This window comes from Podarcis melisellensis, assembly GCF_964234715.1.
Source record: "Podarcis melisellensis genome assembly, chromosome: 11".
Classification (NCBI taxonomy): Eukaryota; Metazoa; Chordata; class Lepidosauria; order Squamata; family Lacertidae; genus Podarcis; species Podarcis melisellensis.
In genome coordinates, this window is record NC_138543.1 from 58,659,894 (window position 1) to 59,612,061 (window position 952,168).

Consider the following 952,168-nt stretch of genomic DNA (forward strand, 5'->3'; position numbering starts at 1 on the left):
GTATCAGAAATCAGGACCGTTTCAGTCTGTGCATCCATTGTGTGGAACAAGAGCAAAAGGATTTTTCTCCACACAACCAAGCACCCAGCAGAAACCTTATTTTTGGCTTCGAGTGACAGAGGCTGGCATTATAAAGGGAGCATGTGAACATGTGGGGGTAGGGTAGGGGTTGCTTGGAAGAATCTGTCAGAGCAGCTCAGCAGCACCATTAGAATTCAGAGAGCTCCAAAGTAATTACAAAACAGCTGTAATGGAAAATTGGTAGTCAAACCCATTTTCCACCAACTAGAACGGTGAATGGGCTCCATTATGCTCCTAATTCTCATTAACTTAATTTGCATAGGAAACAATGAAGGAATACCTAATGAGGTGCAGGCAGACGGCAGCAGATCGATACCTCGTGAGCAAAGGTTCGACCCCCTAATTGCAGGACAAGTTGCAAAGGACAGGAAGGTGTGTGTTTGTGTATGTGTGTGTGCATGCTTTGCTATTGTATAGCATTTGGAGATGGGGACTGGGCCAGGTTGAAGATGACCCAGGCACTCTGTCGCCCGCATGTTTCAATGCTGGGTATGCACTGAATATTGTTGGCACTGAGCTGTTTTAGTTTGGTTTTTCAAACACAAATTGAATCCAATGTGATTTATTTATGCATTTATATCACATCATGAAGTCCAAGGTGGATTCCATCATAGGTGGATTCCATAAGGTTGCCAAACATCTTCCCAACCAGGCACAGAGCAGACTCAAATTTCCAACAATAGCTAGAGGCATGTTCCTATGTGGATTTACTGCCTGAGAGATGCAAATTAGGAGTTCTTGAGCTGCAAATCCTGCAATGCAGAGGGTTGGACCAGATGATCCTTGGGTGCCTACCAACTCTACACTTCTATGAAATGGAGACTTTGCATGTGTGAATGAACCAAAACAGTTTCAATGTCACATATGGAATAGAATGCATTGTTGTTGTTTTCGGCAGAGATGCTTTGCACATTTGGCAACCCATCGCTGAGAGTTGAGAAAACAAGTGGATGCATATTTATGTGTGAACCACACAAATGTATAAATAAATGGTCAACTTTAAAGCATTAATGTGTTAAATCAGGAACAAACAAAACCCAAAGCTAGAGAGAATGATACTAATTGTAAATCAATAATACTTTATAGAAGATTCCAGACTCCAGTCTCTCCTCCAAGAATTTAAGAATGGCTCTCCTGGATCAGGGTAAAAAAAGGCCCATTTGGTACAGGATCTTGCTCTCATAGTGGCCAACCAATTGCAACCAAAAGCTGATGAGATGAATCTGATGTTTAGATTAACTGGACATCTAGGAAATTAGCCAGTTTACTCTGGGAAAGTCACACACAGAACCTGAGTGTGACAGTCCTTTTCACCTCATAGCACTAAGATGGCTCCATATGCACAAGAGTTTCTGCTTGCCTGATTGAACAATCTCTCCTTTCCTCCCCCTGCATGTTGTTCTGGGGGTTCTCCTGTCAATGGGGGGCTGTAGAAAAGAGGAGAGCACTGCTACACTAGTGGAAGCCCTTGCTGAAGCTTCTGCTATTGGATGTTGTTGTTGTTTAGTTGTTTAGTTGTGTCCGACTCTTCGTGACCCCATGGACCAGAGCACACCAGGCACTCCGGTCTTCCACTGCCTCTAGCAGTTTGGCCAAACTCATTTTCGTAGCTTCGAGAACACTGTCCCACCATATCGTCCTCTGTCGTCCCCTTCTCCTTGTGCCCTCCATCTTTCCCAACATCAGGGTCTTTTCCAAGGAGTCTTCTCTTCTCCTGAGGTGGCCAAAGTCTTGGAGCCTTAGTTTCAGGATCTGTCCTTCCAGTGAGCACTCTGGGCTGATTTCCTTCAGAATGGAGAGGTTTGATCTTCTTGTGGTCCATGGGACTCTCAAGAGTCTTCTCCAGCACCATAATTCAAAAGCATCAATTCTTCGGTGATCAGCCTTCTTTATGGTCCAGCTCTCACTTCCATACATCACTACTGGGAAAACCATAGCTTTAACTATATGGACCTTTGTTGGCAAGGTGGTGTCTCTGCTTTTTAAGATGCTGCTATTGGATATAATTAGCTAAATACAGATCTTGGTCTACTTTTTCCACCAACAGGACATCTGCAATGCCTTTCCTGTGTTTTGTGGGCAGTTTGTATGAACATGACGTATACCATGCCAGCATTGCTAAGTATGTTGCCTACAACATTTCAGAAAGATGGGTTCAAGGATTACAGTTACGAATTAAAAGCAACTGTGTGTACTTTTGTACTCGCACTCTGGAGTCATTGTTTCTACATCCTGTTCAGCCTTGGTAAAGTCAAATCCTGCTTTAGAAGATTAGTCACATAATTACAACCCTCCACTATCTCCCCTACCTCTCTGCCTAGTGTTTTGCATTTGTAGGTATGCTTGTGGAAAGATATCCAATAGATAAACACACACACAAACTCTAGAAACTCTCCTGAGGTATAAAAATCTGGATAGAAAAAATGGGCCCCTTTTTGTGACAGACTCCTTCCAAGATTGGACATTTGTAATTAAATATGACTGGCAAACTACTAGAGGGACATGGATTAAGTGGGTAGGAACTTCAGGAAGACATTAGGATGAAGGGATAGAAGGAACACAACAGAGAAAGGGGGGAGGGAAATTTGGAATCCAAAGGTTGTAAAATTATTTTTTTATCTTTATATCTTTTTTTCTTTTTTTATAAAATTTTGAAAGGGGGAACTCGTGGAAGGGAAAAAATCGATCTTAGGGGATGGGAATTTGGAAAAATTGGGTTATTGATGTTAAGTGAGTCATGGGATAAAAACTTGTTGAATTTAATTGCTTATTCGGAAGATTTGGAACGCAATTGGGGGCGGGAAGGGGAAGTCCTAGCTTTGGTTTTGGAAGAAAGTGTATGAATTGGATCTAATTTGTTTTTAATTTGGAAAATCTTAATAAAAATTATATTAAAAAAAAAAATAGAAACTCTCCTGAGGTTCTGAAGTATCTTTGACAACTTGCAGACAGTTTGCATAGCCTCAGACCACCTTGGATTCCAAGGAGGTCAAAATATCTCCACAGTGAGGATCCTGACCTCAGGTGTTATACTTCAGCCAAGGCAAAACTTCAGGTTTACTGGTGAGCAGAAGATGGCAACCATGGCTGGAAGCAGCAATCCTTCTGAATACCAGTTGCTGGAAGCTGCAGGAGGGAAGAATGCTCTTGTGCTCGAATCTTGCTTGTGGGTTTCTTGCAGGCATCTAGTTGGCCACTATGGGAACAGAATGCGAGACTGGAATGGGCTGACCCAGCAGGGTTCTTATATGCACTGCATCACTAGATATTCAGCCTGCACTGCAGTTTTCTGTGGGTTCCAGGTAGGAATATCTGCACATCAACTCAATGTGTTTCTCTCTTTTCCTACCATGGAAAATCTCCTACAAATCCCACTTGAAATTTGACTTTAGGGAAAAGCTAGGTGACCATTGTGGTCAGTGGGTTTATATCACAAGGCTGTTGAGTCAAATATTCAGGAAAGTATTCTCAAGAATCAGGAGAGCCATGGAAGAGGATGCTAAGAGCGGTGCTGGAATCTCCTCCCTCTGGAGGCCTCAATAGAGGGTGATAGAACATGTCTCTGGGGCCACGTAGGTGATGGGTATCCTGAAACAGGACTCAGTAGGATCCTGGCTTGGTATTTCTCTGGTTGTATAACTGCCTGTTGCCTTTGAAAGAGAATATCCAGAGCATCTTGTGTTTGAAAATGACATCTCTCTGTATATTTTGGCCTAGCCAAATGCCATCCCGTGAAGCTAATCATATTTGTTTAATTAAAGTAACACATCTGTGTAGTAAATAGCCTGTGAGCGGTCAGTAACATAATGCTGTACAAGTACAGCAATAATTGGATAATGTAATGAAATGCATGGGAGGATTTTTATTTTTATTTTTTTTAAAAAGGAAAATATAATGAGATTTCATCGTTTTATACACACAGGTAATTAGTTCTTAGAAATATGAGGAGAGCGAATGATCTGCAGATTTGAGCTATCAGCAATTAATTCAGACAATCCAAGTGAAGAAACAAACAAAAAAGTGATGTGGTTGAAGAATTCAAAGGGAAGAAAGTTATGGTTAGAATTCAAATAAATGAATGAACTGGAGGTGGGGGAGCTGATGAATGAATGGTATCACCTCTGCTAAGGAGGTGAGGTGAGTTACTAGAAAAAGAGCCTGCTCCCCCGGAAAAACAGAATCAGGGAATCATATAATTGTAGAGTTGGAAGGGAGCACAGGGGTCATATAGTCTAGCCACCTTCAATGCAGAAATCTCAACTAATGGCCATCCAATTGCTGCTTTAAAATTTCAAGTCCACAACCTCCTGAGGGAGTCTGTTCCACTATTAAACTGCTGTTCCTGTCATAAATTTCTTCCTGATGTTTAGTCAGAATCTCCTGTAGTTATTGGTTCAAATCCTAACTTCTACAGTAGGGGAAAACAAGCTTGTTCCATCTCCCATGTGAAAGTCCTTTAGATATCTGAAGATGGCTCTCCTAACGCCTCCCAGCCTCCTCTTCCCCAGGCTAAACATACCCAGCTCCTTCAACCATTCCTCATAAGGCTTGACTTCTAGGCCTTTAACCATATTGGTCACCCTCCTCTGCCTGCACTCGTTTGTCAATATCCTTCTTAAATTGTGACGCCCAGAACTGAACACAATATTCCAGGTGTAGTATGAACAAGACAGAATATAGTGCTACTATTATTTCTCTTGATCTGAACACTATACTTCTAGTGATGCAGCCTAGATAAGCATTAGCTTTTTTTGCTGCTGCATCATACTGTTGACTCATGTTAAGCTTGGGGTCCACCAAGACCCCTAGGTCCTTTTCATATGTATTACTAGTAAGCCAGGTTTCCTCCATCTTATATTTGTGCAGCTGGTGCTTCCTGCCTAAGTGCAAAACTTTACTTTTGAGATTCATTTTGTTAGTTTGGGCCCCGTTCTCCAATCTGTTAAGGTAATCTTGAATCCTGATTCTGCCTTCTGTGGCATTAGCTACAACTCCCAGTTTGATGTCATCTGCAAATTGAATAAGCACATCCTCAATTCCTTCATACAAGTTGCTCGGAAACCACAACTAATCCAAAATGCGGCAGCTAGACTGGTGACTGGGAGTGGCCACCAAGACCATATAACACCAGTCCTAAAGGATCTTCATTGGCTCCCAGTATATTTCCAAGCACAATTCAAAGTATTGGTACTGACTTTTAGAGCTCTAAATGGCCTCAGCCCAGTATACCTGAAGGACACTGAGGTCCTCCTCCGAGGGTCTTCTGGCGGTTCCCTCACTGTGTGTATCTGAAGAAGTGTGCATGCACACGAAAGCTCATACCAAGAACTAACTTAGTTGGTCTTTAAGGTGCTACTGGAAGGAATTTTTTTTGATTTGCAGAAGTAAAGTTACAGGGAACCAGGCAGAGGGCCTTCTCGGCAGTGGTGCCCTCCTGTGGACCTTAGACCTCAGAGAGATAAAGAATTACACAACTTTTAGGTTAAAAATCTGAATGCAGCCCTGTTCAGGGAAGTTTTTAATATCTGACATTTTTTAATTTTTTATATTTTGTTGAAGCCGTCCAGAGTGGCTGAGGAAACCCAGCCAGATGGGTGGGGTATAAACAATATTCTTATTCTTATTGATGCTGAACCTGTGGCAACTCGCTTGTCACTTTTTTCCAGGATGATGACAGACCATTAGTAAGTACTCTTTGGGTTTGGTCAGTCAACCAGCTACAAATCCAATCCATGATTTAAATGATTTGCTAATACATTTGCTGATTTTATTATCACATGCCTTTATATATTTTTAATAAAAGTGTGGGTTGTAAATAAATAAATAAATAAATATCACTTTCTTTCATTTGGTTCTGAATCTGGCCATCAGAACTGATAATAATAGAAAGCAGTATTGAATGATAGAGCAGTAGGAAGAACAAATGCAGGAAATCTACTCCTCCAGCTTCTCTGATAGGTTGGTTGTTCAGTTTCTGCTTAAATGTTTCTGATGAAGGTGATTCAAGCATCTTCTGAGGCAACAGATAATTCCTTCAGGACATTCAACTTAACATTTAGTCCTTATCTGAACCCATTCATTTGGGTCCTACCCTCTGAAGTAATCAACCAATGGAGAAACTCGATAAAGTTTTAATCTCTGAAGAAGAAAGGGAGAAAGAAACACATCAGCCATGGAACACTTTAAAGCAAAGTTGCATGCTTTATAGCTAAGCATTTTGGAGCAGTGGAAGGTGGCCATTTCACTGCAGGACACGGCATATATTCAGTAAGCTACAATTAAGCCAGGAAGAATGAGGGAAATGTAAAGCACCAATATAGAAACATGTAGCTAAAATGGTATAATTTCCACATGTGAAAATAGAACATAATGAGAAATTCAAAGCATTTCTGACAGGTGATCTGACACACGTCTCAAATGATTACACCTGCCACGGCAATACTTATTTGCTTATTTATTCATACAGTTAAAAAACAATCAACTTAAAAGGAAAAGAAATAGCAGACTGCAAAAGGAAACCTAAATATGTGGACTTCCTGAAACTCAGGGATGAAGGATGTAGTCATAGAATCATATAACTGTAGCGTTAGAAAGGTACCCAAGGGCCATCCCCATCAAACCCATGCACAGCAAAAATCACAACTAAAGAATCTCTGATAGATGGCTACCCAACCTATGCTTAAAAACCTCCAATGAAGGAGAACCCACCACCTTCTGAGGAAGTCAGATACACAGTCAAACAGCTCTTGCCATTAGAAAGCTTTTTCCTGATGATTAGCCGGAATCTCCTTTCTTACAACTTGAATCCATTGGTTCGGGTCCTACTCTATGGAACAGCAGAAAACAAGCTTGCTCCATCTTCCACGCGACAGCCCTTTCCATATTGGAAGATGGCTATCATAACACATATCCGTTTTCTCTTCTCCAGGTGTAACGTTTGTAAGTCTTTCAACTGTTCCTCAGAAGGCTTGGTTTACAGACCCTTGGTCACCTTGGTCTCTGCACACATTCTACTCCCCCAGGGCCTGTAGAACTCTCCTTTGGAGAGTTGAAACACAGTGGAGGCTGTCATAGCGCTACAAAATCTGGTTAATTCACCTATTTGCACCCCCAGTCTGCATGGAGGGAGTCCAGATCTAACAGCATGGTCATTTCAAGAGGGGCTTTCAACAGTGCAGCCATGAAGCTCAAGGTATCTCTTCCAGCCAGCTTGCCCATGGTGGACGCCAGTCCTTCTTCTCCTTTCTTATTCCCAGAACCACTTGCTATTGGACTCTCTTTTCCTGTCACTTTAAACACCCAGCTCCCCTGACAACCTTCCAAACCCCTAGTCTCTGTCCACACCTCAGGGCAAGGGGGGGAGCACAGTTCTCTTATATAGCAGATAGTTCTCAATGGCCCTGTATTGCTTCTTGATGGCCCTAGCTTGGCCTGGTCGTTATGCATTGGCTAGTCCAGGAATTCCCCAAAGCTTGTATTTCTCCCTTCACATACCAAATAATCAAGACCCTACCATTTATAAATTTCTAGGGTTTAGTGGGTCCCCCAAAATCTATAACAACATTTTGGGTTGGGTAATGTAATCAAGGGGTCATCAAGACTTTCTTTTGTGCTGTGCTTCTATGCACTGTGTCATTTCCAATTGCTCCTCCGTCGCTCACACTTTACTCCTGAATTAGAGCCAATGGCAATCCAGAATGGCCATTTGTTACAATTCAGTGGTTTTTCACAGGGAAAGTACAGAGCCAAACAAAACAAAACAAAAAGTACAGGGCTAAAGGTGGATGAACCTCAACTAAGGACAGCAAGAGGACTCTATTGTTATTTCTCTTCCTGTTTTTTTGCTGCGGAGAGGGTTGCCTTTTTGCCTTCAGAATGCAGTGACATGAGACATCTACATTGGATCACGAGAAAACAAAAAGAAAATAAAACCCCCAACCACACACCTGTAAGGTTGTTTCAAGGACCACGTTCCTGATGTTTGGATGATGCACAGCCATCGCTCCGACTGACGCGACAAAGGCCGCTTGCTGGGAAATGTGCAATGGCACGCATGCCCGGGTGTGAAACTTGAGAGGCTCGCTTTGTGGCCGTGGTTGTCTTGAAAGCTCTTCCACCTGCTCCTTATCTTTCCTCTTCAAGCCGGTTCTTCGCACAGTGGGCGGCCTGCCACTGCGGCAACCAGGTGGCCCTGCCGGCGGTGTGCTGCGATAAACGTCTTCCACGGAAATTTGCATTGCTTTTGTTCTGCCTCTCTGTCTCTCTGCTTCTCCCCGAATTCACACAAACAATGCCAATTTGAAAACTGCAAACAAACAAACAAACAAACAGAAAGGAGATCTGAAACTTTCTCTGAAGGCTGCCTCACCCCCTTGAAGATGGTCCCCCTGGAGCCGAGCTTTCTTGTTATTTTTGCTTAACGCTTTGGCTCGCTATTTTCCCCTTCCCTTTGTACTTTGATGTTCCTTTGGGGACTCGGAGAAAGGAACAATAAGAAAACACTAAGGCATTTGCTGAAGTTTTCTTCTTTTTGCTTTTGCGTGGAGGAAGCCTGTCGAAACAGTCAGGGGGAAGGAAAGAAGAGAGGGTGAGTAAGAAAAGCTAGGAGATGCTCATTCAAGGAATCGGTGTCCTTTGCTACAGATCCCAATGGGCTTCAAAACCCATCCACCGAGAGAATGTCATCCTGCCCTGCAAAATGTCTCAAGTTGCATCTGGATACGAAATATATGTTGGAAGACTAAGAATAATGAGTGCAGCTGTTATCAAGGTACACACCTATTGCCATCACATCAGAAAGAAGACTCAAGACAAACTATAATTTGGGTAAATAGGATGTGTTTATTAAAATATTACTAAATATATAATAACTAGAGGATCTGCAAATCAATAAACAGGAACCAATTAAACCAAACAGGTGTGGGCAGGTGAGTTGGAATAATTGGGAAATTATAATCACTGCTTTATAGGGACTCGGGTGGCGCTGTGGTCTAAAACTACTGAGCCTAGGGCTTGTCAATCAAGAAGATCAGTGGTTCGAATCCCCGCGATGGAGTGAGCTCCTGTTGCTTGGTCCCAGCTCCTGTCAACCTAGCAGTTCAAAAGCACGTCAAAGTGCAAGTAGATAAATAGGGACCACTCTGGCAGGAAGGTAAACGGTGTTTCCGTGCGCTGCTTTGGTTTGCCAGAAGTGGCTTAGTCCTGCTGGCCACATGACCCGGAAGCTGTACATCGGCTCCCTTGGCCAGTAAAGCAAGATGAGTGCTGCAACCCCAGAGTCGTCCGCGACTGGACCTAATGGTCAGGGGTACCTTTACCTTACTAGCCATTAACAGTAGGGGGCAATAATGCCTGAATACCAGTTGCTGGAAACCACAGAAGGGGAGAGTGCTATTGGACTCACGTCCTGCTTGTGGGTTTCCCATTAAAGCTTCTGGGTGTCCATTGTGAGAACAGGATGCTGGACTAGATAGGCCATTCACCTATCCCAGCAGGCTTCTATCATGCTCTTATTCAGCCCAGACACTGAGGTCCACTTCCCTGTTCAGGGAAGCTTTGACATTATTATTATTATTATTATTATTATTATTATTATTATTATTATTATTTGCTGGAAGCTGCCCAGATGGGCAGGGTATAAACAATAAAATTATTATTATCATTATTATTATTATTATTATTATTATTAAGCAGAATGGGGTGAAAGTGGTATCAGTTGGCTCTGCCTGTCGTTAGCTCTGACTCCACTAACAGCTGGCTTTTCTGAATTCCACGTCATCAGTCTAAGCGGGCACCAGCCACCACTGGTAGGGTGCAGCCCTGTGGCAGGTCTGTGATGTTGGCCCTGTCTGATAATAACCTGGCATCCTGCTTTTGTCGTGGAGCCACAACAGTGCACATTGCCACAATTGTCAGTGGAGGCACGCCTCTGTTCTTTCTTTGAGAATTCGCCTTCAAAGTCCCGTTCTGTCTCTGTGTGTGCACGCACGTGTGTCTAAAGAAAAGAAGTAATAAACAGCGAGTGATTTATTTGTGTGGACAAAATGATTTGATGTTGTTCCTTGTTGACAGAATGATCTGTCCAGAATTACATTCTATTGATAAAACTGTGAAGAAATGCCATTCATCGACCGCACAAAGTTAGGGACTGGCAAAAATGCATTTGTCCAGAGAATATGGGATTCCCCCCCTCCCGAGCTGTCAATTGTTTCTAGAGAGTTGAGCAACCTTATGTTCATAACTGGAGTCTCATCTACTGAGATCCCCCCCCCCCTTTCCCTTTCCCTTGCTTTTAACCTTTTGGAGCATTTCCTTAGATTCTTTTTGTAGGCAGCAATAAGAGAGGTGATTTGGGGGTGTACTGAAGACTCCATAATTGCATCTAGCGCACTGATGGTGAACCAAATATTGATGGCTTTCCAGAGGTGTAGGGGCAGTTTATCAGGCAGGAAGATACCCAGAGCAAGTGAATAGGTGACTTCAGCCTGTTGGGAGGGGGAAAGGGAGAAGATCAAATATGAGGGAAAGAACCTTCTCTGCTTATCTGTGTAAATAATTCAGAGCTAGCCTGAACCTACAGTCAGGAGAGAGACAGGAGGAGAAGCTGGGTCTCTCCCCCACCCTTCCACACAAACAAAACCAGGAGGGTCTGGTCTTGCAGGGTCCCGATTCATGATGGGCATAGGCTTCAATCCTTTGCCTACCAGCTGGTGAGTAAGAGATTGCATCCTGCATAGTGCAGGGTGCTGCAAGGAAGTCCCTTGTGAAAGAACAGGACACTATTGTTGTGAATTTCTATTCCACCTTAAGGAGAAGACATGTAGCGTGTCACATGTCTGTTACATTCCAGCACAGCTTGCAGGGAACTTCCCTTGTGTATATGTTTTGCTTTTCCAGTTCTCTCTGAGAAGATGAGAGAGACAACATATTCCTTTGTCCTGATTTATGATTAATAAATCTGTAGTTGTAGTATGCTTCCACAAGCCTCACGCCTATTCTGTGTGCGCAGATCGCTCTGCTGATAGTGTGCCCTGACTTTGCCCTGACTTTGAAGCCCGGGTCACTGATTTATGTCAGGCAGAGGCCGATGGTCTTTGCAGTGGGATGACTGGAAGGGAACGGCTCAGCTGGGGCTAGCCAGCTGGCCTCCCGGCCCACTGCATGCTGACAACTATAACCTCCAAGGTCAAAATCTAGGATCCCATCTTGCATGGTGCTGCTTCAGGGGGGAGGTATCAGGCACAGAGGGGACATTGAGCAGGAATTCCGTCCTTTACCTGCAGCCAGTCGGTTACACCCCTCTTGGCCTTGTCACAGTTTCCCACCTAATGCCTATCTCTCATTCCTGCTTCACATCCCAGGTCCAGGCAGCTCTGTGTCACTCTGGGCCACCTAACCCCAGAAACCTGGGGCTGTCTTGATCCGATTCAGCCCATGTCCTAAGGTTAGAGAAGGTGCCAGCCCTCCAAGGAAAGGGAGAAAGTTCTTGGCGGATGTCAGGGAACTGCCATCGGAGCCAAGAGTGGAGGTAAGGCTCCCTAGCGATGCAGGAGAAGGGCCCAGCAGGGAGAGAGGGAACACTTCCTCTGAGGAAGGAAATCAGCATGACACCAGGAAGAAAGGGGAGCAGGGAAGGACTTTGGAGAGATGGCTCCAAGACTCTTCCACAGAGACCAGCGGGGAGAGCCCAGGACCTCCGCCGGCCACACCCACTCTGCGCAGAAAACTTCCGCGCAGGGAGGCTAGGCGGAGACTTGGTGTCAAAGAGCTTTTATGCTGGAAGAAGTTCAGGAAACGCCCACTGACGGATTCTGCCAGTGACTGACACAGCCACGGAGAAAGGGCTGTCCAGCCAGGGAAAGGTTAGCCAGACAACGTTGCCTAGAGCAGCGGCCACTTACGCACGAGCAACCCCAATTCCCTTTACAGCTGATGTCAGAGGGAATTGGATATTGTTGCTATCAAAGGGTTAAAAGAGTAGCAGAAACGCTCTAATCACTGAGCAGCTGGAGGTCATTAGGCTTCCAGGAACATGAGTCTGTATAAATAGTCCCCCTGTTTGTTTGTTCTTCCCCTTCTCCCTTTTGGGTGTGTGTTTTGCTGAGATGTGTGGTTCGTCGCCAGGATTGTTTTTTGGTGTTTTGTAAATAAACCTTTTTTTTGATTTACAAACCGCATGCTCCAGGACTCCTTTTTGGGAAGATGCTGCCTCTCCTGCCCTTCTTAGCTGCTGCGCGAAATCCTCTGCCGTGGTGAGACTTTTAAAGAAGGAAGTGCACTGGGCATTTACATTAAACTAATTAAAGTTTAATGGGACAGGTTATGGATGCTTGTACGTCAAGAAGGAGATAAGGAGAGCAGTTCAGAGTGATTTATGCAAGGACTGGAGTGAAGACAGAAGCGGTTGCCGACAACGAAAGCCTCCAAAGCAGCTTGAGTCCTGCAACGTGCCTAGAAAAGTTTTAAAGAGGCACTGCGCAGTTTGTACTCGCTGGAAGACGTCTGATTCCTCAAGGAGCCACCTCAGCAGCTGGGAGACGGTCTACAGGTGTGTGAGTATCGTTCCTAAGCCCCAGGGAGGATGGCAGAGTCCCAGGAAAGTTTTACTGTCCCGTTTACGCGACTCAATGGGAAAAATTGGCAAGATTGGAAGGCTAGAGTAAGGGTTTGGTTGCAAGCAAAAGAGTTGTGGAGCTGTACTGAAGCACCGCCTTTACAGGCAGCTGCAGACGCGTCTGCAGAAGCCAAAGCAGCAGCAGCAGCTTCACAGAAACGCGACAGGAAAGCCCAAGGTCTACTAGTTTTGGCAGTGGGACCAGAGCAAATGCCTTATGTTTCTGAGTTAAAGAACACGCATGAGGTCTGGACGGTTCTGCAGCGGTTAAATTCCAGAAACACTGCGGGGGCCAAGATCCATGCTACAAGATGTTTGTTTGATTTACGTCTCCAACCGGGAGCGTGTGTGAAAGAACATATTGCCAAAATGGTGTCTGCCTTTAATCAACTAAGGCAGCTGGGCATTCCTTTCTCTATGGAGCAGCAGTCATACATATTGTTGTCTTCTCTTGATAAAAGCTATGAGACTCTAGCTCTAACTTTGGAAGCTATGCCTTCAACTGAATTAACCCTTGAATACATTTCTTCTCGGCTTGCGGATGAACAGGATAAAAGGCAAAGAGAAAGAGGTTTGTCTTTAAAGGGGAGTTATGCTGTGCCTAAGAGTGTTGATGCTGAGTTTGAGCACACAGTAAATGCTTTTGCAGCTAGACACTGTTTTCGCTGTGGTTCCCCTTCCCATCTAATCAGGAATTGCACACGTGAACCTGGTCAAGACAGCAACAAGGCCGTTACCCCTAGTTACCAGACAAGGAGTTCCAGGGGACGTCGAAGAAGAGGAGGAGGTCGTGGCTACTCCCACAGCACACAGCACATGGCTTCAGCAATGGCGTTGATGCAAGGGCGTGGCCAAGGCAGCAATCTACGCTGGTTGATCGACAGTGGTGCATCTCACCACCTGGTGGCGCCATCTAGTGTACGTTTGCAGAATTGCAGACATTTGCAAACCCCTAAAGTTGTGACAATGGCAGATTCAACTAAACGTTCCTTAGAGACTGTAGGCACAGTGTTCTTGAATTGTTTGCAAACAGAAATTGATGCCTACGTGCTAAAGGGACTGAAGGGGTGTATTTTGTCTGTGTCAGAACTTGATAGAAATGGGTTTAAAACTGTGTTTGAAAATGGGGTTTGCACTATTTCAAAGAATAACGTATCTCTTTTGCAGGTGGAATGCAGAAATGGGTTATATTATTTTGAGACAAGTCCAGATGAAGTTGAACAGGTTCATGCTGGTTGTGTGAACACGCCTACCCATAATTCTTGTGTTCATTTATGGCACCGCCGTTTAGGGCATATTAATTTTCAGTATGTTAAAAGGCAACCTGAATTATCAGAAGGGTGCAAATTGAACAAATGTACTAAGTATTTGGATTGTACTGCATGCAAAAGTGCGAAGGTTCATAGATGCAGCTATCCCAGTTCAGATAGGAAATCTGACAAAGTATTCCAACTTGTGCATATGGACCTATGTGGCCCAATGCCTGTTGCTAGCATGGGAGGTTCGAAGTATGCACTGTGTCTCTCGGATGACAAAACAAAGGTTACATGGTTTTTTCCTCTCAAAACAAAAGCAGATACTGCAGAAACAGTTAAAAATTGGGTTCATGCGGTAGAACTTGAATTCGGTACTAGAGTACTTGCTTTTCAGACAGACAGAGGGTCAGAATTTACCGGGTCTGTGTTGCAGAATTTCTTTAAGAAAAAGGGAATTAAGCATCGTCTGTCTACACCTTATTCCCCCCAAGAAGGAGGCGTGGCCGAACGTAAAAATAGGGTTCTGCAAGAGTTGGCAAACTCTATGTTGTTTGATGCTAAACTTCCTCAGAGTTACTGGGCGGAAGCCTGGCAGGCGGCTACTCATATTCTGAACCGAGTATATAATTCGGTAATTGATACTACGCCTTATTTTGCTTTATATGGGAAGAAGCCCAAAGTTAATTACTTTCGGGTGTTTGGATCTCAAGCCTATGTACTTATCCCAAAAGCGTTAAGGAAAAAGGGAAGTCCAAGGGCTAGGAAACTCATCTTTTGCGCGTACGAACCACATGCCAAATCTTGGAGGTTTGTGGACCCAGATGGGGATACTACAAGAGTGGTCCTCAGTAGGAGCGCTGATTTTTGTGAGCAGTCCGGATGGACTCATTTACACGCTAACCCTGACATTTTGAGAGATGATTTAGGCATTCATGCTGAGAAAGAAAGTCCAGAGAGTGATGAGCCAGAAGGGGATGGTGCACATGGTTCAGATGCAGATTCTGATCAGGCACGAGGTTCTTCTCCTAAGGTAGAAAAGCCAGAATCTAGGAGTGCTCCAACTTCGCCAGTCAGTAGGCCTAGCAGACAGCAAAAGCAAAGCAGGTCACCTGCAACACCAAGCCCAAGGGAGGTATCTAAACGGAGGTCTTTATCCCTAGAGGCACGTCCAGACATAAAGTCTGAGACAGCTTCTGACAGCCAACGGTCAGAGGGGGCACAAGAGGAGCAATTGCGCAGGTCAAAACGCGCCACGAAGGGCAAGCCGCCAGAGCGGTTTAAGGTGACAAGTGTATACGTAAATATGGCACAGTGTGAGCCAGAAAGCTATATGGAAGTACAACAGCTTCCAAGCTCAGAAGCCGTAAAGTGGCAGGAAGCAATGGAAAAAGAGATGGCTTCAATGAAGTCTCTCGGTGTGTTTACAAGTACAGAGCTTCCGAAAGGGCAACAAGCTGTAGGTTGTCGATGGGTATATCGTTTAAAGCCCACAACTACTGAAGAGTTGCAATATAAAGCCCGACTAGTTGCAAAAGGGTTTTCGCAGCGCAAAGGTGTTCACTATTCTCAAATCTATGCCCCTACTTCAAGATCGGAGTCATTAAGAATGCTTCTAGCCTCTTCAGCTAAGAAGGGAAATAAGCTGTTTCATTTTGATGTCAATGTGGCTTATTTAAATGCAGACTTACAGGAGGAAGTCTATATGACACCACCACCAGGTTTTGAAGGAGACAAGCCAAACCAGGTCTGGCGCCTACACAAATCCATTTATGGGTTGAAACAGTCCGCCCGTAATTGGAATTCCTGCTTAAACGATGCTCTAGAGAGCATGGGGTTCAGAAAGAGCGCAGCAGATGCGTGTCTTTATCTAAAAGGCTCGGGATGTGAACAAGAAGCAGTTTTGATATTTGTTGACGATTTATTATACAGTGGAAGGGATGATAAACTTGCACAACAATTTGCCACAAAGCTTGGAGAAAGGTTTCAGATAAAATCACTAGGCAATGTATCTGTTTATCTAGGAGTTAAAATTCAGCAAGATGAAAATGGTAACTATTGGCTTAGCCAAGAAGCTAAAATCCAGCAGTTGCTGGAAAGGTTTAAAATGAACAACTGTGCTGGTGTTAAAACCCCAATGGAGTTAAGTTACACAAAGGATGCTCAAACTGAGCAAAAGGCAGAGTTCTGTAATCCCGGGGTTTACCAGTCAGCGATAGGCAGTCTACTCCACATTGCACAGTGGACTCGGCCCGATATAACATATGCTGTCAACATGCTGTGTAGACAAGCTGAAAAACCATCAATGCATGCTTGGCAAGGAGTAAAAAGAGTTTTAAGGTATCTCCAAACTACCAAAAGCTTTCGCTTAAAACTATCAGCAGAGGGCAGCACACAACTTGAATGTTGGGCCGACAGCAGTTGGGCAGATGCTGGACCAGATAGAAAATCAGTGTCAGGAATAGCGATAAAATTTGGAAATGCACTAATTGGTTGGAGATCAAGAAAACAATCACTTATAGCTTTAAGTTCAACTGAATCTGAGTTCAATGCGTTATCAGATATATGTAGAGAACTGGAATTTTATAAGCAACTGGTACAAGAATTGTTTGGAGAATGTTCCCTACCTATCAGAGTGTGGGAAGACAATCAACCTTGTATTAAACTAGCTAAATCAGGTCAATTCAAGGCGCACACAAAACACTTGGATATCCGTTATCAAAATGTATGCCAAAGTGTAAAACAAGGTTTAATTGAACTAAAGTATTGTCCAAGCCAAGAAAATCTCGCAGACGGTTTTACAAAAGCTTTGAGTCCGCAATCTCATAAATGTTTCTGTTCAGGTTTAAATTTGTATTAAGGTTGGTACAGCTCAGTGTTACGAGCGAGAGGGGGTGTTGCTATCAAAGGGTTAAAAGAGTAGCAGAAACGCTCTAATCACTGAGCAGCTGGAGGTCATTAGGCTTCCAGGAACATGAGTCTGTATAAATAGTCCCCCTGTTTGTTTGTTCTTCCCCTTCTCCCTTTTGGGTGTGTGTTTTGCTGAGATGTGTGGTTCGTCGCCAGGATTGTTTTTTGGTGTTTTGTAAATAAACCTTTTTTTTGATTTACAAACCGCATGCTCCAGGACTCCTTTTTGGGAAGATGCTGCCTCTCCTGCCCTTCTTAGCTGCTGCGCGAAATCCTCTGCCGTGGTGAGACTTTTAAAGAAGGAAGTGCACTGGGCATTTACATTAAACTAATTAAAGTTTAATGGGACAGATATGAAGCCTAGAAGTGACTGCACAAAACGATCTTAGGGAACATGCTGTTTCCTGAAGAAGTGCCTGAGCTCCTTCCACTGGGCTCTGTTTGTAAAGAAAGCAAACATTGCAAAGACATCAGAAGCACCCAGGCTCAACAAAATGTATCAGGATGACACCAAACTGCAAAAGGCAGCTTGGGCCTCACTGAAGTCAGGAAGCTGCAGCTATGCATTTTTGTGTGTGTGTGTGTTTACACTGAAAACCACCCTGTGATCTTCAGGTGAAGGGTGGTATATAAAGTGAATTAATAAATTAATAGAACAATAAATTAATAAATAAACTAAGCCCTGTTCCACTGCCCATGAAACTTCTCAGTTGGAGAACATGAGAAACACATAGCAATATTCACAGTTCTCTCTTATGTTAGTATGTTTCATGTTAGACCACTTGTTATCTCCTGTTAGTCCAACCTCTTTGCATGCAAGCCATCTTCATTGTGACAAGCAAACTACATTCAGCTCAAGTTAAACATCTGCTTTGTAGCATTGACTTTATTTTATTTTATTATTTTATTTTGTTTTAAATTTAGCAGAGAACACAAATGAAACATGCATGGGCAAAAACAGGTGAAAACTTTACATCAGGCGAGCAAATATCATAATTACCAACCTCTGAGTGGTTAACAAAAATGCAAAACAAAACATTGAAATTATGGACTAAAAAGAAAACAAGTGGTAGAGCTGGAGGAAGAGCAAAAGACATAGGTAGGGTACATCAAGATGAGAGAACAGAGAGAGGGATGATTGGGGAAGCCTATCGAAGGCTTTGAAGGCAGTTGTTCTGGACTTCAGGAACAGGCAGGAAGGCAATGTAGGGATTTAAAGAAGAGTCTTCACAAGCGAGTGCTGTTTCAGGTTTCCCATGGGCATCTGGTTGGACACTGTGCAAACCTAGAGGTGAGCTAGATGGGCTTATAGCAAGATCCAGCAGGGCTCTTACTATGCCCACAAGGGAGCTCCTTCTGGAAGAGCAGCAGAAGAGGGAATGAACTCTGGGTGTGCCTTTAGGAGATGGCTCATTCCTCCTGTCTTGCTCATTCAGTAGCCCTGAGAGCTTCCATAATGGAGCTGCTTCCAAAAGAACTCTATGGGGATTTCCCAACCTTTTGGGTTGAAGGAGTAAGGGGGGGGTAAGTACTAATGTCACCAGCTTTGTTGCTCTTTTTTGATGTGATGTGGTTTGATATTTTCATAAGCTTTCTGTTTATTGGAACGTTGGTGTTAATAGTTTATCACATTTAGTGTTATGCTGTAGTGGTGTTACACTTTTTAATTACGTATTGTCACAGTACTGCTGTAGTTTGACTATGATTTGCTTCTGATGTCAAGTGACTTGAGTGCTATTGGTTCTGCTTCTGGGCTACACTAGTTGTGTGGGAACAGGATACTGGACCAGATGAACATTTAGCCTGACCCTGCAGGGCTCTTCTCGTAGAATTATAAAATAATGGGATTGAAATTGGAAGGGACCCAAGGATCCCTTCCATCCTTGGAGTAAAAGGATTGTCTACTTCAATCTTCTGCAGTGCAGGACTCACAGCTACATAATTTTTGACAGGGGGCCATCAACCTCTACAGGAGTCCAGCACCTTCTAAGGGAGTCCATCCAACAGCTCCCACTCTCAGAAAGTTCTTCTCACAAGGCTCCCTATGGGGTGGTAGTTAGGATTATGTTCTTATATTTGTGAGGAAAATGGAATATTTAAAAAATATATATCTATAACTAGGAGTGTCACAACATCAGAACAACAGGAGAGGTGGATAACAATGGTAGCATGGTGCTGAACCTTGTTCTCTAATCCAAAGATACACACTTCTTCCAACTGACTATCAATATGACATCATTTCAGCTTGGTTTTTTTAGGGGGGGGAAACATCTTCCAATAAAAGGACTCATGTTCTTGGTAATGTTCTTGGTATTGAAATACATAATTTTTATTCTGTTTCGTTCTGCATTAACTCCGACGCAATGATGCCAACACACTGCAGAGATTCATGGCGAATAAAGGTAGCTGAGGTTCTCTCCTAAGTAGGACCCCTCCCCTCCCTCCGCCCCAAAGCTTGGTTAATAAGAAGCTCCCAGAGTTTAATTCCCATCTTTTCTTCCCTCTTCCCCCACAATCCTCCACCCTCCTTGCATTTCATACCCAATCAATATTATTTGACAACACACAGGTCAGCAACGATGGAAGCATGGAAATTACAAAAGAAACTATTGTTTGGCTTGAAATTAAGGGCTAGTGGGATCAATAGTACATTTGAAAATTGATATCGATCATGGGATGTGTGTGTATGGGGGTGGGAGAATATACTGGGGGCAATGTCCCTTCCCAGCGACATGACTTCTGTCTCATTCTAACAAAGCCAATGAAATCAACCTAAAAATTATACATGGACGAATCTTTTTGAAACAATTGGAGTGGTGGTGGGGAAAGGGGGAAAAGTATTGACATCTCATAATTGGATTTCCCCACTTACAGCAGTAATGGGGAATTTTTGTTTTGTTTTGTTTTTTTACCCTCTTATTATTTTGCAAGGTTTGGACACCAGACAATTGTTTTTGAAGCCCGTGCTATTTACTTAAAGGTTTCTAACTCAACGTGCATTTGGAATGGGGGGAAAGAAAGGAAGGGGGCAAGAGTGGAGTCAGCAGAACGCCACTCACTTCAAAACAAGCTGGGAATCACAATCGTCAATGTTTAGCCCGCTGGAGAACTATTGTGTGACAAATTGATTTGGAGTCATCATTTGCTTAAAAAGGCAGTAAATGAAACTTTATGAGATGGGGACGAAATAACGACATGAAATTGTCCATCCAGAACTCGTGATGGTGATCAGTAAAATGAAATAGATTAACTGCTTTCATTCCTTTTTTTTATCTCCCCCCCCCTCCCCACTGCATGTCTCCACTATGACAGCATAATAGGCAAGGGAGTGGGACATGGGTACTTTGCCCTTGACTGGGTGTGAACTGATGGGTTGCCCACTGTTGTCTTCTGATTGCCAAACCTGGTGGTTAACAAGAACTTCCAGCCCATGTCCGTGTGTTTCCAACTTACTATCTGCTTTACTAGAAAGAATATATGGACCTGTCTGACCCATATTGTTTTTCTTCTTCTTCCCATAACTCATACTGCCTCCTACTGTCAGACCTTTCGTTCGTCTAGCTTAGAATTGTCCACACTGACTGGAAATGCCCGGGATTGAATCAAGAAGCTTCTGCATTTTAAGCATATGCTCGAGCACTGAACTACAGTCCTTCCCTGATTCCGAACTATTGGTAGATCCAAAATGAAGAAATACAAGAGAGACAAGCGGATCCACCTACCAAATAGAGAAGCATGTGTAGATAGCATAGTCCTCTCACTTCTGCTGCTAACACCACTCAACAGTGGAAGATGGGGCAAACTTGCACACTCGCCACTCCTGGAGATCTCTACTCTCACCAGAAAGCACCCACAATCCTCCTTCAAAACATACAGTTCTCATAAAGTCAAAAACCACCCCACAAATGAGTGGTGTCATTGCCCTTGATGTGACCCAAAATGGTGATCTGCAGTGGCACTGAACACTGTAGAATCATGGGTGAGGAACCTGCGGCCCTTCAGATGTTGTTATATTCCATTTTCCACATTGTTGTTTACTTACTTGTTTCATTACATTTATATACCACCTTTTCTTCCAAGAAGCTCAAGGTGGTGTACATGATTCTCCCTCTCCCCATTTCATCCTCACAACAACTCTGTAAGGTAGGTTAGGCTAAGAGATGGCGACTGGCTCAAGGTCACCCAATGAGCTACATGGCCGAGTGGGGATTTGAACCTTGGTTTCCCAGGTCAAAGTCCAACACTCTGACCATTATGCCACAGCGCCTTCATCCTCCCTGACCATTGAACTTGCTGGATGCAGACTGTTGGGGGTTGTAGCCCAGCAATACCTAAAAGGCCACCATGTTTATCATCCCTGCTCTAATTTTTATGGATTCATTTGACCTACCAGATTTCTCCTTCTGGTTTAATGCAAGGGGAACAACTGGGAGGAAATAAGCCAGCAGGAGAGGCACTACAAAGATGCCACATAAACAAAGATTTCTTTTGGGTTTGCATTCTCTCTCTCTCTCTCTCTCTCTCTCTCTCTCTCTCTCTCTCTCTCATCTCTTCCCTGGTCTGTCTAGAAGCAGCAAGAGTGACATTTGTAATATCCTCTCTCTCAAACTGTCTGCCGGTCGGGGAGTAATGAAGGGAGCTTGGCTCGTTTCTCGACTTCCTCAGGAGAGATCAAGATTTCTAATGGGAAAGTGGTGATGGAGATTGTCTGATCGCTTGTGCCCTCAGCAGAGACGACTTAGTCAATGTCACAATGCAAACCATCACTCACGAACCCTCGCTAAGCTGCCTTGACTACAGAGGCTTCCTATCCGGAGAAAGCATTGTCTAGCTCTGCTTTATTTCTTAATGGGATACTTGGCTCTTGGAAACGAAAACAGCGAAGGCTGCTACCCTCAAGGATAGTTTCTTTCTTACTTGGGAGAAGTATTCTTGGAAGGAGCAGCTCTTTCATTGAAGCCTCCACAAAACAAGTTACTCAGGAGTAACTATACGGCAGTAATTATACACCCCTTCATGGATCACTGCCTTGCCGTGGCGAAGGGGCTTGAATAGCTCAGAGAAGCTATGAACTATGCCGAGCAGGGCACCCAAGATGAACAGGTCATAGTGGAGAGTTTTGACCAAACGTGATCCACCTGGAGAAGGAAGTGGCAAGCCACTCCAGTATCCCTGCCTAGAAAACTCCATGGACAAAGACAACAGGCATATAAAAGTTATGACGCTGGAAGATGAGCCCCTCAGGTTGGAAGGCATCCAACATGCTACCGAGGAAGAGTGGAGGACAAGTACAAGTAGATTCAGAGCTGATGAAGCGGCTGGGCCAAAGCCGAAAGGACGCTCAGTTGCGGATATGCCTGGAAGCGAAAGGAAAGTCCAACGCTGTAAAGAAAAATATTGCATAGGGACCTGGAATGTAAGAACCATGAACCTGGGTAAGTTGGATGTGGTCAAAGTGGAAGACAGAAGTGCCGTGGAAGACAGAAGTGCCTGGTGTGCTCTGGTCCATGGGGTCACGAAGAGTCGGACACGACTAAACGACTAAACAACAACAACAACTATACGACAGTAGCTGAGCGATAGAGCAGCTGTTTGATGTGTAGAATGAACCAGCTTTAATCCCTGCCATCTTCAGGTAGGGTTGGGAATGCCTGAGAACTGCTACCAGTCCGAGTGGACATGACATGACATGACATGCTGCCCTCACAAAACAGTTTACAACACTCTAAAACAGCCTTTCTCAATCTGTGGGTCCCCAGATGTTGTTGAACTGCAACTCCCATCACCCCTAGCTAGCAAGGCCAGAGCTCAGGAATGATGGGAGTTGTAGTCCAACAACATCTGAGGACCCACAGGTTGAGAACCACTGCTCTAAAACTCAGGAAAACACAATTAATAAACTCAAATCTTCTTCTTTTTTCGAGATTGAAAGATTCTGCACAGTTCAACCCATTGAATCAACTTGAATCAAAGTATATTCAAAGGGTTTGCATTGTTTAGAATGAGCAATGATGCGGCTGTACATATTTTCAACAGTGGAAGATTCTGCCCTGGAAAGCGGCGAACTGACCTTTCCAAGTAGTTGATTGATCTAATTTGATTTATTATATTTCTGTGCCATTTTTCATTTGAATTAATCCCAAAGCGGCTTACAAACAATAAATAGCAATAACATGATAGAACAGAATGGAACATCAAAAATGCAGCATAAATCATATAAAAGAATGAACAAACAATCAGTGAAAACAATACAATCTATAAAACACTGCTCATAAGCAGTGACTGGATGACCACCCACCAGGAATGCTGTGTGAGTGACTTGCTTGTATTGATAAGAGGCTGGTCTAGAATCATTTGAGAGTCATGGAATTGTAGAGTTAGAAGGGACTGTGAGGGCCATCTAGCCCGACCTGCTACAATTCAGGAATCTCAACTAAAGCATCTTTGACAGGTGGCCATCCAACCTCTGCTTAAAAACCTCCAAGGAAGGAGAGTCCACCATCTTCCGAGGGAGTCATTCCCACTGTCAAACAGCTGTAACCATCAGATAATCCTTCCTAATGTTTAATCAGAAACTCGTTAGTTTTCATTTGAATCCATTGGTTCAAGTCCTACCCTCTTGTGATGTACTAAGCTTGGATCCTAGAACAATAGGCAAGTAGGATCCTAGAATGCAACTGATTGGCCTGCAGGAAAAGACCAATCAGGCTCCAGGAGGGAAGAAGAATCAGCCAATCAGACAGGACTCATTGTGTAAATAATGTATATAAAAGCCTGAGGTTTGGGGGGCAATTCAATCACTGCTTTGCAAGCTGCAATAAAGAGCATGAAATCACTACAGGACTCCGAGTATATTTCACCTCTGGATCTGCAGAAACAGATTTGCTTCATCTTCCACGTGATAACCCTTCAGATATTTGAAAATGGCCATTCTATTCCCCTCTCAGTCTTCTCACCCACAACCATTCCTCATAAGTCTTGGTTTCCAGACCCTTGATCATCTTGGCTGCCCTCCTCTGCTAATGTTCCAGCTTGGCAACATGTTCCTTAAGGTGTGGCACCCACAACTGGACACAGCACCATGGGGCCCAGTGCTTTGGATGGGCCTCCCTGTGGAAAGTTGAATACTTTTCAGCCTTATGGTTCTTTGAATTAACAGTGAACACCACCCCATTACTGCTTGTCAACTGTCACAGTTTTGGATATCCAGGCTGCTGATCCCAGATCTTTTGATCCAAATTCAGAACCTTTATCTCTTCCTTCCCCCAAGGCAGGCAGGTTCCATTGCATTATCAAGTTCACGTCTGCGGCAAGCGAGTGATTCCACCCCAGGCAGACTGTCAGGTTCCCCATGGCCGGCAAAGGTTTTTATGAAATCAGATGTATTTGTCTTGATGTTTAGTAGAGAGCATGAAATTCAAATCTGGGCATTTGGCAGTCGGTGGACCAGCCCTTTAATATTCAATGACATAACTTCATTGCGGTTTTGACAACGCTCTCTAGGAGTTTGTGCTTACCACTGGAAATTAAAGCCACTGAAAAAGTCGACAACAGCAGAATTGCGAAGGCTCCCTAGCTCCTGAGGTGTTTGTTATTCTCATTTGTCGAAGGTTGTTATTGTGTTTGTAAGACCGTCACATTCTATTTAGAGGCCCACCTGAAGTCGATGCAATACAGGTATATACTAGGGAGGGGGGAACCTTTCGACATGTTTTTCCACAACATTTCTGGCTCTTGCTACTCGTCTGCATTTTCATTTACTCACGACCCAATTGATTAGATCATTGTTACGAGCCCCTTGGGAGGAAGACTCAGTGTGTGGGAGCACGTGAATAAGAAAGCTCTTTAGAAGCCTGCTTGTTTTCTTTCTGCTCCCCCCCCCCAAACATATTCATATGGGTGCTGTGTGTCTTCAAAGGGAAACCCAAGAGAAACACATCTCCTTGAGCTGGAGCTCATGCTTGAATCACAAATAAAGACTATGAACATGTGTAGAGTGCATTCAAGGGGACGAGGGTGGTGCCGTGGGCTTGCCCATCAGAAGGTCAGTGGTTCGAATCCCCACAACAGGGTGAGCTCCCGTTGCTCGGTCCCTGCTCCTGCCCACCTAGCAGTTCGAAAGCACATCAATGTGCAAGTAGATAAATAGGTACCACTCCAGTGGAAAGGTAAACGGCATTTCCGTGCACTGCTCTGGTTCGCCAGAAGCAGCTTAGTCCTGCTGGCCACATGACCTGGAAGCTGTACGCCGGCTCCCTCGGCCAATAAAGCAAGATGAGCACCGCAACCCCAGAGTTGGCCACGACTGGACCTAATGGTCAGGGGTCCCTTTACCTTTACCTAGAGTGCATTCATCTCCATGATATGGGTGGGTTGAGCTGCTAATTCTACCCCATTTTAGCTGCACTATATAACTGAAGCATTGGAAGGGACCCTAAGGGTCATCTAGTCCAACCCTCTGCAACTCCCTGAGATTTAGAAATCAGTCATCACTTCTATTCTGTTTCATGCTACTGTGCTCTGTTTCGTCCTGTTGAGTGACTTTATGTAGAAAGAGCCGACTGGGTCAGGCCAATAGTCAATCTAGTCCAGAATCCTGTTCTCACAGTGGCTAACTAGACGGCTGTAGGAAACCTGCCACCAGGATTCAAGCATAGGAGCATTTTTCCTTCCTGGTATTCAGAAATGAACTGCTTCTGACTGTGGAGACCCAGCATAGCTGTCATGGCTAGTAGGCAATGATAGCTTTCTTTCCTATGAATTTGCCCAGTGCATTTTTAAAGTCATCCAAATTAGTGGTCATCACTGCCTCCTGGGGGAGCGACCTGTTACATGCATTTTGTGTGCAATTTTAAAACACCCACATTTTATGTAAAAGATTAGTTTCCAATGCCCAGCATAGGTAAAAAAAGAAAAGAAAAAGGTAAAGGATCCCTGGATGGTTAAGTCCAGTCAAAGGTGACTATGGGGTTGCAGTGCTCATCTCACTTTCAGGCCAAGGGAGCAGGCGTTTGTCCACAGACAGTTTTCTAGGTCATATGGCCAGCATGACTAAACCACTTCTGGCACAATGGGACACTGTGACGGAAACCAGAGTGCACGGAAACATTGTTTGCCTTCCCACCACAGTGGTATCTATTTATCTATTTGCACTGGTGTGCTTTCAAACTGCTAGGTTGGCAGGAGCTGGGACAGAGCAACAGGAGCTCACACCATCGCAGAGATTCAAACTGTCAACCTTCCGATTGGCAAGCCCAAGAGGGTCAGTGGTTTAGATCACAGCGCCACTCATGTCACTATTTACCAGCGTAATGCACATTTTGTGGGTGCCTTTTAGATGAAAAATACATACTTTGTGTGCACACCAGAAAATTCAGAGAAATGTGTTATCTAACAGGGAACTGTGCTCTGCTGTGCAAGCAAGTTTGGGAGCATCACATGAGGTCAAGTCACTGCAAACCTCCCAGTAAGGAGTTGCTACATGGGGAGAGAGAAAGAACTAAAAGTTGGGTGACCCTTTCAGCAGTATGGTGGGTAATGATGCAGTTCTACTGGTAGTCAGGCTCCTGCAATTAGCCACTGACTTCTGAAGAACCTAGGCAGGCAGAACTCATGCATCTGGTATGTGGGTGCCAAAGTATTACCTTTACAGCTGTCCGTGGATAATGCACAGGGATCACTCAGGGAGGGTATAATCACCAGATTTCAGAGCCCATATGAAATGAAGACATAGTAGATCCCAATCACTTCAAGGGAGCTTGCAGCAGAAAAATTCTCAATGCATTGAAACGGTAGTCAACAGTCATATCCAATTGCTCTGAGTTGTCAATCAACAGTTGGAGGTTGCATTCCTTTTCTTCCCCAGTCTTCCTGATGAATTCCAAGAAAGATGAGGAAAATGAGGCTGCCAGGCTGTGAGGAGGCGACGGGTGTTTGGGAGAGGAGAGGTATTTTGGCATTAACAAGGTGCCCTCACTTATCGCTTACAACTGGAAGTGGAGATTGCTGTTAGAAATGTACCATTAGTGCAAAAGCTCATTAGCATGCTCTAATCCTTGTAAGCATTTGCAAATGACACTCATGAAGCAGGTGTCATGTTTTCTTTTCTTATGTGGCTCTGAATGGAAACCAGGCTACCGAAGCATTCGCTGGAAGAATCCCAAGTGCAGATGTCTGCTACATGTCCCTTTGCAAAGGGTCTTTGAACCAGGGCTGAATCACAGCAACTTATCTTGCTGAGGCTCAGTTTAAAGACTGCATCCCATTTTTGGTTGTTGTTAGTACTCATTGTTGCCTTCTCCATTGTGTTCTTACCACCATTTCCTCCCTCATCTGCCCTCACTGGATTTGCCCTTGTTTTCCCCCCTCCTGCCCTTCAGTCTGATCAGCTGTGATGACGCCACTTCGTTTGTCACTGTGTTCATGAAGCTCTGTCCAGCATCACAGAAGCTCAATAATAAAATGGAATCGTTTGCCCTTGCCAATCAGATTAAAATGCAGTGACTCCCCTTTGAAGAAAGGTTGCAGCATTTGGAGCTTTTTAATTTAGAGAAAAGGTGTGTAAGAGGTGGCATGAACAGTGGTGTAGCATAGGCTGAGTGGACAGCAGGGCTGTGAGGCAAGGAAACAGTTAGTAGCATTCAACTGCCTAACTGTAACTGGGTCATCCAGGAGTTCACAGCCACAGTTAAGAAAAGAAGAGTCGTTCCATTGTCTGGAGAGGTCACTTCCTGGTTCGCACGGAGGAGCTGTTTTCAATGGAGCCCAGCAATGGAAGTGCATAGTTGTACTGAGACAGCAACAGGTGTTGAAATTTTGCGCACCTAAGAATTTTGCACCCAGGGCAACCGCCCCTGTACCTCCCCCATGCTATGCCACTGGGCATGAGAGAGGTTTATAAATTTCTTCATGGCATGGAGAAAGCAGACCATACTTTTCTCCCTCATAATGCTACAGCTTGTGAACACCCAATGAAGCCAACTTCACTGGACAGACAAAGAAAATACTTCTTTGCACAGTCCATAGTTGAATTATAGAATTTGATCCTGCAATAGGCAGAGCTGGCCACCAACTTGGATTGCTTTAAAACAATATTGGACAATTATTATTTCTTTTAGAGGATAAGGCAATTGTTGGCTACCAGCCACAGTTGTACTCTGGCTTCATGTTTGGAGGCAAGCTGTTTCTGAATACAACTTGCTGGAAACCATAGGAGAGAAGAGTGCTGCTGTGGTCAGTGTCAGGATTTCAGCCTATACTCGAGTAGGACTCTGGCAGAGACACATGCCCAACTGGTCAATCGTTCGGGAGCTTCATAAGCTTCCTTCTGCCCAAACATCACAGCAACCAATGCCAACCGACACTGGCACACTTAGGGATCCGCAGAGTTTGTGCATCATGCGTGACAGACCTCAGCAACTCAGCACTTTGGCTAATCTACTTTATTTACATGTAAACCCACACGGAGCACTGCAACATGGCTCCCTCTCTCTCTAGCATCACTTCCCACTCTATGGAGTCAAAACATACCGACATGTGAAAGACAACAATCCCATGACTGCAATCATAGATCAGGGATTCTAACACTCAGATCCTGCTTGCGGATTTCCCAAATAATAATTATTATTCAATTGGTGACTAAGGGTATAGGATGCTGGACTAAATGGGCCAAATGTTAGCAGAGCTAAATTTATGTTCTTAGCTGAGAAGGTCTTCTGTCAAACCAACGGGTGTCCCACTTTTTCTAGTGCAGTTCCCCCATCACTTTCCTTATCACAATTTTTTTTAAGGGAAGTGTGCACAAGACCTCCAAGTAACCGTAATTGTGCAACCCGAATGGCCACTTTGTGATCTGAATCCTGAGAACTGTGACAGTCTGGAAGCACACTAGGTTAGCAGAGTTGCAAGCATCTATGATTTTCCACACTCTCCTGCACATGCAGATAAGTGTGCTGAATGGACTGGAGGGGTCCAAAGTTTGTCGTTATATCAATTGTGCGGGGGGGGGGGGCGAGCCCACACTGGCAACCTAATTGCAAAAAGTTGGAGAATACTGCAAAAGTCGGAGACTATTTCACACGGCTCCACTTTTTAACATCCAGACTTTTCTGAAATAACAGGAACGTATATGTTCATCTTCCCTAAAATATCTAGATATTTTTAAAAGAAATTAATTGAGAGAAATCCTGCAGTGTCTCTCTTCCCCCATCCCACCAAACCGCATGGCTTCCCCTTTCTCGTCTCTGACTTCTTATCGCTCAGCACTGATGTTCACATTATAATATTCCCCTTACAAGGCCACTTTTTTTTCATCCCATAGAATGATTCATGTTGAAGTTGGAAGGATTAAACAATATGTTATCTCAAACACCGGTAATAGCTTCAGGTTAAAATCGCGCCGTTTGCGAGAGGCACCTTGTTGCTTAAGTTATGCAAGGACCAGAGGCTGTAGAGCAAGTGAAATGTCCCCCACAGCCTTTTATCATGCCCACTCCTCTAATGTATTATAAATCATTAGCTTCTCAGCTAGTATCCCAGAGCCACTGATACTCCAAAGTGTGCTTTTCCTTCCCCCAGACATATTTTGAGGGAAATGTGCCGCTCAGGAATGGGATGGAAAGGGGCTGGTAATGAAGTGAATGCAGGGGGTTCGAGAAGGAAGGCGACGAGGAGATTGGCCATGCACCATGGCTGAAAACATCTCCAGCTGTATCCAAATATATTTCTAGCATAAGCAAGACCAGCGTCTCAGTGAGCTGGTTCTTATTAATTTCATGACGACGAATTGAATGGAATGGGGTCTATTTGGTTCACCTGTTGTGGTGCGCATTTATTTATTGGGTTCCATCTATGACTTCCCATGAACTATCTTGAAGAGATTTATGATAATAGCAACAATAATTAAGACATAAAAATAAAATCAATTGCATATGTAAAAATAAATAAAAATGCCGATTCCAATATGCAGATGAAAACAGGGATAAAGATCTCCTTTCTCCCAAAGGAAGGTCTTCAAAAGGTGCCAAAGAAGACAATGGAAATAACATCTCTATGATATGTAATGGGAGGGAGTTTGAGAGGGTAGGTGTGTTCTCACTAAAGGCCAGATTCCTATAGCGTATGGAATAGACCACCTGATAATAGGGTATCAGCTGTCAGGAGCTCAGGCTACACTTGAGTAGGACCCTGGTAGAGACACATGCCTGACTGGCATGTTCTCTCCCTCCTGGTCAATTGCTTCAAAAGCTTTCTTCTGCCTGAACATCACAGTGACCGATGCCAACCAACACCAGCACACTTAGGGATCCGCAGAGTTTGCCCAGTTGTGTAACAGACCTCAGCAACGCAGCATTTTGGCTAATCTACTTTATTTACATATAAACCCACACGAAGCACTGCAACATGGCTCCCTCTCTCTCTAGCATCAGACAGCAAAGAGAGAAAGAACAAAGGACAATAGTCCCACTTCACGGAACACAGTAACACACACATCCTGTCTCCGTCACTTCCCACTCTGTGGAGTCATGTGAAAGACAACAATCCCATGACTGCAATCATGGAGCAGGAATTCTAACATCAGCATCAGTCCCACATGCACTCTATCTCATACTGATTTGATTTATTACTCATGATTCATGGAAGATGGAGCAAGCTTGTTTTCCTCTGCTCTGGAGGGTAGGACCTGAACCAGTGGATTCAATTTACAAGAACGGATATTGCAACTATGCTTTCTGAAGATACAAGCTGTTTGACAGTGTAATAGACTCCCTTTGAAGGTGAAGGACTCTGGAGGTGTTTAAGAGGTTGAAAGGCCATCTGTCGTGGATGCTTCAGTTAATAATAATAATAATAATAATAATAATAATAATAATAATAATAATAATAATAATCCGCCCATCTGACTGGGTTGCCCCAGCGACTCTGGGTTGCTTCCAGCAATATATAAAAAACCACAATAAAGCACTCCTGCACTGCCGGGGTCTGGACTAAATGATGCTCAAGGTCATTTCTGACTCTACAATTCTATGATTATGCAGATCAGAATCTGATCTGTTAAATCCCAATCCCTATTTCACCTACATTCGCTATAATGGGCAACCAAAAATGGCTATAATATTTTTTTCTCCTTTTTCACATGTCAATGAAATTTGCAGGCAAGGGGCGGGTCGAAAGTGAATTAAGCTGGCCAAATTTTGGGTAGATGTATCTGGCAGTTTAGGAGACCTGCCTCAGTTCAAAGAAATAGGCCCAGGGAGTATCACATTAGGTTATTGTACCTTTGTGGTTACTCCCCCCCCCAAAAAAAAACACACCACCCCACTATTATTTTTACCTTGCCATCCATTCCATGAAGAAAATAGTCAGAGAGCTCTGATTATTTTGCTTACGTAAAGGAACAGTTGGAAAAATGAAGACCACATTATTACTCCAACTCCACCACTGGTACCCTGCTCTCACAGCCCAACTGAAAGGAGACTAATGACCTATGTGAAGAAAAATTATGTTAATAGATTAATGTTTTCGATTTCCAGTTCAACAGTTTTCTACCAGCATCCAGTCAGATGCCTATGGGAAGGTTATATGCAGGACCTGAGTGCAAAATCACTCTCCCCATTTGTGATCCCCAGCATACTGCCTCCGACCGTAGAGTTGGAACAGCCACCATGGCTGGTAGCCACTGAGAGCCCTATAACCCACGGATTTGTCTAAACCCCTTTTATAAGGAAAATGCTATCAACTACTTGAATCTCAGTTGCCATCATATTATTCCCACTCGATATCCCAGGCCTGACATGTTGACTTAACGACAAATGGTGTGTTGGTTGCATGTTTGTTACTTTTCAAATGCAATTAACCATAAGCCTCCTAAAACCACATGAGTTGCTGATTCCCCCCCCCCCCCCGGTAATAAGCAGTGTCCTTTCACACAAGTAAGGAAAACTGACGCTCTTGTGCCTCTTAATGGATGTTTGCTTTAAACAGGTCAATTTTTTTCTGAAGATGCTTCCTTGACCTTTCTTCTAATTAACGAATTGTTCATCTGACAACCACAACTGCATTCTGTTAAGTGAATGGTTGTTTCCTGCTGAAACTGAAATAGAGATCTGCTTGTGTTGGTGGAAACGAGAGACACTTCTAAGCTGCACAAACTTAATGGATAACCACAAACACGGATGTCGTAGAGTTGGCCTCCGCCATTTGTAACAGTAAACCTTCTATAAATACTCTGGTTAGGGGATCTTGCTCCACTTCATTCAGCACCGCATGCCAAATAAAACCTCCAAACCACATGTTCATCAGACAAAGTTGGGTTGGTTCATTCTAGCAGGGCTGCACCAAAATTTGTCCTACAGTTTCTCATAGGTTTTCTTCCCTTGGCAAAGAGGCGGCAATTTTTCTGCCTTCTTCTCAGGTCCCTAGAATGGTTTTTTGGGTTGTTTAGAATTCTATTGAGCACATAGGAATACAGGAAGGTGCCTTATCAGACCATTGGGCCCATCTAGCTCAATATTGTCTACACTGATTTCCAAGATTTCAGGTAGTGTTTTCTCCCAGCCCTACCTGGAGATGTCAGGGAATGAACCTGGGTCCTTCTGCATGCAAAACAGATGCTCTACCATTGGGCTACAGGCCTTCCCCCTCCTGGGGAAGGAATGCACTACATGTCACATGAAGCTGTCCAGTGACTTCACCTCCTTCTCTAGGTACTTCACAGACAGGTCTCCCACAGTCTGAGGACCCTTGACCGGGTAACAAATTGATCATGCATGAGTGTTCCCTTCTACTCTAAGGAAGCAAAATATTGCTCAACCAGGTGAAGACCAAGCCTAAAGGTAAAGGTAAAGGACCCCTGGATGGTTAAGTCCAGTCAAGTTTGACCATGGGGTGTGGCACCCATCAGGGCCGTCTTACCCATAGACACCAGCGGTGCAGGGCATCCGGGCGCTGGGCTCTCAGGGGTGTCAGGCCGAGAGTCTGGGGCCCGAGAGTTGAGTCTGGGAAAGAGCCCACCCTTTGGTTGGAGTACCACAGTGGGCTCTTCTGCTGCAGGCGGCTCTTTGCTGTGAGTTTGGGGGCGACCAAACCAGCAATATGCTGAGGTGGCCAGCCAGCTTCACCTACCTGCGTGCTTGGGACTAGGCACCCGGGGAGGGGGGCGCCGGGCGGATCTTTGCACCCCGGCGCCACATATGCTTAAGACAGCCCTGGCACCCATCTTGCTTTAGGCTGAGTGAGCCGACGTTTGCCCGCAGACAGCTTTCCGGGTCATGTGGCCCACGACTAAACCACCTCTGGTGCAATGGGACACCATGATGAATGCCAGAGCTCATGGAAACAGTGATTATCTTCCCACCACAAAGGTACCCATTTATCTATTTGCATTGGTATGCTTTCAAACTGCTAGGTTGGTAGGAGCTGGGGCTGAGGAATGGGAGCTCACCCTGGCACGTGGATTTGAACCACTGACCTTCCAATCGGCAAGCCCAAGAAGCTCAGTCGTTTAGACCACATCGCCAGCTGCTCCCGTTAGACCTTAGCCCAAGCCTACCATGAGCACTGTGATGATCAGGCACATTGCAGAAATGCATCCTTGGAAGATACCCCTTGGGTCACCAAATCCAACCACCTGTCAGAGGCAGCCAAGCATTATGAGCAGAACACGGATGTCAGAATCTGCCCTCGGAGATTTGTGTCAAAGGGGATAATCTGATTGTTGTGTTTCCTCGAGATGGTAGCTGAGGAGGCAGCTGCAGCTTCATCCTCCCGAAATGGCTGCTGACATGCCCGAGGAGCTTCGAGGCAAACCGATTACGCTCCTGCTCCATTAGGACGAAAGCGTCAGGCCTATGTGTTGAATCTGTTCTGGCACCACTATTATCCTCACTAATGATGTTTCCATGAAAACATAAAGATCAAGGAAAGAAAAGGGAATAACAACATCTTTCATTGTGTTGCTGTATGTCTGATAAAGTCATTAGGGAAAACAAGAAAATGGCTTTTTGATGCTGATGTTGCATAAACATGTTTTCCGAGGGAAAATGTTTTCACATTATCTTAAGAGATGAAAGAGGGCGGGGGAGAGAATAAGCTCTCGGGCTCTCCACACCAAAGGCTGGAGAGAATCAGAGAGGTTCTCTCTGCCACTTGCTATGGCCCAGAAGGTTGGATTTCCACCCTGTTTTGCCAAAAGAGAAAGGTCAAGGTGAATGTTGAGGTTCCCAGTTGAACAAAACATGTACAAGTTGAGGGAAGCCACCAAATTTTCTCAGGAGGAAGTTTGCCGCACATTTCTGCACAGTTTTGGGGTGAACCAACAGCACTGGTGGTCAACTGCTGGACCATGGTCGAAATCCACATATTAATTAATTAATTAATTAATTCATAATGTTTATGTACCTCTTGGTTGGAAAAAAAGAACCTCAGAGTGGTTCACAAAAAAAAAAAAAAATCCATCTGTGTTTTAGAGGCCACTGACCCAGTCATGGTACAAAAAATGAAAGAGACACTGGGTAAACATTAAATCACAAGAAGAGCCTGCTGGGTGATCACCAATGGCCCATTTAGTGCAGCACCTTGTTCTCACAGAGGTCAACCAGATGCCTGCAAAATTTGTTTCATACGCCCAGGTTGCATTTTCGGGAGTATTGACATAAATGTTTTTTGCTTGCTTGCTAACATGCATATAAAATATCTATGAAATGCGTTCGAGTTGGAAAAGTATAAATGAAATGATGATGATGATAAATGGATATTTTTGGCAAGTGGTGTGTGTCACATAAAGCTGCATTTTAGGCACACCGTCCCTGCATTAAACACATTTTGTACTTCTTCTTTTTGCCTGGAGAGTTGCTTTAAAAAACTCAGAGGACTTCAGATATCAAAGGATAGCTGTGATTTGGTTTGCCCATTGTTTCGGGAAGTGGGGAAAAAAAGGATGTTCACAATAAAATGCAAACTGAACTGAAATTCCCCCCTATCCTAAGTACTGCTCAAGCAGGACCCTGAAAATACATATTTAATTCAATTTGGGTCCCATTCAGTGGCAACTATAGCTGTAGTGTGAAACAGATAGCATACCTCCTGGAGTAGCCTTAGACTCAGCTGGAGAGGCTGGTGACCTAAAGCAGCTTTATATGGATAGTCTTTGGGTATTGTTGGAGGGTCAGGGCTGGATAAAAGTTTTTGAAAGCAGAAATTGAGATTTAGAGGAGGAGAAGCAGTTTAAGGGCCATTTGAAACACGGTTGCTGAAATAGACCCATTTGCCTCACAAAAAGCATCCGAAATGTGTCTCATATTTTACTTTAGGGGAAATGTGTGTTTTTTTCTTTTACACATTCACACCTTAAAGAATGTGGATAAGTAATGAATTTCTGATCTCCATGTTTCCTTTCTAAGAAGGTGTCTGGACTGTTCTGTACTTTCCCCCCCTTCTTTCCATGTAAATTGCATTAGGGATGTAAGAAAGCAGTGATTTATTATCTGACCGCATTCTTCACAATCATTACTGCTTCCATTCTACTGCAGGTTGGTTTCTACCAAAGACTCTGCTATTTGTCTTGCTTTCTATTATTTAACATAACTTACATAACTGTTTATATAGGGACGTGGGTGGTGCTGTGGTCTAAACCACTGAGCCTCTTGGGCTTGCTGATCAGAAGGTTGGTGATTCGAATCCCTGCAATGGGGTGATCTCCTGTTGCTCTGTCCCAGCTTCTGTCAACCTAGCAGTTCGAAAGCACGCCAGTGCAAGTAGATAATTAGGTACCACTTTGGCGGGAAGGTAAACAGTGTTTACATGCACTCTGGTTTCTGTCACGGTGTCCTGTTGTGCCAGAAATGGTTTAGTCATGCTGGCCACATGACCCAGAAAGCCGTCCGTGGACAAACGCCAGTTCCCTTGGCCTGAAAGCCAGATGAATGCCACAACCCCATAGCCACCTTTGACTGGACTTAACTGTCCAGGGGTCCTTTACCTTTTTGCCTTTATAACTGTTTATACAACTTACATCAATTTCAACGTAAAGGAACCATCAATACAATGAAAAACAAAATAACCAATTGCGTATTGTTGGCAGATTTAAAACTAGTGAACAATGTGAACAAATAAAGATCATATTTACTAGACTTTGTTCCATTCCTGATGACGGATGAACTCATGGCCTGCAGCAATTTCTCCTTCCTTTTGCATTTCCAATGGAATTCTCTGACATTCCTACCCACAATACCCCATTCCATGAACCAAACCTATTTATTCTGTGTGTTGATATAGAAAGGAATGGTCCTTGCTCTGTGATAGAACATCTGAATTACATGCAGGAGGACTCAAGTTGAGTCCCTGGCATCATCTTCAGGTACAGCTGTCAGAAATCCTGGAGGGCTACTGCCAAACAGGGTAGAAAATACTAAACTGGATAGACCAATTTGTTTGATTCGGGTTACAGCAGCTTTTTATGTTTCTCGGAGTGCTTTCCCCATCAATTTCTATGTGAAAGTAAAACTTTGGCATCAGGATGAAATCAAAGCACTTATTTTTTTCCCTCCCATTCTTTAGAAATGTTCATTGTTTATATTCATTGTTTCAGCTGAGCACTCAAAGGTACTTATTATGTCCCAGGTAGGCAGGAAAGGACACGGACACATAGGTGAAAGTATCCCCTTTTCTATTGTGTTTTTCCAGGCTGCAGGGATCCATGCCTGCAACAACCCTCTCGAAGGAGACTAATTGGATGCCTCTCCCCCCATCTGAAGGTTTAGGAGGTGCGGGCTGAAACAATGTTCAATCAATGACAAAGCAAACCTGTTAATTTCAGATTCACAGGTTTTAATTATTATGACTATAGAAGAGGTCCCAATTTGGTCTAGGATGCAGAGTGGATAACCCAACATGGAAATGATTGTAATTATTTAACAGAATCAGACTCCTCCCCCCCTTTTCCTTTTAAAGCAGGATGCAAAATGGCACCTATTCATTAAAACTGAAAAGAATGAAAGGTTATTAATCACTGTAGTGGAAGGCAGCACAAAAAAGGGGGAAGACTTCATAGGAACTGAGTCCTCGCAAATACCATCCTTCTCATAGGGCCCAGCATTGGAACAGCCTTCAACCCTTCCAGGTTAAACATCCCCAACTCCCTCAGCCATTCCTCATAAGGCTTAGTTTCCAGAGCTTTCCTCTGCACATGTTCTAGCTTATCAATATCCTTTTTAAAACTGTGGTGCCCAGAACTGGACACAGGACTCCAGGTGGGACCTGACCAAGGCAGAATAGCGTTGTGCTATTACTTCCCTTGGTCTGGGTCAACAGATCATGGAGTGACTTCTTTGCATGATGGGTTTCTTTAGGGCTGTGCACAGGATTTGGCCAAGGATCACTGTGGATCTGGTTGGATGACCCAGAGGGATCCAGGGCATGTCAAGGGTGGGACAACATGGAAGAAGGAAAGGCATGCATTGGGTTTCCCATGAAAAGCTGAGACCACCAGCTGTACCTTTCCATGAGAAACGTGCACCACGCCAGTGCAAAGGCTCTTCCCTTCCCCTTCCTTGTGGAATCTCATAGGGGCCACCCAATATTTGTGGATGGAAACTCTCACCCTTCCTTAGTGTGGAATCACATCTGTATCAGCGGTCATGAAATCGTCTTGAGTATGTCACTAAATTAAGTGGCAGTTGCACGAATGCATAACGATGTTGTTGCTGCTGCTGCTGCTACTGTTGCTGCTGCTGTTGTTGTTAATATCCCCCCATTTCCCCAGACTGAGACTCAAGGCGGGTTACACAAATTAAAACAATACAAATAAAATAGAAGCAGCTAAAAACACGTAAAAATGAATTAAACACTAATCAAACGTCTCTCTCTCTCACACACACACACACACACAGCCAACTCAAGGGGACTTGTGCAGGAGGAGTTCCCAGTGCCAGAAGTTCTGGCCAGGGTCCAACAATAATCCTTATTTGCAAAACCAAGGCTGCTGTCTCTTTTCCCATCCCAGAGCCATCTGCACTTGACTGCAAAAGGTGCGTTTGATATCTTCCCCACTCTACAGTTTGCAACCTGCTTTGGAAACTCTTCAGATGAGAAAAGGGGATGGCTTCTACTGCAACCACATTAGCTTGTAAAGTAAACATGGAGGAATGGGTTACTGATCATAAACAAGCTGTTTGCCATTTGTCATTTGCAGTATATGCGCTGGATCTCATTCAGAAGAGCAAGATGCCGGGGTTTGTTTTCATAATGGTGCTCACCGTTGCCAGGGACTCGTTACGATCCTGAACATAAATAAACCCAGTAATATACACTGTATGCCATTCTGTTCACTCAATCTTCTGTATTAGATCCTGAAAAGTATTATGGTATGCCTATACCTTATGTCCTATATAGCTGAATGGTAACATTCCTGCTACTCTAACTGACAAAGGGTGGGTTGGTAGAAACTCAGAACGACAAATCTTTTGGCATGAACAGAGGGCCAGTTCACACAAACACACACCCCACATTCACAGCAGAATGTAGATTGCAATAATAGTAACATCTGCCCTTCTAAGTATTGCTGTGATTGATTGATTGATTGATTGATTGATTGATTGATTGATTACCCATCCTTCACCCTAAGGTCTCAGGGCGGGTTGCAATATTAAAACATCTTTAAAAATTGTTCAAAACTACAATAATAAAAATAAGGTGGATCCAACATACAACTCAAGTGTGTGTGTGTGTATTTGTTTAATCATTTTTTCGATACAAGCATCAACCACAAAAGACACATACAACTCAAGTATCAAGAGGTGTACCTTCACTAGAAGCTATACAATGAAGGTGCACACCCTCCAAAATTCTCCAGCCCAAGATTCAGGATGTGTAGCTTTTGATGCTGCACTGCCGTGTGAGTCTGCTGTTTCATGCAGAAGCACCAAAAGATGTGCAGGTCAGCTGGCTGCCTCCCCTGCTGCAACCCCCACCTGACAACTGCTTGCTCTCTTCCTCCACCCAAGGGCAAAGGAAGGGGTGTGCAGTCCGCCCCGGGAGTCATCACTGAGGGGGGTGATAAAATGCCCGGCGGCACTCACTGCGGGGCCTGCAGCGCACCCGAGTCACATATCTCTCCTGGGAGAGACACGGTGGCTTGGGCGCGCGCAGGCTCCGTGCTGCCCAAATGGTCCACCCACTGCCTCCCCCCCCCCCCAGCTGTAGGGTGGGCTGAGTGGGAGGAGGCAGGCAGACTCCGGAGACCCCGCGGTGCACCTGCCCTCGCCCCGCCCCTATGGATGGCTTGTGCTGTCCCTGGACGTGCCGCCCCAGGCACCCAAGCTGCTGCCTCCATCGCTGCCTCCACCCCCACCCCACCTAATGCCACCATGAAAGTGGAAGTGACTTGGACAGTGGCAGAGAGAGGCCAACAACCATGTCACATGCATCTGCCACCTCTTCTCCAGTGGGGAAATTCCTGCCCTGGGTTCCACTTGTGGAAGGTTCCCCTACTGAGTGCAAACATTGGCTGAAAGCACCGACACATCCTCCTCCCATGCTCAGTGGTTGTGGCGTTGGAGAGGAAAAATGGGACATTCTCAGATGAAATCAGAACTCAGGATTGCTTCTGTAATTCCATTAATGTCCCAGCTAAATAGGGACGCTTGATGGGTATGAAGGTGACAGATGTAACTCTGTGGGGAGCGACAGTTTAGGGGCCACCACAGAGAATGCCCTTTCCCAGGCGACCCACCCATGCCGATCCCCTCTGACAATCTCAGTGCACGAAAGGGTCTTTCAGGTATTTGGGGCCTCAGTCATTTAGGGCTGGGAACATTAGCCTGAGCACCTTAAATTGGGCCCAGAAAGGAACTGACAACTGGTGAAGCTGTTTTAAAATAGGGACTAAATGAAATACAAATGGGACCCTGGGCAGTAATCTGTCTGCTGCATTTTGGACCAGCTGAAGTTCCCCAGTCATCTTCAAGGACAGTTCCACATACAGTGCATTGCAATAATCAGTAATCCAAGTAGTTCATGATAAGAGTTAAAAAAAATATTAAGAATATAAATAATCCTCTTTCTGGCTATTGGCAATTTTGGCTATCCTCTGCCTCCAGTGTCAGATGTAGTGCAGCTCTGAATACCAGCTGCTAGGGCTCACAAGTGGAGAGAGTGCTGTTGTACCCAAGTCTTGGTTCCAGGCTTCCCCTAGGAACATGGATGGCCAACGTATAAACAGGATGCTCAACTAGGTGGCCTGATTCAGGCAACTTGAGTGAATGAAGCCCAGTTGCCTTTTTCATACCTCTTTCTCCAAATTCTCGCTTTTCAGGGTGAAAAGCCTTAAGAAGATGCTGGTAGCTGATCTGGAGTGTCACAAAAGAGCTGCCATTTGTTACTCACTTAACTTACGACGCGGGTGGCGCTGTGGGTAAAACCTCAGTGCCTGGGTCTTGCCGATCATATGGTCAGCGGTTCGAATCCCCGCGGCGGGGTGAGCTCACGTCAAAGTGCAAGTAGATAAATAGGGACCGCTTTATAGCGGGGAGGTAAATGGCGTTTCTGTGTGCTCCGCTGGTGCTGGCTCACCAGCTGCAACTTCGTCACGCTGGCCACATGACCCGGAAGTGTCTTCGGACGGCGCCAGCTCACGGCCTCTAGAGCAAGATGAGCACGCAACCCTAGAGTCGGACACGACTGGCCCGTACGGGCAGGGGTACCTTTATCCTTTACCTAACTTATGACATTTGAGTGGGTGTTTTGGTCAAGGAGGCAGAGAGGTACTATAGCTCAGTGGCATTCTGCTTTGAATGCAGAAGGTGCCAGCTTCAATCCCAGGTAGATATGGGAGAAACACCTCCTAAAATCCTGGTTGGGTATTACCAGCCAGTATAAACAGCTACTAAGCTCGCTGGACCAATGGCATAATGCGGCTTCCTAGGTCCCTCCAGGCATATAAATGAGAGCAGCAGATGTATCACATGAGCATAAGGCTCCAGGATATGGAGGGTGGAGATCCCCACCTCCTTTAATTCAGCGCTGCCTTCATATATTTTGGACCATGCCACAGAATCCCTCAGGAGGGATACAAACCTTCAGAATCGAAGGTTTATGACTCTTAGGTTTTATGTTCCTTCCCCATGAGGTTAATATAGGTGCAACAATGGCTTGAAAGTTGTTTTGCAGTGGTGTGCAATTAAAGGCCTGGCAGGTATATAATTTAGTGTGGCATTAATTGGCTGGAGATGGAGCATAAACGAGGAGCACAGCGCGTGAGAGTGCAAGTCTTGCCTAGTTTACTTCAGGAAGGACAAGCCGCTAATATGATCCCAACAATTCAGCCGTGAAAACCAGTTGACTCTCATTCATCTGGGCTGCCATTTTTCTTCAACAAGCTGTTGGATCAGACAGTTTCCTTTCCTTTCCTTTTTATTTTTATTTGCTGGGAGTAAATCAACAGAGATCCATTTCAGGAACCACACTGATGTTTTAAAAATATTTTTTTATAAAAGCGGGCAAGGGTTTTATTTTCAGTTGTGTGTTTAGTCAGCTATTCCCTCCAGGAATCAATGCAGAGTTTTGTTTTTTTAAAAGGAGAACAATGTCTGGATCATACCCTCATAAAGCCACTTTATAAAATCTGAAACATGTCCTTACAGGGTGGGGTGGGAAGATCCATGGTAGTTGTCTCCACATAGTCATTCAGCAGCAAATGGTACTGACTAGGAACCACCATGTTTCTATCTAACATGTATTTTAGTATTGTTATGAAGGGGTGGGAACAACATTTATGGTACCCTGAGTTCCTTGGAGACAGTGTAAAGAAAGATTCATTCCAATAGGCATATGTATGTATGTATGTATGTATGTATGTATGTATTGTATGCATGTATGCATCAAAAATTCATCCAGTCATTTCACTGGGGCCCAGATCAGCACCACTGTGTTTGACCACAGAATCAAAATATGTGGAGTAATTATGTATTTCTCAGAGTGATCCCTAATTGGCTGGGTTGCTCCCTGGGTTGGGTTGCTTTTGCTATGCTCCAAGGAGGCCATTGTTGTTTACTGGGAGGAAAAGGAAGAGGTGCAAGAAGGTCCCTGAAATAATGGAAGCTTTTTTCATAAGAGGATGTTTTGGACTGATTTCAGCACCACATGAGTGGATGGATAGACAGATAGATAGATAGATATAGATGATAGGTATAAATCTGGACTTCCTACACAGTTATACACTCCCTGTAACATCTCCCATTCGAGCTTTGAACTGGGTGGCGTTTGGCATGCATAGTTCGAAAAGAATGATGTTAATTTCTGCAAAACATCAGCTACCTCATAACTCTAGTGATTAATAACAATCTCCGAAGGCTCCATCTTCCCGTGATACTTTCATTTGTGCAGTAATAAAGCTCCCCTTTTCTTGCTTAATAAAAACAATGAGGAAACAAATGAATGTGCAAACAGTGGAACTTTTGAGGAATTAATTCCATGGCACGAAGGAAAGTTTTTTATCATGCTGCAAGCACCCGAAAGGTGCACATTACTCTTCCCTGGAACTGCTCACCATGCATGTGTTATACTGAGACAACACCAGGTTCAGAGCCAGATGCTCTTAGGAATACAAACCCCTCAAGGGATTATATATGTGATATGGCCCCTCGCAACCCAAGTGAGTTTGTAGGCACCAAACAGAGCTGGGCTGAGGCCAATGGGGGAGATGCAGATTCTGACCACTCATGAATGTGAAAATGCTGTTCACATGCCAATGGACATAAGAATATAAGCAGAGCCCGCTGGATCAGGCCAATGGCTCGTCTAGTCCAGCATCCTGTTCTCACAGTTGCCAGTAGATGCCCCAAACCCACAAGCAGGATTTGAGCATGCAAGCATTCTCCCCTCCCATGGTTTCTAGCAACAGGCATACAGAAGCGTTGCTGCCTCCAACTATGGAGGCAGAGCCTAGGCATAATGGAAAGTAGCCGCCAACAGCCCTCTCCTCCATGAATTTGTCTAATCCTCTTTAAAGCCATCTACAGTTGTGGACATCACTGTGTAAGCAACTAGCATTGTTTATGTAGCGCATGAACTGTCAGTTCTGTCAGGTCTGTGGCCCCAATCCCTGGGCCCGTAACTGTTGTCAGGAGTTCAGCCTACACTCGAGTAGGACCCTGGTAGAGACACATGACCGACTGGCATGTTCTCTCCCTCCTGGTCGTTTGTTCAGGAGCTTCATAAGCTTTCTTCTGTCTGAACACCACAGCTACTGATGCCAACAGACACCATCACACCTAGGGATCCACAGAGCCTTCGCAGTTTGCGTAACAGACCTCAGCAACTCAGCATTTTGCCTAATCTACTTTATTTACATATAAACACACATGGAGCACTGCAACATGGCTCCCTCTCTCTCTAGCATCAGACAGCATCAGAGAAAAAAGGACAAAGGACAATAGTTCCACTTCACATAACACAATTACACAAACATCCTGTCTCTGTCACATCCCACTCTGTGGAGTCAAAACATACACTGTTATGTGAAAGGCAAAAATCCCATGACTGCAATCATGGAGCAGGAATTCTAACACGAACAAGTGCTTTCTCTTCATAGAATCATCAAGCTGGAAAGGGGCCTAAGGGTCATCTAGTCCAACCCCCTGCAATGCAGGAATTCCAGTTAAAGCATCCATGACAGATGACCATCCAATCTCTGCTTAAAAACTTCCAATGAAGGAGAGTCCACAACCACCCAAGCAAGACTGTTCCACTGTCAAAAAGCTCTTCCTGCCAGATAGTTCTTCCTAATTTCTAGTTGGAATCTCCTTCCTTGTCACTTGACAGCCCCTAAGATATTTGAAAATGCCTATCATATCTTCCTCTTTGTCTCTTCTTCAAGCTAAACATACCCTGCTCCTTCAACCATGGTTTCCAGACCCTTGATCATCTTGGTTGCTCTGTACAGCACATGCTCCAGCTCAAACTGTGGCTCACAGAATTGGACATAGTACTCCAGATGTGGTATGACCAAGGCAGAATGGAGTGGTACTATTACTTCCCTTGACCTGGACACTGGATAGGTTGTCCTAAATTTACCAACGTTCAGCTTTATTGGACATCTATGAGTTCTAATATCATAAGAGACGGGAAGACATTTTTTCCATACAGTTTGTCCATGCCATGCATAATTTTACAGAGTTCCATCACATCAAGAAATGGGAGACGGGTGGAGCTGTGGTCTAAACCACTGAGCCTAGGGCTAGCCGATCAGAAGGTCGGCGGTTCGAATCCCTGTGATGTGGTGAGTTCCCGTTGCTCGGTCCCTGCTCCTGCCAACCTAGCAGTTTGAAAGCACGTCAAAGTGCAAGTAGATAAATAGGTACCACTCCAGCGGAAAAGTAAACAGTGTTTCCATGTGCTGCTCTGGTTCGCCAGAAGCAGCTTAGTCATGTTGGCCACATGACCCGGAAGCTGTACGCTGGCTCCATCGGCCAGTAAAGCAAGATGACCATTGCAACCCCAGTGTCGTCCGCGACTGGGCCTAACGGTCAGGGGTCCCTTTATATTTACCTTTTTATCACACCAAGAAGGATTATTTTACTGGATCTAACAAATGAAAAATGAAGTCCTCCACGGGCAAAGCGGGGTCCACAGTGGGAAGCCGGGCAAGGACAGGAACTCTGGGGGAAACAGGACTGGATGCTGGCCGAAACAGCTCATCAACGACGTTGCTCCCGCAACCTGGGACCGGGCTGACTGGCCTTTATCTTCTCTGAGGCCAGGAGCGGTCCCAGCCGCCAGGAGACCCGCCTCTCCTGGCCTTAAGGCGAGCACTCCTCCTGGGAGAAACCAGTTCCCTTCGCCTCTCTGCCCTGAGCCTCTGCAGTTCAGGAGAGGCTGAAGGGTTACTGGGCCCAGGGGGAGACTCACCTGTAGGCACTGAGCCCTCAACCACCTCTGAAGCCAGAGTGGATTCACCTGGTGCCTGCTCCTGAGGATCCGGCACAGGTGCAGGCGCTTCAGAATCAAGGCCCTGCCCCAGTTCAGCCGGCCCTGGAGGTGGGGACTCCTGTGCAGGCTGGGATTCCTCCGGTTCAGCCTCTGAATCGGATTCCCAGGCCATCACAGTAGGTATATTTTAGGAGAAATTTGTACTAAGCTTAAAAAAGAAAAGTGGGAAAAGTGCAAGGAACTTTTTCTTTTCTTTTGGAGGTGTTCTGAGGGCTGCCTTTCTGCTTGCTTTTACAAAGGTAATTACAGCTGCCAACAAGCAGCTAGCTGGCGCATGAAGCTCCTGCCACGGCATGTATGGAAAGCAATGAAAATGTAGAGTAAGTCCCCGTGGGAGTGACGAGACTTGTCATGGGGGCAGCCCTGCTTCTTCCCAAGCAATTCTCCTTGACAGAGGCATCACATCATTGAACCCAAATCCCCACATTCAAAGGAAGCGAATTGACCTGTTGGGGGTAAGGAATGTAATTCGGTGGTAGAGCATATGCTTGGCATGCAGAAGGTCCCACGTTCAATCCCTGGAATATCTAGGCTGGGAGGGACCCTGTCTGAAACTTAAGAGAGACCCTGAGAGTTGATGTAGACAGTGATTTGCTAGTTGGAGAAGGGTTCGACTCAATACAGCTTCCGAAGTTATTTCATCCCTCTACATGAACTAATGGCAGAGTTTCATCCAGCATTAAGTGAGCCAAAAATTTATCAGAGCAGATTTTTTTAGAAGAAATACCCCAAGGGCCATCTAGTCCAACCTCCTGCAATACAGAAATCTCAACTGAACCATCCATGAAAGATGGCCTTCCAAGCTCTGCTAAAATACAGCCAAGTAAGGAGACTCCACAACCTCCTGAGGGAGTCCATTCCTCAATCGGACAGCTCTTACTGTCAGAAAGTTCTTCCTGGTGTTTTGTTGGAATTTCCTTTCTTATAACATGAAGCCATTGGTTTGAGCCCTACCCTCCAGAGCAGGAGAAAACAAAATTGTTCTATCTTCCACATGATAGCATTTAAGATATTGGAAGATGGCTCTCATATCTCATTTCTCTCTCCTCTTTTCCAGGCTAAACATCCCCAGCTCCTTCAACCGTTCTTCATCAGGCTTCGTTTCCAGACCCTTAATCATCTTGGTCGCCCTCCTCTGCACACATTCCAGCTTGTCAGCATCCTTCTTAAATTGTGGCACCCAGAATGGGACACAGGACTCCAAGTGTGGTCTGACCAAGGAAGGATAGAGTGCCTTGATCTGGACATTAATTCAGTGCCTTGATGTTTCCGTTAGACACTATACTTCTGCTGATGTTATAATGCTATAAATGAATAAAAACATGATTGCCAATGTGCACATGATTTCCCCATTTATATGGGAAGGACCATAGCATGGTTTGCAGACGGTTTTACATGTGGAAAATCCCAGCTCCAATCCCAGACATCTCTAGGTAGAGCTGGGAACAGAAGTTGGATGGCCATCGGTTAGGGATTCTTTAGCTGTGATTTATGGTTACCAGATGTCCCCGTTTGCTGGGGACAGTCCCCGGATTTTAAAACCTGTCTCTGGACAACAGAACACCAAAATACAATAACCTATTAAGCATTAAAAGCTTCCCTAAACAGGGCTGCCTTCAGATATCTTCTAAAAGTCTGGTAGTTGTTTTCCTCTTTGACATCTGATGGGAGGGCCTTCCACAGGGCGGGTGCCACTACTGAGAAGGCCCTCTGCCTGGTTCCCTGTAACTTGGCTTCTCGCAGCAAGGGAACCACCAGAAGGCCCTCGGCGCTAAACCTCAGTGTCTGGGCTGAACGATGGAGGTGGAGACGCTCCTTCAGGTATACTGGACCGAGACCGTTTATGGCTTTAAAGGTCAGCACAAACTCTTTGAATTGTGCTGGGAAATGTACTGGGAGCCAGTGCAGGGTTTGGGTTTGATATTACTTAATTAAAAAAAAAATTTTTCTTTTTAAATGTCCCCAGATTTTTTTGAAAAAAATATGGTAACCTTATTTTAGGTGTTTGGACTAGACGGCACTTGTCCCTCCCATCTCTACAATTCTAGGATTCTACAGTCAGCTGCCCACACCTGATCATCTTTGATGTGCACACTCTGCCTCAGCCCCTCCTAGAAACTGTATCCGTCCAGGTGGACGATGCCCATGCCCTAACATTAAGGCAATTTGGAACAAGGCTTAGTGCAGGTGGACGTCTCGCTCAGCTTCACCCGATTTTCCTGGAACTGCCTTCCTGCTTAACTAATAGGCACGGCAGCCACATCTGTGGCGACATTACAGTCATGAGTTTCCAGTTTCTCCCCACTTCGTCAGGCCCTGTGCTAACCTTCACTTAATAAAAATGTGTTTTAGCCACAGGCTGTGAGTACTTCAGAGACATCCTGACTAGCAAAGTCAGAGACCTTTGTAATGTAATAAAAAAAAATATGGGAGAGCGAGAGAGGAAATATTGTGATAAATTGTTCACCCTGTGATCTTTCCCTGTCTTTCTACATGTATATATATATATAATATATATATATATATATATATATATATATATATATATATATATTCTCTCTCCTCTAAGAAAATGAGGAGTCTGTTTCATTAAATCACTGTTTCCTTAATCAAGGAGCCCTTAAAAACATGCTTAAATAAAATACTACTTTAAAAAAACGGGCTCTTTTTATACCGAGTGGAAGAGAGATAGTGTCGGAATATACAGTATATCAGCCTGAATTAGCTTTTCATGGCACAAGATGTAAACAAATCTATTTAATTAGAACACCTTGTTCGTGTCGCCTCCCGAGTTATTTTTCATTAGGAGGGGGAAAATGCTTATTGGGAAATTTCAGACAGCATTATGCAAACTATCTAACAGTTGGGCTAGCTCTTAATTGCTCTCATTTCTGCTTGTTTGCGATTATGGATACTGCATTGTAACCTTTGCAAGTCTCAGGCCCTCCCAGAAGCTGAGGACTACAATTCCCATCAGCCCCAGCCAGCATGGTCACACAGACAGGGCCTCATGGGAGTTGTAGTCCAATGCCTCCCTTACAATGGAGGGAGAGGTGAAAGAAACATTGATAAAGCCCCCCCCTTTTTTGCCCTAATCTTAACTCTTAACTGATAACACAATAACTTAATCACGCATTGCCTCTTTTGTAGGAAATGTATTCGTGCATTCTTCAATTTGTGATCTGCAGGGAGGTTGCAAAACAGTCTGGAATATCTGTGCTTAGCCCTGCCTATCGTTGTTGTTGTTGTTGTTGTTGTTGTTGTTGTTGTTGTTATTATCATTATTATTGCTTTTTCTGCTGGAATGTGCTGGAACACAGTTTCAGCACTTTTTCTTTCATTCTTGCTTTGTCCAAGTGGTGAGGTGCACAGGATTGTGTCCAAAGTGGCTTGAGTGGTTGAGGCGGCCAGCGACAATGGATGAGCCCAGCTTCTTGTCCCATAATTTTGGTTTCAAGATGGTGTTGGCACTGGCATCCCTGTCGCTCACATTGGTAATATATGTGGAAATAGTGATGTACTCAGTTAAAAATGTATATGAAAAATTTTAAGTGAATTTGCAGAAGAAAGGATGACAAAATTCCTCAACAGTTGCTGGGGGTGGGTGGGGTGGGGACAAAATATCTACTAAAAAAATCAAATAGTCAACTATCTCAAGGGCTGTCACACAGAAGATGGGATAAGCTTGTCAAAGAGAAAGACAACTACCAGACTTTTAGAAGATATGTGAAGGCAGCCCTGTTTAGGGAAGCTTTTAATGTTTAATAGACTATTGTATTTCAATATTTTGCTGGAAGCCGCCCAGAGTGGCTGGGGAAACCCAGCCAGATGGGCGGGGTATAAATAATATATTATTATTATTATTAATTATTATTATTCTCCTGCTCTGTAGGCAGGACCTGAAACCAATGTGTTCATATTCCAAGAAAGGAGACTCTGATTTTACATCAGCAAGAACTTTCTGACAGTAAGAGCTGTTCAGCAATAGAATGGTCTCCCCCAGGAGGTTGTGAACTCTCTCTCCTTGGAGGTTTTTAAGCAGAGGTTGGATGGCCATCTGTCATGGATGCTTTAGTTGAGATTCCTTCATTGCAGGGTGTCACGGTCTGGTTCACAGGCAATCGAAGTCCCGGCAGGGGACGTCTGGACCGGGGACAAGATGGTGGGGTGGGAGCAGGAACAGGAGTCCAGAAGCCAGGAGTCACGCAGTCAAGGGTCCGAGGGTCAGGAAGCTAGGAGTCACAAACTCAGAAGTCCGAGGATCAAGAAGCAAGGAGTCAAGATTCGAGGATCAAGAAGCAAGGGGTCACGAAGTCAAGGGTTCGAGGATCAAGAAGTCAGGAATGAAGAAGTCAAGGGTTCGAGGATCAAGAAGCCGAGGTTCAGGGATCAGGAAGCAAGAAGCCAAATGCAGCAAGGCAGGAAACGTGTTGCTGTGGCAAAGAGCCGAAGGGAAATGCTGACCTTGTATCCCTTCCCGGCTCTTGCCACCAGGTGCAGTGAGTTACCAAGCGGCCTCACCTGTGCGGCCGCGCCTTGCCTCTTCAGAACAACTTGGGAAGGCCCCAGTCGTGCAAAGTCTTACTGGTCACCGGGCCCGGCTCCTGCATGCACACCTGACACAGAGGGTTGAATTAGATGGCCCTCGGAGTTCCTGTCCAACTTCACAATTCTGCGATTCTAATTGTGGGTCCTGCATTGCTTTTTAAAAATTATTTGCTTTGCTTCTTAAATACACGCACGATCAAACAGCGGAAAACCTCCCAGACGCGAAAGAAAAATGTTTCCATCAAATTCTAGCTTAATTCTTTGTGGCACAATGGCCGCATTCAATCTAATGGAATATGACTTTCATACACCAACTGGAAATTTAACCTTGGCCACAAGTTATGGTGTACATTACAATACACTTTTATTATGTTACCCTGTATTGTTGCTGTTACTTTAATCTATCGCTAAACCCCTAACAGTATGTCTGTGTCGGTGAAACCCATCTGTCAAAGCCTCAGTGGGGACATTAGCATGCAAATGTTTCTTGTTTTCTTCTTGGAGGGGGGAGAGAAATTTAATATACTGTCCTAATATTCCAGCCAGAGGGGGGAAATGTTTATGAAAAAGTATCTCTTATTTCCTCCCTCACTCCCTTTCCTGGTAGGAGGAAAGGATTGTTGTTCTTTTTTGAAAAGGGGGAAAAAAGTCAGGTTGAAAGGCAAGTCAGATCATTCTCAAAACCCTCAGCAACAGAATCCTTTAAACCTAATGATGCAGTTTCTAATAAAAAAACTAAAGAATATACATGAGAGACTGTTCTGTAAACATTCCACAAAACATCAACGACATTAATATCGGTGTAGCTATCTTTTCTATATTACAGTCATATTTCAATAAGGGATGTTTCATGGAAGCTGCCATCTTGGATTATTTCTTATTAGATTGTTGCAAAATATGCAGATTCCACCTCTGCTTCTTCCCTCCCCCCCATCCCTCAGCTAGATTTATTGCAGGTTTTTAAAACCTGAACCACAAAAAAACCAATAAAAATTGGGGTGGGGGTGGGGAGGATACTATCTACACCTCTTTGCTGGAATTTTGAAGCCTGCAGATTTCATAAGAAAACTAAGCGCTTGTTCAGCTTTCCCACCCAACAGATGTTTGTGTGACAGGGTGTACACCAGTTGACTTGTACGGCTCAAGTATTTGTAAATACAAGCATGCAAATTGTACACCACAAAAACTGCTTTTCTGTGGTCCTTATAAGGTCATTGGAATATTTCTTTGGGCAAAACTTGCATCCATGGCTTGATTCACCAAGCAAGGAGATTCCACATCTTCCTTGTGCAATTGATTGCCACTTACAGAGAGATCTTCTGCTCTTCTCTAATGCTTGCCTGGGAGAGACCCACTCTTTCTACTGAAAGAGTCACAGAGGACTGTAAAGTCATGAGCATACACTGATTTCATACAGTTGATGCCCCAGATAAGATCCAGTAATCAGCTGCATTAATTCTGTCCTGTAAATATTGGGTGTCTCATGTGCAAACCATATCCAACTGTCAGGTAGGAAGCCATTGTATGCTGAATCCGACCGCTGGGTGTCCCTGTGCAGTATTGTCTGTACCAGTGATTCTCAAAATGTGGGTCACAGGAATGGATGGATCAGTCCATGAATTTCTGGTCATTGTTTCTTTGGAATGTGTTCATTCATAAGTACAGTCCATCTTGTTTCTGCATGCATGCATGATTTTTATAAGCAACATTTTTTAAAAAACAATCTGTAAGCAAATTTACACTTAAATCTAAATTTTGAGAATATTTTCTCAGGAATTGTGAACTTCTAAATGTATTTTTTCTCATTTTCAAAATGCATTATTATTTTTTTGAGAACTTCACCCCAACCTTTTGCAGGGTTTGGCAGGAATGCCATGTTCTGATCTGCACATTAGCCCAGGAAGTGAAATCTGGACAGTTTCTATTGCAATAAGAACAAAAATAGAATAAATTCCTTATTCACACCTCAATTGTGACCCACAGGAGGCTCTGAATATTTGGTACAGCAACAAAATGAGGGCTCCCTGCCCCATTTCCAGAGTGCTTTAACAAACCATCCCTCTTTCCAAGAAGCTCTGTCATCTCCTGGGAAGCAGACACAACCTAATTCTGAGGTCAGTGGAACCACCAAGAGAGGTCTCCTCTGCTGAACCTGAGAGGGTCTTCTAGGGAAGAGAGGGGTCTTTCATATTTTTGGGGTCTGAGTAATATAGGACTTTAAAGGGGGATTATGCCTCTGAATACCAGCTGATGGGAATTGCAGGTGGTCAGAGCGCTGGTGTTCTCTTCACCAGCTTGCAGCCTTTCTTGAGGCAGGTTCTTCTTATGTTCTTGAGGCAGGTTCTTATTACGTTCTTATGCCAAGTCCCCCTTTAAGATGCTAAATTGAAAGCCTGTTTCCTTTAAGTTGCCCTTTTATTTTAAATTATTCTAGCCAGCACAAGACTAATCTATTTAGTGCAGCTTTAAGCAGGGTGGTGTGAACATGATGCAATACTATGGGAGTAAAGAAAAAGGTCTGGGGAAGATGGGGCTCACCAGTCTGGGAAGGTAGACTATCTAGGAGAAGGAAAGCTTTGATCCTAAATCTCTGTTGCCTTGAGGATACACTCATTCATGAGAAAGGCTTTGGGAGTAAACCCTGAGGAAAAATCCATACCCACTGCCTTGAGCAGCGTTTCTCCACCTGTGGGTCTCCAGATGTTGTTGGACTCCCATCATTCCTAGCTAGCAAGACCAGAGCTTAGGGATGATGGTAGTTGTAGTCCAACAACATCTGGGGACCCACAGATTGAGAACCGCTGGCCTTGAGGGACATCTTCAGGAGAAGAAAAGGCTAAGGGGGAAAATCAAACCTACAGAAATCTGGAGTGGAGTCTCTAAGACAGTTGGATGGCAACTTGTATGTCTTCTTCAGGCAACTCCTGCAGCCAAGCTGATACCAAATGTACCTTTGGACAGCAGCAACGGCAAGAGGGGTTTTGTCATCTGAGCAGCCCTGGACCTCCATACACGCTGCCCAGACTTGTGCCCCAGAGAGGTCACTTAGGTGCTGCTAACATCGCTAAGACAATGTGGGTAACAGCAGTTATGAGTTACTGGTCTCTGCAGCCACAGCAGGTGCTGTGATTCTCCAGAGGTTTGACTTCACCCCCGGAGGTGCACTCCATTGCATCTTGAGACAGACAGATCATAGAATCTTAGAGTTGGAAGGGACCTAAAGGTTAACCCCCTGCAATGCAGGAATATCAGCTAAAGCATCCATGACAGATGGCCATCCAACCTCTGCTTAAAAACCTCCAAGGAAGGAGAGTCCACCACCTCTCCTGGGAGTCTGTTCCACTGTTCCACTGTCAAACTGCTCTTACTGCCAGAAAGTTGTTTTGTTTTGCTTTTTTGTTTAGTCGGAATCTCCTTCCTTGTAACTTGAAGCCATTGGTTCAAGTCCTATCTTCCAGAGCAGGAGAATGCAAGCATGTTCCTTCTTCCATGTGACAGCCCTTAAGATATTTGAAGATGGCTGTCTTATCTCCTTTCAGTTTCCCCTTTTCCAGGCTGCATACACAGCTCAGGACTGTCAACAATAACTGGCGAAAGCTCTCCACTGGCTCTCCCCAGTGGTTTCCATACCTGATGGTGATGGTCCATCTCCGACGTTAGAGGCAGTATGCTTCTGAATACCAGTTGCAGGGAATTGCTGGTGAGATATGGCTCTCAAATGGAAACCTGCAGTGCCAAAGGCCTCTGTGAATCACAAGTAGGGAGAGTGATGTTGCTGGGGGCTTCCAAGAGACATCTTGTTTGCCACTATGAGAGCAGGATGTTGAACTAAATGGACCTTTGTCCTGATTCAGCAGGCTTTCTTTCTGGTCTCTTATTTCTAGATCTTATATTCAAGAACACCTGCAATCTCCTGACACATGTTCCATCATTTGGCTGACAATCCACAATCTCCAGAAAGGTATGCAAAAGTTACAAAGGTGTGATAGAAAATGAATGAAGAATGTCTTGAACCACATTTCCCAGCAGTTTAGCAGCAGTGATTAGGAACTGATTTCAGGGACGTCATGCCTGAGCACCATGCCTTAATTATGAAACTGTGAGTTCCCTCTCCTTTTCAGCACCTCCTCGTAAAACAATAACCAGGTACATCCCTGCCTACACCTGGATTGCCTGCTATCGACAGCACTTCACTGTTGCCTTTCCAGCTGCATTGCATATGACAGACCACATTAGAGCTCTAGTTTAGATTGATGACATGCCAAAGAGAGATTCCCCATGAAATATGCTCTCAAACTCCAGCGCTCTCTTCTCCTACGGGCTCCCGGTGAATGCTTGCAATTTCAAGCAACTGGAAACAAAAGCCTAGAGGCAAATCAAGACAAAAGCTTAACTCAGCTGTACGTATGGTGAAAGAAAAATCTCAGGTTTCCGCTCATTGCTCTCCGTGAATCTTTTGCAACAGGTATTTGAATGTCCAAAGACTCAGCCGCCATCGTTAGGATGAGTTATGTATACAGCACGTTTAGCTTGCAATGCTACACGTAAGTCTTATTGGAACGTATCAGGGCCAGACCAAGACATTTTGGCACCTGAAGAGAACCAGAATATGGCACCCACACATCCTGCCAGGGAACAAGGGCTGAGTGAAGATCAACATCAGGAATAACAGGGGGGAATAAAGATCTACATTGAGAACATGGGTTGGAGGAGACCAGCAGTGCTGTCAGAATGCTGTCAGTGGCTCCCGGCTGGCTGCCCAGGGAAGTATAAAGACAAGGAAAAGTTTCTTACAGTCCTTTTTTATTTCAAACTTTACAGAGAGAGGCTATAGAACCCAGCCTCTTGGATAATGGTGTTGTCCTGTCCACCCCCCTTCTCTCTCACTTCTTCATTCGTCGTCATCTTCATCTCCCCTATGGGTGCTGCTAAATACTCTCTGTCTTTGAGTTCTTTGCTCTCCTACTTTTAAGGCTCGCTGGGTTCTGGGAGACGGAGGGTCTGGAATGCTTTCTAGTGGCAATGTCACTAAGCTGCTGCTCTGGCTCTGCCTGCTCCTCCTCTCCCATTATTTCCCAACTTTTCCCTCATCTGCCTCCGAGTTGTGACCTCCCGCAAACCACTGTTGTGAATCGATACTGTCTTCCTCTTCCTCCTCCTTGGAAGGGTCTCCACCACTCCTCCTCCTCTGCCCAGCCCCTGACAAGTGCCTCCTACCAGGGGTGCCAACTTGAATAAAATATTGGGGGCAGATAAGTAGATCACAAGACGGCAATGCCCATCATCTGTGGAGGTGAATCCCTCAAATATTTTATTGTGTGGGCAAAGGGACCTTTACCCCTAGGAAATGGCTCCTATGCCTCCTATTCACCAAGAGGCCACTGTGGAGGACTACCAAGGAGGTGGCAGATCTGGTCTCCAAAGGGTGCACTGCTGCTATCGATACCACCATGGCAGAAGCAGTAGGTGATGCATTCCTTGGAGTCTGGATCTGCTGTCCCTGCTGCCTGAGGCGATCACCCCACCTTGACTCATGAGTGGGTCACCCCTGAAACTGACGCACATGGTACTCTGTAGAGAATTGCAGCTGGATACTCCAGTCTTGTGATCTGATGGATTTAAAGAGGTTCCAAGTTCTTCTTGTCTTGCTACAAGGTATGGCCTTAGTGATGGGGCACAGTTCCTATCTAGGGAAGTTTCCTAATTTATTATCACCTGAATTCCTCTCACAAGTGGGAATTCCAAATTACCAGGCTTGTCTTTGAAGTGGAACCAATGCATTCAAGATTATTCACTGTTCCATTAAGAAGTGTGCTGAACACACTATGCACAATTTCCCATAGCTCTCAGTTCCTTTAATTCATTTAAGAACATGAAAAGAGCCTGCTGGGTCAGACCAATGGCCCATCTAGTCCAGCAGTCTGTTCTCACAGTGGCCAACCAGATACCTGTGTCCCTTTTCCATAGGAGGCAGAGAAAGAGGAGATATAATCTTGATACGATCAAGATTCTTTTGGTGTGTTTCTTTCCCAACTGAAGCTCTGGAAGCAAAATCTTCTGAAGCAAAATCTTCTGAAATTCTGATTCAGCAGGTGAGATCAGATTTTTGCAAGGCACAGTTGCTGAACAACAAGGCTCTCCAACCCTGGGTAATTAATCCAAACAGGATATTCTTGAAACATGAGTCAAGTGAAAGTTCAGATGAGCCCTTAGTTTAAAATAAGTAAACTGCCTTGAGTCTCTCCCATAAGCCTTAGGGAGCACTCCCAGAGTTCCCAAGCTACATAAGACTGTATGTCCATCAAAGTCAGAGTTGTCTGCTTGGCTTGGTAGTGACTCATAGAATCACATAATCATAGAACTGCTGAGTTGGAAAGACCCTGCGGGTCATTTAATCCAATCCCCTGCAATGCAAGAATCTCAACTAAAGCATCCATGACAGGTGGGCATCCAACTTCTGCTGAAAATCTCCAGCATGGTGTAGTGGTTAAGAGCGGTAGCCACGTAATCTGAGGAACTGGGTTCGTGTCTCCGCTCCTCCACATGCAGCTGCTGGGTGACCTTGGGCCAGTCACACTTCTCTGAAGTCTCTCAGCCCCACTCACCTCACAGAGTGTTTGTTGTGGGGGAGGAAGGGAAAGGAGAATGTTAGCCGCTTTGAGACTCCTTAAAGGGAGTGAAAGGCGGGATATCAAATCCAAACTCTTCTTCTTCTCTTCTTCCAAGGAAGAAGAGTCCACCACCTTCCAAAGAAGTCCACTCCACTGTCAAACAGCTCTTACCATTAGGAAGTTATTCCTTATGTTTAGTCTATTTGGAGCCTTGGGGAGAAAAGGGTCTTCTGCATCACTCCAACTGACTTTCCCCCCTCACTGCAAAGCCAAGGATTGACCTGGGATTGATCCTGGGATTTTTGACATGCAGAACATGTTCTCTGCTGCTTAGGCATGGCCCCTCTCTCGCACACAGCTGGTTAGGAACCTTTCAGCATGAGATGTCAAAGACACAGGTAGGCCACAACAGGGATGTAGCAGCAGGGGGTACTGGAATGGGGAAGGTCAGCTATGCTCTTTGACTGGCAGGCCAGCATCTGCTAATCAATAACCACAAGAGATCATTGATCCCTTCACCAATCCTCACTCTTAATTACTGACATTTAAATGTCAGATTTTTTTGAAGTGAGTTTATCATCCATGGCTATAATCGTGTCTTCCGGTTGACCCTGCCATGGTGAAACATTGTCCATCGGCCAAATCTTCCAAAGGATGGGATCCAGTTTCCACTCCTCCTATGTCAGTGTGGAGTAATTCCATTGACTTTTTTACCTGCTCTATGGATTCACAGTATAGGAAAGCATTACCATTTTTATTTTAGTTATTGTATCATTATAAAATCATAAAATACAGCACAATCAACACTGAATCAAATTAATACTCTAAAACCGTTTGGCAAAACAAAGACAATTCAAGGATGAGATGAAACAACAGAATTCTTTACCATTGCTTCCTTCCACCCTTCTCCTTGTCACCTTACAGCTGAAATGGTTTTTAGGGGGGATTAAACTCAACTTGCATGTTGGTTTTGAAATTTAACAACAAAATCCAATGGCTTGAGTTCTACTATCACTTGAAGGAGTTGTGATTGGTTAAATGGGTGAACAAAGCCTGTATGAAATTGACAAACGTTGCATTTAGAAAGTACTTTGCTCCATTTTCCTGATATGCAATGGAAGGTGGTTGGGAAATTGCCCTTCACTCACAAACGCAGTGGATAAAGAACAGTTTTTCTAACTCTTTCATAATGCTAGAACTGATCAACATCCAATGAAGCTCAGTGTTGGAAGACTCAAGACACATGGCAGGAAGTGTTTCTTCATGCAACTCATAGTTGATGGCCCCTAAACTGGATGGCTTGAAAGGCATCTGAACAAATTCATGGAGGAAAAGGCTATCAAAGGCTACTAGCCATTATGGCTATGCTCTGCCTCCACATTTAGAGCAGCAATGCTTCTGAACACCAGTTGCTGGAAACCACAGAAAAGGAGAGTGCTCTTGTGCTCAGGTCCTGCTTGCATCTGGTTGGCCACTACGTTTCTGAGCACAATTCCAAGTGTTGGTGCTGATCTTTAAAGCCCTAAACGGCCTCGGCTCAATATACCTGAAGGAGCGTCTCCATCCCCATCGTTCTGCCTGGACACTGAGATCCAGCGCTGAGGGCCTTCTGGTGGTTCCCTCACTACGAGAAGCAAAGCTACAGGGAACCAGGCAGAGGGCCTTCTCGGTAGTGGCGCCTGCCCTGTGGAACGCCCTCCCACCAGATGTCAAAGAGAAAAACAACTACCTGACATTTATAAGACATCTGAAGGCAGCCCTGTTCAGGGAAGTTTTTAATGTGTGACATTTCAATGCATTTTTAATCTATGTTGGAACAGTGGCGTAGCGGGGGGTGGTGGTGCAGCGGGGGCCGGCTGCACCGGGCGCAACATCTGGGGGTCAGGGTTAGGGGGCGCAAATCCATGGGTTAGGGGCGCAAATTACGTGCCTTGCCCCGGGTGCTGACAACCCACGCTACGCCACTGTGTTGGAAGCCGCCCTGAGTGGTTGGGGAAACCAGATGGGAGCCAGATGGGTGGGGTACAAATGGGCTGGGAGCCAGATGGGCGGGGTACAAATAATTTATTATCATTATTATTATTAGTCAGAATGCTGGACTAGATGAGCCCTTATCCTGATCCATCAGCCTTATCCTGATCCATCAGGCGTATCTGATGTTCTTATGGAAGAGGCTTAAGGAGACGCCATCTATGGACCCTCAGCTGAGGTTCTCCACCCTTGCACTTGACTGTTCTTATGCCCTATGCAAACTTGAACGTGGAACTTTGCTGGAAGACTATTTGAAGCCAATGCCATCTGCGAAGCTCTGATTTAATAAAACATGAGTGAACCTGGCTCTGGAACAGCCCAATGCAACACAGCTACTAATAATAATGAGAGGAAAAACCTGTGAAACCAACATAAAGTAATGGAAGTGGGGGGGGGGGAGGGACGAAGTGCATTGTTTGAACTGTTTGACATCATAAAAGAAGATGCTCACTTGGGATGTTTATGCCCTAGATTGTTATTTTCTGATAATGTACCTGGTTAAAATAAAGTTTTCCCTCTGGATGCATATATAATGCTTAGATAAGAACAATTCACAAAATCCTATTATAGCTGCGCTGTACACAAACAACATTTGCGGATGCACTAGATAACATCGGGTACATATATACGTGGAGAGGGGGGTGGGTGAAAAAGGTATTTCTAGGAATATTATTACTTGCTGCCATATCTGGTTAAGTCAACACATCGGTTTAGGGGCCTCGGTTGCAGCCAAGTATTTCAAAAATCAAAAATACATTTGATTTCCTAAACTGACATTCTTAATAAAATTGCATCTGTAATTCCCCACTCCCACTCCCTCCCACTGACTACTGGAAGCATCTCGGGACAGAGTCAGCGGTGTTTAGATTATACATTAAATCTGCAGGAAGGAATGCAAAAGAAACTGGGGAGCAGCTTTGGAGCCCACCATTGCCATTTGTCAAAAAAGATGGCCTAGCCATTTTCAAATAAAACAAAATGAGTTGACAAGAGGCTTTGGGGACTAACAGGGTGGTGAGTTGTTGTTGTTGTTGTTGTTGTTGTTGTTGTTTTAAGGAAAGGACTCTGGAAGGCCTGGAAACGATGCCCTATGAGGAACGGCTAAGGGAGCTGGGCATGTTTAGCCTGGAGAAGAGGAGGTTAAGGGGTGATATGATAGCCATGTTCAAATATATAAAAAGATGTCACATAGAGGAGGGAGAAAGGTTGTTTTCTGCTGCTCCAGAGAAGCGGACATGGAGCAATGGTTCCAAACTACAAGAAAGAAGATTCCACCTAAACATTAGGAAGAACTTCCTGACAGTAAGAGCTGTTTGACAGTGGAATTTGCTGCCAAGGAGTGTGGTGGAGTCTCCTTCTTTGGAGGTCTTTAAGCAGAGGCTTGACAACCATATGTCAGGAGTGCTCTGATGGTGTTTCCTGCTTGGCAGGGGGTTGGACTCGATGGCCCTTGTGGTCTCTTCCAACTCTATGATTCTATGATTCTATGGCTCTCAAAGAGTGCTGTGCTGCTTTTACTAACTATATTTTAATAGATCTGTTTTTATATCATTTTAATTTTATTATAGTTTAATAACCTTTCAACCAGTATTGATATGACTTCAGCCTTCTTTATTGTATATGTCTTGCTTTAAGTTGTGCAAGCCCTCCTGAGTCTCCATCTGAGGAAAAGGCAGGAAATAACAATCACAACAATAACAGACCCTCCAAGTGTCTCTATTTTCCAGGGACGTCACTGATTTAAGGGAAGCCATCCCGGTTTCTGATTTGATCCCACTTTACCTTAGGATGTCCCTATTTTCATTGGAGAAATGTTGGATGGTATGGAGTTATCTGACCCCCGATAATCCTGTATAGGGAAGTTATTTTTGTTATTTAATGTTTTATTATGTTTTTACATATGTTGGAAGTTGCCCAGAGTGGCTGGGGCAACCCAGTAAAAGATGTGTGGGGTATAAACAGTAAAATTATCATTATGGAATGGGACATCCCTATTTTCATTGGAGAAATGTTGGAGAGTATGCAATAATAATAATAATAATAATAATAATAATAATAATAATAATAATAGATATTCAGAAGCATTGAATCTCTGATAGTGGAGGCACAGCACAGTCATAATGGCAGGTAGCTAATGACTCCCTTATCCTCCATGAATCGTCTTTCAAAACCATGCATGTTGCTGTTCATCACTGCCCTCTGTGGGAGCGAATTCCACTATGTTCTTTGTGAAGGCCCTACTTTTATCTGTATTGAATCTTCCAACACTCAACTTAATCGGACATCCATGAGTTCTTGTGTCATGAGAGAGAGAGGGAACCTTTTTCTCTACCCAATTTCTCTATGCCATGCATGATTTTATAAGCTCCTATCTTTTCACCTCTTACTCATCTTTTTTAAGTGGAAAAGTCCCAAATGCTGCAACCTTCCTTCACAGGGAAGTTGCTCCACCATGGATCATTTTGGCTGAACCTTTTCCAACTCTGCAACATCCTTCTTTGAGGTGAGGCAACTGGAACTGTACGCAAATGAGCTGTGATTTCCAGGGGTGCCTGGACAGCTAGGCAGCCAAAAGGACTCCCGCCTGGACAGTGTTCTCGAAGCTACCAGCATGAGTTTGACCAAACTGCAGGAGGCAGTGGAAGACAGGAGTGCCTGGCGTGCTCTGGTCCATGGGGTCACAAAGAGTCAGACATAACTAAACAACAACAGCGCAAGTTAGGAAGGATATTAATAAACAATATAGCTTCTTCTGCCACCCTGAACATTTCCACATCAATAGCCATCAATGGCAGTTAACACATCCTCTTCGGAGATCTTGGAAACTACTCCAGGATCTCTCATAGCATTGCTCACCCAAAACACAGTGCATTCAGAGGTATTAAAACCTGAACTCCCAAAGAGTCACTTTTGCCATACCGCTTGGGGAACTGGGAGAAGCAGAGAACCGCAAGGTTCAGTAACACTGAGCTTGGGAGTGCAAATTCCTTGGCCCACATTGCTGTTAAAATGTAAGCAGCGGTGAGCCAAGTGTGGCCGTTTGCACTCTGAGACCTAATGGGAAACAGAGCTGCCAGGCAGCTACATCAGCTGTGATAAAATGAGGCTGTTTCTAATAGTTTTCTTTTTTTCAATGAAAATTGCAATGAAAAATACATACAGCCCAAACAAGGATTATATACTTCAATTACTAAGGAGAATGCCTTGTGTTTATAATAGTTTGAGTTGGGGTTGGGGGAGGAATAGGGATATTTATAGGATTTTTTTGTTTCAGTCATTTCTTTCTAGATTTTGCTGGCCTTCCTAGTTATTAGAGGAGTTACTTGCTTATTCATTTGTTATTTCATTTCATTTATCAATCGCTTCCTGTGAAACATCCCAGATTGATTTCAACAAGTTAAAAAATCGGCAATAAAAACTGTATGTTAAAAAAATGTCAAAATCCAACACAGGTTAGTTCATATTCATTTATTTGCTTGATGTCTTTGATCAGGACTCTATACTTTTGTTTATGCAGCCCAGAATTGCATTAGTTTTTATTTTTTGTTTTGCTACTGCATCACACTTTTGGCTCCTGTAAACTTGAGGAGTCCTTGTAAAAAGGACTTCAACTGCTGCCAAATTTGGTGTCAAGTTGCTTACTAGGTTAAGAAGGTTTGACCAATCCTGACTGTCAGGGAACTGCCATCGGAGCCAGAGGGAGAGGGAGGGCTCCAGAGGGATTCTGGAGAGCGTCCCGAGAGGGAGAGAAGCAGCCCATCTTCTGGGGAAGGAAATCAGCGTAGCACCAGTGGAGCAGGGAGGCAGATGGGGGAATCGGCGAGGTGGCTCCATGACTCCTCGCTGGAGACCAGCGGGGAGAGCACGGGTCCTCTGCTGCCCACACCCTCCCTGCGCAGAAGGCTTCCGTGCAGGGAGAGTAGGCGGAGACTAGGCGTCAAAGAGCTTCTTTGCTGGAAGAAGTTCAAGAAACGCCCATTGACGGATTCTGCCAGCGATTGAGACAGCCACGGGTGAGTGGCTGTCCGGACAGAAAGAGTTCACCCAGGTAACCCAGCCAGGTGTGGTGCCGCTTTACGCACGAGCAACCCCTAGAACCATTACACTGACCCAACTGCTTGGTCTGCCAATTTATTTCCGGGTCTTAAACAGTTTAGGACCGCAATACCTCACTTAGGTCATCTGGGAAAGTTATAATTGTGGGACCACACACTATGGAAGACCATATGGTGATGTCCTGAAAATGGGCTTTTTCTTTCATTGCTTCTGCCCTTCCCTTTACCAAATATGAAGCTTCAGAAGTCTTGCTTCAGAAGTCTTGAAACATACACCATTTCAGCCAGGCTTTTCCTGATCCATAAGACTGAATGTTGAATTGTGTGTATGAATCCCATAAATCTGCTTTATTGGTGTTTGTGTTTCTACATTGTTTTACTGCTATGTTTCTTGTTTGGTTTTCATGGATATTGTTTTTTGCTGTATGCTGTACATCATGTACCCATTTTAGATATTTTAAAAACTATGAAGCACTTTAGAAATGCTTTTAGATAAATGCAATAAATTAATGTCTGGTTCTGGGGGAGACACATAGGAGAGTATGTCCCACTTCTCAGCATCCTAGGGGTTGGCATCTGAGGGGCACAGAAAGTCAGCCTAGGCAATCCCTTGGCTGGATGAGCAGAACTCTTCTTCAGTTCTTAACATTTCAATTCCTATTAGTCCCATTTTTTCTAGGGGAAAAAGGTGCCGGAATTCACCGCCTCAGTCACCAACCCAGATGTCAATGCAGACACCATCTTGAAACCAAAATCATGTGACAAGATGCATTTTGTCACCTCTCCCCCCACTCAGGTCACTTTGGCCACCATCTTGAATACCTCACTGTTCAGGGACTTCCTTTGATGGGTTAGCAGACTTCTTGGACAAATCAGGGCTAAAAAGGGTGCTGGAACTGTTCTCTGGCATGTTCTGGAAGAAAAAAAGATGTGCTTTTAGCTAAATTCCCATTTAGAAGTGGCGAATCATTGTATCTTTTCACTTCTAGCCTTTAAAACTCCCAACCGCTTGGGATCTGGAAATTTAACAATTCACCTGCTTCTCCATGAGCTTGACTATTTGTTAATGTCATCATCAGAGGCTGGTCAGGAGGTGCCCAGGGGAGAGAAGCCCTTCCTGTGGTGGTGTCCTAACTTTGGAACACTCTCCTCAGGGAGGCTTGTCTATCACTTAGATTGATGATGCTTTTGGCATCTTTATTCTCCCAGGCTTTTGAGCGTGCAATCTTATGAACAGGGTGCTGCTTCAGACTAATGGCTTGAGAAGAAAGGAACGTCAGACAAGCCCATCAAGCCCAGCGTTCTCACAATGGCTAACCAAGATGCATACGGGCAGCCTGCAATCAGAATTCGAACACAAGAGCCTTCTGCCCTCCTGTGGTTTCCAGCAACTGGTCTTTAGAAGCACTGCTGCCTCCAACTGTTAGCCATCAATCGCTCTCTCCTCTGTGGACTTGTCTATTCCTCTTTGAAAGCGAAGGAAGTTGGAGACCATCACTGCTTCTTGCAGGGACAAGTTCAAATATATAAAAGGATGTCACATAGAGGAGGGAGAAAGGTTGTTTTCTGCTGCTCCAGAGAAGCAGACATGGAGCAATGGTTCCAAACTACAAGAAAGAAGATTCCACCTAAACATTAGGAAGAACTTCCTGACAGTAAGAGCTGTTCGACAGTGGAATTTGCTGCCAAGGAGTGTGGTGGAGTCTCCTTCTTTGGAGGTCTTTAAGCAGAGGCTTGACAACCATATGTCAGGAGTGCTCTGATGGTGTTTCCTGCTTGGCAGGGAGTTGGACTTGATGACCCTTGTGGTCTCTTCCAACTCTATGATTCGATGATTCTAAGTTCCTTTGGCAGAGCCATATCCAAAGGATGAGTAAAATGGCGAGGGGAGAGAGAGAGGAGACCATGGCATTAGCAGGTTTACAATTTAGTAAGACAAGGCAGACAACAGAATGGAGGATAAGGAAAAGGTAGAGGATGATGACCAGTTCTTCAAGGTCAGTGATGAGCTATAAGCAAACATCTTTATATCAAATTTGGCCCAGGCTGATCTTTCCATCCTTGATTAGAACTTAGTGGCTCTTGTCCTTTTGGACCAATGGATGGAGTCGGAATATCCCTCCTCTCTTGATTTTCCAGCACACAGTTGAAACTGAATTTTATTTCAGGCAAAGTGTGGGGGAAGAGAGCTTCTTGCAGCTGATGGATGGAGCCAAGTTGGTCTTCAGTGCTCTTCCTCATTTCCTCCACTCCATCCCAATCTCCTATGCCCTCTTAAAATCTGTGGCACCCACAGGACCTTTTCTTCCACTTCCCTACAAGAGGCAATGATGGCCACCAACCTAGATGCCTTTAAAAGAGATTAATTGATGGAAGTGAGGGCTATCAATGGCTACTAGCAGTGATTCTCCTGAATGCTAATTGCTGGAAACCACGGAGGGAAGAGGGGTTTGTGCTCTAATCCTGCTTGTGGGTTTCCCACAGGCATCTGGTTGGCCACTGTGAGAAGAGGATGCTGGACAAGATGGGCCATTTGGCCAGATCTAGCAGGGGGTCTTCTTATTCCACTACCAACACCCCCTGTCACTGCTTTGATAATTCCCCCCTTTATGCATTATATAAGCAGGAGCAAACCAGGCTGCATTGCATCTGGGAGGCGAGAATTCTCTGCCGGCCGATTTGCATGTGAAGTCCCAGAATGCCCTCCTGCCTGGCAGCCCCGCTATTGGCTGAGCTCTGGGAACTGGTTGGGAGGGCTGGGGGTATTGCCCGTTAAATGCACTTAAGTTATGTTCTGCGTGCTTCATTCTGTAGAAGGCTTTTCACGCTTTTAGCCTTCAGCCTTTTATTGAGTGTGGAAACACAGTTTATAAATAACTTCTCTCTCTCTCTCTCTCTCTCTCTCTCTCTCTCTCTCTCTCTCTCTCTCTCTCGTTACAAAAAAAAAAAAGGATGTCATTTAGATGCAGTTTTACTAGAGTTTATAAACATGGTATATTCAATTTTTATCACTGCAGCCTTTTTTTATTGGCTCCGGAAGACAGCTGTCTGTCAGCTACACCAGTTTTAATCACATTGTTTCCTGGAAGATTGTGTTCTGAGGCCTTCTGTATATAAATAAACCTGGGCTTGGCAATCTCTTCAGCATCTCGATCCTATGGCATGCATTAAGCCTGTCCAACCAGAAGGTTGCTTGCCCACAATTTTACAGGAAATCTTTCCTCCGGACTGGAACGAGGTGGTGTCATGTAGCAGCTAAGAGATGGAGTTATAAATCAGGAAGAAGTCCCGGGTTAGAGTCTCACCTCTTGCTCTAAGCACATGGCAAGATTTTCTCTAAGCATCATCATTCCACCACGAACTTGGCAGCTGCAAGTTCTCAGGATTACACAGGTGGAAGCTATATAGCCCAACACCTTGATCAGTGACTTGCCACAAGGATCAAAAGTTCACATATACGAAGCACACCAAATACTGCAAAGCTGGGGTGAGGAAGCTCATATTCACTGGCCAAAGCTAGCTCTCCATATCTCTCTATCCTGCACTTGGAACCATTGGTGTGTGTGGTCTGGGAGCTGCATGGTCAGGGGAAAACAATGCTGTCCAGTGTTGTAAAGACTGCGGGGAGAATAACTGGGTGCACTCTTCCTACCTTGGATCAAATCTACGCTTCCAGGTGCCATAAGAAAGCTGCAGAGATAGCGCAGGATAGTGTGCACCCCAGAAATGATCTCTTTCAGCTTCTGCCTCCTGGAAGAAGGTCCAGGGTTATAAAGACTAGGACTAGCCGCCTGAGAAACAGTTTCTATCCAAATGCGATTTTGGTTTTAAATGCAGTGTAAGGTAGTCTCTAGCGGGATGCAGGTGGTGCTGTGGGTTAAACCACAGAGCGGTTCGAATCCCTGCGACAGGGTGAGCTCCTGTTGCTCGGTCCCTGCTCCTGCCAACCTAGCAGTTCAAAAGCACGTCAAAGTGCAAGTAGATAAATAGGTACGGCTCCGGCGGGAAGGTAAACGGCGTTTCCGTGTGCTGCTCTGGTTTGCCAGAAGCGGCTTAGTCATGCTGGCCACATGACCCGGAAGCCGTACATCAGCTCCCTCGGCCAATAAAGCGAGATGAGCGCCGCAACCCCAGAGTTGGCCACAACTGGACCTAATGGTCAGGGGTCCCTTTACCTTTAAGGTAGACTCTAAGGCAGTATATTGTATTTAATTATGGGGTATCAGAGTTTTTAGGGGGCTAACCAGGCTGGGATAGCTGGGATAGCAGACTTGTTGGTTTTTGAATGTCTGATGTTTTGTTGTTCTGTATGGGGCAATGACAATAAATGACAATAAAGATTATCGTAGATCATAAGGGGCCCTGCCTTGCCAACCTCTGTTCCCTCAGCCACCTGCCCACCTTCCTTCTTGTAAGCAGACCAGGGAGTGCCCGCAGCTGCCAGCTTCCACCTCATCCTTAGTCTCAGTATTGTCTTTATAGAGCTCAGCTAAGATGAGAATAAAGACATAACTAGACCTTGTTGGCTCTGCCTGTCATTGGCTCTGGTGCCACCTACTGTTCATCTCCGTGCCTTCTGCCCTACCAGCTCCAATGGGGACCAGGCCCCCCTGCATTTCAAATGTTCTTCTCCCCTTCCATGCACCAAGAAACTGGTTCAGGAGAAGAATGAAGGCAGACAGACTTGCGGATAAGTGGAACATAAGTACAGGAGATATTTCACTGCATTTCCAATTAGTTCTCAATCTTTCTGGGTTCCTCCCCACCCCCTCAAGCTGACTCTTTCTCTCCCTCTGTTCCTCTTACACACACTTACACACACACACACGTAATGGGCAGGAGGCAAAAAGCCATTTTCTGCCATAAGATGAACTACAATATTAAAGAAACTGAAAACTACATTTTGAAAATTGTTTCCTTCCCGGCCTCCTCCTGCCTATGGAGAATCAATACGCCAGAAGAGCATCGCCTTAAACATTAATATTAGAGAACAAAATTCATTCCTGATGGATTGACGGGCGCATTTTCTTAAGGCCAAGCCGTAATGAACACGGCAACTTCCCTCTTCCTCCCCTTCCTCCTTTCCATTCCGTCGCTCTCTTCCCTCCCCTTGCCCCCACGGAGATTGCAGTGAATAATTGGATACTGCTAGCCTGTACACAGAACCATCTATTATTAGGCAGTAAGACGCTTCACGAGGCCTGGTGCCCTCAACCTCGTAATGGCAAGGGGAAACCGGGAGAAGAGAAATGCTGCTGTTTTGCTCTAAGGCCCTGGATCCTGAGTCAATCAAGGGAAAGGTGGGCTGATGCAATGCCGGCTAATAATTCCTCTGGGGCCACGGCTGCCCTGACTGCGAAGACCCCTAACAGGCTGGGCTTAAAAGCAAATCCGTGTACCCCCATAATTTTGACACGGAGGTTTACATCATGTCACACTCGCTTTTCCTCTCCAAATCAGCAGCCTTCCAGCCCAGGCGTCGCTTCACAGGTATGCCTGCCGTCTGTCCCGGCCTGTTCCGAAGGGATAATGATCATGTGACCCATCACCTCTGGCTATCAATCCTCTTTGGGATGTCAATTAGCAAGAGCAGAAAGCGATCCAGGGTTTGTTTGTTTGTTTGTTTTTCCTGCGGTGACCACCTTGTGCTTCCTCGGGCCCAATTTAACAGCAGCACTGGGCTTGCCCAAGAAGCTTAGCTGTATATGGTTGGCGTCATATTAAAATCACGTTGTGGCATGGAGCGCACCAGTGGCATAGATTTCTGATAGGGCAAAGAGCTGAACCAGAGCCAGGTGGACATTCATCTTCTCCTGCATCCTAAGCCCAACAAGCAGGGCATGAAGGGAAAACAGGAATCAAAGTTGTTATTACAGTGGTACCTCTGGATGCGAATGGGATCCATTCCGGAGCCCCGTTCGCAACATGAGCAGAACGCAACCCACGTCTGCGTATGCGCGGGTAGCGATTCGCCGCTTCTGTGCATGTGTGTGAAATCATTTTCTTTTTTTTTCTTTTTAAAAAATAATTATTATTTTCCAACACAAAAATACAATTATGCCAAATTTTCACAAATTCTCACAAATTTGATTCTTTTTAGACTTCCTTCGGCTTCTCTGACAATCATCCATAATTACTTCTCGGTTTACTCATTTCTCTGTTTATATTGCCATTAAACTTCCCTCCCACTCCTATTTGTTTTTTTAGCAATATAGCTCTGTTTTCACAGTGCTTCTTGAAATCCCACCAGTGTTGTTTGTACATCACAAGTTCTTTTCAGATATTCAACAAATTTCCCCCAGTCGTCGATGAACTTTTGGTCTTGAAGATATCTAATTTTTCCGGTTAATCTGTCCAATTCTGCATAGTCAGTCAGCTTCAGTCTCCAATCTTCTATTGTCGGTATCTCCTCTTGTTTCCATTTCTGGGCCAGTAATATTCTTGCTGCTGTGGCTGCATATTGAAAAAGTTTACAGTCTTTTCTTCTAATCTCATTCCCTGTAATTCCTAAAAGAAAGCTCTCTGGTTTCTTTACAAATTTAAATTTTGACATCTTTTTCATTTCGTTATAGATCATCTCCCAGAAACCCGTGTGTGACATCATTTTCAACTTTTGTGCATGCATGAGTGGCGAAACCCGGAAGTAACCCTTTCCAGTACTTCCGGGTCACCGTGGGACTCAGCCTGAAAATGCTCAACTTGAAGCAAACGCAACATGAGGTATGACTGTACAGGCTAACACCTGTGGTTGTGGTGGTTGTTGTTACTATCCATTACATTTGTATACCACCATTCATCCAAAGTTGCCAGGGTGGTTCACAACAGAATAATGCAAAATGAAAATACAAAGCACATAATAAAATAAAAACAAAAACGAATCCCCGCCCACAAACACATTTAAAAAGCCACAGAATGTGAATCAGCCCAAAGCCAGGTTTGCATGGCCAAAAAGTTCAACAAAGGTGTCAGGCATTCCACAAACAGGGAGCCACCACATGTTGCCACCCTCAACATGTGGGCGCCCGTACTCATGTTGCCGCCCTCTGGACCTCTCGTGGAGGAGGCACGTGAATAAAGATCTCAGATGATGATTGCAGGGTCCGGGTCGCTTCAGGATACAAAATGGGAAGAGACTACACACAGGAGACATAGGTGGCTACGAGGAGTCAGGGAACTTTAGCAACTGATTTCATGTAGGAGGACCTACAGGGCATGAGCTGCTGTGCTCATTAAGCCTTAAACTCAGCCAAGTCTGTGAAGATCGTGTTTTGTTAATAAAGACTTAATTCCAGCTTTGAACTGTGTGATTTACTGACTGGCTTGCTGTCAGGAGCCAGAGTCAGGAATAGGTCAGCATTTAAAAAACACACACCGGTGTCAGTGAAGTTAACTCTTTATTCAAGAAACCAAAACAGTGTAGGTCTAGTGATCACAGCAACTCTTCCCAGGAGGTTTTGCCCCAGTGAGGCAGTTGTGAGGACTGAAGGTCCCTGCTCTCTAAGGGTCCTCCTTCAATTCCTTCCCCAGCAGCTTAAGGCAGCTTTGCCTTGTCTCTCTTTGTTCTTCCCTCTTCATTTGTCTACATGTTCTGGAAGATTGGCGGGGCGATGGAGATGGTTGCAGTGTGAGGGGAAGACTCCCTGGATTCTTCAGGAACCTGTCTAATCTCTGCCCTCCTCTTCTTCTGCCTCTGAGTTTGGATTGCCCTCTGTCAAAGCCTCTTCCTCCTCACTAAACCCTGTTGCATCTTCAGCTTCCGACACCTCGTCCTCCCAGTCTGCTCCTTCTTCTCCATCTGACCTTTCATGGTCATCCCACCACCAATTCCCTGGCTCTGAGCCTTCTTCCTCTGGAGGTTCCCCGGCTGCTTCCTCCCACCCCTCCTCGGCATCCAGCCAGATACAGGTTGATTGCGCTCCATGAAGATAGGCCTTTAGGTTTACAGGTGGAGTATCCGCTACAAGGAAATTATTTTCCCCAGTGAAGAAGCTGCAGAACACGTCTGAGAGTTGAAACCACTTTTCAGGACTATATGGGACTGGCAGAAATGACTGGCAGAATCCGAGACCAGGGAAGAGAGACAGCGGAAGAAGATTGGAAGAAATTTAAGGACTATCTTAGGAAACATTGCAAAATTAATGAATGTTAGAATGACGTTGGTTTAGAAATTATGTGGTTTCCAGCTGTAATGGTTAAGTAAAAAGAAAAGAAAGGCTAAAAATTAAATGAAAAATAAGGGAGAGGATTTGCTGAATTAATAATTAGAAATTGGAATACAGAAAGGGGAAGTTTCAGGAAGTCGGGAAAGTAAGTTACAAGAAAATAAGGGATTGAAACTATACTTGTTTTTGTTTGTGTTTGTTTGTATTGTTGTTTTCTTTTGTTTTTATATAATTTTTGAAACTTTAATAAATATCTCTTTTTTATTAAAAAAAAGAAAGAAACCACTTTTCAGGGCAAACAGCACAGAGGTGCAATTTTCAGCTAGGAAGACCACAGATCAGATGCTGGGGGTGAAATCCCAGCATCTCCCACAATCTTGTCAAAACTCCTCTTTAAAAACTGAAGGTTTTTTTTTCTGGCTCGGAGACTGCCTGGACCAATACAAAACAATCAAATTAAAAGGTGGCAACTCTAACAGACCCTCAAAGAGATGGAAGTGCAACACGCATCGAACAAGCGAATCAAAATAAACATACTTTTAATGTTCTCTCTCCTTTCTCCCCCCCTTTTCTGCTATTGAACGCATCTTCGCAAACAAGTGAAGGCTGCAGGTATCACTTTATTACCACTAATTCGAAAGCTGTTCCTAATAATTTTTAAAACATTTCCATGTAATACATCTGTTCCATTCAAATTTATAATTGCATTTCATTGCAGCAGCAGAATATGGGTAATGACTATCAGATAAAAGGCACACTGTTTTGTCAGGTCGGAATTAGTTTATTTCTCGACGCATCACCCTTTGTTTAAGGCTTCTGAAACAATCTGTTCTCTGTTGTTGTTTTTCCTCTTCTTGGACAGTGTTGTCACTGAGACTCAACCATTTGGTCTGAGGGTTATATGAGTCAGCAAGAGCAAGCTACGAACTGGGGGTATAGAGAAAATTGATTTGATTTTTTAAAATATATAAATAAATTATAATAATATTTTTTTTAAAAAAAGAAGGTCATACACAATTCTTCAAAATACACAGTTCAAAAATAATTATAGATCACTGTCAATTGAAGGCAATAAACAATGAACTGCAGTCACACAGTCAATCAATCAGTAGCTGAACTGGGTTCCACACAGTCACAAAAACAAAATGGAAAAGAGCCGCAAAAACAAAACCACAAAATAAATAGCAAAAACAGACAGGTCTCAGCGTAGCACTCAAAATGAAAGCATGGCACTCAAATCGGAAGCGTAACACTCAAAACGGAGCACATTTGACTTCCAAAAAAAGTTCACAAACCGAAACACTTACTTCCGGGTTTTAGTGTTTGGGTTCCAAGTTGCTTGAGTACCAAGGCATTTGAGAAGGTGTCTTCTCTTCCCGGAGGGGAGGGGTTGTGAGTGGGAACAGCTTCCCTGCTTCTGATTTGCCTCCCTGCTTCTGATTTGCCCTGCTGCCGCAACCCAGCCCTTCAGCCAGCCAATAGGGCCTGCTGGTGGCTGGGGTTTGCTGCATTTAAGCAGCCGCAGCAGTGCTCTGTCCCCAGTCTGCCTTGGTTTTTTTCACCTATCTCATAACAACTCATCACAACTTTCTGGTATTCATGGTTAGGCATTGGAATATGTGTGCTGTGTTGGAGGATTCTGTATGGGCCATCATCTACCCCTTCTCTTTTGGGTATTCCGTGAAAGGAATCTAGCTGGTGGCTAGAGCCATGGCATGACCCCCAGTGACATCATGAGCAAGCTTCCAGTTGTATTTGCATCAACAAGCTCCTCCTACTGGTTGTTAACCCTGATATGACTCCCGGCTGTGTGGGGTGGAGTCTTGTATTGCTGTTTCATCCAATACCTAAGCCAATACTACTCACATGCTGTAACCAATAAAGTTGTGGTCTTATTTTGCCCATTAGCCAAAAACAATGTGTCTTTGTGTCTTATTATAATCCCAGTAGTGATGTATGGAAGTGAAAGCTGAACCATAAAGAAGGATGATCGCCGAAGAATTGATGCCTTTGAATTATGGTGCTGGAGGAGACTCTTGAGAGTCCCGTGGACTGCAAGAAGAACAAACCTATCCATTCTTAAGGAAATCAGCCCTGAGTGCTCACTGGAAGGACAGATCCTGAAGCTGAGACTCCAATACTTTGGCTACCTCATGAGAAGAGAAGACTCCCTGGAAAAATCCAGTGCAAGGCAAAAGGGATAACAGAGGACGAGATGGTTGGGCAGTGTTCTCGAAGCCACTAACATGAGTTTGACCAAACTGTGGGATGCAGCGGAAGACAGGAGTGCCTGGCGTGCTCTGGTCCAGGGAGTCACGAAGAGTCGGACATGACTAAACGACAAAACAACAACAGCAACAACAACAATAATAATCCTATGTGGGTGACGGGTCCTCGACTCACAACCAAGGTACCACTGTACCATCGTTGCTGGAAACCATAGGACGGGCAAGTTCTCTTCTGCTCAGATCCTGCTTGCAGGTTTCCCATGGACATCTGGAGGCCACAGAATGCTGGAGTAGCAGAGCCATTGGCCTTATCCAGCAGGGCTCTTCTGATATTCCTTTCTAGGCTCAGCCCTGCCTCTCACTATGCATGAAAGTCCTCAAGCCTTGAAGATGGAAAGAATCGTTGTATAGCTGTGGATAGGCTCCAAGGCAAGGATTTATCAGCAAACCCTGTCTCTGTTCCTTTTTAGCAGATAACATTCTCTTTGTTCCTCTATCTCTCTCTTTTTTCCTTCTTCTTTCTCCCTACCATTACACACACACAAAAACCCCAATAATGAGTATAAGCATCATTTTAAAAGCATGCCACGCTGCCGACCACGAGGCACAATACATCACCCTCAACTCCACCGTACTCGTTTATGGTGAAACATTTGATATTAATGTTTCCATTGCTTATCACAGACACTGGCATTATAAGTGCTTAAGTCAACTTGGCTTATTTATTAGGACTGGTTTCGCTGCCATTTCCTTAAATAAAATGTCTGCTCTCCACGTTCGGGGAGATCGCTTTCCCTCCTGTCACTCATGGGCAGCTCTCTGTCTCCATCCGTCACACAGTTACTGTGGGGGTAAAAGCTGGAAATTGATTCAATAATGAATACTATATTCCTGATTGCAATTCATTATATCTCTCAAGGAGCTGGGTGCACATGACTTGGGACTTCCTCTCACAATAAATGGAGAAATGAGGGAGCGTTTCCTTTTATTTATCCACGTGTCACATTTACCTCCCACCTTTCCCTCAGAAAGCTGAAGGTGGCATGCATATTTCTTCCCCTCCACCCCCACTTCATTCTCACAACAACCCTCTGAGGTAGGTTAGCTGGAGAGACTGTGGGCTGTAGCCAATATAATGCTAATGTTTTGCACAAGTAGAACATTGTGGCATAAGCTGGTTGCTGGTGATATTTTTGCACGATTGATTGTGCCATCTGTTGCACAATGAGTTTCTGCTAGCACAGCTGTTCCACTGGATTCCTCTTTTTCACAAAATTAAAAGTCACCCATCTGCAAGAGCCTTTGCACCAATGTTATCTACAAGCAAAGGACTAGGGTAAGTGAGCTGCATGGCTGAATGGGGATTTGAACCCGTGTCTCCCAGGTCCTAATTAAGCTATCCAAACCATTATAACACACTAACTCTCTGAAAATAACAAACCATGAAGAATCTTGTTGATGGAGCCAACATGGGGGAAAGGTGTCCATGGAAGCCGAAATGAAATGAAGTCTGCGGAAGCAACAGGTCAGAAAATATGCTTTCTATTGAGTGTCTGGTTGAGTAAGCATAGTTTACATTATGCAAGGGCACACCTTTTGGATACAAAAATATCTAAATCTCCTCACCGTCTCAAATCATTCCAGAGGTCCTGCTTCAGTTTGTGTTTTATCTGAATCTGATGCACACACCTAATGACCATCTGATGACTGGCAGCCACCATCTGAAGTCTCAGGCAAAAGGGGTTTTTCCCACTTCTGAAAGCTGAAATACTTTTCAGTGGAAATGTAGAGGCTTGGGCCTGAGTGATCCCCATGGGTCAGGTTTGGAAGCTCCAGCTGGTACAGAACAACATTGTTAAAACAGCTGCAAGGGGTGCCCATCTATTTCTGAACCTGGTTCAAGGTCCTTGTATGGATTTACATAAGCCCTGAACAACTTAGGTCCAGGGTACCCAGCTCAGTCACTGAAATAATCTGCAGGAATGTTATTGGTCATTCACTGAGTTGGCGAGGCTCATTCAACAATAACAAGAAACCAAGCCTTTAGTGTCATTGACCTAGTCCCGTGGAACTCTCTGCAACTAGAGGTTCAGCCAGTGCCTTTTTAACTCGTGATGAAAACTTTTCTATTCCACCAGGCTTATGCAAGCAATTAAGCACACGTCCTTTCATTTTGCTTAATTGATCTCTGTTTTTAACTTTTTTCATAGATTTTATTATATGGTTTTATGTTTCTGATTGCCGTAAACACAAATATTTTTATAAAGAAATAAAGGCTGTGCTATACCACTGATATCCTGCTCTCCTGCAATATACACAATTGGTATTTACAGATACTCATCATATCCAAATTATGTGTTTTATTTATATGTATTTTGAATGCATTTGTAGATGCCTTAACTTTATAAATAAATACAAACAAAGGAATTGGGGAAGATTCATGAAGTTTCTCAGTGAGCGTTTAATTAGTTCCATCTGAGAGGGGAAAGCACAGTTCAGTTTCAAGGCCAGTGGGTGAATTCTGTAGAGAGCAGGACAATATTCAATTAAATTAGGAGGTCAAGGGGTTCACCTTTGAGGATTTGAGGCTGGAAATATGAAGCTAGGATTTTGCAGGATTATCCAAGACTGATGGGTTTCCTCCCTCCTCCTCCTTGGATCTGGAGTTGTTTTTCCCCCTGGCTTAGATATATTCCCTTTATCAGTTTTTCTTCTCCATCTTTCCTTTTCTTTGCAAGTATCTAGAGGAGTTAAGCTTTTGAGGAGGAGGCATTGCAACTGATCAACACTGTTACTGTGTAATCTGTGTAAACTCTAGATTATGTAAGAAAATGTAATGCAGCAGATGCAAGCTTAAATTAAGGAACAAACTGAAGACAATGCAGCTTTCTTCCAAAAACCACTTCTCCTTTACGATGTTGTTGGGATCGAAAGAGCAGGATGTCCCCATGAATAGAATGAAGCATTTTTTTAAAAAAGGAATTAATGGAACGATGCCCAAAGTAAAGTGTGATATATGTAATTATGGATGACATATGTGGCCATGTCTTATTGCCATCCAAGCTAAATTCAAATCACTGCATACCCATTTGCTATTTTTAATCTAGTTTACTTCCTCCTGCATCAGAACTATGACACTTGCTCCCATGGAAAGCAAGGATGACCACCAACTTGGATGCCTTTAAAAGGGGGCTGGAGGATACTGGCTATGATAGCTAGACTCTGCCCCCATGACTTGAGACATTAATGCTTCTGAATGTCAGTTGCCAGAAACTGCAGGAGGGGAGAGGGCTCTTGTGCTCAGGTTCTGCTTGCTGGTTTCCCACAGGCTGAAACCCTAACTGCCCACAGACTGTCTCACCAGAGTGGTGCATGCTCTAGGTATCTCCCACTTGGACTACTGCAATGCGCTCTACATGGGACAACCTTTGAAGGTGACCCGGAAACTACAACTAATCCAGAATGCGGCAGCTAGACTGGTGACTGGGACTGGCTGCCAGGGCCACATAACACCAGTCCTGAGAGATCTGCATTGGCTCCCAGTACATTTCCAAGCACAATTCAAAGTGTTGGTGTTGATCTTTAAAGCCCTAAATAGCCTTGGCCCAGTGTACCTGAAGGAGCGTCTCCACCCTCTTCTTTCTGCCTGGACGCTGAGGTCCAGTGCCAAGGGCCTTCTGGCGGTTCCCTCACTGCGAGAAGCAAAGCTACAGGAAACCATGCAGAGGGCCTTCTCGGTAGTGGCACCCGCCCTGTGAAACGCCCTCCCATCAGATGTCAAGGAGATAAACAACTACCTGACATTTAGAAAACATCTGAAGGCAGCCCTGTTCAGGGAAGTTTTTAATGTGTGACATTTTGATGTATTTTTAATCTTCGTTGGAAGCCGCCCCAAGTTGCTGGGGAAACTCAGCCAGATGGGTGGGGTACAAATAATAAATTATTATTATTATTATTATTATTATTATTATTATTATTATTATTATGGGGGCAGCTGTGAGAACAGGATGTTGGCTAGACAGGCCCATTGGCCTGATCTAACAGGTGCTTCTTGCCTGCTAATCACTGTTCCCAAAGACCTCAGACACAGATGGGGTCATATGCATTTTGGTTTGATATACAGTGGTACCTTGGATCTCAAATGCCTTGGCTTCTGAACAAACTGGCTCCCGAATGATCGCAACCCAGAAGTGAGTGTTCCAGTTTTCGAACATTCTATTGGAACCCGAACATCCAGTGGGGCTTCTGTGGCTTCTGATTGGCTGCAGGAGCTTTGGTTTCCGAATGTTTTGGAAGTCGAACGGACTTCCGGAATGTATTCCGTCTGACTGGCAAGGTACAACTGTATCTATCATCTTGCACAGCCACAAATATAGCTTGATTACTCTATGTCTGATGACCAGCCCTGCTTCACAACCTCCTTGAGTGATTTTGTGTGGCTGAAATTTGTCATGGATCTCTCATTAATGCCTCTTGCTTGTCTGGATGGAGGGAAGAAAGGGGTTCACGAGTGTGTGCAAAAACTACTCTACTATATGAAGAAAAATAATTTCCATTCATTGCTCTGCACACATTTTTCTGTGGTCCTGCCCACCTCTGGACCATGACTTCCAGAACACAGGAAGGTGCTTTACACCATTGCTTCATCTAGCTCAGTATTGTCTACTGGCAGTGGCTGCCTAGTGTTTCAGAGAGGAGTCTCTCCCAGCCCAACCTGGAGGTGACACGGGACCTTTCAAATTCAAGGCAGATGCTCTGCCAGTGAGCTACAGCCCTTCCCCAATGGATACTCAGAAGGGAATGAGGCTGTTGTGCTGAAAAAGATAACTGCACCTGACACAGACTTGCATCAGGACCACAGAAAACCAGTGTGGCCTAGTAGCTAAGGATGGAGTGGGATGTTCTTGCTCCCCTCCACACCCCTTGTTCTGGAGCAATGCTAGAGCTGAGTGAAAACAGTCTCTTAAAGCTCTCCATCCTATAGCTATGATTCCTGCATTGGGCAAGGGAGTGACCTGGATGACCCTTGGGGTCCCTTCGAGCTCTATGATTCTATGATTTTTCAGGTGATGGAATTTGGTGATAAGGTCACCAAAGAAGAAGGAGAAGGAAAAGGAGAGTGTCAGGTGTGTGTGCAGGAGCCAGGCCCTGTGACTAATAGGACTTTGCAGGACTGGTGCTTTCCTAAGTTTGTTCTGGAGAGGCAAGGCACGGCCACACAGGTGAGGCCAATTGGTAACTCACAGCACCTGGTGGCAAGAGCTGGGAAGGGATATAAGGTCAGCATTTCCCTTTGGCTCTTTGCCACAGCAACACGTTTCCTGCCTTGCTGCGTTTGGCTTCTTGCTTCCTGATCCTTGGGCCTCACCTGCTTCTTGATCCGCAGACCCTTGACTTTATGACTCCTTGCTTCCTGACCCTCAGACCCTTAGCTTCTTGGCTCCTGGCTTCTGGACCCCCATTCCTGCTCTCACCCTGTCATCTTGTCCCTGGTCCTGATGTTCCCTGCTGGGACTTCAATCGCCTGTAAACCGGACCATGAGGAGGAGGAGAAGGAGAAGAAGGAGATGTCTATCCTCACCTATGCATGTGGTGTGTTTGCAGAATACAGGAGCAAAGTGTAATTGGGCGTATTATCTTCATAGGCAGGGAGTTGGACTTGATGAGCCTTTGGGGTCCCTTCCATGTGCATGATTAAAATGCACTCTTGAAACTAGCCATGTGCACCAGTGAACACCAGCCTTTTAAAAGCACAGGCCGCATGTTCAGGGGATTTCGGTGTGCTGTGCGCCTGTGATATGCACGCTGCAATGATTCTGTGCAACAGGAAAAGGGCTACTGCCCCAGCAGTTATATATATCTTTTCTGTTTGAGTGGCTGCAGTAAAATACGGTGCCTTTTGTATGTGTGCGAGGGAGGGAGGGGGGAGTGGAAGGGTGGAATTCATTGATCTCGGCAAATATTTATTCACTTGGCAATATCCGAGCTCATGTGGCCATATCCATGTTCATATTCACTGCAATGGCTACAGGAGGGTGTGGGAAGAGGGGAATGGGGGAGGGGAAACAGCTTCATAGCTGGCCAAAAGGAACCATCTGCACCAGAGGTAAACAGATAGGCTGTGAATTATGGCCATGAGGGATAAAGCTCCAATGGTCTGCAGGTTTGGCTGCTGTCTGTGGTGCTGCTAATGCAAGCCTTCGGGCTTATTAAATTCTCGGGGATCCAAATCAACCGCAGCCCACGATCCTTGTAAAATTTAACCAGCAGCCATTCACTCATCAGTAGAGGCCTATTCAATAGTCTTCCTTTAGTACTTAGCACAAAACAAAGTATATTTCTCCAATGGCTGTGTGAACTGTGCTAAGTTACCAGAAGGGCATTCAAAATACCTTCCGGTTTCTTAAGGTGTGCTTCAGGGTGATATTAGGTTGCTATGTAGAGCGTCAGGTTTAGCTAGCTGACAACTTCACGGAGGGCTTTACTGTCATGAGAGAAAGAAGAAGAAAACTTATTTCTGTCCACTTGGATCACATCATATGTAATTTTTATTGGTCTCTATAGGACTTACTTGCATTTTCTTTTCTAAACTGAATATCCCAAACATTGTAAACATGCTTCATAAGGGAGCTGCTTCAGCCTCATGATAATTTTCCTTGCCCCTTTCTCATGTTTTGACTAGCTCCACTTTTTCAAAGTGCAGCAACCAGAACTGAACACAGTATTCAAAGTGCAGTTGCATCATAGATTTGTATAATGGCATTATGATATTGGCAGTTTCCCATTCCTAACGATCCCTAATATAGAATATGCATTTTTTTTTTCACAGCTTGGTTGACATTTTCATCGACCCCTCTGCCACAATTTCCAAGATCTCTTTCCTGGTCCATCATTGTCAGTTCAGTCCTCATAATGAAGGAAATTTTTAGTTATCTGGTTGCTCTAAACTTTACATCTAAACAAAGCATTCCAGTGCAAGTAGATAATCAGGTACCACTGTGGCTGGAAGGTAAATGGCATTTTCGTGCACTCTGGTTTCCGTCACGGTGTCCCGTTGCACCAGAAGTGGTTTATTCATGTTGGCCACATGACCCAGAAAACTGTCTGTGGACAAACGCCAGCTCCCTCGGTCTGAAAGTGAGATGAGTGCTGCAAACCCATAGTCGCCTTTGACTGGACTTAACTGTCCAGGGACCCTTTACCTTTCACCTTTAAACTTTACATTCTGTAACATTGAATCACATTTGCTGTTTCAATATTCATTCAATGTGTATGGAGAGATTCTTTTGGAGCTCATTACAATTCTTTTTTTGTTCTTAACAGCCCAAACAACTGGGTGTCCCCCGCAAACCTGGTCTACCTCATCGTTCAATCCTAACTCCAGGTCATTTATTAAAGCGTGTTCTCCTTCATGGAGAGCACGTGTTGCGGTGGGGGTCACCAGGACACTCCAAAGTTGGGGGCGGGCTAACTGATCATTGGCCACTGATGCAATTGGGGCTTCCCTTGTTGTTGGGAAGAAATTAATGTTGCCATTTATTGATTGACAGCCAGAAATGCTAAAACTCCTTGCACGAGGCTAGGGCTTCCTCTTTTCGCCCGTGCAGCGGATTGCCCGTCCCTCTCTCCCTAGAATAGGGTTGTTCACTTTGACCTTGCTATGCCTGTCATGGGGTCGTCTGCTTTGGAGCGGCCTGGTAGGAATTTTGTCCATCTGGCTGATTGGCTGGGGCCATTTGGTTTTTGCCTACTGCGTAGCAAATCGTCACAACTTGTAAGGTTTGCGGTTAGGCATTGGTTTATGGTTTGGTTGGTTGAGGGGCATGGATTGGCTGTGCCTGCCCCTCTAATGCTGCTGCTGCAAGGGATTCCATTAAAGGAATTGGGGGCTAACTATTGCTTGCCCACTCTGTCAAGGGGGCTCGGGCCATAGCAATGAGCTCCTGGTTGCATTTGGGGTGAGGGCAGGTTCCCTGCTCCGCGTAACCCCCAAGTGTATTCCCCCATTCTGACTTTCGCATCGTGCGGAATGTCAGTCTGTCCCCCATGGTGGGGGCAGATAGTCGCAACCAATGCCTAAGCAACCACTCACAAATTTGTATTTTAATAAAGTTGTGGCCAAAATTATGCCAAAAACTTTAAACAAAAATTCTGTGTGATGTGTGAGTTATTGGGGTGGACCTGGGGACCTCGACATGCAACAAGTTTAAAAGCAGAGGTCCTGTTGGTAAGCTTTGTGGGATTCCACGTTTTCTAACTGTCTGTTTATTTCTACACTCTGCTTCCTTTTCTTTAAGCAGCCACTGATCCATAAGAAGACCATTACTCTTATGCATGACAGCTAAACTTACTCAGGAGTCTTTGTACAAAGTATGCACATATTACATAAAATTCATACTCTAAAAACATAAAACACAATTTTCAATGCATTCATTCATTCAATGCACATTTGCAAACACCTTTAAGGCAGTGATGGCTATCATCTCGGATGGCTTTACAATGATTAGACCAATTCATGGAAGACAAGGTTATCGGCGACTATGAGCCACAAGGGCTATGTTCTGCATCCACTGTCAGAGACATTATACTTCTCAATTCCAATTGCTAGGAATCACACCTGGGGTTCCTTTTGGGGCATCTAGGCGGCCACCTTGCCAACAAAGGTCCGTATAGTTAAAGCTATTGTTTTCCCAGTAGGGATGTATGGAAGTGAGAGCTGGACCATAAAGAAGGCTAATCGCCGAAGAATTGATGCTTTTGAATCATGGTGCTGGAGGAGACTCTTGAGAGTCCCATGGACTGCAAGAAGATCAAACCTCTCCACTCTTAAGGAAATCAGCCCTGAGTGCTCACTGGAAGGACAGATCCTGAAGCTGAGGCTCCAATACTTTGGCCACCTCATGAGAACAGAAGACTCCCTGGAAAAGACCCTGATGTTGGGAAAGATGAAGGGCACAAGGAGAAGGGGACGACAGAGGACGAGATGGTCGGACAGTGTTCTTGAAGCTACCAACATGAGTTTAACCAAACTGCAGGAGGCAGTGGAAGACAGGAGTGCCTGGCGTGCTCTGGTCCATGGGGTCATGAAGAGTCGGACACAGCTAAACAACAGCAAGGCGGCCACTGTGAGAACAGTATGCTGAACTAGATGCAGCAATGCTCTCCTTATGTTCTTTTATGAAAACAACATCTTTTTCATGTTTACATTCCATGCATCACATTCCTTCTGACCAGAAGTTGGATTCCAATCCACAAGCAACCTCAGCAGCATTTGATATGTCCACCTGCAAAAAGAAGACTGAACAAATTTTCCCACCATTCATATTTTCCATTCCATTTGTGTAACTGCCATCACATGGAAATAGGTCTCCTGGATTTTCTTTTCTTTTTAATATATTTTTAATTATTTTCTTCCTTCAGTAACCACCCCCCAAAAATATAACAACATTACAATAACAAATCTATTTCATTTGATCTTCCAAGCTCGTGACTTCCCTCCCTCCCTTCAACTGCTTTCCCATTTCCTAATGAATTGTATCCTCATTTTAGCTGCCACTTTCTGTCCTTCAACATATATCCAATCCTGTTATTATCCATGGTCAGATACTATGTTTACTTTATGTTAAAGGATTCATGTCAGTCTTGCTAGTGTCTTCACATTTTTGCAATGTTCTTTCATATACTCAATAAATTTACTCCAAACTCTTTGGAATTTCTGGCCGTCTTGGTTCCAGATCCTCTTAGTCAGTTTGGCCAATTCCGTATAGTCCATCATCTTCATCTGCCACTCCTCAATCGTTGGTATTTCTTGTGATTTCCATCTTTGGGCTAACAAAGTTCTTGCTGCAGTGATAGCATATATAAATAGTCTTTGATCTACTTTTGCAATTTCTTCTCCCATCAACCCGAGCAAAAATGCTTCCAGATTTTTTTGGGAAGGTATATTTTAGCATCTTCATTGTAGATCAATTCCCAAAATGTTTTTATCTTGTCACAAGTCCACCACATATGGTAAAAAAACTCCATCTTTTTCATTACACTTTCAACATAATTTATTTTTCATTTTATACATTTTGGCCAATTTCACTGGTCTCCTGGATTTTCAACTTGCTTCTGTAGCTGTGTCTAAATCCCACTTTGAGAAGTGATCCCTCTCAGAGAAGGGGAGTTGCTCATGAAATGTTTCCAGCAGCTCCCCAGCAAAGGGGAGTTTGTAGTTTATTTTGTACTTGCTACGCTGTTAATAGCGTTTTATAGACTGCAATTGTTTTATTGAAGATTTGTTAATTATTTCATATGATTTGCTCTGTATTTGTGATGTTCTGTTTTATTTTATAATGTTATTGTTAGTTTGGGATTCATTTACATGAAAAGCAGAATAGAAATCAATCAATCCAATTTAAAAACCCATGAATAAAACAGTCATTAAAAAGAAAGTCAATGCATTTTTGTTGCATTTGCAAATCCTATTTTTAAAAATAAAAAAGATATAATCAGTAAAAAGTTTAAAATCATTTACCTAAGCCATCTGTCTGGACAGGCTTACTGAAACCGAAAAGTTCTTCAGACAGCAACTAAAAACAATATAGTGAAGCTACCTGCCTGATATCAAAAGGTTCCAGAGTTCATATGCAACCATCTGAATGACTCACCCCCTGAAACTTTAGTCTGAGTCTGCCTGCTGAACGATTGAACAATGTCAAGGTTGAAGAAGAGACAGGTATAAAATGAAGAGAACCAGGGATGCTATGTGAAAAGTAATTTCCTGTTTACCGTTTCCAGGAAAGGAGAGGCTTTGTGGGGTAATGCCTTTTGCCCTCCTTCTTTTGCTTATGGAAGTTGTGGATACTGGCAGGGAGAGAGGGAGGGATAGTGGCTGAGGCATATTGTGAACCCCATTCTGAATCAAGCCCAACTTGAAGCAGGGGAGTGCAGCATCTTACTTGAAATAGGGATGGATTTTTATTGACACCTCTGCTCTGACGCCTTGCATCCTTCCTTATTTGCTAATAAGTTCCAGGTAAAAGCCGGCATCAAATTTGGGTTTCTTTGTCCCATGGATCCACCGTTCTCCCCCAAAATGAATCCATTTCTCATCCTGTCACAGCCTATTTGTACTCCAATCAAATCTAGTTGACCAAACTCATGCAAATGCAACCGCAATTTATTTCCGTTAAAAGAGAGTGCAAAGTAGGTTAATAGCCCTTACGCCGAACTGTCGCATATTAAATGTAAACTAATTCATTTCCATAGCAATGGCTTTTATTAAATACAAAAGGAACTTTGTTCCAGGGAGTTCAAAGAAAATACAATTCTCTCTTTTCCCCCCTTCTCCCATGCAAGGAACATGTTTTCCCTCCCTCGCCACAAAACAAAACAAAAACAATTACAGGCTATCATTCTCCTATGCAAATATTTTTTATATATATCTCCTTGCTTTTGTTTACCAGGTGGGATCAATACACTTTAAAAGAACTTGAGAGGCATTGCTAGGTGTTGTTCACTTCTCTGGACACAACTAAACAGCTTTAAAATCATAATTACTCCAACTCACCCCTGATCTGCCAACCTTTGGTAATAACCTCTGTTTACGGCTTACAATTGGAGCCATCTCCCCCCTCTAAGAGGCAGAGGTAAACAAAACTGAATGTTTGGAACCAAAATTATGGGTTTATAATAACCATTACACACCAAAGCTCAGGTTTGGCACTATTATTTGGCTGAGTTTTTTTTTTTTTTTTTAAAAAAGGCTTAATGGATCACACCAAAGCCCAGCGAATGCAGTATTCTATTGCCAACAGTGATCAAAGCAGATGCCTCTGGGACATTTGCAAGCAGGTCATTCTGGTGATGGAGGGATGCGAGTGGCACTGTGGTCTAAACTACAGAGCCTAGGGCTTGCCGATCAGAAGGTTGGCGGTTCGAATCCCTGCAACAGGGTGAGCTCCCTTTGCTGGGTCCCTGCTCCTGCCAACCTAGCAGTTCAAAAGCATGTCAAAGTACAAGTAGATAAATAGGTACCGCTCCGACGGGAAGGTAAATGGTGTTTCCATGCCCTGCTCTGCTTTCGCCAGAAACGGCTTAGTCATGCTGGCCACATGACCCGGAAGCTGTATGCCGGCTCCCTTGGCCACTAAAGCAAGATGAGCGCCGCAATCCCAGAGTCATCCACGACTGGACCTAACGGTCAGGGGTCCCTTTACCTTTAGCTTTACATTCTGGTGCTAGTAGACCCCTTTTTTATAGCCAGCATCTGATTTCCATGCACATGTTGCATCTGAAGAGGGGGTTAGATCTAGATACCATGACATATAGATATAAATATGTCTACTTAAAAAAAAGGAAATGTTGATTGAGCCACCTTGCATGGTCTAATTCTGGGGGAGGTAGCTCAGCTTATCTTTTAGGTGAAGCCTATAGGAACCAAAGGCTGGAAGTTGCTGGTAGACACTGGAGGGGAACTTAGCTCATGTGCTGGTATCCCACAGGCATCTGGTTGGCCACTGTGGGAACAGGATGTTGGACCAGATGGGTCCTTGGCCTGATCCAAAAGGCTCTTCTTATGCTCTTAAATGGAAGGGACTCATCTCTACTGTATATTAAAAACATCAGTGTGTTCATTCTCATATGACCATGTGTGGTATGGCCCATCCATGAACCATCTATTGATCAGTTAATTAATTTTACACACCCAACGCCAGGTCCTCCAGGGGACTAGTTGTGGCCAGTGTGTGCTCCTCATCAGCTCTTCAATCCCAGGGCAAGTGAGAGTTGGAGGAGAGTATTGTTTCTGTCAGGACAGTGGGAGACAAGTTCCTTGCAGCCACACCTTCTCTGGCCAATAGGTGGGCTCCCACCAATCTTCTCTTCCGCCTGGTGCTCCTGCTTGGATAACAGTCACCAGCTCTTTTTCCTCTGGCTGTTGGATGGGCCAGTGTTATTTTCTCATACTTCTGCAGCCATAGGGCAACCAACAGTAGGCTCTTGGTGTTCTTTGCAGATGCACCTTCTATGGCTGATGGGTAAGGATACACTGATCTTCCATGTTTGCTGATGGAATAGCAGTCAGTAGTTTTTGTGCCTTTGGGTCACTGTACTTTCTTCCTGCTTCTGAAGTCCCAGGACAATCTACAGTAAAATCTGGATGTTTTTTTCAGAAAGGAAAGGAGAAGCAAATTTATTGCAGCTGTGTCATATTCAAGCCAATGAATGGGGCCAGGCTATTCCTTCCTTTCCTGGGATGTCCTGGGATGTTCCTGGGAAGCAGAGACTGCAACCTCCCAGTTACTTTCAGTCCACTGGCCAATTGCACAACCTCCCAAGGGTCCATGGTTCCCCAGCCCCCATGGGCAGGTCCAGAATGTATTATCATTTTGTTCTGCTGCCCCAGGAAAATCACACCAATGTTATAATGACTTTTAATGTGAATTAAGACCTCAAAACTGTTTCTGTGTTGATTGCAAGAAATCAACGACAGAACAGCAGTGACATTAAAAAAGAGAGATAACAGTAAAATTAAAAAGTACCAGCAGATGTAAAAGGCAGTCTGTTAAATAGAGGCATCTGAACCACAGTTTCTTGGCATGGGCAGCTAAAGAGGGAGACCCACACTTTATACCTTTCATAATTAAACTGGAATAGATTACAGAACAGTGCAGAGCTATTATTTTTTGTGATTTATATTGATTTTGTACATCTATAAAAACCCTGACCTGTCTTCACAATGGACTTCTGAAGTAGAGTGTTACTATTTGCATTTCACAACCCCCACTCACTTTGTTGTTGTTGTTGTTGTTTAGTGGCTTAGTCGTGTCCGACTCTTCATGACCCCATGGACCAGAGCACTCCAGGAACCCCTGTCTTCCACTGTCTCCTGCCGTTTGGTCAAACCCATGTTAGTAGCTTCAAGAACACTGTCTAAGCATCTCATCTCCCCTTCTCCTTGCCCAGTCACTTTAGAGTTATGTGAACTGGGAGGTTCCATCTCAGGCAAAAGGTGAGTCTGAGGAATATAGGGGCCTTATATCTACCTGTATCATGTTCCTCCAAAGAGAAGCTTGGGTTATGTTTAGTCCTGAGAATAAAATTCTGTGAGGTGATGTGATGGACATCTTCAAATATCTGAAGGGTTGTTACATGGAAGATGGAGAAAGCTTGTTGTCTGCTGCTGTAGAGGCTAGGACCCGTGCTAATGGAATCAAAGGACAAGAAAGAGTGGAGTGTGGCATTTGCCCTCCTATGTGTGCAACACCATACTGGGTTCATAGGGAAAGGGTTAACTAATTGTAAAATGACTAACCAGTGGGAATCCAGGGGGCAGAGTTAACTATATATAAGGTTGAAGAACAGAGGGGGTTTATTTTTGAGAGTTAGAGCTGTTGAGAAGACAGACTGGAGTTAGAAGAGACAGATAAAAAAAGTCTGTGGGTCGGGCTAGTCTGGTGGGAGAGAGTGAGAGAATTTGTTAAGAGGAGTCATTCAAACAGTTGAGTTGATCAGTCAGAAGGTATTAGGAAGGTATAGGCCGGTAAAGAAACTAAAGTTAAGATACTGACAGGAATATTATCTGAGAAACCATAAACTTGTTAATGTTTGTAAAATAAACTTGGTTTTTTTGGTTTACTTTTAACAACTGACTGGACTCAGTGTTTTACCAGAGAGTAACTGATTGGTGGCAGCGGGGAAGCAAACACAGTGGTGGCACAGGGATCAATAGACCGTTAAACATCCGGGGACCCTGTGTGATCACCACAAGGAGATTCAGACAAAACCTTAGGAATAACTTTCTGATGATAAGAGCTGTTTGATGGTGAAATAGACTCTCTCAGAAGGTGGTGGACTCTCTTCATTGGAAGTTTTTTTAAAAACAACAACAATGGCAACAACAACAACAACAACAAAGGTCTGAGGGCCATCTGTCAGGATTTATTTCACTGAGATTGCTGCATTGCAGACAGTTGGACTGGATGACCCTTTGCAGAGTAGGAAAGGTTTCAGCTAAAGGGAACCAAAATGATTAAGGGGGTGGGTGGAGCAACATCTTTGTAATGAAAGCTTGCGGCATTTTGGGCTTTTTCATAGGCAACATGGAGAACGTGTCTAAAATTATGCATGGCATAGAAAAAATTTCCCCAGCCATTCTGGGCGGCTCCCAACACAATATTAAAATAATGTAATGCATCAAACATTCAAAGCTTCCCAGAAGGGCTGCCTTCAGATGTCGTCTAAAAGTCTGGTAGTCGTTCTTCTCTTTGACATCTGGTGGGAGGGCGTTCCACAGGGCGGGTGCCACTACCAAGAAGGCCCTCTGCCTGATTCCCTGTAACCTGGCTTCTCTCAGTGAGGGAACCACCAGAAGGCCCTCAGTGCTGGACCTCAGTGTCCGGGCAGAACAATGGGGATGGAGACGCTCCTTTATAGATTTTTATCCCGCAGAAGGAAGTGATGGCCACCAACTTGGTGTATTAGACAAACTCATGGAGTAATGCTTCTGTATACCAGTTGCGAGAAATCTCACGAGGTGAGAGAGGCCTTGTCCTCAGGTTCTTCTTAAGGATTTCCCACAAACATCTAGGTAACAACTGGACTAGGTGGGCCATTGGTCTAATCTAGCAGGTCCTTCTTACATTTTAAATAATAGCAGCCATATCTGCTTTCACTGCATTCTCCTTTGCAAGTTCATTGAGTCTCTGGTTTTCATTTCCAAAGTGTTTTCGACGAGATAGAGTTTTATAGCATTATAAAAGTCACATTGTCAGCCAATCAGAAACCCAGAGCTCAAAATGACGGCGACTCCTCTGCAGACACTCTTGCAAAGTTTCCCGAGCTAAGACGTTGAAGGCACTTCAAGGCACAAACACATCCTTGGGTAAATTACTTCCTATTAGAATGTCACATATTTCTTATATACGGCTGTGGTTTCACAAAGTGACAGCAGTTCTTGACAATAAAAGTTTGCACTCTTCTTTTTATTTATATATATATTTCTTCCTGGATGGTTCTCTACCACCATTCACTCCAATGCTTCAGAAAAGCTTGGATTTCTTAGCAATAGATGGCAAGCAAGTCCCACCACTCTGCCAATATGTACTGTCTAACCATCTCGTCCTCTGTCGTCCCCTTCTCCTTGTACCCTCCATCTTTCCCAACATCAGGGTCTTTTCCAGGAGTCTTCTCTTCTCATGGCCAAAGTATTAGAGCCTAAGCTTCAGGATCTGTCCTTCCAGTGAGCACTCAGGGCTGATTTCTTTCAGAATGGATAGGTAGCTCCTCAAATTGGCTCTCTGTGGGTCAGTAGATGCCCCAGAGCAGAACAAAGGGGAGAAGATGGGGGTGTCATCCCATCAGGCAAGCAAAAAAGTGCTACATTGAGTCCCTTCCCAGAACTTTCAGTGTAGACCTTATATTCAACAGGCTTAAAGTAGTCCTGCTCAGCATTATCTGTTGCCCTGGGCCTGGAGGAGAAGCGGCAGATGTAGAGAGATTGCTTTTCTTCTTTCTACTAGAAATATGATTTCCATAATAAGAGCCCTGCTACGTCAGGTCAAAAAGTTCATCCAGGCCAGGATCGTCTTCTCAATGGGACCAAGCAGGTGCCACAAGCAGAGCATGCATGCTTCCTAGCAAATGGTGTTCAAAGCTATGCTGCCTTCAACAGAGGAGAGAGAACTTAGCCATTGCAGCTAGTAGTAATTCACACTTTCTAAAGCAATAAATAAACCGAAACAGAGCCATCCCTTGAAATTCACACTTCTACAGAGTACTACTGCTCTGTAATATGTTCAAAAATGCACATCTTAGTGGGAAACGTGCATTAAAAATACCATTTATTGGTGAAAATGACATGCAAAAAAGTCTTTTATTAGGGGAAATAATTTTTTTGGGGGGGATGCACTTGAGGAGAAAACCATACCAAAATGCTGATGAATTTTCATGGGGCCTTTTTTCTCTTTTAATGCAAACTAATGTGGAAAATGTGGAGAAGTGACCTTAGGAGTAGAAAGGGAGGGGAACTGAAATGAACACATTCAAACATTCTTAGGTGATGCAAAAGAATCACCAGATGTAGTCTCTGAAACTTCCCCCTCTGATAAACGGACTGCCATAACAATTGCTATTCTCTAAAAGGTATGGGGGGGGGATAGAAGCATATAATTCATACATGATCCTGAAATTCCTCTTTTTGCTTTGGAAAGACAAAGGTGTATATCACATCTGAAGCTCACCTCTCATTACGCCAAGGAGCATAATTGTAGAGAGGCATAAGGAACAATTTGACAAGGCAAAGACTTATCTTGGTCACCTTCATTATTACGGGGGAAATATGCAACCGACATAAAACAATAATATAAATTTGCCTTTTACAAATACATTTGCCCACACACAAAGGAAAAGAAACAAGGTAAATTTGTGCTCAATTTACGTAGATGGATAATAAGACTTTCAATTATGGCTCCCTTATTTGTTAGCACCCGGGATGAAAGATTAGGTGACAATATGCAAAATATATTTTCTGCATATTATAATATTTAGCAATGTCATTTGATTTTTTATATATTTCATTAAATTGTTTTGTGGCTTTATTATCTTCCCAGATGCACAGCGCAGAAATACAATTATTCAGATTTAGACGCCATAAACTGTGGCATGCGTTTACTTGCATTCAGAATTCCTGCATGTTAAAGAGAAATTACTGCATTCTGCCCACATAGTTTGGCTCTCACGCTCCTATCGAACCATTTGTTAGGCAGAGAACATTAGGGGAAATACGCCATTTATGTTAAAGGGGCCTTCTGATAACAAATGCATTTGTGTAAAGCAAATATTTCAATATACCACCGCCTTTTGATCACGATTTTAATAGAAGCACAACCAGACACATTTTCCTGTAATGCATATCTGGGCTATGTGGTTATGGGATGTGGGTGCGATTGGGGGGTAGGGAATGAAGGCCATAACTCACATAATAGAAAGCAAGGCACCTGCACCCAGGCTGTTGGAAGCATTCTTAAAGCATTGCAAAGGGCAGGCTAAATTGTGCTGCTTGGATTTGAGTGAAATACTTCTGTGAAAAGCAAAACCCTTTCCTTACTGCCATTGGATTCTCCAGTATACTTGACAAGAGTGGAAGGAGTGACTTTCATCTAGATCAAACTTTGTTCTCGAGCTGTTTTTGGACTACAGCTTCCAATATCCCTAGCTAGCAGTGCCAGTGGTTGGGGATGCTGGGAATTGTAGTTCTAAAACAGCTGTAGACCCAAGTTTGGGAAACACTGATTTCGATCAAGAGTAGCCAATAAAGTGTCTTCAGATGTTGTTGGAATACCACTCCCATCAGCCCTAGCGAGCATCACCAGTGGTCAAGGAGGATGGGAGGTGCAATCCTACAATATTTGGAGGACATGGCATTGACTATTCCAGATCTGAATCTTAGATGCTGAGAGATGATCTTTATACCACACAAGGAGTGAGAAACCTGTGGACAAACACATGAGTTTATGCCACTCCCCGGATGTAACATTACTTGTTTTTGCGTTTGAGGAAAGTTCTGTTATTAAAGCTTTGAAGCCATATATTGGGTGTGGACAATTTTTATTCCAAAATTTTTTTATTCCAAAATTTTTATTCCAAGAGGAGTCAGGTTTTATCCATCCTATTCTTTCAAGCTGCACAATATTAGTTTATGCAATAATCATCACTGACCACTAAAACCATGCTGGCCGGACCTTATGGGAGTTGTTGTCCTACAACATCTAGGAGGCCAGAGGTGGGCCATGATCAAGAGGATGAAGGGACTCCCCTAAGAAGAAAGGTTACAGCCTTTGGGACAATTGCCGACAAGAGTGAGAGACCAGGAACATACTAAGATCTGCACTGGTGGCCAATTTCCTACTGGATTGAGTTTAACGTGCTGTTGGTGTATAAAGACATTAATGGCTTGATCCCAGTTATGAGATGATCTTACCCCATCTGCACTGATTTGATCATTTTGGTCTTCAGAACTGCTACATGTTCCATACAATGTCTATTCTACACTAAAGTCAATACTTTAGTGCGTTGGGACTCCCTGTCTACTGACACTGGGCAGTGAACTATCACACAGGCCCTACACATCTGAAAGACCCCCTCCTTCCCTACTGAGTCTCATGGGTGCTAAGATCAGAGGAGACCCTCTTGGTGGTTCCTCCACCCTCAGAAGCTTGGCAGGTGGCAGCTCCTAAATTGTGGAAGTCCTTTCCCACAGAGCTGGGTCTGGCATCTTCATTATACAGCTTTTGATGAATGATAGAGACTATATTATAACACTATATATATATAGTGTTATAATTGGTGCAACCTACCCTGGGACCTTACGGTGAAGGGTGGGTGATAAATTGTTACAATAATTATAATAATTACAATAGCTGTTCTCTTTTAGGCAAGTTATATATGTTTTTAAATTTAATATGCTTTATTGTGTTTTATTGTTTAGCTAGATATAGGATAAATGACGGATATATGTTAAAATTGTAATTGCATTTCTATTACAAAAGTGTTTGGGCTAATTTGGGAGGATTTAAAAAAAGTGAGAAAAAGAAATGGTATTCCCATCAACCGCATAGGTGATGTTGTGATTGTCATTATTAACTATCATGTCATTGTTTGGTGAATTCATGTGGTGGTAGCCCACAATGAGGTACAGCTGATTCACACACACATGTGGCCATCCCTTATCCTGTGTTCGAGCCTTGTTTTCTCCTTGCATTGCAATGTGCTTTTATTGGTGGATGAAATATCAAATCAAAGGCATATTGGGGTGGTTGTTGTTGTTTTGACACCTGTTGAAAGCTTCCTCCTTTACACAACTGCCTTTGTGCCCAGCTGGTTATGTGTGAGTGAATGGACTGGGTAGAGGAGTTATTCTGCCCATCCCTGCTGACTCTATGGGCCTCTTGACATTTTCTGACAGCATCCTTTTGCTGGCATGGTGCTCTTTCTCCATGCCATCACCACCAATGTGGATGAACCAGTGATGGTCAAACTCCACAGAGAGAACTTCCATGCCACCTCACCGCACTGCGAGCACAGTGGACTCAGCTTACACACTTACTGTAGCTGCACAATCATTACCTTTAGGTGGTAAGAGTTGTTTGATGTTGGAATGGGTTCCCTCAGAAGGTGATGGTGGACTTTCCTTCATCTGAAGTTTTATGGGTCACTTTAAGAAAGATATTCTGTATCTGTAGATTGCCAACACCTGTAACCCTATCAATATTGTGCTTGTCCATATAACCCTACTTTGTAACAGTTGCTTCTTACCACAGCTACTACTATGCCATAAGATCCACTGTCTTGTAATATCACATATGGTATGAACAGTTATTTATTGTTTAATATTAGTTTTGATGTATAATATGTGAGACCATGATATTGTATTTATTTGCATTACTTAGTGCTTTAACTTCTGATGAAGCCCAGGACAGTGAAACAAGGCCAGTATTCCGGAAATCCTTGTCTAGACTCTGTGAAAGGATTTTGTGGAACTGTAACAATTTGATACAATGAATAGTATGCCTTATTTATCTAAGAACACAGCTGGTTACGACTTGTGTGTTTATTGAGGATGCTTTACGTGACCAAAGGTTGGTTCGTTGTTGTTTTGTCAGCATCCTTTTGCTGGCATGGTGCTCTTTCTTCATGCCATCACCACCAACGTGGATGAACCAGTGCTGGTCAGAGAACTTCCATGCCACTTCACGGCCCTCTGAGCACAGTGGACTCAGCTTGCACACTTACTGTAGCTGCACGATCATTACATTAGGAAGAACCTTATTGTGTTAAGAGTTGTTCTACAGTGGAATGGGTTCCCTCAGAAGGTGACGGTAGACTTTCCTTCATCTGAGGTTTTAAGCAGAGGTTGGATGGCCATCTCTCAAGTACTCTTTATCTGTGATCCCTGAATTACAGGGGTTTTTGAGAGCCAGTGTGGTGTAGTGGTTCAGAGCGGTGGACTCATAACCAGGTGAACCGGGTTCGTGTCCCCGCTCCTCCACATGCAGCTGCTGGGTAACCTTGGGCTAGTCACACTCCTCTGAAGTCTCTCAGCCCCACTCACCTCACAGAGTGTTTGTTGTGGGGGAGGAAGGGAAAGGAGATTGTGAGCCGCTTTGAGACTCCTTCGGGTAGTGATAAAGCAGGATATCAAATCCAAAACTCTTCTTTTAACTACATGACTCTTTGGGATCCCGTCAGAATTCTGTGGTTCTATCACACAGTCTTCATTGAGCCTCCAGAGAGATTGAAGGCACATCTCCACAATCCTGCAGGTGACTGATGGGCATGTATTTCCACAATACTATATTTAAGTTGAATGTTTATCTCACACACACCCCCCTCCAAAAAAAAAGATCACCCTAAACACATTCACAAAGGCACTTTATCTGTTCAGCATTGTTAGCCACAGATAATGCCATGTCATGGCGTAACGTTTTAACAGACCACCAGAAAACAAAAGAATTTTCGACTTTCCCGACGCGAGCGTTTCATTCCATGATATATGTTGTCCTTCCGAGACCGCAGCTGCCTTTGATTTAACTTTTCATCCACCCTATTTTATTTCCTATCAAGAAAGAAATGTTACTCATCACACTATCAGCCACATAAAAAGTGGCTAAAATAAATACAGGCCTCCGATATATATCAGTTGGCGTTTTGCTTGTTATAACTCAAAAATATAGAAGCACTCCTGAGTTTGCTGAGAGATGAGGCCAGGGCTTCTACAGCTTTGGGGGTGGGCAGGCAGGAGGGTTAAGCTGCAAAAGCTTTAATACTATGGGATTTTCAATAGAGCTACCACCAAAATTCTATCTAAAGTGAGCTTGAAGAGATTTTGGAGTTCTTCCTCATGCAAGACATCAGAGCAATTTTGAGGGTTTTGATAACATCAGCAAAAGTTGCAGTCTCTATTTGTATGCATTTCTGCGTTGATTTCTCAAGACTACCCCCGTTTCCCAGGATATGCATTAAATTTAGAATTGGGGCTGTGGCAAAATCTATTTTGAGCTCTGGATATTTCTTTAGGGTGGGTGGGGCAGAATATTGTTTCCAAATCTTATTGATTGTGAAAATATTTACACCCCCCACCAAGAAGAACCTTTTTCAAGTGAGAGGACCTTATTCACTTCTGAGCTACCTTCTGAGCAGTATATGGTGGGTGGGGCCAGAAGCAAAAGTAGGTGGAGAAATGTATGTTTTGTGTGTGTTTTTAAACACACTAGTTTCTACCCAAACTCAGGGGAAGGGTTATTATAGTTGGGGGTCAATATTTACTTATGGCGATGTTAATTTTGCTGCAGTTTTTTGTAGCTGTATTTCTGATCTTATGCAGGAATTAACATTTTGCGGTGCATGTTTTGCTGTGTTTTTTCTTTATTGCTTATGAACACTTTTGTTATATTTCAGCAATTATATCAATATTTTCATGTTGTAAGCCACCTTAAGCATGGTTTTAAGTATGGAAATTTGGCATACAAATGAACAGTGGTGATGATAACAACTCACACATATTTGAATAGGTGGTCAAACTGACCACAGGGTGCCAAAGAGGTTGCTGATTCTAGCTAATTCGACCTGGTACAAGTGCACTTAGTACAGGAGTGGGAGAGAGAGAGAGACAAGGCGTTCTGTTCAAATAGTCCTCTATGAGGACACCCATAGCAGCCAACTTTAAACAGGATCAGTGAGTAAATAGAATCACCATTAAGCAGATGGAAATATTCAGGAATCCAAGAGGGACAGCAATTTTGCCTGCCCACTGAGGCCCATTGAGGCTGAAGCTAGGAGCTATTAGCCACCTGAGTAGGGTGTACAATGTACAAAATAAAACATTCTGTTTGGAACAATAAAATATCTTGCTAAGCAGGAGACCTAATTTGGTGTGTGTCTGTGTGTGTGTGGATCTTGGCCGGGAAATCTAATACTGAAATAGAAGTCTTCTCGTCAAAGATTTATAAGATTGCTTTAGAGAGACAGGGCAGAACATATAGACTGAGACAGGGATGGGAAAACATTCCTTACTGGAGGCATGTCACAGTTTACAGAGCAGTGGTACCATTTGCGCTGCTGAATTTTGTATCACAGCTTTCATGAGAAGGACATACCCAGCTCTCCTTCCATAAAGCAGGGCTGAATCAAAACTACTAGCCTCTCCCGTGTTAGTTTTCATAAATGTCAAAAAGCTCTCCTGACTTCTGGCTATTTTTAGCACTCATTGTGAACACATTCACATTGCTTCAGTGCAGTCCTTGGTGTAATTTTGACTCCTTCTCCTTCACTTCCCATTATTGTCCTTGCCCTCATTTGCCCTCACTGCTTCTTTGTGCCATTTTTCCACTTGTTCCAGTCCCTCATTGTTGAGATGAGCCTCACGATTTTGTCACAGCCCATAATGACACCATATCTAATGGTCAAGAAAATCACATTGGCCGCCACACAGCCAATTAAATGATAGCTTGGGCAGAAGAGATGTTAGATAACAATGTTAAAAGAAGAGGGGGAAAGAAGAAGAAGAAGAAGAAGAAGAAGAAGAAGAAGAAGAAGAAGAAGAAGAAGAAGAAGAAGAAGAAGAGGAAGAAGAAGAGGAAGAAGAAGAAGAAGAAGAAGAGGAAGAGGAAGAAGAAGAAGAAGAAGAAGAAGAAGAAGAAGAAGAGGAGGAGGAGGAGGAGGAGGAGGAGGAGGAGGAGGAGGAGGAGGAAGAAGGCTTCATGGGAATGAAATGACACCAAACAACATTGAAAAACTGCATATGTTTGATAAGGTTTTCATCACAAACACAGCATACTTCTTTCAAAGAGAATATAGAAATCAGAAAATATTTGGCACTGGCTAATATAAGTCATGGCCTTCTGAACAAACAGAAATCTGGAGAAAGACCACATCTCTTTGTCATCCAGAATGTCCCAAGTTTAATTCCCAACTTCTCCAGGTAGGGCTTGGCATGTTCCCCACATGAAATTCTGGAAAGCTGAAAAGCTGCCATCAATCACTGTACAGAATGCTTAGCTAGATGGACCACTGCTCTGACTTTGTATAAGGTTATGTTCATATGGCTTTTATATGTTAAATAGAGCTAATCAGTCCAACTAGGTAAACTGTTGAGATTGCCCATGGGAGATTGAGACCAAACTCTCTGCTTCCACCACACCAAATCCAGAGCACCGCTGTGTTTGTACCAAAAACTGGGAGGGCTTTTCATGCTAGTTGGTCCTAGTTTCTCTGTCCAGTAGAACATCTATCTACCATGGATGCTATGTCATGATCTAGTGTAGTTCTCATTAGGCCCAGAAGATTGTGGGTGAGCTGCTACTTACAGCTTCAGCACTGCCTGAAGGGAAGCAGCAAAACTTTTTGTTTGTTTGAATAGTGAAAGATAAACTAGGGCCATCTATTAAGAGAGCCTCACATGCTCCAAAGTAGTGGTTTCTGCCATCATCCTCAATTGATGGGACCAGCACTGTTACAGGTGCTACGTAATACCCATTCCACAGTTGTAAGAACTTTCAGTGTGGCAGCGCCTACACTTTGGAACTCTCTGGAAGAGAGCCATTGTGGTGTAGTGGTTAAGAGTGGTGGACTCATAATCTGGTGAACCGGGTTTGCTTCCCTGCTCCTCCACATGCAGCTGCTGGGTAGCCTTGGGCTAGTCACACTTCTTTGAAGTCTCTCAGCCCCACTCACCTCACAGAATGTTTGTTGTGGGGGAGGAAGGGAAAGAAGAATGTTAGCCGCTTTGAGACTCCTTCGGGTAGTGATAAAACAGGATATCAAATCCAAACTCTTCTTCTTCTCCTCTGTCTATTGACATCAGGCAGGCGCCTTCACTGCACTCTTTTCAGCGCCTGCAGAAAACATCCTTATTTAGATTACCCTACCCAGATACGGTGTTTCCATGCACGGCTCTGATGTCAGTGTTCCATTGTGCCAGAAGCGGCTTAGTCATGCTGGCCACATGACCCGGAAAAACTGTCTGCGGACAAACGCAGATTCCCTTGGCCTGTAAAGCGAGATGAGTGCCACAATACCAAAGTCATTCACAACTCGACTTAACTGTCCAGGGTCCATTTACCTTTCCCAGATATAGGGACGCAGGTGGCGCTGTGGTCTAAACCACTGAGCCTCTTGGGCTTGCCAATCAGAAGGTCAGCGATTCAAATCCCTGCAACGGGGTGAGCTCCCGTTGCTCGGTCCCAGCTCCTGCCAACCTAGCAGTTCAAAAGCATGCCAAGAAGTGCAAGTAGATAAATAGGTACCGCTCTGACAGGAAGGTAAACAGTGTTTTCGTACGCTGCTCTGGTTTCAGTGTTCCGTTGCAACAGAACGGCTTAGTCATGCTGGCCACATGACCCAGAAAATGGCAGCTCCCTCAGCCTGTAAAGCGAGATGAGCTCCGCGACCCCATATTCATCTGTGACTGGACTTAACTGTCGGGGTCGTTTACCTTTATCTGTTTTACCCAGATATGTAGAAAGTCAATGTGAATTTTAATATGCTTTTAGTCTACTGTTATTTTAACTTTCTGAATGATTTAAATCATTGTTGTTAATTTTTTCTATTGGTAATTTTATTGTTTTACCTTTTTTTGTAAACCACTTTGATTTGCGTTGTTTTTTTTTAACACTAAAGCAGTGTAGATTTTTAAAATAAAATAAAGGAATTAAAGTTCTTCTCTTCAGCCCCTTCCCCCCCAAACTGCCCCCAAATGTTGGGTGGCTATTTTGTCCCAATGCTGGTTCAAGCCTAGTCTTCTCCGTTGCATGTGGATTCCCTGTTTGGAGAGTGTTTGTATCTTCCTACCCAAGGTGTTTATACATGCAGTCCTCACCGCCAACCCAAAGTGGTCAAATCTCATCTTATCATGCCAGCTACTGTTTGTGTTGGCCACTCGTAGGTTCTTCCAGAACTTGCCCATGCAAAAAAAAAAAGAAAGAAAGAAAGAAAGAAAGAAAGAAAGAAAGAAAGAAAGAAAGAGCAAGAGAGAAATTCATATTGGAGTAAATTCCTGATCGTTCAAATCGCAAGTGAAAACACAGCCCAAAGAGTGATGATGTGAACATTTAATAACGGGCTGGGTAATTGTGAGTGTGCAGCATTCCTCCCCCCTCACCCCCCCACCTCCGCACCTTTCTCAGCAGTAATTAATGTGGTAGTAAAATCAGCAGAAAGGCAACATAGAGATCTGGCACAGGCGGGGATAAAAAAGACCCGAGGGAGAGCCTAAATGGACAATAATTGCAGGTTATTATACACTCCGCTACCTTGCAGTGGAAATCTGGTCAGCTATTAGCAAACTTGCAGGGAATCATCAAGTGGACAAGGGCATAGCAGAGATGCTTTGAGGCGAAGAGGCGGAATTGAGGTAGACAAAAAAGTTATCATCAATAGAACGACTGGCGGGGGGGAACCCTGTGATCCTCCAGAAGTTTCTAAGCTTCAGCTCCTGGTAATCCTGGTCATTTGCCAGTTCTGACTGAGGCTGGAGGGAGTTGGAGTCCAACCACCACCAAAGGACCACAGATGCCCCATCCCTGGAACGTAACGTGCATGGTCCACTTGGCACCTTCTGCAAGTGCAGTTGAGTTTCCTACAGTGAAACGTCAATGGGAAATTTGGACATTCCTGCTTGCTAAAATTTCTGAGAGGTTTTGAATGAAACAAAACCATTGTTCATGAGGCTTTGCAAAATAGTGTGTCCGTGCATGGTGTTCATTGTGATTTTCCCCTAAAATTCAAAACACAGCAAATATTGAATTGAAGGTTCTTGATTTGGGGGAAATTATGCAGAAATTCCAGGAAACGGGGGCGGGGGGAACAGTAAGAAAGAGGGTTGTGCCTTAGTTTAATCCCACAAGAGAGTTCTTCACAGCCCTAGGTCGCCCCCATCCCTGAAATGAAATTCTATATGAATTTGGTGAAATATCTGACCAATTCAATGGGGGAAGAAGGGACAAAGGACTTTTGACAGTGGTGATTCCTTCAGCTTTATGCATGAAGACATAATATAATGCTTACTGTCCTTTACTTGCAGAAAGGGATTGTGGAATTGGGAATAAGAAATAAATGATTTTGTGGGATCAAAGGAGATGAAGAAGGATTCAGTGTCAGGGAAAGATAATGTATATCTTTGCCTTCACTATTGCTTGTGTGAAACCTGTCCGCCTGTGGCTCCCCAATCCAGAGATTTCATATCTGGTGTGCTATTTTATTTGTCTGATATTCTAAAGGAAGCTGCAATAGAATCATAAAGTTGGAAAGAACCTCAAAGGTCATCAACGCTAACCTTCTCCCAATGCAGAAAACCCACTGCTAGAGCTTTCCTTGGTAGGTGGCCATCCAGACACCCCTTAAAATCTTCCAGTGCAGGAGAGCCCACCAACACCAGAGGCACTCAGCTCCACTGTCAGGCATCTGGGAGTATGGGGGACAGGGCAAGGTCAATGAATATCCAGGGTTCTTCACATTGACATCCACACTATCAAATTTCCCCCACACGGACATCCATAAGTGGCCTTTCCCGGCTGGAGAGCAAAAGTGGTCATTTACAGGAGTTATGTGGTTAGAACATGCTCAGTGAACACACTAGGTTTCCCACAGCCCCCCACCAAACAAACAGACAAACAAAAACACACCTCCATGTGGAGGAATGCCCAGGAGATCTCTCCAAAGAAGTGATGTCCTGCATCAGCCAGCAAAAAGAATTCCAAACAAGCATTTCTTGCCAGTAGAGGGAGTAGACACTCTGCCACCAGCACTGTCAAAGTTTCAGTGGCTTCAGTGATGTGTGAACCCATCAGGATGTTTGCCTGCATTTCGTTATCACGCCCCTCCTCAGAGTACATTCACAGGCTGATTCCCCCACCCCTGTGTGTGTGTGTGTGTGATGCAATCCCAAGCTGATGTCTTATGAAGTCTTCGGTGTATATATAGCCAGACTACGATATACAGCTCAGCCTGCAATACCTTTGAGAAGTGAGTCACTGATGCAGTATTTTATGCTGTAGCCTTTGATCATTCAGATTGGTTCAAAAAGCATATGTTAGGCTGGCTTCACCTGCACTATCCATGTAAAACAGTATATCATCTTAAACAGTCATCCCTTCCCCCAAAGAATCATGAGAACTGTAGTTTGTTAGGAGCCCTGGGAGCTGTTAAGAAACCTCTGTTCCTCTAAAAGACCTACAGTTCCCAGACTTCCCTGGGAAAAGATATTGGTTTTTAAACCACTCTGGGAATTGTAGCTCTGCAAGAGAAATAGGGAATCTTCTAACAACTCTCACTTAACACACTACAGTTCCCATAACCCTTTGGTGGGGGGAGCCATGGCTATTAGAAATGGTATGCTAATGCTTTAAACACACAGTACAGAAGAGACTATGGTCTCTGTCTCACAGAGGCAAGTCAACTGAATATGCTTACCTTTCTCTTCCTTACCTGCCCTATTCATTTTTTGCATTTTTCTTTCAGTGGTAAGACACTGTTTTAAATTGTCTACCACTTTAGTCAGGGGAGGGATACCCTCAAAAAACTGCAGCACAATTGCTAGATTCCCCCCCCCCCCGTCTTCTGGGGAGGGTCTCTGTGTGAGCTGGAGAGCCAATGTTGCCTTTTTGAGCTGCTCGGCTGACACACAGGGAAGCAACTGCTGCTGTGCTACCCCACATATCAGCTGTTAGGCAGGGAGGCTGAGCAGCCACATCAAAGCCCTGTTGCCCCTCCACACTGAGACACTCCACAGAGCCCAGGGAAAAAAGGCATCCTCTTTGGACTCTGGGGAGGGTCTCCTTGCAAGCCACTAGGACTCTTCAGGATACTCCCCACGTACACACATATTTCACTGATGTGCTTGGAGGCCCAGAACATAAACTTGTATAAGTGGGGAGTTGCCTGTGATTTAAAACACACAAGTTAAATACTAAAATGGGATAAAGTTCATATCAAGCATCTGCGTAGCTTTGCCTAAACACGGATATTTTTAGCTAGCACCGAAAAGAGTACAGTGAAGTTGCCTGCTTGCTCTCAATAGGCAGGGAGTTCCAAAGTGTGGGTGCTGCCACACTGAAGGATCATGCTCTTACAAATGTAAAATGAGTATTATGTGGCACGTGTCATAGTGCCAGTTCCTTTTATCGAAGAGGTCAAGTGAGCATAGGTGGAGTAAGACCATGTCATAGGTAAACTGATCCCAAGTTGTTAAAGGTTTTATATCATAACAACACATTGAACTTGGCCCGGCAGCAAATTGGCAATCAGTGCAGCCACTAGACATGTCCTTCTTGTATCGCAGCTTTGTAAACCACTTTGAGGCTCAGTATATATATATAGCTTAATAAGTAAAACCAAAATAAGCCTTATGAGTAAGTAAAAGTAAAACCAAATAAGCCTTATGAGGAGTGGTTGAGGGAGTTGCAGATGTTTAGCTTGGAAAAGAGGAGACTGAGAAGAGATATGATAGCCATCTTCAAGTAGTGCAGCAATAAAACTGCTGGCATGTTTGCAAAAGCTAAGCTGGGTCCAGTATCGTTTCAGCTATCTAAAGGGCTGTCACATGGAGGATGGAGCAAGCTTGTTTAGAGAGCAGGACCCAAACCAATAAATTTAAGTTACAGGAAAGAAGTCAACATCTGGAAGAACTTTCTGATGGCAAGAGCTGATGGACAGTGGAATGGACTCCTATGAGAGGTGGTGGACTCTCCTTCAAAGGAGGTTTTGAAGTAGAAGTTGTGTGGCCATCTGTCATGGTCTCAAGGTCTCTCACAACTGTACAATTCTCTGATCCTATTATTCTAAGTGGGGCTAGCCTGGTATGACAATCTTCAGTAAACAGTTCCAGTGATCTGTCACAATGGGAGGATTAATCAGTTTCCTCTAGTCACAACGAGGCTTCGATCTTGGCCAACACATTCTTCTTCGTCCCTCCGATGGGCACATTCAGCTTCCATGGATCTTCAGAGGAGGGAAAGGGGAGAGTTTGCAGGGCTGTGCTGGTATGAGGAACACGATAACCAGATTATGGGAAATAGGATATAGCTGATAATGAGAGTAATTGAGCCAGTAGAGAAGCAGGTAGAGATAACAGGATTTATTGTGGAAATTAGAACGCGGAAGACAGGGAGGTTTTGGGTGGCTCAGCAAAACAGAAACAAAGGAGCTAAGCAAAACATATGTTGATGAAAGAGGGAAGGACGAGAATAAGTGAACAGAGCACAATGGGGAAGAAAAATTACCGGGAAGGTTTGAACAGATAGAAGGATGAATGAAATTATACGCCATAAAATGACAGCAGCGTTGAGCCAGGAATGGAAACATTGCAATGGTGTTTATATGGGAGTGTGATTTATTTAAGCAAGAGGGTAAAAGGGTCTCTTTGGGTGATCTCACACCACTCTGAAACAAATCTTTCCTCTCTCTTTTTTGAAACAGTCTGAAGGCTTTTTGAGGCTGAACCCTGAAAACTGGAGTCAGCCACTGAATGGATTGGCTAGGCAAAGGATGGGAAGAGAAAGCACATTTTCATTGAAAGGAAAGCCAGCCTTTGCAACTCACTGCTGCAGGAAGTTTTGACAGTCATTAATGGCTTTTCATAAGCTCAGGTAGAACCTGCAATAAAGTGTTAAAGGGTATCCATCCTAAGAAGGGGTTGCTTTTTATTATTTTTAGGGCTTTAGTCAGCTTGGGCAAGAGCCTTGTTCAAGTCTCAGCAAGGGGTGGGTGGAAGCATTTCAGAATGGGGTTAATATATACCGTACATTTTCTTCTCCCATACCCCCTGAGGCCTTTTCCTGCTGCACCAGCAGGTGACCGACAGACCCCTGTGTGTGTCCCTAGAAAGGAGCTGCAAAACAAAATAAGCAATATAAAACAGTTCAGGGTACATTGCAAAAAAATAAAAATAAAAATAAAAATAAAAGCTGTAAAAGGACCTTTCCAAACTGAGTGAATGGGCAATAAAATGGTGAATGCAATTTGATGTAAACAAGTGGAAAGTGATATATTTGGGGGCAAATATATATATAATTCCACACACACACACACACACACACACACACACGGTGTCTGAATGGGCAGTGACTGACCAGGTAAAAGACCTTGAGATAACAGTGAATAGTTCAATAAAGATGTTGACTCAGTGTGTGGCAGCTGCAAAACAGACAAATTCCATGCTAGGGATCAATAGGAAAGGAATTTAAAATAAATCTGCCCATATCACAATGCTGTTATGACATCTATGATTCAGTCAGTGAAATTTGATTCAGTTCTCATTCGAAGCCAAATCTATCCAATTCATGTTCACCCAAAACTATATGTGAACCAAAACACAGCTATCCTTCAAAATTCGTGCCTATCCGAATTCTGCCATAGAATTCGCCAAACGTACAATATTGACAAAAATGACTGTTAGGAGAAAGTGTGCATGCAAAATGAAGATGCTGGTGGAAACGAAAGACAAAACTGCATTATATTAGGGGGAACTGCTTGCAAAACTTGTACATCAATCAAAACCGCATATTTAAAAATGTGGAGGTTTTTTGATAAATTCACACTAAGATGCTGTTGAATTTTCTTTCTTAAAAAAAATCATAAATTGATGCAAAATGTAGAGAACTAGATTTAAGATTGGAAAGATGAGAAAGGGAGAGGAACAAACCCAACAGATCCTTTCATCATTAGTCCAACACTCTAATCATTACACCACCACTGGAAAATTGGGATTTGCTGCAGGTTTTTAAAAAATGGCTTCATCCGTGTCGCTGATGCCTTGGTGGGTAAATGAGTGGCAATGTATAGTTTGGGGAGGCAGGTTAGATTATTCAGGAATGTGGGCCTATAGAACCCCAACTTTTAATTCTTTATGGAGATCAACCCACTCATCATAGTAGTTCATCCAGATGTGTTCCCAGAAGTTAATGGGCATCCTGCCTATGTATGTCTGTGTGTAATAACCTCAGTGGGGCCCTCAAAACATCAAAACATTGTAAGGGACTCCTTACAAAACATTAAATTTAAACAGCATACAGTCAAGAAAGTTGGAGGAGAAAAAGAGCAGGCAAACTAGAGAGAGGAGAACTTAACAAATGCTGTTTGTCTTAGGACTCATAGCTCTTGAGTTTCTCTTATTTTTGAAATCCAGGTGCGACGGCAATTCTGCTATCAGCCAGTTGATCACCCTTTGCTGACACAGAATATCATCACAAAGTACACACAAATCCCACAAATGGCACCTCACACACTTTTTAGATAGTTACTCACTTTGCACAGACATTGTTTCTCCCCGACTTGCACAGTTCAGTTAATTGCATTGCTAACTCCAAAGGAATCCACAATAACTCCTGCTTCTGTGCATTCCCATCTTGATAACGGCTTATCCATCTTCTCTCCAACTCAATTTGCGCCTACCTGGTTATTTAAAGAGTCACATCTGTTTGTGCTGCTTAGGCAGGTACATCCTGTTACAGTAGTCACTACTTGCTAATGGATGTAACCCTGAATGTATTCACTGGAGATGGGCGGATGTCCCAGGCCTGGCCCAATGTCTGATTCAAAGTACATCCATTTAAATCAAATTAATTTGGAGGACATCTGCTAGAAGTCCAAAATTAATTGTATTTTAAATCAGATCCATACCTAATCAGTGAAGCCTTTAGGCTCTATCATTCTTCTGATGATGTTGTGGAGAGCATGGCAGGTTGTGGGTATCATCCTGCAGCCTCTCACCGTCCCTCCTACCTAACCAACAGGAGCTCAGGGGGCAAGGAGAATTCCTGTGGTAAAGCTTCAGACTTCATTCCCAGGATATTGACACAAACACCAAGCATTTCAGAGGCAAAAAGGGCTTTGCCAACACAGCAATGAAGAAGACTTGAGAGACAAGGAAATGGGGAAACGGTTATATTCCTTCAATATAACAACAGAAGATCTGTAAACCAATTAAGCACATTATGACAACAGGTGTGTTTTTAATTCCAGTGTATATGGGAAGCATTCCTTCAATATGCTGGGCTTGTAAACAGCCGCATTTCATGGATCCCCAGCCAAGGATTACAATAAAATTCTCCCCCCTTTGCTAGGTGAGTCTTAGGTATGAGAACTCATTGTACACACCCAGGCTTCTGCTGTCCCCAGAGGAAAGGAAAGCAACACCTTTGGCACCCTCTTGTCTGAAGGAGCTGCAGGAAGGAGGCATACAAGGTGTCATTCAACTATCTTAGGGACTCCTCTCCTGATTTGTGTAGGATTTATTCCTTAGCTTTTTCTTCTCCTGAAGATGTCCTACAAGTCTGTGGAGGCTTAGAACCAGAGTTTTCCTTCTCCTAGATGGGCTACCTCCCCAGACTGCCCAGCCCAATCTGTTCCTCACTTCCCTTTACAGCACATTGGACCCACTATTGGTATAATAATAATACTAATAATACTAATGATACTAATACTAATACTAATACTACTACTACTACTACTACTAATAATAATAATAATAATAAATAATAATAATAAATAAATAAATAAATAAATAAAATAAATTATCTAAAAAAGCATTAAGGGATGCATTAAGGGATTTCAAGATGTAAACACCTGGGAACGTTTAAAAGGCTACAAAATAGACCCCAGGCAATCCTCCCTAGAGTGATTATTCCCTATCCAGCGTAAAGGTAAAGGGACCCCTGACCATTGGGCCCAGTCGTGGCTGACTCTGGGGTTGCGGTGCTCATCTTGCTTTATTGGCCGAGGGAGCCGGCGTACAGCTTCCAGGTCATGTGGCCAGCATGACTAAGCCACTTTTGGCAAACCAGAGCAGCACACAGAAACGCCGTTTATCTTCCCGCCAGAGCAGTACCTATCTATCTACTTGCACTTGACGTGCTTTCGAACTGCTAGGTTGGCAGGAGCAGTGACTGAGAAACGGGAGCTCACCCCGTCGCAGGGATTCAAACTGCCGACCTTCTGATCGGCAAGTCCTAGGCTCTGTGGTTTAACCCACAGCGCCACCCGTGTCCCTATATCCAGGATACCACCATTGAAAAGACCCTCTCCCTAGTAGTCACCTGCCACAGCTTGCCATTGTGATATGTTGAACTGTATTTGACACCACCACAAAGAGGTGGTAGCACAGGTGTTCTCCAGAGCCACCTTACTCACAATTCCTCACTCTGATGGAGGACTCTTTCTCAGAGAGACGTTGTGAGGTGACATCATGGCCCTGGAGGGTCTAGCACAGCCTACCTTTCCAAAACAATAAATTAAAATGAGCAATGGCAGGCTTGTGAGGCACTCTTCCTTACACCAGCCCTGCCAGGACTACTACTTTACTCCTTTGCAAATGCAATCAATTAATGGATCCATCCATCACCAAAAAGTCATGCCAATTAATCAATGAAGATTCCTTTCATCAAGCGACTGCCCTAGCTCAAATATTCATAAGGATGGGTCCAGCTGAAAAGCATTATTAATGATAATCTGCCTCCCTGTCACTTTTTAATACAAATTATGATTATTTGACCCATCTGGTTCACTTTCCCACCCCATTTCAAGGTGTTCTGAGCTGGTCAACAATAGATTAAACACCAAATTATCTGCAGTTAACATGTCCCATTGATTTTGCTATTCTTGTAATATAGCACTTCGTAGTTTTGAAAATCAGAAGTCAATAAGGTAAGGCAGGTTGAAGAGGGCAGAGGCTGCCTCTGAATGAACCAATTCATCAGTTTAACAGTCAGAGCTTATTCCCTGATAGTCTAGGAATGACCTCAAATATTCTTGTCCATATATATTGTATGTGTGTGACATAGTAAGTTAGAGTCCCTATATAATCTCCTCCAGCACAGCTAATAACGTCAATAAAGTCAAATTAGCATTCTGTAGAATCAGATACAAATACCAACACCCCCTTACACCTCTGAATCACAGCCTTAAGGTTTCTTAAACCATATCATCATAATCTCCAGAAAGAGAGAAAACAATGAAGTTTGAGACGGCCAAATACGTTGCAGATGAAAATCTGTTGCCAAATAAACAGTTGGAACATGCACAGTTCAGGATTGTAGCAGTCAGAGGGATCCTGAGAATGGAACCTTGGTGCAATTAAGGTTGTGGGAAGGATGGGTAAACAGCTAAATGAGAAATGGGTGCTTCTCTTTGAAATGAATTTAATTTACAAGGAAGAGTGTCACTCAATCAGTTTCAGACCCAGTAGCTAAACAGGGTATTGGGTGTTGATTAACCCTGTCCTTCCCCACCCAGTGCTAGAAATAAGACAAGAACATCAGGACAGCCCTACCTGAACCCAAGGCTAATATAGACCAGCATCCTGTTCTCACAGTGGTCAACTAGATACCCATGAGAACCCCATAAGCAGGATCTGAGAGCAACAGTCCTCTCTCCACTCATGTTCCCCAGCGACTGGCATTCAGGGGGAACCACAACATCTCTCTTGACATTGCGCACTTTCCAAATAATAAATGGCGCATTCAAGTATATTACTTCACAATCCATACAATAATCCTGAAGGGTAGACCCATATTCTTAATTCTGTACTGCAGATAAGGCTGCGAGAAAATGCCTGAGGTCTCCTGGCAGCTTTGCAGCAGAGATGTGGTTGGAGATGGGGCAAGGACAATGCCTGCCTTAAACATGTTTGCACAGTGTTCTATAGTTACTAAGTTTTGGAAGAAAGTGCTGAACTGCATAACTAAGAAACCTTGAAACTTGGAGCCGGCTCTCTTTAAAACCCTTGCTTCTGGTCTTTGACTGGCAGGACTGAGCTGAGGAGGCATATGAACATCTACGTAGACATCCTGCTTCTATCCTTATTCCATTTTTGACATTGTGTATCCAATGGATACAGTTTCTGATTCAACTGAGAAGCCTCTCTGACAGTAATACGATCCAGATGCAGGTAGCAACATTGGTAGCAAACAGAAGGATAAAAAAAGATCGGGCAAACACAACCAGTAGAACTGAGCTGGATTTTTTTTTACAAAAAATAAATAAATATATTTTTGCAAATGAATCATCCCATCAGGGCAGGCATTCAGGGTCCCTCTCAGCAAAATGAGCAGCACTGCCCCCAAATGCAGCATGCTGGGCTTGCTACATAAGCAAGAAATGGAAGCACCACACATGAACAGTGGTGGCAGAAAACCATTGCATTCTGAATCTGGGATGGCTGAACTGCAACACGGCCAGTGTTCTTGCTGTGCCCCGGATTACTTCCTCTCCCTCTGAATTTATACATGCTTTGAAAACAAACAAACAAATAAACACAAAGCCATTTGAGTATTCGTCTACATTGTCTTCTTGTACCCAGAGGCAGAGCTAGCTGCTCCGCACATGTGGGGGCAGGGCTAATAATAATAATAATAATAACAATAATAATTTATTATTTATACCCCGCCCTTCTGGCTGGGTTTCCCCAGCCACTCTGGGCGGCTTCCAACCAAATATTAAAAACAATACAGCATCATACATTAAAATCTTCCCTAAACAGGGCCGCCTTCAGTTGCCTTTTAAAAGTAAAATAGTTGTTTATTGCCTTGACATCTGCTGGGAGGGCATTCCACAGGGCAGGCGCCACTACCGAGAAGGCCCTCTACCTGGTTCCCTGTAACCTCACTTCTTTCAGTGAGCGAACCACCAGAAGTCCCTTGGCGCTGGACCTCAGTGTCTGGGCTGGATGATGGAGGTGGAGACGCTCCTTCAGGTATACAGGACCGAGGGTGGGTTGAGCATACCAGGGGGACACCCCCCACGGAGAGCAGCCCGGGGCAGGGGCAGGGGGCAATGCCATCCCCCCTCAGGGATGACACCCTGAGTTCTCCACATTTCCATATCAGTGTGCCTTAAAATAAAAAGCAGTCCTCATCAGCATTTCATTGTGGATTTCTCCTAAAATACACAATTTGGTGTGCATTTTTTGCAAACAGTGTACACATTTTTGCAAAGCAATTTCCCCTACTAGGGTGCATTCCCCCCCCCCCCCGTTATTTTCACTAAGCATTTCCATGCACATTTTACCCAAGCATATGCATTGATGCACACATGACTTAGCCGGTGAGCTGAACTGCAAAAGCCAGTGAAAATTTCGAAGGGTGGTTTGGTACGTGTGCCGTTTTGGAAAGTGAGAATTCAGGTAGGTTTACCTTTCAATGCATACTGAACCAGATTTCTCCCCACCATCACCACCCCGCATAATCACTCTTTGAAAGGCAATAATTTGCCCAATCTGAGCATTTGTGGGAACTCATTTCTACTCCGCCAAAACAGGAGCATCAAAACAGGGGAGAGAATTTCCAGTGCAGCTCTAAAAGCAAAAAGAAAACAATACATCAGTACAAACCCCAGCTAGCTCATGCCTGGTTTCCAAAACGGCAGCCCAAATAGAATTGTTTTACAATGCTTCTGAAAGAGGCGAGGGTTTTGGCAGACTTCCAAGGGAAGATGGTTCCACAAGGGAGGGGTGGCCAGCGAGAAGACCGATCAGCGTGCCCTTGGCTGAGGATGCCTCCCTCGATGTCCGAAGATGGCACACAAACAACATTGTTAAGAAAATGCTCCTGGCTCCTTTCCTTCTGCCTATTCACCCCCCTTGGTGATATAGTTTGTTAGCAGTTCAATTATATCTATTTTAAAGGCTGCTGTCCTGTGCCCACTTGCCTTGGAGCAAAGTCCGTTGAACTCAGTGGAATTTACTTCTGCACAGACGTGCCTAGGATCAGGTGCCAAAATCACAAATTCTTCCATGCACATTATGCTCCTGTTGGATATAGAAAAATAATTGTGCTATCTGTTTGCTTGGTTGCGGATACATTTGAAAGTGTGCCTTATCCCTTATAGACCCATTAAGTCACTATGGTCTGCGGGACAGCTTCTGAAAGCGCCAAATATACCAGAAGCCCACTTCTCCAGGAACTCAGAGCAGGGCTTTCTGTGTGGCTGCTCCTATTCTGTTGAACAGCATCCCTGCCAAGATACGATAGGAGTCTGCTATTTGCACTTTCTGGAAACAGTTGCTTCCTGCCAAGATGGCTATGCTCTGCACCCACAGCTGGAGATGGATGAGAGGTGTCAGAACTGATTTCCAGCAAGTTGTGGCTGGAAAAAAAAGCCCTGGACTCGATTGACCACTGGTCTGATCCAGCAGACACTTCTTATGTTCTTAATTGAATACATTTTTGCTCTGACAAGTTTTCCCAGCTGGAAGAACGAGTCTCTGCAATGCGTGTCTATTTTGGATTGCTTTTTTAAAAACATATAGATTTGCTGCTTGCTGTGTTGTTTTAAACTGTTTTTAGCTATTGTGCATCATATTGAGATGCATGTGTGGAAGTTTCACAATTTCTCCAGGCCTTATATCATCACAAGCAATCTCAGGGTGGGTCACATAATGATACAAAGGAAATCCACACAATGTGATAAATCAATGAAACATGAGCAGCCTAAAACTTTACACTCGCTGAATCTGTTTCTTTGTAAGAATAAAACCAGGTGACTCGACATCGCAAACCCCATCCACACCGCAAGGACACAAGATCAGGCCAATGGCCCCTCTTGTCCAGCATCCTGTTATCACAGGAGCCAACCAGATGCTCATTATGCAAACCCCACCAGCAGGACCCGAGGACGACAGCACTTTTTCCACCTGCGATTCCCAGCACCTGGTTTTCAGAGACTATTGCCTCCATCACTGAAAGTAGAACTTAGCCCACTTTGGCTAGTAGCCAATGGGACCTAATTCATTCTGGGTTTTTCGTGGAATCAGAAAAGCTTTGAACTGGGTCAAGTAACATGGAGGTTGCAGACCCTTTATCAGTTGCAATTCTAGGGAACTACTCAGGAGCCAGGACTGCCTAGGAAGGTAAAGGACTCTCCTTCATTGGAGGTTTTTAAACAGAGTTTGGATAGTCATCTTTCAGGAAGTCTTTAGATGACCCTGAAGAAGAAGTCCCTTCCAACACTACAATGTTGTGATTCTGTTAGTCTACGTTCAGGAGCATAACTTAGGCTGGGGACCATGCTTGCGTGTCCTTCCCAGTACTTGGAAATCTTTGTGCAAATGAGGCAGGGTAAAGTAAAGGTAAAGGGACCCCTGACCATTAGCTCCAGTATTGGCCGACTCTGGGGTTGCGGTGCTCATCTCGCTTTATTGGCCGAGGGAGCTGGCATACAGCTTCCAGGTAATGTGGCCAGCATGACTAAGCCGCTTCTGGAGAACCAGAGCTGCGCACGGAAACGCCGTTTACCTTCCCGCTGGAGTGGTACCTATTTATCTACTTGCACTTTGACATGCTTTCGAACTGCTAGGTTGGCAGGAGCAGGGACCGAGCAACGGGAGCTCACCCCGTCGTGGGGATTCAAACCGCTGACCTTCCGATCGGCAAGTCCTAGGCTCTGTGGTTTAACCCACAGCACCACAGGGATATTTCCTATATAAGTGTGGATGAGAGTTCACATCCCTCTGACTTTATTCATAGATAGAAGGCGGATGAAAAATAATTTAATAAAAAAAGATACACATAGTAATACAGCACATGGTTAAACAAGGATGGGATGAAATTAGGGTATAATACATCCACTTCTAGTCCTCACTATGATTTAGCTGTGTATGGTGCTGAGCTGATGTCATTGGCCAGCATTATTGGCCAGCTTCAGATTCTGTACCACAGCAAACTTTTGTGTGTGGTAGGAATCTGTTGAATGTGAAATATATACATTAGTTCAACTGATAGGCTCAGATAGAGGATTTTTGTCATTTTGATTTTTCATCTTAAATATCAATTACTAACAAGCATGGAATGGCAATATCTTCAATCACAACATTTGCTGGTGTCTATTCATAGCTCAACTGTTTCAAGCATCTCCTAAATTCTTGGAGGGTATCATTGGATCCTTACAAAGAGCTAGACCTATAGTTCTGGTATATAAATACACAATGGATCTTTTTAAGGTTCAGAAACGTGGAATGGTTTGGAATAGGCGGTCAGAATGTCTTAAACAGCCTAAACAATGAGAGTTTTCCTTGTGAAGAGAAAGTACTGGGAATTTCTTCCCTTTTTTGCATTATCTACCTGTTAACGGGCATAAAGGTTCAGCAAGCAGGACAGAAACAAACTCCCAAACAGTGTTAGCCTCAAAATAGCAGCTATCAAGCACCATTTATGAACCATCAGAAATCACTTAGCACATGTTCTCAACTCCAGAACTCCAGAACTGTTTTCAATTTCCCAATCCAAAATTTGATTATTATTTTTTTTAGCCCAAGCTTTGAAGCTTGCATGGGTGTGGCCTCTTCTAAAATCAAGAAGGAGAAGGAGAAGGAGAAGGAGAAGGAGAAGGAGAAGGAGAAGAAGAAGAAGAAGAAGAAGAAGAAGAAGAAGAAGAAGAAGAAGAAGAAGAAGAAGAAGAAATGACACCCAGTGGGCCAGTAAGTTGCCCAGAACAAAAATTACACACCATGACATAGAATTGTGAGCAGTGAGACACCATCTAGCTGAGTTGCTCTCAACTGCTGCCCCAAGTTGCAGCCCTTCCTTGTAATAGGCTTCCTAGCCTATTGCTTCCTCCCCCTTTTGCTTTTCAACAAACCAATTAGCTGAGAAAAAGGAAAAGAAGCTTAATGAAACTGTGGCGTGGAGGCAGATGGGGACATGGGGATGGGTTTATGTCACGGAGCCCTAAAATGACACTGGATTAGCTTTACTTCAACCTCACTGAACTGAACTGTCTTGGACAGTGCCTTGAGAGGATCCTGCTCCTAGTCCTCATGAGAGAAACACCTGGAGCCAGCAGATACGATAGGATGCAGAATTTGGAGCAATTAGTCAGTGGCATAAATGGATCCTAAAACCACACGGCTGTACCATATGAACGCTAATCTAACAGGAATGCTTGTCCAGGGGAAAGATTTGTCCTCCCTCTAGGTAAGATATATTTCTGCTTACAGAAAGACTAGGCCAAAGGGTGACCCAAGCAGAGAGCAAGAACATTTTGGAAAGGAGCTTGTGGAATACCCTTCTGAAACACACTTCCAGTTTTCCTCTTTGGTTCTGCAGCCTCAGTCCCTTGTCCATACATATATCATTATTATTTTTTATACACTACCTTCCTCTTCTTCCTATCTTCAACATTCCTGCCTAGCTACATAGAGCTGTGGCAAAGTATGCACTGTAGCAGGATAGGGCCCATCTGCACCTTACCTCCCTTTGGAGCTGTGGCAGGATCCACGTTTCCCACCTTAAACATCCTACGCCACAGAGCCAGGTGTCCACAATTTAGAAAAGCAGCATTTTTAACCAATTACATGAATCGTGAAGATAGTTCAATCACACAACAATGTGTCAATGGATCTTCCATCACTCTTCACCCCCCTTCCAATGCCACACAGTTATTCTTGGAGGGGAGGGGGACACTGATGTACAAACAAAGGAAGATCTATCAAAATGCATTTTGCAACTCAAAGATGCTAAGCAACTGCAAGTACATTTTCATAATTTGCTCTGCTTAGAGAATTAGATGGGGAGTGTTAAAAATGGGGAAAAAAAACACCACTTAAAAAACAGCATTTGAGTGAAAATGAAAATAAAAGAGTCTTATTGTGTATATGCATCTGCCTTTTTGGGGGGGAGGGGGAGTTATCATAGGACCTTTGGGGAGCTAAAGTCATGGAATGCTGCTCTGATTTCATATAGGATATATATACACAACTGGATGTGCAGGTTAGCACAGAAAGCTGCCTTTCTCCAGACAAACTCTAATTGCTTTGTTCCATGATAGTTTTGGGGTTTTTTGGTCATGTTTTAAAACAGTGGACATCCATAATTACTAGTGCTCATTTCTTTCTTCAAATGCTTCCTGACAGTGGAAAACTATTAGAACACACGGCGGAAATGATCAAAAGAGTATTTCCAGAATCAAATGACTCTTTGCATCAGCCTCCTTTTTCCCAGTTGCTGTCCAGCTAGAATAGCAGGTGCCTTGAGCACATATACAGGAGATGGAGACCTTGGGGGGAAAAGGTGTTTAGCATTCATTCATTTTACCAGCCAATGGCTAGCTTCTAGTTTCACCAGATGTTTGTTCTCCTGAGTTTAACATCATTCATTCCAAAGGTCTCCCTTTCCTGTTTCGCATATATTTTCTCTGCACCACGGAAAACAAAGTTATTCCCTTTATTTCAGCCAGCAAAATGAACACATATTCTCCCCCTCCCTAATTTAAGTACCTAGGAACAAACACAGATTGATGCAGGCAACAACAACAAAATGACCAAACAGTAAAAGTGGAAAATCTCTGTGTGGAATGTGATTGCTACACCTGTTGTGTAGTAAAAAAAATAAAAAAAATCCCATTATCATTTAGCAGGATATAGCAGATGACCAAATACCCCAGAATGAATGAACATCCCCCAAGTTGGTCATGTGGGCACTCTGAGAATTTGTAACCTTTTCCATTTTCTGCAATTACTGGTCACTAGACACTTTATGTCACTGCCTTGCATTATTACAAATCACCTTCCAAAAAGGCACTTGCACACTGGAAATAATAGACACAGAGATATGTACGGACACACAACGCACAAGCCATTTGCGATATATACAGAGATACCCCACATAGCTGGTTAAAAAGAAAAGGGAACTAATGACTCTTGCCTGGTTTACTTCCCTTCTAAAGTCTGTTATTTATATCTGAGTTAACAAAAACTTTTATTTACACTGTGGCTGCTTTGCTGCATAGATAGTTCTTGAGAGCTTTCATGCACACCTTAAACTAGTGTCCAGAATTCACCAGAGGTAAGTCATAATCTACCCAAAGGAACTGCAGCCCACCCCTAGCATAACCTGGGAGTAGCTGCTAAGTATTCCCAAGCAAAACCAATTTAAGCACTGCACAGAAACCAGTATGTGCACAGAAACAACACATGTATGCTCAAAAATGCAACCTGGGGCATGAAAGGTTGGGTCCCTATAGAAATTGTGTGTTTGTGCTGTAAGCAAATTGGCCATTAAACCTCAGGGCTCCCTTACAGATACCTGCCAGATTCATGGAAAGTTATATTTCCATGCCCTGCTTGCTATCCACAAAATTGCCAAGGGTGCTTGGGTCTTTTCTCTCTGCGAGGCCCATGTGCCTGCAAACTTTCAGCATAATTGTCACTATAAGATCAAGCTGCACTCTTCCTCTGCCTCATCACACCCCAGTTAGGTATGGTTTTCAGTCCAGGACAATTTAAGGCATCATAGATTTGAAGAGACAACCTCCCCGTGACTTTGTTTTCTTTTTAAAGGCAAACATATTAAAGGAACGTGCATATATCAATAGGACATTTGAAAACAAACATTTCATCAACCCACCATCGCCTAAGCAAGTTTACTTGTGAGTCCCATGGGGGTCTATGAGGCTTGCTCCCACATAAGTGTGCAAAAGGACTATCAGCCTTAGCCTTCCACAATACTGCCCCTTCTGTTTAAAGTAATGCACTCCTAGTCCTTCTCATCAACTGCCCCCCCCTCCTCATTGATATAATGTACACTGGTGTACAAGGAACCGAGATTATATTCTTATGAAACATAGGGCTGGAAAAATGAGAGTTGATTTAAATATGATTTAAAAGCAAGACCTTGTCTCTCTCTCCTAATGGATGCATCACTTTAATTAACCATCCCCCAAACCATGTGCGCGCGCACACACACACACACACACACACACATGTACACCTGTAACTCATGCTAACGCTTCATGCCTCTGATGAAGTGGACTGTAGTCCACAGAAGCTGGTGCCACAATAAATCTGTGAGCTTTTAAGGTGTCCCAAGACTCTTTCTCGTCGTTTTTGTTGCAAGATACAGAGACAGCGACCTGTCTGGAAATTGTCACTTGAGCCATTTATTTTTATAAAAGAAAAAGAAAAAGAAAAAAGAAAAGAAAAGAATCCCACCGTACCCCAAAAGCTGCACGCAGGTACCTTAAATCAATATCCAAAATGCATTTAATGAATTCAGATAAACCCCCTGCCAATGTTCATAAATTTGTTTAGGAAAGTGGATGCTTTCTGCAGCTCGTTTATGAACGAGAAGATAATCCACTTGAAAATATTGTGTGTGCATATATATATATATAATCTAGAACAAAACTACTAATCAACATTTATATATAGATCTCCCTCTCTCTCTCTGTCTAAACAGAATAACTTGCAGGCTGCAAAAGCTCTCCTTTCTCAACACACTCGTATTTTCCCTGCCTCTAGTAGAAGCTTATGCCACCAGATGTTTCTGCGAGATTTCATTTAAAGCTAAGAAAAATTGCTTTGAGCTACATGTTGTATTTTTTTTTTAATCCGATGCCTGCTTCTCCCTCCCCGCCCCCCCACCCCAAATAACAACAGTGAGGAAGGAGGACGGTGGGTTGGAGCGGGAGGGGGGGGGAGATCCTACTTCTTTTATTACAGTGTGACTTAATTAAGTATAATGCATTGTTCCTATAAACATTTAAGAAACCTGGTGCCTACTGCGAGAGCGGAGCGAAAATGTTTACTCGCCTATCAATGAGCAAAATAAAAAACCCCCCAAGAAACTGCACCGAGACGGTTCAGGGTAGATTTTTTACCGTTTATAAGGAAAGGAGACCCACTGTAAGACAGCCTCTTTTCCCCCTCCCCAAATCCCCCTCTTATAGCCGAGGAAAAAAATGCCAAGCTAATTTGAAGGAAAAATAATTAACAGCCCAGACAGAATTGGAAACACAGACACAAATGGAGATAGCTATGACACGGATAATAACAATCACCACTTTCACTATCATATCACCACCACAACAAGAAAAGACCTCTGATGTCCAGGTTGCCTTCATATCTGTAGTTCTTTTATTAGCAATGTTTTAGGAGAGAGAGGATATTTAAAAATAAAAATAAAAACGAGAGAGAGAGATTGATTTAAATAGTTTAAAAAACACAAAAAACAAAAACACCACCTCGCCAGCACAACCTCGTTTTATTTGGGCTATTTTGTTTTTTCTCTGTCTCTCTCTGCTTTTCCTTCTCAAACAAAAGGCTTTCTTTTTCCTAGCCATTACTGGAAGGAAAAGTCGAGATGGTTGGGTTTGCAGAAGCTGGAAAATAAGAATAAGGATAGTATTATTATTTTTTTAAAAAAGAATAAAAATAAAATAAGAAATGCAAAAAGAAGGGGGAGCGGCCCTACCCCCCATAAAAAAATATTAAGGAAAAAACAATTACGAAAAATCTCTTGGCTTCTGCAAAATGCAACCGCTCCCCGTTTGCTCGGTTACCACAATAGACATTGACTCTCTCTCTCTCTCTCTCAAAGAACCATGCGCCTGACGCTATTTATAGCCAAGGCAAGGACTGGAATCTACCACTGGGCAGGCAGACGGGGGTGGGGGTGGGGTGGGGGTGAAGTGGGAGGAGGGGCGAGGGGGTTCGGTGGAACCAAAGCGAAAGAAAGTGCCCCTCCAGCCCCCACCCGCCTCCCCCCTGGTCTCCATCCCTCCCCACCCCCGCGCGCGCCTCTCCCCCTCCCTCCCGCCCCCTACCCCCCAGCCTCACTGGCATTTTGAACCGATCCAGCCTGTTTAAACGGAAAGGACAGAGATCCTGGCTGTTCAATGTATTAAAAAAAATCAGTTCAGACCTAGAGAGCGAGAGCGAGAGAGAGAGCGGGAGAGAGAGAGAGAGAGAGAGAGAGAGAGAGAGAGAGAGAGAGAGGGGTGGAGTGAATGTGTGTGAGAGAGAGAGTGTGTGTGCGTGTTCCTGTGTGAGAGTGTGTATGTGTGCGAGAGAGAGAGGGAGTGTGTGTGAGAGAGAGAAAGAGGGAGCGGGAGAGAGGAACAGAGGAAGCGAGGGGGGGTGGGAAAAAAAGGAAAAGAAGATTTTTCTCTATGTATATAAAGATGGCCACGTTAGCAAACGGACAAGCAGACAATCCCAGCCTCAGTAGCAACCACACTAACCCCAACACCAACGGGCACATGAACGGATTAAATCACAGTCCAGGGAACACATCCACCATTCCCATGAAGGACCACGATGCCATCAAGCTCTTTATTGGGCAAATCCCTCGCAACCTGGACGAGAAGGACCTGAAACCTCTCTTTGAAGAGTTCGGAAAGATCTATGAACTGACGGTGCTGAAGGACAGGTTTACTGGCATGCACAAAGGTGAGGTCCGCTTCTTAACTTTCCCCCTTATTCGCAGGGGCTTGGAGGAGGGGAGAGTCCGGGGAAGGAGGTGGTGCTGGCGGGGGGCAGATCCTGCTAGGTTGGAAGCCCATAAAGAGAGGGGGTGGGGGGTGGTGGAAGGCTGATCTCTTATAGATCCGACTGATCTCCAGGGTGGGGGAAGTTTAAACACAAATGTAGCTAGCAAGAGCCCACCAGGGAAACGAAGGGAGGGACCGCAACTCTCCATAAGGGTGTATGGGAAACGATGGACGGAGCTGTCCAGCGGCTCGTGGTGCTGAAACGGGCTGCTGCTATTTGGGTTGCGCGGACTCTGCCCAAACACAGAGGCGTTGGGTAGGTGGGTGGACGGGAAGGAAGCGGAGAAAGGGAGGTGGTGGCTATTTTGCAGCCGGTCCCAGACCAGACAACGGCGGACCCTAGAAGAGGGGGGAAATTAATAGGGCGGAGGGGGAGGAAGAGAGCAAAGGAACGGGTGTTAGGATTTTCTGCTCTTTTGCTAAGAAGTCCTCACCGTGGAATCCCAAAGAAGAAAGAAATCGGCAGTGTTGTGTGTCTCTGTATACTTAGCCAGCTAGATAAAGAGAGGAGAATTACTGAGAGGGGAGAAGAGGTTTTTAGTGATGCATCCGGAGCGAAGCATGTGTTCAGGCATCCACTTCTGGAGATGGGGGTGTGGGGGGTATACCTCATTGGGTCAGGAGCGGAGAGGGGAGCTCAGGAACTTTTTAATGACGGTGATCAGAGTTTCCTTTTTTGAGGGGAGAGATGGAGTAGGGGGGTGGGAAACCGTGCTGGGGAACCCGTCTGCTCCTTTCTTCGGCTGAAACCTTCCTTCTTGTTTTCCTCACTCGCGGGGGTTTGGGATGGAAGTCCACTAGCGTTTCCCTTCTCCTTTCTTCCACCCGGGTTTCCCCTGCAATGCTTCGGTGTGTAGTTTAAAGACCACAAAAGGGGAGGAAGTGTATGTTTGTTTGGGGGGTGGGGAGTGAGGAGAGGGCTTGCTTGCGAAAGGCATGCCAGTGTATCGATCGCGTTGCCTGAAAAGTGGGACTGAAGTGAATAAGTTGGATGCGATTGACCTAAAGGACTGGTTTAGGCATAAGCAAGTAGATAAAGTCTGGCGGCGGAAGAACTGCTTTGCTCTACTCGGGGTTTTCTCTGTTTGCTTTTCTCTTATGGGTTTGCCTTTCCACTTCTCGCTTCAGAAGAGGTAATAATAGTAATAGTACATGGGAAACTTCAATAAGGGAGAACCAAAATGTGGAAGAAGTGCATGGGGCTGGGGTGGGGATCTAGCCGCCAGATTTCCCTTCCCACTTCAAATCCCAGAAAAATGCTTTCCAACGTGCTAAGCCAGCCGTGTGTGTCCAGCAGTAAATCTTCAAAAAGTTAATGGCACGTTTTGAATCCCCCCTCCTGCCCCCAATCCGCTAGGGGATGGTTATGCAAATAGAAAGTTATTTTTAAAAGAGGAAGAGTTGATGTTGCAAAGGGGTGGGGGAAGGGAAAGGGAGAGAGGATGCTGCACAGGAGAAACTCTGGGGGTGGCAACTGACAACTGCCTTTCTTTGCTTCACTACAGCCAGCCCCCTTCTCTCCTCTGCAGTCACTACAAACCAGAGTCTTATTTTGCCATCCATTCAAGCTTTCTGGAAGGTGGGGTTCTTGAGGCTTAATAAGAGAGGTGTAGATTTGATGGGTAGCTTCATCCCCTTTGGGCGATGTCTTTTATTGTTTCTTGGGTGGTGGTTGTTCTCCACTACCATCAGTGCACGGAAAGTTTATAAAGCTTTTCTAAGTAAATACAAATTCTACATCCGGAGATTACTTGAAAGGGAAAAAAGAAGGAGAAGGATTTTTTGTGTGTATTTCAAGGATCTTTTTTATTATTTAATGGTTGGCTCATGGCTCTTTTATTTTCATTTAAGAGAGCACACATGTACACACATATTATAATTATGACAAAGAGTCCTGAACAGACAAAAGTCCAATAGATAATACCTGTCCTATTTTGTCTAGGTTTGGGAAGCCAGATGTTAACATTTTAATGGTGAAGGAGGTTTCTTGAATCATTTATTTATTTAGTTTTAGGCTATTTTATTGTGTGCTTCGTGTAACCCACCCAGACCTCAAGGGATAGGAAGTGCCAGAGAAACTAGCTAAATGGGCTTTGTTAGAATCCAGAAAACTTGCGCCTCTTTCATTCAGTGAATCTCCATCCCACTCTCCCCGTTAAGCGTTTGCCTTCCCTGGGTTGCTTAGTTTTAGGGCAGAGTCTTGCTCAAGGCATGCTTAACTTTCACTCCTCGGCATCTTACTGTATTTCAAGGTGAATCGTAAGGACTGTCCAAGTGTCAAGGTATAAGCCCTTCAGGCCAATTTGCATAAGTACAAGCTTGTTTAGTAACCAGGTTCATTTTTTAATCTCTCAGAGCAGCGAGGGGAACGTACAGCAGCCAACCCAACCCAATCCCTCTCATTATTCATATGGCACGGCAGGAGGATTTACTGTGGTTTCCAAAGGCACCCAGGGCTGGAACTCCTGGCCTGATTTAGCCCATCTGAGAAGAGTCCTCTGTGATGTTACAGATTTGCTCACTAATCCTGATAAAAATGTGCCTTTGGCTACCTAGTGTGTATTTGGGGTGGGTGGGTGGGGGTTGCTTGCCATTTCTGGTTAATTAGTGGAAAGTCAAAAAGCATGACAGGGCTTGGAGAAATAGGATCATATTTATCTTACCATTTTCCCCTGCCTCCCTCTTTTCATGACTGCATTTAAATCAGAAACTAATGCAACCATAAGAATTCATACATTTCCCTTCCTTCCTCTTCTCTGGTTGCTATACCATTCTCTGCTCATTCACATCCTGTAGTGGGAAGAAAATGCTTTCCATAGGTGAGGCAGGGACAAATACCTCTAGCGGTACTTATTTGCAGACCTTCCTAGGCAGGTATGTCTCTCACTGCAATAGCTTATGGAATGATTGAGAGAACTGGCTTTGTTTATGAAGCCTGCCACGAACCTCTAAACATCGTATTGGACTACAGTCACTTATTCAGGGCAGGTAAGTGTGCTGAAATCCACCTAGTTACTTCAGAGTGCAGTGTTGTGGCTGTGTTTGTGTGTGAACGCACACACACCATTGGGTTTTGTTGTGCCTTGGCTAAAAGGTCTCATATAGATAGTTTGCCGTGCAATCAAACAGATCCTCTTAGAATGAAGTCCAATTGAGTTCAACAGGGCTTGCTCCTAGATTAGAAGGGACTCTGTCCACTTCCTGGGGAGTAAGTCCCATTGTCAGTAGCATAGTAAGAGAGAGAGAAATGGGCACAACTAGTTTAAAGATGCACAGAAAAACTCCCACCAGAGATCTGTCCTTCTCATTCGAGTTCTAGGAAGGTGAAATGAAATTTAAGATCTGGTAGTTCTATGCAAATTCCAGATAAAATATAATCTGTGTGTCAACTGCTGATTCGGCTTAGATCGGTAGAGCGCTGTACTCTTTTTCCTTTTGTTTTTTTTTAGGGGGCAGGAAAGTACTTGAGGAAGGTAGCCCCTGCAGGGATTTTGTTCACAGTTTATCTAGATCATTGACAGGCAGACGTCTTGGCAGCTCAAACCATCCCACCCATTTTTGCAACATATACAAACATACAAAGCGAGTTAGCTAATCAGACGCACTGACAACAAATTCATTCACAACTCCCCCACCCAATTCACGCTTAGCAGAGGCATCTGTTTTAGGTCTGAGTTACTCAGAGGCATAAAGGTTAGTGCTCTCAGGACAGACATATTATAATGCGTTATCTTTGGAAATAATTTAAGGCCAATTAAGTGGCATTTAAGCCTAATATTTATAAATGAATGAAATCAAAACAGGACCATCCCAAGTGGTTTTCAATAGTATTTCTTCCTATCCATGCTTGATCCGTAACCAAGGCCCGCAGTGCGTTTTTAACTGGGATATACCATCTTTTTTTGATAGTCCTTAGGAAGTCAGGCTAGATCTGGTAGTGAGATTTAGCAAACACAAACACACATACACAGGGTTTAATGGGCTTTTAAAAGCAGAGTTGTGAGAAGGATCATAAGCATTGAGGACTCCATTACCCTGAAAGATAGGGTGTCCTTTCAAGTCTCATCCGAGCAACGCAGCTCATGGAAAATTGGTGGGGTGCGTGTCTCCCCCACCCCACAATAAAAGGCCAAACCTCACATTCAGTAAATATACATAGCTAAAAAGAGGTAATATGGGGGAGAATAGTTTATTTCAACTGTCGTCTGTTTCCCCTCTCAGAAACGTAGGTCATTTTCGGCGTCGAAAACACCTGGTCTTATAAGTCCACAAATTACCCAATTCACAATAGTCTCTTTTATTAGAGAGAAGCCAGAGTGGGAGAGACAGATGTGAATTAAAGCTTTGTTCAACCTCAGTGCAATATCAGTTTTCAGGTTAGCTGTGAGATTTAGAAGTGCAATGATTGTTAAATTAAGATGCACTGTACGGAGCGATAAAAAAAGACTTGGGGAAATGAAAATGTACTCAGAAAGGGACACAGCTAAATACAGGTGTTGAATAAATGCCTCCATAATTGAAACATAAGGCTTGCGTGACTGAAAGCAACCTGCTTAGTCTTTAGTTGGGTTGTAATCCAGATCGAGTTTCAAAGAGGGAATACACATACACACACAAAACAGCATCAAAGTGGGAGGGGGGTAGCATTCTACCTGCAGCCAAAAAGAACCAACTGTTAAACCAACAAACCACAGTGGGTTAGTTTTATGACAAAGAAATAACAATCCATTTTCCTTCTCCAATTGCAATACCCATGAATGTGGAAGTATGTGGGTTTGTTTGTTTTTTAGAATGGCAAATGAAGAGCTTCCTTGCCTCACCCTGCCAAAAGTAAAACCTATTTGTGATAGTATTCCAAATAAATATTGTATTCTTACTCACCCTTGCATTAATCACTCTAGTAATATTAAAGGTATCCTGGTGCATGTTGTGTGTGTGTGTTTAAAGTTTCTACTTTAATGAATAGTTATCCCACATTTTCTCCCTCACATAGGACCTATTGGCACCATATAGCTGTCAACTTTTCCCTTTTCTTGTGAGGAATCCTATTCAGAATAAGGGAATTTCCCTTAAAAAGGGGAAACGTTGACAGCTATGCCTATTGCTCTAAGGGAGTTTGGAAATGAATTGAAGCATGTTCTCTCAGGTGTTTTATTTGGATACCATAAACATATTTTCTGACTCAGAGATGTGGAGAAATTCAAATTATTTTTTGTTATTCCATAATAGCCCACATTCCAATGCCTCTTATTGGCGGAAGAACATGGGCATGTCAGAGGAGACAGGTAACAGGACAATTGCCTCCCTGTACCTTGAAGGGAACAAAGGAAAAGAAGGCATGTTCAGACCAATTGGTTGTGGATGTAACAAGGGATGACAATTCTGATTGTGAAAATAAATACTTTAGAGACATAATCACTGCAGCAATTGGCTGCAGATGTTGGCCTCTCATGTCCTCGCACTTGGATGTTGAGGAAGGGCCTGTTCCTATATAAATCTCTCCATTTAAGATAATCAGGGAGGCCATTCTTCAGGAGAGGTAGCACCTAGGACTTTAGGATTAGGTACTGATTTTACAAAACACTTTCTGTAGTGATATATGTAGATGCACAATCCTATTAGACTCCAGGATGAAAGATGGGGTTCTTTCTGTTTTAATCTAACTTGCTCCTGGGCTAATTTTAGTATAACAAGTCTCTGGCTGTTTTAATCACACTTCCTTTCTGTATTATTGATTTTTAATCTATCGTTTCCTCCTTTGAGGAGTTTACAAGGGGAGGAAAGTGTAATAACAATAATGCAGAGAATAAGAAGTATAAGAAGTTTGCAGTGATTTACTCAACATTGCTGAAAGCTGTTGACACGCAGCAAAGTAGTCTCCATGGAAAGAGTGGGGGGGGGAGTTACCATACTTTTGTTGACTGTGGCAAAAAGTTGGTAAGAATTAGTTGGTAGTCCATTGAGAACTGGATAACACTGAGACAAGGGCAGTCCTGACGTCTGTGGAAGAAATAACAGGAACTCTGACCTGTTATTCATTGAAAGGTGCAGTCATGTTTCCCAATGCTGGTTTGGAAGTGGTAGTTTGGAAGGCTGTGACGTCTTTTGCTTTTAGAAATTGAATGTGCTCCATGAATACTTATGCTTGCCCCACCAAGCAGAGAGGCTTATGACTCCAAAGCAGTTGAGCTAGAATCCCATATTTATCAGCTGAGAGCCAACAACAGTTTGGTAATCTTGGGGAAGGGGTAAATAATAATAATAATAATAATAATAATAATAATAATAATAATAATAATAGTTATTATTTATACCCCGCCATCTGGCTGGGTTTCCCCAGCCACTCTGGGCAGCTTCCAACAAAATACAATAGCCTATTAAACATTAAAAGCTTCCCTAAACAGGGCTGCCTTCAGATGTCTTCTAAAAGTCTGGTAGTTGTTTTTCTCTTTAACATCTGGTGGTAGGGTGTTCCACAGGGCGGGTGCCACTACCGAGAAGGCCCTCTGCCTGGTTCCTTGGAACTTGGCTTCTCACAGCGAGGGAACCACCAGAAGGCCCTCAGCGCTGGACCTCAGTGTCCAGTACATTCACTTCCAGTCATTGACTCCAGACAAACAACAGTTTTATCCTGAACTGGAGGTATCTGTGAATTGTACCCGAGTTTAGATTTCAGATTTTACAGTTGCTTCTTGTGGTCATGGTAAATGTTTCACATCTTACTACTTGTTGATTCTGGCTTCAGAGCTCATTTGCACAGATAGAGAAACCACTTTGTTCAGCCTTCATAGTGATGGACCTAGAGGTGCAAAGTGACCCTCAGCCTTGGTTCAGTCTACCAGAGGACGTTGTGCAGCCACAAAGAGAGGGATCCAGCTTTCCATTATGGCCATTGGTTTCACTCTTGTGGTGTCACAAGTACATCCAGAAATTGCAGCTCACAAACTCAGATAAATTCCGCTATATATGTATGACATAATAACTCACACAAACCAAGACCATTCCCAATTCATGATGGCTTCACTCCATTAAGCATCAGTTGAGCTGCCTGTCTTGATCTATCATTGCTCATAGATGAGCATGCATTGAATTGTGGTTTCCAGATGCCTCTTTACAAACAGATGTTTACTCTAACATCTGTTAGTGCCGCTTATTATAATTATTAGGACCAGGCTCCTGATTCTTTGGAAATCTTCTTTGAGGGGAGCCAGAATTGTTTCTTGGATTACTGTGTGACCATTGTTATTCTGGTTGTCACAGATCTTTAGGCATATTCAGGGCAGTGTTTGACAATAGCAAAGTCAAACTTTAACAGGGCCCAACAATTTATTTGTAGAAACTTCTCCTTTTAGAGATGCGGTGCTGTGAATCTTCCAGGGCCAAGAACCTGTTTTATGCTTGGAACACCATTGTCCTGAAATGCTTTTTGTGCCCTTCTAAATGCCTCAAGATATTTCACCTGGACAGGCCAGATGAATCCACCTTGAATTTCACTTGCAAGAAAAGTATGTAGTAACTCTGCGGCAACTGGTAAAGCTTACTTTTAGATTTGTGTCGCCGGCTAGACTGAAAGTTAAAAGAGGAAGGTGTTACTTTGGTCTGACTCAGCCGGGACCTTTTCCATCCAACTTTCATAGCCATACAAATATACAAAAATACGATTGGATGCTGTTTGAAGGGGAGGGGGAGTCTTAGACCCCTCCTCCCAAACGCTGTTCCGCTTGCTTGCTGCCGCAGTGCCTGGCATGAGCTAAAGAAAGGGTGTCATTCTGGACTTCACATTTGTTTGTGTTTGTCATCTGGTGCCACTGCTGGGATGCAACTTGCGGGTGAATGCGGTTTTTTATTGTGCATTCATTATACACAACTGACATCTTCTCTGGGGTGGGGAGAGAGAGAAAGAGAGAGAGAGAGAAGTCTTATTATTGCAGCTCCTTAAAATAAAGACGGATGACAACTCAAAGCCTCTTGAATAAAGTGCCCAACCGTATGTAGCGGCTAAAAATAAATCATAATCAGCTGGCAAAATGAATGGCGAGACATATAGATATAGACATTGTGTTAGGTTTGTCAAGACGGAGCAACCAAAATATATTGATCAAGGTGAGGGAGGAGGCAAAATGATAATGAACTGGACTCCAGCAAGATTTTAATTGACAATGACTCCCGTGAACCAGTTCTGGACAGTGTATATAAACTGACCACAATGCAACTTTATTGCAAGTTGCTCGCCTTTAATTAATTGTCTCCTTCGTTAAGACTGACTACAGATCAAAGGTTTTAAAGATACTTAGCAGGTTCTTAGTAACGAAGCCTTCAGATGCATTAGAAATATCCGACAGCTTGGCCAATGAGGCGTACCAATTTCGATCTACCTCATCGTTGTGCATTTATTCCTTCCTCTCTGCTTGAGCATGGACAACCTTTGCTTAAACTTTAACTATTTCCTAGGGTAGCCACCAGAGCCTTAGGTGAGGGTGGGGTGGTGAGGCTGCCACATCGTAGGTGCCAGTTAAAGACAATTCTGCAAAAAGATTTCCCAGCAAAATTATTGGAAAGGAAATAGCACAGAAAATACATTTCTAAAATAAGGCAAAGGAAGACAAACGTTGGTATTTGGAGCCATAACTTCATGTAACAGCAGTATGCCCTTGCCTGTCTGGGTCTATAGCAACTTGTTTCAATTCTAAATCTACAAAAGGTTTATTAGCCAGGCTAATGTTGTTCCGATTGACTTCATATATATATATATATATATATATATATATATATATATATATATATATATATATATATATATATACTATTTAAAATGCATATATGGCACTGCTCTTTGTTAGTGGAGATATGGTCACCTATGCATAATTTTGCACCTTTAGATATGGTACTTTTCATAGACAGCATCCCAGCAAATACAACTATGCGGCATGTGCAATAGGCAAACTTGCAGTTTAACAGTAAAAACTAGGGAATATATCAAAAATTGATAATTACATAAATATATCAAATTCACCCAGGTAGGAAACTGCAGGAAATTTTGGGTAAAGTTTTCTTCTTCTTCTTGGGCTCTTAAAAAGAGGCACTGCAAATCCCTGGAGATTTTACCCACACATTTAACACCCGAAATAATCTGTAGGTTGTGTGGCTTATACTGCAGGAACAATGGGAAAACAAAGTCACCCACAAAATACCTATCCAGACTCTACATACATTTAAATTACAAGCGTGTGCCACATACAGACATAGTTTTGAGTGGGGGAAAAACACACACATAAGGGATGAAATATTTGTCTACATGTTACGGTGAGTCTTCTAAATGTGGTGTTTGCCCTGTTTAGCACTGAAATTTGGGACATTGGCGTAATGAAAATAGGATTGTTCATATTCATATATGAATGCTTAAATCCATTAAAGTTTAGACAGTTCTCTCTCATCCTTTCCATGAAATGTTTATAAGTTTGCAAACTTCAAGCTTAAATCACGAATTAAGCTGGATTTAATACTGTTGAAGTTATTTTTTGATCCCTGCATGCTCAAGAGCACACAGCCGGCTTCTTAAAAATAAATAGATTTTACATTATTGTTATTTTTACAATTATTTGTGATTGCTTGGGTACCGGACAGTGCACGTTGTCATCTTTTAACATGATGTCACACTCAAAGCAAAACTCCTATATTAATGGATCATGATCCAAAATCCGTTCCTTTTTTCAGAACTGGAAGAGAACTCCTTTTCATTCCAATAGTTTGCATGGAAGCTCCAGAAACACGAGAAAAAAACATGACTGTGTGTCCATAATGGGCACCTGTAGAGATATGAAAAAAATGTAGATATGCAAAATATGCATATTGGCCCATAAAATATTTAAGAACTCCCCCCCCCTCACATGAGCATTAGTAGTATTCCAGGTACAGGTGCGTCCCGCTGGTGCTAAGGGATATGCAGCTGTTTTGCTCCTTTTTGAAGCGGATTTTGCAGGCTTCGCTCTGTGTGAAAGTGGCAGGTGACTTGAAGGCTGCTGGAGAGCCTTACATGCCAAGTCGAATGTGATACGTAGCTGTTTGTTCATTATCCTAATTTAATGATACAGTCACACCTAATTAATCCATGTCTGGTTTCCTTGTGTGCTGTGTCTGGGTCCGGGGAAAAGGATAATTTCAAAGCTAGCCTGGCCGTTTTTACAGCGCTGTGGGTATCTGGACCTCTGTGTGAGGTTTTTGTCAGCAGCAGGTTTAAAGCTCAAAAGCTTTGCAGTTTTCAGACGATCTGTGGATTGACTGTATATTCTGGCATTCACCCCCCCCCCCGAATGTAGACACGCATGAAACATAGAGAGAGAGACATACGTAGAAGACCCAAGTCACATATGCACAGAAATTTCCTCCCCCCATCCTTTAAAGCTCAATAGCAATATACAACCCGCTCTTCAAATGCACGCACAAATTTATTTGTTGGTCTTATGCAGTGTGGCTTTCGAAGCAGTCTTCAGGTAATTGTAAGTGCTATAAAACCGCACATTCTTTCACTGACAAGGAGATCGTCAAGCAATCTATCACTTGGGATCTGTGGGAATCTCCCGATTATACAGCTTTTGTGCCAGACTTTAATTGGCTGATCATCTTAGGGGCAGGGAAAGGAGGGGGTGATTCTGAAGATCTGGAAAGGAGAAGGATACAGTTGCTAGTTAAAGATATATTTTTTTTGAGGAGGGGGAGGGTATCGCAACACCACCTTACCTGCAACAGCAATAGCCGTAAGGTGATAAATGTACCGGCCGTGTTCCTTTAAGGATCTGCGAGCGTTCTAAGGAAGATCCAATCCCAAAGGTGGCCATTTAGCCGTTCATTATTAATAGCATCAATAGTTTGGTTGACCAGCCGCACCAGTCCGTGTATATAAAGGGACTGCTGACGGTAACGTTCAAGGAGGGCAGACGATGCAGAATTTACAAAATTGCCCACATGTAATATTAATTGCATTGATTGCTTCTAATAATATGGTGAAGTAACGATGTTTTGAAGTGCTCCTTGGAAGTGCTGCAGGAGACACAGATACCTTTCTCCTGAGCCAATTGTGTCCGGGCTGGAAACTCCTTGAAAGCTAACCCATGGAAGACTCACAAGCCCTGCTTATTATCCCTTTCCCGTTTGGAAGCAAAAAGATCCTCCTTCCTTCCTTCCTTCCTTCCTTCCTTCCTTCCTTCCTTCCTTCCTTCCTTCCTTCCTTTCTTTCTTTCTTTCTTTCTTTCTTTCTTTCTTTCTTTCTTTCTTTCTCTGTAGTTAGGTTTTGTTTTTGTTTTTAAAAATATTATTTTGCCCAGTTTCACTGTTCACTGCAAACACTGGAGGATGACATCATTTCTGAAGCTCTCCCCACCCTCTAACTTAAACAGCTTAAGTTGGAGAGGGAAGAGGCAGATGTTGGCTTTCTTGCCAGCCCCCTCCCACCCGAAAAGTTGAGAACAGAAATATAAGACAGCCCAAAGGCCTGATCCAAAATGGATTGGATTTTCAAACAATCCTTGTCCCCTCCCTTGGCTTCGCACTTCCATAGAGCATCTGTATTTTGCAGCGTCCTATCCATCAAGACCATAAGTTTGGAACTGTTATGCAAGCTATTATTCATGGGGGAAAGGAACTACCTACAATATGCATCCTGACTGCCTTATACTCAGATAAATCTCATCATAGCAAGGCTCACTTGCTTTACAGTATACTAACTACTCCCTCTCCAGCAATCCACACCTATCTCAGCACATCATTGCACTCATTCGGTTATCCCATTCAGCTTGAACAGTCTTACTCTGGCTGCTTAGGATGGTTCATGTTTTACCCTAATTCTCCGGGATACTTTGCTCATATCTTGCTTTAGTTTTCTGGTATAGTCAGCTCACGTGTATCCTTAGCTGCCAAGGCTAGATGGCTTGTAACTAACCCTTGTTGACTGGTATGTTCTGCTACTTGTCCTGGACAGACAGTTTGCATGATGCTCTTTGTTAATTTGACCAGGAGAATGAAAGTGCTTGCTTTTGCAGAGAGAGAGAGAGAAAAGAAAGCTTTTGTAAAGCTATTTATTTGAACAAGTGCACTAGCTAGGGATCGGATGCTAGGCTGATTTCTTCCTTTGTTATTTAAAGAAATTTATAGCCCACTGAAAGCGGCTGATGGAAAAAAAATAAAACATACAATATGTGAATGTTTAAACATAAGTCCATAGTGCAAAGGCCTCCAGAAGTAAAATCATTTTTACTTAGCCTCTGAAATGTGGCGGGGACTGCGCTTGCTTGATTCCTAGTGAGAGAAAATGCCACAGAGTGGGGCTCACTACACAGTTGTCTTTTTGGTCTGTGGGAAAACCACTCATATGATCTCATTGATGAACTTGAGCTGTGCTGTGAAACATGAACTAAGTTGTACACTAGTACAAGAATATTGAACCTGGCCCAGAGAAGACAGGAAGCCACTGCAGAACTTCCTAACCCCTGTCTCATGTTTTGGCAGTGGTCATCTCAGGGAGCACCTGTTGGGGGCAGCTGTGGGAAAGAACTATTTTGGGATGGAGGGAATCACTGGAATTGATTATCTGGAAAGGTGTGTCCGTGACAGTGCTGGTGGTACTTAAGTAGCTATGCTATGAGGGGCTCTGGAGATAAGTCTGGGAGGGAGGGAGGGAGGAAGCTGTTGATGCTCAGGCAATGCCGCAGACTGACTTGGAACCCGTTACAATCTTTCCATGTGGTGGCTCTCACTGGCTGCTTGAATGGGTAGCTTTGGGCCTGGAACCATAAGAACAATACAAGCATCAGACTAAAGGCCCATCTATTTCAGCATCTTGTTTCCCCAAGGTGGCAAACTAGATGGCTCTGGAAAGTCCGCAAGCAGGACATGAATGAAATAGCACTTTATGGAAGCTGTTTCCCAGCAACTGATATTCAGATGCACGATGCCTCTGACTTTGCAAAGATGGCATTCCCTCGTACTAAACTGCCTGGGCCCTGTGATCTTCAGGGAAAACTCTTCCCTTGGTCTCTCCACCCTCACAGGCATGTTTGGTGGGGTCACGGGAGAGAGCCTTCTCAGTGGCTGCTCCCAGACTTTGGAACCACCTTCCTAGAGAAGTCAAGCCAGCTCCTTCCTTGTTGTCCTTCCATTGGCAGGCGAATACCTTTTTCTTCCAGCAGACCTTTAGGAACTGACTGTTTTTAAAGAAAGGGGTAGTGCTATTATGTTTTTACTGCTGTTGTTATTCATCTTTTTCAGTAGATTTGTGTCGTTATATTGTTTTAATTTTATTAGCGTTAAATTACTTTTTAATGAACTTTTTTTCAGTGCTTTTAGCATTTCTATTTTATCCGTGTTTTGTATTTTTATTTGTAAGTCGTTTTGAGACCCAGCCTGGGGAAAAGGCAGGATATAACAACAACAACAACAACAACAACAACAACAACAACAACAACAACACATAAATTCATTCACTGTGTATTTTCAAGCAAACCAATGTAATCCTCCAGTTCTGGTTTTATGTTCAGCGTGAAATTGATCAGATTATGCACTTACTATTTGAATTTGGTAGTGCAGTTATGGGTCTAAAAATGCACACACATTTTTTGTATGGGAGGGGATGCACACAAACTTGTGTGTTTTAGAGGGGAAATGCACCAAAAAGCATACAAAAAAAACATGTGATTCAGAGCAAGTGCATAAATGCATGCAAAATTGTATAATAGAAATGCAAGGCTTTGACACGTTATTAAAAACTCTGCGAAAATAAATAGATAGAGCTAGGTGACTGAATGCATCTGAAACCAACACATGGCAGTAATAGCCTGATCTTTCCTTCCCTAACCCCCATCAATGTTTGCTGGGCCAACTGAGTAGGGTGGGGTAAGGTGTCACTGTGCTCAGCACAAATGGATATCTGTTCCTGATTAACTCCAGCCATTTAGGCTCAAACTCTGAAAGCCCCCTTGTGGGACACACTAGAGCGTGATGGAACTAACACGTGCATTGATGGATATATCTATCTATTGTTTTGTTGCCTCTGGCTTTTTTAGAGAGAGGAGGTATATTATGACAGGCTGAATGAGTATGCTACACCTTTCCTCCAAACACCTCAAGGTGTTGTGCAAAGTTCTCCCTCTCACCATTTTATCTTCACACCAACCCTGTGAGCTGAGCTAGGCTTCATGGCTTTGTGAGGACTAGAACCCTAGCTGATGCTCCAGCCACTATTCAACACTCTCCACAAACAACAAGGAAGACCCTTTACCTGCGGTAACTTTCTAATTAGTCCTGGTCATTTTTAAATGCATGCACCCTGTGCACTGGCCTCCTCAGATCATTGACTGCTGGCATGTTGCCTTGAATGGACCAGCACATGTAGTAAGTGCATTTTAGATGTACGTGGAAACCTCACAAAGGTAAGGGCATTCCTCCAATGCTACCTATTGTATAAATCAAGAATAAAAGAAGAAATCATAGTTGCTTTCGGCAGGAATTCGTATATGCATATCATCGGGGAGAAGCAGCTTTTGCATTCTACAAGCAAGCACAGGAAAAGTTAGCACCAAACTAAAAGCAAATAAAACCCAAATCTTTTGCCCTTTGTTGCTTGGTGACATCTACTGGGATTTCACAAACTTCTGGGCCTTGCATTCCTGCTGGGGTGGAAAAAGAATGCTGAAATCCCAGTGTCAGCCCTAGCTGTGACCTCCATTGTATCCGAGGTCTTTAAACATCACAAGGAATTTGTGTCCGTGAGTATTGTTGAAAGTGCAACTGGACTGTGCTGGTTGATGAGCTATCCAGAACACAGAACCCCATATTAGTAAGGAAGGACTGCACTGAGAGGTAGTATACCTGGTTTGCATGTAGAAGGTCTCAGGTTCTCTAGGGAGAGCTAGGGGAGAAACCATGTCTGAAATCTAGATGTACCAATAGTGTGACTCATGTACAAGGCTGCTTGCTATGTTCCATCCCATGCCACATTCAAGGCGAAAGACACAAAGGGGCAGATCTGAACCCCGCAATTTTCGGTTTTAAAGCATTTAACCCTTCCATGTGTCCTCCTGCTGCTCCTGCGGGAGGAATCCTTTTGCGACGGTTTGCATAAGGACCCGGCACATGTCTGTCAAATCGACGGAGAGATGACCATGGGCTTCAGTTAGCTGAGGTTAGCTTTGTCGTCGTGGCAAAACAGCTTCCCGGTTGGCAGGGGTGTATGCCATTGCGCCTGATCCCCGCTTGCGGCAAGTCCCAGACAAAAGGTGTTATGTAAGGATAGAGCATTATTAGCAGAGGGAAGGGAGAGGCAGAGAGACCTGGAGGAGGAGGGGGAGAGGGGATTTATTTAAAAGGATCAGGAGAGGGACTTAGTTTCTCAGGGTACCTCCAGATGGCAGCTTTGTATGTTTTCTGCACAGCCCGTATGCGCTGAACTGGATGTGCAGGACAAAGACAACCGCTTGCTGAAGCAAGTCGAGGGGTGGTGGGTGGGGAGGAGGGGTTAAGTGTGATTCATCTGTTATTGCAGGGCCCTGTTTGATCCATCTGCAGAGAAAGCAGGGAAGGAGCAGAGGCATTGCAGAATTAAATTTCAGGCAACTGTGGACCCCGGAGACCGCAGTTATGGGTCTATCTCTCCTTTTCTCTTTCCATTTCCCTCTCAGTCTCTCATTTCTCCACTCTTAGGTTCAGTTCTCTGTGTCACAATGCCAACGTGCTTTTTTTTTTTTTTTAAAAAAAGACGCACTTATGAAAATGCATCAGTTATTCCCCCCCAATATTTACATTTCTGCATGAAGTTTTCACTTAATACACATATTTTTTGCAGAGCCATTTTCCATGCCTCGGTGCAATTGTGTACGCTTTCTCTTCTACAGTGGTACCTCGGGTTAAGTACTTAATTCATTTTGGAGGTCCGTTCTTAACCTGAAACTGTTCTTAACCTGAAGCACCCCTTTAGCTAATGGGGCCTCCTGCTGCTGACACACCGCCGGAGCAAATGGCACAGGCCACCTGCCATATATTTGCTTCATTTCCTATTGCATGAACATGACCAAAACCAAATCAGTCCCCTCCTTCTACCCCACCAATCCCATGACTTACTGCACTTACTGAATTAAATTCCTTCCCCATTCCTAAGGAACTGGAAGAGGGTTTTTTTATTTGTTGTTGGAGGAGGAAAATACCCCCCCCAAATATTTTAAGAATGAGGGGGGGTATTTTCCTCCTCCAACAACAAATAAAAAAACAAATGAGTTTGTTAGAAGCATCAGCTTTGATCAGTTTAACTGCTAGGCTAAATTGCTGGATTAAGCTATGAAGGCAATTTGCAATCAATAGTGCAGTAAGTCATGGGATTGGTGGGGTAGAAGGAGGGGACTGATTTGGTTTTGGTCATGTTCATGCAATAGGAAATGAAGCAAATATATGGCAGGTGGCCTGTGCCATTTGCTTACTATTTTCAGTATTTTATACCCCCCCTCCAATTATAGTTCCAAGGTGGCTTACAAATATATATATATATATATATATATGCAGGTTTTGGTGTCCTCGGGTGTCTTCCCGTGTAAAAGTTGGGGTGTCTAGGCGACGTTTCGACGAGGTCTCACTCGTCATCTTCAGGCTGGTGCTTTCGGCTTCTTGTTACTGGAACAGAGCAGGATCTCAGTGTTTGAGTTCCTATAAATACTGTTGAGGGGGTGTGGTGTATAGCCTCCAATGTTCTGGGCAGAGAGGAAGTTCCCAGGCTAGTGTGCCTTTTCTTCTTTTGTTCCTTAATTACTTGAGGGATATCTTGAGTGATTTCTTGAGTGATATCCTGAGTACCACTTAGGTGGGTCATTAGGTGTGGATTAGTTGCTAAAGTCTTTGTGTCTTGACCTCTTGAACTTTGTGAAGAGTTTTTCTGAGAAGATGGCTGTACTGCACTTAGTTGTGCTCTGGCTTGGCTTCGTGTATAGGGGCGAGCTGTGGTTTTGTGGCCTGTGTCAGCCAGATCTGTGTAGGGATTGCAGGGGCAATCTACGAAAGCAAATATATATATATATATATATATATGGAACAATTAAAATGCAAATAAAAGAAGAAGCTAAGAGCCATAAAATCACAAAAGCAGCATAAAAACAGGCAGCAGGAGAAAAATTGCATTGAAGAAACTCTGAGAATTGAAGACTTTTTTCCCAGCACTGAAAGGCAAGGAAGAGAAATATCAGATTAACTGAGTAAGGATGTGAATCCTGGTCTCCCAAATACTGACACTAACCATTACACCACACTGTCTCTTTTTTAAATACTAATCTGCAATGGGTGGAGAAGAGCATAGTTGTCAACTTTCCCCCTTTTCTTGCGAGGAATCCTGTTCGGAATAAGGGGATTTCCCTTAAAAAAAGGGAAACGTTGATAGCTATGGAGAAGAGGGATCCTCACAGAAGCAGAAATTGACGTGTTGCCCCTCAAAACTGGCGTTTGTAAGCACCTCGCATCAAAATCTAAAACCCATTTTAGTATTAATTGGAATAAAACTCATTTGAGTGAAGAACTGCGTTCAAACATTCAGAAATTGGGAAGGGTAGTTGAAAGCTAAGAGTGCTTCCTGACTATTGCTACTTTTGGGGTGTGACTCCATCAGCTACTGGCAGATCCAGGTCACCCAGTGAAATTTGACTTGCTTCTCCAATGAAGCAGACTTTTGTAATAAGGAAAATGACAAGGAAATGCACTGGGAAGTGTGGGGTAAAACTCGCTTTGCCATATACGTAGACCTGTAGAGTTTCAAATGTGCTCTACCTTTGAAGGTGACCCGGAAACTACAACTAATCCAGAATGCAGCAGATAGACTGGCAACTGGGAGTGGCCGCCGAGACCACATAACACCGGTCTTGAAAGACCTACATTGGCTCCCAGTACGTTTCCAAGCACAATTCAAAGTGTTGGTGCCGACCTTTAAAGCCCTAAATGGCCTCGGCCCAGTATACCTGAAGGAGCTCTCTACCCCCATCATTCTGCCCGGACACTGAGGTCCAGTGCCGAGGGCCTTCTGGTGGTTCCCTCACTGCAAGAAGCAAAGCTACAGGGAACCAGGCAGAGGTCCTTCTAAGTAGTGGCACCTGCCCTGTGGAACACCCTCCCATCAGATGTCAAGGAAATAAACAACTAGCTGACATTTAGAAGACATCTGAAGGCAGCCCTGTTCAGGGAAGTTTTAAATGTGTGACATTTTAATGTATTTTTAATCTTTGTTGGAAGCTGCCCAGAGTGGCTGGGGAAACTCAGCCAGATGGGTGGGGTACAAATATATTATTATTATTATTATTATTATTATTATTATTATTATTATTATTATTATTATTATTATTATATTCAAAGGACCCAAGGACCCATTTAGTCCAATGCCCTGCAATGCCCCTGAATCACAACAATAGAATCCCTGCTGATGGCCCTCCCACCTCTGTTTAAAAATCTCCCATAAAGGAGAGGGCATCACCTTCCAAGGCAAGTTATTCCACTGTCATCAGAAAGCCCCTTCCTAATCTTTATTTGGAATCTCATGTCTTGCAATGTTCTCTAACCTCCTCACAAGCAAACCAGAAAGAAAGAAAGCTCATTAAAACGGCCAATCCCATCGAATCCCCAGCCCAACAAATCCTTGTGAATGCTCTGTGAACTTGCCATCTGGAGGTGCCTTGAGTTCCAATCCATGCATTAGCCCAAGAGGTATGCGTCAGGCCAGTTCATTTTGTGATTTGCAAAGATCGAATCCCTGAACCAAAGTCAGGGGGTACGCCTTCCCATTATTTGCACTGCTGCATTGCATGCTTCTAAGCTTCCAGAAATGCCTTTAAAATATGCCAAAAAGATGAAGATATATTTCAGGGGAGCATTGCTCAGGGTTAATGAGTAACTCGCTGAACGCTCTGTGGGCTGCTGGCTCTCGCTGCAGCCCTGGTGTCGCCTAACAGTTGGAGGCAAGTCTATCATCTTTTATGTCCTGCTTGTCAGGTTCTGGTGGCAGCTGGCTGAGGTTGGAAATGATGTGATGGGCTTTGGCATGATTCAGATAAGCCATTTTTGCAATCCTATGGAGGTAGCAGGGAGCCACGGTGCTTGGTGGATGGAGCTTGAAATCTTCTCCTTACCAAATGGAGAGGAGAGCCCAAACTGCTGCCAATACTGGCTTTTTCCAAAAGACATTACCGTTCATTTTGCACCAAACAGCCCAACTTTTCCATTAAAGCAATAAAAGGTTTCTCTCCCTGCTCCCCACCTCACTTTTATTGCATATGTTTATTGCTTCAAAATCCCACCTTCTACTCCAAGGAGCTGCAGGTGACACAGATGGTTCTCCCCTTCCTCATTTAATCCCCTCAACAACCCTGTGAGGTAGGTTAGGCTGGGAGACAGTGACTGGCCCAAGGTCACTCTTCATGGCTGAGTATGGATTTGAACCCTTATTTCCCAGACCCAATCTGACGCTCTTACGGTTTCTCCCTCTTCCTATCTCTTCAAAAGAGTGTATGATCTTTCTGGTCTCCCAGCTGTTCTACAATTGTTGTTGTTGTTGTTGAGTCGTTTAGTCGTGTCCGACTCTTCATGACCCCATGGACCAGAGCACACCAGGTACTCCTGTCTTCCACTGCCTCCCACAGCTTGGTCAAACTCATGTTGGTAGCTTCAAGAACACTGTCCAACCATCTCGTCCTCTGTCGTCCCCTTCTCCTTGAGCCCTCCATCTTTCCCAACATCAGGGTCTTTTTCAGGCAGTCTTCTCTTCTCATGAGGTGGACAAAGTATTGGAGCCTCAGCTTCAGGATCTGTCCTGTCCTCAGGGCTGATTTCCTTCAGAATGGATAGGTTTGTTCTTCTTGCAGTCCATGGGACTCTCAAGAGTCTCCTCCAGCACCAGAATTCAAAAGCATCAATTCTTCGGCGATCTTCCTTCTTTATGGTCCAGCTCTCACTTCCATACATCACTACTGGGAAAACCATACCTTTAACTATACGGACCTTTGTCGGCAAGGTGATGTCTACACTAGCCTTCCCATTTGTGCTCATTGGGGGGGGAGAGAAGGCCCACTATACAACCCATCCATGTGTCCCATCCTACCAGTGTCATCCTTCCAGCTTTCTGCCATTGCCTGTGATTTTCTGCTACAGATGCATGCTTGAATGACCAAGGGGGTCTTAGTGTCTGACTGGAGGCACTTTGCCTTCCATGAAAAGCATATGTCTAGCAATGCACCTCTCCCCTAGCAATGCAGATGTTGGGACTGGTAGCAGTCTACTCCAGGAGTCTCCAGAGATCAGCATCTTTGAGGTCCTGGAGATTGAGATTGAGACCGTAAAGCAATTTTGCAAGTTAAGGAATCTGTATACAAAAGAATGCTTTTGAAAAGAGATGGGGTGTGGCTCCCCAGTTGTGGTGGTACTCCAATTCCATACCCTCCAACATTTCTCCGAATGGATGTCGCAAGGAAAAGTGGGACATTCCGGGATCAAATCGGAAACCGGTATGGCTTCTCTAAATCAGGGGTGTCCCTGGAAAATAAGGACACTTGGAGGATCTGCAACTCCCATCAGCTCTAGCCAGCATGGCCAATAGTCAGGGATAGTGCGTGATGTATTTTAACAGTATCTGGAGAGGCCCTGGCTCTCCATTCTTAGTTTTATAATGACTTTTGGGGCATTTGCATCCTCAAAGAATTCTGCATGCCTATCTCTTGATACATACTTTGTCGGCATGCAAACAAAGTTTAGATTTTCAGGAATGCCCTTAGGCTGATTTATAGATGATAAAAAAAATTGTTTCTAGCTGCTGATTTTGGCAAATCATCATCGTCGTCGTCGTCATCATTAGAGCTGCTTTATCATGTGACAATGTGATTTTATTGCTTCAGTTTTATTGTTATTTTTCAGAGCTGCTTTGTTAAGGAATTATCCTAAAAGGTTGAGCAGATATAAATGAACTAAGAATTGTATTATATGTTCATTACATTTATATTGTCCCTTTCTGCCATCATGGGACCCAAGGTTTCAGGCATGTGAATGAAAGCTAGTTTCCCATCAGTTCCCGTCTAGTTTAGGATTGCCCAAACTGAATAGTTCTCCAGGATTTCAGACAGGGAACTGTCTCACTTCTTTCTTGAAACTCACCTTGAGAGGGTTGGGTTGTTCCTGGCCTGGGCAGGAGTTCTAAAATAAATCCAATCCATCCATCCATCCATCCATCAATCAATCAATAATACTTACTTACTAACTTATTTCTAGAGATGCTGGAGATGGAACCAGGTAGCATTTGAAGCTACCTTGAGTGTGATAATACCCACCCCTATGGCCATACATAGTTGTCCATATGGTGGCCAGAGTACTTATGGGGCAATGCCCATAAGCTATGATGTCATCCTGGTAAAAACCTGTTCCCTTGAGTGCCTGCCCTACCTTTCCCCCCCTTCCAACAATACTTTGGCCCTCTGTGGTTAACACTGAGTGGCCTGGACCCTCATTGACAGGGATTCTGTGTGTGTGTGTGTGTTTGTGTGACAGAGAGGGAGCAATGTGCATATCTTGCATTCCCTTGCATTTTACAAGCCCAATCTCAACAAGCACCCATCCTCCTGGATGGAGGATCAAGGGAGCTGTTTAAGTGTGCGCAGAAACTAGCCCCAGAAAATTGTCCAGAAAAGAATGTAACTCTTGGTTGTAAGAAGGTTCTAAACTGACTTTTGGAATGAGCAGCGGAGTGGACCTGGTGGTTTTGTTTCTTTGTCCAGTGGCTATGATTCTATGGGCACTTTCTGTTACAAGAATTGTAGGGTATATCCCTATTGGAAACCACAACTGCTTTTGAGTCGCCATGACCACATGATGTATGGCCCTCTCACATTATGGGGTGGATACACACAGACACAAAAATGCTCGCTTTCATAATGTATTAAGCAACTTTCAAAGTTTCACAGCACAATTTTGTATCGGGGAATTGGACTTTCTGAGACTTGATTGCATGAATTGAGCCAATATTGATAACCATGGTTACATTTTACAATTAGTCTCACTCGTTTCATCTAGATACAGGCAGCAGCATATTTTGGAATACCATTTTAAATATTTTCTTTTCTTTAGAATAAAATTTGTAAGCATTAAAAAAAATATATCTCGCTGATAACAGTAACATGCATTTTGCTGAGACATCCTCACCCTTCAAACCTCTTGCATGTAGCCTCACCCATCTCGCTGAACTTATTCCTTTCTTCCCAGCAAGGCAAATGAACGCTACATTTGCTGCAGCATGATGGTTTAGAATAGGGATATTCATTTCCACCCTTCTGTGAATCATTCCCAGCTTTCTGTTTGAGGACAGCCGAGGAGTTGCTGTTGCTTCGGAAACGGGACCCAGTTGAAAAGCATCTGGGAGCAGAAGAGCAGATCTATTCAGTGCAGCAGAAATCTCACTCACACACTCAGGGAGGGTCGCTGGAGTGCGCTGTTACTCACAATCAGGTTTTGTAATCAGTTTCAGCAAGGAAAGTTGGAGAGTTTTCTTTTGAATGCCAGCAGAGAATGATCAGCATCTGAAATGCGCTTCCATCTGAATCCCGAGAATCGGTGCGAGTCAGTTTCATCAAACCGTGCTGTTTGGCTTGGGATGAACTCAACTGTTGCTCCATCCCTGGCCATTCTAACAACACATAAGAATGGATTTCTTCCATTGGTGCCATAAGTGGTCACTTCTTACTCTGTTCCTGATGCTGGTATTTCCTTATTAACAGCACCTTATCAACGCACCTTTTTCTGCATTGAATGTATGCAGAAGTACCATTGTGCTTTGGAAAAAGGCCGTATCCCAGTGGCAGAATTTCTGCTTTGCTTGCAGACGGTTCCAGATTCAATCCCTGTCATCGCAAGCTAGGGCTAGGAATGGTCCTTCCTGAAACCCTGGTGAGCTGCTGCCAGTGAAGACAGGACTGCAATAGATGGAACAATGGTCTAACATGGAATAAGGCAGCTTCCTATACTCCTATCCTACGTCTGCTTGAAGACCTCCAGTTGAGGGAGATCCTACCCAACCCCTCTACGTAATCAGTTCCCTTTTCAAAGTGCTCTTACCATCAGAACTTCATCTGAAACCTATCTTTTTTTACAACTTAAGCTCATGAGGCCCAGTTCTGCCCTCTGGAGCAGTGGTTGTCCCACTCTGGGATGGGGCAAACCAGAACTCAGGCTGGGTGCAAGGTGAAGATCAGGTGGATAATGGGCAAACTGAGGTGAGGCAAGGTAGGGTAGCTCTGGCCATGTCCTAGAAACACAGAGCCCTACCTAGTGTTGCTTCAGCAAGGGACAAGCTGGCCCCAAGTTATCTGGGACAGATCCCTTCCTGAAACCCTGGACAGCCTCTGCTAATCAGTGTAGACAATATTGAGCCAATGGTCTGATTCAACAGGAGGTGGTTGCATACATTCTTCTCTTCCATTATAGAGTTATTTAAATATATGTTTCTCCTCTGCCCTAGTGCCCAGTCTCTAAGGGTGGAATATAGGAAGCTCTCTTGTGCTGAGTCAGACCTTTGGTGCTACTAGCTCAGTATTGCAGCTGGAAGACTTCGTGCATGCAGACCGTATGCTCTAGAACTGAGATGTGGCCTCTTCCAACACAACCAAGCTGTCTTATGCTGAGTCAAAGCATTTGTCTATCTTGCTCAGTATCACTTACTCTAGCTTTCCTGGGTTTCAGAGAAGGGTCTTACCTATGTGAAGATGTTGAGGATTGAACTTAGAGTTTGGATTTGATATCCCGCCTTTCACTCCCTTTAAGGAGTCTCAAAGCGGCTAACATTCTCCTTTCCCTTCCTCCCCCACAACAAACACTCTGTGAGGTGAGTGGGGCTGAGAGACTTCAGAGAAGTGTGACTGGCCCAAGGTCACCCAGCAGCTGCATGTGGAGGAGCGGGGAAGCGAACCCGGTTCCCCCAGATTATGAGACTACCGCTCTTAACCACTACACCACACTGGCTCCCCTTGGAACTTGGAACCTATCACATGCAAAGCAGATGTTCTGCCACTGACCTGCAAAAAATGCTTTCCCAGCATGCTTTTGCCCCCTGTGTGTCTATGCACTTCATTGCTTTCCATTGCCAGGCCTTGCAAAAGTCCATGGAGAGTGGGTGGTGGTGGGACCTTTGTCTTCCCACCTTTAATATTCCTTTCTGTTCCTCATCTTCTCTGATTTTATCCCCACCTCACCCCTTCTCATTTTCCCAGTGCAGTGTAGTTCACAAAGTGATTTTTTATTGCATCATCAATATTGTCTCCAGCCAATCACCAGCCTCGGATGCCCTTTGCCTCTCCAACAGCATCCGTAAATAATAACAAGAAGTAGTTGAACTTTCTGGTGGGTCTCGAGCCAAGAGCTAGAGCCAGCTTGATGGCCTCTAGAAGTCACTTGCCAACAGCTTGTATACCCCAATGGGTGCTGATTGCTCTGATGAGTCGCCTTGTTCCTGGAAGCTAAATCCCGGGGAAATCTAGCCTTAGGAGAATCACAGTGGTTCTTAAAGGGCAACTTCTGAACGATTTCCAGCAAAGCATTACCTAGAAAAGCTGGCATTGTTCCTCGGTGTGACATTCTTCTACTAATGCAAGTGTGCAGGGGGTTTGAAGTCCTGTTCTTTTCAAAAAAAGGAACAAACCCAACCTTCTACAGTACATTTTATTTCATTGTGCATACCTCAAGAAAGGCAGGGAGACAGGGAGCTGACCTTTGTCTCTAAGGAAGGGCTAATCACAGTCAGGAATGGGGAAGAAATGTTATTTCAGTTCACGTTTAAAGGCAAACCTACCTGATTTGCATTTTCTGAAACAATATGTGAACCACAACATAGCCATCCCTTGATATGTGCATTTCTCTGAATTTTGCAATGCTGCTCTCCCACCAAAGTCACATGTACAAAAATGCAAATACTAGGGTAATGTGTGAATAAACAACACTGCATATTAGTGAAAATAATATACCCAGAAAGAAACCTGATTTGCAATAAATGTGTATATTAGGCAAAACGTCATCAAGAATATTAGGAGAAATTCACACTAAAATGCAGACCTTCCAAGTGTCCCTATTTTCCAGGGACAGTCTTGGATTGATAGAAGCCGTCTCAGTTTCTGATTTCATCCTGGAATGTCCCACTTTTCCTTAGGACATCCCTATTTTAATTGAATACATGTTGGAGGGTAAGGTAGAATGGTCCCATTTTCATTGGAGAAATGTTGGTGGGTATGGAACAGCATGCCTCAAGGGGTTGCCCCCCCCAAAGCTGGAACTCACTGGAACTCAGGTGGGCCCTGTTGCCATTCTAAGAAAATGAGGGAGGAGTTCCTGGTGAGTTTTGGCCCTTCGTTTTCCAGAAAAATAGCACTGGACATCCTTATTTTCATCAGAGAAACGTTGTAAGGCATGAAAATGCTGTTAAATTTCCTTGAGGACTTTTTTCTTTTTTTTAAGCACAAAATCTTGTGGAAATGTGGAGAATTTAATATTTCAAACTGGGAGAAACCGAAATTAACCGAGCCACCTATCCCTAATCACAATGCTCACCTGTGGTGTTGACACGAAGGACCTCACCATTTTGTGAGGTTTTACAGAAATACAGTGGTACCTTGGGTTATATACGCTTCAGGTTACAGACACCACTAACCCAGAAATATTACCTCGGGTTAAGAACTTTGCTTCAGGATGAGAACAGAAATCGTGCTGTGGCGCCGCCGCAGCAGCAGAAGGCCCCATTAGCTAAAGTGGTGCTTCAGGTTAAGAACAGACCTCCAGAATGAATTAAGTTCTTAACCCGAGGTACCACCACATTTCATGAGATCTAAAAACCTCTTCCCCAACTCCCTTATTATGAAACTGGGACTATCCTCCACCAAAGAAACAAGATTGATAAGGCTAGGGCTGCAAATTAAGGAGGTTGTATCTGATGCTAGTTCTACTTAGAGTAAGTAGGTCGATTGAAATGAATGGAAATGTTTAACTTGGGGGTGATTAATTCCAATGGGCCTACTCTGAGTAGGACTTGGTTGGTGCAGACCCATGGCGCATGACCATGGGCCAGTAGCTGCTCCATGCAACCTCCTGACCTGATAGCTTTCCCATCCTTAATAACTGGTAGAAATACCTTGGCCTTCTTTTCCATCCCTGTTTTACACTGCGACTCCAGCATGGCGCTTAAATCCCCTTATGTGGCCTGGATACATATTTTATTTTATATATTTATTCCGGAATGTATAAGCCACTCTACATTCAGGGGAAATGCCTGAACCGTGTACAGAAATAAAAGATAAAACGTATCAGGAAAAACAGGAGTGAAAACATAAAACCCTATAAGGTTTTTCTAAAACAACTCTGGAGTTAGAATGAGCTGATATGGGAGGAAAGGAAACCTTTCTAATAAATGGGGTGGGGAGGCTTGCTTGACTTCCAAGGGGAGAGAGCTGGTGTCAGGGTGTTAAAAACACACAACAGCATCCTTTAGAGCAGGGGCACCTGACATATGGCACCATCCTTAATTTGCAGAAACCTCCCAATGAAGGGATCATTGGTGTATGGTGCCCATTAGGGCTGGTAGAGCAGGAGGCAAGGAGAAGATGCTGGAGCCTCTGACGGGCAAAGCAAACCCCTGCTCCCCAAAACAAGAAGGCAGGTGGATGGGGTTTGCTGAGGACAAACGGAGATTGGTGGGGCAATGTCCCATTTTCCCCAACTGACTGTTCATTCATCCATTACCCTAGGGGTGGAGGAGAATTTTGCCCACTAAAAATATTAAAATGAACCACACTTACACACTTACCTCAGGTTAAGAACTTAATACGTTCCGGAGGTCTGTTCTTAACCTGAAACTGTTCTTAACCTGAAGCACCACTTTAGCTAATAGGGCCTCCCACTGCCGCCACGCCGCCAGAGCACGATTTCTCTTCTCATCCTGAAGCAAAGTTCTTAACCCAAGGTATTATTTCTGGGTTCTGAGTCTGTAACCTGAAGCGTCTGTAACTTGTGATACCATTGTATTATCCTTTGGATTTTGCACTTGCAATACAATCCTGGCTCAAAGGACATACCAAAATAATAATAATAATTGCAGTAAAAATGTGTGTTTGGGGTTACATTTAGAAATGCATACCTTGAAATTGGAATACTTAAACAGTGTTTAAAAATGAATTCCCATGCACATATTTTTTTTTATTAAAAAACAACAACAGCTTCAGACAAATGCACAACTGAAAACAGGATGGAACGGAATGCATGTGAAATTGGCGTAGTTTGGAAACAGACTGATGTGTCAACTCCCACTGCGTGAATGTGCAAACACACACACACACACACAATGAAATAATGCATCCCATATTTGGATACCAGGTCCATCCAAGCACCATTTATTAAGATTTGCAGGAGGATTGCCTTTCCTTTCCTGTCCGCCCCAACTGCAGAAAAGCTGTGTTGCGTCGGGAGCGTGCCTGGGATGGTGGTATTAGCAGCAGTATTAAAAATGCATTGGATGGCGCAGGGTGGGAGATTAGTTGTGTAGAAAGACCCATGAATGAGGGGTTAATTACATTCAAAGAGGCCATTGGCAGGAGCAGGAAAGGCAATGGGTTTCTTTTCTTCGAAATTTACTAAATAGCTGGAAACACGGTTTAATGAATTTTAATGGGATGATACCAAATTCCATGCATATTGCAGTTCCTGATGGGAGGAAGTCAAGGTATTGTTGAAGGGAATCATATTGCCCTACTTTAGGTTTCACAGTTCAGTCTCTCTCCCTGCTTCCCCCCTTCTCTCTTTTAATTCTCACAACAAGCACTTTCTACAGAACATGTCCGTAGTATAGTGTTATGGCAAAGGTAAAGGTGGGACATGGGTGGCGCTGTGGCCTAAACCACTGAGCCTCTTGGGCTTGCCGATCGGAAGGTCGGCAGTTTGAATCCACATAATGGAGTGAGCTCCCGTTGCTCCGTCCCAGCTCCTGCCAACCTAGCAGTTTAAAAGCACAGAGTAGATAAATAAGTACTGCTGTGGCAGGAAGGTAAACGGTGTTTCCTTGCACTCTGGTTTCTTTCACAGTGTTCTGTTGCACCAGAAGAGGTTTAGTCATGTTGGCCACATGACTCGGAAAGCTGTCTGTGGACAAATGCTGGCTCCCTCGGCCTGAAAGTACCACAACCCTATACAGTGGTTCCTCGGGTTAAGAACTTAATTCGTGCTGGAGGTCCGTACTTAACCTGAAACTGTTCTTAACCTGAAGCACCACTTTAGCTAATGGGGCCTCCCGCTGCCGCCACACCACCGGAGCACGATTTCAGTTCTCATCCTGAAGCAAAGTTCTTAACTCGAGGTACTATTTCTGGGTTAACAGAGTTTGTAACCTGAAGCGTATTTAACCTGAAGCGTCTGTAACCCGAGGTACCACTATAGTCAGGTTTGACTGGACTTAACTCTTCAGGGTCCTTTACCTTTACCCAAGTAGTGTTATGTGTTTGGGGTGGGGAAAAGTAGGCTATTTCCAAAGACCCTCTCAACCCCTGGATCCAGCAAGTGTTAAAATATAAGCCAGGCTAGTTTCCTGATGAAGTGATTGCCTGGGTGATGGGCCATGAAGGAAAACAAAGGAAAGGGGCTCTGTGTGAAATGGCAAATGAGTGGCAGCTAGCAGTCCTTTAGAAGAAAAAGCTGGTCCTGAGCTGCAGTGATGTGGGCCAGAAGCAAGGCATCAAGCTGGAGAGAGAATCTGAACAATGTTTAATTTCTGTCTGAATCCAAGGCTGTGGCTATCGGATAAACAAGACCATTTTGGGGTGTTAATGCTGGGAGCATGCAGTTGTATATATGTGTGTAAATAAGCCATATATCATAAAGACACCACAGTTCCCGCTGTGCCTCATTCAAAAAGGAACCACGAACCCTGGGTAAGTGCTTGAAATCCGCCCCCCCCACCACCTAGAGAGAGATGGCCTTATTCATTCCCCCTCCCACCTCCTAAAAATGAATGATAATTGGGGGGAAAGAGGCGGGCAACCAAGGAGGAGCCTTCAGTCCAAATAGATTATATCACTGTTATGTAACATGTGGGCTGAACTGGTAGAAAGCAGCATTTTGTGTCTCTTTAAAAAACCACAAAGCCTGTACCGGAGGCATGAGTTCACAACCTGCTTTTGGACACACATTGAATCTTCTTTCATTTGTAGAAAGAAGGGCTGTAGTTCACTAAATGAACAGCTGCTATGATTGCAGAATTCTCAGAGGAGGTTAAGGGGTGATATGATAGCCATGTTCAAATATATAAAAGGATGTCACATAGAGGAGGGAGAAAGGTTGTTTTCTGCTGCTCCAGAGAAGCGGACACGGAGCAATGGATCCAAACTACAAGAAAGAAGATTCCACCTAAACATTAGGAAGAACTTCCTGACAGTAAGAGCTGTTTGACAGTGGAATTTGCTGCCAAGGAGTGTGGTGGAGTCTCCTTCCTTGGAGGTCTTTAAGCAGAGGCTTGACAACCATATGTCAGGAGTGCTCTGATGGTGTTTCCTGCTTGGCAGGGGGTTGGACTCGATGGCCCTTGTGGTCTCTTCCAACTCTAGGATTCTATGACTCTATGATTCTAGGTTCAATCCCCAATTGTGTAACCAGGTAAGGCTGGGATAATGTCCCCTGTCTGAAACTCCAGACAGCCTCTGCCAATCAGTGTAGCTGAGCTAGACAGACCAATTGTCTTACTCAAAGAATCATGGAATCGTAAAGTTGGACTAGATATCTAGTCCAATACCCTGCAATGAAGGAATCTTTTGCCCAACATGGGACTCAAACTCACAACCTTGAGATTACGAATCTCATGCTCTACCAACCGAGCTATCCTCAGTCGAAGGTGGTGTCTTATGCTCCTAAGTTGCACCTCGTACGTCCTCGAAAGAGATTGTGTGGCATGCGTGGGTTCTCCCTCTCATTTTATACTCACAACCACCCTGTGAGGTAGCCCGAGCAGAGATATATGGAATGAGAGTGGGGCACAGTGGAGAGGTAGGAGCACAAAAAAGCTGATTTGGGTCAGTCTGATCTCACGTAGTAGGTTTGGGGTAAGGACCTCTGCCTAGAGAGGCTTAGAGAAAACACACTGTGTCTGTTTAGAGACTAGGAACACGGACTTGTGGCTTTTGTCTCCCTTTCAGTACTGCAGCTTGAAATGTCAAACTGCCACACACAAACACAATGGTATTAAACACATTTGCGATAAAGGCTGCAATCCTCTGTCCACTTCCTTGGAATGAAGTATGAGACTTAATGTCCATGTAACCTTACACAGGATCAAACAGCATCTGTTAAAATCCATAGGGTTTTGACGCAGCAGTATCAGTCTCTCTCTTTGTCATAGTCACAGATGAGCCCAAGAGACTGATCAGTAAGGGAAATCTAAGTCTCCATGCCACCATAGCAATTGGCCATTAGAGGGAGCTGCAGACTGGCTCTCTGCTGTGCCTAGACACCACCAAGAGATCTGGCCAGAGAGGCGTACTGCAGCAGTTGTCAGGTGACATGGGAGAGCCAATAGGGTTCCACTGTGCCTTATAAAGCTTCAGGCGCCCAGTCCTCCCCACATTCTTGTTGTAGGGGGTGAGAAACGTTCCTGCAGACTGGTTGGTGCCTGCTGGTTTTGCCTCTAAGTTGGCACTGCCATTCCTGGAAGCTAATGCAGCACGGCATGTATTAAACCATTGAATCAAAGGACTACTTCAAATTATAAAGGAGAACTCCAGACTGGAAGAGGTTGTGGGGAACCTGAGAGCGTATTATTTCCTCAGGTTGTGAAAGCAGTGGTATTTCTCCCTCAGCTGTGGGCCTGGAGGGCAAAAGAGTTTTCTCAGCTGTGAGAAGGGAGGCTGAGTACCACCATCACTTCTCTCAGAGACTGAGAGGGCAGAGACTGAATTGGCTAGAACTGATTTCTGGGTAACTTCCAGTGAGGGCAGTAAACCTGCATGTTTCATCTGCCACACAAATACACATGACAGAACTGGACCTCCTGGTGTCGTTCGGCTCTCATCTCCCATCAGGTCAAATCAGCATGGTCATTGGTCTAGGATGATGGAAGTTGGGACCCAACAGCATCTGTAGGGCCAAAGCTTCCCCACACTTGCTGGTAACCAAGAGAGATTAAGAAACATGCTATGATCGGCCTATTCCAACCAGTCAATATTCTGTATTGGTTGAAGTTTCTGGATGCTTTTCAAGGGCAGTCCCACCTATGAGTGTGTTACAGTAATCAAGAGAATAATACAGTTTCTAACATATGCTGAATCTCAGTTCATGGGAACCACAGGAGGGGAGAAGGCTGTTGTGCACAAATTCTGCTTGAGATTTCCCCGCAGGCATCTGGTTTACCAGCATGAAAAGAGGCTGTTGGACTAGATGGACCATTGGTCTGACCCAGCAGGTCCTTCTCATGTTCTTACGCTTTGGGTGCAATATTCCAGCATCTCCTACTACCAATATCTAGTTATATATTATTTGCTAGCCTCTAAGATTGTGCATTGTGCAATTTCCCCCCTTCACCTCTGATTCTAAACCAAAAGACTCTAGCATGGATAGGTTTTCGCCAAATGCCATACATTGATACTAGTGCACTAGCTAGAACGCCCTCTCTAAGCATGCACACATCCATTCGTCAGCAGATTTCACCTCCAATAATGGGTAGCTTTCATTATTTATATTTGTGTTGCTGTTTCCACGCCACAGGTTTGCCTGTCCGTGACATGTCTTAGTCCTCCTCCCTCTGTGGAAAGTGACTGAGCCTTTGAAACCCAAGAAATGCTCAGCTCCCAAAGGGGAACAAGGGAGGGGTTCTTGGGGGGGAGGGAGGGAGCGTTAACCTTCGCCACTAATAAATCAGCCAAAAATACAAACAAAACACAAAAAAGGACCCTGCACCCGTCTTGCCTGCCTTGCGATGCTTTTGCGAGACACCAGAGCAATGCTGCCCCATTGTGGCTTTCTCTGATCAGTTCTCAATCTGGGAAAGCACCTGGATCTGAGAAGACCGTGTGGTTCTTCCATCCTTTTTAAGGAGGCCTCAATGACAGGGTTTTTTTGGGGGGGTGTTTTCAGCTCCCAGTTGTGCATTCTACCTCAAAGGATTTCACAGCACACCTCAAAGTTAACAAAGAAACTCCTGGCTGCTGTTCTTTCCCTAAACACCCCGTCACGAATTGCAGCTTGGTTTCAGGTCTGTATTAACTCATTCGCTTCTTTTTCCCCGACGTCTCGCATTAAAATACATGCTGTTGAAAACATATCTGGGTGATGTAAAATGTTCCCTAATGTTTGGCCTAGATATCAGCCTCTGGTCTGCGGTAGCTTTGCACTGATCGGATCCTGTTCAGTGGCTCTGAAGCTGGAATCATAATAGGGGTTCATGCTGAATGTGCATCTTGAACTACCGTATTTTTCGCTCTATAAGACGCACCAGACCACAAGACGCACCTAGTTTTTGGAGGAGGAAAACAAGAAAGAAAAAAATATTCTGAATCTCAAAAGCCAGAACAGCAAGAGGGATCGCTGCGCAGTGAAAGCAGCCATCCCTCTTGCTGTTCTGGCTTCTGGGAATCGCTGCGCAGCCTGCATTCGCTCCATAAGATGCACAGACATTTTCCCTTACTTTTTAGGAGGGAAAAAGTGAGTCTTATAGAGCAAAAAAATACGGTATATACGTCAGGGTCTGGGGCAAGGGAAATGCACATGTATAAATAGCCTTTAGGTTTGAAGGGCTGCAAACATTTTATTTTGCAAAAATGGGATCTTGCATTCCTCTCAAAGGAATGGCGGCCTTGTTAGAAAGCCTACCTCTCAGGATTGTGGTGAGGATCTCAGTGATAATATCCATCCCAAAGTACAGATACTGCAAATTTGACCTTACTGCATTGGTTAGGGGTAGGGTGGAGTTAAATTCATTGAACAATACAAGTGACCCCTTGCTTTGGTTTAGCCATCAGAGTGAGTGAAGAAATTCCCCAGTAATGTGACATGTCTGAAGGACAGTGGCATTTTGCGTTTGGGCCGAAAGATAGTTAGGGATGGCTGCTTCTTTTAACTACTTCTTCAAAGATTTCAGTATCTCTCTAATAGCAGGAAAGAGCAGTAGAAACTCCTTCCTTGCCAGCAAGTTTTCGCCCTCCTCCTCCCCCCCCCCCCCGCCCCACTGCTTGGTTTTGATATTTCAATCTCGTTTCAATTTCTGTCGTTGCTTTTTTCTCATTTCGTCTCAAGAGGCACTACTGTACCTCTTATACTTTATTGTTTTCTTTCTTTTGTCTGCAAATATCACATCTGGCTCCATGCAATCTATTGTTCTGTAAGTATTGACATGATTATCCCGAGAGATTGCAAAATTAGGATTCTCTCGAAGGGAGAAAATAGATGATATGTGAAATGCATGGCTGCAATTCATTTATCTGCTGTTGCCATTTTTTATTTTTATTTTTAGTGGGTGCAGGAAAGGGAGAGATCAGCACCATAACCACAGCCACCCAGGGAGGGGAGGGCATGGCTACCTTCATCTAGAGAGGGGGAACATCTCAGCCTAAGGTTGGATGGACATGATCTGGGATTTATTTGCTTAATATGTAAGCAATTTGCAAAAATTATATACTGCTTGATTGGGGGGGGACCCTCAAAGTTATTTACAAAAATAATAAAACAATAAATTCAATTAAAAATTAAAAACAACAATAAATTAAAAATGCATGAGCATTCTAGATATCTGGGTAGTCTTATCTAAACAAAAAAATGTTTATAACAAGGACCAAAAAGAGTACAGTCAAGGTGCCTGCCTGGTTTCAATGGACAGGGAGTTCCAAAGCCTAGGCACTGCCACACTAAAAGACACACTATTTATTTCTGACAAGTGCAGAATGGGTATTATGTGGCACTGGAGAATTCTCTCCAGTGGGTGATCTCACTGGGTGAATTGTTCTCGCCTAGCATGTGAATCAATATCTGAATACCTTTTTCCTTACTGCCCCTACGTGACAGAAGAAACTTTGCTGAGGATGCTATTAATCATAATAAAGGACCCCTGACCATTTGGTCCAGTTGTGGCCGACTCTGGGGTTGCGGCGCTCATCTCGCTTTACTGGACAAAGGGGGCTGGCGTACAGCTTCCGGATCATGTGGCCAGCATGACTAAGCCAATTCTGGCGAACCAGAGCAGCACACGGAAACACCGTTTACCTTCCCGTCGGAGCGGTACCTATTTATCTACTTGCACTTTGACGTGCTTTCGAACTGCTAGGTTGGCAGGAGATTAATCATAATAGACAGTGATTTTTGGAATGGCCTTTTTGGTGGTGGTGCCATATCTTCCCACCTGACAAAACTTGCATGGGCTTCTCTCATTCATACCCCTTTTGGAAATAGCATTTTTAGGTGGCTCTCCACAGAAGCTGGCAGAGAGGGCAGTGACTGTACCCCTCTGTTTCCGAGTGGCTTGATGTCCCTTGGCAGAACTGCGGGAGATTAAAATGGCACCCTCTAGCAAGCACATGAGAACCGCCATTTTAAATTTCCCACAATGCCCTGTTGTCTCATGTTGCTCTGTGCGGTGGAGCACATGCACGGCCTCTCTATGTTTGCCTGGTGGTTTGCAGAAGATGAAAACGACACAGCCTTAAATGCTCCGTTGCTGAAGTGCCCTGTGAGTGGGCTTGAAAGCCGAGCGTTCTCCTGGCAGCAAATCGTAGCAGTCTATCAGGCAGGTGCCCATATTTCTTTCATCCTGAGTGTTAATGAATGTTAATGAGAATATATGGGCATTTAAAATTATTGGTACGCGGTGATGTTTGCTTATTGGATTACGGTTTCTCTTCCCCCATAGTGGATTTTCTTCTGTGAAATTTCCTCCGCAGAGTTCACAGAGAATATTTATAGGTAGTCTTCGCTGAGAATTTCTGAGCTGCGGTGGGTAGCTATTTCCCCCTCTCCCCCTCCCTAAGTGGGGAATAATTTGTTTGATAGAGCACAGTAATAAAATATGAATTCCTTTCTAATTATGGAAGGCAGAACAGAGTGCATGTAATGCAACCATTACAATGTAAATATATATATATATGTACAACATATGGAAGGATAGCACTCTGGTGATTATTGATATTTATATATAGCAGAGTCATGGTGCAAGGTGTTTATAGAACAGTGTGGGCCTTAGAAATGGGCAGTGCCTAATGTTGCTGGTAGATGAAGCGAAGGGGCAGGAGTTTGAAGGAAGGAGAGAGGAAAGGAAGAAGGAAAGGGAGAGAACACAATGCAGGAATGTGCCTGGTTCATAGCTGTCAAGCGTCCCTTATTTGGCGGGACAGTCCCTTATCCCAGCGCCATGTCCCACTGCTGTCCCTTATTGATGAGGCTTCGTTTGGCTGCTGGCTGGGCTTTCTGCCTTTGGCTCGGAGGGGCTCAGAAGTTGAACATAGTTGTGCCCGGAAAATCCCTTATTTTGGCTGCTGGTCCCTTATTTTCAAATCTGTAAGGTGACAGCTATGGCCTGGTTGTTTTTCTACTGGGTTTTGCAGATGGGACACCATGACTTTCCGGTGTGAAGTAGCCAGAATGTAAGAGCCCTGCTGGATCAGACCAATGGCCCATCTAGTCCAGGATCCTGCTGTCATAGTGGCCAACCAGATTCACTGGGAAGCCCCAAAACAGGTCACCCACTCTCTGCTGCTCATACTGCCCAGCCATAGGCATTTACAGGCATACTGCCACCATCATCACTGGTAGCCATTGATAGTCTTATCCCCTACTGCCATTCAGCTTGGCAGCCATGGCTACATCTTGTGGCAGTGAATTCTATAGTCCCAATAGGCTATGTGAAGGGGTATCATTTCCTCTGCCTTAGATTGCATACTACTCAGCTTCATCGCGCTGAATAGTGAAACTATGGAACTTGCTCCCACAGCAGACAGGTAAAGGGACCCCTGACCATTAGGTCCAGTCGTGGCCAACTCTGGGGTTGCAGTGCTCATCTCTCTTTATTGACCGAGGGAGTCGGTGTACAGCTTCTGGGTCATGTGGCCAGCATGACTAAGCCACTTCTGGCGAACCAGTGCACAGAAATGCCATTTACCTTCCCACCGGAGCGGTACCTATTTATCTACTTGCACTTTCATGTGCTTTCAAACTGCTAGGTTGGCAGGAGCAGGGACCAAGCAATGGGAGCTCACCCCGTCACGGGGATTTGAACCTCCAACCTTCTGATCGGCAAGTCCTAGGCTTTGTGGTTTAACCCACAGCACCACCCACGTCCCTCATACGGTTAGATCTCATACCATTCAGCTTCATCAAGCTGAATAGTGAAACTATGGGACTTGCTCCCACAGCAGACAGTGATGGCCACCAACCTAGATGGATTTAAAAGAGATTTAGGCATAATCATGGGGGAGAGAGCTAAAACCCCCTGGCCTACCTGGTGGCAAGTCAGTATGTCAAGTCCAAGGTTCAGAGACCAGGGGTCAATCCACATAAGCAAATCCAGAATCCAAAGGTCAGGAAATGCAATCCAAGGTCAGTCCAAGTAGGTCAAGTCTGAAGTCCAGGAGCATCTACGCTTGATGAGGCATGTGACCATCACCTGTTCCAAGCCTAATTCACCTGAGGAATCACACACCTCCTCCCAGAGCTAGGGAGCCCCACCTGGCCAGCTAATGAGCTGGTGTCCTGATCCCCTGGCCTACCTGGCAGACAATGTCCCAAGTCTAGAAGCCAATCCACACAATGAAGTTCCAAATCCAAAAGCCAATCTGTACGACAAAGTTCCAAGTCCAGAAGCCAATCCACATAAGCCAAGCCCAAAGAACAGGAAACACAGCCCAGGTTCAGTCCAAATAAGCCAAGATACGAGTTCAGCTGTCAGGATACAGTCCAGAGTTAATCTCGAAGTAGAAACCTATGAAGATCCAATGAGAAGCCCAGGCAAGGTCCCTCAACTTGGCCAGTTGAGCAGACACAGCACCTCGGCTCTGCTGTCTTCTTACACTGTGTCTGCTGATTGCAGCATCTGGGCTTGATGAGGTCTTGTGACCCTCACCTGCCCTCAGCATGCCCCAGCTGAGGAATCACAAGCCTCCTTCTGCACCTGGCCAGCTAGTGAACTAGGCTGCAGGTCCTGGCCTGCTTCTGCTTCCTGGAGTGTCCTGCCTGCCGTGTTCATGGGAAAGGGTCTTCTCTGGCTCTGGTGAGGGGTCCCGCTGTGGGCTTCCTGTACACTAGCCCCTGTCCCCTCATCATCCTCCATCACCCTGTGAGTATTGTCTACACCAACCTCTCCCTCCCCATCCCCAGCTTTTTCTATTTCTTTTTGTAAATCTCCCAAAGAATAAAATAAATTAAGGCTTAAGGGATTTTCTCAGGAGGGGTATGTGTGCTAGGTCCCATTGGTGGCGGCGGCACGTGCCCTTCTTGTGATAGGGAATGTAAAAATGGGAAGTCTAGGAGCATTGGGGAGAGTGAAAAATGTCCCTATTTTCATCTGAGGAATGTTGGAGGTTAGGGAATACCTTCATAAATAGATCATATCCCTTTTCCTGATGACAAAGTAATGCCTTCCCCACCCTGCTACACCCTCGTCCTCTCCAAGAAGAGGAGAGGTGCCTAAGTCTCCGGTGGAACATGCTGTGACCAATGAGGAAAGAGATGGAGATTAGGATATTTAAGCCAGCTCTGCCTCCACACATTTCCCTCATCTTTGGGTACCTGCCCTTCTGCCCTTCCAAACTGTGGGGCTGTAGCTTATCACTCTATTGAGGGCAGAGCAGGAATTTTTGGGGGGAGCACTAATTAGGAATTGGGGTTCTCCTCTACCCTCCTCAATTTCACACTATGTGATGTTTGCGTTTGGAGTGGCATTTGATTAATTTGGCTCATTTGTTCCTTAGTCCAGGCAGGTGAGAGGACTTAAGAAATGGTTGATTGAATTTCTGACGTGTTATTGGATTTGGGCCTGGCGGACAAATTTGGGCCTGCCTGGACAAATTTAATTTGCTTCAATTTTGGTTAATTTGGTTTGTTGCAGATCCTCCTGTTCGTTATATTTAATAAATATAGCCTGCATCCTAAATAGTTGCTTGTCTCCACTCTACGTTTGGCAAAGTCCCCTTGCAAAACTGGTCGTCATTCTGCGCATGCAACGGCTTAGTTGGATCCCACCCAGTGGACCTAAACAGAGGAGCATGTTTGATGCAGACAGAATTAAAGTAGCTTGGTGTGGGGAAGCAACAAGGTTGGGGACTGGGATGATCTTCACCTATGGTATCACATAAGGGATTGCAATCCTCAGAGACAGTGTGTGTGGTGTAGTGATTAGAGTGTCAAACTAAGGTAAAGGGACCCCTGACCATTAGGTCCAGTCATGACCGACTCTGGGATTGCAGTGCTCATCTCGCTTTATTGGCCAAGGGAGCTGGCGTACAGCTTCTGGGTCATATGGCCAGCATGACTAAGCCGCTTCTGGCGAACCAGTGCAGTGCCCAGAAACGCCGTTTACATTCCCGCCAGAGTGGTACCTATTTATCTACTTGCACTTTGATGTGCTTTCGAACTGCTAGGTTGGCAGGAGCAGGGACCGAGCAAAGGGAGCTCACCCCATCGCGGGGATTCGAACCGCCGACCTTCTGATCGGCAAGTCCTAGGCTCTGTGGTTTAACCCACAGTGCCTGAGTTCAAATCCCGGCTCGGGTGTGAAGCTTACTACCTCTCAGCTGAACCTACCTCACAGGGTTGTTGTAGGGGTTGAATTAGGAGGGGGAGAGACATGTATGCCACCTTGAGCTCTTTGGAAAAGGCAGGATATAAATGCCCCAAAATAAAGGCTTCCTTGTTTCAGCACGCCACCAATTATACCAAGGCATATTCCATATTTGGTGTTCATCCTGAAGTACTATTGTGCAACGGGTTAAAAGACTTCCCTCTTCTATGTCAACAAATATCCGCAATCCAGTTGTAAAAACTTCCAAGGGAGCCAATGAAACGGAACAGGGAGTTGAGTTGCTATAAATGGATGTTACAAATGGGGAAGAGAGGTTGGAATCATGGGATATGCCTCTGAGCGAGATAGCAACAAGCTAAGAGCAATCCTTTGCAGAGAGGGAGAGAGGGAATGTGTACGTACATGCGCGCGTGCACACACACACACACACACACACACACTTATACTACATGTAATGTACGAGATTTATAAGTAGCTAAGCTCCCTAGAGGAATCCAAGCATATTTGCTATATATAGGCTTGTTCCCTGATCACCAAACGCCTCCCTGGCTGTAGCGTTATCAGACTGTAGGGAGTTTTAAACCAGCCCACTCCAAGCTATTTTCCTTTGTTCATCTGTGTTGCCGAGTGTTAAGCATCAGAGGGAGATGAATTAAAGGACTGGAGCTAGTGGGAAGGGAAATATGGTATGAAATTAGTCCTGGTGCAATCCACATACTGTTGTATTCAGCATCAGACTCCAGTGGATTTTATCGCACATTGTTTAAAAAAAAAGAATGTGAGGGAGAGAATATGTGCTGAATGCAAGGTTCAGCAGATCTCACGTCCCCATACCAGAAGACCACAGGTTTTTTGCACTGTGTTCCTCCTCTTTGGAATTTCCTTGACATGGAGGATCTGCCTGGAGGTCCACAAAAGACCACCATAGAGGTCAGCCTTTCCTACACTCTGCCTGTGGCTCTTTTAATTCTGGGTAGAGACAAAACATTGTACAGTGGTATCTCGGGTTAAGTACTTAATTCGTTCCGGAGGTCCATTCTTAACCTGAAACTGTTCTTAAACTGAAGCACCACTTTAGCTAATGGGGTGTCCTACTGCCGCCGTGCCGCCAGAGCACAATTTCTGTTCTCATCCTGAAGCAAAGTTCTTAACCCCAGGTACTATTTCTGGGTTAGTGGAGTCTGTAACCTGAAGTGTATAACCTGAAGCGTATGTAACCCAAGGTACCACTGTATTTGAAATCCAGCAGGCATTCATGAAGACAAAGTTTTGGGAAGGAATTTTTATATATATTCAATTTTTCCCCTGCCCTTTCTCCCAAAGGATCTCAGGGTGGCAAATATGAAACTTTCAAAACTAAAAGAACAACATATTTAAAATATTTAAGGATGTAAGAATATCGCCACCCTCAAACTGAGAGCAACCACATACCCGCACAGTTTCGAGGTTGCATTGGCCAGTATCTATTAGCCATCAAATGCCACGGGAAGACTTTTACATTTCTTCTGAAAGTAAATAATGTGGGAGTCGGGTGCTTCCTCCCAGAGAGGGCGTTCCACCAATGGGGGAATCTCCACTAAGAAGGCTCTCTCATGAGCAGTGGCATAGCGTGGGTTGTCAGCACTCGGGGCAAGGCAAGTAATTTGCACCCCCTAACCCGTGGATTTGCGCCCCCTAACCCCCAGATGTTGTGCCCGGTGCGGCCGGCCCCCCCTGCACCCCCCACGCTACGCCACTGCTCATGAGTCGCTTCCAACTGGGCAGCACCCAGAGGTGGCACCACCAGCAGGGACTCCTTGGCAGATCTTAGGAGATGGTGGAAATGCCTCCCTCATTTGCCTGTTTCATTGCTGCTGGCTTGAATGACCATCATCGTCTCTCCATTTGCATACCACTTTCCAAGGGAGCTGCTATATTTAACTGAATGTGTATGGTGCCCAGAAGATCTCTGTGTTAAAGCCCCTTCAGGCTGTGAGCAGCTGGATGACCTTTGTGTGCAAACCCGGTCCTCCAGTTTGCCAGTGTGGTGTAGTGGTTAAGAGCGGTAGACTCGTAATCTGGGGAACCGGGTTCGCGTCTCCGCTCCTCCACATGCAGCTGTTGGGTGACCTTGGGCCAGTCACACTTCTCTGAAGTCTCTATCAGCCTCACTCACCTCACAGAGTGTTTGTTGTGGTGGAGGAAGGGAAAGGAGAATGTTAGCCGCTTTGAGACTCCTTCGGATAGTGATAAAGCCGGATATCAAATCCAAACTCTTCTTCTCCAGGTGTTTTGGGACTACAACTCCCATCACCCCTGGCTAACAGGACCAGTGGTCAGGGATGATGGGAGTTGTAGTCCCAAAACATCTGGAGGGCCGAGTTCACCTATGCCTGCCCTAGGTGGATTGAGTGGTCCCCACAACCTACTCACAGCAGCCTCTGCGTATTGCAGACTGCGCTTGGTAATGACAGGCCTGTCTTTCAGGGATGCACATCCCCCTCACCACCAGTACTGATCTTCTCAGTGAGGGATCCCTGATAAGCTTCCAAGGAACCCCAGGAATCTTCAGAACACAGCTTGAAAACCCCTGCACTAGCTTATTGTTATAATACTTGCAATTAATTTGCACAGTGCTAGGTGAGGCTTTCCTGCCCCATCCCATATGCTGCGCACCATCTTCCTCTTCTTCTGTTGTTTCCTTCCTTTCTTTGTCATTATTTGGGTCCAATGTCTCTTTTGCTTAGAAATCTCGCTGTTGAAGGTCTGCGGGCTAACAGGCACTCAACGGAACAAGAAAGCGATATCTAAAATGAACTGGGTGCTGAAAGGATGGCAGTGCAGTACCGGATAACAATGGCTCTTTTTCCCCAACGTGGACCTTTATTTTGAAATAAAATTAAAAAGCGTAGGCAGTGAAAAGGGGAAGACTACAGGCAACACTGCCACAAGATTACTCAGTAGCAGGGGGAAAGGAGACGTGCTGTCTATAATCCTCATCTCCAGTCCCTGGCGTATCATTCCTAGCTCAGTGGTTTAGAGCATTTTCTTTCCATGGAACAAATCCCAGGTTCAGTCCCCAATGGTAGGGCTGGGATGTCACTTGTCTGAAAGCCTGGAGAGCCACGGCCAGTCAGAGTAGTGAGCCAGATGGACCAATTGGTCTGACTTTGTAGAATATAGCGTATGTTTTCCTTTGTTCCATCCCCCCCTTTTAAATTAGAATCCACATCTTGAACCGATACATAATCTGAAACAGGGGTTATCCTTCGCAATTTGTACTTCTTCAAATTTTGTTAGCTGACTCAAGACATGTACAAAATAGTATACAGTGGTACCTCAGGTTACATATGCTTCAGGTTACATACGCTTCAGGTTACACACTCCACTAACCCAGAAATAGTGCTTCAGGTTAAGAACTTTGCTTCAGGATAAGAACAGAAATTGGGCTCCGGCGGCGCAGCGGCAGCAGGAGGCCCCATTAGCTAAAGTGGTGCTTCAGGTTAAGAACAGTTTCAGGTTAAGAACGGACCTCCGGAACGAATTAAGTACTTAACCCGAGGTACCACTGTATTAGGGGAAATTGTACATAAAATACATATTGTGGGGGGAAAGCATTACAATGTATTGTAATAGGAATATTTGCTTGCAGAATTGTGGATATTAGTCAAAACTGCATACAAATATCTGTATTATTCCAAGAAATTTGCACAAAAATGCTACCACATGTTCATTCAGTCCCCCACTCCACCACCCCAAAGTCAAATTACTTAAGAAATATGAATAACTGAATTCAAGAGTGGAAAAGTGAGAGGCCAAAATGGACAGATTAGTCTATCTCTAGGTAAGTTTGTGGAACAATTACTTCATGACCCTGTGCATGAAACTCCTAATCTCAAGGTCGTGGGTTTGAGCCCCATGTTGGGCAAACGATTCCTGCATTGTGGGGGGGGGGGGGGTTGAATTAGATGCCCCTTGTAGTCGTCATCCCCAAACTTTACAATTATATAATTCTCTGTCTGTTAAGAAGTAAATCCTTCTGAAGTCAGTGAGACACACTCTCATATAAATGTGTATAGGATTGCAGCCTTAAAGTATCTCTTGGAGAGATACACACACATTTTTTTGAGAGAGCTTGGATGTGTATGTTACCCTATGTAATCAGGAAGGAAGGGAGGAAGGAAGGAAGGAGGAAGGAAGGAAGGAAGGAAGGAACCAAATTCCTATCTGTATTTGACTGGCATTTGATCAGCCATGATTCTGGTGTCTTAAGTTGCTATCCTAAGCCTGAGGTGGGGAGAATCAAATGCAGTTGAACCACCCGCAAAGTTCCCTGCTGGGCTTTCATCAGCAGGGTGGATAAGTATCTTTTGCCCTTTACTCCTTTTCAATACCTAACCTAGCAGTTCGAAAGCACCTCCGGGTGCAAGTAGATAAATAGGGACCGCTTACCAGCGGGAAGGTAAACGGCGTTTCCGTGTGCGGCTCTGGCTCGCCAGAGCAGCTTCATCACGCTGGCCACGTGACCCGGAAGTGTCTCCGGACAGCGCTGGCCCCTGGCCTCTTAAGTGAGATGGGCGCACAACCCCAGAATCTGTCAAGACTGGCCCGTACGGGCAGGGGTACCTTTACCTTTATGGTAGTGTAATAAATGGGATTAAACTATACCAGCTCCCTGCTTAATCAGTGGCCTGGGGCATGTTTCAAGGTCTGTAGAAGCTTTGTATCCTTCTGACCCAAGCCTTCTCCTGGCCCTCCTTTGGTCTCCATACACATATACACACCCTTTTCAGCCATACTGATACTGGAGCTCCACCGTAGGTGGGGCAAGATGTCTGAAAGCCTCTCTTTCCAAGAGCACTCTATCACCAGAGATGGTAATCCAATATTTTTACATGGTCCCTAAAATGCCCTCCTGGGGGCCATAGGGTTGCAGGGTCAGGCTGTTTGTGTTTTTAAAACTCCAACAAAAATGGTAAAATGCAAGTATAAAGCAAAGGTTGGATGGATCTTGATCTCTAGGGTGACACAGACTAGATAAGTGAAAACCCAGGATGCAGGGAGTCTGGAAAAAAATCAGAAAATGATTTTTTCTTTTCTTTTACCAATTACTTGTTTTCAACTTTTGTAACAGAAACTGGATATTTTGTAGAACACAGAGGGAAAGAAACTGATATGAACTCTTTTCCCTTTTGAAATGACTGTAGTGCTTTGTAACATAAGGATTAGGTTGCTTCAATCAGGAAGTATGATCTCTACACAAGACAATCTAACAGCATTATAGAACTGCTCCTGGGTTTCCAGTAGGCATGGATGCAACACTCACACCCAAGCTATGTTTCTGCATTTAGAGGGTCCTGCTGCCTTTGTGAGAAGAGCATATTTGACCCTCCTTTTTTGTGAGCTGCTGTTTGGCTACTTCTGCCAAAGTGGCCAAAGGTCCTTGCTAAAGGTCAACCTTCTCCTCTGTTGGAGAGGTCAAATAACAACAGAAGGCTGTGAACATAAGGAGACATTGATTTGAAACATACTATCAGCCCTGTGGCTTTTTTCCCCTTTCTTTTTTTAAAGAAAAGAAGTTGATCTAACTCAGTTGCTGAATTCCCCTGGGGTGGGAGGGAACTCCAGAAGGATGGATTCCAGAAGCAAAAGTAGGTGAAGCAATGTATGGGACAGTTATTTACTGTAGGCTACCATGCAGGTCAAGGGACACAGGTCGCCACCTGTGGGTTAAACCACAGAGCCTAGGACTTGCCAATCAGAAGGTCGGCGGTTCAAATCCCCGCAACGGGGTGAGCTCCCATTGCTTGGTCCCTGCTCCTGCCAACCTAGCAGTTCGAAAGCACGTCAAAGTGCTAGTAGATAAATAGGTACCACTCTAGCGGGAAGGTGAACAGTGTTTCTGTGCGCTGCTCTGGTTTGCCAGAAGCGTTTTAGTCATGCTGGCCACATGACCTGGAACCTGTACGCCGGCTCCCTCGGCCAATAAAGCAAGATGAGCGCCGCAACCCCAGAGTCGGTCACGACTGGACCTAATGGTCAGGGGTCCCTTTATCTTACCATGCAGGTCAAGGGACATCGGTGGCGCTGTGGGTTAAACCACAGAGCCTAGGGCTTGCCAATCAGAAGGTTGGTGGTTTGAACCCCGTGACGGGGTGAGCTCCCCTTGTTTGGTCCCTGCTCCTGCCACAAAGTGCAAGTAGATAAATAGTTACCAGACCCGGAAGCTGCACGCTGGCTCCCTCGGCCAGTAAAGTGAGATGAGTACCCCAACCTCAGAGTCATCTGCGACTAGACCTAATGGTCAGGGGTCCAGTTACAGATAGGTAGCCGTGTTGGTCTGCCATAGTCAAAACAAAAAAAATTCCTTCCAGTAGCACCTTAAAGACCAACTAAGTTAGTTCTTGGTATGAGCTTTCGGGTATCTGAAGAAGTGTGCCTGCACACGAAAGCTCATACCAAGAACTAACTTAGTTGGTCTTTAAGGTGCTACTGGAAGGAATTTTTTTTGTTTTGGTCAGGGGTCCCTTTACCTTTACCATGCAGGTCAGAAGTTTCCATCCTCCATCCATCCAGGAAAACCAGAGACATTATCACAGTCCAGTGATGCATTTCCAGTCAGGCAATAGCACTCAAGGAGGATATGGAGCAAAGTGCGGCCTTGGTGTGGCCTGGGGATGGGTCCATGGCCTGCAGAGAGCCTGGAGGACCAAATAAAAGAGGCTGCTGGCCTGCAGTCCTGAGGTGCCTGGCTGCAGTACATCTCCTGTCTTTCCCAGGTCTGACTTCAGCACTGGCCCCAGTGTGGTGGCAGCTTCTTTTTCTATATCAGTCCTTGTCTTCCTAGCAACATAGCTTGAAATCTTTGAGTAAATTCCTTTGAGTAAATTCCTGTTCAGAGTCCAGCTCCCTGACAACATGAACACAACCTCGGAAGCACAGTACGTCGTACAATTTGGGGAAGTCATAATCACAGTGTGAATTTAATGTAATAATTTAAATGCCGTAATTATGAGGGGAAAATATGTGCTCGTTTATTCTTCTGCAACTCAAGGGGGGGACGCATTATTAGTATATCTTAGGGTGGAATTTATCTTCTTAGAGTTCTAATTATGGAACTTCTTAGTTTAGTAAATGCCGTTTGGACGACCAACTGCTTGGCAGAATGTTAATTTGGTCCCCATGATGCATAATAAAAAAATGTAAGGGTTGCCAAAGAAGGAGATGCCATTTTCAAACAATGTATTTTGGAATAATTTGCTTGGTGATAGCGGTCACAGACGCCATTTCACCCCCTGGATGCAGCCCTAAAATATAGTTCTGTTGCATTTCAGTATTGGGAAGACTACTTTGTAAATCAAGGGTTGGGAACCTCAAACCCAGGGGCCCAGTCTGGTCCTCTCTATTTCTCCCTCAGGGCTGTCTTCAGACCACTCCTGCTCCCACAGACCCCTCTTTTCCTGGGTGCTTCTGCCCACCCAGAATGAATGAGGAGACTGAGAGGAGCATGATAGGCACCCTCAAATATCTCAAGGGCTGTGGACAAGGGAACAAGCTTGTTTTCTCCTGTTCTGGAGGGTAGGACTCAAACCAATGGCTTGAAGTGACTCAACATCGGGGAAAACTTTCTGACAGTAAGAGCAGTTCAACAATGGAACAGATTCCCTTGGGAGGTTTTAGGCCCTTCTTCCTCAGAGGTTTTTGAGCAGAGGTTGGATGGCCATCTGCCATGGATGCTTTAGTTTCTGCATTGCAGGGGGTTGGCCACTGTGAGAACATGATGCTGGAATAGATGGGCCATTGGCCTGATCCAGCAGGAATCTTATTTCTTGTCAATACTCTCCTGTATTCAATTGCGCCATTGGGGCCAGTCTATGGCTTCATTGAGCAATATGAGCAGACGAGCTCCCAAACACTGCAGAGCTAGTTTATAGCACGCATTGTGACATTAGCAAAGTAATGCACTAAGTGTAACCAACATGGTCACTTCCATAAATATCTGGTCTACAATGTCCATCATCCCTGCCTGTTGACCTTGCTGCCTGGGGCAGATGGTAGCTGGAGTCCCACAACATCTGGAGGGCATTGTGCTACCTCCCCCTGAAATATGCTTTGCCATCTGAAGAGCCCATCCCAGAGACTAGCATTACCTAACTGCACCAAGTCTGTCAGCAGCTCACTTGGTGGAGCATGAGGCACTTAATCTCATGGTTGTGGGTTCGAACCCCACGTCGGGCAAAATATTCCTCCATTGCAGGGGTTAGGCCCTCATGTTCCCTTCCAATTCTACATTTCTAGGGTTATCTTTAGATTTGCTTTGTGGTTTTTCCTAGGGCCATTGTGGGAAGCAACAGGGCAAAGTGACTCGCTCTGTGTCTTCTACTATTGAAACTGAGTTTTCTCTTTCCACCCTCCACCTCCCACTTTCCCAGTCCCATGAGGTAGAGACAGGATACATCAGCATCCTTTAAAATCATCTTTCTTGTTCCATGTGTCGGAATAGAGTTGTCTGAATATTAATTATGGTTTCAGCGAAGTTCATAGGTTGAACTGGGGGGACTAAGAATCCTGCCTTCACTCTCAGCCACCTGCTTAGATTGTCAGTGTTTATCTGCTTGAGTGAACTTAAATCAGTTTCTCTAAGTGAAAGGCTGGTTGCTCCAAGCAGATGTTAGTGCTCAGAACCGATGTACAGCCTGCCATTAGCATATGTAGCCTAATCCTAATAAATAGAGGGGACTGTACCACTTTCAAGGTGATTCCTCCGATCAAGGACCCAGCATCCCTCCCCCCAATTTGGGCTGCTCCTCTCCCCCTCCCTCCCCAATTTGTGGATATCTCTAGAATTGGACACTGAACATCCCAGGCCCCCACCCCTTCCAGTGGTCTTCTCTGTTTACGCTACATTGGAATGATTAATGATACTGTGCATTGTAACTAAATTGTACCGCCATTATCACCAGGTCACTGGTGACAACTAGATATATCATCTCAGGGGTTTATATACAGATAACAATTTTACCTACGCGAATAAAGGCGAGGCTGGATGTCGGCCTCATGCTAATGCCAGTGTCTCCACATATTGGAAAGGCTGTAATGCACTGAACATGGGGATTTCATTAGAGCAGCATCCGTCCGGGAGCAATGACGGGGTGGATAGTTTGTCAGCCCAAGTCCCATTATCACCGAGAGCAGCAGCTTCTTCTTTTTTCCCCTGCCTAGGAAAGTATTTTGTTGCATTGGCATTCACTTCAGGTCTCATAGGAACCCACACAAGTGTTGCAAAACCTTATGACCCAATTTATTGGGGATCGGCATTGCCTCCCTTTGCAATGGAGGATGTATTGTGCTTGTGAGCAGACCTTCTTGGTGGTGGCACCATACTTGTAAGATAAAGTCAAGTGGCTACAACTATATTGACCTAAGTTATCATAGGTCAGTGGCTTTGATCTCAATATCCTCTGTGTAAGCAGAAGCTGTTTTCATTTGGACAGGGTGGGGGGAATGATCTGAAAGGCTTCCCCAAGCCCTTTGTCTCAGCTTGAGGGGTTGCTAATAGGATGCAGTGTTATTAACATTTCATCATGGCCTTATCTGCTGTTAAGCACGGAACAATACGAGTTTGGAATGTGAACTTCCTTTAACATTGAGTAAAGGGGGGGAGTATAACTGTTGAAGATCACAAGAGTCCAACTGGTCTCCCTTGTCAGCATCTTGTGGTGATCTGTTGGAATTGTGGAACTTAGTATTTGGTAGGTGTGTTAGGAATACAGTGGTACCTTGGGTTAAATACGCTTCAGGTTACATACACATCAGGTTACAGACTCTGCTAACCTAGAAACAGTACCTCAGGTTAAGAATTTTGCTTCAGGATGAGAACAGAAATCGCGTGGCAGCAGCGGGAGGCCCCATTAGCTAAAGTGGAAAAGGTAAAGGTAAAGGGACCCCTGACCATTAGGTCCAGTCGTGGCCAACTCTGGGGTTACGGTGCTCATCTCGCTTTATTGCCTGAGGGAGCCGGCATACAGGTTCCAGGTCATGTGGCCAGCATGACTAAGCCGCTTCTGGCGAACCAGAGCAGCGCACGGAAACACTGTTTACCTTCCCACTGGAGTGGTACCTATTTATCTACTTGCACTTTGATATGCTTTTGAACTGCTAGGTTGGCAGGAGCAGGGAACGAGCAATGGGAGCTCACCCCGTCGTGGGGATTTGAACCGCTGACCTTCTGATTGGCAAGTCCTAGGCTCTGTGGTTTAACCCACAACACCACCCGCGTCCCAGCTAAAGTGGTACCTCAGGTTAAAAACTGTTTCAGGTGAAGAACGGACCTCCAGAACGAATTAAGTTCTTAAGCCGAGGTACCACTGTATAGGAAGAGCCCTGCTGGATCAGGCAAAATGGCCAGTCTCATCCAGAATCCTGTTCTCACAGTAGCCAACCAGATGACCATGAGAACCCTGCAATCTGGAAATGAGCACAACAGCACTCTGTTCATCTGTGATTCCTGTCAGAGCCGTAGCTAAGTGATCTTGCACCCCTGGCAGAACTGTCCTGATTGCGCCTCCTAGCCACGGACAAATTATCTCTTCATTCCATCTCTCCTCTAGTCTCCTCCCCCAACCCATTAATTCACCCTGTATTTAAAACCTTTTTCTTATGAGGCAATCATTGATATTTATATTTATGGACATATTTTAAAGCCAATTTTGCGCCCGCCCTCGCCTGCGCCCCTGGCGGGGGCCTACTCCACCCCACCCAAACTATGGCCCTGATTCCAGCAACTGACTTTCAGAATCATTACTGCCTCTGACCATGGAGGCAGAGCATAGCCCTTGATACCTTGGCCTTGCATGAATTTGCCAAATCTTCTTTTTAAGCTACCGTATTTTTCGCTCTATAAGACGCACCAGACCACAATACGCACCTAGTTTTTGGAGGAGGAAAACAAGAAAAAATATATTCTGAATTTCAGAAGCCAAAACAGCAAGAGGGATCGCTGCGCAGTGAAAGCAGCAATCCCTCTTGCTGCTCTGGCTTCTGGGACAGCTGTGCAGCCTGCATTCGCTCCATAAGACGCACACACATTTCCCCTTACTTTTTAGGAGGGAAAAAGTGAGTCTTATAGAGCAAAAAATACGGTATCTAAGTTGGCAGCCATCACTATGTGTTGTGTGAAGGAGTCCTTTCTTTTATCTGCCTGAACCATCCAACCTTCAGCATCATTGGGTGTCTGTGAATTCTAGTCATATGAGAAAGGGAGAGAAAACTTTTCTCTATCCATTTCTCCCCTACCATGCATATTTTTAAAAACTTCTATCCTGCTGCCTTTTACTTGTTCTTTCTCTAAACCAACAACTCCCATGTGCTGCAACCTTCATCCCTGTGGGTTGTCTCCCCCATCACTATCCACCACAGATCTCCAAGGTACCATCCCTCCACCCAAAAATTAGCCCTCTTATTACAGGCCAGAAGCAGAGAGGATTAGGCTCAGAGGTGTGTGGTCAGTGGACTAAGGGAACTAGGCTAGTCCAATAATAATAATAATAATAATAATAATAATAATAATAATAATAATAATAATAATAATAAATTTTATTTATATCCCGCCCTCCCCAGCCTTAACCGGGCTAAGGGCGGGTAACAACAATAAGTGTTGTTCTTGGTAAATTAGAGTATTCAAGTATTGGATTCAGTTTGGATTGGATTTGCTATCCAACTTTATCGCTACCCAAAGGAGTCTCAAAGCGGCTAACAATCTCCTTTCCCTTCCTCCCCCACAACAAACACTCTGTGAGGTGAGTGAAGCTGAGAGACTTCAGAGAAGTGTGACTGGCCCAAGGTCACCCAGCAGCTGCATGTGGAGGAGCGGGGAAGTGAACCCGGTTCACCAGATTACGAGTCCACTGCTCTTAACCACTACACCACACTGGCGCAGGGTCCAAGAGCCTGCCCACCACCTTCCCAAAGCCTGCCCAGCTTTGGGGAGGAGGTAGCAGAGATCCAGAATCCTATCATAGGTCTGGTGCCTCCTCCACAAAGCCCAGGAAGCTTCTGCCCAGCTTAAGGAGGGAGGTTTAGTGCTCCTGTGCATGACATTGGGATGTCACCCTGCAATGGCCCTCACAAAATGGTGCCTCTGGCCCAAACTCTCCCCCTGTGAAAAAAATCACTGCACACCACTGATTAGGCTGCCAGTTGATGATTTGCCTCAACACAGAGGCAAATGCCATGCAGAATGCTGCAGCGTGACTCCTTACGGGGTCCTCACCGCGGGTTCACATTCATCCAGTGCTATACCAGCTGCACTGGCTCCCGGTGGAGTATAGGATCAGGTTTAAGGTGCTGGTTTTAACCTTTAAAGGCCTATATGGCCTAGGACGCTTGTACCTACAGGACCGCCTCTCCTGGTATGTCCCACGGAGGACCCTATGGTCTTCAAACAAAGACATCTTGGAAGTCCCGGGTCACAGGAAAGTTAGGCTGGCCTCAACCAGAGCCAGGGCTTTTTTGCCTGTGGCTTCGATCTGGGGGAATGCTCTGTCACAAGAGACTAGGGCCCTGCAGGACTTGACATCTTTCCGCAGGGCCTGCAAGACGGAGCTGTTCCACTAGGCCTTTGGCCAAGGCACAGTCTGACCCCTTCCTTTGGTAATCCTTACAGGACTATATGGTGGCCACTAATTTGATTTTGAATTGATTTTAAAATGAATTGATTTTAGAATGTTGTGTTACTTTCATTGTTGTTAGCCGCTCTGAGCCCAGCTTCGGCTAGGGAGGGTGGGATATAAATAAAATTTTATTATTATTGTTATTAACACATGCAGGGATGTCTTAAGCATATGCAGTGCCAGGGTGCAAAGATCCAGCTCCCCAGGTTGCCCAATTCCAGGTACACAGGAGGGTGGAGCCGGCCGGCTGGCCGCCTCAGAGTCTCGCTGGCTCGGTCACCCCAGATCTCATGGCGCAGAGCCGCCCGCAGCAGAAGAGCCCACCGCGGTGCTCCAACCAACGGGCGGGCTCTTCCCCAGACTCAACTCTCGGGCCCCAGACACTCGGCCTGGCACTCCTGAGAGTCCAGTGCCCGGGTGCCCCACACCCCTAGTGCCTTTGGGTAAGACGGCCCTGAACACATGGCCATCTTCTGATCTCCTTATCCATGCCACAGTTTTGAAAGCAGTGCAGATATTACTGTAAGGTCATAGCAAATAGTTCCAGGTGACTTGAGCAAGGGAGCTTAAAGTTACAACAATATGGGGAACCCCCTACCTACACACATACATATACCCCACACAACATCACTGCTCTGTTAATGTTATTGATTCCTGGAAAAGGTCTTTAATGGGTGACGGGCCCCCCAAAAAACGTCTCTCTGAGTCTTCTACAGGAAAAGAAATTAAAACTTACACGCAGAACCCTTCCCCAGGTAGAAAGTGTCTGTTCGACAATTTAGGCATCGTAAAACTTGGGTTGATCCTTATCAATTCATTTTGATTCTACCGACGGTTTGCTTTGTTTCCCCACCCCCACCCCCGCTCTTTCCTTTTTTCTGCGCTTATTGATCCTGACCTAGGAAAAAGGCTATTAATCTTGAAGCCAGAAAAGATCAGAGATAAGTCAAAAATGTGCTTGTTGTTACACAGCGGTGTGAAACATTGTCTTGCTGTGTGTGCATGGGGGGGGGGAGAGAAGGGAGAGGGAGGGAGGATCATGGAGGAGAAAGAAAGAAAGAAAGAAAGAAAGAAAGAAAGAAAGAAAGAAAGAAAGAAAGAAAGACCACCACTCTGGTCCTGTGTGAGAGGAGGAGGCGGGGGGGGGGGAGAGACTCCTGTGGGTGAGAATTACCTCATTGGGTTTATGGGATGGATGGCCAAGAGGCACAGCGAGAGGGCAGACAGAGGATGGAAGAGACAGACAGTCTGAGCGAGGGATGTACTAGCATCTGTCCTTTAGGCTCCAAGAGATGGTTTTGTAGGACACTGGCATATCCCAATGCCATTTAAGATGATGTGTAGCTTTTAATGAAAAGGCAGCAGAGACGGGCTGTCTCCACCATGGTCTCCCTCTTTCCTTGGCTCACTGGGGGCGAGCCATTTGCCCATAACTCTTTTTCAGGTCAGATTAGAAGCATTCCTCCATCTGTATGTAAGATAGTTGGCACTCAGTCCAGTCTTCTCTCTCTCTCTCTCTCTCTGAAATCTTAGTGTTGTGCACAAATCATTTGCTCCACATTCTCAGGCTGAGCCTCCATCTTCTCTTTTCTTGAATTGAAATTTCCTTCTGGCCAAAAACATGGAGTGGTCATGCTTGGATGTCAAAATATCCACCTTCCTGAGACTCTTCCTTCCTAGTGATCTGGGGACACTGACACTTCGATAAGTTTGTGGGTCCAGCCTCCTTTTCTGTTGAGCCTGGAGGTCTAATTTATTTGCTCTTCTCACAGCTCCTCCTGGATGATTTCCTGACTGGACGAGTTTCCTTCAGGATTTGAAGTGTGTGTGAGAGAGAGAGGGAGGGGGGAGAGAAATCACCCACATGCACACTTTCCAACAAAACCAATTTCTGGGAATCACAAGTGGGGGAGTGTTGTTGTGCTTGTGACCTGCTTGGGGGCTTCCCATGGTGGGCCTCTGCTTGGTCACTGGAGCAATAGAACAGTGAGCTACATGGACCTTTGGCCCAGTCCAACAGGGATCTTCTGATGTTCTTACAACTGAGCTATGATCAACTTTGTGGAAGGGTGTGATGAACCTTTTAATACAGATCCTCACATTAGAATGCAATGAGTACACCAGTGATTCTTGCAGAAAACACCAAAACCTTGGAGTTCAAAGCTTCACACAAGGCCAGGAGAGTGAGAGGCATTATATCCTTGCCACCAGGCCCCACCATGTTCTCCAAGCACTGGAGGACAACAGTTGACCGCAGAACATCATCCACATGTGTAATGGTTCTAGGGGTTGCTCGTGCGTAAACCGGTGCAACACCTGGCTGGGTTGCCCGAGTGAACCTTTTCTGTCCGGACAGCCACTCACCCGTGGCTGTCTCAATCACCGGCAGAATCCATCAGTGGGCATTTCTTGAACTTCTTCCAGCAAAGAAGCTCTTTGATGCCTAGTCTCCTCCTACTCTCCCTGCGTGGAAGCCTTCTGCGCAAGGAGGGTGTAGGCAGCGGAGGACCCGTGCTCTCCCCGCTGGTCCCCTGGCAAGGAGTCATGGGACCGCCTCACCAATTCCCCCATCTGCCCCCCTTCTCCACTGGTGCTACGTTGATTCTCTTCCCCAGAAGATGGGCTGCCTTTCCCCATCCCGGGACGCTCTCTGGGACCCCTCCGTAGCCCGCTATCTCCCTCCGGCCCTGATGGCAGTTCCCTGACAACATGTACAAGCTCCATGCATGATATGGAATCCTGAGTGCACCAGAACACTACACATGTAGAGCAGGCTCCCAGTCGTAGACCTTCTCTTGCCAAATAATGGTGTGGTTGATCCTTCATCCCATTATCCCACTTTCTTCCTGCGGCTCTAAGAATTTGCCTAGCCCTCCCTTGAACTTTGCCTATCCCTGTTTCTTGTTTGCAGAAGCATTGCTTTTTTTCTTTTCTTTTCTTTTCTTTTCTTTCTTTTTTGCCCACATGCCCATTGTCCTCTACCTTGTGTGAAGATATTGAGATGCTGGTTTCCTGCCTCTTGTTTACTTTGGCTCCAGGAGTGCTGCCTGCTTGAATCAGCCCCTTGTGCTCAGAAAAGGATGAAGTCCCCTACACAGTTTCAAAGCTCCATCTCTCTCTCCCTCTCTCTCCTTCCCTCCTCAGGTTATGATCAGACAAGTCACTGAGCCAGAGGCTGCCCATCTGCCTTGACTGTGATCATCAGTGCACTTGAATGTGTGCGCACACACTTTTAACTTCAAAGTCTCTGGTCCCCAGGGCTCTTTTCAAACCCACTTTTGCATTAAGAATGAGATGGCCGCCCCCTGCAAAGCAGATCTGGACCAGAACCCTAGATTGTGAGAGGGGCAGAAAGAGCCCAGGATCTGCCACCTTCTTGCCCAGAGTTCTGCTACACTCCTGATTGTATTAACTGGTTTTCTTTACAAAATACAGTGTATGGGGAAGATCCTGTTGATTCAGGTTTTGATGCTGACAATACATTGGGGGAAGAGTGTCAGTTTATATCCTGTCCTGTTTTGGGTTACAACATGAAGGATAGCTCACTCAGTAGAGCATGAGATTTTTAATCTCAGGATTGAATGTTGGAGCCCCACATTGGGTAAAAAATACTTGTATTGCAGGCCGTTGGACAAGATGATCCTCATGGTCTCTTCCAACTCTATGATTCAAGCTTCAAGCTTTCCTTCTAGGACCTCAACACCAGTGGCTACTAGCCATGATGGCTGTACTCTGCTTCCACTGTCTAAAACAATAACACTTCTGAATACTGGGTGCTACAGACCACAGGAGGGGAGAGGGCTCTTGTGCTCAGGTCCTTCCTCTGGGTGGCCACGCTGAGAACAGGATGCTGGCCTAGATTGGCCACTGGCTTGATCGAGCAGGCTCTTCTTAGGTTCTAAGTGGTCCAAGAGCCAGCATGGTGTAGTGGTTAAGAGCAGTGGACTCGTAATCTGGTGAACCGGGTTTGCTTCCCCGCTCCTCCACATGCAGCTGCTGGGTGACCTTGGGCCAGTCACACTTCTCTGAAGTCTCTCAGCCCCACTCACCTCACAGTGTGTTTGTTGTGGGGGAGGAAGGGAAAAGGAGATTGTTAGCTGCTTTGAGACTCCTTCGGGTAGTGATAAAGCAGGATATCAAATCCAAACTCCTCTTCTTCTATGTTCTCCTCCTTCAAATGTTGCACAAGCAGGCTTGGCGGGGATTTGTTTTCACAAGTAACAAAATATGCATATTTTTTATTTGTATATGCAGTCATACCTCATGTTACGATCTTTCAGGTTACCTCCTGCGGTGACCCGGAAGTACCAGCAAGGGTTACTTCCGGGTTTCACTGCTTGTGCATGTGCAGAAGTGATAAATCACACTTCATGCATGTGCACAAGCACCAAATTGTGCCACACACCTGCGCAGATATGGCGCTTCAGGTTGCGCTCTTTTCATGTTACGAACGGGCCTCTGGAATGGACCCCGTTCACAACCAGAGGTACCACTGTAATTGTTAGTAATACTAATTAAGAATCAAGAGCAGGGAAATAAATACATTTGCTAAAGAGATGGTATCTTCAAGGCTCCTGAATGCCTCTTCATTCTTCTTCATTCATTTCTACGTCACTTTATATTTTAAAGAAAAAGTGTTTACAACACATCCAGAGAGTTCTGAATACCCTCCTCCCATCAAGCAAAATATCAGGATCAAAGTCAGTAGGGCATGAGACAATAGGGTTGAGAAATACTGTCCCACTACCCAGAGGAACATTCCTCTGGGATTGTACCCAACGTTAGTTAAACTCAGACCAGATGCATGGAAATCAATGGACATAACAAACTTATGTAGGTGTGTTAATTTCAATGAGTATACTCTGAGCAGAACTTAGTTGGCTGCAACCCATGGTCTTTAGAGGAAGTCAAAAAATTACTTGCAGTTTATTGGGCCATTCCATTAGATGTCCCAGAGATGACACAGTCCTTTCAATTGGAAGTCTTGGCTAATCTTTGCTCTCCAGCGAGTGCATGCATTTCCAGATATTCCTAATATGCCCAAAGTGTAATAATCACCAGCATCCTAAGTCTATATCTTAAAATGCAAAATGTAAGGAGGCACTACCAAAGTCTTTGGCCCAAATTGCTAGCTGGCCACAAACAAGCTCCCCCCCGCCCCATGATTGTTGTAAGTGTTGTATTGATGATATATATGGGTGGATTGGACAGATATGAAATTATTTGGATGCTCTACAACTAAAAGTAAATGCTATGTACTATGGGGAAAGCCCACAGGGAATTTGGCAATGGGGACTAGGGACTGACTAGAAGAAAATGAATACAATAGGTGAAATGTCCTCTCTTTTCCCCCGCCTGCCCCTCATTCTCTCTCACACACACCTCACAAACACCCTCTGATCTGTTGCAAAACAAACAAGCAAGCAAACAAAGGTGGAAATGTTCAGTGTGTTACAATCATTCCATCATGGGTTCTACACCAGAGCACACCTTTATTGAGCGCCTGCCCCCCTGCCCCACACTGTTGGAAACATCCCGAGCAACAGATCATGATGAAAATGAAGAAATACGCAGGCGAACCCCTGATCTCTGAAAGTAATGTACTTTGCCAGCCTCTACCCCTGCTGTCTGGACCGAAGCGTTATTGCATAATCGCATTCACACACATGCACGGAGGGTAGGAGGGGCGAGGGGCAGGCGAGGGAAACAGGAGAGGGAGAAAACAGTTTATCTCGTTGCCGCTTTGCTCCCCGGTGTCGCTTGATTGCCTGATTGATATTTCTGACACATTTTTCCATGACTGAAGCTGTGATCCTCCAAGTTCAACGGCTTGCCCAATGAAATAAGATCCCTTTGTATAAATTTCTTTTGAAGACTCCATGCATGCGTTGCCGCTAGTTACCACGTCATCATATTCCTCTTCCCCGGCGCCGCTGCTGGTGATCAAGCCTGTATATTTTTAGCTGTTTGTTCGCATTATAAATCCTGCAGGCTTTAAGCTCTGCCAGGTACTCCTGGTATAATTTACCTTTTGGTTTAATGAGAAATAGGAGCTGAGTCAGGGATAAAGGTGTGTTAAGTCAACACAAATAATCATAGGAGATATCAGCAGAGGAGAATTGGAGAGGAACACAACACGCAAGTGAGTTGGTATAATGGTCCACAGTGCATTTAGTCCTATAGTTCAGGGGTGGGCAGGCAATACAGCAGGATTTAATGGCTGATTTCTGGGTGATTCGCAATAGATTACCGAGGGCTTCTGACTTCCAAATGTCAATAAAAAGATCACTTGGCCCCACCTAAGTTTTCCTCCCAGGTGTCCATGCTTCACACACACAATTAATCCCTAAAACCAGTGCTATTTTTAATAATAATAATAATAATAATAATAATAATAATAATAATAATAGTAGTAGTAGTAGTAGTAGTAGTAATTTATTTATAGCCTGCCAATCTGGGTGGCTCCCAACAGATTAAAAACAGAATAAAACATCAAACATTAAAAACTTCTCTAAACAGGGCTGCCTTCAGATGTCTTCTAAAAGTCAGATAGTTGTTTATTTCCTTGACATCTGATGGGAGGGCATTCCACAGGGCGGGTGCCACCATCGAGAAAGCCCTCTGCCTGGTTTCTAGAAAAAGAGATGCCAGAACTCGCCATGAATGCCTCCCTTCTTCTCTTACCTATAATGGCAATGGGACCCAGCTAAGAGGTGCTGGAACTCAGTTCCAGCAAGTCGCACCTGAAAAAAGCCCTCCCTGCAACCACCCGGTTTGGTACCTTAAGAGGCTGCGACAGATTCCAAGGTCATGCAGTGAGCTTCATGACTGAGTGGAGGTTTGAACCCTGATCTCCCAGGTCTAACCACTAAACCACGCTGGCTTCCTAGAGTTCTTCTGCTATGGGGCAGCTCTATAAATTAAGTAGGTAACTAAATGTGGTGAAAGCAAAATGTCACTTAGAGAAGGATCTGAAATATTTTCTTTCAAGCTTGCATTTGTTTTAATCTGGATTGTTTTATTTGATGTTTTAATTTGTGGTCAACTGCTTTGAGATTTTGAAAAAGAAAAAAAGAGAAAGAGAGATAAGAAAAAAAGAGAGAGAAGAGCTTTCAAGAGGAAATAGAAAAGATACAGTTCAGAGATTTAATAACTTCTGATTCCTCATCAGTCTCTCCCCCCCTCTTTTGTATGACCTTTGATTTGTTTTGGGGGGCTTTTGGGGTTGTTGTTGTTTTTTTTAAAAAAAAATCAGAAACTGAGCAGGAAAAATTGTGTTCGTTGCTGTGCCCATTTTCCCTCTGAGCTTACCCACCAGAAAGTTGCCCAGAGGAGGAATATAAGACCTGGACTGGCAGAGGTTCCCCAGACCTGCTCTAAATCATGGATTATCTAGCAACAAGTTTCAGAGCTGTACCTATTTATATGTATGCTTCTGTTATCTCTTGCGTATAAATGTGTTTTCCCCCAGACTGACTTCCTGCTTCTGGAAATGGATACCGTGGTTTCATATCTAGTGGCATTGTGAAGGGGTGTGTGTGTGTGTGTGTGTGTGTGGCAGGGATGGTGTAAATTGCCTCTGGTGTCATAAGACACTAAACAATATCATGAGGAGCATTGGTAGTTTCTGGCCCGTATGCATCTCTGCACAGAGTTTTCTCCCCAGTCCCTATCTGTAGCGAGTGCAATGTAAAGAAACGATTCATCTGCATCTGTGTGATGACATCTCAGTGTCAGGGCGTGCATATTTATTATAGATAAGCTGTCAAAATGTGTGTTGTCAATTTCGCCCGATACTCGAGATTTAATGGCGTGCATCAAAGACGGAAAATCTTTACCATTAATATTAATACGAATCTAGATTATAAGACTCCATCATTGTAGGTATCAATCAACCACTCCTTAAAATGCGTCACTCAAGTTGATATGCTTTATAGACAATTAACGTGTGCCATTCAGAACCATCTAGGAAAGAAAATGGGCCGTTGGAGAGTGGAGAAGAGAATATTCAGATTTGAAGGCATTTAGGAAACTTGCTCCTGGCATTCTTCTCTAGATGGGCATATTTCTATTTTGCTGGACTCGTTTCTCTCTTTGACGTACTGAGCGACACTACCTCCAATATGCCCTTCTCTGCTCTTCCAATAGTGTTTATATCCAGAGATAACTGTGTCCCACCTGGTTCTCTCCGTTCCATCAGGTTTCTGCTATGCTCACTATATCGGTGTCATCCTCTATGACCAAGTACTTCAGTTCTCCCATCTTGGCTCGGAGGCTTCTAGCATTGGCATACTTGTATACCATTGTTAAAACTCCAAAGCCTGTGAGCACTTTCTGAAGTCCCTTCGCCTTCAGCTAGGACCAGTCTCTTCACCTCTAAACTGCTTCAATGATGCACAACTTAGCAGAGTAGTGCAGCTTTTCCTAGGCAACGATCGAGACTACTCAGTCAGGACGACGATCAAGAACAAAGCTGATGACTAGTCTGTCAGGGAGACAGCACACTTCCCGAGACATCTGGTCAGGCCCACAGATCACTGCTTCTGTTCCCCTCAGTAGGGAATCCCCTATCACCACTACACGCCTCCTCTTAGGTCTGGTTGGGGTTCTTCCGTGAGCTGTCCGTTCCAAGGTCGCCTGCACATTCCCTGAGGACGTTGCTGCTCGTCTTCATATACCTGATCGACTGTAATGAGGGAGAGATCCTCAAATGGAGTCTGCTCTTTGTCTTCCATGCTAGGGGAGAGGACCTCTTATTCAACATCTTTATCAACGACTTGGATGATGGACTCAAGGGCATCCTGATCAAATCTGCAGATGACACCAAACTGGGATGGGTGGCTAACACCACAGAGGACAGGATGACACTTCAAAACGACCTTGACAGATTAGAGAACTGCGCCAAAACAAACAAGATGAATTTTAACAGGGAGAAATGTAAAGTATTGCACTTGGGCAAAAAAAATGAGAGGCACAAATACAAGACGGGTGAACCTGGCTTGAGGGCAGTACATGTGAAAAGGATCTAGGAGTCTTGGTTGACCACCAAGTGTCAACAGTGTGACGCGGCAGCTAAAAAAGCCAATGCAATTCTGGGCTGCATCAATAGGAGTATAGCACCTAGATCAAGGGAAGTAATAGTGCCACTGTATTCTGCTCTGGTCAGACCTCACCTGGAGTACTGTGTCCACTTCTGGGCACCACAGTTCAAGAAGGACACTGACAAACTGGAACGTGTCCAGAGGAGGGCAACCAAAATGGTCAAAGGCCTGTAAACGATGCCTTATGAGGAACGGCTAAGGGAGCTGGGCATGTTTAGCCTGGAGAAGAGGAGGTTAAGGGGTGATATGATAGCCATGTTCAAATATATAAAAGGATGTCACATAGAGGAGGGAGAAAGGTTGTTTTCTGCTGCTCCAGAGAAGCAGAAACGGAGCAATGGTTCCAAACTACAAGAAAGAAGATTCCACCTAAACATTAGGAAGAACTTCCTGACAGTAAGAGCTGTTTGACAGTGGAATTTGCTGCCAAGGAGTGTGGTGGAGTCTCCTTCTTTGGAGGTGTTTCCTGCTTGGCAGGGGGTTGGACTCGATGGCCCTTGTGGTCTCTTCCAACTCTATGATTCTAACTTGATCTTGTAGTTTATTATATACGGCAGTAAACTCACAAGCTATATACAAGTTACTATATACAGACACAAACTTCAACCCTCTCCAAGCACTCCAGATTACTCCTAACTATCCAAATGATGTCATAGGTCATGCTGCCTATATGAGAGACCTCAGCCATTCACCAAGCTGCTACTAGGTCCTCTGATCTCCAGGCAAATTTCTCCCGTGCTCTGTATCCCTAGCCTGTAGTCAAAACACTAATTACTCACTTGCCAAGCTGTACGTAGACTATGAACTCCAACAACCATCTCTTTCCTTTCTCCTCCTTCTTTATTGATAATTTTTATTAAAGATTTTATTGAGTTAAAAAAGTACGTGGACCTAAGGTGGACATGCCCAGCAATGTCTATTAGGTATTCTATCTCCAGTTTGAGTAGCAACATTTCTCAATAGCATCAAAAAAGGAATATTGCCCCCTCCCTCTGCTGCTTGCCGACTTCCCAAAGCTGTCTGGTTGGCCACTGTGTGAAACTGGATGCTGGACTAGATAGGGCTTTGGTCTGATCCATCAGGGTTCTCCTCACATTCTGAAGCACTACCTCTGCCGCACTGTTTAAGGTCAGGAGGCAACTGGGTCTGCTTTGGTATAGTTTGAAACTCAGTCCCTCTCTCTCAGAATAGGCAGAGCTATTGTGCTTCCTCTTCCATGAAACAGGCTTGAAATGAGCAGTTCCTCTTCCTATACCATTCATATAAGAAGAGCTCTGCTGGATCAGAAAATGGGCCTATAAAATCCAGTGTCCTATTCCCACATTGGCCAAGTGGATGTCAGTAGGAAGCTCCAAAGCAGGACATACATGCAAACAAGAGCATTCACCAGCTCATGTTCCACGGTGACAATAGATGTAGAATATACCCATCTTGTCTAGTAGACATTGACAGACTTATCCTCCATTAATTTTTCTAATCCTCCTTTAAAGCCATTAAGTTGGTTGCTATCTTGGCCAAGGAAATCGTGCAGTTTAACTATGTGCTTTTTGAAAAAATACCATATTTTGTCTGTCCTGCATCTCCCATCATTCTGCTTCATTGAATGGCCTTGGATTCTTATATTATGGGGGACTGTGTATCCACTTTCTCTGTGTCATGAATCATTTTATCATAAGAATATAAGAAGGGCCTGCTGGATCAAGCCAGTGACCCATCTAGTTCAGCTTCTTCTTCTTTGGTGATCACTTGTAGCCGAGTAAGATTGTCTTCCAAGAACATGTTTTAACAGTGAGTCTGTAAGTGACTGTGAAGGCCAATTCTGGATCTATATGTCCTTCCACAATGCGGACAAAGGTTTCCAGGTGGGAATTGATCATGGTGAGGGTCTGCCAGACCTGCCTTCCTCTTAGCATGTTTCTCCCCTTCATCCTGAGTTGACGAAGTCCATGACACCTTTGGTAAAGGCTGTTCTCCAATTGGAGTATTCTCAGGCAAGTGTTTCCCAGTTGTTGGTAGTTATAGTAGATTTTTTTTTAGATTTGCCTTGAGAGAGTCTTTAAACCTCTTTTGTTGACCACCAGCATTACACTTCCCATTTTTAAGTTCGGAATAGAGTAGCTGCTTTGGAAGATGATAATCAGGCATCTGAACAACATGACCAGTTCACTGAAGTTAATGTTGAAGAATCAATTGCTTCAACATTGGTGATCTTTGCTTCTTCCAGTGATATATAAAAAAATCCAGAGATGCTGTTGATGGAATCTGTTGAGGGGTTGGAGATGGTGTTTATAAGTGGTCCATGTTTCACAAGCATACAGTAAGGTTGATAGTACAATAGCTTTGTAAACAAGCATTTTGGTTTCCCTGAGAATGTCCTGGTCCTCAAACACTCTGTGCTTCATTTGGAAGAAAGCTGCACTCACAGAGCTCAGGCAATGCTGGATTTGGGCATCAATGTTGGCCCTTGTGGAAATATAACTGCCCAGGTAGAAATGATTGACATTTTCCAATGTTACACCATTGAGTTGGACTTGTGGTGCTGCAGAGATGTTGTTTTGTGCCTGTTCTCACAGTGGCCAGTCAGACGCCCCAGTTGGAATCTGGGCAACACTCTCCACTCCAGTGGTTCCCAGCAGCTGGTATCACTCTGTCATGCTCCATACTCTCGTTTGCCTGTTTTCACTGACCCAAAATACCTTCTGGCTTTATTTAGGATACTTTACAACTAGGAATATGCAGCATTTGTTTTCACGAGGGCAGCATTGTAGATATTTGCTACAACGTGATGTTGCAGTCATCCAGTGAGTGATGAACATGCCTGGCTGAAGCAGCCCCTCACCTCTTAGCAAACAAGCCGTGGGTCTCTCTTGGACTCCCACTGTGGCTCAGCTTCAGAATCCCAGTGAGCTGTTTAAAGCAGCCCGGCCTTTGCATTCCTTCTGGCAGGGAAGCATTTCTTCGCCTACTGATGGATTTTGGTGTCATGCGGGTGTTTGCATAAGCAGATTGCATTTTATCAATGAGAAATCCTCTAGCAGAACTGTTTCAATTCCACTTGCAAGTTTAATAGCTTAAGGTTATCTTCGTCTCAAACATATTTGAAGGGTGAAAACACTGAAGAGGAAAAGGAGGAACTGCTTACAAGTGGAGTTCTCACTCTTTTGTTAAACTTGACTTTGCTCCCCCCACCCCACCCCTGCTTCTTTCCAGTCCAGTAGGGAGGACTGGCTGTATTCAGATCCAAGCTATAGTACCCTCTACTTTTTATCTCTAGCTGTATCTCTCATCTTGTCCCCAGCTACCATTCTCCTGGACCCTTCCATCCTACACAGGCTCTTTTTCTCTATATATGACTCAGCTATTAAGACCTTCTGGCTCAGCTCTGCTCTAAATCTGTTCCTCCATAGAAGCTAGAAATGGTGGCTCCCGACAATGGCTTGGAGACCTTGGGATGACCTCCCGGAGAAAGCACCGAGAGCCAATAGTTAAGTAGGGTCCTTGGAGGTACATTTATTTAGACCCAAACTACTGCTCTCTTATTGCTCAAATGGTCTTGCTTTATGGGTACCCTAAATCTGTCTCCCTGTGGTCTCTTTCTTGCATCCTTGCTGGAGAGGATGGGCAATTGTTTCCTGACACTTTTGGGAACTTACACATATTGGTCTACAATGAATTGGCTGTTTCTATCTACTGGGTCACCATTTTCCTTTGTTGCAGTTCTTTTCCTTTTTTAACAAGAGAAACCTGCGTGTGTGAAAGAGAGTGAAAGAAGGAGGTCCCAATTGGGGTGAAAAGGTGAATCCCATAAGTCTGCTCACCTTCTGGGTGTGGCGACATTGTGGGATGGTGGAGGCTTCTCTAAGCCCCTGATGAGAGATCCTGGGATCAGCGTGGGATGGGTGGCGTGGGCATAAGCCTGTGCCACGTGTCAGGTGCCGGATCCTAGCCTGTGCCCAGGATGGGCAAATGGGGGCGCAGGTTCGGATATGGGCTGGGCCAGGGGGTGGAGCTGACAGAGCAGGAAGGCCATTTAAACAGCCCACACCTGGGGCCCTTATCTGTTTTCCCTCACTGGGTTCCCCACTCACCCTTCCTTGTTTCAAGCTGTTGGTTCATGACCTTGCTGTGGCTACGGTGGTTGCCATACTTTGGGGGTCGGTTGGGAATTTGTCCTCCAGGCAAATTGGCCCCAGCCTTCTGGTTTTGCCTTGTTGTTGTTTAGTCGTTTAGTCGTGTCCAACTCTTCATGACCCCATGGACAAGAGCATGCCAGGCACGCCTGTCTTCCACTGCCTCCCGCAGTTTGGTCAAACTCATGTTAGTAGCTTCGAGAACACTGTCCAACCATCTTGTCATCTGTCGTCCCCTTCTCCTTGTGCCCTCCATCTTTCCCAGCATCAGGGTCTTTTCCAGGGAGTCTTCTCTTCTCATGAGGTGGCCAAAGTCTTGGAGCCTCAGCTTCAGGATCTGTCCTTCCAGTGAGCACTCAGGGCTGATTGCCCTCAGAATGGATAGGTTTGATCTTCTTGCAGTCCATGGGACTCTCAAGGTCTCCTCCAGCACCATAATTCAAAAGCATCAATTCTTCGGTGATCAGCTTTCTTTATGGTCCAGCTCTCACTTCCATACATCACTACTGGGAAAACCATAGCTTTAACTATACGGACCTTTGTTGGCAAGGTGATGTCTCTGCTTTGCTTTTTAAGATGCTGTTGGTTTTGCCTACCTCATAGCAATTGTCACAACTGGGTTGGGCATTGGGGCAGTCTTTGTCTTGGATGGAGGGCAGGTTGTGGTCTCTGCCTGCCCCTCCAAATCCTGGCGTGCCCCAATAAAGAGATCCGGAGGGAGTTGCCATGCCCTCATGCCCAGCCGGGGACCAGGACCAATGACAGTCCCCAAGATGGTGTCCTTGCCGGAGTCACCCTCTTTGATATAAGTATTAGGAACCCCTGCTGGGATTGACCTATGTGTCACTTCCAACAAGCGGGCCAGAACTACTTTCCATTGCCTCATGTCCAAGCCAAACCTCTTACACCTGTATTCAATAAACTTGTGGCCTGTTTCAATACAAACCAGTCTCAGTTGTCTTTTAATTCTCAGAGGGTTGGGGGGATGGGGAGCACAATGCCTGGGCCTGCAACCAAGAGAGAGAGAGAGAGAGAGAGAGAGAGAGAGAGAGAGAGAGAGAGAGAGAATGAATTTGCCTATTGTTTGCAAACATTTATTTAGCTAGAAAATGTTACATCGGAGATCACCTCATTCCCTTTGCCCCAGCAAAATCTTGATTGTCAGCTGATAGGAACATCTGCTTGATACTCGCCATACAACTCCAGTCAAAAATTAATAGTGTGGTTATAGATGTGTTAGGGTGTTTTGTGTGTGTTTTTAGTGACTATTCTCAATGAATCTTAGAAAAAGTAATTTTCTCAAGGTAACTAGAATCCATGGGTGCTTTCCATCCAGATCTTATCATGCTTTCAATGATTTATTATTTAAAGTATTTAAAAATATACCTCTTCCTATAATAAAAAATATGAAGTTTACATAAGAAGATATAACAACATTTCCTAAAAAAAAATGGATGGAAACAAAATGCAGTTAATTAAAACTGAGCAATGCATTAAACAAAGCAAACACTAACAATTAAGAGTCATAGTCCAGGAAAATTTGGGTAAATAGATAAGTTTTCAAGAGGTATTTAAAGTTCATTGCTGTCTCCAACTCACAAACAACCCAGTAGAGGACATGCCAGAGGTGGTGTGGGTGCTACCCCCACAAAGTCCTATTTTTGTGTTATCAATTACAACATTTGGGTTTTAATGGTATCTAGACTATAATGATGATCCTGATGTTTTAGAAAAATAATTTTGGTTACCTGAGATCAGTTTTGCTATGAGACGAATGGGAGGATTGCTCATTGCTTGAAATTTTGGGGGAAGCAAGACTTTCAGCAAGACTGGTGGGGTTTCTGGGCATCGCTGTCTGTCCCCCCCCCCTATTATTCTGATGAAGAGCTCTGTGCAACTTGCAAGACAGCAGCATCTTTGCTGTCTCCCTTTCTCAGACTTCAGATGTTAAGCCCCATCTCTGTACTCAAGAAAAGAAGGAGACGGATTTCTCTGCTCCTCGCTTGTGACAACCAGCGCTGCTTTCACAGGGCCGTAGAGCTTTGAGTACCAGGAATCGCTGAGCAGGGGAGCTCTTATAAATATAGAGCAAATGAAACTCACTGTAGGGAGAGCTCTGATTCCCTTCCCGGAATGAAGAGAAGAACGGATGTGGTTAGATACAGCAGGAGTTTATATATCTGCACATACTTTTCTTATCTGGAGACATTAAAAGACAAAGCTGATACAACTTCAATAAATCAAAATAGTCCATAGCACAATACGTGTGTGTGTGTGTTGGAAAGATAGGTGGGTCGTTAGAGTGTCTCAGTGATCTTACTTCCTCATGACTTTTAACAGAGCTGCAGTCTGTTGTGTTGTGTTTTTTTAACAGCCTAGTATCTCGCAAGTGTTGGTCTACGGAAGAACTTCCTTGCATCTTATTTACATCTATAAGTTGATGGATGAATACCCAGCCTATTTTTCATCTCCTCCTCCTCCCCACCACCTCCCCTTTTTAAACACAAAAGCTTTTCCCAGAGTCTTACATACTAGCTTTGCACACAAAGGGGGAAGAAAAATTGCTGAATCGGAGGGAAAATATCTTTATCTTGTGCTAACGCTTCAAACTACAGGAACAAGAAGGGGAGGGGAAGCCCCCACCCCCCAAAAAAGAATTTGAGAACCTAATGCTATACCTGGAGGGGCAGGGAGCTATACAATTAATATAGGAAATGCTTTTGTGCTGAAGTGCACTTTGTTATAGTTATTTATTTATTTATTTATATTTAGATTCGCAGAACCGCAATTCAAGGCTGCCCACAAGAACTAAAATATATGTGGGTGAAACAAAGGCAGTTTGCAATAGGCATGAATGAAATTAAAAATGACAAAAATACAACACATGATTGCTAATCCTGCTACCACCATAATCCGTCCTCATTCTTTTCAACTTAGTTAACTGAGCAGTGGCTTTTCTTCATCATCATTATGTTTGTGTGTGTCTGTGTGTGCAGACTCTCCAAGTGTCCCTATTTTCCAGGGACAGTCCTGGATTTAGAGAAGCTGTCCTGGTTTCTGATTTGATCCCGGAATGTCCTTAGGTAAAGGTAAAGAGACCCCTGACCATTAGGTCCAGTTGTGCCTGACTCTGGGGTTGGGGCGCTCATTTTGCTTTATTGGCCGAGGGAGCCGGCGTACAGCTTCTGGGTCATGTGGCCAGCATGACTAGGATGTTTCTGGCGAACCAGAGCAGCACACGGAAATGCCATTTACCTTCCCGCTGGAGCGGTACCTATTTATCTACTAGCACTTTGACATGCTTTCGAACTGCTAGGTTGGCAGGAGCAGGGACTGAGCAACGGGAGCTCACCCCATCATGGGAATTCGAACCCCTGACCTTCCGATCGGCAAGCCCTAGGCTCTGTGGTTTAACCCACAGCGTAGGAAATCCCTATTTTCATTGGGGGGAAATGTTGGATGGGATGTGTCTGTCTCTTTGTGTTTCTGTCTGTGTGTGTGTATATGGTGACAACCCCCCGGAAACCTGCTGCTTCCTTCTGAACCATTAGTAGTTGAACATATACAATATTCCATGGAGGGCACACACATATTTGCTATACCCCAACACAAAGAGCCAGGATGGGGAACCTCAGATCTGAGGGGATTAAATGCAGCCCCACAAGCTTCTCTATCTGCCCCTGATGACTCTCCCCAGGCCAAAACCCTCTGTAGCACTGCTCCAAGCTGCCCACTGTCAGAGACAGCGTGCTTCTGAACATCAGTTTCTGGAAATTGCTGTAGAAGGAGGTTCTGTTGCTCTCAGGTCCTGATGGTCAGCTTCACATGGGTGCCTGGCCACAGCAAAAACAGGATGGGCAACCCAGCAAGGCCATTTTTATGTTCTTAGATATGACTTACCCATACATAAGGAAACATAATGGCTATGCTGTGACTCCACAGTGAAATCACAGGTGGGGAGAGGGCTCTAAGTCCTGCTGGTGGGTTTTGCACCTGGTTGGCCACTGTGAAAACAGGATGGGCCCATTGGCATGATCTAGCAGGGTTCTCTTTATGTTTTTTAACCATGATGATTGAAACCATCATATTTAAGAAAAGGCCCCAGATTCCTGGCATCTCCAGGTAAGACTGGGAATATTCACTGCTTGAAATTGCTGAGGGCCACCGCCAGCCAGTGTATAAGGCCACATTTCTTAGCCTTAAAGATGCCTTTAAGAATGTATCGGGATATTTTTATTTTTTAGAAGAACATTTAGAAATTTTGAGAGCAAACACTATTAGAAATATCTATTAAATGCAGACAGAATAGAGTTATGGGTGAAGAAATGGTGAAGCGAAACCAGAAATAGACAGGGTTTCCAATCCGCACCTAGAGATGAGGGTTTTGCAATAAGCCCCGGTGGCCTCAAATAAAGAGAAATCTGCTTTCTTCCCTTTTTTTTCTTTTTCTCCCTTCTATCTGTTTATCGCCTTGTCTCCAATATCTGCTTTTATCTACTAGTGTGTCTCCTCTCCCATGTTTTATCTGCTAATACCTCTTGTTCAGCTGAGGATAAACTCCATAATAATTGTCCTATAAACTGGAGAGTACACTCCATGTCTCTTATTGCTCAGGGGTCTGTTAATTGGAATTTATAAAGTTCAATAAACCGTAATCCAATAAGACCTCAACTCTTATTCATTTATCTTAGGGGTAATATCCCGCCTGTCAGCAGAGTGTGCTGGATGTAGCGGAGCCTTAAGCTCATTCACATGCGCATACACATCCCCTCCTTGGCGCAGGGTAGCCCACCTATGGTCTTCTAAGAAGAATCGGCATGGGGGATTTGGGTGGGAGGGGGTTAGGAAAGCGAAGCAGAGCCTAGCAGGTTGAGGGGTGACCTCAGTTTCCCAGTTGCAATAGGGAACTCATGAGCGCCTTTTCAAGGCTGTTGAGAGTGAATGCTATAAATTACAAGGGTGTCTTTTGCACCACCATCTACCACCCCACCGACAACCCAGAGCTTTATCCTGAATGGGGCAGCTGTGCCCCTGAAGGACCAGGAGCACAGCCTGGGAGTCACTTTGGACTCACAGCTGTCCATGGAGGCGCAGGTCAATTCTGTGTCCAGGGCAGCTGTCTATCAGCTCCATTTGGTACGCAGTCTGAGACCCTATCTGGCCGCAGACTATATTTTCAGAGTGCTGCATGCTCTGGTTATCTCCTGCTTGGACTACTGCAACATGCTGTATGTGGGGGTACCTTTGAAGGTGACTCAGAAACTGCAATGAATGCAGAATGTGGCAGCTAGACTGGTGACTAGGAGCAGCCGCCGAGACCATATAACACTGGTCTTGAAAGATCTACATTGGCTCCCAGTACGTTTCCGAGCACAATTCAAAGTGCTGGTGCTTGAAATCCCTAAATGGCCTCAGCCCAGTATACCTGAAGTAGCGTCTCCACCCCCATCGCTCAACCCAGACACAGAGGTCCAGCTCCGAGGGTCTTCTGGCTGTTCCCTCACTGCGAGAAGCAAAGTTACAGGGAACCAGGCAGAGGGCCTTCTCGGTAATGGGGCCCGTCCTGTGGAACACCCTCCCATCAGATGTCAAAGAAATAAACAACTATAATTTAACCCACAGCGCCACCCACACCCCCTTTTGCATGCTACCTTTCTGCAAAAGCACTCACAGGGGCCCACATAATAATATCAAGACTTGCAGTCTAAATAATGTGATGCAAGGGCAGAAGAGAGGGAGAATAACTGTGGAGGCAAGGAAAAAATTTCCTCCCCGGTAGCAAACCAGAGCCTGCCTTCTTGTTTTGCATCCTTAAAACCAGTTCTATCCTAAGTGCATGTAGCCCTTTTAGATATTGTCATTAATCTGACAATATTGCTCTAAGTGAAGATTGTGATTATTTATTGTAGCACTCCTTGCAGCTTGCTACGGCGTGGGTGTATTAGGAGCAAACTCCTGCTGATTTCAATGGGCTCTGCAAGCCTTGCATAAGCTTTGGACCCTTTGGCTGCCAAACTGAGTGGAGAGCAGGGTGGGAGGGAGAGAACGAATGTGAGGAGGCAGCGGCAGTGACAATTAGAGGGAGAGAATGGCCCTCTCCTACAATCTGGTATCAAGTCTTAAAATAAAGCCATCCGCTTGTTGACTAATGTAGAGGCAGATGTATTGGCCTTGTATTTCAACATCAAACAATTATGCATTATGTAATGTGATCCTGGCAGAGATGCTACCAAATGTATTTCAGTAATAACGGAGCTTAGACAGCAATCTAAGTGAACAAGTTGAATAGATAATATGATAACCAGTCACTGGATCAGTGGATGCTTTGATGGCATTAGAAGAGGGAGCGAAGGAGAGCATTTGGGGTTCAATGCATCCTCCTTTTTGCTGCAGAGAGCTTGTAAGTAGTCCCACCAGGAAGATATTCATCCCACATTCCCATCTAGGGACTTTTCGTGCATCTCTTGACTTAGCTTCCATGAGAAGTAGCTGTCCCCAGACCCACTCTCTTTGCCCAGCCATAGGAGAGTTGATACGCTCTGGCAAGGCAATGGTTTTCTGAGTGATTAAGCTGATTAAGGAATGCCAAGCAGGTCCTGTCAAGGATGGTTGAAGTTGTATTGCAGCAACATCTGGAAGGAACCACATTGGCTACCACTGAAACAGACCCACAAAGCCACAGCAGATCTTCATGAATTCTCCCACATGCAATATGAAGGTTTCACTCCCATACCGCCACCTTTATGTTACCATTCATGTTCCCACAACCCTCCTTGTTTGGGGAGCTGAACTTCTGCACTGGACAGCTTGCTCTGCTTGCATTGGCTCCCTGTGGTTTAGAAGCTGGGAAACTCAGGGTTTTAAATTGCAGTGGGAGCTGCCACTATCAGAGGTAGCCTGTCTCCAAATTCCAAATGCTGGGAATAACAAGTGAAGAGAGTGCTGATGGACCCAGGTCCTACTTGTGTGCTTCCCATGAGCAGCTTGCTGACCACCATGAGAACAGAATGGTGGACTAGATAGGCCTTTGGTTTGATCCAACAGGGCTCTTCTTCGGTTCTTCTAAGGGTACCTATCAGTTGGAAGACCAGCTTCTGAAGCAGGGAGTGTTAGGAGATATTAGGAGGTATATTACATTTTAATTCATCCCCTTTCCCCCCATTCATAGCTATCATAGCTACCCTCAGTTTTCTGTTTTCCTGCTGAAACATGTCCTGCTTCTTCAACCATTCCACAAAAGGCTTGATTTCCAGACCCTTGATAATCTTGGTTGTCCTCCTCTGCACTTGTTCCACCTTGTCAATATCCTCTTTAAATTGTTGCAACCAGAACGGGACATAGGACCCCAGGTGTAGTCTGATCAAGTCAGAATAGAGTGGTAGAGTCTTGTCACCCAAAGTTCTGGCTTAGAATAAGAGGCTGCCCAGATCCACCACGAACCAAAGGTCTGATCACTTGCAGGAGGCACCCACCCTCTTCTCTTTCCATTGCTCCATTTTGTCTCTCTCCATTTGTTCCTCCTCCCTTGCCCTCCTCCTTTCTGCCTAGGCCTTCCCTACCCAGTTCTGGGCACCACAGTTCAAGAAGGACACTGACAAACTGGAACGTGTCCAGAGGAGGGCAACCAAAATGGAAACGATGCCTTATGAGGAACGGCTAAGGGAGCTGGGCATGTTTAGCCTGGAGAAGAGGAGGTGAAGGGGTGATATGATAGCCATGTTCAAATATATAAAAGGATGTCACATAGAGGAGGGAGAAAGGTTGTTTTCTGCTGCTCCAGAGAAGCGGACACGGAGCAATGGTTCCAAACTACAAGAAAGAAGATTCCACCTAAACATTAGGAAGAACTTCCTGACAGTAAGAGCTGTTTGACAGTGGAATTTGCTGCCAAGGAGTGTGGTGGAGTCTCCTTCTTTGGAGGTCTTTAAGCAGAGGCGTGACAACCATATGTCAAGAGTGCTCTGATGGTGTTTCCTGCTTGGCAGGGGGTTGGACTCGATGGCCCTTGTGGTCTCTTCCAACTCTATGATTCTATGATACCCACATGAAATTACACTGTGGGGTTCATGAAACTGGGCTGGGTGAAAGGAATCAGCTTCTGAGCATGGGTGTCAGGAGCGGGTGTTAGGAGCAGGTCAGCAATAAGTCACATAGGATCAGTGAAGTTAACTTCATTCAAAGAAACACGACAGCTCTGTAGGCCAGGTCCAGTGAGCACAGGAACTCTTCCCAGTAGATCTTACCCCAATGAGGCAATTGTGAGGACTGAAGGTCCCAGGAGTCCTTCCCAAGCAATCTGAGACTCTGATGACTTGTCTGTCTTTGCTCCTCCCTCTTCTTACCTCTTCTGGTTCTGGGAAACCAGCGGGGAGGAGAGCTGGTTGTAGGAGGAGGGGGAGACCCCCTGGCTTCTTCAGCAGCCTGTCTCCCCTCCTCTCCAGCCTACGCTTCTGCCTCTGATTCCTGACTGCCCTCAGCCACAGACTTTTCCTCTTCACCAAACCCTGTTACCACTTCAGCTTCCAAAACTTCCTCTTTCCGGTCTGCTCCCTCTTCTTCCTCTGACCATTTCTGGCTGTCCTACCACCAATCTCCTGTCTCTTAGCCTCCTTCCCTTAGGGGTTCCCCAGCTGGTCCCCCCCCTTCTCTGCATCTAATGACTCCATGACAATGTGCCCAGAGCGGCTTCCAACTTTGGATCTCATGTCGCCCACATATGTGCGAGAGTGCGCAAATATTCCTAGCATATTTCATTTTATAAAATGAATGTAAACATTTCCGGGGGGAAATAGTTCTACTCCACATGCAACACAGTACCATGTGCTTGGGGAATTCATATTTCAAGTCCATTATTTTCAGACTTCGGCATTATGGCTAGTGGCAATATTAACATGAGAAAAGGAGAAACCATAAATCTATGGAATACCTTGTTCAAAGAAAGTTTATCAAATTCCAGTCTATGTCTACACCATGTAGAGAGGCCCTGTTGGGAAGGGCAAAACATGCAAGATAGATTCTCTACTCCACAGTGATTTGATTCTTTTTTTTAATTGCATGATTAAGGCTGTGTAAATCCAACAGAAACCCAGTCGCCCTGAATCATATGCTGTAGTCTTAAAACTTCATAATGGCTTCACACATGAGCAGTTAGCACACTAGCACTACGTTATGGGCTTAAACATGTTACAGTTCTATAAAGAGCCATCCCCTATGCAATTCAAATGTTCTGCAGGGCACAGGAGATGGTTTTATGGGAATACATTATATTATAAGGAAGTGGTTTAGTGCAAATAGGCAAATACCTGTGTACAGCACTGAAACATACTGGGCATGTTTTGAATGCATGTGGAAGTTCAGGACTTGGTTTAAAACATCCATTTCTGCCACCTCTTTCAGAATACCATTCTGATTTAATGGGACGTGAAACCAACACAAGCAGTGAAACTCAACAGTGCTTCTAGTTATGACTGCTGTGTGTCAAGTCTGTAGGATTAGAGTATGGAGAGAGAACCATTGGTGTGGTTTCTCTGAAATCAAAGCCTGAGCATTTGCTGGAATCCAAGCAAGAACTGTTTGGGTTTTTTGGTATCTTGGATTAAGGTGTTGCGGACCAAATTGGATTTCATATAGTGCAGTGCCTTTAGAGAACATTCTGACAAGTTCTTGGGTTCCCTGGAAGTTTGACGTTTTCAGTGAGAGGTCCTGTGATAGTGGGCAAACTTCTGTGAAGCACAACATTCCTACCACTGCAGATCTTTCTGTGCAATGTGCAACTTTAAGGACCACATAGCTCATTGGCCTTCAATGGAACTACTAGGTGCCACCTAAACCCCTTGAGAATTCACCACATTCATTTATTTATTTATTTATTTATTTATTTATTTATTTATTTATTTGCTTGTTTATTGGTTTGTTAGATTTAAATCCTGCCTGTCTCCCAAGCTAGGATTCCAGGTGGCTTACAACATGTAAAAATAATGCCATAAAAGACAAGGTGATAAAAACAAACTAGTTGAAAACAATAACTGAAATACATCCAAACACAGAAACCAGCAATTAAAATACTGTCTGCCCTGATGTCGGCGCAGTGATCAGAGTTGTCTGTACTTTAGTTTTCAAAGGCCCATCTGAGCAGGAAAGTCTTAGCCTGCTATTGGAAGGATAACAAGGAAGGAACCAGTCTAAGCTATCTTGAGAGGGAACCGCCCAGAGTGGCTGAGGAAACCTAGCCAGATAATAAATAAATACTGTACAATATGGGAGCAGCCATGGAAAAGGCTCTCCGTTGTGCAGGGGCATAGCATAGGGAGGAGCAGGAAGGCTGTAGCCCCAGGTGCATGATTTTCGAGGGGGATGAGAGCCAGGTGCCCACATGCAGGGACACCCCCACCTCTGGGGGTCTCTGGCACCGGTGTAGGAAGCTTCTCAGGTGCCTGGGGCAGCATGCCCAGGGGCAGTACTGGCTGCCCATAGGGGCGGGGCAAGCCGCCCATAGGGGCAGGGGAGCCACCCATGAACGTACCGTGGGGCCTCCAGAGTCTTCCTGCCTCCTCCCACTCAGCCGCCCTACAGCTGGGGGGGGGAGGCAGTGGGCAGACCATTTGAGCAGCATGGAGCCTGTGCGCGCGCAAGCCACCGTGTGTCTCCCAGGAGAGACACGTGGCTCAGGCGCACTGCAGGCCCCATGGTGAGTGTTGCCTCTTATTTTGTCCCTCCCCCAGTGGTGACACCCGGGGCGACCCGCACCCACTGCACCCCCTTCCTCCACCCCAGAGGTCACTGAATGGCCACCAGGCCAGTGTTGGGGGGATGCACAGGCAGGTAGGCAGGCTGGACAGCACAACACAGTCTCGCGAACCCTCTGTGCCCCATGCCTGTCCCGTGGTGGCAAGGGTTGGGCTGGCAAAGCAGGTTTTGTTTATTCTCCACGCCCAACCTAGTCATGCCTGGTGTGTGCGTTTACACTTGCTTCCATCCTGGGTGCCAGCGAAAGACGCAACACTGTTGTTCTTATGTCAGCACCATGTGTGTTTCAAGAAGTGAGGATCTTAGCACCTGGACAGGTTCATATAGGGATATATTATCTTTTCATTTGCCTTCACCCAATCCTATGATCTTCCTAAATCATAGCCAGCACTCTTAAGTTATTCCCTGAAATGGACCAGTAGCCCCAAGGCTCTGTAAATCCTAGGTCACATGGTCATTATGAACATAGATGCCACATTTGTAATGGGTGGGTAAGAGCTTTGCAGTTGGTGGCTAGTTTACTTCTTGGCATCTGTCCCTACATTCCATGGGTCAAAGTTAACAGGCATGTCTAGTGTTAATTTCAGCAATGGTTGCCATCCCCCTTATACCTGAAGGAGCGTCTCCACCCCCATCATTCTGCCCGGACACTGAGGTCCAGCACTGAGGGCTTTCTGCCAGTTCCCTCGCTGCAAGAAGCCAAGTTACAGAGAACCAGGCAGAGGGCCTTCTCGGTAGTGGCACCTGCCCTGTGGAATGCCCTCCCACCAGATGTCAAAGAGAAAAATAACTACCAGAGTTTTAGAAGACATCGGAAGGCAGCCCTGTCTAGGGAATCTTTTAATGTTTAATAGACTATTGTATTTTAATAATCTATTGAAAGCCACCCAGAGAGGCTGGGGAAACCCAGCCAGATGTGCAGGGTATAAATAATAAAATTATTATTATTATTATTATTATTATTATTATTATTATTATTATTATTATTATTATAGTTTGTGCTCCATCAGTCCAAGTGCCTTGTCAGAAACACTCCCCATTTTCAAAGAGCTCCAAATATTTGCTAGGAAAATGAAATTTTGCAACAGTTTTGGCACAGCTAAAGCAAAGAAACGGGCCCTAAGAGTCCATCATCGCAAGATGTTTCAACAGAGTATATTTGGAAAGACAAAAAATATCCAGGCTAGGGATGGTCCTGGCATTCCCTCTCGCCCTCCTGTGTCTGCACACCTGCACAGAGCCTGCCCTTGCCTATTACCCAGAGAATCTTCAGCTCCCGTCTCTCTGGTGTCTCTGGAACAAATTGTGCTCCTGGCCCTTTGCCATGCCATGAAATCACAGTTTTTCATTACACACTCAGAAACCTTAATTAGCGAGTAAGGCAGCTGGATTCTCTCAAAAATACATCTATCAGTACAAAACTACCGTGTGACACTCCTAAACACAAATGCCAGGCGTTTTCCTCTCTTCACTCCTACAGCTGACGCCAATATAGGTTGAGATATCTCACTCCTTTAGGGGGAGAGGGATGTTCTTCATTCTCAATCACATGCTCACCCTTTTTGGAGCTGAGACTTGTGGTCCCATAGTCGTCGGTGACTCTGAGAATCTGCAGGGCACATCAAGTCCCGCTGCATCAAGTCCACACAGTCCAGCAGTCCACAAAGTGGCCAGTCATGGAATTGTATGATCTAGTCATCTAGTCCAACCCCCTGCAATGCAGGAATCATAAATAATCCCTGGCAAGTGCCCATACAACCTCTGTTTAGAAACCTTCAATGAAGGAGAGTCCAAGGGAGACCTTCTGAGGGGAGCCCGTTCCATGGTTGAACAGCTCTTACCATAAGAAAGTCATTCCTAATGTTTAGTTTAAATCTCCTTTTTTTGTCATTTAATAATAATAATAATAAATTTATTTATATCCTGCCCTCCCCAGCCGAAGCCGGGCTCAGGGAGGCTAACAACAATAAAACTGTATAAAAGTACAACACAAACAACACTCTAAAATCATTCATTATAAAATTAATTCAAATCAAGCCACTGGCAACCATTGGGCCAGAGCTCCGCGAAGATTGCCGAGGGAGAGAGTCAGGCTGTGCCCTGGCCAAAGGCCTGGTGAAACAGCTCTGTCTTGCAGGCCCTGCGGAAGGATGTCAAGTCCCGCAGGGCCCTAGTCTCTTGTGACAGTGTTCCACCAGATCGGAGCCACAGCCGAAAAAGCCCTGGCTCTAGTTGAGGCCAGCCTAACCTCTCTGTGGCCTGGGACCTTCAAGATGTTTTTATTTGAAGACCGTAAGTTACTCTCTGGGACATGATAGGAGAGGCGGTCCCATAGGTACGAGGGTCCTAGGCCGTATGGGGCTTTAAAGGTTAAAACCAGCACCTTAAACCTGATCCTGTACTCCACCGGGAGCCAGTGCAGCTGGTATAGCACCGAGTGAATATGATCTCGCAGCGAAGACCCCGTAAGGAGTCTCGCTGCAGCATTCTGCCCCCGCTGGAGTTTCTGGGTCAGTCTCAAGGGCAGCCCCACGTAGAGCGAGTTACAATAATCCAGTCTGGAGGTGACCGTCGTGTGGATCACAGTGGCTAGGTCAGGGCGAGAGAGGTAAGGAGCCAATTGCTAAGCTTGGCGGAGATGGAAAAATGCCGACTTTGTTATAGCTGCAATCTGCGCCTCCATGGAAAGGGAGGTGTCGAAGATTACACCCAAACTCTTAACGGACAGTGCTGGCACTAATTGCGCCCCCGCAAGAGATGGGAGTTGCGCCCCCCAATCCCATATCGTCCCGTCCCAGCCACAGGACCTCTGTCTTCGAAGGATTTAACTTCAACCGGCTCCCACGTAACCATCCAGCCACAGCTTCCAAACATCTGGTCAGTGTGTCTGGGGCCAAGTCTGTCAGGGATGCTTTAGTTGAGATTCCTACATTGGAGAGGGGTGGACTAGAAGACCCTTGAGATCCCTTCCAACTCCACAATTCCATGATTCTGTGGAGAACCTTTGGCCCTTGTGATGTTATTGAACAACAGCTCCCACCATCTCTGGTCATAGGTCAAGCTTTCTGGGGCTGATGTGAGTTGTAGTCCAGCAACATCTAGAGGGCCAAAAATTCCCCATGTCACCCACATACCTGTGGTGAAGGGAAATACAACTTTTTGCCCAATATATTGGAGAGCCACTGCCAGTAAGGGTTAATGGGCCAGATAATTTATTATCTGCCTCTGCATGAAGCAGCTCCAAAGTTCATAGTTTTCTTTGAGCCAGAATTTGGGTTTCTTTGATGCAGGATGTTTGATTTTTATTTATTTTAAGGCAGACAATATGGAGCCCCAGATTAGACCCATTTTAAACTTCGGACCAACCATGTTAGGTTAGGACAGTGAGGAAATAACTTGTAAGTTGCATCTTGGGTGAAGGGAATCCTGCGACTGCCTACCCTTGCAAAATCTGCTAACAGCAGCGCCGGGTCACTTCCTGATGTCGATGCTTGACGATTCCTTGAATAAGTAGGACTTCATTCTCTGGGGCTGTCAATTCGCCATCCATCACCTGTCAAAAGCAGTAAATTCACAGGCAAAACCTGAAGCCCAAAAAAGATGGGAGAAGTGTGAGGTCAACGCTGGAGTCAGGGAGGAGGGGAAGAAATTTGAATGTAAAAAGGGCTTTTTGAATGTCCTCTTCTCTTTTTTCAAGTTGCAAAACTCTCATCTCTGCAGTTTTGATGGCAAAGATATAATTGCTTTGCATGCAGATTTAAAACTCCCGTTCTGCTCTGCAATGAATGCAGAGCTGGAAGAAGCAAGAAAATGTATGTGTAAACGCCTGTATATATTTTCCTTCCTTCTTGTAGATGATTAGAATTTGTAAACAAGTCTAAAATTAGACCTCTGTGCTAGAACGAGGAGCACAATTTCTGTTTCATTGTGCCAGGGTGTACATAGATTTCTTTTTTGTTGTTGTTCATGATGGTGTATGGGCCCTCCCCCTACTCTACCCAAGGCCGTTAGGTATATAAATTTTAAAAGAGATTTATTTTTTTCCCCTTTTCCATGTGATGCAATTAAATGTGAAGGCAAAAGAGGCTTTTCTGAGTGCACGGGAAATGCGAGGGGGAATAAAAAGCTATATGATCTCAATCCTCCGTCTGTTACGTGAAGCTAAAATTTGAAAAAGGAAAGGAGATGGTGCTTGCTGCTCTCTATTTCCAAAATTAGGTGCAGAGAGTTGTTTTAGCCTCTAATCAGACATGATTTGGGATGTGTTGGGGAAGAGGAGAAACGTTTATGATAGTTCTACACTCCCAGCCACATTAGGTAAAGGTAAAGGTACCCCTGCCCGTACGGGCCAGTCTTGCCAGACTCTAGGGTTGTGCGCTCATCTCACTCTAGAGGCCGGGAGCCAGCACTGTCCGCAGACACTTCCGGGTCACGTGGCCAGCGTGATGAAGCTGCATCTGGCGAGCCAGCACAGCACACGGAAACGCCATTTACCTTCCCGCTACTTTTATCTACTTGCACCCGGGGGTGCTTTTGAACTGCTAGGTTGGCAGGCACTGGGACCGAACGACGGGAGCGCACCCCGCCACGGGGATTCGAACCGCCGACCATGTGATTGGCAAATTATTATTATTATTATTATTATTATTATTATTATTATTATTATTGGGGTGCAGGGGACGAAAGAAAAAATCCTCCTGAAAAATCTTCAGCATTTTGGTGCAACTTTCTCCTAATAGATTTTTGTTTATTGTTTATTATTAATTTTCAACACCACCCTTCATCAGAGGATCACAGGGCAGCTGGCAATGTAAAAACACAAGAATACATAACATAGGAACAAACAAAAGCAACTCACAGTTTAAAGGGCCATAGAATGTTAATCTGCCAAAAGCCTGGTTATAAAGAAACGTTTCCTCCTGGTGCCTAAAGATATGTAACGAAGGTGCCAGGTGAGCATACCTGGAGAGAGCATTCCACAAGTGGGGACCACCACAGAAAGGGTCCCTTCACCTGTTGCCACCATCCGGACCTCTTGTAGAATAGGCACACAAAGATGGGCCTCAGATGATGATTGCAGGGTCTGGGTCAGTTCCTGTTTCCACATACATTTTGACTAACATACACATTTTTTTTGCGAAATGTCTTCTTTAAAATAGTGCATTTTGCATGTAACTTTCACCAATACGTGCATTTCTATGCAAATGTTGCTCTGTTGTGATGCATTTCTTTTACGCAATACTTGACTGGAGAACTGCATTGCAAAATTCAGAGCAGTGCCAATTTTGAAAGGGCCATTTGCATATTGGTTTGAGAAACGCAAATACAGTTGGTTTTTCATTAAAATGCATATTTAAATTGCTCCCTCTTCTCTCCTCCTAACCCGTATGTCTCAAATTAAGGCCTGCCTCCTGCATGTTGGAAGACTCAGGACAGACACACGGTTTATCATGTCACTTCCTTCCTTATGCATATTGGCAGAGGGAATGTAGATAGATATATAGACACACACACTTCTCATAGGAACACAGGAATCCATCATATTGTCTGCTCTGTTTGACTGCAGCCTTCCTGGGTTTTTGGCAGCAGTCTCTCCCCGTCGTACCTGGAGATGTCAGGGCTTGAACCTGGAACATGCTGCATGCAAAGCAGATGGTCCACCACTGAGCTACAGCCCTTCCACCAGGCAGCCTTTCATAATATAGTGCCCTGAGCACATATGGATCTATCAGCTATGGATCTTCTCAATTTTGTGCCCCCTTGGCTCAGCACCCTCTGTGGGAGAACCACCCACACTGCCCTAAATTTGGTGCTGCTTCCCCTATCTCATGGGAACCACCGATGAACTCCATACCAATCTGTTGGGGTGCCAGTTGAAGCTGTTAGGAAAAGGTTATATCTCTCAACGTCTCTCCACCCTCTGCCAGAGCACCACTCCTGGTGGTACCTTCCTGGTTGCCATGGGAGCTGGCAATTACTCTGGAAGACTTCTACCAACTGATAAAACTCCTGTCAGTCTCTCTCTCCCCACCTGGGGAGCTGCTGACATTGCATTAAAGGTCAAGTCTTCATGTAGATGTTATTTTCCCCCTTCTTCCCTGAAATTGATTTTTTTTTTTAAGAAAAGAAAACAAAACAAACCTATTTTGGGTAAGAATGACGGCAGCTGCGGTGGGATGCCTGATGAACCATTTGTCAAAGTATTCACAAAGCCAAGCCTGGTAGCATAAGTTTTATTCCCTTTAGGTAGGTTAGAGAATTTAGGTGGAAATTTGCAATTGGCATTAAGTAACCTTTTCCTGACTGCATAGGTCTTACATGTGAATGAGTGAATGAATATATATGCCTTTCAGAGCCTTTGTCACTCCTTCTTCTCTTGTTGACTCCATTCCCTCCCACCCACATGGCAAATCTGGAATGTTAATATAATTCTTTTATTGATGTTCCTCAACTATTTGGGCTGCCCACACCTACAAAGTCACACATGAGAAAGCCTATTGTGTGGGAATCGGAGGTTAAAAGATTAATTTCTTAAGAGAAGCTAGCCCGCTCCCCCACTTTCAGGGTTTTTCATTGTTCCCACCCACCTCATAAAATTCAATGCAGATAAGACATGGATTTCAGGCAAGTGACTGGAGGAATGGGGGAAGGCAACTCCTGCTTCCCAGCTATGTAGGCTAGTGACTAGGCCAGATTGCATGAAGCTTTTTCTAGTGCCCAGGGAGTATCATATGGACAATTCTCATGAGCAGAATTACTTGCTGGTTCAATTGATTTCCTTGCAGTTCAGAAGTCTGGCCAGAGCTGAGTGGTAGCTCACAAGCAGAATGTCAGGAGCTGGAGTCAAGTATCAGTCAGCAACAAAACAATAAAGCACCCGATGTCAGAGAAGTCAACTCTCTTCAAAGAAACAAAACCTAGGTCTTGCCCCAATGAGATAGTTGTGAGGACTGAAGGTCCCCACCTTCCCACCAGTCTCCAAGGCTCTTCCCTTGGTTCCTTCCCCCTGCAGCCTACGACTTCTTCATCTTGCCTCTGTTACTCCACCCTCTTCGTTTCTCTCTGTGTTCTGGGAGCCCAGAGAGGGAGGAGAGCTGGTCACAGCAGGAGAGGGAGACTCCATGGCTTCTTCCGCAACCTGCTTCATCTCTGTCTCCTGGCCACCTCTGAATCTGAACTGCCCATTGCCCCAGCCTCTTCCTGCTCAATAAACACGGTTATCTCACCAGCTTCCAACACCTCCTCTTCCAAGTCTGCTCCCTCGTCTTCCTCTGACCACTAATTGTCATCCCATCACCACTCCCCTGGCTCTGGGGGTTCCCTTGAGGATTCCCCAGCTGGTCCCTCTGCATCCAACCAGTCCATGACATGGAATACCCATTAAAACACCTCACAGGTCACCTGTACAAGTAAATCATCTTCATATTTTTTCTTTTTTAAAAACTTTATTCCAAAACCAAAAAAGAATTACAAACATCAAATTCATAATTCATAATTGTTTTGTAACATAAGCCTATTACATAGTTGACTAGATTAAAATATACCTAATTGCTATACTTCCCTTTGCTATATATAAATGCAACATAATTAGAAATATGATATTAGAAATTTTTATAAATTCCCCTATACCCTCCACTCCCCTTCACCCATGTGTGATCCCAGTTTTGTTTTTTACTACTTCCATCTTGTTGTGGTGTAGTTTAATAATTATTCAATTCACTCTTTTATTATTTCCTTGCTTAGCCCTGCACATTATTAATAGATAGCGTGTAAAACTGTACAAGTAAATCTTCATCAGCTCTGGCTGAAAGAATCATCTCTCCCCGACTTTCTGTGACTGTGCTTCTTTTCCAGTTGTGTTCTGGGGAAACCTGGGATTTGTCAGGAGCTTTAATGGGTGACCCTCCCCCCCAAGAGTGGTAATGGGAAATAGAACTTGCCATTATAGGGATGGCAGATGATCTCGTTTCATCCATATTCATCAGCGAACTGACCCAAGATAAGCCTTCGTATGTGGTCACTGGGAAGAGGTCAACCCAACATCAGGCTTTTTGGGGGGGGTCGTCCAGGGGGTTCCAGGAAATTGCAGTTAATATAATATTTGTTTGGGAAAATTATAAAGTTGAAGAGACAGTGGAAGAGGACTGGAAGAAGTTTAAACTATATCTTAAAAACTGTTGTAAAATTGAGGAGTGTTGAGATGTCAAGGGGAAATAAGTAGAGAAATACAGCTGTAATTATTAAGTCTAAAAAAAAAATTAATGAAAGGGAATCAATAGATAAACTGATCAAAGGGTTGCTAAAGAACTTTGGAATAAGGATGCAGCGAAAGGGAGGTATGGGGAAGTCGGTATATGTTTAATGTTGTGTATGTTTTTGTTTTGTAATGTGTTTGTCTTTTATTATGTGTTTGAAAAATCAATAAAAAAATTTATATATAAAAAAAATATATAAAGTTGAAGAACAAGTCTTGCTGTTTTAGAAAAACCAGCATAGATTCCAGAAAGATATATCCTGTTTCAATGAACTAATACATTTATTTGAGAGTGTCAACAAGCATGTAGCTAATCTAGTAAACATTGTATATTTAGACTTTTAAAAAAGGTTTTGATAAAGTGTTTCATCAAAGTCTCTTGGGTAAGCTCAGGCATCATGGGATAAGAGGCTTGGTCCTTTTATGAATCAGGACGCGGGTGGCGCTGTGGGTTAAACCACAGAGCCTAGGACTTGCCGATCAGAAGGTCGGTGGTTTGAATCCCTGTGACGGGGTGAGCTCCCGTTGCTCGGTCCCAGCTCCTGCCAACCTAGCAGTTTGAAAGCACGTCAAAGTGCAAATAGATAAATAGGTACCACTCCGGCGGGAAGGTAAACGGCATTTCCGTGCGCTGCTCTGGGTCGCCAGAAGTGGCTTAGTCATGCTGGCCACATGACCCGGAAGCTGTACGCCGGCTCCCTCGGCCAATAAAGCGAGATGAGCGCCACAACCCCAGAGTTGGCCGCAGCTGGACCTAATGGTCAGGGGTCCCTTTACCTTTACCTTAAGTGGTAAAAGAACAAGAAACTAGGAATGGGAATAAATGGGTGGTTCTTGCAGTGGTGGAAGGTAAGAAATGGTGTTCCCCTATGATTAGTGTTGAGACCTGTGCTTCTTAACTATAAGTGACCTGGATTCAGTGTTGAGCAGTGAAGTGGCCAAGTTTGCTGATGACATCCAAATGTCAAGGGTAGCAAGAACTAAGATGTGTGGCAACTTAAAACTGGGTGAACGGTAATTAAAATTGAAAATGTGATTCATTGCAAGTATGTGTGAAGTGATGCATATTGAGGCAAAAGAGAACAAACCTAACTACATATACACACTATGAATTTGAACTGGCTGTGGCTAACCAGAAACAAGACCTTAGGTCATGGTGAATAGCTCACTGAAATTTGACTTGCATTGCATCAAATATTTAAATCTGCTATTCACAATGCAAGGTGGTGCAGAAATGAGATTATTAATAGTGGGTGCCCAGAGACATCTATACAGTGAGAGAGAGGTTTTCCTAGACCCCGCCAGATTTTGAGACCTGTGAGTAGAGAAAAAAGCCCTTTTGAGACCAGCCAGAAACTTCATGAGGTAGTGAGTTAGCTGAATGTGTAGAGAAAAGAAGCTAAACTGTAGTTTCTGGTTTGGGGTGGGGGAAGACTTACTCTTCTTGTTTAATTGTTTTAGAATACTTTTTTAAAAATGGGATGTGTTTGCCACCCTGGGCTTCTTGAGCGGGATAGAACATAAATTTTATTACTTTCATTATCATCATCATAGGCAATAACAGCCATGAGACATGTTAGGACAGGGGTGAGGAAGCGTCAACTCACAGGCTTTCTTTAACATGAACACTCCAGTTTGGCATGTGAGGTTGTTTCTCCCCAGAAAAGAAAACTCCCACCTGTCCCACACCTGACGTCAGGTGAGAGGCTAGTGCAGATGTGGTTACAAGGGAACAATTGGGAGCTTCAGGTGAGATCTCAATTATTTCTTTGCCAGTAGGGCTTGCTGACAGTCCTGATCGGTGCTGACAATGAGCCCCACCGGGATTGGCTGCACTCAGAGGATCCCCATTGGGATGTCCTAATGTCGCCGAAGGGAATGATTGATGCTGTCAGTGAACCCCACTTTGTCAGATTCACAGAACGACTGCAAACAGATTGCAAAGGAACTCGCTAGAACGGCTGCTCAGTTCCTTGACAGGTGCAGCAAGTCCCTTTGAACTTTGACAGGCGGCCAGTTCTCTCTCCACCTATCAAAGTTGGCCCACAGGGGCTGGGAGAATCAAGGATTCAGCCCAGTGTCCAGACCCAGTTCCCAATCTCTGTGTCAGGACGAGGTCACAAAGCAGGTGGTCTGGTGCTGCAGCTCATTCCTGCACAGCTGATAGGAGAAGCAGAAGTCATCAACTGTTTTTTTTCCTGTGCAGAGCTGTGGCAAAGTGGGCATGCACAGGGCTCTGTGCACAGTGTTGCTTGCACGAAATAGAACAGTGGAAAATATTTAATTCATCACTGTGGAAACAAGACCCAGGCAATTCAAAATTTGAAGGGGAAGGGCCATAGCTCAGTGGCTTTGCGCGTGAAATATTGCAGGTTCAATCCTGGTGACTGCAAGCTGGAAAGCTTGAAATCTTGTAGAGCCAATGTCAGTCGATACTGGGCAAGATGGACCAGTAGTCTGACTCAAATTTGGACAGAGGGTAATTCAAAATACCCCATAATGGTCAAGTGCAGTCACTGTGACATCTTCTGGCCTAGTGAAGGACACCTGACCATTAGGTCCAGTCATGACCGACTCTGGGGTTGTGGCACTCATCTCGCTTTATTGGCCAAGGGAGCCGGCAAACAGCTTCCGGGTCATGTGGCCAGCATGACTAAGCCACTTCTGGCGAACCAGAGCAGCGCACAGAAATGCCATTTACCTTCCCGCCAGAGCGGTACATATTTATCTACATGTACTTTGTGCTTTTGAACTGCTAGGTTGGTAGGCGCAGAGACCGAGCAACGGGAGCTCACCCCGTTGCGGGGATTTGAACTGCCAACCTTCTGATCGGCAAGTCCCAGGCTCTGTGGTTTAGACCACAGCGCCACCCGCGTCCCTTCCTTCTGGCCTAGTCACAGATAAATATTGTGTGTGTGCAGCCCCTAGCCAAGGCCCTTCCTAGTCACCAGACGCTGCTACAATCTGAACAGTGCCCTTTGATGCTCAATGTTAAACAGTAATAAGGGTAGCTGGCCATGCTCTTGCATCCCAGAGGATAATTACAGTTGGGAGCTGCATGCACATTGTGTTCGCAAGGTGGAAGAGCTTCACTGCACACCTTTTCATCCAAGGCACTGCTCATGCGCCATGCTGTTGGCTTAGAGGGGGAAGCCAAACCAGAGTCAGGTTGCAAAGGCATAATTTATGAATGCTCAGCATGCCGTTAAGTGCAAAGTGATGGAGAGGGTCTTGGTTGGCTGCACCGCTATGCTTGTGAATCTTTCTCCAGCCCTCCCGTAGCCCCTCCCATGCATCTATGCAGGTTCATGGGTAGTTGAAAGCCAACATTCACAAATATAAATCACAGGAGGCATAGGGGAGGGATTCACCCCACCTACTTTGTGCAGGAGGCCGACCCAAATGTTCTGATCTGCAAGCGTCAGTCAGAATCCACACTTCTCCAGCTATCACAATAAATTTTCAATCCCTATAGATGTGCACAAAACTTCATACATCATATTGAAAAACTTTGCAAAAGATGCATATTTTAGTGAGAAATGCCTTGATAAAAATGCATATTTTCTAGCAGGCAGGCATGCAAAATTGTTACATGTGGATTGTCTATGTCTTCTTTTGGAACAAAGTCTGCAAATAATGGGATGGAGCATGCATGCATGCAGTGAACTAAGGCTGTTCTATCCATCCCTGTCATCATTGGGACATGCCTTAGCTCAGTGATATTCCATGTGTTTCTTCAGTTAAGGCTGCAGAATTGAGAAAGGCTTTGGAGAGATGCCTCCATTTAGATGAGGTGATCAATCTTGGGTTAGATGGGCCAGTGGTCTATTTTGTCAAAGGCGGGGGCGAGGCGGAGGTATGTGTAGGAACATGTGAGCTGAAGCATGAAAAGCCAGGTTAGCAATGTGGTGTGGATCCCTTTCTAGATGCCTTGAATTTGGAGCACATGAGCTGGGTTCATCTGTCACACAACCCAATTATTAGGAAAGGGACTGAAAAATTGAAGCAGTCGCCTGATGTCATTGGATAAGCCTTGGTGTAGCCACAGATGGAATACTCAAATGGTATTCAACTTAGGGCTCATCTACAGTAAGCTTTTGGTCCATGCTCTCCAGGCAGAGATCCATGCTTTATAGCTCCATATCCAAGCAGTTTCTCCCTCTTCACACCCTCTCTCACTTTTTGCTCCAGAGCTTTCCCTGTGAAAACCCACTCTTTACAGCTGAAGCTCAACTAATGACAATTCAGATTTTCTGTGGATTGCTGTTTTGTCCAATTAAGCTGTAGAGTCTGGCTTTACATAAGGAAAACTCCAGAAAGAAAAGGAAGAAAGGAAAGAAAGAAAGGAAAGGAAGGAAGGAAGGAAGGAAGGAAGGAAGGAAGGAAGGAAGGAAGGAAGGAAGGAAGGAAGGAAGGAAGGAAGAAAGAAAGAAAGAAAGAAAGAAAGAAAGAAAGAAAGAAAGAAAGAAAGAAAGAAAGAAAGAAAGAAAGAGTGCTCTGACACAGAGCTTTTAAAGCGTAGAGGAAAGCTAAATGTGGACAAGCCAAGAGTTTCACTCAAAATAGACCCATTGAAATGAATGCACCCAAGTAAGTCATGTCCATTAATATCAATGAGTCAAACTTATTTGAGTACCGCCCCCCCTCTCTTCTGTTGAGGTGGCCAAGGTATTGGAGCCTCAGCTTCAGGATCTGTCCTTCCAGTGAGCACTCAGGGCTGATTTCCTTCAAAATAGATAGGTTTGATCTTGCAGTCCATGGGACTCTCAAGAGTCTTTTCCAGCACCATAATTAAAAAGCATCAATTTTTCAGCAATCAGCCTTCTTTATGGCCCAGCTCTCACTTCCATACATCACTACTGGGAAAACCATAGCTTTAACTATATGGACCTTTGTCGGCAAGGTGATGTTTCTGCTTTTTAAGATGCTGTCTAGGTTTGTCATTGCTTTTCTCCCAAGAAGCAGGCGTCTTTTAATTTCTTGACTGCTGTCACCATCTGCAGTGATCATGGAGCCCAAGAAAGTAAAATCTCTCACTGCCTCCATTTCTTCCCCTTCTATTTGCCAGGAGGTGGTGGGACCAGTGGCCAGGATCTTAGTTTTTTTGGTGTTGAGCTTCAGACCATATTTTGCGCTCTCCTCTTTCACCCTCATTAAAAGGTTCTGTAATTCCTCCTCGCTTTCTGCCATCAATGTTGTGTCATCTGCATTATTGATATAGATAAATACAAATCTCTCTCTCTCTCTCTCTCTCTCTCTCTCTCTCTCTCTCTCTCTCTCTCTCTTGCACACACATACACACACACACACACGAGATAGAATGTTTGAAGCATTTCACACACGTTACCTTGCAGCATTTACATCAACCCTTTAAGGTAGACCAGCACACTTATTCCCGTAATGCCCACAGCGGGCACCATAGCCTAGAGCAACCTTTCTCAACCTGTGGGTCCCCAGATGTTATTGAACTACAACTCCCATCACCCCAAGGTAGCAAGGCAAGAGCTCAGGGATGATGGGAGTTGTAGTGCAACAACATCTGGAGACCCACAGGCTGAGAACCACTGGCCTAAAGAGAGAGATCCCCCCCATGAAGCTGCCGGGTGAGTCATCGCAGATCTTAGCCAGGGACCTCCCATCTCATAGCGCATCATGTTGCCCTTGCTCTGAGAAACGGTGGGCTTGGGAGGAGTGGATTTCTGCCTGCAATAACTGCCGTTGATGGAGAAGGTGGTTTAATTTCATGGTGGCCATGAGTGGAGAGTCCTGCGGTTTGAGATGCACGCTGCCTTTTGCAACCTGACATTCCCAGAGCAGCACTGAGAAGCCTTTTGTCGGAGGCTCATTTCTGCACTCCAGATTCCCTTCTTTTTCCTCCCCCCCCCCAGCTCCAAGTTGTATTCTCTGCCAGCTTGGCTTCTCCCTCAACGCGCTGTAAGCTCACTGAATTGGTCACAATACGGAAGCTTCCTGCTTGACAAACCGTGATCTTGAAGGTTCTGGAGAGCCATGGGGCATCCCGGCAGCCAGCTGCCTTGTAGCAAATTCATTGTGTATGATGCAAGGGACCATTAGTTTAGCTTATTATTAATACATGTGTGGGCTTTAATACACCGTGGCTCTGTCTGTCAGCGCCGGTCTCTCCAGCAGGCATGCCTTTTGTCCTTTTGTGTTTTCCCCAAACAAGCTTACACAATTAGATTCTTCTTGTTTCCTAAATGATTTTTTTTCCCGGCTCCTAATTATTTCACACTCCATATAAAAGAGTTATTGGGGTGGGTAATGGGAGGCCGGGGATCGCATTCTCGATGCTTTGCAAGCAGCATGATATTATGGCAACTTTGATTTGTTTTATAGGGTTGTTCTTCCCCCCCCTCTAACCCCCACCCCATAGCCTGGCGCCTGCAGCATCAAAGAAGTGATTTGCAGATGAGGAGTGTAAGAAGGGGAGGAGAGAAAAGTGGGGTGGAGGGTAGGAAAACTGTGACCCCCCCAAAGTGCACTCGGTGAGCAGCACAACCAGCAATGGAATGATCTTTGCTCAGGTGCAGAAGAACATATCTATCATTCGGGGGTCCCAGTTTCAGTCCTTAGCGGTAAGGTGAGTCTGTGGTCTAAACCATTGAGCCTCTTGGGCTTGCCGATTGGAAGGTCGGCAGTTTAAATCATTGTGATGGGATGAGCTCCTGTTGCTCTGTCCCAGCTCCTGCCTACCTAGCTGCGCAGCCTGCATTCGCTCCATAAGATGCACACACATTTCCCCTTACTTTTTAGGAAGGAAAAAGTGAGTCTTATAGAGCAAAAAATACGGTATTTATTTCACCAGTCACTCTGGGCAGCTTAAAGCATATATAGAAACATAGTAAAACTAGAATATAATAGTGAGGGGCCCCAGTTAAGCCCCGCCCCCAGTTAAGCTTCACCCCATATAATCAATCACAAGATGTGGCTCATGCACACCATTTGAATGGCCATTGCTCATCATTTCTGGAGGTGGCTCCTTCAAATACCTTATAGGGGACCTCAGCCCCTAGGAGTTGGCTTCTATGTCAAGACCAGTATGCCTCTGAATACCAGTTGCTATGGGAACCAGAAGTGAAGAGAGTGCTGGCACACTCAGACCTTGCACTTTTGGACTCCCTGCAGGAATTTGGTTGACCATATCAGGATACGGGGCTTGACGGGCATTTGGCCTGGTTTGGCAAGCTCCTCAAGGAACTTCCAGAGATTTGATCAAGTTAATGAAAGGAATAAAATGGAGCACCGATGCCATGTTGTTTAGTTTTTACAGGACTGTTATTGTTTTTTTCCTGACGTTTTATGAGAAGCACTTATATGGGTCTTCAGGCGGGAGGTTATTGTGCCTTTTATAAAACTAAGCGAGAGCCCGCTTCTCTTCTTTTTCCTCGCTGCTGCTAAGTAGACAATGTGCTTTTGTGGTCATTATTTCCCAATAGAAATGTTTCATACTGGAGTTGTGCCTGGAAAAGCAACAGCTTCAGATTGCAAAATTCCCCCAGGAGGGTTGGGGAGTGAGCGGGGAGATCCTCACCAAGGAAGAATAATGATGGCTTTTAAGGGCCAAGTCTTCACTTTATTTCTTGTACTCCGGTGCACAAAAGCAGGTCCGAAAAACTTGCTTGTGTGTCATTGAGTGTGGAGGCTGTGGTTCATAGGAATACTTGATTGGTGAATCAAGAAGAGCAGGAAAAAATGCCCAGTTTAGAGATGTGCAAAACTTTAGGACTCCTATATTTCTGTTGTGTTGGGAACCAAACCACACTTACCTGCTATAGGAGACACTTTCCTTATCTGCAAAAGGAGGGAGCAATATTCATGAGCGTCGGATTTTCCTGGGCCTTTTGCAAGTTAGTTTAGGACATAGCATTATTATTCACAGTACTATTTCCAAAGGCAGAGAAACACAGTTTAATTGTGCATGGTTATGGATAGGAAGGCACAGCAATTTGGTTTAATCATGTGTCATTTTTGATTTGGAAGTAAGCATATTTAATTTTTTTTTTAAAGGCAGTTGCTGTTGCAACAGGGTGCAATGCAGCAAGCTGAAAAGTGTGCAGGGAAACGGGAGCAGCTGAATTGTGCAAGGTGCAATTATGCTAGTTGATCAGTTGATCTTCTACCATGATTAAAATCAGTGCTCTTCTCATGCCCAGATGAAGAAGAGGGCAGAAGAAGGAGATTTAGCAGGTTGCCATGCAAATGACCTTTGGTAAAATCCCCGCTTCTACACAACTGTTAAAAAGGGCAGGAGCACTGACCTCTTGTTTCTGCTCTTTTTTCTTTCTTAATTTTTTAAAATGAATTTATAAAAATGCAAAAAAACAACAACAACAGAACTGAAGAATATAAAAGTGAATGAAAAAGAAGAAAAGGAAGGGGGGAATATATACATTGCATCTATCCATAATTCTCTTCCATCAACTTCCCTTCCATTTTTCCTTGGCTTCCTAAAGTTTCCCATTTCTATTTTTCCAAACTATTTAAAAATTCAAATTATTCTCATTATAAACTAGGATTGCCATACGTCCAGATTTTCCCGGACATAACCAGATTTGGTGATCTGCAACATCACCCGGACACAAAACACATGGCAGCATAAACATCTCTCTCTTTTTTGAGATTTTGCAAAGCTCAACAAATTTTATATCCAGATTGGCAACCCTATTATAAACTATAGCTGCCGAGCTTACTCCAAACCTACTAAAGTTCTAACATTTTTACAATGGTTTTTTAGGTAGTCTACAAATGGCTTCCATTCCTCTTCAAAACTTTTCTCTTCTTGCTCTCTAATTTTGCTGGTTAAGTTTGCTCATTCTGCATATTCCATTAATTTCATCTGCCACTCTTCCTTTGTTGGTACTTTCTCTTCTCTCCATCTTTGTGCATATAGGATTCTTGCTGCTGTAGTGGCATACATAAATAAACTTATTTGTTTACTTGGTACCTCGGACTTCATTATTCCTAACAGTGTGGCCTCTTTGGAAAAGTCCTCTGAAATATTTTTTCTTTCAATTCATTAAATATCATTTCCCAATATTATTTAACTTCTCTATAGTTCCACCACCTAAGCTAAAAGGTCCATCTGTAGCTTTACACTTCCAACATTTACTGGTACCTGATTGTGACTTATACATTTTTGCTAATTTATTTGGCATCGTGTACTATCTGTAAATCATCTCCCAATAATTTTCCTTAAGAGTACAGCAGGCTGTGAATTTCAATCCTGTTTTCCACACCTTTTCCCATGAATCTAACTCTATATTGTGGCCCACATCTCTAGCCCAATTGATCATTGCCATTTTTACCATTTCATCCTTTGTCTCCCATTCCAACAATAACTTATACATTTTAGAAATTAACTTATCATTATTATCTATCAGCTTTTTCTCAAATTCTGAGGTGTGTTCTATAAAACCACATTATTTATCAACTTTAAATATTTCATTCAATTGACAGTATTGCGATTACTTTGATGGGTGAAAGCCATAAAGGTATTTTCTTTTCCAGCAGGTTCTTATATTTTTCCCAACTCGGTTAATATTTTTCCTAATTGCACGATTCATAAAATTATTGTGTATTCTAGCTTTACCTTACCATAGACATGCATGCCAACCAAATTTAACACCATACCCCTCCAAGTCTAGCAGTTGAGTATTCTCCAACTTCATCCAATCTTTTAACTAGCACAAACATGCTACTTCATAATATAAACACAAATCTAGCAGTGAGGAGCCGCCTCTTTCCCTAGTGTCAATCAATATATTATATTTAATTCTTGGTTTCTTCCTCTGCCAGATAAATCTAGAGATATCCTTCTGTCATTCTTTAAAGCAGCTTAAATTATTAATTAATGGGGCCTTTTGAAATAAAAAATAACGTCTTTGGCAACACATTTGTTTTTATAGCCGAAATCCTTCCTAGCAAGGATAAATTCATTCTCCCCCATACTTGCAAGTCTTTTAAAACTTCTTTCCACACTTTAATATAATTATCTTGGAATATATTGGGGTTCTTCATAGTATGCCATAGGCCTAAATATTTCACATTTTTTTGGACTTCCAACCATTCAATGTCTCCAATTCATTTTTTACTGTACATCCATATTTTTTAATCAACACTTACCTCTTTTTCTATAGACCACCTACTACACGATTCACAATTTATTACAGATAAGTTTTGATGTACCCCGGGTGTTCAGATATGCTTTGCAGTAGTATCACACCTGACACTTACAGTTAAGTGTTCTGAACCGGCCAACATATAGAAAGGCAGAAATAGCTCTAATGACAATGAGACAGGTGTCAAGTATATTGGACATTATCCAACCAGCTCATACCATCAGAGCAAGGATTTCTGCTTTTGCATTGGTAGTTCCATTGCTCAAGAGTAAATCCTTGCACTTATAGAATGTGTTAGTTGGACAACTCCCCCATGTCATAGCACCGTGTCTTATATTATTTTATTTATTCATTTATAAATATATATCACTGTTCATTAGAAATATTAGTGCAGCTTATAACAATTTACATACAATAAAAACCATATCTGAAAATGTTACAGACAGACACCAGCTAACTATTGTGGAAAGATGGATTATTAATTGCTTGCATAAGCCTGATGGAATGGCAGGCATTTAAACGTTGAAACAGAAGCTGCTCACTGAATCTCCAGTGGCAGAGAGTTCCTTAGGCTTGGGCCCATGACACCAAAGGTTCAGTTTCTTTTTGTAGTCAAACGAGACTCGCCAACTTGGGGAATGAGCAATGATGCTTCTGCAGATAGTTCTCAATGGTTGAGATTGAGTATAAGGGTTCAGGTGGACCCCAAAATACCCTGGACCTAAGTTGCTTGACGTTTTTAAAATTAATACAAGGACCATGTAGTAGATGGGCAATAGTAGATTTACTAAAGGTGTCATATGTTGTGGGCCTTCAGTCATCAGGCTGCTGTATTCTGAACCAAGCCGAAGGGCAGCCCCACAAAGAGTGCATGGCAGTAGTCCAGCTCCATGGTTACCTCGGACCAAGAGTGTGTGCCTGATATAATATATAGTATTATGTGTTGTAATCTTACCACATAATACTCGCCCTGTGAGTTCTCTCCTTGTTAATAGTGTCCACTTTCCCGTTCCTTCATCTGGTCTGATGTGCTAATCTGTCCTGCTGTCGCTTTGCCTGCCCATTTCGCTGTAATAGTTTGTTGGTTAATGGATTAAACTAGACAGGATTAGCCATTTCAATTTATATTCGGCTGCTTTCTTCATTTAATGTTCTCACTGTAAGTAGTGAATTATTGACTACTTTAAATGTGGCTACAAACAGCTTCAAAAAGAGGAACATTTGCAAGGCCAAGCTGTGCACCGAGGAGGTCAACGCTCCTTTCATCCTTATCCCCCCTCCCCTTCCATTTAACCCTTCGGGGGCTCTCTCTCCCCTGGGAGACCTTGGCAATTTGCTCTGGCCAATGCTTAATGGCCCGGACAGGCCTTGGGGATAAATATAGTTAAGTGTGTGAAATTTAACCTATATTATTGATATTGGGTCCTGCCCAAAGTGTCTGCAAAGTGGCTTAAAAGGAAGAGTTCATTAGAGAATAAAACACAACGGGCAGGAGACCAGTTCTCCAGACCCTTGAAATTATTCCTAATCTTCTTCCACCCACCGCCCCTGGCTTTGTCAGACGTAAAGAAAAATCCAATGCCTCAAGCACTCAGGGAGATATCGTTTGGAGACAGCAGAAGTGCTGCAAGGTTGCCACAGGCAAGGATGGCCCAGTTGTTTCTCCCTGACCTCACTCTCTCTCTGCAGCTTTTGCAGACCCTCTAAGTGTCCCTATTTTCCAGGGACAGTTCCAGATTCCCAGAAGCCATCCCAGTTTCTGATTTGACCCCACAATGTCCTGCTTTTCCTTAGGACAGCCTTATTACCATTGGAGAAATGTTGGAGGGTGTGGAGTTATACAGCCCCCAAGCAAATGAGATAAATAACTATACAACTTTTACAAGACATCTAAGGGCAGCCCTGTATAGGGAAGTTTTCAATTTGTAATGCTTTCTTCTGTTTTTTTTATATGTTGAAAGCCGTTCAGAGTGGCTGGAGCAGCCCAGTGAGATGGATGGGGTATAAATAATGATGTTGTTGTTGTTGTCGTTATCACCACCAGTATGGAATAGGATGTCCCTATATTCATCAAGTGGGACACGGGTGGCGCTGTGGTCTAAACCACTGTGCCTTGGGCTTGCTGATCAAAAGGTCAGCGGTTTGAATCTCCACGATGGGGTGAGTTCCCATTGCTCAGTCCCAGCTCCTGCCAACCTAACAGTTCGAAAGCACACCCAAAAGTGCAAGTAGATTAATAGGTACTGCTCCAGCAGGAAGGTTAACGGCGTTTCCGTGCGCTGCTCTGGTGGCGGTGTTCTGTTGCGCCAGAAGCGGCTTAGTCATGTGGGCCACATGACCCGGAAAAACTTTATGCGGAGTGGACAAACGCCGGCTCCCTCGACCTGTAAAACGAGATGAGTGCCTCAACCCCAGAGTTGTCTGCGACTGGACTTCACTGTCAGAGATCCCTTTACCTTTATACTCATCAAAGAAATGTTGGAGGGTATGTTTTTGATGCTGTGGACCACGGTATCCTCCTGAATCAACTCTGTGAGTTGAGGGCATTGTGGTGCAGAGAGTAACATTTGGAGAGAGTAATAATTTAGAGACCAGGGCCAAGCCAAGCTGTTTTGCTGCCTGAGCCAAGGGACAAGATGGCACCTCTTGGTTCTGACAGGACTAGCAATTGATCCTTACTTCAATGCTAGTGAAGGGGCCGCATCCTGCGTCCTGCCCAATGACAGAAGGCTGGGTTTGGAAGCACTGGGCAGTTTAGTTTGGGTACTCAGAGAAAATAATGGTGAGTGGTGCCTACTGAGACATGTGGAGAAGAAGACAGGGAGCCCAATGGCAGCAGGTGGAGGGAGAACTCATAACAGGTAGAGAAATGCTCTGAGTGGTTGTAAGAAAGAAGGTAGGCAGGTGGGGCTGGTTGAGGGCAGGCTACGGTTGGTGGGACAGTGTCCTGTTTCCTCTGATGGACCAGACTCTACTGAGGGGGAATGGCTAAGAGACTGCTGCCAACCCCAGCCTCTACCCCCTGAAGCACCTTCTTCATTCTTCCTAATTGTAGGGACAGGCTTGTAGGAGAGTCTTGTTTGGCCCCATTGAATTGGGCTAAACTAAAGCATCTGTGACAGATGGCCATCCAACCCCTGCTTAAAAACCACCAATGAAGGAGAGCCCACAACCTCCCAAGGTAGTCTCTTCCACTGCCAAACAGCTCTTACTATCAGAAAGTTATTCCTGATGTTGTCAGAATCTCCTTTCTTGTAACTCAAAGCCATCGGTTTGAATCCTACCCTCTGGAGCAGGAGAAAACAAGCTTGTTCCCTTTTCCACGTGACAGCTCTTGAGATATTTGAATATGACTTTCATATCTCTTCTCAGTCTCCTCTTTTCCATGCTAAACATACCTAGCTCCTTCAACTGTTCCTCACTTGATTTCTAGACACTTGATCATCTTGGTTGCCCTCCTTTGCAAACATCCCAGCTTGTCAACATCCTTCTTAAATCGTGATGCCCAGAGTTGGACACAATATTCCAGGTGTGGAATAGCCAAGGCAGAATAGAGTGGCACTATTACTTCCCTTGACAGCATTAGCTTTGTTTGGTGCTGTTGAGTCATGTGAAGCTTGTGTTCCACTAAGACCCCTAGATCCTTTTCACATGTACTGCTAGTAAGCCAGCTGCCTCCCCATCTCATATCTGTGCTCCTGGTTCTTCCTGGCTAAGTGTAGAACCTTGCATTTTTCCCTATTGAAAATCATTTTGTTTGTTTGAATCCATTTCTCCAATCTGTTAAGGTCATCTTGAATCCCAATTCGGTCTTCTGTGGCAATAGCTATCTCTCCCAGTTTGGTGTCATCTGCAAATGTGATGAGCCTTCCTTCAATTTCTTCATTGGTGCAGTGGCTTACAAAGATGTGTATATTAGAAGAGATGAGCACTTTTTAAAAAAAAACTGATCTAGAAATGGGATAAACTAAAGTTAAGAATAGGAGAGGGTGGAGAGAGAGAAACTGAGAGTATCCATAATGGGTTGATTCTTCCATCTTTCCCTAGGTATGGGAGCCATGCTCTGCCTTATGTGGAGATGGTGGGCACAGGTGACACTAAACATCATTTGCAGATGAGAACCTGAGCTCAGATTCTCTGCAATGCCTTGAAACAGAATGAGGCCCTTCCTCTGATGGCTGCATGCTCAAGCGCTCATCCTCTAAGTTAGTTATGCACCGCAGGGGACCATGCATCTCCAGCAGAATGCGGAAGCAGCCGCCACAAAGAGGGAGACATAATTCAGGCAGGCGGAAAACTGAAACACTTTCATAAAATAAGCTGCACAAGCCCCAGGATGGCAGTAAGGCAGAGCAGAGGCATGCGCCGGTAGCATCGCCAAGCTTTTACCCTCGGGTGGATTCAGCCGTTTAAAAATAAAACAACTTTCCCAGAGTAATGCTTGGGCTGCATCGCTTCGCTGCCGAGACTGCTGCTGTCGTTGGGGAAAGGGGCATGGAAGGGAAAGGTCCCACCATGGGTCTTCTCAAATTCCTTTCGCACCCAGGAATGGAGAACCTGCTGCCCTCCAGGTTCCTCCAGATAGGCTGGAAGATTCAGGACAGATTGAATAAAGTCATGTAGCGCATAGTTGAGCTATGGAACTTGCTCCCACAGAAGGCAGTGGTGGCCACCAACTTGGAGGGCTTTAGAGGAGGATTAGACAATTTCATGGAGGAGAGGCTAACCATGGCTCCCAACTATGGTGATGAGGTGGATAGCTCAGTTGGTTAGAGCATTGTGCTGACAACGCCAATGTTGCAGTTCAATCCCTGTAAAGGACAGTTGCATGTTCCTTCATTGCAGGCAGTAGGACTAGATGATCCTCAGGGTCCCTTCCGACTCTGTGATTCTATGAGATGAAGCCTCAATGAGACTATGCAATGTCTGCACAGTTGGAGGCAGCCATGCTTCTGAAGACCAGTTGCTGGAAACCACAAGAGAGGAGAATGCTCTTGTGCTCAGATTCTCCTTGCTGGTTTCCCATGAGCATTTGGTTGGCCACTGTGAGAACAGGCCATTGGACTGATCCAGCAGTGTTCTCCTTACATTCTTATTTGGTTGGACTCCAATTCCCATCATCCTTGCTGATAAGTCATGCTGGGTGTGGCTGGTGGGAGTTGGAGCTCAACAAGATCTGGAGGGTCACAGCTTCCCCCATCTTCTACACTGATTGGATGTGATTCTCCTTTGTTTGATGCCATGATATTATTTCCACTACAGCCTGGCAATGCAGGGTATTCAACAAAGAAACATCTACATGTAGGTCAGCAGCAGCTGGAATAAAATCAGGATCAGGCTATATTCAGGTTATCTTTACAGATCATGCTATGCACCTCCTCCCTCCCATCATCCATCAGGAATTCATCCCTCCCTTATCATATATCGCCCCCCTGATTAGCAGGGCACCACCTCTCAGTTCCCAGACTCCACCCTTGTGTCTTGGGAGCTTAGCATCAGGAAACCTAGCTTACCTCTGCCCTATGCAAAGGAATGTACAGAAATAGTGAGCTGGCCCTGCTGTATCCTGGAAACCAGCATTCTGTGCGGGCAGCTTGCAGAGTCCCTCGCGTGTGCTCTCTTTTGCTTTCCCTTTGATCTGACAGAGTTCCTCAGCTGCTGTCAGACATGAAAATTAAGCAGGAATGCTGTGCTCTCTTTTCTGCATCAGCGTCAGGGAGAACAGTTGAGTTTAGACTGGAGTTCTGAGGAAGTGGGCGAAGAACAGAGCAGGGGGTTTGCGCTGCGGCAACACTTAGTGTTATGTGGGTTGAAACCTAGAAAGCTGCCTTGATCCATGCAGCTCAGCGTCATCCACACTGGCTGGCAGTAGCTCTCTATGGTTTCAGGCATCTCCTAACCCCACCAGGGGATTGAACCTGGGATTACCTGGTGTGAGGGCGCTAAGAGGCAAGGGGGCTGCAGTGGGTGTTGGAGGTGTATTAGGATGGTGGGACTGAATCAAGCTCATCCATTTTGCACAGAATGGAGCAAAGGTTATGGCAATCTCTTCATGTTGCTCCCTGAGACCTGGTCTTCCAATCTCTACTGCCTCTGAATATGGAGGTTCTACTTAATTTCTATAAGCATTAGCTGTTGGTAGAATTTTGGACAGGACCCAAGAAGTAATTTAACTCCCATGACATGGTGGGCATCCCACATCTAAAGCCTATGCTAGAAGTGAGTACCCAGCTTCACCAGTATGCCTCTGAGGAACACAAATGGATATGGGTGCTATTGCACTGAGGTCCTCCTTGTAGGTTGCCCACAGGCATCTGACTGGCCACTGTGAGATGAGGATTCTGGACTAGATGGGTCACTGGCCTCATACAACTTCAGGGCTCTTCTTATGTCACCTGTTTTCTTATGCTATCAGCTGGAGGTAGTAACTGGAATGGGAGGTACTAACTGGAATGGGAACTCATGCAGAATTATAGAGTTGGAAGAAACTCCCAAGGATCTTCTTGTCCAACCCCTCTGCAATGCGGGAATCACAGGTAAAGATTCCCTGAAAGATGGCCTTGCAACATTTGTTTAAAAACTACCAGTGAAGGAGGGTCCACCACCTTTCAATGGCATCCATCCCACTGGTCTAGCCACTTTGATGCCATACAGTTGGGCAGGGACAAGAACTTGGAACACCAGGGACCAGAGCTTGGAAGTGCATCCAGATGATCATTCTACTGCACTCCTGGACCTAAAACCTGGCAGGACCATCCAAACTGCCCTGAAATGACAGACACCTCACCTTCTGGTAGTTTTGCCCATCTTCCTAGGCTCTGCCCATTTGGCAGGGAGATGGAAAGTCTTCAGGACATGATCCAGGCTCCCCAAAGAAGGCACATGCATGTCAGGGAGGAGGGAGAGGAGCCAGTGAATTGTTCAAGAGCTATTCATCCATTTGAAAAATACAACCCTTGCAATGCTCCCAAGATCAATGAGTCCAGGAGCGAGATTTGCTGAGTAAGTGCTGGCCATACATCCTGCAGATGCCGGAGGGCTTTTTCCCCCTGCCAGGCACCCATTTTTCCCCAAGACATAAAACCAAGAGAGAGAAAAGCTCCTTTAGTGGAAATTGCAATACCTATAACTTGAGCTGATCATGCTGGCTGATTTCATTTCCTTTCATTGCTTTCTTCTTTGTCCTCTGCAGCACATTTGTGCTTCTTCTTCCTCTTCTTCTTCTTCTTCTTCTTCTTCTTCTTCTTCTTCTTCTTCTTCTTCTTCTTCTTCTTCTTCTTCTTCTTCTTCTTCTTCTTTCCTGGTGGCCTAAATCAAATTCCTCCCCTGAATGTTAGCAAAGGAAACTGGGACTCAAGGAGAGAGAAGAACCGAGATGTTTTCCTTTGGGGAACGTTGAACAGTCAAGTTTCCTACTATATGCAAGCAAGGATGGATAGGCTCAAGTGATTAAGCTCCCAATGTTTTTGTTTCATTTCTAGCCTGATTCGCCATCACTCCAGAATGATTTTTGGAGTCATCTGCAGCCACTCATGCCCCCAAAGTGCCCACTAAAGCCGGAGGTCTATGAAAACACAGGTCCCTAGCCACACTAGAAACTTACATTGAGCCAGACAGGGATCTTGCGCAGCCTGCAGATGGTTCAGAACCTGCTGCACACATGCACTTTCATTAAGAGCATAAGGAGAGCTTGCTGGACCAGGCCAATGGCCCATTTAGTCCAGCATCCTGTTTTCACAGTGGTTGGCCCACAAGCAGTGTAAGAGGTTTCTCCCCACTGTGGTTTTGAGCTGTAGAGGCAGAACCTAGCCGTCATGTCTAGCAGGCAGTGGTAGCCATCTCCTCCATGAATTTGTTCAATCTTCTTTAAAAACTGCAGTTTCCACTGCAACTATTTGAATAAGAAAGGAACTCACTGTAGTTTGTTGGGTGCCAGTTCTGCTCTGAAAGTGCTTCTACTTTACCTGATTTCTCAGGATTTTGACCCAGATGCCAGCTGGGGTAGAATTCAGCAGAGTCCTTCTAAGGTAGCAGGCTGCAGTTGTGCAGAGATGCAACAGGGAGAAGAGCAAAAAGGAGTAATAAGGTCAAAGCTCAGCAGTAGAGCAGAAGGACCCAGGTTCAAAATTCCACCTGAAACCAAGGGGAGCTCCTGCCAATCAGTGTAGACAACACAGAGACAGACGGATCAATGGTGAGACTCGCTGTAAGACAGTTTCTGCTGTTTCTGTGTCCGGGTTGATGAGTTTTCCTGATCATAGACCTCTTGGAGTTATACATGTCAATCAAACTCTTAGAAATAAACATGTCTATCAAACTCTGTTGAGAGCATCAACAATTGTTGTGCTGTTTCAAGCAGAGGACCACCAAGGTGGGAGGATGACGCTCCACAGCTGTCCAGCTGGGGAACAGGACCACGGACAGATCACCATAAAGGTAAAGGTAAAGGGACCCCTGACCATTAGGTCCAGTCGTGACCGACTCTGGGGTTGCGGCGCTCATCTCGCTTTACCGGCCAAGGAAGCAGGCGTACAGCTTCCGGTTCATGTGACTAGCATGACTAAACCACTTCTGGAGAACCAGAGCAGCACACAGAAACACCTTTTACCTTCCTGCCGGAACGGTACTTATTTATCTACTTGCACTTTGACGTGCTTTTGAACTGCTAGGTTGGCAGGAGCAGGGACCGAGCAACCGGAGTTCACCCCGTCGCGGGGATTCAAACTGCCGACCTTCTGATCGGCAAGTCCTAGGCTCTGTGGTTTAACCCACAGCGCCACCCGCATCCACAGATCACCATATCTGGGCCATATTCAGAGCAGCAAAACAAGGCAAGTTAGGCTTTTGCTCCAGTGAGCATCTGGAGGCAACTTTTGCTCATGTAGCCCTCCTATGAGTCTTGGTGTACCTGGCTCTGCCCCTGTGAGATGCTTAAAGGGACTGCATTTGCAGAGCATTTCACATGCAAATATATGAAGACAAACAAACCTTTAAGAATAATACTCTTAAAAAACTACACCCATCATAGCTCCCTATCACTCCAACCTGTCACTTTCAAGGCATCTACAGCATTTTACACACTATACAGGTTTGCCAGTGTAAATTCTTTTTCTTTGCATTTAGATATTTTAGCCCAGCCTTTCCTGAGGTCTCCAGATCAATACCTAAGCATGAAATCGATACTAAATAAAGCCTACAGAATCTAGCTGAGCCAAAGTACTCACTCCTTTTGGAGGAGAAATGTTCAGGAGTTTTAAAAAGCCCCACTTTCCAGCTTTCCCCCAGCTGTATTTGTGAAAATATTTGCTTATTCATTTCTGCCGCCCACTCTTAAAAGTATAGAGAGCTGCCCTTTAACAGGTCACATCTAGACCAAGACTGCCTCTTCTGATGGTATCTTACCAAGCTCTCATCGCTAGTTACTTGGGCTGAACCTGGGACTTTATACGTGCAAAGCAGTTGTGTTCTTACTCTTCCTTTCAACTGGCTTTGCTTGCCCTCATTGATGTCATTCTGCAGCCTAGGCTGATTGGCTATGTTGCATCCTAACATCCCATTCACTACAGGATCCCTGATGGGTGGTAATTGTCTATTTGGCTCATCTAGGCAGCAGAATTATTCAGGAATGTGGTCGGCGTATTGGAGAAACAATGGAGGAGAGATGGTGCAATAACTCCAAAAAGGACTGGGGAGCGGCGAAAGGAGTTACACAGAAAGCTTTTAATGAAAAACATTTCTCACCACCACCGTCTCATTATTTCTCACCTGAAACTCAGAATGGGCAGGTGACTGGCATGCCCCTACGTTAGAACAATCTGCCCCTTTTAATGCAAGAGCAAGTTAATGGAAGCCAACAAAAATGAACCCAAATTCAAGATGCTTCTGCAGTGTGTTTGGAAGACAGCCTTGGATTCTTACAACTGTCTGACGTTTCAGGGCTAGTACTGAGAACCACACAGGATGGGGACGTGACCCGGTTTAGGGAGAAGGCCAGGATTTTGTGATCAAGGGGGTGGAGTGATTCCTCTATGAGGAAAGCTTGCAGTATCTGAAGCTGAATGTTGGGAAAAGGTAAAGGTAAAGGACCCCTGACAGTTAAGTCCAGTCACAAAGGACTCTGAGGTTGCAGCGCTCATCTCACTTTACTGGCCGAGGGAGCCGACGTTTGTCCGCAGAAAGTTTTTTCTGGGCCATGTGGCCAGCATGACTAAGCTGCTTTTGGCAAAACCAGAGCAGTGCATGGAAATGCTGTTTACCTTCCCAACGGAGTGGTACCTATTTATCTACTTGCACTGCGTGCTTTCGAACTGCTAGGTTGGCAGGAGCTGGGACCAAGCAACATGAGCTCACCTCGTCACGGGGATTCGAACTGCCGACCTTCTGATCAGGAAGCCCTAGGCTCTGTGGTTTAGACCACAGCACCATGCAAGGCAAATGAAAGAAAACACTTCTTCATGTAGTTAAACTGTGGAATTTGCTTCCACAAGAGGCAGTGATGATCACTAATTTGGATGACTCTAAAAGAGGATGGGACAAATTCATGGAGCAGTGGGCTATTGATGGCTACTAGCCACGATGGCTTTGCTCTGCCTCCAAAGTTGGAGACAGCAATGCTTCCAAATTGCTGGAAACCACAGGAGGGAAAAATTCTGTTGTGGTTGACTCCTGCTTCTTAAATGGAACTCAGGTCACCAAGGCTTGGAAAGATCCCACCTGGGGAGCCTTTGTTACATAGTGCAGACAACACTATGTATACCTGAAGGAGCGTCTCCACCCCCATCGTTCTGCCCGGACACTGAGGTCCAGTGCCGAGGGCCTTCTGGCAGTTCCCTCGCTGCGAGAAGCCAAGTTACAGGGAACCAGGCAGAGGGCCTTCTCGGTAGTGGCACCCGCCCTGTGGAACTCCCTCCCACCAGATGTCAAAGAGAAAAACAACTACCAGACTTTTAGAAGACATCTGAAGGCAGCCCTGTTTAGGGAAGCTTTTAATGTTTAAGAGACTACTGTATTTTAATACATCATTGGAAGCCACCCAGAGTGGCTAGGGAAACCCAGCCAGATGGGCGGGGTATAAATATTATTATTATTATTATTGGTGGGGCAAAGTGATAAGGTAGCTTTGTTTCTCCAAATTGGGGACGTTTCCTTTGAGAGAGGCTGCGTTTTGCAGGTCAGATGAGTTTTCTGAAACTAGGGGAACACTGGTGCAGCTGATCAGAGCATTGCACCAATCTTGATTAATGCTGCTGTTGGTTTTCACCCGATATGACATCTCAGGTTGAGTGTGGAGGTTCCTGCTGGGTCAAAGCATTAAAAAAAGAGCTAGCTGACATGGGGGCGGGGGTGTAAGGGAAGCAAAATAAGAGTATTTCAAGAAGCCTAGCAGGGGGGAAAAAAGGAAAAAAGCAAAACTCAGATTCCCTCGAGCTTGTTTCCAAAATACAAGGGCAATTAATTTGTCAACACCTGATTGGAAAACCAGAATAAAAATAAAATGGTATCATTAAGGAGCTGGCGTTTGTGTATATTTCAAGGCCCTTGCCAGCTGGTGATTCATAGGCTTGTGCAAATTAGAGATGAGAAAAAGATGACTCGCTAGGTCGTGCTGCCTGTACAACAGACACTGAAGTATTGTTCCCTGTGGCCTATTCATCAGTGCTTTGTCCAGTCCAATTTTAAATGACTCAGGCAAAAGGGGATTCTCAACAGATCTCCTGGGAGAGCAAGTCTATAGTCAGCTACAGCTCACCGATGGGGGGGGGGGAATTGCTTGCCTTCTAATGGCTCCTTTTCCCCTCGTTCTTCCTAGCATTGTGCCTCCCTTGTAACCCCCTTGGGCACTGGACCATTCTGGGATGGGGGAAATGGAAGCATCTCTAGACATGGTTGACTAGTAAAGTTCATTCCTATATGGGATGGTCACTGATGCCATCTGAAACATTTTGGCTTTTGGAATTAATCCCTTTTCATCATCCCCCCTCCCCCCCCCAAAAAAAAGGCTGAGTGTCTTGCTGATTCCCTTTGGACCAGGGATTACCTGGTCACATTTTGATAGTTTGCCATTTAATTAATGGATCTATTAATTAAGCGGCCAACCAATTAATAACACTTAAATCCCAAAAGTAATTGTTGGAGATGTGGAGACCAAACAGGCTCACTGTACCATATATGGTGGCAATGTAGCAAAATAAAGAAATTTTGGTATGAAATCCACTTTGAACTAGAAAAAATGTTAGGAAACCAGAGGCATATCTGTTGGGCATTACTGATTCAGATATTCCTAAAAAAAAATAAAGATTTTTTTTGTATGCAACAGTGGCAGCAAGAGTTCTAACAGCTGCAAGGAAGAAGAGCAACATAATTCCTTCTAGACAAGAGTGGATACAAAAATTGATTGAATATGCTGAATTAGATAGTCTATCTTTAAAAAAAAAACCCGAGAATTGAATTTGTATCAAAATGGGAGGCCTTCAGAACATACTTTTTTAAAAAATATACCGTGTTAAAATCTGTAGCAGCTTTTGAGTGATCCCAGCAGGTTTTTTTTATTAATTGCTTATACAAATATAAACATTTATAAATTGTGAAAATATTAACATAAAAATAGTATTTTGATATGGCAGTAAATTTATGTAAAAAGAATTAAGGAATAAATGGGTATAAAAATAATGAGATTTTTATTTTTATTGTAACATGAAATTGCAATCACAATTGGGCATGTTTAGCCTGGAGCTGGGCATGTTTAGCCTGGAGAAGAGGAGGTTAAGGGGTGATATGATAGCCATGTTCAAATATATAAAAGGATGTCACATAGAGGAGGGAGAAAGGTTGTTTTCTGCTGCTCCAGAGAAGCGGACACAGAGCAATGGATTCAAACTACAAGAAAGAAGATTCCACCTAAACATTAGGAAGAACTTCCTGACAGTAAGAATTTGCTGCCAAGGAGTGTGGTGGAGTCTCCTTCTTTGGAGGTCTTTAAGCAGAGGCTTGACAACCATATGTCAGGAGTGCTCTGATGGTGTTTCCTGCATGGCAGGGGGTTGGACTCGATGGCCCTTGTGGTCTCTTCCAACTCTATGATTCTATGATTCTATGAACTCTGGGGTCATCTGGTCCAACTCCTTGCCATGCAGGAATCATGAGTAAATCATCTATAACAGATAACCATCCAACCTCTGCTTAAAAACCTCCAAGAAAGGAGAGTCCATCACCTCCCAAAGGAGTCCATCCCACTGTTGAACAGCTCATACCATTAGAAAGGTCTTTCTGATGTTTAGTCAAAATCTCCCTTCTTGTAACTTGAATCCATTGGATTAAGTCCTACCCTCCAGAACAGGGAAAAACAAACTTGCTCCATCTTCCATGTGACAGCCTGTAGAAATTTGAACATGATTATCATATCTCCAGGGGACGTGGGTGGCGCTATGGGTTAAACCACTGAGCCTAGGACTTGCCGATCAGAAGGTCGGCGGTTCGAATCCCTGCAACAGGGTGAGCTCCCGTTGCTCAGTCCCAGCTCCTGCCAACCTAGCAGTTCGAAAGCACCTCAAAGTAAATAAATAGGTACCGCTCCTGCGGTAAGGTAAACGGCGTTTCTGTGCGCTGCTCTGGTTTGCCAGAAGCGGCTTAGTCATGCTGGCCACATGACCCAGAAGCTGTACACTGGCTCCCTCGGCCAATAAAGCGAGATGAGTGCCACAACCCCAGAGTCGGTCACGACTGGACCTAATGGTCAGGGGTCCCTTTACCTTTACTATCCTATCTCCTCTCTTCCTCCTCTGATCCAGGTTAAACATACCCAACTCATGAGGCTCATAAGGCTCACTTGAGGAATATTTTCCCTCTGCTGGAATGTATTACACAAAAATATGCAGATTTCCCCAACTTGCCTAATCCAGCCCAGAAAATTCAGTGCTCCCTGTTGACAAATTGTTGTCTATCATTAAGTCTTATAATGCAGCAGGTCTTGCAAATATATCCCCGTTGAACAACGCTTACGGTGGGAAAGAGAAGGGAAAGGAATGTTAAAGTCCAGCTCCTTTCAAAGAGAAGGTGCTAAGCCTTCCTTAAAGGCACTTAATCACTATGAAAATATTGGATAAAACATTTCCAGCACCACAAATCTTCTATTGATTTGTGTCTCCAGCAAAAAGCAACCAGTCCCAGGGACCCTGATGTGATTATGGCTGGACTGTCCACTCTGGAAGAAGGAATTAGGATTGTTTTAAAACAGAGAGACAGGCAGCCGGTTTGGCTAGTCCAGAGGAAAAGAAATTGACCTCTTCCTCTCTCCATGAATCTGCAGCCTGCTGAACGCAGGTGCATTAAAGAGTTTCGCTTATATGCTACTTTTGGGTTGGTGATTGTTCCCCTCCATCATCAGATGAGTGTGGAAATAAGCTGCTCTCTCAAATGGGAAATAACTCATCTTAACTCTGAGTCAAGCAAAACAACCACAACTCACTTCTAACACTCCATTTCCTGAGACCAGCGTACTACCACAACAAGGCTCATGGCCCTCCAGATGTTTTGGGACTACAACTCCCATAATCCCTAGCTAACAGGAGCAGTGGTCAGGGATGATGGGAACTGTAGTCTCAAAACATCTGGAGGGCCGAGTTTGCCTATGCCTGCTCATGACATTTAAAGTGGAATGGGGTTGGTGGGGGACGGGGTTAAGAAGGAAGCTCAGAATTTTCTTGTTAGACTTTTCATAGAATCATGGAATTGGAGGGGAAATCAGAGTTAGACCCTTCACTGCTCCAGAGGGCAGGACCTGAACCAATGGAATCAAATGGCAAAAAAAGGAAATTCAGACTAAACATTAGGAAGAATTTTCTGGTGGTATGAGCTTTTTGACAGTGGACTCTTTCGGAAGGTGGTAGACTCTTCTCCAATGGCGATTTTTAAGCAGAGGATTGATGGCCAACTGGCAGGGATACTTTAGCTGTGATTCCTGTATTGTAGGAGGTTCGACTAGTTGACCCTTATATACTTCCAGCTCTATAATTCCCTTATTCTAGGAAGCAGAGCCCACCATACACTCCTAGATCATTGGAGTTTTCTCTTAATTTTCAGCCAAAATGTAGACTCCTATATATATTAAGTGTCTTGGGGCTGAGGCAGGGAACAGAAAATAAGACTTTGCCCTCTTCTGTATCACATCCTTTCAGGTCAGTGTTGTCAATACTGAGCAAATGCTTGCAGAGATGACGGGCAGAATCCGAGACCAGGAGAAAGAGACAGTGGAAGAAGATTGGAAAAAATTTAAGGACTATCTTAACAATTATTATAAGATTAAAGAATGCTAGATTGACATGGATTTAAAAATATTGGTTTTCAGAGACATTAGAGTAAGAAAAGGAATGGAATTAATAAGAAACTTTTGGGAAATAAGAGAATGGAGTTGCTGATGGGATAATGAAACTAGAATACAAAACGGTGAGGTATGAGGAAGTCGGGGAAATAAGGTTGAGAAAATAAGTTTTGAAATTATACTTGTTGTTTCTTGTTTGTGTTTGTTTTTATTGTAGTTGTTTTGTATTTGTATATTCTTAATGGAAAATTTAATAAATATTACTTTAAAAAAAATAATACTGAGCAAATGCCTTACATTGATTCAGATCCTCGGTCTGTTTTGTATGAGGCACCTTCCCATGTTCCTATCCTCGATCAATCGGTTTCATGTATAAGCTATGTGCAAGTTGAATACGAAATCCTAGCACAAGGTTGTGTTGCAGTCTATGCGGGGCTGCCCTTGAGGTTGGCCCCAAAACTGGACCTGGCAAAAGATGTTGTAACTCGACTGCTCACTTGGGGAGGATATTTCCAACATGTTACCCTGCTGTTGAAAGAATGGCACTAGCTGCCAATTACCTACCAGGAAGCCCAGTTCAAGATGCTGGTTTGGGTCTATCAAGTCCTATACAGCTTGGGACCACAGGATTTCTGCAAGATTGTCTTGCCCCTTATATACCCAATTGCTCACTGTACACTGCAGGTGTGCTTTACACCTGCCATTTGATAAGGACTTCTGTTCCATATAATGCAGGTGTGTGTAGTTTGAAATTCCCTCTCCTTAAATATTGGACTGTCATCCATTTCTCTGTCATCTTTTCAGCACCTACTGAATAACTCCCACTTCTCAATAAGCCTTTTATGTAAAGTCTGTATCTGCATTGAAATTGTTTTGAATATTTCTTCATCATCATCATTATCTCTCACTTGTTGATTGTCTCCCTGGGCTCCCTTGGAAGGAAGGTCAGAGCATAATTTCAATAAATATATATTTAGCATGTTGTAGAGCAGTGTGCAAATGCCCTCTCAAAAGTCTCCAAACCATATGCGCAGAGAGATATTGGGGTGGGATTTCACAGTTTTTTTGGAGAAGAACAAATTCTGCAGATGTTTTGAGTGGGGCTCACCATTAGCATTTATTTATTTACCTACGGGACCGCCTCTCCTGGTATGCCCCACAGAGAAACTGACGGTCTTCAAATAAAAACATCTTGAAGGTCCCAGGCCACAGAGAAGTTAGGCTGGCCTCAACTAGAGCCAGGGCTTTTTCGGCTGTGGCTCCGATCTGGTGGAACGCTCTGTCACTAGAGACTAGGGCCCTGCGGGACTTGACATCTTTCCACAGGGCCTGCAAGACAGAGCTGTTCCACCAGGCCTTTGGCCAGGGCACAGCTGACTCCCTCCTTCGGCAATCTTCGTGGAGCTCTGGCACAATGGTTGCCAGTGGCTTGATTTGAATCAATTTTATAATGAATGATTTTAGAGTGTTGTTTGTGCTGTACTTTTGTACTGTTTTATTGTTGTTAGCCGCCCTGAGCCCGGCTTTGGCTGGGGAGGGCGGGATATAAATAAAATTTTTATTTATTTATTTATTTATTTATTGGCCAGAGATTTTTTTTTGGGTGGGTGGCCACCACTGTAGAGGAGAAATGGTGGACACCACATCTGAAAAGTGGCTTTTTTTCCTAGGGGAAAGTGGTAAAAAATATACCCCACCTCCGCAAGGGAAAACAAGTCCTCTGATAATTTTTTGCTCCCATCTGGCATATTATGAATTGAATGGATCAGCTATTTATGGTATATCTTGGGGGAAACCATGCAAAATTTTGCTTAGCTTGACCTCAACTCTGGATTCTTCGATTCATAGTTTTACATTTTGTAGTTGGGGTTGGGGGGGTGACAGTTGGAAGATTTTGATCCCAGGACTTCTTCAAAGAGCTTTGAAGGAGATTGCACAGGAAGATGTAAAAGTTCAGAAAGTGTTCTGTGACTCTGGCTTTTTCATTTTCATTTAGAAAAGAGGTCTGGAGACATTAGAGCATTAAATTATGGATGTAAAACGAATTACAAGGGCTTCATGATGAAACGGATAAAGGATACAAACGTTTTCTGTTTTTGACCCTTCTTCTGTTGTACAGTCCCTGATTGTGGAACACCCTGTGCTTTTTTTGATAAGCAAAGGTCTGATGTGAGTTTGGCGGATATGCATAACCTCTCTTACATCACTCTCCTTCTTCCAATTTTTGCTGGTTTCATTCTGCGGATCACACATCCCCATCAAACCCTGGACCTCTTATTCAGTCACCCTTTGGGTTCCCGAGATGTCACATAGCTTGGTAGCCCTTAAAAATAAACAAATTCCACCCACTTTCATGGATGCTGAATTTTGCAACTGGTGCTATTTCCACGTTGTTGTTTGTTGTTGTGGCTCTAATAATGACTTGGCCCTAACAACCAATATTTGCTTCAATATTCAACCCTTTCATGCAATGAGTGGTCCTTGCTAATTGTGTGTGAGAAAAGCTCTATTGAGATGGTGCAGTATAGGCAGTATAGGACCTAGTGAATAGATCTGCAAACAGAGGCCAGATCCCTTGGAGTGATCAAGAACAGACCCTCCAATCAACTGGAAATTTGAAATCCAAGAGACAGGAAATGTAAACTGTTGCAGGCAGGCTGCCCAGTTTGCAGAAGGAAAGTAAGACAGTCTCCAATTAGATTGGTGTTTTATTGAGTTAAACTGCAGGTACTACCAAAAGGCAGTCTCTAGGACAAGGGCAGATGACATGGTGCTTTCTATATATTTAAGACAGCTAACTCCCACCAGCTCCAGCCATGGACTGTGGGTCAGGGATGAGGGGCACCTACAAGAAAGTCTAAAGTACATAAGGCCCAGGGCTTTTTCAGTAACGGCTCCGACCTGGTGGAATGCTCTGTCCCACGAGACTAGGGCCCTGCAGGACTTGATCTGCTTCCGCAAAGCCTGTAAGACAGAGCTATTCCACCTGGCCTTGAATTTAAATTAGCCTGATCCTCTATTCCCTTTTCCCTTTCCTCTTCTATGAAGAAACCATTTCTGGGACCCCACATTTAAATTCTTCCCTGATCTCCTTGCTGGCCCTAGTTGGACCAGCTTGGCCAGTTAGCCCTGGTGATCATTTGATGTCTACTAACTGGGGTTTTTCTTCTTCCCAAAATGACCCCTGAAATTTTGAATTTTATTGATATTGATGCTGCATTTTACATTGTGTTTTATGCTGTTTTTAAGTCACATTTTAATCAACTTTTTATATTTTCTGTTAGCCTCCCTGAGCCTAGCTTTTAAACCATGAAGGGTGGGGTATAAATAAAAAAATATTATATAATAATTATAATAATAATAATGTGGTACTGAATCACTGGCAATAGGAGTTGTACTCCACAACACCTGGAGCGTACCACATTGATTTGCGCTCTCTCGACTTCATCCGACACATTGCTCAGGCTGTGGGAATCAGGTAGCAGTTATATAAGGCCACCCAGGTGGCTCCTGTTGGCTTTCCAGCTCACCTGATCTAGATCTTCTCATGAGCTGCAGTGCACCTTTCCAGGCTGTTCTGTGACAGCCCTGCAGCACAGCGAAACTTTCACAACCATGCATTTTAATCAAGGTGAAGGTGCTAATTAATCAGATGCAGCAGATTTGTAAACAGTTTTTAATATGTGCATAGGAAAACTGGATATGGAAAACATGGTGGGGCACTCCCTCTCATACAGAGGAGAAATGCCTCTTCTAAGACACTGGGAGATGTATCAACTTGAAACAAAAGAAAGCATTAATCCTGATTCAGAGATATAAATTTTACCTATATGCCAATTAATCAGCTGACCAACTCATTCCTATGACTGATCAAGTAAAATGCCACTAATTGAGGCTGCAGCTCTATAATTGAACTTTTGGAATGAATTGTTGTAATATGCTGTGATGGGCAGCAGCTTAGTTAATTTTTTGTTTTTGTTTTATTTTTAAGAGCTTTTGAAATAATATATGTCTACTGGGACAGGCCAGGGACGCGGGTGGTGCTGTGGGTAAAACCTCAGCACCTAGGGCTTACCAATCGCATGGTCGGCAGTTCGAATCCCCGCGGCGGGGTGAGCTCCCGTCTTTCGGTCCCAGCTCCTGCCCACCTAGCAGTTCGAAAGCACCCCCAAGTGCAATTAGATAAATAGGTACCACTTTCTAGAGGGAAGGTAAACGGTGTTTCCGTGTGCTGCGCTGGTGCTGGCTCGCCAGAGCAGCTTCGTCATGCTGGCCACGTGACCCAGAAGTGTCTCCGGACAGCGCTGGCCCCTGGCCTCTTAAGTGAGATGGGCGCACAACCCTAGAGTCGGACACGACTGGCCCGTACGGGCAGGGGTACCTTTACCTTTACTGGGACAGGCCAAGTGGCCAAGTGATTAGGAGCAATGTTCCCCTGTTGCCAGAGGCTGGAGACAAGAAACAGGGCATTGCTATTAAATAGTGTCCAGGGAGCTTCTAAGACTGATCATGCGTGAGGACAGAATGTTGAGCTGGATGGACCTTGGCCTGATCCACTGGGGATCTTCCGGTGTTCTTACCCCTTTCTACTCCTTTGAGAAGTCCTTCTTGGATAGGAAGGTCCATAGTCCAGTGGTGGAGCCAGCTGTGTTGCATGTAGAACATTGTAGCTTCAATCCCCAGGATCTCCAGGTAGGACTGCAAGAGAATTTGGGATCAGGCCAGTGCTGAAACCCTGGACAGCTGCTGTCAATCACCATAGCCAGTCTGGACCTAGATGGGCCAGTTGACTCAGTATAAATCAGCTTCCTGGTTTGTATGCATGGCCCTGCTTCACTGAGACAATGGCGCTGAGTGCCCGACATGCACAGTGACATCATCCTTTGAAGGTTGCAAAGCCACTTTGTGGGTGAGTTCATTGCCTACCTGCGTGGGGGGGGGGGGAAATCACCTAAACAAATTCAAGACAAGTAGAGGTCTTAAGGTGGATGTTAAGTGCTTGTCCTCTGGTCTAAATGGGGTGCCTTTCTCTGCCAAGAGAGCCATGGCCGCCTGCCAAAGGAAAAGGAAAAGGGGGGGAAAGCCCTTAATTACAACTATTAATAGTTGGCTGATATGCGTCATCTTCCTCCCAAGGGATGTATCACTGCAATGTTACCAAAGGTCTGGATAATACATCTGGGGAAGAAGGGAATGGTTAGATGCAATAGGGGCAGAAGGGATATATTTTTCAGCAGTTCATGGGCAAACTAAATCGGAGCAGAATGGCATCTTTACAAACAGAACACTTCAACACATACACACACCAATGCTTTCGATATCACAATATGTGATATCAGCTATCACACTCCTCGATTTGCTTGGCAGGGCGGCATAAGAAAAATCCAACTTGTGAAAATTAGTAAAACGGATACATGAACCAGAGTGTGGTGTGCGAACAAGGCTCCTGGTTCAGGCCCACATAATATCTTTATCCACTTTCTCAAATGTCAGGGCTGGGACCACCGTGCCAGTGATGTGGAAGAATGGCTCCCCATCAAAGTCGCAGCCTAGTGGTTTGACTCGGCAGAAGGCAGTTCCTTACATCCTTATAAAACCACATTATGCCTTTTCCATTGTGTTCCAGCCCTCAAAACTCTTTAGGGATTGATTATAGGGGTTGGTGTGACCTTTGCTGCAATTATTATCCATCTGTGTTCTGTGCAATTATTATTTATGTTGTCGAATCCCCTGGTGGTGAAATTAAAATAGAGCGGAGATAGAAGGTTTCCCCCCCCCCCTCCTTTCCTCCCTTCTCCAGCTCCTGGATATTTTTTCTTCTTCTCTTTAACAACCTAGCCCTCCCAGGAGAGCACTTGATACATTCTCATGTTTCCTAGAGACTGTGGTTCGATAGGATGACAGGTAATTACTGGTTGGGAGTTTCCAGATGTGTATGTTCAAGCTGAAAGAGTTGTCCAGTGCGGTGGGAAGTGAGATGTTTGGAGTGGTCCCCTTTTTTTGCCAAGCTCACAGCTGTGCTTGGGGTGTTGTCTAACTGAAGATGCTCCTTGATGCACTCTCAAATTCTTCCTCTTAAAAGAGCCAGAATAACACACAGGGTTTTGCCCCATCCAGAGAGCTTTCTGTAGCTTTGGGAAGATGGGAAGCTGCCTTATACCTTGAGAGCCAGTGTGGTGTAGTGGTTGGAGTGCTGGACTAAGGACTGGGAGTTGTTGTTGTTTAGTCATTTAGTCGTGTCTGACTCTTCGTGACCCCCTGGACCAGAGCATGCCAGGCACTCCTGTCTTCCACTGCCTCCCGCAGTTTGGTCAAACTCATGCTGGTAGTTTCGAGAACACTGTCCAACCATCTCATCCTCTGTTGTCCCCTTCTCCTTGTGCCCTCCATCTTTCCCAGCATCAGGGTCTTTTCAGGGAGTCTTCTCTTCTCGTGAGGTGGCCAAAGTATTGGAGCCTCAGCTTCAGGATCTGTCCTTCCAGTGAGCACTCAGAGCTGATTTCCTTCAGAATGGATAGGTTTGATCTTCTTACAGTCCATGGGACTCTCAAGAGTCTCCTCCAGCACTCCAGGACTGGGAGAGCAGGGTTCAAATCCCTACTCAGCCATGAGGTTCACTGAGTGACCTTGGGCCAATCACTGCTTCTCAGCCTAATGTAACCCAGGGGGTTGTTTTGAGGATAAAACACTACCATCTCTAACTCCTTGGAGAGAAGGTGGGATAGAAATAAAATAAATAAATAAAAAAAAACATGCCAAGTCAGACTTGTTGATCTGTCTAGTTCAGTATTGTCTACACCAACCAACAGTGGCTCTCTGAGGTTTCAGGCAGGAGTCTCTCCCAGGCCTACCTGGAGATGCCTGGGATTGAGTCTGGAACCTTCTGCATGCAAAGCAGATGTTCTGCCACTGAGTTATGACCCTTCAGAGATGGAGCTGCAACATATAGCTTCAAGTCATTGAAAAGGCCCTGTGGCCTTCTCGATTCTGCCATGTAAGGTTTGAGCTCTTCCAGGCTCTAGATCAAAGATGGAGAACTGCAACCCCAGTCAAACATGGCCCTTCAAGCCTCTCTGCCTAACCCTCTGGACTCTACCCCCACACCACAGCAATTCTCCCTGAGCCATGTTCCTCCCTGGCCATGCTTTGCAGCCTCCTTGAGTGTCCTTGGCTTTCTTGAGACACATTCTTGAACTCCAACAATGCCTTTTGCTTGCCAGGAATTGAGGACAGAGAGCCGTGTGTGTAGGAACTAGCTTACTACCCAAAGGTAAAACTTATACCAATTGCTTCACCCACTTTTGCTTCTGGCTCCGCCCATCATGGACATGTGCCTCTCATATTGAAAAAGTTTCCCTACCACTGGTCTGGACCATTGGTCCTCTGTTTGGGATTGTGTAATAGATTCTGTTCACTCTCCTTGATGCTGTCTACTTTGATCAGCCACAAACAGACTTCAGAAGGCCTTACTTTCAGTGGTTGCAGAAAGAAGGTGTCACCTGATGTCCTAATGACACCAGGCAATTCCAGCCCCTTCCACCTTCCAAAATTGGCCCACAGAAGTGTGTGGGTGAGTAATAAGGATCTGACCTGATTGCCAGATCCTGCTCCCCAACCCTCCTCTGGGCTGTAGCACCTAGCAACTGAAGCAGGAGCCACTTCCTTTACTTCTTCACATAATTATTATTATTAATAATAATAATAATAATAATAATAATAATAATAATAATTTATTTATACCCTGCCCTTCTTGGTTCAGAAAACCGGGCTCAAGGCAGCTAACAACAAATTTAAAACACTTAATTGATGCAACAACAAAAAAGCATAAAATACAGTATAAAACATGAATAACAATAAATTCAGAATTCGAAAATCAATTTAGGGGAGAAATCCATTCAATAAACATTAGATGATCACCACGGCTAGCTGGCTAAATTAGTCCTATTTGGGTCAGCAAGGAGACCAGGGGAGAATTAGCTGTGGGATCCCAGAGCAGGTAAGCTTCATAAAAAGGGGAGACATGGGACAGAGCATTCCACCAGGTCGGAGCCATCACTAAGAAGCCCCAGCCCTGGTGGAGGATAATCTGACTTCCTTAGGGCCCGGGACCTCTAAACTATGATTATTCATGGACCTTATGGTCCTCTGTGAGGCATACCAGGAGAGGCGGTCCTGTAAATACGAGGGCCCTAAGCCACAAAGGGTTTTAAAGGTCAAAACCAGCACCTTAAACCTGACCCGATACTCCACCGGGAGCCAGTGCAACTGGTAAAGAGGTGGATGAATATGCTCCCATGGCAGGGACCCCATGAGGACCCTCGCTGCAGCATTCTGCACCTGCTGGATTTTCTGGGACAGTTTCAAAGGCAGAACATTCCACCAGGTTGGACAGTTAAGCTTTGGAACTCACTCTTGCAAGAGGCAGTGATGGCCAACAACCTAGATGATTTAAACAAGAGGAAAAGACAAAGTCATAGAGGAGGGGGCTATCGATGGCCACTAGTCCTGGTGGCAATATTCTGTCTCCATGGTTGGAGGCAGCAATATCAGTTGCTGGAAAACGACAGGAGCAGAGAGGGCTCTTGTGGTTGGATCCTGCTTGTGAGTTACCCACTGAGGCAAAGAACAGGATGCTGGAGTAGATGGGCCATTGGTCTGATCCAGAAGGCTCTTCTTTTGCTCTCAGCCAACTGAATCCATGGAATCCATCATCACTTCAGTGTGATCCTTTCACACAAATTCAGGCCTTGGGGGCCCTTTGTCCTCTGAGCTCCCAAAGCAAGAGGGAGAATTTCATCCCAGCTCCTCCGTCCCAATAACTCATCCTGCTCTGAATGGATCTCCGAAGAGGGGATGCTGTTTTTACAAGGAAAGGAGGAGTTTGCCACCTGCAACATCTGAATTACGGTCACAGTGTGGGAAGCATTGCAGAACTTCATTACTCTCGCCTGTCATCGGGGCCATCACCAGAAGAGGAAATATATAGCCACCATTACAGGAGCTTTACACTCTGTAGTTTATCTCTCTAACGGTGTGCTATGATCAGCCTAATTAGACTGTATCAACTACTCCAGGTTTGCTACTAGTGGCAGAGGCTCCCCTCATTGTTTGGTCAGCAGAGAGCACTCAGTGCATGATTTAGCACTGAAATTAAATTTTAAGCATAGCTTCCCCTTTGATTACCCACTGACTATCTTTTGAGGAAGTCGTTAGCTTTGTTTCTCTTCCTTCTCTCGCTGCAAGTCCAGTGCCCTTCTGCATGCAGAATATTAATCCACAGGCAGAAGGAATCACAAGACTTGCTGTCGTGCCACCTTTAGGCAGGGTGGTCTGTGCTTCGTGATTGTGAGGTTGCTGTTGCCATTTCAAGCAAACAAAAAATGCAAATATTGAAGAGATGCAGGGCAAATTCTGTGCTGAGACAACCTGAACTCAACAAATCATGCAGCTCAAGCGGATGTCAAGGAATCTGCATTTTCAAATACAGTTGTAATAATAATAATAATGTTGTTGTTTAGTCGTTTAGTCGTGTCCGACTCTTCGTGACCCCATGGACCAGAGAACGCCAGGCACCTCTGTCCTCCACTGCCTCCCGCAGTTTGGTCAAACTCATGCTGGTAACCTCGAAAACACTATCCAACCATCTCGTCCTCTGCCGTCCCCTTCTCCTTGTGCCCTCCATCTTTCCCAACATCAGGGTCTTCTCCAGGGAGTCTTCTCTTCTCATGAGGTGGCCAAAGTACTGGAGCCTCAGCTTCACAATCTGTCCTTCCAGTGAGCACTCAGGGTTGATTTCCTTCAGTATGGAGAGGTTTGATCTTCTTGCAGTCCATGGGACGCTCAAGAGTCTCCTCCAGCACCATAATTCAAAAAGCATCAATTCTTCGGCGATCAGCCTTCTTTATGGTCCAGCTCTCACTTAATAATAATAATAATAATAATAATAATAATAATAATAATAATAATAAATTAATTTATATCCCTCCCTCCCCAGCCGAAGCCGGGCTCAGGGCGGCTAACAACAATAAAACAGTACAACAGTACAACACAACACAATACTCTAAAATCATTCGTTATAAAATTAATTCAAATCAAACCAATGACAACCATTGGGCCAGAACTCCGTGAAGATTGCCAAAGGAGGGAGTCAGGCTGTGCCCTGGCAAAGGCCTGGTGGAACAGCTCTGTCTTGCAGGCCCTGCGGAAAGATGTCAAGTCCCGCAGGGCCCTAGTCTCTTGTGACAGAGTGTTCCACCAGATCGGAGCCACAGCCAAAAAAAGCCCTGGCTCTAGTACCTCTAGCCCTGGTACCTCAAGTTAAGTACTTAATTCATTCTGGAGGTCTGTACCTAAGCTGGAACTGCTCTTAACCTGAAGCACCACTTTAGCTAATGGGGCCTCCTGCTGCCGCTGCACCGCCGGAGCACGATTTCTGTTCTCATCCTGAAGCAAAGTTCTTAACCTGAGGTAATATTTCTGGGTTAGCAGAGTCTATAACCTGAAGCATAAGTAACCTGAAGCATATGTAACCCGAGGTACCACTGTAATAATATTTTATTGTTTTGATGAATGAATTTATTTGTGCTAAATCTCCAGTTTCTTAAAAGTTCCCCTCCTCTGTGTAAGAGGCTTCCAGAGATGCTGTGCTTGTGTGGGAACCAGGGTTAACTATTCTCCCAGCCTTTAGGATTAACCGGGGTCAACAATTCTCCCAACCCTTAGGATTAACCAGGGTCAACTATTCTTCCAACCTTTAGGATTAACCAGGGTCAACTATTCTTCCAACCCTTAGGATGAACCAGGGTCAACTAGTCTCCCAACCCTTAGGATTAACCGGGGTCAACTATTCTCCCAACCTTTAGGATTAACCAGGGTCAACTATTCTTCCAACCCTTAGGATGAACCAGGGTCAACTAGTCTCCCAACCCTTAGGATTAACCAGGGTCAACTATTCTTCCAACCTTTAGGATTAACCAGGGTCAACTATTCTTCCAACCTTTAGGATTAACCAGGGTCAACTATTCTTCCAACCTTTAGGATGAACCAGGGTCAACTATTCTTCCAACCCTTAGGATTAACCAGGTTTAACTATTCTTCCAACCCCTTAGCTTTCAACCGCTCTCATGCCTGCAGATGTGGAGGAAGGAGAAATTGGGATTAATCCCAGCCTACAGCACTGTTACAAAGTTATGCTCTCCTTATTCCCTGCCTTACCCCAAATGTGCCACTCACATGGGAGGCTTCTCCTTCTTGGGAAGCAACACTCTCTGCTTCTGTGGTTTCTAGCAGCTGCTACCCAGGAAGCCTTACTGCCTCTGAACATGGAGGCAGAGCATAGCCATCATGGTTAGTAGCCACTGAGAGCATCGCCTTCCATGAATTTGTCCAAACCTCTTATGAAGCCATCCAAGTTGGTGGCCAGCACTGCCTCCTGTTGGAGCCAGTTCCAAAGTTGACCCGTGTGTTCGTTGCCCAAATGACATTGCTGACAGATGCTAGATGGGGGACTATCAGCAAGAGGGCTTTACCCTGTACCACACAAATTATGGTGGTTCCTGCCAAGATCTCCTGGGAGCTGTAACATTTATTCTCATCTATTCGGGGCCAGGCACAGTCTTTAAATCACAAATTGATTTAATTTGCTGTCTACTTTTTATCTTATTTTTAGGGTGGAATGGATGGGTTGGTGATCCTTAAACCACTTGTTATATTGCTTTTAAGTGTGTGTGTGTGTGTGTGTGTGTGTGTGTGTGTGAATGCTTCTATGAAAGTTTTCTATTTGTGTATACAGCACGCTTTTGACTTTTCATATTTTGCTTTGATAATGTCCTTGATATTTTGTTAACTATCTTGACTGGCTGAAAGGTGTTGTGTGTAATTTTTATGCCTTAAAAGAAAAGAAAAATGTAAAAGAGAGAGTTGCTTTCATCACTCTAACACAGCATTTCTCAACCTGTGGGTCCCTAGATGTTGTTGGACTACAACTCCCATCATCCCTGAGCTCTGGCCTTGCTCCAACATGTTGTCTGCATCCAGCCCCTCCCAGAAAGAAAACACTAGGCAAAAGTAGTAGATGGGTAACCAGGGCCATGACTTTGCTAAGATGTCCAGACAAGGAGATCTGCAATACTCCAGCAGTGGGAAAACACTGGTGCAGAAGGTGGCCGTTTACCTCCCCCAGAGTGGTTTCACAATCAAGCCCTCCTCCCAGAGAGCTCCTGGAATTGTAGTTCTGCAAAAGGAATAGGGGGTCTCCTAACAACTAGCAGCACCTTTAATGAACTACAGTTCCCAGATCTCTTTTAGGGAAGCCCTGACTGTTTAAAGTGGTTTAAATATACATTTCAGATGTGGCCTTTGTGCATTCCACCCCATTTCTGCACAGCCCCAAATTTAGTCTGTTCTACCCCATTTCTATGCAGATCTTCAAAGAGAAAAACCCCCCACTTCAGCCACAGTGGCCTACAGATAATTATAAACAAGGCAGTCCCTGTCCGCAGGCCTAGCATTCTAAGAAACAAAACAAAATCACGACACAAAAGGAAAATGGTTTGGGAGGGAGGAGGAAATAAGCAAACTTGGGTGCAGATTCTTAAATCAACCACTGCGTGTAAGGCTGGCATTTCCTTAAAAAAAAAAAAAAAGTGCTGAATTATCTGCCGTTCCAGAAAGAGTAAGTGGTGCACTGGGAGTTTGAGTCCAAATGGGTGCAAAAGGGTTAACCAGAAAAGCACAGGAGAGCTTTCCCTGTCCCTGGAGTGCAAAGCCAGGCCACAGGTGCAATTGCTGCTCCTCTTGTTTCTCACAGCTTTTCGTAATTTTTTCCTGAATTGGGCGGGGGGAGGGGAGAGAGAGTTTGCTAGCTGCTTTTCCTTCTGGAGCTCCTCCACGTTTGGCTTTAGGGTCCTGATAGAAGTCCAGAGGCCGTACTCCCTTCTGTTATTCCTGCAGCAGTTCTAGCTGGCTAGATGTTCTTTGCCAAATGTGCTGATGAATCAACATGGGCTCAGGTGTGCGCTGGAAGAGCCAGGTGGCTTAACAGAGCAGCCTTCGCTATTGCGAGACCCTGCTGCCTCTGCTATTGCTTTGCTTAAGCATCGCTCAGGTTCCAACCATTCTCCTTTGAGTAGGTGAGTAGGAACAGGAGAGCAGCCTCATGGATTCAGGGCATTTCAGTTCTCCTTTTCTAAGCTTTGTTGCCTCCTGTGCATCCCAAAGTCATGATACTTGCTCCCCCCCCCCCCCGGAAAGAACATGGTAGAATGCTCCATTGAAATGTGTCTCTCACTTTCTCTGTGTGTGTGTGCAGTTATCAATGTGGACCAGAGGTTCCAACATTTATTTGGCCTTCCACGCACTTTTCAGAAAAGGAAAAACTCAGTTTTCCCCTGGAAATCTACTTCCCTTAAGTGGGCAAACAGAAAGATACAGTGACAAATATGTGGATTGTTGTTTTTTTAAAAAAATGTATCTATACATTGGTACCTGGGGTTAAGAACTTAATTCGTTCTGTAGGTCCGTTTTTAACCTGAAACTGTTCTTAACCTGAGATACCACTTTAGCTAATGGGACCTCCTGCCGCCGCCACGCGATTTCTGTTCTCATCCTGAAGCAAAGTTCTTAGCCTGAGGTACTATTACGGGTTAGCAGAGTTTGTAACCTGAACCGTCTGTAAACTGAAGTGTCTGTAACCCGAGGTACCACTGTATCTCTACCTACGTCCTATAACAGAGGACTTACAGATCGAACATATAGGAATGGTTTTTTCAAAACTGGATGAGGAGGTGGATTAGTCCTTGGGATTAAAAACCATGGGGAGGACTGGCGTGAAGCCTGCCAGCTCAGTCTGATCCACCCAAGGGGTGGGGGCGACACTGTAGACCGTCTAAGGTAAGGTAAAGGGACCCCTGACCATTAGGTCCAGTTGTGGCTGACTCTGGGGTTGCAGCGCTCATCTCGCTTTATTGGCCAAGGGAGCCGGCGTACAGCTTCCAGGTCATGTGGCCAGCATGACTAAACCGCTTCTGGCGAACCAGAGCAGCGCACGGAAACACAGTTTATCTACTTGCACTTTGACATGCTTTCGAACTGCTAGATTGGCAGGAGCAGGGACTAAGCAACGGGAGCTCACCCCGTCACGGGCATTCGAACTGCCGACCTTCTGATCGGCAAGTCCTAGGCTCTCTGGTTTAACCCACAGCGCCACCCACATCCCAAGCTCCTTATTACCTGTACCTAAAAAACCCCAAAGTGTTGCAGAATGGGGTCTCTTTGCTGCCAGAGGAAGGAAAGCTCTGTAGTATCCATAAGAGTTAAATAGAACCTTCCACACTTAGAGGCACTATACCTCTGAGCTTCTGGTTGCTAGAGGACCAACAGTATGGAAGGATGGCCAGCCCGCCTATGGAATACAACTCTCCAATTGCAGGCTCCCTGGAGAAAGTTGGCTAGCAGTTGATGGAAAGAGGATGCTGGAGAAGATCAAACATTTGTCTGATGCTGCATAGATCATATGTCCTGATGTGTTCTTTTTCTTTTTCAGGCTGTGCCTTCCTAACATACTGTGAAAGGGAGTCAGCTCTTAAAGCCCAGAGTGCGCTGCACGAACAGAAGACACTGCCAGGGGTGAGTCCAGATTGACCTTTTGCTCAGCACACTTTTGCAATGTCTTGGTTCCTTTTGGAAGATAGTGATGGAGATCACAAATGACCGGTCGCTCGGGGTGACTTTTGGTTTACGTTGGATGAATGGAAACCAACGCTGATTTATTTAGCCCTGGGAGAGATCAACTCCTTCCCATTGCATGGGAGAACTTCACTGGGGCCAGATCTTGCTGGCTTTTTGAAATACTTTCAGAATCTAGATATATCTGTGTAGTGACTTTTTTCCAGGGTGGGGAATGCGCAATGCCTTTACCGACAAAGTTCACTTTCAGAATGGCAGTCTCACATAAAACACAATCCCGATGGGGCTTGCACTGTTGCTTTTGCGTTTTGATTAGTTCTGGGAAGTGGGAAGCCAGTTTCTAGGAGGAAAAGGAGGAAATTGGGTGAGAAAGACATGGATGAATCTGGAAAGAGAGGAAATTGGGTTTGAGCAACATCAACAGGACCAGAAAAGCTGAAATACATTTAGAGCAGGACTGGCAAAACCTTTGGGCCTCCATATGGTGGTTCTTCAACTTCAACTCCCATCAGCTCAGGTCAGCATGGCCAATGATTAAGCTGCTGGGAGTTGGAATCTCGTGGGCACCATGTTGGCTATCCATGGTCTAGAGGGACATGTTTAATAACTGGGGTATGGGGAGACAGTGCTTGACTTAGGATAGAGTTACAGACACATCTATGGAAAGGGCTACTATGTTTGATGACTGGGTATGGATATCCATAAGAAATTTGAGAGGGAAGATGAGAAGGCAGAAGCAGTCAATTTGCCCTCGTGTGTATGTGGTTTTCAACATATACCTATGCATGCTTACCACAAAGTTGATCCCACTGTATTCAATGGGACTTACTCCCAGGCAAGTATGCAAAGGATTGTAGCCTCAGGGTGGATTTCAAAGTCTCGCCTACCAGCATTTGCAGAGCATAGAGATGAAAAGGAATCTTGCATACATTTTGGAAATTATTTCCAAATTAGAAATTTAAATTTGGTATTTGAAGCTGGTGCCTTGGTTAGGAGACCACAGGGGATCCCATGTGTGGGTATGATAAATGCAGAGGATTTAAGAAAAAAAAGAAAGAAATCAAAATATGGAATTTAAAGGGGTCAAGAACTGACAAGGTTGGACTTGTGTAAGCTTTTTCCGTGAACCGCCCTGAGACCTCCGAGTATAGGGGGGTATATAAATTCAATAAATAAATAAATAAGCTTTAAAAATAAATTTCATTACCAGTACTTGCATCCTGACATATGAATGCTTTGTTGCTAATACCTGAAGTGTTACACTTTATTTTAAATTCTTTCAGATTTCTGATTTGACAATTTGTGTTTGTTGCTCCATATTTTTGAGTCTTATGTTCCAGATTAACCTTGCCCCCAGCAACTTTCTGTCAGCACAGATACTTAGTCCACCACCCCTCATGACGGTTAATATGGCTAGGCATTTCCACCATCCCATAATTTTCTCAGCTCTCCAGTTGTCTGTGATAAACTAAACCGCCGTGGTATGCCAGCGCTGCTCATGCAGTTTTTGTGGTCAACAACATGTTTCAGCTAAATATTTTGTATGTAATAGATACCTTTGCATAACCCTTTGAAATGAATTTTTCCCCCTACTTGGCTTAGTGTTGCTGTTGTTTTTGACATTGCTAACAAATGAGTTCTTACTATTTTCTTCTCTTTGGCGATCTCTGCTTCAGTTTCAAGAGACAGGTGTTGGGTATTTTCCTTCCTTTTTTAAAAAAAGAGGTATGTCATGTGCTTGATCACGTGACCAAAACAAAGGCCTCATGACCAAAGTGACACGCTCAGCTCCTAGCTAGAAATGATGTGTATTGGAGAAGGCATTTGTTTTGACAGCTGGTGACGATATTTTTGGTCATGCTGTATATTGCTTGTTTTGGTCACGTGACCAAGAGCATGGTGATGACATCATCACACTGTGACAAGAACCAAAACTGTGTTAGTTAGGTCCATTAAAGATGAATGGTATTGTTTTCAAAGCCTGCTAGAAAGGGCATTCTATGTCCTTTAAAAATGTGTGGGGTGTTTTTTTTGGGGGGGAGTGCTATTGGGTTGTTGTTTTTATTTTTATTATGTATTTTGTGCTTTTATATCTTGATTATATTCTGTGAACCGCCCTGAGACCTTCGGGTATAGGGCGGTATATAAATTCAAATAATAATAATAACAGAAAGTTTTCTGTTTGGGCATGCCTACTCAAAAAAGTAATTTTAGCACACCGTTTCTTCTGTGAACCGCCCTGAGACCTTCGGGTATACGGCGGTATATAAATTCAAATAAACAACAATAATAAATAATATTGTTTCATTATGTATACTTGTTTTAAAACTGCTGATTTCATTTATATTTTGACTTTTTATGTCAACTCATTTTAACACACACAAGCACATCTGCTGAATATTTTGCGGTGTTTTATGTAAACTGCTTAGAGGTGTCCATTGATTAGAGTAGCGTATGAATCTTGTTAAGTAAATAAAAGGACATAATTATCAACCCAGAAACTGGAAGGGGCAAAAAAAGAGAGGAGGAAGCAACTCATCCAATAGCTCATTGACTGAAGGTCTACCTTTTCCATTTTGCCCAAGTAAGTGATTCAGTGTCTGTCCTTTCACTCTAGCTCAAAGCCTGAATCAAGGCATTTTTTTAAAAAAAAACCAAAACTAATCTGCACATGAATGCAAATGTGTGGTGGTGTGGCTCACCTTGGCCTCTGTACATGAGAGCTGGCCTTCTGGCTGCCTGTGCTTGTGTTTTTGCACAGCTATTACTGCTGTAATATTCTACTGTAATTATTTCCAGGCCGTGCTTTGCAAAGTGACAGGAATATGTTTTGTGTATTTCCGCATGATAATGTGGGGGGTATAAAGTCAGCTGCTGGAGTCATTGCATGACTTCTGAGCTTGCGTAGATATGGATTTGACAAGTTCTTATGATACTTTCAGGGGAAGGAGGGTTCTCTTAATAAAAAATGGGTGAGGAGGGAGGAAGAGAGTGAGAGGGTGAGGAAAGAGTAGACTGGGATATATTTTGCGGCAAGTTGAGCCAAATGAAAAACATTGCATCTCCTTCCTTTTCTCTCTCCTTCCCTTTCTGCTAAATGGTTTGGACAGTCTCCCCTTTCTCCATACAGGGGTGGAGCAAAATTCTTGCCAACTCTGGGCACTTTCAGATCCGTAACATTGTTTGCTGGTGGTTGTTTATATTTTTACATATAATAGAATAGTGGGATGATGAAGTATATTAGTTCTTTAATATATTATAGAAATGCTTTGATGTTGCAGTAATTACATTAAAGGTCACATATCAAAGGTAATTTGGGTGAGCAGCTGTGATGGTTTCTCAAAAGCAATCAATACTGCTGTCCGTGGTGCTGATTTCACCAAGGGGCCTTCCAGATTAAAGGAAGCTTATTACCAGCCAGACATACACAGGGGAAATCAAGAACAGATTGAGGAGATGCTTTGCTCTCTCCCCCCACCTACAATTAACACTGTTCCCCCTTAATCTGTGCTAATCCTTCATACGGGGACAACCACCGGCATTTTCAGACAAATTAGGTGAGTGGTCTGTTTGATGGAGGGGAGAGAGGGGGTGGAAAGCAGGACTGCAAATCGAGCCAACCATAGTTTCGATTTTTATCTGGGTTTTATGTGTGTACTTTGTGAGAGGTACATACATACACACATACCATGCGCAGGGTGGCTTGAACATGAAAAAAATACATAACTGCAACTTCACAAAAGTAGTCATGAACAATAAATAAACATTTAAAAATAAGCAAAACTGAGCAATTTCCACAAAAATCACAAATCTAAGTCCTAAACCACACCCCAGCACAATATTCCATTCAGCAGCCTCAACTTTTGTAGCTGGAGTCAGTCAGGGCCCTGCCCTCCAAGGACAGGTAGAAAAAGGCTTGCAAAGTAGGGAGTGATAAAAATCTGCAATGAAAAAAAATCTACCATATCAGAATTGCGTCCCCATGATCTAGGAGACCGTGACGACGCAGGAGACTTGAGGAAAATGTTCCTGCAGCTATGTTTCAATATTTACTGTTCCACCAACCCCTCCCTGTCTCAAATTGGCTCCCCTAGGAAATGAAATTTGGGGTGGCTATATAATTATCATCATAATTGTAATATTATGCTAATTGTTAACAATTAGCATTATCATATTATTGGGGTACATACACACGCAGTCATCATTCCAACTCCAAATTGCAATCCAGCCAACTTCCCCCTTTCTCCCTCCTCCCCCTTCTGAAGTTAATGTCAGAGGATAATGTTGTGAAATGTAATTACACTATCAAGATCAGCTTTTATTTATGATCCGAATAAACTGAGCTCATGTCTAATAAGCACAGTGGTATATTTCTCTCTCTCTTCGCCCTCCCCACCCCTTCCGGCAACTTTTCATCTTCTTTGCTAAGAGGGAGCAGGTCATATGGTAGACGGGGCTGCCTCTTTGCATTACCTCACCGGTTCACTACTAAGGCTCCAGAGGAGAAATAGCGGAACTGGGGGAGCTAGCAAACTGTTAACTTCAGCAGTTTAGGTGGCTTTCCAGATGCCAGGTTCCATTAAAATCCATGCCTCAGAGAGAAAGCAGAGGGCATGTGAGAAACGTCTTAAGTGTTGCGTTTGATTTCTTCTTGGCAGGTTATGGAAAACTGGGATTTGCTTGAGAGTGTAACAGTATCCCATAGATAAGGAATCCTACAGATAATCATGTATCCTGCCACTGAAGTACTATTACAGGGTAATGATGTTGCTAATAGAACTGGCACAAAATAGTCTTTTTAGTTTCATTTTCAATTTTGCTCTTGTGGACAAGCCCCTTGGTATTCTACTGTGCTTTCAACTTACTCCCTCTCTCTCAAAATCTAGTTTTTGTCTCCATCCTGGACCTAGGAGGAAGGATGCACAAGTCATCCAAGGCTTTATTTTAAAGAATAAAATAAAAAAGAGGCACACTTTTAAAATGCCCCTTTAAAATGTGGTTTTTTGGGAGGGGGCTAGTGGGATGTTGTTTTTATTTTTATTATGTATTTTGTGGTTTTATATCTCGATTTTTATTCTGTGAAATGACCTGAGACCCACGGGTATAGGGCGGTATATAAATTAAATCAATCGATCATCTGAAAGCTAAAAGTTCCACATATACCAGATTCTTGGGGAAAGTTGGGGTCTCTGCATGATACAAATGGGGCAGTTGTAGCTTGCTACTAAGCTTCATCATGCATAATGTCTCTCTTGCTCAACTGTCAAGGAAGGGAACCTCCAGGCTAGGGACCAAAGACCAAAGAAAAAGAGGCCTTGAAAGAGCACTTTGAATAAAAAGTCACACAACTTTTCTTCAAGAGCAACTGGACTTGTTTGTTCAAAGAATACATAACTGGTCTTGCATACTATCTCAGATACTTTCTAAGGACCAAATAAGCTTTCCTTGAAGAAGAGATGTGTGACTTGGGATATGCCGATCAATTACACTCAGCACGTCTTGTTGATTTCACCTCCATTTATCTTTACAGGGCTGGGAGGATCACATGTTTTCATATTTCCCATATCATCTTCTTGTTGTTTGAATGAATGAATGAGTGAGTGAATCTTTATTTGCGTCAGCCATCGGCCATAGCAATAAAACAACAATACGATATACAAAGGATAGAAATAAAAAGTCAATTATATAAGATACATTTTAGGGTTTTGAATCAATAGTCAAATAGTGGATCTTATTCTGATTGCCCCAGCTAAGAGCCTTGCAACCTTTGCTGTCACCTGCTCATCTTGATCTGCCAAGACACTGTGGCAGTGGCCGGGTGACCCGGAATGGACAATAAAATAGGAATGATAACCTCATTCCTCAAGTATTTATAAGAAGTGCAAGCCAGAAGGGCATGTGCCACTGATTCAGTACTGCCATCTCCACAGGGACATAAGAGTTTTTCCATGTGGAATCTGTTTGTTTGCTTTAACTAGCATGGCAAGGAATAGTGATTTAGATCAGCCTTTCCTCAATTTGTTTGCTGTGTTCATTGATGATATTTTTGGGGGGGAAGTGGGCACTTCAACGTGAGAGTCTGCAAATTTTGCCTGGAAGTGGTTCAATCCTGCCAGAGTTATAGGATGTGATTTAGCAGAGTGTGTAGCTCCCATTCTTAGTTGAACTCTTGCATCTGGATTTCCTCCTCCTCCTGCTGCTGCTGTTTCTGCAGCCATGCCCTCCTAATGTCAGTTGCAGTTGGGTCAGCAGCAGCATATGAGCAAAAAGACTCAATTGGCTGACTGAATCTGCTGAACGCACACAAACCATTTGCTATGCCCTTAAGACTCTTTTTTGAAGGGAAACTGATCTAATTGTTCCCTAGAGAGAATCTTGCCTTTTTTTCTAAAGTTAAAATAAAACACAAATAATAAGAAAGATGAAAAGGTATTGGGCTTGGGGGGGGGGAGGGAGGGAGAGACAGATTTAAGGGAGAAGTGGGAATGAAAGGCCTGGAGAAACTATTTTGCTTTGCAAAATATTGGGACAACAGCAGCACTGTGGTTCCACTGGGGAAGGGTCACAGGTCTGTTTCAGATGTTCTGCTTTGCATGCAGAAGGTATCTCCATGAGGGCCCCTGTCTGAAACTGTGGAGATCCACTGCTAGTCAATGTGAGCTAGATGGACTAGAGATTTGTCTCTGTATAAGGGAGCTTCCTTTGTTCCTATGAGTTCTCAAGTTCCCCACAAATTTGCCAACCAAACAATAATGCAAAGGAATAAAATCTGGTCAAAATGAAAGGGGGGGGGACACGGGAGAAGCTGTTTCTCATTACAAGACTCGCTCTTCTTCTTCTTCTTCTTCTTCTTCTTCTTCTTCTTCTTCTTCTTCTTCTTCTTCTTCTTCTTCTTCTTCTAGTCAGTTTGACAGTATTTCAAAGCTTGCCAGCTAAGATGAAACACCTGAGTCCTATCTCTTTTGTAAACATTAAAAGTTCCATTTCACTAGGTAAAGATTGGCTGCTCCCATCCCCATGCCAACAACCTCTGGAATGCAAAGAGAATTCAGTCTTTCTGTTCCAGGTGAAAGAATTTTGGAGTGAGGAGTTGACACAAGTGCTCAGGTTTTAGGACAGGTGTGTGTCTGAGAGAGAGGAAGGACGCTTGAGGAATTTGATGTCTACGAATTCCAATGCAAGCTGACCTGATGTGCACCTCCCAAGCTAATGTGCATATTGTAATGTAATTATCCTTCAGATTTTGCACTTCTCTGAATTCTTCAATATGGCTTTCAGCTCGGAGAATGAACTCAAATGTATTTTGGGATGAAATGCTTTTCAGAAAGCATTCATGGGGATAACTGTGTTAAAATACATATTTACAAATCTTCGTGCAGATTTTTAAATAAATAAATACATTGCGTTTTAATGCAAAAACCAGACAGAGCAGACTTATGAATGAAAACATTCAAAAGTTGGCGGAGGCTGAAAATAGTCTAATCTGCCCATCCATTATAACATCTGGTGTTCTTACAGAACATCTCACACTCCATCTTATCTCAGGCCTCCCCTTCATTGTCACATCTTGCCAGAAACTCTCCATAGCCAGCTGATCTTATGTGGCATGACATTTTATCAAGAAGGCATGCATGCTTAATAGCAAAGGGGACCAAGGGCCTGGTGCCCATTGGTAGGGCAAAAGACTGGGAGCCCCAAAGAAGGTGGAACCATAGGCGGAGGTGGCTAATTATAGCAGGCATGGGGAACCTTTGCCCCTCCAGACGTTGTTTGACTTCATCAGCCCTAGCCAACATGACCAATGACCAAGGATTTTATGAGTTGCAGTGCAGGGACATCTGGATAGCTTAAGGTTCACCATTTCTGACTTACAGTTTTCTTGCCAGTTTTCCTCCTTGTTGGGTTCTACAGAGGCAAAGCTGAAACTAGAGATGAAGAAGATGATGTTCAGGTCCACCCTCTTGGCTGGTTGTAAGGAAGAGAGCATGGCTAACAGAAGATCAAGGTGGGCAGTGCAGTTCCAAATTCATTCAAATGGACCAGTCACCACTGGCCATGGGGGGGGAAAGGGAGAATGAGAGAGAGAGAGATAGAGAGAGAGAACGCAAAGTAAGAATGGCTTCAGCAAGGCTAAGTATCCTTCTTGTTCAGACCTTTGAGCAAGTCTAACCAATGGACTTTGTATTAAAAATACGCAACTGAATCCATATCTGTTTGTGTTCCAATACATACTCTCATCATTGCATATGCTTCTTTCTCTTAGCACTTCCTGGTCTTCATATGTGGAGTGTGATAAAGTGGTTCTGATTTTTGTGCGTATGTTCTGGTTTTTGTTGAGTGCTGTAAAGGGCTCAGTTTGCCACTCAGAGTGGTGGTAGCACATGCGAGGCAGGGTGTGCATAACCGGGGAAATATTGGATGGCTATCAGTTGGGCACTGATGTTTTCTTTTTCCCCACTTTTTGAATGCTAGGTAGACTGTCTCTGCAGTAGGAGTCTGAACTTAGTTGAGCAGATCATATTTACAGTGTATGTGCTAATTGGGTTGACATAGTAATGGATCAGAAATATGTGTGTGTGTGTGTGTGTGTGTGTGTGTGTGTGTGTGTGTATATATATATATATATATATATATATATATATATATAGTGGTACCTCAGGTTACATACGCTTCAGGTTACAGACTCCGCTAACCCAGAAATAGTGCTTCAAGTTAAGAACTTTGCTTCAGGATGAGAACATAAATTGTGCTCTGGCAGCACAGTGGCAGCAGGAGGCCCCATTAGCTAAAGTGGTGCTTCAGGTTAAGAACTGTTTCAGGTTAAGAACGGACCTCCAGAACGAATTAAGTACTTAACCCGAGGTACCACTGTATATATATGCAGCTGCAGCTAGAAAATGCACACGATTGTAATTCTGAAATTCACATCCATATGATCTAATTCCACCAGGGAGGCAATGAGGAGCAAATGCAGTTATTCTGCAGCAAATTTCAGCTCCTGAAAAAACACAGGAGCTTCCCTAGTCTGAGCTGTGAACCTCTACCAGGGTGGACCTTGAGGTCTCCAATTTCAGTGACACCGTGTGCGGCCCCCAAATTTAGAACCCTCTGCCTCGATTTAAAATAATAGTTGCAGTGCCACCCAGTGTGAACGAATTGGCCACGCTCCCATAAATTTACCTGTCACCGCCGAATCTAACCAGATAAAGACTATCTAGATCATCCACTGGAAAAGCTTTCGATGTCTAAAGCCCTATGTGGATATTGAGCATTGACTTCATCATCCAGGCAGAGAGATATCTAACTGTTTCTCAGGGCAAGGCATCAGCCAAAAACACACACACAAAAAAACCTCAGCAGAACCAATTTGTTATCATGGCTAATGTGCGTAATAAGTACTGCTTGCAGGAGCTGAGTTTTGCCTTGCAATATTTTTAACTGGAGAAGGATGGTTAAGAATTCCCTAAAGTCCTGGCCATTTGATTGCAAATTAAAAATCAGATTACAAAGGTTACAATCTCTCCATCTCCTTCTGTCTCTCTCTTCTGACACCTTTTTCATTTGGTTCTCAAAGGACAATTTCCATGGTGTTCAAGCAAAGCCTGTCATCGGGTCTTCATTTGCTTTATGTGTTATTCAATGACAACTTTTCTATTCTTGACGGGTCTGGCAGAGGCGGATCAATCTAATTTTATGTACAACTGTAAAGATGAATGATAAGTAGAAAGGAACCCGGCAAGAACAAGCTGAATAAATTATAAAGGGCAATTCATGACAGGGACAGGGGGTCCCGGGAGACAATGATATGATAACAGAAACCAAAGCAGAATTTATGATGGAGTTAGTTAGCGTGTACTGAGGCTCTTAATTCTTCAGGATAGCTTTTACAACTTTTTGTGATTGGAACAATCAAAGTATTTCATTTTAAAGAGGTGCCGTATATTTGGCACTTGGTCTTCTGTGTATTTGTGGTCGACGCATATCTGAGCATAACCCACAGCTCCTAGAGGTTACCCAACTTTCAGGGCTGAGCCATGCGTGGCTCTCAGTGGGGAGTGGGGAGCCAATGGTTAGAACAGAAGACTGCAGGAATATAGATGCAGCACATAATCAATTGATTGATTGTAGCACATAGTTAAACTAGGGAACTCACTCCCACCGCAACTAGTAATGGCCACCAGTCTTGATGGCCTTAAAAGAGGATTAGACATTCATGGAGAATGGGGTTATTTGATGGTGAGACTCGGGTGTCGCTGTAGGTTAAACCACAGAGCCTACGACTTGCCAATCAGAAGGTCGGTGGTTCGAATCCCCGCAACAAGGTGAGCTCCCGTTGCTCGGTCCCTGCTCCTGCCAACCTAGTAATTCGAAAGCACGTCAAAGTGTAAGTAGACAAATAGGTACCGCTCCGGCGGGAAGGTAAACGGCATTTCCATGTGCTGCTCTGGTTCACCGGAAGCTGCACGCCGGCTCCCTCAGCCAATAAAGTGAGATGAGCACCACAACCCCAGAGTCGGTCACAACTGGACCTAATGGTCAGGGGTCCCTTTACCTTTAACCATGATGGCTAGGTTTGGCTCTCCAAAGTTGGAAGCAGCAGTGCTTCTGAATTCCAGTTTCTGGAAGCCACAGGAGGGGAGAGAGCTCTTGGGCTCAGATCCTGATTGTGGGTTCCCTTACAGGTATCTGGTTGGCCACTGTGAGAAAGAGGATGCTGGACTAGATGGGCCCAGGATTGGTGGGCAGAATCATGATAGAGCCTGAAAATATTTTGCTGCCCTTGAAGTTCCTCCAAGCTGGAACTCTTCCAGCTCTCACCACAAGGGGCAGTGGTGCACAGAACCAAAGGTTCTTGCTTCTAGCCTTGACAACACAAATTGAATTAATAATAATAATAATAATAATAATAATAATAATAATAATAATAATGCCTCTTATGGGGGGGAACCCCTCTCTCTAGGCTCCAAACATTTATGTCACCTTTTAGAAATAGCTGTATCTCCCCACCCCTATTATTATTTATATGAATTTGAAAACATGTGATTTGGCAGCAATTTGCCAGCACTGTGTAGCAAGGGGCCATTTTTTGTCACCATCAACTTTCTTCTTCATAAGGAGAACACTAGTTCTGTGAATGCAAGGGAAACTCTGGAGAGCCAAGCTGTATGAGACCAAGAGACACATAATGACCAGCATTTTCTTTGCCATTGTGTGCAATCACCATGCCACAGGGGAACTGTGTTGGCTGTGTTCTGCCTCCACTGTCAGAATTTATATACCTCTGCATATTGGTTGCCCGGAAACACAAGTGGGGAGGATGCTGTTTTACCCAAGAACTGCTTACGGGCTTCCCACTGGGGTATCTGGTTGACTCCTGTAAGGAAAGCATTCTAGACTAGATGTGTCATTCATCTGATTCAGCCGGGCTTTCCTCATGTCCTTAATGGGGAGAGCTAAAGAATGCTTTGCCAAGTGAACTGAGTCGAGGTGCGGTGGGGGACGGACATTGTACTGTTTCAGATGGCTTGGAAATACATTTTAAAATATTTAAAATACTACTTCTCTGTGGCATGTTGGTGTTTGATTCTGATGGCTGCGCTGTTTTTTGGTCTCAGTTTGTATGCTAATATTTGTGACGGATGGTTTTTGCTGAAATATGGATTGCGTAAGATTTTATTCCTGTTGGTTTCCTTAAATAAGTAAGTAAGTAAACCGAAAGGAGAGCAAAATGGAAGAGGGGCCCACAAGAAGCTGCCTGATATTGAGTCAGACAATGGGCCCATCTACATCAGCTGACTAGCCTAGCCGCAACTCTTCAGGGTTTTCCGATTGGGGAAATCCTGTTCCCAAAAGAAACCCCAATGAGAAACCTGAAAGCAACACCTCGGTGCAACACCACACTGCCAAACTGTGATCCCTTGCAACCAGTTTTTAGAAGCATAGCCATCAAATCTAGTAGCTGTTGATAGTCTTTTCTTCCATGGATATGTGTAACTTAAAAACCACTGTCCATGACCACTGATTGGAGAAGTTTCCCCAGTCTTGCTTAAAAGGGTGATGAAGTCTAAGTGCATCTAGTTCTGCAATTCAAGGTACGTGGTCCAGGCCCAGTTATTTAGGAGCACAGTTCTTCCACGGGTGACTTTGCAGTCTGTCTTTGTAACGGATGGTGGTCCTTAAAAGGCCCCTTCCTCTGAGCTGTTGCTATTGGCAGCCTCCCCAGTGATCTCAGATCTTTCTGATTAGTTTCTGTAAGTACAAGGACGAAATTAAGCTGAACCAATTTGTCAGAGAAGAAACATGTACATTTAACTATTTCTCTGTAATGGGAAGCTTCGGGTTTCTGGTGCCCCATTCCCCCACAAGAATACCAGGAAGCGTAGGAGGCTTTCAAACTATGGGAGATTGAGATTTTGCAAAGGATTTAAAGCCATGTCTGTTATCTTTACAACAACTCTGTAGGCTAAAGGGATATCATTATCCCCATATCACAGAAAGAAAAGTTTGGAACAAGGAATAAGGCTGTATTGTCATATTCTTGCTAGGGTTTAGGCTCAGACTGGAGATTTTTAGGGCTTGTGATGCACCGGCTTGGTTTGTGAAGGGTAATTTTCAAATGCAGGGCTTTATTTTTTAGCTCTTTTGGAAACTCTATTCATTTCTTGCAGTGGACGTGCTGTGGGATTCGGCCACAGACCTGCTGTGCTCTAGGAACATAGGAAGCTGCCTTATACCAATTCAGAACATAGGTCCATCAGCACCGTTGACACTGTCTGGCAGTGGCTCTCCAGGGTTTCAGATGGGGGCTGGAGATGCCAGAGACTGAACCTGAGACCTTCTGCATGCAAAGAAGATGCTCAACCTCTGAGCTGTGGCAGTTCTTCTCCTGCTGACTTTTGTGGCCTCAACCTGTTTATTTGAGTCTGTGTGTGTCTGGTTCATTGTATCCATCTCATTTCATTTGTGAGATGCTCTTGAAGCAGAGAGTGAAAGAGACTCCAAATTTGCAATCTAGTATTGTTACTTCTAGGGTTGCCAGGTATGGCTTATGGTTTTTCCTAGTTGAGCAGTTTCTGCATTCTGTCGGAGTCGAGGGGGGGTTATATAGCAGGGAACATCAGTGCCATCAGTGAGGCAACATCAACAGAGGACATCGCTGATTAAAAGCTCACATTTTGAATCTGAGATGAGTGCATTAATTACACTGATTAATGATTAAGGACCACAGCCCAGGTATTAATGTCAGGGCTATTTCAGTGTTTCTCCACAAAGTTTCCCTTTTAGGTAGAAGGCTAAAAAGATTGCCTTCCTCCATCCTGCACTGGTAGAGTTATTCCTTCATCAATTTAAGTGCAAAATCACTTCAGGTTAGTTAGTCTGGTCTAGAAGAACTTAACAGAGATTTAAAATTGATTTTTCAGTCTTTCTGTGTTTCTTGATGCTCTTGTTCTATGGATTATTATAACTGCATTTGTTCACATCCATCCTTCACCAGACTTCTCTCTTCCCCCAGTTTTCCCCTCCCTCCATCATCAATGACTCCTGACTAAAGATTGCATGAGTGGATGTGTAACTCACACCTTGCAATCCACAGATAGGATTTGCTTATTCTCCAGCAGAGCTGAGGAACCCATTTCAGCCCAAGGGCCATATCCCATTATGGGCAACATTCTGGGAGCAATGGTGGGCGGGGCCAGAGGCAACAATAGGTGGAGCAACGGATATGAATCGGACTCAGTTCCTGATATCTGTTCAGGAGCCTGCTGAGTTTTTCAGGACTCAGGAGAGCACCCAGGTGAGAGAGACAGATTATCCAAGGGCCTTGACTCACCTAAGTTGTTCCATAGCAACATCCTGCCCCTTAACTGAGAATTAGCAAGAATGAAAAGGGGCAGAGGAATCACTGGGAATGAGGAATCATGAGCCAGTGAAGGTGATATTCTTGCTCCTTAAGTAAAGAGTGTGAACGAGAGCTGAGCTAAAGGTTCTCATAAAATAATTTTCAGCTCTCTTTTTTTTTGGGGGGGAGTATTAAAATTGGGAGAAAATCTTCCATTATAATTCTGGGGTAGGTAGGTGGGTCCCTCCCCCCCCCCGAAGGTTAGGGTGGAGGCAGAATTCACCACTGTTATCATATACAGCATCTTCCTATAGTCCTCTGGGTGTCAACCACCAGTCCCCTAGGGTGGTATAGGTCTTCACCCCTATTTTCACAGCCTGGAAATGGGAATGGGGTCTGCTTTGTGGTCCTAATTTTAGGCACTGGTGTCTTCTGTTGGGTGCCTTGGAAAGCGCTTTCTCTCTCGGGCTGATTCTGGCTCTGGAGAAGAATTCTGATGACCCATCTCCTGCAAAACCCTCCAGACCATGGTCTGTGGCATCTGAAGATGGGTGAATAAAAGAAGATGCCTGAACAGTGGCAGGCACTGAGTTTGTTTCGTTGCTGAAAGTCAGCTAGCCTTGTAGCCAGGGCGTGGGGGAGCTGGCAAGGCCGTTCACAGCTCAACCAAGCAAGACTCTGTTTCTTGGACAATTTCCCCCTCCGTAATTGCATTTGGGCCTAGGATTCTTCCTGCAGGACTTGGAGTGCAGAGCACTCCAGCCCCTGTTATTAGTTTACACAATAAATGAAGCCCATTAGAACAGGATAATCAGAGCTCCAAGAAGGCCACCTCACTCCTTATCTGAGGAGGATATGTTAAGCCAGGGGAGTTATTAATCATCTTTCTCTCTGCAGATAGCTGGAGATTAAGAGCTCCATTTAACCTCTTTCCTCCTCATTCTTTTGCATGCTGCTCCTTGGCACCACAGCCACCCCTTTTTTTAATCTCAGAAACTGAGTCCTTAGCATCGTAGAATTGTGTGGTTAGAAGGGACCCCTTCCTGTGAGGGCCATCTATTCCACCCCTCTGCAATGTAGGAACCACATCTAAAGAATCCCTGACAGATGGCCATTCAACCTCTGTTTAAAAACCTCCAAGGAAGGAATGTCTGTCACCTGCCAAGGTAGTCCATTCCACTGCCGAACAGCTCTTACTGTCAGAAAGCTCTTCTTAATAATATTATAATAATTTATTATTTATACCCCGCCCATCTGCTGGGCTTTCCCAGCCACTCTGGGTGGCTTCCAACAAAATATTAAAATACAGTAATGCATCAAACATTAAAAGCTTCCCTAAACAAGGCTGCCTTCAGATGTCTTCTAAAAGTCTGGTAGTTGTTTTTCTCTTTGACATCTGGTGGGAGGCCGTTCCACAGGGTGGGTGCCACTACCGAGAAGGCCCTCTGTTTGGTTCCCTGTAACTTGGCTTCTTGCAGCGAGGGAACCACCAGAAGGCCCTCGGCACTGGACCTCAGTGTCCAGGTAGAACGATGGGGTGGAGACGCTCCTTCAGGTATACTGGACCGAGGCCATTTAGGGCTTTAAAGGTCAGACCAAGACTTTGAATTGTGCTCAGAAATGTACTGGGAGCCAATGTAGGTCTTTCAATTATGTGGTCTTGGCGGCCGCCCCCAGTCACCAGTCTAGCTGCCGCATTCTGGATTAGTTGTGGTTTCCAGGTCACCTTCAAAGGTAGCCCCACATAGAGCACATTGCAGTAGTCCTAGTGAGAGATAACTAGAGCATGCACCACTCTGGTGAGACAGTCTGCAAGCAGGTAGGGTCTCAGCCCGAGTACCAGATGGAGCTGGTAAACAGCTGTCCTTCTTTTTATCTGTAAGCAGCCTTGAGTTCCTGTCAGGGGAAAAGACAAAGTGGAAATAAATAAAAAATCAGTGCTGTTTTTCTGGAAAAAGAGGTGCCGGAACTCACCATGAAAACCTTCCTCATTATCTTAGAATGGCAGTGGCGCTCACCTGAGAGGTGCCAGAACTGAGTTTTGGCAAGTTCTAGCCGAGAAAATGCCCTGAATAGAAGAATGGTTGGCATCCATCTGTCTTGTGAGGCAAAGGAGGAGGGCACCTCTGGGGGTGAAGTCAAACTGTTGGAAGCTTACAGTGCCTGTTGTGGGGGGGAAGAAGAAGAAGAAGAAGAAGAAGAAGAAGAAGGAGGAGGAGGAGGAGGAGGAGGAGGAGGAGGAGGAGGAGGAGGAGGAGGAGGAGGAGAATTTTATTATTTATACCCTGCCCATCTGGCTAAGTTGCCCCAACCACTCTGGGCAGCTTCCAGCACACATAAGAGTGTAATAAAGCATCAAACATTAAAAACATTGTAGATAATGATATGGGAAAGACATGGTTTCTTGCAGCTAGGGCTGATGAAGGCATCCAGTTGTGCCGCTGCAGATGCTGATGTCTATGATGATGATTGTTCATCAGCACAGCACATGCTTCCATTTAAGAGGCTCCAGGTTGTGTCTGCAATTAAATGGATATTTAGAAAAGAGACTTAGAAAGATCTCTTCAGGAGACCTTGGGGAACTTTTGTCAGTCTGAGTTGACATCAGAGTGTGCTCAACATACCAATGGTCTGACTCAATGTGTAGGAATGGATTTATCTGTCAGTTTCAGTCTCCCTTCATTGTCTCCTGTTCCTAACCTTAAGTTCAGTGTGCCACTTCCTGCACCAATTTCATTTTTTTAAAACAGTCTGCATGGAAATCTCTATGCATGTTGGTGTGCATTTATTTATTTATAACCTTATTTATCTACTGCTATTCATTTAGGGGCAAAAGAAATCAGAGCGGTTTTCAACAATTGTACATAAAGCCATTTATTTTCAATTTATTGTATCATATTGTTATTGTATCATATACAACAAAAGCCATGCAAAGGGTTAAAAATAGAAATAAACTGTCATGGAAAGTTGTATTCTTAGTTGCCTGCATAAACGTGATGAAATAGAAATGTTTTCTCCTAATACACTAATTTTTTTGTAAGTAATTTTCACCAATATAATGTAGTTGTGCACATCGTTTTCACCAATGTATGGGCGTTTTGTTTTGTTTTTGGTCTGTGCACACTTTTTGTTCCAAGAAATGTGCATTTAGGTAGGTTTAGCGTTAAAATATGAGCCCGAACAACTTGCACCCGCATCCCTAAATATAAGGCAGTGTCTTATGTTCCGTTGGAGAAACAGCTTCTTGCATACATGGAAAAGGCCATTTCATCCCCTTTTCTTGCTTCTGCCTGAAACACAGTTGCACTTATCAGCTGCTCTCTTTTGACGCATCACACCTGAATCTCCCCCTCCTCCTCCCGCTTTCCTTCCTTTAAGTTCCAAAGTCTAGTTACATTCCTTCCCACATTTCAGGTGCCGGCTCAGATCAAAGCCCTCGCAGGATCAAATAGCCTGCCTTATGCAATCCTTACAGTTACAAACAAGATCTTCGCTTGACAGAAACACACTTCTCAGCTGCGCTTTCTGCAACCCATCAGGCTTGGTTCAGGGGATGCTTTTGATTTCCCAATGAAAGTCCCCCCTCCCCCCAACCCCTCTTTCCTTCACTCAGTTACTATCCCCTGATGCCAGCCACCAAAAAAAAAAGGGGGGGGGAGAAGCCACAGAATGTGCTTTTGCTGGAGAATGAGAAGGAAATATGAGGAATAAGTTTCAGCTCAATGACTTTGGTGACAGGCGTTTGTCTTTTATAAGTTCCTATTTCTTACATTGTTTATCTAGCAGCCAATGTCTTTGAGGCCCATGTGCAAAACAGGAACTAGATAGGATCATGTCTAAGGAGGAACAGATGGAATCACGGTTTATGTCATATAGATTTTTTGCATGTGTTCATTCCTAATGAATTGCTCCCATACTTTGGAACTGGAGAAGCTAAACTGGCTCCTTCATTGCTGTCCTTCCACTGGCGGGTGAAAGCTTCCTTGTTCCAGGGGGCTATTGGGAAATAATAATAATAATAATAATAATAATAATAATAATAATAATAATAATAATAATTTATTTATTTATACCCCGCCCTTCCTGGTTCAAAAATCCGGGCTCAGGGCGGCTAACAACAAATTTAAAACACTGAATTGATGCTACAAAAAACAGCTTAAAATACAGTACAGTGGTACCTCGGGTTAAGTACTTAATTTGTTCCGAAGGTCCGTTCTTAACCTGAAACTGTACTTAACCTGAAGCACCACTTAAGCTAATGGGGCCTTCCACTGCCGCCGCACCACCGGAGCATGATTTCTGTTCTCATCCTGAAGCAATGTTCTTAACCTGAGGTACTATTTCTGGGTTAGCGGAGTCTGTAACCTGAAGCATATGTAACCCGAGGTACCACTGTATAAAACGTGAATATCAATAAATTCACAATTCAAAAATCAATTTAGGGGGGAAATCCATCCAATAAACATTAGATGATCACCAGGGCTGGCTGACTAAATTAGTCTTATTTGGGCCAGCAAGGAGACCAGGGGAGAATTAGCTGTGGGATCCCAGAGCAGGAAATCTTCATAAAAAGGGGAGGGGCCGGGAATGAAGGGGAATAAAAGATCAGGCTAAGTTCAAATTGAAAGCCAGGTGGAATAGCCCTCTCTTATGGTTGTTTTCAGGAAATATAACTTTCCTGGAGACTAAATCTCATGTTAGCATTAAGAGCAGGCAATCCTCCCGCCCTGGCCAGCTTGGCACTCCACATTTTGCAAGAATCTTGAAGCAGAGAGAGCAACAAATTATGATATAGAAATAATTAAAATAATTGTTCACCAATGTCCTTGGCTCAAGGAGGATAAACTGTTACCGGGGGGTGGGGAGAGATGGGAGAAGTGGAATGAATCTTGAAGAAGTCATTTAATATTAGCTAAGGGGTGGGTGAGCTGTGAATCAAGGACACCTTGAGTGATCAAATCATAGAAATGCGGCGCTGGAAGGGACCCTGAGGGACATCTAGTCCAACCCCCTGCAAAGCAAAAACTCAACTAAAGCATCCATGACAGATGGCCATGCAGCCTCTGCTCAAATCCCAAGGAAGAAATGACATATGATGTTAATCATGTGGCTTCCAGCCCATCATCTATTATTTCAGTGCAGCTCCCCCCCCCCCAATAAGCAAGCAAGCAAACAAACAAACAGAAATGATATCCTGGTCTGGATATGGTACCGAGGGCCTTCTGGCGGTTCCCTGAGTGCAAGAAGCCAAGTTACAGGGAACCAGGCAGAGGGCCTTCTCGGAAGTGGCACCCGCCCTGTGGAACGCCCTCCCTCCAGATGTCAAAGAGAACAACAACTACCAGACTTTTAAAAGACATCTGAAGGCAGCCCTGCTTAGGGAAGCTTTTAATGTTTAATAGCATATTGTATTTTAATATTCTGTTGGAAGCCGCCCAGAGTGGCTGGGGAAACCCAGCCAGATGGGCAAGGTATAAGCAGTAAATTATTATTATTATTATTATCATCATCCTCATCATCATCTTCATCCCTTGAGAGCCAGTGTGGTGTAGTGGTTAGGAGCGGTAGTCTCATAATCTGGGGAACCGGGTTCGCGTCTCCGCTCCTCCACATGCAGCTGCTGGGTGACCTTGGGCCAGTCACACTTCTCTGAAGTCTCTCAGCCCCACTCACCTCACAGAGTGTTTGTTGTGGGGGAGGAAGGGAAAGGAGAATGTGAGCCGCTTTGAGACTCCTTAAGGGGAGTGAAAGGCGGCATATCAAATCCAAACTCCTCTTCTTCTTCTTCCTTTGCCTCTGCTGTAGTCTCAGTCTGGATGTGGAGCCCTGGGTGGAATGTGCAGGGGGGGGGAGTGTGCTTTTGCCCTGTGTTAGGCCAAAATTTGGTGCCCCAAGCCCAGCCCTTGCGCGGCCTTCCCAAAGGGTAGGTAAGGCGGTGCCTGGCTTTCAGAAGGAGGCCCAAGGGCTTTGGCAGGGTCCCAGAGCCCCTCCACATCCTTTCCAAAACCCAGCACCTCCTTACCATGCTTTGAAACAGTGCTCCTTTAGCTCAGCATGCAGTGCATGCACACAGTTCTGACAGCCCTAAATCTGCCCCTGCTCCTTCCCCTTTTTTCCTGTCCGAAGGGGCCTGACCCAGATCAGGACAATGTTGAGGGGCAAAAGTCCACCCTCCCACTTCCTACACCAGGGTCCCAATCCAGTTCAATGGGGCAGAGCCATAGTTCTGTGGTGAGTGCCTTGGATGCAGAAGCTCCAAGGTTCAATCCCTGATTGCATCTCCAGGTAGGGCTGGGAACACGGTTACCAGTTCCTTAGGGGCTGAGCCCTTTCATGCCCCCTCAATATTTGGGAGATAGGGGCTGCCCCCCAAGAAAGTGTGGAGGTGAGTAACAGCATGGCAAAGGAGGAGCCACCAGCCATTGAAGCCATGCAGTTGCTGTGTTTGGCTCCACCCCCTATTCTTCACGATATCCTGATGTCACACACATGACTCCAGGATGTTGTGCACACGTGATGTCATGTGTGCAAAGTTGCTCCCGCATTGTTAAGGGTCTGACTCAGTATATTGCTTTCTGAGCCTTTGAGCCTGCTACTTCTGAAAGTCAGATAAGATGCTCATGGGCAGACCATGTGATTAGCCTCATGTGCTCCTTGATTCAAATACTCAGGATGAGTTCCTTTTCATCCACACAGGAAATGCCGATTCTTTCCCCCTTACGCTGTGTGAGTTGGAGTCACTCAAAGGGTAGCATATCCTTCTGGTTTAGGTCCTCAGGCTGCCTAACTTAAAGCCACAGGGTGGGTTCCTTATGAAAGGATGCAAGCAGACAGGGATACAGGCAGAGGCTTCAGAGGGTAAATACAAATGTTCTTGGTTTATTCAAGGGGCATCCTCTCTGAGGATGAAGGGAAAATACAAATTAGTCATTTCTTGCAGACTTTTTTCATCTCACATCTCGGCAAAAAAAAAAAAAAATCGCACGAGCTGACCTCCCTTTTGATCCTTAAAGTAGTGAAATACGTAATCTCACCACGTCTCCGCATGCAGCCTTCAGACAGTTCCAGACTGATGCTCCCAAACAAATTCCTGGGTACCAGATCTTTATGAAGGAGGCTGGTTCTTACAGGCTTGGAACCATCTGTCGGTTAGATCAGTTGCAAGACAGCATTCCTATTGTAAAATGAATGGAATATCTAAAGCACAGATCTGTATATGATAGGCGACAATAGGCAACATCACACTGTGAGTTTACAGCTGGTGTTCAACAGTGCTAGCTGCTCACCAGAAGAGATGGAGAAATGCAAGGGAGGAAAACTCCTGAAGACACCCATTCATGCTATGAGTTTTGCAAGAGTGGTTCTGCATTGCTATTAATTTTAATCTAGATGCAATCCCTTTATAAGAGATAACAGCTGGGAAGCTCCAATAGAGAAACAGTGGGCTTCTGAAGGCCAACTCCATATTCAACTGGGCCCAACAGTGAGACACGGTAAAGTCATCAGGCTATGGATAGTAATCTCTTTGTAGTAATTTGTGTTATGTGTACTTCCTGAAACAGAATACCACTCCGTTTGAAATTCACCTTTTCCCAGATTTTCTGGTGCAAACAAAGGATGTATCCAATCAAAGGATGAGTACAAAAATACATACCTTGCTCGCACACAAAAATACATGCATGCTCATGAAAATAGCATGCAAAAATCCATTCTCTTTCAAAAATGCATATCACTAGGCTCTGTTTTGTAGAAAATGCATATATTGGAAGAAATGTGCATGGAGATACACGACAACTGATGTGGAAATGGGCCAATCTGAATGTAGGACTTGAAAAATGAGAACATAAGAGGAACTTATATTGGCAGATCCATCCATCAGTACAGACAGCTTGACAGTTTAGTGCAGCTGAGCATGTAGGATGGTGTGGGAAAAGTAGGTCGGAGGCATTTGGGGGCATTGGAGTAGAGAACAGAAATTTTGTAGCATCTCAAATGTAACAGCAATACTTAGCACTGTCATATTCATTCCCTCAGTTAGTAGCATGTGGTAAGGTAAATGTAAAGGAACCCCTGACCATTAGGTCCGGTCGTGACCGACTCTGGGGTTGCGGCGCTCATCTCGCTTTATTGGCCGAGGGAGCCTGCATACAGCTTCTGGGTCATGTGGCCAGCATGACTAAGCCATTTCTGGCGAGCCAGAGCAGCGCACGGAAACACCGTTTACCTTCCCGCCGGAGTGGTACCTATTTATCTACTTGCACTTTGACGTGCTTCCGAGCTGCTAGGTGGGCAGGAGCTGGGACCGAGCAACAGGAGCTCAGCCTGTTGTGGGGAATCGAACTGCCGACCTTCTGATTGGCAAGTCCTAGGCTCTGTGGTTTAACCCACAGTGCCACCTGCGTCAGTAGCATGTGGTAGGTCAGTATTATTATCCTCAATGAGGCTGAGGTAGATTGCCTAGGGCATTTTTTGACTCCTCTATCTTAGCCTCCTTCTCATGACGTTAAGGAAACTCCTCTCTCTCTCTCTCTCTCTCTCTCTCTCTCTCTCTCTCTCTCTCTCTCTCTCTCTCGTTATTTCTGCCCCTGCCCCCAACTTCCCACAGACAACTGGTTGGCCACTATTATAACAGGATGCTAGACTAGATGGTACATTGGTCAGATCAATCAAGGCTCTTCTTATGTTCTCACGAAACAATAAAACAGCAGCAAAATCATATAAAAAAATATGAAAAACAAAAACCATATTGATAAAACTGTGAAGGCATCAGTATCAATAGAAATTGCCCAAGGCACCAAGAACCAAGTCAGTAAAATCTGGGTTGAAGAGAGATGCTTTTAATTGATGATGGAAGCACCCAACAGTTGGTGCCGACCAGAGGGAGGTAATTGCAGAAGCTAGTTGCCACCAAAGATGCTCTCCTTTTCCACATCATGGTATGGTAGTCAGCTGTAGGCCATGGTAGAGTTAGCAGTGCCTCCATGAGAATCTTTAACCTTGCAGATTCCATTATGAATTAACATGATCTGCACGCCACAACTAATATGTGCATCAGGACTTGGTATTCATCCATATTTGCAGTCCCTGAATTTCCCAACACAGCTCTCTGCTCAGAATAAGTATCATAATACATTAAAAATATGTATTTTGAAAGGAGATCTGTTTAGAAGTCAGCTGTCGGTTATGTCAGCTACAAGTCAATGTTGCATTGTAAAATGAGAGGATAATCTTTGAACACTGATCCTTGTATGACAGGCAGTATCACATTGTGAGTTTCAAGTCATACTAGGGGTGTGGGGCAGCCCTGTGCATGGCACAAACGACAGTGCAAACTAGGGTGATTTTACCCCTTTCCAAGCCAAGCTGCAGTGTCAACGAGGTGCCCCAATTCAGATCATGGCCTTCACAAATCCTCATGCTTCTCTCTTTCTGTACTCTACCTTTTGGTGAACTATACTTTTTTCTTTTTTCTTTAACTATCTCTATTTAACGGAATGCTGCCTATAGAGCTCTGAATGATTTCTTTAAAATAAAAAACCCAAACCAAACCAAACCCTTACAGTAGGTTTTTTTTTTTGTTTGGTTTTTTTTTTTTAAAAAAAGGTCAATGTCAGGAATGAGCCAGCTCCCAGGGAAGGTTTGCAGCCAACTGAAGAAAGCGGCCAGGAGCACAGAGGGTTAAATTTCATGCAGGATGAACAGCAGAGACAGCTAACTTCCCTGCCCCTTGGAATGCCAGCTGATAAGGAAAAGACTGCAAGTCTTTTCCAAAGACTGCCAAAGCTCTCAGGAAGTTAAATCAGGCGGGGAAAGAGAGGGAAGTAGTCTATCAGACCAGGAAGAGGTTGGAGCTGATCTGATCTCTCCTAAGAGTCGGCTGAGGGGTGGGCTGTTAGACCAGAAACAAAGCAAAAGAAACAATCTTCAGAAGGGTCATCTTGATTGATGATGCCGGAGGCTATGTTATAGCCATCCGGAGCTGTCTATTTGTTTTTGCAATAAAACAATTTAAAAAAAATATGGATTATGGAGGTCAATTCTGGTAACAATGACAAAGTTACAGACTTTCTTTTAAAACATCACACTTTAAAGGTAGCCTGTATACACACACACACACACAGAGAGAGAGAGAGAGAGAGAGAGAGAGAGAGAGAGAGAGAGAGAGAGAAGCTGGGGATGCCTACATATAATTCAGCACGTTTAATACATTCTGGAGGGATTCCTGTGCCTGCAAATTCCATCTGCTTCTGTCAAAAAGGAAATAATAGCCATTGTTTTGCATGAACGAGGAGCATAGGCCTTTGTGTTACACATAGCACACTGGAACCTGAAACAAAGACTGGAGCAGGCAGAGCAACTCAGAAGCACATCTAAGGCCATAGCTCAGTGGGAGATGGACCACCGATGGTTTCATTTGCTGTTAGGGAGCTTCCAATGTGGAAATGTGGATTTTAAGACAAAAAGGAGGCATACATTTAAATATGCATTTAAATAGTTTTTTGTTGTTGTTAAGCAACAACAAAAAGCAGAAACAGAGCAGAAATGAACACGTGATTTAGGCCAAAAGGTGGATGCCTTCACCCATCCCAACCTACATCCATATGTCAATTATTTTACGTTGGCACAAATAGGATACTCTTTGCATGTGTAGGGGAGGAGGGGTGAATGTGTGTTTGTACAGCAAATGTGTTTAATATTGTTCCACACCACCTGTGTGGTGTCAGTGTCAGGAATGAGCCAGCTCCCAGGGAAGGTTTGCAGCCAATCTCTGAGCGGTGTGAGCTTTCAGGGCTCCCAGGTTCCTACTCAGGAATCCTGTTTCCTTTGGAATCAGAGACAGTGGATACCAGTTTCTTCCAGATATATGGCTTATTTACACATATATGCAACCTAGGGTCATGATAGAGGGGTTCACAGCATTAACACCCCAAGAGGGCCTTGCTTCTTTCATAGCCGCTGCCTTGGATTCAAACAGGAATCCAACATCACTCTGTCTCTGTGGTTCACCAGCCTGCTGCTTCCAGCTTATAGCTCACATCATTCTCAACGCTGGCCTTTGTCTTTCTAGCTATCAGCCAGTTGAGGGAAGGAGCCCCACCCATTTGCCCTCTGGCACCAAGCCACTTCTTTTGTACCCTTAATGGTCCATTACCATGGCTATTGCCTCACCAGGAAGCTAGCTTGGCTCCCCCATTAACTTGAATCCTTGCTTAAATTTTAACACTTGCTGGATCCAGGAGTTAGCAGGGTCTTGTCATACAGCCTATTCCCTTCCCCCTGCAAAATCATAACAGTATCTTGGAAGAGCCTTTGCCCAGCTGGTTTGCTCCAGACCTTTTACACTACAAAACCCACCAGCCTTTCTCAGCACACCCATACTGTCTAAGGGTGATGGACGCTGTAGTCTGAGAGGTCTGGAGCCTACCAGCATGGCAAAGTCTGCCATCAAATTTAGGGTCCGGGTCACATTAATCCCCTGTTGTGCTGAAGAATGAGGTCTAGATGGGTTTTTGCTCTGCATCATTATACAACATTTGAGGAGACTGATTGATTCATAAATGCATTCTTGAGTTACAGTTCTACAGAGAAATTACTCTGTGTGGTGTACAAGAGAAAGATAAAACCAGCAGAACAAGAATGATAAAAAGACAGAGGCAGACACATAAAAAACAAAGCTAATTACATCTTTATGCTGGCCCTTCCCCAAGTGCAGGATGGATACCAATACATTCAAAAATACAAGAGAGAGAGGAAGCGAGAGAGGGAGGGAGAGATGTAAAGAGCCCTGAGGAAGTTTTAGGCTGAGTTTTCTGCTTCAGAAGTTGTTGTTTTTTAGGGGGAACCTCCGTGTTAGCTTATAGCCTCCCATCTCTAGAATATCTGGTGTGAGTCTGATTTCGATAGCCCTGGAGGAGGGCAAGGCCTGGCATCTCCCAGCCTTTGCAATCTGATGTTATTTTTTCACTTTGGGATACTCCTTTCAGTGATTTAGCCACCCCAGATCTTGATCCAAGACAAAATAGGTTGTGTCCATGGTGTGGATCTGTTTCAGGGCCGGCCCTATCATTAGTCAAACTGTAATGACAGACTTGGGCAGCAGATGTTAGCTGTGGTGAGTGAGCCTGCCCTATAAACCTATAAACACACACACACACACACACACACACACAGACTTCCTGCCCCCCCCCCGGAAGACTCTGCCCCATCATGCAATGTCACAATATTGTGACAGGACAATAGTAATCTGTGTGTGAAAGGGGATGCTATCTCATCTTTTGCCTCAGATGGTAAAATGTCTTGGGCTGGCCCTGAGTTGGTGACTTTTCCCCGAGTAAATAAATTGTGATGGAAGTGAGCTGCTTTTTCACAGCCAGGTAGGAAGTGCAGGACTGCTGGCAAGGAGAGAAGCCACAAGCCTTCACCCCACCCCACCCCCCTTTCTGGCATGGTTTGATGCGCCTCTAATCTGATAATGAGAGCCTTTGTACATCATGTGTACTTGTAGTCACCAAAGTGCCAACAGAAGCATTCTGTGTTATCGGGGAAAAATTTGCTGCTGTTGTTGATGTATGTGTTTGCTGCCATAAATGCTCATCAGAGAAGGAAAGGTCACTCGGAGGCTGTTAGTCGCTTCACTTTATGAAATGAAACTCTGGGCTTTCGTGTGGCTCAGCAGGAAGAGAGGATGCGGAAGGAGGTCTTAAGACTGAAACAAGAAAGGTTGACTTTTGCAGAAGTTCTTTGATGTGCATTAACTCTCTTTTTTCCCCTTTCCACCTTCTCAGTGCTTCCATTCTAATAAAAAAGTGCAAAATTGCTAGCCTTGGAAACTGAACAAGTTTTATACACAGGACCTGCCCAGAATAATCCTAAAATAAAGTTACCAACATGGGCTGGGATTCTACCGTGGGTTAACAAATGTGGTGGTGTTTGAAATTGGAATAAGGAAAACCCCGGTAAGAATTTGGTTTTTGATGGATATGAACCTCCATGCTGAACTGAGTACATTTTTTAGAGTGAGAACACCCATGCCCTGTGGCTTCAACCCTCCTGCCTACACATGTTAGGGTGAAAGTGTGACAAACACTCTCTTTTTGCGCTTTCTGCTGAATGCATATATGGAATGAGAGCAAACCCAGTGCCCACAAAGGGCAGGATCCAGCTTACTCTGTTACATGCATCTGGTTCAATATGCAAAGGAGGCTAATGGCAGAATCTCATGGTCTGATTTTTGAGAGCTAATTGCACTATTCTAAATTAGCATCCCATTTTGTTGGGAGGGGACATTCCAAAAATGAATCCGGACTCCAAATCAAGTCTTGTTCCATCCCCTGCACATTGATAGGCTGCACAGATGCCTTTTCTGGCCTTTTTGTAAGGGAACATTGTCACTGTGCCCCAAGGACTGGAGGTCTGAGATTCTACTGAGGTGGAAGAGACAGTTGATTGTATAACTGCACATACCCTCTGACATTTATAGACAATACCAAAGGCACAGTTCTGTACTCTGTACATCTAGGGACTCTGCTTGGATTTCTAAATGGATTTTCCAAACGGTTTTGTATAGAGCAATGTGCATGTACATTTTGCTGCGGACTTCACTGGCGCCACATTGCTTAAGTAGATATGTTCATAGCTTTGTAGTTTGGCTGATTTCGCTTTGCAGCGCTTGCAAACTTGGTGTAGTGGTGTATATAAACAGTGGCATCGGCATTACTTTGTGTGGCATCTTGCTGTTGTGCAGCAGCGCATGTTCACATCCGTAAAACACTGCGCAGTAATTGTCCTGAGGCAATCACACATATGATCATGCAAAGGTTTATTTGCATTTATTGCAGCGTGTACTCCTAATCGTTCTGTATGCAAGTTGGACCGCCTCCTGTCAACAGAATTCGCCACGTGACAACCACACAACACAACACCGTTTTGTAAAGAAATCTCAATAACACTCAAAATAAAAGCAGTAGCTACAAACAGTGCATTAATTCACTTTCTCAGACTTCCCCTCATCCATACACCTGTTGGAAGATGGGCATCTAGGCTTGTCGTATGTCAGGAAAATTCCTGACACATCCTGGTTTATGGGTGTAAAAATGGCGCCGGGGAAATTTGGCCGAAATGGCAAAAAGTCAGGGGAAGCCCGGATGCATGGCAGCACAGTGGAAAAAGCAGTGGAAACAGTTCCAAAAGCTTAAAATCACTATTTTGGGGGGAGGTTCCCCCAAAAAGCCCAGCAACATGGTGGGTGTCAGGGATTTTACTTTTTGAAATATGGCAATGCTATGGGCGTCTCAATCCACTTCCTAAAAGAAAACAGTGCTGAAGGAATGCATGAATGGGAAGAGCGTTCCATTGGTGTGGAGCTGTTCCATCTGAATTATCAGAATCTGTGCTATTGGTTTTCTACTCCCTGTAGCCCTATGACCAATGGTCAGGGATGATGGGAGTTGCAGTCCATCAACTTCTGGAGGGCCGCAGGTTCCTCAACCCTGTTTCAATAGTGACACAAGACATTGGCTTATATTGAGACAGATCATGGCCCACGTAGCAGCAGCTCTCTGTGGCAGGATTCTCTCCCAGCCCTACCTTGAGATGCAGTCGATTGAACCTGGAACCTTCTGTACCTGCTCTGCCACTGAGCTACAGCTTCCTCTCACCCAGTGCTATTTTTCTAGAAAAAGGGGTGCTGGAATGTACAATGAGCACCTCCTTTATTCTCTTATAATGGCAGTGGTTCCTGCCTGAAGGTGCCGGAACTAAGTTCCAGTGAATTCCAGCTGGAAAAAGCCCTGCTCTCATATGAGGCTGTAGAAAAGACGCATCCCTGAACACATTCATCCACATTTACTATGTGTCTAAGGGGTGATGGGGAAGGAGTTGAAGGAAAACAGTCATGTGTTAGAGTTTGGTGCTCATTCATGTGCATCTGCACTACATTTGAGCGTCATCTGCCTCTCAGAAATGTAGCTCCTAGAGACTCTTGGGGAGGAAGCTGACCCTGAAGGATGACAGCAGCAGCAACTCATGCTAACAAGATTTGCTTTTGTTTTTTTTCCACATGGCGTCCCCCAAAGGCAATAAAAATAAAAATAGGGAGCATGATTTACCAGGGATGAGGACCAGGAACTGGGATTGTTCCAGGCAGATTGGAATGATGGGGAAGGATGAGGGTGTGAATGTCGTTATCCGCAAAGTGTTTATGTTTGAATGGTGAATGAATGAATGAACGCATGCTGTAGAAGTTGCCCCCAAAGTGTAAATGACTCATAAGAACGTAAGAAGAACCCTGAAGCATCAGGTCAAAGAGAGCCCATCTAATTTGGCATACAGTTCTTGGGATGCCTAGCTAGATTCCTGCATCGCAGAAGATTTCACAAAATGATCTTTGGGGTCCCTTCCAACTCTACAATTTTATGATTCTATGTCCCCCACCTGTGGTTTCTGTAAGAACACAAGAGCCTGCTTCATCAGGCCAAAGGCCTACCTAGTCCAGCATCCTGTTCTTCAGTAGAACTGAAGGGATGTCTCCACCCCCATCACTCAGCCCAGACACTGAGGTCCAGCTCCGAGGGTCTTCTGCTGCTTCCCTCACTGCAATAAGTGAAGTTACAGGGAACCAGGCAGAGGGTCTTCTCAGTAGTGGTACCCACCCTGTGGAATGCCCTCTCTTCAGATGTCAAGGAGATATATATATATAAAAAACTCTGGTGAAACCAGAGCATGGAAACGCGGTTTACCTTCCCACCCAAGTGGTACCTATTTATCTGCTTGCACTTTGACATGGTTTCAAACTGCTAGGTTGGCAGGAGCTGGGACTGAGCAACAGAAGCTCACCCCGTCGCGGGGATTCGATCCAGTCGGCAAGCCCTAGGCTCAGTGGTTTGGACCACAGCACCACCCGCGTCCCTGCCTGCACACATTAGTCTCCTGCATTTCTAGCACACACACACACACGCACACACACACACACACACACACACACTTTAAAGGCTTAGCATTGTGATGCTTGTATGTGCCTCTCTCTCTCTCTCTCACACACACACACACCCTCACACACACATCCCTATTTGTTAGAGGAAACTTCATATTTCCTTTTTGGATAAACTGGAGATAATACAATGTGCTTGTTTTAATTTGCAAGGTTAACTGATCTAATTATCTGTGTGTGTTTATTTAAATCCTTTCATGCATTCTGCCAGTGCAGGTGGCTGCTTTATATTCTGGGAACAGGAAGTCTCTTAAAATGAGATGATAGAGCTCAGCGGGCCTCCTTGTAGGGGAAAAAGATTTCCTCCCATCCCAATAATGGACAAATTTATTAACAACAAAAGATTAATGGTTTATTTACACTAAACAAATTTTCGAAGGAAATTCTTTTTTTAATGGAGAAACTACTCTCTCTGCTTTCTCTAACAGCTGCATCCTATTCAATTGTCCCTTCTGTGCAGGTATGAGGAAGGACAAGAGCTTAGCTACATAGGTTGTGCATGGAAAATGCCCTAATTTCAAACCCTGGCATCCACAGGCATGAGATGGGAATGACCCCAACCAGTCACCCTGCTGAACCACTACCAGTCGGTGTAGACCAGGGAAGGGTAGCCAGTCAATGTGATGATCTCCAGATGTTGGTGGAACCTAGCTTCCATCATCTCTAAGCAGCATGGCCAGTGGTCAGAGGTGATGCAAGTTGTAGGCCAACAGCATCTAAAGGACACCATGTTGGCACTATTGCACAAGCCGGAGGTCCCAGGTTCAATCTTCTCCAGTTAGGGCTAGGAAATCCTGGAGAGCTGCTGCCAGTCTGTGTAGACAACATTGAACAAGATGGACCAGTGGTTTCTAAGGCAGCTTTCCGTGTTACAAATCCACAACAGGCAACCTAATATCATCCATACTCCAGATGTTGCTGAACTTCAGCTCCCAGCATCCCCTGGTCATTGGCCATGCTTGTTGGGGTTGATGGACACTGTAGTTCAACAACCTCTGGTGGGTCAATGTTTCCCCTATACCTGCCTTATGACACTGAGGTAAATAGACCAGTGGTGTCACCCAGTACAAGACAGCTTCCTGTGTTCCTATGTCCCCCTGACACCACAGCAGCAGAGTCAGTGTGGGGGAAATGTAAGGCAAAGGTAAAGGACCCCTGGATGGTTAAGTCCAGTCAAAGGCGACTATGGGTTGCTCATCTTGCTATCAGGCTGACGGAGCCAGCGTTTGTCCACAGACAGGTTTGCAGGCCAGCATGACTAAACCACTTCTGGCACAATGGGACACCATGACAGAAGCCAGAGCACATAGAAATGCTGTTTACCTTCCCGCCACAGGGGTACCTATTTATCTACTTGCACTGGTGTGCTTTCGAACTGCTAGGTTGGCAGGAGCTGGGTTTGGAGCAACGGGAGCTCACCTCATCGTGGGGATTCAAACCACCAACCTTCCGATCGGCAAGCCCAAGAGGCTCAGTGGTTTAGACCACAGCACCACTTGCATCCCTAAATGTAAGTGGTGACAACACCCATTTCCTGAACCCTTTTGTGCACAGGATGCAAGCCAGATTCAGAATGATGGGGTGGGTTATTCCCTTCCTCCTGCTTTGTATTAGTGTAGCGCAAGGCAGAAGCCCCTCTTAAGCAGGAAAACAAGCCTGCCTTTGTAGCTGACTGCTATCGCTGATAGTATTGTGTGAATGAGTGGAGGGAGGGATCTCGCAGTGGAATCGCCCAAAATGCTGCGGAAAGAGCAAGTGGATTCGGAGTTGGCGCCGTCCAAATTGCTTGGAGGAATAAGGAGGATAAATGCCGGAGTTCTAATACCTTCACTTGTCAACATCCTATTTCTTGAGGGGGCTTAAAGGTTTTTCTTACAGCTGTGGCAGGAATTATTTTGTAGGATTTAGTGCTCTTTAACTGTTCCTCCATCGTGACAGCGGAGCCTGAGCATCCCATTTCTCATCTTGAATTCTGTGGAGTGGAGATAACACCACGGATTCCTCCCATCTCCCCACAGCTTAGGCGGAGGCCTGTTTAAAATGGGGATTCTTGCGCAAAGGCTCTTGCCAGCTGGCCATGACCAGAGGGGAGCATGTTGACTTCTGAAAACATGGGCTTTTGCTAAGGCAAAAATACCTTTAGAATCTCAAGGAGTGGGAAGAGCCATTTGACAGGGTAACTTGAAGCAATAGATGGAGAGAGCAACATTAACTGCCCCTCCCTAGAGTTGGGGGGGGGGGGAGAAATGATCCAGTATATTTATTTATAAAGACATTTCTATTTATTCATTTTATTTTCCCAAAATGTATACACTGCTTGACTGTAGGGGGTGGGGGAACCTACTCAAAGTGGTTTACAGAAAAGATAAAACAAAATTACAGTGGTACCTCGCTAGACAAATGTCTCCTAAGACGAAAAACTCGCAAGACGAAAGAGTTTTTCGTTTTTTGAGTTGCTTCGCAAGACGAATTTCCCTATGGGCTTGCTTTGCAAGACGAAAACATTCAATGTATTCCTATGGGAATGATTTTCAATGCATTCCTATGGGAATCCGTGCTTCGCAAGATGAAAAATTCGAAAGACGACAAAACTCGCAGAACGAATTAATTTCGTCTTGCGAGGTACCACTGTATCACAAAATGTATTTGCAGCAATGATTTTAAACACACAAAAAGTTAAAAGAGCAATTGCTGTTGTTGGTATCCATCTGTCTTGGGAGACAATGGAGTGCACCTCCGGGGGTGAAGTCAAACTGCTGTGTTCGCAGCACCAAAGTGACCTTCCTGGAGCGCAAGCCTGGGTAGTGTGTATGGAGGTCCTGGATTGCCCAGATGACAATACCCTGCTTTCAGTCTCTCTGATGTGATCAATACATCTGGCACCAGCTTGACTGCAGGAGTTGCCGGAAGGAGGCATACAGGGCACCATCAAACCATCTTAGGGACTGCACTCCAGATTTGTGGAGGGTTTACTCCTTAGCCTTTCATTAGCCAGTGTGGTGTAGTGGTTAAGAGCAGTGGACTCGTAATCTGGTGAACCGGGTTCGATTCCCTGCTCTTCCACATGCAGCTGCTGGGTGACCTTGGGCTAGTCACACTTCCATGAAGTCTCTCAGCCACACTCACCTCACAGAGTGTTTGTTGTGGGGGAGGAAGGGAAAGGAGAATGTTAGCTGCTTTGAGACTCCTTAAAGGGAGTGAAAGGCGGGATATCAAATCCAAACTCCTCCTCCTCCTCTTCTTCTTCTTCTTCTCCCAAAGATATCCCACAAGGCAGCAGAGGTTTGGGATCAGAGTTTTCCTTCTCCTAGATGTGCTACCTTCCGAGGTTCTGCTCCTACCCAGATCTAAGGATCTATGTCCTATTATCACTGTAGCCAGGCAGATGCCCCCATAGCTGTAGGTGGAGCATTTGGACACTGCCCTGTTTTGAAGAGCACATTCATGGTGCCCTGCAAGTCCCTCACAAGTAAGGTGTGGGGCTCGCAAGATGAATGCTTGTTGTGTCCTTCTCATGGTGCCCTCCAGCTGGAAGGCAGTGTGACAAGGATTCAACAGCTCACGATGCCCCATGGGCTGGCAGGGCATTGTGAGAATGCACCTCCCAAAACAAACTGCGCCCGGGGCAGTGATGCTACGCCTGGGGCCAATGGGAAGGAACTGATTGCAACTATGCTCTCCCCACTTGTGATTCACGTTACAGTGGTACCTCGGGTTACAGACGCTTCAGGTTGCAGACTCTGCTAACCCAGAAATAGTACCTCAGGTTAAGAATTTTGCTTCAGGATGAGAACAAAAATCGCACGGTGGCAGCGGGAGGCCCCATTAGCTAAAATGGTACCTCAGGTTAAGAACAGTTTCAGGTTAAGAACGGAACTCCAGAATGAATTAAGTTCTTAACCCGAGGTACCACTGTAACTGGGATTCAGGTGCACATTGCCTGCAGCAGCGGAGGCAGAACATTATGAAGTGGGTGGAAAAATGCTAGTCACTGATGAAGAAGCAGTGGTTGGATGGTCATCTGTCAGGGATTCCTTAGCTGTGATTCCTGCATTGCAAAGTATGGAATAAATGACTCTTTGGGTCCCTTCCAAGTCTACAATTCTATGACCTTGTCCTCTTCTTCCCTGTACTGACATCCACCATGGTGGCACACCAGAAGTGTCTTCTAACTCTTCTTCCAGCTCCATCGCTAGAAGGCTGGACAGCGAAGCATTATTCCCTTGTTTTTAATTTTCGCATTTGCCTATTTTCCTCCCTGTTTGGGCCTCTCCACTTGCCCTGAATGAAAATCTGGCTTTTCCTCTGAGAGGTGAACTTGTGCCTTTCCATGGCTTCCTGAGAACAGGGCTGGAGAAAGAAAGAGAGAGAGAGAGAGCCTGTGCAGTTGGCTACAGCCAGCCCCGTCAAAAATGGATCATGAGTTGTTTTTGCACCAGGGACAGAGGCAACCTAAGCTGGAAAAACAATCAAGCGTCAAGAGCGTGGAAGTTCACTGCTTGCTTAATTGCAAAGGGGTGCTTTTGTCCCAGTGTGTAAACACAACCTTGTCAATAGCACTGAGGCGTCAGTGTGTTAATTAATGATTTACTCACACTGACCCCTGACCTTGGTGGTAAATAGAAGGGATTTAGTTTGCTTCTATTAACTCCTCCGTTTACTCAGCAGAAAACAAGAAACCCTCTGCCATCTCCCACTTTCCCTTCTGCTGATCTAAGCCACTGTGTGTCCTCACTGTGCAGGAAGGGGGGAAAAAACCACACCTGAGTTTATCTCCATTATATTTAACGGGGATGCATGTTCTGCACACACCACAGGGCTCCAGAGTTCATAGAATCATCGAATCATAGAGTTGGAAGAGACCACAAGGGCCATCGAGTCCAACCCCCTGCCAAGCAGGAAACACCATCAGAGCACTCCTGACATATGGTTGTCAAGCCTCTGCTTAAAGACCTCCAAAGAAGGAGACTCCACCACACTCCTTGGCAGCAAATTCCACTGTCGAACAGCTCTTACTGTCAGGAAGTTCTTCCTAATGTTTAGGTGGAATCTTCTTTCTTGTAGCTTGGATCCATTGCTCCGTGTCCGCTTCTCTGGAGCAGCAGAAAACAACCTTTCTCCCTCCTCTATGTGACGTCCTTTTATATATTTGAACATGGCTATCATATCACCCCTTAACCTCCTCTTCTCCAGGCTAAACATGCCCAGCTCCCTTAGCCGTTCCTCATAAGGCATCGTTTCCAGGCCTTTGACCATTTTGGTTGCCCTCCTCTGGACACGTTCCAGTTTGTCAGTGTCCTTCTTGAACTGTGGTGCCCAGAACTGGACACAGTACTCCAGGTGAGGTCTGACCAGAGCAGAATACAGTGGCACTATTACTTCCCTTGATCTACATGCTATACTCCTATACTCCTATTACTATTACTATTACCTCCCTTGATCTACATGCTATACTCCTATATTTACATGCTGGTTCAGCCCCACCAGCACTTCATTGGGATTGAAGGGAGTTATATATGAGAATAATAGGGTTTTTAAAAGCTCTAACATGTTGTTCTGGATCATCCACTCATTAGATATTTCAGCCCTATGCCTGTTTGGGAATAAACCCCACCAAACATGGCAAGAGGGAATTTTGAGCATGTATACATAATATTTGTGGATTCCATCCAAGGCTACTGGTCTCCTTGCTGTTCTGCTTGCATAAAGAGAATTTTTCCTTCCTTACTCATCCCTGAAGCCTGCCCCCCCCCAACACCCCCAAAATCTTCTCTGGTGGGATGGGGATAAGCAAGTCGTGTAGAATGCCTGCTTCCACTGAGCTTGGGATAAGTGGAGAACATGGTTCGCTGAAAAGGCATGAAAAGAATGTCTTTTTCTAAGTGCACAGAGAAGTTAGAGGATAGGGGTGGGGTGGAATTCGATTCATTTCAGTCTTATTGTAATGATTTCCATTTATAGATGGCTCACTATCTGAAAGCTCTCAAAGCACTTTACAATAGATAAATAGATTTGTAGAGTTGGAAGGGACCCTGCGGGCCATTTAGTCTGACCCCCTTCAATGCTGGAATAAGCAGGTAGACGTCAAATTATTCTCATAGCAAAATACATAAACACAATATGAAAATATAAAGAGTGCTACGAGGCAGAATAATATTAAATTTCAATTAACAAACATGCAAATAATCACTCACTCAATCTTACTTTTCACAACTAACGTCACTCAACTGTGACCTGCCACTACCTCAAATATTACTTCTATCATCTAATGGTGATCATCTAATGTTTATTGGAAGGATTTCCCCCCTAAATTGATTTTTGATTTTATTGTCATTTACGCTTTATACCGTAGTTTATGCTTTTTTTGTAGCATCAATTAAGTGTTTTAAATTTGTTGTTAGCCACCCTGAGGCCTGTTTCCTGAACTGGGAAGAGTGGGGTATAAATAAAAAAATTATTATTATTATTATTATTATTATTATTATTATTATTATTATCAATCATGAATACATAAACTACTCCCACCCATCAGGATTACGATTCACACAAAAGGGCCATTGCTAAACATGCATGCATAAAATACTATCCGAATCTCTGAAGGACTATTGAAGTCATGCTCCATACCCACTGAACTGTGCAATCTTCCTCTCTTCTGGGAGGCTGTAGGACTAGTTCCATCAGTTGTGACTAGTTATGTCACTTGCAATGACATAACCATAACAGGTGTGGTGCATGACACACTTAAGGGTTAACCTATGCAATTCACACTTTCCAGAACAATATGTGGAGGGAAACACAACCGCCCTTCAAAATTCTCACTTTTCCAAATATGGCAGTGCAGTTTCCCAGCCAAGTTGTATGTCCAAAAAATGCATGCACCAGTGTTATTGTGACCATAGAAATGCATACATTGGTGAAAATAACATACACAAATGTATTATGATTTGGGAAAATGCTTTGCAAAAAACAAACAAAAGAACAACAGTACATATTGGGCAAAATTGCATACAAAATTGTGCACACTAGGAGAATTTTGCAGGAAAAATGGTCCTCAATTTTTCTCAGGACTTTAAAATGAAATGTTTGCCAACTGATGTTGAAATCTGAAGAACTGAACCTAAAATTGAAGGGGTGCAAAAAAGAAAAGAAAAGAAAGAAACTGAAACTGACATATTTCACTCATACACCCACAAGCAGGATCCTTCTAATGATATACTGCATTTTATTTGTTGAGTTAAGGGGTGCAGAAATTTTCAGTGTTCTCCTAAATACCAGGATCAACTCTTGCCCTCCTCTGTCAGGCTCCACGCCAACTGCTCAAATGCTGTCGGAAATGCATTTGTGTTTATTAGGCTGGACTGTTGTACTCTCTGCCTGCTTAATATCCTAATAATTTTCCATCTTGGCTTAGGCAGCTTTGCCGCTTCTGCAAGATGCATGGCCCCTGTCCCAGTCATGTTGAGATAACCGTGTTGAGTCAGCACAGTAGGGTGGGTATACATCAACAGATCCGAGGAACACACAAAGCGGCTGTGAGTTGATTGAAAGAACCTTGTTAAAAAGCAAAATCCATGAGGTGGTGTATGTTTTTGATAAGGGTGCTGGAGGTGGCGAGCCAGAAATTCAAGGGAGAAAAGTTGAGGGAGTAGTATTTAAGAGAGCCATCCCTAAGAGGCAAAAAAAAAGGCAGGATGAAATCTATAAAGTCTGGGAAACCCTGAACTACTGACAGGAAAAATTTTGAAACAGAGCTTTAGATGGCAAAGGTTCCCAAGCAATCAGGGAACAAAAGTGACTGAACACGTGAATTGATAACACGAAAGCATGTCACTCCAGAGTACTTTTCACATGGATTTTAACTGCAGCTAAAATTTCAATAGCCCAGAAAAGGAGAAACCTGGGGGGGAGGGATACAGTGGTACCTTGGTTGTCAAACGGCTTGGCTCCCGAACAAATCGGATCCTGAACGCTGTATGTGTTCTGGTTTGCAAACTTTTTTGGGAAGCTGAACGTCCGACACGGCTTCCGCTTGAGAGCAGGAAGCTCCTGCAGTGAATCAGAAGCCACGCCTTGGTTTTTAAACTGTTTCGGGAGTCAAACAGGTTTCTGGAATGGATTAAGTTCGAAAACCAAGGTACCACTGTACAACCAAGGAGTGTCTCCACCCCCATCGTTCTGCCCAGATGCTGAGGTCCAGTGCCAACGAACTTCTGGTGGTTCCCTTGCTGTGAGAAGCCAAATTACAGGGAACCAGGCAGAGGGCCTTCTCGGTAGTGGCACCCGCCCTGTGGAACGCCCTCCCACCAGATGTCAAAGAGAAGAACAACTACCAGACTTTTAGAAGACATCTGAAGGCAGCCCTGTTTAGGGAAGCTTTTAATGTTTAACAGACTATTGTATTTTAATATTTTGTTGGAAGTCGCCCAGATTGGCTGGGGAAACCCGGCCAGATGGGTGGGGTGCAAATAAATCATTATTATTATTACTATTATTTGTCTCTCTAGTGTAAGAACATATGGACTTTGGCTATTGCAGCCAAACACACACAGACACACACACACACAAATTGCATGTCTCCAGAGGGATGGAGTCTCCAGAATGCTTTTCTCCCATATTTTGGGACTTATTTATTTATTTTACTCTTTGGCCTTAGATGCCCAACATTCACCATCCATGCCAGCTTGGGAAATTTGGATGTTGTGCTTGATATTGGTGTGCAACCATTTCTTCATTTAATTATTTACTGCTTGCTTGCTTTGCATATGGTACGATACAACACCCTGCTCTTCCACCTTTGGGTTCTTGATAATTGATGGTCATGATGCTACAATTTTTTTTTTAAAAAAAATTGAATTAACTCCCTCACACATGTACAACAACCACCTGTTCATTTGCATATTTAGTGCATCCAGACATACCCCAAAACACAAATTGCTTTCAGGAATGATATTTGCGGTTTGTATGCCTTTATTGCAGCAGCATCTGTTTTGTTTTTGTGTATATATATATATATATATATATGCAGGTTTTGGTGTCCTCGGGTGTCTTCCCGTGTAAAAGTTGGGGTGTCTAGGCGACGTTTCGACGAGGTCTCACTCGTCATCTTCAGGCTGGTGCTTTCGGCTTCTTGTTACTGGAACAGAGCAGGATCTCAGTGTTTGAGTTCCTATAAATACTGTTGAGGGGGTGTGGTGTATAGCCTCCAATGTTCTGGGCAGAGAGGAAGTTCCCAGGCTAGTGTGCCTTTTCTTCTTTTGTTCCTTAATTACTTGAGGGATATCTTGAGTGATTTCTTGAGTGATATCCTGAGTACCACTTAGGTGGGTCATTAGGTGTGGATTAGTTGCTAAAGTCTTTGTGTCTTGACCTCTTGAACTTTGTGAAGAGTTTTTCTGAGAAGATGGCTGTACTACACTTAGTTGTGCTCTGGCTTGGCTTCGTGTATAGGGGCGAGCTGTGGTTTTGTGGCCTGTGTCAGCCAGATCTGTGTAGGGATTGCAGGGGGGTGCAGCATCCGGAGGTGCCACCATGGTTTGGCTACTGGATGGTGTCTGTAATTTATCTGTGGAGAGGGTCTGGGTTTGGGTCTGGTGTGGTTGATTGGTGATGGCGTTCTGTGTGCCTCTGGATCTGGTGTCAGTTTTTGTGGGGAGGGCTAATTTCCAGATGTCTGGCAAGCGGGATGTGTCGTCACGCTTGTTCATGTTGTGAGGGTGTTTCTCTATCTCGATGGCTTCCATGATTATTCTCTTGTGGTGATGTTCCGTGTTAAAGAGCAATTTGGAATCTGCAAAATTAATTTCGTGTCCTGTTTCTTTCATGTGTTGGAAAAGAGAGGAAGTTTTTTCTTCTTTTTTGACGGCATTCTTGTGTTCTGCGATACGTGCATTTATTCGTCTGTTTGTTTGTCCAATGTACGTGGCTGGGCAGACTTTGCAGGGTATTTCATAGACCCCTTGGTTTTCCAACTGGATTTTATCCTTGGGGTTTCTGAGGATATTGTGTTATTGAGGATAATGTGTTATTGAGGATAATGTGTTAATTGCCAATGGATACCAGCAAAACAGAGTTACGAAGCTAATCCAAAAAGAAACACCCCCCAAAAACCAAGACACAGAAGAAAACAATGGCATGGCCCTCCTTCCTTATATCAAGGGCACTACAGATAAAATTAGCAAAATCCTCCATAAACACAATATCAAAACAGCCTTTTGCACCAACCAAAAAATAGCCAATATCCTCAGAAACCCCAAGGATAAAATCCAGTTGGAAAACCAAGGGGTCTATGAAATACCCTGCAAAGTCTGCCCAGCCACGTACATTGGACAAACAAACAGACGAATAAATGCACGTATCGCAGAACACAAGAATGCCGTCAAAAAAGAAGAAAAAACTTCCTCTCTTTTCCAACACATGAAAGAAACAGGACACGAAATTAATTTTGCAGATTCCAAATTGCTCTTTAACACGGAACATCACCACAAGAGAATAATCATGGAAGCCATCGAGATAGAGAAACACCCTCACAACATGAACAAGCGTGACGACACATCCCGCTTGCCAGACATCTGGAAATTAGCCCTCCCCACAAAAACTGACACCAGATCCAGAGGCACACAGAACGCCATCACCAATCAACCACACCAGACCCAAACCCAGACCCTCTCCACAGATAAATTACAGACACCATCCAGTAGCCAAACCATGGTGGCACCTCCGGATGCTGCACCCCCCTGCAATCCCTACACAGATCTGGCTGACACAGGCCACAAAACCACAGCTCGCCCCTATACACGAAGCCAAGCCAGAGCACAACTAAGTGTAGTACAGCCATCTTCTCAGAAAAACTCTTCACAAAGTTCAAGAGGTCAAGACACAAAGACTTTAGCAACTAATCCACACCTAATGACCCACCTAAGTGGTACTCAGGATATCACTCAAGAAATCACTCAAGATATCCCTCAAGTAATTAAGGAACAAAAGAAGAAAAGGCACACTAGCCTGGGAACTTCCTCTCTGCCCAGAACATTGGAGGCTATACACCACACCCCCTCAACAGTATTTATAGGAACTCAAACACTGAGATCCTGCTCTGTTCCAGTAACAAGAAGCCGAAAGCACCAGCCTGAAGATGACGAGTGAGACCTCGTCGAAACGTCGCCTAGACACCCCAACTTTTACACGGGAAGACACCCGAGGACACCAAAACCTGCATTCCTGTACCCGTGAAAATCTACGAAAGCATATATATATATATATATATATATATGAGAGGGTGGAATTATAGAGAGATGTGACCTGGTCAGATTTACCCTGTTTATTCCACGCTGTGGCTTTCTTTGGGCTTGTTATAACTCCACACCCCCCCCCCCCCCGTAACATCATAACCTCAGCAACAAACCTGTTCCCTCTTCTTCTTCCCTCTCCTGCCTCCCCTCTGTTACTCTGATGCTTTATGAGTCCAGGGCTCTGGGCTCTATTAAGGTTCAGTTCCCAGCCAGTAAAAATGAGGAATTAGTTCCTGCCATTCCATGAAAGGAGTTTTAATGCACTCGGTCGCCTGTGAGCCCAGATGCAATAGTTCTGTTATCGCTGAGAGTTGTATAACATAGAGGCTTAATAAAGCTTTATAAGGGAAGGATACGAGTGTGTGTTTGTTCCGCTTGGCTCCTGAAATCCTCTCTCTTGCTGGGAGTCTCCAGGTCCCCCCCTTTTTTTTTTGTTTCTGTGAGTCTCTCCAGTGGCCTCTCCTGCAGGACGGTTTCGCAAAAACGCAGCGTCTTGGTAGCCACCAATAAGGAGGCAGACCTGCTTGATAAAAGGATGGAAGCTGTTGGGTTAACTTGGCGAAGTGTCACACTGCGTTAATGTAAATGACTTTTGACAAGCTTCCTTTAGAGACCAGGGGGTGGGAATGCTACATGCTTTGTCTTGAGAAATTATTCTGTGCCACAATGTTCTGATTGTCTTGGATCTCTGCTGTGGAGTATTAAGGGTGCATTTTCGAGGGGGTTTGTCGTCATTATTACCTCCTCCAACCCGCAACAACAAAAATATCTACTTCCTAAATCAGATTGGAAGAGGGATAATCACAGGAAATGGATTTTGCCATGGAATCAGATGTCTTTTTTTAAAAAAACATCTCTGGTTTTCAATTAATTTTTAAGATAAAATGGTTTTATATTCTGATTTTATCCTGTGAAATGCCCTGAGACTTGCAGGCATAGGGCAGTATATAAATTCTAATAATAATAATAATAATAATAATAATAATAATAATAATATAGTACTTGCATGTTTCTAGCTCTCATGGCTGTAAATCATAGAATTATAGACTTAGAAGGGACCCCAAGGGTCATTGTTAGGTGTGTGTTGTTTTTTTTAATGATTATTATGCAGATACAAATGAAACAAAGTATACAAACATTTCAACTGAACACCAAAAAAACAAAACAAAAAAGAAAACAGAGCAAATGCAAAAAGGAAAAACATAAGTATAATACAAGCTAACAATAATAGACACCCCAGAATGTCATTTCTCTACCGAGATGCTGATCCTTCTGGAGTGCATCTCTTTTTATTATACTTTTGGTTTTTTGACTTCCATCGACCTCACGGTGGTTGTTTTCCTATAAATAAAACAATTTCTCTGCATTTCAATATATGCCTCATTGTGGTATAAGGAGACATTTCCCCACTTACGCGTTTATTCTAAACACAACCAAATCTTGGTTGCCGATCCTTGACTTGATAGGTAGGCATTTAGGCATTCCCATCCCTTCTGGACTATTTTATCTGACTTGTTCCTTAAGTCAACTTAGCGAGTTCCAAGTACTCGCTCAGCTTTTGTAGCCATTCTTCTCTAGTAATAATATTGCATGCTTCTAGCTCTCTAGAACCCACGCAGGTGGTGCTGTGGGTTAAACCACTGAGCCTCTTGGGCTTGCTGATCAGAAGGTCGGTGGTTTGAATCCCCACGATGGGGTGAGCTCCCGTTGCTCGGTCCCTGCTCCTGCCAACCTAGCAGTTCGAAAGCACATCAAAGTGCAAGTAGATAAATAGGTACCTGTCCGGTAGGAAGGTAAACAGCGTTTCCATGCGCTGCTCTGGTTCTCCAGAAATGGCTTAGTCATGCTGGACACATGACCCAGAAGCTATATGCTGGCTCCCTCGGCCAGTAAAGCGAAATGAGCACCACAACCCCAGAGTCGTCCACAACTGAACCTAACGGTCAGGGGTCCCTTTACCTTTTAGGTCTCATGGCTGTAAATCATGGAATTATAGAGCTGCAAGGGACCCCAATGGTCATTGAGTCCAACTCCCTGCAGTGCAGGAATCCCAACAAAAGCATCCCTGACAGATGATGGCCACCCAACCTCTGCTTAAAAACCTCCAAGGAAGGAGAGTCCACCACATTGCAAGGGAGTCTGTTCCACTGTCAAATAGCTCTTACTGTCAGAAAGTTCTTCCTGATGTTTAGTTGGAAGTTAGTCCTTTCTTGTAACTTCAATCCATTGGTTCCGGTCCTACTCTTTGGAGCAGCAGAAAACAGGCTTGCTTCATCTTCTACCTGACAGCACTTCAGATACTTGAAGGTGGCAATGTCAACTCCCAGTCTTCCCTTCACCAGGCTAAGCATACCCAACTCCCTCCTTAAAGCAGATTTTGCCAACTAGATGTTTGTGTTTGCAACTCCCACCATCCCGGCCCATTGGCTATGGTGACTGGGGCTTATGGGAGGAGGAGCCCAAAATATTTGCAGGGCACCATGTTGGTGAAGGCTGCTGTAGAGAATATTCCGAACCTCTGTCGGTGATACTTTTCCCATGTGAAATTGTGATCGGATGGCTGATGGATGGCAAATTCAAAACACCGACTTCTGAGTAATAATGGGGAAATATGTACTTCTGGACCATAGGGGACCAGTAATGGTGATCCCCCAGATAATCTCAGTGACTGGCCTGGGAGATGCAGGGCAAGACAGTCCTTGAGATATCCTGGACCAAAGTAGTTCAAGGCCTAGTAAAGGTAAAGGGACCCCTGACCGTTAGGTCCAGTAGCGGATGACTCTGGGGTTGCGGCGCTCATCTCGCTTTACTGGCCAAGGGAGCTGTTCTACAGCTTCTGGGTCATGTGGCCAGTATGACTAAGCTGCTTCTGGCGAGCCAGAGCAGTGCACGAAGACACTGTTTACCTTCCCGCTGGAGTGGTACCTACTTATCTATTTGCACTTTGATGTGCTTTCGAACTGTTAGGTGGGCAGGAGCAGGGACCGAACAACGGGAACTCACCCGATCGCGGGGATTCGAACCGCCAACCTTCTGATCGGCAAGCCCTAGGCTCTGAGATTTAGACCACAGTGCCACCCGCATCCCCTCAAGGTCTAGTACACTAATGCAAAAACCTTGGACCTTTGTGCAAGAACCACAACTTATGTACAGGAACGTAAACTTTGTCATTTAGAAACTCTACTTAACTCCTTTGCAAATCAACTATGCAAAACAAGTATTTAAGCTGGCCATGTTGGTATCCTTCTATTTCATTTGAGAGAGCAAGAACGCACGAGTGCACATTAAAAAGTTTTGTATCTGGATGAAAATTGATGGAAACTTTGCGGAAGGAAGGAAGCCCATTATGATGCTTGCAGAGGGGAAGAAAAGGGAAACAAATGTCTCTTGAAAGAATCCCCTCAACAAATTAAATCTTGAAGCCCAAAGACAAAGGAATGGAGAATTAATTTTTCCACCAATATGAAATGCTCTGAATCAGATAAGTCTTGTCATTAGAGGAGGCACTAAGCAGCAAATGTCTGGATAATACTGCCAGCTCTGAGCTTCGCTCGGAACATCTAAATACATTAAATCCATAAAACTAAATGAAAGCAGCTGCAATTTTATAGAAATGAAAGGCTCTCATATTAAAAAAAAAAATCCAAGTGCTTATGAAATGAAGAGGGAAAATAATAATAAAATTAAATTGTGGGGGTGGGAGAAGCCCTTGGGATTGCCAGTTCACCGACAAGGAAGGAGAAATTCCAATCAATAAGGTTTAGGCCTTTTGCAATCCCACCTTTCATCATTAAAGCCTAAGCCCTGCAGGTAGACAATATCTTGGTTGTCCAGTCTCAGATAAACAGAGAGCTCAGCCAAACCTTCGAATGGTCTTTATTTTGACCGTTTGGAAATTATGGGAGTCAAAAGGAAAGTTGGTTCCCAAATGGGCAAGCGGCAGGGTGCTGGAAGAACTTCAGTTAAAATGAGAAAAGTTGATTGGGGAAGAAAGGGGAATGGCCTTATTTGAGGAAGTCTACAAGGTGGCCAAAGGCTTTTTTTCTGTTCACTATTGCAGCAGGTCTTCCTGGAAAGACTATAAGGTAAAAGGTAAAGGAACCCCTGACCATTAGGTCCAGTTGTGGATGACTCTGGGGTTGTGGTACTCATCTTGCTCTATAGGCCAAGGGAGCCAGTGTTTGTCTGCAGACAGCTTCTGGGTTATGTGGCCAGCATAACTAAGCTGCTTCTGATGAACCAGAGCAGTGCATGGAAACGCCGTTTACCTTCCTGCCAGAGCGGTATCTATTTATCTACTTTTTGGCGTGCTTTTGAACTGATAGCTCACCCTGTCACGGGGATTTGAACTGCCGACCTTCTGATCAGCAAGTTCTAGGCTCTGTGGTTGAGACCACAGCGCCACCCACTATATGATTGCACAAAGTTATGTGCTCACAATGTCCTTCAAAGGAAACGCTGCTGGAACTTGTCTGTGTGTATGTATATATATGAATAGCATAAAATCTGTGATAAAATTACATACATAAAACAGGAGCAAAACATATCACAAATTAGTAGGCATAATGGCTATGCTCTTTCTCCACAGTTGGGTGCAGTAACAAAACCTCCAATGAATATAGGGACGTCCAGTGCTATTTTTCTAGAAAAAGAATTGCTGGAGCTCACCATGAACGCCTGCCTCATTCTCTTAGAATGGCAATGGTGCCTACCTGAGAGGTGCCAGAACTGAGTTCCTGTGAGTTCCAGCTGGAAAAAAAAAGCTCTGGGGCCGTCCCATTCCATACCTTCCAACATTTCTTTGATGGAAATAGGAGAACCTTCCAGGACATTCCATGATCAAATGAGAAATTGGGATGGCTTCTGTAAATCCGGGACTGTCCCTGGAAAATAAGGACACTTGGAGGGTCTGCAGTAATGCTTCTGGATACCAGTTGCTGGAAATCACAGGAGGGGAAAGGGCTCTTGTTTTCCCACAGGTATCTGGTTAGCCACTGTGTGAACAGGATGCTGGACTAGATAGGCCATTGGCCTGATCCAGCTCGTCTTGTGTTCTTATCAGAGAAGATTTTAATACATCAGCATAGCTGCATCACCCCTCAGGGAAAGCCTGGATTAAATATGGTTTTTAAGCAGGCCCCTAAATGCCAAAATTCAGGGTTCCTGACTTTTAATCATTGGGGGTGCACTCCAAAGGGCAGGTATTGCTGCACTAAAAGCCCTGGTCATAGTTGGCATAAGATTAACCCTGTGAACATCTGGCACCACTATGGTTATCTCTATGGAGAAGTGATTGGGCAGAGGAATAGAATGCAAAGTGTTCCTGGAGGTAGCCTGGTTAGCCAGCTTTTGCTTTGCAACAAAGTTTGTAGAATACATTTTTGAAACCTAAATAAAGCATTAAAATCGCAGCAGAGACTGTTGGGAATGATGGGAACCAATCTCCTCTGACAAACCCAAGAGTAGGAAAAACAAAAAACAATTCAGCATGAAACTGGGGAGGCAGAATTGACCCTATTCCTATAGCGTTGTATTCGGACTGAAGTGGAGCAGGGAACTAAAGATTGTCAACATGTGCCTCATTTCGGCAGATCATGTGCTAAAGCACCTGCCTCGCTTACATCTTTCCTTCTCCCACTCCCTACACACACACACACACACACACACACACACACACACAATGTTGTGTCTGGTTTTGATGCCCAGAACACAACAGGCTTGATTTCCATCCTTCCCGTTCTTATACTTGGACGCAAAGGCTGGTGGAGAAGGCAGTACCCTTTCCTCTAATGTGCTTTCTGCTGACAGCCATGTTTGTACTCATAAACCAGCACAGATTATCCTCTTCCCTACCCCCCTTTCTTCCAGGGTATTTTATTATTATTATTATTCAGGAAGAATAGTGCAGACCACTGGAGACAGCTCTGTGAGGCTGGTGAAAACAATCTCGATAACCTTTGGCTCTGGGGCTCCTCAACACTGTCTTTATTTTCTCTTCCTCCCATCTTCTGCTTCAACCACAGGCAGCCCATCTAGAATCCCCCTGCTATCCTCAGATATACATTTCAAGGCAGAGAAGGCTGTATCAGGCTAGTTAGTGTGCATAACCTCCCAGCTTTGGCTTCTGCGCCTTCGCCATGGCCCATGGATACAGCTTTTTCATGTGTTTGAGTGCAACTTTACTTTTCTAATAGGGTGTGATTGACGACAGTTCTTCTCTCTCTCTCTATTTTTTTTTAATCACCTAAAGGAGATATTAAGACAAGGCTGGATGCAAAAGAGACAGCTGGCCAGCTTGAATTCTTGGCAATTTCATTTCTCCCCCAAAAGGCAATAAATGCATAAATAAATAAAGTTAAAAACCTTGTGCGTGGAAAACTTATAGACTAAGAAGAAGCGTAGGGTACGTCCACCATCATTCAGAACCTGATTCAGCCTTTGACAATGTGGTGCCATCCAGGCTGGCTGTGCTGCCTGGAGCTGACACAGCTTGCCATCCAGAACATTTGGAGGGCAACAGTTTGCCGAAGCCTCACCTAATCTTCATGGGGAAGGCTTGGGGAAATTGTAAAAAACAACAGGACCACATTTTAAATTCAAAACTGAGTGGGAGCGAAACTGCAGAATAAAAGCATTAGAGCCAGCAGATTTTATTTTATTTTTATTGCTCTTTTCTAAGCCAGCTGCTCAAATCTCTTTCAAGTTTGAGGAAGTTGGGCAGGACATTGCTAGGACTTGGTGCTCGCCACAACAGAACTGCCACCAGGTGAACAAATCTGAGTAGTGTGTCTGACAAAAATGCTCCTCTCTCTGCTAGTCACCCACCTAGCCTCAGAAACAAAGGTATCTCTAGCAGGTTCATGTTTGGTGAAGGTGACCATCAAGATACACTGCTGCAAGGCTGTTTAGCAGTGACTGGTGACTGGGAATGGCCGCCGGGACCACATAACACCAGTCCTGAGAGATCTGCATTGGCTCCCAGTACATTTCCAAGCACAATTCAAAGTGTTGGTGCTGACCTTTAAAGCCCTAAATGGCCTCAGTCCTGTATACCTGAAGGAGCATCTCCACCCCCATCGTTCAGCCCAGGCACAGATCCAGCGCCGAGGGCCTTCTGGTGGGTCCCTCATTGCGAGAAGTGAAGTTACAGGGAACCAGGCAGAGGGCCTTCTCGGTGGTGGCACCCGCCCTGTGGAATGCCCTCCCACCAGATGTCAAAGAGAATAACAACTACCAGACTTTTAGAAGACATCTGAAGGCAGCCCTGTTTAGGGAAGTTTTTAATGTTTAATGCTGTATTGTTTTTAACACTTGATTGGGAGCCACCCAGAGTGGCTGGGGAAACTCAGCCAGATGGGTAGGGTATAAATAAATCATCATCATCATCATCATCATCAAAGTATCAAATAAGGCTGTGTGATGGACTCCTGATTTGGCAATGCTCCATACCCAACCTGACCCTATTCAGACCTCAGTTGGAATTGGGGGGTCTTGCACATTCAGAATATGTATTTAGGCTTTAAAGCCCCAATTAAACATATACTCAGGAAATAAGGAGGGGGGGAAGGAGGAGGTGATGGGCATGTGCCAGCATCTTCTATTTCCTCCTTCCCCACCCAGTTGCATGTCCATTCCTCTCTGGCTTTATGACAGCTGTGAATCATTTTTGGGTGAATCCAAACCAGGGCAACCCAGGGCTGCTTCAACCCACTGGATCCTCGGCTGAATCGGGTATGAAAATGACCCATTTGTATGATTATTTAGTCTTCAATATTCAGGTTTTCTTTATGGCAAATGAGGGCTTTCTTTGCAGAGTATATACAAATCCCTAATTAGCATTGAACGTCACCCTCTAATCCCTCTGCGTCTTTCCTCCTTAGCCCGTCTGATCCAGTAACGGTAGTTAGCCTGTCTTAACTGATATAAATCTACATCTACATATCAAACACATCCCTGGACCTCTAGGAAATGAAATCCTTTAAGTGCCGTCTTTTGTGTCGGCAGTTTAAAGCTTCTCCGACTTTCCTTGTTGTGAAAAAAAGAGGGGGGAAATTGACCTAGAACTCTCTTTTCCTGGATGATGCAGGATGCTGTCCAGTGAAACAGGCTTGCTTCTGATACCTCCACTGATGCAGATCTATTCAATTTAACTGGCGGGGGGGAGGGAATGAGGGGGTTAGGGGTGTGTTGGTGCCACGTGCGTTTTGCTCAACTCCCTTGGCCCCCATCGAAGCTGCCTCGGGTCTGTAGCGATGGATCAGGAGTTTTGATATTGCCTTTCCCTCCTGGATGTGTTGCTTATTAGAATAACAAAACGAGCAGCAAATCTTCAGGCATCAACCATGCTTTGCATCAATTAAAAACATCAAAACCCCAAAGAGAGTGCGGGAAAGGGAGAGCCTCCCTTCAGTTCTGCTTCTTACAACGTGATCCTTCCGCCTACACCCCCCCCCTTTGTGATTCTTTAACTCTAATCCTAAATCCTACTCCTTGTTTTCTTCAGTGTTGCCAACTCTCTCTGTCTCTCTCTTTTACTGCGCGTCAAGGTCCCCCAAGCCACCCCTAAATAATTCACAGTTCACACATAATTTTTGTTTAAGGTTTTTGGCTTAGGCAATTGGTTCCGAGTGGTTGCTTAGGCATTGGTTCCGACTATCTGTCCCCCACCCTGGGACAGAACTGACTTCCGGATTCCAGCGAAAGCTAGTAAGGGAAAACAATATTGGGGGGAGCATGGAGCTGGGCACCAGACCCTCACCTCTCCCCGCATGCTCCCAGGGGCTTGCCCAAGCCCCATTCAGGGGTAGGCACAAAAGAATGGCAAGCCCCTAGATTCCTTTAACGGAATTCCCTTGCAGCAGCAGCATTGGAGGGGCAGGCACAGCCAACCACATCCCCTCCACCAACCAACAATTAACCAATGCCTAACCGCAACCTTACAAGTTGTGACGATTTGCTACACAGTAGGCAAAAACCAAATGGCACCAGCCAATCAGCCAAATGGACAAAATTCCTACCAGGCCCCTGCCCCCAAAGCAGACGACCCCATGACAGGCATAGCAAATGGGGTGGGGGTTTTCTCAGGAGGGTAGTAGGAGATGGGTGATTTACTCAATGGGTATGGTAAACCTGTTGACGACTCTTAATGACTACATCACAGGGTTGTTGTCCTGTGAGATAGGAATGTCTTTTTCTCTAAAATACTGAAGAGCTTCTGCCAGTGAGTGTAAATGATACTGAGCTAAATGGTCTGACTCAGAATCAGATGGCTTTCTGTACATGTTCTTTGGCAGGGGTCAGCAACCTTTTTCAGCTGTGGGCCGGTCCACTGTCCCTCAGACCATGTGGTGGGCCGGACTATATTTTGAAGAAGGGAAAAAATGAACAAATTCCTATGCCCCACAAATAACCCAGAGATGCATTTAAAATAAAAGCACACATTCTACTCATGTAAAAACACGCTGATTCCCGAAAGGTCCTCGAGCCAGATTTAGAAGGCGATTGGGCCGGATCCGGCCCCCAGGCCTTAGGTTGCCTACCCCTGTTCTTTGGCATGTGTGCATTACTAGAAATGAGGTATCTTCATTGCTCTGTTGTAGTTTGTCATTTATGTTCTAGAGACTCCAAAGTCATTTGGTTTCCCACTTTTCAGCAAACAGACCTGATTCGTTGGTCCCAGAGTATCCCAACTATCAGTCAGAATATATGCTTCCCCCCTTTTTTTTGCTGTGCCATTTCAGTTCAGAGAAATGCCCACCAAAGAAAGAAAGAAAAGTATTTTTTTTGGAAAATATACATAAAGGCATATTTTCGGGGAAAACACATAAGCATTGAAAAATGTGTACTGTTAGGGGAAGAATGCATACAAAATGACGTCAGTTGTCTTCACTTTAAATACAAATGTGAATGTGGTTAAAAAGAAAATATCCACAACAGCTCAGGAGGGAACATATTTATGATTAAGCACGTGAACATATTTACTTGGAACCGAAATAGGCTGATCCACCCATCCTTTGTGCTGACCCTGCCATGTCCCTTTGCAGTAACTGCAAAAATAAGTGGATTATTTTAATTTATTTTATTTTTTTACTGCAGGCAAAAATAATAAAATGAAAAGCAGAGGGTGAGGAGGTGAAGTGAGGGGTGGACTGAAGAAAAAGACAAAAATCAATTGAGAGAGAGAGAGAGACGCTTTGCCAAGTTTTCAGCATCTTCTTGGAGGGAATTTTTATGGACAAGTTATAAACCTTTGAAAATAGGAGTTTGTAATGGAAATGCTGACAGACCTTTTATACAGTGACATTAATGCTGGTTGCTCTGAGATTGTCCTTGTCTTTCTCTCCCACTGCCTTATATTTCCATCTTTCATCCTTGCTGTTCTACATTTTGCTACAACCTTCCACTCCTCCTTCCTAATACCAGGGGGTGGGGAACTCTCTTTCTTTCTCTCTCTCTCTCTCTCTCTCTCTCTCTCTCTCTCTCTCTCTCTCTCTCTCTCTCTCTCTCTCTCCTAGCTCTGAGGGCCACATTCCATTTGGGGCAAACTTCCAGGGGCCACCTGCCAGTGATGGTCACAGCCAGAGGCAAAAGCTGCCAGAGGAAACAAATGCATTTTTTTATTACTTTTTTGCCATTTCTGCAGTAGACTAGCTCCTTCACATCTTCTATCCAGGCAAGCAAGAATCATTATCAGAGTTCAAGAGCACAGGCAGAAACACTCAAAGTGGGGCTGTGAAGCAGGGTGGGAGTAGGACTGAAGAAGAGGTATGGCCTCAGGAGAGATCTGAGGTCCAGATAAAGAGGCCTGTGGCCTGCATTTGGTCACCATGTCTGATGTTCTCCAAACAGATAAAAACAAGTCCTTGGATTTCATCTTTGCCCTGCAAGAGAGAACCTTGCATGATCAGACCAAATGCCTGTGTCCCTTAAAAGCAAGGCAAGAAGGCCAGTGGCGTAGCGTGGGTTGTCAGCACCCGGGGCAAGGCAAGTAATTTGTGCCCCCTAACCCGTGGATTTGCGCCCCTTAACCCTAACCCCCAGATGTTGCGCCCGGTGTGGCCGGCCCCCCCTGCACCCCCCACGCTACGCCACTGAAGAAGGCAACATCCCTTCCCCAGTGTTGGGTGTTCAGAGGTAGACTGGCCGCTGATTGTGGAAGCTTCATTTGCCTAAACCATATCTTCTATGAACTTAGGTTCTTCATTTTTTAAAAGCCTTTATTCTTTTAATATACTTGCATTGTGTACAGCTCTATACATAGTATGAAGAGATCCTCTCTTTTTTGGGTGGAATGGACCTGTGGGGTGTGCCAATTGATTTCTGGGACTGCATCCAAGATTCAATTCTGATCCCTTTTCTTACAGAGGGAAGCAGGAGTTCACAAAGTGTCACTTTTGTTTTGCATAGCTCTAGCTGGTCCCAGTTCTACTTCGGAAACATTTTGAGTCTCACAAGCACATCAACGTTCTTTTACCTGTGATTCGCAGTAATGAAAAACAGGGCTCAGAGCTTTCAGTGGAAGGCAAGGCTGTGATGGGTTCCTTCTACTCTCAGGAAGAGCAAGCCATAGCCTTCTCTGTGTTAGCCTGGCCTCAAAGCCAGCCAGCCCATGAGGTGTGGTGAGGCTGTTGGGGACCAGTTGGGATGGGCAGCAGATCCAGGACCCAAGGAGCATGTCATGCTGCTCTCCTCCTCTTCTCCTTCCTCCTCCTCCTCCTCTCCTCCACTGCTGGTGCTGCCACTGGTACCACCACCACCTTCTCCTCTCTGGTCTCCTCCACTGAAAGGGAGGCAGTTTTGGGGGGTGACTGCAGGTTCCTGTGGGACACCAGGTGGCATGGCTTGGGTGACGGCAGACAGTGGATGTGGGAATGTTCAAGGATGCAGGAGAGGATATATTGTTTGATTATATCCTTTTCCAACTTGTGTTAACAAGTTCCACAATTTAGCAGAGTAACATTCCCCTTTTTAAATGCGTTTGCTTAGGCTCTCTAAAGCCGCTATAATAACTGTTCTGGTATTTTCCCCTTATTGCCTCATAAAAGATAAGACACAACACAGTCTTCCGTAAAAGTATAAAAAGGTTTACTCACACATCATTCTGTTCACAATAGGATCCCAGAAGGCAGACTTAGCTTAGAAAAGTAACATACACCTGGAAACTATCTCATAAGACAGTCGCTCTGTCCTCTCTTGGCCAAGAGAGCATCTTTGGCTATGCAGATGTTGCTTCTTCGATGCATGTAGTCAAAAAGAGAGATGACTGCCCTGCCCTGTGCTTTTGTCATTACCTGCACAGGTGAGACCACACCCACCTCTAGTCACATGCAGAGGAAGTCTGTCCCAGCCCAGAAGGAAACAGGAAGTTTACCTGCTGGCTGGACAAACATTCCTCCCCATGTGTAAACATGTTCACTCTAGGAATGTTGTACTTGACTGCTCTTGTGTTTCAAAACCCACAGTGGAAAGGGTGCCCTTGCATGATTTGCTTCAAGCACCAAAACTTTCTGAGCTGGGTCAGCCCTGCCTGGCCTTAGTGGCCAATGACCTACCCTCCAAGTGTCCCTATTTTCCAGGGACGGTCCCAGAATTACAGAAAACGTCCCGGTTTCTGATTGGATCCTGGAATGACCCATTTTCCCCCCTTTTCCCTCCCCTCCACATCTCAGAGAATAACTATGCAATCAGGCTCACCTTCTAGGCTCGCCTTAACACCATATGTTTGAAGCCCCATGATACCACTTCGAACAGCCAAAGAATTATGGGAGATGTAGTTTGTCAAGGGTGCTGGGGGTTGTTAGGAGGCCCCTATTCCCCTTGCAGTTCCCAGAGTGGTTTAACCCTCCATCCTTCTTCACAGGGAAGTCTGAATTTCAGGACCAATACTGCAACGCCTTCTCTGGTTCCCCGCTGCTCGGTTTCTCAAGGCTGAAAATTATGGTCTGGAATGGGACACAATGGATGGGAAATACGGGCTTGTGTTCGGCTCAGTTCCCATTAATGGAAGCATTTGGGACCTTTTATTTCCTGACTTAATTGAACATAGTCATGCCCCCCCCACTCATTCCATACACGGAGAAATCACCCCCCTGTCTGCTTCACTGCTTCCTAGATACACGGTTTCAGTTTATTTCTGCGTTCCTGTTTCTAGAAAACATGCAGGGCTCAATGTTCTTGTTGTTATACACAGTGGCACAATTCTTGTAGCCTCCAGGCCATTGCACCACCGCTAGGATATTCCTCCCAGGGACAGGACTACAATGTTCTGCCTTATTATGTGATTATTCACTCTCTGCAACCTCCTAACCCCCCTCCGACTCAATCTGGGCTTCTTGGTGTGCATATTACTAAAACAAACAAACAAGGGCTTGTAGCTCAGTGGGAAAGCATTCTGCCCTGCATGCAGATGGTCTCAGGTTCAATCCCTGCCATCTCCAGTTGATGCTCTTCCTACCTGAAATCCTGGGGAGCTGCTGCCAGTCACTGTAAGCTCTACTGAGCTAATGGGAACAGTGGTCTGAGTTGGGGTAAGGCAGCTTCTTATGTTGCCATGAAGGTTCTCGCAGGGGTGGGGGAAAGGAGGCGCCAAAACTCCTACAAGGTGATAGGAACTGATGCAGCGACATTTAACTGTGTCCAAACGCATCGTTAATTTACCCTAGTAGTTTATCTACTCTGACGGGCAGCTTTCATCAAATTAGAGGAAGTTTGTTTGTTTGTAACTCACTTTGAGTTGCCTTAGGTGAGATAAGGAAACTAACAAATTGAATTAGTAAGTGTCAGTTGATGTATTTGGTGTGCATTTTAATGTATTTTGCATGTCAATATTTTTTAATCTTTTTTTAACTAAATAAATACTAATGCTAATATAAATGTTAGTATTATTTATATACAGTGGTACCTCTGGATGAGAACGGGATCTGTTCTGGAGCCCCGTTCGCATCCTGAAGCGAACGCAACCCGTGTCTGCGCTGGCGCGGGTCACAATCCGCAGCTTTCATGCATGCACGTGACGTCATTTTGAGCGTCTGCACATGTGCGAGCGGCGAAACCCAGAAGTAACGTGCTCCATTACTTCCGGGTCACTGTGGAGCGTAACCTGGAAATGCTCAACCTGAAGCACATTTAACCCGAGGTATGACTGTACCACTTTTCCCCCAGACCAGAACTGAAGGCAGCTTGTACACATTCAAACAACACAGAAAGAACACAAAATGTTCAAAACATATAAAAGATGACCGTTAAAAGATAATTAAACTCTAATAGAATTAAAGTAATACCAAAAAAATGACAGTGAAAACAACACAGCTCCATTTAAAAGCTGTTTCCTTAAATTAAAATACAACAACCCAAAATATAAAAAATTAGTCAGTTCCCAAAGTCCTGTTCGGAATAAAGCAGTCTTTGCTTGCTGGTGGAAGGACAACAAGGAGGAAGCCAGTCTGGCTTCTCTGGGGAGGGAGTTGTAAAGCTGTCCGGGAGAAGCCACCACCAAGAAGGCCCTCCTTTACATCCACACCAAGTTGGCCTGCTATTAATTGATCTGGGAACTTCTTCATTCAAAGTATGTGCCGAGTTATGACCTGCTCCATCAGACCATTGGTCTATGTAGACCAATATTGTCTACTCTGACAGGCAGCAGCTGTACATAAGCCTAGTGCCAGATTATGCTAGTGGGGAGCAGCTTAGTGAAGCCTGCCGGCACATTGAGACTTCCTCCCCACCCTTCCTCTCCCCATGCAACACAAAATCTCCTCTAGGGGTGGGGGAAACCCCCAGAACAGGACACAGTGGACCGAGAGGGAAGATTGTTTCTTCTGGCAATCAGAAATGATAGTCATAGAATTGTAGAGATGGAAGCGACCCTAAAGGTCATCTCATTAAACCCCTGCAATATAGGAAACTCAACTAAAGCATCCAACCTCTGCTTAGAAGCCACCAAGGAAGAAAAGCCCATCAACTCTCATGGGAGTCCATTCCACTGTTGAACAACTATTACCACCAAAAAGTTCTTCCTGTTGTTTAGTCAGAGTCTTGTATAACTTGAATCCTACCCTCCAGAGTATGGTTTTATGTTTTTATATTGTTGTAAACTGCCGTGATCTATTTTGTATGCTACAGTATGTTTGTGTGTGTGTCTTCCCAGCAGAGTTTTCCATATAGTCATGTTCTGGAGCAAATATGATGGTTAAAACCACCTACAAATTAATGCTCTGTTGATAGTCATGTTTACAAGGCTCATATCCATGAAGCCCCCTTCAGAAATTTAGCACAACAGTGTCCCAAGGACTCAGGGGGTAAAGGGAGAGTAGTTGCCAGAGAAAAAATTGGGACATAAAGGAACGGGGGGTGGGGAGTGAACCATGACATGAAATCTGTCTTCTAAGGACATAGGTTTGAGTAGACCAAAATCACAAAACATTTTTGTTTTCTTCCTTTTAAATGTAGAATAATATCCTGAAAGGAATGAGATTGCTGATCAAAGCCTCGGGTTTTTGTTTTTTAAAAGGTATGAAGTCTCAAGAGGGTGGATAAGCTTTTTAATTAATGAATTTTGGAGGAGGAGGGGGGAAAGTGATGGCATTCAGATTATTGAAGGAATTAATAATTACAACAAAGTGATAAATCTCCAGGTGCGCTACCTATTGACTACTTCCTTTTGTAATAACCATACAAGCAGCTGCCTTCCTCTTCTTCAGAGACGAAGGAACGCTGGATGGAATTAAAAGGGACTTAGATCGTAGCTACCATGATGAGCAGAGAGAGAGAGAGAGAGATTCTTGCTTACGGAATTAGTAGAGAATACGTCCTGCAGCACATTGTCACATTCACAAAACGGAGGTCCTATTTATGCATTCATAAGAACACGTGCGGAATCAAGGTGCATTGGGGGAATGGATACAGGTAAAGCAGCTCCACTTTGATCACCCTTGTTCCTGCCCCTCCATTCCTCATCTTCCTGCTGCAGGGTGCACATCCCAAATGAAGCTTCAGTCTCCAACATCTCTGCTTAAAATGGGGCCCAAGTGATGGGAAGACCTATCCGCCAAAGTGTGGAATCCAGTGATCATGGGACTGTTCAGGGTAGCAGGAGAGGATGTGTTGTTTATCAATATCCTTCCTAACTTGAGCTAGCAAGTTCCTTTACTTAGCAGAGTTTACATTCCCCTTTTACATGCACAGCAGATAGCTGGTTGCAGGCTCGTGTAAGCCTTTCACTATTATACAATTCAGTCTGTTAAGATTGAATTGTAAGTTCCCTTGAATGCCTCTTAAAAGAATAAAGACACTACAATCAATAAAAGAGGTTTACTTACATCTGGCAGAGCACAGTGTGATCCCTGAAGGCAGTCTTAGTTACAAATATGTACATGTGGATCTACCCCATATGGAGGTGACTTGTTCTTTTGTTACCTAGACAGGTTAGGTCTAGGTCATGCCCACCTTCTATCACATGCAAAAGGAAGGATGCTCCAGCCCAAGTGGAACAGGAAGTTTTGAATGGCTGGACCAAACGTTCCCTCGCATGTCTTCTCTAGCATTACAAGGAATGTTGTACTTGACTGCTCCCAGTGGATTACATCCCACCGTGATCACACTCATATCTAAAGGGCTGAGACAGGTGGAGCAAGCTTGTTCTCTGCTGTCCCAGAGGGCAGGACCCCAACCAGTGAGTTCAAATGACACGAGAGAAGATTCCGACTAAACATCAGGAAGAACTTGCTGGCAGTAAGAGTTGTTGGCAATGTCTAGGCAACATGATGACCATGTACATACGCAATAGACAATCTTTATAAAATTCATTCAAACTATAACAAGTACAAAATGAAAGCTTCAGTCTCAAAGTCTCTGGAAATCTTTAAATGAAGCGAGGTATCAGACTTTGTACGCTGAAAAACAAGCTGTGAAGCTTTGTGTATTCAGCAAGTATGATGTCCAACACTGAACAGTGATTCGGATATTGACTACTGTTTGGTAGAATTCTTCGTCAGAGTGGTGGGAGGATATAGAATTGCTTTATAAACCCATCTTATTTTGAATGAATGTATGTAAATGAAAATATCAAATGCTGTGGAACAGTGCTCATGTAATAATGTAGTCACCATGCTTCCAACTCTATAATTCTATAAAATAATTCTATCAAATAGTAAGTTAAATACTAGTTTAAAGCAGAAGGTTTAGAAATATCAGTAGGGGGAGGTGTACTCTTAATTGCCTGCATAGGCCTGGTAGAGCAGGAAAGTTTTCAGCAGGCATTGAAAAGTTAGCACAGAAGGCACCCACTGAATCGCCAGTGGCAGGGTGTTCCACAGGACTGGACCAATGACACTCAAGGTTCAGTTTCTCATTGTTGCCAAACAAGCCTCAGGGATGGAGAAGGTTTGGGTCTCCATGTGTTCTTTAACTACAACTCTCATCAACTGTGGCCGCTAGCTGGGGCTAATGGGAGTTCCACAACAGTGGAACGGACTCCCTTAGAAGTTGGTGGACTCTCCTTCACTGGAGGTTTTTAAGCAGACATTGGGTGGCCACTTGCCAGGGATTCTTCAGCTGTGATTCCAGCATTGCTGGGGGTTGGTCTAGAAGACCCTCAGGACCCAACTCAACAATACTATGATTCTATGAACTTCTAGAGTGCCCTTGGTTCTTCACCCCTGTGCTCCCTCATGGCAGATATGTTTATTCCTCAAATATGTAGCAAACTACATGTTTTTGCCTAACTATGCTCTGACTGATGGCTGGATAATTTGCCTTGGAATTCTAGCTTACAGAACGCTCACTGCAATGGTGAAGCATAACCATTTATTCACCATTTTACCTTGAGATGAGAAGTTACTCCAAAGCCATACTGTAAGGCTGCCGTACGTCCTGATTTCCCTGGATATCACTGATATTTCAAAGGCGGAATTGACGTCCTGATGGAATTGAAAAATTGACTCAACAACAACTCTGGGGTTTGTCTAAAAAAAAACACAACTGAACGATTTTGGGGTCTTCCCTGAAAAACTCAATAGCTTTTAGGGTGTCCTGGTTTTTACTTTTTGAAATATGGCAACCCTACCATACTGAGTTGAGGCAAATCCTTTCCCACAACGAGCGAGGATCTGCAGTGTCTTATCCAGGTGAAAATTTCGTCAATCCATCTTTTTTGACTTTCTGATTAAAACACTAACCTAATCCTAACCTAATCCCTTTCAATTTTCGAGGAGAAATTGGAAGGGTGGGTGGCGGGGAGAAGGGGGAGAACCAAAGACGCTCCACGTAGCTTTAATGCTAACAGATGGGTTATGCCGGCCAACAGGCTATGCGGATGTCAATTTAATCTATCCCAGATAAAGCAATATGAAAGGTGTTTCATTTATGGAGGAAATTAATTGCTGTCCGAAGGACCGCACTGTGCAAAAAATCCATAATAGTTGTCTTTAAAGAAGACGAGTGTTGGTGGGAGGGGAGTGTTAGTTCCTGATGAGCAAGCATTTTCCGCCCCTGAATGTTGAACTTGCAAAGTTACATAGATCCATATAAGATTTTCTGGGATATCTGATCTCATTTAAACAGGTAGGCATCCGGACCCCAGTGGAACAGAAGCACTACAGAGCTTTTAAAGACAAAATGTAGAGTAACTTCATCTTTGTTGACTCACTCAGAGACAGATCTGCATTGGCTCCCAGTACGTTTCCAAGCACAATTCAAACAGCTTCGGTCCAGTATACCTGAAGGAGCATCTCCTCCCCTATCGTTCTGCCTGGACAGTGAGGTCCAGCTCTGAGGGCCTTCTGGTGTTTCCCTCACTACGAGAAGCCAAGTTACAGGGAACCAGGCAGAAGGCCTTCTCGGTAGTGGCACCTGACCTGTGGAACGCCCTCCCACCAGATGTCAAAGAGAACAACAACTACCAGACTTTTAGAAGACATCTAAAGGCAGCCCTGTTTAGGGAAGCTTTTAATGTTTGATGCATTGCTGTGTTTTAATATTTTGTTGGAGGCCACCCAGAGTGGCTGGGGAGGCCCAGCCAGATGGACGGGGTATAAATAAATAAATAAATAATAATAATAATAATAATAATAATAATAATAATAATAATAATAATAATAATAATTTATTTATACCCCGCCCATCTGGCTGAGTTTCCCCAGCCACTCTGGGTGGCTATTTATGCAATTAAAAGTTTACACTATCTACACTGACTGGCAGTGGGTTTTAAGGGTTCTAGACAAGTCTTTTCCAGTCTGATGTAGAGATGTGAGAGATGGAGCCTGGGGCCTTTGCATGTCAAGCAGTTGCAGTACCACTGAGCTTCCCCAAATGAAGAATATTTAAAATGAAGGGCATGAGCTTTTGAATTAGACAGAACTCTTTAGGCTTGGGCATTCTAAAGACCAAACCCGTCGCAACAAATCCAGACATGAGAAAACCTATGCCCATAACAGTTGCCTCAGATTTTGCCTAGTTGTAAGGAAGATTTTAGGGACATGGGTGGCGCTGTGGGTTAAACCACAGAGCCTAGGACTTGCCGATCAGAAGGTCGGCAGTTTGAATCCCCTCAACGGAGTGAGCTCTTGTTTCTCGGTCCCTGCTTCTGCTAACCTAGCAGTTTGAAAGCACATAAAAGTGCAAGTAGATAAAGAGGTACCACTCTGGTGGGAAGGTAAACAGCGTTTCTGTGCGCTATTCTGGTTCTCCAGAAGCAGCTTAGTCATGCTGGTCACATGACCCGGAAGCTGTACACCGGCTCCCTCGGCCAATAAAGCGAGATGAGCGCTGCAACCCCAGAGTCGGCCACGACTGGACCTAATGGTCAGGGATCCCTTTACCTTTTAAGGAAGATTTAGTGTTTTTTTGAGATTCTCAGAGAGCACATTTATGGGGAATTTCAGAAGCTGAAATAATTTTCTGTAAGGTTCACAACATATCTTTTATTATTTTTGTGCAGTGTTGGCTACCAAGTTTGTAGCAAAATCCAAGGCTATGTCTGGGAACTGAGAGGAGGTCGAGACCAGTAAGAAGTCTGCTGAAAGCTTTTTAATAAATAAAATAAAAAAAATAAACTTTTAAGCGGAGGTTGGGTGGCCATCTGCCATGGATGCTTTAGCTGAAATTCCTGCATTTCAAGGGGTTGGACTAGATGACCCTTGGGGTCCCTTCTAACCGTACAATTCTATAATTCTATTCTATGGTTTAAGAAGGTTAGGCTTCTAAATCCTGAGCTGCTGTCACTAATGAGATGACCAGAGTTTGTCAATACAGAGGGAGGGAGAGGGGGATGTGTCACTCCTGGGCCAATTGTCAGAAACCTCTTTCAGATGAAGTGGGCACTAACTGTATGACAATTTGAAAATAAAAGACAGTAAACTTGTCGATACAAAATTGATTGTTCCCATTGAATTGTCTGAGGCTTCTGTTCAAAAGCGCTGTGTTTTATGTCTTGGGCTGGGAGCCTCACACCACAGTAAATAACTTTTAAGTGAGGGACGGGGAGTGTGATGCAGCGAAATGGCATAGTTTCAGAGACCTTTTGAAATATTCTTTAATGTCTTGCTCCTCTCCTGGCTTCAGGATAGCATGTTTTGCCCCTCTAAGTTGTTCTTCATTTATTTATAGATAGATATGCTTGTCTTTTCAGCTAAGGGTGGTTCTCAAAGAGCTTACCCTCCAACATTTCTACACCAGAAAACTTCTCTTGTTTTTGATCTCAACACACACATGTGTCATATGCAGCCATGGGGAAAAGAAAGCACACCCTCTTTGAATTCTGTGGTTTTGCATATCAGGGCATAATAACAATAATCTGTTCCTTAGCAGGTCTTAAAATTAGGTAAATACAACCTCAGGTGAACAACAACACACGACATATTACTCCATGTCATAATTTATTTAACAAGAATAAAACCAAGACAGAGAAGCCACTTTCTTTTCGCCTTGAGCCAGTTACAACCGCTCTGCCTAACCTACCTCACAGGATTGTTGTAAAGAAAAAAAATGTGTGAGGGAAGGGATCACGTACAACACCTTCCACAGATAAATGGAATGAAATAAAGTTTTAGCTGTAAGCTGCCTTGACTCCCTGTCAGGGAAAAAGGTGGAAGAAGAAGAAGAAGAAGAAGAAGAAGAAGAAGAAGAAGAAGAAGAAGAAGAAGAAGAAGAAGAAGAAGAAACAACTGTGAGATCAGGAACATATCAGAGAATAAATCCTATTGAACTTAGTGGGATTTGGTTCTGAGTGAAAAGATTGCAGTGTAAGGCTGCCCAGTCTTGACCCAGTTACCTGGGAGTAAGCCCCATTGAATGCAGTGGGACTTCCTTCTGGGTAGACAGTGTCAGGCTTCATTCACAATACAGTGGACGCTTGGGTTGCGAACATGATCTGTGCGGGAGGCACGTTCACAACCCACAGAGTTCACAACCTGCAGCGCCACGTCTGCGCATGCGCGGGCCATAATTCGGCGCTTCAGCACATGCGCAAAGTGCGCTTTAGTGGTTATGCGCATGCGCAATTGCCGAAACCCAGAAGTAACCGTTCCTGTACTTCTGGGTTCGCCGCAGTGCACAACCCAAAAACGCGCAACCTGGAGCGTCTGTAACCCGAGGTACGACTATAAAGGAATAAACACTCTATGTGCTTCCTAAGAAACACATGGCTGACGAAGCATTGCTATGGAATAATTTAAAGCGGATTGGTGACCTTTTCCTTTGAAATTATGGGAAGGGCTTCGAATGCCAGCTTCAACATTTCCTCCATTTGGTGCAGGTGTTTTATATTCACTATAAACAGGATTCTGTTTACAGGATGGAACTCATCTTTCAGATTTCCATTCTTCTCCTTCCTTGAGCTGCATGCTGTCTTCTGCCCTGGCTTTTTCTGCATCCTTCTTATCAAGGCCTGCCCTCCTCACTCTCTGCCTCTTCCCACCCCCATCCCTCCATCTGTCTCTCCATCCTTGCTCCTGGGATGAATAAAGGAGAGGATCTTCCTTCTCCATGGGAGAAACGTGCAGCTCGGGGTGACCCTATGCTAATGCCAAATAAATAACGAAATCAAGACCAGACTCGTTAGCGGGTAGGTCACCCAGCCAAGCCTTTTAAGGCTCTCTCCTCAAGGATGGTAAAGGGGAAATGTATGAATCAACAGGCAGGACAGAGACCTCCCTGTGACTCATCTGGGGAGAGAACCGGCTTCATTAGCATAGTGTCACCCAACTGCCTGCCTTTGTTGAAGGAAAAACAGCCTCCTGTTGATGACCTTCTCGAGAGTAACTGAAATATACTCGGAGTCGAGTGTGAATTTCATGCTCTTTATTCAGCTCATGGTAGCAATGAATGAATCTTTCCCCAAAATGTCTAGCTATATATACATTATTTACACAATGGGCGCTGCTTGATAGGCTAATTCCAGGCCGCTCCTGTAGGCCAATCAGGCTGCGGATTCACTTCCTCCAAAAGCCTGATTGGCTGCTCCTGCTCCACAGTGCCACCCGCGTCCCTAAAAACTTGGTTAGATGCCACGAAGTAGGTGGCAGTGCCTTAACCATATGTGTGTTGTGCAGGCCACAAGGGCCTCTTCCATTCTTATCTAGGGGAGTGCTAACCACCTCTCCTTTCCTACAACACTTTTATAGTTAAGTGGCATATAAATTGTTGTGTAGTGGAAAAGATGGGCGACAGACACAGCTCTTTTAAGCAACAGCTCTTTATTACAGCAGTTAGCACTGCTCTAAGCCTCTCTGAAGGGACACGGGTGGCGCTGCGGGTAAAACCTCAGTGCCTAGGACTTTCCGATCGTATGGTCGGCGGTTCGAATCCCCATAGCGGGGTGAGCTCCCATCATTCGGTCCCAGCTCCTGCCCACCTAGCAGTTCGAAAGCACCCTTAAGTGCAAGTAGACAAATAGGTACCACTTTATAGCGGGAAGGTAAACGGCGTTTCCATGCGCTGCGCTGGTGCTGGCTCGCCAGAGCAGCTTCGTCACGCTGGCCACGTGACCCGGAAGTGTCTTCGGACAGCGCTGGCTCCCGGCCTCTAGAGTGAGATGAGCGCACAACCCTAGAGTCTGTCAAGACTGGCCTGTACGGGCAGGGGTACCTTTACCTTTACCTTAAGTCTCTCTGAACAACAGTGAAGCTGGCTGCCTTATAACTTGTAACAGTTAACGAATTCCAACTAACCACCCAATAGGTGAAAGCAACTTTCAATCCTTCATTTGCACACTGGTGGCCCAGAGTGAGAACTGCAGCCAGTCTGAATACATAACATAAATTTTATAAAACTAAAGAAATGACTACATCCAGTGTTTGTTTGTTTTCCTCTGGGAAAACACCAGAGTACTGACACCCCCCCCCCAAAAAAAATGTTAAAAGTTTGGCACTTACTGTAACAACTTCATGGTGAGTATTGACACATCCCCAGCCCCCCAAAAAAGCACTGAATACATCCATGGGAAGCACTAGCTCATCTGGTAGACACATGCCTTCTGCTTAAGAGTCCTCACCCTCATCATCCTCTGAAGATGAGAGATCTGTCATAACAGGAGGAATGGGATGGGACCAGCTGAATTTTATACATACCAGTGCATTGGTCACATTAAAGATCTTCACTCGTGACATAGTTTTAAATGGCACCATTGATCTTTTAGTGTAGTAGGTTCTACACTTTGGAACTCCCTGCCTAATGACAACAGGAAGGCGCCTTCACTGTCCTCCTTTTTTTTTTTTTTTTTTGAGCCTGCTAATAAAAAGAGGAACCTATACATTTATGCACAATGTGTTGGCCTGCGTTTTATTTATTTGTTTTACTGTTCATAAAATTTGTATACCATCCTTCATCCGAAGAACTCAGGGCGCTTAACAGCATAAAAATAAAAGTTAAAAACAGGAAATACGTAATATACACAACAACAAAACAAACCCATAACCCTGCTCCCACAAAAACATTTAAAAGGATATAGGATGTTAATCAGCCATAAGCTTTAGGTAAAGGTGCCAGACAAGCCTGTTTTAATCTGCTTTTAGCTTATCATTGTTTTTTTAATTACTCTTTTTGAATGTTTTAAACAGTTGTTTGCAGTTGTTTTTAAAATGATAATTTGATGATTCTATTCTTTTTTTGTAAACTGTTTTTCCCCCTTTTGCAATCAAGTGGTATGTGCAGTTTTGCTTTGGGGGGGGCAGGTGGCGCCGTGGGTTAAACCACAGAGCCTAGGACTTGCCGATCAGAAGGTCGGCAGTTCGAATCCCCGCAACAGGGTGAGCTCCCGTTGCTCGGTCCCTGCTCCTGCCCACCTAGCAGTTCGAAAGCACGTCATAGTGCAAGTAGATAAACAGGTACCACTCCAGCGGGAAGGTAAATGGTGTTTCCGTGCGCTGCTCTGGTTCACCTGAAGCGGCTTAGTCATGCTGGCCACACGACCCGGAAGCTGTACGCCAGCTCCCTTGGTCAATAAAGTGAGATGAGCACCGCAACCCCAGAGTTGGCCATGACTGGACCTAATGGTCAGGGGTCCTTTACCTTTACCATTACCTTAGGAGCACCTATAGTGCGCATGCGTTGTACTACAAGAGAGATTTCTGGAACCACCAAAAAGAAGAAGAAAAGGGAAAGGTATATCCAGCCCCCACCCTGAAAGTTGCCATACACCTTGACTTTGCAACGGGCCCAGGTGTCCAACATTTAACACCACATGTCTGCAATTAGCTGCCCTTAATGTAGGAATCCAGCAGTTGCCTGATCCAGTAGCTGCAGATTATTATGCTGAGAGAGTACAAATTATCCTCCGTAGGAGTGAGGCAATTCTCAGGGACCTGCTAACTTAATTCCTTGTTTTCCAGCTGCCGAGCAGAAGGGAGGGAAGGAGGGAAGGCAGAGGAAACAATGCGGGCTTTGGACGGAGCTGGCGGCTGTTTGACTTTCAGCTCAGGCAGCCGAGTTGTTGCAAAGTTTTACCTCTCTAATGACAAAAGGCCCTGCGTGTTTTCTCTCTGGATAATAAGTGCTGTTTTCGGTGGGTTGATTCTTTTGGTTTGTGCAGATTGTTTTCTAAGCTTAGATTCAGTTTTCTGTGCCACTGAGCCTTGTACCGCAACCAGGGACAGTATTGGGTCGAGAGGTCCACTGCAGAGCCACTTCATTAGATTGATGATCAAAATCATCTCCTTCAAATTTCTTAGATGCTCCAGTTTCTTCCTAACAGAAACCCAACATCCAGGACCAGTATGCTGGTCAGTCCTAGTTGCTGGGAGGTAGGGGGCAGTTTCTGTTAGAATATTCCATTCCACCTTAAGAACAGACGTTTGGATTGTTGTATATCACATGTCTGTTTCCACTCCAGCACAGCTTGCTGGAAACTTCCGTTTGTGTATATTGCTTCCTGTTTCTTATTGAACATGAAGGGGAGAAGACATGTTATTTCTTTTGTCCTGATGAATGCTGAATAAAAGGGACGTGGGTGGCGCTGTGGGTTAAACCACAGAGCCTAGGACTTGCTGATCAGAAGGTCGGCGGTTCGAATACCCGCGACAGGGTGAGCGCCCAAGAGCGGGGTGGGCCCAAGACAGAACCCTGGTTCTAGTACAGCTTTCAGATGTCTTCTAAATGTCAGGTAGTTGTTTATCTCTTTGACATCTGATGGGAGGGCGTTCCACAGGGTGTTCCACTACCGAGAAGGCCCTCTGCCTGGTTCCTTGTAACTTGGCTTCTCACAGCAAAGGAACTGCCACAGAAGACCCCCAGAAGTGGACCATGGTGAAGGATAGGGGTGGAGACGTTCCTTCAGGTATAGTGGACCGAGGCTGTTAAATAGCAGTAGTAAGTATTTGACTCCTTAGGTCACCTTATGTTTCTGCCAGGATAGGCGTGATCCTTTATGGCTTCCACTGAAAAGTAAAGCCATCGACCTAAACACAATGACACAAGTGTTAGTATAACTAACACACAATTAGCTTAGGTTTCCAAGCCGTGAAACCGTAGAAGCCTCAGCATCTAAGACACAGGGTGATATTGTCTCTGTGGGAATAGTTTCTGATACAAACACTGAAGCTGGTAATGTCACAGATGGATTCTCAGAAGGCTGTGGAACTTGAGTCACAGGGACATAGGATGCTGTATTATACAGAGTCAGACCCATTGGTCTGCCTAGCTCATTGTTGTCAAACTGGATTAGCTATGGCTCTCCAGGGTTTGGGACAGGGAGTCTCTCTTAACCCTACCAGAAGATATTGTTGGGGGATGAGTGTAGGACTTGAGGTCTTCTGCATGCAAAGCAGATGTCCCAGCACTGAAGTATGGCACTTCCCATTTCACATAACCCTTGTTAGCTGTGTTGCATGCCCATAAAATATTTTTTGACCGGGGGGGGGGGGGTATACCCTCTTCAAGACAACCAGATAAATTGCAAATGCTGCTCTTCCAGCCAAAGTTTTCTGAGGCTTATGCAACCAGCTTCCAGCAGAAAGTTTGCTTGGACCTCTATAGCATCGGGCTTGCTTAACCTGCATTTCTGATGCTGTTTGTTCTGAGCCAACAGACCTTTTTTCGGTTCCATGGGGAATGTTTGAACTTAAATCCTAATCCATATCAGCAATGGCCAGGGAATCGTGAATCCAAAGCTTGTTATTTGGGCTTTTTTATTTATTTATTACGCATTCATTTTGTGACTCACAGTAGCCAGGAACCTAGGGTTTAACTCAGTTAAGTAAAATTTGCACTTCTGCGCTTGATAAGACCTTTGCCTGCATCCACCCTTCTCCAGAGACTCAGTGACCAAGATTCACATATCCACTGACCATAAGGGGAGATGCATTTTTGCCAGGACTGGATGGAATGGTATTGCCACTGTTAACTGAATGACAGCATATACCCACCAACATTTATCTGACGAAAATAGGGGCATCTTATTCTCTAATAACAATTATATTTTTATTATTTATACTCCAACCATCTGACTGGGTTGCCCCAGTCATTCTGGGTGGCTTCCAACATATATAAAAACATAATAAAACATTAAACATTTTAAAACTTCCCCATACAGGGCTGCCTTCAGATGTCTTCTAAAGGTTGTGGAGTTACTTATCTCCTTGGCTTGGGGGTCGTATAACCATAAAAAGGTAAAGGTAAAGGTAAAGGGATCCGTGACAGTTGTCCAGTCGTGAACGACTATGGGGTTGCGGTGCTCATCTCGCTTTACAGGCCGAGGGAGCTGGCGTTTGTCCGCAGACAGTTTTTCCAGGTCATGTGGCCAGCATGACTGAGCCGCTTCGGGTGCAACAGAACACCAGAACCAGAGCAGCTCACAGAAAGGCCATTTACCTTCCCGCTGGAACGATACCTATTTATCTACTTACACTGGTGTGCTCTCAAACTGCTAGGTTGGCAGGAGCTGGGACTGAGCAACGGGAGCTCACCCCATCGCGGGGATTTGAACCGCCAACCTTCTGATCGGCAAGCCCAAGAGGCTCAGTGCTTTAGACCACAGCGCCACCAGCGTATAACCATACCCATCTACATTTCTTCAATGGAAATAGGGACATCCTAAGGAAAGGCAGGACATACTGGGATCAAATAAGAAACCAGGAGGGCTTCTGTAAATCTGGGACAGTCCCTGGGAAATAGAGACCCTTGGAGGGTCTGCAAAACAGCAAATTGGCCCCATTGCTGGAGAAGAACATGAGGTGTAGTGGTTAGAGTGCTGAACTAAGGACCTGGGAGACCAGAGTACAACCTTGGGCCAGTTATTTTTATTGAAAAATTTTAACAAGCAGATTATCAATCCGTATATCCATTTACATTCCCCCCCTTCCCCCCAATTACTTCCCTCAGCTCCTTTCTCTGATTTCTTTGCACGTATTGTTCTCTGCATATTGTAAAACTGTACATATCATTGCCTTATCTATCATATATTCAACTATTAAGTTTGTGGGTGTTTATTCAAAACCTGCCAAGGAGTCCAAATCATTTTCTGGTCTTTTTAGATAATTTGTAAAAAGCTCCCATTCTTCCTTGAAGTCACCATTGTCCTTGCCAAGCAGTTTATATGTCAACTTGGCCAATTCCGCATAGCTCACCAGTTTTTCTTGCCACTGTTCTTTCGTTGGGATTTCCTCATTCTTCCATTGTTGCGCTAACAAGACTCTTGCCGCTGTTGTAGCGTACATAAATAAATGCTTTACTTTCCGTGGCGGGTCTTGTCCTACAATCCCTAACAAAAATGCTGGGCCAGTCACTGCTTCTCAACCAAAACTACCTCACACTTTTAGAAGACATCTGAAGGCAGCCCTGTTTAGGGAAGCTTTTAATGTTTGATGTATTACGGTATTTTAATATTTAGTTGGAAGCTGCCCAGAGTGGCTGGGGAAGCCCAGTAGGTGGGCGGGGTATAAACAATAAATTATCATCATCATCATCATCATCACATGGTTGTTGTAGGGGAAAGAAGGAACCACCCAGAGCTCCTTGGAGGTAAATTTGGGATGTAAGCGCAATAGTAAATAAATAAGAGCCCTTTTTATTCCAGCCTCCCAGAAATTAGAATAGCCCACTATTAGAATATTATTAGAGGTTTTCCCCCTCCCCCTGACAGATAAATGTGTGAAGATTACTCAGGCTGTGACATCCTCTGTCAGGACAGCCGGCAAAACCGAGGTGCTGATTGTCAAAGTTAAATTAGCCACCCTAAATTAATCCTGATCACTTCTGAGATCATGCTCTTTATACAGAATGCTAATGATGCTGTTTGCTAACACTCTGAGTGAGCTCTTTGCTCCAGGAAGGATTTTTAAAGCTCTTTGAGTGAATAGGGAAGATGACGGCTGCTGGTTTGAGGCCTGGCTAGGGACAGAAAGACCATATCCATTTCGGTACAGTTTCCAGCCTTAAGAGTCAGCTCTCCCCATTTCCACAGCAATGTGGAAATAATTCTTTTTTTAAAAAAAATATTCATGGAAAATCTTCACAATTTTAATGCAATTTTCTCCTGATAAACACATTGTTGTATGCAGTTTTGGCTAACATACATTTTGCAAGGTGTTTCTCCTAATCTAATGCATGTTTGTATGCTATTTTTGCTAATACGTTCATTGCTATGCACACTTTAACCTAATAGATGCTTTCCTAATTTTTCTAAGCGTTGTTTGGCTTTAGAACCTCTTTGCAAAATTCAGATAAGTGCAAATTTCAAAGGACGGCTGTGTCTTTGGAAAGCGTGAATGCGATAAATCCAGCTTTAGAAGCAAACTGAAATGAGTTTCTCCTCCATCCCTAGTTCTGCCTATGATGCTGTATTATGAAATCTGAAGTTGCTTTGTTGTTGTTTAGTCATTTAATCGTGTCCGACTCTTCGTGACCCCATGGACCAGAGCACGCCAGGCATTTCTGTCTTCCACTGCCTCCCGCAGTTTGGTCAGACTCATGTTTGCAGCTTCGAGAACACTGTCCAACCATCTCGTCCTCTGTCGTCCCCTTCTCCTTGTGCCCTCCATCTTTCCCAACATCAGGGTCTTTTCCAGGGAGTCTTCTCTTCTCATGAGGTGGCCAAAGTCTTGGAGCCTCAACTTCACGATCTGTCCTTCCAGTGAGCACTCAGGGCTGATTTCCTTAAGAATGGATACGTTTTATCTTCTTGCAGTCCATGGGACTCTCAAGAGTCTCCTCCAGCACCATAATTCAAAAACATCAATTCTTCGGCGATCAGCCTTTTTGATGGTCCAGCTCTCACTTCCATACATCACTACTGGGAAAGTTGCTTATGAGGGTATAAATCAGGGTTTCTCAAATTTGGGTCACCAGCTGTTTTGGGACTACAACTCCCATCATCCCTGACCACTGCTTCTGGTAGCTAGGGTTGATGAGAGTTGTATCCCCAAACCAGCTGGAGACGTAAGTTTTGGAAACTCTTTTACAATTGCACAAAAAAACCTTAAGCTCCAGCTGCTGCTCCTGAAGGCCAGATGTCAGTGCTAGAGTATCTTCATTGCCTGCCCAATGTTCCCAGTTCAATGTCTGGCATCTCCAGGTATTTCAGGGTAAAAATTATGTGTCTGAAGACCTATAGTGTTGGCATGTGGTTCCATCATGCCTCCAATCCATATTCCTACACTGGTATGTGCGTAAGCACTTCCTACCCTGTCACACAGAACCTGGTCAGGCCAAGTTGCTAAGATGCACAGATGCCAAGATAGCACCCTTTTGGCGAGTTAGAGAACTTGGTGGTTGAAAAGAGTTCTGGGTAATCTCTGCAGGATAACTGATCATGTAAACAAGTGTTTGTTCTTGCACCACTGTGCTTGCGCGCGCGCTCTCTCTCTCTCTCTCTCTCTCTCTCTCTCTCTCTCTCTCTTGTTTAGTTACCTCCCTTTCCTCTGTGGTTTGGTGCCCCAAATGTTAGAGTCAGTTGACTAATGAGTGGAGATGAGGAGCCCTGTCTTAATGTTTATCTATATAGGCTTCCCTGCTCCTACAAGTCTCTGACACTTTGCAAAATGAATAATAGAGGGTTGGGTTTATGTAACTGGTTTAGCTATAAATAAAGGGATAATAAAAAATAGATACTAATAAATAATGGAGATCCCAGGATTATGCAATGAGAGTTCCAAGCCAAGAGCAGAGGAGGAATGAGAAATGCAGGAGGCTTCATATAGAACCCAACTCTTGTCAGTTGCGAGCCAGTTAGATCTCCAATCTATCCTGGATGCTTGGCTTAAAGGTAATGGCAACCATACAATCAGTGTGATACCTGGGGGAGAGAGAGTCCTAAGACAGGGTGGGAGTGTAGATCTTGCACAACAGGGGAACCTCCAAGCCTCTCCTTCAGATAAAAGGAAGTACTTCTTCATTCAGTGTGTGCTTAAAAAATGGAATCACTAGCTCCAACACGAGCTAGTGATGTCCACCAACCTGGTTGGCTTTCAAAGAAGATTGGGCAAATTAATGGTGGATGGGGCTACCAATGGCTACTGGTCATGATGGCCATTCTCTGCCTCCATGGTCAGAGGCAGCAATGCTTCTGAATGCCAGTTTCTGGAAACCATGGAAACAGAGAGTGCTCTTGTGCTCATTTTCTGCTCCCCGGTTTCGCACAGGCATCTGTGAGCCTGGATAGCTCAGTTGGTTAGAGCAGGCTTCCTCAACCTCGGCCCTCCATATGTTTTGAGACTACAATTCTCATCATCCCTGACCACTGGTCCTGCCAGCTAGGGTGTCATGGTCTGGTCTACGGGCAATCGAAGTCCCGGCTGAGGTCGTCGGGACCAGGGGCAAGATGGTGGGGTAGGAGCAGGAACGAGAGTCCAGAAGCCAGGGGTCCAAGGGTCAGGAAGCAGGGAGTCACGAAGTCAAGGGTCCGAGAGTTGAGAAGCAAGGAGTCACGAAGTCAAGGGTTGAGAAACAGGGGGTCAAGAAGCCAAGGTCCAAGGATCAGGAAGCAAGAAGCCAAAGGCAGGAAAGGTGTTGCTGTGGTAAAGAGCCAAAGCAAAATGCTGACCTTATATCCCTTCCCAGCTCTTGCCGCCAGGTGCAGTGAGTTACCAAGCGGCCTCACCTGTTGGGATACTGCCAGGGAGACAAAGGCCATCACTGCCTCCACGTCGTCTCCGGACGATCTGTTGATGTCCCATAGTCACGCAGTATCAGCAATTAGCGGCACCAAGCCTCAGAAACAGATTGCCACATTCCTGGGCTGATGCACACTCTATCAGCAGAATTCACACAGCAAAAGTTGCACTCAGGAGAGTATCATTTAGAATGTTTATTCAGCGTTGGTCAGAACAAAGAAAAACATGACCGACTGCTAGCGTGTTCTGGCGCAGAGAGAGAAAACGAAAGCAATAGCAAAATTAAACGTCCTGAGAAACAGGAAACACGCAGACTCTGTGACTCACAAGCCTGCTCTCTCTTAAGGTGGAACGGAAATATCCTAACAGGCCGCACCTTGCCTCTCCAGAACAAACTTAGGAAAGCCCCAGTCCTGCAAAGCCCTACTGGTCACAGGGTCTGGCTCCTGCACATACTCCTGACATAGGGATCATGGGAGTTGTAGGCCAAAAACATCTGGAGGGCCGAGGTTGAGGAAGCCTGGGTTAGAGTGTGGTGCTGATAAGACCAAGGCTGCAGGTTCAGTCCCCGTATGGGACAACTGCATATTCCTGCATTGCAGGGGATTGGATTACATGATCCTCAGGTCTCTTCCAACACTACAACTCTATGATCTGTTTGGCCATGGTGAGAATAGATGAGCTATTGGTCTAATCCAGCAGGCTCATCTTATGTTCTTCTCTGGCTTCCAGGCCACTGTGCTGGGCCTGGGGGTAACCCATGAAACGCGGTCCAGGAATGGTCCAGAATCCAAAGGTTCTGCTGGGAGTCAGTCCAACAGGGTCAAGGCAGGAAACCAGGCAAGGACAGGTACAGGATCTCAGGCAGGATCTAGCATACAACAATGTTGCTCCCACAACCTGGGGCGGGGTCCGACAGCCTTTTATCTTTGTTGGGGTAGCAGCCAGTCCTGATCCCCCGGCGATTTACCTCCCTGTTTTGCCCAAAGATGAGCACTCCTCCTGTGAGTACTCAGGTCTCTCCTTTTCTCAGACCTTAGTCTCTGCAGCTTAGGAGACGTCGGTGGGTTACTAGACCCAGGGGCCGCTTCAGCCTCCCTTACCCAACTGGTAGTGGAGCAGCTGTAAGCGATGGCCCAGCTGAAGGCAACAAGGTAATCCCCGCATCTGGAGCCAGGGCAGGCTCAGGCCCCTGACTCGGCCAAGCTGGTGTTAGTTGCAGGGGAACCTGTGCAGACTGGGACTCTTTAGGATCAGGCCCCAGACTTGGTTCAGATGCCGCCTGAGGCAAAGGATATGGTGCGGACTGAGACTCCTCTGGTTCCAGGTCCGAGCCCAAGTCCCAGGCCATCACAGCCACATCCATCACCAGTCCTGATTCACATCCTCCATGAGTCTTTCTTTTGCCTAGCTGAAGGGTGTTTCTGAACTCTAATAAGACTTCTTTTGATGAGGAGGATGGGTAAAATGGAGAGGTAGTGTGCATGGAAACTAGTCTGCAAAGTTAACCTTTGCATGCCTTGCTTTGCTCACTTTGGCTTCTGGCCCTGCCTATCCTGGGCATGATGTCCCCAGAAACCTGCCCAGGAAGGAAGGCTGGAAAAGATTCCCCATCCCTTTTGTATAGTTGTGACTCAGTTTCGGTGTGAGAAGGCTGGTTCTTACAGTACTGGCTTTGAGCGTTCTGTGTGTGTCACTTTGCTACACAATTTCTATCTCTTTGACAGCACTAAGTGATCCGCTCCAAGGCCCATGAATCCAATCAGGGCATAATGCCACATTAACGGAGAGATCGCAGACATCTCCATGTCCCATAATGTCTTTATGATTATCCTTAATTTCAGGTAGCTGGTGAAAGAATTGGTGTTCAATAGTTGGATCCGCTCTCTAATTGCCTCGCATGTAACGAGAAACGCATACACAATAAAAAAGGGCAGATTTTTATTGGAGATGGCTGCCAACAACACAGAGGGGGAGGGAAGTATTGGATGCCCAGACCGCCGTTGTAAACTTGGAGGAAATCTCTGAAGTTGGTGGCTGTGGATAGTTATACTACAGTCATACCTCAGGTTACGGACACTTCAGGTTCCATTTTTTTGGGTTGCGGACTGCCGAAACCCGGAAGTACCGGAACAGGTTACTTCCGGGTTTCTGTAGTTGCGCATGCGCAGAAGTGCTAAATTGCACTTTGCGCATGTGCAGAAGCACCAAACCGCAAACCGCACATGCACAGACACATGTGGGTTGCAAATGTGCATCTTGCGCAGATCACATCCGCAACCCGAGCATCCAATGTACTTTGAATCTGTCGGTGGCTGCTGATCGTACACAGTGGACTGCTGCTGGAGACTTTGTGGAAGAAAAATCAAAGACATGATGTGTGTTAGAGGAGTAAGTGGACAGGACTGGCCTCACTTTGCTGCAGGAGAAGAGGGAGAAGATGGTGACTTTCCATTCTGTGCACAACAGCTGACCAGACCTGCAGCTGAATCTTCCTCTGATGAGTGGGAGCATCCTTTGCTACATCTATCCGCCCCCCATAATATTCTTTATTGCTTTTCATTTGCACACTCCACATACACATATTGTATTACATTTCACATTTACACCTTCTCCCCAGAGCCGACTTCCCTCCTTCCCTCTTCTGGCCTTTTATATCACATCTAACTTTTTTGCATTGTCTTCATCCGTTTTGTAAATTATTGTTCTTCTTTCGTATTTATCCATAGAGTATCTATAGCCAAATAAATCCTCCTGTGTATACAATTCTTATTACCTGTCTATATTCATTTACAACTACCATTGGTTACATTAATTACATTGTACATTTCATTTTTTGTTATTTTCTTTATCCAGAAATTTTCTTTGTATTTCACATTATGAGGTTTATTTCAATTCTACTGGTTTCACTATTTCACCTCATCCTTCCTATGTATGACATAATTTTCCCCCATTCTTTTTGAAATGTTTCATTGCCCTGTTGTCGAATTTCCCCCGTTAATCTAGCTATTTCCGCATATTCCATTACCTTCTGTCGCCATTCTTCTACTGTTGGTACTTGCTGTTGTTTCCAAACCTGGGCTAACAATAACCTCACCACTGTTGTTGCATATAAGAACAATTTCTGGTCATTCTTAGTAATGTTTTCTCCTACCATACCCAACAAGAATGCCTCTGGCTTTTTCAAAAACGTACATCTAAATATCTTCTTTAATTCATTAACAAAAATGCCACAATGAGAGCATAACTTTAAAACAAACCATTTATATCAAACAAAGTAATATTCTGTAATCCATTACGATGTAATAGTATGCAATGAAATTAAATATCAGCAAATAATAATTACTAAGCAGAAACCCACTCTTAACAATTGCAAGAAATAATTTCTAAACCAGAATCAATAAAATAAAATAATAACAGCAGGTCACAGCGCATAAAATGACACAATACAAATGGAGAAGCAAACACACGCAATATACAATGACCAGGGGAAAGAGACAGTGGAAGAGGATTGGAAGAAATTTAAAATATATCTTAAAAATTGTTGTAAAGTTGAGGAGTGTTAAGATGTCAAGGGGTAAGAATCAGAGAATTACAGCTGTAACTAACAAATTAAAGAAAATTTAATGAAAGGGAACTAAATAGATAATTGACCAGAGGAGTTGCTAAAGAATTGTAAAATAAGGATGCAGTGAAAGGGAGGTATGGGGAAGTCAGGGGAAAGAAGGTGCACGAAAATAAGATTATGAAATTATACATGTTTAAATGTTTTGTATGCTTTTGTTTTGTGTTTTGTTTGTTTCTTATTATGTGTTTGGAAAATGAATAAAAATTATTAAAAAAAAACAAAAACAAAATTATTTTTTATATAAAAAAAATGGGGGAAAATATCACTTTTCCTTTCTTCTCCAGCAGCAGTGGGTGGGCTCAGAGTCAGGCAGGCACAGCGGTGGGATCTGCCACCTCTGGATTCCAGAGAGATCCCACCACCTGAGGCAATTGCTTCCATGCGCCCAATGGTAACACTGGCTCTGCTCTGGAGCTATGATTTGATGTTTGCTTCAGGCTGCACCAGAGCCTTGGGTACAAAAGGAGTATGGTGGTGGATGGGTCATTGAAGTACAAAGAAGAGGGTGAAAACTTTGAATGGGAAAGACAAGCAGTCACTCTGTGTGCTGGAGGTAATTACTGGTATATAAATAAACTGGAGGGGATCTTAAAAAAAATCTAATTACCATGCAGCAGTGCGGGTTTCAACCTTGGTCAAGTACAGTCAGAAGTGAATCACACTTTATCATAAGATCACAAGCAGTAGATGACACTTGTTTGCCATGTCTACTTCCTGCTTCCACCGCCTGGTATATTTTCAAGAAACCTTTGCAAAGGTAAAGGTAAAGGGACCCCTGACCATTAGGTCCAGTCGTGGGCGACTCTGGGGTTGTGGCGCTCATCTCGCTTTGTTGGCTGAGGGAGCCGGCGTACAGCTTCCGGGTCATGTGGCCAGCATGACTAAGCTGCTTCTGGCGAACCAGAGCAGCGCACGGAAATGCCATTTACCTTCCCGCTGCAGTGGTACCTATTTATCTACTTGCACTTTGACGTGCTTTTGAACTGCTAGGTTGGCAGGAGCAGGGACTGAACAACGGGAGCTCACCCCGTTGCGGGGATTCGAACCACCGACCTTCTGATCGGCAAGTCCTAGGCTTTGTGATTTAACCCACAGCACCACCCACGGCCCTTAAAGAGGCCACCAAAATACACTTGGGACTTGATCAGACACATCTCCCATATTTGCTCAAATCTGCAAACTCTGCAGGAATTCCAAATCAGAAGAATTCACTCTTCCTCCCCATCAGCACCCTGAAAATGGCATGTGCTGGGGTTTTTCTTTTCTTTTCAACAATATAGGGGGCCGGCAAACTTTTGTGATTTTTTTTTCAAGAGAGTGGAGGCACAGGTGGAGCACATCCGCTCATGACGCCGGACAAATGCATGAAGGTTGACAGGTGTAATTGTAAATCCCACTTTTCCTCCTTGGCCTCGATTTAATTAAAGGCTGGATTCCTTTGCTTTCAAAGCTGAGTGAAAGCTGCCCCTAACACAAGCAGACACGCAGGGGCAAGAGATGGCTGACAGAGCTTTTAGCAGGGTATGAAAAGACCTTCCAATGTTGCTGGAGGAGGGAGAAGAGAAAGTGGGGACTGGGAAGCCAACACACAGAAGGAAATGACTTGGTGCTCCGAGCTTTCCGTTTATCGGAGCAGAACATCTGCTCGTGTCTGCTCCCCCCTCCCGCCCTTGTGCCACCTTCGAAAATACACCGTCCTCCCACCCCTGCCTATCTCTGGGCTCCCCAAGCAGGATATTAAAGTGTTTCTGGCGTATGAGCAATTTGCCCAGACAACAGCCTGGCTGGCGGGGGCGCTTCCCAACAAACCTGTGCTGTTTTCCCTCGGCAGGAGTCTAATTTTTTGTAATGCAGCACAGCTGCCCTTGATGAAGACAGGCAGATGATGTCCCACCGTGGTGGAAGCCCGGACATCTGTGTCAGCTTTGGACACGGCGGAAGTCAAGTGAAATGGGGGTGGGGGGTTCAGTGGAAGGGGGCCAGAAGCAGGTTTGTGCCAGAAATGCGATTCTTTGATCTATGTTGCCGAGAGCTGGCAGTCATTCTGTTGTGAGCACTCCTTTGTGTGACACTGGAGAAGGATTTAGGGAACGCGATGGGCATTAGAGAGGCGCCCTTGACGCCAGTTCCTCTTTGGTTAGGAGCCCAGGAAACCATTAGATGGACAAAGTGTTTTGAAAAGTGCTGAAAACCCAGCTGCCATTGGTGTTCATAGCCTATCCACCATCCGGCTCATCCCAACCATGTTTGTTCTCTTTTACTGGATATCTGGTCTCCACCTGTTGGCAAACTGTAGAGGGGTGGAGTCTGCTTTTGAAAAGAGCATCGCGCCTGGTTGGAGGGAATACTGAAAGTGCTGATAAAAGACAAGCAAAATCTCTAGGAGTGAACCATATGTCTACCAGCTCCACCTGGTACTCAGGCAAAAACCCTATCTGCCCGCAGACTGTCTTGCCAGAGTGGTGCATGCTCTAGTTACCTCCCGCTTGGACTACTGCAATGTGCTCTAAATGGGGCTACCTTTGAAGGTGACCCGGAAACTACAACTAATCCAGAATGCGGCAGCTAGAGTGGTAACTGGGAGTGGCTGCCGGGACCACATTACACTGGTCCTGAGAGATCTGCATTGGCTCCCAGTACGTTTCCAAGCACAATTCAAAGTGTTGGTGCTGACCTTTAAAGCCCTAAATGGCCTCGGTCCAGTATATCTGAAGGAGTGTCTCCACCCCCATCATTCAGCCTGGACACTGAGGTCCAGCGCCGAGGGCCTTCTGGCGGTTCCCTCACTGCAAGAAGTGAGGTTACAGGGAACCAGACAGAGGGCCTTCTCAGCAGTGGCACCCGCCCTGTGGAACACCCTCTCTTCAGATGTGAAGGAAATAAACAACTATTTTATTTTTAAAAGACACCTGAAGACAGCCCTGTTTAGGGAAGTTTTTAATAATTAATGCTGTATTGTTTTTAACACTTGATTGGGAGCCGCCCAGAGTGGCTGGGGAGACTCAGCCACTTGGGCGGGGTATAAATAATAAATTATTATTAGTAGTATTAAGATGAGAAAACCGAAAGCATATGTATCAGCCCAAATGCCTTCTTCAACCCGGTACCCTTCACACGTTTTGGATCCCACATGTCTCCTGGTATTCCTTTGCCCCGGCATATCCTCACTGCCTCTGGGCCTACAGTTAGACTTTGTTGTGTGGGTTCTCCCATGCCATCACAAACTTCTAACATTGGCCTGCATGTAGTTTAGGAAAGAGGGCTACCAGCGCCACAGTTTCTTGGCTCAGGTGTGACTACCCTGGTCTGACAAACCATGGTTTATTAGACTGGTCTGGCAAATCATGGTTTATTAGACTGGTCTGACAAACCATGGTTTATTAGACTGGTCTGACAAACCATGGTTTATTAGACTGGTCTGACAAACCATGGTTTATTATTCTATGCTTCTATTTCTAGCATGCTTCAAAACTGTTTAAAACTGAGGTGGGGGCAGATGATGATGATGATGATGATTATTATTGGATGGCAACTCCCATTATGCCCATCCAGCACAGCCACTGGCCAAGGATGATGGAAGTTGGAGTCCAACAAAATAAGGAGTGCCGCCAGTTCCCCAAATTTGGTTTAAAAAGAAAGAAAAAGAAAGTGGGAGGCTTAAAACAGGCCAAAAAAGTTGAATAAAAGGCATGCAATTAAAATGTGAGTGTTACAGAATCAGTGTTCCAAAGGATAAGTAACTTCAAAGTCTCTGGCATCCGACCTCAGCACCCCCCTTTGGGCATCGAACCTCACCTGGAATGTGAGGTTCATCACGCCAAGAACGCCACAGCGAGAGAGGTTAGCTATTACCCGAGGTAATTCACGCCAGCGAGTTATTAAATAGCTCTGGGCTTTTTCCGCAGTTGCTCTTCTACGGGAGAGGAGAAGTGTGAAAAGGGATGGAGAGAGGCCCTTTGTTTTCTAATTTGTGTCTCTTCTCTATTGAAAACTTGACACAATGTGCTTCCACAGCGCTCCCCCATTCTCTCCCCCCCCCACTTAACGCTCTGTCGTCTAATGTGACAGCTGAGGGAGATTAAAAAGAAACGCTAAACTAGCAGGAGTTGGAGGGTTCTGGGGGGGGGGCGTGAGAGAAAGCACATTTATGAATAATTTCAGCACAATTCCAACAACATTGCAATCCCTGGACAGGGCACATTTATTATCTTATTCACCATGACGACGGCAACATTAGTGATTTGTTACCAAATCAATTATTAATTCATAGGAGTGAATAAGGATTTTTTCTTCTTCTTCTCTTAACTCTTCAATGGGCTAAGTTAGGCCTCCATCCATGGGCTGCCTTTTTTTTTACATCTCCAGGTTGTATCATACAACCCCCTCCCCCAAATATTATCAGAGAGATGACAGCCCTTCATTTCATTAAACAGCTCTGCAAGAATGCATATTTTTTCCCTGCAAAGAGAGTTCCCCAGTGCGCTCCCTGCTATGAGCCAATAAGCAGCCATGCAGCCTTGACAGCTCTGCAGCCAAGAGAATGTTAAGAGGGTTTTGCAAGCCATTGGTTCAGAGGGTAAGCCATGGGGAGTTTATAGTTTCTTCTTCCCCATCCCTGCAATCTCATCCCTCCATTGGGCCTGCAGGGGCACCCACAGTATCTGACTCATCAGGAAGTTCCAAAGAATTGGTTACACCAGGTCAGATTGACAGTATCTTTGGGCCCCTACGTTTTGTCAATGGAAAGAGTCCTGAGGGGTAATATGTTGTTGTTGTTGTCGAGTCGTTTAGTCGTGTCCAGCTCTTCGTGACCCCATGGACCAGAGCACACCAGGCACTCCTGTCTTCCACTGCCTCCTGCAGTTTGGTTAAACTCATGTTCGTAGCTTCAAAAACACTGTCCACCCATCTCGTCCTCTGTCGTCCCCTTCTCCTTCTGCCCTCCATCTTTCCCAACATCAGGGTCTTTTCCAGGGGGTCTTCTCTTCTCATGAGGTGGCCAAAGTCTTGGAGCCTCAGCTTCAGGATCTGTCCTTCCAGTGAGCACTCAGGGCTGATTTCCTTCAGAATGGATAGGTTTGATCTTCTTGCAGTCCATGGGACTCTCAAGAGTCTCCTCCAGCACCATAATTCAAAAGCATCAATTCATTGGTGATCAGCCTTCTTTATGGTCCAGCTCTTCAGTAATTTGAAAATCATAGCTTTAACTATATGGACCTTTGTCGGCAAGGTGATGTCTCTGCTTTGATGTCTTCAAATATCTCAAGGGCCATCGCTTAGAGGATGGAGGAAGCTTGTACTCTGCTGCTCCTGTACAGGAGGACCTTGTTATAAGAATTCTAAAGTCTCAAATATAAAATAATAGTTCATAAATATACAAGGCAAACACATACATAAGTATATAAACCACATGTCTGAAATAGTACAGTGTTTTAACATCAAAGTGTTAGGTCCATAACCTGGAAACCCTCGACCGCCAACACCCCAAATGTCTTGTCTTGACAGTGACCGGTGCTCACCCAGATGTGCAGAAAGTGCTGTCACACATCCTTTCGGATACATGTTCTGACCCTTGCTCTGGAAAATAGTTTGATTTTGGCTGAGATTTTTTTCTCTCTAGCCAGCATTAATATGGCATGGTGATTGGGGGCGAGTGGCTGGGTGGGGAAGAGTAGCATCTGCTATATTTTAGTTGGTGTAATCTCATTTTAATAGGATATATGCCATTGGTGTTCAACTTCTTATTACCCATGTCAAGTCTTCCAGATGGGGCTTGCTAAACAAATTAACTTACAAAATAAAATAGTACAGCCCCCCCACCCTTGCCTGTCTCCAGAAAACTGATTCTACCCCATTTATGTCTGTGCACATATGAGAGGGACGCAGGTGGCGCTGTGGGTTAAACCACAAAGCCTAGGACTTGCCGATCAGAAGGTCAGCAGTTCAAATCCCTGCAACGGGGTGAGCTCCCGTTGCTCGGTCCCTGCTCCTGCCAGTTTGAAAGCACATCAAAGTGCAAGTAGATTAATAGGTACCGCTCCGGCGGGAAGGTAAACGACATTTCCGTGCGCTGCTCTGGTTTGCCAGAAGCAGCTTAGTCATGCTGGCCACATGACCCAGAAGCTGTACGCCGGCTCCCTTGGCCAAGAAAGTGAGATGAGAGCTGCAACTCCAGAGTCGGACACGACTGGACCTAATGGTCAGGGGTCCCTTTACCTTTTTTACATATGAGAGACCAAGGCCCCTCTACAAATGCAGTCACACCTCAGGTTACAGACGCTTCAGGTTGCGTTTCTTCGGGTTACGGACCCGCCGAAACCCAGAAGTACCGGAACGGGTTACTACTGGGTTTCAGCTGTCACGCATGCGCAGAAGTGCCGAATCGCAACCTGCGTGTGTGCAGATGAGGCGCTGCAGGTTGTGAATGCTGCGGGTTGTGACTGTGCATCCCGCACGGATCATGTTCACAACCCGAGCGTCCACTGTATTCTAAATGTGGATTAAAGACACACATGCTTAATGGATAGAACCCTCTCTCATAATCATAGAACTTGGGGCCACCTAATGAAGCTGAATGACAGCAGTGTGGATAGCTCAGTTTGTTAGAACATGGTGCTGATAACATGAAGGTTGCAGGTTCGATCCCCAGATGGGACAGCTGTATATTCCTACATCGCAGGAGGTTGGACTAATATGGAGGATTCAAGATGGAGAAAACATAGTACTTCTTCACACTGCACATAGTTAAACTCGCCCTTGCAAGAGGTAGGGATGGCCACCAACTTGGATGGCTTTAAAATAGGAGGCTGCTAGCCATGGTGGGTATTTTCTACTTCCACTGTTGGAGGCACCGTGCCTTTGAAGACCAGTTTCTGGGAATCACTAATGGTGAGAGCACTGTTGCACCCATTTCCTGCTTGCAGGCTGCCACTAGGGAATCTGGTTCAGGCCCCTCCTATATTAAGTTTCATGAGCAATGGAGCATCCGATTATGCTTCATGAATTGGAGGGTGAACTTGTGATCTGTTCTGGTGGAGGCTCCTTGCATGTTTTAGAGCCCTGTTAGGTTTTCAAAGGCACAGGGAGCTTCTATGAAGTTCCTCATTTCATAAGTTCTCAAGAACTGAAACAGGGGAGAAGCTGGCACACTCATCTCTGCTGCTCTCCTTTGTGTGTTTGTTTCAGAAGCTCAAGATGAGACTTGGTTGTTGGAGGAGGAAATGAACAAAGAGCAATATATGATTGTCCCAGGAAAGGATGAGGGGGAGAGAGAGAGAGAGAGAGAGAGAGAGAGAGAGAGAGAGAGAGAGAGAGGCACAATTGTGTAAAACACTGTTTATAAAACCTTAAAAGGACAAAAAGGCAAGGGGAGGGGAGAAAAAAGAGAACCCCCTCTGTCATTTAAGGCCTGCCCATAAATCTTGGGAAGACTGCAAACTTGCAGCTTGCTTAGTATATTTTATAGAGGGAGAAGTTGCTGACTCGGCTGGTACTTGGTAGGAGGCAGGAAGGGCTGGGAAGCTTGAGATTTGGGGGTGGGTAAACATCCCCATCCATCAAGAGGCTGGTTTTGCGGCAGAAGTGGCAAGAGCCCCAGGAGATTAACACGATGGAGGCCAGAGTGGTGTGAAGATCTGCTGTCTGCCTGCCTTTGAATGCATATTCCCAAGAAGGATGAAGCCAGAGGCTTTAAGGAGAGGTCAAGGGTGGTCTTCACCTTTCATGCTTCCTGAACCTGACTTTGAAAAAAAATATAAGTTGGAATGATCTTCCATTTATCCACTTCTCTAATATTCAGAATCCCCCAATTAATAGCTAAGCCTCACAGGTTTTTCTTCCAGGTTTTTTTACCTGTATATAACCATCTTTCCAACCTCTCCTAAGGATGACCAGGTGCAAAGTACCTTCAGCAGTAGGATGGAAGAGGCTATTTTGGCAGGTGCAACTTTTAATGCAGGCATGAGAAGATCTACAGCAGCTGCAAATCCTTCTTCTAGATCAGCCTTTCTCAACCTGTGGGTCCCCAGATGGCTGACATCTGGCTGACTTTGGCTTCCCTGCCCAAGGTATAAGGCATCTTCAAATACTGATATGAGCTTTGGCCGACCTGGTGCTCTCCAGTTTCTGTTGAACTACAACACCCATCAGTCCCAGCTGATGTGCCACCTGTGGCTGATGGGAGTTGTAGTCCAACAACCAGGTTGGCCAAGGCCGTTTTATATATTTCTCAGTGTGTACTTGCTGCTTTTGAATTCCTTGCCACAGAGCTAGGGACGCTCAGGACTTGAAGATCCCATTAACATAATCAATCCCTGGTGGATTAAAAATTTAAACAATTTGTCTGTGAGTTGCCTTCTCAATCCAAAGGGAATCAGATTTGCAAGAGGAGATATGCCTCTCCCAGAAGAAGAAGAAGAAGAAGAAGAAGAAGAAGAAGAAGAAGAAGAAGAAGAAGAAGAAGAAGAAGAAGAAGAAGGAGAAGAGTTTGGATTTGATATCCCGCCTTTCACTCCCCTTCAGGAGTCTCAAAGCGGCTAACATTCTCCTTTCCCTTCCTCCCCCACAACAAACACTCTGTGGGGTGAGTGGGGCTGAGAGACTTCAAAGAAGTGTGACTGGCCCAAGGTCACCCAGCAGCTGCATGTGGAGGAGCGGAGACGCGAACCCGGTTCCCCAGATTACAAGACTACCGCTCTTAAGCACTACACCACACTGGCTCTCCAGGAAAGATAAAAAACACCCTTTGAAGCTGACCGGTATTGATTCCCCCACAACCACCCAAGCTTGCCTTCTATGTTACTTCTACTCAGAGTAGATCCATAGAAATGAATTAACATGGCTAAAGTCCATTATGGTCAATGGACCTAATCTAAGTAGAACTCAGTTGAAATACATTTCTTCTTTTTGTGGAGGCATCTACTCTTTGCCTTATTTTTCAGTCATTCCAGTCTTGTGATGGGTCTTGGGATACCCCCATTTTGCTAGTTGGAAAGGCAGTTTAGAGTGACCACACCCTCAGTGTCATTCTAATGGTCACCAACACTACCGCCCTAAATACAAATTTATCTTTGTATTGCAACAACGTGATGCATTGCAAAATACATGTTCTCTGACCCAAATGAGGTTGATGGAAGCTTTCAAGGTAAGAATAGGGAGACTTTAGGACTCTTATATACGGTAAATATTACTACCTACCCCCCGCCCCCCCCCATCACCAACCCATAATAGCTCTGAGTTGAATTGTGTTCCAGCACAATTTGCCTTATCACACACTGGATAGAAAAAGGGGGTCAGAAAGGGCCATGCCCACAAAACTCTACCACACCACAACCTTGGGCAAACCAGCTGCTTTCTAGATGTTTACATGTTTAGCATGAAGGGGAACATGTTGTTTGATTAGGTATATACCACATTTATGACAAATTTGTGCTCGGAGCGGTTTTTCAAGCACATTTGATTAAACTGTTCCCCCACTGTCAGAAAAATCCAGTAAGCCAGGTTTTCTGTTCACAGGGGAGATTTCCCCCCATGTTTGTAAAAAAACAGCTTCATCCCTTTGAGCAGAGATTGGAAGAGCACGAGATGGGGATTTTGAAGGTGAAGCTTAGCCTTCACACACACACACACACACACACACACACACACACACACACACAACCCATATGATCAGGCACGTATCTGAACATAGCTTATAATTGGAGTAAGGTGGAGCAGTAGCCGTATTAAGCCATGTCAGATGCCTTTAATTTATCTCTCCACACACACACACACCCCAAATAATATTACTCAGTGTGAACTAATGGATACAATTCCATACCAGACCCCGCTGGCAAGGGACTGGTCAGGGTTCCGAATGTTCAGAACCTGCCTCCTGAAATTTATTTCTCTTGCTGCCTTTGGTTGTTGTTGTTGTTTTTTTTAAAAAAAAATGCTAAAAGGCATTTCCATCCCTTCTACAACTGCAAGGGGAGAAATGTCATTACCAGCCTCTCCTCCCCCCGAGTAAACAACATGGCCAGTCAATAAATGGTGGAGTTCATAAAGTAGTGCTTCACTTGTGCCTGCTGGTTGCTGTAAATCTCTGGCCGCCTCCTTCCTTCCTTCCTGCTCTTAGCAATGTGGGTCATTGTAGCTGCATTTGCAGATCTCCCCTGCCAGCTCACACCCTCCAGGCAAAGCAGCCTAGTGCGTAGAGTCTATGCCCTAGTGAGTTCCTTCCATTCAGTGCCAAGGATATTGAGTAGATGGACCAACTAGGTAAAGGTAAAGGGACCCCTGATCATTAGGTCCAGTCGTGGCCAACTCTGGGGTTGCGGCACTCATCTCTCTTTACTGGCCAAGGAAGCTGGCAGACAGCTTCTGGGTTATGTGGCCAGCATGACAAAGCCACTTCTGGCGAACCAGAGCAGCGCACGGAAACGCCGTTTACCTTCCCGCCGGAGCAGTACCTATCTACTTGCACTTTGATGTGCTTTCAAACTGCTAGGTTGGCAAGAGCAGGGACTGAGCAATGCTAGCTCACCCCATCGCGGGGATTCGAACCGCCAACCTGCTGATCGGCAAGCCCTAGGCTCTGTGGTTTAACCCACAGTGCCACCCGCATCCCTGGACCAACTGGGTAGATGGGGTCATTATAAGAGAGCTTCTTAAGGTTTATTTCAGCTTCTGCATTGTGTAGCAGAACAGGATGTGCACAACATGGTGATTGAGTGTTCATGTGCACACGCATGTGTAGGCACCTACATTGGAGGCATGTTTTATCTGCATGCTACCGCCACCATGCAGAAATGTGACATACTGTATACAGAACTCAGAGGCCCTACAGAGGGAACTGAACTCTGACAAGGCGCCTCTAATCCAGGCAGAAATAGAGACAGGGTTAAGCTAGGGGTGGCGATTACTAGGGGCAGGTAGCAGCAGCGGCAGTAACAAAACCAGGTGTGTGCTTCTAAGTAACTTGGAAAGTGGGCTTGGCTAAACCTTGGTGGCCATGCCAGTAATCCAGAGTCTGATCCTGGGCAAGAACACCAATGTCTCTGGTAAGAGTCTTTTGATGCACTCTGCACCAAACTGGCTGCCCAGAGAATGTTATAATAATAATTTATTATTTATACCCCGCCCATCTGTCTGGGTTTCCCCAGCCACTCTGGGTGGCTTCCAACAGAACACTAAAATACAATAACCTATTAAACATTAAAAGCTTCCCTAAACAGGGCTGCCTTCAGATGTCTTCTAAAAGTTTGGTACTTGTTTTTCTCTTTGACATCTGGTGGGAGGACGTTCCACAGGGCAGGCGCCACTACCGAGAAGGCCCTCTGCCTGGTTCCCTGTAACCTCGCTTCTCACAGGGAAGGAACCACCAGAAGGCCTTCGGCGCTGGACCTCAGTGTCCGGGCAGAACGAGGGAGGTGGAGACACTCCTTCAGGTATTATCCTTCAGGTATATTCTAGAATCCATGGGTCATGATGGATGGAACTCATTGCAAAACTGCAAGAGAGATTGCAATATATTGCAAGTTGCAGTGGCGTATATGTACAATTCATGCTGCTTTTACTAGGAGGGTGTGTGTGTGTGTGTGTGTGTGTGTGTGTGCATGCGCACATGCAAACACATGCAGGAGAGGTCTTATTGCTTTAAACTCCCAGTTAACTTCAGTGGAGCCCCTCAATTTCTCCCTGCACAGAAAATGTCCATGTGGTTGTAAAACGCCCTGCCTAAACCCTTGCAATGTGCTAGGGAGGCGAAGAACATGATTTGAATCTCTGCGATAGCAGATGACACAGGGCGGGAGCGGGGAGGGAGCTGGGTGTGCTCCACGTGGACGGGCACATGCATGGCGCCTGCAGAGTAGTGGCGGTAATCCTCCTCGAGGCGCATTGTTTACTCACACACGGCTGAGCAGTTTCTCCCCATGTAAACAAACACGCCTCCTGCCTCCTCAGCTTCCGACCTAGAATTCAAAGCAAAGCAAAATCCAAGCACGAGCCCTGGAATATATTTGATTTTGAGATGCATCCAGGCAAACCTATCTCTCTGCTCCTTCCACATTCACCTTGGACCTCAAGGTGCCTTTCTATATTTTTTTATACTTTTGCAAAGAGAAAAGGTTAAGTGAGGACTAGCGATGCTCCTTTGTTCACAACTCCTGTGCCTTTGAAAGTCCGCTCAAACCAACCTCCATGCTCTTCCCTCACTCCCCCAGCCCCCTAGTTATTAAAAATGTAGGCACCACAGACTCCAGGGGTCAATACGCTGTTGTTTTGAAATTTAAACATGAATTTCCATCTCACTGACCGTTTGGTTATAATGAGATGTGCTGTGAGGGGAGCTTTTCACTGCAAAACATGCATGAGTGAAGTCAGTTGATAGTAGAAACACAGGGTGTAGTAGCTACTCACATTCTCCCTCTCTTTCTTTCCCTCCCTCCCTCCCTCTCCCACACATGTGCACATACTCCTAGAGCTGCTACGATCACGGATTTCTCCTGCTGAGCCATGAAATGTCAGATACGGTTAGCCATCTTGAAAGCAAACTTCCAACTCACTCCGTCTCCCTTGGGGCGGATGATTGAATCGCAGCATAAACTGCCTGATTCTAAGCCAGACCATAAGCTCATCTACCTTAGTGTTGTCAACACTGGCTGGCAGTGGCTCTCCAGGGGTTCAGGCAAGGTTGCTTCCAAGCCGTACCTAGAGATACCATTGGAAGCTGAAACAGGGACCTTTTCCGTACAAATCAGATGCTGAGCTATAGACTTTCCCCAAAGAAGAGAATGAAGGGAAGGCTTTCCTATTCCTTGTGGGGCAGGGTTAATCGAAGCTTGAGATACCCCCATTCCACGATCACATGTTAGGCGTGAGGGAACACAAGAGGGAAAGGATCCAGGGGGGCTCTTTTTCTGTTATTTCACACTTTCAGATCAGAACGCAAATCCCAGTCTCTAGATTCTGCAGTGCACTTTCAGCACATAAAATGTCCGTGAGAAAGTGTGTTTCACATTTCGGAAGCAGACAAAAATGTATTTTAAAGAGGAATTCACTGAAAAGTGAATGTTTTGCTTTCTGTTCTTTCTTTTAAAAAGGAGTATTGATAGTATGAACAGAAGGAGTACAAAATGTGTACAGTTTAAGTGCAGACTTTTCATGCAATGATATATTTTTTTATTAAAAAAAACCTGCACCAAACAGGAGGGAATGGACTTATGATTGAGTACCAATATGATAGAAACAAGACAGAATTAGCTGCTTAGTCCATCCCTGTAAAGGTAAAGGGACCCCTGACCATTAGGTCCAGTCGTGGCCGACTCTGGGGTTGCTTTACTGGCCGAGGGAGCCGGTGTACAGCTTCTGGGTCATATGGCCAGCATGACTGAGCCGCTTCTGGCGAACCAGAGCAGCGAATGGAAATGCCATTTACCTTCCTGTCAGAGTGGTACCTATTTATCTACTTGCACTTTGACTTGCTTTTGAACTGCTAGGTTGGCAGGAGCAGGGACTGAGCAATGGGAGCTCACCCCGTCACGGGGATTCGAACCACCAATCTTCTGATCAGCAAGTCCTAGGCTCCGTGGTTTCACCCACAGCGCCAACCGCGTCCCCTAGTCCATCCCTAGCATCACCCAAAATCTGTCCTTCCATAACCCAAGTTTATTAGCTCTCTTCATGCACCCTTGGAAGGCAAGGAGCAAGTCTTTGCCCTCTTCTATGGAAGAGCCCTTCGCATTATTGATAAAGCCGGGTTCTACCTCAGAAGCATGATTTTTCTAGGGCTTACTGGAAGCTGAGACATTGTGTGTCTCTTCAAGTAGTTCCTTCTGCTAGTTTGCACAATAATATGTGTTTATGTGACACCAGGACTACAAAACCCATGATAAAGTGTGAGTGTGAGCTGAGTACAAATAAATGCCAAGAAATCTCCAGGGCCTATAAGTGTAGCCAACATTTGCAATCCTGGTCAGTGCAACTGAATGTCTGAAATCTGGGAGAAAGGGTAGCTTTCTTAAGAAAATTATCTTGCACTCAGCCAGGGAAATGGATTAGCAGACAGAATTTCTCAGGGGTTTTCCCCCTGCCTCCATATGAAATTGACTCATATTCACCACCACTGTTCCTTAAAATACTTTAGTGTGAAACGGCTGCAAGTCCCATTGACTTCAACAGAGGTAAATCAATTTACAACCTACAGCTTAAGTGGGTTGCAGAAGGCTGGGCTGTAAATGACTCACCCCATCATATACCTTGAGCTTGAACCAAAAATAGAACAGTTAGAGACCCAGTTTTTGGGTGCTTTTGTTCTCTCTGTTAGATGGCTTCCTCTCTCTCTCTCTCTCTTTAACAGGAGGAGGTGGGATGGCGGTAGGTAAAAAGAGGAAGGTTGTGTCGTCAGCGAGGATTTTCCAGTTTTACATATAGAACTCTTTTCTGACACTCCGGCTCCTGAGTCAGCAGTCTGAGAGCAATAACTCCCCGTAATAAACGGCGCCAGAACACCAAGTTTGTGTGGGTAAATTTGGTTCTAAAGTGAGTGATGTCCTTCAGTGTAATCAGGCACAGTTGTTGTTTGAACACTGTAAAGTCTATGAAATATGGCCTCTCCGTTCTCTGCTACAGGAACGGGGTGGGGAGGAGAGGAAAAGCTAGAGGAAAGCGAGCGGTGAAGAATCCAAATATAAAATCTGTGTATTAAGCCACACTGATTGCTCAAATGGGGGCGGGGAGAGTTGGGAGGGCTGCATTCACTGAGGAAGCGGGGTTCACATATTTTCAAGGAACACTCGCAAATGCCATTTTGTACACTTATATTTAATTAGGCATTAAATCCCACCTCTTGTCCTAAGAGTCTTCACATTGGTTTTCAGCAAGAGGAAGATGCTAACATCATCATCATCATCATCATTATTATTATTATTATTATTTATACCCTGCTCTCCCCAGCCACAGCTGGGCTCAGGGCAGCTAACACCAGTAAAATTACAATTAATAGTAATAATGATAATGATAATAAATAAACCAATTTAAAATACAGGTTAAAATATAATTTAAAATGCAGCCTCATTTTAATAGTAGCCCATAGATCAAAACCATAAGGGGAGGGAAAATAAGGGTCAGACTGAGTCCAAGCCAGAGGCCAGCTGGAACAGCTCTGTCTAGCAGGCCCTGCGGAAAGATGTCAAGTCCCACAGGGCCCTAGTCTCTTGTGACAGAGCATTCCACCAAGTCAGGGCCAGTACTGAAAAGGCCCTGGCCCTAGTTAAGACCAATCTAAGCACCTTGCGACTTTGGGACCTCCAAGGTGTTGTCATTTGTGGACCTTAAGTTCCTCTGCAGGGTATACCAGGAGAGGAGGTCCCAGAGGTAATAATAATAATAATAATAATAATAATAATAATAATAATAATAATAGAAGGCCCTCGATGCTGGACCTCAGTGTCTGGGCAGAACGATGGGGGTGGAGATGCTCCTTCAGATATACTGGACCGAGGCCATTTAGGGCTTTAAAGGTCAGCTTTTAAAGGTCAGCACTAACACTTTGAATTGTGCTCGGAAACGTACTGGGAGCCAATGTAGGTCTTTCAAGACCGATGTTATGTGGTCTCGGCAGCTGCTCCCAGTTACCAGTCTAGTTGCTGCATTCTGGATTAGTTGTAGTTTCCAGGTTACCTTCAAAGGTAGCCCCACGTAGAGTGCATTAGCAGGGCCTTCTCCGTGGCAGCCCCTTCATTCTACAGCTTTTAGCAAATGCTGAAAATCACATCTTTAGCCTAGTTTATGACACTTGAGATTAATATGTTCAGGAGCTAGCTTATCTCTGTAATTCAGATTGGCAGCCACTTGTCAGGATTTCAGGTCCCCCAGTAGATGGCAGGGATTGAATTTAGAACCTTCTTCATGCAAATGAGATGTTCTGCTTTTGACTTGTAGGCCTTTCTCATATCTACGTGACTTTTGTGTCCTCGTTTGAATCTGCTCAAGGGGTGATTAGAGGAAGGAATGGTTCCAAACTTTAGCATCCTGGAGGCCGCTAGCGAATTCTAGTTTAGACAAGAGTAACAAAAATGATGAAGGGATCTGAGCCAGTGACTTATGGGGAGAGATTTTTAAAAACCAGATATGTATAGCTTGGCCAAACGATGGCTGAGGGAGTGATGATATCCATCTCCATATATCTGCAGGAGGTGTAAACTCCAAAGAGGGAGATGAAGTGCTTAGGAAAGTACAAAGGGAAATTTACTAGGTGTCGTAGAAGGAAATTAAGCAAAGGAAAATTTTGGCTGAATGTCAGGAAAACTTTCCTATGGGTGAGATTACAATGATGGAAAACTACCGCTTAACATGTTAAAAGTGCTTGTTTAAATTGCAGCCCACTATTCTTCTCACATGATGAAACCCTGCTATTAAGGAAGCAAAATTCCAGATTTTTGCAGTTGTGAGAATGGAAACTGTAAAGTCATTTTTTACATCTTTTAGGGGGTTGAAAATCAACCCATGTTGACTTCTTTGATTATGTACTCATTTCTCCCCACCTCCCCAATTCTGTCCATCAACATACTCAAAAGATATGGTGGGTTGTGGTATGGTGGTGATGTGTTGTAACTATTATGGGATGGAGTGAGCAGACAATGAACCTGACTTGTGCTAACTTCAACACATGAAAACAGTGTGTGTAAAAGGTTGTGTGGTTTGGTGCTTAACCACAGTTCAAGAAGGACACTGACAAACTGGAACGTGTCCAGAGGAGGACAGCCAAAATGGTCAAAGGCCTGGAAACGATGCCTTATGAGGAACGGCTAAGGGAGCTGGGCATGTTTAGCCTGGAGAAGAGGAGGTTAAGGGGTGATATGATAGCCATGTTCAAATATATAAAAGGATGTCACATAGAGGAGGGAGAAAGGTTGTTTTCTGCTGCTCCAGAGAAGCGGACACGGAGCAATGGATCCAAACTACAAGAAAGAAGATTCCACCTAAACATTAGGAAGAACTTCCTGACAGTAAGAGCTGTTCGACAGTGGAATTTGCTGCCAAGGAGTGTGGTGGAGTCTCCTTCTTTGGAGGTCTTTAAGCAGAGGCTTGACAACCATATGTCAGGAGTGCTCTGATGGTGTTTCCTGCTTGGCAGGGGGTTGGACTCGATGGCCCTTGTGGTCTCTTCCAACTCTAGGATTCTATGATTCTATGATATCAACAATCATGGACAATTCCCTAATCAGATTACTTTGGTGATACTTTTTCTATAGAGATCATTTCCAAGCAAATTGCAAATTCCCTAAAATAATGTGGTATTGGGACTGTGGGTCCCAATATTCAAATGTCTGAACACTTCCACCCTGTATTTTTAAGTTAAAAAAGAAGTCTCCCTCCCTGCTTGCAGAAACTTAGCATATCAGGAAGCAGGCCAGGCTAAAATGCTTCAAGACCAAGCAGTGATTTTCAAATGGAGGGCCATCCTATCAGAAGCTTTTTCCACTTGAAACAAAATGGTACAACCCAAAAGGACCATGCCACGTGATATTTCTGTAGGAACAGTTCTAGACTTCAGGCCTCTTCTTTCCATCTTATCACACGTCACCTACAGTCCTGAAGCTGATTCCACCCCCCTCTCTGCCAAGGCTTAATGGACTTGCCCTAATCGTGCAAATGCCATTACAGTGGTACCTTGGGTTACAGACGCTTCAGGTTACACAGGTTACAGACTCCGCTAACCCAGAAATAGTACCTTGGGTTAAGAACTTTGCTTCAGGATGAGAACAGAAATTGCACGGTGGCAGCAGGAGGCCCCATTAGCTAAAGTGGTGCTTCAGGTTAAGAACGGACCTCCAGAACGAATTAAGTTCTTAACCCGAGGTACCACTGTACTTACCTCTGAAGGCTACTTCAGATTTCGAGTGTGGACCTATATTTGCAAACAAGACCTGGGCTATGGAAGCCACGGTTGGCTGTTGAGCATCCGCCCTGTCAGAAGCTGACGTTTGCCTTTGTGTAGCGTGTGACATGGCCCTCGCACGTCCTCGTATGTGTGGCTTGCGACGGCACTGTGACCCCATTCTTTCATTTAAAATTAAAGAAGTGCGCTCTTTGTCCTCTAACAGCGTTCTTCCCCGCAACACCGCTCCGCAAAATCTGGAAGCCAGTGAAGTCCAAGGAAATCTCTCTTCTGCAAGACATCATTGGGCAGTTAGATCAAGGCCTTGAAGGGCCCTGTGATCTTCCTGGAGCTCCTCAGAAAGAGAAGTGTTGCTCGCCCATTGAGACAAAAGCGGCTTCATCTAATGTGATTGGACACAAAAGCATTGTCAGATGTGTAAATGCAAATTTAATGAGTACCAAGGAGGGAAGGGAGGTGGCGGCTGGTGAGAGAAACTTCCAAATCAATGCAAAAATATTCGGCGCTGCAGTCATTTTGATTAAAAAAGAACACAGAGAATGGAGACCACTTGAAATAAGCAAAAAGGGGGGGAAAGAACTAATGGGAATCTCATCCATTATTTAATCTGTTCCTTATCTGAAATGTACAAAAACTGGAATCTACTATGGTGTGTGCATTGCTCTCTTTCTGCAAAAGCAACCAGAGTAAGGGGCAGCAATTTCACTTAATATATTAAATCCAGTGTCAGGCTCGGAGCCAGATTAATAACACCAACTAGCTGGAAAAGCCCTATATGTATATATATAATATGTTTCTGGCTTCATGGGTTATGTGGTTTGATTCATAAGTATCCCCACTGTTGGGCTTTATTAAATAATAATAAAAAATAGAGTAACAAGCTAGGGATGGGATGGGAAAGAGTGAGAGAGAAGGACCTTCTCAGATTCCTCAGTGCTGCTCTTGGTATAGGAAGCAGGTAGGAACCGGGGGTGGAATTTGCTTAGGCTGCTTTTCACAGCAGGCAGAACCGATTTGAGATTCCCAAATTTGCCTGTGGGTTAGAACACAACTTTCAGTGGGATTGCCCACTCCTCCTGATTGTGTGGAGCAGTTTTGAGTCCCAAAGAGTGTGAACAAAAGTAAATGCAGATTTTAGTGGAAACTGCATTTGCGGAAAATGCATATTCTATGGCAAAACAGTGTACCTAGTGAGCAAACTTTTTCAGCAAACTTTTTCAGCAGGGGGCCGGTCCACCATCCCTCAGACCTTGTGGGGGGCCGGATTATATTTTGGAGGGGAAAAAATAAATGAATTCCTATGCCCCACAAATAACCCAGAGATGCATTTTAAATAAAAGGACACATTCTACTCATGTAAAAACTCGCTGATTCCTCGACTGTCCGCAGGCTGGATTGAGAAGGCGATTGGGCCGGATCCAGCCCCCGGGCCTTAGTTTGCCTGCCCATGAACTAGTATGTAGCTAGGGTATGTTTTACCTCTACTTTAAAGGCAGCTGTTAGGACTCAAAAGTGGGAAGGTGTTTTTGCACTCAGGTCCTGGTTTCCCACAAGCTATTGTGAGAACAGTATGCTGAAGTACACATTGGCCTGATGTAGCAGTCTATTCTGATGTTATTTTGTTCCTATCTTATTATTTTCATCTGGTTGGACAATATGAGCATAGAAGAGTTTGGCTTGAACCAGGTTGCCTCTTCTTGTTTTGTATTATTGGGGAAATGGGTGTGAAAGAAACATCTCTCCATGTTTATTCCCAAGAAGCCAATTTGACAACTTTTCCGGCTTGGGGAAATGAGTCACACGAGTACGCGCACCCAATCGGAATCACAGATGTAGCATCATCCAAAATGTTGGGGCCCAGGTCCATCACTACTCAACAGATTCTGCTGCTGAGTCACCACTATTGATTCCAGTTGGTTTCCTCTTTGCCAAAGGTCTTCACCTTAGTGGCAGCAATGAGGGGCTCTTAGTGTAACTGGGAGCTGAAATCCAAGTTCCTCCCTGGAGCTTCCTCACTGTAAGAGTCACTGTCTCAGATGGCTGTGAATCTGATTGGGGGTGTGGATCCATTTGCTACACACTGAGAGCCAGTGTGGTGTAGTGGTTAAGAGTGGTAGTCTCGTAATCTGGTGAACCGGGTTCGTGTCTCCGCTCCTCCACATGCAGCTGCTGGGTGACCTTGGGCTAGTCACACTTCTCTGAAGTCTCTCAGCCCCACTCACCTCACAGAGTGTTCGTTGTGGGGGAGGAAGGGAAAGGAGAATGTTAGCCGCTTTGAGACTCCTTCGGGTAGTGATAAAGTGGGATATCAAATCCAAACTCTTCTTCTTCCTCCTCCGAGGAGGTTGCTGAAGACAGCAGCAGAAAAGGTCTGGGGGAAAGACAGTGCTGCGTTTGATCACACCCACTCACCAGTGCAAATGACTGGGAAGTGTGTGCTATACTGAGCCCCAAATAATAATCATAATTTATTATTTATACCCTGCCCATCTGGTTGGGTTTCCCCAGCCACTCTGGGCAGCTTCCAACAAAGTATTAAAATACAGTAGGCTGTTAGACATTAAAAGCTTCCCTAAAGAAGGCTACCTTCAGATGTCTTCTAAAAGTCTGGGAGTTGTTGTTCTTTTTGACATCTGGTGGGACGGCATTCCACAGGGCGAGTGCCACCACCGAGAAGGCCCTCTGGCTGGTTCCCTGTAACTTGGCTTCTCTCAGTGAGGGAACCGCCAGAAGGCCCTCGGCGCTAGACCTCAATGTCTGGGCAGAACGATGGAGGTGGAGACACTCCTTCAAGTATACTGGACCAAGGCTGTTTAGGGCTTTAAAGATCAGCACCAACACTTTGAATTGTGCTTGGAAACGTACTGGGAGCCAATGTAGGTCTTTCAAATATGCATGTTTGATTACACCCACTCGCCGGTGCAAATGTGCTATACTGAGCCCCAAATATGCAAACTACAAATATTTGGCTTAGCTCTGCACCCAAAACTCAATCTCCTACGTCCCTCCCTCCCACACGCTTTTGCAGATTGCACAAGGGCAGATCAGCAATGTACAACCCATCGGATAAAAAGAATGTGCATGGCTGAGGGTGCCTCTTTGTTCCCTGATTTGCCTAATCTAGTTACGGAAGCGAGTCCCCCCCCCCCTTTCTTTCTGGTGGCTGCTTTCGGGACCTCTTCTTTTCTCTCCTGCGCACGCGTGTGTGCACGTACTTATGAATTCATCATCTGTCATTTTTCATTAAGCCGGTTAAAAGAGACGTTTTGAAAAGCTCAGAGTTTCCGAGAGCAGCCATGTGTACTCTGTTGGAAGTAAATGAAAGCTAATTGGGGGGGGAAAGTCATGCTGGACACTGGGACAAGATGCGCCCTTTAAATGCAGATTATTGACCTGTGAAGAATGTATTGAGCAGAGCAGGGGGGACCTCAGTGGATTTGCTTTATGGCTGTGGCTAAGTGGCTAATCCTGAGACAGCAGCAGAACCAGGGGGCATTTTTCCACATTACGAAACTGACCCCTGGACCATGGACTCCTACAGAAAAGGAAGTGCCATCTACTGCGCCACATGATTGTTCCATCTTACCCAATGGCAGTGGGAGTCAATGTGGCGCCCGCCAGGTTTTTCAGACTGCATCTCCCATCGGTCCCAGTCAACTTGCCCAATGGTCAGGGATGGTGGGAGACAGAGGATGGCAGTGCTTGAAGGGCAACACATTTGCTTTGTTTTCTCTGAAGGTGAGCAGCTTCTCAAGATGTTGGGCAATGGAATATCCCATCCTTTCTAAATGAGATCTTTTAAACTGAAGGTGTAGGAAACTGAACCCAGGGAAAGTAAAAACCCATGATTTCATATGGAGCTATAAGGTAAAGGTAAAGGGACCCCTGACCATAAGGTCCAGTCGCGGACGACTCTGGGGTTGCGGCGCTCATCTCGCTTTATTGGCTGAGGGAGCCGGCATACAGCTTCCGAGTCATGTGGCCAGCATGACTAAGCCGCTTCTGGCGAACCAGAGCGGCGCACGGAAACGCCGTTTACCTTCCCGCCGGAGCGGTACCTATTTATCTACCTGCACTTTGATGTGCTTTCGAACTGCTAGGTTGGCAGGAGCAGGGACCGAGCAATGGGAGTTCACCCTGTCGCGGGGATTCGAACCACGACCTTCTGATCGGCAAGTCCTAGGCTCAGCGGTTTAGACCACAGCGCCACCCGCATCCCTTTGGAGCTATAGGCTGGTGTTAAACTTGAATGCTTTCAACTGTATGCATGTCACAGGGCTTCTGTGAAAGGGAGACACATAACAGTACAATGCCATGCAAATTAGCTTCCAAGTAAATAGTAAATGCTAATGGGTTTAAGAAGGCTTCCTCCTGGGTAAGAGTGTATAGGGCTGCAGCCTTATTTGCTCCCTCTCCTGTTCCATCTTCTAATGGTATTTGGTGGGAGCCTGTAGCAGAGCACATGCACAATGTTGTTGTTCACCCCAGGTTAACAGCATTCAGCATCAAAGCAAGGAAGAGCTCTACACAAGACCATGGAGAGCTTCTTCCACTTGGGAGTAACTCAAGGATGTCAGTATTGTCAGTGGCCAAGCATGCTTCCCACAAGGTGGTCCAAAAGTGGCAACAGTCCTGTGGAAGGGTTCTGAGAGAGAAAGAGAAAGCAGTCAAACCGTATACAGTGGACGCTCGGGTTGTAGACATGATCCGTGCAGGGGGCATGTTCGCAACCTGCGGTGTTTGCAACCTGCAGTGCCATGTCTGCGCATGCACAGGTTGTGATTCGGCACTTCTGCGCAAAGCCAGATTTAGTGCTTCTGCGCATGTGCGGCCGCCGAAACCCGGAAGTAACCCGTTCCGGTACTTCCGGGTTTTGGCGCATCCGTAACCCAAAAAAACCCAACCTGAAGGTAACCCGAGGTATGACTGTATTTAAAGCACTCATGGCTTTAAATATGGCTTTAACAGTCATGGCTTGTCCCAAAGAATTATGGAAACTGTAGTTTGTCCTTGGTGCCGACTTCAAAGACCTTCAATTCCCAGCACCCTTCACAAGCGAGGAAAGCTTTCAGCATTTGGGACTTTTTTGTTCCCAGAAAAGGCGAGTAAGAGGCAACATAACAGAAGTTGATAAAATGTGCACGGCATGGAGAAAGCATGGAGAGAAAAGCCTTTCTCCCTCTATCATAACACTAGAGCTCATGGGCTTCCAGTGATGCTGAATGTTCCATAGTTAAACTATGGAACTCCCTGCCACAGGAAGCAGCGATGGCCACCAGTTGAGATGGCTTTCAAAGAGGACTGGACAAATTCATGGAGGAGAGAGCTGTTGGTGGCTACCAACCATGATGGCTCTTTTCTGCTTCCATAATCGGAGGCAGCAATTCTTCTGAATATCAGTTGCTAAAAACTGCAGGATGGGAGAGTAGTTTTTGGGTGTGCTCCTCCTTGAGAGTTTCCCACAGACATCTTGTTGGCCCCATTGAGAACAAGATGTTGGGTCATTGGCCTGATCCAGCACACTCCTCTTGTGTTCTTTACTACAGTTCCCAGGACTCTGATGGGTATCAAAGTGGTGTAAAGTGCTTTAAATGGATGTTATCTGAAAAAAAAATGTGATGGCCAGCTCATTGCTTGCTCCAGCTGGACTTTCACCTCTGCAGAGCAATCTACCATCAACTGTCCTGTGAGAAGGACCCCCAAAAGCGCTTTTCAATACAGTCATACCTTGGATCATGAACGCCTTGGTACTTGTACATTTTGGCTCCCGAATACCACAAACCCAGAAGCTATTGTTCTGGTTTGTGAACGTTCTTTGGAACCCGAACGTCCAACAGTGCTTCTGTGGCTTCCTGCAGCCAATCAGAAGACACACTTTGGTTTCTGAATGTTTTGGAAGTCGAACAGACTTCTGGAACGGATTCCATTTGACTTCCAAGGTCCGACTGTATTCCTTTTTCAAAAATCACATTGCATGTTACTTGTAAGCTGCTTTAAAAGGCCATTTGCACACAAGCTTGCTTAAGATGATCACACAATGAGAAAAACCTAGATCACCAAATGAGGCGAGACTGGATCCAGAAATCTTCTGGAGCAGAGCTCTTTCTTAACTGCAACCTTGGAGCCACAAGACTTCATTTGTCTTGGTTTGGGGGTGGTGAGGACGCCCCTCTCTTTGTTCAGACAAGCTCCTTTTGGAAACCAAGATAAATTGATACATTTGGCATGTGCCAGTTTATGAGCATCTACACAGCTGCAGTGGTATAGCTAAATCAATTTTAAATCATACCCTCCGTTAAATCAATGGAATTTGACGTGGAAGAAGGCCTCCTGAGAGGCAGCGCTCGTGCTCCTTGGGGAAACGAAGCTCATTAGTCTTCCATAGTCAACAGATTTCATCCACACACTCTAGGACAGCTCTTTAAAGCTTGTTTAATGGGCTTAAGATACTATTAAAATGCTTGTTTAAAAGTGTATTTTTTTAAAAAAAAAATATAATGGAAAATTCATATATCATCTGCCCCTCCTCAAAGGAAAAAGAATGTTATGCCCCCCTCAACCATCCGCTGTCAACAAAAAGAGAGAGGTGGTGCCCTAGAAATGCATTGCTTCTGGCTCTCTGGGACTGAACATAACACCCCCAAACATTGACTTTTCAGGCTCAAGCCTAAGGATGCGGGACAATTTTGGTTCATTTTGCATTTCAAGGCAAATTTGGCTCATTTTCACTTTCTGAAACAATAGCTGAACTGAAACACAGCCATCCTTTGAAATTTGCAGCGTACTTCCCTTGCAGAGTGACGTGGACGGAAATGCATATACCAGGGTACAGTGAGCATAAAATGCATATATTGGTGCAAATAGCACCAGGGGAAATTGATTAGCAAAAACGTATGTATATGGCAAAATCACATGCAAATTTGTGTGCTTGAATTTCACACTAAAATGTTGGTTTTCATGATGGCACTTTATAAAAAAAATGCAGACTGATGTGGACTGAATTTAAAATAGGAAGAATCAGAAACACAGAAAAACTGAAATGGACAGATATATCCTACTGGAGCCCTTGATGTCTAAAAGCCAGAACCTGCCACTGGAGGCTTGATCTGGATACATCCTAAGATGGACATCCTAAGATGGTTAAGGAACTCAGTCCTCTAACTGGGGAGTTGCCTGGTCCAAGTCTTTTTTTAATGAGAGAGAATCCTTAGGAAAGAGAGCAAATGGGGCGGGAGGGAGTCATAGTCATCCATCCATCATGAGCCCCTGGATAGCAGACTTACCTGTGAGGGTTTGATGTGCTGTATTTCTGTTTAAATCATTGCAATTATTTCTACATTTTCATCTATTTCTACCTGCATTCTATTATTCATATAAATCAGCACATGCAGATATGTGTAAGCTCTGATCCTCATTTGGGATGACATATCCATTTCTTCAGAGAGGGGTTGGTGGCCAAATGTCCCTCCTAATATGGACTGTCAGTCAGACTTCTGATCAGCATTCAGAAGCTACCTGAGGTACCTGCTTCAGGAGATCCCTTGCTGACCTCAGATGTCATCAGATTCTGATGAAAATGGTGGACATTCTCTGAACTTCCCTCCCTCCCTCCAGCTCTCTGTTAATTTGTTAGAAGATGCAGAACCAAGAGGGAAACCAAAAGGTGGAGCAAGTGGTCTGTTCCCCTCCATGTTGAGTGGAACCATGACCTGGCGTTGGCAGAAGTGAGCAGCCATTTAAATTTCCCAGCATGCCCAGGGAGCAATACAACATCAGTGGCATTGTGAGAAATCAAATGGCTGGCTGTAGAACCTGCCAAGTAGACCCAGGAGTTTGTTGGAGGGAGCTTCAGATCAAACCTGGAGCCGGTGAAGGCACAGGAAACTGTGTGTTGAGTCACACACCATGGGTCCATCGAGCCAAAGTCTCAGGCCAGAGTTTGGCACTTAGTGGGTCCCAGAAGATGCTCTTGGGTGCCTGATTCAAGGCTTGTTTAAAAGCCTGCCATCCCTCTGGCTTATTTTATAGGTTGAGGTGCCTTCCTTCCTCCCATGTCACTGTTTTCTCTCTACCACATGGCTGTTTTCTTTGCTCCTCTCTCTCTCTCTCTCTCTCTCTCTCTCTCTCTCTCTCTCTCTCTCTCTCTCTCTCTCTCTCTCTCTCTCCCCCCCCCCCCGCCACCATTCCTCCCAATAATGCTGCCTCAGCAAAGTTGGCTGGATGTGGGGTGGGAATAGGTTGTGGCCTGGATGACAGATGCTTAGGAAATTAGAGGTGGAAACAGCCGAGTCAGGGACCAAATTATTTGTAATCCCAGGATTGTATTTAGTTCAATAATCACCGTAAGACCCGCTAAGTCTGGAAATGAATCCTGAGGGAGAAAGAAGTTAAGGAAATCTGTTCGACTTCTTAAAAGTGCTCACAAGAAAGATTCTCTCTTGCTCTCACCCCACCCCACAACTTTCCAGTGAAAGGCAGGCAATTAGATGAAAAATGGCCCATCTTCTTTTCCTTGCCTGCCTACTTTGGGCACCTCAAATTGACCTCTCCATTACGTCCAACGATCGGTGGAGCATGACACCGATTTAAAGACGGCCACAGAGGAAACCAATTTAGGTTTGGGCTGCCTTGACAGGAGCAGGCCTGTCAAACCTGGGATTTGGCCTTTCTGGGATTTGGTCCATGATATTATTGCAGAGAAGCTGATAAAATGTGGGCTGAATGAGGTGGATTTGCAGCTGGTCAAGTAACCGAACCCAATGAGTGCTCCCTAATAGTTCCTAGTCATCCTGGGGAAAGTGACAAATGGGCACTGCAGGGTTCTGTCCTGGGCCCGTTGTTATTCAGGGTCATTAAAAAAACAACTTGGATGAATTGAGGGAATGCACATCAAGAGCATGGGACATGGGTGGCGTTGTGGTCTAAACCACAGAGCCTAGGACTTGCCGATCAGAAGGTCGGTGGTTCAAATCCCCACGACGGGGTGAGCTCCTGTTGCTCAGTCCCTGCTCCTGCCCACCTAGCAGTTCGAAAGCACATCAAAGTGCAAGTAGATAAATAGGTACTGCTCCGGCAGGAAGGTAAACAGCGTTTCCGTGCGCTGCTGTGGTTCACCAGAAGCGGCTTAGTCATGCTGGCCACATGACCCGAAAGCTGTACGCCGGCTCCCTCGGCCAATAAAGCAAGATGAGCGCCGCAACACCAGAGTCGTCTGCGACTGGACCTAATGGTCAGGGGTCTTTTTACCTTTACCTTTACATCAAGTGTGCAGGTGGCATCAAACTGGGAGGAGTAGCTTATGTTACAGAATTGGGATTCCAGATGACTTTAATGGATTGGAGAGCTGGGCCCAAAGTAACAAAATGAATGCCAACAGGGACAAATGTAAAGTTCTGCACTTAGAACCAGCTGCAGAAATAGAAGATAAGAGGCACCTGGCTTACCAATAGTACATGTGAAAAGGATTTAGGGGTCTTAGTGGGCCACAAGCCAAACATAAGTCAACAGTGTGAATCTGCTGCAGTGTGTGTTTGTGTGTGTGTGTGTACATCTAATGTTATTCTAGGTTGGATCAACAGAATTCTAGTGTCCCGGTCAAGGGAAGTAATAGTACAGTGGTACCTCGGGAGCCGAATGGGATCCATTCTGGAGCCCCGTTCGCATCCTGAATGGAACGTAAGACGTGATGGTGTGTCTGAGCGTGAGCAGGTCTCGTTTTGCCACTTCCGCACATGCGCGTGACGTCATTTTGAGCGCCTGCGCCTGCGCGAGCGGCAAAACCTGGAAGTAACACGCTCCGTTACTTCCAGGTTGCTGTGGAGCGCAACCCGTAAGCGCTCAACCTGGAGCACATTCAACCCAAGGTATGACTGTACCAATCTATTCTGCCTTTGTCAGACCACATCTGGAATACTGTGTCCAATTCTGGGCACCACAGTTTTAGAAGAATGTTGATAAGCTGGAAGGTGTGCAGACAGAGGAGGGCGACCAACGTGAAGAAGGGTCTGGAAACCAAGCCGTATAAAGAATGGTTGAGGAAGTTGGGGTGGGGTATGCTTAGCATGGAAAAGAGGAGATTGACAGGAGATATAATAACACTTCAACTCTCTAAAGGGCTGTCACTTAGAAGATGGAGCAAGCTTTTTTCTCCCTCCTGCTCTGTAGGGCAGGACCCAAACCAGTGGATTCAATTTACAACAAATTTGATTCTGACTAAACATCAGGAATAACTTTATGGTGGTAAGAGCTGTTTGACAGTGGAATGGGCTCCCTTGGAAGGTGATGGACTCTCCCTCTGCGGAGGTTTTTAAGCAGGGGTCCGATGGCCATCTGTCATAATGCTTTAGTTGAGATTGCTGCCTTGAAGGGGGTTGGACTAGATTACCCTTCAGGTCCCTTCGATCTCTGTGGCAATAGTAGTAATGGCATCAGCTTCTGCCTGCACTAACACATATTAATGCTACCCTGGGCATATTTGATGATACTCAGACACAGGGGGAAATGGGACGGTATCCATGCCACTCCAAATGTCATCTTGTTCATTACACCCTCCACGAATTCCCCCTTGTTTCTGTTTAGCCAATTTTGAGCTCTTCATTAAATAGCCTTTAGCAGACACCAAGGGTGTGGGAATCTCGTACCCACTACTAAATTATTCACATTCTTGCATCTCTGAAAAAAAAAGAGAAAGAAATCAATTTGGCCTAATTTCTGTCAAAAGGCAAATATCATTAGATCACTTAAAATGGGGTTACTTCTGTGTGGATGTTCCCTGTATCTCTCTCTGTGTGTTGAGTTTTTGAAATTAAACATGGATGTGAGTTTCCTGTAAGGCCATAAATCTCACTTCTTTGAGGACAGGGTATGTGAGGGGGAGGAATATGAAAATACAAAATATAGTCTTGTGGAACAGAGGACAGTTTTGCAATGCGACAGAAGATTAAGGCTATCAATGGCTATCACTGTCAGAGGCAATACGCCTCTCGATGCCAGTAGCTGCTTGTGGGGTTCCAACAGGCATCTCGTTGGTCACTGGACTAGGTGATCCACTGGCCTGATCCAGTGGGACTCTTCTTATGCCCTGTTGCTGCCAGAGGTGAAGAAGCAGGTGGCACGCACACAACCTTTTCCACACACAGAAGCTGACTGGGCTGGTAGCTGCATCTTACTTCAGCACTGGGGAAGTGGACAGCCTGGGAAACACACATAATGCTGTCCATCAGCACCTCTCTGCTTCTCTCTGCTCCTCCCATGCAGCTGCTGGGTGACCTCGGAGAGCCAGTGTGGTGTAGTAGTTAAGAGCGATAGACTCGTAATCTGGTGAACCAGGTTCGCATCTCCGCTCCTCCATATGCAGCTGCTGGGTGACCTTGGGCTAGTCACACTTCTTTGAAGTCTCTCAGCCCCACTCAACTCACAGAGTGTTTGTTGTGGGGGAGGAAGGGAAAGGAGAATGTTCATAGAATCATAGAATCATAGAGTTGGAAGAGACCACAAGGGCCATCGAGTCCAACCCCCTGCCAAGCAGGAAACACCATCAGAGCACTCCTGACATATGGTTGTCAAGCCTCTGCTTAAAGACCTCCAAAGAAGGAGACTCCACCACACTCCTTGGTAGCAAATTCCACTGTCGAACAGCTCTTACTGTCAGGAAGTTCTTCCTAATGTTTAGGTGGAATCTTCTTTCTTGATCCATTGCTCCGTGTCCGCTTCTCTGGTTTTAGCCGCTTTGAGACTCCTTCGGGTAGTGATAAAGCGGGATATCAAATCGAAACTCTTCTTCTTCTTCTTCTTCTTCCTTGGCATCTGCTGTCCAAGGTAGCCACCTGCAAAAATAATAATAATAAAGCAATAAAATAAAAATCAGTAAAAAGCAACTATTTGAAACATTTTTAAAAACATACTGTACCCACTGGAGCTGATGGGAATTGTAGTCCAACAAAATCTGGAGGGGAACCAGGTTGGCAAAGTATGGTTTATACATTTATTAGTGTGGACTTGCTACTTTTTGATTGCTTGTCACAGAGCTAGGACACCCATGGGAAGCTCAGTGTCCAGTGACTGTGTTGACACTGGAATGGAGAAGGTGGGTTTGAAAGAACAGATAATAGAAAATAGGATTTATCTGTGGTATAGATAAAGAGGTGCATGTTCATGTGCCTTTCAGTTTATGTGTCTGCTCCTTGGTATCATTTGCTATTATGGGCAAAGATGGAGCATGCTCAACTACTTGAGAATGGTCATCAGTGATGATTGACAGGACCATCTCATCTGCCGTCTCCTGACAACTTTCCAAACTTTGTATGGATTATTCTCTCTGCCCGCCATCTCAGCACACCAATTATGTGGCCCCATGGATAATCTTCTGCAAGATTTGAGATGTTTCATAAAGACCTGGCAAGAAAAGACCTTTTCTTATTGCACTCAACCCTGGAACCTATTGGGAGGGATCTAACAGGTTTGGGGGTGAATAGGGGTGTGTGGTTTTTTTGGTATTGGAAAGTAGGTTTTCTCTCTTTTTTTCTAAGAAGCAAAGGGAGGGAAATCTCAATTTCTTTCACACTTGAATCACTCCTTAGATTGCTCTGAGATCTACAAAACAAGCCAAGTGTGAACACAGTTGATTGAACCATCACTGAATTAACATAAGCAGTGGATTGCCAGTTGAACTGTATTTCCCCCCATACTTCCAATAACTCAAAATCTGGGACAAAGGTCTGCTTAAATTTCCCATCTGAATGTCGCTATGGCTGTGAAATAACTTTGCCGCAAAGGAGTGACTCCTCCAAAGTAATAGGAAGCTTGAGAATTTAGGATTCTAATAATCAGCTCATTCCTGTCCTCCTTGTAATGGATTGTACAATGGTCACTCAATAACCAGATCTGTGTCACTGGTTAAATTGGCACCAGGGTAGCTGTCTGTCCTACAAGGCATTCATTTTCTCCTTTTTGGAAAATGTATAAATATAAGAGCAATTAGTAAGTGATGGGGGGGGGGTCTTGAAATATCACATTCCCTCCCCTTTTTCTTTCTTTCTTTGCTGGCTTTGAATTCAAAAAAAGCCTTCTTCTTCTTTTTCAGACACATCAGTTCCATTATTACCTAGAATAGATTTGACTCCTGGCACCATTTGACAAGTTTTGGAAGTCCTGCGCAGGAGTCTGTCTCCAGAGAGTTGTGCAATATTGCTCTGTCGCAATAAGAAAAGGAGCCAATTTGCTACGCTTAGACTATCTTGCAAATTGAGTGAAAAAATATTACTGGCCAGCTGAAGAAAATAATAATCTGATAGGCGTAGTTCTTGGAGAGCTGTTACCTGCCATGCAAATGCCCAGTTACAGTAGATGTCAAGAATCACAGGCTAGATGCAAGTTTCACAGAGTGAATGTTTCATGTGAGAGAAACTCATTCTGAAAGCTCCTTGCATGTGGAAAGCTAGCAAATAGTGGAGAGCTTCTAGCTTAATCTTAGGTGGGCAGGAAAGCATGAGCAGCCTCAGAGCTGCAGGTGGTGAGGCGGTTGAGTTAACTCTTTCACTACCACACACACCCCCACACAAAAATTGCCTCCCTGTGGCCACTCAGGTGTTAATTGAGAGAACAACCTCTGCCCAAACAAATGAGAAGTTTTAGAAGGCTTTCAATCACAGATCACTAAGCTTGGGACAGTCTAGTCACTCCTGAGAAATAAATATTTTATAAGAGAGGCATTCTCCACAATTAACTTCTCTGGTGAAACTGATTTTGTTAAATTATTTAAAATAATAAAAATCCCCAGAGCTCCAAAACTTGCCTGATAAAAGGTCATTGCAGGACAGTGAAAGTTCTCAACTTCTCTAAAACAAAATAAGAAACTTCAGCCTTTGTTATCTACAGGTGACAGGGAACACCGCTCACAAAAGGTAACTTTGCAGTTGTATGATGTTGATAGGTTGGCAGTCATGAACTTAGGCCGACTTCCAGCAGATAGATGGACCAATGGTCTGGATCAGCTTCCTAGTATTCCTATGATCATGTGGGTCACATCTGGGAGGGCCAGCATGTAGAACTAGAGAAGGGAAATAAAGCAGGGGGTGTTGGACAGCTGAGCTAAAGCAGAATTTGGTGATGCAGTACCTCAGAATTCCACCAGAGAATGGAATACCAAGACAGTCACAGTCGGAGGCAGCAATGTTTATTAAGAAGTTGCTTGGAACCACAGGAGGAGAGAGGGCTCTTGTGTTTTGGTCTTGCTTGCATCTTGTTGGCCATTGTGAGAACATGATGTTGGACTAGATGGGCCACTGGCCTGATCCAGCAGCCTCTTCTTATGTTCTCGTGAGCATAGTAGCTGGGGGTGGGATAGGGTTGTGTTTGTATGCCTTGCATACTTTCCAAATGCTCAAGATTTTGCTTAAAAAAGGAGTCTAGGCACGTACATGTCAAATGCAAGTAGTAAACCGTACCCTGCGAAAACTGAGGTTACAGATTGCATGTAAGCAGCATGCATGTGTTCAAGTGGATGCATGTAGGCCTCTGAGCCATGGACACGCCATGCATTCATTTCTACAATGAGTAGCCATTGATACAATGCAAATATGATGGCTTATCAAGAACAGGAGAGGACAATTGCAAGCCCATGGTGGCATTCATTTCTCTTGCCTCTTTTCCAACATTGGACATGCCTTTTGAACATGTAGGCAAATCCCACAATGAAGGCTAGGGTGTCTGGGGTTAGAGAAGCAGTTGCTCAGTTACCACAACTCTGTTGTGTAGCTCTAGATGACAAGTGTGGTGGGTCTACTGAACCTCGAACATCTCTGTTTCTCCTGTCCAGCAAGTTCAAGTGCTGTTAGTAACAAAGTTCCTATTTGTGACATCTCTCACTGAAGCTTCACCAAGTTTATTTCCCGTGTTCACCTCACCCCCAGATTTACTCCTGCTGAGACTCACCGAGATGGTCCACCCTTAAACTTTAAGGGTGCTTCTTTCAAAAGATGCTTTAGTGAAATCAATTCCTCTCTCCCTCCCTCTCTTTCTCTTTCTGATGCCTGTAAATCAAGCCTTCACATGGACGATCCTATTTTTATTTTCTCGGTTGCCGACTTCTGGAAAAAGGGCTCAGTGGGGCAAAGTGGTGATAGAAAGGCCCAGCTCCGACCTCTTCACTTTCGGCAGAAGGTTATTGTCTTAAATAGAGCATCTAGCTTTGCAATTCCCTGTTTGATCCTTTGCAACTCTGGCTCAGACACCTGATATATAATTTCCATCCGCCGCCACCGCCGCCTGCCCCTCTCTGCACACACCACCCCCTAAAACTCCAACGCATTATAACAGGAACTAATTTTGTCTGGACTATTATTAGATCATGAGATCAGGGCCACATAGAGGTCGTAAAATGTTTCATTCTCTCCGAACGGCCATCGTGCCGCTATCAGGTGCCATAACGTGAGGTTTGCTTATTGTGCATATTGCTTAGAGTTGCAAATTGCCCATTACCCAGCTTAAACACCTGGCATTTACATCCATTATAACCCCGACGCCCCCCCTTTATGGCCTCCCAGGAGAGCCTTCCAATTGGTCAGAAGCGCAAATGAATGTTTTATGATTACGATGAATGATGTGCGGGGATCTGTGGGAAGGGACAGTTTGCCTGGCGCTCCAAAGTTTGCAGCCACCTCAAGCCCAGGACTTGCTCCTCCTGAGAATTGCGGATGGGTCTCACCTAACTTAGTTACCTGGTGAACGGAAGGAACTGTTGAGTGTCTTAATTAAGTAGCCGGGAGATGGAGAAAGAAAATAGGATAAATTTGATAGGGAGGGTGGGGGGGGATTTGATTCAGTTTGCGTATACAGGGCAATGTACCTAGCACTTTTCAAAACAATGCACAAAGTGAACACACCGCCATCCTATGAAATGCACACACTTCTCAATTTTGGAGTGCAGTTCTCTGGCCAAGGAATGTGCACCAGAATGCATGTGCACGGAAATGCACATGTTAGTGAAAATGCATTATTTTGGAAGAAATTGCTGAGCAAAAATTGCATGCACAATGTGCATATTGGGAGAAATGGGCACCAAACTCACAAAACTGCTGGTGAGTTTTTACAAAGACTTTTTTAAAAGATTGCAAATGTAGGGAGCTGAATTTAAGATTGGAATATATATATATATGGGTGCAGGGGTACGCATACCCCTAAACATTTTGTGAATCTAAGTTTGGCCTCATTGAGGGGCAGTAATTCAATATGAGTAGGAAAATGAGAGTACCCCTAAGCATTCTTTTAGAAAGAAAGCACTGGACTCACCCATCCATAGTATTTGAATATTCCGAATCAGAATTTGGCAAATATTATTTCAAAGCATTGCCATTTAATTTTTTTCCTTCTTCCACTAACATACATGGGGTGCCAGGGTAGTCACCCAGAGGAAACCTCTGTAGACACACAAAGAGTTCAGGACTATCAAACCCAACAGATAAACTCAGGAACAATGGTGAAGGAACAACGGGGTTCCTTCATCTCAGGTACCAAACCTCAAGGACCTAACTCTTGGGCTGAATGCCCATGAACTTTCAGCAGCTACTGGCTCCAAATTTATGAAGGACTCCACAATTTTGTCCATCCTTTGAGAAAGGAAGGCGCTCCAGTGTGTCCACATACTAACTAATTTTGACCCAGGTTATTCAGTCATGGAACCACTTAGAAAACTTTCTACTTCTGGTCAAGACTGAGTTCACAGTCTTGGGAACAATAGCTATTAAATGTGACTCACACAAGAAGTAAACAAATCAGATCTGAAGTGCCATTTTCAGCCAGACCAAGATGCTCAAGTGATGTTTATCACTTGAAATTTTGTAACTAGCTATGGATACAGGGACATGGGTGGCACTGTGGGTTAAACCCCAGAGCCTAGGACTTGCCGATCAGAAGGTTGGCAGTTTGAATCCCCGCGACGGGGTGAGCTCCCATTGCTCGGTCCCTGCTCCTGCCAACCTAGCAGTTCGAAAGCACGCCAGTACAAGTAGATAAATAGGTACCGCTCTGGCGGGAAAGTAAACGGTGTTTCCATGTGCTGCTCTGGTTCTCCAGCAGTGGCTTAGTCTGATCACTACATTAGTCATGCTGGCCACATGACCCGGAACCTGTACGTTGGCTTCCTTGGCCAATAAAGCGAGACGAGCGCCGCAACCCCAGAGTTGGCCATGACTGGACCTAATGGTCAGGGGTCCCTTTACCTTTACCTAGGGATACATGACCAAACATGTACACTTCATACCAGGTTTGAGCAGAGCATATTTGCATAAAGCAAAAACATTTGGACCAAGCTACTTCATTTAATTTCTTTTAATCCACAAATGACTACTGTAGATTGTATTGTGGGCGAGCAGACCGGCTAGTTCTTGAGGGTTGTAATCTCAACATTATGTCATTATACTTGATTTCTAAGCAACACCTCTAGCTACCCCACAAGTTGACTTCAACGCTAACAGAATTAACCCTTAAATTGCAACCAGGATGATCCTTGCTGTTGCACTTCCAGCAGTAATTACTTTCCCCCTTCAGAAAGCAGCTTTAGATACCAGTTCGCGACATGTTGGTAAAAGTAATCGGAAGTCCTTTTGTAAGCACTTTTGCAATAGTTGAATAGGTTTAGCTACTGTTAAAAGTAACTACTTCTTCTGCCCTGCTCCCTGCAAGTTGATTTTTTTTAAAAGGTTGAAATACTTATTTTATTATTGATTGATTGACTCCACATTTATTTTGTTCCCTGGGTGATTGGCAGTAGAAGGTTAGAACTATAAAACAGAAAAAATGTGTAAAATCTAAAACAGAATAAAGCACTGCAATATGAAACCAAAATGAAAACCAACAAATTGCAGCAGTGTAGATATATAAAAATGAATATGAAATGCTAAACCACTTCTTAAAAGTAGTTTAGGAGAATATCTAATAGTTCTTCACCTCTCTGCACAAAGACCAGAGTAAAGGGAGCAGCTGCTCCTCTCTGGAGAGAATAGGTGAAACAAAAGGTTATTTTTACTATTACATTACTATCCTGCCTCTCTGAAAAGGACCTCGAAGGGGCAGGCATGATTCTCCCACTCCCCCATTTTATCATCACAACAACCCTGTGAGGCAGGTTCAGTTGCTTGAAATTGATTGTTCAAGGTCACCCGAGTGAGCTTCACGGTTGAAGGAGGAATTGCTCTTTCCCTGACCCGTGTCACATTTAAAGGTAAAGGTAAAGGGACCCCTGACCATTAGGTCCAGTCGTGAGTGACTCTGGGGTTGCAGCGCTCATCTCGCTTTATTGGCCGAGGGAGTCAGCGTACAACATCCGGGTCATGTGGCCAGCATGACTAAGCCGCTTCTGGCAAACCAGAGCAGCGCACGGAAACACTGTTTACCTTTCCGCTGGAGTGGTACCTATTTATCTACTTGCACTGACGTGCTTTTGAACTGCTAGGTTGGCAGGAGCAGGGACCGAGCAGCGGGAGCTCACCCTGTCGCAGGGATTCGAACTGCCAACCTTCTGATCGGCAAGTCCTAGGCTCTGTGGTTTAACCCACAGCGCCACCCGTGTCCCATGTGTCACATTTACATATGCTCAATTGCAGATTTTTTAAAAAAAAAAATTGCCAGGAAAACAAATCACATTCAAATTTTATGATTTTTTCACACATTCCTCCCATAAAACAGACTTTTGTTTTCATACACTGCTAAGTGCATTCTCCCCTAAAATATACATGTTGTAAGTACTTCATGCTTTGAAATGCATATTTGGGAAAACTGACTGCGTTCCAAAATCTGTAAAAAACCTGATTGATGGTCGCATTCCATCCAAGTTCATGACTGACAACTTGGGCTTGTTGGCTGCAAAGAGCGGACCGAACAAATTTCTCCTGCGTCCCAAGGGGGGTTGCTTTTCTCCTTAACTAGATGTAAGGCAGAGCAGACAAGGCAAGGGCATTCCACTGGGGAAACCACCCAAATAAACGGCTTTCTTTAACACACATTACCGCCCGGAAGACTCACTCCTCACATGCTGACAGGGCGCGGGATGGTGGAGCTGCAAGCAAAACATTAAAGGCCATTTGTTGCCCTCAATCTTGCAAGTCTTTTGGCACCAGGCATTTTCCCCTCCTATCTCTGCTTCTAAGTAGGTCCCCTCCTTCTGTTGAAATGACACCATCTCTCCTTGACGGTGGGCTTTGCAGCGTAAAGGGGCAGCTAAACGCAACCTCTTCCTGTCCTTGCTTGCACAGCTAGCTGTTTGCCTCCATCATAGCAGTTTTCCATCCTCCTGCCTAGCAACTCGGGATGCAAGAAGGCGTCACTTTCTCATGAGACATCGCTTCCATTCTTCTGCAGTTCGTCTTCTGCAAAAACAATAACAATAATGCTATTCAGCTCTCTGTCCACTGTGGCAAAATTAATTTGCCATTACACTATTCCACCCCAAGGAAATGCAAATAGAGTGGGGGGCATGTAGTCAATTACATATTGCTTGTGTACTGCTTACACAACTGTTTTTGAAATATACTCAGAGTTGAGAGTGGATTTCATGCTCTTTATTCAGCTCATAGTGGTGAGGAGGAATGAAAGTCCCCCCAAAGTATCTGCTTTATATACATTATTTACACAATGGGCTGCACGTGATTGGCTAATTCCAGAATTCTCCTGTAAGCCAATCAGGTTGTGGATTCACTTCCATCTGGAGCTGGATTGGGTGGCTCCTGCAGACCAATCATACTGCTGCATTGTTCTAGGACCAATCAGACTGCTGCATTCTGAATCCTTTTGTTCTAGTACCAATCAGACTGCTGCCTTTTGGATCCTATTGTTCTAGGACCAATCAGACTGCTGCATTTTGGATCCTATTCAACTCAATACATAACACTATGAGATCCCCTTACCCATATGTACCAGCACTACCTTTCTGCATTTGTAAAAGCTCAATCTTTTAATGGGGCAGTACCTCACCTGTGGAACTCCTTGCCTATTGACACCGGGCACCTGCTTAAAACATTTGTGATTAGAAAAGTCTGGCCACATATTTAGATAGCTGGTGAGAATTTCAATCTGTTTTAAGTCTATTGTTATTTTAGCTTTTTGACTGTCTTACATTATTGTTGTTATTTCTTTTCTAGCTGATAATTTTATTGTATGAGGGCGGTTTTGTTCCGTTTCCTACAGTCAAATGGCGTATAAATTTCAAAGAATCATAGAACTGTAGCCTTGGAAGGGACCATAAAGTAAATGAATAAATAAAAGCAATGGTGAATACAGACTTTGTTCACTAGATTGACTTCCGTTCCAGGCACAGGACAAATAAGCAAATATGGGCGATTTCTGCTCCTGTTTCCATTTCCGCCAGAATTCTCTCACATCCCACCTAGCAATATTGAAAGGTTGTTAACCACAAATGGGCCCAAGTTCATGCCTCAGTGTGTCTGTCTTCACTATGACGTTCCAGGAAAGATAAGTCTATTGGTTACTAAAAATGGAACAATGCTGGAAGGCCATGCAACTCTCCTCTTGTGTATCGTGATTCAGACTTGTGAGCAAAGCACTGTTGGACTGTATAAATCTTTACATCAATGTATTATACTCACAACTCAGTGGATCAGGGCATGGAAACTTTTTTCCCCACCTGGGGGCCACTTTTCCTTCCGGATAGTCTTTCAAGGGCCACATGCAGATGGCCAGAGGCAAACGTGTATATAGTAATGAATGCAAATATTACTGTTAAGTAGAAACTTATAAGGTAGAAGTGAGGACTGTGGGGGGTTTTGGCAGGGAGGTGGGGCTTGTCTGTGACTGGCCTAAAAAGAATCTGAATATTGCCTGGCACCCCCTCAGGACATTTCAGGGGAAGGAGATCTGCAAACCGAAAAATTTCATGTTCCGAGTTTGTATCTCTGGGGAAGAGGGAGGAAGGGGAGACCATTAACTTTTCAGAAGACTTAGTATATGTTCCAGTTACAGATAGGTAGCCGTGTTGGTCTGCCATAGTCAAAACAAGAAAAATTCCTTCCAGTAGCACCTTAAAGACCAACTAAGTTAGTTCTTGGTATGAGCTTTCGTGTGCATGCACACTTCTTCAGATACACACTGAAGAAGTGTGCATGCACACGAAAGCTCATACCAAGAACTAACTTAGTATATGTTGTGTGCCCTAAAGGAGGCATTGTGCAGTCTCCCCTCACCATTTTGCACCCCATCCTCAACCAAGTGCTACTGAATGTATTGGGGGCGGAGAGGATTTGAGTCCCTCCCTCTCCAAACTGTCCCATTTCATTGCAAATCCCCCCCCAAGACCCCCTCCAAAATTTGGTGCAGTGCTATGTCTAGGGTGATTGTGGCTGCATATACGACTGAGGCTGTAAATCGTTTTTCATGGGAAATGTACTTTATGGATGATTCCCATTAATAACACGCCCACAGTTGCTATGCTCTCCTGTTCTTCCTTGTTGCTCTTAAGTGTGCATAATTGTATGTGAGATATATATATGTTGTTGTTTAGTTGTGTCCGACACTTCGTGCCCCCATGGACCAGAGCACTCCAGGCACTCCTGTCTTCCACTGCCTCCTGAAGTTTGGTCAAACTCATGTTAGTAGCTTCGAGAACACGATATATATATAGATATCTCCATATTGCCTTTCTCAGCAAAGCTCCCCCACTGCCTCCTCTTCCCGCCCGCTCTCTCTTGCCCTCTTCCTGCCTCTGCCCAATCGCAATGTGAATCTGCAAAAAGTTTAGCGATAATTAGCAGTGACCTCTGGCAGTTCTGTTCGCTCTCTGAATCCCGCTTGTCAGCGCAGCCTGTCAGAGGGGCTGAGAAGAAATGAAGAATTCGAAGGCGAGGAGACACAAGCTTGCAGATTTGGGGGTGGCGGGGGGAGGCGAGGTGTCCCTACACTACAAACACATTGCTATTAAAGTGTCAGGGCATTTTTTGTTTGTTTTTGGTTTACTGTTGCAGTTTTATGGATCAGCAGATAACAGTAATTATCAAACAGGCTCTTCAGCTGAAGTTGAATATAACCTTTTATCATTTCGAACCATGGTTCTCTTCCGCCTCCTCCATTCCCCCCCTCTCTCTTTCTCTCTTCAAAAAAGCTAATGCATTAAATTTTCTTTGCTTGCTTGTTTGTTTAGTTTAGCAGCAAAGAGGAAATTAGACATCCAGATAGCAAGAAGGAGGCAAGGAGTACTTGACCGAGGTGAAGGGGACGCTGGTATGGATAATAATTATAAACAAAGTAGCAAATTGCTTTGTTAGGGTAAAGCCAAAGGTCCATCTATTCTTACACTAAAGGCCATTCAGCACATTCCCTGGGGTGAAAAGGCTGGGTTGGCCTCGGAGCGGGCAAATCGAGGGGATCCAATCAGGCACTTTTCATATACGCAACTGAGTGGCAAGGAGGAATGAGGGAGAAATTGGGATTCGATTTGCATTATTATTATTTGTGGGAATGTTCAGGGTGGCAGGAGAGGATATATTGTTTATTAATATCCTTCCTAACTTGCGCTAGCAAGTTCCTTTACTTAGCAGAGTGCATTCCCCTTTACACGGCAGAAAACTAGTTGCAAACTCATGTGAGTTTCTTAAGACAATATGCAATTCCATCTGGCTTGTCCAGATTGAAAGGTGTTCTAATATTATTCTGGTAAGACCCCTTGAATCCCTCCTAAAAGAATAGTCTTATTCATAAGCAATAAAAAGAAAATGGCAGGTAGCCATGTTGGTCTGATGCAGTCAATACACACACACACACACACACACACCAGTAGCACCTTAGAGACCAACTAAGTTTGTTCTTGGTACAAACTTCCGTGTGCATGTACACTTCTTCAGATACCAAACTTAGTTGGTTTCTAAGGTGCTACTGGACAATTTTATTTTATGTTTTATATATTTCAATAAAAAGAAAGTTTACTCATGATCCGGCAGAGCACAGTGTGATCTCTGAAAGCAGGCTCTAGGCTTAAAGTTTCAAACTTATACTAACAGGTCTATCCCATAAGGAAGATGACCTGGGGTATTGCTTGGCTGGCAGCCTGCAGTTCATTCCAGGAAGTTTGCAGGATGAAAAGAAGATGAAAAAGAGAGAGAATGGCAGCGTGCCTTGGCCTTTTACCAGGTCTGGAAAGGTCATGCCCACCCACTAGTCACATGCAAGGAAAGATGGAACAGGAGGAACAGGAAGTTTTGACTGGCTGGACCAAATATACCCTTGCATGTACACTCTAGCAAAACAAGGAATGTTGTATTTGACTGCTCTGAGTGGATTACATCCCACATTATTATCAGTAGTAGTAGTAGTACCTCCTGATTCTTGGGAGAAAAGCAAAGAAAAACCAAGACAGCATCTTAAAAAGCAGAGACATCACCTTGCAGACAAAGGTCTGTATTGTTAAAGGTATGGTTTTCCCAGTAGTGATGTATGGAAGTGAGAGCTGGACCATAAAGAAGGCTGGTCACCAAAGAATTGATGCTTTTGAATTATGGTGCTGGAGGAGACTCTTGAGAGTCCCATGGACTGCAAGAAGATCAAACCTATCCATTCTGAAGGAAATCAGCCCTGAGAGCTCACTGGAAGGACAGATCCTGAAGCTGAGGTTCCTAGACTTTGGCCACCTCATGAGAAGAGAAGACTCCCTGGAAAAGACCCTGATGCTGGGAAAGATGGAGGGCACAAGGAGAAGGGGTGACAGAGGACGAGATGGTTGGACAGTGTTCTCGAAGCTACCAACATGAGTTTGACCAAACTGCGGGAGGCAGTGGAAGACAGGACTGCCTAGTGTGCTCTGGTCCATGGGGTCCCAAAGAGTTGGACACGAGTAAACGACTAAACAACAACAGCACCTCCCCATCTGACTAGGTTCCCTCAGCCACTCTGGGCAGTTTCTAACAAATATAAAAGCATAATAAAACATCAAGCATTAATAACGTCCCTATATGGGCTACCAGCAATTGATAGCTTTGTCCTACATCTATCACTGATGCTGTCTTTGCAGATCCTGCACTGAGTAAGGCATCACGTTCTCTGATCCCTTCCCATTCCACAAACCTGTACTTATGATGATCAGAGCCGGCTCTGGCATTAGGCATCCTGAGGCGGCCGAACCCCCAAGGCAGCAGCTTCCACGGGTGCCACACCTCTGGGACTGGCTGAAATGGCACAGAATTTTGCAAGCGCCCAAGATCTTGTGCAGTTTTTTGTGCGATCTCACCTGAAATTGAGGCAGTGGCAGGCGGGCTGGGAAGCGATGCCAGCAGCAACAGCGATGGTGGTTATAGCAGAAGCAGCAGGGAAGGGGAAGGCGGCATGTCCTGTTTTGCCTCAAGTGGTAAAAAGGGATGCGATGATAGGGATGTTTCTGCACATAACCCCTTCCTCCTTTCAACTGAAGCCCCCCGCTCAATTATTATCAAAACTCTTTGACCGCCTGTAAAAACCCTTTGAGATTTAGCACATTCACGAGCAACTCAGGCCCTCGCTTTTGTTTGTGAACCTGGTCTCCAGGCCACTGCCTAGAATAAATCTCCCTCACAGCTCACTCTGGGTCAGGAGAGAAGTTGGTTAGAGGAGACGCCGCAGCCAAACGAATTGTGTTATTAAGACATCTGTGGTGTCTAATAAAAAGCTACTGGGCAGGCGAGAGGTACAAATCATTATGAATCAATTTAGCCCCAGCCAACAAATACAGGGCATAATTCATGCTGGAGGATGAGTTAAACACCAGCCTTTTAAAAAATATAGTGTCACGTCAAGGCTGTCTCCTAAGCCAGCTTGCCGTTCTGGAATGGCAGTATTTCATTGCCCGGGACACTGGGATGTGCTTATGGCACAGAAGTGGCAGCCAGAGTTGGGTCTGCAGATTTTGGGCGTCCAGATTATGAATGGGAAAAGAAGGGGGTCTCGGAGGTGGCCCTGCCAGCAGGCAAAATTAAGGCATCTTTGGACAACACATCAGGAGCAGAGGTAGATGCTTTGTAGATACTGACTCAAGCCATCTAGTTCAGAACTCTGTACATGGATAAGGTTTCAGACAGGGATTTTTCCTAGTCCTACCTGCAGATGTCAGGGATTGAATATGGCACCTCCTGCATGCAACAGATGCTGGACCACTGAGCTATGGCCAATCTCTAAAAATGCCTAGGAACACAGGGCACCTGTCAGTCCATTGGCCCATCTAGCTCAATAGATAATTAAAATTGGCAATAAGCTAAAACCAGATTTAAACATATGGCAGGTATTCTAGATACCTGGGTAGGCTTGTCTAAATAAGAGGAACCCACAGAGTACAGTGAAGGTGCCTGCTGGAGGTTAATAGGCAGGGAGTTCCCAAGTGTGGATGTTGTCACACTGTATACCTGAAGGAGCGTCTCCACCCCCATCGTTCAGCCCGGACACTGAGATCCAGCGCCGAGGGCCTTCTGGCGGTTCCCTCATTGCGAGAAGTGAGGTTACAGGGAACCAGACAGAGGGCCTTCTCGGTAGTGGCGCCCGCCCTGTGGAACGCCCTCCCATCAGATGTCAAAGAGATAAAGAATTACCTGACGTTCAGAAGACATCTTAAGGCAGCCCTGTTTAGGGATGTTTTTAATATGTAATGCTGTATTGTTTTTAATACTGATTGGGAGCCGCCCAGAGTGGCTGGGGAAACTCAGCCAGATGGGCGGGGTATAAATAATAAATTATTATTATTATTATTATTATTATTATTATTATTATTATTATTATTATTATTACTGTCTATGTATTGATTTCATATAACTGTGGAACGTGTATTTCATGGCAGTGCCAGTTCTGTAGATGAACATGGTTAAGTGAGCATATATGGAATAAGGCGAATCCAACTTGTTATATACTGTTATAGATTTAGTAAAAGGTAAAGGGACCCCTGACCGTTAGGTCCAGTCGCAGACGACTCTGGGGTTGCGACGCTCATCTCGCTTTATCGGCCAAGGGAGCCAGCGTACAGCTTCCAGGTCATGTGCTCAGCATGACTAAGTTGCTTCTGGAGAACCAGAGCAGCACACGGAAATGCCGTTTACCTTCCTGCTGGAGTGGTACCTATTTATCTACTTGCACTTTGATGTGCTTTCAAACTGCTAGGTTGACAGGAGCTGGGACTGAGCAACGGGAGCTCACCCCGTTGCGGGGATTCGAACCGCCAACCTTCTGATCGGCAAGCCCTAGGCTCTGTGGTTTAACCCACAGTGCCACCCACGTTCCTGGACCAAATGGATAGATGGGGTCATTATAAGAGAGCTTCTTATGGTTTATTTCAGCTTCTGCATTGTGCAACAGAACAGGATGTGCACAACATGGTGATTGAGTGTTCATGCGCACACACATGTGTAGGCGCATATATTGGAGGCATGTTTTATCTACATGCTGCTGCCACTATGCAGAAATGTGACATACTGTATACAGAACCCAGAGGCCCTACAGAGGAAACTGAACTCTGACAAGGCACTTCTAATCCAGGCAGAACTAGAGACAGGGTTAAGCTAGGGGTGGCGATTACTAGGGGCAGGTAGCAGCAGTGGCGTAGCGTGGGGGGTGCAGGGGGGCGGCCGCACTGGGCGCAACATCTGGGGGTTAGGGTTAGGGGGCGCAAATCCACAGGTTAGGGGGCACAAATTACTTGCCTTGCCCCGGGTGCTGACAACCCACGCTACGCCACTGGGTAGCAGCAGTGGCACCAACAAAACCAGGTGTGTGCTTTTTGTAACAACACTGATAGGAACACCTCAAACTTGGCCCGGTAGCAAATCGGCAACCAGGGTACGTTTCTGAGCACAGGTGCTACACGCCGACAGGGCCTTACTCCTGTCAGCGACGGAGCCGCAGCCTTCCTCCTCACCATCTTCATCCTCCTGTCCGAAGGTCACAATGCAGCCGAGGAGACAAGGAGAAAGTCTTTGAGCCCATTAGGTTGGCCGCGTGCTCTACTTTGAGGGTTTAATTAAGGTTGAAGTGGTGCTAAGACCCTGGAAGAGGTCCAAAGCTAATCTGTTTACTCTCCAGAGATGGAAGTGTGTGTGTGTTTTGCCTCCATTCTCAGAGCAAGGCAGCAGCTCGCTCGCTTTCCTCGCTGTTCGGAGGAAAAACCCAGGATGGAGCAGGCAAGGCGCAGAACCCAGAACCGCAGGTTGATATGACTGTGGCGGAAGGGGGAAGCCGCAGCCTCCCTTAATCACCAGAGTGGATTCTTGACATTTGAGGTCTGCACACCGGGGCTTCTTACAACCAGCGGATGTAAAATTAGAGATCAGACTAAGCTGTGGTTGGCGTTAGCATAGAGCCATGAGAGATTTGGACAGTTCTAGTGAACTGCAAATGAGAAGGGGTGGCTTTCTTTCTTATTATTTCTCCCCTAGATTTATTTATTTAAACCTAGTTTCAGTCCCAGTGACCTATTGTGTGGAATTCTGGGCTCCCCGTGTTGTTGTTTTAAGGCCAAAATTAGCTCAGGCATGGGGGGAAACTTGTTTCTCTCCAGGGATGTGGGAGAAATTAAAGCCATGCCCAACACATCCATTTAAAGCACTCGTATACCAGTTTAACAGCCGTGGCTTCCTTCAAAGAATCATGGGAATTATAGTTAGTTAAGGATGCTGAGAGCCCTTAACAGACCCCTATTGTCCTCACAGAACTACAATTCGTAGTCTCCTGGGAAGAGGGTTTGATTTTTTTAAACTAAATCTGCAGTTTAACTTCATTGGGGTTGTATGCAGCTCAGAGAAGACGCACTGAAATCAATGGATCTAAATTAGTCGTTGTCATTAATTTCAATAGATCTACTCTGAGTAGGAGTGAGGATACAACCCACAGTGCTGTGGTACCTATGGTTAAGAACTTAATTCATTCTTAACCTGAAACTGTTCTTAACCTGAAGCACCACTTTAGCTAATGGGACCTCCTGCTGCCGCTGCGCCACCGGAGCACGATTTCTGTTCTCATCCTGAAGCAAAGTTCGTAAAAGTAAAGGGACCCCTGACCATTAGGTCCAGTCGTGGCCGACTCTGGGGTTGTGGCACTCATCTCGCTTTATTGGCCGAGGGAGCCGGTGTAAAGCTTCCGGGTGAAGTGGCTAGCATGACTAAGCCACTTCTGGTGAACCAGAGCAGCACTCGGAAACGCCGTTTACCTTCCCGCCAGAGTGGTACCTAATTATCTACTTGCACTTTGATGTGCTTTCAAACTGCTAGGTTGGCAGGAGCAGGGACCGAGCAATGGGAGCTCACCCCATCATGGGGATTCGAACCATCAACCTTCAGAACGGCAAGTCCTAAGCTCTGTGGTTTAACCTGAAGCATATGTAACCTGAAGCGTATGTAACCTGAGGTACCACTGTATCTGTGTGGTGAAAAAACCCTTCTGTAATTCTATTCTGGAAGCAACCATTTGTCGTAATGGGCAGCGGCTTCCTGGGGAGTCGTACATAGGACATATGGAATCATAAAATTGTAGTGTTGGAATGGGTCCCAAGGGTCATCTAGATCAACCCCCGACAATGCAGGATTCCTGCCCTCAGTGGGCTCGAGCCACCAACCTTCTGGTTAACAGCCAGACACAATAACCCATTGCAACACAGGAATCTTATGGTACCTACTGGGGCAGCCATTCCCCACCCCCCTGTATAATGCCCTTGTAAGGCTAACAGTGACTTTGTGGGTGGAAAAAAATGTACTTGGGAGCAACCATCTTTTTCTCTGTACAATTCCCCACAAAGAGAGTGTGTATGGCAATATGCAGCCATCCCCTAGAAACATTTTAATTTGTTTCTCTCTCCACCCCCTTTGTGGACACAATGAAGTTACTAGCTGCTCCAAGCAACTGTAAAATGTTCAGTAGTAATAATTTAAAAGGGGTAGTCCTCAGACCAGCTCTTAAATGCATCCGTTGTGTTGTCAGACATATTGAGTTTGCAGATTACAATGGACGAATTCCAATCTGTGCACACCCCTGGGGTGGGGAGAGGGAAATGTGTTTGAAAGCAAACATACCTCTTTTGCAGTTTCTAAAACAAGGTGAAATCCGAAACACGAGCGTCCTTTGAAATTCACTCCTCCCAATTTTGCAACAGGGCTCTCCGGTCAAAAAATGCATATACCAAAGTCTGCATTGTTGTTTAGTCGTGTCCGACTCTTCGTGACCCCATGGACCAGAGCACGCCAGGCACTCCTGTCTTCCACTGCCTCCTGCAGATTGGTCAAACTCATGCTGGTAGCTACAAGAACACTATCCAACCATCTTGTCCTCTGTCGTCCCCTTCTCCTTGTGCCATCCATCTTTCCCAACATCAGGGTCTTTTCCAGGGAGTCTTCTCTTCTCATAAGGTGGCCAAAGTATTGGAGCCTCAGCTTCACAATCTGTCCTTCCAGTGAGAACTCAGGTCTGGTTTCCTTCAGAATGGAGAGGTTTGATCTTCTTGCAGCACCATAATTCAAAAGCATCCATTCTTTGGCAATCGGCCTTCTTTATGGTCCAGCTCTTTATGGACAGTGTTCCTGAAGCTACCAGCATGAGTTTGACCAAACTGCGGGAGGCAGCGGAAGACAGGAGTGCCTGGCATGCTCTTGTCCATGGACACGACTAAACGACTAAACAACAACACCACAAATCATGACGATATGAGCTGATGATGCTCATTCACCTTAGCAAAGTTACATCGACCCTAACAAGTGGAGCATGTGTGTGGCATGGTGACGATTCTACTGCTGTGCCAACAAACTTAGGCCTCTGTTCTCCAAGTCTATCAGCCTGGTCCTTCCATAGGGACTGAATTCACTTAACAACAACAACAACAAAGGGCCGACTAATTCCTCTCCAATGCACATTTTGCAACAAGAGCAAAAGGCTTCTCCCCATCTCTCCACGCCCATTGATTAGCGGGGATTATCAAGCCATTCTGATTATCAGCATTGAGTTGCTTCAAGAACCATCAGAGGCGACGTTAAATTGATTAATCCAGTAAAGCTTCCCTTGTAATTACACACATCCCCTTTCAAATTACCCAACCACAAGTGTGCTGGATTTGACGGGAAGGGGTAGGAGCCTTCCCGTCCCTCGGAAACCTCATTTGCAGAGTCCTTTTATAAGTGTCCCCCTCCCCATGGAAATGTAAAGTCTGAATGTGACAATTGCATGGTTGCAAATATGTGCATTTATGCACCCATCTCAGAGTGGCTTATTTTTAAAAGTTTATAAAATTATGCAGGGCAGAAAGTGGACAGAGGCAATATTTTCTTCCTCTCCCATAACACTAGTAATCGTAGACATCTAATGAAACTGAATGTTCTTAGATTGCGGAAAGATTTTAAAAAGGGACTTATTCACACAGCACATAGTTAAACGATGGAACTTGTTCCCACAGAAGGCAGTGATGGTTGCCAGCCTAGATGACTTTAAAAGAAGACTGTTCAAATTTATTGAGGAGGAAGCTATCAGTGACTACTGATTAGCCATTGTGAGAACAGGATGTGGGAACGGGACTAGATGGGTCATTGGTCTGATCCAGAGGGCTATTCTTGCATTCTTATGCCTGCCTGTTGATTGCTTGATGATAAAACAGTATTTATAGAATATATGAAAGGGCGCACACCAACAAATACATTTTAGAAAGGGACAAGATTAGCCATGGATGCAGAAAGCATTTTAAAAAAAATCAAGAACCCTTGCTCTCCTTTCCACTCCCCCTTTCTTCCTACCCAGAGTAGCCCTGCCCTCTACCTGCCTGTCAGAGCAGACTCTCCTTCTCATCATCTGCTCACCAGCACTTGCTAAAAGCTGCCCAAGGGATGGGCCAGCAGCGGCGGACATGGAGAGGCAACAAGATGCTGTCACACAGCTGACCCTGCAGCTGCCATTTAGGGCAGGTGCCCTGAGCCATGTGGCAACAGCGCTGGCGGGAGAAATAGGGACCTTCCAGGATCAAATTTGAATCCGGAGTGGCTTTCGTAATTCCAGGACTGTCCCTGGGAAATCAGATATGCCGTGGAGGATATGCCGTGATGAGGCCTTTTCAGTAGTGGTTTCTCCTTTTCAACCTCATGAGTTGCTTTTGATTCCCTCATTATTGACTTTTAGGAGGGATCTGCCCCCTTCCCCCTTTGTTTTGACTGATCAAGGGAGGCTCAGGAGTCGCGGGTGGCCGTTGCCCAGTTTTTTAAAAACTCTGCGCATTTATGTTTCAAAAGGTGTGAAAGAAGGGCTTTGCACCTTGCTCGGCAGAGAAACCATGCGCCTTGCGCCCCTCCTGGGCAACACCCACCCACCCATGACTCCCAAGCCTTCCCTGATCTGTCAAAACAAAGGGGAAGGGGGGCAGGAGATTGGGGAAGGCTCAGTGGGTGGCATGCCATTGTCCAGTTTAAAAAAAAAAACTCTGCACATTTAAGTTTCACAGGGTGCAAAAGAAGGGCTTTGCACCTTTATACAATATGCATGTGTGCTTGGGCCTAAGGTCTTTTGCCTTGCCAGCCCCACTACTGACTCCCTGTTGATACTCAGCTAAGAAGAAGAAGAAGAAGAAGAAGAAGAAGAAGAAGAAGAAGAAGAAGAAGAAGAAGAAGAAGAAGAAGAAGAAGAAGAGTAGTCCCCGGATTCATTGAAAAAAATCTGGTAACCATAGTGTACCATCCTTGGTCGTAGGTAACATACGGTATCTGCTGGTGAGAGGCAATGGGAGCTGCTACAGTCGGTGTGGGTAGTCTGGGTATTCCAAGCCCCTTGCCCTGGTTGAGGAACGGAGACTTTGGTTGTCAGTTTTCTCTGTGTTTTTAATCTGAAGGGTTGCAGAATTCTGGGCCAGATTTGGATAGAGTCTGGGTTGTTGTGGCAGCAGATGGGGAGGCCTCGCCTACTTCAATCCTTTCCGAGGAGCCGGTGCATAGAAGGTCCGGGCAATCTCTCTGCAGGCCTCCTGGTGAGCTTGGCTCACAAATAAAGGCCAACAACAGAGTGTGGTGCTTATGATAGGAAATGAAAGGAAAGGAGAGCAAAGGAGCCAGCAGGAGGGACACTTCACAACCGCTTTGAAAGGGGGGGGGGATAAAATAACCAACATCTGATGTTTGAAATATAGAAACAAGCCTTTCTGGCATCTGGAAAAAGAGGGCTTTATTGTCTCGATAACAGAGGGTTTTATTTTTATTTTTATGTTTTGCTCCCTGAGTTTCTCAGGCTCGGCTCCACCCACCGTATCAAACACGAAGTTAAGATTTCTTGAGGGCTTCTCTTTTGAAAAGAAGTGGACTCCCCCCCCCCCCAGTTAAACCTGTCTGTGCAAGAATGAAAGAGTGTTGTTGAAAGCAATGAGGAAGGAAGAAAGAATTTGTTCATGTGGGACACATATCTCTGAAACTTAAGCAATTCTCAAGTTGTCGGACTCAATATGATCTTAGAACTTGCATGCATATGGAACTCTGAACTCTCTGAGTTACCTGAGTGCATCCCTCATCCCATAATTCCCTTGTCTGTTAACAGAGGAAGGCTCATTCCACTTTCTCTGCTGGTCAGGGTTGATGGGCGTTGTCCAAAAATATCTGGAGAGCATCAGTTGGCCAAAGCTTAGCTAAACATGATGGTCCTTGCGGGGGAAGACCGGGAAATGGCACTCTCACTTTTGGGTGGGGGTGAGTTTGTCACATGCACTCTTCCTTTAGTAAGGTGGAATGGATTATCCCACAGATGAGTGGGAGCCAGTGGCACTGTGGTCTAAACCACTGAGCCTCTTGGGCTTGCTGATCGAAAGGTCGTGGTTCGAATCCGTGTGACGGGGTGAGCTCCAGTTGCTCTGTCCCAGCTTCTGCCAACCCAGCAGTTCGAAAGTATACCAGTGCAAGTAGATAAATAGGTACCGCTGCGGCGGGTAGGTAAACGGTGTTTCCGTGCGCTCTGGCTTCCGTCACGGTCCTCCATGTGCCAGTAGAAATTGAGTCCTGCTGGCCACATGACCTGGAAAGCTGTCTGTGGACAAACACTGGCTTCCTTGGCCTGAAAAGTGAGATGAGTGCTGCACCCCATATTCGCCTTTGACTGGACTTAACGGTCCAGGGATCCTTTACCTTTTACCTTACCTACCTGCTTCCCATTGGGGCATTGTGAGAACCGGATCCTGGAACAGAAGGACCTTTAGCCTGATCCATTAGAGCTCACCTTACCTTTCTATGTCCCTGTCAAGGCAGCCTGAAGGTAACCACATACGACCTATTTGTTGAGGCCTTTCTCTCCTAGTTATTTGAGTTTGACATCAGAGTTTTTGCCCATCTTGGTGTCTCTTACACCGACGGCACGAGAAGGAGGTCGGGAGCAAGACCTCACCTCGCAGCTTCATGGTGGTGTGATGGAGACCACCACAGAGGCAGGGTTAATCGCCATGACGACAGCACCCAAGCATCTTCCTGCTTTCCCATTTTTATTTTATTTCATTTTATCTTCTTCTTTTTTGCCATCTCCACTGAATGCTGTTGTGCTAATCTAATTTGTTCAGCTCGGCAACTAAACAAATAACCACAGAGTAGGCTGATTGCTTTCATTCAGACATGTGGCGAAGGAGAAAGCATCACAGAAATGATATTTCCTTTAGATATCTGATGAGGCAGAAAGGAGGAGCAGGGGAGGGGGGAGGAGCAGGGAAGAAAGGAGAGCTAAATGGAAAGGGACTTTATAAGTACTGGCAGGTTATTATTGCAACAGTGACTCGAATCATCTTGGATTCATCTGGTACTTGTGAAATCCTAATATGAACATCTTAACAGGATGCTAGCCTGGAAAGACCTTGGCTTTGAGGCAGTAGCGAGAAGACAAAATCAGAGGCCTGCAAATTTTCCTTTCGCCCCGATCCCAGGAGTAATGGTCTCCTTGCAAGTCTTGCCAATGCTCCCTTGCAAAATAATCCCCGTGAGAATCCACAATGGAACTCATGGATATGCAATGATGCTAAATGTTGGAAGATTCGGGACAGATAAATGAAAGTGTTACTTCACTGTTAAACTGTGGAACTCGCTCCCACAATAGGCAGTAATGACCACCGACCTAGATGGTTTCACAAAAGGATTTGACAGATATTTTTTATCATGATTTTTACTGAGTTTTCCATATTTCATTTCATTTCATTACACGTATCTACAACTTACATTGTTACTCAACAAGAGCATCGACCTCCTTCCCTCCCTCTTTTCTGACTTCCCTATAACTTTAACGTATCTATCGCATTTCAATAGTCACTTCTTTACCTTATATCAATTTTTAGAATCACCCTCTCATTTGTAAATTAGCTCCTTAATTCCACATTACCAAACATTTCATGTTAAAGCTACAAACTTTTTTCAAATGTTTGCAGTTTTCTGTCAAATAGTAAATAAATTTGCTCCAGTCCTTTTGAAACCTTTCATCGGGTTTACCCATCAATTTCACCAGTTCCATGAATTCTACCATCTTTATCTTCCAATCATCCAGGGTGGGGAGTTCTTGCTGCATCCATCTTTGAGCCAGGAGGATTCTTGCTGCCGTTGTGGCGTACATAAACAAATTTACATCTTTTTTTTGTGTGAATATCCTCGCCAATTAACCCCAGTAAAAATGCCTCTGGTTTTTTGCTAAAATTATATTTTAATACCTTTTTTAATAGGATTTGACAGATTCATGGAAGAGACTGCTGTATGCTAGGCCTTCACAGTCGGAGGCGGTGATGATGGGAGCCATAGGACGAGTGAGGGCTCTCGTGAATCTTGCTTGCATTCCCACGGGCATCTAGTTGGCCCCTGGGGGAATAGGATGCTGGACAAGAAAGGGCAATGGCTTAATCCAGGAAGCTCTTCTTGTTTACTTATGTTCTTGTTGCTGCTTCCTTTTCTTGCTCAGTTCTTCTCCTCTGGCTCCAGCTCTCCTCTCATGGACACGCCCCATTAAAAATGTCCACCTTTTATTGGATGCCAGGATTGGAGACCCGCCATACTTTTCATTCAGAATAGAGGCGGAAATAGCTTCTCTCTGAGAACGTGAGATGACGTAGGCATCTTTTACATTGTTGGGGATGGTGGGTTCATGCACCTCAATATTTTGGTGAACATTACAAAGGATTCTAGTCCTAGAAGATTTTCTCCAGTGAGGAGGAATAAAATTCAAGTTCTCTCTTCTTCTTCTTCTTCTTCTTCTTCTTCTTCTTCTTCTTCTTCTTCTTCTTCTTCTTCTTCTTCTTCTTCTTCTTCTTCACCCCCCCTTTAATCTTAACTAATTATAGTTCTACAAAATTGAATTTTAAAGGTTCGGTCCCTAAAGGGGCTGAGATGTAATTTGTTGTGGATATTAAATTGTATAAAACTGGTGCATACGTGTATAACTCCCCATGAAGAACAGCTGGCACTCATTTGAATCAGCAATAATTCAGATGTTTGAGGTGGAACCTGATAGCAGCAGAGGAGAAAATGGTGGCTGGTTAATTCATCTCCTGATGGTAAAAAAAAAAGTGGTTATTTCCCTCCCTCACCAAGATCACACAATTCTTTATTCTTCAGGCAAGCTTACTAGAGCTGAGAAAAGTTTCCCAGTCGAAGCTCTTGTTTTAAATTTTGGAGGTAGGGCAAAAATGGCCTCTTTAAAAAGGCATGTTGTTGTTTTTTCCAGGAGAGAGCATTTTTCGAAAGGTTTGTCAGTGTGGTAGGGAAGAGGTGACTTTTTAATCTCTTTTTGAAATAAAATGAGCAGCTAGTCCTCACTGGCTGATGGCCTCTGAATTCCATGCGCTAGGTGTTATTCTGGAGCAAATATATTGGTCTCCAAAAAATCGTAAAAGGTATGCTTAATGTGCATTATGCGGAGGTTTGCGTTTGCAGAATGTCTTGTTTTTCAGCAAGCTGCAGAATGTGCTTGTGTAGCTAAAGTGGCAAAAAGAGGGTGGGGCCTTTGTTTCAATGCTATGCTAATCGATGACTCATCCCTGAGAATCTGCATCTCTCTCAGAGAATCTGCCAGCATATTGGAGAAGCAAGTTGCTTATCTGCATCTCAGAGAATAGTTCTTGGACTATCTTAACAAATAAGAACTTAAATGAAACTGGGCTGCGTCGCTCGCTGCTTAAGAGCAATATGTTGATTTGTATTTATAACATTTTTTTGTGTAACAAGTTTAAAGACAATTTGAGGTCAAACTTGGGAACTCCTTTCTTGGTGTGGAAAGCTTACTGATTATACTCTGCACATGGTCCAGATCAGAAAATCTTGCTCTCATAACTCTAACGATAATATGGTGTGGAAAAATGATGGATCTCCATCAGTGGTCATTATTTATTTGTGGAATCCATCACAGAATTCTTCTTAATATAATGCAATTTTGTATACTATTTTCACTAATATATGCATCTTGATGGGTGACAGAAGTGCAAATTCCCAAGGATGGATGTGTTTCAGATCACATATACAGTGGTACCTCGGGTTAAGTAATTCGTTCTAGAGGTTCATTCTTAACCTGAAACTGTTCTTAACCTGAAGTACCACTTTAGCCAATTGGGCCTCCTGCTGCTGCCGCGCTGCCGGAGCACGATTTCTGTTCCCATCCTGAAGCAAAGTTCTTAACCTGAAGCACTATTTCTGGGTTAGCGGAGTCTGTAACCTGAAGCGTATGTAACCTGAAGCATATGTAACCCCAGGTACCACTGTACTTTCAGAAAGTTTTGATTTGTTATGTTCAGCTTTCGATGCGAACGGAGTCAAATTTATCTCCCATCGCTACCTGCAATCAGACAAATTAAAAGAGGAAAGCGATCCGATGCACAGGGCGTGTTTGTTGGTGTGAGATATATAAATATATCACCCTACTTTGCGTTAAATAAGTTAAACAGCAAATAAGACTATCTCCTCACATCACTCTCTCAGATCTTGCTGTGATACTGAGCAAAAATGACCTAAAAAATAATCCATTGTACTCTGGTCCCTGCCTGATAAGAGAAGGGGGGGCGGGTGGAATATAACATCTAATTATTTTATTTTATTTTGAGAAATCTTATGTGTTTATCTTGGAGTTCTTAGTGGGTCTCATGGGCTCCCTCTGGTGGTTGACAAGGCACATTGTGGAAGAAAGGGAGAAAGATGCTAAAAGGAAACAGCAAAGTCTAGGTGATGATAGGCGTAATTTTAACCATTGTGCATTTGCTTTCTGACCTTGGACACTTCCATTAATGGGCTTACGGCTATTAAAAGGAGAACAGGGATAATCATGTCTCACCCTTGGGAATCAATATTAGTTTCTATCAGTTTCTCATTTCCATAGATAAAGGTAAAGGGACCCCTGACCATTAGGTCCAGTTGCAGATGTCTCTGAGGTTGCAGCGCTTATCTCGCTTTATTGGCTGAGGGAGCCAGCATACAGCTTCCGGGTCATGTGGCCAGCATGACTAAGCCGCTTCTGGCGAACCAGAGCAGTGCACGGAAATGCCGTTTACCTTCTCGCCGGAGCAGTACCAATTTATCTACTTGCACTTTGAAGTGCTTTCGAACTGCTAGGTTGGCAGGAGCAGAGAACGAGCAACGGGAGCTCACCCCATCGTGGGGATTCGAACTGCTGACCTTCCAATCAGCAAGCCCTAGGCTCTGTGGTTTAATCCACAGCCCTGCACTGCACAAAATAATAATAATAATAAATCCTTGTGAAGATTCATCAGAACCTAAGTGCAAATTTCACCTGGGCAGGATTCAACTGAGTTCTCTCAGCAGAAGCCCTGTGCAAGGACTTCCACTTGTACAATGAGATTTTGCCCCTGTTCTCCTCTTCCCACACTACATGCCCTCCAAAATAGCTGGGGAGTTGAGGCACAGGGTGAGGTCAGGAGAACCCCCCAGAACAGCACACAACCATAGGAGAGTGGGGATTTTTCTGTCTGGCAATCCAAAATGCTTGCCCCAATAGATTGATCACCTTAGTGCAACCCTGAATTTCTAAGTACATAAGAAAGGCCAGCTGGATGAGGCCAGTGTCCCTGTTCTCCCAGTGACCAACAAGATGCCTGTGGGAAACCAAGAAGCAGGATCCGAGCGCAAGAGCAACTCTGATTGTGGACGGCAGAGTCGGGGGAAGGGGAGCACCAGGGAAGGAAGGAGCAAACAGGAATCGGAGAGGCTCACAAACTAATGAAAATTAAAAATAGAGACAAGGCAGAGACAAAGCAAAGGAGACAGAACCATAAGTGAGCAGATTTGAGATGCAGACAGGGAGACGAAGATCAGCCTGCCAGAAGCCTCTTCCTGCTTCCTTTTACAAAGGGCTGCCGTAAGATGGGAGACAAAATAAGGAAGGAGACCTCAACCCCCACCTTCCTTGTCAGAAAGAACGTTGTCTGTCATCGCTCTCTTGCCAGCACCTATTATCAAGCAAAGTGGATTCTGTGTGAACATCCCATGACGCCAGAAAAGGACCTCAGACTCATACTTAATCAGGTTGACGGTCCAAAGGTACCACCAGCCCAATATGCAACCATTTGTGATGGGGCCGGGGGGTGAATGATTGCGGCATCTAGGGAATAAGGCACTATTAATGTTGTTTATTTGCGGATATGATAATGGCAATCGCCTTCTTCTATGCTAAACCCCAAATGAAGAACATTATGTTAGCTCGTCTGTCATATCATTATATCTGCAGGGTCTTTCTTTGGTCTGCAGTTTTATTCATTTAATGGTGTTGCTGTTTGCAATAAAAAATTAGAAATAAGGAATTAGAAATTAGAGATGCATGGTAATAGGTCTCAAGTAGGGGTGGTTGCAGTCAGGTGATAACCCGCTACATAAGGATGTGAATGTGGTTGTCATTCCTGCCACACATACAGCAAAAAAAAATTTAAAAAATGGAACTCATATTCCTGAGGTGCATTTTGGAGTTCTAATGACCCTTCTATGCTTTGGTAGTGACACCAAGGCTCAGGTGTTGTCTGAAATAGATTGTTGGCCAAAGAGCATGAAAAGAGCACTCATTTAGTCCAGCATCCTGTTTTTGCAGTGACCAGCCAGACATCATCATCAACAACATCATTTTATTATTTGTACTCCGCCCATCTGGCTGGGTTTGCCCAGCTTCTCGGGGGGGGGGGGGCTTCCAGCAGATATTAGAATAAAGCATCAGACATGAAAAACTTCCCTATACAGTCGTACCTTGGCTCCCGAACGATCAAAACCCGGTTTTCAAATGTTCTTTTGGAAGCTGAACATCCGACAGGGCTTCTGTGGCTTCTGATTGGCTGCAGGAGCTTCCTGCAGCCAATCAGAAGCTGCGCTTAGGTTTCCAAATGTTTAGGAAGTCGAATGTTCTTCCAGAATGGATTACATTCAACTTCCAAGGTACAGGGTTGCCTTCAGATGTCTTCAGAAAGAAGTATAATTATCTGTCTCCTTGACTCCCTTGCTGGGAGGGCATTCCATAGGGTGAGTGCCACTACTGAGAAGGCCCTCTGTAACCTCACTGTGGGAATGTTCAGGGAGGCAGGAGAGGTTATATTGTTTAATTATATCCTTCCCAACTTGTGTTAACAAGTTCTAGAATTTAGCAGAGTGACATTCCCCTTTTTAAACTTGTACAGCAGATAACGTCATTGCCAGGCTTGTTTAAGATTCTTGGTAATTCCCCTTTATTCCTTCATAAAAAGATTAGACATGACACAGTCTTGCATAAAAGTATAAAAATAGTTTACTCACATTCTGTTCACAAATGGATCCCAGGAGGCAGACTTAGGTTACAAAATATATACACCTGGAATCTATCCTTTAAGGAGATAGTTTCTTTGTCCTCTCTTGGCTGCCAAGAGAGCATCTCAGGCTAAGACGTTGCTTCTTCGAGAAATGGAGTCAGAGAGAGAGAGGTGTCTGCCTCCCCTGAGCTATTTTGTTACCTGCCCAGGTGAGGTCACGCCCACCTCAGGTCACATGCAGAGGAAGTCCAGGAGGAAACAGGAAGTTGTGACTGGCTGGTCCACACATCCCCTTTTTATGTCCACTCTAGGAATGTGGTATTTGACTGCTTTGTGTTTCACATCCCACACTCACTTCTTGCAGTGAAGGAATAGCCAGAAGGCTCTCAGAGCTGGACCTCAGTGTCTGGCTGGACAATGGGGGCAGAGACGCTCCTTCAGGGAAACCCAAAAGCAGGACACAAGCCCAAGAGAGCTCTCCCGTCTTATTGTCTCCAGAAACTGGTGTTCAGAAATATGCTGCCTTTGGCCATGAAGGCATAGCCTCCATCATGGCTAGTAACCACTGATGGTCCCACCTTCTGCGAACTCATTGGAGGTCCGTGTGTTCTAGCAACACAGCACAGAGAGAAAATTCAGAGACTATTCAGTTTCTCCATTCTGTGCGTGATTGTTAAAGATCTGTTGTGTCACCCATGCCTCTCCTTTTCTCCAAACTAACAAGTCCCAAATGCTGTCACCTTTCTCCATAGTGGAGTCGTGTTATCTTTTGTGGCCTTTGTGGGATGGGGATGAGGAGGAGAGTATCTGCTCTCGCAATCCCCTGGCGCTTCTCTTCTGCATGTGAGTCTTATCCTCTGCCTTCCGCCCCCTCCCTTTCCAACCCCCAGGCAGCCAAAGGGAAAAGCTTCAAAACTGGCAATGTCAGCGTGGGTTGAAAGGATGGATCACAGCCCGCGCCTCTCCCAGTGGGGGAAAGGAGACTGCATTTTTAGTCCATTTACATAGGAGAGAGGAGAAAGAAAGAGGGAGAGAGATGACAGGATTCCTTTTGGGAACTCGCCTGCCGAGGTGTTTCATGGCTTTGACTCATGCAGGGATGACGGGAACCCACCTGGCTCTCGGCTCTCCTCTCTGCAGCTGTGGAATCTGACTTCACAATTTCCACTCCCCAGTGACTCGCTTTGGTTCCAGTTTGAAAACTGCGAGGCTGACAGCAAGGAAGACTGGGCTGCGACTTGCTGATGCTCAAAGGACCCACAAGAAGATAACTCCCCATGTTATTTCTGTTATATCACACACACACACACACACACACACCCTTTTAATATAAATCAATTCCAATGAAAAATACATCAATTAAAACCTAGAAGAAATGGTTGCAGGGTTTGGGAAGGGAGAGTGCATTTGAAGATGTTTCAAACTTGACTTCAAAGATGCACCAGCTCTCTCATCTAGGCATGCCTTGTTGACTAGTTGGGGCAGGAGGCCAAGAGAGGTGCAGACATCCTCTTGAACCCTATGCAGTGCAGGTGTCCTTCCATTCACCTGCATCTTGCTCAAGGCAGGAATAGGTTGGGGATGTAACGTGCAAAAGAGAAAGGAAGACACTTAAGATAAACCCTTAGAGTGGTGTTCTGAAGGCAGCCCTGTACCGGGAAGTTTTTAACGTCTGGTGTTTTATTGTGTTTTTTATATTACTGTATGTTGGAAGCAGCCCAGGGTGGCTGGGGAAGCCCAGCCAGATGTGCAGGGTATAAATGATAAAAGTATTATTATTATTTATTTATTATTATTATTATTACTACTACTACTACTACAGTGGTACCTCGGGTTACATATGCTTCAGGTTACACAAGCTTCAGGTTACAGACTCTGCTAACCCAGAAATAGTACCTCGGGTTAAGAACTTTCCTTCAGGATTAGAACAGAAATCATGCTCTGGGGGCACAGCGGCAGCAGGAGGCCCCATTAGCTAAAGTGGTGCTTCAGGTTAAGAACAGACCTCTGGAACGAATTAAATACTTAACCCGAGGTACCACTGTATTACTATTAAGCTACCGCAGCGCACCAGTGCAAAAAAAAATCTGCTTGTGCAACAGGATCTGCCCCCTTCTTCTTTCTGTTTCCAGGACACCCTGAACGCACTGGCGGAGGAACGGGGGGGGAGGGACGCACCGCCCCTGGTACCATCGGGGAAGGGGGATACCATTGCAGCCGCCCCCCGGACCAGCGGTGCACCCCCCCATCACCATGCTGGGCGCCATGCCCCCGCGGGCAGCACACCACGCCCCCGGGATGCACGCCATGCCCCGCAGGATGCGTGCCAGCCACGCCCCACCTGCTCTCTGCCCCCCCAGTGCCAGAGCATGCAGCTTCACCACTTCCTGAACCCTCCCCAAATCCTTTTCAGACGGTTGGAGGAACTCCTTGTACAGTTTTGGGGGGCTCTCTGCAGGGAGGAGAGAGAGAGAGAGACTGTCCTGTTGCATAAGGAGAAATCCTTGTGCTGATTGAATGAGAGACCTAGTGCTACGTTGCCCTCCTTATAAAAGGTATAGGGACCCCTGACCATTAGGTCCAGTTGTGGCCGACTCTGGGATTGCGGCACTCATCTCGCTTTATTGGCTGAGGGAGCTTGCGTACAGCTTCCGGGTCATGTGGCCAGCATGACTAAGCCGCTTCTGGTGAACCAGAGCAGCACACGGAAACGCCATTTACCTTCCCGCCGGAGTGGTACCTATTTATCTACTTGCACTTTGACGTGCTTTCGAACTGCTAGGGTGGCAGGAGCAGGGACCGAGCAATGGGAGCTCACCCCGTTGGATTCGAACCACCAACCTTCTGATCGGCAAGCCATAGACTCTGTGGTTTAACCCACAGTGCCACCCACATCCTTATACTCCCTAACTTTTCCAGTGAAAATAAAACATCCCCGAAATGTGAATCAGTACACTAAAGCTGAAACTTCAACCTTCATTTTTAAGAGCTCACTCTTGAGCATGTGTGTGTGTGTGTGTGTGTGTGTGTGTGTGTGTGTGTATCAGAAGTGCATTCGGACCACCACCGCCACATCTGAAATGTCACACCTGTCTTCACCTTTGTGCAAGCAGTACATTATGCATGTTTGTGCTTTTGTCAAAATGTCAACGCTGGATGTCATCTTCAGAACTCCAAATTCAATTTTGAGACAAAACTCTTAAAGAGGCTTTTTTTTAAAAAAAAGGGGGGAAATACATTTTAAAATGAGCGGTTCAGAAGATCATGTTCCAGCACAATATTGTTGGGTTTTTCGGTGCCAAAATTTCAAGAGGAGTTCTTTTTGAGCTGGAAGAGACCCAAGGAGCCATCTAGACATAAGGAGATGCCTTAGTCAGATCATTGGGTCCATCTAGCATGGTCATTTTTAAATGGTAGCAGCCAATCCAGAGTGTCAGGAACAGCCTTTCCCAGCTGCACAACCTGTGATTCTTTAAGTAGAGATGTGAAAACTTGATCATTGGACATCCTGCATGCAATGGATGTCCCATACATACAGGTATTCAAACTTATCCTCAATGTTAGAATACCATGTTAGGATGGGGGATGGGACATCCATTGCACACAGGATGTCCAATGGTATTCTAAGATGGATTTATTCTAACATGGTATTCTAACATGGACTTATCCTAAGTTGCAGAGGTAGGTAGAAGGCTGTCTTATACTGAGGCAGGTCATTGACCCATCTAGGTCAGCATTGTCTGACTGGCCGTGGCTCTCTGAGGTTTCAAACAGAGGTCCCTCCCATTCTTACGTGGAAACATTGAGGATCGAACCTGGGACCTTCTGCACAAAAATGATGCTTTGCCCTTGAGCTACAGCTCTTCCTAGTGAAAGTTCAAGGGAAATAATGGTACCGCACTATTCAGCCTGGGTCAGACCACACCTGGAATCCTGTGTCCAATTCCGGGCACCACAATTTAGGATGGATGTTGACAACCTGGAACATGTGCAGAGAAGGGTAACTGAGATGATCAACGGTCTAGAAGCCAAGCCCTATGAGGAACAGTTGAAGGAGCTGGGTATGTTTAGCCTGGAGAAGAGTAGATTGAGAGGGGATTTGGTAGCCATCTTTAAATATCTCAAGGGCTGTCACATGGAAGATGGAGCAATATTGTTTTCTCTGGAGGGTAGGACTCGAACCACTGGCTTCAAGTGACAAGAAAGGAGATTCCAACTAAACATGAGGAAAAGCTTTTGGGCAATAAGAGCTGTGGGACAGTGGAACAGTCTCCCTCGGGAGTTGGTGGACTCTCTTAACTTGGAGGTTTTTAAGCAGAGGTTGGATAACCATTTCTCGTGGATTCTTTAGCTGGGCTTCTTGTATTGCAGGAGGTTGGACTAGATGGCCCTTGGGTCCCTTCCAACTCTACAATTCTATGATTCTATGAAAATATCTTCAAAAAGTTCCAGGAGATGAAAATCCTTCTTAGTCAGGTGACAAGAAAGAGGGAGGGAAGGATGTCTAGAGGGAACAAGTTATCCGCTGTAACTCAGTGATAGAACATCTGGTTTGCCTGCAGAAGGTCTCTGGTTTAATGTTCAGTATCTCCAGGTATGACTGGAATTTTTTGCCACCTGAAACCCTGGTGAGCCTTGTCAGTCATTTCTGAGCTTGGTAGATCAATGGGTCTCCCTCAGTTTCAGGCACCTTTCCATGTTCCTCCATCCTAAAGACTGCTTTGTCCATGGAATACAGTATCAGAAGAGAAGAAGAAGAAGACCCCAACGGTGTATGTGTCTTGAGAGTGGAGATGCACCAGGGTGTACTTCTAGCAATGAGTACTTAATTTATCCAAGGGTCCATGGCATTCAGAGCTTTGAAACGCTGGAGCAGGAGGCCTGCAAACCAGCTTATTTTAACAATTCCTGACAGAGGAACATTAATTTAATGCAGAGAAGGGAGCTGGCGAGCCGGAGCGTTAAGAAAGAAACATTGTAATCTATTACGGGGACTAGGTTGCCGTTGATCAATATGGCAAAGTCAATAATAGCTTTTGATTCTGGAATATTAGGCTGACTGTCAGATTTGTGTTTATTAGAGGTTTTTACAAATGAGCCGAGCCGTTGACCTGAACGGAGAGGGAATGTGCGCGGCTTGGCATTTTAAGAGATAAGCAGCTGCTTCATATATTTACCTAAGGACGGTTATTTATTTATTTACTTATTTATTTTTAAAAAACCCACCTCAGATGTATTTATTTATTTATTTGGTGGCTTCAACCTTGAAAAACACAGAGAATATTCCCCCCCCCACACACACACTTTAAAGCAATTCTCGTGGTTTTGTAAGGAGTACAGTCATACCTCGGGTTGAAGTAGCTTCAACTTAAGTATTTTCGGGTTGCGGAAGTAACGGAGTGCGTTACTTCCAGGTTTTGCCGCTCGCGCATGTGCAGATGCTCAAAATGACATCATGCACATGCGCGGAAGCGGCAAAACGCGACTCGTGCACGCTCAGATGCACAGTCGCACGTTACGTTTACTTCGGGATGCGAACGGGGCTCTGGAACGGATCCCGTTCGTATCCAGAGGTACCACTGTAACAACATTATTGATGATGATGATGATGATGATGATTAATGTAAGAAATGTGAGGATACCCAGAGCTTACAGGGTTAACAGCTCAGAGGGAAATTACCTCCTGTCATTGGGGGGGGGGGTGTTCGCATCTTTGTTATGCGAAAGTTTTTTAGTTTCTGTTTTGACTGCAACAGGAGAAGCACCCTGCCTTTGCTTAACTTCTGGTTGTTGTTTTGCTGCTGTGCAACAAAGCTTCGTAGAATAGAAGGAGCTGTTATACGAGAGTTTTACTGCATGGCTGAGATTCCTTCCACACAGGCACATCGCTGTGCAAGATACTCTGCTGTAGCCGGGAGAAGCAGGTTGGCACAGTGGAAGTGGACTGGACGCCACAACAGTCCCACTGTTCGCAGCCTGGACGGACTCTCAACGGTACAAGAAGAGCCTTTCAGCCTGATCAGGCCAGCATCTAGTCCAGCACTCTCTGCTCAAAGTGGCCAACCAGCTGCCCATGGGAAGACCACAAGCAGGACATTTTATTTTTTTAATCGAATACTCTTATGCCACAAATTCATTAAAAAACACAAAGCAGTTAACAACAATCACAAGTACTCGATAAAAACCGTGTAATTAACAACAAGAAGAAAAACTCAGATCACCAGCTTACTACTTCAGAAAGGTTGATCTAAACAGTCTGAATAAGTCTGTCAGTAAATAAAAGTTTTCAGCAGATGTTTAGAAGTTCATATATAGTTGATGCCTGCTAAATCTCTGGGCTGGGCCAATGAGATGAAAGGTTTGGTTCTATGTTGATGACAGATGAGCCTCACCTGCTCAGGGGACATTTTAAAAAGTCAGGGATGAGGAAGCAGCCCTCCCAGTGTTGTTACATATGGAGCTATATATGGTGGGCCATAGGCTCCCTATCCCTGGATGGCATACTGGGTGAGGAACTGATTTGCATCTTCAAAGGAGGCCCCAGTTCCTCACCATTAAACATGGAAGTAGAGCACTGATGATGAGTGACTCCATCTCTGAATTGACATGCCTTTGAAAGGTACATTTTCTCAGGAGATGTTAGGTGTGTTTGTGTGTTTGTGTGTATGTGTGTGTGTGAGAGAGAGAGAGAGAGAGAGAGAGAAAGAGACATGGAGGGGCTATAATGTGAATCTAGCATGCTATTCTATTCCTTCTAGGGAAGAAGGAACATAGTTCTTTGAAGGATCTGTCTCTCTCTTAGCAAGACCACAAAATGCTACAATTTGGGCAGGAACAACATACAGAGAGAGGCTTAAGCAAGGGGTCATTGTGAACTTTTTTTTTGTTTGTGTTTCATTCATGAGCCCCAACCTGACTCTTTGTGCTCAATTCCTGACACCCTGCAGATAGTTAAATGGGACCATTATTGGTCACCAGAGCCCCACAGGTCAAGAAGAGAATGGAGCTGTTAAAAATAGGAATGCGAGTTCAAAGCATGGGGTCAAGAGAGATTAATTGAAAAATCTTCTGCCGGCCCCGACATCATCTGTGGAGTCTGCAGCATCTAGACATCTCCAGCTGTTGATAGGTTTGTGGTGAATGCAAATGAGGCCCTCCCCATTGTGGTGGATTAATATGGGATCCAGGTGGAATTTTCTTCTGTCCTCCCCTCTGGATGTCAATTAGTGCTAAACTCCAGCTCTAGACCCAAACAAACAAGCAAACAAACAAAATCCCCTGGCGCTGACCCTGCCGTCCCCCACGCTGAGATGTTGTTTGTTTGTCTGCTTGTTTTCTGTTTCATAAGACAATGATGATCTCGAGGTCTTACGTTGCTTTAAGACCTCTTTCTTGCAGCCCATCTATGTTGTACAGACATCACTTTTCAGAAAGCTGTGATTACAGAGAGAAGAAATAACTTCTTCCCACAACGCACAGTTAAACTATGGAACTCAATCCCACCAGAGGCAGGTTCACCAACCTAGATGTCTTCAAAAGAGGATTCATAGAGGAGAGGGCTATCAATACTGCTAGCCTCTCTCTCTCTTCTCTCTCTTTATTATTTATACCACGCCCATCTGGCTGGGTTTCCCCAGCCACTCTGGGTGGCTTCCAACCAAATATCAAAAACAATACCGGGTCAGACATTAAAAACTTCCCTAAACAGGGCCGCCTTCAGTTGTCTTTTAAAAGTAAAACAGTTGTTTATTGCCTTGACATCTGCTGGGAGGGCGTTCCACAGGGCAGGTGCCACTACCGAGAAGGCCCTCTGCCTGGTTCCCTGCAACCTCCCTTCTCGCAGCGAGGGAATTGCCAGAAGGTGCTCGGCGCTGGACCTCAGTGTCCAGTCTGAACGATGCGGGTGGAGATGCTCCTTCATGTATACTGGGCCAAGACCATTTAGGGCTTTAAAGGTCAGCATCAACACAATGAATTGCTTTCAACAATTTGAATTGTGCTCATTAACGTACTGGGAGCCAATGCAGATCTCTCAGGACCGGTGTTATGTGGTCTCGGCGGCCACTCCCAGTCACCAGTCTAGCTGCCGCCTTCTGGATTAATTGCAGTTTCCAAGTCACCTTCAAAGGTAGCCCCACATAGAGCACATTGCAGTAGTCCATGAAAGCATTATGGCTGTGCTCTGCCACTACAGTTGGGGACAGTGACGCTTCTGAGTGCTTTTGGGCTTGAACCCTGCTTGCAGGTTTCTCACAGACATCTGGTTGGCCACTGTTAGAGCACGGAGCTGGACTAGGTGGGTCACTGGTGTGATCTAGTAGGCCTCTTCTGATGTATTTATGTACCTGAAGCTCCCTGCTCTATAGAACCTTTTTGGTGGACCCAATTTTGCCTTTGTATAATGGGGAGAATGAACCTCAAATGCCTATTTTTCACCATAGCTATAGCTAATAGCAATGCAAGTCTTTCAGCACTGGACCCCATCTGATTGGTGTGGCCCCTGCCCCCCAAATAGGTGAAATATTCTCCCCCTCACTAGACATGCAAAAATAAAATAAAAAGGGGGGTTGGGGGAAGGGATTTTGAAACAGCCTTGTGCTCCGGCAACTAGTACTCAGAGACTCTGAACTTTGGGATCTAGATATCCATCATCATCATCATCATCATTTATTAGATTTATATAAAACCCTTCATCACAAACTGATGACCTTTGACAGATGCTTGTTAAATCCCTATTCTCAGAGCATTGTAAGAAATAATATTTCCTGAATCTATTGCCAGTGAAATTCATCAAGTGACCGCAAATTCTTTTGTTATGCCATGCGTAATTTTGTAAACTTCCCCTCCCCTTAGCAGTCTTGCACCCCAAGAAACTCTGATGTCTCAAAGTTGTTCACTCGCCTCATAGGAAAGATGGAACAACCTTTGATCAGTTTGGTGGCCCTTTTTTGGGGGGGTTGCAGATGCTGCTGCTGCTACTGGAATCCAGCTTCACAGCTCCAGATGCACCAGCAATACTCCTCCCCGCCCCCCTGACAAATAGAAAAAGCAGAAAAATATGAGTTTTCTCAATACAGCAAATGAGACAAAGCTCCCCTTGTGCAGGCTACAGCTGTATTACTAGAGGTTATTAAGGATCCTCCTTGTAAGAAAAGAAAGAAAACGAGTCACAAAGGTATCAGAATAGCCCCCCAAACCCACCCCACCCCACTCCCCCAAAATGGCTGAGGGAATCTACAGACAATATCCTGCTCAAATAAATCTATGCACCACAAAGGCCTCTCCTTTCTCTCTCTTTTTGCAACTATTCTCCCTTGCACCGCCAAAACTCAAAGTAGTCCCTGGGTATGGATTGATCATATTTTTAGAGATGTAGAAGTAGTATCAATTCCGATGTGTGTGCATTTTTGTGTGCACACACACACACAGAGAGAGAGAGAGAGAGAGAGAGAGAGAGAGAGAGAGAGAGAGAGAGAGAGAGACTGCCACTGTGGGAAGGGGCTAGTTCTCCAACAACTGGGCTTTGTGTGGTGAGTTTTATAAATGATAAGAATATAGGAATCTGTTGTGTACAGAATCAGACCATTGGTCCATCTAGCTACAATGACTGGCAGATGCCGTCCTATCTAGATATGCTGAGGATTGAACTTTTGACTTTCTGCATGGAAAGCAGATGTCGTCTGACTTCCATCATCTCTACACAAGGACTACAAGATTAAAACATTTTATTTTATGAGGACTAGAATCTTATGCATAATTCCTTGTCAGGTTGTTAGTCTACTTGATCCAAAGGAGTGACTCACAGAACTGTTGTCAGTGTCTAACGATTGTGTCTGAGGCTCATAGGGCAGCTGTGGCTCTTGAGTTCAGCTGCCATGTCTCCATTTAGGTTTCCTCAGAGGAGTTTGCGTTTGTTTGTCAGCAAACAACAACAAAGCATCCCTTGCAGTAGAATTAAGTCGATCATTAGTTCCGATCCCTGACAGTCGAAGAAATCAAGACACACTTCAATCCACTTTATTGCTGTTCAATTAACTATAACTTTTTTTCGATGGAACGGAAACCATTGCTGGGTGTTGTATTTCTGAGGGGTTAATAGTGCTAAAAGTTGTAAATCACTGCTTTAGCTGACTAATTTATAGTTTTCCTAGTGCAGGTGGCTATGCCAGACACAACTCTTTTTAGCAGTACTGTGGTACCTCAAGTTAAGAACTTAATTCGTTCTGGAGGTCCGTTCTTAACCTAAAACTGTTCTTAACCTGAAGCACCACTTTAGCTAATGGGGCCTCCCACTGCCGCAGCACTGCCGCCGCACGATTTCTGTTCTCATCCTGAAGCAAAGTTCTTAACCCGAGGTACTATTTCTGGGTTAGCAGACTCTGTAACCTGAAGAGTCTGTAACCTGAAGTGTCTGTAACTCGAGGTACCACTGTAGTGAAATCTCTGTATCCCTGTGCTTAAAATCACTAGCTAAAGATATAGGGAGTTTATGCAGATACTGTAGCCCTGAGCCCTTCTCCTAAAATGACCTTCCTACTAGAATTCCCATAAAACAACCTTCCTGGCAGAAGACTTCCCTTTGTTTCCAATGCCAAATCTCAACACTTGCAAACCTATAGCAATGTATCTATTGTGGTCTCCTTCCTTACATAGAATCCTGGGAGCCTGGCTTGGTGAGGTTCCTCAGAACCTTCTCTGAGAGCATCTCACCGTGCAAAACTAGACTTCCCAAGATCCCCTGGGGCAAGAAAGGAACTGCTTCAAAGCCAGCTTCTCTGCAATGGGGAGAAAAGCTTGTGCAAGTGCTATAGGATTTTGTCCCTTTTAAATTTCCCATTGCCATTGTCTGACTCTTTATAGATTTTGAGAGAGTAACTTTTGTTGCAGACTATTAACTCTGTGCCTATTGGACTTTCCCCATAAGGGTACAAAAACACTGAGATTTAGTGAGTTTGGGGGAAAAACAAACCAAAAAAGAAAGAAAAGAAAACCACCTAAGTATTGGGTGGGAACTTTGCCAAGGGCAGCTATTTTTGGTTGACTGCAAAAAAAGAGAAAGAGGTTGGGGGTTGGACAGAAATGTCCTAAAATAAGACAGAGGCTCTGCGGTTTCATTTTCACTGCTGCAATAGTGATGTCAGCCCTGGAAGGGGAATGTGGTGGAGTAAACAGGGACCTAATGAAAATTTAAACCAGCTTTTGATCTCCACTGATCTCCTCTGCTGCTTTCCTTTTTGGGAGACGCTTTTTGGGAGTTGGCAATCTCCTCCAAACTGAATTTGGATCTTGCTGTTAGCATGGCGCCACACGCTTTCTTGGAGTGACCTCTGCAGTTTTCTGGTCCTACCAGAGAAAGAGAAGGTACATAGCTCAGTGGCTGTCGTGCTTTAAGAAATAGCATTTTTTCGCCTATTTACACCCTCGGTCTATATGGAGGGGTTCCATGGCTGCCCAAAGCATTGCAGACAGTCCTTCCTTCTCCTTCGCCAAGATGGATCTCAGCCTTTCTTCCTCCTCCTTCTTCCCAGAAGCCCCTTGCCCCTCTTCCAGAGCAGTTACCCTGGCAACCTTCCAAATCTCCAGTCTCTGGTCACACCTGGGGCAAGGAGCCGTTGATGCTAACAGCTCTACTCTTCTGTCACCCAGCCAGACTGGTTTGCGTAAGGCAGCCTCACAAATTATATGTTGTTGTTTTTAATCCATACCCCACTCAAAATCCTAGTACAGTCATACCTCAGGTTACAGGTGCTCCAGGTTGCGTTTTTTGGGGTTAAGGACGCGCCAAAACCTGGAAATACCGGAATGGGTTACTTCCGGGTTTCGGCGATCATGCATGCGCAGAAGCGCTAAATGGTGCTTTGTGCATGCACAGAAGCGCTGAATCACAACCTGTGCGTGTGCAGACATGGCGCTGCTGGTTGCAAACGTGCCTCCCGCATGAATCACATTCGCAACCCGAGCGTCCACTGTATTTATTTGTTCCTATGGTTTCATGGATCCCCCCTGTTTCTATGGGCACGGGTGGTGTTGTGGGTTAAACCACAGAGCCTAGGACTTGCCAATCAGAAGGTCAGCGGTTCGAATCCCCATGACGAGGTGAGCTCCCATTGCTCTATCCCAGCTCCTGCCAACCTAGCAGTTCAAAAGCACATCAAAGTGCAAGTAGATAAATAGGTACCGCTCCAGCAGGAAGGTAAATGGTGTTTCCGTGTGCTGCTCTGGTTCACCAGAAGTGGTTTAGTCCTGCTGGCCACATGACCCGGAAGCTGTACGCCGGCTCCCTCGGGCAATAAAGCAAGATGGGCGCCACAACCCCAGAGTCGGCCACGACTGGACCTAACGGTCAGGGGTCCCTTTACCTTTTACCTGTTTCTACAACAGTTTTCTCATGCTTCGTGTGTGGACTAATTGCCACTAGTTGTATGGGAAGTCTTCCTTGTTCCTCTTTGTTTCCTAGAAATGCAGACCAAGCCATGGCGATTGCCTTCCAGTTTTGCTCCAGGTGAGATTGAAGGGCCCTTCTGGGTCTGCAGAACAGATGCAACCATTGGCTGATCAGCAGCCAGGGCCCATAGGCCTTGCCTGTTCACTTAGCATTGCCTTCCCATCGCTGTGCTCCCCCTGCCCCCCCCAGAAACAAACACGCTGAGCCCCCTGGGAAACAGCTCCAGCTCTGTTTCTGTGGAAGCATGTGGGGTCACATCCCCTTCTCTCCCCCATCTCGACTGAACAAGGCTTTTCCTCGAGGGAGCCAAGAAGAAAGACACTTTTCTTGTTGTCATCGCTGCAATTATCAGCTTTGAACATAATGGCAATTTGTTGTTGTTGTTGATTGGCTTTGTTATGCAAATGCACCAGCCCATTTTCTGCCTGCCATCTCCCTTCCCCTCCCTCTCTCTCTCTTTTTCTTTTTTTGCACAGCATAAACAGGAATATTGCACATTTAATTTCAAGTTGTCATTGGTTTCCCTCGGAGATTTCCTCCAGCCATTTCTCTGTTCAGCTGTGCTCAGGCCGGTGGGAGCCTCGGAAACAACATTTGAAATTCCAACTTTGTTGCTGCTATTTACTTTTTATCATAAAAGGGCATTGTCAATAGGTCTTATGCAGCGCTTGTAAAACCCATTTAGGAATTTAAATCTCCACTAAAACACAGAATTTATGTCTGCTTTTATGATTTACGAGCCTAGATTTCTAAAACCCCGGTTTTTTAATAGTCTGCGCATTTATATGCCAAGCAATCAACTCTGCACTCCATGGAAGACTTAAACTCGCTAGAGCAAAAAAGAAATGGCGGCTGAACTTGAGAACAAAATGTGGGGATTGCATCAGAATTGAATCTTGGGGTGTAAGGGGGAGCTGCCTCATAGGAACTGTTGTTGTTGTTGTTGTTGTTTAGTCATTTAATTGTGTCCGCCTCTTTGTGACCCCATGGACCAGAGCACGCCAGGCACTCCTGTCTTCCACTGCCTCCTGCAGTTTGGTCAAACTCATGCTGGTAGCTTCAAGAACACTGTCCAACCATCTCGTCCTCTGTCGTCCCCTTCTCCTTGTGCCCTCCATCTTTCCAAACACCAGGGTCTTTTCCAGGTAGTCTTCTCTTCTCATGAGGTGGCCAAAGTATTGGAGCCTCAGCTTCAGGATCTGTCCTTCCAGTGAGCACTCAGGGCTGATTTCCTTCAGAATGGAGAGGTTTGATCTTCTTGCAGTCCATGGGACTCTCAAGAGTCTCCTCCAGCACCATAATCCAAAAGCATCAATTCTTCGGCGATCAGCCTTCTTTATGGTCCAGCTCTCATTTCCATACATCACTACTGGGAAAGTCAAACTAGGAACTGGGTTCAAATCACCTCTCAATGTTGAAACTTGGAGGATAACCTTAATATCTCTCTCTCTCTCTCTCTCTCTCTCTCTCTCTCTCTCTCTCTCTCTCTCTCTGCTGAGTGAACCTAGCAGTGTTTTCAGCAGACTTCTTTTTCCTTTCTCCCCCTATGATGAGGCAGCATTTTAATATTTAAAATTTTTAATGTCGCATTTTAATCTTGTTTTTAAGTTGTATTCATTCAACTTGTTTTTATTATTGCTTGTTAGCTGCCCTGAGCCCGGCCTTGGCTGGGGAGGGTGGGGTATAAATAAAAATTATTACTATTATTATTATTATTAGACAGAATGGCATATGTTCCATTGAGAAATAGTGGGATATCAGTGTTATATATAATTGCCATTTCCATGCAAAGCAGGAAAAGCAAAGGTGTGCAGGCATTTCAGAGAGAGAAGGAGAGAGAGAGAGAGATTTGATGGTTGTGTTACATCACTGGAGGTTTGGACAACTCAGTGTCTGAGCATCTTCTAGAAGAAGCACTTTAGGATTCTCCAGCCCCACTTTTATTAGTCACTTTCAGAAATTATGGGGCATTGTAATTTACTGCCGGAGTGGCTCCCAAACTCCCCCCCCCACTTGAAAATTGCTGATGGTCTTAGCAAACCACTTAATGGTTTTCTTTTTCTGCTTGTTTTAGCAATTGCAATGTGCTGTGCTAGATGCTGTATGATTTTTAATTGTATTTTTATTGCTTCTTTTATTTCCTGTATTTTATTTATTGCAATTTGCATCCCATACTGTAATGCAATAAAATATCAGAAATAAAAGAAGCTATAAAAGTAAAATCGGGATGGGTGTTTAATGGAACAGGGAACCCCTGAATGAAGCTCGTGCACCATTGGGGGCTCGCAGAGTAAAATTTGGGGTCCCCTGTATGGCTGCATAGAAATATTTGTGGCTGTTTAAAAGCTGCTGTTACCCTAGCCAAGATTTTGGAAAATTGGAATGAAGAAACCTACAATAATACCGAGTGTACACTTTACTGGGATTGCTTTATTTCTCAATATATGGGGTTCGCTTCAGATTGCGTATGTATCGGCGTGACTGTAATATTGCACCCGTCTCAGGTCTTAAGGCTGCACATTCATTGCAGGTTAACTGTGCCCCTGAAGGACCAGGTGCGCAGCCTAGGAGTCATTTTGGACCCACAGCTGTCCATGGAGGCGCAGGTTAATTCTGTGTCCTGGGCAGCTGTCTACCAGCTCCATCTGGTACGCAGGCTGAGACCCTACTTGCCCGCGGACTGTCTCACCAGAGTGGTGCATGCTCTAGTTATCTCCCGCTTGGACTACTGTAACACGCTCTATGTGGGGCTACCTTTGAAGGTGACCCGGAAACTGCAATTAATCCAGAATGCAGCAGCTAGACTGGTGACTGGGGGCGGCCGCCGGGACCACATAACACCTGTTCTGAGAGATCTGCATTGGCTCCCAGTACGTTTCCAAACACAATTAAGTGTTGGTGCTGACCTTTAAAGCCCTAAACGGCCTCGGTCCAGTATACCTGAAGGAGCGTCTCCACCTCCATCGTTCTACCCGGACACTGAGATCCAGCACCGAGGGCCTTCTGGCAGTTCCTTCACTGCGAGAAGTGAGGTTACAGGGAGCCAGGCAGAGGGCCTTCTCGGTAGTGGCACCCACCCTCCCTTCAGATGTGAAGGAAATAAGCAGCTATCCTATCTTTAAAAGACATCTGAAGGCAGCCCTGTTCAGGGAAGTTTTTAATATTTAACGCTGTACTGTTTTTAACACTTGATTGGGAGCCGCCCAGAGTGGCTGGGGAAACTCAGCCAGATGGGCGGGGTATAAATAATAAATTATTATTATTATTATTATTATTATTATTATTATTATTATTATTATTATTTATTATTATTATTATTATTATTATTATTATTATTATTATTATTATTATTATTATTATTATCTCTTGGTTGCTGTTTTAGCAACCAAGGAGGAAAGCTTACTTGGTCATCAGGCCAAATGAGCGTCACTTGTAGTCATTTACGCCGAAGGATTTCTTAGCACTGGTATGCCTTTTTATGCTCAGAGATATTTTTTTTTGGGGGGGGGACACCTGACGGGACATTTACTTCAGCACAGATGGAGCAGCGTATAAAGTAAATAAATAAATATTTACTCCAGTCCTCTGAGAATCTCTGATCCCGCAGGTTTCGAATCCTTCCTGTCATCCTTCCTGAAGTAAATATGTGAACTATTTGAGAAGCAATTGTAATCAACAGATTAGGCTAGTAGGATTGCAAGAAGTTTTGTAGGGAGGATTACACAAAATATTGTAGAGAAAACTATGCTGAGCATGATTAGTGAAGGAGTATTAAATGTAATCCTGAAAATAATGAAATGCAGATTAAGTGATAAAGACTGAAAAATCTTCAGGTGCAGTTGATGGAAGTCCAAAACATTGTATAAGATAACGGAAGTGTCTTATATGATTTTTGGAAATTATTTGTAAAAATTAATAAAAATATTTTAAAAGAAAGAAAAGTAAGTAAGTAAGTAAAGGTAAAGGTAAAGGTACCCCTGCCCGTACGGGCCAGTCTTGACAGACTCTGGGGTTGTGCGCCCATCTCACTTAAGAGGCCAGGGGCCAGCGCTGTCCGGAGACACTTCCGGGTCACGTGGCCAGCGTGACAAAGCTGCATCTGGCGAGCCAGAGCCACACACGGAAACGCCGTTTACCTTCCCGCTGGTAAGCGGTCCCTATTTATCTACTTGCACCCGGAGGTGCTTTCGAACTGCTAGGTTGGCAGGCGCTGGGACCGAGCAGCGGGAGCGCACCCCACAGCAGGGATTCGAACCGCCAACCTTTCGATCGGCAAGTCCTAGGCGCTGAGGCTTTAACCCACAGCGCCACCTGTGTCCCACGTAAGTAAGTAAGTACCGGTAAATAAAAATATGGGCTCTTCTCACAGTGGCCAACCAGATGAACCAATGGGAAGCCCGTGAGCATCGGTGCAACAGTGCACTCCCTACTCATGTTACCCAGCATTCAGAACCATGCTAACTCCAATTCCTGCTTGATTGTATTATAGGGACAGTTATTTTGTTGACTTTTTTCCCCCTTGGAAAAATATGAGCTGTTTAGGCACGATAACACTGAGGTCTATGTTTACTGGCCAAGATTCAAAAAACATATATTTAAAAAAACCACCCAAAATTATTATTTATTCTTTGCTTTGAAACACAGACCCCAGCGCCACAATGCAAAACTCTCGAGAGGTAATGGGCCCTGATCTTCCATAAATGCAACCCCCCCCCCAATTGCTGGAAAGAACGAGTTCCATACAAGCCTGTTATTCCCAGTTATTCTCACTCTTGCTACCTATCCTGAATTCCTCTCTGTTTTGCTGTTGGGGATAGATTTCTGGGGATGTCTTTTTTTAAAAAAAAAAAAAAAACAATACCAAACTGACATCAGATTTCATTCTCATTCCCTGCTCTGCCTCAGTTGCAACTGGAAACCATGATTTCCCATTAAAGGAACAAAATATGGCCTGTGCATTACTCCTTCCCTCTCTTTTTCTTTCTGCTGCCTCCCATTTTAAACAAACCACAGTTCCCTGTGACATTAAAACTCAGGGGACTGTGGTTTGCTTAAAGTGGGCTTGGTGACAGCAAGCCAGGATCAAACCCTGGTTCCAGATTTTGGCTTTGTTTAATATTTCATTTATTATTATAATTAAACCCACTGTTTCTCCAAGGAGATCAAGGTGGTGTGCATCATAATCTACCCCCACTCCTTCATTCTAAGACAGAATACGAAAACAGAATTTGCACCTTCCTGAACAATTTGAGAATAGGATGACTGGGCTGTGATAGTCCTATGACCTGATCCTGCAGAGTTCACCTTATGCTCTTATGTGCTATCAATTGGATCCTAAGCATGTGAACAAAGTCTGAATGTGTTCACTGGAGCTTGTTTCCAAGTAAGGATGGGGGAAAATTAATTAAGTTTTCATTTAAGGACACTCTGAAACAAGGTGCAAACAAAAAACAAAAAAACCCCAGTCTATTTGCATTTCCCCAAATTTTGCAGTTGTCCGGCCAAGCAATATATTTTTTTAAAAAAATGCATACACTAAAGCATGCAAATAAATGCATATATTAGTGAAAATAAGATACAAATATGCACTATGTTATGGGAAATTCATTTGTGAAAATGCTTCTGAACGAGAAAAGTGCGTATGAAATGTGCGCATTAGGACGAATTTGCACTAAAATGCTAATGAATTTTCACAAGGACTGTGGTTTTTTTTTTGGAGAGGGAAGCAAACCGTCGTGTAGATGTGGAATAGTGAATTTAAGACTGGAAAAATAAGAAGGTTGGGGAAGTAAAAGGGGCATACCCAGTGCTTTTTTTCTTGGAAAAAAAGTTTAGGAGTACTCTCATTTTCCTAGACATATTGAAATACTGCCCTTCAATGAGGCCAAACTTAGATTCACAAAATGTTTAGGGGTATGCGTACCCCTGTGTCTCAAAAGCACTGGGCATACCATATTTGCCTGTTCTGCTACAGATCTAGCCAAACTTGGAATCTAGCAGCTCTACAGCCGCACTGCCAACATTGGGTACATTTGCTTATTCATTCATTTGTTTTTAGCAAATTTCTTTCATACCTTTCTACTCATTTTTTTAAAAAGTGCCTAAGGTAACTAATAACCCATTACAAAAAGACATTTAAAACTATAACAAAGCAAATTAGATACACATTCTATGATGTTCTTTAAAAAATGAAACAGAACTTAAACCAATAAATTAAATGCCTACCAGATTTTTTAAAAAATAAATGTCTTGAGGAGGCAATGGAAGGACAGTGCTAATTATTTGTAATTATTGCCTGAATAAAATTAAGGCATTTGCACCTTTATTTTTTATATAAAGATACCAAACATTTAGCAAAAGAATCTGCAAATTAAACTGTGCATAATGCAGTTGTTGTTGTTCATAAAGTAGTTTTGCTTTGATGAGAAAGTAGGTATAAAATATATTTCAAGTTTTATTCAGATTTCCCTTTTTTGTGGGGTTGGTGTGGAAAAACACCCCCAACGACAACAAAACAAAACTTTCTCCCATCACTTCAGACAGATAGAGAGATGATAGATATAGATAGATAGATGTTGATAGATGATAGATAGATAGATAGATATAGATAGATATAGATAGATAGATAGATAGATAGATAGATAGATAGATAGATAGATAGATAGATAGATGATGATAGATGATAGATAGATGATGATGATAGATGATAGATAGATATAGATAGATAGATAGATAGATAGATAGATAGATAGATGATAGATAGATAGATAGATAGATAGATAGATAGATGATTAGATAGATAGATAGATAGATAGATAGATAGATAGATGATAGATAGATAGATGATAGATAGATGATAGATAGATAGATGATAGATAGATAGATAATAGATAGATAGATAGATGATAGATGATTAGATAGATAGATAGATAGATAGATAGATAGATAGATGATAGATGAAAGGTAGATGATAGATGATAGATAGATAGATGATAGATAGATAGATGATAGATAGATGATAGATAGATGATATATATAGAGAGATATAGAGATAGATAGATGATAGATGATAGATAGATAGATAGATAGATAGATAGATAGATAGATAGATATAGAGAGAGATGATAGATGATAGATAGATGATAGATAGATAGATAGATAGATAGATAGATAGATAGATAGATAGATGATAGATAGATAGATAGATAGATGATAGATAGATAGATAGATAGATAGATAGATAGATAGATAGATAGATAGATAGATGATAGATAGAGCTAGATAGATAGATGATAGATAGATGATAGATAGATAGATAGATGATAGATAGATAGATAGATAGATAGATAGATAGATAGATAGATAGATAGATGATAGATAGATAGATAGATGATAGATAGATGATAGATAGATGATAGATAGATGATAGATAGATATAGATAGAGATGATGGAGACAAAGAGGGAGAATATCTCCCATTCTCAATCTGGCATCTTCTTAATGTTACAGAGAACATAGGAAGTTGTTTTATAGCAGTTCAGAACATTAGTCCATCTAGTATTGTCTACACTGATTGCCAATGACTCTCCAAGATTTCAGGCAGGAGTCTTTAAGACCAGTTCCACTTAGAGGGAATCTGGAATGTTTAGCATGCAAAACTCGTGCTCAACCACTGAGACACAGAACCTGTTTTTGGACTCTGACTCTAATATTTCCTGACTTCACTGGCTGGGGCTGATGGGAGCTGTAATCCAAAACTTCTGGAGGGCACAAGTTTGCAGAGGTTTTCTCTTAACAGAAAGACCTCGCTGTTGTTTAACCAAAAGATATCTCTAGCTTTAATAATCACCACAGGATGAAACAGCCACATCAGAAAAGACACCAAAGCTCAGGACTGCAATTTGCTTCGTGGAAAGCAGCATTTGGGGTTTCTGCTCAGTTGTGGATGCAATTCTGTGTTTACAGACATTTGGGTGCCCTTGAGCTGTTTACTGCACATTGTGTATTTTTTTCTTAAAAGGGAGAACCAAGATCCATAGGGAAATGCAGCTTTTTTGTTTCCTGCTTAGATCCTTTAATCCCTTTGTTTTACTCCGGTGTGTCCTTTTTCACCGTTCTTTCAACCAGTTGCCCTCGAGATTAGTCAACATAATTTGAAAGTTTACCAAAGTCGGCGTCTCCTAAGCTCCAAATTGAATCCAGCGTGAGTGACGGCGGCCATTACCCACAATGCACTGTGATGCCACTGGGCAGAAGGGTGAGATTCTGGGCAGAAGGGTGAGATTCAGGGCTGGAGAGGAAGAACATGGCGGCCAATGGTGCTTTTCAGGCTTCTCAAAGGAACCAGATGTTATGCCTTTCCCGCTCTTTTAATCTCATTGTCTCATCATCACATGTACACATTTTCAAGATGGAGGGAGAAGACCTGTGCTATTGTTTCCAAATTTTGCTGCTTCTGCTGCTGAAGTGAATCCTGTGTTGTGGAGTAACGCTAATAACATCTCTGTGTGTATTATATTTCCTTCTGATAATTCAGAAGACCCCAATAGGGAAATGTGAGACAATGTTGCTGGAAATTTGCACATGTTTGTGACCATAGACAAGTTTCCCACAGACAACTGGCTGGTCACTGTGATGACAGAATGCTGGCTGATCCAGAAGGCTCTCCTCATGCACATGAGAGATAGATGTAGGTGCCAAGATCCCAGAGGCTCCCTGGGTACATTGTTCATGTGGGTCCTGTTATGGAATCTGTGGCTCCTCTTCTAGGAATGGGGCAGGAATTTGGATTGATTCACTTTCAGTGTGAACCTACCTAATATACAGTACAATGGACGCTTGGGTTGCAAACGTGATCCGTGCGGGATGCACGTTCACAACCCGTAGCATCCACAACCCGCAGCGGCGCATCTGCACACGTGCGGGTTGCGATTTGGCATGTCTGCACCATATCTGTCAACCTTTCCCTTTTCTTGCGAGGAATCCTATTCGGAATAAGGGAATTTGCCTTTTAAAAAAGGGGGAAGTTGACAGCTATGGTCTGCGCATGCGCAAAGCGTGATTTAGCGCTTCTGCACATGTGTAACCACCAAAACCCAGAAGTAACCCCGTTCTGGTACTTCCAGGTTTCAGCAGTCCGCAACCCGAAAAAACGCAACCTGAAGCGACTGTAAGCTGAGGTATGACTGTACCTGAAACAATAACCAAGCCCAAATGCAGATGTCCTTCAGAGTTCACACTTCTCCAGATTTTGCGAGGCCCTTCTCCAGGCCAAAAATATTAGGGGAAAATGTGCATAAAAATTCATACATTAGGAAAGATCTCTCTCACACACACACAGGAAATAATTGTTTGCAACAATTGTGTGTATTAGGGGGAATGTGTACTAAAATACAAACGACTCTTCATGAAGAGCAGAAATGATGTCAAAATGTTATGACTTCAACTCAGAATCGGGGGGAGACACCCACCCCCCTCACACCCAAAAACAAAGATCACCACAGCCAATCACAACCAAGCAACCACACCCATGGCCAACCCCAACCTCTCTCACCACCAAAGGAACACAAATGAACAGCAGAGAACCTGCACAGGCGACACTGACACCAAACCCTACATATAGTAAGGAAAATAGAAACATTGCCACCCGACCCCAACCCCACCCATCTTCTCCCCCCTCCACCTCTTCCCCCCTTTTCTTCCTAATGTCTCAACAAATGAAACTGATTTCTAAAAATGTTACATGGTAAAAATATGAGAGAGAGAGAGAGAGAGAGAGAGAGAGAGAGAGAGAGAGAGAGAGAGAGAGAGAGAGACACATTACACATACTTTTGTAAATAAAGAAACTGATAGAGATAGAGAAACTGAATTTGGCAGTTTCTCCATCCCTATTTCCTTCCTTCCTTGATCATACCACTCACAAAAACTCTTTCTTTGCTCCCTTTCAAAATCCTTGAATGTGTTGCCCAAGGAGGAACCTCAAAATTCACCTTGAGGTTTTGCTTTCGACAACATTCTCAGCCGACGCTGTCTCCCCCCTACATTTATCACATGGTGTGATTTTAAATCTGAAGAGCTGTTGTCCTCCCATTCAATACCAAGCAAGCGCCAACCTCCCCTTTACGCCACCTCCTTCTCCAGCTATCCCCCTCAGCTGCTGAGCTGTAAATAAGAGGGATTGATGCCGGACACCGTGCTCAATGTCACAAAGCGCCATATATCACAACAAAGAGCCACTCAGCGGTAGGGGGGATCTGGGAGCAGATACACGGAGCCGAAAGCATTCAAAAAAATGCCAGTGACCCGTCATAATTTGTCAAGCAGTTGCAGTAACTCCACCATGAGCTCACACAGTCCTCGCCGTAGCCAACTCTCTGAGTCAGACGTTGGCTTCAGATGATCCATGAATCACCAGTTGCGAAAGGGGAGGGCACTGGTTTCCCCCTGTTTTTAGCACCGCCAGTGAATTGCAGCTGGAATAAAATGAGAAGATGCTTTGGATTTGCACTTTGGTCAAAAGATCTGAGGTTTCTTGAGGGAAACTCAGAAGAGGTGGCAGGCAAATCATGGTAGGACTTAGCAGGGAGCGTAGGATTCTTAGACAAAGATCTTAAGGTAGTTGGAAGGGGTGCTCAGCACCCAGTTTTCCTTCGCCTTTCTCCCCCTACCAGCTCAGCTTCCAAGTACACAGCTGAGCTCTGAATAAATCTTCCCTTCCCAGGTAGCTCTTAAACATTGCTTCTCAGGCAACACTCACTTCCCACATGATGCCCACTTCCTGTTTCCTTGTGTCATTTCCTGCGTGATAAGTGAATGTGTCGACATTGTCTGTAGTGGAACTGCCATTATCCACCCTCAACCATGCATGCACAGATTACACCAGTACAATTCCTCAAGGGTGAATGGATATAACACATCATTCTTAGTTGGCAACAGAATTCCAGCTCAATGTTTCAGAATTCCAGTCACTCTGAATGGCTTCAAACATATATAAAAACATAATGAAACATTGAACATTTTTTTAGAAAACTTCCATATACAGAGCAGCCTTCAGAGGTCTTCTAAAGGTTGAATAATAATAAATAACAATTTATTATTTATACCCCGCCCATCTGGCTGGGTTTCCCCAGCCACTCTGGGCGGATTCCAACAAAATATTAAAATACAATAACCTATTAAATTTTAAAAGCATCCCTAAACAGGGATGCCTTCAGATGTCTTCTAAAAGTCTGGTAGTTGTTTTTCTCTTTGACATCTGGTGGGAAGATGTTCCACAGGGTGGGCGCCACTACCGAGAAGGCCCTCTGCCTGGTTCCCTGTAACTTGGCTTCTCGCAGTGAGGGAACCTCCAGAAGGCCCTCGGCACTGGACCTCAGTGTCCAGGCAGAACGATGGGGGTGGAGACGCTCCTTCAGGTATACTGGACCGAGGCCATTTAGGGCTTTAAAGGTCAGCACCAACACTTTGAAGTATAGTTACTTATCTCCTTGGCTCAGTGGTTGCATAACTCCATACCCTCCAACATTTCTCCGATGAAAACAGGGGTGTCCTAAGGGAAAGTGGGACATTACAAGATCATATCAGAAACTAGGACAGCTTCTGTAAATCCTGGACCGTCCCTGAAAAATAGGGACACTCAGAGGGTCTGAAAACAAGCCTGAAGTCTGGCTGGCCTTCTGAGCGCCACCCATACAACTTTTTTTCCTACACTGTGCAGGGGAAAGTATTGGTGGCAGTTACAAACTGCAGCTCCCTGGCTTTCGAGCCTGATAAGGCTTCCTCCAGGCTTTCTGACAGCTGACAAAGTACAGAGGACAGGCCTGTCGGGAACGAAGAATGGGTGCCCTCCTTTCTGGCTGGTGGCCCTTGCTGTATTCAATTAAAATTGATCAAGCGGGGTCAAAGTTGCCCCTCTGTTTCACTGGTCACCAGAAGCTTTCGTGATGACTAATGAGGTGGGAGCACTCAACAAAACACGGTGCCATTCAGGAAGGTTTTAGTGTTTATTTCCCCTCTCTGCCCTTCCATATCCCCAGTAGGTGCAATAACTTTCTAACTAACCTGACCTCATGCAAGGCATCCATCAGCATAATTCAATAACCTCTCAATAGCCCTCCTGTCTTCACCGCTGCCTGCCCTTTAACACGGCCACAGACGTCCGGAGGAAAAATTTACACAGGTACAAATAGACGCCGTTTCATCTCTGCCCTGCCTGTTTTGCAGCTGGTTTCGGCAAAGCAGGATGGAATTATTATGGGTTGGAGGGTGGGGCGGTGTTGCCACTTTAGAATGTGATCGAGAGGGTATTGCTTGTGTAAAATGTGCCACTATTCTGAGCCTGAGAAACTATTGTGTTAGGGAGTGCCAAGCCATGTAGACCAGGGGTTGGCAAGGCTTACTGGGCATGGACCGGATCAGTCCCACGGATATCCTCTGTGGGCCAGACCAGCACAGCGCAATGCTGGAAATTGCGTCTGCGTATGTCCATGGCACCAGAAATCACTTCTGCGTATGCCGGATGCCAAAAATTGCACCTGCACAGAAGCGATTTTCAGGGTCTGGGCATGCGCAGAAGCAATTTCCGGTGCCGCAGACATAGGCAGACGTGATTTCTGATGTCTGGGTATGCACAGAAGTGATTTCCAGAGCCGTGAAAAAGAGTCCCCGCGTCACACTACGCTGGTTTAGTGCAGCGTGCGGGGACTTACTTGCCAAGCATGTGGCTTGGTTCGGGGGTGGCTCATGGGCCGGTTAAGCGACCCTCATTTGCCACTTCCAGCCCATGGGCCTTAGGTTGCTGACCTCTGATGTAGACAGTACTGAGCTAGACAGACCAATGGTCTGACTCTGTACAAGACAGCTTCCTATGTCCCTATCTGCCAGGGAGTGGCAAGATGCTGACATGTGTGCACCGGGGGAAGGGGGCAGGAGTATGACTCTGGAGAGGGGGTCAGTGATTTGTGGGGAACTGTTCTGACCAGCTGGCGAGACTCAGGGCCACAGGAAGCTTCAGAGCTGGAGGATGTGTTGGAATAAGAGAAGGAAGAGGCAGGTCAGGCAAGTGAAGGGCTGGGTGCTTCCCCCATCTCCTGCACCACTGTCTTCCAGAACCAGCAGGGGGCTGAAAAGGGATGAGTAAAGGAAGTTCAATGCAGGCATAGTCTCTGACTGCATGCACACAACCCGGTGGGGAAAGGTACATAAACTGGTTGAGGGGAAGTGGTCTTCTGTTGCTGCAACTGCAGACCTGAGAGCAGCTGCCTAGGCACTAGGCTTGGGTGATATATCAGTACAGTGGAACCTTGGTTCTTGAACACTTTGGTACTCGAACATTTCAGGTCCCAAATGCCGAAAACCCGGAAGTAAGTGTTCTGGTTTTCGAATGTTTTTCAGAAGCTGAATGTTCAATGTGATTGTCGGCTATTGCTTTTGGGGTGCCTGCGCCAGTTGGAAGCCATTCTTGGTTTCCAAACATTTTGGAAGTCAAACGGACTTCTGGAATGGATTACTTTCAAGAAACAAGGTATCACTGTATATTGTCCAAACCAATTTGAATTCAGTTGTGATATCAGTTTCCTATTTTTTGACCTGGCAATATATCACGAATCGTGATGTGTGGTATGCACAAACCACAACATGGAGCAAAATGTAAAGCCAGCCATATCATGATGTTTAGCTGGTAAGATATCACAATGTGGAAAACCAGATATCACCCAGCCCTACCAGCCACTAGACTGGTGTGCATAGGTATCTAGAGCTGTAGAAGCAGCTGTAAGTGTTATATTTTACAATAAAGGATGAACTATCTATCCTTTGGCTGGAAATCAACCTTGTCACTATCCTTAAGCCCCCTTAAGATTTTGGAGGAAAATATTCCCCAATAAATCCTGCTTCTGTTGCACCCTGTTTCCACGTAGGCTTGATATTTTCCAGAAGCCTTTGTGAGGATTTTGACCTAACAGTGCTGGTGAAATTGTATCTCCCTATTACCAGTCTGTGCAGACAATAGTGAGCTAGATGGATTGATGGTGTGATTTGGTACAATTTGGCTTTCTATATTCCTGTGCAGAATTCAAAAGCATACATATAGGTTTTAGATGTTGGACAACAATAGTGGGGAAGAGCTGGTGCCTTCCTGTCCTGGTAGTTGTGGGTTTCTCAGAAGCTTCTGGCTGGCCAGTGTGAGAATTATGGTGCAGGAATGAGTAGACCATTGGTTTGATTCACCAAGGCTAACATTTAATGGATTAGACTAGCCTTTACCCAACCTGGCACCCTACAGCTGGACTACAGCTCATCCAAAAATCTATAGAAAACAAGGTTGAGAAAAGGCTAGATTAGACTGTCAATGTAATCTACAATCTGAATGAAAACAGGCTAGCCAACTGCTTTTAGAGAAACCAGAGCCAAGATATGGACTCATAGAATCATAGAATTGTAAAGTTGGAAGGGAACCTGAGGGTCAAACCTCCTATAATGCAGAAATCTCAAGTAGATCATACATGACAGATGGCCATGTGACCTCTGCTTAAAAATCTTCAAGGAAGGACCACCCACCACTTCTTGTAGGAGTCCGCTCCACTGTCAAACAGCTCTTATTGTCAGAAAGTTCTTCCTGATATTTAATCAGATCCTCCTTTCTTGTAACTTGACATTGGTTCAGGTCCTACCTTCCAAAGTAGGAGAAAACAAGCTAGTTCCATCCTCCATGGGACAGCCCTTAAGATATTTGAAGATGGCTATCATATCTCCTCTCAGTCTCCTCTTTTCCAGACTAAACCATTCCTCATCAGGCTTCGTTTCCAGACCCTTGATCATCTTGGTCGCCCTCCTCTGCACACATTCTAGTTTGTCAATTACCTTCTTAGATTGTGGTGCCCAGAAGTGGACACAGGATGGGGGTCTGACCAAGGCAGAATAGAGTGGGAATAGATCAGTTGGCTGCAATGGATTTGGCAGTATCTGCTCCTTTCTTCCCTTGATCAATATTTCACCTTTCAGTAACTCCCATCCAACTTGGATTCTCTTCTCTTTGAGTATTTCTCACACTGGAATATCATCATAAGCTTTGTGAAATCAGCCTTCTCAAAGTCCAGAGTGCATGTCCGACTACTCAGCTTTCCCTTGCCTGTGTATAATGAAACCCAAAAGACTTCATCACTCCTTTCTGAAATCAATGTTCATGACAAAATAATAATAATGCTAAAATGAAAGCAGTCTTTTAATACCCACCCTCCACTATATATATATATATATATGCGCTAAACTTTTGTTTTGACATTTCTTGCTGGGGAGAAAATATTCATTCATGTTGGCGTTAATGACATTTCCTTGTGAAATGCTTCAGTTTTGATCTATTTATGTTAAATATACTTTCACAGGGTTTAGCTATTCTCATTAGCAAGGCAACCTTCCTATACTAAGTTGCGTAGAAATACGTGATGACGTAATTAGGGAATTTAGTACGTAGGAAACCCAGTAATACTGTGCACTGCGAACCGAGTCTTAGTTGGCTGTGGTGCCAAGCAAAAACACTATGTATGTCTTACAGTTGCTTATTTGCTTGCAAATAAATTTACAAAAATCCTGAGACGTCCCCCATTATTCTCTGGGATTTATTTCTCAGCCAGCCTCCTCCCAATATGTCATCTATGTTCATTCACAAATAAACTCCACTTTTTGCAATGGAACGTCGCAGGATTGAAGCCTAAGGCAGCCTTTATCAGGGTCAATGAGACCAGCTGAACTGCTTTGGCCAAATATGACTCTATGTCTGAAAAGGTCCTAGGCAAATGTTTTCTGGCAGACCCCCTCCTCTGTCAATGGGCACTAGTTCAACTGCAGCTTAATGTCCAAGTCATTTTCTAGGGCTGACTTCTCATAAACTCAGGCTCAAAGTAGCAGTGTCTTGGACACCAAGAAAATGTACTTTAAGGAAGTTCACAGAAGAGACATTTCCCATGCATCCATCATATCTGCTGTGATTCCTGCTTTGCAGGGCATTGGATTAGGAGACCCTTGGTGTCTATTCCAACTCTACCATTCGAAGAAGAAGAAGAGGAGGAGGAGGAGGAGGAGGAGGAGGAGGAGGAGTATGGATTTGATACTTTATCATTACCCGAAGGTGTCTCAAAGTGTCTAACAATCTCCTTTCCTTTCCTCCCCCACAACAAACACTCTGTGGGGTGAGTGAGGCTGAGAGACTTCAGAGAAGTGTGACTAGCCCAAGTTCACCCAGCAGCTGCATGTGGAGGAGCAGGGAAGCGAACCCGGTTCACCAGATTACGAGTCCACCGCTCTTAACCACTACACCACACTGGCTCTATAACAGCAGCATGGTGGGGCGGGGTAGCTAATATCTCAGAACAATCAGGATTCAAGATGACCTCAACAGATTGGAGAACTGGACTGAAATAATTTCCAGTAGGGACAGATGTAAGGTTCTGCACTTAGGCAGATGCAAAAATATATGATGAGGAACAATTGGCTCAACTGCAGTACATGTGAAAAGGGTCTAGGGGTCTTACTAGACCAAAAGCTTAACACGAGTCAACAGTGTGATGCAGCAGCAAAAAAACAAACAAACAAACCAAAAAAACCATCTTCAAATATCTTAAGGGCTGTCATGTGGAAGACAGGACAACTTGTTTTCTCTCAGCTAAAGCATCCATGACAGATGGCCATCCAACCTCTGCTTAAAACCTCCTATGAAGGAGAGTCCACAACCTCCCAAGAAAGACCGTTCCACTATCAAACAGCTCTTACTGTCAGAAAGTTTTTCCTGATGTTTAGTCGGAATCTCCTTTCTTGCAACATGAAGCCATTGGTTTCTCGAGCAGGAGAAAATAAAATTGCTCCATCTTCCATGTGACAGCCCTTGAGATATTTAAAGATGTCCATCAAATCTCTCAATCTCCTCTTTTCCAGGCTAAACACACCCAGCTCCTTCAAGTGTTCCTCATAAAGCTTGGCTTCTAGACCCTTGATCATCTTAGTTGCCCTACTCTGGACAGCTCTTCCCATCAGAAACGACTTCCTGATGTTTATTCGAAATCTCCTCCCATCGTGTCGCCTCTTTCTTGCCTTTTTGCTAGAGTCAAAAGTCCGAAACGCTCCAACCTTTCTTCCAAGAGGAGTTGCTCCACCCCCTGATGGTGTGAAAGGAAATGTACGCTCCCAGCTGTGAGCCTGAGCTCCACGCTGGGCCTGGTCTTTACCTCGACCCCTGCTTCCCCTCTCCTTCCACGTTGCCCGGGGAAGCAGTGCCAGAAAGAAGTGTTCCTTGTTCCTCTTATTAGGGTTTATTATCATAACTGCTTATTATATTGCCCATTATGTTAATGAATTAGAACAACAGATCTGAAATGTTTGTTGTGGTATAAAGCTCATTAGTCGGAGAGAGGAGCTCAATGCGCACCAAAGGTTGAGGAGCTTGGTTGCAGGAATATTGCCAATTAAGGCGTATATGAACACGCAATTAGGTAGCAGGCCATGCTTGATTTACATTGCTTTATGGCCAAGAATGGCACAGAACGTCATTAGAAGCTGAGCTCAGGGGAGGGAGGAGGCAAGCTGCCTTATAAGGAACCACACCATTGGTCCTTCCAGTTCAGCATTGCCTGAGCTGATTGGAAGTGAACGTCGGAAGATTCGGGAAAGGTGAAAGAAACGACTTCTTCATGCAGTGAAGAACTAAAGTATGGAACTCATTTCCACAGAAGGTAGTGGTGGCCATTAAACTAGACAGCTTCAAAAGACAAATTCAAGGATGAGAGGGCTATCGATGGTCATAGAATTCTAGAATCCTAGAAGGGACCCCAAGTGTCATCTAGTCCAACCCCCTGCAATGCAGGAATCTCAGCTAAAGCATCCATGGCAGACGCCATCCAACCTCTGCTTAAAAACTTTCAAGGAAGGAGAGTCCCCAACCTCCCGAGGGAGACCATTCTACTGAATAATAATAATAATATATACCCCACCCATCTGGCTGGGCTTCCCAACCACGCTAGGTGGCTCCCAACAGAATATTATAAACTCAATAAAACCGCAAACATTAAAAACTTTCCTACACAGGGTTGCCTTCAGATGTCTTCTAAAAGTCAGATAGTTGCTTATTTCCTTGGCATCTGATGGGAGGACGTTCCACAGGGTGGGTGCCACCACCGAGAAGGCCCTCTGCCTGGTTCCCTGTAACCTCACTTCTCGCAGTGAGGGAACTGCCAGAAGGCCCTCGGCGCTGGACCTCAGTGTTTGGGTAGAACGATGGGGGCAGCAATGATTCTGAATAGCAGTTGCTGGGTACCACAAGAGGGGAGAGGGCTCTTGTGTTCGTATCCTGCTTTCAGGTTTGCCATGGGCATCTGGTTGGCCACTGTGAGAAAAGGATGCTGGACTAGATAGGCCATGGGCCTGATCCAACAGGAGTTTCTTATGTTCTTATGGTCATATGTTGTTTGCTTGGTGATAAATCAGTCAAATGGTTTATTGCATATTGAGGTCAGGAATTTAGCAGGCTCTTCCTATGTTCTTGAGTGACTCTATAGGGTTTCAGATCAGGAGTCTCTCCCAGCCGTACCTAGAGATTCTGTTGAATGCTCCTTGTCTGGTTCTCAGCCTGCTTAGTTATCATTGACCTGTTTTGTAATTTCTGACACCCTTAGATATGTTTTCTAAACATTTTTTTTAAATGAAAACCTTTGGATTATTCCAAGTCTGCTGGTAAATGTGCCCCTCTCCCTTGTATCACTTTCAGCATTTACATAGAAATGCTGACATTTGCTAACATGTATAATGTTTAGTGAAAGGGTAGGTCATTTCACAGAGCCCAAAGGGAACTCCGGGACAAATCACAAGAGATACACCCACCTGAAAAAGCGAGAAAATGGAGGCAGGCCCATTACTGTCTCCCGATAACCCACTCTAATGGATGCCTGTGAACTAGTAGGAGTTGTTCCCATTAAATTCCTGCATTATCAGGCCATTACTTGACAGGGCAGAGATTAATTGCGAACTTTCCAGAGCCCATTCATTCCCTTTGCCAATCCATCTCGACCCATTACGCCTCTTCAGCTGCTTTGTCAATTTTTACATTGCCAAGGAGCCAGGCTGCACCCAATGTTCTCTGTCCATCGTCGGACATGTCAAAGAGTCATCAATCTGGTGTGACCTGGCAGATGGGGTGAGGGGTTGCCTGGGAATTGTGAAGGGGAGAAGTGGGGAAGCTGGCAAGTGAAGTGGAGTGACCAAGAAACTGAGTGACAAATTAGGAGAACACCTGGCCTCAGAACTCACCTCGGCCATAAACTTGTGAAAAATAGGTCATTGGTGCTTCAGGACAAGAGCCCTTGCAAAACACACACATATTGCAATTAATTAATCAGAAATACTTCTTAACCATCCTGCATTAAAAGATTGCTGGGCAGTGTAGAAAAGGTGTGTAGAAAAGTAATCCATACAACATATGGATACATTTTTTTAAAACTCGACAAAACCACGGGAAACATAGGAAAACATAACAAGGCAATTTTAAAAACCAAACACCAAAAAACAGAAAAACATAAAAAGCTAGATTCAAAAAATCAATGGGGGAGGCCTACAGCTCACTGGAAGAACATCAACTTTGCATGCAAGAAAGTCCCAGATTCAGTCCCCAACAGGTAGGGGACTGTCCTATAGGTAGGACTCTGAATGTTCCTCACCTGAAGCCATGAAGAGCCACTTCCATTTATTATAGACCAGTGGTTCCCAATATGGGAGGTAGGATTACTTCTTGTTGTTGTTTAGTCGTTTAGTCTTCGTGACCCCATGGACCAGAGCACGCCAGGCATTCCTGTCTTCCACTGCCTATCGCAGCTTGGTTAAACTCATGTTGATAGCTTCAAGAACATTGTCCAACCATCTCGTCCTCTGTTACTCCCTTCTCCTTGTGCCAACATCTTTCCCAACATCAGGGTCTTTTCCAGGGAGTCTTCTCTTCTCATGAGGTGGCCAAAGTATTGGAGTCTCAGCTTCAGGATATGTCCTTCCAGTGAGGATTCAGGGCTGATTTCCTTAAGAATGGATAGGTTTGATCTTCTTGCAGTCCATGGGACTCTCAAGAGTCTCCTCCAGCTCCAGAATTCAAAAGCATCAATTCTTCGGTGATCAGCCTTCTTTATGGTCCAGCTCTCACTTCCATACATCACTACTGGGAAAACCATAGCTTTACCTATACGGACCTTTGTTGGCAAGGATTACTTAGGCGGGGCCTAAGAGGCAAGCGGGTGGCAATGATGTGCTGGAGGTATAAAGGACTATCAGACTTTGCAAAGCTGGTATCACTGGCTCAAGTTCAGGAATTTTGTTGAATTAATGAAATAGTTTCAACTGGATTATGGATAAATGTGCAATTAATTGTTACTGTTTTGAATTTCATTGTGTTATTACCTTCCTTAGTGGGTCGTACAAACCACTGTTCTGAATGTTGCTTTTTATAGGGTAGGGTTGGATAGCAGGCATTGGGGACAAGTTTACAGAACCAGGGAGGCAGTGACCTGAAAGAGTTTGGATATCACTGGTATTGGTGATATTTTCTCCTTTTTCGGCATCCTGGCGTATGCTGGGTTTTTAAGCCCCTTTCCATGGTTTCGTCGTCTTTCATGGTTGCGTGAGATGAATCAAAAAGAGGGAATTTCCCAAACTGCCTCTTTTTTTATTATGATTTCTTGCCACGCCAACACTGTGTGTAAAGATGGTTGAGCTGCAAAATTAAAGTCCTTCCACAAGCTGAAAATTTGGCCAAGCATAAATCAACACAGTCCAAGCCTGGGGTAAAGGAAATCCATCGCGTTTACCTGTTTTCCTCTAAACCTTGAAAGGTGTCTCGAAAGAGCTGCCAACCGCCGCAATATCAAAAGTTAAGCAGGGGAACTTTTTAGAATTGGTGTCTCTGGACCATTCGTATGGGCACTAGTCCCAGACTAGACTTCATCAAATGGTAAAATCATGTCCATTCTACCATGGAAAACTGCAGGTGAAGGGATTTCATAATTTAGTGTCCCTTTGACCAAAACCCACCCCATCTTTCTTGAAAAAAGAATGCCTGCCAGGAAGAACATAAGAAGAACCTCCTGGATAAGGCTCATGGCCTATCAAATCTAGCATGGAATGGAATGGAATTTATTATTTATACCCCGCCCATCTGACTGGGTTTCCCCAGCCACATTGGGCGGCTTCCAACAAAGTATTAAAATACAGTAGTCGGTTAAACATTAAAAGCTTCCCTAAACAGGGCTGCCTTCAGATGTCTTCTAAAAATCTGGTAGTTGTTTTTCTCTTTGACATCAGGTGGGAGGGAATTCCACAGAGCGGGCGCCACCACCAGGAAGGCCCTCTGCCTGCTTCCTGTAACTTGGCTTCTCGCAGTGAGGGAACCACCAGAAGGCCTTCGTAGCTGGACCTCAGTGTCCGGGCAAAACGATGGGGGTGGAGACGCTCCTTCAGGTATACTGGACCGAGACCATTTAGGGCTCTAAAGGTCAGCACAAACACTTTGAATGGTGCTCGGAAACGTGCTGGGAGTCAATGTAGGTCTTTCAAGACCGGTGTTATGTGGTCTCGGCGGCTGGTCCCAGTCACCAGCCTAGCTACCACATTCTAGTCTCACAGCGGCCAACCAGATGTCTGTGGAAAACCTGCAAGCAGGATTCAAGCATAAGAGCTCTTTTCCTGTGGTTTCCAGCAACTCGTATTTAGAAACATTGTTGTCTACAGTGGTGGAGGCAGAGCTAGTAGCCATCGATGCTCTCTCCGCCATGAATTCGTCCCATCTTCTTTTAAAGCCATCCATATTGGTGACCATCAATAGTTTATTTTATTTTTACTGCCTCCCCTCCCCCCCAAAAAAACATTTTTTAAAAAATATTTAATCATTTTTTTCAATACAAACAACAACCCCAAATGACACATACAACAAAAACCATAATAACACTAATAACACAATTTGACAATTCAGATTCGAATACACTGATATACCTATGACTACACCTTTTAAACAATATTTTCCCACCTTTCTCTCCTCCCACCACTTCCCACCACTATCCACCTTATCGCTTAAATATTCCTTCCAGATTTTGTCATATTTATCCATTCTTAATTTGTGTTGACATGCAATTCGTTCATATGTAGCTAATCTGTCCATATTATCAATCCATGTGCTCAATGAAATCTTTCTGTCTCTCTTCTAGTTCATCAAAACAAGTTTTTTGCTTCTAATATAGCACGGTACAAACAATATTTCTTAGGAAAAAAATGCATGCCAAGGAGAGGCTATGTTTGAACAGTTCACCCTGACACCCTAGCTTTCCGCTTGCATCCAGTGCCTTTGTTGTTGGCGCTGGTTTCTTTCTGGGGAAAGGAATTGCTCTGTCCTCTCGCCTTCCCCCCAGCTGCACTTTGCAGTGATGGACTCCGGAAACAGTTTTACTCACCTGTTTCATCTCCATTGAGCCTGTCACAATGAGTTCTGCTTAGCTTGCAGCGGAACTTAACTTCTGTGATGGTTGTCCTTAAGATCACAGCCTTAGTCACCTTCAGAGGCCGGCAGGGAGGGGACTGTGTCCTAGAGGATTGGAAGGGTCAACCCGTCATCGCTCCATCACTTTGGTACAGCTGCAGCACTGGGGGAGGGAGGGAGGAAGCTAATTATGACTGATAAATCGAGGGCTCCTGTTGTTAGCAATGTCATTGCACTCACCTTTTTCACAGTCCCCTCTTTCCAGCTGTGTAATTAATTAGTGCATTGGAAGTGCTTCGTTTTCCGTGATCTACAGGTTGACCTTGCACCTTCCTTGGCTTGTCCCGGATTGTTGTCATAGGAGCCTTTGTCCCTTTTGGTGCACCGAGGAAGGACCTTAGCGGGATCTCCCTCCCTCTGTCTTTGGAAGAGGCCTCGGCCGGGGTACCTGAGCACCCTCCTTGACATATGAAAAAGTTTTGTGCATGCCAAATTTCTTCTAAAGCCCTATATAAGTGTCTCAATCTGAGATTGGCATCCTCTGACTCAGCCAGGGCTGAACTACTATCCTTCCCCCCAGCGCAACTTTTTGGGAGAGAGGTCATTCTGCCAGCTTTCAGGGAACAAGAAAAGGGTGAATTGGCAGGCAAATTCTGTGCCCCCCTGAAAGTGGGGAAGGAACTGATCCAGGACACCAGTTGTTGGAAAACAGGCCACATATTTATTGACTATCTGAGGCAGGCATGGTTAACATGGAAGCAGGACTGATTTTCATACCCTCCAACATTTGTCCGATGAAAATACAGATATCCTAAACAACAACAGCTACAACTGTTGTTGTTGTTGTTGTTGTTGTTGTTCCTCGCCCCTCTGACTGGTTTGCCCCAGCCACTCCTGGAGGCTTCCAACAGATATAAAAGCATAATAAAACATTAAACATTATTTAAAAACTTTCCTATGGAGGGCTACCTTCATATGTCTTCTAAAAGTTGTATACAGTCATATCTCGGGTTACAGATGCTTCAGTTTGCTTTTTTTGGGGGGGGTTATTGACCCGCCAAATCCCAGAAGTACTGGAACGGGTTACTTCCATGTTTTGGCAGTCACTCATGCTCAGAAGCGCTAAATTGCGCTTTGCACATGTGCAGAGGTACCGAATCACAACCCGCATGTGTGCAGACGCGCCGCTGCAGGTTGTGAACACTGCAGGTTGTGAACGTGCATCCTGCAAGGATCATGTTCACAACCCAAGCATCCACTGTAGTTACTCATCTCCTTTTCTTGGGGGTCACATAACTCCATACCCAATGAAAATAGGGACATCCTACCATACTCCCCAACATTTCTCCAATGAAAATAGGGACGTCCTAAGGAAAAGTGGGACATTCTGGGATCAAATCAGGAACCGGGATGCCTTCTGCAAATCCAAGATTGTCCCTGGGAAATAGGGACGTTTGGAGGGTCTGGATTCCACATTCCACATATCCTGTGCTGTTGGAATAGCACCCCAAGGTGACAGGAGTGGGAGATAACAGCCAGGCAGAGGTCCAAACCAGAGCTCAGGGCCAACCTTCCTCCCAGGCACCTTTTAGCTGGGATCCTGCCTAATGCCATTTCTGGCCAGAGTCAACAAGGCTAACATAAATAAGCCTTATTTCACTGAGGAAAAGGCAAGAAACTCAACCCAAACCAAAAAACCCAACCATCATGCCAGTTGAAGTTGATAGGAAAATTATTTGTCAGCCAAGCATAATTCAAGGACAAGAGTCTCCTGTATTGTCCAGAATCTGGTCTTCAGAAGCATTGTTCCATCCAGCTCCAAGACACCCATCATGGTTAATAGCCATGGGAACCACCTCCTCCATGGATTTGTCTGATCTTCTTTTAAAGCCATCCAAGTTGGTGTCATGACTTTCTCTTTTCATGCTTTCCCAGGAGTCAGAATTTCAGACAGAACCTCCATGCTTCTGCAACCTTTGCCATTCCAAGGGAGGCTTCTTCTCACATGATATTTCCTTCTCTCGCCTCCCACAAACCCCACACCTCCCTCCTCCCAGAGAGAAAACACCCAAGCCCTGGAAGGATATTAATGTGCAAATTAGTGCAACCTGACTTGCTCCAGATTGCTACTTAGAATTTGCATATTAATAAATGGGTATTTTTTTCCCTGACAGCATTTAGTGGATCAAGAAGGGCAGAGATTTTCTAAAAAGGGGGGATCAGCATTTTTTTAAAAAATTGTGTTACCTTCCTAGCTCCCTTTGCCTTCTCCTCTGCCCTCCATGATAGATCTTCATCTTTTTGTGTACTATACTATTCATATGTGCAGAAGTTGCACATATAGATAAGCATCCCAAAATTGCTATTTAAGAACTTCATAAGAGCCTTGTTTGAGCACACCAAAGGCTCATCTCATCAACATCCTGTTTTCAAAGTCACCCACCAGAACCCGCAAACAAGATATAAGTGCAATACCTTCTTTCCACTTCTGATTCCTGGCAGCAGATATTCAGAGACATGCTCTCTACAATTGCTATCTACAATGGAATTTGTAAATATCAGGAATTTACAGAACATTCACCAGCTGAAAATGAAGTGGCCCAGAACTTTTGCAGGTGCTTCCTTCTTCTTTTTCTTCTTCTTTGGTGATCACGTGTAGCAAAATAAGATTGTCTTCCATGAACACGGTCTTAACAGTGACTCCGTAAGGGACTGTGAAGGCCAATTATGGATCCACACGTCCTTCCACAATGGGGAAATAGGTTTCCGGGTTGGAGTTGGCCATGGTGAGTGAACCATGGTTAGCTCATTTCCCTTTTTGTCTTGAGTTTGTGCTTCTTCAAAGGCCATGACATCTTTGGTAAATCGGGATGCTCGCAGGCCAGTGTTTCCCAGTTATCAGTGCTTATACTACTTAGGCTTTTTTAGGCTTGCCTTGAGAGCATCTTTAAACCTCTTTTGTTGTCCACTGGTATTTCACTTTCCATGCTTAAGTTGGGAATAGAGTAGTTGCTTTGGAAGACGATCATCAGGCATCCGCACAACATGACCAGTCCAACAAAGTTGATGTTGGAGAATCATTGCTTCGACACTGGTGATCTTTGCTTCTTCCAGTACACTGGCATTTCTTTGCTTGTCTTCCCAAGTGATGTGTAAATTTTTTCGGAGACACTGTTGAAGGAATATTTTGAGGAGCTGGAGATGCTGTTTATAAGTGGTCCATTTTTCACAAACATACATTAAAGTTGTACAATAGCTTTGTAAACTAGCATTTTGGTTTCCCTGCAAGTGTCCCATTCCTCAAACACTCTGCATTTCAATCGGGGGAAAGCTATGCCCGCAGAGCTCAGGTGATGCTGGATTTCGGCATTGATGTTGGCCATTGTGGAAAGATATGCCCAGGTAGGATAAGTGATCAACACTTTCCAACATTACACCATTAAGTTGGATTTGTGGCACTGCAGAGGGGTTGTTTTGTGCTTGTTGGTGCAGCACTTTGGTATTTGATATTGAGTGATAGGCCAAGCTTTCCGTAAGCTTCTGCAAAGCTATTTAGGATGGTTTGGAGGTCATCCTCTGAGGGTGGACACACTATGTTGTTATCAGCATACTGAAGCTCTATGACAGAGGTTATGGTAACCTTACTCTTTGCTTTCAGTCTACTCAAATTAAAGAGCTTTCCATCTGTTCGGTATATTATTTCTACCCCAGTGGGGAGTTTCCCTTTGACAATGCGTAGGATCATAGCAATGAAGGTAATGAATAGAGTTGGGGCGATAACACATCCCTGTTTAAAGCCTGATCCCACTGTGGATGGTTACAGGTGCAAAACAGTCCTGAAAATGGGGTTGCATGTAACCGCCCCAATCCCTTCATGAGCACAGATCATCATGAATCCACAGTAAAAAAAGAAAATAAAAGGAACACCTGGAAGTGTCGTAAGCCAATATATAGGGTGAAGAACCATGCTATCTGAGATATGGGGTGAGGCCAAGTAGTTTTCTGTGGCTTTGACAAATGGGTTCTGTGCTAATGTGGGGAAAAGTTCTTGGAATCTTTCAAGATTAGGCCAGAAATGTATGTATTAGGCTACTTCAGGATGTCCCCATCCCAAGGCAAGTGTCTGGAGGTGATGATCCACCAATCTACCCCCTCCGCAAACAGTTTGGCGATTCTGCCCAGGCAAAAGGTCTTAGTGGAGATTGCGAAATGAAAAGCCCTGCTACATAAGCCAAAACCAGTCATACATAACGGCGGCATTAAAGATATATTCCCTGTCTGAGTTAATTACTTGTCACATCCATCTCGGAGAGAAGGGACTGGCAGATAGCCAGGGTGTTTTGTGTTGGGAATCTATCTGTGTGTTCATCCAGACATGCCTGCATGCATACAGAGGGTCTCTTGGCCCTGCTAGATTTGTCTTCCTGATTTGCCATTGTTTTGATTTGCTTTAGAAATGGGACAGAATCGCATTGACATTCTCGTCGTGGTGCATCTCTTGGATGTTTCTGCCCCGACGGTACAGTTTGCTCCTGCAGAGATGATCACACATGTTACAGACAGCTGCCATTTGTGGCACACCTGAAGCTACACTGATGTTGCCCCATCGTGGGTTTGCCCCAATGAATCGGAGAGCAAAGCTGTCCAGTGAGGACATCTTGAGTGAGTCTGAGCATCCCTTGGATGGTCATGTAGATTCTCAGGGCTGGTGTTGTGCAGCTTAGTAGCAGTCCATCTCAGCCATTAAAAGTCACTTAGATGATGATGATTTATTGAATTAATTCATTTATTGCATTTTTCTCCAAGGAGCTCAATTTGGCGTACATGGTTCTTCCCCTCCTCCATGTTTAATCACCACAACAATCCTGTGAGGTAGGTTGTGCTGAGAGGGAGTGACTGGCCAAGGGGTGATTTGGTCAGGCCCTTGTCCGACATTCTAACCACTGTACTTGAATTTATATTCCTCTCTTGCTCCACAATGAACCGGGGGGGGGGGGGGGAAGGCAAGCAATAAAACAATTAAAATCTTCTTTAAAACATATTTAGAAGGATTCCAGTACAGAAGCAGACTGGGAAAGATCTCATACCCAATTTCTATACTAATCTCCTGAGAATATGGTATGTTCAGGAGAAACATGAACAGAGTGTGTTTATTGACTGGGTCTATAAGGAGTAATGCAATATTTCAGATTCCCTTGTCCCGAGCTGGATAAGATTTATGCACCCAAACTAGCACCTTGAACTTAACCCAAAAGCTAATTGACATCTACCAGCCACCCGAGTTTCTTCTCTACTCAGTCTGCATCCATCACTTGACCCAAACAAAGTCCACCCACTGAGCCTTCCCAATTTGTTCCCCCCAGAAACACAGCAACCACAGGCATCGTAGAGATTTGCTGGCGAAACTCCAGCAACCTCTTTGAGTTTGTATGTATGTGGTTATGTACATCCATGCTGTATTTGTGAAGGATTATTTACCTCCCCCAGGTATGCCGCAAAACAAATGTGAAGCCTTAAGTCAATAGCCAAGTTTGTGCAAGGAATCCCATTTCCTTCCAGGAGAACATCTGAAATCTCCACCAGTCAAAAAATATTGGGCTGAATGCCAAATCCAAGGGCACCTAATGTACCTCATTGACATTTGCCTTCCTGGTATGGTGATGATTGGAAAGAACGAAAAAAGCAATATTGAATTAGTTTTGAATGCAGGGTTTTGGGGTTCAGCTATGTAGTCAGTGTGGTGTCTGGCAATGTTATTGCACTACCATGTCCATCAACCCCACTCAGCACAGCTTTGGATCAATGAGAAACGCCTCCCCTCTTGACTTGCTAGTGCACAAGGGTGAGAAAATGAAGTTAGAGGGTGAGAAAATGAAGCAATGGGAGCTGCCTCCTGGCCATTAAAAGAAACAAAAACCCCAAAATTAAGGGACGTGGGTGGCGCTGTGGGTAAAACCTCAGCGCCTAGGACTTGCCGATCGCATGGTCAGTGGTTCGAATCCCCGCTCGTTCGGTCCCAGCTCCTGCCCGCCTAGCAGTTCGAAAGCACCCTTAAGTGCAAGTAGATAAATAGGGACCGCTTTATAGCGGGAAGGTAAACGGCGTTTCCGTGCGCTGCGCTGGTGCAGGCTCGCCAGAGCAGCTTCAACACGCTGGCCACGTGACCCAGAAGTGTCTCCGGACAGCGCTGGTCCCCGGCCTCTTAAGCGAGATGGGTGCGCAACCCCAGAGTCGGACACGACTGGCCTGTACGGGCAGGGGTACCTTTACCTTTACCTTTATAGCAGGGGGTCAAGGACCTGTGTCCCTCCAAATATTGTTGAACTTCAACTCCCAACAGGAGCCTGGATGGCAATAAGGGAGCTCTGATGTGTAATAACTCAAGGGTGAGATTCCTTAAGTGAGGTGAGATGGTTTCTCCTGAGGAAGAAAACACTCTTTGTCCTCCTGTTTCTTTCCTTCTGCCATGATTTAATTAGGACAGGGTGAGTAATGGGACAGACTCAATGGGGATGATGTGCCATTGACTCCGTTCTCTCCAAGGACACAATCCAGCTGGATGTACCCAAATAAGTCCCATTGAAAATCATGGAAGCTGAGCAAAGGAACACCAGCAATCTCTCTCTTCTCTCTTCCTCTCTCTCTTCCCCCTCTCTCTCTGCAAAAGGGTTTGCGCATAAGTCTTTCCTAGTGGATCATTCCCCCTTTCCCCCTTTCCCCCCACCCCTTTCTTTGGATAACCTGCACTCATATGTCTCTCTCCTCTCTCTCTAGTATTCATCAATAAATATTCAATTAATGTTTTCATAGGATAAAGATCTATGGACGCCCGATAAGAACATCTTAGCAGGATGAATGGGACTGCAGGCTCTTGCAGCTAATTCTTCTGTAGATATTATACAAAGAAGCCTGGAATATATATATATTTAAGGGGTGGGAAAAGTGAACCCAAGGATCCTAACTCACCTCGCCTCCCCATTGTTTCTGGTTTCGTTTTAAAGAAAAATGCAGATGAGAATTTAAAAGGCCATGTTTTCTGCAATTAATTTTATGTACTATTCTTTTCCATTATTTATGTCCCCTAAGTGATAAATGGTCTGGCTGCAACGGCAGGGGAGGAGTGGCGGAAGCATGGGGGAAAGTATGTTATTTATTCTAAAAGTTGGGTAGGTGATGCTCAGGGTAACCTTAGGATTTTGTAAGGGAGTGAGAAATCTGCAGAACACCTGGGGATACTGGTGGACCACGCAACTCCTATCATCTCTGACCACTGGCCATAGTGACCCTGGGGCTGATAAGAATCAGAAATGCAACAACGCCTAACGGGCCTGGACATACATGACCCTGGGCTCCACAGCTTCAGGGAAGGGAACATTCTTCCATATCATCACCATGGGTTTTAAATAGAGCAGCAGCGGAACAAGACCACCCCAGCAGTTCTCAGCAGCAATGAGAGCCAGTGTGGTGTAGTGGTAAAGAGCAGTAGACTCGTTTTGTTTCAGTCTCAGTGGGAGGCAGTGGCATAGCGTGGGGGGGTGCAGGGGGGCCAGCCGCACCGGGCGCAACATCTGGGGGTTAGGGGGCACAAATCCACGGGTTAGGGGGTGCAAATCCACAGGTTAGGGGGTGCAAATTACTTGCCTTGCCCCGGGTGCTGACAACCCACGCTACGCCACTGGTGGGAGGGGACACCTCAAGAGAAAGCCATCATGTTCATTCCCCAGTGAGAGCACAGAAATATCTACCTGACCACTGTGGGGACCATAAGGTTTGAATCATAGGAACATAGAATTGTAGAGTTGGAAGGAACTCTGAGGGTCATTTAGTCCAACTCTTGGCAATGCAGGAATCTCAACTAAAGGGCACCCATGACTGATGGTTACCCAACTCCGCTTTAAAAATAACCTCCCATGGTTAAACAACCTCCCAAGGCTGCCCATTCTACTATCCTACAGCTCTTACTGTTGGAACGTTTTTACTGATGTTTACTCATCTCCTTTTTTATAACTTGAATCCATTGGTTCAGGTCTTGCTCTCTGGAGCAGCAGAAAACAAGCTTGCTCCATCTTCCATCCTTCGGATATGAATGAATTTTATTATTTCGGTCACAGACCAGTTCCAGCCCACATACAATATCAAAGAAGTCATAAAACATGATAGGGATACATTTGAATTTGCAACTAGGTATGACAGGGACAATACAGATATAGCAACAGTTAAAAAATATAAAAATTCAAACTTATTCACTAACATATAACCTAAAATTATCATTTAAAACCTTAATCTTTATGGTAGCACAGCTTGTTCCCTAGGTTTTATGGCAATCACACAGAATTTGGCTACACTAAACATGATCTCAGGATCCTTGTCTTCTACCATGGATTTTAGACACTGAAGTTCGGATTCATTTGGAGATTTTTGCATAGCAGGGGTAATAAATACAGAGTGTACATCCCCGTAGAAACGGCAGCGTAACAAGGCATGAGAGACAGTTTCTACCTCCATCAAACCGCAGGGGCAGACTCGTTCCGCATATAGTTCACCCTCAAATCTGCCCTGCAGTAAGGCAGATGGCAGCACGTTGAATCTAGCAAGGGCAAATGACCGTCTGTATTTCGGTATTTGTAATTTTGACAAATAATTTGCTGGGGTAAATCCTCTCCCATTATCTTTTATCGCTGGGTGTTTATTCAGATATTTGAAGATAGCTCTATAGAAACAACTTCACATCCTATCCCCAGAGACCCATTCACACCACACAGCCGACTTCATACTTTTAATAACTTCTTTATTACATAACCATATTGCTTCCTTTCTCCCTCCCCCCCCCCAGAACAATCTATTTTTAAGGGTCCATTTCTCACCCCAGACCCCAATCCCCCCACTCAGATCTAGTCAGTATGTTCATCCTTCTTTCACTCCTTGAATTTTTCTTTTCCTTCCTTGCCCATTCCTTCCAGCCAGCTTGGGAGTCCAGCCCATGCTCAGGAGCAATTTCTGAAGTATTTGCCCTTATCCCGTCTCAGCGTGACGACAATCTCATGTATAAATAGTATAGAGACATACTCTTCGTTGCCAATGATAATTTATTCCATCTGCCTTGAGAGAAATTCAGAAGGTAAGGAATTAGCTAGCCTGGTGAGGGCAGCTCTCCAAAGCAAAAAGACGTGAGGGCAACCCACCCAGCAGGAGATTTCGAACCCGTGGCTCAGAGGTTTCTTAGAAAAGCTGTGGGAGAATGACATCAGCGGCCTAACAGAAATTGATTCTAAAGATGCGAGGGGGTTATTTTAGGACTGGAGAAGGCAGGGAGCCCTTAATGGAGCACAAAAATGGAAAGGGAGATGAGTTAATGGAGCCGTTGGTGTGGTTGGAGAGTTTGAAGCGTAGGGTTTTCATTGGGAAATCGATTGGGGTTGGGCTGGGGCTATTTGCAGCTATACTTAACCTAAATCCTGAGAGGGAAGAAGTGTTCTTGAGGACAGAGGGTGTATACAAGACTGTGACTTCCAAAACTGAATATTTATCTTTCTTTGAGGCTGAGCATGTGGTATGTGGCAAGGGGGAGAGGTTGAGGGATCCACTTCTCTGGACTGCAGATAGCTTCAGACACATGATTGATGCTTTTCCATGCAATATGATAAAATAAACAAAGGGGTGCCTTATTGGCTCATAGGCTTTCTGAATACAAGTGTGGAGAATTATTTTTTTTCAGTCTAGGGGCCACATTTGCTTCTGAGCAACCTTCCTGGAGCCACAGGACAGTGGTGTGAGTGGGACTAGAGTCACACCTGAGGATTTTATCTTCCACAGTGGCAGACCCTCCAAGTTTCCCTTTTTTTTTGTTATTTGTGGGGCCTGCCTGGTGTTTTTACATGAGTAGAATGTGTGTTTTTATTTAAAATGCATCTCTGGGTTATTTGTGGGGCACAGGAATCCATTCATCCCCCCCCAAAAAAAATATATAGTCCGGCCCATGGCTAAAAAGGTTGCTGAGAAGCCAATCCCTCTGTCTGAACCCACCAGGGTGGCCAGATTTAAATTTCAGAGGCTCTGTCATTTAACAGCTTATTTTAAAACAACGAAGAGTCCCTGAACAGTCTTCACACGTTTCTGGTTTCAGAAACAGTCTGGTTTCAAGTTTCCGCAGTCAAACGTCATAGCAAACTTGAAACCCTGCATTGAAAGTTTGCTTGATAAACTTGATAAACTTGGATAATCATTTTGGGGGGAATAAAGAAAATGATCTGCTTAGATACTCTTTCTACTACACATGGGGTGCAACTTTCTATAGAATTGGCCAGCATAACTCTTTCTGACACTTGCCACAGCACCCTGAAAGACTCAGTTTTTGCACAGTGATGTGTGTTGCAAACAGCTATTCCTCCTCATGCAGTCATTTCTCTACTGCTACCCAGCAACTGGGTCAAAAAAACAAAAAAATTAAAAATCCCACAGTTAACTTGCATCAGGGACCACATTGACTTAGGTCAAGACTAATGTCCTGGAAGCTTGACTAATATATATCTGAGAGAAGAGTCGTTTTCTAGTGAAATAATTATTGGGCTGAGTGAAATATTACCAGGAGGCAGCTCAGGGAAAATTCAGCGCTGGGAACCGGGCTCATAAAAGCGTAGTAAAGTACTTTCATTTAGAATGACTTTTTCAATAAACTTTTAAAACAGGAAGCTCTGAAGGTTTGTGAGTATGTTGCTGCCTGCATCCAATGCAGAAGTGTTTGCAAATGTTATTCATAGCCAGACCTCACCTCAACCGGATATAATCTTTGATAGTCAAACGATTCCCTAGCAGTTACCTCGTTCCTCATCTGCCTTCCTTTTGCCAACCTCTGGATGAATGTTCAGGATTTTGTTATGCATATGAATTAAGGTCAGAAGTTTAATAATTAATAATAATAATAATAATAATAATAATAGCAATGGATTATGGCATGTGCAATGGCGCACTTGCTGCAAGGAAGCCAGTTTATGTGTGATGTGCTGGTTTGGACATATGTTTGTTGCTTAATGGCATGCAGTGACATTGTATACATGCCTACTCTATAGCAGGTCCTGCTAAGTTTAGTGGGCCTTAAAGGTAAAGGGACCCCTGACCATTAGGTCCAGTTGTGGCCGACTCTGGGGTTGCGGCACTCATCTCGCTTTATTGGCTGAGGAAGCCGGCGTATAGCTTCCGGGTCATGTGGCCAGCATGACTAAGCCGCTTCTGGCAAACCAGAGCAGCACATGGAAACGCTGTTTACCTTCCTGGTGGAGCTGTACCTATTTATCTACTTGCACTTTGACATGCTTTCGAACTGCTAGGTTGGCAGGAGCAGGGACTGAGCAATGGGAGCTCAATCCCTTTGCGGGGATTCGAACCGCCGACCTTCTGATCGGCAAGTCCTAGGCTCTATGGTTTAACCCACGGCGCCACCCGCGTCCCTTAGTGGGCCTTACTCCCAGGTAAATGAGCATAGGTATGCAGCCTGAAATATTGTGGGGTGATTTGTAGGGCCAAGCAAACCAAAACATGCCCCAGGGAACTTGTTCCATGTGGTTCCATGTTGACTTAATGGTCATGCTTTTCAGTGAAGCCCTTCACTGGAGCCAGCTGGTGTTTCCCAGAACGTTTCACACCAAGGATGCCGGAGGAAGTTGGTCTTTGCAAATTCCCAGCACAAACAGAACTTTATCCCACCTCCTGGGATAAAGTGTGGATTGGGCATACTTACCCACCAGCTTTCACACTTCTCAAATGTTCCAACACAGTTCTTGGCTCAAAAAGCGTACTGATACATTTAGAAATGTGTATTTTGAGATAGAATACTTATAAAATACCATTTAAGTGTGAATTTCCGTTCTTTGGGGGCAGGGGTCGCAGATTAATGTGGAAATAGGATGTAATGAAATGGATTTACAGATGCTTCTTTTTTTTGCAATTGTACATTTTAAAACTGTTTCTAATGTTGTATTTTAAATTGCTTTTGTCCACCCTGAGACCTTAGGGTGAAGGGAAAGTAATAAATTAAAACCATAACAGTCCATGTATGAGTGATGCAGACTGAGTTTCCTGTTCCTGAATCACATACTTGCACATGAATTACCTGATACTGCAGCATTCCATGGATGTGAATTGGCCAGCACAAATGCAGCCCCATCTAAAGAACTTTCAAAGTAATGGTACATTATGCTATTAAAAGGGGGGTCCTCTCAAAATCCAGTAGCTAGTGATCATCTGTAGGTAAGCCATGGGATAAGCCAGTGCTGTCTAGTGGTTGGAGTGATGAACTATGGCCTGGGAAACCCAGTTTGAAATCCCCAGTCAGCCATGAAGCTCACTGGGTGACCTTCTGCAAGTCACAATCTCTGGGCCTAATTTCCCCTGCAGAATTGCTGTGAGAATGAAATAGTGGGAGAACCATGTCCTCCATCCTGGATTCCTTGTAATAATCAATAAATAGAAGTGGGATATAAGGCCATTAGATCAAGCTAATGGCCCACCTTGTCCAGCAACCTGTTCTCACAGTGGCCAACTAGATGCCTGTGAGAAGCCAGCAAGCAGAGCATGCACACAAAAAGAAGAGTTTGGATCTGATATCCCGCTTTATCACTACCTGAAGGAGTCTCAAAGCTGCTCCTTTCCCTTCCTCCCCTACAACAAACACTTTGTGAGTTGAGTGAGGCTGAGAGACTTCACAGAAGTGTGACTGGCCCAAGGTCACCCAGCAGCTGCATGTGGAGGAGCAGGGAAGCGAACCTGGTTCACCAGATTACGAGTCCACCGCTCTTAACCACTGTGATGGCCTGGGACTTGGGCTCGGACTTGGAGCCAGAGGAGTCTCAGTCCACACTGGATCCTCTGCCTCAGGCAGCATCTGAACTGAGTCTGGGGCCTGATCTGAAGAGCCTCACTTGGCACAGGTTCCCCTGCAACAAACACCAGCTGGGCCGAGTCAGGGGCCTGAGCCTGCCCTGGCTCCAGATGCGGGGATGACCTCGTTGCCCTCTGCTGGGCAATCATGTACAGCTGCTCCACTACTGATTGGGTCAGGGGAGGCTGAGGCGGCCTCTGGGTCTAGTAACCCACCAACATCTCCTGAGCTGCAGAGACTCAGGTCTGAGAGAAGGAGAGACCTGAGTACTTGCAGGAGGAGTGCTCGCCTTCGGGTGAGACAGGGAGGTGAGTCACCGGGGAATCAGGACTGGCTGGCCGTTACCCCGTCAGAGATAAAAGGCTGCCGGACCCCGCCCCAGGTTGCGGGAGCAACATTGTTGCTTGCTGTAACCTTCCTGAGACCTTGTGCCTGAGACCTTGTGGCTCAGGTTAACCCCCGGGTCCAGCACAACCACTACACCACACTGGCTCTTTTCCTTCCTGTAGCTTCCAGCAACGGAAGCATTGCTTCCTCCAATTGTGGAGGCAGAGCATAGCCAACAAGACTAGTATTCATTGATAGCCTTCTGCCCCTGTAAATTGTCCAATCCTCTTTTAAAGCCATCCTAGTTGTTGGGCACCACTGCCTCCTGTGGGAGTGAGTTCCATCCCTTGTGATGCATGAAAAAAATATGTAAATCTAATAAATAACTAAAAGTGTGTGAACTGGATTGGAGCTGGTAGCCATCACCAAAACTGGTAGCAAATCCCAGGCTTTGCATTGCGCCAGCCTTAGTGTAAGGTCATTTCAATGGCCCCCGAGTCACCCTGCATCAAGCAAAAGGGGGATAAACACTTCCATCAGCCTCAGTCCACCAGTCCAAACATCGTGATTGGAAGATGGAATTTGCTGCTCTCTGCCATGGGTCTACAGGCCAGTGCTGGACTCAGAGCTGTTCTTGCAGGGAGTGGCAAAAAGGTTGCCTCCATCCAGGACCTAATTTGTGGTGTCAGAGTAACCCATTATCAAGGCGATTAAATTTAAAGAGCCTGCAGTAAATGCTAGCATACAGAAGACATCAAGCATCATTAAAATATAAATGGAAGCCAGGCTTAATGAGGTAAGGGGGAGGGGAAGGTGCAAAGAATCTCTTCAGTGTTGCTTCTCCCACCCTTCCCACGCCTTGCTGTGTCAAGAGATAGTGGACATTAGGTTTAACATTACCATGATGGTGGCAAAGATAGCATCGCAAAAGCGGATAGTGCTAGATTTTCTTTGCAAGGGTTGGAGTTCAGTTCATGCAAAGACATATCTGAGGCTTCCTCTCCCTTTGCAACCACAGAAGAGAGTTGTGTGAATCCCTTCTGAAGAGATATGCTCGTTTTCTCGCCGCATGAGAAGCATATGCAAAAATGAGTAGGCAAGTAGCTGCCCTAAGAACAATCCATTTAGAAGCCTTCAGGATTTGAAGAAATGTACATCTGGAAAGCAGGAGCAAATCTGCCTTTAATGTACTGAACCTGGAAGGAAGGAAGAACTTGATTCCATAGGTGGCCAACAACCTGTTGTTGTTTAGTCATTTAGTCGTGTCCGGCTCTTCATGACCCCATGGACCAGAGGACGCCAGGCACTACTGTCTTCCACTGCCTCCCGCAGTTTGGTCAAACTCATGTTGGTAGCTTCAAGAACACTGTCCAACCATTTCATTCTCTGCCGTCCCCTTTTCCTTGTGCCCTCCATCTTTCCCAGCATCAGGGTCTTTTCCAGGGAGTCTTCTCTTCTCCTGAGGTAGCCAAAGTCTTGGAGCCTCAGCTTCAGGATCTGTCCTTCCAGTGAGCACTCAGGGCTGATTTCCTTCAGAATGGAGAGGTCTGATCTTCTTGCAATCCATGGGACTCTCAAGAGTCTCTTCCAGACCATAATTCAAAAGCATCAATTCTTTGGCGAACAGCCTTCTTTATGGCCACCAACCTAGACGGCTTTATAAGAACATTAGACAAATTCATGGTGGAGAGAGCTATCAATGGCTATTAGCCTATGCTCTGCCTTCACAGTCGAAGGCAGCAGTGTTTCCAAATCCCAGTTGGTGGGAATTTCTGGAGAAGAGAAATCCTGGTTGTGGGTTTCCCTGCTTGAATCCTGGTTGTGGGTTTCCCGCAAGCACCTTGTTGGGCACTAGGAGAATGAGGTGCTGGACTGGATTGATCACTGGCCTCATCCAGCAGGCTCTTTTTATGTTCTTAGTGAGACCCCCCAAGTTAGGGATATAGGATGCTCCTACACTCATAGGATAGGGAAGCAATGGCTTGGGTGGGGTCAAGTGGAGGAGAAGTAGGAGAATGTTGAGAACCTCTGGGTTCTACCTCCTCATTGACAAAACTTTGGTTTTTACAAAAATCAGATTGCACCATGTATTTCTGGTTCTCATGATTTTGACTGTGTGCTGGTGACAAATCCTGAAAGGTTGTAACTAAGGTTGTGTGTGTGCCAAAACTTAGGTTGGTTTTCAATTCCTGCATTTTCCAGGAGCTGCTGCAAAGATTTACTTTATCTGATATTGATCTTAAGGCCCTTGTCAAAGTCACTGGGAGTTGGTTTAGTCAGTTTCATGACACTTACCTGTCTGTGAAACTGATGTGATGCTGACATACATCTAGCTATCCAAATGTGGTACTGACACGGATGTTAAGATGACATGGGCTTAAGATCAGGACAGATATTTTAAAAAGAATATCGGAAACAATCTTTCATCCTATTATCCATTACAATTATTATTACCACTACTCTGCAGAATAATAATTTCAGAATAGGGATACCATTTACATATGTATGAACTGCTTGGTATTTACAATAATGATCTGTTTAAAGTCCAAAATGATGGAAAAGAAGAGCTGGATTAAGACATTTAGAGGCCCTAAGCACTTAAAACATTTTGGCGCCTCCATATACAGGTATATTTAATTCAAAATATAAACAGTAATGCACCATAAAATATTATTTTATTTTATTTTTAGAAAGAAAATAAAACCTATAGTAAGATGGGAAATGTGTGTGTGTGTGTGTGTGTGTGCGCGCGCGCATACACATACATACACATTTCCACTTTATTTATATTTTTTTGGGGGGGGGGAGATTCCTGCTTTTTCTAATTGCATAGTCTTTGATCAGATCCTCAAAACTAATCTTACATAATTTCTGTGGTGCCCCCCTTCCCTTGATGCCTTAAGAATGTGCTTGTTTTGCTTAATGGTTAACCCAGCCCTGTGGAAAAGGCCTGGCCTGATTGAGACATAGACCTGGTAATAGTTTTGGAATCAAAGGAAGGTGCCATGGCTCCTTTCTAAAACAAAATAAAACACAAACTTTGTATGCAGAAGGTTCAGGCTTCAACCCTGCAGACGTACATCAAATATTCATTTCACTCATGACTAAACCCACTAAAATGAATGAACATAGCTAACTTAGATTCATTCATGTCAATGGGTCTACTCTAAGGAGAACTTAGTTGGATACACACCTGTGAGTTTATGTGAGGTCCAAACTATATGTGATGTTAAGGGCATAACTGGAGATTGCATGTTTGCTTTTTATTAATTTAGCAGCAGATGCAGAGTGGGAAAATCCAGACCAGAATTATAGGATGGAGGAACAAGAGGCTTAACTGTTTGCCCCATCATAGTCCCATTCCACCCACAGTCTCATGGTGGACTTTGAAGAAATCTCTTTGATGAGCATATATTTTGGTATGCAGTTTGTACGGTGTGAAGATGTCCTTTCATTGAATGGCCGTGTGGGTGAGTACAGTGGTACCTCGGGTTACATATGCTTCAGGTTACATACGCTTCAGGTTACAGACTCCGCTAACCCAGAAATAGTGCTTCAGGTTAAGAACTTTGCTTCAGGATGAGAACAGAAATCGTGCTCCGGCGGCGCGGCAGCAGCAGGAGGGCCCATTTAGCTAAAGTGGTGCTTCAGGTTAAGAACAGTTTCAGGTTAAGAATGGACCTCCAGAACGAATTAAGTACCTAACCCAAGGTACCACTGTAATGCAAAGACAATTAAGGTGTTCTTGTTTATTATATATTATAAAATGATCTCACTTCCAGACCCCGTAGCTGCTATTTGACACAGGAGGAAAGTTTTCTATTGCTAGTAATTGGTTTAATCAATAAATAAATTAAAGCATGCGGGTATCCAGATTAGGACCATGGCAGAAGCAAAGAAGTGATCTCTCCTCATCACATCACACCAGTCCCAATCTGTATCATTTCCCCCATGATTTATTTCCCAGAAAACAAACAACAAACAAACCAAGGGGGCTATTAATGTTCTCAGCATCCCTGAGTGCACCCCACAGTGCACAGTCCTGAGACACTGTCATTCCCTTTCACCCTTTCTTCTGATGGGACTGAGAATCCCTCCCTTGGAACTTGCCGAAAGAAAATTGGTTGGCATCCAGCTTCCCTGAGTCATTGGATTGCGTGGGCGGTTCCATTTGGAAGCTCTGCTCTCCAGCTCACGTCTCGGCAGCATGATTCTAACCAAATCCAGTCAGTGAGAAAACAAAGGCGCACCAACAAGCTCTCTGACCATCTCCGTGCCACCTGGTTTGACTACCCAACCAGGAGTCAAACCCAGAAAGTTCTGACAGCCTGGTGCTTGGAGGGAGGTTGGCACAGGGTCTCTTGGTTCCATTCTCATACAATTGCGCAAAGCCCTGCCCTTTGGTTGGGTTAGTCAGCTCAAATGTCACATGAGCAGTGCTAAAGAAATACAGTTTAGGGCCAGGATACTTGGAAAAATAATCTCACCCCTCTCTGGATGGTCCACTCCACAAAATGTAGGAACCAGGTCCTTTAATGTTGTGGTTCCATGGATCCTCTCCACTTAAATATTAGAGATTGTCTGTGTGGTGTCTGCTGAAAAACTTCAGTCTCCACCCCCATCGTTCTACCTGGACACTGATGTCCAGTGCTGAGGGCCTTGTGGCAGTTCCCTCGCTGCGAGAAGCCGAGTTACAGGGAACCAGGCAGAGGGCCTTCTTAGGAGTGGCACCCGCCCTGTGGAATGCCCTCCCACCAGATGTCAAAGAGAACAACAACTACCAGACTTTTAGAAGACATCTGAAGGCAGCCCTGTTTAGGCAAGCTTTTAATGTTTGATGGAGTACTGTATTTTAATATTTTGTTGGAAGCCACCCAGAGTGGCTGGGGAAGCCCAGCCAGATGGACAGGGTATAAATAAATTGTTGTTGTTGTTGTTGTTGTTGTTGTTGTTATTTCCAACAAGCAGAGGTCTTTCCTCATCTTCATCTGCATTGCATACAAATGTGACTTTCTGAGAGCTGTAATTTATTTGTTTATCAAATTTATATACTGCCCTTCATCAAAAGATTTTGGGGCAGTTCACAAAACGTGGCAGGGCTGGGTCAGCCCGGGATCTGCTGGATCCTGAGCCAGCCCCACTGCCATCTTTTGACTACGTCACATCTGATTCAGGCAGGATCTCCATGCCAGCAGAGCACTCTTCCAGTGTCTTCTGTCCCACATTCATAGGGGAGATTGCTATTGGTGGCTACTAGACAATGATGGCTCTGCTCTGCCACCACAGATGGAGGCAGCAAGGTTTCTGAATACCAGCTGCTGGAAACTGCAGGATGGAAGAGGGCTCTTCTCCAGTCTTGTTTGCTGGTTTCCCACAGGCATCTGGTTGTGTACTTTGATGACGGGATGCTGGACTAGATGGGCCATTGGCCTGATCCAGCGGGCTCTTCTTATGTTCTTATTCATTTCAAGTCAAGGGGGTGGTTGGTCAGTTTCTTTATTTTTCATGTGTATATCCACACTCCATTCCTCCTGGAAACAAAATATTAAAAGGTTTTTGTGTTGCCTGGGCAGTGTGAAGCATCTTATATCTTGCTTGGTCCCCCATTAAAAGCACAGGCCAAGTGCAATCGCTTTTCTACGTGATGCTATTTACTTCCATTTATTTAAGTGTTCTTGGGGTTCTTTTGTGGCATTTTGCTTTGTTGGTTAACAATTGTTTTCATTTTATGCTGTTTTTACTGGAGTCCTATGCCACCTTGAAGTTTATTATAATAGAAAGGTGGGATTAAAACAAACCAACAAAAAAGCCCTCTTTGAAATGAATAAAGACTAGCTCCCTATTCAAAGTCCCAACAAGTTGCCACTGCTTATCTGCGCTTTTCACTCAGCTGCGCTGAACAAGTTGCCATTGTGAAGCGAATTCACAACAAATCCGTGGCAGTTTTGAAAACTCGGTGCCATGAAATGCTATGCTTCCCTACACAGATCTGTTTGGAAGCGCATTGCTACGGGTGCGCCCAACTGCTCAAAGTAGATACTCTGAAAAGAATGAACCTAAGTCAATTACATCAGTGAACTTCACTGGGTCTACTCTGAGCAGGACTAGCATTGGCCATAACCCTGTGAATATTAGAATAAGGTTACCAGTCGCCCTGACACGGGTAGCGCTGTGGATTAAACCACCTGGGAGTAAGGCCCACTAAGGGACACAGGTGGCGCTGTGGGTTAAACCATAGAGCCTAGGACTTGCCGATCAGGAGGTCGGCGGTTCAAATCCCCGCGAAGGGATTGAGCTCCCATTGCTCAGTCCCTGCTCCTGCCCACCTAGCAGTTTGAAAGCACATCAAAGTGCAAGTAGATAAATAGGTACCACTCCGGCGGGAAGGTAAACGGCGTTTCCGTGTGCTGCTCTGGTTTGCCAGAAGAGGCTTAGTGATGCTGGCCACATGACCTGGAAGCTGTACGCCGGCTCCCTCGGCCAATAAAGCGAGATGAGCACCGCAACCCCAGAGTCGGTCACGACTGGACCTAATGGTCAGGGGTCCCTTTACCTTTTTTACCAGTCGTCCCTGTTTCCCGGGGACAGTCCCCAGATTTAACAATCAGTCCCCATACAAAATCCATTGAAGTTGCAAAGTGTCCCTGGGTTCATAGAAAAAAATCTGGTAACCTTACATTAGAAGAGCCTTCTGGATCAGGCCAATGACCCATCTAGTCCAGCATTCTTTTATCACAGTGACCAACCAGATGCCCATGGGAAACCTGTAAGCAGGATTTGAGCACAAGAGCCCCGTTCCCCTCTTGTTTCCAGCAACTGGTACAGTGGTACCTCTGGTTACGTACTTAATTCATTCCGGAGATCCGTTCTTAACCTGAAATTGTTCTTAACTTGAAGCACCACTTTAGCTAATGGGGCCTCCTGCTGCTGCCGCGCCGCCGAAGCACGATTTCTGTTCTCACCCTGAAGCAAAGTTCTTAACCCGAGGTACTATTTCTGGGTTAGCGGAGTCTGTAACCTGAAGTGTCTGTAACCTGAAGCGTATGTAACCCGAGGTACCACTGTATTCAGAAGCATCGCTACTCCCAACTATGTTTGGAACATCTCTTCCACTCCAGCTGGGAACATGCACAAGTGAAAATCACGAACTTCATTACTTCCCTAAAAATAGTGTGCGCTGTTTAAAAATAATAATAAGGAGTGGGAAACAAACGCCCCATTGAGTCTCCAGTGTGCTGAACTTCCCATTGGCTGAGCAAGGTGCAGAGGACAGAGAAGGAAATATGCTTGATCATAAGACGGGGTTACTCTGCAGAAGACCCTTTCTAGGTATTTTAACAATGCAGGGATTCCGAGAACCCTTTGGACGAAAATAGCCTTAGAGCTGGCAGGAAAGCTACAACGGACTTTTGAAAATTATTATTATTAACAGCCGCGTCTCGGAAGCGGGGCTTGCTCAGGCGGAACAATTAAAAAGCACTAGGCTGCAAGAATAAAGGAGGAGGAAGAGGAGCCTCTGTCTGAGCCTCTCTCCCCCCCCCTCTTTTGTGTTGCTGTTATAATCCGAAGCTCCCACTGGGGCCAGCGCTAAATCTTCCACTGAATTAGCATGGAGGTTCCCCGGGGAGGGCGGCCGTGGTGATGACTAAGGGAAGGGGTGATAAATGTTAACAGAAACGCTTTGGCAGAGTGCTGATTTGGTGTTTGCAAAGCGCACACCTGCACAAAATATGCCGAGTGAGGGGAAAATCGCAGCTCCATCTTTACGGGAGACAAACGCGCACCGAGGCACGCACTTGTTTAACAAACATTGCAGGAAAGCCTCAGCGCCGCCTTGGCGGGGGAGGGGGGGAGATGAAGGGGAGGTCACACACGGGTCCCATGGCTGTCCTGGGATTTTAGCAGAGGGAGAGACGGAACTGGAACAAATGCGTTCCGTACTCACACAAACTGTCCCAGCAGCCTTTCTGTCCTTTTATGTACTTCCAGTGCTGGTGATCATGCTTGGGGGTTCCATAATTACACTAGCCCAGTGTTTCCCAACCTTTTTTGGGCAAAGGTACACTTGTTTCATGAAAAAAATATCGAGGCACACCACCATTACAGCCCCGTGACGTCAGCGCGCAGCGTCACGCCAGGAGGGACGCACGAAAGTGTAAGTTTCAATTTTTTCCCCTCCCCCTTGCCTTCCTTCTGTGCCAACCGCCAAAAAGCCAAGAAAAAAGCCAAGACTTTAGGGCAGCAGGTCGACACGGAAGAAGCTCCTACCTAAGGACAGGTGCGACCGCCGTGTCCTCTTCTGCCACACTTGGCAGCCCTGCCTCACGGTCGTGACTCCCACCCTGATTTCTCCCCGCAGTCTGTCCCCCGACCTCTTCTGAAGGCTGGGGGGGGCAAGGGCTTTTCTTCCGACCCCCAGCATTTTAAAAAACCCCGGGACAGCGGAGGACTTCTCCGCTGTCTGGGGCAATCTTAAAATGCTGGCGGGCGGCATTTTAAAATCGCCCGGGACAGCGGAGGACTTCTCCGCTGTCCGGGGCGATTTAAAAGCCCCTGGGAAGGCAGGCAGGGGGGACAAAGATTTTCGCCCCCCGCCCGCCTTCAGAAGAGGTCCTGGACCTCTTCTGAAGGCGGGCGGGGGCGAAAGCCTTTGCTCCCCCCTGCCTGCCTTCCCGGGAGAGCGGAGAAAGGCAGCGCGTTTCTCCGCTGTCCCGGACGGCTTTTGAAGGCAGGCTTTTGAAAGCCGTCCGGGACAGCGGAGAAACGCAGCGCGTCCTTGCCGCTGCCCCCCGACTTGGCTGGAAGGCTGGCGGGGGGAGAAGCCTGCTCCTCCCCATCGCCAGCCCTGCAAACTCGGGGGACAGCGGGAGAGGCGCAGCGCGCCATCCCGCTGTCTCCCGACATGGTTTGGAGGCTGACGGAGGGCTTCCTCCTCCCCCAGCCCCGCAAGCTCCCAGAGCGATGCCAAAGCTGCGCGCAGCTTCGGCATGGCTCTGGGTCCCGTTCTGGGGGAGGGGGAAGCTCGGGCTTCCCCCGCCCCAGCCCCACGCCTGGCGGTGGGGGAATAAATTTTTTCCCCTTTATTCCCCCCCCCCGCCAATTTTTCCCGCGGCACACCAGGCAAAGTCTCGCGGCACAGTAGTGTGCCGCGGAACACCGGTTGGGAAACACTGCACTAGCCACACTCTCCATCACTGCCTGGAGCAACCCAGTCTTGGAACTAGGAAGGAGGCAGGGTGATGACCAACAATCTGTTGTTGTTGTTGTTTAGTCATTTAGTTGTATCCGACTCTTCGTGACCCCATGGACCAGAGCATGCCAGGCACTCCTGTCTTCCACTGCCTCCCACAGTTTGGTCAAACTCATGTTTGTAGCTTCGAGAACACTGTCCAACCATCTCGTCCTCTGTCATCCCCTTCTCCTTGTGCCCTCCATCTTTCCCAACATCAGGGTCTTTTCCAGGGAGTCTTCTCTTCTCATGAGGTGGCCAAAGTACTGGAGCCTCAGCTTCAGGATCTGTCCTTCCAGTGAGCACTCAGGGCCGATTTCCTTCAGAATGGATAGGTTTGATCTTCTTGCAGTCCATGGGACTCTCACGAGTCTCCTCCAGCACCAGAATTCAAAAGCATCAATTCTTTGGCGATCAGCCTTCTTTATGGATACCTCCAAAAAATGGTTTGGAAGAAGAGGACTATTGATGGCTACTGGCCAGAATGACCAGTAATGCTTCTGGATGCTAGAAACCTCAGGAAGAGAGACGCTTCTTGTCTTCAGCTGCTGCTTGAGGGTGTCCTAGAAGAGGCATCTGGTTGGCCAATGTGAGAATAGGATGCTGGATTAGATAGGTCATTGGCCTGATCCAGAAGAGTTTTCTTCTGTCCTTGGGTGTCACCCGTGGTGTTGTGTGGCATTTTTGATGTGCAGGGAAACTGGACGGGTTTTCCTCTGACCCTTCTCTACTTTTCTTTTGCGCTATGCTGCTGAGTAGGGACACAGGTGGCGCTGTGGGTTAAGCCACAGAGACTAGGGCTTGCCAATCAGAAGGTCAGCAGTTTGAATCCCTGCGACGGGGTGAGCTCCCGTTGCTCGGTCCCTGCGCCTTCCAACCTAGTAGTTCAAAAGCATGTCAAAGTGCAAGTAGATAAATAGGTACCGCTCCGGCGGGAAGGTAAACGGCGTTTCCGTGCGCTGCTCTGGTTCGCCAGAAGCGGCTTAGTCCTGCTGGCCACATGACCCAGAAGCTATACGCCGACTCCCTCGGCCAATAAAGCGAGATGAGTGCCTCAGCCCCAGAGTCAGCCACAACTGGACCTTATGGTCAGGGGTCCCTTTACCTTTACCTTTGATGCTGCTGAGTAGCATGGAAGGACAACGTGACTGCTGGAACAATTCCCACCCACCTTGTAAGTCATACTAATATAACCCTGGAGCTGTGAAGTGCAACACAGGATTGTCCCCAAACTCAGACTTTGAATTTGAGGCCAAGCATAAGGTTGTGGAGGGGACTACTATTAAAACCAACCAACATTGGTTGTTCCCTGATCCTTGGAGAGCATAGCTCAGTGGAAGTTCCCCACAGTTCAATCTCTGGCACGCCCAGTTGAAAGGACCACATCGCAAACAATTGGAGAAATTTCTGGCTGCAGTATTATGCAGGAAGGAAAATAGAACCACAGAATTGTAGAGTTGGAAGGGACCCTAAGTGTCATCTAGTCCAACCCCCTGCAATGCAGGAATCTTAACTAAAGCATCCATGAGAGAGGGCCACCCAACTTCTGCTTAAAAACCTCAAAGGAAGGAGTCTGCCACCTCCCGAGGAGGTCTGTTCCACTATCGAACAGCTTTTATTGTCAGAAAGTTCTTCCTGCTGTTTAGTTGAAATAAATTGGTACAGGTCCTACCCTTCCACAGTCCTGGAAGCTGTGGAAAGGAGGGTCTCTTTCCACAGAGCAATTCCCCCCTCCCCTTAAAAAAAGGACAAAAAACAAGGAGATAAACAGGGATTGAATCCCTCCAAAGAACAGTGTTGTAGCAAGCTGACAATGCAAGTGAGTTCATTCAGAGGAGGAGGTAGGAAAGGAGGAGAGAGATATCGAGGCAGTGTTTAATTAGGGAGCTAATTTCATGACATCATGCCTCTTGGCCTTTATTCCATTAATGAAGCTGAAAGTAGGCCACAAAGCGTACGGATTTACTCTTCCCTGTTGGGGCCAGGTTGTGTTTGTCAGTCTGCTTACTTGCCTCCCTGCCTGGAAACTGCAGTATCATAGGCAGCACTTAAGTTATTCCATAACATTCACCATCCACTCTCTCTCCCTCTTTCCGTAGCCTCTTTCGACTGCATTCCTAATGCCCTGTATAATTTGACTCTCTGCATACTGATGTGTTGATTTCCTTAAGAGAGCGGAAAGTTGTGGGAGAAATAGCCTTCACAAGTTGAGCAAGTTTTCATACAGCTGTCCTGGAAAAAAAAAGGAAACCACTCAGCTAAACTCAGAATTGCACATCCCAACTTGCTCAAGACTTTTAAAATAGAATACTTGAGATTCGGTGGTGGGATCACATAGAGGTTTACTATGTTTATCTTAGTTACAGGTAGGTAGCTGTGTTGGTCTGCCATAGTCAAAACAAAATTAAAAAAATTCCTTCCAGTAGCATTTTAGAGACCAACTAAGTTTGTTATTGGTATGAACTTTCATGTGCATGCACGCTGTTTATCTAATTTGGCTGTTGGGAAAAACACAGGCAAACTCTAAAACCTAAGAATGGTGAAGGTTGTCAACTTTTCAATTAACAGCTGTAGCTGTGCCTTTAATATTTTCTGAGGGTTGTGTTCATCTTTAACCAGCCTTCCAGGGACATATGATAGCGATGACTGTGGCCACCCCATGCTACTGTGTGTGTGCGCGCGCATATGTGTGTGCATGTGTGTGTGCATGCTCACACCCCACCCACACCCTCCTCAGCAGATCATGTAAGGAGGATGAGGCTGTTACTCCCTTCTTATCAGACTATTAAACTGGTGAATGAAGAGGGTAAATACAACTGATAAATGCCACAGCCTTCCAAAAACAGAACATACCCCTAAAATGTAGTGAGCAGGATGGCCTGGTCAATCAACAGCTCCCCAAAATGATGATTCTCAGAAAGTAAGATCAAAACTCAAAGAGATCTTTATGGTTAATTTAAAGAGTTGTGATATTTTGATTGAGTTTATTTATTTCTTTAGCAGCTAAACCCCAATTGAGATATCTTGACGGTTGCTAGTTCTGATGATTCCAAAAGAAGACGAGGAAAATCCATGGAAGGCAACTCTATTAATAGCTCTTAGTCATTTTAGCCCAATGGAACCCCCTTTCACAAAACCAGTCAGCCTCAGGATAACCACCACTGAATACAAATGAACAGGGATGGCTGTTCTCTTCATGGTCTGCTTATGGCAAAGGTGGGCTACCCTTGGTCCTCCAGATGTTGCTGAACTCCAACTCCCTGAATACCTGGTCATTGGCTATTTTGGGGTTAATGAGAGTTGGGCTGCAACAACCTGGAGAGTCACAGATTCCCCACCCCTGGCTTATGGGCTTCCCAGAAGTGACTGGATGGCAACTGTTGGATACAAGAAGCTATGCTAGATGGACCCATACCCTCATTCAGCAGGGCACAACTTATCTGCTTATCATAAACTGTTTATGAAACCCAAAAGTGGTTTGTCCTGGGCTCACAGAACTGTGTTCACAATTCTTTGGATTCTAACCCAAAGTTTTAGCAGCAGCTTATGCTGGTAAAGCCTGCTACATAGAATTGTATTCCAGGGAATCTGAAACTCCATTTTAATTTGGAGCAAAGAGTGTTACTTTCCCCCCCCCCCCCCTGTTAGCTGGTGGCCCTCTAATTGATGGACTATGCTGAAATATATCAATAGTCTGATTCACATATTTGGCGGATTGGACCGCTGTCCAAGGTGCTGAACCAGCAGTTACCAGTGTAAAGCAGCTGCCTTTTAATGAACTGGTGACCAGTGGGCCATCTATTAGTGGCAATTTTCACTGGCACTCACTTTGCAGGATTTCAAGCTGGTGTCCATCCCAGCCAGGCCAAAAGCAGAACCAGCCACCAATGCTCCTCCTAGACCAAAGTCCTGTAAAATCAAAGTAGCGTCTACTTCTCTGTTCACACTTGTCCATCAGAGGATGACTGGAAGTAGTGGCTGGCATGTGTGAATGAGCTGTCCCAGATTTAGCAGCACACATATCTCAACCGATGCCAAGAGGGAGAATCAGTCACTTTGAAAATCCCCAGTGAGCCATGCAGGAGGAGACAACGTGGTATTTTAGGCTTGAGATGTTCTCAGGTTAAACACTGCATGAATTTAAAATATTTCATAGGCCAACAAATGAATGTCTCTGTTCCTTATCCCCTGTCTTGCTTTCAGATGCAGAACAGAGAGTGCTCAGTAGGAAAATCTGGCTCCTGTGTTTTAGAATTAGCTGTTGGTGCTGTCGGAGTGTAGGTATCGTGATCGGCACTGAGCAGCCACAATACTGGTCTTCATGATTTCTTCCCCCTACCACTCACCCCTGAGTAATTCGGACAATCCATTCAGTCCCTGGTTCAATAGCTTAAAAAGGCTTCTTTAGGAAGTACAGAAGCCTGACAAATGCTTTGCAGGTGACTTGGCATCTCAGCTCCAAGGCCTGTTTCTTGTTGTTTTTGTTGTCCTCGCTCAGACATGCTGTTCTAATGGTGTGGTGCCAGCTGTATTCTGGGTCAGTGTTAATCTTTGGAAACAAGTCTCAGTAGGGGGCTGATGACAATGCACCCCTAACCTGAGGGAAATCAGGAAGGAGAGAGGAACCAAACACAGAGATAGTCGGTGGGGTGGTGGTGGTGGTGGAGGTGGAGGAGGAGGAGGAGGAAGCAGGGAAAACTGGAAGAACAAGCTGCATGAATATGAAATTCTCTTGAGCTTCGAGATACAACAGCTGAACCATTTAAACCCCACCTTGCAGGCTATTTCCCAAGGAAGGGAAACGGCTTTCAAGTATGCTTGTGTTGGGAACCAAGCAAAGGGGCTCAGCAGTGCTTAGCTGGAAGGTCAACGTGATGGACAGAAGAGCTGAGATTCTTCTTAAGCAATTTATGTAGATGAGGGTGGCTCTGTGGGTTAAACCACAGAGCCTAGGACTTGCCGATCAGAAGGTCAGTGGTTTGAATCCCGCGACGGGGTGAGCTCCTGTTCCTTGGTCCCTGCTCCTGCCAACCTAGCAGTTCGAAAGCACTCAAAGTGCAAGTAGATAAATAGGTACCACTCTGGCGGGAAGGTAAACGACGTTTCCGTGCGCTGCTCTGGTTTGCCAGAAGCAGCTTAGTCATGCTGGCCACATGACCCAGAAGCTGTATGCCGGCTCCCTCGGCCAATAAAGCAAGATGAGTGCAGTAACCCCAGAGTCAGCCACGACTGGACCTAACAGTCAGGGGTCCCTTTACCTTTTACTGGCAATTTATTTGGCGAGTAGAATGAACATAGCTCAGTGGTGCATGCTTTGCATCCACAAGGTCCCAGGTCCAATCCCTGGCCTGTCCATGTAGGTCTGGAAAAGAGCCCCAGTTTGCAACCCTGGAAAGCTTCTGTTATGCAGTGTTGAAAATCCTGAGCTTGATGGACCAATGATCTGACTTGATATCAAGCAGTTCCTATGGAGAAGAGCCGTTGCTGAGTGGAAGAGCACTGCTCTGCATGCAAAAGGTCCCCGATTCAACACCTAGCACCTCCAAACAGATATAGTCCTAGCTTGAAATCCTGCTGCTGCCATTCAGTGTTGACAGCACTGACCTAATGGACCCAAAATCTCACTTGGTATAAGACATCTTCCTGTGTCATGAACAAGAGCTTTAAGGAGCTCTGGGAATGGCCCTTTCAATGAAAGGGTGGCTGGGAATTATGTCCTGTCTTATATGCAGAGGGGGGAATCAGATATTTATACCCTGTGTTAATGATCCATAAGAAACTGCCTTAGCCTGCCCTCTTTCTTAGGGCTGTTTTACACATGCAGGTAATCAGATGACAATGCGCTTGATGACTTTGAGCTGAATGTGTAAATTGATCCACATTGATAAGGATGAGGAGATACAAAATTTATCTCTGCGACGTTACTCTAATTGTGATCATGGCATGCTGGCTGAAGGCTTTTAAATGGGTAACGTCTCCAATAATCAATCTTGCACATGGTGTTCAAAGAAGATGACTCCTAGGTCTCATTTGTGCTAGATATTTACCAAGCATATTACCATATAAGTTAATCTGGCTTCCAAGTGAGAGGTGGAATGCTGAGTCGCTGCATTTGTGGTGAGAGCACGGATGCAGCTCATTTCAACCTCGATTGGTGATTTAGTTATTTATTAAAATGCACCAACATTTATACTTTTAAGGTTTATTTAAATACACCATTCTGAAAGCTCCCTCCCAAAAAAATATCATTTCTAAATTCGATATTCGAATATGCATTTTTAAAATGAATACACACACACACATGTAACCAAGAACTGCACTAGAAAATTTGGGGTGTGTGGAAGCCGCTGGAAAACTGTGTTGCAATACACACATTATGAGTTTGGAAGGTGCTCATCAGCTTTGTTTCTATTGGAATTTGCAAATCATCAATCATGCCTAAGTGCAGGTGGGTGGAAAAATCCACATATAAAGGACAGATTCTTGCATTCCAGCTACCTAGCATTAAAATAAAATCACCTCCCTCCCAATCAGATGGTGAAGAAATGCAGAATAGAAGCTATTAAGTGCTGTCGATTTTTTAGGGGTTTTTTGTGCAAACTTCTTAATGGACTTTGACTGCAATTCTAAGCAGGTCTACTCACAACTCAGCCTCACTGGATTCAATGGGGCTTACTCCCAGGTAAGTGAGGTTAAGATTGCAGCCTTTGCCTCACCGCAAACAAAAAATAAAGCAAACAAAAAACCTAAAAGCTTTTGCAGAAGCTGCTTGAGGAACTGTAGAAGGTGCAGAAAATGGCAAAAGAGGTAACTGAATGAAGAATCAATTACAAAGGAGAATAAACGAGTAGGGTAGGAGCAAGTTACTTTTTGTGTGTATTTCAAACCTACTAAAGAAACTAATGGAGAGCTGAAGTTGCGGCACACACACCCCACAGCATCTCATAAAGATCCAGGTCTGCTCGCTGCAAAAGAAGGGATGGGAGGTGTGTCTTGCAACTGCCTGGATTAATAAGTGCCAGATCAGTAAGAGGATCTGATGGAGGAAGGGTCAGCCTCGTGGTGCGCCTGTATTAGAGGGTCTTTCAAAGTGTGCAAGACAGGTTGCTTGCCTACATCAAGCACAAGGCTCTGCAATGAAGCCTGGCAGTGTCCCAATTTCTCCAGAGTTGATAAGGATTCCAGCAGTGGGCGGCTTAAAGGGAAGATCATGGAAAGGGAAGATTCCAGGAGAAGGGTTTGAGCCAGGTGCCTAATAGGCATGCCAGGTGCCTAATAGCTGCGGCATCCTTTCTTTCTGCCTTAAAAGTGAAGGCATAGTTAACTCTTGAACCCAGATAGCTTTGCTTTGAGAGTGCATACAACGATTCGGAGTTATGAATTGCTCACCTTAACCCCCTCCCAGTGTGTGTGTGTCTGTGTGTCTGTGTGTGTGTGTGTGTGTAATCTCCAAAAACATTCCAAAACATTTATCATCATCTACAATTCCCCCCAACATATTTTTTTCTTGACTCCCCACCCCTTCTTTCCTGATGTTTGTTTTTTACTTCTTTTTATTAGCTGTTTTCAATACAGTGGTACCTCTGGTTGTGAATGGGATCCGTTCCGGAGCCCCATTCACAACATGAGCAGAATGCAACCTGCAAAGCCTTTTTTTAAGTGGGGAGGGAACCAAGATCATGCTCAGGTTCTGAAAATAAATCAGATGCATCCTGTAACTTCACGACAATTATATACCTCCCGTTATTTTGCAACTGGCTCTGTTTGTTGGTCATTGTGGTCCCAGTAAGACCCCTTCACCAGGCTGAAGTCTGTCTCCCCTTTCTCTAGTACCTTACAGTTTGCAGATTGCTGCATTAAGATCAGAGTTACCAGAAAACCGGTTTTCCTGTAGGCAGTGCATTGAGGCTTATATCCATAAATCTCTGTTCCATTTCTGGTTGTTCCAAAGAGGCAAACAGAGTTGTTGCTTTTTAAAGCGCCATTGTATATCCTGAATGTTACCCATCTGAGGAAAGAAACTGCTGCTGACCCCTGCAGGAAATCTGTTTGCACCCTGAAGCATGAGATTTGATTAGCCTCATTATCTTAGTGTGCATTAAAAAAAAGTAAACGTTATTAATGGTAATAAAATTAGCTGGCCTGTTCTAATAACCCAGCCGCAGTATTTGTCTCAATGACCTCCTTGGGTGGCCAAAGATTTTGCACCGCATGTAGTGTTGCCTTCTTTATTTATTCTGAATTTAACGGCCATTAATTTTGCTGGGCGACTGACCCATTGTTCGCCTGTGAAAGGATGGCGCTTACAACCAAATGAGCAGGTCTTTCCTGCATACACAGAGTGCTAAATGTGCACACATCTCCCACTGCCCTAAAGAATGGCAATTCTAATGGAAAGGTGCTTCAGTGCCTAATAACCCTCCCAAGATGTGGACTCAAATTCACTTGGAGTTTTCCCAGGCTGTTGACTGAGATTAGGTTGTTTTGTTACTACTGCGCTGCCAAAATCCCCGTGGTTGTTTTGTTCTGTTTTTATGGTATAGTGTATTTTAATTTATGTTTTTAAACGCTTTGTATGTTGCCTGCAGATCACTGGGTAGCAAGGACCGCTCCGCCACTTTTGCTATTAAAAAGGTTTGGGTGGAAAAACTAAGAACAGTACAACATTTTGAAATTTTGAAACTCTTTTGGGATCGAGATCTAGTGGAGCCCTTAGAGGATGCAGAATGGAATAAGAATTGGGCTGAGGCTCCCTATAAATTTGTCTGATGATAATGCTCTTAAAACTGTACATCGGTGCTTTATGCACCCACTCTCATTAAGTAAAATTAACAACACAATTTCAGTAACTTGCTGGAGAAATTGTAATGATATTGGCTCTTTTATTCATACTTTGTGGTTATGCCCCTGAGTATCTTCTTTTTGGACTAAAATGCTTCATTTAACAGGCCTTATTACAAAACAGAATATTTCTTTAGACCCTAAAATTGCGCTTTTATCTTATGTGGAAGATACCAAGGATCTCTCCAACCAAGACTTTATCAGACTTCTAATGATTGTGGCAAGGCTCACTATCACGAAATATTGGAGAACTTTGAGCATGGACCTGTTTGGTTCTCAGAACTTTAGGAATTAATACTAATGGGGGAAAATAACACGTTATATATAACCCCTCCCCCGAAAAATATGAAATCAGATGTTTGCTATTCACCGTGGTATATAACACAGTGTCAAAAGAATATGGCTATGGATCACAAGCAAGCCATGGAGACCTGTGGAAGAATGTCTCAGCTTAATAAGTGAGATGACTTTGATAAGTGATATAGCTAATTCCAATATCTGTACTTCTGAAAGGGGTGAGTTGTTTGTTATTCCTTCTTTTTCTTACCTGATATTTTTTAATAAAATGGCTAGAGAAGAAACATACTTCTGGATAAATTACTGAGATTTCTCTCTCTTTTTTTCTCCCCCGTTCCCAAACTTGGGGCGGGGGGGAGTGCAAAGTAAACAGCAAACAGGAATAGGTGCAGGATCTGTTTCTCCAGTGCAACAATCTGTGTAGCATCCATATAGTTCATATACAAATTCTGCAAAGACGTTTTCAGACAGGGTGTGGACAGACTGCAGGCTTGTAGGTTCTATTTTGCCTTTTATTAGACCCACCAAACAGAATCAAGTGAAAACTTGTGGCTTTGCCAGGTAGGCATGCAGTAAAGAACAGGTTGCCTCTGAGCACATGCTCAGCTCAGGTGTCTATTATCCATGCCAAGTGCTTTCAGTACCAGAACAAATCCTCCCTCCTCCCCTGCTGCAACAAAATTCTTGAATGGGTTGTGGGCGCCATCTTGAATTACTTTAAAGGAGGAGTGGATAAAACCATGCAGTATAAGGCTATTGATGACTACTAGCCATAATGACTTTACCTCCATTGGCAGAAGCAGGATGGGTATCATAGTTGGGGGGGTACATGCTGTTGCTCTCAGGTTCTGCTGACAGGCACCTGTGAAAACAAGATGGTGCATTCAATTGTCTTTTGGTTTGGTCTAGCTGAGCCTTTTAAGTTCTTGCTTTCAACTTTGCTTCTGCTAAGGATTTTCAATACAATACTGATGTGAGCTCTCAAAATGAAGCTTCCTTAGAAAGGCAGAGGTAAGATTTGAACCTAGGACCTCCTGGTGCACAGGTTATAAAATAAAAGAAAGAGAACTCATTTTATATAGAAACATTCCTGAAACTAAGGAGGTCTGGATCTGGTCAGTACCAATTCTATGTTTTTCCCTTTGAGTTGCATGATGGGACTATGATGGAATACACACACACACATGCACACACACACACACACACACACACTTACAAGGAAATTCCTAGTAAGATGCATACCTGGTTAATGCCATCATCACCATTCCATCATAGTACAATAAAGAATTCCCTTTACTCCTGTAAAAGATCTTTGAATAAGTTGCCCATAAGATGAACTACCTTCTCTCTTTCCCTACACCATTTTAATTGTCTTGGATTGGCACAGCCTCCTCATCTTAGAGCTGCCCTCAGTGGTAATATAAAAGCTACTCAAAAGTCGCAGGAGAAAGCCAAGCCAGGATTTAAGCTATGTCCTCTGAGTTCCGTTGAAATATACTGCTGGCTTAATTTCTTGTGTGAGCATCTCCCATATTTATAATGCCTTCTATTAAACAGCATCCCATTGGCCAAATTTCTGGAATGATTTACATATTTATTTATACATTATTTTTACACGCAGACAGGGAGTGATCGTATCTCTCTTTGACTACCAGCCCCAGGACACTTGATTATGTTGTTTTATCTTCCACCACTTGCCTGCTTTTTCCAAAATGCTGTAACTAGAACCAGGTCTTTCTTTTAGTCATCATACCACCAATACCACACAAGGAGAATTGCCTCGGTGAGTCTGAGGTGGGTCAACGTTCAGAGGTGGGTTGCCCAATGAAGTAACGTCTGTCCTTCCAGGGAACTCTCCAGGGTCCTGATCAAAGTCTTTGGCACGCTGTATCTATTGCCTCATAGCTGCTGACCCAGTGCCAGATTATCCTGTTTCCAGCAGAGCCTTGCTGAAACATTGTTTGATACCCTGCAAGCTCCCATGTCAATGAATGAAGCACTGGAGGTTTTTCCAACCGTCACAGTGCAAGTTGGTGTGATGACGTTACAAAGAACCAAGTATTTAAATATATAAATATACAATGAAATCCCATGCTCAGGTTCAGAAACCCGAACAATTTTCTCCAAACCCAGTTTATTCTGGGTCCCAATCACACCAGTCCCTGTTGTGACTTGAATGATACCATATGGAGTGCAAAAGGCTCCAGCTCTCCCACTCTGCTTCTGAGATTCCAAACTGCCTTCTACCAACTCCCAATCTGCCCATCTCCCTCCTTCCCTTTCAAGAAGGGAAGCTTGCTGCTCCACCAGTGGTGATGGAATCTCTCTCCTCTCTCTGGCACCCGCCATGCAACCATGGACATAAGCCAGGTACCAGAAGCCATAGGAAATTGAGTTTTCTATTGCTTTTCTACATTTACCAGCTCTCCTTCTACCAAGTATCAGAGAAGGGAATGGTAGCTTCCCTTGTTACCATTGCTGGAGCAGCAAACTATGCAAGTAGGTTGGAGGGGGGACTTGGGAGGCGGATGTGTGAGGATTGGGATGGACCGAACTGTCTGATTCAGTTTCTCTCTTTTTTCCCCCACAAATATGGGGTTCATTACACTACCTTCCCACAACACTTTGTGATCTATCCGTTCTTTTCCCCTGATTTTTAAATCAGTTTTGCTGAATATAATGCATATTTGCATGCTATTTCCACTATGAGCTGCATCACAGAAGTGTGAATTGGGAAAAATAGCTGCATTTTGGTTTCCCGTATTATTTTAAGAAGTGTGAGTCAAGTAGGCTCGCATTTAATCAGTTTCCTCCGTCCTTTCTTATGGGAGGTCTTATTCAGTTGAGATTGAAATCATAGAGAGCTTTAAGGGCTGAGATTCTCATGTATTTGAGGAGACTATTATGGGCTACCAAGGTGTGTATTTCCAAGTAAAGAATGTGAGTGGCACTATGGTCTGACCCACTGAGCCTCTTGGGCTTGCTGATCGGAAAGTCGGCGGTTCAAATCGCCGAGATGGGGTGAGCTCCCGTTTCTCGGTCCCTGCTCCTGCCAACCTAGCAGGTCGAAAGCACCTCCAATTGCTAGCAGATAAATAGGTACCACTGCGGAGGGAAGGTAAACAACGTTTCCGTGTGCTGCTCTGGTTCGCCAGAAACGGCTTAGTCATGCTGGCCACATGACCCAGAAGCTGTACACCGGCTCCCTCGGCCAATAAAGCGAGATGAGAGCCGCAACCCCAGAGTCGGTCATGACTGGACCTAATGGACATGGTCAATGGTCAAGGGATGTGAAGGGCCATAGCGTCCCCGTTCCTGAACTAGGAAACATAGATGCCCCTGTGATAGGCACTGGAGATACTTGGTTCAACGAGCATCATTTTTGTTAAGGCTGGTTTCTACTACTCACTACATGTTCTTCCTAGGAGAGCAACAGCTGGCTGGCATGGGCAGAATCTCCAAGAGCACAAACTGTGCTTTTGAGGAGACCAATGCTGTTTTAAAGACTTGCCCTGCCTGCTTGGGTGCTGGCCATGACTTAATTCCTCGGTATTTATTAGAAAATAAACAGATGCTACAAAACTGCCCTGAGTCTGGTAGCCTTTCTGGTCAGGCATCCTAAGCCATGGGGAAGAGAATGAAAGAGCACCATCTCAAAAGCCCCAAATATATTGCGTGGGGAGGGGAGAGTAAAATGCAACAAAATAAATAAATAAGTAAACAGGTGCATTGCAGTAAACTTGGATCAGAGACGAGGAACCCAGAAGGCCTGCCACACTCATGGCTCATTAAGAACTCCAGATCTTCTCACTGACTTCCCTTGCAAATGAGTTCATGCTCAGTAAAGGAAATTGATTACTTTCCATTGCAATTAACATCTGGTCTTGGGTCAGATCATTAGGATAATTTGTTATAGTGTGTGTGGGGGGGAGAAATCAACCATAGGCACCAGTTACAGGGTAATAAAGTTTCTCTCGGACCAATTAAATATGGTACCACCGGCACATTTTCCATGACTCAAACCACTTTTTCTCTCCCAGCTTAGAGAAGAGAATTTAAGGAATAGACTTTGGCTGATGGGAGTTCTAATTCAAGACCACATAGCCTGTTGGCTTAATTTATTGCCGTCTGTACAAAGTGTGTCCTCCCAATGGCTTGGTGGTGCTTGTTTGGGGGATTTCAGGGTGATATACAGTTTTTCCCTACTTGGCAAGGAGAGCTTCTAGGAGCAACATGAATCAAGGAGACAGCAATAGGGTTTTTGTTTCTTCTTTTTTTAAGGGCTGAGCCGAAATTTCAACAGATCTTGTTTTCAGTTTTCAATTCAAATAGTTGATTTTTAATCTTTCTTCCTGAAGTGAATCAAACAAAGCTATACAATAAAAATAATAGAAGCACAAATACAAAAAAGCAGCGCAGAGATTTAAATCAGGTGGCAGAGTAATTAAGACCATTAAGAAAGCCACATTTTGTATTGTCCTGTGGAGAGGAAGTCCTGTGTGTCTGTATTTCTAGTTTACAAGATAAAACCCCACCAAACAGCATATAATTTTTCAAAATTATCCGAGTTTTTGGCAACATGTAATTTGTGAGCTTTCCCCCCCCCCCAGCTAATGCTAAACTCCACGTATTTTTATACCAAAGTTAGAGCTGCAATTCCTGTGAGGTTTTCCATTTGGGGGCAACTGAAGTTCTGGGAGCTGCCAGCATCTGTATCAAGAATCTTTGCGAACGGAAACCATTCAGTTGACTGCCCTGCAGATTTAGTAAAGAAAGCTGTGGTCAAGTTAGAATTGGATAGTTCAGTATTTTGGTCATTTCTTGACAAGCCATTGTCCAGAATTTGAATACTAGGGTTTTTGAAGGAATACATGCCACAAATGAAAGATCTCTGCTGATATTTCAAAACGAAGGAAGGGGAGACAATTATAAGAAAAAGGATTACATAGCGTGGTTAAGGTTTTGCAGCAGCAACAAGAACAACAGAAATAATACTTTCCATACTAGGTGTCACAGAGGAAAATATTGTGCATAGGATTGTGCTGAATATTCCCCAGGTTCAATTTTTTGAGAAACAGTTTACGCCAGTAGTCACTTCATTATTTATTTATTTGTTTGTTTGTTTATTTACCTTGCCTCCCCCCCATTGCTTTTCTCACTTACAGATGCAAACAAGCATCACTTAATAACGTAGAAAAAACACTTATTAAAAACAAATAGACATTAATAGAATTAAATCTATATACATACAGTGGTACCTCAGGTTACATACGCTTCAGGTTACAGACTCCGCTAACCCAGAAATAGTGCTTCAGGTTAAGAACTTTACTTCAGGATAAGAACAGACATCGTGTTCCAGCGGCACAACGGCAGCCGGAGGCCCCCTTAGCTAAAGTGATGCTTCAGGTTAAGAACAGTTTCAGGTTAAGAACGGACCTCCGGAACGAATTAAGTACTTAACCCGAGGTACCACTGTATATGAAATCAGTATAAAACGTACAAATAATTATAGTTCCCTTTCTCAGCCGGTCAGTTTGGGTTTTGTGATGACGTCACTGATAGGCAAGCCAGCTGACAGTGAGGGCAACTTGGGGCAATGCAAATGAACAAATTAACATTTCCACAGTGTCAGGGTTTTGTTTTTTGCTCTGTGTGTGTGTGTTTGTGCTTTTTTACAGTATTGAAAATATTCCTGAAAACCGAGTCGTTTTTGGCTGAGCTATAATCACACAATCTACCTCTCAGGTCTCAGTGGGTTGTCGGGGGATTGACAAGTCTTGAAGAATATTCTTTTGACTTGAACAAATTTGACCTAGAATTGTTGAGAGAGTGAGGGAATAAAATATGGAAAGCCCCAGGATGGCATTTTCTACAGAAGCGTTTCTCCAACTGCTAGAAAATTTGCAGGATGAGCCTTCCTCAAATCTCCTGGATGTCGTAAATTCTGTGGCAGTGGAGAGAGATATGCCAATCCAGATGTGCTGCAAATGCTAGCTTTGTATTTTATTGTAAATACTGTAAATAGGAGAGAGCGTGGTCTGTGTGGGTGGCTGAAAGCAGGAACTGGCCAGTAAAATAAGGATCAGAAGCCAGGGTGGGGGCTGTTCACCCATTTCCTGGGTGGTAATCCTGGCCTCCCAGTGAAGACGAAGTACTCAGAGCTCTTCTACTCCCATTCCTAACAGAACACGTAACTTGTGAGGCCTTAATGCATGGGTAGGCAAACTAAGGCCTGGGTCCCGGATCCGGCCCGCCCACGGTCTGGGAATCAGCGTGTTTTTACATGAGTAGAATGTGTCCTTTTATTTAAAATGCATCTCCGGGTTATTTGAGGGGCATTGGAATTCATTCATTTCCTCCAAAAAAATATAGTCTGGCCCCCCCACAAGGTCTGAGGGACAGTGGACTGGCCCCCTGCTGAAAAAATGCATCAAGGTCCAGTTCCGTGCATTGCTCTGGTTCGCCAGAAGTGGCTTAGTCATGCTGGCCACATGACCCGGAAGCTGTACACCGGCTCCCTCAGCCAATAAACCCCAGAGTCAGCCACGACTGGACCTAATGGTCACGGGTCCCTTTACCTAAGGAGCAGGGTGTTCTATGTACCAGTCACTGAGTCGTGCGAAGAGGAACTGAGCAGGAACAGTAAGCCATATTTCAGGCACTGTAGAATTCCAAAGAGATATTTACCAAGACCTTCTGTAGGCATCATAGGAGGTGCTGGTGGACAATCCTGCACCTGTAATCACCGTGTTAGGGACCCCTGCCCTAAAAGGTCCCTTCCAACTCTAAGATTGAATATGTGTCTCAGAAAGCCCATTCTGGAGGCTTAATTGGGTTCCTGCCATACACAGTTAGCATGCGACGGTCTCCCGCCCACTCTCTGTGTACGGAAAGTGACAGCTGTAAAGAGGGACACACAGTACTTAATCTTGCTCTGAAGGGGAGCCCAGAGAATGACTCACTGCTGATATTAGCGCGGGACTGTCTCTGGCTTCTGGAGCAGAAAGCCTCTGCTGCTGGGGAGAGAGACAGGAGACAGCTTTCCAACTCTCCAGTCTGCAAATCTGGCCAAATCTGTTGATTGGATTTGAGTTAACTCCTTCTTTGCGCTCGGGAACAAATCTGCCATCTGCCCTCTCGGTGGCAGATTTGGTGGCTACATTTCAACGAGGGACAGGTGAATCTGTCAGAGTGGGTTTCTCTAAGTTTCTCGTTTTCCCAGCTTTAGGTCCAGTTATCTACATTTCCAAATCAGCTTTTTAAAATTATTATTATTATTATTATTATTATTATTATTATTATTATTATTATCAATTAATTCAATTTCTAGAGAGGCCTTTGTCCTAGGATCACAGGGCCTTGTTTTAACATTAAACACACAAAAATTCATCACATGATTGCAAACAAAACAAGACCCCCCCCACTGTAGATTGTTTTAACATAAAAACACAAAAATTCATCACATGATCGCAAACAAAACAAGATCCCCCCCCAGTTTAAAAGAACGTAGATTATTTTAACATAAAAACACAAAATACATCACGTGATCACAAACAAAACAAGATCCACCTCCCTCCTCTAGTTGAAAAGGACGTAGATTGTTTTATTAGCCAAAGGCCCGGTGCCTAAAGGATATATGAAGGCACCAGGCAAGCCTCTCTGGGGACAGCATTCCACAAATGGGGAGCCAATGTCGAAAAGGCCTTGTCTCATGTCACTGCCCTCCAGACGTCTCCTGGAGGAGGTACACAAAGAAGGGCCTCAGATGATGATTGCAGAGTCTGGGTTGGTTTCTATGGGGACTAAAGAAGCCTGTGAAAATTAATCAGCTTTCATTGTCATTGTCTACTCATTTTTGCATAGAATTTCCCCCAAGATACACATTTCTGCAAAAGTAGGCACTGAGAACCTATGCCCTTTTCTGAACCTGTTTCAACTCCGTGTTATCCTCTTTGAGACGAGGCAAACCAAACCACATGCATTGTCTTGCTCTGGGTTCTGTTTCTTAGGTCATGTGTGGGCTCTTTCCCCTTCCACAACTTAACCAGTCAGAACATTCAGGGTGGATTGAGCTGGATGTCCAAAGAAAGCACTAAAATCTAGTAATGAAAATGCCATTTTAATAATAATAATAATAAAGTCCCTTAACATTTTCGGAGTGGTCTTTTGTGCGAGAGCCACGCGGTCGGCGATTTCCCAACACCGTCTGTCCAGAGATCCCCTGTCGCATGTAGCATATTGACCCACTGTCCTGATTCTGTTTTAATCAGAGTATTAAGCTCTAAGTGAGTTTGGCACGGTTACTCTGCTTCTACATTAGCCAACATTCTGTCGGTTTCATTTTCCACGAGCCGGGCTAAGTCCATGATTGTGATGCTGAGTAGCCATTAATTCTCATTTCTTTCAGCTGTTCTGTAACTCTCGCTTATAAACTCTCCGATAAAAAAAAAAAGAAAAGCTCCCCAAAGTTACCTTGGCGACTCATACGTTAGCCAAGCTGACAGATTTATGACAGTTACATATATAAATATTTATATGCTGCGGCAATGCAATTTTTAAGGGCAGATATATACACTCGTACGCCGGCTCTCAAACGAGACTTCATGCTCGCACATGCATCCAACTTACAGGAGTCATGCTTGGAATGGGGCGACATTAGAGCTGAGACAAAACTCTTTGCGGTGTGTATGTGTGTGGAATTGCTGCTTGACACCTCCCCATTTCAACACCCCATGTGATATGCCTGCATTGCTCTCATCTGCCCTTGTTCTCAGTTAATAATAATAATAATAATAATAATAATAATAATAATATAAAGCAAAAATAAATAAATAAATAAATAAATAAATAAATATTTTATTATTTATACCCTGCCCATCTGATTGGGTATCCCCTCCCACTCTGGGCGGCTCCCAACAGAACACTAAAAACAGAATAAAACTTCAAACATTAAAAGCTTCCCTGAACAGGGCTGCCTTCAGATGTCTTCTAAAAGTCAGATAGTTCTTTATTTCCTTGACATCTGATGGGAAGGCATTCCACAGGGCGGGCGCCACTACCGAGAAGGCCTTCTTCTACCTGGTTCCCTGTAACTTCGCTTCTCCCAGGGAAGGAACGGGCTGAACGATGGGGGTGGAGATGCTCCTTTGGGTATATTGGGCTGAGGCCGTTTACGGCTTTAAAGCTCAGTACCAACACTTTGAATGGAGCTTGGAAACGTACCGGGAGCCAATGTAGGTCTTTAAGGACTGGTGCAATATGGTCACTTTCCACCACTCTGAATTGCACTCGATGAAGTCATCATGTAGCCAAATGAGATTAGCTTTATATTGTTTTGATACTTCTTGCATGAGATGGAAACATGGTGGATTGAGGAAGCAGGATGAGTGGATGTAAGTGGGTCTTACATCTTACAGCATATGTAAGAAAGAATGGCACTGGGCACGAATAAAAATAAGAGATGAGTGTTCTCACGGTTTAGGAGAATTTGGTTGTTGTTGTTGTTCTTTTTCTTGTTGTTGTTGTTTTGCAGGGGGGAAGGAATGGGAGATATCTACCCCACTAACGTTCTGCCCAGGGTTGGTTTTTTTCAGCCAAAACTCAATGGAACTCAGTTATGGCACCTCCCAGGTAGGTACCATTGCCATTATAAGAGAATCATAGAATCATAGAATCATAGAGTTGGAAGAGACCACAAGGGCCATCGAGTCCAACCCCCTGCCAAGCAGGAAACACCATCAGAGCACTCCTGACATACGGTTGTCAAGCCTCTGCTTAAAGACCTCCAAAGAAGGAGAACAAGAACAAGAGAGCCATTCTTGCTGAGTTCTGGCACCGCTTTGTCTAGAAAAATAGCACTGGTTCTGCCCCAGCATCAAAACTGGAATACAGTGTGGCTTGCGAGATTTCCACTGGCCACCAATCAGGTCAAGGTGGTGACACTAACATATGAGGTCCTGTACAGCTCGTGACCAGGCTACTTGACCTGGTCTTATTCCTTATAGATAAAGTACCACTGCAGTCTGTGGGATAACTTCTCTTGCAATTTCCAAAGCTCCCAGAAGCCTGTTCTGCAATAACCCAGGCTCAGGGCTTTTAGTGTGGCTGACACTGTTCCTTGGAATCACCTTCTCATTGGGATTCGTCAGGCACTTGCATGCACTCCAACTTTTTTCTGTCACCAATCCGGGACACACCCCACACCATGTTGCCACCGCCACCCCTTGTCTCCCCCTCTCACTACCTTACCTTTTCCAATTCTCTCTCTGCTGCCTCCTCCCCTAGTTCTTAGCCACCGCGAGGCCTGCTGGGCTACCACTGTGATGCATGGTGGTTTCTGTAAATCCAAGATGTCCCACTCAAAGTGGGACAGTTGGAAGGTATACACTCCCCATCTGCACTTTCCAGAAACAACTGAAGGCGTTCTTGACCTGCCAGGCTATCCCAAGAGGATGAATGGGCCTTCGCAAGGAGTGCCAATTCTGTGTTGCTTCTGTTTCATTTTACACGTACCTACTGCTCCTCATTCCAAAACCAAAAAGTTTTAATGTTGGTGGTGTTTCCTTATAAAGAAGCTGCCCCAGTAGGTCATGCGCAATGATCCCAAACTCACCTTTAATTCTGGTATATTGTTGTTGTTTAGTCATTTAGTCATGTCTGACTCTTTGTGACCCCATGGACCAGAGCATGCCAGGCACTCCTGTCTTCCACTGCCTCCCGCAGTTTGGTCAAACTCATGCTGGTAGCTTCGAGAACACTGTCCAACCAATCGTCCTCTGTCGTCCCCTTCTCCTTTCCCAACATCAGGGTCTTTTCCAGGAAGTCTTCTGTTCTCATGAGGTGGCCAAAATACTGGAGCCTCAACGTCAGGATCTGTCCTTCCAGTGAGCACTCAGGGCTGATTTCCTTAAGAATGGAGAGGTTTGATCTTCTTTCAGTCCATGGGACTCTCCAGAGTATCCTCCAGCACCAGAATTCAAAAGCATCAATTCTTCGGCGATCAGCCTTCTTTATGGTCCAGGTCTCACTTCCATACATCACTACTGGGAAAACCATGGCTTTAACTTTACGGACCTTTGTTGGCAAGGTGATGTTTCTGCTTTTTAAGATGCTGTCTAGGTTTGCCATCGCCTTTCTCCCAAGGAGCAGGCGTCTTTTAATTTTGTGACTGCTATCACCTTCTACAGTGGTCATGGAGCCCAAGAAAATAAAATCTCTCACTGTCTCCATTTCTTCCCCTTCTATTTGCCAAGAGGTGGTATATTATTATTATTATTATTATTATTATTATTATTATTATTATTTGCTGTACAATCAACCAGTTAAAAGATCAGTTAGAAACATGCAAAAGGAAGCAAATACATTTAAAATTAAACTACCGTATTTTTCGCTCTATTGGACGCAGTTTTTCCCCTCCAAAAATTGAGGGGAAATGTGTGTGCGTCCTATGGAGCGAATGCAGGCTTGTGCCATAGCCGTGCACAACCTCTCCGGCAGGGAGAGGTTGTGTGCAGCCTGTACGCTGCTCTTTGGGGCTGGGGGGGAAATATTTTTTTTCTTGATTTCCCCCCCTAAAAACTGGATGCGCCCTATGGTGCGAAAAATACGGTAAAGAACATGAAATGGACACACATTGCAAAGGAGAGGCATCCGTAAGCTATTATTTTATTCTCTTTCCCAGCACTTCCTTATGACTGAGGAGGAGGACAAAGGTACTCCTGTTGAGGAGGACAAATGTACTGTACTCACGCTTGTCCGGTGCAGGAGGACAAATGTATTCCCCCTTCTTTCCCTCCTGCTGGCTCCCCCTTTCTCCTCCTTCCCACCTCTGCCAGACAACTGATGACCACAGCAACTGCTTTCCCTATCAATTCCAGTGATGAGGTCAGCTGTTTCATTGTCTGGCTAAATAGATGGGGCTGATGCCAAGTCCAACAGGAGGCAGTGGGGGTCATTTATATGTAAACGATGGGAGCGATTTATTCCTTCCCAAAGCCTCAGAGTTGCTTTATCAGCAGTCATTAACCCAAGGCATGTAAGTAAGAGTACGTGACCCGCAAGCGTCTCCTCCTTTCCCCTCTTTTGTTTGAAAGCCTAAGTGTAAAATCAATTCTTCTTAATTTTGGCAGGGCATTTTTAAGGTTAAAAAATCGAATGGACAAGATAGACTCTTCCGTTCTGTGCACACCATTGTGGCGGGTTTTATTTACTTGTTTCACACTCTCTCCCCCTCCGCCCTCCTCCCAGTTCCCTCTTTATGGGCATCTCCGATTCCTTCTGTTGATGCTGGTTTGAACGTCTCTGTTAATAAAACATTACAGGGAAGCTGCGGGGAAAGATGATGGATTAAAAAACATCGGTGGTGACAAGGAAACGGTCCTCTCCGATGCCACTTCCACTCCAGTTCACCGCTCCTTCTCCTGCTAATGAAAGGCTTGAGTTTTAGCAAGGGAACTGGGGATAGGGTTATGTGGGGGGTGGTTGTTGTTGTTGTGTTTGTTTGTGTGTGGAAACCACTGCTACTGAGATGAGGTTACGTGAGGTGATGGGAAGTGGGGCTTTTGTCATGGTGAAATCAAACCTGGCATCTGTCACCTCTTTTTATTTGAGTCCCGAAGTAGTGACACAAGCAGCAACAGAACAAAATAGAGGCCATATTTGCACTGCTTTAAACAGCTGTGGCTTCCCCAATATAATCCTGGGAGCTGTAGCTTCTTAAGGGGTGCTGAGTGTTGTTAAAAGGTAAATGTAAAGGTACCCCTGCCCGTCCGGGCCAGTCATGTCAGACTCTAGGGTTGTGCGCTCATCTCACTCTAGAGGCCGGGAGCCAGCGCTGTCCGCAGACACTTCCGGGTCACATGGCCAGTGTGACATCGCTGCTCTGGTGAGCCTGCACCAGCGCAGCACACGGAACGCCGTTTACCTTCCCACTATAAAGCGGTACCTATTTATCTACTTGCACTTTAAGGGTGCTTTCGAACTGCTAGGTGGGCAGGAGCTGGGACCGAAAGACCGGAGCTCACCCCGCCGTGGGGATTCGAACCGCCGACCATACGATCAGCAAGTCCTAGGCACTGTGGTTTTACCCACAGCGCCACCCGCGTGTTGTTAGGAGAGGCCTATTCCTCTCCCAGTCCTATGGTTCCCAGGGTGGTTTTTACATACCGTCCCTCTTCTCAGGGAGTTCTGTGAATTATAGTTCTGGGAGGGAACAGGGGGTTCTCCTAACAACTGTTAGCACCCTTAGGAAACTACGGTTTCCCGGGGTTCTTTGGAGGATTCCATGACTGTTTAAAGAGGTGTGATACTGCTTCAAATGTATAGTCATACCTTGTGTTGCATCCGCTTCAAGTTACGTCTTTTCATGTTGCTTCCCATGGCAGCCTGGAAGTACCGGAATGAGTTACTTCTGGGTTTCGCCACTCTTCGCCACTTGCACTAAATCGCTCTTCATGCATGTGCAGAAGCACTAGGTCATGCCACTCGCGTGCGCAAACGCATCGCTTCTACATGCAAACGCTTCAAGTTGCGGATGTGCCTCCGGGAGGGATTATCAATGACGTCGCAATAGGGGTGTGTGGGGGATGGTACGCCCCGGGTTCCATGTTTGTGGGGGTGACAAGAGGTTACCCCATGGGGCTCGCAGTGGTGTGAGCAGCCATCGCACCGCCACAGCCACCTTTGGAGGATCCTCCATTTGTGGCTGTAGCCACAAGCAGAGGATCCAGGCACCCACAGCAATTCGCTAAGTACAGCACATGTGCTGTGCCGCACGCATGCGCTGTACTTAGCGGTTTGACACCGGCACTGCTCCAGCGCTGTACGGATGGTGACGGGATCCCTCCGTCGCCGCTGCAGCCATAAACACGGCTGTAGCGGCAACGGAGGGATCCTGGCATCATCCATACGGTGCTGGAGCAGCACCAGCGTCAAATCGCTATACAGCGCATGTGCAGTGTCACTATGTACGGTGCATACGCCTTACATAGCAATGCTGCACATGCGCCCTCATTGTGACGCCCGCCCCAGGTGTCACGATGCCTTCCTTCGCCCCTGCGGATTATGTCCTCAACTTGAGGTTCCACTGTATAATATTTGATCGTGAAACTACTGATTGTCAGAGTCTTTCTTTCTTTCTTTCTTTCTTTCTTTCTTTCTTTCTTTCTTTCTTTCTTTCTTTCTTTCTTTCTTTCTTTCTAGATCACTTGTAGCCAACACAATCTTAACAGTGAGTCCGTAAATGACTGTGGATAGCCTTGGTATGCTCAGCTCTTCTGTACACAGATTGTACACTTGTTGAACGTAATGTGTGAACATCCTTCTGGATTCCTTCCAGTAGAAATCATACATCATAAAAACACTTCTCCTTCCCTCCCTCCCTTTCTATCATGGGGGGGGGGGCTTGCTACGCCTTCCTCTGTTCACTGAAAGGGGATGTGCACTGGGGTGTGTATGTGTGTGTTTGTGTGAGCACATTTAAGTCATCGTTCTGAAGAACGAACAGAAGTGAGGATGATCCTCCAGGAATTTACTGTAACTCAGTAATGGATTTTGCTTGTTTTCAGGCTTGGTTATAAAATGTCTTGTAAAAAAATTATGTCCCCAATGCATACTGTGCAGAAATTAATGGTGAATTGGAGCAAAATTACTCTGGCTGTTATGCATTAAAAAAATTCCCAGTGACATGAGATCAAAACATTACAAAAATATGTGTGTGCGCTCTCTGCTCCCCTGTTCCCCTCATCCCACATGTTCCATATAATTCTTTGCTGTTGTACTGTTAGATATATAGGCTGGGAGGGGAGGAAAAAATGCTTTACTGTGCAACCCTGTACATGCCAACTCAGAAGTGAGTTTGCTAGGACTTTTTCCCAAGTAAGTATCAGCCTGAGTATCATTAAACCACACAGGTAGGATCCCATAAGAAGTTCTCTTGCACAAGCTCCATTTAATATTTCATAGGTTTTGCCCAATAGATTTACGTGGTTGGTGGTGTGTTTCTTTAAGAACATTCTCCTGCATTTCCTCGAGAACTGTTCTGGTACCTTGACTGAGCTTCATCACACAAGTAGAGAGTTTTGGATGAGGCTTCAACTTCAGCATCCTGAGGTTATCCACTTTCATTTGAAGAGTGAGTTTCTAGTTCCTAGGATGCCCCAAATAGGCTTGAAATTCAGCGCATGGTGAAAAGCTGGGTGGTGTGAGAATGAGTGAAAATAGCTGGGAGGATTCGGCTATGTTGGGCATGTGCGAGATTTGCCTGCAGTTCAGTTTCTGAGTCAAAATGAATTGCTTGGGCATGGGGACACAAATATTTAGTGGGGGCTTAATTGTGAGAACACTCGACTTTAATCAGCCCCGTTCTCAATAATTGGTACAACATCTTATCTTTCTCAATGATACTTTTCTTCTCACTGCACAGTCTTCCAAAATTGTTCAGTATCACAATTGGGAATTACTTTGGGAACAGAACAACATCATGCACACTATCCAACATTCCTCAGAAGACAACAGGGACGTTCCATTATATATCAGTATAACCACCGTGGGAGAGCGGTGCTTTTTTTGCACGTTGAGATACTTATTAAAGTTTTTCATGATACAAACAACGCCATTGAAGCCCAGCTAGCTCAACCTCCATAACCTCCTTGACCCCACACACCCCACAAACTCCAGCCCTGGTGGCTTAATGGATCTCCTGATGGCCCCATCATTTTCGGGACAGTTGGAGACTATGCCGCATGATGCCACACCTAGCCAATCTGATATGGTTAAGTGCTGATACGGCTCTGTCCTTTAGTGTGATGGAAGCCAACTCAAGAAGCCTGTCCTTCCCTCTGAACTGAAGAGGTAAACTCTTTTAATGCAGCCACCCAAGGGCGAAACTATGCTGCCTAATAGATTGTGCCCAAAATGCTCCCAGGCTGTATCCATCCTCCAAGATGGAGCGAAGGCCACATAGTTGCATGACTTTAAAAGAGGATGAGGCTGGGAATCACAAGGGGTGAGAGAACTATTACCCTCAGGTCCTCCTTGTAGGCTTCTCATGGGCTTCTCACGGGTTGTCCATTGTGAGAGCAGGATGCTGGACTAGGTGGGACTTCAGTCTGAACTAGCAGAGCTCTTCTTCTATTCCTACAGCCTTTAAAGCAGAGGTACTTCAAAATACTTCCCCCCCCTTTCTCCTCTGAATGTAGAATTAATCCATTGGTTTGCGGCTACCCACTGCAAGCTAGGATATGTTTCATTTCCTTCCCTTTTGCTTAAATGATCTATAGGAGCAGCACATTTTTCTGCCCTTAGGTTACCCAGTCTTCCTCTGGAGACTCGGGGAAAATTGCACAGCCCACATTAGGTTGAAGTTTATATTGTGAAATTAAAGTGTTGAAAGGAGTATTTGTATTTGTTTATTTATTAAACTGGTGCTAGTAAATCAGGGAGTTATTGTGAGGGTGGGCTGTTTTTCACGTCCAGAGAGAAAGGTTCTTAGTAAGGCACTGGAGCTTAAAACTAGAGCTTTGTCAAAGCAATCTTCTTCTTTTTAAGTTTGATTTCCACTCTTTTTCCACCCAAAGCTGTGTCGATTTGTCTGTCCATGTCCTGGACAGGCAAAGGGTGACTAACACAGTGCCTTTCAGATGTTGTTGGACTCCAATTCCCATCAAACCAAGCCAGCATGGACAATGCTGAGGAATGATGGGATCTGGGCAAAATGAAAGCCATGTTGACTTAAGATAAGGATAACCAACATGGTACCCTCAAGTTGTTGTTATTGTTGATCTCCAACATGGACTGTGGTCAGGAAGTTGGGATTTGTAGTCCAGCAACATCTTGAGAACACCATGTTAGCAACCCCCAGCTTAAGGTTGTTGGTGAATGGTGGAAGTCAATTGGTAGCCCACCATACCTCAACCTCAGCAGAGTATGTGGAGCCCCAGCAGGGTCTTCAGAGATCTCCTGCCCCCAGCAGACAGCTTCTTCCAGAGTTCCCGGTTAAAGGAACAGACTCCTCTCCCACATAATTCAAGGTAACAAAGTGTTTATGGTCTCCAGGCACAATACAAAGTTAATATCTACTATCTACACTTCTTCTGGTCTTTGAAGAAAATGTAGACATGTACAGATCTGTTAACACCATCACCATGCTAGCTAACACTGTTGTGTAAAACCCACGGCCTCTTCTCCTGACTCTTACAAATTCGGAATCAGACCTTGACAGAAAACAGTGCAACATCAGGATTTGCAACAGGACTTCATGAAAGCAATGCCCTAGAGACTATCATACCCATCTCATCTCCATATTCCTGAAACAATGGGAGGGCCAAAGACTCTGCAGGTCATACAATCAACCTCGCTGGTGTTGCCATGGTAACCCAGTGCACCTGGCACTCTTATCTCAGAACATCCAGATGTGAGGGATGTGTTCCTCAAAGCATGAGCCCAAGCCCTGTGTAATTTAACCCGTTGTTCAGATTACACCAACAAAGGTTTAGGAGGTGCTCATGGATGAGGGTGACATAAGGGTAACATTCCTGCCTCTCTGGGCCAAATCTGCACCACCACCCCAGAAGGAGAGAGCTCTGGGCTTTCTTCTGGAATGTGCCTCTGCTCATTCACACAGGACATCAGGCAGTGGCAGCAAGGAAAAGGCATATCAGAAGGCTGTGGGCCTCAGCAGGTGTCTGACACAGCCAACTCCCATCCCTGGTTGGACCCAGGTTTTGAATTCATGTCCTTGAGAGAAAGGGCTACAGCTTAAAGGTACAGCATCTTCTGCGCCAGCTCAACATCCCAGGTTCAGTCCCTGGGCAGCTGCTGCCAGCCAGTGCAGGATAATGCTGAGCTAGATGAACCAAAGGGCAGATTTCCTATGAAACAGTTTTCAATCCTTCCTTAAATTCTGGAAGTAATCAAATTCCGACTAGTTTAAAGTAACCTTGGAAACAGCATTAGTTTTAACAGCTGCAAATGGAGTGTCTTATTTTTCTCGCCTGATCTTGAGAAACGCAGAGGGGCGAGGAGGGCAGGGCAAGGTGAAAGACTTTTTTTTAAAAAGGATCATCAAAAGCATGAATTCCTAGATTTAGAAAAAGAAGAAGTGGGGGGGGGGAGAGAGAATCACCTTCTAGCTATAATTGGCTCCATTCTTTGTCGTTTTGCACAGTGAAATGGTGTCCACCGAAATACGTATCTGCGTTGCATCCCAAATATCCTCGGTTGAACTTTGCAGCTGTCTAAAAAAGGCAGGAGGATGGGTCAATAATTTTAGCTTTTGAATAGCTCAGCTGAATCTCTGGCTTGAGTAAAGGTGGGAGACGGGTGGAGCTGGAATTTGCTGGCTTTGTGGCAGCTTCATCTCCCTCTCCCCTTCTTCCTCTCTCCAGCTTTTATTGGGGGAATGTTAACAGTTTGTAGCCAAGGACTGCAGTGCCAGTCTCTGAATAAGGGGATGCGATTTTTACTGAAGTCCTTGAAGTCTCTCTCTCTCTTTCATTGCTTTAAGAAAAAGCCTGTCAGGGATAACAATGCTTCCATTTTTGCCCTGTGTGTTGGGGGCACAGAGAAGGTTGTATCTGAGGCCTAGGGGTCTGAGTTCGAAACATACCACTGCCAGACTGCCGTTGGGTTTGGCAATGGGCAGGGGCGTAGCTCTGGCACCCAGAGTAGCAGGGGCGGGGCGGGCCGCCTATGGAGGCACCACAGCGATCCACGCATGGAGTCTACCTGGTGGACACAAGCCCCATGCTGCCATTTTGGGTAGTGTGGGGCTCTGAGCCACCCCGTCACTCCCAGGAGAGATGCATGGCCTGGGTATGCTGAAGGCCAGACCGTGCGGTAAGTGCCGACCCCAGCGCTGTGGAATTTTGTCACCCCCCTCAAGGATCATACCCTGGGCAGACCGCATCCCCCACAAGCTCCTTCCAGTGTGGTGTAGTGATTAAGAGCGGTAGACTCGTAATCTGGTGAACCGGGTTCGCTTCCCCACTCCTCCACATGCAGCTGCTGGGTGACCTTGGGCCAGTCACACTTCTCTGAAGTCTCTCAGCCCCACTCACCTCACAGAGTGTTTGTTGTGGGGGAGGAAGGGAAAGGAGAATGTTAGCCACTTTGAGACTCCTTAGGCTAGTGATAAAGCAGGATATCAAATCCAAACTCTTCTTCTCTTCTTCCTATGCCCCTAGAGATGTGTCCTTACTGGGGTGGAGGCTTCAGCAAACGCCCAACCCTGCCAACAATTCTTGGTGTTAGTACCAGCACATCAAGCCCCAAATGGGAGGGACCCAGGAACATAAAAGAGTGCATTTCTCAATACGAACCATACAATGGACAGGTGAGGCCTTGTTGGTGGTTGCCCACTTGCATTGAACTGCCATGGTACCTCTTCATTGGAAGATCCTCATTTGTGAGATGCACCTTTTTCTTCACTGACTTTCAAGATAAATTTCAAAACATTTTTGTTGACCCCAAGTATCCAATAGCTGAAAGACACTGTTCCTGGGAACCTTGAGATCACTTGCTGAAATCATGTTTCTAACTGTTTTTGTTTGTTTTAAGAATTTGATGATGATGATGATAATTTATCGTTGCTCTGCCTGCTACCACAAAGGGCAGGATATCAATCAAAGTAACAACAACAACAACCACAACCCCAATTTTTTTAAAAGCCCATCAAATTAAAAAAGGGTTTCAACAAGCAATGGGGACAAATTTAATTCAGTTTGTATTCAAAGGTGAATGTCCCTTTGTCGTTTTGCCACCAATTGACTCAGTTTGGAGAGGTCAGTTTGGAGGTCTTCAAAATACCTTTCAACAACCCTGAACATTTTAGTATCAACAGCAAACCTGGCCACCTCACTGCTTGTTTATTAACAAATAAAAAGCACAGGTCCCGATACCAATCCATTTTCTACATCCCCCCCATTGTCAAGAAAGACCTTCTTCAGCTCCTTTGGACCAGGACTCCCTGCTCTGAAGGAAGAGACGGTGCTTAGTTCCTGTCCATCCCTGCTCCACTACCCCACCAGATATGATATAGTAGGTGGTGATGCAGGGGACTAAGTGACGCAATAGACTTGCTAGTAAAGGGACCCCTGACCGTTAGGTCCAGTCGTGGATGACTCTGGGGTTGCGGTGCTCATCTCGCTGTATTGGCCAAGGGAGCTGGCATACAGCTTCCGGGTCATGTGGCCAGCATGACATAGCTGTCAACTTTCCCCCTTTTTAAAGGGAAATTCCCTTATTCCAAATAGGATTCCTCACAAGAAAAGGGAAAAGTTGACAGCTATGTTCTGGTGAACCAGAGCAACACATGGAAATGCTGTTTACCTTCCCGCTGGACTGGTACCTATTTATCTACGTGCACTTTGATGTGCTTTCGAAATGCTAGGTTGGCAGGAGCAGGGACTGAGCAACAGGAGCTCACCCCATTGCAGGGATTCGAATTGCTGACCTTCTAATTGGCAAGTCCTAGGCTCTGTGGTTTAACCCACGGTGCCACCCACATCCCACAATAGACTTGCTACTGAGCAGCAAATTATATTTTATTGTATTGATGTCCCATCTTCCCCCCCAAGCAGATTAAGGTGGCAGAATGGTTTTCCCACTCCTCCTCATTCAATACCCACAACAACCCTGTGAGGTAGGTTAGGCTAAGGGGCAGTGGTCAGCCCAAGGTCATCCTGTGAGCCTCATGGCCAAGTGGGGATTCGAACCCTGGTCTCCCAGGTCACAGCCGAGCACTCTTAACCACTGCACCACACTGGCTCTGCAAATGGGGAAGGAAGTTGGGGGCATCTGCCAATACCAGAGGGAGTTGCTTGGCAGCGGCAGAGATACAGCTGGTGAAAGAGAGCTGTTACTGGTACCCACTGGGTGGTGCATTTGGTCTACCTGCCATTTCCCGAGCCACAGACCTCTGCTGTTCAGCCTCGGCCAGGCCTGCCAACTCTACCACTTTGAGACAGAGGTTGCCAGTTTTTACTGCTGACCTGCATCTCTGCAAGACGATCTGCTGACATTGCCTTTGTTATAGTCAAGTTTCAACCAAGGCGCTACGGATTTTTTATCCCTTTGCAGATGTTTCCAAAGCAAAAGTACTGTCCATTAAGAGGAAATTTGCAAAATCAGGGGTGGGGTGGGCATTGACCTTCACCTTCCAGGACCTAAAAGAGATGTTGCTAAACGTGAATTGCTGCAGAGAGTGCCATCCTGGCTGATAAGCCGCAGTTCCCAGTTTAATTCATTAAAATGTTGGTACCTTACCTCTCCAAAGTTTGAGACAGATTCCAAAAAGCAAACTATAAAATAATGGCAATAACAGATGTATTCACACCACGCGCTTCACACACTATGATACCATTTTAAATAATGATGGTTTTCCCCCTAGGAATGCTGGGAGGTGTCATTTATTAAGGGTGCTGAGAATTGTTAGGAGACCCCCGTTCCCCAGCAAAGTGACATTTCCCAGAGTTCCCTGGGAAGAGGGATTGATTGCTAAACCACTCTGGGGATTGTAGCTCCGGAGTTGAAATAAAGCTGAGAAGAGCAGAGTAGTAATACTTCTGAACCAGAAATATTCACATTATGGTAGAGGGCTGCCTTTTTCAATGGCAGGTCCCATCCCTGTCATGTATACTGTAGATAGGACTTGGAGATACCCCACCTGAAATCTTGGAGAGGTAAAAGGTAAAGGATCCCTGGACAGTTAAGTCCAGTCAAAGGCGACTATGGGGTACAGTGCTCATCTCCGCTTTCAGGCGGAGGGAGCCGGCATTTGTCCACAGACAGTTTTCCGGGTCATGTGGCCAGCAGGACCAAACAGCTTGCAATGGAACACCGTGACGGAATCCAGAGTGCACGGAAACGCCATTTATCTTCCTGCCACAGAGATACCTATTTATCTACTCTTGCTGGTATGCTTTTGAATTGCTAGGTTGGCAGGAGCTGGGGCAGAGCAATGGGAGCTCACTCGGTTGTGCAGATTTGAACTCCAACCTTCTGATCAGCAAGCCCAAGTAGGCTGCTGCCTGTCACTGCAAACCCTACTGAGCTTCACAGACCAATGGTCTGGTTTGGTATAAGGTAGCTTCCTAGGTTCTTAAAAGCCATAGACTATTTTTAATAAAGAGATATTTTGCATCCACTCAAAAAAGCAGTATCTCAAACAGCATAGGAGGCCACAAATTTGGATAGCTTTAAAAGAGGGTTAGATACATTCATGGATGAGAGGATCATCAATGTCTGCCTTCCATGATGGCTGTGCTGTGCCTTCATAGTTGGGGGCAATCATCATCATCACCATTTATTTATTTAATACCCCGCCCATCTGGCTGGGTTTCCCCAGCCACTCTGGGTGGCTCCCAATAGAATATTAAAAACACGATAAATACATCAAACTTTAAAAGCTTCCCTAAACAGGGCTGCCTTCAGATGTCTTCTAAAAGTTTGGTAGTCGATTTTTATCTTTGACATCTGGTGGGAGGGCGTTCCACAGGGTGGGTGCCATTACCAAGAAGGCCCTCTGCCTGATTCCCCGTAACCTGACTTCTCGCAGTGAGGAAACCACCAGAAGACCCCTGTAAGTGGACCTCAGTGTCCAGGCAGAATGATGGGGGGTGGAGACGCTTCTTCAGGTATACTGGGCCAAGGCTGTTTAGGGCTTTAAAGGTCAGCACCAACCCTTTGGATTGTGCTTGGAAACGTACTAGGAGCCAATGAAGCTCTTTCAGGACCGGTGTTATATAGCCTCGGCAGCCACTCCCAGTCACCAGTCTAGCTGCTGCATTCTGGATTAGTTGTAGTTTCTGGGTAACCTTCAAAGGTGAATACCAGTTGCTGGAAGCCCCAGGAGGGATGAGGTTTTTTGTGCTTGGGTCCAGCTTCAGGAATGCCCAGGGGCATCTTGTTGGCCACTGTGAAAACAGGGTGGTGGACTAGATGGGCCATTGGCCTGGTTCAGCAAGACTCTCCTTATGTTCTGATAACTTTGGACATTGTCAGGAAGGTTGTTCCATAAACTTAGCCTCACTCCTTGTTTTGATATGTCCTTACTTCATGCAGTATTGGCCCAGGCAGAAAGTCACATGTTCAGTCCCTGGAATCTTCAGGTAGCGCCTAATCATTTCAATGGGTTTCTTTTTACTGGATAGTTTTCCAGTAGCTAGTTCTGAAGTTTGCAGCACATTGCTCTAATCAGTCTATATTCTTCCCTTCGGAAATATCATCTGTTGACTTCTCTTTCATTTTCCTTCCTTCCTTTTTTTTAAAAAAAAAACCTTAACATTAGTATGTACAGCACTAATATGGAGGGCTTCTTCTTGAAGGCCAAATTATCAGGCTGCGCTATCTCTGTCAAAACTCTTGAAGAAATATTTCCAGAGAGAGAGAGGAAGTGCCTTGATCTCCTGCTTAAGATAATGTCATACCTGGCAAATATTTCTCTTGATCGTCACAAAGGGAGAGGGGGGTCCATTTAAGTGAGATTACAAAGACATGCAAATAAGAAGGGGTCTCCTTTGAAGTGAAGACAATTGGTGTCGTCTCAATGGTCATTTCTTACCAAGGGTGATTGCCTCTTTATTAATAAATGAAACTGAGCTTCTGAATGGTAGCTTTCATCTTCAAAGAGGTTTGCCGGCATTTATCCGATTCATGCATCTCCTCTGTGAGGAACATCGGAAGACTTGAGTCAGTCGGTCGATCTGCAGAGAGTGAGAATGCTGCATTGGACAGAGTACAAACTACTTATTTTGTTTGGGGGCCCTTTTCATGAACCATTTTGGGGTATTTGTTTGAAACAAATATGCATTGCTTTGCTATTGTTCTCTAGGAGGCTTCCATAATATTTTCACCCTCACTGCTCATGCCCTCATTTGTTCTCACTGCCCTCTAAACATTTTGGCTGCAACAACCCACATCATTGGGGAGAAATGAAATGGTATAGTGATGGCATGGATGCTAGCAAACAAAATCACATGGGTTTGAAATAGACAGGATCACCTGGGTTCTCATAGCCCATGGATAAGCTATGTGGTGTTCCCTGTTGTTGTTGTTTAGTCGTGTCCGACTCTTCGTGACCCCATGGACCAGAGAACGCCAGGCACTCCTGTCTTCCACTGCCTCCCGCAGTTTGGTCAAGCTCATGCTGGTAGCTTTGAGAACACTGTCCAACCATCTCGTCCTCTGTCGTCCCCTTCTCCTTGTGCCCGCCATCTTTCCCAACATCAGGGTCTTTTCCAGCGAGCCTTCTCTTCTCATGAGGTGGACAAAGTATTGGAACCTCAGCTTCAGGATCTGTCCTTCCAGTGAGCACTCAGGGCTGATTTCCTTCAGAATGGATAGGTTGGATCTTCTTGCAGTCCATGGGACTCTCAAGAGTCTCCTCCAGCACCATAATTTAAAAATTGTCTTTGTCCATGGAGTTTTCTTGGCAGGGATACTGGAATGGCTTGCCGGTTCCTGCTCCAGGTGGATCACGTTTGGTCAAAACTCTCCACTATGACCTGTCCATCTTGGGTGGCCCTGCACAGCATAGCTCATAGCTTCTGTGAGTTATTCAAGCCCCTTCGCCATGGCAAGGCAGTGATTCATGAAGGGGTGGTGTTCCCTAGATGTCATGATACTGCAACTCCCATTAACCTTGAGTTTTGATCGTGCTGGGTGGTCCTGATGGGAATTGGGGGTCTGCATTTTTCAGGGGCACCGCATACATTTGCCTGACTTTACCCTTCAGGTGAAATAGCAGGGTGGTCAAATGAGAATGAAGCAGTAGGGTGGTAGTGAGAAGAAGCAGCAAGCAAGAGAACAAGGGAGCTCTTGTGAATTCCTCAAGGTCAGTATTTCAGAATAACATATTCTCCTGCATCACATACAGTGCTTTTGATGTTGGGCTGGGTTTTTAAGCCTTTCTGGAAAGTGGACTGGAAGATCTGGAAGTCATGTCTCACACTTGTCCCAGACTTAAAAGGGTGGGCTGTGATTCTGTTAGAACCTTTATTACTACAGGACGTGTTCAGAGTCTGTATTTTAATGGAGCAAATACAGGCGACTCTCAACTTACGTTGGGGTTGTTCCTAAGATTGTGCCTAAAGCCTGAATTATGCTTATTCAGAACAAATTGGGTTCAGTGGCAGGTGGGATTGCCAAAGTAATTTTCCTTGGACTCCCACCCCTTTCTGACCTCCTTTTATTTTTTAAAAAATTGCCAAGTATGCAAAGCCGAATGGACACAAGTTAGATGTGCAAAAGTTGCGTGATACCTGTAGTTAGTGATAATAAATCTAGCAAAGATATTTAGGGAACCCAGGATTGAGCCATGATATAGTTTGTTTGGGTGTGTAGCTTAACTTTGTAAAGTAAACATAACACGCATTGGATCGTATCCTTCCAATGTGTTGTAAATAAAGAATGACTTCCAGTGATGCTTGCACAAGAGAAATAATTATGAGATTTCCAGTGCCACCAGTGCCCCTCTGGAGGGAGGAGAGAAATAGAAGCCTTTGTTGCTCGCATGGCCCAAAATCTATTTCCCCACAAATCTATTGGCAGGGCTCTCTTTTGCTCTCCTACAATATGTTAGCTTAGTTAATGAACCACAGTCCCAAACTGTTTATAGTACCAATCTAATATGGATGGTGTTGTCATAGATTTCCAATGGGAAGCCATACGGATTTTTGCTGCAGTTAACAAACAAGTAATTAGTTCAAGGTCATCATCTCCAAGAGTCTTTAGAGAGAGAGAGAAGATATCCCCAAAGTACCATTTTACCTAAGGTCCTGCAGAATTTCAAATATTGCCACTGCTTTCAAAAAGTTAGGCGCATGTCCTAAATCAGGGGTCCTCAAACTAAGGCCTGTGGGCCGGATAAGGCCCAAGAGACTCATTTATCCGGCCCATGGCAACCCCCGCTGCCCGCTGCCGCCACCCGCTCTTACCGGCGCTGCGTGGCTGCCCATTTCTGGGTTGGAGGAGCACTGGAAATAGCTTGTGGGCATGCACAAGCATTATTTCCGGTGCACATCCAGGTCGGAGGAGGCCCCTGCACATGCGCACAAGCTATTTCTGGTGCTCCTCTGACCCAAAAGTGTGCCAGAAAGTGTGCATGCGTATGGGCACTCGCTCCTCTGGCCCGCCATGCATTCAGTGCTGGAGACACTGGCCCGAGGCGCTATAAGTTTGCTGACCCCTGTCCTAAACAGATGAAGAAATAGGGGGAATAAACCAGAATGGGGTGATTGATGATGCCCCAAATGATGGTGCTTTACATCAGAGGTGGAAACCTCCAGCTTGTGGGCTGTACATAGCCCCCCCCCCCGACATTCCTATGAATAGTTACATCCTCCTGGTATTACAGTGACATGCTCTATGTGGGGATGCCTTTGAAAAGTGCTCAGAAACTTAAACTGGCTCAAAGAGCTGCAGCCAGATTGCTGAGCAGGGCTGGTTATAGGGAGCAGATAACTCTGCGGGCTACCTGCAGTGGATTCAAAGTGCTGTCGATATGACCTTTAAAGCCCTACACCACTAGCGGCGATGCTGCCATGGGCAGCTAGTGGTGCCCATCTGGTGCAGTCCCCCCCCCCCGCATGCTCACTGCGTGAACAGCTAGCAGACCCCATGCTTGCTGCATGGGCAGCAGGCAGCTAGGGATGCTCACCATGCAGGTGGCTAGCCCCACCCCCCACCGCTTGGGGGGGCAGGTAGCTCTGCCCCTGGCTGAACTAGGTGGACCATTGGCTGGATTCAGCAGGTCTCTTCTTACCTTCTTATGCTCAGTCCTAACAGCTTCTCCACATCAAGTGGGCGTGTAAGTACCACCAAGTCCTTTTGCCTCTTGCAACAAAATGTCTGGCCACGTGTGCAGGATAGCGTATTTTCCTTTGGGCCATGTCATCGCATGACCTCTGCGCAAATGAAATCACTGCCGTCGTTTGGCGTGTGTAAGCGTGCGAAGGAAGAGGGAATGGGCGGGCTGTGAAAACACGAGCGTGAGTAGGAGGACTTGACGGCGTGAGAAAGAAAGAGAGAGAGAGGTGCAGGCACGGGAGGTATTTCAAAGGAAATGGCGTCTGTGAATTTTCACAGGTCTCCACTTGTAATAATAATTCGCCACCAACGCCGTGGTTTCCAATCATTACCAGCGCTGGAGGGCTTTCAGAAGTGTTAATTTGCACAGGCCAATAAGTGAAGCCCAATAGAAAATAGTGTGGCCGAGGCTGTTGAGCATATGGGAAGATGGATGAACTTTGCCATTTCATCTGAGCGTTGCATGCTACAGTAAATATCAGAGGTAATGATATTGACTTTAAGGTATTACAGCTCCAAATGTCACTTCTCCTCTTTCTAGCACCTCTTTCTGATTTCATTTACATTCTCCCCCATCTCAGGAAGCCGCATAACTGGGACTGGAAAGTGGGACACAAACTCTCTCTCTCCCCCCCCCTCTTCTTCTCTTTCTCTCCTTCTTCTTTCCCCTTTTGTTATCCTTTTATGTTTCTAACCTCTGGCCATGGCTTCAGAACTGCCTCGCCGAGCCCTTTGCCTCCTCCTTTAATTTTGATTATAAATAATACTGCCCCGGACTTAGGGAGTAGGTCAAACGCGCCAAGTGTTGGGAGTCGGCAAAACAAGGCAGGCAGCGGAAGGTGCAATTGCTGGCTGCGAAAGGTCAAAGGTGCATTAGCAGGGAACGCAACGGAATGAAACCAACCCAGGGCTTCTGGAAAGCACGGAAGGATAACATTTATACAACATTTAGAGACCTTTAACACACATTAACAAAGGAAGCTCTGCGGCTCCCCAGAGGGCCGAGTGATCTGGAACTTGTTCTTGGCAGCAGAAATGGGTCAAGATGCCACCCAGGGCAGACTGGGCTTTGCCAACCCTGTGACGTGTCTGAAAAAGGATCTTCCCAAATCAGAAGATCAACAAGAAGACAATTGCGCGTTGAGGTCCCCAAGACACACACCCCCCAAGAAAAACACAATTGACACTTAATTTTTGTTTAAGGTTTTTGGCATAATTTTGGCCACAACTTTATTCAAATTACAGCAATGTGAGTGGTTGCTTAGGCATTGGTAGCACTAACTGACCCCGCCCGGGGACAGCTCTGACATTTGCACCCCCCGTGAAATCAGCAAGGGTAAGTCACCTGGGGAGAGAGACGGGACTGGGAACCATGCCTCACCTCTCCCCAGCATGCTCCCAGTGGCTTGCGTGGCCCTAGCCCCTTGCCATGGGGTTTCGGACAAAAGCATGGGGAGCCCCTGGGTTCCTTTAACAGAAAACCCTTGAAGAAGCAGCAGCAGCAGCAGCATTTTGGAGGGGCAGGCACAGCCGAATCCATACCCCTCCACCAACCAATTCCAAGACCAATGCCTAACCGCAAACCTTACAAGTTGTGAGAATTTGCTACGCAGTAGGCAAAAACCAAGTGGCACACACTAATCAGCCAAATGGACAAAATTCCTACCGGGCCCCTGCCCCATACCAGATGACCCCATGACAGGCATAGCAAGGTCAAGCAAACAGCCTAAAAATAGGGAAGGGAGGGCAGGTGATCCGAAGTAAGCAGCGAAAAGAGGAAGTTTTTCGCTGCGAGCATTGTATTTAAGAAATAGGGCTGTCAATCAGCAAATGGCAACATTTCCCCAGTAACAGCCCGCCCCTGCTTAAAGGATGGCCAAACCATTTGCATAGTAACAGTGAGGTGTCTTGTCAGCCCCGCCCGCAACCTGTGCTCTCCATGAGGGAGACACACTTTGCGAGATCCTGATTAGGGGTGAATGGATCTGGTGATTTTGGTTCCCATTGATTTCTCATTTTGGACTCACAGCTGTCCATGGAGGCACAGGTCAATTCTGTGTCCAGAGCAGCTGTTTACCAGCTCCATCTGGTACGCAGGCTGAGACCCTACCTGCCCGCGGACTGTCTCGCCAGAGTGGTGCATGCTCTGGGTATCTCCCGCTTGGACTACTGCAATGCGCTCTACATGGGGATACCTTTGAAGGTGACCCGGAAACTGCAATTAATCCAGAATGTGGCAGCTAGACTGGTGACTGGGAACAGCCACCAGGACCACATAACACCAGTCCTGAGAGATCTGCATTGGATCCCAGTACGTTTCCGAGCACAATTCAAAGTGTTGGTGCTGACCTTTAAAGCCCTAAATGGCCTCGGTCCTGTATACCTGAAGGAGCATCTCCACCCCCATCGTTCTACCAGGACAATGAGGTCCAGTGCCAAGGGCCTTCTGGCAGTTCCCTCACTGCAAGAAGCCAAGTTACAGGGAACCAGACAGAGGGCCTTCTCGGTAGCAGCACCTGTCCTGTGGAATGCCCTCCCTTCAGATGTGAAGGAAATAAGCAGCTATCCTATCTTTAAAAGACATCTGAAGGCAGCCCTGTTTAGGGAAGTTTTTAATATCTAATGCTGTATTGTTTTTAACACTCGATTGGGAGCTGCCCAGAGTGGCTGGGGAAACTCAGCCATATGGGTTGGGTATAAATAATAAATTATTATTATTTCTCCAATCTTTAGTTCTTCACATCTCAAATATTTTAATGGGGGGTGGGGGAGCGAAGAGACCTCGGCCCCTAGGAGTTGACTCCTATGATCCTTATTCGACAGAGAGAAGAGTGAACTCTCCCAGCTCTCACCTGAGAGATTCTCCCTTCCCTCTCTTTGCATAACCTTTGAGGGAGCTCATATTTAAGCCAAACTTGGTTTATCCCTAATGCATTTTCCTCTTCCACCCAAAACATTGTCCTTCCAGTTCCTCACACATAGCTGCAGATTGCCCTCCCTAATTTCTATTGAAATACCTGTTCTGTGCAAGAAGAGGCTGCAGTTCCACGGAAATGCCCATCTGCCCACTAGGGCTGTGTGTGTTTGTTTGTGTGTGTGTGTGTGTTTATGTATGCTCTCTCTCAGCAAAGACCCAATTCCCTGAAGCCGGGCAGACAAGGGACCCAGACGGAATGAAGCCGTGCCCAGGCCACGTTGCCACGGAGGCAATTGCCGGGAAAGGCCTGCGTTTCAATTTCCCCCTGACATGTCCTCAGCGATTTCCCCCGTCTCGGTGGTCGGCGGCAGATTCAATTTGAAAGGTCGGCCGACGAGGGGGGGAGAGGCCAGCTTGCGGCTGGGACCTGGAGTGTCGGAACAAGGTGTTTAATTACACACACATTTACTGTGCCGTGTCGGGAGGGAGGTGAGGAGCTTGGCCTGGAGAAAGGTCAAGCTTTTGCCCTGCTCTCCCTAAATTGCAAAATGGACAAAAAAAGGAAGGGAGACCCTGACCTTGTGTAATGAAGAACGGGCCAGGTCAAAGCATACACTTGGGTGCTTTATTAGTCTTGGTTTAACCCTCTCACCTTCTTCTCCCTCTTGAGAGGAGGAGAAGAAAAGAAAGCAAAGTGTGCCTAGTTAATAAATACTGTATCCCGCTTTCTTTTGATGGCTGGTAGCCAAGATGGCTGTCCTCTGCTTCCACAGCAGGAGGCATCAATGTTTCTGAATGCCCGTTGTGGAGAACCATAGGAAAAGAGAGAGCTCTTCTGCTCTGATCTTGCTTGTGGTTTGCCACTGTGTGAACAGGGTGCTGGACCAGATGGGCCATTGGCCTGATCCAGCGGGACTCTTCTTACGTTCTTGAAATATACTGAGAGTCAAGAGTGTATTTCATGCTCTTCATTCAGCTCATAGTAGTGAGGAGGAATGGAAGTTCCCCCAGAATGTCTGCTTTATATACATTATTTACACAATGGGCCCCACGTGATTGGCTAATTCCGGGATTCACCTGTAGGCCAATCAGGTTGTGGATTCACTTCTACCTGGTGCTGGATTGGGTGGCTCCTGTGGACCAATCAGACTGCTGCATTCTGGACCCTATTGTTCTAGGACCAGTCAGATTGCTGCATTCTGAATCCTATTGTTCTAGGACCAATCAGACTGCTGCGTTTTTGATCCTATTCAACTCAGTACATAACATTCTTAACATAAGTGCCTTTTGTTAAGAGTTTGGGTGTAATCCTTGACGCCTCCCTTTCCATGGAGGTGCAGGATACAGCAACAGCCAAGGCGACATTTTTCCACCTTTGCCGCATTAAGCAGTTGGTCCCTTACCTTTCCTGCCCCAATCTGGCCACAGTGATCCATGCGACGGTCGGTCACCTCCAGGCTCTAAGCGGGGCTGCCATTGAAACTGTCCCAGAAACTCCAGCGGGTGCAGAATGCTGCAGCGAGGCTCCTCAGGGGGTCCCTGCCATGGGAGCATATTCATCCACTGCTTTACCAGTTGCACTGGCTCCCGGTGGAGTATCGGGTCAGGTTTAAGGCCTTTAAAGTGCTTTGTGGCTTAGGGCCCTCGTATTTACAGGACCGCCTCTCCTGGTCTGCCCCGCAGAGGACCTTAAGGTCCATGAATAATCATAGTTTAGAAGTCCCGGGTCCTAAGGAATTCAGGTTATCCTCCACCAGGGCCAGGGCCTTCTCAGTGATGGCTCCAACCTGGTGGAATGCTCTGTCCCATGAGACCAGGGCCCTGCAGGATTGAACTTCCTTCCGCAGGGCCTGTAAGACAGAGCTATTCCACCTGCCTTTTAACTTGAACTTAGCCTGATCTTTTATTCCCCTTCCTTCCCTCCCCCTCCCCTTTTTATGAAGATTACCTGCTCTGGGGTCCCACAGCTAATTCTCCCTTGGTCTCCTTGCTGCCCCAAATAGGACAAATTTAGCCAGCTAGCCTTGGTGATCATCTAATGTTTATTTATTTGATGTATTTTCCCCCTAAATTGATTTTTGAATTCTGAATTTATTGTTATTCACGTTTTATAGTGTATTCTATGCTGTTTTTTGTTGCATCAATTAAGTGTTTTAAATTTGTTGTTAGCTGCCCTGAGCCCGGTTTTTGAACCGGGAAGGGCAGGGTACAAATAAAAATTTATTATTAAAAAATATATATTATATTATTAACTCCAGGTAGGAACCTTCTTATGTTCTTAGAGGATGGGCTCTCCAAATGTTCTAGCTAGTGTTGCCATACATTTCGAATTTCTTGGACATAGGAAATACGGCAGTAGGAAACAGTGTCTGGAAATCGGCTGGATTTCCAGGAAAATCCAGAACCATGGCAAGTCTCGATAGCAAGTCTTGATTTTGGTGAATCTCCTTTTAAACTTTTAAAAAAGCTCAACATCTTTGCCCAAAAAACCTCAACAATTTTTGTATCCAGATTTCCACTTTTTGAAACTTTTTGGCAACCCTAGTTCTAGCTAAGTTTCAGTGCTCATATATACTACTGGCATTGGACTAATAATAATAATAATAATAATAATAATAATAATAATAATAATAATTTATTTATACCCTGCCCATCTGGATGGGTTTCCCCAGCCACTCTGGGTGGCCTCCAACAAAATATTAAAATACAGCAATGCATCAAACATTAAAAGCTTCCCTAAACTGGGCTGCCTTCAGATGTCTTCTAAAAGTTTGGTATTTATTTTTCTCTTTGACATCTGGTGGGAGGACGTTTCACAGGGCGGGCACCACTACTGAGAAGGCCCTCTGCCTGGTTCCCTGTAACTTGGCTTCACCCAGGGAAGGTACCGCCAGAAGGTCCTCAGCCCTGGACCTCAGTGTCCGGGTAGAACAATGGGGGTGGAGACGCTCCTTCAGATATACTGGACCGAGGCTGTTTAAGGCTTTAAAGGTCAACACCAACACTCTGAATTGTGCTTGGAAATGTACTGTCAGTGGCAGTTCTTTGGCTGGCATGGTAAAGGTGCCATGGAGTGAACGGTAAAAGGTACGTCCATTGTGGGGAACCTTTGACCCACCAATTGTTGCCAAACTACAATTCCCATCATCCCTGGCCATGGGAATCACATGCTGGGGCTGATGGGAGTTGTAGTTCAGCAGCAACTGAACTACAGGTTTCCCATGCCCAACACACAATCCATACACCCCTTTGCTGGTTCTCACACGCAGACCTGGAACTTGGACCCTCAACTGTGTTGTTGTGATTAAAAGCTTTGTTCCAAAACTCGCTACAGCACCCAAGTAGGGGGTTGGACTAGATGACTCTCGAGGTGACTTCCAGCTCCACAATTCTATGATAAGTCAGGTTATGGGTTACAGAGTTAGAAAGCACTTACATGCTTTCTAGAGTATGCGGCTAAGCAGAAATGAAGGGCTCCTCCAATCTTCTGCTTGTCTAAGAGGTTTTCTTCTTCTCTCATGCTTTCTAGACATGGATCTGAGTTGTTTTCCATTTGCCCTACTGCTTTCCCCCCGGGAAAAGCACTGAATCAGAGCAAACTTCAGTCTGCGAAAATAAAGAATAAATTTGCTCTGATTCATCAGTAAAGGGTGGGTTTTCCCAGGGAAAAGTAGTATGCCAAATGGAAGTGTGGATGATCCCTAAGACATTGACCCAGAAGTTGGCATACTTCCCTGAATTCTCCTTTTGAAGAGCAGGGTGGACACCCTAATTCACATGGTTGAAATCCCTGCGAAGAGGGACTGATGTTTAAACTAGGGTTACCAGACGCCCCAAGTTCCAGGGGACAGGTCCCGGATTTGCAAATCTGTCCCCAGGAAACGTGGCAGCGGCAGCCTCAGCAGCCCAGAGCCAGCCTGGTAGCGCATTTGGCTCTTGTTGGCTTCAGGAGCTGCTCACTGCCGCCACCACTACTGAAGTGGAACTTGGGCGCCCGGCGGTACAGATCACCTGCCCCCTTCTCCCTTTGTTTTGACAGTTCAGAGGAGGCTCGGGAGTTGCGGGTGGGCGGCCATTGCCCAGGAGCGGTGCAAGGCGCACGGTTTCTCTGTCAGGCAAGGTGCGAAGCCCTTCTTTTGAAAGGAAGTTCTGAAGTATCTAAATACCGCAACGTCCCCATATCGACAGATATGCACCCAGGGAGACAGAAACAGAAATGGTAATGACATTTTTGTTCCCTGCGTTTTCAGTGGGCGCCTCAGGACGTGGTCCTTTGTATTGAGAACAAAGATATTGAGAGATCACAGCTTCCCCATCTTATTTATAAATCAGACTCTAAAGACCTTTATATATTTTTTTTCAATGTATCAAAGAAAATGGAAGAACACACACGCACAAACGCACACACAAATATTCACTCAGTACCAAAACTCTGAGGTAAATTTGATATGGTGGATGTTTTTGTTTTTTTTCCCCTCTTCCTCCTTCCCTTCACTGGCTGAAAGCTCCGGTAATTACCTCACATTTTTGTGGAGATGTAAATGACTTTTATTTGGGGTTTTTTGTGCTGGGAGAGAGGAGATGAAGAGGACTCTAAATTGGTTTTGCTTCCTGTTTCCCGTAGTGGCTACAGGATTAGTCCACGGTGTCTCTTTGCCCTTCCATTTCCTTGAAGACTTAGGAAGCCTGCATTTTCCCAGTAGTTAGTTCCTCATTAAAATGAATCAAACAGGCCAGATTGTAGCAGGCATTTGAAAAAAAAGAAAAGAAAGAGAGGGGGCTTCAGCTCTCCTCTGCTATCTGTCAGGAATTTTAAATTTAGAATTAACATTGAGCCCTCCTTTAAGACAAAAACCTTGACCTTAAGTCGGATCGTGATTGGCACAGGCTTCCCATCCCCTGACTCGATTAACATTTAAATGCCATTTTGTGTGAATATGAGTGGTGCCTCTGGAACAAACAAATTGCTGATGTCTTTCCTGTAGGAATAGCACATCACAGTCGCATTTTCGTTTAATACCTAATTGAAAATCCTTTCCTTATTCCTTGGAGGTCAAGCGGGTGAGGAAGAGTTAAGAAGGGGAACTCATCTTGGGACCCTTTCATCCCGCTGGGTGAACTTCCCCACTCTCTGATCTGCCCTTGAGCTGGTTCTCTCTGAGGTTGGATTCACACATCCAGGGAAGCATGGGGTAATTTTGTTGCATCGCTCTCGAGAGGTGAAGAATTTGACTTGGCTAGGCCCTCGCTTAGGTCTTCGCTACGGAGGAAAACTCAATAGGACACTGCTAATTACCCCAATGGGGTTAACGGTGCCATCTCTTCTTGCAAACAGAATAAAATAATATTTCGTACAGCCAATAAATTAGTAGTGTTGATCGCCACAATGGCTACATTCTGCTTCCATTCTCAGATGCAGGGTGCGTCTGAATACGACTTGTTAGGAATCACAATTGGGGAGAGTGCATCTGGTTGGCCACTGTGAGAACATGATGATGGACCAGATGGGCCTTGGTTGTGATTCAGCAAACAAAAGCTGATTCTCTTCTACGCTGCATCAAAACAAGTTTAGTGTCCAGATCAAGGGAAGTAATAGTCCCACTCTATACTGCATTGGTTAGACCACACCTGGAATCCTGTGTCCAGCTCCACAATTTAAGAAGGTCATTGACAAGCTGGAGTGTGTGCAGAAGAGGGCAACCAAGATGATCAAGGGTCTGGAAAGCAAGTCTTGTGAGAAACAGTCAAAGGAGTTGGGTATGATTAGCCTGGGAAAGAGAAAAATGAAAGGAGATAAGATAGCCATCTTTAGATATCTCAAGGGCTGTCCCATGGAAGATGGAGCAAGGTTTTTTCCTCCTGCTCTGGAGGATAAGACATGAACCAATGGCTTCAAGTTATAAGAAAGGAGATTTCGACTAAACTTCAGAAAGAGCTTTCTGACAGCAAGAGCTGTACAACAGTGGAATGGACTCCCTTGGGAGGTTGTAGACTCTCATCTTTGGAGGTTTTTAAGCAGAGGTTGGAGGGCCATCTGTCATGGATGCTTTAGTTGAGATTCCTTCACTGCAGGGGTTGGACTAGATGGCACTGGGAATCCTTCCCAGCTCTACAGTTCTATGATTCTATGACTCTTCTTATGCTCTTAGATTCCATATCTTCAGAAAGATTTGAATTACCGGTACATTCTAGTAATGCAGTATGACTTGTTCTAGAGAGGAGTAACCTTTTTTGGGGGGTATAATATGAGCGTACTGCATCACCCTGCCTCAACCTGAAATCTCCACAGATGTTTTGGACCAGGACTGGCCCTACCATGAGGCAGAGTGAAGCAGCTGCCTCAGGCAGCAAATGTTGAGGAACAGCGAGTGGAGGGAGCTCGCTCTCTGTGCTGTACAGCCTCTCCTGCAGCCACTTAACTTGGCCACTGCCCTTGTGGTGCAGTGGAGAATGTTGAAATAAGAGTCAACAGTCTACTGAGCTTCAGCACATGAAATGCAACTGGGAGGAGGCAACTTTTTGCCCTTTGCTTCAGGCAGCAAAACCCCTTGGGCTGGCTCTGGCAGTTGTAGGGCTGAATCTGGTTGCAAACAGCCGCTTCTCATCCAGGTCCAGGTTTCTCTCGTGAGCCTCCTTTTCTCTTCTCACTCTGAGCACTCTCGGTGGCTCATGCGCTTGGCAGAGGCAAGGATGAGAGAACATGCTTCAGCAGCCATTGCATCTTCGCTGCCAGCACTAATTGTGCAAATGGGGAGAAATTTAAAAGTTGCGTGGTGCCGTTCAGAGAGTGGCAGAATTTGCTGCTGGGTTGGATAAATAAATATGCATATGCAAATTTCTTTTTTTCACACACACACACACACCCTTCTTTTCCAGAAGAATACACACAGCCTCCTTCAAACAAGGCCAATTTCAAAATTGCAAATTTGTTCAAAGCACGCAGGGATCTTTGCCCACTAGACCTGATGCTTTCTGGATTTAGAATGCCTTGTTAATATTATTCCAAGTCTCACATTTGTACCAGGAGTCCTAGGGACTGAACTCTGTAACATCTGGGTTTGTCTCAGAGTAAAAGAACAAGTTTAGGAAAAGATGTGCATATGGTCCCATGTGTCAAGAACATTTAGATGAGCTTTGCTGAATCGAGCCCAAGACCTGTCTGGTTCAGTGTCCTCTTTGGTTAGGGCAAAGTGCTGATAACACCAAGGTTGCAGGTTTGATCCCCATAGGCGACGGTGGATCTAACCCCCATGGCAGGTCGCCAGGAACAGATAAGACAAGGAAAAGTTCTTACCATCTGCTTTTTATTCAATATTCACAGAGAGAGGCTTGGAAATGCAGCTTCTTGGAAGAATGGCGTTGCCCCGAGTGAGTCTCCACACCCTCCCTCTCATGTGTCATTACTACGGGTGTTGGGAAGTGCCCTCTGCCTCTGAACTCTCTGCTCTCCTACTTTCAATGCTCGCCGGGTTCTGGGAGGGGGAGTCTGGAATGCTTTATAAAGACTCTGTGTCCATCAGCTGTCTCTCCCTGCCCCTCTAGGGCTTCTTCTTCCTCCTCTCCCATTATTCCCTAGCTTTCCCCCTCACCTGCCTCTGAGCTGTGATCTCCAACAAACCCAGCCCTCATGCTGCCTTCCCAAAGCTGGGTATGGGATGTGCCAAGCTTTGGGAAGGAGGCAGGAAGCCACCCCCTCAGCTTGGTGCCCTGTTCAGGGGAACTGGTCTTGCTGCTGTAACTTCACTTCTGCTCCTTAGCAACTGGTACTCAGATGCCACAAAGTCTCAAAAAATGAAGGGTGCACATAGCCATCATGGCTAATAGTCATTGTTCAAAGCACGCAGGGATCTTTGCCCACTAGACCTGATGCTTTCTGAGTTGAGAATGCCTTGTTATGATAATTCCAAGTCTCACATCATCCATTTGTCCAAGCCCTTTTCAAAGCTATCCATTTGGCGGCCATTACTTTGCGCTGTGGTGACCAGGTCTGCAGTGAATCTATGTTTTCTGTGAAAAAGTACAGTACTTCTCCATTTGTCTGCCCTGAAACTTTCAACTTGCAACATATTTGGATGACCTCAAGTTCTAGCGTTGTGAAAAAGAGAAATAGCGCTAGGTGGTCCTAGCAGTGATGCTCATTATGGGGTCGAACATGTTCCCTGCATGGGACACAGGACAAAGCAAAGCTTCTAGGTGTCCCTAGTGGTAGAGGGACCTGTTTAAGGCTCTGTGAGGATGCTGCTCATGTGAAAATGGCCATTCCCCAGGCCGGTGAGGCCAAGTAGTGTAGAGATGATGTGAGCATGTGCAGGTATAACTATTTTGGGAAAGGAGGTAATTTGTTCAATTGCATTGAATGAGCTGCTTTCAAAAGGGATGCTGAAATTAGAGCATATTCAGCAAAGTCCTAATCAAATTTTGAAATTGCATTATCATGGAACCTTAGACAAGACTTTCCCGTGGCTTTCAGAAGTAATGTGAGCCACGTCCTCAGTTAACCTTTGCTGGCCACTGTTACTTGGGATAAATGTATTTTGTTTGACGGTTGCTCGGAAAAGTCATGGGAAAGCTCATAGCTCAGTGGTGGAGAACACGCTTTGAATCCCAAAAGTCCCAAGTTTGAACCATGGCATCTCCCATGAATAGTCTTAGGTATCAGGGCTGGGGATAGTGTTCTCACTCAAGAAAGTTGTCAATATTGGAGTTGGGGTTAGCTCAGCCTTTGATACCTTCCAGAGGTCCTCAAGGTAGAAGACTCATCATCCCTTATCATCATGTTGTCTGGGGCTGATAGAGTCCAACAACATTTAGAGCGGCCTTTCTCAACCTGTGAGTCCCCAGATGTTGTTGAACTACAACTCTCATCACCCTTACCTAGCAAGGCCAGAGCTCAGGGATGATGGGAGTTGTAGTCCAACAACATCTGGGGACCCGCAGGTTGAGAACCGCTCATCTAGAGGGTACATCATTAGGGAAGACCGGGCATCAGACTATGACCTGGTGCAGTATTAGGCAGCTTGATACTGTTACAAAAGTCGGATGCCTTCACCTCTCTCTGCCAAGTGGTAGCAAGAGCCCAGGGGGTTCCAAGCACAAACACACCCCAGAGACTGTGGTCCTTTGGAGAACTGAGACACAACAGAGACTGTTGTAGCTTTAAAAAGTATGGTTTATTCACCTATTCACACCTTCAATCTGCATGACTGGAGTCCAGATCTTACAGCATGGTGATTTCAAGAGGGCCTTGTCCCCCACAGCAATGCAGCCTTGGAGTCCAAGGCATCTCTCCCAGCCAGCCTGCAGCCAGCCTGCCCAAGATGGATCCCAACCTTCCTTCCTTCTTCTTCCCAGCAACCCTTGCTCAAACTCTCTTTTCCTGTCACCTCATACCCAGGTACCCTGGCAAGCTTCCAAACCCCAGTCTCTGTTCACACCTCAGAGGAAGGCCAGAGGATAGTTCTCTTGCAATGCCAATGTCCCTCAATGGCCTTGTATTGTTTCTTGATGGCCCTAGCTTGGCCAGGTCGTTTTGCATAGGCTAGCTCAGGAATTCCTCTGTAGCTTGTCTTTCTTCCTTTGCATACCAAACAACCAAGATCCTACCATTTATTAATTTCTAGGGTTTAGGGGAGTCTACCTCCCAAATCTATAACAATGCAGTCACTTTAGAAGAAACATCAATTTGCTGTAGCAAAAAATGTCTTGCCAAGAAAGCTAAGTTCATCTTCATTTCCCTTTCTTCTAGCACTAGAAACCAGAACTGTCCTGGAAGATTCAGGACAAGTAAAAGAAAATACCGTATTTTTCACTCTATAAGATGCACCACACCATAAGATGCACCTAGTTTTTGGAGGAGGAAAACAATAAAAAAAAAAATATTCTGAATCTCAGAAGCCAGAATAGCAAGAGGGATCGCTGCGCAGTGAAAGCAGCGATCCGTCTTCCTGTTCTGGCTTCTGGGATAGCTGCGCAGCCTGCATTCGCTCCATAAGACGCACACACATTTCCCCTTACTTTTTAGGAGGGAAAAAGTGAGTCTTATAGAGCAAAAAATACGGTACTTCTTCATGCAGCACATGGTTAAACTATGGAACTTCCTGCCACAGTAGGCAGTGATGGCCAACAACTTGTAAGGCTTTAAAGGAGAATTAGGGGAAAAAAATGATATCATTGGGATCAGTGGCTGCTAACCCTTACTGGTTTTTTTTACCTCCACTACTGGAGGCAGCATGCTTCTGAACACCAGTTGCTGAAAACCACAGGAAAAGAAAGTACCGTCCTGCTCAGGTTTTCTATTATCCGGGGCTAGATAGGCTACTAGCCTGATCCAGCTATTGTTATGCCCCTGTTCTCATTTGAATTTCTAAGATGCAATGGAAAAGCAACCTAGCTGTTTGAACAAACAATGCACAAACAGATGGATTCCCTCCCCCTTGCTCTTTTTGCAGAATGGATATGAGCAGCACGCTTCAGATTTTGCAAATCAGAAAAAGGGAAGAAGAAGAAGGGGAAAAACCAGGATCAGTGAGATCTGTCACATTTTGAAGTTTGTAATGAAAGTTACATGCCGCTAACAGTATGGCAAGGTTTATCTGAGAGATCTATATTTTAGCTTGCTAAAACTGAAATGAACTAACCCTGCCTCATCCCCACTGTCAGAGATTTTGCTATGATACAGTAGGGTGTGTGTGTGTGTTATCTTGGACAAGATGGAGTTTTGTGCAGGTGGCCTGGTCGAAGGGGGAATGGTCCACACCATTGATCACACCATTCTGCTGCTTATCACATCACCCCGCTATTTATCACGCTCGTCCTATAAATCTCTACACTCATGTGTATTTCTTGCATTTAGAACTCATTACATGCCATAATGGGGCATATCAAACTTGTGGAGGGGTGGTGGTTTGGCATTCTCAGGTTCTGTTGGAACGCCTAATACTGAATATAAGGTGCATTTTGCCAAATAATGTTGACAGGCAACCTGAATAAATCTCTTTGCAGGCAGACCGATGTGGCTGCATGCCTGAGGTACGTGTGCAAGGCGGATGGGTGAGAGATTGCATTGTATCCCGTGCACTTAGATGCACTGTTCTCTTCTCTGCTTCGGGGTATTAATGTTCCTTGAGACTGTTCTGGGAGCAGGAGCTTCAGCGTGCAGGCAGTAATGTCTTTCTGCAACTAGTGGACTGTATCAGCATAGAATTGTAGAGTTGGAAGGCATCGCAAAAGCTATCTAGACTCCAAGCCCTTGCAATGCAGGAATCGCAGCTAAAGAATCCCACCCAGCATCTGCTTAGAAACCTCCAGTGAAGAAGACTTCACTGATGGCCTTCCAAGATAGCCTGTTCCACTGTCAAATAGTGCTTACCATCTTCCTAAGTTTAGTTGGAATCTCCTTTCTAATAATAATAATAATAATAAAATTATACCCCGCCCTTCCCAGTTCAAAAACCGGGCTCAGGGCGGCTAACAGCAAATTTAAAACACTTAATTATAAAAGCAGCATAAAATACGGTATAAAAACATGAATAACAATAAAATTCAAAAATCAAAAATCAATTACATAATCCCCAGGGCTAGCTGGCTGAATTGGTCCTACTTGTTTAGAGGTCCTGGGCCCTAAGGAAGACAGATTATCCTCCACCAGGGCCAGGGCCTTCTCAGTGATGCTCCTATCAGGCATGTAAGACAGAGCTATTCTGCCTGTCTTTCAGTTTGAACTTAGCCTGATCTTTTATTCCCCTTCCTCCCTCCCTCTCCCCTTTTTATGAAGATTACCCACTCTGGGATCCCACAGCTAATTCTCCCCTGGTCTCCTTGCTGGCCCAAATAGGACTAATTTAGCCAGCTAGCCCTGGTGATCATCTAATGTTTATTGGATGGATTTCCCCCCTCCTAAACTGATTTTTGAATTCTGAATTTATTGTTATTCACATTTTATACTGTATTTTGTTGCATCAATTAAGTGTTTTAGATTTGTTGTTATCTGCCCTGAGCCCGGTTTTCTGAACCTGGAAGGGCAAGGTATAAATAAAAAATTATTATTATTTATTATTATTTGAATCCATTGGTCCATTCCTCTGAAGCAGCAGAAACCAAGCTTGCTCCAACCCAGAAGTTTGGCTTGTGGGTGGGGTAGCAGGAGCAGTCGTCCTGGGCACAGATTCTGGTGGATCATGATGCCACAAAAAGGAAAGTGCCCTTTTCTGACCTGGCAATGTGTGGCACACACAGCTGGCATGTCTCCTGGGCAGCCAGGTGGGCTGCAAGGGGAGTGCAAGCAGCTGACCAGGCCCTACCCTGCCAGCGCAGAGCCCCCTCTCTCTATTCACCCCCTTTGGTGCCTCAAAACAGAGGGCCACATGCTTATTGCACCAGGTTGCTGCTGCACCGGGCAGCTCCCTCTGATCCCTCTTTCTCCAGGGCCACCACAGAGCTCCTAGCCAAGGCCCCTGTATGGTGTGGTACTTCTGGAACACCCAGCACAAATAACAACTGTGTCAACTCCTGGGACGGACTGGCAGACATTCTTGTGGGCACGCTACAGGTGAGCCTCAGGAACCCTGCCCCTTTTGTGCCTTGCCCCGGGCACTGGTGACAGGCGCTACGACACTGGCTCCATCTTTCACGGGACAGCCCTTCAGATACTTGAAGATGACTCTCCTGTCACCTCTCCGTCTTCTGATATCGAGAAGCAACTTCATGTTTAGCATTGAAGCCAGGCTTTGTGCAAATTCATGAAAGTATAGCTGGAGAGGAACTCAGATGAGTGATACGGAACATAAGGCCAACCAGAAGGTCAGTCCACTAGGATCTGTGATGGGCCAAAGCAGGAAGCTGACACTGGATGCAATAAACTAGTCATAGCTATCAGAAAAGACGGTGGAAGCTCCATGGTGTAATGGAGGAATGTAGCACAGGGTCAAGGAGCTTGGTGAGGCACTCTTGCATACGCACTAAAAAAATTTGATCCTGACATTTTTAATAGAAATGGACAGATCTCTCAATTTTAGTTTCTCTCAGCTTCTCATCATTTAATTCTCCCCAATTTGCATTAAAATAAAGGAAATGGGTAGTATGAAAATGCATAAATATTGTTTTCACAGTTTCATCTAAAATAGATACTCTGCGAGCAGTTTTCTTTTATAATAACCCAATTTTCTGTATTGGGTTTCATTAGTTTACACATTTTTGCATGCCCCTTTTGGGTTGGAGATATGCATTGCGAAATTCAGAAAAGTGCAAATTTCAAAGGATGGGTGTTTCTTGGTTCACATACTGGCTTGAGGTGGCAAATTTGGGAGCTTTGCTTTAACCAAGAAACTTTCTCTCTGATCCTGAATTCTTAGTTGGAAGGGTCCCATTTGCTATGCATGCATGCAGCAGCTTAAGCCTGAGTTCAACATGATCATTTCATTTTAGGATCCTGTGGATCATATTTAAGGGATTAGTTGAGAGACTCTGCAAGGTGTACAGCTGGGGCTTCATCCATGATTGCTAGCCCAGGTTCCAGCACCCTATAATTCACAAAATGCCACGTTAAATCCAATAGTAAAAGCCAACATCACACATATTGTTATGTATAAGGAATCTATCAATTTCAATTTTGTTCATTTTTCATTTTTCCCAGATCTTAAATTCAGTTCTCCAAATTTCCACCACCATTTTATGATTATTATTTTATTGCACCACTGCTTTAGTGTGGGTTTCTCTTAGTACATGCATGTTTGTATTTAATTTTGCCAAATATACACATTTTCACCAATATATGATTTTTTAAAAACACACACTTTGCCCATTTTACTGTGGTGTATGCATTTTGAATACTTTCCTTGGCTGCAAAACTGCATTGCAAAATTCAGACTAGGGCAAATTTAGACGGATGACTGTATTTTTCGCTTTGCACATTTTTTTCAGAAAATGAAGATTAAGCGGATTCACCTAAAAATGCAAAATAATCAAAATTCCCAACCATTTATTTTATTTCATAAAATTTATTTGCCTCTCAATTTTAAAAACCGGCAAACCTCAAAGCAGATGACAAAGAGAACAAAGCAATAAAATTATTTGAAAAAAACCACTATCCAAAGCATTAAAAAACACACACACACACCATAAATCAGTGATAAACGAAAAACAGATAATATAATATAATAATAATTTATTATTTATATCTCGCTCATCTGGCTGGGTTCCCTCAGTTATTCTGGGCAGTTCCCAACAGAATAATAATAATAATAATAATAATAATAATAAGGCGATAAAACATCAAACATTAAAAACTTCCCTAAAGAGGGCTGCCTTCAGATGTCTTCTAAAAGTCAGATAGTTGTTTATTTCCTTAACATCTGATGGGAGGGCATTCCACAGGGAGGGTGCCACCACCGAGTAGGCCCTCTGCCTGGTTTTCTGTAACTTCACTTCTGACAGTGAGGGAACCACCAGAAGGCCCTTGGAGCTGGACCTCAGATTAAAACACACGTCAATGTTCTACATTCCCATAAATACATACCATTCCTTTGACTGTGTTGATTTCTAGCAAGTTCCCTGAGTGGGCACCTGACAGCATACAGGTTCTGAACAACTTGTTTATGGTGACACAAGACAGCTATGATGAATTATATGATGGCATGTGCAGAGTGCATTATGCTTCCTAAAATCTAACACATTGCCGGGCCTTATCAATGCCAATAAAATTGGTAAATGAATTCCTTCGAGGCTCCAATTATCGACACCTTTTGGAACTCACCCAGACTTGTCTCAAAGGCATCCAATGACGGACTGTCATGTTTGACTGCTGAGAGTCCCGTCTCTTCCATTCCCCCTCCCCTCATCTAAATATGCCTGCTTTTCCTTTCTACCCATTGGAGCTCATTAATTCATTCCTGATTCATTCCTTCCAGAAAAATAACATTGCCATAACCTCCATCTAATGTGTCTGCATTTCTGATGTCAATAATTCATGTTAACAGCATGAGAACATCAAGGTTTCATGGGATGGAGGGAAGATTGGAGGAACGGACCGGCGTAGCTGCGGCGGTCAGAGGTCTGACCACACTCATGTAGGTAATGGGGTGAAAAGGCCCAGCGGGTAGCTGGGATTGAGTGAGGGATCTTAAGATGAGTTTGCTTTTATCTAATCACTGTCCCAGCATCCCCTTGCACGACTTCAAAAAGCTTTCAATAAAAACCAAATAAAATGCACGATAAAATATGGACTCACAACAAAAATTCAAATGGCTGTCCTAGCAGAAGCCCATAAATAAAGATTCAGCTAGTGAGACATCTGCAAAATACATTTTCAAAAGGCTTTTAAACTGATTAAGGGAGTCTGCTTCATGTATATATTGATAGCATGTATTGGTACCTTCCCTTACCAAGAGCAGGCAGGGATGCAAGGAGAAAGGAAGATGTGACGGGCTGGGGAGAAGGCGGATTTGCGAGGGCTTGCGAAACTGCAAACTTTGGCAGGTTGAAGCAGGCGACGGACACTTAACTTTACAACTCTGCCAATGCTGTACTTTTCGCAGGTTCATAACTCGTATTGCAAACTGTGGGCTAAATGCTGGAGCCCAGATTTCCAAAACTGACCTTTGTTGTGATTTAGCCTTCATTGACAGCTACAGTTTCTACAAAGCCTTGTTTTACCTTGCAATATAAACCAGCTTCTGGAAGTTTTTCACTACAACTCCCAGGACCCCCAACCGTTGGCCATGCTTCCTGGGGCTGATGGGAGTTGTACCCTGAAACATCCAGACGGCATCAGATTGGGTGACCGCTGGGTTCTGATTCATTTCAGTGACACTACAAAAATGACAGTTCCTGCATGCTTTAGTTTCTTGTGAGATTTCACTGTGAGCCTCGGAGGAAACTGCATGAACTATGGTTGGCGTCATGTGCTTGTTGTTATTTAGTCGTTTAGTCGTGTCCAACTCTTCGTGACCCTATGGGCCAGAGCACGCCAGGCCCTCCTGTCTTCCACAGCCTCCCGCAGTTTGGTCAAACTCATGCTGGTAGCTTCGAGCACACTGTCCAACCATCTCATCCTCTGTCGTCTCCTTCTCCTTGTGCTCTCCATCTTTCCCAGCATCAGGGTCTTTTCCAGGGAGTCTTCTCTTCTCATGAGGCGGACAAAGTATTGGAGCCTCAGCTTCAGGATCTGTCCTTCCAGAGAGCAATCAGGGCTGATTTCCTTCAGAATGGATAGGTTTGATCTTCTTGCAGTCCATGGGACTCTCAAGAGTCTCCTCCAGCACCATAATTCAAAAGCATCAATTCTTCAGCGATCAGTCATATACTACTCCTTCCTAACGAGGTTGCATTTTGAGGTCTCACATTACTACGGTATTGAAAACAGCTCAATTTCTTAGTGTTCCTCAAACCACGGGGTGGAACTCACCACTGGCCCATCAGCCACTTTCATAAGAACATAGCAATCATAGCATCATAGCATTGTAGAATAATGCTGGATGGAATATATTATCATTGGATAAGCCAATCAGAGCCTTATCCACCTTGAATTTGTCTAAACATTTTAAAAAGCTGCCCAGGCGACCATCACTACATATACTTACATAGTTCTAATTGTGTATTCTGCACAAAAGTTCTTCCTTTGTTCTGTCTGTGAGTCTTTGACATTTAAGAACCTAGTTTAGTGTCATGAACCAAATTTCTCTAAAAACAAGAAAGCTGTTGTCATGTCAGAACTTGGTGGTGTCCTTTATCTTAGACATGCCAATGAAGAAATATTTCTGAGGGCAAGAACATATTTGGTTGAAGCCAGTGTCTCCATCCATGTGTGGCAGAACACGCATGTGCTGATAAACACTAAAAAATGGTAAAGGACCCCGGACAGTTAAGTCCAGTCACAGATGACTCTGGCGTTGCAGCACTCATCTCGCTTTACAGGCCAAGGGAGCCAGCATTTGTCCGCAGACAGTTTTTCCGGATCCGCCAGAGCGGTACCTATTTATTTACTTGCACTTTGACGTGCTTCTGAACTGCTAGGTTGACAGGAGCTGGGACTGAGCAACGAGAGCTCACCCCATCGCGGGGATTCGAACCGCCAACCTTCTGATCGGCAAGACCAAGAGGTTCAGTGGTTTAGACCACAGCGCCACCCGCATCCCCATTAGGATAAATGTCTGGGGCCTTTAGCTCAGGCAAAGCACACCATGAAGAAACTTGCTTTCACTGTGGCGGATTAGCAATCAATTCACAAACTTTGGAGTTAAAGAAGGCATGATCCACTTTTTAAAATGGGAAAGATGGGTTAATATGCAGATTGTTGCAAAAAAAATAATAATGATCAATTATATAGACATCATTTAAGCTGAACTGGCAGCTCTTTGGTTAAGACAAAGAGGATGGTCGCAGCAGGATCCTAATGCCAAATATAGAGAGAGGACTAAATGCACACAGATGAATTGGGATGGAGAATTAATTTGGAATATCTAAGCAATTAATGGTTCTGGTCAGTGTGCTGGATGAGTGTGCTGGATGAGTTAGAAACATTGAAAGACAGGGACAGAAAGCAAAGAGAGTGCAGATTTTACTTCTCCAAGAGCAAAGTGGGGGAAAGGAGCAACTTGTATAGAACTTGTTGTTTTCCTAATCACCAAACTGCTTGCAGTAGTGAACTGAAGCAGTAAATGGGGTTGGGTGGGGCAGCAAATCCCCACAGCCTTATGGAATAAAAGGTTTCCTTAAGTGGAGGCTTGGAGGAGAAACATGGGGGGGTGCATTAGTTAGGGCCCTAACTAAAACCCAAATATAAAAAGAGTAAAATTGGGCCACAGTGATGAGTGCATCAAACCACAGTGTGCCTGGGATGACTTGATTAGGTTAGAGGTCAGGCAGAAAGAAAAAGACATATTTGCAATTTTTTGGGAGAGCGTTCCTCATTGATCACTATAAATTGAGGCCAGAAAATTCAACCTCCTTGGCCTGGATGCTGATGTTTCAGATCACTGTACTTCCTTAGGAAAGCTGGAGATTTCAATCATGCTTAAAATGCCAGCAAGGCTGAGGTCCTTAGGAACTGAAAAATATACCTACTGAGACTAGGAACAAGAACAGGGTGAAGTTCTGGATCAACATGGAAACCCAGCTAAGTGTCATAAGCATTGAAAACCATTTCACACTATACATAGTTGAAATTCTGGGTTTCTGGGTCTAGAACGTCGTCAAGAATTGGAAGGTCTTTAATTTCCCTCAATTGTTGGTCCAGTTTCTCCTCTCCTCCTTTCTCTCCACCCAGCTCTCCAACTGGCCAATCGGATTAGAAGGAATCCAATAAATCAAAAGATCTGGCTAAACTGAATTATAGAAGCTTTCTTATTGTGTGGGCTTTTAAAGAACAAGCAAAAGGGGGAAAAAAATTTGTTTGTTTTGCAGTGAACATTTTGCTGCTTTTGCATATATTTCTCTCCCTCCCCTCTTTTTATCCCTAGCTGAATGCTTCCCATTAGTCAATGGATCTTAATAATCCAAAGACAGGCAAAGCAAAATACAGATGTCTCCAAGTAATGCAGAGCTGTCCTTCAGATACCTGCGATGGAGTGATCAGTCTGCAATGCAGTGTTGAGACCCCATAATTATTATTCATTCACAAAGCTCTGTCTCAAAAAGAAAAGAAAAGTGAGTCAATGAAAGAAAATGTTTAACCAAAATTTCCTTTCCTTCTGTGACTCTGGCAGTTCACCCCCACCCCCAAATTAAATAGAAGACTTAAAAAAAAACATGAAAAATTGTTGTTATTTTATTATTTTGAGACATAGGCACCACCCTGCAGTATGAATAATTCAAGGACGGTTGACAAAATAATAATAAAATGACATCATAACTCATCAATCAGAGCTGATCAATAGAATAATGCAAGAGGGGGAAAGATAGCTGGTTGAAAGCAATGCTAAAACTGTAGCTTCATATGTCTGTCCTGGAGTGTCAACACAAGGGGGCTTGTGAAGAAGGCACAGCAGAGACTGTACTTTTTAAGAATCCTAAGGAAAAACCATCTTCCACAGAAACTGCTGCTTGCCTTCTATCACTGTGCCATTGAGAGCGTGCTCACTTATGGCTTATGTGTGTGGTATGGAAGCTGTACTACCCAGGGCAGGATGGCGTTGTGCAGAGTTGTTAAGGCAGCAGAGAGCATTGTTGGCTGCCCACTCTCCACCTTAGAGCAGATTTATGCCACAAGGTGCCATAGGAAGGCACTGGACATAGTAAAAGATCCATCGCATCCTGGTCACTGTCTCTTTGAGCTCCTGCCATCGGGACGGAGATACAGGACGATGATGACAAGAACGAGCCGTCTCAAGAACAGCTTCTTCTCCAGAGCGATCTCGGCCCTGAATGGGAAACCTGGACTTTGAAAGTCATCTAATCTTCCTTGCTGTATTATATTATATTGTTTTAATTAGTGTTTTTATAGTTGTTCTGATTTTGAGTGGAGTGCCCTATCTGGGTGGATGGAGCAGCCAAGTAATTTCGTTGTCCCTGAGAGGGGGCAATGACAATAAAGATATTATTATTATTATTATAAAGTTTATGAGGCTGGGGCAATCAAAAGGGCTTCCCCATGATGGCCAAAATAGGAATGGACCAAGTGGCAATTTTGTCCTGTTTCAGTCCTGCTGCTCATCAGTCATTGCTGTGTTTCATCCAATTCCATTCTCTTGAGAAAAAGGGGTGTGGGTGGCGCAGTGGTCTAAACCACTGAGCCTTTTGGGCTTGCCAATCAGAAGGTCGGCAGTTCGAATCTGCGTGATGGGGTGAGCTCCCGTTGCACTGTCCCAGCTCCTGCCAACCTATCAGAGCAATGCAAGTAGATAAATAGATACTGCTGTGATGGGAAGGTAAACGGTGCTTCCGTGCACACTGCCTTCCGTCACGGTGTTTTATTGTGCTAGAAGTGGTTTAGTCATGTTGGCCACATGACCCAGAAAGCTGTCCGTGGACAAATGGCTTTGTTGGCCTGAACAAAAATGAGCGCTACACTCCATAGTTGCCTTTGACTGGACTTTCTGGTTTAGAGCATAGGTAGGCAAACTAAGGCCCGGGGGCTGGATTAAGGCCAATCGCCTTCTAAATCTGGCCCATGGATGGTCCAGGAATCAGCGTGTTTTTACATGAGTAGAATGTGTCCTTTTATTTAAAATGCACCTCTGGGTTATTTATGGGGCCTGCCTGGTGATTTCACATGAGTAGAATGTGTGCTTTTATTTAAAATGCATCTCTGGGTTATTTGTGGGGCATAGGAATTCATTCATTTCCCCCCTTCAAAATATAGTCTGGCCCCCCACAAGGTCTGAGGGACAGTGGACCGGCCCCCTGCTGCAAAAGTTTGCTGACCCCGGACTAGAGGTCCTTCACCTTTTTACCTATTCCCTTGAGAGCTGTTCTCTCCTAGTCCATCCCACTGTCTGTATTTTGCATGTGCTTTCCTGTGTTCAGGTGTTGCTTGCAGGTTTCCTCACAGGAATCTAAGTGCCCATTGTGAGATTAGGATGCTGGACTAGATAGACCATTGGCCTGTTCCAGTAGACTTTTCTTATGTCCTTAGTGTAGAATCGTAGAATTGTAGAGGTGGAAGGTAACCGCAAGGATCATCAAATCCACCCCCTGCAGCTCAAGAAACTCAACTAGCTCATACATGACAGTTGGCCTTCCAACATCTGCATGAACCCTCATCTGTTTGAACCCAAGTCCATCATACCTTCATGCACACATACAATCCATGTTGAAAATACTCCCCAACATACATACACATGCGTTCTAGGTGCAGACTCTTGACACCAGTCCATACAAAAATTGTTATTTCTCATTTTCAGAGATTTGCTATTCCTAATTTGTGAAAGGTTTCTGCACAAAGCGGCTGGCTGGAAAGGAAAGAGGAGGGGAGACAGCCTCTGCTTTGTATTTCATGGTTAGAAAGTCGAGATGAACCATCTGTGAATGAAGGAGACTCCAGATGAGGTGTCTGAGGACACTGCAGATTTCCGATGAGCGATCATTCCTCGGGCACATGATATAGAGGATCTTCGGTGACTCGTACAGCTGCAGATAAATCACACCACTTCTCCCCCTTCCTCCCACCAGTCAAACAGTCAGTGTTTTAAAGAAGACTTTGTCATATTTAATAGAGCTGTCAACCTTGCTGGGTTTTTCCCCCCTTTTCTTTTTTTCCTGGACTGTTAATAAGAAATTCCAAAAGTGACACAGCTCGCAACTTCACATCTGGAAATGTGTGTTTAAAAAAACCCCCACAAAAATCGTAGTGACACATTTAGGATTTGGGCAAAGCTCAAAGTCACAGGGTGGCAAGATCTTATGCGTACACACACACACAGAGAGAGAGAGAGAGAGAGAGAGAGAGAGAGAGAGAGAGAGACCTCATTGGCCGAATGGCTTACTTGTTCTACAACTCAGACAGCTCTTACCACCAGAAAGTTCTTCCAAATGTCACACCTGAATCTCCTTTTTTGTCATTTGAATCCACTGGTTTGGGTCCCCCACTCTGGGACAGGGGAAAACAAGCTTGCACCGTCTTCTGTGTGGTATGGGGGGGGTGGGGGGCTAAGACCTGGCAGTCAAGGGCAGACCCTCGCAAGCCTCACCCTTTGGACCTTGGAACCTTCCCCACTCCTTCCCCGACTAAACTGGTTTTGCCTCGATAGAACGTGTCCTTGAACACTTGCTTGCCTAGATGATGGGGAATCGAGATGTGTGTGTGTGTGTGTAGAAACTGAAGATTGCTGCGAGCACCTTCCCACACCCATTGAACGCTGCTGAACAATCTCTTCTGTCTGTTCTTTGCTATAATGATGGTTTCTGCAATAGCCTGTCCACTGGTGGAGAAATTCAGATAGCTGTTTGCTTGTTTTGGTTAGAGATACACTAGAAAAATCTAATTTGCTATTATGCTACCGACATAGTTGAAAGAAAGGGGGACCTATGGACCTCCAGATGTGTTTAGACAACAATTCCCTTCACCCCCTAACCATTGGCCATCCTGGCTGGGCTAAATGGGGGTTGGAAACATCAGCAGCAGGAAGGACAATCCCTAAATTAGAGGCTCCCTAACCCAGCCCTGTGGCCAGGTGTATTGGACTACAATTCCCATCACCCCTGCCTATTATCCTGGGTGGCTGGGAGTGATGGGATTAGAGTCCAACAATATCTGGAGTCCACCCACTTTGGGAGAGGCTGATCTAGAGACTTCCTAAGGAACACTCCTGAGAATTTCAGGAGTGCTGTTGCACTCCGGATACAGTTGGTTGAACTGTGGAACTCCTGCTTGCAGAAGGCAGTGGTGGCCACTAACTTGGAAGGCTTCGAAAGAGGATTGGATAAAGTCATGGAGGAGACGGCAATCAATGGCTACTGCCCAAGATGGCTATGCTTTGCTTGCACAATTGGAGGCAGCAATGCTTCTGGATACCAGTGTTCTTCTCCTCCAATCCCGTTTGCTGGTTTCCCATGGGCATCTGGTTGGCCACTGTGAGTTTAGATGGGCCTTTGGCCTGGTTCAGCAAGCTCCTCTGATGTTGTTATGTGTTATGTGCAAGAGCCAGTGTGGTGTAGTGGTTAAGAGTGGTGGACTCATAATCTGGTGAACCAGGTTCACTTCCCCGCTCCTCCACATGCAACTGCTGGGTGACTTTGGGCTAGTCACACTTCTCTGAAGTCTCCCAGCCTCACTCACCTCACAGAGTGTTTGTTGTGGGGGAGGAAGGGAAAGGAGAATGTGAGCTGCTTTGAGACTCCTTCGGGTAGTGATAAAGCGGGATATCAAATCCAAACTCTTCTTCTTCTAATGTTGGCAACTCTTCACATGATAAAATAGTTAATGGACCTTCCTGTGGCTGATTTCAGATAGAAAACCCTTCTCTTTGTACACACAAATAAACACACACACACACACACACAAGGTTAGACTGAAGCTCTTCCTTTGCATGTGCTTCCCTCATTTGCACTCTGAAAACCTACATACCAGGGACACAGTTTTGGACATGTGCGATGAGTTGTTTGCCCAGAGAATAGTTAATGGACTTTCCTGTGATAGAAAACCCTTCTCTTTGTACACACAAACAAACAAACACACAAGGTTAGACTGAAGCTCTTCCTTTGCATGTGCTTCTCTCATCTGCACTCTGAAACACTACAGACCAGGGACACATTTTGGCCATGTGCGATGAGTTGTTTGCCCAGAGAGTCTCTTAGGTATTTTGCATACAGTGGATTATGCTCCGTCCTTTGAAGAACAACTGTGGGAACAGATGACTTGCCTTTGATGCCCTTGATTCTGTGGATTCATTTTCAGAAACAAAGTCCCGAAAAATATATTTGCACTCCAAGGCTGGCTGGCTTTTTCCTTCCTTTTGATCTGTGTGTGTGTTTCCTTTTTTCCCTACATGCTCACTAGGGCCATCTTGCAGGAGGATTTATTATTATTATTATTTATGAAAGCAACCTCCTTTTTGACCAGATGGTCCAAATGCAAACTCACAGCTGGCTGGAATTTTTCCCACTTTTTTTTTAAAGTACCTTTTAAAAAAACTACCGTAATTTCCTTTCTTCATCTGTCCAATTTGCTTCTTCCCTTTGAGTTGGTTGATTTGTCATCATTCAGGTGTGTGTATGTTGAGGGGGGATAAGAATGATAAAGGTCACTTGGAGATCTGCCTGCTTCTGAGGGTCAGGCTGATTGATTTGAACATGCAAGACTCCCCTGGTGTTTGCCTCTATTTTTAATTCATAAAGGTGTTGCATTGGTTAATTATTTACTCATCGTGACTCCGTTCCAACCATTAAAAATAGTTTAGTGCATCTTTTTTTCCCTACGAGGAAAGGATAAAGCATTGGGGGCTCCTTGTACTGAAGAGAAGGGGAAGAGATGATTTAAAGCAGGATGTGACGGAGATTTAGCACATGATACGAAATAGAGAGGGTTGCATCTAGGGATGGGCAGAAAGAATTACAGAATCATAGAATTGTAGGGTTGGAAGGACCGTCAGCAGTCATCTAGTCCAACCTCCTGCAATGTAGAAATCACAGCTAAAGAACCCCTAACAAGTGGCCACCCAACCTCTGTTCAAATCAGTGTTTCCCAAACTTGGGTCTCCAGCTATTTTGGGACTACAACTCCCATCATCCCTGACAAGTGGTAGTGCTGCTAGCTAGAGATGATGGGAGTTGTAGTTCCAAAACAGTTGGAGATTCGAGTTTGGGAAATCCTTCAGTGAAGTAGAGTCCACCACCTTCTGAGGGAGTCTGTTCCACTGTCAAACGACTCTTACCATCAGAAAGTTCATCAGCATGTTTAGCTGGAAATTCCTTTCTTGTCATTTGCTTTCATTGGTTCGGATTCATGCATGGAGAACATGGAGGCTTGTCTGCTAATGGGGGAATTGCACATTGCAACCAGTCTTGCCATATCTACATTAGCTCTTAGTAGTCCTGTTTGTTTTCTTTTAAAAACACAACAACAACCAGCTGGTCTGTGCTCCTCTGCAGTTCACTACAGATGGCCAGAGGGTGATACTGCAATTGGGAGCTCAACGGGAAGCAAGTGACATGAGGATCTGAAGAGGTTTTACCTGGATTTCAGCATTTATGCGCGTGTAGAATGAACAATCCTCCAATTTCAGTGCAGCGTCCTTCTGAATCCAAATCACAAGATTTAAACTACCGTATTTTTCACTTCATAAGACGTACCTAGTTTTTAGAGGAGGAAAACAAGAAAAATAAATATTGTGAAAGAAACAGTGGGTGTATGGTTTTTGTGGCTCATGCTGTGGCCACAGACATGATATGTGATTTGACAGTGAGTTTGGGGTAGCCCAATGAAAAAATCCTGAGGATCCATGTGGATCCATGCTTTGTAACCATGTTTTTGCACCACGAAACAATGGATGCATGGGTTTTTTTGGTGCAGGCTATAGCCATGGACATGCTATGTGATCTGATGGTGAATTTGGGGTGACCCAATGCAAAAAAAAAAGAAGTATTTTCTGTTTATACAAGTTGGAACTGGATGCCTTGGAAAGGGGTAGGCTATTCTTCATTGGAGGTTTCTAAGCAGAGGCTGGTTGGCCACCTATCAGGGATCCTGTAGCAGTGGGTCTCCTACATCAACAGTGGGTTGACTAGATGATGACTGAGGTTCTTTCCAGCTCCATGCTTCTATGCTGGGACAAGGAAACTTTATCTAGTCCAATGGCTGGGTTCTCCTTTCTGAGCAATCTCCAAGGAGTCAAATGCATTGTCAAGTGTTTAGTATGTCTAGAAATGCAGCACTGATCATCCCTGATCATTGCAAGAAAGGGGATTCTGGCTAAACACTTGGAGTAACTTTCTGACAGAGCTGTTCAACAGTGGAATGGACTTCCTCAGAAGGGGGTGAACTCTCCTTCATTGGAGGTCTTTAAACAGAAGTTGGATAGCCATCTGTCAGGAATTCTTTAGGTATGATTCCTGTATTGCAGGGAGTTACAGTAGATGAATCTTTAGAATCTCTGATTCTTATATGATTCTAGAATTCCAAACCATAGAATAAAGGAGTTATTTCCCCTCAGGATTTCTCCTCTGTATCTCTTTTGGCTAACGAGGCCAGAAATAATCAGATGCTAACATGGGTTTGGGAAAAGGAGGAGCAAGGACCGCATTTAGTTAAAGTTTGCAACTTTGCTCTGCTTCAGAGAAACAGTCTTCAGAGATGTTAAATAGCCAGCAAGTCTGCTTTGACAGCTGTGCAGAGGCAGGCAGCTGGAAGCAAAACATCCAGCTGCAGACACTAAATACTCCAGCTTAGTAATAATGCACATCTGCATGAAATGTCATGTCATGGATTAAAAGACCAAGAAAGTTTGGAATTTGAAAGACTGCAAGCCTCTTCAATCACCACATTATCAGCTTCCATTACAACACTGATACTGTTATGAGTTATTCATACTAAAATTTCCATGTCTGCTTGACAAAACTATGCCGTAAATGACAAAACTATGATCCGTAAATTTACTGAGGGAGAAGAAGTGAAAACATAGGACAGCTTCAGGTGTATGGTGCCAATTATTCTCCTTATTATTGTGTGGGGTTTAAACTTAGTCATCCTTGGGCTTCTTTGTGCCACTGATGATATGGAGAATGGGCCAACCATGTGAATTTAGAATTACATGGAGGACATCTCCATCTTTTGAGACCAGGAGATGCAGGGCTGTTTCACATCCCTCTGTGACCTGAAGTGAGATCAAATAGAAGACTTTTTATGGTGACTCCCTGCTATTTCCTCAGAAAGGAAGCCCACTATGGGCTTACCTTGAATAACTTCTGCACCATGTGAAAGGATCTTCCCTAGATATTTCCTGATCGTATATTGAATTTTGATTATGCTGACTTTTCATTTTGGGCATTTACATTTTAACTGGTTCTGCTTTTGGATGTGTTTCCAACTGCACATTGGTTTTGAGTGCGTTCCACAGAAGATAAATGAATAAATGTATATATACTTTCTCCAAATGCCAAAATTGGCTTTTGCCACCAACACTTCACTGGAACTTTCTGACTAGGTTCACAAAAATAAGTGAGAGTCCTTTTGTGGAATGTACCCTCACAGGTTTAGAGTCCAGTTGCATCCCTCCATGAATTTCCCCAAAATATCTAGCCCGACATTGTTGGGAATACCCTGCTAGAAGGGAAGGTCCTTTCTTCTAAGTCTTGAGCTCAACCTTGTAAATTGGACCTACTCTGAAATTTCTCAGAATCCTCACTTGATCTTGCTATCCTGACTCTCATATTTTTACATCCGTGAAGTTCGATGTTTATTAAATATGCTAATGTTACCAGGGAATCACAAATAGATCCACTGGTGTGTGATCAACTATTTCAGCTGAGTATTAGAGTGTGTGGACGTGTGGTGGGAGTTAGCTGAGCACAACCATGAGTGAGACCTGCAAACTTTTGTGTGTTCCCCAGTAGTTGTTTATACAAGCTGAGCATGCTTAGTGGAATTCAGGACCAATGTTTGTGACAAGTAGTAGCTGTACAAAAGTTGCTCGGGTGAAATTTCCAGTGGTTTATGTCTGTTGACAGACTCTGTACACCAGGGATGCCAAGTCCCATTAGCCGCAGCCAACATGACAAATGGTCATGGCTGATCAAATCAAACAACATCTGGAAGACCACAGATTTTCCATCCCTGTTACACACATACATACACCAAAAATTAATTAAGAAATGGATGGAAGTCTGCTGGGCATTCAACATTAATCTGGTTCTTTTTGTAGACCATGTCTGAATTTGTTGTTGTTGTTTAGTCGTTTAGTCATATCCGACTCTTTGTGACCCCATGGACCAGAGCACGCCAGTCACCCCGTCCTCCACCGCCTCCCGCAGCTTGGTCAAACTCATGCTGGTAGCTTCGAGAACACTGTCCAACCATCTTGTCCTCTGTCGTCCCCTTCTCCTTGTGCCCTTCATCTTTCCCAACATCAGGGTCATTTCCAGGGAGTCTTCTCTTCTTATGAGGTGGCCAAAGTACTGGAGCCTCAGCTTCAGGATCTGTCCTGCCAGTGAGCATTCAGGGCTGATTTCCTTCAGAATGGATAGGTTTGATCTTCTTGCAGTCCATGGGATTCTCAAGAGTCTCCATTGGATTCAAACCAAATGTCTGAATTAGGAAAGCCTTTAAACCCCAGTACACTCCAGTGATGACCACACTTCCTTTATTGCCCATCCACCCTGGGAATACCATGACCAAACACTACTTGCCCTGAAGCCATTCTTAGCATGTCAGTGGGGGCACACACAGAGGAGCTTGCCCCAGTTGCAAATCTATTAGCAGTACAACACCCAGTGCTGCCTCAATACAGCTCTGTGCTCCCGGTTCTGGTGCATTGAAAATTGCTTCTCCATGCAAACCAGTAACCTCTCCAGACAATGGAACAGCTATTCTTTCCTGATCTCTGCAGATGCAATTTCCTGGGTGATATGGACACCATTAGGTAGCTGAATGTGCATGCACATTCCATCTGTGTGACCCCGGGCACTGGCAACCCATGCTATGCCACTGGCATACATACAATCAGATTTGCTTTCTTGTCTACCTCCTATACCACAAAGTAGCATCCTTTCATGAATGGTGGGCCACTGGATGCCAAGACTCCTCTGGATCCCAGTGTTCAACTGATGACCTCTTAAAGAGTGCACCAGAGGTGATCACTGACCTTATTGGGGGTATTGCAGTCTTCTCGCAGACTGGGAAATGTCTCCCATCCTTCCAGTGGCGTAGCGTGGGGGGTGCAGGGGGGCTGGCTGCACCGGGCGCAACATCTGGGGGTTAGGGTTAGGGGGCACAAATCCACGGGTTAGGGGGCGTTAATCCACGGGTTAGGGGGCGCAAATTACTTGCCTTGCCCCGGGTGCTGACAACCCACGCTACGCCACTGCATCCTTCACTGATCCCTGCCAAAAAACTCTCCCAAAATCTAATTTCCCCCTTTCAAATTTCCAGCTCACTAATATTTAAAAGGCCTCTGGTTTCTGTATCTTTGTACAGGAGTTAGCTATGTAATTTTTGTTCCTTACTTTTTTCTTTTTTGCAAAGCACACAGGAGCAAAGCAGAATTTCTTGAGGGGCTAGGAGAACACAGGCAGAATCCTCCTTTATCTCAATAAAATTAATGGCAGGCATAGCCTTCGTGATTTGCATTGACAGCAACAAACAGGAGCATTAATGCTGGCGGAGACCAGTGTGTCGATTAGGTCTGTCCGAGTCAGCATGCTTTTAAGCAAATGATTCCCAGAGTCTTCTGTCCCTCCCATTGATATCTCCTGCGTAGCTGCTGCTACTTTTTGGATACGGCCTGCCAGGAATTCCTGTCTCATTAGATAGTCACACAAACAGAAGGGAGGCTTGCAGAGTAATCAGGAAATAGTAGGTCAATTGATCTGTATTTTAGCAGTGACTGTCAGCAACAAGTACTAATTGATTTCATCAGATCCGTAGCCCATGCTATAAGGACATAAGAAGAGTCCTGCTGGATCAAGCCATTGGCCCATCTAGTCCAGCATCCTGTTCTCACGAGGGATAAGTCAAGACCATAAGGGGAGGGAAACATAAGGGTCAGACTGAGTCCAAACCAAAGGCCAGGCGGAACAGCTCTGTCTTGCAAGCCCTGCAGAAAGATGTCAACTCCTGCAGGGCCCTAGTCTCTTGTGATAGAGTGTTCCACCAAGTCGGGGCTAGTACTGAAAAGGCCCTGGCCCTAGTTGGGACCAATCTAACGACCTTGCGACTTGGGACCTCCAAGATGTTGTCATTTGTGGACCTTTAGGTCCTCCGCAGGGCATACCAGGAGAGGCGGTCCCGTTAACCTTATCCTCCATGTATTTGTCTAAACATCTTTCAAATCTATCCAAGTTGGTAGCTATCACTTTCTCCTGAAGGAGTAAACTCCATAACTTAACTAGAACAAGAGCTCAGGTTAGACCTTGAGATGAGTCATAAAGAGTGGTTGGAAACCCCCACAAACAGAACCAAAAACACTCATTGTTGTCGGATGACAGCTCCCCCTTGGGGTGGTTTTTGAAAATCTTCATAAAAAAAGATCACCCATTTGTTGAAATTGCTGTCACATGTCTTTGGGGTAACATTATCATGCAGCTCAAAGATTGGGAGCCTACGGTCCTCCAGATTCTGCTGGACTTCAGTTTTCATTAGCCTCTTATCCCCTCCAACATTTCTCTGACTATATTTCACTATAGTGCCATGCGAATGCAGTCTGGGTCTATAATATGGAATTAGGTGGCTTGTCACCCACCAATCTGGAACACGTGCCTCCCTGGAGTATATGCTCACAGCACCTCAGAACTATGTTCGGAGCCAGTGTGGTGTAGTGGTTAAGAGTGGTAGTCTCGTAATCTGGGGAACCAGGTTCACATCTCCGCTCCTCCACATGCAGCTGCTGGGTGACCTTGGGCCAGTCACACTTCTCTGAAGTCTCTCAGCCCCACTCACCCCACAGAGTGTTTGTTGTGGGGGAGGAAGGGAAAGGAGAATGTTAGCCGCTTTGAGACTCCTTAAGGGAAGTGAAAGGCGGGATATCAAATCCAAACTACTACTACTACTACTACTACTACTACTACTCTTCTTCTTCTTCTTCTTCTTCTTCTTCTTCTTCTTCTTCTTCTTCTTCTTCTTCTTCTTCTTCTCTGATCAAGCAATGTTCTGGGATCTATAGCACACTCCAGCTTGATGTATAGAATTCAGAGTTTTCAAACATGCAAACAAATTGAGGACACCATGTTGACTGTCATGCTGGGTGCCCATATTAAAGTTGCCCTTTACTCACAGGAAGGCTTTTCCACACTGCTGTTCCTCAGGGGAAGGAACATCTGAAGGTGGAAGTTTGCTCAAGCCCAATCTCTTACCATCACTCCCCTTTCTGTTTTCTAATGTTAGCTTAGCTGCCTGCAGTGTTCCCATGGAAAAGTGAGACAGCTGCTCATGGATGTTTTGGGGACAGCTGGAATGTTTTGATAGAGAGGTGTGCTTTTTAGAGAGGGATGTTTTGATAGAGATGTTCACCATAGGAACAGAGGAATTTGCCTTCTACTGAGTCAATCTACCTTAGCAGTGTCCACAATGAATGACAATGGCTTTCCAGGTTTTCAGATAAGGGACATTCTCAACCTTACCTGGAGATTGAATCTGGGACCTTATGCATTCAAAGCAGATGCTCTACTCAGTGCCGGATTTATGTATAAGCTAAACAAGCTATAGCTTAGGGCCCTACTCTTTTGGGGGCCCAAAAAAAAATTAAAGAAAAAAATGGATGTACATTTCCAAAATATAAGATAAAAATAAATAAAATAAAACCTACATACGGCAACAGTGTTTTGTGTTGTGTAAGCCTGCTAGCCTGCTCTCTAAAATATCACTGGTTTGCTCATTTCTATATATAGGGTGCCTACATTATGCATGTGCAAATGGCTTTAAATACCTATTAGGTCCATAAATTACCATATAGCATATATTCAACACAAAAAACAGCGGCAATTTGTTGTTGACAAAGAACAGCTGGACATATAAAGGACCATATAAAGAGCCTTACTTGTGGTGAGGGGTGTGGTTCTGGAGAGGGGGGGATATCAGAGAATGTGCCCATATACTTTTAAGTCTCTGCTTTGTGAATGAGATAAGATGGCTTAGCAATACACACACACACACAAAAACACAAAAAACACAACAAATCTATTTATGTTATCGCCACGTGCCAGCAAAGATCTATTGCAGCAAGTCACCACCTACAATTATTATAGCAAAGAGACCCTTTGATGGAGCACACTGGGTCCTGCTGTTTATCAGACACAAGGCTATTCTATCTCAGCTCATAGGAAAGGTGCCCAATCTTTGTACCCAAGAAGACATCAGGTACTCTGCAATAAGCCAGAGCGCAAAGCCTTCCCCCTTTTCTGTATGGCATTTCCGAAAACTCCAGCCTTGTTGTTGTTGTTATTTAGTCGTTCAGTTGTGTCTGACTCTTTGTGACCCCCTGGACTAGAGCACACCAGGCACTCCTGTCTTCCACTGCCTCCCACAGTTTGGTCAAACTCATGCTGGTAGCTTCAAGAACACTGTCCAACCATCTTGTCCTCTGTCGTCCCCTTCTCCTTCTGCCCTCCATCTTTCCCAACATCAGGGTCTTTTCCAGGGAGTCTTCTCTTCTCATGAGGTGGCCAAAGTATTAGAATCTTAGCTTCAGGATCTGTCCTTCCAGTGAGCACTCAGGGCTGATTTCCTTCAGAATGGAGAGGTTTGATCTTCTAGCAGTCCATGGGACTCTCAAGAGTCTCCTCCAGCACCATAATTCAAAAGCATCAATTCTTCGGAGATCAGCCTTCTTTATGGCCCAGCTCTCACAACCATAAAATAACAAAAGTAGTCATGAACAATAAATTAAACATTAAGAACGCAAAACCCATCTGAACCATTTCCACATAAATCACAACAAAATCTAAAATATACAAAAAACAACAACCCAGCAACAATCTCACAACACCCACACACCTACAATACCCCATTATTTAAGAAGCTAAATGGCTTTGTAAGAGGATATATAGGAGGAATTCACTTTCCTCCCCAATACTTTTTTTTTTTTTTTTGAGAGAGAGAGGGGTTCATCTTGTTCTTTCTTACCTTAGAATACTGTAGTTAAAAGTTGGTTGATGGAAACTTTGTAGCTTCCCACTGCCCTTTCCTTTCTGGCGCTTGTGCCCTCTGAAAGGGTTTACATTGCAAAACTCTCCTAAAAGTTGCCTGCAAAATTCTGAAGAGCTCTGGGTTTTGTTTTGTGCTTTGCTAAAACAGTGCGAAGTGTGTGTGTCTGTTTACAACTTTGAGCTTTTCATTTCTTTTCTTAAATGTTCACTGCTGTGCTTTTTAAAACAAGCAAGCAAGCAAAAAAAAAAGAGAAAGAAAATCCAAGCCAATGTTCATCATTGTTCTTCGGGCAACATTTTAACAGCCTCACTTTTTCTAAAGGCCATGGACTCGGGTAAACATATATATTGTAAATTGCCCTGCGATCCTCAGATGGAGATTGATATAGGAATGTAAACAACAACGGCAACAACACAGATATATAGGAAACTGTAGAGCTATAAGCACAAAATACAAAAAAACAACAACAGAGTGACAGAATTACACAATGCTTTGGGGCAATATTGACATCACCCAAGCTGCAGGCATGTGTTGCTCACCAATGGGTCAGTTCATAGCAGGGGGTTGTACGAGATGGGACCCTCTCTTGATAACTCTTACTTTGTCAAGACAAGAGCTGAGTTATGGACCCAAGTCCAAACAGTGCCCTAGAAAACATACCTTGACTTGTTTCAATTAATGTCTGCAGGAGACTTTGTGGATATTTAAGTTATAATTAGAAAAATCTTAATAATTATTCCACAGATAAATTACAGACACCATCCAGTAGCCAAACCATGGTGGCACCTCCGGATGCTGCACCCCCCTGCAATCCCTACACAGATCTGGCTGACACAGGCCACAAAACCACAGCTCGCCCCTATACACGAAGCCAAGCCAGAGCACAACTAAGTGCAGTACAGCCATCTTCTCAGAAAAACTCTTCACAAAGTTCAAGAGGTCAAGACACAAAGACTTTAGCAACTAATCCACACCTAATGACCCACCTAAGTGGTACTCAGGATATCACTCAAGAAATCACTCAAGATATCCCTCAAGTAATTAAGGAACAAAAGAAGAAAAGGCACACTAGCCTGGGAACTTCCTCTCTGCCCAGAACATTGGAGGCTATACACCACACCCCCTCAACAGTATTTATAGGAACTCAAACACTGAGATCCTGCTCTGTTCCAGTAACAAGAAGCCGAAAGCACCAGCCTGAAGATGACGAGTGAGACCTCGTCGAAACGTCGCATAGACACCCCAACTTTTACACGGAAAGACACCCGAGGACACCAAAACCTGCATATATATATATATACACACACACACACACACACACACACACACACACACACATATACAGTCATACCTCAGGTTGAATGTGCTTCAGGTTTCACCACTCGCGCATGCGCAGACGCTCAAAATGACCTCATGTGCGGAAGCAGCAAAACATGACCCATGCACGCGCAGACACGCTGTCACATCTTATGTTCTATTCAGGATGTGAACGGGGCTCCAGAACGGATCCCGTTTGCATCCCGAGGTACCACTGTATATATATAGACCCATGTCCAAGCTCTACAGCTTTGCTCCAGCTGTAGTTAGACCATTCTAGGATGACACCTTAAGAAAATGAGAGGTTTCCCCCCATCTTTGTACCTGCCAAAAGCAACATCCGAAAAGAGATTTTGGATTAAGATGTGGCCAGCAATAGAGTGGATTTAGGAAGTTTGCAAGCAGAGAAGAAGGCTGGTGGTCAATGCCCCCATCCCTATCATTAGAAACAGTGGTCCTGTGCTTAGCCAGCGCATAAGAGAGCAGGCAATTTCTTTGTGCGCTTGCCTCCTTCCTCCCACTTTAGCTAAGTCAGCCGACATCCTCAATGTCAGGAGCACCCACTGCATCACTGACCCATTTCTGAACCAGCAGGAGAACACATGGTTGCAGCTTACCTGGCAAAATTAGCTGACGTGCAGTCAAAGCCCCGAAGTCCATTTGGGGGAAAAAACATGAGTGAATATCTGTTTAAAGCCCTGGGCATAAGGTGTGTCAGCTCCTCATAGCTCCTCTGTAGAAGCTCCACACATCTGCATATTAACCAGGCCTGACACTTGGCCAGTGGCTGGCTCCATGGAGCGTCTTGATCTATTTCCCTCTGAGTGTTTCATTAACCCAAGGAAATGTGGGCGACATCCTCCAGTTTGGCCTCAGACAAAAGGAGAAGCTGAGTTTGCATGCAGGGAGATTAGAAGAATTTCTGCTGTCCCTCTGGTTTTTTCCCCCCTCAGAGAATGTCTGTGTCCCAGAATTAAGCATAGTTGTGGAGTCAACTACATATTTGTGGGCTTATTTATTGTCCGCAGTGCTCAATGTGAGAAAAATTATCAGGATGACAATTGATTCTAATCACGACTCTAAATATACATCTGAGTGGAGCTGCATGATTCCCTTGCCTGCCTCTTACTTATTTTCTCACGGGAACAAAGGAAGCTGATTTATTCCGAGTCAGCCCATTGGCCCATCTATCTCAGATGCATCAACACCAGTGTTTCTCAAACTTGAGTCCCCAGTTGTTGCTGGCCTGCCACTCCTATCATCCCTAGCTAGTAGTCCGAACACCTGGAGACTCACGTTTGGGAAACGCTGGTCTACACTAACTGGAAGAAACTCTTCAGGGTTTCAGCTGGGATGTGTCAGGAGCGAGCCAGCAGTAAATCACACTGTGCATGATAGAATCCTTCCTAGCCCTACCTTGGAGAAGCCAGAGATTGAGCCTAGACCCTTCTGAATACAAGGCAGATGTTCTACCACTAAGCTACACCCTGTAGTAACCAGCTTTAGCCCCAGAATGTCCCTGTTGGCCCACTTCTGACTCTAGGCCTGTTTGGCATCAATCTCCATCTGCCCAGGACTGGTTGTATGAGGAGGAGTGGTTGAAGCCTCCTGCCCAAGCGAGGACATGGAAGACGAAGACTTAGACCCTGGGTCCTGATGGTGGGACAATGGGCAAGAGGCTGGGGAAGGGATGAGCTGGGAGGTGCTAGAGGCAGGAGATTGGAGTGATCAAGGGGGTGTCAGAAGAAGAAGACGGTCCCAGAACAGAAGAGGCAGGGAGGAGTCAGAGGGTACACTTGTCACCCCACAGCAGGACACCATCATCTGCTACTCTCTAGGTGGTTATTTGGGCCCCTCTGGAGTTCAGGGCCACCGACTTTGGCCCCAAGCATCCAGCCTTAGCTACCCCACCACAAGTAATGTTTGCTGGGCACAACTCTGATGGAAGAGCTTGCCGTCATCTCAGTGATGGAGCTTGTGCATGTTACTTGCATACGGTACGACGAGTGTTTGCAAATGAGTGCTGTCCCACTGGCTCATTAGTTATTTCCACTGTGGCCTTCAGAGCTGAATGAGATACTTGGTGCTAGCTCAGGAGGAAGGCGGAAAAGCGCTGTGTATCCATGGCACAGGACGCCTGCCTAAATTATTCCGAGAGTGTAAACAGCTCAGCAAATGAAGGTGTTTTATTTAAAATCATTCCGTTTGCTAATGTCTCTTCATATTCATGAGTTCAACGACTCTCACTTTCCCTCTCTGTCTCTGTTTACCCTCCTTTTTCCAAGGCTGGAAGAACGGCAGGTGTTCCAGATTCGCAGGTTCCTATTTATTCATCAGATCAAAAAGACAGGGGCTGGAGCGCAGAAGCTATTTTCTGGCTGTAGAGTGTCCCTGAAGGGTTCTCTCTCTTTTTGTGGTGTGTGTGTCGGTGGGTGAGTGGGAGTAGGGTATCAAACCTCTCTCCAAATGGCAGAGGCAAATACGTTGCAACATGGTCATCTTTTTTTATTCTTGCGTCTTCTGAATTCCACACCCTGGTGCGGCTTTGCGTTGGCCCCCAAAATAGCGGTGACAACAAATAGCATGCACAGCATCACAAAGGGAGGGGAAAATGGATGCAAATTGCCCGCCACCCATTCTTTTTTTTTCTTCTTTCCCCCAAAGCGGGATCATTTAGTCTGCTCGCTAACGCAGCTGCCTGCTTCTCCCCCACAGAGATATCCAACTAAAGCACCATTTAGAAACAATTTGGCTGATCCATCCAACACTTATTTCTTGAGCTGCCTTTCCCTTGCTCTGCTCTTTCTTTCTTTCTTTCTTTCTTTCTTTCTTTCTTTCTTTCTTTCTCTCTCTCTCTCTCTCTCCCTCCACCCCATCCCACTCCCTAAGAAATTCTGATGGACGAATCTTAAATTAAGAGATTCAGCTGTGAGCGCTCAGGCTGGCTGCTAATGTGAAGCTTAGGCTACTGCATCGAGGGGCCCTCTTCATCCAGGGGTGCTTATCTAAGCATTAGGCAACTTGTGTTTCTGTACACCAGGTTGTCGCTTAGCTGTAGATTATGCACGAATGTGGAGAGATGCTTTCGATCTGTTATATGGAACTTTCTTTCCCCGCAGGTCTTAGCTGCAAACCATTTAAGACAAAAGGCTCAGATTTTCTAGCAGTGGAACAAATCTGTCTAGGAAAACTGTCACAGTGCCTTTTCTTTGTGGATATAAAATAGGGAGGGATGGTCAAACATGTATCTCTAAATGGTTGTTTTTGGGGAAACAAAGCCCTGGATTTGGAGGTTCAAAGCAGGTCCATGATTGAAGCAGCCTAGGATCAACCTAGGTTTGCTACCAAGTCAACAATGAGCTGCAGCCAAACGTATCTGTTAAGTTGTGGGTGAACATATCAGACGACACAGTGATTCTTCAAACAGCTCTTATTTATTCACAGGCCAGAACAGAACTGAACTGAAGGGTTCAGCCAGCCTGCTTATATAGAGCTCCACTACAATGCAACTGTAACACTTTCTGTAACTATCCAATCACTGAATGTCACTTTCAATCCCTTATTTGCATCTGTGGACCTGAGTGAAAACTATCTACAATATCCCCCTGCTGGCCCAGGGTGAGAACTTCAGTACATAACAGTATCTACCTGTTACAGATAGGTAGCCGTGTTGGTCTGCCATAGTCAAAACAAAAAAAATTCCTTCCAGTAGCACCTTAAAGACCAACTAAGTTAGTTCTTGGTATGAGCTCCCAAGTTAAAACAGTACAACGCATCATCAGAGATCTACAACCTCTCCTGGACAATGACAGTTCTCTTTCTCAAGCTCTGGGAGGAAGACCTTTCATTGCCAACAGACAGCCACCCAATCTTAAACAACTCCTAACCCACAATAATACTACAACCAGACCTAACATGGACACTGGCACCAGAGCCTGCAATAAACCCAGATGCCAACTTTGCTGTCACATACACCCGGACAACACCATTACTGGCCCCAACAACATCACACATACCATCTCGGGACTATTTAATTGCTCATCGTCTAACATTGTGTATGCCATCAAATGCCAACAGTGTCCTTCAGCTCTCTATATTGGACAAACAGGCCAAACCTTACGCCAAAGAATAAACGGACATAAATCTGACATCAGAAATCACAAGACAGAGAAACCAGTAGGAGAACACTTCAATCTCCCAGGACATTCTATACAAGATCTCAAAGTAGCTGTTTTACTACAAAGGAATTTCAGAAATAGACTGGAAAGAGAAGCTGCTGAATTGCAACTTACCACCAAACTTAAAACCATGGAGAGACCTGGTCTGAACAAAGACATTGGATTCTTATCTCATTATACATGACAAAGCCATTTTTCACCTTCTCACCCCTTGCTTTTTCCTGTAAGACCTATTGCAGTCGTTAAGAGTCGTCAACAGGCTCATCACAGCTATCTGCCAATCACCCATTCCCACCACCCTTCTGAGTAATACCCCCCTCCACCTTCTCACTATATAGAAGGGTCTGGGAACTTCTGTTTCAGTGTATCTGAAGAAGTGTGCATGCACACGAAAGCTCATACCAAGAACTAACTTAGTTGGTCTTTAAGGTGCTACTGGAAGGATTTTTTTTTTTGTAGTATCTACCTGGTTAAGGTGTATTCACAGAGGGATGGGGTGGAGTTGACCCCTCTGGAAGCAATAGGGCTGGAGTAAAACATCTGTTTTGCATGCAGAGCATCCCAGGTTCACTTCCTGGCATTTCCAGTTAAAATAGGTCCAGGTAACAAGTGACATGAAAGACTCACCGTCTTCTCTCTCTCATGAGGGTGGCGCTGTGGGTTAAACCACAGAGCCTAGGACTTGCCAATCAGTAGGCGGCGGTTCGAATCCCCACGATGGGTGAGCTCCCGTTGCTCGGTCCCAGCCCCTGCCAACCTAGCAGTTCAGAAACACGCCAAAAAAAGTGCAAGTAGATAAATAGGTACCGCTTCGGCAGGAAGGTAAATGGCATTTCTGTGCACTGTTCTGGTTCGCCAGAAGCAGCATGACCTGGAAGCTGTCTGCTGACAAATGCCGGCTCCTTGGCCTATAGAGCGAGATGAGCACTGCAACCCCAGAGTCGTTCGTGACTGGACCTAATGATCAGGGGTAAGATAAAGGTAAAGGGACCCCTGACCATTAGGTCCAGTCATGGCCAACTCTCGGGTTGCGGCGCTCATCTCGCTTTACTGGCTGAGGGAGCCAGTGTACAGCTTCCAGGTCATGTGCCCAGCATGACGAAGCCGCTTCTGGCAAACCAGAGCAGCGCACAGAAATGCCGTTTACATTCCCTCTGGAGCTGTACCTATTTATCTACTTGCACTTTGACGTGCTTTTGAACTGCTAGGTCGGCAGGAGCAGGAACCTAGCAACAGGAGCTCACCCCGTTGCAGGGATTCAAACCACCGATCTTCTGATCAGCAAGCCCTAGGCTCTGTGGTTTAACCCACAGTGCCACCCGCGTCCCTCAAGAGGCAGTTTCATTGGCTGAGGGAGCCGACGTACAGCTTCCGGGTTATGTGGCAGTACCTAAGCCACATAAACCACAGAGCCTAGGGCTGAAGAAACAGAAAATGTACATCTTATAACAATCTAATGCTATACAAAAAATGTGATAATAAAACATAACTAATTTTTTTCCAAAATTTTTATTCATTTTATAAAACAAATAAAGAGCACAAACAGAAAAAAATAAACAAAACAAACATATTCTTGTCATATCCTTATTTTCTAAACGTTGTTAACTGGGCTTCCCCAGGTCCCACCTATCTGATTTTCATTTTACTTCATCTTTAGCAGTTTACATATATCATAATTTCTAACCATTTCTTAATAAAACATAACTTTAAAATAGGCACTCTACATCAAAAAAGTAACATTCAACCATCCTTAGAATAGTATAAAATAATAATATCAACATATAAAAGTTAAACAGAAATCCACTCAATAGTTACAATAAATAATATCTAAACTATAATCAATAAAACAACGGCAAGCCACAGTACATAAAATAATACAATACACATTGAGAAGCAAGGACTAGAGGGTAGAGCAAGGCAGGTGGAAGGAGGACTTGCCTGATGCAGTCTCTCCCCTCACCAAATTTTCCCAGCCCTCTTAAAGACATCCAAATTGGTGGTCATCTTTACTTCTTGTGTGAGGGAGTTCCACAGTTTAACAGTGTGCTACATGATAGGATCCCCCCCCACCTGTTTCTCTACCCACAAACACAAACACACATACCGTAGTGTATTTATGTTTTTAAAAACTACAAAACAGAACTCTGGTTCCTAGCTGTATCTTATTTTCACGCTGTTCCGTGAGATGCTGCCAGCTCTCTTTGAATCTGGCAGTCTCTCTCCCCGGTTCCAGAGGGGTGCTGTGCCGCAGTGGAATATATAGACGGAGAGGGCATCATTAAACTGGTATTTGGCAGGGCTTCATTATAGCAGCCGCGGCCACCCTCCTCTGGCAAAATCCTTCGCCTCAATCGTTCTGCGGATTGCAGCTGCTGGGACGGAGAGAGGGAGCGAGGAAAAGCAGGCCGGGAAGAACAGACAAGCCAAATTAGTATTATCAACGAGGGAGGATGGACGTGAAGGCAGAAAGGAACAGAGCGGGAAGGAGAGCAAATATTTATCAGCCTTGTAAACCCATTATTTTGTTTCATTTTACATCTCAGAGCATAGGTTGGGGCCCTAATCCGCCTTTCGCAGGTGAGGGGGCCTGTGTTCAAGACTCTGGCATGCCTTGAAAGCATCTTGGGGAATGTCTGTAGTGCATCTTCTATCCATGCAGAAGGTCCCAGGTTCAGTCCAAAATGGCATCTTCAGGTAGGCCTGGGAAAGAGTTCCAGCTTGAAAGCTCTTGTCATTCAGTGCCAACAGTATTGAACTACACAGACAATGCTCTGATCCAAGTCATCCATTTGTTCAGAACCATGAGGACTTGTATCTCAGCTTACTTTTAAGGCAGCCACTATAGCTCAGCAGGAGAGCATCTTCCTTGCATGCAGAATGGCCCAGGTTCAATCCTCAGCATGTCGAGGCCGGTGACAGTCTTCTTGCCTGAAAGCCAGGAGAGCCACTGCCAGTCAGTGCAGACAGTAATGAGTTAGATGGGCCAATAATCTGATTCAGTAGAAGACAGCTTCCTATATTACTGTGTTCCTACTGTTAGAATTCCTGCTCCATGATTGCAGTCATGAGATTGTTGTCTTTCACATGACAGTGTATGTTTTGACTCCACAGAGGGGAAAGTGACGGAGACAGGGTGTTTGCATCACTGTGTTCCATGAAGTGGGACTATTGTCCCTTGTTCTTTTTCTCTTTGCTGTCTGATGCTAGAGAGAGAGAGAGGGAGCCATGTTGCAGTGCTCCGTGTGTGTTTATATGTAAATAAAGTAGATTAGCCAAAATGCTGAGTTGCTGAGGTCTGTCACACAAGGTGTGCAAACTCTGCGGATCCCTAAGTGTGCCGGTGTCGGTTGGCATCGGTCGCTGTGATGTTTGGGCAGAAGAAAGCTTATGAAGCTCCTGAATGATCGACCAGGAGGGAGGGAACATGCCTGTTGGGCATGTGTCTCTGCCAGGGTCCTACTCAAGTGTAGGCTGAACTCCTAACACCTACTAGGGCCTCAACTTAAGGGTTTTCCAGATCCTTAATCATTTTAGTTGCCCTCCTCTTCATACATTCCAGCCTGTCAACACTCTTCCTAAACTGTGGGGCCCAAAATTGGACATAGTATTCCAGGTGTGTTCTAACCTAGGCAGAATAGAGTGGGACTATTACTTCCCTTGATCTGGACATTATACTTCTGTTGATGCAGCTTAGAATAGCATTGGCCTCTTTTTTTGCTGCTACATCACACTTTTGACTCATGCTGAGCTTGTTTTCCACCAAGACCCCTAGATCCTTTTCACACGTACTGCTAGTAAGCCAGGTGTCCCCCATCTTATATTTTTGCAGCTGGTTCTTCCTGCCTAAGTGCAGAACCTTACATTTGTCTCTATGGAAATTCATTTTGCTAGCAGTCAATTGAGTAATAGTTTTTTTACTCAATTGACTGCTAGCAAAATGAATTTCCATAGATACACATGTGTATCTGAAGAAGTGTGCATGCACATGAAAGCTCATACCAAGAACTAACTTAGTTGGTCTTTAAGGTGCTACTGGAAGGAATTTTTTTTGTTTTGACTATGGCAGACCAACACGGCTACCTATCTGTAATAAGCACAATGTACAATTAAAAACAGAAACATGACCGTAGTAGTAAATGCAGCTACCACTAGTAGTAAGTTATGGTGTGAAGTACTAATGATAGCACAATTAGTAGCTATAGTACCAGTAAATAGTAGTAGCAAAGTATTATGTGGAATGGTAGTATCTGTTTCTAAATCACATTGGTTGTTTTAATATTAACGGAATACTCCAAGCAGCCTACAATTTTAAAAAGATAAATCCAGTACTGGTTGTAGAAGCGGTTGTACTAGTAGTAAATTACTGCACTGAGTAGTCAGAGTGCTAAATCACTATACCGGGAAGGCTGCCTTTGCCCGTGTCCTAGGTCACCTCTAGTGCACAGAATAAGGCATTCAGATTCTATTTTTACATCCATTAAAATAAATGGATATCTTAGGGGTCTTGCCTCACGTTGAAAATTCTATCCCTGTGACATCCCACTGCTAAGATGTGTTATTTCTTGCTCATTTCAATTCACGATAGTCCCGTCACCAAAGATTTACCCTAGCTGCTCTCCCCCCCCCCACCTCCTCGGTTGACTTACTGGCCAGCAGTAAACACATGATAAATTCCAGACATAAAACATGCCAAAGTCCACAAACCCAATGGATCACCACGCGGGAGAAATAAAAAACGGAAAGCTGTTAGTTAGATGCCCTTGGAAATAATTAGTGGCTGTGGCTTGTGTCTCCCTCACAATCTGGTCTTCTGGTCCCCTGGCCTTTGGTTACTCTAATATCCCCAGTAAAAATAGATTTCCCAACCACTCACCCCAAAAAAGCACTTTGATGGAATGAACGTGATGAAAGTTCATCACATGCATAAATGACAGGGCCAGATGGATCCCAAAATAGTTTCTGGCTCTGGGATTAAACCAGCTTTTGCTCCAATATTCCAGTTCACCTTCCTTACGGAGCTAGTGGCGTTGGAATTTTAACGTCAAAATAGTAGTGGAAGCGGGTTCTAGCTCCCTCCCTCTCTCTTTCTCTCTGTGGCAAATAATGCGGCCCACGTAATTCAGAAATCCCTTCCCCTTCCATGGTTCCTTCCTTTCCTACGATATCCAACTAAGATGGGGCCAGTAGCCACCCACAGTTGGCCAGTAGTTCAATGAAAACAGACTGTTTTCTCCATCCCATTATCTAAAATTATGTTCTTGAATGCTAACACGCTGCCACGTCTTGGAAAAACCTAAGACAAGGCCTGATGGATTTGGCCAATGACCTGTCTAGTCCAGCATCGTGTCCTCACAGTGACCAACCACTGAGCACTGTCCCTTGTCCCTGACATAGGAGGTCAAACGCAATGTTGTTGTTGTTGACATCTGTCTGTCTTGGGACACAATGAAGGAGTGCGCCTTCAGGGGTGTAGTCAAACTGTTGGAGAGTTACAGCACCTGCTTCTATTGATGCAGCCTAGAATAGCCCCTTTTTTTGCTGCTGCAGCACACTGTTGACTCATGTTAAGCTCTTGGTCCACCATTGAAGGCTGAACCTTGTCCTTGCCAGGGAATCGTTTGCCCGCGTCCCCAGTGCCGAAGAGAGAGAGCAAAAAGCACCAGGAAAGTTTCTTCTTTGGAGAAAAGAGTTTATTGCAAACTGCGCACAGTGACAACCAGCAGGATCGCTCCTGCAAACTGGCTGTGTAGAAATACATTTCAGCAAGCCTTCTTATACCTTTTGAGCATTTCCCCCCCTCCCATTCCTTCCTCAAATTTTCCCCAATCAGCTGGCAAATGTTCAACTTATTCCCTTATATGGCACATCTATCTGCTGGCTAAGCACTTCCTCATACGTGTCTTTCTGCTAGCTAAGCACTTCCTTATTATGTGTCTTCCTGCTTATACACGTCTTTCTTATCTTTGCATTCCTTAAGGCAGGAAGCGTATGGCAGGAAACATGGTGATGATTCACCGTGCTAAGGAAGAAACCAAAAAGTTTTAAAAATTAGTTTCTTCCATTAGATTCACAAAATGTTTAGGGGTATGCATCCCCCTAGAAACCACCTTTTTTGCCAAGGTGCCCAAACATGGTTTGTAGTTTTGAAATATGAAAACAAATGCATGTTATAAAAGACAGAGTGAGACCTCTTTAGTAGGTTGGTTAGAATTGCAAACAGCTGCAATTCTGGCTAGCTGGTAAGGCAGGAAGCTGGACTCTTGACCTGCCTGAGTTTAGCAAACACCCATTGTTTGCAACTGCAAAAACAGGATTAATACAGGAATTTACTGCAGGAAATATTTGAGAGCAACCCCTACAAGATACAATGGTACAGAGAAGGCAGAAAGAAATCCTTCCCATGCCCTGCATGTATGTCTTGCATTTCTAAAAATATTTCTAAAACAGGAAACACAAAACAGGAAACAGCTCCCAGTCTGCAGAGCTGAAAACAGGAAACAGCTCCCAGTCTGCAGAGCTGAAAACAGGAAGCAACTTCTGGCCTACAGAGCTGACGCATTTGCGGTTTCTGCCTAACCACAGCTTTTAGCTTCTTCACCTTACTAACCCTTCCTTCTCCCTTCACTCCCTCCTCTTTTTTATGAACAATCTATTACTTAGATTCGTTCTGGGGTAAGGGTCTATATTCTCTCATAAAAGCAATTACACGAGGTCCCATCGTGCGGGATATCATCTTTTCCATCATATGTTGCATACATTGCATCAAGCAGGGAATACAGAAGCAGAAAAGCAAAAGGATTATAAGCGGCCCTGCTATCAATACCATAATATGCCTGATCCAACCACCATCGGGGAGCCAAGAATATAACCAATTCCATGGATCACCTTCTGTATTTTTTAGCGGGTTTTCAGCTATCATTGTTTCCATGTGGTCGATTGTGGCCGAAATGCTGACATTATTATCTGGGATAAACACGCAACAATGAGAATGAACTAACGCACAAACTCCTCCCTTTGAAGCCAACATTACATCTAAAGCATAACGATTTTGCAAAACGACCTCCCGCATAGCAGACACCTCTTGATTGAGGTCCTTTAGTGCCTTAATGGTATCATTAAATAGCCCTTCTGTCCAATTGGCGAGCAAATGAAGATCTCTATAATTCATGGCTGCCCCTAAGGAAGGTAGTAGGCCCCGCGATACCTGGGTCCCAACATAGTGGTTAATAGGGGTATTCACTGCCCTGCGGTTACGCAGTCTGAGAGATGTTGGTAACTCTCCTATCTTATATAAAAGGGGAACCACCACTCCTAGGGTACAAACTCCAGTAAGATCTCGGGGAATAGATTTGAATGCTGCATCGCCACAAATTAGCCAGAGTTCTTCCGGAAGAAGGTGACTGGTGTTTCGTTGTTGCTCCGACCATTTGAAAGCTTGTGAAAACAGAAGGCTTACGTGCCATAACTCCTGGGTGAAATTTAATAGGGGCTGAACAGAAGAATTGGATCTAGAGCTTTTGTGGAGGTGGTGCATATCAGTCATTAACTTGGCGCTAGTATCGGATTGATAACACCGTGAGGTATTTCCATAATTAACAAAGGCAGAGCAGGTCCTATTAAATACAAAATTCAATACATATAAGCAATCAGGATAAATCCCTCGTGGGGTTGACCCTTCAGAGAATTTTAAACAAATAAAAGCTGGCTCGGACAGGGCCAATTTTACGGGTGGCCACTGAGCTTCTTCAGGGTTTTTTCTATTTTTTACATTATAGATATCATCAATGGGAATTCCATGTAGCATCAAACCTGGCCGTTGAGCATAAGGTGGTATATGCATACACAGCCAACAATTGGAGAGATTTAACATTGTGGTGAACTTAAACATATCCTTGATATAAATATTGTCTTTCCACATCTTATGATAATTTTCTCCTCGTGATGTTTTATTCAATAATCTAGTCCCCATCTGCCCATGTTCACCAGGTGCAGCACCTTCCTTGTCTCCTACAACTATGAGAACGAGGAATACTAGGAGGATCATCAAGGGGGTAGAAGGATTTGGCTGTTGCCTCCCGCAGAACCTATGACGTTCATGCCAGCAAAAGAAAAGGCACATCCATATGGCAAGGGCGGTTGAGATAACTCCCACCCACCAATATTCGGGGGTCATTTCTAGCTTTTCTTCTTATCGCTGAAGGGCCCACTGATATTCGTATTCAATTATTCTCCGGGCCTCAGGGGTGACTTTCCACTTTTCTGCTGAAGCACCCACTATATGGAGCAATTTCCCTATAATCCCTTGTTGATGGGCTGGGCCCTCGTGCTGTCTTTCCAAAATATTATATCCAAAAGGGACCTCTCCCTCTTCATATATTAACATGCACCCACAGGAATATATCCACCCCTGCAACAGCCTGACACATGGGGTGACTATATCAAGGGGTTCTGGTCCTAATACCAAAAGACCTACTGGTGCCTCTAAATTTGCTGGAGAGCAAGTTTCTACGTTGGGGATGCTGCCCGCGGGCGCCCCTCCCATCCAATTCTTCAGCTGTGCGTAGAGATATCAGCTTCCGGTGTGATATCAGCAGAGCGGTCGTCTACCAGGCGTCTGGAGATAGTCAGCCGAAGGGAGTTCTCTGGATCTGGTGTAACTGTCCAGTCTGAAATGGCTTTCTTTACTCGAGTATGGTGGACCCACGGGGTGATGCCAGCAACCTTCACAGCAGTAGGTGTAGAAAGTAGCACAATGTATGGTCCCTTCCAGCAAGGCTGTAGGGGGGCTCGCTGCCAGTCTTTCACCCACACTTCATCACCTGGCTCGAACTGATGGAACGGTTCAGTTAACACACATGGGGTGCGAGCCTGGGTCCACCTGTGGAAACAGGAGAGAACTTGGGAGAGTGACTGCACATAGTTATTCAATTGCATATCCTGGCTAGCATATGGAGTTAACATTCTAACATATGGGACTGGTCTCCCAAACAAAACCTCAAAGGGTGACAAGTGGGTCCGCTTTGAAGGGAGACTGCGGACCCTGAGCAATGCTAAGGGCAACATGGCCACCCAATTAGACCCGGTCTCCTGCGTCAGCTTGGACAGCTGATTCTTTAGAGTTCTATTCATTCTCTCTACCTTTCCAGAACTCTGGGGTCTATAAGCAGTATGCAGCTTCCAGTTGATCTGGAGCGCTTTTGCCAGTCCCTGTAGGACTGCATGAACAAATGCTGGTCCATTATCAGATCCTATGGACCTTGGCAATCCATAGCGAGGGATGATTTCCCTAAGCAGGCACCTGGTTACTTCAAGTGCCTTTTCAGTCTTGGTGGGCCATGCTTCGACCCACCCGGTGTAGGTGCACACTGCCACCAGCAGGTAACGGTACAGTCCACAACGGGGTAATTCAGTAAAGTCCATGACAAGATCTTCCATAGGTGCAGTTCCACTGTGCTGAATCCCTGGGAGAGCCAGTGGTCCGGCTCTGGGATTATTCTTTTGGCATAGCAGGCATTTCCTGGAGATCTGGGCTGCCAGTTGGTAGAGGTGGGATATATAGAAGCACTTCCCCAGCTGCTTGGTTGTAGCATCTGGTCCTATGTGGGTTGAATCATGGTACCTCTGAATTATCTGCCGAGAAAGAGACTCTGGAATCCATATCCTGTCATCAGGGGTAAGGTACCATCCTTCCTTGGACAAGGTCAGTTCCTGGGCGTCTGCAGTATCCTTTTCCTGCTTTGCGTAAGCTGGTTTATCAGTGGTGCTTAAAATCTCTTCTGGGACCAGTGCTCCGATAACCAAGGTGGGGGCCAGTTCCCGGGCTGTTTCCTTGGCCACTCTGTCTGCCAATCGATTTCCTCTGGCCACTTCCCCTGGTCCAGTCTTGTGGCCATAGCAATGGATAACTGCCACTGCCTCGGGCTCCCATACAGCATCCAGAAGGTTCAATAGAGCTTGTGGGTGGGCCACCTGGTTTCCTCTGGAGGTAAGCAAACCTCTTTCTTTCCATAAGGCTCCATGGGCATGTAAAGTCAGGAATGCATACTTAGAATCTGTGTAAATGTTTATTTTCTGTCCCTTTGCCAGGCTCAGGGCTCTGGTCAGCGCAGTTAATTCTGCCAGCTGGGCCGATGTTCCAGGCGGGAGTGACTTTGCTTCGATCACCTGGTCCTCCAGGGCCACCACTGCATAGCCCGCCTTCCGTTGCCCAGCCTCAACAAAACTACTTCCATCTACAAACCATGAAGGCCAATGGGGGTTTGCCTCATCTTTGAGATCAGGTCTGCTGGAATATACCTCGTCCATTACTTCGATGCAATCGTGCGTCTGCTCCTCACCTTCTCCTACCGGCAACAGGGTAGCTGGGTTGAGGGCGGTGGTAACCTGGAACTTCAAACGCGGGTGCAACAACAGCATCTGACACTTTCTCATCCTTGCTTGGGAGAAGAAATAGGTACCCTTCATGTCGAGTAGAGCTGGGACTGCATGCGGGGTCACACAAACAGTGTCTTGGCCAAAAGTAAATTTGTCTGCCTTGTTCAGTAGGGTAGCTACTGCCACAACTGCTCTCATGCATGGCGGTAAACCTTGTTCTGTAGGTGTCAGGCGCTCAGATAGGTATGCCACAGGCTGTTGCCAGCTTCCCAGTTTCTGGCATAACACTCCCTTTGCTGTTCCCTGGTCTTCATCCACAAACAGGGAGAAAGGCTTTTCTGGATTTGGGATACCCAGCGCTGGTGCTTGCTGCAATGCCTTTTTCAAATCCTGGAAGGCATGTTGTTGCTCTTCTCCCCACACAAAGGGGTCCTTTTCCGTCCCTCTGGTTGATTCATGCAGAGGCTTGGCAATTGTGCTGTAATCTGGTATCCATATTCTGCAGAATCCTGCCGATCCCAGAAAGCCGCGAAGTTCTCTGCGATTCTTTGGTTCTGGAATCTGGATAATGGCTTGCTTCCTTTCTTCCCTTAGGGTCCGTCGCTGATAGGATATATCAAATCCAAGATATTTCACAGTGGGTTGGCATATTTGGGCTTTTTTCTTAGATACTCGGTATCCAGCTCTACCCAGATGGTTCAGCAAATCCTTGGTGGCTTCCATACACGTGTCTTTGTCTGAACAAGCCAAGAGAAGATCATCCACGTACTGCAACAAGACTTTGCGTGGGCTGGTGGGGAAGCTAGACAGGTCCGATGCCAATGCTACCCCAAAAAGGGTTGGAGAATTCTTGAACCCTTGTGGAAGCCTCGTCCACGTATATTGCACCTTGGTGCCTGTTCCTGGATCTGTCCATTGAAATGCGAACAGGGGCTGGCTTTCCTCTGCCAGGCGGCAGCAGAAGAATGCATCCTTCAAGTCCAATACTGTGAAACAACATGCAGTAGGAGGTATTAGACTAAGCAGCGTGTAAGGGTTGGGCACATTGGGGTGGAGGGTTTCCACGGCCTGGTTGACCAATCGAAGGTCTTGGACCGGACGGTACGTGCCATCTTCCTTCTTTACCGGCAGGAGTGGGGTATTCCACTGAGATTGACACTGTCTCAGGATGCCATGGCGAAGTAACCGTTCCAAATGTACCCATACTCCCTCTGCAGCTCTTCGGGGGATAGGATATTGGTTTACAGCCACAGGGTTGGCGAATGGTTTGGGCTTGACTATTATAGGTGGGATGTTCTTTGCCATTCCGGGCGGGTTGCCTTCTGCCCACACATCAGGGTTAACTTCTTGCAAGAGGTCCTCTGAAATAATCCCCTCCTCTTCTTTTACCATCATTAAGCGCCAGTGTTCCCTTAAAGGTACCTCTAAGGAGAATTCCCCTGCTGGCCCTGTGGTCATTGTTACTTCTCCTGTTGGTTGGAAAGAAATCTGGGCTTGCAATTTTGATAGCAGGTCTCGGCCCAATAATGGGATGGGGCACTCCGGTATATACAAAAACTTGTGTTGGACCACTTGGCCGCCCAAGCGACAGGTAACAGATTGCAGGAATGGGGCTCTTTGTGATTTGCCTGTAGCTCCTACTATATTAATTGTTTGCTTGGTGGGCTTGGATACTGGTACTGGCAAAACAGAGTGTGTGGCTCCGGTGTCCACCATGAAGGGGATGGTTCGGTTCCCTGTTTGTATTTTGACCATGGGCTCACGGGAACCTAAATCAGCTGGGCCCGGTCTGTCCTAATATTCTTCCTCTTCCTCTCTCAGGCTCATTGCGCCGGACTGCCTTTGGGCTGGGGGGTGCCAGGGGGGTCCCTGTCCACATCCTCTACCCCTGCCGACATTCGCCGATGTCCAGGGTCTCAGTTCCTGTCCAGGTCCCACGGGGGTTGGCCCTGGGATTCGTTCTCCTCGTCCTCTTCCACCTGAATGAGCCTGTGGGCATTCTCTTTTCCAGTGCCCTTCCTGCCGGCAGATGGCGCACTGGTTCCTCCCCAAACGGCCTCTCCCTCCTCCCCGGGCGCTTCCTTTTTCATGAGGGGTGGGTGTGGTAACCTGTAACGCCATCAACTTTTTTGCTTGATATTTTTCCTTCTTCTTTTGTGCCTCTTCCTCCCTCTGATTATAAGTGGTTTGAGCCAATTCTAACATCCACTCAAGGGTGTGGCCCATGAAAGCCTCGTGCTTCTGGATTTTTCGGCGGACATCGGGTGCTGCCTGAGCTACAAAGGCAGTTTTTATGATCGGGGCATTGGCAACCTCATCTGGGTCTACAGGGGTATACTGGCGGTAAGCTTCCTTTAGTCTTTCCAGATAGGCGCCTGGGGGCTCCTCACTCCCTTGCATTATCTCTCTGATCTTGGCAAAATTAGTAGGCTTCCTGGCTGCCCTTCTCATGCCATTTAAGACATTCTGGCGATAGGTAATGAGGGAGTTCTGACCATTGGTAGTTTGGTAATCCCAATCTGGGGTTTCTGCTGGGTATAAAATGGCAATGTTGGGCTCCTGTACTTGTTGCTGTCTCAGATGAGTTCTAGCCTCAGTATGAATTCGCCTAACCTCCTCTGTAGTTAGCAGGGCATCCATCAAATACTGTACATCATCATAGGTGGGATTGTAGGTTTTGAAAATTCCCTCAAACAGCTTAATTATTTTTGCTGGGTTTTCCTCAAATGAAGGGTTTTGGTTCCTCCAATTACAAACATCTGCACTAGAGAAGGGGACATGTTGAACTGTATAAGTTCTATTGGGCACCACTCCGTTAGGTCCCGCGGGGGCCGGAGGATCATATACTCTACGTAAAGGCATCATTCCAGCCCCACCCTTTTTCTGCACCTCATGGGACTTATGGAGGGCCGCCCTGGTTGCTGCTTCTATCCATTCCTTCTGCCATTTCTTCCCTTGTGTTGGGAGGCATTCTGCTGCGGCCAACAAGTGGGGACCAACATCTACTTTTTCTGCATAAGGTTGTACATACCGTTGCAATCTTATCGACTGATACTGAGTCCACCCTTTTCCTTTCTTTGCTAGTTCAAGTAATCCCTTTAAAAATTCCTCATCATCTTCTTCATCTGATTCATCAGCCTCGGAGGGTTCAGGCTGGGGGCTAGCTCCTCCCAGTGCCTGGGGACCTGGGTCCGGTGGATTTGCCTGAGGGGCAGTTGGTGGAGCATAGGGTGGAGGTGGTCTAATAATTCCTCCCTCCTCTTCTTCTTGGTCTGGTATCACTGGGGGCCTTTCTGACTTCCCTGCCGGTCGAACTGTACAAACTGCACTCTGTGGGGCGTTGCCTCGGCAGGCTTTCAACCATGGTGGGTTCTTCTCTACATTGGTTTTCCAAGTAGAAATATAAGGGATCTGGTCTGGGTGGACATTCAAGATGTTCTGATATAATGGACTGATTAGCTGCAAATCAAAGCTTCCTTCTGAAGGCCAAGTAACTCCTTGTAAGGGCCAATCAACTTCACACAATGTCTTCATTCTCTGTCTTCTTAATTTAATTCCCCAGTCATCATTTTTTGTGGCGGCTTTCCAATTGTTTAAAAAGCATTCCAGGGGACTACATTGGCTTGCCCCAGACCCCATTTTTTTTTCCCCTTCAGATACTCCTCTCCTAACTGGGTTATAAATTCTTTCACACACCAAATAATACAGATTGTGGCCTGCACGAGGTCGCCCTGGCAGAAAACGCACAACCCTGCAATCGCTCGACCAAGGGGCACTAATACCCCGGCCCACACTCGACAATTCAATCACCGGAGTATCTGACATGCAACACACACAACATACAAATCACATCAATATAATTTCCCCTCCTTCCTCTGTTCCAAATTTATGCTGGTGGCATTCTCCTGCACAACCAGTCCCCTTATTCCTGGTGGCTGGCACTGTACTGCACAACCAATCCCCTTGTTCCTGGCTGGCACTGTACTGCCACAGCCAGGTGAGGCTGATCAGGCCTCGCCCTTTCCCTTGGGCTTACCTTTTTTCGCTGCAGACCCCTTCTGGCCAGTTCTCTTTTCTCCCTCGACCTGTGTCTCCACTCCGGAGCGGTGTGGCTGGTTCCCCCCACGAATTGGCAGGGTGCGCGCTTGGAGCCTGCAAAACGCCGATCCGAGCTGTTCACCGAGGTCGAGCCTGGCCCTCCCCGGCCCTCTGGGGTGGGGCAAAGATTCCCGGCCAATGCACCAAACTGAAGGCTGAACCTTGTCCTTGCCAGGGAATCGTTTGCCCGCGTCCCCAGTGCCGAAGAGAGAGAGCAAAAAGCACCAGGAAAGTTTCTTCTTTGGAGAAAAGAGTTTATTGCAAACTGCGCACAGTGACAACCAGCAGGATCGCTCCTGCAAACTGGCTGTGTAGAAATACATTTCAGCAAGCCTTCTTATACCTTTTGAGCATTTCCCCCCCTCCCATTCCTTCCTCAAATTTTCCCCAATCAGCTGGCAAATGTTCAACTTATTCCCTTATATGGCACATCTATCTGCTGGCTAAGCACTTCCTCATACGTGTCTTTCTGCTAGCTAAGCACTTCCTTATTATGTGTCTTCCTGCTTATACACGTCTTTCTTATCTTTGCATTCCTTAAGGCAGGAAGCGTATGGCAGGAAACATGGTGATGATTCACCGTGCTAAGGAAGAAACCAAAAAGTTTTAAAAATTAGTTTCTTCCATTAGATTCACAAAATGTTTAGGGGTATGCATCCCCCTAGAAACCACCTTTTTTGCCAAGGTGCCCAAACATGGTTTGTAGTTTTGAAATATGAAAACAAATGCATGTTATAAAAGACAGAGTGAGACCTCTTTAGTAGGTTGGTTAGAATTGCAAACAGCTGCAATTCTGGCTAGCTGGTAAGGCAGGAAGCTGGACTCTTGACCTGCCTGAGTTTAGCAAACACCCATTGTTTGCAACTGCAAAAACAGGATTAATACAGGAATTTACTGCAGGAAATATTTGAGAGCAACCCCTACAAGATACAATGGTACAGAGAAGGCAGAAAGAAATCCTTCCCATGCCCTGCATGTATGTCTTGCATTTCTAAAAATATTTCTAAAACAGGAAACACAAAACAGGAAACAGCTCCCAGTCTGCAGAGCTGAAAACAGGAAACAGCTCCCAGTCTGCAGAGCTGAAAACAGGAAGCAACTTCTGGCCTACAGAGCTGACGCATTTGCGGTTTCTGCCTAACCACAGCTTTTAGCTTCTTCACCTTACTAACCCTTCCTTCTCCCTTCACCATGACTCTCAAATGGCGCCAACTAGAATTGGCATTTCCCATATGTTGCCCCTGTTTGCATCTCCAAGTCGCCCAATACGACACCCCACTCATTCTGTATCCTTTGCACAACGTGGCAGAATGAGAGAAAGGTAGTTGTGTTTATGCCAAGGCCTAACCAGCCCTATGTACCCAAAATGTTTATTTGTGTATTTATCAGGGGCCATTGTCCATTTCCTTGGTGTGTCCCCGGTTCGAAACAAACAAATGAAAGCATTTGTCCCCATTGCGGTCTTTAGGGGAAATGTGGAGGCGTCTCTTTAAGGCTTTGTTAATGCTCCTCTTAACTGCCTTTCCAGATCAATGTTGCTCAGTGTGATTGAGCTGAAGCTTTTTGTATGAGAAGTACGGGCCTGATCTATTGAGAGATTAAACATTCTATTAAAGCATTTAAATTTTTTAACAAGGGAACTGTTCCGGGCCAGTTTACACACACACACACACACACACACACACACACACAAACAGAGAGAGAGCTTTATTTATTTATTCAGGGCACTCCTAGCTTGTTCGTCTTTAAAACAGATCCCAGAGCAGGGAACAAGATCAAAGCTAATAATGATGATGATGATGATGATGATGATGATGATAAAATAATAATAATAATAATAATAATAATAATAATAATAATAATAATAATAATAATAAAATAATAATAACAACAACAACAACAACAACAACAACAACAACAACAACAACAATAATAATAATAATAATAATAATAATAATAATAATAATATAAAACAAATAATGATAGCAAATATAAATCAAAGCAGTTCGGCGAGGGGAGAGTAGAAAACATCACTTCCTCCAATCAACTAACCAGATGCCTGATGAAATAAATCAGCAAAAATGTCTTTCAAAGATGCCCGAGGCTTGTCAGGATTGGTGCCGGCTGAATTTGGGGGGAGGCAACTGCTACTAAGAATGCCATCTCATGGGTTGCCTTCAGAAAGAATGGCAAGGCAAATTAAGCTGGCACGTACCTGTGGGCATATATAATGAGAGGGAGGGCATTCTCTGGGGAAGCCCCTATGTTGTGGAGTAGCAGTATGGTGTAGTGGTTAGTGTGTTGGACTGTGACCTGGGAGACCAGAGCTCATTGTATCATACAACTTGTAGAGTTGGAAGGGACTTCAAGGGATGCGGAGTTCGAATCTCTGCTCAGCCGTGCTGCTCACTATGGTGAATTTGCGGGGCAGTAACTGCTTCTCGAGGGACGCGGGTGGCACTGTGGGTTAAACCACAGAGCCTAGGGCTTGCTGATCAGAAGATCGGTGGTTTGAATCCCTGCGACGGAGTGAGCTCCTGTTGCTCAGTCCCTGCTCCTGCCAACCTAGCAGTTCGAAAGCACGTCAAAGTGCAAGTAGATAAATAGGTACAGCTCCAGAGGGAAGGAGAATGGCATTTCTGTGCGCTGCTCTGGTTCGCCAGAAGCGGCTTCGTCATGCTGGCCACATGACCCGGAAGCTGTACACTGGCTCCCTCAGCCAGTAAAGCGAGATGAGCGCCGCATCCCCAGAGTCGGTCACGACTGGACCTAATGGTCAGGGGTCCCTTTACCTTTACCTTTTAGCTGCTTCTCAGCCTAACCTACCTCACTGGGCTGTTGTTTTGGGTAGTAAATGAAGAGGGGGAGAACCATGTATGCCACCTTGAGTTCCTTAGAGGCAAAGATGGGTATAAATGCAGTAGATAACAAATAAATGAAACCTCCCTCCCTACAGAGGCACCTTCATTATATGGCTTTTGGTGAATGCTTTGCTATGGCTTTTGACCTGGTAGGGGTCACTAGAAGGAGCTAAATAAGATTCCTGCCTATGGAATGCCCTTTGTCAAGCAACAGGTGAGAAACTTGAAGCACAAGGGCCAAACGTGGTCCTCCATATCCATGTGGCCCCTGGGACACACCAGTTTTGCTTCACTCCTTCAGTGTCTCCCCCGGCCTTGAGCTCTGCTTGTTTGGCTGAAGGATAGAGAGGGTTGTGTGCAAGTGCGCATAGAAGGTGAGATTCATGTCCACCGTTCCGCCCTCTTTTGCCTCTGGCACCGCCCACCACTACCATGTGGCCCTCAAAGGGTTATCCAGAAGGAAATGTGGCCCTCAAATGGAAAACATTTCCCAACAACCCACAGGCACAACTGGTGTTAACTTTGTGGCCCCACGTGAAAAATATAGAAACCTCAACTGCTTTTCAGGGCCTTTGGATAACTGGGAATATTGTGATTTTAAAGGCAGGATTTAGTTTCATCTGAGCTGCTTCTGTCATAACATTGGTTTTGTTTTGTTTTGTTTTGTATCGCTACATGCCCTGCAGTCATTTGATGTAGGGCAGGCAAGCAATGCTCTGGTCAAATAAAGTAAATTGCTTAACCATCTCGGACCTTCTTACTGCTTGAACCCTAAGTAGTTGGTGCCACATTTAAATTACTTCTGCAATTAAGTGCAGAACTGAGAAACAAATCACAGATGCCTAGCGGTCATGATATTATTCTCTAAGTATTCCACGCAGCCGTTTCAGGTGTCCCACTGGGTATGTGAAACAAATGATAAAACAATATATGTTATATATTTTCCCTGATTACATTGTGCTGCTGTTTTTTATACAACTGAAAACATACTTTTCATTTACCCCCTGCCCAACATTCCTCTCCCTGCCCTGTTTTTTCTGTATCTAGGAACTTTCTTTACACACACACACACACACACACACACACACACACACACACTTGAAGAGAGGAGTGGTTGAACTTATTAAAACACACTATTCTGCTTTCATACACACACAAAAATGGGCAAATTGCATTTGCAATACTTATTACAAAACTTCCACAGCATGAACAATTCGTAAAAATTATGGCTATTCTTGCCACCTGTTTTACAAAGCCTTCAAAGGAAGAGAGGTTCTGCATTATGGTTTCTTTCCATTTTTCACTTTCCCAGCCTTAATTTTGGTTCTCCACATCTTCATATCAGCTTGCGACCTTTTTTGAGTCCTCGTGAAAACCCGTCAGCATTTTGGTGTGAATTTTCCACAACACGGACAGTTTTTATCTGCAATTTTGCCTAATGTACGCATATTTTGAAATTTCTTCCGGCATAATGCATTGATGTGTCTTACTCTCATTGATATATGCATCTTTATGCATGGGTGGTGCTGTGGGTTAAACCACAGAGCCTAGGACTTGCCGATCAGAAGGTTGGCAGTTCGAATCCCTGCGACGGGGTGAGCTCCCGTTGCTTGGTCCCTGCTCCTGTCAACCTAGCAGTTTGAAAGCACGTCAAAGCAGTGGCATAGCGTGGGGGGTGCAGGGGGGCCAGCCGCACCAGGCACAACATCTGGGGGTTAGGGTTAGGGGGCGCAAATCCACGGGTTAGGGGGCGCAAATCCACGGGTTAGGGGGCGCAAATTACTTGCCTTGCCCCGGGTGCTGACAACCCACGCTATGCCACTGCGTCAAAGTGCAAGTAGATAAATAGTTACCGCTCTGGCGGGAAGGTAAACAGCATTTCCATGCGCTGCTCTGGTTCGCCAGAAGCGGCTTAGTCATGCTGGCCACATGAGCCGGAAGCTGTATGCCGGCTCCCTCGGCCAATAAAGCGGGATGAGTGCCACAACCCCAGAGTCGGCCGCGACTGGACCTAATGGTCAGGGGTCCCTTTACCTATATATGCTTTAGCCCAATATATGCCTTTATTTGTACATGTTTCTTGGATGGAGTCCTGTAAAGCAAAATCAGGAGAAGTGTGCTTCTTCTGGTCCTTCTGAGCCTTCGGGCCTCTCCTGGTTCCACGCAGCCTCTCCTGAGCCTCCTAAGATGGCCTCAGGTGCAATGAAAGATGTCCCTCAATATTCAGCACCTGGGAGAGTTGCCTCACCCTGCCTAATACAGGGGGTTGCCAGCCTATTTTAGGCCTGTGGGCACTTTGGGATTTTTGAGTGAATATTGCAGGCACCTCTCACTCTGGTCACTTTCCCCCCATGGATCAGACTTCCCCTCCCCACTTCAAACAACAGAAGGGAAGAAAGTGTGTGCTCAAAAATATAATTTCCCCAAGGAATCTGAGTTAAAGTCAGATCCAGTAGAATGAATCTGAGCCTTCAGCATAGAGCTGAAAGAGGAAGTGGGAAAGAGGGTCCCTCTTCCCAACTTCCTTCTTCAGCTCAACGTTCTTTTCTAGAGACTCTCACTAGATCTTGACAAAGGGAGCACTTAGTGCATTCCTCTCAACTGCCCTGATTAAACCCAGAAATCCCATTTTGGGGCTCCATGCTCTCATGTGGTTCACATGACTCGCCTGAGAGCATGGTCCAGAAGATACATGTCCTGGTTTTTGGCCTGGACATGTTGGAGGGTATGTTGGTGTGTGTGTTGAGATGGGGCTCAAAGACTTGATGGGCACCATGGGAAGACCTCAAGGGCACCATCGCCCCCACAGATGACATACTGTCATCCCTTGGCCTAACAGTAGGAATGGGAAAAAATAAACTCTACCTCAGGAGCAAACTTCCCTGACAATGACGGGCATTCGGTGGCCTATTTTTAGCTGCTTTTAAAGGCACCTGAGTGACTCGTGAGCCCTGTCACTTCTCTGACAACGAGCCTTAATATGTCTAAACATATATGTGTATAATAATAATCATTAGGACGGAGCAGCTCAGCCGCCTGCCGCCCGGTTTGCAAGATGAATGGCATTAATCAACAGGATGCCTTCAGAACTTTTGGCGAGTCATTTGTTATGCTAATTGGGCCACTTAAAGTAAACTGTCAATGGGCGCTGATCTTTTGACAGGCGGGAGCTGATGTCGGGCTAATTAATCGGCATATGCAAACAGCTCGCGTCGCCCCAACTTTCCAAATCTAATGTTCATTAGGAAAGGTGCTACTAATCACCTGGCCAGACCTTCTGATAAATGGGAGGGCAGGTGGGGAAAGACAAATCCAGATGGGAGGCTCGCACTACATCCCTGAGTAGCGAGAATGACCACCTTATAATATTTTATATAGGCAGAAAGAGGCTTTGGAGGAGAAAAGTCAAAGCACCCACACAAGGCAAAAGGTTACTCTGTTCTTTTCTTTTCTTTTTAATGCAGGGGAGTCCTACCTTGTGACAGGTGGATAAACATGATAGATGTTGAGTCATCTCAACTTTAACATTTGTAAGAGGTTGTGGGTGGTCCTATTTAGACCAGGAGGAAATATTTTCCAGACAAGAGAGACCTACACAATCCTGAATAATAGTGGTGTATTGCATATACAGTGTGTTTTATACCCCCATTCAGAAGCACAGTGCAATATTCCCCATTCCGAAACATTGACCTGGTTTAATGGTGCATCATTCCTGCATTCAAACCCTCAGGGTCTCAACTTAATGGTGCATCTTTCTCCAAGGAAAAACACAGACTCCCCATCTTAGATTTGCAACATTCTCCACTGGGGGGGACGCCTCCCCCCCCAATATTCTGCCATTTGATAGGGGGTTGTATAAATGTGCCTTCAGTCCCTGTTTCCATTATGGGACAGACCTATTGGTGGATGAGACAGTGAGAGTGACGAGAAAGAAAGAGGCACGGGGTTTTAGTGAAGGAAGATAAGCAAGCGCAAACATGGGGCATAGGGAGTGTCCAAGAAAGAGGCATAGCACTGGTGGATGAAGCGATTCATATCTCTTGCTACTCTTCACTGCAAAGAGTAGGGCATTTGCTGGAGGAGGGCCTGTATATTTCCTCAATGGGAAGTTCACAAACTGCAGAGACCACAGACTTACCATCTCCATCAGTAGAAGTTGTGCTTCAATTGCAACATTGTCCCCCAGGGGCACACTTTAACTTTATTACCCATCCACCCCCATAGCAACCATTCACAAAGAGGAGAAAGTCGAACTGTGTGCCTGAAAACAGCATTGGGGAGGGGATGGTTTTGACTTTTTGAAACTGTACCCCAGATGATACAGATTTTGTCCTTATAATTCAATGAGAGGTGATGAATGAGCTGCAGTTGCATGGTCCACGCCTTTTGTTTCCATATCTGCGTTCAGCATTTTGCTATGATGCTAAGAATGCTATAGAATCTCCAGCTTTTAAGAGCATGGCCAGGTTGCAGAATTTTGGAAGGTGGGAAAATGGAGAGAGATGTCTGGGGCGGCTGCCGACACAAATACCCATGTACAACATACTCACAACTAAATCAGATTCTTGGTGCAAAACTGCATTTTTATCCTGGCAATTTAAACTTAGGCCAGCCAATGCCAGCTTAAAGCACAATAAGAAAATGGCTTAGACTTTCACGAGTTTCCTGGGAAAGGGATTTGCACTGCTGCTGCAAGTGAACCATCAAGAACATCTCCCTCTCTTTCTTGTACAGCAGAGGAGAGGAACTTGAGCCTCAGGGGTCAAATGCAGCCCTCAAGGTCTCTCCATCTGCTCCTTGGAACTCTCCAGGGGTCGCAGCCCTCCCTTGCCCTGATCACAACCCCCATTTTTTGCCTGTCTGTACAAAGGTACAAATTTGCATTCGTTGTCCTAACTACTTTTTGCCTCTGCCTCCACTCACCACTGGGCCTTGGAAAGTTTCCCAGAAGGGAATGTGAATGTTGGAAGGTTCCTACCCCAACCCTACAGTATTCAGTCTTCTTGTTATCAGTGGAAAGAGTTGAGAAAAATAATGAACTTGCAAGACATAGCAGATGAAGGTCAGAAGATGTGAAGAGTGGGAGAGAGTCTTCCCTATCCAGGGACAAGTTAGTAAGGATGCTTCTTTGCTCTGGCTTTACTCTCCCAGCTAAAGTGACTTCTGCCTTTGAACCCATTGCAACACCTTGCCTTGGACTTTGAAGATAATGCAGTAGACCATAGCCCAAACCCACAGAAGTCACCAATGACTGCTGTGAATCCAAGGATCAGGAAAACGCCCCATTCTCGTTACAAAGCATATCCTCCAACATTCCTCCAATGAAATTAGGAACGTCCTATTCCATACCTTCCAACATTTCTCCAATGAAAATAGGGACATCTCAACATTTCTCCAATGGAAATAGGTATGAGCTATTCTATACCCTCCAAAGTTTCTCTGATGAAAATAGAGACATCCTAAGGAAAAGCGGGACATTCTAGGATCAAACGAGAAACCGGGATGGCTTTTTTAAATCCCAGGACTGTTCCTGGAAAATAGGGATGCTTGAAGTGTCTGACAAAGTGATTGTAGGAGTATCACTTACATTCAAAGAGAGGTCTCTCTCCCCGCCCATGCTTCCCTTGTGCCATACAATTGTAGAGGTGGGCTATCCATTTGACCTCCTGCTATTCTTCCACACACACAAAACCCCACAGGTTTTCTGCTGCACTTGATGACCATCTCCTACCCTACCTGAAGCCCCAGGGTCTACCCTTGGTCACTAACCATGCCTAAGAACAGAGTACAGATAATGATAGCCGCGTCCACTGAGTCATGGAGCCACATACATTGAGTTGTATGCAAGTATATTTCTGCTTCAAAATTATGCTATGGATGTGCTCATTAAACAATTCCGCTTGCTACCCTGTCTGAAGGAAATGCCAGCTGTCTTTGAAGTTTCCCAAAGAGCAGGAGAACAAGTCAACGACGCTGGTCAGCATCAAACCATTAATCATCCATTAGGTGAGGTTGCTCACTCATGTCACCTGTCACTTTGTAATGCATGCAAATCACTCTGAGGCTAACATTTCCAGGCTGACATTTCCCAGGGTTAGGGCTGGGATCAACCTTGTCTATTGTAGAAGAGAAGAAGGGAAAGGGGAGAGATGTGTGAGCTCACAGAACCTCAGAGAGGTGCTTCTAATGGAAGCCTGAGTGCTTAAACAAAGGCATGTTGCAGTCACAAGCCATCAGTTCCATTCTGTGGTTTGTTGTGCATGGCAGAAAGCGGAGAGAAACATTCATGGTTCCATGTGGTCCTGAGCAAATACCCTCCAAGTGTCCCGATTTTCCAGGGACAGTCCCGGTTTTACAAAAGCCATTTATTGAGGACCATTTATTGAGTCATTATGTCCCACCACTAACTTTTTTCACCACGTCTCTGAACTCAACCCGAAATCTGGGGGAGTGGCATGGGAGACAGCAGAAATTTGCATTCCCCCTCCAACAGAGTAAAATAGCTCATTGATGGCTTTCTGTGTGGTTTTACCTTTTGTGTTAAAGAGTTTGGAACTTTCACCAGTGGAGGTCACTGAGACATTTCTGCTTGCTGCTGTCCTAAAATGACTTCTCCCACTGGCTAACACCTCATTTTGTGGCAGGTAAATAAAGATTGCCTAATTGCTCCCTTGCTTTAAGAGTGAGACTATCGAGCAAGGGCCATTCCTTATGAATTGGGATCACATCCAAGTCATGGTCTTGGCAGATGTGCACTCCTTGGGTTCTGCTGTAATGATAAATTGGAACATTTGAATGCTGTGCACCCAAGCCCTGGTGTAGGGTTTTCATGAACCAGGAGGAACAAGCTCAATCAAGCTTTCCTCCTGCAAACGGTGACTTCCAAATGTTCAGAAGCCCTCAGCAGGTTCAGCAAGGAGGTTTTTCCAAGGTCATCCAAAGGGCGGCTAGCTTGACTCTATAATAGCGTTCTCTCTTCCAAGCGCATGTATTCAAAAGCATGCGCCATCTCAGAAATGCACTTTAAATTAAGGTGACACTTAACTAATCATTAATGAGTGATTAATGGAAATTGCCTTTTTAGCTGATAAATTGCTCACTGTGGCATGTACCATAGGAGACGTAGATAAATATTTTTATGTATTGCCATTTCATAAACACTTAGAGATGGGCTCTCAACAATCAGGTGTCTTGATTTCATTTATCCCCATCATCTTTATAGCCGGCTTGGGAAGTGCTCCTTCATCTTTTATCCCGAGGGTTCGTTTCAATTAATCAAATATTAATTATTGTTAAAGAAAATATTTATATGCATTTACCCTTTCAGCTCAGGTCATTACCAGAATACTCTTGCTGGCAGAAAAAGAGGAGCAAACTCTTTTAAAAAAGTGGAATAAATGTCATGTTCTTCAAAATCCAGTAGGCAAGTTTTGTTTGGCAAAATTGCTATGGTCCCATGCACTGAACCTTTGCATACTAGCTGAGGACTTTAGATGGACATTTTCCTCCTCTGCAACTGTATTATACTTCATCTGCAAGCAGTCCATTCATAAGTTGTGAGTGTCGCCATTTTGTCGGTCCATTGATTAAAGGGTATCAAATCTTTATTCTTCCAGTTCATCAGTATCAGTCTCTTGGCCACCATTAGGGCACATAGAATCCATTTCTGTTGTCCCGTTGTTGATTTCCATACAATAGGTATATACCGTACTTTTCCATGTATAAGACTAGGTTTTTCCTTTAAAAATAATGCTAAAAAGTTGGGATCGTCTTATACATGGATAGTGCATAGGGTGGGCATTTGATTGATTGCTGCCGTCGCTGTCAGCGGCTATTGGGCATGTTATTGGTTGCTGCGTCAATGGCTGGTGTTGATTGGCTGACGCTGCGGCAGTTGGGTAGGCGATTGGCAGCTTCTGCCAGCAAGGGGACAGACAAAAGGTGAATTTTTGGATGTGTGCAGGTGAGCGATTTTCGACAATCCCCCCTTAAAAAAGTTCAACAACCCTGCTTAATCCCCCCCCCAAAGAAGCTCAACAACTCTGTGCCATCTCCCTCCGTTTTCTTAAATTTGAGTCCCCAAATTTTATACATGGGGAGGTCTCATACACGGAAAAGTACGGTAGTTCAAAAGAATATTCTGTAGACTTTATTTGGATAAATATGATAACATTTGTAATGAGTTTATACAGAGTGCAGTAGGCTTTTAACATCTACATATGTATTAGAATAATAACTCCACACCAATTCATATAAAAATGTATGGGAGTGTATTACATTGCATTTTTGTATATTGGGTTTTTTCCCCCCTGTCTCTTTCTTATACACATCTATGTTCTTTGCGTCCACACTTCCCCCTTTCATTTACTGTATCACTTTAAAGAAAAACAACAACTGTGTTGTTCTTGGCCATTGCAGTGTTATACACTACCTGAATGTTTCACAACCCAAACCCACTAGATAATTTTGAGTTTCATAGGAACAAAAATAGATGCCTTATACCGAACCAGACCACTGGTTCATCTAGTTCAGTCTTGTCTTCACCAATGGAGTAAGCATCTGGAAGACACCAGGTAGCAAAGGCTGGGCTATAATTTTGACTGCAGCCCTCCAGGGTTTCAGCTTTTTCCCAGCCAAAACTGGAGATACCAGGGGTTGCTTATGGGACCTTTCTCTTGCAACACATGTGATCTACTGCTTTATAGCTCTTTCCCAAGGTTCTACAGGGTCAGACCAACAACACAATCAATTCCATTGGTTGCCTGGCATTGTTCTTGTTTTGTTTTTGAAAATCCAAAAAGGTAGCATGCAGTGGAAGCGGTGGTGTGTGCACCCTATAATATATGATTTTGTTGTTGTTGTTGTTTAGTCGTGTCTGACTCTTCGTGACCCCCTGGACCAGAGCATGCCAGGCCCTCCTGTCTTCCACTGCCTCCCGCAGTTTGGTCAAACTCATGCTGGTAGCTTCAAGAACACTATCCAACCATCTCGTCCTCTGTCGTCCCCTTCTCCTTGTGCCCTAAATCTTTCCCTGCATCAGGGTCTTTTCCAGGGAGTCTTCTCTTCTCATGAGGTGGCCAAAGTACTGGAGTCTCAGCTTCACGATCTGTCCTTCCAGTGACCACTCAGGGCTGATTTCCTTCAGAATGGAGAGGTTTGGTCCTCTTGCAGTCCATGGGACTCTCAAGAGTCTCCTCCAGCACCAGAATTCAAAAGCATCAATTCTTCGGCAATCCGCCTTCTTTATGGTCCAGCTCTGACTTCCATACATCACTACTGGGAAATATATGGTTACCAGATTTTTTTCAATGAATTCGGGGACACTTTTTCTTTTTTTCCTTTTTTTCTTTTTTTCTTCTTTCTTTCTTTCTTTCTTTCTTTCTTTCTTTCTTTCTTTCCTTCCTTTTTTTTTTTTTTGAAGCTGAGTAGCACCAGGGAGTCAGTAGTGGGGATGGTGAGGCAAAAGACCCTGGGCTCAAGCACACATGCATATTGTATAAAGGTGCAAAGCCCTTCTTTCACACCCTGTGAAACATAAATGTGCAGAGTTTTTAAAAAAACTGGGCAACGGCTGGCTCGTTGTGACTCCTGAGCCTCCCCTGATCTCCTTCCCCCTTCCCCCTTTGTTTTGACTGATTGGGGGAGGCTTGGGTGTCGCGGGCGGGTGGCGGTTGCCCAGTTTTTAAAAAACTCTGCGCATTTATGTTTCACAGGGTGTGAAAGAAGGGCTTTGCACCTTGCCTGGCAGAGAAACTGCGTGCCTTGCGCCCCTCCTGGGCAACGGCCACCCGCCCTCGACTCATGAGCCTCCTCCGATCTGTCAAAACAAAGGGAGAAGGGGGCAGGAGATCTCTTCCGCCAGGTATCCCGGTTCCCCTTTGGCAGTGGTGGCAGCAGCGAGCAGCTCCTGAAGCCAGCCAGAGCTAAGTGTGCTACCAGGCTGGCTCTGGGCTGCTGAGACTGCCACTGCCACATTTCCTGGGGACAGATATGCGAATCTGAGGACATTCCGGGGACAGAATTTGTCCAGGGACAAGTTTGCAAATCCGGGGACTGTCCCCGGGAACCGGGGATGTCTGGTAACCCTACTCTAATACTGCAAAATATTGTGCTGTGCTTGTCTTAGCTCAAGTGTTGGAGCCACTTGATCGTGTTGGGGTGGAGGGAGATTATTCAAACCCAACGTAACCTGTACCGAGGTTCTGGCATTATCCTACTTCTCTGAATGCTTCTGGAAGCCTAAATTCAGTAGGAGGAGAGACAGAGGAAAGGACTCTGTGGACACCAGAGAAGATTTCCGAGCATGTGTGCTCACGGGCACCATGCTGGCAACCGCTGTCATCTAATACACTGATATTTTGCTTTCTACCCTGTCAGAGTCCATTTGGAAGTTCCACTTATAAAACTCCTCTGGTAACAAAATCTAAATTTGGTCTATCAGAAGTGCTCAGTGAAGGGTTTTTGATGTTGTTGTTTTTTAAAATCTCAATCATGGGACTTGGCAATGCTCCAGCTCCAGTTTCCCCTCCACCTGCACCTAAAATTTTAAAAGCCTGGGCACAGGAGGTTCCTTTTCAGTGTCCATCTGTGTATTCCCAGAGAGACTTAATCATTTGCAGCGCCAAAAACAAATCTGTTACCTTCCTTATTTCTGGCAAAGAGCTAGATGCTAACTCCACTGTGAAGACATGTGCAAAAGCATGTATGTGTAGAGATGCCTGTGTGTGTGTGTGTGTGTGTGTGTGTGTGTGCGCACACATTTTATGTTTCCATCTAAAAATATGGTGCGTGAGCCTTTTTGCAATGTAAACTGCTCCAGGCCAGGAAGTCCGAAAAAGGAAGATAAGGAATTTTATTTCCAGTTAATCCTATATGTGTAAAGGGCAAAGACTCTTGAAATGCAAACACACATCATTTGCATAATTTATTCCAGGTGCTGAGACCTGGGCATGCAAAAAGAAGCTACCCTGGGCTCAGTTTTCTCCATCTCCCTCTCTTTTTCCCTCCCTCCCTCCCTCTCCCTCTCCCTCTTTTTCTCTGCTCAAATCCATTTCCCGAGCTTCAGAGAGTATCGTTTCCAAACGTTCCGGCTCTTCAGCTCGATTCCGACTCCTGAAGTGTTTGCACAAACCAGGCACGGATGAGAAATTGCGGAGGGGGAGAAAGAGGAGGGACTGTCAGCAAGAAGCCCCGTGCTAATCTTTCCCTTCAAGACGGGGCCCCGTTTGGAAACCCATTTTAATATTCATGGGCTTTAGGTAAATAGCCTCTAAGTTGGTCTGTCAGGTTCTGCGGATCTGGCTGTCTCCTGGAACTCCAGCACATTTTATCAGTGAGTAAACAGTGGGGAGAGTAGGGGGGGATTAGGGAATTAAATTAGTGTGTAACCACTCTTCTCCTCAAGTTTTTGGCATTGCCTTGTGTGTGCTTAGTTCCAAGAAGTGTTTTCTTCTTCTTCTTAAAAAAATTTTTTGTGCACATATCAGGGCTATTTGAGAGTTTCTTTCTTTCTTTCTTTCTTTCTTTCTTTCTTTCTTTCTTTCTTTCTTTCTTTCTTTCTTTCTTTCTCTCTCTCTCTCTCTCTCTCTCTCTCTCTCTCTCTCTCTCTCTCTCTCTCTCTCTCTCTCTCCTTCCTTGTTTTCTCCCCTTGATTTGTAGCCCATCCTGAGAGATCCCCCATGCTCTCAGAGTATTGTGGCAATCAATGCTATTTCTCTAGAAAAAGAGGTGCCAGAACTCACCATGAACACCTCCCTTCTTCTCTTACAATGGCAATGGTGCCCACCTGAGAGGTGCCAGAGCTGAGTTCTGGTGGAAGAAAAGAAAAGCCCTGGAATGTGTGTGTGTGTGTATCCCAAATTGGGAGTTCGGGTGGCACTGTGGGTTAAACCACAGAGCCTAGGACTTGCTGATCAGAAGGTCGGTGGTTCGAATCCCCACAATGGGGTGAGCTCCCGTTGCTTGGTCCCTGCTCCTGCCAACCTAGCAGTTCGAAAGCACGCCAAAAAGTGCAAGTAGATAAATAGGTACCACTCCGGCAGGAAGGTAAATGGCACTTCCGTGCACTGCTCTGGTTTGCCAGAAGCGGCTTAGTCATGCTGGCCACATGACCCGGAAGCTGTACACCGGCTCCCTCGGCCAATAAAGCGAGATGAGTGCCACAACCCCAGAGTCGTTCACGACTGGACCTAATGGTCAGGGGTCCCTTTACCTTTACCTTTTTACAAACTAAAGCAACACAGGTGAAATAGAAAAAGCTAGAAACATATAAAAGGTCATTGCTAAAAGTCATTAAATTCTAACAGAACTGAAAGAATAAAAAAAATGCAAATAGGAAAAACAGCACAGCACTATTGAAAACCCTTTTCCTTTAAAAAGAGGGTAAGTTCCCAAAGGTCCATTGGAAATAAACAGTCTTCACCTACCAGTGGAAGGACAACAAGGAGGGAGCCAGCCTGGCTTTTCTAGGGAGGGAATACCAAAGTCTGGGAGCGGCCACCGAGAAGACCATCTCCTGCATCCCCACCAAGTGTGCCTGTGAGGATGGCAGAACTGAGAGATGGGCTTACCTCAAAGATCTCAGCGTCCCGACAGGTTCATATGGGGGAATATGGTCCTCCAGATAGCCTGGGGCTGGGCTGTTATGGCACCTGAAACAATTTCATAGATAAACACAGAGGTTGGGAACCTTATTTCTGCCTGAGGGCCAGACTCCATTTTGGAGAAACTTCTGCCCAGAGGCAATGGTATTAGTAGAGTAGCTAAATTGCAGCTAGGAAGCCAACGTGTGCAATTCTGGCTCTTTTCTTGAAATTAAAACACTTGTTAAAATATTCAAAAGCTTTTACCTGCAGAACATATAGCTAAAGAAGAACATCTGCAAAGTATTTACATTCACATGCCTGGGCTTGTTTTTTCTTAGTTGAAGATTACAGCTTCTTCTTTAAATGTCCAGACAAACAGTGTCTCTCATTCTTTCCAAGACTTGAAGTCAAAACCTTCTGCACATGACCCAACTAGGCCATGCAGTTCCTTCTGAGAGGTTTCCACTTTCCACTTCCAGCAGACTTCTCCTTACCGCTTCTTTGGGAGAATATCAACTTCCGTCCTCTTTTCTGTGACATACATACACACAGAAACATTTGCACTTCTCTCCTCTCTTGTGTTTAGAGAATGAGAGAGTTCTGTGACACTTTCTCTTCTTCAGTGTTCATGAAGGTGCAGCCGTTAAGGTCCAGTCGTTCAAACACACAACAAAATGGAGAATGTAATACGGTATCTCATATGTGACCAGTGTTAACCAATTGCCCAAGAGTTACTGGGGAACGTTCCAACATTAGACACACAGTAATGCATTTAAGCATTCCCAATTTCAGTAAATTAAATCACGATACAGTGGCACCTCGGTTTAAGAACAGTTCTGTTTAAGAATGATTCGGTTTACGAACTTAGCAAAACTGGAAGTAGTGTCCTGGTTTACGAACTTTAAAAAGGTAAAGGTAAAGGACCCCTGACAGTTAAGTCCAATCACGAACAACTCTGGGGTTGTGGCACTCATCTCGCTTTACTGGCTGAAGGAGCCGATGTTTGTCCGCAGACAGTTTTTCCAGGTTATGTGGCCAGCATGACTAAACCGCTTCTGGCGAAACCAGAGCTGCACACGGAAACACTGTTTACCTTCCCACTGGAGTGGTACCTATTAATCTACTTGCACTTTTTGGCATGCTTTCGAACTGCTAGGTTGGCAGGGGCTGGGACTGAGCAACGGGAGCTCACCCTGTTGTGGGGATTCGAACCACTGACCTTCTGATCAGCAAGCCCTAGGCTCAGTGGTTTAGACCACAGCGCCACCTGCGTCCCACATTTGCAAACTTTACCTTAGTCTAAAAACGGAATCCATGCGGTGGAAGGGCACCAGTGGCAGGAGACCTCATTAGGCAAAGCACACCTTGGTTTAAGGACGGTTTTGGTTTAAGAATGGACTTCTGGAACGGATTAAGTTCATAAACCAAGGTACCACTGTATTTAAGAGGGAGGAGCAACAAATGCAAATTTTCCCTTTGTTCAGTGGGCAAAGGCTCTTTTATATGATTCATCCAGAGAAGCATGAGGCATTATCAGAGCTCAAGGAAACATTCCAGTTGGACAAAAATTTACAAGGAAGGTGCAAAGCAAAGGCAGCAAGAATAGTGGCATAGCTAGTTCCAAGGGCCAGAGACAGAGGCCCGAAGGGCCACATTCAGCCCCGAGGTTTGAGGTTCCTCGCCCTGTTTCAACACAATCCCATGTATGTTCACTCAAAAGCTAGCCCTATTGTATTCAGTGAGATTTATCCCCATACGAGTGTGCATAGGATTCACTGCAATCCCATGTGCACTTGTCTGGAAAGGCAGCTTGTCTCTTCAGCAGTGGAAACAGTTGTGGTACAATCATGAAACAAAGCCCCGGGTGCATGTATGGGTCTGCTCCATGTGTACAGATTTCTTCTGGCTCCCAGCCACAGTCACAAACATTATTTGATGTCAAGGCAAATCAGTTCCCAATGCCAAAGAGGCAAGCCATGTTTGACCCCAAATGAAAAGCAGCTTGTCTCTTCAGCAGTGGAAACAGCTGTGGTGCGTTCAGGCAACAAAGCTCCAGGGGCATACATGGGTCTGATCCATGTGAGAAAACTTATTTTGGCTCCCACCCATAGTCCAAATATTGTTTCATGTTAAGGTACAGTATACCAGTTCCCACTGCCAAAGAGGCAAGCTGTGGTTTTTTCAAGTGAACTGCAGCAACCGAAAAGTGAGAACAGTTTGGTGCCATTGTCAACAAAAGTTCCAGTTGTGTGCATGCATGCACATTTCTTCTTTGACTCAATGCTCATTATAATTTTTTTCGGCTTGTCCTATCAATTATGGCATCACCTGTTTCCTTTCTTTCCGGCCACTCGGTTTGCTGTGATTTCCCTCTGCCTAACCTGACAGGCAGCTAGCATGCATTAACAAGGCCTTGCCAATTCTCAGGAGAAGCGGGAGGTTCAGCCCAAACAAAGCAGTTAGTGTTTCCAGTGCAGTATTTACCCAGATTAATACATTACGCAGAATAACAATATTTTTGGTGGTTTTATCCTGGCAAACATTTGCTTTTCGGATTTCACTCTGCTCCGTTTTCTTCCCCCCCCCCCACTGGCTCCACTCCCGCCCCACCAACGCCAGCCTGTCTCCGAGGCCTGAGGGTCTGAAGCGGTCTCTAGGTCTCCCCGCCTTCCTCTCCTCGCTGAGGTGGAACTGCCTGAACTGATTTTTAAGGAGATTGGAAGAGGGAAGAGGAGACATGGACCCTCCTAGACTAGCAACATACATATTCTCCAGATGCATTGTCTTATCCTGCCAGGTACGCTTCGTACTTGAGCAAAATAGAGGTGAACCGTCAGTCTTCATTTCCCCCCCCCTGTTTCCACAGTCTCCCTTTTCATCTGCTATAGAATATTCTGTTCCTCTTCCTGCCCCTCACAAAGCTTGGCAAGGATGCAAGCTGATGCCTTGCCTTGTCAAATAATCAGAATCTCTCCTTATTCTGTTCTGTATTTTTTTTATTTTTTAAAAAAATGGACACCCACCTCTTCGTGAACTTTTAGGGGATTTATTTCCTATGTTTTCTTGACTTTTCCTCCTTGGTGTTTTAAGGGAATTCTGAGCTAAGATTCTGGCCTGATGCTATGCTGCCATCCATCCAGACTTCCTATGGGAATCAGTGGGATTTCTACCATTGGCTTCAGAGGGAGTTTTCTTGTACCATCTCAAGCATTGGCCTTCAACCGGTGGGCCAGGACTTGGTCAATGGCCTGATCAAGAGTGGGTCATAACAGCAGCACTAGGTAAAGGTAAAGGGATCCCTGACCATTAGGTCCAGTCGTGCCCAACTCTGGGGTTGTGGCGCTCATCTCGCTTTATTGGCCGAGGGAGCCGGCGTAAAGCTTCCGGGTCATGTGGCCAGCATGACTAAGCCGCTTTTGGCGAACCAGAGCAGCACACGGAAATGCCATTTACCTTGCCACCAAAGTGGTACCTATTTATCTACTTGCACTTTGACATGCTTTTGAACTGCTAGGTAGGCAGGAGCAGGGACTGAGCAATGGGAGCTCACCCCGTCGCAGGGAATCGAACTGCTGACCTTCTGATCAGCAAGTCCTAGGCTCTGTGGTTTAACCCACAGCCCCACCTGCATCCCTTTAACAGCAGCACTACCACCAGGCAAATCATAGAACTGTAGAATTGAAAGGGGTCCAGAGTGTCATGTAGTCCAACTCCCTGCAATGTAATATATGGTGAGCCATTAAGAAATGGGTCCCTAAATGCATATTTGAGTTAAACATGCATTTTCTGGATTGGAAAAGCTTGGAGCACAAGATTCAATGGCCAGTCTGGTCAGTTTCTGTGTCTGAAAAGATAGAGCTGCCATCTTGCAGTTCTCTTAGATCCTACATTTTACTGACCTCTTCAGTCTTGAATAGTTAGTAACTTGCAATTGCATGGGTAATTCCAGCGTTAGAGACAATTAGCTTCTGAAGTGGGGGACCTTTTCTACTCATGCAGTCTGCAGAATGCTGTTGTTGTTTTGTTTTTTTCCAGAGTTCTGAATAATGCAAGTAAAGCAAACATCCCACTTCAGAAGTGATCTCTCCAATTCATGGAGAACAACAGGGATACAAAGCTAATGTATCCTCAAATGAAGAGGGGGTTATATAAATTAAGTAAACAATAAATAAATAAATAAATGATAATATTGTGCGCAGCCTAGCTATTTCCCTCTTGCATGCTGATTCAACACACAATCAGAACCATGGACAGAGCTGCGGAAAGTCCGTACATAGAATATTCACAAACACTGAAGCTTCTCTGAGGGAAGGGGAAGATTAAGGCGGATTGAGGTACAAGTCACAAAAGGCCTAGAGACAGGAAGCACTGTTTGCTGTTGGTAAAGAGTGAGCGTAGGATCGATGGGTACACAGGATAATGGGGGCAAGATTGGGACTTTTCTTTTCTTCATTTAAATATGAATGTGTCCTAGGCCACCAAAGGTTTCGTGAAGAAAGTTTGTAGCATTTGGGGACTTTTTAGTGTTGAGCAAAGGCAAGTGATAGAAATTTGTAAAGTTTTGCCTGACATCAAGAAAGTCGTTAGAGAAGAGTCCCCCCCCCTCTCTCATAAGACCAGAAGACATGGTCATCCATCGAAAATCGAGGACTTCTACATAAAGTGCATAGTTAAACTATGGAACTCACTCCCACAATAGGCAATGATGGTCTCCAGAACAGGTGGATTTAAAAGAGGATTACCAGTAGACAAATTCATGAAAGACAGGGCTATCGCTGGCTGTTGACAGTGGAAGGCAGCAAGGCTTCTGAATACCAGTTGCTGGAAGCCACAGGAGGGGAGAGAGGGTTGTTATTCTTGGGTCCTGCTTGTGATTCAAGGACCTGCCACCCGCTTGGGGAATAAGACACATGGATCCAGTATATTAGGTTAATGGGCTAAAAAAAGCTACAGCTTTATTGATTACAGCATGTGAGAGGTATTGGCTTAGGCATTGGATAAAACAACAGAGCGTGACTCCATCCCCTCAGGGAGGGGTGAGTCTAACAAGGGTTAACCACCAGTGGGAGGAGCCTGTTGATGCAAATACAACTGAAAGCTCCCCCTGATGTCACCGGGGGTCATCCCATGGCCCTAGCCACCAGAAAGGGCATCGGACAGGATCCACGACCACTGGATTCCTTTACTGGAATACTGATAAAGTGGAGGAGTAGTTGATGGCCACACCCTGCCCTCCAATACACAAACATATTCCAATGTCTAACTGCCAATACCTAAAAGTTGTGACGGTTTGCTACGAGGTAGGAGAAAAACCAAGTGGCCGGTGCCAATTTACCAGTTGGATAAGAATTCCTACTAGGCCCCTTGGACAACCAAGGCAACCAACCACAGGTCCATAGCAAGGTCAAGAACCAAGCAATGAACTAAAGGGAGGGTGGGTGGGTGATCTGATGAAAACCAGCAGTGGATTGAAAGGGAAGTGCTGCTGCGGCCGCAATTGAGTGGCTAAATCCCGCCCCCAAGCCTCCACCTGATTGGTTGGCTACCTGGGGGCATGGCGCGGCAGCCAGGCCAGTTGGGCAGGGGCCAGAAAGCCCCCTGCCTATGCGGGAAACGGCTCCTGCTCACAACCCTCCCCTTTGTAAGGAGGAGAGGCTTTGTGGCTGGTCACTTTGAGTACAGGATCCTGGGCTCTGAACCAGCTGCAGGGGTCTCCTGAGATGAAAACACAAGAATGACCCATTTGGTCCAGTGTCCTGTTCTTGCAGATGTCTCTTGAGTGGCGAGTTCCCGCCCCCCCATCGGAAATAAAGACACATGACACAATTATTAAGGATAATAAATAAGGCCACAACTTTTATTGGTTACAGGTGATGAGCGGTATTGGCTCAGGGATTGGTCCTAACCGAGTATATCCGGCTTCAGCCCATCCGCTAGAAGTCCAGGAAGGATTAACCACCAATAGGGGGAGTCCTGCTGGTGCACATCGACTAGGAATTCCCCCAGGGTCACTAATAGGGGGCGTGCCTTAGGCCCTCACCTCCATAGGCTTTGGACAGGGCCACTTCCACCAGAATCCTTTCCCGGACTACCCTTCAATATGTGGGGCAGGTGATGGCGCTTCCTCCCCTCTTCCATCCACAGAGCAATAGCAATGTCTTACTGCCAATACCAAGAAAGTTGTGACAATTTGCTATGAGATAGGTGAAAACCAAGTGGCTGATGCCACTTTGCCAAGTGGAAAAATTGCTATCAGGCCCCTCAATGTCCATAGCAAGGTCAAAGAACAAAAACCTTAAAGGGCGAAGGGTGGGGAAAGCAGGAACAGCTGGTAAGCAGCAAAGAGGGAGATCCCTGGCCGCGTCCTGCTTCAAATAAGGCAGGCCACACCTCCAGAGACAGCCGATTGGCTGGCCAGGAGGTGACATGGCCAGGAATCCCCCCAATCGCACGGGGGCTGGGTTCCAGCTGCTGCGCATGTGGTGGGGCCATGAAGCCCACAACTCCACCTCCTCTGCAGGGCGGAAGTGGCTTTCGAGGAAGACCACAAGCTGGACCCCAGCACAGCAGCAGTAGATAAGAGCAGAATATCAACAGGGAGCCAGCCTCTCAGGCTCCCCATCCCTCTGATGAAATTGAGCGCCCACTTTGTCAGGTAATTCTGTCGTGCAATTTTGTCGGACAAATAAAGCCATCATCATCTCCACAAAGAGGCTGCCTTTGCCGGTCCCTCGACTAGAATAAAGAGTCCATTAAGGCTTAGTAGCACCATTACATTCCCTTGTTCAACAAGGAACCACCCTAAGCCAATTTCTGCCCATCTCTGACCATTTCCAAGAGACAACAGAGGAGAGGCAGAGAGAGGCGAGATCACCCCGACCCCTCATCTTTCAAGCGCTGGATTCCAGAGTGTATCATTTCGTGATTCATCAATTGCCTGGCTTTTAATTTCCTATTATGTGGAGAGCGCGAGGAGGTAGAAGTCAAATTCATTTCCTGGAGCTGATCATAACAATGTTTGGTGCTAAGCAGAAAGAAGAGAGTCTGAACTGTGTCAGGGCAAAGGAGGTAGATACTATACTGAGCATGTAATACATGAATGGCATTGAACGTGGTCCCCTTTCCTGACTCTCCCAAGGGAGAGAGATGCACAACTTGTGTGTCACTGTGTGGTGTGGGTGTGGGTGATATTTTCTCTGTGTCCCTGCCTTCTTTCCATACAAACTCTTTAGCCCATTAGTTGCCATGACAACATCAACATAATGCATGGCGGGCTTCCTCCGCACTCCCCCCCTCCCGGTTCCAGCTGTCACACTGCCCTGTACATCCTCCCTCTGCAAAAATAGAGCATTTTTTTTAAAAAAAGCAAAGTTAACGCCAGAGAGTCTCTCTCACTTTATCACAGTGAGCTTCTGTGAGATAAGAAAACAGTTGTAAGCTTCCCCCGCCATCCATAACCAGCTCTGGGCTTGATCTGCAATATTCCGGGCAACTGCAGGAAATGTGTTGGGGGCCAAATGCTCTTTCTGGAAAACTAAGGCTTTTATTTATTTACTTTAAAAAATAAAAAGAAGTACCTATCAGCCACACTTAAGCATGTTTGAAATCTGGTCATTTCCTTCGGGTATTAAAGAGTATGGCAAACTCTCTCTCTCTCAATTAAATCTCTTCTTCTTTCTTTGGCGATCACTCGTAGCCGAGTAAGATTGTCTTCCATAAACATGGTTTTAACAATGAGTCTGTAGGTGACTGTGGAGGCTAATTCTGGATCCACACGTCTTTCCACAGTGGGGACATTGGTTTCTGGGTGGGAGTTGGTCACGGTGTGAATTTGCCAAGCATGTCTTCCTCTTAGCATGTTTCTCCCTTGCATCCTGAGTTTGAGTGTCTTCAAAGCCCATAACACCTTTAGTAAAGGCTGTTCTCCAACTGGAGCTCTCGCAGGCCAGTGTTTCCCAGTTGTCGGTGTTTATATACATTTTTTTAGATTTGCCTTGAGACAGTCTTTAAACCTCTTTTGTTGACCACCAGCATTACGCTTTCCATTTTTAAGTTTGGAATAGAATGGAAGACGATCATCAGGCATCTGCACAACATGACCAGTCCAACAAAGTTGATGTTGAAGAATCATTGCTTCAACACTGGTGATCTTTGCTTCTTCCAGTACACTGATATTATTTCGCCTGTCTTCCCAAGTGATGTGTAAAATTTTTCAGAGACAACATTGAGGGAATCTTTCAAGGAGTTGGAGATGGCGTTTATAAATAGTCCATGTTTCAGAAGCATATGTGAAATCAAGGTGACTTAAAAGCACTTAACTTTGGACTGAATTGGGTCTGAAATGTTAAGGTGTGTGAAGCTCGTGACATGCTGCCACTATTGTTATTTAGGGTAAGAATTAAATGCATCCCATATAGTCATATACTTATATGATTGAAAGGGGTTCCAAGGGTCATTGAGTCCAAGTCCTGTCAGTGCAGGAATGGCAACTAAAGAATCCCTGACACAACATCAGGGAGAACTTTCTGATGGGAAGATAAGAAGAAGAAGAAGAAGAAGAAGAAGAAGAAGAAGAAGAAGAAGAAGAAGAGGAGGAGGAGGAGTTTGGATTTGATATCCCGCCTTTCACTCCCTTTAAGGAGTCTCAAAGTGGCTAACATTCTCCTTTCCCTTCCTCCCCCACAACAAACACTCTGTGAGGTGAGTGAGGCTGAGAGACTTCAAAGAAGTGTGACTGGCCCAAGGTCACCCAGCAGCTGCATGTGGAGGAGCGGGGAAGCGAACCCGGTTCCCCAGATTACGAGACTACCGCTCTTAACCACTGCACCACACTGGCTCTCAGAATGGACTTCCTTGGAAGGTGGTGAGCTCCCCTTCCTTGGAGGAGTTTGGGTGGCCATCTTCCCTGGGAGCTTTAGCTGGGATTCCCACATTGCAGTGGGTTAGGTTAGAAGTGTGCTGATCCTGGTGGTAACCCGTGAAACACGGACCAGGACTGGTCCAGAATCTGAAGGTTCTGCTGGGAGTCAGTCCCTCGACAGGGCCAAGGCAGGACAGGAGGCAGGAAACCAGGCAAGGATAGGTACAGGATCTAGCAAACAGCAACGTTTCTCCTGCAACCTGGGACGGGGTCTGACAGCCTTTTATCTTTGTTGGGGTAGCGGCCGGTCCTTATCCCCCGGTGATATAGAATTTTGGAGAACCACACTTGAGATGGGGGTATGGAAGAGAAACCAAAAAACCAGGGAAGTTTGAAATTATCATTTATATGCCACCCCGTCAGACGAGTGTCATATTAATAATAACTTGTTGATGTTGTTGTAAATAGATTTGCCCATCGTTGACACCCAAGGAAGAAAGCCAGTACAGTTGTACCCTGGTTTTCAAACAGCTCAGTTCTCAAACATTTTGTCTCCCGAACGATCAAAACCTGGAAGTGACTGTTCTGGTTTTTGAACGTTCTTTTGGAAGCCAAATGTCCGACGGGGCTTCTGCAGCCATCAGAAGCCGCACTTTGGTTTTCAAACGCTTTGGAAGTCAAACGGACTTACGGAACAGATTCCATTTGACTTCCGAGGTATGACTGTATTTAACAGGGCCCAGCCCAAGCTCAGTGGTTGCATCAGGCTTCCCATCTGATGCATCCTGCAGATCTGAATGACAGTTGACCAAAGGAGACCATCAGCAGAAGGAACAAGGCTTGCATTCTCCAGAGTTGCTAGCGATAAACACCTATCACCCCTCCCCGAAACATGGTCTCTTTCTTATAGCACAGCAGCATGCAAGAGTCGGAAACCCATGTTTAATTGCTCTATGCTGCCATCTTGTGGCTTTTTCGCTCCTGCAAAACTCACGTCATCCCCATTGTCCCCCCCCCCCGCTTCCCAATTAAGCAATGCCCAAGGCTAATGGAAAGAAGGTGTTTTTGCAAATCTCCGTCCAGAAGAAATGATTTGGTCCCGACATCACATTTTACGTTTCATTTTCTTTATCTTCCCTTGTCACACCGCACGCCTGTCCGGTCGGCGCCAGAGCCAGCCTTGAACAAAACAGGAGAAGCTTTGCATTTAGTGAAACCGAGACGGAGGAGCTGGAATCCGACTTGCAGCGATAACCAAAGCAAATGACCCCCTGGTACCCAAGGGGCCTAGAGATTCCTGTTCTGCAAATCAACACACCCTGTAATCTGGGGTGGGGATTTAATGCAGGTGCCATCGTGCACAAGCATTTTATTGTCACATATCCAGCTCCTCCCAAATGCTCTGTATTTTTCATCACTTCCCTAATAAAATGTTCAAAGAGCATCGATTCCCAGACAAGATAGCAAAGCCCTGTGCCATCCATACAGGTAGAGTTTGTTTTATTATTTGGAAGATTTATTTCTCAGCTGTCCATAAATACAGGTGGACTCTCAACAGGGGTTGCTTCCAAAATGCACCAACTCCACCCAGGATTTTGGATTGGACAAACGTAAATTGGGCTTCATTGCTTGAAGAACCCCACTGCCTTTCCTCCAAGGGGTTCAAGGCAATGGACGTAGTTCTTCCCACCATTTAATCCACAGAACAACCCTGTGGGGTAGGCAAATTTGAGAGGTGGCGACTTCCTTGAGGCTGCCCCGTGAGCTTTGTGACCAAGTGGGGATCTGATCCTGGCTCTTCACAGCCATAGGCTAGCAGGCTACCCACTACACCACACTTGTTTCCAAATTGACACCAATACACTGAGACGCCTCTAGTTTTACATCCTTCCTCTCCAGTTTCTGGATTTTTTACAGATCACTTTTACAGATTGTTGTTGTTGTGTTTTTAGTTGTTTTGCCGTGTCCGACTCTTCATGACCCCATGGACCAGAGCACACCAGGCACTTCTGTCTTCCACTGCCTTCTGACGTTTTGTCAAACTCATGTTAGTAGCCTCAAGAACACTGTCCCACCATCTTGTCCTCTGCCATCCCCTTCTCCTTGTTCCCTCAGTCTTTCCCAAAATCAGGGTCTTTTCCAGGGAGTCTTTTCTTCTTATGAGGTGGCCAAAGTATTGGAGCCTCAGCTTCAGGATCTGTCCTTCCAGTGAGCACTCAGGGCTGATTTCCTTAAGAATGGAGACTTTTGATCTCCTTGCAGTCCATGGGGCTCTCAAGAGTCTCCTCCAGCACCATAATTCAAAAGCATCAATTCTTCGGCGATCAGCCTTCTTTATGGTCCAGCTCTCACTTCCATACATCACTACCGGAACCCTCTTAAGGCCCCATATTTGCAAACCCTCATTGCATGATGCTGAGCAAACTGTGGGCCTCACAGCCTCACTTTCCCATCTTTCAAATCTGTAAAATGGGAATGATACCAACTGCTCTGATGAAGCTGCCATCATGGAAGAAAGCTTTGGAGAGAGAGGGGGGGGGAAAACCTTTTTGCAAAAGAATCGGATTCCTCGTTTCGGGACATCTGTTCCTCTAATGAAGAAAAGAGTTTGATCAGCCCCCTTTCAACAGCATAAGACAGATCCAGACTGTTGGCAATGGCTTTCTTTTCTCTTTTCTCTTTTGTTTTCTTGGTGGGCCGTGACCAGAGCTGGCAGGAGCAGAAAATTACCTGCGAATTACCTGCAAGCCAGCCAAGATGCTTCCTCACCACCCGCACCTAAACGCATTGCAGGGCCTTTGGCACCTCTCCAGCCAGAACAAACATCAAGGACAAAATCATTTATAGGGGACTGCTAGTCATAGCTGTTGTGGTCTCTCATTTGCAGCTGGAAGATTATACCATGGCGAAACCCAACAGGCTAGGAAGTAATAGGTCATATTAGCAGTAGCTGCAGCAGCTCTTTTTGGAACTTCAGATAGGAATTCACGGAGAGCCTTGAATTAAATGTAGGGTAAATAAAAGCATTATTTAAAAGAAAGCAGTGCACCCTCCATTGCATGGCCAAAGACGGTATTGCATGCCATTGGATGTATCTGCAGAGAGGGAATCATACGATTGTAGAGTTCAAAGGGGCCACAAGGGTCATCTAGCCCTACCCCCTGCAATACAGGAATTGCAGATGAAGAATCCCTGATGGCCACCCAACCTCTGTTTGCAAACCTCCCTGGAAGGAGAGGTCACTACTTTCCGAGGAAGCCCATTCCACTGTTGAACAGCTCTCACCATCGAAAATTTCTCCTTGATGTCTAGAGTCTAGACTGCTCCAGAGGGTAGGACCCGAATTGATGGATTCAAGTTTCACGTAAGAGGGAGCAGGTTTGTTTTCTCCTGCTCCAAACCCAAGGCTTCAAGTTACAAGAAAGGAGATTCTGACTAAACATGAGGAAAAACATTCTCTCAGTAAAAGCTGTGATAGACAGTGGAATGATCTATCTCAGAAGGCTTTCCTTCCTTGGAGGTTTTTAAGCAGAGGTTGAATAGCCACCTGTCATGAATGCTTTATTTGAGATTCCTGCATCGCAGGAGTTGAACTGAATGACCCTTTCCCTTTCAACTCTTTGATCCTATGCAATTTTTTTCATCTTTTACAATACCGATATGATACGATAATCTTTATTGTCATTGTCCCAACGAAATGGAAAAAATCTACACCAGACATTCAGAAACCAACAAGCCTGCTATCCCAGCTATCACAGCCTGGTTAGCCACCTAAAAACTCTGACACCCCATAATTAAATACAATATACTCCCATAGTGACTACCTTCCACTGCGTTTAAAACCAAAATCACATTTGGATAGAAACTGTTTCTCAGGCGGTTAGTCCTAGTCTTTATAACCCTGGACCATCTTCCAGAAGGCAGAAGCTGAAAGAGATCATTTCTGGGGTGCGCACTATCCTGCGCTATCTCTGCAGCTTTCTCATGACACATGGAAGCGTAGATTTGATCCAAGGTGGGAAGAGTGCACCCAATTATTCTCTCCACAGTCTTTACAACCCTGGACAGCATTGTTTATTCCCTGGCCATGCAGCTCCCAAACCACACACACAGACCATAAGCCACCTTGAGCATGGTTTTAACTATGGAAAGGCAGCATACAAATAAATTGATAAGGACTGAACAGAAGATGCCTCCACTTTTAAAGCTATTTAGGATGGTGGCCATCACTGCCTCCAGTGGGAGCAAGTTCCATAGTTAGGCTATTTATAAATCTTTGCTGTTTCCACCCCCATTGTCCCTGAATAGAATCTAAAATTCACAAGCATTGTTGAGTTGATTGTTACCATTAATCCTAGCCAAGAGTGGGCTTTTAAACTCCTTCCCTGTCCTACCGAAATCCATAAGTGTGCCTCACGCAGAGTTAAAGGGTGGGGAAAATAAGATTTGCAAGTGGCAGATCACATGGAAGCTGCCTCCTATCGTTGGGAAGGCAGAGAGGGAGATGGCACTGTGCGCCCTTAGAAACAATGGCCATGGCCCATTGTGTCAAGCACCCTCTTCTCACTGTGGCCTGCAGGAAGGACCCGAGAGCAGCAGCAACTCTCCCCACTTGTAATTCTCTGCAATGGGTAGTCATAGGATTGCAGCCTCCGACACTGAAGGTACAGCATATTCTTCTGGCTCTTCCTGCCCCCAACCATGGGGATGTATTCAAGCCTCCACAACCCACTATCCTATCTGTAGTTGATGTGATGGCCTGGGACTCGGGCTCAGACTTGGAACCAGAGGAGTCTCAGTCCGCACCGGGTCCTTTGCCTCAGGCGGCATCTGAACCTAGTCTGGGACCTGATTCTGAAGAGTCCCAGTCTGCACAGGTTCCCCTGCAACAAGCACCAACTGGGCTGAGTCAGGGCCTGAGCCTGCCCTGGCTCCAGATGTGGGGATGACCCAGTTGCCTTCAGCTGGGCCATCACTTACAGCTGCTCCACTACCAGTTGGGTCAGGGGAGGCTGAGGCAGCCCCTGGGTCTAGTAACCTACCGACGTCTCCCGAGCTACAGAGACTCAGGTCTGAGAGAAGGGGAGACTTGAGTACTTGAGGGGAGTGCTCACCTTCAGGCATAACAGGGAGGTGAGTCGCTGGGGGATCAGGACCAGCCATTACCCCGACAAAGATAAAAGGCTGTCATACCCTGCCCCAGGTTGTGGGAGCAACATTGCTGTTTGCTAGAAGCTGCCTGAGACCCTGTGCCTGACTTAGCCTGGTTCCCTGCCTCATGTCCTGCCTTGGCCCTGTCGGACTAACTCCTCGTGGAACCCTTGGATTTGGGACCAGACCTGGACCGTGTTGCTCTGGGCCCAGCACAGTTGAAAGTGATGCTTCTGGGGTCCTTTGCTGGGAAGGGAATGAACATTCCTGATCCGGAAAAGGTTGTGGGTGAGGCAACTGAATAATTTGGGTGGGTGGGTGTGTACCTGCTCACAGTAAGAAATGTGTAGGATGAGAAGGAGCCATCTTCAGAGCTGGAGCCTAATTCGAATGTTAAGCCATGCCGTTCATTTCCTCCTGGGTCACATTGTCGTTGTGCTCCCCCTTGCCCAAAATTGAGGTACAGAATCCCTGAAAGTATGAAACCAGATCTCTGTATTTGTAGCATTCCTTCTTCATCTCTGCTAACAGTGAGTCACTGAAGAGGAGGGAGGGAGCAGGGAACCTCAGTTAGAAAAGGTGGAAGCACCAAAAAGCCACAGAGAGGAAAAGACGCCTTGTTGGAACAGTTTCCTTCCAGTCTTCCTTTATGATTCGTTGCTATTCTGTTGCATTCAAAAGTGCTTCCTTGGTTTGGCTCTGTCACCTGATGGGGGAAACAGAAAAGCATTATAGAGAAGGGAGAGGGTGTGGGAGAATAGCTCTCACTGAAAAAGAGGAGGAAAACATGACCACAGAAATCATTGCTCACTGCTTCCTCTTGTTGCTGTTCCACGTAAACCCTGTGCCAGTATATTTGAGCATTTCTGTTTGTTTCTTTTAAAATTACATTTTAATAGCTCCAAGCAGGTCACAGGAAAAAGAAAAGAAAGAGAAATTTGTCTAAAAAGAAAAGAGGGGAGGATAAGTTGGCAACATTGCATCCAAGAAACATAGGATACAGCGATGAGATTTACAAAGTCAATAATAAAATATATCAAGAGGAAAATTATGCATGATCTATAACTACAAAGGTTTCCATGGTCTAAATCAAAACAATTACAGCTTTGTTTTTTAACAAAATAAGTTAGAAAGTAACCTTGGACTGTACTAAATCCAGACACTCACTCAGACGTATGGAACCTGATGTTCCTGAGCTGCTATGCTTGTATATAAAATAAAATTAGACCAAATGACAAAGAAACAATCTCAAGCACTTTCGCCCCTGGACAGTTTGAGCTTATGTGAGATATTTTTCAAGAAGGGCTATTTGCCCTTTCAGGATGAAAGCAGCACTCTTAGTAGTGGGGATATTTCCAGTCTGCCATAATTAATAAAAATGGTCACCTCTTTCCTTTTCTCTTTGGTGACATGTTATTCACCTACCACCTTCACCTTGGGTGCTATTTCCCCCCTTTATTGGTCAGGGCTTCCTCTCCTGTCATGATCCCAGCTAATCAGCAGTGGATGTGATGATGTCATAGGGCTGTACAGTCCATCAGATTTGGCAATGAAAATAAAAATAACTTTATCATTTGCACCCGCCCATCTGACTGGGTTGCTGCAGCCACTCTGGGCAGCTTTCACCTTATATAAAACATTAAACATTTAAAAAATGTCCTCTAAAAGTTGAATAGATATTCCACAGGGAGGGCACCACAATTGAAAAGGCCCTCTGCCTGATTCCCTGTAACTTCACATCTTGCAGTGAAGGAACTACCAGAAGGCCATCAGAGCTGGACCTCAGTGTCCAGGCTGGACGTCAGGGGTAGACGTCCTGATTCAGAATGAGAGCCATTCTCACCGGGAGAGCCAGAAAGGTGATATAGCCAATCAGGGACCATGTAGTGAATTTGAGGTCAATAAAAACTCTTATGGAATAGGCAAACACTTTTGTCCCTGATTGTGTGACTCTCCAAAAGCAATTACCAAGTGGAAGACACATTTCAACACTGATGAAAAAGTTTGTGAAAATTGTCTCACATCATTTCTGCCTCAGAGTGACTTTCTCTGCAGCATGGGCTAGCCTTTTCCACCATGGATTTGCCTAAAACTTTTTTTTTAAAAAAAAAAAACTCTCCGATAGCCATTGCTACAATTTATGGGAACAAATTCCATAATTTAACTATGTGCTGCGTGAAGATATTTTCTTTCGCCTGTTCAAAATCTTCCAACATTTAGTTTGGTCATAGGCAAACTCAGCCCTCCAGATGTTTTGGGACTACAACTCCCATCATCCCTAGCTAACAGGACCAGTGGTCATGGCTGATGGGAACTGTAGTCCAAAAACATCCAGAGGGCCGAGTTTGCCTATGCCTGATTTAGTTTCACCGGGTGTCCACGTGTTTCTAGTGTTATGCGAGAGGGAGGTGATGACAATACTGTTGTTGGTTGTGGCAATTATGATGAAAATAATGGAAAAGGGAATCCATATTTAGACAGTGCAGTCCCCTTATTTTAAATAATTTCAGAATAACATTTGTACCGCCTCTTAAGTGTCCAACCTGCTGCTGTTGTTTTAGCACTCATTACACCCTCCATCATAGGTTATTAAGAAGCTTTTCATCTTAAACTGACTGTGATACTGTTTTATTTATTTGCTTGTTGCATTTATATCCCACCTCCCCTTGTCAGGAGCTCAAGGTGGTGTCCATGATATCCCCTTCCTCATTTAATCCCCACAACAACCCTGTGAGGTAGGTTAGGCTGAGATGCAGTGACTGGGTGAAGGTCATCTAGTGAACTTTATGGCTGAGCAGGGATTTGAACCTTGGTCTCCCAGCTCCTAGGGACGCAGGTTGCACTGTGGGTTAAACCACAGAGCCTAGGACTTGCCGATCAAAAGGTCGGCAGTTCGAATCCCCACGATGGGGTGAGCTCCCGTTGCTCGGTCCCTGCTCCTGCCAACCTAGCAGTTCGAAAGCACGTCAAAAGTGCAAGTAGATAAATAGGTACCACTCTGGAGGGAAGGTAAACGGTGTTTCTGTGTGTTGCTCTGGTTCGCCAGAAGTGGCTTAGTCACGCTGGCCACATGACCTGGAAGCTGTACGCCGGCCCCCTCAGCCAATAAATCGAGATAAGCGCCGCAACCCCAGAGTTGGCCATGACTGGACCTAATGGTCAGGGGTCCCTTTACCTTTACTCCCAGCTCCTAGTCTGACCCTCTAACCACTACACTACTCTAGCTCTGTTTATCTTTAGTATTTTCTAATGGTGGACGCTGGCACAATTGCTAAAATAAAGGTGCATTTCAGGTGGAAAACATACTTCCATTCAGAAGGCCTGAAGTTTAATTCCTGGCAACTATAGTTATAGGAGTGTTGTGAAAAGGACCAGAGCAGACCCATCACTACCTGTTCTTAAAGAGCTGCTATGCAGTTGATGAAAGCAGCACTGAGGTAAGAACAACCAGAGAAGGGACTCTGAGCAAAGGCAGCTCTCCAAGGTCCTGAAACCATCCCCTTGCAAAGCATTTGGGGATGTTGAGAAGGCAAATTTAGCTGGAGGGAGTCATTAAAAAAAGTAAAAAGCCACAAAGGGGAAAAAAATACAGGCAGGGTATAAGATCCAAGCACATGTCATTGCTATCTTCATCTGGGCACGTACAACGCGTGGATGGATGTCCTCAGATGCCTCCAAGCTGTTGCTTGCTCCTTGCTAAGGACGCACTCCACTGGCTGAGAAGCCTGTAGGACAAAGATCTGCATCTCTCGCTTTCTCCCTTTGCTCATTTCCCGACCCTCCCCTCCTGCCTTTCCCTCCCATCTCCTCATTTATTTGTTTACAGCAAATTTTAAAATCTATAAACCCATTACAGCTGAGAGCCAGCTCCTCATGCAGTCTCCGAACTGGCAGATGTGGCTGGTCTTGGATTCCAATAACAGAACTTATTTGGGATGTGTGTGTGTGTGGCAATGAGGGTGGGGTGGGAAGATTATCTGTAATGTGGAAATGGTCTGGCTTGAGGGTAAAATTTATCATCATTACCCTAATATCATCTCAAGCCTCAGTTCTGGCAACAGCTAAAGGAAACACTGAGGCTTATTTGAGTCAGTTCAGGGAGAAGAGAAAGAGGAGATGGAGGATGGAAATATGATTTATGATGGAAATCAATGCAATCATAATACTTTAGGCTTGTAAAAAGTGGGCTGTTCTGGTGGTACTCGGCAATTCTCAAGGCAAATTGCCGTCCCTGCTCCATTCTCCCTCAATCCCAATAAACAACGGAGAGAAGGTTTTTTTTTCTGTACCTTCAGGATCCTACATGACAGGAATAAATATCTGTTTGTTTGGTTGGTTGGTTGGTTTGGTTATTTGTTTTTGGTTGTTTTTTAAAAAAATGGCATTCTAAGAAACTTACATTCATTCTTTTTTTAAAAAAAAAAATCAAGTTTCTCTCCCTTATGGGTGAAGAGATAGGTTTGAAAATAGAAGGTTACTGTGTGGAATTTCAGCAAACAAAAGATGGTGTTTCAGTACCCTGCACTGTTCATAGTTTTGCCCCCAAGGCTAACAATGGTCATAGGATCATCGAATTGTAGAGTTGGAAGAGATCCTGAGGATCATCTAGTCCAACCCCCTGCAATGCAGGAATATGCAGCTGTCTCATATGGGGAACATTAAACGGTTGCGCAAATATGTCCCCAAATGCCAGAAGTCAGAGGATTAGTGAAATGAGGTTTCCTATGACTATGGACGGTGATGGAAGGCAACCTGTTTAGCAGAATAATCACTGGGCAGTGGGCATTGAGTTATACTTGGCCCTCACCATTTTTTATTGGGAGGAAATTCAACATGTGGTGACAGGAGCCTAGAAAGCTGCCTTATACTCAATCAGCCCAGTAGTCCATCTGCCTCAGTATAGTCTATACTGATGGGAAGCAGCTCTCCAGGGTTTCAATCAGAAGTCTCAATATTGATTAAGAATTTGAAGGGGCGGAGGCAAGTAAGAAAGGACATGGCAGAGGTCTATAAAATTACACGTGGTGTGGATAGAGAGAAATTTTTTCACACTTTCTTGTAATACTGGAAGCTAGGGCATTCCATGAGGCTAAATGTTAGTGGAGGGAGAGGTGAGGGTGGAGAAGAAACTGAATGGTAGAAGATTGAAGACAGAGGCAACTTCTTCACACACGGCATAGTTACACTGATGAATTCTCTACAGTGTGATGTAAAGGTAAAGGGACGCCTGACCCTTAGTCGCGGACGACTCTGGGGTTGTGGCGCTCATCTCGCTTTACTGGGTGTAGGAGCCAACATACAGCTTCTGGGTCATGTGGCCAGCATGACTAAGCCACTTCTGGTGAACCAGAGCAGTGCACAGAAAATCCGTTTACCTTCCTGCCGGAGGTACATACCTACGGCATTTATCTACTCGCACTTTGACGTGCTTTCGAACTACTAAGTTGGCAGGAGCTGGGACTGAGAAACAGGAGCTTGATGGTAATTGAACCGCCGACCTTCTGATCGGCAAGCCCAAGAGGCTCAGTGGTTTAGACCACAGCTCCACCCGCTGGGTACCAATAGTTGGGGATGGTGAGCAGGAGAGTGATATTGTGCTTATGTCCTGCTTGAGTCAATTAAGAGTCAATGTAAGAAGAAGAGAAGGGACGCGGGTTGCGCTGTGGGTGAAACCACAGAACCTAGGACTTGCCAATCAGAAGGTTGGTGGTTCAAATCCCCGCAACGGGGTAGCTCCTGTTGCTCGGTCCCTGCTCCTGCCAACCTAGCAGTTCAAAATCATGTCAAAGTGCAAGTAGATAAATAGGTACCGCCCCGGCGGGAAGGTAAACGGCATTTCCGTGCGCTGCCAGAAGCGGCTTAGTCCTGCTGGCCACATGACACAGAAGCTGTACACCGGCCAATAAAGCGAGATGAGCACCACAACCCCAGAGTTGGGTCAAGGGTTCCTTTACCTTTAAGAAGAAAAGCTCTGCTGGATCAGGCCATTTGACCATCTAGTCCAGCATCATCTTCTCACAGTGGCCAACCAGATGCCTGTGGCAAGCCCACAAGCAGGATTCGAGTAGAGGAGCCCCATCCCCCCACCCCCGTGGCTTCCAGCAACTGATACTCAGAAGCTATCCTATCATTACTCAATCTTTCATGCCAGGCCTCCTGATTTCTTTGATGGTGCCAACACTTGAAGCTGGTCAAATATATATATTAAATTAACACCATAGCATGCAAACACAAAAATAATGCAAATGTCCCCACTACACCCTCCTCTCAACAGAAGCCCATCAACTGTTCTACTGTAGGCACTTCAGCCATGATTCCTCAGCCCAGGCACTGAGGTCCAGCTCCAGGGGCCTTCTGGTAGTTCCCTCACTGTGAGAAGTTACAGGAAACCAGGCAGAGGGCCTACTCTATACAGTCATACCTCGGGTTACAGACACTCCGGGTTGGGCGATTTCGGGTTGCGCACCACACCAAACCTGGAACTACCGGAATGGGTTACTTCCAGGTTTTGGCGCTTGTGCATGCACAGAAGTGCCGAATCGCGCTTCGCACATGTGCAGAAGTGCCGAATCACGACCCATGCAGGAGTGGCACTGCAGGTTGCGAATGCTGTGGGTTGCAACGTGCTTCCCACACAGATCATGTTTGCAACCCAAGCGTCCACTGTAGTTGCTTCTGCCCTGTGGAATGCCCTCTCATCGGACATCAAAGAAATAAGCAACTATCTGACTTTTAGAAGAAACCTGAAGGCAGTCCTGTGTAGGGATCTTTTTAAAGTTTGATGTCTTACTCAAAACAAATTTTTTTTTTCCTTCCAGTAGCACCTTAAAGACCAACTAAGTTAGTTCTTGGTATGAGCTTTCAGATACACAAGTGTGCATGCACACGAAAGCTCATACCAAGAACTAACTTAGTTGGTCTTTAAGGTGCTACTGGAAGGAAAAAAAATTTTTGTTTTGACTATGGCAGACCAACACGGCTACCTATCTGTAACTGATGTCTTACTGTGTTTTAATTTGTTGGAAGTTGCCCAAGGTAGCTGGACAACCCAGTCAGATGGGCGGAAAATAATAATAATAATAATAATAATAATAATAATAATAATAATAATAATAATAATAATAATAATAATAATAATATATTCTTTCAGCAGGGATCTTATATATCATATCATCATATTCTCCATCACCCAAAGGTGATACAACACACATAAGCCTACCTTTAACAAAGAGGAAAGCAGCCAGGAACATATGTACTGATGTTCTCCATTTAGGATGTCATCCTTTGTTTGTACCCCACCCATCTAACTGGGTATTCTGGGCAGCTGCCAACATATATAGAAACATAATAAAACATTAAACGTTAAATAGCTTCCCTATACCAATGGCATAGAAGGTGTATGGTTTCTTTCCCTGCTTCAATACTGATACACCATGGGCTATTTTCTCTGCATGTGCTATTCTCCATACATTCTTTAACCACAAATATCATCCTGTACCTTGTGAATTTTGCCAAGTTTGGGCTCTGGAGATTCTCGCAGAGCCTGGCCTCTGACTCGTGACCCGTCTTCTCGCAGAAGACAAAATGGAGGTCAAGCGATGGTGGCCCATTTGACGATACAAGACGCCCGTCGTTGGGAATGTTGGCGTTGAGTGTGTGTGTGTGTGTGTGTGTGTGTGTGTGTGTATCCACACATATATTCCGAGGCTCCGAGCTTAAGATGTTATCTGCAGGCTATGTTCTGTGCCATTTTGAACGCAGTAGTCTTAATAAATACCGACAGCAAATCAGGACAAGAACAGACGCAAGTTGTTTGAGGCGACTTCTGTCAAGTGAACAGTAATGCGCCAGGATTAGTGGCAATCCTCTCCATATTGCAGAGAGTAAGTTGCCGGGAGATGAAGTGCTGCAGGCATCACGCGGGGCTTATCACCCACTCCTTGATATTCCGGAGCAGACGTGTGGGCCGTGCTGTTATCAGCGGCTACCCCTCCCTCCCTCTTCCGTCCAGCTATCTCTGATGCCATGGGAGAGCTCGTTGTCAGTGACTTGTCATTTTTCCTACGCTGGGAGGCATCTTCGATGAGCACAGCAGCTCTTTCTTTCCCTCTTCTCTGCTCCTTCCTATATCCCAACCACCGCCCAATTCAGCCCACCCCTAGGTATTGCACAAACACAATTGTGTGTTGTCGTTTTCTTCTTTGTTCTTTTGCAACGTGATTTGGAGGTTGAGAATGCACGTGGCAAACTGACCCCCGCCATTTTTATTCATCAGATTTTCATCTGAAGAGCTCGGGGCCGTTCGCAGCGTAGAAATACAAAACTGAGGCACAAAATGCATAATAAAAACATTAAGAAAACATCCCGCAACCGCCACAAAGAAGGACGTAGAATGTTAACCAGCCAAAGGCCTGGTTGGAGAACAACTCACTTCCACAGGAAGCAGAAATGTGCACCAATCTAGATAGCTTTAAAAGAGGAATAGACACATTCATGAAGGAGACAGCTATCAATGGCTAAAAGCCATTATGGCTATGCTGTGCACCAATCCACGCCAATACAGTGGTACCTTGGTTCTCAAACTTAATCCATTCCGGAATTCCATTCCAAAACCAAAGCGTTCCAAAACCAAGGCGCGCTTTCCCATAGAAAGTAATACAAAATGGATTAATCCGTTTCAGTCTTTTAGAAACAACCCCTAAAGCAGAAATTTAACATGAATTTTACTCTCTAACTAGACCATTGAGCCATAAAATGAAAGCAATAATCAATGTACTGTACTATAAAATAAAGAAGACAGTATTGTAGATGATATATATATATGTAAAATTCTTAGCTGCACTGATCATAGTCATTGTTTGTATGGAGGGCTTTTATCCGTTTCCGCAGTCACAAAAACAATCAATCAGTAGCTGAACTGGGTTCCACACAGTCACAAAAACAAATTAACTGAAAAGCCTCAAAAACGCAAAATAAGTAGCAAAAACAAAAGTGCCAAACTTAATCCATTCTGGAAGTCTGTTTGACTTCCAAAATGTTAGAAAACCAAGGCGCAGCTTCTGATTGGTGCAGGTGCCCCAGAAACAATAGCCAACAGCCACATCGGAGGTTCAGCTTCCCAAAAACATTTGTAAACCAGAACACTTACTTCCGGGTTTTTGGCATTTGAGAAAACAAGGCGTTTGAGAACCAAGGTACCACTGTAGTTTTATATTACCTTTTATGGGGATTGATGTTGCATTTTAATGATATTGTTTCTTTTATACTGTGCACCGCTTGGCAATTTTAAAACTATTAAGCGGTTTATAAATGCTTTTAAATAATTTGCTGCTGAAATCTCAGAAGCAGAGTGAAGCAGAATTTTCACGGTAAGATGTTCAGAAAGAGCGGGGGCAGGAATATTATCATATACTTGAACAACTTATATAAAGTATTGAAAAAAAATTAAAAATGTGCCCATCTATTAATGGGGCCCATGCTCAGTGGCCAAGCACATGACTTTTATGTGAAATGTCCCACATTCTGTCGATTCCTGGAATCTCTGGTAAAAAAGGAGGATGATCACTACCTGGAAACTGTAGGGTTTGGGCTTAGTGAGTCAGTGGTCTCTCTTGCTATACAATGGCTAAAAGTGAGGCTGTGTAAATGATTTCTTTCTCTCTCCTGAAATTGTGAAGGCATTTGGTAAAATGGATGATCAGGCCAAGGAAATTTTCTTTTCTATGCAATCAGCTTCTGGAGTTCTCTGCCACTCTCTCAAAAGTGATTAAAAGTGGAATAGAGATATTTATGGGGTGGGATAAGCCCTACCTGCAGCTATTAGTCACAATGCTAAAGAGAGCCTCCATTTTCAGAGGTAGTTTACCCCTCTGAAGCAAAGCACAGAGGACAGCTCTTGGGCTGTTCTCCTGGCATATAGAGGAGGGAGAAAGGTTGTTTTCTGCTGCTCCAGAGAAGCGGACACGGAGCAATGGATCCAAACTACAAGAAAGAAGATTCCACCTAAACATTAGGAAGAACTTCCTGACAGTAAGAGCTGTTCGACAGTGGAATTTGCTGCCAAGGAGTGTGGTGGAGTCTCCTTCCTTGGAGGTCTTTAAGCAGAGGCTTGACAACCATATGTCAGGAGTGCTCTGATGGTGTTTCCTGCTTGGCAGGGGGTTGGACTCGATGGCCCTTGTGGTCTCTTCCAACTCTATGATTCTATGATATCTGAAACTGATAATTTGGTACTTTGCAGCAAAATACAGACAGCTGCAGTTTGAAGGTCTCCTTATTTGGGCATCTGTAGGGCGGGTTGGCGGGTAAAGAGCTGAGCGTTTTAACATTTGTAATGTTCTTAGCTGTTTAATTGGATTTTAATTGAGTTTTAATGGGCTGTTTTACTATTTTTAAATCTTTTGTTACCTGCTCCCAGCCTCTGGCTAAATACACACTAGGTAAAGCTGACTTTCAGGCTCTTACTTTAAAAACATGGCAAGGCTTTTGAGTTGTGGTTTTCTTTGACATGTGAAAAGGAACCTCTTTATCAGTTGAGACTTTGGGACACTTTTTGCATAGATTTCTGTATGTCACAGCCCCAAGTGGGGAGTCTACCTCACCTGAAAAGGCATATGTCTAAAACTATCTCCTCGTGTTACGTGTGGAGTGTGGCAAAATCAGTCCTTTTTCATGTGTGTTGGACAATTTATCACGGGATTGGTGAACCCTCATGCACACATGACACTGAGGTGGTACAGTCCCACCAGAAAGACCGTAACACAATGTTTATTCTGTTCAAAGCATTTTTACTCTGCTCTTTAGCCAAAAAGGGTCCCGCAGCAGTTTACAAGAATCAGTAGTCAGATCATCCTTCCCCTCCGGGTTACAGTATAAAAAACATGAGACACAAGAAAAATGGGGATTAGGAGGGAGAAGGAAAAAAGCAGGCTCAATGAATGAAAAGAAAAATGGCTCTGCTGTTTGCTGGTATAGGTTTTGCTAGAGGAGACTGAGACCTGCTGCTAGGCAGGCTTCCTGACCATTCATAATTGTTCCAAGCACAATTCACAATTCAAAGTGTTGGTGCTGACCTTTAAAGCCCTAAACGGCCTCAGTCCTGTATACCTGAAGGAGAGTCTTCACCCCCATCATCCAGCCCGGACGCTGAGGTCCAGCTCCGAGGGCCTTCTTGCAGCTCCCTCATTGCAAGAAGTGAGGTTACAGGGAACCAGACAGAGGGCCTTCTCGGTAGTGGCACCCGCCCTGTGGAACGCCCTCCCTTCAGGTGTCAAGGAAATAAGCAGCTATCTTATCTTTAAAAGACATCTGAAGGCAGCCCTATTTAGGGAAGTTTTTAATATTTAATGCTGTATTGTTTTTAACACTCAATTGGGAGCCGCCCAGAGTGGCTAGGGAAACTCAGCCAGATGGGCAGAGTATAAATAATATATTATTATTATTATTATTATTATTATTATTATTATTATTATTATTATTACTATTACTATTATTATTGAATTGTGGAATTGTAGAGTTGGAAGGGTACCTAAAGAAACATCTAGTCCAACCCCATGCAATACTGGAATATGCAGCTGTCTCTTATGAGGATCAAACCTGCAACCTTGGCGTTATTGCCACCATGCTCTAACATGCAACAATGCAACAAAGGGATGCAGCCCTCCTTCCCTTTCTGGGTCATTAGCAGACTGCCAGATGCAATGGTGTGTAGCAGCTAGCAAACCATTTCTAAGAGGAGACCATTTAGCAATGAGGGCAGATGCCTTGCAGTTTTTGCTAGATTGCATTTTCCCACTCTTTCCAGACCTTGTGGGAGGAATTTTTTTTTTTCTCCTACCATCCATCCTTCTCCCCAATCCTCGTCACATCCTGCCTTCCTCCCCCCTGGTTAGTTTTCCCATCTACATCTCCCACTTTTAGCAGGCCTCCCAGAGAGACCTTTCCCTCCGTACTATTTGTGTGAAATTTATGGAATCTGACATGCTGCGCACGGGGCGTAAGGCGGCACCCGCACCTGAGAATAAACCACCTTTTGTTCATAAAAAGGAGATAAAATACTAGTGACATTTCGCAGGGAGGTATCCAGGGACCTTCGCTTGCCTTGATGAAACCAATAGACTTTCCAAACCTAATTAGTACTTAATGATCTGAAGAGGCACGAATGTCCATCACCTCGGCTACAGCCCCTCCATTCTTCCTCAAATTCTTAATTAACCTTTAAGAAGATGATCAGCTCATGAGCTTCCTTGGGTATCACATTGATTTGCACATGGGCACACACACACACACACAGACACACACATTTTTTAAAAAAATAAAAAATAAAAATTGGAGCCCCCTCTCCAAGTTTCCCAAGCATGGGCCCTGCTGATTGATGTATATTAATGAAGCGCTCTTTCAGAAAAAAAAAGTTAATTGATGGCAACATACAGAACGTTGTCTGGAATTTAACCTTATTCATCATTAAAGTATGGTTGAGGCTGGAGCGCGGTGTTAATTAATAGCGTGAAGAACAAAAGTTGGATCTTTCTGCTGTGGAATTGCAAAAAAAATAAAAAATAAAAAAATAAAGTAGGAGTGGTGATTAAATACAAGGCTGGAGAAGGAGGAGGAGGGCCAGGAGAGAGAAGGAGAAAGGCAGAGGGAAGAATGAAAATGGAGCCTGAGTTGGTGTCATCTTCAAGATGACTCACTTTGTGCCGCTAATGAAATAAAAATTTGCTTGAGCTTTGGTGTAATATTTTTACTATTGTGTCAGATTTAATCAGCTGTGAGTTTGAGCAGGAGGAGAAGGAGAGAGGGCGAGTAGAGGAGGAAGAGAGGGAAAAGTCTGCAAAGGGGACACTGGCTTGCTGTCTTTTTGGAAAGGATTGGATGGGCTGCGCAGCTATTTGGGGAACCTCCTCCAGCCCGAGGGCCGCTCTGCATTCTGGGCAACGTTCTGGGGGTCTCTTGCCAGTGTTTGGGGGGGTACATACCAACATGGGACACGGGTGATTCTGTGGGTTAAACCACAGAGGCTAGGACTTGCCAATCAGAAGGTTCGGATCCCTGCGACGGGGTGAGCTCCCGTTGCTCTGTCCCTGCTCCTGCCAACCTAGCAGTTCGAAAGCACGTCAAAGTGCAAGTAGATAAATAGGTACCGCTCCGGCAGGAAGGTAAACGGCGTTTCCGTGCACTGCTCTGGTTTCGCCAGAAGTGACTTAGTCATGCTGGCCACATGACCCGGAAGCTGTACGCCAGTAAAGCGAGATGAACGCTGCAACCCCAGAGTCATCCGTGACTGGACCTAATGGTCAGGGGTCCCTTTGCCTTTACATACCAACATAGGAAGAGGCTGTTGGATCAGGACAATGTCCCATCTAGTCCAGCATTCGGTTCTCATGGCGGCCAACAAAATGCCTGTGGGAACCTGCAAGCAAGGATTCAAGCACAAGAGCAACTCTCTCGCCTCTGTTAGTTCCAGTAACTGGTATTCAGAAACATCTCTGTCTCCAACCGCAGAGGCAGAGCACAGCCATCATGGCTAGTAGCCATTGATAGCCCTCCATGAATTTTTCAATGAATTCACAGAGTCCTCCTATTTGCAACAGCGTGCTTATTCATTTCAGCTGAAGAGCCGGGAAAGTGGCATGTGCATTCATTCATTCATTCATTCATTCCACAAGATTTACTCACCATGCGTTTGTAAAACACCTCAAAGCGGTTTACAAAAGCTACAGCAACAAACAACAAAATCAAGGGGGAAATTGCAACCATGCTTTAAAAGTTTAAATACTATGAGAGCGATTAAAATGACCTCAATTTTCTAAGCATCTGGGTAGGTTTGTCTAAAAAAGAATGTTTTTAGCAGGGGCTGAGAAGAGTATGGTGGCGGTACCTCCTTGTTCCCAAGAGGCAAGGAGTTCCTAAGTCCAGGCACTGCCACACGAGGCGACCAAGTTCTTACAAAGGCAGAGCAGGTATTATGTGGCATCTGTAGTAGTGCCAATTATGAAATGAAATACTTTATTTTCACTTGTACAGCTTGTATACAGTGAGATTACACGAGCACCCCCAACTCAGCTCTCTTAGTCTTAATTCCCCTCGTTTACTGATGCTCACCCACCAAACCTGAAAGTCAGTTGCCCTGTTGTTATCTTTTCATTCAGCAGCCTAACAGCCCACAAATAGAAGCTGTTCTTTACCCTGTTGGCGTGACTAATCATGCTTCTATATCTTCTGCCCGAGGGCAGGAGATCAAGAAAGTGCCGGCCAGGGTGTGAATCATCCCTTAGAATTTTCCTCACTCTCCTGAGGCAACGTTCTTCCGCTACTTCATCCAGTGGATTCACGGGACAGCCCATAATATTCATGCCCTAAATGGCCTCGGTCCTGTATACCTGAAGGAGTGTCTCCACCCCCATAGTTCAGCCTGGATGCTGAGATCCAGCGCTGAGGGCCTTCTGGCAGTTCCCTCATTGTGATAAGTGAGGGCCTTATTGGTAGTGGCGCCCACCCTGTGGAAAACCCTCCCTTCAGATGTGAAGGAAATAAGCAGTTATCCTATCTTTAAAAGACTCCCCAGAGTGGCTGGGGAGACACAGCCAGATGGGCGGGGTATAAATAATAATTATTATTATTATTATTATTATTATTATTATTATTATTATTATTATCCATGGTCTCTCAATATTCTCTGGGGGGAAACGAGGGTGTTCATGTTACTGCTCTCACCCTCCTCAAATGGTGTCCCTGCCATTGACGCTAACCTCTCACCCAAAGCGATCCCCCACTCTCTTCAAGCTGACCTCAGCACCAAAGTGTCCTTTTCCTCCTAAAAAGCAAAAGAGGAGCTGGCTGTTTCAAGGAACACCTTCATCATCTCCATCCATCCAGCTGGTCTGCTCCATATATCACTTCCCTTACCAGTGGAGTGCAGCTGCTTCTGAGCCAAAAGAAAAAAGCAGATGTCTAACAGCACACAATGATGGGAAGGAAGAGCAACCCTGGAGCTCTTTTTTCCTGCCTCTCAGCCACTCCTAACCCCCTCCCTCAACACATCTACAGACAGTTTTGCTGACAACTGCATGAGCTGAAACTCATGGAATGGGAATGGAAGAATTAAAACTTACTGTAGACCAGCAGCCAAGGATCTGGGCAAAAGGTTGGAGCATTCGGCTTCCTCTCCCTCAAGGACACAGCTTCTAAAGTACTCCATCCCTGGAACGCAGGAAACTGTCTTACACTAAGTAAGACAACGGATCCAAATGGATCCAAATGGAGCAATGGATCCAAACTACAAGAAAGAAGATTCCACCTAAACATTAGGAAGAACTTCCTGACAGTAAGAGCTGTTCGACAGTGGAATTTGCTGCCAAGGAGTGTGGTGGAGTCTCCTTCTTTGGAGGTCTTTAAGCAGAGGCTTGACAACCATATGTCAGGAGTGCTCTGATGGTGTTTCCTGCTTGGCAGGGGGTTGGACTTGATGGCCCTTGTGGTCTCTTCCAACTCTATGATTCTATGACCATTCATCGCTCAAACTCAGTGTTGTCTACAATGACTAGCTGAGTCTCTCCAGGATTATGGACAGGGAGTAACTGTTCCCGGCTGTACTGGGAGATGCCAGGGATTGAATTTGGGGCCTTCTGCAGGCCAAGCAGATGCTCAAACACTTTGCTACATCCATTCCAAAATAGGATCATAAATAGGTGCCTAAGACTGAGCCAAGGGACGCGGGTGGCGCTGTGGGTTAAACCACAGAGCCTAGGACTTGCCGATCAGAAGGTCGGTGGTTCGAATCCCCGCGACGGGGTGAGCTCCCATTGCACAGTCCCTGCTCCTGCCAACCTAGCAATTCGAAAGCATGTCAAAGTGCAAGTAGATAAATAGGTGCCACTCTGGCAGGAAGATAAACGGTGTTTCTGTGTGCTGCTCTGGTTCACCAGAAGCGGCTTAGTCATGCTGGCCACATGACCCGGAAGCTGTACGCTGGCTCCCTTGGCCAATAAAGCAAGATGAGCCCCGCAACCCCAGAGTCGGCCATGACTAGACCTAATGGTCAGGCGTCCCTTTACCTTTACTTTAAGACTGAGCCATGCCATTAGTCCTTCTAGCTCAATATTGCGTGGCGAGTTCCCGACCCCCCCAGGTGGAAATAATGACACATGACACAATTATTAAGCTTAATGGGCTAAGAATGGCCCCAACTTTCTTGGTTACAGGTGAAGAGTGGTATTGGCTTAGCCATTGGTCCTGACCGACTATATGGGACTCCAGCCCGGGAAGGGTTAACCACCAGTAGGGGGAGTCCTACTGATGCACATCCATAGGCGCCGACTCCATGGGGCCTGAGGGGGCCCGAGCCCCCTCAAAAATTCGTTTGGGGGGGCTCTGCCCCCCCCAATAATTTAAGAAAATTATTAGTTATATTATGCTTTGTAAAATCACAAAATTATGTTGGTATTTTTTATTTTCCTTGTTTGACGATAGTTACCTTTTAAAATACATTCAGTAATGAGTTAAAACAAAGCCACTCCCGATCTAGAGAGGGGGTGGGGTTGCGGGCTCTCGACCCATCAACAATCTCAGCCCCCCGCGAGAAGCGGGGATTCCCCCTAGCTCATTAATATTCACCGCCCACCGCCCAGGTTCACTTAAGGTTGGGGCAGCCCGGGGCTCGCCCCTTTCGTTCCCCCAGCAGCAGCGGTTTGGAGGTCTTGGGCCCCCCAATATTTTTTATAAGTCGGTATGGGCCCCCGCCCCCCCCCAATATTTTTTATAAGTCGGCGCCCCTGTGCACATCAACTAGGACCCCCCCCCGGGTCACAGCTAGGGGGTGTGCCTTGGGCCCTCACCTCCATAGGCTTCGGACAGGGCCACGCCCCCAGAATCCATTAACAGACTACCCTTCAGTATGTGGGGCAGATGATGGCGTAACCTCCCCTATTCCATCTCCAAAACAATACCAGTGCCTAACCGCCAATACCCAGAAAGTTGTGATGATTTGCTACAAGGTAGGTGAAAACCAAGTGGCTGGTGCCAATTTGCCAAGTGGAAAAATTCCTACCAGGCCCCTCAACGTTGACCAACCAAGGTCCATAGCAAGGTCAAGGAACGAAAACCTTATAGGGTGGGAAAAGCAGGAAGAGGTTGTGGGTGCAAAGAGGGAGATCCCTGGCTGCACCCTGCCTTAAATAGAGCAGGCCACACCCCCGAGCCAGCTGATTGGCCGGCCAGGGGATGACACGGCCGGGAATTCCCCCAATCGCACGGGGATGGTTCCGCCCGCCGCTCACGTGGAGGGGCCGTGAAGCTCTCAACTCCACCTCTTCCTTAGGCGGAAGTGGCTTTGTGTACATTGGCTGGCAGAGGCTCTTCAGGATTTTAGAAAGTTCTCTCTCCAGACCATACCAGGAGATATCAAAGATTGAACCTGGCAAAGCACATGCCTTGACCCTGAGCAATGGCCCCCTGCATTCTCCTTCCCTTCACAATAACACCACACAGTTCCTCTAGCTCTGGCACTGCAACTCAAGGCGGCCTGAGGTCTTTCCAGAGATGCTTGAGGTCTTTATGAATTCCTTTACAAAGCTACCTGATTGGCACCTCTCAGATTACTGTGCAAAACTGGAGGAACTTAACTCTCTACCAAATTTCACACTTCTCCAAATGTTGCCACGCAGTTCTTTGCAGTGGAAACCACTGAGAAATATGTGTTGATCTGCTTATTTTCTGAAGCAAATACGGATTAAGATATGTGTTTTGAAAGTGGTGTTCCTGTTTTTAAAAAAATGAACGATTAATATTGAAAGAGAACAGAATTGTGTGTGCAAGAGAGAGGGCAGGAAACATGCAAAAGGACTGATTTGGCTGTCTCTGGATCCTTCGTTATTTTTCACTGCCCACTCCTCCTCACCTCTCATATTAGGTCCTTGCTTCCGTGCCCACTGCCTGGCCTTTCCCTCCTCACTTCTTCCACCCTCTCAGCCATTTAAGTCTCCTCCCTTTCTGCCCACAGCACTCAGCTTCTCTTGACATGAGGCCAAGTCTGGGTTTGCCTCTTTTTCAAAAAGTCATAAAACCAGCCCAGCACATCCATATTCTATTCACTTACATGATCATCTCGAAGGCCTTGAAGCCACTTGCATTCCAAATGGTCCAAAAACAAGGTCTAAAAGTCACTTAAAGGAAAATATGGGCTATATGGTGAAATTACCCAACCCAAGTTCCCCAGTGCTCTCTTTTTTTAAGCTGCACACAGGGGAAAAGGGGGACTTCATGGTATAGTAGTGAGGCAACCCCTTTGGCAAAATTCTGTAATAAAATTCATGGGGTGAATAATGTGGATATAGAGACGCCGTTCTCCTGCTCTTATAAAACCAGAAACCAACAGAAGTTGAATGTTGGAAGCTTCAGAACAAACAAAGCATAGTACTTGCCTATGAGGAGAGGTTTCAGCCTTTGGGATGTTTTCAGCAGGGTTTCCCAAACTTGTGCCTCCAGCTGTTTTGGGACTACAATTCCCATCATCCCTGAACACTGGTCCTGCTAGCCAGGGATGATGGGAGTTGTAGTCCAACAGCAGTTGGAGGCACAAGTTTGGGAAACTGGTGGTTTAGAGAAAAGACAACAAATGAACATTTATAAAGTTATGCGTGTCATGGAGAAAGTGGTTAGAGAAAAGCTTTCCTCCCTCACTCATAAAGTAGAACTTATGGGCACACATGTTGGAAGGTTCAGGGTAGATTAAATAAATCATGGCTTCATGTAGTACAGAGTTAAACTATGGAACTCACCCCCACAAGGGGCAGTGATGGGCACTACCTTGGATGGCTCTAAAAGAGGACTGGGCAAATACACGGAGGAGAAGGCCACCAATGGCTACTAGCTATGATGGCTATGTTTTACCTTCACGGTCAGAGCCATAGACCTCTGAATGTCAATTAGTGGGAATCACAGATGGGTACAGTACTGCTTCCTCCAGGTACCATATTTTTCGCTCCATAAGATGCACCTGACCATAAGACGCACCTAGATTTTAGAGGAGGAAAGCTCCATTTTTGGAGGATCAGCTCACAGTTGTGCAGCATGTTTTGCAAAGGGGAAAAGCCCCGGTTTTTTGAGGATCAGCTCAAAGTCATTGAGCTTACTTTGCAAAGGGAAAAAATCCTGTTTTTATGGGGTTCAACTCACAGTTCTGCAGCTTCTTTAGGAAAGGAAAGGGAGCCGTTTCTACAGTTTCCAGACAGATAATCTAATCAGCCAGTCACATGTCGCTGGGGAAACAAACAGCCTCCGTCTTCAGAACATTCAACAATGGAGGCCTGGGCAAGTGACCGGGGCCGGAAAGGGAGCCAGCGATCAACCACACATTTGCTCCATAAGACACACAGACATCCCCTTACTTTTTAGGAGGAAAAAAGTGCATCTTATGGAGCAAAAAATACGGTATATTGTTGGCCACTATGAGAACAGGATGTTGGATTAGGTAGAGTATAGGCCTAACCCAGTAGGCTCATCTTATGTTGTTGCTTCTTCACACAGTGCAGAGTTGATCCCTGGAATATGTTTCTGCAAGCTGTAGTGTCAGCCACCAACTTGGAGGGCTTTAAAACGGGGTTGAAATTGTTGTTTAATTTTTTATACTTCCCTACATCTAAGAGCCACAAGGAAGTTTCCAAATTCAAGGCTATTAATGGCCACTAGCCATGATGGCTATGTTCCAGCTCCATTGCCAGGGGCTGTATGTCTCTGAATGACATTTGCTGGGCATTGCAGACGGCTGAGAATGCTGCTATTACACTCTCCTCCTCCTTGTGGGCTTCCCATAAGCAGCTCGCTGGCCACTGTAAGAGCAGACTGCTGGACTGGATACATCTTTGGTCTGATCCTGCAAGTCTCTTCTTATGTTCTTACGAAACTGAAATTAAGTCCTTTCCAAGATTGTCACCTAAACAGAGCAAGTATTTCCAGCTCAGATTTGAAACACACTGCAACAGGCTTATATAAATTTATCTTTGTTTGTTTAAGATATAAATATCTTTCTGCAAGGTGACTACTATGAATGGAAAGATTCATTCGATCTAAGGCAGCAATATTCTATATAGCAACATCTTTCCTTACTGGGTGCACTTATGGAGAAACTCAACGGGCCAATTTTTCTACTGGTGGTGGGATGGTACACATGCATGAATGAACTATCGCTGATGACCAGTGCACAACCTCATAAATATTATTCCATCATTTTCATTTACTATCAGTGGCAAAACAAGGCTTAAAGAAATAACTAGTCTCGTGCTCATGATCTGACAGCTTTGATTTCCAGATCAAATAGTTTTGTTCCATTGGTTTGGACAATTATATTGACCTTCAGTCTAACTCTTTCTGATATATTTGCTGCAGAAGGCAGGTGCTTTAGAATGGGTCGTGCCAACAGCTTCAATGACTGTTTCCCATGTTCACTTCTATCCCTTGATGGCTGCAATGTTGTAAGAACTTGAGACGATCAGAAGAACCTGCTGGATCTGACCATTGGCCCATCCAGTCCATCTTCCTGTTCCCACATTGGCCAACCAGATGTCTGTTGGAAACCCACAAGCAATGTCTCCGAATACCAGTTGCTGGAAACCACAAGAGAAGTGCTGTTTCGCTCAAATCCTGGTTGCGGGTTTCACACAGGCAACTGGTTGGCCACTGTGAGAACAGAACGCTAGACTAGATGGACCATTGGCTGGATCCAGTAGGCTCTTCTTATGTCCTTGGGTGTCATATAGAGCCTTTGCCCTTCGGCAACCAAGATATTCTACAGCTTCCAAATCAATCTCAGGGGCTTGCTCACACATCCTGCATTATAGTAGTCTCGCCTAGAAGTTACAGATACTTCAATCACTCTGGCCAAGATATCCCAAGCCGAGAACAGCAGAGTTCAAGTGATTTTGTGCACATGTGATCCAGTAATCAGGTGATGGGAAATCAAGTGAGGGGAGCTACGTGCTTGTGCCAACAAAATCTATATCTTCCCACATCCATCCTCTTCACTTCAAAAGAGAAGATCTCCTTATTAGCCCTGATTACGGTGTCATTGAGTGTAGTGCAGCCTTTGAAACATATTTGGGAACAGATGGTTATCCAATTAGCTCTGTCCAGTTGATTGAAATGTTAAATTCAGGCTCACTCTTTGCCAGGGAAAGGGAAAGAAAGAAAGACGTAGAACAGATACGGAGTAAACTTTGATTAGGATGGTATTTTTAGACTTCTTAAAAAGATCTGCTATTTGGAATAACAGCAAAAGAGATGTCCTTACAGCAGCTAGGATTTCCTGGACGGGACAGAATGGATGGCAGAAGACACACACACACACACACACACACACACACAATAAAGCACAACACACATAAGAGCAAAGGCAGAGGCAGGCCGCAATGTAGCACTGGTAAACTGTGTTTTATTTTTATGAGGAATATATTTCAACTACGGGTCTTCCTGGGGGGCAAAAGACCTTCCTGTGTCTTACTCTCATAAAATAAAAACAGCACCCATGAATGCAGCTGGTGTTCTTCATAAAATAAACGGCTGCTTGCCAGCGCCAGGTTGAAAGCTCTTTCAGCAGAGATGAGAAATCTCTCTGGCATTCCAGATGTTGTTGGACTCCGACTCTCATCAGCCCTAGCCAGCATGGTCCAATATCTGGGGGTGGTGGGAACTGCGATCTTGCAGGGTCCCTGCCATCCCAGAGCTCCCTTGACCACACTGTCTCCAGGCTGTGCCCCAGTCAGCACAGCACCACCTCCTGCAGGGGGATCCCACTTTTGCCACCACAGCCTTTCATGAGCTGGCAGGACTTTCAAGGAGTGATGGAAATGCAGGATTTCATATTTTGCACCATCATGTGATGACCATGAAACCTAGATGGCTCCAAAAGGGGAATAGACAAATTCATGTGTTGAGTCAATAGTCCATCTGGTCCAGCGGTTCTCAATCTGTGGGTCCCCAGATGTTGTTGGACTACAACTCCCATCATCCCTGAGCTCTGGCCTTGCTAGCTAGGGGTGATGGGAGTTGTAGTTCAACAACATCTGGGGACCCACAGGTTGAGAAAGGCTGATCTAGTCCATCATTCTGTTGGGCACTCGCAAGCAGAACCCGAGCACAAGAGCTCATTCCCATCCATGCATGGCTTCAAACTACTGGTGTACAGAAGCTTTCCTGCCCCTCTGACTATGGTGGCAAAGTATAAAAGAAAAACTGTATGTGGACAAACGTTGGCTCCCTCGGCCAGTAAAGCGAGGTGAATGCCGCAACCCCAGAGTCATTTGCAGCTGGACTTAACTGTCAGGGGTCCTTTACCTTTTTATGGGATGTGGGTGGCGCTGTGGTCTAAACCACTGAGCCTAGGGATTTCTGATCAGAAGGTCGACAGTTCGAATCCCCGTGACTGGGTGAACTCCCATTGCTCGGTCTAAGCTCCTGCCAACCTAGCAGTTCAAAAGCACGTCAAAGTGCAAGTAGATAAATAGGTACCACTCTGGTGGGAAGGTAAATGGTGTTTCCGTGCGCTGCTGTGGTTTCGCCAGAAGCGGCTTTGTCATGCTGGCCACATGACCCAGAAAAACTGTCTGCTGTCAAATGTCGGTTCCCTCAGCCAGTAAATCGAGATGAGCGCTGCAACCCCAGAGTCGTTCGATACTGGTCAGGGGTCCTTTACCTTTCTTTTAGCCCTAGTCATCAGTATCCTTCTCCTCCTTGAATTTATCCAATTCTCTTTTCAAGTCACCCAAATTGTTGACCATTACTGCCTCCTGTGTCAGTGAGTTCCATAGTTTAACTATGCACTGGGTGAAAAAAAAATACTTTCCTTTATCTACCCTGAATCTTCCAACATTCAGCTTTATTGAATGTCCACAATAAATAGTGTTATGAGAGGGGGAGTAAAACTTTTATCCACTTGCTCTATGCCGTGCAGATTTTATAAACTTACATGACAGGATGGTGTTGGGAAAGCCAGGTCAGCAACACCTCTCCTACCAGGCATTAACTGGGCTGAAATATTTTCAGAGCGGGTTTCAGAGAGAAGTTTGTTTACCCTGCTAAGGTGCTTCCTCTTTCCCCTCTCCTGCTAGCCTCCTCTCACGCTAACACACACACAAAAGACATTGTTGGCTGCTAAGCAACAGATTGCTGGCGTTCCTTGTCTGTGTAGTGTATGTTTTCATCCAGGGACAACAGGAAAGCTCATCAGGAAAGCTTTCAGCAGAGGGTAATTCGATTAATTAGGCCTGCTGCAATCTTCCCCTTTTAGCTTCCCTCTCCCTTCCTTTTCTTCTCTTTGCAGCTATAACTATTTTTAATTGACGTGTGAAAAGGGGCATCTGTGAATGAGGAGCGAGAGGGAGGGAAGGAAGGAAGGAAGACTCACATCTCTTTTCAGACCTGTGCCACATCAGCCAGCCTCACCAAGAAAAGACTTCATTTTGTTGTACATTTCTAGGCACAGATCAGAGCTTTAAAACACGTCCGAGTGCTTTTCTCTTGGCCCTGGCCCATCCCTCACGAAAACCATCTCTTTAACGCTTCCCTTATATCCTGAAGATGGTTTGCCTCTCCCAACCATCCGCGCTGCAGAGTCCAAGCGATGGGCAATAAGGTCAGAGCTGATGCTGAGGTAGCAGGACTCTGAGATCTCGTGCAAAGGATGCTGATACCAAGGTGTCACAGGGCCAAACCTCAGGGCAGTGTTTTTGTTTTGCTTTGTGTGGCCGCCACACCAGTTTGAAAGGTGTTAGTTTAGCCAGAGGGATGTTCTGATCAGCATTGTGCAGATGGGTGGAAGGATATAGCAGTCCACCTCTCTCTCTCTCTCTCTCTCTCTCTCTCTCTCTCTCTCTCTCTCTCTCTCTCTCTCTCACACACACACACACACACACACACACGCACACACACAGAGTGACTAGGGTTACCAGGGCAGAAGCACTCCAGACCCAGGGCCCAAACCTGAGACTTAGGAGAAGACCTCCTGCTGATGTCATGGGCCCCCCAATGCCACTGGGAGTAATAATAATAATAATAATAATAATAATAATAATAATAATAATAATAATAATTATTTATTCTATATACCCTGCCCATCTGGCTGGGTTTCCCCAGACACTTTAGGTGGCTTCCAACCGAATATTCAAAACAATACAGCATCAGACATCAAAAACTTCCCTAAATAGGGCCGCCTTCAGTTGTCTTTTAAAAGTAAAATAGTTGTTTATTGCCTTGACATCTGATGGGAGGGCATTCCACAGGGTGGGCGCCACCACTGAGAAGGCCCTCTTCCTGGTTCCCTGTAACCTCACTTCTCACAGGGAGGGAACCACCAGAAGACCCTCGGCGCTGGACCTCAGTGTCCGGGCTGGATGATGGGGGTGGAGACGCTCCTTCAGGTATACAGGACCAAGGCCGTTTAGGGCTTTAAATGTCAGCACCAGCACTTTGAATTGTGCTTGGAAATGTACTGGAAAGGGCTCCAGTGATGTCATCAGGCATCAGAGCATGCCTTTCAAACAAAAATAATGAAGTCTAAAAAATGAGCAGATATGCCAATAGTTGGGAATCCACCTTAGATAAAGTGGGTGTTCTTTTGTCCAGCTGAAGGGAGGGGATCATTCCTTCTCACTCACTTAGGGAGCCACTGGATCATCTACCTCAGTACTGTCTGCGCTAGCTGGTAGGTGGCATTCCCAGCTCAGACTTTTACCAGCTTGTCAGTGGTTAGAGAGTTGGACTAGGACTTGAGAGACCAAGCTTCAGGTCCCGACATGGCCATGAAACTCACTGGGTTATGCCAGTGATGGTGCCTCAGCCTAAGCTACCTCACAGCGTTGCTGTGGGGGGATTGAATGAGGAGAGGGCGAACTACCATGCATGCCGCATTGGAGAAATATAAATATAAATGCAATAAAATAAAAATGAGCTTCATGCTTTAGTAGCACACAAAGCAGAAAGCCAGGCCCAGCAAGTCGAGGTTCCAGGACACAACTGGGTATGGAGAGTTTGCAAAAAATAAAGGGTGATTTCACTACGCTTGCCAAGGCATCCCAAGTAACTCCACGATTTCCCTCTCTCCATCCTGCAAATGAACCGCAATCATTTTCAAAAGGTTTTCCAATCAGTCAGAGAAGCCTTTCTCCTCGTTCTCCCTGGCTCACTCCATTAGCCGAGGCCTTCGTTCCTGGGGCTGGAGGCAATGGGGTCAAAGCCCACTAATGATGCCATAACTGGGCTGGTTATCTTTTTATTAGAATTTCTCTCTTCCCTGCTTGTCTCCAGCCATTATGCATCACCTCGTTTTCTCCCTGTGTTCCAGCAAGAGTGGGAGGGGAATCTGACGACTCTGCTCCTGTTTAGATGTTATTTATCTGAGCCAGAGAAGAACTTGGAGGGGCTCCTAAAGCTTGCCCCTATCTTTGGGTGATATTTTGAACCCCTGAATATGTGCTTGTCAAGCTCCACCGGCATGTAAGCGTGGGGAAATCTGTCAATTTTTGCTTCCCTTGATTTTTCAGTTTTGTCCAGATTGGTTCTCCACATTTCTACATTAGTTTGTTTTTTTAAAAAAAAGGTCCTCAGGAAAATTTGACAGAATTTTAGTGCAAATTTCTTCTAATGAACACATTTTGGTTTGCAATATTGCCCAATATGCACATTTTTAAGAAATAAAAGTTTAATTGAACACAATAAAAAATTAAAAATCGAAGGTATATGATATCATTAAGAAAGTTAACAATTACAATTTCATATATACTTCTCTAATGTATATTATCATTTTCCATATATCGATATAGCTATAACCTACAATATTATGTATAAATGCACTCCAAATATCATTATATTTGTGCACTCAAACTCTATGTCTATAAGGAATCAGTTAAAAAGTTGCAAAGTGATTTTCCTAATGTAGTGGGAGTTAAAGACTATACCTCAGCATGTGCATTTTCGTACACATTGCAAAATTCAAAAAAGTGCAGATTTCAAGGGATGGCTGAGTTTTAGTCTGTGTGTTGCTTTGGAAAGTGCAAATCAGCTTTAAGGTCATGTTTAGAATGCAAACTGAATTGAATTGCTCTCTCTCTCCCCCCCCCCCCGATCCCTGCTGGGAAGGGGAAGAAATTTGGAACGGTTTTGCATTCTTGCTCAAAACTCCTTAATCTGCATTTCCGAAAACAAAATATGAACCAAAATTCTATATTGCACCAACAGAAGTATAGTGTCCGGATCAAGGGAAGTAATAGTTCCAGTCTGTTCTACTTTGTAAACTTTGCATTGCTGTTCTCCAACCAAAGCTTTTATGCAGTATGGAGGATAAACTTGCATATGTTGGTGAGAATGGCAAGCAAAAAAGGGGTGAATTGGGCAAAATTTTGGCAAAAAGTTGGTTTATTGGGGGGAAAGTTGGTTTATTGGGGAAAATGCACACTAGAAGCCAACAGTTTTTCATGAAGACTTAAAAAGAACAGAAACTCAGGAGGAAATGTGGCAAGCCGATTTTAAGGCTGGAAAAATAAGAAATTGAGAGCAAGTGAAATTGACAGATTCAACCATGCCCAGTTTAAGCATTTGCCTTTCACTGCGACAGTTTGTATCCACCTGTAGTCAGGACATGGATAAAAATTGCATCGTACGAAGGGGCTCTTAGTAACGTTTCATGTCAGAACTTTGCCGTGTTTCTCAATTATTGAGTTGTTAGTGCTTTCTTTCTTCTTTTTAAAAAACAGCAGCAGCATTTCAGGGCAGTAGTTATATAACATGGGCTCTCTCTGAATCAGAACATGTAGTCTGCAGGGAATACAGGGCCAGTATCCCTATCAGGAAAAAGGCAATAAACTGGAACAACTCTGAAGGAAACATTACCAGCCTCCAGTTGTAATAAGCGTTTGGTGCATCTAGAAAACAAGTGTGATGCTCTTAATCACCTCCCACCATTGGACAAGCACAGCTATTGTCCTTCCTGCTGGTTTAAGTGTGGGTAAGGGAATGAGTTTGTGCATGTTGTAGACCAAAGTTTGTTAAGCCATGACAATACCTTAGATCACCATGGGGGAAGAGCCATAGTACCTACCTAGCAAAGCAGAAGGTCCCAAATTCATATCTCCAGGTGGGTTTGGAAAAGACTCTTCCTGAAAATCCTGTGCAAGTCAATGTGGGCTAGATGAACTAATGATCTGATTCAATATTATAATATGATTGTTGATTAAATTCATATACCACCCTTCGTACAAGGATCACAGGGCGGTTGTCAATTGGTGTTGGCATCCAACTGTCTTGGAAGATAATGATGAAGCACACCTTCAGGGATAAAGTTCAACCATTGAAGAGTAACAGCTCCTGCTGTGGCTGTAGAGTCCGATACAGGAGAGACATGTTTTGTTGCAGCTGGGGCAGATGAAGCAGTCCGGTTGTGCTGCTGCAGGTGCACCATGGCATTTAATAATAATAATTTATTATTTATACCCCGCCCATCTGGCTGGGTTTCCCCAGCCACTCTGGGCGGCTTCCAACAGAATATTAAAATTCAATAACCTATTAAACATTGAAAGCTTCCCTAAACAGGGCTGCCTTCAGATGTCTACTAAAAGTCTGGTAGTTGTTTATTTCTTTAACATCTCCTGGGAGGACGTTCCACAGGGTGGGTGCCACTACCGAGAAGGCCCTCTGCCTGGTTTCCTGTAACTTGGCTTCTCGCAGAAGGCCCTTGGCGCTGGACCTCAGTGTCCAGGCAGAACGATGGGGTTGGAGACGCTCCTTCAGGTATACTGGACCGAGGCCGTTTAGGGCTTTAAAGGTCAGCACCAACACTTTGAATTGAGCTCAGAAACGTACCGGAAACATACTGTTCTCACAGGGGCCACAGGACCTGAGCACAAGAACAGAAGAGCCCTCTCTCCTCCTGTGGTTTCCAGAAGTGTTACTGCCTCCAACTGTGGGTACAGTGTGCTCAACTAGGTCCAGCAAGAGCCTTCTCACTTCCTTATATTCTCTGCCATTGTTAGGCCTAGGCTGATTCTCAGCTGCCGTGTGTCCAATGCAGAGAAGGAACCAAGCAATTATATGTGCGTTTGTGAAGGATGTTTGCTCCTTCTCTGATGGACCAGCTTCTCATGGGTTATTGGAGCTGTTACTTCTGACTTGCTTGACCTGGCGCCGTGATCTCAACCAGGGTGACTTGGAAACAGGTTCAGCTGAAACAAATGCAGATTTATGATCCAAATGTATTATGGGGTGAAAGAGACCTTTCAGATGGCTAGCTAAATTTCCCATTTTATCACATGCAGAATGAGCTGTGGATCTTTGCATGAAAATGCTAATTCTTTTTGTAGAAACTCAACGCCTGACCATATTTTATGCATTTTTTAAAATTCTTTTTTCACTCCTTGTAGGTGCCTGAACATGTACCTCTTGTAATCAAAAGGAAGCCAAGGACCTGACTAATAGATATTACGTTCCATTATATGGTCTTGAAGTCAATAAACATTAGGTTACCTTCATGCCGTGAAAAAAGACTGGATTTATTTTTTAAAAAAATCTTATCTGGAGGGTTTGCATTTCAATAGGATGTGAATTTGCATATTTTAACAATAACCTCCCATCATTCTGTCTGATCTGTGCTCAGTTGGCCATACAGATCACTTTATCTTGAATAGATTATCACTGGTTTAATAAACCCTTCATAATATGCAGGTATAACAATGGTACTTCATTGGATAAAGATGGTATTAAAGTTCTTTTTCTAGAAATAGGGGTGGCCTGACTAGTGATTAACTTTATACCTCTGTACTTTCCTGTGCGGAATACGCAATTACACGAGGCCATTCCCATTATTCTCGTTCAAAAACCAACCATCTCTTCCTGACTCCATTTTCTCTGAGCGGTCCATAATGGATCTGAGAGTGCATCTGTAGGGCAGATTCCCCCATATTCTGTTCCGCACATTGGCGCAATACCTGTCGGATGGAACATGGACAATGCAGGTATCTTTTCCTGTGCAAACAATGAAAGCCAGAGTTCATTTCAAGGGAGGGAGATGAACCATGCATAGAAGGGCCCACATGTAATGACAGCCTCTTCAGCTGAAATGAATAAGCACATCGTTGCAGGTAGAAGGACTCTGTGAAAGTTCAGGAACTCATAGGCAATTGAAAAATTCAAGGAGAAGACAGCTGTCAATGGCTACTAGTCAAAATCGCTATGCTCTCCTTCTGTGGTAAAGGTAAAGGGACCCCTGACCATTAGGTCCAGTCATGACCAACTCTGGGGTTGCGGCGCTCATCCGGCTTTATTGGCCGAGCTTCCGGCCGAGCTTCCGTACAGCTTCCGGGTCATGTGGCCAGCATGACTAAGCTGCTTCTGGCGAACTAGAGCAGCGCATGGAAATGCCATTTACCCTCCCGCCGGAGTGGTACCTATTTATCTACTTGCACTTTGACGTGCTTTCAAACTGCTAGGTTGGCAGGAGCAGGGACCGAGCAATGGGAGCTCACCCCGTTGTGGGGATTCGAACCGCTGATCTTCTGATCGGCAAGTCCTAGGCTCTGTGGTTTAACCCACAGCGCCACCTGCGTCCCTCCTGTTTCTGTGGTGGGAGGCACTAATGATTTTGGGTACCAGTTGCTGGAAACCACAGGTGGTGAGAGTTGCTATTGTGCTTGAATTCTTTTGGGTTTCCCACAGGTATGTGATCAGCCACTGTGGGAACAGGATGCAGAATGAGATGGCCAGATGTGGCAGGCTCTTCTTAAATTTTATGTCCCATCTCTATTGTTCCCATAGTCATATCCAGATGTGGTCAGGCCTATTTGAGGGGCCAAAGTGGATCAATGTCACCGGCACATCTGGATTGTGGGACTTGACCAGGCAATGGACCAGCCAGCCCACAGCTTCATTTCCTTTCCCTGTACCCAAGTGTCTGCTGTCATCTGCATCTTGACATCGTGGATTTATGAAGTGCCTCATAAATTCAACCCCCCATTGAACACACCCTGTTTAATCATAGCCTTCCTTGTTTAAACAGCCTTGTTTGTTCTATTACCAACCAATGAAGCCATGAACTCAATTAAGGAAAGTCATTCCACAGTCTGGTGCAGCCAAGATGAAAAGGGAAGTACAAATGGAAGTCCTTCTTCATCACACAGCACCTTGTTAAAGTGTGGGATCTCATGCCAACAGAGGCAATGACAGACATCCAACTTGCATGGATTTAGAAGAGACTGAGACAGGTTTTTTGAGGATAAGCCTATGAATAGCTACTAGTTGTGTTGGTGGGACACAGGTGGCGCTGTGGTCTAAACCACTGAGCCTCTTGGGCTTGCTGATTGGAAGGTTGGTGGTTTGAATCCATGCAATGGGTTGAGCTCCCATTGCTTTGTCCCAGCTTCTGCCAACCTAGCAGTTCAAAAGCTCATCAGTGCAAGTAGATAAATAGGTACCACTGTGACGGGGAGATAAACGTCATTTCCATGTGCTCTGGCACTCGTCACAGTTTTCCGTGCCCCAGTAGCAATTTAATTCTGCTGGCCACATGACCTGGAAAACTGTCTGTGGACAAACACCAGCTACCTCGGCCTGAAACCGAGATAAGTACCGTAACCCCACAGTTGCCTTTGACTGGACTTAACCATCCAGGGGTCCTTTACGTTATGTCCCTTACGTTTCTGAGCACAATTCAAAGTGTTGCTGCTGACCTTTAAAGCCCTAAACGGCCTCGGCCCAGTAGACCTGAAGGAGCATCTCCACCCCCATCGCTCTGCCCAGACACTGAGGTCCAGCGCCGAGGACCTTCTGGTGGTTCCCTCGTTGGAAGAAACCAAGTTACAGGGAACCAGGCAGAGGGCCTTCTCGGTAGTGCCACCCGCCCTGTGGAATGTCCTCCCAGGAGATGTTAAAGAGGAAAACAACTACCAGACTTTTAGAAGACATCTGAAGGCAGCCCTGTTTAGGGAAGCTTTTAATGTCTGATAGACTAACGTATTTTAATATTCTGTTGGAAGCTGCCCAGAGTGGCTGGGGAAACCCAGTCAGATGGGTGGGGTATATATAAAATCATCATCATCATACCTTTACCTTAGTTGTGTTGGTTGTGTACTTCATCAGGAATTCTTTAGCTGCGGTAGGGATTCTTTAGCAGTAATTCCTGCATTGCAAGGGGTTAGAATAGATGACCCCTGGTGTCCCTTCCAACTCTACAATTCTATGCTTCCTTCCAGTATCAGAGGCCTCTGAATACCAGTTCCTGGGCAGCACAAGTGAGCAGAGCGCTGTTGCACTTATTTCCTGCTTGTGGGCTTTCCATTCGGCCACTGTGAGAGCAGGATGCAGCCCTAGAGGGGCCCTTGGTCTCATCCAGCAGGGCTTTTTTATACTCAAGATGCACCAGGCTCACAACTTTGCAATAAAATACAATACTGCCAGTGCTCATATACCACAGCCCTACAATTTGTGACAAAAGGGATGCTGGTGGCGCTGTGGGTTAAATCACAGAGCCTAAGACTTGCCGATCAGAAGGTTGGTGGTTCAAATCCCCGTGACGGGGTGAGCTCCCGTTGCTTGGTCCCTGCTCCTACCAACCTAGCAGTTCAAAAGCACGTCAAGGTGCAAATAGATAAATAGGTACTACTCAGGCGGGAAGGTAAACGGCGTTTCCGTGCGCTGCTCTGGTTCGCCAGTAGCGGCTTAGTCCTGCTGGCCACATGACCTGGAGGCTGTACACCGGCACCCTCGGCCAATAAAGCGAGATGAGCACCGCAACCCCAGAGTCGGCCACGACTGAACCTAATTGTCAGGGTACCTTTACCTTACAATTTGTGACATTTTTCTGTGATCCAGGGGTGGGGAACCTGTGGCTCTTGAGGTTTTGCTGGACCTCCCTTAATTCCTGAACATTTGCCACACTGGTTTGGGGTTGATGGGAGTTGAAGTTCATCTACATCTGGAGGACCACATATTCCCCTTTTCTGCCATGGAGCCTGGACCAGAATCATGACTTCCAGTGGTAACTGGTGTTTTGGTAGTTGCTGTAGGCCTCAAAACAGATGCTTGGAAGATATAAGGTTCCCAATGGACCATCTACTCAATGTGCCTGGCACTCTCTCTAGATTCTCATGCAGACGTTTCGTCCCACAATGGCCTCAGAAAAACAGTTTTTTCAAAACTCAAACAGAGATTAATATATCTCACTAGTAACACATCATTTCATAAAAACCTAGTTTCCTTCATCCCGATTTATGGAGCAAGGGTGAGGTCCAAAATTAGTCATAGTCAGGGTTGAACCATTAAAAACAAATGACTTATAAGTCAATGGATTTCAAGAGACCTACTCTGAGACTTGTTGCATGCCACCCCAATCTCTGAGCAGTGACCGAATCCAGGGGTTCCAGGAACGTAGGTTCAATTTCCTTGGGGTGAAGGTAAGCAGAGACTGAGGCTAGTTCTATCCCTGTCCTCCTCCATGCTGAATTGTGCGGGGACAAAACTGAGACAATGGCAGCTGGCAGCCAGTACCATCCGCTGGGCTGGTTGTAAGGCAGAAGACAGGGAGGTGGTTGCTGGCTGGGGGCAGGCTGAATTTTTGGGGGGAAGTGCCCCTTCACTCCAATAGACCAGCCCTCACTGACCCCTGTGTTTTGAGGCACCTGCTCATGTAGCTAACTCGCCCCAGGTGAGTCCTCTTCCTTTTACTTCCAACCAATATGGCGGCTACATGCACAGTGAAGCACCAGCAGTGGCGTAGCGTGGGGGTGCAGGGGGGGGGCGGCCACACCGGGCGCAACATCTGGGGGTTAGGGTTAGGGGGCGCAAATCCATGGGTTAAAAAGGTAAAGGTAAAGGTACCCCTGCCCGTACGGGCCAGTCTTGACAGACTCTGGGGTTGTGCGCCCATCTCACTTAAGAGGCCAGGGGCCAGCGCTGTCCGGAGACACTTCCGGGTCACGTGGCCAGCGTGACATCACTGCTCTGGTGAGCCAGAGCCGCACACGGAAACGCCGTTTACCTTCCCGCTGGTAAGCGGTCCCTATTTATCTACTTGCACCCGGAGGTGCTTTCGAACTGCTAGGTTGGCAGGCGCTGGGACCGAGCAGCGGGAGCGCACCCCGCCGCAGGGATTCGAACCGCCGACCTTTCGATCGGCAAGTCCTAGGCGCTGAGGCTTTAACCCACAGCACCACCTGCGTCCCTAATCCATGGGTTAGGGGGCGCAAATTACTTGCCTTGCCCCGGGTGCTGACAACCCACGCTACACCACTGAGCACCAGTTAACAGAGGCAGTGCCATGGCTTAATCTGACTTGAGTTGTGAGTCTCCTGTGCCCCCATCATGCTCCTGGGGGGGGGGGGGTGAGGAATAATATACTGTGTTTGGAGCACCGGCTGTAGGATTCTCTCCAGTCCACCTTAATTCCCAGCGCCCAGTTTGTCAAAACGGTGATAAATGTATCTCAGCCTAGGACATGCGGGAATTAATGAGTAAATACTTGGAAAAAAAGTCAGGTTATAAAGGCCAAGTATTATTATTAATGGTATATTACTTAAAATGAACAGAAAGGGAAGATGCAACGGTGGGGGTGGGAGTTGAAAGCATGAAATGCAGTGTTCCAGAACCAAGCCATACACTTATCTGTCTCTATCAAATTAGTGTAACCATTAGCAACACAGTGTAGATGCTGCTGTCGTGTTCCTTTTATTTGTTGCCATGGTGAATAAAGCCTCATCCAGACTATGGCAAGGAATAATTTCTATTTTATTTTATTTTATTTAAAAAGGAAAATAGTCTAGTCAAGGGATGGGGTAATGGAGTAGGATGGGGAGAAAACTCTGATTTTTTTTCTTTCCTTTTTATTTAGACAATTGTCATGACAGGTGGAAAGACCTTAAACCTGCTAGAGATTTTAATTTTTTAAAAGCAACAACAACATGCATTTATTACATTTTTTTAAAATCATCACCGTGCATTTCCAAATATAATGCATATCTGATTTAACAATACATTCTGTTGACAGCACTTCTTTAAAAGGGGGCATTTATATATTAAATGCCCTAAATGATAACACAATTATAATTATAGAGTGGTATCCAACAAAACTGTATCGTGTCTGGAACACACCAAAGTGTCCAACCTTACTTAAAAGGGGCCTTCTGGTAAAACAAGTTGCAAACTAGGGATTTCAAGTTTTGCAATAAACACTTACAGTTTGAACTGGGCCCAGGATTTTTTAATACATAAAAATTATGCAACGGGATTTATATACCATTTAATCATCAGAACCTCTAAGCGGTTTACATGAAATATACACCACACATTAAAGTTACTGATAAAAATCAGATGTGGAAAACAAGCTAGCCTAAACATTTTCAAAATCCAATCGGGAGTTTTAAAAATGTACGCAATAAAATACAATTTCACATTAAAATGCATGTCAAAGGTACACATTTGGGTAGGCTTGCTTACACCAAAAAACAAACAACAACAACATTTTTTTAAGCAGGTACTGAAAACTTGTACAGCAAAGAGTCATGTCAATGGGCAGGGAGTTCCAAAGTTCAGGTGCTGCCACACCGATGGATCCACTCCTTGCAAGTGCAGAATAGGTAAAGCTAAAGAGACCCCTGACCATTAGGTCCAGTTGTGACCGACTCTGGGGTTGCGGCGCTCATCTCGCTTTATTGGCCAAGGGAGCTGGCATACAGCTTCTGGGTCATGTGGCCAGCATGACTAAGCCGCTTCTGGCAAACCAGAGCAGCACACGGAAATGCCGTTTACCTTCCCACCAGAGTGGTACCGATTTATCTACTTGCACTTTGCCGTGCTTTCAAACTGCTAGGTTGGCAGGAGCAGGGACCGAGCAACGGGAGCTCACCCCGTCGCGGGGATTCGAACCGCCGACCTTCTGATCGGCAAGTCCTAGGCTCTGTGGTTTAACCCACGGCGCCACCCGCGTCCCTTAAGTGCAGAATAGGCACTTGCAAAAAGTCTTACCATCTGAAAAGGTTGAATGGACGTGTATGGGATGAAAAAATTAGAGGGCCGATGTTGCCGATGACTCAGAAGCAAGCTGTTGCATTCTGTCTGAGCGGCAGCTTCCAAAACCACGGAGAAGGCCATAAAAGGAGCTGCGTTGCCCCCCTTTCTCACGCCCGCCCCGATCTTCCCCTGGTTCAAAGTCACCCACTGTCAGCGGCAGAGTTATTTCTGGAGTATGTTGATAGAATGATCGAGACTCCCCAGTTCAGAAACAGGCTGTAAAAAGGTTAATGTCTGATGCTGCCGGAAAGTTTATGGCTGAACTTTTAGTGTCTTTAATCAGCACACCCTGCTTAATTAAATGCCACAAAAGGAGGGGGAATAATGTGCCAGGGAGTTGTCACTTCCAGTTCCGATCGAGATGCTTTGCCTACCCTGGTATCGCTGGAGGGCATTGGCGGGCGAGAAAATGGCACGCGAGCGGGTGGGTAGTTGGAGCTGCAGAGTGATCAAGGAAGCCCAGGCAAGCTCAGAAGAGGAAAGTAAATAACTCGACACTTGGCAGGTCTGCCGGGGGAGTCTGACCATTAGCCGACATGGACAGGTGAACCTTTCCACCAAATCAATCATCATATTTATTCTAATTGTATTGTAATAGTCCCCCAGGAGCTCGGTTCAAATGAGTTTGACATTATTAAAATTTTAATGCCCAGTTTTCATAGCTGAATGAATATTTAAAGGGTATGTCCCGGGCTTAAGTTATGATGATGAAGAAATTAATGGAATGTCTTGTTTAATGCATTGGTACATCAGGATGCAGAAGGAAGGAAGGAAGGAAGGAAGGAAGGAAGGAAGGAAGGAAGGAAGGAAGGAAGGAAGGAAGGAAGGAAGGAAGGAAGGAAGGAAGGAAGGAAGGAAGGAAATCAGCTCAGCGTTCATGAGGATGTGAAAGCATCATGAGGATGTGAGAGAGAGAGAGAGAGGGAGAGAGAGAGAGAGCTTTGTTTTGATTACCAAACAAGTAGTTATTTTATATGCAAATGCGCACCTCAGAGGACCCCAGCAGCTGATCAGCATGCAAAATAGCCTGATGACTTTTTAGCACAGTTTGCTGAAATAAACACTGACAACACAGAACATCCACACACACACATACACCCCGAAAAAGGAAAAGCAACAACACAAAACTGCTGGAAGATTTGCAGCTTTGCACAACATCCTAGATTTCCTGCACTCCGCATGTGTTTGGTGCTCACCTGCACTGAGCATGCTGCAATCTAAGTAGAAGAACAAGGACTCAACTGTTGCAAAGAAAAAACAGTACCAAACTTCCCAGGCCCAATGACTTACAGCTGAAAATCTGGAGGAGCAGGCAAGGGAAGATTGTGTTGGATGTTAAATGCAGTTAACACATATGTGATCCTGTTAAATACAGTTGACACATGAGTGATCATCACTTACTCTGGATTGACATACACCAAACACATCAAGTTATAATTGGATGCTTAGGTGTACCAAATCAGCCTGCAGGTAGGTAGGAGGTGCCATGCTTTGATGCTGTTCCAGGAAAAAAGCTCCAACAAATAGCATGGAACACAAGAAGGTAACTCAGTGGCAGAGCACATGGTTTGCATGCACAATGTGGCGGGTCCAATCCCCAGAACCTCCACTGTCTGAGGCAGTCATGTTTCTGAATGCCAGGAGGGAAGAAGGCTCTTGTGCTCAGGTGCTGGTTGTGGAATTCCCATAGGTATCTGGTTGTCCACTATGAGAACAGGATGCTAGCTTAGATGGGACACTGGCCTGATCCAGGAGCTTCTTCCTAGTCTGAGGGCTGGAGAAACGCCTCCTGTCTATAACAATGGAGAGCTGCTATCAGTCGCTGTAGAGAGCCAGTGTGGTGTAGTGGTTAAGAGTGGTGGACTCATAATCTGGGGAACCGGGTTCAATTCCCCGCTCCTCCACAGGCAGCTGCTGGGTGACCTTGGGCCAGTCACACTTCTTTGAAGTCTCTCAGCCTCACTCACCTCACGGTGAGTGTTTGTTGTGGGGAGGAAGGCAAAGGAGAATGTTAGCCGCTTTGAGACTCCTTCAGGTAGTGATAAAGCGGGATATCAAATCCAACTCTTCTCTTCTTAGTCCACACTGAGCAAGATGGGCCAAAAATCTGTCTCAGTGTTATGCCTCAACTTCCTACGCTGACACCTCCTGGCAGAAGCAGAGGCTAAGGAGTGCCTTGATTTGCCGTCCCACAGGGCCACAGAGAGGTTAGGCTGGCCTCAACCAGAGCCAGGGCCTTTTCGGCTGTGGCCCCGATCTGGTGGAACGCTCTGTCACAAGAGACTAGGGCCCTGCGGGACTTGACATTTTTCCGCAGGGCCTGCAAGACAGAGCTGTTCCACCAAGCCTTTGGCCAAGGCACAGGCTGACTCCCTCCTTCTGTAATCCTCACAGAACTCTAGCCCAATGGTTGCCATTAATTTGATTTTGAATTGATTTTAGAATGAGTTGATTTTAGAATGCATTTCAATTAACTGATTGGGATTTTGCGTAAATTGTGTTACTTTTTTGTTGTTAACCGCTCTGAGCCCGGCTTTGGCTGGGGAGGGAGGGATATAAATAAATTATTATTATTATTATTATTATTATTATTATTATTATTATTATTATTATTATCCCGGCCGGGTCCCCTTGATATCCTCGGTGGCCCCACAGCAAGACAAAAGGGGCTAGTCCTCAGCGCTCTATTTAGTGTGCTTTTGAATTGGTCAGCTGCCTCCAGCCTATAAACAGAAAGGTGGGATATCCATTTTAATAAGTATCATCTTCGTAGTGTGAGAATCCCACCGGAACAAACTTTGAGAGCCCCTGCCTGAAATTTATGCAGTGCAGAGATCAAAGATATGCCCTCGCCTTCCGCTCCATTCTGGAGCAGAAAACGCTGCTAATTCCCAATTAGTATAACCACCACACACCTACCTCGGGCAGAGAAACAACTCCTTGTTTATTGAAAATTATGAGCCTAATGGAACGTGGAGAATAAGCTACTTTTCCCCTCCTTGTTTCTAAATGACGGCTTTAATCAAGACAGGGGGAGAGGGAGCTGGCATGTGATGTGATCTATTGTGTAGCAAAGTTTGCCACCCTACTATTTTCTTAGCAAGGAAGTAAGAAATACACACACACACCCAAAAAAACCACACCACATCCACAAAGATTAAATACACACATAAAGATAAAAGATGAAGTGTTTCTGTTTGCATTTTAAAGGGAACCAGCAACCTAATTCTCCGGTCCAGGACGTATGGGCAGGTTGGAGCACAGCTATCGATACGATTGAGTCCTTCTCTGAATTCTGCAGTTTGTTTGTTTGCTTTTAATGAACGCAAAAATATGTGAACAGGAGCCAGCTGAACAGTTCAGCTAGCTCAAGGACTTTAAGCCACACAATGCAACATTTTCTGAGGGCGGGAGGAGTCCTCTGAGAAATTTTGGCTCATGCCTTCTTCACCCAAAGCAGCTATTTGGGTGCAGCGAATCCGCATTCCTGCAAGGAAAGGTTGGCATGGCATAGAGGAGTAACCCAGCAGGCCTTGTGGCAAACTTGCACCCGGATGCTGTCACCGGAGAGAACAGCTTAAAGTTTCTTCCCCAACACACACCATCTATTTCCAGAGCAGCAGCCCCTAGTGAAAGCACATTAATAAAACGGGGGGGGGGATCCCTCCCCCTTATTTTGGTCCACGTTTTTATTCTCCCCCCCCTTTAACTCAGTAGCTGCACAATGTCTAGGGAATTCTGGGTGAATGCATACTAATGATGCAGAAAACTCCACCTCATTATTATGGATTAGACCTCATTAGTATGCGTTTTACCAGAGGTGGGGATCTGTGGGGGCTTCACTCCGCTAGGTGCCAATTAAAGAATGCTGAATTTTTTTGCCAATGTTATTTGCTTCCATTTGGAAGGGATTGGCACAGTTTCCCCTACCTGGTACCTAAGACGGAGAAGAGGAGGAGGAGGAGGCTCATTTTTTCCCCCTACTTTGCTTTTGCAAATTTGAACCACTGGAGTAATAGAATCATAGAACTGTAGAGCCCGAAGGGACCCTGAGATTCATCTAGTCCACCCCCCCTGTAGTGCAGCTAAAGCATCTCTGAGAGGTGGTAATCCAAGATCTATTTAAAAACCTGCAATGAAAGAGACTCTACCACAGGCTTCCTCAACCTCAGCCCTCCAGATGTTTTGAGACTACAATTCCCATCATCCCTGACCATTGGTCCTGCTAGCTAGGGATCATGGGAGTTGTAGGCCAAAAACATCTGGAGGGCCGAGCTTGAGGAAGCCTGCCCTGCCACCTTCTGAGGGAGTCCGTTCCACTGTTGAACAACTTTACATGCAGAAAGTACTTCCAAATGTTGGTTCAGAATCTCATTTCTTGTCATTTGAATCCATTGGCTTGGGTCCTATCCGTTCAGGTACTTAGTTCCCAAGCCATTGAGGGCTTTGTATCCTAGTACTAACACCTCAAACTGGGCTCTGCAGCAAACTGGCATCACTTTCATGAGTGGCCAGTGTGGTGTAGTGGTTAAGAGCGGTGGACTCGTGATCTGGTAAACCGGATTCGATTCCCCGCTCCTCCACATGCAGCTGCTGGGTGACCTTGGGCTAGTCACACTTCTCTGAGGTCTCTCAGCCTCACTCACCTCACAGAGTGTTTGTTGTGGGAGAAGAAGGGAAAGGAGAATGTTAGACACTTTGAGACTCCTTAGGGTAGTGATAAAAGGTAAAGGTAAAGGGACCATTAGGTCCAGTCTGAGGTTGCGGCAATCATCTCGCTTTATTGGCCGAGGGAGCCGGCGTACAGCTTCCAGGTCATGTGGCCAGCATGACTAAGCCGCTTCTGGCGAACCAGAGCAGCGCACGTTTACCTTCCCGCTGGAGTGGTACCTATTTATCTACTTGCACTCTGACGTGCTTTCAAACTGCTAGGTTGGCAGGAGCAGGGACCAAGCAACAGGAGCTCACCCCGTGGTGGGGATTTGAACCGCCGACCTTCTGATCAGCAAGTAGCGGGATATCAAACCAAATTCTTCCTCCTCCTCTTCTTCTTCTTCTTCTTCTTCTTCTTCTTCTTCTTCTTCTTCTCCCCCCCCCCCTACACGTTGCCTCCAAAACTTCTTCTGGGGTTTCTCCCAGTCCTCCAGAAAATATTTAGGGAGCTCAGAGGAGGCAGGGAAATCCTGCTGTTCAAGCACACATGGTCACATTCGTGCAACAATGTAGTTGAGTCATGAACAGGCCTGCCCCACTCACAGGCCTGACAGCCATATGCTGCACTGACTGCAACCACTGGACTGTCTTCAAGGGCAGCCCCACACAAAGCTCACTGCAGTATTCAAAGAAGGAAGTGACTACAGCATGAACCAAGTCCTTGATAAACACAGGGAACAGCTCAGAAAAAAGGGAGGACGATGCAGGCCTGGATTAACAGGCGAAGGATATGCATTTATTTCAGTTATGTTTGCTGTATTCTTACACCCCATGCTCCTTCTGGGGTAGTCTGTCCACCTTTGGTCCCCTCCCTGCACTCAGCTCTCAGGTCTGAGAGCTGTCAGCATGCAACAGCAGCCACACTCCAGGAAACGGCTTTAATTGGCCGGCTAAACCAGGTGAGAGCAGTTGATGGGTCTCAGACCCTCAGTAGGTTTGGGCAATTTCCCCCGGATGAAAGCAGGTTCCAGCAGATTGCATGGATGAGACCAATGGTGGCTCTCAAGAAGGCGGTTTCTGCATATGTGGTAGAGCAGGGGTCAGCCGGGTATGGGCCGGATCACTCCCACGGAGATAGTCCATGGGCTGGGCTGGCGCAGCGTGACACTGGAAATCGCATCTGTGCGTGTCTGCGACACTGGAAATTGCTTCTGCGCATGCCCAGACGCTGAAAACCATGACTGCACAGAAGTGATTTTCGGCATCTGGAGATGTGCAGACGCGATTTCCAGCGCCGCTTGGCGATTCCCCCCACTGCACTGCACAAGTTTAGCACAACAGGAGGGGGACTTGCCGAGTGGGCGGCTCAGTTCAGGGGCCGGTAAAACTGTCTTCGTGGGCCGCATCCGGCCCATGGGCCACACGTTGCCGACCCCTGCTGTAGAGGGAAGTGAGGGGCAGATGGGTCCACCTGGGAAGGGAGCGCTTCGAGGAGAAGGAAAACTCTGGCCCTAAAATTCTGCTGCCTTGCAGGAAATCTCCAGGAGAAGAAAAGGCTAAGGAGCAAACCCTACACAAATCTAAGTCCGTTGGGTGGTGCGTCTGGCAAATCCTGAAGCCCAGCTGGTGTCAAACATCTTTCTCTGCTTTCCTTTGTACCCCATCAGTGTGGTCCAGAGGAGAGTATTGTCTTCTGGGCAGCCCAAGACCTCCATCCACACTGCCCAGGCTTGCGCCACGGGGAGGTCACTTTGGTGCTGAAAACACAGCCATTTGACTTCAACCCTGGAAACACACTCCTTTGTCTCTTGAGACAGACGGATGCCAACAACAATTCCTGTTGTATTGCTGCTTTCGTTTGGTTCTTACTATTGAGTTTTAAAAAGTGTTTAAAGGGAAATATCACCCTATGCGCCTCCTCTACTCTCATTTCCAGCTGTACGTTTAGAGTTGGATTATATAAAATAAAAAATGCTTCCTTTATATTACCGGGTGGGTGGGTTCTGATTTTTTAAAAAAATGCTTTTTATTTATTAGCAAGAATTAAAGAAAACATGGTGTGGAAGATAACATGGGGGACTTCAAAAGGACTTGTTTCCAAAAGTTTTCTGAAGGAAGAAATTTAAGCCTGAAAGAAGAAGGAATTGGCAGGGGAGAGAGAGAGAGAGAGAGATCTGCTGCCTCTTAGATTTTTCAATTCCCCTTTCCTAGGTGTTCTTTTTCCTTGTTCTAAATTCATTTCAAAGCCAGAGGGAGAAGAACAAGGGAAGGAAGGAATGGAGAGAGAGAGAGAGAGGGAGAGAGGGAGAGAGGGAGCCTTGTGGGGGGGAAGAATCAGAATCCCGTGAAGTGTCTGTCCCTTGTCTGATTCTTTTGCTGGCCTGTAGCTGATGGTGCTCAGAAATTTAGAGCGGCAAGCTCTGACATTTCATTTCTGCAGAGAATTGAAAAAGGGTTTGCTGTAATTCATCGCTTCTTGTAACTCAAACCCTTTCTGACAGGAGTACCTGCACTGTCTTTTAACGGTGGCACCGCCGCGGCTGTAATTGGACATGAAAAATGATGTCGTGTTTGCTGTGCGCTCAGGGAGGGGATGGCCAGAGGTGTGGGGGAGGGGTGCGTGTTCTGACATACGTGCATGTGAGCATGCACACACATCGTTGTGTTAAAGCTGACATCCGTGCAGGTTTGGGAAGCAGGACTGGGAGAACAAGCGTAGCCTCATCTCCAGTGAGTCTCCATAATCCAATCCATGATGGCCTTTGACTCATCTCCTGAAATGAGTCACATGCAAAGGACGCTGGACAGTTGCTTTTCGCTTGAGTTGTGGATCTTTCCGATGCATGTTGACTTAGAAGTAGAGATGTGGAGGCAGAATTTGGATCAGTTCGCATTTCAAGGCGGGTCTATCTAATCTATACTTTCCGAAACAATACAATGTTACCTCTACTTGCAAACAGGATCCGTTCCAGAGACCTGTTCACAACATGAAAAGAACACAACCCGCAGCGGCACGTCTGCGCACACACAGGTTGTGATTCGTCACTTCTGCACATGCGCGTGACATCATTTTGCGCATCTGCGCATGAGCAAGCGGCAAAACCCGGAAGCAACCCTTTCCGGGTCGCCGCGGGACGTAACCTGAAAAAACGTAACATGAAGCAGACATAACATGAGGTGTGACTGTACATGAGCCAAAACACAGCCATTTCTAGATATTCGCCCGTCTCTGAATTTTGCAGTGCAATTCTTGAGCAAAGTAATGTGCATGCAATTGCACACACTAGGGTTAAGAGACAATGGGGTGTAGTGGTTAGAGTGTTGGGCTAGGTCCTGGGAGTCCAGGGTTCAGGGATGCCAGCTCCAGGGGGCTGAGTCTTTTTGGGACCCCCAATATTTTTGGGGTTGGGTGGGGGTGAGGCCCCCCAAGTGTCCATAAAGCACTGAGGTGAAGAACGTGGCAAGGCTCCAGTAGTGCACTCCTTCTGCCAGATGGCAGATAAAAGGAGGAAACAGAGGAGGAGCCACCGGCCATTAAAGTCATATGGCTGCTCCCTGGCTCCTTACAATGTCTTGATGTCATGTGTACAATGTCCCCGCCCCCCCCAAAAAAAATCTCCCTTGCAAGCTGCTGCTTATGCCAGGGTTCAGATCCCCACTGAGCCATGAAGCTCACTTCTTGACGTTGTGCCAGTCTCTGCCATTGAACCTAACCTACCCTACAGTGCTGTTGAGGGGGTTAAATGAAGAGGGTGGAACAATGGACAGCAGCTTGAGCTCCTTGGAGAAAAAGGTGGGCTTATCTATGAAATAGATAAATATAGGGTGCATTAAAATGCACATATTAGCATTCAAAAATGCAGTATATTAAGGGATATTGCTTTGGAAAACAAATGCAACAAAATTGCATGGAAAATATGTATGTTGGGAGAATACTGCACTAAAATGCAAAATGGATTGTCAAGAAAATGTTGTTGTTTTTTTGATGTGGAAATGTGGAGAAACAAACTTGTGATTGGAAAAGGGAGAAAGGGAGAGAAACCAAAATTGGCAGACTCACCCATTCCCACTTAGAGATTATACTGAGTGCAATAGAATTACTTTCATATAAATGTGCACAGGATTATGTAACACTGCTTGAGAATGGAACTGTTTGAAAGTCTCTAGATCAATCGTTCCATCATGCTACAAAGATGGAGGACAGTGTTTGGAGCTTTGACTTGACTACATAACATGTAGTTTTTGCCTTTTTATGTATATAAGCCACTCTCTTAGTTCAAAAACTGCTTCAGAATCTAGAAGGGTTTTTCTTTTGATCCAGAGTATGTATCGCTTTGTCTATATGCTCCGTGAAACAAATGCTAGCCATGTGTGTGTCCAATGCAGGAGCAAAATAATTTCAGACAGTACAGCATTTCCTTAAAACAAACGAACACAAGTTTCTAGCCCTTATGATGAAAAAGAAAAGTTTTGAAAGTAGAGATGGGGCAACTGGTTCTGTCTAGCTTTCAAAGATTATCTCCTGAAAAGCTGCTGCTGGGGACAAAGACCCACCCGTCTCAAAACTCTTCATAGTAGCGCCTTACAGAAGCAAAAAAAACAAAACATGTTTCTTTAGCACTCTTCTTGGGTAGATGTTTTTAGCAACTGTCCATGAGAAAAATGGGGCTAGCAAGTTAGAAGAAGAAGAAGTATTCTGTGTGGAGCCCTCTGCTGAAGAAATCAGGGATCTTCTAAACATTTTTTTTTTTTTTAAGTTTATTGATCAGCCAAGCCCTCTTCAAGCCTTCAGTCTGGACAGGTTCCCAATGGCAAGGTTTCAGAAAATCATTTGTGTGAAATAAGAGTTAAGATCTATCACTCATAGAGGGCTCTGTATTTTATTTCTCTCTCCCTCTCCCCCACCCTCTTCTATTTTCTCTCTTTGTCGTCCCCCCCTCTCTCTCTCATTCATTGATTCATTCTTTTTTTGGTTTTCCCTCCCTCTATTTTTATTTAGATTAGTTTGGTTTTTATTTTATTCTATGTTGAAACTTTCTGATAAAAATTCAGATAGAAAGAAAGAAAAAACAATAAAATCACCAATAAGGGGGAAAAACCCAGACAATTGTAATTTAAAACTTTTGAAAAGTGGAAGCAATGCCAGGCTAAAACTATATTAAAACTCACATCAACTTCCTAAACATCTGGGCAGGCTAAACGTTCTTGTTGGGAGCCAAAAAGAGTACAGTGAAGACGCCTTTGCCTGACATCAACAGGCAGAGAGTTTATCTTCTGATTTATTTTGTTTCATTCACTGAAAAGGCAAACACCCCTTCTGAACTTCAGACTAAACATGCGGCAGGTAGGGGCAAGGAGGCGTCTGGCGAAGTCGCATGCAAGGCTGATGTAAGTCATCCATCCCTCCCATCTAGAGGTTGCTAATCCTTAGTTGGAAGTCTTGGTCATGTTTTCTTCGCTTCTTCTTCTCCTTTGGCAATCCCTCGTAGCTGAGTAAGATTGTCTTCCATAAAGACGTTTTTAACAATGAGTCCGTAAGTGACTGTGGAGGCCAGTTCTGGATCCACACGTCCTGCCACAGTGGGGACATTGGTTTCCGGGCGGGAGTTGGTCACGGTGTAGATTTGCCAACCATGCCTTCCTCTTCTGGCAACCTGCACAGAATTTTGCTTGATGGTTGCCATTAATTTGATTTTAATTTGATTTTAATTAATTTTATAATGAATGTTTTTAGAATGTTGAACTATTTTTGATTGTTGTTAGCCGCCCTGAGCCCAGCTTCGGCTGGGGAGGGCAGGATATAAATAAAATTTATTATTATTATTATTATTATTATTATTATTATTATTATTAGCACGTTTCTCCCTTGTGTCCTGAGTTTGAGTGTCTTCAAAGCCCATGACACCTTTGGTAAAGGCTGTTCTCCAACTGGAGTGCTTGCAGGCCACTGTTTCCCAGTTGTCGGTGTTTATACTACATTTTTTTAGATTTGCCTTGAGAGAGTCTTTGAACCTCTTTTGTTGATCACCAGCATTACACTTTCCATTTCTAAGTTCGGAATAGAGTAGTTGCTTTGGAAGACGATAATCAGGCATCTGAACAACATGACCTGTCCAACGAAGTTGATGTTGAAGAATCATTGCTTCAACACTGGTGATCTTTGCTTCTTCCAGTACGCTGGCATTAGTTCGCCTGTTTCCCCCCAGGAGCTTACCTTGCAGGGTAAAGGGGGGCAGTTTAAGGAGAGATGGCATTGGAGTGGGCAGAGTCTTGTGCCCTGGTGGGAACGCCAGTTGCTCTCTCCCCTGTCGTCATTTGAGGAATACAGAGAGGGTGATCACACACCAGCTGAGTGCCTGGGTAGCTCACTTGGTAAGAGCATGGTGCTGATAATGACAAGGTTGCGAGTTTGAGCCCTGTATGGGATAGCTGCATATTCCTGCATGGCAGGGGGTGGGACGAGATGATCCCAACACTTCTATGATTCCAGGCTCCCTAAGAAAAAGCTCAACAACTCTGGTCCATCCTCCAATGACAATGGGTAGATCACTGCCATTGTTTTTATACTGTGAGTAGATTTCAGTCTCTTGGGAGTTGGACATGCCTGTATTATTTGAATTGATAAGCTGAAGAGGGGGTAATTGGGAAAATGTGAGTAACAGAGGGTGGGGTTTAGTCACATTCACATTATTATTATTATTATTATTATTATTATTATTATTATTATTATTATTATTATTATACTGCCCTATACCTAGAGGTTTCAGGGCATAAAAAGATCACAGTATATAAAATATAAAATAAAAGCAATAACCCAATAATACCCCTTGGACACACCCACTTTTGGACACACACTCCATTGGCATGTGGCCCCCAAAATGTTGCCCAAGAGTGAATGTGGCCCTTGCCCCTAAAAGGGGGGTGGGTTATCCACCTCTGCTCTATACCCTTCGGCGTTCACAAGCCCAGCCACAAATTCAGGCAGGAGTTTCTATTTCTTCCCTGTGACATTTTCTTTACACTTCTATTCCAATTCCTCTTTTTTATTCCAATTCCTCTTTTTTTAAAAAATTAAAAATAAACAAATCTCAAAATAGCAATTTAAATATATATTTAAACATGTTTACTCTCTCAGGTGATGCACTGAGCCAGTTCTTTTTCTCAAACATATGCACTCCAGTGTCCTTTTCCTCCCAGCGCACGAATCAAATGTGTATTTTGATATGTTAAAGCTGCCAAGAAAATGGAGTCACGACAGTCAGAGGAGGGATGAGACGTTTCGGAGCTTTGCGAAAGGGGCAGATCAGGTCATTCCATGTCAGGATATGCAGATGGAGAGGCAGTGTGGTGCTATGATTAGGGTGTTGGACTAGAACCTGGGAGACCATGGTTCATGGCCTGGGAATCCGATTCAGAGGCTGAACCTGAGGAATCCCAGCCTGCACAGGAGTCCCCGCCTCCAGGGCCGGCTGAGCTGGGGCAGGGGCTTGAATCTGAAGGGCCTGAACCAGTGCCGGGTCCTCAGGAGCAGACACCAGATGTATCCACTCTCTGGCTCTGGAGGTGATTGAGGACCCATTGCCTGCAGGTGCTCCTCTCCCAGCCCTGTCAGGGGAAAGTGAGGTTGCCTCTGGGTCCAGTAACCCTCCAGCCTCTCCGGAGCTGCAGAGGCTCAGGGCAGAGAGGCAGAGGGAACTAAGTTCTCACAGGAGGAGTGCTCACCTCCAGGCCAGGAGAGGCGAGTCACCTGTGGGCCAGGACCGCACTAGGCCCCAGAGGAGATAAAAGCCAGTCAGCCCAGTCCCACATTGTGGGAGCAACAACGTTGGTAACCTGTTCCTGCCAGCACCCTCTCCTGCTTTTCCAGAGTTCCTGACCATGCCCAGCTCCTTGCCTGGGAGCCCGCTTTTGACATACAGCCTCCATACCCTCGACCTAGGATCGGACTCAGACCACGCCGCATGGTAACATCCCCCCTCCCCCGGGACCAGCACAGTGCGGCACTTGCAGGCTTTTCCCCAAGGAGGGAGAAGGGCAGCTCGTCAGTGATGGGCTGCCCTTCACCCTCCTCAGGGAAAAGCCCCCAAGAGCCGCACACATGCTCCGTGCGGCTCTTTAAAGGGAGCGTGGCTCTTGGGGGCTTTTCCGGGAGGTGGGGAAAGGGACTGAGCGGCTAAGCCAGAAGCTAGAACAGCAAGAGGGAGCACTGCACAGCGATCCCTCTCGCTGTTCCGGCTTCTGGGATAGCCGCGCAGCCTGCATTCGCTCCATAAGACGCACACACATTTCCCCTTACTTTTTAGGAGGAGAAAAGTGCGTCTTATAGAGCAAAAAATACGGTAAATGAGGGGGAGAATTATGAAGGCTACCTTGAGCTCCCTGGAGAAAAATGTGAGGTGTAAATGCAATGATAAATAAATATCAAATTTCTCGAGCAATGAAATCATTCCTGGCCACTTCTTCAGGTGATAAAGCAGTATGTTGGAGTGGGGGGGGGGTCCAAAATATTCATTTCACCTCCAGAAGCTAAAATCACATTGGGCAGACCCTGGATGGGATTCTACATAGTTTCGTTCATTCTTATCTCATGGCCTCTGTCCAACCCCCACCTCACCCCCATCTTTCTCCTTAGGTGGAGGAGGGGTGGAAAGAGAGAGAGATTCCATCCGCAGAGAAAAGAAACTTAATTATTTCCCTCTCAGTGGTTCTCCCCATAATTGGTGTCTTTCATGTCAAGATGATCTCAATTTGTATTATGGACTGTGCGTGTCTTTGCTCTATAAAAGAATTGTCAAGTGCAGAAATCGTAGTGTACATTAAATTACACTCAGCTTTTACTTATTAATTTCAATAGGTTATTTGCTTCCCCCCTTCTGCCTTCTACGGAAAACAGCTCCTTTCTCCCCCTTTGTCCTTTCTGCCGTTCTCCCCATGCCAGAAAGCCTTCTTCTCAGAAGCTCTCGGCACGTGTCTGCTGAGCCCTTTGTACGCGTGAGATGGATGGCACTTTTGCTGTCGTGCTAGGGATGTTGTTGGCCAAAGACAGGCAGCCCCTGCTCTGTAGTGTCAGGTGTGATCATAGAATTGCAGCGTTGGAAGTGACCCAAGAGGTCAGCTACTCCAACCCCCTACAATGGAGGAATCACAGCAGGTGAATGGCAAAAAACAGGTGCAAAGGCTGGCCTTTTATTTGCTGAGATAGCCAATGAAGCCTGACTTAGGCTGCATTCACACAGAAGTTCATTCCATTTCCCTACCTGTTGATTTCTGCATTGTATTTGAGCTTTCACTCGACGTAAAAGCCAACCAATGGAATATATTTAGCACTCATTTCCATGTTATTTGATTCCTGTTATGTACTGAGTTGAAGAGCATCCAAAAGGCAGCAGTCTGATTGGTCCTAGAATAATAGGATTCAGAATGCAGCAGTCTGATTGGTTCTAGAACAATGCAGCAGTATGATTGGTCCGCAGGAGCCATCCAATCCAGCTCCAGGTGGAAGTGAATCCACAACCTGATTGGCCTACAGGAGAATCCCAGAATTAGCCAATCACGTGCGGCCCATTGTGTAAAAAATGTATATAAAGCAGATATTTTGGGGGGAACTTTCATTCCTCACTACTATGAGCTGAATAAAGAACCTGAAATCCACACTCGACTCCGAGTATATTTCACTGGCTCAATTCCAGAAAAAACTGTTTCCAGCCCCCATAACCCGGAAAAATCGCAGAACAAAATTTGGGGCACTATACCAGAATACAGTTCTTTCCTGCTACTTTTGTGGGGGGGGGGAGAACAGAAGCACACAGGAGTGGATAGGGTAGAGGATAGAGAGTAGAGGAATAAATTGTCAAGTCACATTTATTGTTGTGTCACACCATGCCCAGCTGGTGTGCGTGAAATTTAGCACAACACAGAGATATGGCAGCTGAAAAGCCGCAACACAGTAACTGCAGTGTGAATGGAATGGTCAAAAACTCGGCAGAAGAAGCTTTAGCATTATAATCAACTAACTCAATCTTCCCCCATGTCTGAAAAGCCTGAGAAGCTTTTGCAACATTCTGGGCGTGATGCATAGAATCACAGAATGGCAGAGTTGGAAGGGACAATGTTGTTGTTGTTTAGTAGTTTAGTCATGTCTGACTCTTCGTGACCCCATGGACCAAAACATGCCAGGCACTCCTGTCTTCCACTCCTGCCCGCAGTTTGGTCAGACTCATGTTTGTAGCTTCGAGAACACTGTCCCACCATCTCGTCCTCTGTTGTTCTCTTCTCCTTGTGCCCTCCATCTTTCCCAACATCAGGGTCTTTTCCAGGGAGTCTTCTCTTCTCATGAGGTGGCCAAAGTATTGGAGCCTTAGCTTCACGATCTGTCCTTCCAGTGAGCACTCAGGGCTGATTTCCTTCAGAATGGAGAGGTTTGATCTTCTTTCAGTCCATGGGACTCTCCAGAGTCTCCTCCAGCACCATAATTCAAAAGCATCAATTCTTCGGCGATCAGTCTTCTTTATGGTCCAGGTTTCACTTCCATACATCACTACTGGTGAAACCATAGCTTTTACTATACGGATCTTTGTTGGCAAGGTGATGTCCCTACTTTTTAAGATGCTGTCTAGGTTTGCCATTGCTTTTCTCCCAAGAAGCAGGCGTCTTTTAATTTCGTGGCTGCTTTCACCATCTGCAGTGATCATGGAGCCCAAGAAAGTAAAATCTCTCACTGCCTCCATTTCTTCCCCTTCTAGGGACAATGAGAACCATCTAATCCAACTCCTTGCAATGCAGGAATCTTTCGCCCAACATGGGGCTCGAACCTGTGACCCCCAAGTTTAAGAATCTCTTGCTGAAATGGTCTTGCTGGTTGGAACAAGACTTTCTGTGGCCAGGTGGTGATGCAAAAGCCATCTCTCCAACCCCAGACATGTGCATGTACACTGCAAACAGACAAACTGTATTTCAAGATTGAAAGGGATAAATTTTCACATATTTATTTTTGCCTACCCCTGTCTCCAAGAAGGGCAAGGTGGTGTGCATAATTAAGAGCATAAAAGGAACTCTACAGCAGGATGAGGCCAAAGGGGCCCCATCTCAACCAAGCAACCATTTCTTACAGTGGCCACACAGAAGCTTATGGGATGCATCCCCCTTCCAATCTGTTTTGGGGCCTGATCTGTTTATTCAAAGCAGCCCCCATCCAACCTCAGATGATCCAGAGTTGACCCAACCCAGATCTGAGCCTGGAACTGGTTTTGAATCCAAATGAAACATGTGGTCAGGAGCTGGGAATGATTATCCACCACTTGACAGCCCTGGGATGATCAGTGGTCACCTCAATCTGCTCCAGCTAAATCCTGAGGTGACCCAAATCTGCTCAACTCAGTTTAGGATCCAGGATTCCTCTAGAACTGGGTAGAGATCTGAACTGGATGTGGTGACATCACATTACAACATAGCCAATCAGATGTAGAAAAATGTTCTTCTATTCCACTTCTGACATTCAGGTTTGTAGGATTTTAAAAAAAAACACAACAACAAAAAACACCAGAAGAACACAGAGAGTCGTAACTCTTTGTGATAAATGAATGTGCAAAAATCAATTCTTCTCATACCTTCCTCCCCCCTCTTGAAACTCTTTCATCCAGGTGACACTAGTCTTGGCTGCAGCCCAGGAGGTCTCTTGCAAGGCAGCAGAAGGGACTTTTAGGCTAGTCTGCCCTCCAGAAGGTGAAGTGAGGCATCCCTCTGTGGGATTGGAGATGTCCATAATGGTCTAGGGTCCAGGCAACCTTCTCCTCTCTCTGTTTCCTCACTAGTTTAATTGGAGGCTATGCTGACATCTAACCTCTAGTTTTTTCCAATCCTTTCCTCTTTTGCAAAAGAGGTTTCCATTCAATGATGTGGCCCAAAGGAGAGCAGAGCAGAGCAAGACATTCAGCTGCAGGTGTTGCCAGAAGGAGGAAGACAAGGAGCCACCCAACCACCTTAGGGACTCTACTCTGGGTTTGTGTAGGGTTTCCTCTGCAGCAGCATCTTCTCGCAAAGATATCCCATAAGGCAGCAGAGGTTTAGGGTCAGAGTTTTCCTTCTCTTTGAAGGGCTCCCTTCCCAGGTGGACGAGCCCCATCTGCCCTTCACTTCCCTCTAAAACCACATAACTTCATTCCAACATCCTTCTAACATTCCTTAATTTTACAATGTTTCTGTAAGTAAACTTTAAATTTCTTCCAATCTTCTTCCACCGACTCTTCTCCCTGGTCTCAGATTCTGCCAGTCATTTCCGCCAGTTCCATGTAGTCCATCACCTTCATCTGCCATTCTTCCCGGGTGGGTAGATCTTGTGTCTTCCGGTACTTTGCAATAAGTATTCTTCCTGCTGTTGTTGCATACATAAAGAAAGTTCTATCCTTCTTTGGCAGACTCTGGGTCATATCTATGCAGTAGCTTATTTTAAAGTTTTAAGTGTCTTTATGCTTATCACATTTATAAATTTAAAATTTATTGCTGTACATTGCTTTAACTGTTTGTTTTCTTTCTGGGAATGTACCCCCAAGTGTGTTTTATAAGCTGGTCCCCGACCGTAATAAATTATCTATCTATATCTATCTATCTATCTATCATCTATCTATCTATCTATCTATCTATCTATCTATCTATCTATCCAGGCCTCTATGCAGAACTGTGGAAACTAGAATCTGACTTTACTTTTAGGGGAGGGGGGCACAGATCATTGGAAGAGCATCTCCTTTGCATGCAGAAGGTCCAAGGTTCAGCCCCTGCAAAACATCACATAGTAAGGGCTGGAAATGTCCTCTGTCTGAAACTTTAGAGAACGGCTGCCAGTCAGTTCAAACCATTCTGAGCCAGCTGAACCAATGGCGAAAGGCAGCTTCCTGTTTTAAGGTGGGAGAGTCAGGAGGAACTTAGATGGTGACAGATTCTTCTGCACAACTGCCAGCCAGCTATTCCTCCGCAGAGCAGCCTGGCATTACTGACGACCCCTCGACACATCCCTCCAGCCTCCTGACCTCTCCTTGTAGACTCGCCAGAATTAGATCCTTCTTGCTGGTCTCTGTCAGACGGTGAGATTAGAGCCATTTCTTTCTTTCCCTTGTTATTAACATCTTTAGTGGTAGGCAGCGTTTTGGAAGGCATTTCATAACCACTATCTAGATTTATTCTAATTGCACTGCAAACATATTTAGCATTTAGAAGCTATGAAAGTGGCTGACAAGTAGGTTAACATGATGGAGGGCTGAGCCGCTCTCACCATCGCTGTGTCTCAAGAGGGAGAACGTGCTCAGATGCAGTGTGACTGCAGTTCTAATCACACTTGCATTAAAAAATTGCAAGTGGCTTGACTCCTGGCTTGAGATCAGAGGATGGGAAGACTCCACACTGGTGGGAATGATTCAGTGTTTTCCTGAAGCCCTGAGATGCATCAAGCAGAGCTAGAAGGATTTGGGGATTTGTGTTGAAGTCACTGTCCTTTCAAACAACAACAAAATTCCACCAGTCTTGTTATCGGCTTTTTAATTTTTATTTCAGTAGCATAACTTGGGGAGGGGAGGCTGTGTTTTGTTCTTGCTTCGGTTTAATACTTGCTGATCGGAAGGTCAGCAGTTCGAATCTGCATGATGGGGTGAGCTCCTGTTGCTTTGCCCCAGCTCCTGCCAACCTAGCAGTTCGAAAGCATGCCAGTGCAAGTAGATCAATAGGTACTGCTGCGGTGGGAAGGTAAACGGTGTTATTGTGTGCTCTGGCACTCGCCATGGTGTACTGTTGCACCAGAAGTGGTTTAGTCCTGCTGGCCACATGAACCTGAAAGCTGTCTGTGGACAAACACTGGCTCCCTTGGCCTGAAAAGCGAGATGAGTGCTGTACCCCATAGTTGCCTTTGGCTGGACTTAATAGTCCAGGGGTCCTTTGCCTTTTTTTTTTTTTACCTAATACTTTGGATTCATAAATATTACTGATCTGCTTCATATCACCCAGAGATTTAACAGTGTATCCTGATCTACCTTCTTCCTTCTGCTGTTCTAGAAGGCTTCATTCTTTGCTCCCCGATTTCAGACACACTGAGAAAAAGTGGGGAATCCCAATGATTATAAGGGGTGCTTGTCACTTGATGACAACAGTACCGAGTGAATAGTGTCACCTTTGGGTGGGTCATTATGGAGATAACGCCATACTGTACTTCCTCAAATGCAATGTTTTTGAATGGACTGAGTTCAGGCATTGGGCTGCAGATCTTCAAGTGTACAGAAATTAGTTATAGAAAAATAATCTGGTGTGGGCTAATGTGTAAACCAGCACTTTAGGGAACATCAGATCTGTTTTGGTGTGTCTCTGTTTTCTCATTTTCCCAGTCTTAAATTCAGTTCTCCACCTGTCCACAGCAGTTTGCAAATTTTTAAAAAAAGATCTCGTTAAAAAAAATTGCAAGCATTTTAGTGCAAATTTCTTCCAATGCATGCATTTTTTTGGAAAGCAATTTTACCTAATATAATACCTTTTGATGTTATTTCCCAAAATATGTGCATTTTAATGCACAATTTACCTAATGAATGTGTTTTTGTACACTTGGTTGGAGAACTGTGTGGCAAAATCTGGAGAAATGTAGAAGCTGGCTGAGCAGAGGCTGGTGTAAATCCCCCCCCCCCAAAAAAAGGGGCATTCTGGGAATGTGGTTGGAATGGGGGGATGGACATATATGGCTACCCTGAACCTGAAGACCCTCTTCTGTGACTAATTTGCAGCTCAACTGCTTAAGTCACCAGGGGGCTCCTGAATAATAGCAGAGGTTTTGCCAGTGTCACAAAGTTTCAAACTTCTTATTGGAGTCAAAAAGACTGGGAAGCGGGTAGAGAATGTGGCCCCGCATTGCCTCTCTTTCAGGCCACGGGCCTTTTTGAGCCACACTCCTTAGTGGTCCAGCTTCACACCTTCCTTGAGAGCTTTTTCCCAGCTGGAATATGTCATTGAACCCTGATAGTGCCTGGCTGAAGGATAGAGTACTGTGGTACCTTGGGTTAAGAACTTAATTCATTCTGGAGGTCCATTCTTAACGTGAAACTGTTCTTAACCTGAGGTACCACTTTAGCTAAAGGGGCCTCCTGCTGCCGCTGTGCCACCACCGCACGATTTCTGTTCGCATCCTGAAGCAAAGTTCTTAACCTGAGGTACTATTTCTGGGTTAGCAGAGTCTGTAACCTGAACTGTCTGTAACCTGAAGCGTCTGTAACCCAAGGTACCACTGTATGTGTAGAGCCTAGCCAACTGTACAACAGTGACATTTACTGAAGGCATAGGCAAACTCGGCCCTCCAGATGTTTTGAGACTACAATTCCCATCATCCCTGACCACTGGTCCTGTTAGCTAGGGATAATGAGAGTTGTAGTCTCAAAACATCTGGAGGGCCGAGTTTGCATATGCCTGATTTACAGCTATTTCTCTGTCCAGTTCTACCTCTGGCTCCATTGACCAATGAGATGTGGTTCTCAGAAGCTAGCCAGGAGGGAATGATGCCCTCAGGCTTTAAAAAAAAAAGTTCCTTACTCCTGAATTAGAGATTCCTTCCTTCCCTCTCCCTTCCTTCCTTCTTGAAATATATTTTTGATTATCAGTACCTTGAACTATGCAACAGAATCATAGAACCTCTGCCCCATGTTTACAGGAGGACATCATAAATGGCAGAGATGCCTTCAACCCTGGTGAAATATCTTTCTGCAGCCCCTACCCAAGCAGAGGTTGTTCTGAACTGTCAGCCTATGTAGGCAGCCTTTGGAAGCTGTTGCTAACAGTGCTCCTTTCTCTCTCCTTGTGTCTCCTCACAGATGAACAGACCGATCCAGGTGAAACCAGCGGACAGCGAGAGCCGAGGAGGTAGTTGCGTTTTGTTTTGTTTTTTTCTTAGCCCCCAGCTCTGCACGTAATTGTTGTCTCTGGCTGCTCTCGGGCAACGCGCGGATCAATTAGTAACACAATCACTGCCAAAGCAAAATTCCCTCTGTAGCAAAGATGCTCTTTATTAAATCTCCTTCACTTCGCCTTCCTTTTGCTCATATTCAATTATTATTTGATTTTAAAAGGCAGGTAGGTGCCAACGATTGCTCGGGAAACAAATAACGGTCTTGTTAAGAAGTGAGCCCCTGGATGCTGACTTAACAAAGTTTAGCAGTCTTGACTATAGCAATGATTGTCCGCAGGCAGCCCAACTCTCTAAGTCTGAGCTGCTATCTTGGTTGGTTAGGGCAGAAAGTTTTATTCTTCTCTGGCCTCCTTTCCATTTGCTAAAGGGGGCCTCTCCACTTTGGAAGGAAGTGAAATCGGATATTGCCAAATGATGGTCAACTGACCTGGCACCATTTAATCTTGTCCCTGTTGGTCCAGCCAAATGTTAATCAAGGTGTGATAAAATAATAGCCTACAGTCTCACTTGTAAGGAAGAGAACAGCTTTGTCAGAAGCAAAGGTGCATTGCACACTTTAATGTTTCATCAATCTAGGTGTCGTTAAAATCTTGGCTGCTACAAAATCCAGCTGCATCGTAACTGTGTTGTTGCAAGATGGCACCAGTTTTATTAGTGAGTGTAATTGCTTACGAGGGGGTCTGTTGATGTGGCAAAATGTATTTTTGGACTCTGGAGAGGAGAGAAGTTGGACATGTCTGATCTGGTGGATTTGCTAGTCCCAAACAGCAGTTGCAACCTAGCAGATATGTCTTGTGATCCCATCCAGTTGACAATCAGAACGTGTGGAATACATTCACTTTTGGAGTTATGGTCTGGAGTTGTGTTGCATGTGTATCCAAATGGTTCTTCAACAAAATGTCAGCTACGTGTCGTCAGGGGACTAAGTGTGACAACCTGTGATACTCAGCATTTCTCCAGGCTAGTTAATTGGTGCAAACTTATTTGCAATGTTGATTAAATCCTGGTAGGTGCCTTTGCCTCTGGAAGAGCTGGGCAGATCTTGCTCCTCTGCTTCTGCACTGGCCCCCAACCCACTTAGTGGCCCCCAAACTCCTTTGTTAACATTGCAAGTGCTGTCTCCTGATCAGCAACAGAAGCCTTGAAAAAGGAGGTTGATCTAACCTCATGATGAAGGGGAAGAGGAAATTTGTGATGGGGTGTGTATGAGAAAAAGGATTTCTAGCCCCTGAACTTGAACTGTGCGAGCCTTTTGCAATATATATATATAGAGAGAGAGACAGTGAGAGAGAAGGCTGAGGGGTGTGTGTGAGGAGACAGCCTGCTGTCTGTCAAATGGGATGCACCCAAAATAATAATCAGACCAGCCAATTTGCTGAGTGCTCCTTGAGGGTGTGTTGCCTACGAACCGGCCAGCTTTACTGAGATTGCTAATAAGCACACAGGTCATGCACAGTGTTCCAGAGAGAAACCCCCCACAATTTGCAAAAAACTCTCTTGGCATTGCAACCGCCTCTGCTTTCGGGAAGGTGCTTTGGAAGGGTGTGAGCGCGTGAATCATTTATACCTGTCACACAACTCCCTAGTAGCCGCCTTCTTAGTATTTTAGCTAATTACCTCCCCCTCGTTCACCCCGCTACTGCCTTGTTTACTTGCTCATCCCGGCTTTTATTATAATACGAGCCGCGAGTGTCAGGATTGGAATGGGAGCTACGTCGTGCCGATTCCCAAAAGAGGAGCTGCTTCCGGGCTGACAGAGCTGCTTGGAGGACACCCGGACTCAAGGGCAATGATGGGGAGCTGAACAGTTTGGACCAAAGGGAAGGGCTGGGTCTGAGAGGGGGCGGACAATAAAGCTTGGCTGGGTGCAAGCAAGACCATTAAAATGCCAGCAAGACATGCTGAATGCTAAAGAGGAAGGACAGCTTCATGAGTCCAGAGTGTGTGGTCAGATGCATCAACAGGCAGCCCAAGACTAGACTGTCCTGTCCACACCATGGTTCCTGAGGGTGAAGCAGGGAGCTTAGTTTCTGCCAAGCCAAGCAAGGAGAATAGGGAGCTGTCCAGGAGGTCAGCAGCTGTGGTGTTCAGGATAGCAGGGGAGCTGTCCAGCAAATAGAGCTGAGCAGGGCAAGGTGTTGTGTCAGCAGATGACAGAGGAAGTTCATAGGTGGCCCTGCTGCTTGCAGCTCAAAGTGGCTTGCAACCCAAAGCAGTTTGGCTGGTGCTGTGGGGCTGCACTGCTAGCTTCCAAAGAGCATCATCCTTGGTGTTTACCTGGCAGGGAAGGGGCACTGTGGCAGCGAATTGGAGGCAGTGTTTGGTGCATCCCTACCTCCTTGCCATCTTGCTAGGCTAGAATTTGGGCCCTGCCCCAACAGGTAAACCCAATCCTCCCTGGACCATCAAAGGGGTCCTCGTGTTCCTCCTCGTGAGTAGGACTCTGGGACTAGAGTCCTTGTGGTTCCAACACTCTGCCTTTTGTTCTGTGTTGTGGACCGCCCTGAGTTCTACGGATGAAGGGCAGCATGCAAATATACATAAGAATAATGCAAAAATTCAACAGGGCTTTGTTTGTTTGTTTTGTTGCTATTTTGTTAAGGTTTTTAATATTGTTTTATAGATATGAATGCTGTTGTACTTTGAATCCTATAACATGATTTTTTGTGTAACTGTAATGTTTAGCTTATTTTTTTAGTTTTTTGTTAATAGTGTTACATAGATGGTAATTGTTTTATTTAGGATTTGGGATTGTCTTACTGATGATTTGTTAAGTATTTTATACAATTTATGCTGTATTTCTGATGTTCCACTATGCCATTTTTATCTTTTGTTAGTAAGCCACTTTGGGATTTATTTGAATCAAAAGCAGCATAGCAATAGAATCAAAATAACAACAACAACAACAAATTTCCTTTTTATGTTTTTTATTAGCTTATTATTAGAACACAAACACACACAACGAACAGATTTTTTTTAAAAAAAATACAAATACAGATACGAAACAAATAATAAACGTATATCCATATTTCAATAATTATTTTTTTGTAATTGACTTCCTTTGTCCTCCACACGGGTTTAATTTCAAATTTGGTAAACTGTTTCTTTCTCATTTCCCTTTTCTTACTTTTTCTGTATTTTATACTTTTACACCATATTTTGTTTTGCAAAAATTACTCAGAGCAAGTCCAGGTATTGATTTTAGGACACTGCTTTTTTTAGATAATCTCTGTATTGTCCCCATTCTTTTTAGAATTTTTGTTCAGATCAGGGATAGTCAAACTTTTTACACCTTCTGCCCACTAATGCATTTTTCTTGATGGTAAAATTTCCTTACCGTCCACCAGTGCTGCAGTAACATGTGCCGTAGAACCCCCTACTGCCCACCTAAAATGCCCACTAGTGGGCGGTAGGGATCAGGTTGACTACACCTGGTTTAGATTGTCCCCTTACTGTATCTGCCATTTTGGCCAGTTCAAAGTAATCAATTAATTTATCTTTCCACTCCTTTTTTGTTGGTACTATCTCTTTTTTCCATTTTTTTGCAATTAAGATTCTTGCTGCCGATGTTGCATACAGGAATAGTCTCTTATTTTCACTTGCAATGTTGGAGTCTAATATGCCCAGCAGAAAAACTTCTGTTTTTCTTTTTGTTTTGGTTTTTTTAATTAAAGGTTTGTTTAAATATTTTCTTCATAAATAAAAAAATAATTTCCAATGTGCTGCAGAAGCTCTTCCCAGATGATGGTCTCAGAAGGTGATATTCAGTGCTAGTCCCTGAAACCCCAAAGAGTCTCTGCCAGTCAATGGAGACAGTACGCTGGTAGATGGAGCAATGGCCGGATTCGGTATAAGGCATCTTCTGGTGCTCCTCTGCTTAATACCTATCTGTGTGGCCAAAAGTCCCCAGCTTGAAGTCCACACTTTTCATGCAATACCAGCTCCTCCAGCTCCAGGGAACAGTGTAGGTTTTCGTGCCAGGTCATAGCATCCTGGAGAGAACAAGTTGCTGATTTTACAGCTAGGTCACTGGGAAACATTCCTAGACTACAGCTTAGAGTCTACCTAATGAAACAGCATCTTGTTTTGTTGTCTGTAACTAATGGGCAACTGAACCACGAAATCCCTTCTGCTTACAAGTCTCCCTAGGGCAACCCATATTTTTTTTTTAAAAAAAGGAAGGGAATTTTGGTTTTGTTTTTTGTTTTTCCCAAACACTTTCTTATTGTGTCAATTCTTTCGGCGTTGATTATAATTTAGGAAGGCATCATGTTAGAATTGTTGTAGCATGCACATTCCACATGTATACCACCAGGGTCCCTGATAGTACCTAAGCTGAAAGGTGGGTCTCTGCCCTAAGGAAATTACCATCTCAGATTTGATGAAAAGGGGCCACATTCATGCCATACATTTAAAGCAGTGCAATGCCTTCCATGACTTCCCCCAAAGAATTCTGGGAGCTGCAGTTCGTTAATGGAGCTAAGAGTTCTTAGGCAGCCCCTATACCCCTCCCAGAACTACAATTCCCAGAGTTCCCTGTGAAGAGGGATTGATAGTTAAAACCACACCGAGAATTTGAACTCTTGTGAAGGGAATTTCATGGCAAGATAGTATATTTTGAGAGAGCCAATGTGATGTAGTGGTTAGCATTTGGACTAGGACCTGGGGACAAGGGTTCAAATCCCCACATGACCATGAAGTTCCCTGGGCGAGACCTTTAGAACCAGTCACTCACCCTCAGCCCAACCTACATCACATGGTGGTTGTGGTGGGTATAAAATAAGGAGGGGTGTGTTCATGTATACCACCTTGAGCTCTATGAAGAAAAAGTAGGATAAAAATGCAATAAATAAATAAATAGGCATGTAAATTAGCTGTAGTTCCTGTATTGTAGGGGGTTAGACTGGATGACCCCTGGGTACCTTGACTCTACCATTCTATGATTTTATGACATTAATTATGTAGATTAATACCACAATACCTCAAGGACATCCTCTTTCCAAATGAACCTACCAGGACCCTGAGATCATCTTCTGAGGCCCTCCTTCGTGTGCCTCCTCCTCAAGAGGCCCGGAGGGCGGCAACACAAGAACGAGGTCTTCTCTGTAGTGGCTCCCCATCTGTGGAATGCTCTCCCCAGGGAAGTTCACCTGGTGCCTTCATTACACACCTTTAGGCGCCAGGCAAAAACGTTCCTTTTTAACCTGGGTGATCTGATTTACATCCTATGCCCTTTCAAAATGTGTGTTTTATTTTGGGGGGGCTATTGGGTTGTTTTTATTTTTATTATGTATTTTGTGGTTTTATATCTTAATTTTATTCTGTAAACCTCCCTGAGACCCCTAGGTATAGTGCGGTATATAAATTCTAATAATAATAATAATAATAATAATAATAATAATAATAATAATAATAATGTACACGTAATGGTAAGCATTGTTTTTGGTGTGATGGGAGGAAAACACGGGATCTCTGAAGAGAAAGGGAGTGCCACTGTTCCCATTGTTTCTTTCCATTTCTCCACTTTCCTCCTTCCTTCCTTTCTTCCTGACTCGCCCTTCAAAAAGACTAACCTGCATTCCTTGATGTGAATGAACAGGGAAGTGTGTGAGAGAAAGTCCAAAGGTTATTTGGAGTTCATCTGTTGCCTATGCTCTGTGCTGAGGGATTGGGGGGGGGGAGGCAACTCCTGGGGAGTTCGTGTTGCATTGTGTTGTGTTCCAGCTTCTTCGGCACGCAAGTCTTCCCAAAACAAGCCATTCCTCTCCGGCGGTGTGGAAATGCTGATAGGATTCACTGCCGAGGGTTGATTGCAGTGCTTGTCAGATTACACGCATGAGGCTGCTTAGCTTGGGACCTTTGGTGGGGAGGGGAGGGGGGACAGGGAGAAGATGCGTCGCTGTGACTGTATCTAATGGATTTCGTGAATGTGATTTTTTTTTTTTTTGCTGCAATGGTTGTTTTAGGGGGTCAAACGGCAGAAGTTGCATTGGCTCAGGTGCATCACATCTGCTTTGCATGCTGAAGGCCCCTGGTTCAGTCCGTGTTATCACCACGTGGGGCTGAAACAAACGCTTTCCTGAAACCCTGGAGAGCCTATGTTTCTTGGGCAAATGGAAGAAGAGCCTACTGGATCAGGCCAATTGTAGTATCTAGTCCAGCTTCCTGTTCTCACAGTGGCCAACCAGATGTCTGTGAGATACCCACAAGGGCTAATGTGGTTTCCAGCAACTATATTCAAAAGCATTGCTGCGTCCACTTGTGGAGACAGAGCTGCTGCTGCTTCTTCTGCTTCTTCTTCTTCTTCTTCTTCTTCTTCTTCTTCTTCTTCTTCTTCTTCTTCTTCTTCTTCTTCTTCTTTTGTTCCCTTGTAGACAAGTAAGATTGTCCTCCATAAACACAGTTTTAACAATGAGTCCGTAAGTGATTGTGGAGGCCAATTCTGAATCCACACGTCCTGCCACAGTGGGGACATAGGTTTCCGGACAGGAGTTGATTGATCACAGTGAGAGTTTGCCAAGCGTGCCTTCCTCTTAGCACGTTTCTCCCTTGCGTCCTGAGTTTGAGCGTCTTCAAAGTCCATGACACCTTTGGTAAAGGCTGTTCTCCAACTGGAGCACTTGCAGGCTAGTGTTTCCCAGTTGTCGGTGTTTATACTACATTTTTTAAGATTTGCCTTGAGAAAGTCTTTGAACCTCCTTTGTTGACCACCAGCATTACGCTTTCCATTTTAAAGTTTAGAATAGAGTAGTTGCTTTGGAAGACGATCATCAGGCATCCAAACAACATGACCTGTCCAATGAAGTTGATGTTGAAGAATCATTGTTTCGACACTGGCGATCCCGTTCGTATCCAGAGGTACCACTGTAATATGAAATTTTAATTTAAAAAAGGAAAAAAGAGGTAGTCCTTTTCCATGCAGCAGATAGTTGAACTATGGGACTCCCTCTCCCAGAAGGCAGTGATGCTCACCAAACTGGATGGCTGCAGAAGAGACTGGACAAATCCATGGAGGAGGAGATTTTTGATGGCTATGCAGTGCCTATAGAGTTGGAGGCAGAAATGCTTCTATATGAAAGCACAGGAGGAAAGACCTTCTGCTCAGATCCTGCTTGCATGTTTCCCACAAACATCTGGCCACTGTGAAAACTGGATGCTGGACTAGATGGGCCTGATCCAGCATCCTCTTCTTATGTCCTGAGCTCCCCGCTCCCTATTTCTTTAATTACAGCTCAGCCAAATGCCCTTTCTGAACTTGGGGGCAGGTGAACAACTCTCCTCTTCTCGATATACAGGTTGCTTGTCAATGAATTATTATGTGCATTAATAATATATTTATAGACATGCTACACAATTAATTTGCGAAAGCATTAACTGAACTCTGTCATTCGAGTGCCTTGGAATAATGGCTCGGAGCGCGGCTCCTTTATGGCTCAGAGTGCAGGTCCTTTATGGCGAGTCTGCGGCGTCTCCTTCTAACAGGCTTGTTATTACCCAAGGCTGCCATAACCCCCTCCTCGCATTGTGGTTTATAGCACATCAATAGCAAATGTGTTCCCTTTATTGGAAGTGATGTGCATTTTACTATAATATAGCGGAATTTGTGCAATCTATATGGATGCGTTAAGCATCCAATGAATTGGCTTGCCGAACAGTCACAATTGCAAATGCTTTATTGAATTTTTCCCCCTCCTTCATCTGGAGGTAGGAATACAGCTGAAGTTGCCGCAAATTTCCTGCTAAAATAGGTGGGTGGCGAAGACTTTTCAAAGATGCAGTATTTCACCACAATAGAGTAGAGGGGAAATCTCTGATAGCCCATGACATCAAACTGGGTGGGATAGCTAATATTTCAGAAGGCGGGTCCAATATGATCTTGACGGGATGGAGAAGAAGGCCAAAACCAGCATTAGGAACTTTGGCAGTAATAATAATAATAATAACAGCAACAACAACAATAACAATAACAATAACAACAATAATAACAATTTATTTCTATCCTGCCCATCTGGCTGGGTTTCCCCAGCCACTCTGGGCAGCTTTCAACAGAACATTAAAAACAGAATAAAACTTCAAACATTAAGAACTTTCCTAAACAGCACTGCCTTCAGATGTCTTCTAAAAGTCAGATAGTTGTTTATTTCCTTGACATCTAATGGGAGGGTGTTCCGCAGGGCAGGTGCCACTACCAAGAAGTCCCTCTACCTAGTTCCCTGTAGCTTCGCTTGCCGCAGTGAGGGAACCGCCAGGTGCTTTTGAATTATGGTGCTGGAGGAGACTCTCGGGGACTGCAAGAAGATCCAACCTATCCATTCTGAAGGAAATCAGCCCTGATTGCTCACTGGAAGAACAGATCCTGAAGCTGAGGCTCCAATACTTTGGCCACCTCATGAGAAGAGAAGACTTCCTGTAAAAAACCCTGATATTGGGAAAGATTGAGGTCAGAAGGAGAAGGAGATGACAGAGGATGAGATGGTTGGACAATGTTCCCAAGCTACCAGCATGAGTTTGACCAAACTGCGGGAGGCAGTGGAAGACAGGAGTGCCTGGCGTGCTCTGGTCCATGGTGTCATGAAGAGTCGGACATGACTAAATGACTAAGCAACAACAACAACAACCATACCCTCCAACATTTCTCTGGTGAAAATAGGGGCGTCCTAAGGAAAAGTGGGATAAGCTTTATTCAGAGTAGACCTACTGGGCTGAACTCACCTAACAAGTCCCATATGTGGAAGCCTTACACAGATCCAGAATGCCGTTGTTAGCTAACATTTTGTGGGTTTCGTCACTGTATTGACAGAAATGCCTGAGACATTTTGCAGCAGGCGCGCACACACAAAAAGATAGTATTAGAACGTCAAACGGGTGTTAGTCCTAATCCTGACCTCCACATGTTGGCCTGTGTAATGGGAATCTGTCATAGCCATCCTGTCAGTTAGACTATCTCTTAAATGCAGCTGGAGAACTAAGCAGTAAAGCAGGCACAACTGTCTGGTCACAAAGGGATCAACATCAGCTCAGCCCAACTCAAATCCTGGGAACAAACACCAGGTTGGAGATATTTAAAGCTCCTTTCAAGCCTCTGACTTTCTATTTTCTCTGCCTCTCTGTACACAAAGCTGTTTCTCCTTTCCTAAAGCCCCCAAATGCCAGCCATTCACAAAAAAAGGGTAAATAACCATTCCACAGTAACACTGTCTCTACCTTTGGAGGCAATCATGAAGCTACAGAATTATCCTTAGGAAAGCAAAGGTTTGCTCCTGAAAATACAAATTCCCTTCAACTTAGAAAAGGTGTTGCTGTCACTGCAGCAGTAGATGTGTCACCACGGAACAATAACATCCTGGCTCCCTGCTGGGGACGGGGCAGAAATTCATGTGGTTCACATTTTAATCAAACCAACACACCAAGTGAAGTGCAGCCATCTGTCTAAGTGCGGGTTCCTCTGGATTTAGTGATGAATTTCCCCAACCAAAAATAGGTATAGCTAACAAATGGACCTTGGTGCATTTGTTGCAATGGGTCTACTCTGAGTATGACTTAATCGCCACCAAATGAGCAACATTTGATCCACAAATTCCAAGTAAAGGGAAATGTGTGGACTCCTTGAAGAAAGTTTGTTCAACTTCTCTAAAGAAGGACAGAAACCTTTCCTGTAGATTTATCTCAAGGAAGAACCTCCAAATTTCCCCCAGTTGTCCCTTGACATGAATATAGGAAAGTAGGAAGTTGTATTATACACATTCAGAGCATCTGTTTATCCAACTCAGTGCTGTCTACACTGGGGGTGCATTCAGACATGGAAAATTTCGCATTAGTTTTCCTGACTACAATGCTAGAACTTCTGTCCTGTTTTAGAATGTTCCTTTCACACTGTACTGCCTGTTGTGTTATGGAGCTGTGACTTTTTGAACTGCATACCAGCATGTCATGCTAGATTTCATTCACACCAGTGAGCATGGTGTGACACGACTACAAATGTCACTGGGCAACCTCACTACTCCCCACCCCCTTTCTGCACATGTGTGTCTGTTCCCCCATGATTCCTCCATAAAACCATCAGAAAAGGGCTGTATGTCAATATAACACCAACAATTTTCTCCTGTGATTTTCTGGTGTCAGGGGGATGCAAGCAGGTTTTTTAATTTTCTTCTGGAAACAAATAACATGGAAATGATCACCAAACATATCCCATTAGCTTTCCAGAAGTGGCCTTTATGTCACGTGAAAGCTCAAATATAATGCAGAAATTAGCAGTTAAGGCAGTTCTTGAGATATTGCAGTCCTGAGCCACATAAGGCTTTGTAGATCAAAACCAGCACTTTGAATTGGACCCAGAAGCTAATTGGCAGCCAGTGCAGTAGGGCCAGGATTGATGTAACCATCTTGCCTTGGTAAGCAGCTTGGCCGCCCAATTCTGCACCAGCTGAAGTTTCTGAACCGTCTTCAGGGGCAGTCCCATGTATAACCTGTTGCGGTAATCTAACCCATGGGTTACAAGAGCATGGACAGAAGTTAAGCTGTCCCTGCCCAGACTGGGGCACATCTGGGTCACCAGCCCAAGATGATGGAAGGTGCTCCGTGCCACCAAGGCCACCTGAGTCTCAAGCGACCACAAAGTACAACCCCCAAGCTGCATACCAGCTCCTTCAGAGGGAGTGTAACTCCATCAAGAGCAGGCAACCTCCCATCCATCATGGGAACCACCCATTACCAGTGCTGTAGTCCTATCTGGATGGAGATTCTGTTGTTGGCTCTCATCCAGACCATTTCCAAGGCAAGACACTGGTCCAGCACTTCCACTGCCACGCCTACAGATGCAAAGCAAAAGCAGAGCTGTATGTCATCAGCAGATTAAAGGTAAAGGTAAAGGGACCCCTGACCATTAGGTCCAGTCGTGGCTGACTCTGGGGTTGTGGCGCTCATCTCGCTTTACTGGCCGAGGGAGCCGGCATACAGCTTCCAGGTCATGTGGCCAGCATGACTAAGCCGCTTCTGGTGAACCAGAGCAGAGCACGGAAATACTGTTTACCTTCCCGCCGGAGTGGTACCTATTTATCTACTTGCACTAGGATGCTTTTGAACTGCTCGGTTGGCAGGAGCAGTGACTTGCTTCACAGGCAGGAAACCTGATGAAGGTCATTCAGTCTGTTTCAAATTAAAAGTGGCTGCAGGCATTTCATCTTGTGATCCCAGATGTCACTGGAGCCTCTTGGGAGAACCTGGGACAGCGGAGGCCTTGGTTGCTTTGTTTGTCAAAGAGAACTGGGCAGGTTTGTGGAGGAGGGGGCTATCAAGGGCTCCTGGCCTTCTGAACCCCAGTTGCTGGAAAGCCCAAGAGGGGAGAGTGCGACTCTTGTGCTTGGGCCTAGCTTGCTCATTCCCATAATAGACACGTGGTTGGCCACTGTGAGACCAGGATGCTGGACTAGGTGGGGTCTTGGCCGGATCCAGCAGATGCTCTTCTCAGGTGCTTACGGCAGGGAGAGACCCTGGGCTTCAGAGAACCAAGTCTTGTCTTTTCTGGCCACAATCTCTCCGTCAGCCTCAGTCCCCCAGTCACGGGGATTTGAACCGCTGACCTTCTGATCGGCAAGCCCTAGGCTCTGTGGTTTAGACCACAGTGCCACCCGCGTGCTGATTGCTGATAACCAAATCCAGAACATGTTGGCTTTCTGTAACCCAGGATCTTGGGAGTCACTCACTGCCCCTGGGTAAGAGGTGGGCACTGAACAGAAGTCGGCACATCCAACACTTTCGGTTTCCCTGTGTTTCTTCTTTTTGCATTCCCACTGAGCTACATCCCTTCCCTTCCCAGAATGTGCAGCTAAGAATGTGAGAATGGTGCTGAAGCCTTTTCCTCTCTCCTCCTTCACCCGGCTGCTAAATCCCAGAGCATTAAGCCTAGCATAACAGTGTGTGTAGGCAGTGCAGGCTGCATGGGCTTTAATATACTGCAGGCGGCCAACGGGTGATACTCCCTGTCAGAGCTCTTTGATGTACAGCTGATATACCTTGGCTACAAACCTCAGGGAATCAATGGATTTGGGGGGGGCACCCTATTCTTTCAAGGACAGCAACGAGTGACAACCGTCGCCCGCCTACCAATTGGCACCCGAGCTCCTTCTGCCAGTATTTCAGAGAGTGGCTACTTGAAAGCAAGGTCATGCGAGCGTTATTGCTTTTCATGAATATCAGAAAATGCATCTCTCCAACTCCCTTTCTTTCTTTTGATCACATTTTTCTTTTCTCTCTTTAAAAAAAAGAGGGAGAGAGAGAGAGAAAGATGTACGATTGCTGTTTGGAATTTCAATACCGCCGTTCCTGAATGCACGTTAGTTTTATTCCTCTCTTCAAAGAAAACCTTGATAGCCTTAATACATGAATAGATATTTATATACACATAGGTAGTAGCTGCTATTCATAAAACACCTGGCAGAGGGGTTTTTTAAAGGCATTCCACCCCCCCACCCCCACCCCCCAAAAGAGGAATACAGCTCCTTCACTTCTGCTTTGTCTCCTAAGGTTGGTCAATTTCTTGCAGAGCAAGACAACCCATCCTTGTACCCTTGGAGTGGCTAAGATTAGGGTCCCGTGCTTTCCACTGACATTGGAGGAATATGGGGAGATGGGCTCTTCTCAATTTAAAATGGGCAAAAGGAAGACCACCCCTGTAATCAGGCAGATACTGCTGCCTTGAACCTGGACCACCTCATGAGACGTCAGGCTGGAATCCAAACTAGCCTGGCAATTCTTCCATAAGAAGAGCCTTCTGGATCAGGCCAATGGGATCCTGTTCTCACAGTGGCCAACCAGATGCCTGTGGGAAACTAGGAAGCAGGATTTGAGCACAGAATAACTCTCTCTTCCTGCAGGTTCCAGCAGTTGGTATTCAGAAGCATTGTTGTCTTCTTCCCAGGGCTGGATTAAGACCTTTAGAGGCCCTAAGCATATTTTGGTAGCCCCCTATATATAATTCAAAATAATAAACTGTGAAATAAAATTTTATTTTTCAAAATGAAAAATAATGTTTGTTTTTGTACACTTCCACTTTATTTATATGTGATCAATTTCCTCCTAAATTGCAAAATCTTTTATCAGGATCCTCAAAACTAATCTTAAGTGATGAATCTGTTCCTATACTTTGTAGAGATAAGGAATCCAGCTTGCCTACTTTGACTGAGAAAGTGAATGCTCAGCTGAGCAATTGGTGACCGTTAATGTTAAAAACCTGGCACCTTTAGGTGCTAGGCAAAAATGTTCCTTTTTAACCAGGCCTTTGGTTGATCCGATTTACATCCTCTGCCCTTTTAAAATGTGTTTTCCCCTGGATGCCTGAAGCGCAAGCTTATTTTGCTGGATGGTTCACCTAGCCCTGCTTCGTCCATCAAATCCAAATTTAAGGAAGGGTCAAGAGTCACATGTTTTGCAAGCAAAAAGTCAAAGCTCAGCCCCTAGACTCGCCAAATAGGGTTGGCTTCTGAAATAACAGAGCACTACTGCAGGGCAGTGTGGGCAATGCTGAAATACAATCCTGATTACTGCAGTTTATTAAGGGCGCTGGGAACTGTAGCTATGTGAGGGGTAGTCTACAGTTTCCCCAGATTCCTTGGGAAAGCCTTGTGCTTTAAATGCACGATGTGTCATCAGCTTCTGTTTCTGACTACGTAGGAAACTGCGTTATACAGAGGCTGTGTACACACACCATGCACTTAAAGCACATTTGCTTTCCCCAAAGAATCCTGAAAGTTTACCCCTTCATGGAACGACAATTCATAGAATCATAGAGTTGGAAGAGACCACAAGGGCCATCGAGTCCAACCCCCTGCCAAGCAGGAAACACCATCAGAGCACTCCTGACATATTCCCAGCAACCTTATCAAACTACAGTTCCCATGGTTGTTATTTTGGGGGGAGGGTCATGTGCTCTGAATCAGTTAGTTTCCGGGCTCAATTCAAAGTGCTGGTTTTGACCTATACAGCTTTAAACAGCTCAGGACCGCAATACCTCAAGGACTGCCTCTTTCCATATGAACCTACCCGGACCCTGACATCATCTTCTGAGGTCCTCCTTCATGTGCCTCCTCCTCGAGAGATCCAGAGGGTGGCAACACGAGAACTTCAGGGGCTTTCCTCCTATCTGAAGCTGCAGGGGACTTCCTCCATACAGAACAGATGCTCTATGACTGAGCTATGACCCTAAAACACACTCCAGAATATGACCCCAAACCCTCTGCAAAATTCAGGTGCACTGCGGCAGGTGCACTGCATGTCTGTTTGCAAGAATCATGCACCTCCTTTGCACAGTGCTGGGTGATGTGTGCTCCTAAGGCCTGATCTCTGCTATAAAGGATGCTACAGCAGGGGACCAGTATCTGATTGTGCCTCTGTGCTGTGCAAAAGACACGTGCCGATTAAATCATTTGTTATTTTATTATTTATCAAAGGCTGCTGAGGCTTCTCTCAAAGCTTTTTTTCCCAATGTATTTCAGCTTTTTACAAGATATATTTTTGCATCTCCTCACTGCAGGGAATATTTAAGTGTGTTGGGCTCTTAACTAAAAACATATATAATTTCAGGCAGACATCCGTTCCGAGGGGAACAAGGGCTCCCAGGAATAAAGCTAAACTCTTCTGAATTCCCCCCTCCCCTCTGATTGCTGTAATTCTGGAGGATTTAAGGACGACCTCCCTCGAGGCGCTGGGCGGGGAGCAGCCATTATCTAGCTGGAGATTGAATCTGAAATTTTCCTAATGGCACTCTTGGCATTAGGAGAGAAAAGGGTGGAATACCGAGAGATTGCTGAGGCCCCGTGTGGTTTCCAGTTCGACATTTCCAAAATCCACACATTCCTTCCCAAATGTATGCCTAGAAGACATCTCTGTATCCTGCTCAACATTTCTCAATTCCTGTAGTCTCCTGTCCAATAGTGGTTTGCAGTGTTTGTGGGTGAGAGAGTGTTGGCAGAGGTGCCCAACCAACAATGACACTATGCTCCTCAGACCAGGGATAAGGTAAGCTGAACTGGCAGAGAGGTTGGGGATTCTCCAGGGTGGTTGTCCTGCAGTAGCCAACTCGCATGAGCCAAACTGCCCGCCACACCTGTACCGCCACTGCTCATGGCACCAATGGAAAGCGGAAATGAGGGTCCGAGCAGAACTAGGGCCAGAGATGATGTTGTTTAGTCATTTAGTCGTGTCCGACTCTTCATGACCCCATGGACCAGAGCACACCAGACACTCCTGTCTTCCACTGCCTCCCGCAGTTTGGTGGAGACCACTGTCCCACCATCTCGTCCTCTGTTGATCTTTCTCCTTGGGCCCTCCATCTTTCCCAACATCAGGGTCTTTTCCAGGGAGCCTTCTCTTCTCATGAGGTGGCCAAAGTATTGGAGCCGCAGCTTCAGGATCTGTCCTTCCAGTGAGCACTCAGGGCTGATTTCCTTCAGAATGGAGAGGTTTGATCTTCGTCCATGGGACTCTCCAGAGTCTCCTCCAGCACCATAATTCAAAAGCATCAATTCTTCAGCGATCAGCCAGAGATACATGGGGCATTGGGGCAGATTGGCAGAAAAGTCAGGTCCCATCCAAGCTAAGGCCACATCTGTACCATGCATCTGAAGAGCACCGTGATACTCCTTTAAACAGTCATGGCAAAGAATCTTGTAGTTTGTTAATGGTGCTGAGAGCTTTCAAGAGGCCTCTATTCTCCCCACAAAGGTACAGTTACCAGTGTCCCCTCTTGGTTGTTAAGCCACCCTGGGAATTGTCGCTCTCAGAGAGGAACAGGGGAACAGGGGTATCCTTAAAATTCTTGGGATCTTTAACGGACAGCCCACGGACTGTCTCGCCAAAGTGGTGCATGCTCTAGTTATCTCCCATTTGGACTACTGCAATGCACTCTATGTGGGGCTACCTTTGAAGGTGACCCAGAAACAGAAATTAATCCAGAATGCTGCAGCTAGACTGGTGAGTGACTGGGAACTGGGAGCGGCCGCCAAGACCATATAACACCGGTCATGAGAGATCTGCATTGGCTCCCAGTACATTTCCAAGCACAATTCAAAGTGTTGGTGCTGACCTTTAAAGCCCTAAACGGCCTCGGTCCTGTATACCTGAAGGAGCGTCTCCACCCCCATCATTCTACCTGGACACTGAGATCCAGCATCAAGGGCCTTCTGGCGCTTCCCTCATAGTGAGAAGTGAGGTTACAGGGAACCAGACAGAGGGCCTTTTTGGTAGTGGCACCCGCCCTGTGGAACACCCTCCCATCAGATGTCAACGAAATAAGCAGCTATCTTATCTTTAAAAGACATCTGAAGGTAGCCCTGTTTAGGGAAGTTTTAATATTTAATGCTGTATTGTTTTTAACACTCAATTGGGAGCCGCCCAGAGTGGCTGGAGAAACTCAGCCAGATGGGCGGGGTATAAAGAATAAATTATTATTATTATTATTAACAAACGACAGCTCCCAGGATTCTTTGGGGGAAGCCATGATAGTTTAAAGTGGCACCACAGTGCTTTGATTGTATAGTATGAACTTGCCACAACTGCAAGTTTGCAGGAGCAGGCCTGCGAGTGTAACTGAAACATGCCATTGACACAATATGTGTGCATTCAGGAAGAATTTATACTGGACTCTTCTCAAATCCTTCCAGCTTATTAATTGTTCTGCAATGTTCCCCCAGTGTTGCTGGATTGTAGCTGGGGGTGTTCTGGTGCCCATAGCACAATGAAAGCAGAACAATAAACTGGAGCATTTGTGGTATGTAAAGTTGCAGTATTTCAGCAGGATGTTACAGGATGTGCAAGGATTGGAAACAAAGCAGTATTTCTGCCCTGAAATAGTCCTGAAAGAGGGATTGCATATATACACCCTGATGTTATCATGAGCACAAATAATCATGAATTGTCAGGAGCTGGAGTCAGGCGTAGGTCGGCAATAAAACAATAAATCACCCGATGTCAGTGAACTTAACTCTTTATTCAAAGAAACAAAGCAGCTTAGTCTTAGTGGTCACAACAACTCTTCCCAGGAGGTCTTGCCCCAATGAAGCACTTGTGAGGACTGAAGATCCTCACCTTCCTACTGCTCTCTAAGGCTGGTTCCTTTCCCTGCAGCCTAAGATTTCATCGCCTCGTCTCTGGTTGCTTCACCCTGTGTATTCTGGGAGACCAGGAGGGAGGGGAGCTGGTCACAGCAGCTGGGGGAGACTATCCACATTCTTCAGCAGCCTGTCTCAACTCTTGTCTCCTAGTCCCCCTCCTCTCCTGCCTCTGAGTCTGGACTGCTCTCTGCCACAGTCTCCTCCTGCTCACTAAACCCTATTGCCTCTTCAGCTTCCAACATCTGCTTCTCCCAGTCTGCTCCCTCTTCTCCCTCTTACCACTCATCATCATCGTCTCACCACCAATCCCCTGGCTTTGAGCCTTCTTCCTCTGGGGGTTCCCTTGGGGGTTATCCAGGCAGTTCCTCCCACCACTCCTCTGCGTCCAGCCAGTCCATGACATGAATGCACAGTGAAAAGGACATGGGGGAGTGGTCCTGAAACTGGGGAGACATTCAGTTGCAGGCCAGGTGATGAGATAAAGAGGATCCTTCTAACCTGGGTGTTGGGATGACTGGGCAGCATGGTGGGAGGACATTTATCTGAATGTGAAGTGAGATGACTTGAAAGTGGGCCTGCAGCCCTTTGCCCTCCCACATGCTCAAGATCTGGGTCACACAGGGACCTTTTCACAGATGATGCCCTTATTCACGAAGGTCCCCCACATTTGTGCACCTAAAAATGGACAGTGTGGATCTTACCAAAGCTCCTGTTCAAATGGGAATGTGAACATGTGTGTATTCTCCCCTCCCCAGATTCCTTCCTACCTGAAATGAACATCTGAACAGGGCCCGCTCTTGCCCTTTTCACCAAATCTGGCGGGGCGGGGGGGGGGGGGCTTCTGCAGCACACAGAGCCATCTAGTGGGCAAATGGTGCACAGCAAAGGAGAACAGAATGCAATTGGTGGTCTCTTGATACATGGATCTGGAGGTAATTATGCTCACTGTGAGAGAAGCAAAATGGAAATACCTTTCATGGGGAAGGACACAGTTGATTATACTCACCTGCAAAACAACAACAACAATAACAACACAGACAGGCACCCTGTTTTATCCCCAAGCACCTAGTACAAGTTATTGTTTTTAATATTAATGTTGCATCAGGAGTGTGCATGACGATTTAAGAAATCAAGCAATGCCCAGGTCCCCAGAGAGTTTATAATCTGAAGTTGTGGGGGGTGGGGGCTGACAAAACACAGTTATATGTGCTAAGGCTTTGAAGTTGGAATGAAGACTAAAGGTGTGTTCATGCATGTGCCTGAACATGCAAACATGTGAAGTGTAGACAAGTACTGGGTTGTGCATTCAGGCAACCAGGTTTTAGTATGGAGAAACTGTGAGGGGTGACATGACAGCACTCCATAAAGTTTAGGGAGAGAAGTTTTCCTCCCTCTCCTATAACACTATAGGACAGATAATGAAGCTGAATGCTGCAAGGTTCAAGGAACTATTTCTTCACACACAGCATAGCTGGAATACGGAAATTTCTCCCACAGGAGGCAGTAATGGTCTCCTGGATGGTGTTAAAAGAAGATTGAACAAATTCTTGGAGGAGAGGGCTATCGAGAGTCTGCCACCACGATTGGAGGCAGCAAAGGTTCTGAATACCAGTGGCTGCCAAACACAGGAGGGGAGAGGACTCTAGTGCTCAGGTCTTGCTTGTGGGTTTGGCTACTGCAAGAATAGGATGCTGGACTAAATGGGCCATTTGCCTGAATCAACGGGACCTTCTTATGAGCAGGAATTCAAAGCAGCCTTCTGGAACTGCTGGTCAAATGCTGGTGGCTGCTAGGTTAGAGGAGGGCAATCTGGGCAGTTCAAACAGAGAAGCCCCTTGCCTTTCGCCTGCAACAGGAGAACATGCCAAGTCTCCTTGAAGTATTGCTTGTGAGCTTCTCAGTGATTAGCCACGATGCTTCTGGAACATGATGGACCTCATCGCCTCTTCCCAGAATCCAGATCTTGCTGGGAATCAGGTGTCATCACAGATGCAATCCTAAACAGGAATGGGCCAATTAACTGAAGGGAGGTTTCTTGAAGATGCACCTTCCTTCACACAAATCACAAATTTGAGGCAAGCAACTTGAACTCTGCTGTAACCTTACCTTGCATTCCCTCCTATCTCCTGCCCACTACTCTAAAAGCAAAAAGTCAAAATAAGAACTCTTAGCTTGGAAAAGGTGGAGGTGTAGAAGGGCTCCAGGAAATGGAGACTTTCTTAGTATCTTTTCTAGCTGAGGGCTCTGCAAGCACCATGATTCCCAGGAGGAAATTACAATATTTGCAATATTTGCAGACAACAGGAGCTCCTTCAGAGCTTTGCAATCATTTGAGAGAAATATTTAGGTGACCTTATTTGATTTCCAGAGCTTGTCCACACCTGATCCTAGGCAATCGGGACCCCACTCTAGCAATAAAACCTCCAGATCTTTTATTTTCCCTTACTTCAGGAAACCTGATTCTGAGGGAGGCTACCCAGTTACCCCTCTGCAGCTGTCTGACCACATGCCTGCCTTTGAGGGAAACGCCATGGCTCACTGGCAGAGTATCTCCTCTGTGGAAGCGGGTGGCACTGTGGTCTAAACCACTGAGCCTCTTGGGCTTGCCAATCAGGAGGTCAGCGGTTGGAATCCCCACAACGGGGTGAGCTCCTGTTGCTCTGTCCCAGCTCCTGCCAACCTAGCAGTTTGAAAGCACGCCAGTGCAAGTAGATAAATAGGTATCGCTCCAGTGGGAAGGTAAACAGCATTCCCATGCACTCTGGTTTCTGTCAAGGTGTTCTGTTGTGCCAGAAGCTGTTTAGTCCTGCTGGCCACCTGATCTGGAAATCTGTCTGCGGACAAATGCCAGCTCGCTCGGCCTGAAAGCAAGATGAGCACCGCAACCCCATAGTCGCCTTTGATGGACTTAACCATCCAGGGATCCTTTACCTTATCTCCTTTGCATGAGAAAGGTTTGGACACCCATAGCATCTTCATGTAGGGTTGGGAATGTCCTGGAGATCTGCTGCCAGTCAGTTCTGGGTACTGGGCTAAATGGACCAACAGTCTAGCTCAGTACACGACAGCTTTCTATTTTCCTACGCTTGTGTCACCCACTCACTAGCTCTTGTGCCAGAGCACTTAGCAACAGATGAGGCTCCTCTCGCCCTACAGAAACGAAACAGTTAACCAGCTGCAATTCAGGCACCCCTCTCTCCGTGCAAACACATCACAATAAAAAACGACAGAGAGAAGTGGAGACCGAAAGCCGCGTGCGGTGAGTCAACTTCTCCCCATTCCAAGCCAAGCCCATTACAAAGAAAATGGGACATCGGAGGCTGAGATTATTAAAAAATAATCCATTGTGTCGTAACGGCAAACATTTCACACCTGAGGTGGCAGGAGCAATAAATCCCATTGATTCCTCAGAGGCAATTTACAATTAAAACCCTGATTTGCACACCAAAAAAATAAATAGAGGGAGGGAGGGCAAAGATGAGCTGGCAGGGGGAGAGGGAGTGAGAGAAGGACTTGTTCTACCTTCTCTCTGCCAACAATCCAAAAACACATAGAGCAGGTTGGAGAGTAATTAATAGACATGCCGTTTTGGATGCTCAAAATGGAACCCACTGTCTGCAGCTGCCAATGGCTCTTGATAGTCACCCATCCTGCTGTTCTAATGTCTTCCATCATGCCGCTTTTCTGTTATTTAATCGCTTACCATCCAAGGGGAGGGGGAAAAGAAATACCAGTTCTCACTTTATCAGAAATGGACACAGCCTTGATCTGAATTGCAGCTGAAGCGAAGTGTGTCCACACCAGTGGATGAAGGGCAGGGGTGAAGGAGAACTTCATTCCACATTCCTGCTTCCCAAAGAAACACACACACACCCCACATGCCAAAACACAGCTCTCCTTGAACTTTGCATTCTTCAAATGTTGCAATGAAAATTGCAAAAGATGCATATTTCTCACACACAAATGCATTTACAGATAGGTAGCCGTGTTGGTCTGCCATAGTCAAAACAAAAAAATTCCTTCCAGTAGCACCTTAAAGACCGACTAAGTTAGTTCTTGGTATGAGCTTTCGTGTGCATGCACACTTCTTCAGATACACTGAAACAGAATTTTCCAGACCCTTCTATATAGTGAGAAGGTGGGGAGGGGTATTACTCAGAAGGGTGGTGGGAATGGGTGATTGGCAGATAGCTGTGATGAGCCTGTTGACGACTCTTAACGACTGCAATAGGTCTTACAGGAAAAAGCAAGGGGTGAGAAGGTGAAAAATGGCTTTGTCATGTATAATGAGATAAGAATCCAAGGTCTTTGTTCAGACCAGGTCTCTCCATGGTTTTAAGTTTGGTAATAAGTTGCAATTCAGCAGCTTCTCTTTCCAGTCTATTTCTGAAATTCCTTTGTAGTAAAACAGCTACTTTGAGATCTTGTATAGAATGTCACAAATGCATGTGCTTGTGAAAAATGCACGCCAGTAGGAGAATACTAGAGAAGAAACTGGTGTGCAAAATGTTTTTTATATATACATATAGGAAGTTTCTTGCAAAAAAAGCATCTGCTAAACAAAAAGTGTTTAGGAGAGACGCCCACAAATTTGTGCGAAATTTTCAGGCAGATTTTTAAAATACATAACATTTGCATACGTATGTAGAAATGAGTCAAACCTAAGTGACAAATCGAAAAATGAGTAACTGAGGGTAACTGAAATTTTTAGAATTCTCAATCCTTAGTGAGAAGTGGGATGTAAGATCCCCGAGTGAAATGTGGATTTGCTGGTGCAAGGCAATGAGAAAAAACAAAACTGATGTGTGAATAAAAGCTTGTAAAAAATGCACAAAAGTAAATAAATAAATAAATAATAAACAAATAAATAAAATTGACATCTATTCTGGGGAAACTGTCTTTTGGCTCAGCTGTAATTTGAGCCAAATTGCATGTGCGGAATCCAGGGTCCGATCCCTAATTAGAATGGGTCTTGGAAAACTCTGCTAAAAATCTCCCCTTTACATCTCTGAGAGCTCCTGCTACTATAATTCAGGTTAGTGTTGTGGCTAGTCACAACAGCCAGTCTAACATGTTTTCTTCTCCTATGGTAGAGACTTCTGTATTTCTGCCTCATTCACAGGACACCTGAGAATTTCTTTAGGGTCTATGGGTGGAGTGTGTTTTCTTACCATTGATCAGGTTTAAGGTGCTGGTTTTAACCTTCAAAGCCCTATACGGCCTAGGACCCTCGTACCTACGGGACCGCCTCTCCTGGTATGCCCCACAGAGGAACCTACGGTCTTCAAACAAAAACACCTTGAAGGTCCCAGGCCACAGAGAGGTTAGGCTGGCCTCAACTAGAGCCAGGGCCTTTTCGGCTGCGGCTCCAACCTGGTGGAATGCTCTGTCACAAGAGACAAGGGCCCTGCAGGACTTGACATCTTTCCGTAGGGCCTGCAAGACAGAGCTGTTCCGCCAGGCCTTTGGTTAGGGCGCAGCCTGACTCCCTCCTCTGGCAACCTTTACAAAACTTTATGGCTGCCATCAATCTTGATTTTAATTAATTTTTATAATGTTTTTATAATGTCGCACTATTTTGGTGTTGTTAGCCGCCCTGAGCCCGGCTTCGGCTGGGGAGGGCGGGATATAAATAAAATTTATTATTATTATTATTATTATTATTATTATTTTTCCTGAGGTTCTGCAGTGCCCCCACCTGCCCATGGCTTCCAGTGCTTCTTGATCTTCAAAAAGGCCCATGGGAGGTGATTCCTCTTTATGACTTCCCATTGGACTTAATCTTGGAAAACTCAGCCTGGAAGTTGTGGACACCTGGGAAGGCTGCAGAGTGCAGACCACCAGAGAAATGCATCCACCCCTGATCCAGTTCAGGACTCAATTTGGTGATTCAGAGCAATCCCAATCCAACCCAGGATGATCAGAAGTTCAATGAACCAGTTCAGAAATCCTGGAACTACTTTTAATAGTAGTTCCCATGATTTCTTGGTGAACTATAGGTGAATTGAGTGCTATTTAGGATAGCCCTTTGAACGATTTCTAGTCCGTATTCATGTTCATTCCCTCTCCTTCATTCCTAGCTGCAGAAAGTCAATTGGACATCTGTAAAGAAAGTTAGAAAGCAAACTGTGGAGGCAATGTTGTAAAGATTATCAGGCAGAGCCAGAGGCACTGCTGTTGGTAAGTCACTTAAACACCATTGCCAGGCAATCAGAAGGAAGGAATGAGCAGCATTTCCTGTATCTTCCCTGCTGAAGAGATTTTTCTCTTTCAACAAGAGCAGCTTGCAGGGAGAACTACAGGAGGTAGAAGAACAATTACGGTGACAGCTTCACCAGTTGACATTCTACCTATCAGACAGCGTAACACTTGTAAGCAGGCTCTGTCTCACTTTTGGACCCTGTACTTTAGCACAGCAGCTCCTAACATTCTGATTATTATTTTCCAATGAACTTTATTATTTATTGCTAGATTTATGCATTTATAAGCCACATTTTTTTCCTCCTAGGAGCTCAAAGTGGTGTACTTGTATCTCCTGATCCTCATTTAATTCCCACAACGTCCCTGTGAGGTAGGTCAGGCTGACAGGCAGTTACTGGCCCAACATGACCCTGCGAGGTTTGTGGGCAAGTGGGAATTTGAACCCAGGTCCGAGTCCGACACCATACTGGCTCTGAGTGAAACTAGTTCATTTTGGGACACAAGTAACTTTTTAACTTTTATGTTCCAAGTCAAGTACTGTCTACCCTGTGGCTTCTGATCATCCCAGCCCAGTCCTTGAACTTCAGTCTTACAGGTGATTGTGCCTCCTCCCAGACCCATCTGGGACTTGAGTTCCCATCCTCTCCAGAGGTGACTCCACTGCCCTATATCAGCACTGCGTGCAACAGCATTTTATTCTAATGGTCCCACTTGCCCTGTTCCCCATGGATTCCTTGGGATTTGGCTGCCAGCCAACCGTGTCTTCAGCAATCCGATCAACTGTGTGATTTAATGAACCCTCCTCCCTCCTTCCTGGGGAAGGGCACCCGCCTTTATGAAAAGCCAGCGAGATGGCACATTGCGCCGGATGACCTCTACTTTTATAAGATGATGGGAGAAAATTGGTTTTGGAAATTGAGGGAGATTGCATTTTGCAGAACAGAATCCCACAGAGTGACACCGACCACCTTTCCATTCCAGTCCATTTCGTTGCAGGGTGGCTGCCTCTCTCTCTCTCTCCCCCCTCCAATCCACCACCCGATTTTTGTGGACTGATGAGTAACTAAAAATAGATAGGGTCGCTTCAATGAAAACTTCAAATAAGTTGCCAGACATCTCAAACTCTCTTGAGCCATTGTTAATTTGAAAACAAAAACAAAAGAAATACAGGCTCAGAATACCTCTCCAACAGAAGAAAAGGCTGTGCTGGATCAGGCCCATGGCCCATCTAGTCCAGCATCCTGTTCTCACAGTGGCTGGCTGGATGCCTGTGGGAAACCCTGTGATTCGACAACTTTGTATCGCATAAGGCTATTGATGGCTACTAGCCTTGATGGATATTCTCTGCTTCCACGGCTGGAGGGAAGAATGCTTCTGAAGACAAGTTGCTGGAAACTACAAAAGAGTAGAGTTCTCTTTAGCTCAGACCCTGCTTGCAGGTTTTCCACAAGCATCTGGGTGGCCACTGTGAGAAGTCGATCCTGGACTAGACCCAGCAGGATCTTCTATTGTCCTTAAAGGTAAAGGTAAAGGGACCCCTGACCATTAGGTCCAGTCGTGACCGACTCTGAGGTTGCGGTGCTCATCTCGCTTTATTGGCCGAGGGAGCCGGCATACAGCTTCCGGGTCATGTGGCCAGCATGACTAAGCCGCTTCTGGCGAACCAGAGCAGCGCACAGAAACACTGTTTACCTTCCTGCCGGAGTGGTACCTATTTATCTACTTGCATTTTGACGTGCTTTCGAACTGCTAGGTTGGCAGGAGCAGGGACCGAGCAATGGGAGCTCACCCCGTCGCAGGGATTCGAACCGCTGACCTTCTGATCGGCAAGGCCTAGGCTCTGTGGTTTAGCCCACAGCGCCACCCGTGTCCCTAGCTCTATTGTCCTTACATTATATAATAATAATAATGTTTTTTTAATTTATACCCCGCCCTTCCTGGCTCAGGAAACTGGGCTCAGGGTGACTAACAACAAATTTAAAAGACTTAATTGATGCTACAAAAAAAAAAACCCACAGCATAAAATACGGTATAAAGCGTAAATAACAATAAAATCAAAAATCAATTTAGGGGGGAAATCCATCCAATAAACATTAGATGATCCCCAGGGCTAGCTGGCTAAATTAGTCCCACTTTGTCCAGCGAGGAGACCAGGGGAGAATTAGGTGTGGGGTCCCAGAGAGAGTAATCTTCATAAAAAGGGGAGGGGGAGGGAAGGAAGGGAAATAAAAGATCAGGCTAAGTTCAAATTGAAAGGCAGGTGGAATAGCTCTGTCTTACAGGCCCTGCGGAAGGAAGTTAAGTGCTGCAGGGCCCTGGTCTCATGGGACAGAGCATTCCACCAGGTCGGAGCCATCACTGAGAAGGCCCTGGCCCTGGTGGAGGATAATCTGACTTCCTTAGGGCCCGGGACCTCTAAACTATTATTATTCATGCACCTTAAGGTTCTCTGCAGGGCATACCAGGAGAGGCAGTCCCATAAGTATGAGGGCCCTAAGCCACAAATTATATATTATATATATAATAATAGAATTGTAGAGTTGGAAGGAATCCTGAGGATCTTCTAGTCCTGTGTTTCCCATACTTGGGTCTCCAGCTGTTTTTGGACTACAAATCCCACCATGCCTACTTAGCAAGACCAGTGGTTGGGGATGATGGGAATTGTAGTTCAAAAACAGCAGGAACATAGAGCTGTTCCATATGGGGACTGATCCTGCAGTGTTGCCATTATCATGACCATGCTCTAAGCAACTGATCTATCCAGGCTGAGGTGTGTGTGTGTGTGTGTGTGTGTGTGTGTGTGATAGGGCTGCCGTATTTAAAAAGTGAAAATCCAGACACAAAAGCTTTTTTTTAGTTTTGTCCAAAGTTGTTTGAGCTTTTCTCTGAGCTATTTTTAAGGAAATTTGCCAAAATCTACACTTCCGACATTGGTTGCCATATGTCCAAATTTTCCCAGACAACAACAACAACAACAATAATAATCAATGTATTTATTTATACCCCGCCCATCTGTCTGGGTTTCCACAGCCACCCTGGGTGGCTACCAACAAAATATTAAAATACAGTAGTCCATCAAACATTAAAAGCTTCCCTAAACAGGGCTGCCTTCAGATGTCTTCTAAAAGTCTGGTAGTAGTTGTTCTCTTTGACATCTGGTGGGAGGGAATTCCACAGAGCGGACGCCACTACCGAGAAGGCCCTCTGCCTGGTTCCCTGTAACTTGGCTTCTCGCAATGAGGGAACCACCAGAAGGCCCTCGGCACTGGACCTCAGTGTCCAGGCAGAACGATAGGGGTATACTGGACCAAGGCTGTTTAGGGCTGTGATTTTCTAGTGGCCAAATCCCAGGTACATGGGACATGCTGGATGTATGGCAGGCCTAAATGATAACGACTATGCCATGGGTGTATCCAAAGTCTTTGGACTCTCTGGTGCCCATTAGAGATGGCTCTGATATTTGTATTTCCAGCTTAAGTGCTACTAGCCCTGCACATGAAACACGTGCATGATTTCATTTGGAGCGGCCAATTAACGCACACACATGCAATCATGCACACACACATATGCCTGGGGATCGTTTGCGTGCCTGCACTCCTTTTAAAGTTAGCACCCTGTCATTGAAATATTGACAAGGCTGTTGCAAATGCCGCCTCATCTCACTGTAAATAAACAAGCTTTGCACTGTTATTTTAGAATAAAAGGCCAGGATCGGTTTTGTATTGACTTTCTAATACCCACTCAGGAGTTGGGAGAAGAAAATTAAAGATAATAAAGTAAAACGGCAAACCTTAAAAGGGGTGGAGGAGAGACGGCTGGCACATAGCAAACTGCCCGCTTGGCCCTCAATCGATGTGCAGAGTTTTGTACTATAATGCAGGAAAGGTCAGTGGTGGAGATAAGAGTTTGAGGCTGTCAGCGAATCCCAGCATCTATATTTGGAAGGATGACGGCCTGCAGGTGATAGGATCTCAAGTCGAGAGATGACTCAAAGCTTGCGTCCTCTCGGTGCCACATATGGCTGACAGCTGGATGATACTTGTAAGCTCTTTGAAGGGGACATTGTTGTCACCCGGGATGTGTATTTGGCCTCATGGATGGAGGCAGTGTAGACGGTTAACTCTTCATTTCCTGCCCCAGCCAACAAAGGCTAGCAGCTGAAACCTGGTCTACCAAACTGTAGGTGGAGTATTCCCCTTGGGCTCTTGACATTTCATTATGCAGGTGGTTGCAGCTGTGGGAGGTGGCATCAGAAAATAAGAAGAGCCCTGTTAGACTAGATCATTGGTCCATCGAGTCCAGTATCCTATTCTCACAGTGGCCAACCAGATGCATTCTCTTCTGTGGTTTCCGGCAACTGGTATTCAGAAACATTGCTTCATGGCTGGTAGTCCATATTTTAGAGCTGTATTCATAATATATGTGTAGAAACAAGGATCAGACATCATATGGGGCACATTTGCATTGGTGTATAAATGTTTGTATTGGTGTGTTGATGGCGATGAGCACAATCACTGCAAAATGATTCCTCATTCCTGCATGATATGGGGAAAGGGCCACAGTTCAATGGCAGAACATTCCCAATTCAATGCCTGGTATATTCAGATATGACTGGGAAGGCCCAATAAATCCATTGGTCTGATTTGGTGTTCCTTTTGGGGGCAAGAATCATAGACTCACAGAATCGTAGAATTGGAAGAGATCTCATTGGGTTATATAGTCCAACGCCCTGCAATGCAAGAATCTCAACTAAAGCAGTCATGACAGATGACCATCCAACCTCTGCTTAAAAACCCTCAAGTAAGGAAGGTCCACAACCTCCCGAGGGGGACCATTCCACTGTCAAACAGCTCTTACCATCAGAAGGTTCTTCCTTCAGAATCTCCTTTCTTGTAACTTAAAGACATTAGTTTGAGTCCTGCTCTCCAGATCAGGAGAAAACAAGCTTGTTCCCTCTTCAATGTGACAGGCCTTGAGATATCTGAAGATGCCTAATCATATCATATCCAGGCTAAGCGTTTCCAACTCTCTCAACCGTTCCCCATAAGTTTGTCCAAAATGCAGCAACCCTGTATACTACATTTAAGTGCTATTTTAAAACAGCTGAACAGAGTCCCGGATCATTTTCGGGCCCAATTCAAGGTGCTCACATAGTTGGTTTAAAACCCGAAATGATTCAGGTGCCAAATACCCAAAAGACCACTTCATTCTGTACATACCATCTTGGGCAGCCCTCTTGGTAGTTCCTTTGCCCCGAGAGGCTCAGGGACCTGGCAGCCCAGGAAAGTGCATTTCTCTGTGGCAACTCCTAAGCTGTGGAGCTCCTTCTTCACAAATGACACCTTCACTGTATAGCTTCCAGTGAATACTGGAGACACCACCTCTTTCCCATGGCTTTTGACAAGTGGCCAACTCCTAGAGGCCAACACAGTTTCACAGACACCCCCATAGTATTATTATTTTTAGGGTGCCAAGCTCCCTCAATATTCAGAAGGCATTTGGCTCTGCCCCCTGGGTCCTCACGGCATCGTGCATGTGGCGTCAGGACGTTGGCGACGTCATATGCATGATGTGTGGCGTTGTGCGCATGACATCATGACATTGCTTGGCATCTCACACGGGTCACCTCAATCCAATAAGAAGATGGTGCCCCTTCCGTAGAAGTCTATGCTTTTAGGACCCAGCTTAATTTTATGATTGTAAGTGGTTTTAAATTGTTTAATGCAGAAACCTGCCCTGGGACCATAGGGTGAAGGGAGGGTAAAGGTAAAGGTACCCCTGACCATTAGGTTCAGTTGTGACCGACTCTGGGGTTGCGGCGCTCATCTCCCTTTATTGGCCAAGGGAGCCGGCATACAGCTTCCGGGTCATGTGGCCAGCATGACTAAGCCGCTTCTGGCGAACCAGAGCAGCGCACAGAAACACTGTTTACCTTCCTGCCGGAGTGGTACCTATTTATCTACTTGCATTTTGACGTGCTTTCGAACTGGTAGGTTGGCAGGAGCAGGGACCGAGCAATGGGAGCTCACCCCGTCGCAGGGATTTGAACTGCCGACCTTCTGATTGGCAAGCCCTAGGCTCTGTGGTTTAACCCACAGTGCCACCCGTGTCCCTTTGTAATGCAGGAATCACAGGTAAATGATCCCCGGCAGATGGTCATTTAACTTCGGTTTTCAAACCACTAATGAAGGAAAGTCCATCACTTTCCAAGGCAAATAATAATAATAATAATAAACAATAAACAACTTTAGTGCCCTACAACACTCTATGCCCTGGGTGAAGTATTAACAAAGTTGGGACTTGATCATCAACTAGCTAATGTGTCATTAATTCCAATGGATCTGCTCTGGCCATTTCTGAATCCAACCCATAGCGTTGTCTCAGTCGCTTTGGGCTGGCAGTTGGATCCCCTGCGTTCAGTTGCTGGTGAGATTCCTCCCCCCCCCCCAGTCTACCCTCCTCCACCCTTTGACATCTATGACAACCTGCTTAGAGTCTTCAAGTCAAGGCCAGCCTTTGCATTTGCATAAGCAAATAAAACACTAAACAAGTTTTGTATCAAATCATCTTTGCGATACCGGGCCATTCAATCCCCGAGCCTTCCCCCGTTCAGCTCCGCTGGCTCTCAATGACATTGTCTCGTAACAGCCAACGTGCTGTGCCCGCATAATTAGGCGAAGTAATGGCCCGTGGGTTGTTGGTTACAAGCAACCTATTCATGTGGTTGGTTCATTTTAATCAGATCTCGTTATTCCATTCCCAATAACAACATTTGAATAAGTTCCTCTGTCGTCTCCTCGGGAGCGGAGTGTAGGCTCCCAAACGTTGCAGAGCTTCGAAGGGGTGGGTGGGGGGAGCCTGGAAACGGATACTCAAAGGCCCCACTTGCTGGGTTTTATGGAGGCCGTAAGTCCTCCAGGCACCACGACTCTTTAGCTAGTGGAGATGGATTGGTCCATCCCGGATGACATTAAGGCGAACACATCCTGCTTAAATGGAGGTATCTGTCTCTCCAATGTGCAGTAAAAGACATGGAGCTGAGCCGGGATGGAATGGCTCCAAGTACATTGGAACAGTAGCAGAGGGGTGAACAGGAGCAAGCAGAGAGAGACGCAGGGAAGGAGAAAAACAAATTTCAGCTACCCACAAAGCGTTCTCTCCCACAAGGAACTCCCCTGGATTTTGTTACAACAATAAGACATCAGAACAGGCATAGGCAAACTCAGCCCTCCAGATGTTTTGGGACTACATCTCCCATCATCCCTGACCACTGGTCCTGTTAGCTAGGGGTGATGGAAGTTGTGGTCCCAAAACATCTGGAGGGTCGAGTTTGCCTATGCCTGCATCAGAACATGGATCGGGCCCATGGTCCATCTTTCCCAGCATCCTGTTCTCACAGAAGCCAACCAGAAACCTGTGAGAGCCCCACAAGCAGGATTCAAGCAAAAGAGCACTCTTCCCTCCTGAGGTTTCCAGAAACTGGGATTCAGAATCATTGCTGCCTCCAGCTGTGGTGGCAGAGCACAGCCATCAAAGCTAATAGCCTTTGATAGCCCTCTCTGCCATGTGAGGCTAGCATGCTAGCAAAGAAACCATTTACTAGCACTGGTTTCCATTCTTTCTCCTCCAGCTTCCTGTCCCTCAAAGTCCTTACTTGCAGGAGTATCTTCTGAAAAAGAAAAAGTCAGCCCTGCATTCAAGTCGTATTTGTTTTTCTAACATAGGGATGCAGAATCTCAGGTCTGTGGGCTGCAGATGTCGCCCTCTTGTCATCTCTGACTGGCCCCAGTCCACGTACACCCCCAGGTCCTAATCCATTCCCTTCTCATGCATTTTTCCATGGTTGGTCTGTGTCTTTAAACCCCAACCCTAACCATCCTATGCTAAGGTAAAATTTACATGCATTGTTCCTTCCACTTTTCCCTCTGGCTCCATCAATGAGAGTGGCCTCTGTTTACTTGAAAGAGAATATGGGTCTTGAGCTAAAAATGACATCACCACCCACTCCCACCCTTGATAGACTATGACTCCATATCCCTCAAGTGTCCCAGAAAAACTGGGGTATCTCGTGTTTTTCTTGCAAGAGAATGGTGGCCCTTTGGGGCACTGTGATCTCATGCAATTTCATGCCATGATATCCCCTGGAGGGGGAACCACTTTTGGGGGGGCTGTGATCTTGCACAGTGTCCCAAAGCATGCATTTTTGGGCACCATGCCTGACAAAAAGTGTTTTGGTATTTTTAGTGGAAAGTCGCACGAGATCACGGCTCCCAAAATGACCACGAGAAAAAAAATGAGAAGGTAGCTAGCTGCTCGGGTGCCGGGTGCGGTGCACATGTCCTGCAGCTGGAGGCGGGGTGGGGGGAGCCACCCATGGGGGCGAGTGCACATCATGGAGCCTCTCCACTGCCTCTCCCTCAGCTGTAGGGCGGCTGAGGGAGAGGCGGGGGGCAGATGCAAGACCCACACTGCCATTTCAGGCAGCATGGAGCCTGCAGGTGCCCAAGCCACCATGTCACTCCCAGGAGAGTGAGGCCCCCTCAGGAAGTGCCAGCCCCTGTGGTGTGGCACCCAGTGCCAGCTGCGTTTCAGTACGTTACGTTCGTTACGTTCATTTCGTTCGTTACTTTACGTTTCGTTATGTTACTGAAAAGTTTCGTGAGCCCAATTTTTAAAAATTATTTCATTTAACTCATATTTTTCTTTTTTCTTTTTCAATTTTTTTATTAAATTTTATTTAATGTTACAAAAAAATGAATAGAAAAAAAGAAATAGAAACAATACATAAAGACATTTTGTCTACGCAATTTTCCAGAATGCAGACTAGAAAAGAGGAAAGAGAAAAGAGAAAAGAAAGAAACAAGAAAAAGAATGAAGAGAAAAAATGCTTTTCATAATCAATTACTCCAAATTCTTACTTTAAACATTACAATATTTAAATCCTAGTTAAAATATTATAAAAGACTTCCACCGCATTCACCACCCGTCTCTTGGTTATCTAATTCACCTTTACATCTGTTCTTCAGCCACTTCCGTTCCTTAAATTCTTTCGTAGTCCATCTAATCTTTGTATTCTCAGTATTCTTCACAAGGTTAGTCTAAGCACAACCAAACTTTCGTGTTTGATCCCTGTTTGTGTAAATATTCATTTAAGCATTCCCACTGTTTCTGTACCATAGTTTTAGATTTGTTGTTGTTGTTTAGTCGTTTAGTTGTGTCCGACTCTTCATGACCCCCTGGACCAGAGCACACCAGGCACTCCTGTCTCCCACTGCCTCCCGCAGTTTGGTCAAACTCATGCTGGTAGCTTCGAGAACACTGTCCAACCATCTCGTCCTCTGTCGTCCCCTTTTCCTTGGGCCCTCCATCTTTCCCAACATCAGGGTCTTTTCCAGGGAGTCTTCTCTTCTCATGAGGTGACCAAAGTATTGGAGTCTCAGCTTCAGGATCTGTCCTTCCAGTTTATGCCTTACTATATCCCCACAAAAAGGGAATGGTTAAGCAAACTATGTGAGTATCTGGAGTTAGCAAAATTAAACTCATATTTCTCTCATCTTGTCACCGCCCTCAGTGATGACACCCGGGCTGGACCGCAGCCCCTTCCTCTGCCACTGAGTAGTGGGTAAACTTTCTCAGCCAGAGGGATGCATTGTGATTTTCTTTTCTTTTTTTCTGGGGGCACTTGCTGGTGGTAGATGGGACCAGGGGACCACAGCAAGTGGAGAAACAAATGTGAATTTTACCCTTATGTGCAGTAGGTTAGTTTCTACACAAATACATACACACACTTGACATACACTCACTTCTCTATCCTCTAGGCAGGCAAACAAGTGGTATTAGCTGAGTGCAAGGACAGACTCCAGCCAGGATAAAACATCCAGGATACAAAACAGGGCCATTGAGAGGTGTGTCCTGGGGAGAATTCTGGGGGGCTATATAGCAAGGCTCAGAGGGCCACATTCAGCCACTGGAACTGAGACTCTCTCTCTCTCTCTCTCTCTCTCTCTCTCTCTCTCTCTCTCTCTTTCTCTCTCTCTCTCTCTCTCTCTCTCTCTCTCTCTCTCTTTCTCTCTCTCTCTCTCTCTCTCTCTCTCTCTCTCTCTCACACACACACACACACACACAAACACACACATTTTAAAGTCCTCACCCTCCACTGACGCTCCATGCTCTATCCTGGGCCTGCCTTTGACTCTCCAAAGATGCATATAAAATAAAATATTTTCCAAGATTCCAAATCAACAGAGCATTTGTTTCACTGTCAGCTATGGCTCCCCAGTTGTAGGCAAGAAGAAACAGGGAGAAGAGAGAGGCGGCGATCTAATTCAGAGCCGGTATTGACTACCTCCAGATAATTCAGGAGATTATTTGGTTCCCATTACTTTGATTCAATTCCCCTCTAATCCACCGAAGCATTAACACAATTAGTGGGTTATTGGGGTGTCGGTGGATTCAATTCCTTTGCACAATTGGCCGGTGGGTAATTTACCACCATTTTAATTTTAAACAGGGGCCAGCAACTGCTAGACGGTAAGAAAAAGTGTTCAGAATAGCGGCTGGGTGTGTGTGTGTGTGTTGCACGTGAAGCTGTTCATCATCGGAATTTAGTGACTCTTGTTGCACCTTCCATTTCTCTCTCCTGCACCTCTCCCCCCCCACCAAATTCCCTCCCCCCCCACCCCATTCCTAGTGTTCGTGGGAAATTATTTAAAACGAGCGATGGGGTAGATGAATGCCTACAAATCACGAAACCCATCTGAAGCTGTCATCTTACTTACAGCCATTTCGCAACCTCCCTGGTCCTTAAAATGATACATTTTATTTTTAATCTGCATGGGAGGCGGAATTTAGACCAGGGCCCAATGAGAGAGAGAGCCCTGCAACGCCTTTCTACAAGATGTGGCTGGGAATTAAAATCCATAACCTCAGGTTAATACAAAAGGCAATTGGGGGGGAATGGAGATTTTTGAATTGTTACGGCGGCTTCTTAGCCTCCTACGTGTTGTACTTAGATGTGTTTCGAAGTGCTGGCTCCCCCCACGCGCTGCAGGGACCAGCTCTTAATATTCGTCACAGACAGAGACCTGCATCTAAAGATTTGATGGGATTTGTCTAATCAATTTCACACATACACTTTTTGAGTTGTCACGACCCCATCAATGGAGGACAGGGCTGTTGGTGTCTACTAGCCCAAATGGCTATGCTCTGCCCGCACTGCTGGAAGAAGTAAGCCTCTGAATACCAGTTGCTGCTGCTACAGCTCCTACGTTCATAGAACTGTAGACTTGGAAGGCACCCTCGAGAGTCATCTAGCCCACCCCCCTGTAATGCAGGTAAAGGCACCCCTGACCATTAGGTCCAGTAATGGCCTACTCTGGGGTTGCAGTGCTCATCTCGCTTTATTGGCAGAGGGAGCTGGCGTACAGCTTCTGGGTCATGTGGCCAGCATGACTAAGCCGCTTCTGGTGAACCAGAGCAGCGCACGGAAACACCGTTTACCTTCCCGCTGGAGCGGTACCTATTTATCTACTTCTACTGGTGTGCTTTTGAACTGCTAGGTTGGCAGGAGCAGGGACCGAGCAACGGGAGCTCACCCCATCACAGGGATTTGAACCGCCGACCTTCTGATTGGCAAGCCCTAGGCTCTGTGGTTTAACCCACAGCACCACCCGCGTCCCTTTGTGATGCAGGAATAGCAGGTAAATAATCCCCAGCAGATGACCATTTAACTTCAGTTTTCAAACCACTAATGAAGGAAAGTCCATCACTTTCCAAGGAGAATCCACTGAATCCCTTCCTGTCTTACGTGTGTAGTTCTATCCCCACAGAGGAGCTTCTGGTTCCTTCATGATATAGTTTTCATTGTATGCTGGAGTTTCATCTCTTTATCCTGGCATTTGAGATAATTTGTATTTTTAAAATTGCATTTTTATTTTTGCATTGCTCTAGCCCACCCCAGGACCCTATAGTAAAAGGTGGGCAAGAAATCAAATAGATAACAACAGCAAAAAAGCAAAACAGCTGCAATTAACCCATCCCAATTCGCAACGTTGCCTTGGGCAGAGAAGTTGCTTGAGAGAGAGCTCCAAAGTTAGAGAAGCACCTGCTTTAGATGCATAGTTATATACCCCGAGTCAGATTGCAAGGTGCCATGGTATGATTCACATGAATACACTCTTTTCAGTTTTGCAGAGGCAGGAATCTTCACTAGGACCTTGCAAATAGCATCTTGAAAGTGCAGACATGTTTCCTTATCTCCCACTGCTACCCAATTACCCCAAGCACTGAAAGGCAGATTGGAAAAATACTGAGTCAGGGGCTCAGAACTGATTTAAGGGCCAATACGCCGAGTCCTTGAAGAGTTAAGAACAGTGGGTTTTATACCACTGGCAAAGGACATTTCTAGGCATCCCAAGGGAGAATCTAGCATTTGCTAGTAACCCCAGAGGCCCTTGAGTTATTGGACCTTAAAATTGCAAGATTATTATGTATGGAAAAGCTATTTTAGGTCATTCCTACAGTTTTCTCAAATGTTATTAGTTGTCATTTTTCTTTCTTTCTTTTCCCGGCCAGACCTGCATACCAGGGATCTTTGACCTGCGAGTTTTTCAGGGGGGGGGAATAAGAAAAATAAAACAAATGGGATTTTCATTTATTTATTTAGACGATAGGGGAGAAATCCATTTGCTTTTTTTAAAAAAAAAAGTTCTGAAGAGGCGTTTTACTTGCAAAGGACAGACTGATACCCTGAAGGGATGGTATGGTATACTGGGGAGGGGAAGAGAAGAATTCTGGCTTCCGAGCCAAGCCACATACTATAGTGGAAAAATATATTAAATAAATAAAAAACACCTCTGCATTTTAATGGGGCTTCTGCAGAATTTGAGCCGTGGTGTTGGGTGTAAGAATGTAAGACCTTGCTGGATCAGGCCCACCTAGTCCAGAATCACGTTCTCACAGTGGTCAACTAGATGCCTATGGGAAACCGGCGAGCAGGACCGAAGGACAAGATCATTCTCCCCTCCTTCAGAAGCATTGCTGTGGAGGAAGCACAAAGCCACCATTGCTCCTAGCCAGCAATAGTCCTCTCCTCCAGAGGTGAGGAGTGCTTATCTGAACTGAACTAATTCATGAGCACTGCACCACCACCAGTGTCATGGGAGCTTTTGGTTCTATTTCACATTACTCCATGGAAGGAGGAAGGGACTGTAGGCCGTGTATTAGGTGCAGGAATCTATCCATGTATTCATTTCTTTATTTTAATAAATTACAAACTACTTAATACTGCAGCTTTGAAGCAGTGTGCATCGGTGGGATCTAGCACATATTATAAGATCAGCTAAAATTAATCCAAGGCAATGGGTTCTAAGGTAATGAAGATGACGTTCTCTAGCCTCAGACCAAGGAAGCAGTGCCCTATTGGTGCAGAACGTGGATACTGATGTGCATTCGTGATACACATTTGAATATAAACCAGTCTGGGTCACAATTAACTTTAGCTGGATTAGGGTCCATAAGCATTGCAGATTTTGAAAGTGTTGCAATAATACTTCAGGGTTTTTGGTTTATAAATCCAGCTTGATGTCCTCTTTTTTGGAGGGTGCATGAAGCCAGAGGACTCAAGATCAATTGCTTTCTCCTACCCTAAACCTTTCCCTGCCAGTTCAGCACCAGAAACCCTCTACGGCCAGCCTGGAGAGGGTAATATCCACTCTGAAAATTGCATTCAACAGATGCCATGCATTAATCTGAGACGGGGGTAATCAGGTTTGTATGCTTACAGCATCTCCCATCCATGGATACCAAACTTTGTTACGGGGATGATCAAATTACATCTCACCAAGGCCTGGGTGGATTTGATCTAGGCAGACCCCTTGGAGTGTGACATCTGCAGGTTTGCTACATGACGGTGTGTGTTTTGAAGAAAGAGAAGAGCAGGGCACAGACTCCGGCTTCCAACATTGTGCGAATGGAACAAGGGATGACTTTTGGGGGGGGGGTTAGATGGGGGAACACTTCAATTTTGATGGTGAGAACCGCTGCCTGGTCACTCCCAAGTCCACCTTGTTGGAGGCTCTTCTCCGTCCCCAGTTCCTTGTATTTGCAATGCTTGTATTTGCAATCACCCTTCCTTCTAAGCATCCTAGGTTCTTCCTTTCCTCGCTTGTCCTCCGCTTGGTCATTGCTTGCAACTGAATCATCTTCCTTTGCCCAAGCATCTAGCAGGACACTCCTGTGGCAACTGTAGGATTCCAGGAATGTCCCATTTTTTCCTTAGGACTTACTTTCATCAGAGAAGTGTTGGAGGGTATGCTCTTGGGTCCTGTGGGCTAAGGGGTTGGGAATCAGGGCTCGGGATGTGGTCAGAGAAGGTATTGGGAGGCCTGAACAAGACATTCCCAAGACAGGGTTCTTCAGATGGTCTCTGGACATCTGTGTCTTCCTCCATGACTCCACTTGTTGTTCTGCTCTCTACAGGGTCTTGAGCCTCGCATAGAGTTTTCTCCAGGGTGTAGGTCAGATGGAATTCTAAGATAGCTCCCCAGCTATCAAGGGTCCCCTAACCCACAAACTGTAGAGAATTCTTCAGAATTTCACTCCACTTCCCACAATTTTGTCAGATGTTGCCTGCAAACCTTCAAATTTATGTTTTCAGGAATAAGGGCCAGAACTTTAGCTGAGATTCTTGAGTTGCTGAAGGTTGGACTAGAATCAGTGTTTCCCAACCTTGTGCCTCCAGCTGTTTTTGAACTACAACTCCCATCATCCCTGACTAGCAAGACCAGTGGCAAGGGATGATGGGAATTGTAGTCCAAAAACAGCTGGAGGCACAAGGTTGGGAAACACTGGACTAGATGATGCTTTTCCAACTCTACAATTCTATGAACTTTCTTCAGAACTTCCAGCATCCGATGTGACTGGGTTTTTTTTTAATCTTCTCTGCTGAATTTTTATACTAGTGAGGTGAGCGGAACTATATGCAGTATTCCAAGTGTGGTCACACCAGAGGTTTACACAAAAGCATTGTAATAGCGGCATAATATTATGCCAATTTGAATTTCAGTTTAGGCGAACTCTGTGCGCCTTTAGAGATGTGGGAGTTTCAGTGAACCCTGCTCATTTAATTTTACCTCAGATTCCCTACAGATAGCCTCCTTAGTGAGAACAGCCACCGCCACACGCTCAGGCGAGAAAAATTTTGCACCGACTTGATGGGAGACTTTGGCAGAAGTCATTGCCGGCCTCCTAAGACTATTGGCCCATGATCTGGTCATTGAACAGAAGAGAAAGGGAGGGGGAGAAGAGGGAGGGGGAATGACTGAAGGCTTTATAAATGTAAATGATTTGGCAAGGACGGTTTAGCGGCCCTGGGTGGAAGATTGCGTTCGCCGTTCCAAGGCACTTATTTCTGAAATCACAGTGCTGGAGTCTATCCGAAAGCTGTTTCCTATGTTTGCTTTTTCAATCAGTGAATATCAGGTTGTCTCTTTTTATCTCTGCGCTCGGATATGCCAAGATTAAATGAAACCTTGGTGGGGGAAGGGTTTGAGAGAGAGGAAGAGAAAGGGAGAGTCACACCACGGACCTCCACTTCTGGGGCCCTGTCGCTCTTTACTTATTAATCCTCCTGTTTCCTTGCCAATCCATCCCCCCCCTTATTATTACTATTATTGCTTTAAAAACATCCACAAAGTCAATCAGTTTCAGATTATTGGTCCCGGAGACAGATGTTTGGCGAGTCATTTTGTGCCACTGAATCCTTCAGACGCTTTGCTTGCTCTCTCTCGCTCGCTCGCGCGCTCTCCCTCTCCACCTCCTGCTCATTTAAAGCATATTTGCAGGCCTCCCCCCTCTCCCTTTTCAAAATGTCTTTAACTGCCGAACACTCGCTCCCACTGGGTAGACTAATGGTGTTGGACACAATATGTGTGAACATGTCTTTGGAGGCTGGGTCCTCCGGCGCTTTCCCTCCCTTCAAAATCATTGTTTATTTAGTCCTTGGGCCTCAGAACCATCTGCAGTCCCTCTGGCTCCCGTTGTTTTTAAAGTCCTATTAAGTTTCTGAACTTCTCCTCGGAGCATTATTCTATTTCTAAACAACCAGCAACAACTTCCTGTCAACGCCGGAGCCTGCCAAGCAAATTAAGGGTGGCAGTTTCATTCTTTCCAACTGTGGCAGGCTCGAGTCCAATGTTATTTCGTGCGGGAGCAACTGTTATATATATAGTTTTCAAGTTTTCTTGGCGGGAGGGGTGGTGTTTGGGGGGCTTTTTGCGAAGAAAGAGCCCATGGGGACATCCCGCACGCTTGGGTTGAGAAATTGCAGGCAACTCTCACTCCGTCAGAAAAGCACAAAGGATTGTGAAGACCAGACCCACTTAACGGTCATCTGGGAAGGCAACAGAGGAGGGTTGACTTGGTGTCATTCCCAATTAGGCTTCTGTTGGCAGACAGTGAAAACTTGTTTCGTTCGGGCTTTTTTCTGCTAAATATAATTTCCTTTCTTCCTAGCGGTGTTTTCCACTGCTTGCCGCCACCTCTGCCTTGTAAGCTTCTGATACGATCCTGAATTCCAGCCCTGTATCATAGAAAGATAGGTAGGGAATTTGGTTCAGTTCACGTTATAGGGTTACCTAATTCGTACCTAATTTGTACTTTCTGGAACAATACATGGACTGAAATTCAGCCATCACTGAAGAGTCACCATTATCTGAATGTTGCAATGCAGTTCTCCAACTAAGTCGTGTGTAGCAGAAGTCATATATTAAAGTGGACATGGGAATGCATATATTGGAGGGTGGGACACAAAAATTGCATTTTATTGAGACAAAATGCTTTGGCCACCGCCCCCCAAAAAGAAAGTGTCATGGCAGGTTTTGCCAGCCCAACTTCATGGCTCCAAAAGTCCTGTTTTCAAGCATCTTTGGGTTGAACCTACAATATATGTGCTGGGTACCCTTCCAGGCAACCAACAAATGGATTGTACACACAAGAAAGCTCACACCTGTAGTCTGTGTGTAAGCAGGGTCCTTGAACTTGTAGAAGGTAGAGATAGGAGCAGCAGACACAATCAAATTACCTCCCTTAAAAAATGCATTCCCTTCTCCATAGGAGGGTTGCTTGCATAGAGGCGATGTGGCCCTTTTACTGTGCTGTGCCCCACGCCAGGGGCCTGTGAAGATCAAGATGCTGATATATAAATAACTCAGATACCTAAATCAGTTCCAAACAGGGTCATCCCAGCAACAGAGCCCCATTCCAGTAGGGCGTTTCTCCTGCGGATGTCTCCTTGAAGTGAACGGAAGGGACACAAGAGCACAGCTGTTCCTGGTGGATTATATTTATTTTGATTTCTTTCAAGACATTTTTTTGCTCAGCCTTTCCACACCAGGGTGCTCAAGGGTAGCTCACAATAAGCAAAAAAAATACAGGTCGTGAAATGCAAAATGGGAAATAGCAGCTGGAACGTTGCAGGTGACAAAGCAGGAAAATGGTGTCCGACATCAAAATGGCCTTCTCCACTTTTGAAAGGCAAGCATAAGGATCACAGGCGAGGGCAAAGTGGGAGCAGCCCCTTCCCAGATAAACCATAATTTCCAGATACCCAGCTTTCTTTAAAAAGAAAAAAAGAGCAAGCTTTTAGCATTTGTAGAATCTGAAATCTGAGGCAAAAGCACGGGCATTACTCTTCTCAAAATGGTTATTAGAAGCTGGTCTTCTCTGCCCTTTCAGTGTTTGTTGTTGTTGTTGTTGTTGTTGTTGTTGTTGTTGTTACTTCATTCTCTAAGGAGCTCAAGGTGCCCCTCTTTGCTGATTTTAACACTTCGTGGCAAAAGAGGTAAAGGGACCCCTGACCATTAGGTCCAGTTGTGACCGACTCTGGGGTTGTGGCGCTCATCTCGCTTCATTGACCGAGGGAACCGGTGTACAGCTTCCAGGTCATATGGCCAGCATCACTAAGCCGCTTTTGGTGAACCAGAGCAGCGCACGGAAACACCGTTTACCTTCCCGCTGGAGTGGTACCTATTTATCTACTTGCACTTTGACATGTTTTCGAACTCCTAGGTCGGCAGGAGCAGGGACTGAGCAATGGGAGCTCACCCCGTCGCGGGGATTTGAACCACCGACCTTCTGATCAGCAAGTCCTAGGCTCTGTGGTTTAACCCACAGCGCTACCCGCGGGCAAAGGAAGTATTTGAACCCTATTCTCTCAAGTCCTAGTCCCACACTGTCCCTGAGTTGTTTCAGGCTCAACAACCTTAGTATTTGGTGATTGTGGCCCTTGATGTCACAATCTACTTTCCTTCCCTCTCCAAAGAGCTATTTTGTACTCCGTGGAAGTGAGGAATGGTTGATGGAGTTGGGTACTTTTTGCCCAGAGAAGAGAAGTGAGAAATGATACAATAGGCATCTTCAAATTGTCAGGAGTTCAGCCTTACACTCGAGTAGGACCCTGGCAGAGACACATGCCCAACTGGCATGTTCCCTCCCTCCTGAACGATCGTTCGGGAGCTTCATAAGCTTTCTTCAGCCCGAACATCACAGCGACCAATGCCAACAGACATTGGCACACTTAGGGATCCGCAGAGTTTGCACACCTTGCGTGACAGACCTCAGCAACTCAGCATTTTGGCTAATCTACTTTATTTACATAGAAACACACATGGAGCACTGCAACATGGCTCCCTCTCTCTCTAGCATCAGACAGCAAAGAGAAAAAGGACAAAGGACAATAGTCCCACTTCACGGAACACAGTAACACAAACATCCTGTCTTCGTCACTTCCCACTCTGTGGAGTCAAAACATATACTGTTGTGTGATAGACAACAATCCCATGGCTGCATCATGGAGCAGGAATGCTAACATAAATATCAGAAGGACTGCAACATGGAAGATGGAGCAAGCTTGTTTTCTGATGCTCCAGAAGGCAGAACCAGAACCAGCAGATTCAAATAACAAGAAAGGAGATCCCGACTAAAGATTATGAAGAACCTTCTGATAGCAAGAGCTGTTCAACACTGGAACAGGCTGCCTTGGAAGGCAGTGGGCTCTCTTTCACTGGAGGTTTTTAAACTCTGGTTGGATGGCCAGAAATTCTTTAGATGTGATTCCTGCATTGCAGAGGGTTGGACTAGATGACACCTTGGGTCACTTTCAACTCTACAATTCTCTAATTCTCTGATCCAGCCCCGCCAGACTTGGGCACCAAGTCAGAAGCAAGTCACGTTGTCTTGAGATGTTTTCTCCGTGATGGAGCTTGAGGCTCGTGGTCACCATGTGGAACGATGCCCTGTGGGACATTCTTCTGTGCACTGATGGACTCAGCCAAGCGAGTCTGTTCCAGCAAGCCGCCGACCGCCTCAGCATGCCCTCCAACAAGTTTCCACATATGTGAATGATGTCTCCCTGAGCTGCGACCCGTTTATTCCTGATTCCTTGCTGTTGTCAGGAAGGGAGGGGCTTCTCTGAGGACACGCAGTGCACTAGAAAGTGGAATTTAGAAGTGGATGCAATTAACAGGAGAGATGGGGCATCAAAAGGGATGGAGAGAAAGAGAGAGAGAGAGAGAGAGAGAGAGAGAGAGAGAGAGAGAGAGAGAGAGAGAGAGAGATATCCCTGCTATTGAAGTCCAGGAAGAATATGACTTTCTGCATACATAGAGACAGGCATTCACTGTATGAACATTGGTGACTCCCTGAGTAGGAGTGAAAATGTAATTAACTAGATACCTGCTTAGTTTAAATAGATTTTTCCTTGTTTCTTTTATTTGTTATTTTTTGTGTGTGTGCTGTTCTATTCTCCTGTGCGTGAGTCTTTTCTTTAGACTGGCAACTCCCCAACTCCCTTCCCCTGCAATCCCAAATCTAAGTCCCTCTGGCTCAGTGTAATTTAACAAAGGTTGTTCCAGTAGAATTTGAAATTAATAATTTATAATAGGCAAATCAATGGTAGTTTAAGAACTATTGTCCTGTGTATTTGCCTAGGTGTGTGAGAGAGAGTGCAAGCTTTTAGAGCAGGTTGGCTGATTTCAAAGGACAGTATATTTGAATGCTGTTTGAGTTTAATTACTTTTTCATGATTATCTGTTATGTGTTTTTAGATTTTTGTTTTTTATCTGTGTTGTTTTAGTTTGCTTGTAAACCACCGTGAGTCCTGGTATCTGGGTTACTATTATTATTATTATTATTATTATTATTATTATTATTATTATTATTATTGATTTTCCACACACACAGAGAGAACATTTTTTCTTTAAAAAATGTTTAGGAGTACTCTCATTTTCCTACTCATATTGAAATACTGTCCCTAAATGAGGCCAAACTTAGATTCACAAAATGTTTAGGGGTATGTGTACCTCTGAATCCGCCCAGAAAAAACTTTGTGTGTGTGTGTGTGTGTGTGTGTGTGTGTGTGTGAAAATTGCAGCTATGTTGAATATTCTCCACTCTTAATTTCAAGGGCTAAAAGAGCTACTTGGATTAGATAGGATCCTGTGTGATTACCTACAGAGTAAATCCAGCACTGTGCATCATATCTGGGAAGCCACTTCTGTGAATCTCCTCTGAGTCATTGTCTAAGCAGGCATAGCACCAGTTGTTTGTTATCCTAGTCCAAGGGTGAGGAGCCTCGGGTCTGGTGACTGAATGTGGCCCTCCATGCCTTCTTCTCTGGCCCTTGGGAGTCTTGCTAAGATGATCCCCCTGCCCAGTCAGCCCTTTGTCGGGTATCCTAGCATTTTGGTAAAGCCTCTCACTTGCCAGGAGGGAGGGCTGTGAAAGGACAGCAGCCTACTGTGCAGAGGTAAAATTTGCATTTGTTGCCCCTCCCACTTTTGCCTCTATTCCCACCCACCACTAGCATGTGACTTCTGGAAGTCAGCCTAGACGGGAATGCAGTTCTCAGGCTTAAAAAAGTCTCCCTCCCAGTCCATTCCCTCCCTCTCTCCCTGCCTCAAACCTTTGACTTCCTGGTTCAAATACCGCCTGACTGGTCTTTGGCAAAGCAATATTTTCCCAGCCCCTGCTTTAATAGAGTGAGTAAATCATGCTCTAGGACTTGGGTGGCGCTGTGGGTTAAACCACAGAGCCTAGGGCTTGCCGATCAGAAGGTCGGCGGTTCAATTCCCCATAACTGGGTGCGGTCCCATTGCTCAGTCCCTGCTCCTGCCAACCTAGCTGTTCGAAAGCACATCAAAGCGCAAGTAGATAAATAAGTACTGCTCCAGCAGGAAGGTAAATGGCGTTTCCATACACTGTTCTGGTTCACCAGAAGTGGCTTAGTCATGCTGGCCACATGACCCGGAAGTTGTATGCCGGCTCCCTTGGCCAGTAAAGTGAGATGAGTGCCGCAACCCCAGAGGCGGCCACGACTGGACCTAATGGTCAGGGGTCCCTTTACCTTTACTAAATCATGCTGGCCAACCTTGCAGGGCTGTCGTGAGGATTAAGGGACCTGAAGTGTTTTGAGAACTGGTTAGGCGTTCCTCTAGGAATGTTTGGTAATATCCTTGCTGCTTTCCGTACCCTGCAATCTGTTTGCAAGTGTGAATAAGCTGCCCTAAAATGCACTTTTTAAAAAACCAGAAAGAAAAAAAGTTGCAAAGGAAAAGGAGAAAAGAGCATGTTATCTGCATTCTCCTCGCAGCGTCTCTTAATAATTTAATTCCCATTATGACTGCCTGCATGCACAGGGTGGGGTGGGAGGGGAAGGAGGGAGGGAGAGAGGGGAAGAAGATTTATAGAGAGATTTCACTCCAGGTTGAGTTTTTGTCTTTCCATGTTTTCTTGGCATTTATCATGCATGTTTTAATTTAGATCTGAGACTTGTTACCATCTGGTCATTATTGCAAAGAAATATTCATTTTCTCTGAGTGACAGGGGCTTCATTCATCACAGGGGGAGATGATTGCCCTCTTGTTTCCCCTTTGCCTCCTCCCCTTGGCTTGAACTGGAGACGAAAGGTGGTGAGAACGCAGCGAAGCCGCAAGACGCTGGCACCCGAGATGAGGAGCAGCGGAGAGGGCTGGGGTGGAAGCATCCGTTCGTTCATCCATGGTGGCAAAAATGAGCCTTGCACTTCCACGCAGCTGCTCACGCCGGGCTGAAGCAAACAGCGAGCCTAGCGTTTCAAGCAAATCCTTCTCGCCTGAATATTCCGCGGAAATTCAAATTTGCGTTCCAAAACCAGGACTGGGCAGGCCTGTCCGTTCAGAAGGTTTGCATGCACAAAGTGCTTCGGTAATTCTAAAAAGTGTTATGGAGGATGACGGTGGAAGTTCGTCGCAATGCCTCCTGTGATTCTATCCTTCCTTCCTCTGCAGGAAGTGGTGTGGGGAGCAGGAAGGGGCAGCAGAGTTCTCTGCACTGACTTGGGGCAAGTAGCAGCCAAGAAGGTCTAGCCTACATAGAACCATAGAATTGCAGACTTGTACAGTTGGAAGGGACCCACAAGAGTCATCTAGTCCAACCCCCTGCAGAATGAATTAAGTTCTTAACCCGAGGTACCACTGTATTCTGATAAAGAAAGACACAAAAACTCTGCCTGGACACTTAGCCAAAGAATGAAAAATCCTTACACTCTTCTTTCTCCCCCCATCTCTCCTGCCCCCCTCCCACAACTTCACAATGTCTATGACACAAAATGTAACCGACCCTGTAGAAAGGACTCTATAGACTGAAAACAGAGGCGTCATATGTGCCCTTGTTAACTGTGAAAATCCTTTAATAAAAACAACTACAAAAAAGCGGGGGGGGGGGGCTCATGAAATTTCCACGCACATTATTATCTGAAATGAATGTTTTTTTATGGGCACATTTCTACTGCATTATATGCATTTGTGTGCACCACTTCTGGTTTGAAAACTGTGTTTCAAAATTAGAAGCGCATGTTTTTGATGGAGGACTATGTTTCAATTAAACTCAAGCCAAACTGGATTTCCCCACTTCCCTACCTAGAACCTACTCATCATTTCACTGCATCCATTGTCCTCTCTGCTACATTGCCCTGTGGTAGGATCATCTTATTTTGGAATGATCCTCTCCTATCATCACCCTTTGAGTTTGTTTCCCCTTTGGTGGTGCAATCATGTAGTCGAAACCAAACTGGCTGCGTGGGGCCAGGATCCCACCCACCTCACGATGTGATCCCTGGCTGGTTGAGATCACCCATGTGATGAATACAGGCAAAAGATTGAGTTACCAGGCTGGGTGGAACAGTGGACAGGGAATAACAGCAGAAGATGGGAGAAAGAGCAGATCCAACAGGATCAATAAATGGGAATCTCTTCGCAATCACAGCGTTTTTCAACAAATATTCACACCATGCCCCCCTACTAACTAAGTCCAACCTGGGTTGCAGCTAATTGAATCCTACTCAAAAGTAGACCCATAGAAATATATGGAACCAAACCAGTCATTGCCATTAACTTCATGGGTCTTTTCTACAACCCTTTTGCCTGCAGTAGGGTGTGCCTTCAACCCCATCCCTCTCCCCTGTGCCCCCTTACTACATATGCTTGGGCTGCACGCATGAGCCAACCCTATGATTAAGGAGAAGAGCAGTGGGGTGGGCGGCCGAGGCAGAGGAGCCACCCCACAGAGGCGGCGGCAGCCCCAGATGTGCCTGCGCGGCACAAAGAGGAGGCCTGCCTCTCTCCTTTTAATGATTGTGCCAAGTGTAATTTTGTTTCTCTGGAAATCATTCTGTGACAAGCCCTGCCTGAGGAACATCTGCTCCTGCAAATCCAGACCTATAATTTGAATAAATTATCAATATCTGGCAGCGGCCCATTATTAATGCTTTTGGAGTCTTTGAATATTCTCCCGGTTAATAAGGAGACCGGAGTTGGCAGTTGGCATGGTGGTGGCTTCCGGATAGCCTTCTATGGGACTTCTTTTGTTCCGCTGCCCCCTTCTCACTATACCTTCCTTCCTTCCTTCCTTCCTTCCTTCCTTCCTTCCTTCCTTCCTTCCTTCCTTCCTTCCTTCCTTCCTTCCTTCCTTTCTTTCTCTCTCTCTCTCTCTCTCTCTCTCTCTCTCTCTCTCTCTCTCTCTCTCTCTCTCTCTCTCTATTTCTCTGTCTCTCTCTTTCTTTCTTTCTCTCTCTCTCTCTCTCTCTCTCTCTCTTTCTTTCTCTGTCTCTTTCTTTCTCTCTCTCTCTCTCTCTCTCTCTCTCTCTCTCTTTCTCTGTCTCTTTCTTTCTCTCTCTTTCTTTCTCTCTCTCTCTCTCTCTCTCTCTCTCTCTCTCTCTCTTTCTCTCTCTCTCTCTCTCTCTCTCTCTCTCTCTCTCTTTCTCTGTCTCTTTCCTTCTTTCTTTCTCTCTCTCTCTCTCTCTCTCTCTCTCTCTCTCTCTCTCTCTCTCTCCTTTTCTTTTTCCTCAAACGCTGCCAATGGATGGTGTGTGTTTTTGTGTGTGATGGTTCTCGGCTCCGCGAGAATGAAAGAAAAAGAACAGCAAAAGAGGGGGGGAGTGTATGAGAAAAGCTATTAGTATCCTATATATCAGGAAGAAAAATGACATCCTCACCCCGCCCTGCTTAAAGGACTCCCTTGAGTGTTTTGCCATTATTACCTGTACAAGGTTGTGCATGTGGTTTCAGAAGCATCTTCTCTTCCGTCAGGCGGCGAGTTTTCTCAATTCTGCGCCAGAGACAAGTTTTATTAACTTTCTCTTCAGCATCCACCCTGATAGTTAATGATGCAGGGCACCTTTGAGGTAGCCTAATGCAGGCCGTTTATCAAAAAAACATCACCGCACATAAATAGGATGGCATGCTCTCGATATGATAAATCAGAGGCTGGTGCCAGCGCTCTCCTTACAGCTCTCTTTGGGAAGCGCAGGGACTTTCTCTAATTGCTGGCTGCCGCTTAATGGCGGGGTAACCTATCAGTGCCAGGCCATGGAGAGGCAAGATTCGGGTCAGGGCAGAACAGGATGCTGGGAAAGGGAGACAGGAGGGTGTTGTCAGACTTAGCAGCAAGCCCATTTTCTGGATGGGAACAATCTGTCCAGAAGGTGTGTAGGTGGCATGCAACTTGCGCTGTCAGAGAATTCTGGCAAAACCCAAAACGAGACTGGAAATTGCTTATTATTATTATTATTACAGTCATACCTCGTGTTACGTTTGCATCATTTTTTCAGGTTGCGTCCCACGGAGATCCGGAAGTACCGGAAAGGGTTACTTCCGGGTTCCGCCGCTCTTCACCGCTCGCGCATGCGCAGACGTGAAAAATGACATCACGTGCATGTGCAAAAGCGGTGAATCACAACCCCTGCATGCACAGACGCGCCGCTGCAGGTTGCGTTCTGCTCATGTTACGAATGGGGCTCCAGAACGGATCCTGTTCGCAACCAGAGGTACCACTGTATTATTATTTACTTATACACTGCCAATCTGACAAGGCCTCCCCAGCCACTCTGGGCGACTTCCAACAGGACATTAAAAACACAATAAAAGATCAAACGTTAAAAACTTCCCTAAACAAGGCTGCCTTCAGATGTCTTCTAAAAGTCAGGTAGTTGTTTATTTCCTTGACATCTGGTGGGAGGGCTTTCCACAGGGTGGGCGCCACCGCCGAGAAGGCCCTCTGCCTGGTTCAGTTGCATGCCCAGGCCCTGTGACCCCACACTTCCCTGGGAAGTGAATAACCAGACAGGACAACAGCATATTGGTTTATGGATTCATATAGGCCACAACTTTATTGCTTACAAGTGTGGCATAGTTTGGCAATAGGCGAAGCCAGAACTATTCCACTCCAGCCCATCTGCTGGAAGTACATCAGAACTTACCAGTTGCTGGAAGCCACAAGGTGGTGGATGGAGAGAGTGCTCTTGCGTGTTTCCCAAAGGTATCTGGCTGGTCACCATGTGAACAAGATGGTTCATTGGCCTGATATTGCAAGATACAAAGGCAATTGCCAGATTCTCTCATTCAATGTGGAGGACCTGAACTTGTGGAACTGAGACTAGATAAGCGCCCTCCTTGAACTTTGGGTGCCTGGCAAAGATTTCCTTCATTTCTTCATGCAGAGCACTGTATGGAACGGGCCCCTGCAGGAGGCTGTGAGCGCCACCAAGTTAGATGGATTCCAGAAATTTATGGAGCGGAGAGCTATCGATGGCTACTATCCATGATGTTTAAGGTCTGCCTCTACACCTGGAAGCATTAATGCTTCTGAATACCAGTTGCTGGAGACCACAGGAGAGAAGACGGCTCCTGTGTTCCAATCCTGTTTGTGGGTTTTCCACAGGCATCTGGTTGGCCACCATGGGAATAAGTTGCCGGAGTAGATGGACCATTGTCCTGTTTCAACAGGACCTTCTTATGTTCCTGTTCCAGTACTCATTTTAAGGTGGTGTTTGGTTCTATGATTTTTATAATATTTTATTGTCCTGTTTTCTGTGGGTTCCTCTTATATGTGCTTGCTTAGATATGTGGGTAATTAAGCATATAAATATATAAGCATATAAATATCTTACATCCATGGATATATATATGCGCAAATTAACTTAGCTCATTTGTATAATTTTGTAAAATATTGCAGCTGGTATCTAGGAGAATTAGTGCCTCTGACCATGAAGGCAGAACTTGGGCATCATGACAAGCAGCCATCAGTAGCTCTCTCCTCCATGAATTGGCCCAGTCCCGATCGTTCTACCCAGACACTGAGGTCCAGCACCGAGGGCCTTCTGGTGGTTCCCTCACTGCGAGAAGCCAAGTTACAGTGAACCAGGCAGAGGGCCTTCTCGGTAGTAGCACCCACCCTGTGGAATGCCCTCCCACCAGATGTCAAAGAGAACAACAACTACCAGACTTTTAGAAGACATCTGAAGGCAGCCCCGTTTAGAGAAGCTTTTAATGTTTGGTGCATTACTGTATTTTAATATTTTGTTGGGAGCCTCCCAGAGCAGCTGGGGAAGCCCAGCCAGATGGGTGGGGTATAAATAAATTATTATTATTATTGTTATTAAGCCAAGCTAGTTGATGCCCATCACTGTCTCCTGTGGGAGTGAGCTCCATAGAGTTCAACTATGTGCTACATGCAGCTGTATGATATTAAGATACCAGCAGAGAGCAGGGAGGCACAAAGGGAAGGGGGAAAGGGGGTCCACCCACTTTGGGCTGTGGCCACACCTCCTTCTGGCTTAGGCCACACCCACTGTGAGCATGTGACTCCTCGCAGGCTATCCTCATGGCAATGTGGTTCTTAACGAGGGGGGGGGGGAGAGAATACCTGCCCCCATTTATAGGCCTCTCTCCTTGCCTTCTTGGTCCCCTGACCTCCCCTCCATACCATAGCAACTCCAAGCATGAGTAGATCTGGCAAAATTTAAGACTTTGGGGGGAAAGCGATTTTTTTTTCCAGGGGGCATTTTTCTTCCCTCCCTTTCCAAATAACATTCAAAGGCATTAGTGGAAGAATTGGCCTGTGGTTATTTCACAGCTAGTTTTATTTATGGTAAATTTATTATAATAAGGATGTTCTCTGTCATTGTCTGGAGCGATTTATTTATTGTTTCTCCCTTTTGAAAACTGTTGATATTGATTGCTCTGAGAGGTTGCCTCGAAGAAAAGGGGGGGAAAGAGGGGGAACCTGGGGAATGAAAAGAAATGACCATGTTGTTATCAATTACTTCATAATGAGATGTGAGCGGAGAATTTTAAGCATTCTTCCTAGCACTACTGTGGGGTGGGGGGGGGGAAACAACACACACAATATATTTACAGGAAATTATCCCTGGGTGATGAATGGTGTGTTTTAAAGTGAGGGGTTCTCTAATGAGGGCCTCTCTTGATGGCTCAGAAGCTTATTTCTAACTACTATGTGTTTTAATTAAAACAGAATTTAGTGTGCATCTGCCAGAGACCAAAATAAACCAAACATTTTTGCACATAGGTCCTGTGTCTTTCCATCTCAGACCAAAGCTGTTAATTCTCAAATAGATCAACAAGGGGAAAGTAGTGGGGAATTCTATAGGCGATGGTTTCTTAGAACATGAGAAGAATTCTGATGAATCAGGCCCATCTAATCCAGCTTCAGAAGAACACAGTACCTCTTTGGGAGACAGGGAGGGATAGAATTTTAATAAATACATAATCGGGTTGTGATCAGTCTGTCTCAGGAGACAACTGAGGAATGCACCTTTTGGGCTGAGGTCAAGTTGTTGGAAGGTTGCAGCGCATGCTGTCACTGTAGAGATGGATGGGGGAAGACATGTTTTGTTGCAGCTGGGGCAGAGGGAGGTGTCCAGCTGTGCTGCTGCAGATGCACCATGGAGTGTCTTCTTTCTGTGCTCCTCCCAGCAGTCTCTTCTCCTCTGGTCCCACAAAATAAACAGAACAGAGCCACCACGGAGAATCACTCCCTCAGTTATCAACATTCAGGCTGTGAGTGTCGTTCGATGCTTAAATAGCCAAAACAACTACAGAAAACCCATGCATAGCAAAGAGGCAAAAGCAGGTTCAGGGGTTTGCAAAAGTACAAAAAGGGCATCTTAAAAGGCAGTGGGGCAGTGAGCTCTTCTGTACTGCAAGCTTTTGCTGCAAATCACTTGTTGGGACTATTGAGTTGTATCCACTGCTAGTTCTGCTCAAAGTGGACCCATTGAAATTAACGAATCTAAGCTAGGGACCAATCCTAAGTATGGAAAACCAGTGCAGCTGATGAAATCTTAAATTAAGGCTTCGTAAAGCATGCCAGATCCAAGCTCTGTTCAGGAACAAGGCCACTGCTGGCTGAGTCATTTAAGGCTGTAAACAATAAATTGAGCATCTTAAACTGGGCCCAGAAACAAGCCAGTCTGGTTGACAGAGAGGGTTGCATCTTGCCTTTCCTCTTTGGTAAGCCTTGCCACGATTCATGCCAATGAAAGGTCATAGTAACAAAGCAAAAGGATGCCCAGGTAAGCTGTACAGTGGTACCTCGGGTTACATACGCTTCAGGTTACATATGCTTCAGGTTACAGACTCTGCTAACCCAAAACTTGGATTAAGAACTTTGCTTCAGGATGAGAACAGAAATTGTGTGGTGGTGGCGCGGCGGCAGCGGGAGGCCCCATTAGCTAAAGTGGTGCTTCAGGTTAAGAACAGTTTCAGGTTAAGAACGGACCTCCGGAATGAATTAAGTACATAACCAGAGGTACCACTGTATATTGTTGTCCCTTTGTAGTTAGTGGGATATTTGGGGTGCGGGGCTGAAAATGATCCTTTTCCACTGTCTGTCCTTTGTTAAGAAGTTTCAGACACATAGCAAATGGTACAATGGCCTACTGACCCTTCCTGTGATATTGGACCTGTTGTTGCCTGGGCTGGACTCTTTGAGGACGATTCCAAGTCTTGGTCCTCACCCTTCAAAAACTTGCCTCATTTTTCTTTGGAGCACCATTTTGCTTCCTATGACACACCATCTCTCTTTCTTCCCTTGGCCTTCCTTCATCAGCAAATATTCTACGGAGTGAATTCTAGCATTCACTATCTGCCCATGCTCATACGCACCCTTCATGTACACACACACACACACACACACACACACACACACTCCATCTGATGCAGAATTGGGAATTATACATTAGTTACTTTGACTCCTGGCTATGACAGACAGTAATTTACCATTTTATTGTGATTCAGTACCTTGGACAGAGGCGCACATAGCCTGTCATACTGTGTTCGTCACCAACAGTAGAGACAAGCATTGCCTGTCAAACAGAAGCACGGCTCTAATGAGGACACCTAGATTTATAATTTTAAAGATTCGCAGGCAATGGGAGACTTGAGGGGGAAAAACAACCTTTCTAAGCAGGGCAGGCTGGTTAGAGGATATAAAAACTTTTTTTTTTTAAGTAACACACAGGGATTCCCCCCCCCCCTCCTTGCATGACTCTGTAAGGACAGTCCTTTTTTCCTGCAAATGCCAAGCAATCTATTTGGAAGAGATATCATTTGCATTGAAAGGGAAAACAGACAAGGGGGGCAGTGATGGTCCCTCCCCTCTTGGCGAAAGCAGTTGGAAAACTCGTAATGAAAAGATGGGGCCTTTTTGACTTCTCCATTTATCATCATTTCCAGCCAGCTTGGGAGGGGGGAAAGAGAGAGAGAGTTTAGGGGTGGGTCTGTTGGCTGCAACCCAGCACACACATTGTGTAATGAGCACCAGCGATGGGCTGAGAATGCTGACATTTTTAAAAAAAAGCAATTCTCTCTTATGACCTGATGGGTGCAATTCTTGCGCTGGACCTTTATCCATTCGAACCAGAGGATTTTGCATCTAGGTGTAGTCGTACACAGGCATGCTGTGGCATTTTGCAGAAGCAGAGCCCACAGTCAAGAGACAAATGTTTATCTGAGACAAGGCTACAAAATTGGGGAACCACCAAGGCAAATGGAGCCCAACAGACTCACTGGAGGTTTAATAGACCTCCCATATTTGCGGTTCCTGGGATGCTGAAAACTGGGTTGGGGAACACTTTTTAACTCGAAGTCCACATTCTCTTATGGGAAAACTTGTGGGGGCCACATGCTGGAGGAGGCAAAAGTGGTTGTTGTTTAGTCGTTTAGTCGTGTCCAACTCTTTGTGACCCCATGAACCAGAGCACGCCAGGCACTCCCATCTTCCACTGCCTCCCGCAGTTTGGTCAAACTCATGTTGGTAGCTTCGAGAACATTGTCCATCCATCTGGTCCTCTGTTGTCCCCTTCTCCTTGTGGCCTATATCTTTCCCAACATCAGGGTCTTTTCCAGGGAGTCTTCTGTTCTCATGAGGTGGCCAAAGTATTGGAGCCTCAGCTTCAGGATCTGTCCTTCCAGTGAGCACTCAGGGCTGATTTTCTTCAGAATGGATAGGTTGGATCTTCGTCCATGGGACTCTCCAGAGTCTCCTCCAGCACCATAATTCAAAAGCATCAATTCTTCGGCAATCAGCCAAAAGTGGACAGAGCAACAAATGTGACTTCTACCTTTGTATAGGAAGCTTTTCCTACATGCACTGCCACATACCCCAAGCAAGCAGGTGTCAATTATCAGAGTCCAGGGCCACATCCCAGCCAGGCAAAAATACTCAAGGAAAATGTGAAGCAGGGTTGGTCAGAAGCATAATCTGGGAATAGGTGATGTTTCATGGGGGGAGTCCCAAGGGCCAGATGGAGAGATTCTGAGGACCACATTTGGTTCCTCAACACTGCTGTGCATTCTCGACTGGCTGAATTTGGCTTGATGGGTCACAAGACTTGGGCAGACTTGATTTGAGAGATGGAGACTCAAGTTTGATTCAAGTTTGAGCTTTGTCACAGATGGACGGTGTTCTCCTGGACCCACAGTCACTGTGGGTCAAGCTGGGCATGAGCAGAAGTATGTCTTAGAAGCACAATATTGCAACTGATTTTCTCACTGGGTATTGTGTTTTGATGTTTTGAGACTACAATTCCCACCATCCCTGACCACTGGTCCTGCTAGCTAAGGATCATGGGAGTTGTAGTCCAAAAACATCTGGAGGGCCGAGGTTTAGGAAGCCTGACTTAAGCTGATACTTACCCTAATCTTTGTTGTAAGTGCTGGATTCAAACGCATGCCTAAGATCACACCAATTATCTTTTTAGAATTTACTGTGTTTCCTACTTCGTTTTGATTATTCTTAGCTTCTCTGTGTGGTGCCTAATATCTTTGTACTAAATAAACAAACCCCAAAACCAAAACCTCAATCCCTTTAAAATCATGGTAATAGATTTGATTTGATTATTATTTATTAAATTTATACACCGCCCTTCATCTCAGGGCGGTTCACAAGAAAATAGATTTGCCTATCTCTCCCTCGTCCACAGAGAAGTTTATCAGTACTTTTCTACTTTAGCCTCCTTGTATGCCCTCCTTACAGAAAGGCAAAGTGAAAATTATTTCAATCTATAACACTCACACGTACGGCAAAAGCAGTTATCAAACATTTAAAACTGCTTCGGGACATCTGATCACCTTGTTCTCCGAGCAGTGGTCAAGGATGAACAAAGAAAGCGAGAAAATTCACTACTCGGTGATAAATAAGTCTAGCAAGTCTCCATATAAATGAAATAAAGGACTGAAGCATGGAGATTCAAAGTCTTGCATACGCTTGCAAAAGGTGCAACAATAAATTGGAAATAGTAGAATATGTAGGAATAGCTGGCTACTTCAGAACACAGGAAACTGCCTTCTACCAGATCAGGCCACTAGTGTCCTGGCTACAGCGAGTATCTGCAGCTCTTTGGAGTCTCAGGAAGGGGTCTTTGGACTACTGTATTTTAATATTTTGTTGGGAGCCACCCAGAGTGGCTGGGGAAACCCAGCCAGATGGGTGGGATATAAATAATAAATTATTACTATTACTATTATTCACACCAAGTGCTGCTTGGTTCATTGACTAGAAATGTCAGGGGTTCCCCGTTCGCATCCCAAACGGAACGCAAGATGCGACGGCATGTCTGCATGTGCGCAGGTCGCGTTTTGACGCTTCCGCGCATGCGTGTGACATCATTTTGAGCGAAACCCGGAAGTAGCATGCTCTGTTACTTCCGTGTTGCCGCAGAGCACAACTGGAACGCGCTCAACCCGAAGCACATTCAGCTCGAGGTATGTCTGTAACTGAAATATGTGGTTTTATTTTAAAATGTATATTTTTAACTTCTGGTTCTATTTATGTTTTAAAAAGTTAGGTTTACTTGCTTTTAACACTTCTATTAGTAATTTTAATGTACATTTCCTTTTACTTTTTTTTTTTTTTTACAATTGAGTTGTATACAAAGCCCATTCAATAAAAATAAAAAATGAACTGTGGCCCCCAAATACCTGGAAGGATGCAGTCATGTTGCAAAAACATTTGTTGGTGCCTCGCCAAGGACTACCCTAGGACTGCAACTTACTATGCGTAATATACTTGCATGATTGCAGCTTTGTGTGGGTGGCAGAAAAATAAATAACTGGAGAGCAGGAAGTGAGCAGTTGGAAGGCGCCATCCAAGATCTCACGGGATCTTGTGATAGCCCTGGATTTTCTCCTTGAAGAGTTTTCATCATCATCATCATCATTTATTATTTATACCCCACCCATCTGGCTGGGTTTCCCCAGCCACTCTGGGTGACTCCAAACATAATATTAAAAACTCAATAAAACATCAAACATTAAAAACTTCCCTAAACAGGGCTTCCTTCAGATGTCTTCTGAAAGTCAGATAGTTGTTTATTTCCTTTACATCTGCTGGGAGGCCGTTCCACAGGGCGGGTGCCACTACCGAGAAGGTCCTTTGCCTGGTTCCCTGTAACCTCACTTCTCTCAGTAAGGGAACCACCCGAAAGCTCTCAGAGCTGGACTTCTGTGTCCGGGCTGAACAATGGGGGTGGAGATGCTCCTTCAGGTATACTGGACCAAGGCCGTTTAGGGCTTTAAAGTCAACACCAACACTTTGAATTGTGCTCAGAAACGTACTGGGAGCCAATGTAGGTCTTTCAGGACCAGTGTTATATGGTCTCAGCGGCCACTCCCAGTCACCAGTCTCTTTGCCGCATTCGGGATTAGTTGTAGTTTCCAGGTCACCTTCCGGGTCACTCTCTGCCTTCCTTACCAGGCTCTGGGAAAGGCCCTGTGAGAACTTGGATGGCCCCACACGATCTAGTGGGAGCCTTCTAAGGCTCTTCTGGTGACTCATGTGACCTTCTCTGGGCCCATTAAGGTAGAGATAGGCCTTGTGTAACCTTCTCAGAGTCCAGTAAGGTAGTTCTGGCAAACTAGGGATAGTTGTGTAGTGTGGTTCTGGAGATCTTCCTGACTGCATGATTTTCCCTTTGCACATGAACAGTGTTATCTCACGTTAATTCGTTCTGGAGGTCCGTTCTTAACCTGAAACTGTTCTTAATCTGAGGTACCACTTTAGCTAATGGGGCCTCCTACTGCTGCCACCACACGATTTCTGTTCTCATCCTGAAGCAAAGTTCTTAACTTGAGGTACTATTTCTGGGTTAGTGGAGTCTGTAACCTGAAGCATCTGTAACCCGAGGTACCACTGTAATTCCCATTTAAGTTGTGGTCAACTGTGTCAGCTAATCAGTTCAGAATTACCCCCTGTCAGGAAAGAGGGTCTCCAAGTACCCTCCAAGACCCTCCTGATAACCAGCACAAAACAAAGTGAACTTATCCCCCCACCAACAGTCTGGGCACTGGAGTTCACTGGAGTGAACTCATGCTATTGTTTCAGATCTTCTTTGCATGCTAAGTAGGTGTTCTGCCATTGAGCTATGTGTGGCCTTTCATTGTAACCTCTCCAAACTGCAGGATTCCATCAAAGGTATCTATACATTTATTTATTTTTCCTGCTCCATGATTTGCCCAATGAGATGTTTATGCAGGCTCAATAGTGTCTCCATTTAGAATGCCATTGACACTGTGCAGTACACATCTGTCTCTTGACACAGTTTGCCATCTCATTTTCCGCCAAGGTTATGTTTTCTTTTCCAGCAGGTTGCTGAAAATGTCAGTCAATTACAGACACAGGTACAAATTTCGGGTAGGGGACTGTCCCGATAAATAAACGTGATTGAGCTTGCATTTTGAAGCTGAGCAGCTCTTGAACTTTTCCGTTGTCGACGGCAGGTATAAATCTGAGTATTACCAAAGCTAAACAGATTGATTGAATTACATTAAGGGCATTGAAGGCGCAATTGCGACAATTTACTTCCCGTTACTATTACATTTACCTCCCTGGAAACTTTGGGGATCCTGCTGATTCAATTGGAGGTTAAAGGTAGCCATGTATACATTTGTATTTGCCTTATTGCTAAGCAAATCTATTCTCCACTGACACAAGATCCTTCCCTCGCTCGCTCGCCCCAGCCCAAAAAGCAGAAGCGACACATTGAAGTTGAAAAACGGCACTCGGCGAGGGGTTTAAATACATTTTTTGAATCTGAAATATATTTTAAAGGTCAATTTCGGCAGTAATTATGTTATAATGGCAGAGCCTTTTAAAGACAAAACACAAGATTAATATGTTTCCAGATGAGAAGTGTTGGAAGATTCGATCTCTCTCTTTTTTTTATGCTGTGTTTTTCAGGCCATGAGGCTGCAATGCAAATCTCAGTAGCAGAGGAGGCATTAAAAACACTTTATCTCCCCCCTCTGCGCATTTCTTTACTTGATATTTTATTAAAAGTTTTCCCTTTTTTATTATTTATTTATACAATTAATATGCTGCCCTTTATTCGAAGATCCCAGGGTGGTGTACAACATTATGAACATAATGTAGACAACGTAACAATAAAATACTCATAATAAAAGGCTTCCCGCATTTAACAGACCATAGATAGTTTAATGACCAAAGACCTGGGTACAGAGGAATGACACCTAAATATAAGTAATGATGGCATCAGGAGAGCATCTCTGGGTAGAGCATTCCACGGATGGGGAGCCAACACAGAAAAGGCTCATTACCACATTGCCACCCTCTGAACCTTTCAGGGATGGGGGCCATAGAGAAGGGCTTTGGATGACAAATGCAGAGTCCAAGGCGGTTCATATGGAAGGAGCCAGTCCTCAAGGTATTGACATCCTAAGCCATTTAAGGCTTTATAGGTCAATACCAGCACTTTGAATAGGGCCCAGATACTAATTGACAGAGGGACGTGGGTGGCGCTGTGGGTTAAACCACAGAGCCTAGGACTTGCCTATAAGAAGACTGGCGGTTTGAATCCTCGTGATGTGGTGAGCTCCTGTTGCTCGGTCCCTGCTCCTGCCAACCTAGTAATTCAAAAGCACATCAAAGTGCAAGTAGATAAATAGGTACCACTCTGGCGGGAAGGTAAACAGCGTTTCCATGCTCTGCTCTGGTTTTGCCAGAAGCAGCTTAGTCATGCTGGCCACATGACCCAGAAGCTGTACGCTGGCTCCCTCGGCCAGTAAAACGAGATGAGCACCACAACCCCAGAGTCGGTCACGACTGGACCTAATGGTCAGGGGTCCCTTTACTTTTACCTTACTAATTGGCAGCCAGTGCAGTTGGCCCAGGATTTATTTTTTTACACAATCTAACACTTCTTTCCTCCCCTCTTTCCCCTTCCTTGATTTGCCCTGGCCCCATATACTAATCCTAGAAAACTCCCACGAAGGGATGATTTAATTCTGCCACCCTTGGCCATAAGAGCATAAAGAAGAGCCCACTGAATCAGGCCTATGCCCCATCTGGTCCACCATGTGGTTCTCAAAGTGGCCAACCAGAGGCCTGTGGGAAATGCCCAAGCAGGATTCAAGCACAAGAGCATTCTCCCCTCCTGTGGTTTCTAGCAACTAGCATTCAGAAGCAACAGTGGAGCAGACCATAGCCATCATGACTAGTAGCCATTGATAGCCCTCTCTCCCATATATGTGTCTTGTCCTCATTTATGGTCCATGAGAGATCTCATCTGTAGTTGTGGCTGATGCCTGTTGGGACTGGAGGTGCAGAAAGCAGGGAGGCCAACAGTGGGTAGAGGCAGAACCAATGAGAGGTGGGACCAGCTAATTTGAGTTTTGTTCCATCCTTCTTCTCCCTACTGATGTCTACAAGCAAGGTGGACCAGCCCATGAGGCAAGGTGAGATGGCTGTGTCAAATGGCAGGATTCACTGGGGCAGCAGATCCCAATGTCAGTCTTTCTTCTCCCCTTGTTCCTGATGTAGATCTTCCCTCATCCCTTATTACTCAATTATTAATTATTGGTATCTGAAGAAGTGTGCATGCACACGAAAGCTCATACCAAGAACTAACTTAGTTGGTCTTTAAGGTGCTACTGGAAGGAATTTTTTTTTGTTTTGACTATGGCAGACCAACACGGCTACCTATCTGTAACTACTCAATTATTATTATAAGAGCCAGTGTGGTGTAGTGGTTAAGAGCGGTGGTCTCGTAATCTGGTGAACCGGGTTCACTTCCCCGCTCCTCCACATGCAGCTGCTGGGTGACCTTGGGCCAGTCACACTTCTTTGAAGTCTCTCAGCTTCACTCACCTCACAGAGCATTTGTTGTGGGAGAGGAAGGGAAAGGAGAATGTTAGCCACTTTGAGACTCCTTCGGGTAGTGATAAAGTGGGATATCAAATCCAAACTCTTCTTCTATTTCCCTGGCAGGGAGGGGGTGTCATTTTGGGGTCCACCTCAGGTGCCAGAATGTATTGCCCCTGTCTACATGGGCAGTGTTGAAACTACAGAGGAGAAAGCTGACAGCCAGAGCCACCCCTTCACTGGAAGTCAGGAAGAAGACAAGATGGTGGAAAGCTGAGGGGAGACTGAGGTTAGTTCAGCAGTGCTCCATTTGCTGTAGCAGACCAGATCACTGCATAGCCTCATTACATCTCAACAAGAGCACCACAGAGTTGGAAGAGGTACAATTAATGACCAGACCAGCAAAGAGATTGGAGCATCTTCCCTATAAAGAAGGCTGATCGCCGAAGAATTGATGCTTTTGAATTATGGTGCTGGAGAAGACTCTTGAGAGTCCCATGGACTGCAAGAAGATCAAACCTATCCATTCTGAAGGAAATCAGCCCTGAGTGCACACTAGAAGGACAGATCCTGAAACTGAGACTCCAATACTTTGCCGCTTCATGAGAAGAGAAGACTCCCTGGAAAAGACACTGATGTTGGGAAAGATGGAGGGCACAAGGAGAAGGGGACGACAGAGGACGAGATGGTTGGACAGTGTTCTCGAAGCTACCAGCATGAGTTTGACCAAACTGCAGGAAGCAATGGAAGACAGGAGTGCCTGGCATGCTCTGTCCATGGGTTCACGAAGAGTCGCACATGACTAAACAACTAAACAACAACATCTTCCCTATAATGAATCGTTTGGATGATGGGGAGCTTTTTCTTTTTAGAAAAACAACCACTGTGACATCACTTGCGTCAAACATGGTCTACTACATTTGAAGATATTTTACATAGTCAGAGAATGCCACAATTCACAGATGATGTCATGATTAAGAAACTCTTGATGCTATGCAAATGTAGAAGAAGGAGCTGGAGCAGCAGCAACAGAGGAAAATGAGTAATAAGATAGTTCGTCTTCTTCTCTTAACTTCCACCGGAATCTTCACTCTCTCTGTACAGAATATCTAAAGTAAGAAAACACAAGACTGGGTTTTTTTTAAAAAAGAAAAAGAAAAAGAAAAAATACAGCAGTAAGTGAAGATCATCGTTTCCTATGCTCTTACCATAAATACTGCATTTATATCTCATTAATTAAAATGCCAGCAACTTAAATCATTTATAATAGAGACCCAAGAACTATTAGTGAAGTCAGCCCTGCTTCATTCCAGAGAGATTGGACAAAGATGAATTGCAGTATAAGAATCTGAAACACTTCCTGGCTTCAAAATGTTTTGGCTCGACAGTACTAACTAATGTATTAATATTGCATAGATTAGGAAGGTAACAGGGTAAGCTTTGGGTTTTTATGGGTTCTGGGGGAAAGAGATCTCACAGGGAGACCTCCAACACACTCTTCCACACAAAATAACAAAAAAATTAGTCAAAAACAATAAATAAAACTAAAATGCACAACCAGACTGAACTGTTTCCACACAAATCACCATAAAATAAAGATACAAAAGCAACCTAACAACAACAACTTCCCCCTAAAACAACACCTCAGCTAAAGTAAGGGTTGCTGTTGCTTCTTGCTTCTAATTTAAACAATTTACCCTTGCAGCATTATGCTGAAATCAAGAAAGTGCAATAATCATCTCCATCAGCTAGCAGGAACAGATTTTTTCCCCACCCACCAGATATCAGGAATTGCCAGAGCGTTACATAAGAAATACATGAAAGTAGCAGCATTTGCAAACATTTAAATCTCATAGTCTTCATCCTACTACTCTAGCTGATCCTTTATTCAATGAAAGCTTAACAGTGATGCAATGCCATTCCCATTACGAAACCAGATCTATGTTCAAAGTTTCTTTTTCAGAGAGCCAGTATTCTTCTGCAGTCTTCTGGCCTGGTATTTATTGAAGTGTATCGTAAGATATTAATCCTGTGTAAGTTTAGTATCATATCCAGTTTTCAAGACAAATCAGTGCATATTACCCAATTAAAGGACCACCATCACCCTCCTGAAGTGGATGTCGTGCAAATGGATGCACAGAAGCTGTTTAGCCCTTCATGACTATTATAAGGCACATAAATGTCATTAACATGATGAAGACACCAGCAACAATTCCAACCAATGGCCTCAGGGACATTGATACACCACCGCCAAGCTAATAAGCGCTTGGCGTAGCTCAAGGCGCCATTATTGAGCTGGAGCATCAAACCCAGGATGTGACACATCGTTGGATAAATATCAACTGAATAAATGGTTGTTTGACTCTAACCTATGTGGAAAGCAGGCCCACAAGCTGCCAAAAATGGAAGCATACTTGGAAGAGGGTTATCACAGCCACGCTCTCCTAACTTTGAACACAAGAACCTTCCCTGTGGTTTCCAGCAACTCGCATTCAGAAGCATTACTTCTGTGGAGCCAGAGCACAGCCAACATGGCTAGCAAGGCTGGGCGATATCTGGTCTTCAACATCGCAATATATCACCGGCTAAGCATCACAATATATCTATATATCACAATGTCTGAAATAAGGTTGGAACTATGTAGAGGCGAAAAGTAGGGCTGGGTGATCTCTGGTTTTCAACATCGTGATTTATTACCAGCTAAACATCGCCATATACCAGAATATCACAATGTGTGATATAAGGATGGAGCTACGTAGAGGCAAGGCTTCACGGTTTCCCCCACATTGTGATTTTTGCATAGAACACACACACACAAACACACACATCATGATTCACAATGTATTTCCAGGTCAAAAATTATGAAACCGATATCACGATATGGACTTCTAACTGGTTTCAGATGATATATTGAAATATTGCCCAACCCTAATGGCTAGTAGCCATTAAAAGCCTTATCCTCCATATTCTAAGCAGTCACCCCATTCAGGCACTAAGGAGACCCAGACCGACTTCACCCTGCAAGGTTGACTCACATGCCTTCAAACCACACCATCTGGACCATTCCTGGGTCCTCAGATCCAGGTTCACAAGCAGGGTCTTCTGAGACACAGCAGAAGACGTACTGCTGTATTTCCCCCCAGGGTAATGAGTGAGGAGTTCTTTCATTTATTTTGCTACTGAGGCTCCTTCAGCAGATACTTTCTATAGCTGGCCAACATTATCGCCTCTGTTCATCCCTCCTGTGTTCAGCATTAATGATATGGAGCCAGAGGCTTTGCTAGAGAGCCAAGTCATACATTTTCCTTTCCTGATATTTTGATTAGCTTCTTCTATAAAAGGCAAAGGGTAAATCATCTGCTCCAGAGATAATGGAGCATTTCTTCCATGAAGAGAAAGGAGGGGGAGGGCCTTTTTTGAGGGTAGGGGGAGAGGCTTTATTTTCAGGCCAGTCCACTGATAAAGACATCAAGCTGAAAAACTCTTGATGCAACCAGGCAAGGCGGCAGAAGTTTGGCCTTTGCATCTTCCGCATTTCTGCAAATGAAGACACTAGCAAAGAGTGGGGATAATTTGGATCGGGAGGCTTGGCCCTTGGAATCCGAAACCATTTTTTAAAGAGCAGAATAAGAGCCTGCTGGATTGGGCCAATGGTCCATCAAATCCAGAATCCTGTTCTCACAGTGGCCAACCAGATATCTGTGGAAAACCCACAATCAGGACCCAAGCACAAGAGCAGTCTCCCCTCCTGTGGTTTCCAACAACTGGTACTGTATTCAGAAGCATGGCTGCCTCCAGCTATAGATTGATAGGTCAATACAGCCCAAGTGGTTATGAAGGCCTAACAGAGACTTCATTTCCTTAGGGTCTTGTGAAAGAACAATGCTAGACAGCAACTGGTGGTTTCCTTCTATCGGTCCACAATAGAAAGTGTTCTCTCATACTGTATTACAGTGTGGTACGCTGGTTTGACAGCCATAATAATAATAATAATATATTATTTATACCCCGCCCATCTGGCTGGGTTTCCCCAGCCACTCTGGGCGGCTTCCAACAAAGTATTAAAATACAGTGGTCTGTTAAACATTAAAAGCTTCCCTAAACAGGGCTGCCTTCAGTTGTCTTCTAAATGTCTGGTAGTTGTTTTTCTCTTTGACATCTGGTGGGAGGGCGTTCCACAGGGCGGGTGCCACTTCCAAGAAGGCCCTCTGCCTGGTTCCCTGTAACTTGGCTTCCCACAGGGAGGGACCCACCAGAAGGCCCTTTGTGCTGGACCTCAGTGTCCGGGCAGAGTGGAGAAACTCCTTCAGGTATATTGGACCAAGGCTGTTTAGAAAGTCCCTACAGAGGGTGGTGAAGACAGCACACAATATCATGGGTTGTCCCCTGAGTCCGCTAGATGTCATCGCAGGAGACCGTTGCCTCAGAAGAGCGAGGGACGTACTCAGGGATGACTCACGCCATGGCCAGCACCTTTTTAATCTCCTGCCCTTGGGCAGGAGATATAGAAGCATGGTAAGCACACCAACAGGTTAAAGAACAGTTTCTACTCGTGGGCCATGAGGTTGCTGAATGGAAGACAGCAACATTGCAGCTGACGTTCTGGGTTGGTGGTCGTACGACAGCACACAGAGTGTAACAAGGACTGAGAGATTGTGGGGGGTGAGGGGGTTCGTTTAATCTCAATGTAAACAAGTGGTACAGTGACAATAAAGTATTTCTATTTCTGTTTTATAGCTCTCTCATCCATTTGTCTACTCCTCTTTAAAAACCGTTCAGGTTGGTGTTCTTCATAGCCTCCTGGGGGAGAGAGCTCCATAGCGTAACTATGTCCCAGATGCCCTATAGATTTGCCATTTGACACATGAAATGAAGCCCCATGCAGGTTCTGAGGCTGACATTTGAATTGGAAGCGGAAGGAGGAGTATGGGGGGGGGGGAGAGGAGAAAAGGAAGCCCTTCCTCCACATTAGAATTATTTTAAATTTAAAGAGCCCACCCCCCACTGCTATTGCACTCATTGGAATAATATGCAAGCATTTGCCTCTTCTCTCTAACAGGGCAAGGTAAAAATAGATAAGGGGTGTGCATGTGTTTGCAATTTTCAGTATGGAAAAGGGTCAAGAGGTCCCTCTCTCTTACTGTGGCCTTCCAACTGAAAGGTCATCTAATTCAACACACACACACACCCTAGTGCAGGATATCCACCATTGCAACCTCTCTAATAGATGGCCACCTAGACTTTAGAGAGCTTTTGGAAACAGAGTGGAGTCAGCTTAGCTCTAGTGTTATTTATTCCTAAGGATTCCAAGCACATTCAGAATAGTACTCAGCTTTTATCTCTTTGCTATTAAGGGTCCAATTTTCCTTTCCATAAAAAGGTGTGTGTATTGGGGAGGGAGGGAGAGCTTCAACCCCGACAGGGTTATTTCCCTAATTTCCACCACCTATTTTTGCAAAGCTTGAAGGAACGAAATGATATGCCCTACTTCCACCAATTACAATTCCCATTTCTTCCTCCCTCCCTTTCACCAAAACAGAAAAGAGGACAACTCCACACACACACACACACACACACACACACACACCCCAATACATTTACGAATCAAGATAAAGCCATCAAGGAAATAACTGAACATGATTAGAAAGGACCTCTCCTTAATGGAGAAAAGAGGCATGATTTCTCTTTGGCTGCCTTCCAGCAATCCACGTGCAATCAGCCCAAGGCGAGTGTTTGAGAAAACAGAATTGTAAAAGTAACTTTGAAGAACTGGTCGCCATGGCAACAGATCTGTAAATACTTAACTGCAAACGTTAAATGACACCTCAAGAGCCCTGGACCTGAGATGGTTTAGAAGAACGGCAAAATTTCACCCAGCGCTCTGAAGAGTCAGGACACACTTCAGATTTTTCTCCTCACGCCCCACTTCAGCTTTTGATCTGCATTGCATTCGCAAGGAACAGAAAGAACTTGTAGCTCAATTGTGAGAATCTTTTGAAATTTGCACCTCTCTGAATCTCGCAATGCAATTCTCTGCCCAATCTCCACTTCTGGAGATTATATGTGGACCGAAATGTAGCTATCCTTTGAAACCCACACCTCTCCAAATTTAGTGGTGAGGTTTTCCTACCTGAAAATGTATACCAAAATGCATATATTGGGGTAACATGCACATAAAAATGCATATGTTAATGAAATGGCAAACAAAAATGTTCTAGTGAAGATTCCAGCAGATTAATGGCACTTCTGCACTCTGAATTGTTTTCAAGAGCCTCTATTCTATATTCTGGCACACCTTTTCACATGCAAATAACATTTTTTTTAAAGTGCAAATGAAGTTCGGTAATGTGTACGTCTCAAGCATCATTCCACAACAACTCTTTGGATCACATCCACAACATATTTTTAAAGTACCATTATCCTAATTTTACAGTCATGGCTTCACCCAACAAATTCTGGCTGCTGTACTGTGTGTTAAGGGTGCTGAGGGTTGTTAGGAAATCCATATACCCCCCCAAGCTACAATTCCCAGAGTTTCCTGGAAAGATGGATAGACTGTTAAACCACTCTGGGAATTGTATCTCTGGGAGGTGGCGCTGTGGTCTAAACCACTGAGCCTCTTGGGATCAGAAGGTCAGTAGTTTGAATCCCTGCAACGGGGTGAGCTCCCGTTGCTCAGTCCATGCTCCTGCCAACCTAGCAGTTCGAAAGCACACTCAAAAGTGCAAGTAGATAAATAGGTACTGCTCCAGTGGGAAGATAAACGGCGTTTCCGTGTGCTGCTCTGGTTTCCGTGTTCCATTGCACCGGAAGCGGCTTAGTCATGCTGGCCATATGACCCGGAAAAACTGTCTGCAGACAAACACCAGCTCCCTCGGCCTGTAAAGCGAGATGAGCGCTGCAACCCCAGAGTCGTCCGCAACTGGACTTAACTGTCAGGGGTTCTTCCCCAGTGTGGTGTAGTGGTTAAGAGCAGTGGACTCATAATCTGGTGAACCGGGTTCGCTTCCCCACTCCTCCACATGCAGCTTCTGGGTGGCCTTGAGCTAGTCACACTTCTTTAAAGTCTCTCAGCCTCACTCACCTCACAGAGTGTTTGTTGTGGGGGAGGAAGGGAAAGGAGAATGTTAGCCGCTTTGAGACTCCTTAGGGTAGTGATAAAGCGGGATATCAAATCCAAACTCTTCTTCTTTTCCTCCTTTAACAACTCCCAGCACCCTTAACAAACTGCAACGCCCACAAATCTTTGGGAGAAGCCTTGATGCAAGAGTGTAAGAGTGCTTTATTTGTATGACAAAGGTGTGTCCCTTGTAAGAATAGTTTTACTAATCCATACGGTTGGTTGAAGAGGCATCTGAGAGTGAACAGCTTGCCTCAGGCTACCTGGTGACAGAATCATAGAATCGTAGAATTGTAGAGTTGGAAGAGACCCCGACAGTCATCTAGTCCAACTCTCTGCAATGCAGGAATCTCAGCTAATGAATCCCTGACAGGTGGCCACCCCACCTCTGCTTAAAAACTTCCAATGAATGACAGTCGACTGCCTTCCAAGGGAGTCCATTCGACTGTCAAACAGCTCTTCCTGTCACAAAGCTCTTCCCAATCTTTAGTTGTCATCTCATTTCTTGTTGTTTGAATCCATTGGGTTGGGTCCTACTTTCAGGAACAGCAGAAAACAAGCTAGCTCCATCTTCCATGTGACAGCCCTTTCTCTCTGCCTCCTGTTTTCCAAGCTAAACATATCCCACTCCCCTTAACCGCCTTCTTCCAGAAATAGAGATGGAGGAGGAATTTCTTGGGGCTGCTTCTTGAGGTGGACCAACCTGATTCAGGGTTCCTGAGCATGCTTGCTCCTTGGAAAACAAGCATCATTTGCAAGGTCCTCCTGCATCCCAGTTCTCCACCTCTGCCTTAAACCAGCATCCATTTCTGTCACAAAGGGGAAAGGAGCTTGTTAGTGAGAGAGGTCCCAGACTGTTGCCATGCCTCTTGGAACCTGTCACACTGACTTGACCCATGGAGTTCTACCAACCCCATCCATGCAGCGATGTGACAACTTGCTCATGTTCGTGAACATGAATTTTCCTGTTGTTTGAGGTAGACCTGTCACCTGCTTGTTTCATTTTTCAAGTAGGTTAGGAGGGTCTCCCTTCCCTGTGGGCTGCTTGTGTTATCCCACCCAAAGCTGAGCTGTCTTATCCGTTAAGCTGATTTCTCTCTCTCTCTCCTTACCAGCCCAGCTTAGAGGAAAGCAAGGGAGGAAAGGAGAGGAAGAGAAAGGAAGCAAAGTCCTCTGAGCGAAAGAGAGAGGAAAGAAGGTCAACTCTTAAAAGGGGGAAGAAAAACCCCAAAACTATCCTCTTACTTTATTTAATGAAAACCAAACACCTCCAAGAGTTTTGCTATTGGAGAAGACAGAAGGACTACTGCAAACTTCTCCATCCTTTGATTGCTCACTTCATGGAGGATAAGGCCATCAATGGCTGCTAGTCATGATAGCTAAATTGTACCTCCACTAGCTGCATGCTTCTGAATGCCCAGATGCTGAGAAAACTGAGAGAACACTGTTGCCCTCAGTTCCTGCTTCCCAGCTTCCCACTGAGGCATCCGGTTGGTGACTGTCAAAGCCAGATGATGAATTGGATGGGCCATTGGCCTGATTCAGCTACAGACTCTTCTTATGTTCTTGTATTAAAAGTAAGAGAGCCAGTGCAGTGCAGATATTAACAGTGTTGGGTTAGGGCCTGGGAGACCTGTGTTCAAATCCCCACTCACAGTATCTAACTGTGTCTTCCATGCAAGAGAAGGAAGTGTGAGCAGGCTTCGGAGGGGAAACCCCAGTTTTTGCAGACATACAAAAGATCTTTAGGGGTGGAAATGCCAAAAATGACATAATAGGCACAGAGTGTGCTTAGTGAGCACAGGGAGATGACTGATGACTGGAGACCAAAAAATGATAGGGGGAGAGGTAGAACAGAATGAAGTGCAATGCAAACCTGGATAGGACATCCCCACAATGCAACATTTTGTTGCAGGTCTGTTAACTCTTGTGCTAGAGATTCTGCACCCTCAAATGTCATCTGGGCTAGTCAGTTGCCATCTGTCCATGGATATATCATTTGATGCAATGGATAGACAGACAGACAGACAGACAGACAGACAGACAGACAGACAGACAGATGATAGATAGATAGATATAGATAGATAGATAGATAGATAGATAGATAGATAGATAGATAGATAGATAGATAGATATAGATAGATAGATGATAGATAGATAGATAGATAGATAGATAGATAGATAGATAGATAGATAGATAGATAGATAGATGATAGATAGATAGATGATAGATAGATAGATAGATAGATAGATAGATAGATAGATAGATAGATGATAGATAGATAGATGATAGATAGATAGATAGATATATAGATAGATAGATAGATGATAGATAGATAGATAGATAGATAGATAGATAGATAGATAGATAGATAGATAGATGATAGATAGATAGATAGATAGATATAGATGATAGATAGATTAGATAGATAGATGATAGATAGATAGATAGATAGATAGATAGATAGATAGATGATAGATAGATAGATAGATAGATAGATAGATAGATAGATAGATAGATAGATGATAGATAGACAGACAGGACTCACCCTATTGCGACTGTAATTTTAAACTGTTTTTCATATTGCATTTCTAAATGGCTGCAACCTGCCCCTTGTGATGAAGGGTGGGTAAGAAATTGAAATAACAACAACAACTCTGATAATAACTATTGCATGCAAGGGTGAAGAATAGAGAAACACATCTGAGTGTGATTAGGAACTATCCTACTGTGGAAAGGTAAATCTTTCATTTCTTGCTCTGCCCATTTTTGCCTCTGGCTTCACCCACCAACGGCATGTGTCCCCAAGATAGGAACACATTCCTCAGAGTGAAAATATCCCCCAACCCAGGTCTGTCGGGCTCAGAGGGGCTTCTCTGTGTCCCTTTGCATCACTGTACTTCGGACATTAGAGCAGAAAACCCATTTCATTCATTCATTCATGCTCCGACTTGTTCCCTGATGGGACTCAAGGCACCTTACAAATAAAAACAAGAAGCACTAAAACATAGAGAGGAAAAAAAATCATTAGAAAGCAATTAAACATTGATAGCAGTAAGATTATATACATATATAAAATTTATTAAAACCATGCAAACCATTGCCATAAAAACAGCATAGCACCAGTCCTTTCATTAATTGCAGTCAGTTCCCAAAAGCCTGTTGGAACAAGGAAATCTTCACCTGCCGGCAGGAGGAGAACAAGGAGGAAGCCAATCCAGCTTCTCTAGGGAGGGAGCTCCAAAGTCTGGGAGCCACCACTTAGAAGGCCCTGTCCTGCATCCCCACCAAGTGTGGTGGGAGTGAGAGAAGTGCCCCCCCAAAAGATTTCTGCGGTCTTTCCGTTTTAAGCCTGGAATGACAAAATGCACTGTGCAGCAGGTGGGTGACTGGGATTTCTCTCTCTTTTCCCTTAAGCCTTCTGGGTCTTCCTGCACAGCTTGTCATAAGCAGCGTTGCTTTGTGTCCAACGCTAGGGAGGAAAAACATGAATATTTTTGAGGAGGCAGCTGAAAACACAAGCAAAGACGGAAGTGTTAATTAGGCTCCTGTGTGATGAGCAGGGGAGCTAAAGAGCATTAAGGGTTTATGGGTGCTTAGTGCTTGGACTGAAGTAAGACAGCTTAAAAGTGAGCGGGGGGGGGGGGAATACGTTGAATATATATTCAAGCAAAAAATATCGGGTCACATCCAACGCCCACAATCTATGGGCATAAATTTTCACACTTGTGCAATAAAATGTCCCCACAACCTCCACAGTCCTGCTCTGGAGAGTTGGAGGGAATATATTTAAGGAGCACAGGACAGGATTGGGGGTAGATAAAACTAGAATAAAAAGACCTAGCTAGCAAGGCCAGAGCTCAGGGATGATGGGAGTTGTCATTCAACAACATCTGGGGACCCACAGGTTGAGAACCGCTACCTTAAGGGATGCCTTAAGGAAAAGCAGGACATTCCAGGATCAGATCAGAAACTGGGACGGCTTCTGTAAATATGGGAGTATTCCTGGAAAACAGGGACCCTGGAGTCCCTTGGCAGGTCTGCATTCAGTAGCTTTCAGTTTTCTGAAACTTTTCTGTCTATCTAGCACCTTGTTTTTCTTTAAAAGAAACCAACACTCCAGATTCAACCCAGTGGGCAGATCCTAGAATCATAGAATCATAGAGTTGGAAGAGACCACAAGGGCCATCGAGTCCAACCCCCTGCCAAGCAGGAAACACCATCAGAGCACTCCTGACATATGGTTGTCAAGCCTCTGCTTCAAGACCTCCAAAGAAGGAGACTCCACCACACTCCTTGGCAGCAAATTCCACTGTCGAACAGCTCTTACTGTCAGGAAGTTCTTCCTAATGTTTAGGTGGAATCTTCTTTCTTGTAGTTTGGATCCATTGCTCCATGTCCGCTTCTCTGGAGCAGCAGAAAACAACCTTTCTCCCTCCTCTATGTGACATCCTTTTATATATTTGAACATGGGTATCATATCACCCCTTAACACATATCCTATGATATTTGTGATAGGTTCACATCAGAGGAGACCTTGTGCCCGACTGTAACCTGCCTGGTGCTATTTATCGGCTTGGTTGTTGTTTAAGGGAGCCTTGTATGGAAGCAGGGATTGTCACAAAGAAAGCTATCATTTGGGGGGGGGGAATCAAATCTACAACGCCTTCTTCCTTGGTTGCAGTGGCGGGTGGCGGCAGTGGGCAGGCGGCTTGTTGGGTTGCGGGGGAGAGGAAGGGGCACGGGATGTCAGCTCGCTTTATCACTGCCTGAGCTCACGCCTTGTCATGCAGGACTTGCTGTGAATCTCAACAGAGGCTGCCCTTAATAACTTCACACAAGTACTGCATTGCTAGTGACTTTAGAGACGGATGACAGCAAGCAAGGAATTATAATGAGTTGCTGCAAATGTCTCCTTCACACAAATTAGTTATTTTCCTCGGATTCTTGCTAGATCTTGCAACCTGCCTTTGTGTGTATGTGTGTGTGTTGAGGGCAAAGATAGAGAAGAGGAAAATCTCCTTCCCCGCTTCCATCGTTTTCTATTTTAATTACCACGCCTTCTTTCACTTTAAATTAATTTTCCTACTGAGGACTAAAAGGATTCATTTAGGAACCTGTGTTGTTCTCTCCACTCAAAGAAAGAAGAGGAATTGGAAGAGGTCTTGATTTGGAGAAAGGGATGATACTCATTGGTCAAGTGCTCCCTTTGCATGCAAATGGTCTTGGGTTCAATTGCCAAAATCTCCAGGTTGGGCTGAGAACCTCCTCTGTCTGAAATGTGGGGTTGCCAATGCCAGTCAGTGTAGCCAACACTGAGCTAAATGGTGCCCAATGTGGAATGGGGGAGTAACAAGATAGAGTGAGATGGTTGCCCCTCCCAACTTTGTGGTTCTGGCCACGCCCACTGTTGGTGCTGGCCCCACCCACTGTGGTATGAGGCCTCCAATAGATTACTAGTAAAGGTGGTAGAAGGAGGGGGAGGCACTGCAGAACTTAATAGCTCAGTTGCTTAGGGAGTGGTGCTGACGATGCCAAGGTTGCAGGTTTGATCCCTGCATGGGACAGCTGCATATTCCTGCATTGCAGGGGGGTCGACTAGATGATCCTCAAGGTCCCTCCCAACTCTAGAATTCTATCATTATGAAAGACCCAGTATTTCCTTTTTTAAAAAAAAGGAATATTAGAACTATAGAATGGTAGGGTTGGAAGGGGCACGAGCTGGAGGCAAGGGGCTAGATCAGCTGTGAAGCAGGCTTCCTTAAACTGCCCACATCTCAGCTGATCAAGCCCCTCCCCCAAAGGGTGGGGGCTTCATTAGACTGCTCCACTGAGGCACAGACAGCTACCCCCTCCCTCAGTTGAACAGTTTAAAGAAACTGCCTGCCGATGGTATGAGGGCAGGAGGGACTCAGGAGCGGCTGAGGTTTCACACATGATATACCTCTGGGTCAGGGGTCAGCAAACTTTTTCAGCAAGGGGCCGGTCCACTGTCCCTCAGACCTTGGGGGGGGTGGACTATATTTTGAAGAAAAAATATATATGAATGAATTCCTGTGCCCCACAAATAACCCAGAGATGGATTTTAAATAAAAGGACACATTCTACTCATGTAAAAACACACTGATTCCTGGACCGCCCACAGGCTGGATTTAGAAGGCGATTGGGCCGGATCCGGCCCCTGGGCCTTAGTTTGCCTACCCATGCTCTGGGTGAAGCAGCCATCATGGTCTGGCCCTCATACCAGTCCTGGGTGATGTATAAATACCTGCTTGGTCACTGTGTGAAGAGGACGCGGAACCACCATCCTCTTGGGCCTGATCCAGAGGGACTTGCATGTCCTTACATTTCCTCCTAAGAAAAGAACCCCCTGAATTCTGCGGATGTAATTTCGGATGCTCCTCAAAGTTAATTTGAATTTGAAGAATTAAAAGCCAGTGGCACTTCGGAGTTTGGGGCATTAAAGGCCAAAGTTACACTCGGTTGTTCTGTTTTCTGTTGCACAATGTGATGGAAGTGGCGATGACACTGATAAGGCAACGCTTCTCTCGGCTTCCGTCCTGCCCCGTCGTGGAGCAGATAAACACCGTCGCCATGGCAAAAGTGTTTGCTCTGTCTCCCTTATTTACTTTCTTCCTTTTATTTCACTTCAGGGGACTTAGGTTGGAATTGACATTTCTTTCCTCTCCGCCACTCTCTGCGCTGGGTCTCTGAGCGCTCAGTTAAGCCAGACAGTGGAATGGTCCAGCCACAAATAGACGGTTGATAAATTGGGCAGATAACACAGCAGCGGTCTGGTTTACCCCAGCACGCACGGTAATAAAAAGGATCTTCCGCCTCGGAAAGGTCACCATATTGACAAGGGGAATGATCGCCGAGATGTCTTTTTGCCAGACGCCTGTCACTGAGCAACACTTACTGGGTCTGAAACAATTCTTCGGAAGTAGTTACAGTTTGGTTTGTCTTCCCACCAAGAGAGAGAAAAGGGAGAGGAAGGAAATTGGGTGGGTTATGGCAATGGAGCTCCCAAATTCTTCACTAAATATGTCCCCATATGCTTAGTGGAAGCATTGTGCAGCTCACAGGTGCATGAGCAACACAGCAGTAATGGTAGCAGCAGCAAGAAAGACGCAATAGTTGGTGTGTTGGATTAGGACATGTAGATATGGGGTCAAATTCCAAATGAGCCTTGATGCTCACAGCTGAACCTACCCTACAGGGTTGTTGTGTGCGTAAAATGGAGATAAAGAGCACTTTGTATGCTCTTTGGAGGAAAGGTGGGATACAAATCCAATATTATTGTTATTAGGTTATTGGATGGCTTTTGTTTTTATTTTGATTGTGTAGGTTGTGTTTGTATATTGTAATTTTACCTTGTGAACCACCCTGAGACCTGCAGGCATAGGACGGTATATTATGTATACAGTCATACCTCATGTTACGTCTGCTTCATGTTATGTTCTTTCGGGTTATGTCCCACGGCGACCCGGAAGTACCGGAAAGGGTTACTTCTGGGTTTCGCTGCTCACGCATGGGCAGAAGCGCTAAATTGCACTGCACACCTGCGCAGATACGGCACTTCAGGATACGCTCTTTTCATGTTGTGAACGGGCCTCTGAACTGATCCTGTTCGCAACCAGAGGTACCACTGTACAGTGGTACCTCTGGTTAAGAACTTAGTTCGTTCTGGAGGTCCGTTCTTAACCTGAAGCCATTCTTAACCTGAGGTACCACTTTAGCTAATGGGGCCTCCCGCTGCCACCACACCACCGCCATGCGATTTCTGTTCTCATCCTGTAACTCTATTTTTTAAAAAAGAGATTAATCTGGCATGACTTCTTTAAACTAATCAAGGCAGGGCTTGGTCTATATTAATCCAAATACTTTAGTGAAGAACAGCAGCAACAACAACAACAAACAATGGCCATGTTTTACATAAAAGTATTCTGATTAATGGGACGTGGGTGGCTCTGTGGTCTTGACAGGGTGAGTTTTCGTTACTCGGTCCCTGCTCCTGCCAACCTAGCAGTTCAAAAGCACGTCAAAGTGCAAGTAAATAAATAGGTACCGCTCTAGCTGGAAGGTAAACGGTGTTTCCATGCGCTGCTCTGGTTCACCAGAAGCGGCTTAGTCATGCTGGCCACATGACCCGGTAGCTGTATACCGGCTCCCTCGGCCAATAAAGCGAGATGAGCGCCGCAAACCCAGAGTTGGCCACGACTGGACCTAATGGTCAGGGGTACCTTTACCTTTACCTTTACTTTTATTCTGATTAATAAAGGCAGTCCCTGCTCTGTCTAGCTTACAGTGTAATTAGGGAATAGTAGCACTAGTAACTAAATTTTAGGTTTGTCAGATCAGGGATCTTTTTTTATCAATGTGAATATCTTTTATGTAAAACATGGTTGCTGTTGCTAATATTACTACTGCAAACAATCATCGTACTCTACATTGTAAGCAAGTCAGGGCAGGGACCTTCTCCAACATGTGCTAATGGCACTGTATCAACCTGCTGATAGTGATGGTTTTTTTACCCACAAATTGCCGTTGTTTCCTTCTTCCTTCTGCCTTTCCTGCCCTGTGTTGTCTCCTCCTCCTCGTACACAAGCTATAAATTGCATTGCCATCTCACTGGGGCAAGAGCTTATCTTGCCCTGCTGATGCCATGCAAACGGTCAGGTCTCTCACTCCTGAACCCTGTTGATCAGCTGGTCAGCACCCACGATGGCCTGGTGAAATGTGCCTCTCCCACTGGGGAAGTAGCAGGGATTTGAACCATTATTGTCCTAATTGGGTTTTAATACACATTCCGACCAGTGATTATAGCTATGCGCCAGAAGTGGCTTAAGACGAAGGGCAGTCGCTCTCTCTCTCTCTCTCTCTCTCTCTCTCTCTCTCTCTCTCTCTCTCTTTCTCTCATGTTTAGAATCCTGGCACATTTATCTTAATAACTTTTATTACAGCCTGCCAGTTTAAACCTAATGACTAATTTATCGTCTAAAATACCAGCAATATATATATATATATATATATATATATATATATATATAGCTAATTAATTATCTCAAACAAAGGTGATATTTATAAAACTGTCCAGAAATGGTATGTGCGGTAAAATTGGCTTGCAGCAGGAGATGAAATTATTACTAATATGGGATAAAATTATTACTGTATTGACTTAGTTACTTTATTACTTGGTAATGGATTTCTTCATTATTTTTCCCCAGGATTGTCGCATTCATGATTGCATTAAAGTCTGTTAATCTATGCAAATATCATTAGGAACCGCTAATAACCGCATCGACATTCCTCCGTTTCGAGGAAAAGGCTAAATACTCTCGGTGTGCATTGTTATGTTCTGTTAGTGTGATGGGATTAACTCAGGCTCGAAATTGGCGGGACACCGGGCGAGTAGGAGGTGTGAAGGAGGATGCTCTGCAGTTAAATGAAAGAGTCTTGCTATGAAAGTGAAATATACTCGGAGTCGAGAGTGGATTTCATGCTCTTTATTCAGCTCATAGTGGTGAGGAGGAATGGAAGTTCCCCCAGAATGTCTGCTTTATATACATTATTTACACAATGGGCCCCACGTGATTGGCTAATTCCGGGATTCACCTGTAGGCCAATCAGGTTGCAGATTCACTTCCACCTGGAGCTGGATTGGGTGGCTCCTGTGGACCAATCAGACTGCTGCATCATGGACCATATTGTTCTAGGACCAATCAGTCTGTTGCATTCTGAATCCTATTGTTCTAGGACCAATCAGACTGCTGCCTTTTGGATCCTATTTAACTCAGTACATAACAGAAAGCCATTCCTTGATTCTGTCCTCTACCAGAAACTTTGTGAGACCAATGCCAAATTCACACCATATATTTAAAGCACTATGATACTACTTTAAACAGTCCTGGCTACCTGCAAAGGCTTCTGGGAGCTGTAAGGGTGCTGAGAGTTGTTAGGAGATCCCTATTTCCCTCCCAGAGCTACAATTCCCTGAGTTGTTTAACAGCCAACACCCTCCTCACAGTGAACTGTAGAACAGAATTTCTGTTGAGATATGACAGGCGCCCACTATCTGAACTTTCCAGAAGCAATTGAGGACATTTTTGTTTCAACAGGCTTTGCGTGAAAAGTCCTCTGCTATAAGGATAAGGTGGTCTCTCCAGTAATGTAGTCCTGACCTGTAAACATGGTATTTCATGGTGGGATGGCTTATCCTCTTCCGTTGAGCTCAGTTCCTTGACTTGTTGTTCTTTAGTCGTTTAGTCGTGTTCGCCTCTTCATGGCTCCATGGACCAGAGCACCCCAGGCACTCCTGTCTTCCACTGCCTCCCGCAGTTTGGTCAAACTCATGCTGGTAGCTTCAACAACACTGTCCAACCATCTCGTCCTCTGTCGTCCTCTGTCGTCCCCTTCTTCTTGTGCCCTCCATTTTCCCCAACATCAGGGTCTTTTCCAGGGAGTCTTCTCTTCTCATGAGGTGGCCAAAGTATTGGAGCCTCAGATTCATGATCTGTCCTTCCAGTGAGCACTCAGGGCTGATTTCTGTCAGAATGGATAGGTTTGATCTTCTTGCAGTCCATGGGACTCTCAAGAGTCTCCTCCTCAAGTAGTTCCTTGACTACTCAATAGTAAAGATTGTGGCAAGAGTACTGGATGGAGCAGAGAGGTTGATTGCTTCTGAATCTTGGAGAAGCAAGGCAAATGCCCAAGGCAGATGCGGGTGCCCAGAGTGAAAAGGAGGTGCAAGCTAGCCTCCTTGAGCTACCATAGCTCTGCTAGCTGTGAGATTTGGGGTGACTGAAATCCCAGGAGTCTCTCTATAGTCACTAGTGCACTTTTATCATAGAAACTTGAGCCTCCGTTTGCCTTCTGTGTGAGAATGGGGGTCACCTTGTTGTCAACTGCTAGTTACAGTGATGGACTTTGGTGTGGGCTATGGGCATAACTTAGTTTTTGAACCTTCTGCACACAGCACTTGAATGCTTATGTGCTCTTTAATTTGCTCATATAGTCACTGGACACTTTTGGTTTCTTTAAGTTAACCTTTCTAGGCAAGGATGTTGTTCTTACTATTAATGCAATTATATCCAGATAGCTCAAAATGGCATACATTGATCTATCCCTTCTCATTCCCAAAGCAACCCTGTGAGGTCGGTTAGGCTGAGAGGCAGTTACTGGCCCAAGGCCACCCAGTGAGTTTCTCCACCCAGTGAGTTTCTTACCTGAGTGGGGATTTGAACCCCGGTCTCTCAGGTCCTAGTCCAACACTCTAACCACTATACTACAGGTGCAACCCATTTATATCCTTCTGCTGAACTCCATTAAAGAGGCTTTGCTAGCAGACATGGCAAAGCCCAAGTTCTCTATCTCTATTGGGGTTGCCAACTGGGGTTGAGGGTGTGTTCCTCAGACTTTTCCATAGGTGCTGCTGTGTCAGCTACTATCTCCTATATCCGTGCAGAAAGGTCTCAATAAATATCCCCTCAAAAATCCACAATGCGGAAAAGTTTGTTTCATCTTTCTTCTCGGTTTCTGTTTCCGCTGGCTCAGCCCCTCCCTACACGGAAGGCATTGTGCCATGCCCACACAGCGGCCATTTTGTGCAATGTAACACACTCATAGCAGCCATTTTGTGACTGGCACACATGCCATTTTCTCTTTTAGATGGTTCCATAGTTTGGTGGTTTATATGCCAGGTCCCCCCCCCCCAGTTCATTTTATGCTGTACCCTGCCTGCCTGGGCACATGAATGGAAGAAAGATGAACTAGGAAAACTTAAATAAAGTAAAAGGAATCTAGGTCTCCCACATTTAAACCCTGCAATGGAACCACAACACCTCATTGCCCCCATTGGTTTGACCACTGCTTCTGAAATCCAAAAAAAAGGAAGAAGAAAGCAATTTTCTATCTAACTATTTCATCTCCTTCATTTTAATAAACTTTTGAGGCTGTGCTCCTCAGACTTTTCCACCCCATGGAGCCTAGTTAATTTTAATGAGACTTCAGCTGATGTGCTGCTTTGACATTCGGCTTGCAAATCTCACCATCTCCTTGCTTTAGACTCTAAACCTGATCTTTTATTCTAAGCAAGCCGTCGTGAAGCACATCCACCCTTTAGTCCGCTGTCTTCTGCTGTGCTTCCTCTATGCTGCCTGATGGATTCACACCGGTGTTTCTGAATATCACCTGCAGGTGGATATTCAAATTGACCTAAAACTACCCCCCAAAAACCCCCCTCATCTTAGGTCCAATTATAAGAGGCACTGAACTCTGAGTGCCTTATTTTCTTCCAGAGCCCTAGAAAAGGAAGCATGACTTGAAAATGCTAAAGGCTTTCCATTTTGACAGAGCGTCCTGCTCTCTGCTATTAACAGCCAAGGCAGGGGTCACAGAGTGGGGGGTATGTGTGTGAGAGGAGCATTCCTGCAGCCTCAGGAGATGACAGGAATTTTGATACACCCAGATCTCTGCAAACACCAGATGTATCACTGTGTGGTCTACCCCCCCACGCACAAATTAAGGAAAATCCTTCCAGCAAGTATGAAGTTCAGAGCCCGGAAGGAAGAGGTGAGATTATCCATTTGCCCCTCCATGAGTGGATTAACAAAATGTGATTGTTTGGCGTTGGGCTGCCCATTTGCATTTGTCTTAGAGAAAAGGCCAATGTTAACTTGCAACTCTCTTGAAGAGGTTCCACTGCAGATTCTGGCTCATTTCCCATGTCTGTTTCCTGACATTGGTGTGGATGTTAGAGGTCGTTGGGGAGTGTACTATTACAGCTGATGACCCCCCAGAAAAAGGTATATATTAATCCCCCACCCGGAGCAGATATTATTATTATTATTATTATTTACTACCCAACCTTCACACTATGATCTCAGGGTGGGATGCAACAATTAAAACACTAACATTATGACACAAAGGGACATGGGTGGTGCTGTGGTCTAAACCACAGAGTTTACGGCTTGCCGGTCAGAAGGTTGGCGGTTCGAATCCCCATGATGGGGTGAGCTCCTATTACTCAGTCCCAGCTCCTGCCCACCTAACAGTTCGAAAGCATGTCAAGTGCAAGTAGATAAATAGGTACTGCTCTGGCGGGAAGGTAAACGGCATTTCTGTGTGCCGCTGTGGTTCACCAGAAGTGGCTTAGTCATGCTGGCCTCATGACCCGGAAGCTGTCTGCGGACAAACGCCAGCTCTCTCGGCCTATAGAGCGGGATGAGCACTCCAACCCCAGAGTCTTTCGCAACTGGACCTAATGGTCAGGGGTACCTTTACCTTTACTATTATGACAGAATAATGCATCGTGCATTAAAAACAGTTTACAACAATTTAAAATTACAGAAATAAGGTGGGTCCTAAAAATATATATCCAATGTGATTTTTATGTCGCTATGTCAATGCAACAGATTTCCATTTCAAAGTCCTGCATCGTATCTGAAGGACTGTTTTCTCCCTATATGAGTCATCCTGGGCTTCTTATTGGGGAAGCCTTTAATTTGGCCCTGCCACTTTCACAGGCGCACTGGTGAGGACACGAGAGACCCCAAACAACCCAATCCCAGTTGCATTTAGGCGCAAATCTCTTTGACTGGAGGGCCTTCTGTTGTGCCATGAGCAAATTGAAAGAGCAATTAAACATTTAACGTGACTGTAAGGAAAAGAGAAAAGTTGCTCCTTTGGATGAATCGGGAAGAAGGAGGGGGGCAGACAGGGTGAAGGAGTGAAGCTCCCAAGGCTTTCTGAGCGTGAGAGAGCAGTCACCGCTGCCACGGCCATGGGATCAGCTGAGTTCAGGGGCTCCGATTCCCAGGAATCTGCAAAAACATGTTGAAGAGCAACATATTCATTTTGCCCAGACCCTTCATGGGATTTCTCCCACCCTCAACCATCTGGATGTTGCCAGAGCTGCCAAGTTGATGTGAGTCTTGCATCTGCCGAACAAACAAGGCGAGATTCGCACTTCCATTGTGAGCTGGTCTTTGGAGGGGGGTTACCTAGAGGCCTTGCAAAGCCAGTTGTCAAAGAAACAAGGCAGCTGTTAAGTGGTATTTGGAGGAGGAGAATTGTAGAGTTGGAAAGGATACCAAGGGCCACCAAGTCTATCCCCCTAAAATGCAGGAATCATCTGGCCTCTCCTTAAAGACCTCCAAGTCTTTGCACACTTTCCAAGGTAGTCCTTTCCACTGTCAAACAAATCCTTGTGATTTGAATCCATTGGCCCAGGTCCTATCCTCTGGAGCAGGAAAAAACAAGCTTGTTCCATCATGCATATGACAGGCCTTCATATATTTGAAGATGGCTATCCTATCACATCTCAGTCTTCTCAACTTCCCAACTCCCTCCATCATTCCTCATAAGGCTTGGTTCCCAGACCCTTCGTCACCATCTTTTGCACACCTTCCAGTTTGTCAAGGACCTTCTTAAACTACGCAGCATGTAGTTGCACTATGGAAATTACTCCTGCAGGAGGCAGTGATGGTCATCAACTTGGATTCAACAATTTCACAAAGGATAAGGCTGCCAGTGGCTATTGGCAATCATGGCTATGTTCCACCTTCTCTGGCAGAAGCTGTATGTTTCCGAATACCACAGGAGGAGAGAGCGCTCTTGTGCTTAGGTTCTGCTTGTGGGCCTCCAACAGGCATCTGGTTGGCCACTGAGAAGAGGATGCTGGACTAGAAGGGCCATTGGCCGGATCCAGCTGGCTCTTGTGTTCAGAACACCATGTGTTAGCCTGTGCTAGTCTGCCGCTGCAAAACTAACCCATAGTCCTGTATTACTCCAAGTATTTCCAGGGGCTATGCCTGAGTAAGAGCTGGACCATGAACACTGCAAAATGCAGACCCTAAAAGCAATGGAATCCTGAAATCTCTCAGGCATATTTTGGGCTCTGAACTTGCTAACTAGCTCCTTCTTAGTATAATACCAGACACGTGAGCCCCCTTTTCATATACCGATCCAAATCTCTAATACAATAAAGGTCTTAATGTATTAACAAATAAGGGTTTGTAATATGCTAAAACATTTTCTTCGTCACATTAATATTCTATTAGCCAAATGCATTATTATGCTAATATGGCATATTAAAAATGCAAAATGTAATTAGACTCTCTCTGCACAGCTCTTGCATGGAGATCCCATTCCTGACCTACTGTACATTTATTTGTCCACCAGGATTTGCCTTGGAAGTATGTATTTTTAGAAAGCTTATTTATATCCCCCCTCCCTCCTCTGCTGCAAACAGTTGGTCAGCCTCAATGGAGGAGGTGCCCCAGTGCTCTCTTTGCTGTTAATTTATTGAAGGAAGGGCCTTAACTCAGCAACAGAGCATCTGCTCTGCATGCAGAAAGTCCCAAGTTCAAACCCCAGCATCTCCAGATACAGCTGGGGACGTGCTCTGCTTGAAACCCTGCATCAGAGAAGATCTCCTTGCTTCCTAACAATGTCCTACCAGCCCTTACAGACCTTCAAAGCCCTGTCCACCAGTTCCACACAGATACACTTTCCCTTCCTTTCACTTACAAGGTTTGGAAAGCCAAGGTTCTGGATTCCTTCCTCCCCTCCTTCCTTCTCCATTGCCCTTGCAGGCTGGGTCAATTGAGTGTTAGAGCTGAAAGTCCATGGAAGTCTGGTGGATACTACAATTGCAAGGTCAGAAAACAAGAGTTTTAAGGAGTAGGAGACTGGCAGGGGAGACTGGTGGTCGACCGTTGTAGGGGTGTTTCCCCCCAAGTCTATGGACTGGGTCCAAACAGCAACAATTCTGAAAACAATGTTTTCTGATATATCCTGGAAGTTCTTAGAGAAATGCTGACTTGATCTAAGGTGAAATTGGAAGAATCTCAACTATCTCCTATCACCATGTATGGTCAGTAGGCTGCATTTTGATCACCGAATCACTGTGTAAAGTTTGATTTAGGAAAAATATAATAGGAATTGTTTCATAATGTAGAAAACAGAAACCAGCTGCCTTGGGAAGTTCTGGAACCTCTTTCCCGGGAGTGCTCTGAGAAACATTTGGTAAGGCATCTAGAGAAGAGGACTACTGAAGACTTACTATCCATGAGGGCTATACTCTGCCTTCCACGGCTGGAGGCAAGAATGCTTCTGAAAACCAGTAGAAGGGAAATGGTTTCCCACCGGCATCCAGATGACCACTCTGAGAACAGAATGCTGGTTTAAATGGGCAATTAGCCTGATCTAGCAAGTCTTGTTGAATTCTTAATACAGTCAATATAGGGTGACTTATCTCAGAAAACCAGGGGAGATCAATGCAGTACCTCCCAAGGGATCTTGGGCTATAGTTCCCACCATCCCTTGCTGGCTGGGACCAATGGGAGTTGTTGGAGGACACCACATTGACTGCTCCCACCCACTCTGGAGACTTTCAGATGTTTTGCATTACAAGCCCCCATTATCTGCAACCTGGAGAGCACCAGGTTGGGGAAGCCTGGACTATGCTCCTCTTGCATCGATCCCAGCTGGATGGTTCCAGGAACGTGAAACAGCACACAGAATACCTCTCCTGTCCATACCCCACATGCTCATGAATAATGGAGCTGGAAGGAGAGGGAGTCTCCTGCAGTTCGCCGCGCCGTTGCCAAACGTTCATTTGATTGCTTTTAGATGGGCCAATTAAGAAGGAAAAGGAAAAGCGAACAGCATGCTTTAAAAAAGTCACATTTGCCAAGTTTAGGAAGAAGAGCATGAAATGAAGGGAGGACAGGAGACTTGAGGTTGTTATTAGTGCTTAAGCAAAATTGGGACAGGGGTGGCATTTAGTGAACTATTTCCCCCTCTCTCTTCCCCATACTTTTGGCATCTCCCACTAAGGAAGGTGGGCAAGGAGTTTACTCAACATCAGTTGCTGATGGGCAAGAGCAGGAGAAGGAGATGGATGGATTAGATCAGTGGCTCCCAAAATGGTTGGTCCCACCTGCTGGGAGACAGTGGGTTTATCTGGTAAGGCTGGATCAAGCCAATCCATTTTGTCGAATAGTTTTAAGTGGATTTTGAATAAATGTGCAGTTAATTGTTGCTGTGTCGAATTTTATCGTGTTATTAACTCCTTTAGTGGGCCATGGGACGCAGGTGGCGCTGTGGGTTAAACCACAGAGCCTAGGACTTGCCGATCAGAAGGTTGGCGGTTCGAATCCCCGCGATGGGGTGAGCTCCCGTTGCTCGGTCCCTGCTCCTGCCAACCTAGCAGTTCGAAAGCACATCAAAGTGCAAGTAGATAAATAGGTACCGCTCCGGTGGAAAGGTAAACGGTGTTTCCGTGTGCTGCTCTGGTTCACCAGAAGCGGCTTAGTCATACTGGCCACATGACCCGGAAGCTGTATGCTGGCTCCCTCAGCCAATAAAGCAAGATGAGCACTGCAACCCCAGAGTCGGTCACGACTGGACCTAATGGTCAGGGGTCCCCTTTACCTTTACCTTTAGTGAGCCATACAGACCGCTAACCAGAACAATGCTTTCTATAGGATAAGGTAGGAGGCACTGATGAGTTTATGCAACCATGGTGGCCTAAAAAGGGCTGGGAACCACTGAACTATATGGCCCCCCTTTCTGATCCACCAGAGTTTTCATTCTGTTCTTGGGGTGCGAAAACTTTTTGCAAGGAGTTATGGGTAGAAGCATGGAGATGAAGAAATGATTTGCCATTGTTCAACTGACCATGGTGTTCTCCATCTCTCATCACTGGTTTGCAAGAGCAAGGCCAGGCCAGGCTCTGGGTTCCAGAGACCACAACGGCAAGCAGGGCAGGTATCACTGCATGGGGGTTCCTGGCTTACGCCCTCCGCAGCCCTCCCCATGCTACTGCATGATAGAGCATCTGTTTTGAGTGCAGAAGCTCCCAAGTTCATTCCCCAGCATCTCCAAGTAGTTCAGTGTAGGCAGCATTGAGCTAAATGGACCAAGGGTCTGATTCTGCATCAGACAACGTGGTTGTGCACTTTGCCCACAGTCTCAAATGCCCCATCTGTTCATTCCAGGCAGTCCAAACTTCTCTGCTTTGGCTAGTGTCTCGTGCACACATACACAGGGACATGGACACACACACATTAGAGGAGTAAACTTCTAATGAAATCTTTTGCACCTCCCTACCGCTGCGTTACATCCCGCCAGCCATGCCTTGACAGGCCGCATCAGTCAATAACGATGCAATATTAAAGGGTAATGACACAGCCACGCAGATAATGAGAGAAAGCAATTTCTCTCACTATTTAGCCATTTACCAATCGATTGGTTTTGAAGGCACCGGGTCGAAAACATGGAGGGTTGGCAAAACCTCGGCAGCAGCCTGATGCTGCTCGTCCCCGGAACGCAGCACACTTTGCTTGACTGCCCGGGGATGATTAAAATACGCAAAGGCAAAAGGGGGGGGGGAGAGAGGCTTGGTTAAATCAAATGGCGCATCTCCAAGCCCCGAGACGAAGCAGAGTTGACGGGAGGGTGAGAAGGCAAAGATTCACTGGAACGGCCACTGAGAGAGGCTGAGCTAGCCAAACAAAGACCCAGGACCCACTTGGGGTAGAAGTCAGTAGCACAGAGTAAACTTTTGTCCTTTTTTCCTCCTACGAAAAGAGAACAAAGTTTCTGAAATCCAAAATCCCACAAATCTTTCAGAACAGGTAAATGGAGGTACTTCTTCGCTCATGGAACTCACTCCCACAGGAGGAAATGATGATCACCAGCTTAGATTAATAATAATAATAATAATAATAATAATAATAATAATAATAATAATAATTTTATTTATATCCTGCCCTCCCCAGCTGAAGCCGGGCTCAGAGCAGCTAACAATAATGAAAGTAACACAGCATTCTAAAATCAATTCATTTAAAAATCAATTCAAAATCAAATTAATGGCAGTGACTGGGCTAGAGTTCTGTGAGGATCACCAAAGGAGGGGGTCAGACTGTGCCCTGGCCAAAAGCCTGGTGGAACAGCTCTGTCTTGCAGGCCCTGCAGAAAGATGTCAAGTCCCGCAGGGCCCTGGTCTCTTTGTGAGATAGCGTTCCAGCAGATCAGGGCAGTGGCGTAGCGTGGGTTGTCAGCACCCGGGGCAAGGCAAGTAATTTGCGCCCCCTAACCCATGGATTCGCGCCCCCTAACCCGTGGATAAAACCAGCACCTTAAACCTGATCCTGTACTCCACAGGGAGCCAGTGCAGCTGGTATAGCACCAAGTGAATGTGATCCCACAGCAAGGACCCCGTAAGGAGTCCCACAAATCTTTCAGGACAGGTAAATGGAGGTACTTCTTCACTCATGGAACTCACTCCCACAGGAGGAAGTGATGATCACAAGCTTAGATTGGGGACATTTATGGATGATAAGGCTGGGAATGGGTGCTAGCCATGAAGGCTGTGCTCTGCCCTCCACGGTACTTCTGAATCCCAGTTGCTAGAAACCGCAGGAGAAGAAAGAGCTCTTGAGTTCGAATCCTGCCCACAGGTTTCCCACAAGCACCTGGATGGCCACTGTGAGAACAGAATGATGGATTTGAAGGGCCACTGGCCTGATCCAGAAGGCTCTTCTTATGTTCTTATGTACTCTTGAAATTGGTTTGCCATTACAGTCATACCTCATGTTACGTCCGCTTCATGTAACATTCAGGTTATGTCCCGCGGTGACCCGGAAGCTCCACTGCAGGTTGCGCTCTTTTCATGTTGCGAACGGGCCTGCGGAATGGCTCCTGTTCGCAACAAGAGGTACCACTGTACCTGCAAGGGTTTGGAGCACCTTCCACAGGAGGAAATGAAGGAGCATCCTACTATGGGCTGGTTCCCAGGGGCAGATGTCTCTGGACTACAATACCCTCTTCCCTGATGACAACTGTCCATGTTGGCCGGGACAGCTGGAGTCCATCAGCAGCTGGAGAGCTTCAGGTTCAGAAAGAATGGGGGGAAGTTTGCACTGTGGTTGCTTTTAGTTCAGACGAATACTGATGAAGCGAGGGCATCCAAGAGACTTCTGCGATGATTCACAGTGTGGAGAAAGTCGAGGGATATTTCTCCCCTCCCTCTCTCACCACCCAATGAAAATTGATGGACCATAGATCCAGGCCATACAAAAGAAAGCAATTCTCCACCAGCATAGATTATTAACACATGGAATCTGTCCTTGCAAAGGTGACATCAGCAAGGAGGGCGGATTTGCAACTTCAGAAGATCCACACACAAAAACCCCACAACACCAACAACCCACAGTTCCGTAACACAACAAGTAGTGCGGTGTGAAAGGAATGTTAGAAAATGAGACAGAAGTGCTAGCATTACGTGTAATCAGGAAAACTATGGCAATACAGCAATCTGTTCTCTGCATGCCTTCATCCGTAGACAAAAACATATTTTCCAAGGCCATACTTTGAAATCAGTGCGTGGGTTGGGGAGGGGGTAGAAAAGTCAGGTTGATGTGCAGATATGGTGTCGTCGTCCCCCTCGTTGCTTGTGTGCAAAATTCACCTCCGGTGGGGAAGGAAGGGGTAAAAAATTTCCAGAGCTCCAGTTGCGGCAAAGGAAGAGTCCTGCGGCCTCCCTGTGTGGTGCAGGAGAATGGCAGGTGGGGAGCGCAGCCGCTAAACGAGACCTTTGAGTGGAACTCAGTGGGGTGTGGGGCGGAAAGAGAGTTGGCAGGAGATTAGGAAGGGACAAGTGGTCTGGGAGGGTGTAGAGGAGGAGGAGGAGAGAGAAATGCAAAAAGCCTGGGGAGAAGGCAGGCGGTAGAGAGGCTGATGGGGGGGAGCAGAATCGGTTTGTTTCTATTTTATTTGCTCTGAGCTGATTGTATGAGTAATCCCACAACTGGAGGGAGTAAATCCAGCACAAGTGGCAGAAATTATTACATTTACAAGTGATGTTTGCCTTGGTAGGGGGAGAGACAAAGTGAACTGATGCAACTGGATTTGAGTTGATTTCTGGGAACTTTGGGGGGGTTGCCACCTGAGGCAGCTACCTCCCTCAGTCTCATGGGTGGGCCGGCTCTGTTCCTAGAATCATAGAATCAAAGAGTTGGAAGGGACTCGCAAAGGTCATCCAGTCCAGCCCCTACAATTCAGGAATCTCTCAAGCATCCACGGCAGATGGCCCTGCAACCTCTGCTTAGAAGCCTGCAGTGAACCTCCTGAGGCAGTTCATTCCACGGTCAAACAGCTCTTTCCATCAGAAAGTTCTTCCTGGTGTTTAGTCGGAATCTCCTTTCTTGTAAATTGAAGCCATTGGTTTGAGTCCTACACTCCAGAGCAGGGTGATGTAGCAATGAGGTTAGAATTCTGCTAATGCTTCAGTGGAGACAATCCAGTGGTCCTGCTGGTGTGTTTGCACCACACTGACCTCCCTGCTGCATCATACTTCCTGCTCCCACACCAAGGTAGAATCATAGAATCTTAGAGCTGGAAAGGAGCCAAGAGTCATCTAGTCCAACCCCCTGCAATGCAGAAATCTCAGCTAAAGCACCCATGACAGATGGTCATCCTACCTCTGCTTGAAAACCACCAAGGAAGGAGTGACCACAACCTCCCAAGGAAGACCGTTCCACTGTCAAACAGCTCTTACTGCCAGAAAGTTTTTCCGAAACTTTAATTGGAATCGCCTTTCTTGTAACTTGAAGCCATTGCCTTGAGTCCTCCCCTCCAGAGCGGGAGAAAAGAGACATGCTCCCTCTTCCATGTGACAACCCTTGAGATACTTGAAGGTGGCTATCATAGCTCCTCTCAGTCTCCTCCTGGGTAGACAAAGTTAGGGTTGTGCTGTTTAGTTATCAACAAGATGTAGCGATGTCTGCCAAGTTGGGAGGCTTCAAAAGAGGTTTAGATGAATTCATGGAGAATAAAGGCTATCAAGGGCTGCTTGCCAGAATGCCAATGTTCTGCCTCCACTATCAAAGGTCTCATGTCTCTGAATACCAGTTGCCCTAAGACGCTCCTTGTAGACGTTCTGTAGGCATGTAGTTGGTCACTGTGAGCATGGGATTCTGGACCAGATGGGACTTTGGCCTGATCCAGCAGGACTTTTCATAATGAATAGTAGAATCCATTCCCCCCACCACCACCATCACCACCACAAAATAACCTTTTAATTGATTTTCTTTGATTTCAGTGACTTTTTCATCCTTCCAATTGGTCATATTTGCTTGCTAATGCCTTCCTGTAGGGTCTTCTGCCATCCCTTTCCAGTCGTTGTCATACTTTAGCAAAATCCTTATTTAAAATTAAACAACAACAACAAAAAATCTTGACTTCTGCAGGGGGAAGGGGAGGGGGGAAAACCCTTCAATTCTCTCCTTGAGAGCTAAGGACAAACTGGCAATATTTTATGTTACAGCATGGTATATAAAAAAAAAATACATTACGCTATAAATTATAATATGAGAGCCGAAATGCTCAGAAATATGCCAAACGCAGGTGGGAATCCCATTAAACAACAGGGCTGGATGGCAAAGCATTCCCCGCAGAAATCTTAGGCGCCTTGCAAGAAGCCGTTTGGTTGGGCGCGAGGAGGCATAATGTAACAGATCAAATACATAATCAGTCAACTAGAGATATGAAATTTTTACAAATGCATAAAGAAGAAAGGTGACTTACATTTAGAGCGAGATCAATTTTCAATTGAGGCACCAGGGATATGGAAATGTGAGCTGTGGCTTGAATGGGAGAGGATGTCTGCACAGGCCACCATGAGCGGGGAAAGCAATGGCGGAAAGCAACGGAAGGGATGTATCCCATAGATGCCACCAGACTGCATTCTGGCTGGTGCTCAGGTTGTTGTTGTTTAGTCATTTAGTCGTGTCCAACTCTCCATGACCCCATAGACCAGAGCACGCCAGGCACTCCTGTCTTCCACTGCCTCGCGCAGTTTGGTCAAACTTCGAGAACACTGACCAACCATCTCATCCTCTGTCGTCCCCTTCTCCTTGTGCCCTCCATCTTTCCCAACATCAGGGTCTTTTCAAGGGAGTCTTCTCATGAGGTGGCCAAAGTATTGGAGTCTCAGTTTCAGGATCTGTCCTTCCACCGAGCACTCAGGGATGATTTCCTTCAGAATGATCTTCTTGCAGTCCATGGGACTCTCAAGAGTCTCCTCTAGCACCAGAATTCAAAAGCATCCATTCTTCGGCAATCAGCCTTCTTTATGGTCCAGCTCTCATTTCTATACATCACTACTGGGAAAACCATAGTTTTAACTATACGGACCTTTGTTGGCAAGGTGATGTCTCTGCTTTTTAAGATGCTGGCTAGGGTTGTCATTACTTTTCTCCCAAGGAACAGGTGTCTTTTAATTTTGTGAGCGCTGTGCTCAGGTGGAAACCCTCATTGTGGTGGATAAGGCCATCAACGGCAAGTAGCCACAATGGATATGGGCCACCCCCAGTGTCAGATGCAGTGTGCAGCACTGTTGGAGGCGGCAACCGTTCTGAGTGCTAGTCCCTGGGGATCACAGAGGGGTGGGGAGAGTGGTGTTGTGCTCAGGTTCTGCCTATAGACTTCCCGCAGGCACCTGGTTGGCCACTGTAAGAAGAGGATGTTGGACAAGATGAGTCTTTGACCTGCTCCAGCAGGGCTCATATTATTATGACTGAGCCTTTATAGAGCGGGACCAGTAAAAACACCTACCCCTCAACACATCATGGGCTTCTGGACATGTGTCATGGCTTGGGAGGTCCAACGTAGATTAGGGGACCCACCTGGAACAGAGCAAAATGGAGTCATTCCAGTCCCTGACTAGATTTCTTGGATAAGTCAAGTTATTTGAAACATCCTAGAATTCCCCCTTTCCCCCTTGGGCTTATGTCACACCCACATAATCATATACAGTGGTACCTCGGGTTAAGAACTTAATTCGTTCGTTCTGGAGGTCTGTTCTCAACCTGAAACTGTTCTTAACCTGAGGTACCACTTTAGTTAATGGGGCCTCCTTCTGCCACCGCCGCGCGATTTCTGTTCTCATCCTGAAGTAAAGTTCTTAACCTGAGGTACTATTTGTGGGTTAACGGAGTCTGTAACCTGGAGCGTCTATAACCTGAAGTGTCTGTAACCCGAGGTACCACTGTATTTGTTCTTCATGGGGAATGTATTCAAACAGCAGCTTCCACAAAGCTGGACAAAACATGTGCCACTTTAGTATAACAAATGCTTTCCCCCCCCCCCAGCCGGAATTCATCGGAACTCAGTTCCAGCACCCCTCAGGTGAAGGGGAAGAGTGTTGCTCCTGTGTTCAAATCCTGCTTGCTGGTTTCCCACTGGGCATCTACTGTAGTTGGTCACTATGACATCTGGGTGCTGGACTGTTCGGGCCACTGGTCTCATCCATATTCTTATGTTCCTATGTTGGTTTTGTGGAAGGCAACACTTCTTATAGTGCATAACTCACTTGCCTGAGTCATCTGGAACTGAGTGCACTGACTGACTGACTGACTGACTGACTGACTGACTGACTGTTTCTGGGGGATGGAAAACTGGAGGTGGGAAAGTGGAAGAAGGCCCAGTTGGGGTGGAACTCTGAGCTGGAATAGTCCAGTGTGGTGTAGTGGTTCAGAGCGGTGAACTCATAATCTGGTGAACCGGGTTCGCGCCTCCACTCCTCCACATGCAGCTGCTGGGTGACCTTGGGCTAGTCACACTTCTCTGAAGTCTCTCAGCCTCATTCACCTCACAGAGTGTTTGTTGTGGGGGAGGAAGGGAAAGGAGACTGTTAGCCGCTTTGAGACTCCTTCAGGTAGTGATAAAGCAGGATATCAAATCCAAACTCCTCCTTCTCCTCCTCCTCCTCCTCCTCCTCCTCCTCCTCTTCTTCTTCTTCTTCTTCTTCCACATGACAACATCTTGTTGTGTCATCTGCAAAGTTCTCTAGTCCAGCAGGTGGAGATCAGCTGGAGACCACTAATTCTCTTCCACTTTTGTTTCATTGGCCTTCAGTCACAAGTCTCTTGTGTCCCACTGCATCTCATTAGGTCTCACTTTGGGCAATTTGTATGCACGTCCAATTGGTATGCATTTTGTGTGCACTTTTTTACATACAACACACACTTTTCAATGCTTTGGGTGACATTCACTAGTAAAATGCATATGCTGTGTACATCTTTTATACAAAATATCTGTGTGCGCACTTTTGGCCAAACCAAAATACACTGTGAAATCTGGAGAAGTGCATCAGTTGCCTGGGGGTTGCATTCTGACCTACAAGTAAATCTAAGAGCAATGGATCAAGCTGGTCCACTGCAAACAGCAAACCACATTCAGTCTTCTGCCATCCTTCAGATCAGGTCATTTTTTATGGAGAATTCACCATGATCCAATTGCTCAAGTATCCCAAGAGTTTGTTCTTTGAGAGTTAAAAAGAAGCGGGACAAGGCATCACCCCAAAAACTTTTTAGACACAGGAAAACCTGTTTTGGTACAGCTACTTGCCTTGAGGTCTCTACCAAGTTCATGAATTCTTGTTGCAAGCATGCAAAACTCAACCTGACAACCCAGTCAATGCCATGAAAGCAGCACTGAGCATCTGAATGAGCAAACTCACCTACTACAAGAAAAAGCTTTATGTCCAACCGAATCCCCGATAAGTTGTTAAATGCAATGCAAAAATCATTCAGGAGGAATAGCAGAGGCATGGATTTTGTTTGGGTTTTATAGGGTCAGTAAAAGAAAAGTGCCTGAAGTTTCCTTCTCTACCCCCCTCCCCTCATCACCACCAAGGTTGTTTAATCGATAAATATTTTTATTTGGAGGAAACATTTAGAAGAAGAAGAAAAAACAGCATCCCAATCAAAGTGTGTTTTCAGATTTATAGAATGCTGACAGCTGTGTGCCCAGCACTGCGTGAGAATTCTAAGAAACCCAAAAGCTCAGAGCAGTTTTGATATCAGTAATTGCAATCGGTGCAGCTTTGAAATCAATAGTTAAAATCAGTGCAGTTTTGAAAGGTCCGGTCCGCCATCTTGATTCAAAATGGCGTCCAACTGTATCCAAGCATAGACGAAAACCGGTTCCTTGATCTGAGGAACTACCATAAACAATTTGGTTACTATATCTTAGGATAGTTCAGTATTGTCCACATGGACTGGAAGGATCTCTCTGAGGTTTCAGGTGGGGGGGACACCCAGGCCTAACTGGAGACTGAAACAGGTTTTTGCATGCTTAGCAGATGCTTCAATACCTCAAGGACCGCCTCCTCCCATATGAACCAACTCGCACCCTGCAATCATTATCTGAGGCCCTTCTTTGTGTGCCTCCTCCATGAGAGATCCTGAGGTCAGCAACACAAGGACAGGCCTTTATTGTGGTGGTTCCCCGTTTGTGGAATGCTCTCCCCAGAGAGGCTTGCTTGGTGCCTTCATTACACACCTTTAGGCACCAGGCAAAAACGTTCATCTTCAACCAGACCTGGGGCTGATTAACATCGTATGTCCTTTTAAATGTGCTTGTGGGAGGGAGAATTACTGGTTTGTTTTTGTTCTTATTCTTACAACAACAACAACAACAACAACAACAACAACAATAATTATTTATTTATTTATTTATTTATTTATTTATTTATTTATTTATACATACCCTGCTCATCTGGCTGGGTTTCCCCATCCACTCTGGTCTGCTCCCAACAGAAAGCGCAATAGAACATGGGTAGACAACCTAAGGCGCGGGAGCCGGAGCCGGCCCAATCGCCTTCTAAATCTGGCCCACGAACGGTCTGGGAATCAGCATGTTTTTACATAAGTAGATGTGTCCTTTTATTTAAAATGTATCTCTGGGTTATTTGTGGGGCCTGCCTGGTATTTTTACATGAGTAGAATGTGTGCTTTTTAAAAAGATGCATCTCTGGGTTATTTGTGGGGCATAGGAATTCGTTCTTTTTCTTCCCCCCAAAAAAATATAGTCCGGCCCCTCACAAGGTCTGAGGGACAGTGGACCGCCCCCCTACTGAAAAAGTTTGCTGACCCCTGCAATAGAACATCAAAAATTAAAAACTTTCCTAAAGAGGGCTGCCTTCAGATGTCTTCTAAAAGTCAGATAGTTATTTATTTCCTTGATGGGAGGGCGTTCCACAGGGCGGGCGCCACCACCAAGAAGGCCCTCTGCCTTCTTAGTTTGTATTTTGTGTTTTTTGTTTGTTTTTATCTTGCAAACTGCCTTGAGAACTTCGGACAAAGGGCGGTATACAAATGTGACCAATAAATAAATAAATGGCTAATTTTCAGGGGTAACGGGAGCGGTAGTCCACAATATCTGAAGAGCACCACATTGGTTATTCCTAGCACTGCCATCTGCCTAGGAGGCTAACCACCATCTGGCAAGGTCAAAAACCAATCAAGGCCTGAAGATTCCTAGCAGGTGCAGATTTACACTGAGGCTGAGCTTGATTTACACAGTATAACCACTTCCCTGCCGAAACAGGCCGGCTCTTTCAGAAGTCGTCAGCCTTTTTCCTAAGCGCTGCTTTCCTATTAAAGATGGCTCTCGCCCTATGAAAATTCATAAACTCTGCAGGCGTTTCCACGGCGATTTGACGCCGTAATCTCCCATCATCTCGGCTTCTCTCTGACAATGACAAGGGGAAGATGGATTTATCAAATACACGGAGACATGTTTATGACCCTGTTTTGCATAAGCAGGCGCTTGAGCCATGAGCTGCGCGGTTGCAGATAGCGAGGGAACACTCCCCTCCCACGCCAGGGGCTCTGACAGGCAGGAGAGATATTTGGAAGTACATGAAAAATATATGTATCTATATTTTATTTCCAGTTTCTTTGAGAAAATGGGAAAGAGAACCCCTCCTTCCCATTAATTTCTCGAGGAGTATGAAAGCTTATTCAATCAATTTTGGTCCCGGAAGTTCTGAAGTTTGGCCTTAAACCTACATTTACCCATGGCTGAAACGTTACGGCTGTAGAGGCATGTGAGAATTCATAGCGGGGAAGGGGATTTGTGCTTGCTGTGAATCACAGCACCACTGACCAATCAGAGGCCTTCAAAATGGGAGCACTGAAGTTTGTCAGCATCATGACAATTCAGCACTATGGCTATGCATTAGTTGCTGTTTGATAATGAGCCAATTTTGGGGAGAAACTGTGGAGGGCAATCTTTCAGACTTTTCTGTTTGATCCACATCAGCAGCCAGGATGCAACAGTGCCTAATTTGAAGGAATATCTTGTTAAATCTGGAGGTAAGATGGCCAGTGGTTAAAGGTGATGGGAGCTGTTGTCCAACAATATGTTGAATGTGCTACCTTGTCTATCTCTGGCTGATATGAATCCATCAGCCCCTTTGGTTTCTAGGGAAGGGTCATAGCTTGGTAGTAGAATAGCAGAATGCCCCACATTCAGTCCTCATCATCCCCAAATGGGGCTGGGGAGAGACCCACACCTGGAACCCCAAAGAACCTCTGTCAGTCAGTATGGACAATATTGCACTAGATAGACGTATGGCTGGCCTCTGTGTGAGGCAGCTTCCTGTATTCCAACGTCCACAACATTTGGAAGGTGGCTTACTATCTAAATCCAGTTAATAATAATAATAATAATAATAATAATAATAATAATAATAATAATAATAATAATAATAATTTATTCATACCCCAGCCACTCTGGGCAGCTTCCAACTGAATATTAAAAACAATACAGCATCAGACATTAAAAACTTCCCTAATCACGGCTGCCTTCAGTTGTGTTTTAAAAGTAAAATAGTCATTTATTGCCTTGACATCTGCTGGGAGGGTGTTCCACAGGGCAGGTGCCACTACCGAGAAGGCCCTCTGCCTGGTTCCTTGTAACCTCACTTCTCGCAGCGAGGAAATCGCCAGAAGGCCCTCGGTGCTGGACCTCAGTGTCTGGGCTGGATGATGGGGGTGGAGACGCTCCTTCAGGTATACAGGACCGAGGCCGTTTAGGGCTTTAAAGCTCAGCACCAACACTTTGACTTGTGCTTGGAAAGGTTCTGGGAGCCAATGAAGATCTTTCAGGACTGGTGTTATGTGGTCTCAGCGGCAACTCCCAGTCACCAGTCTAGCTGCTGCATTCTGGATTAATTGCAGTTTCCAAGTCACCTTCCAAGGTAGCCCCACGTAGAGCGCATTGCAGTAGTCCAAGTGAGAGATAACTAGAGCATGCACCACTCTGGCGAGACAGTCTGCAGGCAGATAGGGTCTCAGCCTGCATACCGGATAGAGCTGGTAGACAGCTGCCCTGGACACAGAATTAACCTGCACCTCCATGGACAGCTGTGAGTCCAAAATGACTCCCAGGCTGCGTAAATTTGCTGCAGCTGGAAAACGCAAGCCTTGCTTGTTTTTTTGTGTGGAATCAGTGGTACCCAACCTCCTTGGCAAAAGCACCGCAAGAAGGGCTAGACGATGTCTGGCTTTCAACATTGTGACATATCACCAGCTGAACATCGCAATATAATCACAATGTCTGAAATCAGAATGTAACTATGTAGAGGCAAGCGGTGTAATGTCCTGGCAACTGCCACTACTTAGGAGTCTAAAACTGATGCATTTTTATGTGCCTTTAACATATTGTTACAACTGTTTTATAGTACAGAGCAACCAGGGGAGGGGCAGGAATCATGAGGGAAGCAATGACCAGCTTCGTGGTTTTTCCCACATCACAATTTTTTACATAGCACATGCACACCTTGTGATTTGTGATATATTGCCATGTCGAATAATATGAAACCGTTACCATGATGTGGACTTCAAACCAATATTTGACTATGTAATGATAAATCACCCAGCCCTATTACACACTGTGAAATTAATTTATTTCCACAACTTATATCTTGCCCTTTATTGGAAGGAACCCCAGTACCACGCAGGACAAGTTGAAACCAATATATAGGAAATGCACAATAATGGACTATCACATAATATCAAGAGTCCGCCAGTTCCTCCAGACTCAAGTTACTATTAAGAGCCTTAGGAAGCCTATATAAAAATCTATAAAGGAAAGATGGGGAACAGGATTCAGCTGGCTAGCTGCATTCTTATCTACCCCACTGTCCGCAAGCCAAGTTTGACAGACGGGTGGCTGCCACACACCTGTCAATTGCTCGACATTGCAGTGATGTTGGGCAGCCTGTTTTGCTTTGCCTGCTCAGTTTGAAATCAAATCAAGTGGTGGAGAGGGTGTCGCGAAGGCACTGGGTGCTCAGCTGATTGGCGGCACTTGCAAAGCCAGCAATCATGGCACTTGCAAAGGCGCCGTGCCTGGCCAAGGTGCCGCCAATCAGCTGGTCGGCGGTGCCTGCAAACTCTGCTTTCAGCCAAGCCATGGCTGTAGTTGCCACAAAATAGCAAGAAACAGTTATCATCCAAAATAGACTACCCAAAATAAAGGGAGGTGCAATATCAAAATGCTCAAGTTTTCCCATTAATAGCAGGGGGGTGGGGAGAAAGATTTGTATTATCAGGGATCAGCTTTGCATTTCGAGTAGGTATGTAAAGATACCTATTTCCATGGTTTTTAAGCTTTGTAAAAAAATAAATGCTGCAAATTTGTTTTTTGGCTTTTTTATTTTATTTTTAAAAAACCAACTACAGTGATACCTCGGGTTAAGTACTTAATTCGTTCCGGAGGTCCGTACTTAACTTGAAACTGTTCTTAACCTGAAGCACCATTTTGCTAATGTGGCCTCCCGCTGCTGCCGCGCCGCCGGAGCATGTTTTCTGTTCTCATCCTGAAGCAAAGTTCTTAACCTGAAGCACTATTTCTGGGTTAGCGGAGTCTGTAACCTGAAGCGTATGTAACCTGAAGCGTATGTAACCTGAGGTACCACTATATGCTTGCTTTTTGCAAATGTGTGTGAGGCATTATTAGTTTTTCTATCTTTTAATGATATTCCTAACATTGCATATTCCGTGGCGTGTTGTGTTACTCTTAACCCAGAGGCGCCATCTTGCAAGGGCGATGAGAGGACGATGTCTTGTGTGTATGGCTTTGTGTGTGACGTCACACTCATGACATCAGGACATTGGAAGGAGCCTGGGCGGAGCCGAATGCACCATTGGCTTGATCCAGTAGGTTCTTCTTCTGTTCTTAAGTGAAGATCTATGGTTAACAGGGCCAGGAGCTGAATATCATATTTATTGTCCCCTCCCCCATGTCCCCATGGATTGCTGGTTCTGTGAGCATAATCAAAGGATTGCCCTGCTGTAGATATTTTATTATTTTAGGTCAGATTTGGGATCAACCAAAAGATGCACACAACTCCCTTTCGAGGTACCTGGAGTTCAGTTCTGGGCACCACAGTTTAAGAAACAAATTGACAACCTAGATGATGTGCAGAGGAGAGTGGCCAAGAGGACGAAGGGTTTGGAAACCAATCCTTATGGGAAACTATTGGGGATGTTGGATATGTTTCTAGAGAAGAGAAGACTGAGAAGTTATATGAGCGCCATCTTCAACTCTTCATGCTGTCATGTGGAAGATGGAGCAAGATTGTTTTCCCCTACTCCATAGGGTAGGACCCGAACCAATGGGTATCAGTTACAAGAAAGGAGCTAAAGAACTTTCTGATGGGCAGAGCTATTTGACAGTGGAACAGACTATCTCAAAAGGTGGCAGTCTCTGCTTCCTTGGAAGTTTTTAAGCAGAGTCTGGATGACGCTTGGATGTCCCTTCCAACCCTGCAATTATATGACTCTATGTATCTTGTAGAATTGTAGAATTGGGGAAAAAGCAATGACAAACCTAGACAGCAACTTAAAAAGCAAAGATATCACCTTGCCAACAAAGGTCCGTATAGTTAAAGCCATGGTTTTCCCAGTAGTGATGTATGGAAGTGAGAGCTGGACCATAAAGAAGGCTGATAGCCGAAGAATGGATGCTTTTGAATTATGGTGCTGGAGGAGACACTTGAGAGTCCATGGACTGCAGGAAGATCAAACCTCTCCATTCTTAAGGAAATCAGCCCTGAGTGCTCACTGGAAGGACAGATCCTGAAGCTGAGGCTCCAATACTTTGGCCACCTCGTGAGAAGAGAAGACTCCCTGGAAAAGAACCTGATGTTGGGAAAGATGGAGGGCACTAGGAGAAGGGGGAGACAGAGGACGAGATGGTTGGACAGTGTTGTCGAAGCTACCAGCTTTTTTGTTTTGACTATGGCAGACCAACACGGCTACCTATCTGTAACTACCAGCATGAGTTTGACCAAACTGCGGGAGGCAGTGGAAGACAGGAGTGCCTGGCGTGCTCTGGTCCATGGCGTCACGAAGAGTCGGACAAGACTAAACGACTCAACAACAACATCTTGTAGAAACTTCCCTAGAAACTTCTTGGAAGTTTTGCCCAGGCAGATGCCTCCACATTTTCCTGGGGATTTCGATATAGGCAAAACAGGTGTGGCAACTCCACACCTCAGCACCCTGACCCATGCCCCCTTTTCCATATCATGTCATTGCGCCTTCGTTCCATGTTTAGCGGGAGATCCATCTGTGGTCTCAGCTGCTTCTCAAACAGACCTAATAGCTGTGGTACGCTCAGACAAGCATGATGGGTAATAGCGGAGCAGATTGAACTATATTGTCCTGGGAGTTCATATATTTTTATACACTCGCAGAGTACACATCATCCTGTGACGGCAATGAAGCCAAGTCAAGCATCTCAGCGATGCAATAAAAGAGATTAAAATAGTCTCCTTTAACTCATTTGCCAGGCAGGAGGGTGGGCTCTCTCTCTCTCTCCCCTCCTTCTTTCATTTTTTTTTTAATGAGGCTAATCAACGAGAGAGACTACTCTACATCCCACTTCAAAATGAGGCTTCCCTGCCATTATGCCCCTTTCCACTCCTGGCGCCAGGCATGCTCACCTAGATAGAAACACACAGCAAAAACAAAGTGTTGTGAGCTTCTAGGGATAGTGGTGGACATGAATTCCCAGGAGGAACTGGGTCAGGGGGAGCAGAACTGCTGCTCCTGTCGGATTAAGGACATATCTGCATTGCAAATTTATACTGCTCTCCTGGGCATGGCTTCCGCTGTCCCACACAAGGAAGCCAGGGGATTCCAGCTGATGGAAGGGACTGAGATGTCACTGTACCAAACTATACTTCCTAGAAATCCATTCTGAGAATGGCTATCCCCCCCAGTTTAAAGTCCAAAATAGATCTATTTATTTACTGTGGGAATAATAATAATAATAATTTATTATTTATACCCCACCCATCTGGCTGGGTTTCCTCAGCCACTCTGGGTGGCTTCCAACAAAATATTAAAATACAATGGTCTGTTAAACATTAAAAGCTTCCCTAAACAGGGCTGCCTTCAGATGTCTTCTAAAAGTCTGGTAGTTGTTTTTCTCTTTGACATCTGGGGGAGGGCGTTCCACAGGGCGGGAGCTACTACCGAGAAGGCCCTCTGCCTGGTTCCCTGTAACTTGGCTTCATGCAGCAAGGGAACCACCAGAAGGCGCTCGCCGCTGGACCTCGGTGTCCGGGCAGAACGATGGGGATGGAGGTATACCTGAAGGGAATATGGTGGTATACAAATTTAATTAATTAATTAATTAATTAATAATTATAATATTTATACACCACTGGATAACTGCAAGCACATCAAGAGAATGTTATAGGATGGATCCAGGTAATGTTTTATTTATTACTTATTTAATAGAATTTATATACCATTAACAATATTTTAAAAAATCCTCAAAGGGGTTCACAAAAGAAAAGAAACAATGTCACAATTGTTACTAAGGAAAATGAACAATAGTAATTTGGAAGTTAAAATAGCAAGAGACTAAAAAAAGATAAAAACTTGCATCGACTTTCTAAACGTCTGCATGGGCTTGTCTAAGGAAAAGGAAAAATGTTTTTAGCAGGTGCCAAAAAGAGTCCAGTGAAGTCAAATGCTGGTGTCAATAGCCAGGGAGTTCCAAAGTGCCTGTGATGTCATACACCAAAACATTGATCTCCTCCAACATTCGGCATCATGGGATAGCCACAAGTTCTATTTTTTAAGGGAGAAAAACTACTGTTATAAACTTCTATCATGTTGCCTCTTACTCACCATTTTTCTAAGGTAAAAAGCCCCAAACGCAGCAACTTTTCTTCATAGACGAGTTGCGCCATCCCCTGGATCATTCTGGCTGCCCTTTTCTGAACCTGTCCCAACTTTACAATATCCTGAAGCGTCCAGAACTGGGCACCGTATTCCAAATGTGGCTGCCCTATAGATTTGTTACATGGCATTATGATATCATCAGCCTTACGTAGCGTGGGTTCATACGTTTTCGTTGTCCTGGTTTGAACAGTGCAACTTTGGTGCTGCGTAATTTGCAGGTGCTGTGTAATTTGCAGGTGTGGGCGTGCTCTCTTTGGGGGGGGCAATGGGGCCATTCTTAGCTTTGCCAGCTAGATTGGGAGGGAGGGCTGTCTCCTACCCCTGGAAGAGGAGGCAAATAAACCCTTGAAAGGCCCTGTCTATCAAGACCAGTGGGAGGAGTTAGGGCAATGATAGTACAGTGGTACCTCAGGTTACAGACGCTTCCGGTTACATACGCTTCAGGTTACAGACTTCACTAACTCAGAAATATTATCTCAGGTTAAGAACTTTGCTTCAGGACGAGAACAGAAATCATGCAGCGGCAGCAGGAGGCCCAATTAGTTAAAGTGGTACCTCAGGTTAAGAACGGTTTCAGGTTAAGAACAGACCTCCAGATCGAATTAAGTTCTCAACCCGAGGTACCACTGTAAAGATAAAGGGACCCCTGACCATTAGATCCAGTCATGGCCAACTCTGGGGTTGCGGCGCTCATCTCGCTTTACTGGCCGAGGGAGCCGGCGTACAGCTTCCGGGTCATGTGGCCAGCAGGACTAAGCTGCTTCTGGCGAACCAGAGTAGTGCATGGAAACGCCATTTACCTTCCCACCGGAGCGGTACCTATTTACCTACTTGCACTTTGACATGCTTTCGAACTGCTAGGTTGGCAGGAGCAGGGACCGAGCAACGGGAGCTCACCCCGTCGCGGGGATTCGAACCGCTGACCTTCTGATCAGCAAGTCCTAGGCTCTGTGGTTTAACCCACAGTGCCACCCTTCTGGGCAATGATAAGGGGCTGTAATTCAGCTGATAAAAGCAGGAGCTGTTGGGTAGTGAAGGCTCTCAGCATATTCGCTTTCCCATTTCTGAGATGACTGAGCTTGGCCTGAGTCTCAGAATTTAGACTCCTTGTATCAGCAGTCTCTGGATTTCCATTTCATCTGGCGTGGCTAAGATGGATGGGCAAGCTGTAGACCTCCGCGACGCTCCCTTTGATTGTTAATATCTTTGCCACGTCGGCCTGGCGTGGGAAATGTATTAAAGGCGCTGGTTATTTTAACTTGTTTTGCTTTCTGTCAGGTCATCCAACTTCATTTACTAAATCAGATGTGACAGGAGAGGATTTTATAGCCATTCATCCCCCCCGCTCGCTCCTTTCCCAGACGTTTAGTTATGTCGAACAGAAAAAGTATTGAACATATCCCTGAGCCATAAGATCCCATATCTCTTCGGCCAATGGCTTCTCCCCCCTTCATGCCAAGGAAAGAACACATTTCCAGAGGGAAATTACCCATTATAGATACAGTGTTCTTTGACTATAGGGAAGAATTATGGAGGCTGCGAAGCTGGAACTAAAAGCGGGTGTAGAAACAGACTTTTCCGCACAGCGTTTTCCGGTGGAATCCATAAGCGCGAGACGTGCCATATTGATTTTATTTATTCTTTAAATATATCTTCCATCTTTCTTCTTTGAACAAGAACTCCATGTGGGTTATAACATTACATAAAGCAGCAATAAAGTACCCATAAAGCAATATATTGAAATGACCAGGGGTGGGATGTTTCAGCATTTAGTAGACAAATTCACGAAGCATAAGGCCTCAACTAGTGGTCAGTGATGGGTGGCATTTGCACTCTAAGAAAATGCCAGTTTGCAGGATAAAGTGATACGCATTTGAGCAGGGCAAGGCTAGGTCTGCTGTAAGACAGAGGCTGCAGAATTTGGAATTTAATTTTTCTTATTTGTTTTAGTGTGTTAAAATCCCACTGCTTTCTCCAAGGAGCTCAAGGCAAGCCCAAGTGGTTTTCCCCACCACTGTTTGTTATATCCCCACAACAACCCTGTGAGGTAGGGTAGGCTGAGGGGCAGTGATTGGCCCAAGTTACATCCAGTGAGCTTCATGGCTGAGAGGAGGGATTTGAAGCCTGGCCTCTCCCAGGTCTTAGTCCAACACTCAGCCATGAAATACACATTTCCCAAGGCCTGTTGGGGATCATGTATTTCGACTGGGGAACATGCATAATTCTCTCTTCACTGAAGGAGCATGTGCACCTTTTCCACGAGACCTGGTGAATGTTCACAATAGCCAGTTATTGTGCACATCAACGGCTCAGCGCACTGTTTAATGCAAAGACATACTTCTGAGCAGTTTAGCAAAGTGTACAAATCTGCTGCACAAACATTAGAAATGAAAACTTTCCTCATTATATTGGATAATAAAGCATTCTCTTTAAGAGCACAATGGAAAGAGGAGTCTCTGTGTGAGCCCCTCCACACATAATTAATTAATTAATTAATTAGTTAGTTAATTAATTTATATCCTGCCCTTCCCAGCCGAAAGCCAGGCTCAGAGCGGCTAACAACAATAAAAGTTACACAGTTTACATAAAATCTCAATCAATTAATTAAAATACATTCTAAAATCAATTCAGAATCAAATAATGTCAACCATTGGGCTTGAGTTCTTTGAAGATTACCAAAGGAGGGGGTCAGACTGTGCCTTGGCCAAAGGCCTGGTGGAACAGCTCTGTCTTGCAGGCCCTGCGGAAAGATGTCAAGCACTATCCTTCGTTCCACACACACCCCAAACTAAAAAATAAAACCAACCCAATCTCTTTACCTTTTAGCATTTCCTCCTAAGCATGGTGACTCCTCCTTGATTGTGTTCAGCAATGCTTCTTGGTCCAGTCCTTCTTACCCTGCCTTTTCCTCCTCCTGACCGTTCTACCCCTCCTCCACATACACAAAACTTTTTATAGAAAAGAAAAGAGAAAAATCTTTCCCTATATACTGCAGGGGAGGGGGGTGCAAATGGAACCTGAATGCCATGAGCAGGATCTATTGCAGCCTTCTGTAATCCATCAGTCCTACTTATAACATAATAGCAGTATAACTCATACAAGCCATTGACTCGTGTAAGGCATGGCGCTCTCCATTGCACCAGGGAGGCATGAACACACAAGCCACCGCGTCCGTCGCCCGCTAAGATTGCAACTCAGGCTGCAGCCGTTCCCCCCACACTGTGAACGCCAGAGGAAAACCGCCATGGGCTGCAGATGCCCCACCCCACCCACCCCAAAAAGGCTGCCATCTTTTCCCCATGAAGATATCTACATAGCTAATTGGCAGGACCTGAATCCTTGGCTCTCGCCCGGCAGGCAGAGAATGCAGGTGGTTCCTGAATCTCCTCTTTCTTTTCCCCTTTGCTCATAACAATTTGCAGGGGAAAGATTTTTCATTCCTGTTGGATGGCTGCTGGTGGCGTGTGTGATGCAATTTTCCTCACAATGCTTTTTATATATATAGTGGCAGATAATGGAGGAAGTCAAGATGGTGTGTTAGAAAGAGGATCCTTTCAGATGTGGCTACTGGTCCCATCACCTCCTGGCACACAGAAGGGGAAGAAATGGAGGCAGTGAGAGATTTTACTTTCTTGGGTTCCATGATCACTGCAGATGGTGACAGCAGTCACAAAATTAAAAGATGCCTGCTTCTTGGGAGAAAAGCAATGACAAACCTAGACAGCATCTGAAAAAGCAGAGAAATCACCTTGCCAACAAAGGTCCATATAGCTAAAGCTATGGTTTTCCCAGTAGTGATGTATGGAACTGAGAGCTGGACCATAAAGAAGGCTGATCGCTGAAGAATTGATGCTTTTGAATTATGGTGCTGGAGGAGACTCTGGAGAGTCCCATGGACTGCAAGAAGATCAAATCTATCCTTTCTGAAGGAAATCAGCCCTGAGTGCTCACTGAAGCTCACCTGAAGCTGAGGCTCCAATACTTTGGCCACCTCATGAGAAGAGAAGACTCCCTGGAAAAGACCCTGATGTTGGGAAAGATGGAGGACACAAGGAGAAGGGGACGGCAGAGGACGAGATGGTTGGACAGTGTTCTCGAAGCTTCTAACATGAGTTTGACCAAACTGCAGGAGGCAGTGGAAGACAGGAGTGCCTGGCGTGCTCTGGTCCATGGGGTCACGAAGAGTCGGACATGACTAAATGACTAAACAACAGCAACAAAATGTAGGGATGGGGGACCAGAATTCTGAGAGCTGAATTCAACCCTTCTGTGTCTGGCCCCCAGAACTCACCACCGGCCATGCCCATTCCCCGGCCACACCCTTTCTTGCCAGACCACACCCCTCACCATGCCTGCTTTGCATCCTACTGACTACAATGTGTCCTTGAACTCTGATAAGTGCTGCTTGCTTGCACCTTTAAATATAACTAAGCCAAATGAGTTTTGGCTAGGGTCCCTTCAGGGGTCTGAAAATGTATGCAATTTGTAGCATATATAGATACATCAACTTAGAACACACCATGCAATTAAAGAAAATATATCAGCTTAGATCTGAGTAGCAATACAAGTTAAGGTTCATTGTCATAGCCCCAGGCAAAGCATTGAATGAGAGTGTATGATAGCCAACAGCAAGACTCAAAGGGAGTCCTATGCTGCCTCCGAAACAGCACAGCACTGTAACCACCATATGACTAATATGGTCCAAATAATAATCAACCAATAAATAAACCTGCATTTTGTTGGGGAATGGGACTGAGAAAGCTCTCCCCACCCCACTCTAAACCACAGGAATGCCTGGCTTTGGGTTGTATTGAGCAGATAGTTCTGTTTGCGCGAGGATTTCTCCATGTGCAATGGAACAAGCTCTCTCTCACCTCCTCCTGTGTGCCTCCTAAATATATGTTATTTGTTTAACAAAGTGTATATATCACTTGATTGTAAAAAGCAGAACAGAAACCTCTAAGAGGCTGGCAGCAATTCTGTGTGGCTTGCAACCATTATAAGTGCCTTTCAACAATTCTGCTTTGGGGGTCCTCGCAAACAGATCTGGGTGCATGGCTCCCACAGTGGGAGGGGAGGGGTGAAATCTCATCATACTAGTGGTTGAATATAGCCCATTGGGTGGATATGTGAAATATACTCAGAGTCGCAAAGTGATTTCATGCTCTTTATTCAGCTCATAGTGGTGAGGAGGAATGAATGAAAGTCCCCTCAAAGTATCTGCTTAATATACATTATTTACACAATGGGCTGCACATGATTGGCTAATTCCGGAATTCTACTGTAAGCCAATCAGGTTGTGGATTCACTTCTATCTGGAGCATGATTGGGTGGTTCCTGCCAACCAATCATACTGCTGCATTGTTCTAGGACCAATCAGACTGCTGCATTCTGAATCCTATTGTTCTTCATGCACGTAGAAGGGTACCAGGATCAGGCTCACCTTTGCCCTAATGCACATTTCTTCAACACCATCTACCTTTATGCTACTTTTTCATTCTTTATTCCATATATATGTACAAACCTGTTTAAGTTTCTAGCGAAGTTTTCCCATATATTGCATACATCCATTAAAGATACAAAATAAGTGACACAGGCAGCAAATGCAGTGTGCTTTTTGCGTAAATCATATTGGTATTTAATAAAGCTATTCATCTCCATAACGTTATCCTTCTTTTTCAGTTCCTTTGTCACAACTAATGTACTTCTAATTATTGAAAACACCATCTAGCTGCTCATCAAAACATATCAGAGCCATGCTGGTCAATAGGGAGATCAAGGTTTCTCTAACAAGATGACATAAAAGGAGACCACATTTCCATGAATTTGTTCTGTTCAATACCCATTTCTCCTGACCTTATACAAAATGTTAATTTTGACATTAATGCTAGTTCCCAGAGTTTATTACTCTAGTCATTCACCAGTGGTGGTTTCAGGGCCTTTCCGTTTTTGATCCTATAACAATCTTGCTGCTCCTTTCATCTAGCTAGTTAGTTCTCTGGGCTCATTATTTGTTAAGTAAGGCATATCGTTCGGCAACAAATTTAATGGCTCCAGTACTATCTCATACTGTAGCATTTCAGATATCACTTTTGAGGTGCTTCCCCAACATTTTTTGTGCAAAAGGACATGCCCACCACATATGGAAGTTAGTACCTGGATTTTTTTCCCTGCACCATCAACACACTTCTGAGTTGTTTTCGATATAAAATTAAATACAACAGGAGTCATATACCACCTCACCATAACTTTATAAGTTTTCTTTTATCACTTGACCTAGTGAGAAATTTCACATTTCAACACACAGATTTTCCCAGACTCCCATGGGAATGTTGGGTGGTATTCAATAACATGTTAGGTCCATTCATTTCAATAGATCTACTCTGGGTAAGACTTAGTTGATTACCACCCATTGTCAGTGTCAGATTAAACTCTGCGAAGGCCCCATGGCAGTTGAAAACTCAGGGCCGCCATCCCACCCCTTGTGTGTGGGCTCTAGTGGGATAACATTGAACTAAGAAAGCTTGATTGTAATTTACTTTCAAGATCAAATCAATGTTATTTAGATCCATTGTTGCAGGACCCATAAAAGTTTGGGGTCCATTGTCTGGTGTCTACTCTGCCTATTTGGTAATCTAGCACTGCCCATTGGTACTAATACCTTGTGCCATTTTATCATATAATCTTTATCTCGTTCATGTTCACCATATGCCCTTTTTGCAGGGCGTATCAGGCTGAAAGCTGCTCAGCAAGACATGGGGAAAATTTCATAATAAAATGCAACATTTCAAGATTGTGCAGTAACAAGGACAAAATGCAAACAGACATACAAATATGAATACATTGATCAGAACATCTCATATTAATAAAAACACACTGAGATTAAAGCATGTGTCATGGCTTCCTGATAAGGCCGAACAACAGCCATGCGAGAATATCATCCAAACTGCAGGAAATGCAAATGCATCTTCTCTGAAACTAAATGTAGTCTCCAGCAATGAGCCCTAAACAAGACCACACCCTGAGGATCTCTAGACACCATGAGCTGGCTTGCAGCTTGGGTCACTCAATGTGAAAATGTCTCAGATATACCTCCTTAAACCCCAAGGGCCATTTTGACAGGTGGGTGGAGCCAGCAAGTGGATTCTCTTGGGTTTTCTCCTTGCCAGAGCCGCCTTGTCTGTTGAAGCTTGGCTATTATTGAATTAAGGCGTAACAGGTTTATCACACAGTTATACATAACTCCCCTGGAGAGCCTGTTAGTACAGGCTTGCAGAAGCATCGCTCCAAATCCAAGAAAATTGGGATAACGTGGAAGCTTACTTGCATGTATGAGGACAGTACAGAGTTAATTTACTGTCCCTGAAGACAGAACAAATGATTTGGATAAGGTGGATATTTGGTCCCTGAATACATTGTCTGTTGAATTGCAATCTTAGCACATTGTTGTTGTTTAGTAGTTTAGTTGTGTCCAACTTTTCGTGACCCCATGGACACTCCAGGCACTCCTGTCTTCCACTGCCTCCCACAGTTTGGTCAAACTCATGCTGGTAGTTTTGAGAACATTGTCCAACCATCTCGTCCTCTGTTGTCCCCTTCTCCTTGTGCCCTCCATCTTTCCCAGCATCAGGGTCTTTTCCAGGGAGTCTTCTCTTCTCATGAGGTGGCCAAAGTCTTGGAGCCTCAGCTTCAGGATCTGTCCTTCCAGTGAGCACTCAGTGGATAGGTTTGATCTTCAGTCCAGCACCATAATTCAAAAGCATCAATTCTTCAACGATCAGCCTTCATTATGGTCCTGCTCTCACTTCCATACATCACTACTAGGAAAACCGTAGCTTTAACTATATGGACCTATACTATACTATGCTATATGTATCTTAGCACATACATCACAGCATTCACAGGGATGCCTGCCATCCCAACCCAGTGGCCTGTTCTGCATGCGGCGCTAAGCCAAACCATAGCTTAGTGTGAATGGGCAGAACATATGAATATAAGAACAGCTTCCTGGATCAAACCAGTGGCCTATCTAGTCCAGCATCCTGTTCTCTCAGTGACCAATCAGATGCCCCAAGGTAAACCCACAGGTAGGACCTGAGCGCAAGAGCACTCTCCACCTGTCTCTATGGTTTGTATGAAGAAGCATTGCTGCCTTCAACTATGGAGGCAGCCCATAGTCGTCATGGTTAGTAGCCATTGCAAGCACACAGATTCCAGGAGATAATATTGTGGGCCCTTTCCCCCTCCCTGGTTGTCTTGCTTCTCTGCCAGGCTTAACTAACCCATAGTTTGTCTCCACTTGTAGTTCAAACCTATGGTCATGATTTAGCAATCCTAGACAAAGCACAGCCATGATTACAGAGCATGGTTAGTCTGAAGAGAGCTGAACCACCAGCCCGTCCATGGAGAAAACTCAAAGAAATTGGAGGATGTGTTTCAGCACAATGCAAGCTCAAAGATCGATCATTTAATGCCCTTGCTTGATGTTGTGTGTATATACTGTGTCCCCTCATAGAAGCATGGAATTGTAGGGTTGGAAGGGACCCCAGGAGTCATCTATTCCAACCCCCTGCAATGCAGGAATCTCAGCAAAAAAATCTCTGGCCATCCCACCTCTGTTTAAAAACCTCCTCTCTCCCCTTTTGCCTTTCCTCTCCAGTAAAGGTACCCCTGACTGTTAGGTCCAGTCGTGGCTGACTCTGGGGTTGTGGCGCTCATCTTGCTTTATTGGCCAAGGGAGCTGGCGTACAGCTTCCGGGTCATGTGGCCAGCATGACTAATCCGCTTCTGGCAAACCAGAACAGCGCACGGAAACGCTGTTTACCTTCCCGCCGGAGTGGTACCTATTTATCTACTTGCACTTTGATGTGCTTTCAAACTGCTAGGTTGGCAGGAGCAGAGACTGAGCAACAGGGGCTCACCCCATTGCGGGGATTCGAACCACCAACCTTCTGATCGGCAAATCCTAGGCTCTGTGGTTTAACCCACAGCGCCACCCGTGTCCCCTTCCTCTCCAGTAGCAAGGTCTAGATCAAGAAATGCTCGATTTCTTGTTGTTTGGTGGGGGCTGAGGGTGCACCAAGTTCATTCCAAGAACTTCTCTGCTTTGCCCCTCTCCCCAACTGACTTTCCTGCCTCATATTGGTTGGCTTGGAAATACATTTAGTCTTCCCTCCTCCCTCTTTGTGAGCCTTGTTGTCTCATTTCAAATATAGTTTCTCTCTCATCCACAGCGCCAAAGGGTAAATAATTGAGGAGGGGGGAAGCGGAAATGGCTGAAGTCTGCTTTGATAAAGAATCTATCACTCTCTCTCACTCACCCTATTTCTTCTTCCCATGTTCCTTCAACCTGTCCACTTTTTTTAAAAAAAGATTCAATCCTGCACATATGGTTTTCTGGGGCTCTTATGCTGTCAAAACAGCCTGCTCTCCTAGCCAGGGACTTGTTTTGAGCCAGGGTTCATCTCTGAACCCCGAGAAATGTCTTTATTTTATTGTTGCCTTTATTTTCTACCTTTCCCCCAAGGAGCTCAAGGCAGCATACATGCTTCTCTCCGCCGCCCCTCCAGCCCCAACCCCCACAACACACACACAATGTTATTTTAATGGTGGTAGAGAAAATCAATGCAGCTCACAATGCAAGCTCACCTATTCCTTCATCGAACTGCAAAGCAAAACAGAACGTGTCTTTAAAAATTCACATTTCTCCGAATTTTGTGCTGCAGTTCTCCAACTAAGATATATACAGGGGCAATGCATGCATTAAAATGCATATGTTAGTGAAAATTACATACAACGAAGTCTATTAGGGGAAATTGCTTTGCAAAAAAAATGTGTATATTAGGCAAAAATGTGCACATTGGAAGAAATGGGGTAATGTTGCATTGTGATTTTTTCTTCCAACATCACAATGCCAGGTTGATGTTAGCATGCATGCACTGTGTAATTTTCACATCCAAAGGGATTCTGAGAAGTCTGTGGGAAGGGCCCATTGACACTGTAAATCAGAAAGATATTTCATTGAATGTTGTCTTATCCTTGCCCTTCAACCCAGACAGGGTTGGTGTTCAAGATTGTCGGAAGCCTTAGTCCTGAGCAAGAGAGGCACAATAGGCTGGGAATAGGTGTGTAGAGCTGTTGCATCGGCAACTTCCACACAGCAACTAGAAGTTTAGGGGACTCTGATGCAGGGGCCTCATTCTGGCAAGAACTGCAGTGGTGTTTGGAGCAAGCCTTGAGGCTGGCTTCTTGAAATTGCTACTGCGGATAACTCTATGGTGATGTTGAGAGTCGAGATTCAGGAAAAGACATCTCATTTGGATCCATTTATTTTTCATGTTCTCTTGGAGGGCTATTATCTTGGGGTACAATCTCAGGGCTTTGGCGTCCCATGTCCCTCTGGTCCTGATTCATAAGAAGAGTTTGCTGGATCCGACCAATGGCTCATCTAGTCCAGCCTCCTGTTCTCACACTGGCCAACCGGATGCCTTTGGGAAACTAGTAAGCAGAATTCAAGCACAGGAGCACTCTCCCCTCCTGTGATGCCCATGGAGGCACAGGTTAATTCTGTGTCCAAGCCAGCTGCTTACCAGCTCCATCTGGTACACAGGCTGAGACCCTACCTGCCCACAGACTGCCTTGCCAGAGTGGTGCATGCTCTAGTTATCTCCCGCTTGGACTACTGCAAGGCACTCTACGTGGGGCTACCTTTGAAGGTGACTCAGAAACTGTAATTAATCCAGAATGCGGCAGCTAGACTGGTGACTGGGGGTGGCTGCCGGGACCATATAACACTGGTCCTGAAAGATCTTCATTGGCTCCCAGTACGTTTCCAAGCACAAGTCAAAGTGTTGGTGCTGACCTTTAAAGCCCTAAAAGGCCTCAGTCCAGTATACCTGAAGGAGCATCTCCACCCCCATCATCCAGCCCATACACTGAGGTCCAGCACCGAGGGCCTTCTGGCGGTTCCCTCATTACGGGAAGTGAGGTTACAGGCAGAGTGCCTTCTCAGTAGTGGCACCTGCCCTGTGGAATGCCCTTCCAGCCGATGTCAAGGCAATAAGCAACTATTTTACTTTTAAAAGACAACTGAAGGCGGCTCAGTTTAGGGAAGTTTTTAATGTCTGGTGCTGTATTGTTTTTAATATTCTGTTGGACGCCGCCCAGAGTGGCTGGGGAGACCCAGCCAGAAGAGCAGGGTATCAATAATAAATTAGTAGTAGTAGTAGTAGTAGTAGTAGTAACTGGTATTCAGAAGTGTTGCTTCCTCCAACCATGGAGGCAGAGTGATAACACTGTCCTCCATAAATGTGTCTAATCCTCTTTTAAAGCCATCCAAGTTGGTGGTCATCATTGCCTGCAATGGGAGTGAGTTCCATAGCTTAACTGCACACTGTCCGCTTCCAGATCCTAACAGATAATCATGGGAGAAATGAGAGTCTCTGAAGGTTTGCAAGAGAAAAGAACCTTCCCTATTAGCTGTGGGCAAGCAGCTCATCTCTTCTTCGTTTCCTACCTTCAGATCTTCCCAACATGTCATTGAGTTTTCTGTTCTTTGGCTCTCCTGATTTTAAAAAGGAAAAGACAAGAAAAGGCAAAAGAATAAGCGTATCATTGGCTGTTCTCCAAATTCCGTTGAACATGCCACCTGGAAGGAACAGAGACATCTGGAAAAATCCTTCCTGGATCTCTGAGGAAATTACAAAAGAAATACCGGATGATTGGAAAGATAGGCCTTTATGGGATTCTTTCGTTATCAGCTAATTTTGCTTTGAAATATTTTTTTCCTAAGTAGCATATGTTCAGGATTTTAATAGGAAATCTTTGGGTGCTGGGTGGTTATTTATGAACTTCTTAAAGGGATAATGTTTTGAAAACTTTTCTTGGAGGAAAACAGGGAGGGAGGAAGATCTGATTATAAAATGTATGAGGATAAAATATTCAGGCTGCAATGCTATTCACACTAATCTGGGAGTAGCTTCCATTGACCTCAGGATCAGTTATTTCCAAGTAGGCAGGTATTGGCTCGCTCTGTCAGTGCAAAAGGAGGTATAAGAAACTTTTTTAAAAATTGCTATCTATTTTCATTTGAATGCCTGCCTAATTCGTCTTGAAGGGCTATTCTTTGTGCATATTCATGTGCAAAATAAATGTGCATTTTCATGCTGTTTCTATATAGATGTTCAAAATATTGTTATGATGATCTTTCAAAAGAGTCCTTTGCTGTTTTATTCTTTGGTTTGCTTGTTTCTTGACAATGCTATTTCAGGGATAACATTTGCACGGATGATGCAAATATGGTAGGGTTGCCAGATTTCAAAAAGTGAAAATCTGGACACAATGGTTGTTGAGCTATTCGTTGGCAAAGTTGTTGAGCTTTTTTAAGGGACTTCTGACATGGGTTGCCATACATCGGGATTTCCCCGGACGTTAAAACGATTTCCACCCAGACACTGTTTTCATCTGTTGAATCCCAGTAATGGCCAGGAAATTTCAGACGTATGACAACCCTAAGATATGTCTTGCCTGGTCCAAAACTCATGAAAGGTTGGGAGGTGTTCAAACTGTAATTATGGGAATACAATGCAATGTGGAGGGTTAGGGCAGAAACTGAATTTGGGGGGTGTCATATGGGCTAGTTTTCAAGAGCAAAGTGAAAACTCCCTCCTTGGCAGTCTCAAATGCAAGACTTTGAGCCAGAGTTCCCAGCTGCAAAACTGGACTGGTGCAAAGGGGTAGAAGTGACCAAGAAGTGGCCACAGTGAACCTTACTCCTGTGTAAAGCAGTTGGGACCACATTTCAGTAGCCAGGACCAGACCCAAAGGAAGACTGGGACACGTCCACACACAATCACACACCCTTTGCATAGGGACCCCTTTCCCATGGAAACGTTGTTTAGTCGTTTAGTCATGTCCGCCTCTTCGTGACCCCCTGGACCAGAGCACGCCAGGCACTCCTGTCTCCCACTGCCTCCCACAGTTTGGTCAAATTCATGCTGATAGCTTTGAGAACACTGTCCCACCATCTCGTCCTCTGTCATCCCCTTCTCCTTGTGCCCTCCATCTTTACCAACATCAGGGTCTTTTCCAGGGAGTCTTCTCTTCTCATGAGGTGGCCAAAGTCTTGGAGCCTCAGCTTCAGGATCTGTCCTTCCAGTGAGCACTCAGGGCTGATTTCCTTCAGCATGGATAGGTTTGATCTTCTTGCAGTCCATGGGACTCTCAAGAGTCTCCTCCAGCACCATAGTTCAAAAGCGATCAGCCTTCTTTATGCTTCAGCTCTCATTCCATACATCACTACTGGGAAAACCAGTGGACATTACTCCTGTGTAAAGCAGTTGGGGCCACATTTCACTAGGCAGGACCAGACCCAAAGGAAGACTGGGACACGTCCACACACAATCACACACCCTTTGCATAGGGACCCCTTTCCCATGGAAACATAGGCATAAGTTTAATTCTTGACAACCCCATTCAAGTTGCACCTTCCATGTTCTTCACAGACATCTTTTATATATGTATAAAGTTTGAAGGGGTGGGAGGAGTGCTTTCCATCACCTTTTAGCTGTCCTATGAACAAAGGCAGATCTAGGGGAGCGTGGCCGGTGCCGTCGGCAAAAGGGGCCGAATTTTGGTGTCACATAGGGCGTCACTGATATTGGAGATGCCAAGGTTCACCTCTGCCTATGTAAAAGGCAAAAAGGGCTCAATAAATTCAGCCGGAGGGTGAAAATAGCATCAGTGCTGAATTGCAAACACTGCCCTGCAGCTATTGCGAGTCTCGAACTTCAAAAATGCAATTGCATCTCGGAAACTCCATGCATGCAATTGAAAACCTTTTATTGCATATTTGCAAAGAACAGGTCTACTTCTCTGCTGACTCCTCTGCTTTGAACTTCTTGTGGAGGGAGGAAGGGCAATCGCAAACTTTGCACAACATCAAAGCACTTTTCCTCCTCATCTGCTCCTTGCTAAGGGATGTGAAGGGACCCAAAGCCTGAGAAATCCTGGCTTTGGGCAGGATCTGGCCCACAAGCTAAGGACAGATCAATATACAACCACACACCCTTTGCACGCATGCACACAAAAAACGCACACAGATATTTTCCAGGGAAGCAGAAACATATGTTTAGAGGCATATATTTAAAGGTAGCCTTTGTCAGCCCCTTCTGGGTTTGTGCTGTGAGCTCTGAAGCTGGGAGGTTTATCTATTAGTTCATGTTGTCGAGAGAGGGTCTGAGTTAGTAGGTAGGGGGAAAGATTGGAGGATTGGAGAGATATGCTTAGTGATTCCCATTCTGGGACACTTTGGCATGTTTCCCACATTTTTAATTCTGTTCCATTGCATTTCTGTAATAACCCATGATTTTTAAAAAGAAACAACCTCTCAAAAATGCATATTTAAATTAGTTAGTTAACTAGGGATGGTTACGTAATATATCCAGCAACCATCTCTTCACATGTTCACCCATCAATCTGTTCAATCACATCTTTGCCTTAATCTGAAATATTTCCTTTTTTTAAAATCTGCACGGAAATCTGTGTTTAAATATATATTTAACTCAAAATGCTATGTCTAAAAACATTTTCTCTCTTTTTTCAAAAAAGCCCGCATTTTAAAACTATTTTAAGATATTGCTTTCCAGCGAGAGCTGGGTCAGGATGCGTAGGAAGTGCTAGCGCTGGTTGCTAAACAAAGCTGCAGTCCTAAACACACCTGGGATGATGTCCCAGGGAACTGCTTGCAGTTTACCTGAGTGTCCTGGAATGTGCTTTATTCCACATCAGAATTCATCATCATCACCATCTCTTTTAATTTGTATACCGTCTTTCCATCTTACAATACTCAAGGCGGTTTACAAGCTGAAGAAACAAAGAACGTACACGGAGAATTCACAAAGCTCTAATTCCTCAAGCGTCTTGAACATCCATCATTTCCTTCAAAATATGCATTTAAATGTGCATCCTCTGTCCAAATACAGTGGTATCTCAGGTTACGAACTTAATTTGTTCCGGAGGTCCGTTCTTAACCTGAAACCGTTCTTAACCTGAGGCGCGCTTTCACTAAGGGGGCCTCCCACTGCCGGTGCATAGCTGGCACGTGATTTCCGTTCTCATCCTGGGGCAAAGTTCATAACCTGAGGTACTACTTCCGGGTTAGCGGAGTTTGTAACCTGAAGCATTTGTAACCTGAATAACTTGTAACCCGAGGTACCACTGTACGTATTTAAACACCTATCTCAATACACCGGCAGTGCCAAGGACAGCATTACAAATTTCAGAGAATTGTGAAAGCCTCTGGGTAGCCGAGTTCCCCCTTGTTCATCCAAGAGATTCCGATCAGGCCGTTCGGTGTAGGAATTTGCCAAAGCACAAATTCCTCCAGCAAACCTACAAGGAGGAGGTCGCTTCGCAGGCTGATAAGGCTCCGGGATCCTGTTTGCTATGAATTAGTTTCAAAGCCGGAAGCTCTGCTTTGAATTCGCACCCACGCCTCGTGCTGCTCAGAGCACTTACCCCTTGGCCACCACCTCCCCAGCCCATTTCCCGCAATATATACAAGACTCCGAGCAACCTGGCCAACTTCCTTTCGTTTTCTCCATGCAATTTCCTTCCCTTATTTTTCCTGCTTAGCTGAGATGAGGTGAGTGACAGGAGGGGAAGAGATATTATCTCTGGTTCGTAAACATCTTGAACATTTGGAGGCTTTTAAGCAGATGCTCTCGCTGGCAAACGCTTTTCCCAGGCAGCCACCTGCATATGGTGTGTGTAAGAGGGGGGCATTCCTTCCCTTTTTAAGTTAGCCTCCAATGATATGGATTTACAGGTGGAAGCTTAGAAACACACACACAAACACACACACCAGCCTAAGCCCCCAATTTCCTTTTCTCCCTCCTTTGTGTGTTTAATCCTAAACTGTACCACCAGCAGCAGCAGTCCCGGCGAGTCAATTAGTTTAACAAATACACAGCTTGCAAATAGAGGCTCAACAGAGGCACGGGAGAACAAGGCGATCCGACTCTGAAATCAGCCGCCACCAAAAATAAAAATTTAAAAAATCAATTACCAATGGTACAGATCTTTCGTGCAAGAGGAGCTGTGTCCCCAGCTCCAGCTGGGTTCAATCCACCAGAGTCTTCCTGACAGCTGCTGCCTTCTGTTATGCTGAGCTCAATTCTCCACCAAAGGATGCCCCATCTTGTAGGCTGTGGTGGTATCAATAAGGGAAGATGGAAGCCCAAGATTTAACAGGGGAAAGTTAGGAACTTCTTCTTCCCCTTTGAGGTTTCTTTCTCTGTCTTCCAGCAGGTGAAAAGACAAACAGTGAAGGACTAGAAAAGAAATGTTAAAATGAAGAGGGAGAGCTCCTGGATGGAGAAAAAATAACAATAAAAAGTTGGCTCCGAGGGGTATATTATACACTACACATAAAGACATAAAAAGAACATGCCAAATCAGGCCAGTAGCCCATCTAGTCCAGCATCCTCTTCTCACAGTGGCCAACTTGATTCCCACTGGAAACCTAGAAGCAGGATCCCAGCACTAGAGCATTGTCTCCTTCTGTGGTTTTCATCAACTGGAATGCATTGCTGCCACCAGTTGTAGAGGCATAGCTGAGCCATCATGGCTGTTGTTGTTTTTTGTTATTTTTGTTTAGTAGTTTAGTCGTGTCCGACTCTTGGTGACCCCATGGACCAGAGCACTTCAGGCACTCCTGTCTTCCACTGCTTCCCACAGTTTGGTCAAACTCATGTTAGTAGCTTTGAGAACACTGTCCAACCATCTCGTCCTCCGTCGTCCCCCTTCTACTTACACCCTCCATCTTTCCCAACATCAGGGAGTCTTCTCTTTTTATGAGGTGGCCAAAGTATTGGAGCTTCAGCTTCACGATCTGTCCTTCCAGTGAGCACTCAGGGCTGATTTCCTTCAGAATGGATAGGTTTGATCTTCTTGCAGTCCATGGGACTCTCAAGAGTCTCCTCCAGCACCATAATTCACAAGCATCAATTCTTCGGCAATCAGCCTTCTTTACGGTCCAGCTCTCACTTCCATACATCACTACTGGGAAAACCAGAGCTTTAACTATATGGACCTTTGTCAGCAAGGTGATGTCTCTGCTTTTTAAGATGCTGTCTAGGTTTGTCATTGCTTTCCTCCCAAGAAGCAGGCGTCTCTTAATTTCGTGGCTGCTGTCACCATCTGCAGTGATCATGGAGCCCAAGAAAGTAAAATATCTCACTGCCTCCATTTCTTCCCCTTCTATTTGTCAGGAGGTGATGGGCCCAGTGGCCATCAATAGCCCTCTCCTCCACAAATTTGTCCAGTCCTCTTTTAAAGCCACCCAGGTTAATGGCAACCACTGCTTCCTGTGGGAAGGAGTTCCATAGTGTAACAATGCACTTTCTTTATTTTATCTGTCCTTAATCTTCCAAAATTCACCTTCATTGGATTCCCCCGAGTTCTCGTGTTATGATATGAGAGAGGAAGAATTACTTTTCTCTTTCCATGTTCTCCATACCATGCTTCATTTATAAAAGCTTCTATCGTGTTGCCTCTGACTCGACTTTTCATTAACTAAAGAATCCCAAACGCTGAAATATTTCTTCACAGGGGTGTTGCTCCATTCCCTTGATCTTGAGTAGCCCTTTTCTGAGATGTTACAGACAACCTGTCATGGTCCTGTGAGCTCTGAGAGTCCATGTTCGTTCTAAACAACACCAACTTGACACCATAATTGTCATAAAAGCTTTTGGGTTCCTGCTGGTCTCAGAGTGGAGGAAAGGGTTATCCATTCTTCAATTCTTCAGCCTTGACTTTCCCGGGATCATTCCCGGGATCATTTAGGTCAGGCAAGGAAACCCACTTGGTCATATTCTCCTCTCTCAACTTTCTGCAGGTCTCCTTCATATTTCCCCAGACCTCTTCCACCTTTTCAAAGTTGGGATCTGAGTAGAGTGTCAGACTAGGACCTGGGAGACCAGGGTTCGAATCCCCTCCCAGCCATGAAGTTCACTGGGTGGCCTGTCACTGCCTCTCAGCTTCACCTATCTCACAGGGCTGTTGTTTGGATTAAATGATGAGCAGGAGAACCATGTACAGTGGTACCTCGGGTTAAGAACTTAATTCATTCCAGAGGTCCATTCTTAACCTGAAACTGTTCTTAACCTTTAGCTAATGGGGCCTCCCGCTGCTGCTGCTGCCGCCGCGCGATTTCTGTTCTCATCCTGAAGCAAAGTTCTTAACCCGAGGTACTATTTCTGAGTTAGCGGAGTCTGTAACCTGAAGCGTATGTAACCAGAGGTACCACTGTACACCATATTGCGCTCCTTGTAGAAAAATGTGGGATAGAAATGTAATCATCATAATCATCCCTCTTTTCAATCAGACATTCCATTGTTAGCCCCACCTGGAAGAGTTGTGACAGTATGGTCACACCTGGTTGGAACAGTTTCTCTGTGTCCACCAAGCCATGATAGGTAAAGTTGCCTCTGTCCTTCAGTAACCGTCATCCAACTCTGCATCGACATGAGCTGCATCTAAAAAGAGGCAACAGTTGCCCTTAGGTGTCTGTTTTTACCAGTCCAAAATGCAGCACAGAAAGTCTTGTATCACCTTGAATGGCAGCATTTCGATGCTCTCCCACAAACAAGAAAGCCGAAATCTGGACGGACAAATACCAGCGGCATCTCTTTGGCGTCCACCTACACTTTGACTTGGACGTTAGAAGCTGGATTTGTCAACATTGTTTAAATCAAAGGTAAGCAGGAACAATAGAGCCTGAATCCTTTTGAAAAGGTGTGATGGGGCCTTTTATCTTCCCCATAAGAAGAGCCAACAGAGGGAAGAGTCTGGTGTGGTGGCTCAACTGAAGGTCAGTCCTTCTGACAATGCGGGACTGTCTGAGATAATCCGAGCCACCACAGCCCTTGTCCCTTTGATAAGGCTCCCTTTCTTCTCTCCCTCTTGCATGACCTTGCGATTCGGTTCCCTGTGCAGGAATGTGAACACACATCTGCCGTCTTGTTTGTTCAATTCGCAAAGGCGCTCCCAGAAGGCCTGCAAAATGCATGTAAGCCTGAGAGCCTACCACCGTGGCAGCCAGAACAACCAACGCCGTAATCACTAGCCTGTAGCCTGGAGGGAGGGGAAGGTCCTTTCCTCCCCCATAGGTGAATTTATTTACTCACCGGTTTGTTTAAAAGCAATGAGGAGAAGGAGGAAAATGGACTAGAGAGTGTTTTACTTTGACGTGGAGGAATGCTTCAATGTGCAAATTATTTTCATATATTGCTCATATCACTATTGCACAGTGTGTTGATTTCGCGATCACAGGGGGCCATTAATTGTACAGTGGTTATTATTATTATTATTATTATTATTATTAATAATAATAATAATAATAATAATACCCTGCCCATCTGGCTGGGTTTCCCCAGCCACTCTGGGCTGCTTCCAACAAAACACTAAAATACAATAACCTATTAAACATTAAAAGCTTCCCTAAACAGGGCTGCCTTCAGATGTCTTCTAAATGTTTGGTAGTTTTTTCTCTTTGACATCTGGTGGGAGGGCATTCCACAGGGCAGGTGCCACTACCGAGAAGGCCCTCTGCCTGCTTCCCTGTAACTGGGCTTCTCACAGCGAGGAAACCGCCAGAAGGTCCTCAGCACTGGACCTCAGTGTCCGTGCAGAATGGTGGAGGTGGAGACGCTCCTTCAGGTATACTGGACCAAGGCCGTTTAGGGCTTTAAAGGTCAGCACCAACACTTTGAATTGTGCTCGGAAACGTACTGGGAAACGTACTGGGAATGCATTGAGGGCTAAGTGTGTATTTTGTTAATTATTACATAAAACATATGCAAGATACTTGGCCCCCAGGGCTCCTTCCAGACTTCCAGGCCCCAGAAATCTACTTGCTCCTCCACCCCTCATCTCATCAGTCCTGGTTGTGATCTTGCCTGTACACTGCTCTCTCCTCTCTTTCCCTCCCTCCCTCCATTCCTCCCTCCATCCCTCCCTCTCCCTCTTCTCTCCTTCTTCCCTCCATCCCCTTCTCCTTCTCTCCTTCTCTCTTGCCTCCCCCCCCCCTCTGCTTTCTCCCCATCTCATCTTGCAGTCCGGTATCTGTCTCATATTGCTTAGAAACCTCCCCTCCTCTGTTATTGTATCATGAAGCATGAACAGCCGGGATGTTATTAAACTCTGCCAAGAGGAGATGTCATCTGCCATGCAAGCATCTTACTGACACTCCACTTTCAGACAATTTCGGAGACTTCGCTCAGATGGTTTCAGGTTGGGTAGGCCTGCCAGATATGATAAGGCCCACAGAACTGCCTCTGTGCTGGGCACAACCTGGTGCATCGCAGCAGAAAATGCCATGGTACTTCTGTGGAGTCAGGAGCTGGGCCATCTCTCAGTGCTCGTTTGTAGCCCTTTCTCCCAGGGTGATATCACTGGGGAAGAGGGTGCTTTCAGGAGAGAAGTAGGAGGTTGCATTTCTGCTAGGGATGAGGGAAATTTCAGATTTTAAAGGGGAATCTACCCAATTCTCGCTTTATAAACCACAGCAGTCATTTGAAATTTGCACTTCTCCAAATTTTGCAATGCAAATCTTCAGCCAAGCAACATGCAAATAATAATAATATGTGTATATTAGGGTAACGTGCACATGAAAATGCATATATCAGTGGAAATGGCATATAAAAAAGCAATGCATTAGGGGGGAGAGTATTTGCAAAAATGTGTATATTAGGGGGAATTGCGTGTTCTACCCCCCACTGACAGAGGCATTGTGCTTCTGAATGACAGTTGCTAGAAACTGGAGGGGAGGGTCTTGTGGGAAACCTGCAAGCATCTGATTGGTCATTGTGAGAACCGGACGCTCGACTCAATGGACCATGGGCCTCATCCAGCAGGTTCTTCTTATGCTCTTACAAATTTAATTTATAGATTGGTGTGTTGTTGTTGTTTTAATGACAAGTCAATGAGACTTACAACATTTTAAGCACAAAGCAAACACATACATACGTTAAAGCCAGCATGAAAGAAATATAAGAGAAAATTCTATTTAGAAAAAAAAATAATGACGAACTGAGTTTGAGATTGGAGAAATGGGGGACTGAACTAGACAGAGCCATCTACCCTGCAGGTATGGCGGAAATATCTGTAGATTGAGCTGTTCATTAGTGCCGAGGTGCCTCCTGGACACCCCAGGATTGATGTCCCTGAATGCTTCCAAAGGAGTCCAACTTTAGCTGCAAGTGGAGAAGTTAACACTGAAAGCCTCACAAGTAATTCAAATGAACTGTGGCTATTAAAGGCCAGCCGATGCGTCGCAGAAAGAGGGAGAGCGAAGATGCCTGCATCAATCCATCAACTGAAGTTCAAATCAAAGATCTCAAAGCTTGATTGGCTGATGCAATCACATGGCCCCAATGTCCTTAAGCCCCCAGCTACAGTGGGTGCAGAAGGGTGTCAATGGTTTGCACAAATCAGGAAGTCATGACCTGGGGTTTGTTTGCTTCCCCTTACAATAATTGGGGAAATATGGAAATCATAATTTATAATTCACAGGATATCGTAGTGACGTATATTTATATTATTTAAATGTATGTCTAATTGGAGCAATTCTTTATGTATTATTCAACTGGACTTTGTTTTCCCCTTCTGCTGTTAACCTCAAATGCAATTTTAATGGCCCATGTGTCACAGATCAAGCCAACTTGTACTTGGGGGAAACACATTAATTCACCAGCGAAACCATGTCAGTATTGAAAGCATAAGAATCAAAATTTAGCTCTGTGAGAACAGGGGCAACATTTTTAGGATGAGGTAGAATGTGGGAAACAAGAGACAACCTTATACCAAGTCATTGGTCCGTCCATCACAGAACTGTCTGTAACAGGATAGCCAGTGTGGTACTCTCCAGGTGGTGTGGTCTACAACTCCCATCATGCTCTACCAATAGCTTTATGGTTTGGGGATGATGAGAATCGGAGTCCACACCATCTGGAGGGACACATGTTGACTACCCCTGCTCCATACTGCCACAGTAGCTTTCCATCATTTCAGATGGGAGACTTCCCCAACCCTGCTTGGAGATCATAGAGTTGGAGAATTGGAAGGGACCCTGAGGATCATCTGGTCCAACTCCTTGCAATGTAGGAATGGGCAGCTGCCCCAGAAGGGGATTGGACCTGCAACCTTGGCACTCTCAACACCATGCTTTAACCAGATGTGATGGTTTGAACCTGGAACCTTCTGCATCCAAGATCTGTGCTCTACGACTGAGCTACTGTGGAGCACCCTCTTGTCATCCTAGCCCCTTGTTCATCACCAACAATCATGGAGGATCATTGTGGCTACTAGCCACAATGGCTATGTTTATTCATCATGTTGTATTTATACCGCTCTTCGTGCGAGGATCACAGGGCAGTTTGCAATGTTCTGCCTTTATGGTCAGAGGCAGTGATATTTCTGCTGGGAGCTACAGGAGAAAGAAGTGTCATTGTCCTGCTTGGGGGGTTTCTCACAGGCATCTGGTTGGCCGCTGTAAGAACAGGTTGCTGGATCAGATGAGTCACTGGCCAGGTTCTTCTTAAACGTCCTTTTTAATCAGATTGGTAGCCAGAGCACAAGTCTGTGACTTCATCAGCCCTGGTGGAACTGCATCACCAGCAAAATCATGTGGGTTGCCACAGCCAATAGAGGCAAACGAGGATGAGGCAAAGCAAGGTTGGACAATGGCAATGGGAACTATCTTCAGTGAAATGTCATAAACGCATTCCCAACCTGCCTGTATTTCCAGTGGTTTCCCAGCTGCAACAAACAGGCTGCTTTCAAGGTAAATGTGCAGAGAAGGGCGACCAAGATGAACAAGGTTTTGGAAACCAAGCCTGATGAGGAATGGTTGAGGGAGATGAGTATGTTTAGCCTGGAAAAGAGGAGACTGAGAGGAAATATGATAGTCACCTTCAAATATCTCAAGGGCTGTCACATGGAAGATGGAGCAAGCTTGTTTTCTCCTGCTCTGGAGGGTAGGACTCAATCCAATGGATTCAAGTTACGAGAAAGGAGAGTCCAACTCAACATCAGGAAGACATTTCTGACAGTAAGAGCTATTGAATGGTATTAGGAGATTGTGGACTCTCCTTTCTTGGAGGTTTTGAAGCAGTGGTTGGATGGCCATTTATCATGGATACTTAGTTCAGATTCCTGCTGTACAGGGAGTTGAAATACATGGCCTTCGGGCTCCCATCCAACTCTACAATTCTATGATTCCATTGGAAATTAGATAACATCCCTTGTTGGCCCTATTAGTTCTGTGCAACCCAAGGAGAAGGTTGCCAATTATTTGCTGGATAATGAACAAGTGGACTTGGCCTTAAGGAAGTTGCTGTTCCATGCAAAACAGGAAAGGGGTTTGCAGAGCAAGGAGCCATCTATTGAGCCTCCAACTTCCGCTCATTGCAAAGTTGGCTCAGGCAGGTAGCAGAAGTATTAAGTGATAAAAGGGAGGGAGGATCAAAAGTGACAGGCAGCAGATGCATGTAGAGTTAATTTGGTGTGATAACCCACCAAATTCTATTTTAATGAACTTAGCTCGCTCGCTCACCATGCAGCAAGAACCTGCCAGGCAGGAGACAGTGAGATGGTTGGGGAGGAAGGGGGGGGTCTTCCAGAAATAGCCCAGTGCAGAGGTGTGAGGCTGCCAAGGAGAAAATCTGCAGCCCCCACAATGCTTACTTTCATTGAGGTGAGCATAGGCACCAGCCAACCGCCCTGCACCGCGTTACGCCGGTGACAAGAACGGCAATAATACCAAAAGGTGCTTGTTAAAATGTTGGTACTCACCGAACAAAGCAAGGGAAGATGTGAAGAATAAATTATACATCACAGCTTCTAAAGATAACTTTGGAATACGGTAATACAAAGGGAGAGATTCATTCATTCTTTTCTCCCTGGATAATGTGTTCCTTCACTCTTCTGGCTCCGCATATTATGTGACAATGACCCTGGGTTTGTATATTATGCGGATATTGTTCATCTTCCAGTGCTTGGAGGAGGATGAATTTGCCCAACCCCCTGGCCAAGGGAGACTTAGGAGATGTTCCTTCCAATGAGAGGGGGCAAGGCAGCAAGTGGATGGTCCTGGCCAATCAACAGTGGCCTGGTGCCTTCTTGAGAGCCAGTGTGGTGTAGTGATTAAGAGCGGTAGACTTGTAATCTGGTGAACCGGGTTCGCATCTCCACTCCTCCACATGCAGCTGCTGGGTGACCTTGGGCCAGTCACACTTCTGTGAAGTCTCTCAGCCCCACACACCTCGCAGGGTGTTTGTTGTGGGGGAGGAAGGGAAAGGAGAATGTTAGCCGCTTTGAGACTCCTTCAGGTAGTGATAAAGCGGGATATCAAATCCAAACTCCTCTTCCTCCTCCTCCTCCTCTTCTTCTTCTTCTTCTTCTTCTTCTTCTTCTTCTTCTTCTTCTTCTTCTTCTTCTTCTTCTTCTTTAAAAGGGAACCAGCACCCTCAAGGGTTCCTCTTTTGGACCAGCATGGCATATCACCCGCCCACCCAGGCAGTGGTGGCTGGTCTGATGAGGTCCGGTGCAGCAGAAAGCAGGGAGCTCAACAGTACAGGGAGCCAGAACCAGTGAGAGGGAGAGCCAACTCATTCTAGTTTTGCCCACACTGAATTCCACAAGGGCCACACTGAGATGGAGGAGCAGTCAACTGGTAGGCAGTGCCACCCCTAGACTGGTTGTACATAAGAAGGCAGAAAGGTGGGGGCTGGGTGAGGGCAGGCTGAGGTTGGTGGGGCACGGCCCTGTTTCCCCCAGTGGTCCAGCCATCACTGTACTCATGGAGTAGTGTGGGATTAGCTTGTCACCCCAAGCAAGGATTTTGGGGGAGTGCTCCATAGTCAGCTGTTCGGCTGCCTTTTTCTGCCTGCCCTACACTGGCCTTCAAATTCCTCTTAGGTGTGCTGGTGCCCATTTGGCTAACTGGTTCTTCCATGATCATAACTTGAGCATGTAGTGCATGGATGGGGAGGGAAGGAAGCATGGCCCTGGTGCGTACTCAGAGGCAACTTTGGGTAATGGATACTTGATTTATCTACCAATCGTTCCTGACCAGCTCATGGAAGTTGTGCTGTTTGGATGTTCTTGGGCCCTGAGTTCACAATGAAAGGCTTACATCAGTCAAATGGGGAGTTCGGGGCAGAATTGCTGTCCATCCTTGATGAGTTAGGTTACCTTAACCCTAGTTCTGGTGTTGAAACTTCATTCCTGGGTTCAGGGGCAGTGCCAGTGCCAGTACTACAAATCCCAGGATGCAGCGTAACCTGATTTCTCAAATACTGATGTTTTTATGTTTCACATTTGTACAACTTCGTTCCTCCAAAAATCGCATTGGCAACATGCTTTCACTCACCCTGCTATATCCTCACAAAATCCTAGTGAGCTGCATGAATAATTGGCACTCATAATAATCGATCCAGCAGATTTTGATGTGGGGCCAGAGTTTCCAGAGAAATCTGTTCAGCGATTCTAGATCAGTGGAACTCGGAGCCGATTTATCTCAGGGGATTAGAAACAGAGCGAAATTCTGTTGCTTCAGCCTGCAGCAATGTCTACGAGAGGCTGCCAGATTATTTAATTTAAAGCAATGACCCATGGAAAGCCAATATGCAGCTGACATTTGGCTCCAGCTGCTTTTGGAGTGAGGGTCTTTGTGATAAAAAAACAACCCTCTAATCTGAAAGGCTCAAAACAACCCCCCGACTGAATTCAGGAACTCCACCCTCCACCAATAAAAAAAATTCAAATATCAACACCTGACCTCAGATTTTGCCTCCTTGTAGATTTTGAAATGCAGAATTTAATTCTGCCCTTAGCCTTTAGCGATTGTAGGCTAACAAGATCATTTGTGAAGTGCGAGAATCTCTTAAAGTGCCTCACTCCACCGCAATATACCCACAAGGCAAACTAGACAAACTGCCTTTTATGAAAAGTAGAAAGCAAAAAATAAACAGCACAAATGACACCAAAGGACTTACTAAGCAAACAGTGCAAGCCTCCTTGATCACACCAGCATCTGCATTAGGAAGAGACACAGGGCTCCTCCCATGCAGCTGCTAAGGAATCCAAACTTGGGGTGTTGGATTTGGTTAGAATTTAAATGCAGACCTACCTGATTCACACTTCCCAAAGCAACATTCAAACCGAAGCCCAGATAGTCCAAATTCAGAATTTGTCTGAATTCTGGAATGCGGGTTCTCCAGCCAAGTGCCGTATAACAAAAAGTGTGTTTTAGAGGGAAGCATGCATCAGAATAAAAGGGACTTGGGTGACGCTGTGGTCTAAAACACAGAGCCTAGGGCTTGCCAATCAGAAGTTCGGAAGTTTGAATCCCTGCGGTGGGGTGAGCTCCCGCTGCTCGGCCCCTGCTCCTGCCCACCTAGCAGTTCGAAAGCACGTCAAAGTGCAAGTAGATAAATAGGTACTGCTCCGGCGGGAAGGCAAACGGCGTTTCCGTGTGCTGCTCTGGTTCGCCAGAAGCCGCTTAGTCATGCTGGCCACATGACCTGGAAGCTGTATGCCAGCTCCCACGGCCAATAAAGCGAGATGAGTGCCGCAACACCAGAGTCGGTCACGACTGGACCTAATGGTCAGGGGTCCCTTTATCTTTACCTTTATGCATTAGAATGCATATAGTCGTGAAAGTAACATACAAAGATGCATTATATAAAACTGCTTTTTTTAAAAAATGTGTATATTGGACAAAACTGTTCTTTTGATGAGAAATCTGCACTAAAAAGCTGGTGAATTTCCATGAGGAGTTTTTAAGAATAAAAACCTACAAATTGATGTAGAAGTGTGGAAAACTGAACTTTAGACTGGAAAAAGGGCAAGACAGAACAACCTCCCATTTCCTCCATTTGCATGCAGTTCCAGGGGTACTCTTGACCCCCCCCCTCGCAATTCAGTGGGGCACATGGGGGAGGAAAGGGGGGGAGCCCCATTGCGCAAGCAGAAGTCCTCATGCATGGCTTCTGCCTGAATCCCACCCATAAATTTCAAACCCTTAGATGGCTTGAATATTCACTTTTCTTCCTGGGTGAGTCATGGGTGGGATCAGGCAAATGGAACAGGCAAATGAAATGCTATGAGACCTCCCCTTCCACTCCTCTCAACTACAGCCCCCACCCCAGTGCACTCCCCTCCCCCCCAAAAAAAACAAATCTTCTCCATGGGATTGGGAGTCCCTCCAGAGCAGATGGGGGGGACAGAGGTTCGGGTGCGAGCAGAGGAAAAGTGGAACTGTGCTTATTTTTCACCCTATAAGAGTGTCAGGGAAAGGGGGAAGGGAGGGAAGGGAGGGAGAAAAGAAAGAAAGAAAGAAAGAAAGAAAGAAAGAAAGAAAGAAAGAAAGAAAGAAAGAAAGAAAGAAAGAAAGATCCATTTGATTAGCCTCTTTGTGGCGCTTGGATATGACGCCTCTTTGAATATGGATGAGGTCTACAAGAAAGATGATCTGGCAAGAGGAGTTGTTACTGGGGAAGTAAGTGATGCAGGAGGTCAGAGGTCACCTGTCTTGCTGGCTAATGAAAGGATTCTAGGAGACGGAGCTTTTCTCTCTGATTAATGCATGGCTTGCCACTCCTGCCCTCCCTGCCATCTTATCTGGCCTCCCTTTCGAAAATATGCCAAGGCTGCCTGCCGCAGTGCTTGCCAGGCAAAAGTGTGGCTGCCGACGGGGGGAGGCGAAAGCCTAAAAGAAGAATCTCTCCCCTCTCTCTCTTTTTTGCTTTTAACCATTGCTATTCAAATTGCAGCTGGGATTTGTCCGTAGAGTTTGGGGAGGAATGGGCAACATTGCAAAGGGGCCACTTGAATTCATGAAAGCTTAAGCCAAGTTTATTTTCCAATTGCATTTCTCCCCTACCTTTCATCCAAGGAGCTCAAGGTGGCCTACACAGTTGTCCCCAATTTCATCCTCACAACAGCCCTGTGAGGTAGATTAGGCTGAGAGGCAGAGACTCAAGGAGACCCAATGAGTGTGGATTTGAACCCTGGCCTCTGAAGTCCTTTTCCAACACTTGAACCACTACACCACACTGGCTTATGAATGTGTTCATCTTCAAGGCTTGGACTGTGTTTGTTGTAAGACACTAACGTGACCACCCTTTTGGAAATCATTATTACAAATGAATGCACTTCTCATATGTAGGGTTTTTATTCTTCCTCTGCAACCCTCTCACCAAATTCTGAAGTCAGCTTTGGTGAGGTCATTTGGGTAGGTATCCTGCCCCTTCACAGAGTGATTCCATTGTGGGGCCTACCCCTTTTGTTTCAAAATGTATTTAAGGATAGAAACAAAATCCACATCTGCACCACACATTTAAGGCACTGTGATCCCATGTTAACAGTCATGGCTTCCCCCATAGCATCTTGGGAAGTGTAGTTTCTTAAGGGTGCTGCAAGTTCTTAAAGGTAAAGGGAGCCCTGACCATTGGGTCCAGTCGTGACTGACTCTGGGGTTACAGCGTTCATCTCGCTTTATTGGCTGAGGGAGCCGGCGTACAGCTTCCAGGTCATGTGGCCAGCATGACTAAGCCGCTTCTGGCGAACCAGAGCAGCGTACGGAAACACTGTTTACCTTCCTGCTGGAGCGGTACCTATTTATCTACTTGCACTTTGATGTGCTTTCGAACTGCTAGGTTGGCAGGAGCTGGGACCGAGCACCGGGAGCTCACCCTGTCGTGGGGATTCGAACCGCTGACCTTCTGATCGGCAAGCCCTAGGCTCTGTGGTTTAACCCACAGTGCCACCCGCGTTGCAAGTTCTTAGGAGGCCCCTATTTCCTCACAGAGCTACATTTCCTAGAGTTCCCTTGGAAGAGGGGTTGATTGTTAAGCCACACTGGGAATCGTGGCTCTGGGAAGTGAACAGGGTCCCTTCCGACACAAGATTTCTATGTTTTCGTGAACATGTGGTAAGTGTTGTCCGTAGGGTACTGAGGGAGGCTGAGCAACCAGTTCTAGCTGGCTGGGCAATGGCTAAAGTTCAAGTACAACACCAACTATATTTAGCAAAGAGTTGAGAATGAAACATTTCTCCCCTGATGGGAAACAGAACAAGAGGCTGGAAATTTTCCATATTGGAGGTATCAGTCAAAAACTTTGTTATCCCGTCAATCGATACCCACACAATTGAGAAGGAAGATGCCTTGGTTGGGGAGCTCATATGGTCCCACGGCGACACCTGGATGTTGATAGTTAAGGAGAGTGTAGCGGCATGATCCATCTGCACCAAGGTATTCTTTAAAATAAAATAAAAAATCCCCATCCCCTTTTCAGTGCTGAAGCAGCCTGCCAGCCTGGGGTTCTTTATTCCAGCACAGTTTGACAGAAGGGAGTTGTGTGCTGCTATCCTGCACCTAGGTCTAATTTATTCTCTAGGTATTGTAGCGTTTTTTATCAGGCCCAAGCTTGGAATGATGCCACGGCAGAATTTATTAGTGGGATTTTCGCTCCACCAACAGAAAAGGTTTACTTAGCACCAGATAAAGGAATGAGCTGGAAAGAGGTTACAGGCTTGTGATTGTTAAATGGATTTTATCTTTCAGAGATAATTCCGCCCCCTTCCCAGCTCTGTGGGTGTACTTGCATGCTCTGTTCTTCTTATGCGTTTTACCCCTCAGTTATGTTCCCCGACCCCTTGTGGGGAAATTTTTCTATCTGTCTTGAGCAGCGCATTTTCTGGCTGAGTTTTGAGGGACAATATCCCCAGCTTCTGCTTTGCAACTTGCTCCATCCACTTCTCTTTTAATCTGGACCATCTTACAAAAAAAGAAGAAGTTAATTTCCTTGCTATGGTTTTATAATCGATGCCACTAAGGCAAGCTTTGCAAGAACTGCTGCTTAAAATGTGTCCGCTCTTCTTTGTGTGAATTAAAATAATAGTGATTTCATCATGAGGATTTGATCTCACCAGATGCAATCGCGAATCGAGGCCCCGTGACCACCCTGTTCCATGAGGTGTGAATAACTAGACAACACGCGGCATATTGGTTTTTGGGATCAAATAAGGCCACGACTATGGGACGCAGGTGGCGCTGTGGGTGAAACCACAGAGCCTAGGACTTGCTGATCAGAAGGTCGGCGGTTCGAATCCCCACGACGGGGTGAGCTCTCGTTGCTCGGTCCCTGCTCCTGCCAACCTAGCAATTCAAAAGCACATCAAAGTGCAAGTAGATAAATAGGTACCGCTCTGGCCAGAAGGTAAACGGTGTTTCCATGCGCTGCTCTGGTTCACCAGAAGCAGCATAGTCATGCTGGCCACATGACCTGGAAGCTGTACGCCGGCTCCCTAGGCCAATAAAGCAAGATGAGCGCCACAACCTCAGAGTCGGTCACGACTGGACCTAATAGTCAGGAGTCCCTTTACCTTTACCTTTATATTGGTTATGGATATGAGGTTTGGCCATAGACATTGTGATATGCAACGGCGCATGTCGCTCCTGCCTGTGTGCTAGGAGTGTTTCTAAGGGTGAAGCCGGGGGGTGGGGACAGATGCCCTATGACCTATATCAAATCGGGGTGTCCCTGTTGAAGGAGTTGTATGGCCCTAGCCCCCATCTGGGCATCGGACAGGAGCCACTCCTCCCAAATCTTTTTAACAGGATATCCTTACTTGTGGAGGGGCAGCGAGAGAGAGGCCAAAAGGCCCCGGAGGCCAGGAATTTAAACTTCTCCTGGGTGTGGCACCAAGGGCCACAATTGGTCAGTCCCATGCTTAGGGGAACACCCCCTAACTTCTACCACCATTGGCCCATTTGACTACAGGAAGATGATCTGGCCTGCGATAGGCTGCTTTACTAGGGAGGCCTGGGGTTCACCCACAAAGTTCTCCACCCAATAAGGGAGCAAACAGACTTCCCAATATGCCCATTCAGAGGCATATTGCCTCCAACAGTAGACGTATTTTTGCAGAGAAACCATACCATGAGATAAGATATTTCTGTGATTCTTCCCCGATTGTTCTTCATTGAGATTTGTCATTACCCACGTTAAGAAACGGTGCACCACCACGGATATCTTCCAATGGAAGAAGACCCATGGGCAACATCTCAAAAACCAGATGTATCAATGTTCACTATAGCCAATAATCCTAAGGATGCCTAACTCTGGGCTGGGCTGTCTTGGTCACAACGATTTCCATGTGGACAAGCAAGAGTGGATTGGGGAGGGCTGAAGATAAACAGGGATGATGTTGGTGGTCTATGTTATGAGCCCCATGGAGACTTCTTGGCCTGATCAATCAGAGTGAGATGAGGGCTGGGATGAAATTGTGGAGCTGGATCTTAGAGAGGGGCCACGTGAGTAGTCAGGGAAGAGTCCCACCTCAGTGTTATTAGATCTCTGGAGTGTGGTGGCAGAGCAACCTGACTTGGTGTCACCTCAGGTGAGATCAGACAATGAACTAGCCATGTCAACTTTGCTCCATCACCAAGGATGTGGCAACAGTAGGACCAGAAAACCCAGTCTACTGGTCCACACTTGCTTGTCCAGTCTGGTGGTTTGGGACGACAACCACACAAATGTGTGTCAACTTGGGATGTGGGTGAAACAGTGGGAAATGTGTTCTTGGAAGAACTAAGGCACCCCAGCAGGCCATGGGGGTGAATGCAGCCTTTAATATATGCTGGTTCTTCTGTCCCTTGCTGACGTTTACGGGTTAGGAAATGAAAGGAACGGACATGCCATTTCCATGGTGCATAATGCTCTGGCTGCCATTGACTTCAGCTCATTCTTTCCTCAGCCACAATACCCGGAGAGCAAATGTGTTTATCCTGGTGAGCCTTTGCCAAGCCTCCGTTGGGAAGCCTTTGATCTCCAACCAGCACCCACGCAATGCGTGATCGGGGTGGGAAGGAGGGGCAGAGGAGGAATAGAAAGAATCAGGCAAATAAGAACTCTTGGATTTAGAAGGTCATGGGGCGGGGTGGGGGGAGAGACAGAGAGATGTATTTCTCAACTTTTTTGTTACACCCCCAAACTGCCCCTCCCCTCTTTCCTCCAACGAAGAGCAAGCAGCCATGGAACACTTCAATGATACAGCTCCAATACTTTCAAATGAAGCCGTTTCTAGAGAAACTTACTTCATTTCCCAAGACTCTCTCAGGCTGGGGGAGAAAGGAGATTTGCATCCTTAAAAAGGACAGTTGGAAGGAGAGAGTCACAGTGCGCCTCTACATCTGAGCGGCATCTTCATTTCCCCCTCTTTAATTTATTTCTTTTTTCTCGGGATGTTATTTTTGGTCTTCTCTGACCCCCCCCCCCCGCCATCTTCGCCATACGACTGTCGATGAAAAACCAAAGGCTCCCTGTCTCTTGACAACATTCCCCCCTCCCAGCGCTCTGAAACAGAAGTCACTCTCTCACACATACATACATTCCTTTTCCGATTGTTAGCAGCTAAGCCTCAGATTATAACCTCAACAACAAATCTAATTAAAAGCACCAAAGCATGCATATATATATATTCTTCAATTGATTTTTTTGCATGTGAGGAAAGAGGGAAGAGCTATTGCCCACCCCACACTCAACCCCCCAATTCAGTGACCAACATGCTGCACACTCTTAGCTACAAATAAGTCCTTTGATCACTCCCCCCAACCAGAGCCTGTGAAAATATAAAAAATTACTGCACACTTGTAAGTACAAATAAAATAGCCACAGTTGAGCAGGAGGGGTTGTCAGCCCAGATTTCTCTTCTGCAAAACATCATCACACAAAAGAGCAGAGGGAAAGGGGCAGGAAAATCTAAACATCGCAGCTGCCGAGTTGAAACCGTACTGAAAAGGAGGAGACGTAAGTGAGGTTTAAGCTAAGAGATGAAATGGGTGAACATCATCAGCCACCGATAATAATAATAATATTATAATAATTTATTATTTGTACCCCGCCCATCTGGCTGGGTTTCCCCAGCTACTCTGGGCTGCTTCCAACAAAGATTAAGAATACATTAAAATGTCACACATTAAAAACTTCCCTGAACCTGCATAGATGTTGCTGGACTCCAGTTCCCATTTGCTCGGCCTGCATGGCCAATAGTCAGGAATTATGAGACTTGTAGTATATTGAGAAGGCCACAGATCATCGCCACTGTCAGGAACCATTTTGTAATACAGTGTTTTGTGGGTGGAACTATTTGGGAGTGGTTTGCGTACCAAAGAACCCATGTTTGGTTCCCAGCACCATCAGCTTGAAGGCTCCCAGGTGGCATGACTGGTAAAAGCCTTTTCTGAGGACCCCCCCCAAAAAAAAACTATAACAAACTGGCAGTGGTGGACTTTGGCTCTCAAATTTCAGTGGCGGCCATGCTGTGCTAAAATTGGCACCCCCGCCTCTCGCGCTCTGTTCTACAGCATTGGGTTTTTTGCGCCCTTTGCAACATGGCACCCAGTGCGACTACACTGGTTGTGCTACCCCAAAACCACCTCTGCAAAGTGGGCTAGGTGGATAATCCCCAAATGGTCTCAGGGACAGGTACAATCCTTTGGGTCCCCATATTAAGTCTGCACAGGACACTCCTATTCTTCTTCAGCTGCTCTGGTGCACAGGACACTCCTATTCTTCTTCAGCTGCTCTGGTGCCCAGAGGTCAGATCATAGAATTATAGCACTGGAAGGAACCTCCAAGGGTCCAACCCCCCTCAAGGATTCACAGAGAAAGAATCCCTGGCAGATGGCCATCCAACCTCTGACTGACAACCTCCAATGAAGGAGAGCCCATCATCACCTTTTGAGATAGCCCGTTCCACTGTTTTGCCATCAGAAATTTTACCCTGATGTTTAGTCAGCATCTCCTTTCTTGCAACTTGCATCCATTGGTTTGGGTCCAAGCCTCTTGATATTTGAAGATAGCTCTCCTTTCACCTGGACTGCTTTGAAAAAACAGCTTGAGTTTCGTTTTTAATTGTGGCTGAAAGCTGTTGGTTGACTGACCCTCCAAGTATGTGTCCAATCCTTGTCTTTAAAACACCCAGTTGGTACCAACCAATTCATGGAAGTACTTTCTGTAATTTATTTTTGATGTCTGCAAGTGCTTCATTTTGCCTTTTCTGAACCTAGAACACTTCAAATGCACTGAGTCATCCTGAATTCTCATATTGTGGGAGCAGGGTAAATGACTGTTTCTCCCTTTGCATTCACTCCATGCCACTCTAATCATAAGAACGCAGGAAGCTGTCTTTTCCGGAGTCTTACTCATTGGCCCATGGAGCTGGCAGCTATGACTATCCTGGGTTTCAGGCAGAGTACGTGTTCAGTGTAACCTGGAGAAACCCTTGGGGACTGAACCTGGATCCTTCTGCATGCAGAACAGGTGATCTACGGCCATTCTGCCCCCTCTGCCCCCTAAATTTGAAATCCCCCAAACACTTTAGCCTCTCCTCCCAGAGAAAGGAACGGCATTCGGATCTCTCGCCTGCCCTTTTCTGTGCATTTGCTATCTCTGTTTCAGAGGTGGGGGTGCCAGATTTCAACACAGTACCCCCAAAATTCAGGTGCTGTAAGGATAAAATGGGGAGAAGGATTATGCATGCCACCTCCTTGAAGGAAAAGGCAGGATATAACTTCAAGGAAGGAAGGAGGACAATATTCATTTTTTAAAATTTTTATTAACATATAAAACACATACATATACATTTACACAATACCCATACACAACACACTACCTACTTTTTCATAGCATAAAACATACCTACATTACTCTATATAATACCTACCTATACTATACATATCAACATACCTACACACCTACTCCATACGGACACCCACCAAGTGACTTGACTTCCAGCCGTTCTTGTTACGCCACTTTATTTTTCCAACTAGCTTAAACGCATTTCATTATTTCTTTAATCTCTTCTTTTATCTTAACTTTACTCTCCTTCCACTCCAATCATTTTCTGGATTCAATCAGTATCTGTCAGAAATTCTACTTTTTCCACATAAATTTTGATGTATTCCTTAAAGATAGCCCACTCCGGAAGGAGGGCAATATTCAATGAAGCCAGAGTTTACTGCTTACTGCTAATAATTTCTTGCATCGAATATGCCTTTTTTGCTGCTGTTCCACAATTGTGGCTTGTGCACAACTCCATTTGCCCCACTGCTTTCCCCCAGGGAAACCTGCAGTTCCCTGCTGAATCGGACCCAATGGCAATTGCAATTTTCACAAACTGTGTTTGCTGTTTGTTCCAATTCAGCAATAAAGAGCATGTTTTCGGGGGGGGCGACTGTGGGGCAAATGCCTAAAAAACACAGGGCAAGTTGGAAAACTGCTCAGACACATGCTTTCTAGGCACGGGAGAAGCAGAAGTGTGGACAAACCCTCAGTCAATGTTTCCAGTGTGCTGTGCACACCAAGCTCAATATCTCATTCCTGGAGAGTTGCCAGCAATTCAGACTCCACCAGTGCAGTCCTAGAACTGTAAAATTGGAAGGGATCCTGAGGGTGATCTAGTCCAACCCCTTGCGATGCAGGAATCTCAACTAAAGCATCCATGGTAGGTAGGATGTGTATGCACATAAAAAAACCCCTCTCCAGCTTCTTAGCTCACTGTGTTTCTGGTGGCTGAGAAGTGCTGAAGTCTCTCCTCATTTTTCGCTTTTGCAAATTGTCACAAAAACATCTTCATCTCTGATTTGAAAAGGCAAATTGTCAAAAAAGAAAACCGGGGAGGGAACCAGCCCAACCAATACCCGGTTGTTTGGCTGAGATTGAGAGAAAGGGAGGATTGTTTAAAGAAGTGATTTGGCCAGAAGCATTGCTATAAAAAGGTATTTCTACCTGCAGTGTCAGAAACGATGGCATTTATGGGCTAAATTTATTTTCAGTTCTCCCATGCTAGATTTGATAGGTGAATGGATTGATGCTGTAAATTTCAGCCTGAGCCTAGTCTATAGTGACTGATGTCTGCTTAATGGCATATATCAAATAAGTTTCTGATCAATGGTAGCCAATTTCAGAGAGATACTCACATCCTAAAACTTGACAGCCACAAGCAGAGAAATTACAGGCACCGGAGATTTCAAAGGCAACTTTCAAAACAAGTCTGGATTGACCATTTAGGGTAGAGATTTTTTAGACTCTTTACAAAGCTGATGCGGTTTGCACCGACATCCTTCTCGGCTCTGCTAATTCCCTACAAGCTGAAAAGAGGGAATTCAGATGCACACGCATGGATAAAGTCTACAAGAGGTGCACTTGCGCACAGCAGCTTTGGGGCATTAAGCACCTTATGCAAATGGTATCAGGTTGAAAGGGAAAGCAAATATGAGGGAGTGGGAGAGACGATTCCACCAGATGCCTCGATTAGGCAGGAGGAAAAATACGTTTTATTTAGGGAACTCCATATGGGAAGAAGTTCGTGCTGCAGCCTTTCAAAGGAAACTGAAATGCGCACCTGTAAGGCTCTTCCAACTGTGGCTTTGTTGGCTACAAGCAATAGTCCAGCAAACTTCAATTAAGTTATTACATGTCCTGTGTGCCATATTGCAGTGAGTGCCGGAAATTGGGTAGCTTATTTGGTTAGGGCACGATGCTGATAACGACAAGGTTGCAGGTTTGAACCCCGCATGGGACAGCCGCATTTTCCTACATTGCAGAGGGTTGGACTAGATGATCCTGAGGGTTCCCTTCCAACTCTGCAGTTCCATGATTCTATGCATGGTAACTTTTACTGGGATTTAGCATGAGCTATGAAAAGACCGCAATGCCAGAAAATGCAAATGTCCACCTACAAATCTCAGCACTGGGTTCCACCGGTAATTTTTACAAAGGTTGTTTATATACTTCCCCACTGAACGTTTATGAATACCATGCTCATTCAGATCTGACTGTAGGCTTTTGTTGCATGTGCTCATTATTTGGGTTTATGTAGTTCCATCTGCTTTGAGGTAGAGACCTTAGCCAGTTTGCATCTGCATTGGAATTGTATTTAAGGTCTCAAATGTTTTTAAGTTTTTAATAATTGTTTTGTTGCTTGTTTTCCACGCTAGGCTCCTTTGGGAGGAAGGGTGAGATCAATCTATCAATAGATGATACTTGATCCCTGATTGTTTGGGCAGTGGCGGAGCTTCATGTTCCGGCACTGGGGGGTGGAGAGCAGGCGGGGGCAGTGTGGCGATCACACAGGGTCCCCGGACATTTCACCGTCTATTGATCCCTGTGCCACCACGTTATTTCTCGCTGCCACCACCCAGGCCCTACCTGGTACAATACTGAGTCCAGTCAGGGTTAAATCGGAACATAAACTTCTGTTTATTTATTGCAGTTTAACAAGATTGTGGTTTCATAAACGGTATCGGTCAATTACAATCATGGGGTGCCTATCCAGACCTATAACTTCCGCTACCTGCTCTCACTCACCAAACCACCTCTCAGATAGTTACTTGTCTTCCTAGCTCCTAACTGTTCCTGACTCAGCTTATTTCGCTACACTAACTCAACCTCCCCACAGACTCTATCCCAATTCATTCCCACTCCAACCAACCACCCAACTCCCAACGAACTCCCCTCTTTGCCCCTCCAAGAGCTGGTTTTATAGTCCCTCTGACTCCACCCCCTGGGTTCTGATTGGGCAACCTGTTTAACTATTTCACCTCCAGCACTCTCATATGTTAACATTACAGGTGGGGCTGGCGTGCGTCCTGGGGGTGGGGTGTGCCACCTGCGGGGGCAGGGTGCCCAGCGTGGGCAGGGGGCAGCCACAATGGCACCCTGCCAGGATAGTGCTTCTGGGGGTGGTGCGCTCCCCCCGCACTCCTCTTCCTCCGCCAGTGTGTTTGGGATCTCTCCAAGAAAGAAGCCCTCAGCAGGAGAAAATTGTCGAGGAGAAATGGGGGAGGCGATGTGAATATTCTAATTACCGTATTTTTCGCTCTATAAGACGCACCAGACCACAAGACGCATGTAGTTTTTGGAGGAAGAAAACAAGAAAAAAAATATTCTGAATTTCAGAAGCCAGAACAGTAAGAGGGATCACTGCGCAGTGAAAGCAGCAATCCCTCTTGCTGCTCTGGCTTCTGGGATAGCTGTGCAGCCTGCATTTGCTCCATAAGACGCACACACATTTCCCCTTACCTTTTAGGAGGGGAAAAGTGAGTCTTATAGAGCAAAAAATACGGTAATTAAGCCTGTTTGAGAGGGTGGGATTTGTCCATCTCTATCCAATACAAGCATTACCTTTGACTTCCGGGGGGGGGAGGTAAAAGCTTGACAAAACTCTAATCGTAATCATGGGTCATTTGCTAGAATAAATATAAAAGGCTAGAGAATCGATTGGGTTGCTTTCAAGCCAATGGTTCAATAGATTTGGCAAACCTTTTAGATTTGGCAAGCCAGCCAAGACAACACAAACACATATGGCTCATTCTTTTACTCTTACAATATGCAGTGCTTGAAAGCGTTCCACTTTCCAGCGTGCCATTTGGAATTTTATCGGAACGAATCCAGCGATTCGCTTATGTTGACTTGAAGCATGAGGTTAGTAAAGGTGGCCCCGCCATCTTGGATCTGGAATGAGAATCAACTCATCCAGACGGCTCTTTCCAGCCTACTTGTGTGATGTTCCTGCAGCTCAGAGGGTTGTGTGTTGTAGCCGTGTGGGATCCCGCCCTCTTCCTCTAACCGGCTTAGTTACCTCCCAACCACAGGCCACTCCACACATGTTCTGCACAACAAGTGTGGCTCTATGTGCCGTATTAATACATATGTATGTGGACTTTTACATATCAGTTCTATGGGGCTCAGAACTTCAAAAGGAACCTGGATAATCACAGCAGAAGATATAGAAGATCAAACAGAATATCTTTTAAACAGATCTGAGAAGATTAATTTTCATCCAATGTTACTGCAGGAGGTTTTTTCCTACCCTTTCTCCCCCTCCTCACATTTTCCCCCCACTTCCTTTAGTTGCTTTGATCTGTTTTGATGTCTTTTTCAGCTCATCTTTCAAATAAAAAATCTGTTTAAAATCTTTCTCTCCCCCCCTAACTTTCTCCCCCCCCCCAAAGTCATGCACACTTCTAAGGGTGAGGAACAAGCTTTAGTCTGTGCTTCACACACTTCCACGTTTGGCAGGGACAACTCTCGGTTATACAGAAGGCGAGGGGAATCGAAAAAGCAAAAGGGTGGGGTGATTTCAGGACAGACATCTCTCCACACAACAGATAATTCATTTATGGGGTTTGCTAAAACAAGAGGCCTGTTTGTGCAGCAGGGTTCTGTCCTGGGCCCATTGTTGTTCAACATCTATATAAACATACTGAATGAATGTATGGAGGGGGTGCTCATCAAATTTACTGGTGACCCCAAACTGGGAAGGGGAGCCAGTTCCACTGAAGACATAAGTGGGATTCAATATGGCCTTAACAGACTGCAGAACTGGGCCCAAACTAACCAAATGAATTTAAATAGGGACAAATGTAGGATCCTAAATTTAGAACTAGCTACACAAAGATGGGGGACACCTGGCTCGCCAGTAGTACATGTGAAAAGGATATATGGGTCGCAATAGACCACAAGCTTCACATGAGACAACAGTGTGATGGAGCAGCAAACAAAACAAACAAGACAAAAAAAAACCCCCAAACACCTTAATACTATTTTAGGCTGCACCAGCAAAAGTCCTGATCAAGGGAAATATTTGTCACACTCTATTCTGTCTTGGTCAGATCACACCTGGGACCCAGCTACATTAGTCCAAAAAACAGTGTTTTAAATGCATTATAAACATGTAACACTAGATGGAGGTGTAGAGCACAAAACCTTTCTATGTGATTTTACATAGGGTTTTTTTTCCCTTTTGTTAACACGTTGTTTTTTTCCTATGCGCAGATCCACACTTGGAATACCGTGTCCAGTTCTGGGCACCACAATTTAAGAAGGATTTTGAGAGCTGGAATGTGTGCAGACGTTTAGTTGTTGATAAGTAATAAAGAGAGAACATAGAAATGGGGGGGGCGGGGGTGGGGTGGCATGTACGGAAAACTAAGAAAATTCTGGGAAAGGATGTATGCATATGGAGACCAACACTAGGGCCCCTCATCTTTTCAGGGGTCTCTCATCCACACTTCAAGATCACTTATGCAGTGCATTGAACCCTTGAAGTCATCATTAATGTTGTGAGCCCCACAAACTCCATCAAACCAATTCCCTGGCAAAGGGTACAGGACTGTAGCCAAAAGTTCAACTTAATGAAACTAAGCTGGTCCAGAGAGTGCTTCTCTTGCACATAAACATAAAAAGAAGGGGATGCAAAGTGAATGGGGGTGGGGATAGAGAACACCACTGCAGTGTTTCATCATCATCATCATCATCACCATCGTCATTTCATTTTTATGCCACCTTTCCATAGTTGAAACTATGCTCAAGGCAGCTCACAACATGCCAAGATTTACATAATTACAAACATAGCAGAAGTCATAAACAATAAGTAAAACACATCAAAAAGTACACAACCAAATGGAAACCATTTCCACGTAAATCATAAGATCTAAAACGACAGAGATACAACAATAATATCACTTATTATTATTATTATTATTATTATTATTATTATTATTATTATTAATACCCCGCCCATCTGGCTGGGTTTTCCCAGCCACTCTGGGCGGCTTCCAACAAAACACTAAAATACAATAGTCTATTAAACATTAAAAGCTTCCCTAAACAGGGCTGCCTTCAGATGTCTTCTAAAAGTTTGGTAGGTATTTTTCTCTTTGACATCTGGTGGGAGGGCGTTCCACAGGGCAGGTGCCACTACTGAGATGGCCCTCTGCCTGGTTCCCTGTAACTTCGCTTCTCTCAGGGAGGGAACCACCAGAAGGCCCTCGGCGCTGGACCTCAGTGTCCCAGCTGAACGATGGAGGTGGAGACGCTGCTTCAGGTAACAAGCTCTCTCAACCTCCCGTAAACAGTACCCCAGCCCAAGAACCTGTTCAACAGCCTCAGCCATTGTAGCTGGAGTCAGCCAGCAAGTCAGCACTCCACTCTTCCTGGCCATACAGTCATACCTCGGGTTGAGAACGTGATCCGTGCAGGAGGCACGTTCGCAACCCGCAGCGCTGCGTCTGCGCACACGCGTGATGTGATTCGGCGCTTCTGCGCATGCCCAAAGTGCACATGTGTGAGCACCAAAACCCAGGAGTAACCCGTTCTGGTACTTGTGGGTTCGGCACAGTCCGTAACCTGAAAACACACAACCCGCAGCGTTCACAACCCGAGGTATGACTGTATGGGAAAAGACCAGCACGGCAGGGTGCAGGTCTTTCAGGGATCACAGCCCAGTTGGTCTCATTTAAAACAATACAGATAAAAATTTAAAACAATTTAAAGAGGAGCCCTTTCTGCTGAGCAGCAGTTGCAGTCCTTAAGTAGCCTGTATGGCCCCACCCCAAGGCAGGTAGAGAGCGGCAAGGGCAGGGTCCTTCAGACCCTCAGCAGCAGGCAGTTTCCATTTGTTTCTAGAGCTATGAGAAATTTGGATTGCACTTCCCGCTACCCATGCACATTGGTGGTACAAAGCTAGCATTCGATTTTTAGGATCTGGCCAATATAGTGAGATAGAGTCTCCAGCCAAAAAAAACAACTAGATCATTAGTTCAAATCAGTATTTGAAATTCAGGCACACCACCCAGCCCCCAGTCCTTGGCACCCAGGTTGCCAGGGCACAATGCAGCAGTAACAGCAGAAGCCAGGACTGTGAGATTTCCCCCATTGCTTGCAAACTCTTAAAGTGTTTAAGCTCTAAATCCGTCACCCCTTACACCCCTTACGTGACCCACCAAAACTACGCCAATCCTTAGTAACTGTGCCAGGGTTTTAAACCTACTCAATCCGAGAGGCTGTGCGGGCTGCAGTTCTTTGCTCCCTGAGCAGTTGGAATGTTTCTGAGCATTCCATGCCAACCCATTAGCTCAGCCAATGAGTGTCGGAGGCGTCTCCGCCCCAAGCACAACGCAGTAAGGATTGGCCGCTGTGATGCTGGGCATTGGTGAAGGCACACCGTAAAAACCTCTTTGCAGCTTGAAACAGCGTTTCTGCTCGTTTGATGCCAGGCAAAGCCTTAATGGGCGTAAGTGGCGTTCCGAGCACACGAAAATGTACACATTTGTTTTTTTGGTTTTTAAGAAAGCTCTCTTTAAAAATTCTGGCCGCCGCCTGCGAAGTACAAAGCTGCTTTGCCTGCCAAGGCAGCTGAGCTGATCTCAGTCCGAGACGCAGGGTGCCGGAGATTTAATCCTGGATTTCCCAAATCTAATCGAAATGGCACAAGGCTTGATTAATAATTTACCACTTTATTACTGATACGATGCCTCGGACCATCACAGCATCTGAATAATTGATCTGCCAAAAGGAGCGGCTCGTCCTCTGCGAAAGCGGAGGAAGTTTGACTGGAGTGTTACCAAGGAAAGCTGGATAAACGCATTAAAATGGATTTCGGCTTGGCTCTCGGAAATCCACTCTCTTGAACGGGAGTGAGAGGCGGGCAGGAACCAAGCTTTGCACCAAAGCGGGATGAGCTGCTAGAAATATTCTCTCTGAAAGGAGCACACTGCCCAGCCTGTGCCACCATGAACTTCACCGACAGAATACACCAGTCTCCCTACATCAGCTCAAGCACGCTGCTTTTTAAATTTTATTTTATTATTATTTATTAAATTCATATACTGCCTTCCACAGGGAGATTGGCAACTTAAAAAACACAAAATGAAAATACCTTTTGCAAAAGCAAAACAAACCAATAACCACCACCCACCCCCCCAAAAAAACCACATTTAAAAAGCCATAGAATGTTAATCAGCCCAGTGCCCAATCTGGGACAGTTCATATGGGAAGAAGTTGTCATTAGGTATTGCAGTCCTGATTTTTCCACCATAATACTTTTCAGCTGAGGTGATTCACTCCAACTCCCATCTAGCCCAGTCAGCATGGGCAGCGAGTAGGGATGTTGAGGGCTGGCATCTAGGAAATATCTGAGGAATGACAGTTTCCCCATTCCTGCCATATAAAGAAGTGTGGGTCAGATCATTTGCACTTGGGTGTAATATAAAGGCTTTGTTTGTTTTTATCTGTTGTTGCCTTATATTAAGTTGATTTTGCCACTCCTTTAATTGCATTTAGCTTTTCTAAACCATCTAGACGCAGGTGGTGCTGTGGGTTAACCCACAGAGCCTAGGACTTGCCAATCAGAAGGTCCGTGGTTCAAATCCCCACAACGGGGTGAGCTCCCATTGCTTGGTCCCAGCTCCTACCAACCTAGCAGTTCGAAAGCACGTCAAACTGCAAGTGGATAAATAGGTACGGCTCCGGTGGGAAGGTAAATGGTAAGTTTCCATGCTCTGCTCTGGTTCGCCAGAAGTGGCTTAGTCATGTTGGCCACATGACCCAGAAGCTGTACGCTGGCTCCCTCGACCAATAAAGCAAGATGAGTGCCGCAACCCCAGAGTCGGTCACGACTGGATCTAATGGTCAGGGGTCCCTTTACCTTTAAGCCATCTAAAATGTTTTGATGACAAAGCAAGGGTAGAGTCAAGGCTCGCTGGTCAAGCAGCTTTGCAGGTCCCAAGTCAGGTTGACATCTCCAGGTCAGGTTGGAAATACAGCATGCCTGAAACCCTTGAGAAGGTGCTGCCAGTCAGTGTAGAGAATATTGACTTAGATAGACCAGTGATCTGACTCAGTATAAGGCTGCTTTGTATGTTCCCAGAGGTGTAGTGATCCTGGGTCACCGGGGGTTGAAGACCTGTTATTATTTCTGCAGCAGGATCCCTGTGTCTTGTGTCCTAGAGCTAGCCAATCAGCAATCTTTACAGGCACCGGGTTCCAACCAACTTGGGGGGGGGCGGTGGACTCGTGTGATGTCATGCGGCTGGAGAAGGCCTGATGGGGTCCCCCACAGCTACAGGAAATCCCAACGAGGCCCATGGCAGCTGCAGAAGGCTAGGCAGGGCCCACCACAGCTATGAAATATTGAGGGGGCCCAGCACCCTCGTTGAAAAATTTTGGGGGGCCCTCAGCACCACCTAGATAGTGCCCTAAGCAGCTTTTGTGCTGATTGGAGCCAATCAGAGTGAAAGGAGGTGATGGTTGGCTCCCAAGGCCACACTTTGGAAAGCCACATGGAAGGAACACTGACAAAGAGTTGTTCTGCATCCTCAAAGCCTAGCATTTAGGAACACCAGGTGCTTCAGTTTCAACAGAAAAATTGTGTGCAAGTTTTGTTATGTATGACGGAACCTCAAGGAAAACACAGCTTAAGTCATTCTGAAAGAAGAGACTGGAGCTCTCCAAATCATTTGCCCATGTACCTGCACAGAAGATAGAAAATCTAGCTGAAATCTACCTTGGATCAAATCTATGCTTCTAGGTGCCATAAGAAAGCTGCAGAGATAGTGAGGGTAGTGCGCACCCCAGAAATGATCTCTTTCAGCTTTTGCCTTCTGGAAGAAGATACAGGGTTATAAAGACTAGGACTAGCTGCCTGAGAAACAGTTTCTATCCAAATGTGATTTGGGCTTTAAATGCAGTGTAAGGTAGTCTCTATGGGAGTATATTGTATTTAATTATGGGGTATCAGAGTGTTTGGGGGGGCTAACCAGGCTGGGATAACAGGCTTGTGGGTTTCTGAATGTCTGATGTAGATTTTTTTTCAATTTCGTTGTTCTGTGTGGGACAATGACAATAAAGATTATCGTATCGAAAGGCAACACGTTGATCACTGCAGTGCCTCTATTATTATCATCATCATCATCATCATCATCATCATCATCATCACTATTATATCATTATAAGTTTATTGTGCTATCTTAGAAGGTTGCACAATTGTAGAAGAGGGCGTGACTATTATGAAGGAACACTGCACTTCTGAATTTGCCACTACTTTGCTGAAGGTCCGTCCTGTTGTATCAAAGACCCAGGAAGGAGAATGCCTTAGCTGCAGTTAACCTGCCTGTGTGAGAAGCAGAACGCCCTCCTTCATTGCTTTATTTTTTTTGAAGCACACGCATCAAAGGAGCCGGCCTGTAACACTCGAGCCACTAAAGAGGGATTGGCCAGGAAGAGGTTAATCTAATAGGGGCCAGGATATATTGGCAGAGAGGTTTTGCTCTCCCCCTTTGGTCTCGTTCTGGCGGTTAAATAGAAAGCAAGTCCAGCTGCCTTATTACTCTCATTGTGCTGCGATATTGCATTAAAGGAGTTTAGGGTTTCAAATTGAATGTCAAATATAATATTGCAGGGGAAGCTTGAAGAGTGTGCCGGCGAGCAGCTCGGCTCCAGCATTTGCGGAGGCTGTTATCATATCTGCCCAATAGCGTGCTGAACAAGCGATCCTCCTGTCCAGCTCCAGCAACTTATCTTTGCTCACCAGCTGAAATGCAGGGAGGGTGAGGAGAGGGAAAGGAATGGATGGCTACTGGGGGAAAGCAGGATGAACTGATCCCGCTGGGGAGAAATGCATCAGCACCCAGTCATAATTATTCAACGTTCGGCTCGCTTTGCAATGGGGTTGAAATTAAGGCAGCACGCACACCATGCGCTTAAAGCGATGTGATTCCACTTTCAACAGGCATGGATTCTCCCCAAAGAATTCTGGGAGCTGTAGTTTGTTAAGGGTGCTGAGGTTGTTAAGAGACCCCCCCTATTTCCCTCCCAGAGCTACAACTCCCAGAGTTCCCTGGGAAGAGGGATTGGTGGTTGAACCACCCCAATAAAATATGGGGAGGGCAACTATCCAGAGGTTTAAGGGCCTTGCCATTCAAATGGCATGCATGCGTCAGGTCTTGTGATCAGTTAGGTGGGGCAAGGCTTACCTGGCCCCCTCCCAATGTTTTATTCAAATTGGGAACCCTGGGAGTAGACAAGCAGAAGGTGGTGCTGCAAAAAATGTTGTTAGGCAACCCATGGCTGTCTCAGCTTTGGTCCTTCTCACACCTCCAGCTACCTCACCCCCACCATTAGAAATATAAGCAGAATAATAAGGTAAAGGGACCCCTGACCATTAGGCCCAGTCGTGACCGACTCTGGGGTTGCGGCGCTCATCTCGCTTTATTGGCCGAGGGAGCCGGCGTGCAGCTTCCAGGTCATGTGGCCAGCAGGACTAAGCCGCTTCTGGCGAACCAGAGCAGCGCATGGAAACGTCGTTTACCTTCCTGCCGGAGCGGTACCTATTTATCTACTTGCACTTTGACATGCTTTCTGACTGCTAGGTTGGCAGGAGCAGGGACCGAGCAACGGGAGCTCACCCTGTTGCGGGGATTTGAAACGCCGACCTTCTGATCGGCAAGTCCTAGGCCCAGTGGTTTAACCCACAGTGCCACCCACATCCCAAGCAGAATAATAAACCTATTTAAATTGCGGGGGGGGGGGGGAATCTTATTATGGTGTTGACGTCGCGTTTCTAGCCAAAGGGATCTCCCAAAATCAGTCCAGAAGGGCAGAAGGCCCACAAAGAAAGACAGGAACTTTATGTTGCCTGTTGTTGCATTTTCTGCTGTAGGGAAGGATTTTTTAAATAAAAAATATAATCTTAAAGCCCACACCCTGCAGGGTTAAGTTTGCATTTTACAGCCGTGCTGTTACAGTAACATGGCAAGAACTGTGCACTCATCCTACAGGCAGTCTCTATTTAGTGGCAAACTAACGGAGCCTTCAGAACGTCCATCAATCACTGAGATAATTTTCCATCTCATCAATTATGCAAATTGAACCACATGCACACACACAAAACTATGTTCAAATAATGGTAAGGGTCTGACATAAACCCATGAAAGCGAGTAACTCAGAGCAAGGGTTGGAATTCCCTGCGTCTGTGTTTGGGAGCTGCCGTAAACGAAAACCTACAAAGCCCTCCATCTTGTAACCAGGAGGTTGAATCAGATGCAGGTGGAACTTCTGGGAGCCTTACAAGGCTGCTCCTGAGCATACGAGGAGTGCCTTTGCCTCACCCCACTGTGTAAATAGAGCTGGCCAGTATTGGCATTGTTGTTTAGTCATTTAGTCGTGTCCGAGTCTTCGTGACCCCCTGGACCAAAGCACGCCAGGCACTCCTGTCTTCCACTGCCTCCCACAGTTTGGTCAAACTCATGTTGGTAGCTTCGAGAACACTGTCCAGCCATCTCGTCCTCTGTTGTCCCCTTCTCCTTGTGCCCTCCATCTTTCCCAACATCAGGGTCTTTCCAGGGAGTCTTCTCTTCTCATGAGGTGGCCAAAGTATTGGAGCCTCAGCTTCAGGATCAGTCCTTCCAGTGAACACTCAGGGCTCATTTCCTTCAGAATGGAGAGGTTTGATCTTCTTGCAGTCCATGGGACTCTCAAGAGTCTCCTCCAGCACCATAATTCAAAAGCATCAATTCTTTGGCGATCAGCCTTCTTTATGGTCCAGCTCTCACTTCCATAATTAGCTGTACTATATCTTGTTTGGGGGAACTGAGGCTACAATCGCACCATATGTTGAAAGCATTGCAATACCACTGTAAAATAGTAATGGCTTGCCCCAAAGAATTGTGGGAGCTGTAGTTTATTAAGTTATTAGGAGACCCCCTATTCCCCTCACAGAGCTATAATTCCCAGTGGGTTTTTGGTTGGCATCTGTCTTTCAAAGGAGGCCATTGAGGAGTGCACCCTCGAAAGGTGAACTCAAACCATTAGAAGGTTATAGCTCCTGCAACCTTTCTCAGCTTAATAATCAATCCCTCTTCACTGGATACCAAAATAAAAGCAATTGTCTTATCAATGAGTTCATCACTCAAAAATAAAATTTAAAGGAGAGTTATGCCAAGGAAATGGATTAGCAGGGTTTAAATCATTTGAAATATTCCTAATTGTTCTTTTTATGTTCTTCAAGCTTTGTAAATCACTTTGAGACTTCTTACAACTAAGAAATTGAAATAGTAGTAATAATCCTATGCCTTGCATTTCTCATGTCAATCCAGTTCTGTGTTGATTTTGCAACAGACACATCCTGCGAAGAAAGTCTAATCTGCCAGCCTCGTTTGGGCACTTGCAAAAATAGGGATCATATGCACAGGCTATTCTGAATAGTCTGTAAGGTGTTTTCTAAACCAGAGGTTTCTCGTGTCCCTAACGAGTCCCTGGATATGACTGACGGACAGCTTTTGGCTTGGCGGATCGCAAGTGGTGCAGGGCTGCAGTGGTTGATAAATAATTCTCCGTTAAGCAGTGCCTCGTTAGCAGCATCTAAGGCTATACCCAGAACTGTATACTTGTCACTTTCCATTTAATTGTTCATTCCGGATTTGCTCCTCATTGTGCTGTCCCGAGCGTCACGCATTTTCCCATACATACCCTCATCTTTTTTTTCCTGGAATCGTGAGCTCATTTGTGTTTTTAATTTCTTAATAACCGTTGAATTAGTGCAATTGCGGTAATGCAGCTGTACACACTACTCTGATAAATTTGATGTAATTTGCCAAAAGGCAACGAGAGAGGACATTGAGATGGGATGCTGAAGTAGCAGCATTGCAGGGCTGGGAAGATTTTGGCTGATAATAGGCTGCTATTGTTTGTCTGCAGAAAGCCGAAAACAGTCTAGAACCAGAGTCACTCCTTGCAGTGTCAACGCTCCTCTCCCACCTCAGCAGGTTCTGTAGGTATTTGTCCTCTTTGACCGGAGGAAGCAGTTGGACAAAGAAGCATCTCCGTACACCTGTGGTGGAGAGCCACCAGTCCAGGGGTCTTATTCGATCGGGCAGGATACCCAACAAAGTCCACAAAGCTCTTTTTGTAAAGCCGCCTGCCCCTCACCTGACACTGCATGTGAAGATAGGTGGCAAATTGTGGGTTGCTAGTACCACCATCCAGCTGCTCAGTGGTGCCCCAAAGCCCTGTGCCTTTGCAAGCACTGATGGAGTAATGTGTCCAGTTCTGGGCACCACAGTTTAAGAAGGATATTGACAAGGTGGGAGGTGTGCAGGGGAGGGTGACCCAGATGATAAAGGGTTTGGCGACCAAGACTTAAGAGAAATAGTTGAGGGAGTTGGGGGAAGTTAACCTGGAGAAGATCGAGGGGTGCTGTGATATCTAAAGGGGTGTCACATAGAAGATGGAGCCAGTTTGTTTTTTGCTGCTCCAGAGATTAGGACCTGAACCAACGGATTGGCAAGAGAGGAGATTCCAACTAAATAGGAGGAAGAACTTTCTGGTGGTAAGAGCTGTTCAACAGTGGAGTGTTTGATAGTAGTGGACTTTCCATCGTTGGAGGTTTTTAAACAGAGATTGGATGGCCATCTGTCAGGGATTTGTTCGCTGTGATTCCTGCATTGCAGCGGGTTGGACTAGATGTCCCCTATTGTATCCCTTGCAATTCTACGATTCTTTGATTCTATGATGGGTACTGTCCAGCAAGGGCTTTGCAAGCCCCAGCAATCCATGGATTGCAAACCCCTTGCCTGGAAATGTCCCTTCAAAGTCCATTGGCAGGCTTGGTTTGATTGCAGACTGTGCCTCCAGATGGACTTCAAAGGGGTACTTTGAAGGTGTGCTGTCAGCACCAATCGGCTGATTGGCTCCAACAGCGCACCTTCAGCAGGGCTCTTGCCCCTGATCAGCTGAAGATGTCACCGGACATCATTAGGACCTCATGGGACTGAGATGGGGGGAGAATCTTCTCACACCCACTTTCAAGTCTGTTTCCTGGCTTGGCTTCCACTAGATTATTATTTTTTTAATATAATGTGGAGAGTGGGAGAGACGTCATGAGTGAAGGGACTGTGGGGAGAGACACGAGGTCTCTGTACAGTTCTGTGCCTGCCTGAGATTCTCCCGAGAGCCTTCTTAATTGGCAGATCTCTGGGTCTCTAAGGGCCTTTGACAATTGAGAGTGCTCTGCGCCACACAAGGCATGGATATAATGCGAGTTTGTGTTGCACATTTCCATAGACCCACAGAAAAAGAGTGTGACAGGGCTGGACATAAGGCAAGTGAGGCAGAGGAAAATCAGCGAGATGCCTTTCTCCTGCATTCCCCTTGGCTTCCTCTAACCATCACATCCGTAGACAAGGAGGATAATGGAATCCAATTTCCCAGGCCAACTGAGAAGCAACCTTCTGTGATCTTCAAAGCCTCATCTTTCCCACCTGTCAAAAGAAGGCGCCACCATCAGCCCCTGACCAAATACGTTTGCTCATCAGCCCCCGTAAGGGTTGTCATGTTTGCTCCCTTTTCTGCATGTGGGTCTCTCCCCTCCTAGAGCCACAAACTTTTGTTCATGCTGCCTCAAACTGTCACCTTGCTCGCCTTGGGAATGCAAATCATCCAACACCCAGGAGCAAGCTTGTCATCTTCCGTGATGAACAGGGGAGGAAATGACACAGACATCTGTGTCCCTGTCATGGTTTGCTGGTGGAGGGCGGGGAAGAGGACAGATATAGATCTTATTTATGGGCCTACAGCTTGCCACCATTGTTGTCCTCATCATTGCTATGGCCCTCTGTTGAGTTTGCACATTCTTTGGGGGAGGGGATGCGACAGCGAGCCACTGGCTGCCTGCAGTTGGGGACTAGGTGGTCAGGGATCAGTCCACCATGTTTTAGGCTTGGCTGTCTTTGGATGGGCATGGATTGATGTAGCCAACACATTGGTCCCATGGGTAAGGGACTGGCTGTGTCTTTCAAGTATCACCCAACTACAGTAAGCATAAAATCCTAGATCAAAATCTTGGAATGGACCAGGTGATTTTAAGTTACACACATCAAATTTTATCTTCATAGGCTGCAGTTGGATGGGCTGTCCCTGTATGGATGGTGGAGGCACCATCTGCACCCCACCTCTGTACACAGGGCTGGATTAGACATGTCAAGGGTTGTCCAGTGGGCCTTCTGACTATATAGATGATGCTAATGAAAGATGTTCAGGAGAATTAGGGCAGCCTATCAGGGATGCTAGGGACGCAGGTGGCGCTGTGGGTTAAAGCCTCAGCGCCTAGGACTTGTTGATCGAAAGGTCAGCGGTTCGAATCCCTGCGGCGGGGTGCGCTCCCGCTGCTCGGTCCCAGCGCCTGCCAACCTAGCAGTTCAAAAGCACCTCCGGGTGCAAGTAGATAAATAGGGACCGCTTACTGGCGGGAAGGTAAACGGCGTTTCCATGTGCTGCGCTGGCTCACCAGATGCAGCTTTGTCACGCTGGCCACGTGACCCGGAAGTGTCTCCGGACAGCGCTGGCCCCTGGCCTCTTAAGTGAGATGGGCGCACAACCCCAGAGTCTGTCAAGACTGGCCCGTACGGGCAGGGGTACCTTTACCTTTACCTTTATCAGGGATGCTGTCTAGCCTCACCTGGTGAGTTAGACTCTCCATCTTGAATCTGTTGTTCCTTGGAGAAGCTCACTTTGCAACTGTGGCAAAGGGGCATCTTTCACCTACTTCCCTTTAAACAGATGTGTGTTAGGCAGGGATGGGAAATCTGTGCTTCTCCAAATGTTGTTGAGATGAGTGTTGGATAAGATAATTGCATTCATTATTTTCATTGGGTCTGCCATGAGTAAAACATAGTTGAATACCACCCTCCATGTTTGACAACTTGGCCCTGCAGATGTCACTACACTACGACTCTGACCATCCCTTGACATTAGCCATTCTTGCTGGGGCTGATGGAACGTGAAGTTCATCAGCATATGGAGGGCCAGAGCTTCCCCACCTGAACTTGAACACCAATCCGGAACATCTTCATTTAGAGAGATTGAGTAGCAGGAGCTGGGAAAAACCCGCTGCAACACTGATTAGAGAATCCTGACCTCGATTCTCCCAGGCTTTTAGTGGGGACTGACAGGGAGTAGATTTTTGGCTGTGGTGGCTGCTGTAATGTTGTTGGGGAAGGTTTTTATAATTGCCGTTGGCTCCTGTTTTGCGTTTCGTTTTGTTGTGAATTGTTTATTTTAATTTTGCAATAGTTGCTCAGCCATTGTTGCCCACTCCGGGATCGTGAAAGTGATGAAAGGCAAGATGTGAATCCAAGTAACAAATAAATAAGTGGTTCAAGAATATAAGGCATTTTCAGATTAGGAGCTCAGTAAACTTCCTATTTTTGCAGCTTGTTGGTGGTGTAGCACAAAATATATCATCAGCCCTACCCACCCCTTCACCACCAAAAAAGGGCTATCTTCCCTCTCTTTGTCCCCAACTGGTTATGACCAATGATGCTCCCAGCTTCTTCAAAGGGAACTTTCAATAATTCAGAGTAACAGCTTGTTCCCTGGTGCATCAGTGTGGACTGTGGCACACGAACATTTGCTTGTGGCCATTAAAGAGACAGTGGCCCTTTAGGGGACAATAAGAGACTTAACTCTCTTTTGCTGGGCCGATTCCAGCTTGAAGAACCACTCCAGACTGCCTGCCTCAAAGAGCCAACGTTCTCAGCTTTCACACGGCTCTGGAGTATTTTTAGCATAAAGCGCAAAACCAGCTGCTACAATCTGTCCCCAAAGTGGCTCAAATCGGGAGAGCGGGAGGGAAGTGATCCTGAAGGAGAAGTGGAGGAATCAGGAGGAAGAGAAAGGAAAGTGATTTGGGCCTGAGTCTTTACAGACCTTCCACGTGGCACATTGTGAAGTAGCCTGTTGGTTAGCAGCAGTTCCAGCCTGTCTCGTAGCACCACACTAGTGGTTACACCACTTCTAAAGTTACATGTTGAGACCCCGCAGCCACTCCCTCGTTGGAAATAACTCACACAAGGACACAGATATTAGGTTTATGTTATTGGGCAAATTTTGGCCACAACTTTATTGAATTACAGAAGGTGAGCGGTATTGGCTTAGGCATTGATTGGACCCAACTATATCTGACCCCTGCCCGCTGTGCAGGAAGTCCGGTAAGGGTAAACCACCAGTAGGGGGAGCCCTGTCAATGCGAACCAACTCAAGATCCCCCTGGTGTTCCCATCAGGGTCATGTCAAGGTCCTAGCCCCCAACCGGGCTGCGGACAAGATCAACACCCCCAAATTCCTTTAATGGAATACCCTTAAGCATGGAGGGAAGGTGATGGCCCCACCTCCCCTCCCCCATACAAGGTCAAACAATGCCTAACCGCAACCCTAACAAAGTTGTGACAATTGCTACGAGGTAGGCGAAAACCAAGGGACACGGGTGGCGCTGTGGGTTAAACCACAGAGCCTAGGACTTGCTGATCAGAAGGTCGGCGGTTCGAAGCCCCGCAACGGAGTGAGCTCCCGTTGCTTGGTCCCTGCTCCTGCCAACCTAGCAGTTCGAAAGCACGTCAAAGTGCAAGTAGATAAATAGGTACTACTCTGGCGGGAAGGTAAACGGCGTTTCCGTGTGCTGCTCTGGTTCGCCAGAAGCGGCTTAGTCATGCTGGCCACATGACCCGGAAGCTGTACACCAGCTCCCTCAGCCAATAAAGCGAGATGAGCGCCGCAACCCCAGAGTCGGTCACGACTGGACCTAATGGTCAGGGGTCCCTTTACCTTTACCTAGGCAAAAACCAAGTGGCCAGTGCCAATTTGCCAAGTGGAAAAATTCCTACCAGGCCCCTCGGACAACCAAGACAACCAACCGAAGTCCATAGCAAGGCCAGTGCCTAACCTGCAAAATAGGGAGGGAGGGCAGGTGATTGAGGAAACGAGCCAAAGAGGAAGTCCTCTGGCTCACTCCTTGGTTTAAACTGCCCCGGCCACGCCCCCCTGCCAGCGGATTGGTTGGCCAGGCTCTGACATGGCCGTGATCCCCCAGGCACCAGGGGACAAAGTCCCCCACCCCTGGTGGGGAGTGGGTGGCCATGTGGTCCACTGCAACTTCTCCCCACTGGGAAGTGGAGCAGATTTGCTACACACACACACATACATGATGTGCCATGATGTTTTCCTGAAAAGGCATAAGAACATCAGAAGAGCAGGATCGGGCCCAAAGCCCAACCAAGTCCAGAATCCTGTTCTCAAAGTGGCCAGCCAGAGCAGGCAGATTATAGCCACCATGGCTAGTATCCTTCAATAGCCCCCTCCTCCATGTAAACCTCTTTTGAAGCCATCAAAGTTGGCGGCTATTGGAAGCAAGTTCCATACTTCACTGCATGAAGAAGGATTTTAAATCAAATTGCCCCAAGCATCTGCTTCAATGAGTTTCAAAGAGTCCTGAATTACCTGGTCCCTCTGAACCTAAACACATCACAAAAAAGAGAAAACAAAAAACTTGGAATAGCTATGGGATTTTTCAGTGCCGCCTGCAACTCATACTGCAAGTCAAAATTGGGAGGGGATGTGGCTCAGTGTTAGTGTACCTGCCTGTTTTGCATGCAGAGGGTCCCTTTTTCAAGTATGGCTGGGCAAGACCCCGTCTGATGAGTCACTGTCAGTCATCATACTGTGGTAGATGGACTCTTGGTCTCATTCAGCATAAGACAGCTTTTCTTCTTTCTATGCTCCCAATTCCATGTCTCTGGCAGAGGGAAATGTAGTGATGGCAAAATAAAATTGTTCTCCTGTGAACTCTTACTGAGGAGTATCTCCTACTTAACAAAGGAAGAGTAGCCTCCATGCATTGGATCGGGGCTATGCATTGAAAGCAATAGGCTAAAGTTAGCTGCAACTAAGCTTAAGTGCCATTGGACCGGAGGGCCGTATTTAATCTTTCTTCTTTCTTTTAATCAAATCTAGTTACTTCCCCCTGCAATATCTCGCACTCAGTGTCCCGCCTCTTTGAACTCAAAGTGATGTGAATACCCAGCGGCCATTTTCCTTATTAAACGGGATCGACACCAATGAAGTAAAAAGCTGGTTGTCTCGTTGTCCGGTCAAATTATGTTGCATGCTGTGAGGAATCTCACAGGATTACGTTTTGCTAAAAAAGAAACACAGCACAACAATTAGCCCTCAGCTAGTTTTGACTTGTTTCTTCAGTATCGCCATGGTGGCAAACGAGTCAGGTTCACATCCCTGTCAGTGACACAGATGGGCCTCTAAGTGTCAAACGCCACGCAACACGAGAGGTGAAGAGATTACTCCTTAGCACAAGGCTACGGTGGAGGGGTGGGCAAGTGCTTTATTTATTCAGGAGGTTCCAGAATTGGAAAGAAAAGGATTTGAGGAAGGGGTGTGTGTGTGTGTGTGTGTGTGTGTGTGTGTGTTTGTGATGGAGTCTGCTGTCAACATCCCTCAAGAGCTGGCTATGTAAGAGCCTTGCAGATGGGCCTTGGGGAGTGATTTATACAAGGGGCTGATACAGTAAATGCAATTTGTTTTAATTAAGGCGATGGGCTATTGCATAATTCACGTGGCTCCCGCTAAAATGACCACGCGAGGCAGTTTTGGAGAATTACAAGTCGCTCTCATAAATTCCATTAACTATAATGCAGCAAATGTTGCAGGAAACCTGAAAGGGAGAGCGAGCGAGAGGGAAAGGGCTCCGTCAGGAAACATAAACGCAACATTGCTGTTTATATAATAGAAGCGGCTCTGATACGCTCTTGCTCCTCGGTGCTGAGGCTCTATATGAGTGACAGAAGGCCTCTAAATGAGAAGCAATCTGGAGCAAAACGGCTCGGAATGAGGGGTGTGCTGAGGGACAACATCTACGGGGGAAGAGGCAGTTGCCTCCGAGTTCATGCCCTGCTTTGGGGCTTCCCGGAAGCATCTGTCCAGTCTGCTATACACAGAAGCAGGATTCTTGGCTAAATGGACCTTGGCTGTGGTCCACAAGGCAGTTTTATGTTCTTATGGAAATGAACTGACACTTCATACAGAGAGACGTGGGCCTCTGCTCAGGCTCGGATCATCTCTGGAAGAGCTGAATGCCATTGCAATGAAGATATCTGTTCCATAAATACGGGAAGCTGCTTTTTGTTCTATTTACAGAGTAAGGCCATAAAAAGATAAGAGGAGCCATGCTGGGTCAGGCCAATGGCCCATCTAGTCCAGCCCATCTAGTCACCCACATGCCCATTATGGAGAGCCCCAAAGCAGAACCCAGGGGCAACAGGACTCTCCCCACCTGAGATGCCCAGCAGCTGGTATTCAGAGGTGTCCTGCCTCGACTCAGGTGGGTTTCCTTCCATCCGCCCACTCATTCCCCAAGCAAAGGAGCAGCGTCCAGTACCATGCAGGATCAGACCTTCTCACTTAACAGCTGGTAGGCTGGATAAGCCAATCCTGCACAGGGCTGCTCCTTGGCAAGTGGTTTCCCTGCATCCAATTGGAAAAAGCCAGATTCAGAGGTCCAACCACTGGACCCAAACAGGATCAGATTCCATACCCTTCAAGTGTCTCGATTTTCCCAGGACATCCAGAGATTACAGAAGCCATCCCAGCTTCTGATTTGATCCTGGAATGTCCTGCTTTCCCCCTCCAGTGCCACTGCTATGCTCAGGGAAGAGGAGCCAGAGCTTGCAATGGTGCCAAACTCTGGTGCAAGTCAGCTTGCTCCTGCAAGAGTATGTGTGGCACCAGCAGGCGCATATCCGATTTTCACCCCAGGAATGTTGGAGGATATGAGATTCTCCCTCTTATCAGGATCTGATCTTGGCCAGGGCTGCTTTGCAAGCAGTCATAAGAGCCAATATTTATGGGGGCAGCCCCCCCCAAAAAAAGTTGATAGGCATTGCCATTCAAATAGCGTGTTTGTGCACCATGTAATGTGCAGCACTTGACTAATTTCAGTAGTAGTTTTAAGAATAATGTGAGACCCAAGACTAATGAAGAAGCAGTTTAATCATGGTAATAGTTTGTATCGGCAACAAATTTTCTATACTTGAATTAAGGAGTAGACGGGAAGTCATTTATGTTTTTCATTTGGTTTTGTAATAACTTTATTAATTTTCTGTATGGTACGGGTGTAAAGGGTGCTTTTTTTCTTTTTTCTTTGTTTGTTCTCTTTATTTCTGTAATAATTCAGTAAAAAATTTTTTAAAAGAGCCAATATTTGAGGGGACATCCCCCCAAAAAGTTGATAGGCATTGCCATTCAAATAGTGTGTTTGTGCATCATGTCATGTGATTGATTATGCAGGACAGGGCTTACCTCCCCCCCCCCCCAAAAAAAAATTATTCAAGTCGGCACCCCTGTAAGCAGTTGTCCCCTCCAGAAAACCACTTTCAAAGCAGAACCCACACCCCATAGGATCAATGCCTACATTGATCCTGCAAGGGAGCCATCAGACAAGAGGGAGAACTTTTAGCACCATATTGATAATTTGTTCTTTGTGCCTTGGATTACACAAAGAACAAATTATCAACCGGGTGCTAAATTGTCCCTCCATGGTGTCTGAGTGGCAGAAAGGAGTGAGGATGACAAGTTGATATGGAACTGTAAAATCAGACTAGCGAGATAGGCGGCAACCCAAATGCCACTTACTTGGAAGTAAGTCCCAATGAATTCAATGGAACTTACTTCCAACAGAATTGAAACTATCTGCGGCTTTGTGTTCTCAGGACGCGGGTGGCACTGTGGGTTAAACCACAGAGCTTAGGACTTGCCGATCAGAAGGTCGGCGGTTCGAATCCCCGCAACGGGGTAAACTCCGGTTGCTCAGTCCCTGCTCCGGCTAACCTAGCAGTTCGAAAGCACGTCAAAGTGCAAGTAGATAAATAGGTACCGCTCCAGCGGGAAGGTAAATGGTGTTTCCGTGCGCTGCTCTGGTTCGCCAGAAGCGGCTTAGTCCTGCTGGCCACATGACCCGGAAGCTGTACGCCGGCTCCCTCGGCCAATAAAGCGAGATGAGCGCCGCAACCCCAGAGTCGGCCACAACTGGACCTAATGGTCAGGGGCCGCATTACCCCTTTACCTTTACCTATGGCTTTGTGTTGGGCCATTAGACACTTATTAGCGTGGCTTTTCAGTGCCACGTGACTCTTTGTTCATTTTGCTGCAAAGTCTAACACGGTTACCCCTCTGAAAATTAATTAAATATGAAAGGGAAATGCACAGTGGAGGTAACTGGTTTGTAAACATCTGCTGGTGGCAAAGATATGTGTGTCTATTGTGCAGAATTGAAAATATTGGATGAAGGTGCAAACGAATGTCAGAATGGACTGGGGCCCATTCATTTGTACATCCCCACTTCATGCGTCTACTGAGGGGAGCTGAGCTGGCAGTGATTAATCCAGAAAGAGGCATTGGGGTCAAAGGAGTAAGCTGGATGGAAATGTCAGTGGCAATGGAAAAGACAAAGCCAGTATTAAGAACTGATAAGGAACGGTGCTGAATATACAACAGTATATAGCCAAATGCCATTATATGAATACTGTGTGTCGTTCGTTCTCAGCCTGTCTCAGAAATGATATCGCAGAGGCGGAGAAGGACAGAAAATGGCAAGTGAAATGATGGGATGTTGATGCTGGAGCTTTCTTTCATTTAGAAAGAAATTGGTTGGGGTGGCATGATACAGTAGCTAATGAAATTATGAATACTGTGGATTGAGGAAATGCAAAGACATTGCCTTCCTCTTCTTTCTTCTTCTTTGTCATCTTCTTCTCCTCCTCCTCCTCCTCCTCTCTCTCTTTCTCCATCTCTCTATCTCCCACTCAGCGCTGGAACTTGGGTCCATCCAACCCAACAGGTTGACTGCTAAGTTCAGGAGAAGCAAAATGAGGAGATTCATATTTGACACCTGGAATTTGCGGTGCCAAGATGTGACCCTTACCTTGATTAGATTTTAAAATGAATAGGCAAATCCATGAAATTCTTGAAAGTGAGGCCTACCACTAGCTAGTATGAAACTTCCATGTCTGCAACAGTATACACTAGGCAGATTTAGGGGAGCACAGCCACTTCACCCCCACTGGGCGCCGAGCCGAGAGGGTTTAATGGGGGGCACTGTGACAGTGATGAGCAATGGAAGCCAAGAGGCAGGAGGGTGAATTTTGACTTCACACAGGGTGCCACTGAAATTTAAAATCCAAAAGTCCACCACTACCTCCTTACTTGCCTTTGGGAAGGCAGTGTGAGGGCTGGAGGCACCAATTTTGGGGCTCACACAGGGTAGGACTGGGAAAGGCTTGCTGTCTGAAGCCTTGTGGAGCCAGTATAAGTGTAGACAATACTGTCACGGTCCGGTCTATGAATGATCAAAGTCCCGGCTGAGGACATTGGGACCAGGGGCAAGATGGCGGGGTGGGAGCAGGAACAAGAGTGCAGAATCCAGGGGTCTGAGGGTCAGGAAGCAAGGAGTCACGAAGTCAAGGGTCTGAGGATCAAGAAGCAGGGAGTCAGGAAGCCAAGGTCCGGGGATCAGGAAGCAAGAAGCCAAATGCAGCAAGGCAGGAAATATATTGCTGTGGCAAAGAGCCGAAGGGAAATGCTGACCTTATATCCCTTCCTGGCTCTTGCCACCAGGTGCAGTGAGTTACCAAGTGGCCTCACCTGTGCACCCGCGCCTTGCCTCTCCAGAACAAACTTAGGAAGGCCCCAGTCCTGCGAAGCCCTACTGGTCACAGGGCCTGGCTCCTGCAATCACTCCTGACAAATACTGAGCTAGACAGACCAATGGTATCATAGAATCATATAATTGTAGAGTTGGAAGGAACCCAACGGGTCATCTAGTCCAACTCCAAGCAATTTGGGGGGGGGTGTCTGCTTCCTAATGTTCTAGCTTCCTCACTTGAGATATTGAGGCTTACAAGAGCCTGGAAAAGGCTGCTGCTAGGCAGGATAGACCAGCCTTACTTAACCTGGTGTCTTACAGATGGGATGACTCCAACTCCCATCAGCCCAAGGCAGCATGGTTAATGGTTAGGGAGCATAAGAATTGTAGTAAAAAAAAAACTTCTGGAGTATACTAGGTTAGAGAAGGCTGGAATAGACAGTACTTGGTTAGAGAGACTGATGGACTGAGTTGGAACAAGGTAGCTTCGTTCGTTCAAAAATATTGTAAGCATTCTTCTAGCAGCCAGCCAGCACGCTTACACCGCTGTAAATAATATTTGCACAGGGAGGCAGAAATACGAGCAGAAGACTTCTCCCTCAAAAATGAGCAGGAAAAGAATGATCTGGGAAGTCATACACTGGACACATGGTCAATACTCCCATAATCCACAGGCCAAAAATAAATCGGGCTGATTGCTAGTATCTAATAAGTTATTGACAAACAATTGCATATTAGGCAAGCTGCAAGACGTCTAGACACATTTAGAGGAAATTCATAAGCAGCTGCCTATATTTCGGGTTGAGTCGCACGCTGACTTGAAAGCCATTTCGCTTATTAAATTCTCTTCCCAGGTAGGTCGTTAAGGAGGATGGTTTTTGTAGAATGAGAGGATACCACCTGGCTCAAAGAAGGCATTTGCCAACTCTGGGAGACTGACCTAGACACTGCCGTCATCAACTGATGACTTCTTTGGGTGCCTCCTTCACGAGAGGTCCAGAGGGTGGCAACACGGGAACTGACTTTTTCTGTGGTGGCTCCCCATTTGTGTGATGTTTTCCTGGCACCTTCATTATATATCTTTAAGCACCAGGCTAAAAAAGTCCTGCAAAAATTAGCCTTTGACTAATTAAACAATCTATGGCTTTTTAAACCAGGGGGTGGGCATTGTTTCTGCTTGTTAGTAAGTTATGTATTTTTGTGTTTTTACATTGTAAACAAGCCATCTTCAAATATCTCTTTTTTTAATGAAATATTTATTAAAGTTTTACAAAGACATAAGTACAAAAATACATGAAAAAAGAATAAGATAAAAATAAAAAGACAACATACAAAAGACAAAAAGAAAATAAGAAAAAATTAAAAACAAATCCATTTTTTATAACTTTGAACTCATTTGCTTGTTTCCTTGACCTCCTCTCACCTCCCCTTTTTGTATCCCATTTACATAATCAAATCAGCAAATCCTTACCCTCATTCATTGTCTTAACTCTATATCTTAACATATTATAACTCTATGTTTCCAACCATTATCAATTCATTTTTGCATATTCTTAATAACTTTGTTGCTAATGCCACTTATTTTCAATCGGACATCATTTTAACATTCATTAATTTTACAGTGTTTCTGCAAATAGTCTTTAAATTTCTTCCAGTCTTCTTCCACCAACTCTTCTCCCAGGTCTCGGATTCTGCCAGTCATTTCCGCCAATTCCATATAGTCCATCACATCTTCAAATATCTCAAGGAAGATGGGGCATGCTTGTTTTCCTCTTCTCCAGTGGATAGGTCCCAAACTTCAGGTCACAGGGATGGAGATTCTAACAAAATGCTAGAAAGAACTTTCTGGTGGTGAGAGTTGTTCAGCCATGCAACAGACTATTTCAGAAAGTGGTGGGCTCTCCTTCCTTGGCAGTTTTCAAACAGAGGCTGGATGGTCATCTGCCAGGAATTCTTGTGCTGTATGTGATTTTTGCATGGCAGGGGATTGAACTAGATGCCCCTCGGGGTCCTTTACAACTTTACAATTCTTTGATGATGGGTTTGACCTAGTGAGAAGAGCTTGAGAGGGTTAGAGAGACCTGAAGGGCAGAATTTGGCCTCCAGGGTTGAGGTTCTCCACCCCTGGCTACAGCAGCTGGCAGAAACTATGGATTTTCAGACAGAAGACATTTCCATCTCTACCTGGAGATGTGAGGATTAATAAGAGAACACTATCCTTTAGATCAGCGGTTCTCAACCTGTGTTGTTGGACTACAACTCCCATCATCCCTGAGCTCTGGCCTTGCTGGCTAGGGGTGATGGGAGTTGTAGTTCAACAACATCTGGGGACCCACAGGTTGAGAAAGGCTGCTTTAGATGATTGTCTCTGTGTCTTTCCTGTTTCTACCCCACCAGAGCTTGCAGGTTTCATTCATCCCCTGTCCCGCCCCCTAGCTTCAGTGTGCGACTAGGAAGGAATATGAAGTGAGTCATGTTGTTGATGGACTGTAGCTCACACCTCTAGGTCACCTCTGTTTTTGACTCAGTCAGTCAGGGTTTGCTCCCCGTGACGAGAGTGTCGCCTGCCATCCTCCAGCAAATAGGGGAATGATGAGCCCATGTCACACGACGGAGGGCACAGCCTCACCTCACACTGTCCCCTTCCCCTCAGGAACATGATTGAAGATGACAGGGACATGAGGCCACGAGTAGGGCAAGCCTGGGATCTCCATCACCGAGGCAGTGATGGGATGCTTTCGAGAAATCTCTGGTGACAGAGGGAGTTGTGAAAAGTTGAGTCGCAACTCAGGAAAAGAGCTCAATTATTCTGCGTAACAGATGGACAGATTCCTTCTGGCAATGGACCAGAGATGACAAAGAGTTTAGAAAACATTTGTGTAGGATCAGCGGCTCTGAGCCACAATAACCAAACCAAACCACTATGTTACTGAAGATCAGCAGATGAGGACAGGCAACAAAGGAATACAGTGGTACCTCTGGTTAAGTACTTAATTTGTTCTGGAGGTCCGTTCTTAAGCTGAAACTGTTCTTAACCTAAAGCACCACTTTAGCTAATGGGGCCTCCAGCTGCTGCCGTGCCACCAGAGCATAATTTCTGTTCTCACCCTGAAGCAAAGTTCTTAACCCAAGGTACTATTTCTGGGTTAGCGGAGTCTGTAACCTTAAGCGTATGTAACCTGAAGCGTATGTAACCTGAGGTACCACTGTAGTTGCAGGCCCTATCATTAGGTAGAGTGGGTTAGCCACCTGATTTTTCCTTGATGGAAGATACAGGTGTGGCAAAGATCAATTAGTCATAGGATGAATCCAGACTATGTTATTTTATTTATTATTCATTTCATAAAATTTATATGCTACTTGATTGTTTTATTTAAAAAAACCTGACAGCGGTTTTTCATAGGTTTTAAAAATCAATAGGGAAAAAAATAACAGAAATGTTAAACTTTCAGAAAGTTAAAATAACACCGACAAATTAAAAATCTGCATGAACATTCTAAAAATCTGGGTAGGCTTGTTTAAACAAAAATGTTTTTCATCAAAAAGAGAACAGCAAAGGCTCCTACCTGATGGATTTCCAAAGTGCAGGTGCCGCCACACTAAACGATCGAGTTTTTACAAATGTGGAATGGGTGTTAAGTGGCACCTGTAACAGTGGTTAGAATGTCAGATGAGGAACTGGGAGGCCTGGCTCTCACTGGGTGGCCATAGACCAGTCACTGCCTGCCAGCCTAACCTGCCTCGCAGGGTCGTCGTTGAGGGGATTAAATGAGGAGGGGGCGAACCCCTTCCACCACCTTGAGCTTCTTGGAGAATTAGGATACAAATGCAATAAACAAATCTAGTGAATAAGTAGTGGTTTGGGCCTAGGGGGTTGTTCCAAAGGCTTCATGGGAAAGTGGCTTTGGATGAGGAGAGGCAGTTCCATCTGAGAGGGTATCATTGGTTCCCCTTCACCCTCCAAATGGCAATCAGATAACGTAAGAATACCAGAAGAGGCTGGATCAGGCCAGTTGGCCATCTAGTCCAGCAATGGTTCAAATCCCCGCGACAGGGTGAGCTCCCGTTGCTTTGTCCCAGCTCCTGCCAACCTTGCAGTTCGAAAGCACACCAGTGCAATTAGATAAATAGATACCCCTGTAGCAGGAAAATAAATGGTATTTCCGTGCACTCTGGTTTCCGCCATGGTGTTCTGTTGCACCAGGAGCGGTTTAGTCCTGCTGGCCACATGACCCAGAAAGCTGTCCATGGACAAACGCCGGCTCCCTTGACCTGAAAGCGAGATGAGCACCACAACCCCATAGTCGCCTTTGACTGGACTTAACCGCCCAGGGGTCCTTTAACTTTTTTTACCTTATGTGGTGTTTGCCTCCAGGTGGGTCATAAGGAAAGGGTTAAATGAGTGTGAAGTGATTGGCCAGTGAGAACCCGAGGGGAGGAGTTAGAGTTAGAGATGGAGTTGTGTGGAAGTCAGCTGAGAGTTGGGAGTTGGAGAAGGAAGATGGAGGATAAGTCTGTGGGTTGGTCGAGTTGTGTTGTGAGAGAGTGAGAGGAACTGTTAGGTGGAGTCAGATAGATAGTTGGGATAACCAGTTGTTAGGAATGTAAAGAAATTAAGATTAAGAAACTGACAAGAAAAATTAACTGAAACCATAAACTTGTTCATGCTTATAAAAATAAACTTGATTATTTGTTAATGTTAACAACTGTCTGGACTCTGTGTGTACCTGAGAGAAACGGGTTGGTGGCAGCGAAGAAAGCAATCACGGTGGTGCCACAGGGATCAATAGACCGTCAAACGTCCGGGGACCCTGTGTGATCGCCACACCTTACCTCTCCTCCACGGTGCCACAAGAAACGTGGCTGCGTCTAGACCCTTCCTGAAAGACGTGATGCAAATTGGTGGCAGGCAGGTATCCCAGATTGCATCTAATTAGGCCCACAAAGGTTTTGCCTTCTAGAAAGTGTCACAGCGCAATGGAGCTGGAAAATCGGAGGGTGGCAATTCCAGCGCCTGTGTGCCAACAACATTTATTTCCTTTCAATACTCGGAAGACAAAAAGAGGGCCAGGCATTTGTTTGTTTGTTTGTTTGTTTATCTCCCCCCCCCCCGCCGTGGATGGGGGATCGGAAAACAGGGAGCCTCCCCGCGGGGAGCGGCCATGTGTCTCCCTCCTGCTTCCATAATCACGAGCGCCAATGTGTTCAGGCTCTCTTCCCCTGAGTATATATAACAGGCCGTCAAAGTGATCTGCATTTTTATGGACAGCTCAGGAATAATAGTTGTCTAATTGTAGCCCTTGATTGTGGCCCGTGTCAACGGATAGGCAAATAATTGCATTCTGCAGAACCTTTTCAGGAGATGTGGTGAAGCGTTTCTCGTGGAACCTGCATCAACCCTATCTCCTCTGCTACAGGCGAGAGCTCTCTGGACAGACAAATTAGCTGGGGAGGGATGAGCGCGCATGTGTTTATCCTCTCTCTCTCTTTTATTCTGCCCTTCCTCCTTTCTCTCTCTTCCTCTCCCTCTCTCCCACACCCCTCAGTATTATTATTATTATTATTATTATTATTATTATTATTATTATTTCACAGAGATTCCAGCCATTATCGCTCGTACGGTGGTGGCCGCCATCAAAAATTACCGAAAATGACATGGTAACCAGGCACACTGAAGGGTGTGTGTGTGCTGCAATACAATAATAAGTGATTTGTGTGGGTGGGCTGTTACAGTTTGAATGTCTTTCTGTTGAAGGCTTGGGTGAGATGGGGCGAGTGTGGGGAGTGATAAGGGGGAGGGGGGGAACCCGGTTAAAGCGAAGGGTTCTCCACACACTGACAAATGAATGCCAATGTTGATAACAAGGCTGAAGTTTCAAAAGAGTGGCCGAAACGATCCCCAGATTGACTTCTAATTTATTGCTAGTGAAAATTTTCTTTCGATGCTGCATTGGAAGCACACACAAGCACACACAAATCCCACCCTATAGCCAGGATCGTGGGCATAGCCGGGGGGGCAAGGGAGCAGCTTCCCTCCCCCCCAAAAAAGAGTAAGGTAAAGGTAAAGGGACCCCTGACCATTAGGTCCAGTTATGGCCGACTCTGGGGTTGTGGCGCTCATCTCGCTTTATTGGCCGAGGGAGCCGGCGTACAGCTTCCGGGTCATGTGGCCAGCATGACTAAGCCACTTCTGGCAAACCAGAGCAGCGCATGGAAATGCCGTTTACCTTCCCACCGGAGCGGTACGTATTTATCTACTCGCACTTTGACGTGCTTTCGAACTGCTAGGTTGGCAGGAGCAGGGACCGAGCAACGGGAGCTCACCCCGTCGCAGGGATTCGAACCGCCGACCTTCTGATCGGCAAGCCCTAGGCTCTGTGGTTTAACCCACAGCGCCACCCGCATCCCTAAAAAAATTAAAAAGAGTAAATAAATAAATAAAACTTAATGGACAAACCAATTGTGTAACAGATAGTTTGGTTCTGGCTGCCGTCCACCCCAACATAAAGCCTGCCCCCCACCCAAAATAAATCCATGACCAGGATGCTGGGTTTTACCACATAGAAGAAGGTGGGAAATACAGAATTAAGCTTAATTCTGGGAAGAAAGCTGTGGCTTAAATCGCAGGCTTGAAAACCCGGTTTCACAGTCAATCCCTCTTCCAAGTTCTCTGAGGGAGATAAGGGTCTCCAAACAATGCAGTTCTCAGAATTCCAGGAGGGAAGACCATGATGGTTAAAGTGATATGTATTCAGTATAAGGGGACAATGTGGATGAGGCCATAATGCAGACCCACCTAATTCATACTTGCCAAGAGTCAGGTTGAAACATATCCGCCCTTCCAAATTTGCACACCTCTCTGAGCATCTGTGCACTTCTCCAGCCAAACAATGAGTTGTCTCCCAGGGTAGTCCTGCTCAGAGTAGATATAAAAATGAGTAAGCACAACTAACTTAGGTTCACTAATTCCAATGAGTCTACTTGGGGTCGGACTTAGGTGGACACAGTCCATACATGCCGGACTAGATGGGCCATTGGCTTGTTCCAGAGGGCTGTTCCAATGTTCCGATGTTGAGAAGCCAATAAAACAGGCTCTGTGAATCAGTCTAATGTCAACATGCATGAATCACCACTTTATATAGCCAGTGTGCAAGTCTCTCAGCCCCACTCACCTCACAGAGTGTTTGTTGTGGGGGAGGAAGGGAAAGGAGAAGGTTAGCCTCTTTCAGGTAGTGATAAAGCAGAATATCAAATCCAAACTCCTCCTCCTCCTCCTTCTCCTCCTTCTCCTCCTCCTCCTCCTCCTCCTCCTCCTTCTTCTTCTTCTTCTTCTAGTGCACATCAGCATCTACCTTAGGGAAAGACCAGGGTGAGGGGGTGAGGAAGAATACCACCGTTGGTTGGTTGGTTGGTTGGTTGGAAGTCATTTTGAGTTGCCTTGGGCAAGCAACAAACAAATAAATTAGACTAAAAGTGATGCCCACATAAAAGTTACAATGGTACCTTGGTTCTCAAACTTAATCCATTCTGGAATCCGTTCCAAAACCAAAGCGTTCCAAAACCAAGGCACGCTTTCCCACAGAAAGTAATGCAAAATGGATTAATCCATTCCAGACTTTTAAAAACAACCCCTAAAACAGCAATTTAACATGAATATTTGAAAACTATGGCATGGCTTCTGATTAGTGCAGGCGCCCCAGAAACAATAGCCGACAGCCGCTCAGCTGTCAGTCGTTCAGCTTCCAAAAAACTTTCAAAAACCAGAACACTTACTTCCAGGTTTTCGGCATTTGGGAACCAAGGCATTTGAGTACCAAGACGTTTGAGAACCAAGGTACCACTGTATTTTGAAAAGCAAGGAGATCCAGCAGGCTCTGTAGACTTTCTGTGGATTTCTGAGAGTGTGCGAAGGCAAAGCAGGGAACTCCGCAGAGATAATGTTGCAGATTTGGCAGGTATATCCCTACTCACGAGCAAAGCATGACAGAGACACTGACCCCTGCTGTGTGGCTCCATCATTTGATAATCAAACGCATCCATGCTCTGAGCACCTATGCCAAGTGAGCATGGCTAATGGTCATTGATAGAGCTATCTTCGCTGGATTTATTTACCTCTTTTTAAAGAAGCCATTATTGCTAGTGGCCCATCACAGCAGCCTGCGTCAATTAATTCTATAGGGTAATTATGCGTGGCATGAAGAAATGCTTCCTTTTGTCTGTCTCGGACCTGCTGCTTGTCGTTTTCATTGAATGGCCCCCAATCTCGGCATCAGAGAGAGCGAAAGGCATAGATGTGTCAGGAGCTCGTCCTACACTTGAGTAGGACCCTGGCAGAGACACATGCGCGACTGGCACACTCCACAAAGCTGGAATCTGAGTAGACGGCCAGACTAGGATTTGGGAGACATGTGTTCGAATTCTGACTTGGCCATGAAGCTCGCTGGGTGGCCTTAGGAGCCAATCACTGCCTCTCAGCCTAATCTACCTTACAGGGTTGTTGTGGGGATTAAAAGAGGAGAGGCGGAACGATGCATGCCACTTTGAGCTCCAGAGAGAGAGAGAGAGAGAGAGAGAGAGAGAGAGAGAGAGAGAGAGAGAGAGAGGTATAAATGCATCAAATAAATGTAAACTTGTAAATCTGCAACTGTTTACCCACTAATAATAATAATAATAATAATAATAATAATAATAATAATAATTTATTATTTATACCCCACCCATGTGGCTGGGCTTCCCCAGCCACTCTGGGCGGCTTCCATAAAAATATTAAAATACTGTAATACATCAAACATTTAAAACTTCTATAAACTGGGCTGCCTTCAGATATCTTCTAAAAGTCTGGTAGTTGTTTTTCTCTTTGACATCTGCTGGGAGGGCGTTCCAAAGGGCGGGTGCCATTACCGAGAAGGCCCTCTGCCTGGTTCCCTGTAACTTGGCTTCTCGCAGTGAGGGAACCGCCAGAAGGCCCTTGGAGCGGGACCTCACTGTCCGGGTAGAACGATGGGGGTGGAGACGCTCCTTCAGATATACTGGACCGAGGCCGTTTAGGGCTTTAAAGGTCAGCACCAACACTTTGAATTGTGCTTGGAAACGTACTGGGAGCCAATGCAGATCTCTCCGGACCGGTGTTATATGGTCTCGATGGCCGCCCCCAGTCATCAGTCTAGCTGCTGCATTCTGGATTAGTTGTAGTTTCCGGGTCACCTTCAAAGGTAGCCCCATTTAGAGTGCACTGCAGTAGTCCAAGCGAGAGAGAACTAGAGCACGCACCACTCTGGCGAGACAGTCCGCAGGCAGATAGGGTCTCAGCCTGCGTACCAGATGGAGCTGGTAAACAGCTGCCCTGGACACGGATTTGACCTGTGCCTGCATGGACAGCTGTGAGTCCAAAAAGACTCCCAGGCTGCGCACCTGGTCCTTCAGGGGCACAGTTACCCTATTCAGGACCAGGGATGATCGCTGCTCCTTTGTACCTGGGGTTGCCAACTTTTTTCTGGCAAGGCTCCTGTGCTTTTAAGGGCTAACGGACAGGCAGAAATCAAGCAAGTGTACATTTCGATAGCTTGGGTTACAGTGACGAGGAAGCACCTCCTGTTGTATTTGTGGCCGCCGTGCAGCTCTTAAAGAGCACTGTTTCGAAATGGAGAGGGTCTCCTTGGTGATGGTGGCCCCCCGGCAAAGAACGTGACACCTTCGGGTGGCATCTTTTCCCCTCAGAAGCTTGATCCTTCTGGCTCTCTGAGATGGCAGCAGCTGGAAGGAAAATAACAGTAAAATTCTATAGCTGCAATAAAATGCATTAGCCATCTGAACACTCATTTCAATCAAATAATGCAGCCCATTCATATTTAAACAGGAAATATTGTTTAATGTTTATGGTAATGACCGAATCAAATTTTAAAAATTAAACATGGAATTAAACATTAAAAGAGGCTCTAGAGTTTGGCGTGCACGGTGTGTGTGTGTGTGTGTGTGTGTGTGTGTGTGTGTGTGTGAAGGAACAGGCTGTACCAGCAGCAGAGGTGTGCTTTGAGAGATATCGATAAGGTTGAGGTGAAGTGGAAGGGGTGCATTTGGTTAATATTTTCACCCTGTTGGAAAAGTGCCCCTTTTTCGGCAGCGTTTAAGGGGTTGGCTGTGCACAGGGTCAAAAAGAGAGAGAGAGAGAGATCCGCTCTATGGTTCTCTCCTCGACATCACACAGAGTGAAGACAACACTTAATTCCCTCATTCTGCATTGGCTTTCATCTGCCATCTTGTAAATTAATGGTTCCCAAATTTATTGGTGGCTCTGTCAACTTATCCCTAGTACCTGCTGCTGTCGTTGTTGTTGTTTAGTTATGTCCGACTCTTCATGACCCCCTGGACCAGAGCACTCCAGGCACTCCGGTCTTCCACTGCCTCCCGCAGCTTGGTCAAACTCATGCTGGTAGCTTCGACAACACTGTCCAACCATCTTATCCTCTGTCGTCCCCTTCTCCTTGTGCCCTCCATCTTTACCAACATCAGGGTCTTTTTCAGGGAGTCTTCTCTTCACATGATGTGGCCAAAGTATTGGAGCCTCAGCTTCAGGATCTGTCCTTCCAGTGAGCACTCAGGGCTGATTTCCTTCAGAATGGAGAGGTTTGATCTTCTTGCAGTCCATGGGACTCTCAAGAGTCTGCTATCCTACCCTAAAAAAGCAATATTCAAAATAGTAGTTTGCACAAATTATTATTGCCATATTATTCTGTGGATAAGATGGTGCTTTTTGCTTATTTGGTGGGGGCCCAAAATAGGGGGTCATCTTGTACACGGGGGTTGTCTTATACACAGAAAAATGCAGTCCAGTATTTCACTGCTCGTTCTGCTGCTGCTCAACAAATTTGGGTGATCTTGGGTGTTTAAAGTATTGCTTTCTTAATTTAGGGTTCAAAAAATAGGGATTGTCTTATATGTGGAGGCATCTTATGTCAGCATCGCCCACGAGCCAGTGCACCAACTGGACTCATGCACCTCAACCCCGACTGGGCTAGGCGAGCTGGGTAGCACTGCCAGAGACCTCCTTTCTCGCAGGAACTGGTCACAGTGCTGTGGACTCACAGCTTAGAGCTGAGAGCACCAGATTCACTGTCTCAATAATACAGTCGTTGCGCAGCAGAGTTTTGCAGAGTCTTGCAGAGTATAAACCACTCGGAGAGCAGCTCTGTAAAATATCTTCCTTTTATTCTGTAACTACAACTATGATACAAAACTATATACAGAGCTGAATATTCTAAGCATAAATCAATGCTACACTGAGAGTCTGCAGCTGCTCTTAGCAGCAACCTTATCTTTAGACACAATCTCTAACACTCTCTCTCTCTCCCCGATACACTGACTGACTGACTGACTCTCTGACTCACACACTTTGATGTGGTGCTGGGGCAGAATAAGTAGACAGCAGAACACGCCTCCTCCTCTCTGGAGAGTCAGCAGAGATCATCAGGAGATCATCAGGAGATTCTTGGGTATGGGAGGCGTGAAATCTCCTCATCTTATACACAGAAAATACAGTATTATTATTATTATTATTATTATTATTATTATTATTATTATTTCTATACCACCCTTCATCCAAGGATCACAGGGTGGTTTTCAATATAAAAACTCAAAGGTACATAATAACAAATGAAACAATACCCCACCACCACACACACAGTTTAAAAAGCCAGGGATTGTTTAATGGTTAGATTGTTTTCGTCTAGTGCCGAAAGATACTCAGTGACAGGGAGTCACCACAGAAAAGGCCTTTTCTAATGTTGCCACCCTCTGGCAGGCAGGAGGCAGACAAAGAAGGCCCTCAGCTGATTATCTCAGGGTCCAATGCAGCAGGTTCGATTGCAGAAAGGCAGTTCTTTCTTTTTTATACATACCTTTTTATTGGTTTTTTAACATATCATTTCCAACAATCATTTCACATAAATTCTTGTCTTATACAATATTTTAGACTTCCATCAACAACCTCTGAAGATTTCCCGTTCTTATCACTTATTCTGCATTTCTTAATTTCTCTATTACTTTAAATTACCATTAACTAATCTTTCTCTTCATAATCTTCCTTGCAATATTTCACATAATCCTCCTTACAGAATTTCTTGCAATCCTACTAGGGTGATCTGTTTATTACAATTGCTTTTTAGATAGTTCAAATATTTACTCCAGTCTTCTAAGAACCTCTGGTCCCGCAGGTTTCGAATCCTTCCTGTTAATTTGTCTAATTCTGCAAAGACCGTTAATTTCATTTGCCACACTTCTTTCTTTCGGTAATTCTTCGCAGAAAGGCAGTTCTTGCGGTATTGCATTCGTGAGCTATTTAAGGCTTTATAGGTCAAAACCAGCACTTTGAATTGGGCCCAGAAACTAATTGGCAGCTGGTGCGTTTGAGTCAAGATTGGTGTGATCTGCTCAAATCTTCTTGCCCTGGTGATCAGCTTGGCCACCAAATTCTACACCAGCTGAAGTTTCTGACTATATTTTTAAAGGGGGAATTGAAGAAGAAGAAGAAGAAGAAGAAGAAGAAGAAGAAGAAGAAGAAGAAGAAGAAGAAGAAGAAGTAAAGAGGAATCGATGTAGCAGCGCACAAGAGCAATCGCTGGTTCTCTCACTTTGCCGGCAAACCATGTCAGAGCCAAGAGGTTCTGGAGCACTTTGGGTTGGGTGGGGGAGAATTTCAAAGCAGTTTGCTTCTAAAGGCACACCTGTGTGATTTGCGCCTTCTGGAACAACGCACAAACCAAAACGCGGCCAACCTCTGAAATCTGCACCTCTCTCGTTTTTGCAACGCCAGGTGTATTTTCATGGGAAGGTGTTATGTACTGAAGTTCTCACCCTGGGCCAGCAGGGGGATACTGTACTGTAGATAGTTTTCACTCAGGTCCACATATGCAAATAAGGAATTGAAAGTGACGTTCAGTGATTGGATAGTTACAGAAAGTGGTTACTGTTGCTTTGTAGTGGAGCTCTATATAAGCAGGTTGGCTGAACCTTTCAGTTCAGTTCTGGCCTGCGAATAAACAAGAGCTGTCTGAAGAATCGCTGTGTCATCTGATATGGTCACCCACAACTTAACACAAAGTGTCTACGAAACGCATTCAAAACTTGTACGATTTGCACGCAGATTTGCCATGCGTTCTTTTGAAAAGTACAAACATACACACCAGGTTGGGAAAGAGCTGCGACTGTGAAACTGTCATGAACTGTCCTTCGCCTGGCCTGCCTGTGTGCAGTGCTGGCCTGCATGTTATTCATACATTCTGCAGTCTGGTTATAATCCATGGGCCACAATCCGACTGCCCGCTTGAACAGACCTAGCAAAGTTTTCCCCAATATTCTTAAGATCGCTTTGCCCGCTCTTACGCCTATCCTTTGTACCCACCCACATGCTGCTTCCTGAGGGTTGTGCTGTTTGCTTTGGTACCCATAAAACAAATGGGAGCACTGCTTTCTTCCCATCGCCTCAAACTTTCTTTCTTTTTTTAATGTGCTTAACACACACGTGCACACCCAAATCCAACATCTTTTCCTTGCAAGGAGGCGGCCCCCCTGATGGGGTTCATTGGCAAAGTGGAGGCGATGGAGATGCCTGGTGGTGTTTAAAAGAGAGAATAAATTAGCCAGGCAAGTGCGGCAGAATGGCAAGATTTATCTTCACCTGTGACTATCACGCTGATCCTCGTACCATGCACTTTAAATTGGATTGGTATCCTCTAAGAGGCTGTCATGGATTTCATTTGTTCTGCTTGACATACAGATGTACAATTGGTAAAACTGCATCTTATCTTCGTAATTGTCTACACTGCTAAGCCTGCGCCTAGTTATTGACTTCAAAAGCCGGGCCTCAGCTGCACGGCTCCCTGATCCAATGTCAGCGCAGGCTCTCCTCTCCCTTCTCCCCGCAATGAAGAATTGGCCTTTCCCATGGGGCCAAGGGGCAAGGCAGTGGGTGCATGGCCAATATTTCTCCAGCTACTAAAAAAACAACAACTGTGCATTTCCTCTTTGCTTGAAGTAACTACAGTTGCTGAGAGAGAGCAGGATGGTGGCTAGAATAAAGCTTGCTCAACGCAGGAAGAAGGAGGAACTCAAGAAAAAACACCGTGGGGAAAGCCGGCGTGGCTTTCTCAGAGATGTGCGTGTGACTCGAGGGTCCCTCTGGACTCCTGGATGCTGCGCTTTGAAAAGAGAGCCTTAGATTCCAAGTCCTGTGCTCAGCGGAGCCTTTGGGGAGCTGCCTTTTCTGAAGGCAGCTGCAGATGTGCAGGCAACATCTGAAAGAGGAGCAAGTGCAAAGGCACTAGCAGCTCATCATCCCACCGACGCACAGGTATCAGAAGCCGCTCCTGTTTGCAGGATGTACAACAAGGCTCTTTGGAGTCGCTGCTTGTCCCTCTGCAGCCAAACCTAAGGGGAAAGGCTTGAGGAGGAAGCGGGGGTATTTTTAGTGTGGGGTTCTCAGGTTAGCACAGAGAATATGAAGGATGCGTGCATTTTCCATATGAGGTGCTTAAATATCAGTCCCTTTCTTTCCCTCTGAGTCACCTCCTAAAGGACCCCTGACAGTTAAGTCCAGTCGCGGATGACTCTGGGGTTGCGGCGCTCATCTCACTTTACTGGCCGAGGGAGCTGACGTTTGTCCGCAGACAGTTTTTCCAGGTCATGTGGCCAGCATGACTAAGCCGCTTCTGGCGAACCAGAGCAGCGCACGGAAACGCCGTTTACCTTCCCGCCAGACGTGCTTTTGAACTGCTAGGTTGGCAGGAGCAGGGACCGAGCAACGGGAGCTCACCCCGTCGCGGGGATTCAAACCGCCAACCTTCTGATCGGCAAGCCCAAGACTCAATGGTTTAGACCACAGTGCCACCCACGTCCCCTGAGTCACCTCCTAGGTAAAAGTAAAGGGACCCCTGACCATTAGATCCAGTTGTGGCCAACTCTGGAGTTGCGGCGCTCATCTCGCTTTATTGGCCGAGGGAGCCGGCATACAGCTTCTGGGTCATATGGCCAGCATGACTAAGCCACTTCCAGTGAACCAGAGCAGTGCACGGAAATGCCGTTTACCTTTCCACCAGAGTGGTACCTAGTTATCTACTTGCAGTTTGACGTGCTTTCGAACTGCTAGGTTGGCAGGAGCAGGGACCGAGCAACAGGAGCTCACCCCGTCGTGGGGATTTGAACCGCCAACCTTCTGATCAGCAAGCCCTAGGCTCTGTGGTTTAACCCAGAGCGCCTCCTAGGGATGGGTAAATGTCTTCATTCCAGCTTCTCTCTGATTCTCATTTCCCCCCAGTCTTAAGTCCAGTTCTTCACAATGCCATATGATTCGCAATGTTTAAAAAATTATCAAACCCTCGTGGCAATTTATCGGCATTTTGGCATTGGAATATTTGGGAAAGATTTTTAAAAGGGACTTCTTCGTGGATTCAAATGACAAAAGGATATTCCGACTCAAAATTAGGAAGACTTTTCTGGCAGTAAGAGGTGTTTGAAAAAGGAATGAACTCCCTCTGAAGGTGGTGGACTCTCCTTCATTGGTGGTTTTTAAACAGAGGTTGGCGTTGTGGGTTAAACCACAGAGCCTAGGACTTGCTGATCAGAAGGTCGGCGGTTCGAATCCCCATGACGGGGTGAACTCCCATTGCTCAGTCCCTGCTCCTGCCAACCTAGCAGTTTGAAAGCACTTCAAAGTGCAAGTAGATAAATAGGTACCTCTCTGGCGGGGAGGTAAACGGCGTTTCCGTGTGCTGCTCTGGTTTGCCAGAAGTGGCTTAGTCATGCTGGCCACATGACCCGGAAGCTGTACACCGGCTCCCTCGGCCAATAAAGCGAGATGAGCGCCACAACCCCAGGGTAGGCCATGACTGGACCTAATGGTCACGGGTTCCTTTACCTTTTTTAAAAAAGAGGTTGAATTGGGATTCTTGCAGTCCAAAACATTTGGAGAGAATCAGGTCCTTACAGTCGTGGCAGAAGGAGATGATGCAGGCAGAGAGACTCACCTGTACTGCCTCGTTCTCTCTTCCCTGCGCCTTACTGCCTAACTGTGCATCTTTCATCAATGCAGGAATTGCTGTCTCTGATCTTCAGCATATTTGTCATTTAGCCCTGAATCCCTTCCATTTTCTACACCGATCCTCAGAGTCATGCTCCAGCTGAGACCTAAGATTTGCCAGATACGATATGCACATTTATAGACATTGGAATAGATGGAGGTGGGGCAACAGTGGACCCAAACAGTAAAGGGCTCCCGTTCTTCTCCATAGACATCTGATGGTCCTTAGGGCAGTTGTCAACACAAATTAATTTGCCGCCTTCTGCCTCAGCTCACTCCCAAGCGATCATGTTGCTTTTTTGAAGAAGAAGAAAACCTTCTATACTGTATTACAAAATATTGCAATGCGCCCATCTCCCTTGCCCTGATCCCCCAGTCTCTTGGCATACTCACAATTCACCTGTCCTGTAAGAAAGCATATCATGATCCCTCCTGACAGATGTCGACAGTGATCACATCAAGGACATTGTTGTGTCACCCCAATGATATTGTAGGGTGAGATCAGACCTTGACTATATTACACCCTCTTCAGGCCCCGAGGGGAGAGGGCAGCACTATGCTAATTGATTCTGATGCTTGCCAACCTATTGAAAAAATTTGGCAGCTAGCCTTTGAATTTCACACTTCTCCAAATTTTGTGATGCAGTTTTCTAAGCAAAAAAAGAAAAGTTTATCTTACAGGGAAAGTGTGCAAAATGCATATATTTGGGGGAAATAACAAAGTAAAATGCATCTTATATGGGGAAATTGCTTGCAAAAATGAATCTGTTAGGCAATATTGCATTAAAACATATAAGGAGAAATTCACATTTAAAAAATGAGAAGCAGAAAGAAACTGAAATTGACAGATTTGCACATCCGTAAGCTGAGTGAGTCACATCATTATAGCTCTTCCTTTCAGTCACATCAATTTTTACTGGATCCAAAGAGTTGATTCCTGTTGCCCAACTGTGTAGATTATAAAACTCTGCCATAGTCGTGTATCTTAATGTCTGTGGCAGAAGAGTGAGTCACTGAATTTCAAAGAAATCAGTAAGATGTCGTTGTGGATTAAGAATGTGTGAAACCTTCCCCATTATTTCCTCAAGTATTTTCACCTCACCTAAACGTAAGAACACCTGCTCAGAAAACCAATTCACAAAGGTGTATGTGCAGTTTTCATGAGGAGAGGGACTTCTAATTTCTTCTTTAGTTCACATGTCAATTAATGTAAAATAGACTACTGGTATTTGGTATTGCACAGAATGCTGGTCTGTTTACCATCACTGGTCTTCATTCAGTTGTCAACGAGTTGAGCATCATGCTATGTAGTTGCTTTCAGATTTCCCTCTTCACATAACTGACTGGTTTATTATTTCACTTGGCATAGAGCTGTATTAGTGGCTGTATTTTCAATTCAGTTAAATTGGTTTAATTGTGGAACATTTTGACCAAAAAGGCTTTATTTTGTAATTTTTAAAAGATCTGAAATACACTTTTGGGGAACCTGGTGTTACATTTGGGAGATGCCACAACTCCAGCATATTAATTAAAATCACGTAGAATAGTTGCATTCCTAATGCAGATTGAACACTGGTATTTTGTTTCATTGTATGAATTTCTTTCTTTTCAGTCTTGATGTGTATTTGCTATCTACCTAGAAGAACCATTGATAGACTAACCATTCTATTTTGATCCATGTCACTTTTTCACATTCTCATTCACAAATGCAAACTTTCATTCATAGAAGCGTGCATTTGGAGAACTCCATCTAGTTCTAGGTGCCTGCAGTTGAAGAATATTTGAATGAGTTCAGGAGACAGTACCAGAGTTTATCAAAGATATCAACAAGTCCTGTGACGACTTGTCAGGATATAAAAGTGCTGGTTATGACCTATAGAGCTCTACATGGCTTGGGCCCAGGCTACCTGAGAGATTGTATCTCTCTATACAGGCCTGCCCAGGTGCTAAGATCCTTGGGTGAGAGCACCTTCTCAGCCTCATCAACATCAGAAGCACGGGTGGTGGATACAGGAGAAAGAGCCTTTTCCATGGCTGCTCCCAGTTTGTGAACTTCCCTCCAAAAGAGGTAGCCAATGCGGTACCCTCTCAATATGCTGGACTACAACTCCCATCACCCCTGACCCAATGGTGGCTGGGGCTGAGGGAAGGTATAATTTAGCAACCTTTGGAGAGGACCACATTGACTATCCCTGTTGGAGGCCAAGGGAGAAGAGGTAGTTGGAGATTAGCCTGTATTTGAGGGAATAATGCATTGTCCCTGAATACAAGAGCCTGTAGCTCCTTTATTAAAGTCATCTAAACTCATGACCATGCTTTTCATTGTAGCAATGCATACCTCTGTTTTTTATGGCTAGTGTGAAGTACAGTGGTACCTTGGGTTACATACGCTTCAGGTTACATACGCTTCAGGTTAATGACTGTGCTAACCCAGAAATAGTACCTCGGGTTAAAAACTTTGCTTCAGGATGAGAACAGAAAACGTGCTCCAGGGGCGTGGCAGCAGCAGGAGGCCCCATTAGCTAAAGTGGTGCTTCAGGTTAAGAACAGTTTCAGGTTAAGAATGGACCTCCGGAACAAATTATGTTCTGGAACAAATGGTGCTTAATTTGGACCTCCGGAACAAATAAAGTACCATTAAGTGGTACCTGAGGTACCACTGTATTTCCTTTTGTTTATCCTGAATTAGCCATGAGTCTAACTTAGTGAGGGAGAACAAACTTCTTTCACATTTTTCCTAAATCGTGCTCCTAGGAAATGTGAAATGTTTAGTATATTATCTCCATATGAGCTGACATTAAAATTCTGGCCTGTCATCTACTGAAATATACGGGGAGGCCTCTGCTCTTTGTGGGACCTTAATTTCCTTCCCTTGTCTTCCGGTGGTAAAAAGCTATCTGAAGGCTCCTTCCAAGGTTCACATCCCAAATCAAAGAGCAATTAGAGCACCCGGGTTGTCTGAAATCGTTATCATCCCTAACGAGGATCAGCTCAAGCAATCTGACCAATGGAGACATATCTTAGTCCCGAAATATCCCCCCACAGTATTGCCATGAATTAAGCATGAGCAGGCTGTCAGTTTTGTCTCCACAAAATAAAAGGTGACCTGGACCTTCTCACAAAACCCACTGGTGACCTTTCCAAAGAAACATCTCCTCCCCTCCATCCAACCCCCACCACCACCACCACCACCACCCAGCCTCCAATAATGAACCTCTGGGCCATATTCTGAAGTCATATCAGTGTAAGAAACTCCTCCAGCTGGAATTAGATGCGCTAATTAGGAGGAAGGGAGCAATGTTGATTGAGATTGTCAGTTCAATTTTACATAGAGGAGCGAGGGAGGAGAGGAGGAGGAGGAGGAGGAGGAGGAGGAGAGAGGAGAGCAAGAAAAGGGAGAGCAAGAAGGGGAAAGGGAGGGAGGAGGAAAATAAAGGAAAGAAGGAAGGACAGAGGGAGAGGTGGAGAGAGAGATGGGGGGAGAGAGAGAGTGCAATCTACACTGCACTATTTACAAGAAACTTGAGAAAGAACCCTGGGAGAGGAAGTTCATTAACACAAGACGTCATCATGGATGGAAGGTAGAAGAGTGAAGAAAAGAAGGTCCTTTCCTGACACACTGAAATGCTGTCAGCTCCCAGCAGCATCCCAGCAGCTAGAGGGAGAGTTGTAGTTGGTGAGGCAGACAGATGATTGACAGGGGTTAAAAGCTTCCAGCTTCCTTTCCCTGCATTGCCTCCTTAGCAGCAACAGAGTCCCGTCCCTCATGCAGGCAGGCAGCCTTCTCATTCCGTGGCTCTAAAGCCTTTTGACGGAAAAGCAGTGTGCCGCGCTCTGCTCGCTTTCCCTGCAGCTTTTGACAGCGCCCATCCCACCCGCACCCAACTGGTGGCCAAACCTATGTTTCTTCGCATGGGAGGGACATTCCACGAACCATGCATGTCACGTGATTGCAGCCCAGTCTTGAAATCTCGAATATACACCTTCCCCACTGAGAAACTAATAATGGTGTGGTCCTAACCCTGTGTGATTCCTAACAATAGGGGTAAGCCAACAAGCTGTTGCTGGATTACAACTCCCATCAACCCCAGTGAGTGCAGCCAGTGCTCAGGGCTGATGGGAGCTATAGTCAAGCAACAAATAAAGAGCAGAAAATTGGGTATTCTTGCCTTATGTAAAAGGATGTTACATGGAAATCAATGGAACCTGCTTCTAAGCAGCTGTGTGTAGGATCTCTGTTAGTTTCATGAAAGCATGGTTCACCTTGTATTGTCTATGCAACCCTCTTCCAACCTCATGCCCACCAACTGTTTCTAAACTCCAAATCCCATCAGCTCCAGCCACTAGTCAAGGATGATGGAAGTTGTAGTTGGAAATAAGCATTGTTGTTTAGTCGTTTAGTTGGGTCCGACTCTTCGTGACCCCATGGATCAGAGCACGCCAGGCCCTCCTGTCTTCCACTGCCTCCCGCAGTTTGGTCAAACTCATGCTGGTAGCTTCAAGAACACTATCCAACCATCTCGTCTTCTGTCGTCCCCTTCTCCTGGTGCCCGTCATCTTTCCCAGCATCAGGGTCTTTTCCAGGGAGTCTTCTCTTCTCATAAGGTGGCCAAAGTATTGGAGCCTCAGCTTCAGGATCTGTCCTTCCAGTGAGCACTCAGGGCTGATTTCCTTCAGAATGGATAGGTTTGATCTTCTTGCAGTCCATGGGACTCTCCAGAGTCTCCTCCAGCACCAGAATTCAAAAGCATCAATTCTTCGGCGATCAGCCTTCTTTATGGTCCAGCTCTCAATTCCACACATCACTACTGGGAAAACCATGGCTTTAACTATATGGACCTTTGTTGGCAAGGTGATGTCTCTGCTTTTTAAGATGCTGTCTAGGTTTGTCATTGATTTCCTCCCAAGGGAAATAAGCATAGAATCATAGAAATGTAGAGATGGAAGGGACCACAAGGGCCATCTAGTCCAATGCCCTGCAGTGCAGGAATCTTTTGTCCAACATGAGACTCGAACCCACAATGCTTTTGAATACCTGAAACCATAGGAGGGGAGAGTGGGGGTTCACCCAGACCCTGTTTGTGGGTTTCCCATAGGTGAGACCTGGCCACTGTGTGAACAGGATGCTGGACTAGATGGTTCACTGGCCTGATCTAGCAGGATCTTCTTCAGTTCTTCTGGGGTTTATTTTAATAGTGTACAGAACAATTTCCTCCCTCTACTTGAAAATCCTAGCTGAACTCCTGTGGGTGGTTGGTTTCCTAGTTCCAGGTTGGCTGAGAGCTGTAGTTCACGGATACATCATTGATTTTATGTGCAGAAGGACCCAAATTCAATCCCTCACATCTCTAGAAAGGCCTGGTAATGTCACCACGAAAGAGAGTATACAAAAAATGGATGTACCTTGCTATATTAGAAGCAAAAAAACCTTGTTTTGATGAATTGGAAGAGCCGCAAAAAGATTCCATTGAGCACATGGATTGATAATATGGACAGATTAGCTACATACGAACGAATTGCATGTCGACGCAAATGAAGAATGGATAAATATGAAGAAATCTGGAAGGAATATTTAAGCGATAAGGCAGATAGTGGTAGGAGGTAGGGGGAGGAGAGAGAGGTGGGGAAATATTGTTTAAAAGGTGTGGTCATAGGTATATCGGTGTATTTGAATCTGAATTGTCAGATTGTGTTATTAGTGTTATTGTGGTTTTTGTTGTATGTGTCATTTGGGGTTGTTGTTTGTATTGAAAAAATGATTGAATAGATAGATAGATAGATAGATAGATAGATAGATAGATAGATAGATAGATAGGTGGCCATACTGAACTAGGGGGCAAGTGGTCCAATTCAGTGTGAGGCAGTTTCCTAGTGTGGAGCCGAAATTAATCCGTTCCGTGAGGCTCTTCGTGTAGCGTTTTTTTCGTCTTGCGAAGCAAGCCCATTGACAGCTTAGCGGATTAGCGCTACAGCTGTCAAGCGGCTTCCAGAGATCAGCTGTTAAGCGGCTTATCAGCGGAACAGCTGATAAGCGGCTTAGCGGCTTAAGAAAAGGGCGAAAAAAGCGAAAAAAACCCGTGGGGGGATGCAAGATTTTTTTCGTCTTGCGAAGCAACCCCATAGGGGAATTCATTTTGCGAAGCGCCTCCAAAACGGAAAACCCTTTCGTCTAGCGGGTTTTTCGTCTTGCGAGGCGTTCGTCTTGCGGGGCACCACTGTAGTGGTTAAGAGCGGTAGACTCGTAATCTGGGGAACCGGGTTCACGTCCCCGCTCCTCCACATGCAGCTGCTAGGTGACCTTGGGCTAGTCGCACTTCTCTGAAGTCTCTCAGCCTCACTCACCTCACAGAGTGTTTGTTGTGGGGGAGGAAGGGAAAGGAGAATGTTAGCCACTTTGAGACTCCTTCGGGTAGTGATAAAGCAGGATATCAAATCCAAACTCTTCTTCTTCTTTCTATGGCCTTAGGTCACCCAGCAGGTTACACACGACTCAAACCACCTTCCATTTGGGACCCCAAACTCTCATTTTGGCTGCGTCACTTGGCCTCCCTCCATAACACACCCCGAGGGCTTAGCGCACCGTTTTCCCGGCGACTTCATTCGAAAACAGCAATGATGTGTCTGGCATGAACAGGCCATGAAGTGCGTTCCAGCAGCCCACTTCCCCAATTCCCCTGAGCTGCCTTCCTTCCCAGCTTCATTATTTAAATGCTTCGGCATTTGAGCGTAATTGCTCTGTTTGGAACAACGTTTTCTTTGGAGGGGCGAAAAAACGCAACCTATTTCCCTTTGTTGGGTAAGCGGCAAATTGGCAGCAGCCCCCTTTAGCACCAAGGTCCCCCCGCGCGGAGCTCCCACGCGGGCGCTCCATCACTCGTTGGCATTTCCAAAGTGAGGGGTGGCACGCTTTCGTCTTTGTTGTTCTCTTTCCGGCAACCGCAGGGCTACATTTTGCTAGTTAATGATGCATTTGCCAAGGGAATACAGGTGCAACTCAATCGCGCATGCCATAATGTTGCGTCTGACCCATTGAGCGTGATTAAATGGGTTTCACTTGGCTACGACGCAGCATTAGAAACACTTTCGTACTTTACAAACCACAACATTCAATTAAGGGAACGGAAGCCGGAGATGAATAAACATCATATTTCCGTGCATTTTTGAGTTTAATTGTATCGAATTATCCAATTGGTTCCTCCAATAAACAAGGCGCAGCTGATGATCAACAGGTTTTTTATTTCTTCAGAGCATTCCAGTTATTGTTTTAAAGCTCTCCATTTGTTTAAAGCGCTCCAGATTTCAGGCACAATTGCTTCTCTCCGTGTTTACGGCTCTTGTCTTGAAACGGGAAACTTCAGAGACTTTGACAAATGGAATAAAAGGTTATCTCGCTTGGCCACTGACACTCTCGGCCGTGGTAGCTTCTGCCACAAAAATCCTCGTCGCGAGCCTTTAAAAACCTCAAAATGGCCTGGGTATCATTTTCATCAGGTCAATGGAGTTCGAAGGGGGAGGGGTAGAGAGCAGAATGGACAGCAGATCTTTGAAATGTGTAAGAGCACCAAGAAAAGCAAGCTGAAGTGTGGACGGAACAACAAGCCTGAGAGCTGATTGCCCACAAGGCTTAAAGCCAAAACTCACTTCTGGCGCCTTTTTCGTGGACAGGATGTACACAAGCATTAGAATGAGGTGTTAGATCTGAAGGACTGTAGCACTTCACATTAATGGTGAGGGATGTCATTCTTAAAGACTTCCTTGTGTTGTTGTTGTTTTTAAAAAAATCCCCTGCAGTAGAAAATTCATTCATCAAGCTTAAATATTCTAGCCCCACATCCTTCCCTTCTCTACTAGATTTCTACTTGTGGGAAGCTATTTGGTTGTGTGTGTGTGTGTGTGTTTGATGTGGGACATTCAAAAATGTGATCCTCCACCAGTACAGTGGTACCTCGGGTTAAGAACTTAATTCGTTCCGGAGGTCCGTTCTTAACCTGAAACTGTTCTTAACCTGAAGCACCACTTTAGCTAATGGGGCCTCCTGCTGTTGCCGCGCCGCCGGAGCACGATTTCTGTTCTCATCCTGAAGCAAAGTTCTTAACCCGAGGTACTATTTCTGGGTTATCAGAGTCTGTAACCTGAAGCATCTGTAACCTGAAGCGTCTGTAAGCCGAGGTACCACTGTATTCTGAATAATGCTTTTATAGGGTTGAGGGCTTTGGGGTGAGTTTTTGGAACTATGGGGGTGATGGCCTGGAAAAAGTTTGGAAGCCAATGGCCTAGAGCAGGCATCCCCAAGCTGCGGCCCTCCAGATGTTTTGGCCTGCAACTCCCATGATCCCTAGCTAACAGGACCAGTGGTCAGGGATGATGGGAATTGTAGTCCAAAATATCTGGAGGACCAAAGGTTCGGGATGCCTGGCCTAGAGCTTTGCAAAACAGTAGGTAAGAAGAGTATCTCCACACACACACACACACACACACACACACACCATAATTAATAGAAGCATAGAACTGTAGAGTTGGAAGGGTCCCAATGGTCATCTAGTCCAACCCCCTGCAATGTAGAAAGCCCTCAGTGAAGAGATGCTACAGTGGACTGAGCGGATGAGACCAAGAGTGGGTGCAACAGCTGAGAATGTGGTTTCCGCATGTGTTGTAGAGGGAAGTGAGGGGCAGATTGGGCTCCTTAACCGGGGAAGGGAACCCATCTAGGAGAAGGAAAACTCTGGTCCTAACCTCTGCTGCCTTGTGGGATATCTTCAGGAGAAGAAAAGGCTCAGGAGCAAACCCTACACAATGTTGGCTAATTGCAGTATGGTAGCGCTGCAGAGAGCTTGCTGGGGAGACCATGCATTAAAAAGGGACTCAAAAATAACTTAAACAAGGTTTTAAGAAGAAAAACAAAAACTCCATTTACACTAAATACATCAACAAACCAGACCCAACCACCAACCCATCCCCCAGGGTAATGGGAGAGCTAGGTGCTGCTCCTTATATACTACACCCAATTGCCAACACAGCTTAATCAGTACAACTCAGCAGCACCTGCTATGTTTCACAGCTGTAAAGCTGGGTCTCGTTATTTTGCTCTGGCCCCTTAAAGACATACACATTGGGTGGAACAATGATGAACCTTTACATTTAAAGAAACCATTCAACACACAAATCTGGAGTGGAATCTCTAAGATGACTGGATAGTGCCATGTATGCCTCCTTCCAGCAGCTCCTGCAGCCAAGATGGTGCCAAACAACAATAATAATAATATTATTTATACCCCACCCATCTGGCTGGGTTTCCCCAGCCACTCTGGACGGCTTCCAACAAAGTATTAAAATACAGTAGTCTGTTAAACATTAAAAGCTTCCCTAAACAGGGCTGCCTTCAGATGTCTTCTAAAAGTCTGGTAGTTGTTCTTCTCTTTGACATCTGGTGGGAGGGCATTCCACAGGGCGGGTGCCACCACCAAGAAGGCCCTCTGCCTGGTTCCCTGTAACTTGGCTTCTCGCAGAGAGGGACCCCTCAGAAGGCCCTCGGCGCTGGACCTCAGTGTCCAGGCAGAACGATGGGGGTGGAGACGGCCCTTCAGGTATACTGGACCGAGGCCATTTAGGGCTTTAAAGGGTTAAAATGTCTTGCTCTGCTTTCCTTTGGACCACATCAGTAAGACCAGGGGTGGTGGTCTTGTCATCCAGCACAGCACTTTGACTCCACTTTGATTGGACGTGCCCTCCATCGACTCTTGAGACAGACAGATGCCAACAATACTAATTCTCGCCCAGGCGAGATTGACTCCTGCCTTCTTCTGAACCGAAATCTGCAACCTGCCCACACCCTTGATCACAGCCCTGTTCACGCCTCATCCCTTACCTGGCATATGAGAACTCTGAAGAGGAGATATGTGCGACACGGCACTGAACTCCCGTCACTTTCATGGTTTCACCCACACAGCGGAAGGGGTTTTTAAAAAATAAAAAATAAAAAGAGAGAGAGAGGAGAGAAAAAGAAGAAAACTATATATCTGCCTGCCTATTAATTTAAATCTACAGCCAGGAAGAAGTCAACGAACTGTAATTTATGAGCTGTCAAGGCCTGAAAAATTCCTTTTGACACCGTATTTTCAGTTATTACATGGTTTCCTGCAGGGCGACAGCGTAATTCTGTAGGGAGCCTTCGCAAGAAACGCATGAAGGCAGAGGGCAACAAGGGTTTTCTTATTATCTGTTTGCCTCCCTCCCTCTCTCCACCCCCCTGCAATGCCTTTCAATCAGGTCTTCATCTCCGCACCCGAATCGTCCCTTTCTTCTTAGGCTATGTGAAAATCTGATCGGGAGGTTGGGGGGGGGCGGATAGCAGCACACAGCAACCCATGTTTGCTCCAGGACCTGAAACTGCAAGATGTCTGCTCCGATTTCTCTCCCAGAGCCCTGCGCATTCCAGGTGCATCTCTGTTGCCTTTTCCCCATGTGTGCATGGCAGTCTCAGTGATATGACTGAAGGCAGCGAAGAGTTGCCCGTGGGATGATTCAGTGAACTATGGACTCCGATAAATTGCGTTAAATGTAAAAATACAGAGCAATGCGCATGCACACACTTAGTTTTGCTCTCTTGCAACTGTTTGTTTAGGGATTCAGAGAGGATTTCGTTTGCGAACTTTCAGAATCTGAACCTCTCTTCTGTTTTTCAAAATTTTTTATTCATTTTATAACACAAATAAAAAACACAAACAGAAAAACAAACAATACAAACAAATTCTTGTCATATCCTTATTTTTCTAAACATTGTTAAGTGGGCTTCCCCAAGTCACACCTATCTGATTTTCATTTTACTTCATCTTTAGCAGTTTACATATATCATAGTTTTATCTTTTTTTTTAAATCACACTTAAAATAACATCACATTTTATCGCTTACAAGTAATATTATTTTAAAATACACTATCTTCTACTTCTAACTCTACAGCCTATATCCACTTCCAAAGCTATTCTGAGATTTAAATATTAACATATTTTTTCAAATATTCCTTAAACTTCTTCCAGTCTTCTTCCACCGTCTCTTCTCTCTGGTCTCGGAGTCTCCCGGTCAGTTCGGCAAGTTCCATATAGTCCATCATCTCCATCTGCCATTCTTCGATAGTTGGTAAATCTTGTTTCTTCCAATTCTTCGCTAGCGATATTCTCGCAGCTGTTGTGGCATACAGAAAAAAAGTAACATCTTTTGGGGGGATTTCACCCCCCACTATACCAAGGGAAAAGGCTTCTGGTTTTTTTAATAAATGTGTTTTTCAACGTGCCCCAAGGTAAAAGACTTCTGGGAAAGGATTTATAATGATCAGAATCTGAACTTCTCAAAACAGCATGCGCATGGAAACACAGGCACCCTGAATTTTCTGATTTTTGCAGCACAGTTCTCCTGCCAAATAATGTGTACAAAAATGTATACACTGGGTGAAATACCGTATTTTTCCGTGTATAAGATGATGTTTTTTATTGTAAAAAAATGTTTAAAATTGGGGGTTGGATAATGCGGGGGGGGGATGGGCGACTGGTGACAGCCGTGAGCAGGAGATTGTCAGCGGTGATTGAGCTGGTGATTGGTGGCTGCAGCAAGGCCTGCTGACGATTGGCTGCTGCTTTGGCAATTGGGTGGGCGATTGGCGGCTTCTGGGGGTGAGCGGGCAGATGATTGGTGAATTCGGCAAGGCGTGTGATTGGCAGCGGCGATCAAGTGGGTGAGAGATTGGTGGCAATCCCCCCCCCCAAAGAAAAGCTCAATAACTGGGCAATCCCCCCCTTAAAAACTTAACAACTCTAGGCAATCTCCCCCCATGTCCTTAATTTGGGGTCCCAAAAAATAAGGGTCATCTTATACACAGAAAAATACGGTATGTCAAAGCCTACGCAACAGGCCATTGCTTTATTCTGTGGGTAAACTCATAAGTAAACCCCTAGGTAAACATCTGAAGGCAGCCCTGTTTAGGGAAGTTTTTAATGTTCAATGTTTTATCATATTTTTTATATTCTGTTGGGAGCTGCCCAGAGTGGCTGGGGAAACCTAGTCAGATGGGTATATAAAGATGATGATGATGATGTTCAAGTTGTGGCAGTCAGACTAACCTAGTCTCTCTCTCTCTCTCTCTCTCTCTCTCACACACACACACACACATTGGGTATAAACAATGAAAGCCACCCATTATTGGAGATGAATGCTGCTAATGAATGGATGTGTGCATGCTTAGAGAGGGCGTTCTAGCTAGTATACACTAGTGTCAATGTATGGCATTTGGGGAAAACCTATCCATGCTAGAGTCTTTTGTTTTAGAATCAGAGGTAAAGGGAAGGGGAACTGCACAAGGCACAATCTTAAAGGTAAAGGGACCCCTGACCATTAGGTCCAGTCGTGACCGACTCTGGGGTTGCAGCGCTCATCTCGCTTTATTGGCTGAGAGAGCTGGCATACAGCTTCCGGGTCATGTGGCCAGCATGACTAAGCCGCTTCTGGAGAACCAGAGCAGTGCATGGAAATGCCATTTACCTTCCCGTACCTATTTATCTATTTGCACTTTGACATGCTTTCGAACTGCTAGGTTGGCAGGAGCAGGGACTGAACAACGGGAGCTCACCCTGTCATGGGGATTCGAACCGCCGACCTTCTGATTGGCAAGTCCTAGGCACAATCTTAGGGGCTAGCTAATAATATATAACTAGATATTGGTAGTATGAAATGCTGGAATATTGCACTCAAAGCATAAGAACATGAGAAGAGCCCGCTAGGTAAGGCCAATGGCCCATCAACATCCTCTTCTCATAGTGGCCAACCAGAAGCCTGTAGGGAAATCTCAAGCAGGATCTTTGCGCAAGATGCCTCCCCCACCTTGAGTCCCATCAAGGGAAAAGGCAGAGAATAATAATAATAATAATAATAATAATAATAATAATAATAATAATATCACCACCAAGGTCCATCCCCTGAATGGATTTTAGCTGCAGGCAATACTGAGCAGCATGGACTGATACCATCCTATATTCTTAGTGTTTCATTCTGCCCCAAATCCCAGGTCTCTGGGGCTGATCCTGGCCAGGACTCAGCCCCTTCATCACATCATCACAACGTGCAATGGGAGAAGTGGAGGCCATTTCCCCGAGACAGTTAATGAGGGGAATTTGAAGCTGTAGGCTATCTCAGGCTTGAACTCACAATGTTTCAGCTGCCTGGAAAAATCTGTGAGTTCACACCGAGTCCAACTTGCTTTCGAGTCTCTGGGGGGGGGAGGCGAGGGGGGGAGCACACCAGCCTTTTGCCGAAAACAAATGTCATTTATCCCTTTATTTCCAAATGCTTTGTGTAGCCTTCCCCCCACCTCTGCATGCACAATTGCTCTGTAATTTGGGTAGCTTTCCTCCCCCCATTTTCTGCCCTCCCTCCGTCTCGCTCCTCAATTTGATTTCTCACTTACAGCCCATAAACCTGTTTACCGCTCAACGGCTACGTTGAATGTATTCAGTGAATTGCAACTGAGATTATTCCTCTCAAACCTGAGACTGAACTAAACAGGCTCTCCCTCCCTGCTCTTCCCAGGCTGGGTCTGTAGTGCTTTGTTCCTTTTCATAATGAGAAGTCAAGGAATGCCTTCTCTTTTTAATTTCCCGTTTTCGTAAACAGCAGAGCAGCCGAAGCAACTTTAGCATCACTATTCAGAAAGGGGGCCTTTTCACGATGTTCCATTCCATAGCAACACGGGAAGCTGACTTACACCGAATGGGACCATTGCTTCGCCAGTCAGTGTAGTATACTGGTTGCAGCACTAGGCTAGGGCCTGGGAGACCAGGGTTCGAATTCCCACTCAGCTATAAAGCTCACTGGGTGACAACAGGGCTGTTGGGGTTAAATGAGGAGAGGGAGAAGCATATGGGCCAACTGGAGATCCTTTGAGGGGGGGAGTGGGATAAAAATGCAATAAATATATAACTCAGTATTGTATTCACTGAGTTGTGGGAATGTTCAGGGAGGCAGGAGAGGATATATTGTTTATTAAAATCCTTCCTAACTTGCGCTAGCAAATTCTATAACTTAGCAGAGTTTTAACATTCCCCTTTTAAACACACAGCTTGCAAGCTAGTTTAAGCTTCTCAAGATCCCTTCTTTCCCTCTTAAAAGAATAAACACACCACAATCTTATTTAAAGCATATAAAAGAAGTTTACTCACAGCATCATCAGTTCACAGTTGGATTCCTGAAGGCAGACTTAGTTACAGATATATACATGTAAGTCTATCCCATATGGAGATAGGCCCTTTGTCCTCTGTTGGCTGAGGTCCCATTTTCAGTCCCAACAGAGCATCTCTAGCTAAAAACCTGTTCCAACGATCAAAGGAAGTCAAAGAGAGAAAAGAGAGGGGGTGCTGCGTGCCTTGTGCTATTGTTACCTGCACAGGTAAGGTCATGCCCGCCTCTAGTCACATGCAAAAGGAAGGATGCTCCAGCCCAGGAGGAAACAGGAAGTTTTCGACTGGCTAAACCAAACATCCCCTTGCACGTCCACTCTAGGAAAACAAGGAATGTTGTACTTGACTGCTACTTATATATCACATCCCACATGATTGTCAGTAGGTCTCCAGGGTGTCAGTTAAGGATCTCACCCAGCCCCACCGGGTCCTTTTGCATGCAAATCTTGTGCTCTGCCCACTGGCCTGCACACCAACACGGTTTCCTTTCTCCCTCTGCAACAGACACACAGAAAATTTGGGCTGCTAAGCGTGCTCAATTGTCATTGGACTCTCTGGCAGAATCCCCCTCAAACAAAAGACTTTGCACTTCTGAAAATCTTGGAGTCCTCCCCTCATAGCATACTGATACCTCCTCCTCTTCATCCTTTCTTCTATGGCCCCATTTTGGCCATAATCCTGTTGACACTCACCAGAGGCGCCATCTTCTTAAGGGGATTGAGGGGGGCCCATGAGCAATGCCACAAGGAGCCAGGGGGTGAAGCCAAATGCCCCTTGAATATTGGGGGGAGGTGAAAGTATATTGTCCCCTAGGAACCTTGGGGTTCCTTCCAACAATTCCATGCTTCTGTGAAGTCACAGGTTAGATATAGGATAGATATGGACTGTGGATAGCATCGTGTGTACACTTCCCAAACCCCTGGATGCAAAGCAAGGGCTTATCCACACTTACCTTGTGCTCCTTTCCAGGCACAGGACTGCACTTTAAAACTGCATGTCTGAGTGCTCTCCCCACCCCACCCCCGGACTTTCCCACAAAAGCCCACTCTGTAGAGCTGAAGTGCAATAAACTGCAATGTGGGGGTTCTGTGCATTGCTGTTTGTTCCAATTCAGCTTTAAAGAGCAGGTTTTCATGCGGAAAGCACTAGAGCAAAAAGGGCAGACCTTTAAAGTGTGGAGCTTGCCTGGAAAGCACAGAAGAAAGCTAAGTGTGAATAAGCCCTAAGTAAGCTGTGTGGCGCTGTGGTCTAAACCACAGAGCCTAGGGCTTGCTGATCAGAAGGTCGGTGGTTCGAATCCCCACAATGGGGTGAGCTCCCGTTGCTCGGTCCCTGCTCCTGCCAACCTAGCAGTTCGAAAACACATCAAAGTGCAAGTAGATAAATAGGTATCACTCCGGTGTGAAGGTAAACAGCATTTCTGTGTGCTGCTCTGGTTCTCCAGAAGCAGCTTAGTCATGCTGGCCACATGACCTGGAAGCTATCTGTGGACAAACACCGGCTCCCTCGGCCAGTAAAGCGAGATGAACACCGCAACCCCAGAGTCATTCGCTACTGGACTTAACTGTCAGGGGTCCCCTTACCTTTAAGCTGTGTACACACGTTGCTCCTCTGCTACAAGTGCAACATTATCAACTTGGATAGAAGTTCTCTGGTGTTATGAGATTTTGAAGTATCTCCAAATGTAATCTTTCAGAAGCCGGAGAGGGGAGCATGAAATAAAAAGAAACATTTTGACTGAAGCTTATTACAAATGCTATTGACAAAGAGTAGCGGTGTGTTATGGGACTGCCATGGAGCCCAAGACATGGACATGATTTTAACCCTTGACCGTCTTTGTCATATTCCAGACTTGTCACAATGAATAGAGAGTTCTTCTCCACTGACCTCCTCCACTGAGTTGTCAGTTTAGCCACACATCCATCTGAGCTGGGGCTCCCATAATAATGAGGACTAGAAGAGCCCGGTGTGGTTAAAGCAACAACGCTGCCACCATCCCTCTGAACCACACCACCACCACCACCACCCCCCGCCGCCAATGGGTCACTTGCTGCCTGCAGGACAAAGCCGCTTGCAGCCACACATCGCCAGTTGCAATTGGCAATGCAGCAGAAAATTCAAATCAGGAAGCTATAAATAAGAATAAATAAATGCTGAGTTAATGATACTTGGACTTAGCTGCTTCCACACAGCTTAAAAAGAAGAAGAAGAAGTCTTTATGACCTGCAGGGACATCACCCTCTTCGTTTTGCTGTTGCTTAAAGGTTAACCTCCTTTCTTCCTGCGCGAGTTGGTTTAGCAAAACAGCATTCGATGCAGAGGCAGGGGGACTCCTTTGTAGCAGAAGCAAGTGAGGAAGGCTTAGACCACATATAAAATTGCCTGCTTGCCTCGTCCCTCAGGCTCAGAGCGTGTAGCAACTATTTTAAAATGCACAGATATCAAAACTGACTTGCAATGCCATGAAAACGCACCACTAAAATCATTGCGAAAACACAAGGAAAGCGGATCAATGTGGGTGGGAGATGGAGGTTCTTCTGCTTCTTTCTCCTTGCCTGCCTTTATTGCTTGTTACTAGTAAGGAATGGATGGTTTCTGTCAATTTCGGTTTCTTGTTTTCCCAATCTGTAGTCTGCGTTCACATTTTTGCATTCGGCTTCTGATTTATGTATCTGCTTAAAAGGCCTTGCAAAAGATCCTCTCCCTTTAAGCACACTTTCCTCCTAATGCACACATTTTTGAATGCCCAATGTTTCTCTCTCTGCGAGCCATATTGCCTAATAGAATGCCTTTTTGCATACTGGTAATTTCATGATATGCATTTTCTTCGAGCAGACACGCTTTCCTCTCGCGTACACATTTTTATTTTTTATTTTTTTGGTAAGCATTTCTTTGGACTGGGGAACCTCATCACAAAATTCAGAGAAGTGTGACTTTTGAAGGATAATGACATTCCGGGAAGTGCAAACGAGGTCGGTTTTTTGGCATTAAAATGCCAACGAAACTGACTTTTTCTCCCCCACATCTATTTGTTACTGTCGTTGTTCTACACAATTTAGTCAGCTTTTCATCACTTCCCTTTCATAACTGTTGGCCTCCATGGCCATCCTGGAGGTACTGAAATGAAGGGTACAAGTACTTTGAAATAAAACAAATAACTAAAGGTAGGACTTCTTCAGCACCACCCCATTTGGCTTGGTGCTTTTTCCGGGGGAAGCATCTCCCAACTTAAGAGGTCCAAATCCAGCTGAGGCCACAGGCAAGCGCCATCACGCAGTAGCAGAAACAGCTCTCTGGATGCAGCAGAATTAGTACCCTGGCTTCACTGTTGCTTCATAGTGTGATGCAGCAGCAAAAACAGCTAATGCTATTCTGGGGTGAATCAACAGAAGTATACTGTCTGGATCAAGGGCAGTAATGTTGTTGTTTAGTCGTTCAGTCATGTCCGACTCTTTGTGACCCCATGGACCAGAGCACGCCAGGCACCTCTGTCCTCCACTGCCTCCCGCAGTTTGGTCAAACTCATGCTGGTAACCTCGAAAACACTATCCAACCATCTCGTCCTCTGCCGTCCCCTTCTCCTTGTGCCCTCCTTCTTTCCCAACATCAGGGTCTTTTCTAGGGAGTCTTCTCTTCTCATGAGGTGGCCAAAGTATTGGAGCCTCAGCTTCAGGATCTGTCCTTCCAGTGAGCACTCGGGGCTGATTTCCTTAAGAATGGAGAGGTTTGATGTAATAGCACCACTCTATTCTTCCTTGGTCAGACCACACCTGGAATACTGTGTCCAGTTCTGGGCACCACAATTTAAGAAGGCTTTTGGCAAGCTGGAATGTGTGCAGAGGAGGGCAACCAAGATGATCAAGGGTCTGGAAACCAGGCCTTATGAGGAATGGTTGAAGGAGCTGGCTATGCTTAGCCTGGAAAAGGCAAAATGATAGCCATCTTCAAATATCTCAAGGGCTGTCATGTGGAAGAGGGATCATGTCTGTTTTCTCCTGCTCTGGAGAGTAGGACTCAAGGCAATGGCTTCAAGTTTCAAGAAAGGCGATTCCAATTAAACATTCGGAAAAACTTTCTGGCAGTAAGAGCTGTTTGACAGTGGAACGGTCCTCCTTGGGAGGTTGTGGAATCTCCTTCCTTGGCAGTTTTCAAGCAGAGGTTGGATGGCCATCTGTCATGGGTGCTTTAGCTGAGATTTCTGCATTGCAGGGAGTTGGACTAGATGACCCTTGGCTCCCTTCCAGCTCTAAGATTCTATGATTCTACCTTGGAGTGGGAGCGGGAAGTATGAGGCAGCAGGGAGGTCAGTGTGGTGCAAATGCGCCAGCAGGACCACTGGATTGTCTCCACTGAAGCATTAACAGCATTCCAACCTCACCACTACATCACCCTTTTCCCCGCTTTTAAGAAACTGTAACCTGCCCGCTGGGAAGCTAGCAAAGCATCAGCACCCTGCCTTATGCCTGATCTGTGTACAGAAGGTCCTAAATTCAATCCCAGATGGCTTTAGTTTAAATAACTTGAAGGGTCAGGTGTGGGGAGGATTTCTTCTGGCGGAGAGCTGAAAGGAACACTGGCCTTCAACTGTGTGTAAGGCAGTCTGAGTTGTGAGCAATAGTGGAAGATAATGAGAAATGTTCCCAAAGGCTTGCTTCTTTCTTTCTTTCTTTCTTTCTTTCTTTCTTTCTTTCTTTCTTTCTTTCTTTCTTTCTTTCTTTCTTTCTTTCTTCTCTTCTCTTCTCTTCTCTTCTCTTCCTTCACCGGCCCCATTGTTTATCAACGAAAAGTGAATCGAGTGCGCCTTCAGAAGCCAGAAGAGGCAAATAGTTTTATTTTCTGTATATCTTTAATAGTATTCTGTATAATTCAAAAATGAGGAGGGGCTGCTCTCTTTATTAAAAAAAAAGGAATTAGTAAAAGAATTGGGGGGTGAAAAAGAAAAGAAAGGGAAAGTGGAAACGTGGAGGGGGAGCGTGTGGATGAATTTTAATGCAATCAGAAAGCTGTAATAATGGTAATAAAGGAATACATTCAGACGTCAAGCGAGGGAGAAAAGGAGCAGGCCCCAGCAATGCCAGAATTTAAATCAGGCCTGCGCGATGCATTCTCTCCCCCCACCCCCCACCCCCTTCAACTTTCTTCAAATGAAGGAAATGGAATTTTTAAGCGCGGGCGAAAGAGGGATTAGCAATTGGCAGGTTTTGCAGCCTTTTGTCTTTTGGCGAATCCCATTTAATCACCGCCTTTAATATTAAGGAGGCAGTTGGCATTGGCGGGGCGGCTGCGGGGGGAGAAAGAGAGAGAGAATAAGATGATATACAGAGGGGGAAGTGAGATAACACAGAGACAGAGGCAACTTTAAGGAAGTGTTTCAATTACCTCTGCCGAAGTCTTTAAAAACTGAAGTTTAATTTGATCTGAAATGTCGGCGCAAGAGCCGGCTCAACGATGAATGGAGGTGGAATTGGGTCTTCCCCATCTCTCCCCACACCACCACCACCCTTATTTCTCTTCCTTCCCTTTTCCTTTTAATCTTTCTTTTCCTTGCATGCGCCGTTCCAGCAGGTCCCAGGAGATCCGAGGCTGGAATGGCACAGTGTATTAATGTCACAGCCTTTTTAGCTTTCAGGATGAGGGTTTCTTTTCTGACTTCGCCCCCCCCTCCCTAAGCCCCTATAGGTCAGCTGTAGAAATGAGTTTAGGTGCTGAAACTTATTTCCTTGACACGCCAGCCTTCGCTGGTCTGACCCTGCAGAGGGTGTCAGGAATCTTTGCAGATTTGCTCTGAGCGGGTGTGAAAATCCCACTGTTCGCAGGTTTAGCCTGTATCAAGGATTGCACAAATTGTGTGTGTGTGTGTGTGTGTGAGAGAGAGAGAGAGAGAGAGAGAGAGAGAGAGCACAGAGAATTGACAGATTCAACCATTCCTAGTGTCGCGTCAGTGAATGGAGCAAAAAGAAATGAATAGGAATGCGCTAACCCCAGTGCAAAGTATTCCAAACCTTAAAATCATAGAATTGTAGAGCTGGGAGGGACAGCTAGGATCATCTAGCTAGGATCACCTAATCTGGTCCTCGGCAATGCAGGAATCTTTTGAGGCTCAAACCCACAACTCTGAAATTGAGTCTCATGCTCCAAGCATGCTCCAGCAGAGCTATCCCTGAACGTTGTTGACAACTGTATCATCAAGGAAGTTGAAGGCATGCTATACTTTTGCCTGGCTCAGGATTCTGCAGATTCTGTAGCATCCGACTCTCGGTGGGGCTTTGTTGTCAGCACAGCCTACCAAGTTCACCATTAAGAGGAGTCATTCTAAGCACCTGGCCAAACTTCTTCCAGGCATCGAGAATCTCTGTTTCTTTGGACCATTTCTGGGGCCATTTTCATGCACTTCCCCACTGAACCCAGGTTAGTTCTGGTTGCATCTTCTCCTTCCTGATGTTTAGCCAGAATCTCCTTCCTTGTCATTTGAATCCATTGGTTCAAGTCCTGCTGTTCCGGTGGGTCGGACCCGTACTAATGAATTCAAATGACAAGGGAGGTGTTTCTGACGAAACGCTAGGAAGAATTTTCGGGTGGCAAGAGCTGTTTGAGAGTGGGATGGAGGTGGTGGACTCTCCTTCTCTGGAGGTTTTTTAAACAGTTCTGTGGTTCGATGGTTCAATGAGTCTAATCTTTGTTCACCAAGCCAGTCTTGTGAACGGTTTGACATGTAGTCAGCTTGTTCTATGAAAAATCTGGAAGAAACGTTCAAACCAAGACCTGTTGACGGGTAACTGGCACAGACTGAGTCAACACACATCACCAAACTGTTTTGAGAACAGGCCACTCCTTGGAACCACACTATCTTGTGCTTGACTGAGAGACATGACTGGGCAAATCACCAGAGCAGAAACTGCGCTCTGTTTGAGCCCTTGCACTCGGCTCATCTCTGACACCAGTCTCTCAAATTAAGGATAACCGAAGGTGGCTGAGAAACGTCTCCAGTAAATCACTCGCTTTGAACTAGTTTCACATCCCTCCAGTGAGAACTTGGATGGTGATAAAGAAGCCTGTGATTTAAGGGGAAAGGGTGAAAATGCATTTCTTCGCTGGTCTCAGGCTGCATCGATCCTGCCGTTGAGTAAGTCAGAATGTCTGGAGTATGCCATAGGGCAGAGTGCAAGAGGTCAGCAGAATGGAATTCCAGGCCCGAGAGAGAGAGAGAGAGAGAGAGAGAGAGAGAGAGAGAGAGAGAGAAAGGGAGAGACCTTCAGAGACAGGAACTTGGATGCTACAGACTAGAATCAGCCAAATGTCCCTGAATTTGCCAGTTGCGGGGCAAGTCCTGCCTCCCCCCTTGGAAAATAAAGACAAAGGACACAGTATTTCAGGTTAATGGGTGGAAAAGGCCACAACTTTATTGATTGCAGGAATTGAGCGGTATTGGCTTAGGCATTGATCCTATCGACTAACCGGCTTCAGCCTGATTGCATGAAGGCCGGCAAGGGTTAACCACCAGTAGGGGGAGTCCTGCTGATGTACATCAACTAGGAGCTCCCCTGGGGTTACCGCTCAGGGCTACACCTCCATAGGCTTCGGACAGGGCAACGCCCCCTGGAATCCTTTACCGGACTACCCTTTGCTTTGAGGGAAGGTGATGGCGCTTCCTTCCCCCCTCTCATTTGCATAACAATACCCCTACCAATGCCTAACCGCCAATGCTGAGGAAGTTGTGATGATTTGCTACGAGGTAGGCGAAAAACCAAATGGTTGGTGCCAATTTGCCAAGTGGAAAATATTCCTACCAGGCCCCTCGACGGTGACCAACTGAAGTTGGATGCTATAGACTAGAATCAGCCAAATGCCCCTGAATTTACCAGTTTCTGGAAAGCGCAGGTGGAGAGGGCATTGTTGCATTCAGGGCCTATTTGTGTTGTTCCCATGGACAGTCGTGGAGGAGAAGTCTTCAAGCCATGATAGCTATGCTCTGCCTCTTTGGGAAGCAGCAGTGATGATTCTGAACATCAGCTTCTGGGAACCACAGGACGCATACCCTCCAAGGAAATACAGAGAGAGAGTCTACGTCCACACATTTACATTATAAAGCACATGGCTTTCCTCACAAAATTCTGGCAACTGTCGTTTGCGAAGGGTGCTGGGAATGGTAGCTCCGTGAGAGGTCAACCATAGTTCCCAGCAGCGCCATTTTTCTAGAAAAAGAGCCGCCAGAACTCGCCATGAACGCCTCCCTTGTTCTCTTAGAATGGCAATGGCCTCCAGGATTCTTTGGGGGGGGGGAAGCAATTTGCTTTAAATATATGTGTTCAATGTTTGGTGTAGATGTGACCCAAGTATGGTGTGTCATAATCCAGGGGTGCGGAGCCTGTGACCCTCCAGATGTTATTGGACTCCAACTCTCATCAGCCCCAGTCAACAAGGCCAATGGAGAGGGATGATGGTCATTGTAGTCCAACCACACCACAAGGTTCCCCGGCCCTGTTGTTAGGCATTTGGGCTATGCATGGATAAATGTGGCGTAGCTGACCCCACGTTCCTTCCTCATTCACAGTCACTAATCTTCCTTCCTTCCCCAGTTGTTACTTGGTTTGTCTGGAAAGATTCTGTTTTTCTCATTATCCCTACACTTGGAGTTTGTACACATGCCTCCGTACAGGCGAAGCTCGCATCCATTTATATGATAATGCAATGAGGGGCGAGCCTGATTCTGCTGCCAGCGCTTTCTTTTGCCCCACAATTCCTGTGACCTTCTTGTCACAGGTCCAGCCGGACATCTCCATCTCCTTCCTCTCCGTGCCTAGTTAATTGGTGATTCGCACATCCTGTTTAGCCTGTACCTCTTGCTTTTTGTTCTCCCAGCCCGTCTGACACCTCTGCCTCGCAACTCCTCATAAAAACAGAACATTCAAATACAAATAGAACAAGGAATAATTTAACCTCAGTTTGCACCAGGGAAGGTGCCGGGACTTCCTATAAACACCAGGAGCTCGGTTTTGAAAACGCTGCATATCTAAATCTGACGAGATCACAGGATAGGCGGGTGGCAGCCCCCAGCCCTACTGAAAGGCAAGCAGAAAGTAGGCAGGGAGAAGATCTGAGGGGCACCGCCAAGGATTGGGACCCTTGACAGCCAGAGGACTGATTCAGGAAAGCTCTCGGAGGCAAGGTGTTTCTGAGAATTTGGCACGCTTTGCACCAGGGACCATGGCATGGCATTCAAAGGCACAAGGAACCTTATTCAGCCTGATGGATGCGCTCCCTCCTGGGTTCTAGTAAGGCTACATACATACCATAATTACTTCTTCCAAATGGCGGGTGGCGCTGTGGTCTAAACCACAGAGCCTAGGGCTTGCCAATCAGAAGGTTGGTGGTTCGAACCCCCGCAACGGAGTGAGCTCCCGTTGCTCGGTCCCTGCTCCTGCCAACCTAGAAGTTCGAAAACACGTCAGAGTGCAAGTAGATAAATAGGTACCACTCCGGCGGGAAGGTAAATGATGTTTCAGTGCGCTGCTCTGGTTCGTTTTGGAAAAAAGAAAGAAAGCCTGGAGAATTTGTTTACTTATTGACAAGTATTTATTTAAATCAGTTACATCTGTTCTGTAGATGTCTCCAGAGAGAGGGGTGGGGGGTTTGCCGCTCAAGAACATTTACATAGCATTTAATGAACTATAAATTAAGCATTTATGCATCGTGTAGAAAGAGCTCTCTTAAATGCAGCAATAGTCTATCTTTTAAAAAAAAATCTTTTTTAAAGAAATGCCTATAGTGAGATTGCAAAACTTGGAACTGGTTCAGACTATATAAAACTGGGATGTTCAAATTATATGTTCTTAGTGGCCTCTCTGTTTCCTGTCCTTTTACCCAGACCTTCATTCAGAGCCAGAGCTGCATTTTGCTAGGCCGCTGGAAACTTTACTTCTGATCAGACGTGGTAATAAAGTTGGCGCCACTTGGCGCTGAGAGCTTTTAGCTGTGGGGAACATGGAGCTTCCTGCGGCACAGAACACAAACCTCAAATACCGATGTAGCATGAACTCATGGAGCACCTCTGCAGGAATGTTTGTGCTGCAGACGTTGGTCTGATCCAGCATTGCCTTTTCACAGGGAACCCGTAGGCTTCGTAAAACTGCAGGGCTGGATCTAGAGAACTCAAGTAAAGAACCTTCACCCCTACACCAATCTATGGTCCTCACCTCCAGGCTGTCAGTAATTTGATGGATGGATTCATGCACATACTGGAAACTGTGGTTTGTGCAATTGAAGTGGACGAATGCAATGTCACCTTAGTGCACTAAATCCACTTATTTGTGGTTAGGAAAGTGATCAGGAAATGCGCTGAACAAATGAGTAATGGCAATTCTTTAAAAAGTGCAAGCAAATCAGGATGGATGCTCATTATCATATAGGTGTAAAGGTAAAGGTGACCCCTGACCATTAAGTCCAGTCGTGGCCAACTCTGGGGTTGCGGCGCTCATCTCGCTTTACTGGCTGAGGGAGCCGGCGTACAGCTTCCGGGTCATGTGGCCAGCATGACTAAGCCACTTCTGGCGAACCAGAGCAGCTCACAGAAATGCCATTTACCTTCCCGCCAGAGCGGTACCTATTTATCTACTTGCACTGTGACGTGCTTTCAAACTGCTAGGTTGGCAGGAGCTGGGACTGAGCAACGGGAGCTCACCCAGTCGCGGGGATTTGAACCGCCGACCTTCTGATTCGCCAGTCCTAGGCTCTGTGGTTTAATCCACAGTGCCACCTGCATTCCCATTATCATATAACCTCCCCACAAACAAACCAGGAAGGATGCTCAGTAAAGGCTTTGTCTAACCTGCACATAAGTGAATCAGGATGCTCAAAAGTTTAGCTCTCAATCAAGTCCCTTATGCTAGAGAGGATGTCAGAAGTTAAGTTCATATTTCCTTATGTGGTGGGAATGCAAACCTGTAAAAAGATTTTGGGAAATCACCTTTGAAGAAGTTTCTTATGTTGCGGGACAGGTGATTCAACCTGATCCCAGGCTAGCTTTATTAAATCTTTTTATAGATGGACATAAAAAATATTGTTTAAGGACCTACTAATCTTTTTTTCCCTTGTCTTCAGCTAGTAATATAACAACACAATCTCAGGAAACAGCTGCTAACTTAACTCTTAGAGGCGTGGAATATACCCTTCTGGAGAAAGTAAAGAGGCATCTTAGAGCACTCAGAAAAAACAAAGGCCAAAAGCAATGTTGAAACTGTATAACACATCATGTTCATTCAATACACCAGAAAGGACAGTGTTGTCCCCTCATCTCCAGCTCCCCATAGCTCACTCTGGGACAACCTGTTAAGATAGAGAGTAGGAGACAGCTCACAGATGTAATCAGTTCTAAACTATTTACAAACTTACTTGGTGTTTGACTGAATCATTTGCATTGTGTATGCATGGAATGTTATTGGGGTGTGGGTGTTTGTGGATCATTATACGTATTTTTAGAAACTGCAAAATCAGGAAATGCAAATAAATAAATATTGCTTCAAAGGTTGGGTACCTGTCCTCTCTGCTGAGTGGTAGAAAGAGCGCAGAGTCTGTGGTCCTTTGGAGAATTGAAACATGGCAGAGACCGGCATAGTTTTAAGAAATATGGTTTATTTGCCTATTTACACCTTCAGTCTGCATGGAGGGAGTCCAGAACTTACAGCATGGTCGTTTCAAGAGGGATTTGTCCCCCACTGCAGTGCAGCCAGTCTTCTGCCTGGCCTCAGATGTCTTTTGAAAATGGTCTTCCTTACAAGTGAAATTCTGGGCAATATATTTGCCACACCTTGAATACATTTGGAGAAGCTGTTAGGAGGGGTCAGATCCTAGTCTATTCCACTAACCAACAGCTGCCCATCCTGCTATATAAGAGATCCACTTGGGCACTATTTGTTCCAAATCTGCCCTCGATTCCTTTGCCCTTCTCAAGGTTTATCTGCTTTCTAATCCCTTCCGAAATATGGTAAGCATCTCTTAATTTTGTTCCAGAAGACAGAAAACTCTTTGTGGGTATGCTCAACAAACAGCAATCAGAAGACGACGTGCGCCGGCTATTCGAGGCATTTGGCAATATCGAGGAGTGCACGATCCTTCGGGGACCAGATGGCAACAGCAAAGGTACTGTATTTTTCGCTCCATAAGATGCACCTGACCATAAGATGCACCTAGTTTTTAGAGGAGGAAAGGGGGAAAGCCCCAGTTTTGGGGGATCAGCTCACAGTTGTGCAGCTTCTTTTGCAAAGGGGAAAAGCCCCAGTTTTTTGAGGATCAGCTCAAAGTTGTTGAGCTTACTTTGCAAAGGAAAAAAATCCTGTTTTTATGGGCTTCAACTCACAGTTCTGCAGCTTCTTTAGGAAAGGAAAGGGAGCCGTTTCTACAGTTTCCAGACTCATAATCTAATCAGCCAGTCACATGTCGCTAGGGAAACAAACAGCCTCCATCTGCAGAACATTCAACAATGGAGGCCTGGGCAAGGGACCGGGGCCGGAAAGGGAGCCAGCAATGGACCACATTCGCTCCATAAGACGCACAGACATTTCCCCTTACTTTTTAGGAGGATAAAGGTGCGTCTTATGGAGCAAACAATATGGTAAGTGAGGCGGAGGAAGGAGCCGGCCCCAACTGTACCACCTGAAATGACTCCTGCTCAGGTGAAGAGCCGTCGAACGAGCAAGCCTCTTCATTGTGAGGTGGGCAGGTTCATTTCATGTTGTGGAAGCGCCCTTCCCCACCAGAGCCCACGAGATGGAATGCAAAACTAATAAAAGCTGCAACGTCATGATACAGGCAAGGACTGCAGCTCACCAGCACAGTGCCTGCTTGGCATGTAGAAGGCCCCGAGGTTCAGTCCTCACCATCTCTAGGTAGGGCTGGAATAGACACCCCTGCCCAAATCCTTGGAGAGTTCTGAGCTGCATGGAGCAACAGACTCACCTGTGGTCTTCCTTAGGTTATTTTTTTAAATTACTTTTTTATTCAAAATTAAAACAAAACATATTATCCAGAAACATATCATCCTTATTCCCTCCCCCCATTTTTCCTCCTTCCCCCTGCCTCCCCCCACAGAACTCACCCACCCCCACACCTCGACTTCCCTCAGTTCCAGTCTTTGGTTTCTCTAAAAATGCTCTTTTCTGCATGTTACACAGTTGTATCGATCCTCAAACTATTTAGCTGATAATTAACCATAAAAAGTTTGTGAATGTTTATTCAAAACCAGCCAAGTTCCCTTTGTTGCGTCTTCAAATGAATGTACTCTTATTATTGTATATTTCTTTACATATTATCTAATACATTCCTATATCAATATGTACCCTTGGTCTTATTTCTCAACTCAGTCTCTCTCCAACGTCAATCGAATGCTAGCATAGACAGCAAACCTTTACTGTATTTTTGAACATATATCTTATATCTATCCCTGATATTGGAAATTTCCAGGGTGAGTCTCTCCCCCCCCTTTTAAAGTTGGGTGCTCCCCAGTTTATGTAATTTCACATAAGTGTGTGGGGGGGGTGCCTTTATTGCACCAAGTGGATTGGAAGGAGGGAGGGAGTGTTTTGATTACCATTCATCGAACAATTCTCCCCACCTGCAATTTATATATTTTCAGGTGGGTATTAAAAAACAAACAAACCTGCAAATATCTGGTTCAACCACTGACATTTTGTCATTTGTAAGGTAAAGGTAAAGGTACCCCTGCCCGTACGGGCCAGTCGTGACCGACTCTGGGATTGCGTGCTAATCTCGCTTAAGAGGCCGGGAGCCAGCGCTGTCCGAAGACACTTCCGGGTCACGTGGCCAGCGTGACGAAGCTGCTCTGGCGAGCCAGCACCAGCGCAGCGCACTGAAACGCCGTTTACCTTCCCGCTATAAAGCGGTACCTATTTATCTACTTGCACTTAAGGGTGCTTTCGAACTGCTAGGTGGGCAGGAGCTGGGACCGAACGATGGGAGCTCACCCCGCCGCGGGGATTCGAACCGCCGAACATACGATCGGCAAGTCCTAGGCACTGAGGTTTTACCCACAGCGCCACCCACGTCCCTCCTTGTCATTTGTAGAGTTTGCAAACTAATTTAACATGTAATCTGAAGTTCGTTCCTTTCCCCTAGCCGGTATCTGTCGGCTCTTTCAGTTTGGATAGGGACCCTTTCCTTCTCTCAGCATTAAATATTGATCCTCTTGTATTATATCATCATGTGCAAGAACCCGAAAGATTATTCCAGTCTTACTGAGGGAGTTCATATGTCAGCAGCTGTTTTGAGAGGTGACAGTGTTCACAGACATCAATTCTGTCAGGCAGAGGAGAGAAGCCTTGCCAACCATGAAAATATTAGAGAATCCTAAAATTTGCAGAGTTGGAAGGGACCCAAAGGTCATCTAGTCCAACCACCTGCAGCTAGATAGAATAGTTGCATTAAGTCAGATCTCTTGAGCTTTCCCCACAAAACCCTGAGAAATAAGATGTAAAAGTGAAAACTACACATCCCAGGCAAAGAACTGAGAAACAGGGACTCAGTAACTATGAATGATGCTCACCAGTGGTTATAGTCTCTGTTTTAGAGCTCTGCCGATCGGAAGGTCGGTGGTTCAAATCCCCACGACGCGGTGAGCTCCCGTTGCTCAGTCCCTGCTCCTGCCAACCTAGCAGTTCGAAAGCACGCCAGTGCAAGTAGATAAATAGGTACCGCTCCAGTGGGAAGGTAAACGGCGTTTCCGTGCGCTGCTCTGGTTCACCAGAAGCGGCTTAGTCATGCTGGCCACATGACCCAGAAAATCTGTCTGCGGACAAACACCAGCTCCCTCAGCCAATAAAGCGAGATGAGTGCTGCAACCCCAGAGTCGTCTGCGACTGGACTTAACTGTCAGGGGTACTTTTAAGGTACTTTGAGGCTCACTCTGTGTGAGCGAGTTTCCCTGAATGTAGGAAAGTGTGAAAGCCGCTTTGACAGGTACATCAGTGCACATCAGCCACCATTGCATGTCACTTGACAGACACCATTGCATGTCAGCTAACCCAACAGCACTGGGTATCGAGCAGAGAGATCCAATATTTGACAAATGTTCACATATTTAGAGAATATCTGAATAACACTCAGTAACAGCATGTGTAAAGGAGACTTTATGGCATCAAATTTGTTTTGATTCAGCTTGTAGCATTACAAGCTGTTTCGATTTAAAATGTTCTTCCCCTCCTTCTGAGGGACTAGCAAAGGAATCATAAACACTGATTTATTCTTAAATAACAGTGTCCGCATTCTGAAAAATCAGCATTCCCTCTTGAACAAAGTCAATGTATAGAACAGTGATTGCTGGAAAATAACTTAATGCGGCTCCATAAAAACCCTCTTACTTTCTAATCCTCAACCACCATGTTTCTGTCTCTGTAACTATGAGGGCTAGAAAATGACTTTTTGCAAAATGTGAAAGTTGTGACTCATGGGGGTCAGGTAAGACCACACATTGCCAGATGCTGGACTAAGGTGAAGAACCAAGGGAGTTACCTGGGAAAAGGATTCAGGTTACACTGAGATGTGGGTCTTTCCATTGATAGAATCATAGAACTGTAGACTTGGAAGGGATGTGAATAATCATCTAATCCAACCATTCCATGCGTTCCACCTTCTTATATCTTTTTCCTCATTTTTCCCTACAGGGTGCGCATTTGTGAAATATTCCTCACATGCGGAAGCACAGGCCGCCATCAATGCCTTGCACGGAAGCCAGACAATGCCGGTGAGGACTAGTCTCTTTGTTGGGCAAATAATTCCAGGTCATGGATCCAAAATGCTTGAGTAGTCAGTCCGTTGGAGCTGCCTACTGAAGGCAGTTTTTCGTATACTGCAAAAGTAGCCAAGTCTTCCGACCAATGAGCGATTGAGCAAGATGTACATTCCTGGGTTGTAACACCAGACTTTCTAGAATCATAGAAACATAGAGTTGTATTGCTGGAAGGGAACGCTGAGGATCATCTTGTCCAAACCCCCTGCAATGCAGGAATATACATCTGTCCCATACGGGAATCAAACCTGCAACCTTGGCATTATCAGCTAACCAACTGAGATGAGATACACACACACCACCACCTTTTATTCAAAGAATTCAGAGTTGTGTACAACCTTAAGAACATAATTTATGGGGGATAATAGTAAAGGCACAGCAAAATAATACAGCACAACATAATAATAAGATAATTGCAATAGCAGTTCTCCCACATTTGACAGGTCATGGATATCATCATCATCATTTATTATTTATTATTTATACCCCGCCCATCTGGCTGGGTCTCCCCAGCCACCCTGGGCAGTTTCCAACAAAGTATTAAAATACAGTGGTCTGTTAAACATTAAAAGCTTCTCTAAACAAAGGGGTGAGTTAATGATGAGAAAAATCCAGTTATGTTACCCCTCCATCAAAGCTCACACTGTTGGAAGAGAACTGAGTATAGCATGTGCTTTCAAGACCAAATTATCACAGACAATGAGTCACATCCCAAATGGCGCCATTGGAGGGCATGACCAGATCATATGCTTCAGCCCTGCGGTAGGGTACCACAGTGTGAGCAGGTGTCTATGGGTGCAAGACATTTTTGACAAAGAGTTTGGATTTGATATCCCGCTTTATCACTACCCGAGGGAGTCTCAAAGCGGCTAACATTCTCCTTTCCCTTCCTCCCCCACAACAAACACTCTGTGAGGTGAGTGGGGCTGAGAGACTTCAGAGAAGTGTGACTAGCCCAAGGTCACCCAGCAGCTGCATGTGGAGGAGCAGGGAAGCTAACCCGGTTCACCAGATTACGAGTCTACCGCTCTTAACCACTACACCACACTGGCAATGAGAAGTCCCAATATGTTCCAAATACAATGAGCGAAACCTTAGACACGCCAACACTGTTTGCCATGGTTTCAAGTGTGGGAGGCAGTCTAGCTCTGTTAGCTATTCACATCAGATTTCGCTTAACACAGTAGGCTCTTACAAGGATAGATTGTGGGTTATGGATCAAGGTGATCCAGTCTTCTAATAAACCTGGTGTTTCAGAGGCCTTGATCAGCTGCCTTGATCAGCTGCCAGGTCATAAACAGAAACTAAGAGGCTTAGACGTTGCAAATGCTGCCACTCTGCCAAAGGGGGCAGGCTGAACTGATTCCCCCTGTCCCCCCCAAAAGAGGGGGGGAAACATTGTCATCTGGACTCGCCAACTGGTTTAGCGAAGACAGCAGCTCTGTCACCCATTGATTCCACAGAACCACCTTGCCCCCAATTTTCATGCAGAGGGTAACACCACAAAGCGAGTAAACAGGAGTAAGTTCCATAGTTCTATGTGCTGGATCCAATCCAGTTCTGTTGGACCTTCATTCTGTAAAAGAGAGAGGAGCCAGTGTGGTGTAGTGGTTAAGAGCGGTAGTCTCGTAATCTGGGGAACCGGGTTCGCGTCTCCGCTCCTCCACATGCAACTGCTGGGTGACCTTGGGCTAGTCACACTTCTCTGAAGTCTCTCAGCCCCACTCACCTCACAGAGTGTTTGTTGTGGGGGAGGAAGGGAAAGGAGAAAGCTGCTTTGAGACTCCTGAAGGGGAGTGAAAGGCAGGATATCAAATCCAAACTCTTCTTCTTCCTCCTCTTCCAATTCAGTTCAGCCAATTTCAGCCTTGCTCTCCCCATACTCATGTTCCGCCAACAGGGGCATGCATCATCATTCCTGTCAGGTCTCGAGCCGTTTGCTCCTGAGGCAAGCTCCTGCTCCTCCACAGCTGTCAGGATTATTGCTGCACTGTGGCTCCCTGTTCACACAGCATATGCTACCTAATGGTTTCCAAAAAGGCAACTTTCTTTGATGAAAGTTTCATTTCTCTTTCCTCCTCCCCTGGAAGCCAGGCTGCCTTGCACCCGCCATGTTTCCTGTAGTCCCCCTGTAGGTCAATAATGTCAGAATCATCGTGCTGAGTTCCATCAAAGGACCCGTCGCCGAGAGGCAATGGGTATCCAAAAGTCACAGGTTCAACCTCTGGCAACTCAAGGAGCAGAGCTGGGTGGAAAAGACCTTGTGCTGCCAGTGGAAGTTCTCTGTTGTTGTTTTCATAATTTTTCAATGAGTTTTCAAACAATTTAACCAACTGAAGTCAATTCCAATACGGTATTCCCTTAAGATTTTGACTTCCCACCCTTACTTCCATGATGTTTCTATTCAAATCACTCATCTGCTGCCATAAATGTAACATTTCACTAAAACATATGCCCTAAATCACATTCCTTTATCATTCTCATTCCTTTGCTTCTATTTCAAGTTCTGCCTGTGATTTCATTTCATGTTTTCTCAGATAATCCAAAAAGGGTTCTTCATTCTTCTGCAGGCATTTCTTCTTTTCGGTCTCTTACTTTTGCTATCAGTTTCGCCACCTCCACGTAGTCCAATAATATCCAAGTCCACTTCTCTTTCATTGGAACTTCTTCTTTCCATTTCAGTGCGTACAGAATTCTGGCTGCGGTAGTACAATACATAAACAGTTTGACCAACTTTTGGGGGAACCTCTGTCCCTATTAAATATGCTTCAGCAGATAGTTCTGGACTAGAGATGGACATAAGAGGATCCCTGATGGATCAAGCCAATGGGGACCCACTGAGTTCAGAATCCTATTCTCATGGCGGCCACCCAGGTTCCCATGGCAATCCATCGAGCAAGACTTGAGTTCATGAGCACTCTCCCCAGTTGTGATTCCCCTGCAGAGGTATACTTCTCCATGAGAGTTCGGTGGGGGATAATCCTTGCAGTAAACGACATAGCGCAGTCGGTAGAGTGTGAGACTCTCATTCTCAAGGTCATGGATTTGAGTCCCACATTGGCCAAAAAGTTTCCTGCCCTTCAGGAGGGTGGATTAAATGACCCTAGTGGATTCTTCCAACTCTGCAATCCTATGATGCCATGAAGAAAACATGTGTGTTGGGGAGAAGGCTCAGGATAGGCTAATCTCCCTGGCATTTTTCAGTGTACAAGATTATTATTGGCATGCTCCTCTGCCCCCAGTAATGCTCTTCCAGCATGATCCTGGCAAGGTGTAGGGTAATGTGCATGAACCACCCTTGGTTTTACACACACACATGTACATGCCACAGGATTCATCCCTAAGTGATGAACAAGGAAAGGACCATTAGTCAATTGTTTTTGAAGAAGGAGGTATGTGGGTTAAGCCTAGGGATGCACGACTCTTATCAATTTTGGTTATCTACATTTCTTGCTTTTGTGCCTTCCCTGGTTCCTTCATGACTGCTCCCTCCTGTGGCCCAGCAGATTAAAAAAGGTTTCTGGGTCAGAGGGTGATGTTTCTGGGGGAGAAATTCAACTTTGTTTGCATTTTAATGAGAAACAACCTAACATGCAAACTGAGAATACCTACACCCTTTTAGAATGTGGCTCTTTTTTTGGGGGGGGGAGGTATTGGGTTATTATATGTTGATTTTATATGTTGTGGTCTTGTATGTTAACTGCCCTGAGACCTCCGGGTATAGGGTGGTGTATAAACTGAATTAATAATAATAATAATAATAATAATAATAATAATAATAATAATACCTACAAAACACAAAGTGAAACACAGCCACCCTTCAAAATTCACACTTCTCTGAATTTTGTGATGCAGCTCTCCAGCCAGGTAATAGGTACAAAAATACATAGCTGGGGGGGGGGGGGTGTCTAAAATGCATGTATTAGTGAAAATAGCATGCATATGCACCTTATATTAAGGGGATTTGATTGGTGAACTATGCATAGTAGCCAAAAACGGCATGCAAAACTGTTTATAACAGGAGGCTGCAAAAAATGTGGAGAGTGGAAAAATGAGAAAGAGAGAGAAATTGACAAGATTTGCCCATCCCTTAAAAGGGGGGGGGACTAGCCACAGAAGTGATATTTGGCTCGCAGACACAAGCATCCAAAGATGGAAGCACCACTCTGGGAGAGTTGTTGCCAACCTGTAACTCTCCAGAAGTTTTGGACTACAATTCCCATCATCCCCTGCCAGCGCTGGCTGGGCATGATGGGAGTTGTAGTCAAAGAACCTCTGGAGAGCAGCAGGATAGTGAATCTGGCTATGGGAAAGCAGCCTATGCGATCTCGATTAAGTTGTATCCTGCAAAAGGGGGAGCAGGGAGAGCGCCACGCATTGTATATGCACCGTGGAGCCAAACCGCTAAGTTGGCAGAAAAAACTGCCTGACAAGGAGGATCACAATGGTCCTTGGCAGTGTCAGGGCCACGGGTGTCGTAGATCAGCACTGATATATTTTTTAACAATTATTTTGATATAAACCGCTCCAAACCCGAGAGGCACCATGTAAATGGGAAGCAGTGGGGCTTGTAATTAGATTTGTGTACACTTTCATAAATTGCTGGGAAGCATCAAAGGCTGTGGCACACTTTATATATCCTTCTTCTGTTAATTGAACAGTTGATGTGTGGATGGGAAAAAGTGTTGGCTTTGCGGAGTACTATTTACAGACCCGCTGACAGCTGCGCCGCGAAAATTAACAGGAACAGAGCAGCCTCAGCTCCTCACCAGAAGGGACTGGTTTCAGATGGAATGGTTGCGCTCCTGGGGAGGGAGGGGGGCTGCTGTCGCCTCACTCTAAGAACTTAAGAAATGTCTTGCTGGATCAGGCCAAAGACCCATCCTGCTCCAGTGGCGTAGCGTGGGTTGTCAGCACCCGGGGCAAGGCAAGTAATTTGCGCCCCCTAACCCGTGGATTTGCACCCCCTAACCCGTGGATTTGTGCCCCCTTACCCTAACCTCCAGATGTTGCACCCGGTGCGGCCGGCCCCCCCTACGCCCCCCCACGCTACGCCACTGTCCTGCTCCATCTTCCAGGAGCCAGCCCTTTAGCTATCTGATGATGGCTATAATCTCCTCTCAGGCTAAACATACGCAGCTCCCTCAACCATTCCTCTTAGGCTTGCTTTCCAGACCCAGAAGAAATCCTTCCTTTTTTCTGCCCTGAGTCTTCCAACATTCAATTTCATTGGATATCCATGAGTTCAGAGAGGCAGAGGGAAAAACGTTCTGTGTCCACTTCATCAGTGTCATGCAAAATTTTATGCACATCTGTCATGTCCCCTGTTCCTTGGCTCCTCTCTAAATTAAAAAGTCCCAAACGCTGCAACATTTTCGAAAGCAGGAGTCACTCCATCGCCTTGATCATTTCAGCGGTCCTTTTCTGAACTTTTCCAGCTCTACCATGTGAGCGTGAGGTGACCAGAACAGTCTTCCCCCCTCTTCCCCAGTTCCCCTTTGAAAGCTGCCTAGCCTATGGCCATCACCACCTCCTGCGACAGCAAATTCCACAAGTCAACAGTGCATTCTGCAAAAACAAGTTTTCCTCTTCTTTCTTCCACTTTCTGGACTCAGAATAAGACATTCCACTCAGTGGCCCTTCCTTCTCATAGCCCCCACTAATATCTCATTGCATTCCCCGCTGGCCAGACAGCTAGTTAGCACCTCACATCATAATAATGCCTCTTGTGAGCGCATGGTGGTGTGTATGCATGTCCGTGAGTAGTTTTGCTAATCTGCAGGACAACTTCCTCTCCCCTCACCCCACTCCCCGCTCCGCACGCCCTCCCTATTGTTCCATAAATGAACTAATAAATCAGATGTTCCTAAGCCCCGGAATAGAAAGCTAGTCAGCCCGGCCTCTTGACAGGGGGTATGAATCATCGCGGCTCTGAAGATGGCCTTTTGGGGCATAAAGACCTCATCCGATCTACTTTCCTTCTCTAGTCACATCTCGGAAACAGTTCAGGCATCTGGCAGGGCAGCTAAGAGGCCCAGGGGGACTTCACAGGCATCTTTTCTCTCTCTCTCCCTCTCCCTCTCTCTCTCTCTCTCTTTCCTTCTGCGTCTCTCTCTCTCTCTGTTCCCCTTCAAAGTCTTCTGCCACTGCAGAATCCATTACGCCCAAATGGGATAAGTGGGAGATAGCCAATGGCAGGTCTCCCTGCCTCACGGAAGACAAAAGGAGCTAATTGGTGCTCTAACGGCCCTTTATTGGCCTGTGGGGAGAAAGGGAGCTAAATTAGCAATACCTGGCGAGGAGGAAAGGGCTAGGAAGGCACAGGGAATGAGAAGATGCCACGCACTCCAGCCTCTGGGTGATACTGCTCAGATTTAGACCCAGGATGGCCCTACCGTTAGGTGGAGTGAGACAGCTGCCTCAGGCAGCACATGCCAGGAGGCAGGGAGTGGCAGAAGCTGTGGGAGAGACATGGCCAGCCCCAAAGTGACCTGGCGACCGCAGGTGTGGCAGAAGAGGAGGCTCCAACACCAGCTTTGAAGAAATAGTCAACTGCCTCTCTGGCTGGCTTCTGTGAAATGGAACCAGGGGTGGGAGGGATCTTGTCCTTAACCTCAGAAGCAGGTGTCCTGGCCGTCTTGTACAATGTGCTGCCATCAATAGTCACAAGAGGCAATTGCCCAGGTGTGATGCTGCTGTGATCACTTATAATCACCAGCAGTTTTATGTACATTTGTTTGCAAAAAAGCCCACATCCAGAGCACAGCTTCTCGACTGCTCGCATTGACAATAGTTGGTCAGTCTGAATCTTCGCCCCTCCCATAGCAGGAAGGACACCAAACTCCCGCCCTTCCTCTCTTGCCCTTCCATTGCCCCCTGATCTTATCCAGTCTCCTAGAACGGGGACTGAGAGGCTGGCCTCTGACCTTCCCACTTCCATTTGGCACAGTCTCAGGCCTCTGCTTATCTGCTGATTGCCTAGCAACACTCTGGCTGCCTTCCAACTCTTCCTCTTCTTGAGAGCTAACAGAGTCTTCTCCGGGATCGAATTGCCCTTTCTCGACTCTGTCAGCCAGCTCTCATCTGCAGAGTTGGTCCCTTGTTCACTGAGTTCAATTTTTGAGTCTGACTCCTCCCCTGCCTTCTGGAGGCAGAAGCAGGGGAAGCTTCAAAGCTGGAGGGTGGAGCGCAGAATGGGTCAGAAGAAGAGGCAGGTCAGGCAGGTGAAGAGCCAGCAGCTTTCCCATCCTCTCTCTACCACTGTCTCCCAGAACCAGGAGGGGACTGAAGAGGGATGAGCAGAGGAAGCTTTTGTGCAGGCATAGTCTTTGGCTGAATGTGTGCAGCCTCTTAGGGAAGGTACATAAACTGGTGGAGGAGAAGTGATCCCCTGTTCCTGCAACTGCTGCATAGAGTGTGGAGCTGGGAATAGCTGCCTAGACACTAGATTGGTGTGCATAGATATGCAGAGATGTAAATGCTATCTTTGACCATAAAGAGTCAACTATCTGCCGTGTGCATTCCTTTGAGCTCCTTGACAGCTGCAGGCAGCACAGCCAGTGATCAGGGATGATGGGAGGTGCAGTTGAACATCTGGAGACCCAAAGGTTCCACTAAGAGAGCCAGTGTGGTGTAGTTAAGAGTGGTAGTCTCGTAATCTGGGGAACCGGGTTCGCGTCTCCACTCCTCCACATGCAGCTGCTGGGTGACCTTGGGCTAGTCACACTTCTTTGAAGTCTCTCAGCCCCACTCACGTCACAGAGTGTTTGTTGTGGGGGAGGAAGGGAAAGGAGAATGTTAGCCGCTTTGAGACTCCTTAAAGGGAGTGAAAGGCGGGATATCAAATCCAAACTCTTCTTCTTCTACTACTAAAGGAAGTCAAGAGGGAAATAGGTAGCTAGGGGCAGCAAAAGGCAAGTGATGGTCTAGTTCAGGAACGAGGAACCTGTTGGACTTCAACTTCCCTCAGCCCCAGCCGACATGGCCAGGGATCGGGGATGAAGTGAGATGCATCTGAACATCTGGAGAGCCACAAGTTCGCTGTCTCTGATGTAGACAGCACAGAGATGGACTGATGCTCCGACTCAGTTGAAAGCAGGTTCCCTTTGATACTTGGCAAAACTTTGTTGTTGTTGTTGTTGTTGTTGTTGTTGAGTCATTTAGTCATGTCCGACTCTTCGTGACCCCATGGACCAGAGCACGCCAGGCACTCCTGTCTTCCATTGCCTCCTGCAGTTTGGTCAAACTCATGCTGGTAGCTTCGAGAACACCGTCCCACCATCTCGTCCTCTGTCATCCCCTTCTCCTTGTGCCCTCCATCTTTCCCAACATCAGGGTCTTTTCCAGGGAGTCTTCTCTTCTCATGAAGTGGCCAAAGTACTGGAGCCTCAGCTTCAGGATCTGTCCTTCCAGTGAGCACTCAGGGCTGATTTCCTTCAGAATGGATAGGTTTGATCTTCTTTCAGTCCATGGGACTCTCAAGAGTCTCCTCCAGAAACTTTATTTTCAGCTAAAATGCACTCGTCCGTTCAATTAAAAACGAGGCAAAATAAATAAAATCTGGGCTGCATTTCTGCAGATGACTATGGCGGTGGGGGCAGGGGTTGGGATCCAACAGCAGAGTCTTGCCCAAAGGCTGATCCAGAAATACAGCATTTTCTAAGGTGAGATTAGCAGTCCTTGGAGCCAGCTTCTCCCCTGGTTAAAGAGTGCAGAGTGACAAAGACAGAGCGAGGGGCAGGGCACATCCATCCAGGAGCCGGAGTGACACAGCCTGTGGCGAACTCATCCTCCTTGGTTATGGGGCTCTTCGGGGAATATTGAAATAGCGAGAGGCGCTCAGAGGGGCTTCCTGAGTTATAATTTATTTGCAGAGTGCTTGATTTAAGTCTCCTCCCCAGTCTCCATCCCTTACTGGTTGTCACTGTGAGCCACAGTAATTACTTTCTGCCAGAGACGACTGAATTTTTTAACTTGAGGAGAAGTTGAGCCCGATTTTAATTGGGAAAGATCTTCTCTCTCCCCCACCTTCTTTCCCTTCCTTAGGCCTGCAGAGAAAAGACTGCTTTGCAGCATTTTCTCCGAATACCCGCCCCATATTATTTTTTTTTATGGAAGCCACCAAAATCATTTATCCCCTCCACCAAAGTTTGGGACATACTGCAGGGCAAAAACTGGTTGCCACCAATGCAGCTGCCACCTCTGTTGGCTCATGTTCCTACTAGAAGTGGCAACAACAACAACATCTTAGGAAAGTAGGAATATATTTCCTCTCCCTTCAGGAATTTAGTGAATGGTCTTATTTCCTCCTCCATCACCCCTGCAGTTTATTTGCCCACAAATAGGGTGGGAAATTTCAAGAGCCCATTTGCACACACACACGGGTGGCACTGTGGGTTAAACCACAGAGCCTAGGACTTGCCAATCAGAAGGTCGGCGGTTCAAATCCCTGCAACGGGGTGAGCTCCCGTTGCTCAGTCCCTGCTCCTGCCCACCTAGCAGTTCGAAAGCACGCCAAAGTGCAAGTAGATAAATAGGTACCACTCCGGCAGGAAGGTAAACGGCTTTTCCGTGTGCTGCTCTGGTTCGCCAGAAGCAGCTTAGTCATGCTGGCCACATGACCCGGAAGCTGTACGCCGGCTCCTTTGGCCAATAAAGCGAGATGAGCGCCACAACCCCAGAGTCGGTCATGACTCTGTGGTTTAATCCACAGCGCCACCGCGTACCATCCTTCCAGGTCCTAGTCCAATGCTATAACCACTGCACGGTGCTCTCTCTCCCATTGAATCCGGGACCTTTGGCAGGCAAAGTTCAACGATATATGGAGGGCCACAGGCTTCTCAGCATTGAGACAGTAACCTGTAAATTTGGGCTGATTCCAGCCCTCTGGAGAGCCAGGGTGGATGACAAACCGAATGGAATTCTGCACCGAGAAATGTGAAATGCTATACCTAGGGAGAGAGAAACAGCCAGCTACATTTATGCAAATAACCGTAAGTCAGAGATGCCCGAGGCCCCTGCGAGTTCCTTGACAGGAACCGGAGACAAAAATCTGCCGGACCTACTGGTTTTTTAACCCTTTGGGGCCTATTTATTTTGCAATATACAGCCTCTTAACTTTGCAAAGCAATCGCTCCGGCAAGTGTCGGGTGGGGCCTTTTCACCGCTATTGTTCACCTAAAGAGAACAAGATTTAACTGCTGTCTCTGTGCAGTTTATGCTCGGCTTGTATTGCATTCAGGCGCAGAGGGAGGGGGGGATGGAAATAGGGCAGAGAGCGGGAGAGGGGGGGCCCAGATTTGTTTTCATGGCTTTTAATGAAATATCAATGGATGGATATTTTATTTTGCTGTGAATATGAAATTTTGCCACTGACCTGTCAAGCTCTCATTTTCAAGAAGAACTTTATTTCACACCTCCAGACAGGCTGGGAAATTAGTTTTTCCCCACCGAGGTCTCTCATTAGGGATTACAAAGTGAGGACGGCGCGGAGCAATTGTGACTCCATTTTTATCCTCCCCTCCTGGTCCCGAGCTTGAGGATGCTGAGGTTGGACGGCGGAGGGGAGCGATCCATTACCAGCCGCTGGGAGACAGCCGAGGGAGCTACATTAACCGGCCCTGCCAGGCGGAGAGCAATCGGGTTTTGATAAGCTCTGCGTTTAACTGGTCTGTTACAAAAGCAGAGACTGAAAAGGGAGACTTCATCCCCATTCAGGGACCTCAGTTGCTTGGAGTCAATGCAAAAGATTCCGCCCCCCCCCCAACTTTTTTTATTAATTTTCCAAGTTTATAACAAGCAGATAGGGAAAAGAAAAAACAAACAAACAAACATTTATTATAATTATAATAATTCCACTTTTGTTAACATTGTTAGGTAACTTCCTCAAACCCCCCTGGCTGAGTTTCCATATACAGTGGTACCTCAGGTTACATACGCTTCAGGGTACATACGCTTCAGGTTACAGACTCTGCTAACCCAGAAATAGTACCTTGGGTTAAGAACTTTGCTTCAGGATGAGAACAGAAATCGTGCTCCGGCGGTGTGGCGGCAGCAGGAGGCCCCATTAGCTAAAGTGGTGCTTCAGGTTAAGAACAGTTTCAGGTTAAGTACAGACCTCCGGAACGAATTAAGTACTTAACCTGAGGTACCACTGTAAATCATTGTAACAGTTTTCCAAAACTATTTCCTCATAAAATTTACTTGGTCAATTAACATCTTACTTTCTTTTCGTTTTTAACTTTAACATAGTATTTTACATATCACATTTTCAAATCCTAGGCCTATTTGGTGCTCGCAAGTAATTCTGATTATATTAAGATATTTAGCTAAATAGTCTTTGAATTTCTTCCACTGCTCTTGGTGTTCCTCCTCCCTCTGGTCACGGACTTTTCCGGTCAGGTCGGCTAGCTCTGAAAATTCCATCATCTTCATCTGCCATTCCTCCACTGTTGGTACTTCTTGCAATTTCCAATTTTTGGACAGCAAAATTCTAGCAGCTGTTGTGGCATACAAAAACAATCTCAAATCTTTGGGGGGCAATTCCAGAGCTATTATTCCAAGTAGAAAGGCTTCTGGTTTCTTAATAAATGTATATTTCAACATTTTTTTCCATTCATTGTATATCTTTTCCCAGAAGTCTTTCACCTTGGGGCAGGTCCACCACATATGATAAAAAGTACCTTCTTTTTCTTTACATTTCCAACATAGGTTATCAGCCTTATGGTAAATCCTTGCTAATTTTACAGGGGTTAAGTACCATCTATACATCATTTCCAGAACATTTTCCTTTAACACTGTGCATGCAGTGAACTTAACCCCTTTCCTCCACAACCTTTCCCAGTCTTCAAACATTATATTTATAGGTTGCAGATTTATGCTCACATGCAGAGTTCAAATAAGCCCTGTTCCTAAATCGGGCCAAGGTCCATCCAGCGACGTAGCATGGGTTGTCAGCACCCGGGGCAAGGCCAGTAATTTGCGCCCCTCACCTGCCGCCGCTGCCAGCTTCTTCATGCTGCTGCCTGGGCTGGGGTATTTATGGTAAGGTAGCCACGGCGGCAGCGGGGGGTCCGTGTCAGGTGATCTGAGGTGAGTTGCCGCTGGCGCTGCCGCCCAAATGACGCCACTTGCCCAGAGGAGGAGGGCAGAGAGGCGAGGAAAATGCAACATGGCCCAGCAGCTGCAGCAGCGGCGGCGGGGCTGTGAGGAGGGGCTGCCTGGCGCGCCCTCCGCGGCCCTGACGCGCGGGGAGCGCTGAGAGCCGCTGCCTGCTGGACACCTTCAGCCCGGACGCGCGCATAGCTCATCGGTTCCGCGAGACATGGGGCTCTGCTACAGCCTGCGCCCGAGGCTCTTCAGCGACTCCGGAGGCGACGAGCGCGCCCCCCCCAGATGTTGCGCCCGGTGTGGCCGGCTCCCCCTGCACCCCCCACGCTACACCACTGGGTCCATCTAAACTAGTGTCCTGTTCTCACAGTGGCCAGGCAAGAGTCCATGTGAAGCAACTACCTGTGATTCCTAGCTACTGGTATTCAGAGGCATAGTGGATCAAAGTCATCTCAGAATCATAGAGTTGGAAGGGACCCCAAGGGTCATCTAGTCCAGCCCCCAACGTCATGGCCACGATCACTATTAGCCACAGATAGCCTTATCCATCACAGATTTGTCAACTCTCTTAAAGCCAACCCAAGTTCGTGACTATCACATCTTGTGGGTGCCTATTCTGTACTTTAATGATGTGCTGCTTGAAGAAATTCTTCTTTTTTATGCATGTGGGCAATCTTTCAGCACACAAAGTTAAATAGCGGCTAAAACAAAAAAAAAATCATTCCAGTAGCACCTTAAAGACCAACTAAGTTAGTTCTTGGTATGGGCTTTTGTGTGCATGCACACTTCTTCAGATACACTGAAACAGAAGTTTCCAGACCCTTCTATATAGTGAGAAGGTGGGGAGGGGTATTACTCAGAAGGGTGGTGGGAATGGGTGATTGGCAGAAACTTCTGTTTCAGTGTATCTGAAGAAGTGTGCATGCACACGAAAGCTCATACCAAGAACTAACTTAGTTGGTCTTTAAGGTGCTACTGGAAGGAATTTTTTTTGTTTTGACTATGGCAGACCATCACGGCTACCTATCTGTAACTTAAATAGCGGCTGTTTTTCTTACACTTGGGCATGCGGTCATTCTGTCCCCTTTCCTCAATTCTCTGCAAACTTGGAGCCATGTGGAAACCCACATATTAATATGTGGTTTTTGAACACATTTTCCCACAGAATAAACATTTCTAAATGTATTCTCTCGGAATATCCCTTTTAAATGTGTTTCGACACCTTTTTTGAGCCAAGGCAAACTTCAGAGAAGGGCAAAGCCTGGTGGATCACTAAATTCCCATTTACACAGTAGCCCAGATCAGGTCACTTTGCATCAGAATTCGCAAAGTCTGGATTTGCCCCTCATCCTCTGATTAAATGAATCCATACAGGGGGTTTTTTTACTGAATGCCATACATTTGCAACCATAGAACAGTTGCGAAAACAGGATTCTTAATCTTTTTTTAAACTCAACGTTCCCGATTCCCTGTGGCAATCCATTGTACACCTAGTCACCAATTTGCACCCATGGCATTTTTGGGGCATCCTGTGCCCATATCAGGAAAAAGAACTGGAGGAAACTCGCCACCTCCACTTCTGCCCCAACCCTTGGCTGCCGGATTTGCAGTCAATGGTCTCAGCCTCCAACGTTTTTTTGCAAATAGGTTGAGATCATTAGATCCCGGTTACCAAAGCAGTCTCCCAATCCAGGATTAATTAAGCGAATCTTGAGATCTAATTAAGGACCGGTCTGGTGATAATTGCCAGGAAATGTATGCATTAAAAATATTCATTTGTCAATGAAGTGTAATTAAGAGCACTGTTTGGGGAAGGATCAATACTGTGTCATGTGATTTGGAGACTGGGAGGGGAGAAGAGGGAGATTAAGGAAAAGACTTGTTCCTGTACATGAATCAAAAACCTTGATAGAGACTGGAGGTGATTCTCCACCCCCCTTTTCCTAGCTTTGCTTTCATAATAACTCACAGTTAGCGCTCTCTCTGCATCCTTGAACAGAGTATCCCTCTTTCTCTTCTCTCTCTCTCTCTCTACCTTTGTTTAGCTAAACCATTTGTTTCACTTCCTTGTTCCTTGCTGCATTGTTCAAGTGGGTTATAGATTTATTAGAGTGGGGAAGAGTGACAGGTCAAAGCGAGAGAAAGGGAGGGCAAGAAAGAGAGAGAGAGACTCGTCACCACTGAAAGCCACTTCCTTCCCGAATGTGCTGTTAATCCCGGGAACATGGCTCTTATTGTGAAACCTCCACACAGGGTAAAATTGGCTTCCTTAGCATGTTAATCCCTCACCTCTTTATGCTTGATTATTGTGGATCTGGAGAGGCTGTTGAATACATATAAAACAGGATGCAGATAAAGCGATGTGATCCCATGCTCTGCGGAGGAGGACGCAACACACCGCTGGCTTCGCCAGCATTGGAGAATGTGGTGGTGCACATCTTATTATTATTATTATTATTATTATTATTATTATTATTATTATTATTAATTTGTAACCCCACCCATCTGGCTGGGTTTCCCCAGCAACTCTGGGCAGCTTCCAACAAATACCTCAAAATGTCACACATTAAAAACCTCTCTGAACAGGGCTGCCTTCAGATGTTTTCTAAATGTCAGGTGGTTGTTTATCTCTTTGACATCTGCTGGGAGGGCGTTCCACAGGGTGGGCACCACCACCGAGAAGGCCCTCTGTCTGGTTCCCTGTAGCTTTGCTTCTCGCAATGAGGGAGCCGCCAGAAGGCCCTCGGCGCTGGACCTCAGCGTCCGGGCTGAACGATGGAGGTGGAGATGCTCCTTCAGGTCTACTGGGCCGAGGCCGTTTAGGGCTTTAAAGGTCAGCACCAACACTTTGAATTGTGCTCGGAAACGTACTGGGAGACAATGTAGGTCTTTCAAGACTGGTGCTATGTGGTCTCGGCGGCCAATCCCAGTCACCAGCTGTCTGGGTGCCACATTCTGCGCTAGCTGGAGCTCCCAAATCAGGCCCAAGGGCAGCCGCACGTGGATTGCATTGCAGTAGTCCAGCCTCTAGGTTAAGAGCACCTGGACTGCTGTGGTTTCTAACAGACGCAGCTGAGCTCAACAAGGGGAGATCTTTGCCCACCTTCTTGATGTTTTGTCTTCCTTCCTGCAGGGGGCCTCGTCGAGCCTGGTGGTCAAGTTTGCGGACACAGACAAGGAGCGCACGATGAGGCGCATGCAGCAAATGGCCGGGCAGATGGGCATGTTCAACCCCATGGCGATACAGTTTGGAGCCTACGGCGCCTACGCCCAGGCAGTAAGTGTAGACACAGCTCGTGTGTGTGTGTGTGTGTGTGCCCATCAATTGCATTTGTGCAGGAAGGAAGGTCATAGTTCATCGTTACAGGCATTTTCGAGGCAAGGAAGAACTCTTTGAGCTGCTTCAAGTATCACAAATGTGCAGAGGCTACTGCTGGGCTTCAAACACTTATCCCGGTCTCTTTTTATCCTGGGAGGCAGTGTGGTGCAGTGGTTTGAGTGTCAGTCTAGGACCTGGAGTTTCCCATCCCCACTCAGCCATGAAGCTCCATGGGCAACACTGGGCCAGTCATTGCCTCTTGGCCTCACCTAATTGGCACGCAAGGGTGAAGAAACTGGGAGGGAAGAGGAAAAAAGCAAACCCAGGCACCAATTGTTAAATGGTCTTTCTTATAATGGGCAACTGGCGTAGAAACAGCTCGGGGCACAGGAGGTGCCTAACAGAGCTGGTGTTTCAGCAGAGTTCATAGAAACATAGTAATGTGGGGACCCCAAGGGCCATCTAGTCCAACCCTCTGCAATGCGGGAATGTTGATGGAATGAGACCTGTTTCCCACCTCTCCCACTGATGGAGTTTGATGGACTGGAGCTCCTTTTCTCAAGGGGGGGCACAATTTATCCTCCCATTTGCCTTCACAATCCAGAGAGGAAGGGAGGGAGGGAGGGAGGGAGGGAGGGAGAGAGAGAGGGAGAGAGAGAGAGAGGATGATTGGCCCAATGTCGCACAATGAGCTTCCTGGCTGAGTGGGGATTTGAACCTTGGCCTCCTCATCTGATGCTCTAACCACTACACTACACTACACTACCCCTCTGGGTGCCCACTTGCAAAGGCCAACATTCCTTGGCATTTTTCAGCTGCTCTCTTCCCCGTTCCTTTTCTACTAAGCATCAGGTTGACAGCGGGAGAACATTGCCTTTGCAACATCGCACATCCCTGTAGACATTGGACACACAAACACACACACATTGAGCGGGTGGCCCTGAGCACCCCAGGGAGACTCGGAGTTGTCTAAGTGACAGGATCACGTCCCGGCGCCCGGTATCAACGGGCCACAGTCCTGCCGGGAGTCTGTTCCTCAATCAGACCAGTTATCTGTGTCCTTTATTATCTGTCTCCATCACCACATCATGCACAAAGAAAAGGAATGAAGCGATACAGTCTTGTGCTGTCCCGGAGGCCTTGCTCAATCCATGTAGGACCACTGCCTTCAAGATACTGGGGTGATTGGCACCCCAAAAATATAAGAGAGAGAGAGAGAGGAATCTACACCACACTATTTACAAGAAACTTGAGAAAGAACCCTGGGAGATTTTTATTTCTGAAGCCACCCAGATGACCCGTTCAGCCAAGACAATAAAATAATAATAATAATAATAATAATAATAATAATAATAATAATAATAATAATAATATGCCACCCAGAGTGGCCCCAGCCACACTGGGCGGCTTCCAACAATCTATTAAAACACATAACTGAAAACATATATTTGCAAGGGAGGGAAATCCTGGTGGACAACTGCCCGCAAATACTTGTTTCCAGGTAAAGTGGCAGCAGGACTTTTTAATCTGTGTCTAAAACACAATAAGAACGCATCTGAAAGCTATGTGACGCCAAAAACCATGGCAGCTAGTTTTGCTAGTTTATTACATTTGACAGCACCAAGAGCAGTTACCCCGCCCAACTTTTCGGGGTGTGGGGATGTGTTGTCATTTAAGCCTTGGGTCAGAGTTGGACCCTTATGATGTGCCGTGGGGTACAGGATGAGCCATGAGGTCCAAGGAGTATGGGGTCCAAGGAATATGTCGGCCACATCCACATTTATGCACTCCGATTCCACTATAAACAGTCATGGCTTCCCCCAAAGATTCCTGGGAACTGTAGCTCATTCAAGGTGCTGAGAGTGGTTCAGAGATGCCTGGTCCGCTTGCAGAGCTGCAATTCCCAGAGTGGTTGGACAATCCTTGCTCACAGGAAACTCTGGGAATAGTAATGGTGAGAGGGGAATAGGGGTCTCTTTCCAAGTACCCTTCACAAACTACAGCTCCCGGAATTCTTGGGGTAGGGGGAGCAGTGACTATTTAAAGTGATATCTATTTATTTTATATTTATTTGGGACGCGGGTGGCACTGTAGTCTAAACCACAGAGCCTAGGGCTTGCTTATCAGAAGGTCGGCGGTTCAAATCCCCGCGATGGGGTGAGCTCCCGTTGCTCGGTCCCAGCTCCTACCAACCCAGCAGTTCGAAAGCACGTCAAAGGGCAGGAAGGTAAACGGCGTTTCCGTGCGCTGGTCTGGTTCGCCAGAAGCGGCTTAGTCATGCTGGCCACATGACCCGGAAGCTGTACACCAGCTCCCTTGGCCAATAAAGCAAGATGAGTGCCACAACCCCAGAGTCATCCGCGACTGGACCTAACAGTCAGCGTCCCCTTTACCTTTATATTTATTTAATTCATTTACATGCCGCTTGATTGTAAAAACAAACCACAAAGCATTTACAAAAAAGCCAAAAGAAGAAAATCAGGTAAAACAAACAAACGACAATACTTCAAAACATAAAAAGTTAAAATACCGAAACAGATTAAAATATACATCAACCTTCTAAGCATCTGAGCAGGTTTGCCTAAACAAGAACGTTTTAAGCAGGCGCTGAAAGGCTGCTCTGAAGACGCCTGCTTGCTATCCATAGGCAGGGAGTTCCAAAGTCTCAGTGCTGTCACACGAAATGATCTAGTTTTGGCAGGTATTACCTGTACTAGTGCCAATGAAATGGAACGCAAGCTTGTTTAGGGCTTTATATCCCACCTTTTCTGCCAAGGAGTTCAAGGTGATGGTTCAAGGTGATGGTTCTCTTCATTAAGCCCCACATCAACAATAACCCTGTGAGGTAGGTCAGGCTGAGAGGTAGTGACTGACCCCCAAGTGAGCTTCAGGGCCGAGTGGGAACTCGAACCCTGGTCTCCCAGGTCCTAGTCTGGCACTCAAGCCACGACACCCATCCCTCAAGGTGCTGAAGCAAAGAAATCTTTGGTCTCACCCAGCAGGAAACTTCTTGTCGTCTTAGGTCCCTAAGGAAAGGAGGAGACAAAATAAATAAATAAGGGGTCGACCTTCCCCTCATCCCGGGCAGGAAGATATAAGGATGCAACCCGCCCCCCTTGCCATGCTTATTGTAATGGCCTCGTGTCAAATCAAGACACGCTGCGGAGGTTTTACAGGAGAAAGCCGTGACCCTTACAGGAATCGGCTCACCTGCCATAAATCTTCCCAGAGATACATCTCAAGGGCCAGATCTCTCGTTTATAATTCTTCTCCAGTTCCCAGGGTTATAGGACTTCCTCTCCTGTTCGAAGCACTGCAATGCTTTTCTGCATTTGGCTTCCCTGTCCTGCGATTCCGCCGCACACAGGAAGCAGGAGCAAATGCAGCTGAGCCAACCATAATAATAATAATAATAATAATAATAATAATAATCAAATTTATTACTTATACCCCACCCATCTGGCTGGGCTTCCCCAGCCACTCTGGGCGGCTTCCAACAAAATATTAAAATATCGTAATACATCAAACATTAAAAGCTTCCCTAAACAGGGTTGCCTTCAGATGTCTTCTAAAAGACCTACATTGGCTCCCAGTATGTTTCCGAGCACAATTCAAAGTGTTGGTGCTGACCTTTAAAGCCCTAAACGGCCTCAGTCCAGTATACCTGAAGGAACGTCTCCACCCCCATCGTTCTGCCCGGACACTGAGGTCCAGTGCCAAGGGCCTTCTGGCGGTTCCCTCTCTGCGAGAAGCCAAGTTACAGGGAACCAGGCAGCCGCCCTGCAGAACGCCCTCCCACCAGATGTCAAAGAGAAAAATAACTACCAAACTTTTAGAAGACATCTGAATGCAGCCCTGTTTAGGGAAGCTTTTAATGTTTAATAGGTTATTGTATTTTAGTGTTTTGTTGGAAGCCGCCCAGAGTGGCTGGGGAAACCCATCCAGATGGGCAGCGTATAAATATATTATTATTATTATTATTATTATTATTATTATTATTATTATTATTATTATTATTTGCCCTGGCATGTCAACAGTGCAAGCCTGAGCTGCTCTACTCAGAATTAAGTGCTGTTGAGTTCAGTGTGACTTACTCCCAGGTAAGCGCACAGGGAAGTGAGCACAGGCCATGTTTCTTAAAGGCCGGCGTGATTTCACTTCCAGGCTCCTGTTCCGGGTGTACTTTACAAAATCACCTGCTCACTGCCTAATCCAGAGAATAAATTCCACAGACACCAGATGAACGGGTGTGCTCCTTGAAAAGGGGGAGGGGGTCTGCCATTGTGCAGCAATAGAAAAGGGCTTCTAATCACTCCATCAGTAATTACAAAGAAGAGTAAATCGCTAATTAAAATGTGAAAGTGTCTTACGCGGCATGCAGTAAGAAAGGGTAATTAACAATCAAACAGGAAGCTGCCACCTTGACACCCACATGATGTGTGCCGAGATACAGGAAATCATAGCAAGGTCCAGCTTTTTTCTTTAGCACTTTTCCTTTCAAACAGATCTAAGGACATTTTTTAAAAAAATGCAGAAGCAAGTGTGGGGAATTCGTGGTTGTAGTGGGTGGGAGAGAGGAGCGGCTTATTCCCTGCCTGGCAACAGCAGCCAATTAAAAAGTTACAGGAAAGGGAGGCTGGAAGGTTAGAATCATAGAATCATAGAGTTGGAAGAGACCACAAGGGCCATCGAGTCCAACCCCCTGCCAAGCAGGAAACACCATCAGAGCACTCCTGACATATGGTTGTCAAGCCTCTGCTTAAAGACCTCCAAAGAAGGAGACTCCACCACACTCCTTGGCAGCAAATTCCACTGTCAAACAGCTCTTACTGTCAGGAAGTTCTTCCTAATGTTTAGGTGGAATCTTCTTTCTTGTAGTTTGGATCCATTGCTCCGTGTCCACTTCTCTGGAGCAGCAGAAAACAACCTTTCTCCCTCCTCTATGTGACATCCTTGTATATATTTGAACATGGCTATCATATCACCCCTTAACCTCCTCTTCTCCAGGCTAAACATGCCCAGCTCCCTTAGCCGTTCCTCATAAGGCATCGTTTCCAGGCCTTTGACCATTTTGGTTGCCCTCCTCTGGACACGTTCCAGTTTGTCAGTGTCCTTCTTGAACTGTGGTGCCCAGAACTGGACACAGTAGTCCAGGTGAGGTCTGACCAGAGCAGAATACAGTGGCACTATTACTTCCCTTGATCTAGATGCTATACTCCTATTGATGCATCCCAAAATTGCATTGGGATGCCTAGATCACAAAACCCCTCCCTCAGCCTCACTGATGTGGTCTAAAGGAAATCATCTCCCTTAGCCGTTCCTCATAAGGCATCGTTTCCAGGCCTTTGACCATTTTGGTTGCCCTCCTCTGGACACGTTCCAGTTTCTCAGTGTCCTTCTTGAACTGTGGTGCCCAGGTTGCAGCAATGCTTGCTTGGCTTTGCCATCCCTGCATCCCGACACCCAATGGAATTCAAACAAAGGTGGAGATAAGCTCAAAGAAACATTGCTGCTCTGGGTCCTCTCCCGATTTGATTTTGGGGAGAAGGGAAGCAATATGAAATATACTCGGAGTCGAGAGTGGATTTCATGCTCTTTATTCAGCTCACAGTGGTGAGGAGGAATGGACGTTCCCCCAGAATCTCTGCTTTATATACATTATTTACACAATGGGCCCCACGTGATTGGCTAATTCCGGGATTCACCTGTAGGCCAATCAGGTTGCGGATTCCCTTCCACCTGGAGCTGGACTGGGTGGCTCCTGTGGACCAATCGGACTGCTGCATTCTGGACCCTATTGTTCTAGGACCAATCAGACTGCTGCATTCTGAATCCTATTGTTCTAGGACCAATCAGACTGCTACATTCTGAATCCTATTGTTCTAGGACCAATCAGACTGCTGCATTCTGGACCCTATTGTTCCAGGACCAATCAGACTTCTGCCTTTTGGATCCTATTCAACTCAGTACATAACAAAATAATAATTCCCACCTCCCCTTAAATTACACAATTACAACTACATTGTTTGCAGTTGGGCCTCGTTTTCCTGCTCTGCTGTTCCTTCAGTGACTTTTTTTTTTTAAGGATTGTCCTTCTGGAAGTAACCATATAGGTGATCCCAGCCAATTGAGGATCCCATGATGAGGAGGATATATGGCCAATCAGGGTTTCCTCCATATTGATATCATCAAGAGCAAATGAAGCAGATCCTAGACTCATAGGGTGGAAGGGACCTCATTGTTAATCTAGTCCAGCCTTTCTCAACCTGTGGGTCCCCAGATGTTGTTGAACTACAACTCCCATCACCCCTAGCTAGCAAGGCCAGAGCTGAGGGATGATGGGAGTTGTAGTCCAACAACATCTGGGGACCCATAGGTTGAAACCGCTGACAAAGCAGGAATCACAGGTAAAGAATCCCTGAAGAGAAGGCCATTCAACCTCTGTTTAAAAACTCCAGTGGAGTCCATCTCCTTGCAAGGGAGTCTGTTCCACTCTTACCCTCAGAAAGTTCTTCCTTGCCTTCCTTGTACTTTGAATCCATTGGTTCGGGATCGACCGTCCGGAGTGGCAGAAAACAAGCTTGCTCCATCTTCCATGTGACAGCAGATATTTGAAGATAGCTATGTTAACTCTCAGTCTTCTCTTCGCCAAGCTAAGCATACCCAACTCCCTCATTGATAATAGGCAAGCACTTTTACTCTAATTGGACACAATGGCAGAAAAAGAAGAAAGCCCTCATCCCAAATTACTCTGTTTTTCAACACTGCCCAAGACGTCTGTTGAAAGCACCTATCATCGTAGCTAAGCACTGTTTAGTTAAAGTAATTGGGTAAGGAGAAATCCTAGTCCATTAATCAGATGCATTTTGACCAAATAATTTATTAATGAATTGTTTAAATCAGCAAACATTTCCATATCTTCAGTTCAGATTTCTTAATAGTCCACAGATGTTCACATTCCAAAAGCAAATAAAAAAGCTCCTGCAGCCAATCAGAAGCTGCGGAAGCCCCGTCGGACATTCGGCTTCCAAAAAAGTTTGAAAACCAGAACACTCACTTCTGGTTTTCAATCGTTCGGGAGCTGAAATGTTCAGTGGCTAAGCCGTTCGAGATGCAAGGTACGACTGTACTTGATAAAAAAAAGCACCCTGGACTCCTATGGGAGGATTGCAAAATTGCAAAATAATAATAATATAACATAAGAAGAATGAAAGTACTTCTTTGTAAAGCACAGAGTTAAACAATGGAACAGCCAGTGAAGCTGAATATTTAAGGATTCACAATGGATAAAAGAAATGCTCTTCATTCAGTGCATAGCTCAACTGTGGAAATACTTGCCCTGATTGCATAATAATAAATAATAATAATAATAATAATAATAATAATAATAATAATAATAATTTTTATTTATACCCCACCCTCCGCGGCCAAAACCGAGCTCAGAGCGGCTAACATCAAGCGTATAACACATTAACATAAAATCAGGCAATCAATTAAAATATATCCTGAGCAACTCCTAACAATAATACAAAATTCATCTAAGTGCTTAATTTATTAAATATCACAGTCATACTTAATAATCTGATTCTAGATTAGTTCAGGCCAGCTTCCCCTATTTGTTTCTGACACGGGGTCAAGCCATCACATTCCTTCTGCTTCCAGCATACAAGCTTAGAGTGTTGATCCTTACATAGTCAGAATGATGCCGCTCATGAACAAGAGGCAGATGTCAGCAGATTTGCAGGGGAGGCCCAAGATTTTCAGAAGGACCAAAAGAAAGGGGGAACTTAGGGGAGGGGGAATGCCAGGAACAACCCAGCATGCTCAGTGGCTACAGAACGCTGATAGACTTTTGAGGGGAAATGGAAACTCAGGATGTGGGGGAATGGAAGGGTATGCCCTGGGAAAGGGCATGGCTGGTTGCAACCTGGAACAGGAGCAGTTCAACAGTTCAACACTGCAGCATTTTGTGGCCCCCCCTGTTGCCATAAAAGGTAAAGGGACCCCTGACCATTAGGTACAGTTGCGGATGACTCTGGGGTTGTGGCGCTCATCTCGCTTTACTGGCCGAGGGAGCCAGCATTTGTCCACAGACAGTTTTTCCGGGTCATGTGGCCAGCATGACTAAGCCGCTTCTGGCGAACCAGAGCAGTGCATGGAAACGCCGTTTACCTTCCTGCCGGAGCGGTACCTATTTATCTACTTGCACTTCATGTTTTCAAACTGCTAGGTTGGCAGGAGCAGGGACTGAGCAACGGGACCTCACCCCACCCAAAGTGGGGATTCGAACCGCCGACTTTCTGATCGACAAGCCCAAGGCTCAGTGGTTTACACCACAGCACCATCTGTTGCCATAGGGGAGCATTTATTATGACTGGGCAAAGTGTAAGATGAAATGGCCTTCCAGAGTAGATAAATTCCAGGAGCCAGCACATGGGGGAACAGTCAGAAGGAACATCGATTAGACAAAACCAAGATAAAAGCTGCAAGGAGCTCTTCTTCTGCTACTTCCACCACTCAAAACCTCTCATTCCTTCTGAATCCCAAGCAAGCTTTGTCAATGTGCAAATTTGCTTCGGTGAAAACCAGTGAATGGGGCAATTGACACAAACGTTGAATAATTATAACGAGCTGAAAAGTCTTTATGGGTTCAACTTGCTCTGTTAGGAAAGTGTGGGTATCCTGGAGTCCCTCCAAGGCCCTGGAAATGCGCGGCTGCGACATCAGCGGTGGCCGCCTCCGTCCCGGGGCTGTCCCGCCAGTGAATGCGTGATATTTTTTCCCTGCTCTCTTTGTTCCAGCTGATGCAGCAGCAGGCCGCCATTATGGCATCCGTGGCGCAAGGCGGCTACCTAAACCCCATGGCGGCCTTCGCAGCAGCTCAGATGCAGCAGATGGCAGCGCTAAACATGAACGGCCTGGCCGCCGCACCCATGACGCCCACCTCAGGTGAGGATCCCGCTGCACCTGGCAGGAAGGGGGAAGCTGGCTGGGCCAGGGAGGGGAGAAATGCCTCCTTGCAAGATGGGGCGGTCTCTGCCTCCTTGAAGAAGGCTGTGATAAAACCATTCCTCTGGAAACCCTCCCTCAATTCAGAAAATCTAAGTACCGTATTTTACGCTCTATAAGACGCACCAGACCACAAGACGCACCTAGTTTTTGGAGGAGGAAAACAAGAAAAAAATATTCTGAATCTCAGAAGCCAGAACAGCAAGAGGGATCGCTGCGCAGTGAAAGCCGCAATCCCTCTTGCTGCTCTGGCTTCTGGGATAGCTGCACAGCCTGCATTCGCTCCATAAGACGCACACACATCTCCCCTTACTTTTTAGGAGGGAAAAAGTGAGTCTTATAGAGCAAAAAATACTGTAATTGCTTCCCAGTTGCCAATCTCTCCTTCTTAGGTGAAGTTCTTGAGCGGGCAGTGGGGGGCGTTTGTGGGAGGGGTTATTGGTTTGCTTTTGCTTTCGTTTTATGATGTATCTTGTGTTCTCATTTGTCTATTTCTGGTGTGAACCGCCCTGTGGTCTTCAGATGAAGGGTGGTATACAAATAATACGGTGGTACCTCTGCTTGCGAACGGGTTCCGGAGCCCCGTTCGCAACATGAGCAGAACGCAACCTGCATCTGCGTGTGTGCAGGTCACGATTTGCCGCTTCTGTGCATGTGCGTAACATCATTTTGAGCATCTGTGCATGTGCGAGCAGCAAAACGCGGAAGTAACCCTTTCCGGTATTTCCAGGTCACCGTGGGACGCAACCTGAAAATGTTCAACCTGAAGCAAACGCAACACAATGTATGACTGTACTAGCAACTGTAGGGCATCCCGCTTTCATGTGTCTTCTCCACCCCTCCTCTAGGTGGCAGCACACCTCCAGGCATCACCGCAGCAGCCGTGCCTAGTATCCCATCTCCCATTGGGGTGAATGGTTTCACTGGCCTACCGCCACAGGCTAATGGGCAGCCTGCCGCAGAAGCCGTGTTTGCCAACGGCATCCACCCTTACCCAGGTAAGACCAATCAGCCTCAAGTCTTATATCCTCCCCAGGTCCGTTGTTGGCACTCGATGCAGCTAAGCACTGGCCAGGGGTCCCAGGGATCAGAAGGACCCACTCACTGGACTGATCTGTCGCCCACTCTCTGACTGCTGGACCCAGTTCCAATCCACAGAAGCTGCTGTCAAGACCAGTGGTTCCCAAACATTTTGGAGGCCTCCACCCCCAGTTCCAAAAACTCCCCAGTGTCCCCCACCCTAACCTACAAAAAAAAATTATTCAGAAGAGCAGCTTGCATGGCCCACTAAGGAAGATAATACCACAATACAGTTCAAAATGGTAAATATTAACTGTACATATGCTCACAATCCAGTTAAAACCAGACTGGTGACTGAGAACAGCCGCTTGGACCATATAACACTGGGCCTAAAGGATCTACATTGACTCCCTGTATGTTTCTGAGCACAATTCAAAGTGTTGGTGCTGACCTTTAAAGCCCTAAATGGCCTCAGCCCAGTATACCTGAAGGAGCGTCTCTGCCCCCATCGTTAAGTCCTCATTTATCTGGTATGCAGGCTGAGACCCTATCTGCCCGCAGACTGTCTTACCAGAGTGGTGCATGCTCTGGTTATCTCTCACTTGGACTACTGCAATGTGCTCTATATGGGGCTACCTTTGAAGGTGACCCAGAAACTACAACTAATCCAGAATGTGGCAGGTCCACCTGTGAGGACCTTCTGGTGGTTCCCTCACTGCAAGATGTGAAGTTAGAGGGAACTAGGCAGAGGGTCTTCTTGGTAGTGGCACCCACCCTGTGGAATGCCCTCCCATCAGATGCCAAACATATAAACAACAATTTGACTTTTAAAAGACATTTGAAGGCAGCCCTTCAGTGAAGTTTTTAATGGTTGATATTTCATTGTGATTTTATATATGTTGGAAGTCACCCAGAGTGGCTGGGGCAACCCAGTCAGGGAATAAATACTAATATGATGATGTGGTGGTGATGATGATGATGGAATAGGATGTCCCAATTTTCACTGGAGAAAGGTTGGAGCGCATGCTGTTGGCTTGATCCAGCAGACTCTTTTTATATTCTTATGAGTGTTTGGGTGGCCACTGGACTAGATGGCCCACTGACCAGGTCCAGGTTCTTAGCTCCTTATGTTCTTCTTTGGCCTTCTCAATGTTCAAAATCTTACTGACCTAAAAAGGCCCACATGGCTGGCCATTTAATGCAGCTCCTCTCCCCCAAACTAATGCTGGAACCCCTTGCGAAACCAGCCGAATAAAGCCCCCCAAAAGCCAAGGGCCAGTTGCCATTTTCTGCCGGCTCAGCGCTTTCTTCCGGTTATTGCCGTTATTGTTGTGTCTGAATGCCTAATTAATTACAACAGTAAACGCGCACTTCTTTAATCACTGCATCAGCTGTCCTAATCAATCTTTATAATAGGGGATCCGTAGTATGGCACCCATGAATTTTAATCTACATAAATTTCATAGGACCTTTCGCAGGCTTGTTGTACCAAATGATATAATTATGGATATAGATTAGGCTTGGGGAGAGTGATTTAAATTGGATTTAAGCAGAAGGTGAAGCGAGCCCTCCCACTCGCCCGCTTATTTATTTATTTTGATCCTGACCTTGTGGAGGTGGCTCTTAAGGCAAAGTGGCGGCAAACAGCCTCTCCCGACCAGGATGGCTGCCTCTGCTGCTACTGGGAATGCTGAGCAGAGAGGGGTTGACCTGAATCTAGAAGGCAAGGCATCCGGCCAAGAGGTCTTACCCTGCTCACTGCTTTGGGGGAATGGAAAAGCGCTTATCAGCAAATATAGCCATGCAGTTTATGCAGTCAGGAGCCACTTGAGGTACAGAGGCAGCATTAATGCAATCTGCTCTGGGGTGTTAAGACTTAGAAGGGAAAAGGCCACTTTGCATTCTGGGTGAAAGGAAGCTTCTTCAGCCCAAAGGCCATGCTCCGTCATTGAGAACTTCCTGGATGCAAAGTGCATCGGTCAACGGATAGGACTTTTACTTTTGTTGTTGTTGTTTAGTCATTTAGTCATGTCCGAGTCTTCGTGACCCCATGGACCAGAGCACGCCAGGCACTTTTTTCTTCCACTGCCTCCTGCAGTTCAGTCAAACTCATGCTGGTAGCTTCGAGAACACCGTCCCACCATCTCGTCCTCAGTCGTCCCCTTCTCCTTGTGCCCTCCATCTTTCCCAGCATCAGGGTCTTTTCCAGGGAGGCTTCTCTTCTCATGAGGTGGCCAAAGTCTTGGAGCCTCAGCTTCAGGATCTGTCCTTCCAGTGAGCACTCAGGGCTGATTTCCTTCAGAACGGATAGGTTTGATCTTCTTGCAGTCCATGGGACTCTCAAGAGTCTCCTCCAGCACCAGAATTCAAAAGCATCAATTCTTCGGCGATCAGCCTTCTTTATGGTCCAGCTCTCACTTCCATACTTCACTACTGGGAAAACCATAGCTTTGTTGGCAAGGTGAAGTCTCTGCTTTCTAAGATGCTGTCTAGGTTTGTCATTGCTTTTTTTTTCTTCAAGAGGCTATATTCCAATCCTGCAAAAGTCTGACGTTGTAATACCTCCCTGCCCCGTCCCACCCACCAAATAAGCAAGATACTTTGTTTGTTTGTTTGTTTGTTTGTTTGTTTGTTTGTTTTCTATCCCGCCTTTTCCTCCAAGTTGATCAAGGCAGAGATACTTGCCCTCCTCTCCTCAATTATCTTCACAACAACCCTGTGAAGGAAGCTCAAGGTCACATCCAGTGGGCTTCATGACTGAATGGGGATTTGAACCCTGGACTCTCAGGTCCCAGTCTATCACTCTAACCACTAGGTCATGCTGAACAAATTCATAGTTCATGGATGCAGTCTAGTTAGGCATGGGGGGAGTGGGCATGGGCTGACTGTTTCCTTGTGAGGGGTTTGGCCGAGATAGCTTCCCAGATCAAGAGACCTGGGTCTCTAGAACCCACACCCTGGGTTCTAGAATCAGGTCCAGAAAACTCACAATATAAATATCTAGGGTGCTTGGAGAAGGAAGCGTGAAGCTAGGACTTCAGAGTAGGTATGGGACGTTGCTCGGTCCCTGCTCCTGCCAACCTAGCAATCTGAAAGCACGTCAAAGTGCAAGTAGATAAATAGGTACCACTCCAGCGGGAAGGTAAACGGCATTTCCGTGCGCTGCTCTGGTTCGCCAGAAGCGGCTTAGTCATGTTGGCCACATGACCCGGATGCTGTACGCCGGCTTCCTCAGCCAATAAAGTGAGATGAGCGCTGCAACCCCAGAGTCGGTCATGACTGGACCTAATGGTCCGGGGTCCCTTTACCTTTACCTTTACGGGAACTATAGGAGAAAGCCTTTGCAAATAGACTAGGAAGCTTCCAAGGAATGGGCCTGAGCTGCACCACTCTAGCCTGGCACAAGTCATTTTCCTACGCTTCTCTTTAAATCAGCCCTTTCTCCAGAACAATGAGGACTAGGATCTTAACTTTATTCCAAAGGCCTCCATTTGATGGCTAGATCCCTGGTTCAAGGCAGACAGGGCTCCTGGAGAGCAACAGCCAGCCGGTGGGGAAAAACCACTGGTCTGTCTCACTTAGAAAGCAGCTTCCAGTGCTCCTGTCTTCAATTGGCTGTCTGAAGAGGAAGGGCAACTTGAGAACGGAAGTTCTGGCTTAGTTGCCACCAAGGAGAGGGCTGCCAAGGAAATGCAGGGCTCCTGTTTCTGAAGATGGCTCCCCACCCCTGAGAACATCTCACTATTTTGCCCGGACTCTCTCTTTTTAAACACTGGCCGGTGAAACCCTATAGCACTTGCAGGTTTTCTCAGGGGAAATCTCCTTGGAAATGCTGCTTCTGCCCAGCATTCTGGCTCTCTGTCCCTTTGAGTCACACACATCTCCCTCGATGTCAGCTGATAACTCTATCAGCGCTGTAGGTTTTCTGAGGATCATTCCCAGGCGAAGCACTCAACGTCATGCTGACATTGGTTTTTCTTTTTCTTCCTGGCACCGGGCAGACACTCGGGGAAAGTGACATTAACAGATCTACTTTCTTTGAAGGACTTGGGAGTCGTTCCTCGACTCCTACCTAATGAATAAGTGCTGCCTTCGTTAAATTCATATTTATGGTTGTCGAGGAGGTCATTGGCTTGTTTTATGTCTCCAGGTTTATGGAAGGTTATACGCCATGGTCACACGGTCTCGTGCTGGCCGGGATCGCCTTGCAAAAGAAGCGACTAGCTGAGAGAAGCTTTTTTCCACTGGGATATGGAAATGATGGGATTAAGAGAGAGGCGGACTCCTCTTCTCAGCCAGGTGTCCTGGGAAGGGCCTTTTGCCCTGAGATGACAAGAGAAGTTACTTTGGACATCCGTTTTATCAGCTCGGCTTAGTCTTCCATTTTACGAGCTCAGATCTTGCTTTCTGTGTAGCACGTCAGGCCATGCAAGCCTCCTTCCTTCTCTGATAGGCTTGCACCGAAGGCCGATTCATACCAGGGCATGTTGGAGGATTCCAACAGAAACAAAAATGGCGGCGGAAATGGCCAATGTTAGCTTATTCCTCCCTTGTCCAGGACGGAATCTGAACCTGCAAACGTGACCACTCAGTGGCGTAGCGTGGGGGGTGCAGGGGGGGCCGGCCGCACCGGGCGCAACATCTGGGGGGTAGGGTTAGGGGGCGCAAATCCACGGGTTGGGGGCGCAAATCCACGGGTTAGGGGGCGCAAATCCACGGGTTAGGGGGCGCAAATCCACGGGTTAGGGGGTGCAAATTACTTGCCTTGCCCCGGGTGCTGACAACCCACGCTACGCCACTGTGACCACTGTTTGCTGCTGTTGCTGCTTGCAGTCCACAAACGATACAGTGGTACCTCAGGTTAAGAACTTAATTCGTTCTGGAGGTCTGTTCTTAACCTGAAACTATTCTTAGCCTGAAGCACCACTTTAGCTAATGGGGCCTCCCGCTGCTGCTGCACCGCTGGAGCACGATTTCTGTTCTCATCCTGAAGCAAAGTTCTTAACCTGAGGTACTATTTCTGGATTAGCGGAGTCTGTAACCTGAAGCGTATGTAATCCGAGGTACCACTGTAAATTAGAGAGCTTGCTGGGGCTGATGGGCATTGTAGTCCTAATCAGCCACGCTGGCTTGGGCTGATGGGAATTGGACACCCACCAGGCTGGTCTACATGGCCTGGCAGTGGTGGCTTTCTGGGATTTCAGACAGTAGTGCTTCCCAGCCCTACGTGGAGATGGTCGAACATAGGACGTCCTTCCTGCTGCCTCCCCGCACCTTGCAGGAATGTGTCTGTAGGATTGGTTGCTAGAAGAGGCTCCTCCACCGCCGGAGCACGATTTCTGTTCTCATCCTGAAGCAAAGTTCTTAACCCGAGGTACTATTTCTGGGTTAGCGGAGTCTGTAACCTGAAGCGTCTGTAACCTGAGGTACCACTGTACATACTTACCCCCCCCCAATTTGCATTGTGCTTCCTTTGCAATGAAATGAATCAGGTGGAATAATGTAAGCAGGCAGCGAGACAACTAGCGGAGTTTTTGGAGGAAGGCAAACTGCAGCAGAGCAGAAACAGTGCCGCAGCTGTGGCGAGCGGCGCATGGACTCAGCCGCAGCCAAGGCGGGGAGAGGAAATCAGGCACCCATGGGCACCCACAGCAAAAAATTATGACATCATTATGACTTGCCATGGTGCACGCCTACATTGGGCACCCATAGTGTGGAGCCCAAGTCGGCGCCCCTGTTTTACAGAAGCAATGCATCACTTTGCGCAACAGCAGTTTGGGGGCACCCATCTTAGCGTTGACCCTTCCCTAGGATTTGCCAGGTGCCTCTTCTAGGAGAAGCCAAGGTAGCCAGGCAAATTCTTTAGAGGCTTCTTCTTCCGCTCTGCCTGAGCCCTCGTCTCCAGGTGATGTTCCACTTCCGCAGACAGGAGAGAAGCAATGAGGTGGAGAGGGAAGGGATGAACGGCCCTGATCCCCCTGAGGGGCTGTCTTAAAAAGTACAAAGCCAGGGGGACTGCATAAATGTAAAACCTAGCAGCACCGATAAATACAAATTAAGCTCCTAATAAGAAGTGAAATATTAGGGCCAAGGTGACATTAGGGGGACGGAGGTTCAGCCAAGCTATGCTTTAAATATTTTATTGCTGCACACCCGAGGAAGAGCTCATTCAAGGGATATCTTTTTTGCGGACTTCTCCCTACGCAGGGGGGAAGAGGGCATGAGAAAGGAAGGTCTCAAGCTATTTGGTATGCAGGCTGATACCCTATCTGCCCACAGACTGTCTCGCCAGAGTGGTGCATGCTCTAGTTATCTCCCGCTTGGACTACTGCAATGCGCTCTACGTGGGGCTACCTTTGAAGGTGACCCGGAAACTACAACTAATCCAGAATGCGGCAGCTAGACTGGTGACTGGGAGCGGCCGCTGAGACCACATAACACCAGCCTTGAAAGACCTACACTGGCTCCCAGTACGTTTCCAAGCACAATTCAAAGTGTTGGTGCTGACCTTTAAAGCCCTAAACGGCCTTGGTCCAGTATACCTGAAGGAGCGTCTCCACCTCCATCGTTTTGCCCGGACACTGAGGTCCAGCTCCGAGGGCCTTCTGGTGGTTCCCTCTGTTAAGTTGTGGGTTGACATAGCAGCCGGCACAGCAATTTCTTCAAGTAGCTCTTTATTTTGTAAGCTGGAATAGAACTGACTGCAAACAGCTCAGCCGGCCTGCTTTTATAGGCAGCCGGCTGTCAACATTGTAATAACAACAGCCCAGAGTTCCTGCCTAAAATAACGGACGCGGACCTGAGTGAAAACTATCTACAGACCTGAGTGAAAACTATATACAGTATCCCCCTGCTGGCCCAGGGTGAAACTTCACTACATAACACCCCTCCCCACCGAGATAAGGCGTTAGTTATAATCGTAATGGTTTCCTTATATACAGCACTACGCGTAATGGTTCAATTAGGCACAAAAGCATATCGGTTACATTCCCATACTTAGACCAACAGTGATACATGTCCAACAACATAGTCCTTTAAATAAGTTGGGCGCTTGGAAACTCTGCCAGACCGCCGGGGACTGGTAGCGAAGTCCGGAGGGCCACACAGTTCTTGCTGAGGCTGTGGTGCGACCCTAGGTGGCTTTAGCTTGATGGGGGCGACTTGTGGATCAAGGCTAAAGGAGATGGGCGTACTTGTATATTGCCCCAAGGTGCCGTCAAAAACCTCGGCAAAGTCTTTGACCAGACCCTCAGTCTCTGCGTTAGAGATGCAGTTGATGCCGGTGACTTCCAGGCCGAGGGCATCAAACCAGTCTAGCCCTAGGAGGCTTGGCCGCTGACCTTCGACCACCACCAACCGGAGCAGGCCCGAAAAATCCTTGAAGGCGATCCGGAACCGGCCAACGCCTACCACGGGAATGTCGTTTCCCTGGTAGTCTCTCAGGTGTACACGGTGAGAGTCGAGTTGCCTTTTGGACACTCTGGGTACCAGTCTTTTGATGGTGCTCCATGACACGATGGACAGGGCAGACCCGGTGTCGATCTCCATGTCACATGGAGCTCCTTCAATGAGCACCGTGACGTTCAGCTTGCGTCGCGTAGGCGAGTCGGTTTGGCCAATCGTGGTTCCAGATGGGCAGCGGCAGTTGGTGAGAGCGAAACAACTTTCCTTGGCAGACTGGAGTGAAGACTTGGACTTGCGAGTCGATGAAGGGGGGGTGTCAGACGGAGCCGATCGGCAGACCTTAGCAATGTGGCCCCTTCTGGAACACTTCCTACAGATGGCGTCTTTGAATCGACACTTGGCACGGGAATGGTTGCCTCCGCAGCCGGCACATTCCGGTTGGCCCTTGGACTTCTGTTGGAACTTCCTGCGCTCCCACTTTGTCTGGTGCACGTCATCGTCTTCACTGGAGGATGCCTCATCACTGCTGGCCTCTTCATGATGCACCGGAACTGGCTCCCTAGCAAGACGCGGGCTGCTGGACTTGCGGATCTCCTGGGCAAGCTTCTGAGGCCACAGCCTCCTCAATGGCTTTCTGTAGCGTGAGGTCTGGCTTGGCTAGGAGATGCCGTTGCAGATGGATGTCCCGGACCCCGCAGATGATTCGATCCATCAGGGCATCGTCTAAGTCTCGGAACTCACAGTGCATTGCAGCCTGTCGCAGGGCGGTGGTGTAGTTGTTGATTGACTCCCCCTCTGCCTGGTTCCGGTGGTAGAACGCATGGCAGGCAGCAATCTTGGACGGCTTTGGTGCGTAGTGGTTGCGGAGCTTCTCTTGGATCGTGTCCCATGGTGTTGCCTGGACTGCTTCAGGCGCAACCAATGCTCGGGCCGTCTCAAACATCTCAGGCCCACAGAGGCTGAGGAATAGGCCCCGCTTCCGATCCATTGATACTGCTGTCAGCTCGTTGGCTTGGAGGTAGCAGTCGAACCGAGCGAGGTAGGAGTCCCATGATTCAGAGGCTGGCGCAAACGGCAGTAGAGGCACAAGTGAAGCCATGATTCCGATGCTGGCGTGAAGGGCGATGGATGGAACACAGTGCTCTAGCCAGAACAGTCAGCTCTGAATTGGTTCTGCCCAGTGATTTCGCTCAGTGATTTCGCTCTGTGATTCAGCTCAGTGATTCAGCTCAGTTCAGAGGCTGGCCGCATCTGGCTGTGCTCTGATGTCCATCTATCCCACCTTCGTCACCAGTGTTAAGTTGTGGGTTGACATAGCAGCCGGCACAGCAATTTCTTCAAGTAGCTCTTTATTTTGTAAGCTGGAATAGAACTGACTGCAAACAGCTCAGCCGGCCTGCTTTTATAGGCAGCCGGCTGTCAACATTGTAACAACAACAGCCCAGAGTTCCTGCCTAAAATAACTGACGCGGACCTGAGTGAAAACTATCCACAAACCTGAGTGAAAACTATATACAGTATCCCCCTGCTGGCCCAGGGTGAAACTTCACTACATAACACCCTCACTGCGAGAAGCGAAGTTACAGGGAACCAGGCAGAGGGCCTTCTCGGTAGTGGCACCCGCCCTGTGGAACGGCCTCCCATCAGATGTCAAAGAGAAAAACAACTACCAAACTTTTAGAAGACATCTGAAGGCAGCCGTGTTTAGGGAAGCTTTTAATATTTAATAGGCTATTGTATTTTAATGTTTTGTTGGAAGCCGCCCAGAGTGGCTGGGGAAACCCAGCCAGATGGGTGGGGTATAAATACATTATTATTATTATTATTATTATTATTATTATTATTATTATTATTATTATTATTATTTCAGGTTAATTTGCCTTTTCTCTTTGTGTGCTTGTAGGATGATTATAGAATTGTAGAGTTGGAAAGGACCCCATGGGTCCCTAGCTTGTGATGAAGGAATCCCAGCTAAAGCACCCGTGACAGACATCCATACTAGCCAAGATGGCTCCGCTCTGCCCCCTGCCCAGCAATGCTATGGGACACAATTTACTGGGAACTGCAGGAGGGGAGAGAGTTCTTGCGCCCGGGTCCTGCTTGCAGGTTTCATATTAGGGCATCTGGTCGGCCCCTGTGAGTGTTGGGATGCCTCCAAGGAAATGGGGGCAATTGGCTGGCCCCCAGCTGGCTCCAGCCCACCGACCAGTAGCCGCCGATCTCCAGTCCTTGGGTCAGCATGTAACTGCGACTTGAGTTTCAGAAGCCTTCAGAAGCTGAGCATGCAAGCCAGCAGAGTAAAAAAAAACTCTTCACAACAGAAGGGCAGATAGAGGCTGTTTAAAGCATATTTAAGGTAAAGGTAAAGGGACCCCTGACCATTAGGTCCAGTCGTGACTGACTCTGGGGTTGCGGCACTCATCTCGCTTTATTGGCCGAGGGAGCCGGCGTACAGCTTCCGGGTTATGTGGCCAGCATGACTAAGCCGCTTCTGGCGAACCAGAGCAACGTATGCAAACACCGTTTACCTTCCTGCCGGAGCGGTACCTATTTATCTACTTGCACTTTGATGTGCTTTCGAACTGCTAGGTTGGCAGGAGCAGGGACCGAGTAATGGGAGCTCACGCCGTCACGGGGATTCGAACCACCGACCTTCTGATCGGCAAGCCCTAGGCTCTGTGGTTTCACCCACAGCGCCACCCGCGTCCCTTGTAAAGCATATTTACAAGCAGTTTATTCAGCATACATCAGGACAAAGAAAGCATGTCTGCTCTCCTTCATGTCCAAAGTAAGAAGCAGGAAGCAATAGCTATACACAAATGGAAGTTCCCAGCAAGCTGTGCTGGAGTGTAAACAGACAGGTGACATACAACAATCCACACGTCTGTTATTAAGATGGAATGGAATATCTTAACAGTGAGAACAGGATGCTGGACTAGTTGGGTCATTGGGCTGACCCAGAAGGTGCTTCTGGCACTCCTGAGCTTACCTGCATTACCCTTTAACCCTCCTCTTTCTCTCTCTTTTGTGTCTTCACAGCACAGAGTCCCACCGCAGCCGACCCTTTGCAGCAAGCCTACGCTGGAGTGCAGCAATATGCAGGTCGTTAGTATTAACACTTTCCCCCAATAAACCTTTCACTTCTCTGATGCCCGATACATTGGGGTGCTCTTCATAACTGGCACGGCGCCCTTGTGCTTTGTATTATTTTGGAATCCCAATGAGACCGTGAAGCGACACCCATAGGAGAATGCTTTTGTTGAATCGTTGCATTTTTGCCCTGCCTTTCTGTAACAAGCACCCAAAGAAACGAAGGGTGCTTTCGGACTGGCGATACTATAATCTTTATTGTCATTGTCTCATACAGAACAACGAAATTTTAAAAATCTACCGTATTTTTTGCTCTATAAGACTCACTTTTTCCCTCCTAAAAAGTAAGGGGAAATGTGTGTGCGTCTTATGGAGCGAATGCAGGCTGCGCAGCTATTCCAGAAGGCAGAACAGCAAGAGGGATTGCTGCTTTCACTGCGCAGCGATCGCTCTTGCTGTTCTGGCTTCTGAGATTCAGAATATTTTTGTTTGTTTGTTTTCCTCCTCCAAAAACTAGGTGCATCTTATGGTCTGGTGCGTCTTATAGAGCAAAAAATATGGTGCATCAGACATTCAAAAACCCACAAGCCTGCTATCCCAGCTATAGCCCCTAAAAACTCTGATACCCCATAATTGAATACAATATACTTACATAAAGACTACCTTACACTGCGTTTAAAACCAGAAACTGTTTCTCAGGCGGCTAGTTGCCGTTTTCAGGTGGAATGCAACCAAGTTCCGGGAAACTTGGGTTGCAAGTTGTAGTTTATTGGGAAGTTCTACACAAGAAACTCCCCCCCCCCCAAAAAAAATCTGACTTTCTGCAGTAAAGAAAATGAGAAATGCTCATTCAATAGCCATCCTTGTCTAACCTCCCTGCAACCAAATCAGGATATGGGCTCAATAAACAGGTCATCTGGAATAAAAGCTGTCATATGGCCAAGCCACGGAACAGAATAGCCAGGAATACAAGAAAGCCATACAAAAATCAGATAAGAGTTATATTAAGAAGTTCAAACTGAAAATCATAATTAAGTTTACAGATTGAAACACAGGGCAGCAAGAAAATGTTCTTCATTTGAAATAAGTCCTTTATTCAAGGGCACCAAAACCCCACTGATTATAGCAGATGAGCCCCTATTTTTTAGAAACATTCAAATCAGGCTTGTAGGTATTTCATTATTATTTTTATTTTATTATTATTATTATTATTATTATTACCACTACTACTACAACATTTATTTATATCCTGCCTTTTACCCTGACAGGGACTCAAGGCGACTTACAGATAAAATAGAAACAGCTAAAACAATTGAACTTTAAAAAAATTATATATATATATGATCTATTGAAACATAAAGATAATTGCAATAAAAAAGCACAGCAGCATCCTTTCCCTTAAAAAGTCAGTTCCCAAATGCCTGTTGGAAGAAGAAAGAAAGCACCAGAAAAAAGAGGGGGCAGAATTTAGTGTCAGGCACAAAATACATCATCCTGAGAATCTCAGCTCTCATTTTTTAAAAATCCAAATTTCTAGTCCATATGGCAGGAAGATGGAATGCAGTGATATCTTGCAGAATCTCCGAAAGGAGAAGTGAATAATAAGATTCCCAGGGGATCGGGTTTCTGTGTCCTATGCAGCAACCTGTCCCTTCGCTTAATTAGCAGCATCAATTAAGCAAAATAAGAAATGTATGCAATTTTGCTTGGTGTGCACAATTTAGATGGGTAATGAAAGTCCCCTTTTCTCACACTGCAGAGCTCAAATTACCTTAGCACACAGGATGTCATTTTGGTACAAGAGCAAAGGACTTGGAGATGGAATGGATACTGGAAGTCCTTTACTTCCAAACTTTGGGAGCATTTTTTGTCTAGGGTAGAGAGGGGGATAGAAGATCACACAGGTTCCCATGTACAGAAGAAGCACAGGGATTAAAAAAAGAGACATTAATCTGAAAAGGCAAAGGGGGAATGCCATGAGATATTATTTATTCATCTAAAAGATGGTCATGAATTAGACTAGAATACATCAGGGCTCTCCTGTCCATCTCCCAGGAGCCGCCACTGGTCAACACAGAGTCCTCCTTGGTTTCAGCCACTGTGGTGTAAGGAGTCCTGTAGAGCAGAGGTGGGCAGAAGGGAGATCTGGATCTGCCAGTCGATATCTCGGTGATCTGCACTAGATCCAGACAATTCCGATTCCCAGTTGTTTTAACAGTAGGAACAACCAAGTGACTTTTCTCACCCAAAAATGAATTAGGTTGCTAAAGGAAGGAACAGTGGTGTAGCATGGGTTGCCAGAGCCCCGGGGAAAGGAAGGTATTGTATATCTCCTAAGGCAAGCATTGCTCCCCCAACCGGTACCTCCATGCGGCACTGCTGCTGCCACCAGACAGAGCTACAGAGCAGCAGCAGTACCTGCGTGCATGCATCCTCAGGATGGATCGGTGCCACTGCTGTGAGTCTTGCCATCCACTTGTCTCTCCCGCCGCTGGGGACCCCTGTGCAGCCAAAGGATGCAAGGGCCCGTCCTCTCCCAGTGCTGCTCAGGTGAGGCAAGTGGGAGGGACAGGGAGAGCCTCCAGTCAGGGTGGGAGCTGCAGAGACACACCTCAAAAAAAAATGCACTCGAGGCAATAGCCCCAGTAGCCCACCTTCCCCCCACACCTGCTATGCCACTGGGAAGGATGCTAGCCAGAAACAGACTTCTGTAGAAAACAGAAGTTTTGTTCAGGCAGGGAGAAGTACCTGGACTCAGCATATGCTCAGAGGCACTGTTCTTTTTCTTCTGTGCCTTTTGCAACTGGCTCTAATTGGTAGAACGTGGAGTTCCAGTAAATTAATTTAAAAAAAAAAAGCAGATACAACAAGCTTGACATTTTCCCACCTCTGGTCTGGAGCACTGCAAGAGCACAGCAAAGCCCTCTAGCAAATAAAATCAGGAACAGGGAAGTGTGGCAAATGACTAAGAGCAGGTGAAGGAGAAGGCAACACAGGGAGTCAAAGTCAGGCAGCAGCTCAGATTCAGGGTAACAAATTTCTCTGCAAAGCACTCGTGCGAAAAGGGTTGGAAGGACATTCTTCCCTGAAATGCAAAATGCAGGGTGCTTTGACAATAGGATGCTTTCAGTTCCCCCATATGTTTTAGTCGTGGTACGTTTTCACTGGAATTTTCTCAGACTTTTAATATCAGTGCTTAGCCTCCCTCCATGGATAACACAACCTGTCTACAACCAATTGGTTTACTTCCTATGGTTCAAAGAATGACCATCGACTCCTGCCAAGGAATGCTTTTGTGTGTGAATCAAACTTGGATCTGGGAAGTTCAATTTCATTCTCCATAAAAGACCAGTTCCTGGTGTCTTAGTTTCTGCCCCTTATTGCTTGCAAGATTTGACAGACTGACCTGGTCCAGACCTTGCAGTTCTCAATAACCCCCCTGGGAAAGCAAATTTGGCCTTCGTAGGGTCCCAAGGTGCCGTGATTTTGGAATTAATGTGTCGTGCTATGGCGTGACCTTTAAAATAGTTGTCCGTGGTGCCATTGCCTCCTGTTGCCATGCAAGCAGATAACTGGTTTCCACCACACATGGAAGTCCATCAGAGACTTGAGATATCAGCCTCCAGTCCATGAAAGCTTATGTCATAATAAATGTGTCCGTCTTTCAAGGTACCGTGACAGGAGACAATGATGGCCACCAACCCAGATGGCTTTAAGAGAGGATGAGACAAATTTATGGAAAAGAAGGCTATTGATAGCTATGAGTCATGGTGGTCTTCTTCCACAGTTGAAGCCAACAGTGCTTCTGAATATTGTGGCTGGAAACCACAGGAGGGGAGAGGCTTCTTATCCTGATTCTAGGTTTCTCACAGGCATCTGGTTGGCCACTGTGAGAACAGGGTGCTGGACTAAGTGGCCCATTGGCCCGATCCAGTGGGCTGTTCTGATGTTCTTCCCACAAGAGACTTCCTTGGATTTGCTGCAACAGAGTAACACAGCTACCCCTCCACAACTCTTTCCCTTCTGTTATTGAGTATCCATGGACCCCTGCTCAGGGCCACACCAGCTTACCTGCAACCATGTTGCACCATGATGTTCTCCCAGAACATTCACTGGGCCTTCAAGGTTGCCTCCCTTCGTCTATGCAAATGGCTTGTGGCTCTCTCATTTGTGATGCATTTCCAGCGTGATCCTCAGAGCTGCACAACTGGAGGCAGGATACAGACAGGCCCATTGCATGCACACTCATCATTTTAATGACGGCATTAAATTGCATTGGTGAGTGGGCCATCACAGCTCAAGCATGGCGAATCCGACTCTTGCAGCTTTTCCAAGCCAATGACACTCGAGAATCAATTCACACACTCGGTGTTGAGGAACCAAGTGATGGCATTCATGTGTGCACTTAACCCAGTTCTGAAGAACACCAAGAGCTCTTAAGCAAAAGAAGGCCACCCAGTTTTCAAGAACTCAACTTATTCTGGGTTCATGTTATAATGTGCCACCTTGCAGCCGATGAAGTTTAACTCTTGGTTGGGGATGATTGTTGGGGGTGAAGATCTGCTTCTGAAATCTTCCTTCCTTTCTTCTCTCCCCCTCTTTCCCCTATAGCTGCTTACCCTGCTGCATATGGCCAGATTAGCCAAGCCTTCCCACAGCCGCCTCCCATGATCCCACAGCAACAGAGAGAAGGTGAGTCTTTGGGATACTTTCTTGACCACGGGCAATTCTTTCTGTAGCTTCAGGAAGAAACACTGCGTAGCCAGCCACCACTTCTGGAAAACACACTTCCTTGCGATGTCATGTACATACTTCAAGAAGAGGTCACTATCTAGGTATCATAACATAAGGAAATTCCTGCCAGCGGGCTCCAGAGCTGCTATTTTGATGCCACTATGAAAACTCCTATGAAAGAAGCCACAAAAAATATTTACTGAAGAGTGAGACCTGTGTAGGTTCCTCAATTCTCAGTTCTTCGTGGCTGCACCTCACCAGAGGCTCACCAGCTTCCCAAACCTTTTGTGTCACATCCTAATAAATTGAAGATATGCTATTACTTCAATGTGAGCCCAAGTTTTGCTTTGTTTGCTGGTCCATTTTTTGTAGCTGCTGTTTCCTGGAGGAAATGATAAAAGAGTAGGAAAGGTGGTACGATTTTGCGCCTAGAGTCTCCTCAGATATCAGCCTCTAGAGGGCAGCGTAACTTGCCTCGAATGGCCCAGTGTTGACCATAGAGTGTTAGACGGTAGCTGGTTAGTTAAAAGGTGAATACCAATAACTGCACAATACTAATTACAATATTACAATATTACAATGCAAATTACAAAAGCCACCAAACTGTGCAAATACGTACAATTTAATAACTATAAGAACAGCCATAATAGAGAAGCTAACCACATCAACACATCAAAACACAAATTAAAACCAATTTATCAGTGTAAATTGATAGCTGAACAATACATATATGCCCTGATGTATCAAACATTTTAGAATGGTATAAAATATAGGGGTGGAAATTGAATATATTGATCATGACTATATCACCTTAAAAAAAAAAAGCCAAATGCATTATTTACAGGAATTAACTCATCTTCAAATTCACACTTTTGGCCAAGCCATTAACTATCCATCTTTACAAATGGGAAACTGAGACAGAGAGAAAGAAATTACCAGTAGCCAAAGGGTATCTAAGGAACTCATATGGACTCCAGCCTGTATCCAATACTTTTTCGCTTGCCTACATTATTTGGATAATCAGGGTGAATATGAATATATTGCACCATGTAATTAGCCACTTAATCAGTCTTGTGGAAAGTACGTCGCGTGAAGTCATGGGGCATCGGCCCAAGTCATTTCCCCTTTGACCTCCCACAGCCCCCCGTTTCCTGTGGAGGGAAACACTCCTTGCAGTGCGGAACTCCCATGCTTGAGTCACCTACAGGGACCCTGGATTTGAGTGAGGGAAATGTCCGTCTCCCAGGGTGAGATGTTGGGAGGAGAAACAAAAGATGTCGGGTGAGAGCTGAGAGGGGCTACTACGTTCTATAGGTTGTAAGGGCTAGGAACCTTTAAGGGAGGTTAAAAAAAAGTTATTTTTAACTTTTTGTAGCTGCTTTTGTTTTTTTATTTACATTAGTTTTCTATATCTTATTGTATGATGAAAAAAGGTTAATTTTTAAAAGGCATCATTGAAGTCATTTTTTAAAAGGTAGTATACAAGCATATAAAAATAAATAAAAAAAACACAGGAATTCGAAGAATTCCAACATATAATAGCAGGGTCTGACGTTATGGGTCGGGCAAAGCCCTGGGCAGAGAGATATGTGGGGCTACCTTTGAAAGTGACTTGGAAACTACAACTAATCCAGAAAGGGACAGCTAGACTGGTGACTGGGAGCAGCCGCTGGGACCATATAAGACCGGTCCTAAAGGATCTACACTAGTTCCCAGTACATTTCTGAGCACAATTCAAAGTGTTGGTGCTGACCTTTAAAGCCCTAAATGGCCCCATATACCTGAAGGAGGGTCTCCACCCCTATTGTTCAGCCCGGACACTGAGGTCCAGCTCCGAGGACCTTCTGGCGGTTCCCTCCCTGTGAGAAGTGAAGTTACAGGGAACCCGGCAGAGGGCCTTTTTGGTAGTGGCACCCGCCCTGTGGAACGCCCTCCTATCAGATGTCAAGGAAACAGAGAACTATCAGAAAGGTTTTAATGTTTAATTATGTTTTTATATATTTTTGGAAGTGGCCCAGAGTGGCTGGGGCAACCCAGGCTGCATCTACACAATTATTTTTTTAAAAAAACCACTTTGAAAATGCTCAGGAGTTGGGAATTGTTTTAAAGCTCACAATGGAAAAATTTCACAGAGTACCGATTTCAGCTCTACAGTGCCATCTGGTGTCCCAGTATTATAACGCATTTATAACGTTTTATTTTTACTTATGTAGCTGAATCCCCAGTCAGATGGGCGGGAAACCATTATTATTATTATTATTATTATTATTATTATTATTATTATTATTATTATTTCTTTATGAGACTTCTGTGGCAACTGATGGTACAGAATGGGGCCTTCCATAGCACAGTGGCAAAAGTGAAAAGAGCTCATTTTAACGTCGCTGCACAGTGATATTCTGCAAGGTGCGGAATAGAACATGATCTAAGGGTTTTGCAGGGTCTCTACGGGGGCAGGTGTGTTTTTCCCCCAGGTCACCTGGTCCTGAATTGTTCAGCACCAAGACCCTGAACCCTGCCCAGCAGCTGATCTCGACATGATGACAATGTTTCCACCTTGCATCTTGGAGGGGCGACGCTCTGGCTCCCCTTTTGAGTGCTCCGGTTCTCCAAGTCACTTAGCTCAGCGGCAGGGTCTTGGGGGCCTTATTAGTCCATTAGCCCGGCCCGCTGACCCCAGCCCTGCTCCCCCATGTTGGCATAAATGCCGAGGCAACCTCACGGTCCCGGAGGAGCCTCGCGCCTTGTAGCAGGTCGGCCGTTCCTTTTAGCAACGTAGTGGGGGAAAATTGTGCTTAGCAAGTCTTCATCAGGGCTTCATTTTCCATTAATCCAAAAAGAAAATGTGGAGGGGGAAAGTGCCTTCAATCATGCCAAGGCCCGGGAATTTTAATGAGCTTTAAATGGGCATCTGTCAGAATCCTGACTCGGCGGAACTACCCCTGCCAGCCGAGGGGATGAGTAATGGCCAATAAAAAGCAAGGGGAAGCACCTTCGTGAACTCCTCTCTCTAACAGGAAAGGCAAAGTTGTAATTTGCTGTGTTATGACACTATAATTATGCCCTGATGAAGAAAGCGAGAACATTAAAAATCCTTCTCTTCTACATGGTACACCCCTGTTCCCTCCTTTCTCTCTCTCCCCCCGCTGACCCCCAACTGACGGGGAAGAAATGGTTTAACCCTTGATCCACTTGATCGTTGTGATGATTCCAGATAAGGCATTAGGAAGGGTGGGGGGGAAGAGTTTTACACAGATACACACACAAAAAAAAAAAAAATCTGCATCAGATTCCATGTCCATCAACAATTCTCCAGTGAAAAAGGGTTGTCCTATTCCATCATCATAATTATAATAATTTCATTATTTATACCCCACCCATCTGATTGGGTTGCCCCAGCCACTCTGGGCAGCATCTAACATATATAAATACAGTGGTACCTTGGTTGTCGAACTTAATCCGTTCCAGGAGTCCATTCATCTCCTGGAACTGTTCAGAAACCAAGGCACAGCTTCCAATTGGCTGCAAGAGCTTCCTGCGCTCAATCGAAAGCTGCGAAAATTGCATAGGATGTGCGGCTTCCAAAAAATGTTTGCAAACCGGAACTCTCACTTCCAGGTTTGTGGCGTTCAGGAGCCAAAACATCCAAGTACCAAGGCATGACTGTACATAATACAACATTAAACACTGAAAAACTTTCCTATATAGGCTGTCTTCGGATATCTTCTAAAGATCATATAGTTACTTATCTCCTTTCCTTGGGGAGTGCATCACTCCACACCCTCCAACATTTCTCTGATGAAAATAGGGACGTCCTGAGGACATTCCGGGATCAAATCAGAAACCGGGACGGCTTCCTGTAAATCCGAAAATCTGGAAAATAGGGACAATTGGAGGGTCTGAACACTCAGAACTAAAATTAGAAAACTTGGCTTGAATTGTGTAAATTTGTGTGCTGTACCTGTTATGGCCGCCTGATATTTAGTAAGGCCATATTGGTTTATTCCATCATGGGAAATCCGAGGTAATCCTAAGAACGTAAGTAGATCCTGCACCTCCTGAATCAGGCCAATGGCCCTTCTAGTCCAACATCCTGTTATCATACTGCAGGCATAGCCAAACTTGGACCTCCAGATGTTTTCAGACTACAATTCCCATCATCCCTGACCACTGGTCCTATTAACTAGGGATCATGGGAGCTGTAGTCTCAAAACATCTGGAGGGCCAAACAGATTCCTGTGGGAAACCCATAAGCTAGAAACAAAAGCTCTCTCCCCTCCTGTAGTTTCCAGAAACTGAGAGCACAGCTGTCCTGGCTAATAATAATAATAATAATAATAATAATAATAATAATAATAATAATATATTATTTGTACCTCGCCCATCTGGCTGGGTTTCCCCAGCTGCTCTGGGTGGCTTCCAACAAGGATTAAAAATACATCAAAATGCCACACATTAAAAACTTCCCTGAACAATAGCCATTGATAGCCTTCTCCTCTGTGAATTTGTCCACCAGCCATTCAGACTGGTGGCCATTCATGTGACTTCCATAATTTAACTATTGAAGTGCTGTCTTTTATCTGTCCTGAGGCTTCCAAGCTTCAGCCCCCTTGGACATCCACAAGTTCTAGCGCTATGAGAGAGCAGGAAAACCTTTTATCCGTCCACTTTTCCCATGCCATAAATAAATTTATAAACTTCTATCATGTCACCACTTACTTACCTTTTTTTTCTAAACTAACAAACCAGTTTCAGGGATCTGTTTCTCAGCCTTTCCACATCAAATAGGGAGGAGGGCAGTGATAAGGCGGGGTATCAAATCCAAACTCTTCTTCTTCTTCTGTACCTATCCATGCAGTGTATAGTCAAAATATAGAACTCGCCTCCCCCCACCCTCTAGGAGGCAGTGATGATCACCGACTTAGATGGCAAGTAGGCACTGGGGATGGGCTATTGGTGGCCACTTGCCATGTTCTGCCTCCACAGTTGGAGGCAGCAATATTTATTCATTCATACATACATACCCTGCCCATCTGGCTGGGTTTCTGCCCACTCTGGGCGGCTTCCAACAGAATGTTAAAATACAGTGATTCATCAAGGATTGCAAGCTTCCCTAAACAGGGCTGTCTTCAGATGTCTTCTGGAAGTCAGATAGTTCTCTATTTCCTGGACATCTGCTGGGAGGGCGTTCCACAGGGCAGGTGCCACTACCGAGAAGGCCCTCTGCCTGGTTCCCTGTAACTTCGCTTCTCGCAGTGAGGGAACTGCCGGAAGGCCCTCGGCGCTGGACCTGTGTTGGGTAGAATCATGGGGGTGGAGATGCTCCTTCAGCAATGCTTCTGAACACCAACTGCTGGAAACTACAAGTGGGGAGAAGGCTCTTGCGCCAATGCTCTGCACTCTGGTTTCCCAGTTGGCCACTGTGAGAACAGGATGCTGGACTAGATGGGCCATTGACTTGATCCAGCAAGCGCCTCTTACGTGTCTTGTGTTCTCGTGTTCCGTGCGCTTCCTCCTTCTTCATCCCTTACCTTTTTTCTCTCTCCCTCTCTCTCCTCCATCTTCCCCACAGGACCAGAGGGCTGTAACCTGTTTATCTACCATCTGCCCCAGGAGTTTGGGGACGCAGAGCTGATGCAGATGTTCCTGCCATTCGGTAATGTCATCTCCTCGAAAGTGTTTGTGGATCGGGCGACAAACCAAAGTAAATGCTTTGGTGGGTAAAGATAACAAAACAATTAGATTCATCCAGGAAAGGAACTTTCTCTGAACTACTTTTACCGTTTGGTTTTTTATTTCTTATTTTATTTTTTTTGGTTTCCTTTTCCTTTTTCTTCTCATACTGCTATATTTTTTGTAACTTTACTTAGCTGATTCCCCCTCCCCCTCCTCCTCGATTTCCCTTTGTCGATCTGCCTTCTTCTTCCCCCCCTTCCCCCCGCCGCTGCCCCACCTCCCCTTCCCCCTTGGCTCCCTTCTCACTGTCTCATACTTTGGAACTGCATTGCCCTGCAGCAGAGAGGGTCGCTGACTCCAGGAACCTTTGGGGACACCATCCCAAATCCTGGTCGGGTGGAAATGGGGGAATTGCTAGGCGTTTGGGGCTGGGGCAGTGGGTGGCGAGGAGGAGGAGGAGAGGAACCAGCAGAAAGACCCAGGTCAAACGAGGACAGCAGGCGGCACAGGAAAAGCTTAGCGGACAATTCAAAGATGGAGCTGGAAGGAAAGCTAAGCGATGTGGTTAGGTACCGTTTCTCAGCTGGGTGAGCGAGACCGGGTGTCAGAAGGAGAGGGACCTGGGGGGCAGAGAGCCTGCTCCTCTTTACCAGAGATGGAAGGGGTTGGGCTTCAGGAGCGATGAAGTGCATGTCGGAGCATGCTGATCCCAGTGTTTGGATTTCTCTGTAGGGTGTTCCCCCCATCCTCACTCCCTCCTCCCCTTTGTGCTGCTGTTAACTGTCTTGGATGCCTATGTTGTTATGTGGGGCGGTGGTTGGGAACTTCAGCTCCATCGATCCATCGATCCATCCATCCACTTCCTGCCATTAGCTCACCTCCCTCAGTCCTGCCATTGTCCCCCAAAGAAATCCCTCCTCCATCACCTACCCTTCTCTTTCCGACACGGCCAAATGTCTCTCCAAAATTCGGTGGTGACGACAGCCTTCCAATGACCCTTGCGGACCCTTCCTACTCTACCATGCTAGGATTTCTCTGAGCCATACTAGAAAAGGCTGTGCTCCACAGTCCCAGGCAGCTGAAGAACAGCTGCTGGGATTCAAAGTCCTCTTGGGCTAAGTTCCTGCTTGCAGGCGGTTTCATTATGATATCGATTACATTTATATCCTGCCTTTTTTCTCCATGGAGCTCAAGGTGATAAACATGGTTCTCACACCTGCCCATTTTATCCTCAAAACAACCCCGTGAGGTAGGCTGAGAGGCAGGAATTGGCCCAAGGTATTACCCAGGGAGCTTTTCATGGCTGAGTGTGGATTTGAAACCTGGTCCTGGGCTTTGTTTGTTTGTTTGATGGATGGATGGATTCGTATTCCGCCCTTCATCTGAAGATCCCCGTGCGCTTCACAGTATTAAAACACAAAATAAGAATACAAAATACACAATGAAAACTAATATGCTGGTCCCGGGGGGAAGGTGACCGTTGGCGTAGTCAAAGTCCGGACCTGGGTCACCAGCCTGGAAACAGTCCACAAGGAGCGGGGCGAGGTCCGAAGCAGGAAGCCGGGCGAGGACAGGAACACTGGAGGGTCAGGTCTGGGCAGGAACAGGTACTCAACAATGACGTTGCTCCCGCAACCTGGGACCGGGCTGACTGGCCTTTATCTTCTCTGAGGCCAGGGGCGGTCCCGGCCCCCAGGAGACCCGCCTCTCCTGGCCTTAAGGCGAGCACTCCTCCTGGGAGAAACCAGTTCCCTTCGCCTCTCTGCCCTGAGCCTCTGCAGTTCAGGAGAGGCTGAAGGGTTACTGGGCCCCGGGGGAGACTCACCTGTAGGCACTGAGTCCTCAACCACCTCCGGAGCCAGAGTGGATTCACCTGGTGCCTGCTCCTGAGGATCCAGCACAGGTGCAGGCGCTTCAGAATCAAGGCCCTGCCCCAGTTCAGCCAGCCCTGGAGGCAGGGACTCCTGTGCAGGCTGGGATTCCTCCAGTTCAGCCTCTGAATCGGATTCCCAGTCCATCACAACTAAACTGAAAGCAAACCAATACTGGTCATTGGCTTGATCCAGGAGGCAAAGTCATGTGAAATCCTGACTGTGACCACATGATGAAAAGTAGGCTGAACCAGAAGAGGGGGTGGGAGATGACAAGTCACGTGAGCCCAAAAGGGGGCTGAGATGTGGGGTGAGGATGCACAGGGACATGTTTGATAATGAGGTCGTGCAGACATCAGGTCTGGTTCAAATTCCCAGAGGCATTTGAAGAGATATGGTTAAGCTCCCTACAGTGGTACCTCTGGTTAAGAACTTAATTATTTCTGGAGGTCCGTTCGTAACCTGAAACTGTTCTTAACCTGAGGTACCACTTTAGCTAATGGCGCCTCCCACTGCCACCGCAATGCGATTTCTGTTCTCATCCTGAAGCAAAGTTCTTAAACCAAGGTACTATTTCTGGGTTAGCGGAGTCTGTAACCTGAAGCGTCTGTAACCCGAGGTACCACTGTAGTATGTGTGCCCAGACCCATTCACCCACTAGGAATGAAGGAGACGTCAGGGATGGTTCACATTTTAAAGTGAACTTACCTAATTCCCAAAACAGTGGGTGAACCGAAATACAATGCCCCTTCGAAATCCGCACTCTTCCGAATTTGGTGGCACAGTTCTCCACCCAAATGATGTGTGCAGAAAAATTATCTATTTATTATTTATTATTTATATCCCAGGAGCCCAAGTTGGTATACATAGCTCACCCTCTCCCCATTTTTTATCCTCACAACAACCCAGTGAGGTAAGTTAGGATGAGAGGCAGTGACTGGTCCCCAAGTTTACCCAGCAAGCTTAATGGCTGAGTGGCAATTTGAACCCTGGTCTCCCAGGGTATTAGTTCAGTACTGGCCCTCTATGTTAGTGAAAATTATAATCAGCTGCATACATTTACATTAATATATATTAATGCAAATAACACACAATGTGTTGTATTATGGTAAAACTGCATACCGATATGTTAGAGAGAGAGAGAGATCGCAAACTGGGGTGAAAATGTTGAGAAAGGGACTTAAGATCTGAAAAACAAGGATCTGAGAGATGCTAAAACATGCCAAGAATTTGTGGAGCACCACTGTAAATCTAGGGCTGCATTGGTCCTCCACCCACATCCTCACAATCCTAGTTTCAGCACACTTTTTGTGGTCATGTGAGAAATGGTTGAAGGAGTTGGGTATGTTACGCATGGAGAAGAGAAGACATATCATATTGGCATATGACAGCCAACTTCAAATATCTGAAGGGAGGGTCTTGGGAGATGGAGCAAGCTTGTTTCCTGCTGCTCCAGAGGCTAGGACACGAACCAATGGATTCAAAGGACAAGAAAGGAGTTTCTGCCTAAAAGTTAGGAAGAACCTTCTGACACTAAGAGCTTCTCAACCATCTCAGAAGGTGGTGGACTCTCCTTCACTGGAAGTTTTTAAACAGAGCTTGGGTAGCCATCTGCCAGGGAATCTTTAGCTATGGTTCCCTTTGGGGTTCTTTCCAAACCTACCATTCTGTGATTCTAAGACTTATACCTGGCTGGTGAACACAGGGTCAAGGGGCCATCTCTACTGGGAATAATTAACCATTTTCTTAAGTCTTCCTCCACCTCCCAAGGAAGCCCTCTTGATGGATACTTGTGAGATGAAGCAAGCAATTTTCAGAAGGGATACAGCCCACTATTGGCCACTGAGAAAGTGGACCACAAAAATATGGATTTGGTTTTGTTCTTTTTTAAAACCAATCAATTGATTGATTGATTGATTGATGGATTGCTGTGATTACTAAGACCCAGCATGGGTTTCTCCAAAACAAGTCATGCCAGACAAATCCCATTTCTTTTTAGAGTTACAAATTTGGTAGATCAGGGGAATGCGTGGACATAATATATCTTGATTTCACTAAGAGCTGTTTGACAGTGGAATGGTCTTCCTCAGGAGGATGTGGACTCTCCTACCTTAAAGGTTTTTAAGCAGAGGTTAGATGGCCATCTCTGCCGTGTTAGTTGAGATTCCTGCATTGCAGAGGGCTGGACTAGATGACCCTCAGGGACCCTTCCAACTCTACAGTTCTATGCTTCTATAATTCTGTTAATTAATTAAAAATCCCTGCCATCTAGGCAGGCTCCAAGTCCCAGCCACCGATCCCACCCACCGGCCTTTCCTTGACCTTTCGGTGAAGTTTATTCCATGCCAGGGCCTCACGCAGCACTTGGCAGCTGCGAACGGTGGGAGGAGGAAAATCTCCAGTTGGATGGGAAGGTATGAATGAAAAATAGAGGCCCATAAAACTTCTTGCCCTCCGCCCACATTCCACGACAGCATCTAGGCAATCAGGGGAGGGAGGGAGGGAGGGAGGGAGGGAGGGAGGGAGGGTGACCGGCGGGGGGGGCGTTGGAAGAGCCGCACAAGTATTAGGGCTGTGAGCCACTATTCATTTTACAAACTATAATTAATTTGATGTTTAGATTAATTTCTGATGCGCTCTCAAAGGTGCACGGAAAGCATTTTTCCTTTATTATAATGTTGATTGCTTATTGGGGAGATAAATCTAACTGTCAGTTATGTACCGACTTACCAAAACTTTCAGACCTAGCAAGCATGTCTGCGCAAGAGGAGCAGCTGCTCTGCTGTTCTGCAGTTAAAGGGACAGCCCAGCCTTTTCCCAGGCAACAACAACAACAACAAAAAACCCTCTGCACATGAGTTGCAAGGGTCTTCTTTGTCTTTTCTCTCTTCCTTTCAAAGGGACGTGGGTGGCATTGCAAAGGGCACAACACAAAGGAAAACTCGACTGCATATTGCAATTGATTCACGGTCCAATCTTTGTTATTTTGTCCCCCTTTGGATAACTTTCAAAGGTGGAAGGTTAGAAGAGGTGCAGCTGGGTAAATAATGTGGGGTGGAGGCAGTGTAGAAGGCCAGAGAAAAAGTGTCTGAGAATGAATGGAAAACTAGGCTGGAGGGGTGACAAACAGAAAGGAAATGGGAACCTCAGGGGTGAGGAAGGCTAATGCATATCCTTTCTGGTTTGATATCTTCAGCCTAATCTTCAGCTCCGTGCCTCTAAGCTACCTTTCTAAATCATGGAGAAAAGGAAAGAAAATTTCGCATTTTGCAAGTTCTTGTAGAAGCAACCATAAAAGGCAAAGGTAAAGGGACCCCTGACCATTAGGTCCAGTCGTGGCCGACTCTGGGGTTGCGGTGTTCATCTCGCTTTATTGGCCGAGGGAGCCGACGTACAGCTTCCGGGTCATATGGCCAGCATGACTAAGCCGCTTCTGTCGAACCAGAGCAGCGCACGGAAACGCCGTTTACCTTCCCACCGGAGTGGTACCTATTTAACTACTTGCACTGGCATGCTTTCGAATTGCTAGGTTGGCAGGAGCAGGGACCGAGCAACGGGAGCTCACCCCGTTGCGGGGATTCGAACCACTGACCTTCTGATCGGCAAGTCCTAGGCTCTGTGTTTAACCCACAGCGCCATTCACCACCCATGCTTACATGGCAATTAAAATTCTACTTATGCTCACAGTGGGAGCAGAACCAGGTGTGAGCAGGAGTCACTGCCACACCACACATTTATTTATTTATTTATTCATTCATTCATTCGATAGTTATTTATTGCATTTATAGAAAAGGGTGGGGTGTGTTTGCATTAGGTAGGAAACCAACTGGCCGAGCCTATGGAGACCCTGTCCCTCTGTCTCCAAGAATGTGGCCAGAAGGATGAAGTTCCCTCCCTGGTCCGCTCAAGCCAAGTGTCACTCCCACTCCCAAGCTAAAATCTTATTGGTTGGGGGGAGAGGGAGACCGACCAATAGCAAAGCAGAGCAAAGAGGGTCAGCAAGAGCTGCCCGTAGAGCATGTCACATGAGCTGTCACATGGAAGATGGAGCAAGCTTGGTTTCTCCTGCTCTAGAGGGCGGGATTCAAAACAATAGCTTCAAGTTACAAGAAGGGAGATTTCAACTAAACATCAGGAAGGACCTTTTGACAGTAGGAGCTGTCCGACAGTGGAACAGAATCCCTCATTGGAGGTTTTTACACAGAGGTTGGATGGCCATCTGTCATGGATGCTTTAGTTGAGATTTCTGCATTGCAGGGGGTTAGACTTAATAATAATAATAATAATAATAATAATAATAATAATAATAATAATAATAATAATTTATTTGTACCCCGCCCATCTGGCTGGGTTTCTCCAGCCGCTCTGGACGGCTTTCAACAAATGTTAAAATACAATAACCTATTAAACATTAATAGCTTCCCTAAACAGGGCTGCCTTCAGATGTCTTCTAAAAATCTGGTAGTTGTTTTTCTCTTTGACATCTGGTGGCAGGGTGTTCCACAGGGCGGGTGTCACTACCAAGAAGGCCCTCTGCCTGGTTCAAATGACCACCAGGGACCTCTTACAACACTATGATTCTGTGTGCTGCTCTCTCTACCCCAGTGGTCCTTTTGGGGCCATTGCCCCTTGCTTCCATAAACTAATCCCCAATGCCCCCTACCCTACCAAAAAGCATTATTCAGAGTAGCAGTTTGCCTGACACTGCAAGAAAGAGGATAGCGCAATAAAATTCAAAACAGTAACAATTAATTATGCATTTATTCAAAATCCATTGAAAACTACTTTGTCTAATTGATTCAAGAGAATTGATGTACTTGATTCAGTGATACCAGCTTTTGAAAGTCTGGTAGCCCTTGCTTCTACCTCCCCCCCAGGAACCCCCACTGCCCTCTATAAGGTGGTACCACTCACTTTGGGAAACACTGTTTTGCCTCCAAATAGGCTCCAAAAACTGCACCCCAGGGCCCCCAGCCTTGCGGCAAAGAGAACCCTTATACCAGTGGTTCTCAACCTGTGGGTCCCCAGATGCTGTTGGACTACAACTCCCATCATCAATGACCACTGGTCATGCTGATTAGGGATGATGGGAGTTGTAGTCCAACAACATCTGAGGACCCACAGGTTGAAAACCACTGCCTTATACCATGGTTAGGCAAACTAAGGCCCGGGGGCTGGATCCGGCCCAATTGCCTTCTAAATCCAGCCCACGGAAGTTCCAGGAATCAGCGTGTTTTTACATGAGTAGAATGTGTGCTTTTATTTAAAATCTCTGGGTTATTTGTGGGGCATAGGAATTTGTTCATTCCCCCCCCAAAAAAAATAGTCTGGCCCCCCACAAGGTCTGACCGACAGTGGACCGGCCCCCTGCTGAAAAGGTTTGCTGAGCCCTGCCTTATACATCCTGAGAGCACAATCAAAAAACGTTGGTCATAGCAGCCCACCTGCAGAATTATCTTTGCTTAGAAAGGAGAGGTGTTTGTTTTGCTTCCCTGGCTGCTCATGTGCAAGGATGCCTTACGAGAGTGCATTTAAAGCCTAAAGCTGCAATCCTCTGCTCACTTACTCCAAAGTAAGCCCTGCTGAACCAAGTGGGAGGGAGGGGATAAAGGACCCCTGACAGTTAGGTCCAGTCGTGAATGACTCTGGGGTTGCAGCGCTCATCTCGCTTTACTGACCGAGGGAGATGTCGTTTGTCTGCAGACAGTTTTTCCGGGTCATGTAACCAGCATGACTAAGCCACTTCTGGTGAAACCAGAGCAGCGCACAGAAATGCTGTTTACCTTCCCGGCGGAGAGGTACCTATTTATCTACTTGCAGTTTTGGGCATGCTTTCGAACTGCTAGGTTGGCAGGAGCCAGGACCGAGCAACGGGAGCTCACCCCGTCGCGGGGATTCGAACCGCCGACCTTCTGATCGGCAAGCCCTAGGCTCTGAGTAAATATGCACAGGAGCTGATGGACCTGTAAGTGTCCAGAACTTCGTCAAGGCAAGGGATAGCAGTCTGTGGGCAAAATAGTTTTGGTTCTCCACCGCCCCACCCTGCAGGAGATAGAAAGTAAATCTCCATGCTATCTTGGCTGGTAGAGTTTATAAATATTCATAATTCAAGAAGTGAATACAGTGGAGAGCTCAGATAGATGGAGGGCATTTAAAGAGAGAGAGAGCAGAACCATCCATTTAATGTCTCTGGGTGATGCTGGAGAGATATATGATGGCATTCCCTGAATGGTAGTCCAAGGATGGCTGCTAGTCCCTGGCCCAGGGAAGAATCCCACAATAATAGCTGAAATACATTATTTATTCTGTTGTTCATACAGTTTAACTTCCCAGCTCTCCCCTCAGTGCACAGAAGAACAGTCTTTAATTCAACATCTTTGAGAGACACTCATGGTTCCGATTTAAGACAACGTAAGTCCAGGCGTTAACTTGCTTGTTTGCGTTAAATTCAGATTTTGTTTCCCATACAGTTTTATATGTAAAGAGATGCTTACTGTAATTAGATTTTTTTTATATAAAAAATCCTATTTAAATTCAAAGCTCCAATTTTGTTTGTTTGTTTGTCTAAAAAAAAAATCATCGATTTTTATCCACCCTGCCACGAGGTGATTTTTTTCCTAGACAATTATTCTGCAATTACTCTTCCTTATAAATGAACTCCTACATGGAGAAATTATGTGACGAATCAATGAAAACTAACTTTGCATTTCCACTGCTTGAATCACAATTTTTCCATACAGAAGCTCATTTATTAGTACGAAGGAAGCATGGAAGAAATATGAAAGTTGACGGCGCGTGCCATTCAAGCCCGCCAGCCATGCACAGGGTTAAATCCTGAGATCTCTGCAGTGATAACAAAATCAACCAGATTCTTCAGCTAAACTATGTATAGTGGCTGATGTCCAATGTAGTCAACACTCCAAGCAGACCCATTGAAATCACTGGGCAAAAGTAACTTGTCTGTTGATTGCAGTGGGTCTACTGCTTTGACCCAATATATTTCCACACATTGGCTAATGTTTTCTCATTTATTCTGCCTTTAAGATTTTAGATTTTAAAATTATTTGGTGGGGAAAATAAGATCTGGGAAATGGAGGGACACACTGATATGGAACAGAGGTAAGTCAGTAAAAGGAACTTGAAGGTTGAGTAGCATGGGCTATTGGTGGCTACTAGCCATTGTGACTATCCCAGTTGGAGGCAGCAATGATTCTGAATTCCAGCTGCTGGAAACCACTGGAAGGGAGTGGGCTGTTGTGCTCAGATCTGGCCTGCAGTTTTCCCATAATGGCAGCTGTTTGGCCAATGTGAGAACAGGATGCTGGACTAGGTGGGCTGTTGGCCTGTTCTAGCAAGCTCTTATATTCTTATCAAGGGTACCTTTGTCCAATCCCCAACCATAGCTAGCCTTCCTCCCGTTTGAGAGAGCATTCACCGGCGACTACTGCACCACTTTGCCTTTGCCGCATGCAGCTTGGCTTAATCGCTCGAGCCCCCTAGAGGCATTTGCTCTTTGGCAATACATCTGGAGCGCCTTCGGTGGCCTGAGAGCAGCTTCCCTTTGGTAGAATCCCACACCGCTAGGTAGCCAGTGCAACATGTAGCGGCTGCTTAAAGGTAAAGGGTAAAGGACGCTCGACCATTAGGTCCAGTCACAGATGACACTTGGCTTGCGGCGCTCATCTTGCTTTATTGGCCGAGGGAGCTGGCTTACAGCTTCCGAGTCATGTGGCCAACATGACTAGGCCACTTCTGGAGAACCAGAGCAGCACATGGAAACGCCGTTTACCTTCCCGCTGGAGTGGTACCTATTTGTCTACTTGCACTTTGACGTGCTTTTGAACTGCTAGGTTGGCAGGAGCAGGGACCGAGCAACGGGAGCTCACCCCGTTGCAGGGATTGGAACTGCCAACCTTATGATGAGCAAGCCCTAGGCTCTATGGTTTAACCCACAGCACCACCTGCGTCCAAGCGGCTGCTTAGGCAGGGCCAACTGCATGGGTCTTTCTGGTCCAATTTCCACTCCGCCAAATTCAGAAGGTTGTCCACTAGCTGGATGACTTGCTTGTGCTCTGCTGCAGGGATGTCCTTTGGGATGTCACTGGACTACAAAGCCCATCAGCCTCAGGCAGCAAGGGCAATGATGGGAGGTTGAGGTCCATTAACAGTTGGAGGGCAGTGTATCAGCTTCCCTGGCTCGATTGCCATGGGAATAAACTGGAGTCCAGTGGGTTGCTCTACAGACACAGCAATGCTGGAGATGTGGTCCTGTTATTCAGGCAGAGTTATAACTGGGACTAGATGGCCTTTGGGTTCCATTTGAGAATTTCCACGACTCCTTTAAAGCATCCTTCACACACACACACACACACACACACACACACACACACCCTTGCACTTTAGCCACAGAACTACAGGCACAAAAGCCTTGCCATGAATCCCCCTCCATTTGCTGCTTCACCAAAAGTGCTGCTCCTAGCAAATTCCTGCCGGGGGCGGCTTTGTAGCAGCAGCAGCAGCAGCAGCAACTAAACCGGACACTCCCTTCGAATAAGAACTCCCATATTTTAGAGCTGGCAACTTTGCGGAACAAGGGAGATCAGATGCCCTGAGCTGCAACCCTTGCAAATTTCTTGATCCTTTACAGCCTTGCTAAATCATTTATTTAGCACAGCCTTTTAACATAATCCCGGAGAAAAAAAACATAAAATAGATTTATCACAAAACCCTGTCCTCCTACCAACCATCTTCAGACTAGTACATATATTTCTCTGATTATTAATTAACGTAGGCACAGAATGAGCTAAGAGCTTTTTAACCTCTCCTTTTCTCTCTCTCTCTCTCTCTCTCTCTCTCTGTCATCTAAAGAAGAGTAAGGCCTTCCAAGAACTCGATTCAGGGTGTTATATTATTACTGCTAGCCCCAATCCAAGGCTGATCCCATGTAATGCATGGGAAACTGTTAACCAGGCTGTGAGGAGAGGACTCCTCCATCACTGAGTGTTTTATATCAACCAAAGGGTGAGGTCTGAACTCCAAAACTAGGTAGTGAAGGTGTGCCATAGGGATGGGAGAACCTGACAGTTTTCTCGGAGTTTCTCGTTTCTCCAATCCTAAATTCAGTTCTCCAGATTCCAGTTTTGTATGTGTATAATTGCATTTTAGCATCCTGTTCTGCTAACATACATTATTGCATGCAGTTTTGCCTAATATACACACTTTTTGCAATACAATCCCACACCTCCCCCCAAAAATATAATGCATTGCAAAATTCGAAGAAGTGTGGATTTTGAAGGATGGCTGTGTTTCTGTCCCTACATTAAATGGTGCAGGATTCTCCTTTAAATGTGAACAGGGCCAAACTTCTGCCCACTCCCTAATGTACACCCTCTGAGCAACAAAAGTGTGGAAAGAAAATGAAAAGGGAAAGAGAGGCTATGGAGTGTAAAACAGGAAGGTTTTGAGAAATAAGGTTTGCAGGTGTTCACTTCTCACAGGGAGGGAACCGCCAGAAGGCCCTTGCAGGTGAACCTCAGTGTCCGGGCTGAACGATGGGGGTGGAGACGCTCCTTCAGGTATACTGGGCTGAGGCCACTTAGGGCTTTAAAGGTCAGCACCAACACTTTGAATTGTGCTCAGAAATGAGCAGCCTTGTTCATGCGTTTGCTGGCAAGCATGCATACTGACTATTCCACTTGCTAGAGTATTCTTCCTATAGTTTCAAATCCAAACGCAGGTCCTGAACATTCACATGCACAGCCACCAACCTTTTCTGACTTCCTTAAATGGAACCTGGCTTTGTTAGCCTCAAGGCAGACGCACACCCTGCCATGTTTCAGACCCCACTGCTGAGTCCCTTTGTTTTCTGGGACCCAAACCTTTCATCCCATCAGCCTTCCTCTCTCGCCGCCCCTGCAAGATCTGCTGCAGCTCAGGGTTTGCTCCTGCTGCGACGGAGACTGTTCCTGCCCTTGACTCTTGAGTTCTGATGGACAGTGACATTTGTTTATTTATTTGTAAAAATATCTGTATACTGCTCTGTTATTAAAAAAAATTTAAATCAATGCAGTTTACAGCAGTACAAGCATAAAATATTTGTAATTTTATGCTGTGAACTGCCCTGAGATCTATGGATGAAGGGTGGTATACAAATAATAATAATAATAATAATAATAATAATAATAATAATAAGCCTTGCTTTTTTGGGGGGGGGTACTCAAGAATACACAATACCATCACCTTCCCCCCCCCCATTTTTTTTTAAAGTGCCGCACTTACTGTAACTACTTCATGGTGAGTAACAGCACCTTTTTTCTGTTAAACAAACAAACAAACAAACACTGATAATGAACCATACAAGAAAAACAGTGTAAAAAAGTTAACACTTAACCATTATGGATGGCTACATAGGTCTGGCAGAATAGAAAAGTTTTCAGCAGGCATGTAAAAGTTGGCACGGAAGGTGCCTGCTGAATCTCTAGTGGCAGAGGGTTCCACTGGACTAGGAGAACGACACTAAAGGCTCAGTTTCTTCTTCTTGTCGAATGAGCCTCACCAGCTTGGAAGAATGACCAGCTATGGTCTCAGAGAGGGACTCTGGACCTAAGTTGTTCAAGGCCTTGTAAATAGACACAAGGACCTTGAACCTGGCTCAGTTTCTTGTTGTCATCAAATGAGCCACACCAACCCATGCCAGTTCCTTCGCCTGGACCCAGCTCTCCCCATGGCCTCGCTTCCCACCTCCCCTGTCAGTCGAGACTTTCCAGAGGTCAAGGCTCTGTTCATCCCATCCGCACCCTTCCTTCTCCCCACCATGACAACAGAGCAGCCATACCCTCCTGCCTTTGGTGCCACCTGGCAGCTCTGCCATCCACCGCCCCCCTTCGCCCGCACTCCATCCTCATCCTCGAAGTTGGTCTTGTGTGTGGGGTGGCCCGGCGACCCCCTCCAGCTGGTTAAACCCTGCGCCTTTGCCTTGTGTCTTGACAGGCTTTGTGAGTTTTGACAATCCTGCTAGTGCCCAAGCTGCCATCCAGGCTATGAACGGCTTCCAGATTGGCATGAAGAGGCTGAAGGTGCAGCTGAAGAGGCCAAAGGATGCTAACCGCCCCTACTGAAGCATTGTGGGAAACTCTGGATAAGCAAGGTCTAGCACAGGTAACTGCTCAGGGAGGGAAGGGGCCAGGGGAACGTCACCTGTTGTCCAATAGCGTCTCTTGTGTCATGGACCCTGACCGTTCAGTCTCTGAGGAGGGTTTGCCTTCTCCTCTAGGGCTAGACCAGAAAGTATAAACATGAAGTGGGACCGGACGTCTTTAAGCATTGTTGTTGGTGCTGGAAAGGGAGAGACAAGATAAGTGATCTAGCATCATGCTGGACCCTCCTTTCCCGCCAATCCCGTACCCCGTTTTTGTCAAGCTTGCAAGACACAGAGGTCAACTCCCCAGTTCTTCTCCAGCACCAGTTCAGACATCTAAAAAACGAGAGTTGGAAGAGGTATTAAGAGGGGGTAGATATTCCGTGTGCATAGATGCCCATCGCCAATATAACTTCCATGGCTATTCGCTGACAAGGAGGGTCATAGGAACATTCCACTCTGAAAGTCTCACCCGAAAACTCCCATGAAATGAACGGGAAGTTGCGTAAAAACCTCGTTGCAGTGGGATGGATGTTGTCAGTGACCTGTGAATCTCGTAGTTGGAGAACGTGTTAAAGACACAAGTTGATGTTGTGGTTTCCAAACTGAAAGGGCTGTCCAGTTTACGCATATCGCGAGTTCTGTGTTCTAAGCATGTCAAAACATTTCCATTCCTTGTACGGTTGGGGGGCGGCCAGTCTTTATAATGTGATGCCTTCTGATCAGGATAAAGGAGCTTTCGGCTTAGGACTATTCCTGTGCAGACCTCAACAAAGCTTGCAAAGGGGCATTAGATGGTGGACTCTGAATTCAAATGCCAAATGGGTGAAAAGGCCCGTTTTCATGGTGAACCATGAGCAGATGGGGGAATTGCAAGTTGCTGGTCTTGAAGGGTTCGTGTACCACTTAGGCTTCTATTTCAACTCTATACCTGCTGCCGGGGAGGGGGGTGGGATTCCTCTGTGCTTAGAAGTGTGCGCTTGTTCTACCAGTCTTGCAAAATCCTTTCCCTGGGAGGAGAGGATGGTTATGGTTCTTTCCCGAGGCCGGTAAAGGCTGGAGAAAGAAGAGTGGACCCCAAATGCATTCGTGAGGGTGGTGCAAAAAGTAGCAGAAGGCGGGCGCCTGTAGAATCCAAGTTGGGTGGCAGAACGAGGCATGGTTAGAGAGACCATCATTCCTTCTACTGGCAAACTTGCTTGCAGAGCTGGCACTTCACACTTTTTTTTTTGCTTGCAGAGCTGGCACCCCCACACTTTTTTGAACACCCTCCCTTGAGGAGTGTTCCCTCAGCGTCATCTCCTTGAGAGTCCTCTGACCACCCCTGAACTCTCACCCCCCCCAAGAGCCTTTGGGAGGCAGAGGCATGAGAGGGCATCAGAGGAGGCAGGGAAGGAAAGAGGGACAGACGCCAGTGTGGCCCACGGCATCCTTGACCATCCTTGAAGGCACCCCAGGGTGCCATGGCACATTGGTTGAAAACCACTGGCATACGCCATTATTGGTGGGGCAGGAGAGTGGGGGGGTGACATCTGGCAACCAATGGGCCCCATTCGTTTCAGATAGCATATGGGTAGATGAGTGTAAAAAGCATGAGACACAATTTTCCACGGCCCTCTAGCAGCTATTTACCAGAAGAAATGTATTTAGTGTTAACTCTGGAAGTGTGTACTCGATTCTGACCAAGCTAGGCCTCCTAGAACAAAATATACATCAGGTGACAGACTCCCAGGAAAGGTGGTAGACTCTTCTTCCGTGGTGGTTTTTAAGCAGAAGTTGAACGGCCACCTGTCATGGATGATTTCGTTGAGATTCCTGCATTGCTGGGGGTTGGACTAGACTGCTCTCGAAGTCCCTTGCGACTCCACGATTCTATGATTCTATGATCTGTTCAGCCACCATAAGTACAGGGTGCTGGATTAGATGGGCCATTGTCCTGATACAGCAGGCTGTTCTAATAATAATAATAATAAATTTTATTTATATCTCACCCTCCCCAGCCGAAGCCAAGCTCAGAGCGGCTAACAACAATAAAAGTAACACAGTTTACATAAAACCACAATCAATCAATTGAAATGCATTCTAAAAGCAATTCATTCTAAAATCAGTTCTGAATCAAATTAATGGCAACTATTGGGCTAGAGTTCTATGTAGATTACCGAAGGAGGGGGTCAGACTGTGCCTTGGCCAAAGGCCTGGTGGAACAGCTCTGTCTTGCAGGCCCTGCAGAAAGATGTCAAGTCCTGCAGGGCCCTAGTCTCTTGTGACAGAGCGTTCCACCAGATCAGGGCTACGGCTGAAAAAGCCCTGGCTCTGGTTGAGGCCAGCCTAACCTCAACTAAAAGTGGCTCAGGAGATCCCAGAACGCGCTGTGAAGTGCTCCAAAAGAGCCTGTCCGGAATTGGTGACTAGGCCACTGCATAGAGATCTGTAGAGACACCTCCATGTTTACCTGGAGCTCCCCTTGTGCGTACGTCCTCCCAGTCACTTCTGCAAGGAGGCGCTGGGTGTCCGCTGCCTTCTAAAGGACGTGCGTGTCCAACCTTCACTGTTAAACAAACAAAGAAGACCCCTTTCATATGGAGGAAGCTCCCCACGTGGGCCGAAGCTCCCAAGACATTGCTAGACTACGAGAGAAGAGGGAGAGGGAGAAAAGGAGCTGTGAGAGATGGAGGGAGAAAGCTCCACTCAATTAATTCTGAGTGCTTTTTTCATCCCTTTGATCAAATCCCTCTTTTAGAACACAAATTGTTTTAGCCTACAGTGGTTTTAAGTCTTGTTTTCGCCACTAATGCTCTCAAAGTTGTTTTCAGGCATTAAAAAGATCACTGAGATGTGGTAGATAAGGTCACAAGCTTCAACAAACAAGGCCCCCAAGGATCCTTTGTGGGGAAGGGGGGAGAGAAGCCGCCTCCCAAAATGGCCGCCTTCTTCTCTCCCCTTCCTCTCTAATTACAGAAGCAGAGCTGGGAGGAGGGAGGTGTGAGTGTGCGGCAGGCCGGCGGGAGGACGAAGAGAGGATCATTTGAGGCAAATCTGCCAAAATCAATATATTCTATTTCAAATCCTCCCATCAAGATGAGAAGGCAAGGATTCCTAGGCACTCGGTGTGGCTGCCAGATAGTAAGACACAGAAAATAATGAGGGAGAAATGGCCAGGTGTGTGAAGTCCTTTGGGTGACCGTTCCTCAAAACCCCGTTGACAGTAGCCAATACCACTCCATGTCCTAAAACGTATGAAAGAAGAACATGGGGAACTCCTTTCTAGGTGAAGGGGGAAAGGTAGGCTGTGGAAGAGTGGAGAGTTAGGGACAGGGGCTGCTCCAACACATAGGAGTCTTCAGGGAGATGTTTGCCCAGGTCTCTGGGTCTCCGGAAAGACGCCGTTTGCTTGGGTGTAGTGGTTAAGAGCAGTAGACTTGTAATCTGGTGAACCGGGTTCGCTTCCCTGCTCCTCCACATGCAGCTGCTGGGTGACCTTGGGCTAGTCACACTTCTCTGAAGTCTCTCAGCCTCACTCAACTCACAGATACAGATAGGTAGCCGTGTTGGTCTGCCATAGTCAAAAAAAATTCCTTCCAGTAGCACCTTAAAGACCAACTAAGTTAGTTCTTGGTATGAGCTTTCGTGTGCATGCACACTTCTTCAGAATGTTAGCTGCTTTGAGACTCCTTCAGGTAGTGGGATATCAAATCCAAACTCTTCTTCTTCTTGGGATATCCAGGGCGATTCCTTGGAATCGGTTACCTGGGCTCAGAAGGGATATGGCAGGGTTGGAAAAGGTTCAGAAAAGGGTGAAGATATAGCAACGTCCCTACAATGGAAGTTTGCGGCATCTGGGACTTTTTAGTTAAGAGAGAAGCCAAGTAGAAGTTTGCAGAAATTCACTGCCTGACAGTGAACAAGAGAAAATCTCTCTCCCTCTCTCATAATATGCTAGAACTTGTGTGCATTCGGCATAGCTGAATGTTGGGAGATTAAGGGCAGATAAAAGAAAGTGTTTCCATACACAGCACAGAGCTGGACTACCTGGGAGACCAGGGTTCGAATCCTTACTCACTGGGTGAGCTTGGGCCAGTCACTGCCTCTCAGCCGAGCCTATCTCGCAGGCTTGTCGCGGGAGTTAAATGGGAAGGGGAGAGCCACGTACACCCACTCAAGCTCTTTGGAGAAAAAGGTGGGATATAAATTCAATATGGGACGTGGGTGGCGCCATGGGTTAAACCACAGAGCCTAGGACTTGCCAATCAGAAGGTTGGCAGTTTGAATCCCCACAACGGGATGAACTCCCGTTGCTCGGTCCCTGCTCCTGCCAACCTAACAGTCTGAAAGCACATCAAAGTGCAAGTAGATAAATAGGTACCGCTCCGGTGGGAAGGTAAACGGTGTTTCCATGTGCTGCTCTGGTTTTCCAGAAGCGGCTTATTCATGCTTATTCATGCTGGCCACATGACCCGGATAAACTGTCTGTGGACAAATGCCGCAACCTCGGCCAATAAAGCGAGATGAGCGCCACAACCCCAGAGTCATCCGCGACTGGACCTAATGGTCAGAGGTCCCTTTACCTTTACCTAAATTCTATATATATATATATATATATATGCTTTCGTAGATTTTCACGGGTACAGGAATGCAGGTTTTGGTGTCCTCGGGTGTCTTCCCGTGTAAAAGTTGGGGTGTCTAGGCGACGTTTCGACGAGGTCTCACTCGTCATCTTCAGGCTGGTGCTTTCGGCTTCTTGTTACTGGAACAGAGCAGGATCTCAGTGTTTGAGTTCCTATAAATACTGTTGAGGGGGTGTGGTGTATAGCCTCCAATGTTCTGGGCAGAGAGGAAGTTCCCAGGCTAGTGTGCCTTTTCTTCTTTTGTTCCTTAATTACTTGAGGGATATCTTGAGTGATTTCTTGAGTGATATCCTGAGTACCACTTAGGTGGGTCATTAGGTGTGGATTAGTTGCTAAAGTCTTTGTGTCTTGACCTCTTGAACTTTGTGAAGAGTTTTTCTGAGAAGATGGCTGTACTGCACTTAGTTGTGCTCTGGCTTGGCTTCGTGTATAGGGGCGAGCTGTGGTTTTGTGGCCTGTGTCAGCCAGATCTGTGTAGGGATTGCAGGGGGGTGCAGCATCCGGAGGTGCCACCATGGTTTGGCTACTGGATGGAGTCTGTAATTTATCTGTGGAGAGGGTCTGGGTTTGGGTCTGGTGTGGTTGATTGGTGATGGCGTTCTGTGTGCCTCTGGATCTGGTGTCAGTTTTTGTGGGGAGGGCTAAGTGGTACTCAGGATATCACTCAAGAAATCACTCAAGATATCCCTCAAGTAATTAAGGAACAAAAGAAGAAAAGGCACACTAGCCTGGGAACTTCCTCTCTGCCCAGAACATTGGAGGCTATACACCACACCCCCTCAACAGTATTTATAGGAACTCAAACACTGAGATCCTGCTCTGTTCCAGTAACAAGAAGCCGAAAGCACCAGCCTGAAGATGACGAGTGAGACCTCGTCGAAACGTCGCCTAGACACCCCAACTTTTACACGGGAAGACACCCGAGGACACCAAAACCTGCATATATATATATATATATATATATATATATATATATATATATATGCTTTCGTAGATTTTCACGGGTACAGGAATGCAGGTTTTGGTGTCCTCGGGTGTCTTCCCGTGTAAAAGTTGGGGTGTCTAGGCGACGTTTCGACGAGGTCTCACTCGTCATCTTCAGGCTGGTGCTTTCGGCTTCTTGTTACTGGAACAGAGCAGGATCTCAGTGTTTGAAGATGACGAGTGAGACCTCGTCGAAACGTCGCCTAGACACCCCAACTTTTACACGGGAAGACACCCGAGGACACCAAAACCTGCATATATATATATATATATATATATATGAGAGACCGCCGGGTATAGGGCGGTATATAAATTCAATGAATAATAATATATCATAAATAGACAACCATGATCGCCCCAAACCAGTTTAGCCCCCTCCCCCAAATCCAACAGGTCCTTCACCTTTTGTCACAACTGGGCTCAAAATGAGCTTTCACCAGCTCCCAGGTCCGGTCCCAGGTCTGCTTTCGTCTGCCTGCAAGGCTGCTAAGTGGTCAAGCTGGCCGAAAAAGGCATTTGGCTGCAGCAGGATGACTACTGAACCATCTTGAGCTGCTAAGAGGAACCACAGGAGAAATGAGCTCACCCAGATTATTCCCGAAGTATCTACTAACCAGGTCCTGCATTTAACTCCTGCTTATGACTTGACTTTACTGCACCCTGCTGGAAAATGGGAAACCCAAGCTAAAAGTCTGAAGGGTCTGGAGCAAAAGGGGTGGGGACCGTAAAACGCTGCTTGTTTTTTATAATTATTTTAAAGTCATTTTTGTCCTTCTTCTTTTAGTGCATCGCGGGTTTCTTTCCCTGTATTTTCCAACCTGATAGCATCCTTTTAAACTGCCAGTCACTTCAGCAATAGCACAACGCAGAGTTCTCTCCCATGAACTGCAAATTTCAATTTCTAATGGATGTGAAATCCCGTTTGCTAATTATCATGGTTATACTAAGATTGGCATACAATAGCCCGCATTGATGGAAAACTGCAATAATTAATTACCGCGTTCGCTTCGAAATACAATCAGCAATTACCATGCTGAGGCAAAATTCCATTCAGCAATATTTGCTGCTTGTTCATGAGGGTGGCTTTTTGCTCCCTCTCTCTTTTTCTTTTTCTTTTTAATGCAGGGCAGCTATTTGGCTACGTTGCAGTGCTGGCACCTTAATGAGCAAGGGGTAGGTTGGGGAGACAGGCTCAGCTTCTTTGCTTTGGGAGATCTGGAGCTGTGGGAGGCGATGCAATTGAACCCTGATTGCGCGCCGAACTTTGATTAAAGACACACCCTCACCCAAATAATATTACAGGAAATTACAGCTATCGTTTTGCGAAAAAACAGCAGGCGAGGTTCCCCTCTCGCGGTTCCAAGAGGGCGGTAATCCAGTCAGTGGTGTTGTTTTACCGAGGCGTAAAGACAGACATTTGTGCCCTTATTAAAGACAGCATGTGTGCGAGAGTGGGCGAGACACAGTTCTTTGATAAGGAAGCAAAAAGGCAGGATTTGACCAGCCTGTGTTGCAGAATTCCATGTCCTCAAGCTACCGTATTTTCACTCCATAAGACACACCTAACCATCAGACGCACCTAGTTTTTAAAGGAGGAAAACAAGAAAAAAAAATTCTGGACGAAACAGTGGATGTATGATTTGTGTGGTTCATGCTGTTGCCACAGACATGTGATCCGATGGTGAATTTGGAGTGACCCAATGCAAAAATCCTGAGGATCCATGTGGATCCGTGCTTTGTAACCACATTTTTGCACCATTGCAGCCCCAGGAAACAGTGGGTGCGTGATTTTCTTGGTGCAGGCTGTAGCCATGGACATGCTATGTGACCTGATGGTGAATTTGGGGTGACCCAATGCAAAAATCCTGAGGATCCATGGGCTTTTACCTCCCCCATCCCAGGCAGCCTCTGCTAACGTCCCTTATCTCTCTCCCGATCCCACCGATCAGCTGCTTCCTTTCAACACTCCCTTCCCTCTTGTTTGCCTTAGTGTCTTTTCCTTAGCTGGAGCAGTTTTTTGCCCCTCCTTTTCTTCTAATTTCTCTCCTCATTGCTTTAGTCTTCCTGTCTCCTCTCCTTGCAAGTTTTCTGTCTTTACCTCCCCCGTCCCAGGCAGCCTCCTTTATCTCTAGTGTCCCTTATCTCTCTCCCTGATCGGCAAACAATCAGCAGCTTTGTTTCAACATCCACTTCCCCCTTAAAAACAAAAAGCATGATCTGTTTATCGCCCCTGGGCAATTCAGCTCCAGGGACCACGCATTTGCTCCATAAGACGCACAGACATTTCCCCGTACTTTTTAGGAAGAAAAAAGTGTGCCTTATGGAGCAAAAAATACGGTACTTCGTAGGTGTTGTTCTGCCATTCTAAAGCATCACTGGAAGAGGCTGCTTAACTCTTTCCCTCCAACAGATCAAAATCCCACTTCTCAAACTTCTTTTACACCCATGGCTGAAAAGCTACAGGCAAACCACCAAAGCAGGGGGAATCGTCTTGGAGAGGGTTGTTCTGAGCGGGGGAAAGGAGTGGTGGGGAATCTTCCATCACTCCTGCTTACAGCCTGTCCAAGTAAAATGTCAGCGCTTGTGCTGCTGTTGTGGTTGTTAGGGACATGCGTGAGGGTTTCAGTGCAGGGAAAATGAGCAGATTCTCTGCCAGTTGCGCCACGGCTAAGAAGGACTTCAGCACTCGAGTCACATTATGCAGCATTTATGGTTATTTGTTCAGGTACTTATGCACCGCTTAATTCACTGCGAGGCGCCCTCTAAGTGGTTCGCAAATATACACCAGTTTTATGTTATAAAGGTAAAGGGACGTCCTGACCATTAGGTCCAGTTGCGGACAACTCTGGGGTTGCGGCAGTCATCTCGCTTTACTGGCCGAGAGAGCTGGCGTACAGCTTCCGGGTTATGTGACCAGCATGTCTAAGCCACTTTCTGGCAAACCAGAACAGTGCACGGAAACGCCGTTTACCTTCCCGCCGGAGCGGTACCTATTTATCTACTTGCACTTTGATGTGCTTTTGAACTGCTAGGTTGGCAGGAGCAGGGACCGAGCAACAGGAGCTCACCCTGTCGCGGGGATTCGAATTGCTGACCTTCTGATCGGCAAGCCCTAGGCTCTGTGGTTTAACCCACAGCGCCACCTGCATCCCTTCATGTTATAATATATATATGTGTGTGCAAATCATTAAAAATACTCAAGAAAACAATTTCATCAGAGGGGATATGTTAGCCATCTTCAAATATCTTAAGGGTGGTCACATGGAAGAGGGGATATGCTTGTTTTCTCCTGCTCTGGAGGGTAGGACTCAAACCCATGGCTTCAAGAAAGGAGATTCCAATTAAACATTTGGAAAAACTTTCTGACAGTAAGAGCTGTTTGGCAGTAAAACGGGCTCCCTCGGAAGGTGGTGGACTCTCTTTCCTTGGAGGTTTATAAGCAGAGGTTCGGTGGCCATCTGCCATGGATGCTTTTAGCTGAGATTCCTGCATTGCAAGGGGTTAGACTAGATGACCATTGGATCCCTTCTATCTCTATGATTCTATGGTCAAAACATTAAGGATCCCCAGTCAACATGCTCAATAAAACAAATCCATTTAAACAATTATAGCAATCCAAGGAGGTAAAATGGCAATTAGAACAATTGAAGTCAGGAGATCGGGGAACGCTAAATAGGTGTGTCTTCAAGAACTGGCAGAGTTGTGTTTAACTATGTCCTACTCAGAGTACACCAACTGAAATCAATAAACCTAAGTGAGCCATGTAGATTGATTGATTGATTGATTGATTGATTGATTGACTGAATATATTTTTCTCCCAAGTTGGGATTCATTCAAGGCAGTTCACAACATTCAAAAACCTTCGTTTTAAAATACAAAGTAATTAGAACCAACTAGTTTGAAACTATAAAAATACAATAAAACACATTTAGAACCAGCATTAAAATACTGATTGCCCTGATAGCACCTAATTTTCAAAGGTCTGTCTAAATAGGAAGCTATCAAGCCTGCTAGCAGAAAGATAACAAAGAGAGCCCATCTAAACGCTCTTTCCAAAATTTGGGAGAAGCTCTCTCTTTCTCTCTCTCTCTCTCATGTCATCACCAACCATGCCTCTGAAGATGATGAGAGTGAGAGAAGGTGCTCACCTGAGGATCTTAGCACCTGGGCAGGTTTGTAAAGGGAGATGCAATCTTTCAGATAGTCTGGGCCCAAGCTACATACAGTGGTACCTCTGGATACGAACGGGATCCGTTCCGGAGCCCCGTTCGCATCCAGAGCAGAATGCAACCTGCGTCTGTGCATGTGCGGGTCATGTTTTGTCGCTTCTGCGCATGCGCGTGATGTCATTTTGAGCATCTGCGCATGCACAAGCGTCGAAACCCGGATGTAACGTGTTCCGTTACTTCCAGGTCACCGCGGAGCGCAACCCGAAAATGCTCAACCTGAAGCAACTTTAACCCAAGGTATGACTGTATTATATTAGATTAGCTTCAATAGATCTACTCTGATTAGGGCTAGTATTGAATAGCACCCATGGGGGGTCTCTTGTATTTCAGCAGGGAGACACTTGCATAACACTGGTACCACCAGTGTAAAGGCCCTGCGTCCTTTGTAATGTTATTTCCTTTGGGGTCCTGCACATAAGCTGCTTGATCAGCTGCCACAGGATAGCACTTATGATGACATCCCTGATGACAAGACATACAATTTCCTCCAAACAGCTGATTAAATGAACAACAGACCTAAGCCTCAGTCAATGCATAAAGGCACTCCGCTGAGATATGTCAATAAAAGCTCTCTCCTATAATCTTTCCTAGGGATGGCTGAATCTCTCAATGTGGGTTTCTATTTTTCCATTTCCCCCATTTCAGCACCAATTTGCGAATGTTACCAAAAAAAACCCGAAAAACTTTATGACTTTTTCCCTAATGAGTGTATTTAGGCTTGCAGTTTTAAGCATGGTAAGACATGATTTTTAAGGAAGAGAATGTCTTCATTTTTTTAAAGTAGGGAATGTTGGGTGATCAATAGTGACAATTAACTTTACCCTTGCAAAAATTGAGAATTTTTTTTTCTCCCTTGTGGGGACGGGAGTCAATGACTGGAGCATTGCATGGGCAAGGGGGTGAAGTTTGAGGGTGGAAATGCTATTTTGGAGTAGGGAGACAGATAGTGATGAAGTCATGGCATAAGACCATTTAGTTATTTCCCCCTCAATCCCAGATGGGCGAACAAGTCAAACTTTTGCATAAAATGTCACAAGGTGCAGATGAATGAATCAGTAAGTCTGCATGTGGAACTTATCCTGCTCCTCAGCACTGTCTCTTTCCCTTGGAGTCAACCCAATGGAACCCAGGGCACACATTTGCTGCCTTGTTAAATACTGGAATAGTAACCATTTGTGGTGACAAAGCAGGACATGAAAGCAATTGACTATGTCCATTGGCTATGCATCTGAAAGCCAAGATGTGTCCCTAAGCTAGGTGAGCTTTGCTGTTTTGCCCTCTGCCTCAGAAAGGGGATAAAAATGAATTTGCTGCGCTGATTCTATTTTATACCTGGGGTATCAACAGGAAAACGGTATTGTCGCTCCCCTTCCAGCCCCAGATGTGAATAGCACCAGGATGGGCTTTTAATGAGCACAACCTGATTACTGTCACGACCGGAGGAGAGTGAGTCCCGTTTGTTTGCGTTCCATGGAGTGGCGGGGATCTGTTCTCAATCAGAATAATCCAATTTAAAGGAATGATTCATATTAGCGAACACATCTGTCTGAGGCCAGAGCAGAACCCTGGTGTTAGTTTAATAAATGACGTTCATTAAACTCAGCTGAAAATATAATCTGGAGAGACTGATGGAGTGAGCAGAGCAAAGAATAAGCAAAAAGAGCTGGCAATTATCAGCCGTCATTTGTTCTGCCGCCACCGCAGAAGTGGGGCTTGTTTGCTGAAATCTTAATTTCGTTTGGCTGAGGTGGAATCCATCAAAAAGGTCCATACAGCAGACAGAGCCCTCGTTTCTCAAAATCTGTCAGTGCAGGGGTGCACCAGGCATTGGGGGTGGGTGGGGGAAGCGAGGATGTTAGCAGTTTTTCCTGATCTGTCCTGTACCAGGACAAAAAATTCCCAGGTCAGGATGGATGGGAAAATGCTTCTCTGGGAAGGAACTGAAGGAATGGGTTTCCCAAATCCCAAAACTGACTGTGCAGGCAGTTTTTAAACTGCACCAAAATCCCCATTTCTCCTTAGCTAAAATGCATAAACTTTAGCCATTGAGCAAATGCAAAACAAGAACACAGCTCTCTCCCTTATCAGTTTGACGGCAAGACTGGCCTTGACTTTACCAGTAGAACAGACACAGACATATCTTATGTCCTGACCACAAATGACACAGAGACCCAAGTCTGGGACTAACGCCAGAGCATGTTCTCGGAAGTAGTGACCTCTTGCTCCAAGATAGGAGTAGGAACAGGAATATCCTTTTATGGTCAGAAGATCCCTTTATGGTTGAGAGTACCAGAGCAGGAACATATGTGATGTCAACCTGTGTACGTACGCCGACGTGGTTGGGCTCCTAGGGGAGGAGTGAGAGGGTGCCTGGAGGATATATAAACTGCATGAAACCTGTCATTTCTTTGTACTTGCTGTGGACTCACCACGCAGGTGCCTTCTGCTATCCGGAGAGCAGAATAAACTCTTTCTTTGAAACAACCTCAGTGTCATTTTGACTTCCTTCCTCCTGTCCCGGAGCAACGCAGACCCAATCTCTAATAAGGACATACCAGGAGAGGAGGTCCAATCTCTAATAAGGTGAACTCTAATAAGGCTACAGAACAAATGAGCGAGCCTCCTCAAAGAAGCATTGCCAAATCAGATGCTGTCCTGTCTCGGAGGCAGTAGCTTTTGCCTCTGTTACTCAGTCCCTAGTTGCTTCTGGACTAGATGACTGCCATGCTATCTAAGTAGGGCTGCCAATAATAATAATAATAATAATAATAATAATAATAATAATAATAATAATTTTTATTTATATCCCGCCCTCCCCAGCCGAAGCCAGGCTCAGAGCGGCTAACAACAATAAAAGTAACAGTTTACATAAAATCACAATCAATTTCTAAAACCAATTCATTCTAAAATCAATTCAAAATCAAATTAATGGCAACCATTGGCAATTCTGTGAGGATTACCGAAGGAGGGGGTCAGACTGTGTCTTGGCCAAATGCCTGGTGGAACAGCTCTGTCTTGCAGGCCCTGCGGAAAGATGTCAAGTCCTGCAGGGCCCTAGTCTCTTGGGACAGAGCGTTCCACCAGATCGGAGCCACAGCCGAAAAAGCCCTGGCTCTGGTTGAGGCCAGCCTAACCTCCCTGTGGCCCGAGATCTCCAAGATGTTTTTATTTGAAGACCGTAAGGTCCTCCGAGGGACATACCAGGAGAGGAGGTCCAATAGGAATGAGGGTCCTAGGCTGTTTAGGGCTTTAAAAGTTAAAACCAGCACCTGGTTTTAACACTCTGAAGACATTCCTCTTGCAATTCTTCACGCAGCACATTGTGTTGCAATTCTTCACACAACGGGACACTATGATGAGTGCCAGAGCGGACAGAAATGCCATTTACCTTCACGCCACAGTGGTACCTGTTTGTCTACTTGTGCTGGTGTGCTTTCGAACTGCAAAGTTGGCAGAAGCTGGACCAGAGCAACGGGAGATCACTCCATTGCAGGGATTCAAACTGCCAACCTTACAATAGGCAAACCTAAGAGGCTCAGTGGTTTAGACCCCAGTGCCACCTGTTACAACCATAGTAGCAGGTGCATGAGAGAGGGCTTTTTCAGGGATGCCCCCCCCCCGCCCGCCACCATGAGAATTGTGTTTGCCTCCTCTCTTGATCCGGCTTTCATTTCCAACTGGCCTTTGGCAAAGCTTAAGATCGGGGAGTTTGTAGCAGTATATTGTAGCAACCCCATGCTTGGCACGAGAGGGTGAGCTGCGATGGTTTTATATGGGTGTATTATCTGCATTTTATCCGTCCTGCATTTAAGGAGCTGGATTATGTATTGATCCTAATTGTGCAGTTTCTAATGGCACTTGTTGTTTTATTAAGCTTGCTCACACGTTACAAATGAGCATAAGAGTGTACACTTTTTTGATTTAGGCGGCTCAGTGAATCTGTACATAGGTACACGCTGTACTCTCGCTGATCATGATGTGTGAACAACTGTATGAATGTACAGCTCGACGGTTGTGTATGCAGGCACACTGCATGCAATATGTGAGCACGCCCACTGTGATCTTATATGGTGAGCCGTAGAGGATGTTGGGGGTGATCTACTGTCCTGAAAGGCAGCATAGAAATGTACCTTTTTAAAATAAATAAATAAAATCGAGCCATTAGTATGGGAGCATCATTAGCAAAGAAGAGCCCTTTTAAGACAGCTGTCATTTATACCAGAGGAGCAGACATCATTGCCCTCCTAGAAATGTGAAGGAAGAAAATAGCAAGGAAAGACACTGTTGATATCCTCCATCCCTTGTCCCATGAAATGCCATGGTCTCCCACTTCTTCTGCTGGGATATTGACCCCCCCAACCACCACCATCCTTTTTGATTCAGGCCCCATGACATTTCTTGCAGGCCAAGCCATTGTGCCGCCTCTGCCCCCCCAGCCCACCAAGTAATAATAATAATAATAATACATTTTATTTATATCCTGCCCTCCCCAGCCAAAGCTGGGCTCAGGGCGGCTAACAACAATCAAAATAATCCAACATTCTAAAAACATTCATTATAAAATTAATTAAAATCAAATTAAAATCAAATTGATGGCAACCATTAAGCAAAAGTCTGTGCAGGTTGCCAGAGGAGGGGGTCAGGCTGCGCCCTGACCAAAGGCCTGGTGGAAAAGCTCATTCTTGCAGGCCCTGCAGAAAGATGTCAGGTCCCGCAGGGCCCTAGTCTCTTGTGACAGAGCGTTCCACCAGATTGGAGCCGCGGCCAAGAAAGCCCTGGCTCTAGTTGAGGCCAGCCTAACCTCTCTGTGGCCTGGGATCTTCAGGATGTTTTTATTTGCAGACCGTAAATTTCTCTGTGGGACATACCAGGAGAGGCGGTCCCGTAGGTACAAGGGTCCTAGGCTGTATAGGGCTTTAAAGGTTAAAACCAGCACCTTAAACCTGATCCTGTACTACACCGGGAGCCAGTGCAGCTGGTATAGTACCGGATGAATATGATCTCGCAGCGAAGACCCCATAAGGAGTTTCGCCGTGGCATTCTGCACCCGGTGGAGTTTCTGGGTCAGTCTCAAGGGCAGCCCCACGTAGAGCGAGTTACAATAATCCAGTCTGGAGGTGACTGTCGCGTGGATCACAGTGGCTAGGAAAAAGGACAACATAGAATGGCTTTGGTTTGAAACAGACTATGCCTTTATTGAACACAAGACACAAGAGGTTTGGCTTAGGCATGGGGCAATTGTTTACTTCCGGCCCGCATGCCAGAAGTACCTGCATGGGTCAATCTGGCAGCGGGAGTTCCTAAGACTTACATCAAATAAGAGGAGACTCATTGGGGCTTGGTGGAGTACGATTGGCCCTGGGCCCCAAGGGGACATAGGCCACACCCCCTGTATCCCTTTAAGAGGAGTTTGGATTTGATATCCGGCTTTATCACTACCCTAAGCAGTCTCAAAGTGGCTCACATTCTCCTTTCCCTTCCTCCCCCACAACAAACACTCTGTGAGGTGAGTGGGGCTGAGAGACTTCAGAGAAGTGTGACTAGCCCAAGGTCACTCAGCAACTGCATGTGGAGGAGCGGAGATGCGAACCCGGTTCCCCAGATTACGAGACTACCACTCTTAACCACTACACCACACAGGATACCCTAGCATTGGAGGGACAGGAAGGAACTACAGTGGTACCTCGGGTTAAGTACTTAATTCTTTCCGGAGGTCCGTTCTTAAGCTGAAACTGTTCTTAACCTGAAGCACCACTTTAGCTAATGGGGCCTCCTGCTGCCGCAACACCGCCCGAGCACGATTTCTGTTCTCAACCTGAAGCAAAGTTCTTAACCCGATGTAAGGGTTATAGGGGTTGCTCGTGGGTAAGTTGCCGCCACTCCTGGCTGGGTTGCCTGGTTAAACCTTTTCTGTCTGGGCAGCCCTTCACTTCCTGGCTGTTTCAGTCGCTGGCAGAATCCGTCAGTGGGCGTTTCTTGAACCTCTTCCAGCAAAGAAGTTCTTTGACACCAAGTCTCTGCCTATTCTCCCTGCGCGGAAGTCTTCTGCGCAGGGAGGGTGTGGGCAGCAGAGGAGCCGGGCTCTCCCCGCTGGTCTCCGGCGAGGAGTCCTGGAGCCCCCTCACCGATTCCCCCATCTGCCCCCCTTTATCCCTGGTGTTACGCTGATTTCCTTCCCCAGCCGATGAGCTGCCTTCCTCCCTGCTGGGCCCTTCTCCAGCATCGCTTGGGAGCCTTACCTCCGCCTCTGGCTCCGATGGCAGTTCCCTGACACCCGAGGTACTATTTCTGGGTTAGCAGAGTCTGTAACCTGAAGCGTCTGTAACCCGAGGTACCACTGTACAACCTCCCCTCCATTCAAAGCTAAGATTGCCCCAACCTCGGCTCTTCATAACTGATAAGAAAAACCAGGTGAAGGGTCCAAGTGAGGGTTGTTTAAATGCCCCGGGAGCAGTCCTCCTTGAGCTGCAGCCATTGGGAGCCTTGCAAAGCACATGGCTCGCATTCTCCTCTGATCTCCCCATCAGAGCAACCTCGCCATGTGACACCTTTGGCCGTTTCCCAGCTTCCTCTCCCGATATGTATTTTCAAAACCTCAAGTTAGCCTTAGTCTTGGTCTGTTGGATTGTGATTAATGAGCTGGTCCTTGATGTGGCTGAATCTCCCACTTGGTTTTCTTGTTTTGCTTTGGTTTTGGTTTTGTAGAGCCTTTGTTCACCTTTCATCCCATTCCATCTCCCTCGTTGGGTATATTACTTGAGGGGGTGGTTTTTAGGGATTTTTTAATGCTGGGGGGTGTTTTTAATATGTATGGGCTGACAAGAGCAGCCCTTCAAGTCCCAAGCAGACAGGCAAAAAAAGCTGAAAAGACAGAGAAAAGAGTAATGGAGAAGGAGGCAGACCTTGATCTCATAAGGTTTCAGCGCTGATTAGAGCGGCGCATGGTGTCAGCCACCTTTTCTTGTTGAGGGCAGTGCGGCTGTGAAGTGATTCCCCCTCCACTGTCCCTTCCAACCCTCTTTAATCAGTTTCCAGAGTTTCTGTCTTGGATGCAAGGATACCATCTGCATTCCTGCAGACTCTATTTGGGCACAGAACCTATTTAGACACATGCAGGTGTTTGCTTGCTTGGTTATGGTTCAAATTTATACCCCATGACAATGGCTTACGTAAGGTTTTTTTTTTAAAATCTAAATAACAAGAATAGAACAGTACAGATAAATGAAAACTTAAAAAGAGGTATACACAGGGCTTTGTTTCAGCCTGAGCTCATAGGAGCTCAACTCCAGTACAGTGGTACCTCGGGTTAAGAACTTAATTCGTTCTGGAGGTCCGTTCTTAACCTGAAACTGTTCTTAACCTGAAGCACCACTTTAGCTAATGGGGCCTCCCGCTGCCGCAGCACGATTTCTGTTCTCATCCTGAAGCAAAGTTCTGAACCCAAGGTGCTATTTCTGGGTTAGCAGAGTCTGTAACCTGAAGCATCTGTTACCTGAAGCGTCTGTAACCCGAAGAACCACTGTACCTCTCAAGCGGGCACCATTACCATTCTAAGACAGCAAGGGAGAAGTTCATGCTGAGCTCCTGCTCCTCTTTATTTTAGAAAAATAGCACTGGGTATATAACAGTTAAAAGTGATGCTAATAAAGCGTCGAAATGCAGAAAGATCTTGATATGAGAAAAGAGTAGATACCAGGCAAGGTTCCTTGAACTTCACAGGTAAGGCCCCATCGCTGGAAGGGTGCTCATTCAAGGCCTAAGTTGTTGAGCAGTTAACATTAATACAGACCCTCCAAGTGTCCCTATTTTCCAGGGATGACCCTGATTTACAGAAGCTGTCCCGGTTTTTGATTTGATCCCAGAATGTCCTGCTTTTCCTTAGGTAAAGGTAAAGGGACCCCTGACCATTAGGTCCAGTTGTGGCCAACTCTGGGGTTGCGGCGCTCATCTCGCTTTATTGGCCGAGGGATCCGGTGTACAGCTTCCAGGTCATGTGGCCAGCATGACTAAGCCGCTTCTGGCGAACCAGAGCAGCACACGGAAACACCATTTCCCTTTCCGCCGGAGCTGTACCTATTTATCTACTTGCACTTTGACATGCTTTCGAACTGCTGGGTTGGCAGGAGCTGGGACTGAGCAACGGGAGCTCACCCCGTCGCAGGGATGCGAACCGCCGACCTTCTGGTCGGCAAATCCTATGCTCTAAGGTTTAACTCACAGCGCCACCCATGTCCCTAGACGTCCCTATTTTCATCAGAGAAGGTTGGAGGGTATGGAGTTCTCTGACCCCTCAGTTGTCTGAAGGCAGCCCTGTATAGGGAAGTTTTTAATGTTTAATGATTTATTATGTTTTTATATATGTTAGAAGCCACCCAGAGTGGCACGGCAGCATGATTTGGGGTGGTATAAATAGTAACATCATCATCATCATAATTATTATTATTATTAAATAGGTCGTCCCTATTTTCATCAGAGAAATATTGGAGGGTATGTTAATATCTTGTATTGGGCTGAGTCATCCATAGGCTGCAAATGCAGGCCTCGTTAGATTGGTGTCCTATGATTTCAATATGCCACATCGTTTAGCATTCCACCAACTGCAATAGCTGTAGCTTCTGTCCCATCTTCAAGGATGAATCTATGGGCATCTTGCAAGGAAGTGCAACCCTTTCCAGATGCTGGTGGTAGGAATTTATTTTAGTGCTATTGCTGGGGATTAGTTTCCAAAAGGGATGCAGAATTGATTTGCCTGTCGCCACTAGACATGTGCTAAATCTGAAAGTATTCATATATGAGGAGCGAGATGTGCAAGATTATTTTTAAAGATTAGATTTATGACTTGTGCTTATGACATGTGCATTTGGGGTTGCAAAGTGTCCAGTTCACACTTCCAGGTATACATCACTTGATCGCACCAACACATGATGGTGATTAGCTGAGTGGGTGAATTTGAAAAGGATAGCATTGTTTCTTTATTTAATTTCCACCATTTTTATATTGAGGCTTGAATGCCTAGAGGTGTATGGTAAGGTTAAAGGTAAAGGTAAAGGTACCCCTGCCCGTACGGGCCAGTCTTGACAGACTCTGGGGTTGTGCGCCCATCTCACTTAAGAGGCCAGGGGCCAGCGCTGTCCGAAGACACTTCCGGGTCACATGGCCAGTGTGACATCGCTGCTCTGGCGAGCCAGAGCCGCACACGGAAACGCCGTTTACCTTCCCGCTGGTAAGCGGTCCCTATTTATCTACTTGCACCCGGAGGTGCTTTCGAACTGCTAGGTTGGCAGGCGCTGGGACCGAGCAGCGGGAGCGCACCCCGCCGCAGGGATTCGAACCGCCGACCTTTCGATCAGCAAGTCCTAGGCGCTGAGGCTTTAACCCACAGCGCCACCTGCGTCCCATGGTAAGGTTAGGTAAAGGTAAAGGGACCCCTGACAGTTAGGTCTAGTCACGGACAACTCTGGGGTTGCAGTGCTCATCTCGCTTTACTGGCCGAGGGAGCCGGCGTACAGCTTCCGGGTCATGTGGACAGCATGACTAAGCCGCCTGTGGCGAACCAGAGCAGCGCACGGAAATGCTGTTTTACCTTCCCGCCGGAGCGGTACCTATTTATCTACTTGCACTTTGATGTGCTTTCGAACTGCTAGGTTGGCAGGAGCTGGGACAGAGCAACGGGAGCTCACCCTGTCGCGGGGATTCAAACCACTGACCTTCTGCTCGGCAAGCCTAGGCTCTGTATTGTAGACCATAGCGCCACCCGCATCTTAGGTTAGGAGGGTGCAGTAAAGATGAAATCAATTTAAAAACTAACCACAGAATAAGAAAACTTACTTAAAATGTGTGCTGTAAAGCCACTTCCGGGACCTGGCAAGGAGGTCTGGTTGCGGGCTTCACGCCCACCCCACGTGCACGGGGGCTGGGTTGCAGCTCCCGCGAGAGCAGGGGAATCCTGCCCGCATCGTCTGCCCAGCCAGCCAATCAGGTGGCTGGGGGCGTGGCCTGCCCTATTTAGGGCCGGCGCAGCCGGGGCTCGCCCTCTCTTGCCGGCCAGCCATCATATCAGCAGCCAGTGCAATCTTTTAAATATCAATGTCATGAGCTGGCAGTAATCCATTCCCACCAACAGATGAGCTGCAGCATTTTGTACCAGCTGGAGCTTCTAGACCAGGCCCAAGGGTAAAGGTAAAGGTACCCCTGACCGTTAGGTCCAGTCGCAGACGACTCTGGGGTTGCGGCGCTCATCCCGCTTTATTGGCCGAGGGAGCCGGCGTACAGCTTCAGGGTCATGTGGCCAGCATGACTAAGCCACTTCTGACGAACCAGAGCAGCACACGGAAACGCCGTTTACCTTCCTGCTAGAGCGGTACCTATTTATCTACTTACACTTTGATGTTCTTTCAGATTGCTAGGTTGGCAGGAGCTGGGACCGATCAACAGGAGCTCACCCCATTGCGGGGATTCGAACCACCAACCTTCTGATCGGCAAGCCCTAGGCTCTGTGGTTTAGAGCACAGCGCCACCTGCATCCCTAGGCCCAAGGATAGACCAGGCCAAATGGTAGTCCTCCATAGGACGTGTCATAAAAATTGAGCCGTGAGGTTACCAAGACTCTATGGAAGTGGTTGGTTTGGTGGGATCATCACCATACTCCATAAACCAGACAGCTGCACTAACTCAGCCTGATGGAAGTTGTAGTCCCAAGTGTCTGGAGGACACCACCTTGATGAAGGGGGAGGGTGTAAACCTTTCTTCATTTATAGATCAATCCTGCATGTGTTTTTTCAGAAGCAAGTCCCATGTGTTCAGTGAAACTTACTCTCGGGGAAATAGGGTTCTGCACAGGTAATGTGACACAGGTGTGTTAATTTGGCAAGTGTTGGACAGTATTCTTGTTATAGTTGTATAAAGGCGGTAATGCTGGTTAGTAAGCATGGAGAACATGCTGCCTCCAGGGACAAAATTGTGCCGTCCCCATTCTGCCATGATTGCCAGCTGAACCTTCTTTCACCAATGGGAAGGCTGCACATGACAGCAGCAGGAGAATTTGGGGTTGGGCGGGCGCATCTCTAGATTGTGGCACACATGGCTCTGATCTCCCACTGAGGACGATGGTCAGGGTGCTCAGGTGGAACAATTGGGGAAGTGGTATCTGCTGCTACTGCCCCCTGGTGCCACCTGAGGCTATTGTCCTAATTCTGTCTAATGGCTGAGTTGTCCCTGCCTCCATCCACCCATCCACCCATCCATTCATCCATCATCTACCCATCATTTCTTACTTGGAGTCCATCACAGAGAATGGATCATGTCATGGCTATAGGGTTGGGGGAGCCTGGATGGCATGACCTGCTTGCCATAATCAGAACGGCATATGTTGTGGTGGCTATCTTCACCCGAGGAAGAATGGGACAAGCCAATTTTAATTGCCCTTTATGTTTACTCCCGTGCTAATGTTGTCCTTAGTTTTAATGTGTCTGAGTTTTTGCATTCGACCCACAAGTGAGCCTCTTCAGCAAATCTCTGGTCTTTGAGTTTCATATCAAGCTCAGGCGACTACCAACAGCTAGAGATCCCATATATATATATATATATATATATGCAGGTTTTGGTGTCCTCGGGTGTCTTCCCGTGTAAAAGTTGGGGTGTCTAGGCGACGTTTCGACGAGGTCTCACTCGTCATCTTCAGGCTGGTGCTTTCGGCTTCTTGTTACTGGAACAGAGCAGGATCTCAGTGTTTGAGTTCCTATAAATACTGTTGAGGGGGTGTGGTGTATAGCCTCCAATGTTCTGGGCAGAGAGGAAGTTCCCAGGCTAGTGTGCCTTTTCTTCTTTTGTTCCTTAATTACTTGAGGGATATCTTGAGTGATTTCTTGAGTGATATCCTGAGTACCACTTAGGTGGGTCATTAGGTGTGGATTAGTTGCTAAAGTCTTTGTGTCTTGACCTCTTGAACTTTGTGAAGAGTTTTTCTGAGAAGATGGCTGTACTGCACTTAGTTGTGCTCTGGCTTGGCTTCGTGTATAGGGGCGAGCTGTGGTTTTGTGGCCTGTGTCAGCCAGATCTGTGTAGGGATTGCAGGGGGGTGCAGCATCCGGAGGTGCCACCATGGTTTGGCTACTGGATGGTGTCTGTAATTTATCTGTGGAGAGGGTCTGGGTTTGGGTCTGGTGTGGTTGATTGGTGATGGCGTTCTGTGTGCCTCTGGATCTGGTGTCAGTTTTTGTGGGGAGGGCTAATTTCCAGATGTCTGGCAAGCGGGATGTGTCGTCACGCTTGTTCATGTTGTGAGGGTGTTTCTCTATCTCGATGGCTTCCATGATTATTCTCTTGTGGTGATGTTCCATGTTAAAGAGCAATTTGGAATCTGCAAAATTAATTTCGTGTCCTGTTTCTTTCATGTGTTGGAAAAGAGAGGAAGTTTTTTCTTCTTTTTTGACGGCATTCTTGTGTTCTGCGATACGTGCATTTATTCGTCTGTTTGTTTGTCCAATGTACGTGGCTGGGCAGAATAATCATGGAAGCCATCGAGATAGAGAAACACCCTCACAACATGAACAAGCGTGACGACACATCCCGCTTGCCAGACATCTGGAAATTAGCCCTCCCCACAAAAACTGACACCAGATCCAGAGGCACACAGAACGCCATCACCAATCAACCACACCAGACCCAAACCCAGACCCTCTCCACAGATAAATTACAGACACCATCCAGTAGCCAAACCATGGTGGCACCTCCGGATGCTGCACCCCCCTGCAATCCCTACACAGATCTGGCTGACACAGGCCACAAAACCACAGCTCGCCCCTATACACGAAGCCAAGCCAGAGCACAACTAAGTGCAGTACAGCCATCTTCTCAGAAAAACTCTTCACAAAGTTCAAGAGGTCAAGACACAAAGACTTTAGCAACTAATCCACACCTAATGACCCACCTAAGTGGTACTCAGGATATCACTCAAGAAATCACTCAAGATATCCCTCAAGTAATTAAGGAACAAAAGAAGAAAAGGCACACTAGCCTGGGAACTTCCTCTCTGCCCAGAACATTGGAGGCTATACACCACACCCCCTCAACAGTATTTATAGGAACTCAAACACTGAGATCCTGCTCTGTTCCAGTAACAAGAAGCCGAAAGCACCAGCCTGAAGATGACGAGTGAGACCTCGTCGAAACGTCGCCTAGACACCCCAACTTTTACACGGGAAGACACCCGAGGACACCAATACCTGCATTCCTGTACCCGTGAAAATCTACGAAAGCATATATATATATATATATATATATATATATATATAAAATTGGCATGCTCATGGATGTGCCCACTTTCCAGCAAACAAACTCTTGCACATTGATGTTTATATCCTACAAAAGGTGCTCAAAATTGTTTCTAAGACAAGCCCCCCAGCTTTACTGATGCAATTATTAAATTTCAGGAACATCGTACGAAGTGGGGCTTTGAATGTCTTTTTTTAAAAAAAATGTAAGGAGAAATTAATAAAAGTTTAATAATTAATAGTCCTATGAAAGCTTATTGAGTGATCTCAGGCTTCAATCAATCTTCAACATATGGGGACACCAATTTTCACCTTACTCTTCCTAGCTGGAGGTGTATCCTAGTTTTAGTGCAATTAAAAACGAGTCAAGAAATATTTTTAGTTAATTGAGCCATACACCTTGAAGGTAATTTGAAGCTGCAGGCAAAAAATAATAATAAAATATCCAACGTGCTAATTGAGTGTTGAAAGATTAGAGTTAGCTTGTTTCCGCACAGCCAAGCCTAGCTCAGAGATACTGTACTGAGCGTGCTCTTAGTTTTGAGAGGGTTTTGGTTGGGGAGGGAGACTGGGGGAGAGATGTAAGCAACTGCGGCAGATTTGTAACCCATAGAAAGCCCTCCCAAATACCTGAGTACTCGGAGTAAGGTTGTTTGAGTGCAGAACATTACTGGTAAGATGCTCTGGGGCTGTAGGAACCAACTCCTTGGAGCAAGGTCCCTTCGCTCGTGCCCCCAATAAAGTATTTCAGGGGACCCCCAAAGCTGATGGACATTGCCATTTAAATGGTGTGCATGTGTCTTGTGATCAGTTATGTGCACCGGGGCTTGCCTGAGCCCCGCCCCCAATATTTTATTCAAGTAAATACCTCTACTTGGGTCTTCTGAGCAGAAATGTCCTTGCCCAATATGGTACATTGATCCTCTGAAAGCAGCTTTGGGGGTGAAGTAGTTGCCCATTCCGGAGCCCCGTGCGCATCCTGAATGGAATATAAGTCGCAACGGCGCGTCTGCATGTGCGTGGGTCGCATTTTGGTGCTTCTGTGCATGCGCGCGACGTCATTTTGAGCATCTGTGCATGCGTGAGTGGTGAAACCCAGAAGTAATGCGCTCTGTTACTTCCGGGTTGCCATGGAGCGCAACCCGAAAGCACTCCACCTGAAGCACATTCAACCCGAGGTATGACTGTATGTGGGTAATGTGATGTTTGTGAAGTAACACAAAACGACGGCAACATCTAAGAGAGGAAGGGATAGGACACACACACACCCCACACACAAAAGGTATGGAAGGAACCCACTCTGTACCAGCTGCTACAGAAATGGGGAGAGGCACTTACACCAACCAGCCCTATGTAGTCACAGAGCAAAACTGTCCTCCTTTTTTCAAAATGGAGGGGAGGTATGGGGTGAGTTCAATCCTTGCATCAGTTTTCTGAACTATGGCATGTTTAAGGGGATGTGTTCAATGCAAGTGAGTCTGAGGCAGCTCAAACAGGAACTGAGAGGAAGAGCAAACAGTCCCCTGTGCGTTGTGAATTTTTGAGGGGATATTTACTGAGGCGTTTCAGGAGCACCGTAGTGGGTACCGGCAGGCAGACTGCTCCCCGTGGGCACATTTACAGCTCCTGCCATAGCGTGAGCAGAATGGTGTATTCCGCTCAGGCCCAGTTCAGGACATTTTGCTGCCCGAGGGACAGGACAAAATGGCGTCTCCTTCCACATGCAGAAGCCAACTGGGTGGCCAGTTGACTCACACATCGACAACGCAGGTGGCAGGGTAGTATTCTTTGCCACACTTAAGGCAACAGGCTAGTTTAAAGGGTGGAGACCAAGCTGTGTGGCATACACAGGTATGTCCTCCAGCCAGGAAGAATGGCCAGGGACTCGGGCAAGAATGGTTGGGCAGAGGTCTACCCCGCTCCACAGGAATTGCCGCCTGAGGCGATTGCCTCATGGTGTCCAATCTTAGAGACGGTCCTACATCTGTCCACAGAGGGGGGTGTTTGGATTCGGTCACATCTTCTGGAAGTATTCCTATTGCTGAGTCATGGAATTATTGCGATGTGTTGGGTTTTATGGAAATCAATGGAGGGAGTGAGGAAGACCCACAAACAGAAAGCAGGAACTGTCCCCGTCTGTGGAACACTCTCCCCAGGGAAGTTCGCCTGGTGCCTTCATTGTACACCTTTAGGCGCGAGGCAAAAGCTTTCCTCTTTAACCAGGTCTTTGGTTGATTTGATTGACATCCTATTCTCTTTTAAAATGTGTTGTGGTTTTTTTGTTTGTTTGTTTGGAAGGGAGGTTATTGGGTTGTTGCTGTTTTTATTTGGATTATGTATTTTGTGGTTTTATATTTTGATTTTATTCTGTGAACTGCCCTGAGACCTGCGGGTGTAGGCCAGTATATAAATTCAAGGAAATAAATAAATAAATAAATAAATAAGCAGGAAGGACAAAACACCCAGGAAAAAGAAGAACAGAGTGCAAAAACAGTCTGTGTGAGCATAAGGAATAACGTTGCAGCAAAGCTGTCTTTAAAACGCCCTGTTTGCACCTGATCACCTCATTCCACAACTGAGGCCAGTTCATATTCTCCAAACCTTCCCCATTTAGCTGCAAACGTTTTATCTAGGGGCAGCCCTGTTTAGGGAGGTTTTTAATGTTTTATGTTTTATCGTGTTTTTAATATTCTGTTGGAAGCTGCCCAGAGTGGCTGAGGAAGCCCCACCAGATGGGCAGGATACAAGTAATTTATTATTATTATTATTATTATTATTATTATTATTATTATTATTATTACCAAGTAAAGGGCCAGCCTTCCTGGAAAGCCCTAAACTCCACTTCCCAAACCAATCTCAAAACTGTTCACTACAACAAATGCATTATTCTTAAGCATCTCCACTTCTTTCTGATGTTTTGGCTATCACAGACCAACACAGCTATCCATGGGCATAGCCAGGATTTTTGTTGAGGAAGGCAGGACTTGGGGGGGGGGGGCAGAAGCGACATGATTCATCAGTTAAGTATTTCTATTGTTTTCCTTGATTGGGGGGGGCAGCTGTCCCCCTGCCCCCTCCTCTTGGCAAGGCCCATTTGGGTATCCTACGCAGATGCAATCTTCATATTAGAACTTGGAGTTAGAGTTAGAGACAGGCTGGTGCAGTGGGCTAGATAAATGCCTATCAATATGCCTCCATTGTTGGAGACAGCATGCCTCTTGGATACCAGCTGCTGCAAAATAGCAAGTCAGGAGAGGCAGCTGTTTGCCACGGTGAGAACAGGATGCTGGACCGCACAGGCCTTTGGCCTGACCCAGCTGAGATCTTCTTAACGTTCTCAAATTGTCTTGCGGGAAGCAACCCTGACTTACTTTCAGAAACTTTCTTTTGCAGTTCTCCCGATTATCTTTCAGGTGTGTTGCGTGGTGAGTCCCGCCCCCCCCCCCCGATCGGAAATAAATACACAACACAATTATTAAGGTTAATGGGCTAAATAAGGCCACAACTTTTATTGGTTACAGGTGATGAGCGGTATTGGCTTAGGCATTGGTCCTAACCGACTATATCCGGCTTCAGCCCGTCTGCTAGAAGTCCAGGAAGGGTTAACCACCAGTAGGGGGAGTCCTGCTGATGCACAGCAACTAGGAACTCCCCCGGGGTCACTGCTCAGGGGCATGCCTTAGGCCCTCACCTCCATAGGCTTTGGACAGGGCCACGCCCCCCGGAATCCTTTACCGGACTACCCTTCAATATGTGGGGCAGGTGATGGCGCTACCTCCCCTCTTCCAGCTACAGAAAAATACCAATGCCTAACTGCTAATACCAGGAAAGTTGTGACAATTTGTTACGAGGTTGGCGAAAATCAAGGGGCCCATGCCAATTTGCCAAGTGGAAAAATTCCTACCAGGCCCCTCAATGGCGACCAACCAAGGTCCATAGCAAGGTCAAGGAACGAAAACCTATAAAGGGCAGGAGGGTGGGAAACAGGAACAGCTGGTAGGTGGGAAAAGAGGGAGATCCCCGGCTGCGCCTGTGTTAAATAGGGCAGGCCACATCTGTAGAGCCAGCCAGGGGGTGACATGCCCGGGGATTCCCCCAATTGCACAGGGGCTGGGCTCCAGCCGCCATGTGTGTGGTGGGGCCATGAAGCCCGCAACCCCACCTCCTCTGCAGGGCGGAAGTGGCTTTGACAAGCGAATCTGCTTTTTACATCCAGGGAACAGAGAACTTGTGAGATGGGATGTGGGGTGTGTGGAGAGGAGTATCTCAGATTGGCGCAAGCCATGGGTAGGAACCGAACACTGATGCAGAAAAGAACCTATGGGGAAATGGAATTGTTGGTTTGGGGAAGGGTAGCTTTGCGTGATCGTGGGACTTGTAGCAGTAGCTGGAATTCATACGCCTGCCATACGTTCAACAGGCAGACAAATAGCTCAGTCGTATCAACCACACCTTCCCTGTTTATTTGCTTTACTCTCCAGGTGTGGTTGGGCTCCAAGTGGACTCCAATTCCCACCATCCCTGATTGTTGTCCATGCTGTCCATTGAGGCACCACGTTGGTGATCCTTTGGAGCAGTGTTAGAAACTGAGATATATAAGCTAGGCGCCAAAAGGCTCCTTAAACCAGAGTTACAGCTGCCAAAATGGAACGCCTAGTTGCCATTTCTGGCCAGACAGCTCTAAAGTTGCATTTTTCAGTACGTTTTGGTTCCTGAAATTCGTTCTCATTGTGTAGGTAGAATATCACAGATAGAATTCTACTGGGTGTGTTGCTAGTGTATGAGAAGAGTCAAGATCCTAGTATCTTCATCTCCAGATGGTGGAGATGTCAGGCTCAGGCACTATCCTGTCGCCCAGGCATCGTCACTTGGTCGCGAGTGGTTGACAGCCAGGGGCAAACTGCATCCGGCAAATTTCAAATGTTGCTGCTTTGGAGGAAAGAGACATCAAGTCTCTGGCCAACACAAGGCCCCTTGTCTTTTAGTAGGCCCATCCCATCCAGTAGAGGCCTGCAAAAATGGGAACTGCTGGGGAAGGTTTGCTTTTAGGTCAACAGGAGATGGTTGGCAGCCAATATATTTCCCTAGACTTTGCAAACCAACTTACCGGCGTCTGCTGTCATCCATCCAACGCATGCTTATTTTAGCTGCCACGACATATTGTTCTGTTAATGGTCACTGTTTATTATGTGCCCACACGAACTGTCTGTATATGTCGGTGTGTCTCTTGCTAGGCTCCTTCCATCCCTGTTTTATTTACTTAATTTCGTTTCCTGGTTCTTTTTTCTTCTTTACGTTCAATTGTGCGTGTTCATTAGAGCTTTTTGGAACGATGCTGTGTTTTGGTGCTTATATTTCTTTTATCCCCCTTTCTTTCTTTCCAAAAAATATCTTATGATTTCATAATTCTTTTGCCGTTCTAATCTATATCTTTCCTTCCCACCGTCCCGCCTTTTTTTTTTCCAAACTATATATAAATACAAAGATATATATATAAAAAAAATCTTTTCTTCTTTTGTCATTCAATCAAATTCCAACAATACCAACCAAGAGCCAGTCAAATCCACCACAGTCTCGCGCTGAGCTAGGAAAAAAGTTCACGTAATGACAGGAAAGTGGAGAATACAGTCCCCCAGTCCGTAAGTTCAAATCAACTCGAAGTTGAAAGTGTGACATGATGGCGCCATGTAACGAAGCTAAGAATTGGTTGCATGACATGCCGTCAAGTTTCGTGGAGGTGCCGTGATTGAAGCATTTTTTCTTGGATGTTGTATCAGTTGATGATTGGCCAGTCATGATCACATGTGCCTTTCTTGACTTTTGTGCTGCCACGGTTTTTTATTGCTGTGCTCATTTTTTTTTTAATTATTATTATTTTATTTCCTATTATTTGTTCGTTTCCTTTAGTGCTTGCAGTGGTTTCTTTGTTGTTTGATTTCTCGTTCAGCGGTTTTTGCTTCTTTAGATTATCACACGGAAAGAGGGGAAACGTGAATTCTTAATTCTTTCGGGGGCGGAAAGGGGGATTGTTATAAATGTATGAATAATTCCTAGTTTTAAAAAAGGAAGCAGGGGGAAAATGTGTGATTGGTATTCTTGCACTCTAAAATCTTGTGTTTTATTTTTTTCAATGGATAATTGGGGGCCTTTTTCAATTGATCTTTTTTCTTTCTTTCTTCCTTAAGATATATCAAATCCCTCTCAAAAATTCATAAGAGTTAATCGCAGCAGTTTTTACAAATGGAAAGAGCTACCTTCCAAAGCAAGCTAGAAAATAAAACCTGCGGCTTCTAACGTGCCTTATTAGAATTCCTAATTTGCCTCATAGCGCAATAACTCTCAATAAATCCATCCTGTCTGGGGAGGGGGGGTGTTATTTGGGGGAGAGGGAAAAAAATCCTGATTCTAAAGTAAAATGCATTTTTTCTTTTTGTTTGTTTACAACTGAAAAAGGGTCCTAGATGAGTGTTTTCCTTTTTTTATTTCTTCTTCTATTCTTATTATTTTCGGTGTTGTAATTGTTTAGACTGCTGTGTACGGTTTGCTGTTTGTTCAATCAACAGTGTCGGAAACCTGCCAGCATGGTTTGATATAACGCATGACACCTTCCCCACCAGAGGGGAGCTTTGCAGTTTCTAAGTTTCTTGATGTAATAAATCAGCCAGTGCATAAGAAGAGAAACCTGCTTGCTAGCAAGAGATAAGAGCTAATCCGTAATGATTAAGCATCCTCCTTAAATGTCAAGTTTAGTTGGATCATGATTAAAAAAAAATATTTAAGAAATGTTAGCTTTACATTTTTAGTTTATTTTATTGCACACACAGAGAGAGGAGAGGAAGTTGGTTCCAAGTCATTTTATTTTTTGAAGCCACCTGTGCAAAAAAGTGTTTCTTTCTGCCATTTGCAAAAGAAAATATCTTCCTGGCAGCTTAGCTGCCCACAGAAAGTTGGGGGGGGGACTTTTAAAAGGACAATTTCTCCTTGCGGCCCACAAAATTAAGCTAAGGAGCACATGTGCTTTACCAGGCGATGACAGACCCAGCTGCCCAAATTAGAGTCTTGTCTTTTTTGTGGTAGAGAAACGAAAGCTTGGGGAAGGGGTGGTGCAATTCTAAACTGTCATGGTCAAACAGAGGAAAGTCACTTTGCGTATAGATAGATAGATAGATAGATAGATAGATAGATAGATAGATAGATAGATGATAGATAGATAGATGATAGATAGATAGATAGATAGATGATAGATAGATAGATAGATAGATAGATAGATATAGATAGATGATAGATAGAGATAGATAGATAGATAGATAGATAGATAGATAGATAGATAGATAGATGATAGATAGATAGATAGATGATAGATAGATAGATAGATAGATAGATAGATAGATAGAGATAGATGATAGATAGAGATAGATAGATAGATAGATAGATAGATAGATAGATAGATAGATAGATAGATGATAGATAGAGAGATAGAAGATAGATAGATAGATAGATAGATAGATAGATAGATAGATAGATAGATAGATAGATAGATGATAGATAGATAGATGATAGATAGATGATAGATAGATAGATGATAGATAGATAGATAGATAGATAGATAGATAGATAGATAGATAGATGATAGATAGATAGATAGATAGATAGATGATAGATAGATAGATGATAGATAGATAGATGATAGATAGATAGATATAGATAGATAGATAGATAGATAGATAGATATAGATAGATGATAGATAGATATAGATAGATCAATTACAGTATCTTTTTCCAGCCTCCAGTTGTAGGGTAGACATGGCTACGTCTGAGAAAGCCCGTGTAATTCCAGAGCTCCACGAACCCCTTCACAGCACACTTCTCTTTTGGGTCGTAAATGGGTCTTTCCTGAATTCAGTCTATGGAGAGTGACTTGGGGGAGCGCTCCCATAGTTTGACAGTGTGGAAGCACCCTGATATTTGGCAAATGCAAAAATGTGGGACTTAGCGGAGCCTAGGCATCACGGCAGCCCCGAAGCCCAATCCAAAGCTTTGTGGCAACCGAGGTGCATGACACAGAACTCTCTGGAGAACAGCTCTGGAGAACAGTGTTCTGGAAAACACTCATTGTGGCATCTCCAGCAGCTTCCCGTCCACAGTGAGGGTGCAATATCTGTCGCTGTCTCATAATCTGAAGTGAACGGGGAAGAGCTCACTCGTGCGAACGCCCCGCTTGAAGGCTCCAGCTCCCAAACAGACGAGGAGCCATGTGAAATCAGGCTGTGTATGAATGCACATTATCATGGCACAGCATTGATGTTTCTTAAGTGGAGTAAATATTTCAGATTTTATTGTGAGCAGAAGTTCCTTGTAGTCAGGGGCCGTTAGGAGCTAGGAAAACACCGGCAAGACTTTGCACCACTTATGAGAGATGGATTACTTAACGTTCCCAAAATGTTCCAAAGCAGTTTAGGGATCTGATCTTGAACCCCTTTGCCAAATTTGCATTTAGTTCCCACAATGAGAGCAAGGTTGTCTTGGAAACAGGTGTTCTCCTAAATTTCCTCTCTTTTTTTCTTTTCTTTTTAGGTATACACTTTTGAACTTCTCTTCCCTTGTCAGTTTTCTCTATCTTTCATTCTTCCTCGTTTAATTTCTTGGAGGTTATTTTTCTTTTCTTTTCTTAACTGGTAAAATGTGTGTTGGTTAAATCTGCAATGATCTTCTTCATCTCTTTTTAGGGCATCAGCTGAATGGGCCACATTTAGAGAAATATATATATATATATTAAATAAATATATATAGGAACGAGAACTGTTGGATTACACCTTTAACATATCAGCAAATATCAGTCAAGCTGAAGACTTCAGACTTACTCTCTTTCTGATTGTTTAGACTGTACCATTTCTTTAAGAAAAGTCACGTCAGCTGGGTTCGAAAGGACATAAGCTTGAAACAGAAACATAAATAACAACAACAACAAAAAAACCACAGACAAAATCACGACAGGAGCAAGATCGTCTAGGATTTCTGCAGTGAAACTGATGTTACCACAGCGGCTTTTCTCCAAACAGGAAATGCAAACCTTGATACTGACAAGAGGAGTGCCTGTTTGCCACCAAGGATGCAGTTGCTATGGAAACCCCATGGCACCAGTCACTAAGCATCTTTATCTGTCATTCCTTAGCTATATAGGGACCAAAGGACATAACTTTTTATCGCAGACTTGTAGCTGTATGTAAATTACAGAAGTTCTTTCCTTTTCTCATGAGCTGTTCCTATAACAGGTTTTGAGAGCAATTATATGAAATATGTAAAAACTAAAAAAAAAAACCGCTTAAACGCTTTTAAAAAAAATGGCAAGATAATAGTTCTTTGATACTTGGGGAGGATCTTTGGTTATACATTAATTAAGAGTCTATGAAACTTTCGTATGGTTTTCTGTATAATATGTAAGGATTGAGTGCTTAGAAGGGGAAGGTTGAGGTGGGTATCTGGAAAGCAGACAAAGGAAAAGGAGAGACCCACATAAATAAGCAGATCACTGGACTGGAAAGTGATGGTGATGATGATGATGATGATGATGATGAAGAAGAAGAAGGCGCAGAAGACAAAGACAAGAAGGCTGATGCAAAGTAGAAAGAATACAAGTTTGTAAATGCTTCTGACTCCACCTGCCCTAAAATAGCTGTACAGAATTTAAAAAAGAAAAAAAAAGTTTAAAATACCTATATAATAGGGGGGAAAGGATTAGATGACATAAAAAGCAAAAATAAAAAAAATAAAAAAGCAAAAAAAAAATACATAGAGGTTAGCATTAATGCTAAAAAAAAAAATCCACAAAGATGTTGTAGAACTGTAACTTTTGTAGAGTTTAGAATGAAATCAGTTCCTGCTCTCAGCCAACTACTGTTGGAAGCTGTGTCTTATTGGGGGTGGGGGGAAGGGGGGGCAAAGGAGAGGATGGCTGAATCTCGGCAGCTTTTTAAACTGCAAGCATTCCAGCTAGTAATAAATAAATAAAACTAATAAGCAAACGAAACAAACAAAAAAAATCTCAATTCCTGTAGGCAACGCAAAGGGGGGGCTGGGGCGGGGGACTTGACGGCTATCTTCTTGCAGACTTTCGGAAGTTAGTTCGAACTTGACGGGAAAAAAATAAACTGGAAAAAGAAAACCACAGCTAAGACGCTTTCATGTTTCCATAAGCTGTTGCCAGCAACCTCCAATCATCTTTTGCTTCAGTAGCTTCCATATTTGCTCTAGAACCCTTCAGGACAGGGGTGGGGTGGGAGCGGGGTTTAGCCTAGAACCTTAATCTTAAAAAAAAAACCACAAAAAAACATTTAAAAAAAATATTTAAAACACAAAAACAAAAAAAATTACAAAAAATGCAATCTCTTTGAAGAATTTCTGAAACTGTTTACAAGGAATTTTGAAAAACAGGGGGATGTTTAAAAATAAAAGATGCTGGCTCTGTTTTTCTGTAAATAAATTTGCATATTTTGTAGGACTTTTAATTGTAATGATAGAGAAAAAAAATCAAGGAAAACTATTTAAGGAAAGCACGATATTTATCTTTGGTAAATGACTTTAGAGCAGTTTAAAAAAAGTTGCTTTAAAATCTGAATCAGAAAAATAGAAACAATGAATTATTTAAGAACACATATATTTTAAAGTATATCATATTTATTATAATTTATTTCCACTGTGTTAAAACTTGATTTTTAAGGGTGTGTTTTCCCCCCTTTACTCCATTTTATTGGACCGAGAACAACGACACTGTTCTTTTACGAATAATTGTTTGCCTTTTTGTTTCGATTTGGGGGATTTCTTATTTTGTTTTTTAAAGAAACTGTTCTCTGTCTTTCTCCCTGTTGGGCCTGATTTTGAAGTCTTTATACTGGCTAAACACCCCCCTGGTCTTCTCTGGTTGTTTGGCTGGGATGAGACCACTGAAATAAGCCCCTAATCTAGGTGTGTAAATGACTCCGCAGTTCCATACAACTGCTCTCTGATTCTCAATTCCCTAAAACTCCTTGTAATCTTCTGTAATTATTGAATGACGCTTACCAGCTTAGCCCTAAATAAAGCACAGTTTAAAAAAAGAAGCAGCACGCTTTACTTCTCAATGGTTTCCCCCCCCCACCCTCCCTTAATGTGTTTGCTCTGAGAACCAAATGAATCGCTTTCGACTATTTCATTAATATACATTGTTTGAGTATCAGAACAAATCCCTTTGTGATCTAAAACATATCTCGCTGGACTGAATTAGCGACACGGTTTCATTTAATGTCTGCTTGGTATTCCACAGCCATTGACCTTAAACCTGGTAGGTGATGAGATCAAGAAAAAGTACACACAAATTAGAGATATTACTTCAACCAACACAAGACGGCTGTTTGATTTCAGACTTGGGGGGCTTTTTAATGCTGAAAAGGAAGAAGGCCAAAATTCAAGACATTGCCTGGAGGCAGTTGGAAGATGGGATGGCGGCTAATGGATTGAGGTTGAATCCTGACAAGACAGAAGTACTGTTTTGGGGGGACAGGAGGTGGGCTGGTGTGGGGGACTCCCTGGCCCTGAATGGGGTAACTGTGCCCCTGAAGGACCAGATGCGCAGCCTGGGAGTCATTCTGGACTCACAGTTGTCCACGGAGGTGCAGGTCAGTTCTGTGTCCAGGGCAGCTGTCTACCAGCTCCATCTGGTACTCAGGCTGAGACCCTATCTGCCAAAGACTGTCTCCCCAGAGTGATGCATGCTCTAGTTATCTCCCGCTTGGACTACTGCAGTGCACTCTATGTGGGGCTACCTTTGAAGGTGACCCGGAAACTGCAATTAATCCAGAATGCGGCAGCTAGATTGGTGACTGGGCGCGGCTGCCGAGACCACATAACACCGGTCTTGAAAGACCTACATTGGCTCCCAATACATTTCCGAGCACAATTCAAAGTGTTGGTGCTGACCTTTAAAGCCCTAAACAGCCTCGGTCCAGTAGACCTGAAGGAGTGTCTCCACCCCCATCGTTCAGCCCAGACACTGAGGTCCAGCGCCGAGGGCCTTCTGGCGGTTCCCTCACTGCAAGAAGCAAAGCTACAGGGAACCAGGCAGAGGGCCTTCTCGGTCGTGGCACCTACTCTGTAGAACGCCCTCCCATCAGATGTCAAAGAGATAAACAACTACCTGACATTTAGAAGACATCTGAAGGCAGCCCTGTTCAGGGAAGCCCCATATAGAACACATTGCAGTAGTCCAGCTTGAAGATTACATTCAGATTTGGCTGCCTGCGTTCCAGCTGCATGCGGTCAGTGGACTAGGGGGACTAGACTAGTCCCCTAAATGTTCCCGGTAAAGTAGAGCATTAAGCTATTAAAGCCTGTTGCCTCATTCCCAAAGCCCAGGAAACTTCTGCCTCGCTTCGAGAGGGAGGCATAATGCTTGTGTGTGTGACATCACTGGCACCTCTGTCCCTAACTGTTCCCTATGGAAAATTTCACCGCATGCCACTGCAGCAGTACAGAATCATGAGAAGGCAAAGGTTTTAACACTAGGCAGACTCCATTCATTTAATTTCGGGATTTATAAACTGCTTGCCGATCGGAAGGTTGGCGGTTCGAATCCGCGCGACGGGGTGAGCTCACATTACTCAGTCCCTACTCCTGCCAACCTAGCAGTTCGAAAGCACGTCAAAGTGCAAGTAGATAAATAGCTACCGCTCCGCCAGGAAGGTAAACGGCATTTCCGTGTGCTGCTCTGGTTTCGCCAGAAGCGGCTTAGTCAAGCTGGCCACATGACCCGGAAAAACTGTCTGCGGACAAACGCCGGCTCCCTTGGCCTGTAAAGCGAGATGAGCGCCACAACCCCAGAGTCGTCCGCAACTGGACTTAACTGTCGGGGTCTTTTACCTTTCCCTTACTCGACATTCAAAGAATACCAGAAAGGTGTACCAAAAAAACAGAGTATAAATCAGAATCATGTTAGAAGCAAATAGCCCACAAGCATTAAAAACCTACAAATTTAGAAGGGAACTTACTGAGAGTAAAAGCTGAAGTTCGCATACAGTATGGGGTCTGAACTGGTGATAACTGACCAAAGAAAGTGTCCAAGAAATCACTTGTGGGATAAATCATAGAACTGCAGAGTTGTCAGCTACTGATAAGCCTCATCTGCTGTGAATTCATCTACACCTGGCATACCTGAATGTCATGGATGCGACTGAACTGCAGGAAATGGGAGGACACAAAGGCAAATGGTTGTGGTGGGAATAAAACCAAGTTCCTGGAACTGAAAGGCACACATACACATATATGCAAACGTTTCTGGGTAGATTGTTTCCTGGTCCACACAGAGAAAGGCTATTTTAAAATGTATGCAGGAATAAAAAGGAGTTTACTTCTCCCGTCCTGATGCTAAACACATTTACCTGGGAATAGCGTTAGCACTGGTGTCCAGCCTAGATGCTAACATGGAGCCTGTCTGCAGCTGCTCCTATCATATGCTGGTCTTGAGGTGGTCGTTTGGAGGCCTCCTAAGCTGTGGAGCTACTGGCCTGATCCCGCAAACTCTTCTTATGCTCTTTTGTTCTTAGTTAGTAGAACTTTCGAAGTGATGCTTTTGACCTATAAAGCTTTAAACGGCTCAGGAGCACAATATCTCAAGGATCACCTCTCCCCGTATGAACCTACCCAGACCCTGCGATCATCACCTGAGGCCCTTTTTCAGGTGCCTCCTCCACAAGAGGTCCGGAGGGTGGCAAAACAAGGACAGGGCCTTTTCTGCAGTGGCTCCCCATTTGTGAAATGCTCCTCCCAGGGAAGCTCACCTGACCCCTTTGTTACACACTCCCAACTCTGAAACCCACTGGGAGGGGCCATGGGGGGGTTATCTAGGGCACCCCTCAGCAATGCAAGAATCGTTCAGCCAGCGTGGGACTCAAACTCACAACCCTGAGATTAAGCATCTTATGCTGTACCAACTGAAATGATCTCCTAGTAAGGCTGTTTATTGCCAATGTGGTTCACGCAGGTAAGTGTCTTGCAGAGGGAAGATTCGGGCTTGGGGTGGGGACCTTTCTTCCCCCAGTGGGGGTGATCAAGACGCGGTTGGAAGATGGATGGCGGCTAACAGATTGAGGCTGAATCCTGACAAGACAGAAGTACAGTTTTGGGGGGATAGGAGACGGGCAGGTGTGGAGGACTCCCTGGTCCTGAATGGGGTAACTGTGACCCTGAAGGACCAGGTGCGCAGCCTGGGAGTCATTTTGGACTCTCAGCTGTCCATGGAGACGCAGGTCAATTCTGTGTCCAGGGCAGCTCCATCTGGTACGCAGGCTGAGACCCTATCTGCCCGCGGACTATCTTGCCAGATTGGTGCATGCTCTAGTTATCTCCCGCTTGGACTACTGCAATGCGCTCTATATGGGACTACCTTTGAAGGTGACCCGGAAACTGCAACTAATCCAGAATGTGGCAGCTAGACTGGTGACTGGGAGCGGCTGCCGAGACCATATAACACCAGTCTTGAAAGATCTACATTGGCTCCCAGTATGTTTCCAAGCACAATTCAAAGTATTGGTGCTGACCTTGAAAGCCCTAAACGGCCTCGGTCCAGTATACCTGAAGGAGCGTCTCCACCCCCATCATCCAGCCCAGACACTGAGGTCCAGTGCCGAGGTCCTCCTGGCAGTTCTCTCACTGCAAGAAGCAAAGCTACTGGGAACCAGGCAGAGGGCCTTCTCGGTAGTGGCGCCCCCCTGTGGAACGCCCTCCCACCAGATGTCAAAGAGAAAGACATCTGAAGGCAGCCCTGTTTAGGGAAGCTTTTAATGTTTAATAGGTTTTTGTATTTTACTATTCCATTGGAAGCCGCCCAGAGGGGCTGGAGAAGCCCAGCCAGATGGGCAGGGTATGAATAATAAATTATTATTATTATTATTATTATTATTATTATTATTATTATTATTATTATTATTATTATTACAAAAGTCTGTGCTAGAATGACAACACCATCTGGGCACCTCAAGACAACCCAAGATGGCAGCTGTTCCTGTAGAAGAAGTGCAAGAGCTCGTGTCAAGGGGCAGCTTTCCTTCAACAGTCTGCTTCACCTCTTCCACTTTGGGAGCTCCACTTTGGGTGGGTGTGGGGATCCAGTACTTCCAGAGAAGGATTCCCACATGCTTGGTGTCATGAGTAAACCAGGCCAATGGTGCCAGTGCATGAAACATCAGCATGACAGCATCTCAGAAACGTTTCCCTCGTGAGGTGGTGGACTCTCCTTCCTTGGAGGTTTCTAAGCAGAGGTTGAATGGTCATCTATCATGGATGCTTGACTTCAGATTCCTGCATTGCAGGGGGTTGGACTAGATGACCCCGGGGTCCCTTCCAACTCTACAATTCTATGATTCTATGATTCGGACTCCAGGCTTGGGTATGGAGGCGGAAATTCACTGTGGTTCATATCTTACCTAACTCACATGTCAAGAAAGGATGCACAAACAGAAAGGCAGCTCTCCTTCAAAAATTCACAGTTCTTCGAGTTTTGCAATGCAGGTCTTCGGCCAAAAATATATGTACCTAAAGGGAAAGTGGACACTACTACTACTACTACTACTAATTATTATTATTATTATTATTATACCCCACCCAACCACTCTGGGCGGCTTACATGATATAGTAAAATATCAAGCATTAAAAACCTCCCAAAAACCTTCAGATGTCTTCTAAAGTTATGTAATTCTTTATCTCCTTGACATCTGAAGGGAAGATGTTCCACAAGACGGGTGCCACTACCAAGAAGGCCCTCTGCCTGGTTCCCTGTAACTTCACTTCTCGCAATGAGGGAACCTCCAGAAGACCCTTGGAACTGGACCGCAGTGTCCAGGCTAAGCGATGGGGGTAGAGACACTCCTTCAGGAATACTGGGACAAGGCACGTGTTGTTGTTGTTGTTAAATGTGTATACCACCCTATACCTGCAGGTCTCAGGGTGGTTCACAACATAAAATCACAATATAGAAACACAAAATACATAATAAAAATCAAAACAAGAACAACCCAACACATTTTTAAAGGGCATTGAATGTCTGTCAGCCAAAAGCCTGGTTAAAGAGGAACGTTTTCACCTGGCACCTAAAGATGTATCATGAAGGCACAGGTGAAATTCCCTGGGGAGAGCATTCCATAGATGGGGAGCCACTGCAGAAAAGGCCCTGTTCTTGTGTTGCCACCCTCCGGACCTCTTGAGGAGGAGGCACACAAAGAAGGGCCTCAGAAGATGATCTCAGGGTCCAGGTAGGTTCATATGGAGAGAGGTGGTCCTTAAGGTATTAATGAAAATAACCAATTAAAATGCATTTATTCGAGAAAACAGCTTGCAAAAATGTGTCTATCATGGGGAAGCACTGCAAAGAAAAATCTGCGGTTACAATTTTCATGAGGGCCTTTTCTTTAAAAAAATTAAACTAAAAATCCAACAAACTGATGCTGGAAATATTGTGAAGTGAATTTAAGATTGGAAAAATGAAAAACTGAGATTGACAGATCCTGCAAGTAAGTTCTTGAATGAATACTCCCACCCCCAGGCTCTTGGGGTCTGGGGGTGGGAGTATTCATGAGTCAGACATGACAAGAGTCAGACAAAATAATAGCATAAATGGTAAAGGTCTGCATATGGGGAGGGGGGGAGAATACACTTTTTGCAGTAACTGAAATTCAAGGATTGAAAAAGCGAGCCATTTATGAGTGGGAAACAATATCAGACTGGTAAGTAAGACTATTAACCAAACAGCTAAGGACAAAGCATTTATCACGAAGGCCTGATGGCATCGCCCAACAACATTCCTTGTGCAAAGTACTTTAAAACTTGCAGAATTTCCAGACTTATGGCAGTTTAACCCAAAGATTGGAGGGATGGGGTGGATTATAGCTGTCAGTCTACATACGGATCCACAAAACTGGCTTCTGAAAGCTGAAGCCAAGATCCAGAATGGTCCAAATGGAAGTCCCAGGTTGTTGTTGTTGTTTTTAAAAAAAGAGGGGGGAATGTTTAAAGTTGGAATAGCAAAGTCTGAGCCCCATAAGGGAATAAACAGAAGGTTGAAAGCAAAATAGAAAAAATAAGCCCTATTAAATCCTGCATCTCTTCGAAACCGACTCATGAGCCGAAATATCAGCTGCTTCCTCAAAAGGCCAGCTCTGATGAAGCAGCTGAGAGTAGCTTCAAAAAATGAGCAAAGCAAGAAATCCCCTCCCATTTACCCACGAAGAGGGCAAAGAGCAAACTGGGCTCCCATGTTCTCAGAACAAGCCGAAATAAGTTGGAATAAATAAGCAGAAATAAGATTAAGCAAAGAGGAAGAGGTGAGTTCAAACACTGAGGGACAGGCTTCCGTTTTAGCCCTCCAAGCATCCGATTTTTCCTGCCTCGCGATTCACTCTTTTCTCTCACTAAAATTCAGTTCTGTGCTAGTAAATGACATTGGGGAAAAATATTTATTTTTAAAGTGTTTTACTTTTAAAAAACTTAATTATTTGGGAGGAGTGATGCATTCCCACGCCTAATTGAGGTACAAGGGGTCTCACGAAGGTCACTCAGATCTGTAATGAGCCTTGTATCTTCTTCACCTTGGGGCGTGATCTCAGCTGGGCTGGAGCCTCACCAAGAATTTTGCTCTCGTGTTCCAGACAAGACATTTCTTCCCTTAAAAATCAGGTTTTCAGGCCTGCTTAAACAAGAGCTTTCTTGACCAGCGTTTGCTTCCGTTCCACTCCACATCTTCTGGGGTGACCACCTTCACCACACATGCTGATTCACGGCCCCCACAATATTATTATTATTATTATTATTATTATTATTATTATTATTATTATTATTATTACTACTACTATTATTAATACCACCCTATACCTGAAGGTCTCAGGACAGCTCACAGAACAAAACCAGAACACAAAACACAAAGTATCTAATCAAAATAAAAGCAACAACCCAATAACCGACAAATCCAAATCATAGAGCTGGAGAGTTGGAAGGGACCCCAAAGCTCATCTAGTCCAACCCGCTGCAATGCAGGAGGCTGAGGCAATGAGCGGAGCAACAGATTCGGCCAGCCCTACCATTAGGCCCAGTAGCCACATTCGTTCCATACCTGGGAAGGCCTGCTAGGACTCCACTTTACACAGTCATGGCTTCCCCCAAATAATTATGGGAACTGCAGTTTGTTAAGGGCGCTAGGAGGGGTTAGGAGATTCCTCTGTTTCCCGCGCAGAGCTACAATTCCCAGAGTCCCCCGGAAAGAAGGACTGATTGTTAAAGCGCTTGGGAAACCATAACTCTGCAAGAACCATACGGGTCTCCTAACACTCTCCCAGAAACCAGTGAAGACGGTGAAGGTCCTGTGTGAGTGTCTGGAGGCAGTTGGAGGATGGATGGCGGCTAACAGATTGAGGTTAAATCCTGACAAGATAGAAGTACTTTTCTTGGGGGACAGAGGGCGGGCTGGTGTGGAGGACTCCCTGGTCATGAATGGGGTAACTGTGTCCCTGAAATACCAGGTGCGCAGCCTGGGAGTCATTTTGGACTCACAGCTGTCCATGGAGGTGCAGGTTAATTCTGTGTCCAGGGCAGCTGTTTACCAGCTCCATCTGGTACATAGGCTGAGACCCTATCTGCCTGCAGACTGTCTTGCCAGAGTGGTGCATGCTCTTGTTATCTCCCGCTTGGACTACTGCCATGCGCTCTATATGGGACTACCTTTGAAGGTGACCCGGAAACTGCAATTAATCCAGAATGCGGCAGCTAGACTGGTGACTGGGAGCAGCCGCCGAGACCACATAACACTGGCTCCCAGTACGTTTCCAAACACGATTCAAAGTGTTGCTGCTGACCTTTAAAGCCCTAAACGGCCTCGGTCCTGTATACCTGAAGGAGCGTCTCCACCCCCATCATCCAGGCCAGACACTGAGGTCCAGCGCCGAGGGCCTTCTGGCAGTTTCCTCGCTGCGAGAAGTGAGGTTACAGGGAACCAGGCAGAAGGCCTTCTCAGTAGTGGCGTCTGCCCAGTGGAACGCCCTCCCAGCAGATGTCAAGGCAATAAATGACTATTTTACTTTTAAAAGACATCTGAAGACAGTCCTGTTTAGGGAAGTTTTTAATGTCTGATGCTGTATTGTTTTTAATATTCGGTTGGAAGCCGCCCAGAGTGGCTAGGGAAATTATTGTTATTATTACTGTATTATTATTATTATTATTATTATTATTATTATTATTATTATTACATCCCATTTTGCTTCTGTGACTATAGTCACAGGCTGAATCGAATCCTGCTTTCAAACCACCCTCAGGCCTTGCGGCAGCAAATCCCATACATTAATTCCGCCCCGCGCGGAGGAGCGCTTCCCTTTGTTTGCCCCCGAATCTGCCGCTCATCCATTTCCCCGGATTTCTAAACAGCAATCCAATTAATCAGGGGGAAAATATCCCGGTTTGGGGCCCTCGTTCCACTTTTGCGCAAAACGCACCTATTTCTTCCCTGCCACCCACCTCGACCCTGGCAAATCCCTCCCTGAAAATCCGGCCTCATTAGGAAAACCTTTCAGTCTGGGTGGTTGTTTATGGTGCATCCTCCTTCACTTCATCTCCTCATTTGAATATGCTGTAAACTTGATTAATGTTGACTCTTAATCTCTTTTTCTCTAGAAAGAACACCTGGAGCTTCGTTAACCTGCCTCGGCATTGGAATTTAAAATAAAATAAAAATATAAGCGGGTTGGGGGGCCTCGCCTCTATAGCTAGTTCCCCCGACGTTTTAAACAGGTTTTTTTGGGGGGGGGTTGGAAGTCGTGAGCAGCTATCAACTGGTGCGGACGACGCAGGTACAGTCCTGGAGAAGCGTGGAGATGTTTTTGGCAACCCTCTCCGTATAGACACACCTCCGAGCCCTCCTGAGCGGACGGCTAGATTTATGGCCCAGACTCCTCGCTTTCCTCTTGAGGTGCGCCGTTTCCAGAATCTTGCACCCTTCCTTGTCGGTGGCTCTGCCAACGCACATTATTTACTTGATAGAGATCTGCTTGCCACATTCCCTGCCATTTCCTCCCATCCTTTAAATTTGTCAGGCAGGCCTGCTCTTCCTTGCGTGTGGCGTTCGCAGGAGATAAATAGCGCAGGGGACAACGCACTTGGAACCACTTCCCACCAAGCCTTCCGGCGGCATCAATCATCTTTGTTGAACTAGAAGAGTTTTCTCATTGTAATTACACTAATGCCTCCGTAATTTCATCCTCGTTAGCGGCAATTGAGTTCTGCACTTCGCCGGTGCCAGGAATGGATACTTCCCAAAGATCACATCCACCCCTTTCGGATAACAGCTCCGTGGACTATTTTCAGCCGCTCCAGAGAGGAAGTTCTCAAACTCTGTTCAAGGGAGTCTCGGCGTCATTATTAGGGCTTTAAAAAAGAGTTCAAAGCTCCCCCAAATAGTTGCTCAGTAGCTAGGAAGTGCCTTCCTTTCAGCTATTGATCTGTTTCTTGCACAACGTTGTGAGCATTTATGTTACGAACCGCCCTGTAACGTTCGGAGAAAAGGGTGGTAATCAAAGGATCATGGAATTGTAGAGTTGGAAGGGACAACATGGATCATCTATTCTAGTATCTCCCAAACTTGGGTCTCCATTTGTTTTTGGACTACAGTTCCTATCATCCCAAAACACTGTTCTTGCTAGCTAGGATGATGGGAGTTGTAGTCCGAAGTTTGGGAAACATCTAGTCCAACCCCCTGGAAATTTTTGCCCAAGCCGGGGCTTGAACCCTGACCCTGAGCTTAAAAAGGTCTCATACTCTACAGACTGAGATATCCCAGAACAGAAGAAGAAGAAGAAGAAGAAGAAGAAGAAGAAGAAGAAGAAGAAGAAGAAGAAGAAGAAGACGACGACGACTGCTGGTATCTGGACAACTCTCTGTTGGGCTACCATAGGTCTGTTTAAAAGGGCTGGTAGAAGTCCAATTTGATGATAAAGAACGCTGAGAAGGAAGATCCACCAGCAGAGGGGAGCGTGAGAAGGTGTCCTGCAACAGCTTGAGCACTTTGACAGCAAACTTATCGCAGTTTGAGGAGACCTGCCAAAATAACAGATCGAATGAAATCAATAGGCCTAGTCCTGTTCAGCAAGTCTTCTCTGAGCAAAACTTAGTTGAATATTTATTTGTATTTGTAAATTTGTACATTGCTTGATGGTTCAAAAGAAAAAGGAAAAGTAAGAAGCCCTCAAAGTGGTTTATCCAGAGAATAAAACAATAAAAACAATGCATTAAAACATTCAGAAAAATTAAAATCAGCTATAAACTGAAAGCAGATTAAAACATGCACCTACGTTTTACATGCCGTATGTCTGGATATGCTTGTCTAAACCAAAATATTTTTAGCAGGTGCTAAAAAGAGCACAGTGAAAGCGCCTGCCTGATTTCAAGAGGCAGGGAGTTCCGAAGGGTAGGCACTGCCACACTAAAAGACTGAGTTCTTACAGATGTGAGATGGATATTTTGTATCACCTGTAGGAGTGCCAATTCCATCCAGTTGAGTGGGCATATCTGGGGTAAGGCTGACTGGGTGCCACCCGTCGTATTGCCAATATTTACATTATAGCAATTAATTTAATTGCATCTCTCTACATTTAAATTAGAGCGAGTTGAGCATGCAACCCCAGAGTCATCTGCAACTGGACCTAATGGTCGGGGTACCTTTACCTTTACCTTTAAATTGGTATGTGCAAATTTTATGCAATGGGCATCCTCTTTTGGGGTTCATATGTAGCCCTTCTATGATCCAGCTGCCTTCTCTTGCGCGGCCACATTCTCCGCTTCCTTCTATCTCAGCTCAATCGGAAGAGCATGAGACCCTTGACTTCAGGGTCATGAGTTCGAACCCCATCTGGGGACAAAAAATAATAATCCTGCATTGCTGGGGGTTGGCCTAGATAACCAACTCTACAATTCTGTCTCTGCCCTCCCTTGCTCAGAGAAACATCATGTTCGGTTTGCTGGGGGATTGGCGGCTTGGGGGGGGGAGCGGTGGCCAGGACCATCCTAGCATATTTATGTAGAAGCCCTGGAAGAACATATTTTTCCCCGTGTAAAGACAACACTAATGTTTCCCTGAGCAGTGTGTCATTTTGAGTCAGCGCTCGGTGCCGCAGGAGGGTTAAGATGGCTCCCACATACTCCGCTTCTGACACTTCCTAAATTATGCTCTTAACTACTGTAGCATGGCCGTAAAATATAATGAAGGCCCGTGGAAGGATGCCAGCCTGACTGGGCCAGAGAGAAAGAGGCGGCGAGCGGAGAACAGGCCATTTGGAAGTTTGCCGGAGGTCTATAATTTTTCAAATCCTCTTTAATTGCCAGATGGACAAGGGGAAGAGAAGGGGGTGCACCAGAAGTCGATAGGTGTTTGGTTAAGATCATGGGGGGGGGGGATTTTTCCTCCCTCTCACCTAACACTAGAATTCACGGACTCCTAATGAAGCTGAAGGGACACGGGTGGCGCTGTGGGTTAAACCACAGAGCCTAGGACTTGCCGATCAGAAGGTCGGCGGTTCGAATCCCAACAACAGGGTGAGCTCCTGTTGCTCAGTCCCTGCTCCTGCCAACCTAGCAGTTCGAAAGTACGTCAAAGTGCAAGTAGATAAATAGGTACCACTCCGGCGGGAAGGTAAACGGCATTTCCGTGCACTGTTCTGGTTCGCCAGAAGTGGCTCAGTCATGCTGGCCACATGACCCGGAAGCTGTATACCGGCTCCCGCGGCCAATAAAGTGAAATGAGTGCCTCAACCCCAGAATCGGCCACGACTGGACCTAATGGTCAGGGGTCCCTTTACCTAATGAAGCTGAATTTTGGGAGATTTGGGACAGATAAAAGGACGTGTGTGCCAAATTAATCAAATGCCACTTCAAACATAAACAACACCACATAGTGTGAAGGGGGGGGGACCCCAAGGCCTAATCAGTGCTTCCCCAAAGAAATCCTGCTCAACCCTCAATAGAGTGATAAGCCACAGTCCCACACTTTGGAAGGGCAGAAGGGCAGGTACCCAAAGATGAGGGACATGTGCGGAGGCAGAGCTGGCATAAAAATCCTAATCTCCATCTCTTTCTTCATTGGTCACAGCATGTTCCACCAGAAACTTAATAATAATAATAATAATTTCTTATTTATACCCCCCCCCAATCTGGCTGGGTTTCCGCAGCCAGTCTAGGCGGCTTCCAACACAATATTAAAATACAAGAATGCATTAAACATGAAAAGCTTCCCTAAACAGGGCTGCCTTCAGATGCCATCTAAAAGTCTGGTAGTTGTTGTTCTCTTTGACATCTGCTGGGAAGGCGTTTCACAGGGCGGGTGCCACTACTGAGAAGGCCCTCTGCCTGGTTCCCTGTAGCTTGGCTTCTCACAGTGAGGGAACTGCCAGAAGGCCCTCGGCGCTGGACCTCAGTGTCCGGGCAGAACGATGGGGGTGGAGACACTCCTTCAGGTATACTGGACCAAGGCCGTTTAGGGCTTTCAAGGTCAGCACCAACACTTTGAATTGTGCTCGGAAACGTACTGGGAGCCAATGTAGGTCTTTCAAGACCAGTGTTATGTGGTCTCAGCAGCCGCTCCCAGTCAGCAGTCTAGCTGCCGCATTCTGGAATAGTTGTAGTTTCCGGGTCACCTTCAAAGAACTCATGGCTGTAGTCTAAGGGGGAGATAACCAGAGCATGCACCACTCTGGAAAGACAGTCTGCAGACAGGGAGGGTCTTAGCCTGTGTACCAGATGGAGCTGGTAAACAGCTGCCCTGGACACAGAATTAGCCACTTCTCCTCTTTTTGGAGAGAATGAGGGTGTAGCAGGGTGGGGAAGGCATTACTTTATCATCAGGAAAAGGGATATGATCTATTTATGAAGGTATTCCATACCCTCCAACATTCCTCAGATGAAGATAGGGACATTTCCCGCTCCTTGACACACACACACACACTTTTTGTTTCTACACCAACAGGACACAGCATTCACACCTTCCACCGTCCTGAGAAAACCCTTTAATCCCGGTTTTATTTTATTGTATTCTTCGTAAGGTGTACAAAAAGCACACAACAGGCACACTCCTTGTGCTCCGTCTTTCTTCCTGTCCTGCCCACTGCCTGCACCTCAGGGCTGGCGCATCATGTGCAGTTGGGGTCCTTCTCCTCACCTGCCCTCCAGCAGCCACTACAGGCATGTAGAGGCAAAAGGCTGCTCCCTCATAGATGCCACTGCTGCGACGGCAGTGGCACTGGCAGGGGAAATGGGAGCGTTCCAGGATCAAATCAGAAGCAGGTATGGCTTTCATAATTCTGGGAGTGTCTCAGGAAATTCTTCTCCTTTGGCGATCCGTCATAGCCGAGTAAGATTGTCTTCCATGAATACGGTTTTAACAGTGAGTCTGCAAGTGACCTTGGAGGCCAATTCTGGATCCACACGTCCTTCCACAGCAGGGACATTGCCAAGCGTGCCTTCCTCTTAGCACGTTACTCCCTTGCGTCCTGAGTTCGAGTGTCTTCAAAGCCCATAACACCTTTGGTAAAGGCTGTTCTCCAACTGGAGCGCTCGCAGGCCAGTGTTTCCCAATTGTTGGTGTTTATACTACTTTTTAAAAGAGAGTCTCTAAACCTCTTTTGTTGACCACCAGCATTACTCTTTCCATTTTTTAGTTTGGAATAGAGTAGTTGGCTAAAAAAAGCCAATGCAATTCTGGGCTGCATCAATAGGAGTATAGCATCTAGATCAAGGGAAGTAATAGTGCCACTGTATTCTGCTCTGGTCAGACCTCACCTGGAGTACTGTGTCCAGTTCTGGGCACCGCAGTTCAAGAAGGACACTGACAAACTGGAACATGTCCAGAGGAGGGCAACCAAAATGGCCACAGGCCTGGAAACGATGCCTTATGAGGAACGGCTAAGGGAGCTGGGCATGTTTAGCCTGGAGAAGAGGAGGTTAAGGGGTGATATGATAGCCATGTTCAAATATATACAAGGATGTCACATAGAGGAGGGAGAAAGGTTGTTTTCTGCTGCTCCAGAGAAGCGGACACGGAGCAATGGATCCAAACTACAAGAAAGAAGATTCCACCTAAACATTAGGAAGAACTTCCTGACAGTAAGAGCTGTTTGACAGTGGAATTTGCTGCCAAGGAGTGTGGTGGAGTCTCCTTCTTTGGAGGTCTTTAAGCAGAGGCTTGACAACCATATGTCAGGAGTGCTCTGATGGTGTTTCCTGCTTGGCAGGGGGTTGGACTCGATGGCCCTTGTGGTCTCTTCCAACTCTATGATTCTAGGATTCTAGGATTTGGAAGACGATCATCAGGCATCTGCACAGCATGACCAGTCCAACGAAGTTGATGTTGAAGAATCATTGCTTCAACACTGGTGATCTTTGCTTCTTCCAGTACACTGGCACTAGTTGACCTGTCTTCCCAAGTGACATGTAAAAATTTTCAGAGACACCATTGATGGAATCTTTCGAGGAGTTGGAGATGGCGTTTATAAGTGGTCCATGTTTCACAAGCATACAGTATGGTTGGTAGTACAATAGCTTTGTAAACAAGCATTTTGGTTTCCCTGAGAATGTCCCATTCCTCAAACACGCTTGCACTTTAATAGGGAGAAAACTGCACTTGCAAAGCTCAGGCGATGCTGGATTTCGGCATCAGTGTTTACCTGGAGTGGTCCATTTACATCCTCAGTCTCACAGAGCCTGCGCTGCAGCCACCACCCTTCCAAAAAGGCGAATTTGCAATTCAATACCTCTCCTGCGATCTGAGGTTAATACACCAAGTCAGAGCTACCTGATAACAATGCTTAATTATCAAGGCAGCTCAGAGAACCCTTTTTGCTCTTGGTTTGGCATAGAACACTTTAATGGCATCTTCCATGTTAAATATTTTCAGCAGTGCACATTTACCATTCACAATTTCAGCGTCAATTAAATAATTGCACTTTAACAGGAAGGAACCTGAGATCACAGCTCATCCCCCCCAAAAAACAACAACAGCTAGATCCAGGAGCTGAAGGCTTCACGAGTTAAGCCAGCAGTATGCAGACAAGAAAACCCAGTTGCTTTGTGCTGACATTGTCCCATGAAAAAGAGCCGTATGGGTGATACACAATACTAAATGGACCAAACTAGGACTTTGTTGAAGGAGAATATTACTTTCCGCTACTTTTACAGCACAGAGAATTCTCCCCAAACTCTAGAGATCCCACGTTCCCTCCAGACAATTGTACCAGAATAACGAATTTTTAAAGGGATTTATTGTAACATTAGGTCTGTAACAATAGATTTGCCTTGAGAAAAACCTTCCAGCAGAGGACGGGGGGAGGGGGGGGAGCACTGGATTTAGGAATATAATGGATGTGAGATTTGAAAGAACTGAGAGCTAAAAGATGTCGACAGCAGTTTTTCAGGGTCCTTAACCTTGATGAATAAATGAATAAATCCCTTTTTAAAAAATGGCACTGTTTCTTTCAAGCTCTTTTCAGCATGTTAATGATCAAGAGGAGAAGAGGAAAATGACTAGCATAGCAGCTTGCGCTTTCCACACGCTCCCACCTTCAAGACGGAGGAAGTAAGCAGGGGAAGGCAGAGGCTGTCCCGTGGATAAATTCAGACGGAGCAAAATGGCACCAAACTGCTTCCACCACGATTCCAGGCAGGAGTCCTTCCCAGCCTTCTTTGGGGATCAGTCCTGGGGTCTTCTGTCGGCCACTGGGACTGCCTTCAAAAGTGTTTGGAAGCTTCCATTGGTCCAGAATACTGCAGCCAAAGTGCTGACCGTGTCTGGTCACCTGAAGCATGTTGCTCCCCCATTAAGACAATTTCACTGGCTACCAGTCCGTTCCCGGGCACAATTCAAAGTGCTGGTTGCAACCTGTAAAGCCCTTTACGAACCCACCCAGCTGCTTAGATCTTCAGGTGAGCACCTTCTCTCGGAGCCATCAACACCAGGAGCATGATGGGTAGTGACGAGAGAGAGAGAGAGAGAGAGAGAGAGAGAGAGAGAGAGAGAGAGAGAGAGAGAGACTTTTCTGTGGCTGCTCTCAGACTGTGGGATTCCTGCCCAAGAAAGGTCAGACTGGCTCCCTCCTTGTTCTCCTTCTGCTGGCAGGCTGAGACCTTCCTGCTCAGACAAGTATTTGAAAACGGTGCTAATCACAAGGCTGCTGTAAAGCAGCTTTAGCGCTGAATGGAAACCAGGTTTTACGCAGGCTGCTGTTTGTTCCAATTGAAAGCTAAAGAGTGTTTTCCAAGGGAACACATTGGGCCAAAAGCAAGAGAGGGAAAGAGACTTTAGTCTTCATCAGGCAATGGCTTTTTCCTCCCAGCCCTAGGAGCCTTCATTAGGGAGCTGTTTCCAGAGGAAGAACAGTGAGTGGTGGCAGACTTTGTATTCATCAGGTGGTTGGCTCCCAGTACGTTTCCGGGCACAATTCAATTCAAAGTGTTGGTGCTGACCTTGAAAGCCCTAAACGGCCTTGGTCCAGTAGACCTGAAGGAGCGTCTCCACCCCCATCGTTCAGCCCAGACACTGAGGTCCAGCACCGAGGGCCTTCTGGCGGTTCCCTCACTGCGAGAAGCCAAGTTACAGGGAAACAGGCAGAGGGCCTTCTCAGTCGTGGCACCCGCCCTGTGGAACACCCTCCCACCAGATGTCAAAAGGAACAACAACTACCAGACTTTGAGAAGACATCTGAAGGCAGCCCTGTTTAGGGAAGCTTTCAATGTTTGGTGGACTATTGCATTTTAATATTTTGTTGGAAGCTGCCCAGAGTGGCTGGGGAAACCCAGCCAGATGGGCGGGGTATAAATATATTATTATTATTATTATTATTATTATTATTATTATTATTATTATTATTATTATCATCATCATCATCATCATCATCATCATCATCATTATTTCACCTGTGCTGTCCCATCTCCAGTCCGAGGAACCTTCAGGAGGGTTTACTCCAACGAGCATCATGTCACTGGACTAGGGGGACTAGGCTAGCCCCCTAAATGTTCCTAGTACAGTAGTAAGGTAAAAGGTAAAGGGACCCCTGACCATTATGTCCAGTCGTGGCCGACTCTGGGATTGCGGCGCTCATCTCACTTTATTGGCCAAGGGAGCTGGCATACAGCTTCCAGGTCATGTGGCCAGCATGACTAAGCCGCTTCTGGCAAACCAGAGAGGTGCATGGAAACACCGTTTACCTTCCCGCCGGAGCGGTACCTATTTATCTACTTGCACTTTGACGTGCTTCTGAACCACTAGGTTGGCAGGAGCAGGGACTGAGCAACGGGAGCTCACCTTGTCACAAGGATTTGAACCGCCAACCTTCTGATCGGCAAGTCCTAGGCTCTGTGGTTTAACCCACAGCGCCACCCATGTACTGAGTACAGTGGTACCTCGGGTTAAGAACTTAATTCGTTCTGGAGGTCCATTCTCAACCTGAAACTGTTCTTAAGCTGAAGCACCACTTTAGCTAATGGGGCCTCCCGCTGCTGCCGCACTGCCGGAGCATGATTTCTGTTCTCATCCTGAAGCAAAGTTAACCCAAGGTACTATTTCTGGATTAGCGGAGTCTGTAACCTGAAGCGTATGTAATCCGAGGTACCACTGTAAATTGGAGTGCTTGCTGGGGCTGATGGGCATTGTAGTCCTAATCAGCCACGCTGGCTTGGGCTGATGGGAATCGTGGTCCAAGACATCTGGTGGACACCCACCAGGCTGGTCTACGTGGCCTGGCAGTGGTGGCTGTCTGGGATTTCAGACAGTAGTGTTTCCCAGCCCTACATGGAGATGGTCGAACATAGGACGTCCTTCCTGCTGCCTCCCCGCACCTTGCAGGGATGTGTCTGTAGGATTGGTTGCTAGAAGAGGCTCCTCCCCCTCTCCTGCCAATCACCCACGCAGCAGTGGAGCTGCACAAGGGGCTGGGGGACTGAGAATCCCACCGTCACCCCAAGCACTGAGGTGCGTCAAAGCGCCCAGCAGCTCAACACCCCAGGCATACGAGAAATCGGCGCCGGAAAACTAGAATGGAATTGTGGTGTAATTAACAGAGAGATGCCAGCTGGGGAAATTACGGGGAAATGCAAAGTTGGTGAGTGGATGGATGTTTAAGCCCAATGTATATTCATTTCCCCTTCCTCCCTCCCGCTCTCCGCACCCCCAGAGTAAAGGCGCAGAGTTTCATGTGGGTGGGTGGAAGAGGAAGGGAGAGGAGGTGAAAGGGGAACCAGAATCATGAAGTCTGAAGGTGAAAAGAGTCTTTATACCTGGATTAGTAGAGTCCTGGGGCCTTCAAAAATAGTTAAAATTCCCCCTTTTTTTGAGTAATGGCGATGTAGTTTGCATTGATCTTAAGCATTTGCTTATAGTTTTCCCTGGAGTTCGATGTGCTGGGGAGCACACTGCTGACACAGCTCAAAAGTTTTATGAACCTCAGGTAACAGCGTGAAAGGAAATTTTAATAAATATTACATTTATTTAAATTTAATTTTTTTTCCTTGTTAATAATAAAAGCCAACCTTGGTCTTTGGGGCTTTTTTCTCATATGCCCTGTTTAATACAGCAGCCAAATTGTAAGAATTATTTATACTTTTTAACTCTGTTTTTCAGTAAATCGTCAATCATTCGCCTTTCAAAGGCATTAAGTTCCCAGGCGGGGGGAGGGGGTGGGGAGCCGGAGAATGGAAGATAAATATTGACTGTTGGGGGGGCTATGCTTAGCTTTGAATGGGGGGGCGGAATACCCATCAGTTGGGAGGGAAATCAGCTGTGAGTAGGAAAGCACAGAGAGAGAGAAAAAGGTTTCTGTACATAAATGTATCTCACTGATAAGTTGGCGTCACCCCAGCGAAATTAAGCCCTAAGCAACAGGTGCTTTGGCCAATCCTTTGCCTGAGATTGTTAAAAGCTGCAGAAAGCGTCATACAAGACTTACAGGTGTTATTTTCCTCTTTCTTCAACCTTCTTGGCATCTCAGAAGGATCCTTCTGCATGCATATCTACCACTGAGCCACTGGCGGGTTGAGGTCTCCACTGTCACTTACGGACTCACGGTTAAGACCGTGTTCATGGAAGACAATCTTACTAGACTACAAGTGATCGCAGAAGAAGAAGAAGAGGAAGAAGACTTATATGCTACCTTTCCATAGCGAGCAGAGCCCAAAACAGCTTCCAGAAAACGTTCAAAACATCAACGCAGAGAACACCGGTGTGCTGGTCCCGGAGGGGAAGGTACCGTTACCGTAGTCAGAGTTCACAAGATGAGAGGCGAGGTCCAAAACAGGGAGCCGGGCGGGGAACAGGAACGCTGGAAGGTCAGAAGCAGGAGGCCGGGCAGGGAACAGGAACACTGGAAGGTCCGAAGCTGGGAGCCGGGCGGGAACAGGAACGCTGGAAGGTCAGAAGCAGGAGGCCGGGCAGGGAACAGGAACACTGGAAGGTCTGAAGCCAACAACGACGTTGCTCCCGCAACCTGGGACCGGGCTGACTGACCTTTATCTTCTTCTAAGGCCAGGGGCGGTCCCGGCCCCCAGGAGCCCCGCCTCTCCTGGCCTTAAGGCAAGCACTCCTCCTGGGAGCAACCAGTTCCCTTCGCCTCTCTGCCCTAAGCCTCTGCAGTTCAGGAGAGGCCGAAGGGTTACTGGGCCCCGGAGGAGGCTCACCTGTAGACACTGAGTCCTCAAGCACCTCTGGGGCCAGAATGGTTTCACCTGGTGCCTGCTCCTGAGGATCTGACAGGCTCCTCAGAATCTAGGCCTTGCCCCAGTTCAGCCGGCCCTGGAGGCAGGGACTCCTGTGCAGGCTGGGATTCCTCTGGTTCAGCCTCTGAATCAGTCCAGGCTTAATTACATAAATACAGCCATACCTCGGGTTACAGACGCCTTGGGTTGCGCGATTTTGGGCTGCACACCGTGCCGAACCCGGAAGTACCGGAATGGGTTACTTCTGGGTTTTGGCGTTTGCGCATGCACAGAAGTGCTAAATCATGCTTTGCACATGTGCAGAAGCGGCGAATTGCGACCCGTGCATGCACAGACCCGCGGTTTGCAAAAGTGCCTCCTGCACAGATCACGTTCGCAACCCAAGCGTTCACTATACAAAGCAAAAAAAAGAAAGAAAGAATATTACCTGACAATAAAGTTTCTGGTCCTAGTCTTGCTGCACTCCAAGGAGGCTGGCCTAAATACAGCTCAGGGGAGAGGGGCAGTGCCAGGGGATTGGCTGGATGGAGAGGTGTGCTTGGAGGCACCAGCTGGAGAACCTCCCAAGGGAACCCCCAGGCCGGAGGATTGGTGGTGAGATGAAGGTGAGTAGCCAGAGGGAGAAGAGGGATCAGACTGTGAAGAGGAGGTGTCAGAAGCTGAAGAGGCAACAGGGTTTAGTGAGCAGGATGAGACTGTGGCAGAGAGCAGCGCAGACTCTGAGACTGAAGTGGAGGCTGGAGAGGAGAGAGGGCAAGAGGCAGAGCGGAAACAGGCTGCTGAAGAATCCAGGGGGTCTCTCCCTCCTGCCGCAACCAGCTCCCTTTCCTTCTGGTCTCCTAGAACATGAAGAGCGATGTAAAGAGAAGAGCAGAGATTGGTTGGGCATAGATTGGTTGGGCACCACAGTTCAAGAAGGACACTGACAAACTGTCCAGAGGAGGGCAACCAAAATGGTCACAGGCCTGGAAACGATGCCTTATGAGGAACGGCTAAGGGAGCTGGGCATGTTTAGCCTGGAGAAGAGGAGGTTAAGGGGTGATATGATAGCCATGTTCAAATATATACAAGGATGTCACATACAGGAGGGAGAAAGGTTGTTTTCTGCTGCTCCAGAGAAGCGGACACGGAGCAATGGATGCAAACTACAAGAAAGAAGATTCCACCTAAACATTAGGAAGAACTTCCTGACAGTAAGAGCTGTTTGACAGTGGAATTTGCTGCCAAGGAGTGTGGTGGAGTCTCCTTCTTTGGAGGTCTTTAAGCAGAGGCTTGACAACCATATGTCAGGAGTGCTCTGATGGTGTTTCCTGCTTGGCAGGGGGTTGGACTCGATGGCCCTTGGGGTCTCTTCCAACTCTATGATTCTATGATTCTAGACACAGGTTGAGACTGCTTGGGAAAGGCCCTGGAGAGGAGAGCCTTAGAGAGCGGTGGGAAGGACCTTCAGTCCTTGCAACTGCCTCACTGGGGGCAAGTGTTACAGGGGAGAGTTGCTGGAAAGCCACTGCAGAGGGCAATGATGGCAAGTCATAGAACAATAAAACTAAAGAGTTTGAAGGTCATCTAGTCTAACACAAAGCACGAATCTCAGCTAAAGCATCCATGGCAGGTGGCCATCCAACCTCTGCTTCAAAACCTCCAAGGATAGAGAGTCCACAACCTCCTGGGGGAGACCGTTCCATAATTGAACAGCTCTTACTCTTTCTTCCCCAATCTCCTGAAAGTACCAGCTGCTGGTGCAGGCCTTATTGCACTATGACCTTTGCAAATGAAATAAATAAATAAATAAATAAATTTTATTTATACCCCGCCCTCCCCAGCTAAGACCAGGCTCAGAGCTGCTAACACCAGGTATAAAAAGAAGATTAAAATACAACATTAAAATGCAGCCTCATTTCAGTAGAAACTCAAATCAAAAACTTTTGGGGGATGAAAATGTCAAATTTTCAGCAAGGCCAACTATCCAGACTGGTCCTACGTGGGCCAGAAAAAAGCCAGGGAAATCTCCAAATAGGAGTTCCATCACAGAAGGAGAAAGGAAAGAGGGGGAGGGATCAAGTTGATTCCAAGCCAAAGGCCAAGCGGAACAACTCATGAGACAGAGCGTTCCACCAGGCCAGAGCCAGTGTTGAAAAGGCCCTGTCTCTGGCTGAGGCTAATCTGACTTCCTTAGGGCCCGGACCTCTAGGGTGTTGCTATTTATGTAGACTACCAGAAGGGATGAGAGGGAGAAAGAGGGCTTTGCCTGGTGCTTTGCAGCAGAGCCTCTCAAAGTGGCAGTCCACAGCCCACAAGCCATTGCCTGCCAGTGCACGATGTCTCCACCACAGCCCCTGTTGGGTGGGACGTTTTAGGGACCATACATGGCACCAGTCCCCAACACACACTGGGCGGGTGGTGGAATTGCTTGTCCACCCCCTTAGAGAGTCCAAGAAGCACTGTTTTGGAGGATGTCTGTTTCCCTGGGAGTCAAAATGCCTGGGTAGTGCTTCCCTTTGCCCTGCTCCTCCTGTTGGGAATTCCATTCCTCCCGTGCTGCAGTTGTGTGTGGGATTGTTACATGTCACATGTCTGTGTTTACATTCCAGCACTGATTGTTGGAGTCTTGTGAGCGGAAATTGAGATACAGTGGTACCTCGGGTTAAGAACTTAATTCGTTCTGGAGGTCCGTTCTTAACCTGAAACTGTTCTTAACCTGAGGTTACCTCTAGCTAATGGGGCCTCCCGCTGCCGCCGCACGATTTCTGTTCTCATCCTGAAGCAAAGTTCTCAACCCGAGGTACTATTTCTGGATTAGCGGAGTCTGTAACCTGAAGCGTATGTAACCTGAAGTGTCTGTAACCCAAGGTACCACTGTATGCTGTTCCGTTCTGTATAGCTATTGCTTTTGCAGTTCTGCGAGGAAGGAAGACAGAGAGGCCATGTTTTCTTTGTTATGTTACGTTTGATTTTGTGCGCAGTAAATTCGGCTTAGATATTACACCTCAAGGCTCAGCTTCTGTTTGGACTCTGCTAGTTGTGCGCTCATGTCCTTGGAGTCACATCAGTGTGACGGGACACCGGAGTGATGAATCCCGTGTGGCGCTGCGTTGTGGGGGAGGCTCCGGCTTCAGCGATATCACCCAACACCTCCCAGGACATCTGCAAACCAAAATGCGCCGCAGAAGCACTGCGAGGCTCCGCCAGCCTCCATCACTAGGAAGCAGATGCTGCAGAGGAGATTTCTCCGCCACTTGGAGGAGTAAGAATCATAGAATCTTAGAGCTGGAAGGGAACCAAAGCTCATCTAGCCCAACCCCTGCAAAGCAGGAAACAGTGTAAAAAGAAGCCGTTCTTAGCTAGAGGCTGTGCTAAGCAGGTGCCAGGAACTTCCTGGCTGAATGCAAGAAGCCCAGCTGCGAGAGGGCACCGCGAGGGCAGAGGTCTGTTTTGGCAAGAGCCCTTTGAAAGGGGAGAAGAAAGGAAAGTCGGGGATGAAAAAGGAAGGGGGGTGTCTCTCCACGCCCCTGCCCCGTATCCGCTGCCAAGTCTTCCTTCCCAGCAGGAGCTCCTGAATCGAGGCTCATTTGCCTCCGCCGGACCCGCTGCCTTTCATCTCCCAGGAGGCAGGCTGATAAATTTTACAAAAGAACAAACAGCTGAAAAATGCTGGTATTTAAAAAATATAGCAGGAGAATTTGCATCGCGCTCCCTTTGTGTGGAGGGAGACGGTATCATTTATACACCAGGCAATTCGGCTCAGAACATTTTTTGCGTAGCAATTAATTACATGCTCGCATCCAAGCGGCTGCCTACAGGCTAAGCGAGCCGCGCTGTTATCCACACAGCAAATATCCCACGCACATCTGGAAAAGCATTAGAAGGCTTAGAAGCATTAGATAGCTGGTGGAGGGGGGGCAGGGGGCTCGGGGAGAGCCCCAAAGGCCCAGCGGGGCTCGTCGCCACTTCCTGCTCCTTCCAAAACACTTTTGAGCACAGAGGCAGCAAACAGCAGGCCCAGTGGAGTGCGCAGAGACCTGAGTTCAAATCTCTGTTTAACAAGCCAGCTCAACCTCAGTTCCCGCATCTGTAAAAGGGGAACAGCAGTAATGTGAGTTTGCAGCCTGACTGTGTCAGCCGGACCTCAGCCTTTAGGCAGAGGTGAACCGGTTGTTGTTGTTTTTCCCAAAGAGGTGAAAGCAGAATCTCTTGGGGTTCCAGTCTTTGTCTCAGCAGAGTTGCTCCAAAAGTCTTCCTGCAGAAATCAGGAAGACCAAAATTTTAATAAGGAGTGGGGGGAATTGGTCTTAAGAACCATTGTAAGCAGTTAAAATTGTTAGTAAGATTGGAATAACATTTGTAGTCCAGTGGTGAATTTTGGATATAATGGAGATGTCAAAGATCTGGATTATTATAAAAGATGCAGGAGGAAATGATTCCCCCAGTGGGATTCCCTAGGGGGTGCAGAGAGGCAGGTGGGCTGGAGATGTAAAGGTCTATCAGGCTTTGAAAAGCTGGTCCCATTGACTGAGCCAAGTCCATCCATTTTGTTGAATTCATTAAACCAAAAGGTTTTACTTGGATTTTGAATAAACGTGCAATTGATTGTTATTGTTTTGAATTTTACTGTGTTCATATCTTGCTCAGTGGGTTGTGCAAACCACTCTTCTGAATAATGCTTTATATAGGGTCCTGGGCTGTGGGTATGAGCTTATGCCCCCCCCCCAATTTTGGGAACTACTGCCCTAGCTGTTGATGAACTCCAGCCCCCGTCAGCCAGAGCAGTCAGGGATTGAGGGGGGAGGGCACCCTTGTTAAATCGTTATAACAAAAACTCTATGTAAAATCGCATAGAAAAGTTTTGTGCTTTACAGCACCACCTGGTGTTGCATGTTTATAACGCATTTGAAATGCTGTTTTTTGACTAATGTAGCTGAGTCCCTGGTTGCACCTTGAGAAGCTTGGGATCTGGGATAAAATCAGAGCGACCAGAATCTGTAGGATGGCTACTGCCCTGAGCTGTAATTAATGGGGGAACCTCTTAATGTGGACTGGTTTGTAGCAAAAAACAAGGCATAGCAGGACCGGGGGAGAAAGGAGGTGGTCTCTTGGGTGTTATTTTCTCTTTAATCTTCTCAGCACCGCTAAAACTAATTTTCTGATTTCCTGGCCCCCTTGCGATGCACGCAGAATAATTCTTAATAAGCTTTCGGGAGATACCGTCTTTATCCCATTTATTAGGGCACGTCGTGTGCCCAGCTGCTTACTGACTCGCTGCTGTGTTATCAAGACTTCCGTTGTCTCCTCGGCTCTCAGAAGCATGCCCAACTTTGGTCCCAGAGAGGGAGGGGGGAAACCCCCAAATGCCATCCGAAGTGTGGCAATCCAGATTTTTGCTTTATCGCCCACATCCTCCCTGGAAGAAAGCTGGCCCAGATTCCCCAGATGGAATGAGTCTTCTCCAGCTGTCAATTCTGATTTGTGTATTGCATTTAAATCCCACCTTTTCTCCAAAGAGCTCAGGGTGGTGTGCAAGTTCCCCTGCCCCCCCCATTTAATCCCCATAACAATACTGTGAGGTAGGTTAGGCTGGGAGGACCAGGGGGGTTCTGAACCCTGGTCTGTCCTAGGTCTCTATTCCGCTCTCTAACAACACCTCATAAATCTCATAAATCGTAGGTGCAAAAAGCTCAACACTCTGGCTGTGAATTCTTCAGAGTTCCAAATAGGCATGCAACAAAGTGTGCCTCCGTTCCACTGCCCCATCACCCCCTGCAAGAAGACCTTGGAAAGTCTCAAACAGGGTCTTCCAGAAACCTGGCCAGCTTTGAGGACTGGAGAAATCCTAAATGCCACAGCTCAGACTTCCTGGCTGCAGCAAGCTGGCATTCGCTCCGCCTGCAGCGGATCTCAAACTGGTAGCCTGGGAGATGCTAAGCAGGGATTTGGGTGTGTGTGTGTGTAGGCCTCCTTGCAACCAAAGACTACAGCAAGGGTGGGTGAAGAACTTTCTTTTCTTCCTAGACTCAGGGTCATGTTCTCTTCCTTCCAAGCAACAGCTTCTTATTTTCCAATTTCAGTTGAATATGACTTTTTGTAATATCAGAGTGTACGTTACACCTTTTCTTTTCTGTGTGTAGTTCAGCAGCCGTGGCATCATCACCATCATTTACAGAGAAGACCTTGATGAAAGGCCATCGTGCGGAAACGCCTCTGGCATAACTACAGCGAAACTTTCTGTTGTTGTGCCATCTTGGAGATCCCTCGCTCCTCTCTGCTCCATGTCCTTGCTTGTGGGGCTGACCTGCCAGAGGCCATTGCTTAGTGGGGCCAGAGGCCAAAGAGCTCAGAGCAATAAATGTTAACCCTTGTACAGTAGGGTACAGAATCCAACCCCTTGCAATGCACAAATCACATCACACACACCAAAAGACATCTCTTTTGTGTGAGTGTCCTGTGTGAGTGTCTGGAGGCAGTTGGAGGATGGATGGCGGCTAATGGATTGAGGTTGAATCCTGACAAGACAGAAGTACTGTTTTGGGGGGACAGGAGGTGGGCAGGTGTGGAGGACTCCCTGGTCCTGAATGGGGTCACTGTGTCCCTGAAGGTGCGCAGCCTGAGAGTCATTTGGACTCACAGCTGTCCACGGAGGCGCAGGTCAGTTCTGTGTCCAGGGCAGCTGTTTACCAGCTCCATCTGGTACACAGGCTGAGACCCTATCTGCCCGCGGACTGTCTTGCCAGAGTGTTGCATGCTCTAGTTATCTCCCGCTTGGACTACTGCAATGCACTCTACGTGGGGCTACCTTTGAAGGTGACCCGGAAACTACTACTAATCCAGAATGCGGCAGCTAGACTGGGGACTGGGAGCGGCCGCCGAGACCACATAAGACCTACACTGGCTCCCAGTACGTTTCCAAGCACAATTCAAAGTGTTGGTGCTGACCTTTAAAGCCCTAAACAGCCTCGGTCTAGTAGACCTGAAGGAGCGTCTCCACCCCCATCATTCAGCCCGGACACTGAGGTCCAGCATCGAGGGCCTTCTGGCGGTTCCCTCACTGCAAGAAGCCAAGTTACAGGGAACCAGGTAGAGGGCCTTCTTGGTGGTGGCACCCACCCTGTGGAACACCCTCCCACCAGATGTCAAAGAGAAGAACAACTACCAGACTTTTAGAAGACATCTGAAGGCAGCCCTGTTTAGGGAAGTTTTTAATGTTTAATAGGTTATTGTATTTTAGTGTTTTGTTGGAAGCTGCCCAGAGTGGCTGGGGAAACCCAGCCAGATGGGCGGGGTATAAATAATAAATTATTGTTGTTGTTGTTGTTGTCGTTATCTCCATCCATGTAAGCAGGTGGCTTTATCTGAGTCCAAGGACACATTTCAGCCAGGCAAAAACACTCAAGGAGAGTGCTAAGCAGGGGGGGTCTCGGGGGCCAGATAGAGAGGCTTTGAGGGCCACATTTGCCCCTTGGCCTTGAGGGTCCCCATCCCTGGGCTAGATGAAGGCTCCCTGACTCCTTTTAAATCTCCCAAGCCATACTTGCTATATGCTCAGAGCAACCAGGAAATCTGGAATACTGCAGCAAACAAAATCCATTCAAAAATCATCATAGTGCCTGTGTTTCTCGCCTCCCCCCAGATGTGTTTCTGCTGCATTGTGTCCTTGGTTGGCTGGGCAGGCCTCTGTGCTTTCAGCCCCCGTCCAGCAGATGAGCTAATCTCAGCCACCCATGTGGACAATCGCCCCCGCCACTGCCCCAGCCCAGCCACAACGGAACTGGAGGGCATCCTAAGCAAGGCAGCGTTTACGGTCGCCAGGCAAACGCTTTGGCACCACTGTATGGAGCGGCTGGCCGAGGAAGAAGCAGAATTGAGAGCAACTGGCCTGCGTGGTTGTTTTTCAGAGGGAGAGCAACCTGCCGCCCTCTCTAGATCCATCTCACTTCCCTGAACTGGCAGCTCAAAAGTGCTTGCAAGGAAAAAGAGAGGTTTTTGGTCTTGAACTCTTTCTTGCTAGTTTCACCTCCCCTGCTGGGACTCGGATCAGAAGAAGAACAGCCCTGCTGGGTCAAACAAAAAGCCCATCTAGTAATAGTCCCACTCTATTCAGCCTTGGTCAGACCGCACCTGGAAAACGATGCCCAGTTCTGGGCATTTAAGAAGCAAGCTGCCTCATGAGGAGCGGTTGAAGGAGCTGAGTATGTTTAGGGCTGCCATACGCCCAGTTTATCCCAGACATGTCTGGGATTCCAATGGCGAAATTGCCACCTGGAGGGAATTTCCAAAAATCGGTGCGGGTTTTTGAAAACAGAACCAGGAAGTGTTGCCCAGGAGCAAATCAGCTCAACAACTTTTTGTGTCTGGATTTTATTTTTATTTTTACTTTTTGAAATATGGAGACCCTAGTTTTGCCTAGTAAAGAGGATGCTGGGTGGAGCTAGGAAAGCCATAGTCAAATATCTAAATGGCTGGTCTGGGGGCAATCAAGCCAGTAGACCTTCTAGATCAGAGGTCAGCAAACTTACTGCGCCTCGGGCTGGTGTCTCCAGCACCGATTGTGCGGCGGGCCAGAGGGCAGGGGAGCGCGTGCCCATACATGTGCGCACACACTATTTCTGGCGCACTTCCGGGTCAGAGGAGCACAGGAAATTGCTTGTGTGTGTGTGCACGGGCCTCCTCCGACCCAGATGTGCACCGCAAACAATGCTTGCGCATACGCAAATAATGTTTGCACATGCACACAAGCTATTTCCAGTGCTTCTCCGACCCGGAAGTGGGCAGCTCGCAGTGCAGTGCTGGTAAGAGTGGGCAGCAGGCGGCATGGGTCACCGTAGGCTGGATAAACGAGTCCCTCAGGCCTTATCCAGCCCGCGGGCCTTAGTTTGGGGACCCCTGTTTTAGATAAGCCCGCAGGCAGGATCCGTGCACAAGAGCCCTCTCTCCTCTGATGTGCTTTCCAGAAACTGGGATTCAGAAGCATCACTGCCTATGCCTGTGGATGTTATGTACTGAAGTTCTCACCCTGGGCCAGCAGGGGGATACTGTAGATAGTTTTCACTCAGGTCCACATATGCAAATAAGGAATTGAAAGTGACATTCAGTAATTGGATAGTTACAGAAAGTGGTTACTGCTGCTTTGTAGTTGAGCTCTATATAAGCAGGTTGGCTGAACCCTTCAGCTCAGTTCTGTTCTGGCCTGTGAATAAACAAGAGCTCCCTTTCCTGGCTCCTTCTACTTCCGACCAGGGAGTTGGAGCACCCGTCCCCTCCATGTTGTATTTATGAAAAATGCAGGCGGCTCCATCCCAGCAGCTGCTCAGCCGAGGCTGAGCTCATTTCGTTTAATATTCCCTTTTTTCGCCTCTCAGAGTTTTATATTATTCAAAGTGAATTTGGCAGCCTTTGAAGAGGTGCTCAAAGCTTCTCCGCTTTTTTAAAAGGGAGGGAGGAAAGAAGGGAAAATCCCCCCTCCCAAAGCCCCTCTCCCTGCTTTCCTCCTTTCCCAAGACTTAAGAAGTTTCCACATTCTCAGGGTGGGAGGGGGAGAGGGGTGGAGAAATATGATATTTAACCCAAAAGGAAAATCTCTTTCCCCATGAGCAACTTTGGAGCTTTATTTCCTCAAGGGAGAAGTGGACATTTATTTATTTGATTCCATTTACAAATGGCTTCCAGAAAAGCATCTCGAAGCGATTGCACAGTCCGTAAAAGCAATTAAAAACGATTTCAGACAGAAGGAAAATTCCGTATATTAAAAAAAAAAGTTTCAAATCCAATGCTGATAAAAATGGGAAAGCTTTTGGTTTTGCACACTATTTGATCCAACAACTATGTTCTGATCCGTGCATTAATTCAGGAAGTACAAATGAGGTCAGCTTCCTTAAAAATGCGGGCTAAACAAATTTATCACCATCTTTCTAAATCTTCAGCTAGCATCCACATGGAAAGAAAGGCGATTCATAGAATAATTGAATTGCAGAGATGGAAGGGATCCTGAGGGTCATCTAGACCAACCCTCTGCAATGCAGCCGTCTCAATTTTACCTCTTTCTCATGACTGGAACACACATGCACTTAAGTGTATGTGAGAGTAATCGAAGTCACCTATTATTGCATGTTTTGGATGCCTCCTTTTTCTCATTCTCCATATCAAGATCTCCCTGGGTATTTTGGTCGGGTCCCCAGTACTGCTTTATAATAATACTAATAAGTTCCATATGGTTAAAGCTCTGCTTTTCCCAGTAGTGATGTATGGAAGTGAGAGCTGGACCATAAAGAAGGCTGATCGCCGAAGAATGGATGCTTTTGAATTCTGGTGCTAGAGGAGACTCTTGAGAGTCCCATGGACTGCAAGAAGATCCAACCTCTCCATTCTGAAGGAAATCAGCCCTGAGTGCTCACTGGAAGGACAGATCCTGAAGCTGAGGCTCCAAGACTTTGGCCACCTCAGGAGAAGAGAAGACTCCCTGGAAAAGACCCTGATGCTGGGAAAGATGGAGGGCACAAGGAGAAGGGGATGACAGAAGACAAGATGGTTGGATAGTGTTCTCGAAGCTACCAGCATGAGTTTGACCAAACTGCGGGAGGCAGCGGAAGACAGGAGGGCCTGGCATGCTCTGGTCCATGGGGTCATGAAGAGTCGGACACGACTAAACAACTCAACAACAACAACAACAACAATAGTAATACTAATAATCACGTTTGTCTCCAATAAGCCCCTTTTTCAAAGGAAAACAACCCAAGCAATTTCTTCGCGAGGAATTTTGCACCCAGTGGCATAGCGTGGGTTGTCAGCACCTGGGGCAAGGCAAGTAATTTGCACCCCCTAACCCGTGGATTTGCGCCCCATAACCCATGGATTTGCGCCCCCTAACCCTAACCCCCAGATGTTGCGCCCGGTGCGGCCGGCCCCCCCTGCACCCCCCACGCTACGCCACTGTTTGCACCACTTGGGAAAGAGCAGAACATGTAAGAACACATCAGTGTGCATGCAATCCGGAGTCCCTCTCATCAATATGGAATTCTCTTCCCCTGGAGACAGACTGACACCTGACCCTGAGCGTTTTCCCCTTCGAGAATCAATACGTAACCTTTCTCCTTGTACTGCAGCCTACTAACAAGGAGTAATTCTAGCTCGCTGCATCTTTAACTCGTTTTATTCAACGGTTGTTGTTTTTTCAAAAAAGCTACTATAAGCACATGCTTAAAATGTTTGTTAACAACACCGACAAATCCTCCGAGACCAGGCAGGTTAATAGTTCGAATGCATGCACGAAACATTCCCATTTTACAGGTGGGCAGCTGAAGGTCATGGAGGTTCTGCTGTTCTGAATTCCCGCAGTGAGCGGAAGCCGTGCTGAGCTGCAGCCTGAATTTCAGATCCCAGCACCGCATGCTGGTTATGGGAGTATAAGAAAAGCCTGCCCATCTAGTCCAGTGCCCTGCTCTCACAGGGGCCAACTAGTTGCCCCCATTCTGGCAAGCAGGATTCGACCACAAGAGACCTCTCCCCTCCTGGGGTTTCCAGCAACTAGGATTCAGAAGCATGGCTGCCTCCGACTGTGGAAGCAGAACAGAGCCAACCTGGCTTGTAACTCGGGTTGCCAGCTTTGGTCAGGCAAAATATGAGTCAGGTTGGGGGTGAGGGACACACACAGTCTCATGACGCCCAATCCCCTCCTTGTGGAGTAGGGTTCCCCACCGTCAGCTACCTGCCCTCCTCAGACACACACCCAGTCACATAGTCTTTTCCGAGCACAAGTCAAAGTGTTGGTGCTGACCTTGAAAGCCCTAAACGGCCTTGGTCCAGTATATCTGAAGGAGCATCTCCACCCCCATCATTCTGCCACTGAGGTCCAGCGCTGAGGGCCTTCTTGCGGTTCCCTCACTGCGAGAAGCAAAGCTATAGGGAACCAGGCGGAGGACCTTCTTGGTAGTGGCGCCTGCCCTGTGGAATGCCGTCCCACCAGATGTCAAAGAGAAGAACAACTACCAGACTTTTAGAAGACATCTGAAGGCAGCCCTGTTCAGGGAAGCTTTTAATGTTTAAGAGACCGATGAATTTTAATACTTTGTTGGAAGCCACCCAGAGTGGCTGGGGAAACCCAGCCAGATGGGCAGGGTAAAAATAATAAATTGTTGTTGTTGTTGTTGTTATTCTATAGTTGACCGGTTCCCATGGACAACTTGAGATGCAAACTCACGCACATTCTGGTGTTGGAAGAGACATGAGTGCAGAGGAAGAGGGAGGCGGAGGGAGGAGGAAGGAAGGAAGGAAGGGCAAGTCAGGTCAGGTCAGGGTGGCAGAGAGGGCCAAGCAGCAGTGGACCTGCACCATGTTAGACTGGCAGCTGCAGCTGAGGAGCAGCACAAGTGAGTGAGAGGGAAGGAAGGAGAGGCGAGGCGAGGGAAGATGAGGTCACTCCTTTCTCTGCTGTTACTTGTGCCAACCTCCTCATCAGCCACACCAACAGCAAAGCAACCACCATTGTGGGCCAGCCGAGATCAAATACAGGTAAGAAGGCACCCTGTTTGAAGGCCAAACAGAAAAGCGGACACTTTTGTCCAAGAAAGGGGGTGACCCCATTTTTCTAGGGACGGGTGGCAACCCTATTGGTAGCCATCAACAGCTTTCTCCTCTGCGAATGTGCCTTTTGAACCTGTGGTAAGAATGGACTTCTACACCACCTGTTTGTTGCCCAGGTGAGGGAACACCTTTTAAACAGAACCAAGGGAAGAATAGGAAGCATAGCTGTCAAATAGGGACCCTGTGGTTGTTCTGACGGAACCGCCAGTTAGGAAGGACTGCTTCGAAGGAAAGTCGTAACAAAGCTTATATACAAGATTCAAACACAGCACACGAAGAGTCGTAAACTTCAAAACATCCTTCTACGTACATCAAGAAAGTTTACAGGTTGTGGGATGCAAGCGTGCATGGCTGAGATCAGCATTTGCCCCAAGACATTTGGTCCCAGCTAGCACACTTTGACCCAGTTGCCTTGGCAACCAGACCTTCAGTCGGAGCTGTTGACATGTCATGCCCATATTTTACTTCCCTGTCCCTGGAAGATGTGGAGGAGCTCCAAGGAGAGGCTGGCTTTAAATCCCGGCATTATCTCAAAACAGACATAGCAGAACTTCCTGACTGGCCATCTGTGCCACTTTTAGGGTCAGATAAGATTGCGCAAATGGGACGCGGGTGGCGCTGTGGGTTAAACCACAGAGCCTAGGACTTGCCAATCAGAAGGTCGGCGGTTCGAATCCCCACAATGAAGTGAGCTCCCATTGCTCGGTCCCTGCTCCTGCCAAGCTAGCAGCTCAAAAGCACATCAAAGTGCAAATAGATAAATAGGTACCACTCCAGCGGGAACGTAAATGGCGTTTCCGTGTGCTGCTATGGTTCACCAGAAGTGGCTTAGGCATGCTGGCCACATGACCCGGAAGCTGTACGCTGGCTCCCTCGGCCAATAAAGCAAGATGAGTGCCGCAACCCCTGAGTCGTCTGCGACTGGACCTAATGGTCAGGGGTCCCTTTATCTAAGATTGTGTAGGAAAGCATGAGGGTTGCAAAATGCAGGCAGACAGGAGTCATTCATGGTGTTCTATCTCAAGGCTAAATACAATTAATACTGAAACACAAAAGCAAAATTTATATCTAATGTCTAATCAAATATCAAAATTCTACATCAGACCCATCTAAGTTACGGGGGGGGGGGATCACTGCTTACTGTGGCAGTGAGTTCCACAGTTTAACTCTGTGCTGCAGGAGTTGATCACGGGAAGCTGTGTTTTAAGTGCAGCAAAAGGAATGGAAGAGGCATTTTGTTTCCTGTGCAGGTATTGTGGATTTTGTGACTCGGGTTGGTTTCTTCCTGTGCTGGCTAAACTGGAGGCAGCGTCTGATGTGATATCATGCATTCCCACCATCTGATCCTTACAGGTTAGCAATGCGTCTCCAGCTACAGAATGGTCAAATCAGCAACTAGAGAATTGCTGGGAAGTCACTTGCAAAAATCCCGGGGGCCGTTGCGGGAACCTGGTTTGCAATTAAGAAAGCGATAACTAAAATTAAAATGGCTTTCTTCACCGGGCTGGGTACTCAATAATTAAATAAGAGAGACCTGAACAGGCGGGGGCAGCAAAAGTAAACATGCGCCGCAGAGAAGCCCCACAGCTCAGGGAAACCCACAGAAGCTCTCGGAATAGCTGGAGGTGCTGATGAACTAAATGCTAAGCCAAAGGTGCTCTGGCCAAGAGGGAGGCAGGGTGGTTCAGTGGTTAGTGATCTGTCTGACCTGAGAGAGCAGGGTTCGAATCCCCACTCAGCCGTGAAGCTGGCTAGGTGAACTTGGGCCAACCACTGCTTCTCTCTCTGCCATACCTACCTCACAAGGTTGTAAGGTAAAGGGTAAAGGGACCCCTGACCATTAGGTCCAGTCATGACCGACTCTGGGGTTGTGGCACTTTATTGGCCGAGGGAGCCGGCGTACAGCTTCCGGGCCATGTGGCCAGCAGGACTAAGTGGCTTCTGGAGAACCAGAGCAGTGCACGGAAATGCCGTTTACCTTCCCGCTGGAGTGGTACCTATTTATCTACTTCCACTTTGACGTGCTTTCGAACTGCTAGGTTGACAGGAGCAGGGACTGAGCAACGGGAGCTCACCCCGTCGCGGGGATTCGAACCGCCGACCTTCTGATCGGCAAGTCCTAGGCTCTGTGGCTTAACCCACAGTGCCACCCGCGTCCCCACAAGGTTGTACTGAGGATGAAATGAGGAGGAAGAGAACCACATGCACCACACTGAGCCTCCTTGGAGGAAAAGGTGGTGTGGAAATGTCATAATAAACCAACAAATGGTGGAAAGAGGGTTGGGTGTCTTTTAAACCAAAATGGCAATCCCAGAGACTTGACTGAAAACAATGCTATTTCAAGAATAGGTACCCAGAGGTAACATAGTGCAAATTTTGGGGTTTCTTTGATGTTCTTGTTGTTTTTAAATGAAATATAGAGTTTCAGACTCTCACATACACGGAAAGCCTCTGCAAGAACATGACCCTAAACCTGTTAGATAATTAAATGTGTGCATGCTTTCAGGAAAGTGTTGTCTGTGCAATTAAAATACAAAACAGTATGAAAAATCAATAAATAGGAGACAACAGTTGCTGGCTCCGTCCCCCTGCAGTGCTGGACTGATAAGACCCAGATTCGAATCTTGGTTTATGCGCAAAGCTTCCTGGGTGACCCTGAGCAAGTTGTTGTCTCTCAGCAGAGCCGACCCCACAGGCCTCTTGTGAGGATATAACAACCTTGGTGTGTTTGTGCACGGGGAGATTCATGTGCGCTGCTTTGAGTTCAGTGCATTAGCAAAAGAGTTAGAAGACATGACTGGAGGAATGGCTCACAGATAATGGAGGGGAAATACGGACCAAAGGGATGGCGGACTCAGCGCCACAGCAGCAAGAGAGGGAGCGAAAGTCCAGGAAGGGCGCAGACCAGAGGTGGTTGATAACGACTTGCTTAATTAAATAAATGTTTCGTTTTGAATAATTCCAGCCGAATCTTTACGGGCAGCAGCAAACTTTGTTAGCAACTTCTTCCTATTATTAAAGTGCTCCATCTTCCATTTTATTTGCAGCGGATGTGTCACACGCATCGACCGGGTCCGCGCTTGCTTACTTTCCATGCATAGCCTCTTCTGGAGGGGAAAAAAGCAGAAGGGAGGTTGATTTGCCCACCTAGCCAGAGCACACCAGGCAGCGAGGGGTAGTGATGGCGACGGGAAAATGCTTTCCAAATATAGCTGACAGAACCGGGGTGATTTTATGCAACCATTGACAAGCTGCACAGAGCTACCTCTGCATGACCTTTCGCCGCTTCGCTCAGGCTGAGGATCTCAGTGGGAGACGGTGGGTGAACTTTTAAACTGCGGCGGGGCTGTTGCGAGGAGCGCAGTGGGGTCAAGACCCCTGCTCCATCTCACTCAGGCTCTACACGGCTTTGAGCATCAGTCCCTCTGGGGGGTTCAGGCAGGAGGAGCTTTTCCCTCGCCTGTTGAACCTCGGCCTGTTTGCTTGCAAAGCCACAGAGCACCACGCAAGGCTGGCTCTCTCTCATCCGCTCTGCTCCGCAGGCAGTTCTCTACCCTGGCTGCCCAGAGGATTCTGCCAACGGCACGGCAAGTTGCTAAGGAGATTCTTGCCGAACCGCTGCTGGAGGTTTTCCCTGGGCTTGTCGATAGCAGGCTGGCCGCAGCGCTCTCCAAACAGCTTTCCCTTCGCCGTGCCAAGCTCTGAGCGTGTCCACATGAATCGCTTTTGGATACAGCCGCTGCTCTCTGGGAGTCAAATCTCTTCTCCTCAAGTTAATACCTGACTCTAAATCCTACACAACCCACGTATTTCAATTTTCCAGACCAGCAAGCGCAGGAGCATGGCTCCGGAGAAGGGTTGGATGACTTCCCCAAACTTTCTGCCAGTCGTCGGGGAGAGCGTCAGCAAGTCCCCGTCCTGGAAAGTGGGCATCTGGAACAAGCACCTGTCTTTTGCAGGCAGGGCTGGGCAATTGCAAGCCGTGTTTACCCGGGAATGTTGTCTCTTGCAAGCCCCATCGGAGGGAACGGAGCCCCAAGTATGAGGCTCTGCACTTTCCCTTGGGATCAAGGAGCCGCATGATGGTACATTCCCAGTGGGCTGGAACCACAATTTTCAAAGAATCCAAGAGTAGGAAGGAACATCAAGGATCATCTAGTCCAGCCCCTTGCAATGCAGGAATCTCAGCTAAAGCATCCAAGATAGATGGCCACCCAACCTCTGCTTAAAAATGTGGGAATGTTCAGGGATGCAGGAGAAGATATATTGTTTGATTATAGGCTTTCCAACTTGTGTTAACAAGTTCACAATTTAGCAGAGTAACATTCCTCCTTTTAAACTCACGGCGGATGCGTTAGCTCAGGCTCACTAAAGCCTCTATAATAACTGTTCTGGTATTTTCCCCTTATTCCCTCATAAAAGATAAGACACGACACAGTCTTCTATAAAAGTATAAAGAGAGTTTACTCACATTCTGTTCACAATCAGATCTCAGAAGGCAGACTTAGCTTAGAAAAGTAACATACACCTGGAAACTATCTCATAAGGAGACAGTCCCTTTGTCCTCTCTGAAGCCAAGAGAGCATCTTTGGCTAAGCAGATGTTGCTTCTTTGATGCATGTAGTCAAAGAGAGAGAGATGGCTGCGCTGCCCTGCCCTGTGCTTTTGTCGTTACCTGCACAGGTGAGGCCACGCCCACCTCTAGTCATATGCAGAGGAAGTCTGTCCCAGCCCAGAAGGAAACAGGAAGTTTACCTGCTGGCTGGACAAACTTTCCTCCCCATGTGTAAACATGTTCACTCTAGGAATGTTGTACTTGACTGCTCTTGTGCTTCACATCCCACAAAAAACCCACAAGGAAGGAGCAGAGTCCACCACCTCCCAAGGGAGACTATTCTGCTCTTGAACAGTTCTTATTGTCAGAAAGTTCTTCCTGATGTTTAGTCGTCATCTCCTTTCTTTTAACTTGAAGCCATTGGTTCGAGACCTACCCTTCAGAGCAGGGTAGATTTTATTTTCATAGAATCATAGTATTATGAAGGACACAAAGGGTCACCTAGTCCAACCTTCTGATACAGAAGACTCATACAGTGTCCAATCTCAAGGGCGCCTTTATTTTCATATGAAGGCAGATCTGAACATTTATATAGTTTTATTTAACAGCATTCATCTACTGCAGACCCTCCAAGCTTCCCTATTTTCCAAGGACACACCTGATTTAGAGAAGCCGTCCCAATTTCTGATTTGATCGCAGAATGTCCCACTTTCCCTTAGGCTGTCCCTGTTTTCATTGGAGAAATGTTGAAGGGTATGGAGTTATCTGACCTCCCAAGCCGTCTGAATGCAATCCTATATAGGGAAGGTTTATTTTAAAATGTTTAATGTTTTATTATGTTGGAAGCTGCCCAGAGTGGCTGGAGCAACCCAGTAAAATTGTCATTATGGAATGGGGGGCGTCCCCATTTTCATCGGAGAAATGTTGGAGGGTATGGTACTGCCTAATCATCAATGCCTCTAAGCCAGCCTTTCTCCACCTGTGGGTCTTGTTGAACTACAGCTCCCATCACCCCTAGCTAGCAAGGCCACAGGATGATGGGAGTTGTAGTCCAACAACATCTGGGGACCCACAGGTTGAGAACTGCTGCAGTGGTCTACACAGAATACAAAACTACAAAAAAAACCTAGCCATTAAAATAAAGTTAGGCTAAAAATAAAATCAGCTGTTTTGAAAAAAAAATCTGAAAGTTTTTAGCAGGGGCTGAAAACATGGCAGAGGTGTCTGCCTAATTCCAATGGGCAGGGAGTTCCAAAGTGCAGAAACCAACACCTGGAAGGACTTATTCCTCGCAAGCACAGAATGAGAATTATGCGTCACTTGCAAATGTGCCGGTTCTGCAGAAGCACAGGCACCAGTCTCTAAACAGTTGTTCCCATGGCACAGCTTTGGGGCAGGAGGTGCCTGGTGAAGCTGGTCCTCCTGCAAAGGTGATGGAACGGACTTCTTGCTTCCTCTCTCCCTGGTGGAATGGCTGCCCACAGGTAACAAACGGAAGAGATCTGATGGAGCTGGTTTGGGGCAGCAGAGGCAATGGAGGGAGCTCTGGTTGCTTGGGAACGCAAGCAGCGGGGTCGGTTGCTGCCCTGCTGCTTGTAGACCACCCAGATGCACTGGCTTGGCCACTAAGGGGAACAGGAATCCAGACTGAATAGGGCTTTGGCTCCATGTTAATCGCAGGGATCCAGATCCACTCCTGTGTAGGGCTGCGATATGTGATATGTCCGGCAAAAAGTGGTGTCCAAGCAAATGGAGCCCATATCTGCTGTCATCTTGAGATCTTCCAAACAACAACTTTTGTGTCCAGATTGTGACTCTTTGGAATCTGTCAACCCTACCCCTCCTTTTTCATGGACATGATCCAAAACCGGATCCTGTAAGCTCCGGAATGAGAGCTCAAAACCTCCCCAGACGTCAGCCTAGCCCACCACCGACCGCAACATTCACACCGCCCTGCAGATGAATATGTTCTGTTTAAGCATGAGGGGTTTATGACTTAAAGGTCAAGCAGGTGTTTCTGGCTGTCAGGTTTTCATCATGACAGCTTAGCGGATGGCGTGTGAAGTGAGGCCTTGAGACACAGAGGATCGCATTGTACCTGTCAAGGCCAAAACAATAATAGTAATAAAATTTATTTGAGCTCCAGATCAAACGTGCGCGGCATACTCCAAGCTACTGAACCCCAATTTCTGCTTCGTTTTCTCCATGCAATTTAGATGGTGCTCAATGGTACACCATCAAGTTCACCGATAGTCCTATGCAATCCACATCTTAGGTGCTTGTCTAAGAGGAGATACCTGCTGAGAACATGTGGGATTTCTCTGTGATTAGGGAAACCTAGTTGTGCACAGAGGCATGAGGGGAAATGGATCAATATGATCCGGGGGGAGTTGCACGTGCTCAAGACTGTGCCGTGTTGGGGTTGTGCCAAAGCATTCGCAGAAAGTTAGGTTTTGTGCAAAGATTTGCACTCAATTGTGGACTGGGAACAGGGGTCATGATCAGATCATGCTGGCGTTTTGCCAGCTGCACTGATTTCCTGGCCCATTGCTGGATTCCAGGGTACCGCCTGTCTCCACCAGTGCCTTCCCATATGCGAAGACCTTGATAAGAACATAAGAGGATCCTGCTGGATCCCTGTGGCAAACCAGATTGCAGGATTTGAGCACCTGTGGTTTCCAGCAACTGGCATTCGGAAGCATTTCTGCCTCTGACCGTGGAAGCAGAGTGTCAGAGAACTGCCATCAGCTCAGAGGCGAGAGGTGGAAGGGCAGTTGTGCTACAGGGAGCCCCCGAAGATCTGGTGAAGCAGTTCTTCCTCTGGCGAGGAGGGAAGCCCCACCTCCAGTGGGGAAGGGACGCAGAAGATGCTAGGGAGAGCCCCAACACTGAGCCTGAGCAAAGCGGAGGGGAGGCAAGTCCCCCTTTGCCAACGCCCACTCTGCGCAGTAGGTGTGCGCGCAGAGAGGAGAAGGATGGGGGTCACACAACTGTTATGTTGGGGAAAGTATAAGGTCCGCCCACTCCCAGATTCTGCCATCGACTGAGCAGACATGGACTTGCGACGCTCTGCACTGTAAATAGCTTTGTACAGTTAATAAAGCCTGGAAAAGACAGGTTGGAGTCTTGCCTCTTTGCTCTCGAGTAATCACATCAGCATATAACAGCGAGCATAGCCATTCTGGCTAGAATCCATCAACTGCCCTCTCTTCCATGAATGTGTCTAATCCCTGATCTTGAAGCACAGCAGGTCGCAACTGGGGAAAGAGCCTTCTCAGTGGTGGCACCCCAGTTCTGAAATGCTGTATCCTGGGAGGCTCGCCAGGCATGTTGTCATTTCACTTCCAGGAAAAAGCACTGGAAAACAACACAGGCCTTTAATGCAATGAACTACTGTGTTTTGGGTGGAGTGCGTGGGTTTTGCATGACTTCACCGCTTTTTGCATTTTTAAAAATTCATTCCCCCCTCCTCCCGTGTTTTTGTAAGCCACCCTGGGAAGGGCAATTGAAGAATGGGAGTATGCATCCCTGGAAGAAAGGAATAAAGATCAGATGTTTGAGAAGGATCGTGTTGGAGTTCCAGGCAAAATAAGCAGCAAGGGAAAATCTTTCCGAGAGAGCTTCAGGCGGCTTAGAGTGCTGCGAACGGCAATGGAAAGGCAGGTTTGGGGAATATTTTTGGAATACCAACAGTGCAGCAGACATCCAGCCTCACCAAGTGGAGCTCCCCCCCCCCCCCCAGCATGCTGCTCAAAGTTTAAGACTGCAGAGGGCATATGGGAAAGGAGCAGCTCCCCAAAGCCCCGTCTGGGGAGTTGGTTAACATGTCACAATCCCAGGCAAAGTTATTTTTAAGTACTGTAAATCTCCCGCTATTATTTCTCTGGCTTGATGTAGTGAGCCATGTCATTTTGAAAGGAAATACATAACAGTATATTAAAGAAATCATGGATCTTCTCATTCATGTTTAAAACAAATTTATTACAATGTAAGAAAGCCTGAATAGCGCAAATTTATTATGATGATTTAAGGCCCCGAGCACTCGAGCAAAGAAGGCCTCCCGATAAATAATTTTCCTTTGGAAAAACACAGCAAATTAATATAGTTTACCATTTTCCAAAGTTATATATACAAAAGTGAACAGTCTTAAATCAATATAGCTCCGGGTAAGTTTACTGCACCCTCAGCTGGCGGCTCAGACGTGCGTCCCCGCGATCGGGGGGAAGGAGGGAGGATAAGATGTCCCTCCCTTTCTGGGCAAAACTAGCTGCCACGGTAAATGTGGCACAATCTCTCATGAGACACAGAATTGGAGAGTTAGAAGAGATTCCGAATGGCCACTGCACTGCAATGACCATCCAACCTCTGCTTAAAAACCTCCCATTCTCTTAACAGTGGAATGCTTCTTCCAAGTCAAATTTCAGCATCAGGAGAAGACCCTGTGGGCACCAAGAAGGACATCTGTCTCTGCATGTTTGATAGTGCTATGGTCGCCCTTGAGAGGTTGTGGACTCTCCTTCCTTGGAGGTTTTTAAGCAGAGGTTGGACGGCCATCTGTCATGGATGCTTTAGGTGAGATTCCTGCATTGCGGGGGGGGGGGGGGTTACTAGATGACTCTTGGCGCCCCGTCCAACTCTACAATTCCATGTTTCTATGTGTGCCTGCAGGCACCAGGACGATCCATGACGATGACCATTACCTCAAAGGAGACATGGCAGGTGCTGGAAGCATCAGGGTCACTATTATAAATACCAAGGCTAGTCCCATAAAAGACTGCATAAACAGGACTGTCATCAGCAGCTGGAGAGGACCTAGGTAAAGGTAAAGGGACCCCTGACCGTTAGGTCCAGTCGCGGACGACTCTGGGGTTATGGCGCTCATCCCGCTTTATTGGCCGAGGGAGACGGCGTACAGCTTCCGGGTCATGTGGCCAGCATGACTAAGCCGCTTCTGGCGAACCACAGCAGC

General features: G+C 45.5%; 1 protein-coding gene across 13 annotated transcripts; it reads left to right on the forward strand.

Annotated features, from left to right (window-relative positions):
- Positions 1-118,293: 118,293 nt before the first annotated feature.
- CELF4 (CUGBP Elav-like family member 4) lies at positions 118,294-910,420 on the forward strand. Of its 13 annotated transcripts, XR_014172705.1 has the most exons (14): positions 118,371-118,665; positions 242,427-242,509; positions 609,797-609,845; positions 813,058-813,186; positions 816,723-816,802; positions 832,089-832,238; positions 841,085-841,223; positions 842,132-842,281; positions 852,747-852,812; positions 857,409-857,489; positions 863,104-863,247; positions 876,068-876,235; positions 904,876-904,963; positions 908,051-910,420. XR_014172705.1 is itself a non-coding variant. In XM_081929818.1 (13 exons), the coding sequence occupies exons 1-12, from the start codon at positions 118,386-118,388 to the stop codon at positions 876,193-876,195; spliced, it is 1,482 nt and encodes a 493-aa protein (XP_081785944.1). In that variant the 5' UTR covers positions 118,294-118,385; the 3' UTR covers positions 876,196-876,235; positions 908,051-910,420. The 13 variants fall into 13 exon arrangements, 12 of the variants coding, with proteins under 12 accessions (XP_081785944.1, XP_081785949.1, XP_081785945.1 ...); XM_081929818.1 differs by lacking the exon at positions 904,876-904,963 and having other exon boundaries at positions 118,294-118,665; positions 832,089-832,232; positions 841,076-841,223; XM_081929823.1 differs by lacking the exon at positions 904,876-904,963 and having other exon boundaries at positions 118,294-118,665; positions 832,089-832,232; positions 841,076-841,223; positions 863,104-863,187.
- Positions 910,421-952,168: the final 41,748 nt, after the last annotated feature.

Coding starts and splice junctions, on each gene's coding strand:
- CELF4 (XM_081929818.1), top strand. CDS start 118,386: ATGTATATAAAGATGGCCACGTTAGCAAACGGACAAGCAGACAATCCC. Junction 816,803..832,088: donor ACGGAAGCCAGACAATGCCG/GTGAGGACTAGT, acceptor TCCTTCCTGCAG/GGGGCCTCGTCGAGCCTGGT. Junction 857,490..863,103: donor CCCACAGCAACAGAGAGAAG/GTGAGTCTTTGG, acceptor TCTTCCCCACAG/GACCAGAGGGCTGTAACCTG.